The sequence below is a fragment of the Microcebus murinus genome, chromosome 15, assembly GCF_040939455.1.
Source record: "Microcebus murinus isolate Inina chromosome 15, M.murinus_Inina_mat1.0, whole genome shotgun sequence".
Classification (NCBI taxonomy): Eukaryota; Metazoa; Chordata; class Mammalia; order Primates; family Cheirogaleidae; genus Microcebus; species Microcebus murinus.
The window spans coordinates 72,338,963-73,492,395 of NC_134118.1; the positions used below are offsets into that span (position 1 = coordinate 72,338,963).

The window sequence follows — 1,153,433 nt, forward strand, 5'->3', positions numbered from 1 at the left end:
TCAGAGTCGTCTGAAAGCAGCGAGTGAGCCACGGAGGCCTGCTCGGGGCTGGCGGAGGAATTGTCTCCCAGCGAGGGGACGTTGGATGGTTGAGAGTTGGAGTGTGGCTTTCTGAAAAGTGGGCGCCTGGGCAGACTGGATTTTCTTCTTCGTTTGTGTGTGTGTTGGCTCGTGCCCGGTCATCCCGCGGTCAGGACCGGAGCTGTCCTCGGTTCTCGGGACGCGTGGTCACCCCTTCTCGTGCTACCAAGAAAGCATCTCAGAGTACAAAGGGGTGGAAATGATATTGTTTTAGGAAAAAAATTTAAGCTCCTTCAAGTGAATTAAAAGTGCAGACACTTGGGAGCTTTACTCGCTGTGAATAAATTAGCTGTGACACACACGCCCAGGCACTGACCCGGCTCCGCCGGGAGACCCAGCGCGGGGCTGAGCCGTCTCTCCTGTCGGGGCTCCCGGGGTGAATCAGCTCTTCCTCCGGCCTGCAGGGCCGGAAGGGAACACTTAGGAAAAGGAAGGAGAGAAGGTGTCTTCTACGTCCAAGGAACTTGTATTCCTAGTGTCCTTCCTGTAGTGAAGACGACCGGATGTTTTTATTTTATAAAAGTGGAAGAGTCCAAAAGTACTCAGTATTTTCTTTCCTTATCTTACTCTGTCAGCAATCTTCAGTCACCCTATTAAAAACCTCGGGAAAGAAGAGTAAGGCTGCTGTGAAGAAGGGCTTTCCCTTAGACATGACATCCGGGAAGCAGATTTTTCGGTCCACTGGCAAGATATTCACGGAGCGTGTAAATATCAACACACTCGGCTAGTCACCTGTGAGTGGGATTATGTAAACAGCTTCACGGGAGGATGCTTTGCCGTGGAGCTTTATTATAGCTTTTTGTGATCTTGTACTGATTAGTGTCTAGCATGCGGCCACTCAATAAATGTAGGATGACGAATGAATCAATCAATAGCTTATAGAATTAATAGATTGCCAGCCATCTCATTTTTTATGGTGTGTAGATAGCATTACTTTTTTTAAAATTTACTTTTAATTATATAGGCACACAACAGCTGTATACATTTATAGGGTTTTGATACAGACATACAATACAGATATACAATATACATATTTGATACAGATATCAAATATGTATTGATAAAATCAAGGTAATTGGGATATACATCACCTCAAGCATTTATCCTTTCTTTGTGTTAGGAACATTCCAATGCCACTCCTTTATTTAATAGTTATTTTAAAGTATACCATAACTTACTGTTGACTATAGTCACTTTGTTGTTCTATCAAATCTTGTTCCTTCTATCTAACTATATTTTTGCACCCATTAACCATCCCTACTTTATCTTTCGCTGCTACTCTTCCCTGCCTCTATCATTCTACTCTGTTTCTGTTAGTCAAATTGTTTTAATATTTAGCTCCCACATATAAGTGAGAACATGTGAAATATGTCTGTGCTTAGCTTATTTCATTTAAGATAATGTTCTCCAGTGCCATCTAGGTTGTTGCAAATGACAGGATCTCATTCTTTTTTTTTTTTTTTAATTTTTTTTTTTTTTTTTAGAGACAGAGTCTCACTTTGTTGCCCAGGCTAGAGCGAGTGCCGTGGCGTCAGCCTAGCTCACAGCAACCTCCAACTCCTGGGCTCAAGCGATTCTCCTGCCTCAGCCTCCCGAGTGGCTGGGACTATAGGCATGCGACACCATGCCTGGCTAATTTTTTTTTTTTTGTATGTATATTTGTAGTTGGTCAATTAATTTCTTTCTATTTTTAGTAGAGACGGGGTCTCACTCTTGTTCAAGCTGGTTTCAAACTCCTGACCTCGAGCAATCCACCTGCCTCAGCCTCCCAGAGTGCTAGGATTACAGGTGTGAGCCACCGCGCCCGGCAGGATGTCATTCTTTTTATGGCTGAATACTATTCCACTGTGTGTATGTCCCGCAATTTCTTTATCCGTGGATCCCTTGATGGACTTAAGTTGATTCCAAATCTTGGCTATTGTGAATAGTGCTGCAATAAACACAGGAGTGCAGATGTCTTTTTGATACACTGATTTCCTTTCTTTTGGCTATATACCTAGCAGTGGAATTGCTGAGTCATACGGCAGTTCTAGTTGTCAGTTTTGTAGGAGCCTCATACTGTTCTCCATGGCGTTTGCGCCAATTTTACTTTCTCACCAACAGTGTACAACGGCCCCCTTTTCTCCACATCCTCGCCAGCATTCGGTATTCCTGTCTTTGTGACAAAAGCCACTCTAACTGGGGTGAGATGGCATCTCTTTGTAGCTTTGACTTGCATTTCTCTGATGAATAATGATGTTAAACGTTTTTTCATCTATCTGTGGACCACCTGTATGTCTTCTTTTGAGAAATGTCTATTCCGATCCCTTGCCCATTTTTAATTGGATTATTTGTTGTTTTTCCCTATTGAGTTGTTGGAGCTCCTTATATATTCTAGTTATTAATCCCTTGTCAGATAGGTCGTTTGCAAATATATTCTGCCATTCTGTGTGGGTTGTCTTTTCACTTTGTTGACTGTTTCCCTTTGCTGTGCAGAAGCTTTTTATCTTGATGTGGTCCCATTTGTCCGATTTTGCTTCGGGTGCCTGTGCTTTGGGATATTACTCAAGAAGTCCTTGCTCAGACCAATGTCCTCAAGGGTTTCTGCAATGTTTTCTTTTAGTCGTTTCATAGTTTCAGGTCTTAGATTTAAGTCTTTAATCCATTTTGATTTGAATTTTGTATATGGTGAGAGATCAAGACATAGTTTCATTCTGCTGCATGTGGATATCCAGTTTTCCCAGCACCATTTATCAAAGAGACTGTCCTTTCCCTATTGTATGTTCTGGCACCTTTGTCAAAGATAAGTTCACTATAGTTGTGTGGATTTATTTCTGGGTTCCCTATTCTGTTCCATTGGTCTATGTGTCTGTTTTTATGTCAGTGCCATGCTGTTTTGGTTACTGCAGCTCTGTGGTATAATTTGAAGTTAGGTCATGTGATTCCTCCAGTTGCGTTCTCCCTGCTCAGGATGGCTTTGGCTATTCTGGGTCTTTTGTGGGTCCATGGGAATTTTAGGATTATTTTTTCTATTTCTGTGAAGAATAGCATTAGTATTTTCACCAGTGACAGTGATGGGTAGGTAGGGGTACTGTGTTCCGACTGAGATTGCCAGTGAGTACTCTTATCCCGGCTCTCAAAATGAGAGAAAATATGTTCCATGTTCTCCAGTTTAAATTCTTATGGCTTAACATGTACACCATTTTTGACTTTATTATTGTCATAAAATCACAGAATTTTCCATTTGTAAGGGATATTAGAGTACAGTACAATTTAGGAACGGATATTCTAAATTACAGAAATTAGGTCATTTACCGATGGTTATATAGCTAATTAGAAGAAAAGCTTAACTCTATAAAATTAGAGTTGGTGACCTGAGAAATTAGAAACAAAAACAAAGGGCAGCTTTGCTAGATGTATGGCAAGGCTCGCTCCTCTTGTGGTGATTTAGGATAAACACTGTGGGTCAAAGGCAATGTGCCATGAAGAAGTTTAAGAATATTAATTCACATCAGGTCAAAACAGCCACCATTTGGAAACTAATTACAGCCACCGTTGCTTTTGGTTATTTTCCATTGATGTGATTCAGCAGTATGAGCAAAATGAAGTGCGGTTTACAGGTCAAGAACAGTCCGGAAGCCTTCTTCAGTCACTTCTGAAGCCTTGAGGGTTGTGTTACAGCCCCGTGTCTGCCTTGGACTCGCCTCCTTTTGCAGTTCCAGGCATTTCTTATTGTTTAATTAGTTTTAGAAATCGATGCCACTACCCTGGAGGGCTTTCAAATCGCAGCTCTCTGCTTCCACGTGGGTAAGTGTGAGTGCACTGGGCACACTCCGACTCGGTCTCCGCGGTTTCTCTCTCCCCGCAAGCTCTGGCACCCACGGCTCATTCCACTGGCGGCGAAGTGTCCTGCAACTGTGACACGGTGGGGCCCTCTGCCTTGGCTTGGCTGCGGCCTCAGCCATTAGGATGAGGGTGTGCCTGTGCGCCACGTGTCTGGACTTGCCATTTCTGTCCATGGGTGGAAACTCCATATATAATTTGTGTTCTTCTCAGGTTGTTTGGGTCGTTTTTCACTTTCTCAGATTCTTTTTTCTAACTCTTAATAATCCCTAGTGAATATCACTACTGTATACATTTAAAATGGGGTAAAAACATGCGCATGAGTTGGGAAAGAAGAGGGTAGGGTTTTTTTTTTTTTTTGAGTCAGAATCTCGCTCTGTTGCCTGGGCTAGAGTGCCGTGGCGTCAGCCTAGCTCACAGCAACCTCCAACTCCTGGGCTCAAGCGATCCTCCTGCCTCAGCCTCCCGAGTAGCTGGGACTACAGGCATGTGCCACCATGCCCGGCTATTTTTTCTATATATTTTTAGTTGGCCAATTAATTTCTTTCTATTTATAGTAGAGACGGGGTTTCGCTCTTGCTCAGGCTGGTTTATAAACTCCTGACCTTGAACAATCCTCCCACCTTGGCCTCCCAGAGTGCTAGGATTACGGGCGTGAGCCACCACGCCCGGCTGAGAAGAGGGTAGTTTTTACATGTGTTTCTGTTGATAGGAAAACTATATGAGAGTTCTAGTAGCTCTGAGCCAAGAGAGGGTCAGTACAGAAAAGATTCATGCTCCCTTAAGGAGATTTTCTTTCCTGTCTGCTGCCTGGTGGGGTATGTGCATCGTTTGCTCGTGCCTCCATATTTTTCTAGGGCCAGCAATTATGAAACAAGGCACCTCATCAATCAAAACAGGCAGTGAAGGCATAAGCTCTTCTTATGCTTTAAAGTGTGGGTTTTCCTGCATTGTGTGTTACTTCCTCTCTTTCCTTCCATTGCTCTCCTATTGTCTCCATCTCTTTCTCTCTCTCTCTGCTTTCCATTTTCAAGGCTGAGTTATAGGAAATATTGAAAGTAGTTTAGGGAAATGGGCATTAGTCCTGCCATCCATCCATTCAACCAAAACATTTTAAGCATTTAATAGACACATATTTTAGATTAACTGATTTCTATCTTTACAGGTGTATTGCTGCGATAGCATTTAGGAGCCTTATATTTGATTTTTTTGCTTTGTTTGCTTGTTTTTGTTTCAGTTTGGTTGTTTTGTTTGGATATATGCCAGATGATTCATCATCTCCTTACTTGGCTGGGGATGCAATATAGCTTGTCAGGAACAAACTCTGTAGAAAATGGCTTCATTTCATAGCAGCCTTTTTCCAATTTCATTTGTCTCAGGATGCAGTAAAATTGCACAAGCACAGCTCATCCCACATCCTGGAGATGGAACACATTTATCAGGTAAGTCTATCAAGCGTTATTACCGTGCTTTGATGGAGGAATTACCCCTGGTACATCACAAAGCCAAGGAAGTAAATTAGCAATAAAAAGCTAATATCTTCTTTAATGTTTTGTCTTATTGCTAAATTTCCTGACAGCTGCCTCCTTCCAAAATCCTCATTCATCAAGTGAAACACGATTTTATTGGCAGTATACATAAAACGAATTATGAAATAACAGTTTTGATACTGTGGAAGGTATTTAATAATTCAATTGTTTCATAAGTTCGGCATTTTTCTTTACTTTTTAATTAAGTGTATATTGTTGCATATCAAAAATAGTAGAAAACGTCTTTATAAGCTTTTTATTTGTATACCCTCAATTAAGCTGGTTAACATGATATTATTTTGATACCCTAATTTGATGAATGAAGGTTTTAGGGTATTTTAAAGCAGTGAATGGCCTAGATATTATAATCTGGCCATAATAGCACATGAACAATTTTATTTTAGATAAAGCTTCATGCTCAAACTTAAAAATAGCCAAAGAGAACCACATAGTCTACATGGTTTCAAAGGACTTCCCAGTAAGAGAATCCAAGTACCCAAACTCAAATCCACTTCGTGTACCCCTATATGTTGCCTGTGTGGATTCTATTTTAATATCTCATCTATGAATCTTTTGTTTAATGTCTCTAAGAAGAGGATAAAACCAGTCCTGATTTTAATCTGTGTTTCTTCCATAATTATTAATAGCACCTCATTTCACTCTCAAAACTTATGTAGCTTGCAAAGTAGATTTATGGTCACCCTCAGAATCACTTTGCTAGATTGTAAGCCACTAAAGGACAGGGTTTCATCAAACACTGGCCTCCTTCGTTTACATTTTGTGTTGCAAGTTACAAAGCAATTTCATGTTCGTTATGATATTTCTTCATTACCACAATTCTGAGAGGACGGCTTGGAGCAGTTAAATGTTTGCCCCATTTCGAACGGGAGAGAAGGGCTGTCGCAGTTGTTTATTGGCGACTACCCAGACATTTTTCCCTAGCTGCTAATGTTATACTTTTCGGTGTAACGCAAAGCCTCACTCTTGTTGGTACTCAACAAACATTCACTGAATTACATTTAGAGACAGTGCTGCGTCTTCAGAGCAGGAGCCCTAGCTGCTGGCACTGTCTGCAACAGTGTATCCTAGTTTGGGGGAAGAGACACACCAAGTGTGACAGGAGGGAAGACGGGATTTTATCGTTCTGACATTTCTCTTCCCCCAGCAAGGAAGATGCTCTGACTTTCTCAGGTTGCCGAAGGAATTTCACTCACCTGATGTTTTAACTTTCTTGGAGGAAGTTTACTGAGGGTTGGTAGAAATAGGGAAGAATTTCTTTACATGAAAAGAAAACAGTAGTTTCTCAAAGAGCTTTGCCTCTCGGCCCTCTGGTAGCACACGGTGCAAAGGGTGCTGCCGTGCTATGTGGCCCAGATATTCGTCACCGTCTTTACAAGCTGCCACCGGAGCTGCAGCTCATTCCTCCCCGTGGCCTTCCCCCCTGGCCATTCTAAACCATCGCGGCCTCCACCTCGCAGGTGGCGTTCTGGCAGCCGCGTAGAAACAAGGTCACCAGTTCTCCTCCAGCGAAGTCCCTCCTGTCGTTCACAATAAAGGAACCTCCACTCCGTGTCCTTTCTCAAGCAGGGGCATTTATTATCCAGATGAATTGCCCCAGAGATTGTTTTATTTCAGACACTTCGGTGGCTGGCTCTGCACAGTGATTTCATACTTGTTTGAGCTCCTGTTCATTATAAACGCCGTCTTCCCACTGGCGGCGGTGTGGGAGAGGGGCTGCCTGACCCTGCCGGCTCGCTGGTGGGGAGACGGGAATGAGACTGGCTCCTTGCTCCGGGGGCAGCGTTTCTTTTGTGAGATGATTTCTTTGACATCTCGGTTATTCGGACTCTTCCCTGCTGCTTCCTCTGGCACAGGCGTCCTCAAACTACCGCCCGAGGGCCACATGCGGCCCGCCGAGGACATTCATCCAGCACGCCAGGTGTTTTTGCCCCGCTGCCTGTCCTGCTCAGCGGCCGACTGGTCCCGCGCCCACAGTGCGCATGTGTGGAATGTGCGCCGCGCTCTCCAACGGCCCTCCACGGTCTGAGGGACAGTGAGCTGGCCCCTGTTTAAAAAGTTGGAGGACCCCTGCTCTGGCACATTCAAAAAAATTGTCTTGAGCAACAAAGGATGGCTGTTGCCTTCTTTCTTTCCCTCCCCCTACCACACCCCCAGATGCTTCCCTGCCTCCTTTAAATCCCCCCTTTGTGAGGATGAGGAGGGTTGGACAGGACCTCCATGTTTTTGGTTCTTCTGTCTTCAACAAGAATTCAAAGTCCTGATCATAGAAGTGTGTACCCTTTTGATTCCAGATGCACTGTCTCTAGATTTTGACCCTAAAAGGATTTTCTTTTCATCTGCTGCATTTTTTTTCCCACTGTTAAAATCTGAACACCTGGCTTGGATTATTGGCACATAACCACACTATAAATGCCATGACAAATAATTTGCTGGGTGATAGAAATTTGAATAGCAAACTTCAGTAAAGTGAGGCACCCTTTCACATACATTCCCTTTCATGCACCCTTAGTATACACAAAAATAACAGAAAAAATTTGGGGAAAAAAATGACATAGAGGATTTACTCTGAATGCTGTCTGAGGCTAAGTTTAAGTAAACTAAAAAGAAGAAAGAAAAAGGTTTCAATTAACTTTTATTTTTAAAGACAGAGGATGAAGTAGAAATAACCTTTATAAAAGATGGGAGTATTTATGACAAGAAGGGTACAAGTCTGAGAGAACCACAGGCCCAACACAGCAGAAGTTCTCAAGCTTTTCTCTACTTTCTGCAACTATTTCTGATGAGGTTACGGAACTGAGTTGAACATAGTGAGATATCGTTACACTTAAAAGACTTTTCAGGCCGGGCGTGGTGGCTCACGCCTGTAATCCTAGCACTCTGGGAGGCCGAGGCGGGCGGATTGCTTAAGGTCAGGAGTTCCAAACCAGCCTGAGCAAGAGCGAGACCCCGTCTCTACTATAAATAGAAAGAAATTAATTGGCCAACAATATATGTAGAAAAAATTAGCCGGGCATGGTGGTGCATGCCTGTGGTCCCAGCTACTCGGGAGACTGAGGCAGTAGGATAGCTTGAGCCCAGGAGTTTGAGGTTGCTGTGAGCTAGGCTGACGCCATGGCACTCACTCTAGCCTGGGCAACAAAGTGAGACTCTGTCTCAAAAAAAAAAAAAAAAAAAAGAAAAGACGTTCATTTAACTGGCAGCAGTTTTCAAAGATGGGAGCAGCCTTAGCTCAGTCCTATTAATAGCTACGCAGTGTATTTGAAATGAGCTTGGCCAGGTATTAGCCACCAGAAATTAATGTTTCTTTTCCCAAGACAGAACTTGAAAAAACATATGATTTACTGAAAAGAAATTGTTAAGTATAATAAATTATTTAGCCATGCTATACTTTTTTGTTTTTTTGATTTTCAATACTATGCCATAGTAGTATGTTATTAACAGTTCTGAGGAAGGGACAATAATAATTAAATTATTAATGTGATGCTCACTGCCAGGCACTTAAGGTAAGGGTCTTGACCTGTTATACTTAAATTGTGAAATTTAAGTGATTAAAAAGATATCAACTATGATATCCTAATATTGCCTATCCTTGCTCTTCCACTTCTGTGATCATGCTTTAAAAAGTTTTATGGGAGGAACTTTCCTCTGACTATAACTATTTACTGGGTAGAGCTATGCCTGTCTGGATTTTGAGTGGGTTGGGGTTTGGTCATTTCCAATATCGATGCCTTGTCAATATAATAAATGGCGTCTAAACGCATTCAGAATCAATGAAATTATCTTTAGGTAATTAGATATCTTTAGATAAATAGATATTTTTTAAATGGTGAGACTACTGGTCTAAGCTGATGGCTTTCAAAGAGTGGACCCCAGACCATCGGATCAGCATCGCCTGGGAACTTGTTGGAAATGTAATTCGTGGGCCCCATTTCAATCACTCAGGGTGGGTGGCCCAGCAATCTGTGTTTTAACAATTCCCCCAGGTGCTTAAATGCTAAGGTTTAATAACCACTGACTTGATAAAAAGCTAGAGGATTTTTAAAATAAAATGTCCTTGGACACGTTTCTCTCAATGTAGATCTGGCTTTGGATCACACCTGACTGTTCTTCCAGACACCTGCAGTCCCCGTGTGCCACCAAGGCAGCCATGTCGGAAAGTTAGCTTAGATTTGCTAGTGGTAGGAAATTAAGAACTGGGGAACAACGCAACTCATCGCCTCTTTGATCACAGAATTATGTGTATCTGGTGGCCTTATATAGAAATTCTGATTTAGTAGATTTGGGGTAAGACCTAGTATTGTAGTCTGTGTTCCCTCTCCCCTAAATTCATATGCTGAAATCCTAACGCCCAAGATAAGGTATTAGGGGGCCATGGGCCCTGCTCCTGTGGCCAGTTGAGGACACATTGAGAAGTTGCTGTGTATAAACCAGAAATCGGGCCCTGGCCAGACACCAACTCTCTGCTCCTTGATCTGGGACTTCCCAGCCTCCTGAATTGTGAGAAACACATTTCTACTGTCCGGCAGCTACCCAGGTTATGGCATTTCGTTATAGTGTCCTGAATAGACTGAGGCCTCTTGTCATCTGTATGTCTCCCAGAAGAAAAAAACTGCTACAGAGAGAGCTCACATCAGTGCATGTGATTCTCAAGTGGCTAAGAGAAATATGTACCTGACAGAACTTTTCAGAAATACGAAGACTGAAAGAAGGTCCATAGCAAGTCTTACTGCAAACTGTGTGAAAGTTGTCTGCTTAGTGGTGATTTTTCCCCCCTGAGGACGGAACCCATTAATAATCTCAAACTACACAGTATTTGCTTTAGAATTTATCATCCAGCACTATGCAAACAGCTTTAGATGATCACTCCTTTTCTCGAAAGTACCCTGGAAATCTCATTAACAGGGACTAATCCTGGATTCAGTTTGGTGCTCCTACTTTAACAAGCTTGTGGGGAAATCATGCCATTTGGAAGTCACTCAACACACCTCCTATTCGGTTTTGCTGGGGATGAAGGACCCTATACAGTGAAGTATGGATTGCCACGGAGAATGGAGGAGCAGAGGCTTAAGTCCCAGAAGGCCTGAATTCTATCTAGTCCTGGTTCTGCTGTTTACTTGCCAAGTGACCTTGACCTTGACCTTGCAAGCCCCTTGCCTGTGAATGCTTCTAATTTTTCATAAGGACAATAGTATTATCTACTACAGAGGTAGTTATAAGAATGAAATGAGATAATAAATATATAATTGCTTTGAAAAACAAAAGCAATAATGCAAATAAAATGTATATATCTCTCTATATACATCTTACCACAATATTAAGAATTAATAACGTGAGCCTGGGTGCGGTGGCTCATGCCTGTAATCCTAGCACTCTGGGAGGCTGAGGTGGGCGGATCATTTGAGCTCAGGAGTTCAAGACCAGCCTGAGCAAGAGCGAGACCCTGTCTCTACTAAAAATAGAAATTAATTGGCCAACTAATATATATAGAAAAAATTAGCCGGGCATGATGGTACATGCTTGTAATCCCAGCTACTCGGGAGGCTGAGGCAGGAGGATGGCTTGAGCCCAGGAGCTTGAGGTTGCTGTGAGCTAGGCTGACGCCACAGCACTCTAGCCCGGGCAACAGATTGAGACTTTGTCTCAAAAAAAAAAAAAAAAAAAATTAATAAAGTGGCTCATTGTCCATGTTGGGGATGTACTGTTTTTAGATTGGAAAAGTACAAAATCACTCAGTTGACTCGAAATGAATCTTTTAAATTATGGGAAAAAACCTCCATATAAATTAGAATTGTCTTAATTCAGCAAATAGATTTAGGTGGACATAGGAACTCTCAATTTAAAAGCTTCTATTAAGCCACTCGTGACGAACCATGTGAATGCAATAGGCAGTCGTCAGCAAGCTGGTTTTATCTGGTCCTGTTTGATGAGAAGGGGTAAGTCTAAACGATTTCTTGTAGACTATAGGCGTTAATAAGCAAAAGACATGTTAACTTTCGCAGAGGCATTCTAAACAGCCAGGTGGATTATAAGCAGGGCAACAGTATAATTTACCATCCAAACCAGGACACTTTTAAGAGTCATGACCACACAGGACAACGTAGAGCGTGCAGAGGCACAGGTGACCTAGCGCCTGTGCTGCTCAGCCCTGATACCCCCTCTCAAGGTGAGTAACGTCAGAATAAAATCGTCAACAAGATGCTGAAATGCAACCGGCCTTCTGCACGAGGGGGGCGGGGTGCTCTGCTGGAGCGAGCAGAGACCGAGGAGACCGAGGACTGCAGCAGCCCCAGGAAGCCACTGTGCCGAGAGCCGAGGGGGCACCTGCTGCCGGGTCTGTCTGAGGCGGAGGATCAAACACGTGCCCCAGCTGCCGTCTGCTGCAGGCTGCGGGGCCAGACTCACCAGTCTGCTGCGCCCAGCGTGGAGAGGAGTGACTGCGGACAAAAGCTTCAGGCCAGTGCCGAGTGGCCCAGATAGAGTCGCAGACAGCTCCCAGCGCTGCAAGCAGAGGCTGCAGACATAAATCAAAGAGCAATCTTCCAACGTCAGCCAGCGGTGTGTGGAAGGACTGGCCACTTGTCACGCCTGGGTGCCCTCAGCCGGTCTCGCACATGGAGAGTAATTACAGCTCGGGGTGTCAGCTGAGAGGGATGGTGGCGAGGGCGCAACTTGTTGGTGAGGTGATCAGAGAGGAGAATGTGCCCCGTATCTATCTAGAGAGACGATTTACCCCTCGCCGCTGTTTATACGCACGCCCAGAATCGCCGGAAATCACTTAAAACTATTTTCCCTTTGAGGCATTCCTTCTCGTGATTTATGCAAAACGCCCCGGCTCCAGCATGGCTCCGGCACCTGCGTATGGAAGTGTGTGCAGCCTTGTTATGATGTATTCCTGCCAGGGGAAGACGCCTAAAGAGATTTTACTAAATGGGCCTTTAGGGATAAATCCATGCTTACAATGTTATTACATATTATTAGTTCTGAATTCTGAAAAAATATGACCCAGGCCTCCCCCGCCCCCAGGGGAGGGTCGGGGAGCTGCCTACCCCTGGGAAAGATTTTGCAACAAGGCAGGAAGTCAAAGGCAGAGCTGGGGCAGCCCTGTCATCAACGCTCTCCCGAGTCCTCAGGTGTGTGCAGTCCTGGCCAGGAGTGTCACACGGGAGGGCAGGTGCGGCCCTCCCGGACCCCTAAACAGCTGGCTTTGTTGTCAAAGTGTCATTGGCTCTTTTGATGGGTCTGCCATAAACTTTGCAGTGACAATCTTTCCAAGAAAATGTTCCTCTTTGCTGTTTCCTTATAGAGGTAGTTATAAAGAGATTGACATGGAAGTTTTTCATGGGAGAGCAAAATAGATATTTACTTTTTATTTGGCTGTTACCTTCTTTTAAAACCTCTAATTGCCCCTAAAGGAAACCGTGTCAAGTGTTGGCATTGGTTTTGAGTTTTGCAGGAAACCGATGAAAAGAACGGGCCCAACACCCACTTTCGCTGACTGTAAATTCATTTTCCTTCTGGGTTATTCACTTAGAGTACAAAGTTCTATCTGTGTTATCAATTCATAAAATAATCCTGGAACTTGCATTATTTACTGAGGCTTCTGATATAGTGAATACATTTTAAAACAGTCATGTGATGATATTAATATTTTTAAATGGGCCGGGCTTGGTGGCTCACACCTGTAATCCTAGCACTCTGGGAGGCCAAGGTGGGCGGATAGTTTGAGTTCAGGAGTTCGAGACCAGCCTGAGCAAGTGCGAGAACCCCATCTCTACTAAAAAATAGAAAGAAATTAGCTGGACACCTAAAAATATATGCATAAAAAAATTAGTCGGTCATGGTGGCACATGCCTGTAGTCCCAGCTACTCAGGAGGCTGAGGCAGGAGGATTGCTTGAGCCCAGGAGTTTGAGGTTGCTGTGAGCTAGGCTGACACCACATTACTCTAGCCTGGGCAACAGAGTAAGATTGTGTCTCAAAAACAACAACAACAACAACAACAAAAAGAAAAAAACAAACAAAAAATATTTTTAAATGGCAGTAGACATAGAAGCCAGTTATTGCCATGGTATTAATCCAGCCTTGGAGTAAGGATAAATCTAGCATTTATTGTTTAGTTCATAATTGTTTTATGACAATTTTTTCTCTGTGCTATATTCTTTTTCTACATAAAAACAGTTTTAAAAATCAGCTTTATTCTGACTTCTGACAAGACCATTTTTTATTATGGAGAAGTAGCAATCTCCGAGGCTAGATTAACTTTATGGTTTTTCCTCCCATTCTGATAAAAGGGTAGGTCAGTTCTCTACCGTCCAATTCTCAAATCCTGCTATTTCCAGGAAAGAGGATCTTTCTGAGCGCTGTTCGGTCTCCTTTGGCAAATAAAAACACAAACGCACGAATACGCAGCTTTATCCCGCGGAGAACGGCGGCAGCGGGGTTCCAGGAAGCAGAGGCTCGGCCTTCAGAGGTGCAGGAGACGCCGCCTTCAAGGCGCTGGTGGGCAGCGCCCGCCCTCTGGCGTAGCGGGAGAGTCTCCAGGCTTCATTCCATCCTATTAATTCCTGTTTGCACACATTTCATGATTGCTCGACAGTCTGAAGTTTTAATTTTGGCTTTAATGTCTCAATCTTCCCTTAAATTTTTTTAAATGCTAATTTCCTTTATTACACTCTTTTACTGGGAGATCAGGAGGCCAGTCTCTGCTGATCCCAGCGTGCCACACTGAAAGGATGCAATGTGCTCAGGCTTTCTCCGAGGACAGTGCCAGCCTGCTATGGCCAGCGTCCCGAGATTACAGCATCCTAAGAGATCGCTGCAAATCTGGGCCGCCTCTTAGGTAGCATTGTAGATGGCAGTCAACTGTCTAGTGACATAATGTGGATTTTTATAGGCTCATCTAGTTCTACAACCAGATTGCTCTCTGAACACTTGAGATAAATCTTCACCCACCCCCTGGAGTTGTTTAACACACAGTTTAATTTCTCACTATTGATTTTCTCCACTGCGCATCTCGAATGCTTCACCATCTCTTGACCTACGTGAAATAACTCTGTGACAGTCATTTTTTAAAAAAAAAAAATGCCCTTCAAAAGAATGCTTGAAAAATCAGTAAAGATAATGAAATAACTCTTCCCCGGCTATTAGCAGTGTAGTTTAACTGGACGTTTTGATTAGGTTTCGAGGAGAGAACAAAATCATGAACATTTACAAGAAGAGGTTTCATATACTGTATTAAAGTTTCTGAACATGAATTCTACTCTTGTGGACAGTCCCAGGGAGGCAGAGTATTTTCATGTAGTGACTGCAAATTTCAAGTTAAATCAGAGTCAGATCCAGAACCCGCTTGAGTACAGAGTGAGGCAACACGTCATAGGAGAGAAAACGCAGGACCAGTTGTCAGAAGAACAGAAGAACATCAGTCCTGCCAGGAATTGGCCTCTCTGGGCTTTTGTTATTTATCTGAAAAAACAAAGAGACTGGATCCTAGGAGTCCTCCCAGGGCTAAGAGTCAATGCTCTTAGATGCTCCAAGATGTTATATAAATTTTTATTAACAGGAAAACCAAGTTAAAAGAAAACAACAAAAGCAAAGTAAAAACATTTTTGTACCTGAAAAAACTCGAGAAATATATATAATGAACATGATCCTTCCTTCTAGAGACCTACATTGATACCTGCATATTCTTCCTCCAACCCATCATTCTTGAAAAGTAAAAAAATTGTACTAAGGATTAAATGTTCCATTTAGTTTCTGAATCGTTCCTTTCTTCCCCCGAAATATTGTCCCAGTAACATAAAATGGTGTCAAAAGCTCTTTATTAATGGTAATTCCTTTTATGAGCCTCCAAATAAAATAACATCATTAATAGCAACAATACAAAAGAAGAAAAACAAAAACAAAACCCAAACAAATAAATAAAGCCACTTCTAAGTTCCCAGCACTGACTAAATAGTTGAAGTGAACCAGCCCATTTTCACACGTCACTTGGAGTGTCAGTTTATTTGGGTTTAAGAATCTCCTAAACAAATGACATCAACCTCACTCCATTTCCTTCTTTAATAGAAATTATGATTGGACAAACATCAGACTTTTAAAATTCTAAAAATAATAGAAAAGTAAAATTTTTGATATCCTAGGAAATCTCTCTCCTAAATCTTATAGGGTTTTGCTGCTTCTGTGAAATCTTTCTTTGGAGTAACGTGGCAGCATAGTTTTTTGTTTCTGTTTCTAACTGGATTCATAGAAGGGCACTGCATTAGAAATTCAGTTGATTTATGGAGCATATGGGTTCATGAACAATAAGTAACCTTTGCTCCGAAAGGAAAATGGCAAATGTAAACAAAAGAATGGGAACACCGGAAGTCCATTTCATTATGTAATTTAAGTCTTAACGTTAGATATTGCACCTTCATTTAAAAATAAAACAAAAGGAAACGAAAAGGTATGAGCACTCTAAAATCATCTGCAGCACTTTTAAGGGTTCAACCTGCTTAACCCATCCTTAGAGAATGGCACCAAAGAGTACAGCTCACCCCTCACGCGTGGCTAGTTCTAAACCCGTGGAGTCCTCAGGTGGTCAGAGCAGTCATGCACTCTGTCTCCACCCCCCTCCCACCCGATTAGTAGGATCCATTCATAGCTACTCACTACTGCAGGATTTGACCTGAGAAATGCTAGGATTTATTAACTCAGCAGTTGTTTTGAGAAGTCCCTAAATAATCTTTGCCCTTGGCCAGCAAGGGAACTGCTAGTCTCGAGTTCTCAGAAGCAGCTGGTGAGGTTCTCAGCCAAGTTCTTCAGATGCAGGAAGTTCTTCAAGACAACCTACTTTGACACGGCATTTACAATTCTTTAAACCAGCCTTCCTGGATCTAGGAAATGTTATTCCTGACTCCTTCGACCCAGATACTGGCTAAAATTTAGTTTAGAATCTGTAGGTAATCACTCTTTCTTTCTTCCTTCTCTCTTTCTAGGAGCTGGCATGGTGATTAAACTTTTCTAAAACAGTCATATTAATGTGTTCAAAAACCCACTGCTGAGTCTCAGATAGAGGGTCACATCTGGCCATGAAAATCTTCTTCTCTGCGGGGTTGCAATCCATGCAGCTGTTGCTCACGGGATGAAATAATGTTCTGTCCTGGGGGGATCAGAAAGAAAAGGAAAGACTGATGTAATCCGAGGTGAATAATTAGAACCCAAAATATACAGGGGTGAAATGTTTCTGTCCACATCTCAGTGTATACCCATTGTATAAATAGACCCGTTCTCAAATCAAAGGGTAGCAGGTGGAGTTGCCAACGTGAAACACGATTTTCTAGGATCCATGACGTGGGGCCCCCCGGCGGGTTCAGCCAGAAACAAAAATTCATTCATTCATTCAATCACAAAAAACAAAAACTATGCTCATTCATTTTTTTTTGTTTGTTTGTTTAGAAAAGCAATACATTCATTTCTTGCTCTGTGGTGAGCCTTTTGCACCATGCGTGGATTTTGAAGACAATAAGTATGAGGGGTTGCTTGTCACGGGGCTAATAATCTAGCCATTCGGGGAGAAACATGTACACAAAAAACGATGAGTCCATAGTAAACAAGACCCACACATACACACGTGACTAGAAAGGTCATAATCTCCTCACGTTGAGCCTCGAATGGGAAGGGGAAATACAGAAGAAACAGGAAGCAAACATGCTGGGGGCCCAGCTGTCCTCTTCAGAAGAAGACTGTGGGGACGGGGGCAAGTGACACATAGGCAACAGCTGAAGGTGCAAACTCAAATTTGCTAGTTGTGCAGCGTCAGTCTCTTTTCAGCCCCTTTACTGATAGCACAGCTGTTCCAGCTGTGCAGTTCTCATTGCTTTCCGCAAAACGGAGGCCGCAACGTTCATTTTAAAAGGCAGCCCCTAGCTACGTGATCAGATAACAGCTCAGTGAAAGAAAGGTGTGAAGGGCCACAGCAGTGAGCAAGTTCCTTATCTGGACAGGCACCATCAGCACACACCCCTTTTTATTGTGCAAGTGGGGAAAAGGCAGGTCATGGTCGAGAAAGAGATCTTCCCTTAACTGGCAATACCGTTTCTCTCTTATGTTATGCACGCTTTAAAAAGGTGCCAGTAATATGAGAAAACACCCCAAACCACTGCTTAGATTTTAGGACCAAGTAATGTTTTATAATTTAGCTTGGGAAATGTTTAGAGGTTCTGGCTCTCCTTCTAGCTCAGAAATACCATACTTGCAATGCTTTTAGAATTAAGAGTTTTCTCAGGCATGCTTTGTACACATTTCCGGGTTGCTCCCGGATTATAAGATTCCATCAACCAATATTTAATGTCCTTTTAGGATCCGGATGTTTGCACGGGTAAGCACTGCACCACGGAAGAAAGAATAAGGAAGGAGGAAGGCAGCCTGCAGGCAGTTTAGTTTGCCTGTTTCTATTTTCAGTGTAAACAGTGAGCTGTGCTGAGACAAAGGCTCCCTATTCTCTTCCGCCCTCTTTAAAGGCGAAGTGTCCTGAGCTCGCTGTGGGCTTTACTTTCCTCCCACACAGCGAGGTCTGCTTTTCCGCACTCTTCTCCCCCCGGCTGCTTCATTAGCTCCAACCTGTCGGACCCCAGGGGAGGCTCCCAGAAACTCTGTCCCTCGCCGGGCGGAGGAAGCAGGTTCCCGGAGGAAGGAGACTATGCTTGCAGCTCACTCTATGTGACTGTGCCCTTCTTCCTCGGGGTCCGGTGTGCTCACCGCCACAGGCCCCTTCTCGCAGCCGTGGGGCTCCCAAGGCAGCAGGCCGCTCGATGTCCCCCCATTTCCTTCCCAGCGTCTCCCGCACTCAGCCCCGCCCCCAGCCACCAGCTATGCTACACGGACCTAATATATTTAGATCGGGTTTTCAAAGAGCGTTTGTCTTCTTTATTTCTTAATTTTTATAAATGTAAGGGGGTACAGTGCAGTTTTGTCACATGGACACGTTGTGTAGTAGAAAAAAGTCTGGGTTTTTGGATAACTCGATGGTTACCCAAATAGTTGTGCCCATTAAGTAATTTCTCCTCCTTCACCCCCATCCCAGTCCCACCCTCCCACTCTTCTGAGTCTCCAGACCCTATGCTTCCACACTCTAGGTCCCTGTGTGCGTGACGTTTAGCTCCTACTTGTAAGTGAGAACACGTGGGATTTGACTTTCTGTGTCTGAGCTGTCCCACTTAGGACAGTGGCCTCCAGGTTCATCCAAGTTGCTGCAAAAGACACGGTTTTATTCTTTTTTGTGGCCGAGTAGTATTCCACTACATACATCTCTCTATATCTACATCACATTCTCTTGAACCGCTATTGCTGATGGACACTTAGGTTGATTCTATGTGTTTGCTATTGTGAGTAGTAAACATATGCAATAAACATGTAAGTGTGGGCATCTTTTTTATATAACAGTTTCTTTTCCCTTGAGTAGATAAGCAGTAGTGGGATTGCTGGATCCAATTGCAGTTCAAAGAGCATTCTTCTATTCTTGAGAGCTGTTGTGTTCGTGGAGATTTTTGGTGACCTGCTTAACTCCAAACTCTCATCCAAGTACTAACTGGGCTTGGCCCTGCTTAGCTTCCAAGATCGGACGAGATCAGGCATGTTCAGGCTGGTGTGGCCCTAGACATGACCTGCTAAATGCTGAGTCACTGTGTTTCACGTACCTGCTCCCCTTCTCCCTCATCGCACTCACTTTTATCAAGAGCTCAAGTGGGACCTCCAGATGCTCATAGTTTCTCCCTCAAAACATATATTTCCATAAAAGCTAAAAAGTGAGAAAAGGAGAACAAGTTCCTACTCTCTTTCTTCCCCAGCTTATGGACCTCAGCTTGCATGCAAAAGCCAAATGAGATTTTATGAACACTTTTAATTTTCTGGACATTATTTTCTGAGCCGTAAGGTGATCATATTTTTCCAAATCCCACCTTGGAACACATGCTCTGGCAGACACAGGTGTGCTCACGGGGCAACCAGGCGAGGCATGGAGATTCAGCGCCATCCCGGACAGTCCAGAGTACGTTTTCTGCACTGGGACTTCACATCCTCATAAAAGCTGAGAAACTGAATTCCCTGCAATCTGTCTATGCCTGAGAAGCTGCATCGGGAAAATGAGGGGGTGGATTGGATGCGTCTCTAAAGCCTCTCCCAGCCATAAAATTGGATGAACATTTCATTCCAAGGGTCACTGGTGACAGAGCAAATGACAGGGTGTCAAACTGGAGAGAGCATCCACGGCGTTCAGCGATCGACAGATTGACTGTTCCCCGGTTGCAGGCCGAGCGCTGCTCACCCTTGTCTTGGGGGTGTCCAGCAGGTCCCGGAGGTGAAGCTTCTGGGAGCTTCCGCCACCTCCACCAGGGCACACGTGTTTCACTGCTGACCTTGGGCCCACATAACTGCCGTCTTTGTGTTTCCGCTCAGCCAAGCTTTTGCGTTACGAAGTGTCTCTCCTGATGCTTTTCCTGGCTGGGTTTAAGGGAGTGGATCCAGTGATTGTCCCTTGCATGTGGCCTCCTGTCCTACGCCAGCCCTTCGCTCCCCTGCCCTTTGTCCCAGCAGTCACCACAGCCACGGCTCCCACACAGCCGAACCCAGTTTAGTCTGTGGAAGAGACTTGCTGGTGCTTTGGCAAGTTTGCTGTTCCACCACCATCCTCCTTAAAGGACGGAGGGAGCTGCTCTGTCTTTGCTTTTAACTAGATTGTTCTTCGCGCAGCCCTGAGAGAAGGCAGAGCCATGGCCGGGCCGTTTACACCGGGTGGCGTTGCATTTTGCTTCGGCCCTCCCACCTTCCCTGGATGTCTGCGCCTTCGTTTTTGTTTCGTTTTGCCCAAGACAATTACAAATCCTTGAGCAGGAAATGTAAAGGTTCCGATCCAGGATGACTGAGCTACCCTCCTTAATCCATGCCTGGTCCCGGACACTCCATCCACGCTGAACGTCACGGGTGGCCGTCTTCAGGGAGCTCATTTAAGGGACTCGTGGAGTCCTGTGGACTGGGTTGGCACTTCCGGGCATTCGCAAGTCTGCACTAAATTTATTAGGTTTCATGCTTACCTAGGGCCAGCACTTTAAAAGAAGGAGTGAGTTACAGAGAACACCGCACACTGTGCTAGGGGCTGCGGGACAACCAAACACCAGAGATGCAAAGACAGTGAAACAGGTGGGTGAGCTCAGGACGGAGAGAAAGTGGATTCGTTGTTTTTTTTTTTTCTTTTTCTTTTTCTTTTTTTTTCTACTCTAGCTAGAAGAGCAAAGAAAGTGGATTCTGAGAACACAACTCCCACACGGTGGGAAGTGAGGCAGCGTGGGGCTGGGAAACCGCTTGGGATTTGTGGCTATTGGGATTGTCAGATTCTAGCCCTGCGACCCACTTGCTATGGGACCTTGGACAAGTTATTTAATTCTCTGCACCTCAGTTTACTTATCTATGAAACAGAGATGATGACATCCCTCACAAGTTTGTTGTGAGGATAAAGCGAGTGAATATATGTGAGATCGACGCACACTGTCCTCGTATACGTCAGCACCGAGTGGCGCCTTCCCTTCCCCTGCTTTTCTGTTAGTCGAGGCGAATCCCCAGTTCTAAAATCCTAATGTGTCAGCCGTCTGGTCTGAGACCAGCTATTCAACACCAAGTTGCATTTTCTAAAACCCTAGCAAACTAGAACTTGCAAAAATTAGCCTCTGACTCTCCTGGTTATCCAGATCGATGCAACAGTGCCTCCGAGTTTAAGCAAAAGGACGTATGGAACCGAGGTGACCTATGGCTCAGAAACGAGCTCTTCTGTGTAATTCTGGTCAGTTTGCCTCCGGTTTATGTGCTTAGGACCTCTGCCTAGAATACGTTATTCAGGTCAGTTGAGTTCAACAGATGTTTACTATAAGTATACTGTAAGTTTTCTGGTATGTCTTAGGCAAGAGGCATAGAAAGGTAAGCTGCGATGCATCCTTTGACCCAAGAAGCAGGGGAGACCGACAGGTAACCAAGAAATGTTTGAAGTAAGAAAGTGTCCATGGGATTGCAAATGAGGGTGAATAGGACGAATTAGGTTATTTCAGACACGGGAGAATACTTGAGAAAAATGTGCAATAACACGTAGGTTTTATGCGTGCTATTTAGTCAACAAAAAACGTACTGGGCACCTACCGATTGCCAGGCGCTGTGTTACGTGCTGGGAGCATACCCATGAACTTAACGAGACAGCTCCCTGCTCTGCTTCCGAGCTGGAGGCAGGGGTGCGGTGGGCGTGGGGCGCAGACGACACACAAGGGACCCAGGGACCGGGCCCTGCACCCTGGTGGTCGGAGGCCCAGGGAGGAGGCCGGGGAGGGAGGGGGGGTGCAGGAGGAGATGAGCCAGTAGTGACGAAGCCGCGTCGTGCGCAGGAGACCAGCGTGTCATCTGGCACGCCCGGAGCCCGAGGAGCGTCCGGGACAGGGCAGCCGAGAGGCGGGCAGGGCCGTGTCGTGAAGGCGCTGGGGTGCAGGGCAGAGGCTGGACTTCTCGTGCAGTGCGTGCGGGGGGTGGGGCAGCCGGGGGTCCCCGGCTCCAGGGCTAGCGTGGCGGGAGGGGCGGGAGTGGAGGGAGCAGGCGCTGGGCTGCAGCGAGAGGACAGTCGCAGCCGACAGTGCAGCTCCGTGGGCAAAAACGGAGCCAGAGGGGGTGGCTGGGGCTGCGCCAGGGCGGGACCTCTCCGAGGGACGTTTGGGAAGCTGAGGGCGTGTGTTCTGACGAGTGGGCCCTGGGGGTGAGGCGGGGAAGGGGTGGGTTGGCGACTGGAGGGACAGCGGTATTGAGGCGAGAAATGCAGAAAGAGGGACGGGACAGGGGCGGGACGAGGTGATCTCTGTTCCGGGCCTGAAGAGCTAGAGAGGCTCACGGGACAGGGAGCCTGCGATGCCCAGGGAGCAGCTGGATACAGACTGGACCTCGGGATACCGTGTCTTCCCGAAAATGAGACAGGGTCTTATATTTAATTTTCCTCAAGGAGACACCCTAGGGCTTATTTTCAGGGGCTGTGTTATTTTCCCCTCAAAGCCTCAGCTCGCAGCACGCACAGGGTGGCCGGGACCCAACAGGGGGAGCCGACCTTGTTGGTGGGGCTGCCCGCACCTTTCCGGTCACCTCCGGGATAGCAGCTGTCACGGTGGGGCAGATGAGAAGGGCTGCTCGTCTTCAAAACACTGTATGGTGGGGCATAGTAGGTGCTTAGTTAGTATCTGTCAAGTGGATGAATAACTGAATCTAGCTTCCTGCTTCTCCACATGCACCATGTCTTCTGGTTGCTTAGGTGGTTTAGGTAGGGAAAAAAATGAGAAAATCTGGGTAGAATCCTTAGCACTGCCTGACACACAGATACACACCGGATAAACAGCAGCTCTGTGTTCACATGGCTCCCCACAGGTTTACTGAGGGGAGAGAAAGAGATACAGACAGATGGAAACAAGACGTGAAACATATGGGTTTTCTCTGCTTAGCTCTCAGGCTAGGGGAAGCAGACAAATAACTACTTAAATAAATGGGGTGTCTAGGATACCAGGAGAACATAAAGCAGTGAGCACTGGCCAGGTTGGAAGGGCAGGGAGGGCTTCTCTGGTAAACTGACTTTTAAATGGAGACCTCAAAGGTGAGTCGGAAGTAGACAGGTGAAGAAAGTGATAGAGAAAAAGACCCCAGGCACACAGCTCAACTTGTGCAAAGGCCCTGAGGCAGGCAAGGTCTTGATTCTCCCAGAAGAACAGAGAGACGCTGGTTGACGTGCACGAGTGTGAAGGAAAATGGTGGACTGTCGGGCAAGGCCAGGCGTCCGGCGGGGCAGGTCCGCACACGACCTCGGGACCAGGCTAAGAATTCCGCTCAGGGAGCGGGAAGTCTTTGAACGGCTGGACGAGCAGGGATCTTACCCATCAGAACAGATCTTTTAACGATCCCGGCTGGTCATGCGTGTCACTTGCCTGTGGCCCAAAAGAGCCGGGGAGAGGAGCAGAAGGGTCTGCAGTTGGCCGCAGCCGGCACCGCCGGGGCTCGCACCCGGGACGCCGCCAGGGCGTGAGGAGCGCCCTTCCTCATCGGCCCAGTTAGCCACTGATGCCAGGAGACCGAGTCTCTCCTCCTGCGAGGGAGTCTAGCTGTCAGAGAAGGCTGCTTTGTCCCCTCTCTGCCTGTCAAGGTGTTACTTGCACTCTCCCGGATGCCAGCAGTAAAAATAGGCAGCAAAGGCCCACCTAGTTTGTCCTCCCTCCAGACAGCTCGAAGATAGTCATATGTCAGCCTCCTCCTTCTCCACGCGCTAAGAGGAGGGAGAGCAGATCTTTTAGTACTCGTCTCTTCCCACTCTCCTCCTCCCCATCCGCTCGCCGTGCGGGCGGCACACCTGAGTCACTGGCAGACGGAGTGACCCTCCACAGTCGTCGTCGGGAATGAAGCCGGGAGCGAAACTGGCCTCACGATTCCAAGCCTTCGTTCCCTCGTATCCATATTAGGCACAAATAGCATTGAACATGAAGGAGGGTCTTTCATTTGTTTGTTTGTTTTTGAGACAGGGTCTTGCTCTGTGGCCCAGGCTAGAGTAATGTGGCGTCAGCCTAGCTCACAGCAACCTCAAAGTCCCAGGCTCAAGCGATCCTCCTGCCTCAGCCTCCCCAGTAGCTGGGACTACAGGCACGCGCCACCACGCCCGGCTACTTTGTGTATTTTCAGTAGAGACGGGGTCCCGCTCTTGCTCTGGCTGGTCTCAAACTTCTGACCTCAAGGAATCCTCCCACCTCTGCCTCCCAGAGTGCCAGGACTACAGGCGTGAGCCACGGCGCCCGGCTGGTAAGAAGGGGTTCTCCCTTACAAAAGCATCCTCTTTCAATCTGTATTCTTTTATAATTAATTTTTCTACTTACATTGAAATAAATGGGAGAGAGTAACTGGCTTCTCCCCACTTTACATAGAGGAGCTACTGTGTTTCCCTAAAAATAAGACCTACCCATAAAACAAGCCCTAGCAGGATTTCTAAGCATGTGCGCAATAGAAGCCCTACCCCGAAAATAAGCCCTAGTGACGGGCGTGGCCATGCAGCGCATCTGCACGACCCGTGCGTGTCGTCGCGGCATACTGAATCAAAGATAGCAGAGAAAATCCCTGCTACCATGAAATTTTCATTATAATATTCAGTTATAGCTAAATAAAATAGTAAAGAAATGAATAATATAGAAATTGCCAGTTAGCCCATCTTTTCCTGTATGTAAATATACATGAAGAGTTAAATCAGAAAATATCTTTTTGAACACATGGCAGAGTAATAGTTAACATTAATTGAACTATTTTTATGTGACAACCTCTAGGTGCATTTAAATTTTATTTAGTATTATTCATATATATATATATATATATATATAAAATGTCTTTTTTTCCTTTCAGTAAATACCCAGTAGTGGGATTTCTGGATCAAATGGTAGGTCCAACACTTGCACTTGAATGTTTACAGCAGCACAATGCACAACCACAAAGCTGTGGAAACAACCCAAGTGCACATAGATACATGAGTGGATTTGTAAAATGTGGCATGTGTATACCATGGAGTTCTACTCAGCCATAAAAAATGGTGAACTAATACCTTTTGTAACAACCTGCATGGAACTGGAGACCACCCTCCTAAGTGAGATATTGCAAGAATGGAAAAACAAAAACCACACGTACTCACTTTTAAATTGGAACTAAATGATCAACACTCATGTGCACATATGGTAGTAAAATTCAAAGGAAATCAAGCAGTTGGGAGGGGTAGGAGGGGATGGATAAGTTCGCACCTAATGGGTACAATACACACTACCTGGGTGATGGACACACTTATAACTTTGACTCGAACTGTACCAAAGCAATTCATATAACCAAAACGTTTGTACCCCTGTAATATTCTGAAATAAAAATAAACAAATAAAGAAGTAAATTTTATTTAGTCATCAGAATAACTTGCTAAACTAGATGCTGTTATTATACTATCCCTGTTTTATAAATGAGGAAACAGAAATGCGTAGTAAGGAAGTTTCTCAAGGTGTCAGAGCCAGGCCCCAGCGTGGAGCCCGTGATCACGGCGGGACCCAGAGCCTGCGCGTTCGTCCTCTGAGTTTACTGCACCCTCCTCCTCAGTGGAGCCAGCTAGCGCTCCTGCTCCGGCCCCACGCCAGGGGGAAATTGCCCTCATCAGCAAACACTCATTTAAATTTTTCATAGTTCCTATCATCGAGAGTTTTTTTTTTTTTTTTTTTCCGGTGTGACAGTCTGGATCTTGGCAGGCATTCAATTTGTGAAGACTTTGTCCTTATGCAGGAAAAGGCCTGAGTTAGTCCTGACAGAGCCTTTCTACTTCAGAGTGACAGAGAAGGGCAGTTAGGTATGCTAGATACGATGGTAGCCAGTAGGAATACTGAGGAGTCAAAGTTAGCAAAAGGTTAGAAGGCTGTGACGCTAAGTGACTGCAGCTGGGCTGGACGCACAGACGAACACAGAATGGGCAGACGGCACGATTTATTGAAAAGGCAGCTCTTCAATAAAGGGGTGCACGTACAGCCCCCCTGGGAGTTAATGCACTCTTCCTTGACGAGGTAGCTCAGTTGTCAGTTTGAACCGAAATGTGCTGCAGAAGGAGCACAGTGTCTTAGGTGAAGTGACTTAGGTCTTCTGCCACAGAGAGTGGGACACTGAAGACATTGTGCCTATGCCTTTTAGCAAGATGTTTAAAACGTCCGTTCTTGTTTTCTTGCGGGCAAGCTGGAGAAGGGCGGCCGGGAAGACAGCACCGTCGGGTGACCTTGTGTCTGCTTGCACAACTGCCTCCAAATGATGCTCACTAATGCCCCGCGGTCACCTCTGTTATATGACAAAGGGCTCAGTTCTTGACTTTGTGCACCGAGATCAACCACCGGGATGAGGGCATGAACGGATGCTGCGATGGAACAACACTAGTTCGATCGCTAGGAAGTTGGATCGAGGAGTCAGCATCCAGGTTGGGGTAAACATGGTAGAATTTACTAGAAACAGATGCATAGCTACATGGATATAAAAGATGAACTGTATCGGTGTAAAACTGTGTCTGTGTAGCAGAACAAGAGACAAAGACTGCTTTTGTTTTTTTTTTTTTCTTTAAATACTGGATGCTCATTAAGAAGCCAAGCATGTGGAGTTAAGGCAGAAGAAAATCAATGAATTCATGCTAAATTAAGAGACACGTGGTTCATAACAAAGGACACCAGACACTCCTCTGAGGTTCCTTGGCTACAGCACAGCGAGGACAGCGAGAGCCACCCGAGGGGCAGGCCACTCTGGGACGAGCTGGAGTGCGGTAGGACGGCGCGTCCGAGAAACCGAGGCAGATCTCGATGGAGGCATATGAAGAGCAGTGGCAGCAAGTCGGGCCGCTCCATGGTAAGTAAAGATCACAGTGCAGGCAAGCATCGTTCAATATTTGAGATCCGTCTTGAGTAGAACAGATCAGACTTCATCTGCGTGGTGCCAAAGGCCGGGGAAGAACTTTCTAACCCCTGGGACTGTCCAGAAGAGAAGGAGCTGAGCTGGGAGAGCACAGCTGCCCACGTCTGACTACCAGCCGGGGGTTCCCAGGGGTTCCCTACACCAGGACCCAAGTTTAATTCCCTGCCTTTTTAGTTAAACGTGCATATACTCTCCTCACTTTTGCAGGTCCGAAATCAATGCCCAACAGAATGATTTAGAGTCACAGCCCTGTGGCTTTCCGTGTGGAATCTCTGCGGAGCGGAGCGACACACCCCCACTCTGCGAGCCGAGGGTGACAGCCCTGGCACACGTCACAGTTTGCAGCAAACAGTCGCATGCAGGCACGTGACAGCCACTCCACCCACTCGCGTTTTAAACTGAGGGGCCCGGCGCATTGCTGTCAGTTTAGCCCGGCAGGTGCTTGCTCACCCGTGCTTCCTGTTTGATGCTGCTTTCAAGTCCTCTCTTGTGGAAGTTAAACTATAAAAGCACCCCAGAGAGCAACGCAGAAAAGTGTATTTTAAAGTCTTTTACTTTGTCTCTTTGGGGAGGTTGCGTACGTGGTTTCGAGAGAAAGCGGTGTGTTAAGTTTCATCCCGCACAGGCTGGGGTTCCTGAAGGAGGAGTTGGCACCAGTCTTTGCCCCCCGCACCGAGCTAGCCAGGGAGTGCTTGTGTAGGAACCTCATATGGTGGCTGTCAGGCAGGCCACAGAGAAATGTTTTAAAAAGTTCCCGCCCCCAGGGAGTTACCGGGAAACAAGAAACTCTGCACAATAACAACGTTACAAGTACAAAGGAGGAAACAGAATGGTATAGAAGTACAGGTGGGGGCAAATTCCAACTGGAGCAGAAGGGAGGGGTGGGTTAAGGAAAGTAGGTAAACATCTGAGCTAGAAAAGTGGTTCTCCATCTGACTGCCTCTTAGACCCTCATGGGGGCTTTCAAAAAAATATCGATACCGGCCCTCCCCTTCTAGAGAGCCCCAGTTTGTCTAGCCTTATACCAATAGCACACTGGTATAATTATGTACGTTAAAAATGTACCTTTAGATGTTTGGATACCTGGTGCTTGTCTAATGTTTAATATTTGGTATTTTTTCTTTCTTTAAGATTTCCTGGGCTATTCTTGGCCCTTTCACTTTCATATAAATTTTAGGATCCATTTCCACCAATAAACCTGCTAGGATTTGATTGGATTGGCATTGAGTGTGTAGGGCAATTTGAAAACTGACGTCTTCACACTGAGTCTTATAATCCTCGAACATGGACCCTTTATATTTTTAAAAATTCCTTAGTGATGTTTTGTGGTTCTCTGCATAAAGGTCTTATACACATCTTTTGTGAAATAGATAACTCCACTAGTTATATTGATATTTTTCATGGTGACCAAATGAAACAATTTTTAAATTTCATGTTCTACTTTTTGTTGTTAGTATACAAACAATCGATTTTCGTCTTGGGGCTATGCTAAGTGCACTTATTAATTTTTTAACAGTTTAGCTGCATAGTCTTTTGGATTTTCCAAATACTCAAAGACGTCATCTGTGAATATACTGCTTTATTTCTTCCTTTGTAATTCTTAAACCTTTACCTTTCTTATCTTGCCTGATTACACTGACTAGGACATCCTGTACAAGGCTGAACAGAAATGACTGTAGCTCACACTCTACTTTATTCCCGGTCTCTGTAGGGAAGCTGTAGCATTTCACCACCAAGAGTGAGGACGGCTGTGGGTCTTTGTTTATATCCCTTATTAGGTTTAAGTTAGTTTATTTCTATTAGCTTACTTTCGGCATGGCTAAGACTATTTAGTCACATGGTAAAAACTTGAGAATTCAACAACAGCCCAGGGCATATAAGTTCTCGTGCCTTGCAACAAAAGTGCAACTTCAGCACAGTGGGGAAAATTGTTCTTTTCAATGACGGCGATTGATCGATTGCATCTTCGATTTCTATCTCTCTCTATATAGACACACATCAACCCTTATCTTACATTACATGCATAGAAATCTTTCAGGGGATTATATACCAAAATGTAAAATATTAAAAAACAAAGTCTCCAAAAATGACTTAGAAGACTATCTTCACGACTTTGGTGTAAACCAGGATTTCCTAAACAGAACACAAAAAAACCCACTAATCATAAAGAACAGCTTTTCCCTCCACTAGAGAGAAAAAAGGCAGGACGCTGACCAGAATGAGACGTCGCAATACATACACAACAAAGCACTCGCCGCTAGATATACTTAAATAATCCCCCTAAATCTGCAAGAAATAGCCAGACAACCCAGGTTTAAAAATCGTCAAAAGACTCAAGCAGGCCCTTCACAGAGACATCCAAGACGGTGAACAAACGTATAACATGCCTTTACAATCACAGGATAAAAAGGGAAGCGGAAACCAACGATGCCCAGTGTTGGTGGGGCTGTGGGGCCACTGACTGCCGCTCGCGTCTGTGTCCTGCCCACAGCCCTCAGGCCCTCCCGGGCCAGCGTGCTGGCCACTCTCCAGCTACTTGGCCGTGGCGGCTCTCTGCTAAGGCCTTCCTCTGGCCTCAAGGGTAGTTCTGTCTGTAGGAGCTGCAGGTTAGAGGTCTCAGAGAATAAACTCCCTTCAGGAGCTAATCCTAACCAGAGATTTAGACCCACAGCTGGTGTATAAATACCCCAACACTTGCTCTCTGATGTGTGTTCTACCAGCGGCCCCAAATCTTTTTGGCACCAGGGAGCCGTTTCAGGGGTTTTCTGAACGGGCTATGGATGGTACTGGGCCATGGCCTAGGGGTTGGGGACTGCAGTTCCACAGCATTTCCAGGGCTCTTCAGTAGGATTGCAATGGTACTTGCTTGATAACGCACCCTTTGTTGGCTCCCACCCCTTCCCCATATCGCTTCCTCGGTCCCTACCAAGATTTTTTTTGGGGGGGTCATCTCCCAGATAAACCACTTGCACTGAAATTCTTACTTTAGGTGATATATCTGGGGGAAACTCAAATCGAGACATGTGTCATACATAAATAAAATGTTTACTTAAAAAAATGGCATGGGAGATAGCTCTTAAATTTGGGGAGATAACGACAGTGAACCCTGCGCAAGAGGGACGGCCTTAGCGATCTGGCACATCAGGATATGCCTCCGCCACGGCTGCCAGTGTAACAAGTGCACTGTCTCCCGCACAGATGGAAATTCGAGCATAGGGTCAGAAACTGTGCTAGAGTTTCACATAGTTTATCTCACTTATTAATTATCGTCCCTCTTGCACTGGTGAAGAAGTGGAAAGTAGCCATAGATGTAAAATAACTTAAGACTAATCGTTATAATTTCGCGATGCATTAGGGTGTGCTAAGCCTGACCAACTCTAAGGCCTGACAGGCAACCCTCACTCGGACCAGACTGTGAAAGGTCAGCGTGAGAACTGAGAAGGGAAGGTGCTTTATCTTCTATTTAGTGAGAAACCTGGTGAAACTATAAAACAGAGGAATGCAACGACCGATTTTGTGGACACGGGGTGGAGTATGGGTTGGAAGGGGAAGGACAGGAGGCAGGGCAACCCTTCCGGAAGCCTTTGCAATAACCTGGGGGTAAGATGCCAAGGGCCCCACCGTTAGAAGCGGCAAAGAGGGGATTCATTTAGGAGATGGCTGGGGGAGGAGGCGACAAGTCTTAGTGACCAGTTAGATGTGGGGGTTGAAGAAGAGGAGAGACAGTTTCTTGTTTTGGATGTTAGGTGCTAACTTAAATATTTGTACTGAGGTTGCTTCAACAATTCACTGTCCTTGTAACAGGGCTCCCCCTGGTGGTCAAAGAAAAGCAAGACCAGGATTCCTCACCCTGGGTACCTGCTGTTGTTGGGTCCGGCTGCGCAACTGGGCACAGTTGCAAAATCACGGACTGAGTGTGCTTGTCTCCTTTCCTGGTGGCAGAGGCCACATCTGAAAATAGCTGACAGCTGCCAAGACCAGAGAGCAGGGCCTGACCACACCTTCACCCACTGGAGCTCGGTGGCCCTGGCCACCTCCTCCCTCCAAGACATCTCCCTGGAGCTGGGGGAGAGCGGTTGGCTGGTCCCAGTGGCGCTGAATCCAACAAGAATCGGGGAACTCTGCTAGGGAAGATTGATCTTATTTCTTAAGAGCACGGCAGAGGAAAGGGTATAGAGACTTTAAAGTCAGATGCACCTGCGTTTGAATGTTGGCATTGCCACAAATCTGCTGGTGTCAGTTTCCTCCTGTGTAAATTGTACACAGTGGTGCCTGGGTGGCTGTGAGCTTTGAGGTAATGTGTGCAAAGCACTCGCTCAGTGGCTCCTTTCCAGTCGGAGGTGATGATGATGATGATGACTGTAGCAGCTTAGGCCACGGCCCACACAGCCCTGTAGGCAATTGGTAGAGCCTTAGGGATCCGATTGACTCATGAATAACGAATAAAAAGGGTGCTCCAAAGCAGACTCAGAAGATTGCTAAACTGCTGGAAGCCCCCAGGGACAGGTAGTGCATCTGCATAGACAAGGTGGCTCCCCAGAGACAGTCTTCTCTTTGTGCTTTAGCTTTTTACGCCTTGGGCATAGCCACTGGAAAAAACAAGAGGAATTTTCTAAAGCAGGTACATTTGAATAGGCTGAGTCATCAACCGAGATGAGATATTTCAGAAACTTTCCATTTTGAGCCTGTGGCATGTTCCTGATTAAGTATAAATACCTTGCTTGTATATAAATACACACTGAGTGTAACCTTTTGCTAAGTAATGCAGGGCCACCAGCTGCAAAAAGATCTGAGAAGAGAGCCCCAGCACCACTGCTCTAGTGTTTCCTTTCACAAATCCCTTAGGGTCCGGGAAAGATTTAAAATGTGAAAGCTCCTAAGAGTTGCCTCTTGAAATCACTGCAGCCTGTTGTTTTTTCCTCCCCAGGAGCTCTGTGTATTAGTTGGTCTTATCCGTCTGTAAGCTTTTGTAAGCTCCCTAATGAAAACAACTGTATTTTCTTGGCTTAATTGCATATTATTGAGTGGTCTGTCTGTCATGCTATAAATATACAGCAACGAGAAGTGTTCTGTTCATTAGGGACCACCAACATGCTAGGCAAATGGCAAATCAGGTATTTTATTGACGTGCACAGAAAGTAACTCCTTTAAGGTCGGGATAGACCCATTAAAAAACCCACTATTGCACCACACACAGACTGTGTCATGCTGAACAGCAAAAGAGCTTGATAAGATCAGCCATTTGCGATACATTTCTAAAGAAAACAATGAGGTTCTCCTATTGCAGCGAGCCCCACCCTCCATGTTTGATCCGACACCGTCTTCCTATTAGCTCTTTTGATTTAACTTGTTTCGCGGAAGGGCACTGCAGCCGCTGCTGAGTACTTTGTTTGGATGCCCAGCCACAGTCTGCCCGTGTTGGGTGGGGACAGCACGCGGCAGAGACCAACAATGGTGCCTTCGGGTGAGCACAGCTCTCGGCACCGACCTCTAAAGCCAGTGGTTCTCGAGTGAGGGGACGAGTGTCACAGCCAGTGGCTGCGCGCTGGCTCTCCGCTGCTTCCTCCCTCCGGCTTTCTGTGACTCGGGGGCACACTGACCTCACCTCGGCCACAGGGTAGCCCAGCTCGCGACTAACGCGGAGGGCGTTTCATTTTCCTCGCGGCCCGTGTCCGGCTGGCCTGTGCCACAGAGAGAAAAGGCAAACGGGGGCACCTTCCCCCCGGCTGGAAAGGCCCCAGCCCTTTGGGGACAGGATGGAGTTTAGGGGGTACTTGCTAAGTGACAGTCAAGTCCTGCCTCAAAAAGCAGAGAAGTTGGAAAATAATTCCATATAGTATTCTAAAAAGTCGTCAAGGGGAAGTGTAATGAAAATATTTTAAAACAATAATTTAGCTGCTCTTCATTTTGTTAACTCAAAATGTGATTCCATATGTGTTTTTGAATGATTTTTTTTCCTATTATTTAAGTGTTAAGTTTATAAGCTTTTGCATTTCCCAAATACATTCTTCTTTGCTACATTTGGGCAGAATCTTGGCCACCTTGTAGATGGGTGACTCTCTGCATGGGAGCCACAGCAATTACATCTACACAGATGTATACATATCTGTTTAAATGTCATTGTCTGAACTCAGGCACCTCCCAAGCAAGCGTGGCTGTGTCAGCGTGTGTGTCGTGGGTTAGGCCTGTGTACGTTACTGGGTGTGAGACTCCTTCCCTGGGGCGTGGGCCGGGTCACCGGGGACCGTCCTGTCCGTGGGGCCGGGCTTCTGGCTCAAAGCCATTTTCGGCCGTAACTGACTGTGAGGGACGGTCACACAGCAAGCAAAGCCAGAACCTGCCCTTCCTACTCGCCGTGTCCTGCCCTCCATCTTTGCCCGTGGTCCCCAAACACGTGAGCCAGACAACGTGTGGCCGCCTGTCCGGGTCACGCTTGTCAATCGAAACGGTGTGCTTTCAGAGAAAATGCTGAGTTAGCCAGGGCAGTTGGAGAAGGACCCCGTGAGCCGCCCCTTACCTTCCGGTACCCCCAGAGCTGGTTGCCCTTCATGCCGTGGCAGTCGTAGAGCGTGACGGCGCTGCTGTGCGAGACCGCGTCCAGGCAGAACTTGCGCGTGTGCAGGGGCTCGCCGGGCCGGACGTCCTCCCTCCACCCGAAGGTAAAGAGCTGGCGAGGCGACAAGAGCAGAAAGGCTGCGGTGAGTGTGCTCTGGGGACCAGGTCCCAGAGGGGGGGGAGATGCATGTCTGCTAGGGGCCCGCAGGCGCTAAAAATGCGAGTGAGGCGTTTCCACTTAGGTTCCAGGAAAAATGGGGAGGATGGGGGGGGTTGCAGGAGAAGGAGGAGGAAAAGCAGGGAGGGAGGGAGGGAGGGGGGAGGTAGAGGAAGAAAGTCTTTAATAAAACCCCCTACGTTTTATGTTTAGACAAAATGTCACTGGATCAAATGCTGCACAGTTAGCCTGAATAAGCAGATTAACTGGGGAAAAAAAAGGCAGAGTAAAGCTGAATTGACGCTAACGCCTCGAAAAGTCGAATTTAAAGGAAAGCGAGGCTTGGTGAGGTGAAGAACAGGAATTCGCCTCCCGGTGTGGCGAGAGCCATTCTGAGGGCAGCGCAGAGAGTTTCCGGCCGGGACTCACAGAAACACGCCCCCCCCCCCACGGACCTGCCCCCACTCCAACGCGGACGGAAGGTTCACGAACTGCGTTTAGCAGACTCTGACGGTCCATCCGACATCCTCCTTCCGGGTCTAGCCTGTCCGACCCTGTCCGTCCCCTTGCATGACATTATCCTGACAGTGCCGCACGTGATGCTCTAAAACTGATTTTGCAGTGTGCTAAGTCAACAAACGAGCCAACAAGCCCACGCCTGCAGGGAGGACACTGTCCCGAGTTATCGGAGCCGCAGCGTTGGAGGGGCTGCGGAGAAACCCTCAAGGACATGGGACACGGGGCAAGTTTCGCGATTCCTACCGCGGGACTGCAGACGGCGGTGGGAAGCCGCCTGCGAGGGGCAGGGCACAGCGGAGCCGCGGACCCTCCCTGCCCCCTGCCCGCCTGAGCCCGCGGGCGCCGCGCCGGGCGTGGATGGCGCGCTCGCGGGCTCGGGCCCTGGGCGTATATACCCGGGGTTAGGGCCTCCCACGAAAGAAAATACAGAGACTCCGGCAGCATTCCAGGGATGGCCAGCAAAAACGGGAGCCGGCCGCCTGAAGGAAAATGGAAAGAACGGGGCTAAGTGGTTTGAAGAACGTAAGAAAGGAATCGTCTAAACCTAACATACGAAAGTAACGGTGACTGACTACCTTCTGTTTCTCTGGAATAGGAGACAAAAGAGAATCTTTTAAATAGAAGACAAGGGGTTTCAGGTTAGGCGTTGGGAATAGATTCATGAAGAATGGTACGGTCTCTTTTCCTAGAGTTTTTTTTTCTTTTTTTTTTTTTTAAATACGATTGTGGACTGAGACTCTGCTTTGCAATAAGGTCTTGCTCTGTCACTCAGGCTGGAGTGCAGTGGCACAATCATAGCTCACGGCAGCCTCACACTCCGGGCTCAAGCGATCCTCCTGCCTCAGCCTCCCAAGTAGTTGGGACCACAGGCGCCACCATGCCTGGCTAATATTTCTGTTTTTTTTTTAGAGACAGCATCTCGCTCTTGCTCAGGCTGGCCTCGAACTCCTGACCTCGAGCCATCCTCCCACCTCTGCCTCTCAGAGTGCTGGGATTACAGGCGAGAGCCACCGTGCCCAGCCGGCCGAGACATTTTTAGATCTATTTTAAATCCTGCTCAGGATGACGACTTGAGAAAGCGTCTATTCAGCTATTTCTAATTTTAATCGCTCTTGTCTAACAGAAGTCACGACTCTCCTGGCGTTTGCAGACCGCGCTCCCGTTACGCCGTACCTCTACCTCGCCCACTCTCTCCTACGTGCATCTCTGCTTCGACACACTGTCGTCCCTGGGACGCGGCATTGCGCCCTCCCTGTGGCCGCAGACACTCTCAGTTCCGCCCTCACCGACGTGCTGACACCCGTCATCCGTGCTCTGTCCCGCTGCTGGCGGGACGTCCCAACTGCGTGCCCCGCCCACGTCTCTAATGCAACACGTTCTGGACTCGGCTGTTTTCTTCCCGTCTGCCCTGGTCCTGCTCGGCTCTGTGGGAAATGCCTGCTTGATGGCCGTGTTCCCTCTCAAACTAAAATCCCACTGCACTGTCACATGGCCCTTAGGGAATAGAGTCCCGACTCTCGGGGGAACTTTCCTCCGTCTGGCCTTCGCCGTTCTCTCCAGCTGCACCCCTTTCCTCTTAGTTCACGTCCCAGCGCCACCGAGACGTTCGTAGTCCCCCGCACGAGGCAGGGTGCGTTTTCCCTGCTGTGACTCTGTCCATGAGAGTCCCTCGGCTGGTGCACAGCACCCACCAGCCACCTCCGTGCTCCAGGACTCGTCCCAGGCGCCCGCGCACCCTCTCTGAGCTGCCTGCGCCTTCCCGCCCCGCCTTCCCTCACCCCGCCTGTCTCCTTATCCTCTCTGTCCCTCACTACACAGTCGGGCCCGACGGCAGGGGGTGGATCTTGTTTACCTTTCTGCGTCCAGCACCTCGAACAATTCACGGCACACAGGGGATGCTCAATACAATTTTTATTGAATAAATAAAACTTGCACTCATTATAGGAACAGAAAGTGCGTTTACGTAACTGCCAGGAGCAATGCATTAGTCTTTTTTTTATTTTTGGTCTCTCAAATGAATCTGTGCTGTGTGTGTCCAATTACAACAATATCAACGATCACTCTTATTTGAACTTCCAGCTCTGGTGATTCTAGATCCAGTTGCTGTTATGGGAACAGAAATTTCCCGGCCTATAAACCTGCCGTTGGCGTCGACGAAACCTTCATTTTATTTAAACCTCACGCTCCCCTGGTAGTGCAGGCAGTCCGACTGGTACAGGGACAACGGGCCTTGACTGGTTTATCCATTTTCCTCTCTGTCTCCACCTCTCTCTTTTTGGTTTTCATACACTCTGAAGGCCAGAGCTTTTCGAAAGGGACTGTAATCACTGCTTAGCGCAGTTCCTGTCGGACACTTGGGAAAAATCTGGCCTGCGGAGGTTGGACGGCTTGTCGCCGCCATACCTCAACGGTCCAGGCTTCTTTGATAGACGGTCTTTTCACGCTTTTTATTAAATGGATCAGCTAAGTCCTAAAAAACAGAGCAAACACAGGAACATCTGTCCCTTTGGACAAATTTATTCGTCTATTGTCACAATTATATGTCAGGGCACCCTTAGGTAACTGTTGCATCTGGTTGCTGGTATTATAGCGTGACGATCATTCTTACACTTGTAGACTGGTTGTTGGCCCATTATTGCCACGCGTTTTCTGTGTTACTGTTATTGCTCCTACCTGGTGATGGCTTTCCTGCATCCCAAGTGATGCACCTTTAGATTCTGTCAATCGCTTTGTTCTTCTGCATCTACCATTGGCTGACGGGTTTTCTCTCTTATGTCATTGAAGTGCTTCTTATTGCCATTCATCTCATCCTGATGGCCACGTCTTTTATTCATTAGGCACACTTTCCCATGCCCAGTCTTGTAGAAGCAGAAACAAGCAGACATCGTGACACTGTGTTCATTGTTTTCTTTGGGTAATGTTACCGTGACATTCACAGTTTGTCTTCTCCCTTGGGTTATTCTTACTGACACAAGTATTTAGATTTTGTTCAGGTTTCCTGTACAATAGCCCCTGATTTTTTGTTTTTTTTCAACCTCGGATTTCTCAATTTGGATGTTAATTTCTCATCTTTCTTCTTTTAACTGATACTTTTCAATACAGACTTACAAGGATAACTCTTATTTCGTTGTAGTGTTTTGCCTGGGTCTGTGTTCTGTTAAATGAATAAGCTCACTAGATTTGGTACTACACACACACTTATTATCTTAATCTCTCTACCTGAACTTGAGATAATTAAAAATATTTTTTTGGTCGGGTGCGGTGGCTCACGCCTGTAATCCTAGCACTCTGGGAGGCAGAGGCGGGTAGATGGCTCAAGGTCAGGAGTTCAAAACCAGCCTCAGCAAGTGTGAGACCCCGTCTCTACTAAAAATAGAAAGAAACTAATTGGCCAACCAAAAATATATAGAAAAAATTAGCCGGGCATGGTGGCGCATGGCATGCCTGTAGTCCCAGCTACTCGGGAAGCTGAGGCAGGAGGATCGCTTGAGCCCAGGAGTTTGAGGTTGCCGTGAGCTAGGCTGACGCCATGGCACTCTAGCCTGGGGCAACAGAGTGAGACTCTGTCTCAAAAAAAAAATATTTTTTCTCTCTGTGGGCAGTTATGTTTTATGTCGTTGCTGAGTGTCTTGCAGAACTCTGAGACATGCATGTTTCTCCCTGCAGCTTGCACCCATCGTGATGCTCTGCCCCCACAGCCAGGCTGCTTTTCCCAAAGGAAAGGAATCCGTCCTTCGGCCACTGCATGCACTGACTGGGTTCCATCCCTGCCCCGCAAGTCTCGCAAAGGGAGCGTTTGCTGCTTCCTCCGGGGATGCGAGGCCTCCTTCCCTGCAGGACAGAGGCGCGGCCGCGCCCGCAGAGCGGGAACAGCCAAACCAGGCCAGCCAGGGCTCCCCTCTCCTCTCGCCTGGACCCGCAACAGGAGCTGAGAGCCTTCTTTCCAGACCTCACGGGCTCATTAGGATCTATTTTTATTTTTTTGTCTTGGTCCCCAGAGGAAACTGAGCGCCAGCGCATGATGCTACAGGGATATCAAACAGCCAAACAGATTGCCCCGGGAAAATGAAGCATGCGCTTGCTTCCTTCACAGAAGCGGATTAGCCATCTCTGGTGTTCTGCAACAAAAGGGATTTTCTTACATAGGGGCTTCCAGGGACTCTTCTGTATTTCCCATGCAGAGATCTCATTCATTCGTGTTTTATTTTTGCCACTTGATTTTTTTTCTTTATTTTTGGAAAGAAAAGGGATCATTTCAACTCTAATAAGCACCCCACTTTGGTGTTCTTTGAATGCTTTTGAATTAAAAAGAATGCTCGTCTATTACCGGACCACCCTGAATGTGCCTGATCTCGTCTGAATTAAAAAGAATGCTCACGGCGCTCATGTTCTGATGTACTTCTTTTCTCATCTAGGAATTTTAATCTAAATGTGGAAAAAGTCACTGACTAATGTATTGAATAAAGCTGACAGTTAATTACTGCAGAAGGAAGCAGCTTGTAATGTTTTAACCTCCAAGTCGATATGTGGTGGTACATATTTCAAATATGATGCATTTTTTTTTTTACCTCCTGTCAACCTTGTTTAATCTTCCTGTATAGCTCCATTTTTAGGATCTCTGGAGATCAGAAATCTCCTTTTCGGAGAGCTCCGTGCTCTGGTCCTTCCGGTCGGCCTCCGTGGCGTTTTCTGCTTGTCTAGTCCTGCCCTCTGGTGACCAATTCTTGCATTACAGGCCACAGACTTTCGCAGTTTAGCTTGAGGGGAAAAAAATGAACCAATAATTTTTAAAGTGTATGCGATATAGTCGGTTTTGTTTATATTCACTTTCAGCTGCCAAGTAGAATCTTCAGGCCAGAGCAGATTTCATTCTAGAGCATTGCTGGAGAGAAATGTTAAGCCCGATTCAGGCGCCCCGACCCCTGTCCTGCCCCCCAACTGGCCAGGTGTGTTTCCTGGTTGGGCTGAACAGAGGTGGCAGAGGGGCATCGAGCCCGAGACAGCAGCTTGTCCTTACGGCTTGCTCCTTTTTCTTTTTAAAAAATATGCTTTTCCACTCTAGTTGCCCGTCTTACTGACGGCCTCTTTAGCCTTCTCTATCGCGCCCCGGGCTGAAGTCGGAATTCCTTGCTGGAGGTCACAGTCCAACCTGTCACTCGGGTCCCTGATAACACCCCGTGGAGCTGAGAGACACAGACGGAGCAGGGAGGGGCTGAGTCCGTTTCCACTGATGTTTTACCCGGTCGGCAGATCCTGGAGCCACCAGCCTTCTTTAAAACCCACCTGGCGAGTTCCACAGTCTGCGGCCGGGTGGGCTTGAGTGGATGATGACTAGCGCTTGGCGACTATGCCGGGAATAATCGGTGAAGCCAAAGTCACAGCTAGCTTGCCTTGGGCTTCAGAGAGATTTAGAGTCTGGTATTTGGCGTAAAGGGATTCGGTGGGTGCGTGTGAGAAGGCGGAAAGGAAAGTGCGTCACTCCACGCCCGCTGCGCGCAAGACGCTGTGACGCCGCAGGTGCCGTCTGTTCTCGGGACAGCCCTGTCCACGAGGTGGGCCTTCTGTCTCTCTTTAGAGCTGGAGGAACTACAGCCTGGGAAGGTTTAACAATGTCTCGAGGCCACGTGGTCTAACCTGAAATTTTGGGCTGGCCTGGCTGCGAGGCCCACAGTCCTTCTAGGACACCATGGGGCTGTGGGGCGGGGGACGAGGACAGACCAGCGGGCGGAGGAGAGGCGGTGCTCACTGACCCAGGGAGGCCCGGCCTCGTGCTGTCCCCTCACACCTCGTGCTGTCCCCTCACGCCTTGTGCTATCCCCTCACGCCTCGTGCTGTCCCCTCACACCTCACGGCGCTGCGGCGGGTGGCCGGGCGGAGCAGGTGGGGACAGTGAGGTGGGGGAGGGAGGCGCCCACATGCTGGACGCCAGCGCGGCCGACACTTAGGCCTCTTCTAGTCCCACACCCGCGCCGGGCGCTGGAGGGTCGGGCTCTGGGGGTGCCGGGGCGCCGTGCGGGAAGAGCCTGCGCACTTTTCCAGCTGAGACGTTGCGACAACTCCAGGAAACCGAGAGCACAGGCGGGGCAGACGGCCCTGAATGTGGGGGCCTGTCCTCCTGCAGAGGGTCGAGGAAGCTGGGCGGGGAGGGGGCTTTCACTGCACCTACATTCTCGTTCTTAAAACATGGCAGTGGATGTTGACACTTGTTAGTCCCGTGTGCTTGATGCACAAAAACGCCTGCTCTGATGTTTTCTACAGTTTCCCTTGAGATGGTCCCTGATTTACAATGAAACCACTGAAAAGGGACAGACATAATTCTACCCACTCTGCTTTCTCCTCCGCAGGTGACGAGATGCAAGGAAGGCCGCTCACACGGACTTTCGAGTGTCGGCGCGGGTTAGAAGCCACGCCTCGCTCGCACCGGGCCGCACTGAAATGTCTCCCATCAAGAGCGACGCGTGGTCTTGAAGCACCTCATGAAGTCCACGCCGGGGCGGTGTGGCTTCGGAATGACCCTCCGTGCCCACGATTAAAAACCACCACCACCACCACAAGGGGTCCATCTGCCGTGTTTGTCTCACTACGGGGAACAAGAGCGTCTGGCACTGAAACCTTGACGTTTGGTCGGGGGAGTTCAATGAGCACTCAGCTCCCTGTGTTGTGAAAATCGCCACTCTGGGAAAGGAAGGAGGACGAGGGTGGCCATCAACACTTCCGCCAGCATTTCCGTTATTGCAGGTACAATTGTGTACGCATTATATATATATGTGTATATATAATTTTTTGGGGGGGACAGAGTCTCACTCTGTTTCCCGGGCTACAGTGAGTGCCGTGGCGTCAGCCTAGCTCACAGCAACCTCAAACTCCTGGGCTCAAGTGATCCTCCTGCCTCAGCCTCCGAAGTAGCTGGGACTACAGGCACGTGCCACCATGCCTGGCTAATTTTTTCTATATATTTTTAGTTGGCCGGTTAATTTCTTTCTATTAGTAGAGACGGGGTCTCGCTCTTGCTCAGGCTGGTTTTGAACTCCTGACCTCGAGTGATCCTCCCGCCTCGGCCTCCCAGTTGCGTGCGCGTTATCTTAATCGGCTGTCACGACTGCCTTGAGAAGACACAGACACATGGAAGCTGAGCGACTCACTAGACTGCAGGGCTGGCTGGCGACCGCGACGCCTGTCTGGGTCCCCCGCACGCGGCATCTAGAGACGTGCCCCCGCCTGTGCACCTGCGGCCCGGCCCCTGGGGGCTGACGTACCTGTTCGTGAGACCACGTCCTCTCCGAGCCGTCCTTGACGCAGACGTCCAGCCTCAGCTCGGTCCCCGTGGCGCCGTGCTTGCTGTCCACGCAGAGGTTCGCCGCCACGTTCCGGATCTGCGGGAAGAAGACAGAGCGCTGAGCGCGGTGGGCTGGGGCCTGTCGCTGCGTCGCCCGCTCTCGAAAGCGAGCGCTGAGTGAGGCCTTGACTTTGCGTGCGGTTCCTGGAGAAAAAGCAGGGAGTTAGATAAAACACGGTGGCGCCAGGCGTGAAAGGGCGGGGACGGTTAGGCGGCCAGGCTGCGCGGGTCGCGGCAGAGCGGCGTGCTGACAGCGCATCGCGGGCGGCCGGGCTCGCCACGCCTGCAGGGCGGGAGACTTTTCTTTCCCAGGAGTGCTTAACTTGGAACTGGTCCTCTTCCCGCTTCCCGCACCTTCCGCCCTCACACCCCAGCTGCTGGGGGGACCCCGAGAGAGGCGGGGGCGCGGGCGCGGCGTGGGCCGGGGAGGAGGGGGTCGCTCGGCCCTGCGCGGCCCTGCGAGGAAGACGGCGGTGACCTTCACCTCCACTTGGCTGCGAATGGAACCAGCCATCCCCTTGGTCTACACCCGCTGTCACCGTCTGGCATTTCTCCTGGGTAATAAATAAAATGTCACCCTGGAGTAGTATTAGAAGATAGGAAGGACTACGGCTGTGGAACTATCCCGGACGACGGTTCTCTACGGCAAGCCTGGACTTGGACACGCTGCAGAGTGGGGAGGGGGACAAGCCTCCACAACTGTCACGTTAGTACTGGCGTAAGGAACTGGATAGTTGGGCGGGGAGAGCGCGGGCAGCGCTGCGTCCTCCGCCTGGTCCTCCTGCCCGGCCGTCGCCAGCAGAGCCGCGGCTGCAGGGCCGGGCGTGGCGGCGGTTTGCGGCGCGGTGCGTGCGCTCCGACAAGCCCACTCACCCCCGCTCTTTGCGTGCCTTCATGTAGTCCCGGATTACGGCAGTCCCCGCGGGCGTTTTTAGCCACTGCGGTAGGAGCGTCGCCTACAGCCGACAGCCACAGGTGAGCGCACGGCGACTGTAGCCAACAGCCGTGATGTGACTTTTCTAATGTTTCATGCATCAAAATAAAATTGTGAACGTTTAAAAATAACGTAATGGAAACATATATGTCTGGGTTACCTATTCTGATTTACATGACAAGCAAAGCTGCCTGTAACGTGAAACCAGCCTTCAGTGCTTTCGAGCTTCCTCGTCACACAAGGGCAGCACGGACGCGTCGTCAACGCGCAGCGCAGACCCCCGTGTGACTGTGCGTGCGGCTGCGGGCCAGGCGTCGCGGCCGTGAGCACCGGACCCAAGTGGCCAAGAACGGCAACAAGAACAGGATGGACCCAGTTTTAGTCCCGGTTCTTTTCCCTGGAGTGAGCAGCCTTGAGAGGGAGTCTCTCTGCAACACAAGGACACCTGAACCGCGCCTGTTCCTACTGGGGTGGGGGTGGGGAGAAGGCTGTTATGAAACGTGCCCGGCATCGGGAAAGGAATGAGGGAGTGAATGGGTGGAGATGGCGGCGGTGGAGAGAGCCGGTCCAAACGTCATTTATCCAGGACTAGAGGTTGGGATAACCTCATTCAGGAGGGAAGCGAGGTGGGTGCTAGTCTCCCTATTCAGGGAATCAGGCAACAGGTTCGGCTCATTCTTCCACTTATCGGACCTCTGCTTTCAGGGTCTCTGGTCCCGATGACAGGGACTGTGAAATAATGCGGGGATACAGGGAAACGCCGTTCTTAACCCGGGTGGCCTACAGACCCCTTGGAACCCAAAGAAAGTGACGGACATTTTTGCAAAAACTAACAAAGCCATAAGTGGGTACATAGGAGCACTTCTGTATCCATTTCCCTGGAACGCAAGGACTTCAGACTTGAATCCTGAATTAGGGAAAGGGTTTCCTCCCCCTTGCAGTGGCCGGGGAGACCAGACAGCGGGGCCTGGCTGGGCGTCAGAAGGCTCCCGTTCACTCTCGCTGCTTGTACTGTCTCCATCCTCCCTAAAACAAGGACCAGGGAGGAACTTCCTTCTGGAACTTGCGGAGCCGAGTTTAAAAATATGCCTTTTGTAAAATCAGTTTATCGATGGGTGGTGGCGTTTCTGCAGTGAAACAGAAACACCCAGGAGGCTGAAGTCAGACTTCGCCGTCCCTGCCTTGAGCCCGGCACGTTCGCTCTGGACAGCGCCCGTTCCATCTCCTTACCTGAGCCCGGCGCCTGGTTTTCTGACGCAGCCTCTAACCCGAGAGCCCCTGCCAGGACCCGGGCAGGCCCCTCTTTCCGTTCTCGGGCCATTTAACCCGCAGACACACTCTTCTCTGAGAGCCACAACCGATTTATGCTGAAGGCAGCTTCAGGACACTGTGGCTGTTCCCTCCACTTGCGTCCCGGACTCTGATCCACACTTGTGGGGGACGGAAGGCAGCTGCCTGGGGTTCAGGGCCACTGGGCGGAGTGCGAGATGCCCTTGCTCACGGGAGGCCCTGCTAGGAAAGGGAGGCCGTGGGGAGGGAAACAGCAGGCTCGAGCCAGGCCGCCGCCAAGCCGCGGGTCTGCCCACTGGGCCCGCGGATGCCCCTGCGCCGTCCGACAGCGCAGTTTTCACGTGTCCTGGGCTCCAGAGGGGCCTGGCACGGATGGAGGATGCCATTTTCTAAACGCTTGAATTTCCTAAATTCTCACTCGAGTGGCATCTGTGCAGACAATGGGATAAACTGCTTTGGAAGCCAAACCTGGCGTTTCAAAGGCATAATTGCCGCATCTGTGTAAATTCCACCAGGAGGTTGTGCCAGAGAGGAAACGCTGGGAGTCCAAGCTGGGGTGAGGCTGGCAGCTGAGCGCGGGATGCGAGATGCATGGTGGCCTCCTCCTCTTCCTTTTCATCCTCCCTGCCCGTGCTCAGGTCCTCTCGTGGGCTCACAGTCTCGGCTCCCTCAAGACAAACAGGTGCATCAAATTCTGATAGAACAGACTCTCCTACTTGCTGACTCACGCAAACAAAGTTTCTAAAAAAATGTAGCCAAGAACACTTAGAGATGCTTGACATTTTGTATGGGGGAGGCTCCGCACCCGAGCCCCCAGGGAAACAGTTCACACACACGACCCAGGTCTGGGACACAGGATATTGGACACATCTGTGACACAATCGATACTGTTTCGGGCTTTATTCCTTTGATGTTCGGCTTCAGGATTTGACATCGTTAAAACCGTGTCAAGGAACCCCCGAGAGATGCTGAACAGGATTAGAAAAGCGAGGGGCGCTCGGCTAGGAATAGGGGGAAAGAAAAAGAAAAATGAGGGGAAAGGGAATCATTATGTAGGACAGGATTATAGAGATAAGCTCCTTTGGGGCAAGGATTAGGAGAAGGTCTGACAGAGAGTAAAAGATTTTTTAGGTATGCAAGAGAAGTCAGGCTAAGCGTTAACACTGTTTTGTCTTTTTTCTCTCCGACACAGGAGGCTCTTACCAGAAAGGCACAAGAGAAGGTGAGTGTGGCACCCATAGATGGGGGACAGGTGATTGAATTGCCTGTGAGAGAGACTAGCCTTAGCTCAACAAATGAGAGAGCCTGGTTTGCTCATTCCGCTTGATAGCTTTGGGGTCTTTTAAGTAAGAAGTAGTGGGTTCATTACTCATTCAACAAATATTTATTAAGAACCTGCTGCGTCCCAGGCACTGTGCCCGAAATCAGGTATACAGTGAGAAATTAAAAAGAGCCAATTCCCTCCCTCATGCATCATGTGGTCTAGCAGGGACATGACAGGGCAAAACGAGTGGAAGAAAGCCCTGAGACTCCCAATATTTCTGGCCGTGAATTTTTAATGCGGCAAAAGGACCCCAGATGCTCCCCTTGCACGGACTGTGTTGATTCTGGAACTCAATTCCCACGCAGAGCTGGAAAGACAGACGCCCCTAGTGGGGAGTGGAGACCCAGCGGGTCTGAGTTCTGCTCCTGAGGTACAACCGAGGTTCCCTGTAACCCTGGCTGTGTACTTCCTTTCTAAAGCTCAGCTTATCCATTTATTAAAAACACCAGCATTCAAAGAGCGCTTCTGCAGGAAAGGCGCTCTTGAGAAGGGTGGGCGGAAATTCAGAGACGAAGGAGCCCACAGTCTTACGGGGAGACATCTCTCTGAAGGCTGCTGCTTAGGAGGCCAGCTGCTAAGTGGGGACGGGAGGACAGGATCCGTGCTGAGCGAGGCAGCTCGCAGCACTCGGAGGAACCGCTGGCCTTGGAAGGGGCTCTGGAGGACGCGTAGAAGTGCATCTGGGCGGGGAGGTGGCAAGGGCACTGTAGCCTTAGGGAACGGAAATGAACTCGAGTATCCGGGTTTGACAGTGCAGGGCATTTTTAGGACATAGCAAATGCCTTGGTGTGGCTGAGCGTAAGAGGAGGGCCGTCATGCCTCCCGGGGCTCTGAGAGGATTAGACTCATGCGTGCAGCGTGCTCAACACGGTGGCTGGTCCACTGCGCGTGACCAGTGAATGTCAGCTACTAGTTATTTGTCTGTCTATGCTTTCAGCCGAATCATCTATGATGGCGGATGGGGTGATGTCACCATACTGTGGGATCCCACAGACACCTCGAATGCAAAGGGACTGTGACTGAACAGGCCTGGCCTGGCTCTCCAGCCCTGCCCCCAGTCTGTGTCACCGTTCGTCTCGACAGTGTCATTCCGAGTCACCCAAGATCTCAACACCAGACACGCCCACCCCCAGTCAACGAACAGTTTCTGTGGATTCTAGTCCTAGACACCGAAGGTCCCCCTCCTTTCCTCTGCATTCCAGCCTCACAGGCCTTGACGTCTTCTCTCGAGCTTTTCAAACAAAATTATATTAAAAGACACATTACGCGAAGCTTACTATTTTAGCCAATTTTAAGTGTTCGATTCAGGGGCATTAAGTACATTCAAAATGCTGCGTAACCATCACCACTATCTATTTCCAGAACTTCTTCATCAGACAGCAAACACTAATCGTGAATCCACAGCCCCCGCTTCTCACTGTCCTGCAGTCCCCGCTGACCTGCGTTCTACGGACCCCACGCGTTTGCCTGGTGAGACGCCTCACGTCAGTGGGACTTCCCACGTTTGTCCTCTTGTGTCTGCCTTGTTTCACTTGGCACAGTGTTTTCAAGGTTGACCGAGGTAGCATGTATCAGAGCCTCATTTTTTAAAGGCTGAATAAATTCACATATGTGTGTATTTACACGCCACATTTGTTTATCCATTCATGCATTGATGGGCACATGGGTTGTATCCACCTTTTGCTACTGTGAGTGATGCTTCCGTGACCATCGGCATACAAATGTCTTTTCGAATTCTGGTTTTCAATTCTTTTGAGTATATATCTAGGAGTGGAATTGTTGGCGCATACAGTAATTCAATGCTTAACTTTTTGAGGAGCCATCCAACTGTTTTCCGCAGTGGCTGCACCATTTTCCATGCCCACCAGCAATGGTTATGCAATGGTTCCAATTTTTCTACATCCTAGTCGATACTTGTAGTTTTCTGTTTTGTTTTTTTTTTTAATAACAGCCATCATAGTGGGTGCAAAGTCCTATCTCACTGTGGTTTGGGTTTGCATTTCCCTAATGACTAACGAAGCTGAACACCTTTTCATGTGCTTATTGAGTATTCACATACGTTTTTGGAGAAATGTCTATTCAGGTTACTTGCCCATTTTTTAATTGAGTGGTGTGTGCTTTATTTTTGTAGAGTTTTAGGAGTTTTTTTTAAAAAAACATGTATTCTGGATATTAACCCTTACCCTTCGGAGGGTTGTGAGGGAGAATATGCTACATGCCTGTCTCTCGACTTCTGGTGGTTTGTGGCAATTTTAGCATTCCGTGGTGTGTAGACAGATCATCCTGATTTCTGCTTTTGTGTTCGAGTGACGTTCTGCTTGTATGTTAGCGTACAATTTCCCCTTTTTCTAAGAACATCAGTCACATTCGATTAGGGGCAATTTTAGGCTTTGCCAGTAGAGAGTGCTGGAGGGACATGGGATGGCAGAGCGGGAGGCGGGGTCTTGCCTTTTTTTGTGTGTGCGGGTCTCTGTGTGACAGCCGGCACATGGGCATGTGGGGTGGGGAAGAACGGTGGCCCTCAGAGACTAGCAGCAGCTGCCGTGTCCTGCAAGTTTCTTCATCACCCCCAGGCTGCACATCTGTGACAGCCACCCAGGGCAAATGCGTCCCGAGTCTCAGCCTTGCTGGGGGCAGGGTCGGAGAGTTCTAAGTTTCTGAGTTCCTGACTTGCTCACATCCCCTCAGTCCTAAATGTGGTTATTGCTTCCTTCTAGAGTCATTTTTTAGCCTTTTTACTATGTGTGTGTGTGTGTGTGTGTGTGTGTGTGTGTGTGTGTATTTGAGACAGGGTCTTGCTCTAATGCACAGGCTGGAGTGCAGTGGTATCATCATAGCTCACTGCAGCGCCCAACTCCTGGGCTCAAGCGATCCTGCTGCCTCAGCCTCCCGAATAACTGGCACAGGCATGCACCACCATGCCCTGGGAATTTTTCTTATTTTTTGTAGAGACGGGGTCTCACTATGTTGCCTGGGCTGATCTGAAACTCCTGGCTTTAAGTGACCCTCCTGCCTCAGGCTCCCAGAGTCCTGGAGTTCCAGGCGTGAGCCACTGCACCTGGCCTTAACAATTTTTTAAAAATATTAAAATGTCCCGTTCCAATGACGCGTGTGGTTTCTGTCTCCTGGCTGGGCTCTGACTGATGAAAGAACTGGAAATCGCAGCAGGGTATGGTGTCACTCCAGCGAGACTACAGAGATACGAGAAGTCTGAGGACAGGACTTGGGAATGCCTTCCTTTGGAAGAGGGCGAGGAGACTAGCCAGGAACAGGAAGGGGAAGTGGGAGGGACTGGGAAGGAAGGCAGGGAGAAGAGTTCCAGGCAGTGGGCGAGAGGTCAGCAGTGTGGGATTCCACAGCGAGCTTAAGTTCCAGGAGGACTGGGGGAGCTCGCCGGTGTGGCAGTTGGAAGTCACTGGTGACCTTTCAAAGGACAGTCCCTGTGGTGTGAAGGATGAAGGCGGGTGACAGATGGCCAGGCAGGCTGAGGGAAATGGGGAGGGGAAAGCTGGAGCCAACAAATGGGAGCTTCTCTTCCGGGAAGCTTGACAGGGATGGGACCGATGTTTACGGGGGAAAGGCAGAATTACAGAAACAACAGTTTGGGGACGGGGAGACTCCAGGAAAGAATTACACAGAAGCCCTGACATAATCTGTGTAAGACTCAGATAAAACAAATTGGGAAGCACTTGTAGAAACTAAAAACAGCATCATCTGAATACAAAGCACGGAAGATGCTTTCGGCGACGCTCACGGGACGTCTCGCTGTCTGGGCTCGGCCTCGCGGCCACACCATTGGGCCCATCCGGATCCATCCCTTCTCTGATCGCCCCGGGCCGGTCACATCCAGGACTGCTGGAGAGACCAGCTCGTGCCTCTCCTTGAAATCGTGCCCACAGATGCTCCTCCTGTCTCATGCACGTTTCCCTGCCCTGAAGGCCCATCGATGTCATTGCTCTGGCATCTCCCTCTGCCCCCCGAGGGGCTCGCTGGGACCCCACGTCATGCGAGAGGCAGAAGAGCCCACGGCGGAAATGTCACCAGAGGGCCTTCGGATTTCTATGTATTCTGCTCCGGACAGTCTGTTTCTAAAACCGTGTCCTGCCACATGAAGTCAAGCGTTGTGGGTATCATTTCTGAATCCTGTCCGGCGTCCAAAATAGGAACTTTTAAGTTATGGGTCATTTGCCAAAGACAGTTTGGTTTTTGCAAGCGGACGGAGAGGAAGATTCGTATGGATAAGCCACTGAACTGCCTTTTGGGGGTAAGATAAGCACCTCCCTCTACTAGAAGGACAGGAAATGAGGGCCCCTATTTCTACCGAACTGGCCGCTTCCAAAGCCGTCCTTTCGCTCCGTGCCCCTCGCAGCGGTGCCCACGGCCACCCGCACTGCACGCCCGGACCCTGCGTGGCTTGTCCAGGACTGCGAAGGCGGCAGGGGGCAGGCGGGGCCGTACCCGCGCCTCGGATTCCTAGACCTGAGCTCTTTGCACCACAGCACGGCAATGGTTGTAATAAACGCCCCCGGAAAGTGCCATTTTGTGTGAGAAATCTGTGGCCATGGTTTTACTGAGCTTAAAGGAACATATGGAGATTAAACAGGGTGGTGGTGAGTCCTTGGGTTTGGAAAAGAAGCGACCCACGTCAAAAACTGGACCGGAGTCTGAAGGAGCTGGGGAACTTTCACCCCAAAATATGGCTCCTTCGTATAAAGGGTATTTTGAATCAAAGGTCTTTAGAAATCAATAGGCATTGGAAGGGACTTTCCCTCTTTCTTTATAAAAAAACCCAGACGCATCAAAAAGAACTATCGACTTCCCTTCCCCTCCCTGTTATTTCTATATATTACAGGAAAGAAGATCAAGAAAGCAGCCAGAAACCTGGCCCAAATCATTCCCAGTAGAATACCTGTCTCTCAGGGTAATTTAAGTTCCAAGGAGAATCACCCACAAGTCGACCTGTTTCTCTCCCCTCCCCCACATCCTTTCATTCTCCCAGGTATCCATTCTTCCTCCCTAGTAACCATTTGCTGCCCCCAACCAGAATTACCTATATTTCCCGTCGCCCCCTCCCTTCTAAAATGAGGGCACTGTGCGCACAGTAAGTAGGTTTTTCTCCGACTAATCCGCCTTGCTGTGAGCTGATCGGTCAGCGAACCCCCTGGGGCCAAGGGGAGGTTTCCTCTCACGCCCGCAAGTCTGGTCTAGATAGAGAAGCTGCCGCAGATTTGGAACTAAAATCGCTTTAACACTCCGGGAGCTTCCAAGGGAGGGAGAAGTGACAGTGAAGTCACCGAGGCCTGAGACGGAAGGGGAGCCCCTGGCTGCCCTGCAGCAGCCTGAGTCTGCAGCTTGAGGCTGCGGTGGTAGAAGAGGAGGCTGATGTCAGTCTGCTTTGCTGGGCTTGAAATTCGATTTTAAGCGTGCGTAGGTGGGCAGTAGTTATAAACAAGAGCCAGTCTTCCTCTCCGTGTCTTTGTGACGCGTTGAGCTGTTGTGCTGGCGGCAGCTGCTTCAGACTCTGAGAAGTACAGCGACCCCAGCGCCGAAGGTCACGGGAGAGAGACATTTTTAGCAACCCGAAGGTCGTCGGTCGGTCTTAGATTTTGCAAGCAACCTGAAACGTAGCGCCGCCCTCTGCTTTGGTTTGGGACTTTGCATGAGACTTGAGATTTTGAATCTGGATTAAAAAAAATAAAATCCATTTTCTGAAAGGAAAAGTTAGAAAATGGCAGGATAACGTTGACTCTTTCCTGACCCGTGTGGCTCACTGGGAAGTATTAAAACCTCCCTCTGTGTTCAACCGTCAGGTGTGGCCCACGCTGCTTGGATCTGCGTGAGTGGAAGTTTATTCCACACTTTCCTATTGGCATTGAAGACTCAGAGCTTTGCCACTTTGGACTTCCCCTTTGTGAAGCAGAGACTATGGAACACTTTGTATTCTTTGAACACACGAGAATTGTAACCCTTGGAAACTATTAATTGTTTTTTGCTTTTTTCGTTTAAATATTTTTCTTAAGGCTTGGTGTTGTGATTTCATAAAGCCAGGGAAGGAAGTATTTTATTGCACGGACTCTCGAGCGAGCACTGTCGGGGCAGAGGCGTGGTTCCGGTGGGGGAGTAACCAAAGACGATTATTCATGTCGTGGCACGAGCTATACACACAGGTGTCATGAGACGGAAGAGTGTTGCGTGCTGGAAACATGAAAGCAGGCACTCAAAGAAAGTTGTCAGCAGCGCTTTAGGAGATGAACAGGTTTCCCCCAGCCCTTCTTTTCCTCCCTGCAATTTATAAAACTCAGATAAGTAAAGTAAAGGTGTGCAGGAGATAGAGAAAATGAGATCTGATGGGAAATTTTACAGCGAGCCTTCAAGCCTAGCTACTTTGATGAGAAAAACTCATCAAAAGGATATCTGAAAGTCGGGGAAGGCAGGTTAAGTCAGGAGCCAGGGAGCTTTTGGTGTTCTGCCGAGCAGAGGAGTCAATGGGCAGAGGAGTTCCCATGCTACTCGTTGTACCTGTGTTGGGTTTAGGAGCAAGGATGATGCTCTGAAGGGAAGTCACAGGAGAGTTGGCTTCTGTGCGGTGGGGGTAGTGTGGCCCCCCTGCAGCCCCAGGTGGTGGCCTGCAACTCGGACATGGCTGGTTTCCTGCACCCGTGCTCAGAGAGCCGCACGGAGCCGTGTTTTCAGACCAAGCCACCCTGTGCTGGGCACAACCTGATCTTTTAAGTCATGTCTCAACGTTTTAATATTCCTGTTCATTTTTTTCCTGGAGTGCTATTTTGTGAATACAAACTCTTTTCCCAATGGTTGGATTCATATACCAATCGCCAATACATCTAAGATTTGCTCCAGCTCTGTTACAACCATGAAAAGCCACTCCCAGCATCATCCTCAAAGCCAAGGGCAACAGCCGCAGGCTCCGAAGATAAAGCCGATTTTTAGCACTTGAGAAACTACTCACACAACCGGTGTCTAGATAAAATAACTCTTCCTTTGAAGTCAGGTCAAATGGTTGAAATGTGAGCAGGTTTAAAATCTGGTCTCGTATGCAGTTTGCTAAACTCCTGTGTGAGATTCGGGACTGTTAGTTAATGAAGATCTGTGATCAAACTCAAGGCCTGATTCTGAGGATGGGACCCTTTGACCCCGGGCAGGATGGCAGCAAGATCCCGGAGACACATAATAACCTTTGGGTTTTTAAAGTTCTCTAGAGAAATAGATTCTCTTGAACTCATTCATGAGTTGAACAGCCAGTCCTCTAAGGAAAGCCAGCACACTGTCTTCATTTTTAGGTAAAATAATTCCAGTCTGAGTTTTCTACTGTAAATTCCATCACTGTTAAACACAGTCAAGATATTCAAGGAAATGACTTGGGTCCTTAAGGGAATAAAAGGTGAAAATGTCAAATCGCGTGTGGTGTATGAAACTGTAAGGTCATGCTTATAAAATATTTCATGGTGTAACTACTTCCTTACAATATTTCTCTGTGGGCCTTAAATGAGGAAGCCATATCATTGGCCATTTTGTACAGCTCAAAATTGAGGAGTGGTAAAAAACCTTTTCACCTGATTTCTTACCCCCTGCTCTAAAATGAAATGGGGAACGGAAACGGTTGAGTTTTAAGGTCTAGCCTTAAAATTCTGAGTCATGCTGACCAGCATCCTATTCTTGTTTTGTGTGGGAAGGGAAATTCATGCAACACCGATAGGGAAAACTGACTGACATTTCCTGTAAAGAAGCAAACGCTCCTTCCAAACGGTTGACATCAGAAATCCCACCCCAGGGCACCATCTTATGCGGCAGTTAGCGCACTCATCTTAAAGTGTTTGCTCTGCTTAGTTTAGTTTTCTGAACGACAATCTCACATCTACTTCCTTCTGATCTATGCATTTTATTGAGTCTACCTCCCCTCGAATGTCTTAACTATGAGTGTGATTAGCCATGCCAGACTCAGTGGGTGGACAGTTCAGAGAATCAGCTGGTTGGGGTTTGGCTGGACTGTGGTGTGAATGGTGGGTGTCAAAGGCCGTGACTTTCTCTCGGAGAGAGCCAGTTATTTCTTCTTCACAACAAAGAAGAAGAGAAAAAAAAAAAAAAAACACAAAAAAAACACTACACAACAAGACCAAGGAGGTTCTGAGGAAAGTGAACAGTGGTCTGGTTCTAGTTTAATGAGCCGAGGTGCATGGACAGCCTAAAGCCAGTCCAGGCAGCTCCAGGGAAAGCCTAGCGTCCGGCGGCCTTGGCAGGCTGAGGCTGGGTTCTGTGTCAGAACAGTGTTCTGACAGTGTTGCCTCAAGCTGCTGAGACTTTCTTAAGGAGGAGTTATGCCATAATCGCCTCTGTCACCCTGGCACCCTGGCATGGTTTTTGCTATATGGTGTGTATGTAGCAGGTCTGCTGGAGCTGCTGTCACAAAGTACCGCAGAATGGGTGGCGTAAACCAGAGAGGTTTATTTCTCTAGTGCTGGATGCTGGAAATTCAAGAGCAAAGTGTGAGCCAGGTTGGTTTCCTCTGAGGACTCTCTCCTTGGTTTGCAGATGGCCAGCTTCTCACTATGTCCTTTTCCTGTTTGTCCCCCCTGGTGTCTCTTCTCTTCTTATGAGGACACCAGTCCTAGAGATCAGGGCTCCACCCTTCTGGTCTCTTTCAATCTCAACTCCCCCTCTAAAGACCTTATCGTCAAATACAGTCAACTGGGGATTAGGGTTTCAGTTTTGGAGCGGGGAGACACAATTCAGTCCATAGGAGAGAGTATTTACTCTATCATTGCCTTTTAAATAAGGAAAAACGTTAACTATTTTCTAGCTAGTTTCTCTGCTGGTAAATGAGAGAGGTCACAATGACAAGTATCTGTCGTTATTGTTGCAGGTAATCATAGGGTTTGCTAAAGAGGCCTCAGCAAACGTGGAATTTTTCAAATGATTTAAGAGGAATTATCACTAGGACTTTTTGGTGGTCACGTTTGATCTAGCAAACCTGGGATTCCAACCCTTGTGTTGGGGCCTCGGGAGCCTGTGACAACCCCGCCGTTGCTAATATAAAGGTACGCATTGAGGGTTTGCTCTTCCTTGGGGTGCTCAGGCTGGGACTGCTCATGACCGACACCTTCCAATGCCACGTTGCGGCTGTGGTCCCCTCAGAAATCACCGTGCACATCGAAGAGGGTTTCAAGAGCTCCAGGATCCAGGCAGTCTCCCGCGAGTGCCGAGGAGCCTGTTCCTCAAAGTGCTGGCCGCGGCCCGTCTGTCCTCCTTAGAGCCTGGGAGCAGCCGCGGGGCGCGAGGCTGGTGTCTGCAGGGCCCAGCGTCCGTCCTCCGAGATTGGCAGAGCGCCCGGCCTGTTAACATTTGCTGAAAACGACGAATAGAAAGGAGTGCTCGGTAGGCCAGACGGCAGTTATGCAAGGTCACCTGGAGGAGACAGGACGGCCAGCAAGACCCCGCAGGGCCCCGCTCAGTTCCCGGCTTAGACAAGAGAAAGAGAGTCGGTGAGAAGGGGCTGTTCAGCTCTGGGGGACAGGCACGGGGACAGGGAAGGAAAGGTCGGCTGTGCCATTCAGATGCAACCCGGACTCCAATACCCCGGCGCCAGTGGCAGGGCTGTCCTGAGGCTGGAGCTGAGGGTGACAGGCCCCAGCAGCAGGCGTCAGGCTTTGTTCTTTCCAGCAGACAAACCCACGGGCGTTCCCTGTACCCCGAGACAGTCCCTTCCTCTTCGTTCCAGTTCCGTGCCCAGCAAGCCACCTCTGACTCCCGTGCAGTCTGCGTGTGCCGACAGCATGGATTCCGTGCTTTCCTGTTCTTCCTGACAGCAGTCTCTCACGCAAACCAACAGAGAGCTTCCCAGCGAGCGCTGATGCCCGCGTGGCTTTCTGAGAGCAGAGGCCCGGCCCGCGTTCACGCGTGCCGTATGGCTTTCGCTGGCGGTGGGCAGTGGCACTCTGCGGTCGGGCCGCCTCCTGTGCATTTCAGGGGGGCGTTGGTCTCCTGGGACGCGGTCGCTGTGAGGGCTTCGGGACAGCGAGCTCCTGGACCCTCAAAGAGGAGAATCCGTTTCCTGCACCCGGCCTGCTCCTTAGGCTGCCGTCTCGCAAGCCTTTCCCTGGGGACCAGGCCGATGACACGGGGGTGGGGTGAGGGGAGTGGGGGGATGGGGGTGGGGGGAGGGGATGGACATGTATCTGGGGGTCAGCACTCTCACGCCGAAGCTCAGCGTTTTCCTGAATGTTCTTTTTATCTAAAAGAAATGCTACACGGTGTGCATTCTATTCTACAGCATGCCCATTTTGCATCAGTGTTATTTTCATGTGATGCTAGTTGCCTACTGAACTTTGAGTGAAAGTGGAATGGGTGTTCCGGGAAGACGTGCGGTGGCTTCCTGAGGCTGGCACCTGCAGAGAGGGCCCGAGTGAACGTGAGGCGCCCTGTCGGAGACGCTGCTTAACTTGCGCAGTGTCTTAGGTGACTTCTGTGCATCAGGGCTTTAAATAATTTTATGATTTTAAAATCTATTTTATGATCTTTGGCTACTTAACTTCTCTTAAATAGGATTATTTCTTTTTCTTTTTTTTTTTTTTACTTTAATTTTTTTTATTTTGGCATATTATGGGGGTACAGATTTTAAGGTTTAGGATTATTTCTTTACACCAGCAAATGAACTGATTGTTTTGACCTTTCAATGGTGAAGTCAGATTGCTATACAGTGATTTTGGTTGCAGTGGGTAGACTGTCCCTGAACATGGCTCAACAGTGATTCTTTTCCATCCTCTCTCTCTTTTCCTTTTTGTAAAATACCAGCATGGCCTCTAATGCTGTCTAGTGGAATGGTAAATAATTGGGCCATATGTTTTGTGCACATTTTGAGGGTTACACAGACTACAGTAAGCATTTTGAAAACATGAATTATACATGAATTATACATAAAACTATACATTTTACTAATTATAGTTTGATTTTAAAAGTTATTTTATTTACTGATGAGAAAGAATAAAGTCCTCTAGGTAACTAACAACCAGTGTGCAACTTTTAGAAATAAGAGAGGGATAGAGATATCTTGGAAGACAAAAAGGTGCCATCTGCTCGTAACTCATACAACATCTTGTCTCTTATTATTCCACACTGGTTCTAAGAGCTAATAAATACCCTAAATGCAAACCCTCAGTAAAATATTACATTATTGAGGCATTAAGCCATTCCCACATGACAGGATATGGTGATGTTTCAACACTAGGGTGTACGTAAAATAAAAACACTGACGTCTCGCTGCCTATGACATGACCAGAAAGCATGCTTGCGCTTTCTCTTTCCCTATAGTGATTTTGCTCTGAGATACTTTCAAGGAAGGCATTGCATTAAAAAAATATTTTATTTAGGAAAATTTCTATGAGCCAGTCATTGAACTTTGAAAACCACCAGTATTTTACTAAACGTCTTCCTCCGTTCATTTCCCAGTGTTCCCCTGTTTTGCTGCAGAATTTTAAAGTAAACACCACACATTATGTCGTGTTACCCCTAATGCTTCAGGAAGGCTCTCAAAATGACAGAGAGAGAGAGCGGGGGAGAGAGGGCACAAAAGTGATAGCTAAAAAAGAGAGAGAATATTTTTTGTGTATCTACAAATTAACAATAATTATAATAACTACTCAATATCATCTAGTGTCTGGCCCATGTTTACATTTCCTGACTGTCTAAAAATGCCTCTTTTCAGTTAGCTTATTCTATTCATGAGTCAAACAAAGTTAGATATGTGTATTGGATCTATGCGACCGATGACATGTTTTGGGTTCTGTAGATTCTTTTAAATTTTGGTCACTGATTCCGTCTTGGGGTGAGAGAGACGCGTTAAGGTCCTACTGTTGGTGTGTTTCTGCCTGTCTCTCCCTGTAGCTCCAGAATTTCAGCATATTGCTAGTTGCTTTGATGGATTGCAGACTTTTGTATTATAATGGCCTTTTTGGCCTCTTGTAACTTTTCTCCCCACTCTGTATTCACTTTATTTTCTCTCAAGATCTCAAACCCTGCTTTCTCATTACTTGAATTTGCCTGGCATATTTAGGCATATTCTTTAATTTTTAACCTTTCTGTATCATTTTGATTTAGGCATGTCTCGTAAAGCAGAGACTTAGATTTGCTTTATTCGTCAGTCTGAGCTTTTTTTCTTTTAGTGCGTTGCTTTATATGTTTGACCTCAGCTCTGACACACTGATTTATTATATATTAATTGTTATCTAGAAAGCGTCTCACCATGTGATTTGTTTCCCTCTCTCTCTTCAATCTTCAGTATTTAATATGGTTTGTTTTTTTGTTCTACTGGTTGCCTTTGTGCTAATATTCTTGATAGTGTCTGAAGTTTCCTCTTTTCAGATGATGCCTTACCATACTCTTCTCTGAGCAGCTCCACAGCTGCTATAAATTCCCCTTTCTACCCATCCCCACAGTGTCTACACATGTGATATTCTTTTACCCGTAGTTAATGCCTATGGGACAATTAGTGTCCCTATTCCTCCTTCCATTTACGTTTCCTGTTTGTTACTTTTATTATTCTACACCATCAGACCATATAAAATCTGTATATTCTTTCTTCCTTGTAACCAGTTTCGATTGGACCCTGCGTCGAAATTCTTCAAACAGCTCCCGGGTTTCCAGTGTTCATTGTCTGGCAGGTGTCTCAGAAAGGCTTTCGGTAAAATAATCCCTGAGTTCTTGAATAGTTACAACTGTTTTTCCACAGCCTTCTCTCTTAGCCCATTTTGTGTTGCTATTACAGGATACCATAGACTGGGTAATTTATAATGCACAGAAATCTTTTTGGCTTGTGGCTCTCTGGGCTGGGAAGTCCGAGACTGAGGGGGGCTGCATCCGGTGAGGACCTTCTTGCTGCATCATAATGTGGTGGAAGGCATCGCATGGGAGACAGAGGGAAGGGGCCAAACTCAGCCTTTTATCAGGAACCCACCCCCACAGTAACTAACCCACTCCCAAGCTAACAGCATCAGTCCATTCACGAGGAATCCACTCTTAAAGGGTCCTCCTCAACACAGTTGCATTGGCAATTAAGTTTCAACACACAAACTTTGGGGGTACACATTCAAACCCTAGCACCGTCACATCTGAAGGGTTAGTTTGGTTGGATATGAAGCCTTTGGCTCAGACTTTATTTTCTTGAGCATCTTGACAGGGCTGCCCCATTGTCCTCCGGTACAAAATGCTTGAGCTTCAAGGTCTGATTTATTTCTTTTGTTTAGGTCAGGGGTCCTCAAACTTTTTAAACAGTGGGCCACTTCACTGTCCCTCAGACTGCTAGAGAGTGCACACTGTGGGCCCGGGATGAGTCGGCTGCTAAGCAGGACGGGCATCGGTGGCAAAAACACCTGGAGGGCCGGATAAATGTGCTAGGTGGGCGGCACACGGCCCCAGAGCCGTAGTTTGAGGACGCGTGGTTTAGATACACACAATTTTTTTCTTCATGTAAAAAATGCAATCATTTTATTAGAAAGTGTCTCAGTGCTGATGGTTCTTAGTTGAGTTTCCCAGATATGGTCCTTTTAACACATAGATTCAAATCTTTTATTTGGAGAAGCTTTCCTTAAATTATAGTTTAATGTGTTTATTGCCTTTCATTTTTGTGGAACTTTCTTCTTTGGGAATTTTATGTTGAATCTCCTATGTCTGTTGTTCCAAATCTTTTGACAAGTTCTTTTTTTTTTTTCTTTTTTCTTTATTTCTGTTTTGTTATATTCACTCTTCTCCCTTCTAGCCTGCATTTCTCTTACTGTGCTTTCTGTGGTCTCTCTCTGCCCTTTCGTTTCTTTTAATTTAGCCTTTATTTCTGAAATGCTTTTTCTTTCTTTTCTAGCTCATTCCTGAGCTTTCTTGGTAATCTTTTCATGAAGTCATGTTTTGCATCATTCTAGCCATCTTGCTTCTGAATGGCTCTAATTCTGATTTGTATGTTTTTTCAAGCTTTATTTTTAGGATTCTTTTAGCTCATTTTGAAATCTTATGTTGCAGTTTTCATCTTCTTAATAGCCACATTTGTAGTATGTTTTCATTATCTGTTGGGACTGTATTTGGTTCATTTTTATCTTTGTCTTTGTGTCTCTGTGTGGGATTTTATTATAACCTGCCTTTATTTTCTGTATATCAACTATCTCATAAATAAATGAAATAGTTTTCTTGGACTATCAGAAGAGGATTCCTGTGTAGGGCTGTCTTCTCTGTTGCTACTGTGAAGTATTTTTTTAAAAAATGGCCTTTTCACATAGACACTTCTCTGTCTCTCAGGGCTTAGCCTGGTTCACAGAAACTTCTGCCTCTCACCCTGCGCTGTCTGGAGTTCTAAAGGTCTTTCCTGCCAAAGCGGCACTGTCACCTCTGAAGGTGTTTGTTCTGCACTTTCCAAGGTCCAGCTCCTCCCTCTCTGGTAGCGGACGCTTTCGTCTCCCCGGGAATCCTCAGTGTTTCATTTTGGATCCAATTCACAGCAGGTCTTGCTTTTCCCTTTTTGTAGAGGGGAGACGAGGGAGGATGAGTCTGTCTTTCCAGAAGGGAGCGTTTTGGTATGTTCCTGAGATCCTTGCAAGCTGAGGCTGCGTCGCCGTGGCCTCTCGCTGGCACCCTGTGGTCTCTTTGCACTTGTCCCCAGCTCAGAGTTTGTGGGAGGATGTCTTTGAATGTCCCTGCCAATTTTTAGATTAATTGCTTTTGCCCCTGTGCTGTGAAGGCTCTTGTCCTTTTGGGGGTGAATACTTGTCGGTTTCTGGGCCCTCTCCTTGGAGGGGTCAGTATTCCCCTCTGTCCTTTCTGCCCCTTCCTCAAACCTGCTGGTCCCACACAGGGTCTGCCGCTGCCTGGTGTTGAGGCGACACTGGCCCACGTTCTGGAGTACTTTGGGGACCCCGCGTCATCAGCCATCTGTAAGATCATATCCACGTTGCTTGGTTTTTTTCTTTTGCTATCATAAATATCCTGTCTGGTCTTTATGATTAAACAAAGTCATGCTTTAACAAAGCATATTTTTAGCATCAGAAATCCCAGTATATTTTAAATCGAGAAACATTGTAGAAAACATAGATTTTTATTTCTGGCGTCGTTCCTCATAGCTTTTCCATTATTATCAATAGTGTGGCCATACTTGAATGTTGAAATCTGAAACGAAACTACAGTAGTCCCCCTTCTTATCCTCAGGGGTATGTCCCAAGACCCCCAGTGGATGCATGAAACTGCAGATGGTACCAAGCCCTGTACACTATGATTTTTCTCATGCATACATACCTATCATAGAGTTTAATTTATAAATTAGGCACAGTAAGAGATTAAAATTGCATAATAAAGTAGAGCAATCATAACAATATACCATAATTAAAGTTACATGAATGTGTTTTCTCTCAATAGCCTGTAATATTATGGAACTGTGGTTGACCGAAACCATGGAAAGTGAAACTATGAATGAGGGACTATTGTATTTGCTACAAACTTGCATGCAATTTTGACAAAAAAAAAAAAAAAAAAAAAAAAAGTGGGCAAAGAGTTTGAATGTGTGTGGTTGGTTCTGAATGACTTGGATTGGAACAAGGCTGGGAAAAACGGATTTGTCCTTCCTGTGCTAGAGATTGGTCTGGGAAGTTAAGCTCCTCCTGAGATTATCTCGTTATTTCAGCTTCTCTTTAGGATGGGCCTGAAGAATAGATAGGTCATCCTTCCCAGAGAGTGACCAGCCGACAGGCATCCTTCAGGTTGGGCAGTAAAGGCTTAACAGATAGAGCTCTCTGCCTGCCCCTGTGAAAGGCAAAGACCTACAGCAGGAGCTGCCGGTTAGACAAAAGCAGGATTTTGGAAACATAAGCTGGTAAAAGTTAATTTCTTTGTCTCTTAAAGCCAACAGGAGGAAACCCAATCAAATGGATTAAAAAATAAAAAGAGATAATGGTGAGAAAATGAAATATTTAGCTGTAGAAGGTGGGAGGGGCACACAGGAGTGCTTATTTTCCTGCCTCCCAAACCAAAGCACGAGGGAGCTACATTTCAGGTTGTTTGCAAAATCTAAGACTGACTGATGACCTTGGGGTTGCTAAAAATGTATCTCCCGTGACCTTTCAGCGCTGCGGTCGTCGTATTTCTCAGAGTCTGAACCGGCGCCTGCCACGGCCTGCCGCCAGCACAACAGCTCAACGGGTCACAAGGACACGGAGAGGAAGGCTGGCTCTTGTTTTTAACTACTGTCCACCTACGGACTATTAAAATCGAATTTCAAGCCCAGCAATGCAGACTGACATCAGCCTGGGCAACTCAGAATTAACTCCTTGTTTTTAAATTTTATTTGAGGACCCCAGGAGCGTTTCCACTTTTTTTTTCTTTTGGCATTTATGGGGGTACAAATTTTAAGGTTTCAAAAAATGCCCTTTCCCCCCCACAAGTCTGAGTTTCCAGCGTGACCATCCCCAGATGGTGCACATCTCACTCATTATGTATGTATATACCCACTACGTTCCCCCCTCCCACCTGCCCAATACCAGTTTGCTGGTGAGTATATATGGTGTTTGTTTTTCCATTCTTGGGATACTTCACTTAGTAGTATGGGTTCCAGCTCTAACCAGGAAAATATAAGATGTGCTATATCACCATTGTTTCTTAGAGCTGAATAGTACTCCATGGTATACATATACCACATTTTATTAATCCATTCTTGGATTGATGGGCACTTGGGCTGTTTCCACAGCCTTGCAATTATGAATTGTGCTGCTATAAACATTCTGGTGTAGGTGTCTTATTTATAGTGTCATTGGATCTTTTGGGTAGATGCCCAGTAATGGGATTGCTGGATCAAATGGTAGATCCACTTGTATCGCTTTAAGGTATCTCCATATTGCTTTCCACAGAGGTTGAACTAGTTTGCAGTCCCACCAGCAGTGTAGGAGTGTTCCTCTCTCTCCGCATCCATGCCAGAATTTATTGTTTGGAGACTTTTTGATAAAGGCCATTCTCACTGGAGTTAAGTGATATCTCATTGTGGTTTTGATTTGCATTTCCTTGATGATTAGAGATGTTGAGCATTTTTTCATATGTTTGTTGGCCATTCTTCTGTCTTCTTTAGAAAAGTTTCTGTTCAAGTCCTTTGCCCACTTTTTTAATAGGGTTATTTGATTTTTTCTTCCTGATTTTCGTGAGTTCTAAGTATATTTTAGTTATCAGCCCCTTATCAGATGCATAGGATGCAAAAATTTTCTCCCATTCTGTAGGTTGTCTGTTTACTTTCATGACTATTTCTTTGGCTGTGCAGAAGCTTTTTAGTTTGATCATGTCCCATTTATTTATTTTTGTTGCTGCTGTGATTGCCTTTGGGGACTTCTTCATAAACTCTTTGCCTAGGCTGATGTCTAGGAGAGTGTTTCCAACATTTTCCTCTAGAATTCTAATAGTTTCATACGTTAGGTTTAAGTCTGTTATCCAGCGTGAGTTGGTTTTTGTGAGAGGTGAAAGGTGTGGGTCCTGTTTTAGCCTTCTACAGGTGGCTATCCAGTTTTCCCAGCACCATTTATTGAAAAGGGATTCTTTTCCCCAGCGTATGTTTTTGTCTGCTTTGTCAAAGATTAGATGGCTATATGAGGATGGTTTTATATCAGGATTCTCACATCTGTTCCACTGGTCAATATTCCTATTTTTGTGCCAATACCAGATTGATTTAATTACTACAGCTTTGTAGTATCGTTTGATATCTGGCATATTAATACCTCCTATTTTGTTTTTGTTGCCTAGAATTGCTTTTGATATTTAGGGTCTTCTTTGATTCCATACGAAGTGTAAAATTATTTTTTCTATATCTGTGAAGAATGCTGATGGGATTTTAATAGGTATTGCATTGAATCTGTAGATCAGTTTGGGTAGTATAGACATTTTAATGATGTTGAGTCTGCCGACCCACGAGCATGGTATGGATTTCCATCTGTTTACATCCTCTGCTATTTCCTTCCTCAATGTTTCATAGTTCTCCCTGTAGAGATCTTTTACCTCCTTGGGTAAGTATATTCCTAGGTACTTTAATTTCTTTGTTGCTATTGTGAAGGGAATTGAGTCTTTGATTTGGTTCTCAATTAGATTGTTGTTGGCATATATGAATGCCTCTGATTTCTGTGTATTGATTTTGTATCTTGAGACTTTACTAAGTTCATCTATCAGTTCCAGGAGTTTCTTGGTTGAATCTTTGGGGTTTTCTAAATATAATATCATATTTCCACTTTTTTTGCTATGGTTATTGTTGTTCTCCAACAACCTGGGGACAGTTGCTGGATATTTAAGGCAAGTGGAGGGCAGTTGCCACTACAGAGACCACTCTTAGCTACCAGAGAAGCCAGCTGTTCCCTTGGTTAAAAGAATGAGTGGGGTGAGGAACTCCTATGTCCATGACTGGAAAAATTTAATATAATTTTTATTATATGTAATATATAATGCATATAATATAAATGCCGAATCTTTGATATTGTGGAAATTCCGCTATGATAGAAATTCTGCTATGATAATTGAGTGATCCCCAAATTCTACTAGTTTAGTGTCATTCCTGGAGTTAGAAAGGTACTCATTTTCATTGAAAATTAAATACTAAGATGAATTTATGACTAGGCTAAAATACACTTACAAATTCATTGACTCCTGTCACATGAACCCCCCAAAATATATACTTATGTGTGTAAACATATATGAAATATACATACATATATTTTAGGCAAAAATAAACAGAAAAGAGAGAACATTTTGTTTGGCATATTTATATATGCCACATAGGAGAAGAAAAAAAAAAAAACGGCCAGCTCTGAAGCTCCCTTCATTCCATTATGACTTGGGTTGGATTGTCACAATTGGGGCACCAAGATGTTTGATTTGCTCATCTCAGAATACGGAACTAAAATCACGTTTATTATAAGACACTTTAAATTTGTCTTCATAGCCCTCTCTCCGCTGTCTCATGAAACACACAGACAAATCTGAAAGGGTGATGCAATTCTTTATGTGCTCCTATGTTTTTTCTCAACCTAGTTGTTGAGCTCTAGAGAGAGGAATTAGCACAGTGCACCAGCACTGCCTCCGATGAGAAAAAACTGACAGTGCGAGTCAAGCTCAAACACTCAGAACGACACATCCTCTCTGGAGGAGTGCTTCACTTAGAGATCTCGTCTGATGACACACGGCACTTAAATGGCAGAGCCGTTCCCCTACGTAGTTGCCAGGGGAACAGCAGGGCAGTCTCCCGTGGCAGCTGTCCCAGTGGCAAGACCAGGGAGCAGGTGGGTGCGGGGGGACCGGGGGGAGCCTGGCTCGCTGCGCACGGGCACAGGACTGCTCTAGAAGAGACAGCATCACATGCTCAGGTGGGCTTTCAGACAACGCACCTCCTAGCGTCGTCGAACCTCCTTTCACGTAAGCTGACTGGGGGAGATTTGAAAAGCCTCGTGCACTGCGAGAACATGAGAAGAGAAAGGAAGGAGGCAGGTTTAAAAAAGGAGCCAAGAGCGGCAGCCCGGAGCAGAGGAGGAGCACCGGAATTATTCAGGGTGCCTGTCTTCGTGCATGCTCCACAGTGCAGGGTGACATTAATCTTGGAGAAGGAATTTAAATAAGCAGCTGAAGTAGTTCAGTGTTGACATGAATTTTTAAAATAAAGACTTAAAAAAAGTTTTGCACAATCGCGAGATGACAAGCGGACGAGCCGAGATTGGCACATTGAGGCCAGCAGGCAGACACTTCTTAAAAGAGTTTATGGCACTGGTTGGAAAAGACACGCTCGTCTATTTTACATCTTTTATTCCTTCTTACACATGATATTTAGAATTCTGCAGAACTCTCCTTTTTAGACCATAAAGGAGTACTATAAATGACTTTAGCAAATTCATGAATTCTAAGGAGGAGAAGGGGAAAAATAATAGGAGATTCAGTTTCTTTCATTTAGCATCTTGACACAAAAGGAGACACTCCATATGTGAGTGGTTTAAGAATAGTTTTCCACTTTAGACCTGTTCTTACCCTGCCCGGTGTAGCATCGCCGAAAAGCACATTGCTTCTGTCTGAATGGGGCTGACGGATGTTCGACTTATCGCGGGGCCCCAAACCCTGTGCATCCTCTCTGGGCCCCGTGGCCTCCCTGCTCTCCCAGCACGTTGCGTGCCAGAGGGTGGCACGGCCTGAGGCCCTTCTCCATCAGACGTGACTTTAACCCTTTGCACTCCCTTGCTTTTTTCCCTCGATTCCTTTATTCTACTCGGGATTTAAGTTCTTAAATACCCCAGACTTTACAAAGCGCGGCAGTAGAATAAAAAACTGGAGTTTCTTTTCATACAAACTTATTTATGTGGATTTTTTTATATTTCAAATTTTTGATACATTCAAAGAGCAATTTTAATCTCAATAATTTTTGCTAGCCGTGTCGGGTCACATTCAACATCCGAGTGCAAAGGGGTCAATCTCTTCTGCCTTTTAAGGAGGAAGCTGATAGGGAGAGGTTGGAAATTGCTGGAACAGAGGCTTTTCACTCTTGGAGTTTCTCCCCCTTCTCCTTAGGATGTCAGAAGAGAATATTTCGTGGCTTGTTTGACTGTTGAATGGACCATAGACCTGACAGTACGTCAGAGTCAGTTACCTGCCATTCGTTACTCAGACCGCCTTCCTGGCCGAGCCTTCCAAAGAGGTGGACCTTGGGTGGCCAAGAAGGGAGTGAGAGCTCAGGGGAGGCTTCAGATACACAGGTGTGAGAGCAGAGCAGCGAAGGGTCACTGGGACAACAGGCAGCCAGGATCCCCCCATTCATTCATTCGACAAATATTTATTGAGCACCTACTGTATGCCAGACACTTTTTTGCTTCCACAGAGTAGTAGTACCACAACAAGCCAATAAGATCCCTGCGTCATGAAGCATGCTTTCTAGCAGGGGACAGAGATGAGAAACATGATCAATAACTGGATTACGTAGCTCGTCATATAGGGATGGATGCTAAGGAGAAAGATAAAGGAGGAAAGGGAGATGGGGCGTGCATGCGTGTGTGTGTGTGTGTGTGTGTGCATGCACGCACGCGTGTGTGTCTATGGGGATTGTTGCAATTTTAGATAGGATGACCAAGGAAGGCCTTACTGAGAAGATGATTTTTCTGAGTGAGGACCTGAAAGAATAGCAAAGTTGTAGGAATAGCAAGTGCAAAGGCCCTGAGGTCAGATTGCAACTGGCCTGTGTGAGGAACAGTGATGAGGCCAGGGTGACTAGAGAGGAGTAAGCCAAGACGGGGGTAGTAAGAGATGAGGTTGGAGGAGACACAACGGAGGTCAGATCATTTAGGGCCTTTAGGTAAGGACTTTGACCAGCGGTGGGGAACCTGGGGCCTTAAGGCCATGTGGCCTTCTAGGTCCTTAAGTGTGACCTCTTGACTGAATCCAAATTTTATAGAACAAATCTTATTTTTATTAATAAATTTTTGTTTTTATTTTATTTTTTAAAATGAATGTATTTAAAATACCAAAGAATAAAATAAGGTTCAACGAAATAATTCTCATAGATTGAGGGGCACAATTAGAACACTTGTAAGCCATAAGGGCTAAATTGATGGCTGCCATGATCATGATTTAGTTCTAATTTCCCCTGCCTGACTGGCGCCACTACTGCATGAGGCTGGTTGGTGAGAGTTTATGGGGTGGGGTATGCCAGTCTGTTATCAGCTTTTGACGCTGGTGCACTGTGTTTCTGTCTAAAGTGGAATTTGTGAATAGTTGCACAGTTCAACAGTAGTTTTTAATTCTGTCTGCTTAACAGCCCATCATGTCAAAGAAGACCATGAGAATGCTAAAGGAAGAAAACAGATTTGTTAATGAGGATTGAGAATTGCAGTATTATGTTGCTTCTGCTAAAGGTAAGATGATTTGCTTGCCTTGTGATACTGCAATATCAACATTTAAGAAATTCAGTGCTCGTCAGCATTGTAACACCATAAGGACCATAAATATCTTAAATTAGAGGGAGAGATGCAAAAGGTTGTATTGCAGAAATTAAAAGATGAAAAGCATAAGCAGAGACAGTTCTTTCAAGAAGCAATAAGACCTGGAGACAATGTCACTGGAGCAATTTATAAAGTAGCTTATATAGTTGGGAAAAAAGAGAAGCCATTCAGTGATGTGGAAATTGTGAAAGAATGCATTGTTGAAGTTGTAGGATAACGTTTCGAAGTACAAACAACTGCCTCTTTTAAGGAGAAACATGACTGATTGGCAGCATGAATTAGTCTTCAATTTAACAGAACAACTTCATGCAATACTTCAAAAGGAAAATGTATCTTATTCCATCATTTTGGATGAATCAACTGAGACTACTCACTCAGCTCAGGTTTTATACTCCATTTGGGTCATAACAGGAGATTTTATTTTTTTCTGCTACGAAAAGTTACTTGCTTTGGGCACTCTTATGAACACAACACAGGGAATAAATATCTTCAACAACTCTGAAGATAAATGTCGTGAAGTTAGACTGAATTTGGTAAATTTAGTGAGTGTATGTACAGATGGTGCACCTTCCATGACAGGAAAACATGAAGGGTTTATTGCACAGATTTAAAAAAATGTATGAACAGATCCAGATGCTCTCATTTCTTTTCATTGTACCCTGCATCAGCAAAAATCTCATTGCTAAAGCTACTACTTTAAATGAAACTTTGCAACAAGTTATAAGTATTGTTAACTATATTCCTGCAAATGCAATACAGCACGGTCAGATTCGTAACATGCTAAAGTTGAATGATGAGGTATTCCTGTGGGTTTGCCATATCATTCTAAAGTGTGTTGGCTATTGCTGGGACAGGTGCCAGCCAAAATTTTATCTCTGCAAGAACACAGTTAAATTTTATGAAGAACAGAATCAGCAATGTGAATTATTGAAAGAAGATTTCTATAGGAATGCAGCATTTCTGTTTGATATCATGTCAAATCCAGAAAACTCGAATATTTCTTTGCAAGTTAAAACTAAGTCTATATATGACACGTGGCAAAGAATCCAAGCATTTTGAAAAAAGCTGTATTTTTTTTTTCAAAACACTTATCCTTCAAAAGGAAGTTTTGGATGAACATTTTCCCCGGCTAGCAAAGGTTATTGTTGAGCAGAATGATATATGCAAATTATTTGAAGAATGTGTAGCTGTTATAGACTTATAACAGCTGGAGAATACGATGAAAGGTTCACTGACCTTGAGAACCATGACATCACACTCAAATTAGCATTTTGTCCTCACCTGTTGATATCACCAAGACACCTAAACAACTACAGATGGAATTGACTGAGCTCTCCTGGATGGCATGTTAAAGTCATTATTTGATGCTAAGAAAGTCCAGTTGACATAGGAAAAATACAGTGGAATACCCACGCCTTCAGCAACATGCCCGAAAAATGATTTCTTGCTTTTCAGCCACTTATTGTGGCAAATCTACATTCTCCTACCTAACCCGCATCAAGATGCCCTTAAGGTCACGAAATGACCGATACCCATCTAGAGGATCAGCTGAAACTGAGGATCTCCACACTGCAACCGAATATTCAAATGCTTTCCAACAAAAAGCAGACACAACAAAGTCATTAAAAGGTTAGTTAACTTTAAAATTAACAAATAGGTTTCATTTTTTTGAAATTATTAAGAACATAGTAGTTAGAGGTTTATAAAATAATGTATACTTTTAAGTATATCTACTTGAAGTTTCTTGAATGTGGCCTTACTTAAATACAGCTAAATTAATGTGGCCTTCCCACATGAAAAGGTGCCCCATCTCTGACTTTGACTTTTACCTGGAGAGGGATGGCAGCCATTGAAAGGCTTTGGACGGGGGAGTGGCGGCCTGACCTCCCATTTAAGAGGACTATGTTGAGCCTAAACCGAAGTTGGGAAGGGCAGAAGAAGAGAGATCAGCTGGGAGATAAGTGCAGAATCCAGCTGGGTTTGTCAGGGAAGTGAGTGGCAGTTTATGGCCTGTGACATATCTTTTACAAGTTGAGTTCCAACCACCAGAGCCAAAAACTGCCTAAGCACTTCATTGTTTACCCAGAATCAGGCTGGCATGGAAAGGCAGGTGGAAAACCATTGCAAGTACAAGTGCATAGAGTGGCAAGTTGCCCTGCTTCTTGGCCCAGATCTCCCATAAAGGATTCCCGTGTTTATGTTGCGGGACGTTTGTGGTTCCTTCCCATAATTGCTTTAAAAGAACCACAGAGTCTGCATTCCACGTTTCACTTTCTTACCAAAACAGCGATTGACTTATTACATTTGTTCGGGAGCTTTGCCCATTCTAACAATTAAGTTAAAGTTTATAGGAAATTAAAAAGCCCTTTCAGAGGCTGGATTGGACCTTGGAACAGAAAAGGGACATCGGCGAAAAAAAAAATGGGTGAAATCTCAATATAGTCTGTAGTTAATAACATGCACCAATGTTAATTACGCGGCTTGATAAATATGCCACAGTTAATGTGGCAAACATAAAATGTTAACGTTAGAAGAAGCTGGGTGAAGGGTATATGTGAACTTTCTATACTATCTTGCGATATTTCTATAAATTTAAAATTATCCCAAAATAAAAGGTTGATCAAAAAAGTTCTCTGAAATGAGAAAGAAATCACACAAATGTGAAAATTTTGAAAGATTTTTTTTTCAGAGATGAAGTTGGCCTGCAGATATATTCTGTACTTTTAGTAATTTTCTTTTTTACCTACTATTAAGAAATAGGTTGTTATTACCCAAGTAGTACAGTTAGAAAATATAGTCTCTTTCATCATGCCATTTAGATGAAGTTGCATTTCAAATCCCTTGTTTGTCCCCTGGGTCAAATGCACACACGTCACTTACGCTGTCAAGGGTTCTACTCTGCTTGGAAACAGATGCATTGCAAATCTGAAATTTACCAGTCCAGACTCTTGCCTCTTACTGATTGCCTTTCTTCTTGCTTTCCCCCAGCCTCCTAGCTCTTCGTTCTTGTTCTGTGTCACATCCGCACCGAACAAACGCAGCTGAAGGCAATGGCCTTGGAACTACCAGATAGCCCCATTTGCTTCTCTCCTGAACCTGCACTTGTCCACTGTTCTGAAGCTTTGGGGAAAGACATTTGCCACTGTGTTAAAAATAAAAAATAAAAAAATCTGATCTGTTCAATGTCTGGTTGTTTAAACAGCAGTGATGACCACAAATGTCTCCAGGGAGGAGGCAAGCGTTGTGAGGGTGTGGGGCAGTCGAACGTCATAGATGCGAACACGCTGGCGTAGCCCACCTGGTCTGAAGATGGTTCTGGTTTTGATTATTGCCGAGAGGTTGTGTCTCTCCTAGAGCCTCCATGGAAGCTTTGAGTCTGTCTCCAGACAAGGTGCTTTATAAATATATGTTGTGGGTTAGTGAGGTAATGTGGGAAAATGTGACCAATTGATATTTGAAGTATATAGTAACCAGGTGGGAACAAAAATTTATGATTCCACATAAAGCGGAGAAAAGATGGATGCGATTTCAAGCCAACAGTGACTCAGGCAATGGTACTGTGGGGTCTTCAAGTGTATTTCTTAGTAACTAGGGAGGACTGCACCTAAATCACCACAGAAAGACGGCAAACAGGGCCTTAACCAAAAACTTTCAGGAAGGACCTCACTGCTTTTTCAGGTAACAAATTCCCATGCCTTCCAGCACACGAGGTTAAGAAAGTTCTCACTGACGTCTGCCTACTTCAGATTTCCACTGCTATAAAAGAAGCCCATGGCGGATAGCTAAAATGAATATAAGCAGACTAATCTGACTCATATTCCAGGGAGGTTTTAACGAAATATTTGAGACGCAACGACAAAACCAAATTACTAACATGACTTGGCGTAGGCAGACAACATCAGGCCCACACACAAGAGCAAAAAACACGAGGAGGTGGGGGGGGGTGTAGTGATGGCCTTGACTCTCTCCTCCATGCCTGGGTGTCCCAGGTCCAGGCAGAGAACGGCATCCTCTTGGACCCTCTCAGCACAACAAGCAGCGCACCTGTGACTTGCCCATGGCGCTCTCTGCAGGGAGCCGGGGCGGTTGGCCCAGGAATGCTGCCGAGCCCCCTGGCCGCTCCTGCCACGCCCTGGGGCAACTTTTTTCAGAGCTCCTGCAGCAGCCAAGGACACTGACTAGACAACGGCACCTTTCCCCCCACATTACAAAACCGAGGACAGTGGCCACAAAGCTCCTCCGGAGTGCGTGACAGTCAACTCCCGGCTTCTGAAAGGCTGGAGAACTGGGGGGGGGCTGGCGTCCCCCCGCCCCCCAGAGCTCTGCTCACAGCAGGTTAAAGTGCCAGGATGAAGCCGCCCTATCCCATACCGTCCTCGCTTTGGCACACTCTTCTCTCCAGGGAAAAGGCGACGGCAACAGCATTAAGTTACAGTATACTCGAAAGCTGGGACCTGGGGCCGCTCGGCTCTCTCCGCTTTAGATCACGCAGCGAAGCCAAAGGGCAGCGTTCAGAGGTGGAGAGTTTGGTGCTCATTTAGGGACTGCCGCGCGTCTCGCAGCGTGCCCACCACGAAATGGGTTTCCGCGTGCGTCCGCACGGCACACGCCGGCCAGGGGAGCGGCCGGGCCCCCGCGTGCACGAGAAGAGGCTGGGCGTTCATTTACCGGGGGTGACTTAAACTCACCTTGCCTGGCTGCGGGGGGGGGGAAAGGGCGACGGCGTTAGCAGCCCCTCCCGCCCTGGGCCCGGGGAGGCGCGCGCGGGGGCAGCGCAGGGGCGCGGGGGCAGCGCAGGGGCGCGGGGGCAGCGCAGGGGCGCGGGGGCAGCGCAGGGGCGCGGGGGCAGCGCAGGGGCGCGGGGGCAGCGCAGGGGCGCGGGGGCAGCGCAGGGGCGCGGGGGCAGCGCAGGGGCGCGGGGGCAGCGCAGGGGCGCGGGGGCGCGGCCTTTCCTCACCTCCCCCCACGCGGCGGGCGGGGGCTCCACGGGCGGGTAGTACTTGGGCACGTCCCAGGCCACCGCGGCCATGAACCACTTGAAGTCCTTGCACTTGAGCTGCCTGCGCAGCTCCTTCTGGGCGGAGATGTCCCCGGTGGACAGGTGCCTGTACTCCGGCCGGCGCTGGTAGATGTACTCGGCGAATTCGTCCATCCAGGTCTCGGCCACCCGCTTCAGGTTCTGCGCAGCAGCAAAAAAAAAAAAAAAAAAAGTCACGTATTGGCTTATGCGCTCAAAAGCTGGCTTTAGTTGCATCAGAAATTGAACAAAGAAAAGGAAAAGACTTTGACCGGGCAACCTCGGGCAGCGCTGGCCGGCGGTGTGAGCCGCGAGAGCTTTCCCCACCTGGGGGAGCCGGGCATGGTAAGCCGGCTGCCCTGCACAGCTCTGCTTCTGGCAAGTTCGATGGCCAATTTGGTAATTTAATTTATCAGAGCCAGTAAAGACTCAGCTCAGGAGTATCTCAACTTTCTCATCACTCCTGTTATTCCATGATTGTAATTTATTTATTTTTTTTAATTTTCCACATGGAACTTAAGGTGTTGAGACCGGAGGGAATGAAGTTCCTTGGATGCATGGAATTGCTCAAAGCATTTCCAGGAACGGAGATCTTGGAAAGAATGAGGACAAACAAGCTGTTATTCTTTTCTCCCTACTGTATATATAGAGAGAACCTGGCATTGTGACAGTCAAAACCTCGTACTCTGACTCTGTCCTCGTGCAGCTCGGGTGCCAGTGAGAAGGTAGTCGTGGACTGTGAGCTGAAGTTGGGCTGGGGGAGGCACCGAGCCAGTCTTTCTACAGACGTTTTCCCTGGTGAAGGGAGGAGAAGGTTGAACGCGGGGCATAAGCAGGCCCCTTAGGGGTAGGAGGGGGTGTGGGTTCAGGATAGAAGCTCAACCTTTCCGCCAGTTTTGGGATTGAGCAAGTTACTTATCCACACTGGTCTCAGATTCCTCACCTGAAATGGCAACAGTAACATATACCTGCATCGCACAGTAACATGTACCTGCGTCGCACAGTAACATGCACCTGCGTCGCACAGTAACATGTACCTGCGTCGCACAGTAACATGTACCTGCGTCGCACAGTAACATGTACCTACATGGCACAGTAACATGTACCTGCATGGCACAGTAACGTACCTGCGTCGCACAGTAACATGTACCTGCGTCGCACAGTAACATGTACCTACATGGCACAGTAACATGTACCTGCATGGCACAGTAATGTACCTGCGTCGCACAGTAACATGTACCTGCATGGCACAGTAACATGTACCTGCATGGCACAGTAACGTACTTGCGTCGCTCAGTAACATGTACCTGCGTCGCACAGTAACATGTACCTGCGTCGCACAGTAACATGTACCTGCGTCGCACAGTAACATGTACCTGCGTCGCACAGTAACATGTACCTGCGTCGCAGAGTAACATGCACCTGCGTCGCACGGTAACATGCACCTGCGTCGCACGGTAACATGCACCTGCGTCGCACAGTAACATGCACCTGCGTCGCACAGTAACATGTATCTGCATGGCACAGTAACGTACCTGCGTCGCACAGTAACATGTACCTGCATGGCACAGTAACATGTACCTGCATGGCACAGTAACATGTACCTGCATGGCACAGTAACATGTACCTGCATGGCACAGTAACATGTACCTGCGTCGCACAGTAACATGTACCTACATGGCACAGTAACATATACCTGCATGGCACAGTAACATGTACCTGCATGGCACAGTAACATGTACCTGCATGGCACAGTAACATGTACCTGCGTCGCACAGTAACATGTACCTGCGTCGCACAGTAACATGTACCTGCATGGCACAGTAACATGTACCTGCATGGCACAGTAACATGTACCTGCGTCGCACAGTAACATGTACCTACATGGCACAGTAACATATACCTGCATGGCACAGTAACATGTACCTGCATGGCACAGTAACATGTACCTGCATGGCACAGTAACATGTACCTGTGTCGCACAGTAACATGTACCTGCATGGCACAGTAACATGTACCTGCGTCGCACAGTAACATGTACCTACATGGCACAGTAACATGTACCTGCATGGCACAGTAACATGTACCTGCATGGCACAGTAACATGTACCTGCATGGCATAGTAACATGTACCTGCATGGCACAGTAACATATACCTGCATGGCACAGTAACATGTACCTGCGTCGCACAGTAACATGCACCTGCGTCGCACAGTAACATGCACCTGCGTCGCACAGTAACATGTATCTGCATGGCACAGTAACATGCACCTGCGTCGCACAGTAACATGCACCTGCGTCGCACAGTAACATGCACCTGCGTCGCACAGTAACATGTATCTGCATGGCACAGTAACGTACCTGCGTCGCACAGTAACATGTACCTGCATGGCACAGTAACATGTACCTGCATGGCACAGTAACATGTACCTGCGTCGCACAGTAACATGTACCTACATGGCACAGTAACATATACCTGCATGGCACAGTAACATGTACCTGCATGGCACAGTAACATGTACCTGCATGGCACAGTAACATGTACCTGCGTCGCACAGTAACATGTACCTGCGTCGCACAGTAACATGTACCTGCATGGCACAGTAACATGTACCTGCGTCGCACAGTAACATGTACCTACATGGCACAGTAACATATACCTGCATGGCACAGTAACATGTACCTGCATGGCACAGTAACATGTACCTGCATGGCACAGTAACATGTACCTGCGTCGCACAGTAACATGTACCTACATGGCACAGTAACATATACCTGCATGGCACAGTAACATGTACCTGCATGGCACAGTAACATGTACCTGCATGGCATAGTAACATGTACCTGCATGGCACAGTAACATATACCTGCATGGCACAGTAACATGTACCTGCGTCGCACAGTAACATGTACCTACATGGCACAGTAACATGTACCTGCATGGCACAGTAACATGTACCTGCATGGCACAGTAACATGTACCTGCGTCGCACAGTAACATGTACCTGCATGGCACAGTAACATATACCTGCATGGCACAGTAACATGTACCTGCGTCGCACAGTAACATGTACCTGCATGGCACAGTAACATGTACCTGCATGGCACAGTAACATGTACCTGCGTCGCACAGTAACATGTACCTGCATGGCACAGTAACATGTACCTGCATGGCACAGTAACATGTACCTGCGTCGCACAGTAACATGTACCTGCATGGCACAGTAACATGTACCTGCATGGCACAGTAACATGTACCTGCATGGCACAGTAACATGTACCTGCATGGCACAGTAACATGTACCTGCGTCGCACAGTAACATGTACCTGCATGGCACAGTAACATATACCTGCATGGCACAGTAACATGTACCTGCGTCGCACAGTAACATGTACCTGCATGGCACAGTAACATGTACCTGCATGGCACAGTAACATGTACCTGCATGGCACAGTAACATGTACCTGCATGGCACAGTAACATGTACCTGCGTCGCACAGTAACATGTGCCTGCATGGCACAGTAACATGTACCTGCATGGCACAGTAACATATACCTGCATGGCACAGTAACATGTACCTGCGTCGCACAGTAACATGTACCTGCGTCGCACAGTAACATGTACCTGCATGGCACAGTAACATGTACCTGCATGGCACAGTAACATGTACCTGCATGGCACAGTAACATGTACCTGCGTCGCACAGTAACATGTACCTGCATGGCACAGTAACATGTACCTGCGTCGCACAGTAACATGTACCTACATGGCACAGTAACATATACCTGCATGGCACAGTAACATGTACCTGCATGGCACAGTAACATGTACCTGCATGGCACAGTAACATATACCTGCATGGTACAGTAACATGTACCTGCGTCGTGGGGGTGGGTGTAGGATTAGGCAAGGCAACACCTGTAAAGTGCTTAGAATAATACTCAGCACTCAATAGGGTCTTATGAAGAGTAGCGCTGTTATCGGCAGTCGAGAAAGTGCAGGATTAGACATTGGAGACCCGGGCGTTGGGCTCGGCCACACAGTAACAGGACTGTCGCCGTGGCCTCAGGAAAGGGCCAGGTGAGACGCGCCTTCAAGCTCTGCAGTGCTCAGTGGCGGAGAGAACAACTGCCTTTGTGTAGAAGGCGTCAGTTTTGATGCCTCCAGCTTGGGGCACGTTTTCGTAGGCTGGTGCCCCACAGGCTCTGCTGCTTGTTTTCTGTTTAAGTTCTTTATTTTGAACGCACGATTGGCGTGAGCATGGACCTACTCTGGTTTCTTATTTGCAGATAAAATGAGCGTAACAGCCAGACATAAGAGACTAGTGGATTTGGACTCGCAGTCACTGGTATCTTGTTCCTAACGGAGCTGTACATTTTTCTTGTCCTGCCCCCCACCCCCACCCCCACCTCCAGTGTCTCCTGTCTCTGCCCCTCACCCTCCGAGGACGCCTTGGTTACTTCTGGTCGATGGTGGGCACAGAGAAGGGCTCGGTTAATAGAGCAAGATGCAGGAAAGAGACGGAGCCACAGGGACTGCTCTGATTACCCATGTTCCTTCCTAAGGTGCAGCGCACAGATGGGAGGGCAGGGGACCGACACTGAGAGTGTGAGAATTGTTCCCCGAGGGACAATTATTTGCTGCTCTCATGCTGCCACCTCCCCATCAGCACTCCTCCCTGCCTCCACTCCTCGGACTCCCGCTTCCCTTGACAGAAGATCAAAGTCAACATCCTTTTGTACTATTCCAGCCCTTGCCATAGATTCCGAATTGCCTGGTTCATTTGGGGACAGGAAGGGAAACAGATGATGTCTTGAGGCTCCTGCTCTGGGCGGTACTGTAAACTACAGACACACGTAAAATCTCAGTGTGGGTCTGCAGCATCGTCTCGACATTTACATTGCATTTTGACAAACGTTCCCTGTGAAATGCATTTTATTTTCATTTGTCCTCAGAACATTTTTTTTTTGTAAGGATTGGCAGAAAGATTCAAAGATAGAATAGAAAAAAAATTAGTCAATGATATTAAAATGTTACTTATATTCAAACTTGATTTTAGGCTGTCGTTCCAACCTTTTTTTTTTCCCTAAACAGCAATTATTAAAGTGGAAATATTTAATTTTCACCAATTCATGCCTCTCTGATAAGTGAAAATGAATAAAGTTAGGAGAATAACAAAAATAGAGGCTAGCAGGCAAATTACCCAGGAATAATGAGAAAGTGACTTTCTTCAGAGGAAACATGCCTTAAAAATTCTGGTTGTTTGCCAGGAAGATTTTTCACTAAGGAATCTATTTTGACTTGGATAAAGAGGCACTTTTAGACTGTAAGTATCATGAAATTAGGGGTAGATCCATTTTTTTTTTCTTAAAAGGTCTACTGTCTTCCATGGTTCCAAAAATGTGTATGTGCTCATCTGGGCATGTTAATTATTGAATTAATAAAAGACCATATTATGAAATGAATGTGAACAAATTCATAGTGTGTGTAAGTAGCTATTGATAAAGGCACTGAAGTAGGAACTGTTTTAAAAAGTGCTGGTGTTAAGGGATAGATTTTTGTTGCTTTGGATTTTTGAAACAGAAATGGGAATTATTGCAAAAATTCAAAGAGAACTGACTAATTCAGATGTGTTCAACTGGCAGTGGCTCAAAGGGTCATGTTAACATTCAAAGATGAATGTTAACCAGAATAAGCAATATCAATAAGTAAAAGGGCAGGAGTCAGCACGTTGGTAAATTATCACCAACCTTAGGGCAGCTGTAGTGTAGCTGATGAGGGGACTGGCAGGTATCCCTGCATTATCATGTTCTTTTCGAGTTGAAAGACACTAAAAGCTGCAGGTTAGGTGGGCTGATTTCTCAAGCGCTCCAAAGGAAGTGGCTGGATCATGGACATATGTACTCCAGGGATAATGTCAAATCATCAATTCCTTTTTTGTAGTTTCCCAGGAGATAGTAAAAGAGAAACAGCCTAATAATTGCAAAGACTGCAATAGCCAGTTTCCCTCTAGCTATGAGTGTACCATAAACATTTAAATATAAATAAAACATTCTGATCATTCTCCAATGTCCCTGATGACTCATTAGACACCTTCGATTATAGGTGGTCTGTTCTCTGAATGGAATTTCCTATCAGGAGGAAACATCCTAAAGCACAAATTATTATAGTCAAGAAATAGCCCTAAGTCCTAAACCATCCACATGGCCGGCCAAATAAAATCACTCCGAGGTCATTATTCTGGAAATAACGAACACTGTGCTAATTTGTCACAGGCATCATGAATCAGTACGTAGTTTTTGGGAAAACACTGGACCCACAGCTGAGAAAGATTGCAAGCAGTTACAAGAAGAGTTGGGTTGGCCTTTTAGATATTGTAGAAATAAATTGATACACTCCAGGAAATAGTATAATCATATCCTCATTTGAGCTCATTGGGGGTATTTATCTAGGAACACGTACACACACATTCAAGTACCTGGAGGTAATGGGGCAGAACACAGTAATATTTCTCACTTAAGCATTCATAGCTGCATAAACATGTGCAGAATCATGAAAGAGAATCATCCCAATAACATTTTTTTCCAGAGAGAGTAAAAGAGAAAAATAAATCGATCTGAGTTGTGTCATCTCTCTCTGAGATTGAATGAATGTTGGTGTGGGTGCTGTAACATCCACAAAAAATAGTTATCAAGAAGAAAGGAAGAGTCAAGCATGAACGCCAGGAGATCTACACACGTAATCATTTCCTCCCCAACTATCAGGAGTGACATCTCTAGAGGCTGTCTTGTACAGACAGAGGCAGACATTAGCTGGGATTCCTGGTTTTTGAGATTTAAATAAAAGTGCTTTAACCTCAGCTTGCCTGTCCTTGTCCTCCTCGGGAGTCCTGTGGATCCCCGGGGGCGTGTGCTCACAGGTTCGGCCTTCACTTGGACTTCCTGTTGGGGGACCTTTCCCTCCTGCTGCCCTGGGCTTGCTCTCTGCCCTCTGTCCTGCAGAGGCTTGTGTGGGCCTCTCTCAAACACTTCCGGTGCAAACGCTTCCGGGAGGTCAGCTGGGCATAGATTTTTTGCTGACTGTCTTTGGGCAGTGGCAGAGACTTGCAGGACAAAACAGCACCGAAGGTTGTTCAAGATGTACTGTGTTTCCCCGAAAATAAGACAGGATCTTATATTTATTTTTCCTCAAGAAGACACCCTAGGGCTTATTTTCAGGGGATGTGTTATTTTTTTTAAGTACGGTACAACATTCTACATTTATTCAAATATAGTGAAGTCGTCTTCTTCTGGAACATCATCACAACTCCCCAAATCCCAAATTCCATCCTGAATTTCTTGCGACTCTATTTCCTTTAGAACCATTGGCCCCAATCTCTCATGTCGAGCCATAGAGCTCTCGTGGGGCGGATGAGAAGGGCTGCTCGTGTTCTTTCCCGCTCCGCGACTACACGCACGGGTTGTGCAGACGCGCTGTGCGGCCACGCCCGCCACTAGGGCTTATTTTGGGGGTAGGGCTTCTATTAAGCACATGCTTAGAAATCCTGCTAGGGCTTATTTTACGGGTAGGTCTTATTTTCGGGGAAACACGGTAGTATTTTAGCACTCTGGTTCTTTCCAATCCTTTGGCTGATAAAGGGAATTTCTCCCCGGCCAAAGAGAAATGTCTTTTGGCTTCCTGCCCTGGTGCTGCCACCTCAAATTTCCCATTGTGCCTCCTCGGTAGGGCTGCTCCGGAACACCACGGTTTCTCCCCATTTCGTGCCAAGCAGTGCAGCTTTCTCACTGCCTCTGCTCGTCTTGGCCGAACTCTGAGGACTGCCTTTCCTTCCATAACCCAAATGTCCCTTCCAGGCATTTTGCCAAACAGGGTAATTCCCCTAAAGGAGATTAAACAGTTGGCCCTTGTATTATACCCCACCCCAACTCTGTTCCCTAAGGATGTTTAGGGCACACTCCACAATAGGTCCCTGACGGTTCTGTGGAATTGTATTCTCTCAAAATCTTTTGCTTCTAGGAACTCCTCTGTTCATTGCCTCTGAAGAGAAGCAGCTTCTCCCTGCCTTTGTCTGTGCGGCTCCCCTGCCTCAGTGCCTTCTCCTGCTTTCTGATCCCACCCACTCTTTGAAACTCTTTTCTTAGTCCTGCTAACTAGAGTTGCCTACACTGTGTGGCACACAGTTAAGTGTGAATTTCAACAACAAATAATTTGCTAATATTAAAATTAATATTTCAATTACTTAAATAAAATTTTATTTAAGTTTAATATTTAATTAAAACGAAATATTTTAAATGCGTGTATTATTAACATTTATCATATGGGACGGACATATTTATATTAAAAAGTTTTTGTTGTTGACCTGAAATTCTAATTTAGCTGGGCATCCTGTCATCTTACTTGCTGAACCTGGCAACCCTACTCCTGATAAACATAATTTGCGCATAATCTGGGCTCCATGAATGTTTTTTTAATGCACCAAGTGACTGTATGTGCAGAATCTGGCATATCTTGATGCTATTGCCAACACATAGCGAATGTTTTGCCTCTGTGGAAATTATTCTAGAGAGGTTTCACGTGGTTCTCTGCAGAGAAGCCTGCCCTAACACACAGCTGATACAATGCAAACACACATGCAACCCTGGGGCTCTATCTGGGAAGCTAGCAGGGGCAGCCACAGACAGAGGGGAAACAGCAGAGCTCACTGGGGCTGCCGGTGAGAGCTTAGCATGGCTGCAGGGGACTGTTGGGGGCCGCATGCTAACCTCAGTCTGGAGGGAAGCAGGTGAGGGCTTTCTGTCTCTGCATAGCTGGGCTGGGTGCAGCCAGGCCCCAAGTTCAGTGTGGACAAAGGAGAGGGGAGAGAGACTCCAAATCCATTCAGGTTGGCTCCAAGAGGTTTTGGTCTGTTGGGATGTACCCCACATGGGAGCCGCCCGGCAACTGAGAACGACAGCTACTAGAGCTGAGGAATACGTTTATTTTGGGGTTTTGAAAGCAAACGATTTCCCTGTTTTTAAAAGCTGCAGGCTTTCCTACTCCTTGAATGATAAATGAAATAAAAACTGTTATTTTGAGCGCACCTGCTGTGTACAAGACACTGATGGCCTTCTCTATTTTTATGTCACCCTTCTGTGGTTCTTCGTGTGTCTCATGTTCCCCTTTTCAACCCAAACTGGTATTAATTTCTCTTTTCTCTTTGTTGCCCAAATACCTGTTAACACGCTTAGCACATTCAGCCTTATAATAGAGGCCTTTAGAATTCAAGTCTTATTTTCTTTGCACTCTCTGACACTAAATCTTCCTTAATTCTAATAGTCATCAGGTCTTTAAATTGATATTTCACCAGGAACATTAAATCACATTTCGAGCTCAGATCGTAAGAACAGATTTCCAGCTCTGACTGATCATCTTCATTGCACGGCACGAGGAAAATAGATAGTTCCATTTTTCCTGCTAGTTCATGAAACTGCATAAATCTGTCCACTAATTATTATTATTTTTTTTTTTGCGAAATACATTTTAGATCCTACTGCTCGATTATCCTAAAAATACAATCCCTGTTGAGTTTCTCAGTGTAGTTTTGGGAGTTGATTGTTTCTCTGGCCGTGAGGCTGCCCGTGCGTGCGTGCCTTTGTGTTATGGGGCCGTCTCACCTGGCTAGCGTGCGTCCAGCCCTTCCTGCAGGGTGGGAGTGTTACGTGTGCAACCACACGATCCCAATCCACAAGCTGTGCTTGTGTCTACATCAAGCTATTATATTATGGTGGGTTGAGTAATAGATTTCTCTTTCTTCAAGTATATATATATATACTTTTTTATTTTTTTTTGGTGTTTTTGCCCCAGAAACTGGTGATAACTAGCAAAGCCAATCTCACACAGAAACAGTTTCTTAGTTGTCACAGTCACTCCTACAGCAAGAAATTGTATCCCTCCTAGCCCATGATTTTAAAAATTCAGCTTTGATTTGAGTGCATTTCTCGTCTCCTCTTTGATGCTTAAGAGTGGCTCAGCAGTCCCGCCCCAGGCCTTTTTATCATTGATAATATGATAATGTCATCATGGGCACAGCTCAAAAGAGAAGCTCTTTAAAGGGAGCCCCAACCTCTCTGCAATTATTCGGCGGAGCTCCACTTTCCTCTGATCTGAAGTCCTCTTTGAAGTCAGTGGGAACCTTCAGTAGGAGGGGAGGCTAATCCAGCCCCGAGAACGGAGCTTCTCTGACAGGCAGTTTCCTCTCCCTTCTTCCCCAGGGCTGAGCGAGCTGTTTGCAGGTGGTTATCTGCTTCGGCTGTCTTGAACAAGGGCTAGCTTTTTCTTTGATTTCATATCTCTGTTGTATTTTTGTCCTAATATTTTTGGATATTTATGGTGGGGTTTATGGTAGCATTTAATGCCGCCTTTAGATAAAGGACAAACACACAAAAACAGCTCCCCAAAAGATTGAACTTATTTACAAAAAAAAATGCTTGTAGGCCTGATTTTAAAATCAGCTTTATTGAGGAATAATTTATAGACGAGAAAGGGCTCGTATTTAAAGCACGCAACTTGGTACGTCGTGACACATGCATATTGTAGTGAAACTGTCGCCACAATCAAGATAACAAACGTGTCCACGAGCTGCAAAGGTTTCTTCGCACCTCTTTGAAATCCCTCTCCCCCTCTCCATTCCCGGGCGCCGCTACCCTCCCCAGGCAGCTACTGACTGGCCTACTTTTTGTCACTCTAGTTTAACTGGTATTTTTTTTTTTTTGGAATTTTGTATCAGTGGAATCATACAGTGCATGTTCCTTTTTTCTGGTTCCTCCAGAGAGAGCACCAGGAGCCAGAGGGGGACGCTCCTGGGAGCGGTGGTGGCGGCGTGGCTGCTCCTGCAGCGTCAGGGGCAGGACACAGAGGCCAGGGGAGCAGAAGCAAAAGCAGCAGGTCGGGGGTGCAGAGGGCACACTCCTGCCAACAGGCACACGCGCCCATGCGATGCAGCCCTTGGGGTCTCTGGAGACACTTGGGGGACAGTCCGCAGGGCGTTCTTTCTGGCATTGGTATCTCATCTTATGTGCATAGCAACTTGGGCATAAAAGGAAGTAGGACCTTATTTTTAGGTGATTCTTATCCATCCATTTGCTGTTTTGTATAAATCACAATGAGTGTTATCTAGCCACCATCCACAGAGACTGTCAAGAGTTTTGGGCCCCCACAGGATCGTCCAGAGCAAGCTGTGTTCAGACCACATGGTGCCATGACATTTATTCCAGCAGATGCTGTTCCATGCTCCATATTTTCAAAACAGGCAGGAAAAAAAAAACAAAACAAAACAAAAAAAAAACTTCGCCATTTCCAATTGCTCATTGCAGGTCCTTAGATCGAAAGTTACGTCTGTTCGAATTTAAGTGATCTGTGAAATTTTATTTCTGTGAACTGTTTTCAGACTTAGAACACCAAAAGCATCCAGACACCACAAAGCTGTCGTTTGGTTTTTGATCATTTCTCAGTTTACAAAATACCAAGTGGAATGACTTTCTCCATTTCAACTGGCACTATAAAGCAGATACGCTGGGGCTGGGATTGCAGTTGGAAATGGAATTCTTGCCATGAACTAATAAACTATTGGAAACACGGGTGATTGGGATGGAAATGAAACAGCAGAGTCAAACGCAGTGCCGCTGTGCGTTTGCACATCTCATAGTAAGAAGCTAATTCCACGAAACCAGTCCCTCCTCTCCAGGTGCTCCTGTGACTTCAGCATCGGACCGGGGGCCTGGAAGCAGAGTTGTAAAATGGCCAGCCCTGCCGCCCCTCACAGGAGTTGCATTTTTGGTTATGGCATACTAAAATATTTTAATTTGCTTAAATTTCAGCAATGCCATTTTGTAGCAGCAGGGACCTATATTGCCTGAGCCACCGCTCTCCTTTCTGAGGCTCTGGTGGAGTTGCAAATATAGGGAAGTGTTCGGTTCTAATGGGGATAATGATAAAAATGCAAGTATAATTCCTCCTAACCCACAAATAGGGCTCATCATGCAGTTTGTTTCTCAAGTCCTTTGAAAAAAGAAAAGTATAGAAATGCTAAATAACAGCATAAAGTGCCAAGGTGCTCAAGGTAAGAGAAAGAGAAACCAAAAAGACTGGGAAATGTACCCGTAGGAAATAAAAGATAAATCCTGTTTTAATTTCATTAGGAATGACAGAGTAAAAGTCATGATCAATCATGACAGCCAATTATCATGGAAATACTTAGGACCACCATTTAAATATGATATTTACTCTATAAAAATATTCCAAAAGGTATAAACAAAAAGTAATGTAGAATGTTGGTCCTCATATGATAGCCCAAGAAATGCTGAATATTGTCCCCATAGCTTGGGGACTACCTGACTCCATTACCAGCTCTGTTTTGCACATTGGAAAGCATCGGTTAACTGATTCTCAAGTCAGAGCTGAGCTGAAACTTGGGAAGGCGCTGAGGAATATTTGAAACAACTGAACTGAGCAAAATGTCTTGATTAGAGGAAGCACATATCATCTGTGGGAGCTTGTGAGGAAAAATATATGTAAGGCAAACAAATAAGAAGAAACCAAACTAAAAGGTAGTTTTGTGGGAAATTGCCAAGTTTAAAAATTATGCCGTCTTCACCCACCATGTTCTTTTCATGAAACTTCCAAATGGCAGGAGGCTGCACCCGTCAGCGATTTGCCACACAGCTTTCTTTATCAGTGTCTATGTTTGGCACGAAAATTCTATGCTGTAACTCATATTGTTCAAAAATTTTAAAGACAATATGTGATTCTATTGTTTATTAAACAAAATATATGGGTGCCTAAAAAGTAGACTCCCCTGGGTTAGGAATTAAGGGAGGAGACAAGGGCCAAGCCGTGGAGAGTGGATTTGGGTCTCGTGTTTCCCCGTTTCCTCTCGGCAGGTCCTTGGCGGACACAAGAGATTCACTTGGCCTTGCCTTCCCCGTGTGCAGCACAAGCAGGAAATGCCCCGCGCTGTGATCGCGTGAGTGTGCGCGCTCTGCCAGCGCTGCCGCCAGCAACTCGTCTGGGTGTAGGGGCGTGTGCCGAAGTGAGGTGACACTCCATTTCTTTCTTCATGTAATTGGCAAGGCCACACGCTATGAGTTCAGAATACGTAGCATGCTGTATGAATTGCTGGCTGGCACACAGTAGGCGCCTATTAAATATTTAGTGGTAGAATTTCTCCAGCCCGAGCCTTCTTGGAGGCTAGAGAGGACATTTTTCTTCACAGCACGCAATAAATGCATCAGAGCTCAAAGATTTACTGAATCATTATTGTCACATAATAAATTTATGATTGATTTTTAGGGGGAATATCATGGAGAATAATGAAATATCATTAAAGGCAGATGCCTGAATTTCTTAAGGAAAGAGCCCCATCTAAACAAAAACTATCATATTTTAAACTGTGGCCAAAAGGAGAGAGAAGCAAATACGTGATTGTTGCGTGTGAATCATCTTTAGTTCCTGCCACAAGGATTAGACAGTCTTGTTGTCCTTTTATGTTATATATATATTATTTATTTTTGAGACAGATATATATATATTATTATATTATTTATTTTCTGTCACCCCTGGCTAAAGTGCAGTGACGTCATCGTAGCTCACTGCAGCCTTAAACTCCTGAGCTCCAGCGATCCTCCTGCCTCAGCCTCCCTAGTAGTCGGGACTACAGGCGAGCACCGGAGCCAGCTAATGTTTTCCATTTTTAGTAGGGATAGGTCTTGCTCTTGCTCTTGCACAGACTGGTCTCGAACTCCTGACCTCAAGCAACCCTCCCCGAGTGCTGGGTTCACAGGGGCAAGCCGCCGCGCCTGGCCTGCCCTTTGTTACATTGTGAGGAAGAATTAGAGGTAGTTATTGTTTTCAGAGGAATTACCTCTGCACAAAAGTCCTAGCCATTTATGCGGGCTGAGTCTTTGGGGAAGAATCCATCATTTTCTGCTTTGCGGGAGGAAGGCTTTGTTAGGCCACCGTGTCCCTGAGCTCATCGACGGTTTCAAATAAAGCACCTGCACCCTACAGTTTTAAGAGCAGCAGGAGGAAGTGCGGACCGCCGTGGGTGTCCGGGCTGTCATGCTACAGCTCCCGCTGCTGCTGGGCAGCTATAGGAGAGTGACTGTCTTACAGTCGTCGGGGAGAAAGGTCAATTTGTGGGACTGTAGATTTCCCATTCGTCACCATACTTTACAGCCTCTTGGTGATTTTATTTTCGGATCTCAAACTAGTCATTTTGGGCTTGTTAACGCTTTTCCTCGACTGACACATTTTTCTGACATGAGCGAGGGCGAGCTATGAGGCAGACGTTGTGTTCTCCCTCGCAGCTGTGTCGGAATGGGACGGCCCAGACCACCATCCGCAGTGAAGAAGCATTCACGCATCGACTTGGGGCAGCGTCTGGCTTCTGCATGGAAGATCCTCCTCCTCCTCCTTCTTCTCTCTACACACCTCTCCACCCCCACCAATTTGGAGAGTCTGAGGTGATCACTGGAGTCAGCCGAGCTGTATGCCACCAGGGAGATGGCCCCAGAAGAAAGGTGCTGAGGGAAGTGTATTAAGAAGTCGTTTCTCAGTTGACAGAGACAACACAACGAGACCTCAGACACCCAGCCCTTGTGCCCACGAAATACAGTAACCACAGGGCATCTTCAAAGGTCATGACATTCAGCCAAGAAGCCCTAAGTGAATACATGAAGCCAAGTACACATGCAACTTGTTCAAAGACTAGTGTAGCCTACTGGATCATTAGACATAATCTGTCAAAATCACTGCGTATGTAAAATAACGCTATATGTTCATAATCCCACCTCTGCCCACGCACCGTTTAACCTCTAAGCCGGTCGCTGTGAGTTAACATGTTCAGGAAACAGGAATTAGCCTGGGAAATTTGACTTTTATGGGATTTGACTTCTTTGGTTTCAGCTCTTATCTCGGAACTTGGAAGAACACCTAAATTCTCCCACGCTCTTGAATAGTTGGTATAAAATGCAAGATGAAATTTTAGAATAAAAAAAAAATTATGGATGCTACGTCAGAGGTGAAAGGCAGAAGTACCCAGTCCCCCGATTCGCATTCGCTAATGTCCCCTACAGACTCGGGGGAAGGGCTGGCTCTAGCCTTGTCTCCGACGGGCACTAGGGGGCGCTGTGTGCGCGCTTCCCGGAGGGCCGCTTGCAGGCCGGGGAGCCGCCCCCGCTGCGGCGTGGCGCCCTCCTGGGGAAGTGCGCGTGCGCCAAGGTGCTCCCGCGAGGACTACCGTGTGCACGTTCAGTCATGGCGACTGCTCTGCACCTCTGGCGGGTCCCTGCTCTTAGAGCCACCTGTCTCAGGTCCAGTGGCTCTGGTGGCCCCCACGCGCACGGGCACCCTTAGAGGAGTCTGAATTTCCGCCCAGGTGCCAGGCACTACTGCTCCGTTGGCCGAGTGCTTGGCTCCGCGTGAAGGACCTTCTCTGAGACCTTCCACTCATTTGCCACTCGGCCACTGCCCACTCCTCCGTGATGGAGGACAATCAGTGCCGTCCCGACGAGGGGACAATTGTCACCACGGCCCTGGTGTCTTTCTGGTCTCCCGACAGTCCTAGAGACTAGCATCCCCGACCCTCAGGGCCTTGCTGTGCCCAGGGTACTGACATTGGGCCCCGGGTCAACTCTGAAAACATCTAGGTTTATCAATGACACGTGAATACTCCGGTCCCTAGATGAAGCCACTGTGTCCCAGAGTTTTGCATTTTGTGGGAAATGATACAGTGATGCCAGTTGTTGCTTTTGCCCAATAAAGGCGTTAGCAAAAATTTACTGTCGTGTCTCTTGTCATAGGAAAAGAAAAAAAAAAAGAAAAAAAAAGCCTATAATTGCTATGTAGAAGGATGTTATTAAATTGAACAGAGTTAGCCTTGTGATTATTATTTTTCTCAGTTTACTGAGGCTGGGTGAAGACTTGGCCAGAAATTGGCTCTAGTCACTGGTCCTGGGTTTGGGAATCACTGTTCTATGAAACTTGTAATTTAATTTAGGTGTCCTTGTGGGTCCTCTTTCAAGTCCTTTAACTTGACAGGACCGAAGAAGGTCACAGCTGTGGAACCACCTCCCCCTCCTCTTCTTTTTGATGCATTTGAACAATTACTCTTTTTTTTTTTTTTTTTTTTTTTTTTTTGAGACAGAGTCTCACTCTGTTGCCCAGGCTAGAATGAGTGCCGTGGTGTCAGCCTAGCTCACAGCAACCTCAAACTCCTGGGCTCAAGGGATCCTGCTGCCTCAGCCTCCAGAGTAGCTGGGACTACAGGCATGCGTCACCATGCCCGGCTGATTTTTGCTATATATTTTTAGTTGGCCAATTAATTTCTTTGTATTTATAGTAGAGACGAGGGTCTCGCTCTTGCTCAGGCTGGTTTCTAACTCCTGACCTCGAGCAATCTGCCCGCCTCGGCCTCCCAGAGTGCTAGGATTACAGGCATGAGCCACCGCGCCCGGCCTAATTACTCATTGTGCTGTATTGTCCTCTAGTGGTTTCAGATGTGGCTATCTTGTCTCTTCCAACCAGATTGTAATGCTAGGTAAAAATATAATGTAGAAGGTACTGAATAACTAATTATTTGAATTTATTTCTGTAAGATACACTGGTATGCTGTTTAGTGCACTATAGGCTGTTCACACACACGTGTGTGTTTGTGTGTATATTTTGGAGGATTGTTGGAATCATCAATTTACATAGGTGTGTAAATTGGTGCACACTTTTGAAGAAGTAGACAAGTTTTGCAGAGTAAGAAAACAACCCTTTGGGGTCAAGTTTCCACCTTCATCTCCATTTTCTAATAAGGCTGAAAGATTAAAATACCAAGTGAGTAGATGTGGCCCTGCATTTGAAGCATTTTTAAATCCTCTCATCATTTCTGATGATTTAGTAATAATGTAGGGTGTAGCAAAGTAGTTGAGGTGCTCCCACAAAATATCAGAATTGTTTTTCATTTTAATATACATTTTTTACTTAAAAAAATCCTAAAACATTCCTGAGTGACAGTTGAGCTTCAATATTTATGACTTTCTGATTGCTCTAGCAGTTGAGGAAAAAAAATAAATAAAAATGAGCCCTCAAGTAAAATCTGCGTGGAAAAGATTAAAATTCAGAATTATGGAGTTTTTTTTTCATTTGAATGAATGCTCACTTTTTTTTCCTGGAAGTTTTATGTGCCAGCCCTCATTTCCCTATATTTGACAGTCCTTGAAAAAGTACTTAATTTCTTTCTTGAAAATACATGAACAGTTTTATTTCTTGAAAACAACCCCTTTTAGATCAGCACAACTTTCCCCACCAGCTTTTACACTCCACTCTGACTATAAACCAAGTACGCGCATGTCTTGCAAGTCAAGGGTTCATTTCAGGGCACAAACAGGGAAGCGTGTGAGTGAGTGAAAGTGGGGAAATGACAGAGCATCATTATCTTTAGGGAATTTCAAACTGCTAAACTGCTATGATTTACGGTATCTACCTGGCTGATTTGTGATATGTGTCAAAATTGTTCAGTCATTTACCTTCATAGATTATTAATGCCTAATTAATTTTGTGGGGAGGGAGAAATAAATATGACTACAGGTTGAGCATCTTTAATCTGAAAATCCAAAATATGAAATACTCCAAAAGCCAAAACATTTTGAGCACTTGACAGGATGCTTCAAGTGGAAAATTCCACACGGAAGTACTTAAGACAAACTTTGTTTCATGCACAGAATTATTAAACATTACATCCAGGATATGTGTATAAAGTGTATATGATGTTTAGACTTGGGTCCTGTCCTCAAGATAGCTCATTATATATATATATGCATAGATTCCAAAATCTGAAATCTGAAACACTTCCGGTCCCAAGCATTTTGGATAAGGGATATTCAGCCTGTATTTCCCTTCAGGGTGTTTGTGATCTAACAACATTACTGTAAACTCCAACTGCTGTTTGAGATTATGAATGCGACTTGAGAAAAATGGGCACTGTTGACCACTAATCTCAGAAAGGGCACAAGGAAGAATGACCCCTCCCAAAGAAGATTCAGTATAAATGGAAATTTTACTATACGTCATTAAGGTGTTTTACGTTTTAGTAACAACTTAAACTCACAGTACTTTCTGTTCTTATTTTTCCTGATTAATTAATATTTCAACAAATGTCTGAGTGCCACCAAGCCCCGTTTTAGGTGTTGGGAAGAGAGCACAAAATAACACTGACAAAAAGCTGTGCCCTGTGTTACTGTTACTCTACTGGATCCTGACGGATTAGTTTGTTCATTGTTTTACAAAAGCTTGTTGTGTGCGCTTATTGAGCTTTATATGAAAGACTCAAATAATTACATATTGTAGCCCTCCTAGTAAAACGACCAAAATGAAGAGTTTAGGATTAGGTTCCCAGGAGAGCACTGTGCACAGAGATATGGTACAAATACCCTTTTTCTTGATTTGCATCTGAGCAGCTGCAGGTGCATACTGGGGTGAAGGAAACCAACCAGGCCATAAAGCACGAAACAGGACATGGAAAACAGAGAAGTTGTCAGGACTGTTTGGAGACGGTATTGTGACTATGTCCTCCTGGACATGTACGAAAACATTGTAAAAGGCAGAAGAGAAAAGCATCCTTGCACTTGGTCTATGAGAAAGGTTTTATTCAAAAGAAAATGTGGGAAAATATTAGACTCGGCCACTTTTAGAATTTTGAGGATTGAGTAAAATTTTAGGCAGAGCTGGCCCTGGTTACAAATGAGCAGACAGAGTTGGGGCACCCATCTCCTCCCATCTTGCCCTCACCCCTTTCTGCATCTGACTTACCACGTATCCCGTTGCATTCCGTGTGGGGAGAAGAGCACTGGTCCCTGTTTTGTAGACTTTCTCTGCTACTTATCATTCCCGTGAGCATAACAAGTTAGTTACCTCGCTAAACCTCCTCCATTTTCTCGCTTAGGAGATAAAGAGTTCCAACCTCAGAAGGTAATGGTGAAGATTAAATATAAGCGTGTGAAAATGCTTTGCAACAATTCATGACAAGAACTGCCATGACAGCTAATACTTCCTTAAGCAATGGGACCGAAACCCTGAGCAACACATTAAAGGGTGTCTGTGAGACTGTGCCTCACGCCACACGGTGTGCGAGGCTGACTGTTCTGCCTGCACACAGCCGCGCCACGCCCAACCTGGTCTGACCCCGAGTTACTCACTCTCGCCAGGCTGGTGCCGGATGGAACTTTGTACGGGACGTACTTTCTGTAGATGTGACCAACTCTGGAACACGGAACATCAAACATTTCTCCTCCACACATCCAAACCTAGAGGGGGAAAGTATAACAAAAGAGAACAGTGAATTTCACACAAGGAAGTATATAGCCACTCAAAAGGCAGGAGGATTGCTTGAGCCCAGGAGTTCGAGTCCAGCCTGGGCCAATGTAGTGAGAATTTGTCTCTAAAACAATAAAATTAAATTTTAAAAAGAGGAATTATTAGCAGAATTTATAAAACATCTCAAAATCTCTTGAAGTCTCTAAATCAACAATTTCTATTTATTATAAATGGTTAACCAAGAAAGAAAATCACATTTTTACAAACCTAGATTCATAAATGTATAGAATAAAAACACCAGTTCATTAAAATCTTATTTTCATAGATAATATGTTGGCTTTTAAAAAATTCTAGTAGAATTTCATAACAAATATTCTACTGAGCTGGTATTTAATGCTTAGACATCTTATTTATATAGATATTTGTTTTGATACTTTTGTGGAATCATTTGAAGAAATAATGTTGGAATTTAAAATGTCAATTTAAATATTTAAAATGTAAAAAGTGGAATTTCTAAAATAGGTGGATGAATTAAGGAACACAGACATATCCACACTTTAAGTTTATCTAGATTCTGAAACTTACAGCAGTGCTAGTCTTAAAAGTCATATTTTCCTCTCACTTCTCCCCAGCAGTGATCTTTTCTTAGGTACAGATAATAATTGGTTGGTGATGTGGATTCAGGAAATATTAAACTCAAAGTATGTGTTAAGAGGTTGTACTTATATATCGTAAAAAAATAATCATACATAGTAACAAAAGTCATGGCTATAATTTTATCATGAGGACCTACTCAGACAGACACATAACTTAATCATGATTTTCTATAACAGGCAATCTACTATAAAAGGACTAATCAGCAAAAGATGAAGGGCTAGAGATACTGTGATGGTTAATTTTATGAGTGAACTTGGCTGGGCCATGGTACCCAGATATTTGGTCAAACATTATTCTGGATGTTTCCGTGAAGGTGTTTTTGGGTTAGATTAACATTAAAAAGTCAGTGGGCTTTGAGTAAAACAGCTTCCCCTCCAAAACGTGAGGGGGCCTCATCCCTTCAGTTTATGGTGTTAACAGAACAAAGACTGACCTCCTCTGCGGAGCATGAGGGAATTCTGCCAGCAAGCTCTCTGGCCCCAGCCCCCCAGTCCACCCTAAAGACTGTGGACTTACCAAGCCTCCACAACCCCCAGAACCAATTCCTTAATCTAAATCCCCCTCTCTTTTGTCGGTTTTGTTTCTCTGGAGACCCTGGAGTAATCCAGTACATATTTTGTTTTAAGGGGTAATATTGAAAGAGAGAAAGAGAAATGTTCATGTTTTCACTTATATTTGCTTCCAAGTTCTTTCCTTAAGAGGCATGACACCTCACATGTGACTGGTTGAACAAATAGTGATTAAGGTCAAAAGAAGTCCCAGGGGAAGGCAATATTATTAAAACAGTACCCAGCCACTATAATTGAGTTCAGGATTATTCATAGTATTATTTCAATTTGATGGGACATTTATTAGTGATTTGGATCAAGACACCAGAAATGTGTATGGGTGATGTAAAGCTGCTAAGGGCAGTGAATATTCTAATACAGGATCACTACCTGGAAAGATCTCAAGAGCCTGAAGCCATATAAGGTTAAACATAAAAGGGTTACTATAAGGACCCATCCCAGGATCTAAAGAAATGAACTCTTCCAGAGCAGGAGGGGGTGGAAAAAGACTGAGTAGCACGACATGCACCTCACCAGCATGGTACGGAGAATTTAGGGGCCAAGGATCTGGATCTGTCTGTAGACCTGAAGTCTTTTGCTAATTTCTGGGTAAATGCTTAATAGTTGTCCGTTGGTATCTGCAAGGGATTGGTTCTAGGGCCCCCACGTATACCCAAATCCTCACATACTCAAGTCCAGTGGTTGACCCTACTGAACTTGCTTGTACTAAAGGCTTAAAGTCAGCCGTCTGCATTCGAGCGTTTTGCATTCTGAGATTGTCTTGTTTTCAATCTGCGTTTGGTTAAAAAAAAAAATCTGTGTATAAATGGTCCCTCACAGTTAAAGCCCTGTGTGATTCAAGAGTCATTGCATATTCCCTTCTAAAGGGAATTGCCAGAGTGGGGAAAAAATGCAAACTGTGTCTTAGAAGAGGCAATTGAAAGAACAAAAGATGTATAGTCTTCATAAGATGAAATTCAGAGAAACCCTTTTCAAATATTTGAAGAACTTAATATTTGAAAGAGATGTTTTGTAGAACCTCAAGGAGATAGAACCAGGATTAATAGCATACAACTATAAGCAGACAGAATTTCAACCAACTGGAAGGAAGATACTTCTACTAGACAGAATGATTAAAGCTGAAATGGGCTTCCTGTATCACTAATGTATTGAAATCTGCAGTAGATCACACCGGAGACAGACATATGACTTGGATGGACAACTGATCTAGGAAATGCTAATAACGAGAGTAAGCATTTATGAATGCTCATTATACCCTGTTCATAGATTATTTAATGCTCACAACTCAGTGACAGACTACTATTTCCCCAATTATATAGGTGGAAAAATAGCAGTCTAGGGCATCTGAGTAGCTTGTTCAAAGATACATAAATGGCTTCCTTCAGAATTGAGATATAAAACCTAGTAGTCTAACTTCAGTGCCCACGTGTTTAATCAATATTCTATCTACAGAGTCAGCACACTTTGTAAGGACCAGATATAAATACTTTCTCCTTTGTGGGTCACATGGTCTCTTTTGCAGCTACCCAACTCTGCTGAAAAATAGGCGTGGCTGTATTTCAATAACATTTTGTTTACAAAAACAGGCAATGGGTCATAGTTTGCTGGCCTTTGTTCTATAAGGTACAAAGTCCTTTCAAGCACTGAAATTTAGTGATTATAAGATAACATATGTGGCAAGTTATATTTTCCAAAATTAGACACCACAATATCTCCCACTGCACATACTCCTCTACAATGTGACCTTGGTAATCACTCATAGAGATGCAGGTCCATGTCCCCTCTCCTTGAATTTGGGTGGGCTTGTGAATTCTTAGACCAGTACAGCACAGAAGTGACTGAGGCTAGATCATAAAAGGCAATGTAGCTTCTGCCTGTCCACTGGGGCACTTGATTTTGCAACTCTGGGCTTCCACAGAAGAAATTTGACTCCCTGAGGCTACTCTATTGTGAAAAAGTCCAGGCCATGTGAAGGGTCATGTGTTGGTTGGGTCAATAGCCTCAGCTGAGGTTCTAACTGACTGCCAGCATCAACTGCCAGGTGTGTGTATGGAGACCCCTCTACACAATTCCGGCCCCTAGCTGTGCAGTCATGTCAGTTGACTCCATGTATCACGGAGCAGAAACAAACTACCCTCTTTTGCCTATTTTGAATTTGGGGCCTGGAGAATCCGAAAGCTTAATAAAACAGTTGCTTATGGTGCTACGTTTTGTTATGCAGCAGTAGTAACTGGAACTACATATTTCCAAATCCATGATAAAGGTGAATTGTTAACACAGATAACCAAAACCTGTAACTCAAAACCTGTAACTCACCCATGGATTTCACCTTATTCTACTGTGGGAGAGACAGTGCTGGGACTCACCAATTTCTATGCTCACGCCTTCCCCGGCATACTGCCAAGCTGTAGTTCCCAGCTTCTTGGTATTTAGATAGGGCCTGGGATCATTTCTTGCCAGTTGAATGTAATGGAAGTGATGTGCACACTTCTGGGCCAAAGACAGTATAAGTGGACTTCCTTTATCATCTTCTTCATAATTTCCCCTTTTCTCTCAGTTCCTGACCAATGGTAGAAGACCCAGAGGAGGATTCTGAGACCCTAGCAGTGGTGGATCATTAAATGGATGGGGCTTGTGTCCCTGAAAAACTGGATAGAGCAGAGCACACACCTCCTCCTCCAAAACAGGACTAAATTGTGAGACGAGCAATAGAAATATCTTACTCATGTTAAGTTACCAAGAGTTTGGGTTTCTTACAGCAGTTGGTCCACCCTAATTAATTACCTTTTTTTCCCAGTTTCTTCTGACATTTTTAATCAAATGCAGTGACTATAATTATTTGAGAGATTACTTCATGCCATATTCCTGCATTTTAAAGAGGTAGAATTTAAAAGCAATCAGACAACAGATGATGGGGAGGGAGGTGGGAGGGCACAGAATGCTAGATAGCCCCATGTATAATCAAATGCCAGCTCTTATTGGCCACAAGATAAGCAAATGTCAAGGCAGAGCTGTCTTTTTATCATCTATACTTGGGAGATCATAATTTGTTGGTACAGCCTTTCATTTTTCATAAAAAAGTGCCATATTGCTCCCATTAGTTTGCGGAGGTGGCCAGTCTCTCCTGCAGGATTCAGGGAGGTGACAAGTGGGGGCAAGATGTGGGGCCAAGGCCTGCAGCAGTGCCTTACATTTTCTGGCTTTAATCTATTCTTTGGTTCACCTGGTCCTGTTGAATACTGAGAAAGTGGGCAGAAGTAGACTAAATGCTACTTACAAGAGAGTTTACTACAGTGAGAACAGCTACGCAGAAAGTTAAATGAATCGTCACTGCCTGCTGTTATGGACCGAGTGTTAGTCTCTCTCTGTCCCCTTCCACACTTATATGATGAAATCCTAACCCCCAATGTGATGGTGTCAGGAGGTAGGGACTTTTGGGAGGTGATTAAGTCATGAGGGTGGAACTCTCAGGAATGCAATTGTGCCTTTGTAAAATAGACCTGAGAGATCTCTCTCATTCTCTTTCCACCCAGTGAGAGTACAGTGAGCAGTCTGCAGTCTGCAACCTGGTAAGAGCCTCCCCAGAACTCAACCATGCTGCACCCTGACACCAGACTTCTAGCCTCCAGCACTGCGAGAAATAAATGTCTCTTGCTTATAAGCCACTTGGTCTATGGTACTTTGTTATGGCAGCCCAAATGGACTAAGACACCTTCCTTCCTAAGATAAGCTGAAAACAACCCAATGGACTTGCAGAAATGAAATTACGACTAACCATTTCCAACTAACATACGTTTTAAAAGATCCACCTATCAGTTTTCTATTTGTATAACAGATTACCACATATTTAGTGGCTTAAGACAGGTGCGTTTATTATGTCACGGTTCTGTGGGTCACAAGTCCCTGTGGGCTCAGCTGGGTTCTTGGCCTGGGTCCCCACGAGGCTGAAATCTCTATGTCTGCTGGTGTCCCTCCTCTGGGGTCTCAGGAGGCATCTGCTTCCAAGCTCGTGTCGATTCCGTTGCTTGCAGCTGTAGGACTGACACCCCCAATTTCTTGCAGGCCGCCGACTGGGCTCAGCTCCTAGAGGCCATTTGCAGTTCCTTGTCCTGTGGATCTTCCGTCTCAGCCTTGGTTCACCTCATGCGATTAGGTTAGACCTACATGATCATCTCCCTTTCTTAAAGTGAACTGGTCAATAACCTTAACTACATTTGCCAAAGCCCTTTTGCCAGGTAACATAATTATGCGAGTAAACCAGGGAAGAAGGTCATTTTAGAATTCTCCCACTGAAGGACAAAAACAACAACCGCCATTTTTTTTTTTTTGGCTTCTCCCTGGAAGCAAAAAGCCCTCCTCCTCGGGAAGCCCTGGTTGGTTAAATCTGAATCCCTCATTTACATAAAGGTCCCAGGGCTCTGACTGGCTGCTTCTGAATCCCTAATCTGCATGAGGGCCCTGATTGGTCCCTTTTTGACACCTTGCTTTGCATAAGCAAGACCGCCCTTTTCCGCCTCCACCCTTTAAAAGCCCCACCAAGGGTTGAGGCCGCGCGGTTCTTCCAGCTTCCAGAAGAGGCCTTTCTTAGACTTCCTAGGTAAGGTTTGTCCTTGTGCAGGCTGTTTCTCGCTCTCCTTTTTCTCTCTGGTCCTCTCTAAACGCTTTTTCTGACATCCACCGCTGTTTCCAATGAGTCAAAATTCACGTTTTCTGTCAGTAACCTCCTCCTCGTTCTTAAAATTGCTCCCACCAGAAATTTTTCTTGGTACCTCAATCAAGGAAAGTTCCCCATTCAGGAAAATTGTGGTTAGATTTCTTTGTACTAAATTCAGTGTTGAGAAAACGATAGGGTCCTAGGATTTATCCCGACACTGGGATCATTTAAAAACAGAAACCTCCTGAGCACATCCATTAAAATTCTCGAGTGGTTTTCTATTGCTCTTAGGGTGCAGTCCCAACTCTTCCTTAAAGGTTCCGAGGCCTTGCCTTACCTGGCCTTCACTCGCTCACCTGTCCCTCAACCACTACCTTCCCACTCCCCACTCCCCACGGCTAGGCTGTTGTGAAGTCCTTGGAAAGGACCAGGTGTCCCTCTTTAGGGCTTCCTGCCATAAAGTTGTTCTCTCTTAAAGAAATAAATTCTCCCGCCCTCCCCTTTCCCCTTTTCCTATTCTTTGTGTATATCCTATTTATTGTCCACATTTCAGCTTAACCGTCAAAACTGAGCCCCCAGATTTGGTTAGAACTCCGTATTCTATGCTCTCATTCCATTCTTTGTTTCTCTTTCATATAATTAACTGAGCCAACAACTGTGTTGCGAGCACTTACTGTATACGCCAAGCATCCTTCACCAGGCAGGAGCTGTATGTAATATGTGACCGATTCAAAGTTTTGAGTATATGGAACTTTTTTCAAGTGGAAGCAGTACTTAGAACAACAGTAATTAAGTGTTTTATTTGTGTGCTCCTGTACGATTTGCGAAGCGTCTGCCTCTCCTCACTGGACTGTAAGTTCCATGATTTTTTTGTTCACTGTTACCTCTTCAGCTACCACTGAAGGGTTTAGCACATAACAGATTCTCAGTAAGTAATTTGTGGAGGTGTTGAGTGTGATCGCTTCTTTCAATTATACTTATGCTCTTAGGCTCTCAAGGCCTTTCCAATTTAGTGTTGCTTTGCACAATCTCAGGGCCACCTTGCTTTTTACCTTAAGCACACATCATAATTATCCTTAATCTTTGAGTTGTTATAGTTTCTATCCCATGAATATCACCAAACACTTCCTTATTTTTTTCAGCCTTCCAATAACTATTTCTATTTCAGTAGAAGCAACTACATCCTGACACAGTAGAGAGATGTGTTTAGGTAACAGTGTAGGAACATGGTTCATTAGGAAAGCACATTGTTGTGGCATTTATCAAATGATATATTCGTTCTGAAAGATATGGTTTATGTTTTTAAAAGACATTTTCTGGTAGTATGAGGTGTGATGATTGTCTAAAAAAAAAATCTGTGGCATGCCACACTTAAGTATCTAATTCTTGGAGAAATGTTTTACATATACAAATAATGTACCTTCTTTTGACAACATGGACATTTTAAAGAAATGTTATTTTACTCATGAATGAACAGAAGGCACTTTTTATTTTATCATAATGTAGTTCAAATTGACTGAATAATTAAATGTCTTATTTTTTAAATCACCTTCCCATATCAGCCACAAACTGGAATTTAGACATAGAGAATGTTAAATTAAATGGAATCATACAATTATAACTGGTCACATAAAATATGAAATTAATTTCAGTAAGAAATTGTCAGAAGGACACTAAGATAACACTGTTATTGGGCTTAAAATGAAGCATGATATGCTGCATGGAAATGGTGATCTAAATGCTCAAAAAAGTCTTTATCAAAGCATTTGGTTTCCACACTGGCCACCTCTCTAACATTACCTCATGCTCTTCTCTCCCTCCTCCTGTGCAAGTTCTGGCTGCTTTTCTGTTCCTCCCATGTGCCCCAGATGTCCTCCTGCTTGGGGAGTTTGTATTGGCCGTTTCCTCTGCCTGAAATTCTCTTCTTCCAGAACTACTCATAGCTAATTCTTTTGTCTCCTTCAAGTGTTAGCTCCAAATCCTTGCCCCAAATACCCTCTCATCCTGCACTTTGAGGACTCATCACCCTTCTCTGCTTCTATTCTCATAGCACTTACCACCTTCTAACTCAGTAGATACCTCACTTATTTATTATGTTCAGTGTTTGCCCACCTAACCCCACAGTAAAAGCAAGGATCTTCATGTGTTTCGTTGAGTGATGTACCCTATGCCCCTAGAATAGTGCCTGACACATAGTTGGCCCTTTGTTAAGTATTGGTTGAATGAATGAATAAATGAATTATTGGTTCATTAACATAAAGTAAGGTTAATTCCAGACAGTTGAGTTACTTAATAATAACAACCCATTCTGTAACTGTCATTAAAAATAATAGCTGTAATCTCTAGTATATTCAAATGCAAATTTCAAGGTAATAAGCTATCTTGAGCTTATTTTCATTTATAAGTGGTTTATTATAAAGTAAAGAAATGGCTGATGTTAAAAATACAGCACACTATCTATAAATAAGTAATTACATTTATGGGACAGGAAAATAACTTTCTAATTGCATGATATGACTTGAGTAGGTTAAAGTTGAAAAACTTCTTAAGACTAGTCAACCACTTTAGCATCTATCTAGAAATTATAATATTGTTAACCTGAAAAGGTTTGATGTGTAGATACTAAAAAGGCCCAAGTATATCATTAAACTACTTTCCTGGGTTAGATGTAATAAAAACTATACCTTTTGGCCTGACTTGATCTAGAAAGGGCATCTGTGAGAAGCTACACCCCCACACACCACTGCTTTTCTTTATTCTTAGAAACCTGGGTTTTGAGGTTATTCTTTGAGATAGGAGAATAAAAGAACAGCTTGTTTTGACCTGTCCTGGTTGGGTAGATAGCGAGGGATTCTGGGTCTCCTAGGGATGAAAGTGGGTGCTGTTGCCTTGGTGCAATTGCCCCACCTGGGAAGAAGGAAGGAGGGTGAGCCCCAGACCCCCATCTTGGTCCTGCCCCACTTTGATCCTGCCCTGAGTGACTACCATACCTGGGGGAGGAGCAAACGCTTTATGAATTGGCCAATCATAACAGCACATTAGCTGCAAAAGAATGCAGAGGACCCTCTATCTAGCTCATGGACCAAGCTACATAGGTACCCTAGAGTATGGAAGAGACCTAGAACAACTCGCCTACGTAGTAAGACTCAGGTCATGCAACTCCCAACTGTCCAATTAAGTAGTTCCATGCTGACCTCTGAGCCACGAGGGAGGTTTCAATCTGGGCACTATAGGACAAGATGCAGACCATAACCAGGCCGTTTGCTCTCCCTTTGCTGCAACAATGGGTCTGGTTGTCATCCATGGTGTATGTGTCATGCTCTGTAAACCTAGATCTTGCTCTTGCCCTATAATCTCATCTTTCTCTCCTCAATAAACCTCATTTTCATGCTTGCCTTACTTTGGTGCTGTCTGGTCATTCTTTGGCCATGAGTGCACTAAGAACTGACATTTCAGACTGAAACCTGACTTGTTGACTCTCCTATTCATTGATCAGAGTAAACTAAAATAGAAATTAAAAAATGTATCCATAGCTTTTAATAAGATAGGGTGGTTTTTAGTCTCAGGAGAAAAATCTCTAGTTTCTTGAGCTATCTGCTTAGGATTTTTCAAAATAAGAAATGCTCTGTTATGTCTATAAAGTAAAAAGTCACGCCCACATTATCTTGCATTTTAAGGAGTTTTTAGAGGTCTGGGTGGGGACAGCAGGGCTTCAGGGTATCCAGTGTTCACAGGATGACTGGTTTTAGGATGTAGTGTTAATACGGGTATTTACAGTTAACATTAAGCAGTCTTAAAAACAGTGATTGAGATGGGGAATGAAACTTGAAAACATGTATTACTTGTTGGTTTATTAAAGACATTAAATCTTGGGGAGGAAAAAATGGATCTGAACATCTTAAGAGCACTTCTTTGGGTAAAATATTATGGTTTAGGATATAACCTGTCATTTCCCTTAACTCATTCTACAGCTTACTGAGGAGGTGCATTAGAGGCCAAGTGTCTGCTTTTTACCATATTTCCATATGTCTCCAGATTTTGAGTCTATTGCGTACATTTTCCAGATTCGCCATCTGCTAAAATTAAAGTTCTATAAACATTTTTTTTTTTAAAGTTGGCTTTCTGTTATAGAATAACAACTCCCTCCTTTTATGAAAATATCCAAACCTAGGATTCTCCTTTTTCCCTGGTTGGGCTGTCAATTACCCACCTTCCCGACGGCAGGGGTGGGGCACCACTCAGGCCAAGTGAACTGAAGTCCTTCCCTGGATTTGCTACACTGGAACTCCATTCTCCGTGGTGGGGAAGCAGAAAATGAAAGCCTGAGAGCGCTCAGTGGCCGTGCCTGAGGGGTAGGAGAAGAGTCCTGGGAGGACAGGAAGCTGACCCAGAGGGAGGCAATGGGGGGAGATTCAGAGAAAGGTTCTAGCAGCATTTGAGACCCCAAAGGCTCTAAAAGACTCACTCATTTTCCTGACATTTTCCCGACATTTTCCCAGTTTGTTTATATAAGCTTTCGCCCCAATTCTTTCTTCTAACTTAGAAATGGGTTGGGTTTCTGTCTTCTATAAGCCAAAGAATCCAGATAAAGAAACTCTTCTTGTACATGAGGTTGGGGTGTCTAGGAGGGCCAGGGCTGTGCTTTGAAACAAGCCCCACAGTGAAACACTACTCAGGTGACCACCCTGGCAACAGATGCTTCAGAGAAGCAAATGGAAATTTATTTTTAGATTTCATCGATATTTTAACTTTTTAAGCAACATTCAATATGAAGACATTTCACCAAAATATAATTATGTGAACATAAGGGTTCATAATGATATTTGCAAATTATTTTTATCGAGAGGTTGCTGTACTTTCATGATGTGGTACTGTGACCAGGTTACCACCCTTTTCTGGGTCTCGTTTTCATCTTCTGTAAGGTTGGGGTGATGGATCTACTTCCTAAGGTGGTTGTGAGGAATAAGTAATGCACACACCATCCTTAGGTGGCATGTAATAAATAGGTGCTGAAGAATGGTGGTTACACGATATAGTCTGCGATAGTGGACAGTCTTGATTGTTCTGGAATGTGAGGGCTGTGGGGGTGGCTGCTGTGTCTCCACATGTCGGCCTCTATGAGATGGGTCAGGGGATGTGCTAACGTGCACGTCTGTGAATGTGCGAGGGGTGGTAGGCATTGCGTTCTCAACTACTCAGTTTGGAGAGGAAGGGGGAGTGTGAGTCAATTTATGTCAGCCTTATGTATTACAGATTGCTGACCTTGAGGTAGAGCATAAAAGTCAAATTCTTACGCCTCTGAAGTCACTGTGTGCATGCACTCTGGAGGCTCCAGTAATGCCGTCATTGGGATTTGGGTGAAGGGCGTGAGAATGGTATGGAAAGTTTTCTGTAACTTTTGAACTGAAGGACAAGATTGCTTGCTTTTTATAGAAATTATACATTAGATGCATTAGAGTGTTTAGATTATATTTCATTTTTCTTATTAGGGAAAAATGACAACCAGAAAATATAAAAGTTTGAAAAAAACTTCAATATTAAAAAAAGATTTCAATAGGAAGTACAACTGACCTTGACACAAATACTGAATGCTATGTAAATTGTTATTTTTTTGCTCACTTTACAGCTATCTGTAAAAGCTAAAATAAAATTAAACAAGGAATTAGGAAAATGCTGTCAGACATAAAGAAAGTAACAACTGGAAGGAATTCAGGCTTGCCCCTAGGCTTGTATCTAATAGACATAAAATTTAACTTGAAAATGCTCTGTTACACCTGAGGTACCTTTTGTAGGGTAATTGAAATGAATCTCAGACGGGCTTGTGAGACATTTAGCAGCTGTTTCTGTTTATCTTTGAGTTTCTGAATGAGTTTAGAGTCATTTTAATATTTTCTTTGGAATATCAATTCTGGGCATGTTGAATTAAAATGGATATTTTTATGTCACCTAGGCTAAATATTGTAGGGAAAAAACCCCATAGGAACAACTCTAGATATTTTCTTGTGAATCTGGTGGTATAGTGTGTGCCATAAAAAGGCTTCTGTCACATTTTAGACACAAAATGCAACTATACTTTGAGGTACTTTGCAGGCTCATAAGAAAGGAGCAGTCTCTAATATAGCTGTATCATAAAAGCAATGAGAAGGTATGTAAAATATTTTAGAATCATCCTTGGCATAAAAAGGATTTCTAATGAGCACATTTTATAAGGCTGAATTTATTTCTGACAAAACCATTTGCACAAAGCATCGCCATGATAGTTGGTACGGAGATGGCTTACAGGAAAAAGAGGACAGGCCTAAAAATGAGATTGAGTTGTGCCCTTCCAGGGAGGCAAATGAACTATTTTAAGAGCGTAAATTAAACACCCTAGGAGGTTTTTGTATTTTCAGACAACTGTGGAGAAAGTGGAAAATGCTTATTAATTAAAGCTGTGGGTTATTTGCCAGTGTCCTGGAAGCCTGTCTTGGGAACTAGGAGTGTGAGAAGCTAGCGAGTGCAGGGTCTGAGGGGCAGAGGGACTGGCTTGGGGACGACCTCCTTTCTTTGGGATGCTTGTCTGTCGTCATTTTCTAGTTTCTTTCCATGTCTTTGCAATTGTGACTTGTGCTGCTATAAACATTCTGGTGCAGATGTCTTTTCCATAGAATGTCTTTTTTTTTCCTTTGGATGGATGCCCAGTAATGGGATTGCTGATCAAATGGTAGGTCTGCTTGTAGCTCTTTGAGGTATCTCCATATTGCTTTCCACAGAGGTTGTACTAGTTTGTAGTCCCACCAACAGTGTATGAGCGTTCCCATCTCTCCTCACCCATGCCAAAATTTATTGTTTTGGGACTTTTTGATAAAAGCCATTCTCACTGGAGATAAGTGATATCTCATGGTTTTGATTTGCATTTTCCTGATGATTAGAGATGTTGAGCATTTTTTCATATGTTTGTTGTAAACTCTAGAATATGTGGTTACGGAGCAATAATTCCAGTGATGGCTGTAAACTTGTTTCTATAAAGAAATGAATGTTCCCTACCCAGTGATTAGTCACTATTACGTATGTTCAATCCTTACTGAATAACCAACATATTTTGAAAATAGTAAAAAATTAAATATTACATTAAATCATAACAAGAGTTGTTAGGGGTCCTATTTAATAAAAGTCAGATAGGAAGAACCTGTATTTCCTTTCAAGAGTAGTTTCAGAGTGGCAGTAGCCACTTTTCACGAAGATCATATAACCTTCTACTTTTCCAGCTGAGAGAAATTAGGTTAATGGTTTTGAGAGCAAACCCAAATTCTAATCTTTGCTTTGATATTAACTAGGTAATGGCCTGTCTTTGCAATTATGAAATAGAACTTTTTTTTTTTTTTACCTTGCATTAGTGTTGAATGGGATAAGAAATTAAATTCAATGACCCTTAAGTGGTAACTCATTCCTTTTTCTTGTTAAGGGCTCAAATAATGGTTATTATCACTATAGGGAGAACAGAGTGGCCAGAACTTTGGGGACATGATGGAAAGATTTTATAAGTCATAAAGAGGCAGAGCACAGATGGGATGCTATCTACTAGAATCTCAGATATACTTCAGGCCTTGTAGGCGGTGCACGTGCGTTGGTGTATGAAAGGGCTAGGCCTCGCAGTATCTCCACCTGGTTATGCTCAGTGTGTTTCCATCTTCTTTTCACTCAAGGACCATTTTCTTTCCCACACACCGAGGTATGAAACCAATATTAAAAGAAACCCCAGAGGCTTACTTTAGGACTAATTTTCTTCCCGTTTAAGAGACACTTGGTAAGACTAGGCTGGCGGAAGGGAAAAGAAGTGGCAACTGAAAAACAGGAGAGGGAGGTGGTGGGGAACAGGAGTGCAGGGAAGAGGCCGGGTGAGGGCGGGAGCACCCCTGCGAGACTGGCCCTCCCAGGCTCCTCATGGAAGGACTCTGGCCATTCAGCCATCCTGGGCACCTGTGAGCCCCCTGGACAGAGGTCAGGGCTAGGAGGCCCCTGGGCCAGGAAAATGACCAGAGGGGAGAGCGGACGAGAGAAATGAACCTCCGGGCAAAGGCAGCAGTGCCCCCTCCTCCTCGCTATACAGGCTTTTCCTGTCTCTGTTACTGCACTGAAGACTTTTGAGAGCAAGGACTGAATCTCTGTTTAACTAATTAGCGTATGAACCACCACTCCTATTCCTTCCGTAAACGTACTGAGTGACGCTTACTGCACGGCGAGCCTGTGTGAACATGGGCCCCATACAACACGCCTGCTCTCCTTCGCGTCCAGTGCGCCCGACAGTCCCGTCACGTTGAGTGCCTCAAAGGCGGTGCGCTTCTTCCTAAATGTGGTTATGCTAAATTTTTCATAGTAATTATGTAATTTAATTCAATATTATTTAAACTGATGACATACAGTTATGAAAAGAGAAAGGATTGTTCATGTCAGAAGTAATTTGAAGAGTTTGGAAGGATTAAGTTGTTAAAAAAATTGCTGTCAAATTAGATGTGGGCAAGGGAACAATAAAGGATTGGGTAAAATCGCTAAAACGCCAGAAGGATTCTATTAATGCTACATTAAGGTAGCTTCCACATGTCTTTAGGTTCTCTTTCCAACTTAAAGGAAGCCAGGCTAGAAATCGTAGAGAATGCAGTGTGGGTGTGATTTATGCACCTGTAGTTTTTACTCCAATTAGTGGATCCAAATGCAGAAGGAAAGCTTTGGCCTTCCTTGCATTAGAAGACAGGCAAATAAAATAAATGTACATGTATATGTTTTATCTTAGAGGAAACCAGGCTTTTCTGCTTAATTGATGTTTATGTTAAATGGTGAAGTACTCATCTCAGTTGTGCTTGGTCCAAGGGCTTCTACGGGGCTTCCTTTGCCTTTTTCTGCAGTTTGGCTTGCATGGAGTGTGGACTCACGTAAAGGTTGCTGATTAGTACTGATAGAATAAGCAAATTTCTCAGGAACAGAACCAAATCTTACTTGTTAGTTAAAATCCTGGCGATAACTAGGAAAGAAATGGAAGGCTGAGTTTCCATGTTTTCCAGGAAGGAGAGGAAAACACCACTGAAGCTGGTGTGCAGAGCAGATTGAGGCAGTCGGGTGGGCAGATAATTGACGGAAAGTTTCATGGTTTATGACTCAATTTGGTCCATTTGGTTTGTGTGGTGATTGGGAGCCACTGTGAACTCTAGGAGGAGAAGATGAAGCAACTCAGGGAAAAAAATAATGAAACGTTGGCTAGATTAAAAGAGGAGAAAGATTCGAGGAGGAGAGGCTATGGAAGAGGCTATTGTTTATGTCTTGAATTATTACTGTGAATGTGGGAATCAAATATATTTCAAATAATACTGGGGATGAGGAATTGCGGTCAATTAATTCTCTAGGCTGCTATCGGTTGGAGAGTCAGCTCCTCGAGAGACAGAAACTTCTCACATTTATCTTTGAATCTCAAGAGCTTTGCCCAGGGCTGGCACGTTGTAATCAATAAGTAAATGTCTGTTGAATGAATTGATGACCTGTAAGGGCTGAGCGATTGTGAGAGGTAAGTTAACGTCTCCTTAACCGCCTGGACCTTAAGCCGGCCTCGTGGGAAGGATGAGGGCACACACAGGGGTGCTACAGCGTGTGCTGTAACCCACTGGGAGTGGTTTTGAAGCGGGCTGTGGGGCTCCTAGGTTTGCTAGAGTGATCCCCGGACGGATGGTGTCACACTCCTCTGCCCTCTCTCCAGACTTTATGACTTTTGCCAGAGGATTCTGTGGCACAGAGTCCTGGGGGCTTCCTTCCACATCTTAGTGTTCATTGTCACTGGTCACTTTTAGTTTGAGAAAAGTTTTCTTCAATTGAAGGACTGGTCTTTTGAAAATGCCACCATTGGGACTTTTATCTTTGGGAATGTAAAGATGCACTTTGGAAAATCAGAGACTCGTGGTAGTTTTAACATTATTTCAGTAACGTGAACAGTAGACAGCATTTGAGAAGGGGGCTGTCTCTGCTCCCCATGCCCAGCAGTCTGCCTCGAGGTCCCCTCTGCGTCCAGGTGCCCCTCCAGCTTGAATACCTGGAGCCACGCCTTCTGCGCGTTAGAAGCTCAGTGAAAGCCGGTTGAATTACTGACTAAGCGCTCCCCCCACTGCGCAGCTGCTAACAGCAACACTGGAAAGTCGGCTGGAAGGTTCTGGGCCTCATGAGAGCCAGGTTCACATTAAAAGGGACTGAAGCCTGGGCACAGTGTGTAGACACCATTTCTCTGGAGAGGTTTTTTGTTTTTTTTTCAACTGATTCTTGAAAAGTATACTGGATTGGCTATTATGTTATGGTATGGAATTTACTCATCTAGTCAGATTTCTAGAGAAATAAGAGAAAGATATTTATGGAAAGAGAGAATTGAGGAGAACTCTTAGCCAAATACTGCAGGACTAAAACTCAGTCCTTTATATAAAGCAGAATTTTCTGGAAATATGTTCATTCATTGATGGAATCTTGTCATATACTTTAATCAAATGATTCTTTGTTTGGAGAGTAAACAGCAAGAGAAGATGCCTGCTAATGACCATTCATAAAAGTCTAGAATTACAACATTTACGTTCAGTACTTAAAACAGTTTCTGTATTATGGTATAAAATAGACTAGCAGACTGTCAACTATCCAGGCATGTTTCCCAAACCTTAAGTGCTGACCAGTGCATATCTTTCAGTGCCTTACACTGTAAAATTAAACACAATTTATGGGACATGTCCCAAAATGAAGGCGTTTGATTTTTCTCTTTCATTTTTATTACCAATTAACAGAGCTATTCATAAACAATGCTTTTGATTCCTTTCACAAAGGGAAAATTCTTACTTCACTGCAAATTCTACCACAGCCTGTTTAAGTTTGTCCTCTTCATGTTACAAATACTAATAGGGAGGGACAGGAACCCCAAGGTCAGCAGACAATAGCGAGAAGAATGAAGGGATATGTCTGAAATGGGACCCTGTTAAGACATAGCTGTCGCCAAAGAATCTGTCATTCCAACCAAACAACCTGGGGCAATTTAGTCCTGAACTTCCAGTGCTGTTGCCATGGTTTCTAGACAAAGACTGCAGGGCTGCATTCCAATTATATCCCTTCGGAATGACAGATAACTGAAAAAATAGGAAATGGGGTAATAAAATCTCAGGTCACCCAGAAGAGAAGTGATGGATGCAAGTGACAGAGGAGTGAGAGACGAAAGTATATGTTTTCCAAAAACACCTTTGTGATTTAGAATGCAAATGTATACTCTGCAAACTCTCCACATTTTCAACAGCAATTTTATCCATCATCCAGTTCATTATTTAAAGCCAGGTAGCTCTTGCTTAATAGAACTTTTCTTAATAACATTTTAAACTTAAGGAATTCATGAATTAATAGAATTTAAGAAACAAAAAAACCTTGAACTGTGCAAACTAAAAAGTATCTCTTGAATTCTGATGATATTGCAAATATAACAATGCCATTTTTTTCTTTAAAGCTGGGATGAAATGTAATATTCTTCTAGTTGAAGGTACTGTTGTAAACTTAGCACCTGGCTAATTTGGGGCAGTATCTGATAATCAATAGGACTCTGTCAGGATCAGTAGAAAGTTTGCTGCTGTGCTTCTAGACTATAATGAAGAGACTAATCTCTGTTCAATGAGATAAACCATTAGGTGGGGATCAAATAGTTAACAGTGAACTTGAGAATGGTGTTGGTGGATATGATTTGAAGGTCAGAAAATTTCATGTGTCTGTAGTCTCTGTAATTAAACAGAAGTGGAGCATTTTAATCCCTAACTGACACTAAGTAATTTCTTTAATCTTTAAAACTTAAAAAGACATTGGTCTAAAAAAAATATTTAAAACTTGAAGTTTCAGTTTCTTCATCTGTAAAGTGGAATGATAAAATCTACTAGGGTTATGATTTTAAATTAGATAATGCACAAAAGCACTAAACTCAGCATCTGGCATATATTCCTAAGTAAATGTACAGGATGCTATTTCTATAATCACTACTGTTATTATTATTACTTGCTGTCATATACACTGTAACAAAGTGTACAACTATTGCTATAACAGAGGAACCCATAAGACATTGGCACAAAGATTTAAAACAATGCATCTACCAAAATATTAAAATAAAAGGCTTAGATGTGAAATTAGATGTGTTTGAATAATGCACACAAAAAGCACTAATTTAACAAATGGTATTTCAAGGATTGCTGCCACCATAGTGGGAGGGAAAATTCTAGATGTTCTGAAGCCTGCAATTATGCCTCCTGAATTTCTCTTTGGGGATACTTATTTTATGACACTTTGAGGACAACATAACATTGCTGTTAACAAGTTGAATATAGCTGTTACAGTTTCATAAAAATCAGTGTTATAATTTGATTTTTATGAATAAATTGGAAAAGTTAATTGGATTCTTATGTTTGACTTATGCTATGTTCAGGATGCATTTTTTTCATCAGCAAGAACTGGCTTGATTTTATAATGGAAGTAATTAGCAAATATTGATTTACTTAGAGATTTCTGTATGATAAATGTTGCAAGAATCAACCTATATATCTATATAAATAATGACTGTGATAAAGGAAAAAGGTTTTTTTTTCTTTATGAGACTGCTTTTTCAAAAATAAAAAGTCCATCTTGGCAGCTGGATTATAACCATGGGCACTTTATTTTGCTTTGCTTAACTTCTTCATATGCTACAGTAATTTTTTTTTAGTTTATAAACTCTGAAATTTGATACTTCTTCATAAATATGCATATAAATCTGGGTATATATAGGTGCAATAAAGTATATGATTTTACTGAGCATTTATAGTGAAATCAAGTAGAGTTCAAAAAAGTTAAAATCATATCAAGTATCTTTTTTGGCCACAACAAAATAAAATTAAAAATGAATAATGAGAGGAACTTTGGAAACTGTACAAATATATGGAAATTAAACATATTTCTGAATTACCTCAATGAAGAAATTAAGAAAAAAATTTAAAAATTTCTTGAAACAAATGAAAATGAAAATACAATATACCAGAACCTATGGGATGTAGCAAAAGCAGTGTGATGGACGTTTATACCACTAAATGCCTACATCAGAAAGATAGAAAGATCACAAATTAACAACTTAATGTCACAACTCAAGAAACTAGAAAAGAGCAAAGCTAGCAGGAGAAAAGAGATAACAAAGATCTGAGGAGAGTTAAATGAAATTGACACCAAAAAATCAACACAACCAATGAAATGAAAAGTTGGTTCTTTGAAAAGATGAACAAAATTGATAGACCTCTAGCTAGACTGACTAAGAATAAAAGAGAGAGGACCCAAATAAAATCAGAGATGAAGAAAAAAACTACATTACAACTGATACCACAGAAATAGAAAGGATCATTGGAGACTATTATGAACAACTATATGCCAACAAATCAGAAAACCTAGAAGAAATTGATAAATTCCTGGACACATACAACCTACCAGGACTGAACCATGAAGAAATAGAAAACCTGAACATAACAATAACAAGTAATGAAATCAAAGCAGTAATAATAAAAAGTCTCCCATCTAAGAAAAGCCTAGGAGTACTGATAAATTCTATCAAACTTTTAAAGAAGAGTTAATTCGAATTCTATTCAAATTATTTCAAAAAATTGGTGAGGAGGGGATATTGCCAAACTCATTCTACAAGGCCAGCATTACCTCGATACCAAAACTAGACAAAAATACAACAACAACAAAACTGTAGGCTAGTATCTGTTATGAACATAGATGTAAAAATTCTCAATGAAATAATAGCAAATTGAATTCAACAGGGTATTATAAAGGTCATTCACCATGTTCAAATGGGTCTCATCCCAGGAATGCAAAAATGGTCCAACATAAATGCAAATCAATAAATGTGCTGCATTACATCAACAGAATCAAGGGCAAAAAGCATATACAATCATTTTAATAGATGCTAAAAAAGCATTTGATAAAATTCAACATCCAATCATGAGAAAAACTCTCAACAAATTGGGTGTAGAAGAAAAATACCTCAACAAAATACAGCCAATATAAAACAAACACACAGTAATATCATACTGAAAGGGGGAAAATTGAAATATTGTTCATGATCTGGGAAAAAGACAAGGGTGCCCACTTTCACCACTTTTATTTAACATAGTACTGGAAGTCTTAGCCTAAGGAATTAGGCAAATGAAAAAGTGAAAAAATAAAGAGCATCAGAATTGGAAGAAGTCAATTCATCCTTGTTTGCAGAAGATGTAATCTTATATTTAGACAAACCTTAAGAATCCACTAAAATCTTTTAGAAATGATAAATGAATTCAGTAAAGTTGCAGGATACAAAATCAACATACAAAAACCTGAGGTTTCTATATACTAACAGTGATCAATCTGAAAAAGAAATCACGAAAGCAATCCTATTTTCAATAGCTCAAAAAATACCTAAGAATAAATTTAACCAAAGAAGTGAATGATCAAGGAAAACTATAAAACACTGCTAAGAGAAATTGAACAGGGCACACACAAAAAGGAAAGACATCACATGCTCATGGATTAGAAGAATTAATATTATTAAAATGTCTACACCACTCAAAATGATCAACAGATTTAATGCAATCCCTATCAAATACCAAAGACATTTTTCACAGATATAGATGAAACAATGCTAAAATTCTTACGGAAAAAGAAATATAAAAGCTATTCATAAGAAAACTATAAAGTTTCATATAAAAACTATTCATAAGAATAGTTAAAAGTAATTCTGAACAAAATGAACAAATCTGGAGGCATCACACTATTTGATTTCAAATTATACTACAAAGCTATAGTAACCAAAATAGCATGATACCAGTATAAAAACAGACACATAGACTGATAAATCAGAATAGAGAACCCAGAAATCAATCTACACACAGCCAACTCATTTTTGACAAAGGTGTCAAGAACATACAATGGGGGGAAAGATCAGTCTCTTCAATAAATGGTGCTAAGAAAACTGGATATCCATATGCAGAAGAATGAAACTAGCTCCCCATCTTTCACCATAAACAAAATTCAACTCAAAATAGATTAAAGACTTAAATGTAGGTCTGGGAACTATGAATCTACTAGAAGAAAATATTGGGGAAACAGTACAGGATATTGGTCTTGGCAAAGATTTTTTTGGTAAGACATAAGCACAGGTAACAAAAGCAAAAATAGACAAACAGGATTACGTCAAGTTCAAAAATTTTTTGCACAAGCAAGGAAACGATCAACAAAATGAAGAGACAACCCCTATAGAATGGGAGAAAATATTTGCAAAATACCCATCTGGGGGGATTAATAACTAGAATATATAAGGAATTCAACTCAACAGCAAAAAAACAAATCATGTGATTAAAAAATGGGTGCAAAAGACCTCAGTAGACATTTCATGTACCCCCAGAATATGTACAGTGATCATATATCAGTAAAAAAAATACTCCAAATTACAAAAGCTTGCTTGGGAAGGTGACATGGCTATTGTCATTATTAAGTCATCTCACAACATAGGTCACAAAGCAACATGATGGTATGTTATCAGAAGTGTCAAAATTGCACAGACATATTGTGAACAGGGTCTTGGGGGCTTACCTTAAAAGAGATTTCATACTGTTCTCCTCCCCAGATTTCTAAACCTGGATCATAGCCACCCAATTCCCAAAACCATTTTCGATCCACAGCAAAGAGACCTCCAGCCATAACAGGAGACCTGTGAAATGAACAAAATAAACTTTAAAGGACTATGAACATTAGAGACAATGGAATTATGTTTGGAAATAAAAACAAACTTCAAGATATGTTTTAGTGATGTACTGTATGGAGCTGTGCAGCACTGGTTTTCTGTAAGTGGTTATGGGATTCTCACTGGGCCTCCTACTGACGTGGGCCTGGGGTGGGGAGGAGGGAAGCATCCTTGTGAGCATTACGCATCGCAGTTCAGGTTCCAATGCAACAAATGCCCTGCAGAGCCATATTGCTTCATCTGTTCATCATTAGAGAGAAATACATGAGTAGTAGTAACTGATGTTTGGAGAAATATCACTCAATTTTATGGCTTCTCCTCAAATTGAAAGGCATCTTCTACTATTAGCTAAAAGTATTCATACACTGTTGTAGACAATGCCTGTGATTTAATCTCTCAGTACGCGTTCACCAAACATCTATTACTATGTACAGGTCATGTCCAATTGATAGGTTGGTTAGAATAAAATAACCAACTAGAATGGGTTATTTAATTAACATGACATAGTTGGAATTTAAATTAGGTTTTATTTTTTCATTTTATATTATTATTTTTTGAGCTTCTCCTTTCTAAGCTCATTTTGGTTAAATCATCGTTATCAAGTGTTTCATTCCCGCTAGGATGTATTGTAGTTATGTCGCTATGTAACAAGACAATCATTGGGTGGACCTTGTCCTAAACATTTTTGTAGTTCAACGGTAGCTCTTAATTCTTTGAGCACTCACTATGTGCTAGGCCGTGGGATAAGGTCTTTCCCTAAATACCTTGATTCATAGTCACAGATGCCCTATGAACGCCATTCCTACGTGTGGTTTAAAGAAGCAGACAGAAGTTAGGGATATTCGACAAAGCAGAGGCTAGTGTGTGGTGGGCCTGGGCTAGACCCAGAGCTGCTGATTTCAAGCTTTTGTAGTCTACCACCACACTGTTTCTGTTTCAGTGTTTAGGGGGTGAAGAGAGATAATTACATACACATGGACATAAACCAGAGAACGCCTTTTTGCAAACCAAGAGAATCTGTAAAAACAACGTTGTCAACATAGTTTTTTGACAGTTTTGAAAATCTTTTGAAACATAAGATATTTATAAATAACAGTACAAGGTATTAAATGTTGATATATATTTAAAATGTGTATAAATAGACACCAATTGATAGACCAGTTGAGGGTCTATTCTCAGTAATATTTTATGAGGCACTTGGACAACATAAACCTGAATTTAAGTTGTATCATGTATTTCAAAGACTTAGCATGTTAAGATTGTACTTGGTCTAATTACTTCAGTTTAGTAATCTGTTTTTTCCAAGTGTAGACTCTATGTAGATGGAAATACTGAAAGGCTGGAAGAGGAATTTATTTTTTCCCCCCTAGGAAAGTGGGCAGGATTCAGAAAATAATATAAAGAATCTCATGTAATTTTTTAATTTTATTTGAAATAAAAATCTCAGAATCAGATGTACCTTACTTCATCCCTCTCTCTAGAAACCTGATCTTTTTCAATTTTTCACTCACAGAATTTGAGTGGAATTACAGCCATAGCTGAACAAAGTATGACTGTAACATTTATTGGATGCAGCTACCTGGTGAACACTTTACCACAGTGTAATCATTTTTTCTGCAGGGCTTGGTTCTAAGTAATCAGAAATTCTCAGTCCTATTCAATCTGAACCACAAATGGAAAGATCCTGCCGTACAAATAAATTCATTCTCATTTGATTGTGTTAAAATGAGAACAAAGTGCATCAAAATTTACACTGTTCACAATCAATCTCAAAACTAGAACTATAAATAAAATATTAAAGATATTGGGAAAAAGAAAGTCCTAAATTGATTTATTGTAAATAATTTGTTGGAAACAATAATCTTGTTTTATTAATGAATTTATTAAAAATGTAGTATATTTTAGGTTAATTTTATGTGCATAGTTACATAATTTCAGATGGATCCTCCTTATTTTCATTGGTATTTCTACCAAACCCAAATAAATCAGTGTTTCCTATATTGATTAGTGTGACTGATTGGTAAGAATTGAACTTTTTATTTCTGTATTTATGTATTTACTCATATTTGTCCATGAATTTTTAAAGCAGCTTAGTTGAGGTATAATTGACATACCATGAGTTGTACATATTTTAAGTGTACAATTTGATAAGTTTTGACTTGTGTGTGACCCTGTACAGCCATCACTGAAAATGAACCTACTCATAGTCCCCAAAAGTTTCCTCATGCTTCTTTGTAATCTCTCCCTCATTCCCTTCTAACAGGCAACCACTGATGTGATTTCTGTTGCATTTTCTAGAATTTTATATACATGGAATAATACAGTATGTACTTTTAGGAAGGTCGGGCTTCTTTCATTCAGTATAATTATTTTGAGATTCATCTATGTTGTAGCATGTGGGAATAGTTCATTCTTTTCTTAATTGCTGGTATATTCATAGATTTCTATTTGCATGAATATACCACAGATGATTATCCATTCACCCATTGATGGACATTTGGTTTGTTTCCACTTCGGGGCTGCAACAAATGAAGTTGCCATGGACTTTGAGTATAAATGTGTGCAAATATGTGGTTTCACTTCTCTTGGGGAAATTCCTAGGAATGGAACAACTAGATCATATAGTAGGTATAGGTTTAATCTTTGAAGAAACTGCCAAACTGTTTTCCCAAGTGGCCGTACCACTTCATGTTCCTAGCGGCAGCGTTTGAGGTCCAGTTGCTCCATGTCCTCACCATACGTGGTCAGTGTTTGGAGGTTTAGTCATTATAATAGGTGTATAGTGGTATCTTCTTGTGGTTTTATATTGCATTTCCATAATGGTTGATGATGTTAATGTGTTTGTATCATTTCCCTTTTTATCCTACTAAGTCTGGCTAGGGCTTTATCAATTTTATTGATCTGCTAAAAGAAGTAACTTTTGCTTTCATAGATTTTTCTCTATTTTTTTTCTGTTTCATATTTCATTGATTTCTATTTAGTTTTTATTATTTTAACTCTTCTGCTACCTTGTATTTAGCTTGCTCTTCTTTTTCTAGTTACTTAACATAGAAGCTGAGATCATTGGATTGAAATTATTTTTTTCTCATGTAGGTGTTTAGTAATGCAAATCTCCCCTTAACTCCTGCTGTAGCAGAATCTTACAAATAATATGTCATATTCCTATTTTCATTATGTTCAAAATATTTTTAAATTTCTTTTTTCTTTGACCTGTAGGTTATGTAGAAATGTGTAGTTCCTAAATATTTGGGGATTTTTTGGAAAATTTTTCTGCTATTGATTTCCAATTTAATTCCATTATGGTAAGAGAATTTATATGACTTAAATGCTTGTAAATTTATTGTGACTTTTTAATAGCTTAGAATATGGCCTATCTTGGGTAAATGTTCCATATATATTTGAAAAGGATGTGCACTTTGTTGCTGTTGGGTGGAGTGTTTTATAAATATTTATTAGGCCAAGTTGGCTGATAGTGTTGTTCTAATCTTCTATGTTCCTATTGATTTTCTGTCTCCTTGATCTATCAATTAGTGAGGGAGGGGTATTGAAATCTATGACAATGATTCTGGATTTGTTTATTTCTTTTTGCTGTTCTATCAGGTTTTTGCTTCATGTTTTTGTAGCTCTGTTAATAAGGGCATATATGTTGAGGATTTTTTTTTGTGCTTGATAAATTAAAATGACTTTATCATCCCTGGTAATATTCTTTGCTCTGTCATCTATTTTGTCTTGATATTAATATAGTCACTCCAGCTTTCTTTGGATTTGTATTACCTAAACATTAATTAGATAACTTTTCTGTCCTTTTACTTTTAAACTATTTGTGTCTTTATACTTAAAGTGGTTTTCTTATAGGCAACATATACTTGCATCTTGATTTTCCGTTGGGTTATGTAGACCCCTCTTCTAATATGATTATTCATGTGGCCACGTTTAATTAATTCTATCATTTTTCTCTTTGTTTTCTCTTTGTGTCACCTGTTGTTCCCTTTTTCCCCTTTTTTTGTCTTTTTTTTGAGTAAATGAATATTTTCATGATTTCATTTGGTATCCTTTTTGACTTAACAAAAATTCTTTGTTTTCTTAATGTTTTTTTTCTTGGTATTTTAATGGTTTGTAGCATACATCTTTATTTTATCACAGTTTATGTTCCAGTGATATTGTGCCACTGCACATATAAGACGCTTTTGATAGTACACTTCCAGTTCTCTTCCCCTAACCTTTCTACTTTGTTATACATTTTACTTTTAGTAAAAATATGTTATAAATCCTACATTGTATTGTTATTATTTTTGTTTCAGTGGTCAATTATCTTTTTAAAAGATTTAAATAATAGAATTTTATTATGAACACAATTTTATATATATGAAATTATATTATGAGTACCATTTCTGTATTCTCTCAGATTCAAGTGGCTCTAAAGAAAATTTAATATTGTGACATATTACACACAAGTGATTTTACGGATTGAAATTCATACCCCACCACACAAAGAGGAGTGAACTATTGTGTAATGCTGTACTGAAGTTAATAAAAATGACTGTATTCCTCATGTATTAAGGACGAAAGATTTTAATGTGTCACATTGTTTTTTCATCGGAGGAAATGAAGAAGGGCAGTTTATTGTTTTCAGCATGTTCTTCTGCTCTCTGTTTTCCATTTAAAATACAATAATAATTGCTTGAAATTTTCCCCACGGGTTCCATTGCCTACAATATTCCTTGATTTCTTCCAAAATATTCTTGCTGTTTTTGTTTCCCTGGGAATGTTAACAGATTGTAGATGTGTTTTAATGCTGCTCTGCATCCATGTAACTTTTAACATAGCAATGTAATTTATGAATGTTGCTGACAATATTACTAGTCAGGCTTTGAGTTTTGCTATTGAAAAACACTTGTTATCTTTGGGATACTTTTAAAAATTAATGTGACCATGAAATAACAGTTCTTCTTGAAGATTCTTTATTCTTCAGAGCATAGGAGTATATGAATTTTCCGAATACTAAATGGAAATCACTTTTCCATTTTATATTAAGTCTATTGAACTAGTTAACAAATATGCATTCCTTCTTACTTAAGGTAGACTAGTTACTTTTGGATACAGATTTTTATATTCCAGACTTAGCTAAATTTTAAATTAATGAGGCTATAATGTAAAAGTGTACTAAAAACATTCTTTATTTGGTACCAGGGAAAAATTCTTTATGTTCTCATTTGCAAATGGATTTTTCAAAGTATGTCTTTGGTTGTCTTCGGTAAACCAAGATATAGGACCTAATGCTTGAAGCCTTGTCCCGTGACCTCCACAGCATTCTGAGGAATTGCTGATCTCCCTAATATCCTCTATTAGAGATAAAGATAAACATACATAAAAGAAATCAATATTAAAAATTTACCATTAAAATGTAGACCTAGTAATCTGAAGGAAACCATCCATTTGGCCACTTAGAAAATAAATTGGTTCTTAGTTTCCACTGATTTCAGTAGCCACGATGAGAGCTCTGGACATGTGGGCTGGAATGTGAGTTTGATCAGACACGAAATGGCACAGCCGTCCCCCAGGACTCAGTCAAGCCAAGGCAATCAACGTAAAGATGGACCACATCATTTTCAATTATGTGACCAGAACTTTTTAGTTGGCCCATAAGTCAGAGCACTTGTAGCTAAAATGTAATTATTTTCGACTAGAATTCAATTGAGTAACATATTTCAGATAAAAATGCAAGTTTTAAACATTTTTATTCTTTTAAGTGTTAAAGCATTGCTTAAATTAGAATTTTGAAAAGAGTTACGAAATTACTATTGAAAAATATATTTGTATAATTTATCTTTAAAAATTATCTTTTTTTTGGTATAATTTCCTTACTTTTTGTGGTGTCATGAGGGAGTGCATGTAAGGATGGGCGAGAAACGCTGTGGTGTTACGCAAGGAGGTGGTCACTCTAGGGGCAGGGAGTGGGGTGGGTGCCAGGTCGGGAGGAAGGGTCCTCTTTGGAAGGCCAGGATGCTGAAGTGGAGTGAAAATTGGTTCCAATCATAGAAAGCTGTGCTTCCTCCCGACTCATCCACCTTGGGACTGCGGATGTATAATGGGAGAAATGGCTCCGATAATGTGGAAACTGAAAGAATTGTCCAAGTGAAGAGGTTGAACACTGAGAGCCCAGGGCTGTGCCTGGACCCAGTACCCTGGGAGAGTGAGTACCCTGCTGTCACTCTCAAGGATGCTGAGGAGTCCTTAGACAAACAAGCAAACTAATCTACGCCTTAGCGTCTCCGCACTTCCTACTTCTTCCACCAGACTGCGCCAGGCCGCTGGGCTTCATTTATTTATTTAAACAAGAACAAGTAGCAGCAGCAGCAAAAATAGCTACAAAGATTTTCTGCTTTTCTTTCTGAGAAGCGATAGTTAACTTGGACTGTATCCTAGGAATGAAGGGTTCTTTGACTTACCAAGTAGAGAGAGGATAAACTCCAAATGTAACAGCATTAATTAGATGAGAACATCAGATTTGTTAAGTTTGAATATTAAATGAGACGGTAACAGTAATGGTCCAAGTGAATCATGGCTTCCTGTGTCCATGGCCTGTGCGCTCCACTCACCCCCACGCTGACTTGCTTGGCCAGGTGACTTGGTTTAGCCAACGTCAACAGATGTGGTGTAAGCAGAGGTCTGTGCACTGGGGCGCACGCTCTCTCTTGCTGCTTCAGGAAGCCTGTTTCCCTGTGGAGAAGCTTGGGCTCGCCTGCTGGAGACATAGCTGATGTTGTCACCTGACAACATCAGCTACCAGGCCCAGAAGTGAGACCATCTTAGATCATCCAGCCCAGGTTGAGCCATCAGATGGCTGCTGCCGTGTGAGTGACCCCAGGCATAGGTGACCAGCTGTCCTGGCTTGCTGGAGATTGATAAGTCTCCCACGATGCTGAACTTTCAGTGCTAAAACTGGGAAAGTCCTGGGAAAACCAAGTTGAGTTGTTTACCCTACTTAAGAGACCAGCAGAACCACCATTTAGTCAAGCTTTGTCTGAATGACTCTCAGAACTGTGAACCAGCAAAACAGCTGCTGTTTTAAGCCACTGAGTTCTGGGATGGTTTGTTATGTACCCATAGATAGCAGGTAACAGACTTCAGTCTGAGATTCAAGCTCTTAAGGGAGGATGTATTGGAAATTCCATTATGCTCCTGATAAATGATAATAATCCTTGATAGAGACACATAGGATTTTGGTTAGTTTCTTTATATCTAAAGTCTTGTCTGACGTAGACTTATTTTTTTATCCTTCTTTTTAAAAGTTATCTCCACTTATGCCTTAGGGTATACTGCAATGCATAACTGGATTTCAGAGCTCCTGAAAATGAAAGTCTCTCCTTAAAAATAGAAAAGCAGCTCTCTGTTTCTCTAGATTACAAATGCAAATGTTAGTGTTTAGAAAAGAGTTAGTAGAAAAGGAATAGGGCCAACTAGTTATCAGAAAGCAGGTGGCAGAATTATGACTTCAGCTTTTTGGATAAAATGAGGAGGAAAACAAAATTATAAATCACAGTACAAATTTTGTGCTATTTTGTACTGTGATTTATAATTTTGTTTTTATCACACACATAAACACATATAGTACTATGTTGTGGTTTGAAAGGTTTTTATAAAATTGAATATGCTTTTTGCTGCTCACTTCATATTTAGAGTAGTAGATTCCTCTCTGAGAGGATATAAAGAGTTGATGGAAGGAGAAATCTTGTGTATGTCAGTACAAATTATATAGGACATTAAACCAAACTATAGCCATAAATACAGTGTGATGGCCTTGGTTGATGTTTCAATTAAGTTAGTGGTTCTGAAGTTGCTCAGAATACTGCTGCCTCCTTATCTTCAGTGGTTGGCACCGATCTTAATGTGACATGAAATAGAAAAACTCTGGATGTCAAAAGGCTACATAACAGTGTCCTGTGGGTACAGGAGATGAATGGGTAAAGATGTGGGGCGCGGTGTCAACGCCATTACAAGTTGGCGCCTGTTTCCGGCTTTGCCTAGAGCAGCTAACAAGTTCAGCGCAGGCACAATTGTCGGTTGCCCTGTGGCGCGAGAATGCAAACAAAGGGTCCTGATATGGGCTAATGCTTTGGTGGCTCGACAGTTGAGCGGCCTATCGCAGCTTAGGGGTTGTACTTCTGGGGTATATAGCAGCTTGCACGCTGCCGGGCTGGGTCTTCCGCATCATGCAAGTTTAAAGGGAACCCCATTAAAGCACGGTCAGAAGAACTCTGGTTGCCGCGTCTTCCTTGCTGGCGAGGCGGGCGCGACAAGTGGTGCCGAAACCCGGGACTTGAAACAACTTTGAAGCACCAGCGGAGACGACCTCGACAGAGGTGAGTTCAGAACTGACGTGTGGGACGGCCAAAACTCCCCTGCTTCCAAAAAATGGGTAATATTCTGCTGCGGCGCTTTTTGTGGCCTATTATCATGAAATGCCTGTATGATGAGACTTCAGGCCCGCGCGTAGCAGCTAGCCAAAGTGCACTGAGTGACTTGCAAGAAGCAAGCTCAGAGAGAAGCAGTAAGGGAGGTACCGCGGTAAAAGGTGGAAAAAAGGAATATAGAGCTCAAAAAAGGAAAACGCAGGGAGGGAAAGCGCAGCCCGACCTGCAAAGGGAGAGAAAGAAGAAAAGGGAGAGAAAGAAGAAAAGGGAGAGAAAGAAAGGAGAAAAAGGGAGAGAAAGAAGGAGAAAAAGGGAGAGAAAGAAGGAGAAAAAGGGAGAGAAAGAAGGAGAAAAAGGGAGAGAAAGAAGGAGAAAAAGGGAGAGAAAGAAGAAAGGAGAAAAGGGAGAGAAAGAAGAAAGGAGAAAAGGGAGAGAAAGAAGAAAGGAGAAAAGGGAGAGGTAGAAGAAAAGGGAGAGAAAGAAGAAAAGGGAGAGAAAGAAATGTAAAGGTACCAGGAATAAAAATAACAAAGGAAAGGACAGGACAAAAGACAGAGGAGATAGCCTTTTTCTGTCAGAATTTAAGAAATTAAATATTTCTGAGGATGATTCCTCTTCTTCCTCTTCTCTTACTTCCTCAAGTTCAGGGGAGGAGGCAGGGGAGGAACTAGAAAAGAAAGAGGAACCGGTTTTTCAGGAAGCGGCAGGTTGTGAGCGGTACCGCCCACCTCCGCATGCCCCGCCTTGGGAAGGGCTGGGTTTTTCTTGGGGGCTGCTCGCCGCTGGGGATCCTCTGCCCATACCCTGGAATACAGAGGAGCCAGTGTGGGTGCCCCAGTGGCCCTTACCCTCTGAAAAGTTACTCGCGGCCCATAAGCTAGTGCAAGAGCAGCTTACTCTTGGGCATCTTGAACCCTCTCAATCTCCTTGGAATACTCCTATATTTGTGATTAAGAAAAGGTCTGGTAAATGGAGACTGTTGCATGACCTTAGAGCGATTAATGCCCAGATGCAGCTTATGGGGCCTGTTCAAAGAGGACTGCCCCTTCTCTCAGCTTTGCCTAAACATTGGAGTCTAATTATCTTGGACATTAAAGACTGTTTTTTCTCTATTCCCTTGCACCCTCAAGATAAAAGCAGATTTGCATTCACGCTTCCTTCCATAAACCATGAGCAGCCTGATGCAAGATATCAATGGCAGGTTTTGCCTCAGGGCATGGCTAACAGTCCCACTATGTGCCAACTTTATGTGGCCTCAGCTATCCAGCCAGTTAGGCAGAAGTTTTCAAAGGTAAGAATTATACATTATATGGATGATATTCTCTTGTGTCATTGTGATAATGGCGTACTTCGCCAAGCTTATGCGTCCCTTCAGGCTCACTTAAAGGAAAAAGGCTTGCTGGTCGCTCCAGAAAAGGTGCAAGAGGGAGAAGTAGGCGCGTTTCTTGGTAGTAGCATTCTCCCTGACAAAATTGTGCCTCAAAGACTGTCCATCCGAAGAGATGCCTTAAAAACATTAAATGATTTTCAAAAACTGCTAGGGGATATTAATTGGCTTCGACCTTTTTTATGTCTTACCACAGCAGAACTGAAGCCATTATTTCAGATTCTAGAGGGAGACTCACACATCACGTCTCCTAGAACTTTGACTCCTGAGGCCCTAAAGGCTCTTCATAAGGTAGAAGAAGCCATTCAAAAGGCGCAACTAGTGCGCATTCAACACCATGATCCTTTCTCCCTCTGTGTTCTCCCTTCTCCTACGCTCCCTACGGCAGTGCTTTGGCAGGATGGTCCACTTTTATGGGTGCATCCTCAAGCCTCTCCAGGAAAGGTGATTGGCCATTATCCTACCTGTGTGGCCGAGATAGCTTTAAAGGGTATTAGTTTGGCTGTGTCCCATTTTGGGCGTCACCCTGATAGCCTGATTTGTCCATATACTGCCAATCAGGTAAACACCTTATGTGCCAATCTTGATGCATGGGCCATATTGAGATGCACCTTCCCAGGGAGCATTGATAACCATTATCCCAGACATGCCTTGTTGCAGTTTGCAATGCGGAACGAGCTTATTTTCCCAAGAGTAACTTCATTGTTACCTTTGGTTGATGCCTTGGACGTGTATACCGATGGCTCTAAGACAGGTATTGGGAGCTATGTCATTCAGGACAAGGTGTATACCAAACAGTTTAACTATTCTTCTCCTCAGCTAGTAGAGTGTACCGTAGTCGGTCTGGTTCTCAGTACCATCACTGAACCTATCAACATCATCTCAGACTCCTTTTATGTGGTCAACGCAGTTAAACAGTTAGAAAACTCCTTTCACATTCTTGCCAAGAGTACAGTCTTTTCTGTATTTACAGAAATTAGGAATACTATTCAAAATAGGAAAAACCCATTTTCCATTCAGCATATCAGAGCTCATTCCTTGTTACCTGGACCTATGGCTGCGGGAAATGCTATGGCAGATCGCGCCACTCGCGCCCTCTGGGTGTCTGATGGCCATGCCGCCGCCATAGACTTTCATAAACTTTATCATGTGCCAGCTGAAACCTTACGACTTAAGTTCAACATCACACGTGCAGATGCTCGTGAGATTGTACTGCAATGTCCAAGTTGTGCTCCTTATCGCACTGTTGTTCATACGGGCGTGAATCCTAGGGGTTTGCGTCCTCTACAACTGTGGCAAATGGATGTAACTCATGTCCCATCTTTTGGAAAGCTTCAGTATGTTCACGTGTCTGTTGACACGTGCTCAGGCGTCCTTCATGCCACGCCTCTGGCTGGAGAAAAGGCAAGTTACGTTATCATTCACTGCCTAGAAGCTTGGGCAGCCTGGGGTAAGCCCCGGGTTATTAAGACAGATAATGGCCCAGCTTATACCTCAAAATCTTTTCAGCAGTTTTGCACTCGCTTGGGTGTGGAGCACCGTACCGGTCTTCCCTACAACCCTCAAGCACAAGGCATCGTGGAACGTGCTCACGGCACGCTCAAAATGTACTTACAAAAACAAAAAGGGGGAGATGCCCTACAGCTAGGGCTATCACCCAAAGGACGCATCTCCTTTGCTCTCTTTACTTTAAATTTTTTAAATTTAGATGTCAAGGGACGTTCGGCAGCAGACAGGCATGTCACGCCTGCTCCGCCACAGAAAAAATTAGTGAAGTGGAAAGATGTGTTGTCTAATCTATGGAAAGGCCCGGATCCAGTGTTAATGAGATCCAGGGGAGCTATTTGTATTTTTCCACAGGACCAGGACAATCCCATCTGGGTGCCCACGCGGCTGACCAGAACGGTGCAGCAGCCTCCAGAGCAGCATGAAGACGTGCTGGCTACTCCTCCTGACGACAGTATGGATGATCGCGAGGATGGCAGCGGAGCCACGCTGGAGGATCCTGTCAGTGCTTCCCCTGCTGATGCCTGTGACACATAACTCACCAATTTTCCCTCGCTTCTCTTCTACTAATGTTTCCCTGAGCACTGCGTACCTGCCGTTGGACACGCAGAGTAGTAAACTGGAGGGAAATAGATCCTTCTCCTTAAAGAGGACTTTGTGTTTTGTGTGGGGTTAACGGAAGCTGCACGGACTTGGCCCCCTTGTCCATTGGTGGCTGGGGGTATGGCAAGGAATGCTAGTTTCGCATGGAATCTTAGCGACTCTTTTAAGGGTTCTGTGAGGGTGATTGCGGGAGGGCGAAACGCGACCTTTGCCCCTATACCTGTCTGGGTTTGGCCCCCGTTTATCTGGGTGGTATCCACGGAAAAACCCTCTGGTACACATGTGAACTGTTCCTCTAATACGTGCAATTATACATTGTGTTGGAATGCCATGTCTCACCCCTCTGCCATTGTTACCTACTTGCCTAGATACATTCCTGTTCCTGTTAAAGCTCCTAGCTCTATGACTCTGTTTCAGTCTTGCAGCCACGGACCATGTGGTATTGGCACAGACATTTGCTGCGCTTGAACTGAGACAGTCTGCACAGGTGTGGTTGACCATGCTAAAAGGTTAGCCTAGTTTTGGGTTGCACCTGCTCCTACCCCCAGGTATTTTAGCAGACATGGCCTTTCACCAAATAAGGCATGTCTCCTATCCCACAGCCAGCCTTTGCACACCTCCGAGTTGTGCTCATTGCACGAGGATAGGTGGTTGCTGGTGAAAGTGAGGCTCTGCAACCTTGATCGCACGGTCGAAGGATGGTGCTGAACGGTTGCTCAGCTCTCATTAAATTAATAAAACAGGGGGAGATGTGGGGCGCGGTGTCAACGCCATTACAAGTTGGCGCCTGTTTCCGGCTTTGCCTAGAGCAGCTAACAAGTTCAGCGCAGGCACAATTGTCGGTTGCCCTGTGGCGCGAGCATGCAAACAAAGGGTCCTGATATGGGCTAATGCTTTGGTGGCTCGACAGCTGAGCGGCCTATCGCAGCTTAGGGGTTGTACTTCTGGGGTATATAGCAGTTTGCACGCTGCCGGGCTGGGTCTTCCGCATCATGCAAGTTTAAAGGGAACCCCATTAAAGCACGGTCAGAAGAACTCTGGTTGCCGCGTCTTCCTTGCTGGCGAGGCGGGCGCGACATAAAATATGTTAAATATTTACGTGACCAAGCCGCTGTTTCCCTCAGCTACTCTTGTGTGACCAAAAAATGGTGTGTGTGTGTGTGTTTATCTATGTACAAGTGTAAGACCTACCAAGAATGGAGACCAATTTTGGTTCCAAAATCTCCTTTTCCTCCTACCCAACCTGAGTGGCTAGATGGATTTACCTGTCTGGGTGGAGGTGATATTTCCTGCTAATCTTGCGGTTTAAATGAGTGCATGCTAAGCAATACACCCACTTTACTCCTAAAACTGGCAGAACATACCAGCTCCCCTTTAATGAAATCACCCTAAAGGTGTCTGGGGACATCTAAGGTGTAAATGGGATGGCTTGTTTTCTTAAGTCACTTCCTGTCCATTTTTCTTGGAGCAATGCAAAGGATTAGAGCCTTGGCTCAAAGTATAGTTTTGGATTTCTTTTAATATTCCAAAATTATGCTCTCAGTCTAATTATCCTTTAATTCTTACTGGATTCGTTAATTTCTGAGTGGCCACAGATTTTACTCATGGTCTCATATTACATGTCAGGATAATGACCATGGTGACCATTTGATATGCAATGTAAACAGTGCAAACTCTCCCTTGCCTGAGGGGACAGATGAGGTCACATTACGGCTAATAACCAGATGACAGTGGTCTTTGATGACAGGCTTCTGTCTCCCATCACCTGGATTTCCCTGGTTCTCTGGGCGTGCCCAGGGGTTTGGCTGTGTGCTCGCTTTTCTACTCCAGCCCATAAAGTCAGCTTGCTCATGTGCCTGTTGCCAGCCTCTGCCCTGAGGAGGCTGCTCTGCCAGCTGTGGTCACGCTCTGCGGTGGCCCCGTGAGCGCACAGTGCGCATGCTCACTGGTCCCCAGCCCTTTTCCTCAAAGCGACTTTCTGCTTCCGAAGCCAACCCTCCTCTCCACGGGGCAAACCGGGGCCGATACAGATCCATCACCTTCTTGCCTTTTGCTCCTCTCATTTCCCAAACTCTTCTTTACTTCTTTGGCTTAAAAAAAAATCTGCCAACCCCACTCCTATGGACACAGGCAAATAGATGCTCAGAGTGTGTCGCCAGCTGGTTCTGTTACATAAAACACAGATCAGGTTTCATAATATTATCAAGGTGAGGACCCCAAAGCTCTCCTCACTTGGTGGGATGCACCCACCTCATTTGTCTTCCAACATGACCTTCATCCATTTCTAAAAATCCACATTTCAGCATTGCAGGATACACAGTGTAGACGAGTGCCCCCTGCTTTAGCTTTAGCTCCTGCATCCTGTCTCTGCTCCAGTCTGGCAGGTTCACCTTCCCTGACACTCCCATCCACCCCAGAAGGCTCCTTCCTATCCCTGCCCCCTCCCCATCCAGGCTCTTGTCACTCCTGTAAACAGCTACTTCAAAAGGAATACGGTTACCTCTTGGGCCTATGAAGGAAAAACAAAACAAAAACAAACAAAAAACCACAGTAATAATGAGAAATGGCAGAGAGCAAATCACTGACTTCATCAGCAGCAGAGACTGTTCAGAAGCTAAAAGCCCCAGCGCAGAGTGAGGGCCCTTTCTTCTTGGATACAAATATAACTTTTCATTCATGGGATAAATGCTAGTTATTAAAATCCAAGCGTGGATGAAACTGCAGGAAAGCTTGTTTTATGCTTCATTTATCTAATAAACATTTGACAGTTTCTTCTTACGAAAACATTACCCCTTCATCTCTTAGTAAGGAATGCAAAATATGCTTTTTCTCTTCAGCACTGATTGCAACTCAAAGGCAATTTTGGTCTCATTTCCTGGCATTTTATCTCAGGCTAGAATTTACTGTACATGGCATGGATTTTTAATACCTTATCAACCCATTATCTTTTAATAAATTCACATTGTACATTCACCCCCGGCTTACAGACCTTAATTTCTTAAAGCCAAACAGAACAAAAGAGAACAGGGCTTGAAGAAAAGAGCTGTTAAGCAAAAAGCCTATAACTGTAACTCATCAAAAATCTGGAAAAAGGCGACATTTTATTTGCCCCTCTAGGTCAAGCCTATGCACAAAGAAGTTTCATCTAACTCTCTACAGCAGGAAGAAAAAGAGCACCCTTGTCATGCTCTATCTGTTTTTATCTCTGTGGCAGCTTTGAAACATGTTCACAGTTTCTTAAACCCTCTTCCCATTGAATCTGGGTGGGATCGTGGCTGCTCCGACCTATCAGTGTCGCAGAATTGACGCCCCGTGACTTCCGAGGTGCTTTATGAAAGACCCCACAGCTCCTGTGTCTGTCTGTTGGAACATTTGATCTTGGAGCTCTGGGCTGTCATCAGAGAAGTCAGCCCACACTGAGGCCACCAGGCTAGGAGGAAGCGCAGAGTGTTGAAAGTCTTTGTAAATATTTAGGAGCATGACTTTGGGAACTTTCAGTTCTTATTCTTTTCTAGAGCATGGAGACAGAGGGGAAGCGGTAGAGTCCTTCCCTGAAAAATTCTGCACAGAGATCCAAGGGAATGACAAGTGTTTCTGGAAGGGCAAGCCAAGAAGGTTAATGAATCTCGGGTGAATAACCTTAGGTGGTATGCGACTGCACCACTGAAGAATTTCAATCAGAGGCATGATACATTCAGATTCCTGTTTCTCATAGAGTGCTCTGATGGCAGTGTAGAGGGCAGGCTCGAGGGTGACACCACGAGAGCAGAGGGCCCCGCTGGGAGGAGACGGCAGTGAGAGACATGCACTTGTGCTGGGGCTGTGGGAACAGAGGGATGGGATGGGTGTTTAAGAAGTGAAATTGGCAGGACTTAGCAGTTGATGTGGACAGGAGGGGTGGGACGGGCCTGCAGCTAGTTTAGTTAAAAGAAGAAGAGAAAGTGTAGCAGAAACAGAAATGATCAAGCTACTGTTACAGTCTTTGCATCAGAAAGTAAGATCTGGCTACAGTGAAGTGAGACATCTTTTCTGGTTTGACTCTCAAGCACGCTCTAAAAGCAACCTGGGAAAATGAATTCTGAAATTGTATCTTGTAGTTACTATCTGGAATAATCTCCTGAGACTAAACAGTATGCTATTTTTTTCCCTAATCTGTTTTTTATTTTAGGATTTCTGTGGGATACAGTATGTCTGCAAGGACTTTAGATTTTGCTTTTTATTTCAAAATATTAAGGGGGTACAATGTTTTAGGTTACATGGATCCATTTTGTAATGCTTGAGTTCTGGCTGTAGGTGTGCCCATCTCCCAAATAGCACTCACTGTACTCATTTAGGCGCCCTTATCCCTGCGCCTCCCTTCTGGGTGATTTCCGGTGAGTCTTACTTCCCTCTGTTCACAGTTGCAAAAGTGTGGAAACAACCCAAGTGCCCTCCAAGGTATGAGTGAATTCATAAAATGTGGGGTCTATATATATCATGGAGTTCTATTTAGCCATAAAAAAGATGAATTAATATTTTGTGCTACTCTTTTTTGAAGGGTGACTTATTTTTTTATTTTTTTTTTAATTTCAAAATATTAAAGGGTGCCAGTGTTTTTGTTACATGGACATGCTAGGTAATGCTGAAGTCCTATCAGAGTGCCCTCCACTGGGACAGTGTTCATCGTACCCGACAGGTAAGTTTTTAACCTTCCCCACTTCTTTCCCTCCTTCCGAGTTTCCAGTGTACTTTGTATCTCTTTGGGCCATGTGTACCTACACATGACTTATTCGGATGGACATTTTTGCATTTTTCTTTATTTAAGATCTCACTATAATGTAGTCAATCTTGCATTTTTGGGGGAAGATACTTACATTAAGATTCAAGCATGCTAACTTAGAAAGATCATGCTTAAAATGGATAATGCTCAAAATAATTGAGATGAACAGAAGGTAATTAGAATAAACCTTCACTAATTTATACTAATTGAGGGGAAAGACAGTCAAAAGTCATCAAAATAAAAAGTATAGGTTGCAATTTTCGTTCATATTCTAAAAATAATCTGAGGGAAAAAATTTAATTTATTTTCCCCACAATCACATAATTGCTTCCTGTTTCTACTCTGCAGATCAGCATGGAGGAGACATGTGATAAAAACTCTCCTTAACTTCCTATGACCACTACGGACAAAAGTCAGCGTTGCAATGGCAGAGATGAATCCCAGAATGCCTCTGCAACCTTTTGTTTAGAAAACATTGAACTTTTCCAGTCACTCCTAACTGACCATTGAGAAACAATTGTATCATTTGCTTTGAGGGTCAATTTTGAATGCCATTTCCCAAGTTCTACATGTATACTATAACACAGGTACACACACACACACAAAAGCACAGACGTGTACACAAATTGAGACGTTGAAGTCAGAGACAATAGATCCTACAGTTTCCTCTGTTGGGCTAGAAAGTGTGACTGTGGGGGCTGGAGCGTACATGCCTAAAGCCTGTGACATTTCCCTCACCAATAAATTATGGAAAGAGAATGCAGGAAAAGTGAGTCCGTGTAACCATGTCAGGCACATCCATCACTCACGGTGGAGTTTCTGAAACCAGGTAAGTCCACGTTCAACTTGTGGGAACATGTACTTTGAATGTCCAGGAACCTTGGGGAAGTCAGGCAAAGGCCATTATCTCCGGAGGAAAGGACAAAAGCTGGCCGTCAGAAGGAGCTGTTTGAGAAGGCCTGGCTGCGTGCATGGCTTGTATCAGAACCGAGGTACGTGGTGGAAACTCCACGAAAAGAGGCAAAGTCTCCCCCGACGACAACACCCCTCTCCTTTTCAGTTTTTTCAGTGTTTGCAGTTGAAGCCTCCCAACTCTAGGAGCCAGCAAATGAAATGTGCTGGGCCTGAATAAAACGTGTTTGGAAATTATCTGTAAGAATATCCAAATCTGATGCCAGTATGGTAACGTATTGCCAATTGTGCTTGTGTCTGTTGCAAATCGTTTTTAACGGTCCCAGAGAATAACAAACGTGTTTACAAGGAATTTATCTCATGATATTTTCTGAGTGTTTTCTTGTTTTAATCTTGGTCACATTTCTCTAATAACCCTGAGATGAGTTTATCACATACCTGTAACCAGGTTAAAGAGGTATCCTCAGTAAACCAGAGATCTCTGTCACAGGCTTGCCTGAGATGTTTAATTATCTCTGAAACCAGAGCAGGTTTTACTCTTCGGCTCCCATTTTCCTGTAAGCTGTTCTGTTGCAGCTAAATTTTTGAAGAACAAAGTTTTCATTTTGTATCTAACCTATAAAACAATTCCTCATAAAAGGGACCAAAGAGAGAATGCACACAGGCCCAGGGCCAAAGTGAAAGGATATTACCTGACATAGTCTGGTGCTGTAAAATACAGAAGAGATGGATTCTTTGCCTTGACATAATAAAAAAAAAAAACACTATAAAATTTAAAATCTGCCTGTAACAAACATGTACAATGACAGCAATATAAAGAAACAATATAGAAATTTGTTCAAATTGTAGGGACTCTCTTTGATTGCCAGAGCTGGTATGCTGCTTAAATTTTCCCGTTTCATGGGGAAGAAGGGTCGGGACACATTGGGATTCTGTCTTTTTTTAGATAGCTGATGATGATGATGATGATGATGGAACTATCACCTGGACCTGTGGACTTCCAAGCAAATACCCGGTATACGGACTGAGGAAAAAGAAGGGACTTAGGAAGAGAAAGAAGATAGGAACAATCCTCCGTACTTTTGGTTGTTCTCCCTGTTGGTCTGCTCAGGTGAGTCCTCCCAGAGCCTAAGGGGGGTGACTGACATGCTGTGATTGGTTTATGCCTGGGTCAGTGGCTCCATTTAGGGAGCACAGGGGAGAGTCAGCTTTATGGGAACCGTCCAATGAGAATGGAAGGGGGAGATGTTGCCAGAGAGAAATCAGGCTGCCCGTATTGGAAGAGGATAAGTGGATGTTGGCTGGCACATAAACAGACATATATTACAGAGTCATTACTCACGAATAATTGCAACTTAGATGATACTGGAAATAAGTTTATGCTGTGTTGAGAGTGAATGGTGAGGTTTGAGCATAGAGTAGGTTAACGGCACAGACTGGGAACCAGACTGATGGGGGAGGGACAAGCCTGCCACTTAATCTTGTGAAGGGTCGGCTGCTGTGCCTGTGGCTTGTGCTCAGACGTCTGGATCAGGCACACCCTTCTTGGCTCCTTCCCCTCTACCATACTCCTCTCCTGCTTCCTTCTACCTCTTTCCTGATGCACATGCACTCAAGAAAGCAAATGTACCCTAATCTGTGTGTCAAACTCTGCTTCCAGAAAACTCAACCTACGGTCAGTTTATTTTAGGGATTTACATTGTATTCATCATTGGAAACTTGACTTCTTAAAGACTTTTGTATTTTAAACTTACTAGTGGCCAGAAATTATTTGTGCTAGAATTCTCCTCTCTCTTTGACTGAAAACAATTTTCTTATCCATATCTTCTGCTTTTTAAAGATAGATCTCTGCCTTCCAGAATAGAATACCATCAGATAAAGGAAAGAAAGCAGTGATTGCTATTTGGAATTAGGTCTAGTATTTAATGTCTATACAGTTGGTGGAATGCACAAGACAAATGTCCAGATTATTAATAACAGGTTGTCATGTAGCATGTGGACTTGATGGATTACGGTGTGCTGAGCACCAGTCAGTACACATTTTAGAAGGAAGAATTATGTTCCTCAGTTCACTTGTTCAGTGCTGTCTGATGCCAGGATTAAAAAAAGTAAAGAAAAGAGAAAAAAGTACTTAGCATTTTAGATTTGTGTAGTATCCCATGAATGGCCAAGCCTTCTGTATATGATTTCATCTGTTATGTAGACCAGTGATGAAATACAAAGTGTTGTTCCCATGTAGAAACTGGATTGGGTCCATGAGTGCCCAGCATGAGTGCTTCCGCTAGAAATTTCAGAGATTGGTCCTAGGCAGGCTGGGGTTCCCAGCTTGGTGCTTCTTTTATATTCTAGCAATGCAGTGGTGAGACAAATTTGCATTTCTATTTGCCCTAGTAATTCTTGGAATTTAAAGAGCTCCCAAAGACCCACCGATGTATTGTTCTGAAGTAGAATGCATCTTAAAAGCAGGTTTTCTCTGTTATAAAAAGGCAGAACATTAACATTTTGACTACCTAGTTTCTTTCTACTTATGAGGTTTTTATCATATATTCATATCCTTTTTCATCTCCTTAAATATTGTAATCTTTTCTTCTTCCCAGAGAACAGAGATGTGGAGAAGATGAAGTGTGAAAAGGATCTTCCAAGCGCTTTGACCTGCTTGGAGGCAGGTTCTCCATTTAAGCTGGGTGGAATTAGCTCTAAGAGCCTGTGATTATTGTGCAGGGTTGCTACGGACTTTTCTGGATTTGAATCATTTATCTATTTATACATCCCTTCAGGCATTGTAAATTGCAGTCACCAGGTCACCGCTGGCTTCTAAATATTCCGTTTGGGCTATAAATAGAACAGAAATCAGCCTGTAGCTCAGTCTATACACTGCTCTATTCTGATAACACAAAACAGAGCCCAGAGGACCCTTTTCTGGCCTGTGCAATATGACATTTGCACTCTTTTGGGGGACAAAATATACAGAGAATGGGTGGAAGAGAGGACTCTCCTCCTGATTTTGTACCCGCGCACCAATTCTGTTAAGTGCTGGTTAGACTTGACCGTGTGTTTCAGATCTTCTTACTCTGCTGCTGCTCCGATTGTGTGGCTCAGATAAGCATATTCTGAGAATGTGCTTTCCCCCCATGTGGTCATAATGCTCTCTGCTCCCTGCAGCTGAAAAGAGAGACAGCCGAGCATTATGGGGAGTGTCACAGGTCACAGGTGTATCTGCCTGTGCTGCAAAGGCAGGGACGTCTGGCCACGCGATGAAGCTGAGACTGTCTGGAGAGTTACAGCTTTGCTCTTGCCCGGGGTCAGGCAGGAAATGAGGCGCTCGGAAGGCACTGAATGCCCGCCTCTCCTTTGCCCTCACCACGTCGTGCAGGTGATGTGGGCCCAGAATTATACAGAGGAATCAACACGACCACAAGAGGACGATTTCCCTCTGTTGCCGCGAGGAAGCTCCTTGCTCTCTCCTCTGCTCCCGCCACAGTGCTCCCTGCACCCTGGCGCAGTGATGTGGGCGCTGCTTGTTCTGGACACCTGCCGCCCTCTGCGGTTTCCTGACTGTCTTTGGGGGTATGCCAACCGTGACCTCCAGGCATTCCACAAACACCTGCTGAGCATCTGCCCAGCTGGGTCAGGAACTGCGCCCCACGCCAGAGGTGGCTCCTCTAACCTGTAGCACCGGCTGCAGACACGCTCACCGCGATGCAGCTGCAGGCAGGGGTGTCAGTCCCTGTCTGTCCTCAACAGTCCTGATTTATGCCTATTGCCTGGGGTAGTGACTAATAGGACCTTCTTTTATTATTACGAGTGTGTCCTTTTGGACAATGAATTAATGAACATCCAATTTGGTCTACTCAGAAGTTTCTAAAAATCCTATTTCTTCCAGATAATTTATCTCAGACCCTTAAAGGCAGAATGAGGGGACCCTTCTAAATATTCCCATGAAGGCTGGACACACATCTGTCACAACATTTGCTACCCCACTATAATCTGTATGCACTTTGAGGACAAGATCTGTGTTGCCAGACATGCATTTGTTCTCATTTGGCATCAGACTGACACGTAGAATGTGCTCAATTTTTAATTAAAGTGATTATTAACCACTTCAGTATGAGCGTCGACTATGGTTGACAGCCACAGATGAAGGTGCACAGCTGAGCGTCGACTTTAGCCGACAGCCGTGGTATGACTTTTCTAATTTTTCATTTATCAAAATAAAATTGCAAAAATTTAAAAATAACATAATGAAAAGATATATGCATATGTTACCTATTCTGATTTACATTCCAAGTAAAGCTGCCTGGAAAGTGAAACAAGCTTTCAGTGCTTTCGAGCTTTCCTCATCACACAAGAGCAAGACAGATGCGTTGTCAATCCGCAGCACAGACCCCCGTGCGGACCACGCGTGCGGCTGCGGGCCAGGTGTCTCGGCCATGAGCGCCGGACCCAAGTGGTTAAATCCATAGCACAGGTTCATAATCCAGATGCCAGTGTGTGTCAGGGAAAGTGGTCCAGAGAAAGAAATGCCTGTTAGAGCACTGAAGAGTGGGTAGCAGATGGCCAGGAAAAGAAGACACGGGCAGGGTGTTTGAGATGGGTGTCGCATCTTCACAGCAGGAGGTGGAAGAGCCCGCAGGGAGTGGGGGAGCCCCGGCTGTGAGGGCCCCGCCAGAGATGAAGCTGCCAGGCAGTAATTGCGGGCTGGTTGAGGGAAGGGTCTGCTCGTAACACTGAGGACTTTGGACCTTGTCAAATAACAGAACAACAATAACTGACATTGATCAAACCCCTAGTTATATAGGCAGTGGACTGAGAGCTTTGCATACTTTATCTCAAGTTTTCCTCATAACTTCCATGTCAGACACAGTTACCACGTTTTCACCATTTGACAGATGAGAAAAACTCAGGTGAGAGAGAGTTTCAACGATCTGACTGATGTTACATGGTTGTGTGGATTAGAACCAAGAAAGTGTTCCATCAAAGCCTGGAACATTCTTTCTCCTTCTCCCTCCCTTTCTCCCCACTCTTTCCCCTCTCTCAGACATGCAAACTCACACACACCATCCTGGAGTCGGAGAAGAGTCACTCAAGGGATTAAAGCTGGAAAACGACATCACATTTCTATTTTAGAGAGGCGATGTTGGCAGGAATGTGGGAACAGAAGTTTGGTGCAGGACACGAGGAGCAGGTGACATAGGTGGGAGGGCCGGGGTCTGTCCCGGGCATCCCAGTGGAAACCATGGGAACCTCATTCAAGGCAGAGGCAGTGGGGATGGGAAGGGGGAATGAATCTAAGAGATTCTGAGCACACAGCAGCAACCGAATTTGAAAGGGAGGCTGGGACGTGGGGTTTCCCTTCCAAGCTTTGTGTCTGTGGAGATCAGGTGGGTGGCGGGGTGATTCCCGGCCACTGAAAATCGGACGTGGAAGCGGATGAGATGGTGAGTTTGGTTTGCTGTGAGCTGTCTGTTCAATATGCAAGTGGAGTTACTAGACAGGTAGTAGAATTTGCAGGACTGGAGACTCAGGAGAAAGACCTGGGATAACAGGATAGATGGTAGGAATAAATCATCACATGAAATCAGTGAGATGGCCCAGCGTAGGGAGGGAGGAGGAGAGAAGAGAGCCCCGCACATGAGGACACTAGAGGCTCGTGCAGGGGTCTAAGGAGGATGGACAGAGGCAGGAGGAAAATCAGGGTAAAATCATGTCACAGACACCAAGGGAGGAGAGGGGAGGAGGTGATGACGAATGGAGACAAAAGACACAAAGAAATCAACACAATCTATCCTCTACAAATGGGAAAAAATCTGGTACTGATAAAAATGGGCTCATGTATGTTTTACAAAACAAACAGTGCTTTACATGAGTCTATTTGGAAAAATTACAAAGTTAAATTGGTACCTAAAGGTGTCAGAATTATCATTGTTGTTCAGCTCATTGATGGAGAGTCTAATGGCATCTGACTATCAACGTGTACCTTGGTTTAAACCCAGTAATTCCCCTTGATTGAAAGTTTTTGCCTTTGGGAGACAGAAAGACTTCGGCCAAAAATTCTGCAAATGTCATCCAAACCAGATGTCACCTTTGACTGTACTGAACAAGATTCGGAAGATTACTGGAACACAGCCTTACACTGCTGGGCACGGGGCTTTCTGAACAAATAGCGTTTGTCCTGGTGCCATAACCCCAGTGCTTCTGGATCAGATAGTGAGTGCTGGCATTTTTATGGAATGGGTCAGTAGACCCAGATGAAGAAAAATTGATGTTATTGTGCCCTAGTGTACTGGCCCTTTCTCTATGACAACAGTTTTGTCCTTGTCCTTGATATAGATATTTGAAACACTCAAGTCTAATGAATTTTCTGCTCTGTCTGGGAATGTTCCCTTGGTGGCACATGGCATACACGAAAAAATATTGTAAAAGTTATCAAAGGTTAATAGTTTCTCAACTTTCTTTTTTTCTAGGAAGATAACAAAACCCAAATCCATTCAGGCAAAGATACCCAATCATGCGACTGTAATTTTAACAGTGACACTATATGGGTATTTTTTCCACTGATAATTTGCCTTAAAGTTTTATTTATGGCAATGCGCACCTCCTTCCAAAATAATTTTAGATATGTTTAATAGGGGCATATATATAAATACAGTTAAAATTGAAGTAGAACATCAAAGACCTTGTAAAAGAAAAAATATATTTAGTAAACCAATGTAATATATGCAATATGCCTTAACATTACATGTAGCTTTGAGATTTCTAATAGATTAGAATAGTATTTCATTTAAGGATCTGAAATTATTAGTGCACATTTTTCTATTATATTTTGAGCATCCCTGTGAAATAAATAGATGACTTTCTATCCTAGATGAAGAAAAGAGAGAAACTACGGCTTTTCTAAGGGAAAACAGTGTACTGTGTAGAAACAGAACGGACACATGCAGAAATTACTTATGCCGCCTAAACAGGCATGCAGCATCCCTCTTTAATCTCACAAATTATTCTAGTGCTTCTCAAATGGCTCTGTTCCTTACTCCTGCCTCTGTAAGCCATTCCTCCCCTTGCCTGGTCAGCTCCCTGCTATTTATTTGTGGTTCTGGCTAACACGGGGCAGAGAGCACCCACGGCGTGCTATCTTGGTTATCGTGTGCTCGTAGGAAGGGGCTGAGGAGCAAAGTGAGAAAGGGTTTGAGAAGGAAGCACGGAGGAGGCTTTCTAAGCCAGGACGCCAGGGCTTGTTGGTAGGACCGAACAGAAGTTCGAGATCCACAGCAGGCATGCCACCAGCCTCGGTCTTCTGTGGCGTCTCCACTCCATGTTCTTCCTACATAACTTGAGCAAGACATTGCTCTCATCATGGTAACCGCAGTTGTCTTATCCAAGTGCTTATGATCTGTACCTGAATTCATTTGGGAAGTGAAAGTCTCTGCTGGGTAGGCACTTTGAAATGGCCCCAGTGACAGAAGACACAGACACAGACACAGACACACACACACACACACACACACACACACACGCCAGGCAGTGTCCTCACACAGTGAAGCTTGTCAGAGGTCCAGAGATTGGCAAGCTTAGGCACATCCTACAGGTGAAACAGGAACTATGTTTCTCACCAGCTTTTCACATCTCTCCTAACCCAGTGCATTTCAGTGGATTCTAGAATATTGTCTTTGCTAAATGAAGCTTACAAATATTATTTCATATGCTTTATCGATCATTCTGAAGAACATAGTGTCCATTTTTCTTGGTAAAATAGCATCCAAGTTTCTTTTCTGTAATCTAAACATGACACCTTCTGCTGTAGATTGTTTTTCCTGAGGTTTCCATGTTGCCGACAGAGTGACGTGTATGTGAAGAGGCCATATGGGGTCTCGTATCCAATTAAGAACAGCATTTATTAAGCAAGGACAGTCAAAATTATTAAGGAAAGATTATTTCCAAGTTGGTAAGTGACCAGTGGTAAGTAACAGTGTAAAAATCACCTATAAACTGTCCTAATGACTGAGCACAGGGCCAGTGATCAAAGCCTCATTAATGAACGTGATTTAGTTTTAACTGCTTCATTTTAATAACTATTTTAGGCATAATTTATGTATCTCCTTTCCTGGTAAATACTATTTAGGAAAATCTTCTCTTACTTTGTTTATAAATACTTTAGTAACAGAGAATTTATTTTCCATGCAATATCTATTAGTTTTCGTAGTTTCCACTGCACCTCTCTATAGAATATCTGGTTGTTCAGTACATACATTATGATATATCTCCACATGACATTTTCTTTTGAAACAAAGAACAGGTGTTCTGAGTCACAGAGGCTATTTTTTTCAGTAATAGGCTGGAAAAATTTAACTTCAATAAATGGGAGTTTTCACTGCGAACTCAAGATCAACAAAGTTCACTTGTGGTCTGTCATCAAGGAGATTCATCATCCTGTATTTGGAAGCAATTAGATACTAGTTTTTGTCATTATTTTTTTTTACTAGATTTTCTTAAAAACAAATAGTGTCTAATTTTTCAGTTCTTGAATAAAACTAAAATACTAATCCTATATTATTTAGTAGAATATGCTGAAGTCCATAAGCATTTGAATAAGAAGCAGTTTTTTTTTCTTCAAATTGGTTACATCAGTGAGCAATATATGTACAGCACAGAAATACACACAGCACCTGTAAGGTGTGAAGCACCATGCCCGTACCCCAGAGGACGGAGTGAGCTGTGTATGGAAACCTGGTCTGTATCCTAGTATTAATAGTGCGCCTTTCAAAATGATCACAAATTGTCATTGTCTTCATTACAGGTTACTGTCCACAGGGCAGCCAGAGGACCTCCTGGAATAGCAGCCAGGTCCTGTCACTTTTCTGCTTGGGTCCTCTGGTGGCTTCTCGTCTCACTCGGAGTCCACAGCCCTCACCACGGTCCACAGGTGCTTCGCGTCCTGGCTCCCGGATTTCTCTATCATCCCGGCTGGTACCGCCTCCCCTTTCTCCTTACTCGTTCTGCCCGGCCGCGCTGGCCTCCGAGGTGTTTCTGGAACAGGCAAAGATGTTCCAGGTAACGGTCTCCTTGGGACCTGCCCTACCCTCTGTTAGTTGCACGGTTTGCTCCGTCACCTCAGGTTTCTGCTCAAATTACATCATGCGAGAGAAGAATTTCTGACTGCCGTATGGAAAATAACCCCCGACCTGCCACCTCTCCTCTCTGCCCCCTCACCTGGCTTCGTGGTTACAGCACGCACGCTGCTGGCAGGGTGGGGACCTTTGTTTTCTTGGATGGCTGCCCACTGGAACACAAGCCCCACGAGGACAGACGTCGCCTATTTTGTTTATTCCTGTGTCCCTGGCGCCGAGCACGAGGCCAAAGTCAGCCTGCGGTGGAAGTAGCACTTCAACATTGAGCATGGCTGCTCCTTTTATCAGAGGAGTCGCCTGGCTAAAGGAAATACCACCCCTTTCCATCTTGCTTCCTGCAGTGCCGCCGACAGATGCATTTTGGGAAGTGATATCTAAATCGAGTCCTGTGAAATAATTCCTGTAAAGTGCAGCTCAAAAGATACTTCTCAAGGACACAGGCTCTTGTCCCAGCTTAGAACTCTTCAGGAGGGAAGCAGAAATTAAGTGGACTCCGTTTTTACAGCAAGGCTTTCAAAGGCTCGCCCGTGGAGTCGTCAGGAACAACAGGTCACCGAGGATTAGTCTCCAGTTACACTCGGCCCACCCCAGCAAGGGGAGCGAAGCGCGGTGAAGAGCCATTTCCTTCCTCAAAGTCAAGACTTGCTTTATGAGGGATTATTTTTATACCTCTTAGGGCTCATGAGTAGAATTTAAATCAGACAATCGCTTTTATCCCATTCATTAAAGAACCGTTGGATGCTAAAGCCCTTTCTAAAAGCCGAGAAAACTGTAGCCTCACGTTCATGCAACGTCTCAATAGTTAGATCACTCTTAGGAATCTCGATTGGATAAGATTCCTAAGAGAAGAGTACAGCTGTCTCAAAAAGACAGTGAACTTTTGTATTTCGGGGGGATGGTCTGAAAATGCTTGCCCTCTCTGTAAGCTCTGTTCTCCCGTCCCTTCCCTTCAGACAAGTCCTTGCAGATTCCGACGCCTGGCACACGCGTGTCCACGCGACAGGCCTTTCCTCCACGATCTCAGGTGATCCTGAGCTCACAGACAGGCCTTACACTTCGCTAAGTCGGTGAGACACCGGGCTTCGACGACGGGGCCACGTGCAGTCACAAAGCTGGGGAGGAGACGACTGTTTCCCTTTGGTCGGACCATTGGTGAGACGCTAAGAGGCAGCCCCTCGTCTCCCTGCGGGTGCAAACGGCCCCAACCCTGGCTTCAGGGGCAAGGCAATAAAAGGTAATGATAGTATTTCATTTACTTCCCGCCTTCGGGGGTCAGCGCTGAAGTCCGGTGCAGTTACCCGGTGACAGCGGTGAAGGCGGAAGCCGCCAGAGCTGCCTGTCTCCGCTACACCAGGCGGGTCATCCCGCCACCGCCGGACGGCAGTTTCCACAAAATCCCGTAATTAGGTGGTGAGACGGTGGCAAATCAGATGAACTGAGGAGGCAGATGTGTGGCCCAGAGTAATTTGGTTTCTGCTAAAATGTGCTGCAACCCACATCCGTCCTGGTTATTAAAGCCCGACAACATGCCATGTCACGCTGTTACGGAGGGTAATGGGGAGTCAGGCACTTAATGGTAATGAAATTAGATTCCCCCACGCCTGCGCCAGAGGCACGGTGACATTTCCTCGTGAAAGCTGTGAAAGTGGTTTCTTAAAAATAGGCTTGACAAGAAAACAAACAAACAAAACCCCCAAAACACTGAAATCCACTTCACCATAAAGAATAAAAGAGCTAAAAGCGGATGAGGTTGGACACTTTATCGTCTCCTTGTCCTGCTTGCTTTTCATTTGAAGCCGTTGTAAAGCCAGACAGGAGTGGAAATTATGGCCCATGAACCTTCATGTTTTATCAGTGGACAAAGAGGAGATTGTTTTCCTGTTTCTAGGAAGTGAACAGCGACAAACAGTAATGGACCTGCCTTGGAATGCCGGTCCTGACTCCTGATGTTTTCGTGAACCTGCAGTGCCTTTTCTTACCTCCTTGTAAAGCATGAACAGGGAAGGCAAAAAAGAAAAAGTGAAAAGTTGGAAAATTAGCACCCAGATAATGTGATATGATAAAATAATTCAAGAGTTTGTGAGGAAGTGTGCTGTTTGTGGAAGGTTGTACTAAAAAATGTTTCCCTGTTTCTCATTATTGTTATTACCCATCTTTTCACATTCTGATTTGACTTCTGCTTTGGGGCTGAACCTGATTTCAGAGGTGACTCGGTCCAGTCGCTCGCTGCACACAGATGATGTCAGCACCATCCAGCTGTCAGAAGAAGGATAACACGCCATCGTTCCTGTCAGAATCAGCAGGAAGGACCAAACACGTGGATTACAAATAGACAGTAGGCGAGGACGGCAATGCAACTGATGAAGCCGTTTTCAATAAATGGAGCAAAGAGTAGTGTTGTGTTAGAAACCACAGCGCTTGGAGAGAGATGTCAACTGTCCTTGGCAAGTAAGCAGCCCGAGCTCCCTGCTGGGCCACCGGGAAGGAAATGCTTGTGCGTTCCCGGCCCAGCAGAGAGGAGACTGGAAACAAGCTGACGCATCATAGTTGCACCACAGACAGTGGGAAGTTTGCTGCAAATCAACAGCCGGGCCTCTCTGAGGAGGAAGAGAGGCACTTTAGCAAGAACAAGGAGCTTAATCACTCAGGCTCCAGAGCGCGGCAGGAGCCCTGGGCCTTGGGATAGCAGAGCCGAGTGCAGACAGAACGTTGAGTGTTGAGGAGATTCAGGGATGTTGGTAGAAGTTGTATTCAGGTGACCCATGACATAGTCTATTCTTTTCAAAAGCAAATACCCAGGCGCTGACAATCCTTGAGAGAAATCCATGATTTACATTCAGAGACACTTAGAGGGTGGCCTGAGACGAGGCGTTAGAACCGAGACATCAGGAGTCCCAGCGAGAGCCCGCGGCCTTGGCTGACTGCAGTTAGCACGAAAGATCCGCCACTGTTTCTCAAGATGCAGTCATTTGTGCAGTTTTCTCATGACTGTTCTTACATTCCTTTTATTTGAACTATTTATTATTTACTTAAGTTTTTCCTCAAACTTAATTGAATTGATCTTTATCCTGAGCAAAACAACCCCTGAAATTAGTATATATATTTTTTCTATTACAAATTAAAATAAACGCAAAATATTAAAAATAAAAACTGTGTATCTCTACCGCTTAGACAAACTGAAGCACCACAGTGGTACGTGAATCCTATTTTAGGAAAACCATTTGTAAAACTGTTCCCTGTGTGCCTGCCTTTTTCCCTCCCGAAAGTTCTCAGAATCCTAGCTGGCTTTACTCTTGCATAATTATGCCCTCTTCAGATTGGCTCTGTGGCTTTTTGTTTGTTTTTGTTTTAAATGAAATACAGTTTTGCTTGCATTTAGAGCGTGGCTTCGTTGAATTCAGTCTGTAGAAGACAGCTTGGGAAGGCGTCAGTCCCCTTGGGGCATCTTTCCCAAGTTAATTGAACCAATATTATTTTACTGCCTGCGATTGCAGTGCCTGTCCTGGTCTTCTGAAAGATATAAAAGAACAACACGATAGAGGCAGCTCCTATTCTTAAGGAATTTACAATCTAATTATGGTGACTCTGAAAGACACCTAAGTAGCTAGGATACAACACTGTGAGAGACAGACGAGAAAGCAAACGACAATGAGGAGAGAGAAGTTCATTCCAACTAGGAAGGTCGGGAAGATTTTCACGGGGAACAGGAAACTCAGTTTGGCCTTAAAAACTGGGGAGGGTTTTTAGAAGTGGATGCAGAATGGAGAAAGATAGTCTAGTGAAAGGAGTGACTTGGGGATGGGGTTATAGCCACTTGATGAAGACTTCTCTTTTAACTTCATGCTATTTATAATTATCTTCTGTATAAATACAGAAGATATCCTCTGTGTTTAAAGAGCTTAAAATTAAATACTCACAGGAAACTTAGACAATCTATGGGCCAACTGAGTGCAGATGAGTAGTTACAGGAATTTCGAGTGTGGCAGAGGCCAACGTGGACTCCTCTTGGCTCAAGAGAGCTAGGACCAGGAATCGCATTGGGGAAGAAGAGAGCATTCTGGGAATGAATGCCTGCAGTGTATTTGAGTAAGGGAGTTTGACTTAATTGCGGCTTATGCGCAGTGAATATATCCAGGATCGACAATGGATCTTGAATGCCTGCATTGGCAAGTGCGTTGCAAGCAGCCATTGGATGTTCCTAAGAAAGAATAAACAAAAGCAGGAAAGCACAGCGCTGGAGAGGGTATGAGAGGTCATTGAATCTTCTCCCCTCGTTTTATGAAGAATCTAAATTATTTTGCCAGTGCTACGTGGGACGTTTGGCAGAGTCTGCTTTGGAAAGTAGGTTTCCATAAAGCAAATACATAAAAATTATATTAGCAGTATAAATCCGGCAGATACTCTCTCTTGTAACGCCTTTTCAACAATACAGATGTTACCTGGGTGGCAGAATGCACAATTTAGCTTATCTGATTAGTCACCTTGCACGATGCTAATATTGGGCGATTCAGAGGATGGCTGGGTGGAGGAGGGGTAAACCTAGGAGGCGCCCACCTGGCGGCTCAGGTGCTCCTGGCTGTCTTTGCAGGAACAGGCATGAAAGCCCTGGGTGCTCAGGAGAGGAGGTGGAGGTGGAAACAAGATGCACTGAGACAGCAGAGGGCGCTGAAAGCCCTGCGGCTGCCCCAGCCCAGCTTTCTGCTTCCTCCCGTTAGTTCTCCTAAGTGGTGTGGCACCTGCAGTACTTCTTGGCGGTGGCTTCCCCGAGCTGTGGCTTCTGGAGCAGACTTTTGGTGACTCTTCAGATGGTGATGATTCTCCCTGGCAGGTGTTCTCGGGACACCTGGCGAAAGGGAAAGTCAGCGTGGCTCCTGTCTGTGATGCCACCTGCTCTCATCTCCCAGTAGATTCTGGTGGAGTGGCGAACCACGTCGAGGGGTTTCTAACATCTGTTTCTATTGGCAACTAGAAAGGAACCTTTACTCCCCGTTGCCTCTGGTAACTCTTGCCTCTTGGAAAGGACTAGCCCAAGAGAGTTCTCAGAACGGGCTACACTGTACCTTCTGGAGGGCAAGGCTGAGGAATCTTAAAAATAACCCTTACAACGTGCGTTATTAGATAGGGTCACGCTCTTCGACTAGCCCGTTAAACTCTCTCGGCCAGACTCCCCGTTGACTCTTCTCCTTGCTAAGGGGGCCCAAGAAACCAGCAACTGGTCCCTTTTTCTTAGCAGTGTCTGAATCCAGGTAACTAACTTTCCAGCTTCTATTTATTCATTCATTTAACATTTTCCTAGAGTGTCTAGTCTAAGAACTGTCAAGGCTATAATAATAGTAGCTCTGTTATGGTTAGAGCTTTCTAAAAATGTATTATGTATTATTCATGTATTATGTTACTTACATTAATGTTTACACTAATACATAATCATAACTTATAGTAAAGACAATGAAGGGGAAATAAGGTGCTATGAAAGAAGGGGATGACAGGAAGGGTGTCAGGTAAGGCTGCCCGGGGGGGAAGCGGAATTTAAGCTCAGATCTGAAAAGCTCGACTCAAGAGGTGACTTTATTTTGGAATGGGAGCAGCGCAAGAGGACCAGGTGGTCAGGGTCGTGTGCACCAGATGAAGCTCATGAGTTCCGAGATGACCTAAAGGTAGCCCCAGAGGAGAAGCCAAGTGGGCTGTAGGATATGCCAATCTAATCCAAAGAAATCTAGTTCATAAAATAAATGTGGACTAAGATTTACCTGTGGGTTTCACCTTAAACACATGATCAAGTCACTAGACACACATGATAAAATTGTCTAGGGGGAGGGTGGGGTGATGGAAGACACAGGGTCTCCCACACTTAATGACTAGTCGAGAAAGAAAGCTGGAAGGTGTGAAAACTCAATCTTAAGACCCCCATCGTGTGTTCTCCCTGGAGTGTTAGGGATCCTCCATGTTTTATAAGTTTGGAAATTGGTTTGTATAGGTGCTATATCCTTAAAGAAAGTGAGGAGATACAAAAAGATACTTCAAAAACAGGGAGGGAATATGAGAAGATTAAATTTAATGTCAGTCTTCTTCATTAGGGTGAAAACTCAACCAGGGTAGAGAATGCCTCATTTGCTCACTTAATTTCTAACACTCAGGATAGCGCCTGGCCTGTACAGGAACTCGGTGAATATTTGCTGAAATAAATTCATCCATCATAACCTCTGGGAATAAAACAGCAACTTAAACAGTTGCAGTAGGATTAAATGTCTTAGCAAGGGAATTACTTAGAATAAAATAATAAATATATAGATACATAAACACACACATGCATAGAAAATTCATCTTCTGTTTACAAACAATTGATCCCTACAAATGTTCTCATTTGTGCACATCTCTTAGCTGTGTCTACCTGGGCTGGAATATAAATTTTTTAAAGAGAGCTTCATAGTGGAATAAGATGTATTGCTAGATTCAAAGGGGAGTAAGAAAGGGAAAACACATTTGAGGGCAAGATAGTTGGTAAGAACACAAATAAGCTTGATAGATTTATCTCAAATAAATTACTCAAGGGAGATGCAGCACCATGTTCACCCTTGAAATTACAAACCTCTGAAATAAGGTTGGGCTCATGGTCAAGTGGCTGCTTTAAAGCTTTAGGCAAAAGAAAATGTAAACCGTTTGTTGCTGCCCTTCCATGCCAATCAATAAAAAGGTGATTGTGACTTATATAGTGACTCTATCTATCTATCTATCTATCTATCTATCTATCTATCTATCTATCTGAGAGAAAAGGACAAGCAAAAAATTTAATATAAGACAGAAAAAAATTCCTATCAGGTAATGGTTATATAAGCAACATAAACCCCTAAAATTAGTGTAGTCAGAATTATATTTGGGATTGGATTTATCAGAAATGCTAAGATTCAGAATTTCCTTTTCATCAATAGCACCTACAGTGTGCGTGGCACCATTATAGGCAAATACATTAAATCATTTTGAGCTGTAAATTAGCAATAATAATAGTAATAATTTTAACTCCTTCCTCATACATGAGAGGTTCGGTGCTGAGGTCCACTCATGCTACTAGACTAGCAATTCCAGGTGGTAATTAGAACAAGAAAATGAAATCCACTACATAGGATGGTCTTGTTTTTCTTTTCCACATTGCAGAAAGACCCACTGCTGATATTGTTGAATAACACTATTTGGGAGTTAAATTGACAGTTGTCCACATTATTTTGTGGATTCAGATTTTGAGCACGTATCCTAGAAATTATTCAAAGGGCATATGGCTATGTTCTGTGTGTGTACACAGAGGGCAGATAGTAAGCTCATTGTGCTCCTAATGTCAGCTTATAAGTCGGTTGTTTACAATTCAAGATGTACTTTTTCACATCATGATTGTAATAATTTTGGATTTGCTGCTGTCGAAACAGCACTGTTATTGGCTGGGCGCGGTGGCTCACGCCTATAATCCTAGCACTCTGGGAGGTCGAGGCGGGCGGATTGCTTGAGGTCAGGAGTTCGAAATCAGCCTGAGCAAGAGTGAGACCCCGTCTCTACTATAAAAATAGAAAGAAATTAATTGGCTAACTAATATATATATAGAAAAAAATTAGCTGGGCATGGTGGCACATGCCTGTAGTCCCAGCTATTCGGGAGGCTGAGGCAGGAGAATCGCTTGAGCCCAGGAGTTTGAGGTTGCTGTGAGCTAGGCTGACGCTATGGCACTCACTCTAGCCTGGGCAACAGAGTGAGACTCTGTCTCAAAAAAAAAAAAAAAACAAAAAAAAACCAAAAAAAAAATAGCACTGTTATTAAATTTTCTAAGGTTCATGTTGGTCCTAAAGTTTTAAGGTTTTAAGATTTGTGTTAAATAGGCATCTAGTAGTTGTCCTGGGAACACATTGACCTTATAATTAAGAAAAATCACTTTTTTTTTCTTTAGGAAAATGCATTGCAAATTCCAACTGGAGATAACAGGAGCATATTCTCTTCCTGGGTAGCTGCTCCTCGCACTGGACAACCAGGGGTCAGGGCCCGGCTGGGAGGATACTAGATAAATTTGAGCATTTATAACTTGACTAGGTTAATAGAAACGTATCACAATTTACTCATCTGCTTTGCACTGTAGACATTTAGATGTTGCAAAAATGTCACCATCATAAACATATTTGTGGATCAATCTTTGTGCACATTTTTCATTAGGATAGAACTTGTATTTCTGAGCCAAAGACTATGACGATTTTAAAACCTTTAGCGCATATTTCCAGATTACTTTCTAGAATGATGTAAACATTACACACATTTACATTCTTACAGGTAATATATGAACTTGCCTGCCTCATGTGTACGGAGAATTAACATTAAAAAAAATTCTCTGCTGATTTTGTTGGTAAAAAAAAATCCCATTGTTTCCACAAGTATAATTTTTAAATAGTTTAGAGTTTCACTTCAGCCCGCTACAGATCTCTATTAATAAGGTTTTATTGTAGCTACCAATAGTAAGATGCAATGAAGAGACATCAAACTAAAAGCTAGTCAAATTATTATCCACTAAATTATTATCAGTCTCAATGATTTTTGAAGGCAGAACTTAATTATATAGTACTGCTAACAATGCTCCCATTCAAAGCCAGCATCAGGGAGTATAACGTTGTCTTCTCTTACAAATTGCAAATTGCAGCTCTTATCTGGAAACCCACTTCTGCTCCAAGCGGTCCCACCCTCGATGCAACGTACTTCTGAGTGGGGCTGGGGAACAGCGCACAAAATGGTTTGTTCCTGGAATTTACTTGAGATCCGTTTGACTAATGTCTCCAAGACCCAGGAAATCTGATTTAGTTTTAAACGATCGATTCTTACGTGCGTGCGGATAAGGAGAATCTTACTTTGATTCTGTCTTTGCTTCAAATCTTACTTTCTCCGAGTGAGAACATTATTTTTTCATTTTGCTTTTATGTAAAACTTACTACTTTTCTCAGAGGTTAAAAAGTCTCTGGTGAATCTAATTAGAAACAGGCAGCAACGAGCTGCCTGGTTGACCCGTGGCAGCGGCGGGGAGAACGCCGGCACACCGGGCGGCTTTTTAGCTTGAATGGCGTCTGGGGGCTCGACTTCTCCTTGGAAAGAAGGTCGGCTCTAGCGTGCCGACATCCACGTGGCCGGCTTTTGCCCGCCGAAGGAAAGAGACCTCCTCATGTCAGACGTTTTAAGGACGCAGATTTGGGATGGCGAAGGCAAGATTAACCTGAGCTTGAAACCCTCACAGAATCTGACGCTCCACTAAGGAGGGAACATCACATCTGAGTTGGAAGAAAGAGGTTGCCGTCTGAGACGCGGCCCTGTCACTCTCTGAGGGGGACGGGGGATGGGGCTGAGCCGTCACCGAGCATCTCCGAGTCGCGTCAGTGTTTCTACCCTGTGAAGCGGAGATGCAGCAGTGGCCACACGGCCTCACAAGCTGGTTGTGAGAATCCAGGGAGTCTCGTCAACACGACGTTGAGATTTTGGAGGTCGGCTCTGGCAACGCCCAGGTGAGCCACTGCCTTTCTTGGTCCTGTCATGGAAACCGTGACTCCCTGGCAGGAAGCGTGTCACATACGGGCTCAGTATGCCCGGTGTGAACCAAGATCTTACTCTGGAGCAGGGGTCCTCAAACTTTTTAAACAGGGGGCCAGTTCACTGTCCCTCAGACCGTGGAGGGCCGTTGGAGAGGGCGGCGCACATTCCACACGTGCGCGCTGTGGGCGCGGGACCAGTCGGCCGCTGAGCAGGACAGGCAGCGGCAAAAACACCCGGCGGGCCGGATGAATGTCCTGGGGGCGCAGTTTGAGGACGCCTGCTCTGGAGCATTATATTAAGCCGTCTCTTTTCCGTGGTATCTCTCTTCCAAATTTAGGCTGCCCACCATGATTTTTCAATAGCCGTAGAATCGGGTCATAAGGGATCACTTCAAGGAGATTTGTCGTTTCTTTTGTGATGCTTTTTATTGATTTGGAGTTTTTGAAAAGCAAGGGTCCTGTCATTGTGGATTCCGTGTTTTTTTCCTCTCCCGAGAAACCGAAATGGCTACAATGTTCTCAGCGGCAGCTCACGGAAGAGAGCGTTGGACGCGCACACCTGACTTCCACAAGGAAGGAAAAGTCGAGTGACTGTCTGTGGCTCTGGCAGGTCGTGGCCTTTCTTCCCCCAGCGCGGGAGGCCGTCCGCCGCCGCGTTGGGAGTGGAGCAAGTGGACGGGGCAGCATCGCTCCCGGGGTTGCACGTGTGCGCTGGGGCCTGTCCCCGCGCGGTGCCACAGCGGCTGTCACTCAAGCCACTTTCAGACCCCAAGCCGTGGGCTGGGCCTCTGCAGGTGCAGACAAGGAGGACATGGAGAGTGGCAGAAAGGAGGGGAGGGGCGGGCTGTCATCAAGAACCTCCACTGACATGGCATTTCCCCCTGGCCCTTAATCTGCCCTTGGAGGGGAAAAGCAATAAAGTGAAAATGAAGTGCCCTGGGGCGCGGGGGTGGAGGGGCCGGTGTCAGCCACCCTGGACCTCTGAGAGGCTCTCAGTCACTTACATGAGAGCTCATTCCCGGGGGCGGGCCTGCCTTTCTCCCTGGGAGCAGTTGTCAGGCAGCCACAGCAGAGACAAAGAGCCAGCCAGGTTCCACCAGGAGCAGCCAGAGGAGCCGCCTGGCGGAGCGTGTCTCCCGTCCACGTGCTCCTGCTGCCAGAATCCGGCGTCAGGCACCGCGTGTTACAGCCGCTCTTCCCTTGCGCCCACTTTGGTTACAGGAAAACCATTCAGGGGTCCTTTTGGGTCAGGAGGAATTTATAACCCTGTATTTCCCAAGGTGACAAATTCATGTAATTTTACCACCATAAAAAAACCCAATGACGTAAGAGAAATACTCTGACTGCTCCCCCGCCCCCAGCTCCCCAGTCCGTTACTTCAGCCCCAGGAATGACTTCTGCTTGCTGACTTCAATGAATTATTCGGGGGCCAAAGGCCTCAGTGGGCTTTTTGAAATTAAATTTATCTTCAAAGAGCTGATTACGACATCAAGTTATTACATACTGTGAACTGGGATTTCCTAGAATTTGCATCAATGCCCTGAAAGTATAATCAAACATATAATGTGGCGCATTCCTAGCATCTGGGCTTACACTGAAGAACACGATTCCTCCTCATTTGAGCAGAGTCTCTAGTACACCCTCCGGGAGGCCCCACACCAATACATGGAGAATGATCCTGTTCAAGTGGTCTCGGCTCGTAAGAGAAAGTGCCAGATCCTAGCTGTGGTTTGTGTTAATGGACAGAGGGGTCAGGTGGTGTTTTCCCCATTGCTGGAATGTTGGGAGGGTGTCTAAGGTGGCACAGCTAAAAATGATAGAGCCTAAAGATGATGACTTCTTTAATAACCCATTTTAGGTTAAGTAGAGTTCACAGTTCACAGGTTAAGCACAGCTTAGATAAATCTAAATAGCTTAACTTTGAGATGTTAATACTTTGAGAAAAAGAAATACTAGATTTGAGAATATATTGCTACTTGCAAACTCTGACTTTGGGTATGTGACATGATCCTTATGAGTCTATTTTCTTACTAGTAAAACAATAACAAGCCTGGCCTAAGTCACGGGGAGGATGGGACAGTGAGTTGAAGCTATCGGGGACTCAACGTGGCTAGCCTGTGGGAGGGGCTCCGTGAGTGGCAGCTGGCATTATCCAAAACAGCTTCTGAAAGGTGTAATTACTGTGACGACTGATGGTGTGAAATTTGTTAAAACACTGGAGAATTGAGAAATGGTTATGGCAGTGGTTAAGAGACCACACGGTGGGAGCTGTTTGGGAGCCATTTAGTAGCTGCTGGGACCTTGAATGAGGTGTTTGTCTTGCCATTCCCCTTATCAGCTGAAAGGGACTAATAACAGTATCTGTTGGTAGAATTGCTGCAAGGATTAGATGAGCTGTTATGCACGAAACTCTTGAAACAGCACTGAGCACAAGGTACAGCCTCTATTGATCTTTGCTGTTACTATTACTATTCTTATCATTACCATTGCTATTATTCTATTTAAAGCAGCCACCTCCAGTAGCATATTCCTGAGGGTCTCGTTCTAATGCAAGAAAGCTAAGGGCATAGTGCATTTAAAGAATTTATTCAAGAAAGTTTGTCAGGTGGGTTTCCCAGGAAGCAGGTCTGGCAGCATGTTTTTTAGGAAGCATCTGAGGAACCGACACCTGTGGACGTGGTGTGTCGGAGGAAGCAGGCTCGAGCAGGGAGAGAGAATTCAGGTGCGTGCACACCTGAAGGACAGCTGACACGACGGGTGGCATTGTGTTGGGCATAAATGGTAGCGCCTTTAATTAACCTTTGGATGTGGGTTGCACCAGAAGGCAGGGACTGTGTTTTAATTCATCTTTGCCTCCCAAGTACCTAAAACAGTGCCTCACACATGTTAGCTGTTCCATCGTTTAGCCCTATGTGAATAAGCAAATGAGCGGATGAATGGTGAGCAGGGTGGGGGACGTAAAGCAATATTCGGAGAAGGGACTTGCAGCCACAGAAGAGAATGATGCGGATTGGCTCACCCTCACGTGAGAACTGCCTGGTGCAGAGCCGTCGGGGGAGGGAGGAGATAAATGCTCAAGGCTCGAGCCCAAAGTAAGGGCTTAAAACTGAACCGATTCAAGTGATGGATTTAGAACTGAGCTTGAAGTAGAATTTGAACCCGGTGTCTAGAGACTTTCCATATGATGACCATCTGATCAGGAATTAAGAAAGGCCTTAAGATTAACAATTCAAGTCACTAAAAATTTTGGGGTAAGATATATTATTAAATCGTCCTTTCATACCTTGAATAGGGCACTGCAGAAAAACAAACAGGAATGTTTGTTCTGATGCTTTTAGATTTATTTTACAGTTTTTTTTTTTTTGTGCAGCTCACTTATTGAGGACGTGCTTATTTTTAGTGCTAAAATATCAAAAAATTTAAAAATATTTTGAAGCATTTTCTTCCGATTTTGGAACTTGAGTTAGGTTCCTATCTCTAAAGGGCAGGACAACTAGTCTTTTAGAAATTTGACTGTCAATATTTTATATGTTTTCGTTTAAAGTCTTCCTGAAAAATTGCAAGTGCTCACATAAAAGGAATCTTTGTCTTTAAGGTTTCATTCAAAAGGATCTTGTGCTACCCCTCAAGAAATCATCCTTTCTGTTTTCAAAAAAGGAAATGATGATTTTTTTTTCTCTGGTTAGAAGTTTTAACTTTTCTGATGTTTAGACCCAACTCTCCTTGCCTCAAAGGTAATAAGATGTTTTGAAACAGGTGTTGTATGGTCAGGACTAGCTAAGCATGCTAAAACTTTTAGTTAACTCATCTCCTATAAGGATCAAAGATATATCAATTCTGTACTTTAGAAAGACCACACACACACTCACTCACTCTTCACTATCTCTATAGCTTTATGTTGCCATGACTCAGCAGTGGCTCATGGTTTAATCAAGACTCTCAAGAACATAAGAGGATTTTTATTTAAATTATAATCGTCAGGTTCCTACGAGAAGGTCATAGTGATATTCAGACACTACAGGCATAATATCTGAGGATTTGCTACTGACACTGGCTTTACATAAATTTCATATTGTCTGGGAATGAGACAGCAACTTCCGGTCCTCTCCAATGGTTTAATACTGATGTCCTCTATGAAATATCAGGCGAAATCTCTCCAGCAGCCTTTGTGACCGTGCTGCACCCGTACTGGGTTGTGGCTCAGACCTGTGACCTTGGATCCTCCCCCAAAAGGGTGTGTGTTGCAGACTTGCACCCCTCACTTTCTCACCTTTTTATTGAAGGAAAACATAAACTTCTATCTGTAATAGTCCCTTTAACATGAACTTGCTGGCTGTTATGACAACTTGCAATAATGACCTCTAAATTAAAAGGCCAGTTGATCTTTTTATAGCACGTACTTAATATAATAGAACAGACTCTAAATTAGTTCAGTTTTCCTGCATTTATTGACGGATTCTCTAGTTGGACAATCTAATTTGGCATTCTCTCCACCTCCCTGCATTGATTTATTCTCTCTGGCCATGGGTTAACCTGATTACGTGTAAATTTCTCTAAATGCCACATTTAATGACTACTTTTTATTATAGTTAGGCACAAAGTATTTTTTCAAAGGGTAAGCAGGCTGTCTAGTGGAGTCTTTGGTGACTATCAGAGTCATTTATTTCCATCAGAGGAAATTATCCTAGGTAGGGGGGAGTGAGATGTGGGAAAAAGCGAGTCATTTCCCAACTAGCGACTCTAATTTTTGTATTTGCACCTGCCTCATTTCCCAGAAAATTATGCTTTTAAAAACGGTATTTTATTCTCCTTACAAGCCAGGGACTTTGGTTGCAAAACAAAAGAAACTCACTCTGTCTAAATCAAACAGAGAAAACGTTTGTTAGAAGGACTGCAGGTGGCTCACAGAATTGCCCACGTGTAGCAAACAGGTGTGAAAAAAGGGATTGCAGCTGTGGCCACGACTCTGTCCCCGCCGGAGGAACAGCACACACAGGAGAGGTGACCCTGTCACCGTCTCCCCGGACTAGGCACACTCTACTCTTGCCGGGCTCTGGACTCCACCCCACGGCCGCTGCCACGGCGAATGTTCTTTGTCCGCGACGGTGCCGTGACCTGTTCTTTCAAGATCCAAACTCCCCGATCGCCTTCATGATCGCTGGGTCACAAGTGCAGCGTGGCGGGTGGGAGGTGGGAGGGAAGGAGGCAGAACCCAGGGCTCGTGACCCCACCCCTCACCTGGAGATTTCTAAACACAGAAATCACGTTTCCACGCTGCCCGAGCAAACGCCGACACGTGCCCACAAGGCTGATTCCTATCTTGGAGGTATTCCTTTCCCTGGTAGATGCACAAACAATCATAAGAACACAGATGCACTGAGGTACATTACCCTAGTGCTCAATTCTGGTGTCAATATTGGCCCTTAAGATTCATTTGAAACTCCCCATCAGGGAGAGTGTTGATAATGATGATAATTGCAGGACATGGTTATACTCCTGTTATTATGGGTTAGTAAACCACATGAAGGTAGTATTTTTTTTTTTTTTTTTAGCTATTCAGGATTGATTATTCAATCAGTAAATTGTCCTTTCCTCATTTATGTTTCTGCGGCTGTCACTAATCCAGTGATTTTCTGCTTTGCCTTGATCATAGGGAGGTGGAACGGAACGGGAAGAAAAGTTAAATGTCACGTGGAGTAAATATTGCTCCTTTTTATTGGCAGCAGGGTTAAAAACTTTGGTCCCGAATTGAAAATGCAGGCTTCCTCCCCTTATTCTCTTCTAATTTTTTGTTGATTTACCACCCAACAGATACTTATGGAATACCTTCCCTGTGTACCTCAGGAAATATACTTTGAGGACATCTTATTTTTATCTTTTCCATTGTAGATTCTTATTTTTGTATTTTCATTGACTTTTCCTCTCTTTCACAGTCCTTTTTTCATTTTGGTATTTTTACGTAAAATAGTATAAATGCAACAATAACTAGAGATTAGCAAAGTCACAGATGTCCTATGGAAAAAAGTATCAATCGGTGATCTGCTGTATATTCAAGGCATCATTTGGCATCATGGGGTGGAAAGGTAATAAAATACAATCCAGGACAACAAACATTCTGATGTTTAATGAAAACTGAAACAGTTGTTTACAATGACCTACTTCCTGGCAGAGCCAGAATCACAGCCTCATAAGCTGCAGCCCTTGTAATCCTCTTGCATATTGCCTCTGGCATGTAGATAGCTAGAGCTATGGCAAAATTTTATATTCTTTTCATGAAAATCAAAGTATGGGTTAGGGTTTTCTTTTCTCCCTGTGTTTTGATGATGGGTAAAAGTCTTTTTCACAAGGGCAGCTTTCCCTGAGTAAAGTAATCAAGGCCCATGATTTGATAATTGATGCACAGGGAAGAGCTTTAATGAATTATTGAAGCACTTGGCTCAGGTGAGTGTCTCCCAGGGACGGAATACAGAATTACCGCCTCGCAATTAGACCGCCAATGTTCCTTACCCAGTTGACCATAATTAAAATAATTTTATTCTTGGTTTGATATTGGGAATTAAAACTCACACCTCCATTACCTGGCAAAAGGTTTGGAGGCTGATGGCATGAGACGCGAGTGCTTTCAAATGCCAACCTGTGTTCTTCTTCTAAAGATAGAATTCCTCCATCGTTCACGTCTGATTAAAGTTGTATTTGGCTAATTGATAATGACTTTTCAATTAGGTCGAAGCATATTTTATTTAGAAATCACATTTATTTACATTGATCTTTCTCCTCTGCAGGATGTCTGGGCTTCTGTATCCCGTTTGACCTCCCTGCCACCACTCACGGGAAGCCTCCGCAAGGGTGAGTGACAGCCCTTCCCCAGACGCAGGCTGACACAGCCATGCTTTGGAGACAGGCACTGCATAAAGTATTCGTCTGGAAGAATACGCAGGAAACTTCCCCAGTGCACATACAAACATCCATGAGGGAGCTTAACCGGGGTGAACAGGAGAAATGGAGGCGACAGTTGGTGAGGTCGTGTTTTCTCTGGCTGTGGGGTCGTAGGAGTTGCTACAGGAGGGAGAACGTGTCGCAGGAACCCACGTGTCGGCGATGGCTCTTTTCTGCCCACTACTGCGGAGGCAGGGCCGGGCCGCGCTGAGTGACGTGGGCAGGGCGGTGCTCTCTGGCAGCCTCTGCTGTCTCCCCGGTGAGGACTGAGAGAGAGATGCAGACATCGTCCCTGTTCTCCTGGGGGCTTGGGGACAGAGGCAGAGCCTGTTCTGCCACCGGCCCCGCCAGGCAGCAGAGGTGACCCAGTGCCCCTGAAGAGGCAGCGGCCCCATTCGCCAAGGCCCCATCGTCCGGTAGAAGTTGACGTTCGCCAGCCCAGCTGAGCTCTGGGGCGTCTGCAGGGCTAGAGCTGCCCTTAGGGGGTCTCTCGGTTTCCCCGGGAAATGGGGTGATTCTGCGGACGTCCCCTGGAACCGCAGTCCTGTCTTCAGGGAGACGAGTCCCTGCAGGAGAGCCTCGCACGTCCTGCCCACCTCGCCTCCACCTCGCCTCTGCGCTCGGCCCCCCGTTTCCCGTTTCTGGAGCCGTCACGATTTTGTCTCTGGGTGTTCGCGGCACGCTCGCTCCCTGAGCAACCCAAGTGCGTTCGGTTTCCTTCTGCTCCGGCTATTCTGGGCAGTATACCCTGTCACCAGAGTTATTTTCCTAAAACACAACAGGCGTGTACAGTCTGCCACTTAAAAACATCCTGTGGTTTTATTTAGAGAATAAAATCCAAATTTTTAACGTTTGATTCGAGCGCGCCATATGTGGACTCCGCACAGCATTTCTGGTTTTAACTCTGAGAGCAACTCCCCGTGGAGCGGAGACGCCGCTCAAACTAGGTCACCGCCGGGACCTGCCAGCGTGGCTGTCTCACGGCATCGTACATAACCGGAATGGCTTTTCCCTTCTCCTCCACCTGTGCAAAATCTCCTCACCTTTCCAGGTCTAAACCAGTGTGAGCAAAATTCCCAGCTGGAGTCTCTAGCGGCAAGTCACAGGGTTATTTTGTGAGCACGTGTTATTTTGTGAGCAATCTGTACTGTTCTCCATCAACGCTTCCCGTCCCCTTCACACGGGAAGAGCCTTTCTCACTACACCAGGCGTCCTCAAACTACGGCCCGAGGGCCACGTGCGGCCCGCCGAGGACATTTATCCAGCCCGACAGGCGTTTTTGCCACGCGTCCCGGGCCCACAGTGCGCATGTGTGGAATGTGCCCCTCGCTCTCCAACCGCCCCCCGACGGTCTGAGGGACAGTGAACTGGCCCCCTGTTTAAAACGTTTGAGGACCCCTGCTAGACATGGGGCGGATGGAAGCGCAGCCTGGCGGGCCGTGGACCGGCGCGGCCTCAGCAGGGCGCCAGCGGAAACCGCTTTCTGTCTGGCTGTCCCTAGCTGCGCGCTGCTGACACGTCGAGCAGGTTCGGACCCTCAGGTAGAGAGGAATTCTGCCGGAAGGAGAGTTTCTTCTTCGGGTGTTACAAAGATCTCGCTGGATCAAAATAAGAACTTAATTAATTTTCACCTCTCCCTCTGTCACCCGCAGCGCAGGTCTCACCGCGGTTCTGGAATGAGCTGGAAGGAGGTGACCACAGCGCCGCCTTCTCTTGTTCCCCCCGCCTCACCCTCTCGCCGACTCTGCCTCTGGCTGCTCCGGGGCTGGAGGGGACTGGAGGACGGGGCCGGCGGGCATCCCACGGGCTGCGCCCGCTCTAGGTCTGTCTTGGCCTTCGGGTTCCCTCGCCTCGGCGGGTGCCTTTGTTGGGGACGACCCTGACCACCGGCTCGTCCTCTGGCTGGCTGGTCTCGAGTTTCTTCTCTCCCCACTCCCGCCCGGGAGGGGCGGCACACCTCTTCCTTCCCTTGGAAGGCAGTTCTCTCGGACAGAGTCCCCGGAGGAGCCGCACGCTTGGTTCTCTGCCTGCTTGGCTATGGGAGAAAGCCCCTCTCCTTGTCTTGTCAAAGGGCACGAGTGGCCAAACCACGGGCTTGTCCCTCGGTGCCCCGCTCACCTCCCCGTCCTGGCGGATCCTCCCCTGCCGCGGCGGCCGTGGGGCTGCTCCACAAGACAGCAGTTCCTCTCCATCCATGCCTTCCGCACCCGGCCGCGGGGCCGGCTCCATGGCTCCCGCACGCGCCGGGCCAGACGAGACCCAGGCAGGCCTGTGCCCTCCCGTGACCCGGCGGGCTCCAGTCGGACGGAGGGACGCCTGTCCTCCTGTCAGCCGCCAGGTCCCTTCACAGCGAGCCGGGGGTCTTTCCTCATACACCAGGAGTTGGGGAGTAGACTCCTGTCCCCTGTCCCTTGTCGTGCACAGTTAGTCTCTCTCTGCAAAAAGAGGCAGTCTTTGCTATCCCCTGACTTCAGTTTTGAGGCTTTAACTGTAATACCAATACTGTCGGGAAAAGTCCTTTGACGGTCCACGACCGCAGAACGGGATTAGCAGCGGGGTCAGGGGCTTCTGCTTCCTTCGGGAGAAAGCCTGATGCCCTAGGGTCACACCAACCACAGGGGACTGGTACGTGGGCAAACCAGCCCTTATTTCTAAGCCCGACAGGCCTTGCGGGCGAGGGAAGCAGGAGCCCGCAAAGGCAGAGGAAGAGGAGGGAAGCCCTGGGGAAGGGGAAGAGGAGAAGAGGAAGAGTGCTGCCCCAAGTGACGCTGGTGTCATGGAGGCGGGTTCCATCTTCCTCAGTTGCTTCCTCCCACGCCGGCCAGAACACTGTTGGGGTGACGGCCCCAGTTTCCCTTCGACCTCCGGGCTCTCTGGCGTCCACTGACTGCAATATTTTCAGAATGACCCATGGCTACAATTGCTCTCTCAAATTACAGTTTTCCTACAAAATGTCAACATAAGGTTTCCAGAATTATTGAGAAGAGAAAACACTGGGCTCTTTAATTTAAAATTTTGATTTAGTAAAGAGCTTGTATGCTACGTATCCGGCGTAGGGGCTGGTCTCGTGGCCAGGTGCAGAGGACATTTATTGTTTGTGTCAGCCCAGGAAAACACTCCTGTCCTTGCAGGTAACACTTTATCTACACACACACACACACACACACACACACACGATCGCTACATGGTTCCGTGGGGCTACCAGTCACAGATCCTCCCCCCATGACCAGAGCCACTGAGGCGGGAACAGCCGCGGTGAAGGTCGGGAGAAGGATGCCTTTCCTTCACGTGTTTCTAGCTGGAGCTGGTGGCGACCACCGTCTCTCCTCTCTTACCAAGAGCTGCAAGATGATGAGATAAGCACCACCTGTGGCCGAGATTCTTCCCCCTTGTCCAGAGAAGACTCGCCCAGTGGCCTGGGAGGACGAAGCCACCCAGACGAGAGAAACAGAGCGGAGAGGCAGAAGTGAGTCCGGATTCTGTTCTAGACCTGGAGGCAGCTGCCCTTGCTGCAGCTGGGCTGAGGGACGCCTGAGTCCCCTTTCCCGTAGGCTGCCTAGTGCTGGCCGTGAGTCACACACCTGCCGAGGTCACAGCCTCCCCGGGACTAGCCCGGGGTGAGCTCTGCTCTGCAAACGGAAGCTCTTTGGAGAGGCTTTTTGGAGCCTGCAGCCACACATCTTTGCAGCTTAGAAAGAGAACGGTGGTGATTTAAGCTTTATCACAGACACAGACCATTAAATCGGGGTCTGTTCCTGGCAGAGATAATAAAAAGTGTTAAACTAGAAACACCTTTAGAGTTTCCAAAAACATTAGGACGGTCCAATTTAAGGTATTTTAGCATTCCAGTAATACAAAGAACGTGAGTTGGTGGAACGACAAACCTTCCGTCTCCATTTAAAATCCTCGCTCAGCTTTGCTGAAGATCTAGGAGTGAGTAATCAGCTCCCCGCGATCCCCACGCAATGTCCTCTGACACAGGCAGATCTTAGCGTCACCGATTTCGCATTATAGAGAAATAATCATACATCCGAGAGCCACCACGCTGTGGTGCAGAGTGGAGTCCGACAGATTAAAGCGAGTCTGGGCTCTGCAAATTAATTGCTTTACTGAGGGCGCAAGGTCCAGTGCGGTGCAGTGATCTCCCCAAGGCTGCGCGTCTCCCCAGCGGCCGCCTGGGCTCCGGCCGCGCTGAAGCCCGTGCGGGCGCCCCGGCCTCCGGAAGCAGAAAGCTGCGGGCTCCGGGCGCGTCCGAGCCGGTTCATGCTATTTCAACAAGGCCCCGTGGGCTGGGTGCTTACAGACCGCGGCAACGTGTGGCTCTGTCTGGAGGCTGGACGTCCGGGATCAGGGCCCCGCACGGTCGGCCCTGGGAGACCCCTCTTCCAGGCCGCAGACAGCGGACTTCCTGTGGCCTCACGTGGCGCAGAGAAGGGGTCAGCCCGGGTCTCGGGGTGTCCGCAGGCGGGGAGCGAAGCCCATGCAGGAGAGCTCCACCCTCACGACTTCATTGCCTCCCAAAAGCTCCCGAGTCCAAATACCTTCCCGTCGGGGATTTAGGCTTTCACCCACGATTTGGGATTTCACAGGGTGGTGGGGGAAGATGTGAACACCTCGGCCATAGCAAGGCCCTGCAGACCCGGCCAGAGCCCGGGGGCTGCCTGCTCCCTGCCAGCTGCCAACGCCGCGCCTGTCCCCACGGTGCTTTTGCCCACAGCATCCCATCCCCGGAAGTCATCTGTTCTCTCTTGCCCGTCTCCACCACCTTTCTTTATCTGTGCTGATCTTTAACCACTTCGGTCCGGCGCTCCCCGGCCGCGACACCTGGCCCGCAGCCGCACTCAGTCGCACGGGGGTCTGCGCTGCGCGTTGACGACGCGTCCGTCCTGCTCCTCTGTGATGAGGAAAGCTCGAAAGCACTGAAAGCTTGTTTCACTTTCCGGGCAGCTTTAGGAAAATAACTACAACAACTCCTACTAAGGACTTGTTAAAAGGTCACAGATTCGTAGTAACTTATCAGCTGAACGTACACACTGCAGCTGCAGAGATAAAAGTAAAAGCTTTTGGCTGTCGACTAAAGTCGACGCTGGGCTGTGGTGTTCACCCGTGGCTGTCGGCTACAGTGGGCGCTGGATGGAAGTGGGTAAGGTGTGGCCCACGTTTCGCCTGGCCGAGGCTTCCCTGATGGCTCCTGTGTCCCCCGCGAGCCCCAGTGTGCGGCGGTGGTTTGCGTGCGTGTCCGTCTGCATCGCCGGACAGGGTAGAGATGAGGCTGTGCCAGCGCCCGGGTTCGAGGCCACTGTGCTGCGGCCTCCAACACACAGCAGGTAAATGGGGGAACCCAGGGCTCTCGGTTCCGAGTCTCGTTTTCTGTCCACATCTGCTGCACGCGCCGGCCATTTGTTCCCGCAGACCTCCCTCGACTTCCCTGGGGATCTCCCTCTTTCTAGTTCCCAACATCTTACCCGAGGGACAGCAGCGCTGCACTCCCTTCCAGGGAGCTCTGCTGGAGGCGACACCCAAACGGTGTTGTCAACACCCCCACTCATGCATGCACAGTGCTGCGGCGGGGCTGCTTGATGATTTCACCGCCCGGGTTTATTTCACCCTTCTTCACCTCAGGGCGCTTTGGGCACTGGATGTTACTCGTCTCGATTCACTGTGTGCATCACCTTTAATTTAAGAATCAAAACCTCGTTTGCAAAATCAAGGATTTTGACCTTTTGTTGACGTTTTCTTTTAAAACGATTTACGTGTTTCCCAGCAGGTGGCAGTGTAACACAAACAGAAGTTGGAGCGAGCCGCCGTTGCGAGTCTTTTAGCCTCACTTCAGCATCCGAGTCAAGGAAGAGGGAGTCCCACGCCGGGGAGGATTTCTACAACAATTCTAAATCTACAAATAGGTTCTTTCTAAGGACTTGAGCTATTGGTCACCTTTTCGCGACCAGTCATTCTCATATGCTTTTCAAGTAGGCAGGTTGGCCCTGATTAAATTTAAGAATTCCTTTATCTCTGGCACGTCTAAGGCATAAAATAAAAGAGGGCTCTCAGGAAAAATTTTCTTTAGCTATTTTGCCATGCCCACTACTTTTAATGGATTGTTAGTTTCCATTTTTTAAGTCCTATATTATGGTAGTTAAGATAAAATTAGTTGGGCTATATGATATGGCCTCATATAAGAAAACGCCCTTTCTGTGGGATGCGTTTGAACGTGTGTCCTAGACGTGTGCATACGTATGGGAGCATTGTCTTCCAGAGAGTGTTTCAGCCTTCCAGAATTACAGTTTAGTTTTTAAAAGATTCAGCATTTCTTTGCAGAATTAGATTTCTTTGATTTAGTTTCTCAAATTTTGTTTAATTATCCATAATTTCTAGGGAATTTCTCAAATAAAACTGGAAGAAAGTATTCATCAGACCGAGATAAATTATATGTCTGGGGAGACAATAAGTAGTTTGCGGGATGTGCTTAGTTACAATTTTAGACACCACGAGGCAAAGATTAGAAACACATTAGCACATCAACAAGTCAGAAATCCATTACTTAAAGGACATATCAGTTACATTTTATTTTCTGAGAAGACAATGGGGAGCAAATTGCTCAATTACGATTAATAAATAGTTCCAGTATGTGTCACTCCAATTCCCTTGTGTCCAGATACTCATTCGAAATTCTCTGGTGTATTTTCTCATTCTAGAGGCAAAAGGAACCTTCCTACTATGGATCCCTCCCAGCCCCTGCATCTCCATTTAACGTCTAATAAACATTTTACCTTCTTTTTCTGTTGTGCTGGTCAAAAGCGGGTAACAGATTCCAGAACTTGAGAAGCAATGAGGTGCCAAGGGCTGGCTAGAGAGAAAGTTCTAGCATAGGGTATCCTGCGAATGCTCCAAACTCATGTCTTCATCCAACAAGTATTTGGTACCTATGAGCAGTGGCAAAGGTCCAGCCGGGGACAGGCAGGCATGCTCCTCCTGCTGATACTCTTGGTGGCCCGAGCCCCGGTTTTTGTCCTCTGCTGTTTTCTGGTTCTAAGAGCGCATTTGGGTGGATGGTGAATGTCTTGCATTTATTTTTCTCATCTTGTAGCTTTTCTCTGTTAGCTTTCATCCCTTGCACATACAGAGGGAAGGCAGCGTGAGTGCACGTGGGAGAACGCAGTGAGGAACCCTAGAGGGACGTATCTGCAAGCCAGGGGACACACGTGGCTACGAGAGGCTTGAGGTAGATCCTTCAAGAAGCTGAGAGTCCCCAGTGCTTCAGAGGGACCACGGCCCTGCCACAAGCTTGATGCCGGACGTCTTGGCCCCCAGGACTGTGGGACGGTACGTTTCTCTTGCTTTAAGCCGGGTAGTTTGGGGACCTTTGTCATGGCAGCCCTGGGAAACTAATACAGGTTTTGGTTCCATCCTTTTGCTTTGCAGTGTGAGCAGTTCCCTCGACTTTCTCCTCCAGCTTGACACATGGAGCCCTGTTCCGTCAGTCACTCGGCCCATCTATTGAAGTTCTTCTTTCAGGAATCACATTTTAAATGACCACCAGAATTGTGTTTGTTCCCTTCCCATAGAAATTGCTGTAGATTTTCAATGAGGAAAGTTAGATTAAAAAATATATATATCTTTGCTTTTTCTGGGGTCAGTTGTTCTGTTGGTTTACAGGTTCTTTTCTTTTTTACATTGATTTAATGCAAATGGTGATCAGAGCATACATTCGAAGGAAGACTGCAAGGTTTATAAGATCCTGTATCTGGGTAGCAGGTTGGGATGTCTATGGGAGGGTGGAGGGTGGGTGTGGGTGGCAGGTTGGGTGTCTGTGGGAGGGTGGAGGGTGCGTGTGGGTGGCAGGTTGGGGTGTCTATGGGAGGGTGGAGGGTGGGTGTGGGTGGCAGGTTGGGGTGTCTGTGGGAGGGTGGAGGGTGGGTGTGGGTGGCAGGTTGGGTGTCTGTGGGAGGGTAGAGGGTGGGTTTGGGTGGCAGGTTGGGGTGTCTGTGGGAGGATGGAGGGTGGGTGTGGGTGGCAGGTTGGGATGTCTGTGGGAGGGTGGAGGGTGGGTGAGGTTGGCAGGTTGGGGTGTCTGTGGGAGGGTGGAGGGTGGGTGTGGGTGGCAGGTTGGGGTGTCTGTGGGAGGGTGGAGGGTGGGTGAGGTTGGCAGGTTGGGATGTCTGTGGGAGGGTGGAGGGTGGGTATGGGTGGCAGGTTGGGGTGTCTGTGGGAGGGTGGAGGGTGGGTGTGGGTGGCAGGTTGGGGTGTCTGTGGGAGGGTGGAGGGTGGGTGTGGGTGGCAGGTTGGGGTGTCTGTGGGAGGGTGGAGGGTGGGTGTGGGTGGCAGGTTGGGGTGTCTGTGGGAGGATGGAGGGTAGGTGTGGGTGGCAGGTTGGGTGTCTGTGGGAGGGTGGAGGGTGGGTGTGGGTGGCAGGTTGGGGTGTCTGTGGGAGGGTGGAGGGTGGGTGTGGGTGGCAGGTTGGGGTGTCTGTGGGAGGGTGGAGGGTGGGTGTGGGTGGCAGGTTGGGGTGTCTGTGGGAGGATGGAGGGTGGGTGTGGGTGGCAGGTTGGGGTGTCTGTGGGAGGGTGGAGGGTGGGTGTGGGTGGCAGGTTGGGGTGTCTGTGGGAGGGTGGAGGGTGGGTGTGGGTGGCAGGTTGGGGTGTCTGTGGGAGGATGGAGGGTGGGTTTGGGTGGCAGGTTGGGATGTCTGTGGGAGGATGGAGGGTGAGTTTGGGTGGCAGGTTGGGATGTCTGTGGGAGGGTGGAGGGTGGGTGTGGGTGGCAGGTTGGGGTGTCTGTGGGAGGATGGAGGGTGGGTATGGGTGGCAGGTTGGGGTGTCTGTGGGAGGGTGGAGGGTGGGTGTGGGTGGCAGGTTGGGGTGTCTGTGGGAGGGTGGAGGGTGGGTTTGGGTGGCAGGTTGGGATGTCTGTGGGAGGGTGGAGGGTGAGTTAGGGTGGCAGGTTGGGATGTCTGTGGGAGGGTGGAAGGTGGGTGTGGGTGGCAGGTTGGGGTGTCTGTGGGAGGATGGAGGGTGGGTGTGGGTGGCAGGTTGGGGTGTCTGTGGGAGGGTGGAGGGTGGGTGTGGGTGGCAGGTTGGGGTGTCTGTGGGAGGGTGGAGGGTGGGTGTGGGTGGCAGGTTGGGGTGTCTGTGGGAGGGTGGAGGGTGGGTGTGGGTGGCAGGTTGGGATGTCTGTGGGAGGATGGAGGGTGAGTTAGGGTGGCAGGTTGGGATGTCTGTGGGAGGGTGGAGGGTGGGTGTGGGTGGCAGGTTGGGGTGTCTGCGGGAGGATGGAGGGTGGGTGTGGGTGGCAGGTTGGGGTGTCTGTGGGAGGATGGAGGGTGGGTGTGGGTGGCAGGTTGGGGTGTCTGTGGGAGGGTGGAGGGTGGGTGTGGGTGGCAGGTTGGGGTGTCTGTGGGAGGGTGGAGGGTGGGTGTGGGTGGCAGGTTGGGATGTCTGTGGGAGGTTGGAGGGTGGGTGTGGGTGGCAGGTTGGGTGTCTGTGGGAGGATGGAGGGTGGGTGTGGGTGGCAGGTTGGGGTGTCTGTGGGAGGGTGGAGGGTGGGTGTGGGTGGCAGGTTGGGTGTCTGTGTGAGGGTGGAGGGTGGGTGTGGGTGGCAGGTTGGGTGTCTGTGGGAGGGTGGAGGGTGGGTGTGGGTGGCAGGTTGGGATGTCTGTGGGAGGGTGGAGGGTGGGTGTGGGTGGCAGGTTGGGGTGTCTGTGGGAGGGTGGAGGGTGGGTGTGGGTGGCAGGTTGGGGTGTCTGTGGGAGGGTGGAGGGTGGGTGTGGGTGGCAGGTTGGGGTGTCTGTGGGAGGGTGGAGGGTGGGTGTGGGTGGCAGGTTGGGGTGTCTGTGGGAGGGTGGAGGGTGGGTGTGGGTGGCAGGTTGGGGTGTCTGTGGGAGGATGGAGGGTGGGTGTGGGTGGCAGGTTGGGTGTCTGTGGGAGGGTGGAGGGTGGGTGTGGGTGGCAGGTTGGTTGTCTGTGGGAGGATGGAGGGTGGGTGTGGGTGGCAGGTTGGGGTGTCTGTGGGAGGATGGAGGGTGGGTGTGGGTGGCAGGTTGGGGTGTCTGTGGGAGGGTGGAGGGTGGGTGTGGGTGGCAGGTTGGGGTGTCTGTGGGAGGGTGGAGGGTGGGTGTGGGTGGCAGGTTGGGTGTCTGTGGGAGGATGGAGGGTGGGTGTGGGTGGCAGGTTGGGTGTCTGTGGGAGGATGGAGGGTGGGTGTGGGTGGCAGGTTGGGGTGTCTGTGGGAGGGTGGAGGGTGGGTGTGGGTGGCAGGTTGGGGTGTCTGTGGGAGGGTGGAGGGTGGGTGTGGGTGGCAGGTTGGGGTGTCTGTGGGAGGATGGAGGGTGGGTGTGGGTGGCAGGTTGGGGTGTCTGTGGGAGGGTGGAGGGTGGGTATGGGTGGCAGGTTGGGTGTCTGTGGGAGGATGGAGGGTGGGTGTGGGTGGCAGGTTGGGGTGTCTGTGGGAGGGTGGAGGGTGGGTATGGGTGGCAGGTTGGGGTGTCTGTGGGAGGATGGAGGGTGGGTGTGGGTGGCAGGTTGGGATGTCTGTGGGAGGATGGAGGGTGGGTGTGGGTGGCAGGTTGGGTGTCTGTGGGAGGATGGAGGGTGGGTGTGGGTGGCAGGTTGGGGTGTCTGTGGGAGGGTGGAGGGTGGGTATGGGTGGCAGGTTGGGTGTCTGTGGGAGGATGGAGGGTGGGTGTGGGTGGCAGGTTGGGGTGTCTGTGGGAGGGTGGAGGGTGGGTGTGGGTGGCAGGTTGGGGTGTCTGTGGGAGGGTGTAGGGCTGGTGTGGGTGGCAGGTTGGGGTGTCTGTGGGAGGGTGGAGGGTGGGTGTGGGTAGCAAACAGCTTTGTGCCGCCACTCGGCTCCACAAGGGAAGAAGGTGACAGCGGGAAGACGGCCTCGAGGTCGGGTTTGGACCAGAAGGAGCAACCCGGAGAAGCGGCGTCCCCACCGCCCAGCCAGCTCGGGGCCCTCCCTGCGGACCGGTGCCCTGGCCTGGCCTTTCCACCGGGTCTTGCTGCGCAGTCTCCTCCTGCGAGTTCATTCTGTGCCATTTTTGTTGGCACACAAGAAACAAAAACAGAAATCTTTCTCCTAAAACGTATTTCCAGATGGACCTACTTTAAGAACTATTAGACAAAAAAGAAAAAAAAAAATGATTGTCCCTGCCATTTGGCCTCTCAGCCGGAGCTTGATTACTTCCTTGAAGGAGAAAGTGATGTTCTGGTCAAAAGCAGTGCCTCTGTGGACGTGGCCTCCTTGTAGACAGTGATCCTGGATCCAAATAAGTAACGTGAACCCCTGGAACAGTCTCTGACAATAGACACTGCCTAGTCACAGGTATGCTGATGGCAGCTTAGTACTTTTCTGATCCCTCTCCTCCGTATTTCCATCAAGGGAAGCGTGCGCCTTACTATTTTATTATTTTATTTTACTTTTTGCTCTAATTTTGTTAGAGGATCGAGACAGGCATTGCCTCATTTCTGGTCTCTTTGCAGTCACGGACGTGACGCTATCTCTGAGCACAGTGTCCCCTCCTTCCCTGCGTGACCTGGAACGAGGCCCACCCACCTCGGGAGGCCGAGCACAGCGTCAGAGCCAGGCTGCGTCTCTTCCTCTCTCCAGCTACTAGCGTGTATCTGTGCTCTTTAACAGAATCACTCGAAGTGACTTACGAGCAAACTTTACAGACACAGGCGCTCACATACCTGTAAATAAACCTGGTGTCAGATCACATGCTCACGCACACACATACACATATACACACACACACACACAGACACACGCACGCACACACACTGCCGTAGGAGTTGGGTTCTGACAGCCCTGGGGAAACTCCTCTGTTCTGTTCTCTGGGACACAGTAGCAGAGTGATTAAGGCCCAGAGCCTTTCACTTGCCCACTGTCCTGCCTTGGGGTCAAGTTACGACTCTCCGTTGAGGTCCAGCCTCAGCTCCGCGCCGCCTGACCGCGGCTGGCCGGCGCCCAGACACAGATTCCGGTCGCTGCCATTTCCCCAGATGCACACACCCCCGGCTTCCGCGGAACTCTCCACGTGGGGCCTGGCTTCCTTAACTAGACTTTAAGATCTGCACACAGTGTCCAGGCCTGTTATGCTTATATGCCGTCCGGCTCTGAGACCCTGACCCCGCCGAGCTCTCCGGCCCCTCCCAGCCCCTCCCTCAAGCGCGGATGTCGCACGAGGTCCCTGGAGTCTCGCGGCGCCTCCAGCGTGGAGCTCCGAATCGTGGGTGTTTATCAACTGGGCAGACCGAGATTCTCACAGCACCTTGCTGCTTGTTAGAAATGCACAGGACCAAAGATCAGTATCATTGCCTTAGTGAAAGCTGCCTCCTTGTTAATGAAGTCGTTACCTCCTAGATTGTGGTTTTAAAGTCGATTTTGATTGTCATCCATAATGTAAATACCTCCGGGAATGCCTTCTATTTTCCCCAAAACATTCCCTCATCATCTTTCTTCCTTCTACACATGGGGCAAGGGCCTTCTGTAGCCTCCTCTTTATTGTTTCCTGTTAATACTTACTTTCTACCACTGCCCTGCAGGAATCTGTGCGCTGTTGAGCCGGCCCGTGGATGACGCCCCACAAATAGTTGTGCTCAGTCCTGCCACAGCGTTTTCCGTAGCTAGCATCCTTTGCCGAAAAACTGTCACCTCTTCTTCAAATACAACCAGCTTTGTCTGGCCACTTCCTCTCCTGACCTTCATATTTATTTCCTCCATTCGACAGATACTTATCGAGTGCCTACATGCCTGGCTCTAGGTGCTAGTGATGCAGCATTCAATGAGCCGAGTAAAACAGTGCCTCCTGCCCTCTTGGAGTTCACATTCTAGTGTCAGTGTCGGCAGTGACTAGGAAAAGAAAAGAAGAGTTGTTGAGCTGAAGAGGACAGGAGAACTGGAGAATACATTTTAGCAGTGAAACCTTAAGTGAGAAAGTAAAGCTAAACATACTCAGGCCTTGCGTCTACATCCCTGTCTGCTGGGAGGGAAGGTGGAATCTGGGCGAACGGCAGAAGGTTCCATCACATTGCCCCATGCTCTGGAATGATGTCATCTGTCGGCAGAGTGAATGCTCCCGCACCTCGGGTACCGGGACGGAAGCGCTGACGATATTTTCACAGGTGCGTGGAGGTCTTCTCCTTAGCCAAATGCTAGCGAGACTTTCATTAAAGAAGACTGGGCAGCCAGAGGGAGGAGCTGAGGACCCAGTGTGGTTCCATCCTGGAGCACGGGACCCAGGAGAGAGTCCAGGTGAGGAGGGAATGGACAAGGAGTCAAGTCACATCGCGAGGCTGGGGCTGGGACCGGGCAGGCAGCCGTCACGGGAGACAGACAGAGGGACGCCAGTTTGGGAAGCAGGACAGAATGGGTAATGGTCAATTGACAGCAAAAGCAGTCATCAGCCCAAGTTTGTAAACGCCGTAGTTCTTCAGTACCTAGGGAGCCGAGCCTTAAGTGGGAGGCCTGCAGGGGACGGCTGATTCTGCCCAGGGGATGGGGATCATGGGCTCCAGCCTGGCTGTGGGGCGCTGCCTAGCCTGGCCGCAGTAAGCAAGGCCAGGAATGAGAGTCTGAAGTCCAAGGTTCAGCAGATGTTAGCAAAGAAACAAAGACGGAGGATAGTTAGGACAGGAGTCACGGCAAGGTGTGAGCAGAGGAGAGCAGGTGTTCCGAGTTCCCCTGAGCCCGCGGTCTCGAGTGACTGGTATACAGGGGTGGACGTCTCTCTCGGGATGGAGGAGCAGGTCTCCCCTCCTTCCAAAATAGCGCGTGTAGCACACCAGGCCTCCTAGGACCGAATGGCTCTTAAAGTGATGACAGAGAAAAGAAATTCTAAAGTCCAAACAGGGTCAGACACCAGAGGGGTGGGGCAAGGCTACCCCAGGACTCCAGAGATCGCAAGAGACCAGGACAAACTAAAGAAGAGCAGGGAGGCGCCAGTAGAATAATTGCAGTGATTGCAATTAATGATTTAGGAATTAAATGTGTGAATATCATTCTGGGTGCCAAGGGAGGGAGGAGGCACGAGGGAGCGTCCTGTTGAGGAAGAGCTCACACCCGCTGCGAGAGGGAGGAAAGAAACGGTTATTTCTGACCCTGACAAGGGGGAGAGCCGGTTGCAACCCCGTGTTGAGCGTCTCCGCAGCAGAGCGATTCCGATTCCGGGACGGAAGGCCCAGGAGAGCGAAGGGTCCCCTGGGGCCACGCGCTGGGGTGGGGGGTGTTCAGAAGGGAGTTGGGAATCCCAACACCTGTGTCTGGAGTCTCTGCCCGTGTCCCCGCGTTTTGCTTTGTGTCGCGAAGCTCTTCCGCGGCCTCCGTGCCGGGCGTCAAGGGGTGTTGGTGTTAGTCCACGGTTTGATTCGTTTTTCAGCCTCGGGAGCCCTTTCCGCTCCCCTGTTCTCGCGCTCTGCGGACAGGACACCAGTTAGAAGTTTGACAGCATTTCCCCCTAAACATTCTGTCCTTTTGCGGCTGTCAACAAATACTGCATTTAGATCTTGTGAGAAACAGACCCGAAGCTGGCGTTGTTGACATTTCCCTTCGTTAGTCAGTAACCGAGAGCCGGCATTTCCAAGCGGCCGGCCGCTGCGGCCGGCCTGCGGGCAGGGACGGCGGGCACGGGCCATCTGTGTTCCTTCCCGCGCTCGCTACCAGCTCGCTATGAGACGCTAATTGGCGGAACGGCCTCACCTAATGGGTGCCTACGATTCTCTTCAACAGAGTTAAAGCCTGAATGAATGAAAGATGGCATTGATTTGAGTCCGATGAGGTTATTGATTAAACCTGGGATTTGAAATCTAAATGAATGAATGAAGACATTGATTTGAGTCCTGACTTTGCCTCTCGTTACTATGGTAGTCACTTAATTTTCTTTGGTTCTTACTCTCTCGTTTGTGAAGTTAGAAAAATAACAAGAGTGACTTTACCTACCCCCAAGAATCATCACAGGGGATCGTTAGATAATGTAGTAACTGCTTTACGCGGTACTAAGTGCTGAACAAATGCTGTTTTTTATACTGGATACATACAACACGGGCTTACTGAAGAAGTTATTAGTTGAGGATTAATTGAGGCTCAGGTTAATGGAGGGGCCTGTGGAATAACATGTAGTTCAGGCCAGATCTGTGGCTGAGGTTGGGGAGAGCTGAAGTCCTATTTCACTCTCCCGGGACTCATTTCTCGACTAACTTATGTTCTGACCTAATCCCCTCGAAAGTTTGGGACCAGTTTGGGAACGTCAGTCACAGAGAATGAGGCGGTCGGAGGCTGAGGCTGAGGAGCACATATGTCAGTAGTTTGTATGAACCAATTTGAGTTTTGAGGAAAATGGGGCAAGATTTGGAAACAACTGCATGAGGACCATGCAAAATTTGTGAGAATATCGAAGTGGTTTGAGAAGTGGCATGTGAATGAAATTCTCCCACTCTACCAGACTGATAGCCCAGGCTTTTGGACAGAAAAAGAGAGAAGGTGAACAGTATCTGATTCGATTTAGAGGTGAAAGCAAAAGAGACCCCCAAAGTTATCCTTCTTACTTTATTTATTATTTTTTTTTTCTTTTTTTTTTGAGACAGAGTCTCACTTTATTGCCCAGGCTAGAGTGAGTGCCGTAGCGTCAGTCTAGCTCACAGCAACCTCAAACTCCTGGGCTCAAGCAATCCTCCTGCCTCAGCCTCCCAAGTAGCTGGGACTACAGGCATGCGCCACCATGCCCGGCTAATTTTTTTTTTTTTGTATATATATATATTAGTTGGCCAATTAATTTCTTTCTATTTATAGTAGAGACGGGGTCTCACTCTTGCTCAGGCTGGTTTCGAACTCCTGACCTCGAGCAATCCGCCCGCCTCGGCCTCCCAGAGAGCTAGGATTACAGGCGTGAGCCACCGCGCCCGGCCTATCCTTCTTACTTTATATTCCACATTAAATTCATAGTTTGATCAGCTTCTTTTTCCATGGGAAGTCAATTTCATGCCTTATGATTTTGATTACATTTAGAATTACTACTGTTGGGTCAAAAATGACATGGAAAGAGTTTTGTGTCAAAGATTATCTTTCCTTTCAAATTCCAAGTAAGCTGAGGTACCCCCAGTTCTCACTGGGATTTACCCATGTGGGATGCTACATACTATTCAGCTCTAAGAAACAACGATGACATAGCACATCTTAGATTTTCCTGGTTAGAGCTGGCCCCCATACTACTAAGTGAAGTATCCCAAGAATGGAAAAACAAGCACCACATGGACTCACCAGCAAACTGGTACTAACTGAGTAGCACCTAAGTGGACACATAGGTACTACAGTAATAGGGTATTGGGGAGGGGGGAGGGGGCGGGTATATACATACATAATGAGTGAGATGTGCACCATCTGGGGATGGACATGCTGGAAACTCAGATTTGTGGGGGGAGAGGGGGAAAGGGCATTTATTTAAACCTTAACATCTGTACCCCTATAATATGCCGAAATTAAAAAAAATTTAAAGGTCAATTAATGCAACCAGTAAGGTGTCGTTGAAGGGTAGTGGTTCATTCTAGGGCATTGAGTAAGTTGATCCTCAGTCTGTTGTCATCCTCTTTGCATTAACAAAGTGAAGCTTCTCCACTCAACAAGAAAGAGCACCTTTCCTCCAGGCTCCTCAACCCAAGCCTGGGTCCATGGCTCTACTGAGCGAGGGCTGGCTGGGTCACAGCTCCTCACACCCTCCACTGGGCACCCTGCACAGGCACAATCTGCCTGTACTCGGCAGACCTGGAGTGGTTTTGTTTGACTCAATGTCCTGAACTTGTTTTGAGACAAGAATTGCTGCAATGATTGGTCAAGGTCAGTGACGCTTTTGGCTTTGTGGTATCACTTCCCAGCTGCACTGCTGCGTTTGGGGAAGAAGTTATGGTATTCTCTGAAAGTTTATTTTTGTATTTGAACATGATTTTTCCTTAAGCACCAGAGCAGGGGTCCTCAAACTTTTTAAACAGGGGCCAGTTCACAGTCCCTCAGACCGTTGGAGAGTGCGCACTGTGGGCCCAGGACGAGTCAGCTGCTAAGCAGGACAGGCAGCTGCGGCAAAAACACCCGGAGAGCCGGATAAATGTGTTAGGCGGCCTGCATGTGGCCCGCGGGCCGTAGTTTGAGGACACCTGTGCTAGAGGATACATCTTCTTTGAGTAGAAAGGGAGGTGGAAGTTTCCACGGATTAGTGAGAATCCTTGGCTACGGTATTCTAATTTGCCGTGTAAACTTCGGAAAACTGCTTAACCTCTGTGAGCCTAAATCACCTCATTTGTAAAAATATGGGCAGTATTACTTATTTTATAGGCTTGAAATAAGGATCAAATGGGTTAGAGATTTATATAAATTTCTTAGCCCAGTGCCTGACTCATAGCAGTAGACATTTAACAACTGTTAATTTTTTCCCTACCACCATGCTGTGAAAGAAAGAATGTCGTGGAATGGTGAGTCAACAACCCCGGAATCTAGTAGTAGCTGTTAAATTTATTAGTTGTGCTCGTTAGCCTTGGTTTCCTCTTCTATAAAAATGAGATGTTGAATTGTCTTTTAGGTTTCTTCTAACTTGATGAATTTATCATTATTCATATATATTTTTTTGGATCCTATTCTAACCCTAAATTTAGAAAAAGTTGTATTTGTTACCCAAGAAGCACTGATTTCCACACAGGTTGGGGTCAATACTCTCATGCTAGTATATCTAAGAAAGAGAGTCAGCAAGTTCTGCACCCTGTTCCTTGGAAGAGCAAAGGCAGGTGCCGTGCGTGAATCTGTAGAAGGCATTCCACTTCCACACAACGGGGCTATGACTCCCTGAAATGCATCTTGTCGTGGGCTAGGCTTGACACTTCTGGACTTCAGAACCGGCTCACACACATTCCACATTCGCCCGTCAGCCCGCAGGGGGCCTTCTGTATTTGAAGTGCCTGCCTGGAGGTGCTTGGCAACAGGTGAGGGCCACTGCCATCCAAGCCCAGGGACATTCATAGGCCAGGTTCTGGCCCTAGATGAAGAGTCAATGAATTCAAACTGTCAGATGCAGGGGTTCCTGAGAGAATAAATGGGTGTTTGCAGCCTGTGATTTTTTCCCCCTTTTTGTAGAAACCCATATTTTTAAAATTTTGGAAATTGGTGGTATAAATAGGTGGAAAATAGAGAATGTCATTTCTCACTAATGGTTGTGCACAAGAATTCCATCCTTGATGATTAAAACTCTTAAGTTAGAAGTTTTTGAGGATTCGTGGAGATCTAGCTGAGGAAGACTGGCCATGTCAAAATAATTTCTCCACAGTTCCAAAGACAGGATAAAGGTGGATTCTGAAAAACACAATGGACTTGCAAAGATGGATGGACTGCTGAACACATTCTTTGTACTTAGCAAAAGGAAGCATGATCTCTAGGAACTGGTGTAAATGCCCTAGAAATTAAAGTTTATTTTTATGGCTAAGAGTCATATGTTAGGGCTTTGAGTACCTGATATATTGGTTGGTATATTTCATGTTATCTTTGTGGATAAGTTGAAGAAGTGTGGGTGAGACTGCAGTAGTCAAATGAATTTATGTGTGTTGAATAGTGACACCAATAAGCACGAACTTTTACAAGATTGCTGGAGGGCCTGGAAGACATGGTGATAGAACTGGAAATATTTAGTCTGGAAAAGAAAACAGTTTCGTATCGTTCCCCCTTGGAAGGGGTAGGCCTAGCAGCTACCCCTTCCGAGCTATGCCTCAAATATTTTTAACAGCTCTATCACTGAAGAGGAATTAGACATTCCTTATATCTCAGGTAGAACATTTTCGGACCAGGGAGGCAGAATTTTCTTAGCAGAAGGAAAAATGTTTCTGTCAATGAGTTTAACAGAAGGGACTGTCTTTTGAGGGAGCAAATACACTTCCCGGCCAAGTTCCAGCAGAGGCTGGCCACCTGTCTCTGACATTGCCTAGCGATGGCTTCCACTGACAAGGAAGTTGGGCAAGATGATTTCTTCTGGTCCTTTATAAACGTTTAGATGCTGAGATAAGGTTAAAGGGAGTCAGTCAATGGTCAGAAAAAGCAAAGGGACATCTTCCGCTCTGTCGTCATGACTCAAGGAGCATGTTCTGTTTTGTCACAGAAAAGGTTTACATGCCCAGGTGCCCTGCCTTCCAGATGAACCAGGAATGAGCAAGTCTTCTCAAAGCCACGAATAACAAGTATTTCCCGAAAGCATTACAGCAAGATAAAAGCCACTAGAAAAGAGCAGCAATTCTCCAGGTCTGTTATGAGCCAAAAAAAAAAAAAAAAAAAAAAAAAGAAAAGAGCAGCATTTTTTTTTCTTTATGCAAAAGTAAAAAATGTTTCTCAAATATATGCTGTCCAATCCATCAGAATTTTGACCGCCATGTAATAATTTGAACCACAAATACTGAATTTTCTCTCATGTTCTAGTAGCAGTTTGTCTCAAAACTAGATACCTTTGCATATATAAGTAAATATTTTCTTCATGTCCAATGTTATCCACGAGTTTTCCTTTTTCTTTCATAGTCAGATGGTTCAAGGTCATGATTCTTAGTTTAGGAAGTTGGTAGGTTTGGAACTCTTTTGACTGTATAGACTGCATTAAGAAATACAGTTTATGCCACTCCCCGGGATCATATATGCATTATAACCGAAATTGAATATTCGAGAAATGACACTTATACCTACCCACTAGTATAATACTCTGACATTTTCAATTCAATTCATTAGTAGTTAAATAGTGTTCATGCCCCACTAATTTCACAGAATTTCCAGGTTGAAAAGCACCGCTCTAATCAATAGTCTCTGAAAACTCAAATAATGGCAGGATAAATGAGAGAACTTAGATCTTGTCACATAGGACATTTGGTAAACTTGCTACAGAAAGAGAATTTTTTGCATACATATCATATGGCAAGTCCCTGGATTTGCCATATATCCCACTGTCCTCTTTCATTCCTTTTCCTATCTTTACTGCCCCTCACCCTTCTTCCCACAGAAAACCACACACTTTGTCAGCAGCCTCTTGCAACGCGGAAGACTGAGAGAGAGATGCAGAGATAGGCCGCGCTCCTTCTGTGCGCCTTGCAGCTTGGCATCCAGGAAAGCAAATTCTAGCCCCAAGCACGTCTGTTGACAAGCGCTTTCACAGGGCTGCCGCGGTAATGGGATTGCGGATGCGCTGCTCTGAGCTGTCTGGGTAACCGTTCTTTTATTAGCAGGCAGGCAAATGCAGTTTTTAAGATCAAAGTGGACACCTCTAGGAAGCTACATTTATTACTAAAAGCTAAAATGTCCACATTCCCAGGAATCAAAGGGACTTAAAGCAGAAAGACGGTAATATGCAATAGACGAACGCAGTCTTTGACAGGACAGCACCGCCTAAGTAGGTGACAGGAACAGGAGGTTAAGTAGTTCCGGAAGTCACCAATTCTGCCAGGTCTGGGGTTAAGCGCGAAGCTTGATGTTGTGACAGCCACGGCCCAGGTCTGCCTGACAGACATTCCCACGGACCGCGCAGGCACTGAGACCACTCTTACAGTTTTTTATACTTTTATGATTTTCACCGTTGGAGATTCCTTTGGCAGCATTCTGATCCCACTGTTTCAGAAAGGCCCCCTCTGCTGTCGCTGCATAAGTAACGTAAACGGTCATTATAATTGCAGTATTTGGAAAGCCATCATGGATGAAGTCTAGCCCCTAAAACACGGTCACCTCAGCTAGCAGCAGCCAAACCGTGGCTCTTCTGCGGGTGTGGGCAGCCGCCTAACAGCAGCTACCCTTGGCATTCAGGGCTCTTTTGTACGCCCCCCCCACATGTTTTTTATTTTTAGCATTTGAAACAGTTTTTTTTGTTTGTTTTATTTTCTTCCTCTTATCTATTTTTTAAATTGACAAATAGAAATTGATTGCATATATTTACGGTGCACAACATGACGCTTTGCAATATGTGTGCGTCATAGAACGGCTACATCAAGCCAGTCGCCACATGTGCCATCTCACAGGCTCATTATCTGTCCCAGCTTAAGCCCTTTTGTCACGATGTGCAGATGGTTACCTTCGGGGAAGTCTGAAGAGCACCTCTCATCCGGGCCCACTTCATATGCTTCCTAGAAGCTCCTTTGCTGAGATCCCTAAAAAATTTTTCTGGAAGTTTTGAATAGCTATGGGATTTCGTCCAAAGCATTTGGGGAAGTCACAAAGGTCTTTCGTTTTATTTTATTTTCAAAAACTCTCCCATAGGTTGAGGATCTGAGTCAGAGGCCTACCTCCAGAAGAGTTCTGGGTGTGTAATGAAGATGTTTCATTTTACAATGAAGGAAACATTTTATCGGGCTAATGCCTATCAGAAGCCTCCTTGCTTCCCCAGGAGTTCAGCTTTCCAGAGACTAGAACTTAAAGAAACATAATAGTCATGAAATGTTGACTGTAATTTAAAGTGTTGGTGTCACAGAAGTGGTCCTGGTACACAGTAACTTCTTTGCAGCAAACTTTTATGGCCCGTATTATTGATGAAAAGGCAGTGTTATTTTAATGCATTTTAAATGGACTCTTACAGAGTGTGCAAAGCCTTGATCACAGACATTTTTCTTGTACTAAGAAAAAAATATAAATATATACCATAGTCTTAAAATTGTAAAGGTTTTAATGAGATCAAAGGGTGCAACATGAGGAATAGATAATAGTATGCCCTGGGCAATCTTTGGGCTGTTGGAAAAAGTTTACCGTTCACCAATAGTGGTCCTGATAGTTTGTCAACCTGAACCATTTTTTTTTTTTTCTGTTTCTTGAAATGCACAATTCATGAAAGAAATGAAAGAATTTAGTTTGGTGGAAATTAATAGATTATTGTTATAGATTCCTCTCGATGTAGTATGTACTTAAGTTAGGGGCAGAGTTAGCAAACACTGTTTGCTCTGGATGCATCATTTTGATTGAGTTCCCCGGGTTGAAGCTACAGAGCACCTGCTCAGGAGCACGGCCCTCCACCATAAATAGTCAGCTCCCAACAGGGTGCAGAAGGTAGGCTGAGCACTGGTTCATATTCTGTATCAATCGCCAATAAAAGAAAAATAAAAGTGTGAATTTCAATAACCCTTAAAGGAAAATAGACGGAACAGAAAGAACTGAGAAGAAGGACAAAGCATCTGACAGGGCACACGCCTGCCTTCTCCGTGCCCTTCCTGTTACGGATGCGCTTTCCCGACTCTCTCATCTGCACTTCCTCTCCCGCCTGGCAGAGCCGGAGCAGGGCTGATCCCAGTATTCGGCGCAGCGCGCAAGTGTCTACAGCTCGTCGGTCTGACCTTTCTCTGGCGTTTGGCATGTTGCTGCCACCCGCGTTATCCCATTTTATTAGAGATAACTTTCCTCATGGGACCCAGGGTTGACGCACCCCGAAGGAGTGACCTGCCCTCTCCCTCTCCCTCGGCGCCTCCCTCGGCCGCTACTCACTCGAAAGGGTCGCTGGGATCCGCCCTCTGCAGCTCGGGAGGGATGGGGATTCTTTTGTAGTACATTTCCCAGTCGAAGGCTCCTCGCATGGCGTCCCCCGCCTGGGCCTCGTACCCAAAGTGATTGTGGTCAATGACATCGATCATGGGACACACGATGGTTTTGTGGTTTAGTGCAATTTGGTCTGAAAAATGAAAGCACAAAATAGGAAATGACATGCCCGCCTAGGTCGTCCATCATTCTGCAGCAGAGAGAAGCCTGCAGCTCCCCGGCTAACGCACGGCGCTCACGGCCTCGCTCCCTGCCGTCCTCCCAGCACTTTGCGGGAACCTCTGATCGAGCGCTGGACTTAACGTGATGGGACAGTGACCAGGTACAATTAGAGCTGCTGCATTTTCCTTTAAGAAAGTTACGTCCCAGAGAGACTTGCAGAAGCCCATTTAGCTCTCCCTCTGTCACATTTTTGCTTTGACCTGTCCCCAATCTGTCAATTTCCCGTGCATCCAGCATGCGCAGAGCACAAACAGTATTTGTGTTCCTTCGAGCATATAGCCACAGCCTGCTGAGAAAATGCTGGCCTGCTTTCTGAGGGTTCCAAGATGTAAATATTTAACTTCATGGTTTTTGTGGCATCTAATCTCGTAACAGTCATGATGCCCGTTCCCCCCAAATGCTGACAGTTCATGCGTAGAATTCTTTGCTTTGGGGTTTGTCAGAGATTTTGCCAAGTCTTATTTTGCCACTGAACTTTGAGGCAGACTCTATTTGTGAAAGTTATACATTTTTATCCTCCTTCATCCTATCCAAAAAGTGTTAGGTGGTATGATACTACTGCTATTACTCCTTCTACTATTAAGTTCTTGAGCAGCTACTAAGTAATTCACACTCATGCTATTTCTAATGCTCCACGAGCAGCCCCCCCCCATAGGATGCCTATTATTGACATCTGCAATTTGTGTGTGAAGAAGCTGAGCTCAGGGAAGCTAAATAACTTGTCAAGGGTTACTCAGCTTTTGAGAGCAATAACCAAGATGCAACGCTGCTCAACAGTCCAGTCCCCAAACCAAACCTTTCTGTGGTGCTTCTCATGGTAGCAGAGGGGTGACTTTTTTGTTGTTGTTCAGTTTCAGCACCTTCCTTTCCCAAGCAGGTAGTGCTATTGTGATAGCATTAGCAGCCGGTGCAGGGAATTGGCATTTGCGTACTTTGGTTCACCTAGAATAGCTATCTGGGAAGTATCTTTCTTTCCAAGAATGTACATTTATGCAATATTTATTAATAAAAAGCCAATACTGCCTAACAGGCAGAACTTTGACGTCCAAACACCTGCTCTCATCATCTGGAAGACCTTTGGATGCGGCACGCAACACTAAACTGAGAAATGATAGAGATCAATTAGAACTATTCTGAGGTTTGGTGGTTTCCATATCACATTTTCTCCAGGGGGCCTGGAGTAAACGTCATCCGTGTTGGGGATGAAGCTCTTACAATAAGGAAACTGTCCATTTGCTCCAGAAGTTTCTCCTAATCACAGGGCAGGAAGCACAAGGTTTTATTGGCTGGAATAACAAGTAGCTTAATTTTGATAAAACAGGGTGTGGAAACCAAAGGATCCTGTGGAATATTTCACCTCTAGCTCTATGTGGCTTTTCATTCACGCATCTGTCCTTTTCCTGTTTCAACAATTATATTTTTTGTTGATTAGAAACTCTGTGCCAGCCCCTTTTTCTAGGTTCTGGGGACACAGCAGCGAGTAACACCACAAAAAAGCCCTGTCTTCAGGAATGAAGCAAAGACAGTTACTAAACATCATAAATAACGAAATTATTTAGTGTTTTAGAAGGCTGATAAATGAAATGGAAAAAAATAACACAGGGTAAGGGGGATGCAGGATACTGGGATGTGGAAAGGGCTGCAACTCTAGATGGCACAGCCCAGTGAGCCTGAGAGCACCCCAGGTGGCCTTTCCCGTCTCCCAGCTAATGAGTAGACAGAGAGACCCCTCCCAGCCCCCCATTTCTGGTTAATCTCCATCAAGGACTCTCTGAGCATCCCTTTTCACCTGGGCAAGTCTTCTAATGGGTTTTAATCTTTATCCAAATGGTGTTTCCCCAGAGTTGTCTTTGACATATGAGACCATTCCTGCTGTGTCCCAAATATTTCTGCTGTCACCTCTGTAGGCCTTTTAGTATTAAGGTTTCAGTGACTTTCTTCCATCAAATTTGGAATCAGGTTTGATTTACAAGTTCCTTGACCAACAAAGAGTCCCAAGGTGACCCAAAGAGAATGTGTCTGTTAAATGAACTGTCAACTTTCCCTTCGGATTTCCTTTCAGCTCTCATCCCGCCACACTAGCTTAGGCTGAGAGCAGCATGACTAATTTTTCATCCAAGGCTTGTGCCTACATTTCAATTTCCAGGGATCAAACAAACAGACTCTTAATGGGAAATTGAAATTCAGGTATAATCCCAAGGTGAAAAATGAACCAAGGGACTGTGTGGCTCCACCTGTTTTTTTTCATTTTGGATGATGTATCGAGGCACTGATAGAGAAAAATAAGAAAAGATAGTGATCCCACGCTTGGATCATTTCTTAGCCATCAGCCCTGCAGGAAATGAAATGCTTTAATGAGAAAAAGTGGGTGGTGGGTTTCTCTTATTCTCTTTTTCTTTTTTCCTGTTTTTCTCCTCGCGTTTGGTTGACACACTGTGAACAATCAGAGACTCGATAATTGGCATTTGGGGATTGCTTTGGTTCATAAATAAATTAGCCCTTTTGCTGACTTCTTGAGTATTCAGCACCATATAGGTCAAATTCAGTTTGAGGGAATCTCACCGTTGCTGATGAAGCTCTAAATTGCTATGTCCTTGGACAAGGTACTTTTAATTAAAAGCTTGGAGGAGTCTGGCTGCAAGAGCACTGAAACAGCCGTTGATTAGGGTGGCCGGGCAGTCCTCCCTCCGTGCAGGGGCCTGTGGATTGGTGATGTGGTGGGTGGGGCGTCTTGGACACTGTTGTTTCCTTTTTAAAACCCTATACAGTTTCCATTGATTCCTCCCCCTCCGTCTCTTACTAAGGGAGCTCTGCTGAAAGCCTACACCGCAGTCAATAGCAAATCATTCTTTCCGAGGCAGCTACTGTGAAGGCAGCTGTTAGTGGCTTTACTTCCAGGGCCAGGGATATGTTTACGATAAAAGTTGATTTATCGAAATCTGGAAGAATAGGAAGGAGTACAATACGTGTACACCAAGAACTTCTTAGAAAGAGATTTTTTTCAGGCTCACAATGTATTTATCATCCACAACTGGACTTTATATCTGACTTCATTGTAAAATAAAAAGCAAGCATAGTGAAGCTTGAACTGAGTCACACATATGCTTTCTAGCTTAAATTACTTTCGGTTTTGTGTTTCCAACCGTTCAAGTGCAGTCTGACATAGCCTTCTTCTTTCTGTCTTCATCTTACCGTGAACATTTAAGATATATCAACAGGGTAGCAGCTCTGAGTGTTTGAGAGGGTCTATGTATAAATAAATATGGGGGCGTGGTTATATATTTAGGGATAATCTGCTGCCAGAAGTAGAAAGAGTAACAAAAAAAGGAATCGCGTTATAAATCCGAGAAAATGTCAAGGTGTTTACATCTTAACCGTATTCTGGGGCTGAATAATTTTTCTGCCTCATGTCTTAACAACTATGCAATACTTGTTAAATGTGTGTGTGTTTTAGACAGTATTTAGTCACGCATTTAACAAGTATTGATAGCTTCGTGGTTACAAAATGACAATACAAAAGAATTTGGGGGTCCTTTTTTCTTTTAGTGTTTACCCAGTGAATAAGACGACAATAAAGGAAGACTTCTAAGATAAATGAGACCTTTTTGCACCTTAAGTTTGATTGTGGTTGACATTATACAAAATGTCAGTTTTAATGCAGTTTTCTAGTTAATGCTGTCCTCACCAGTGGTTAAGATACTCTAGTTCTAATAACTCTAATACTAATTCAAGGCTTCCACTGGAAAAGCTGTAGCAGGGACCGTTGTCTTTGCGGATTGCAAGCTCCATGGAAGCCGGCGAGCCCCCCGGGGACCGCGGCCTCCCCGGGCCCTCGTGGACGGGGACTCACCGAGCAGCGGCGGCAGCCAGTTCACGTTGACCTCGCAGTGGGAGTCCAGGAAGGTCAGCACCTGGCCTCTGGCCATCGACGCCCCCAGGAGCCGCGTCCGGATGAGCCCTTCCCTTTTCTTGGTGCGAACGATCCTCACCTTGGAAAATCGGGCCATGTATTCTTCTAACTTATCCTTGAGGTGATCTACGAAAGAAATCGGGGATGCACAGAAAGAACGCAAAGACGTTAGTTGCTGCGGAATATTCGTGGTCGTCAGTGCACGGTGACGGTGCGAATGCCGAATCCCAACGGAAAGCGTCGGAAGTTTGCGTCTCTCATTTCTTCACGTAGAAGGGAGATACTAATAAGATTGTATGCCTGGAGGTGTTTAGACTTCATACCTTCCAAAATGCATCACAGGCGGCAAATATTGCCACTAGTTTGAACACGGGAGAAGTCCCCGACGCCCAGGGCTCCAGCCCAGCCCCGTAGCCCGCACGTGCGCTCCTTCCAAAGAGAGGGCGAGGCTGGTTGGCGGCAAGGCTTTGCCTCGGGTTCTGTGTGCTGGGACAATGCACGCCAAGCAACAGGCAAGAAAAATATCTGTCACATCAGCAAGAACCAAACGGGTTTCCACCCCGCAGAAGGCATAATAGCACACCTGTAAGGCAGTTCAGCGCCTGCCTTCTGACTTGAAGCAGAAAGGCCGGACTCGGTGTTAAAATAGACACGGAAAGGGGAAGGCAGCCGAAATACTACACGGTCATTTTGAACTCAGGTATTTAAGATTTGGAAATATTTCTTTGCTATTTAAATTTGGAAAAATGTTTCCCTCCCTAATTAAAAACAAACAGTGGGGAGAAAAAAATCAGATACCTTATTCAAAGAATGAAAGATGTACCACAGGCTGTGATAAAATGCATCAATCTCTCAGTTCTTTTTATGCCAAATAAGAGCATTTGGCGGCTTTCTGTGGGACATGTACTTATATATTTTACCTCTTCTACTTTCACTCTCCCATATCTAAGGCATTACCAGGGCTTTCTTGGAATTTCTGATGAGTGTAGCCCAATAGTCGTTGAAATGGAATCTTAATATGCAATACACTCCGTATTTTTCACTTTCCAAACTTTCTCTGCATGTTCGTAATCAGAGGCAATATTGTTATTAAGTCTGTGCTCAGGGTCCTTAGCAACAGGGATTCATGTAGGATTTATGATTCCTTCCTGCTATCCAATTTAACAGCTGTCAGATTACTTTGTATTGGAGTTTCTCTGTACATAAGGGTTTATTCTCATTCTTGGTTCTTATTATCAGTGTAGTTTTAAACAAATCTTAATTTCATTTTTTCTTGACATCTCTATATGTTTTACAAATGTGTTACTTAAAACAGTATTTAGCTTTCTAATTTTCACTGTAAAAGAATAGAGATGGGATTTTCACAAGAGTGTTTTAGCTCAAAATATGTTTCCCTCTATTTTGTTTTTCCTCTCCTGGAGATATAGACATCAAAATATGGAAAGCAAGGACTCCAGGATTTGGAATCAGTATAGACCTGGGAGGGAGAGCTGTAACAGTGATATATATATACATATATGTATATATGTATATGTATGTAGGTAGGTTGTGCAAGCTCCCTAAGCCTGAGTTTCCTCACCTATAAATATAAGGGACTTGGGGGATTGGTTTGTCCTCTTACAGTGTGGTGGACTACCAAGCTTCGATTTGGGCTTTGGTTAGAGATGTGCCAGTGTTCATTCAACAGACATTTACGTAGTTAGTCAATAACTGGAGACTCTAGTAAAGCCACTTGTACTTATGAAGAGAAACCGCCTACTTTGTATCTGAAGAAATACCTTTGAATGTTAAGCCTGAAAGACAAAAAATATAGAATTTTCTATTTCTTGGCGAGATGTTGATAATTAATCTGGTATCTATTGCAGATATAAAGAAAAAGTTTCGGCAAGCAATAAACTAACACATACGAGCATATAAGGAGTATTCAGTATCTCAACCGATGGGCTGGTTCCACTGCGTCTCCCTTTGTCCTGACCCAGGTCTGCCGCACAGAGCCTGCTTCCTGTCCACCCCACTTTGCTCCCTGCTCCCGGTCACGGTGCTCTCGAGATTCTAAAGGACTGTACAAGACAGTGTCACCTGTGAATAAAACTAAAGCTTTGCTATCTTGTCGGGGAAAAATGGCTAGAGTGGCTAGAGTCGCACAATCAAAGGCGATGGCTGAGTGCTATGAGATCAGCCTGAGAATGCTGTCACATGTCAGAGTCTTTAAAGGCCCGGTTCTGTAATGATTCTCACAGTAATAAACAGTTAAGAAAACTTTATGATCTCATTACTGTCATTCATTCACGCTCCAAATCTTTCTGCATCTCCAACTTGCAAACAAGTGGCATTCCATAAGTTTATCTGTAAATTGGATGTTTGGACCACAGAAGGTATTGTCTCATGGAAGTAGTGTTTCAACAGTCATTGGGACTAAAAGTAGGTCACAGGATGTTTGATAAGTTCACCAAAATCATGTTTTCTCCCCTTTCTTTAAACTTTGCTGTTCATTTGTCAAATGCACTGCTATGGGTACCATCTCGGCAGTCCCAGGCGCATTTGTTTCTTCCTTCCCTGACCCCTGAGGACTAACAGGGCCTCTCCTGGGAGAGAGGAGAAGTAATTTTCTATAGCTGCCTTAGAGGAAGTAATTCTAGAATATTCTCACTTGCCGGGTGTTCCAGAGTGAGAATCAAAGAGTCATTAGTCACCTGGGAGTGGCTGTCCCAACTTTAGGTTTGGACTTTCACATTCTTTGGTTTATAGGAAACTCTCTGGAACTCAGCACGGGCTGTCTCTACATGTTTTCTTTTTTCTTCTGTGCACACTTTCTGATACTGCGTGTTTTTCTCATATCAAAGCCCATTTTAAGGTACTAAAATGAGTGTATGGTGTGAATTTACTAAGAACAGGGAGTTTGACCCCCAGTAGAGTCCACTAGATGTTCAGATCAAATCCTCTAGCTTGAACTTTATGGTGATAATTGGCTTGCTTTGCCTCAGATAATGATCTGGTTGACTGCGCTTTGTGGGGTCTATTCTCTCTTAGTAGTTCAGCTGTAACATCTAATTACCCATAACTCACCACGAAGGCAGGTATCATCAGTCTAATTAGCAAATTAAACTCTCAGACAAGGGAGTTGCTGGAGATGGCTTTAAATTAAAAATATTTTGCCTTTCTTTTGTGTGAACAATTTTTAGATTCATCTATAAGCATTATTAACATGATTTTAAACGTGACTTTACATTAATGTTTAATTCAAGTGTAGAATCTTTGAAGTCCACTTTTGAACTCATTTAATTCTAAATAACACCAAGAGAATTTCTGGTATTTTTAAAAGGCAGGCAGATTTCCCTAGTGACTATGGGATATTTGTAGAACTGTGTTTTTGGTCAGTGGTCCTAGACGACTAGTGTGTATGTATATTACTGCTTAAATCCCCTGAATAGCGTTTCCACGTTTCAATAGTGTTTCCAGAAGAGTTCACCCAGAAGAGTGAACACAATTTCAAAAATACCAGTTTGTGCCAGGGTTTATTGTAGCACTATGGGGTGGTAATGAGGTGAAAAGTTGTACACAAACTAAATGTTGGTATGCTGTAAGTGATAAATTTAGCAGTTTTCTGGTATGTATTTTTCTCTTTTTTCAGAAATTTCACTTATGCTTCATGAATTTATATGGGGAATATATACCATTCATTAGTGAATTTAGTGTTTAGGGTAGCAACTAAATGCTAAAAAAAAAAAAAAAATCACCTTCAGTGATTTGCATAGTCAAGAGTCAAAGACTCGGGTTCTAATTCTGCTCCTGCCTGGCCCTGTGGCTTTGGGTCAGTCACTTCACATCATTTAACCTCATTTTCCCCAGCTCTAAGGTGAAGGGAATGCGACAGGATGATCTGAAATATTCCTTCTAGTTTTATGATTCTGCGACTTCCCTTGTGAAGTTTTACTTACCAAGTAGATATAGTCTCATCACAAACTTAGTTTTTCCTAAAGGCATCTTTCATGGTTGTTATTCTGATGTTTTCCTTTGGCCGTGTCTCACTTTTGAAAGTAAGAGTCAAATCAAAAGAAAGCTAACACATACCAGGGGTTTAGTCAAAACACAAACTCCAGGACGTTTTCTTTGGTCAATACGGCACCTGTCTGATCTCCTGCGGTTCACCGTCTATACGGCTGTCACTGATGTCAAAATAATGACTTTGGAGCACTGCAAGTTCATCAAAGATTTAAGTCTGTTCAATAAGTTATGCTTAATATGTCAGAAGTACACAGCAGCAGAGTTGAGAAAGCTTTCGAGTCTACCTATGAGAAATTGTTCCCAAGGGGGCAGGCAAGCTAGTGACCGTCGCTGTTACAGCGCCTGGCTGGGACCTTCCCAGGGGGGGACCCACCAAAGCCCAGGCAATCAGCTGTCCCCGGCTCAGCAGCTGGCGGGAGGCCCAGCAACTTGTCACCAAGTTTTGCCCATCTCCTTTGAGTTCCCTAATTAGTATCTCAAGGGGAGAACAGGAGGGGCCGGGAGACAGGATTGATCTGGAGATATGGATTTCTATATGTAAGTACACACCTATGAAGATGAAATCCCTTTGATGTTTATACTTTGGTGTTTGCAGGTTGCCTTCTTTGAGATCATATAGGCTATGTGTCGATTCTTAAGAATGATGCTTAGTTATGAGTTATGAAATACAGTTGGATTATAAATAATATCTTAAACTTTTCTGGGCAATCCTCATACAACAAGAATTTACTATTAAGTGTGACTCTAAACGTTCTAAGTAATTTGGGGTTTGACCACAGTGATAAGACTACTTCACAATTAGAGAACATAAGATATTCTTCCATTTATTCATCTACTTGGCATATGTCATGTGTATATTTTGACCCAAAGTAGAAATGTTAAGGGTAACTGTCTACTTAACAGGATCTGTGGAGATTTTTTTCTTTATTCTTTACACAGGAGAAATATACAGATTTTAAGACTCTAGTTGAATTCCAGAAAATTGTCAATTTCTTTGTGTCCTGGTTGACCACACTGAATCTGTCCTTTTTGATGGCATTCAAATACAGACACTTCACATTTATCTCTAGAGAACAAAAAAACCCATCCAAGAAAGTAATAGAATTGATGAAACCGTGTTCAATTGCTTCTGTTATGATTTCAGCTTGTTCTATCTCTGGATGCCCTATTTTCTATTATTTTAATATGTAAGGCATCTTAGATTAGTTGAGAAAGAGGTAGGGACACCAAACTTAAATATAAGAGATAAAATATATTTTTGCTAATATAGAAAGAAGAAAAGGTAGAGTTAGAATATCAACCATTTTGCAACCCATAATGAATTTATGGATCAAACCGTTACAGGCTGCTAATATCACAAAAAGAGCGATAATCACATATTTTGAGCCTCCTGATGGAACAAAACATCACTGCCTATGAAATATTATTGTCAAAAGCTTTGAATCTCAATGTGATCCTTCCTTTAGATCTTACTACTAATTTACAGAAAGTAAAGCCATTGAAGACTATATTAAATGACACAGCAGAAATATAGTCACCAAAATCCAAACAATGGCAAATCCCTCAGGACAAATGGCTTTATTTCTCAATAACTAAATTATAAGAGGGGGGAAAAAGAGATGGAAGGAGGATCCTAAAGAGTAACAGACACTGGAGGAACATGGCAAACACTCTAATTCGATGGGAAGACCTCATATGAATCCTGATTCAAATAAACAGCTGAGAAAGAAAACAGCAGTCCTGAATGTGTTCGAAAAGGTCTGATATTCACAGCCAGGTCATGTTGTTCTCCTGTTGTACGTAACAGTCTCACAGAATGTATACTGGACAAGGACACTATGAAACCATGGTAAAGTAAGAGAAAAACAAGATCAAACCCACAATATGCCAAATATGTCCCTCTCGCAGATACAATGAGTGACTGCCACATTTTACTGATTATGTCTTTATCCAGTCACAGACAGGACTCTCTCTCTCTATTTTTTTTCCTCATGAGACTCTTTAACTTCTTGCAATCACGGGAGGAGAGAATGGATACCATTCTTCATGGGTCTTTTGCATTTCTGTATATCTTACGAGTGAGGCAATGACCACTCTTTATTTCAGACTATTTTTTTTAAGGACATTTCTATAGCAAACACAGGTGGAAGACAGAGATAGTGTCTCTCTCAGAAACAAAGGGCAGATTTGTTTATAGCCTTAGAAAGCGAAGGTAGTGTCTCCCCTCTGGAGCAAGGGGGAGGCATAGTTTCTGCCCTTTCGAAAAGACTTGAGCTCTTTAAGTTCAGTATTCTCTCACTGTGACACAACCTGCTGCTGGTGTGGGGATCCATTCGTGCCTCGCCACATCACCCCGTGTGACTTGGGGGCCAGGGAACTGAGACCAACCTTGTGATTTCCGTGCTGCTTGCTGCGAGTAATAAGTCCATTGTCTCAGACCTAGGAAACTCATGTCTCCTGTTCGCATTCATGGAACACCAGCAAGTTAACTTCTCAACTTGCAAGTAGAGTAAAATCCCAGATTCTTTACAGTTCTTTAAAGAGAGGCGGGAAGGCCACTGGTGAAGGACCTCTAAACACTCCTCGGCAGTTTAGGAGTTGTTTGAACTAGAGAGAAATCTAGAGGAAGTGTATGTTGTGTAGTTCCTCATACCAGACTATTCGATTCCTACACCTGGGACGCCCCAGCTCTGGCTCAAGTGAGCTATACTTCATCACTCATTTCTTTCTTGTTATTTTTGCCTCCAGCTAAATCTCTTTAGACTCTAAGAATATCGTTGTCCTCAGGTACAAATTTTATAGTGAATAAGCTATGTTTACTTGAAGAAATTTGATACGTTTTATGATTAGCTCCTAGAACCCTAGATTTTCATGTAGAAAATAGGGATGGGGTACATTTCAGGGTGAGGTCTTCTCCCTGGCATTTCTCTAGCCACCCCCCTCTCTCTCATTCTCTTTCTCTCTGATTATTTGCTTACAGAACAATTTAATTACAGTTGACCCTTGAATAACACAGGTTTGGGACCCCAGCCCCATGCACAGTTGAAACTTCTTATGTAACTTTTGACTCCTCCGAAACTTAACCACTGCTAACCTTAGTGATAACATACATGGCTGTTGACAGGAAGACTTACCAATAGCATTGATTGGTATTGGTTGATTAACACATATTTTGTATGTTAAATGTATTACATACTGTATTCTTAAAATAAGCCAGAGAATATAAAATGTTATTAAGAAAATCATAAGGAAGAGAAAAATCTATTTACTATTCATTAAGTCGAAGTGGATTATCATAAAAGTCTTCCCTGTCATCTTCACATTGAATAGGCTGAAGAGGTGGAGGAGTTGGTCTTACTGTCTTAGGAGTGGCAGAGCCAGAAAGAAATCCACATGTAAGCAGACCCATGCAATTCAAACCCCTGTTGTTCAAATGTCAACTGTATATATGTTCAGAACAGCTTTCAATGTGTAGTATTTTCAGAGTACCACAGAGAAGCAAAACCTTAAGTCCTAACCTAGAATAGAGCACCTGTTCATTCACCCCAGGCGTGACACCTTATGGAGTAGGAAACAGCCACAGGCCTGGTGCCCTGCACTGTCATGGAAAGTTCTTTTCTATGTTTAGGATTGAACACAGGTATCAAGTCTTCTCTTTGTGAAATGCTCATATGTCAAAGATTATTTGTATGAATAATGCCTTATGAATAAAGGCCCAAAAAAGTGAAAAAAATATTATTGGTGACACCATGCATAAAGGAATTAAGAATTTTTCCAGAAAAAAGAAATGTGTAAGAGATGGGGAGAGAAAGAGAGCTCTGTAGGTAAAATATTTATTTTCTTTGTCATTTTTATGTTTATAGAGTATATATGCTTAGAATGGATTTTGCAGGAAGCAATAATAGTTATTTTATGCAAAATCTTTTAGTATTTTGGTAATAGCCTAAAACCTGCCTATACAAAAAATGTAGTATATCTGCAATGCAGTTTTATTTCAGCTCACTTATTACAAATTTGATTTGCACATTCATTACTTATTTCAATTTTGAGAAGGCAATGTGTACTCAGTTATAAAGAAATATTTGAATTCTATTTTTTTCTTTCTGACAGTATTTTCTTAAAAGCAATTTAAAACCTGTCTTTGTCTGATGTTTCAATTATATGATATTTTTCCTAAGCATTTTATATTTTTCAAAAGTAGTTGTAATTAAAGGTCCTCTGTGAGTGAATAAAAAGAAAGTAATCTGAGCATAATTTATAACTTGTAATTGTTCTGTTTACATGAACCTAGAATGAGAACTTGGTATTTTCTCCAAGTCAGGCAATATAGAAGTAACTGTAATTCCAAATTATTTTATTTATATAATTTCTTCTGATGCTGTAACTTTTGCCTCAAGAAAGTAGAAAGATGTTAATAGAAAATGGGTGAAACTCAGAGGTCTTTTCCATGAAATACTGTTGCTGAGTATTTTGAACTCACCATAATTGATCCATTTTCATACAATGAAAATATCTCTCCTTTTTGATAATTTGGTATTTATTAGATTTTGAACATTTTGTGTATTGCAAAAGAATAGGCCAGATAGCTTATAAATTTTGTTTGTGCCAGGTACGTGATCATCCAGTTCAGATGCCCACTGGTCAGTTACAATGTATTAGAGAGTACATGTGGTGTTTGTTTTTCCATTCTTGAGATACTTCCCTTAGGACAATGGTCTCCAGGTCCTGCCAAATAGCTGCAAAAGTTATTAATTCATCTGTTTTTATGACTGAGTAGTATTCCATAGTATACATATACCACATCGTGTTAATCTGCTCCTGAATTGATGAGCATTTGGGTTGATTCCACATCTTTGCAATTGTGAACTGTTCCGCAATAAACCTTTGAGTGTGGATATCTTTTTGATAAAATGACTTCTTTACCTTTGGAAAGATACCCAGTAGTGGGATTGCTGGATTGATTGGTAGGTCTACTTTTAGTTCTTTGAGAAATCGCCATACTGTCTTCCATAGGGGTTGTGCTAATTTGCAGTCCCACCAACAGTGTATAAATGTTCCTTTCTCTCTGCATCCATGACGGCATCTATTGTTTTTGGACTTTTTAATAAAAGCCAATCCAACAGGAGTAAGGTGATATCTCATTGTGGTTTTAATTTGCATTTGCCTGATGATTAGTGCTGTTGAACATTTTTTCATATGTTTTTTGGCCATTTGTCTATCTTCTTTGGAAAAACTTCTGTTCATGACTTTTGCTCACTTTTTAATGGGGTTGATAGTTTTTCTCTTGCTGATTTCTTTGAGTTCTTTGTAAATTCTGGATATTAGCTGTTTGTTGGATATATAGATTGCAAATATTTTCTCTCATTCTGTAGCTTGTCTATTTCTCTGTTGATTATTTCCTCAGCTGTGTAGAAGTATTTTAATTTAATCAAGTACCATTTATTTATTTTTGTTGCTGCTGTAATTGCCATTAGCATCTTAGTCATAAATTCTTTGCCTAAGCTGATATGTCCAGAAGGATTTTTACTACATTTTCTTCTAGAATTCTTATGGTTCCAGGCTTTGCATTTAAGTCTTTTATCCATTTTGAATTAATTTTTGTGATTGGCAAGAAATAGAAGTCCTGATTCATTTTTCTACATGTGGCTATCCAATTTTCCCAGCACCATCTATTGAATATGGCTTCTTTTTCCCAGCGTGTGTTGTTATCTGCTTTGTCAAAGATCAGCTGGCTGTAGGCTGATGGTTTTATATCTGGGTTCTCTATTCTGTTTCATTGGTCTATGTCTCTATTTTTGTGCCAATACCATGCTATTTTGATTACTATAGCCTTGTGGTATAGTTTTAAGTCTGGTAATGTGATGCCTCCAGATTTGTTCTTCTTGGTTAGGATTACTTTGGCTATTTGGGCTCTTTACTGGTTCCAAACAAAGTGTAGAGTTAATTTTTCTAGATCTGGGAAATATGACATAGTTATTTTAATGGGGATTTTGTTGACTTTATAAATTACTTTGGGTAGTATGGACATTTTAACACTATAGATTCTACTGATCCACGAGCATGATATGTTTCTCCATTTGTTTGTGTCATCCGAAATTTCTTTCCTCAGTGTTTTGTAGTTCTCTTGTAGAGATCTTTCATGTCCTTCATTAGGTATATTCCTAGGTATTTTATTTTCTTGTAGCTATTATGAATGATATTGAGTCTTTGATTTGACTCTCAGCTTGACTGTTATTGGTATATATAAATGCTACTGATTTATGTACATTGATTTTATATCCTGAGACTTTGCTTAATTTTTAAATCAGTTTCAGGAATCTCTTGGTGGTGTCTTTGGGGTTTTCTGGATACAAGATCATATTGTCAACAAAAAGCAATACTTTGACCTTCTTTTTAGCAATTTGAATACCATTTATTTCTTTCTCTTGTCTGATTGCTCTGGCTAGGACTTCTAGTACTATGTTGAATAGAAGTGGTGACAATGGGCACCCTTGGCCTTTTCTAATTTTTAGTGGAAATGCTTTCAATTTTTCCCCATTCACTATGATGTTGGCTGTGGGTTTGTCATACATGGCTTTTATAACTTTGAGATATATTCCTTCTATGCCTAGTTTGTTGATGGTTTTTATCAAGAAAATGTGCTGGATTTTTTTGTATGTGTTTTCTGCATCTATTGAGATGAGCATATGGTCTTTGTTTTTGCTTCTAACATTTACTGATTTACATATGTTGAACCCTCATTGTATCCCTGGGATGAAACTCACGTGGTCAAGGTGAATTCTTTTTTTGATGTGTTGTTGAATTTGGTTTTAGTATTTTATTGAATGTTTTTGCATGTATATTCATAAGGGATATTGGTTTGTAGTTTTCTTTGTTTTTTGTGTCCTTTCCTGGCTTTGGTATCAAGGTGATACTGGTTTCATAGAATGAGTTTGGGAGGATTCCCTTCTTCTCAATGTTATGGAGTAATTTCTGTAATGTGGGTACCAGATCTTTGTAGGTCTGGTAGAATTTGGCTGTAAATCTATCTGGTCTGGGACTTTTTTGTTGTTGTTGTTAGAAGACTTGTTATTACCGCTTCAATCTCATTGCTCGTTATTGGTCTGTTTAGTTTTATTTCTTCCTGATTTAATCTTGGGAAGTTGTATGTTTTCAGGAATTTGTCCATTTCCTCTTCATTTTCTAGTTTATGTGCATAGAGATTTTTGTGTTAGTCATGTATGATAAGTGTATTTCTGTGCTATCAGTTGTAATACCTCATTTTTCATTTCAGACTGAGCTTATTTGGGTCCTTTCTCTTCTATTCCTGGTTAATCTATCAAGAGGTCTATCAATTTTGTTTATTTTTTCAAAGAACCTACTTTTTGTTTCACTGACCTTTTGTATTATTTTTTTGTTTTCCATTTCATTTACTTCTGCTCTGACTTTTGGTCTTTGTTTTCTTCTGCTGGCTTTGGGCTTGGTTTGCTTTTCCTTTTGTAGTTCCTTGAGATCTGATATTGAGTTGTTAATTTGTGATCTTTCTGACTTTCAGATGTGGGCATTTAGTGATATGAATTCTCCCCTTAGGTATGCTTTTGCTTAGTCCCATAGGTTTTGATAGCTTGTGTCCACTTTGTCATTCAGTTCAAGGGATCTTTTGATTTCCATATTACTTTAATTTTTGACCCAATAATTGTTCACTAGCAGGTTGTTCAATTTCCACAACTTTGTGCATAATTGAGAGTTGCTCTGGTAATTGATTTCTAGTTTTATTCCACTGTGGTCTGAGATGATACATGGTATGATTTCAATTTTTTTTATATTTGTTGAGACATGTTTTGTGGCCTAAAATATGATCAGTCTTGGAGAACATCCCATGTGCTGCTGAGAAGAATGTATATTCATTAGTATTTTGGTAGAATGTTCTGTAAATATCTGTTAGGTCCATTTGTTCTGGAGTCCCATTTAGGGGTTCCATCTGGGGGTGATGTGAATGCAGCCACTGTAAAGCTGAGTCCCAAGCCGACCTGGCACCATGGGCGCAAGAGCTCAGGATGGCTTTAGCTGCTGTCCAATTCCTACTGTGCCTATTGCCTGGTGCAATGTCTCCACACAGACTCCAGGCAGGACTCCTGTCCAGGTAGAGGTCTGTGGTGGTGGAGGGAGCCCCTCTCAACTCAGCCACTCTGCCGGCAGGATGAGTGTGGCACTCCAGCACTCTATCCGCCTATTTTTCCCAGTGAGTACTTTGATTTTGCCAAATATATCTCCCCTTCACCTATTTTTCCCCCCTACTGTATGTCCCACATTGCTTCTCTGTGATTTCACAAAGTTCCTTCTGAGAAGGGCAATCCACATGTAGGCAGCTGCTGGCGATTTTCACTTTCTTCCTTGAGAGTGGTGCGTGCGCAGGCTGCTTCCAGTCTGCCATTTTCCCTCAATCTTTTAATTTTCTTTATTGGTCAGGGTACTTATTTTAGCAAATCAAATTTTTAAAAATACTTCATCTTTTGGGTGCCTTGAGAGGCTAACTACACACTAAAAACTTTGAAGCAATGTATTTGCTTTGATAAGCTGATTTATAAATTATTTCAACCTGATCTGAGATGTGCCCGGCACTGCCCGGGGGGCAGACCAGTTCCCTTCATCTGCAAGCCTCTCAGAAGTGGACATTTTATAAGATTATTTGTCTTCAGATATAAGGCAACTATTTTAAAAAATAAGTTTAAAAAAGAAGAGAAAAACATCAAAAGAACCAGCATATTTATGCTTTTATTATCTAACGTCCTTAGTGGTTAAATCCTGTTCAGAAATTTCACAATTCTCCAGCTACTTCAAAGGCTTTTTATTGTATTATTATTTTGCCAAACACCAGGTTATGTGGTTTTAAAACTGACCATTTTTGTTTTGTAGTATTAATGCTACTTACTGTTAATTGTTGATTTATTGGTACCTCTACACACACATTTATGGCTTGGATAAGCAGCCTTTCTGGGCTGATTTGACTTAATGACAATCACTAAAAATTGGGACTAAGAGTAATTTTTTTTCCATAAAAATAATTAACAATTTTCTGTTTCTTGTTTTCCTATGACAAAATCAAGATGAAGAATGAAAACTATAGACCTAAACAATTACAAGGTAGTATGAACCACATCAGTGAGGCATAATGAGATGAAGTCACAGCTTACCAGTAAAACCAACCACTGCATGTATAAATCAGCAAGCTACATAGGATCTACCTCTGAACATAAGGGAAACTTACAAATTCATTTAGAGCTATTTTTTAAAAATTCAAAGTGATAAAAAACTAACCCAAAGCCAAAATGCCTTAGAAGGGGAAAATTATTCTTTAGCTAGTAAAAAAATATAAAATTCAGGTAGGACAAAAAACAAAAACAAAATTCTAAAATGCCATATAACAGCACACATAGCATATGGGAGCAATAAAATCTCTCCCCTTTCTGAAAGAACTTTCAATATTGCATTGCTTTCCAGTTGAAAAATATCTGATTCATGCATACTAATGGCCATTTTGTTTTTCTTCAGTTTCTCCAGAAGAATCTATTCAAATAATAGGTGGTAATGCTTCACGGGTAGAGTCATAGGGACTATAATCTCAAATTAACGTGTGTGAGTGATTGAATAATGTCACCAGTGACTGCCAAAACAGCCCCAGAGACCTCTGGGGTTTGGCTTGACTTCACAATAAATAAAGATAAATTGGAAAGAATTCCTCTAAACAGTTAGTGTGAGAAAAATGCTGTGTCAAAATTTCAATTTAGATGAGACCAGAACTAAATTAAATATCTGGGAATTGGTCCTGCTCCCAAAGCTGCTGAAGCTCCCAGTGCTTAACAAGACCCTTGCAGTGCGATAGGGAAGGGGGCTTGCAGGAAATGGGTTGTCTGCTCCTGTTGAGGAAAACTGACCTGTTAAAAATATGTCCTCTCAAGGAATGACTCCACTTCTCGATAATGCCATTAAAGAATGAAAAGGAAAAGGGACCGTGTAAGATATTGTCTTGGTTTAAAATTGACAAAGGAGGATATTAAGAGGACCAAAAATGCGTTTCGGATTCTTGAATGAAAAGAACCAAACTCATAATATGACTAAGTAATCTATGGACATAATGAATTTGTCCATGTTTATTAAATGCTTATGATACTGCCAGATGCTATTCCTGGCTATATTCATCTATTAGCTTATTTGATACTCATTTTATAGATGAACAAAATTATCCTTATTTATAAATGAAGAAAATGAGGATCAGAAAGTTTAAGAAATTTGCCTAACAAAACAGCAAAACAGTGCCCGAAATACTGTAAGTATTCAATAAATGCCAGTGATTATGTGTCAGGAGACAAAAACTCCAACAAACTGGAACCCAAATGTAAGCATCAGGAACCTTTTAAATAGAAGGGGATTAATACATGGAATAATGTGCTTATAGCAATAATTATAATTATTGTAGAAGATCTGGGAGATAAAGTAGAGCAAAAAAAGGAGGGGAAATCACTGAGTTTTATTATCAAGTCAATCACTGTTCGTATTTTCCTTTTTTGTGTGTATGTTAATGTTCAGAATCTACTTGTTCTTTTGAACCTACCATTGAAAACTTCCATGTTATTATATCTTAAATACATTATTTTGAACGTCCCATCATTTTTCCTTATTGTTGGAGATTTAAATTGTTTACATGAGCACTGCATTATTAAGTAAGATGCAGTGAATATTTTTGTGAATAATATTTTCTGAATCCTTAGGAGATATTTTAAGAGCTGAAACTAGAGTTTCAGCTGAAACAGAGTATGAACCTATATAGATTAATCCAATTAGAAGAGACTGAAAACTCTGTCTTCATTTGCCATGGAAGTCAAAGAACTTGGAGTGGCCAAGGGGACTGTAATGGCCATAGTATCCCATTCCATTTTGTACCGAAGGAGAACTGAGGCCACCAGTCACACCATCGAATTGCCAAGCCATCGGCACCTCTCCTCCCTTGCTTTCCTCCTGTTAGAATGAACGAACTACCCGTGCGCCCATATAAGGCACCCTGTCCGTTTGTGCACCAGACCCTATCCTTGCTCATCTGCTAAGAGCGTGGCTCCTTTCAGGTGTCCCGTCTCTCTGCATCCTCAGTTTTGGTCTTTCTACTGAGTCATTCCATCTTCAAACAAAAATGTTGCAACGCCCCTCTCTTAGAAACAAACCTCCTTTGACCCACACTGTCCTCTGGCTTCGGTCCCATTCCTCTACTCCATCGTGCAGCAGGATTTTGTGACGCTGTCTAGATTGGTAGTCTCCACTTCATCTTCTCCCATTCTCTCTCGCACTTACCCGTTATTCATTTATTCAAGACGTTCTTGCGGATCTGTGTGAATAGCATTGCCCCGGATACCGTGAACATTTGCCTTTCGAAACAGGCAGGGATTTTATTTCAGAGGGATTCTTCTGCCAAGAAATAGCTCTCGTTTAGATCCAGCATAAAAGGGATGTGATGAGAACACAGAATACAGAGGTAGAGTAGGAAAGGACAAAGGGAGCTATTACCAAGAAAATGATTTTGAAGTTCATTGAAAGGGAAGAGGAAATGAGTTCTGAGGCATACAACTCTAATTGTGAGCACAGAGTACTTTTGGGATCACCTTCGGGGTTAATTGTGACCAAGATTCATACTTTGCCAATATGTCCAGGAAGGCTGGGGTCATGAAGAATGATAAAGGTCCTAGAAAAAGTCTCCAGTGGTGAAAGCCCCTTGCTTGAGTAATTGAAAGCTAAACTGGACAAAGCACTATGAAATATAATTTGGCCCTTTTCTCCAGGGGATGCAGAAAATGATCTAATAGGTCGTTTCCATCTCTGCTTTTTTGGTGACCTCTGGCTGTTAACATCACTCTCGCTCATTACGTCAAAATGAATTGCCTATTTACTACTGAACTCTAGCGAGCGATTTTCCTCCCTGGGTAAGACAACAACCTAGCATTGGCTACATGCACTTCATTTCAACTTAATCAATGTCCAAGGAGTCATTTTTAAATGGGTAATACTATTTCCAGGAAAGTTTGCTTATTGACTGGGTAATGGCTTCCTTTTACTGTCAAGCCAGAGCTCCCCCAAATTTTAGAAGAAATCACCCAAAGAGTGTAAAATGTGTTTGCAAAATGGGAAGCAAAATGAAGTGATACAGCCTTTAAATTGCCAATAACCTCCATAGTAGGGCCATTTATTAGCACTGGAATCTGCTCAGGCTGTTATTTTCCATGACAATAAACACTGAGAAACACGGATGCAGGGTGAGTGCATTTATATTCTATAGTATTGCATACATTTTCTTTTCTTGGGCAGGTAGAAGGAATGTAAGTCATTATTTAAATTTCTTACAAAGCAATAAATAAATGGTGTTCTTTGGAGAGCATATACACACACGCATACACACATATACACACATGCATACATATGTGCATATATCACTTCCGTCACTAAGAATAAGTGAAAGATGCCTAATTTGTAATTTACAGAAAAAAATAGATCATTGTTTCATGCACAGTCTTGATTAAATGAGGCAATAAATCTTATGTCTAAAACATGCCGAGCTTCTGCCAAGGCAAAAGTTGGTCCAGAAAGTGACGAGTACAGAATTGTGGAGCAGTAGGAGTTTTATAGTCTGTCACTGGCATGACAAGTATGATAAAGGGCAGCATTATGTCTCCTCTACTGATAGTCCGGCAACAAATTTTCCATTGTAATTCTTTTGTTTGGCCCTCTTTATCTTAATTTAAATGGGCTGCATCTCCTTGAGCTGCAGCAAAGATATATATTTTCCCTGCTAATGACGTTTCTCCCACAGTCCCAGGATTATTTTCACACTTGATAAGTTCACCTACGGAGGGGCCGGCAATCAGTCAGCACGCTGCAAATCGAGACAGGCACAACGTGGATTTTTCCCTCTCTCTGCGGCCAGAGAAGCCCTGCGTCGCTCGTGGGTTTTTTTCTTTTTTCTTTTTTTTTTAAACTGAGGCTTCTCTCCTAGGAGAGATCTGTTTTTCCCAATGACTTTATAAAGATCAGCGTATGAATTCTGCCCAACTCTAAAATGCATGTTAGACCAAATCCCTGTTTTTGAGTCCCTTTCTACTTACTTAACATGAGAATAAACAGATACAAATTAAAAGCTATTAAAAACTAGTTAATAAAACTAAATATTAACCAGCATTAAGGTCAATGCTAGAAATGCAACGCCGCTCTTCAAACAAGCCATGAGCAAAGAAAACTCAATACAAATGTGGTACAGAGTAGGAACAGGGTGAACGCCGGGAGACGCAGGGCGTCGCTCTCCTCGGAGTTTTGTAGCTTGCTGTCCAAGCAGGATATAGTAAATTTCACACGGGGCGGTAGTACCTCCACATAAGGTTTATTTACTCCAGATGATTGGGACAGATGACAAGCAAATTCTACAAAGGAGGATCCTGGAACTTGAATTAGAGGAATAATTATTTATATAGCTAGGGAGGAAGGGAAGTTGCAGTCTTGGGAATGAGGAATTGAGTAGGCAAGGAATAAGCAGTCCTGAGGTGGTCCTTTGTTATAAAAACAAAATGAAAAACTAAACAACTGACCAAACAACAACAATCCTGGGTTAGGTAGCCTCTTACAAAAAAAAAATGCTAAACTATGCAGTTATGCGAATTCAAAGGACACTAAAAAGGCTAAAGCAAGCTGTGGATCTCTCATATCCTCTTTTTTTTCTCTTAGTGACTATAATTTTTTTAATGTTTTCATTTTCATATTGATATTTTGGGAGCTAAGTAAAACATGAGCAGGCAAAATATTTAATACAAAAGTACACATTGCAAAATAAACCCCACCTCATACTTGGAGTCCTCCATTTTTCCTGCCAGGAGCAGAGCACCCTCTTTTTCTCATTTCTTATCTATATTTCTAAAATAGTTTTGGAATATAGAAGTATTTATATGTACATGTACATAAATACATGTATGTGCATTTTTATATATACAATTTTTACCATATTATTTAAACTCTTAAGAGGATTTTAAAAAAATCTAGCAATACATTATACTATTGATCATAGAAACACCATTTATTTATGCTCATTTGTACTAAGAAATGGTTTCTGTTTTCATTTTATGGTTTTAGTAAATACTTATGAAATATAACTAAAAATCATCACTAGAAGAGTCACGGAACGTCTCAAATGGTTCTGATATTTGTCAGGTTGCCCGGAGAGAGTCACCATCGCGGAGAAGCCACACTGGTCCTAGCGTCTGGACCTTAGGGCATCAGGGGTAATGTCACCTGGACGGGAGCTTGTTGTGGCTCCCAGCAAAAATGAACTCTTAGTAAAACGGCAAGAACAGGAACCAACATAGCAGAAAACAAAGTGCCTTTTTGCTTCTTTAAGTCCTGATCTAAATCTGAATGGGGACAAAAAAAGGCGAATTGCGGAGTGTTGGATTCTGACTCTTATGGACTTGTCACATAGGAAGTGACGCATTCAGACAGGTGCCTAGAAGTTCTGTTGCGCAGTTGTCTCTGCCAATGGGTTGCAAATAATTTTTAGATGCAGAACGTGGGAGGATCGGGGTGGCTTCCTTAGAGAAAGCGTCGGGGTGGCTGTGCGTTGTGTCTTCTGGAAGGGAGGGGAGAATGGGATTGACAAGGGCCAGTTGTTTATATTCAATGACAACCCCCCCCCCCCCCCCCCCCCGTTTCCTGACATGCAAAACGAAGCTAACCTGTAGGGCAACCCAGCTACGCTGCCTGCCTTGGGCATGAAATACCCCCTTTTGCTTGATCCGGCTTCAGTCTCTGTTCCTTGTTTTAAAAAAAAAAAAGTGAATGTACAACTGAGGAACTAAAAATTGCCTCTTACATATTCAAATTCTATCTCAGCTCCTTCTCTTTAGCTATAAACATTTTCAAATCTTTCTAGTACCAGATAAACTAATAAAAATGTTTCCTTCAAAATATGAACTTTTCTGTGGCTAACACTAAAATACTATACTTTCCATCACCTCTAAAATTATGGAAAAGGTGATCTCTATTCCTTAAGGCACTGTGATCTGGTTTCCACTTTTGCCTCCGTTTTGAAATTGGTTTCGTGGCGACTTCCATTATTAGCACGCACACTCGCTCCGGAGTCTGTCTCACGGAGCTGCACCACTTCTTCTGAAACTCCACCCTTGGCCTCTGTGATTCTGTGTTGGGCTCATCTTGTGTCCTCGTCTGTAAATGCTGGTGTCCCCAGAGACCTTCCTCGGGGTCTTCCTCCTTTTACTCATTGCCCCGTGACCTCAGTTTACCCTGCGGATGACTCCCCAAGACTGTACCTAGTACCTTGGGGCTGTATATTGCAGTACAGTGAGTGCCTCTGTGAAGTAGAGGCGCACATAGTGGGAGCTTTGCTTTAAGGCACAAGACCGCATAGCCGCTGGTTTGGGATGGACTGTTGCAGCCGGGGCTTCTCAGTACTTTTGGTGTTTTGGGCCTGGCAAGTGTTTTTTGCAGGGCTGCTGTGAGTGTTCAGCAACCTCGCTGGGCTTTATTCACTACATGTCAGACTCTCCAGACATTGCCAAATGTCCGCTGCCAGGCAAAATTTCCCCTGGTTAAGAACCCTTGATCTATCTGAAAGTAGCATTATAATAGCAACCAGAAAGAGAGGAACAATTAGTTAATTGTGATATTGTTAGGTTCCAGAAACGAGCCCAAATTTCTAAATAATGTGGTCTCGTTTTGAATGAGATCATTATGTCTTGAAATCTGCACTCCCCCCCCCCACTCCCACCACCCTCCCTGACTTTGCTACTTAGCAGGGCAATTTGGCAACATTTCCCAGAATTCATTTATTTATTTTTCTTCTCTTTGTTCTGTTGTTTACTTTCTCTGAAAAATAGGTTGAACAGCAGTAGCTGCCTTGGGCGACCCTAACAGCAGCCTGGAATAGAAGGTCCTTGCGGGGGAGGAGGTGGGGATTGCTAACAGCTAACTGATCCTGAAAGAAGGGGAGCAGAACTTTTCGGGGGAACAATTCAAACTGTATTCGCTTTTTGATATGTTACTGAAACTTGAAGTGGCTTCATCCTTTATGCACATACATTTATTAATAGTTAATGTGAATGCAGAAATGATTTCAGTAAATTTTTGGACCTTCATGACTTTTCAGTTATACTTTTTAGATTAAACATGAACGCTTAAGTCTTCGCCCTACTAACAGACTACGCATGTTTCATAAGAACGTGCCCCTACGGAACGGGCTTGGCAAAGCGACCTCTCTCCACCTGCTTTGAAGTTTGTGTCTTGGTGAACCAGTCATTGTGAGTAGGCGCTGGGCTGTGACAGTTTTGGAATGAGTTGGCATCTTTAGAGTGAAAACTTGAGTGTGTAGACAGAAGAGGTTGCTGGTTTAGTCCGAGTAGACCAAAGCAAACAGAAAAACAAAATGCAAAACAAGAACAAGATAATCTCAGCCAAATACCTGTTGCATTAAAGCATCTTATAAGTTAGATGCAAGAAAATTCTTTCTCTTCTAAAACATGATACCTAAGTAGATTAACCAAGTCCCTAAAACACAAAGGAAGAAAATTATTGCATCCACTGGACCAGACAATGGACCATGACAATTATATCCCACTGGAAATTTGACCAACACTTAACATTTTGCAAACCCCTTCATAGAATGATGTAGGTACAGCCAAAGGGGAAATGTTCACTTTTGAGCAATACTTTGAGCTTCCCATTTGTAAAAGATTTATGTTTTCTGAAGTTTCTTAAAGCAGCTCAGTTGCTATGGCTGGCAGACAGCCAGCTGATTAGAGAGGATGGGAGTTCAGGTATCTTTTTTTTTTATTAGTGTCTCTAGTTGCCCTATTTTGAAGTCATTGGGTTTTTCTTCTTAGAAAATTCAAGGCACGCGATTTCCCCTTTCCATTCATCTATGAAACCGTTGACCGGGCAATCGTGGAACTGAGCTTTCCCTTAAATGATTCTGACATTCTTCAGAGCAAGACCATTGATCACCTTTAATCTTAATGGATTGGAACTAATTTCTGAAGACCTACAGTTTCCTCAACTGGAAAGGAAATAAATTATGAGGTACACCGACAAAACCCACATACAGAAAACATAAGCTCCAGAGAGTAAAAGTCATGTCTTAACCAAACAGATGATCAGTGCTGATTAATGTCTTCTGCATAAGACTTTGCAATAGATTTTCCTCTGGAAAACCACTCAGAAATTCTTTTTATGTAACATCGCATGAATTCAACCCTAAAAATGCACCCCCTTCCCCCATCACTCTGTTCCCTAACCCTACTTTGACCCCAGAACTGTAAGATAATGAATTTGTGCTGTTTTAAGCCACTAAGTTTATGGCAGTTTGTTATAGAAACAATAGAAAACTATCATAGTGGTGTTCACTGGCATGTGTGGTTTGGGGAAAATTCCTGATACTATTTCTGCTCTTCTGAGAATCACTGCTTTGATATTTTCCTAAGAGCAATTCAAAATAATGTTGTGCTTTCCAATATGAAATAAGAAAAAATGTCAGACTGAGAATTTTGTTTAGAATGAAGTTTTAACTATTAACAAAATCTAGAATATGCACCCATGATGTAATATACTGAAACTTTACTTCTGTCTTCTGTACAACTATAAAAATGATGAAATTACATTTACAGATTAAAATTCGTCTGTTATTTTAATTTTATTATGTTTTATTTCAAAGTATTATGAGGTACAAATAATTTTGGCAACATGGATCGCTTTTATAATGCCTGAGTCATGGTTATAGGTGTGACCACCACCCATGTCGTGTTCACTGTACCTGGTAGGTAGGTTTTCACCCATTAGTCTATGTTGTTGATAGACTCATAAATAAAAATATTTTGTATAATTTTGTATTTCTTAAAAGAAAGTATTAAAACATTCCTAAGGGTAGATTTATGGCAGAAATTCAAAAAACTCAGTTGTTAAGGAAATACTAGACCACCTACAAGGTGATCTGATTTACCACAATTTTGGCAACTTCCAACTTTTCAGAAGTACATCCGTAACCAAGAGCAAGGTTGTCTCAACATGTCAGAAGATTTGAAAGGCTTGATAGGACAATACTTAGGGGCATTAAAATATAATTCTTCATAATAGCCCATTTCTCAGTGCTCACAAAGCAAATATTCTCTGACGTGCTAAACAGGGCTTACAATAAACAGGGCTAAATAAACAGATCATTGTTAAATAAGAATTTTCAGATGATTCCAACATTTTTGGTGGGCACTTGCTGTTGGGATATGCTGAATGCAGCAAACTAGGACTCAGCCAAGAGAGGACCTGGTCTGTGTGGACCAGCCACAAGGGGACTATATCCATATATCCCTGTATAATAAAAGGGAGCAGAAACTGCATCAGGGAGGGAAAATCTTTTGTTTTTCTTTATTTAGATGACAAAATACATACAAGTTCAGCAAGCATAGTTGTACAACTGTAATCATTCTCAAACTTTGCATGTTTCTTTGAGACACTCCGCCAAACATTTTAATGATGACGAGACAACTGGTATCCAGGACTGACCTTGATGTTGTTTTAATTTGGCTTGGTGGAATCATGGCTTTTTGGATAATTAAGAGGGTGATAATTTGAGTTCATATAGCTAAGAAGTTATACTAATGTGTTTTCAAGAACATAACTGCACCATGTTGAAGGCCAGGTTCCTCTGTTACTATTAATACCTTGCTAAGTGCAAACATGGTTCTCATTCCACTGTGCAGTATTGCACACGACAGGTGTCGCCCATAGCCTCGCATGATGCCTGTATCTGCACTACTTAGTCTACCTGGGAACCACAGGCTCCTTTTTCTCTAAAATCTAAATTATTTTGGTCTTAAAACCAGCACTTCACGATGGACATACCTGAAGTGATAGTCTGTTATCAGCTTTTAACAAGTGGGATTTGTGAACAGTTGCATAGCTTGACAGTATTTTTTAATTCTGTCTGCTTAATAGCCCATCATGTCAAAGAAGACCAAGAGAACACTAAAGGAAGAAAACAGATTTGTTAATGAGGATTGGAAACTGCAGTGTTATCTTGTTTCTGCTAAAGATAAATAAGATGATCTGTTTGCTTTGTGATATTCCAATGTCAACATTAAAGAGATTCAATGCTCATCAGCATTATAACACTCATAAGGGCCACAGATATTTTAAATCAGAGGGAGAGGTATGAAAGGTTGCATTGCAGCAATTAAAAGATGAAAAACAAAAGCAAAGACAATTCTTTCAAGTATCAAATAAAATCTGGAAATAATGCCACCGAAGCATTTTATAAAGGAGCTCAAATAGTTGGGAAAAAAGGGAAGCCATTCAGTGATGCAGAAATTGTGAAAGAATGCATTGTTGAAGCTGCAGGACGCTTAGATCCACCCATACCGTTTCAAAGTACAAAGAGCTGCCTCCTTCAAGGAGAACCATAACTGACTGGCAGCATGAATTAGCCTTTAACTTACCAGAACAATTTCATGCAATACTTTAAAAGAAAAATATATACTATTCAATCGCTTTGGATGAATCAACTGTTATTACTGACTCAGAAGATTTTCTTTGCTACAAAGAGTCACCTGCTTTGGGCACCGTTTTGAACAGAACACAAGGAATAGTATCTTCAACAACTTTCAAGATAAATGTGAAGTTGGACTGAACTTGCTATATTTAGCGAGCGTATGTACAGATGGTGCACCTTCCATGGCAGGAAAACATGAAGAATTTATCGCACAGATAAAAAAACTAAGAATAGATCTAGATGTTCTCATTTCTTTTCAGATTATCTTGCATCAGCAAAATCTCTGTGCTAAAGCTATATTAAGTGACACTTTGCAATAAGTTATAAGTATTGTTAACTATGTTCATGCAAAGGGAACATGCATGGTCAGTTTCATAACATGCTAAAGTTGAACTATGAGATATTCAGCGTAGATTCAGCCACATCATTCTGAAGTGCACTGGCTATTCCAGGGACAGGTGTTAGCCAAAATTTTGTCTCTGTGAGAACAGATAGTTAAATTTTATGAAGAATATAATCAGCAATGTAGCAATCTAAATTATTGAAATAAGATTTCTAAAGGAATGCAGCATTTCTGTGTGATATGTCAAATCAAAATGACTTGAGTATTTCTTCACAAGGTAAAGTGTCTAAGTCTATATATGTTATGTGGCAAAAAAAATCCAAGCATTTCGAAAAAGGCTATCTTTTTTGAAAACACCCCTTCTTCAAAAGATAATTTAAAATGAACATTTTCCAGAGTTATCAAAGGTCATTGATGAGCAGGATGACATATGCAAATCATTTCAATACTCAGCTATTATAGACTTTGTAGTTGGGGAATACAATGAAAGTTGCACTGACTTTGAGAACCATGACATCACATTCAAATTGGCATTTCAGCCTCCCCTAGTTGATATCACCAAGGCACCTAGAGAACTACAGATGGAGTTGATTGAGCTCTCAGTAGATGATATTTTAAAGTCATTGTTTGATGCTAATAAATATTGAATTGAAATATCAGTAGAATACCCCCGCATTAGGCAACATGCCCGAAAAATGCATTCTTGCTCTTACTGCTGCGAATCTACATTCTCCTCTCTAACCCAAATCAAGATGCCCTTAAGGCCACAAATGACCCATCCCCATCTAGAGGACTGACTGAAACTGTGGACCTCCAGGCTGCAACCAAACATTCAAATGCTTTCCAACAAAAAGCAGACACATCAAAGTCATTAAAAGGTTAGTTCACTTTAAAATTATCAAATAGTTTTTATTTTTTGAAGTTATTAAGTACATTGTAATTAGAGTTTTATAAAATAATGTACATTTTTAAGTATATCTAGTTTCTTGAATATGGCCTTATTTGATTACAGCTACATTAATGCGGCTTCCAACAAGAAAAGGCTCCCGACCCCTGCCCTAGGATGATCCCTGATAATTCTCAGTGCCTGGTGTTCATGCCTGTTAGTGTTTCGGCCTCCCTTTGAATGTAGGCACAGCCTGCAATTTGCTTCGAACCAACAGACCGTGGCAAAGGTGATGGATTGTCACCTCCTTGATTACTCTAGCTAATGTGAGACCCCGACTCCATAGGCTTGAGAGAATTCTCCTTAAGTGCTTGATGAATTAAATGGCCATGTTGAGGAAGCCCTCCTGGCCAGGGACTTCTGCCTCCCGCTGACAGCCAGCAGAAAGCAGGGCCCTAAGTCCCACCGCTGGAAGAAAATGGACTCTGCCAACGGCCTGAGTGAGGTAAGGGCGGAGTCATCCCCAGTCAACCCTCCCGCTGGCTGCTTGATCACAGCCACCTGAGACCCCAGCCGTAGGACCCAGCTGACCTGTGCTGGCCCAGGGAAACCGTGAGATAATGAACGTGTGCTGTTGCAAACTGCTAAATTCGTGGTGATTTCTTAGGAAGCAATAAAAAAAAACTGATTCAAAGACTTTTAAAATATCAAATCAAAGGATGAATGTTTTTTAATGTTAGAGTTTGGAGAATATCCTGACTTGTATACTCCTCTGCTCCTGCTATGTAGAGAGGAGAGAGAGACTCTGCACTGTGAAATAACCCCAGGGATTGGCTAATGTGTAACAAAAATAGGGACATCAGAGGCTGCTGCCAGAGGCCTGGCATTTTTTTCTAATACTGGTTGGTTAAGAGACAAGTGTCCCACGTTGTGCTGCATTGACTAGCTAAATAGGGTGAAACAGAACTTTCTGGGTAGGGCTCAGTTAGCATTCATTATTCAGACATTTTTTTTTTTAGACCATCTGCTTTCAGCAGTCTGACTCTATATTGTTATAGGAATTTGACAGATTAATTTGAGAAAAACATTGTGTTTGATCAAGAGATATTTTTAAGGTGTCAGGGAGTTGAGTGGACAGAAAAAATAACATACAACAGAGGAGTATAGAAAAAATGTAAGGCAAGAAGAATTTTATAGATTACTTATTGCTAAGGTGCCTGCAAATTCATCTGTGTTCTGTTGTGCTGATTTCTGATTATTTTCTTTGTTGCTGTTAACTTTTGCTAGCTGAGTGCTCTGAAATGTAGACCACTACTGGCAGTTGACAAGATTTAGGTTTATTTCCTTGCTATCTCATCGATCTTCCTTTGAGTCTCTGTTTCTCCAATTATACCTTGTGTATTTATACTGTGCATTTCTGTTGTAGTGGATTGGGGTACAAATGGAAGAGAAAATGAAGACATCCCAATTAAGAGGAGTAAGATAAAAATGTCCCCCTTAGATAATTAACCTATTCATTGCCTCAGATAGTTGACATTTTTTGGTGATGAGAACATTTGAGATTTACTCTTTTGGTTAATTAGCTTGATTTAATCATTCCACATTGTATTAAAAAAATCATAAGCTCACTCTACTCCATAAATACATACAACTGTAATTTGTCAATATACAATTAAAAATGTCCTCCCCAAATATCTGGGAATATAGTGTATAGTCTTTATAGGCATCAGAAATGTAAATGATATGGGATTCATTATATTCATTTGTCTATATTAATCACTCAAAGATTAGAAAAAGAAAGACTGATTTGGGGAGTTTATAACAGCAGCTAAAATAAAATTATTTACACTTTATTACAAACATGACCATTTTATTCTTTCACCCCCATTACCTGTCTGACCTTAGATATATCATTTGATTTGTCCAGTCTCAATGTCCTACTGTGTGAACTGAGGATTTGGAAACTTACTGAGTAAAGTTGTACTCTGCTTCCACTGTGATCATGTGTACCTCAGAGAGTTGTTGGAAGGCTGAGATAAGACAACGTGCTTTATGTCCTGTCGATTCATGGTAGGTGCTCCATAAATGCACATGATACTTCCTTCCTGCTTTGTTTCCCTTGATTTCTAGTTTAACTTTTGATCTATGATTTGATGGAGAGGCAGCAAAAACTTGATATTGTTTGAAAATAAGTAGAGACTTCCTAATAAGGAAGTGAAAAATTTTTTTTCTCACAATGGAGTAGTTACATTCAACATATCTATTTACAGATGGGTCTGTCTCCCTGGGCATTATAACCCATAATTACAACATTCAGGCAATGTGACCCTCACAGGTAATTCCTGGGACTGTGTACTGTATCTCAGTGAGTTCAGCTGGGGCTCTGAATACACACACATGCCCTGGTGAATTCTCTTTATTTCCTAGGTTGTGGCAATGACGGGATGGTTTATTGCTTTCCATTGTCCTGTTATTTATTGTCACAACAATACTAAGCACAAAGCCACTTTGTAATTATGTAGCGGAAGAGCTCAGAAAAAAGCATTGCGTAAATACAAATTAGAAGTCTCATATAAATTGTTTCCAACAGTAAGTGGCATTGGGTATTGATATATTCATTTTATTGCATTCTGAGTGCAGGATTGATTGTTAGTATCCAGACATCACTTATTTAATAGAGACATCCTTTCTGCGTTGTGAGTCATTTACACAGTTTTAACAAATTGCTAAGCACATTTAAATCTGTACCAAAGGATGGTTGGCCCAGTGACATATACCACACAACACAGAATTGTTCATTCCACCTGCCATAAGTGTTATGGGAAGGCAGAATACTAAACTGTAATTCTTGTGAATAGGGACATCTGATTTAAGTTTGGAGTCAGAATAAACCACATGTAGGCACAGTGTGTTCATGTTACATAAAGGCGGGGACCATACATTCTGTTTGCGTTTAGAAGAGGTAAAGGAACGATTAAATAGAGCCGGAGTAACAGTGTCTCACCGAGAAGCAGACCCCTCAAAGAATCTTATTTTGTAGGCAGAATGAAGTGCCAATGTGAGAAATATTTCTGAATGTGACTTTTGACACTGCCATGGCATGTTTCAATTGGTGGCAATTTGTAGCAGTATCTAGCAGGAATCTAGCAGCAATATAAAAATCTAGGGAGAAGGCAACTGTCACTACTAAATTGGACTTCAGTGTATTGCAGGAGAGCAGAACAGAGCTGTTCCCAAGTCTGCCGAACTGCAGGGACTGCAGGAGCCAGCCACGCCCCTCCTCCAACGTCCTGCAGGTAGTTCAAATGTTCAGAGACTGTCTTTCAGAGACTAACCTTGTAAAATCCAACATGCCTTTCCTGCCCCACCATCTGACCTAGCCCCTTGCCCTAAAACTTCTTGTTCATCTTGCACTGCTTTGTTTTTCTCCAAAACCCTCATACCATCACCATTTCCTCCCAACCCCAGCTACCCACTTCTAATCGTCTGTTCTCCCTACTGCAACAGGGGCTCCATAACGACACACACTTTTATTTTGTTCACTGCTGTATATACTCAGAGTCTAGAAGAGCACTCGGGACATAGTAAGTGCTCCAGAGCATTTGTTTAATAGATGGACACAGTATGACATTAGGAATCACTATATCAAATTGCCCTATATTTCAAAGGCTGGTTAGTTGAGGCAGAGATGTCATGTGCAAGAGTGTGGCGGTTTGTGTATATTGGCTACACCTTGGTTCATGCGCTGCAGATAGCTGCAGCCCCTCACCTTCTAACAGCTGGGGAGCCCGAACTTCCTTCTCTGCGTGGCAGGCCTGCAGGGCCCTGTCTGGCACGCCCAGCCTGCTTATCAACAGGGGCGGGGCCTGCTGGCCTGGCGCCGAGATGCAATCACTTCTCACGACCGGCTGCCGGTCACGTCAGGGGAGAATTTGGCAGGGTAGATGTGGCTGAAGTGAGATCTCTGGACTCACTATTATTACATTCAAATACCTGTTTCTCATTAATATGGAGCTAGACAACGAATCAAGGAAAAACCCACAGCTCTCCGTTGTCAGCACTGTGAAAAAGCAAGTGTCTTTTTTTTGGAATGCTTACCGCAGTCAGACTTGTAGTTGGTAACGGGTTAAAGCTGCTGAAAGCCCATCTGTAAAAAGCTGCAATTACTAACATTTACTGACAGCCATTGTGACAGTGGAGAACGATTTTCTTAACGCTAATTCAAACAATCTTTGGAGTGATCATTTGTAGCAGTAAATAGTTTGCTGCCGCGTTAGAGGATTTAGAGAGACTTTTCTTTTCTCCTGTCTAAGCTAACCCAAGCACATATTGAATCTCACTTGGGAAAGGAGGAGAGGAAATGTGGGAAACGTACATCCTATTGAAAAGCAGTCGCTCCTCTGTTCTCAAACTAATGTGCCATGCCATTACTTCACTACATAATGAGTGAAACACTGGTGCATAATTAGGCATCACCTTATGACAGCATGAGCCATTAATCAAACAATAATTTTAAGGGTTGTCATGGAAGGAAGGTTCAGGTTTATTCTTGGCTTTTTTAAAAAGTAGTACAAGCTGCTAGGTAGTGAAGCTCTAAAAAAAAAAAAAGAGAAACATCAAATCATAAACATTGAATCTTTTCTTTTTAACTAAAATAATATACCTCTATTCATTCTTAGAGGTTGTCATTTCTATTCAGAATTGCCTTCAGGATTTTCTTTTGGGTTTCTTATCACTGAAGTTATTTTAGTCTACTGAAAAGAAGAGATAAATTAAGTTAGGAACTTTTGGTTAAATCTGGGTAAAAATTTGGGCAAGTAAATTTTGCCACTTTATGTTTTTTCTCTTCCCTGTAACAACTTACATGAAGATTAAATACACTGAAGTCATTTTTATAGAGTACTAAAATAATGATTTGAAGGTTTAAAATATTTAAACTACCACCAGTTAATTCAGCTCAAAATCGAAATGAATGGAATTTGGCTGATTTATTAATAATTGCCTTGCAACTTAGTTTTAATGTTAAACTGGTTTGAAATTACTAAAAACACTGTTGCCTTGACAGTTTTCCTTGGCCATCTAGACTCTGAAAATTGTATTCATTATGTCAACATGGACGATTGCAGTAACTGTTTCACTCACGAAGACAAAATAAATGCCCCTTCCATGGAAGTGTCAGAGCCCACTGTTTTAGTTCTCTGTCTCGTTGCCTTTAAGAAGGGGACACTGTGGTTCAGCTGAGCTTTGGAATCCTTCTGTGTTCGCAGGGGGCCCAGCTGGTCTGCGTGATGTGGCCGGGAGACAAGGGCTGAGCCCTCAGAGCCGCGGCTCTGCACAGTCCAGATGATGATGATTTCTGTCTGCAGTGGCAACTGTACCCCCCGGGACAGCTCATGATCATAGTGACATCTTCAAAGAATTTAACATTTGTCAGTAGGAAGTCGGGTAAGAGGAGACTTGGGAACACCAAATGGAGAAAAAGTAAGTTTTATTTCCGTCTGTGATGGGACAGGTGGGCAGTTCAGCAAACGGACCAAGAAAGGCAGAACCCGAAGTCGGCGAGGCCGGCAGCAGCCCGCACAGCTCACGGCAGCGGGCGACACGGGCCTCAGAGCCCCGGCAAGGCGACCTGGGCGTGGGCTGCATGCAGTCTGCCAGCGGGTCACGAAACGGGACGACCAGGACGACCGTCAAGATGTTTTTAAATGAGAGCAAATCTACCAAGGAGGGCTTTTGAAGGAGTAAGTGTGAGTTTCCAGCCAGGTGTGGAGCTCAGCCAGTTAATCAGACTATTAAAAATTTAAGCTAAGTTAAGCTAAATGAAAAAGTAAAACAATATCCTATCCGAATTGTAGCTGAGAATAAAGCGAAACAAGTGGGACGTCCGGGTCGGAGCAATTTTCCCCCAACGTTCCCTAGCGAATTACTTGACCTGCCATAGGTGGTCACTGTCAGGGTCACCGGGCACAGCCTTCGCCCGGACCACGGAGCCTTATCCACCAGTGTAGTGAACGGACAATGCCCTGACACGGGGACCTCACACATTCCACGCGGCTGCGAGTAGAATTGGAAATATTTAGAATTCTTGAGTCATTTGTCTTTCTAAAGGCTTTCTAATCTTTGAAAGACAGAGGATCCTAACAACAGTGGTTGCCTTCAGGGAGGGAAACTGAGGGGCTGGGAGACATGAGAGGAAAAGAAACTTATTTTCACTGTGTAAACTTTAGTGACCTTTTGAAATTTGGTTCATGGGCATATATTAGTTATTCCTATGTATGTTTTAAAATATATATTGTGCTTTCAAATTCGTATATTCAAATATTTAAATTATATATTTAAGATATATAATTTATATTTTTTATAATTATATAATTTATATTTATATAAATTTTATACTTATATAATTATATAATTTATAATTATAATTTATAATTATATATTTAAGATATATAATTTACCACTTTTTCAATAGTTAATACTATTAATGTTTCCCATCTCAGACCTGGGTCTTTGAGATGTGCTTGCTTCTCTGGTTCCTAATAAATCCTAGTGCCTCACAGAAAGGAGAGATAATAACCCCCATGGGCTCACTCAGTTGACCATAACCCTCCCTTCATTTGACCCTCCTTTTTTGACCCACCTTCCCTTAGTAAATGGAAAATTTTTAAAATGTTTCTTTTTCTTCTGTAATCTCTCATGAGAAATATTGACAGGGGCCAATGCTCTTACACACACACACACACACACATACACACACACACACACACACACATATATGTGCCCAAACACTGACAGATATTCACAAGCGTGTATGAAATATTGATCTTTCCTTTGAGAAAAGGAAGACTTAGCCTCCTGAAGAAAGTCAGATAAGGACTGAAAGTGGAACTGTGAATAATTCAGGCGAGAGTTTGATGGGGAACTGATTCTACTGGTCTGTTGCTACCTCTCACCTCTAGAACTCTGCTGGCTAACCTTTTATGATTTCTGAGCTGTGCACTGAAGAGGCTATCAGGGAATTAAGAAGTCAAAAGCCCCTAGTGTCTTTTTCATAGGACGGATGTTATCAGTTCAATAGGTGTGTATAAAAGAGGAGAGAAAGTCTTTATGCTATAAAGCATAGACAAGATTGGGGCTGTGTTATCTGTAGGATCTATCTCCCCCATCCTGCCAGTTTCTTTTATCCTCCTAGCATCCTAAAAGAAAAAGGGATAAATAAAAATTGCTCTCAGAGGGCTTCTTTAAAACCTGGGAGTAGGTACACTTACTTCAATTTTCCTGGGTTAAAATCAGGCTTCACACTGGTTCATTCATTAAGTTGTCACCAGAAAGAGTATAATACAGAAGGAAGAAAAAAGCAATCTCCCAACTGTGGAAATTGAGGGAAAGTGTGCGCTTAATGAGGAAGGAGAGAGCCGCACTTACCACTATTGTGACTTTAGAGAAAAAAGTACAGTGATGAGGCACAATGACTTTTTGAAGAGCTTGTTATGCACGAACTGGAAAAAAGAGGTCACAAGCGTTTCCCAGGACAAAGCCCTAAATGCAAGGTAATTGGCAGTTACAACTTAGTAGTGATCAGCTCAAGTATGCCTTATTTCTGAGAAACCATCTCATTTCAAATCACTTGGATGACTCTTGAAACATAATCGCCAAGGCTTTCATGAATTGGACCTGCCACAGCAGCCTTGGAGGAGCTCTTGTATTCTCATCTTAAGAGCTAATGATATGCTGTTCATCTTCCGTCTCAATAGACCTGAGTCAGAAACTGACATAAAAGATTTCACACGGGAGGGTTTAAAGAAATGATCAAATAAATATAGAATTTTCAAGGAACTAAAATTACTTGTAAATTTCTAGTTACACAGGGGAGGAGAGTCTTTGTAGTCTTTTAATCTTTATTTTATGTCTTCATCGAGTTTCATTAAAAGATGATTGGGAGTTCTGTATACCAACTCAATATAAAAAAGCAGTTGTAGTCATATATATTAACAAAATAAAACAATTGGAAAAATATGATAATGAAATTCTACTTACAATAGCATCAAAATATCAAATTCTTAGGAATAAATTTAGTGAACGTGTGCGTGATCTATACATTGAAAACTATGAAACATTGCTCAGAAAAACTAAAAGGTATACTATGTTCATGGATTGGAAGAATTACTCTTGTCAAGAGTCAGTTATCCCCCAATTGATCTATAGATTCAACACAGTCTCAATCAAAACCCCAATAAGGCTTTAAAAAAGTGGAATGGATATTAATTTTCTATTGTTGCTGTAACAAATTACCATAAACTTAGGGGTTTAAGCCACTAAGCTTATGGTAAGAAACACAAATTTCTTGTCTTACAGTTTGGAGGCCAGCAGTTGGAAATGAGTCTGATGGGCTAAAATCAAGGTGCTAGTAGGGCTGGTCCCTTCTGGAGATATGAGGGGAGATTCTGTTTCTTGCTTTAATTTCTGGTGGCTCCCAGCGTCCCTTGGCTTGTGGCCACATCACTCCAATCTCTGCTCCCATCGTCACATCGCCTATCCCTCTTCTGTAGTCAAATCTCCCACTGTCCCCCTCTTATAAGGACACTTGGGATTATATTTAGAGCTCACTTGGATAATCTATGGTAAACTTCCCATTAAAGATACTTAACATCTGCAATCCCACATCTGCAAAGTTCCATTTGTCATATAAATAACATTCCTGGGCTCCAGGAATAGGGACCTAAATATCACTGGGGGCCATTATTTGGTCTACTGTAGAAAATATGAACTCATTCTAGAAATATATACAAATGCAAAAGAAATCTAAAACAGATAAGACAATCTGGAAGGAGAAGAACCAAGTTGGAGGATTTATGTTACCTGGTTTCAAGACCATGCTATAAAGCTACAGTAATCACGTAGGGGTTTTGGTAAAAGAATTGATAAATAGACCACTGAAACTGTGGGAAAAAAACACTCTCTTGAATTTCTCAGTGTTCCTATAGAAAATTCCAGCCTCTGGAGCCATGAAGACATATGTCTCCCATAATATTAGAGAATGTTTGCTTTCCTTTCTCCTAGAAGCACTCTCACATACTATGAGAATTAGATCTGAGCTGTTTTTTTTTTTTAAACTTATCACTCTCAAGGCCACAGAGTCACATCCTTGGATAGGCACCTAGGTTAGCGTTAGCTCTGAAAGTGCTGGGGAGACTGGGATGGTATCTTCCTAGGTTTCTACACGGGAAGTAATCCAAGTTTCTACACAAGCAGTGTTGAATTTTCTGATCCCACTTAAATAAAAAAAGTGATTCTTTCTACCAAGAGAGGTTGAACTCCCTCTTCCCATCTCACAGCCAATAGAACATTGATGATCAAACTTGAATGTGTTTAAGATTCACTCAAGGATTTCTGTACTCATTCTGTAGAAATTTATATACAGTACATGTGGGAAGGGCCCAGAAATCTGCTTTTTAACACATATCCCAAGAGTTTCTGAAGCAGGTAGTCTAAGCAGGACTCTTAGATGAATGTGGCCATAGAAAAACATTGATTCTCCAGAGAAAGGGATGATTTAAAGTATTTGGTTAAAGAGGCAAGTAGCAATTTACAAACTATCATAGAGGAAAACAAAGTCTTCCATAGAAGTCGATTAATAGTGTGAGAGAAATAAAATAGGGCACAGAGAAGGATCCAGAATGGATTATGGCATTGTAATATCAGTCCCCCTACTGACTAAGGCCCCCGCGAGGAGGACCCAGGGGTGATAGCACCACTGACAGCTCATCAGCTTAGGAAAGTAATAATAAACTCAGATATTAGTAGGGGATACTGAAATTCTTGGAGGCTTAGAGAACTCTAGTCCCAGTGGCCTCTGTAAGAGCTTTTTCACTTCAGTTTCAAATTACTGAACTTCTCAATTAGGAAAACTACTGCTACTTCTTGTTTTCACTAGATTATTTCAGGCAAGTTTTTCACTTGGGGAAACAGAGTTCATGCCAGGTAATTATGTCATAGTTTTGAGGAAATTTAATATGTTTGGAAATAAATTGTGCACAGTTGCTCAATTCAACTAACCTTTCAGGCCATTTTGGTTTCTTTTGAAAATGTGTATATTGGAGGTTTCAAAACTTCCTCCTTCTATGAATATATGAGGTTTCCTCCTTGGTCTTATATGACAATTAAACTTTGCAGAATTATATTAAAAATACAACAAAGTCAGCAAAATCGTGTCCCATCTCTTCTGTCAATGCCAATATTCTGTACACACTTAGAGTCATTTTAGCCTCAGAACAATGAGGTTAAATATTAGATAATTGTTTGTGGCAGGGTAAAAATCCTAGCCTTGTTAGTACGATGATAAAATTTATTGTCAAAAAAGTCTTGTATGTCAGTAATTGAACAAGATCAGTAGTTTTATTTAGCTTACTTTGAAAATGGCAGGAATTTTATTCATGGAAGCTGTTCACTATACCTTTACAATGCCAGAACAAATGCATATTCAGTATAATAGGCAATTAAGTACACAATAAATATATATACTTTTTATCTGTTGATTACAAAGTAAACTTTAAAAAAGATTATTAAAATTTATTTGCAATTATATAAGTAAAATATTTTGCTGATTTGCCCACTTTTTCTACTTTTCTACCAATTGATTTGTCCATGTGTGTCCTTAACTTTTCTTGGTAGGATTAAATAATATCTTAATGAACTACAAATATAAGTAGTTCTTTACCTGATATAGCAGTCCGAACATTTAAGTATGTTTAGATTTTTTTTCTTCACGATTGTCGATGTTTAAAACAACTAGAGTGAAAAACCTCAACATTAAAAGAATAAGAGCAAAAGTTATCATTTATTGAGCACTTAATAGGTGGCAGGTACTATGCTAAATCTTTTATCTATAAAAGCTCATTTTTTCCTCATTATAATCTTATGAGTGTATATTGTTGTAGGTAAGAAAACCAACAAAGAGGTTAAATACTTGGGTAAGAAGCCACATAGTCTGTAAGAGAAAAGTTGAGATTTGAATCTGAGTTGATCTCATCCCAAAGATCGGCGGTTCCTCTTCGCAGGACAGTTGCATGGAAAATAGCAGTGATGCTATTTTACTATATGAAATACAAACAGAGACTGTGATGCAAACCTTCTTTCTTTGTGAGATGAGTGATCATCATGTCCAGGATAAGGGGGACATAACAAAATGACAGAGAGAAGTGGAGCTTTAGCTCTCTCTTCTTTAGGCAGGTAACTCCTAAAGGCTACTTTTAACACAGTAAAAATCTTGATGCCGTGGGCACGAGTTTTCATTTCTGCAGGCTTGCATTTTATACTCCTTCAGTTGTGCACCTTGGTACACCAAAGGCGGTGTTCTGTGAAAACACCTGTCTCCATGACACATTTCACTTATTTTTCTATCAAGTCATATTGAGTATTTTGGTAAGTGTTAGGCCCACTGCATTCTCACTCCAACAGATAAATTGTCTCATTTTGGTTGTTTCTGATCTGACACATGTAGTAAGTTGAAAGACAGCCCAGTTTAGTCTCTTGTGGGCAGATTTGACCGGCTTCCATCCTTATTCAAGATTCTTCAGCTCTGATTTATTAACTGTTTCAAGAGCATAGGAGTTGAGTGCACAGTGCTGGAAATGCAATGCCTAGGAACACAGTTCTGGATTCTCCTAGCCTCCTAGTCAGTATGTAAATCATCAAGTGGGATGCAAACGCCCCGCCAGCAAAATAGCCAGAATGACATTCCCACCGCTGCATATGGATGAAGCCATGGCCGATAAATTCCTTCTGCAAATATGCTCTCTTGTTGCATTATTTATGGACTTAGAAAACGCAGGTTGACTCCTGCAGTAATTTGTTGGCACTACTCTCTTCCTACTGGAGTCTGTGAGCTGTAACCTGATCCTTGGATGGAAAGCATTTATTCTTTCCTTGACAGCAAAATCATCACCCTAGACTAGCAACAATTGCATTTATATATATATATATATATGCCTTTACAACCTTAGAATTTGGAAGGACAGGCAAAGGTTTTTCCACCTTGGCTGCTTTTTATGTATCTAGAAAAGTGTTTAACATGCTTCTCCATGGGCCTTTTTAATTAAAATTGGAGCTCAGGATCTTTAAGGCATGTTGTATCATCTGGACGTTTAAATAACTATTCTCTGTGCTATTTAGTTCAGGTTCTTCTTCCTGCAAGTTTCCTGTTATTTTTTTCACTCTTTTAGATCTATCGGAGACATCCACAGAGACAGCAAAGCTTGTTAAGCAGATTTAAAGCACATAGTTTTTCAGAGATCACAAAAAGGAAAAGGTGCTTTTTGCAATATAGACATGGAATGCATCAAATTCTTCAAGTAAATGAAATATGGTTTTTAGGGCAGGAAGGATGGTCTATAAATATCCAAAAAAATTCACCTGGGAACGAGTGCTTTCTTTTTGCCTAAAACCTAAAAGTTCTCTTACAATACTGTACATATTAAAATAAGCTTAGGGACTGAAAGAATATGCTCAAGTTGAAAAAACAAATGTCTAATAAGCTGTGTGAGGAACAGAAGTGTGGAGAGGGGAGCAACAGAGGAAAATTTCTACCAACCATTTCTTCTGCCCCAACTCTTTAGTGAGCTTCTCTCCATCTTCGTTCCGTGCGTGCCTGTAAGACAGTAACACGTCTAACATGTGCTTGAAATGTGATGCCTCTTCTCTTTTTCACACAGTTATTTTCTATTCTTTTCTTTTTTGTTTTTTAGTGAACATGTATTCGTTGGGGCAGTCTGAGTATATTCTGAAGACCAGCCTCCTCCTTCTCTTTGCCTGACGCACGGCGGGCTGAGTAGTGTGGGCAAAGCTGGGTGGAAAAGACGGGCACAGCTCTTTGGTCAGCAGAGAAATATTAAGGCCAAGCCGTCAACGTTGAAATCGCCCCAAGGTTGCATTAGAAATACCTAAAGTTTTGTTATCACCCACCTGTTTTTCTGGTGTTACTGGTGTTTCATATTGTGGTCAGATTTCATAATCCTGAGCTAGTTCTTTGACAAGTGATGAAAAGATGACTAGACTCCTTCAGACTGTGGGCAATGACTTAGCAAATGAGATTAGGGCAGAACACCCAGCACTGTGAGCTCCGCAGTGTTTACTTACTCAGATGGACATGCAGGCATTCTGCTAGAGCTATTTACTGAACAAGGACTCAAATGCGTTATAGGGTGTTTTGGATGCGTATCACAATTTTCCTCCAAGAAATTCCATCCATTCAGATGCAAAAGGACAATATAAACATGGAGCTGAACTTTTTTCTTTTTTAATATGTCACTTTTTAAAAAAGGTCAAGTTTTGGAAATATTTGTACTTCTCACTGTATATTTTGGAAACATTACTTTTCTATCAGTCACTGTCGTTGATCTTTCTGCATTCTCTGTGTGATAGAAATGTATTTCCCTCTGTGTGTGTTGCTGGTTTTGTCTCCTTAATTGCCCCGTTAGTACACACTCCTGGCTTGGCGTTGGCCACTCTGTGACACACAGATGGAAACCCAGACCTTGTTCCCACACATGAGTACTCAAAGGAACCGTGGGGGTAATTCAATCCTGAATGTTATTATGCTACTGTTCCAGAGAACTGCAGCTTGTTCCCTAAGGATCATCTTTTTCTTGAATATATGTTCTTTGTTGAATGGAAAACTGACAATAGTCTTCACAAAGTCCTTCCTAAAAAGTACCCATAACTCTTCTTCAGAAAGCAAATGTCTTTCAAGGTAATTATGCAGGTCTTGTTGGATGAAGCTTCAGTAGTCCATATAAGGCAAACTATATCTAAGTTTACTTTCTATATGATTTTATTATTATAAAGGGGATATATATGATAGTTTATTAAATAGACAAGTAGCAGAAGAAAATCACATATGATTCTCTTTTCCAGAAAGAACAAATATTTACATTTTGATATTTTTTTCTTTCAGGTACATACACACAGACAGTATACCTATTATGCTTTTTGATTCAAGAATTGAGCATTTATCTATTTTAATAGTGATTCTTCAAAAGGATCATTTTAAAAGTTTTTTTTACTATGTATTATAAGGTTATATCATACTTACTTCATCATTCTTATATTTAATTTTTAAAGCACGTTTTTGTTATTAAAAATAACTGCACAGTGAATTTTTGTATTAAATAACTGGTTTTAGCTTCTCATTCTCTTAAGATAGATTCCTAGTATGAAAATTATTAGTCAAAGGCAAAAGCGTACAAACAAATCTCCAAATTTGATATATATTTTCCAATGGTTTTTTAAAAAAGTTTTAGTAATGAACTTTTTCACCTTGTCCAATACATTATTTTCTCTCAATTTCTTAGGAAAAAAATAGCATCGTGCTGGGAATTGCTCTTCTTTGATTATCCATAATATTGAATGTTCTTGATTTACTAGTAATTCCTATTTCTTTGAATTTTCTGTTAGTGAAGCTTATATTTTTAAAATGCTGAAATACTGGTCATAATTCTCAGGTTTTCATTTTTATTCTAAGGGTACACAAAAGAGTTCACAAACATGTGCTTTGTATAAAAACTAAGCTGCTTGTTTAAACACCACTATATCTCTGATCCTAGGAGTCTGGTGAGATCACCATTCTCATTAAAGGTGTTTGTCAAAATATCAGTGCTCACTGTTAAATAAGCTATATAGATGCAATGCCTTCACCCTAGGCATTTGAGATGATAAATAAGAAAGTTCTTGAAAGACGTTTACAAGATGATTATTTGTCTACTTGCTCCAATATAATTGTCTGTTTTGAGAATCCTTAACAGAAAAACTGAAATTTGTAAAATAATTCACAGTGCAATGATTTTCAAATTAATTTACTTCCTTCCAGTCTTATTGTATGACTCAAGGCACCTAAATGTTTAAAAGAGGTAGAACATTAAACAGTTGCAAGTATTCTTTTGATCACAGTGAAAAAATAAACCTAAACCAGGGACGTTTGAATAAAAGCAGATCCTAGCTCTCTATTTCCCTTACTTCACATTCCCTGATTGCTTATGAATGTAGATTTCACCAGGGCATTTGCTTTGGTTCTCTAGTTGTTTAATTCATGGCATGCGTACATCTTTATGTCTTTAGAGTGGAAGACACTCAGCTATAATAACCTTTGTCTTCTTCTCTTGTATCCTGCCTGTGTCTCCCTGGATATATAGACCCTGGTGCTCTGTGTTAGTAAATGGCGACTGATGAACGAGCTACCCAAGGGAAGCCTGGGACTAATTCATTTTTTTACTAGCAATTATGTCACTGGCGGCTCGTCAAATGGCAGACTTGAGAATTTTTTATTTAAGCAAAAAAGAAACATTAAACTGTGAAACTCTTCTAATGTCTTTTACTAAATATTAATATATATTTTTTTTTACTGGGAAATCTTGTTTTTCTGATCTTTGATTCCTCCAAATATTTGGAGGAAAGCATGAATCGATACTACTTTCATTGCTTTTTTTTTTTTGAGTGACTCTGCTTGGTGAAGGGGTAATTTGAAGGACAATATTTGTCCAACATGTCTTTTCTTCTCTTTCAAAAGCTAATTGTGGTATTATCAGAGGTGTGTGCTCTGATGCAGCAGTGGTTCTATGTGACTGCTTGACTGTGGTTAACGTCACAAGATAAGAAATCAGAATATCATGCTGAGGAAAATTCCATAATTTGAGTCAGCCTGAAAGCGAGCTGATCATGGGATTTGCAGGAAGAAACAAGGAAAAGGCAGACACCCAGGCTGGGATACTCCAGGGGCAACCCCATGTAGTTTCCATGTCACCATTTTGATTTTTTTAAGTTCAACACACCCATTTTTCTTTGACATGATTTTTTTTTTTATTTTTCGGTCTTTCGCCAGTAATTAGTTAACAGCTTTTTAAATAAAGTCTAAATGAAATGGCTTCAAGCCAGTTTCATTAATGGAAGAACATTGATACAACTCAGCCCCCCATGAAGTGAGTGTTTGAATCTGTTGACCCCTGTATTTGACTTTTCCCTTTTGTATCTGGGCAGCTGAATGAGCAAAACAACACTGATGTTCAGATAACCTTTCTCAAGCTATCATGATGTAGGCCTACAAAATAAGAATGCACCAATTTTGCCTTCAGCATGGTTAAGTAGACTTAAAAAAAATTTTAGATGGTACTTGAGTGCAGGGAGAAATTTTTGAGTAGGAACAGAAGATAAAAAGACCAGTGAATATTTACCCCCATATTGATCTGGCATAGTTTACAGTCCCTGGTGTCATGGTCTGGCACTTAGAGATAAGTCCCTTTGCGCTTGATACTAGCTGGCCTGGTCGGGTTGAAGATCCCAACATTTTTCTGAGAAATGGGAACAGTGGAAGAGCATAGATATATCAAATAATCCTTGAAAAAAGCAGTGTCTTCTCTCATTAGTTCATCCTAAATAATATGCAGAATATTACAATATTCTGGATTTTGAAATAATACTGATTATATCCAACTGAAGGTTGGTCCCCCAAAAGTGTTTTATAATAAATATTTTCTCTCACGTGTGAAATTGAAGCATACACAGTACTGCATCCCACCAGGAAGCTTCCTTTAATTCATAATCAAGGCTGATAGAATAATTTCTCAGATTTAATAAGAGTTCTAGGCATAAATTCTCCCACTTGTGCCACCTAATTTTTCCTTTCTGAAAGGCAGGGATTTCTGGGGACAGGCTGTAGGGAGGCAAATGTTATTCTACCCTCCGGCCTGGTCTTAACTTCCCGAGTCAGGCCTGGTATATTCTTCCTCTAGATTTTTACTTGTTTGGAATTTGTTTGATCTTGAAGTGCCCAACCAGGGATATTCTCTCCTTGTTTCTATTTCTCTTTTTCTTTTTGTTTTTTGAGACAGAGTCTCGCTTTGTTGCTCAGGCAAGAGTGAGTGCTGTGGTGTCAGCCTAGCTCACAGCAACCTCAAACTCCTGGGCTCAAGCAATCCTCCTGCCTCAGTCTCCCAAGTAGCTGGGACTACAGGCATGCACCACCATGCCTGGCTCATTTTTTCTATATATATTAGTTGGCCAATTCTTTCTATTTATAGTAGAGATGGGGTTTCGCTCTTGCTCAGGCTGGTTTCGAACTCCTGATCTCAAGCAATCTGTGCGCCTCAGCCTCCCAGAGTGCTAAGATTACAGGTGTGAGCCACTGTGCCCCACCTCTATTTCCTCTTGGTTTACACCTTCCTTAAACCTCTTTACCTTATTCTCATCTTTTCTGTCTTTGAAATCCATTGACTCCTTATGTTGGTCATTGCATTTTAGGAACTCTTGGGGTTATTTTGCTGTTTTCTTACTTCCGAGGGCCCCTTGAACACTGCTGATCGTCAGGGGCTACCAGTGAACATTGGTGATTTTTAACCCAGTTTCCCTGTTACCTGCACAGATGAAATTTCTGAATGAGTCTAGGCTGGTGGCTTCGTAAGTGGAGAAGCTCTGGACACTCTGCTTTCACACTCTGCCCCTTTCCTCTTCTCGTGTTTGCGGGGCAAGGTGGGCGGTGGGGCGGGGCAGGTGAAGGCTGATAACTGCATCACAGTCACTTAATTTTACTGCAATGAGTTGAATGTCCCTGATTCACTGATTCTACATATAGCCAGAGAAAAATCAGGAAAAGCCTAAATATCTATCAGCGAGGGAATAGATTAATAAAATGTGTTGCAGTTCCCAGCACAGCAGTCCCCCTTATGCATAGGGGATACGTTTCAAGACCCCCGTGGGTACCTAAAGCCGTGGTAAGTACCAGACTACATACACACTAAGTGGTTTTTTTGATCTGATAGCTGATTCAGCTACTAAGTGACTAATGGGCGGGTGGCCACCACAGTGTGGATGGTACCCTGGACAAGGAGATGGTTCACATAGTGGGCGGGATAAAGTGAAATTCCATCATGCTGCTCAGAACGGCACACAATTTAAAACTTATGAATTATATCTGGATATATTTCCCATTTAAAGTCTTTGAAGCACAGAAAGTGAAACAGAAGGTAGGGAGGGACTGCTGACGTTATACAGCAACAGATTTTGTCATAAAGAAACAGGGATAGATCTCAATTTTGATGTTGAATGAAAAAAGCCCCAAATTGTGTTAAGTTCAGTGTAACATCATTTATATAAAATTAGAACATATATACAACACTCAGCTTTTACACTTTTCATGACTAATAGATATTTATGGGTGCATATGTGCATGTGGAGATGAGTGAGAATGGACCAGAAGTGAATACCATCTTTATGGAATTAGTTCATTCTTGAGAAAGAGGAAAAGAAATAGCTGCCAGGGTGCGGGTAAGATGGAACCAAACCATGCTTCAACTTTGTGTGTAATGTTTATTTATTTGTTAATCCCCAAAACCTCTACATAAGTGTGGCAGAATGTTTGCAATTATAAATTTAGTAAGATGGGGACATGTGATTTTGTTCTAATTATTCTCTATAGCTTTTTCTATTCTTATGATTTATCAGAAATAGTCATAAGATTATAAACAATGCCATAATTATAAAAAATAATCACACTGACAAGTTAAACAAAAAAGAAATATATGGGAAGTAATATCTCAACACTTAAGTTTCAATTTGACAAGGCAAGTCACATATATGTTCAGTTGTTTGTGTAGGAAATATCACCAGGATTAATATTCATGGCATGTTTTGCATATGCTATGTGTCAGCCTACCTGATATTTCCTAATTAGTTCACGACATTCTGATTTGCATGGAGTTTGCATAATTTTGGAAGATGATGTTGCATACGATTGATGTTTCTACTTCGTGGGTGAATAAAGCTTAGAGGTTGAGTTAGAAGAGTTTAAGTTATGATTTTAATGTTTGTTTGTTGCATGACTTTATGTAAGTCTTAAAAATCTCTTTGAGCCTCAGTTTCCTCACCAGTAAAATTGGGAAAACAAGATCATTCATTCTAGAAAAAACATATTTTGTATTTAATAGTTTATATAGGAGATACTTTTGGTAAACTATATGGTATATTCATTTTGGTACCAAGATCAATATTAATATTGAAAGAAAAGGAAGATTTATAGTTATTGATGATGACTGTCAGTTAAAACATCTAGAATTTAAAAGGAGTTCGACTTATAAGAAGGCCTAGAAAATACTCCAAAATATTTTCTCAAACCATTGACTGATTTCTCAAGTTTTGATGTCAGAGTTCTATACCTTAAACTTAAATCCTTACCTAACATATGTAATTATTTTCCTTTTTTTAGTATAAAATTCTAATACATTTACATAATAAAAAACCTAAGTTCAGTCCTAATCTCTTCTTCTTCCCTCTCCACTTTCTCTGTCTCTTCTCATTAGCACTGAAGAACTGCTCACGGGAATCTTCATAGTTAAGGGCCTTTATGAAATCCTCTACAAATCCTTTTTTCTGATCCAAACAAACATAGTTCTTCTTAAAAAGATTATGATTCAAACTAAATCTTGCAATATTTCTGCTTACCTTCTCTTTAGTGTCTTCTCTAGACACTAAACTGCCTAGCAAACTGACCCACAGACTGTATTTTGATTAAAAATTATATGATTGTGATTTATCCTATGATAGATCCAATGTATTTCCAAAGAATGTTGATCATCAAGTCTTTAGGAAGTCCAAATAGTAGCACACTTTTTTGTGTGTTTCAAATTAAGTATTGCAACCTCAAAAGCAGACAGTTTTTAACAATAAACTGATAAACACAGCAACAGTCTTAGAAAGTTAGCACTCCAGTTTAAGGACCCTAAGATCTTTTCCTTTAGTGATATTGTCAAAGATTTATGTGAGACTATGCTCATCACATTTTTCTTAATACTTTGAAAATACTTCACTATAATCTGTTTTGGTAACTATAGCCTTGTAGTATAAGCTTGAAGTCTGGTAAATTGATGCCTCCTGATTTCTTCTTTTTGTATAAGATTGCTTTGGCTAAGGTTGCTATGGAGTCATTTCTGATTCTGTACGAAGCGTAGAATTATTTTTTATAGATCTGCAAAAAACGGCGTTAGTATTTTAATGGGGATTGCATTGACTCTGTAGATCACTTTGGGTAGTACAGACATTTTAACAATGTTGACAATATAATCTGGATATCCAATGAAAAAGGAGTGATTAAATATACTGTATTTGTATGTAGAATCAGTAATTAAGTTTTATTTTCTAAAACCTTTTTGGTTATATTGGAAATATTCATCATAATTAAATGTATACAATGTAGATGACTGAATTGAGTATATTTTACATCCTAATTCTTGGAAAAAACATTTACACAGGAAAAAATGGAATAAATGTATCAAAATATTAAAATTGTTTCATTTGTGGACTACATTTGTGGGATGTTGCAAGTGTTTTTTTATTGTAATAGAGTTCATGGATTTTCAAAATTTTGAAAAGGAAGAATGCACAGTGTTATAATCAGAAAAACAATTAAAAATAAATTTTGCAAAACATTCGAATTATTTTTAAAAATCTTCGTAATATTGAACATAGTAATTATACTTGTGGGACTATTTCTGAAGCAAGTTGTTCAACATATGGAAGAAATTATAGTCATGAAGTACTGCATTAAACATCTAAAAAATATTATTATAAAAATGTAAACAATTTAAACTCAACATTAAAAAAGAGTTAAGTAAATTATGTTATATTCACCAAATGGACATCAAAGCCATTAAAAATAATGGTTATAGGATCATGTATATATGTAGGAAATATATGCCTTTTAATGTTAAGTAAATTTGCAGTGCAAAATTGAATGTATAATGCTTCAAGGAGAAAATGAAGGAAGTATGCCAAAATGCTAACTGCATTGCTTTAGCATGATGAATATTTTTTTTTTTTTTGAGACAGAGTCTCGCTTTGTTGCCCAGGCTAGAGTGAGTGCCGTGGCGTCAGCCTAGCTCACAGCAACCTCAAACTCCTGGGCTCGAGTGATCCTTCTACCTCAGCCTCCCGGGTAGCTGGGACTACAGGCATATGCCACCATGCCCGGCTAATTTTATATATATATATATCAGTTGGCCAATTAATTTCTTTCTATTTATAGTAGAGACGGGGTCTCGCTCTTGCTCAGGCTGGTTTCGAACTCCTGACCTCGAGCAATCCGCCCGCCTCGGCCTCCCAAGAGCTAGGATTACAGGCGTGAGCCACAGCGCCTGGCCCTTGATGAATATTTTTACCACTTATTTTTATTTACTTTTGTTATATTACTTTTATAATAACATTCAGTTTTATTAAAAAAAGCCCACAAATATCCAGGCTTCTTTTATGTCCTGATAATTAGTTGTTCTCTCAACAAGGCAGAAAATGATTAATATATATTAGTTTTTTTTTTTTTTTTTAATAAACAGCTCTTAAACAAGCTTACCAAAAATTGATGTATTATTTGCATCATTCACAGTAGAGTTTTTGGCAAGGTCTCACTTGTGGGGTTTTGGACACGTCCCCACGTGTGGTCTTCTTTTATTTTAGAAAAGGTTAAATTGATATGGCTTACTTCACATAATTACTCATTCCTCTTAGGGCCAGTGCACAGTCCATTAATCTAATAATGCTGGTTTTCCACCTTGATTTTTTAATGAAAGAGTTCTTGCGGGGTCATGAGAAGTACAAGCACGTATGCCTTTGTACCTTCTCCGTGAAACTCAGACAGAATAATTTAACGAGCCGAAGAGACAGTTGTTAGTCAAGTCGGGAGACATAGCTGCCCGGGCTGGAGGTGCTGCTGCTACTTGTGCTCTAGCCGCTTTTTGCAGTCATTGAAAAGGACCCGAAATCATAGACGGGGCATGAAACAGAGCGCTGGCTTTTGTGTATTATGGATGTGCCCGATGGCTGTCAACCGGGGGTGTGACGTGCAAGTCTGAAAATGAGGGTCTATTCTACCCGGTCTTTATGACTTCAAAAGGCCTAGGAGCATCACCCCAGCTTGTGGCACCCTTTCCTAGAATTGTCACTGCCTTTCTTTGTGGTTCAGGCAGGATGCGGGGATTCTCAGGGACACCTAGCTCTCGACTCGCTTTGTCCTTTTCAGGGTCTCACACAATGACGGAGAAAAATTAGTGAAATAGAGACATTTCTAAGGCAATGTTTTGTTCTGTTAAGATGAGATTTTTTTTCCCCCTAGCACTACTCAGGGCCACAGTGACACACCACCTTAATATAATCGCTTAACTTTGGGCCTCAACTCCATTTGGTCTTTGACCTAAACTCCTACACTGAAAAATCACAATTCATTTTGTTTATAATTTCAACAGTCCTTCAAAGACTGAAGTCCCAACAGCCTTTGAAATGTAACTTAGTGATGTTTTCTCACCCTCCTATTTCATTCTCAGGGAAGGGTTGTGCTAGTTATATATCACTTATATATGCTTACGAGGTAAAATCCCAGTATAAAATCAGGCACTAAAACCCAGTAAGTGATGTGTCTTATAAGCTGTAGTCCATGGGCCACATGATTCCTCAACCTTAGCCCTTTATGACGTAGGCTGCCTCTAAAGAACTGAAAGCTTGAGTCCCAGTGCCACAAGCCACCGCTTCAGATAGCACCACTTAAAGTTCTGTTCATCACCACCCGCACGAAAGATTTGTTGTTGAAATAGGACTCCTTTTTTGAAGTACATCCCTAGAATCTGGAACACTTAGATAAAAATCGAAGCTTTAGAGCCGACTAAGAGAATTTGTCGCAGCAGACTTACCCTAAGAGAATGGCTCAAGGAAGTTCTCTAAACTGAAAGAGAAAGAAAAAAGAAAGAATCCTGGAACATGATGAAAGGGAAGAAGCAGCAAAGGAAAGAGCAAAGACATGGTGAATATAGTAGACTTTCCTTCCTGCCTTGAGTTCTCTAAGACATGTTTGATCTGGAAGCAAAATTATAACAATGTCTATGGTGGTTCCCAATGTATTTAAAGAAAATACTTAAGACGATTATGTTAGAACCTGAAGGGAGGAGTCACAGATTTGCAAGAGTGAAGCAAGCGGCAGAGGAAACCGCCCGGAAGTGGGAGCATTTCCTGCGAGTTCAGTCCCCTTGAAGGTGTCAGTGCAGGAACTGGCCCCTAGGAGGGACACAAGGTCTCCTGATGGGTCACACCAGCCACTCTGGACAATATCGCTGGCATTATTTGTGGCGACAGGCAGGATGCCTGCCTCGGATTCATGTGGGTTGTAGCTGAGCAAAGGGAAGGTTGGATGATTTGAAGAGAAATAAGGGGTTCTTGATTAGCCTGAAGACTTCCTTAATAAATAATATCTTAGCTGTAAATCCATATTTTTTCCTTAAAAAGTATGTATCTTTTATAGCAAAATCTTGCCAGAGGAAAGTGTGTAAGTATTATTTAATGGCAGACTGTACTAGAAATCTAAAGACCTATGGTAGGTTTCAAATTCCAATTCTTATTATAACTTTTTAAAAGATTGTGGAATCATCAAAATGCCCATGAATATGGGAATGCTACCTGAATCATTTAGTAATGATTTCAGTAGCTTGATCTATAAGAACATTAGAAGCAATTATTTTTAAGGGTAATCATAATTATTTAAAGGATATAGCTGAAAATAATAAAGATCTTATTTAAAAAATAGCAAATATATACCAAGGAATGACCTTAACTAAAAGATTGGGTCTATAAGAAGTAAACCCCAGAAATACCGTGAGAATCATAGAATACATGAAAAATATAACTTTCCTGGATGGAATGACTGAATACCATTAAGGTGCTAATTCTTCTCAAATTAAAAGCCACAAAGCCACCCGATATGAAATTGGGAATTAGATATTATCCTGGTACTCAGTAAGATAATTGAAAATTTAATTTCAAGATAAATATATCCAAGATTACCTAAAGAAAGTTTTTAAAAGAAGGATTTTGTGGGGCTTAGGGATGTGGGGTTTAACCTCCAGACAGTTAAAATGTAGTAAGTTAAAAATAATGTGGCATTTGCACAATTGTCAAATCCAAGTTGAATGCTCAGAAACACATCCCAGTATAAAATCTTAGTGACTGGTAAGAGACGCTTCACAAATAAATGGGGAAAGGAATGGATATCTTAAAAAACATATGGTGGCTGATACAATGCCTCACGCCTGTAATCCCTGTACTTTGTAAGGATCACTTGAGGCCAGGAGTTTAAGACCAGCCTGGGCAACACAGCAAGACCTCATCACTACAAAAAATAAAAAAAATTAGCTGAGCAGGGTGGTCCATGCCTGTAGTTTCAGCTACTCAGGAGGCTGAGGTGGGGGGATTGCTTGAGCCCAGGAGTTTGATGTCACAGTGAGCTATGATTCTGCCACTGCACTCCAGCCTTGGCAACAGAGCAAGATACGTTATCTCTAATAAAAAAATTAAAATGATATTGAGAAAATTGGTTAGCTAAAAAAAATTAAGCAAAAAATTCTCATCTCACATGACATAACAAACTAAATTTCATGTGGTTTAAATATCGTGGCTAATAATTAAATTATAAGTACTATTAATGTAAAAATTAGGACCACATGAGAATATTGAATGTTGGTATAGGGAATGCTCTAAGCATAAACATAACAGAAGATCATAAAGGAAAACAGTGGTAGATATGATTAAATATTGTGGTTATCTTTTTTATTTTTAATTGACAATAACTGTACATATTTATGGGGTGCAATGTGATGTTCTGATACACGTATACATTGTAGAATGATCAAATTGGGCTTATTAGCACATCCATCACCTGAATATTTATCATCTGTGTTGAGAACATTTAAAATCCTTTCTTTTAGCTATTTTCCAATATACGACATGCTTGGCCCGTTAGTTCCCCAAGGCGAGTTTGTTCGAAACCAGTTTGTTGAGTAGTCCCTGGAAGTGTGTGTCATGAGCCCTTTCCGGAGAGAAATGGGAGCCGCACGTTCCTGTCCCTTTTCTATCCTGTTTGCCTGCCTGGTGATCCAATATTTAAAGAACCCACCCTGTGTCCATAAAAAACTATCATAAACAAAATTAAAAGACACAAAAGTAGATAAGAACTGCAAAATATTAACTGTTATAGGCAAGCATTAATAGAGAGAAAATTTTTACAAACTAATAAAAAACTAACACCCTTAGAAACATTAAGAAAAAGACTATTACTTCTTACATACTATAAATAGTGGCTATATCCAATTAAAATACAAAAATGTTCAGTGAATTTAACAAATGACATTTTAATGTTTATTTTCACTTTTATACTTTAGTAACTAATGAGTTTGAACACATTACAATAATAATCATGAAGACAAATAATGAAAACAAATTGCTAACATTAGTATAAAGACTACTATGGACCAGGCATTGGATTATGCAATATCTCATTTAATGCTGTGAGATTTTATTGTCCTCATTTTATAAAAAAACTGAGGCTTATAGAAATTAATCAACCTGCCTAGCTACACATAGCAAGCAATGATAATAATGAGGAATAATATTAGTATCTTTCAATTACAGTGCAGGTTTACTAGGCACTTACTCCCCACGCAACACTATAAAGCAGATATTATTACCATTACAGTTTTATTATCTGGATTTTACTATGAGAAACTGAAGCTGGCAGAAATATTTGGCCCACAGTTTTTGTGACACGATTGGCAAGTGGTAGGAGGAAATTCGCAACCCAGAATGTCTTAGTCCAAAGCCCATGAACTTTTGACTCTGCCCATGACTCTACCATACTCCCCATATCTCACATTGACTGCTGGTGATCTTGCCATTGAAATCCCCCTGACGTCGGAAGCTCACATGCCTAAAATTGTATTTTTCATCTTATACCTGAATGAGCTGATGAAAGGCATGGTTATTGAAGCAGGTATTCAAGTCAAAAACTTCCCCATCCTCTCTCTCTTTTCCCCTCCAATTCCTTGCCACTACTCCAACCTGTCATCTTTGATTTTGATTCTACCTCCCAAATATTCATTCCCTTCTTCCCACTGTGACCACATCTGACTTGGCTTAGGTCAAAATAACATCTCACCCCATAATTTTTTATTCAAGCTAGTACCATTGCCCTTAACTAGCTTCTGTAACTCTTCATTTGCCGTGGAGCCTTCCTTTGTCCTTACAATTTTATGGCTTATTTTTCTGATTGTAAAATATATATGTGTACATTTATGTTTTGGAAAAATAATAATCACCTTTCACCTCTACAATTTCAATTCGTTATAATAACCACTAACACAACATCATATAAAACGTAATATAGCAATAGCTCTATTTTTATGAATCTTTGGTTTGTTCATTTTCTTGTTACCCACAGCAGTGAGGACAAAACTTGAAACTGCTTTTTAGTGTCTGTGTAAATACTCTGTCCATATCCTCTGTCTCTTCTTTTTTTCCAATCATAGAGAACGTTTAAAGTCTACTATCGTCACATTCTGATTTTTCTTTCTGTTCCTTCATCCCAGCTTCTCCTACCGTTTCAGAGAAGAAAGTGTTCTCTGTACCATTCCATGCTAATTCTGAGTTCACTTTCTTCCCATATGCTTTCCAACATAGTTACTTCAGTGATCACCTTCAAGTGCTTTTTTAACCTTTGGTATATAAACACGATTTATTATTATACTAAGATTAAATAACGTGCTGTACCAATATTGAATAGCATGGGAAAATGTAATTAGTGTTGTGCGAAACAGAAAAATATAAGATCGTGTGTATGTTATGATAGGAAATACACACACACATATATACACACTTAAAAGAAATCTATCCTTTGTGTTTTGTTTAACAGGGCGCTACTGAGATCTGCTTCTTGATGTCAGCGGGGAGGACGGGAGCCCAGTGTGGCGGAGGCAGCTGGCAGTCCTTCCCCGCCAGAGACGCGAGGTGGAGGCAGTCACCACAATGGTCACAGGGGACAAGGTGGAAATCAGAGTGTCTTCACACCCAGAAATGTGAGGAAGTGACTAATTGTCCTTAGGAATGGAGTTAGTAAGGCAGCTGACTAACTCGTTACTTTATTGATGTAGCAGAAAGTTCTCTAGTTCTGGTGGCAAAAATATGACGTGAGTCACCACAATGCATAGTTTCAGTCTCTGACCTATTTTCTGGACCTAAATCAGCACACAGATCTGTCTTTCCTTGATTTAAAGGGGGTTTCAATTCCCCTGGAGAAAGAAGCGTGCAACACTGCTGCAAGTATATGTACGTTGTAGTACGTCTTCCACGTCTTTCGCCAGATGGATTTGTGGCATGTGTTATGATGGCTGTGCACTGAAGAAAGGGAATTTACCAGACCTTTTAGGGATATCCAGTCACTGGCTCTGAAGTCACCCTAATTTCTGGAGACCCCAAATTCTACTCTAGCCATCAATCAAAGTGGGTCCTTGTAGAGGTCAGAGGATAAATGGAATTTTAATCTATGTCTAACGGACAGTCCACAGGGGCTGCAGACCCAAGCTTCTGAATGTGTAACTGGAATTATGCAACAGGTGGAATCACTTCATCGACTCTCGGACCTGTGAGGTCAAGGTCGTGATCACAGGAAGGGCTAAGTAGAAGTTCCCAGGGTTTCCCTCCATGAGAGGATAGTAATCCAAAAGCAATACTATATGCATCTGGGACTGCAAAGAGGAACGCCACTTACAAGATCTGAAAGATGAAGGGTGATAAATACTAGCACATTCTCATTTAACTTACATTTTGCCTGTGCCAAAGACAGATGGATGACAGAGAATGAGTATAAATTATCATAAATTTAATCATATCGATATAATCTTTGATACCTGATATATAGTTATTTATCTGACAAATACTTTTTCCTTCACATAAATTTGCAAAGACATCCAGAAGCATTTTTTTTGTCGTAATAAGGATGATAGCACATCTTGACAATCTTGCCATCTGTTATATTTTATTTTAGAGAAATCTCGATCATCTTGCTATCACATTAACCATCACATTGGTCCACTACATTGATGCCATCCTGATATATATATATATATATATATTTTTTTTTTCCTGATGAGCCAGAACCTGGAAATTACTTTGTATATCTTAGCAAAGCACATTCAGGCAAGAGAGTGGGAAATAAAGTCCGCAGAATTTCAAGGGGCATCCTCTTGGTAAAGTTTCTAGGGGAAATTCAGTGAAGGGCGGTATGTCAGAATATCTTCTCCAAGGTGGAATACAAGTAAAAGCATCTTAAGCATCAACCACCAAAAACAAGGCATAATGAATGCTTGGTGAATTTCCTTGGATTTTTAAGGCGACATATGCTATATTAGAATATGATATTCTGACCCATTTTCTTCTGAGCAGCTGATACAGTTGCCAGTTTTGAGTGGAACCAGAAGGGTGGGGGCGGGGGATTAAAGGCTCTGCAATAAGTGTGGGCTGCAGGGTGAGCTGCTTTTTCACTTGGATGTTATGCCCAGGCAGATCCAGCGATACGCAAAGTGCCGAAGGCAAACAAGGACGCTCTATTAAAGCTCTGGCAAGCCTCCCAGGAGAATCACAGCACACCCCAGGTAGGAAAGCCACCCCCTCCTCTGCACAGCACTGTTCTCCTTTAGAGACAGGCATCCTGGCTTGCTACTGGGTCTTGCTAAAATTGAATGCAGAACAATCGGACATCCAATGACCATGTGGCCCGAGCTGACCATTATTAACTAGGAGTTATTTGAGGCATTGAACTGTAAGTTTAGCATGTGTAACAGCTCTCAGTCATCACATAAAAGCAGTAAGTTCTGTAAGGAGGCGATCTAGAGCTCTTACTAATCTTACCAAGACTCAGGTCTGCACATGGTTCTACATAATCTACTAGCACCAACGAGGAGTGGATTGCTATAGCATAAAAACCTCAAAAATAAAGAGTGTCCCAGAAAAATGATGGTGAAGGGAAATCCTATCCGTTGGGAGACCTTGAGCAGTATACTTTGCTCTTCACTTTCTCTGGACTGAAAGATGGCCAAAGGTGTGGGTGTACACTCATTCATGGGCAGGGACTCATGGTTTGGCTGGATCATCAAGGACTTGCGAGAATAGGAATGGAAGATTGTTAACAAGTTCCATGGTAAAGAGATATGGATGGACCGATTAGAATGGGCATAGAATTCGAAACTATTATTCAATTTTTAAGTTCACCAAAGGAAGCCCTCAGTAATTCAGTAGATAGGGTGCTACGATAGCATTGGGCTTTCCTGTTAACGGGGCAGATGGTGATTTTTTTCCTCACTGAAATCTACATGTATCTGGATTTTTCTTTCCTTTCTACAATGCTTCTGCCAGCCCCCCATCTTCCTTGTACTTTTAGAATGCTTTAATCATTGTCATGGAATCCTACAAATAATGTTTTGAAACAAAGAATTTCTTCTATAGCAAAGTAAGTGCAGCAATGGTAAGGTGGCCAACCATCTGGTTGCCCGAGACTAAGTGGTGATGTGAGACTCATTAGTGTTAGCACCAGGACAGGTCTTGGCAAACCAGGAAGGCTGGTCATCCCAGATGGGCACATGCCAGTGGAATTAACTGGTCTTAATTGTATTCCAGGGCCCAGAGGTGAAGGAACAGCAAATGTCCTGATGGAACAGGAAGGAGTTATGGTGCTGGGGGGATGAGGGGCACCCAAAAAGGTTGGGGTTCTATATTGCAGAACACAGTATATGTAGCGAATCACCGAAATATATGGTGCTATGCTCTCATAGCCAGAATACATGGGTCCTAAAATTAAGGTATTTTAGTGGGAGTTGCTAGTCTCATTATTACTCGCTTGCCAGTATTTTACTTAGCTGTCGCTATGACTGTGTGCTGTGGCAGTTTAAGATCTTGCTATCTTTACTAGAAGACGCAATGATGATTCTACTCAGTAAGAAACTGAGATCACACAGGGCCACTGTGGTCTCTCTTGCCACTGGATCTAGCGGGCAGAGAGGGGGTTGCTCTACTGGCTGGGTGGTTGATCCTCATTCCCAAGGAAGATCATTCTGCTGCCACACATTGGGGTAGGCAGTACTATGTCTGGAATATAGGGGATTCTCCGTGGGGCCTCATAGTACTTCATGTGTAATAGGAAAGAAAAACTAGAACCATGAACAAAACAAAACAGGCTCAACAAGTATCCCTCCTTTTAGGCATCAAGCTTTGAACCATCCCATTAGCAGAAGGACCCTAACCAGCCGAACATTATGGCAAAGGGAACACAGGTTGGGTGGCAGAAGAAAAAAAAATTATATATGTCAATGGTTTGGGGACAAACTAGAGAACTGCGAAATGTTTTAGTCACATTTTCTCTCTCGCTTGTATGTATCTACAGTATAGTGTGTGTTAACTCATTTATTTTTTATTCCTTTGTATGTTCCCTTATTGTTTTACATAGCATTACGGTCAGCTAAATTTCAGTTTGTTCTCTAGCTTAGAGAATATTCAGATGGGATTTGTGAGATCTGGAGGAATAATAGTCATTGCTCAGAGTGACTTCTCAAAGATGACTTAGTCTCCTCTTTCTGGGATAGAGTGGGAGTGTCTGCACTCGTTGTTATACGTGAGTTCAAATGTATGCAGCAGGAAGGGTGTCTGTGGATGCTGAGCAGCCAAAGGTATGGACTGGGATATGGTTAAGCTCTTATCTCTCAGACCCACATTTGCTCTTCTATGTAGTTCTGAACTTCAACTCTGCAAACTGCACTACACACATGCATATCTCCAGCTGGCTTTCAGGTGGGTTTTGCCAGTAGAGCGTATGGCAGCAAGACTGGGAGGCATAAGAGCAGAGGGAATCCTTTCCTCCTCTTTGCCGCTGTCTGCCAGCACCGCCCCAGCAACGCCAGGGGCCGGCAGCAGTTTGCTCTAGTTGCCAGATTCTTTCTGTACTTCTAGAAGCAGCCTTGTAACGTCCCTCCAGAGAGACCAGAAGCACCCGGGAGGCGTCTGCTCCACTTAGGTCTGCACACCAGCTCCCCAGGCCCCTCCAGGCTCCTCGGTTCAGAGAACCCTAAATTGTTCCCATTTTTCCTTAGCCCACGGGGGAGGAAGCAACCCTACTGGCTTCTTGTCACTATCTGGGTTATCTCAATCTTCTCTTTTTGCTGCTGCTGCTTCTTTTCTTCTTCTTCTTTTTTTTTTTTTTTTGAGACAGAGTCTCACTTTGTTGCCCAGGCTAGAGTGAGTGCCGTGGCGTCAGCCTAGCTCACAGCAACCTCAATCTCCTGTGCTCAAGCGATCCTCCTGCCGCAGCCTGTAGTCCCAAGTAGCTGGGACTACAGGCATGCACCACCATGCCTGGCTAATTTTTTCTATATATATTAGTTGGCCAATTTATTTCTTTCTATTTATAGTAGGGACGAGGTCTCACTCTTGCTCAGGCTGGTTTCGAACTCCTAACCTCGAGCAATCTGCCCACCTCGGCCTCCCAGAGTGCTAGGATTACAGGCGTGAGCCACCGTGCCCGGCCGTCTTTTTGCTTCTTAAGTCTTCCAAGATTTGTGTAACTAATTCCTTCTATTAAATTCCTTCTGCTGAAATTCCTTGTGTGGTTTCTGCCTTCTGAGTGGCTCCTGGCCAATGTAGAGGTGAAGAAATAAATCAAGTGGGAAAAAGAGGCTGTTGGTAAAACAGGACAAGTGCAAATGCCCTAAGAGGACTACACAGGCGTGTCTGAGGGCAGAGAACGTGGTATAGGATGAGGTCAGAGAACACCCGGGAGCTGGATCCAGTAGGGTTGTGAAGGCCCTGTGAAGGCTTTGGACTTGACCACGAGGAGGATGAGATGCCCCTGCACATTAAAACGTGTAGCCAGCCTTGCAAGTCATCTTGTTTTTTTTAAATATCATTTCTTGAACTGATTTGCTCTTTTTTGTAGGTTTTTACATCTTATTTCTAACTGTTTTTTTCTTGTCTCCAACTTTTCCTCCCCTGAGAGGGTTATTATAACAAGCATTTTTTTTTTCAGCTACAGCTACAATCTGCAACTTATGACTGCTCTGTCGTTTCTCAGCCGGATCTAAAGAAACTTCTGAGTATACAATAAAACCCTGAGAATTGAGAGATTTTCATCCTGAAGAGAGCCTTGCTGAGACAGCAGATCTAAAACGAGTTGTTCTTGGATTCTGAGTGCCATCAACAACATTTTTGAGAGTTAGGTTTTACTCCAAACTTGGTGTAAATACATTAGTTTTGGAAAAATTTACCTAGAATTGTTCTGGTTTAATGATTGGGATAAATTCTTACCAAATTTTCTAATTTTCAGGACTTTCCTTTGATAGACTAAGAAATAAAAGAAACCCACCAGTTCAACAACCAAACAAACAAAATGGGTGGTGACGATTATTTCTCTGTGTCAGATTTTCTCCCTAGCTTCCCGCACACTGCTGGGATCTTGAAGGCAAAAGAGCCTGGAGTTCCTGTCCCGACAACTAGATGTGTTTAATAGGTCCTGAGAGTTCACAGGGGGTTCTAACATGTAAGAGGCTCCCCTTATGCCTTGCAAATCTGACTCCAAAATGCAGTGTCTCATGTAGAATAGTTAATTCTAACCTCCTCTTATTGATATTGTTTTCATTAATAAATATTTTCCTTACAAAATTACATAAGAATTTCCCAAAATGTGGAAAATGACAAAGAAAAATTGTCATTCATAATCTCACTGATTTATTTAACGTGGACTGTGTTTCCTTTCAGTACATGTATTAAAACATGTTTCATAAATAATCACGTATTCTGCACTTAAAAAAAGTTTATCATGGTATCCCTACCTCAAATACTTTTTGAGTGGAGTGTAGGTGAAGTGGAGTATAAAAAATACAAATATTTTTAATGGTTGAATGATATGCCATAATTTATGAACAATTCTGTTATTTTTTGACATTTAAATTATTTCTATGATTATTAATACACACAATGGTGTTACAAACATCTTCACGCACATGCTTTTGTTTGAAGTTAGGACAGAGTTCAACAAATTTGATTTACTGGTTCAAAAAATATGAAAAAGTTAATAATACGTGGTTTGTCAGAGTTATTCCTTGAAGGCCAATTAACGCTGACATCAACAATATGAAATTACCAATTTAACTGCTTTCTTGACAGGATAGGGAATTATCTTCATAAAAACAAGATTTGTTTGTGCTAATTTACTAGGTATTTAAAAAAATACCTCATTATTTTAATTTGAATTTATTTGGTTATTAGTGATTCTGAACATTTTTTCATGATTATTTACTGGATTCATTTTCTAGTTTGCTCATAATTCTCCTTCCTTTAGATTTGGCAGCTCTGGGAATGATGGGGCTAGACAGACAGTGGCTGGCTGGTGTCAACTATCTGACTTTGTGGCCACGTGGTTGACACAGGTGAGACTGTGAATGGCCACAGGTTTCTTGTAACCGGGGGCTGCCAGGGTGTTCCACGGGAGCATGAGGAGCTTGGGTCGAGAGTCATAAATTGTGTTGACACAGAATGACACCTTAGAGATAGAACTTTTACTGTTAGGGTAGATAAATATCCTTTGTGATTTAAGTACTTTTAACCTCATTTTACATATGATGTGTCATTTTCTAGTTTATCAAGTTTTTAATCTATATGCCAGTGGCATTTCTTTCTCCTTTGACAGAGTCTCTAATACTTGATCACTTACTGAAGGTTGTTGATCTCTCTTGGCAAATGATTGCAACAAATGGTTGTTAACGGTGATGCTAAAACATGCTCACTGATGAAGATGATCTGACATTGCATCATTACTTGATGTGGTGGTTAGGCTCACAGACGCAGGGGCTATTGCAGATAGAACAGGGGGCCCTTGTACACCCTCCATGTTCTTTATTTTTGATGCCTTCTGGATCCCAAGCTTCTCAAGCTTCTGGAACAACACCTTGCATGCAATAGGCTCTCATTAAATGTGTTGAATCAGATGGATCAAGGTAAGCTTCCATTGTGTTTTATTCCTGAGCATCAAGAACTTTCCTATTCTTCAATTCATCACTTATTCAATCAAATGACGAGCGATCAAGTGTTCTTACGAGGGTATAATATTCTGATCTGATAATAACAATTATCATTAGCATCATCATTGACCTTCTGCAATAGTCCAGACAGTGGCTTAAGGGCGTTTCATGCACTTTATAATGTAATTCTCACAACAACCTTATGAGGTAGGTACAGTTATCATCCCTACAAACCTCTAAGCTCTGTCAGAGTAAGCATTTTTATCTCCCTTGTTCACTAGAGTATCTATAGGCTTAGAATATAGCCTGGCATATAGTAGAAGAACAGTACATAATAGTAGAGTGAATTGATATTTTTTTTCACTGATACTTTTTTCACTCCTCCTCCTCCTCCTAAATCAGTGTCCTGTTCTTACTTTAAAAGTGACAGCCTCCTCGGTTCCTAGGCGTCTGCACTGTCATTTGCTCAGAGTTTTGGTTATTATTTTGTTTTATATTGTTTTGTCTATTTATTTTTATTGTTAATTAACCAAATACAGACCTCTTTCAAGAAGAAAAGATATTTAAACATTTGCCAAGAGACTCTAAGTCTTAGCACACATGCGTTGGGCAAAGAAGAGCCGGGGCCTGTGTTACGTAGGTCGTGTTTCTGACGGAAATCAAGCTAATGGCAGTTGGGAGGGGTGGAACAGAGTGTGCAGATCACTGGTGTCAGCTTGATGCATTAGGAATCTGTGGCAGTAGAGGAGGGGTGGCAGGTGCGCCTAGCTCCTGGTGACAGGAGCCTGATTTTGTCAAGCGCAGCAACATGCCCAGGTATTAATACCCTACTTCCCAGTTAAAAAAATATTCCAGGACCACATACTTTGTAATGTTGGGAGGCAGTATTTAAATCCAAGTCTGAGATTGGAAGTCTCCTGTGTTTTTTTATTATTACACCATACCGTGGGTGGTGGAATATTGGCTCCCAGATTGTCGTGGACACAGTTTTGACCTACAAGTGAAAATCGCTAGATGAGGATCCTAACATTGCATGAAAAGGACACTGTGGACTGGCACGTTTCTTTGGGCTCTTGCCCCTCCGCCTGTGCCCTTCTTCCTGCCTGAAGTGTGATCGAATACCTGTAGCTGTGGCCACCATCCTGTGACTATAAGGAGGAAAACCGTCCAATAAGGAGGGAGGAGCAGGAAAGTTGGGTAACTCCGGATCTTTAATAATCCCTGGCTGCTCACTAGTCCTGAAGTTTCTCACCTCCTGATTTTATGTTACATCGGGAAAATAAGGCTATCTGTTCCAGCCGGTATTGGTAGGATTGTTTGCTGCTTGGGTTTGAAGCAATTCCAAACGAGACCTTGGGTAATACAGACTGATGGCTTGAAATAAAGGAGCAATCAATCGTGTGGGTGGGAGAAGTTGGGAGCAAGGATTCGAATCAAGAGTCATTTCTAAAGAGCGTTGACAGTGACCGATGGCACAGGGCAAGGCGGGTCTGAGCGGTGGTGTGGTGGACAGGAGCTCGGGGAGGGGTCCATTCACCCCCTTGGAGAGAGAGCAGGCCAGCCCTGCGTGGTGGCTCAGAGCCTTAACCCGGTCCGATCTGCCTCTTCAGTGTTTCAAAGAGCTGCTTGTCCTGACATTTTGCCAGCCCCAGGGCTTTGTTGAGAAAATATCTGGCCCTGTTCACAAGTACTTTTGTGGTTGAAGAAATATGGTTCTTTTCCTGGAACGAAATTTGTCAGGCTACTTTATTTTTTCACAAAAAGAAAATTAAACCTGCTACTTCACTCTTTGATACCTAAAGTGAATGGATTTCTCTGCTATCAATAATACATAATGCCCACGCACTGGATATGTACCAGGCAGCTGAAACTTAATGGATTGTTATTCAGCATCTGCCAAAAACTGTGGTGGAGGCAAGGAGTCAATGCAACACATCAGCCGTCCCTTCTTCAAGGCTCTCTAAGCTTCTCTCCTGCTGCCTAATTAAGCAATCAGAAAAGAAGTGCGCTAGGGCTGCATAAGCTTAAGTCCTAGAAGGAAATTCAATTTTATCCTATTGACTGTTATAGAAAATTGATAAGGATCAACAAAAACAGCAACACCTATGATTTATTGAGCTCTGTGCTAAGTATGACATATACATTTCATGCAACAACATCTTAGCTTCCATGTTATGATTTCCTATTATTAGATGAAGAAATGGAGCCTCAGAAAGTTAAGTAAATATCCCAGGACCACATACTTTGTAATTTTGGGAGGCAGTATTTAAATCCAAGTCTGAGATTTCAGGTCTTCTGTGTTTTTTTATTATTATACCATACTGTGGGTGGTGGCATATTGGCTCCCCGAAGACGTCCATATTCTCATCCCCAGTGCCAGGGAGTATGTTACTTTGTATAATTAAAATTAACGAGGTTGAGATGGAAAGATCATCCTGGAGTTTCTGTGTTGGCCCAGCATAACCACACTGATCCTGGAAAAAGGATAGCCTTCCCTGGCTGTGGAGCGAGGGGAATGTACCCCTGGAAGGTGGTTAGAGACAGGCAACTTTGTTGGATTGGAAACGGAGGGTGAGAGATATGTGTCAAAGAGCATGGGTGGCCTCTGGAAGTTAGAATAGGCAGGAAACAGATTCTCATCTTGAGCATCCAAAAGGAGCAGAATCCTGCTGATACCTTGATTTTAGCCCACTGAGACCCACGTCAGATTTCTAACCCATAGATCTGAAAGATAATAAATTTGTGTTGTGTTAAGCCTCTAAGTGTGTGATAATTTCTTACAGCAGCCATAGAAAACTAACACACATGCTGACTCTCCAACATGTTTGCTAAATTTCTTCTACCTTTTGGTTCTGGGAGGAGTTTATATTCACTTACACATTCAAAAGAATTTATTTATTCAAATTATGTATTCACAGAACAATGATGTTTCCTTTTTGCCATGGCTGACCAAAAGACCAGACCCAATTCTAGAGTTCGATTGTAGTTATGGTACCTATAGGTAAATTTATTTTTTTCTGTTTTTCTGTAGGGTTTCTGGTCTTTGTCTCAGATATCTTTCTCTGATATCTTGGTTTGGATTTTCCTCTGTATATTCACACATATGTTTTTTAATCAGAATGTTGCTGAGAGAGAGAGAGAGGGAGAGAGGGAGAGAGGAGATCCACCCAAGCTGTCTCATTAAAGTGGAGAGGTATCTCTCTCACTGATGTCAAAGGACATATTTGAGTGATTGTATTTAAAGCTCAAAAAAAAATCATTCTGAAGTTTGGTCCAACTTTATCGATGTTTTGCAAATGTTTATTCTGAGAAGAGGTGCTACTGTGTCATTGCCATTTATTTTTCATCTGTACCTATCAGACCTAATTATTGCTGATCCTATGCAAGTTTCATTTTAGAAATGCAACACCTGTTTAGAGGAGGTTTCTATACAATTAAACCTGGACTATGGTACTGTGATGGTACTGCTTTCAACTTTAGTGTGGAAGCTGCTAAAAACATAAGAGGGGAATCTATGGAAGACAAAGATTTCTAACGCAGACGTGGTTGGGATTGTACATTGCTGGGGATACAAAAGACAGGCTGATTACACTGTCAGAGAGACGCCACATCATTAATCAGAGCTCTGTTCTTGTAGGACTGAAAGTAAATTAGGGAGTCACGATTTTAGATAAAGAAAAATAGCCTCCTGCCACCTCCATTGCAATATTTGTGTTACTAAGCAACAAAATTCTCCTATTTAGTGAAGCCCTAATGACGCTGGCAGCACAGTCTTGGAAAAACTGCTTAACACAAGTTCATTATCCGTAGCACCGTCGCTGCATTGCATATGCAGAGCCTGATTAGAGGCAGGGAGAAGCGGAGGGAGCGCTGTTTGGTGCACCTGCATCCAGAAGACCAAATACAGTATTGATTTGGATAACTCTAACGACGGCCATTTAATGTGTTTATCTACTCACAGCATTCATTTGAACTGACAAAGAATGCGGGACAATCCACTGCTGAACATGTCCTAGAATTGTAAAGCCTTGATGGTTCTGTCATGCCTCGTCACGTAGACACAAAAATGATGACATCGCTGTAACCAGTTCTGTTGATACCTGGTACGGTCTTTCTGTGAGCAAGACTCTGAGGAAAGCTAAAGATTGAAATCACCTGATGGTTTCCCTATGTCTTTTGAAACTTGAAAAACTTCCTGTATTACGGTTTGGGTTATTTCTGCAGAAACTCTAATTTTAATACATTAGAAAGTTTGTTTCTTCTTTCCTGATTTTCATGTCAGGAGGAAATTGCTTTAAAGGATTACGAATACCTTTGCGGATATTCTCTTCCTCTTTCATTTTCTCGCCCTTCTTTTTACTTTTGCCTTTTCCTCCAAATATGTGGTTTCCAAGGGTTATCATTGTAGAACAGATGTCAAAGAAAGATGTGTTGAAAATAAAATCCAGGACTATCTTGGGTCAGAATCTTTTCAAACGTTATTATTGACTACTAAGAGACATTTATGCCATGGCATTTTAAATGTGCAAATTGATTTAGAGGCATCCTTCCGTTTTTCAAACCATTGTTATCATCCTTTTTATGCACCTCTATTTGAATGCATTTCTGTAGTGCCTCAACATAGACAAGAGAAAGAAGGAGAAATATTTAATATTTTCTTCTGCCATTTCTATGGTGACATGCAACATTTAGAGCATAAGGTACTAGACAACTCTAATTCCATTAGCAGGAAGAAACACTTTGGTATAGCACCAAGCTGACTTCATAAAAAGTTAATTCCTGACCCCCAATTAAAAGGGTAAACAAACCAACACATAACCTCTCCAGGCAGGAGAAGTGGAATAAGTGGATGCAATGTTTTAATGGAGAGTGGCTAGCAGTGAGAGTAAAATACTTTTCTGATTCTTTACTATTAACAGTGAAGAGGGATGCATTGAATAGCGCCATTGAGACTCTACGTGGCTGTCTACACCTTTAATCACCTTGATAAAAAATTGTGTCAGCCTTTCTTATTTTTGTTTACATTGATTTGGAAGAAGTTTTTCACTTGCAATGTTATTCCAGTGTTTCAGAGAAAAAAAGTCTTGTTGGCAGTTCTGCTTATTTGTAATAATCGTAGATTACACAAAACCTATCTTGTCTCTACGGATTTGGCAAACTGCTCTCATTAAGCCACACCACCCCTCCTGAGTCAAGTATGCCATTCTAATTTTCCACCTGCATTTAGAAGCTGCGAAATCGTCTTCATAACAATGTGTTCTAGTAGGAATAAGGAGAGGAAAAAAGAAGGCAGATGCTTTTTTGAAAAAGTGTGTCTGTGGGGCTATGTGCATCATGTGCCTTGCTTCTGCTAGTCTCCACCACAGAGGCAGGAAGGTGTCCTTTTCTCCGTTTTACAAATGAGAACATCGAGGCTCCCAGGAATACAGTAATTGGTTCTAAGTCACCCAGCTAAATAAATGATAGGGCAAGGAGTAAAACTCAGGTTTTGCTGACTCTAAAATCTTATTTTACTATGCCTGCATTTTGAAAATTCATGCTTGGTTCTGAGATTCAGGCACGCATTTCAGGCCTGATTCATTTTGAATATATCTCCTTTTTATGAAAGCAGAAAGGGCCAATTTGGTTACTAGTGTCTCTTTTAAACTGTGCTCAACTATAACTTAAATGGATACATTATTAAGCAATTTCCAAAATGAACCCACAAGGTAACTCCTTTTGATGCCCTTCGAAAGAGAGAATTCTCGCCATTTGCCAATTATGGTGTTATAATTGAAGCTTAATACAAATTGGAGAGTGTTTCAACTGAGTTACTAATTTTGAAACATTTTGCATATGTGATTGCCTTAATTGTGTGGAAATGCATCTTTTAAAGATTCTCTTATTCCTAAACTGAACTTGTAGCAGTAAGAGGGACTTGATGGCCCTTAAAATAATCATCTGACTCCTAAATCATGAAGATTTGAATTCTGACACACCAGCGTGGTGTGTCTCAGGATATGCCTGAAATGTTGACATCAAAAACATATTTGGGAGTCCTTTGATGTCACTGTTTTTCCATATTGATAGGTGAGTATTTTAAAGATTAAGGATTATTTGTTCTTGTGTATATTTGTTTCATTTTTAAATTATGGTATAACAATATAAACTAGTAAATGTATGTTTAGCAAAAACAAAAAATACAACTTAACCTCACTTTTTTAGTCACGAATCTTTATAATGAGGTGAATAGATTCTCTTTTAAGTAGCTGCATGATAGAGTACAGTTATTTGGTTGCTAATAGGTTAAATTCTTTCCAACCAAAACTTGAATATATATATATGAAGTCATTCTACCACCTAGTTAGTTTTCAGTGTATGTAACTTTTCTTCTTATTAACCTGTAACCACGTTGCTTACATTTGTAACCTTGAAACCATTGTATAAATTTAAAAGCTTTTACAACTGGTGACTAACGACATTCACTTCTTATTATGAGTTGGCAAATCAATCATTGAAACAAAAAATCTAAAACATATATATACACACACACAGACACACACTCCTAGCCTCTGACAGGAGACTTTGCTATGATTTATTTGTACTTTAAAGTCTCCTAGGGTTTTTCTATCTTTAGGTATATTCTTGGGGTCCATTAAGACTTTTGGAAAATGCATTAATTTTTCAAGTCACTAGAATACCATTTAGTAAATGAATAGCTTTAAGGCATTAGTTCTATTCATGGCTTAGAAACCCTTTACTTTCCAAGGCCTCTTGTCTTCCCTTCCCATATCTGTACGTTAGTGTCCAGGTATGTTATGTTGCAGTAGCAATCTGGTATATTGTATTTCATTCAATTTGGATTTCCATATGTATATAAACTCTAAAATAGGCATTCCTTCCCTCCCCCCCTCTTAAAAGCCCACCAATTGGTGCTCATCTGTCATCTTTATTGATTCTGGACAACTTTTCAGTGTTCATTTTTACCAATATATGCTACAGTTCATGTGGATTGGCTATAGCACATTGAATGCTTGGTGTCCATTCACTAAATGGCCTTTGGTCCAATTTAATGAGGATCAGATTTGAGTTAGATGTAGCAAAAAGAGCTTTTCTCATAGTGTCATGATAACTAGAATATTTAAGTGGCAAGCTCTTGCTAGCATAGTGCCCTTTCCTTGGTATAAATCCCATGTTAGAGTTACCAAATTATTTCAGAAATCAGGTTTAAAATTATGAAGTGTTTTGGATAAGGCTTTATTTTTGGCTACTGAAAATTAGGTGACATTGAATTTTTCATAACAGTGACATATTTTCACATAATGGGTCACTGATGTTTAATACTGCTAGGATACCATTTGTGCTGAGGCCCAGAGATTTAATTTTTAGAAGTTTTAATATTTGGAGACATCCACAAAATTTTGCATTGAGTGTCTACTTGAAACCATGATTCTGTAATCAGTTATATTAGCAGATATTTTTTAGGTACCTTTTAATATATGAAAACACATAGCATATGAAAAATGTGGTAAACTCAAACTATTAATTCTATTCAAGTATTTTGTAGAATAATTATAGGTGGCTAAAAGAGAAAATTAAACTGAATTTTCTTAAACTGCCTTTTTCATATTGACACTGATGAAAATGTATGCACTTGTAAAATGCAGAAGCCATGGCAGGCGTTTAAAAAATTGTGCAAATCAAAAATTATTTGAAAGAGAAGTAACCACAGCAAAATGGAACTTGTGGTTCAGTAAGTCTAAGTCTATTTGAAAATAAAGTCTATCTTTATTTTCCTAGATGTGGTATAGAAAAGAAGGTTAAGAATTGGGAAAACGCTCCTCTGTGACAATGGGAAGTGGTTTGCTATGGGTCCAGGGAATTATTTATCCCCTGAAAAATTATGGGCTACATTATAGGGGAGCAGAGGCCACCCAGAGGAGCTGTTGGGAACTTCCGGCCCAAAGCAATGCTACTCCCAGTGCCTGTCACCCAGGAGATGACAAGCTTGCACCAAGATGTAAAAGCGACACATTGTTTCCTTCTTTGAGAGTCTTACCATACAAATTGTCAGCTAATCTACCCTGTGACATGGCCGATTTACATTCTAGTGCAAGCTTCTTATCTCGTTGTGAACCTGGTTTTGGGAGCCCAGTGGCTGGTCCATAAGCCACAGTTTGGAGAAGCGTTGGCCCACAGCAGAGTTTTCCAACCTAGTCACTCTTGACAATTTGACTGGCTGGCTCTTTGCTGTAAGGGTTGCCCTGTCTAGGTTATGTGCAGAAGGGTCACCTGCCTTCTCCAGTCTCTCCCCACTAGATGCCACTAGCACCTCCCCAGTTAGTGGTGACAATAAATGTATCTCCAGAGATTGCCAAATGTCCCACCCAAAGGGAGGGGCCAGACTGCCCCAGTTGTGGACTGCTGGGCTGGGGCATTTCTTAATTCCCATGCGCTCTCTCTGTTGTTACCGTTCACGGCACCTGAATGCCCATCTATAGGTAAACTACTAACTACCACCAATTGTTGGGAATTATTACCTCAGTTTGTCATTAAACCATTACTTTATGAAGCAATATAGTGAAGCAATATAGTTTAGTTAGTCTGTTTGGACTCATTCGCAAAGTCATGTGCAGTTCTTTGCACTGAGTCTACTGCGTTTAGTCAGTCTGTTTGGACTCATTCACAAAGTCACATGCAATTCTTTGCACTGAGTCCACAGCCATAGGCAAAGCCCCCTAACACCAGGAGCAGATCCAGGTGTGTCACTGAAAGTGGATGTAATAGCTACAGACAGCACCGTGTGGTTCTCTTTTCTGTTATAAAGAGTGGCAAATGAATCAAGCCTCAAGCTTGAAATAGAACTATTAATTAAAAATGGCTTTTTATAATGTCACTAATTATGTACCAAAATGTAGGAAAAATACATGCCTGACCTACTGGTCTCTGAATACAAAAGGCATATGCTTGCTTTCTTGCGATCATTTGTAAATAACAGTACAACACAACTAGTTCGTTACATTTGGAGAGTACTCTGTGCTTCTCAAAATGCTTCCACAGACCTAATTTTCTTTCATGTTTGAGTTGAGTGTCTGTGTCTGCTGTTTGCAGAACCTGTACTTTTTGGGCTGACATTTTTCATTCTAATAGAAACATAGAGACATAGATCACAGAAACATAAAACCGTGAGTTCTTCTAAGCGTGTGTGCACACAAATCAATGTTGCTTTTCTCACTACTTTCATAAAGGACAATGTCCAGAGGAGATTTTAATAAACTCTGCTTGATAAAACACTCAGTCTAAATCGTAGCAGAGCCCAAAAAATGATAATTCCTGGCTTTAAGTAGTAGATCTATCAGTTTTTTGTTGTTAAAATAATTATATATTCTGTATAAGTCTGAAATGGGAAGGTCTTAATGGATCTTGTTGACCTTTTATACCGGATTTGTTTGGTTTTACTCCTTTCTTGGAGCAAATGTCAGACTTGGGGTTGTCAGGTCTAGCAGTGGTGATTTTATAGAGAATCAGAAATCTCCATAGTGCACCCAAATGTCTAGATCCTTCACTGGAATTTTCAGGTTCTTCAAATGCACAAAATTTTATATTTGAATCACAATGTTTATCATGTTAAATGCATGATATGGGAAGTGTCCATCATAATGTGGCCTAAGGTGGCCCTATACTAGCTCATGGCTCCCAGCAGCCTTCCTCACCCCTCCCTCCATTTATCCTGCCTATTTCTTGAATGCTGAGTTTCAAACCAGCAATTTTTAAAGGCCAATGTATTGATTGAAAAGGTCTGTCTGTAATCTACTGAACTGTAGCCAAATTCATTTCATCTGAGCAGTTCCATGGGCTGGGCAGTTTTCAGAAAAAGTTGATTCTGTCCTGACCTGCGTCTCCCAATTCTTTATCCACTTTGCTCATCCTATTTTCCACGTGAACACCTCTTCTTTTATTTCTTCATTGGTAAGTTAGAACAGTTGTTAGGTTAAAAACAATGTTTGAAAAGAATTTCAGAGTATAGCCATTCAAAAAAAAAAAAAAAAACCAGCAGAAAATAGTGATTAATAATACCTTTTTTGTACTTTCAGAACCTTACAGAGCTACATATGGTTTGACATTTGTTGGGGTCATATTCTTTAACAAAGACTAATTTTGTTCCAAAACCTTTCATCCTGAGACCGCTGGTTGTCGGGTGTCTGGCACCTGCTGGTGACAGCCCTTCCCTCCCTGGGCATTCCTCCCGCTGGTCATGCCACTCCCTGGAGACCCAGAAAGAAGGCTACACGTGAATGAGCTCTGGAGGGGCTGCAGATTCAGAAAACAGGGCTCATCCAGGCAGTTGGGCCGCTGCACAGCTGCAAACATGCTCCCCGCTTTCAACCCTCCTCCGTCGTACGTCTGTTTAAAAACAAACGTCAGCGCACAGCGTGGCTAAACGTGACGCAAAACAGTGCTGGTGTTCAGCGGGCTGGGGCTCAGCTGCTTGTGTAATTAACTTTCTGGTTTTTCTTTAATGAGTGTAATTTAACAGTGAGTGTGAAAAATTCCAAACCTTTTTCGGAAAGACTAATACACTGTATATCTATCTGCTTTTTGTATGCAATTTGGGACTTCTAAGCTCATATTATTTTTGTATGTTGATTAAAACCCTTCATGTTGTTCCTATCCAAGTGACAGTATTTGTTCAAGGAAGGAGAGAGGAAAGGAACCGTGTGTGTGTGTGTGTGTGTGTGTGTGTGTGTGTAATCAGAGACTATTTTGCACAAGGCATGGCCCAAATGCTTTCTATTTAATCTTTTGTTGGAGCAGGGCCGGCAGTTTGCAGTGGGTGGGTGCAGTCCTATCATCACCCATCATGTGGATGGCCCTCTCTCAGATTGCGTGGTACTCACCCTGCGTGGACAAATGTGGCTGCCCTCCCTCCCCTGTCAGGTAGGTATTGTGACCATTATGACTCTTATTTTGTGGAGGAGGCTAAGATCATTGAAGTTACTTGCCCAAGAAAGAACAAATAGTTAGTAGAACCTAAATCAGCAAACAGGTGTGTGTGTGTGTGTGTGTGTGTGTGTGTGTGTGTACATGTGCGAACACGCATGTGTGTGCGTCTGGTATCAAAGCTCTGGTCTGTCCCCCACCATTCTGTCTCCCTTCATCCCTCCAGTTAGATGAAAGGTCACTCGCGTCATTTACACGCCTGACCCTGAGCTCAGAACTGAGGGAAACGCGTGGGAGCCCTAGACCTTCGGGAACTTGGTCTCAGCAAAAAGATCCCATTTATGCACAGCGTAGTTAAGGGGCAAAAGGCAGCTTTAATTTTTAACCAGTTGGTCTCAGACTCTTTGTTTAAAAAAATAAAAAATCATGGAACCTTTAGAAATATCATGCATCTGGGGCTGGACTGAAAAGCCAAGCAGTGTTTTTTCTTCTCTGTGGGGCCGAGAGAAGCCGTGGAAGCTTGGTCTACATAACGCTGCTGAGAGAAAGAAGGGAAGCTGGAAGGAGGGAAATGAAGAGAGATGGGAAGAGGGCGAGGGTGGCTCTGTAACATGTTCTCTGCCCCTCAGTTTTCCTGTGGAACAGTTCTCTACGATCAGACTTGAGTCTACAGGGAAAGGACCTACAGTTTAAGAAGCCAGCACTACTGCGCTAGTCAAGGGGAGAGAGGACGGCCGGCTTCACTAAGACAGAGATGGTGGGGTCGGAGGGGAGGGACGGATTTGAGATCCACGTAGGAGGATCGCATTGTGGCCCTGGTGACTAACAAGAGGGAAGAAAGGACCTAGGCACATTCCCTGGCTTCTGGCTTGAGGCAAATGTATGACCGGGTGAGCATATCTCCACGTTGTTTTCTGATTAAAAAAGACGCAGACGGGATGGTTAATTTAACCTGTCAACACGGCGGGGCCACGGTGGCCGGATACGGGGTCAAACATTCTTCTGGATGTTTCTGTGAGAGGGCTTTTTGGGTGAGACGAACATTCAGATCCGTGGGCTTTGAACGAAGCAGATTGTCCTCCCTCGTGTGGGTGGCCTCATCTGGCAGGTGAGGCCTAAGATGAACAAAAGACCGGTCTCCCCCAGCAAGGGGCGGTTCTGGCCTTTGGCCGTGACCTGCAGCACCGCTGTCTCCCCACGTCTGGCCCGCGGCCTCTGTAGCCGCCTGAGCCAGTTTCTTAAAATAAAGCTCTCTACACACACAGCTTACTGCTTCTGTTCTTCTGGAGAAGCCTGACTAAGAAAAGTATTAAATTTCCTATAGAGTCACCTGGGGGAAAAAGCTGTAACTGAAATGTGCTTATGTCATAACATTTAAGCAGTTTTCAAATATAAATTATCCAAATAAAGGCAGGAAACATTATGCACTTCCCAAGACGCAGATGCGCCGCCTACTGTAAAGATTCCAACGTCCCGGCCAAATAGGGATTTTATGGTCATTTTATAGACAGAGAAATCGAGCCGGAGGCTTTATAACCCGCTCAAGGTCTTGGTGGCAGCTGTGACAGAGCTCGGGTGCGTCCATCCAGCTTCGAAACCTGTGTCTTTAACTTTAAACCTCAGTGGCTTCTCTTTTGAAGTTTTGCTGTTTAGAACTTTTTAACAGATAATCACAATAGGCCACACTTACACGATGGCTACAGTGTTCCAGGCACTGTTTTGAATGTATATATCCTTACTCATTTTACACCCCACAACGATCCTGTTTTACGGATGGGTCAGACACAGGAGTTCGGTGACACAAATCTCACTTGATAACTTGTTCTATCATTTATAGCTAAATGGGACAATTTTATGAAAGAAGGATGGAGAAAAGGAACTCATATTTCTTTGAAGATCACTAGCAACTTTACTCTTTTCCATTATACTACTTTTTTTTCATAAGAAAAGTAGCATTCAAGATGTGTAGTAGGAAAGGATGGTAAATCAATAATCTGACATTAATTATCAAATCTGCTTAGCTTTTGAAAACAACTCATAATACATTTGTCCATAAACTCTCTAATTATTTTGTTATGTGTGATTAAAACATGTTTTCTTACTGTACAAATAATGCATGTTTAACTACAGTTAATATTTTGTTTTATATCCTTCTAATTACACATCCACTCACACAGCCACGCACCTGCCCCTACACACCTGCAGGGATAATTCTACGTGAAAAAACCCTGGTTGTTACACCGGACGGTCAGTCCTAGCTCTCACGTTAGCCCGCAGAGTTGATCGCTCTCTCCTGAAACGCTCCTCCCCTCCTGCCTTCCAGGACATCACCAGCTCCGGTTTCTCTTCTCAGCTGTTCCTGCGCGTGCTCTGTGGCTTCCTCCTCAGGTCCCTGACCTCTGGAGGTTGGGCTGTAGAGGACAGACAGCCCAAGGGCTCGGCCTGTCTTCCCCACCCACCCTTCCGTGCATGCATCCAGGCTCAGGGCCTTGCAGCCCACGCCAGGATGTTGATGCTGCACAAAGCTCCAGCTCAGACCCCTCCCTGGGAGGCCCGGCCGTGCTTGCGTGTGTAGCGACCTACTCAGCCTACCTGCTTGGAAACTAATAGTCACGCCCAAAGCGGACGCTGACACGTTCACAAACAAACTCCCTTCCGAACCTGCTCCTCCTCAGGGAGGGAGATCTCCCTCGCTCCTGTTGTTGGGGTGAAGCCGTTGGCGTCATGCTGGAATCCTGTCTTTTCTCCCAGCCCACGTCCAATTTTGCCGACAGAAGCTCCAGAGATCCCTTTAAAATGCAAACCCATTGTGTAGGCGCCACAGCTCAGCTCAGAGCCTTCTAAGGGATCCATTCTGCCCAGTATAAAAGGAAGATTCCTTCCAAAAGACTCCCGGACTCTAACGGATCTGAACACTCTCCTCTTCCCTCATCCAGCGGCTCCAGCCACAGCGACCTCCGTGCCATAAAACTCTCGCGTACGGCGTTCGTTCCTGCTGCTCCGGCTGCCTGAGATGCTTTTCTCCAGACGGCAGGACTGGCTCCTTCACAGCCGCTCAGCCGTTAGGGTTTTGATCAAATATCGTGTGGTTTCTGATCACTCTTTTTAACAATCACACCCCCTACAACACTCACCCTGTTTTTCTTCCTAGACTTATTTTGCCCTATAGCATCACCAAAATTTGACATTCTCTTATTTCACACTTTTGTTTATTAATGAGGGTCTCTCTCTAGGCTGCAAACCCGTTGAGGGCAGATGCTCAGTCTGTTCCGTCCCTCACTGTGTGGCCGGTACCCGGGAGAGTGCCTGGCTCGGTATTTCTTGGATGTTCGATGATTGTTGAAGATGTAGCATAACTGAGATTGTATTGTTAAATACAGGCTTTTGACTTGCTCTTTCTTGTAGAGCTAGTGTGGGGAAATTCGATATTTCGAATAAATTCTGGGGAAAATGTGATTTTACTTTACAAAAATTATCAATTTAATAATTTTATCAGAAACTATATATCAGACGGGCCCAATAATTACCCTATGTTTCAAATTGAAAGCATTCTTTCCCTGGAAGCAAATTACAAAAGCAAAACGAAACAATTCGCCTTGCCTCCCAAAACATTTGAATCCAATTTTATAAGTTTAGAATCAAAGTAGCAGGAGATAGTTGGATAATTTTAACTGGTCAAGTTAGCATAACTTGAAAATTTCTTACCGACTCTACAGATATTTTTTTTTTTGAGTGTCAAAATAACATGTCATTGTTGACACCGGGTGGTAAAACTTGATTTATAATATCTCTAAGATATTCCATCATATCTATGACATAAGCATTTTAATTTCCTCTTCTTCAACACTGGCGGTTTGGAACTTTTTACTATTACAAATGAAACTCCCATTGAAAATCTTGATGCTCACGTGTTTTTTTTTTTAACACGTCTCTGCTTTCCTCATGATAAATGAATAGATGAGACTCAAAATAGAACATTTTTAAGACTGTTGTTTCCTTTTGTCAAATTACTTCCCAAAAAACGTTCCTTTAATTTTCACCCCCCAGCAGAGGATTAGTGTTTCCTTCCCGAGCATCCTGCCAACAATAGAAATTATCTTAGAAAATTATCACCAAATTTATGGGTTATAATGTATCTATTATAGTAATTTACACTCTTTAATTGTGGGTGAAGTTCAATGCTTTTCATATGTTTATTAGTCATTTAAAATTTTCCTTTGTGAATTGCCAGCTTTTCCTTTACCTCTCAGTGTTCCTCATTTTTTATTCAAATGTGAAAGCTCCTTCAACAACACGCATGTTAGTGCTTTGCTGATCATGTGTGGTGTCACCATTTTTTTTTCTGGTCAATTTCCTTTAAACATTTTTTTTTCTTAAATTATATCTATCAAATCTATCTATCTGCTCTTTTATGATTTGTTGGTTGCCTTTTCCAGTTTTTTCTAGTTCTCCTATTGTCTCAATTTTTAAATATTTAACTCCGCAGTTCATCTGGTTTTATTTTGCCATTGTACAGACTCATCCCCGTGCCTTTCAGTTGTGTTAAGTATCCACCCAGGGCCCTGCTCTGCGGAGAGCCCTTCCCCAGCAGCGGGAGGCTGCCTGGGCGCAGGGCCCTGCCCCGGAAGCTGATGCACTTCAGAGTAAACATCAGAAACAAAGCTCACCTGCCGAGAGCCTCAGAAACTTTTGTTTTATCCCAGACCAAGCTTGGCATGGGCTGTTTCTTCCACAGCCCCCTTTGTTGTGTGCTTATTAAAGGAAGATCACAGGGAGCCAGGCTGGCAAGGAGGAAGACCTTTTTCTGAAAGCAGTTTTCTCAATAAAAGGATGCACCATAAAAACTTTTTCGACTGGCTAAAAAGCATTGTGCAGGTGTGACTTCTTTGGCCTTGCTTCCATCATTCTTTGTCACCTTTTCCTTTTCAGTACTGCATGTAGTCTTGCTTGGCCACAGGGAGGCAGAGAATCATTGAGCCCTGGCCAGCCTGAGACTCTGACCATGCTTGTGAGGGGTGGGAGGGACCGGGAGGGACCGGGAGGGACCAGGAGGGCTGGGAGGAGAGAAGGCTGCAGGTGGTCATCACCTCTTTTGAGAAGGACGGACAGCCATGCATGTAGGCATAAAGACACCCAGCGTAAAGCATGCAACAAAAGGGTAATGCACATGAATAATAAAAGCCAATAGAGCAAGATAGGAAAAATGACTTTTTAAGAAAATGTCTTTCTGAAGAGCTCAGCATTTTCTTTCTTTTTTTTTTTTTTCGCTCCAGAAGCAATACCTTGAAAACCCACTTAGGCTGAAAGGCAAGATGCTTAAGGCATCTCAAGTAACAAATAATGGTCATTAAATTTCTTTGCACTATAAACAAATAAAGTAATTGAAAGAAAAGTGGCTCTGACAAAAGAAAAGTTGGATGAGGATTTTTCCACAGGAATGTTATATGTTTTGAGTGGTTCAGCAGAAATTATAAAATTATGATATGCTCAGAGTTAGATATTTTCATTGAAACCACTGAAGAAATTGTGTATCCAAATCAAACAGAAGCTTAAAAGATAATAATAGATAAAATCACATAGGGCTCAGTGTAGCAAACACTGTTCAGATCCCTGATGTATGTTCACCCACTGACTCCCAAAGTCCCCCTATGAAGTGGCTGTTATTACTCTTCCCGTTTTGCACACAAGGAACCTGAGAGTCAGGTTAAATCATTTTCCAAGGTCATTCATCTAGTAAATGGCAGAACCAAGCTATGAAACCAGGCTGTTTGGTTTCAGGGTTGCTGCTGTTGGCCACAGCCCGTATAGACTCATTGTCGAGAAATGCCAGCTGTCACCTAGACTGCAAACATTATAAACCCTCCTACTGAAAAGCTATCTCTTTTTATGGTGGGGAGAATTATTTATCAAATGGAAGCCCAGTGGCAAAGACTCTCCCCTTGACCCAACAATAGTCAGGCGTCTCTGATCTTGGCTGTACCCCACTGCCCTGCCTTGCTAGAGCTACACAGCCCAGCAGAGTTCTTCTAGGCATCAATAATTCTGCTAAGTCGGTTTAGCAAGAATCTCCCCACCCTTGATACCTGATCACCCTGGCCTGCCTTCAGAAAGAATCTTATTGAATAGGTTTGGCAAGAATCCCCCTCTGTGATCGAAGCCTCCTCTTAGCAATTTTCTATCCAAGGTCCTCCTCACTCAGCTCACTGACTGGAAATACCCAGCTGTCATCGCTGCGTTCAGAGCTGAACCTAATCGCTCTCGCTGTTGCAATAAATAGTCTTGACGACTGTCACGACAGTCCTGAATGAAATTTTCCTCATGATTTTAGTAAATGTCAGAATAATTTTGCCTTTAACTCCAGTTAACTAAAATGTTTTTTTGGGGGGGAAATGGACATGATTGGCTAATTGAGAATGGATTTCTTAAGCAACTCATTCCTTTTGGTTTTAAGCCACGTGAGTTATTTCTGCTATGCCTTGATGGGTGTGCTGGATAAGACTTAATATTTTGTCTTCTCTAGGTCGTGGGGAAAGGCTGCATGTCAGGGGCAGATCTACTGTAGATCTGCTCACTCGTGTAGACAAGTGAGTTCAGGAGATACACTGGCAGAGCAGAGCTACGTGACTACTGGATTGTAGTAGTTTGCTGCTGCCACAAAAAAAACTCCATGAGTGCTTGGCAGGATCTTCAAATTTTTTAAGTTGAAGAATTTTTTGAAGAATTTCTTACCATCTAAAGAAACCATAAAGAATATTTCAAAACTCAAAGCAGAGACTGTAACAATTCCAGAGAACACAAGGAAGTGAAAAGCTGTGAGCAGAAGGTGAGATAAAAGAACCTCTCTAGCCCTGACTTTCCTCCCTATAGCTGCCAGCATCACCCAGAAAAGCCCCCCTGGAGTCATGGTTTTCATACTGGCAGAAGCGAGGCGGATGTGCACAGCCAGAGACCAGGCGTCTGGTGAGGGCCCTGATCCTATTATCGAGCATGGAACCTTCTTAACTTAAGCACTGCTCAAATGCCCTGCCTCTAAAGACTATCACATTGAATGTTAGGTTACAACATATGGATTTGGTGGGGCGTGGAGCGGGACATCAACATTCACAACACGGCAAAAAGAAATCTAACAGGCAGTCTGTCTGAAGGGTCTCTACCAAAAGTATAAACATTATGGAAGCATATCAAAAATGACTTAATAAATGGAGAGCTAGGACAAGGTAGGATGAGATGGAATGGGAAGAGATGTGAGGGCCAGGTTCATGAGTAAGATAATTAAATCATTGCATAAATGTTGGGTATCCTGAAAATGATCTATAGGTTCAAAAAAATTCTAATGAAAGTTCCAATAGGTGTGTGTGTGTGTGTGTGTTTGCTAAATTTAACTAGCTTATTCTAATATCCATATTACAGAACTAAAAACCAAGAGTAGCTAAGGCAAACTTGCCATTTGTGACTTAAGGAAGTAGTTGGGGCAGATATGGACCAGGAGAATTTTCTGTCTGCTTGATCACCCACCTCATTATTTATCATATTGTTATCCAGATATAGTAAAATATACATTATCCACAGTGTTAAAATATTAACATATCTACCCAGTTTTGATTTTTCTATCTGATGTTAAGAACATTTTAAATTTTTAAATTTCATTAATTTACTTTTGTAACAGGTTTATAATATTTTGTTAATCATAATTATTAATTCACAATTCACTGTTATCATTGGTCTATGCATGGTCCCCTTTTATCTTATTGATTTCTTAATTTACACAATAAAAATGAACGTTTATGAACCCATCGGTCAATCCAATAGCTAGAACTTTACTTACCATTAATGTACAATGTTGAAACTATAAATGTAGTGAACCTATTTCAAAGTATACTTTTTATCGTATACATTCTCTCTCTTCTGGGAAAGATACCTGGCCATAGTTTTCCTTTGTGGAACCTCTATTCCTTGTGGTCCTATTCAGAGTGCCAACTACCAATTGCCACCAACCCCACCATAGATAGTTAAGGTGTGAAGTTGTGACTGGAGCCCAGCCAATCAGAGTTTCTCTCCCAGAAATTTGAAGCTGGGAAGAGTTACCTATGGACAGAAGGCTGTCTTGGTGGTAGGACTCCAAAGAGACGACTCACTATTTCCCGTTAATGAGAGAACCTGGTTCCAGTCTTCTGAAGGCCTGCCTGCTATATTCTATCTTAGATTCTGTGAGAAACTCAGTAGCCTTCTAAAAACCAAGTGTTTTCCCTTAAGTTAGCCTCCATCAATTTCAATTGTTTGCTTGTTTGCTCTGAAGAATTATAGCAATGACTCTCTATATTGAATTTAATTGTCTACATGATTAACGACTCAGCCTCATAGATATGTAAATATCTGAAGTCTCAAACTAGGCTCACCAGATGCAGCTGCCGTTCTAATGACACAATATCCCGCCAAGGAAAGCTCCGCAGTACTGAAAAGTCAGGAATCAATGGACGTATCTTCAATGCTCTTTAAAAATTTATCAATAAATAAGATATGAGACACGTGAGGAAAAGGCACTCATAGTAGCTCTCTAAAATAAATAAATAAGATCTACTTATTTAAGCCATATGGCTAAATTTCTGTTTCTTGGGCAGCAGTTTTAAGACCTGTTCCGTGAGCCTCAGGATCCTTGAGCCCCATAGGTCACCGTCTTTTCCTTCCTGCGGGATTGACAGACTGCGGCATCGTCTGCTGAAGTGAGGCATGACTCCCTCTTTCCATAGAGAGACTGTCGGCATCAAGGGAGAAGACCGTATAATGTCTCGAGTTTAGGCCCGGCACGGTGGCTCACGCCTGTAATCCTAGCACTTTGGGAGGCCGAGGCAGGCGAATTGCTCAAGGTCAGGAGTTCGAAACCAGCCTGAGCAAGAGCGAGACCCCATCTCTACTATAAATAGAAAGAAATTAATTGGCCAACTAACATATATATAGAAAAAATTAGCCAGGCATGGTGTCACATGCCTGTAGTCCCAGCTACTCAGGAGGTTGAGGCAGCAGGATCGCTTGAGCCCAGGAGTTTGAGGTTGCTGTGAGCTAGGCTGACGCCGCGGCACTCACTCTAGCCTGGGCAACAAACGAGACTCTGTCTCAAAAAAAAAAAAAAAAAAAAAAAAGTTTACATTCAAAAAAATGCTCTTTGTTGAGAAATCATCCTTATTCGCTTTGTTTGCTTTTGCGAAGCAACAGGGAGAAACTGCCCCGAAAAGGGTGAGCGAATGAGTAGATGTCTGGGTGCTGACGATGTTTGAAGAGAGGGTCTTGTTTCGTGCCTTCCTCAGGGAAGGGGCCCCTATTGCTCTGGCTGGGAAGCAGGCAGACTGTGTCTCTCTCCTCACGGCCAGGTAAGGCACACTGGCTGTGCAGTCCCAGCCTGACGAGGCCATGGAGGGGCCCAGCCCTCAGCAACGAGCAGACAGCAGGGAGGGCACTGGGTACCTGTGAATCAGTGAACCAGGATGATCCCTCTCGAGCTGCGCCCATCCAAGCCAGCACCTTGCTCATCAGCCGCTCAACCAGTTACAAGTCTCCTTTCTTTCATCGTTACCCTTCAAAATTCCTTCATGTCATCTTTAAGAATATTATTAAATATTTACCTTGCTGAAATCTAGAAGCAAGCGCCTGTTGTGTTGTTTGACCCGCCATAATAGTAGGCATATTTAAAGGAGAAATCAAACTACCTTGACCTAAAGTAAAGTCAGGGAGGCCCTTTTGGTTACCAGTTGCCTTTCAATGTGATGACAAATCATCATTTTAACGACCTGTATTAAAATCAATAAAGACCAACTTTGGTAGTCTTTTTTTTTTTTTTTAAGAACTGCATTTATTTATTTTAGACGTCCAGAATTTCTCACATTCTTGATAAATCCTTATGGATTGTTCGTTGTCTGAAGTGTCTTAATATCATTTGTAAATTTTCTCAGTAATCTAGTACGCAATTTGTTTCAAGGGATTTGGACTCGTTTAGAGTGTCTAGATTCTTGCCATCTTTTAAAGGCCTCAGCTGCTGCTTTATCAGCCATTTAGTTTACCCTTTTAAGTAAAAAAGTTCTTTACTGAGAAAAAGAAAACAAATGAAAAGTTCTTCTCCTTTTCTTTTTGTAATACATCAATATTTCACCACTGGCCCAAAGCACTAAGCTTATTTATTGGAACATAATTTAAAATGCCCTTTACATGTTCAGAGCAAATCTACTGCAAATCTTAACTCTTTGCAGCTGAGCTCTATCTCATGATTATAGTATCTGGTCAGACAAGTCCCTGGAATTAGAAAGGATTGAGGATATGGCATTTCAGTCCTTCACATAAGAGCCTTACATGAGCTCCTTCTCCTTTTAGCCTGTTTTTATTGAGGATTTATTTCTAAGGGAAACTTATTGCTTTTTTCTTCCTTTTCAGCAATGCTGAGAGAAGGTTATTTATAAAATAAGCTCATTTCCTATTCCTAAACCACACAACTGTGAAAGTCACTATGAAGGATTGAATCTTAAGGGTATATGTGTATGTGTGTGATATATTAAGTGAATCTTTTTAAATTCCGTGTTTAGTTACCACATACATACACACACACATATATACAGTGATGTGAAATGCAGTTTTAGCTGAGGAATCTAACATGACCATGCAGAATGCTATGGTCTGAATGTTTGTGCACCCCCCCCCCCATTTGTATGTTGAAATTCTAACCCCCAAAGTGATGGTATTAGGAGGTGGGGCTTTTGGGGAGGTGATGAAGTCATGAGGGCAGAGCTCTCATTAATAGGATTAGTGCCCTTATAAAAGAAGCCCCAGAAAGCTTTCTTGCACCTTGCACCATGGAGAGCACAGCTAGCAGACGCCACGTACCAGATAGCGGGCACTTTCCAGACACCTCGTGTGCCAGGACCTTGATCCTGATTTCCCAGCCCAAGCTCAGGTGGAGGGAGATAAGACCTGCCTGTCAAGGTCACCGTGAGGACAATGCTGCACGCGAAACATCCAGCACAGTGTGCAACACAATTAAACCCTTCCGTACGGCGCTCCCCGGCCGTGACACCTGGCCCGCAGCCGCACACGCAGTCCGCACGGGGTCTGTGCTGCATGTTGACAACGCGTCCGTCTTGCTCTTGTGTGATGAGGAAAGCTTGAAAGCACTGAAAGCTTGTTTCACATTACAGGCAGCTTTACTTGGAATGTAAATCAGAATAGGTAACCTAGACATATATGTTTTCATTACATTATTTTTAAATGTTCACAATTTTATTTTGATAACTGAAAAATTAGAAAAGTCGTATCACGGCTGTAGGCTAAAGTCACTGTGCATGTTCATCTGTGGCTGTCGACTGTAGTCGACGCTCGTACCGAAGTGGTTAAGAGCTCGAAACTTCATTCATACTAAGTCTAAGAATTTCAATAAGAAATTCCAAGAGACATTTCTTTCCCAAATGGTGGCAGATGTCACAAATCGATTCTTTTTTAATACTTGTAATACAATTTATTTAATACAATTTATTCCCGTAGTTTCTGGGTTATGTAAAGGAATCTATCACCAAATTTATAAGAGCAGAAACATTCCAAACTTGGGCAAAATAACAGAATCACATAGACTATGTAGTTGTTAATAATTTACCATAAATTTAACTTATTAGTTATTCTTTAGAGAGTTTTTGCCATATGCATTATTTATGGGGTCTTTCCACTTTGGTGGACTACAGCTGTCATATTAATTTTTAATCAAATTGTCAAACTTTATAAGTTATTCTTAAAGCCAGGTGAATAAAAAGAAAGATATCCAGGAAACAGTATTCAAATGTATTCTATTCCTAGGAACACATTTGCCATTCACTCTAAATATCAAAAATCAAAATGAGTTTAAGGAAAATAGTTAAGACAAGTCATACATTCGGTTTCTCGAAGTAAACCTAGAGCATGTTTATGGCTATAAAATTCCATATATTTTGCTTTTAAAGAAGAAGCCAGGAACTGAATATTTATGGGCCCGAGCCTGTCCCATACTTTATTGTTTTCCTCAAGGGCTTTTACCCAGCCCAAAGGAGAAATGGAAACTGACACTCTCTGCAATCTGCCAAGTGCTAAACTCTTTTCCCTCAAATGCAGCACAAAAATCATCTTAGTATTAAAATGCATAAATTGAAGGATTCATGGAAGGAAAATTCAGTAGCTTCAAGAAATTATTAACAGGGCTAATTCCCCAGTCACTTGACATGAAAGCACCAACTCACAAGTCCACATCAAGCACATGGTTATCAAATATATTGCAGATGGAAATTTCAGGTGCAAATTTTTAAGAGTTGAGTATTATCATTGTAGACTAAAAGCAAAAATCTATAAGATTCTATCTGACTTGATAGGAAGAAATTACATTTACACATTGAGTTAGAATCAACTAAACTGGCTATAAGTATAAGGATTTTCCATTTTTTACTGGCTTCGTGACCTTGGATTGGTCATCAGACTTCTCAGAGGCTCGTCCCCTTACTTGGAAAACAAGGATTCAATGATTTAAAAAGTGGATCGAAGATGCATATATGATTGAACCCTTTGAAGAAAAAACTCATTCAAGCCATGCATTTTATTTCTATATTTAGGAATAAGTATGATTCATTCACTCAATGCTTTGATATTTTAATAAAGTTAAAGCCTTTTTCTATAATGTTTATCTCTAATTTTATTCAGATTTCCTGCCTGGAAATTTGCTTGTACATACTGTTTTACTAAAATAATCACATGAATGACTTGCATTCTTGCCTTTTTAACATCTTACAATTAAGTTACCAGGATCTCATCTTTGTGCATGGATTCCCTTGGAGAAAAGACAGTATGGCAGAACACATCTCAGTAGACCAGAGCACGGCTTCTCATGTACTGTGCATTTGAATTGCTTGGGGACCCAGTGAAGTGAAGAGTCTGACTGAGGAGGTCCGGACTGGGGCGTGTCGGAGGTTCTGCTCAGGGGCTACGGATGTTGCAGGACCCTATTGGGGTAGGGAGGGACCACAGAGGGCGGGGTCCCTGAAGGTCCCTCCGTTCTCACAGGAGAGAAGGCGGCTGGCGTGGCTGTGAAGCCGGGAGGCTGGTGGGTCTGGCAGTGGGCACGGGAAGGCACAAGGCACGGTGAATCCCTGCAAGTTCCCGGCACGAGGAGGATTGACTCGCTCTCCAGACTTCCTCTCCTCTGCCTCATTTATTGAAGATAGTGGTCTAATTATTTTGAATATTTCATTGAGTGCTTAACATGGACTTTGAATTAGATTTCTGTGAAGTCATCTCCTTGGTGAAACCTAAGCAAGGATATTGTTACGTTTAATGTCTGACTCTGACAGATGGCGCCGAGCAGCTGGAGTCTCAGAGGGGACGGGCTACTTGTTGACTGCCTGAACCTCTACCTGGCTTAGAGACAGGGGAGAGAGAAAACACGATGCCAGAAATAGACTCCTCTGCCCCCTTCACTCCAACCTGCTGTGAAAGCATTTGGGTCAGTTTTTTTTTTTTTTTAAGTTGCCTATGTAAGTTATAGAAAGGATTAATTTTTTATATAGTTGGAGACTCAAAAAGAGAATTTACTCTGGTCTTGTATTTTAAAATATGCAGCAGCAGGTGGAGGATGGGTGGATGAGAAAGTTCTAGAAGGATTAGTTTGAGCACATAGACAAAAGCAGGTGAGAAGGAAGATACCAGTTACCTCTTCAGGACAGTGAACCACTTTGCAAAACACAGCTGAGGCTCTTTTTGTGCTGATCACACTGGGAATCAATTCCTTGCCTCTGGATGTCGCAGAAATAGATATCGCCGTAAGCATGAGTGAACAGATAATAGATAAAGAGGCTGAAATAAGACTAAATTTTCTCTAGATAAGTCCTGAGAGGCGTATTGGCTCAGTTTGTAATTTTAGCAATTAAGACATCTATAATTGAGTAGAAATGCCCATGAAAAATGAGTAAAGAAATGCCAAGGATTAGTCAAATTTTAAACTAATGAGCAAGATTTACTACTTGGCTTGCTGTGGTATTTCATTACTCAGATTTTCAAAAAAAATGATACCTATATTATTCTGGTTGAATTTTTGTTTCCACTTCTGCCCTTCCACATGTCTCCCTTCTTCTGCCTATGTGTGGTCAGTATTTCCCCCTACACATCTGAACGTTCTGAGAACTCACGTAATGCCATGCTTCTTATGAGCCAGGAAATATTTTAAATGCTGCAGGAACTCTCAGTGTAGTCAGGGAGATATAATGCGTACACAGGGAACACTCACATTAATGAATAAGTGCCGCGAGTCTGACGATTTGCTCTTTGAATAAAAATGTGTTGATTTTTTTAAAAATCAAGCTTTTAAAGAATGAAAGTTAGCCATCTATCTGTCCTTTTTAGACTCATCTAAAGCTGGACTGAATTTTCAAAGTGAGGGGCCGGGTGGCATGACTTCTATTTCTGGCAGAGGAGCGAAGATGTGATTTCTGAGAACGAGTGGGTCCTTTCTAGGTGGCGGGAACGGCCCTTGTGTGTAATGCCTGCAGTTTCACCTGCTAACAAAAGAAAGCCAACCCCTGCTTCCACCGACTTGTTTTTAAAATAAAGAATAATTTTCTCAGTTCAGGTATTATTTCGTGAAAGATAACCCAGTCTGCTAAGTTGTGAGCAGCGTCTCACTGACTCTTCCTTCTGTTCAAGTTGCGTGTCCCTGTCCGGACAGTCAGCTGGGTTCCCAGGGAGCAGAACTCAACAGTGACTGCTTTTCCTTTCCGTTTCTACCTGTGTAGTCGTGATCAACAGCTCTTATTATCATAAGAGCTGTATCTTCTCTCGTAAAGCCGTGAGATTACTTTTTTTTTTAATGGATTTCCAATGAAAATAAATATAAATTCTTTTTCAAGGATCAGGGTAAAAGTGTTTTTAATTAAAAGAGTTAAAAGAATTATTGTATGCACTGTGGCACATTGATTTAAAAAGAGAGACAGTCGTTTCGGATGCATATATTTCTAGCGACCAGGGCGTTTTCATATTGACTTAAAATGACACGATGAACTGTTTTTCACCGTCGAGTAAAGCACACCCATACAAGTGAACAGGTATCTCGGCCAGCTTCGGAGAGCTGAGGCTCTATCTGGTACCATGTTCTGTGGCCACTGATCATCATGATGTAAGAAATTTCAGTAGCTTCCTGATGGCAGGGCAGTTAGCACGGCCTGCCGCTTGCAGTTATGGTTCCTTTGTCTCTGAGGGTGTTTGGCTGTGAATTAGGTCTCTGTCTTTGGGAGGGCAAATTCTTAGATTTCTTATGAAAAACGAGCCAATAAGCGGGATGAACCCAGGAAGGAGGTTCATGTCTTTGTTTTGTACTTTGAGAAATACATTTTCTCTTTGAATCTCATTTTCCTTAAGTGTAGAATGGGTTAGAAATACCTATCCTAAAGGTGTGTTACAAGGATTAAACATTATACAATAAATGTAAACCTCCTTGCATAGTGTTCGGTGCATAGAGTGGTTCAGATTTTTTCTTTCCTAATTTCCTTCTGCTAGCTCATAGGAAACACACATTTCAGGCTAAAACCTCTTTGCAAAACTTCAAGGAACTGACAAGGTTAAAATTGTTTTAAATGTTACAACCATAAAACCATCAATAATAGATTAGCCTTTCCGAGTGGGGAGAAAGTGCCACCCAGCTCACTCCTGCATAGATTGGCAAAGCTGGCTTCTGTTAGCGTCTCCGGGTGATCCCGGGTCATTAGAATTGCTGGATTTAGCAAATAAATGTGCAGGACACTATTCTGGAGACATAGCTATACTAAAGATTATTTATTTATCTGAAATTCGCATATAACTGGCTAACCTATATTTTGTCTAAAAACTCTAGCCCGAATTCCGTTACAAAATCTTTACTACAGATACATCGCTATTTTGGAACTCATCCTTGATTTCACTCTCCCCTGTAGCATCATCTTGGTGTTATGCAGATTGAAGTCCATTGGCCCGTTGTCCATGGCGCCAACTCTCTATGAAGGGTGGGCCATGCTAAAATATGTAGTGAGATGCAGCTCAGTCTTCTCAAGGCATGCTAATGTTACCATTCCTGTAAAACTGCATTTAAATGATCTAGACGAAGAACTCAATTTGCTTTTTAAAAAATTATCTTAAATGATAAAACAGGATACACTTGCCAGTCAGTATTCTACACACTGTTCATATTTTTATCTATCCGGGCCAGTGTCTAGCAGGGTATAGACTCTATATTTCCGTCCACCAAATTCGCTCTGTTACCCTGTATCCTCTCTATGTCTTCAACCTCCCCTTTGTCACTCAAACTTTATTTTGTTTGTTTTTATTTTGTGAAATCGAATGGTCTGTCCCATCTTTTCCTTCCAGGACACAAATGGGAAGAATGTGCTAATTAGGAAATACATTCAAGCGCGAAGGGAGACCTACTATGCGGCCCTGAGTCTCCTGGTCCAGAGCTCCTCTCGGGTCAATGGAGGGGCTTTAATCTGATAAGCGCGGGGAGACCAGGAGGTCCGGGTGCTCAGCCTTCCTCTGAGGCAGCTGTGGCATATGGTAACGAAAAATTGTCCTTCAGATCTTTGCACTCAGGTACTGGTCCTGAAACCTGATCGCTATATGCTCTTACAACAGTGACTCAATGCTCTGACTTTCATTCTTCTCAGCTCTCCCATTGGAGTTATAATTATATAGTGACATTATATAATTTTGTAAAAGAATTATAGAATTAAATTATAATTTAACTATAACACAAACAATTGTGCTAAGGGGTACGATGCTATTCATGCAAATTATTTATAAACTATAAATTATTATACTAATATAGGATATTCATTTCACTAGGTTAAATTACAATTCATTATTTACAGGACATTGTTCAGAACTTATCTCAAAGATACATCTACCTTGGTATAGACACGTCCATGTGTGTATATTATGTATACTAAACATCATTTGCCTTAACATATTGGTTTTGTATGTTGTCCAGTGTTTGTTTTTATTTTATGTTGAATAAAGTGATATGAAACATATGTTGTAGGAGTTCTTTTCCCCATCCCCTTAAACCAACAAAATCTATTTTTTAAAAGAAAGTTAAAAAAAAAAAAAAAGGCAAAATACTGCAAAGAATCCCAGAGACTTCAAGAACACTGTTGACTCTTTATGCAGAAAAAGAGCAAAGCTGGTGAGGTTTTATTATTTATCACGCATTAACAATTGATCCATTCTGCTTGATTGCCGGCCATTACCCTTCGCGGGCCTCATTGGCAGAAGGCGAATCTCCATCCAGAACCCGAGAAAGGGCACCGGAGGGTCTCTTCAATCAGAAGAGAGATGCTGCTGAGACAGGAGAGCGGCCGGAGTCCCTGTCAATAACACGGAACGGTTTTCTCTGCCCACACGCTCAGACCCTCTTGCCTTCGTTCCCCATTCTGTTGTCAAAGAGGCCGGCCTCGGCTGATTGTGGTTCTGTGGCGCGATGCACTTGCTCATCTCTAGGAATCCTTGTCTCAACTGATTACTGTTTTGTAACCCTCCCGTTCTGCAGGGAGTTGTGCATTTCAATCCATGCCAGACATAAAATATCTGTTTTGACAGTCTTTGATTTTACTTAAAGAGTACAGATTTTAAATAATCAAAGAGGGCTTATATAATAAAGTTTGAGGTCTCAGAAGTGCTTTTCTGTCAGTTAAGGGGGAGAAGAAAAGAAGATGGCTCTTTAAAAATAGGATCATAGAATTATAGAACCGGCACGCATCACGGAGATCATCGAGCTTCAAGGATCGGTTTACAGATGGCAAGTGGAAAACGCAGAGAGGATGAAAGGAGCTAAGTGATTTGCCTGAATTCACACAGCTGCTCAGAAACAGTCAAATCTATAATTTAGATCTCATAGTTTCCAGTGACTCTTCCCCTTCACTACAACTTTCAAATTCCTTCCTTCCCTTCCTCCCCTCCTTGCTCCCTGCATCCCTCTCTCCTTCCTTCCTGCCACTATCACTATTTCTGAATAGCTTAATAGTAAAAGTATAGGCTTTGGGGTCAGAGTGCCTGAATTCGAATTCTGGCTCCCACCTATCAGCTGTGCAATCTTGGGAGGATTGTGTAGTTTCTCTATGACTCAGTTTTTTTTTTTTTAAATCTATAAAATGTAAATAACACAATTCATTTCACAGAGATCTTGAAGATTAAAACATATATAGAAAATCAGTCCCGAGCCTGCCTCAAAAGTATTGGTAATTGTTATTCTTATTAATCCATTTTTACTAGTGTAGATTTTAAGAATTAAATTAATGAAATTAAAGCACTCTACTTGATTTACCTCACATGTAAGGATAATTATGATGATGATGAGAAAGTCAATACATAGTTACAATGGGAATGTAGAATTAGATGGAATTACCAGAATTCAGCTCCAAAGATGGTTGACAGCAGTGAAAATGAAAAAATGAAAAAAAAAGTAATCATTGATAGCTATATATGAGGGAAAACCTGAGAAAAGAATAAAATTATTCGGATATATGGAAGCTATGTATATTTTTTCAAGAGAACTGGTGCAATGCTCAAGTAAGTTTGAATTCTAACTCTGCCACTTAAAACTTGTGTAATCTTGGGCAAATTCTTTAGCTGCCTGTGTTGTTGTTCTTAGTCATACCACATAGATTAAATACTCAAGATTAAACAAGCAATGAATAGAACTGTGCATACTAGATAATAAAAGTGATGACAGTAACAGGTCGAGTAATAGGGGTCGAGTAATGAGTAGTAGCAACCAGGTCAGCATCTAAGGCAGAGAATAATGACATAGAGAGAGTACATAGAAAAATATATAATGCTTTAGAAGCACGTTTAGAAGCAATAGGTCCACCTTGTCAACGTTTTAGAACAGGGAATGGCAAACTAGCCTGGGGGCCAAACCCTGTCACTGTGACTCTCAAAGTTAGAATGGCTTTTACATTTTTTAAAAAAATTATTTTAAATTATTATGTACATAATAGTTTACAACAAAGTGACTATAATCAACCATAAGTTAGGATATATGAGAAAGCACCCAGCCATATAATATGAACATGTTATAATAACAATGGCTGGATACTTTCCGGACAGACTTTGTACTTTAAAATGGCTTTTACATTTTTAAAATGGTTGGCAAATAAGAAGATGAATAATAGCTCATGACATGCGAAATTATATGAAATTCAAATTTCGGCGTTCATAGCTAGAATTTAATTGGAATACCACCACGCTCATTCATTCGTATCCTTCATGGCTGTGTTCATGTTGCAGTGGAAGAATTGAGTACTTGTAACAGAGCATTTGGTACACAAAGCCTACAGTCTTTACTACCTGGCCTTTTCCTGAAAATGTTTGCCAACACCTGTTTTGAACTATGAAATCATCTGTGAAAGAATGTACATCCAGAGCCGGAGTCCCCTCTTAGAAATTAACTCAGTTGACTTGTAGGTCAAGAAGTAATATCATGGATTAAGAGATGAGGAGAGAGGAGAGCCTTTTCCACGTCCACATATAGACTGCAGCAGATGAAGAAAAAGTCTAGGACAATTGTTTATGCCAATGTTCGCCCCCAGTGTATGGGAAAGCAGATGGTAGAATAAAAACAGTAATTATGAAAGAATGGAGATTTTGTAGTAGAAAAGGCTAAAGAAGGGGCAAGAGAAGTTTCACCTCCTCTTTCCCAATTTGGGTGCCCTTTATTTCTTTCTCTTGCCTGATTGCTCTGGCTAGGACTTCCAGTACTATGTTGAATAGAAGTGGTGACAATGGGCACCATTATCTGGTTCCAGTTATTGGGGGGAATGTTTTCAACTTTTCCCCATTCAGTATGATATTGGCTGTGGGTTTGTCATATACAGTTTTTATTATTTTGAGGTATGTTCCTTGTAGGTCTATTTTATTGAGAGTTTTTATCATGGAGGAGTGCTGGATTTTATTGTATGCCTTTTCTGCATCTATTGAAATGATCATAGGGGTTTTGTTTTTAATTCTATTTATGTGGTAAATCTAAATGCACTTTGAATTTTTCCTTTACAACACATTTGCTCCAGCTGTTAATTCAGTCAGAATTTTCATCCTCTGCTTTAGAATCTTTTCCAGCCTTCAAAGCCCTATTTCTTCATTTGTGAGAAAATTCTCCCTGTACTACTAGTTAGAATTGTATCCTCCCTCTTCTGTTTTTCTACATTTCTTTAGGTCCACCTCTATTTCACTCTTTTCTCTTCTTCATAAACCAATTGCTTATGTGCATGACTATAACCATTCCTGGACCATAAACCCCTTAAGGGCAAGACCATGATCTGCTATTTGTTGCTCCACACCACTGAGTTTAGTATTTGGAACATGGTGAAAACACACTTAATAGCTCAGGGATCCTCAAACTTTTTTAACAGGGGGCCAGTTCACTCTCCCTCAGACCACTGGAAGTCTGGATTGTCGTTTTTTAAAAAAAAACTATGAACAAATTCCTATGCACACTGCACATATCTTATTTTAAATTAAAAAAACAAACGGGCAAAAGCACCCACATATGGCCCTTGGGCCATAGTTTGAGGATGCCTAGAATAGCTGTTAAGTTGAGCTGCTAAAAGCATTTATTTTCCTGTCCCCTTTTATCTTACTCCAAGGTGGCAATGCCTTCAAAAGAAACTAATGCATGTTACTAAAAATCAAGTAGTGCTGAATCGAGTCAGAGGTCAACACAATCACAGATTTCCACATATTAAAATATGACCCCTCCAAATGCTTAGTATGTAAAACTTAATTAACACAATGAACTAGTCGTTAAATATGAATAAAGAAAATATTTTTGATAGTAGATCAGTTTCTTAGAGCAGTGAAGTGGAGAACTATTTTTTTTTTTTTTTTAGTTATTTGTGAGAAAAATTGGGTGGCTATAGCATTTTCAATGGTAGAACATTTAATTAGCTAGCGCAGGTGATTAAGACCAAGACAACAAGAAGTTGATCTTCTGAGCCTAACCAAAGCTTGCCCAGATTATATTTAACATTTCAGGTCTTTAACTGAACTCTGAAGGAGAAAAACAAGAATAGAGCTGGCTATAAGAGCAAGAACGTTGTATTTGGCATAGTCAATAGTACCTCAAACTCAGACACTTTAGCGAGCCCCCAGATTGCCTTGTACATTTAAAGGAAGGTCACATTTGAGAAGCTACATCTGAAGCCAGCAGATCTTTAAGGATGACTTGAAGCAGTTGCTCAGATAGAAATCACTCAGGAGAAATCAGAAAGTGACTGAAGTTAGAAAAAACAGAAGTGTGAAAGGACGTAAGTGGCCACCTCATCCTGTCTGTTTTAGTCCGAGGGGTGCCCATCAGTTTTGGGTCACATGGAGAACAGTGCCTGTTAGGATGACATATGTATAACCCACGTTTCTAAGGGCATACTTTGTGTTTTGAATAAGAAAGCAGAACCAAGAAGGAAATTGCTCACTCGACTTGCCCAAGCCCCCAATACAGTAGGGCTCAATTTATTCGGGAGACGGCAATGCAAGCCCGTGAGACTAGTAGCATCCAGCTCTGCAAATGGGAGTGAACTAGTATATATTATACATCTATTTTCACGTCCTTAGAGTAACAAATATTTATTGCCACGGCCATTTTGTGTTGCTTCATGAATTTTTTTTTCCTGGAGGCACTGGAGAGAGAAGTCAATTTTTCCTCTCTCAAAGGGAAAAAAGTGTATCATTTAAAATAAGATTTGATAAAAACGTCTTCCAACTGGAACAATTAAAGTTGTCTATGTCCCTTTTAGTCTTTCTCCACATTTTATCAATGTCCTTGTAGTCTTTTGTTAATTACTTGATTATAAAGTCTTTTCAAAAATCAAATACTTTGCATGGCTAAGTAGTAAAAGTTTAATTTGAAAGCATTAGACCATGACATACTTTTAGCTTAAAATGAACCTCCTGGGCTAAGTAAATTATATATTTTTTTTCTGGGTCACAGTCTATCCTACATACTTTCTTATTTAAAAACATCACTTCAGGCAACATCTAAAAATTCTTTCATATTCTCTCCCTTTCTCATAGCCGAATAGCTAACTTTAGATCTTCGAACTTTAGCTGCTATGAAGGAATCCAACTTGAGGACGCTCTTTCGCCTTTCTGGACATACGTGCCTCGTGGATTCAGAGAGGATGCAAAACACCAGACACGGAGGCACTAGAAAGTTGGAGAGAGGTCCCTTTAGGGCACAGTGATTCCCTTCATTTCATAGTTGTCTCTGTTCAGTACCTGGCACAGTCCCTTGTATTAACACATAGTGAAAACTCGGTGAATATTTGTTGAATTAAAAAAAAAAAAAGCAATTGGGGCATATGCTGTTTATTAGCTGGGCAACCTTGGGACATGTATTTAATCTCTTTGGACTTTACTTTTGATTTTTTTTAATTATGAGGTTTAAATTACATGGCCTATTAAATTTCTCTGTGTTCTAACATTTTATGATTCTATAACAACTTAGCTTGGCCACAGCGAAAGGCAATGCCTGCTGAAGTGGCAAAAACGAGCAAAAGCTTCAAGGGAGGGTTCAGAATTGTTGGAATTCTTCTCAGAGGCTAAAAGAAGAAGCCAAAACTATATATATATATATATGTATATATATATATATAAAATTGAAACCCTGATCCTTAATTATTTCACTATAGAGCGAAAGGAAAGCTAAGCTCAGTGCCCTTAGCCACACGTATAAGACACCAGAGGTCACAGGAAATAGAGCAAAGAAACCAACGTTCACCGACTTTTAACCTTGGTCGCACAAGACGCAGTTCTCACATACGGTTTACCCATGGCTGGCTACTGATGGTGGTAAGGGAGTGCCAGATCATGCCCCAAATGAGATTTCGAAGTCAACCTCTCAAATCGTTCTAATGTGCCAATATCTAGACTACAGAAGTGAAGTCTGACGATAAAGCCGGTTTTGCTCTTCAGATGCTCTAGAGCTTAGTGCTGTCACTTTGTGGGCTCAAGTGCTTTCGAGTTTCAGTCCCGTGCTGGCTGACGTCCACCCTCCCCGCCACCGGGGCGTCACCCACTGCTCAGAGCTGCCCCCGCGTCTCCGTCTCACTTCTCCTTGGGCCCCGCGGGAGCCCCGCGTGGTGCAGCCGTCCACGAGGAAGAGGCAGCCTTGGAGCAGGAGCTTTCCCGCTACTTTGCAGGGGGAGTCATGCTAATGTCAAAGGAGAGGAAAGACGCTTTTGTGGCTGAGGGAGGCCAGTAGATGGCGAAGCTAATCGGAGGCACTGCTGCTGGTGAGGGACGAAGAAAACCGAGCAGGAGGGAAGTGCTCTCTCTCCCGTGTGCGCCTCGGCTTGGCAGGCCACTGAGTGTGCCAGAGCCTCCTTGTGATAATTGGGAAAGGACTGTGCTTTTGTTCTCAGCTTTTGAATTAAGCCTCTCCGTGGCCTGAATCCACATCGGCTGCTTGGTCTTCCTCTTTCCAGGACTTTCAGTTATGACACGCTCAAATCACGAGGATTTCTCTTCGGCGTTCTCGAAAACGCTTTGAGACCTCAGTGTTGTGAGCGTTCCTTACTGGAGGTTCGCTGAATACGTGAGATTTGCGGCACCTCTGCCACTTTAAATTTAGCTCTTGGACCCTTGTCAGCTGTCATTTTGCATTCTTTTTTTTTTTTTTACATACATAGAATTCATTCAATTCTGTTTCATTCAAATTCCTGGTGCAGCATGGGAAACTCATCAATGCCAGCGACATGCAACAGCAATGCGGTTTTTTTTTCTCATATTTTATTTAATGGTTTCCAGATAGCGAATACCTTCTCAAACGCTCCAAATCCCGTTCTATCGATCAAAGACACATCAGAGGGAAACAACCTCTGAGTCTTGGTCAAGAAGGAAGGCTGCCATTCGTAGACGCCAAACCCCAAGCATTTCTGTTCACATGAAGCAGTTGCAGGAAATACTGAGGGTGGTTCCCACCACATAGCTCGTTACAGGCAAGGAGGGTTTCCTAAGACGTAAGAGAACGTGCTTCCCACGTAACAGCCTCCAAGCGAAAAGCAGAGGGAGTGGGAGGAAGGGTGGACAGCGGGCAACTGGAAAATTAGGTCGAGGTAAGGATGTGCAGGTTCCTGCTAATGGCTCGCAAGGTGCAGCCGTGTGAGCAGAATTCTGAAGCTGCCTCCCGAGGGTGCCTGCCCCCTGGCGATTCCGTCCCGTCCAGTGCCGCGAAGGGACTTTGCCGGCTTTGAGGCTCTCTACCACCTTGCGAAAGCGGAGCAGAGCACAAGCTGCACTTCCATCCCACAGGACGGGCATTGCTCTAACTGCCCCGTTGTGACAGTGACAGTGGCAGCAGAAGTCCAGCACAGCAGCTGGCACGGGGTTATCATAGTGTGTCTCTCAGCTCTGCCTACTCGCTCTGTCCCGTGGGAGATTTGCTGCGGGGAGCTCCTAACATGGGCCATGGAGCCTGCGGGAGGGTGCAGTGGCTCCTGTGGGCAGCCATGCCTCTGCTCAAACACAGACGCCGCTGGGACTGTCTCTACCACCCCACGTGGAGTGACAGAGGAGGGGGAGGTGGGCACGATGGGGAGAGACCGGGAAGGAGCCGTTGGAGGATCTGGGGACTCAGCTTGAACTTCAGAGCCACGGCAAGAGGACTTAGCATCCTCCCACGCTCTGCTTGGCGGAAATAGCTTTGGAAATGAAGTGGGGTGTTTGTGCCACAACGTCTACCAATTGCCCACTCTTCTCTGCTGTATCGGAGATGACTCCCACATGCCTGGACCACAACAGCGTTTCACTGGAAGACAGTCATTAAAGGGTCCCTGTGGAGTCCACAAGAGCTGCAGATACTAATCCGCCTAGACCAGCACTGCCCAAACTGTGGAGGGCCAGTGCCCTGTGCCTCCTGTTGCCCTAAAGTTTAATCTCCAGCAGTCTGGTTCCAGAGTGATGGACAAGCACGGCCTCCAGCATCACCTGATGGATGCAAGTGTTGGTACCAAGGACGGGGGGCGTTGCTATGAAACAAAATATGCAGCTTTGGCTTAGTGATGGGTAAGGGGGTAGGTGGCAGGAAAAGTGTTTGGAAGTTAGACCGATGGTAGCCCGTGCTCTGCAGGGATGAAACACTTGGCACGATGGTAGCCTAAGGTAACCTGGGCGGCAGACACTTGTACTCCGAGGGCAGGGCTTGGCAAACATTTCCTGTGAAGAGCCAGAGAGTACATGTTTTAGGCTTTTCAAACCTCATGAGTCTCAGTTGGATGTTCTTTGTTTGTTTTCACAACCCTTTAGCTTCCCGTTTTATAAAATCAGACTGCTGCCTGGATCTGGTCTGCAGAAGTGCCGGAGTTTGCCAACCCTGTTCTAGGGAAGTGTGTAGTTTGTAAACTGCAACGTTGGCAGCTGGCTTTGGTTATTGTTGGCTGCGTTTGTCAGGGTGCTAGTAAGACAGAAACGAGCTCAGAAAAGAATCGGCCAGTTTGTGTGTAGAAAAGGAGAATCAAGAGAGTCTAAACTCTGGGGACTAGTAAGATGGAATCCCACCCTTTCAAAGATGAAGCTGAGAAGGTCTTTGAGGTGGTGACTCTTGCTGCAAGTATGAATTCAAGGGTATGATGGTCGCACCCACTGTTGTTAATAAAACCTTTGGTTTCTGTATCAGGTGTGGATGTGACTTCTTTTCATCCAGAAATCTATGAGCTAAAAAGACGATTTATTTACACACCAGAATCCCCATAGCACCATACACGTGTGGTGCCTGAATCTTCTCAACTGGATAAAATGGCTCTCCTGTCTACACACCCACTCCTCCAGCACACCCCAGTCACGTCCAGAGATACAGAGACGGGGGCTCGGGTGCAAAAAGGCAAAAGCAGCACACATTGATATGTCTGGAAAAGAAATGTGGGCTTTGAAGATGACTAAGGTTTAGAGAAAATTGTATTGCCCGGTGGATCACCACCTGGGATCGAAAGAGACAGTAACGGTTTGAGAATCTAAGTCAGGAATTATGGGTGGGCAGACAGCGCAGTGCACATATCCTCCAATGAGAATAACACCAAAGGAAGAACATCCTAGAGGATGTGGCCAAGGATTTGGAAAAACAGGGACAAGAGAGCCCTTTCGAGACATAAGGATCACAGGCAAACAAGGGACATTCTCTGTCCCCAGACAGTGAGCCCTCACAGTCACCGCCCCAGGGGATTCCAGAATTGTTAGCAAGCGTCTGCCTTGTGTCGGACATTCCTCCCCTTTCTGAGTGTGAATCTCATTTGAATTACCTGCCCTTATTCTGCAATTGCACCTTGGGTGTGGGTGTGTGTTGGGTGGAATTTTGGCACATAAGTAAGTTATCTTTTTAGCTGGAAGATTTCTAGATGAAGAGAAGTCACATCCACACCTGATAGAGAAACCATCACATTGTTCTCTGATACAGAGACTAAGATGCATCACCAGGAGACCTTGAACTCCTTTGGCTGGTAGGACTTTTGGGTCATCTCTTCTAGGAATGGGGTGAATACATGGGATTTGGGGAAAGGAGAGAGAACCTAGTACTTAGTGAGCAGAAGGGTGATCGTGTTGGTCATTAATGCAGTTCTCTTACTATTTCCAAGTGTCCATCCTTGGAGGCCAGTGGTGGGATTGCTTTTCTCTGCCTTTCGAAGATGCCTCCATTACACTGCCTTCTTTCGGGTCTCTAATGGGTCCTCTGTCTCCTCATTACAAGGTAGTTCCTGCTTATGCTGGATACAGAACCCAGAGTGATCCCATTAGAATGTAGTTCAGATCACGCACTCCCACTGCACTTGTAACAAAACACAGACCTCTGGGCAGACTCGAGTGCTCTGGGACCTGGTTTCTGGCTGCCTCTCGGGCCTTCTCCTCAATCATTCTCCGCCTCTTTCATGTTCACTGCGGGGCTTCCCGGGGCTGTATTTCTGTTGCTTTCTCATGCCAAACTTGCTCCCACCTTGAGGCCACTGTACTTCCTCTCTCCTGTGCAGGCTCTTCCTCCAGATGTTCGAATGGTTGCGTCTTCCCTTTCTCCAGGTACCAGGTTGCACATCAACTCCTTGGAGGGGAGTCTGTCCCTGACCTGACCCCCCCTCAGAAAAAGTCCTGTCTTCCCCTATGCTCCCCTCTGCATTGTTTTCTCTTCTTAGCATTTATTGATATCAGAAATTATTTTGTTGTAGTTTCTTATTTGCCCATCTTTCACTAGACAAAGAGGATGTCCAGCAGGGCGCTGTTGTACTGATTTCATCACGGAACCCCCAGGGCCTGGGTTAGTGCTAGACACCTTGTGGGCACGCAATCAGCATTAGTCGGAGGAATCAATCGATGATGACACGGGACATCAGTTGGGCAGGAGCAGATCACCACCGTATCTCAGGAGCTTGGAGCGACAATGTCTGTTGCTTTGGCCAGCTCCGTGTTCATTGGTGGAAAGTTAAAGTTCCTGCTCCAGGTTTCCCTAGTGCTTGAGAAGCTACTAACCCTGCAGGCTGGTTACCGCAGCAGAAAGGAAAGACAATGGCAGACTATACGAGGGCTCTTAGAAATCGCAGACGGCACGGGTCCACCCTGATCACACTTCCCTGGCCAGAACAAGTCACTAGGCCAAGTCCAACTTCATGGGGACAGGGAGGGACAATCCCACAAAGTGCCCAGGAAGAGATCCAGAGATATCTGGTAACTGGCAGTAGTGACTACCTCGTATAGACAGTCTCTGTTTTCTCTGCCTCGTGTGTCCTCTCTCTTCCTTTCCCATCTCAACTGATAGGTTCTAGCTACAGGAAGCAGTTTTCTTCATCCCTTCAACCAGTTGTTCCCACACTGAATGTGGGTACCAGTGACCTGGGGTCCTAGTAAAGGGGCGGGGCCTGAGGTCCTGCACTGTGGCCCCGCCCCACGTGACGCTAACGCTGCTGTCTGCAGACACGTGCTGTGCGGGCAGGTTCTGACTGCTCCGGGCGCCTCAGTCATGTTCCCTCAAGTAACTGGCCGTTCTTCTTAGTAGCGCTTATCTCAGTTTATGAAATTTGCACGATCATGAGAACATCTGTCTCTCCCCAGATCCTGGCATTAGAGCCCGTTCTGTTGGTCACCATCGTGGCCTCCCTTTGATGAGGGCGTTCAGTAAATATCAGCTAGGTTAATGAGTTGCGGATTTCCTAGACGTCTGGGCATTGTGCATATTCCTAGATATGTCCCAGAAGTCCTGGAACTTTGCTGGCACTTAGCAGCTAGTGGTTTGTGAACTTGGTTTGTGCTCTTTGGAAGGGACACTTCCGGCTACAAGCAGTCCACTGATCCCCGTGTGTTGACTGTTTGTTAGCATGTAGTCCAAGGATTGCTCCTTTTGGGACCTAGACTCTCACATGTCCCAAGGTTAGCTAAGAATATTAAAATTAAAGTGGTAATTGGCCTATATCAATCTAGCTGGATTCTCACCTTCTACATTCCTGAAGTTCATCTGGTTATTTGCAGTGTAGTGAGTTCATTCACTGTAGTGGTCAGAGTTCTCCAGAGAAAGTGAACCAACAGGATGTGTGAGTGTGTATACAGAAGGATTTATTCCATGGAACTGGCTCATGTAATTATGGAGGCCTGGTGAGTCCGAAATCTGCCAGGTTATGCCAATAGGCTGGGGACCCAGGGAAGAGCTGCGGTTTGAGTCCACAGGACGTCTGTGGGCAGAACTCCTTCTTGTTGGGGGGCAGGAGCGGTGGGGGTTGGTCTTTGTTCTAGTAAGGCCTTCAATGATGGCACAAGGCCCTCCACATTAACCAGGGTAATCCACTTTGCTCAAAGTCCACTTATTTAAATGTTAATTTCATTTAAAAAACACCTTTGCGGAAACATCCAGGATAACGTCTGACCAAATATCTGGGCCCTGTGGCCCAGCTAGGTCGACACATAAAATTAACCATCACCCTCACCTTTCACATTCTTAAGAATGATTCAAATCTCCCTAGTAACGATTACGACCTTAATAAACCAGTTATAAAGTCTCAGCAGCAGGTCAGTTTAATATTCATTTGTGCTTTGAGTTCATTTAGCACTGTTATTAGGACTTACTTGAAACAACCAGAGTTGGCTCAGAGGGAAGAGGATAACTTAATTACCTTCTCAGTTTAGTAATATTCATATTTCTTCCTTCCTCTCTAGCTCCTTTTAATTTTCTGCTATGATTTATGGCATTATAATGAGGAGTTCTGATGATACACTTGAGCAAAGTGTGTGCTTGTGGATAAGTGGGGCCATTAATAGAGCAGGAACTTTGGGTCCTGTCTGTTTCCTTCACATGACTTTGAAAGACGCAGAAGCTCAGCTTTTAGTGCACGAGTGACAAGCAGCTGCTCGAACTCTGTCACCTCTAGCCGGTGCTAAAAAGGCCGGCCAGCTGGAGCAAAGCATTGGAGAGTAAAGACGAGGGCAATCGGAACTTCCTCAGTGAGGACGGCATTTCCCCCCTGGCTGGGCGTTTTGCTTCCTTGAGGCGCACTCTGCAGGTGACAGCTGCGGAGAGAAAAGCTAGCGGTTGCGCATGGGCAGTAAAGTTGATGCCTCTCGCCTCTGGAGGGAAGTCAGAGGCCCGTGCCGTCTTCTGCTTCAGTTCTGTGGCCTCGCTGCAGCGAATGTCTGGTATTACACCCGGTGCGTGCTCCAGCGGGGTCTCCCTGTGCCACGGTGCCAAGGTGACAGAGTCGTGTCTGTGCTCAGAACGTGGGATGCAGGAGGGGAGACCTGTGGCTTCGATGGGCCTGAAAAATGACCGCTCTCCTTGGTTCGGATTTATACTAACTTTGTGATGGTGGCCGAGCCAGCGGAACGTGGTTTTGTTTCCCTTTCTGAAAAGCAGCACTTGTCTTTGCCGGTGGTGGAGGCCCAAGTGGCTGGAGGCAGAGCAGCTGGTGGAGAGGCCCGGGGGGCCTCCCTCTGTCCCGGGCAGGGCTCAACCTGAGGGGCAGAGCCAGGAGGGGAGACACCGTAAGAGATTGTGGTAAGGAAGTGACTTGTGGGCTTGCAGCGGTGGGTTAGGAGGAAGGACAGTCTGGAACTTTCGGCAGTGAGCTGAAGCCACTGGCCTGGGGCAGAATTTCAGAATTTCTTCTTTGAGCACTGCTACTGAGGTCTTTCGGCTAATAGAAGCAGACCCACTGGATTATCTAGGATAATTTCCCTGCTTGAAGTCAATGCTTATGGAATTGAATCCCACCTAGGGATACCTTCACTGCAACATCTTGCATTACTGTTTGATTGATTAACTGTGCACCGTGGCCCCGCCAAGCTGACACATACGACAGATATCAGAGTGTCCAAAATGCACGACTCTTCACTCTCTATGAAACTTAAGTGCTAATACTCCTCCATTAATTTGTAAAATAAATATACTGTCTGCCTCATGGGATGTTTGTGGAGGTGAGATAGGATTAAACAATCTAAAACATGTATGCTGCTTACAATAGAATCTGGTACAAAGTAACACGCAGTAAGTCGTTTATACTTTTCTAAGCTTTCTTGCATTAAATATTGAATTTCATTGTCACATTAGGTTTTAAAGCATGTTTTTTTTTTTAAAGATGAAAAACTGAAGGAGAGAGAATCGCGATGATTCATCACCAACCTGTCTACTGTAAGTAATGCACCTGAGGCTAGAAACCATGTTTGCCCTTTTTTTGATGCTTTTTATAGGTAAGACGACTATGCCACCATGTCTGTCATTGCCAACAAGATTTGCAGAGCTTTAAATCATTTATACATAAAGCAAAATAAATGTTAGTTGCCTACATTACAAAGCTCAAGGTTTAGCTGAAGTCACCCCATCTTTTTAGATTTGAATGCAATTTTCTCCAAACCCCCACAGCCTCTGGCGAAGAACTTGATGTCCTTCCCCAAGTCACTGGCGATTCTTGGGAGGCCGTTTCCTGTTGTCATTCCTGGCTTTGACTTCCCTGTTACTATGTCCCCTCTCTGTGTCCAAATTTGGAGTGCAGTCCCGTCCTCGTGCTCTCCAAGGCATTTCTGAATGGGTCTGACTTTTTTGGGTGCTAAGAAAGTCAGTTTATACACAGCCGTGTTTTCCCTTCACCCCACTTCTCATAGAAATTATTATAATTGGACACTTTTCCCTCAAATTCTCCCCTTTCACATGCGCCTTTGACTTTCTCTGTCCTCCTCTGTTCACCTTTCTTGCTCCTAGTCTGTGCCCCCAAATTCCAGTTGTAGGATCGTGACCATGTGTTTGAGTGAGCGGAGAGTAGGGTGCCAGGGGTGAGCTCACCCGGCCCCTCCTCGCACACGCCAAATGGCCCACTGTACTTTCTAAGCAAAAGCAATTCTCCTCCTAAAAAAACTTTTAAAAAATGTTCTATTCTAATTATAAAGAAACAAGAGATTAGTTTTCGGACAATGCCTGCATTAAGGTATGAGCATCTTCACTATGCCTTTCAAGAGGAAAAAGAAAAATGCCAAAAAACAAACAAACAAAAAAAAACCTCACGAAGATTGATTGGTTAAAAAATAGCTAACAGCTATGGGCTCATTTTACTTCCTGCTTCAACCCTTCACTGACCTTTAGAAGATGAATTTCTCCTATGCAGTGTAACTGCTGTTCTGTGGAATCATCATTAACTACCAGGAGCCGCAAACAAAACCGCCATGATGGGTCGCCTCACAGCACCGTGGCCGACTCAGGTCACGCCGGCTCTGGTGCAGAGGTGCTGGATGGCAGGGCAGTGAGTGCGTGCGTGTATTTCCAGAAATTAGCATAAAGCTTGAAGAGAATGGAGAAATACTGTGAGTACTGGCAGAGATCCGTGGCCTGTCAGCAGGTAGTTTTGACTAACATTTAACAACTCCACAGTAAAATTACAGCAGTTATGATCTTTCCTCCTCTTCCTCGTCCTCGTTTTCCTCTTCTCTAAAGAAAGGTTATTGCAATTGTGCTACACAATAAATCTTTAAATTCTCTACTTTGTGCTCATAACGGAAGAAGAAGAAAAAAATAGTGTCCTTCTCATTTAACTCAATATTATTGTATTATGGATGTATCTGCTTTTACAAGCAAATCATGTTGAACAAGCACAATTTTTCCTCCCTTACTATCCCATGCAGAGCACATGTGCTCAAGTTTTGAAAAGGCAAAATCCCTGTGTATATGTTATTTGCTGGGAAGGAGAGTGAAAGTTTAAGGAGTGCTTAGGTCCTTGGGGATGACCTTCATCGATCTCTGGTTGGAGAACATTAATAGTTAATCCGTCACTTTGGTGGCCCATCTGTACTAAGCAGTTTAACAAAGCAGTACAATATTTGTCTTCCTTTTAGAGGCAAAATACTCTTTGATTGAACACACAGGTAAAGAACGACACTTAGGAAATTAGTAGGCTGGGTCTAAGAAAGGGCAGCTTGGAGTCCTGTCTGTTCTCTAAATAGCTCGTGTGCCTCACCAGGGTCACTGGTGTGGATGTTGTTTACTCGGTTTCCATGCAGTAAATGACAATGAAATGGCATTAATTGCATGAGTATTTTTAATAACGTGCAGCCTGTCACTTGTGTTTTTGACTAATGGTTAACACAGCCACAGTAAAATCCACACTGGCTGCACGCTGCCCTTTTCTTCTTTCTGCTTTTTCTCTTCTTTAACAAAAGGTACCTGCAATTATTCTACCTAATAAAATTGGAAACCAAATTCTCTACCCCACATGAGAAAAATGTAGATGATGGAACATTTAACATATCTGCTAAGGTTTTGTTCTTCCTGGTAACAATAGAAAATGTTCAGAAAGTATATTTTAAAAAATGGAATTGCTAGAATATGTTTTGGGAATCAAGATTGTTTCCAAGGAAATATAACTCCAAAATTATAATGCAGAAGATTCAGCACTCGTATTTGGCATACTACTCTTCCTTTTTTTTTTTTTTTTTTTTGAGACAGGGGCTCACTCTGTCACCCTGGGTAGAGTGCAGTGTCGTCAGCCTAGCTCACAGCAACCTCAGACTTCTGGGTTCAAATGATCCTCCTGCCTCAGCCTCCCAAGTAGCTGGGACTACAGGTGTGTGCCACCACGCCTGGCTAATCTTATCCATTTTTAGTAGAGACAGGGGCCTCACTTTTGCTGAAGCTGGTCTCAAACTTCCTGAGACCTCAAGTGATCCTCCTACCTCGGCCTCCTAGAGTGCTAGGAATACAGGCGTGAGCCACTGCGCCCAGCCTTGGGATATTACTCTTGAAGCCACCTCTTTTTACAGCGAGTAAATCAAAGATGTGCTTTAGGGACAGAAGACACTGGGTTTTGTAGTGCCAGCTCTGCCCTTTATGAGCTGTGTAAATTTGAAGAAGTTATTCATCTCCTCTAAGCTTCGTCTGTAAAATGAGGATAATAAAAATACTTAATCAAAAGATGGACACCAATATTAAAAATCAGGTAAAGGGCTTATTGCATGCCTGGTGGACAGTAGGCTCTAAACAAACAGTCTTAATAGTCTGATAGAATAGCTTAAAGTAGAAAGGGCCTTTGGATTTGACAGCTGCGAGGATGGATCATAAATTAATAAGCATAAGTTAGACATACGGCTATTGAAGAGTCATTGTCTTAAAGAAACACACCAACAGCAATAACAGCAACAACTGTCTTAAAAGCTGTCAGGACAGTCGGAGCCAGCTGAGGGTTGTTGAAGCTAATGGAAAGGAATTTATTTCTGTGATAGCATTACATAAAAACCAGTGGAGATATTTTCTTCAAATTTATAATGTTAAATAAAATCAAATATTATAAAAATCCGTGATTAAAAATACACCCATTATAGAACTCCGTTGGCCATCATGGCATTAGGAACATGTGCTCTTAAACTTTAGGCTGCCTGAGTTCAAGCTCTGCCCCTTCCTAGCTGTTTCACTTGGGCCAATTGCTTAACTTCTCAATGTCTCATTTTCTTCACCTTTAAAACTGGGTAAAATTGTGCTATCTACTAGAGTGTAATGAGAATTAGATGATTAATCAAGTGTTTACATACTACGATAGTAGTTGTTCTTATTACTATAATTCTAAGTTATGTTTGCTTCCCCATCCTAGACCAGAGAAGGAAAAGAAATGTTTTGGTTTTGGCTTTTCTGCCTTCCTTCAAAACCCACATGACGGAAGGGCCTGCTTGTCTTCCGTGAGTAAACGACAGCACCGCCTGCCATGGCTGGCGGGCGGCAAGGGAGCCGGCAGGGACCGCGAGTTCCTGGGAAGCGCAGCGTGCCGCTCGGAATATTCTGTTGCCGGACTGCCTGAGGAGTTTCTGAAGTTCAAAATGGATTATTACACCAGAGACTCTGCAAGGGAAATTTGTCATATAATTCAATATTAGTGGAACATTTTTTATTGCGATGATATTTGACCTAAATAAGAAAAAAAATACTCTAGTAAGATAGTATTTAAAGGGAAAATTCAATAGAGCAGTTGGGGTCCCTGGAAAGGATTAGTGAACTAAAGTGAGGGTTGATTTCAGCACAAGGATTAGAACTCTAGGAAGTTTTTTCTTTTCTTTTTTCTTTTTTTGGTTTGTTTTCTGCAAGGAAATAATGGTTCCATTGAAAACAAGTGCTTATGCCCGAAAATTAATCACAATGGTACCCACAGTACACCTCATGGAGCTAGTAGGTGTACCAGAATAAAGGAGAGATTAAGCAATTAGAGCTTCCCCTTTTAAAAAAAATGTGTTATTTTTGAGTCATGTTGTTTTGAACTTTTATCATTTACACTCAATAAAGTCCACCGATCCAAAGAAGGTTAATATTCCTTTAATTTTCCTTGGTTAATTCTGGAAATACTTTCAGTGAAAACGGTTTAACGATGATCAGAACCACTGAGGATATAAACACCTGATGTGTGTGTGTGTGTGTGTGTGTGTGTGTGTGTGTGTGTGTGAGAGAGAGAGAGAGAGAGAGAGAGAGAGAGAGAGAGAGAGAGAGAGAGAGAGAGAGAGAGGGACAGAGAGGGACAGAGAGGAAGAGAGGAGCGTGTGTATGTTTCCTTCACACGCATCTAAACTTCCGCCATGGAACAGCACACATCTGACAGTCACCACACCAGCAGGGCAGTTACGCACTTCACAGTACATGCTAAGAGCCTGCTCTGTGGTTGAAGACAGGTGCCAAGTGCCGCGATGCAATTGTGAATGATGCAGTGTTGATCCTCAAAAAAGCACGTAGTCTAGTGAGGAAACAAGCAGCGAGCGAATGTAATGTTTACAGCCTCTCTTGCCAATGACAGACGCAGATTATATTCCAGATCATGAAATTACCTACATATTTTAGCCAGGACCCCAGAAGTGGGGTAGAAAATGATGGAAGCGCATAAGAGAAGAGCAACCTCTCTTAGTAACGTGGTGGTGGTGGTGGTGGGGGGTGTGGCAAATAGCCAAGCAATTATTTTTCTCTTTCTCTCTTAGAGGAAGTAGAGGGGCAGAGTGTTGAAGTCAGTCCATGAAAAGGGAGAAAAAAGGAGTAAGACCATTGAAAATAGGAGGAAGAAAAGATATAGAAAGAGTAGCGTGCAGTGTCTTAGCAAATGAAGGATGAAAGTGGTTGAAGACAGTAGTAGCAGCTGGTCACACTCTAAACTAGCAGGAGATGAGAAATCAGGGAAAGGCATGCGATTCGGTGGGAAAGAAGTAAATTTTGACCTTTGATGAGCAGGTGGTTTCAGAGGAGTTTGAAGTCGTATGAAAGCTGGCAGGGAGGGAAGCGAGACTGAATAAAGGATAGGACTTGGAAGAATGAGCACAGACCAAATATTTGAAAATCTTAGCAGCTAAAAGAAGGAATTCATGGGCATTAAAAGGCATGGGAGCTGAATCAAGAAAAAGGCTTATGATTAGGAAACGGTAAACCACCTTTTCATGTTTGAAAGAGGAAAGGGGTAATTAATACCCGTTGAATGGAATTGACGGAGGAGCGTTGACTAATTGTGGAGTAAAGTTCTGGAGTTAAAGGAAAAGAAAAGTGAGTTCACATGTAGTTAAATATCCATTTTAGAGAGTAGAAGACAGCGTTTACCCAGAGATTATAAGGAAAGATGTGAGGGCTTATTGAAAATAATGGAAATCAGATAAAACCTCTCCTCTCATTAAAATTCATGCCCCGGGGATGGAGTCCAGTGTTTTTAAAGAAACATAAAGAACTCTTGCATCAGCTGGGGGACACCTGTGTACAGGTCTGAGTCCCGGACTCTTCTTGCAGAGCTATTCTCCTGCTTTTCATTCCGCAGGCACGCACGATGGCTGTCTTGCAACCACCCTGGAAGGCCCTGCCTTTCCCCCTTCAGGGCACTAGCCTTTCCCGGGAATATTTCTGTTCCTTTGGCCTTGACTAATGCAACATAGCCTCCAAGTCTCGGTAAAATACCGAAGTCTAAGAGACTTCTTCCTTAAGCCAGCAAGCCAGCATAGGTTCCTCTATTTTAATTTTAAGGTATTTCTAGCCTTTTTTTTTTTTTTTTTGTGAAAAAGAATTGGAATTTTGATTGACCTCCATACTCCTGAAAAAGTTTGGGAATTGAAATCGACTATTGTAAAATGCATATCACTGGGTGCAAATGGACTTTGGTGACCAAGGAAAAAATAATCCCTCTTCCTACCTCAAAGTCGTTCCTTAATACATAACCTAGATGATTTTTCCGATCGTCTTGTGAGATATATAGAAATGTTCTAAATACTGCAGTTCATGCGTTCTAAGACTCTCATTAGTAGCTCTGCTTTATAGCCACTCTGGGTCCGGACTGAAGCTAGTTTCTTCCACGGAAGCTTTGCTGTTTATTTCTTCTAATCCCAGCCTGAGACCTCTTTAGGACGATGCTGGTGGAGTGGATTCAGAGTTGCAAATCTATGTGAGGACATTTTCAAGTTCTCAGGGGAAACTTTTTTCCCCTGCCTCTTTCCGGGGACAAGATTGAGACATGCAAATTTAATTCCATAACTTTTTATATGGGCTTTATTTCTCATTAATTTTGCACTTTGATTTTCAGCTTTGTCGGTGGGTGATGGCTGGGGAGGAAATTCCCTATCAGATTCTTCGACTTCGATTTTTTTTTTTTTTTGGTATATAAAATAGTAATGTGACACGATACATGACAACTTATAATGTATGGTTTGTCATGAAGTCAGGCAGTCTTTTTTTTTTGTACTCCTTGTTTATAGAGGCTACTAGTAGGAATTTGGCTAACCAGTTAGTTGGCCAAAAAAGTTCCCCTTTATGTATTGAACGAGTGGGGGAAGATGATTTTTTGAATACCTACTATATGCCAGGCACTGTTCTAGACCCTGGGGATTGAGAAGTGAAAAAAATCAGACAAAAATCCCTGCCCTCGTGGAGTTTAATTTTAGTTCCTATGTAATTTTGTGAAACTTGAAGTTGTTTGACTGCAATAAAATTGCATTTACATCCCTAATGACCAGTGTGTCTTGATTAATTCTTATTGCAATATATGAATTTCTCCTTTATAGAACTCATTACAAGTATACTTAAGTTAAAATGCAGTATTTTGCTTGATGTCTAACCTCACTATAAACTCCACGGGTATAGGTACTGCAGTCCTTGTTAGGGGCTGTCTGTATTCCCTGTACCCCAATCAGGCCTGCCCTGGGCTGGCAGGCAATAAACACGATTACCAAGGGCGTGAAGTTGACTGCTCACTACAACAGTTGCCTAAAATTTTACTAAGTTCTATTCATCAAGTAAATGTCTTTTGTCAATTTTTATACTTAAAGGTGTCATACAGTAAATTTGAAATCCTTTCTTTCCTCTTCTTCATAAAAAAGTACTTAATTACTCATACCACAGTTCACATCAACAATTACGATGCCATGCTTTCTTACACGCTGTAGTCTTAAGGAAAACTTTTCAGTCTAATATATTGAATTCTTTAGATACTATCGGAACTTATCTGCTCAATGCAGCCCATTGTATTTTATTTTATATTCTGATGAGTAGTTTTCATTCTTCTGCTTTATTTTCTTCTTTGGCAATACTATTACTCAAAGTCCATTCTTTACATTCTAGTCTCAATGTCTATTGTCGTCTCTGACATTAACACACTTTTTTCCCCCATTCCCTTCACATTATAGATGTGTATTCAGTATTATTTTCCGTAGCACCCTGGCAGTGTTGGGCCAGCTTTTTAAGGCTTACCATTTTATTTTTTTAATTAGTTTTTTTTTAAGTTTTAAATCTTAGAATTCTCTATCCTGACCTATTCTTGATTAATAGATGTCCTCCTTGATTTAATTAACAATAAGCAATAATTTTTTTCTGTCTGATTAAGACAATAGAATTTTCTTCTTCTAGGCTCTTAGATATGTCTTGTCTTCTTTTGAGCTTTCATCTTTCAGTGTTTGCATTAAGTAGTGACATTGCTACTTATGCATTAATTTGGCTGGTATCTCTCTTGTAGAGAACTCAAGACACTGCTAAGTGGCTTACATGGTCTTTTTGAAAGCACAGCCCCTTCCTGGGCCCTGGCGTGGGGGGCAGGCTGGAGGTGGAGCCACTCCTAACACTGCCGTGCATGGTCTGACCACAGTCGGACATTCCAAGCAGATCCAGAGATGGGGACCAGGAAGATCAGACCCCTTTCTACAGCATGAAAATTGTTTCTTGGCAGGCAAGTTTGAGATATAATCATGAAAATTTTGAGGAGATTTCTGTCATAAACCTTCTTTCTGCTGAATTTCTCTGCACATGAGACACTTACTAACAAAACAGGAATGTTCTAGAAATGCAATGACCTCCTTGGCTATGTATTAGGACAAACAACATAAGATTTGCCTGAGTGCTTTGTGCTAAATGAAATCTGTGCCCAGGAAAGCAATTTAAATAAGCTCTTTTAATTTATAAGAAAAATAATATATATAAGATACACAAATATAAAGTCAACTTGATGATAAGACAATCTCTTGTTTTGTAAAATGAATGTTTCATTTTGTTAACTTGAAAATACAGATTTTTAGCAATAAATGTGAAATAATTACACACACCTATTCTTAGAATTTAATTCACTTCTATATGCGCACAAAACATTTATTATATAAAATAACTTTAGGGTAATTGCTATGCTTCTGATTATTCAGGAAACAATTTTACAAAAATTCTTCATACATACATTCAACTTTAGTTTCTTTGTCATCTCTAAAAGCCACTTTGGGAGTATTTTAACACAGAAATAAAGCATGTGCTCTACTGCATAATTAAGCTATTTTTAAAAATTAAGATTTATTTTTAAAATTAATTTATTTTTAAAATTCATTTTGTGTCTTTTTGTTATTCTTCAACATGATCAGTCAGCGTAACACTTTGAAAGTTGTCTTTAAAGATCTTATTTATAATAACATTCAACACTTGGAGCTGAGAGGCTTAACAACTGGAGATAATGCTAGACAATCTATATGAAATTTCTTTGCCCCCCCTTTTCCCCATTTTTAATTGAAAAATTATGATTGTAAATATTTATGGGATATATAGTGAAGCTTCTATACATATAACGTATATAGTGATCAGATCAGGGTAATTAGCATATCCATCATCTCCCAGATTTATTATTTCATCATGTTAGAAACATTCAGTATCTTCATTCTAGCTGCTTGAAACTGTATAATATATTATTGTTAGCTGGAGTCAGCCTACAGTGCTATAGAACATTAGGACTTATGCCTCCCTTTTTTCAAACAAACTTCTCTGGGTGACATCTGAGCATCTCAAACTGACAGTGATTGAGGTAGTTTCAGGCTAATGTGTTTCCCTTGTTTGATCAAAGTGAACTAAATAGAGAGCACAACTTATAACATAAAAACCATTGCATGGATTTGAATACAAGGCAGCTCCCTCTGCTTAGTTTTTATTGGGAAAAATTTCATATTATATTACAGAGTAAAAATAAACTTAGCATGCCTCAAAAATAGGCATTAAGTTACTCTAAGAAAATTTTTGGTCATTAAATTAGAACATTTCCTTCAGCCATGTGAAGTGAGCACAGTTATCACAGCCAAATTTGATTTTTCAGGGGTGAGGTACGGCGTGAGGGTGAGCCCTGATCATAGGCAAAAGCCCATGATTTTGGTGAAGTATTGGGCAGAGGACTTAAGTAAGAATGACTTAATCCAGGGACAGTTGTTTACCAGGTGACATCTTGAAGTTGACAAGAGTCCTGCATGCAAATATCAGCAGAAGGTGGCCATCCTGTTCTTTGGAGGCAGACAGGGGCTTTTGCACACTGCATGGACATTGGCATTCTAGGGTCAGGAGAGGTGATGACTTCGCATGTTGCACTGTTCAGCTGTGCATTGACTGAATATGGACTCAGGCTTTGCATAAGGCCTGATGTTTGGAGTTAAAATTGCTCCGAATCCGAGTTCTACCACCAATGAGTCATGTGACTTCGGGCAAGATAAGCTTTAGTTTTCTCGTGAACAAAATGGAAATTCTAATGATTCCTATTCTGAAAGGATTTTGTGAAAAGTAAATTATATAACATCCATAAACTAACTGCTAACATTTTTACCGTAATTATAAACGATTCCTGTGTTCCTGGGAAAAGACTGTTTTTTGGCCATACTAACAGTTAATCGCCAGAACCAGTTTCAAACCGGTTCTCAGTGATAAATGACGATTGGCTGTAGGAGCATTAGGAACTGCATTTCTGAAACCCAGGCCGATGAGTGAAGCCTTAGGCTTCTAAACATCAGTCATTTAGCAGCGGCCGCCTCCAGTAACCCAGCTCCTCAAAGTACTAAAGTCAGCCAGTCTGCCCCCAGAAAGTCTGCTTTCCTGCTACCCACTTCGAAAACCCCCCAATCAAAGAGCCCCTCACAGTCCCACAAACCCAATGGGTTGGGTTCTCGGTTGTTCCCAGAGAGACCGTTTTAAAGACACGCTGGTGTGGCAAGCTATAAACTCAGCCTTTTTTATTTGTTTCAGATACTGAGTAGTGGGAGTTTCTTTAAGTGACCGTCATACAGAAACATTCAATAAATTTAATAATGCCGTTGTTGTTGCGCTTGCCACTGCTGTTACTCTTCATCATGGCATTAATGTTGGGGGTGCGCTGAAATTGCCCTGCCTCTTTCAGCAATTAGGAAAATATTATTTAAAATTTTGCAGGCAAGTGATTCAGGTTTTTTCATTACTTAATCTGGGAATTTTTTTTATTGCCTCATATTATGAGGGTACAAATATTGTTATGGTTACATATCTTGCCCCTGCCCCCCCACCCCGCTATGCCAGAGCTTGAAGCGTGCCCAGACTCCAGGTGGTGCGCACCACACCCACCATGTAAGTGCATACCCTTCCCCTCCTCCCCTGTCCCCCTGCCCACCTCCCAATAACAGATTTTTTTCCAGACATTTTGGTTACAGTGTGTATCTTTGCCTCTCCCTAAAAAGGGATAGAGGTAATCCCTCCCCTCCCCCCAACAATGCAACATGCAGAAGAGCGAATCAGGATTTTTTTTTTTTTTATGTAACCCAGCACTGTAGGGGGAGGAGGGATGCTCAACATTCTTAGAAACACGCAAAGCTAGGTAGCTGGGAGAACTACGAAGCTCTAGACAGATTAGATAAGGGTTCTTGAAACATTCATGGGTAAAATATGGAGAATGCTTAACTCTCAGTATGGTATTAGAAGAGAGAGGCTCTGCCTGGGGCTTGGGATAGAAGACCACCCCCGACTTTTACTCTGGGGTGAAGAAAGTTTTGCGTACCTCGATCCTACCCTACCCTACCCTACCAGAACCCCTCAGAAACAAAATGAAGAAGAATCTTAGAAATTCAGCAACCTTTGCTTTGCACGTTTATTCTAGGTGACATAATACATGAAGACTTATGAGTCCCTTTGTAATCAGAACTGGGATTTATCCTCTGAGCTATTTCCTCTGTATTGCCTTTTAGGGAGCATATTGAAAAGCCAGACAAGATTTCTAGATTGCTTTACATCATGGAGCCCTTCACTGGATCCATTCTCCCAAAGCCTGCCTGATATTTTTTATCTGGGTGGAAGCAGGTGAGAATGGGCATAATTGACAATAATTAATTGACCCTGAAGACCCAGAGTCTTTCCTGAGTGACACCTTGTGTTGTGATTAACAAAGGTTAAGTCCTCCTGACTCTGCCCTGGGTGGGAAACCTCTGCAGGGTAGGTTTACAGCTCCTACTTCAACTTGACATACAGCTGTATTATTAAGAGATCACTCTAAATCTTGATTTTTATTGTCATCCTTACTTCTAAGGGGACAAATTAACTTGAATTAATTTGAGTAAATGCTGATGAAAAACAATTTCTTCCCTGTAATTTTCTGGTATCAAAATTTGTATTGGCTAAAAAACTCTTTTTCAGGAGTCTAAAATGGTAATTTGAATTTCTAAATATTAACGACATGTTGTGAGACAATATGATTGATTGAAGCTATCAACATAGTATTCTACAGCTTTATTTGAAGAGAAATTTTAAGCATTTCTTTTTATTCCAAAAAATAGTTTTTATGATACTTGGAAGTCTGTATAAAGAAAATTTATAAAACAAAATGACTTTATTACAAGGGGTTAGTGTAAGTGTAGTAAAATGAATTACAGCGTCAAATACTGTATTTATACAAACTAAATATAAAACAATATGTTTTCTAAAAAGAATATAAAAACTAGAGCTGGATACAAGTGCTATGTATAAAAGTCAATTGTATTTCCATATATTAGCAATGAACGAATACAAAATAAAAACACCACCATTCACCATAAAAACACCACCATTCATAACTATAAAACATTGCTGAGAAGAAGTAAAGAAGGCATAAATAGAGAGAAGCATACCATGTTCATAGATTGGAAAACTCAATATTGTTAAAATGCTAGTTATCCCCAAAGCTATCTACAGATGTAATGCAATGGCCCAGTCTTTTTTTTTGGTGGAAATTGAATACCTGATTTTAAAACTTATATGGTAATATAAAATACCTAAAATGGCTCTGAAAATCTTTAGGATGAGAACAAAGTTGGAGAGCTTATACTACAAAATAGAAAAACTTTCTATAAAGCTATAGTCATTCAGATGGCCTGGTATTGGAGTGATGGGGTTCAAGACACACTACCCCAAAATATAGGACCTTGGCATTTGAGAAAACGGCAAAAGCAGGAAGGCCACTCTCACCTTCCCCTTCCTTTTCTCCCTGGAAACAGGTCAAGGGACCTTCCTGCGAGAGGTGCCCTCCTTACACCCTGGGGAAGGGGCATCCTTATCTCTGAAGACGCAGGGGCACAGAGAAGATCTGAACAAACAGGTGTTGCTGAGGCCTGCTCACTGCCCCCTCCCCAGGTGATTACCATTAGATCGTACCCTCTCAGTCTGATCATACTTCTCCATAATTATCCATCTCTTCATCAAACCTGAGCATAAAAATACACATTCACCTGTGTTTTGGGGTCTTCATTTTTTTTTTTTTTTATTAAGGATCCCATGTCGTGTGAAACATGTTAAATTTATGTGCCTTTCTTTTGTTAATTTGTCTTTTGTTATAGGGGCCTCGATCACAAACCTAGTGATGGGAAGGAAAGATTCCTTTTTCCCTCTAGGAGCAAAGAAATATCATTCTCATAGATACCGATGGAACAGGTTCAGGTCCAAAAGTACTTCCACACCCATATAAGTCATTTTGTGAAACAGGTACCACTGCAACTCAGTAGGTAATGGAGAACTTTCTCAATACATGTGCCTAGATCAATTAGATATCTTTAGGAAAAGAAATGAACCTTGATTTCTACTTTATATCCTACACAAAAATCATTTATGGATCATAGTCCTAAGTGCTAAAGGCAAAACAATAAAGCCTCTAGATGAAAATATAAGATAATTTCTCCATGATAGTTGGATAAATTTTTTTCTTAAAAAGAGACATTAAAGTGAATTAACCGTAAAAGAAAAGATTAATAAGTTGGCCTTTATTAAATTTATTAACTTCTATTGATCAAAAGACACTATTAAGAAAATGAAAAGGAAAACCACAGACTGGGAGAAAATATTTGTAATGCACACATCCAACAAAGAACTAAACTTCTATCTAGAGTTTCATAAAGCACTACTACAAACCAATAAGATAAAAACAGATAATCCAATTAAAATGTTTAAAAGAGCAGAACAGACACGTTACAGCAGGATATTTAAATATCTAATATGCATATGAAAAGTTATTCAACATCATTAGTCATCATAAAATGCAAATAAGAACGTGATATTCCCATATGCCCACCACAGTGGCAATTGTGATGCTTATGAAGTAACTGGAATCTCATGCATCCCTGATGAGAATGTAAATTGACATCCTGGCAGGATCTTGTAAAGCTACCCATGTGCCTACCATATGACCTTGCAACCTCCCTTCCCTCTTTCTCTTTTTCTCTCCCCTCCATACACACATACGTATCTAGAAGAAATTACTACAACACATGACATGTACAAAAATATTCATTGCAGCTTTACTCAACCCAAATATTCATCAACAGAATGGGCAAGTACATGGTGATATATTTATATATTTTAATATTACAAAGCAATAAAAAGAACTAACTATGTATTGCTGCCTGCAATACATAGATGACCCTCACAGACACAAAAGAGCATGATTCTATTTATCTGAAGGTCAAGAACAAAGAAAACTAATCTGCAGTGAGAAAAGTCAGAATAGTTGTAACCTCTTGGAGGCTGCATGGAAAAGGGCAAGGGGGAGGTTTCTGGGTAAAAGTCATCAAGATCAATGAAGATGGGTACACTTCGCTGTATATATGCAATTTCAAAATCACAAAAACACATAGGAATCAAACAAGCACATAGAAATCAAACCAATATGATACCACTACATGTATGCCAGAATAAGTAAAATGAAGAAGACACAAAACACTAGGTGTTGAAGAAGGCAAGAAACAACTGAAACTGTCATCTATTGAAGGCAGGAGTATAATGGGAGCAACTAGCTTGAAAAACCGTTCAGTGATATTTACTAAGACTGAAGATAAGCATATCTTATGACCAATAACACTGCTTCAAGACATACACTCCAGAGAGATGTTCATCAAATAACTTATACAAAAATGTTTACAGCATTTTTGATTGTGGTTATAAACTGGAAACAACCCAAATGCCCACCAACAGTATAAAAATAAACTGTGATGTAGTCATACAATGGAATATTATAGATCAAGGGGAATGAATGAACTACAGCTATGCATAGTGTCTGGAATAAGTAGTAGAGAGAATGTTCAACAAAAAGTGTCAAATGCTAAGAGTACACACTGTATGATTGTGTTTACAGAAAATTCAAACACAGACAGAACCCACCTACAAGGTTAGAAGTCTGGATAATGGTGATTGTTGAGAGTGAGTAACTACTGTCCTTAGCTAGTCACTGATTTTAGGGGGACATCTGGTACTATTCTGGTTCTTGATCTGAATGATAGCTGCATGACTATACTCACTTTGTGAAAATTCAGCAAGTAATAAATACATGATTTGTGTACTTTCGTGGAAAAGGTGTGTATTCTTTAATAAAAAGTTTACTTTAAAAAAAGTAAGATCTCTTGAGGTACCACTTTCTATTTACATTCTGTTACTGATTTTAGCTTGATTAATGCAACAGATGTGCCCCTATAATTAATTAAATCATAGTTGTAATCAAAGTCACTTGCTTATTGATTTATGAGATCATTTTGAAAGTAGTTTATCTTCATTTGCCATTGACCTTCAACTGACAGAGACCTCAAACATTTCAGTTTGGGTGACTATTCCTCCCTGTTTCTGTCAAAGACTTCTAATGAATGTGTAACAGATTGGCAGTAATTTCTTTTAAAAGAATCTTTAAAAAATATTTAAAATAACCAAATTTACCTGTTGAGTAAAGTTGGATTACTATATATATTGATTTTTTTCCTAAGCAAAATCTATAGAATCATAAACTAAACTTTTGGTGGTTAGATTAGACAACTGAAATTGTATAATTTAACCTTTGTGTTATAGAAACAAATGATTTGAGAGGCTCAAAAAGATAAGTGACATGCATAAGGCTTGTTATTCATTCATTCACACATGCAAATATTTATTTACTTTATAAATAAAAATTGAATATATTTATGGTGTAGAAGATGTTATGAAATATGTATGCATAGTGGAATTAGTAAATTGAGTTAACACATGCATTATCTCATACACTTATTTTTTTGTGGTGAGAACACTTAAAATCTACTCTCTTAGGCATTTTCAAGTATATGATACATTATTATTAACTGTAGTCACCATGTTGTACAATAGAGCTCTTGAATTTATTTCTTTTAACTGAAATTTTGTACCTTTTGACCAACATCTCCCTAGTCTTCCTTTCCCCCTCCTGCCCCTGGTATCCACCATTCTACTTTCTACTTCCATAAACTTGACTTTTTAAGATTCCACATGAATGAGATTATGTGGTATTTGTTTCTCCGCCCCTGGCTTATTTCACATAACAATGATCTCTAGGTTCATCCATGTTGCTGCAGATGATAGGGTTTTCTTCCTTTTCTAAGGCCGAGTAGTATTCTCTTATGTATGTCATATGCCACGTTTTGTTTATCCATCCATCCGTTGATGGATGCTTAGTTTGCTTCCACATCTTGATTATCGTAAGTAGTACTGTAATAAACACCACAGTGCCGCTATCTCTTTGACACACTAATTTCATTTCCTTTGGACGTATACCTAGTGGTGGAATTGCTGGATCATATGATGGTTCTGTTTTTAACTTTTTGAGGAACCTCCACACTGTTTCCCATGATGATCGTACTACTTTACATCCCCACTAACAGTATGCAAGGTTCCCTTTTCTTAACATCCTCGCCAACTTTTGTTATCATTCATCTTTTTGGTAATAGCCACTCTAACAGGAGTGACATGACATCTCATGGTGGTTTCAGTTTGCATTTCCCTGATGATTAATGATGTTGAAAATTTTTTCATATATCTGTTGGCCATTTGTATGTCTTCTTTTGAAAAATGTCTATTCAGCTCCTTTGCCCATTTTTGAATTAGGTTATTTGCTTTCTTGCTATTTGTAGAGCACTTATAAAGTCCCAGAGACTTCCTTGGGCACGTTGGCTATTTCAGAGATTAGCATGAATATAGATCCCTGCACTAAAGAAGTTATATTCCTGATTTGGAAGACAAGCAATAAAAATACATATGATGAAGAAATAAATTAGATGATAGGCTATGTGAAGGGTAATTAATGACATGAACAAAAAAAAAAGATTATCAGCGAAGGTGTCATTTGTGAGGTGAGATTTAAGCTAAGTCTTGAGGGTGAAGGAGCTGGCCGTGCTGATATCTGAGAGAAGAGCCTTCTAGATGAAAGGAGTAACTAGAAAGCAGGAGCACGACTTGTGTGTTTTAGGATGGGATGGGGCCAGTTTGGCTGAGGCACAGGGAGCAAATGTGAGAGGAAGAGCAGGTCAGAGACTTACAGGATGGGGAGTGGGGCCCAGGCCAGGCAGCGCCTTATACTCCATTGTAAGGACTGATGGTCTTACTCCCAGCAAAATGTCGAGCCGTTGAAGGATTTTGAACAGAGGAGCGATGTAGTCTGACTTATGTGTGAAAAGGATCGCCTATGGCTTCTGTTCTGAGAACACACTACAAAGGAGCAAGAGGAAGACCTCCCGGGAAGCTGTTGTCATAATCCAGGCAGACGATGATGGCGACTGAGCTCATGGTGAGGGCAGTGAAGACAAGGACAAAAGGTCAGATTCTGAATATATTTTGAAGGTGGAGCCACATAATATCCTAGTGCATTGGATACAGCTGTTAGATAAAGTGAAGTTCAAAGGATAATTCCATGATTTTTGATCAGAGCAATGGAAGGATGGAGAAATGGAACAACTGAGACCAGAGACAGGGATGGCTGTGGGGAGAAGAGCTTTGCAGGAGAAAGTTCAGGAGTCCAGTTCTGGATGTGTTTATTTCGAGACGTTGATATGGCATTTAAGATATTGAAGCTATTATATATACATATATATGTGGATTTTAGGAGAGAGGTCTGAGTTGGGATATTGAATTTGGAATTGGCATGCATCATCACCTGAATTGTGTCTCCCCAAAATGCATATGATGAACTGGAGGGACTCCTAGCTCCTCAGAATATGACTTTGGAGATGGGGCCTTTAAAAAGGTGATTACACAGGTGATTAGATTAAAATGAGGCCTTTAGGGTGGGTGCCAATCCAATCTGACTGGTAACCTTATGAGAAAAGGAAATTCAGACACACAGAGAGACACCAGGGATGCCCATCCACAGGGAAAAGACCACGTGAGGACACAGTAAGAAGGGGGATATCTGCAAGCCAGGGAGAGAGGCCACCAGGGAAACCAACTTGCCAACACCTTGGACTTGGGCTTCCAGCTTCCAGAACTGTAAGAAATAAATTTCTGTTTTTTAAGTCACCCTGTCTGTAGTATTTTGTTATGGCAGCTCTAGCAAACTAATACACCCTACAAATGGCATTTAAAGGCATGGCATTGAATGAGATCATCAAGGGAGTGGGTGAAACCTGGAACATTCCAACATCCAGTGGTTTGAACAAGCACGCAGTGTGGAGGTGGAACAACCATTGGAATAGGAGGAAAACACAGGAGCCTGTTTCCTCTGGAGCTAAATGGGCACCCTGTGACATGTGGGAGAGAATGCTCGACTGTGACAAAGGTCCCTGTTGGTTCAGGTATGAAGATTGCTGAGAACTACCAGTGCATTTGCAGTGCAATAGTCCTTGATTTTATAAGAGCAGTTTCGGTGAAGAGTAGGGACAAAAACCTGACTGGTTCGGATCTGAGAGAATAGAAGGAGAGGAATTGGGGACAGTAACTACAGAACACAATTTCTGAGTTTTGCTATAAAGAGGAGCAAAGTCATGGCATGGTAACAGGTGCAAAAGTGGGGTCGAATTTTTTTTAAGCTAAGAGTAATAGCAAAATGTAAACTGATGACAGTGATTTAATAGAGAAAAAACTCTGATGAAAAGTGAGAAAACTACTAGGGCACTGTGCTTGAGTAGGTGAAAGAGAATAAGCTATTATGCACAGTATTAGAGCATTAAAAATTTATCTGTGGCAACAGTGGAAACAGCGTACTGAGTGTAGATGCAGGCGAGTAGATGTTGTAGTGCGAGTGGGTTGAAGGTGTGGTTGGATTGCTTCATATTCTTCCCCGAAAATTTGAAGCCAGGTCACCATCTGAGAGGTGGAATGAAGGAGGTTTGGGGAGCTGGAGGAGAGGGAAGGTGTAGAGAGTGGTGGTGAAGTATAATGAACTAGGAAGATACAGTGTAACTACGTAATACCATTAGGGATTCTCTCGGGGTGATGGATGTTGTTTAAAAGAGACGGGTCCAGTCGGTTTGCTTGTGTGCTTGTCATCAGCATCTCCCAGGACCAGAGGTCAGGGCAAGGAGTAGGGAAGAGCTGTGGTTTGAACAGAAAGTACAACAAGGCAAGGGAAAGGGTAAAGAAGTTGAGGGCAGAGGCAAGAGGGTAATTACAACGATTGAGCATTGAGCTTGGGCTAGATTTGGAGGGAAGCGAGGACACCAAAGTGCCCAGGAGAGGGTGACCATAGAACGATCAGTGGAATGGAGCTCCCAGTAGGGCCAAGAGGTTTGGGTCACCATTTGGCAAATGTTACAGTAATAATTGCTGCAGGCAAGAATCATCAACCAATGATAAAATTAGTGGACAAAATATAATGAGAAACAACATAGTCTCTCTACCTGCAGGACACTTAATTACAAAGAGAAAATATTAACTTTGCAGCAGAAAAACCTATAGCTAACACCCTGGCCAAATGATCAAAGTCAACATCAGGAGTAATGGGACAAACCTACATCACGGAGCACCCGAGGTGATGGGTGGCGGAGGGTCACCACTTCTGCGGCATTATTTTTAAAAAATGCATAACCTGATTTTAATCATTAGGAAATATTGACAAGCCCAAACTGAAGGACATTTGACAAAATAAATGTTCAATACTCTTTATGTCAAGTTCATAAAAGTCAAAGCAAGAATGAAGAACTGACCCAAATTAGAGGGGACATGACAACTAACTGTATTATGGGATCCCAGATTAAATTCCAGACCAGGAAAAAGCAAACAAACATTATTGAGACAACTCATGAAATTTGAATAAACTCTACTGCATTAATCCCAATTTCCTGGCTTTGATAAGTATACTTTGGCTAAGATATTAACATTTAAGGAAGCTGAGTGAAGGATAGGTGGGACCTGGTTTTTTTTTGTTTTTTTTTTTACTATTTTTGCAACTTTCTATAAATCTGGAATTATTGCAAAATACAAAGCTAAAAACCAAAGAAGGATCATTGGTTTAGGTGCCAAAGCGAGCATGGTGGAAACTTGGGAGGCGGTGGTCAGAGAGTGGGATGCATGAAGGAGTAGGGTCCTCGTGAAGCTAATGAAGCATGAATTCCAGGGCCCCTCCCTTCCAGGAGTTTATTTTCTGGGAGGGGCTCTAGCAATATGCTCATAGCGCCATGTACTTTTGCAGTATTTGCCAAAGTAAACTGTTTTGACCACGATCAGTTAAGACCACTTCACTGTATGCACATCTAACTTCCTCCCTGACGTGCTTGCCCTCTTGTTGATGGCAGTGGAGTAGCCATGGGCATTTCTGAGATCTCACCAAGTGAAGCTGAGCTGAGGATACAGTGTGTTTGCTCTTAGTGATTTTACATGTGTGTGCACATATACATGTGGTTTCCAGACACTTCTGTATATTAAGTTATTACTAAAATGTCTGTGGAAGATAGAAGAGCCACTGCAAGAAAAATGAAGAAAAGCTGTTGTTAAAGCAAGAAAGTGAAGGGAATATTCAGAGACTAATTTTAAAATATAGGGTGTTTTGCTGATGGTGGATTCTGGAGGACACATCGGAAGGATTTCAGGAGTTGGGATGGGTGATAGAAGGGGACAAAAATAAAGTATGTATGAGGTCCAATGGGACATTAGAGTGTGGGAAATTAAGGTGACATGGGAATTCTTGTGGTGATTGACACAAACAGACATAAGGCCACAATTAGATTATTTACAGTGGATTTAAGGAGTGTTGTTAGTGACAGAGCCAGTGGCAGAATTTAAGACTTCTGACTGCCCAACAAATCATTTGCTTCTTGATTTATCATTGAGATTAGAGTTTATGCAGTCCATGGGAATATTCAATTATGTTAAATGATTTTATTATTTCACCACACTTTGCAGAATTTATTGTTTTGTTTGTAATTTGACAGGCAGTCACATTGAATATTTGGGGAAATGAATACGTACACTTTTAATAATAAACAGAAATTGCTTAAGGATAATCAATATGATTATTATTTTTGACTAGTAGTATAGTTATATTTCTGTTAATGAAAGGTAAATACACCTGTTCTGTCTGATTGCACAAAATCAATTTCATTTCATAAATCTTAAAACATTCCAGGATAAGACTCTATGGCTTATTGCTATTTCTGTCTGAAGCACTCTATGATCATTTAGAAATGTATTTGCTCTATAGATAACATCTTAAATAAGTTTTAGTCATAGCATTTTACACTGTTATCAAACATTTCAATTGTGTGATTCTGATTGGATGTTAGTTTATTATTCCATATACAATTTTAAATCTTTTATTATTACCCAAATTCACCTTTAAGTCCCAAAGTTATCATTTAGGAAGAGTTAATAATAACATAATACATATTTCTGAATTAGTGATTAATTAATGAATTAGCAATTAATGGGAAGAATGGGCCTTTTTAATACCATTTCAGACTGTTCAGTTGTTTAGAGTTTTTGGTGTCAGAAACTAATGACTGTTTGGAAATATATTTCACCAGCTCAAGCAGCCTTAACAAATCTGTTAGAAAAATCATACCCTTCATACCAATTTTTTTCTGTTTAACACATATAAAGTGTAGTAGGATTGGAAAAAGTCAAAATATTGAAATCACTATTAAAAAGAAGAAAAATATCTTTATGTACTTCAAGGAATATTCAAGGGAATAAATAAAAGTTGTAAATGTATTTTATTCCACCCCCAGGAAACTCTATTACATGAACACATTGTTTATCAGGAGGATTTGGTTAAGAGGTGTTTAGTTCCCTATTGCTGCTGTAACAAATTTTCACATTTAGTGGCTTAAAGCAACATACATTTATTTCCTTATAATGCTGGAGGTCAGAAATCAAAAATGGGTCAGCGGGACTGCACTACTGAAGGCTATAGGTGATAATTCATTTTTTATTTCCTTGTTTTTCTCCAGATTCTTGAGGCTGCCTGTATTTCTCAGCTCATTGGGGTCCCATAGCACTCCCACCTCTGATAAGGACTCTTGTGAGTACATTGGGCCCTTCAAGTAATGTAGCGTAATCTTTTCATCTCAAGAGCCTTAACTAAATCGCACCTGCAAAATCCCCTTTTGTCATGTAAAGTAACACCCATAGGTCCAGGGATTAGGACTGGGACGTCTGTGGGGGCTGAATAACGATTCAGTCTACCGCACGTTTTAACATACTCCTATTTTCAGTTATTTACAGGAGAAGCTAGTATGCACTTGTCCACAAGATAACCATTGACATGTCATGATTTGTATTTTCCTCTCTGACATCAGATTTAATATTATTATCTCAGTCACTCTCAGCAATAGGGTAATTTCCACAATAGTGAATTTGGTATCTTGTTAACATGGTATCATAAAGCTCTGTGTCAGAGCAAATGATTGGGGGATGCGACTATGATTCCAGGACTCCCTGGTTCTTAAGGACTGCATACCATGAAGAGTGTCCCGTACTGAACGAACATCGTACTCAATGCTTGAAAAGTTGGCTGAAAATTCTTTTAAGAAGTGTGGAATCCATAGCTTTTTCGTGAATGCTGCTGTCAGAACAGCAGTCCCCAACCTTTTTGACAACAGGGACTGGTTTCATGGAAGACAATTTTTCCATGGACCAGGGGTGGGGGCAGGGGATGGTTTCAGGATGATTCGAGTGCATTGCATTTGTTTTGCGGTCAAACCTCTCTGCTAGTGATAATCTGTATTTGCAGCCACTCCCCAGTACGAGCATCACCACCTTTGCTCCGTCTCAGATCAACAGGCATTAGCTTCTCATAAGGAGCCATAACTTAGATATCTCACATGCGCAGTTTATGGTAGGGTTTGCACTCCTATGGAAATCTAATGCCTCTGCTGATCTGACAGGAGGTGGAGCTTATGAGGTGATGCCAGTGTGCCAGTGATGGGGAGCTATACATACAGATGAACCTTCACTAACTTGCCCAGTGCTCACCTCCTGCTGTGTGGCCCAGTTCTTAACAGGCCATGGATTGGTACTGCCCAGGGGTTGGGGACCACAGTGTTAGAACTATGCATGTATCATATATACAAAATTACTGTCTAATCATATGGTTTAGTAGGTCAAGGCAAATGCCTCACTGAGAAGAGACAGATGGAAAAGTTAAGTTCAATGCATGTGTAAAGAATGATGGGCTGCCAAAAATAGTTATTGGATGCTGAGCTTGCTCAAACAGAATATCCTTTAGCTCAAGAAAAATAATTCTGCCAAACTTGGACCTGATCATTCAATAGAATATTGCATTCTGTCCTGAGTGCTATATTTTTACAAGGAATGTTTACAAAATGGAAGAACATTTGAGTTGGAAGGTAGCAGAAAAATGAAGTAACCAAGTCAGGTGAATGATCTAAAGACATTTCATATAGAGAAAATTATTGAACTAATGGGGTTGTGAGGAAGATATGATAGCTCTTTAGAAATATTTGAAGTCTGAAAGGGTATGATTAAGGGGAAAAGACAGATTAATGGGGAGTAAACTCAGGGGAGATAGATAGTGCCTATATAAAAATCCTCAAAACTGAAGCTCAGAATTGTCTTTACATTGATATGAGTTTGAATTGTTGAACTTAATTCCTAAAGTTTCCTTCAAGTCCCAGAAATGTAACCAGAGACAGTTCAGAATAATTCTTATTTGAAGTAAATCTGAGATAAACGGGTTGTACTGTATTTGAGAAATATTCCAAAACATCGATGACTGTAACAATGGATTTATTTAACATCTAACAAGTAGACAAACATCCAGAATATTTCTTAGAGATAGGCAGATAAATATGGGTTAGAAATAAAAAAGTTCTAGTTATATTCCTAAGCAGGAGACTGATTTCCTAGTGCCTCATGATATTCGAGGCAGACATTTCACAATTCATGCAAAATTACAATTATGACTGACTTTGAGGAATTTTCAGCCTCGGATGATGACATAGATGTTTATAATGCTATTGTAAAAACTAAATTGAGGTAAGCCATCAAATCTGTCAGCCATTTGTTAGTAGCGTCTACAAAGAAGTTAGCTCTTTGAATGCAATACGGCTAATACCTGGAGATTTTTTCTTAGTACTTTTTACATATACCTCTGTTATTGCATTGTACTGTAAAAACTTGTTTAAATTCCTGTTATATCGACTGCAATACAAATTCTGCGAAGGCAGAAATGTACCTTTCTCTTCTTTTGTCTACATTCCCTCACCTAATGCTTGGCAGAAAACTGGATTCAGGAAATGTTGATTAAGTTAGAGTATACAAAGATAATTCTACATCGACAAACTTGTGGTTGATTTTATTTGAATTAAACAGTGCTATGACAGAGGCTGTTGAGACTTTTCCTCCTGAGTGGATGTTCCCCTCTTTGCTATTAGAACTTCAGTCCTTCGTGTCAGAGATCAAAGGATGAAACGCCCGTAGCAACTTGGTCTAAGAACCAAGGAGAGGCGAAAACTGGGCTAGACCTGGGAGAGCATCTCCTGCCCCAGCAAGAGGGTTCCCAGGAGGCTCAGCTCCAGCCAACTGTTGCCACAGGGCACGGTGTAACCAGATATTACAGGTTTTCAAGTGAAAGTGGAAATCTGGGTTTTCTTATAAAACTTTCCATTATGTAAATATTGGCCACTGTGTGGCCATAGAAATGTGACCTTGAGCCATGTTTCATACGTAGGCAGCCTATTTGTCAGCTTTGCTTTTAGGCCTTGAAGGCTTTCCCTATTTGCTGGAGAGGAAACGCTGCAGATGAGAGGCGTAGCGTGAATGACGCTGAGCAAAGATGTGCTAAGTACAGAGAATAGGGAGGGAGCGTGCTGGAAATGGCTAGAGGTGAATCCGGAGTGTAGTCAGTGGTCATTTTGGGGACAGGTACTTTAGACCAGTTATTAAGTTTAGGACTAGCTTGCCTGAAAAGAGAACTGAGATTGAGCGGTTTCACACCCATAGAAGAGCTGTGGGGATGCTTGTCTTGACCAGGGTAAAGATGAGGACCACAGGAACAGGGAAGAGGAAAGCCAGCTGTTCCAGGAGAACACAGTGCCGGGCAGGAGATAGTGTTGTGTAGCCTGGTCCTGAGAGCCAGGAGGACCAGTCAAGGGTGTGGCTGGTCTCCCAGCTGGTAAGGGGACCATAGCACTTGGCCCTTAAACTCTAGGAGCGAGTCCAGGTAGGGTCTGGGCCTGGGAAGATTACGAAACCCATGGCAGTCACGGAGGTGGATTTAAAAGTAGCTCCCTGTGAAACTGCTACTCTCCAGGTGAGCATTCAGTGTGTGGAAACGAAATAGAGAGTCACTGCTAGAACTAGTGTAAAAAAACTAAGAAAATGAATGAAAGAAAAAAATGGGTTGCAAGAAAAATATCGAAATCCCTTTTACCAAGGTAGCCACAAAAGGGTAGTCCTGCAGGTCTGGGTAGGTGGCCCCAGAAGGTTCTACTGGGTGGCTGCTTTGGCTGGAAAGCAAATGGGGTACTAAACACCCCCATTTCCTATGGATTACCAAAGTGTGAATTCCTTTTCTATACAGTGATGATGACAATTGTTAGAATCAGGGCACCAAGAGTAGCTCCCCTTGTCTGAAAAGATTTTTATGATGTTTTGAAATAATGTAAGTCATTTAACCATAAAATAATGTCATAGTATCATTTAAGAGAATTATGTATTAAGAAAGAGTATACTTGTGTTTTGGAACTCTAGTGCAATTCAGTGTGACTTCTAGAGACACAGATGTGACATTTTGTGGGCCAATGGATGATTTTCAGGGAACCAAAGGTTATAGAACTATCTTCTGTTCATATAAAGTCAAGCCTGTACTCTTATTATATTTAAACAGTAAGAGTATATTTTATCAACCATTTGACTGTAAGGTGCTTTATTAACACTCTTCATTTGTTGGCAACTGTATATCTGAGTCACCTTCACCACCCACAGAACACATGTGTATGGGGAAAAAAAGAATGATTAGCAAGTTAATGAAGCAATAGGGCACACGGGTTAGAGGTCACAGCAATGGTAGGACATTGTTGCTGAGTGTTTGTGTGCACACAGCTGCCAGGGAGGTCTCTGCTCATGATAACGCCACTTTAAGAATACAAGTGTCACTCCAGTGAGGCAATTCTCCTTTGAGAAATTACAGTGCTAGGCAGCCACATTCAAGACTATTTCTTGAATTAATTAGGAAAGAGTTAAGAGAATTCATATTTTCACAGCTCTTTTTTTTGAAAAAAATTATTTTTAATTATTACAGGTAAATAATTATATATCTTTATAGGGTACATGTGATGTTTTAACACAGGCATACAATGTGGATTAATCAAATCAGGGCAATTGGGGTGTCCATGCCCTCAGGCATTTATCATTTCTTTGTGTTAGGAACATTCAAATTTCACTCTTTTAGTAATTTTAAAATATAACCTAGCTTATTATTGATGATAGTCACATTATTGTGCTATCAAATAGGGTTCATTCTGTCCAACTATCTAACTATATTTTTATGTCCATTAACCATGTCCACTTTATCCCTCCTCTTCCTGCTGCTACCCTTCCAGCCCCTGGTAATTGCCATCTTACCCTCCGTCTCCAACACATCAATCCTCGTCAACATTTAACTCCCACATATGAGTGAGAAAATGTGAGAGTTGTCTTTCTCACAGCTCTTGTTTTGGGCCAACATTCTATAAATCAGTTTTTCCTGGAAATGACATACATACAGTGTAGTATTTATTTTTTATTATTGAGAAAAGATACCCTTATCTTTCACTGTGAAAGTACCTCTTGAGCATTTTTCTTCCTCAAGGTGGTTGTGATTATACTATACAAAAAAAAATAACTTCACCTTGAGGTTCTGGACAGTTTTTGAAAGTCATTACCTATGAGATATACCTTTTGTGTCTTGATCTTAAACTATGGGGCGTACTTCCTCCCAGTCATGTTTTGTTTTGTCCATCTGCTCAAGGGAATGTTTGTGAGTGCGCCTCACAATAATAAAGTGGGAAACCCATAACCTGTATGTTCACATACCATTTTATTGTGCAATAACATAAGCATTTTCGTGTCATTAAATATTTTCAAAACATGAATGTTAATGGCTATACAGCTCCATCATATGCATGCCATATATTTCCAGATACTCAAAACAGTTAGACTTATGGTTGGAAGTCAGTTATGAATTATGGCTTCTGGTATGTTTGGTTTCATCTCTGTGATACTTTCAGAAACCTTTTGGTATTTTTTAAAAGATGTATTTCCTTCTCAAACTACCTATCCTTTCCATATGGAGACACGTACATTGTTTGAATGGTGCAATAACAAGAACAGATCCCACAGGAGTCCAGGTAGGGACTCTTGAAAGCAAATCACACTCCTTTTGCTTCACAAAAACATCATTATCCACATGTGAGTTTTAAAAGAACATGAGTTTTCCTGGAATTTTACTTTGAGGATTGAAAGAGTTGAATAGATACACTTGATTCTTAGCAGGCTAGTTAGGACTATAACATTCAGAAAAGAAAAGAAAGTAGTTAAACAATAATATCAATACTTAGAAAAATGTTGGAACTGATACTAGTATAATGGAAAATTTGGTATTTTCCCTTATCTTGAAAACATCAAAAAATTACTGCATATTCAAAAAAGTAAAAAATACTGTGTTTTATTGCAATCAGTACTTGTTAGATGTCTAAAGAATTTTATGTTTTCCTTTGGTTGATGTTTCATTTACATAATGACTCTATGCAATTGTCAATTATATATTTCATTCAGTTTATGTATATATATTGCCTCTCTATATATTATTGCAATCAGTACTTGTTAGTTTTCTAAAATATTTTGTTTTCTGTCGGCCAATGATATTTTACATAATTACTTTATTCAAATACCAGTTATATTTTCTATGCAGTGTGTGTGTGTGTATATATATATATATATATATATATATAATGCATTTCCATGGAACTGTCTTGTTTTTATATAATTAGATGAAACCTGTCTTGCTGAATTGGGGGAAGAAAGGAAAAGTGATTAAAGAGAATACCACTTTTTGAAAATGGAGCTATATGGAAGCATAAAAATAAACTGAATAAAAGAAAAGATAAAAGATGGGATGGCTGTCTTAAATACAGATTGCCATGGAGATAATGGCTGTTTCCCAGGCTCAGAGACAGAACTGTTGAGAAGCAGATTTCCCCTCCAGCTTCTGCGGCAGCATGATTGGCGGAGACGCAGGTGCAGTATCAGCTTGCTGATACTGCCCCGGAGCGACCGATGGAGATGATTATGATTTCTAGCAGGAAGAGTGGTCCAGAGATGATCTGTTATGTAAAGATAAAGCGTATAGTTATGTCCTTACACGACATGACCTTGGCTTTCCATTTTAGATGTCTTCGGTAGCTGCAGTGGGAAATAGTCTTTCACTTGGGTTTGATTCTTTGACCTCAGGTACCAGGCTCTCATTTCTTCTCTTGGTTTGTTGAGTCTTTTTAGTTATTTAATGATTAGATTGTTCTCTTTTTAGATGTGCCAAAAACCTGAAGAAGGCCGGACAGTAAGTAAACTGGATTGAGAAAATGTTACACTATTTGCAGATTTTTTTTTTTAATGCAACTTCCTGTTTGGGGGGAGGGGGGAGAGGAAACTTCAGTGATGGCAGAAATCACCACTCAGGAGCATGTCCCCACATCCGTAATGTTCCCGAACACCAGATACTCTCGTTGAGTACAGAAAGTCATGTGTTATGTGAAGATAAGGTGGTCAGGGAAGGAGAAGGTCTTACAACATACTGCTAATAACCATCCCAGAGGGAGTAATGTTAAATGATTCCCTAATGTGACAAGTATATTTTTAATGATTTTCTCATTTTCGAATCCATAAAACACAAGTCCTGGGGTGTCATAATAAATACAGCTGGAGCTAAGATTTGATTTCCCAGGTGCACAGGTTTTATTTAATCCGACATGTTTTACATGAGCGCCACAATCCCCAGTGCTCTGGCTTCACTGATATCTGCACCTATGGGGAACATAAACAACCTCTTAATTCACACGATAATCTGTCACAGCCTGGCGGATGTAGAAGCAGCAGAGGCTTAAGGTTAAAATGCCCCAAGTTTAATGCTGGTAACTGCTGAATTTCAAATTTTGTACTTTCTAATCACGGACAAAAAATGTAATTAGAAATTTTAATTAAATAGAAAAGTAATAAAAGTTGATTATCACATAGAGGGTAAAGTCTCAAAATACATTTTACTTTAACAGTCTTTGAAATTCAAAAGAGTATTATCTAGTCTTTTAAATTCAAAAGAGTATTATCTTTTGAATTTAAGAGTATTAATAATTAATAATTTCATAATCTCATACCTAAATGCAATTCATATGCTCACATTAGAAAGTCTGTATTTTTAAGTGTTATAAGACTAATAAAATCTGTTCATTTTCTTTTCAGTGATATAAAATACTTGCCCATAAATACTAAATTTATTCTTTTAGGAATCTTCAAAAATCCATCACATTCACCTCTTGTAGAAAAGTAAACGTTATTTTTCCCCCATACTGAACAATTTGTTTCTCTTGGGTCACCACTAAAAGGTAAAACAGAATGAAACAAAACACACAGACACACACACACACAACACAGCTGTACTAACAGCAAGGTTGTACATGAAGCAGTGATTTTTTAGGGGGTGGGTGAGTTTGTGTGTTTGGACAGACGTTGGGTAGATCAAAAAGACCACAACTCCTTGAGTGTATGTAAGAATCCTTGTGGTATCTATGAGGTTAGGGGGAAAATTATCTTGTGCATTCAAGGTCAATGCTACTAGAAAAATGGCTTACAAAGTAGTTTTTTTTTTTTTTTTTTAAAGGATCTTAAAAATCCTTTAATATCCATTGAAAATTTCCAAGAAAGCTTTATATTTTCTGCTCAGGAAAATATAAAAAAAATTGCCTGGCTATGGAATCTTTGTTTTTAAGAGGGTCTTATAGCACTACTATTCCAAAAACTTCACTTTAGAAGCTGCTATCTACAACAAGGAACAATAGTAACTGTGAGCCCTTGAAGGCAGGCATTCACAGAGAGAGGAGCTGACAGCACACATATTCAGGACGTACACCGTTTTCATCTTGCCAGCAGCCATGGAGACTAAATTCTCCTACAGAGAAGCATCAGTCTGACTCAAGAAAGGGGCAGGGCGAAAAGTCAAGTTTTTGAAATGACTTCTCAAAGAGAGGAGAAACAATCCCTCGACTTACCAGAATAAATCAGAGTACGACGAATAAGCCATTTTATGGCAGCGTTAATAGTTGTCTAAGTATTTCTTCTGTATTATAAAATTTTAATTGTTCCTTTCCCTTGTTCACCTGCAGCACAATTTTAATATTTAATAGATAATTTAGCCCAGGGTTGAATATTTTGAGGAAGAAGACATCAGTGGGACTTGAAAACAATTTTAGTAAGATTGTGATTGGTTTGCAGTCGTGTGTCTGCTTCCTTATCCCAAAAGGTTTGAAACAATTAGCACAAATATACACCAAAAGGCAAAATGTTAGCAATAAAAGTGAATGGCAAATATACATATAAAAGAATCCTGATGTTGATTTGATTATACTAATAAACTAAAGTGCAAGAAGGCGATTAAAATGTCAGGGTAGTAAAAGAAAAGAATCAAAAGATATAAGAAAAATACAGCATTACAAGGTAGATAAAAGAGTTCGTTTAGTTGTCCCGGTAATGTAGCGTGTGTAGTGAGTACATTTTTCTTTATTTCAGAGAGCAATGCACAATAAGAAATGCTCACAAGGAAAACAAGATGATGGTTACAGACCAATGATGTCAATAATGAACCAGAGTGTAGTGAAAGTACTAATGTGTGATCTAATGGCATTTATTTGTGGTGCAGTAGATATTTGTTGGTGTCCACAAGTGTTTGTCTTCCCTTCCTGAGAAATGCCTTTTCATACCCAAAGAATAGACTTCTGGAGCCACTGTTTGAACTCCATGGATTTTGGATCCAATCAGAGTCAGATGCTCTCTTCTAGGAATTTGAAATTGTGGTTCCCAGAAGTAATTAATCTCTGTCCGTACATATGTACGCAGGCTGCTCAAAGGCTATAGGAGAGTGTTTTTTGCTGGGTGGACAGAAAAGCAGAGAAAGACAGATCTATCCAAGGAAGAGAATAAAGCAGTTATACACTGAGAGACAGAAATGAGAAATTATGAGATCCTACAGAAAAAGAAGGCATCTTTTCTTACAGTTTTCATGTAAGGCTTTTCTACATTTGATTGTACATCTCACATTTTGGGTCTAAGAAAAACTCTACACTTATTGACTTATTTATTTTTGCTTAAGCTAAAGATTTTGTATGTTCTTGTAGACAAAGGGGTGCTGATCAACATGGTGAAGTCTTAAATAGAAAGTCTACATGCAAAGTCTTAAATAGAAATCACATTTTAGGTTACACTGGGCTGGCTCTTGTAGTAGAACAACACAGGCCTGTACCTGAGACATTTTGGAGACATTATCCTAAACTCCATAGATTCCATGATTAAATGGAAGTGATTTTGCACTAGACAGATTAAAGTAAAATACATGCAAAAATATAATTGACAGGTAAGACATCTCATGAATAAAATTTGAGAAATAATGGTACTGTAAGAATTGATGAAATGAAAAACTGGCCTAAGCTGGACCCAGGCCCAGTCTGAAATAATGAAAAAAAATACCTTCTGGACTCTACCCCACTTCATACACAATGTGAGAACAAAGCAAGGCATTATTTGAATGGACAAGCCTGGAAGACATACCATCTTTCATTTTGGCCATGGTAAAATGCCAGCCAAGAATTAGATTTCTTGCAAGAGAGCCTGAAAATTAGTTGTCTTTTCCATAGGAAAAAGAATAAAAGAGCTGAATGAAAACATACTGATTGAGTAGATTACAAAATATGCTCTTAACTTTGTTCTTGTTAGTAATTACATTATGTTATTTTGTATCTTGGTTGATGCCTTTAGCATTAACATTTACATCATTTTACAAACCATAGTCTTCTGGCTTTTAGATGGTTCCTATTTCATCTCATCTCTAGCACCTTTTCCTTCTCCTCTCCCTCTCTTCTACCTTTCTTTCCTTCCTTCTTCCATTTTTCTTTTTATTAAAATTATATATATATATACATATATATATATATACATATATATATATATGTAGTTAAATTATATGCACATGTAATTTAAAGAACAAATAGTTCTATAAGATCTGTTAAGGAAAACATCAGTTCAGAGCACTTCCATTCTTTTTCCCCTGATGCAATTCTTTTTAATTTTTTTAGTTGATTGTTTGAATATTTATCTCCGTAGCTCCACATAACCTGCGTGCATTGAAACTTCTTCATTTTCCCTTTTTGTGCGTTGATTGCCGATGGTGAAGGATGAGGATTCAGCTTTCATCCTTCTTGTTTCCCCTCCACCGCCCCCCCACACCCCCCACACTTCTCAGTCTATTAAATCTTTTTAATTATGTTGTAGCATAGCTTTAGTCAGAGCCCTGAGTGTTTACATCATTATCATTAAGCTGTAAATTCAGTTGTGTAGTGAACTGGGATTACTTTTTCTCTCTTATGAAACTTTTATCTCTCTCACTTTTTTTTAAACTCTAATTTCATGGGAGATTTTATCTTTTTTTTTTTAAACCTTTTACTGGTTTTTCATTTTAGCCATCCTGTTTTTAATTTCCAGGTTATCCTGTTTGCTCTCTGGACATTTCTTTTTATGGTGTCTTGTCCTCATTTCTTTTGTGCAATATGTTTTATTGCCTTTCACTTGAAGATGCTAGAGATACGTTTTAGTTTTAGTTTTTGAAGTTTTATTTTCTTGATTAGTCCTCCAATTTTTAAAAGTAAATATCGTTTTACCGGTAGTCTTCTTTTTTTGTTGTGTCTTTTCCTGGCTTTGGTATCAAGGTGATACTGGCTTTATAGAATGAGTCGGGGAGGATTTCCTCCTTCTCAAAGTTATGTAATAATTTCTGCAGTGTGAGTGCCAGTTCTTCTTTGTAGCAAGATAAAAGAATGAAATAACAGAAACATTTAGAAATTTTTCTAAGAGTGGTATACAGGGTGATTTATTTAAAATACTCTTCACCCCTTTAAAATGTACTATAAGTACCTCCAAGTTTGACCTGTTTAAATACATTTCTTCTTTGTATATTGAATAGAAACAAGTAAACTTCGTGTCAGTGAAGCATTCCACCTGGTAGAAAATAACAAACCCAACCCTTTTTTATGCTGGCAGTTTCTCCCCTTTCCCTTCTTTAATCCTTTCTGTGTGTTGTGCATACATTATTATATTGTATAATTAATTTTAGCAAAGTTTACATAAACCATGAACAGTCCTGGTAACTTTTCTTTAGTAAATGTACAATAAAAACATGAAAACTGTTACAGTGCCTTTGAGGAAAAAAAAATAGACCCAAAGTAATGTATGTCGTTATGAAAGGAAAAGGTAACTTTGAAGATGCCTGTGAAATGTTTGCAGCTACAGTTCAGATATGTCTCTTGGAAAGTAGTAATAATTGCCTGTACACAGAAGAAAGGCTTTTTTGCTGTTTCAATGGCACAGACCTTTGAAGAAAAGATTTCCTTTGACATATGCATTTCATAGCACTTACTAATAAAAAGAAAGGTGATGCTCACACGGCTAGTCTCATCCAAAGTATGTCTACACACACTCCAGGATGTTGTTATGTCACCTGACAGCCATTAAATCTTCAAACTTCACTTCAGGGATCAAATAACCAAACGCTTACAAAAAACAAAGCTGACAGCAAATACCCAAAGCAACCTGAGGAAGGTTATGCCTCAATAACTAGGCTAAGTTTTTTGAGATATTATACTGTTGCATTAGACTTAGCCTTGGATCTCACATATTTTAAAGGCATGTGACAATGTTCCAAATCAGTGATTCTTGCCGAAACTATGAAGGTGTATTGCAAAAATGTAAAATTAGTTATCGGTCTGAAAAACGTGGCTAAGAGAGAGGAAATCAATATGAACATAACAGTCATACTGACGAGGAAAAATCTCCTTACTTTCGTTATTTTAGGAAGAATGAAGGAACTGACAGAATGAAAAGACATTTATTTGTGCAACTAAACGACCAGGATGGAGAGTAAAGGTTTTCTGGTGTAGCCCTGTGTGTGTGACCTCACGCATATTTTCATCCACGACTCACAAGTGAAGGGAAGTGACTGCCCGTCCACCTGGAGTCCCGGGTAGGGGACATGGGGCACACGGCAGTCTTTTCCTACTGACTGGATTACTGAAGAGGAAAACTGTTATTATGATTATGTCAACAACATTCTGGAGAAGTCAGTCAGGACCCAGGAAGTAGAAAAATAAATGAGTGTTATAAAAATAAAAATGACTCGTTATAACAAAGAGGATTGAGTGTTGGGTTAAATCAAGAACATTTTCTCCACTGCCTAAGGAACATAATAAATCTCATTAAAAAATATCTTAAATGTTTTAAAATGAGATCAATTGTGTTCTGTTTCATGAGGCTCATTTCCAAATGTCCAGATCTTTATAAAAGGTCAGAAGTAGACGTTATCAGTCATGGGCAGAGGATAGTAGTAGAGAGCTCTTCTTACATTTAAAGTTTGACCCATTTTCAGCCACAAATTTAGGTATTTCCTGTTTTTAAGCTGTTTAACTGTTTTCCATAATTACATCCTTTAAGGATTTATTTGTTTAAAGAAATTTAGGCGATAATCTTACTTGTTACCTGGTGGTACCTGTATGGTTTTGTTAAAGCATCAGAAATCATCTAAATTGAGTAATCATCTTGCTTTTCAGAAACGCTTATTATTTGAGATCCTTATATCTAATTAAAAGGCTTGCAAAAATGAATTTGAATGTAAGCGGTTAAATGGCTTTGCCACAGAGATTATAAATCAGACCGAGTTGTTATATGCTGTATTTTTAATTTTCCTCAAGGGATTCATAGCCATTGCTAGGCATGTAAGAGTTATGGACTCGATTTATAGTATACACATTCTTGCCATACATCATAAAACTAATTGTACAGAGCAGTGTCATAAATAGAATGAAGCTCATTGCTTTCACTTCTAGGAGAACTTAATAGAAAGAGCATCTTTAGTTTATAAAATTAGCTTAATCTTCACGGGGTGGTAGACCTGGGAGTAAGAAGGCCAATGGTTAAAAATAACAACAAAAAACTGTGGTCTCATTTTGGCAAGCAAAGGAAAGTGTTTTTTTTGTTTTGTTTTGTTTTGTTTTGGTGTGTTTCCTCAGGCTTGTCTCATGGGAACATTGATAGGAGAGCTCTTGTAATAGGTAAAAATGCATTACTGGACACAGCAAAAGAGGTTGATTTGTAATAAAAGAGCAAAACAATAAAAGATATATAAACTCAAAAGGGCAGGAGCACATTTCACCTTCTCTAATGATGGAGAAGAATTTTTCTCACTGTGAGATATTATTAGCCTAGCATTTAAAAAAAATTATCTGCTTTATTAACAGCATGCATTTGGGGGTCTTGGCAATACCTCGATTGACACAATTTCAGCAGGTGCGCTAATACCCCAGCCTCAGAGGCCACGCGCCCTGTAGCTGAAAGGCACATGGACAGGGAGGCTAAAAGTCTCTTCTGGGTCATCTTGGGCAGGACGCTCTGTTGCACTGATCGGAACATGCCTAAGGAATGAGCCTCTCATCTGCAACTTGGAAAGCAGACATTCCTTCTGGAATACATTTTTTTTTTTTTAACTTTCTGCTCACGGTTGACCTCACCTTTTTTGTGTAACCAAACCCATTAATCAAACATATCCCAGAGGTGGCTAATGATCTTTTAGAATTCTAACAGAAGCAGAGAGTCAAGGACAGTACAAATTGATTCACATCACCCAGCTTATTAGGCTTACGACGCTGCCAGTGCTTCTTATCTTTCAAGAATGGCAGCCGATCTGGCTAGCGCGGGGCTGCTGTCAGAGCTGCGGGAAGGATTTTCCGTACCTGTCTACGGTTTCAACAATCCGAACGGTTCTGTGTTTCCTAGAAAGGAGTTTGACACAAATCTTTTCGGAGTAAGTTATCATTAAATTTTCCTTTCTAGTATTTGAAGACACTTGCTTATAGGCATCAAACGACATAATACACGATATTTGCGTCATTGTGAAAAATCCCTTTTTTTTCTGTAAGACCTTATTTTTAACAATTCATGTTATTTTTTCGGTACTAAAATTTTTATGTGGCAATTATTTGTCAAGTACAGGAAAAAGAACAAAAGTACAAGTTCAGGGAAATGACTGGTGAATATCTGAACTGCTCTGATGGACTACTGGTCTAGCTCAGCTCTACAGTTGCCTATTTGGAGCCTCAGAACCTAGCTCCTCAATAGATGCCAAAAAATGAATATATTGCAAGACAGAAAAAAGGTTTTTTTCTATAGACCTCTTTACTGACAGCCTCTGTAGTCTATGTATCACTCTACTACTTAGTTAAACTGAATACCACAGAGACTGGGGGTGCGGGAGAGAAGAGAAGAGAGAGAGAGAGAGAGAGAGAGAGAGAGAGAGAGAGAGAGAGAGAGAGAGAGAGAGAGAGAGAGAGAGAGAGAAACCGCTGTGGGAGAGGACCAGGGTTCAATGGTCTTATAAGAGACAGGCAATCTCGGTTTCTGCCCAGTGTGGGACATCCATCTCCAGTTCAAACCTAATCAAAGAGGAGTGCCAGAGGGAAATACATTCATTGCACCTGGAACAAAATTCCTTTAGAGAGACTACAGCTTAGTTGAGAATAAACTCTGATAAACTTGCTGTAGGGAGAAATGGGTCTCAGGCTTGATCCTGGTTTTCCAGTAAAGGAGAGAAGCTACGATGAAAAGTAAAACAGCAGAGTGTGGTGAGGGGTGGGGAATGTGGCCAAGATGAAATGTATCTCTAGCTTGGGCTATATTATGTCATTTTTGGCATAATGTTTAAGTATTCTAAAAATATGATGCTCCCAACCCCAAGGATAAGTATAATGATTATAAATTCTAAAAAGACATTTTGTGAAAATATTCATCATAGGGTTTTTCTCTTTCTACATTTCTGTGATCTTATTTAAATGTAAATTAGATCGTGTCTTATGGTTCCCTTCAAAATTGCCTTCTGAGGCTCTCTGTGACACCTAGAATAAAATCTGAGTCTCTGCCTGTTTTTTACTTTTTTTATATTTTAATTAATTTATTTATTTTATTTAAGCATATTACAGGGGTACAAATGTTTAGGTCACACATATTGTCTTTGCCCCACCCTAGTCAGAGCTTCAAGCATGTCCATCCCCCAGACAGTGCACACTGCACCCCTTAGGTGTGAATATACCCATCCTCTCCTCCCCCCTCCCATCTGCCCGACACCTGATTAATATTATTACTATATGTGCACTTAAGTGTTGATCAGTTAATGCCAATTTGATGGTGAGTACATGTGGTGCTTGTCTTTCTATTCTTGTGATACTTCACTTAGTGGCATGGGCTCCAGCTCCATCCAGGATAATACAAGGGGTGCTAGATCACCATTGTTTTTTGTGGCTGAGTAGTACTCCATGGTACACATATACCACATTTTATTAATCCACTCATGCATTGATGGGCACTTGGGTTGTTTCCACGTCTTTGCTATTGTGAATTGTGCTGCTATAAACATTCTGGTGCAGGTGTCTTTTTTATAGAATGTCTTTTGTTCCTTTGGGTAGATGCCCAGTAATGGGATTGCTGGATCAAATAGTAGTTCTAACTTGTATCTCTTTGAGGTATCTCCATACTGCTTTCCACAGAGGTTGCACTAGCTTGCAGTCCCAGCAGCAGGGTATGAGTGCTCCATATCTGCCTATGGTTTTTGAAGCCTTGGAGGACTTTGCCATTGCCTGTTTCGCAGACACACTGCATCACCGTGCATAACTGTGATTCTTCTGGTGAGCTACCTGATACCCATTGCCAGTCATCTGTCCCAGGGATGAAAAGTGAGATCATCTTTGTCCCAGGTGCCCTTGCTCTGGCAGGGGTGATCATGGGCCCCAGCTCTGCCCAATGTGACTCATGAGTAGGTTTGCGGGTGACTTCTGGAGAACTTGTGCTCTTCTCATACGGCTGGTGCCAGCACTTCCAGCTGCCTTTCATGTTGTACTGATGCCCAGTGCCCTGGCTTCATTGTGCTCCAGTCCCTCCCCTGTTCCTCCTACTTCTGTTCTCCTTGCACGTGAGATAGATACATTTTTTTCTTGTCACTCTTAATTATCTGCACCCTGATACAGATTCACATTTGACATCATCTCTATACTGACAACACTGTGCATTTAATGTCATTTTCCCCTCAATTTACTGGTGAAGAAACTGAAGCCCAAAGGAATTGAGCATTTTGGTCACCCCACCCCCAACTTTATTTGTTCTTCCTGCGGCCTTCCCATAACACAGCCATCATTGGCGAGAGGCGATTATTGGCCAGGCATTTTACATACATTCCGGGTGAGTCATGCTTTCTCCTCCTCCCTCTTAAAAAAAAAAAAGATGATGAAACCATGACTTAGAGAGATGATGCAGTTTCACCAAGTCCCTCCACTGGTGAAGATGAAACCAAGGTTTGGATGCCGGTGGGGCTGACACCTAAACACGTCCACTTCACACCTACTTTCATGTGCCCGAGAGATCGGGACTGAAATCACACAGGCAGCTCTGACCTAGGTTTGCTCATATTCGTTGCGGGGAACCAGAACCATCTCTCCCACGTGGGCCCTTGCAAACTTCGCAGGGAATAAGGATGGCAAAAGACCTTCAGGAGGTGAGCACCGAGGGATTAAAGAACAGATCCATGAGTGGGCTGTTCATGGCCCAGCCAATCCTTTACTTTTCCTTCATATTTATCTTGGAGTGATCAGGAATAACTTCTAAGGCTTCCAATACCATTTACAGCTCAGCGTTTCTGGAGTCAAATCTCCAGCCTTGCTCTATCTTTACTTGCAGTCCCACATGTACCGTGCACCCACTGCAGACCTTCCCTGGGTGGACGCTGCTTCCTCCAGCCCAGCACACACAGGGGAGCACTCGGCTGAACTCAGCCCCTCCACTGACGCTTCCCAAAGGAAGACACGGCGGCACGGCCATGCTGATGCCACAGGTGAGATCCCTCTTCCTGCTCTTAAGGATGATGAATGATACCCAAGATATCTTCTGAAACCGGATGCTCCTCTCCCGCCAAACCGGCCAGTTAGTTCAGGCCTTTGCCACAGTCACCATCCCTGACCTCTGCGTCTGCATCTGTGTCCTGCCCGCTCTGTTTACCCCCATGCTCTTTCTAAAAATCGCTAAAATTATCATTTCTTCTTATCTTAAAAATGTGGGCTGATTTCTCATCCTTTGTGAGTTTATTGTATGTCCGAACCTTTATGACGGCTCCGAAGGCCCTTCCCAGCCTGTCCTCCCATTTCATTGCCTGGCGTCTCGTCCCCTCACACCTTATGTTCCGGCCATAACACGTGCCATGCTTGTCTCTTAATCCCCCCTCTCTGTTCTGCCCTGGGGCTTTGTACATGCTGCTCCCTCCGCCTGGAGACTCCTGCACTCTTGTTTCCATCTAGAGACTTCCTAGAAGTCCTTGATATGAAGTTCAAATTATTCCCTGCACACTGTTTAGATTTCTCAAATCATTTTGTTATTACCTGCTGTCATGGCACCTGTTTCATTCTATTGAGAATAGGCATCTACCTGTTCATCTCCCCATCTAGTCTGCCTCTCCGCAAGGTGGTCTCTTTTTCTTTGTCATCTCCCCCAAATGACTGTCGCCATGCACAATACAGAACAGACATTCAATAAAGGTTTGCTGGGTATTGATGTGGATTTAGGGAGATGGGAGAATACAAGTCCTTCTTAGGGTGATAAAGTACTGATTTTAGCAGCACAATGTGCAGACCAGAAGTTCACCAGGTCTGGCAACCAGAAAGACAACCGATAACACCTAACCCAGAGATGCTGGGGTTACTGTCAGTAGCTTGGATATATTAATAGTCCACTTAATCTATAAAATATTTTTAGTCAGTTTTCTCAAATTCACCCTTGGTACCTTATTCTTCTTTGTTTCCCCCCCCCCCCCCATGCCAATACCTGTGTTTTTACAGTTACAGAGTGCCTGAGGTGCTTGTTCAATGTCATTGAGTTTCCTGAAGAGAATTATTTGGAGACAAAGAGATAAAAGTGCTACTGCTGTGTGGTCACAATGGGAATCCCTTAGAAAGAGCAAAACCTGTTTGCTTCTCAGAAACTGCTAGTGAAGATTAATGTATGACGTCTGCAGTGGAAATGCTGTTGCAACATTAAAAGAGCTCAACAACTACAGCTATTCGTTCACATGCATGCTGAAGCTTTTAAGGACTCACAAATCCTGAAGATTTGGAAAAGATTCTTAAATTGTCGAACTGGAGTGCAGAGAAGATAAGGCAAATATTACCCAGAAAATGGTTAAGGACTGTTTGTTTGGAAAATTGTTCTTATTTTCAAAGGTTAAAGCATATGCAGCTGGTATTTAATCATATTTTAACTTTGTTACCTTAAAATTTAATATCTAGATGTTACCATGAAATAAAAGTTTCAAAGACCTCCGAGATCAGCACTTTACACAGAACATAAGTTTCCCTTATACATCTTTGGCCAACGTCCCTCATACTTGTGCTTGAATTCTTCTGAAGTTACGGTGTTTGTTCCAAATCTATTTCCTTTTTGGTCTGCTCTCTCTGGAATCTAATTTTTTAATACTAAGCCTAGATATTCCTCTTTGACACTTTCACATTTTATTTTTTTCTAATTCATTCTGTCATATAAATATGTATAATATACATATATAAATACATATATTCAAGCAACTTAAAGCTAGTCTTCTCTTTTTCCCATAGCCCGTAGAAATTTGAGAGAAATGTATCCATTTGCCAGCAATCTTCTCTCCTCCTGTTTATATCCTTTCATCCCATAGAAGCATGAGGCATGATAAAAATCATTATGGAAATCTTTCTTGACCTAGCATGACGTCACTAATTCAGCACTCAGCCGGGCAAGGGTTTTGCTTTTATTTATAGTACTAATAAAGCATTTCTCCTGACCATGTGCAACATCTGCTATGGAGAGTGGCAAGATTCTAAGGGATTGTGGGATGCCTTCTGTGGCTACGGAACAGAGGAAAACTCCTCGGTGCAAAATATCTGAAGACTGCATCTCACCCTCATTCATGTTCCTGGTCTGTTCTAACAGGCAGTCCCAGCCCTCACCGTGTGTGCTAATTAGGAGGAGATGAATAATGAATAATGCCGCTAAGACTGACCCGCCTGCTGTGGAATCAAGCACTGATACATAGAAATCAGATAAATGTTGAAAATTATGCCTTCACAGTAAAATGATAAAGAAGGAAAGGTTCGATGTGGCCAGTGTACAGGAAGAGAAAATCCTATACGTACCATGAGCTTTTATTTATTTATTTTTAGTCTATGGTTTAATTAAGAATTTTTTTTTGTTGTAGTTCCTGAAGTAAAATTTTCCTCCTAGTATTTTTTTAATTTTTTTTTTTTTTTTTTTTTACTGTTTATTTACCTGTGATATTGCAGAGCTCTTTTTAAAAACTTAAAAAAAAAAAGATTGGTTTTAACAGTGACTGGTTTTTATGGTCTGGGCAAAGGTACTCTGTCCACAGCCTCCTTGAGGCGGCCACGTCTGAGAAGGGAGGGCCTTGCATGTGATGTGCTGCTCTGTCAGCTGGCTTAACGTGCAGTATTTGGACTTGGAAAAGTTAATCAATTTTGTTCACACATTGTTAGCAAGTGAGAGTTTAGTATACATGTATTTTGTCAACTCTACTGAAGTATAATTGACACACAATAAAATTACATTTTTAAATGTAAACCTGTACAAACGCTGTTAAAATGAAGATCATAAAACATTTCCATCACTGTAGAAAGATCGCTTATGCCTTTTATAATCAACACCTCCAGCCACTGGCTCAAAATTCCTGGACAATAGCAACCTCTGATCTGCTTTCTGACACCATATGTTAGTTTTGTCTATGTAGTCTCTCATATAAATGTAACAAAACTATGAATGGCTACTTTTGCTCAGCATAACGACATAGCATTTTTTGATATTCATCTATATTGTTCCATGTACCAACAGTTTGCTCCTTTTTATTACTGAGTTGTAGTCCATTGTATGAACCTACCATAATTTGTTTATTTTTTTACCTATTGATAGGCATTGGATTGTTTCTTCATGAGTTCTTTGTTCTTAATTATTGTAAGAATTCTTTACATATTTTGGATTCAAGTCCTTAGATATGTTTTATAAATATTTTCTCCCTATATGGGGCTTCTTTCCCTTTTTTTGGAATAGCTTCTTTTGAAGAGCATGTCTCTTAAACTTTTTAAAAATTGATGTATAATTTACATACCATAAAATACACATATCTCAAGTGTTTTGTTGGATGAATCTTGACAATTGCATACACTGCTGTAATTGCCACTCTAAACAAGTTGTAGAATACTCATATCACCCCAGAAAATTCCCTCCTGTCTTTTCTAGGAAATATTCCCTACCTGCACTGCAGAGACAACTTCTGATCTGTTTCTGTCAGTATAAATTAGTTTTGTCTTTTGCAGAATTTCACACGCATGGAATTATTTAAGGTGCACAAACTATTTTGGATCTGACATACTTGGCTCAACAATGTTTTGTGAGACCCATCCATGCTGTCCCTTGTCCCTGTGGTTCATTCCTTTTTATTGATGAGTAGTAGTCCAGCATATAGATGCATACAGTTTATCCAAATGACAGCTCATGAGCATTTAATTTGTTTCAAATCTTTGACTTTTGTAAATAAAGCTTCTGTGCGCATTCACTTACAAGTCTTTTTGTAGACCTACATTTTCAGTTATCTTGGGTGTAATTCTCAGTCATAAGGTAAGTTTACACTAAAATAAAGTTTATTTTAGGTTTAGATCCTCATAGAAGCTGCTAAAATAGTAAAGAAAGTTTCAGTGTAGGCTTCACCCAAATTTCACCAGTGACAACATCTTACATAACCACAGTACAGTGATCAACATCAGGAAATTGACATTGGTATAAAACTAGTAACTAAAATATAGAACTGATTTGGATTTTGACAGTCTTTACATGAACTCTTTTTCTGTGTCCTAGGTCTGTCTTATTGCATATCTGTTTGCCTGAAAATTTCTTTATTTTGCATTTGTATTTAAAATGTAGTTTCCCTGGATATAAAATTCTAAGTTGCAAAATTTCCCCCCATTTCTTTATAGTAGATGTTTCATTGTTTTCTTTAGTATTGCCTTGTTTCTGATAAGTGTTCTATCCTTCTTATCTTTGTTCCATTTATAAGAAGTGTTCTCTAACCCTGGGCTGGTGAAAAACATTTTTTTTTCATCAATTGATTATTAACTTACTTGATCTGATTTTCTTAGTGTTTATCATATTTGTGGTGCTTTTTGCATCTTGGATTTATCCTATAATAGCTTTTATTAAATTTGGTAAAGTTTAGCCACTATTTCTTCAAATATTTCCCCTACAAATCTCACCTCTTTTTTCTGGGACTCTAATTATTAAGTGTATTAGACAGGTTAATTTCATCTCATGGGTCACTGATATACATTAGCACGTTTTTTTTTTTTTTTTTGCTATAATGAGTACCTGAGACTGGGTAGCTCATAAAGAAAAATTTATTTAGTTCACAATTCTATGGACTGGGAAGTTCAAGAGCATAGCATCTCGTCTGCCTGGCTTCTGGTGAGGGTCAAAGCATGGTAGAGAAGAGAAAGCCAGCTGGCAAGTGCAAAGAGATGCCTGGCGAGAGAAGAAGCAGGAGAGACTCTAGGAAGCCGAACTCCTCTTTATAGCAACCTAAGTGCTTTCATGGTAACTACCCAGTCATGTGAGAGGGAGGACTTACTCCCGAAGGAAGGCATTCATCTGTGTGTGAGGATCTGCCCTGTGACCTAAACATTTCCCAGCACCACCACATTAGGGTTTAAATTTGAATGTGAGTTTCGGAGGGGACAAACTCAAACCATAGTGACTGAACTTACATTCGTTTTCTCAGTCTTTTCTCTGAGCTTCAGATTAATTTCTGTTGCTATGTCATCAAGTTCACTGACCTTTCCATCTGTCTAATCTGGTATTAAATCCATCTTGTGAGCTTTCATTTCAAATATTTAATATTTTAATACTAGGCTTTCCATTTAATTTTTTAAAAATGTATTTCATTTCTCTTTGGATTATATTCATGTTTTCTTCAAGTCCTCCAGCATATTTTTAAAAACCTGTCTTAAAGTTCTTCTTTGCCAATTTCATCTTTCCATCACTCTGGTTTTGTTTCTATTGATTTTTTGTTGTTGTTGTTGTTATTATGGTTCACAATATTTTCCTGCCTCTTCCTACTTCTAAACATTTTTTTTTTTATTGGATGCTAGATCTTATGTGCTTTATGTTGACAAGGTCTGGGTTTTTGTTGTTTTCCATTACAGAGTAGCGGTTTTTGTTTTGGTAGGCATTTGGGTTGAGAATCATCTGGACCTTTTCAGGACTGGTGTTTAAGTTTTGTTAGAGTAGCTCTAGAACAGCCTTTATCCTCCAGTCTGACACTTCTAGGGTCCCTACCGATTACCCACATTTTAATGAGGTCTATCCACTCCAACTAGATGTCACTTGTCCCTCTGTGCTCTTGGAAATTCTTCAGCCTACTGTTCCCCAGTAGTTGCTCTTTGCCTAGACCTATGTAGCTTTACGCCATTTATATCAGCTTTAGTATTTGGCAAAATACCTAACGGCGTCCCTATGCAGATTTTGAAGAATTTTCTCTGTGTCATTTCCTCCTTTCAAATACTCCACTATTTAATACCAGTCACTTTAACCTTCTGAACTCTGATTTATCTCTCTTCAATTCCCTAAGTCTCCTGTGCCATGTTTGGTGTCCCCCCTTTCTGCCTTGTGGTTCTAAATGTGCCTCCAGACAGAGAGAAAGATGATAGTAGGACTTACTTCATTTTCCCCTTTTCCCAGGGATCACAGCTCCATGCTGTTTTCTAATTGTTGAAAAGATTTGTCACATATATTTTTTTTTTTTTTGAGTTTTCAAGTTTTTGCTTTTTCTTGGCAAGAAGGCAAATCTAGTGTTAGTTATTCTTTAATGGCTATGTCAGGCAGACAGCGAGGGACCTCCAGCCCTCCTGGGGACAAAGGTATGCACATTGAGAATTGCCCCACTGGGGACAAAGGTATGCACATTGAGAATTGCCCCACGTAGGGGAGGAGGGAACATCTTATCAATCTGTCAATCAGAACTTAGCAGGACAACCGCAAAAGAATGCAGGGGATTCAGTAGCCCCTGGCCAAGCAGCACAGGCACAACAGGATCTGGAAGGTGACTTAGAACAACCTAAGGCTAACTATCATGTCATTAGCTTAAATTTACATTGTTGTTCACTCCCTCCTCACCAAATGGGCTTTCAGAGAGGCCCATAAGGGATTTCCATGTGCAGTAAGACTCAGGTTATATAACTTCCAACAGTCCACCAAAGTGGTTCGATGGTGATGTTTGAACCACGAGGAGGGCCCAGTCTAGACAATATAAAACAGGACCACAGACCATAATCGGGGCCCTCCTGTTATGACAGGGTGTCCATTCATCGTCTGCGGTGAATGATTTTACTATGCTCAATAAACTTTATCTTTTGCTTCCCTTACTTTTGTGTGCCCAGTCATTCTTTGGCCATGAGCACACCAAGAACTGAGAACAGACAACTACAACCCGACCTGACAGCTACAAAAACAATGTATTTCAACATAAAAATTGTAATTGTTTAACATTCTTTGTCATAAACCATTTTGTTACTGAAAAAAAAATCAACCCCCAAACCCTATATTGGTCAAATTTTGAAAAAACTTAATTTTAGCATTAGAACATAGTCAGAATTTAGAAATTCACCTGTTAACTTTTTTTGCTGTTGTTTTATTTTCAATATTTGCCATGTAATATCACAATATTTTAGTAGAAAATTTCTTCTTTCAGTAAAATACAAATAGATGATCTCCCTTTAGAGCCATATTGTATAACTTTAAGCAGCCGAAGCTGGACACGAGTGAAGATATACACTGTAAGCAACGTGACTAGTTTGGGCAGTAGCATTTTCTGTCCTAGAGATGTTATGGCTCAGATGTTGCAAACCAGCACTTCTGAGTTAATGATCCTCCTTGTGGGTTTAATACACACCTGCCAAGTGGTAGCGTTATAGCAAATTTTACATAATAGAAATAATGAAAATGGTAAGGATGTTTTTCCTTTTTCAAAAAGCCATAACCATGTCTTTAAATATTAAATGGCCATCATTTAATTGGATTAATATTTCATTTATTAAAATAGGCTGTTGCTTGTTAATAACAATATGAGAAAACTAGAGTCTTCAAGTTTTATTCTTAACTCAGCTATACTATACATTCAAATTTCTTTACCAAGCAAATCATTTTTTCTAACTTTTTTTTTTGCATATGAAATCCCCTTTTTAATGGCCCCCATGTGATCAAAGTTTTACATTTTGTCACAGTTATAAATAATGGCAACATGAGGTTCCCAATTTTGTATTAATGACATAAGAATCTACAAATATTGATAAAAGGAACAGAGCGTATTTACTTGGTCTGGTAACATAGAATCACAGGTTCATTGCAGTGAACAGATAAGCTTTCTAGAACTGGGGTGTGCATACACTTGGTGGATACAGGGTTAAGCAGTCATTTGAATAGTTTTAAGGGAATAATTTTCAGATCTTCAAATTCTATATGTACTTGTTTTCTAAAATCGATCTGCCTAGGAATGTTCTGTGGTTGGCAGATTCCCCTTTTCAATCTCCCCTTTCAGTGCCCTTCTCCTACTTTACAAAAGAAAGACATGCTTCTAAGCCCTTCCCAATCTTACTATGATACATTGTCCTGGAATAGAAAAGATTTCTGGTACATCCCAGCCTCCTCCAAACAAAAAAGAAAAAAAAAAACAAAACAGTTTAAAATATATTAATAATGTTAGAGTTGACAAAGCGAGTGGTGTTAATTACTGGGTAACGTTTTTCTTGCAGATAATAAGATAAACATCAAGGCTTCGAGGAGAAGAAGAAATATAATATTTCTGACCGGTTAAAGCAGAATGTGTATGTGTGTTTGTTTTTAAATGGTAGGTATCAAATTATATTTTTAAAATTATTTAAACCTACCATGAAATTGTAGATGTAAACTTAGAAATGTCTGTAGAGCGAAGGAATGGAACACTGGGAGGGTTGGGAGGGAGAGAGTTTACTTCTTAATCGCTCGCTTCTGTTGGACTTAGGATCTCAAATGCGGAGTGGAGCTGGGCCCTGCCCCTGGTGCTCTGGGTATTTATGGGCATAATCGAGAGTCTGCGCGCCGATGCGATTCATGACATGTTTCTAATGGCGCTTATCTCAAAGGTCCTCATTATATTTTGTTGTTGTCTACGAGCCACTTGGCATTTGGAAGCAAGAAATAATTATGAGAGGTGTACAGAGGTCACACGCCTTAAACGTCTCAAGAAAAAAGACATGTTCTCTTAGTTGAATTTTTCAAGGAAAATATCACAGTCAATATGTCTGGACCATATATTTTAGGACTTTGCTGTGTTTTCAGATACCGCCGCATAGCAAAGGCAGATGGCCCCATGTATAAAAAAGACAGTTTGCTGGTTTTGTTGTTGTTTAAATTATATGTTGTGCAGGCAGAGATTTTTTTTTTTTTTATGCAGTTAGGGCAGGGGATTTGCCTGAGGTCCCTAAATACCAAAGGTGGCGATGTCATGACAGATCCAATTATTTGACAATAGAAGAAAATGCTATGGAGAGAGGACTTCTGAAGCAGCAAAATTCTCTTCCACACTCACGATTGAAATCTGACCCAAATAGCTTACCTTAAAAAAAAAAAAAAAAAAAAAAAAAAAAAAAAAAGGCAGCAGTGTTCAAAACTAGGACTCTTCCTGCTTTCTGCCTGGGGCTTTTTTTAGGTTTTGTGGGGGCAGGGCTCATGAAACAATCCTATGAGTAATTAGCTACTTTTTGTGTGATTTAATGTCCCTTCACTGAAACAATCTTGATATTGCCAGTGCTTTCTGGAAGCCTTCTAAGTCCTCTCTAAATGCTGTAATGTATTGACAACAAATTAAACTTGGCTGAATGGAGACATTTTCTCCTTACGAGCTTTCTAAGGATATGGAATGTCAGTCACTGGCCTATTTAGACTATCAAATCCTACCTGACTAGAATGTCACGTCTCAGAAAACTCAAACCCCAGCATTTACTATAATTGCAACATAGCTTTCCCCAAAGCAAAATAATGTAGGCTCTTTTGTACATCTGGCAAAGCACAAATAACTATTATTTAATGGCACGAAAGATGCTGAGCTTGAATGTTTCCTAATGCACTTCCTCAGCAGTCATAAGAAACGAGTAGAACGACTATCTCTATTAACCCCAGTGTAGAGACAACAAGGATTTTAATTAGTGAGAGTATCATGTCACAGGCTGCACTATAGGAATTTGATACAATGCAATTTGTAGTATCAAATGAAAAGTAATCACATTATAACGCTGACAATAGAAAAGGGTGTGTAGAGAACGGAGGGAGTGTTACACTCAATTGATGTCTCTGGGTGGCCAATCCGTTCGTTTTTCAAGTCCAACTCTTGAGAATGCACACTAACAGGGCAATGCTTGAGGATATTAATTACACCTGGCAATATTTGGATAGCTAATATTCTCACTTATATTGCTAAATAGTAGGGCTTACTTAACCAATTAATTTTTGGAGTTTTCACATAAGGTGAAAAGAATCTAATTTTGCAAATTATATATTTCCCTCGAATTGCTATATTTTACTTTTATGGTAGAGCCATTTCAGTGTTAATATGCCTGATTTTAAAATCCCCGATTCGCTGATAAATATGTAAATGTCTCCTTATATAGAATTACTCAAGTGAATAACAAGTTCTACATAAGTAAGTTTGAATAATGATATGTTATATATGATCATTTGCATTTCCCCAAACCTACATGTACATACACACATATATAATGTGTATGTCTAAAAATATATGTGTGTGTATGTGTGTGTGTGTATATCTATCTATCTATCTATCTATCTATCTATCTATCTATCTATCTATCTATCTATCTATCTATGTTAGGTTTGCTTAGGGTGGGAACCCGAAAAGTATGCATAGGGCGAAATGCAGTTAATGGGAAACTTAATGGGACAGTGATCATAACCTGTGAAGCAATAGCCGCAGGAGTCTGGAGAGTCGGAGGTTGTAAATCTAACTCTGACCACTGATGGCTGCTGTGACACCGGCATTCCTATCCCTATCCTCTCTTGCAAGGGCGAAGCTACCCACCCCCGTCTCTGCAGGATGAGACTGATGTAGGGGTCTCAGAAATTCACTGTTTCAAAAGAATTCATTATGATGGCTGTTCTGGCCCTGATGCTCACTGTCCCCAGAAAAACCCTCTATAAAACTCCAGGCTGTCCCGTCCCTCGTGGTGGATGCTCTTCAGGCTTCCACACATCTGCACCCAGATGCTCAAATAAACAGCATTTGCTACACCTGAGGCTTCGTGTGTCTCCCTCTCGGCTCCAGACCTAACATATATAGTATTATATAAACAAGAAAGTGAAATAATGCCACCTTAAAACAAATTATTTCAATTTTCAAACTGAAGTGTTTTTAAAAAATAAAATTTAGTATAATTAAAAAGAAACATGATATAGTGTTGTTTTTCTCTTCCTACGTAGGATCATAGAACCTCAGATTTGGAAAAGTCTTCAAGGCTTATCCATCCCAGCCTCCGAAAAAATATTTGAATCCACGTATCTGCCCACTTTCCATGAATTTCAGATGTAAAGAACTCCTAGGTTGGAGAAATAAGGCAGTCTGTGGAATGAAGCCCCTTCTTGGTCTTGGTCACAGTCTTCTTAATACACTCTAGGATATTTACATTTCCTAAAATAGCATTAGCCAGAATTATAGGAAATATTAAGGAATAAACTAGTGCAAAGAAAAGCTATGTTTTCTAAATATAACAATGTATTACTTTAAAAACTGCATTAAAATTATATGAGCTTATTTTTCAGTGTAGGTCCTACTCGTTTGATCTGCAATTGTACTCATAATATTGAATACTTAAAATATATTTGTCCCTCTTTAATGTTTTCCCATTAGATTTGGACAATTGTTCCAACTTGTCAAGGCTGTTTTGGATCCCTAGTATGTGATTCAGTGTTACCTATTTAACCCAGGTTTAAATTATTTGTAACTTTGAGAAATATGTTGTCTATGAACTCTGTTATATCCACGATAAAAATACTGATGAGAACAAGGTGGTATTCTACTGTAACGAAATTTGAAAAAATAATTTGTTATTGAAATTACTTAGCACTAAAGCTCTGAATTTTTCTGAATTTCTGAATTTTTCTTTGTCCTCTTCCCCTCATTTATTCTTTTAATTAACTTAAAAATATACCCAAAAAATAACAATATATAAGTTTTCTCTCATTAGCAATGTTAGAATGTTTTCCTTCTGTTGTTCAGGACTAGAGGAATGTGTAGGTGGAAGGTGTGTAGGTGAAAGATTTTAATGTGGTCTCTCTCAAAACTAGGTTGGTGCTGTGACATTTATTCACATGTCTAGATATAAATCATTATTGTGACGTGAGGGTATGCAAAGATTGCAGTTAGAAGAGTTTGGTAATCCTAGTTTATAATGGCTCAAGTCTCATAAAATCCTTACTTAAAACATGAAAAAACATGAAAATAGGTATTTCTAACACTATTCTATGATATTTTAAAAACACTCTCCTTGGAATATTTTTTTTTTTTAACCAAAAAACCCCGTAAATACTCCAGTGCAATGGACCAAATATTTGTGTTCCTCCTAAGTTCATATGCTGAAATCTTGACCCTTCAATGTGATGATTTTAAGAGGTGGGGCCTTTGGGAGTTCATTAGCCCATGAAAATGGGGTTCTCGTGAATGGAATTAGTGCCTTTATAAAAGAGAGCTTATAGAGCTCTCTAGACCTCTTTTTGCCATGTGAGGATACGAGAAGATAGTAGTCTACAACCTGGAAGAGGGCCCTCGCCAGAACCCGACCACGAGGCCACTCTGATTTGTGATTCCAAGTCTCCAGAACTGTGAGAAACACAGTTATGTTGTTTATAAGCCACTCACTCTATGGTTCTTTGTTATAGCAGCAGAGACAGACTAAGACATCCAATAAGGATATTTGCCAAGAGGCATGAATTGTATAGGCATGCTTTGATTTGTACTATAAGTAAATTAGATTTACATCTAATTTTTAAAAATTGAACAATATTTATAAGAGGTTGTTTTTTAAAGTGATCATGTTTTGAGATCCTTCTTTAAATGAAAATTATTCTTTAATATGTAAGATGTACTAAACAGAGTAGGCCTGTGGAAAAGACACAATGGAAATGTACAACATTCTGAAACATATGTAGAGAGTAAATATTTTTCTAAAAATTGCCAAGATATCACTATGATTTAACACTTCATACTTGAAAAGCTGTAGTTTTGAGCCAAAGGAAAGGGATTACAATGTTGAGTTTCCCATACCTTATGGAAGTATTACTATAAAAGTAACACAGATTTAATGTATACATATATCATATAAGAGTTTGAATAAACCTGGAGATAGATATAGAAATGGTTATTGATAGAAGTTAAACTGTCTCATTTCTAACATTAATCACTTAAAGTTTTTTCATGGAGGAAAATCAAATATTCTATAAAATACCATTTGGTGCTGTAATAGGGAGGATATTTGCTTAACTTGGAATAGTGTTTATGGTGTTTTTTCAGCTTCTCTAAAGATATCTATCCCAAGCTTGGTGAAACAAAGCAAGGAGTGCTAGTGAGTCATTAGTGTGTCTGCCTTTTGATTGAAAAGATAAGTTAATGTGCACTCACAGTCTCACCCTATATTATCATTAGGTACGTTATGTAATACTGATAATTTTGGCACCAATAGAGTGGTCAGTGAAGGAATGATTTTCTCTCTCGATAATTGTCATAGGTGGAATTTAGGCTGTCCCACTTATGGTTTAAATATTTCCATTGCATATTCTACACATTTGGTCAGCTGGTCGAGGCAGAGAGCATGCTCAGGTAAAGAAACTATCGACCTAATAGCTAACAGATGTCTATGTTCCCTGATAAGAAGAAATTATCATTTATAATAGAGAACATTCTGTGTCTGCGATGGAATTGACAAATTTGGAAAATAATACAAGAAGATCACATGGTTAGGAAGAAATAAAAGAAAAATAGCATTGTATTGCACATTATGTTTGAGATGTCTATGACTGAACTAAGGGAGATATTCAGCAGGCTTCTACAAAGATCAAGTAGGAAAGAAGAAAGAAAAACATTTTCTATTGCTGTGCTTTTTAGAATACAAACACCCTGTGGGTGGGGGCACTGTCTTTTTACCAATTTAATACCACTTATCACATAACCCAGGGGCGAGCACTTAATGAGTATTATTTTAATTAGAATTGAATTAGACTCAAGATGCTCATATTTCAAGTCCCAAGAATTAAAAAGCTGGCCATAAAAATGAAATGTGCTTCTGGAGTACTTTGTCATTCACTTATTTTATGGGAGGAAATGCATAGGAAATTAGTCATACATACTTACTTTGTTTTAATCATAAAGAAATATCAAAATGTCAAGCTCAATAGCAAATAAAACTTCTTGGGATGTTTCAAAAGCTTAGCAAGAGGTCAAAGTTGGTGTGATGAGATCCCAGGAGTCTCTTTCTGTTTCTCTGTCCTGGTGCATTGGGAGAAACATGCTAGTTTATTTTCACTGATAGAGCGTTTCTGCTACTAGTGTGCTCCTGACAGATGTTAATATTCTCATTTGATAGAGGATTAAACAGAGAAATAAATAGCAGGCGGGGAGGGTGTGAGGGACTCCCGCAGAGACCTGGGTCTCCTTGGGACTGTGGGCCATGCCTCACAGTCCCCAGGGAAGTTTTCCAGGAGACCGAATCTTGGGCAAGAACTGAAGCCAAAGTCACAGAGACTGAAGAGGTTCAAGAGAGTGAGTATAACAGGTTATCCCATGTACAGATAATAAACAAGTAATCAACAAGAACTGAGAGCTGTTGTGCCAAGAAGACACCTGGGACACCATTATGAGCCTGGATAAACCCCTCAAACCAAACGGCTGCAGTGGCATTTTATGAAGAGCCCAAGACCTCCCTTAAACCACAAGGGGAAGAGTTTATTTTGGAGAGTGAAAGCCAAGTGACAGGGACAAGCGGATAAGTCAGCAGCAAAGCTGGAGATCTGAGAAGGAAGGAACCAGAACCCAGACTGGCTTTTTCTGCTTCTGTCTCTGCCCTGCTCACAAACATCCACAGTTCTCCAGGGCCTTCAGAATGAAAGCCTGTTCCTTGGCATGGAAGGTGATCATCTTGTCCAAACATACCTTTCAGGATATGCATCCTACTACCGCCTTGCTGGACTCCTCACCCAGCAACAGACAAGAGCAAATCAACCTGGGTTGCTTAAAAAAGCTCTAAGCTTTTATATATTTCTTCCCTCTGCCTCAACTCCTCCTCCTCCTATCTCTACCTGTCAAATAAACCTTCTCCATGAACAACCTCAAATGCTTCTTTGTCCTTGAAACAACCTTTTCCAGCCTGAAATACATTTTTCCCCTTTCTTTACAAGCCATAATATTTGTTTGTAACTTTGGTAAAGCACTCATAGAAGAGGCCTTAGTGTTTAATGATCTATAGCTGCCTTTATACTCATCTCTGCCCAGATTGCAATTCTCATGACAACTGGAGATGAGTTCTCTTTGTTTTTAAGTCCTAGACCCATGCCTAAAACAGCAGCTTACGCATACATAGTTATTGAATACAGACTTCTGCTACATTATCTCAGGCTACTTTTCAATCTGCCAGATGGCAATTAGAATATTTTAATGTGTTATTTCTTCTAAAATGGCTCTCAAACGTTAGTGCTAAAATTAGCAGAGGAGTTTGCCAAAATTCAGAATCTTTGGTGCTTCCCCCTAACATTCAGATTTAGCAGATCAGGCGTGGGGCCCAGGAACAGGAAAGTAGGTGCTATGGTTTGGACGCAGTTTGTTTGTCTCCACCAAATCCCATGTTGACATTTGATCCCCAGTGGGGAGATGTTTGGGTCTTGGGAGCAGATCCCTCAGGAATGGCTTGGCACTGTCCGAGTGGTGGTGAGTGAACTGTCTACCCAAACCGGATTGGTTCTTGGGGGAATGGATTAGTTCCCATGAGAACGTGTCATTATAAAGCCAAGAAGCCCCTTGAGTTTGGACCCTGTCTGCCTGTGCCTTTTCCCCTCTGACTGTCTCCACCACGTTTTGGTGCAGCGCACACGTCCCTACCAGGAGCTGAGCAGATGTCGCACCATACTTCCTGCACGGCCTGCAGAAGCAGGCGCTGAATAAGACTCTTTTCATTATAAATTACCGCCACAGGTGTTCCTTTATAGCAACACAAAGTGGACTAAGACAGTAGGTAAGCATTGCAGCTGATACCCACGCAGATGGGGACCACTCTTGGAGATGCAGGGCTCTCAGTCCTGTGTGCGTCAGGGAAGGCTAATTGGCCTCCAAAGATTTTTGCTCCTCCTCATGCAGTGCACAGTTTTTTCTAGGAATTCGTAATCCAGCTAGAAACTGTATTTCCCACCCCTCCCGTACCAACACTTACACAGAGGCCATGTGATTACCTCTCAGTAGTACAAAGTAAGAATGAGTGCCCATTTCAGGGCTAAGGAGCTTAAGAAATGATGGGGGATGAAGGTGATGGAGTCACAGGGTAGAAGTCTTGGTTCTAATAAGCTAAACACTTGCCACTGGAGAGGGAGCTTCTACCAATCAGGAAAGCCTGTTTGGGATTTTACCATAAATGAGAAATAAACTTTTATCAGCTTAGCCATTATCTTTCTCAGAATTCTAAAAATAATAGTAAATAGAATTACTATAAATAGCATCTTCACTTTTCAAGAACTAAAAGGGAATCCTTTAGACAAAGAGGGTTAAATTTTGATGGTCTTGCTCTAGTAAACAGTTAGGAAAAATACTCAATATCAAAATCTGTGAAATAGTAGTAGTAAAGGGTTTCTGAGAAACCCCACCATGGGAACATACACAGTTGAGTTTTAATGCCAACACATTTTAATGGAGGCATAGCAGATCGTATGAAAAATCCACCTTAACAGTTTAGTTACAGGCCTAGCCATTTTTAATTTCTGTATATTGCTAAAAATTTACGAAGTGTTTGGTTATTGTAAGTGATCCTTTATAAAATCAGGAATGGAGAATAGCTGCCTAAAAGTAAAGTAAACTTTACTTTCTCAAAGTTAAAAAAAAAACAACAAAACAAAAACAAATGAAGAATGAGGCTAACTTGTAGTAAAATGCTATTATAGCAGAGGCCCACCTCCACCTAGGTACTCCCAGAGTATCGATGGATCTCTGTTTTCTGAAGTGGTGTTTAGTCTCCTAAGGCTGTCCACTGTCCTGTAAGCCAAGGCATCCTGCAGTCGGGGTGGCCGACTGTCTGCACAGTCCTGTGCTAATTTGAGTCTCCTCCCTTCCCTCAAATTTATGAAGCGTTTCACGATGCAGTCATAACAAACAAGAGACCATAGATTTCCCTCTGCACACATCACGCACTATCGGATCAAACATCATTTATAGTATTATTGGATTCTACCAGAGCTATTATTACTCCCTTTTGTCAGAAAAGTGTTGAGTTTTCCCAAGCAGAAATAAGTCTTGTAGTTCTTCATTTGTATTTCAGAAGCCTCATTTCCAGGCATTTACTCTCTCTACGTAAACAGATGGATTTTAAATATTAAAAACCCATTTGGTATGACTGAAAACTTAACCTCCTACATTCCCCCATTACAGAATCTTTGGGTGTGAAATTGAAAAGTAAATTATACTATGTTCATTCTGAACTGAGTTCACCTAGAGCTTTGTCTTTGTTAAATTGAAGGAGAGGTTTATTTATGGACAAAGATTGCAAAGGGAATGGCTGGCAGGCTGGATACTGAACTGAAACTACTAAGAGGCAACTGCAGTTGATTTCAAAAGCTGTGATTTGAGTATAGCTGAGACAGTGCCTTTTAAAAAATGCCTAATGAATATACCGGAGACAAGTAAATGATAACAGCATGGGGAAAGTGGAAAACCAGGGTCCCCCAGGTTTGCATGTCCATCTACACCCCGTCTTTTAATGTTGCACCCTGCTGCCATTTCACCAAAAGTTTGTTCAAAAGCTTTTGATGGGAAGTCAGCCAATACCGCTACTTTATTGTCCTATTAGAAACAGCTCATGGACAACTGGGTCATAATATTTCCCCCATAAACCAACTGTTATGTCAAAAACCAGAGTTGAGTGATTCGAGGTGGAGAAGAAAGAGCATCAGGGTTGTGGCAGATTTTGAACAAAATATCTGTTTTGTGCAAAGATGCATTAACAAATAATAGCAAAGACAGGTGTCGCAAGCCCCTGAGTCCTCCTCCTCCATGGCTATTTGAATTAGCAGGGCAGATCTGATTGCTCTATTAGTCTGTAGACATTCCATCTAGAGTTACACAAGCTAAAAAAATACATCCATTATGCTCATTCTCAGAAGTAGTAAGTTTTCCAAAAAAGACAGTGCAGTTAGGGGGAGAGAGAGAGAGACGGCATGCACACACTAACACACAGAAAGCCATTTGGAGTTAATAAAACAGGACAGGAAACATGATGCTGCACTATGACATTCATTTAAAGTGATTGAAAATTATTTAGAAAAAATAGCAGGGAGACATAGGAAAACATTCGGGGTTGCAAACAACCAGAATCAAGAATGCCATGTATTCAACTTCTGAGCCTATGGAGTTTAGACTCGAGAATAAATAGCTGCTTTTCCAGCAATATCCAGCATGGCTCCTTCCGGGAGCGTTTTACGTCCCAGGAGCACAGAACATAACATTAGATCCATCGGTGGCTGCTCAGCTACTTAACCTCTCTGAGCCTCCAATCCTGGTCTTAATGCCTCCCTTCTTCTTAGGGTCTTGTGAAGTATCCCAGAGATGTCAGGAATTCCATTGATGCCCAATATATCTTTCCCTAAGAAATGACTTTATACTAATAAAACATTCTCAAGTTCAGGAAGAAATTTTAAACTAGAAACAAGTTCTTCAGTTTTTAAGTGTTGACAAAATGCACATACACAGGCAAATGAAAGTATCTATTTCTAAGGTATACCCACTTTCTGGGATTAAGAAATCAATGTTGGCTTGTCTAGCCTTGACAATTAGAAGAAAGTGAGTCATGTACTTCCCAGTTAGAACTTTATTATTATACATTCTATGCCTAAATGCAAGGCAAACAAGGTGATTCGCCTATTTTTCCAAACTGAAATTCCGTAAAGCTTTTTCTTCAAATTAGCCAAATAAAATGTATAATTTTATAAATTAGACAAATAGCAAAATGTCTAGATATAATATTTAATTAATGTAGCTGTGAATAATACATATTTTAAGTCTTGTGCATAGAATATTTTATTTGCTTAGAAATAGTGCTTTTTCCCCAAATTTCAATAGACATTTTAAAACCATTTTTTTCTGTCTATATCTCCTGCATCATTGCCTTCATTATAATTACAGCTATTTCTAGATTTACCCAGTAGTTTTTAGTTTTAGTTGTTTAAGATATAGCGTGTTTAGGATCCTGATGGTAAGATTGGAAATTATACTCCCATATATTTGGATGGTGGTCTTTCTAATTTATTCTGTAGCATTTATTTGTGATTTCCACAATAGAACCACATGCTGTATGGCTTTCTAAAGTGATCTCTGAGAAGACTGTTTGCAAAGACATCCCAAACCAAGACATTTGAATAGTTTTTGTGGACTCTCAGGTAACCACTCTCAGGCGTCCAAACCTGCCATGATTGTGAGATCTTTTGAATGTGTCTTTTGCCACATGATATTTTGTTTGTAAAAATAAAATAATTGAAATGGTGTGTTTCAATATGAGACCCTTGGTAAGAACCACAACACACATCAATTCCTTATTTAGGGGGCAGAGAGCAAATGTTTTACATTAGGACTTATAGGGAACTTTAAAAACTTTGTTCTTTCTCCCATAGAATTTTCATTGAGCTAGGTGGCTTCATTTACTAGTCTATTACTAGCAGTTCATTAGCCAGTCTGTTATTCAGTGAAGTATTTGGGAAATATTTTTGAGGGCTTACTATTTGTGAAAATGAAAAACAAAACAAAACAAAACAAAAACCCTTGAGTATCTCATACTCTGTTGGGCAATAGAGAATCGAGTAATTATAATTTTGAAAGATAAATGCTACAGGCAGCCATGGGCTTGGGGTGTGTGGGAGTGAAACACAGCTCGTGTGTGCGTGTGTGTGTGTGTAGGCACATCCCACAGACACTCTTGCACACGCACTCGCATCCCCCCCATACACTAGACTGGTGGTGATGCTTCACAAAAAAGCTTCTTGGAGGAGGCGTTGCTAGACCTGAACCTGGAAGGCTAAGTAAGAAATTACGAGCTGGGAAAGGCAGGTGTGGCAGGCGCTGAAGAAATCACAGGCTACTTAGGAAATGCAAGCGATGCTTTATGATCTAGTGTTCGGTGCATATTGGGTGCTGATTGGAGATTAAATTGAAAAAGTTGGTGGGAGACACACTGTAGAAAGCTTTGCTTATGGATCTAAGGAGTTTTGATTACATTCTGAAGGGAAGGCGAGCCGTCACGGTATGGGATATGACAGCGAGTGACATGATCAGATTTATGTGGAGCGAAGAGCCCTCCAGCAATATCACAAAGGAAGGATCCGAAAGGAATGAAACTGGAGACAGGCAGATCATCTAATGGATGGGGAATGTAATGGGGCTTCCAGTAATAGTGACCTAGTCCATTTTTCTGTTCTTTGCAGACATGTCAAAGGTGAGTGGGGTCTTTCAACAACCTTCATTTCCTATCTAGTGTCTTTGTATCTCAGAACAAGGTCCAGAAGGCTGAGGGGCCTTTTATATCTTCATATCTCATCTTTCTTATGAGAACAGTGGACTGTGCGGTTTTGCTACACAATTTTCTTAGAAGCCAAATATTTCCACATGTGTACACACATACACATTTCTTCACATTCTTCCCTCTAACCTCTAAACCTCCAGACATTCCAACAATTTTTATACTTGTAAGCAATAACCTTGTATTTTGTCAAAATCAATACATTTCTCTGCTATACCCTACTTTGTAAAATGACTTCATTAATTTCCATACAAAATGTTGAGAAGTCTGTTTTCCAGATTAGAAGGTCAAGTTTGGAGTAAGGAATCAGAAGACATTTTTAGGTCAACACTTGCTCTACTCCCCACAGTGGAAGTCTATTTATGTAACAGGAGGACAAATTAGCTTTCATGTTCAAGTACTGTCTGTTACTAGAATCGTAAATCATAAAACATTCTGCAGAATAGCAACTACTATAAATGTTCTTTCAAAGCAATCGTTAAAAACTTAATAATACATTATTTTTTCTAAGCCAAGAATTTAGAATGAATGAAGTAAAACGTAAGAAGACTCTCATGTGGTAATCTTGCTGGTTTATTCACCATTTCCTGAACCCAGATGTGGTCTTCCACCTCCTAAATCCTGCTCATGTCTCACTCCCCACCACTCTGAATGTTGTCCTTGAAACCCTGAGACGTGTGCCCTAATGGCATCATTCCGGAATGCCCTATTTTTTTCTGAACCCCCACGGCAACGATTGTTAATAAATATTTATTTGGCAATAAATCATAAACTTTCCAGGACACCTTTTTGTACTTTAGTCTTGAATTGTTGGGATGTAGAATTAATAGCAACAGTTATTACTTCTGCAGGCTTTATAATATGTAACTGTTGCATGTAATCATGATCCTAAAAATATCCAGTGAGATAAAAAAAAGGAGATGGTATTCTCTCTCCTTTATACATAAAGAAATTAACTTTCATTTATTAATTAGTTCATTCAATAAGTGACATTTGGGATATAAAGAATAAGAAGACATATATCATTTTCTCAAGGAGTTTAAAGTCCAGTTGGAGAGAGAGAGACGATGAAGAGTTTAAGTTCCTCAAAGAAAACAAAACAGATAATAAATAAGAAAACCAAGCCTTAAAAAGAACCCTCTGCACCAAACTTCATCAGAATCATTTTTTTTTTTTTTTTGTCTACTTCATGAATTAGTTTCAACAGAAGCTTAAAGTACTAACCTTGAAGAGTTCTTGGCAACCTGGACACAGTGTATTTATAAGTCATCACATTCTTTGGCATAAGTGCCTCAATTTTAATTCAGTACTGCTCAGGCTACTCTGTAGCATTTTCCTTCTTACCTAGCCCTTAAATGTTGGGGTTCCTCAGCATGTAATCAGTGCCCCCTTCTGATGTCACTCCATGTACTTCACCTGAACAGTCTCATTCGCATTCATGACCTGATTCACATCTCAGCGGGAGTAACTCCCAAACCTCTACTCATGGCCAAAACACGCCTTTTGACTCCAGAAACATGTATGTAACTACAGACTGCACTTAGCTATTTCTCTGCTCCTTAATCTTAGTTAGTTAAAAACTGAATTCGTCATTCCTCCTCCCAAATCAGCTCGACCCCAATATTCTTTGTTTTAACAAACAGCCCCACATCAACCTACCATTTAAAACTGGATTCTTGGAAGTCATTCATGAGACAACCCCATCCATTTAACCGAAAGTTTAATTTTTTTTGATATTTCTTAAATCAATCCCCTTCTCTTCAAATGTAGCCTCAAACTGTATGTCCTTACTCATCCCAATCACTGTAACATGAGGTGACACGACTTTCTCAGCTCTCTGAGATCTACCCCCTGCCAACTCTGCAGCTATATCTTCATTCTTTTGTTTTGCTTTATTTTGTTTTTAAACTCTATGCTCTCGCCTAATACATTTCTTTCTTAAACATTCTTTCTCTCATATGCAACTTTGCTCAGACACTTACCACCTCCTTGAAGATGTGCTTTTTGACCTGGTTACCTGGCTGGCTGCCAAACCTCCTCTGTTTCCTTTGGACATCTTTTCTAATGCCCGAAACAAGCTGAACTTTCCTGTTGTGTTTCCATAGAACCTTTGCATTTTACTGTAATTACTTGACTCTGTTCTGCACTGTCTCTGTCCGTATTTTGTATCAGTAGTGTCCTGTTTTCTCCTATATCATAGGGCCTAACATAAACTAGATTTTCAACAAACTTTTCACTTGTTATAGAGTGAGCGAATGAATTTTGAATCAGAAGATTTCATAGCCTGTACTCTTTAAATTGCACCATACTGCTTAGCATGATATTTTTAGAATTTATACTTTTTTTTTTTTCAGGAGTTAGCATTACACAGGGGTTAAAACATAGGCTTTAGAAAGAGTTATGGTTTTAAATTTCCACTTCCAAATTTGCTAGCTCTGTAACTTTAGATAAGTTACTTAAATTTGAAATGTGAATAGTAATATCTACTTCATAGAGTTGTGAAAATTAAATAAGATAACAAATGCCTTTTAAATTTTTGACTCATCAATGTCTGGCACAAAGCCTGGTACAAGAAAAGTGCTCAATCGATGTTTATTAAAAAATAAATACCTCTGTTAACAAAGGGAAGCGTGTGAGAGTGTGTGAGTGAGAGTGTGTGTTGGGGCAGGGGAGGCTTTGCTAGGAAGTCCTATGGGAGAATTTATTTTATAGCACACAGGCCCATGGGTAGGTTTTACCCAGTGTGGAAAGATGCTAAAAATAAATAACTCCTCCATGGCACTGACATGGCCACCACACCACCATGTAGCCAGTGAGGGCCTAATTATTTGGATGAGAAGATTCTTAGAGAATAGGATTAACATTCAACTACGAAACCTAAAGAATTGAAGGAGGTAGATTTTGCTTTGTTAACACTGCACTCAAAGTAAGAGTGAAGCAGAGTATTCAATCATAATCACAATCTTAATTATGTAGTCGGGAAGTAGAAATGAAGGAAACTGAGTGGAAAACTTTAGGTTTTTTTTTTTTTTTTTTTATGTTTCTGATTTCCCCATGAGTACTAGGATTCTCTGAGAAGAGTCTTACAAACCTCAGTGATTCCTTTTCATTTCATCATATTTAACAACAGCAAATTGATAGTAAACATTTACATAGTGCTTACCATGTACCAAGAAATGTTTTTAGTGCTTTACGCATATTAAGTCTTCCAATTCCTATTTAAAAACCACGGAATAATTACAGCCACACTCATGTCCGTGGGTTCTATATCCGCAGTTGGCTGAATCCCCCCACGCAGAGCCCATGGCCACAGTACGGAGGGTGGGCCGCAAGGGACTTGGGCGTCCCTGGGTTTGGGCATCCCTGAGGGTCCTGGAACCAACCTCTGTGGATACCAAGGGATGACCGCCATTATTATGGATCCCAGTTTACAGACGGAGAAAGTAAGGCACAGAAACTTATGTAACCTGCCCAAAGCTGCGTAGCTAGTACATGAGCATAGCGGGGAGTTGAGCACTCGGGCTCCAAGCCCCCTGTCCTTAACAGGGTGCATGTTCCTCCACAGCCAAGCCCCGGGGCTCACTGTGTTTCATCTTCCTGCCACATGAAGGCCCTTGTGTTCATTTCAGGCTCAAATTTTCGCTGTAAATCAAGAACTAGCTGCTTGCCGACAGCCAGCTCTAAGGAAAATGTTACCAAACTATGCTACAGCCCCAAATTCAGGAGCTCTAAGACCTGCGGATTGCTCTCAGCTGCGCTTTTTGAGTGGAGATAATCAAGAAGAAAGCCCTGATATTATCATGGGATGGCAGTCACGAAGAAGTCAAGGATTAAAAAGGCACATCTTCCCAACCCCAGATCCACCCAGACCCCGGTCTGAGGATCAGCCACTGTACCCAGTTAAAGGAGCCTGCATTTCCCCAGGCTGCAGGCGTGTGTGTGTGTGTGTGTGTGTGTGTGTGTGTGTGTGTGTTGGATTCCACAGCTCACGTCCACTGTTGGAAAAGAGTTTCCCAGGCTGTCTCCCAGGTGGACCAGAGAGCAGGCAGGAAGGATGAGGCTCAGAGGATGGAGAGGTGGCACATGGGGAAGGGTGTGGCACCTGCCATGGGTAGAAAACCACTGAAGGGTGTACAAAAAAGAATAGGAGGGACTTGGGTGAGATGCTGTTGGGTCCAGGAAGGAGATAAAAGTCTGAAAAGGGAAGCATACTGGGGCAGAGGGAAAGGGCAGAGCGGGGGGACTGAGGAAAGGCAGAGGAGGAAGACAGCTGACGGACGGGGAGGGGCTTCTGCCTACATCGGGGGAAGAGCCGCAGGCCAAAGACCAGGCTTCCGAGAACTCACGGGTCAGAGAGCCTTTGGGGGAGATTGTCAAGAGAAGGGTTTGTGAGTGAAGGCACCAAGGATTCAGATGCCCAGGTGGGCACCACGATGACGCTGTCGAGGCAGAACGGACAGAGTATACGGGCACGCTCTGGGCGTGAAGGCAAACGTGAGCATGGAAAAGATGGTCTTGCATGGTTGTGTTGCACTTGCTTCGTGACACATAGTTTTCTCTTTATTTCATGTCCTTGGCTTTTTCTGTATGTTTTCTCAACCCATGTCAGCTTCTGTTATCTTGTCATGTTTTACGTGTCTACGTTAATCTTGTCAAGCCCTTCTTCTGAAATAACGCTGTACGCAAACCAAAAACACCCTACAGTTAAAAAATTTAGTGTTTTCTCCTTCTCCCTAATGGTAAGGCATAAAACTCTTGAAATAAAAGGGCTGGTCTGTCCTAAATTATCTTTGGGAGCTACGAGGAAGGGGAAATATGAGATTATGTAACTCCTCCATGAGAATTCCTGGGAACAGAGAAGAAGGTGATGTGCTTAACAATTAAAAAACAGATGAACACTTGACACCCACAACAGACAAGGAAAGAATATATGTTTTTCCTTTGAGTTTGAGTCTCAGGCCTGCATTCTGGGCAGTTTCCTCAGCTCTGCTGAGTCATGTCCAGTCTGATATTTACTCATTCATTGGGTTTTAAATTTCAATCCTTTGATTTTATAAAAGAAGGGTTTTTTTTTGTTTGTTTGTTTCTTTTAAAAATATCTTTGGTCAATTTTGATAGTTTCCTATTGCTTTTTTAGGCTCCCAAGTCCCAATTATATTTCTTTAAACATATCATATGATTGTTTTCTGTGCTGCATCTGTTAAGTCTAATATGTGTAGTCTTTGTGAGCGTGATTTGTACTTTGCTGTTTCCATTGATTTAGCTCATGTTGGCATGTTTTCTGAGCATGTTGAATAATATGATATTGTGAGACCAAACTCTTTAGAAATGTATCTGTCAGATTTCTGTGAGGCATTTGCTTAGATAGCATTCATTTAAGATATAATTATCTTAAATAATTCTGCCAAGTGTTTGGGTGTCCTGTCACTGTAGTACTATTTTAATCTTAATTTTTTGACTTGGGATTGTTCAAGCCATATATGCCCATGAATCTGGGTTAGTCACTTCTCAAAAGTGACTGTTTTCTTTACTCCTCTCGCAGCCAACATAGAGATATTAAAATCTACTTTTATGGGAGTAACGGTCTGTCTCCTTCCTTCCTTCCTTCCTTCCTTCCTTCCTTCCTTCCTTCCTTCCTTCCTTCCTTCCTTCCTTCCTTCCTTCCTTCCTTCCTTCCTTCCTTCCTTCCTCCCTCCCTCCCTCCCTCCCTCCTTCCTTCATTCTTTCTTTCCTACTTTAATCTCTGATGTTAATTCCAGTAGAAAGTCTTGGAATTGTACTGAAATCTCTCCAACTTTGTAAACTGCTAGGGTCCTCGTTTTAAACAATTGCTCCTGGTCATTCTATGAGTACTTAAAACCTAGGTCCTAGCTTGGTATTTCCCAACTAAGGGTGCTGTTTCCATGTTTGGGAGTATTTGAAATCATGTGATGTCACTTGTGGTTGTTTAATGACCAGGAAGTGCTGTCAGTCCCGAAGAAACGACTCTCTTTGAGGAACATGGCTCTCTAGTCACCTAGGGTCCAGACATGACCACCAAAACCAGCAAACGTCCTAGAGGCAAACTCTTGTCTCCAGAACAAGTCTTCCTACGTGGAAGTCTTGCTTTTCTATCAGCCATGCTATAAAAAAGAGACATACCCATATTTTCCCAGTGTTGTAGGTATTCTATACCAGCAGAGGATTTTCTGAAAGTTTAGTCTTCCACATCACAGAAATGGAGGAAAAAATACTCATTAAATTGGAAAAATTTTGAATACACACTGAGGCTACATTATGTAAAATGACCTAGTGCAAAGTAAGCACTTGAAATGTGTTCGTTTCCTCTAAACGGGAAATGCCGGCAAAAGTTCTTGACACCAGTGGACAAACACAGAATTCTGTCTTCACTGCTTAGTACATAATTTGATGATGTTAAAATATTCTGAACTGAGGAAAAGTTCTATTTTCTAATCAATGTTTTTGGTAAGCTGCCAGTTGTTAGCTTTTACAAAATCAGGTTGTCACCACTCAAGTCAGCTGATTATCTGCAGTTGGATGTAAATCAAGTCATCAGCAGCCTCCCTGGAGAATGTTAATGTGGGTCTGTGTAGATTCCCTATTATTCAGGGAGATAGCTTTAGTCACGTTACTGCAAAACCTCATTCATCATTAGCCTTAACTAAGACAACAGGCTCATGTAGATTTGAATTTCTTTGTCATTAATATAATAGCCGTATCCATAGGGAGAAACAGTGCCTCACACAATATATTATGTATACTGGCTAAGTGAGGACATAGAAACAGACTGGCTGATATTAAATTACAATATCATTTAACACATCTAGCTAAAAAATTTGATTCTTGAGGGATTGTGTGAAGCCACGGAGTGTCAGAGGAAAATTGACCATCAAATTGGTCAATAAATCAGCTCTTGTTCAGAATAAATGAATAAATCACAGAGCAAGCAATATTTGTTATATAAACAACACCCAAATGACCACTGCTGCTGCAAAAATGCTGAGGGGATGGATTTGAGGCAATAACTGGAGACGTTTTCCTTCCTTGAAAATGTGTTCATTCAGTAATTAACAAAGAGCAAAGTAAATAGCATATCAGCATTTAAACTTACACTGGCTATTCCAATACCATGTCTTAAGCTGATTTTGAAGACAAGAAACCTGGACTGAAGAACATGTGCTCTGTGAGCTTTTCCTCTCGTTATTTAATAGGAAGATTGTGTGTGCCTGAATCAGCCTGGCAAATGTGAAATAAAAATGTGGTGAAAAGACCCGAATTATTTAAGGAGCTGATGATTTAGCAACAGCATGTAAAGAAATACTTTCATAAATGAACCAGGCACTAGCAATAAAATCATCTTTGGCTTTTGTGAGAAATTGTTCTTGTTTCTCTTCTAAAGGACAAAATAAGCCATTCTGTGACACCATAGAACAATGATGGCTACGTATGATATTGACAAAGGGCAGCAACTTTCCTACACTTAGTATTATTACCTGCCTCAGTTTTAGCATCGGTCTCTTCTGGAGAGAGGTGTTCAAAGGGGGTGTTATGCGTGCGAGTACTTTTTCAAAAGCTTTGCAGCTCCATAACGTTGCAAGGCAGTGTCATTGGCATCTCATCATCTCTAGTCTATTTTCTCTTTTCTTTCTCCACAAAGAAAGCACCGCACCGTCTGTGATGGGCTTTGCTCACGTTATCTGTGGTTGTGATTACTATTTTTGGGGGTGGGGGCATTGGGAGAGCAGTTTGTGCATATCGATCTTGACTGTGACTTTTCCTGACCCTCAGGTATTGCTGGCGACCTGGGTGAGGTCATGAGAGAGCGACGTTGTTGCAGGCCTGTGCCGCTGGCTCGCAGGGGCTTGTGAATGGAGACCAGCAGGGAGGGCAGCGTGGCTTGGCTTCAGTCACGCAGGAAGCAACAGGTACCGTTTGACGAAGTGTCTTTGGGGGCCTGCGTAAATAGCCTCCAGGAGAAACTGCCTTAAGAGAATAAAGTTAACAGTCCAAAAAGCAATGATCTGAGATGGGGCGAGGCAGAAAACAACGACAAAGCATTTGCTTTTACAAGACTGAGCTGCAAAAAGCACTAGACCTCTGCGGCTCTCTTAGATTAGAGAAAGCGCTCATGTATTATACAGGAAAATTACGTAGGCCGTTTTCCAAAAATATAAATAAATTAGCATGAAATGGGTTGATAGTTTAAGACATAGGGGAAGAAAAATTAGTAGAAGACAAGCTAATAAATAAGTAACTTCACACATTTTGGACTTTGAGTCCTTGTTATTAAGTTTTCTGACTTCTTAATTTAGTCTCAGAAACCTATTTTTAACACTTTCTCATGGTGAAAGTCACCCCACATCATTTTTAAAGTGGCAGTAGTACTATATTTGTTAGGGCAGAGATATTAAAATAGTCATTAAACAAGTCTTTAAGGTGAGCCGGGAGAATGAGTTTATCCAGATTGTCCAGCTGTATGACAGGTGCCGTGGGAACCAGGCAAGGGAGGCTTCCTTAGGGCAGTGGCCTCCTCTGCTTCTGTCCTTCCCAGCCAGCGACCAGACTTGGAGACTGACTGGCAGGGTCGACTCCAGTGACTGACAGACCATGGCACAGAGTGTTCTCTGGTTTGCTCAAGGTCTGCTCTCGAATCCCACCCCTCTCCTGGGGATCCCCACAACAGGGAACTTCTGATCTGTACAACCATTGCCAGTCTCCACATTAAAAAAATTTATTCTTGTAATATTGGTGGTCATCCTCACCTTGTCCTCAAAATCTACTGGGACAATAGTATTCTCATTAAGCTTCGTCTTAGTGATCATACCTATAATAGAAACCATTCGCTAAGCTTAGAATATGTCAGGTACTCTGCTCAGTGCCTTATGTATGTTATCTCATCTCATTCCCTCAACAGTTCTGGGAAACAAGTGCTGTCATTCACCTTTCACGGGTAAGGCTACAACTCAGAGAAGTCAGGTAATCTATTTGCAATTGTGGCACTTAATAAATGGCAAAAATTAGGATTCCCCATGGGCTTTCCTGTCTGCAAGGTTCTTTTCACTGTGCTATTAGTGAGCATCCATGTTCAAACAACTCTTAGATGGAAGTTCACTCCATCATTTATGAATTGTATCACTGGGTACATCACTTAACCCTTTTGAGTCATTCTTTTCTCATTTATATTAAGTGATTTTTATGAGAAAGGGTATCATACCATATACAAAATGCCCAGAGGAGTACACAGCGACTAGAAGGCTCTTATAAATGGAAATGTCCCCGTGTGCATGAGGGCTTCCACGGTCCCTCCAGGTTCCCTTCCTGTCTTGCTCTGGGGATGCTGAATGCTGTGGTAGGCGTGGCCAAGGCCATTAGAAGGAGCAGTGCCCACGTAATCCAACTGAGATCTCCTTTAGCATGGTTAAAGATTTAGCGAGCTACTATTTTCCAGAAAGAATTTGAGGCAGCCTCAAATACAAAGTAAAAGGAATACCTATAAAAGTAGAAATAGAAAACAGAGGGTTTCAGAAAAGGAAGTGATGTGCTAATCATGAGGGATGATATGGTTATGGCGAGAACATGAAACTGACCCTGAGCTTCCTTCCATATAGAGGATGTGGGTAATCTCACCCACTGAGTGGATGGAATCATTGTTCTAACCATTTCGACACATTTAAAAGCAACCAGGATAGGGCACACCCGTTCTAACGAAAGGCTTTTGCTTTGAAGAGATTGTCTGTGGTGGGTATGGATTATTTAGATCCACTGTACACACTGATCGGACTCAATGAATCATAGCTCTACCTTCCTCTTTGCTTCAGTGACTGATCCATCAAAAATGTGTTGTGTCCAGGAACCCTTTGCCTAAAAGCATTACACTAAGACTCGACAGCTTTAAGATAATAGAGAATGCCATGGAGGTCAACACAAATGGCACAGGGTAAAACTTCGTAAAGGGTGAGCCAGAACCTAAGGTATAAATCCTCCACAAAAGAACACTTGGCAGGTATCTTGAGAGTCTGCTGCAAACATCACTCTTCAGCCTTACAACACAAAGGAAAGGGTTTATTCAGCTTGTCAGGGGGTGGTAAAAGAGATAGCCACAAACCGATGCTAAAGAAAATGTTCTGTTGGAAAGTTTCTACAAAAAATTAGAAGGATAAATGAAGTAGCTAGAACACCCATACTCTACTCCGTGCTGCTTAGGAGCAAACAATTAAACCAGGTTTTAAATTACAAAAGTGAGCATAAGTATATGGGACAACAGCAGAGAAAGTTCTATCATAATGTCCTATTTCAGTTTTCATGTTCATTTAGCTGGTTTCTTTCTTTTTGGTTTTTGAACTATTAATGGAAAATCGACTTTAAGAGTTGCTAACTCAGCAAGCTGAGAGTTATGCTTGAAAAAAAATACAGCCACAGATGACCTAAACCATGTACCATTGGAATCAGATGACTGCATACTAAAATTTTAAAACCTAACAATTATATATCTGAAAGGTATCAATTCTAGGTATCAAATATTTATTTTAATCTAGATATAAGATCATAAGATCATAGAGCCGCCATTATGAAAGGGAGAACAATGAACAAAACAACTGACCACTACTTGTTTCCGATCTCCTAAAACGAGAGCACTCACTTAAATACCTAATTAAAAATGTCAGCCTTGAATAGAACTACTGTAAGGGAAACAGTACTTCCTAAGTCTCCTGTGTGTGTGTAGTGTGTGTGTGTGTGTGTGTGTGTGTGTAACAATTTAAACCAAGGAGCCTGGTTGACCTGTGATACTATAGCTTAATTGAATAACACTAAGCAAAATAGACAAACATTATTTAACAGAGTTTACAGACCTGGAAGGCTTCATGTTTTTTTATATTTATTTAGGTGGTTAAGTGACTGATAATGACATATACTTGCTAACGGACCACATGAGTTGTTATGAACCGTATTAAAAAACAGGCCAATCTACAAAAGCATACATAATCTTTGCCCAAGGAGTGTCCTCGGTTAATATGAGGTAACATACTCCTGGGACCAAAAAGTTCATTTCTAATGGTTACACTTTATGCCAGAATTTTATGAATCTAGATACATATTAGAAGAGAGAACTGCTTCTCTGAAATGGTGAAACAAAATAGAATGCAGGGCTGAAAGCCGAGACCACAGATCCAGTAACTTTTGTGAAAACTGCAGCCACTCTCACCGCACTGCCTTAAAGCACCTTTCTATAACTAAAAATAGTGAAATAATTAATCGACATCAAAAATATAACAAATCACAAGAATATAAACCTACAAAAATCTGAAAGTGCTGAGCAGTCAATTTCTGAAGCCTTTTCTAAACCAAATCCTCTCTCTGAGGTAGGCTGGCAGGACACACTAGCACTTAAAAAGCTGTAACACAGAAACACACAGCGGGAAATCCACTTTAGAAAACGATCAAATTAAAATAACAAATCAACACTTGACAAGAGTGGCAAGGCTGCAGCCAAAGTATTAGAAAGTAGAACAATAAGCTGAGGCTTTTAAAAAATGACTTTAAAACAGACCCAGATTTCCTGGCAGGATGGGACTCTCTCATAGCCCCAGGAGGCAGCAAGGATTTGTGGAAAGCTCAGGGGTTTGGTTGGAGTCAGATAGATCTGTTTTTAAATCATATCTCTATTTCTTGCTATTCAAATGACGGAGGGCAGTTTTCTTAACTTCTCTGACTGATTTCCCTGTCTGTACAAACAGAGCTGTATTGTACAAGCAGAGAGAATTGCTGTTAATGAATGTGAGTTATCTACATGGATTGTATGCACTGGTCAAATTCCCTAAATAATAGTTGGACTTTTCATTATGATTAGGAAATACCTGACATATAATAAAACAATAAAGGCTAGGTATTACTACTAGAACAATGTTTGCAATAAGGAAAATTCATTATGTTGGAAAACGTAAATGCAAAATTATAGAAGCAGAAATATAAGAAGCTCTATATACTTTAGATAAAATACAAAGGATGTATACCAAAGCACTATTATCCCTGGTGTGCAGCTATAATTTATATCTATTGGATCTAACCCCGAGAATGAAACTTGAGCTTGCATACTTTAACCTAATTTTTTCCTTTTGTTAAAGCACTTAAAGTTTCATTGCTGTTTGTTAGGATTTTTTCTCCTTTATAGTCATAGTTCTGCTCAATCTTATTCTATTCTTTTTTTAAATTTTTTAATTTATAATCCAGGCTGGTCTCCAACTCCTGGCCTCAAGCAATCCTCCTGACTCAGCCTCTGGAGTAGTTGAGACTAACAGGCGGGAGCCACCACGCCCAGCCCCCATCTTATTTTTGCATATTCTGTTTGCTTATTACAAGATCTTCCATTTCTCTTCTAAAAATTTCCTAACAAATAGAAAGTGATGGCTATCTAATCTACGACTCAAGCTTTATTTTTAAAGGGAGAGGAGAGGGAGAAAGAGAGAGATTGATTTACAGTCAGATAATCACTCTACAGCATAACCTCTTTATGACATTTTCCAATCATAGATTCCCTGCTAACCAATTTTTCAGGCTTAGAAGCTAGGGCTGCATTTACAAAATGTATTTAAAATTAATTTAAGCACTACAAGATTGATGCATTAGTTGCTTTTGTGTTTTTCTTTGGCAATTGCTTCACAGATTCTCTCCTACAAACCTGCTTCTCAGTTAACCTATTTCAGTTACAATCTGAGATCAACAGAACACCAAGTCTAAATCAAATTAAAACAAGGATCAAATATAATATTTAAGAAAGAAAATTTTTGTCACTGTTAATTATCGTTAGGGATGTAAAATTCTGCACAATGATGTTAGAGGTGGTGTTAATGATGGGAAAGTATGAGAAATCCACACATTTCAAGAGGCTGAGTACTGCTGCTCTGATCACTTACACAATTTCAGAAATGTTAATTAGAATGTTAATAACATCTAACCCAATCATGTTGGTTCACCCACATAAGGTGTTACTGGCCAGGTCCTGAAATGGAGGTGGTTCAATAGCACCAAACCATAGAAATCATCTCAATAGAAGATTTCTATCTGTGGAAATGTCATGCACATAGACATAGCCCCGGGTCCTTCTGTTAGCTGTTCAAGGGTGCCTGCCCTGAACTCTCTGCATGGGTTCCACACAACCCTTTTATCTGAGGAACCCACATCAGGGTTCCCACTCTCTCTGGAGTGCTCTGGAGAAGAGTAGATCAAGATGAAGGGAAATGGGAAAATGAGCTAATGTTTCTTGTAGGTCACCATACCTCTTAATTTTTTTTATTGTAATAGATAACTGGAATGATCCTTTTAAATCACACACAACTGCTTCATATCCTTTGGGAGTAAGAAGAGTTCTACCTGTAGTTGATAGAAATATGAATATGTTTCTTCAAAAACCTAATTGAATGTTTATGAGAATTAGTTTCTTTACAGTTTTTGGTAAGTAGGGAATGCAAACTTTCATTAAGCTTTAATGATCTTTATGAAATTTCTTGGGGAAAAATAAATCTTGACCTTGGCAGCTAGCAAGACAATTAAAACATGGTTATTTCTCGGTTATTTCAGTAGTCCATTGTCAACAATAGGGCCTAGTGGTTTGATGGTGTGCATTCATGCAGAATAGGGAAAAGGCCACATTTGCATTGAAATTCAATTTGTAATTGTTTTTATTTTTTATTGATGCTTAGTGAATTGGATCTAAAAGAGCCATTTTTTAAAGGGGAATCAAACTTGACAAATATTGTAGCTGGGTAAACACTTCCAGTAATTGTAAAAGTAATTACACTCTGTTCTACATAGTGGTGTTATGGGGTAAAAAGAAAACATCATGGACCAACTTCAGTAATCACAGGATATTTACTAAAGGGGCTCTTTCACCAGGGTTAGCATGAAACACACTTAGAAAGATCAAATTAAAAAACCCAGTTCTTAATAATCAAAGAAAATGTGACAGGTACAACATACCTTGGCTTTAAGCAAGGTTTTAATATACTTAAATTAAATATAATATACTTAAATTAAATTTAATATACTTAAATTCATTCCTACTAGTAAAATATGGTAGCATCTTAAATAGTGCATAGGAGTTTTTCAAATGGAGTGTTAGGAAATAACCGATGTAACAACATGTACAAGCATGCAGAAGCCAGGAAATGAATGGGTCATTTGGAACATAACACTTGGTTTGAGACGGTTGGAACTTAGATTACACAGAGGCAAGAGAGTTTAAGAGGACACTGGGAAGGGCTTTATCAGACCTGCTCACCAAGAAAACCAATGGTGATTTTCAGGAGTAAGTGGGAGAGGATATAGTAGAGGTTCAGTCTGTGGGCTTTGGGGGCAGATCTGAGTATCTGACACAGTAATCTGCTTACTGTGCATCCCTGGGTAAGTTATGTAACCACTCTGAATCTTCGCCCCTTATCTGTAAAATGGGATTAATAATCATTCTTTCCTCAGTGGCCTTCGGGGTTGATTACATACTGATCCATGTGAAGTTCTTAGCACAGATCTGCCCAGGTAGTAGACTAGCTGCTGTTGTTATCATTATCCTTATTATTATTGCTACCTTTCGGAAATGTCATTTGGAAGGGACAGTGGAAAAGAGATTCCAGGGGGGCCATGCTGTAGACGGAACTGCACCTGCGGAGCTCAGGTCAGGGATTGCACAGAGAAGACTGACGCAGCCGGGAGATGAATGTGTAGAGAACAGGTGTCAGGGATGTGACAGCACTAGGTGATTTAATGACTCCTTGGCAGGTCACAGTCAATAATTGTAATGATCATCATTTCAATCTAGGGGGTATGGGGGCCTGCCAATTGAAAGCTATGGCCAATATTTTGTAGAACAGGATTAGAATCCATAGAAAATTTGACAAGAGAAAAGCGAGTTCAAGGAGAATCAGGAGGGAAGCCTGCAGGGTGGGTTATGCCCGTCAGCGGCACAGGGAGAAAACGAGGGATTGCAAACATATGGGTGAGAAAACAGCGTCCGAGAGTGGGGAAAACATGCCTGGTGCCCAGCTTTGAAGAAACAGACAATGACAGTGTTGTATTAGAAACCATAGAGAACTGCCACATAATTTTTCCATATTAAATTATTTAAAGCAGGGCTGCATAATTTGTCAAGGATAAAGAAAGGATGTGCTTTTTTTGTTTTGTTTTGTTTTCAATCCAACAATAATGATGGTTTCACCTTTCTCCCCAGTTATGTTGAATTTCTTGAACTCAATGTAAGCCTTTTAAGGCAAAGAAATTGAAATACTGAGAAAATGGTGCCCTTCCTGGCTTATTTCTCTGACCCGCTCAATAGTGTCCCTGCCTTCCGTTAAGGGGCATTCTTTTAGGCAGTCCTGGGGGCACAACATGTTTCCCTTTGGAAACCTTTTATTTGCACTCGCAGATCATCCACAGAGACAGCTCTTCTATCTTTCGCATGCTTGGGTGCACAGTGCTGTCTTCCTAAGGGCCCTACCTGCTCTCAGGTCTCTGCAGGGTCCGTTTGTGGGTTCCCCTAGCAAGTCTGGTCACACAAAAAGATAAAAACACTAATACACTAATTATATTATGATGAAATAGTCCAGCTTTCTTGTTTCTTCGTACTTCCAAATAATACAGTTTTTGCTCTATTCTTGTTCTGCGTCCGTTTGCTCGGGCTGCCATAACAAAGTACCACAGACCAGGTGGCTCAAACAACAGAAATGTATTCTGTTACATTCCTGGAGGCTGGAAGTCTGAGGGCAGGGTGCCGTCAGCAGGGCTGGTCTCTCTGAGGCCCCTCTCTCCTTGCTCACAGGTGGCTGTCCTTTTACGGTGTTTTCACACGGCCTTCCCTCCATGCATCTCTGTGTCCTTGTCTCCACTTCTTATAAGAACAGCAGGCATAGTGGATAGGGACCACCCTAATATACTCATTTTAACTTAATTGCTTCTTTAAAGACCCTACCTCCAAACGCCTCCACAGTCTGAGGTATGGGGCATTAGGACTTCAATGTATGGATTTGAGGGACACAGTTCAATGTGTTACAGTGACTAACACTTGTGTTAGTTGATCAAATCACTTTTCATGTGCTCTGGAACAAGCCCTGTTGATTATCCCATTCCTGCGTATTTCCGATCTCCTTCCCTGCAGCAGAAAAACATGCTCAGAACTCGGCACCTGGACTAGCACCTTCACACCTGGCTGCCTGAGCTCCCCTGACTGCTGCCCTTTCTCTCTCCGTACTTTCTCACCCAGTCTCCTGAACATGAAGCTCGTCCAAGAGTCAGTTTCCTTGGCTCCCGTTTATTCCTCAACCTCCCACAATCGGGCATCTTTCCCAAACATGTGGCTGAAATACATCCGACAAAGATCACCAGTGAACTCCAAATTATCAAATCTAGCGAAGACTTCTCTGAGAAATAAAACACTGCTGGTCCCTCCTTCCTCCTAGAAACACCTTATTCACACCTTGGTGTTGATCGCATTACATCCTCCTGCAGCTGCCCACTTCTTTTCAAACCTGTGGGTGGATTCTTCTTCCTCATCCAAGCTCGTCATCCCTCATGTCTCCTCCTCAGGTCCCCCAGCCTTCAGTCTGCGTGCCGAGGGTCATTGCATTTACATCTCGAACACTAATCCTTCCTTGGAGCTTTGCTGCTGAACCTGCACTCCCAGAAGCAGCCCAAATCTAACCTGTCAACACTGAACTGTTTTTGTTCCCCCTTTGTGAACTTTACCTTTTCCTTCGGTGCTAACTTCTGTAAGAGGTTGTGGTTGGGCTGAGAATAAAAAGTAGCTGAGGGTGAGGAAAGGGTTTTGCTGACACCAATATAAGCCAATTCCAAGGAGTAGGAGAGGAAGACACAGCAGTGTGGGTGCCAAAAGTTTGACAAAGCATCGACATTTGTCCAATCCTTCTCCCTGTCACAATCATGCATTGAGAGTCATCACTTCCTAAAGTTAGGTTCTGAGGGGGCCTGCTATAGATAAATTGTAGCATCTCAAAATTCATGTGTTAAAATCCTAAGCCCCAGTGTAATGGTATTAGGAGGTGGGACTTTTCAGCTGTGATTAGACCATGAAGGGGGAAGCCTCACGAATGGGATTAGTGCCTGTATGAAAGACACCTTGCAGAGCTCCCTTGTCTCTTCTACCAGGTGAGGATGCAGCAAGAGGATGGCTGTCTATGAACCAGGAGCCAGGCCCTCACCAACCACCAAATCTGCCACACCTTGACCTTGGACTTCCCAGCCTCCAGAACGGTAAGAAATGGATTCTGTTCTTTCTACGCCACCCAGTCTAGACTGTTCAGTTATGGACAGTGGACTAACACACCTCCCAGTGAATAGCATCTCCTTTTCCCTCCTGGGTTCTGTAGGTATACAGAAGCAAGATGAGATAGATGCTCATCTTTGTTACTTTAAAAATTAGTTTGAAAGAGTGCTTAGAGTAAAGGATGATGGATTTTCTTACTGACTCCAAGAATTAGGTCTCCCGCTCTATTCCGGCTTAGCAGTACGTCTCACCCTACTAGGTCAGGCATCTGTGTTGCTAAGGTAACACCCTGGGATGGAAGAGTAGGGAACCTGGGCTTGGTGCAGATAAATCAGCTTCCAAGCCTATTCCCAAAGGAATACTACATGAGTTTATTTGCCCACAATTTAGATAAATCATTAGGAAATAAACGTTAGCCCACCCACCCCAGTCTTCCTCTCTAAATTGCCATTGTCGAAACTCATTTCAAAATTTTTGGTTTGTAGAAAATTAACTAGAAAAGACACATTAAATTTTAAGCAAAAATGTAAAACGGAATTGGGATTTTTATATTTGACATTAACTATTCTTTAATTATTCATCAAGGACTTGAATATGAGTCTTCTGGGTATGAATTGAGGATTTCTGAGTTCATATTTTCAGTTATCAATATCAACTAAGGAACTGTTCAGGTGATTTTATAATGAGATATCTGGTCCATGTGACTCACTCCACACATCATGGTTCCAAGTAGGCAATAACAGATGTCTGTGTTTCCTAGGGTAGATAAACCACCTGGGGTTTGGACACATCGGAGGGAGGCTGGGAGACAGGGGCAATATTTGTAACCCTAACAATATTTGTACCTCCATAATATGATGAAATAAAAGGGGGAAAAAAAAAGAAACCACCCAAAGGCACGATGAGGAATATCTGTGGAAATCGAAAAATCCTTTGGGGTGCCTGCTAAAGTTGAGCAACCTAATTTAGGTAGGATCACAGAGAGCTCAGATTCTTTAAAGGTTTGGTTCACCCTCCAAAGATAAGAACCCCAATCAGCTGAAGGCACGCTACGGGAATTGTTCTTTTTGCAACGGACTGCGAAAGAACAAAGTAGTAAATATTAACTGTAGCATCATGGTCGGTTAGAGAAACAAGGATAGGATCAGCCATATGTACTTTTTTCCCAATTTTCCTTTTTCATTCCCTTCCTTTCTTTCCATTTCTATTCTATATAGACCCTGATGGTGGTAGCAAACATGGTGATTTACTCCAAATTTCGATGTGTATCAAAATGTGTTTGTGGCTGAAGTTGGAGAGGAGTGAAGACCACACTGAGATGGAGGTGGTGAATGATCAGTGATTATAAATCACGGCACATTGTTTGCAGAGCAGCAGGGGTGACTCGCAGGCAAGACTGATACCTTATGTCAGAAGACAGACTGGGATGAGGGGTTGGAGCGAGCTTAGCGCAGCCCCTCATAGGGCCTTCGGGGCCCTTAACAAATGACAAATGTGTTCTGATGTTTTGGGGACAATCCCACAACTCTGCACTGAGCAATCCATCCTAATGATATGGGCCAAGCCGGCCTTTGAGCGTGAGGCTAATGGAGAGTTGGAAAGGGAGCCTGGCAAAGGAACCCACCGGCCAGCATGGGGCCTGCGAGCTCTGAGCCTAATAACATCTAACAGCAGTCGTAAGTCACTCTGTCATTTGGGGACCTTCGATAGAAGGTTGTTGTCATTTGGGACCTTGAATAGCATAGCCTTTCTCTGTGGTGCTGTTACGAATTAAGAAGGAAAGCTTGTCTCACATCTGAGCTGGAGGTCAAGTTAGAGGTGATAGCACAGATTGCCAGCAGAAGAAAACCATTCTCTAAATCAGTGATGACACTACTCATTGGCTTCAGGGGCTGCCACTGAGAGTCCAGGGGAGGGCGGCAGAAAGGGAAGTGTGCGAGGAAACTCTTACTGAGCATGCCTGCACAGGCATCCTGAAAACTCAGAGAGAAGAGAGAAGGGAGATTTTGGTGGGTGCTAAAGTAATGGGCATCTGAGTAATTAATGGCAATAAGAGCTTATTCTGTAGCTGCAGGCCAGAAAAAGGGAAGAACATTTTGGATTCACATTACTCTTCCTCTTTATTTATTACGAAGATTCAGAGAGGTTGATAATTATTGTATCCACTCTACAGGTAAGCAAATTGAGGTTCATAAAAAGGTAATTTTCCCAAAGTTGCAGAATCCTGCAGTGGCAGAGTCCACATCTAAATCCCAGTTTTCTTGACTTTAATGTTAGAGAATCTTACCCACCCAGATAATTTAACACCTATATATGTATTTATTATTCATGTTGGCAATTGGGCACTTGAAACTATTTTAGACAGTTTGCTAATTTAAAAAATTAAAATTAAATTAAAATACATTAATTCTCTGGTTCTCAAAGTTTGCTGAACATTGACTCTCTCAGATAGCTATAAAAAAGTACCAATACCTGGGTCTTGGCCCAAGAGATTTTGGTTTAATTGGTATGATATGCAGCCTGGACACAGGAATCTTGAGAGGTTTCCTAGGTGATTCTAAAATGCAGCAAGTTTTGAGAACCAGTGAGTTGATATATTGGTGGAGGGAACAGTAATAGCATTTCTTGTATAGAAACTTTTTAGGACCTAGCATCACAGCCATGCTACCAGGAGAGGGGGTCCAAACTGGCTGGAAGACTGAGGGTGGTATTATTGGCATGTTTTTAAATAGTATAATTATTAAGTGACCAAAACAAATGGTGCTTAAAACATGATAGATATTGCATAAGAAATGTCGGTTGAGCAAATTAACCATTGGTGTAGAGTCTTTAACATGTGTGCTTTAATAACGAAGTAAAAATGAATCCAGGGTAAGGATTAGGAGCTCTGATTTAGAAACCAGATTGCCTAGGTTCAGATCTGGCTTCTTCCACATATTAGAGGTGTGAAGTTGGGTAATATTTTTCACCTTGCATGCTTAAATTTTCTTATCTGTAAAATGGAGAAAACAATTGTACATATCTCATAAGATTTTTGTGAGACTGTAAGAGGTAAGGGCTTAGGAGAGAAGGAGGAGCATATGAAGTCCCGTACAGGTGCTTAGTTCATTTCAATATTTACATTTCTTTTAGGAGCTTTGTTTCCATAGTGAGTTAACAATTCCCTATTTTATTTTTATTAGTTGTTTCATTAGCATTTGATTCTATCATGTGTAGAATCACATACATAAAAAATCTTGCTGAGTACACACATCCATAAAGTTCTTGCCTATATTACCCACTTTGAAATGTTGGCATTTGAAATTTGAGTGACAAATTTTATTACCATGAAACATGAACTGATAAACTTCTGAACAAGATTCTTTTCCCACCTTCTGGTCTGAATTATAATCTCTTTTGCTTCGGAGTATATTAAGTAGTGGAATATTCTTCTTATTGATGAAGTCTCAAGAAATGTTGCATTTATTCAATCAAAAAGTGTGAAACATTGCAAAACTACATATATAAGCAAACATAAAATATTCTTTAAAGAAAAGGATAGAAAAACTGAAATTATCAATATTTTCTTTCCTTCCAATAATTTTTTTTTTTTTTTTTTTTTTTTTTTTGAGACAGAGTCTCACTTTGTTGCCCAGGCTAGAGTGAGTGCCGTGGCGTCAGCCTGGCTCACAGCAACCTCAATCTCTGGGGCTCAGCGATCCTACTGCCTCAGCCTCCCGAGTAGCTGGGACTACAGGCATGCGCCACCATGCCCGGCTAATTTTTTTTTTTTTGTATATATATTTTTAGTTGGTCAATTAATTTATTTCTATTTTTGGTAGAGACGAGGTCTCGCTCAGGCTGGTTTCGAACTCTTGACCTTGAGCAATCCGCCCGCCTCGGCCTCCCAAAGTGCTAGGATTACAGGCGTGAGCCACCGCGCCCGGCCATCCTTCCAATAATTTTAATGGAGAAAAAAACGAAACAAAAAACCTAACTTAGACTCCAGTTATCAAGGAATGCCAATCATAGGAAGATGCCATGAATGAATTCTCTACACACAGGGCGGCTAACTGGGATTTTAATTTCCTGTTGCTCTGGCTATCCCGTGCAAACCACAGCCTCCTGCAAATGTTGCCAATCAATACTTCTGCTTCTTTTAAACCAAGAGTTTCAGGGTGTGAGAGAATTATCTCTAAGAATGTAACAGACTTACTGAGCTGAACCTGAACTTTTGATAGCTAAAATCCCAGGTCTTTTATCCTAATAAACACAAAACTTTGCTAATATCAGGATGCAAGTTGAACATTAACTGCCAGATTTCAACCAGATTCTTTTACATTATCTAGTAGTACTGCCAGATTCTAGCACCAGATTCATTTATATTGTCTAGTAGTAGTGCATTATATGAACATACCATGATTTCTTTCAACAGATTTGTTGATTCTGGATGAGCCTGGAATTTATTATTTTATATTTTGTCATGTTTGAATAGCAAAATTTATTTTTACGTGAAGCAAAACGTATTTCTAGAAAATGACCTGTTAACGACCACAGATCCTGGGGCCATTTGAGGAGTGGGTAAAGAAACAAAGAAAGAAATGGCTGTCACTGCCATTATGAACCGTTTATTAAAATTCAACACGATTAAATTTGGGTAGAATTTTAAAAATTAAATCACTTGTAGTAATTATTTTTAGCTACTTTTCAAAAATTCTAATGTTAAGATATATTGGTGCATTTTTAATGAATAGGAATCCCTGGATTCAATAAGAATTAAGACCTCAAACTTCCTAGAAAACTCAGAGTTGTTTATTATTATATTTTAATAGTAGGCTGCAAAGTAAAGATTCAAAGCAACAGTATGCATGATCACCAGGAGACTATGTGGCATGATGGTAATAATGCAGAAATGACAGTCTGGACCATGCTGTACTCAGAGGAGAGTGACAGCATTTCATCATGGTGACCCCTGAGCAGTGTCAGGTCTTGGCATAGCAACAGACATTATCTGCCTACTTATCCATTTGGAAATTTGTCACTGCTGACCACCTCAAAGTAAGAAGCATCCATAGAATTCTATGACATAATCACGAAGCGTTCTCAAACTTTCAAGTCATCATCATCATCATCATCGGTACTACTATTTTTATAATCTCAGAGAATTTTATGTGCATTGTTTAGCTCTAGAATCTCAGGCAATTTGTTTGTGATTACTCCATCATGAAAGCATTGAACAGACAAATGGCACAAGAGGGTGGGATTGGGAAGTATCCCCAATCCACCCTTCCCCCAAATCTACACCTTATTTTAGGGAAACCAAATATGTGCAATAGTTTTGATCAGGTTATATATTTTGGCATATATATTTAAAACATGACATTAGGATCACTATTTTCTATTTCCTTTTATATCAAAATATAATTTACATACAATGAGATACACCAACCTTATGCATAGAGCTTGGTAAATTTTGACAAAGACATATCCCTACATTAGCTTGCTAGGGTGGCCATACAAAATACCCCATACTGAGTGGCTTAAGCAACAGAAATTTATTTCCTCACAGTTCTAGAGGCTAAAAGTCCAAGCTCAATTGCCTACAGTGCTGGTTTCTCTTTTGCTGGACAAATAAGGAAACAGAGGCACATAGTGGTTAAACGACTTGCCTAAAGTCTCAGAGTACTTGGTCAGGACTTGAACTCATGCAATTTTTACTCATCCCTTGGCTTAGAGATGGCCACCTTTCTCTCTGTCTTCACACCCTCTTTTTCCCTGTGTGTGCACGTTCCTGCTGTCTCCTCCTCTTATAGGGACCTCAGTCCTACTGGATCAGGCTCTACTTCTGTGACCTCGTTTAACCTTAATTACCCTTTTAAAGGCATTATCTCTAAATGTAGTTACATTGGGGGAGTTAGAGATTCACTATATGAATTTTCCAGGGACACCATTCAGGTGGTAAAACCCTCATCATTTAACTCACACCTATTTCAGAATATAGAATATTTTATTCACTCTGGAGAGTTTGTGGATCCTGTTTTCTTGTCCTTCCTTACAAGATAGCAACGATTGTTCTGTTTTCCTTCATTGTAGTTTACTTCTTGCCTGTAGTGGAACTTCATGTAAATGGATTTTTGCTGTGTCTGCATGAGTCATCCACGGCTGAAAGTATCAGTAGTCTATTCTTTCATATTATCTAGTAGTAGTGCGTTATATGAAAGCACCATGATTTCTCTGCCTATTCATCTGTTGATGAACATTTGGGTTGTTTCCAGTTTGGAGTTTTTATTATTAAAGTTGCTATAAACATGCCTGTACAAATTTTTTATGGGAATATGTTTTTATTTCTCTTGATATGTACCTAGAAGTCGATTTTATGTATAATAGGTAGATATATGCTTAACATCTTTTAAAAAGCTGCCAGATTCCTTTTTGTCATGTGGTTATACCTTTTTATACTCCAACCAGCAATGTGTGAAATTGCCAGATCCTTCATACCATTGTCAACAATTAATGTTGGTAAGTCTTTTAAAATTTTGGCCATTCTAGAATTTATGTAGTAGTATCTCATTATGGTTCTAATTTGCCACTTGATGATGATTAATTGTGTTGAGCAGTGTTTCATGTATGTATTGACCATTTGTGTATCTTCCTTGTAAATTTTCTGTTCAAGTCTTTTTTGTACTTTTTTTATTTTGTTGAAGTCCTTTCTCTTTTTATTATTGAGTTGAAAGCATTCTTTATATATTCGCGATAAAAGTATTCAGTCAAATATAAGAAGTATTGCAAATGTTTGCTCCCAGCTTGTGCCTTGCATATTTGTTTTCTTAATGATACCTCCTGATGAACAGACATTTTGAATTTTGATGAAGCCCATCTGATCAATTTTATCTCTCCTGCTTATTTTTCCTTTGTCATTTCTAAGGTATATTTGCCAAGCCCAAGGTCTCCTATGCTTTCTTTTAAAAAATTTAATGTTTTGGTTTATGAGAAAACTAGTATAATCGCTTTTGCTGGACAAATAAGGAAACAGAGGCACATAGTGGTTAAACGACTTGCCTAAAGTCTCAGAGTACTTGGTCAGGACTTGAACTCATGCAATTTTTACTCATCCCTGCTGAGCTAAGCTCCCATTGATTATGCTACAGCAGGGAAAATGTAATCAGAAGATTACATAATTTTTTGACTTTCAAATACTTTTTTCAAGGAGCATCTATTAATACCTGATTGAACATTCATGTTCTATGGAGGACAGTTTGGGAAATGCATGCCCAATAAATATTCATTGACTGAATTAAATCTCTATAATAGGAAAAGACATTCGACATTCTACTTCCTAATAGTCTTGTCCGATGGCCTGGTATTTTGGAAGCATGCCAAGGTGCTCCATAGAGTTTATATGGTTCTGTGCGTTCCCAGGTCCAAGGGTTTATTGTCTCTTTATTGCTCAGATTCTCCCCTTAAATCATCTTTATGTCTAGTTATCAGGAAGGTGTTTTTTTCTTTCTTTCTTTCTTTTGTGTCTGGATCTGGCAGGCATAGATGATCCTAAAGGGTGGTATTTATTGCTGTGTCTATAATACAGAAAATATTTTAGGAGCGTTGTAGCAGTAGTTGACTTCGTTTGCTCTTCTCATTATCTCTTTTGGAGTGTAAAGTTACCAGGTAAAATACCAAGTGGCCAGTTACGTTTGAATTTTAGAAAAACAAGTAATTTTTTATAGAAGCATATTTCAGGCAATATTTGGAAGGTACTCATACTTAAAAATGTCATTTATGCGAAATTCACATTTAACCAGGTATCATGTATATTTATTTACTAAATCAGGCAACCGTAGTTAGAAGTGCAGGTGTATGCTTGTTATATGGAGAGACACTTCTCTTATTAATTTAAGACCTTCCAATCTTTAGTATGGATATTTTCTGGCATTGAGATTCTCCCTCTGCCTGGGGGTGATTGTAATGGGTGTACATTCTATAGCACATAAAAACAAAGATCTACCTAGGGGGAAAAAGTACACTCACAAAAATGTTTAAAGATGTTCTAAGGATATTTTTCACTTAAATCTACTAGGAGGAGTAAAGTGCCCTATTCCACTATATTATTATTATAACTACTAGGAACAAGGAATGTAATGGAAGATGAAAATAACAAAATCTTCCACATTAAGGCACATTTAACTTTAAAATCATGGGATGGAAACTAATTAAATGCCAGAAGGTATCCTAACATAATGTTGAGTTTGCAAATTTAAATACACAAAAGCAAAGCAATCTAGACACTAAAAGTTCCCTAGCAACATTAACTTACCCACATTGTACATTGTGCATAATAAAGTTAGCATTTAGCAACCAGAAATGTTGTTCATAAGGCAAAATATATGCAACTCAACATCATTAACATTTTCCACATTTTTTTTACTCATTTTAAAGGTTCAATATTCTCATTACACTAATGTTGAAAGACTTACTCTTCAAGCCAAAAATTCTTTTAAAATGTATTTGTTTATCACACAGTCTTTCATTAAAGTCATAATCAACTTGGGTTGTATTTTGCTTCAGCAACACAGAAAAAAACTTATTTTTCCATTTAGGGAATGTTAAATGTAGTATAAATCTTCAATATTATTCATACTTGCTCTGTTTGTAATTATTATTCTCAAAAATACAGCAATATTTATTAATCTGCTATACTTTCCAATATTTTAGATATAATCTGGTGAGGCCTCATGACATGAGAAAGCTGGATGTGTCATTTGTTTAATGTGTGAGCACAGGCAAGTATGTCATCCTTCTGCACCTCAGTTTTGTCATTGGTAGGATTGAGATAGCAATGGTACTTGACTCACAGGGGGGCCATGAAAATTAAATCAGTTAACATCTGTAAAGTTCTTAGAGTAATCCATGGCACACAATAAAGAGTTAGCTAAAAATTCTGCTTGCAAATGGCAATACTGTGGATGTATAGGTACAAGGAGATTTTATATTGTCCTTTCTCATACTTCTACAGATAGAATATTAGAACACCCAAGACAATTTTAATGAGTGGAGGACATTTCATTATGTAAGGGAATTAAGTTTTTAATTAAGTTAAGATTTTAAGATTAAGTTTTAAGATTTTTAAAAATTATCTTACGAGTTTCTGCTTTGGCCAATATAAAGTGAAAAAAGTCGTTCAAATCTATTAGTAATCAATGAAATAAAATTGATGTAAAAGCTATGTACTATTGTACACCTGCAAAGAGAACTAAATTGCATAAGGCTGGTATTACCAAGTGCTGGCAAGAGTCTGGAGCACATGGAACCATTAAACATCATGAATGTGAATGCAAATTGTTATAACCATTTTGAACACATTTTTGGTAGCTATTATCTGTTAGATTGATAGATCTATTAATCTGTTAGATTGATACACATATGTTCTAAAATGTAGCAATTACAGAAATGCATGTTCTCACGCACCAAAACAAATTACATGGTGATCATAGAAGAATTATTTATAAACATATAAATTATTTATAAAGAATTATTTATAAATTATTTATCAAGAACTGTAAACTCCCCAAATTTCCATTAGTAGTGGATACAACAAATTGTGGAAAGTCAATGAAATAGTATAAGGGCAGAAACTCCCCAAATTTCCATTAGTAGTGGATACAACAAATTGTGGAAAGTCAATGAAATAGTATAAGGGCGGTGAGAACAGAGGTGCACGGCTGCACTCCACCACACTCATGACTCTTACAAACATAATGTTGAGCAAGAGATGTAGTAATACACAGTGTCATTCCAGTTACATACAGCTTAACGTCAGAAATCTGATCTATGGCGTTATAAGCGAAGGTACATTATTCTGGGGAGAAGGAAGTAGGGCTTCTTGGGAGCTGCTAATGTTCTCTTTCCTGGTTGCTGGTGACCACATAACAACGCATTGAGGTGAATCCTTATGATTGGCCACTCTTCTGTATATGTTATTCTTTAATTAAGATAATAAAAAAAAAACTTATAAAAGGGATGCTACTATGAGAAGCCACAAAAAGTTTTACGATTTATATCTGCCAATCTTTCTAGCTGCCTGTAGGATTCTTTAGAAACTAGTGTTCACTTAGAAAGGAAAAAGGCAAACCCAAGCTACACCCTTCCCATACCAATTCACTAAAATAATTTATTAGAATTGGAGGAGATATGCAGGGCTTTGATGAGTAATATAACAATGAGGTGAATGTCATCTTAAATAATTTCCAGTATTGAACTAATCTGTGGGTGAGTTGGAACAGAGAGTTGAGAGCTAGGCTTGGAGAGTGGTGAACTTGGAATGTGCTTGCTGGGAGGGCAGGGGAGGTTGGCAAGTGGAATAAGGCCAAGGTAGGGGGCAGACGCTGAGCTTGGGCGGGTATTTTGGACAATAAGGACAGGAGATATGTTGCAAAGTCTTCCATACTAAATATATTGCATTTGTAGGAAAATATTGTTAATATAAGCATCTATTTTGTGTTAATGATGAATCATAATTATTGTATTTTTGTGGCTTAGGAAACATAGGAAATGTATAAACATGACAGGAATAATGGGAGTTCAGATTTTAAGTCAAAATTTAACCCCTCATTTTGAGAGAGAAGATTTTCTCCTTAGGAAAATATAGAGTTAACCTAATAAGTGAAGAATTTACATATTTTAAGATCCCAAGAGACTTTTGTGAATGACGGGTAGGTGAATTAAACTAAAATGAGTCAGAATCAATCAAGAGTTTGCATCTCGGTCACTTGAAACAGTTCACCGTATCTGAGGGATGCCAAGGACTGTTTTTTTCTGAAAAGATCCAGAAAGCAAGGTCTTTATTTCAGGTGAGGTTGCCCAAACCAATCTGAAGAAGCTAAAAAACATATTCCTATGGCCCAGGATCAAATGTCTTGAAGCAAATTATTAATTCACACCCTGAATAAAAATGTATTAAATTGAACCACATGAAATTTCTATTCTTACAGGTCAAATATCCACACATTGGCAATGTCATTTGATTTATATATGCAAATATATAACAATTGTTAACAAATATAAAAGGTCCAGAGGACACATACTGACTATAGTTAATGGCAGTCCACTCTTCTCGGACTGCTCTGAAAACCAACAACATGTGAGTATGTAAAATGTACTTTAGCCATATACATTGGGAATGTTGTGTCTTTAATCTAAGAAAACTGTAGAGAGGAAAGGTACTTAGTAATTTAAGAGCATCCAAAAATGATATTGATGTTTTCCCTACTACACTTGTGATAGGTAACCTTGTGGGAAAATATAATATAGATATTTTTTTAACTTTTAAAATTGACTTTTAAGATTAACTCTAACACATACGTTTTTAAGAAAGCATGTTACTTGATACATTTAGAAAAGCAACCCATGCATGACCTAATACATAGAGCAGGTGAACATGTTTTAATCCTGTAGATTTATTTTGTCTTCCGATTTTAGTTATTAAGCAAACAAGCAAAACAATCGTGAAATTTTGACTTTATGGTTTCCAGTATTAGAAACATCAGTGTCTTATGGAATAAAGATTATATAACTGAATATCTTCAGCACTGACTTTTATTTTTCCTGACTGTTTAAAGAATGATATTTCTAAAAAAAAAAAAAAAAGGAATGATATTTCTAGCTTAGCAGAAAAAAATATATATTTGCTTTGTTAATTCCAAAAGCATTGTTCTTTTAATAACAAGAACTTTCTTATTTAGCTACCAAACCTTGGAAGAATATAATTTTAGATGCAAAAAGGGATTCTTTGAATCTCTAGCTTAAGAAATCACATTTTATTAAAAATGCATGAAAGATGTAACTGGGCATTGGTGACCAATTTCATTAAATGAGCTGTGACTTCACTAAGGAAAAAATATGTGTCTATTGAGTTCCCAAGGGCTGGATTATTCAATAGAAATTTATTTCTACCAAAATGTCATAATGGGAAATAGCTAGGCTAAATTAGTAAAATTCATTCTGGGGTACAACTCATTTATTCAATAATCATTTATCTCTTTAGAAAAATTATTTACATAGTGAAATAATTTAATGCTGGTTATAAGACTTCTTCTTTCAGTTTTCATTTCTTTTTATGCTCCTGACTTATCAGCTTAAGTTATTTAAACTCTTGCACACTTGCATTTCTCCTTACATTCCTGCAAGAATGACTACCTTAAATTCTTCATGCACAAAACAGCCCCACTGTTTTACTTTGTAGATATCCACATCATCAACATCATTAGTATAATTGTGTCAAAATCCTCAGTTCTGTAGCTTTTTTTTACATATGATAGTATATATAAGGAATTAAAAGAAAGAGCTTATACCCTGAGCTCAATAGGAGCTGGTTTCTGTTGGTACTCTATTTGCCCAAACAATATCATTCCTACTGCCAAATTACTGTTACAGAGTGGGACTGTTGCTGTATCCTAAGGAGTTATCAAAAACATTGATCAATCTGGGAATGCAGACATAATGATGACATCCTCCATGCTGGTTTTCCTTGAATTTGGTATTTAAATTTAAGTTGTATTTATGTTGTGAGAATAAACATATTTCAAATTTAAAGATCAAATGGACAGAAAGAAGAATTTCCTGATTTTAAAATTTTAGTTTATTTCAGAATATAATTTTTTTCTCTAAAACAAAATATATTTTAAACTCTATTTATATTATTTAACAATCAAAGATTCTGCTTTTATCAGCACATGAATTTTCTGAAGAGTTGTGCTGGGGAGATAAAAAAAATAACCTACATAACTGCGTAAACTCTAAGAGCCTCCTTTGAAAATGAGGCTCATTGATTCACATACTTTTAAGTTTTAAATATCATTTGGTAATGGATTTCATATGAGATAGATAATAAGAATGAACAAAGAAAGTTTAAATGACATGCCTAAGGTAACACAAGTGAAATTAGGTCACAAGAAATATGCCAGGCGGTAGGCAGTCTCCCGTAGAGACTAGGAAGTTCAAATTGCATTACAGCAGGATGTGGTGAGAGTGTTGGAAAAATCTAGGATACAAACATCATGTATGTCATCTCCTGTATGCTACATGCAAGCCCTGAAATCTAGTGACCACAACACCCACTTTAATAATAGCACAAAAATAAACATAGCATCAGTTATTGCCAGAGACCAGGGGCTGAGAAAGAGAATTAATTACAAAGAGACACAAAAAAACTTTTTGGCATGAGGAAAATATCCCACATCTTAATATTGATAATGGTTACATGACTGTGTGCGTTTGTTAAAATTCATAGAACTATACACCTGCAAGGGAGAATTAGACTTTCATAAACTGGACTTCAAAAATAAAATACAACACCGATAACAAACAAAAGAAAGTATTTACCTAGTAGTTCAATATCTACTTAGAGAGTGAGTTGAAATAATCTACAAGGATACAATGTTATAATTTTATATTATAAAACAATATCTTAAAAGCAGCCCGTAAAAATCCTTATCATCTTTAAAATATATTGGAAAAATATTTATGTACAAGAAGATGAAGAGATCTTCAGATTTTTTTGTTCTTAACAACTGCACTATTCTCTGATACTACTTCCTGGAAACGCTTAGAAAACTAAGTCTAAACATAAAGAGGAATATGAATAATACATAATTAGTTGTTTTTTAAATTTGTTCCTCTGTGTTGTCTTAGCTGGGCAGGATGAACTTAGGAAAGGATGCCATAAATATTAAGGCAGTCATTGGAGTTTGATTTTTGTTCATAGTTATAGAAGCTAAAATTGCCTTTTCCTGGATAATGGAGTCTCAAGTACAACTAAAATGTAATTTAAACTTTAGATTACTCTAATGTTTACATAACTAAAATTGAACTATATACCATGTACCAGGGGCTTTAGCTTAAAACCATTTGTTAGCATTGACAATGTGCATTCCAATGAATATCTTGTTAATATAATTGTCTTGGCTTTCATTCTCTTAAATAAACAAGTGACTCTTCCCCTAATAGCCTCATTTCATTATGTAAATGTGCAGTGACTTCCGCTGATAGCCACATGTCACTTCCACTGGTGAAGGTCTTGGGGAATGTTATGTTTATCCATTACAAAATTTATTGCTAAAATCAAATAGTTTTATAAAAATAAAAAGGAAATACTTCCCCAGGGAAGCTGTAAGGTAGAGACACAATTCTTTTGCCCCTTCATTGACATTGACGCATTAAAAACCAAAACCAGGAATGAAAATCAAGCCCTTAGCTTATAGAGCTTCCTTCTTACTCTGTAGGATTAATATTATCTAGGACCCTCACCTCCTCAACAGATTAATACACCAGCCATTTTTCTCTCTGGTCTCCAGGGCACACCTACAAAGTCATTGTTTCCAAGGCAATAGGACAAGTCCCACCCTGAGTGGCTGTTAAACCTGTGTAGCCCGCACTACACGGGAGCTCTTTATTGCTAGAGCATCAAACCAATTTCAGAAGCAAGGCCACTTGAGAATGACAGATTAGCTTCTGGGAAGGTTGACTTAGCACAGTAGGGAGCTGGCTTAAACACTGAGAGGCAGAGCAGAAATATAGATTCCCTGAATGAAAAGTTATATTTCTATTGGTGTTGTGAAGGAGAGAAAAATCTATAGGGTCATAGCCATTAACACTTAAAGTTTTTATAGCTAAATTTAATAAAAAATGTCATATAGAGATCAGGTCACGTCATTAGTTCTAGATAAAAGACAGAGAAAGTAAGTGAGATTGTCTTCAGGAGGAAATAAGAAATGATATAAAGATTGCTGAGTTACTCCCAAACTTTTCACATGGTGTGGCGTGCATACAGAAACAATCGAGGAATCAATGCACACATATGCTTCGGATCGACTGTGAAAGAGAAACGTGCTTGCCTTCCCCAGCTATTTTTCCTCTGGGGATGTACCTATGGCCTCCAAAGCATGGCAGCAGAGCCAGACTTTTGAAGAACAAACTGTGTTTGTTCAGGAAAAATCTGCCCAAAACACATGAAGACCCAAAACGGAGACATCTTTGTAGCAGCATAATGAATAGAGTACACTTAAGTCAGTGTCGGACGGGTCCAAATTTGGATCTCAGTTCTATTGATGCTGGTATTGTGGCAGAGTTCGGGTTTTGGTGCTATGATGGCGGCATGATAGACAGGCTTGCATTCTAACCGCGGCTCACACCTCCTGCCCATTGGAGGCAACTCAATCCAAATGAGAAACATTTTAAAAATTTTACAAGAGTGAGGAATAAACCACCAATGTTCATGACTGGGTGGCTTTCCTATGACGGTGGAGGTGGTATCTAGAGCTGTCAAATTCACAGAGACAGACTGTAGAATGGTGGTTGCCAGGAGCCGGGGGACAGAGAATTGAGGAGTTAGTGTCTAATGGACACAGTTTCTGTTTGACAACATGAAAAGACCTCTGGAGACAGAGGGGGTGACGGCTGCACAGCAATGTGAAGGGACTCAATGCCACTGAACTGTCCACTTACAGATGGTTAAGACAGTAAATTTTAGGTTGTATTTTACCACAATTACAAAAACTACTAAAAAAAAAGATGAGTTGAAACATCTATAAGGCATTATGTACTAAATGAAGCCCCCTAGTTCTAACACACTTGAATCTAAGGGACTCAGTGTTGCACAAACACATCTCATTTAGTTCAATAAAGTTGTATGTGGGTGAAGGAAATGGAAAAGAGAGAGAGATCTGGATGGAATCTGTTCCTAGCAGGCCATCCTTGTCCAGGTCCCCTTACAACTTGGAGGTGGAAGGAAACAAGAAGAAACAGTCATGGACACTCTCAGTCCCAGTAATATTCAGCAGGTAAAAGTCTTATTTTGACCCTTATGTTGTCTAATGTTGACCCTTATTGTGTCAACATTACATCTCTCCAACAAGCATCGTTGCTGGGACATTGTAGGACCTCAATAGGAAGTTGTTAAATAAACGAATAAATAAATAAATTTGTCCTATAGTAAAACCAGCTCTGATAATAGCCTGTGACCTTATTAATTTTACCACATCCAAAATTTCTTCTGTCCTAGATGGAGATGGGGTAGTGAGTGAGTTAACTTCTGGGAGACTCAGTTTCATCACCCATAAAAGACCCTCCCTCTCAGTCTCTATGGACCCATGTGCACGTGTGTGTTTGTGTGCACATGCATATTTATATATACACATGTATTTGAAACATATTTCAAATAGTGCCTTAGCACATTGAATGCACTTAATAAATAGAAAGCACTATTATTTTTTCATTATTGCTATTGTGAGATTATTTTATTTATTTTTTAATTTTTAAATTTTTTATTCATTTTATTTTTTAGGTGTTTTAAATTTGAAAATATTAATTAATGGGGTACAGTGTTTTTGTTACATGGATAATACCTTGTATAAGGCTTGAGTCAGGGCCTTTGGTGTGCCCATCACGAGAGTGGTGCTTGCTGTAATCTAATAGGTAAGTTTTTATCCCACACTCCCCTTCTAGCCCCTCTTCTTGGCTTCTCGTGTCCTTTATATCGCTTTGTGCCCGTGTGTACCCATCTGTTAGCTCCCTCTCATCAGTGAGAACATACGATGTTTGGTTTATAGGCTTATTTCTATACGAGTCAGTTGTGTATCTTGTCTCATCCTTTTGCTTCGCTTGTTATGAAAAGGGTTGGCCCTCCCGTCACTCAATAACTTGACCACAGATATCTTCTTAAAGTATAAACAATTTAGGGACAAAGCTCTAATTATAACCTTTCAGAGTTCATCAAAGTCAATGTGTACACTGATTCATTGGTTTCTCCATTCATCCACCCACCATGCTTTTAGCAAAGGCCTGTGATGTACCGGCCCCGTGCTAGGATCTGAGCAGGCCCTGCTTTCCGGGCATTTAAATTGAGGAGATGAATACAAAGGCAAGAGGTTACAGTGAGAGGGCAAAGTGTTGGAAGGCTTGCCATTCCATATTTGTCAGGACTTCATTGCACAGGCTGTAGAAATCCATGTAAGGCTTTCTGGGAGGCAACAGGACCATAGTGGTTAATCAGGAAGATAATTTTGGTAACAGAGGGGAAGATAGATTAGCAGGAAGAGATGTTGGGGGATTTTAATTTCTGGCTCTGCAAGTAGTAACACTGAGGTTCACATACGTTCTTTTACCCACATATTTTTACCTCCTTCCTTTACAGCTTTTGTGAATAGTGAGATAAATTACAAAATGGGGAAATACGGCAATTCGCTAGCTTTGGGCACTCTAAACTATTGCAGCTATATCCTATTACCTATTTGTGTCTTAGTTACTCCCCCATTGTACATTCAGTAATGGCTGTGTTGTCCATTAAAGACTTATTTGTTAGAACTAAAACCTTTATAAATCATGTTACCAGTATGCAAGAATTTTGAAAATTATGCACTGGAGAAGTAAAGTATTGAAGATTAAGATATCACGTCTATCTTAATAGTTGAACACACATGCATGCATAAATCTCCAGTCTCCCTCTGCGACTATACATTTACTGATATAAGTGTTGGGGAAAATCTGGGGTACTTTTGCACAAGTATAATTCATGATTCAGTAGGCATAAATCAAAATCTTAGAAATGCAAAAAATCTAGAATCTCTTGAGTAGAATGAAACAGATGGCGAGTTGGATTTCACAGGTCTCTGTGTGTATGTGATTGAGATTTCATTTCTTCACACATATAGTTCCACAGTAATGTCTTACCTCCATACTGTATATATGGTAAAAGCTGAAATGTTTGAAGAGTCATTAGGATCTATTTGTGTTAGGAAAGCAAAAATATACCCATTTGGTTTAAAATACCAGACCTTTTTTGAAATAACAAAAGGATTCTATGGAAGAGAATAAATGTTTGTGTTTCCCAAAAGCCAGCCTCTCCTTAGAAGAAGAAGACAAATAATATACATGAATGAGAAGAGAAGGAAAGAAAGTAAGTTGCTCCTTTAACAGTGACCCTTATCAGCTATTCACTTGTTTTTTCCCCAGGCTTAGCTGCCATTGTGCAGGTTAACAGGTGAGTATGAGGACTGAGGCCCATGGCAGATGGTATAGGTGGGATATTTATAATGGATGGGAAGTTTGGATGGGGAGAGTCAAAGAAGATGAGGAGAACTCTTGAAAACCACAACCCATACCAGAGATATGGACCCCAGAGGCTGATGGTGTGTAGAATCACACCATGCAGCTAGTATATTGTGTTAGAGTTGAGTTCTAACGGGGAAAACCAGGTCTCAGAAAGGGCAGGGGCAAGGAGACGTGGAAATTGATGCAGATCTGGCTTCAGCAAACTGCCCAGATTCTTCCTGTAGAGGAAGAGACCTGCACCAGGATCTGCTCCTTGTGAGCCAAGTGACAGAGCAGCCCCCCACGGCTGCCAGAGAAGACAGCGACTGTGGAACTAGGAAAACTATCTCCTTGAGTTGAACTCTTGGCTCACCTCTTGGGGGTGACTTTACATTTTCTGAGTCTGTTTTTGCATAACAATGGGGGGAAATAACATCAAAGGAAGGCAGGTTTACCTATTTCTCAGTGTTCTTGTGAGGATCCAGTACATTTATATGCACAGCACTCTGGAATCTGGATAACGCTCTGTAAATGCACAGCAGTGGTACTGTCCAGGCAACACATTATCCTCATCTGCCACATCTTTGTCATTAAGATCTTTCAGACCAAAGGATAGAGCAGGTAGTATGTACCATATAACTTCTGCATTTCCAGTATTCATAGGACAGACTGTGTAAGGGCAAATACAAATGCAAAATAGGCTACTTAATTGTCCCTGTTAAAAATAAGGGAGGGGACTCCCCCCCCCCAAACTACCTTACCCTGCCTGACTCCCTTTTCTTTGAACATTTATTTTAGAAAACTTGTTATTCTAAGTGTAAGGCTGGTGGCAGGGCCTCTCCCTTCCCTAGATCAAAAAAGAAATGGCTCATGAGACCAGACCCACCAAGGACCTGCCAAGGACGACTGCCCCACTGAAAACTACCACACCTGGATAAGAAAGTTTTGGCCCCTGGATTCCACAAATACCACCAGCCCCTCCTATTTCTCAATGACCACAAAAGATCGCCCCAGCTCTTCCCGCCAAAAGTCCCTAGCCTGGCCCAAATGGTATAAAAGGCCTCACCCCCTTCAAACAGGGGGCGACTTCTGGAGCCCCCATTTCTCTTGGGGTCCTAGAACCTCATCCGGGAACGCAAAATAAAGCCACGTGCTTTGGCCCCACTCTTTTTCTCTCTGTCTGTCTTTTCTTTTCGCCGCCACTAAAAAACCTTACACTAAGTTCTTTCTCTGTTTCTTTGAAATGTATCTAAATCTTGATAAAAGCTAAATAAGCCTCATGTCACCTCTAAGACCCAATAAACTTTAAAACCCGTGGATGTCTTTATTACGGACCTGGGAGTCAGCTCTTTGAAACAGAATCACCAAGGTGAGTCAGCTCTTTGAAACAGAATTACCAAGGTAGACTGCACCCCCATCTTCCAGTTTCCATGGGAGCACAAGAGCCAAAATTTTGGGCATTTCACTCCCAAACCACCTTCTATGATAAAAACATGAAAAGTTCACTTAGCCTTTGGATAAAGCCAATTAACGAACACCACAATGACCAAGTAAACTTAGGGTAAACTACGTGTGACAGATAGTGTGGTTAAGTCTTCTTAAGGACTAGTTAGTTTTTATCCTGAGAACATGTGTGTAATCGATTGTGTGTGGGTTATAGGAAAACGTGGGGTTTCTCTCCGCCTTTGCAATCTCTTTGAGAATTGCCTGTGATGCACATCACATTCTGGTTTAGTGATTATTCAGTAACAAAACTTATTTCTTTCAATTCTACCTTCATGGAGAAGTTTTCTGGGTGGGAGAAATTTTTTTTTTTTTTTTAATCGTCTTTCCCCAGTGATAGCACAGCGTTCATATCATGGGCTAGTGCTTAGCGCCTCGGTTTATATGAAAGCTCTGCCACTGCTGGATGTGTGACCTTTGACAAGTCACCTAACCTCTCTATGGCCACGTTTGTTCACTTCTGAAATGAGGCACTGATAACCTGACTCATAGGGATAGCGTGAGAATTAAATGAGAAAACAAAAATAAAGCACATTAAACAGCGTCTGGAGCGTTGCTTACGTGATGTGGCTTAGTTGTCAATATCATTCCAGTCATTCCTCACAATTTATGTGGTTCTGCCTGTGGTGAGCCCGTTTAATTAGCTTCAAACAATTTAGGAATTAGAAAGAACTGTAGGAATGGTCAGGTCTAATTTTCTAACTTTCTGAGAAGTGAAATGATTTGATAAAGGTTATGCAGTTTGGCAGAACTGTACCTAACACGGTCTTTTGACTCTCAGTCCAGTCCTCCACAGCTACGCACTACATACGCCCTGCAGTTTAATTATTATACATTGATATATGGTCACAAAGGCTGGAGTAGAAAAAAAAATTATCTCCCCTCTCCCTTTGAGGGAAGCATATTTCCAAGATTGGCAGGAAGAACTGTACGGAGTGATGAGGAAAAAGAACGTTGAAATGTTAAGAAAGTCTCCGTTCAGCTCTGCCTTGCCGTATTGCCTAGCAACTGTAGTTTATGCAAATTTAGGGAGAGAACCACAGAAACAAATGTCCTGATAATGATGATGATGACCGCAGTGGCTTCTGAGTGATCGTGATGATGATGATCATACGGATTGATGGATGATGGTGGTAGAGTTGCTGTGATAGAAAGAACCCTAGAAGGAGACACGGAAAATCATTTGTGTACATTTGCCTTAGTCTGTCAATCTCCGACTAGGAAAAGCAAATCTCGTATTTGTTCTTTTGACAGATTACTTTACTGATTCTGATGGCAAAGTCCCAATAAATAAGGAGCTCTGCATCCAACTGTTTAGCTAATGTTTTCCCTCTCTTTTGAGCCCTTTCTCTTTAAGCTGTCAATTGCTCCTTGGATTACGCTTTTAATTCTACTCCATCTCATGCTGCTTCGGAGAAGGCTTTCATCGGTCCCTGCTCATGGAACAATACCACTGGCTGTTTTCGACTTCTATGGCTCTTTATGTCATTCATGCAAATATCCTACATTGTATAGTCTCCCCAAAACCTCGGAGTTCAGCTAGCTTGTGGCATGGCTTTATTTTGACTCCTATTCTTAGAAGTAAAATGTAATACTTTTATTTATGCTTAGAGTCCTGGACCTTCCTGTCATGTACTTGAAGTTTTATCATCTATATCTTATAGGAACTTTGACCAGAAACCAAGGGCATTTGGTATTAAGTACCTATTCCTTAAATTTTTCCACTGATGTTTCTAAATTATCTTAAAGAGTTGATTTGTCCCACTCCTCACCCCTTGCTTTATGTTGGTCTGCCTCTGGCAGGCGGCATCTTCTACTCACTGTGGCTTGAAATCTCTAGGTTCACTTTACCTCTTCTCTGATGTCTAAACGTAGCCTATGATGAAATGTTAATCATTTCTCCTTCAAGGTCTAAGTCTTTCATGTCTGTTCTTCTCTCTCCATCTCTCCTGCTGCTAACCTGAGCATGGGACTTACCACTTTGTATCGCTGCAATGGGCTTATTTATTGCCTTGACTTTAGCCTCCTAGTTCATATAGAATTTCCTCACCAATTATTTTGCAGAGACAGTCTACAGAATATTCTCTAAAATGCTCAATGGCACTTCATTGGTTACCTGTGGCCACTTCGGCAACTTGTCAAGGACTTCTACTGTCTTGGTTCCACTCGCTTTGTATGATCTGATTTCTGTTATTCTCTAAGACACAACAGCCTCAGTGTATTCAGACTGTTTTCATTCTTTTCTTCTTTCTTAGAACTCTCCTTTGCATATTGTTTATTACTAGTCTCAAATCTTTTATAGCAGCCACAATAACAGCAACACCCTAGACAAACACATGATCTGTCCCTAGTGTACTTAATTGTAACTTCACTGATTAGCCAAAATCTAACAATTTTGTAGGGTTCAACCTGAGTGCTGCCTGGCCATAAAGCTTTCCATGAATATTCCATGGATGTTGCAGCCTTCCAAGAACATTCTATAAATTTCTTCCTAAACGAATCCTTTCCTAAACCTACCCTGAGTTTGGCCTATGGTGATCTATTACTATACAACAACACATTTTTTAAATGTATGTACTGAAGCATATGCCTCATAATGTGTATTATCTTCTCGAAAATAGTTACTTCAGGAAACTGTATACTTAATCTAATGATGTGGCTATTGTTCAAAGGCTTATTCTTTTTAATACTGTCAGTGATGAAAAATCATCTTTTAAAATGGATTCGATTTTGGGCCACAAATAAAAGTAATTCATAGTTAAGCCAGTGGAAAATAGATGATCAACCTGGGTAATGCAATTTCTCAGTGAAAAACAAGGCGTGACTCTGAAGCAATGAGTTTAATCTGTTTTTTTCTCTCTCTCTTTTTTGTTTTTGCAAAAATTGTAGTCAAGTTCCAAAGATGAGTTCTGAGTGGCAGAATCACTGGAATAAACTGTTTTCATATTACTAATTTGAAGATGATTCTTCATCATAATGCATCCATTATTATATTTATTAAGACATAAATCTATAAATATAAGACCATGTATTCCTCCATCAAATGGTTTTGTATTTATTACCATTGTTTCAGGTCTGCTAATCTTAGTGTGAAAAAGTTATTAATATAGGAACTAAGATTGAAATAGTTAATTTATTGAAATGTGAGCCTAAATTTGGAGAAGAGTTTCTTCTCAGATATAAATTGGCCTTAAAAGTCCTGTTTAGCTCTAGTCCTCTACAACTTGGGCTTTAAACCCATGAATCTCACCAACTACACAGATGATCTTGTACAAGCCACTTTACCATTGTCAACCTGTATTTCCTATATCTATGAAGTAAAAGTAATAGACTGGATTTCTCCAACTCTTTTCAGGTTTGTAAATCTTCAACTCTGTCATTTGGGTAATTTGATAATTCTACATTTCATTTCAAGTGCTAAAATAAAGATATAGATTCATTATAGGAAAAAACACATACTGCTTACTCTAAACAGAGTCAATGCCTTTGAGTAGTATGTTTCTAGAAGCTTCTAGATTTGCTTCTTTCAGACAGAAAATGAAATTTCAGTAGGAGGCAGATTCTGTCAGTGCCTACACAAATCCCTGGGTTCTAAAATCAAATCACAGTTGCTTCTGTGGACTTTCAACTGTGAGTAGCTTCATGACTGTGGAATTTTCTGGAAATGTAAAAAACCACTTTTCCCACAAACAGGACAGGTCTGAAATGCCAAGAAATGAACACCCTCTCCCCCCGCAGCCTCTGGTAATCCGTGCCGGAGTGAGTGTTTAATAATCCCAGCTTTCTCACTCCTGGGGTTAGAGAATTCTGAGCTCTGGTTTTACAGTTCCCCACAGGGAAAGTTCCAGTTATTTCCCTGCAGTCGCTGGCTTAAAAACATGCCATTTTTTTTGTAGCCTTCCTTCTTGGAATCACTTTTCCCACAGCCCTACTCGTATTTTCTGTAGAATCTCACCACGCTTAAATGTTCATCTCAGGATCTATTTCCAAGGGAACTTGAATTAAGCCCCAGATCTGCACAATTGTAGCAGTTCGAATCCACAAAACATAGGATGAACCTCAGATGATTCTCACTGTGGTAGAATATGGCACTTTGCATCATTACATTTGAATTCATACTAGAGGTCATGTTAAATATAATGTTTTGGTATCCTGGAATTTTTCCAGTAACATCATTTCTGTGACGGACTAGAAAGGGCTTCGACCAGGCAGCTGAAGACCTAACCTGTAGTCCAGTCTGTGACTTAGACCTAATGCTTGAACTCTCTGAGCCTTAATTTTCTTCATGTTTAAGATTAAGCTCATCTCTTTGATTCTGGTACAAGAATGATGTGCAGATTAACTGGAATGACATTTAAAGCTACTTACTACATTAAAAATCTCTGCCTCTAAGGGTAATCTTTCTTTTCTGGTAACATTTAATTCATTTTCATTTTTTCCTTTTGTTCTTGCTTTCAAGGTTTTTTTTTTTTTTTTTTTCTTTTTGGCTTGAATAACTTAATATCATGCAAACTTTTGGCCTTTTCTTTTTGAGTAGTCTATGATTTGAGTGTGCCTGTTAAAAAAGAGTGTCAAGTTTATTTAGTATAATTAACCACTCTGCTACTTATAGTGTAAATAAAATGCCAAACACCCCTGCCCAGCAACCACAGCTGTTGTCCACCCTTGATGGAGGTCCTAGGCATGGAAAAGGGTGAATGAAGTAGGGTATGTACACCCCATGGCATCTCAGGGTGGGCAGCGGCCACCTTCCTCCCCTGGGACTGTAGTACCCCCGTACATTTTGTTGTTTTGTTGGTGACTCTGTAGATCAGGTATTGAGAGCATCTTGGAGCAGAGGTCGTGATCCTTGGGGGTTTTCCATCCACAGCAATTTCTGATGGTGAGCCGTGGGGAGGGGAGAAGACACCACTGGCTGGGTCATAGTGAGAGGACCCAGCAGTGACAACTGGCAGGGAAGGGGGGTGGGGGGACATGTCAGCTGTTTGAACAAGGAGTCTGCATGTCCACTTTGGCCTGGCCAGGCAGCATAAATGATGTAGCTGGTCTTGCCTCTAGTCATGGCCCTCCATGGTTAAAAAGCTTGGAGAAAATTCTAATTTTTAATTCCATATGGCATGCTTTCGGTTCTTTGGAGATAGACCGTGCAGATTGTTTTAAGCCTTTTCATTTACTCTTGCATGGGTCACATTTTGCTGTGTACTCTAAATCCACACAGAACTGAAGAATGCATTAGCCACGGACAATTAAAATAAGTAGTTTTCCTGAGACACAGAGTCATCACTGAAATATAATGAACTTTCTAAAAAACCTAACAAGGTCTTATACCATTTCTGGGTTCCGACGGCATTTTAACTCTGTTGGTAGCGACTGATATTGTCTGAGTACAAACCAGTTTAAGTGGTCCAGGCAAACAAATCAAGGGCTCCCTGAATCCAAAACTGTGATGAAGTTTTCCTCATTGTAAAATTTACATTCAGGTGGTTCTTGTTTATGCAACACAGCAAGTGTGATCATAGATGTCTAGATAGTCTCTGATCATGGTTTACATTCAGAATAATTCTTCTGTAATCTGTCTAACCTCTAATTCTTCTTTGAAAAGTAAAAATTATTGTGACGATAAGAGGTATTTTTTCATAAAATTGTCAATATCATTTCTATATATAGTAAAGCTATCCAATTTCTTCTATTTCTTATACTCCCATTGTATCATTTATCCTTAAAGAAGAAAAAAATCTATAATAAATAATTCACATGTCTAAGATTATCATCAACAAGAAGCCACTGGTGTTTATAATCAAAATAATTCAAGTGTGCCTTATTGAATCTTCTGACCCTCTATGAGGAAACTCTTAATATGCTTATTGATAAAAAAAAAAAAGTGTGTGTGTGTGTGTGTCAAGATGTGATAGAACATTTTTTGAAATTATTAAGTACATAGTAGTTAGATTTTTACAAAATAATGTACATTTTTAAGTATATCTCGTTAAAGTTTCTTGAATGTGGCCTTATTTGATTACAGCTAAATTAATTCGGCCTTCCAACATAAAAAGATTCCTCACCCCTGTTCTATCACATCTCGACACACACACACACACACACACACACACACACACATAAACTAGTAAGCATCGCATAAAATAGAAAGGAAAATTATGATGTCATCAATAAGTTTTACATTACCGATTGTTATTTAGAAGTTTCATGATCTAAAGTAACATAGAGAATAACTTAATATTTATCAATCAATTAACACAAAAAAAGATATTAATAAATACCTAAACTAAACCAGTAATGATACTATGGCATTAATGTATTACTAAGTATGCTTAACGTTTTATTTTTCTACTTTTTCACTTAGTCTTTGACACACAGTCAACACTTCGAAATGCTTGTATAGTTGATTACCAGTTATCTACATCAGTATCCAAATGTAATATAGAGGAAAGCCCACTGGACTTAAAATTTAAAATATGGGTTAAAATCCTACTTCTGCTGCTGTTTGCTGTATATGTGCTTATAGGCAAACACTTCAATCTCTGAGACACAGCTTTTTCTTCTGCAAATAGGAATAAAAATACCTGCAGGAAGGATCCTTGGGATGACTAAATAATACAACGTATGCGAAAGTGCCTGGCATAATACATTAAGCCCAATAGGATTCCTATAAATCCTTATGAAGAACACGATAATCTTGTGAAACAAAAATATTGTTTGATTAAGAGGAAAAAAAGTCTTAAATTTCGAAAGTGTTTTCAGTTCTGGAAATATTTCAGCTTCTAAAAGATGACTGCTGATTACTTAAAGAATTCTTAATACAAAAATACAAAGTGGTTACCTTTTATTTCTAGCAGACCCAATATATTTTATATTGTGTCATCTTTTATACTTCCCCACACATCAAATCAGCGACTAAGAGCTGAATCCTGGAAATTATAGCAAGCTCAAATTCAATTTTCTCAAAGTGTTGGTCTAGGAATCAAAGATCAGAAAGTGTTTTTACCCTTTTTGAACTGTGAAATTAAAGATTTCTAGAAAAGATGGCTCAGACCCCTGAATACTGCAGCTGACTGGATACTCTGCACTTTCAGAATCAGGTACTGTCTGTAAATTGTTTGAATAATAGGCACACTTTTGATTTTAAACTCACATTAATAAATTAAATCATATTTAATTAGAGTAAAGTTATAAATAACTGGCATTTTGAATTTATTAACTTGAAATCTGTGAATACTGAGTTCCAACCTAAATTATTGATGATGGAAGTATCATTCCGTATGATGGATTCACACACGTAATTTATGGAACGTAACAAAACTATAACGTTTCAACCGCATTAGAAAAACCTGAGACTCATTCAAATACACTGAAAAGGTTTAAGTGAAATAGGAGAGAAGCAGTAAATTCGGCTTTGGGTTTGCCTCAGAATCGTAACATATTAAATCGCACTTAAAAGTGCATTGATCTTATGCGCCCAAGACCAAAACACTGCAGCAGGCTCTTAAGGGCAAGAGAGCTCTTAAAAAGCAACATGAAACCTTGCTATGTGCAAAGCGGTGTAATGTGTTGGCAAGAAAACACGGCATAGGCAACTTATCCTATGGGAAGGAACAGGGCTACTTTCCAGAGGACACTCGGAATGCCACGGAGCTATCACCATTCACTTGGCACATCCACATATTGTGGGCTTTATGGTCTTTAACTTTGCACTCAGATGTCGAGTGTGAATAATGTCGAGTGGATAATGAGAAAAAAGCAAGCGAGTGCAAAGGGTTAACGCTTTACCAGGTCAATTATGTGGTTGTGGTTTACAATAATTTTAAGCAGACTGGTCAATGTGCTGGTGGCAATCAACAATTCTGCCTTTTTCCCTGTAGCCTGGGGTCCGTGTCCACAATCAGCCATTCCATCAGATGGCGGAAAAGGCTCTCCGTGGGATCACAATTCAAAATGAAATGTATCACCAGCAAAATGTGCCTCAGATGCAAAACGTGTCTCTGTTAACATCTTACACTGTGACTCTTCCGTTTATCTTGCATAGAAAGAAATTACTTTAAAATGACCTAATTTACTTTGCATGCCATTCTTATAATGCTGTAATCCAGATTTGTGGTGATTTTGTATGGAATTACACAATAGCATAAAGAAGGGTGAGGTGTCCACTGAAACTCCTGTGGGATAGCTAAAATAAATAATGAACCCTCCCTCCAGTGACCGAGTCTGTCCGGCAGGCGTCATCATCAACACAATGCAGCCCTGGCCCTGCTTGCGGGTGACATTTCACTCTAACGTGGAGCCAGGCCAGCTTGGGAAAGTCATAGCTGGTGCACATGGATAGGGTCAGGGTTGGGGTAATTTCTGGTGGGTGGAAGAATAGGCATCAGAAGGAAGAACTCGAGAGGTGGCAAGGAAATGAGTTTCCACCAATACGATAAATGCAAAGGTCTAATAAGTAGGATTCTGAATAAGACCATTATAGTAAATTCTGCTCCACTTTCACACTGGGGAAAGCTCTCATCTCACCGTATGATGGCATGCAGCTTGGACAAGAATTTCTCTTGAAAGCCAAAAGGAAATATAGATTTCAAAACAGCTAAAGCAATACCTGGTAGCAGGTTTACATAGTAATTTTATGTGAATAATATAGATGTAATGTTTAAATATGAAGTGGGAGAATCAAAGAGATCAGAATGGTTAAGAAGGAGGACCCTGGAGCTGATTGCCCGGCCTTGACTCCAGCTCTACCACTTCTATTCGTGAGCTTGAGGATATTCTTCAGTTTACCTAAGTCTCAATTTCCTCAATTGAGCTCAGTTGTATGATGGGTCTATTAAAAGTCCTTACCTCATAGACTTACAGTGAGGATGGAGAAGAAGCCCCAATCATGGGTGATATTGAAATTGTCAATGATTTTGGTGAGTTCGTATGGATTTTATTTAGGAACAAAAGTAAATATAGTATTTCTTACACCTCAAAAATTGTAGAACAACTAGTACAACCTCTGTGGAAAGCAATATGGAGATACCACTAAGAGATACAAGTAGAACTACCATTTGATCCAGCAATCCCATTACTGGGCATCTACCCAAAGGAACAAAAGACATTCTATAAAAAAGACATCTGCACTCGAATGTTTATAGCAGCACAATTCACAATTGCAAAGAAGTGGAAACAACCTAAATGCCTATCAATACATGAGTGGATTAATAAAATGTGGTCTATGTATACCATGGAGTACTACTCAGCCACAAAAAACAATTGTGATCTAGCACCTCTTGTATTATCCTGGTTAGAGCTGGAACCCATTCTACTAAGTGAAGTATCCCAAGAATGGAAAAACAAGCACCACATGTACTCACCATCAAATTGGTTTTAACTGATCAACACTTAAATGCACATATAGTAATAATGTTCATCGGGTATGGGGTAGATGGGAGGGGGAGAAGGGGATGGGTATGTTCACACCTAATGGGTGTGGTACACACCATATAGGGGGATGGACACGCTTGAAGCTCTGACTCAGTGGGGCAAAGGTAATATATGCAACCTAAAAATTTGTACTCCCATATGTTGAAATAAAAAAAAAATTTAAAAGGTAAAAACAATTGTAGAACAATTCATACCTCTTATAGAAATAAATAGAAAGCTATAAATGGACATTTGCTATTTATTTAAGATCAAACTACAACTACAGCTTATTATTTAAAAAAATGAATTGCTAAACATATAGTTTCTGTCAAGCAGAGAATTATCAATAATTCACATATGAGAGACCATTAAGGTAATATTCTATTCACCATTGTACTGGAGACCATGGGTGTGCGAATAAGTATAAGAAAAATATGTGAAATGTATAAGAACTAGAAAGGAGCTATAACACTATGTTCATTATTCATAGGTGGCATGTTTATATAACTGGAAAATCTCAAACAACCCATAACTTATTAGAATCATTAGAAGTAATATGCCAGATAAAGCTCATATAAAAACCAATTGCTTGTTTGTATTCTACAAATAATTAATAAATAAAAAAATATTAAAACCCACACCATTTACATACCATCAAATCTAGCAAAAGAAGTGCAAGAACTCTATGCACAAAATTTAAAAAGATATTGTTGATAAAAAGAAGATATGATCATAGAGAAATAGCATGTTTACTGAGTGGAAGATTCAGTATTATAATGGTGTCAATTCTCCCCAAACAGGTTTTGTGAAACTTGACAAGCTGATCCTAAAACATTTGTGTAGAAATGCAAATTATCCATTTATAGCTAAGATACTCTCAAAGGAGAAGATAAAATGATAGGACTTGATCAACCAAACAATACTTACTATAAAGCTATGATAATTGAAAATGTGCTACCAGTACAAAGAAAGACAAATGTAACAATGAAGGAGAATAAACAATTTAGAAATAGACAGTTGGTTCATGCAACTAGAAAGCAGTAGGAAAAAACAGCCTTCCAAGTAAGGGTTCCAGAAAAATTATATATCCATACTAAAAAACAAACAAAAACAAAAACAACACTTGGTCAGGTGCAGTGGCTCACGCCTGTAATCCTGGCACTCTGGGAGGCCAAGATGGTAGGATTGCTTGAGCTTAGGAATTTCAGACCAGAGCAAGAGTGAGACTTCATTTCTACTAAAAATAGAAAAATTAGGCAGGCATGGTGGTGTATGGCTGTAGTTCCAGCTACTCGGGAGGCTGAGGCAGGAGGATCACTTGAGCCCAGGAGTTTGAGGTTGCTGTGAGCTATGATGATGCCACTGTACTCTTGTCCAGGTGACAGAGCAAAACTCTGTCTCTAAAAAAAAAAAAAAGAAAAGAAAAAACAAACAACCAAAAAACACTGTCTCCAACCTCTCCAACCTCAAGCTATATTCAAAAGTTAATCACAAATGGATTGTGGATATAAATGTGAAAGGCAAAACAAGAAAGCTTTTAAAGCATAATGTAGAAAATAGTTTTCTTGAGATTGAGGTAGACAAAGAATGCTAAAAAGGACAAATAAAACTATGCTAACTATAGAGAAAAAGATAGTAACATGACTACATTGACCACATTGTAATTTAGACTTTTTTTTTAACCAAAATATGCCATTCAGAGAATGTCAAGAGGAGACAAAGCCAGGAGAAGACATCTGCACCATATGCAATTAACAAAGACTCACATTGAGAATACATAATGAATTTTTACAAAGAAAAGTGTGAGGCAGTGTGTATACCAAGAGACCTGTGCAAGTATGTTCATGGCAGCATTATTCATAGCGTTCCCAAATTGAGAAATATTCAAATGTCTAACAACAGAAGCAAGGACAAATAAATTGTAGTGTATTCGTGCAGTGGAAAGCTATGCAGGAATGAGAATGAATGAAATACAGCTATTCACAAGAAACAAAGATAAATCTTACACATGCTGAGCAAAAGTCTCCCCAGAATAGAATATTTACTGTGTAATTTCACTTATATGAAGTTTTAAAAGAGGAAAAACGAAATGGTATATTATAGGCATGTGTGCTTAAATGCTAAAACCATATATATAATTAAGAATATGGTTACCATAGAACTCAGATTAGTGGCTGCTTTTTAGTGGTGCAAGAGTTGATGGTTTGGAGCAGTCATGGGAGGGCTTCCAAAATGCTGGCAGTGTCTCATTTTTTGACCTGGGTAATGTTTAGAAGAGGGTTCTTTTTATGATAAATCACTGAACAATGTATCTGTGTGTGTGTGTACATTGTTGTGTATGTATGTATGTATACCGCAATAACAAAAATTAAAAAAAAAAAAACCAAAAAGATGGAAAGGCAAGTTAAGGACCCCATTAACAAAGTGCAAAGAGAAGAAGTGGAATATGAAGATGACTGTGACACTTGGAACTTATAGAAGGCTTGAATCCAGAATATGCAAAGAGTTTCTACAAATCAATAAGAAAAATAATGTACTAAAACAATAGGAACTAGAGTATAAAAGCACTTCGAAAGAGAATATACTGATGGTCCAATGAACATGTAAAGTAGTAATCAATTTCATTGTTAATCATAGTCATGCAAATTAAAACTACAAGGGCACAGCTCAGTATTAACCTATCATAATGGCTAGAATCAGAAAAGTATTGGCAAGGGTGGAGAAAATAGGTCCATCAAGAAACTATTCCTGGATACGTACATTGGTTCAAATACATTTTAAATTGATTTGACATTATATTTCTATTTTATTTTTTGTCTTATGACCAAACAATTCCAGACTCTCATATATATTTCACAAACACACATACGTGTGAACCAAGAAACATGTAAAAGATGTTTTGAAAGACAATATTTATTCATAATAGTCTCAACCAAAATGCCCACTACCACTAATAGTCTCATAACATTTAAGTGGCTTGGGGCAAGAATATAAAGGGAGGCAACATAGACAACATGTCTAAAACATTGAAAGCTAAACATTTTTAAAGCTAAAATCAAAATAACAAACTGTATTATTTTTCCTATTTTTGTAGGAAAACTTACCACAAAATTAGTGGCTTAAAATAGCACCATTCACAGTTATGTAGGTCAGACGTCTGGCAGGATATGGCTGCAGTAGAGGCTGAATTAAAGACGTTGGCTGGAAGAGTGTTTCTTTTTCGGGGTCAGTGTCTTGCAAGCTCACTGGCTGTGGGCAGAATTCATGTCTGTGTAGTTGCATGACTGAACCATGTTTCCTTTTTGGATGTCAGCTGGGCTGTTCTCAGCTCCTGCAGCTACTCACATTCCTTATCACATGGCCCTCTCCATTTCCGAGCCAGCAACGCGGTGTTTCAAATTCTTTCTGTGCTTTGAATCTTTGACTTCTCCTTCTGTGACCAGCCAGAGAAAAACTCTCTCTTTTAAGAGCTCCTGTGATTAGACCAAGCCCACCTGGATAATCTCTATTTTTTAAGGTCGACTGTGCCTTATAACATCAAACAATCACAGGAGTAAATTCCACATTCCAGTCCCAGGGTTATTTAAGACGTATACACCAGGGGCAAGGCAAATATTATGGGCATCTTAAAATTCTGCCTACCACAGTCTACCCTCTGGCTCCCAAAGATTAGTGTATCTTCTGAATAACAAAATAATTGGCTATCTCTCAGAATTCCCGTTTTCATCTGACTTCAGTCTCAACCCAAGCCTAAAATCTAATTTAAATCCCACAGCCCGAAAGTCTGAAATCTCATCATCTAAATTATCTGCACTAGGTGGGGATGAGGCGCCTGGTTATAATCTGTTAACTGTAACTCCTAGGACACAAGTGCTCTCTGTCTTGGAAGCTGTAACTCTAGAGGGGCAAGTTGTATTATATTTCCCAGCACTCTCCCAACATGCAATGGTGGGATGGATATAGTTCAAAAGGCTGGGAATGAAAGTTAAAAGGTAAAAAGAACTCACTGGTTCAAAGCAGTTTTTAAATCCAGCATGGCACACTCCAGCCAGAGTCGCTCGGTTGGATTTCGAAACCTGGAAATAATTCTCTGTGGCTCAGCACTGACATCTGAACTCTTGGTTCCATTCTCTGAGTCTTCCATTTTCATGAAAGGCAGCACACTTTCGTAGCTGAATAATTTTATTAGTCTGCTTCCTGCCAGCATTCTTTTAAACATTTTTTTAGTGCAAGTTTGTCAGTGTTTCTTCTTGTGTACTTTTCCCAAACACTTGGCCAGCCTTGCATGAATTTCACTGGTTTTATTCCGTGAAGCAAAAGCCACATCCAGAGAGATTTTACAGGTAACTCCTCCTCTAGCTTTGGCTTCTGCTGAGATGGCCGAGCGGCACTGCCCTTAAGCTTCCTGGAGCCTCTCCAGCTTGGTGGAGAAGACTTGTGAGCAACACGCTTAATGTCTTCAAAGAGTGGTCTGTATGATTTCATGTTCTGCTCTTTCGATGTTTCTGAGGTTTATAGTGAAAGATCATACAGCCATACTGTCAGCTTTTACTCTATGCCCTGCTTTTAGAATCAGTCTCAGAGTTTTTGCGATGTTGATGTTTCCTATCTGAATAGGCTACACATTTTCAACATCACCAAGTCTTCCTCTCTGTGGTCAAGTGTGCTATACCATAGAACCTAAGCATGGGAATAGAATCCATCCTTTCCACAGTCCTGAGGATTATGCTGGACATGTGCACCAGGGTGAGGAAGAAAATATTGGAGGCCATTTGAGAATTCTTATTGCCAAATACAGCGTTAAAAATATATATTCTGTCTTTTTTACTTTGGTCCTCCAGAATTCGTGTAGCTTGGGGAGAGCCAGAGTGGTGTCATTAAAAACACACAGCCAGGTCTAAGTTATGCTGCTGGATGGCAGAATGCATCAATGCATGGTGACCTATTCATACTCATACAATGGAACATTATACAACAAAAATTAATGAAATAAAGTATATCATGCATTTCTCAACATGATGTTGAACCAAAGTAATATATAATTTTACTTATATAAATCCAACAAAGAGACAAAATGTTGAGAGATGTGTGCTTAACTGTTGAAATTATAAATAAAAGCAAAATCTTTTTATCATAAACAGCAGAATAATGGTTACCTTATGACTGGAGAGGGATTGGTTACTAGGAGCAGTCAAGAGAGCTATTCAGGGTGACCCTATGTTCATTTTCATGACTGTTCATTTTCATAAATGAACATCGTGTTTGTAATAAATTATTTAGTTATACACAGAATGAAATGTCTATGCTTTCATGTACATGTATTATATATCAAAATAATAAATAATATAATGAATTAAGAAAATAGCTTTTAAATGACAAATGATTTGGTCATAAATCAACTTTAAATTAAAACCCTCATCCTCCTACACTGATTATAGTAAAACACACATTTTAATCTATGGTAGACAGGGAATGAAATGAAAGAGATAAATGTCAGAAAATGATCATAAACTAAGAGAATGCAAGTATGAAAATATCCTGATAAAATTACATTTGTGGCTTTTAATAATTACTTTTATTATGAAAAGTGATCTAATTAATTCACTCAGTGTTCCTTTAAACACTTTTCTTTTAACAAACATGTTAGATATGGTTTCTATCTTTGTTAATACATTTAATCAAAATTTCAGTTGTGACACAAAGACTTGAATTTTTTTTTCCCCTGAAAAGTCTGTTTAATTTTAAAGGGAAACATTCTCTATGTCGAGTCCAGCTGCATATATAAATTATCTGAATTAGAGTAACATTTACAAATGAGTCTCTGGGACACTTCATTTGCGTCCTTTTGGGGGAGGTGTTAATGAAATGAAGTGCCGGCTTTCAAATCAAGTTACATAGCACACAATATAATCGTCGTCCTATAAAACGCTAATGAATAAGATCAGATAAAAAGAATTGCAGGGGAACCTTTTATCTTCGATTACATTTGACTGTTCCAAATAATTTAATTTCACTTTATTTCAGTCCAACATAAAATGAAGAATTCCATTGTCTGCTTAGCTGTCATTTCTCTGGATATTTGAAATATATTTAATTATGCAAGGTCACAGCTGAAGAGATAAAACTCTCTGGGGAGAATATAAATGAACTTTCCCCTATCTGATCACTTATGAATTCTTTATTACCCTAAAATTACATGATATTATCCTGAAATGACATGAAACGTCTTACTTCTTGTCTTGCCCATTCCTGGAATGAAAATGGAATATTAAAGAAAACTAATGCTTCTGAGAATTGGCTGCTCCAAAAGGTACATTCTTTCATTACTCATGCTTTGTAATTGGCAGTTCACAGCAGGAAAGGCCGTAAGAATATGCTACTTACATTTAGAGATTGGAGTTTGGCTTTGCCTGTATGATGAGGTTCTAAAAATTATGGCAAATTGTAATAGCTGTTTGCAATGTGTTAGAGATGCCAAAGTTCTGTTTGTGGAAAATGTTTTGTAACAACTGTTAGAGGAATTTTTCTATCAGTCAAGTGGTGAAAGTCTATTTGCAAATTGTGTCTAAGGAGGCCAAAAATGTCTCTGTAGGACAAAACAAAAGATTTCTCAGAGCTTAGTATTCCCATTTTAAATATTGAATGATTAATGAAATGTGCAACCTATTTATGTTCTAGTCTGTGCCATTTTTAGACAATCATTTTGGATATTATATGTTTCTATGTTCTTAGCAAATATCTGCCTTGAAGTTATATGGATTCTGAGAAAATGTACATTTTTGCAGATGAAGAAATATCTTTTTGGCTTTTCTTCTAGACTCCAGCAAATTTTAATTTTCTATACCTGTTTGGGGAAACAAATCTATTTTCAGCTAAAAAGTTCTTGAGGCAACTTTCACTCAATTTGTAACATTTTGAAAATTGCAACTTTGCTACATTGCTGTGTATGTGTTCCTGCTTTTGTGAATTCAGGTAAATAGAGCATCTACAAAATATTTGCATTCAACGGTAAGTTTGGCTACTTAACAATAAAGGAAATATTAACTGGATCTGTACCATGGCCAAATCTGAGAATATCTTAGCTGAGTTTCCTGATAAGAATCCCAAAATACTTCTTCATAAGGTAAAAGTTGACTTTTGAAATTGATGTTAGTATGAAGCTCTGATTATACATCTAAATTCTTCAAAGAGGAAAAAAATGCTTTCTATGGCAATAACTTTCTAAGATATTCAAGTATTTTTAATCCAGAAAAAAAATAATTTGCCACAAAATACTATGGCCAAGGGAGTCATAAACAAGGGAATAAACAAACAAAAAACAACCTGTTCACAAAATATAATCTGAGTATTTGATATGAAATGGATTTGTACAATGATTCAAAGTTTCTTGGTACACAGTGTAATTTCCATGAACAATAGTCTGGAAAGTACTGTGTATAAAAAGAAGAAAATATTATCCTTTGTTCATTATGGTTATTTCAGAAATGTGAGACATAGTGCCACTAAGAATGCAGCATGGACCCATAACGAGCATTAGTGTGTTTATCAAGAGATATGATCGACACCAACATTAACTTCCTATAGTATTGGGTTCCTAAAAATAGGAATAATAAAACTCACCACATTGGGTTTTTGTACAGTTTTAAATGAGATGATGTTTTTGAAGTTGCTTTAGATTTATAACATCTCCTACATGTATAAAATATTACTATTAGTAATAGGTCACTTTAAAAATGAAATATTCATAAAAATGAAAAGTGTTATAAGTCTTTTATGAGTTCACTCTGTGATCATCAGCTAATCCTTTCATTGAAAAGTTTTCCCAAGGAGAAGTATTGCCCTTGACTTTTTTTTCTTTTTTATGATAGCATCATAATTTAGGAGGATTATTAGAGTTAAGTTTCTATTTTCTAGGTGTGACATTTTCTAAAGCTATTAGATTTATTAGTTTGTTTGACAGGTCATCAAGAACTGAACCATATAAAATTCACTGGACCAGGCAGGAAAAAAAGCAGAGGCAAGGCATAGAAGAGATATCTGAATATTCAAGATTGGCAAGGAACCCAAATCAATTCAGTTTAATCTATTTTTCTCAGTGTTTATGTAAAATTGCATTAAATATAGCTATCCTTTTTCAATTAAATGAAAGGTAGAGCAAGACACAGATCCAAAGTATCTTTATTAGTGAGAAAACCATGCAATTTGTAGGCTACTGTGCATCACTCCTCTTCCTACCCACAGAAAAATTTAAAAAGAAGGAAGAAAAGAGAGAAAGAAAGCATTTATTAAAGAGTGGTCCATGTTTATGTGAGATGGCACAGGCAATCCTTTGGCAATAAATTGCCCACACTGATGGCCAGGAGAGTTGGTCAATTACTAAGTAAGGCAAGTTAGTTATGTGGAACTTTGTTTTGAGCTCTGTGGCTTTTTTGCTTTAATAGAACTTATATTAATCATGCTTATTTATCACTGCTACAGGGAAAGTGGCCATTACTTTTTGAAAATGTATTTTTTGCAGGAGTTGGTAAAGTGTGTGTGTGTGTGTGTGTGTATGTTGAGAACTAAAAATAAAGTCCTAAGGCTCCCAACCAACTGAACAGACAACTTCTTGCCCAAGGGGACTCCAGAGAAACCTTAAAAACTGAGTTCCTGGCCATGACAAGGTGAGAGGTTAGACACGCCTCGTAACACCCCCTCCCTTTTATGGTTTACACAGAACAACTGACCAGCATCAATGTTAAAATAGAGATCATAAACTGACAGAACCAACTTTTTGTGGCAATAAGATACCAAATTACAAATGGGACCTAAGGCCATGCCAGGCAGATGTTAAGTCACACAGCCCTGCAACTAAAGAATAAACTATGTCCTAACAGCCACAGGTCTTTCTTTTTCTCTAGCACTGACCTCATGATAAGCTATATGGAAGCAACTTCAGTTCATTTACCAACAGATGAAGAGAAACTGGCCACTGTTGCATAAACCACAACTACAGCCTAGATGGGACAAGAGATTGATTTCAGTAATTTTCTTCTGATAAGAGACCCCTGACCGTGGACGGGCTCTGACTGATTTTGCAGAGCTGTGCACTGAGTGCCTTTGTGTCTTTGCTTCACCTTTTGACACACAGGGCCTAACTGTAACACATTCAAGTGTTACGTCTCCACCTCAAAGTGAACATGGAGCATGCAACGTGCATGATTACTTAACACACATGTGTGTGACCCCCTTTCATGAGTATTCATAGATCCTCCTCTAATTTGTTGAGTATGTACACTTCACCAACCCTTCCAGCCTAAATCCCTGTTTCAGGCCTCCCCTCCCTGGAAGTGCCTACCTTGAGGACTCTGCTGGAGGCTGTGCCTCCAAACTCGTCAGGATTGGGAAGGCTGTAACCATTTATAAGAAATAAACTTCTCCTTTCTAAATTTACAAGTTTGTGATTTCTAAGTTGACTATATATATCCTAAAATAAATAGATTCTTGAAAACAAAAATTGAAGTTGGGAATTGCCCTGAGACTTGCTTTTATACACTATAGTCTGCACTAGGTTTTCATTACAATTATAGCCTCTTCTCTGAGCATTATAAATGTTTTCCAATAACCTTTCCTGTACAGCATCATCAGTTTGAAGACAAAAAGTTTGGAGAGTGGAGACTAAGTGCTTTTGCTTTATTTTCCTACTTTCAAACTCAATTCTAAGGTGACGCAATAACATTTTTGAAACACCATAATCATATCAGGATAAATATACCTTAATTACTTTATTTCCTATTATATTCTCTTATAGAACAAGAATTGCATTTATTTATTTATATATGCATATTTAGGCAACTTTCTAAAGATTTCAAAAGTTTAGGTAATTACTTTGTAATTTTATCTTTTGAGAAGTTATAATGAGTTATAGATTAAAAAATTTATTTTCATGGCTAAATCTCTGACCTGAAATTCCTGAGACCAAAGAATCAAAAAGGTGTTCTGAAGATAATTTAAATCATTGCAGTTTAAAATATGAGAATGTTTTAGACTCTGCATAAATGGCATAGAAATTCTATCATCGTCATCTTTACCACTGTCTAGATTCTATAAAAGATAAGGAAAAGTTTGCCTTATGTATGGGAATGGTTCTAGTACAGATTAGAAAGGAATACACTTTCAATCTACTATATATGCTGCTGTTGCTTTCCTTAAAAACAGGAGGATGTTTAAGAATTAACTAAATCAAGACCACACATCTCATTTCAGGCTAAATTATTTATCCAGGAATGTTTTGTTTAACTTTTTCATTTTGGCTTGCTAATTTTTAGACATTTCTCAAATATTTTCTCCCAAATTACAAAACAAATAGATTAAAACTTATATTATCAAGTTTTCCTACTTATCATCATTTCTCCGAGATTTTATGTTTCTGTGGGCCAGAAGCTATTTAATAAATATTCAGTATCCCTTTGGTGACCCTGGCTTTATAATTTAAAAAATACAAGATTTGTAGTCACCTTTATGAGCATAGTGAGGCAGAATATTTGATATTGAAGCTGTTCTGGTAAATTCAATAACTGTGGATGCCTTTGCAAATCACCCCAAATCATAGAACCTATGCCTGTGCATATCTAGAACTTGATATATTTTTAAGTCAATAGAAAGATTGAAATGGCTGTCAAAAGTATGGTTTTGGATAAGTTGTGGATTTAATTTTTTCATGCTTTCTATACTGCAGTTTAGCCTGGAAAATCAATAGTATTGTTAATAAAAATTTCTATAAGGAAACTTTGCTAATCTATTTGCTCCCTTAGAAATTTTAAATCCCGGCAGCAAGTGTTAAAAACCTACCAGTTTTAATATTGTAGTCATTTCAGCTAGAACAGTTGAGATGACTCATTTATCTCCTCATCCACAAAATTGACAATGTTCTGACTATAGAAAGGATATATTCTATAAACTAAAAAGTGGAAGATTTTTCTTTTTAAATTCCAGGTTGAGCTGGTGGTAAAAACCACCTATTGACAATACAATCTATTGATAGAGAATAAATGTGGAACCCCATGAGGTCATTTTACAACTCCTTTCCCAGCTACTCCACTTTTTAATAGGTTCGATGAACAGTGTAAAATCTCCTTCTTCTTCCACACACAGGCTCTGTGTGAGTCTATTTACAGATGACCAAGTGATTCCTAAGAGGTCAAAAAATCTTAGCCAAAATCTTAGTATTGAAGAAATATTGAACCCTGTCTTCTTTTTGTGATGTCGCTAGTTTGAACTCATGGCTTAAACTCCTTCTGTTTCCTATAAGCAACTGTATGGCCATCAGAAATGGGTTTGAGCCCCAGAAACTAAAACACAGGTTGTATACTGTTTATGTAATTAAAAACGATTAATTCTGGTAAATACACATACAATAAAATATGCCATCTTAGCCATTTTCAAGTATACAGTTTCGTAATGCTAGTATATTCACATTGTTGTGCAAACAATTTACAGAGCTTTTTCATCTTGCAAAACTTGAAACTCTGTACCCATTAAATTTCACCTTCCCTGTTTGCCCTTCCTCCCAGATCCTGACACCCACCATTCTGCTTTCTCTTGATATGAATTTGACTGCTCTGGATACTTCATGTAAGTGGAATCATGTAGTATTTATTTTTTTTGTCTGGTTTGTTTCACTTCACATAATGTCCACAAGGTTTATCTCTGTTGTGGCATATGTAAAGGTTTCCTTCCTTTTTAAGCACTTTGTGTGTATATACACACATACAAAAACGTATACCACATTCTTTTAGTTATCTGTCGATGGATATGGATACATGGGTTGCTTCCACATCTTGGTTACTATGACTAATGATGCTACTAATATAGGTGTACAAATCTCTTTGAGACCCTGCTGTCAATTATTTTGGATATGTAGTTAGAAGTGAAATTGTTAGATCACACAGTAATTTTTCCAGCTTTATTGATGTATAATTAAAAAATAAAATTATATATGTTTAAGAAACTGCCCTACTGTTTTATTTATGTGATTTTTTTTTACCTTGTTTTTTTATCTTTTGCATAGGAACACAGAAGAGAAAATCACATAAGGGAACTAAGAAAATGATTACTTTGCTTGGAGGAGGACAGCACCATATAAAATGTGATAATAATTTTCAATATGTGATTCATGAAAGTTGAAACCCAAGGGAAATTTCTTGGGTGAACACAGCACTGTAGCTTAAATGGGTAGCTTGTTATAAATACATCTGTATGTCCAGGGCTACCCCTGCAAATTCTGATTCAGCAGGCCTAGCTTGAGATTCAGGAATGTATGTTTTTCACAAACGTACTATGTAATTTGGATGCTGTCTAACCACAGACCGGCATTTATGGCTTCCACTTTAATTGATTAAATATTTAGTAAAATGTATAAAGGTGCTTGGTACTTGGAAGTGATTAAAATAGATGTTATGTTTGTCCTCATGCATGTGCAGATTGAGTGGACAAAACTTACTGTAACACATACATGTACGTGTGCATGTGTAATTATGAATTCCTCAGAGTTAAGAGCTCCTTTGCCCCTGAGTGGGGGTGAGGCTAGTGAGGAGGGAAGCACAGTTCTGATATCCTGAGTATGACTGGAGTGGACACTGTGCTGTGCTGTCCTGAATCCCTGCAGAACGGAGGCCCTTATTTTCCTAGCTTTTGGGTACTCTGGTGTTTAAGGTCCCTTTCTGCCAAGTGTTTCTCTGGAATTGCCCAGAGACCAGTTCTACATCAGTGACCAGCCAATAGGAGATGCTAGTCATAAAGACCTGTCTCCTCTGCCCCAAAGGGGGTCCACTCTGAGGGCAGCTGCAGAGCTCCCCTGAGACCTTGGTTGATATCACTTCCCTCTGTTCAACCCTATTTCCTGTACTAGTTCCACAAGGGTGTTGGCCCTTAGGGCATTCCCTGATGAGCTGAATGCAAATAGATCTGAGTCTGTTTCCAGGCAACCTGGACCAAGACACCAAATGTACCCACAAAAAAGACTAGATTTGGAGAGAATCCAAACTGTGTGCATCTCAAGACCCTGGGCCATCCACTGACATGCCACGGAAGACCAGGAGAGGGGGCCCAGCGGGGCCCGGAGGGCCCTTCACCCAGTGTCAGCAAGACATGACTGTCCGTCATCCCTGGGAAGTGCGAAACCTTTAATTAATTAAATCCTAAATTGATCATTTTTAAAGCCAGAAGTAACTGAGTTACTTTGAATTGACAAGATGAACTTTTCTCCATCAGTAGAAACAAAGGCTTACCAACGGAAGGGCGTTCAACTCTAAGGAAATGAAGACAATTTCAACTTGTACGTCTACCTCTCCTGACTGTTTAAAAGTCATCTCTGCTGCTCCTGCAATACACAAAGGACTTTTCTACACGTGCTGCTTCCATTTCGTTTTTCCTAGACATTTCTCCACCAACAGAAAACATGCTTGTGGCCAGGGGTGATTTTTAAAATACACAGGTAAGGACCCCAGCCTAGGTCATGGGTATTAATTACAGATCAGTCGTAATTATCCTTCAGTCTGCTGGAAATATAGTCTCTGACACCAACAATGATCACCTAATTATTTACTGAGCACAAACATTTCTTTATCATTTTCCCTGGATTCTACAGTATGATGCAGCCTCTATACTGTTCTAACACTCTAAATAAGGCAGTCTGCAAGCCCACAAAAAACATTTTCCATGTACAGTTGCTCCTACAAAAAAAAAACCCACTCACATCTGTCCACTCTTTCCATTTCTGCTCTAATTCTAGGTCAAACTTTCATTACAGCTTCCAGGACTATGTCAGTAATCGTATAATTGTATCCTTAGAGTTTTTGTTCGTTTTTTTTTAACTCTTCACAAAAGGTTATTATTTGGTCACTCATTCAACAAATATTTATTAAGCACCTACTATGTGCTGAGCACTTTTCTGGTGCTGGGGAAACAACGGTGAACTAGACAGACCATGACCTTGTGAAGCTTACTTTTAGTGAGAAGACTTATAATTTAACGAAGAAACTAAAAATGTCATTACAACTAGAAGATGGGAAGTGATTTAGTGTCTCCTTTAGGTGAGTGAGTAGAATGGGCCCCTTTGGGGACATGATGGGCAATCTGAGATCTGCATGAAGGGACCCGGCCATACCTTGCAGGAAGAGCATTTCTGCCAGAGGGTACAGCTCATGCAAAGCGCCTAGGGCAGGAACGAGTGTGACATGTGCAAGGAACGAGACTCACGAGGGGTGGTGAGCAGGAAGGAGGGGAAGGTGAGGTTAGCACAGAATGAGGCGCTGATGACACAGGTGGGTTCAGAGGCCAGGATATGAGCTTGGGTTTTAAATGCAGAGGGAAGTGGGGGGAAATACACAGTCAGATTTATTTACTCGAGGATGATTCTGGCTGCCGTGTGGAGAATGGATTGTAGGATGGCAAGGAGAGCAGAGATTGGCCAGAAACCCGTCAATCATTCAGGATAGAGACATGGCTTGGCCCGGTGACAGTGGTAGGGACAAGCCATGGTGCCATCTGATGGCAGTGGGGAAATGGAGACAGTGTTAAGGGTTCTCTGGATGTAGACTCAACAACAGCTGCTGATAAAGTCATTTTTGAGCGTAGCTCTGAATGTGTCTCTCCCTGTTAAAATTTCCTTGTGTTTCCAAAGGCTGGCCGGTCCAGACTTTTGTTTGAAACTTAACTCGAGTGCTCACCTGCTCTGCCTCGCCAGGGAGGTCAGAGTGCACCTGCCTCGTCCTCTCCTGGCTTGTTGTTCCTAGAATCCAAGCTCTTAGAGTCCAGACCACAGCTTCGTCCTTGTAGTTGAAATTATAGTGAAATGTCTTCAGTGTGGTTATAGGCTCTAATTCTGGATTAGAGGAAGACTGTAAAGGAAAAGTAAAGCTGACTTAGTGGCAGAGTGCTTTAAATATTCCATGGCCTGCTCCAGGAATAGTTTAATTATCTATCAGAGGAAAATAAGTCTAGGAGGATGTTAAATGTGGAATAATTATAAAGTTAAGGAAGGCTGTTGTTTTGATAGGCCAAAAGGAATGTGCTCAACACTAATGCATTAAAACTGAAATCTCTGGAAATATTTCTGAGTATATAAAGAGTATTTATATACTCTTTTTTCCAAACTCCCACTCTGTGGGAGTGGCACTGGTTTAAATATCCCTGGTTTTGGTAGAGATGAATGTTTTCTTCCTTCCTTCCTTTCTTTTACATGGTCTCACTTTGTCTCCTGGGCTAGAGTGCTGTGGTGTCATTACAGCTCACAGGAACCTCAAACTCCTGGGCTCAAGTGAACCTCCTGCCTCAGCCTCCTGAGTACCTGGGACTACAGGCGCTCACCACCATGCTTGGTTAATTTTTCTATATTTTGAGATACTGGAAATAACTAATTAAATTAACTTGAAATGCATAGTTTGAAAATGACTTTACAATCACTTAGGAAAAAAATTTCATCTTTCTTATCATTTACAGGACCATCATTCTTAGCACACTCCTCAAACGATAATTTATGCTAGTTCTCATGTAGCGAAATCCCTCAGTTAAGAAAAGAAAAAAAAAAGAAAGTGAAAATAAAGAAACATAAACGCAATCACTAAACTTACACAGATGCATTTCCAAAGTCTCTGAATTCTCTCTGTGAATATACGTGATTATGAGGCACAGATAATGCGCTCGAATCTTACTTTATTGGGTGCTATTTGAATGGTATTGGTGATGCTTTGAGCCTCGTGCCGTGTGGTGAGGACTGCAAGGGCAAAGACAAGGGAAGAGCAGGAGGCCCCTGTGGAAATAAGGGAAGAGACTTCATCCCCGCAGCACTTCCTTTTCTTAGAGCATTTACTTCAGAAAACTTTTAAGTCCTTTCTCTGTCTCTTTGAAGTGTGGGTCAACCTTTCACAAAGGTACATAGGCCTCTTCTCAGCTTTATGACTCAGGAATGTCTTCCTCAGGGACCTGGGAACCATTTCTGTGAAATATATCCTCAGGGAAGACAGCGCCCCCATCCTGGGGTCCCTGGGATGGCAGGAGCCTCACTGGTGGGCACTTTGCTCTAACACTACCTTCTGTAGACTAAGTCACCCAGACCGACGGCTTTGCAGGGGGGAGGTGTGTGCTGCTATCCCAAGGGAATGTGCTGTTAAGATTAAACTGTGTAGAATTTGGAATTAGTTGAACAATGAATTAATGAATAGGATATGTTAGAACAGGAGAAATTAATCAACTTGAAACTTAGTGTACATGTTACCCATCTCCTGGAGTTAGGGCCAGTCCCACCATGTAATGAGCAAGTTTTATAATTATGATGCTTTTCCTTTCCTGAGTTTATTTCACCTTAATAATAACTTTGTATGTTTCTTTTATTCAATGTCAACTTTGCTGTGCTGCTTTCTACTTTTATTTTTTCTTTGAGTTTTGTTCATCCTAAGTTTAAGACTCAGATTGGTAGCATCGTATATTTCAAACAGAATAAAAATAGGTGAGGCTTTGAAAGATGTGTATATCTGACCTTGTACTCCATCCTTAAGCCCATTTCTGCTTTAACAGTAGAATTTCCTTGGGTATCACTCGGGCATAACATTCCTTGGGCTTAACATTCTGATGTTATCTTCCTTACTTCTAGCACTTAATTTAAACTGCCTCTTGCAGCTGGTGTTTTCTGTTCACAATACTATTTTTTTGTAGTTAAAGATATGCATAAAGTACGCCTGTGTATATACTGTTGAATTCACTTCTATGACATTTTTATAAATTCAGAGTAGGGCACAACATCTTTTAAGTATTTGTATTAATTTCATAAATTAAAAATTAGGTGAAGTGCCAACCAGAACAAGTATTTTCATACAAAACTAATCATATATACTGTGTTTCCCCAAAAATAAGACAGGGTCTTATATTTATTTTTCCTCAAGAAGACACCCTAGGTCTTATTTTCAGGGGATGTGTTGTTTTCCCCTCAGAACATCAGCTTGCAGCGTGCACAGGATGGCCGGGACCTGACAGGGGGAGCCGACCTTGTTGGTGGGGCTGCTCGCACCTTTCCGGTCACCTCTGGGATAGTAGCTGTCACGGCGGGGCAGATGAGAAGGGCTGCTCGAATTCTTTCCCACTCCGCAACGACATGCATGGGTTGTGCAGATGCGCTGCGTAGCCACGCCCGTCACTAGGTCTTATTTTCAGGGTAGGGCTTCTATTGCACACATGCTTAGAAATCCTGCTAGGGCTTATTTTATGGGTAGGTCTTATTTTCGGGGAAACATGGCATGTGTATGCGTGTGTGTGTGTGTGTGTGTGTGTGTGTGTGTCTTTCACATGTAGGTAGAGTGGTCTGTAAATCTTGGGTTTATGAAACCTAATCAGAAATCTTGAGTCCTTCTGCCATAGACAGAAAGTTTATTCACCTGTGAGTTAATGATGCCAAACAATATTCCATGGCGTTGTATAAGCATACCATGCTCCTGAGGTATATATTGTTTTTTCTGTGAACATTTGATTTCTTATAAAATTCTAAGACCTGTATATAAACTATCAATGTACAAAAGTTGTAGTTCCCAAGTCAAATTGGGACAGTCTGAAATAAACTCCTTAGGCTTCATGACCCCCTGCCCTACCTCCATCACCACGGTTTCAGCTGCTTATTTGACTCAAACATGGGGAGGCTTGTTGCAGAGGATAGCTACCCATATTCTGATCTTTTCCTTTTCTGTGCAGATTGGCACATTTTGTAGCATACTAGAATGGTGTTTTCTTTATTGTTTATCAGTTCTTATGCACTCATATTCCTGTACCTTTAATAGTACCAGGAAATTGTTTTCAGTAGAAATATTTATGGTAAAATAATTGCTCTGGAAATATGAAACAGGAACCACAGTCAGGATGAACTAAATTCAGGTAAATAACTTCAGGTATTATGACGAGCTAAGTGGATTAGCTTGCTATAATTAGATAATCTAAATGAAGCAATATGTGTACCACGTCCCTGTTAAATATTTAATAGGCTATTTTGCTTCCGTGGATTTTACTTCAAGGCTAATGGTCAATTAATTTTTCCTGTGGTTAATCTAGTAAGTAAATAAGAACTTTAATAAGTAGCCATTCCTGGGACGATTTTATCAGCTTCTGACTAATTCTTCCCATACATGTTACTTTAATGCTGAATCATGACAATGTATTCAGGAATTTTTGGCTCCTTCAACTTTTAATTGCACAAAGTCCCATCTTTTGGGTTCTATCTAGGGTCTCGGTTCCATTTGCATGCGTGACTTTTTCGGGAATTTAAAGGTTAGGTAGAATTTCTGTAATATTTAGTTTGCTATTATTGATACTTCATGAATATTTATAAGCTTTCCCCATTATATCCATTCCTCTAAGAGGATGGACCTTGGGTCCGGACCGAAAGGGTAAGGAGACGGTGCCGCTTCTGCCCGTAACAGAACTCCTGCTGCGACCTGGGGCAAGCGGCTTAACCTCCGCCTCAGTTTCAGTTGTAACACACGATGCTAACGCTTAACTGACCCCAAGTCACGTTGAGTTCTTCTGGGATATCGCACAAGTGCTGAATAGTTCTTTGTGTCTTCGCTGAAGCTAGTTTTTCCTCATTAAACTAACGTGATTTCTGGAAAGTCACAGAGCTTAAAATATAAGGCCTTTCCGTTCTGTAACACACATAGCTTAGCCCATACTAACGGTGCTTCAGCGGACCGAGTTTGTTTTGCTCCGAAGCTCAGCTTATTAAAGGCAGACTCTCAATCTGCTTCATCATCCCTGGGATGAAGAGTCAACTGCATGAGCTGGAGTGTTCCCATCTATGGTTTGAATGCAGGGACGGGAGAAGCGACTGCTTTTTAATCAACGTTCATGTGGTTATAACTTTCAGCTGGAGTAGACCACAATTCAAACAGTAGAGACATAGTTCGTGAAAACTAGTCAGGACTCTGGAATAAATTACCTGTAGCTCCTGAATCTATAAGACAACATAAAATGGTATTGAGTTTTTGAAAAGCACATCTAAATGAAATAAGTTTAGTAACAATTCCATCACAAAGATCCCTGGAATAGCAATCTGCCGGTATTGACATTCACCACTTTGAGTGGAGAACAGAAAACTTATTTCCATTTACATTCCTTTAACCTCTCCACTTAAAAAAAATATAATTGTCTTAAATATTTCCTTTACATACATTAAATACTATCATAGATGACATTATAATCTTTTCCTCAAACCATCAAATATGATTTAATAAGTAACTAATGATTTAAGGCTATTCTATTTACTCCCACTTTTGCCCCATTTGGATGTGTTTCTTTCTTTTGTGAAGTTCCAAGCCTTCTTCAGTTATCATTCCCTTTCTGTTCAAAGAGTTTCCTTTTGCCATTCTTTAACAGTAGATTTTCTAAAGAAAAAAAAAATTCTGAGAATGTCTTTTTTGAACTTCGCTTTGTTTTTGAAGGTTATTTATGCTGGACATAGAATTTACAGTTGACAGTTGTTTTCTTTTTTTTTCAGTACTTAAAAAATATCGTGCCACCTCCTTCTGGCCTTCGTGGGTTTTTTTGGGGGGGAGAAACTTGAATTTTTGTTTGCCTGTAAGGGATGTATAATTTCTTATTTGCTTTCAAGATGTTTCTTTGCCTTCAGTTTTCAGAAGTTTAATGGTGATGTGTCTTGGCATAGATTCCTTTGGATCTATTATATTTGGGATTTATGCATCTTCTTGAATCAGTAGGTTTATGTCTTTTGATAAATTTGAAAATGTTTCAGTTATTATTTCTTCAAGTAATTTTTTGGTTTTATTCTTTTCTCTCCTTCTGTCACTCAGATGATAAGAATATTAGCTCTTTTGCTGTATTCCCATAGCTTCTGTTCATTTTATTTTTCAGTATATGCTCTTTGTTTTTTAGACTGGGTGATTTGTCTTCAAGTTTGTGAGACCCTGTTTCTCCATGAAAAAAAAAAAAAAAAAAAAAACTAGCCAGGTGTGGTGGTACATGTCTGCAGTCTCGGCTAAGCCATGTGGGAGGCTGGGGCAGGAGGATCGCTTCGGCCTGGAAGTTTGAGGTTGCAGTGAGCTGTGATGACCCCTCTGCACTCTAGCTTGTGTGATGGAGCAAGACTGTCTCAAAACAAAAACAAAAACAAAACAAAACAACAACAACAAAAAACCAAGCAAAACTTTGTCAGGTAATTCCAAGTTCTGATTCATCTTGTTATTAGCATGTGTCAATCAGCCTACTTATTCTTAGGCTTCAATGGCATGATAAGTGATATTTGAAATTCTATCCTAGATATTCGGATATTATGAGACTCTGGATCCTGCTTCTCTTGGGCAGTCCAGGACACCATAACGAAATACCAGAGACTGTACAGATTAAATAATAAACATTTATTTCTTAATGGTTCTGGAGGCTGGGAAACCTAAGATGAAGGTGCTGGCAGATTTGGTAGCTGGTGAGAGCCTTTTCGTGGCATGCAGTTGTCTGTCTTGCTGTGTCTTCACTGGCTGGAGGGAGATCATCTCTCACGTTTTTCCCAATAGGGGCATCGTTCCTAATAAACCCATCGTGAGGGCTTCGTCTTTATGACCTAATTATTTCCCAAAGGACCCGCCTCTAAATATCATCACATTGGGGATTGGCAATTCAACATACGAATTTTGGGAGGGACACAAACTTTCAGTCCATAGCACTATTTAATCTTTTTTGTCTGTTTTGTTTTGTTTTGCTAGCAGCTTCCTGGTTGAGACACAGTGGGGCCAGGTAGGTGGGTGTTCAGGTCCCTTGTGGACCCTGCTGACCGGGTGCTACAGGAAGAACTGGAGCACTGATGAGCCCTGCCTTGCGTGGCCCCATCAAGCCTTACTTACACCAGGCTAAGGAAGGGTTTTACATTTTGAAATTGAGTCTTGCAAATGGGCACTATATTTTAAGTGTTATTTCAGTCTCATTTTAGAAGCCAGGCATAAATACTATAAAAATTTGCAACAAAATAGTCATCACCATTGTTAACACAGTGATTTATTATAAATTAATTTTTTTTTATATAAAGAGTTTTCCATTCTGCACTGGAAATTTTGAAGCACAGAGCCTTGAAAACCTATTCATCATGAATTGACTTAATTATGGAACTGAACTCCAAAAATGCAGGTCAGTCAATGTGGTTCCATTAAACTACAATACCTTATATAATGTAATTATGCAACTCTTACTTTATTTTATTCTGTAGCTTTTCAGTTAACCTGAATTTATAAGTAGGTGCCTGGGAGATGTAAAACTAAGTTGCACGCTGAGACTGAAAATAAAATTAGACGTGTCACCCAGTATTTTCAGCCACAAATGGATGTATCTCTCTTTATAACTCACAAAATTTACAAAATATGTATAAAATTATAAAGTACTGACAATAAACAAGGCATGTTTGGATAATATTAAAGAGTATAACTTTCATAAGTGTTTAAAATGACCACCTTTGTAAATACATTTGAAAGCCAACGTAACTTTAAGACAATCAGTCTACTTGACCCAGTCTGGACACTATTAAAATCAGAATGAAACATGACTTACTCTTTCATGTCTGTAGCTCCTGATGAAAGCAAATCTTTATAGAAGTGAATACATTTAAGCTGTTGGAGCTGAAGGAAATGTCTCATAAATTCCCCTAGTGTTTTATTTCCAGAATTAATACTGGGACCTACGTCTTCCTATGCTACAAGTTTGTCTTCGTAAAGCAGGCAAGTGACAATGAGAACATGGTAATTGCCCCTTCTTTTGCTACTCTTCTGCATTTTAAAACCAGAGAATATCTAAAAATAACGGCAAGAGTGATTCTTCAGCTTCAGAGAAAAGTGAGAATTGATAATAGGAAAGTCCCTTCTTTTATGCCAGAGATTTTCTGAATAATCTTGAAATCTTGACGTAACTATTTAACAGGCACCGAGGCCAACAGAATATCTGTTCTGTTTCACGGGAAGATGCTAAACAGGGACCTAACAACAGACCTGACACTCCGAGCCACACAGAGTGGATGAATCATGAAAGACGGTGCTGGGTATGACAGGTCCCATGATGTGTTGGAGAGTTTTTCAAACTTTGTTGTGCATCTGAATCACCAACAGAGCTCCGAACCTACACAAGGCCCACAGGGGTGGGGTCTGACAGCTGTGTTTTAATAAAATTATCAGGTAAATTTGAAGCACAAATAATTGGCCTTATTTTATAAGAGCACAGTAAGCATACATTTAACATTATTAGTCAGGGAGTGGAGTGGAAGCAGTTTATTATTAGTGACCATTCTCCTCAAACAGTTTTCTTCTCTTGACTTCTGTGACTTCTGATGCTTTCACTTTTTTTCTTATCCCTACTGCCGTTCCTTTTCTTTGCCTGCTTCTTGTGCCTTATAACCTCCCTGAGGGTTGGTTTGTCTCAAAAGTTCCTCTGTGTAGGTCATCTCTCTGGTCCACACATGCTCTCAGTACGATCTCATACTCTCAAGGCTTTGATAAGCAACTGTGTGTGAACTCTACTCCCATTGCCATGTCCAATTCATTCCTCTGTCATGATCTCTTATAGGAGACTATCCACTGAACTACTTAAAATTAATGTTTTTCACTCATTGATATTAATAATACATTGATTTAAGCTATATATATATATACACACACACATACACACACAATGGAGAAAAATTCTCTCCAAACTATTTTCACTAACAATCCATAATCTCAGAAATGGCATAATTACTTGCTCAATATCTTAACTGAAAACTCAAGAGTCTCTGATTCCTCTCTATTCCTCATTTATCCCAATCAATCACCAAATCCTGTCCATTCCACCTCCAAAATATTACTAGAACCTCTTCATTTCCTCCAGCCCCACTGCTCCTGTCTAGTCTATGATATTCTCACTTCTTTCCTTAATTACTGCAGTAGCCTGCTAATTGGTCACTCTGCTTCCACTTTTTGCCCTTTGAAAGCAAATCATCATGCTACCACCAAACCATTCTACTGTTTGTAAAATCCAATGTCCCATGAGATAAAAATTTTGAATCTTTTACTACAGGTTATGAAGCTTGTCATTCTTTACCATAATGGTACTGAAAACTATGTTGTATTCCTGTTCTTCTGGGAAATCTCTTGACTCAAACAGGACCTTCACACAAACGTTCCCTGTGCCTAGAATGTCTCTCATATCCCATGTGCCTGGACTGGATTCCTCCTTCCAGTGTGGAATGTAGCAGTGCCTTTGTCACCACCTGTCACCACACCTAGTTGTCAAACAATAAGCTTTGGTGAATTGAACCGAATCAATTCCAGCCACTGGGATCAAGTGGCTTCTCCTCATTATGACTTCAATTCATAAAACAGAATTAAAGCTCAATACATTGAACACTTAGTATGACCCAAGTTGTGTGTGCTTTATATATTATTTAATTCTCTCAATAACTCTGGTATTATTACCTTTATTTCAGAATTAAGGAAACTAAATTACAGAGACCAATTAAGTAGTTTTCCCAAGACTGCACAGTTAGTAAGACGAAGATTAGAAATGAAAACAGTTTTCCAAAAGTTAAACTCTGAACTACTATACTGGGAACATAGATGAGATTTCTTCATATTTGAAACAAGAATTTCTTACTGCCACCCTTTCAAGCATGTTGATAAATTAATTGAAAAGTGTCTTCAAATTGTCAGCATTTTTTAAATAAAAAAATGACATTTAAGACTAAATTTAAAAAGTGACATTTAAGATTCCTGTACCTAGCGGGATTCAGACCGTACTCTGAGTGACTGCAGCCAAAATAAAATACAGAGATAAAGTGGATTCTGGAGCTGACAGAAGTCCAAGTTATCATCTATAATCTCTGCTTTCAAAATTTTTTCCTTCCAAAAGATTTCATTGGTATTATTGATTGCCTTTATAAGTTGATATGAGACATGTGCACTGAGATATAATACTTATAAAAGGAAACATCACATTAATGGATTTTATATATTGAGGCTCCACCTAAAATTCATTTGATAGAGGCACTTTGCTAATTAAGAAAAAAATAAGCGGTTTGTTACTAACCTACCCCAAGCTGTGCAAGGTGCGAGCTAGAATGTTAACTTCATGAGCGAATAGACCATCTCTGTATTTCCTCACTGTTATAACCCTAGAGCTTAGCGCAACACCTGCCATGTTAGAACCACTCAATGGAGACATGTGGAATAAACAAATGAATGACATTTCAGCCTCCCATCATAAAATAAATCCTGCTTCTTCAAGTTTGAGCAAGGACGCTCGAACATTGAGAGGCTTACTTTACAGATACTCACCTTTCATTCTGCATATCCTTTCCGAGGAACCCCAGTGCCAGCACTGTTGCGGCAGTGTGTACAGCTAGTGTTACAGCTCTTATTCATTTGACCTGGGGAAGAACTGAGTGGCACACGAAGAGTTGGAGAACAGCCTTTATTCTTCTACAGCAGACTCAGCACACCTAGTGTTACAGCTCTCTTCATGTCTTCTGATGTTCTCCCCCTTCCTGCCCTTCTGCCCCTGCTTTTATACTCTTGGTAGGGCTCAAGAAGTGTCCAGTCAACTACAAGCTTTAACATCCAATCAGCAACAAGCTTTAACATCCAATCAGCAACAGGCTTTAACATCCAATCAACAACAAGCCTTAACATCCAATCAAAAACTGTGGGATTCAAAAATTACCCAATCAGGATCACGCAAGCAGCATGGCCGGAAACAGGCCGGGGGCACGTGGGCCTGGGCCATTCCTGCACGCGGGGTCCCAGCGGCTGTGTGCCAAGGGGCGGTCCCAGCAGCTAACTGGCCACATGCAGCACTGGCCCCGGGAGATGCAGAACTATGGGGAGGTGGCAATCAGCTGCGTCCTGGCGCCCAACATTTTCCGCATCAGCACCATCTTGGCTTCTGTGACCACTTTTGATACTTGTACAGATGTTGACATAAAACTTTTTCCTTGAAGCTTTTAAGGCAGTTGAAATAAAAACGGAATTTTTAAAAAGGTCTTCAAAGTAGGGGATATCAAAAGAAAAATAAATTTAATGCTTACAAGACAAGCCTCATTTTCACAGCCTATGTTATCTCTTAGTATATAAAAACTGTATCTGTCCCCACTGCTTACGTGGTAATGTTTAGAGATCCACTATCCTGATAATGCTCGAAAGAGTAGGCAGAGGTGCTTCCCTTGTAGTCCAGAGTTGCTACTGCTAGTCTCAGAAAACTTTGTTATTCGAAATTTGTTACTCAAGATGTTAACAACACCATCCAGACATAACTTGGAAGGGCAATGCTACATAGTCCATATTATTCCAAATGATTTATCTTTTAGAAAATACAACTGGTCATCAAAATTATTTTCATTTTGATGAAATAATTTACTTTCATTATTTTCATTTTTCTACATCAGTATTTACCTCCCCGCTTTTTGTTTTTAGCCCATTAAATAAATCATAAAAAAAAATAAGTGAGGAAAAATGGAAGGGCAGACTATGGACAATTCATGAAATTTATTTGTATAGCCTAAATGGAAGACAACCAGGCTTTTAGTTATTTAATTATCATTAAATGATGATAATTTTTATTAAATAATAACAATTTGATTATTAAAGGAAGAATACCAGACTGCTCTAGGAATTAGGAGATATGGGTTAGATTTTGTCCATGCTAATGTTAACACTTCATTCCTTTTGTTTCTTCACATGGAAAATGCAATAACAGTAGTGGAGTTAATTTCACAAGGCACATTTTTTTTCTTTTTTCACAACATAAGGTTCTAGCTACATGTGGCCAAGGACCACCCGTGTGTTGTTCACTGATGTATCCCTACCCCTCATCTCATGCATCTCAGTGCTGGGCATGTGGGAGAAACATGTGCTCCATCAATATTTATGAAAGAATAAATGAATGGATGAGCTATCAAAGTTCTTCAAAGACACTCTTCAAGCGTCTTACTAACTTCATTGTACAATCTGCCTCTTTCAGAAAACATGCATGGATAAATTTTGTAAGTTTCACCAAAGACTTTGAACTGTCAGGCCTGGTACAGATTCTGAGGTTTGCTTCTCTGAACTTTAGTTTTCTTACTATTAAAATGGCTAACAATGGTATAACAAAGAGTGTTCTTATTATAATTAAGTAGATGATGTATCTGAATATCTCATGGTAACCTGGAAGATGGTGTTATTTTTGTAGTTATTATATAACAGGTCATCTCAGAAGTGAGATAGAGTAGAATGAATGAATAGAATAAACACCTGAATCTGGTGCCATGTTGGTTAATAATTGTTATGGGCAATTCATTAAGCTCTTTAGGTCTCCAAAAACTAATATGTAATATGAAGAGTTTGAGATAGACAATCTATAGGATATTCTAAGATACTTTCAGACTTTAAAATGCAGCAAATATCTTCCATTAATTTAATATCACATTAGATAAAGAATATCACATATTCTTTCATATACCATTATTCACGTATGAGTTCTTTCTCATTATTTTGCTTTTTCCAGACTTAGGCAAAGGCAAGAGCTTATAATGTTGTTGTTTTTTTTTTTTTTTTCCTATTCATTATGCCCCTGGACTGCAACCTTACAACCAACTACATATGTAAACACAAAAGACTTTAGTTCAAATTTCAAATTATTTCATTTTTAGTTCAACTCAAATAGGCTCTTTCTGATGCTGCTTCAGTCTCTCTCAGTGGGAAACCACAGAGTTTATATATTATTCATCCACTTAAAAACCCTGAGGCAAGACCCCTGCGGAGAGTGTTCAGTAATTGGTCTCTAGATGCTGCCAATACGAAGTACTCTAAAAGTCCTTAAACATCCCAAGAATACAATTCCATCTGTTTTAACTAGTTGCATATGTTGGAGACAATAGCAGACTGCTTACCCACATTTTTACTCCTTTCCTCCGGTATCTAATTATTTTGTATCTAATATGCAACATGGTAAAATATATGTAAATGAATAGAATAGCATCTTGCAAAGGTGGTAATTACTATATTATTTAATGAAAGTATAGCATAGCCAAATGTTCCAACCACAAAATCAGCGGGTGGTAGCAATAAAATGGCCAGTGATTTTAATTCTCTGCAAAACATATTCCTGGTTGACTAGCAAGTGCTTAGGGTATGTACGTGCAACTCTGCATTGAAATAGATATTTATGAAGTTTAGTCCTGTATTATACATTTAGGGAAATAATTCCAGGAATTCTACTACAATGAATAAGCAAACAAGCACAAATTAATAGATAATGAAAATAGCATTAATTTCTCTTTAATTTTGCATAGTCGTATATATTGCTCTGTATATATATATATATATATATACACACACACATAATACACATTCATAACTATGCAGGTATACGTATCTCTATCATCTATGCGTGTCCAGTATCTATGTGTGTCCATTATGTATATAATATACATAACATGCATATTTATTTATATGCATGCATAAGTCAATTTCAAATAAATTTAAATTTCCTTCTCTGAAATTCTTAAGTCTATTTTTTCTTCAAAAATTTATATTTACTCTTTGTTTATGTGTATGCTGATGTTTTTTTGTTTTTATGCGTGTGTGTGTGTGTGTGTGTGTGTGTGTGTTTATGACTCTGGTAATTTCGGTTATTTTGGGAGCTGTACTATCAAGGTGGGACAACTGGATGATGTTTTGCTCTGAATGAATTTCCAGGTCTCTAAGACACTGCCATAAAGATTAGTAATTAGAGCAGGATAGAAAGTATCCTAGAAAGTTGACAGATGAAGAAAGTATTGAATGTAATAAGTTATGCTTGAGCATAAATATAAAATTGAAAAGTTACATATATCACTTCACATCTTATTTTCAAGCTATTCACAAACTTTTGCTTTTCTGTTGTCTTGAGTAGAGGGATGGAATGGATAGAGCATTACTGATACTCAGAGGTGCCAGTCTTGCTAGATTGTGTCTTAAACTTACAGTCTTGTGAACAGAATGCTGCCTCTTCCTTTCCATCCACAAAGCTATACCCAGCTCCCCCAGGCCTGCCTTCACAGTTTCCTGCAGTGGTGGTTCTAAAAGCTGTCTGTAAATTCTTTGGCATTTCTCCTATCAAATGGTGGTGGTGGTGGTGGTGGTGGTGGTGTCTATGTCCTTTCTTCTTGAATTGAATTCTGGTCAGCTTGTGACTGCTCCAAGCAATAGAGTACAATAAAGCAATGCTACTTAACTTCAGTGGCTAATAAAATGAAAGCCATGCAGTTCCTTCCTAGTTTCCTTGGGTCACTTGCCTTTGGATTTCTGAGCCTCCAGGTGAGATATCTAATTGCCCCAAACTTGCCATGCCATGAATCGAGGTCACAGGGATAAGCCACACTTATACACTCCAGCTAACAGCCAGCAACTCTCCCCAGATGTAGGAGGAAAGGTGCCTGAAGATGAATTCATAATCACCCAGTTATCTACTCACCCCTACGCACCAGCTTCCCAGACAAGGCCCCGAACATCCTGTAGCAGAGAAAAGCGCAGGCTACATTCCTGATCCACAAAATCCATGAGCATAATAAAATAAGTTTTTAGGAGGCTTGTTCTGCAGCAGTTAGTAGTCAGGACACACACTAGTCTTTGTTCTAATGGAAGTTATCTTTTCTAAACCTGTGACAGGGTACAATGAGTTTATTTGATAAGACAATTCCTGAAATGTGCTATGAGATAGGTACGTTGAGGAGACTCCTAGGCCCTCCGTGATTTCACTCTATGGCTCCCCTTTTAGTGTTAGGTTTCAAATGTGCATTTTCATGACAAATTGAGGATATAATGATAGTTTGTATCATTATTGAAAATAATAACTAAGGATTAGAATTTGAGAATAAACACAGGGAAAATGCCTATAAATGGCAGCCTGATTGTATTCGTTCTCTGTTGTATTTTTTTTTAATAATTCAATGGTAGTTGCATTTAATTCTTCTAAACCTTAGGATGAGGAAATTATAATTATGTAGAACTGAGATATGAACACCTTCCAGGTACCTGCAGCCTTACAGATATTTATTTGCACATGAAGTTCTCTGTTTCAATTTCATAATATATGTCTAACACTAAGTTGATCCCTTATGCATTGGGAAATGAATTGTCAAAAAGTGCATCATCAAATTTAAAAATCACTAGTGAAGATCTTTGCTTTTATCTTATAATACATTCTTTTGTATTTATTCTATTTTTTCTGTTATACTTTAATCATTCTATCTACTCCTGAACTCTTATTTGAAATTTTATTACTTGCTGAAGATTTAGCTTCTTAGGTTTGTAATTGGACTTTGATCCTCAATATGAGGTGCCAGCCTTGCATTATGTTAGAATTATTTAGATAGCATTATAAAAATTTTATAATTAATTATTTACAGAAATGGATTTGTACAGTTTGTCGATCTAAAACCAATTTGTATTTGAATATTGATTTTGACAGCTTGAAACAAATCTTTCCCACTGTGTTGGGATATTCTACTTATTCATGAGCATCTTGAATTGACTTAAAGAAACTTAGGTCTACTTAGCTAAATGTACAAATGGTTTTGAGAGGAAAATTTGGGGCATATGTGTTTTATGCATAAAAGCATTTCAGCAGGTCCTATAGAGGAAAGCAGAAGGCTACTATTAAAAGACAGATTGTGCATGACAGAGGGAATATGGGTAGAATACTTAAGCTGTTTTAAATACAAAATCGGTTTAGCAGACAGCAAAAGATATGCAGGTTTGTCTATAAGGTCATCATTATAGTGATTGCCTTCATAATAATAGATTGCCCTCACCCAGGCTGAAACTGAAGGCAATCTAATGTGTCTGTAGAGTGACAGGGTCTAAGGAGACTGGCATTTACGAACATTTCTAATGCTCCGTCCTATCCTTCCACTCAAGACAACAAAATTGGAAATGGTTTTTAAAGAACTTGAAAATATTATATTAGGTCATTAAATATGAAATGTCTGATTTCAAATCAAAAGTGTAGTTTACTATATCTCAACAAGAAGCCATACAATTAATCAAAGTATGTGCCTAAACTATTGACGCAGTTCTGCCATCTTTATTGTAGCTGGTTTATGCCAGCAGCAAAGAAGCCTGGAGAACGAGTGGCAATGAAATCACAAAAGGTGTTTTCCACAGCCTGTTGAGAATTGAATATTTTTCCTTGCAAGAAGTGGTCCAAAGCATGGAAGAAATGGTAGTCAGTTGGTGCAAGGTCTGGTGAATATGGTGGATGACAGGGAGTTTCCAAGTCCAGCATGTGTAGTTTGAGCAGCATTTGTGCAACATGTGGTCAAGAATCATCTTGCAAGAGGATTGGCCTGTCTCTATTGACCAATCTCAGGTGTTTAATTGCAAGCATCCTCATCATTTCATCCAGTTGGTTGCAGTAGACATCCACTGTAATTGACTGACCAGATTTCATGAAGCTGTAGTGAATAATAAGTGCTGGAGCACCAAACAGACACAATTAGCTTCTTTGATGAATATTTGGTTTGGGGCTATGTTTTGCTGTTTCATTTTTTATTCAACCATTGTGCCGAATGCTTGCTATTGTCAAAAAGAATCCATTTTTCATCACATGTAACAATATGGTGTAGAAATGATTTGCCTTTATGTCATAACATCAAAGAAAGGCAAACTTTGAGATGATTTCTCTTCTGACGTTCGTTTAGTTCATGCAGAACCCATCTATCCAGCTTCTTTACCTTGCCCATTTGTTTCAAATGGTCCAATATTGTTGGAATAGTAATGTCAAACCTTGTTGCTAATTCACCCCCAGACTAAGATGGATTCACTTCCACAACACCTTTCAGCTCATCATTATTCATTTTGGTCTCAGGTTGCCCATGTGGCTCATTTTCAAGATTATAATCACCAAAATGAAACTTCTTAAATCAATGACACATTGTGCATTCATTAGCCACATCCTTCCCAAACACTTCATTGATATTTCGGGCTGTCCACACTGCATTTCTTCTACTTTAGAACTCATGTTCAAAAATCACATGAAGTTTTGACTTATCCACGGTTTCACAAAAATTGCTCTAAAATTTTTTTGAAAGATAATCACAGGGCAAACTGTGCAGTTTAAAGAATGAGGATGTACCTTCACAATAAAAATAAAATAAGAAGTGTCAAAGTGAAATGTCAACTATATCAATGTCAAACTTAGTAATTAAGGAAATCGGACATTTCATACTTAATAATCTAATACCATGTGGAGTGATATATGTAATTTTTCCACTTAATATTTATACCCAAGCACATTTTATCTAATATTTTTCACATATCTCATCTCTCTAGGAAGCTTAATGAATCTTTATTCACTATAAACCAAAGTGAAACACACAGATTCAAAAAATTAAAATATTTCAGTTCCATTACTAGACAGAGATCTCCAGAGCACATATCATCTCTTCATGATTGTACCCTGGGTAGCTAAGATGCTTCCCAGCACTTAGTAATTGCTGCAAAACATCTGCTTAAAAACTGAAATAAACCTTAATCAATGGTGAATATAAGATAGAGACATTGCTGAACCATCCATAGGTGGGTTTCCATGCTGTTCAGACAGGAATTATCCTGTTGTCGCAAAGCTGACCTGCTGAAACAGCTTCAGTGAACACTCCTTTGCTGTTTAGATACATTCCTTTAACAACACAAAAACACACAGAAACAATTGTGACATGAATGTAAATTATAATACATGTGGTTTCAAGATGTAAAAGAAACTAAACACTAATGTTGAATAGTGGCCCGGGACATGTTCATTTTGCCAGTTCTCCTTTTTATTTACCTTATCCTGAATGTCAATTCATTTATAGTAGGACGTAACTTGTATTTTTTTGTGGCTAATTTTCACAGACATAGCAGTCACTTAGTAAATATTTGATTGATTAAAACTAATTTGTGATTGAATAATAGTTTACAGGCTAAATTTCTGAATAGATCAGCAGCTACCTAACTTTTCTTGATCAAAAATGCATGTTACACTGTGACCCAGCACACACACATACACACACACAGACATATATGTGTATATATATACACATATACACGTATATATTTGTAAAACACACAGAAAATGGGTGTTTTATAAAACAATACTTAGTAACACTATGTGAGATAGTCTCTGATATTTATTTCATTCTATCCCATTCTATCTTTTTATGTCATTTTCAAAATGCTGCTCACAGATCACAAAGTTGAACTTTCTTTGTCTCTTTCAAGACTTACACTTTGAAAAATACTGTTCTGGATGGTATAAAAATAGCAATTGTTGAATACAGTGAACATGAAGTATAGGTTACCTTAAAAAAGGGGGGGTGGTAGGTGGTAGGGACAGTGTAACAACCTGAAGCCACCTTCATTGTTTTAAACAGAACAAATTAAGATGCCGTTTCCTATCTGCATATGCTCCATGATGTTTTTGCTACTACGAGGACAATCACTTGGCACACTCTATTGGTCTTTTTAAATAAAAATGTGAAATAAAATCAATTCCATATTTCTTTCCCAATTATGCCACTTTCATATTAAAAATGCAGATCATTTTCAAAATACCGCTAATTTTAAAGATGAATTTATTAATAAAATACAGCCTTTAAAACTGTATATGTATCTCTCTCCTGCAATTTTTTATATGACACAAATTGTAAAAGCAATACTTTTCCTCCAAAACCAGATTATATTAAGTTCTATTTGTAATTCTGTTGCTAACTAAAAATGTCTAAAGAGGAAAACTTTGTGCCTCTCTTTTCTTTCTAAACTGAGAATAATAATTCATACTATTTTTATAAGGAAATAATATATGTAATCACTAATAACTATTTAGAGAAAGCTTTACTAGAAGTATCTACTTTTTTATATGGTATACGTAATAAGGTGCTATGGCTATTGATGTTTCAACTACCCATTCCAAGCGAGGTAAAATCAATTCTGAGTCACCTTGTCATCAGTGTCAATTATTCAGCAAGCTGGGGAAAAATCATTAAATAATAATCAACAGCACCACCAATGTCTCCAGCCAGCGCTTTTAGTCAATAGCACATCATTAACTATTCCCTAAATATGCTTTCCTGTTACACTGATACTTTTACTATAATTTCAAACAGGTGCTATCTCAGGAAAAGAGATCACAACCAAAAAAAAAAAAAAAAAAGAAAATTAAGGCATTTTTCCTACAATCGAGTCACATTATTTTTGTCATAATCAATGACCAATATTTGTAGTTCTACGATACAAGGTATTACAAGTATTTCTAATCTCGTGCAAGGTTATCTAAGATCTTTCACACAGTGCGTCTATCGCAAATCAGCCACAGCTGTTTGTTAGGCTAAGCAGTATGGAAAAGAAATTTGTTATGAAACACGGAGCACGTTCTCCCTATTCTCTACATGAGCGTATCCTCTCAGAGCTACCCTTGAAATAGTTTTCACGTGTCTTGTTTTTCCTCGGAGACGACCTCTGTACTCGGGGGTTTCTCTTTTCCTTCTGTGAAGACACATACGAAATGTATTACACTAAGTTCTAAACTCCGATGCCCTGTTGTCCCTTAAAGATGTCCAGCCGGAGATTCTGCTGCCCCTGACATTAGTTATACGTTCATGTTCCAATCTATTTCCATCCATTTTCCTAGTCTCAAACAATTCTTTTCTTCTAACTCTCGATTTCACTCAACGTCTTCCAGTCGGACAGCGCAGGTTGTACTCATCTCACTTCTTTGTGACTTATCCCCTTATTTCTTCATGTGACAACCATTTCTCACATCTTTCCTTTCCTTTTCAGTCACTGCACCCATCCCACTCAAGACCTCAACAAACTTCAATAATACACTCTTCTCTCAGCCCTTCTCTCAACCTTCTATTATTTTTCAGTTGTAATCAGTCTAGTTGCTGCAGCTAAAAGGATCTTTCTATCAAGGAAGTGCAAACCATCGTTGCTGACAAGACTGTGAATGGTTATTCATAGTCTACTGAATTGCAAAGGCTGTGCAAAGACCCATTTGTTGGGGGCTCGTTATATACCTGCCCCGGTTTCCTTCCCATTATTCCTCTAATATATTCCTGTCAGACAACTCACCGGTCTCCTATTGCCAACCTTTCACCCCTCCTGACTCTCTTGATAATGTTCTCTTTTCTTGATAAGCCACTCCATTCCCCAAATGCTACTCCTTCAAATATTCATCTCAGATGCCATCTTTCTGTGAAGCCTCTCCTCAGCCCTTTCCCTGATTTATGCCTCTTTCTAACCATTTACATTGGTTTGGGGGGTATATACTTGAGGAAGTTCTCTGAGAAGTTTACAAACCCCCAAATTCCAAAGCAATATTTAGCAAGTAATCTCACACATAAAATTTAAAATTAAACATTATAAAAGTGATTTTTGGGCATTTCACATATATATGTGATATCTACAATTTTCCAATTACCCTCTGTTTTATTCTCCTGGAGGTAGATTGAGTACATTCATGCCCTTGAACACCTCCCTTTATCATTGCCCTTTGCAGTGTGATATTGCAACTCCTCCTATCAATCGGTGTGACCAACTTTCCCGTTCTTAGATCTGCGTGAACTTTTGACTTGCTTTGAGCAATAGAACATGGTAAAAATGCCCATGTGCCAGTTTTGAGGTCCAAGCCCAAGAAGCACTGCTTGCTTTAATCCTTTTTCATGCACCCTTCCTAGGCTCGCCTTCTGGAGAACAAGAGATCACGTGGAGGAAAGCCTGGCTATTGAGCGAAAGCCAACATAGACTGCAGTGAGCCACTCTCCCAAAACAGGTGACAGAGGCAGCCAACTCAGCAAACTGCCCGCCTGACTCACTGCTGACCACACACACACACACACACATTCATACACGAGTGAGCCCAGGAGAGACCAGAAATACCGTCCAGCTGACCAAAAGACTCCTAAACAGCAATTCACTAATAATACATGCTTATTGTCTCAAACCACTGGGTCCTGGCAAGATTTATTACACAGCAGCTGCTAACTGATGCTTCCTGCAAAGTCACTGATGACTTTGGGAGAGTTTCTATTTCAGTCATCCCAATTTATCTGTGTAATCCCCAGCACATTGCCTTTTACATCATCGTTACTTAATAAATAATAGCTCCATTGATTTCATCTATTAGAGGATTTGTGCATGGGTCTAATAAGATAAGAACAGTTTTTTAAAGCGCGATAGCTTGAAGTCTAATGAAATTGGAATTTACATTAGTGAAAGAGGCCTCTGAGGAGGCCATGAGTGATGATTAAAGGAGAACTTGAGCAGTCCTCACCTAGAGTGGTCAGCAGGCTGTGGGAACGAGTGTGCTGCTGAGAGTGCCTGTCACTATGACACACTTCTCTGCTAGGAGGGGGAAGTAACCAGCATTTGCCGGTTAAACGGTTTCATCTAACTCTGTGAAGTTTACTATCTATAATAAAACCATTTGCTGTTATGAAAAGCATACAAATACTTTATGACTCTCTAAGAAGATTCCAATTTTTTAGCTGTGTTTTGTTCAAGCGGGTCATTCCAATAAACAGGCGTGGAAGAGAGAAAAGCTGAGTCTAAGAACGTCTGCCTCTAGCCTGCTGGACTCTGCAGGTGAGCACACTCCGGCGAATGATCTGTGCTGCTGCTCATAGGTGGCCGCTCACCTCCAGGTCATTGTCTCCTGGGCTAATCCTGAAGCCACAATAATTCAAAGGAAACAGAGGACAGAGTTTATTTGCACCAAGACCATGAGTTTCTTCCTTTTCTTTACTGCATGTTCTATTTCTACAATATACTATTGTGACAGAAAAAAATCACTCCCTGATTTGGTTACACTGGCGAATTGTCAAATGTGTCCCTCCCTCTATACACATTTGACTTTTTGGAGAGAATCAGTTTACAACAAGTGTTCAAATTTAAATTAATAAAGGAACGGTCCATTTTCCTGCTTTGCTATTAAATGAATAGCAAATCCAAGTGTGGGATGTGGCCTTCCCTAAGATCTAAACTTTGATTTTCACTAATGGCTGACCATGTTCTAAATTTATAGAGGATCTGAAATTCTAAATCTAGGGTAATATGAAATTCAACAAATTCCCATGCATGAACAAGTTTCTAAGAAGACTGTATAAATATATTTCTGTATCTGACTTAAAAATGCAGAAAAAGCAAATTTTACATACCATAGTTTATAACCACCTGAAAAAATACCTGTCTGACTGCCACTTTGGATGTCTAAGACTGCACCTGTCAGCTGAAATATGAATACCATTTATGCTGCCAAGCTTGTCCCTGGCTGAATTGCTCTACCTGAGAAATTAAAACTTGTGAGAACAAAAACTGGGGGAATCATGAGATACTTCCAAGTATCTGATCATACCTTAAATAATTTACCATGAGTCACAATATACAAAGTCATGACACTTTTCTCACTGCAAGATTCAAAAGAGAAAAAATATTATTGAAAAGTGGCCTTGTGGTCATTCTGGTTTCCCAAACGGAAACACTGTCTGAAAATATGTTAAGGACAAATAAGCCATTCTGTAGATGTGCAGGGACATGTGACACATGCTTCCTATTAATAAATCACGGCATTTCAACATTTTGATTTAACTGTTCCTCTTATTGCCCGTCACCAACTCTAGAATGAAGGAAATCAATAAATAAAATTACGCTCGGCACCTCATACAATCTTTTACCAGTTGGGGGCACAGCTATCCAATTATGATCTGAGATGTGCCGAACATTTATTACCATTTTTCCAATTTATTCAGAGGAATCTTTCGGAGGCTCATTTGGTAGAGGCAATAAGTAGTGCATTAATGTAAATCAGTATTGATTGTGCTACGAGCTGCCGTCAGGAATCGAGTGTGCGAAACAGAATAGTAGCCTTTTCATTTCTTGCTTAGTAACAGACAAGCGACCTCAGAGAAAAACTTTCATTCATTTCACGAGAATCAAGCGAACAATATAAACTGAGAACTATTTATGAAAAATTCCACAATTGTTACATTTCTTTTCCAATAGTTATTTTCATGTAAGTGCTATTTTAAAAAGTAGGCAGGCATAAACTTATGGAAATGCCAATATTGCTTAGAGGGTTCTTTTCTCTTATATATGAATTTAAAAAAAGGCATCTTAATGTCAGTACTAATGTCTGGTGATGAAGATAGCCCTGATTGTATGTGGTTCCTTTATTCAACAAATATTTTCCATGCAGTTAGTAGATGCAAAATCAAACTACACAATCCATGTAGAACATTGAGAGACGTATGTGACATTAGTCCTGTGCCTAGCACATAGCAGTGACTCCATAAATATAAAAATTATTATGATGAAACTTTAGACTTCTCCCTACCGTTCAGAAACATCTATGGATTTGCAATAGCATATGTAACATAGAGATGTTGCCTGACAGTAGACTTCAAATAAGCAGGTAGTTTGGTGGACCTGCCTTGAATTTCATCATCTCTACCTGGCCATTTCCTAAGATGTATGAGTGTTACGCTGTTGGGTATTAGGGAGAAGGAAAAAGGAGACTGAGGTAGGTTGACTGGGTAAATAAGTGATGTGGAAATTAAGTAAAACATCTGAAATTTAGTCAACTCTCATCATTTTTGGAAATTACATGGATTCACTTAAAAACCTGTCATAATAAATATTGACAGTGAGGTCTGACAAATGCTTTCTAAGCACTGTACACAAAACTTTGTCATTATATATCAAGTTAATTCTTGATTCACTATCAGTTACATTTTCAGAGTTTCAATAAATATTTGAAATGATATACAGAAAAGGGAATAAGGTTTAGGCATGTAAGTCTTTCAACTGTGACTATAGGGTATAGTTTGCAGATCGTCACATGGTTGTTATGTAAATATCCGTCATAAAAGAAAGAAGAAAGGGAAACAGCTAAAAAGAAATGGATAAATACAAAAGGGGGAGGGAAAACATTGAAAGAGAAAAATAATGTGAAACAGAAGAGCAATGGATTTACAGCAGCATCAATAATGCCTCAAAATGTGCAGAGAAAGTGTCACCACATAAACAAAGTAAAAAGGAATTAGGCGGCCATGGGAAAGGGAAAGATTGCCTTTAAATAACCACAGACTAGTATTTCGCAGTACAGATGAAGAATGTGATTTCCATGCAACGAAATACTAACATTTAAGAAAGGTAGGTGGGTTGGACAAGACAGAACTCTGGATTTGGGACTGAAGCCCTGGAATCAAGTCAGGCCTTACTCAGGACCGATGTTAAAAATCTTGATCAACTCCTGTGCAGGGCATTTAGGAGGCACCCTGCTGCCCTGTTGGGTTCACTTTGTAGTTGCTGGATCCGGGGATGTAACCCCAGGCATCTCGGGGCGAGCACAAGTGCAAATCGGTTGCAAAGATGGAATTGATCTCCCTCAGGAGATCAGTGGCAGTGGCTATGGTCATTTAGCAGCTGCTCTAATTATTTTAGCATTTTATCAACTAGTATGTCCAAACTGATCTACACCATCTAAATATCGGCCTCTAGCTAGGAACTAGCTGGGTGAAATATGCAAACTTGCTGAAGACGAACTAGAGCAACCTAGGGGGACTTTTATTTCCAATACTACGAGTCTATGTGTGTGTGTGTGTGTGTGTGTGTGTGTGTGTGCGCGCGTGAGCATGTATGTGCAGGCACATGCAGGTGAACTTGTGTATGATGGTGGGATCCCATGTGTAGACATGTTTTGATTTTCAGATTGCCTGATTTGTGAAAACAATAATGCTCATTAAGGGAGGCATCCCCTTTAGAGTGGTAATTTTAAGAAGCACAATAAAATATTTTATTTTTTTTTAACAAGTAGTAAGGCTTTTCCAAAGTTATTAAAGCATGATTCTCAAAATCTAAATGGTTCGCGGTACCTTGTGTTGTGCTACTTCTCAAAAAAGTAAGGTAAAGAATTGGTACTTCTGGTAGCCTGTGCTCCCCGAGTTCCAGTTCTTTAATTGATTTTGAAAATTCTTTTTACTATAAGCATTGTTTTTGGTTGTTTTTGAGTAAAATTGTGCTGACTGCATCCTTCAATATCCATGACACATAATATAAAATAGGCATCATATAGGTGGAGAGCAGGATTTCTCCTTCTGGACAGATTTATTCCGTTGATTATTCAATATGTATTAATTAAATTTTTTCTAAGTAAGGCATGCCAATTAAGGGTGAGATCTGGAGTCCAACTGGTTTTGAATACAGGCATTACTAAACCTCAAAGCCTTTTTTCCTCTTCCAGGATGTGGGGACAATGAGACTGTGTCTCTCATAGGGTTATCAGGATTAAATTAAATAGGCCACAGAATACTTAGCGAATTGCCTAGTGCCTAATAAATGTGTAATATGCTAGCCATTATTTTTATGTGCTAGTCATTGTGGTACACTGGGGTCTGTCTGTGGCCCTGCGCAGGTTCACATTTCTTGAAATGGAGTAGTCTCATTTGTTCATATTATTGCCTGCCATTTCTGAAAAATAGACATCACTCTCCAGGATTTTGCAGCCGTGCTACATTTCGTGAAGGTGAACCTTGAAAAGTCGGAAAGTCCTAGTCATCCCAGCTATCCTCAGCCTCTCATAGCCGCCTAGGTCACTTCTGATCATCAATCTACCACTTACATCAAACACTCCAGTAAAATTTAAAATCAGGGATTAAATTAATTTTTTTTTTGAAAAAATTATGTTTTACATAAATAAAAGTAGAATAATATGAAGAGGAATTTAAATTTAAGCAAGTACTATAGAACCACCAATTATATTCAGTTTGCCCTTTAAAATACACATGGTGACAAGTTTGTGATATTATTAAACACAAGCACGTAGAAACTGAAGTTTCCAACATTTCTTTACTATGACATTGAGACAGTGCTCTCAAAGCAGCAATTTTGCCTGACTTTCTAAGATCATCTACTTTGATACCCATGCGTATTTTCCATTATTCCTCAATTATGCCTTGTGTTTAAATGAGTTCAATTTTGTAATCATTTCCTGTCCCCTTCTCAGGGCCACTCCTGGGCTTAGTTCCCCAGCCTCCCCTCCCATGTACTGTGCTCATGTAGTCTCCAAGCGGGGCCCGTGCGTTGTCAGGAATGGGTCGGGGCTGAACAGTGTCATTTTCACAGCAAATTAATTCCTGACCTTCCTAGGCTCAGGTCTCATAGAAAGAAATGAATTTCCTAAGCCTTTTAGTCTTCCTCTAGTGCCCCCTATTGGCAGAGAACAACAGGGAGCCAACCGAAAGGAAAAACAGGTTAGTAGAATAGTAACTCTGACATCTGACAGCAGAGTGTAGAAGGGTGGGCTTGGCTGGAACAGAAAAGCTTTCACTGAATAATTGTCACAACTACCCAGGCACCCTGCCAGGCTCATCCACGTTCCACCTCCTCAAGAAATCTTCCCTGAAAATACTTGCTCCAATGTTTTTTCTCCTGACTTGAATTCCTTTTGTGTTTCTTGTTTGCCTTATATTCTGCCACTTTATTGGGCATTACAGTGTTTTCAAATTGTATCATGAACCATAGGACTATTATAGGAGGACGTATTTAAGTAAAAAATATAAATAGATCAAATACATTTATTTCTTAGTTGACTAATGATTTCATATATACATAACCTTGTACCTTCAAAGTGAATATAATTCTTCTATGGACAGGACAATTTACTCTCATTTCATTTGTACCCAACAGATTATAAATCAATGCTAGTCTTATAGATGTTTGGAAAATATTAATTGAAATTATTCTTTAGATAATGTATTTCTAATAGTCTTAAGCAAAATGTAGCCCCATCTAATGGCTCTTTATTTGTTTTTTTATTTACCTATTTTGCTTTATTTTATTTTCATTTTAGTGATCTTATTCTGTCACGCAGGCTAGAGTGCAGTGGCAGAATCACAGCTCACTGCAGCTTGGAACTCCTGGACTCAAGTGATCCTCTGGCCTCAGCCTCCTGAGTTTCTGGGACTACAGGCATGTGCCACTACACCCAGCTCCTGCCACCTTAGGTTAAATTATCCAGAAATCCTAGCATTATAGAAACAAATAGAAGTTTGGATGGGTACTTTATTGATAGCTTTTAAAAGTGATTCAGTAAAATTGTCCAAGTGAGGTGAAATTCAACAGTTTAACTTAAGCCACAGTATTAGAAAATCTAAAAGATTTTATCTGTTGAAAAGCATTCAGAAGGTATAATATTAATATCATTGCAAAAGATCGATTGCAATGACAGCTTCAAGTCTTCATTCCAAATTCACATTTCAAAGGCAATGGATACAGAGAGGGTAAATTTTACTTCCCTGCTGCTTCAATGTGTGCTAGTTTTATGACTTGCTTTGGCCAATAGAATGTGTTGGAACTGACACCATGCCAGTACCAGCAGGTGCTGTGAGACACCATGCTCTCTCGGGCTCTCCCTGGCTCTCTCTCTCTTTCTCTTTCTCTCTCTTTTCTGTCCTCCCTCTGAACTTTATCTCCACTATGTGACAAACCCGGCCTGTCTTGCTAGAGAATGAGAGACCCCAGGGGTAGGGACAAGGGACCCCAACCCACAGCAGGTCAGGCTGCAGAAACAGTCTTGTAGGAGACCCACAGTTGCATGGGGCAGCCCAGACGAGACCAGAAGAACTACTCTCTGAACCCTATTGCATTTACTGACTAGCTGAAAAATGTGCTAAACAAACGGTGGTATTTAAAACAACTAAATGTTGAGGCTATGCAACAGCTAATGGAGACAGTCATGCTAGTGATTTTAGAGCAATTTCTATACAGCTGCATAGAAGTAAATTCAGTCCAACTGTAGCCTGAAATCTGCTGGTTTTAATTATCTTTGCCCTTTATCTTTTGTACTGCTAAACTTTTCTTCTCCTTAGCTTAGAAATCATCTTGACCATTCCAGTGTGTTGCTTTCAAGTTTTCATTCTCAAAGAATTCGATGTATATTGATTGATAAGACATGTTTAGTGACTCAGAGTAGTCCAGTTAAGTTCTGGGCATCCTCCCAGACAATTAACAACACAGAGTGAAAGTTTCTAAGCTAAAATCAACGACAGCACTACTAAAGAACACTTGTGCACTTTGCAGCAAAGCAAAGTGTAAATTTCAAGTCTCATACAATTCAAGACCTTTACGAGGAGGTCTGTAAGCATATGGAGATGGGAAAAGAAAAGAAAAAAGCTAATGGATGTTCAGTATAAGACAGTGGTTATCTAAAGGCTCACAGGCAAATTTTAAAGGAAAATTACTTGCGATAATCCTATTTATATTTCCTCCTGGCTTTGTTAACATTTGAAAATGGTTCATGATCCAATCTAAGCTGCTGTTACGTGAAAGAGGTTTTATCTTTCTTCAAATGTGCCAAATGATGGATCAGTGACATTTTTGAGTACAGATTTACCCTAATAACAGTGTGGTGGTTTTTTTTTTTTTGTTTGTTTGTTTGTTTGTTTTACCTCTAAGGGAAGTGTAAAATGGAATGCAAAGGCCAGTGCTGTTCACAAAGCATCTACTTTTATTTCTAATCTTTGTGTTCAATATAACTCTAATTAACAGAATGCTGTACTTGTCAATTCTAGCCTAGCTGTAAATCTTGAGATACAAGACTAAAAAAAGGAAAAGTAAATAAAAGATATTATGCCTTTCATTAGATATTACTTTTTCAGAAATTAAAACTTAACTTCTGATATAGTAGCTGTTTTAAAATTACAAGTAGAAGTTTATAGAACCCTGTTATGAAATTCAACTACCACATTACTTTTATACCTTTTCAAAAATAAATTCCAAGTTAATTCATATTTTTTATCTGAAAATAAGTGCTTTTTAGGATGTCATGTCTTGGCTTTATGCAGCTATGAATTAACCTTTGGCATCTTTTGTGAGATTTTCCCAGATAGTCACAAAAACTAATAAAGAAAAAGTAGCAATGTCATTGTTCCTTCCAAATGTTACTAAAAGTTATTGAAGATGTTCGTTATGACATAATCTCACTGTGTTGAAAATATGTTCAATGATTTTAATGCCGGTTACAAAACCATTATAAGAAATGAAGAAACTCTAAGAATCAGGGCCATTTTGGAAAAAGACTTATTTGTGAGATGGCAAACCAATCTGTACAAAACTGGAAAATATATATTCTGAAGAAAAGCAATGAAGTACATTGCAAAGTCATAGTAAAAATTATTACATATTTCTAAATGCAATTACTGGACATTTTAAATGAAAAGTATTGATATGATTCAGAAAAGCTTACCTTTTTGCCTAAGGTTGTTTGATAAACTGAGTTCTTCTTATGGTCTTCTCAAACTAATGGCAATAATGTTACAGAACAAGTTCCAGGTTTGTGAGATTATCTGTATATGAAATCCTAAATTTCTTTTTTTTTATTGATACTTAAAAATTCTATCATTTTATCTTCATCTAGTTGTTGGATTACCTTTTTTATTTCAAAATATTACTGGGGTAAAGATATATAGATTTAAAAAAAACTCACAATTAATTAAATATCAAATGCTAGTTGCTTAAGGATAGCAAACCATTATTGAATGGGGAGATTGCACAAGGCAGCCACCACTAAAATATATTGTCAGCATGTTGAGCTCTGGATAACAATGTAGAAGATACAAAGGTTGCACTAATAAGGTGTTCAAACTAAAGACCCTCAGTAGAGAAAATGAAAACAAGTATTGCTTTTTTATTGATTATGAGTCCTCATTTAGCAACATTTCTTCCAAGTCTATGCCGCCTTGCATTTATTTCCTTGCTTTGAAACACAGACGTTAAGTTTTACAAATTAAAATTTTATGATAGGATTAAGAAAAATAATGTTAAATTATTATATTAAAACCTATATATCGGAGATATTTTGTTAGGAAAAAACAGTTAGAACTAATATCTCTAGCTTAAAGTGTACAAGAATTACACTTTGGTATGCTTTAACATAATTAAAAAAATTCAATCAGCTGAATAATGACTATCTTAAAATTTGTAGGTCCTCATTAATAGACACAACTTACTGTACACAAAGTACTTAGAACAGTACCTGGTACGTAATATATATTCAGTGTTAGACATTATTATTATTACTATTAGTATCACTATCTCTGTTCTGTGATCCATTGTTTTTCCAGCGTTGCTTGTACTGCCTGTCCCTGGCAATACAAGGAAACACAAAGAGCAGCTCTCAACCTGAACAGCAGAGAATGCAGAGGCATTCGAATTCTTTATCTGTCTTCCTAACCTTAGAGAGTAACTATTACTCATAGGCGTTTGCTCTATAGACGATGGTTGAGAACTAATGATTCATACTACTTAAATGTAAAAAATGAAATGGTATGGTAGGATTTATCAGAACATCATACAATAACTATGAAATAATTATCCATAGATTGTTTGCCTATCAAATGTTACTTTTTTAGAGAAGCCTTCCCTAATTTCGGTGAGAGTTTTCCAGGTAAATATTCTTGTAGTCCCCTGTAATTTTCTTTTTCTTTTTTGAGACAGAGTCTCACTTTGTTGCCCAGGCTAGAGTGAGTGCCGTAGCATCAGCCTACCTCACAGCAACCTCAATCTCCTGGGCTCAAGCGATCCTTCTGCCTCAGCCTCCTGAGTAGCTGGGACTACAGGCATGCGCCACCATACCCAGCTGATTTATTCTATATATTTTTAGTTGGCCAATTAATTTCTTTCTATTTTATAGTAGAGATGGTGGTCTCGCTCTTGCTCAGGCTGGTTTTGAACTCCTGACCTCGAGTAATCCGCCTGCCTCGGCCTCCCAGAGTGCTAGGATTACAGGTGTGAGCCACCATGCCCGGCAGCCTGTAATTTTCTTTCATAGCCGTTGTCACATTGTAAGTGCACAGCTAATTGCATAATTATTTATTTAGTGAGTGCCTCTCTGATTCAGCGGAGGGCTCCAGGAGCTCAGGGACCACACCTTCCTGTCCTATCCCTATAATCTAATGCTGTGCATAACACAGAATAGATGGGTGAAGAGATGCATGAAATAAAAACACACATATACAAAGCACAGTGCATTTCTTGCTTTTACTTTAAGTGCATTTCACTTTTTCTGTCTACATACTAATTTAGGCATTATAATCCTCAGCAATCCTGCTGTATCCTTTAAAATTTCTGACTACTCATTTTGCTTCAAGCTTTACTCAGAGTTCTTTTCTTCTCTCTCTCTCTTTTTTTTTTTTTTTTTTTTTTTTTTGGTGTGTGTATGTTGTCTTATGCCACCTTAGGAAGAGATTTGTTTTTCCTCCATTTTATATTATTTTTCCTTCCTGCTCTGGAAACAGTAGGAAAATATATTTTATACTTCTTTTTCCACTTGAATCAATAACTGCAGTTATAATCCTTTTAAGTGACTGTGTGTTTTTTTGAAACAGCTCTCATTATTTATCTCCTTGTGTAGAAGGCACAAAACAAACCATAAGGAAAATAAAGTGGCTCCAGCCACATCAGGTTTTAGATGTTTTGAGATGCTCCAAAAGGGCACCATATCCCGATTGCTGTGCACGGCTGGGTCCTCACACTCTGTAGCTTTGATGCAGAATGACTAGATTAGTCAGTTTACCGAAAAAGTTCTATTACGCTCCCCAAACTTCCCTGGATTGTCCTTATGTAAAGGGCTTGTCTGAAGTACCCTCCCCCTAAATTTCTGTGTCCTGAAATCCTACCCACTGTTTAAGGCTGCAAGGAGCTACACAGCTTTCCCTTCTCATCCCCCTTTACATGGTACCTACAGTTTCAATTCACTCAATCAGGCAGCAAAGACTTCTCAAACATCTGTTTGCTAGGTCCTGTGCAAAGTTTTAGTGATACAGCAGTGAAAAAGATACAGCCCCGTACTCATGGAACTTGCAATCTAGAGACTGCATGGTATGTTAGACCCTGTTATTTTAAATAAGCAGCCACACTGATGGCCCTGCACAGGTAAAGTTTGTCCAGCACACCAGCTAAGGAGCAGAAGGTCTACTGAAGGGGAGACGCTGTAATTTTGCTAATCACTGCGGTTCCTAAGATTGGAAAGAAAATTTGGAGGAAAATCTGTATAGATGGGAGAAGGAGCTCTCTATTTCTGACTTGGTTTTGCTTGGCTACCCAGGCCAGACCTCATGGGTAGTGTGCTGTCTCTGTAGGTAGGCAGTGGTCTAGAGAGAAGAGACTCACGCACGACAGCTGTAAACAGTATCTGTCCTTTGGTGCTTGTATTAGTCAGGGTTCCCCAGAGCAACAGAACCAATAGAATATAGGTAGATAGATGATTGACAGATAGATAGATAGATAGATAGATAGATAGATAGATAGATAGATAGATATGAAGAGATTTATTATGGCAATTGGCTCATGTGGTTATGGGACTCATAAGGTCCCAAGATCTTCTCTCTGCAGGCTGGAGATGCAGGAAAACCAGGAGTATCATTTAACTCAAGTCTGAAGATCCAAGAGTGGGGCTGGGGAGGTGATGGTACAGACCCTGCTCTGAGCCCAAAAGCATCGGTATCCAAGGACAGGAGAAGATGGATGTCCCAGGTCAAGCAGAGAGCACAAATTCATGTTTCTCTTCCTTTTGTTCTGTTCAGTCCCTCCCGAAACTGAGTGATGCCCACTCACACTGAGGGAAACAATGTACGTTTTGCATTTTATTTTAGCAATAAATATTGTCTATCCTTATGAGAAGAAAATAAATTTTTTAAAATGTTGCCTCCAGGGATGAAAAGGACTCCTTGTTCCACTTGGCTTGCTGGGAGGTCATCCAGTGGTAGCTATGGGGCTGGGGGTCGACTGGGGGAGGGGAGGGTCTGAGACTGTATGGATCAGCCTGAGGAAACAACGGAGGATCCAAGCTAATGCACACCACAGTGTCTGCACTCTGCTGTGACTGACAGCTGCTGGTCTCAGAAGTTGGAATGGGGGTGTGGAAGGGCACAGCAGTGGCAAGTCCATTCTCTGTGGGACACTGGGCTGCCAGTTGGTTCTGATGGACCTTTCCATAGCCAGTAGAATCCTGCCCAGTGGGCTGCAGGTACAGGGGTGAGATCCAGTTTGAGAGAAAGGATTTGGCAAGAGCCCTGAAGGATGTAAAACACCTAATGCATTTTGGAACAGGAATCCAGGCAGACACCTTGCATTTTAACTGGGCCACTTTGAGGAACCGAAAGATAAGGGCCCTAGAAGACATTTCATCTAGATTTGGTTGGATTTTATATTTATAAAGAAGACCTCCTTTAGCAGATGGACTGAAGCTGATGATGCATTTTCCAGCTCAGTTATGTTTTGGCAGTAAACGGGGCAGAACCAAGGACGGGCGTGGGAGATGACCGGCAAATGCAGAGGGAAACACCTGTGGGCAGTTGTTCCCGTGTTCTCAGGTTTTATCTTTTCCTCCATTGTGACATTGTACACGTGCACTGGGCAGACTCTGGAATTTGTGTAGTATGTCACACAAGGCTTGCAAAAGGGACGTTCTCAGTAAATGTTTCTTAAAGTAGATTAAGTTCTTCATAGCATTTTGAGTATATTTCTTTCCAACAGAACCTGAAGTTGTACTTCCTATTTATTGCTTACAAATGGGGCGTGTTTTCAGGCATGGAACTAGCAGTATATGCCGTGTGCCTGACTGTCCGTGTATACTGTGGACTTAATTGCCTCTGTCTGAAGGGTGCCATTGTGGCCTATTGAGTTGGAAAATTAAAAAGAAAAAAAAGAATATGCATTCTGATCTTTGCCAGAAAAGGAAATGAAGGGTAAAACAATTTTATTAAGTCCTAATATTTTCATGACGACCTTTTGGACAGTTTATGACAAATTTCAGGTGGTGAAGATAGTCAGGCAAGGAAGTAAAGGATTAAGTAGACTGTGCATATTCTTTGCTGGTCAGATTTGGACATGCATCTACTTATGTTTTCTCTCAAGAAAACCATGGAGTTATCATTTAAAACTCATTTAAAAAGGAGCAACTGTCAGTAAATCAACTTTAAACCCAATGGCTTCAGGGAGAGTCAGTTGCATGATATATAGTTAAAATAATCAGCATTTTAAGTACAGCACTTCTTTAACGAAAAGTCAAATCTTTTCTAAATGTTTCTTTTAAAATTCTTCATTTTCTTTCTAGTGTAATTTTATGTTTCCCAAGTAAAAACATGCCTTCATGAGGTATATTAGCATTCATAGGATGTAGTGATTTGATAGTGCCAATGGCCTCATATCTCACATCTAACATCACAAAATCATTTAATTTCTGAAAAATATTTACCTGTCAATGCCTTTCTTAATGCTCTTTTTCTTCCAGAAAGTTTTGGTTTCTTAGCGAAGACAATAGATTACAAATTTACATATATAAAGTCTTAGAGAAGATATTTGTACTAACCTGTCAGGAATTATTACACATCAGTGGTTACATTGAATGTAATATGAATCATTTTCTTCATAGAACTTGTTTAAGTAAAGCCTGTTATTATATTTAAAACACAATTTCATTTATTTAAAGAAAGGCACTCACCCATCTATTTTCCCAAGACATATAAGCAGCTTCATCTGAGAATCCTAAGTATAGGGAATGATTTTACTTTACTGGAAGAAGATAGCCATTCACATAGTCTCCTTGGTAACAGACCATCACTGTCTTTGATAAGATCTTATAAAAGATATAGTATAGACTTTATATCTTAGAGTGCAGAGATCTGAGGTCCAGAGAGGTTGGTAATTTATTCCGGGAGACACAGTGTGTTAGGGGCAGAGCTGAGCATAGGACTCAGATATTTCATGAGACCAGTCTTATTTTCTTTTTCCTTTTGCTGTTTTTTGTTCTTCGTTTTCTACCTTCACAATCTATATCTATCTACATAAATTTTAAATTTAACTATGTGTAAAAATTTATCTTTCTTAAAAGATAAACATTTCAACCCTCTCCTCTACCTGCCCCCCATCCCCCCCACACAAAAGAAAAGCATGGTCTGTTTAGCATAGTTGCTATAGCACTGAATTCTAGTTATATTGGTAGACACATTGACAGTCATGTCAGCAAATCATGCATTCATGAATCATATTTGCAGATTTCATTCTGGAGCACTCTCAGTACACTGGTATTGTTATAAGGGAATGCTTGAGGCTGGGAAATTTGTAAAGAAAAGATTTATTTGGCTCATGGATCTGCAGGCTGTACAAGAAGCACTGGGCCAGCATTTGTTTCTGATGAGGGCTGCAGGCGGCTTCCACTCATGGCAGAAATCGAGGGGTGGTCAGTGTGTGCAGAGCTGACATAGAGAGAGAGGAAGCGAGAGAGAGGGGGACAGGTGCCACGCGCTTTTCAGTGACTAGCTTCCACGGGAACTAACAGACCCAGAACTCACTTATTGCTGCCAGGACGAGGAGAGCACCAAGCCGTCCATGAGGGAGGGATACACTCCTATTGACCCAGACACGCCCCCCTCGGCCACCTCCCCACACTACCACACTGGGGATTAAGATTCAGTTTCAGTGTGAGATTTGGAGGGGTCAAACAAACCACATCCAAACTATAGCAAGTGCTCTGAATCCAAATGCTTATGCTTGCATGTTTTTAAATTGCTGATGACTTGTCTCGTGAGGCATATGATGATTACATTAATTTTGTATATCTGACATATATGTGGTATTATGATATTACAGCATCCCTATGACCTCTTTCCCAAACACAGTGCTGCAGGCATCCCCGACCCATCTTGTATCCTTGCAAACCGAAGAAGTCAGATCCCAAACCTCTTTTCTTCCTCACCGCCTTACTCTTTTCTACTTTCTCTCAATCCCGAGAATCTCTGCCTAGAACCCACAGTTTGTAACATTTTCTGCCCATTCAGAGATCTGAGAGTCTTGGCTATAAAGATAAAATAGGTCTTTGTGGTCTTCTCTAAGAGCCAGGAACTATTGTGACAAACTATTATAAATAATTTAATGTGTGAACATTTGTTCTGAATTAGTGACTGCTCTGGGAAACTCACAGCCAAATTCTTCTCTACCTCTCCCAGTACCATTCAAAATGAAGGAAACAACAGATGGGATTAGCAAATTGTGCCTACTATACATGAAGTAAGAGCTTTTCGTACATTTTCCAGAGGACGTATTCAAATGACACGCAAAATGGAACTTGCAATGCTGGCTAATCACCAGGACAGTGTTCCTTCCCAGAGCTCATGCGTGCCTGCTGATTCAATACTGTCGATGGAGAATGGAGACCTGTCTCTAGAGTGTGCTACAACCCTTCACAGGGTGCATACCAAATGCCACGAAGGGTCTGGCCATGGGAATGCTGAGGGAAACAGATTCCCTGACACTCAGAAAACACATTAGCACAGGGGAAAACAGACAATAGGCGCATACACAAATAAATTCAAGAAGTAGTTTCAGGTACTAAGAAGTGCTGTGTAAAAGATAGGACAGGTTAACTGGAGTCTATCTTAGCTAGAAAAAGTCTCTTTAAGAAGATAACATTTAAGTTGAGACTTGAACCAAAATGCAGAGGTTAGGAAGATATCCCAGGAAATGGTGTTGTAGGCAAATGAACCACGAGGCAAGAATGAGCTTTGCTTAAAAGACAAAAAATAAGCCGGCCGGCATGGCAGGCACCTTCCCCAGTAATGGCAAGAGGAGGAAAGAGATTGGCAAGGAAGACAAGGAACTCACAGGCCATGGCGAGTCATTGTATCACAACAGGAAGCCACCGGAGTTTTAAGAGAAGGTGCTATGATCTGGTGTACGCTTTACCATGCCACTTTTATCCTGTATGCAGAACCAAATGCAGGGGGCAAACATAGAGGAAAAGTGTTAAACTGTGAAGCTGTTTCAGTGAAAGATGGAAATAGCTTGTGCCAGGATCATGTTAGTGGAGATGATAAGAAATGAAGGGGCTTCTTGGTGGACCATATAGGATGGAAGGAAAAGAATGGGTTCAAGATTACTCTCAAGTGTTTGATCTAAGCCACTGGATGGGTGGTGGTTCCATTTAAGGTAATGAAGACGACTTAGGGCAGAAGTAGACTTAGTGGGAGGCAGTTCAAATAAAACAATCTGATTTTGGCCATGTTAGGTTTGAGTTGCCTGTTGGACATCCAAGGGGAGGTGTTGACAAACTTGGAATGCGGGAGAATGTTCTGGGTGGAAGACCTCAGTTCAAGAGTCAACAGTGTGTGTACAGTATTTAAAGTCATGAGTAGAGATGAGATTACCCAAGAAGGAAGCTTAAATAGAGCATAAAGGATAATATAGAGAAAGACCCTTGAGCAAGGCAGTCATGTGTAACATGGCAGCCAGTGTGTAACTACAAAATTAAGAGACTGGAATTTTATGGAACACAGAGAAGAAAATATTTCTGGCATTTAAGAAAAATCAACCAGTCAACTAGTGTCGAAGTTTAAGTATCTTGAGAGAAAATTGACCACTGACTTTGGCAAGAGATGAGTCTTAGGTAGCCTGGGAGGAGGAAGTTCAGAGGGGTGCTGAGAATGGGAAATGTCTTACAGAGTGTGGGTGAGTGGTGGAGAGGTGTAACTAGCCTGTATTATTAATTTTATTAGGAAATTTTGCCATAAAAGTGAGCTTTACACCTTCAACGGGGTGATATTTGTGGAGATACTTACATAGTTTTTAATTAGATAACATTCAGATATGTTTAGTATGTGGACGGAATGACTTGGCAGAAAGGAAGAGATACGGTAGCAGAAGAGAAATGTGTAGGGGACACCTTCCAAAAGACAAGAAGTAGCCTCCTGAACACAAGTTGGGGGAGAAAAACAGGGCTATTTTTATTCCTGCGAGAAAGAAGGGCAAATGCTTGGATACCAATCCAGCCCAGGCTCCGGAATCGGTGGTAGGAAGACAGTGTGGTTTTCCCTTGCTTGTGTCTATTTTCTCTAGGAAAAGAAAAGGTTATCAGTCAAGGGATGAAGGGTTAAGTACTCGAGATTTAAGGAAGGAAGAAAAAATATGGGATTATTTTATCATTAAGACAGAAAGTGAACTTATTAATGGCAAGTCAGATCAGATTTCCTACCATTGATACGTTAATAGGATTATGACTGGATATTGTCATTCCTAACCATTTCTTCCCCAGGTGAGGCAATACAAGGCAATAGAAAAAGCTCCCACTTTTAAGTAGGTGCTCTGTGTGCCTTCGTAACTTCATGGTAGGTTGTAGACAACCCCCTTCATGTCTGTTCACCTTAGACCAAACAAACTGTGCCGGCTCAGAGGGCTCCTAGACTGCTCAGAGTTTTAAAACAATTCTATGTTCAGGAAAGGCTAAAAAGGAATCTCAATAATACCTGAATTTTTCCTAGCATTTCCTGGGTGAAAAATAGAGGAGACAGTGGAATCAGTGAATCTTGTTTTACTGGGATTTTTGCTCTTATTTTGAAAATTGAGATAAGTCTAGTTTACATACATAAGTCATCTATGATGTGGCCATGTCTTAAAACAATGAGCATTGTGTACATTGATTAAAGATGACAGAACAAAGCCGTTGAAGGCCAGACTGCCATCTAAAGAAGTGTCACCTGGATCGACTTCCGAAGAAACTCTTAGAAATGTTCCTAAAGGTGAACACAAAACTCCAAGGAAAATAAGCATTAGACCAGCTGCTCAGAAGCAATACTCCCATGTGCTTATAAATAAGCCACAGGACTGTGTTTACAGTCTAGACTGTTGGATGTAACAAGTGAATTTTCTGGACTTTGCCCGTCACAGCATGTCACAGAATGGCCAGAATCTTCTTTTATTAACGCTGGACTGGGGGTCTTTTTTCTGAATTGCAGAATCAGTAACACTGTGGTGCTCCAGATTGTCCCTGGGCAAAAATCACTATGCACGTGAGCAGACCCTATGGGCCAGAAGGCCGGGAATGGAGTGAATTGTTCTATCATCCACATCCATGGTGCCCCCCACCCCACCCCGAGCCCGAACCTGTATGGTCCGTGGCCTGTTAGGAACCTGCCGCCCAGCAGGAGGTGAGCATCAGGGGCCAATGAAGCTTCATCTGTGTTTCCAGCCACTCCCATTGCTCCCCCCACCCCAAATCTCTCTCCATCCCCCGGGTCCATGGAAAGGTCCGTAGAAAAAGTGTCTCCCATGAAACCAGTCCCTGGTGCCAAAAAGTTTGGGGATCACTGACCCATATTTTTGAAAAAATTTTAAAAATCAATTGCATTTTTAAAACCTAACTTTGACATTGGGTACTATTATTTTCTATCCTTTATAATAACATCACTTTAAGTTAATATGTTCTAATTTCAAGATAACTAACTTGTAATTTGAACTTTTGGAAGAAAACATATTCCTAAGCCTAGGCTTGTCTTTAATATAAATAAATTACATTTCTTTCTAAAAATCTTGAAATATTTATTTAACCCAAGCCCTGGTAATGAAATAGTGTGTACACTTTACATGAAGTGTAGGCTCTGACCCACATTAAGCAGCATATATGCCCACTGGTCTTTATAGAGAAAAATCTATGCAATTATTTATAATAAGACTTTCTGAAGTCAAGACAGTAAGATGCATAGGGCCATTTTCCCTGAACTCATGACACTGGCCATAAATGCATTAGTACTTCCATTTACTTCATAAAACTATCATTTACATTTATATTATGCTTTTAGAAGATATTTGTTGTAATAAATGGGCTTCTTCCCTACCAGTTTTAAGTCAGGTACACCAACACTGAGTTTATATACATAGTGCTCTTTCACCCCTTCTATAGCTATGGGGAAATATAAAATGTGGACCCACGAAAGATGCCAAATGCAATGGCTACTTAAGAAGTTGAATTAGACTTATCAATACATATATCTCCTTTTAATAGAAAAGCCACCAGCCAAAAAGAGCTCAGTCTTTTGAGCTCAAGTTCAGCCTTTGAGGGCAGGGTGTAAACGGGAGATTGATACTTAAAGCAGTAGCTCTGGGGAGGCCAAACTGAGGACACTGTAGGCAGGTGGGGTCAAAAGAACATTTCTGTAAAACAGTGTCTCAAATGTGGCCTCTTCTGCAAAACACTTTCCTGTTATCTGAGCTACTTATTTGACTTTTGTCACACAGCTCCGTTTTCATACCACTATTTACAGCCATGCAGCATTCTGCTGTCGTGATCTACTGACCTATGTTTTTCTTGCACAAAATGATAAGATCCCACACATTTTTGTGTTTTCAGGGCCTAGAGTAGGAATCCGTGTGGAACGAGTAAATTTTAAAAATGCTACTTCAGACAAAATGATATTCTCGAGGAAAATAATATCAGGGGGATTGGAGATACCCACCATCCAGGGCCAGTGACAAAAATCCTGGTCTGCACAGCGCATCACCCACAGTTGCAAAACAAGGGGCATCTTCCAAAAGTTCTGGCCTTCTCCGAAGACTTAGTGTTTATTCCTCTTGCAAGGGCACACGAGGAGGGTGGGGGAAGTTGGTGCTCTGCGTTGCAAAGAGCAAGACCACGTAGCCTTGAATACCTTCTACTTTTTTGATGTCGCAGCTCTGTGGTTTTCGTCGGAAGTTTGTTAGGTCCACAAGGCCTGTGACTCCATTTCTGACTCCTTGTCTCAGGAATCACTCTGTCATACAAGGCCTTCAGTTAGGCCAGAAAACCCACTGGAATCCTACAGTTGTCACTAGTTTTCCCGACCAAGCTTTCATATCTGCTGCAAAATCTGCCTGGAATACAACCCCCAAGTGGCCATTGTATTTTATGTAGTTAACTCCTATCGGCCTTTCATGAACGGGTCAGTTCAGGTCCCCTCTTCTGCAATGCCTTCCTGACCTCCCAGTCCGTTGGAAATGCCCCTTCTCTGGCCACCAGGGCCATTCTGAAACTATTTTTTAAGATTACTCAAAAGAAGCATAGATGGCTCATTTCAAACCTTGGTTTTAGAGAGACTCAGATTTGGACTCAAATCCTAACTCTGCCATCTTTAAGCTGCGTGACCTTCACAAAGTCACTTCTTGTATCTGTTAACTTCCCATCAAATTAAGAAGGTAAGACCTACTTCTCTGGGATAGTATTAGAGTAAAATGATATTATACATGCCAAACATACTTAGGTATGGATAGCGCCCTGGTACGTAAGATTTCCAAATTTTATTGCATTATTACTTCTGTTGTTTTTTATTATGGTGGAATGCATTACACTGTTTTACACTTTTGACTTATTTAATGTCCTCTACATTGAACTTGAGGGTAGAGGTGATGTCTGATTTCATTTTATATCCCAGTGTCCAGCATGTCCCACACAGCAGGTGCTCAGTAAGTGATGATTTAATAATTATTGTTACAAGAACTGTACTGATATACATTCAGCCTTCTTCATCTCTTTTCCCAATTTTTAAAACAATTTTTGTGACAAAAAATTATTCACTTAAAATCTGTACCCCCATAATATGCCGAAATAAAAAAAAAATTATTCACTATCTTCTCTATGTGTAACAAAGGAAAGAAGGAAAATACAGTCACCCTCCGTGTAAGTTACAATTCACTAGGGGAAGAATAGGAAAGTAGGTATATTTAGCTCTTAGCAAAAATTATCATTTTATACATGGAGAGGGAAAGAAATCAGCAACACCTGAGAAATCCCTCTACCACCAGTGTTTTAGGAAAGAAAGGTGTTTATTTTGCAACTTGTTCTTTTCAGATGGACAAAAGGCCCATAGAAGAATAAAATATGCTGGCTTTTCAGTTTTATCTAGTCAATTGATTTTTTTCCTGCAAAGACAGCTTTATGCTAATGACTTTGTGCGTGCATGTGTGTGTGTGTGTGCATGTGTGTATGTTCATTTTTGTCTGTCTGCCTGTCAGCCAATGGTTTCTTAAAAAAATATTTTATTTACCTTTTCTGGTAAGTGTGAAACATAAGATAGTTAAATGTGTTTAAGCTTAGAATGTATTATTTTGAATAATAAAGTGATGAAATATTCTCATCTGCAGTTTTTCCTTCTATTATTTTAATTTTAGAGTTGATAAACTTAAAGTCACTGGGTAAAATAAATCATTTAAGCTATTTATAAATAGGAACCTTCTCTGAATGGGATAGCCTACGGCATAAGTGCACCCAATTAAAATAAGCTACAGCTCTGGGTTTTGATACTTCAGTGGAGGGGAAACCAGTGAGCAGAAAGTCTTGACTTCTAATGTGTCCAGCGGGACAGAAAAACCCATGAGGGAACACTGCCCTGGTTATAGGCTGGGGGTTTTGGGCTCGAACACTGCTCATTGGGATGATGTTTTATGGCTGAATTGACTTGTTGGCTTTTTCCTAAATTGGTAGCCCAATGGTGGAGTGACAGCCATGGCTCAATTTTTACCACATCTGTCTTGAGGTCAGACTCTGGGACATCAAGTGTGTCCTGGCTTAGGGTGAAGGATGAAGGTTAGGAAGGTAGATGGTTGGTGCCTTTAATTTTTTTTTGTTGTTGTTGTTCTAAAACTCTCCTAATAAGTATGTTCAGGATGTAAGAACACAGAGGCTATTAAGGATTCAATTTTCTGATGTGAGAGGATTGGGTAGGGTGTTGCTACCTAATTTCTCTAGCTAACTGAAAAACTATATGGAGTAGCTTATTGCTTTAGTATCTTCTTTCTCATACCTTTTTAACAAGATTTTATTCCATAATGGTTTGCTTTTTTAGAACCTACCACACACACCAGGGCACAGCAACTTTTGAAAGAATATTACAGCCATGGGTACTGTTCTCAATCTTCTCCTCCAGAGATTACAAGATCTAAGGCATGGAAATGTCTGCATTTTATAGCATGTGGTTTGCAAAGATTCAAACCACATGCAGTAAAGGATGACTTCCCAGCTTCAAAACAGACTTTCTCCAGCTACTAAGCAACCAATTTACAGAAAGTCATTTGTATGTCAGGTTTGTAGGCAGTGTGTCAGGGCCACAGGCAGGGTCCTACCTTAGGTAATTATTGATAGCAATAGAGTTGGAAATGAGGGAATCATGCAGTAGTCCAACAAGTAGAACACTTTTCAGACTGGCATCAACATTTTGGCTGACAAATCGTGTTTTCTTAAGTTTACCTTCTTAGTAGAATGTAGACTGCCAGATCACATTTTCTACATTGAATGTGAGATACTACCTTACGATCAGAAAAAGGAAGACTGACATATTTTTTAAAAGTAAAATAAATAAATTAGAATCCTAAAGTCATCAATAGGTAAAGACTTAATCACAAACCGGAGTTGACCCTTTCCATGATTGAAAAACAAAAAAACCACCCTCAGTCATATTGTGCTGTTACTGAACTCAGTAGTTGGCAAGACTCCTTTGTGACAGCTTCTCTATTTACTTTAATGTTATTGTTTTTGTCCTCTCATTAAAAATAAGTACTTTGAAATTCCCTGCCATCAATTACAATAACAAATTTGCTGGTTCTTAACGGCGGACAACACATCCTATTGACATTTGTATTATAATACCCAGTATAGTGATTAACTTACAAAAATGTCTTGAAATATACCTGGGATGGATTAGATGGACTGATTTTCTGACTGTGGTCTCACTTTGCAGTAGGCATGGTATGACCAGAGTCTGATATAAAATGATGAGAAAGAGCATTTCAACTTTTATGTCGTCCTAACATGCTGAGTCACTAAAGGTTACAAGAGTCAGGAATCTGTTTCTGACAAGAGTAAGAAGTTATAAGGGTAAGAAAAGATAACCAGCACACAGATTTTCTCCTTAAGTCTAAATACTTACTGGGCAAAGTTTGTATATTTTAAGTACAGACGACGCTTGTTGTTCCTATCAGCTGTGTTCTCACTTCTGGTTCCAAAGTGGAGGTGTGGAAGCAAGCTGGCTCTACTCCCCCCAACAGAAAACCAAAACCAAACATCCAGTATTGCCAGAGATAATCACTGGCAATATCCCAGCACTCAAATCCCAAGATGAGACAGTTCCCTGGGGCACAGAGAGATGAAAAACTCTGAGCAGACCGTATTAGTTTGTGTGAATACTGAGTAAGTAAATGCTTGAACCATCATTCCCAGGAGAAAGAAAAAGTTAGGTTCCTGCAACCTTTCGGTCAGAGCATATTCATCATCTGATCAGTACATAACCTTATTAAATGTGTGTTTCTGTTTAAAGGTGTATTGTTTAATATATATTTCTTTAATAACTAATACTATATATTTCTTTAAGGAGCTAATTATACAATATTATACAGTATTTCATTATAATAAAAACTAGCAGAGAAGGGTTTATCATTTTCCTGATTTGGGGTAACGTGATTATAAATTTCTTTGGCTTTCAGCTTTGCAGCTATACCATCCACTACACTTAAAAAAAAAATCAGTTCTCCTCTTATGAAGCTACAAATTTAGTAGAGTTTCCACTTCTTGCCTAGCTTCTTCATGCATGATAGATGCTACTTTAGCACTTTCTGGGGCAGCTTCACCTACAGATCAGCAAATTTCCTTTGCCTGGATGTATGTATTATTGATTCACTAACATTGAACTCAGAGTCAACAGCATTATAATACATGCCTGAAGAAAACCTACCTAATATGTGGAAGTTTTTCTTTAAGCACAGCACAGATGTCTTATGCGTACGAACACTGGATGGCATTTCAACACTATGCTTGGCGGCCACATTAAACAGCAAGATCACCAGCAAAAAGCAAAAAAAAAAAAAATGCAAAAATGTGGCATTAAATAGGCAGTGTAAAGAATAATTGTTTGCAGAATGAGAGCTGAACAAGGCAGAGTGGCACCTTGTTGTACCTCAGTCTGGTCACTGCTGTGCACATGCGCAATTCTGTGACTGATCCTGAATGCTCTGAATATTGATCTTGGGATTGCAGGTAAATTTTAGCCAATAGGTAAATTTGGAAACATGGACTCCGCGAATAATAAAAGATAAACTGTATAATATTCTCTTGATTTATGTGAACACCAAAATAAATAATAGCTGGAAGAATTTTTTAATTGAGTCCTTGTGCAAAGTATTACTACTAATGGTATCTGATGCTTACTATGTGCTGTTCATATCTAATTCGTTCCTCTCAGTTATGAAATTATTATAACTTTGCTCTCATTTTGTAGGTGATGAAAGTGAGGCTTAAAGAGGTGAAAGAGTTTACTCAAGGCAACCAGCTTGGAAATGGGGGAGTCAGTATTAGAAAAGATTTAACTGACTGAGAGCAAGCACTTTCTATATTTTTATGTTTTAAGAGGTATTATTTACAATACTAGCTATGAAGAAAATTGTCCATAGGGAGGAAAAGAAAGCAATTCTTCACCTACCATTTTAACTGAAACAATATTAAGTCCTTATGTCTTTGGAATGTTAAAATAAGACAGACTGATCCTAAGCTCATTCAGAAAAAAAAATATTATCAAAAATACCCTTGACAATTTTAGACACAAATGATGAGTTAGTGCTAGCTCTCCTAAATATTAAAATATATTTTAAAACTATAGTAATTAAAACAATTATCACTGATGCATGGATGATGTTATAGTTTGATTAACAACAAGTATATGTTAGGATATGGTAAAACTAGCATTTCTAGTAAGTGGAGAATAGGTAGATAGTGGCATAACTGACATTGGCGTAACTGAGTGACCAACTGAAGCAAAAATAAATTTGGATCCCGCCATCATACCTGATATAAAAACAAATTAGGTTGGAACAGATATTTAATTGTTAATAAAGAAACCATAAAACATGAGAAGAAAAACTTGGAAGATTTTTTTAAACCTTAGAATGGGAAGTTATTTCCAAACATGATTCAAAAACCCCAAAACTATTAAGTGTATTGATAAATTCAACAAAAGTTAAAAATGCATGCATTAAAATAAGTTACCATTGAAAGACAAATTGATAAAAATATTAGATACTCATATCAGCAAAGGCCTTAGTTTAATATAAAAGCTCATATAAGTCAGCAAGAAAGAGATCAATAGTATAATTTTTAAGACATTATTGTCTTTAAAACAGCTTTAGGTTCACAGCAACATTAAGAGGAGGGTAAAGAGATTTCCCACACACTTCCCACCCGTGCACAGGCGTGGCCTCCCGATTACCAGCATCCGCCACCAGACCGCACACTTGTTGTGGTTGATGAGCCTCTGTTGATAGGATCACCCCGAGTCCACGGTTCCCATTAGCGCTGGCTCTGGGGGGTGAAAGTTTCACGCCAGAGCACTGACAGCACTAAGCGCCGGTGAGGACGTGGAGCAGCGGGGACTTGCGTTCACGCTGGAGGAACGCACGTGGTACAGCCACTTTGGAAAACAATTTGATGGTTTTTTAACAAAACTATGCAAACCCTTAGCATGTGATCCAACAATCGTGCTCCTTGTGAAAGGTGAGGGAGACGAGGAAGAGCCTGCAAAGAAGAGTGAGACGTGACAGCCAGCGAGTCATGAAGAGTCCACGCGGAGTCTGTGTGTCTGAAGTCAACTGGGAAGTATGTTCCCAGGATGATGGATTGATCTGCCGATAGGTCAAATGACACACACATGAGCACTGGCTACCAAATTTAATAATGTAAAGGTCATTGTTGGCCTTGACACGAGCAGTCTTTGTGGAGTATTAGAGCAAAACCCCGATTAGGGTGGGTTGAGAAAAATGAAGAGAAAAAATATGAGACCTTTTGTGTGTGTGTGTGAAAGGGAGAGAGGAACGGATGCCTGGAGGAGGAAGTGTTATCAAGAGGGGGTTTTTGAAAACAGGAATTATAAAAGCATGTTAGTGTAGGGACTGGAGCAACCCAGAAGGGAGGGAAATATTTATAAAAAGGAGAGAGAGAGGAGGTTTGCAGAAGCAATGTCCTGGAGAGGTCAAAGGGAAGAGCTCAGCCTAGTTAGGGACGTGGATGTTCATTCATAGCCGCAGGAAAAAAGGCAGGTAGCTAAGCGCAGATGTGGGCAGGCGGGTGGGTTGAGAGCATGCAGGAATTGTTTTCTGATTCTCTCTGTTTTCTCAGTGGAGTATGAGGCAGGTTACAAGCTACAAGTAAGTATAGGGAAAGCACAAAAGTACGGGGAGAGAAGAGAAGGTGTAACGCAGTGGTGAAAGAGATCGTGAGAGCGTAGGGCCATAGCCTAATGCCAGGCATCACTAACGTCTCATTTGAGGTTAGTGATCATAAATTTAAAATGAGCATGGTTGGGAGTTTTTCTCTAGTCACTTTCAACTGCCCTGACAGAGGTGCAGAGCAGGCAGAAAGTTAGATTTAACAAGTGTTGGGGATTTGTCAAGGGAATATACTCTCCACTGAGGCCAGGTCACAGTGGTTGAGAATGTATGAAAATAATGTATAATGATGGATTGAACAACTGAAACAGGGAAATAATGAGAGCGGGGACATGACTGGAGATATGGGGGTGTGAAAAATTGTTAGGGTCAATGGACTTTTAAGTGGGGCTGAGTATTACTGGGGTCAGGGTACTATGTGAAATGGGCTGGAAGGAGGAGCTGGATGTGGAGAGCGAGGTTATATGGCACTTGCAGTCACAGAGAAGGACAAGATCTGTCCCAAGAGCATGACCATGCAAGCGGCTGAAGTAGACTGGAGGTCATAGTCACTTGGAGGACAGAGGTCAGGGAACTGAGAGTCCAGCGACTTAAGGGTATTATAAATATCATCCTTGCAGATATTGAAATTACCAGAAATTCTGGCAGACGTATTATCAAAGGCAGTGTCAGCAGATCACAGCAAGAATCTTCCAGGATCCAAAGAAATGACTACTGCAATCAGCAGGAATACTCCAAGAATCCACTGGCGACCTGACATGCAAAGCTGAGGGTGTTCGATGAGCTTGGAAGCCGTTTCTCTCGCAGAAAGTGGCTTAAATGGTCCTTTGAACAAGGGAAGAGGGAGGAGGAAACAAGGTATGCTCTGCCACTTTTTGTCATTTGCACACCTATCACACCTCATGGCACTTGATGCCATCAGATGGAAAGCAATGGCGTTTACTCAAAATCCTAGGACTCCATGGAAAGTCACTAAGCAGTGGAAGAAGGAGGAACCACAAGATCTCACAGAATCCTGAAAATGGGAAATTGTGGATGAATTCAGAGAAGGGTCTGTGATTTAGTGTGATTATACATGCTACCCAGAGATTGAGCTCTTTTAAGACCTCACATTTCAGTAGTAGAAAAAGTATGATGTAGTTATTAAAAATAAGAGAACACCTGTCTTCCTTTGTAAAAGCATATTCTCTGGAACAGAGGGAGCTAGGTGAGGTCTTTGGCTAATAGTACATGTTCGTTTGGGAAGCAAAGCACTGTTTATCATGTTTCTTTTTCTTAACTTTATGAATGGCCTTTAAAGGTCTTTTGGAATGACAAAAAAATCTCTCTCTAGTTTGGTCCCTATCACTGCAAGTGATCTTATGTGATAGTTACAATCCCCACGGATGCATAGCTTCAGGTATTCATGGCATGTGACTGCAAGGATTCGAGCGATGACTTCTGCCCTAGCAAAGGAAGTGCTGACCCACTGTTGTACATGTTTCAGAATTCACCTTGCATTTTCTGTTCACTTTTAAGCACCATGCTTTAATGACCTTGAGCGACCTTAAAAATATTATGTGCAGCTAAAGAGACCAGACATAAATGAAGACAAATACATGATGTTTTGATAAGAAATGTAAGGCACAGAAGTCATAATAGCCATCACCCATGGAGGGTTACTTTGACTGGAAAGGCTTAAATGGAATAGCTGGGTTAATTGGATTGCTCTACATCTTAATTTGGGTGGTGAAAAATAAGGTAAAAATTATAGTAAAAACCTGGGAGGTAGCACTGTAGGACAACTAGATTGCAAAAAAAGACCAAATAAAAGACACCCCCTTTCTATTCCCTATCTCCTTCCATAAGATAAATAAACACACATTGAAAGAAAAAAGGGGGGAAATAAACTGAGACCTGATTTTAGGAGGGACAGGATAACAACTCTTGAAGTTATTCAAAATGGAAAAATAGAAAACTGTCAGGAGGAGAGAGTAAGGTGTTGTTCCTTATGACCTCTCAAATAAAAGGAAAACCAGTGGTAGAAGCCAGAAGAAAAAGATTCCACCTCCTTCTAAGGAAAGATACCATACAAATCTTAACTGAATATGGACTGAGTGGTTTTCAACAGTTTTCTGCAATCAGTCTTCACGTTCACTTGTTCAAGCGAAAGCTCACAGAGAAGTTCAGTTTGTGAAAATGGGGAGTGGCTGTGGCTGAAGTGGGGTGTCCAGGCTGCCCTGCTTTTCCATCCACCGCTGGCTCCTGGGTGCACTGCAGGGCAGAGGGGCAACTGTTGGCCGTAATGATCGGGGAGAAGTCAAACATCCTGACTAGAGCTTGAGCTAGATGGTTTTAAAATCTACTTTATCTCAGATCTTATGTGCTTAAGTTTTGAAGGTTAAAGGGTTTTGACTGGGCCAAAAGCATCCGATGATTAAAACACTCCTTTGTTCTGTGAGTTTGCATTTCAGACACTAGTGAAAGGTGCGGCAGCCTACTAAGTTGTAATGCTCACCTTGAAGAGGATGGATCAGTTTAAATCATGCATATGACTTTAGACTTACTAGTAACTGTAGGGTATAACATACCCCCTGGATAAGGAAACACATGGTGAACTTGTAAAACTTCAATATGGGAGGGAGACTGGCAGGCTCACACGCAGTCCTGTCGTTCTATACACAGTCTGTGCTAACGTGTAGAACCCCAGGCTTTCTCACACAGCCTGAAAGGAAACCTTCAATTTCTCACGCGAAAGGATAGGAGGGTAGTCCTCAAGCCAAGGGTCAAGAGTAGGTAAAAACTTTGGTGCAACTATAATTCACTTTTACAGACAATTCTTCAATTTTCCAAAACATGTTAAAAAGGCTCATGTTATTCTTATTTCTAACTTCTTTTAAAGAATAGAACAGGATATTTGCTAGCCATATCTTTAGGTGTTTTCTGTCTAGGTTAAAAGAAAGCCACTAGTTATATCACATATAAAATAATTAATATAATTCATTAAGACTAAAAAATATGAAAGATATATGTTCTTGGGTCTATGTTAGGCTCTGGAGAAAATATTTTTCCTCAAGCAGATTATATTTTAGCAGTGAGACAGATTCATTGGCGTTGTGATACAGTGTGATGATTTCATGCAGTCTCATAGCTGTAATTACCTACTATTTTTTATTTTCCCCATTTTCTCTCTAACTCTCATTCATGAAAATCTCACAGACCCCATTCCAGGACCGCAAAGGAAGAAAAATTCTATTAAGCTTTTCTACAGCATATCTTAACTAAGCTAGCTCTTCCTTTCCCTATCTGCTCTTCAGGAAATTTGTGTATTTGTATCTTGTTTTATTTCATGTTGACGAATGACATCAGCACACATGCAGACACCCAGCCAGGTGCTCCGTGAACAACAGAGAACTGCCAAAGGGTTTTGAGCAGGAGAGTAAATTTAAAATTTGTGCTCAGATTTAACAGTAGAATCAAAGGGTTTATGAATTGGAGGTATAGCAGAGGCAGAGACCAATTAGAAACCTATTATAGCAATTAGTCCAATTTCAGAGCTGTAGGGGGAAAAGAGGAGTTGCCTAACCCAGGGATCCTAGTAATTAACTAAATGCTACTCTCTTTACTATGGAGCAAATGTATAAAGTTTTAATAATTGTAAAAGTAAATATGTATTACATTTATAAAGGATATTTCTAAAGATAGATGGCATATAGAGCTTCATTATAATGAATATTTAACGCTTAATAGATGAATAGAACAGCAAAGAATTTGGAAGAAAAAATTATAAAAGTGAAAAATAAAGTCCAGAGGATATGATGACACAGAAGTGAGACCAGCAATTATACAGAGGAAAAGAGTAAAATTCGATATACTAAACTACTGATACTACTTATCACTTACGAGTTTGGTTTTCTTATTTCAGAAAGTTCTTTTTATCAACAGCCTGTTTTTTTTTTCTTTGTGATTGCAACTATCATTACTTAGTATTAAGAATGTGTGTGTGTGTGTGTTTCCTTTGTGTTACTTTAGGTATTTGCTGAAACAGGAAGGTAAATTATTCTCAATTTTTTTTTTAATTAAGCAGTGGTAAATAAACAATAAAATTTATTACTCACCAAAAAGGCATGACTATATTCAGGAAATTCCTTAGATTTTCTGCATCTATCACTTAATCTTTCAGAAGTACTTATACATTTCATTTATTGAACAATTCAAATATAAATTTTAGGCAATATAGCCTGAAATAGTCAGTGATTCAACTACAGCACAGATATACAGGACTAAATTTGAAGAGAGAAGAAGGGTAATGTATCATTGTACAGACATCTAATCCATGATGGATAGATAAAGAGGCCATATCATTTTTTGACCAGATGGGGACACTTTTGAGAGCAAAAAAGAATGCTTAATTATACAGGAAAAGTTATACCATTACTCTCTTAGGCAAAGTAGGACCAGTAACCCTAGAATCAATAGATTATTATAATATCGTAATCACAAAATGATAAAGGATACAAAAGAATATAATAACATTTTTTGAAATATATAGTTAATATACTTTGAACAACTTATTACAAATAGTAATGTAGTAACAGTTTAGAGATAATAGACTAATACTAGAAAATCCTGTTTAAAGTGTCCTGGAGTGAAAAACTAAACTCCAGATTACAGAGTTTATCTGTTTAAGTAGGAAATGTGTGTGATTATATAAATTGGGTGAAGCTGAGAGGAGTGGTAGAAAAAAATCAATAAAGGTATTACCAACCTGTGTACTGGGGCAATTTTTCTAAAAATGTATTTGAATCAAAGTCATCTTTGCTTTGCATAACACAGATCAAGCATATTCCTGGTAAGATACAGTCACAGAGACGGAGTGGTTGGACTTTCAGTTTTCTGCTCAGGTTTTGGGAGTAGACCATCCAATGGAAGAGAGTGCCAGGTTATGGGAAACAAAAGCATCACTGGGCAGAGGACAGGTGGGACTTGGGTTAGAGGACTGGAGAGGAGATGGAAGGGAGCACTGTAAGACGTCTTGCCTTGCTTCCAGACTGGGTGAGGTGTTGCACTCCACAGTTTTGCATCTCACTGGCTAAAGCCTTGAGACTCAATTTTACAGCTTCTGCTCTCCAAAGAATGGGAAAGATAGATATGCACCTGTGCAAATCCCTGATTCTTTGAGATCACTGTAAGGCACATCCATCCTACAGGAAATCCTGCCTGGGTATAAGAAAATATGCGGCCCAGAAACCAAGAGTGAGGGCATGGTCTGTGTATGTGGTAGAGGTATGGGGAAGGAAAGGTGGAAAATGACTGGCCAGTGGAAGACATTCCAATCTTTTTGCCAGTTACCCTATAAATAAGCTTTTTATCCTTTAAAAAAGTTTGTGCTTAACAATTGTATGAATGATAAAGCAGCAGTAGGAAAACCTAAAATAGGATTAAAGCACTGAAAATAGTCTAGACGAGCCATTCTTGTAGATAGTCCTAGAAGTTATATTGCTACAGTGTGACACTCAAATAATTTGTGACTTTTTTCCCTTAAATCACATACATCATGACTTAAACACTCAGAGAAGTCATCTTGGAATTCTACACACAAATGAAATGTTATTATCACTGTAAATACTCCTTTGTAATTATTTTTCCTTTATCACATAGACACAAGGAACAGCAAATGCTATTGTCATCACATGTTCTTTGTTGACCCAAAATGAGATTACCTGGCTTGGTCAAGTAAAGAAACTTATTCACAGAAGACAAAGGTGAGATTAATAGTTTTGCAAAGACAGCTAGCAAAAGTTGTCTTCTCTTTGGGAGGTGATCTGTTCTTAAGAATTTCTTTAATTTGTTAATTATTTTTCAGTCAGAATGCACTTTTTTTTTAGTAAAATTTATTTGTTAAGGTGTTTTAGTGATCTGGTTTTTAAAACAGATTTATTGAGATAGAATTTACACACCTATAAATTCAGCTATTTATTCATTTTAAATGTGCAGCTTGATGTTTTTTAGAATATTTATGCAGTATGTCACCATTAGTATAATCTAGTTTTAGAATATTTCACCACTCCTAAAATCTTGTCATGCTTATTTGGGGTGACTACTTGAGGCTTAATTTGATTGTGTTTGTATCTTAAACTATTTAAGTTGTTCAGAAAAGTTCTGGGACGAAGTTTTCTTGCTCAGTGGAATCCAAGGTGTAGCATGATATAATTTCAGACCCAGAAAAATCTTTAGTCTAATTATCTTTGCTCTGCTTACTTTCACAGATGGGAAAATTGAGTTCCAGAAAAGTTATGAAAATTTCCTAAATTTTATGCACAACTGGCAGATCAATAACTGCAAACTGGATCTCCTAGTTTGGAAACTGCAGAGAAATGAGCCACTCTGAGCCTGTTTCCTCAATTATAAAGTAAAAGCTGTTGAAAGGGATGATCTTCCATAGTCTTTTCAGCTTCAACACTGTGGGATCCAAACTCATTTTTGCTTAATTTCCACTGGCTCAAGAATTACAAGTGCGGCAAAGGTAGATGTAAGTGTCTGTAAAAAATGTCACACTTTTATTAGTGTGATGGCGGTAGCCCTTCCTCTTGTGCATTATCTTAATACGCCCACCGAAGGAACGCTGCTGCTGTGACTCAGGTAACATGCCACCAGCAACTCAGGGGACATGCCACCAAGGAGTTGTGATTAGGGTAGCATAACACTTACCAGGAAGGAAACAAATGCATGGCAGTTTCTGTAACCTCAACTGTACGTAGATGTAAATATATAAATATCACAATGATATTTTTGAAGTATATAGACATAACACTGCCATTTTTTAAAAGTGACAATGTCAATTTTTAAGTGACTTTTTAAAAATGACTGACTTTTTCACTTTTTAAAAAAACTTATAAGGTATACATGAGCATTTGTTTGTGTTGATACCACAATTGTGAGTCATAAAATCTTGCAGAAATTAATGATAAAATCTCTTTAGTTGAAGAGCCACATTTAGTAACATGATATTTAAATTCTAAATATGAGTCAATGAATATTATGAACCAATCTAGTCTGAATATTTAGAGTAACCATAATTCTATTAACATCCATACATGGTATTCATACACATATTACACACAAATATACAAATACATGTATGTGTATATATATATATATATATATATATATACATTCCTATGCTTATATAATTTTCCTAATTAGGGAATTTAAATAGTCAACTTATGAGACCATAAAGATAATTTTTGAATGCAATGTTAACAATGGCAGAAAACAATTGCATAAATAAGTCAGCATCTTCAAATCAAAATTCCAGAAAAACTTTCCTTACATTACATTTAACATTAGTGACATTTCTGATTGGAATGGATCATAAATAATAGTGACTGCATTAGTCATTGGCATCATTAGAGTATGTAAATCTATTCAAAGCAGATTGATTTAGTAGCATTATTTGGGGAATATAGGAACTTATAGAGTATGACTAAAAAGCAACCAAAACTTACAAATTTAATGGCAGAATTTGAAATTTATATATCAATTCATAAGCAAAAAGGAAAAAAAGATAAGTAAAATATAATAAATTCTTTTGTAAATAGTTCAAAAAAACATTTTGATGGTATCAGAATGGTTTTTTTATGCATTTCCCTAAATGCATTAATATTTAATTAAGCCTGTTTTGTAAGATTATGCTAGAGTAGTTTTATCTTAATGAGGTGAATTAAGATCACAAAAGCTTATTTTAATACTCCTTCCTATTTCATCTCAAAAAATAATTTCTCTTGTTTTATTTTAAGGTACTAGTTTCCCACATTACTAAAACTTTAAGATACTGGTATATGCTGACATTCATATATTATAACACAACATATAAAAAGTGTGAACCAATTAATTTCTTTGCTTGAATCTTTATTTCTTGTCCTTTTGGTAATTCAGATTACCACTGAAACTATTTTTTTTCTTTTAGAAAAGAAACTTATAAATAACATTTTTATACTTTGATGATGGGATTTTAATTTTTTCATCAGACCTTTATTTGCTAGGTCGATTTCTACATCTGTCATTTCACCTTAATAAAGGAATTATCTCTTCCCCTCACCTCTCCATGTGTCTCTGTCTCTCTGTCTGTCTCCCTCCTACCCTGCACTCCCTATCATGTCATATCCATATCAACACCTGGAATAGCCTCTGTCAGACCCATTAGACATGTTTGTTCACCCATTCCTTTCTCAGTGCCAAGTTCTAAGAACTAGTTTTCCTAAAGGGATAGCTTTTATGATCAGCTTGCTTTAATATTTTCTTTTCCTCTCATATCACAAACATTTGTTTTCCTTGAGCAAGTCACATACATATGAAGTTGTGAGAAAAATCTATAAAATTAAATCTCATATCTGTCAGTTTCTTCACTGTTTCACTTATTCAAAAAACTATTTCAGGTCAAGTAATTGGTATGGATTTGTGTAATAAGCAAATGCATGATACATTTCTAACCCATTTGCTGTATTTATGGGCAATGTATTATTATTTTAATCATGCATTTTAAAAATATAGTGTATGTCAAATATACTTCATATTTCTCCTATATTACTGAGATTATACTATTTCCAAACTTTTGCAAATATATTAGAGGATTTCTTTCCTCCTATTCCTCCTCCTCTCTTTCCTCGCCTAAATAACACTAATGTAAAACCCTACACCCAGGCATAAGTTACCATATAAAATTCTATGCCAAGTATACCTGACCAAGGAAACTTGTACAACCGATTCTGCTATAAAGTATTAATAATAATGCCAGTAATTCTGGTATCACTTCTGGCATACAGTAACGATAACCCCTAGAAGATGTCTGCTATGGTTTGACTATTTGTGTCCCCCCTGCAAATTCATGTGTTAAAATCCTGGCCTCCCCAAGCTGATGGTATTAAGAGGTGGGGATTTGGACAGGTGATTAGGTCATGAAAATGGAGGCCCCATGAATGGAGTTAGTGCCCTTATAAAAGGGCTGGTTTGCTCCTTCCACCACATGAAGACACAATCCAGGAACTAGAAAGTGGGACCTCCCCAGACACCAAATCTGCTGACACTTTGATCTTGGACTTCCCAGCCTCCAAGACTGTCAGAAATAAGTTTATGTTGTTTATGAGCCATCGAGTTTATGGTATTTGGTTATAGCAGGAATGGACTAGGGCAATGTCCAAAGATACAAACCTCAGGAGCTGACAGGTGATAATCTATCTCTACTGATTCTGTAACAAACATACTCTAGTTTTCATTTGCTGATGGCAGTATACTTTGGAGAAAAACTGTACTGACTTTTGAGTCGTGGTTTTATCTTTATGTCTCCATTTCAGTTTTTCAAATTTAAATGAGGGCAGAGTCTGACTTACAGAGACCGTGATGTGAGAGTAAAAGGAGATAAAATCACCTAAATGTATTTTAAGTAAGACAAAATGGCATATACCTTTTCCAGGATCAATGAAATACATAAAATCCTCTCAGAGGCTTGGCTGCTGTTAGCTCTGTTCGCCTGCTATGGGGCATAGCTGTGGAACAATTGTAGCGCAAGCATGTGTAGGTGCTACTTTGTTAGAGAGTCTGTAATCATCACAAAAAAAATGCTACATGTTATTTTATTTGTATATATTTTAATCTCTCTTAATTTAAAAGACAATATTAAGACTATTTAAGTGAATATCTTTCATTCTTCTAATGCTATTTTACTTTTTCTATTTTTCCATACACATTCATATATACTAATTTTAACATTTTGCTACTAATTTTCACAAGAAGGTCTATTCACCTAATGTTCATATTTCTAAATTTGCTCTTCTTGTCACCTAAAAGCTATTTAGGGAAATTGTTATTACCAAACTTTGAAAACAAAGAAAACATTTTATTAATGTATTTTGATATTTCAAAAGTAATTAAAGATTTGATTTAATGATCTATGATAACTGAAATCATCCCATCATAAATGATGTATAAGTAAATTACCATAAAATATTTGTCTGAAGAACTTTCTCACTTCTTCAATAAGGCTTTGCCAAATCATAACAAGAAAATGAATAGCTATTGCTGAGCAGATGGGTTCTACTTTCTACTTTCTTGATGAAGACATTTGTTTTGCTCTTTTTAAAAGGACCCAGATTTATTGGTAGACAGTAAAATGTATTTTCCTTACAAAGCACGTGTAATAAACACAGCATATTACCTTTTCTAAAGAAGATTTATTTGCTAAGATGACATCTTTCCCTTTAACATCACCAAAATGAGCAATGGTGTCACGGTAAATCTGGACACGGTTCAACAACGATTGTGGAACTATGTTGTTCCAATTCATTCTGAAATTTTAACTGAAGTAAATTTCTTTTTTAAAATAGGCTGTGGCCCTTGTTCATTATCAAGGCATGTGAAAGCTTAAAAATAATTCTTTAGATTTCATGCTATTTTTCCTAACACTGTTGAGCATAATTTAATGTGTCAGACACATAAGTGTCTGGGTTTTTTTCTCCCTTTTCCCTTTTCTTCCTTCCTTTCTCCCTCCTCTCTCTCTCTCTTTTATGAAACTTTGTATTTTATGAAGTTAAAACAAGACAGTTTAGAATGACTTATTTCAAACTATGAAATAAGAATGAGATATAATTTATAATTCCATTAATTTATGTATAATTACATACATGCTATATGTAAAATATGATATTTTGATGCACACATTATTTAACTAACAGGATATGAAGTAATGTCTTTAGGCATAAATTTCCAAGTCATTCTTACTCACGAGCTGGCTAAGGAATGTTTCTGTGTCAGTCCAGTCTGACTCTTTCCTCCTTTTCTCTCTGGGTTCTGCTGACCCTCCTATGTTTGCCCTACACTGTTTTCTCTTCAACCTGGTTGCAGGGCTTTTCTTGGTACAAGAAAATTCAGTCTTCATGTCAATGAAGGATCCATGCTCAGTACAGGGTTGGAGTCTACACTAGCTTTGTTGTTGAGGAAGCCATGCTTTCCCCCTGTGCCTTGTAAACTGCAGACAGCTTGCTATGAATTGTTAACTTATTTATTTCTGTTTTCATGGATCTGAAGTTCTGCTCAGTGTCTCTCTTGCTCAGATGCATCTGTGTGCCCTGCCTCTATATTTTTCATGTTTTACTTCCCCTCTGTGACAACGGGAATGAATGTTTAAATCCAGCTGTTTTCATACCAGGGATGCTATTTAGAGACTGGATCCAAGCTAAAGCGGGTCTCCCAGGCGGCCGCCATTATTGTCTTGTGTGACGTCGTTAAACATTCTTGGCCAGAGTAGAACAGGGTTTTACTACTTTAGTATTTTAAATACTCTCTGCTATGGACTACAGCTTCACCAGTGTTATCTCACATAAATGTTTTAATGATTAGGTGTGGCATTATTATCTTCATTTAATAGGTGAAGAAAGTATCTTAGAGAAGCCTTGTCACATTGCTAATAAAGTTACAAAGCCACGTGTACAAGATACTGTTATAGGGACTAATGACACATGCTCCCTTTCCTCAAGGAACAATCTTTAAATGGAGTCTCCTGATTTTTCTGTTATATTAGGGTAATACTAATAGAAGAGGAAAATAATCATTTGTCCTCCAGTGTTTCTTTAAAAAAAAGTATCACATCCCACCATGTGATAAATATAAAGACTCGTCTTCTCATTAATGTCATTTAAAATTCAAAATAAATGAACATTCCATAACTCAAAGTCAATCAAAGCAAGAAGAATATCATGCTACTTTGGTTTCCAATTATGCATTTTCTGAAACTTCACAGATTCTTTTTGGATCCATACTTTTTCTGTTCCAGAGCATTTTTAGGCTTTCATCTGACATGCAAAGAATGTTTTCATGACTAAGATTACTTCTTACAGAATTATGTTATTAATATTTTCATCTTTTACTACTAATAAATATAGCATAATTTTATTATACTAGGAGTTACTTAATTGATTTTTGACTACTTAATGAGGTTTCTGATGGAAGCTGAACACGAATCCCTAAATTTGTTTGCCATTTTAGTTTTCCTCTTTCTATAATATTCTGTGAACATCTGAGACTTCTAGAATATTATTTGGTCTCATTCTGTGACAGTGTATTCTATGAAAAACATAGCCTTAGTTGTGTTTGTTCAAATTATATATAAAATCTGGAATATCTCAAAGGGTTTGTGCCAATTTTTTCTATATTTCCCATTTTCCCAGTGTGTGTGCTTGGGAAGATATCAACTCATTCAACATAATTTCACTCAATTAAGTTCCAAAAGCATTGGTTACTTATCCACCACTAGTGCTGTACCCAGGCACATAGCACACATATGTGCATGCCTTCTCTGACAACATGTGGGAAGAAATTTATGATTTTTAAGTTACTCATTATGCTTTAAACTTGAATTTTCTCAGCTTGTTGATTTCCACTGATCTAGAGAAAGAAAAGCAAAAGGCCTTATTCATTGTAAACCTTTGCATGATTTGTGCTATTGGTTTTCTCTGGTAGTGTAGATAATTAAGATGTTTTCTTCATATATATTATTAGGAAAGAATCTAGATCTGTCCAAAATATGTACTATGCTATGGTACTCATTATTTTAGGATATGGATATCTTAAAACCAGTATAGTACATATTTTTAAAAAGAATACTTTTCATCTGTGTGATTAATATTTACATAAATTCAAATTCCAAATAAGTCAGTACTGCAAAAAAAATAACCTTAATGAAATAAAGCCCATAATGATGTCAATAGTTTTATTTTCCTTATCACATTCAATGCTTAAAAAATATTTGAATTTCCTACATCTGGCTTTGAGATGACAAGCTTGTATATTTTTATGTGACTGACATTGCTAGTCATTGAAAACAGTTTTATTTTCTCATCTCTTCTTTTTGAGCACATACTTTGAGTACATTTCCTATCCTTTCTTTTATTTGGACATGGACACGAGATTGAATTCTAGCCAATGGAATATGAGCTAAAATGATATGTGCCACTTCCAATCCTGGACCACAAATCCTCCAACCAAATGTGCCTTTATTCTTTCTTTCCTTTTCAGCCAGTTGGATATTGATGTCAGGGCAACTGTGGAGTCCTGAAAATGTTAAAGCCTCCACCATCTGGTTCATGAATAATCATATGGAACAGTCTCCTGCCTCCATACCCTCCACCCACTAGACTGGAACCATCTCGGTTGTCATGTGCGTGAGGAAGACACTTCTATTATAGTTGGGTCTTTTTTATAATTTCAAGTTTTCTGCTATAATAGTTAGCTTACCCTCACTAAACACTTCCTCTAATCAGTACAGTTTAAAGAGAAAAACAAATTTATACATATTAACACACCACAATTTGGCCATTTGCAGAATATCTCATAAATAAAGAGTTGAAATGCAGAAAATGTAGAACCATTAAATTATAAAACTTTGGCATTCAATCCATATGTCAAAAACTGATACTATGAAAGAACATCTCATGATACATGAAATATTAAAAAATATTGCACAATTCAAATTCAATAAATATAATAAAATGTTCTTCATAGTAAATATGTGGCACACAGCATTAATGCTGAAGTTAAAATCGAAAGTATTCAATTTGATGAGTTCTGACATATGCTTACACCCATGATACATACCATCACCACAATTAGGATAAACAACATATCCATCACCTCCAAAAGTTTCTTTGTATATATTAAATACAGGTAGTTTTTTGTATATCAATATATCTCAATAAAGCTGAAAAAAACTTAAAGTATTCATTTATACTAAGAAGTCACGTCAAGTAACTTGCTTCCAATACTTACTTTTAGTTTTACTTTTCTTTATATAATTATAAGAAACAGTGGCTTCCCTTAAATCAAGCTGTGTCTTACCACACCTAACTCACTCATTTAATAAATATTTCTTGATTGGTTACTATGTAGTATGCACTGTTACAAGCATTTAGTAGACATGAGTGAATAAAACAGAGATGTCTACCCTTATAGAGCTTACATTCTAGCAGGGAGGTAGGGGAAAAAAGCATAGTGACTAAGTAAATATATGATATATCACGCAGTGATAAATGCTATTGAAACCTAAGTAGGGGGTGATGGTGTAGTTCAGGGTGTAAGCTTAAATAGAGTGGTCAAGGTAGGCTTTTGAGGAGGTGAGGCTATTAGTTCTCAAAATATCTGGGAGAAGAGTCTTCTGGATAGATGGAGCATCCAGGCCTGTGAATCAGGAATACAATGGCAGGTTCTAGGGTCAGGAAGGGACCAGTGTACTGCTGAGGCAGGAGCAAGGAGCAGAGTCGTAGGAAATGAGTGAGTGGATGGGAGAAGGAGGCAAACAAGCCATGGAAAGCCATGGAGATCACCTTGGCTTTTGCTCTGTGAGAAACGGAGAGTCATTGTTGGGTTGGTAGCAGAGAAATGATATCATATGACTTATATTTTAAAGAACCTCTTCGGCGACTGAAAGGACTGGAAAGAAGAAAGAGTGGAATCTCAGAGACCGGATAAAATGCTATTGCAAAATCCAGGTCAGAAGCTGTTGTTAGCTCAGACTATAGTGGAGACAGTGGAGGTGGGGAGAAGTGATGGGATTTTTTATTATAAAGGTAGAAACCAAATTGATTTCCTGACCAAGTAGATGTGGATTGTATAATAGAGGGAAGAGGTAGATTAGTTCAAGATTTTTTTATTTATTTTTTAACATGAAAAACTCGAAAATGGAGTTGTTTTGATCAAGATGGGAAAGGCTGTGGTAGAATACATTTGGGGACACGGATCAGGAATTCAGTTTTGCATAGGTCGAGTTTGGAATGTCCATTAGACATATAAATGGAGATGATAGTAGGTTATTGTGTATATAAGTCTGGATTTGGGGAGAAGATCTGAGCTAGGTAGACATAACAGTTTTGGATTCTCTGTCATCTAGATGACATTTAAGGTTAGCAGACCAGGTGAGATCACCAAGGGAGTCAGTGTAATAGAGAAGATAAGGATACCAAGAACAAAGTCTTGGGACACTTCAACAATGAGGAGTTGAAGGGAGTAGGAGGAGCCAGAAAAGGAGAGTAGAAAGAGGAAAGTCAGGATGGTTTGTAATCAAATTAATGAAACCTCAGTCCAATGCTGGAGATAGGTCAACTAAATAATAGTGAGAATTATCATAGGATTTAGCAATATGAAGGCACGGATGCCCTTGGCAAGAGCAGAGGAAAGTGCAATGAAGGTAAAGGCCTTATGTGAGTATAAGACATTGATTATACTTGAAGAGTAAAATTGGAGACAGAGCGTATACATAGCTTTTTGATAAGTTTTGCTGCAAAAGAGAGCAAAGAAATGAAGCCTTAGCTAGTGGGGAAATAAATCATCACACTATGAGTTTATTATTGTTGCAGAGGAAGGGCTATTTTAGAAATACTAAAGAATTGCAAGGTATTTCAAAAAATGCACACATTAAGAATACAATAAAAAGTGAATAACTTTCTTTGGTCCTCATTAGAAATTGGAGAGTGGACAGAGATGGAAGGGATGCATTTGAGGTCAGCTAATTTTTTGAATTAGATTAAAAACATGCTTTCCAAAGCAGGTAAAGAATCAGAAATAGCTCTTCACTCTATTAACTATTCCTTTGAAATAACAGCAAAGAATGGATTTATAAACATGGCAATGATTTTATGCATGTCTAGGGGCAAATATTCAGGAACCATGGGAGATGATATAGCTCTAGACTATTTTTCAGAGACCAAATGTCAAGAATAAAAATTTGTTCCTCATTATTATTTCAACAGAATTTTATTACTAATCCCTCATGGAGTACTATCTAAAACATCCTCAAGAATTTTTAAAAGAACATTCTTTATGTAGAGCTATCTAAAATTTTATTGTTTATATAGCATATACATTTTTTTACAAGAACTTGTGTTAAATTTTTCTCTAAAATATTTATTAAGCTTATTTGTTATATAGTTACATTCATAAATTATATGTTAATAAATTAATTTATAAATATTTTTATTATTCTTTTTATTCTTTTATTTTTCTCTTAGCTATTAAAAGTTTTCATTAATATTATTGCAAACAATATAATTTTATTTATGTGAACAAGTATTCATCATATTCTAGCAAACAGAACAACTTTCAGACCAATGTGCATAGCTATCAATTATTGAGCACCTATGTATCAGGAATTAATCTACTTTATATTAATTATCTGCTTAATCTTCACTAAAACTTCTGTTGCCAAGAATTATGATTATTTTAACTTTATGAATTAGGAAACAAATTCAGAGTGGATAAGTAACCTAATGTTACACAGTGTCAAGGCCATCTTTTGAACTGATAGGTATGGAGATACACTGCCATTTTTTTCACAGAGAATGCTGATATTTCATTTATTTTATGCTCTTATTCTAACAATTTTTCTGGTCAAGGAATTCTTCATTATCTTAAGTTAATTTCACCTGCTATAGTAGAAGTCTATCTTTTCTTTTTTAAAAAAAGTAAAGGCTATAACAAGATTTTTTTTTAACAAGCACAATAATCCAAGTTTTTTGATCTTTTCTAAAATGGCATTTAACAGAACTTTATTATAGCATTACCTGAACTCATATATACTAAGATGTGATTATGTCCTAATTACAAATAATGACATATGAAATATTTATGCTAGTATATGTAATTGGCTTACATATTGGCTGTATTACATACTAATACCAATGAATTCTTCCCATGTAAAAATGAACTTTGGCTTGCAAAGTTTACTGTTTTCCTCTTCTGATTTGAGCCATTTTGGATGTAGTTAGTATACATGAGACATTCAGGGTCACTATCAAGTGGAGGCTCATTGAGAACATTCCCAGGAAGGAAGCACAGCTAGTTCAATCACTTTCAAATTTGCTGTGCAACCTATGACTCCCTGTTGTATGTAGTTACATTCATACTAAATCACTTATAAAACATATTATCTTTTAACTTCCTGCTGCACGTACTACCATTTGGTGCCTGTGTAGAATTTACTATACTGTGAAGTGATTACAGATAAAGCCTGGGAGTTATTGCTTCTAATACATTTTTCATGAAGTTGTCTAGCATGTGCATGACACTGTACCATGGACCACCCTCTATTAGGTCTGATGCTAAGTGGAAGGCAAATCTTCTTGTCCATGTAGGCTAAAATGACCCTCATTATCACAACCGTCATGCCACTTTTTTTTCCCCAGAAAATACCTCAGTCATGACAACAAGCCTAGACAGTGAAAACTCAACACAAGAGAGAAAATTACATGAGTTATATCCTATTATCTAGTAAAACAGACAGCTTACTTATGAATAAGTAGAGACTTACATAAATAAGCATACAATGGTACAATATCAAAAGTTTATGCACAAGGACATATTAAAATTCACATTGTTTAGTGTTTTACACAAGATAAGCTTCTTGAGAATGGAGCCACTGTTTTATTCTTACAAATGTCTAGAGAATCAAGTAGAACCACACCATAATTGTTTTTTGAAAGAGATTCTGGGATTTTTCTCCAATGAATGATGATACAAACAAATAAACAAATGCCAGAGGCAACAAAAGCATTCCATAAAAAATAAACAAATGAACCTTGAGCCAAGAAACAGCTGTCTCGGTCTGAGGTACACCGTTTGTCCAGCCTGCCTGGGACACGTGGGTAAGCCACACTGTTAAGACCTTCTGTATGAGGAGGAGCTGGACAGACACAAAACCTACTCCATACCCTTTGCAGTGTACAGCATAATGACATCTGTTAAAATGCATGTGGTCGTCATTCCTGAATGCAATTTTAGTTATAGTGTGCACTCTTCGGTGTTGGCTTCACAGAGCACCAATTTAAAAGTCATTTCAGAAAATTCTATAGGTAGCAGCTTGAATGTGTGCACCCTCCATATTATCATAAAACAATAAACATCCCAAGTGCCTCAAATGATGCTATACATATTAAAAGTTGCAAAGATATTACAAGATAAGTGAGGTCTTTAAAAGCAAAAAAAATCCCTCAAATATTCAATAAATCGTAACTAAAATAACCATATTTAATTGAGCAGTTGCTGTGTGCCAGACACTGAGCTTATTGCTTCATATACATGATCATACTTCATTCTCCCAATAAATCAGTGAGTTTAGTATTATTATCACCACATTTGGTATCCAGAAAGTGCCATGGCCAGGACTGGGGTCCAGGGCTTTTTGATTTTAAAGTTATTTCTTAATCAACAGGATATTAGATGACATGTTACAGTTAATTTCTTGAAAGAATTCTCAATATTAATTGTATTTCAAAAACATGCCTAATGGCAAAGTTACCATGTGACACACACATACACACACAGATATATATGCACATATATACATATACTATTTCACCATCCATACAACATCAACAACAAATTCTCAAGGCATAAAAGGACAATTGATTAATTGATTTTCCTGTAAAACCCCTAAGATGGAAACAAATCAATAGCAGCTACAGAATTTCCTAGTGTTTAATGATGAATCTTATAGAAAACTATTATTTGTTTTGTTATTCTAATAATCCCTTCAGCCATTAAATTGTATACTATTATGAAAAAAACATGTTACTGAATTCAAACTGTTTATGATCCTAGACAAGGCTGTTGGGAATTGGGAATCATGGTCTTGTGAACATCCTAATGTGGATGCGATCCTCCTCTTTTGTCACATAGATTTATTTCTTCAACTCTTGTGTCAGAGTATAATGAAAATATGCAAGAATTATAATATTAGATATTGCATCGGTTGGCTGGTGCCACAATAGCACAGCATGACAGACCACTCGAAAATGCAGTAACTTATAACAGCAAGCACTTATTCTCTTGGTGATAGGTCTGCAGGTTGACTGCAGTTTGGACAATCTGGGCTGGATTTGGCCATTCCCTCTGCCTCAGGCTGTGGGTTGGCTGGGCTTGGTTCCTAACTATAGGATGGATTCATATCTGCTCCATATGGGAAGGTTTAGGAGCTCAGACCAAAGGGGCAGGGACTAGGTGGGGACATTTAGTTCTCATTGCAAATAAACAAGTTACAGGAGCCAAGGTAAACAATACTGGTACATTTAAAGTTTCTGTTTTTGTTATGTCTGCTAACAACATTCCATCAGCCAAAGTAGGTTACATGGCTAAGCCCTGCATCAATGTGGAGCAAAGTACATTCTTTCCTCAATGAGAGGGGAAGAGAAGACACTATTTCTGAAAATTCATATAAACGGTCATAGAATAAGCTTAATGTAATGCAGACATCCTTGAAAATATCCCTCAGCCTGAAATAAAGGACAATTTTACTATTGTTAAAAATATTACAAAAAGAAACAGTAAATGAAATACATAATCTACCCCAGTTTGGCATGGTGCAAACTTTGTTATGAGGTTTTTAACTACTGTTGTCTGTTTGCCTGTAGATTAGATAAAGAGATTAAGAAAATTGTAAACTATACAAAATGTTGGGCAGGGAGAGATTAATGATGCTCAGTGAAGTGAAACTGCTGACTACATCTGAAAGTCATAGAGATAGTGTAAACTGGCACAAAAATGAAACAGGTCAAAAAAAAAAAAAAAAAAAACCTTGAGTAATTTCTCACTGCAAGACTCAGACTTAACTGTAGCAGTGATGAGAAACGTTCTTTCCATAGATCAAATGCACAAATGAGGCTTTATATAATCATTTCTATAGCATTATTTTTAAAAAGTTACTGCTAAAAATGAACACAACAAAATAGTAGGTTTACACTTGATGGTTTCTTTCACAAGGTGGGAAACAACATATAGAAAGTAAGGAATAATTGTCAAGGGCCAAAGTCAATAAGTAATTTTGTGGAAATTAAAAGAGTAGGGTTGAACAGCATGGCTAGAACTCAAATGTCTCTGTGTCAAAATATATAATGCCTAGTATAATTATCTGGATTATTCTTATTCCCAATAATATATACTTCCTATACTCTCTCCTGTGTAAACATTACATGATCATTTTTCAAAGAAGTCATATTGGCAGAGGATAAGTGGATGGACATATATAGCCAATAATCACTCATATAAAATGGTTAAAATGACATTTATATTCCATTTATGTAGCATGATACATTCAATATTTTGTCCAGGGTAAACATTCAAAATGGCCTTTTCTGACTTATCCCCAACTTTATTTTCTACCCCTATCTTTTCCATAAAATTTAAAATTGCTCCTTTCTAGACCCTCCTCTCAGTTTAAAAGACCCTGATGGGAGTGATTAGAAGATATCACATTTAAAAATAATAAATTAGGCTCTGAAAACATTTTCTGGCTATTGTTAAGACTAAAATATCTATAAATTATTTTTTCAACACATTTTTGGGAAGAAGCAACTTTTAGCAAACCATATCCTCTAATGTGGACCTGAAACTTAAAAACATTATTAAAATGCACATATGCTTCATGAACAAATCTCTGAGTCTTAAAAAAAAAAGTCTGTGTGTGTGTGTGTTTGTGTGTGTGTGTGTGTGTGTGTGTGTGTGTGTAGTTTTTTGTTTGTTTGCTTTGTGCCTGGGCAAGGGATTTCATTATTTGTAATTTTATGTATCATGATATTTTAGGTATTATTGTCAGTTACATTTCTGCTCATTTCAAATCTGTTCTTTAGCTTCCTTTGCATAAAAAAGTGGTACTATAATTACTGACTTACTTTCATTTTATTACTTATAGTTTAATTTATTCTGCCTTTCTATATGAATCCTGGTAAATTGTTATGGAAAAACTTTACAGATAATTTAGCTCAATATTTCAATTTTCAGGTAAGGAAACTGAAACCAAAACCATTAAGTGATTTACCATTAATAGGAGCAGATACGTGTTAGGAAAATCCAGCACACACCCCCAGATCTTCGGATTTAAATTTCACCATGCTGTCTTTTTTCTTTTTTTTTTTTAACCTTAGAAAAATATATTGTCATCAGCCACTTGTTTCACAGAAATTTTGTAAAACGTAATTTTTATCACATAATAGAACTACGCTGAGTCTCATTATTCTACAAATATCCCTGAAACACAAGTTAAATGTACATACTAAAATTAAATAACATTATTTATATATATCTACTGAGGAAGAATTAAAGCACCTTGGCTAAGAAGATTCCAAGAAATTTCTTGAATTTGACATCTGATTTTACCCCTTTGAGGTAAGAAAGATACAAGGATATAACTTTCTGTATCACTGGAGTAATATTCTCTAATAGAAGCAAATTGAGTGTCTGGAACTGAGAAATCAATGCAAAATTAACAGGATAAAACCCAGGTAAATCTAGAGTCACAGTCTAAGTCGACAAAGTACTTCCAGGTCTTGGAAATGAGCGTGGAAGGTTCAAGTTGAGGGAGGAGGTAAGGTAGGGAAAACATTGTAATTAGTCATATCGCGAGAGTTTCGATAATTCTTGAAGCTCTACACAAGCGGTATGTCTATAACTCAAGAGGATTGTCTGAGTGACAGAGACCAGAAATCTAGGCAAAGATTATAAACCCCAGAGGAAGAAGTTTTGTCTATCCCACGTGTAAATAGACTGGAATCAAGGAAATTGTTCTGTGTTTGAAGAAAAGGCATTTAACCAAGGATCTAGCAACAAACTGAAGTCTTATGCCTGAAATGTGTGCATATTTTCTCTTGGGGAATGACACAGATAGCTTTCCTTGGATAGTCCAGTGAGTCTTCATAATTTCTTCTTGATGAAAGGTGATTAGTTCACAAAAAAAGTAACAGAAGGAGAACTAGAAATAACCAAGTTTTTAGGCAATATTTTCTAGGTTTCTCGCTCTGTGATGTAGTTCACCTATAAAGCCAATTATGATAAAATTCAGATTTATACAATGTTTTCCTACTGATTGATTAACAGGGGCTATTTTTATTCATGAAATTACAATTGGTGGCTGCAAACAATTATAAGTTTATAGACCATGGGCTGAAACCTTTATGGGGGAATATAAAACAGAAGCTGATGAGTTTTTAGGAAACAATCATCCTGTTTTCCACAGAAGCCTTTAATTTAAGTGAAATAAGAGAATGACAAAAAGAAATTAAATGTGAAAGGAGACTCACTTATAAATTAAATGTTTCATGTCTCAAGTGGCATCAGCTGCTCTTTAAACCACATTTACATTATTATAATGATCTTCACTTTTAAAGGTTTATTACCTTAATCAAAATATTCATTAGAGGAAAAATGTTCATTCAAAGTTAAATGTTGTATGTACTTTTTAAATATTTAAATCCAATGTGAATTAAAATTCTCATTTATACCAATAAAAATTATCAGTAAAAAGAAAATTGAACTGTGCTCAGCAAATATAAATGCCCTTGAGTTATTATTATGAAGAATTTAAGGGACTTTTCACCTAATTTACAAATACGTATACTTAGATTCATGAAGAGTGAAAAATTGAGTATAATGGTCATTGTGTTAGTCCATTTTTCCTAAGCTACACTGTTAATTAAAAGAATATCTTATTGCATTATTTTATGTAATATTACATATGACAAAAAGACACACAGATGTCTAGATATAAACTAGAATTCTTTGAAAAGTTAAAATGCATTTTAATCAGTTTTGAAGAGTGCTACTCCTTGACAATTCAGAAATCCAGTTGCATTTTCCTGACTTCAAATCCATTTAAGCTAGAGGTGTTAGGAGGACCTACACTAATTAATATCCTTCCCTCACTTATCCATAGCCTTATCTGAGCCTATGCTCCAGATGTCTGATTCTTTTCAAATTTTTTAAAACAAAAATTCTATGAGCTTTTATAGAATCGTATCCCCACGTATTTCTGCACCCCCATACAAACTGATTTAGGTGAGTGTGTGGCAAAGACCAAAGTCATACGAGTGTCTCTGATCTTTGACAGGGTACATTTTGATTAAGTTTGGGCAATATAACCAGTTCTGGGAAATGAGCCCTGAGTATCAATTCAGAGTCACATGGCATCACAAGGTGGTGAAGCCTATGTCAGACTGGATCTCTGAGTGATTGCGTGGAGTAGACTCTCTCGCAGAGCTGCACTGGACATATAACACAGAGAGGAACTACATTTCTAGTGTAATATGCTACTGGCTACTGAGATTTGGGGGCTAATGGTGTAACTAGTACTGAAACTGATTCAGAAATGAAGTAATAGTCTAAAAAAAAATTCTGGACAACATTGTGATGCCTTAGCAGTTGAGCCATAGGTTGTGAACAAACTACTTTTGGGTTTTGGAAAGTAGCTAAGCTGTGTGAACCAACAGCAGAATATTTGGTCCAAGTGCTGTCTGCAATTGTGTTGAAGACAGAACAGAAACGTCACAGTAAGTAAAGGTTTCTATTGATAACGTTTGGCAAGGTACTATAAGAAAGAATTTGACAGTCAACAAGCCTAAACGAAAAGGACTATACATGCCAGAAGCTTGTGACTTTGCAAAGTTATAAAAGGGATGCGGTTATAAAAGGCTTTCATGGACAAAGGCCCAATAATATCTTTACAATGACTGAAATATCTCAAGTTAAAAGTCAATTTGCAGCTATGGGGCACAATTTGGAAGTAGCAACAATAACCTAACCTCAAAGTGTCTCAGGGTAAAATTGCTTATGGGAAATGTCTTCTACCCAAATCTGAGAGCTTCCGGAGACAGCCTCAGTAAGTGAAAGAATGGAGTCTGAGATGACACAGAAACAAAGGTTCGAAACTTCTAGGAAAGAACTTTGGATGTGATCACTGGAAATTGGAAAACGTGATTGCTTTTTAAAGACTAGGAAACTACAGAAAATTGAATCCCATGGTGTGCTGCTAATAGTAGTGTGCTGCCTGCATTTGAAAATAAACCTGCTGATCAATTTAGTGTATGAAATAAAAAAGAAAACCCAAGCCAAATTAGCTTTCATTCTACATTAAAAGGAAATCTACAGTGAATATCTAGCATCCCCAGATCAAGTCTAGTATTATATTGAACATATTGGGTTTAGAGGTATAAATCATTTCATAATTACATTAAATATGCAGACATATATAAATTAGAAATATAGAAAATTTAGAAAATATGATGACACATTTTAGATTATGGCAATTCTGTATGGAAAGCAGGGAAGATAGCATCACTTTATTTTGATAAATGAGAAGGCTTAGAGACTGAAATGAGGGTTAAAGATTTGAAATGATTGTTCTAAAAAAAATAATTCTATCCTTTGTTTGGAACCAGAAAAGATAGTCAAAGTAACCCTGAGCAAAAAGAACCAAGCTGGAAACATCACATTCCCAGACTTCAAGCTGTATTATAAGTCTATAGTAACCAAAACAGCATGACACTTGTAAAAAAAAAAAAAAAAAGAGAGAGAGAGAGAGACAGAGACCAATCAAACAGAATAGAGATCCCAGATATAAAACCATCTACCTACAGTCAGCTGATCTTTGACAAAGCAGAGAAGAAAGTACACTGGGGAAAAGAAGCCCTATTCAATAAACTGCTGGGAAAATTGGATATTCACATGCAGAAGAATGAAACAGGACCTCTATCTCTCACCACTCACAAAAATTAATTCAAAATGAATAAAAAACTTAAATGTAAGGCCTGAAACCAGAATAATTCTAGAAGAAAATGTAAGAAAACCCTTCTAGACATTGGTCTAGGCAAAGAATTTTTTTTTCTAATTTCTTTTTTTTCTTTTTTTTTTAATTTCAGAATATTATGGGGTACAAACATTTTGGTTACATATAATGCCTTTACATCATCCAAGCCATTCATACAAGCATGCCCATCCCCCATACAGTGGTGCTCAGCACCCATTAGTTATAAGTTTACCCATCCCCTTCACCCCTCCCACCTGCCTAGCACCTGATAAGTATTACTTCCATGTGAACACCTAAGTGTTGATCAGTTAGTACCAATTTGATGGTGAGTACATGTGGTGCTTGTTTTTCCATTCTTGTGATACTTCACCTTGAAGGATGAGCTCTAGCTCCATCCAGGATAATACAAGAGGTTCTAGATCACCATTGTTTTTTATGGTTGAGTAGAACTCCATGGTATACATATACCACATTTTATTAATCCACTCATGTATTGATGATGGGTACTTCACTTAGGCAAAGAATTTATGACTGAGATGCCAATGGCAATTACAGCAGCAACAAAAATAAATAAATGGGACTTGATTAAATGAAAAAGCTTCTGTACAGCTAAGAAAATAACCAACAGAACAAATAGACAACCTACAGAATGGGAGAAACTATTCATGATCTACATATCAAAGTAAGGTATCCAGAATCTACAAAGAACTAAAAGAAATCAGCAAGAAAAAAAACTAACAACCCCACTCAAAAGTGGACAATCGCCATGAACAGAAGCTTTTCAAAAGAAGATAGACAAATGGCCAAAAAATATGAACAAAAATGTTCAATATCACTAATCAACAAGGGAATGTTTATTAAAACCACAATGGGACATCACCTTACTCCTATTAGAATGGCTTTTATTAAAAAGTCCAAAAACAATAGGTGCTGGCATGTATGCAGAGAGAAAGGAATGCTTATACACTATTGGCAGGACTGCAAATTAGTACAACTTATGTGGAAAACAATATGGAGATTTCTCAAAGAACTAAAAGTAGACTTACCATTTGATCCAGCAATCCCACTACTGGGTATCTACCCAAAGGAAAAGAAGTCACTTTATCAAAAAGACACCTGCACTAGAATGTTTACTGCAGCACAATTCACAATTGCAAAGAAGTGGAATCAATCCATCAATTCATGTGGTATATATATATCAAAATGTGGTATATGAATATCATGACATACTGCTTAGTCATAAAAAATGGTGAATTAATGCCTTTTGCAGCAATTTGGAAGGAATCAGAGACCATTATTCTAAGCAAAGTATCTCAAGAATGGAAAAACACACACCATGTGTACTCTCTAATAGATTGGAACTAACTGATGTGTACACAAGAGCACAGAGGGAAGTAAATTCATTGGGAATCAAGTAGGGGGAGCAGGGTGGAGGGGAGGGGTAAACCCCACCTAACAGGCACGATGAACACTATTCGGGTTATGGGCACATTTATAGCTCTGACTTAACCTATGTATCAAAAACATCTGTACCCTCTTAATATTTTGAAATTTAAAAAAGGTAAAAATATTAAGGTTAACAGAGCTAACAAATGACAAGCCATTATTAACTCTGTATATTATGGCTACTAGTTTGGACATTTCTATTATATCCATATATCATCATTTAAAAAGCACAGAAATTTAGATGAATGTGAGGATAAGAAATGGGAATAAGAATGGGAATAAGAAATAACAAAAGCCTTAAAATACCCTATAAGTTAATATGTTAAATATTATTTCTGGAAAATACAGAACTTTCCTGTGATTCAGTGTCTAAATAAACAGGTTCATAAAGTTCCTTCACAGCTCAGAAAATTTATGTATCCATGTGGGCAATGAAATAAAGACTAACTTTTCCTATTCTTTAGACATCTGGGGAAAGATCAGGAAACAAAGATAAATGGAAAGGGAATGTTAAAAACTACCGAATGCATTTTTCTGATGTGTCAAACAAACCAGTAGCAATTTAATGCATATAATTTATTGAGCACTTTGAAAACAGAGAGAGCACTTTTTCTTTTCAAGTAATCTATATAATCTCTATAAGGATAGGAATGTTATTCCAGTTTCACAGATAGTAAGAAAAACTAATACAAAGAAGATAAATTACACCCTTTAATGTCAAGCAGAGTTACTAGCACATGCATTTTTTGGTCGTCATAAAAGCTCTAATTCCTACCCCTAATCTCAGCTCCTGCTACCATGTGGAAATCCACTTGGCTGTAAAACAGATCCATCTGCATCTCTTTTCATTTATTTTGAAAACCTACAGGGGAATATTTGTTATCATGGCATATGCTTATGAACAATTGCTTTCAAGTATTACACATTGCTAGACCCAATTTTTATGTTAAGTTAGAACTGCCTCCAGGGAAATGTTATAATATTAGTTGCCAGAGTGTAAAAGCAATTTCAAAATCAAGATGCTGTAATCAGAAAGGGGGCTACATATGCTATCTACGTGGTAGATATTCTTCGTAGCCTCTATGCTATTTTTTTCTTGTCTTCTTTAGAGTAACAGCAACTTACTCTTATTTGGAGTGGCATAAACCCAGTCCCGGGTGATGAGCACTGTTCAGTTCAATCAGAGCGTCCCCGGGCTTTGCTTTGCTGCTTGCTTCAGCTAGGAACGGTTGTGACTCAGCTCTGGCCAATGAGAACTCAGGGGCCATCTGCTGAGACCAGGGATGGAAGAACTTCTGAGGAACGTTTCTTTCCTGATAAAAGATTGGAAATGACACCGCTGCTTTCTTCTTCATCTTCCTGCTGAGAATGCAGCTCTATTTCTAGACCCATGATAGTCACTTTGTGACTCTAGGTGAGTCAGCATTACGAAAAGGCAGGAGAATTTAGAGATGTCAGCTTAACACGATTGGTCTAAAAATTTACTTTCTGATTTTGTTATATGAACAAAAAATATGTTTGAGACTCTGAGATTGGATTTTCTGTTACTTGCAGTCAAAAACAATCTTAGCTGATACATTTTCTAAACCATGTCTCTAAGAATCACAAGGATATGAAATAATTGATCTAGGGGTTTCACAATGAAGACTTTTTCTGCATAATACTGAAGATTTAAACTGTCAGTGTAACGCAGCCATGTATTGTGTTATTATTTTGATATTGTACCATATGCATGATTTCATTTGGGAAAGGAAAGTTTTTAAAATATTTTAAAACTATGCTCTAGAAAACCACTGTAAAGCTTATTAACCAAGAGTCTGTGAAGATCTGAAATTCTCATAAGCATACTTTTTATACTCTATTATCATTTCATAATGTCATTTAAAATATATCATATTCTGAATCTTCGGCTGACTTCTTTATAATAATACATTGCATTTCAGAGCCTACATTTACATTTTTTTTGTAATTAGGTGGTATCCAGTGATGTTTTACAATGACATCGTTTAACTTTTGATGTGTTAGTAAATATGTCTGATTGTCTTCAGACTAGCATGTTTTAATGTCAAAATCACATATTTAGGCTGCTTTGCTCATATTTAATTTACTTTCGCTTCTTACAAAGAAAAACTTCTCACTTGAAAATATTTCTCAATTACAAGACAATTTCATAAAATGAATGACACAGCCCGTGTCATATGGCCCTGCAGAACTGCCAAAAATCTGTGTGTGACACCTTTCAGATCACTCAGACGCTATCTTGGCAGCTACTAACTTTGTCACGATTCGTTACTAGTAACTACAACAGAGATAACTGCATATATTCGCCAAGCCTGTTGTCAATCTGCAGTTCGTTCAGTTCTTGTAATTGAGTTTAGTGAATGGTGGCAGAAGGGATGTGAGCCATTTCCAAACCCGGCCCACCAGAAGACACTTTCCCATTCTCTTTCTCCATTCTCTTTCTTCTGCTGCTCTTCCATTGATGACATCAGGCAATTTTACAGCCAAAGATGATGGGCCACAAGATATGAGTGACCTGAATCCCGACATCATCATACACAGTTATCCAAGGAAGGTGCCCGACTGGGATGTATGATGGACATTGTGTGAGTGAGGAGTAAACTTTTTATATGTGAATCTACTGAGAATTTAGGTTGTTTTTTCCAGTAACTAATTATATTAGTTATATATTGCTGCATAAGAAATTGCCCCAAAACCTAGTGGCTCAAAACAGCAAATATTCATCATCTCCCAAACTAGTAATCCGGGAGAAGCTTAGCTGGGTGCTTGTGGCTCAGAGTCTCTCGCAAGGTTGGAATCGCTGTCATCTGGGAAAACTGTCATCAGAGACCTGCCCTGGAGGTGGAAGTGTCCACTTCCAAGCTCATGCATGTGGATGTTGGCTGGTGGGTGGTCTTAGTTCCTCACCAAGAGGACTTCTCTATAATATTGTTTATCACATGGAAGCTCCCCCAGGGTCAGTGATCTGAGAGAGAGTGACAGAGAAAGAGAGAGGAGAGAGGGCGAGAGAGGGAGAGAGAGAAACATGCACCCAAGATGGAAACCACAGTATTTATAATTTTATCACTGAAGTGATACATCGTAACTTCTGCTGTATTCTACTAGACACACAAATGGTACAATGTGTTGGGATACTACACAAGAGCATGAATTCCGGGAGACAGGAACGATTGGGGTCATACTGGAGGCTGGCTATGTCACTGATACTACATACTCAGACTGGTAGAATAAGTATAGTAGCAAATACAAAAAATAAATAAATATATATATATATATATATATATATATGCCTGGGATTGTTCTGGGACAAAGAACAAAGTTTAGCAGCTTTTCTATTATCATTATACTGTTTCAAATTGTGCAACGTTTTGTCACATTTTTCTCACTTCGTTGTTAGTGAGATGACTATCTCAACATTTGATTTTAAAGCTCAAAGTGTAATATGAGTTTTAAGGCAATTTATGAAGCTTAATTAGAACTGCAAAATATTGCAGATTCAGCTGACGTTTATTAAGTGTATGATACACATGTAACGTGAGTATTTCTATACACAATTTGGCATGTAAGTAAGACTTTCAGATCTCAATAGGTCTCAGGTTAGAATGCTTGCATTATTACATCCTTTTGCTCAGACTAGCAGGGAGGTATACTTTAAGTCTTCTTACGTTCCCTGTCTCTGGGTTTGTCCTATTACAGCTGTGCCTTCCTAGCATATTCTCACTTCTGCCTCCTGGCGTGGAAGCCACACATCAAATGCTGAGATAAGAGCCTCTCCCCCACTGCCGCTCAGAGAACTGTAGATTTGTAAATGGCCACTGTGGGCGCCACCTAGAAGGAACTTTGTATGGGCTTTGCTCAACACCATTGCCCAGACAACAGCGTCTTTCCAGGAAAACCAACACACTCCCCACCTCTAGAGTTAATGATGATGGATTATATTCTTAAAAAGTATAAAGAGAGTGGATGTCATGAGCTCTTACCGCAAAAATGATAACTATGTGAGGTAATGGATTTATCTAGCTAGATTTAATCATGTCACAATGACAATGTACTTCAAAACATCATGTTGTGCCAGATAAAAACAGACAATGTTATCTGTCAATTTAAAAATAAATAAATGAGAAAAAAAAAACCCACTCCATTTCTGTGTGTTGATAGTTGAGCCCCACAGTGACACTAGCCTAGTGAGACTGACTCATACTGTCACAACTGTGCAGAGACACATAGCAAGAAATACTATTGATGTTCACCATGACATGCTTGGTTTGTGATTTCTTCGGTTTCGGTTTCTTCTCGTTTTGGTACACACCCTTGCAGTGTTTCAAGATGAAAGACTCGCACAGTCTTGTCACGATTAACCAAGACAATACCATGCAAAAGTAGGCCTTGTTTCCAGATAGCAGTTCAGGGTACAAGATTTAATCCTTGAAGGCTAATCAGATTTCATATTTGTCAGGCTCAGAGACACAACTACACTCTGCTTTTTTATTCTCTGCAGACTCTGCAGAAGTCAGTCCCTGTCTCATTGTCCATTCTGTGGTCAAAATAATTATTTGGAGGATTTAGTGTCCCTACCATGTCCCTAGTTCTTGGTTGGAATTTCCTTGTCTGTATTAACAGATTGAATCTTCGGGATGAGATGGATGGATTTCAGGCCCCCAACTCCCATAGGCACATGACTTCTCTATTCAATTTTGCTTATCCTCTCCTGGAAATGCATTAGAAGGTTATTTTCTAAGTCACAGGTGAAAAACGACTCTCTTTTATTACACTCTTCCTTTGTTCCATCACACATCATTACGTCTGTGAATTTTCACTGGAAAAGTAATTAATGTATTCTCAGATTCCCTCAAACAATACTATGCACATAGAATCTGCACATACTATACTCTTGTGAAACCAGCCCGACAGATAGTTGGTTCCTTTGCTCCTTTTGAGTTTTAGAAAACAGCTTATTTCTCTCCGAGACCCTCTCTGACCTCATTATCTAATATATATTTCAAGTTCCCTGTTGCTTGTTTTACTTTTGCTTCTTCTCAAGAGTCTGACCATGTAACCTGCTATATTTTCCTTACTTAACTTGTTAGCTTTCTGTCTCCCCACAGACTATAAGCTCTGTGAAGACAGGGAATTTCATCTGATTTTTTTCATTACTGTGTCCCCAAGGCCTAGAATGCAATTGACACATAGTGTGCATGCAATAAGTATATGTTGGATTAATAAATGAATGTTTTATACATCTCAGAGTTTCTCAATTCTTGTCCCATAGCACACTAGTGTGTCCCTGGCAGGTTGCAGGTGAACCAGGATTTTGTTCTTTCATCCCTGGGGGGGTGACAGGACCCTACACCTGACTGCAAAGAGCCTCTTCTGTCTGTTCCAGTGTGCGGCTCATTTTCCTTTTTCTTTTTTTTTTCAATATATGCTACAACGGGAAATACATTAGAAAGCACTGGAAAAGTTTTTTGCTTATACCGTCATCATCTGCTTTCAAACCTCCTCTCTGCCATGCAATATGTGAAAGATAATTTCACTGGAAACCTTTTTTCAGGTGGGAGATTAGTCACAATTATCACTGTCAAGGGCAAATAAATGACTTATCGGGGTTTATTTTGCAGGCCCAAACCAGATTGCAGCTGCACACCAATGTAGTAATTGCATTACCAGCTTCCTCTGATATTTATAAACTACTCAAACTCTGCATTAGTGGTTTATGACATCACCAATACCAGTAAATTTAATCTTGCTTTTTTTTTTCATTTAGTAAAACAGTCATGTATCATTCCCTATTATAAGAACATACTCTATGTGCTTATATAAATCTTCACCAGTTTCTTACTACATTAAAAGCCCTTTGGTCCTAATGTAACAACTGCATCAGCAAATACACATTCCTGTTTGCTGACTAAACATATTCACTTTACCTATTAAAGTTGAACTAAAATTCAGAAAAAACATCAGAACAGACATTCCTGTAATTTTAGGATGGTACAGTTCATTTAATCAGAAATTATTTTGTGAATTTATACAATTTGTGACCTTTCAAACCTCAGGCCCTCTTCAAATGTGGCTCACTTTGTCCAAAGTAAAAAGCCACTCTTTCAGTTATTTAGTTCCATAATAAATGTGATGTCTGCTGTGTAGTTATGCAACAATAAAGATATCTTATTTCCTATAGCTTTTTTGGTCTGAGGGGTAGGAGGGAAAAATCAATATGTCACAACATCGTAAAGCAACCCAGAAAATAAAGTGGGAAATAAAAGAGCCAATAAAAAAATATATACAATTAACTGATCATGTCTGAGTTTCCAAAGTGAACTTAAAATCAGATGCATCTGTATGTTTTAGTTTTTTGGTTGTTTTGAGGGATCTTTTTGGGAGGCCTGAAGAAATAAAGTTATATTTCTAATAACTTCTGATTAGGAAATTAATTCATTGAATAACTTGGCAGACAATAAGAGATGATATGAGTCATCCAAACTTTACGGCAGTTAGCTAATTAGTAAGTTACATTTCCTAAATAATACCAGTGTCACAAATTCAATCTCTCTGCCATTCAGAGTGTTACCACACCACTAGCCTCATAGAGACCAGTAATATTTTAATAGATATTTTTAAGAGCAATAACCAAGATTATATGCCTGTTTTATTTCCTAAATTTATCTTTACTGAGATGTTGAATTAAAAAATTACCTAATAGAGTTCTAGAGATTGGTTGCACAACAATGTGAAAGTATTTAACACTACCGAACTGTATATACAAAAATAGTTAAGATGGTAAATTTTACGTTATATATACATTTAACACAATTTAAAAATAAAATTAAGTTTTATAAGAAAAAAATACATAAAATGTTTCACGTTATATATGTTCCATAACATTAAATAAAACATTTTTTCATAGTAAATAACAAAAAATTAAATTTACATTAAGAAAATTTGTATTTAAAATTTGAAAGTAATTGTGGTATTTTGTTTTTATTTTTAATATGTAAAGATTTATTCTTATGAATATTCTAGAATAATTAGCCCAATATGTTAAAGTATATAAAAATCTGGAAATTTTTATTTTCTCACATTTATGAGCTTTGCAGTCTTGAGCAAGATACCAAGTCTCTCTAAGTCTTGGTTTCTACCTATTTTATAGAGTAGGTATGTGAATTAATCAAGATAGTCTACGAAAAAGCATCTAGTACAGTGCTGAGCACATAACATTTGTTCAACAAATATTAAATTAAGATATAAAGTCGTACATGGTCATCGAATTAATAGACAGGGTGACAGTGACTGCAGGTTTAGCTATTTAATATAAATATATAAATACATTGATTTATATACTTATATCTAAAAAAGTTATTAATCATTGTTTTAGCTTTTAAATATCAATCTCAGAAAATTTTTATAGAAATATGGAGCACATGCTAATATAAATTTTTTCTACTTTGCATTTTACAGTAAATTTTCCTCACTAAAATTTTGTCAGTATTATATAATCTGAAAAGTTCTAGATTTTGATATTCAATGAGATTAGAGCTATATAAATTCAAAATTACATGTTTTGCAATTGTAAGTTCATTAGACTAACATCAAATACTAATTCATGGCAATACTATACAAGATAAAACAGAGGATATCAATCTACAAAACCCAACTATTGTTTGATGTAAGTAGCATGCATGCATCTGTGGAACAATAAATTAGACATTTGATTACTCAGTGTATTAATTACTTGTAATTATTTTAAGTTCTATGAGGTATATATTGATAATGGGGACCTTATAAAATCTATTACTAAATTTCATGTAACTGTTGACTATTGCAATTAGTAGTAACATCCATTAATAACTGCTTGTTAATTGGTATGTCGTAATTGGGATATCAATTGCCAGTTGGCTACTTCAAACACTGATTTAGTCATCAATTGAAAGACTATTTTTTGAAAAGATTATTTTTTAAAAAGAACGTACTGGGACTTTTAGGTAATGATTACTTATTTTAAGGCTACTTATAGCAGTTGTTATATGCAAATATTGTTTTCTTTTTAAGTAGAGATAACAAGATTTCAAAGATTCCTGCTCTTAAAAAGAATTTAGACCTGAAAATTCCCAACATATTTTTAAATTAAAAAGGATTAATAATACTAAAGAACAGGGTGTAGCTCATAGTAAATGATGCAATTTTCTATTAAACTTCAAAATAATGAACATAGTATGTTGATGCAGTTAAATATTTAGTTTGTGAAGATTTCCACTGGTAAAGACAAACTTCTAGATGGGAGGAATTTTCAGTGTGGATCTTAAGTAAAATCATACCCCAGTAGAGATGAAACAACCAAGTAGAGTCGGTGGACAAGTAGACAGAAACAACAGACACCTGGGCAATGGTTTCTATCATGTCCTCCTACCCACGCAAAAAAAAGAGAGCAGAGGTATTACTAGTTACTTCAAATAGCTTATAGTTGCAGGTAGAGCAATGTGGGTATAATCTGAAAACAATGAGAAGAAAAACAGAGGAAAGACACAAATATGTAGAGGTGCTTTTATTTTGAATAACAATTTATTTTTATATATCCTATATTTATAAGTTACACATATATAAACATATAAAAATGTGTCTACTTGTATACACATGTATACATATATTCTAAATTTATTTTTGTTTATATATGCTAATTTTGGTTGGGATGCATTCAAATACCAAATACAGGCCTTTTTTATTCTCTGCAAGTCTATGCTATGTCCTGAGTTATATCTGTGTAGGAGTAGGTATAGGTAAAGTTATAGATAGATATAGACAGATTAAGTGTACTATCATTCCTATTTTAGGTAGAAAATTCATAGAGAAGACAAATGATAGGACTCAAATGGATTCTGAATACACAGTTTTTGCTTTAATGGAATATATTTCCACTATTCACACATAATAATATTTTATGATAGACTTTCAAGTTCATGGTTCAATAAAAATAAGGGATGCCAAGAAACATTCTGAAGGAGGTATTTTACGTGAATACCCAAATGCTGTGACAAAAAAAGGAAAAAAAAAAAAAAACTGGCTACAATTTATATATTAGCAGCAAGAGGTACAGATTCCTAACTTGGCTTCCTCTATATTTTCCACAGTTTCAATAAGCCTTTTAAAAATAATATATTGGCAAATTGTTGCTCTTAGAATAAAGACTTGGTTAGTATTCTACACAGTTGTTGGGAAAGAAATCACATTCTTAGGCTACCTGATGCTTATAAATCATAGGGTAGTAGAGCCAGTGTATGGAATTAGCTAAACATTCAATTCCATTTTCTCTTTATTGAGGCTAATTCTGCATGGAACAAAATGCAGTATATGTTTTAATGATATATATGATTACTTTAGACTCTTAATAAAGTCAAGTATCATTATTCAGCCCACAAAGTCAATGGACCTTGTGCCTGAATCATCAAATAAGGCAAATATTCATTTTATGTTTTGTTGTATAGACATAATCCAAAAATGAATTCATTATACAATGATTGATCCTTTTCCCAAATATAAAGTTCAATATCTTACAAAGAGTTATTCAAATAGATTCTAAACAAATCAAAACAGTGAAGCATCGATATATGAAATGAAAGCAATGCCCACAAAAGAAATGCTACATTTGCACATAGTAGACATTAATATAAGTCTGTGGCATTGATGCCATAGAATCTGCCACATGCCTGAATAATTTTGCATCCTCATGAATTTTTTATCACTCAGTTCAGCTGACTTCATTGCTGTGAGTTTTGAATGTGTTGTTTTTCGCGTGGACGGAAGCATTAATCATGGGTGTGCTGTCATTCACTTGGTTTTCCTGCTCATACCCCAGATCAGATTATTGGTCTCATAAAGCTGATATTGAATAATATGATAGGAAATCATGAACATGAAAATGAAAAGACTGATTAGAAACACGAGTCTAGAGCAAATGATAAAGTGTGATTATGAATAGAATAGGGCCTATAACTGGAGCATTAACTTATGAGCATTTCAGATGACCCTGAAAAATCTTGAAAACTGTACAAATTTTGCTGGCATGAACATAAAATAATAAAATCTTCCACACGCAAATCAGAAAACTGACCCATTTTAAATGATTTTTGAAAAGAGATCATTATTAATATCAGATGATTTCTGTAATTATCTATTGGGAAGAGACAGGGGACAAGGTAAACTGAAAGTTAATCCACATGTACAGACACGAAAGCTTTTTAATATTTGGTTGTCGTCTTATAAACTCTTGGAAATATAAATAAACCTTTTAAATTTAAAGAGTACAAGAAAACCCTTTTGTTGATATAAAATTCGAAAAATATTGATATTTACTGAAGCAATAATTTAATATACAAAATTGGATAGGGATGATAATTTAAAATAAACTGAGCTTAGTAAGATAAGTAGACAGAACATACATCTCCTTTTCTGTTCTGCCATTAGTTAGTTATAAGGACTTGGACAACTAACTTTTCCTACTTGTGCCTAAGTTTCTTTACCCATAAAACTTTCTGTTTCTGCTACAAATATTTTCTAAAAACAAAGTTTAATGGTTAGGACTTTAGAAATAGCTAATAGCTATGTGATATTTTATTCAATTTTCTTAATTTTTCCCTTAAAGACAGTATGTTTTGTGAATTGAAGGCTTTAGTTCCTAGGATGAAAAGGGCAACAAGTATGACTTTAGTCTGGACATATGAGCATCAATTTTATGTATGTTTTATTAAAATTTTCTAGGTAGCATGCATATACAATTTTCTTTTTACAATTTATCTACTAAAATATTAATATATTTCTGACTTGTTTTTCAGGTCTTTAAAATATGATTCTTATTTATAAATACATAATATTCATACTAATTAGCCAACATTTAAATTTTGCATGCCCACTTATTTATCATTTTCTTTGTCAGGAAAGAAGATCAAAGTATTTGAAGGCCAATAAGACTAGGCTTAACTTTGTTGAGGGTATAGCAACTTAAAATCCAACAACATCAATTTAAAAAATATATATGAAAGTGCTTTGAAAATTAACAAATATGACATGTTAGTTGTAGATGCGATACTCAGTATCTTTGGGAGGGGATTCTTCTTTGAATGTCACGCTAAAATTCATCACATTATGTACTGAACTATCAATAATTTTAGGAAGGTCTGCATCTTAAAGCTCCATGTTAGAACAAGCACAAAGGAAACTTTGTGATAATCAAATAAATCAATAAAAGGAAGAGATTCATGAGCCACGGTACTCTGAAGGTGAAGACATTCAGGCATATGCAAAGGGCATAAAGACCATCTTAAGACCAGCAGAACTGAAGAGGCTAATTTATAAAATCCAGCTGCATGGGGTGTGAAGCTGTTTCAAAACACAAAGCCTAGGTATTTCCGTCTTAGGAAACTGTCGAGACACAAGAATGTGAAATAACATGGAGCTATCTGTGGCTATCTCTGCTTTTTTTGTTTACCTAGCAGGAACTTTATTTACTTGCATCACTTTAATGCAAGGGGTAAAAAAAATATATATATATATATATACATATATATGTATGTATGTATGTGTGTGTGCATATATATATATTTCTGAAGTCATAGATTCCACTTGGATGATGAAATGTGCAAATTCGGTTGTCAAATAAGGCCTAGTGTCTAAAAGAGCCTCTTGTCAAATTTGGTTTACAGGGCACACCTGGTGTAATGAAGCGCCCATTAAGCCTGACAAGAAGGCTTTCCAAATCATTTTGTTTTGCTCTAAAAATGTCTTTTCGTTCTTTTTAAAAATTTGCCAAAACCTAAATCAAACACCATTTTCTTAGTAATTACATGTTGAAGGATGTAATCATTGCAGCTTCTGAAACTGAGAGGCCGGTAGCCCTGCATTGGGCATTTTCCCACAGTTGCTTTTGTTAATGTACTAATGAGCCATTGTCACAATGGAGCCAACCTGGCATTAGCATTTAGAATAAATTTACTGCAAGAACACTGCTGTTTGTAATTAGCTCTTCATTACACAATCAGGCTGATTTAGAGAAACTCTCATATGATTTGCTCAGCAAATGAAGCAATATAATTACACTTCACTTGAAATCAACAAATTAGACTGCTGTTTGCAATTGGCTATATTATGTACTATTAGTGCCTGGGCAATCGCAGACCTGTTGCTTCCTTTAACACTCAAGCAAAGTAAGTCTAATTAAAATACTGAATATTTCTGTATATGCAAGAAAAGCTACATAATGGTCACAATTTTTATAATTAAAGAGGAAAGCCAAGATTTATGTTCAGAATATTTTATATTAAGCTCAAACCTTGGCGATGTAAAAGCTTCTAAATGACAGAAATCAGAAGCTAAAAACTTAATAGGAGGAAATGAAAAATTTCGTTTTGAACCAAATTATTTTCTAGCCAGGGAACATGAGAACTGAGTAAGATTCAAATTAGGTTAAAGCAGAGTAATGAGCTATCCATTTAGTTAGTGTGTTTTCAGCACCGGATACTTAGTGTCTGTCAGCTATTCTAAGGGCTGATGTTCATTCCTTCTCATGGGTTTCAACTCTAGAGGGCGCACTCTGCCCACTAGTTGTAATAATCATTGGCAGAGTATTTGGTAGAAGTTTTAGAGAAGGGTTGCCAGACTTGGCAAATAAAAATACAAGACACCCTGTTAACTTTGGGCATCTTGTATTTTTATCTGGAAACGTTATTTTAGGGTATTTAGTTTAGCATGTGCTTCTTTGTGTTAAACTGAGGTCTCTCTTCTCCAGCCCTAGAGACCATACTGAAATGGCACATTTTATGAAAAAAAAAATTTCATGTAAAATAGAAATATCACTAAAAAGTATTTATTAAACAAGGCAAGAAGTATAGTGAACAGAAATTTTAGTAAGTGGAAATTCTTTCGGGGGTATTATATGTCTGTCAACAAGAATCAATCAATTTCTCTCTCTCTCTCTTGCTCTCTCCCACCTCCAGTAATCTTTCATATATATAGGGCAATAAATTTCTAAGAGAATTAATTCCCTAAAAGATAATGGAATTAAAGGAAATTGTCAATAAATCAGTGGTTTTGTGGGATTGTACCACTCCACTAACAGCATACACTTTTTTTAATTCAGTGACTATCCCACTTGACTTCTACATACCAAGTAGCTGGCATTTAAGAAGGGTATCAACAACAATTCTTGACTAGATTAATAAAAGAGGATTCAGTGATTATACTTATAATAGATTGATAGAGTCTTCTATGGTAGAGTTAATACTTCTATTCACAGATCCATTGTTTTAGATGCAATGTAATTTCCTTTTTCTATGAATGCATGTAACTTTTTAAAAAAATGATGTATGAGTATGTGTGCTTGTATATATGCATGTGTCTTTCAATTAATATATTTTTTAACATACTCAGCACTGGTATATATTATGATACCACTCATGATACTCATTGATATCATGATACTCATTGATGAATACCACTCATGATATTCATTTCTACTGTGGTTTCATGAAATGTAAGTTACTTAAGATAGTTTCTGGCTAAAGATTAGGGAAAGACTTCTAATCCTTCCAACCTTTGAATTAATTGTTTTATTTTAAAATTTTATTTGATGAGGTAGTTCATGAAAGATTTAGAATGTCTTAAATATGTTCAATGAGTTCCCTTGATGGAGTATATGGGCAAATGTACCTGTATTCTACCTCATCTGTTACCTGAATTGTCCCTCATCCCAAAGCGAACAACTTTCATGGTTTATACAGCCCCGGCTAAAGGTTCAGAGTCAGTGTGTAAGCTGAGCTAGGACAAGCAGATGCAGAATGGTCACAGTGGATACTTGTTTTCTCATGTGCTCTGCTCCTGGGTGACGAGGAAGTTTGAGAGTCCATCAGATCACGAGCCGACTGCTGGGCTGTGTGGGCTCTGAGGTGTGTTCCCTGGTCAGACAGTGGGAAATGAACAATGCTGTGTTTGTGAACTTAATTTCTATTTTGAAGAGTTATTTCATTGTCTCATTTCTTTCTACAAACTATTTGAAGACGATGACTAATTCAAATCTTTAGAGTGTTAGACCTTACAAAGTTAGTTCTAAAAATCATGTGTCCAAGTTTAAATGTTGGAGAATGAGGCTGCAGTATGAGGTAGTGTCTAAGATTTGCTGACCTGGATTTTTCATTTTTCTGTGTAACAAAAGTTATATACTTTAAATTTGCCCCTCTTTCCCTTGAACTTCTGCCTTTATATTCCTCTTATTTTGAACATTTCCATAGGAAGTCAAGTGACCTAGCAATTCAGTGTTAGTGAATGTGTGTGTTCCTTCTGCTTTGAGAAAGATGTGTTCATTTGTATTCCTATAGTGTTATGAAGAAGTGATTTTTTTGTCATAAGATTAGTCAAGAAATCTTTCTATAACAATTAATATGCAATTGTCTTCTTGCAATCCTTTCTAACTCTGGCGGCATCTGTTCTCTGATAGCAGTGTTTTTATTGAAGAAGCTAGGGAACACTTAGAAAAACGAAATATTTCCTGTTTAAAAATTATATTCTCTACCTTTCCAATGATGCCAGTTAACTGCCTTGGATTTTAAATTATGCTCAGAGTGTATTTCAATAGTGGAAATTATGTTCCTGAGAGGTAGCAGTGCCGTTGACCTCACTGAGAGATTTTTTTTTCATGTTATCTTTTACAATGACAGGTTTATAAATCATTCTGTAGAGAGTGCTGAGCCTACCAGTTGAACATAGATTCAATTTCAAGAATATAAGAGAAAAATCATTTTAGTAATCACAGAGACAAAATCACAGTGTTAAGTACACTGCACTAAGTCAGGCAGACAGCATAGAACAAAGCCTAATGCTTCCAAATAGACGAAATTAAAAAAAATAAAAAATAAAACATTACCCTTTTTGGAGACCCACTGACTGCAATGAAATGACACATTTTATGGAAAAAAATATTTCATGTGAAATATAAGTATCACTAGAAAGCATTTTTATTAAACTAGGGAAAAAGTATAATGAACAGAAATTTGGGTGTCTGGAGATTCTTTTGGGTGGGGGATGGTTTCTGTGTTTGCTAATAAGAATTAATCAATTCATCTTTTCTCTGTCACTTTTTCTGTTCTCCAAAAGCCAGAGGAGGTATAACACTAGTGCTAAATAGTTTAAATGATTCTTCATTACATTGTACCTTCATAAATAAATAAAAATTTCAGGTGCATGCCATCATTTCCATTTCTATGTGTCTATTTCTGTAGTATATGTTTCTTATCTATGGTATTTTATTCAGTCATAAATGTAATGAAACAACTTACTAAAATCACAGTTTCTCTGTTAAAAATGTGACAAATTAGTATGTGTAAACTTAAATAAGATCCTAAATTTATAGGAAGACAAGGTTAAAATTGACTTCAGTTATTTTTTTTTAAAACAGAGAAAGTATAAAAGAAAAATGAACTATTTTCTTTTTTCTAATTTAAAAGCATTGTGATAACTGGGAAATTTTACATACTGAGAAATATTCTTAGGCAGGCTAAAACAAAGTGTGGTTTAGCTCCCATAGAAATGGACATAGCAAAGCCAACACCTTGAAGACGAGAAAGTCATTTGGAGTATTGAACTTAGCATTGTATTTTCCTTTTCTGGAATGAAAATTAGTTTTAGAAATAATTTTAACAGACAATACAATTCACCAACTGTGGATTTTAAGCAACAGAACTATGTAGGAGTCAACGGTATATTTAATAAAAAGAAGGATAAACTCTTTGTGATTTTCTTACATTTCCCAATTATATGTGTGCATGTGTTTGTGTTTCACATACGACTCATCGCTCATGTAACAGAAATATTACAAATGAGAGAAAGTGGAAATTACTGTGGAAGAAGGAAACTTTGCAAGAAGACAAGAGAATTAGACTGAGCGCAGTCACCTTTCTGTATGTCACCAACAAAATGATAGATCGGACTTATTTTCCTTCTGTCGTCTCTATTTGTGCTCGGTGAGTCTGTCCCCATTGCCTCGCTTATCGTTGGTGGTGAAATGTTTTGTATTTAAGTTTCACTTCACAAAAAGAGGTTTTCTGTGCGATGTCTGTCTGTCACTCTTACTAACCAGAGATAGGCAATCCAGAATGTTGGTGGTATAGGTATGCTTAGTAGTCAGGCTCCTTAAGGGCTGGCTTCACAAGGAGGCTCTTCCAGAAATAAACATTTTCAGATTCCTCATGCTGGGATTTCATGTGGTCAAATATCTTCTTTCTTTTTCAATTTTTTTTTTTTACATTTCAGCATATTAGGGGGGTGCATTTTGGTTACATATATTGCCTTTGTGTAGCCCAGGCCAGAGCTACAAGCGTGCCCATCCCCCATACAGTGCACTCTGCACCCATTAGTTATGAATTTACCCATCCCCTTCCCCCTCCCACCTGCCCAACATCCGATAGATGAGTATTACTTCCATGTGAGCACTTGGTCACAAGTGTTGGTCAGTGAGTACCAATTTGATGGTGAGTACATGTGGTGCTTGTTTTTCCATTCTTGTGATACTTCTTTTAGTAGAATGGGCTCCAGCTGTATCCAGGATAATATAAGCGGTGCTACATCACCACTGTTTTTTGTAGTTGAGTAGCACTCCATGGTATACACATACCACATTTTATTAATCCACTCATGTATTGATGGGCACTTGGGTTGTTTCCACATCTTTGCAATTGTGAATTGTGCTGCCATATACATTCAAGTGTGGATGTCTGTCTTTATTATAGAATGTATTTTTTTCCTTTGGGTAGATGCCCAGTAGTGGCCTTGCTGGGTTAGCACAACCTCTGTGGAAAGTGATTTGGAGATATCTCAAATATCTTCCTTCACCTTCTTTCCCATCACCCTGACACTCACCTACTCCTGCCCTTCTCACAGGCCTTGCCTTCTTCCCGTCTCTGCCCTCCTCCACTGGGTCGGCCACACATAGGCCACCTTCTACATGCCATGTCTCTTTCAATAAGGGCTCCCAAATTCTAGGTCCCTTGTAGGGTCTTTGACCTCCTGGACTCTGTGTCTGGAGTTTCCTGTTGCGTTTATGGTCTGACAGTATGTATTTTTATAATAGGTCACGGTTGTTGGTTTTGTTCATCTGTGAGACCACAGGTGTCTCAGGAATCTATTGTCCCCTACCTGTCATCATTTGGTGCTGCAGATCTGTTATTTTGTCAGTCCATGTTTTGAAGATTTTCTGTTAGATCTTTGTCCACATTGATACAATTGTGGTAGCAAATCAATTTTGTAAAATTAAAATCGATTTGAATTCAATTTCTTTAGAGGTTAATAATAATATTATATTGTGAGTACTAGGTAAGCGCAAGAAAAACTTCTACTGAATTTTGAGCTTTACATAGCACTTATTAATCCTACCAGCACTGTCAAAAGCACCCAAACAGGTATATTTGTTAGACTTAAAGGACACAAAGAAAGCAGGTGGGTGATAATTGAGGACTGGGAGTTCCAATTAGCACAACAGACGTTTTTTTCCTAAAGTTTTAAAAGGGCCCAAATTTAGGACTTTTTAAAACCTGTTGTGATACTATTTAGACAGTTACAATTTTCAGAAAAAGTAAATGGCTAGACCAGTTGTAACTGGTTTATTTTTGTAAGTCTGAGAACAAGTGGCATAGGAGTAGATCAGAGAAGCAAGATCTCTGAATGCTTATATGCAGATAAAAAGAAAACTTTCGGCCGGGCGCGGTGGCTCACGCCTGTAATCCTAGCTCTCTGGGAGGCCGAGGCGGGCGGATTGCTCAAGGTCAGGAGTTCAAAACCAGCCTGAGCAAGAGCGAGACCCCGTCTCTACTATAAATAGAAAGAAACTAATTGGCCAACTGATATATATATAAAAAAAAAATTAGCCGGGCATGGTGGCGCATGCCTGTAGTCCCAGCTACTCGGGAGGCTGAGACAGAAGGATCGCTCGAGCCCAGGAGTTTGAGGTTGCTGTGAGCTAGGCTGACGCCACGGCACTCACTCTAGCCTGGGTAACAAAGCGAGACTCTGTCTCAAAAAAAAAAAAAAGAAAAAAAAAGAAAACTTTCTTGGTCAAAGTTGAATAAAACATTGTAAATAGTCTATTTAGGGCAAGACAATTTTAAAAAGAGGGATAAGTCTTCATGTAAGTATCATGCTTTAATTTTTTGTTATATTCTAGTTTTTTTCTTGCTAAATGAGAGAAACTGATTTATCCCAAAAAGTTTTACTTTTTTGCAAAATAAGTAAAGTAGGATAACAAAATCATCTGGCTATAGAAGAGACACATACCTAGAGTTCTTGTCATGTGAAGTAGAAATAGCTAAGAAATCATATAAATTTAACAAAGCCTTAAGAAAAATACATTTATTTAAAATTGTTAGGATGTAGTGTAGAAGCCCTAAAATGATTTCTTGTATCTTTGAGTTGTCTGTATGAATGCATATTACTCAGTGGCTTCTAAAAATTTCTTAAATTTAGAGAAGAAAATGAAATTGTTGATAATTTAGCAACATTAATAAAGATAGTACTAAAAGCACAAATCATGCAAATTAGGTGTTTTCTGTTTACTCTGTGGACACTTAAAGTTATTTTTTCAGTAAAAATATACAGATCAATAAAGAACTTTTTAGAAAATATAGGGAAGCCAAAAATAAAAATCTATGCAATGCTTTGACTGGAGTTAAACACTGTTAACTTTGTACAGTGTATACTTGTAGTTATATATGTACATATAAATCTATACATGCATAGCTATTTTATTGCTAAAATTGATGGCTTTATTTAATGCATGATTATATAAATAACTATTTCATATTAGCTCCACTTGTAAAACAATATCTGCTTCACATGCTCTATGATATAGTAGGAAGCTTATATGTTCTGACCATTAAAAATAATAGTAAAAAATATGTATATTTTTAACAATTTATATTAGTTATTCCAATAAAGCATGGAAGCTATCATCAAGAAATAATTTAAAATGTTGATTTTTTTCTTCGATACTGATGTTAAGTTCAGTATTGTTTGATTTGAATTGCTTTGAAGGTAGCAAACCACAACCTTTTCAGTATTTAGGGTCTCTGAATATCTTAAGTCAGCTTGTCCATAAGAAACAAAGGAAACTTTGGCAAAGGCAAGGCAGTGGTGGAAGAACCTCAAAAAATAGTTATCCGACCAAGTCCATAAATACAAATCAGCATAACTCTATTTCCATGTCATTTAATATACTTCTGTACAATTATTTTTAGGGATTGCTGAGTTGATATACCATAGTTTGTTGATATATCATAGTGTATTGAACTGGTTCATTATTGTTGGTTGTTCAGGCTGTTTTGAATCATCAGGAAGAGACCATTTCATGGTATACCTTATTGCAGTAAAGAATACAGACTCTTTGACTTACTACTGCCAGTTTCTTTCTCCTGTCCGAACATAAAGCTCATGCAATAAACAGATTGCAAAAGCTAGTCTCATTTGGAAAAGGGCGGTGACAGTGCCTAATGAACCCAATCAGTAGCAATCCTGCTCCCCTCAGAGTGGTGAGGACTGCCTGCATGAGATATGAAAAAGGATAGCACTCGCCTCATCATCAGGCATTTCCTTCATAAACGGCATTTAGATATTTACTCATTTTATTAATGAAAGACCAGTACCCCTGGTATCTTGTTATTTTGACAGCTCATTTTAGCACCAGTCAGCATTACCTCTTACGTTAGCACTATTTTTAATAAGCATTAACTCCTTTTGCTCCTGTTTTATTATCATAATTTAAAAATATGGAATTATTTTCCTAATTTTCTCTCCATAAAATATATAATGTTGACAGAAAGTTTTTCATGTGAAATTATTTTGTCATCGTACTAAGAGTATGTGATGATCTTGCAAAATATATACTGCTTTAGACGTAAAACAGGAAAGGCAATCTGCTAATGGTTGACATGTGGTTAAGAAATGCGGTAGAAATAGTTCAGACTAATGAAGAACTCATAGAAGAGTAGAACAATCCAAAAGTAAAATGAAAGAAAGACACTTAGGCTGTACTATATTCACAATTATATTTAGAAAAGATAGAATAAGAGATATTTTAGTCCAGTTAAATCCATTTTTACTCCAACTACAAATGTAGAGCTCATGTGAAGTGAATAATTTAAACTGTTATATGGATATGATCACTCCAAAGGTTCTTGAACTTGTAAGAAATTAGCATGAGGCTCCCAGTGCTTCAAAGATTATGCACCCTACCATTACAACTCCAAGGCAAAATACTGCTCTCGAAATCATGCCCTCAAATTCCAGTAATGCTTTTATCATCTCAACCCTTTCATGAGTGTCAAGAAGATCAACTGATTTCTATTAGCATCGCATGTGAACTCTAATAGGAAAGAATTAACATTAATGCTCAAAATGAGTTTGTATGTAAACATGAGGACTCCTAAAAAGAGTCTATAACTATCACAAACCCATTAAATACTTTATTTTATAAGATTCACACACAAGCACGTAGAATTTATCTCTCACACGAACAGACACACAAATATACCTAGGTATACTCTCATCATATGTTAATTTCAAAATACTTTTAAATTCAAAATACTTTTGAATAAATGGAAAAATATGAAAACTGAAAGTCTGCTGTTAACTTAATTATAAGGCTATAATTCCAACTAATTATATAGTTTTTAGAAAGTTGTAGCAAAGTGAAACTCACCAACATTTGGAAGTTTTTATAGACTTGTAAAAATCAGATTACCTGTGTACTGATTTTTTAAAATCGGATTAGCCATGAGCAACTACCTACATCCTTTAATCTAACACAACTTTTCAATGAACTTTTATATATATTTTCTTCAGTTATAGCAAACAATGAATATAACATATACTCCACTTGTCAAATTTCCTCATACCTACAATGTGGGCAATGAAGTTAAAATTAGGGCAAAAATTGAACATAAATCTAATATAAAATCCACGTCATTTTTTGAATTCTCCACAGGGACCTCAAAATATTAGCATTAAGAGATAGCTTGAAAAATTAGAACCACTCAGGAGTAAAACTCAATCACTATATGAAAGTAGTCAAATAAAGCCCAGTAGTCAGATACTAATTATCATATTTAATTGAGGATAACAGGATCGCTGGTGGAGCTGTCACAGGGAAACCTTATAGACAAAACATATATCACTTGCACCCCAAGATATTTTTGAATGCCTTATGAATATTTTTACATATTACAAATATTCAATTAAGTGAAAGATGAAGTTTTTAAATTAGACCTGAAGCTTCATCATTTAATGTGTCATTAATGAACACCTGAAAATAAAACTAAAGAGTCTGATCTGCTGCTCCGAGTTGTTGGAATCTATTATCCCTCTATTTGGTTTAACGGCAAAGCATGAGAAGCATGAGAGGTAGATTGGAAAGAAGCAAAGGTGGCAATTCATGAGAATCCTGGGACAGCCATGTGGAGGGGTGATGTATCCCAGTTCCTAGAAATGATGATCTTGTTTTCCATTTTTTCAAGTGTTCTGTCTTAGGGGCTAGGCACTTTCCATGATCTATTACGAAGTCATCATAGTCACCTCTGCTGTTATCACACAAAATCATCTTCGTCTGATACATAGAAAGACAGAGGTGGAGAGAACTTGCTCCCACTCCTCTCCCCGTGGGTGAAAAGACATATAAGCTGAGAGGTAGAGATTCAAACTCACAAATCTGGCACCAGAGCCAAGACTGTTTTTAGCATATTATTTTGTCTCTGTAAGAGCTAGAAACATAGACATTTTACACAAACCCCTTTATTTTCCAGATATTTTTCTCTCAAAGGAAAACTTCCAACCAGAACAATACTTTTTTCTTTAAATTTTGAAGTATTGATGAGGGAAGTTTTTACCTCTAAGATAAACTGAGGTTCTAAAATTTCACATTTTCAAATCTTGATTTGTCCTTAGAGTTTAACTTCAATGTCCCTTGAAATTCTGGCATGTGTAAAGAAGAAATTTTAATTAGAAGACTTATTTAAGGATTTTTAAGATAAAATATTTATTGACAAGCTTTATCTTGCTTTATTTTTCCAATTAATGTGTCCTTTCCATCAATATGGGAAGTCTATTAAGATCAAGGGAACTCATTTTAGTTCCTATGAGACTTTGTATAGTAAAATTCTTTGAATCACTACATATTTCATCTACCTAGTAATAAGCAGTACGCAATATCTGATGAGTCAGTATAAAATCCACAGCCAGGCACTGTGACACATGTCTGTAATCACATCTACTCGGGAGGTTGTGGTGGAAGGATTCCTTGAGGCAGGAGTTTGAGAACAGCGCGGGGACCGTAGCCAGATGCTATCTCTAAAAACAACAGAAACGACAATAGTAACAAGAATCCTCTTACTTTTCCATGGAGTTGGGAAAACAGAGTTCACAAATGAAGGGTAGTTAGCAGTTGTGTAGAAATTATGTTAGTCGCAATATATTCCCATTGTCACCAGTAGCCTCTTAATTACTGCTATGGTTTAAATGTGTCCCCTCCCAAATCTAGATGTTGGAACTTAATGGCCAACGTTCTGATATTAAAAGGTGGGGCCTTTAAGCATTGATTAGGTCATAAGAGACCATCAGCTCATGAATGGGATTCAGGCCCTTATAATAGAGGCTTCTTAGAGCATTTAGCCCTCTTGCCCATCTGCCCTCTTCCATGTGAGGACACGGCATCTCTCCCCTCCCACAGACACGGTGTTCAAGGTGCCACCTTGGAAGCAGGGACCAGACCCTCACCAGACAGCAGCACGAATGGATTAAGACAGTGACCCACAGTGTCACTGACATCAAGTTTATTAAACTTTGAAGAATATGATGTTTTTTATTCACCTAGTCTATAAATTAGTTTGCTTGACATTGTACTAATTTAATGTATTTAAAATGTAAATAATATTGACTTGTTTCTAGTACAACTAACTACTCTTCCTCTCTATTTTTCCCACTGGAGTCCTTTAACTCACTGTATGGATTTTATCTTTTAATTGTGACTTGTTTGGGAATGCCAAGAATCCTGGTTTATGTGCCCATTTGTCATAGCTTGCTGGGTCCTCAGTGAAAAGTCTTTTTGCATTTCATTTTACTCGATGTTTAAATTTAACGCTTTTAATTAATCTTTTTCTTTATGCCTCTCATTTGAAGATTTTAAGTCATAATTAGTTGTATTTATTCTTCTCCTTAGATACAATAGTCCCTGCTTATCCTTAAGGGATGTGTTCCAAGATTCCCAGCAAATATCTGAAACCACGGATTGTTTGTTTCTGGGATTTTCCATTTAATATTTTCAGACTGTGGATGACCATGGGTAAGTGAAACTGCAGAAAACAAAACTGTGGATAAGGGAGGGACTACTGGAATCATGTTTTTGTTCTGTTAATTAAATTAAATAGTCCATAGTTGCTCTAGTTCATAGATAATCCATGAAAGCCTGAGAGATATTAAAAGTATCAGTTGGAAATAGAGATATTAGACTATAGAGTTTGAAAAACAAATTAAAATTTCAAAATATTAGACCATAGTTCCTCAAATAATTTATCTTATTTTCTTTGAGTTAAAAAATAATGGCCTTTATTTGGCTAAAGAAAATTTAAATAGTAAGAAAAAATAAAATATAGCAGCAGAAAGTGCTTTCATCAGCAGTTTCTGGCATTCAACCACAATACAAATGCTAGAAAGAACATCATTAGTAACTTCCAAGCAATCTATCATACAGTGTGGATCTGTCACTAAATTAAATTCCAAATGGTCAAATGGGAACATAGAAAGCTATAATTTTTAAAGAACTGGCAAGTGTTATTTTTTTAAATTATAAACCAAGGGAATTTTCTTTTTTTTAGAAATGCTTCAGTTTATATTATCCTCCGATGGACCTTAACTCAACTAATTTGATATATTAGGATGATGAATTATAGATAGCTATGTATCCAACATCCAGCTCTGTCAAATACTGTTACTTAAGCCACATTTGTTTCACAAAGTTTCTTTAAAAATATAAAACTAAAGACTGAAGCTCTCTCTGATCTCAGTTACTTCCTACCTTCCTCAAAAGAAGCCAATATACTGAGTTTGGATTTCAGCATTAATTTATATGTTGTATATGTCTATTAATTTTATTTTGATTGTTACATAAACAGAACTTGTAAGTTTTCAACTTTGTTTTTATTTCTAGTCTCTATTTAATTTCTAGCATTTCAATAAATATGCATGCCCTTCATTTCTGCAATAAATCTTGGGAGAATTTGCCTACTAATTAGTCTTTGGAAAGAAAAAAGTTACTGATTTGGTAAAATACACCATTTCCTACTTTTTTTCCACAGCAATGATTTCTACTCTTATTTTAATTGTCTTTCATTTTACTTATTTTTCTGTTGTTACTTTGTAAACATTTTGAATTAGACACAACCAATTAGTTTTATCCAGTTGAGGAAGTTTAAACATTTGAAACTTTTTGTTATTAACAGTGCCAGAACATTTACATATACATTAAAATATGAATAAGGTTGGTAGAGACATCTCATCCTATATTACACTAAAAGACTTCATGTGAGCACAAACTAAAATATAGGTCATGGGTCCTGAAATTGTGTCTAATATAATCATACATTTTTGAACTTTGAATTTGGAGGCTGATTTAAGAAAAAAAAAAACTGTTAAGATATTAGGGATTGGGATAACCAAAAAAACAAAAAGTTTCCAAAGGAAAAAATATATAGATATGTTGCACAATGTTTCTGCTTGCTTATTTTTGAATAGCTAATATTCCACTTTTTTGTGTGGGTGTGCCATTTAAATATGATATAGTTATTTTCCCCCTAAAGCAGGTTGGTAACACTAAAGCTAGTGTGTGTAAATTTACTTAGATATTCTACATGAGAAGAAAGTGATTTCCTCGTAGATTTTTTAGTTGACATAATGGTTTTATTACTAGGACAGGGGCAACTGTTCCAACAGGATGAATATGAATTCCAGAAAGTACTCAAATGGGGAGTGTAGAAACTAACACGGCAAATTAGAATTCAGCTGAAGCAGATAAAATGCTAATGCTAAATCTCAGTGAAATAAACTAGCTTCCATTTGAAAGGACTGCTTTTTGAATATGTAATGTTTCTTGCATGTTGAAGTAAATACTTCACAGAAAGGTTATTTTCATTTAATTTTCCATACAACTTTCCCAACAAATGTCTTTATTCTTTCACAAATGACTTTCTTTGACATATATTAATATATATATACATATATATATAACTTATACCTCTATCTTATACTATAAAAAGCACCAAAATGAAGATCTGCTAACTTTGAAATGGAAACCAGAATTGATTAAAATATCCAAAGCACTAAAACATTGTGTTCTATTATTTCAAATTGACTAATGTGTCATCTTTCTAAAACAAATGAACAGCAACAATTCCAGACAAGTGCTCCGTCTACGTTAAATTTTCCATAGTATTCCAGGATCTTAGAACCAAGTGAATAAAATCATGAGTTCTGGAACTAGTGAAACTTGGCTTTAATACTACATTGTGGTGTTAAAATAGACAGGATTTCTTCATCTGCTAAACTGTGATAACAGAACAACACTCAGAGTTGTTGGGAGAGGTAAAAAAGAAAGCACATTAAAATTGCAGCAATTGTGGTTTTATTTGATGTGCAAGAAATAACTGTACCGCATAATAAAATGTGTGACTGCTTTAAAAAAGGTGCACTAGTATTAGAGTGGGGAGTGAAAATGAGTTTGGGAGGACAGGAGGAATGCTTATGCTAAAGATAAAGTTTTAAGAACAAATAGAACTATAGTTTTTGGGAAAATGTCAGTGAATGCGAAAACAGCATGAGCAAAGGAATAGAGGCAAGACAGTGAAAGCAAGTTTCAATATAGGAGAGCATTTTCATTTATAAAATGAAATGCAGACTTTGGTAGAGGAGGGTAGAGAGTGTTCGACAGGATCATGGAATGCCTTGAGAGTATTTGAAGGAATAATGGCCAACATGTCCCCAAATCTCTCAGTGAATTATAAGTAGCAAAAACACAGATAAACATACTTAGGCATATCATAGACAAACTGTCAAAGGTAAAGACAAAAAGAGAATTCTGAAAGCAGCAGAAGAAAAATGACTCATTGGGTACAAGTTATCTTCAATGATACTGCCTTTGCCTCACCCAAACAAGGGCTAGAGACGTGGCCTTCCTTATGCAGTGTGCTCCATCTTTATTAGTTGTGAGTGTACCCACACCAACCCCCACCTGACCAGCACCCAGTGAATGTCACTACCATGTGAGCACCTTAGTGTTGATGGTGAGTACAGGTGGTGCTTGTTATTTCATCCTAGTGATACCTCACTTTGAAGGATGGGCTCAAGCTCTATCCAGGATAATATAAGAGGTACTAGATCACCATTGTTTTTTGTAGTTGAGTAGTATTCCATGGTATACATATACCACATTTTATTTATCCACTCATGTTTTGATGGGCACTTGGGTTGTTTCCACATCTCTGCAATTGTGAACTGTGCTGCCCATAAACATTCGAATGCAGATGTCTTTATTATAGAATGTTATTTTTTCCTTTGGGTAGATGCCTCATAGTGGGATTGCTGTATCAAATGGTATTTCTATTTTTAGCTCTTTGAGGTATCTCCAAATTATTTTCCACAGGGTTGTACTAATTTGCAATCCCACCAGCAGTGTAAGAGTGTTCTAATCTTTCTAGATCCATGCCAGTATTTATTGTTTTGGCACTTTTTGATAAAAGCCATTCTCACTGGAGTTAAGTGATATCTCATTGTGGTTTTGATTTGCATTTCCCTGATGATTAGACATGTTGAGCATTTTTTTTATGTGTTTGCTGGCCATTATTCTGTTTTCTTTTGAAAAGTTTTAGTTCATGTCCTTTGCCCATTTATTGATGGGGTTGTTTAATTTTTTTCTTGATTTTCTTAAGTTCCACATAGATTCTTGTTATTAGCCCTTTATCAGATGTGTAGAAAGCAAATATTTTCTCCCATTCTGTAGATTGTCTGTTTGCTCTAATGATAGTTTCCTTGGCTGTACAGAAGCTTTTTAATTTGATCAGGTCCCATTTATTTATTTATTTTGCTGTTGTGATTGCTTTGGGGGTCTTCTTCATAAATTCTTTGACTAGGCCAATGTCTATAAGAGTTTTCCTAACATTTTGTTCTAGAATTCTTAAGGTTTCATGCCTTAAGTTTAAGTCTGTTATCCATTTTGAATTTATTTTTGTGAGAGATGAAAGGTGGGGATCCAGTTTCAATCTTCTGCATGTAGCTATCCAGTTTTCCCAGCACCATTTATTGAATAGAGATTCTTTTCCCCAAAGTATATTTTTCTCTGCTTTGTTGAATATTAGATGACAATATGTGGATGGTTTCATATCTGAGTTCTCAGTCCTGTTCCAAAGGTCGATATCTCTGTTTTTGTGCCAGTACCATGCTTTTGTACCCTTGTAGCAAAGCTTGAAGTCTAGTAGACTGATACCTCCCAGTTTGTTCTTTTCACTTAAGATTGCTTTGGCTATCTGAGATCTTCTCTGGTTCCACACGAAGCATAGAAGTATTTTTTTCTAGATCTGTAAAGAATGATGATGGTATTTTGATGGGATTGCATTAATTCTGTAGATCACTTCAGGTAGTATGGACTTTTTAACAATATTGATGCTGCCAATCCATAAGCATGGTAGATTTTTACATCTGTTTACATCTTCTACATCCTTCTACTATTTACATCTTCAGTGTTTTGTAGTTATCCCTGTATATGTCTCTCACCTCCTTCATTAAATATATTTCTAGATATTTACTTTTCTTTGAAACTATTGTAAAGGTGCTCCATTTTTTATTTGATTTTCAGCTTGACCGTTATTGGCGTATATGAATGCCACTAATTTGTGTGCATTAATTTTGTATCCTAAGACTTTACTAAATTCATTCATCAATTCCAGGAGTCTCTTAGTTGAATCCTTGGGGTTTTCTAGATATAATATTATATCATCAGCAAAGAGTGAGAGTTTGTTCTCTTCTGGCCCCATTTGAACACCCTTAATTTCCCTCTCTTGTCTGATTGCTCTGGCAAGGACTTCCAGTACTATGTTGAATGGAAGTGAAAATAGTGGGCATCTTTGTCTTGTTCCCAATCATAGAGGAAGAGCAGACTGAAAATTACAAAAATTTGCTGAAAAAATTAAAGCTTAAAATAAATGGAATGTACTGGAAGACTTAATCCTGTTAGGATGGCGATACTTCCCATAGATTCAGTGCAATCCCAACCAACAACTAGATTGCCTTTTTTTTTGAGACTGACAATTTGATTTTAAAATATATATGAGAGTGCAATGGTGCCAGCATAGCCAAAACAATTTTTAAAAATAAGATCAAATTTGGAAGATTCATACTTTCTTATTTCAAAAGTTACTATTAATATAAACTACAGTAATCGATATAGTGTTTACTATGTAAGTATGGACAAATAGATAAATAGAATGGAACTGAATGCATAGAAACACAGCTTCACATTTATGCTCATTTTATTTTAGACATCAATTCCAAAATAATTGAATGAGGAAAGAGTTGCCTTTTCAAAAATTATGTGAAAATAGTCTTTTCACAATTGTCTTTTCAACATTCTTCATGCAAAGAATGAATTTGATCCTCTACCTCACACAATAGGCAACAATGAACACCACATGAAACAAATATAACTGTGAAAGCCAAAATTATAAAACTCTTAGAAGAGAGAATATACAAATAATATTCTATAACCTTTTGTTAGGCAATGGTTCTTATGATGCCAAAAGGATCAGAAATAAAAAAGAAAGAAAACAAATCAGACTTCATCAAAATTAAAAAACCTTGTGTTTCAAAGGACACATCAAGAAAGTGAAAAAATAGTCCCCACAATAGGAGAACATACTTGCAAATCACATACTTTATATGGCACTTGTACCCAGAATATATTAAAATTCATTACAACTCAACAATAAAGAGATCAATTTTTTTTAAAAACTGGGCAAAGAATTTTAGCATATATTTCCCTCACAAGAAAAGGTAAAAGACCAACAAGTACATAAAAAGATGTTCAACATTATCATTCATTAGGTAAATGTAAATCAAAATCTCAATGAGATACTGCCTCACCCCTAGGAGAAATAATGAAACTTAAAAAAAAAAGACATTAACAAGTGTAGCTATGGATATGAAGAAATGGGAATTGTCATAAATTACTAGCAAGTTTTAAAATAGAGCAGCCATTTTGCAAAGCAGTTTGGCAGTTCCTCCAACTTTTACACATAGAGTTGCCATATGCTCCAGCAATTTGACTCCTATGTATATACCCAAGGGGAATAAAAGCATATGTCCTTATGTGAATAATTACCTGCACACAAATGTTAATAGTTGCATTATTTATAATAGTTAAAAAGTGCAAACAATCCAAATGTCCATCAACTGATGATTCCATAAGCATAAATGTGGTATATCCATATGATAAAATATTATTATCTCATAAGGAGAAAGAGAGTATTGATATACACTGCAACAATGACTAACCCAAAAGTATTGGGATAAGGGAAAGAAGTGCATCACAAAAGCCCACATAGTATATCGTTCTATTTATATAAAATATCCAGAATAGGCAAACCCAAAGAGATAGAAGTAGATTATTGGTTACCAAAAACTAAGGAAGCAGGAGGAATGGAAGTGACTGCTAATGAGTAGGGGGTTTCTTTTCGGGGTGATAAAAATATTCTAAAATTAGATAGTGATGATGGTTGTACAACTCATTGTAAAAATATTGTAAAAATCACTGAATTGTGCACCATAATAGGGTCAATTTTATGGTATGTGAATTATATATCAATACAGATTTCATTACAAAAAGAAAATAGGTTTAAAGTAAATAATCAATTATGTTTCATCCAAAGCATGGGTTTCAATTTCTTTACCCGAAATTCTTGGGGAAAATCACAAATGGTAAAGAAACGAGTATAATCTTCATGGGAATTTTTGAAAGTTTATTCTGCTTCACTTGACATTACTATTTATGCCTTCAGTAATTTACATGCCTTCAGTAAATTACAGGAATTCATAAAGCTCATCTAACAGAGGGCAGTTGAATAAAATCCACAATTTAAAGCAAGAGAGGAGTGCGAACTGTTAATTTAATGTTCAAGTTTGTCAGATTATCTCTTTATTCTAAAAATAAATTTATCTTCATGCAAAACAAAATTAATTCTCATTAACTGTCCATTGCAAAAAGGAAAAGGAATAGACAATTTGTCAGGTTGAAAATCAACAAAGAAACCAAAATTACTTTAGGATGAGAAGTTCTAGATGTCTTTATTGTAACAAACAAAACAAAAAATCAAATGTGACCATATTAGATTGTCACTTACTTCTCTTTCATGGTAAATTATATGGAATATGTTTTCATATTCCAATTACATTTTTAAAGCTTTAAGGAAAGAAATTTTCTTTGTTCTGAAATCCCATTACAATAGATTACTTTTCCTAATTGATGCACATTAGAGAGTGACAATTTTCTTTTTTTTCCTACCAAAGTGTAGGAAAAGTGTATTAAATGTATATCTTTGCACATTAAAAAAAAAAGAATATATAAACTAAAAGTCAAATTCCACCAGAATAACATCTTAGACTGAAACATTCTGGTTTTGAATATTGAAAAGGTTTACATAAAATCATCAGGAAGAGAAACAAAGCACTTAATAAAATGAATCTCTATAATCCTCTATATTTTTTGATATAAATAAAAAATAAACATCAACTTCATCTACGTCATAATGCACAGTCTCTCAAGCAGATACATTTAAAAAAATTTTGGCTGATAATATATACACTTTATAAATCAATGTGTATGTAGTATAATTTTTTCACATTGTGTGTTCTAATACTCATGATTTATGCTATTACCAAGCATTAAGATTCTAGAATAAAAGAAAAACTTCTAGAGTAGTAACTATAAATTATGATAGTCTTTATTTATTTGAATATAAAATAATAAAAACAGCTAAAGCAAACAAGTATCTTGTTTGCTGTAAATTTGTTCAGAAAAAAATACAAAAAACCCAAAACTATCATTATAACTTATCTTAAAATGTGGTTAACTTGAATTCCATCAAATCATTGGTATTTGTTTGCCTGTTTATTTTCTTAGAATATTTTCAAGATAAATACACAATTGGCGTTTTTACATTAATTCACATTAATTTTGTGCTTAACTGTTTACAAACTCAAGAAGTGATGCCCCTCCATCCTCCCAGCAACTTTTGGACGTGGGTAGCATTACTATGTTCATTTTCGTGAACAAGGGAGTAGAGGTTGAGTCAAGGTCTCCTTCCTTTGACTCTACTGCTTTCAAGCATTAGTGTCCATTCCTAAGAATTATACTTGAGCTCTGGAACTGCCAAGCATTTTTTTCACATGCAACAAGGAATTATTTAAGAGCCCTAATTTCAATATTATAACTTTGTATTAAAATATATTAATAGTATAGTGTATAACTCAGGTGGCTCTTTTGGTTTAAGGTGACTGAAAAAGTAGTTCCAGAGTCGTGGCACTTGACAATCTCTCTGCTGTTCTATAAAAGCTTTGTAATTTATGATTTTAAACCTATCTCTAGACCTGCTTATATGGGATGGAAGTAGTGCTTAAAGGTGACATAAGGTATTTAAAACTTATTGGTGTACCACAAAACCAATGAAAGGCTCCAGATAATATTATGCTATTACAATATGTATTTATAGACATTATTTTGTTGGTGTTTTCTTTTTTAAGTTTTAAAATAAAAGGATTTCTCAGAAACATTTTGACTATCATTTTATATCTTTAGCTAATATTGAAAAAAACTTTAAAAAATAGAATCTTTATCATTTTGTAATATATTAATGGTGTTAACAATAAAGGTTTAAAAGTCTGGAGCACAGTCAATTTACATTAACCTTCTGAGATATATTAATGAGACATATATATATTTATGTCTCAGGAGGTTAATTTAAGTTTCTTTGGAAGAAGATACGTGTACATTAAGATTTAGATAGTATAATTTAACTATTAACTTATGGAGACTTTGTTTTACTCATTTGTAGAAATATGAAAAGAAAAATATATCTATGTTATTAATATGTCCTTTAAAAAAAAGATTTAGCACAACCCCTACCCTAATTTCAGCATGTAAGTTCTGGGATATTTTCAACAACTGGAAGTGAGTGAGATTAATTAAGCTACATTTAATGACACATAGGGGCAGCATTTTCTATATAGTTTCCAATAGTTTTTCCAACATAGATCCTATGTAGACATACAAATAGTATAAGCTGTATTGGCCACATGGAGTTATCAACAGCACCTCGAGAGAACTTGCCTGTGTAGTGGCCATATGGGAGCATTCGCTATCTTGGTAAATTTGCCCAGGTATGCTTGAGCTGTGCAACTGCTGAGACTAGATTCTGTCTGCAGATCCCAATAAATGGCTTGAGTTAATCCCTAATGAAGCTGAGTCCATAGAAATGAAACTGCTCACATCCTTATAAGCATCTCTTTTCATCCTTCTATTAAGAGCAATGTTGGAAGCAAATAACCACCCTATTTGTGAGTTTACAGAAACAAAAAACAAAGGGAGCAAAACACTAAATGTATATATGAGCAATTTCCATCCCTCCACCTTTATTCTCTCTCTTATAATTAAGTTGGTGTGAAGAAAAGGAACACCTGCGTGGCTGCACACAAGTCTCACTTCTCACAGGTTCCAGGGCCATCCTGACTCCTTCAAAGGCCTTTGCATGTCCCTGATGAGATTCCTGCAGTATTAATTTTAAAGCTTAAATCTCAGAAACTGATTCTAATTCCTTAGTGGAAACCTCAAAATAAATATACAATTGGTGTTATCTAATTAATTAACATTAATTTTGTGCTTAGCCATTTGCAAATTTAAAACGTAACATTCTTTTATCCTCCCAGCAACCGTTGGATGCTGGTAGCATTATCATAATTCATTTTTGTGGGCAAGGAAGTAGAAGCTGAATCAAGGTCTCCTTCCAGTGACTCTGCTCGGTGATCCCCGAGTGTAATAAGACAGGCATGTCTTTTCTGTAGATAAATTTAATTGCAAGAGAAAATAAAGATAGAAGGGGAGGGGAAAAGATTACTCATACAGACATCTAGTGTTTTGATTCCTCTGGTATATGTTTCTATCTGCTAATTGACAAACAGGCTGTTTATTTTCTTCCCATGGTGGTCTTAGTACAAGGATGTCAGCCCTCACATACTTGAGAAGAACTTTCAAAAGTCTCAATTCATCTACTTTGGTCATCAATCAGCTAACATCTGAAGGTGGCAAGGCACTAATTTTTTTAATCCTAAAAATTGCAGTAAAAGCATATGTCTTATAAAAGGGATAATGTGATAAGACATCAATATTGCAATTACAAATATAATTACTTAGTTACATCCCTAAGCTTAATGTATTAAAATGTTTATAATTTTTTTGTAGTTTGTATCTATACACAGATGTGCCAGCTTTGGCAAGTAAAACTATAGGAAACCAGTTAGATTTGTTTTTAATCTGTCAACCAGAACTATACAAAAAAAAAAACCAAACATTTATTAGAAAACCATATGTATGTAGTTTTCTATATGACCTATAGTAATACGAACATAAAATACAGGAATATGACGGTTAGTAATAAAAATGAGGAAAAAGGACATTAGAATGTCTCCCATAAACAATAACCACCACCAAAACACATGCTGTCAAATTATCTATTTCATATCTTTCACTAGCTGGTTTCAAGTTGAAATGAATGCAGACGAATTGCTACTTTTTCACAGTGATATAAAGCTTATCTCAGTTTTTTGACAGGGCTGGTACATAACAAAGCTCTTAATGGAAGCTGAAATTGTCTTCAATTATACCCGGTGTCTAAAGGTGGGTCAGCCTAGCTTTTTAAGCTCTTAAAATGTCTCTGATTTTTGTGAAGGTTACAAAATTAATAGGACTCTATGAACTTTTGTCCTTACTTAAAAGTTAAAACTTGGAAGCTCACATCACATACTTTTTCTTTTTTCTTTTTTTTTTTTTTTTTAGACTTCCTAGATTAGGTTTTATGTATAAGAAGAGCTCTGAAGATCAGTAAGACAAGGACTGGCGCTGAGGGCCACTGCAGTGGGAGCGCTATTGGAGTTACGGTCTCTGAATTCAGAAAGGGAGGGAAACTTTATTTTCATTTATGATCTATTAGTTTGTTTAGCAAATATTAAGCATCTACTCTTTAATCTTCTAGGCATATGGGATACAGCACTGAAAAAACAAGTACCTGTGTCTGTCCTTATAGAATTTACGGCCTAATGTGGAGGAGAGTCAGGACATACCTTTGCTATTTTAAGTAAAAATTCTTTTGAAAGAAAAAAAAATTCCTGTTTCTTTTTCTGCTATCTATCTGTCTATGTAGCTATCAAGTTTGTGTTACTCTGTCCATGAATCGAGCATTTTTATTATATATATTTTTACCCACTTTGATTAGGGATAATTGGGTAGAAGACATATTCCTCTACACACTCTTTACTTGAAGTTCAGAATATTTTATATATAAGAGTGGATTAAATATTTTCAATAAATATTTCTCTTTCCATCCCATGCCACCTGCTATTGACATTCAGTGTTATCTTTTTAAAATATGAATAGATTCATGCTCTTGGCACTCAAAATTCCTAGAGGTCAAACAGTTTTTCAATCAAAAAAAATAGATGGTTTATTGCATTTAACATAATACTTTTCTCATATTGATCATGGGCAAGTCTACTGTACTCTGCTTTCTTGAAATTCCTTTTTCTTGGAAAAATAACATGTTTAAAATAATTAATACTACGCACAAAATTACTTATAAATTCTTTCAAATGGAAAGAACTTAACGGTTCATGAGTTTGCAACATTTGGAAATAACTGTTGCAAAGAAGCACAGTTTTTTTCCTATAAGCTCCGTTATTTCTGACATACATCATTATTGTACAGTGGCAAGATTTTCTATTTGTGGAATCTCTCAACCACTTTAATTAATTAAAGAAACTGAAAAAATAAACTCTCCTAATGATGGAAACTTATTTTTATACATTTAATTTTGAAGAAGTGAATGATTTTTACTTCTGGGGATGAGCCAATGAGTAAACATGCATATTGGCTCAACTATAATAATTTTTGGGGCGGTCTGACTATGACCTACATACTTCCTTTCTTCAGAGTGCATTGGCTGGTGGTGAAGTTCAACATAAACTCACAGTAAAATAATGTGGAAATTGCAGTGATATTGATTAAGGGTATCATGGTGGTAAAGAAGAAGTCCAAAGGGAGTAGCCAACAATTTTTATAGGATTCTGTGTGCCAGCTATTGTCTAAGCATTTTGCATGTATTTACTTTAATAGTTTACAACCACTCTGAGAGATTGGTATTGTTATGAACCTCATTTTACTGTTGAGGAAACTGAGTCACAGGGTGTTTTTGTTTTTGTCTATTTTTAAGTAATCTGTCAAGGCAAGGTAGAGCAAGCAGCATAGCTTGATGGGATAGGGTTTCAGGGAAGGCGGGCTGAAGCTGTTATCCTGTTTGAGTTTTCAAGAGTCAGTTGGAAGAAGGGACACAGAAAGGAGGGAGTAGAGATGCATTTCAGGTAGAGGACACAGGATTTAATAAAACAGGGGTCATAAATACATGCCACGTGAAGGGGAGCTCAGCTTCGCTGTGACAGTAACTGCCACGTTGACTACAGAGAAAGATGAGCTGGAGAGCTAACCAAGGGCCTCTCCAGGGAGGCTGGAATTGCATACATTGTCAAAGGGAATTTGTTTAGGCCACTATATGCAAAAGGAAAGTTTTACGCAAAGAGATAAGAAGGCCACTTTTGTGTGTTATAGATGTTATTTTGATAATGGATTGTAGTGGACAAAAATGGAGCAGAACAATAGGTCAGAAGGACATTTCAGCGAATCGAGTAAGTGAATCAAAGCCATGGTAGAATGGAATGAGAAGGAAGCTTGACTTAAAAAGCACTTTGGAGGTAAATTTGGCAAGATTTGTTCATTGACAGGATGTGGGATGTGAGGAGGAAACAGGAGTCACGGGGAGTCATTCTCAAAATATCTAGTTTGGAAGGAGAATGATGTCATCAAAGGAGGGAGTGAATTTAAGAAAAAAGAGATAGCTTAAAGTTACATAATTTGAACCCATTGAGTTTGAAATGTCAGTGAGTCACCTGGGCCCAGATGTTCAGCAGTTGGTGGAATGTTCAGGTGAGAGGCATGAGAAGAGTTTGATGGTACAGAATGGGGAAACCGATCCCCCAGAGATAGTGCACACATTTATATGAGTCGCAGGTTAGAAGTGGAACTCTCAGGATCATTAATGTGCAAGAAAAACGTAGAGGAAGAGAAGGAAGCCCAAGGAAAAGCCCAGGGAGGAATGGCAGGAAAAGTGTGTCCCAGCTGAGAAGAAAGGATGCAAGCAATGCAAGTGAAGCAGAGAGGGCTGGTATCGAATTATTAAATTAATTAATTATTGAATTATTTAATTAAAGTGAATAACTGAAATTATAAATTATTTACTTAAATTGTTAAATTCTCATATAAGGAGCTCATCAGGTTCTATAATTAAGCCATTCTCTCAAAGGCCAGCTGTACAACATCAAAACCAACTTGATGAAACCGCAGGGACACCAAAGATCTCTGACGACAGTGCCTTTGCTCTTTGTAAAGGTATAAAAGCAGCTTCGGACCACTGTGTTACAACTATTCAAAGGCAATAGGCTTAAAGGAAATAAATAAATATTTCTTAAAAAGTTGTCTTATTATCTATAAAATATAAGTCTAAATTCCGAACTTAAAATCACTGGAGATAGTACTAGATATTATCTAGGTCCATTTTAGCCTTTTATAAAGTGAAAGCAATGATAAGAAAATTTATTGAGTGCTTCCTTTTTACCATACCCAGATCTAATTGCTTTACATGTAGAAACTCAATTTCCCATGAACACATGACAGAGTCAGACAGCTGGGAAAGTTAAAGACAAGATTCAGACCTAAGACGATGCCTGAAGGACCTATTTAACCATCCCCGCTCATTGCAGACGAGGAGGGGAGCCACGTGGCATGCCCTAGCTGGTTATTAGAGTTGAACCATCACCCAGGGTCCCTTCCTCAACCAGTCTGCTTCATTTAATGCCCCTTCTGACATGCTAATGAAAAATAGGAGAATTAAGCCCATTTGCAGACATTGAAAATGAACAGAATATACTGATCATGCACTATCTTGGAAAGAAGTTTATGTCCTAGTTCAATTTTTAGGCCAGGTATAGAACCAGAATCCATAAGTATTTTATATACCTCTGCAGGTAGGAGGCCCAGCATTAATGTAAATGCATTTTTTTTTCTATGCACATGGAGCTTAAGCTCCCTCGTAGATCTTTCCTGATCCTAAAATGCAAAAGGGGATTAAAGAATTTGAAAAGATCATTTGCTATGTCTGCTACCAGTGATGCCTTGTAATTTCTCTCCCCAGAAAAGGGCCTTCCTCATACTAAATAATCATTAGGAACACTCCTGACCTGCAGTGGGAAGGGTGGTGAGTTTACCATACAGTATTAACTATGATATAGTGTAAACTATGAGAGTTTTCCTAAAAATCAGCAAAATAGATAAACTTTTGAATTCTGAAATCAATAAAAATAAGTTTTAGATGTATTAAGTGACCAACATTTCTAGATGTTGAAACATATGTTTGCCATTACACATTTGTTTGCCGCACTCTTTTGCACACTATTCTTGATCATCAGGTGTTAACATGTTAAACTAGGGGATATGTTGTTTCCATCACTCTTTTCAGTTACAGGGAGAGATGGCGGGAGCAAATTAGTGAACCCGCTGAAGACACTCCGAGTGCAAGCTTCTCTGCAGGACTTGAAAGTGGTTGCTCCTGGCCTGCAAGCATTTCAGCCTTTGATACTTGGACTTGAGCTGCGATATTTCACACATTAAACTTGCTTTCTTCTGGATGACAGTCCGATGTAATGGAGTTTGCATCTTAATTGCAAATATCCATTGCTAGTCTCTTCCAAATTCTACCTATTAATAATATTTTATACGTTTTAACAAGAGCAGTATAATCAGGAACAGTTCTGAAGTAGGGCATTCGGGGACCTGCAGTGGTCCTTCTCTCCCAGGTATTCCCTCCTTTCCCCCTCCTGCACGGGGTCCGCTCCATGCTCCCGTGTGCTTGGTGATTCAGGTTTAGGAATCAGCTGTCAGTTGCCTGCTCACTAGTAAACATGGCCTTATTACAATTCAGCAATGGTACTGATCATTTAGGAAAAGCAAATCCTCTCCACTCAAGAAATTTAAAAAGTGGACAGGGACTCCATTAATGTTTATAATTTAAATAAAGAATTCTGGGATACTTTTAAAATCTGTCATGTTATTGTAGATGAAAATACAATTTCCTAGGTACCGTATGGCTAAAATCAAGGTAGGAGTCATTAAGTGGGCCTTATTTATTGGTGCCACAGGCTAGCTGTGAAAACACATTCCCATAAGAAGAAAGTATATAGGTAAGGATGCATGCATCATTTATTTGCTTATAGATTTCAGTATCTCGATTTGGGGGCACTGCCTTCAATTTAGAAGCTACAGATACTTAAATGTAGACCTGGATCTTGGGGATTATACTTCCCTGACTCTTGGCTGCTCAGGGTGACTTCTTTTGACTCAAAAGTCTTTTTTGAAATAAGCGACCCATGCTGCTTTGGTAGATAACCATGTCACCTGTGGTCTCAGATAAGTCAGCAGGATTGTCATGCCATTTGGCTCTCTTCAGGGTTTTGTAGTGACAGGTAAGGGGTCTGGAGTAAGGGAAAGCACACCAGGGCAAGGTTAACAAAAATATTATGTCCAAGGATTCCCGGTAGCTTGCCACAGTCCTGAAAGTCATCTTGCTAGGGTCTCTTTTGGACTCAGCCAGGGCTCTGTTACAGTGAGGGTACCTGTGCCTGTCTCACCTTTCACAGAGAAGTGAGGGAGTGGTTTAGTTCGTGGGTGTACGCAGAGGCTGCTTGGTGCCTGTATGCAATTTTAGGGGATGCCAGATGTTTACAGGAGTGGCCTGGGAAAGCCACATACCCTGTACCTGGGATCCACGGGGCAGTTCGATGGGACACTAAATTAAGATCACTTCTGTGGAATGAGGAAGCCTCAGTTCTAAGGGAATCTGAGCATGGAAGTCACACCTCCAGCTGGGATAATGCTTGACTAAAATTTAACAAACTCGTGCTGACCCATCATACTTGTCTCTGATTATTTAAAAAAAAACACTGGTGTCAGTATTTTAGATTTTTTCCCAAAGATCAAAAAGAAGCGCACTGAATTTTAGAACCTGAAATTTCTCTTTTTGTGTAATATAAACATTTATTTAACTCTAGTCTTGGGTAGATATTTCCTTCATCATCATTTCATTAGTATTATTCATGGTTAACAGGCAAATTTTGCATTTTCTCTGAGCTCATTGCAATGGTTTAGACCTTCAAGCATGAACTTATTTGAAGTAGTCACAGATGAAGATACTTTGCTATCTTTTCTCTACATTGGGGGACTTATTTTGTCCACCCTTTCCAGTTTGAAAATATTTTTTTCTTGGAGTTAAAAAAATAGTGAAAACATACCTTATTTCTGTAATCTAACTTTACATTCAATCCTTTCCAAGGCTTTATGGCCTGTAAGGGGCAGAACTGGAAGATTACAGACTCATGAGACAGATATGAGTCTGTATAAGATTACAGACTCATGAGTCTGTCTCATGAGTCTGTAATCTTATAATACTCAGTGTTATAAAACAAATAAATAGAAAGATAAACAGATAAGTAAAATACAAACCTTTCTTCACAGAGACTCTCATTTATTTTGTAAGAAGCAGTGTTTCAATTTGGCAAAACCAGAGGAAAACGTGCATCCGATCCGAAGAATAATAATTGCTTAAATTTCATTTCAAACTCAAAATGTGTCTGCACTAAGTGGGAAGTGGCCTTAATAATTGGGCAGAATTATAATATGTAAAGGTCAAAATTAGAAGTTACAGAGCTGGAGTTTAATCAAGATAGAAAATTAAGCTTTCTCTCCTCATGGCTCCACTGCCTTCTCAGTTGTGAGCTATTAGTTCTTCATGGAGCTACAATGTTGGGGTCAGGGTTTCCTGTGCTGTGAGCTTATGAATATATGAATATATATTCCATAAACTGTTCTTCACCTGAGTTTTAGGGGGGCATGCAGAAAAAGATGGAAAATAAAGGATATGCATCTAATTAGTATCTAATCCAATGCTAAACATTTACCCAGTAACCCCTCTTCACCCCTACCCTCAACCCGCCTCTCTTTGTCCTCCTCATCTTTGCAGACATCTGCACCAGTGTGGCCCTGGGAGTCTCGAGTGTCTTAGTCTGGGTGAAGCCTTGTTAGGCTGCCTAACTCTCTATCCAGAATAAAGACAATTGAATGACCTACAAGAGGCCAGCCCCAAATCCACCCACGTAGCTCAACTCATTGTACTTCCCACACCGGTGTGTGAAGCTCTATGAAACACATTTAACTCTAATGGTCTGTTGTGACTTTGGGAAGCTTTCAGAATGTTAGAAACACTGCTTCCTCCAGGAGGAAGCCTCTGATTGGCCCCCTGCAGTCCCGCAAAGCCATTAGGGACTCTGGAATTAGTGCGGCTCAGTCATTATGAGTCTCACGGACATCTCTATGCCAATACTCATGTATACACACAGCGAAATAATGGTTTCTATTATTGTCCTGATCCTAAGGCAAAAATGGGCAATAAATTAGATTCAATTATCTAGAGTGTCTATATAATTGTAACACAGTTTTATTAAATTAATGATAGTTATCAGAATCGTTCCAGTTTCTCAGAATAAGACACCTGAGAAAACTATAGAGCAGAGGAACCTTGCATACCTAAGCATAAAACTGAACATTTTAATTTAATCTCACAGTTACCTAAGCATATGAATTTGACCCAGTATGTGACTTAGGACCTCATCTTTCAGAGTCTCTATTTTACTCATCTATAAAACCTTACCAATGTGCCGTGTAACCTACAAATTTCTCATTTGAAAGATCCTGTCATTCTAATACAGAATCGTTCCTCAGTTGGCATAAAACATAGAATTCTTATTAGGATAATTTTGTTAAAATGTATTTATAAGCAAGAATGAATTTGATGTTCGAAACTTGTCAGAAAACTTATCACAAATCTTGAATGCTGTGAGATTGATAATGTTCCACGTAAGTGTTATAATTCAGGATAAGGGAAAATATGTTACTGAAGTTTATTTATTTTTTCACATTGTGTTGATGCAATGCCTTTTTGTTTTTAAATTAAGAGCAGGTATATTTAGACATCAGGATATTTAGACATCAAAAAGAGCTGCTTGAAATACTGAACACTGTATTAGTAAAGCTCACAAGCTAAGGTTTGCCGACAAGAGGAATAATCATAAATATAACCTTTTCTTTCATCAAAGAAAGTTACTTCTGCCCAAGATCTGAAGCCCAACACGCATAAAATGGTTTCACACAAGTGACATTCTATTCAAAACAGCTGTCTGTGAGAAAAATAAATGGGATTTAATCTGCCATAAAATGAATTGCACAATTTATTTTTCTTGAGGAAGTCATGCCTTTGTGACATTGGTGAGCTGTAACAGTTTTGCTTTCAAAAGCAGCCTCTCCTTCTATGCCAAACCCACATTAATTCAACCATGTGGAATTTTCCTCCAGAAAAAGCAACTGGAAAGCCAAGTCGGCTAATCCACCACCTGATGCCTTTCTCTACCTTTAAAAGTACTGGTTTAAAACACAAGCCCAAGATAAATTTTCAATCCAGACAGAGAGAGAATTTAACATGCTGGATCATGAAGATTGAAATATGTGAAATTGTCAAAGCCAGCCACTAATACCCTATGAAAAATGAAATCTCATGTTCTTCAAACTAATATTTAAGAAGAGAACAAAGCTACAAAATGGCAAAATACCAGCCAGAAAAATGACAATTAGATGAGTTTTATCATCTCTTTACGATGAATTGTTTTTTTGTTTTTTTTTTGAGACAGAGTCTCGCTTTCTTGCCTAGGCTAGAGTGAGTGCCATGGCGTCAGCCTAGCTCATAGCAACCTCAAACTCCTGGGCTCAAGCAATCCTCCTGCCTCAGCCTCCCGAGTAGCTGTGACTACAGGCACGAGCCACCATGCCCGGCTGATTTTTATATTATATATATTAGTTGGCCAATTAATTTCTTTCTATTTTTATGGTAGAGACGGGGTCTCGCTCAGGCTGGTTTTGAACTCCTGACCTTGAGCAATCCGCCCGCCTCGGCCTCCCAGAGTGCTAGGATTACAGGCGTGAGCCACCGTGCCCGGCCTGAACTGTTTTTTAAAAAAAGGTAAAAGTTACTCATAGGGCTAATATAAATGTTTATAACCCCCAAACTGACTAAGCCAGAAAACATTTCCATATGAGTATTTTAAAGATAATAGAGTAATGGTTTATTTTGTTTATTTCATTCATTTAATACACAAAATACTTTTTAAAATGACAAAAGAAAAGAAAACAATTTCTACTGTGGAAATTGTTCTAATACTGTATGTGATGCCTAAGCTACACAGGCTAGACAATGGAACTTAGGTTGTGTCTCTCTATTCTATTACATATTTTCCAAAACTTATATTTATGTTCAAAATCAGCCTAAATATATTTCATTGTGAAGACAACATTCCCTAAAACAACCTATGTTAGAACATTTGAACAGTTTTTGTTCAAAAAATCTATTTGCCTTGTTCAACAAATGTATCTTTGTAAATTAAATATGAATCCTAAAGTAATTAAAACTGAAAATAATTATATCTAATTGAGATCGATTATTACTTTCTTTAGAAGACAGATGAATATTAGCCCCTTCCATACCTGTTACAGTGTTCTAACTACCAATATCAGTAATGTAAAGGCTGACCCATAACACAATTTAGAAAAACAAGGAGACAATCAAATGCAACTCTAAATATTAAGGCAAAGGTTTGGCTTAACAAATATATATAGCTTTCATTTTTCTCAGATAAATGCTGTTCTTTTTTCTATAGATATCAACATCATGTGATATTGGATTTTTAATTTAAAAGAGGGAGAGAAGCCTCAAAATTTGTTCGTCTTCTGAAATAGATTCACTCAAAGCACTGCCACTGATGGGTAATACTCAGATGTTATGAATGCAAAAAGACTTTTTATGAGTTGATTTTATAGTTTGTAACTTTCCAAACTTTTACTCTTGCATATATGTTGTAGGCTCATTTTCTGCTGATCCTGAGAGAACATTATTGATTTACATTTCCTCACAGCAACAAATGTTAAACTAATTGGTAAACAGAACTGTTTTATTAAAACTATCTATACATTTCATTCTTATGCAACATGATATAAAGACATCATGAGAAATCAGGATAGCTTTCTTTCATTTCTTTGGCAGATGATGCTGAATTTCTGAAGAGTATTTAGTTCTTTTTTTATAACATTTGCTTAATTCCTGCTACTTGACAGTATTTAGTTTGATTTCATATTTTGATTTAAAATTCAATTATCCTCACAATTTTAAATTTAAATCTTAATCTAAAAATTCCAAGATTTATTTAGAGTGACGAGCTCTCAATAAATCTGAGACATAAAAATTGCTTGTCTCATAGTCTACTGGAGTATCTGATGGAATACCAGCATTAAAACATTTTCGTCGACTGTCATCTTAAAATCTTCAAACGCACTTTAGTGTTAGTATTTTATAATATAATATAGAAATGCACTACCATTCTTCGTCTATTTTACAATCGTTTCACACTGATGATATTTTTCAACTTTGAATAGCTGTAAAATTTGTTTGCTTATAGAAACTTTCCTTAATGTCTGCTTGAAGACCATTTGCGTAAAATAGAAATTGAAATTCGAGATGTGTCATTATCATTTGTGAAATCATTTAAATATATTCACAGTATTTTAAAGATTTATAAACACTTTCAGCATGAGAAGAGTCTAGGATTTTTTTATGGTAATATGGATCTTTATAGAAATTGCTTTGCTGTATGTATGCGCTGTATGTATGCGTGTGCATACACACACACACACACACACACACACACATATTTGTTCTTTTTTTCTCTCTCTCTCTCTTTGTAAACTTGGCTAGCCTGGGAAGATAGTTTCAAGTCTCTGGTTTTCCTTCTAACTAGAACATGGAGAATAACAGATCTGTGTGAAACTCAAATGCTCAACTGCCTACCTTTTCTGACTGGGAAGTTTGTAGATGCAGGGGCAAGAATGCATGAGTGTGAGTGTGTGTGTGTGTGTGTGTGTGTGTGTGTGTGTGTGTGTGTGTGTGTGTGTGCCTGTGTTTGTGTGTGTGTACCCGGCCAGGTGCACGGTGGTACCTCCACACTGGCGTGGAGGGAAGTGTGTCAGCAACTCTCCTGTGACTCTCCTCAAACTGGACTTGCATTCATCTCAGCACAGAAAGTTCAGAGAACTGTCAGGTTCCAATACACCCTATCTCTGAGGTTAAGCCCCAGCTTATTTCGTACATTTCAACATTTTCCATGTGGATGCCGTTAAGGTTGCCTGGAATTTGGAGATAAGCCCAGGATTAGTCCTGCTCTTAAAGTCATCATGAAGCCTTGTTCCAGGTCTCAAGTTAAGTTGTTAAATGCATTTCTGAGAGCTAACTGGAGAGAAAATAGTCACTCACAAACTTTGGTAAGCTTCAGATAGCAAAAACACAGCAGTGGTTGTTGAAAACTTACCTGCTGTCCTTCATCTTCCTGTTTTTGCAGATGGTAGACTTGTGTTCCATGGCTAAAATAACACTATGCCACCATGCTTGCTTTGGGAACAATATCTAAACTGAGAACTGCTGAATGAAATATTCAGTTTTTTAAAAAACACATTTTGAGAACTGGATCATTCCTATTCAAGTGGATTTTTAAAAAATCACTTGGTAGTGATTTATAATTATTCTATAATTAAAAATATTTTAGTCTTTTACTTTCTCTATTGCCATGAAATCCACCATTACAGAATTTGCCATTTACGACATACTTAAATTTGTTGAAAATACGAATTCCAAGTGATATTATATTCATGCTAATAACATTACTAAAATATTGGCTTTTCTATATTTTTGTCATGTGTAGCTAGTTTATTTTCCTGGAGGATGTAAAATATAAGGCAGTAATATTTAATTAAGTCTTGTCAAAATTTTATTGCCTTTGGCCAAAGGACATTTCAGAGTATCTGAAACAGGTATAATGCAAAGTATTAAGTTGCATACTGAACAGAATTGGGATTAGAATGTATTTCTGAAAATAAATTTAAAGTGTAACACTTCAGAAATAACTTCCTAAAGGATGCTGACATTCTTCCCATATCTTTTTGTACTTTAAAATTTGTCTAGCCTACTTAAACTGATCTTTAAAGAGTTGGTGAAAAATACTGTACACACTATGGGGTTATGATTTTGGAGATTGTCTCCCCCCCCTCCAAAATAAGTTAATTATATTTTTAACAGCACAATTATAGATATACCAAAATAAAAAAGAGTAGAAAAAGTATCTCTGTCTTAGAATCCCAGTAAACAAGAATTGCCATGGGATATCGTCCTTCTCTTGTAATAGTGAAAGGAACCTTGAAAAGGATCCTACTAAACATTCATGCAAGTCCACTCATGCAATTTAGGTAGATAACATAATCTCTTTTAAAATTAAATTTCTTAGGATTTATTTTACTTCAATATTTGTAGTAGCATATTGGAGATGTTTTTGATGTTAAATCGGTACTAATTTTACCAATATATTATAAAATATCATAACTAGGCTTCACATGTTCTCTAAATGGATTCTCTTGTTTCTGGAGATAGATAGATTCTTGTGGATTATATTTGATTAAGTTGAGAGGATCTCCACAAAAAAGTATGGATACCATTTATATTATTAATATGATAGTAGGGGAGTATCTGGTGCTAAAATCAATGGGTGGTTTCATGTCTTAGAGTTAAGTCTGTTTTCCATCTTGAATTAATTTTTGTGAGTGCTAAAACATATGGACCCTGATTCAATTTCTGCATGTGGCTATCTAATTTTCCAAGATCCACTTATGAAATAGGGATTCTTTTCCCCAATTTAAAATATATTGCTATTTACTTTGTCAAAGATCACATTGCTAGATGTGGATGGTTTTATATATGGGTTCTCTGTTCTGTTCCATGGATCTATGTCTCTATTTTTCTATTTTTGTGCCAGTACCCTGATGTTTGGGTTACTATAGCCACATAGTATAGCTTAAATTCTGGTAAAGTAATGCCTCCAGAGACATGAAACCACAATAATTCGAGAAGAAAATGTAGGAAAAACTTTTCTAGATATTGGCTGAGGCAAAGAATTCATGAAGAAGACCACAAGGACAATCATAGCAACAATAACAACAAAAAAAATGAATGGGCCTTCATTATTCTAAAAAGCTCTGCACAGGCAAGGAAACAATCAACAGAGCAAATAGGCAACCTACTAAATAGTAGAACATATTTTCATGCTATACATCCAGTAAAGGGCTAATAATCAGAATCTATTAATACAAAGAACTCAAGCAAATCAGCAAAATCAAAACAACCCCACTAAAAAGTGGGCAATAAATACAAACACAAACTTTTCAAAAGAAGGTAGACTAATGGACAATAAACATATGAAAAAATGTTCAATGTCATTAATAATCAGAGGAATGTAAATCAAAACCACAATGAGATATCAACTAACCCCAATGGGAATGGGGTTTTCTTATGATAAAGTCCCAAAACAATAGATACTAGCATGGCTGCAGAGAGAAAAGAACACTTGTACACTGTTGATGGGACTGCAAACTGGTGCAACCTATATAGAAAATAACATGGAGATTCCTCAATGAACTAATAGTACACCTACTATTAGACCTAGCAATCTCACTACTGGCTATTTACCCAAAGGGAAAAAAAAGTCTTTTTATCAAAAAGACACTTGTACTAGAATGTTTATTGCAGCATAATTCACAATTGCAAAGAAATGGAATCAACCCAAGTGCCCATCAATTCATGAGTGGATTAATAAAATGTGGTATATGTATACCATGGAGTAATACTTAGCCATTAAAAAATGAATTAACACCTTTAGCAACACTCTGGATGGAAATGGAGACCATCTCCTAAGTATCACAAGACTGGAAACACAAACACCACATATACTCACTATTAAACTGGAACTGATGGATCAGCACTTATGTACATAGATAGAGATAAAATTTAACAGAAATCAGACAGGTGCGAGGGAGGAGGAGGGGATGCGTGAAATCATACCTTACAGGTACAGTGTACTTTATCTGGATCATGGGCACACTTACAACTTTGACTCAAACAGTACAAAAGCAATCCATGTAACCAAAACATTTGCACCCCCATAATATTCTGAAATTAAAAAAAAATGAAACCAATGGCTGAGAGCAATTATTTTCCTGTGTAGTACACAATTCCATCAACCATCCATGGATGCTCTCCCTCTTAACCTTTCTATGAAGAGTTGCTATCATTCTCCTCATTTTGATAAAACAAATCTGAGACTCAGAAAATTTAATTACCCAATGTCATACAGTTAAAAAGTGATGTTGAGATTCTGAACTGTGCTCATGATGTTAATTAATTTTAATTTCCCAAAATGCAGAAAGCAGGAGTGATGGTTCCAGGTTCACTTAAGCCCTAATATACCCCAACTCATACTATCAGATGGAATTTTATAATCTAAAACAAAAATTTGAAAAACGGGTCTTTCTTATTTCATAGATCTTTAAAATGATCATGTATTACAAAAGATTATAGAATTATTTTTATCATTTATTACAACATTTACTTTTGCCTTTGATAAAATGATACTTTCAACTTGATGGTTTATAGAAATAGAATATATAAATTAAAGCTTTACCTGGACATTAAAGTAATTATTGTTCTTAAAAACATCCAATTGGAAAGTAGGTATAGAAGAAACATACCTCCAAATATTAAAGGCCATACAAGACAAACCCACAGCCAACATCATACTGAATGGGGAAACGTTTAAAACATTTCTCTAACAAGACAAGGATGCCAACTTTCACCACTCTTATTCAACATAGTACTGGAAGTCCTAACCAGAGTAATCAGGAAAGAAAAAGAAATAAAGAAATAAAAGGCATCCAAGTTGGAAAAAAATGAACTCGAAGTATCACTGCTTGCTGATGAGATGATCTTATATCTGGAAAAACCTAAAGACTCCACCAAAAAACTTTTACATTTAATAAATAAATTTAGTAAATTTGTAAGATATAAAATCATGTACAAAAATCAATAGTGTTTCTATACACCAATAATGATCCAGCTGAGAGTGAAACCATGAGCACAATCCCATTCCCAATAGCTACAAAAACCAATAAAATACCTAGGAATATACCTACTAGGATGTAAAAGAGCTCTATAACAACACTGATGAAAGAAATTGTAGGTGACGAAATCAAATGGAAAAACATCCCGTGTTCATGAATCAGAAGAATTAGTGTCATTTAAATGGCCATTCTGCCCAAAGAGATCTACAGATTCAATGCAATATTTACCAAAATATCAATATCATTTTTCACAGAATTAGAAAAAGCAATTCTAAAATTCATATGGAACCAAAAAAGAGTCCAAATAGCCAAAGCAACCCTAGGCAAAAAGAACAAACCCAGAGTATCACATTATCTGACTTCAAATTATAGTAGAAGGCTACAGTAATCAAAACAACATGGTGCTGGTATATAAATGGACACATAGGTCGATAAAATAAAGCTACATATTTACAGACAACTGATCCTTGACAAAGCTGACAAGAACATGCCTTGGAAAAGGATACCTTTTCAATAAATAGTGCTGGGAAAATTGGATTACCATATGAGGAAAAATAAAACTGGACCCATTTCTTTTACCATAATACAAAAATGAACTCAATATGAATTAAATACTTAAATAAAAGACCAAAAACGATAAAAACACTGGAAGAAAACTTATGGAAAATTATTCTGGCGTTCTGGTCTAGGCAAAGAATTTATGACTAAGACCTCAAAAGCACAGGCAAATAAAATAATGAAATTTAATTAAATTGAAAGCATCTGCACAGCAAAATAAATATCAACAGAGTGAACAGACGATCTGCAGAATGGGAAACAATATTTGCAAACTATTCATCCAATAGGGTACTAATATTCAGTATATATAAGGAACTCAAACAATTCAATAATAAAACCCCCACAAATAACCCCATTAAAAAGTGGACAAATGACACGGATAAACATTTTTCAAAAGAAGACATACAAATGCCTAATAGGTTAGGTATATGAAAAAATGCTCAACATCCCTAATCATCAGAGAAATGCAAATTAAAATTACAATGAAATATCATCTTAACCCCACCCAGAGTGGTTACTGTTAAAAAGACAGAAAGCAATTGATGTTGGCAAGGATGGGGAGAATAAGGAGCACTTATACACTGTACTGGGAATGTAAATTAGTACAACCTCTCTGGAAAAGAGTATGGAGATTTCTCAAAGAACTAAAAGTAGAACTGCCATCCTATCTTCAATCCCACCATTGAATATCTAACCAAAGGGAAATATATCAACTTATCAAAAAGACTCCTGCACTTGCATGTTTGTCACAGCACTATTCATAATGGCAAAGACATGGAATCAACCTAAGTGTCCATCAACAGATGAAAGATAAAGAAAATTACATTCACAATGGAATACTATGCAGCCATAAAAAAGAATGAAATCATGTCTTTTGTAGCAACATGGATAGAACTGGTGATTATTATATTATGTGAAGCAAGCCAGAAACAGAAAGTCAAATTTTGCACCTTCTCACTCATAAGTGGGTGCTTTAAAAAGTGTACACATGGACATAAAGAGAGGAGTGATAAGCAGGTGAGACTTAGAAGGGTAGGGGGGGATGCAAATGAGTGGATGATGAGAAATTACTTAATGGGTACAATGTACATTATTTGAGTGGTAGATACCATAAAAGCCTTCATTTGACCACTATGCAATCTTTGCGTGTATTAATAACAAAATTGTATCTATATCCCATAAATGTATACAAATTAAAAAAAAAATTACCATCCCAAACAATTCACTGTCTGTTAATCCACCTCATTAATAATGATTACATTGACAGGCTACTTACTTCCCAGGTAACATTATATGCAGAAACACAGAACACAGTCCATCAAAGTTGCTACTGTACCAAAGATGACAGTGATTTGAAGCTAGAAAAATGTTGATGTCATTATTTTTAACCTTTGTAAAGACTTTCACTTGAAATATACCTCTGAGAAATATTCAGCAAAAAATGCTTACAAACTACAGTTTTCTGCTACCAAGTGTTTCTTACTTTATTACCCCCAGGTCAAAATTCCGGTATAATAAATAGTTGACCAAGGAAAAGTTGATTTTGTAGGAAACAATGCAAAGATACACCACTTTACTTCTCCTGGTACCAGTAAGCCACAAAGACCATTCACTTGGTGATCTGCAGACTCAGATCTTTGTTTCCTTTTACATTTTTAAAAAATAAGGCTTTAGCTTTATTAACACAAATGCCTATTTTTAGCCTGAGGTAATAATGACTGCTTTGATATAAGTAGACTCAATTAGAATCAAAAGAAATAAACATATTATTTAAATATTGTTTTTTAGTCTCTGAAATTTCAGTTTTACATACTGTCTCTTACTCTTAGGTAGTATCGAATGTGTACCCACCTAGCAACACAAAGCAAAAACCTCTTTGCAACCAAACTTAAATGACTAAGGTGGTAGTTTGCATTTTAACAGAATAGTATTAACCTCATTTCTGTCATATCAACTTTTTAACACATATTGATGTTAGTCAACTCCTGAACCAGTATATTTATAATCAGTACATAAAAATAAGTATTTAAAATACTATAGTTCTACTAAAGAGAGTTCAAAATTAACACACTAAGCACTAAGCAGTGTGGCTTTTATAGAATTTTTGAATACTATGAAAAAATGACATTTTTGCTGCAAATAAAATTTCTAAAACCTCAATTAACCCACATGATCTCAAGATGTATTCTCTTTTGAGACATAACAATAATATTAAATCAAATTATTTTACTGTCATTCTTCTTTACAAATACACAGTAGAATGAAGCCAAGCTCCTTCATGCAATGAAATATAAGGTAGAAAATTATGCTTCCAAATAGATGATGATTATTATGAGAAAGGTTTTCTCTCCTCCAATCACACAAACCAAGAAAGAGGGAACTTTACTTTCCGTGAAGCATTAACAGCTCTCATAATTAGATCAGATATGACTTATGATATCCTACTCTCAGGAAACTTTCTGTAATTTTATTGCCCTGTCTTATAAGCCAAATTGTGTCTTATAAGATTTATAAAAATATTAAAATTCATGTCAAATTTTCTAATACACTGTTACACTAGTCTGTTTTTGTTATTGTTCAAATAGATAAAATAGCTAGAATTGCCAAGTAAAAATATGTATTTGTGTTCCTTATAATTTCTAATATTTACGAGGCAACACAAGCACAACCTGCAGAATGTATCATACCATTAACAAAAGAGTAGACACTTTTCAGAAACAGGAACAGATTTTATAGTTCCATTCAAGTATTTCACCATTTGGATGTACTCACATTAATATATTTTGCAGTGTTTTCTCTGAAGTTGAAAGCAGAATTTGAGGCATTTTGCCAACACTTGTCTAGTTTACAACAGAAATGTAATGCAAATTTCTTATAGTTCCCCCAAAAGACACCAATATCTTCTCATTAAGTTTCTTTTGCATTTGGCCAACATTTTATGAAATCACAACATAGATAAAACTTCATAGTCATGTTTCAGAAGGAATCAGAAAGAAACTCTCGTTATTTTGTTTTTTAGAAAAGCCCTTAATGAGTATGTGAGTGATAACAGAATCGGATAAAATGTCGTCAACTGTATCTTACCTCTGTCACTGAAGTCATCTACCAGGATGATTTCTGCTATCAGACTCTCCGGGGTTCGGTTAATTATACTGTGTATGGTTCGCAGGAGTGAGGTCCAACCTTCATTATGAAATGGGATAATGATGCTGGTGTTTGGCAGCCTTTCCAGGTACATCTTGTGCTTACAGCTAGAGATGATGGAGGGGAAAAAAAGGTACGTCAAAGGCAAAACTATAGTATCTCTCATACTGCTATTTATTCATCATGTTATCAGACAGCTGTGAAAACAGCACTTAGTTTAATGCTTTCCCAATCAGAGTTTGACATCATAATAGTTACCCCACTCTTTCATGGGCTTGACCAAAGAGTCTCTTTCACACTCATTCTTAATGAAACAATTAATTTATCTTCTTTTGAATTAGGGGCTCAAGTATGTCAGTTTGTTGAAATGTTGTGGTCTTGTTGATGCACATTTTTCCTATTGCTATACAATAGAAATAAGGATAAAAGATAGGAATTCAAATTGTTGCCACTGAGCACATGACTAAGGTTTAGATACGTTTCCTAAAGAATTCTGAAAATTTAACTTCTGTAAATATCTTCTGCCATTATGTTTAATTAGTCGATTTTGGTTGTGGAGTGTTTTAATAGCTGGACAGTATTTAAGGCTCTAAGGGGAAAAACAACCACAGCTATTCAACGCAATAAATGGAGATTTAATCCAAAATAACTGTGTACTGAATACAATTCATAATAAGATTACATTAAGGTCCAAACAAAGACATCATCACATTCCTAATGGGAATTATAAAAATAAATCTCAAGTTGATTTTTTCATCGTTGAAACAATCAGAGAAGGCAAGAAGTAACTTTTTATCCCTTTTATTCATTATTGAATCTAAGAATTTATTATTTTTAATAATATGTATCAGATAGATTTTGATGTTTTCAGACAATGAAAAGAGTTGGAAAAACCATCAAAATGATACCATGAGATAGCATTAAAATGCTGTAGAAAACATGAAACTTATTTTAGGGTAATTCAAATGGCAAAAAGCACACATGAAATAAACCTGTCAGGAATTTCATGAAAGTGTAGTGAGATAGATGCTTTCACACATAATACACAGATCTGGAAAAAAGTGCTAGTGTAATTTAGCACACCTGGTCATAATTATGTAGGACAATCCATTCTTCTGAACAAAGCCAAAGGCCAAAAATTATTGTGCTTTCATATATCGGTGTTCAGGATAATTGCACCTATTGTGCAAACCATCATACCTCACAGTGTTTTGGAAATGCAAGTGATATTCTCATGAAAGCAAGTCATTTTTTAAACATTAAGACAAGACACTGTTCATATCATTTGCTTATTAATTTAAAAATGCATTTAAAGCAATATCCTATAAACAATCAATAGATGCATGACTTTTTTTTTTTAATTCAGGATGTTATGAGGATACAAACATTTTGGTTACATGAAATACATTTGCCTCTCTCAAGCCAGAGCTACAAAAGTGTCCTTCCCCCATACAGTGTGCCCCGTTTCCATTAACTGTGGGTTTACACCCCCACCCCTCTACCTCCCAGTTCTCTCCCCCACCCCCAACACCCACTATGTGACCGGCACCTAGTGAGTCTTACTACCATATGAGCACCTTAGTGTTGATCAGTTAGTATCAATATGATGGTGAGTACATGTGGTGTGTTTTTCCATCCTTGTGAGACTTCACTTCAAAGGATGGGCTCAATCTCTATCCAGGATATTATAAGAGGTGCTAGATCACCATTGTTTTTTGTAGTTGAGTAGTATTGCATGGTATACATATACCACATTTTATTTATCCACTCATGTATTGATGGGCACTTGGGTTGTTTACACATCTTTGTGCTGCTATTAACATTCAAGTGCAGATGTCTTTATTATAGAATATCTTTTTTCCTTTGGATAGATGCCTAGTAGTGGGATTGCTGGATCAAATGGTATTTCTATTTCTAGCTCTTTGAGATATCTCCAAATTACTTTCCACAGGGGTTGTACTAATTTGCAGTCCCACCAGCAGTGTAAGAGTGTTCCAATCTCTCCACATCCATGCCAGCATTTGTTATTTTGGGACTTTTTGATAGAGACCATTCTCACTGGAGTTAGGTGATATCTCACTGTGGTTTTGATTTGCATTTCTCTGATGATTAGAGACGTTGAGCACTTTTTTGTATGTTTGCTGGCCATTATTTTGTCATCTTTTGAAAAGTTTCTGTTCATGTCCTTTGTCCATTTATTGAAGGAGTTGTTTGATTTTTTCTTGATTTTCTTAAGTTCCACATAGATTCTTGTTATCAGCTCTTTATCAGATGTGTACAAAGCAAATATCTTCTGCCATTCTGTAGGTTGTCTATTCACATTAATGACAGTTTCCTTGGCTGTGCAGAAGCTTTTTAATTTGATCAGGTCCCATTTGTTTATTTTTGTTGCTGCTGTGATTGCTTTGGGGATCTTGTTCATAAATTCTTTACTTAGGCCAATGTCTAAAAGAGTCTTCCCCACATTTTCTTCCAGAATTCTTAAGGTTTCATGCCTTAGGTTTAAGTTTGTTATCCACTGTGAGTTGATTTCTGTGAGAGGTGAGAGGTGAGGATCCACTTTCAATCTTCTGCATGTTGATATCCAGTTTTTCCAGTACCACTTATTGAATAGAGATTCTTTTCCCCACTGTATACTTTTGTCTGCTTCTTGTATCTGGATATCTGTGTTCCTGGCTAGGCCAGGCATATTTTCCTCCAGTATTCCAAGAAATAGATTTTCCAGCCCTTGTGTATTTTCTTCGCCCTTGTGTATTTTCTTCTTCCCTCTCCAAGATGCCTATAACTCTTATATTTGGTTTATTTACATAATCCCACATTTCTTGTATATTTTGGTCTTTTGTTTCTGTGTTCCACCTGTGTGTATAACTCACCTGCCCTCTAATAGCTTAAGATGGAGGGCACTTGGTTAAGCTATGGGGTTACCCTCTCTGTCACTGGTTGTAGATTGCGTGGAGGAGCCAGTTATCAAGGCAATCCGATGCCTCTGGGTTGTTTTCTGGTCTGTGAGTGAGGAATACTAATGCCCCGATCTTTAGGAAGAATCTTGCCACTCCCAAGGGTTACTTGGACCCTATTGCCCCTTAAAGTGGTGGTAGGAGCAAGGCAGATCACAGCTGCTGCCTACCAGCCTGGATGTGTGTGCTTCCATGGTTGCTTGATCTGCTGCTAGGGGGAGCCGCTAATATGTTATTCAGGGCTCTTTCTCCACACTTGGCAGGCTGCTCCTGATGGGAGGGGTCACTTAATGCACCTGCTGTGGCCTCTGGCCAAGATATTCCTTCCCTGACCACAAACCCCACTGTTGGCAGCCACCGGGAGGCAGAGAACAGGCCCCAGAGTTGTGATCCTATCAGATGACCTAAGCCAGTCGGACAGGCCAAATCATGGGCTGGCAACTGTTGATCTGTGCCAACGCCCCCACATTCACGCCAGTCACACAGGGAAAGTGGCTTTCCTTGCCTCTCCTTACCTCCAGGGGTGGAGCCCACCACTTCTGGCACGAAAGTCGCTGCGCTGCAGGAAGGGGTGATGTCCGGGCCCTCGCAGCGCCCCGGTGCTTGGGGATCCCACAGGCGGTAGCCTCCTACAACCGGGGAACTAGCATTGTGGGGAAACACTCAAAATTCGCCCAACAAAACAGGCCTGGCAGGCGGAGGATAGGTCGCGGAAGAACAGAGCCTGCTGCACGTGCCGGCTGGGAGAGACCCCAGGCTGGAGGAGGGGCGCTGCCGGAAGCTCAGCGCGCCACAGCGCCCGGGCTGCGGACCCAACATGGCGGCCGCCGTCCCACAGAGCCGGCGCCCGGGAGGATGCCGGGCGGGGAGCTCAGTCAACAGGACGCCCGTTTTCTCCTGTGTGTCACCTTCCTGCAATCTCACGCCTGTCAGACACAGGAGGCCTTGTTCCTTCTGAGCCACCTGAGCCGGCCTCACCGTCAGCAGCAGTTTCCAGTCAGAGCGCCCTTTTCAGCGTTCACCACAGTTGCTCTGGTCCCGCTGACGACCAGAGGCGAGGTGCCTGTCTCCCAGTCCCTTGAGCAGGCTGCTCAGACCAGTCCCTGCCCCGCCCAGGCCGTCCTGGCACAGAGCTCTGGGGAGCTCAAGACGTTTCCCGCTATCGTCTCCTCTCCACAGAGCCCAGCGCCTCCTGCCCGGAAGTTGCACCAACTTCAGGCGCGTCCCTGACTGAGCGGGCGTGGAGGTCAGTGGGGGCAGGACGTTCTCCCGTGGGTCCGGTCGCTGGCTGGGCTGGCGGCTGTCCCACACTCTGTTCTTTATTGTTTACCTCGCACTCTCCAGACTTTGCAATCCTATCTCCAGTTCACCTGTTGGTTGGTTGTTTGTTTGTTTGTTTGTTTGTTTGTTTTCCTGTGTCGTGTGTCCCATGCTGTTTCTCTGCAGTTTCACCATGTTGTTCTTGTGGGGGAGCAATCCACTGGGACGTAGCGGTCTGAGTTCTTCACCTCTTTCCCTGGGAGCAGACAGCCAGGAGGGCACCTCTACTCCGCCGTTTTTTAAATGGCTCGTGGTTTTTCAGAGATGTTTAACAGCCACATACCATCCAGTCAGGAAAAAAAAAAAAAAAAAGGCAGATACAAAAGAATGCAAGACGTATCCTATGCAACAAAGGCTTTCTCTTCTAAAAATGTTTAGATAATATCTATCTGCCTGAGCTCAAATGATTACTGCACATGAAATGTAAAAGGTTCTTTTCCACTCATTCATTCATTCCAGTCACAATGATTTAATGATGACTTAATATAAGCCAGGATCCAAAGTGGAGGTAGAACAACGAGCAAAATGTGGTTCTTACCTTCAAGGCATTTGCAGTATATTGGGAGATACAGGATGACAGATAGACAGTTACAATTTTGAAATAAAACGAGTAGCGTAGACGTTTAAGAGAGTGCTATAGTAACCAATTTAGAAACTGTTGTAGAAATTTAAGTGCGAGCTGAAGGTGGCCCGTAGAAGACAGGTTGAAGGTATACTTAGGAATAGGATGGATATGGCTTGGTAACTCAAAGTAGTTAAACAGGGCTCCCATGATACGGACGTGGGCATCTGATCTGACGAAATACAGATTGACAGAGGGGCGCACTGTGTGAGGGGCACATCTGAAGCTTTCAAGGATTGAGGATGAAGATAATGAGTTCCATTTTGACCATGTACTGTTGAGGTGTCTGAAAACATCCAGCTGGAACATACAGCATTCCTATATACACTGCACACATCTGTCTGTCTGTCTGTCTGTCTGTCTGTGTGTGTAGCTCCAGGCAAAGATCTGTTTTGTTGGAGGAAGAGGCTCGTGAGTGAAGGCTCTAGGAGCTGATGCAGGTGCACCGCCAATATCTCCTTGGCACGCAGCATTCCAGGATAAGCCAAGAGGGTCCTGTTACAAGTACGTGCAGATGGCCAACTGAGTGCTTTCTCTCATTTCTCCACAAGGGGAAGATCAGAAGTTCTGGGAGACATTAACGTTCCTGGAGCAAGTGTGAACCAATGAAGAAGGGGAGTTGGGCAGTAAGTAGTCCCCGGAGAGAAAATTCTGAAGTGTGTTCCATATTGTCTCCCAGAGTTCCCTAGAAGGATTGCACCTCAGTCGCCCACAGTGATAAGCAGTTTAGGCAATGAGCATTTTTTTTTATTTTTAATTAAAAATTGGCCAACTAATTTCTTTCTATTTTTAGTAGAGACAGGGTCTTCCTCTTGCTTGGGCTGGTTTTGAACTTCTGACCTTGAGTGATCCTCCTGCCTCCGCCTCCCAGAGTGCTAGGATTACAGGTGTGAGCCACCGTGACAGGCCCAACAATGAGCTTTTTATAGGTTGCTTTTCCTTTCCTGCCTTCCTTTTCCACATTCCCCCTCCCCTTATGCCCCTGTACCTCCTGTGATTACCTCTCCTAAACTATAGCAGTCACATTTTTGTTTCAGGGTCTGCTTCTAGGGTAACCCTTAGAATAGGCATATGTATTACACTGCACTTGGCAGCAACTGTCTCTTGAATCAAAGTTCTGGTCCAAATTCTTTAAGCAACACTCTTACTTTTGTTGAGTTATAAAGCTTGCAGTTTGTTAAACCTGGAGATATTTGAAAACAAGTCTTTCTAAAAAGATGTCACATATGCATTTCATTACTTCTTTCAACTTTTCAATTATCGCTAGTGTTCTGTTCCTAGTCATCTTTGTGCCTTTGAAATAAAACTATCCGGACTTTATGCAGTGTATGTATAAAAATGCATCCTAATTAGTGGACTATTAGTAGTAAAGTTACCCTCTTCATATTAATAATTTATTTTTTAAATTAGACTACATTACAAACTCCTTGCTATCTCATGACTGATGGTTATTTTTCAAACATCAAATAATCACATTTTATTAATCAGATTATCTAAGTTCAAATGACAGCTTTGCCACTTACCTGGGAGACAATGGACAAGTGATTTAACTTGAATAAAATTAGTTTTTTCATGTGGGGTAAAGTGGGAGCATATTAAAAAAAACCTTCATAATGTGTTAATCAAAATTAAATTAGGCAATATATGCAAAGCACCTTATATAGCATTATATCTGATAATATCTGATAATAGCAAGGGTTTGATAAATCCTAACATTATTGTTGTCATTGTTGTTTAAATTGTTATTATTTTATCGGTCAAATCCTTTATGGAAGGAGGTAGGCAGCTAGGAGAGACAGGAACTGCATAAGGGAAAGTGAGAGACATAGGATACAAGATGAATAAATAAATTGTGGTCTGTTTCCTTAAGGAGTCACGGACCAGTGGACAGATATATAAAACGATTAGACTCAAAGAGACAAGTGACATAATAGATGTTGCACAGGCATTGATAGCCTCAAGTGTGACTAACTTTGTCTGAAAGAGTAAGAGACGTCTTTATAGATGAGTCTGTAGGTTGAGAACAGATAATGCAGGATTTTGAAAGCGATCCTAAGGGATTTGGACGTTACCCTGAAGTCAACATGAAGTATTTCAAATGCTGTTAATCACGAGGAAGCCTGAACCACGTTTACATATTCCTCTGGAAGCAGGGCGGGCAATGCGCCGGAGATGGCAGAGACTAGAGGCAGAAAGATTAGAGGTTGTAATAGCTCTGGCAAAAATAATAACAAGGGCACAGATCTGATTTTTACTTAAGGAAAACCAGCCTCGTGGTAACAGTATTTAATCTAATTGAATTATATGCAATTATTCTAACACTTGAGCTGCTCCAAAGAAAATCATCTTCACTACCAAAGTCAGACGTTGGATTTGAGAAGTTGTGATCCAGGTGACTTCCCCTGGGCATTACTGGAAAGAGTGAAGCATATCCAGGCAATCATTAAGATCTGTACTTGTATATTTTAGGTTCAACATCAAGTCAGGTTGAAAATGAAAGTTTGTTAAATATGAAGAAAATTTATCAATGTAGAATTGAGTTGAAGAAATTAGTAAAATAAAGTCAAACACAGTTTATGTTTATGGTTGCAATTATGTAACAAATTTACAAATGCAAGAAAAAAATAAGGACAAATTAAAACATTTTTTGCAATAAATGTATAGGGATGGGGTAAAAAATGTCTGCAATGATTGCATTTCATATTTCTGCATTATTTTCAGATTAGTATTTGCATAAAAGCAACTTTAGGAATGGCTCAGAGATGAGGACATCCCTTTGTTGAGTAGCAATTTACCAAATTGGTGGAAAATTCATCCTTCACATTTTAAATGCTCCAGGAAGACAGAAGAAATAGTTTAAATTATTTAGAAATATAGTTGAGAGAAATGACAAATTGTGAAGGTATTTAAAATAGCTGACAAAAAATCAAATTGGTCTGTAAACATTCTGCTAATCTTTTCAGAGTAATAAAAATAAATTTCAATAGCAAATTTCTCATACTCTTCTATGGTTTTCCAAAACACAATAAACAAAAATTTTCTGATACTCTATATTGCCATTTGCTAAACCAAGAAATTTAAAGAATATACTTAGTTTAACATCATTAAATGTTAAGTAAAATATACTTAACATTTGTTCTTTTCATGTTTATATTAATTTATTTTTATTATTTCCTTAATTTCACAAAATAAGTGGTTATGTCAACACTAGGGAGAGAACAAAAAATAAATTTTAATTACAAATATACAAAATAAGTACCAGAGTTATTAATGAGTTATTTTTTTGTATAGAAGATATTTTAGTATGTATGAAGCAATATCAACATTTATATTTCAGGAATTTGGGTGACCATCATTTGAGGTTCTTAAGACCTTCATGAGCTCCTTACTATCATTTAAACATTTCTTCTCACTGCCTATTGCTGTGTATTTATTTATAGAAACAATGTCAAAACCCACGTTTTTAAAATTCAAACTCTGGGATTGTAGCACTGAGCAAAATGTTTGAATAAGAGTATTTGCACATTTCAATCCTTAAATCATACAGTTAGCTTATTCAAAGTATGAATTAATTTTTTGTTTAGTTTTTTGTTTTATTTTGTTTTCTATCTACTTTTATAACAGTATCTGTCAGGATGTTATGTTGTGGTAATAATCACCCTCAGATTTCAATGGCTTTAAAATAATGAGTATTCTCTTTCTTGCTTCCTTTACCTGGCCAGCCCTAATTGGGAGGGGGGTCTCTGCTCATCACAGTCAGTGGGAATAGCTAACTTCTTGACCACTGTCAATCACTGTGCCAGATGGAAAGGAGAACACTAATGGGTCTTAAGCTGGTTAAATTGTCCTTAAATGGACATATTGCTGTCTGCTTATAGTTCATTGGTCTAAACTATTCACACAGCCCAAGGTCCTGGGATGTGTGTGCAACATTATAGTCTAGAGGAATATAATCAGGAATATTTGGCAAATGGCCCTAATGAACATGGCCATTTTGGTCTTCTGCCTTCTTTAAAATTAAAAAAAGAAGAAGAATTTAACTGCCTGTTAGACTACATTTAATAAAAAAAAAATGGAAGAAATTCACTTTTTCAAAGACAAAAAACTTAACTAATATTTACAGTCCAACACTTAGGGAAGCACAGCAACAAAGGGCTTCAGAGCTGCAACCTTAAAGAATCATCTAGCTCCTTGCTTAATTTGAATTGAGGCTTCTAGAGTTTAGAGGATTAGACGTAAGCATTTTACAATCTAATTGGCAAAGCATTGCACTGGGGGCAGGAGCAACACGTGATGGGGCACTGCTCCTGACTTATGGGCGTTACAGCATATTGAAAGGTATGAGAACCTCAAACAGCAAGATAATGCGAGCAAAGAATGAGAATCCAGTATCCTTCACTTTTGATTACATATCTTTGGGAATTGTCATTTCATCATTGGCCTTTGAAGACATCTTTATATGAATCAAATTAATTAAAGTTATATAAATATTATAATATTTTAAGGAGGGGTAGGCAATAACTTAATTAGTGTAAACATTTTTGTGAAGTGTATACTCTGTCCTCCATAAATGTTTTTACAAATAAATTATTCAATGTATATGAAGAAATACTTCTCACAAAAAAATTATGATGAACTATCATTTGAATAGAGGCTGTGGGAACCACTAACATTACACTATCGGGGGATAAAGTAAGAACACAATAGTGCCTACTGTATATAATATTCCTTCATTAGTTTTGCATTATTTTAATAAAAATAGAGATTTTTCCTATGTATATCTAGTATTTTTTATTATCTTTCTAGCTAAAATTATCATGGAGATTTTCTCTTTTAACCAAATGGAGTAATAGGGATCATATTTACCTTTCCATGTTACTCAACTGAACCAATATATTTTTAAATATGAAACAATGGTTTTCAAGACAATAGATTTTTAAATATGAAACAATGGTTTTCAAGACATTGAATATCAAACAATAGATAGTAGTCCTTCAGAAACAGAAAACAATTTCACCTGCTTACACTTTAGCCTGAGATTCCAGGCCATGGTGAAGTTAAGAGAAACATAGTCAGACCCAAAGATATACCTAAGTTAAGAAAATAGAGCCAAGAGTTTAGGGAGACCGAGGTGGCTAGAGTTTGCAGGATGGAGTACTCTAAAGGAGAGAGCTGCATGAAGAGAACTTAGGAGATATGCAGAGTCTCCCTCAAGTCTTCAGCTGAGTACTGATCAGTGAAATTGTGCAAAGAAACAATTCTTACCTAGGAATGAAGCACCAGAAAGGATTAGAAGAAACGACACCTATGACTTAGGCATGAAATCATTTTCATTTTCATGGAGTATTGGGTAGCATATAGAAAGGGTTAAAGGGATTTGTCTCAATAGAGTGGCAAATTAGCCCTGGACTAAATACAGCTTTGATTCAACTTAGCCTAAAAGCAAGACCAGATAGTATCAAACTATTTTCACATAGCTTAAATGCATCACAGAACAAAGCTCAATAATATTTATAACAATACAATAATATTTTACACCATAAAGTTAAAATCACAATGTTTGATAAGAAAATTACCAGCCATACACTTCAAAACTCATTTTGTGAGGCCAGCGTTATCCTAACACCAAAGAATGACAAAGACGCTCAAGGAAAGAAAACTACAGGTGAATATTCCTGATAAATATAGATGCAAGAATTCTCAACAAAATACTAGAAAATCAACTCCAACATCAAGTTAAAAGGATCACACACCATGGCCTATTCAGATTTACCTCTGGGCTGCAAAGATGGTTCGATGTACAAAAATCAATTAATGTGATCCACCATATTCATAGGATAAAGGATAAAAATAACATGATCATCTCAATAGATGCAAAAAAGTATTTGACAAAATTAAACACCCTTCCATGATTAAAAAAAAAAAAAACCTCACAACAAACTAGAAATAGAAGTAAACTATTAATATCTCAACTCTTATACAAAGGCAACCTAACAAAATTGAACCAGGAAGAGGTACAAAACCAGAATAAACCAATAACAAGTAACGTGATAGAGGCACTAATAAAAAGCCTCCCAAGAACAACAACAAAAAGCACAGGGCCACATGGTTTTATTGCTGTATTGTACCAAACATTCAAAGGAGAATTAAAGCCATTCCTACTTACACTACTCAAAAAATTGAAGAGGTGCAAATACTTACAAACTCATTCTATGAGATCTGCATCACTATGATACCAAAACCAGACAGAGAGGCAACAATAAAAGAAATTTATAGGCCAATATATTTGATGACCATGGATGCAAAAATCCTCAAGAATATACTACCAAACTGAGTTCAACAACATACTAATAGATCATTCACCCTGATCAAGTGGTATTTCTCCCAGGAATGCAAGGATGCTTCAACATATGCAAATCAATCAATGTGATACATCATATCAACAGAATGAAGGACAAAAACCATATAATCATTTCAACTGATGCTGAAAAATCATTTGATAAAATTCAACATCCCTTCATGATAAAAACTGTCAAAAACTGGGTACAGAAGGAACTTACCTCAACACAATAAAAACCGTATATAATAGTTTCATACTGAATGGGAAAAAACAGAAAGCCTTTCCTCTAAGATCTAGAACAAGACAAGGATGTCCACTTTCACCACTGTTATTCAACATAGTACTGGAAGTTCTAGCTAGAGGAATCAGACCAGAGAAGGAAATAAAGGGCATCCAAATTGGAAAGGAAGAAATCAAATTATCATTGTTTGCAGATGATTTTATATTTAGAGATACCCAAAAGAAAAAAAAAAGCTACAAAAAAAAAGCTACTAGAATTGATAAACAAATTCAGTAAATTTTTAGGATACAAAATCCATATGCAAAAATCAGTAGCATTTCTATATGCCAAAAGTAAACAATCTGAATAAGAAATCAAGAAAGAATCCCATTTACAATAGCTACAAACAATAAAATACCTAGGAATAAACTTAGCCAAAGAAGCGAAAGATCACTATAATGAAAACTATACGTATTGCTGAAAGAAATTGAAGAGGACATACACAAAAAAGGAAAGATATTCCGTGTTCATAGATTGGAAGAATCAATACTGTTAAAATGTCCATACTACTGAAAGCAATCTACAGATTCAATGCAATTCCCATTAAAATACCAACATTCTTCATAGAAGCAGAAAAAAATGATCCTAAAATTTATATGGAACCTTAAAGGACCCAGAATAGCCAAAGCCATCCTGAGCAAAAAGAATAAAACTGGAGGAGTCACATGACCAGACTTCAAATCATATTACAGAGTGGTAGTATTCAAAACAGCATGTCACTGGCATAAAAACAGAGACATGGACAAATGGAACAGAATAGAGAACCCAGAAATAAAATCCACACATCTGTAGTGAATTTATCTTTAACAAAAGTGACAAGAACATACAGCGGGGAAAATATAGTCTCTTCAATGAATAGTGCTGGGAAATTGGATATCCATATGCAGAAGAAGGAATCTAGCCCTTATCTCTCACTATATACAAAATGGAGTAAAGACTTAAATCTAAGACCTAAAACTATGAAACTACTAAAATAAAACATTGGGCAAATGCTCCAGAATATTGATCTAGGCAAGGACTTCTTGAGTAATATTCCCATATTTTGTATTTTTAACAGAATTGGAGAATTTAGTTATTAATCACATACTTTTAACATATTTTGTTTATTATTCTGACTTAAATTTAACCACCTTTGATAATAACATCAGTACCCCCACATCTGTAAAATCCCCCTTTGAACCTTAAATTCCCTCAGTCTACATAGTTATTAAGCTCCTCAACTTCCGTCTTCTCTTCAACAGTATTAATTTGACTCAAGACATTACAATACCATCAACATTTTACTTGCCAAAGCCACTAATGATTTTCATGTTGCCAAAGTCCGTTATATTTGGCAGTCTCTATCTTGTGAAATTTTCCAGAAACATTTGGCATTTTTTGCCCTTCTCTCATTTTAAGCACTCATGCCTCTGTTTCAAGGAATAAAAACTCTTGCTTTCTCTCCCTATGTCTCCTCAGTCTCTTTTGCAAAACAGTACGTCCTTTCTTACCAAATTTTCAGAGAAAATTTTTGAATAGATGGTTCTTCCTTTTCTCTGCCCTCAGGACTCTCAGAGATTTTTTTCATATAATAATTTTCACCAGTATCACTGGGAAGCAGGTCAGTAGAGAGCCTTATGCTGTCATGCCAGAAGTCAATCTCTGGGTGACTTATCTTTATAAACTCATTTAAGTGTCTGTCATTCATATGATTAATAAATAATTGTCAAATTATTAAAGAAATTCAGATAAGAGCCCATGTATTGTTGAAAATACTTAGCATTTCTAATTATGGTAAAGTATGTTTTAAGATAATTATTTAAAATAAAATTAATTGAGAAATTTTTTATTTGTAAAATCAAGTACAATTACCTATGAAGTGAATATTTGAGAACAAAATTAATAGTTTTTAAATGTATATTTTAAAATGTCAAAGTCAAGAATCTATATAAATGAGATAAATTTATGTAAATTTTAAATGATTTCCTTTGTAATATGCAACATGTACATTGGTAAGTCAATCAGTTCTGTTTAATGATGTGAACTAAAATAAAATTTTAAGGCTAACCCCCCCACCAGCTGACCAAATGGACCCCCTCGTGGCCAAAGGAATATCCTAAAACTAAATTGCCTGCCAAGAGGAGGGAGGTCAGAGGTGCCTCATCATGCCCCCCTCCCTTCTTGGAGACATCCTTTGTAACCCATTAACAGACCTAAGGGTATGCAGGACAATCCTGCAGGTCCTCAATTTACACAACAAATCTATGTCTGGTGGCTTGTCTCTGATAACAGCTCCTTATGTTAAAACATTCCAAGCCTTTAGACAAAGCTTCATGTCTTTAACCAATTACAAGCCAAAGAATCTTTAACCCCACCTATAACTTTTAAGCTCCCCCTTTGAGATGTCCCACCTTTTTGGGCCAAACCAATGTATGCCTCCCACGTATTGATTTATGACTTTACCTATAACCCCTGTATCCATGAAATGTATAAAACCAAACTGTAACCCAGCCACAGGGAGTCCACTAGCTCAAGGCCTCTTGGCAGTGGCTCCGGGTCATGGTCCTCAAATTTGGCTCAGAATAAATCTCTTTAAAATTATTTTACAGAGTTTGGCTTTTTTCCGTTGACAATGATTAAGTTCAAGACAATCCATGATATATCTACTTTACTCTTTTAAGTTGGATGAGTAAAGTTGAATTACATTTACAGATTGTCCTTTGGCCACAGCCAATTAATAAATGCCACTGTTTGCCTTTGCAATCTAGCCTCTAATGATTACTCTAACAGTGGTTTAAGATTGCATGGCTCACTGGTTTGGAAAAAAAGCTCCAGCCTTCTCTTGAAAATGGCAGAAGTTTCTCTCAGTTTCTCTTTTATGGCCTTTATTGTGCATAGCCTAAAATCTTAATCACTACCTCTCATTTCAGCTAAGTGTCTGTGAGTGGGAGGAAAAGGAAGAACAAGCAAATTTAGAATCACCGTTGCTAGATCAACCTTACAGAGCAATCCACGTCATTACACCAAATTTCCATTTTCTTCTCTTTAAAGAATTGAAGTCGTGAATCTGTTTCTGAAATATATGCTAGCTTTGTTTCGTTTGATTCCTATCATATAAGCTTACAAAGGATATACTTTGAAATTCAATAGGCATGATATTGAAGGAGCTATCGTTTATTTTTAGAGGTTTTATTTTTGTTTCATGGTTTGTGGTTTTCTTGCAGATGAACAATTTTTACGCTGCCACTATTTTAGACCCCCTTGTAATTGTCCTCATCTGCCTTTCAAAGAATTGGCTTTATCACTGGTCATGAGCACTCCAAAAGCTAAATGTCTGACAACTCTTAGACTGTTATCTCTCTTAGGAAGGTTTTCATTTCAACTGGAACACATCTTTAGTTATAGTGATAAAAATCTCTTTCATGTTTCCAGGCTTTAGTCAAAGAATAAGGTATATATGAAAATTTTTTGTTTTTATTATTTCATTATGGCTTTTTGTAATGACTTTTTGAAACACATTTATGCCCTAATGTCTATGTTATTTTACATAAAATCAGTTCTTAAAAAATATTGAAGAATACTCCCTTAAATAACAGTTTTGAAGATTGCTTCTGTTTCTGACCATTCCTTGCTCCACATTGCTGCTTATGATTTCATTGTTTTGCTTTTTTTTTTTTTAGTAATATTTAGCCATACCTCAGGCTGAAGCAGCATTTGATTCAAAGAATACACTTCCCATCTCTGTCTCTGTGGCAGTATTCACACCAGATTAAAGCACATGAATATTTGAGTTTATTTTGCTCCTGAATTCACTTATAAATTTATTGAATAAAGGTATTTAATCAACTTCACAAGATTATCACAACAAAAATAGAAAAGGGATTCAACCAGTGCCATTCAAATTTTTATGTACCTTTTGAAATTGAGAAATAAAAAAATTATCCTTGTACATTTTTTGATGGTTAAACCCAATATGATTTTGCGAATGAGTCCTAGACCTAAATAGACCAGAGTCAAAACAGTTAGATCACATTTTTTCTGTTTCACATAAAATTACAACAAATATCATTCTAAGTATATTTACTAAATCTTAATTAAAAGAAATTGAACACATGATTATTGTTTCTAATAAACTCAGAATTTCCTCCTAACACCTAATTATGTGTTTACAATGGAAATGTGAGAATTAGAGTACACGGGATCTCCTTCGATTTTGCATTTCCATGAAATAACTGGAAAAGAAGGAAGGGGCTCAGGAGAGCCATTATCTGAAGAAAAAGACAATAACTGAATAGATCGTGCTGTAGCTGATTTGGAAAACCTGGCTTCAAGTTTAATAATCCTAATACATGGTGGGCGACATGAAGAAAGCGTGCCCCTCCACTTAGTGACGCCGGTTCACGGAAATTCAAAATTCTGGTATATGTATACCATGGAGTACTATTCAGCTCTAAGAAACAATGGTGACATAGCACATCTTATATTTTCCTGGTTAGAGCTGGAACCCATACTATTAAGTGAAGTTTCCCAAGAATGGAAAAACAAGCACCACATATACTCACCAGCAAATTGGTATTAACTGAACAGCACCTAAGTGGACACATAGGTACTGCAGTAATAGGGTATTGGGCAGGTGGGAGGGGGAGGGGGGCGGGTATATACATACATAATGAGTGAGATGTGCACCCTCTGGGGGATGGTCATGCTGGAGACTCAGACTTGTGGGGGGAGGGGGGGAAATGGGCATTTATTGAAACCTTAAAGTCTGTACCCCCATAATATGCCGAAATAAAAAAAAAAAAAATTCCACGTTGACTTGATCAGCATCACAGTGCACACATCATGGAAGTCGATATTCTTAGAATTATTATTCAACATACTCCCTGGAAGGCAGGGGTATTTAGAATAATACAAGGCACTGAAAAAAATAAAAAATTTACTCAAAAGTCTGTATGTATTGAGAAATGGCCTTTTCCGTTTGTATACAAAGTGAACACTGTACGCTGTTTATCAGGGGAGGAGACGCCTTTCCTGGATGGACGCTCCCGTGCGGCAGGACTGTCATCAGAAGAGTGCTCCTGGCCTCCCCCCATCTTCTCAGACACTCTTTCCAGGAGAAAATAGACAGGATTAATGAGTTGCGGTTTCGGAGCTTCCCATAACTTGGCTCAGCTCCTTCTCCAGTTTTCTGTTTGGGGATCTGCTTGCCTGCCAAGACCAGTCCCTGACTCTGCCCCGAATATCCTCAGTTTTACCATTGCCCGCTGTGCAGCACGGGCAGCGTCTGCGACTCATTCTGGAGTCCAGCACTAGGTTTCGCACTTGGCCTGCCTCTAAACCACGCTAACCAGCAGGGTCTCACCAACAGTAAAGGGAAAATTCAGTAGCAAATCATTCCTGGGATTATCTCTCAGATGGCTTTGACGCCATAGGGAAGAGGATTGTGACATATCAGTCTGATATGACTGCAACACTCCTGCAAGCGATCATATGATCCAAGATGTTGTAAACATTCTACTATTTTGTCAAGAGATATCTGAGCTTTTTTCCTCAACACTCAAAACTCTTGTTTATTGTCAAAGTCACCAAGCTAAAACTATTGTTATCTCAGCAATATCAGAGATATAAAAAAGAAATAATAAAAGAAAAGGAAAAGCCACAATACAAAGTAAGACTATTTTAATTTTTAAATATGTAGCTACTCTGCCATCTTAGAAGTGCATCTCAAGGAATATGTATGTGCATGAATATTTATCTGTATAAAAATGTATGCTTTTATAGTAGATCAGCAAAAAAGTGGAGCTAATGTCAAAGATGCATTTAACTGAATCCTCTGTGAAGCCTACCTCAACTTTCCTATTATAAGAGCTCTATGTCTCCTAATCGCAGATATTTCCTTTTCTCATAGATGTGAATTTTTCTTCCATACATTAACCATACCATGCTTTGGGGAGTATTTCTTATGACTTGTGATGAATATTTTTCATATCTAGGAAGCAATATTTGCTAGAATAATCTTCAATATTATCTGAGTAACAATATATTCATGCATAAGTTTATCAGAGCTTCTTTACTATGCAGGCCATTCTTACATAGTTTTCTATTTCCATTTTTCATATGTATTTTGTATTTCAAATAGATGTCTTATATCTCCCATCAGGAACTGGAGGTCAAGTAAGACCTTCTATAGCATACAAAGAATATATGTTGCACCCCAGGTTGGTGACTGAATAAAAAAACAATGGGCAATCAATATGCAGATAGAGATAAAAATTAAGTGTGGCAAAATGAAGCCAGGCCAGGAAGCTATGCATTGACTAGACATTCCCCATGCAGAAGCATTTATTATTAACATTGCATTGAATAAAATATAAAGACAAGATGTTCAAAGGACAGATTTCAGGCCAAGCGTAGGCACTATAGACACAGACATGACTTGGCGTTCACAGAAGGAAGGTATAAGTATTTAAAATACATAGAGTATATCCTCAAAAAATAAATGCAAAAGTCAACAAAAAGTGTAGGACTAGGAGTATGGAATAAGAGGTGAAAAATTCAACAATACCAAAGCATAGATGGTGTGAAAAATCTAAACACTTTTTAAGACAGAGAAATGCTTTTAGCATTTGGAAAAAATGTAATAAATTTGAAAACATAAGTGAAAAGTTGAAATTTATTATTAGGGTAAAAGTAAGGTTGATCAAATTATTGCACACATACCAAATAACCGTGCTTTATCTATGGCTCCTGCTTATGGAAACTTTATTACTGACTCTGAAACAACAGAGCCAAAAGAAAGCAGTTCATTTTTATACTAGTGAAGAAGAAAGGAGTAGAAAAAATTTTTTTAAGTGCCTGTGGATTGAAGTCTCTGAAATAACTTGTCCTGACTATTCTTCACAGTGGATTAGAATGTGCTTTAAGCATGTCAAAACACCTATAACCATGAACTTTTTACTAAATGTGAGAGTGTGAAAGGGTCCCTGCATGGTGACCTATAGTGTCACACAAGGCCACAAGTGCTACTAATATGTCTTAGAATGAAGATCAAGTTAAGCAAATTCACAAGATTTTATTCCCCAGGATTTTCCATTGCAAAATCCTAGAGTGAATCCCTCCTGGCACTCTGAGCCTGCAGTTTCAATTGGCTGACTAAAAATGCAAAGCTTCTTAGAGCTGTTATATTTTGTTTTCAAGGTCACACAAGGCTGAGCATGGTGTCTCATGCCTGTAATCCTAGCACTCTGGGAGGCTGAGGTGGGAGGGTCACTTGAGGTCAGGAGTTTGAGACTAGCCTGAGCAAGAACAAGACCCCGGCCCTACAAAAAATAGAAAAAGTAGCAGGGCATGGTGGCGTCCGCCTATAGTCCCAGCTACTCAGGAGGCTGAGGCAGGAGGATTGCTTGAGCCCAGGAGGCTGCAGTGAGCTGTGATGAGGCCACTGCCCTCCAGCCTGAGCGACAGAGTGAGACTCCATCTCAAAATAAAAAAATAAAATAACACAAATTATCCATTCGCTTCTATAGATTATGTCAATATCAACACGCTATGGTCAGTTATGCCTGCAGCCCAGTTAAACTGATAATCATAAAATATTTGGCAAATTGATGTTATAATTTCAAGGGTCCCTTACACAATGCTGCAGACTCTTGCAGTTAAGTACACTCGCGTTTTGAGAAGCACAGATGAAGTCAAAAGCACCAAACTTCAAACGGTGGAATCCTTGTAAGACATTTTGGCTCTTGGTTTCCTAAAGTTGGGTCTTTGACAAGATCAGAGGTAACTTCATCAAACTTTTCTTCCAACATTTCTGGGAGTCTAAACACTGAACTAACAAAGATAAACCATTATTCTTGGAAGGCTCATACTTAATACTTTCTTGTTATCCATCTCAGACCCTCTGTTAGCGTTTTTGGTTTGTTGTTTGTTGTTGTTGTTGTTATTGTTGCTTTTTTTGGTGTCATTTTACTTCAAGACCATTTGTCCTTCAGATATCCAGCCTCAGTAACTAAGAATATGATCATGATTCTATTTTGGCCACATTCTTCTTCCTCAACACTTAGAATAATGTTTTCTTCATACTGTTAATTCAGTAACTCTAATAAAAGTGTCAAACTAATTTTCTTTCCATCTTTCAATTTCGTTTCCATTATAAGCTAGGAATATCTTGTTTCTGAAGGTGGTGGTCACAGTAAAAATGCCCTCTCTGAGAAGAATGGGGATATCCACCTTGTTTTGACGTCAGTGATTTTCCACACAGTTTCCATCTGCAACGCTTTCCACCTGATACGCATGATTGGCAGTGTGGGGTGGGGAGGAAGTAGATGCATGGAAATTATTCTCTGGCCATATTTATTATGCCAACAATGCAATTTAACACATCTTTGATGGTGTGCAATTAGGTATTAAAATTTCTCTCAAGTAGGAATGTTCTTGGTCAGTGGGAATCACTGTAGATAAGTTCAGGGAACCCGGGAGCAATTCTGCTGGCTGAAAGACCTGGGCTACTATTTATAGCATTCAGTTTATGAAAAAATTAATTTGTTCTTCACATTAACCCTCTGCTTACCCATAGTGGGAAATGTAAATTCACATGAAACCTAAGGAGAAAATCAGCAACTGTTTCATATTTTAAAATAAATGGATAGAGACACAATATGGCAACTAGAAAATAGTCTTCCAAACCATATTCACTAATTTTTTCCAAAGGGTAAATTATCTTTGCACGAAGTTAATAGTTTTATTTATATATGACTGATTTAATTTAGAATCCCCATACTTATTTTCGTTAGTTGCCCTGATTTTTTTTTCTCTGATTTTCTTTTTCTCACTCATTTCCAAAGGGAAATTGAGGTGGGTAGAGGGCAGCTGTGTTAATACAGCTGTATAGACGTATCAAATACACATGTCAGTGCCATGTCCCAAATTCTGGTCACATTCTATGCTCCAGGCATCATTTTCGTGTTGTTTAGGCTATCAGGAAAACCATCACAGATTAGAGCACAAAGTCCAATAAGCCATGGAAGAGGCAGACGGGATGGGTGGAGAGGAGATGGATTTCAGGTAACTGTATAGAGTACTATTTTTGCTTCCATTTATACTGTAATATTTAGTTATGATTCAATACAAACTGAACTCACCGTCCATTGCCACAAGCCACAAGCAGTTCATAGGTGACAGGAAATTGAACCAACAACCACTACCTTAGTATTATGGATGCATTCGTTTATGGCATTCTTTATGGGAGAAGTGAGAATGAGATCCCTGGAAGACAATTCCGACAGCACCAGTAACCAGAGGAAAACGTTCACTTCACAATCTACACGATCAAAGGTAAATACAAACATTATCTTCAAATATTTCATTTTGGCAGACATAATCCAGTTTTAAAATGTGTATGGAATTAAGTTTCAGAGAGTCAGTACTTATGCTTCTGGAATTTTAAAGGTTATTCCAATTGAGATCAAACGTATTTAAGATGATGAACTAAAAAAAAAGTTTTTATTAAAATTATGAAGGCAAAATTTGGGTTACCTATCAAATAGCGATATACATGAAAGAATAATAGAACAAAGAATCAGAAGCCCCCACCCTGCACACCCCATGTGCTGGTACTCACTTTGCATGGCGAATGTCCGGCAAGGAGCGCTCTAGAGCAATGTTGTTGCTCACGAAAATATTGAAACCGTTTTCCCTGTAAGCTGAGTCATCGTGGTCCTCCTCAGTCAGAGGGTAGGGTTTCCCATGCTCACCTTTCCCTAGCAGGAGAAAACAAAATGCGATTATTAGCCTCACAGAAAAGCACTGCGTTTTCTAGAATAGACAGAAAGACTTGAATGTGTGCACTTCTTTACTCACCTATTTCTCTGCTCCATGGAGGAGCTGGTACTAAGATTTTATTGTTTTATTTTAATTACCTTATTTAGGAAAAAGAAATATGCTTATTATAAAAAGTAAACAACAGAGAAGTAGAAAGTACAATCTCACCTTCCAGAAAGAACCGCTGCCTAGTTTTAAGTGTGTGATGTTCACTTTATAAATCGATTTTTTCCCAAAATAATTGGATATCCTTTCATTTACTTCCAATAGTTGATATAAAATAATATTGTATTCCAATTTAAATCATTCCACTGAAGACATACTTTTAAATTATTTCTAACTTTCCCATCATAAACAATGTTGAAATGAACACGATTTGCTTCTATTTTCGCAGTTTCGTGTTTTTGGAAGGGAAGCATACATTCCTAGAAGTGGAATTTCTGGGATATCTTCAAAGTGAGCATGATAGTGTTCGCACATCCTTAGGATAGTATTATTAGTATTGGAAATACTTCCAAATTCATTGGTAAAATATATATTCTTCATATTTTAATTAGCCTTTTCTTAATTACTAATGAAATCAATAATTTCTTATATTTTTATCATTTGTATTTCTTACATTGTGAAATGATTGTTCAAGGATTTAAAAAACAATTTTAGAGCCTTTTATTTTATAATAAAAGCTTTATATAGTAAAACATTTTTATTAAAAGATTTATTAAACCTTTTAAATTATATATATTGCAAATATTTTCTAAGTTCACTGCATTAAATTTAATGAAAATTTTTTCCATCCAGATGATTTTATTTTTCTTTCATAGTTTCTTATTTATGTGTTACATTTAGAAAAAAAAAAATCCTTCCCTACTCCAATGTCATATTTACTATCCATTCGTGAATTCAGAGTTTGACTAACATTTTATTTTTGTTTCATCTGTCTAAATTTTCAACCATCTGGAATTTATTTTGGCGTGAGAAGTGTGGTATTAATAAATGTCATTTTTGTATTTTTAGAAATGGTCAGGCAGTTGTAGGAACAACATTTATTGAGTAATTTTTCCTTCCCTGTTTTAAAATATCACAGATAAAATTTTTCTACTTTTGCATGTGCATATTTAAACATTTCTATGACATTCCACTCTTATGTCAATCCTTGTGCAGTGGAGCAGTCATAGCTCACTGCAGCCTTAAACTCCTGGGCTCAAGCGATCCTCCCACCTCAGCCGCTTGAGTAGCTGTGACTACAGGCGTACTCAACCACCACCATGTCCACTAATATTTTCATATCTTGTAGATAAGGCTCACTATGTTGCCAAGGCTGGTCTTGAACTCCTGGCCTAAAATGACCCTTCTGCTTTGGCCTCCCAAAGTGCTGAAATTATAGGTGTGTACCACAGTCCTGGGCCTCCCACAGTCTCTTTCTTAATCCTATCCCTGACTTTGATTGGCAATTTTAATTTTTATTGTCTGGGTTGGTAATACATTCTATTCTCTCACCATGATTCACCTTTCATGCTTTTTGTATAGGTTTATTCTAAAAGACAAAAAGACAAAAAGTAATACATGGTGTTTACTTTGTTATTTATTGCAATGCATGTTAGTGTCATTTATTTATTTATTTATTTTTTTGGTAAAGAATTTTTTTTTTTACAACAGTCTAATTTTTCCCTTGTTATTTTTTCTTGCAATATTTGTTTTAAAACTTTCATGTCATGAATGAAAATTTTTGACTCTCTTACTTCTCATTTTTGTTTTCTTCTGACAGTGGATATTTTGCTTTCTTTTGCACAGGACACTTTTCTGTGTCTGGTGATCTTTGCTGCCTTTGTGGTCTATTGTCAGTCAACACCAGGCTGTCTGGGAGCTCAGAGCTGTTGGGTGGAGCTGGTCTACTGTCAGGCTAGGCTGTAAGGTGATTGAGAGATGAATGGAGAGATGGCCCGTACATAGCAGCAGTGGGATTGGAATGTTGACTATTTAACATATAGATTTTCTGTTAATCTGCCAATTTTAAGCTCCATATTTTGATCTCACCTTTTTCTATAACTAGCATTGACATGTACAGACATCTTTGGATTTCTACTGGACAATCTTATTTCCTCCCACCTCTACATGAGAATTTGGCTGTGTTGCCTGTCCCCTGATTTAACACTGACCATGCATCTATTTCCTCTCCATTTTTCACACAGACGTTGTTATCTATTACATGCTCATTGCTTCCTCCTTTTCTCCTTTTTGTTGCTCTGGGTCTATAGTCTTTTAATACCTTATTAACATGTTATTGTGATTTCTAGAAGGAAAACAGAAAATGTACATGTTCAATTAACTATTTTAACGCAAAGCCTAACTATTTCTGTTCCAGAAATTTTTGAGTTAACCTCCCTTGAGATGATAAAATATTGAAATGCCATGTATAAAAGAATCCAGGTTTTATATAAACATTATTAAATAATCATCCTCTTTTAGGTATATATTCATAGAGAAAAATTTGTAAATAAGTTTACCTAATGTTCAAATGATTAATTCTAAATTATAAGATTTGGGTGTCTTTCCTCATTTATGGTTTGTTTGCTTATTATGATCTTTTATTTTTATTTCTACAAAAGCCTCAAATAAGTTGAGACATCCCCATTCAGTTGAAAGGTTTTAGTTATAATAAAGTAAAATTTAGATTTTTTTCTACATTTTGGCCAAGTTGATTCTGGAAAGGGCTAGAATCAAACAGAAGGGCATTAGAAAATGATAATGGTTTGCTGATATTAATAAGTTTTATTTTAAATTTGTCATTACAGTTTGCAAAGTACTTTGATACACACTTGTTTATTTATTCATTATGATACCTTTGTAAGTTAGGTACGTTGGCTCCTGTTCGCAGACCAGGAACTGAGGCTCAAAGACATTACAGTTTGTAGGGCAAGTCTGACATCAGCTTCTCACTGAAGATTGTGCGGCTGGGTCAGAACTCAGATGCAAAGATTGCTGTGACTGATTATTGCCCTGCCTTAGCTGCATGACACTCATGTGTAGGGATTTGAAGTTGAAGGACAAATACCTAGAACACAGTTTTATACAAACTTCCCTGCTAAGGAGCTGTGTTTTCAGGTGAGATCTTTCACGACCCTACCCCCAGTTTCCTCATTTACAAAGACAAGGGATGAGGCTACATAGTTCTATTCTAACATTCGTAACATTAGTAATGCCCTATAGTAACTCCTGAATATTTAATTTTTTTTTCTAAATTGCCACACTCCATCAAACATCTAATTCACATTTAAAAGCTGAACTTGAAAAACCATTATCTGAAGCTCCAGTACTTTAAAGTAGTAACTTTTTCAAAGCAATTACCAGTGATCTCAAAGGAAAGACTATATATACCTTAGTCACAGAGCCAATTTATTAGGAGACATGGGGATTCGCTGTGGAGCTGAGCTCTCAGGTTGTTGCGGGCAGACCTGCATGCAAGGTGAGATTTCATGCACGCTTGTTGCCTGACTATTTAAAATAGAAAATACAGCTAAAGATAAAAAAGCAAGGATACACTAGATTAAAGAGCAGTACGTTCTTCACACAACTAGCCACCAAAAAAAGTTTATACTGTTGTTTTTTGTTATCAAAATATACACAGATAAGGCAAATATACTTCTGTCTCCTACTGAGTTAAAACATTATTAGTAGGAACCAAATACAAACTAAAAGTTTCCTCATAAAAGCTACAGTTCATGGTGTTTCAATTAAAAATGTCTACATCTCCTAGTCTCAGGGGGACTCATTAAAATTACTCTTTCCAGTTAAAGCCAACTGCTCCCAAAGCAGAGATGAAAGGGGAAGTCTCTAGACCTACGTGCAGTTGCAATTGTTTTCATTTCTGAAAAAAAGCAGATAAAATAATTAAGAATAATCCATCACGAAGGGCCAAATGGGGAAAAAAATAATAATTCTGGCAAAATAAGCTGAATCCTAGGAAAACCCAGATGTTTTCCAGAATGATTTAGATGAGAAAGGCAAGCTCCTACAAGTCATATGTTATCAGAAGATTCTCTGCTAACTAATACGTGAGTAAAAACCGAGAACTCTGGAGAAGAGATTAAGTCTCTCTACAGATATACCACATGCACCTATGAGGAAGAGATTCTTTCCCCGGCTAGGAGAGTCGCTGAGCCACATGCCATTCACTGTGTTTTTAGTTGTGCAGGGATTGGGGGAATCTGAGTGCATCTCAGCTCTATCTCACTTAATAGCTCATGGTCAGCAACAAATAGGCTGGCTGTGTCTCAGTGGGTCGTTTGAGAGTGGGTGTTGGCCAGGATTGTGCTGGCCCATAGGAGCTCTGGGTTCTCAGATCATTCTAAATGACAGTGTGTTTTGAGCATGTCAATAGAATAGGTTTTGGAGATGTCAGTCATTTCCTTAATTCCCACATATACGTTCTTTCCAAAACTATTGTTGTCATTAAGGAAAAACAAAAGTAACGTGAGAAAGACACCTTTTTTATAATGCCGCTTAGAAAGGTAAATTGTGTGATAATTACCAGACAATGTTAAATAGGAAAATAGTAATTAAAACACTATGATATTTTCAAATGTGAGGAGGAAATGATTCTCAAAAGAGAATCTCATTATAGAAGGTCACTTGGAGTGTAGACAGGAGAAAATTAGAGAATGGTAATGAGGAGTTGATCATAACACCACTGCATAATGAGAAAATAAGTATATCAAAAGGACACCGCAGAACTTAGAGGAAAAATGTCTTAACTTTTCTTCAGGGACAAGTCTTATCCTTCCATCAGTTAATTCTGATTTTCCAGTTTTAACTGGTGTTTGGAGGAAAAAGCATCCAAAACAACGAAACTAAGCACATATAGAAGTATTTAGTGTTTTCAGGGGATGTTGTTACACACGGCAGTATTTTTCCACAAATATGATGATTTAAACATCTGTGAAGGGCATCTATGGGGACACTATAGGATAGCTATAGCCTCTGCTTTCTAGAAGCTTTTAAACAAGCTATATGCAAAGCTATGCCCCTAGTAGGCGGTGAACAGAAGAAAGAAAAGAAAATGCAAACAGTAGTTGAAATTGGTATTTTAATTATTACTGATATAATCCTTTGACTTTTATAAATTGGTCAATTGATGATTGAATGACCAATAAATTTTATGTGAGCTCTATATCCAATTCAGCTGATCCATGAGTTGTAATTTGCCATGAAAAATCATGGTCTCAAACAATGTTCTGACTAAAAGTTTTAATAAATCAGTTAAAAATGTATTCACTCAACAAATATTCATTACATACCTATTATGTGCCCAACAAATATTCATTACATACCTATTATGTGCCCAACAAATATTCATTACATACCTATTATGTGCCCAACAAATATTCATTACATACCTATTATGTGCCCAACAAATATTCATTACATACCTATTATGTGCCAGGAACTGTAATAGGATTTGGAAAACACACATGAAAACCTACATGGTTACAGCCCCATGGAAACTGCATTAAAACTGGGGAAATGAATGAAGGAGAGGTGTTCAAGTATTAAGAAGGACCTAATTAAGTAATTCTTCCATCTTTTAATATGATTTGGATCTTTTATCTTTTATTTGGGTAATCTACCATTTCTATCTTAGGAATCACATGAATTAGTTTACTATTTCTTTGTTTCTTAAATTAAATGCAGGTCTATCAAGCTTCATTATCACAGGTACATTACAAAACAGCAGAATAATTTATACAATTCAGTTCTTCTTTCTAATTCAGTTGTGAGTTCTTTTCTGTGACCTGAAAGCAAAATCCATAGTCTACACAATTGTATTCTATACAATTTTAAGATTGTACCAGGGAGCTCTTCCCTGCCTCCCGGGTTCAAGAATGTCAATCATTTCATCTATTTATAGTTCTTTATTCCCCAACCTTCCAGAAGCTTCCATAAACTTCTCAATCTCAGCACTCATTTCCCTATAAGGAGGGTCCACATGAGGAGCATGCCTTCTCGCCATCCCTAGGCACTCACCTAGAGATCCATTTAGGTTTATTTAAGAGCAGTTACCGTCTACCTCTTCCAGGAGAAAAACTTAACAATCCAAGCACAAAGGGTAGAATAACTAGGTATTTAAAGTTTTGTAAGTACTCCCCGCCCCCATGACTGTGATAGCTATTTCTTAGGTTAATATGGCATCCTTATAATGGCTACATAATACTTTTGTTGTAAATTATAATGTGTGATTCTGTAGATATGGGCACTGATAAATAAAGCACCATGTATTCTGTAGATCTCCTGAGACAGTGAGTCAGATATTTGCTCAGTAAAAGTGGTTTTAATTAAGGATGGGATGAGGAGTTCTGAGCCCGTGTGCCATGGGCGTGCCCTCAGCATGAGGCCAGTTAGCGCGGGTTGGCAACCCTGGTACCCAGGCGACAGACCGGGGGGAGCCCGGGCAAGTTCTGGATTCTGTCAGCTTTTTACCCAGAGAGACAGATGGCAGTCAAGCCAGCTCCACCCTGCACTTGGACAATGTAAGCTGTTAATTAGAATAACTAAAAGAAAAAACTGAAGTGTTCTCCAAGCATCATCATTTTTTTTAAGAATGTTCTAGTGCAGGGTGAGTGACAGCAAATGGCAGCAGATTTTCGCCTTGCCAGGCTTTGCCTATGTTTTTGGGGGGGGGAGGGAGGAGGAGAGACACCATTACCTATCATTTTGGGGTTTGGCTTCTGAGCATGGCTCTGGCACATGGGGCGCTGTGGCCGCAGGGGAGGGTGGTGGTTGGAAGATGGAGGGTCAGAGCTGTCTGCCTTGTGCCCTGGGAAGGCATCTGAGGAGGGCGTGTTGCGTGAGTCACTCGAATATGTTGCCACAAAACCTAACGCCAAATCTGACTGAACATACCACCTAAATATTTTAAAATTTTCCTGCTTTTGCCCTTTGCTCCGCCATTTTACCAGTCCCAGTCACAAGTATTTTCCTACCTGAACCACTGTCACAGCTTCCTAAGTGGCCTGTGGAAACCAAATATCGTACACTCTGCTCTCCTGACCACTACCGTCCCTGCCTTTCTCCACCCGGCATGCTCCATTCGGTTATCTTTTTAAAATATGGTTCTGGGTTCATCAAACCCTTTACATAATTCCTTAGCCCTTTAAAGACATTTCTCCAAAGTCATTAAGACATAATCTGAATTCCTTAACTTGCTGTATAAGGCTTTTGAAGATTTGCTGTTAGGACTTCTTGTAATTCCTGGTTTGGTCCTTGCACGGATGCTTCTCTCTGCCCGGGACACTGAGCCTCCATCCACTAGCCCCGTCCTATTTACCTGACTGACTCTTGCATTTCTTCAGGTCCCAGCATAGACTCTTGTCTTCATGCAGCCACCGTACGTGCCCTCTCTAGCAACATCACACATGGTGAGGGACCCTGTTCACTGTACAAACGGTGTAGCATGTGGCTGAGGGTAAGTGCTGCATAGAATTTTTGAATAAATGGATGAATTCGTTTATAAAGGTGACAGAAGTCAAAAGATATATTATCAGTTTATTTTTATGAGTAAGTCTACATCTGCTTAGTTTTTTAAAAACTTTTTCTTTAGATAAGAAGATATGCTCAACTATTCTTGTTGACCATCTCAGGTAAACAGCTAGATGTCAGAGATTTATAGCATGTTTTCCTTGAGTTATGAATGAGCAAGAAAAATGAAACTAATTAGAATACTGTACATGATAATCTCAGAAAAAGTACTGATTGGATTAAGAAATAAAATGACACGATAGAAGGAAATATTAGATTTGGATTTAGAAAGCCAAGGTTCCAATGCTTCTGACTCACAGTGTGACATTCAATCCATGCGTCAGGTTTAGTCTCGTTGTGTGTTCTCAGTTCTTGGTGCATTCATGGCCAAAGAATGACCAGACACACCAAAGTAAGGCAAGCATGGGGTGAAATTTATTGATGGGGAGAAAGATAGGATAATAGGGCAAGAGCAAGATACAGGTTTACAGAGCAAGATACATACTCCACAGATGACAACCAGACCCCTTGTTGTGGCAGGAAAGAGAGTTTGGTCGTGGTCTGTGACTTGTTTTACAGTGCCTGGATTGGGACCTCCCTGTGGCTCCGATGTCACCAGGGAACCACTTTGATTGGACAGTTGGGAGTTGCATTATTACCCATGCAGGTTGTTCTAGGTCAATTTCTGGACTCCTTCATACCTAATGCTGCTTGGTGTATGGGCTAGACAGTCCTCTGCATTCTTTTCAGCTCCCCGGGTGTGGTTTGGCAGTCACTTGGGGGAGGAGGAGGGTGGGGCAGGACCCAGATGGGGGCCTGGAGCCCACCCTTGTCCTTCTTCCCAGGTGGGGCAATTGCACCAAGGCAACAACTAAGAGACTGAGAATCCCTCACTATCTACCTAACACATGAAGTTTTTATTCTTAGCAAAATAATTTTTGAGATTGAGGACTGAACTCTGATCTTTTTCTTTTGCTAAAAACTCTTTCCTAAGGAGGCCAGCTGGGTCAGGCTGACGAACAGTAAATTCCCACTAAGCGGCTTAGTGGGAATTAACCAAATGAGTGGGAGTTAACCAAATGAAGTGGTGGTTTACTTCCCAACCTGATTCTGGTATGGCATTAACATCACCTAAAAGATAAGAAGCCCCTGTCTTAACTCAAGCATCCTAGGAGATGCCTATCATACATTTAAAATATCTTAACTCAAGCATCCTAGCAGATGCCTATCCTTAAATTTAAAGCATCTTAAATCATCCTAGCAGGCGCCTATTGTAAATTTAAAATATCCTCCTGTTGGACCTCCCAGAGTGCTCATACCCTTATCTTAAAGTAAGTATATCCTTTCTGGTCTTCTAGATAAAGTCTAACTCTCTCAGCCAATTGCCAGCCAAAGAATCTTTAAACCTACCTATATCTGTAAGATGGCCCACTTCAAGATGTCCCACCTTTTTGGGCCAAACCAATGTATATCTCTCATGTATTGATTTGTGACTTTGCCTGTAACTCTTGTCTCTCTGAAAATGTATAAAACCAAACTGTAACCCAGCCACAGCCAGCCCACTTGCTCAAGGCTTCTTGAGAGTGGCTCCGGGTCATGGTCCTCAAATTTGGCTCAGAATAAATCTCTTTAAAATTATTTTGCAGACTTTGGCTTTTTTCCCATTGACAAGATGTTATTTATTTTATTTTATTTTTAGCAACAGGGTCTCACTCTGTCTCCCAGGCTGGAGTGCAGTGGCACAATCGAAGCTCACTGCATCCTTGAACTCCCAGACCCAAGATCCAGAGTAGCTGGGACTACAGGCTTGTCACCACACCCCATTTAATCTTTCTATTTTTTTTTTTTTGTAGAGACAGGGTCTCCCTATGTTGCCTAGGCTGGTCCAGGGCTCAAGGGAACCTCCCACCTGGGCCTCCTGAAGGGCTGGGATTACAGGTAGGAGCCACCTTGCCCAGTCTTAGGATGCTAATTCTTTAATCTGTCCTTTGTATTGTCCGTGCAAGCACACGGTCCCATCCAATGCCTTGCCTCAGGGACTTCGACAACCGTAAGGGCAGTATCTGCTTGATGCCTTTGTAACATTAAAGCTTCAGGACAGGGAAGAAAGTAAGCTTCATTTAGCACTGGGAGAGAGAAATGGGAGTGTCTGTGATCACAGGGGAAGGAGAAGGAACAGGTTTCCACAGAGACCAGGTAGAGCTTGGCATGTCCAGTGTGTGACGGGAAACAAGAGGCCCAGAGGGTGCAGAGGTATAACTGGCTCTACGAACAAATGTCCATGAGCCCTATGTATTTGTTTCTAAGCCTCTCCCTTGTCTAACTACTTGACCTTTTGAGTTGTTTCCAAGAAATGGTGGATTTCCTGCAAGGCAAAGGAGCGGAGATGCTGAAGGCCCCTGGGCAGACTCCTGACACTGGCTGTCCCCCCAACCTGCCCCAAGGCACATGGCCCCTCCTTGAAAAGCCCAAGGCCTCTGATAATTGGAGAGATGGATTTGAGGCAGCTTCTTATATATTAAAAATTCCTTCCTTCCTTGACAATCCTCGTTGTCTCAATAATCGGATCTTTCTGCAATGAACAACTAGACCTAAGCCAAAACCCCATGTAGTTTTGACAAGAGAGGCAGGTGACTTAGGGGGACTCCCCCAGGGAGCAGGGACTCCTCTTCTTACCAAACTGCCCTGTCATTTAGGCAGCACGGCAGCTTCCCAGTCTGTGGACCTCAGAGTCGTTGAAGATCCTATCAGTTTGAACCTCAGGCACAATTACCAGGAGTACAGACAAAAGAGCAGAGGGGCTTTCTAGAATTTATTCCTCTGCATGAGACATCAGACCTTTGCTAGATTCTCCGTTACGCTGTCAGGGGAGGAACTATTAACTGTGACTGCTTTTCCTACAAACCTGGTGAGATGGGGATTAGGTGTCTATTTAATCTCTTTTAGACCAAACTATATATTTCATGCATATCAGAATCTGATGTAATAGTCAAGTCATGTATATATTTTTTAATTTCATTAGTCATAAATTCAAAATATGAAAAAAATTCTCTAAATTTCCTCGCAGACATGTGGGGATTACTAGTATGTAGAAAGGAATTTTGCAGGGAGAAATCCCTTCAACAAATGTAGGGTAACATCCTTAAGATCTCTGTTTTCTGCCTCCTGGACGATTGCAGAAATAGGGTGGGGCAGTTGTAAAAGATTAATTTCACTGATATGAATTCTTAGCCGATTTTCTCAATTTCTAACTAGATGATAGTTAGAAATAAAGCCACTTGCCTAGAATTCTTCTTTTAAAGGAAGATTCTTCTTTTAAAAGAAGAATCCCAGAGGATAAGTGAATAACATTTTTATAGCCAATTTAGCATTTCAAATTCCATCTTCAATCATATTTTTTCAAGCGTTGATTTAGGCTGTGACAGAACCAAGGGAAGGGGCTGGTGAGAACTAAAATTACATTTTAGTTTAGAAATTAATTTATTGCAATTATCCACTGATCTAAAAATCAATATTTTCTCACATTTTAATCACTATAAATTATAAAAATGAAGTGCTGACATTCTCTTGAAGGTGATGAATGATCTGAAATACTGTAATAAAATGTGAAAAACTAACATTCTTCCTGTGATAATTAACTTGGAAGTTGCAATCCAATTATTTACATGCAATGCTTTGCCACTATTTGTAATGCATTTCCATTAAAAATATGGCATTATATTCGGTCTGTTCAGTTTTTTAATTTTAATTACTATTTAGTATTAAATTGATCTGTCGTATTATCCTGACCAAATGCATTTGCACATAGCAAATAGAATGTGAGAGATATTACATAGCATGAATATATTGCTTTGTGCTAGTCTTTATTTTTGTTAAAATCGTTATTGTAGTATTCCTATGGGAAAATGAGATAATAATTAACAGTGTACATTTTCCAGCTACACTGTGTAGACAGCTATGGTCTTAAAAGACAGAGTAATATAAAAGTCAGTGTAATAACTGCTATTTTCTGATGCTACATAATACTTATATTTTTTTTAAAAAGCACATTTTGCATAAAACGTATTAGTGCCTAGAATTTTTTCTCCAACTATTCAGTTAAAGTACAAATTAATTAAAATTTCAAAGTAAAATATTTATTACTGCAGTTTTGATTTGTTCTAACATCCTTTTACCATTTTTCTACAATGCACTTCCTCCTAAGATGATCACAAATTCAGACAAATCCTATGTCTTTCCCATGCATTTACAGAGAAGTGTGGAGAAATGGAATTACCATCCTATTCGAAACTCCTGGCGGCATCCATTGCAGAGAGAATCTGGAATATCTACTTACTGTCCGTGCTGCTTTCTCTATAACAGGGGCCTCATCAAACCAGACCCCAACTAGCCACGTTGGAGTAGGAAATATAGAATAAAGTGAAACAAAACTCAATCTGTCAAAGTAAAGGGACAGACATCACTTCCTAAATGATGCATTTGATTTCTTCCCTATCTTAGTAAATGGGCAAACCACATCAAGTTTGCCCATTACCCACTAGCGCAGCCACAGAAATTAGGATACACTTTTACTTCTCCTCGTTTTTTTTTTTTACAACCCCTGGCCCCCAAATAACCTATCATTCAATTGACTATGGCCCCAATCTATGCTCCTGTACAGTTTCATTGCCATCACCCTGATCCTTTTAGTTACTCCTTACTAGCATGCTCCTCCTAACTGTTCTTTTTGCTTTTATTTTGGCCCCATTTTGACTCCTTCTCCCCACACAGCAATTAAATGGGAAACTAAAATATATGATTTGTATAATTTCTTATCTCTGCTTTAAGCCTCACTATGTCTTTCCATTGAACTTAAAAGAAAATCTTTGTGTTTTACCACGTCCTACAATGCTCTGCTTAGACTAATATCTTTGTGTTCCCCAAATTCAGCTCACACTAGCCTCTCCTTACCTCAGGATGCTACATAGCGATACCTATACCAGCCTTTATGGTATTTCTCAAATAGACAGTGCTCCCTGCCCCCACCTCCCCAATTTATAACATATGGACGGACAGTTTCCCAAAGTGGTTGTAGCAATTCACTTGCCTCTAGCAGTGTGTCACAGTCTGGGTAGCGCATAAATTGTTCCAGCTGTCAATCATGTTTAGTCATTTGGGTAGGGAGATAGTGGTACCATGTTCTAATCTTACTTTGCATCACCCTCATGACTGATGAAGCACAGCCATATTTATATGTATATTGGATATTTGAACACCTCCGTAGTGAAGGGCTTGCTTAAATCTCTACAGCACTTTCTCTTGGATAATCTGTCATTTTCATATCGATTTGTAGGAGTTCTTTATAAATACTGTGAATAAGCCCTTTGTCAGTTATTATGCTGCATTTTCAGTCACTTAGTGAACAGAAGTTCATTTGATTTTGACGAACAGAAGTTTTTAATTTTATTGCAATCCAGTTTGTCAATATTTCTCTTTGCTTTCTGTGTCATGTTTTAAAACCCAGTTTTATGACAATTTTAAAGTTAAAAAGATATTGCATCAGTCAACTAAAGCCACAATAATGCTACATAAAAATACCAATATGAGATTCAGTTGTTTAACAACAATCTAATCTTGCTCATGTGTCCATAGGTTGGCTGTGGGTTAACTGATTTAGTCTGGGCTCAGGTGAATTTGGTTATAAGTTAAGGCTAGGTCCAGGTATGCTTCAAGTAGATTTTGAACTAGCAGGCTAGCTACAGCTTTTTTTGTTTGTTTGTTTTTCTTCCCATGGTGAGGACAGAGGTTCTAGAAGGTAAGTGCATTTTAAGCACATGCTTGTTTCATACCCACTTACATCCACTGACTGAATCAAGCCACACGGCTGAGGTTGAAATCAAGAGTAGGGTTGTACTTTCTAACACTGGTAGAAGGAACTTCAAAGTCACATGATGAAGATAATGGATAACATTAATAATTGGGGTGATGAATTTGGAACATTAGTGCAGTCTAGTGCACGTGTTCTCCTCTACTATCTGCTACAAGCATTCTTGCTTTTCTTCAATGTTTAGATCTTATGGCAGAATAATGCCCCCCAAAGATGTCCATGTCCCGATATGCCAGGAATCCATGAATATGTTACTTCACTTGGCAAGAAGAGATTTGCAGATGTGATTAAATTAAGGACTTTGAGATAGGGAGATTTTACTGCATTATTCAGGTGGGACCAATATAATCACAGGGTCTTTTGCATGGGAAAGAGGAAGTCAAGAAAGCCAGAGAAGGAGAACGATAAAAGCCAGGGTTGGAATAATGTGGAGCCATGAGACAAGGAATGCAGATGGACTCAGGGAGCTGGGGAAGCCAGGAATACATTGTCTCCTAGAGCCTTCAAAAGGTACGCAGCCTTGCTGACCCATTTTGGACTTCTGACTTTTAGAACTATAAGGTAATAAATGTGCATGTTTTAAACCGCTAAATTTGTGGCACTTTGTTACAGCAGTAATAGGAAACTAATATAGAAATATAATGTGTGTGGAATTAACTTGAACAGTATTACATGGTTCTGTTTTGTTTTTATTTTTTGGCGTGTGTATGTGTAATTGTATGCATGTAGAAATCTTGCGATACAGTTCTTTTTTTTTATTTAGGCATATTATGGGGTACAAATTTTAAGGTTTCAATAAATGCCCTTTTCCTCCCTCCCCCCACAAGTCTGAGTTTCCAGCATGACCATCCCCCAGATGCTGCACATCTCACTCTTTATGTATGTATATACCCCCCACCCCCTCCCACCTGCCCAATACCCTATTACTGTAGTACCTATGTGTCCACTTAGGTGCTGCTCAGTTAATACCAGTTTGCAGGTGAGTATATGTGGTGCTTGTTTTTCCATTCTTGGGATACTTCACTTAGTAGTATGGGTTCCAGCTCTAACCAGGAAAATATAAGATGTGCTATATCATCGTTTCTTAGAGCTGAATAGTACTCCATGGTATACATATACCACATTTTATTAATCCATTCTTGGATTGATGGGCACTTGGGCTGTTTCCACAGCCTTGCAATTATGAATTGTGCTGCTGTAAACATTTGAGTGCAGGTGTCTTTTTTGTAGAGTATCATTGAATCTTTTGGGTAGATGCCCAGCAATGGGATTGCTGGATCAAATGGTAGATTCACTTGTATCGCTTTAAGGTATCTCCATATTGCTTTCCACAGAGGTTGAACTAGTTTGCAGTCCCACCAGCAGTGTAGGAGTGTTCCTCTCTCTCCGCATCCACGCCAGCATTTGTTATTTGGAGACTTTTTGATAAAGGCCATTCTCACTGGAGTTAAGTGATATCTCATTGTGGTTTTGATTTGCATTTCCCTGATGATTAGAGATGTTGAGCATTTTTTCATATGTTTGTTGGCCATTCTTCTGTCTTCTTTAGAAAAGTTTCTGTTCAAGTCCTTTGCCCACTTTTTAATGGGGTTATTTGATTTTTTTCTTGCTCATTTTCTTGAGTTCTAAGTATATTCTAGTTATCAGTCCCTTATCAGATGTGTAGGATGCAAAAATTTTCTCCCATTCTGTAGGTTGTCTGTTTACTTTCATGACTGTTTCTTTGGCTGTGCAGAAGCTTCTTAGTTTGATCATGTCCCATTTATTTATTTTTGTTGCTGCTGTGATTGCCTTTGGGGACTTCTTCATAAACTCTTTGCCTAGGCCAATGTCTTGCAGTCTTACTGCCTAGCACAGGCGAATCTTAGCTGGTCTAGCTAGATGATATGCTCATTTACAGAGATGGTTGGAGCCTAACGGTGACCCTTGACAAATCTATAGCATGCTCTAACTAAAGATAATTAATGTTTTGTAAGTGTGGGTCTGGGAGTTTCTGGGGGTCAGGACATAGAGGCCTGTTATTATTGTTAGTGATAATTGTGCCTATGGTATGCATCTGGTTTCGACGGACCTAGGAGGAGTTTCTATGGTTAAGACTGACCACACAGTCTGTAATGTTCTTCCTGACCACCTGCTGGAAGAGACCTCACTGTGAAATACTTTGGACTTCCTAGAGCTGACGTGCTTTACATACATGCCAGTGGTCGTTGAGATCTGGGGAAAAGTATGTTCTGTGTGACTCAGTGGAGCAAAGACAGAGAAGCCTCTACCTGAGATCGCTGGGCTTGTGTTGTGATTACAAACCTGTGAATCCTGAGAGTCCTTTTAAGCATTCAAACACTTAAGGTGATTATTGGTAATTAACATAATTGCTAAATTCACTTATTCTAACAATGTACATGCTGATTCTTTGTATGCAGTTATATTACCAGCATAAGATGATAGATATACCAGTTATATTACCAGCATAAGATGATAGCTTTATTTTTTTTTCCTTTTCAAACATTATATATTTTATTTCTTTTTCTTGCCTTATTGCACTAGCTGTGGTCTCCAGTTCAATGTTGGAGTTAATGGTGGCAGCAGGCATCCTCACTTCCTGTATAATTTCAGAGGATATATGTCCACTATTTATAATTTGAATATGATTGCTGTAAGTTTTGTGAAGATCCTTTATCAGATTGAGGAATTTCCCTACTGTTCTTATATTGTTATTTTTAAAATAATACATGGATACATAATTGCATCAAAATTTTTTTATATTAATATAGATGATCATTTTTTTTCTATCTTATTCTGTTAATATGGTGAGTTAAATTGTTAAAACAACTTAGCATTCCTGAAATAAATCTGACTTGGTTGGGATTATAATTGTTTTTATGTATTTGTGGATTTGGCTTGCCAACATTCTGTTAGAATACTGCATCTACATTTATAATGAGGTTGGCTAGTAAACTGGCCTAAAATTTTGAAGAATAAGTAGATGCCTGTAAGAAAAAAGTATGGTCCCAAATTCTGGGTTAGTGCTCTGAATTTTCTTCTCAAAGATATTGCCTTGTAATTCTTCATTGCCTTTTATAGCTCTCTTAAGCCTTCAATATGCTGCCTTTGATATGTTTTCCAGGTTTTATATTTGCTCTTTGTTGAAGATTAAGCCTGAAATACATAGGCCACCATTACTGGAAGCAAAATTCCTTTTCTTCATATAACGGTGTTATTAGTATCTCACCATTTTACTGCCTAACTATACAGTAAAATTATCTATATTTGTACATTTTTCTGACTACTGGTGTGGGCTTTGTTGCTAATTATAACAGTATTTTGGTTAATTAAAATTCAAACATAATCTTTGTTCCTTGTCTCAAATATATGTCGTATTATTACATGCCTTATTTAATTGGGGAGAAAATTCAGAACATGGTTAAATGAGAAAACTAAATACCAATAACCATGTTTAGATACTGATTTTAATGGAAGTATGTCCAAAGCTTTACTTTTAATTGAGTCATTGGCTCTTGCATTGAGATTGACATTTTACAGTGATATAAATGTATCTTATAAGCCTCAGCTAATAATTTTTTTAAAAAAATTAAAATAGGTGAGCAATATGTTTTGTTTTGTTTTATTTTCTATTGCTTATCTTCTTAGCACTGATGAAGATTATCATGCAGCTTTTTCTATTTGACAGATTGTGTGATTGTATTTATTCCATTTTTCATGACTAAATAAAGTCATGTATTAAGAAAGCCAAATAAGCATGAAGAAGAATTCATCTGTTTGTTTTATTTAAGCATTTGAAGTCTATTCCACTGACTAAATACTTTGAAATTCAAGGACTGCTTTAAAAATACTTTGAATATTTGCTTTTAATTTAAAATCAAAACATAAGGTTCTTTTTAACTTGCATTCAATACATTTTATGTAATACAAAGAAAAATCTTTGATATTATATTACTAAAATACCTATCAAGTCAAAGTCTGTGTTTAAAGAGTAATCCTAAAGAGAAAGAGATTTATTTTAAAAGTTAATTGATTTAATTGAAATTAATATCTTTCAGAGGAATGAAAGTGCATGCCATGAATTTATAAAATAACACATTTTAGGAATAAATCTCAAATTCTTATCTATTCAGGGACACAAAGTTACCCAACATAAAGAATGCATTTATTCTTTGATATTTTGTCTAAAATCTGAAGAAAAAAACAATTCTTACATTAACTGTTTCTTTAATGGACTAATATTAATCATAAAATATTTCAATCTAGTGATGCTAACAATTACATTTTAAATCTAGGCCAACTGTGTTGAATAGTAACTTTTAAAAATTTATATACTCTATTAAATACGATAGGCATTCAAAGTCTAGCTCTCTGGAGGACCAGAGAACTAACTAGAAAAAAACTGTTTCACTCCTCTACTCCATACCAACTCTATAATAGAAAGAGGCAAGATTCAATTCACATGCACAAATGAAAAAGCAAGGAAGGGAGATCGTAGAGAGTTCTGTGTGCACAGTAGTTTGTAAATAGCATTGGGGCCACATTGGGAATTGGGTGGGGAAGGTCCCTCGGTCAGCCTGTGTCCCGAGAGGAGCTGTCCATGGTCCTCCCCAGTGTCGTAGTCTCCTCCATCCACTGCTCTTCTTGGTCCTAAATGGAGTGACTTTGGAGGTTTTGCTCTCCTTTGGAGCTGCCCACTTCTCTACTTCACTTCCAGTTTAGGAATTATGTTAAGATTTACTAAACACTCACAGCCTTTATTACCAGTCTCATGAGTTCTTTGGAAAAGCAAGGCCCTCAAAAATAAGATGCCTTCTGATCTATTTGCGTCTCTTCGTTTCCATGCGTGAATATTTACATCCAATCTTATTCTTGACGCCTGGTTCCCAGCTCAATATGAATTTGTTTCTTTAGGTTCAAGCCTCTTTCTTTCAACACAGGAATGACTAATTTGAGTTATGAGGGAAGAAGAGGGAAGGGTGTGGGGGAGAAGGCCATAGCTTAAATCTTATCTTTTCTGCAGGGATAAGTCGCTTTCATTAATTAAGACGTTTTCCTGGGCTTTTGTCCCTCAAAGGTTTTTCTATCTTACTCTCTTACTTTTTAAAGTCCACAGTCAGCTCTCCACACTCTTGGTTGACATACATTTTTTGACTTTTTTTTTCTTTTGCATTTCTATTGGGAAACCAACAAATGCTCCACTCAGCTTAGTTTTCACCAAATACAGCTAATTAGGGACAACACAGGAATACTCAGATTCTTACAAGATGCATTTCTTCTGAGTTAACCCAATGTTCCTGAATGTTTTACCACTGCATAACGAATATCTCCCTTTGTCTTGATTCCTATATCAGATTCCTTATCAACCCCCCCTCACTATTAATGCCTTCCCACCCCCTAAAGGTTTTTTTTGGATATGGTAATTATATGTTGGTATTTTCTCAGAATTTTGTAGAAAAACAGATCACTTTAAGAGTTTCAGGAAAGAAAGGATTTAATATAGGGAATTATTTATAATTTTTTAAATTTTTTTAATTATAAAAAAATTATTTATAATTTTTTTTAGAAGTAATGGGAGAAATGCTTCAAGAAAACTTAAAGAACTCATAAAAGCACCATTGATGATCTCTGCTTCTTGCAGCACCAAATTCACCAAGTGGCAGAAGAATGCCTAGGGGGTGTTAGAGAAACCCACAGCTGCCCTCTGCTGAAGCTCTTATGCCTGCGTTGGGGGAATAATAGTGCCTCTGCTTCTCTTCTGCCTTCTGAATCCGGCACAAGTCATTTCACTTGGTGGACTCTAAGCCAGAGCTCTGTGGACAGGATGTTTTGGAAATGCAAATTTCAGGCTTTCAGTCCCAGTACAGCTAAGAAAGGCAGGGATGGGGCTAAGTACCAACAGAAGATACACGGCACATGTGCAAACAGTCGGGGATCAGAATAACCTTGGACTATGTAAGAAAATACAACAACTAACAATAATAGCTAATACCGTTACAGGCATATATAGACCCTATGTATTTCAGGTACAGTATCTGTGTATTAATGTATTTAACTCATTTAACTGAGCATTGTCTTCAGATTTTATTTTTTTAAAAAATTTAATTGTGTTAAAATAAGCATAACAACATTTGCTATCTTAACCATTTCTAGTATATAGTCCAGTAGTGTTCAATATATTGATATTGTGCAACAAAGCTCCAGAATTTTTTCATCTTGCAAAAGTGAAACTTTCTGCTCACTAAACAACTCCCCATTTCCCTCTTCCCTAGTTCCTGGCAACTACCATTCTGCTTTTTGTTTCTATGGATTTAACTGTTCAAGTTGGCTCACGTAAATGGGTTCATGAGGTATTTGTCTTTTTCTGACTTGTTTATTTCATTTAGCATAATATCCTCAAATTATATGCATGTTGTTGCATGTGAAAGGATTCAGATTCTTTTCAGGATTAAATAATATTCCATTGTTTGGATATGGTACAATTTCCTTTATACATTTATCAATCTATGGATATTTGTGTTGTTTATACCTCTTGACTATTGTGAATAATGCTGCTATGAATGTGAGTGTACAAATATCTCTTCAAGAACCTGATTTCAAGTCTTCCGTGTATATATCTAGAAGTGGAATTGCTAGATCCTATGGGAATACTATCTTTAATTGTTTTGAGATACTGCTATACAGTTTTCCATAGTGGCCACACCTTTTTATGTTTCCACCAACAGTGTAGCACACAAAAGTTCAATTTATCTTCATCTTAACCAACATTTATTTTCCATTTTTTTATAGTAGCCATCCAAATGGGTATGAGATGATATCTCATTACAGTTTTGATTTGTATTTCCCCGACGATTAGTGATATTGAGGATCTTTTCATATGCTTATTGGCCTTTTGTATGTAGGCTTTAGAAATAACGTCTATTGAAGTTTTTTGTCCATGTTTTAATCAGATTATTTTATTGTTGTTGTTGAGTTTCAGTTGCTCTCTTTATATATTCCTTGTGTAACACCTTATCAGATGTTTGATTTGCAAATATTTTCTCTTGTTTCAGTAGGTTGCGTCTTCACTCTGATTGCATCCTTTGTTGCCGTGTTTTGTTGTCATATACAAGAAATTATTGCCAAATCCTGTGTCATGAAACTTTTCCCCTATGTTTTTTAAGAGTTTTTTTAGTTTTTAGATTTTTATGTTTACATCTCTGATACATTTTGAGTTAATTTTTGTATGTGGTGTCAAGTAAGGGTCCAGCTGCCTTCTTTCGAAGTGGATATCCAGTTTTCTCCAAACCACTTGTTCAACAGGCTGTCCTTTCCCCACTGAATAATCTTGGCACCCTTGTTCAAAATCATTTGCTCATATATATGAGAGTTTTTTCTCTGCTCTTTATTGCATTGGCCTCTATGTCTGTCTTTATGTCAACACTACACTGTTTGATGACTGTAGTTTCATCAAAAGTTTCGAAATGGGGAAGTGTGAGACCTCCAATTTTGTTCTTTTTCAAGATTGTTTTAGTTCTTCAAGATCATATTTTTTTAAAACTTAGAATTCCATATCTAGCATAAGCATCAATCAATGTGAGCATAGAAAAAATATTTTTAGGCAAAATTTAAAACATTTGCCTCTTATATGTTCCTTCTTAGGAAGTTACTAGAGGATTTCCCTAACTAAAATATGGAGATAAACCCAAAGGATAAGACAAGATCCAGGAAACAACTCATCTAACAGAGGATGGAGGGAAAGGCTATCCCCAGGATAACAGTGACAGGGGACCCAGGATGATACAGCAGTTTTAGAGAATAATCAGACAAAATTGGAATAGGAGGCCCCAGCAAGGAAAACAATTGGAGCAAATAAATTATCAGACAGGATATATATGTTGAAGTTGAATTTATGGGCAATGTATACTTAAAAGCATGGGTATGAGAAGATGCAAAGAAAACTACACAAATGAAGAAAACAAAAGGGGTACTTAATTAAGTCTAGGTCAAATACAAAACTTAACAAAAGAGAAATATTATTAAACCATTTGGCTCACCTTAAAAAATTTAAGTGTAATAATTGGAAAAAATGTGATAAAAATAAAGTAGAAAAAGGCAGAGATGGGAAGAGAGGACAGAAGAGAGATACATTCTCATCTACAATAAGAGGAAATTAGTATTAATAGATGGTAGTTTAAATCAATGAATAGAGATAGAAGTGTTCGCTGATTGTTTTAAAAATACAAAGGCAAATTGCAGCAGCAATAGTTAAAGAGTTATGCCTGATAAACTAGGAAAGAGAATGAAGTATTGAGTTTTATGTTTTAATGTTATAAAACTATTACTCGTCTTTATATTTTAATTATGTGCATGTGTCTCATTTACAATTAGAAAAGTTCCCATATTCTGGATTTGCATTTCTATAATGAAATATGTTAAAAATTTATGAAGGCTGATAACAGCAGCATGTGTAAGTAAGGTTTAACAAAACCACCACATTCAAGGGTAAAAATTCTATTTTTCCACTTTCAGAAAATAAGGCAATTTACCAAAGAAGCAAACCAAATATCATACTGACTTTGCTCTAGGCAGGTGCAGCCGTACAGAGCAAACACTAACATATGTCAGGGGGGGAAATTATGCAAACGAGAGTTGGCTGAATTTGTTGTTGGTAATGTCATTATGGGACAAGAAAACAATTCTCAATTTTTGACTTTCCCGGCCAGGCTGAATTATGTGGAATAAGTAGTACTTACTTATTGACTCCAGATTATTTCAATATTTATTTGTTTCCCATTTGTTGTTTGTTATTTTTTTCCCTCTAATATTCAGGACAAAAAAATAAGTAAAACCATTCTTGAGCCTGCCAAGTGTTACTAAGATTGAACTTGCTTCCATAGCAACGGGCCCATTATCAGGACAGCTCCCGGCACAGGTAACTGCAGCTTCAACCCATTAAATGGGATCCTGCAGGCAGGATTTCACATAAACTTCACTGTTGCAGAATAGTTTTTTCTCTTGCCACATTTTATTTTCAGTTCTCAGGATCCATGATTCCACATCCTTCCATTCTACACTGAGAATAAAGTATTATTATTATTTTTCTTATTTTTTTTCAGTCCATGTAAGTGCCCTGAAGAATAATAGTGAGCAATATCCACCAAGTAAAGGACATGTAGTTTAAAGAAAAGAGTGCTAAGTAGTATCAACATTTAAGAGATAGGCAAAGTGATGTCAAAAAAAAAAAAAAAAAGACACAGAGTGGATAGATATAAGAGAAAATCAAGGGATGTTGGACAATGTAAGGAAGATATAAGAGAAAATCAAGGGATGTTGGACAATATAAGGAAATAAAACATTTTAAGGCAATATAGTGGTCAAAAGTATTAAATCCAGCTGAGCTGAAGTAATTAATTCATTGGATTCCATAACACATATTCAGTGTCTTAGTGTTCTGTCTTTTTGTCTTTATGCAAGTCACATCAGGGTCACAGAATGACTGCCACAGCTCCAGGAAACATGTTCATATCCATATAAGGAATATGTACAAACTTATTTTTTCCTCCTTCTGAGATAAAAATATGTTCTGTGAAGCCCCCAACATGCTGGCCTTTTCAATTCACTGGCCAGGACTGGCCCCATGTCCGTGACCAGCTGTAAGACGGTCTTAGAAAATAATTATCTTACTTTTTGAGGCTCCATAGCAGGACATTAAAAGGGATAAAAAGTTTGGGGTAATTATTTCATTAAGGAACTGACCATCTCTACCAAAGTGGAAAACAATTTTTTTATTTCAGCATATTATGGGGGTACACGTGTTTAGGTTACGTATATTGTCTTTGCCCCACCTGAGTCAGAGCTTCAAGCATGACCATCTCCCAGACAGTGTGCACCGCACCCATTAGGTGTGAATAGACCCATCCCTCCTCCCCATCCCACCTGCCTGACACCCAATGAATGTTATTACTATATGTGCACATAAGTGTTGATCAGTTAGTACCAATTTGCTGATGAGTGCATGTGGTGCTTGTTTTTCCATTCTTGTGACACTTCACTTAGAAGAATGGGCTCCAGCTCCATCCAGGATAATACAAGAGGTGCTGGATCACCATTGTTTTTTGTGGCTGAGTAGAACTCCATGGTATACATACACCATATTTTATTAATCCACTCATGCATTGACGGGCACTTGGGTTGTTTCCACATCTTTGGAATTGTGAATTGTGCTGCTATAAACGTTCTAGTGCAGATGTCTTTTTTATACAATGTTTTTTTTTTCTATGATGTAACTTTACCTAATAAGAATAAATTATCTACACACATGACACCACAGAGCTAAGGTTCATTGAACAAAGAAAAAGAAGTGATTTACAGATCAGCTACTTGATTTTCATTTAATGTACTTTCTAATTGTCAAGCCACTTAGATTTCTTTTGTCCCTAGGTTTATAGGCCAGGACTTCTTTTTATAACTGTGTAAAGGCACGGAAAAGAGAAATGCAAGAAATACAGCTTGTTAGTCTAAGAAAACTCCTTAGTTCAGTCTGGGACAGTGTCATGACCAGATCTTTTTCACACCTTCCAGGAAGAAATAATTCAATCAGTATTTTAATTAATTTAAGGAAAAATACCACAGCACTCCCAAGCGATCTCGACTTTGCTATGGCTTTTACACAAGTATAAAAGATTCAACTTTATCATTTCTAGCTTCTTTTACTGAAAAACAGTATGAGGATTGAAAAGCTTTTAGATCTCATTTCTAGACTTCTTGCTCTAACATGAAAATGTAGACTATTAAGAAAATTTTTCCCTAGGAAAAGTAATTCATTTTTATTCTTGAGTAAAGAATCATGACTAAGAATTCTGAAACTTCCTAAGAAACAGTCTCTTGCAAATGGCAATAAACAAAAGTCTATGAACCTGTAGCTACTCCTGTATTTTTTCCTTCAGTCTTCTGAGCAAGGCTATCTCAAGGCTATATGCACTTTCAAGGCTTTCTCAGTCATTTTGTTCTCTTCTAGGGCTGGGGGGAGGTAGATCAAACACGCTGGTGCTCTGCGATGGGTAGGGAGAAAGATATGAACAGCCACCCATGAATTATTTTTGCCCTAATTTACCCTCAGATGAAGAGCAGGGGCTTTGAAGTAAAACAGATGCTCTGAGTTGTCTGATTCCATATGCTTGCTGTGGGCAATTTACTTAAATTCTTCAAATTTTCACTTTTTTTTTCAGGTATGAGATGCAGGTAAAAATAACTACCTTAGAAACTTGTTATAAAGTATAAAATAAAAAAATGTGAATTATTTAGCACAGTGCTTGGCATATAGTAAATTCTTAAAACAGAGCCTGTTCTAGGTTTACAAAGTCTTATCCAATATCTCAAACCCTTGAAGCTTCACAGTTCAGTTAAGTTTTGTCTATTTCTTTCTTTTTGCAGATCTTAGAAATAAATCTGTGTAATCTACTGTGAACTAAGTACTACTTTCAGGGAGATATGGGTCATAATCTAATCCATAACAGGATGCATTAGTATGCTTACAATGACATACACTTTTCCAGATCACGAGTAAAATGAAAAGTATTAGTGGGTTTAAACACATTCCGGTCAGTTACAAAAAACTTTTAGTTTTCAGGCCATTTCAGGTCTTGTAATTATGGATAAAAGAAAGTATAGCTGTGTATCATAATCATGTCTACTGCCTCCTGACTGCTTCTGTTGTCTAAGTTGGCTTAAAATGCAAATCGGACCTCCTCAGCCAAGTGCTGAAAAGCCACCAAGGTCTTCCTTCTCTTTGCCAACAGAAGCTGTCCAGCTGCTGATGCCTTACGCATCTCCAACATTTTGTTTTCCCCCTAAGGCTCAAATCTATCCTCAGTCCCAGCACGCCACCTTGCAAGTCCCTGCTCAGGCCGTTGTTTCAGTGACTCCGCTTTGCTATTCTTTCTCCAAAATTTATTTGCTTTTTCCTTCCTGCTGCAATCCCTTCTCTCAGCTGACTCTGCCTGTCTGTTGAAATAGCTCTCATTCAGGTCCTCTGGGGGGGGGGGTGGCTGTCTGATGTTCCTACCCTGTTTCTTTTTTGTGTTTCCGTTGTGTCATGAGCACTAGTGCTTCTTAGCACGTGTTATTATTACTATTATCATGCCCCCCAAGAGCCTTTTACATTTTCCTTTTCCAGCTGTACCCCAAATCCATGAAATGTTAGTACTACAGAAATACTGTATATCTCTTCATGCACTCCATGCATAGTTATATACAAATGAGTAAGATCTTTTGACCTACCCTACCAAGAATCAATTTTTGCATACTTGGGAATGGCATGGCCCCCACTAAGGATGCATGAGACACATACATGTGCACGAAACATGTAATATGCTCTTCACATACTATGCAGCAACTTAGTACAGCTTCAAGCATATATTAAAATTATTAATAAATATTTGTTGAAGTGCATGGATTTTTTTCCTTTTTCTTCTACTAAGGTACAAATGAAGATTATCATGTAGTTTCTTTTCTGATCCATAGGCTATTGCTTTAGATAACTGTATACTTTTGTGGGATTATTTGTTTTAACAGTTTCTTAAAGGTGATCTATGTTTTTAATTTTTTTAAAAGAAAGAATAAAAACTGTTATTAAATATTCTGTGTTCCTGAAAACCTTTTTAATTCTTAATAAGCATATGCAACACATACTTCTCCTCCAACTTATTTTTATGGACAACTCTCTCTCTCTCACTCTCTTCTTTCCTTTATTCCTCCTCCTTTCTTTCTTACCTTCCTCCCTCTTTCTTCCTCCCATTATAGAAGAGTAAATGCAAACTGACCCCAGGGAAAACTTATACTTTTACTTTAACATGCCCTTCAGATATTTCTTACATGTTTGTTTTGCTTTACTTTTTCCTTTGAGGTATTTCTTGCTGAGAAAATTTTTTCCTTTAGAACATAAAAGCATATAGGTATATATTTTTTTTCATATTTCTTTAAAAATGTGAAAATATCAAGAAAGCATATCAAAAGAAATAGGGGCTGCATAATGTTTTGGTCAATGATGAACTGCGTAACATCAGTGGTCCCATAAGATTGTAATACCATATTTAACTGTACCTTCTCTATGTGTAGACATGGTTGGATGCACAAATGCTTTGCATTGTGTTACAATTCCCTGCAGTATTCACTTCAGTAACACGCTGCACAGGTGTGTAGCCTGCCATCAGTAGGCTACACCATACAGCTAGGTGTGCGGAAGGCCGCGCAGTCTAGGTTTGTGTCAGTGCACTCTGTGATACTCACACAACAACGGAACCCTAAGGACACCCTTCTCAGAACATATCCCTGTCATTAAGCTACACGTGACTTTCCCAATAAATTCTCTCTTCATGAAAATATGATGCCCCATCTTCTCTAATGTAAAATGTGTGTTTGCTTTCTGAAATATTTTATAAGCATGAAATTATAAAATGGTTCCTAAATAATTAATAAAGTTTTGAACATTCCATCTTTTTCTTAGAGGATACCTAGGTTCCTTCATTATTTGTATGAGTATGTTATCACTGTATGTGTGTGACAATATACGTGCATATGCCTGTGTGTGTATATGTATATATATACATATTTATATATACTTGTATACTTTAAATATATATTTTATACATATTATGTGCACATAAATTAATATATGTACATGTATGTATATGAATACACATATACATGCAGAAATATATATAGGTATCTATGTATAAACCTATACATGAATGGATATGCACATATGTGCACAGAAGTCTTCACATGTATATGTGTCATGCATGTTTTACATATACATGTGTGCATAGACAAGTATGCATGCAGGCAAACATTTAACTATATGCATATACATGTATATGTATGCATGTTTGTATATGTGTATGTATATGTGTACATATCCACATATATGTATACAAAATGCATCCCTATAAGCATGTGTCTCTATATAGACATACATACATTTATATAGGATGTACATTTCTTGGATTTACATATATTCCTCTAATTATAATTGTTAATAAAGGTAATCAAAATTAAACCTTATATTTCTATTTGCTTATGCACCACAATAATTTCCAATAGGGCAATTGCATTTTTAAAACATGCATATTTCAACAACTGACAATCCATTATGACAATTTCTTACATTTGATATCTGCCTTCATGGGCTCATTGGATCAGTGTTGGAAATCACTTCACGTGCATTCTAGTGAAATCTTCCTTGAAACACGAGAAGCTCTTTATAAAATTCTTTAAAAAATGCTCGAGACAGTGTGTGCCTTTATCTGTGTGATGCTTATATTAATATTAGTAGTGTAGAGAAAGATTTAAAAGGTATTTTGTTTCAATAAAATCTCAATAACCAGTAAACAGTTTTTTAAATAGATTACTCAAATGACGTGGTGTTTGGCTATTTTGGAGGAAACAAAGCAAATAATCTGATTTTCCTGCTTTAACTTTTAATGTTTTGAATTATCACTTTAAAAGCAGCAATAACTTTATATATCTATAGATATATCCGTCCCCATAAACAGCCCCGTGTCTCTGTAGCTACGTGCCAGCCCTGGGGAGGAGGGGAGAGGACGGACAGGTCCACGGCCGGCTTCAGCATCCTCAGCGGACGCCGAGCCAGGTGAGCATCATCCCTCCTCGTCCTGTCCCCGCGGCGGAGTCTGGGAAGGCGCCTGGCCCTGCTCTGCCCGGACGGAGGAGGCAGGTGGTGGATGAGGGCGCGTGCCGGCGCGCACGCGCTGTGTGGACGCTCCGGGCCGCCGTGTGCAGGGAACTGGCGAGATTGATGAGGCGCGCCCGGCTCAGACCGCAGGTCCCCGCGCGCGTCCACACCAGCCTACGTTGAGAAACCCCCCTGCCTTATTAACACGAGACGGGGCTAAACGAGGACCATCGCGCTTCTGCAGTCCAGGTTTCTAGGCCGGTCAATTCAATATTCTCAACAAAGAATTGGACGTAAATATTTTGAATGTATTACTGAATGAAGGAAAATGTAAGATTGGTAGAAGTAAAATGGGAGGGAGTGTTTTAATAGCATACACGCAATAGAACCAGTAAGCATGAACACATACACACATGCATGTGCACGCATATGCACACACGCATGTGCACACACATGCACACGCGCACACACACACAGTGGACAGGGAAGTACAGAAGGGGTGGAAATCAGCGGAAACTAATGTTGGTAGGGAAATCATAGAGAATGTGGCAATTTATTCTTTTCATTTTGCTCTGAAAGGTGCTTAAGATCTAATGCAAGAGGTTGGGCACAGTGGCTCATGCCTGTAATCCTAGCACTCTGGGAGGCCGAGGCGGGAGGATCGTTTGAGCCCAGGATTTTGAGACCAGCCTGAGCAAGAGTGAGGCACCATCTCTACTAAAAAAATAGAAATTAGCTGGAAAACTAAAAGAATATATATATATATATATATATATATACACACACACACACATATATACACACACACACATATACATATATATATGTATATATATATAAAATTAGCCAGGCATGGTGGCACATGCCTGTAGTCCCAGCTACTGAGGAGGCTGTGGCAGGAGGATTGCTTGAGCCCAGGAGTTTGAGGTTGCTGTGAGCTAGGCTGATGCCACGGCACTCTAGCCAGAGCAACAGAGTTAGACTCTGTCTCAAAAAAAAAAAAAAATCTTTCTCTAAGATTGACCATATCCTAGGACACAAAGAAAATCTCAAGAAATTTAAAAAAATAGAAATCATACCATGTACCTTCTCAGATCACAGTGGAATAAAACTAGAAATCAACCCTAACAGAAACTCACATTTCTACACAAAAACATGGAAATTAAACAACCTCCTACTAAATGACTACTTCGTAAATGAAGAAATCAAGACGGAAATAAAAAAGTTCTATGAAGAAAACGACAATGGAGAGACACGTTATCAACTCCTCTGGGACACAGCTAAAGCAGTTCTGAGAGGAAAGTTTATCTCCATAAATGCCTATAACCAAAAGACAAGAAGATCACAAATAGACAATCTAATGAAACGACTCAAAGAGCTGGAAAAAGAAGAACAGACCAACCCCAAACCCAGCAGAAGAAGTGAAATCAACAAGATCAAATCAGAACTAAATGAAATTGAAAACAGGAAAGCTATTCAGGAGATTAATAAAACAAAAAGTTGGTTCTTTGAAAAAATAAACAAAATTGACACACCATTGGCTAAGCTAACGAAAAGCAGAAAAGAGAAATCTCTAATAAGCTCCATCAGGAATAAAAAAGGAGATATCACAACTGATCCCAAAGAGATACAAGATACAATTTATGAATACTACAAAAATCTTTATGCACACAAACTGGAAAATGTGGAGGAAATGGACAAATTTCTAGAAACACACAGCCTCCCTAGGCTCAACCAGGAAGAAATAGATTCCCTCAACAGACCAATCTCAACAGCTGAAATAGAAACAGCAATTAAAAATCTCCCTAAAAAGAAAAGTCCCAGTCCAGATGGCTTCACACCTGAATTTTACCATACTTACAAAGAAGAACTAGTACCTATCTTGCAGAAACTATTCCACAACATCGAGAAGAACGGAAACCTCCCCGACACCTTTTATGAAGCGAATATTACTCTGATACCAAAACCAGGAAAGGATGCAACAAAAAAAGAAAACTACAGACCAATATCCCTAATGAATATAGATGCAAAAATTTTCAACAAAATCTTAGCTAACCAAATCCAGACACTTATCAAAAAAATAATCCACCACGACCAAGTGGGCTTCATCCCAGGGATGCAGGGATGGTTCAACATACGTAAATCTATCAATGCAATTCACCACATAAACAGAAGCAAAAACAAAGACCACATGATTCTTTCAATAGATGCAGAAAAAGCTTTTGACAAAATTCAACACCCTTTCATGATACGAACACTTAAGAAAATAGGCATAGAAGGGACATACCTAAAAATGATACAAGCCATATACGACAGACCCATAGCCAACATCATACTGAATGGGGAAAGATTGAAATCATTCCCACTTAGAACTGGAACCAGACAAGGCTGCCCACTATCTCCACTTCTGTTCAACATAGTGCTGGAAGTCTGGGCTACAGCAATCAGACAGGAAAATGGAATCAAAGGTATCCAAATAGGGGCAGAAGAGATCAAACTTTCACTGTTTGCTGATGATATGATATTGTATCTAGAAAACCCCAAGGATTCAACCAAGAAACTCCTGGAACTGATCAATGAATTTAGTAAAGTCTCAGGATACAAAATCAATACACAGAAATCAGAGGCATTCATATACGCCAACAACAATCTAATTGAGAACCAAATCAAAGACTCAATTCCCTTCACAATAGCAACAAAGAAATTAAAGTACCTAGGAATATATTTAACCAAAGAGGTAAAAGACCTCTACAGGGAGAACTATGAAACACTGAGGAAGGAAATAGCAGAGGATGTAAACAGATGGAAATCCATACCATGCTCGTGGATCGGCAGACTCAATATCATCAAAATGTCTATACTACCCAAACTGATCTACAGATTCAATGCAATACCTATTAAAATCCCATCAGCATTCTTCACAGATATAGAAAAAATAATTTTACGCTTCGTATGGAACCAAAGAAGACCCCGAATATCAAGAGCAATTCTAGGCAACAAAAACAAAATGGGAGGCATTAATATGCCAGATATCAAACTATACTACAAAGCTGTAGTAATTAAAACAATATGGTATTGGCACAAAAACAGGAATATTGACCAGTGGAACAGATGTGAGAATCCTGATATAAAACCATCCTCATATAGCCATCTCATCTTTGACAAAGCAGACAAAAACATACGCTGGGGAAAAGAATCTCTCTTCAATAAATGGTGCTGGGAAAACTGGATAGCCACCTGTAGAAGGCTAAAACAGGACCCACACCTTTCACCTCTCACAAAAACCAACTCACGCTGGATAACAGACTTAAACCTAAGATATGAAACTATTAGAACTCTAGAGGAAAAAGTTAGAAACACTCTCCTAGACATCGGCCTGGGCAAAGAGTTTATGAAGAAGTCCCCAAAGGCAATCACAGCAGCAACAAAAATAAATAAATGGGACATGATCAAACTATAAAGCTTCTGCACAGCCAAAGAAATAGTCATGAAAGTAAACAGACAACCTACAGAATGGGAGAAAATTTTTGCATCCTATGCATCCGATAAGGGACTTATAACTAGAATATACTTAGAACTCACGAAAATTAGGAAGAAAAAATCAAATAACCCCATTAAAAAGTGGGCAAAGGACTTGAACAGAAACTTTTCTAAAGAAGACAGAAGAATGGCCAACAAACATATGAAGAAATGCTCAACATCTCTAATCATCAGGGAAATGCAAATCAAAACCACAATGAGATATCACTTAACCCCAGTGAGAATGGCCTTTATCAAAAAATCTCCAAACAATAAATGCTGGCGTGGTTGCAGAGAGAGAGGAACATTCCTACACTGCTGGTGGGACTGCAAACTAGTTCAACCTCTGTGGAAAGCAATATGGAGATACCTTAAAGTGATACAAGTGAATCTACCATTTGATCCAGCAATCCCATTACTGGGCATCTACCTAAATGATCCAGTGACACTCTACAAAAAAGACACCTGCACTCGAATGTTTATAGCAGCACAATTCATAATTGCAAGGCTGTGGAAACAGCCCAAGTGCCCATCAATCCAAGAATGGATTAATAAAATGTGGTATATGTATACCATGGAGTACTATTCAGCTCTAAGAAACAATGGTGATATAGCACATCTTATATTTTCCTGGTTAGAGCTGGAACCCATACTACTAAGTGAAGTATCCCAAGAATGGAAAAACAAGCACCAGATATATTCTCCAGCAAACTGGTATTAACTGAGTAGCACCTAAGTGGACACATAGGTGCTACAGTAATAGGGTATTGGGGAGGTGGGAGGGGGGAGGGGAGTGGGTATATACATACATAATGAGTGAGATGTGCACCATCTGGGGGATGGTCATGATGGAGACTCAGACTTTTGGGGGGAGGGGGGAAAATGGGCATTTATTGAAACCTTAAAATCTGTACCCCCATAATATGCCAAAATTAAAAAAAATTAAAAAAAATCTAATGTTAGAAAGATACATAATGAATAAAAACAGACTCAGATTTGTAAAAATGCAACATTTGTTATTGCTGTTTAAATGTATTTATGTATTGCCAGAACTGATTTCCACCATGATGGAAAACAGTCTCGCCAAATCAAGGTAACTTCCACTTTAAACCTGTGTCTTCTGGATAAACTCAGTCGGCTTCCAGGCTTCTCTCCCGTTCCTCTTCTCTAGAACTCGTTTTGTTCATCCACTAATGTCTAGAGGTAGTTTTGCTTGTAAACACTAAGAGTTCTGGGACAAGACTATAGACAGGAGAAAGAAAATGAATCCTCCTCTGTCTTTGTCTTGCTGCACAAAGAGGAGAAATGTAAGTGCTAAGTCGTTGATCTAAATGTCTCAAGTGGTGGAGTCTTGCAAGGAAAACGTGAGAGCAACCCAGCCTGTGGTGATAGTAGTATTTTTTTCCCTTTCATGTGTTAACTTAGTTCACATGTCTCCTTTGGAGATAGGTAAGAAATGGATTCTAGCTCCCATGGTTCTGTAGACACCATTACACCAAAGAGATGTTTCCACGACTCTCTGAGAAAAATTAGATTTAAATGCCTTCTAAGCTATTCCTGAGTCCTAAAAGAAACACTAAAAATTACTGAACATGGGGCCCCAACACTGCGACAGTGTTGTCCGACCAGACTTATATACTATTGTCTATGCAAACCCTGGACACTCTTGTCCGGAGCCTTTTCTTATACTGTTTCATTTACCGAGAATAGCCTCCATAAATCAACTTTCACTCCTGAGGACTGAACACAAATGCACAAATGCCACTTCCTAGAAGAATCCTTCCCTGAGCTTGTTCAATTCCCTTGGCTCTCTTATGGCGTTTGTAATCATCAATAATATTAAACTAACAAGTCTATTTGAAGGCAAGGTCTATTTTTCACCCATACTTGTATTTTTAACCACATTGTACAAAACACATCAAAAAGTGTTTATTACATGAGGGAATTAATATCACATTCTACTTTTATTTCAAAGTGTTATACAAAGTGTTATACTGAATTGGAATCAACCAGAGTACTGTTAAAATAAAAATTCCTGAGCCCCATCGCATACACGCTCTATGAAGAGTTCTACCACCCAGCTTCAGGAATGTGCATTTTAACAAGTATCTCAGGCAGTGTTGTTTATAATTTGGGGATTTCTAATTCAATGAGAAGAGAGAGACAGAGACAGAGGAAGAGAGAGGGAAAAGAGAGAGAGATTGAGATCATAGGGAGTCTTTATTTGGATTTAGATTAAGGAAATAATGACAGAAATAGAGTATAAAAAATTTCAAAATGGCATAAAAATGGAAATAGCTAATTAACCTTTAAAAATATCTTTTTTTAAAAGTATTGAAAAAATCATTTTGTATTTATTGTGACAATCATTTTACATGTGTTAGAAAACAGATGATAAGAGATAATAGGAAAACCAGCCTAAAACCTAAAACCTGCCTGCCAGTATAGTTTCATAAATGGTTTACAGCTATGGTATTTTATAATAAGGCAAAAACGTAGTAAGAATTATTTAACCAACTTATAAATATTCTCTACTTTTTAGTCAATTTTTAAATTGCTGAAATACAAGTAGGAGCAACTTACTATAGAAAGGTACCTTTAGCTGCTTCTAAGAAGCAAACCTGAGGGGATTTAGGGCCAAGGTAACTGTAACTTGAAACATTAATTACCACAGGGCAGATCTCCCAAATGCTTTGTAAAGAGCAAACAAGCCGTGTGTGTGCTCCGAGCAGTCTTCCTCCAGCCCCGGCTACCTGTATCCCTGGGCAGTCTCCTCCCAGGCTGCGATAATAGGGCTCGCCCCTTCCTTCCACTGCGCCCTCTCAGGCTTTGCAGCCTGTGCTCCCTGCTCACGGCCACGGAACAGTTGTGTAGTTCTTAATCCAGTTACATAGTACAATTATCTGGGGAACATCTGAAATCATACCACTGCTTGGGCTCCACTCTCAGAAATTCTGATTTAACTACTCTGGAATGGAAGCTGAACACCATTTTTCACTGCTACTTTTCAAGTTATCCCGAATTGTACTAAAGTGTAGCCACAGTTGAGAATCATTAGCACAAAAGAAACTTTAAGGTGGAGAATAATATGCAAGAACATAAAAGCTTTGGCTTGCTTGATAAGTCAAACTATTTTTTTTTCTAATTCCAAGCTATAAATCACAACACAGTCTCTAATGTACCTTAATACTTTCTTGCCTGGAGAAGAAAAGAGAAATATATCCATGTTTGATTGACTTACGCAATAATTATGATTTATAAGCAAAGATGGGAAAAAATTCCTATTTTGTTCTGAAATCTTCATCTGCTTTTGTGTGCTATTACTGTGACGATGAACGCCATGTATTTGCATCTCTTGCTCACGGTTTGGGAAAGAACGAGGTCTCTTTCTTTAGAAGACTTTCTAGAGATTTTGAATTCCAGACAACGCATCATAAAATTTCTGATTTGTGACAATAAGAGTTTTCTATTTGAGGTCTTAGATCAATCGAGTAAAATGACAGAATCGGAAGATGAATTCTTAAGTGATCTGAAAGCAGTGTTCAATATCCGCACATCTGTGCTGAGTCTTTAACATTCGTACGGCTGTAGTAGGCTGACTAACCTATTGCCACGTTTCTTCTCATCTTGCCTTTTTCACCCCTGCCTCCCAGGCAGATGTGACAGCTGGCAGCTCACCTGGAGTGCCTATTGCAAGGCTCCCCTCCTTTTTGGAATCCTTATTGGTCCAATCAGAAACAAAAAAAATGCAGCATTAATTGCTTGTATAATTCCTTATGTATTGTGTTGTCTCCCTTGGTAACACCTGTCTGACTGGTTTCCATTTCTAACTCTTGGTAACTAGTTCCAGACTTGCTGTTGCTCCTTGAAATACAGCTTATGTCACCGTCCCCTTCTCAAATAATGAAACTGTAGCAAACTGAAGTGTCTCTCAAGACCAGCAATGTGCTAAGGGAACTGCTTATTTATTGATTTACATTTTTACTTTTTTAGAGGTTGGGCTCCACCGACTGCTAGGTGGTTTTCCTGTAATGCAGGGATAAGACAGAGAAGGAGGGCCGAGAGAGGCTGAGTGTAGCCACTTTGATCTATACCAGATCCTAACCCCCCTGAACACGGAAGTTGTCAGCAAGTTGCCAGCCCCTGACCCACTGAAGATGGATGAATTACTAAACCGGATGCCTTACAAACTGTTGATGCTTACCTTTCTGTGACAGCAATTTATGATTAAATCTTATTGGAGTGACTACAAGACAATGTTGGTCACGTATGGCTGTAGCATTCAGAGTTAAAAGAATTTTAGGATTTCAACTTTAACGCTCTTTAAAGGTAAAAACTGTGTTTTTCATGATTAAATCCTGGGAATGTTATATAAGGTTGGGATCTGGTTAGGTGATCAGTAAATATTTGTTGCACAGATGAATATACAAATGAAGTATAAACTATGTGAAGATAAATTAGGCATGATCATAGTAGGAAATTGAAAGCACTTATGAAAATAAATGATCTCAGGTAGGTTCCGATACACACCTCATTATGTGTGAAATTCGTACATAGCAATAGTCTAAAAGAGAATCGCTTCTGCTAGGTTATATATTTGAGCCTGAATGAGACATATAAAAGAGCTAATTTCTTGTTTATTATTTTTCTTTTTCATGCCCCTGTACTGAATCTCAAACATCGTCAGTCTCTTAAAAATGAACACTGTTAAGTTAGTTTTTCTGCTGAAATGCCAAAAGTACCTTACTAAACACATTTGCTTTTTACAAACCTACTGAATAAATACAAAAAAAGTGGGACTATGAAAGACGGCTCAAAACTTATGGAATTTTGTAACCAGAGCACTAACAAAAGAACAAAATTCTTAATAATGACACTGCCACAATTAAATCTCTGCCACCACTTGCACATAGCAGTCATCAATTCTTAGCTGTTCCCTTCTTTAAACTGTGACTGCTTTAGAGATATTCACTGTAATAAAGACAAATTTCATGAAAATTAAAATTAATCTTATATGAGAGTAATAGTGTAGACTTTTCAATCATTTTTTTAATTTGGAGGGGGGGCAGTAATTCATTTACAGCTGCTTCCTCCGCCATCTCTCAGATAGTAAACAGAGCGCAAAGTGTAGCAATCCTCAATGCGGCTAAACGAGCTGCTTTGTGAAATAAAGACAGATATGGCTTTAGGGTTTGAATTTTTAAATGAGCACTTCATATATTGCTAGGATTTCTCTTTAGTTTTGAGAAAGCTTGGAATCAATTGAAATATTAATCTTCTAGTATTTCAATCAATTGAAATACTAATCACTTGAAATATTAATCCTCTACGGAAAAATGCCAATGCACAGAAGACATGGCTTCTGCATTATGCTGACATAATTTTTCTATTTACCAATTTCCAGTGAGCTAATCAGTGCCAGCATAAACAAAACTCTGCAGCTTTGCAGCACAGCAGAACAGAGTGTGCTTTAGAATGTTTTCTGGACCTCACCCTGAGAACAGCTGTTTTTCCTCTGGGAGGATAGGAGTGAGTGGAGTAAATAGGTCACTGCCTTCCAGAGAGAGAGAGCGCATTCTAGTTGGGGGAAAGAAACAATCCATGCAACTGATCTATCAATTAATGCCTATTAGAAGAGTATCAGGTGGCAACATGTGCTCTGAAGAGAAACAATGTGGTAGTGACATTTTGGCTATAAGCTGAATGACAAGCTGCAAACAGATGGGAAGACCGGGGTGGAAGATCCTGGCAAGAGAAATAAGCTAAGTGAAAATTGGGAAAGAACCTGGAGAGTTTGGGAAAACTACCGAAGTCTATGTGGCTAGAATTTAGTGTCTTGGGGTTGCGGGGAGGAATAGTAAGACAGTGGGGTCAGGGAAGTGGCAAGGTCAGATTATGTTAGATTTTTTTTTAAAGCCAGGTTAAAGTGTTTGGATTTAATACACATCTATGCCAATTGCTAGTATGTTAATTTGCCAGTATTTTAATTTGAATGATTTAAGTAGGGAACTAAAATAGTATGATCTATGGTTTTAAAATATATTTCTGGTCACTGTGAGGATATTGGATTGTAGAAGCAGGAGTTAAGTGAAACTAGTTAGGAAGTTATTCTAGAAGTTCAGATGAACGGTGACAGAGCTTTGGGCTAGGGTGATCATAGTAGGGACAGGGAGAAATCAATACATTCATAAAGAAGTTACAGGTGGAGAGCATAGTCACTGCTGCTAGAATGGATTTTCAGAAAAAAAATAGAAGGAATAGTGACATCGGGATAACTCTTAGGCTTGAAAAGTCAGGGAGATCATGGTGATTTTCATGGAGATTGGGGACTTTGGCAGTTGTGAACTATTTAGTGCAATGGGCATAGTATGTTGTTAAATAAAAGCAGTTTGTAAATTTATATGTACCTTAAGATCTCAACTCCATTGTAAAAATATTCCACATATATGCACATCCTAGAACCGGAAGATATGAAAACTGCAATGCCTGCAAATAGCGAATGCTAAAATATTAGTTACAAAATGGATATTGTTTGTTCTTGTCTCTTCAATCTTGTTTAATTGCCTACCCTGATTTCCCACTTGCTTAATTTTCTTTTTAATTTAAAATACGTATACAGCATATTTATCATTTCAATCATAAAAGTAAAATGTGATCATTAGAGAACACCTAGAAAAATATCAAAGCACAAAGAATAAAATAAAAATTATCCGTAGTCTCACAATTTCCCAGATGTACTCACTATTAAAGTTTGGTGTATATGTTTTCAAAGCAGTTACTGTATGTGTGCATATATGTAGTATGTGTGTGTGTGAGTGTGCATACATATATATGTACCAAAAGAGAAAAGTAAAAAGAAAACAGGCAATAGTTGTTAGAAATACTTAGAGGTAACTAATTTCTTTAGTGGAATAAAGGCTTACTTTATGTGGTCTATTGGAAATTGATAGCAATCATTTCCCATAGTCAAAAATAACATTTTAAAATATTTACTTTCTATCCTTGATATTTTGGTAAAATGCTATTGTCTTTAGCTCCTTCAGCTAACTCAACAGGTTCTTCCAATGATTTTTCTGTTTGCTTGGCAGTACAGTGATTTAAAGAAAAAAAATAGTGTCAATGAAACTATTTTCATGTATCTACAAATGGAATTGTGGTGACTCCAATGATCTGAAGTGCTGGAAGGCTACCAAGTCAGTGAGGAATAAACTAAACAGTGTCCTAAGCGCTTTTGTCAAAGGTAGCATAATTGTATGTTTGCAGAAATGTTGTGATTCGAAATCCAACTCTCTGGGGAAAATGAATCTTATAGTCACTTTTGACATTAAACGATTGTTTAACATATAAAATTATCTCTTAAGGACAAAAGACCCCACAACACAGCTGCTTGGGGATGTGTTATATAAAATTAATTTCTATTGTGTTTGAATTTCTGTCATTCATTTTAGTTATAATTTAATTTAATAAATTAAATGACTTCATAACTTCCAAAGTGATCAAGAACTAGGGCACAGAAATGAAAGCACAGCTACTATCAAATCCCATCTGAAATGGGAGAACACGCCAAACTGGAGGTTCCTTGTTAGAAAACAGTTGATGATGATCGTTAAGCCATTTGAATAATTTAAGGCACACCTGAGTTATACGGAATTGATAATGTTTGTCTTTTCTCTTCTTGGAATTAAAAACCAGTGCACTCTGAGACACATGACTGCTTAAAAAGGAACTTGCAGAATGGATTGGATTTAAACCCTTTATGCTATTGTTACTCCTCTTGTAACTTCTTTATTATGCTTCTGTTCTATAAGAGGGTCTAAAATATTGTTCGCTTGAAACTCAATTGTATACTTTATGGGTGTGGGGCAGGAAGAAAAACATTCCCTGCAGCAAGACAAAGAGCAAACAGAAGACAAAGCAAGAGGGCTTCTGTCTCATCAGAATTTGAAAGGCAGAGTTGAGTTAACAACAGCCTCACTCCTCATTAATTTATCATACACACTACTTTTGTGCTTCAGTATATTGAGGACTATGTATTCTTTTTCTCTTTTTCCTTTAGTGTAAATTGTCCTAAATTTGGCACTTCTCATTCTTGGCGTTTTTCAGCACAAATGAGAGTTGCCTCGTCAAGAGCCGGCATTCCTTTCCGTGCAATTACAGCTAAGATCCTAAGTAGATTGATAGAAGCTATTTTTAGCAGAATGTTGATTTGTTATCAAAAAGAAATCTATAGTCGCATCAATAGTAGTAAGATTCTTTGGCTAATCTCTGTCTTGCGAATGTAATTGTTGGCTGTTTCTGGCTGATAGGTTATTTAAAAGCTGCAGTTGAGCAATGCACAGATGTGGCCACACTTCAGTGTGTATCCGTGTTTTGATTCTAGATTCATCAACATAAACTCATCCAAAATAATCAAAGTTTTCTTCACCAGCAATATGTACTTTCATTTTAATGCCTGTAGGAATTGTCTCTACCAGCTTCCAAAGCAAACAGACAATTCAAAGGAAGCCAGAGAATAACATGTTTAGTGACATGTATTTCATTGATAACTGTGCCTCATGAAGGTGACATATTTGAAACAGATGTGCTGATTATAATATATTCTTGGATTCTCAGAGAAAGAGAATGGATGTGCACATCTATTAGTATCACAGTCTGACCTCCTAGTCAAATACAAGCTTGCGGAATGACATCTCGAGATGTCTCACTTCAGAAGTGCCACCCACTGTACCAACTAATATTCAGTATTATCTTAGCTATGTATAAAATGATGGCAGAGCTTATGCATTACTGTCATTTCTCTTTTTCAGACTGTCACCGTGAAATGGACTATCCCAATTTAAATCCAATTTCCATATGTTAGTCACATATCTTACTAGTCTACGACATTTACCTGTCTTGACATTGGTCATGACATTCTTATGACAGTCCATTTCATCATCTAAAATAGGTTTCTGAGGTCTCTTTCCCACCTCCAATCCAGGAACGGCGTTCTTCCTCTAGTCACCTTTCAAGACCTGATTTAATTCCTCCCTCCCTCCAGGGTGCTTTCTCTGATCATGCTATTCTACACTTTCCTTCTCATTTTTCAACTTCTATGACACATCCTATGGGCCTCCATCGTTTAGCAATATTTTTAATTTAAATTGTAAAATATAGTATCTTTATTCTGATTATGTAAATAAAATAATGCTTATCGTCATAGTAACGACCTGTCCTTATCACCCCAAACTTTTTGTAGACCTTCATGTTCATGCACAACCACAGATAGTAAGTTAACTTTAGGCCCCACAATCACGTGAGCCAGTTCCTCAAAGTAAATTTCTCTCTAAAAATGTATGCACATCCAGTTGGTTTGGTTTCCCTGGACAGCCCTGACTAATACAAGCCTTGGTCACATCATTCTGGCCGACATAATCTTCATTTCAAAAGAGGCACTTGGTATTTAGAAGAATCAGAAGACCAGATTTTAATTGACTATTCTGTGCAGCATACTCGAAGTGTCTGTCTGCTAGGCTTACGGAGCCCTTCTGAGAAATGACCAAAGTGATTCATAAAACAAGAGTTGCTGTGTTTTTTGTACCAGGTTCCCATTTTATCCCGGCCAAAATTTTTCAGGCATGGCTTACCGTCAGAACCAAATGGGGCTAGCTAATGCCAATCTGTCCTGCTGCTTCCCGGGAAGCTTGGCATGGGACTCTACCTCCCCACGATAACCCAGACTGACTGGGGACTGTTCTAGCCAGTCCCATTCTCACTTCTGGAGCCTTTTTGCCTGGAGACACGAGACAGTTAGTGGATCATCGGGAGAAGGGAGAAGAGAAGCAGTAGGAGCTTGCTAAGATACAAACGAGCTGGCTCCATGCTAGACAGAGCTCTTGGGCTCTTGCTGTGCATCTAAAAGCTGCTGTGAGGTGACTGACGCAGCCTGTGCAACTTCCAAATCCTCCTACGGTCCAGGCATGTTACTAATAAAAGTAGTCTCTGCTTTTCTGCACTTTCATGATCATTGTTGAAAGTCATTAGCTGACTGAAGTTATCTCACTGTGTATTTGTTCCTTGCAATAGGTAGGAACTAATATATTATGTTTAAAAATATTTGAAGGCATCTTTGAACAGTCAGAAAACCCTATGAGGACTGTTCATTTTTAAAGTATCGCATTGTTCTTTGTCAAATACATTTTGTCCTTTGTAAAAATAAAGACTATGAAGCTCTTTCATAAAAAGAGGTAGCATTTCTTTTTTTTTTTTTTTTTTAGTAGTTAAAGGTGACATTTTTCATGCAGTTGTATATGAACTTGAAAAATCATTCCATCAGCATTCATTAATTTACTAATTTACAGTATCATGACTCGGATGAAAAATAAGTTAAACATAATTTATAGTGGTTTAAATTGTTGACTAGGAGTTTGTATGTGATGACTTATTTTGACATGCAAGTTTACTGAAAATGGAAGAGAGCAAGAATCACCTGCATCTATCTACATACACACACACATGCACACATACACACACATACATGCACACATGTACACACATATATAGATACACGCACGTAAGTAAAGTGATGCCTATCTCCTGGAGAAGGTTGGGGAGTCCTAGCTTAAGTATGCAAATCCCTGCCAGTGGGATTTAACTCTTCTGTTGAACCAGCCTAGAAGTATCTGCTGGTTTAAACTTATTGTTCTGAGGGTGTTCACAGATTTGCACTGTTCCCAGGCAACTAGTGGACTGGGGGAAGCAGATGTAGGGAACTTGGCATTAGGTTTTGGGATCTGTGCATCAAATACAGAAGAATTCTACGTAGAGCAGCCCGTTGGTGTCTGTCTGATACTGGTTTCCAGTCTGACTTGAGAATCTCACAGCTGAGTCCTTTTAATAGAGAAACTGTTTGAAGGGGCTACTTTGTATGAGGATCTCAGAGAGAGAGAGAGAGAGAGAGAGAGAAATGCAAGCTTTGCTACTGGTTGTCTTAGTGCTAGAATGACAAAGTACAACACAAGGTAGAGGACAGAGGGATCCTCCCACTTCTCGAGCCATAAAGTGGGGGGCTCTGAAAATGCAGGATGAGGCTTTAGGGACGTGATGGTGCATGGCTTTTGGAGCATGGGGGACTGGGCTGTGGCAGTGAGATCCTGAACTTGGGCGACAGTCAAATATTAGCTGTCAGTGTAGCGGCCAGAGTAAAGAATACTGACATTCTTGTTGGTGAACTTGCGTGTGACCTCCAAGGGGCTCAGAAACCTGGTGAGGTTTTGTAGAGAAGAGGCAAAGGGGCCTATATATATATATATATATAGTGGAGAGCAGAAGTCAGAGAAATGAATTGTCACTCTTAACCTTTGCAGGTGGCAGGATGGATGAGCAAATGTAGGTTGCATGTTACAAATGGCAACTAGTAGAAGTAGGGAGAGTCAATAGAGAGAAATGAGCAGTGGATAAAAACGAGGTTACCCTGGAACCCATTAGAGTTATGGTGTTGGCATTGACTGTGTGTATGTGTGTGTGTATAGTATATATTATATAAAACCACTTGACTTCATATGTATCATATACATAAATCATTTGACATTTCCAAATTTCATTCTTCATGTTAAACTAAGATTAATATTTGACCATCCCTACTTCATAGGGATGTGAGAAACATGGAAAAATGTGTAAGAAATCACTGTTTTAAGGCACTATGCATATATAGGAAGAATGAAATGAGAGAAGCTGTAAACAAGGTAAAGAGTAAAGGATTTGTAGCAAAAAAAAAAAAAATGCGAGGTCTTTGTCAAATGTGTGATGCTGGCGTTCCAAGTTTGGATAATACTTTCAATGCCTTTGTTTTGATTATAAAAATATTCATAGTGTATATGTCAGAAGGTTTATAAAGTATTTTCAGTTGTATAAAAGTATTTCTATTATTACAAAACACAAAATATTAAATATCCAATGTAATAATTAAATATAAATCCAATAATTTGTTTTGAATAGCTTATGCTTAAAAATTTTTTGTTTATAAAAAATTTGCCACAGTTGTAAGTTACTCCTTAATGATTGTTATTTTTTAAAACAAACAAAAAATAATTCTATGTGCTTCAGTGGATTCTACTCATAATGTGTATATCTAAATTAATATCTACTGCCAAATTCCATTAGATCGCTATCTAGGTCAATGTCTATTAAGTTAATCAGCCATTCTAGCCCAATAATGAATTTGGATCCCTAAGGCTCAGCTGGTCACCATGGAAATTCAAGTCATTATTAAATGCCTGATAACACTAATTTCATTGTACTCTCTTTTTTCATACCACATCGGTCCCCAAACACCGTATTGAATTAAATTCTTTATCTATTACATGCTATATTCTCATTTTGTTATAACATCTATGTCTTACAAACAATGCACGTTTATCATACACAATTTTGGGCAGAGTAGTTTTGCTTTAAAATAATATGATCCCAGTTCCGACTTTCTAGCATCTTTGAGGACCACTTATGTCATGTTTCTGTGTCTACGAAGTGTCAGAAGGAACAGTGGCTTTTTGTGTGGCATGTAGGCTACTCAAACACTTGGACTGACTAGCAGTCAGAGCATCAAAGTCAACGGTTTATGGTTCTTAAGTCAGTCTCTGGAGAGCGTTGCCCTAAGTCCCCCCAGCTGGCATTTCTCCTTCTCTAGTGGGTAAACACACACGTTTCCTTAGCGGCACTCTTTGGGTAACAGAGCCAGGAAGGCCCATAACTTATCACTGGCAAATCTGTGCCAGGTACTGGATATGGATTTTGGAGGATGTTCAAGTAGTCACTCGAATCGCTGTCGAGTTACGTCTCAAACAGAATGCTTCGCTTTAATGATCGCCTGGGCTGAAATCCATTACAGTCCCTCAAATCGTGGGAGACTGGTCTAAGTTTAGCATCAGCACGTCGCAAAGACTTTGTTAATGTCATAATGGTGACATCATAGCCCCCCGATCATCAAAAATTTTCTCTCTAATTTTAGTTCTCTTACTCTTCTTCCTAGAACATATACATGCTACATAAGTCCTATGTAGACTATGACTCTAAATGGAAGGGTGACTTTAACATCTCCTGAAGTGTAAAGCCACAGCTACTGTAGCAAATCTAACTTCGTGGAGTTTCCAGAGCAGGGTTCCTATTGGCTGGAAGATTAGCATCAGAGTTGAAGGAAAAAAATATTAGATGCAGTGGGTGTTGGAGTTTTCTTTGTGGCAAGTTGCTGGAAAATACAGATTTACATTTCACCCTGCCTTAACAGCTCTACGGGAAAAGGTTAAAATTGAGGAAGATAAAATTGCGTAAAAGACTTCAGGAAGATGAATGGCAGAGGCAAAGTCAATGTAACCTTGGTCTACTGGATCCATTTGGATTCAGACCCTTTGCTTGACTGCATGTTTCTCATCTGCTCCTTCTTGGCTCTTATCAGACACTGTCTTCCTTCAGCGGAACATTTTCCTGTTTCTTCATGACCAAGGGTTGTCATCTACTCTCATGGCTCCTCTCAAATGTGGGGCATTTATAGCAAGAAACAATTAGATAATGATCACAACCACCACTGTATGAAAGGGATTTTTGACAAAGCATAAATATAATACTAAGAAGGGAACAGATTTGGGGCAGAAATTCAGAAAATGTTTGTCTTATAAATCCTAAAGTGATAGCTCTACTTGAAGTACAAGTTAATATGAAACCCCAAGTGAAATTTTTTGGGAGAGTTTGTGTCAGTTGACTAGATTTGAAGGCATGAAAAGAATTATGATGGCTGATTCAAGGTATAGTCACATAACCACAGGAATCAGGGGTATGTGACTATATATTAATAAATATCATTGAGCATAAACTAAAGCCCAGATAGTTTAATTGTATAGTTTAATTAACACTTAAAATAACTCTGTGATAGGTGCTATCATTAAACCACATTGTACTAGTAAGAAAAAAAATAAGGTTAATTAATCTCATGCATACTTGCCCATGAGAATTTGATATTTCTAAACAAAGAGATATTTTGAGCTTTGCAACAAATAGTTAAGCTGAATTATTTTTAAAAGCCAGTGTTGTAACTATTTTTTAATACAAACTAATTGCAGTTAATAAATCTCCTGAGATATTTCTACACTGCTATTTTCATATTGTAAGATTAAAGTGATTTTTCTCTAGATAACTGTCACCCAATTTAGTTTCAGCTAAGTTTTGTTTTATTTTTAGACACATAAATCTCAACAAAATGCTCACAATCTCTACACTTCCATTTTACATTTTCACTATAATGCGATGACTGTCAAAGGAAATATTTCATTAAAAGTTAATTTTAATCTAATGAATGGTAATGAATGTTATTTTGATAATACTTCCCAAAGTTGACCACCTCCTAACAAATCTCATTATGACATTTACTGAGAGTACATCATAGATATATAGAGTGAGCCCTTTAACAATAAACAATGTTTCATTATTGACAGTAATAAAAAAAGATGTTAGAAGATGTTTTTAAGAGACATGAGGCATCAATAAAAGATGAGCAGGAGCCATTGTACTTATAGCAAAATTATCATTTTTTTCTTTCTAAAATCAGCATAGTTACTGGATCCCAAATGGAGCACATTGTGTTTCCGATTCTGTTTATTTGGCAATCTTGTTCAATTATAGAGGCTAAAGACATTTAACAGCAAAATAGGTCCCCGATCAGCACTGAAGTGTGATACTGTTTAAAGGAACTTAGGAAAAACTACTGTTAATCATTTAAGAGTGGTAAATTCCTACGTCTAAAACTGGGTTCTAGTGCTTACCCTTTGGATGAATTGAATGGGAATTTGCAACATTAGTAAGAAACCTCAGTAACTTCAATCATGAGGTTAAAGAGGGTCTGAGATGCAATCTCCAGAAAAGAAAAACAGCAACTGTGTGTGTTTATCCCTAAAGATAATAAATAAGTAGCAAAAAATTATAATGGTATACAATGTAATGGGCTATTTGATACTGAAACTGTCAATTATCCCCTAATTTATCAATGGACTCAATACAACTATAGAATTTCAATTTTCTTGTGTGTATCTGTGTATGTATCTGTGAGATTCAAAGCTGAGTATAAAATTTTAAGGAAGAGTATAATGTAAAAAGCAATTCACTCCCAAAGAAAAGCAAGAAAATAGCTTTCTTAATGAACTATATTAGCTATCAATTAATTGTTATAAACACATATACATAAGTTATTATGGTATTAGTCCAGAGATTTTTACTCCCAGAACAGAATTGAGAACCCAGAGAGAGAACACACAAATATTGAAACTTAATTATAATAGAGTCAACATTTCAGATCAATAGAGGGAAAGACAAACTTTTCAATAAATGTTGCTGAGGACAGGTTATATAAATGTATAAAAACTAAATATATTTTGGACCCCTACCTCACATCATATAAAATGATGACCAGGTGGATTTAACACCTAAATGTAAAAGGTAAAATTGTCAAGCTTTCAAAGATAATATAGGACATCAATATGAACTGTCCTTAAAAAATAATCTCTATATTTGACTACATCAAAATTAAGAAACATTCATTGAACCATACATAATGAAATTGTTAAAAAATAGCCTACAAAATGTGTACTAAGATATTTTCACATATGCAACCACCAAAGGACATCATATAAAGTAAGTAAAGAGCACTGTGTGTTCAATAGAGAAGAGGAAAAAAAATTTGAAATATAAATGAATAGGAATTTTGCTAAACAGGAAGAACAAATGGCTGATAAACATAAGAAAAATAGATCAACCACATTAAAAATTAGTAAAGTGAATTTTAAGTGACAAGGAGAGATTATTTCATCCCACCAAATTGGGAGGAAAAGACAATATCAATTACGAACAAGGATGTAGAGCAACGAGAATTTTATTTGTTATTCATCAGAGTGAAATTGATATATCAACTTTGGAAACAGTTTGTCATGACCTAGTAAAGTTGAAATGTGCATTTCCTAGACACACAAATTATTCAATATGTACTCTAGGAAAATACTGTCGCTATCCCAGAACCGTGCCCAAGGATACTTATAGCATCACTGTACAGGACAAGGAAAACCTGGGAACTACCCAATGTCCGCAAGAGGAGAATGTCATAGGAAAGTAAACAGCAGTGAAAATGAACAGACTAGCATCACACACACTGACATGGATGAATCTTAAAAAGTGGGCAAAGGACTTGAACAGAAACTTTTCTAAAGAAGATAGAAGAATAGCCAACAAACATATGAAAAAATGCTCATCATCTCTAATCATCAGGGAAATGCAAATCAAAACCACAATGAGATATCACTTAACTCCAGTGAGAATGTCCTTTATCAAAAAGTCTCCAAATAACAAATGCTGGCATGGATGCGGAGAGAGAGGAACACTCCTACACTGCTGGTGGGACTGCAAACTAGTTCAACCTCTGTGGAAAGCAATATGGAGATACCTTAAAGCAATGCAAGTGAATCTACCATTTGATCCAGCAATCCCATTGCTGGGCATCTACCCAAAAGATCCAGTGACACTCTACAAAAAAGACACCTGCACTCGAATGTTTATAGCAGCACAATTCATAATTGCAAGGCTGTGGAAACAGCCCAAGTGCCCATCAATCCAAGAATGGATTAATAAAATGTGGTATATGTATACCATGGGGTACTATTCAGCTCTAAGAAACAATGGTGATATAGCACATCTTATATTTTCCTGGTTAGAGCTGGAACCCATACTACTAAGTGAAGTATCCCAAGAATGGAAAAACAAGCACCACATATACTCACCAGCAAACTGGTATTAACTGAGCAGCACCTAAGTGGACACATAGGTACTACAGTAATAGGGTATTGGGCAGGGGGGAGGGGGGCGGGTATATACATACATAATGAGTGAGATGTGCACCATGTGGGGGATGGTCATGCTGGAAACTCAGACTTGTGGGGGGGGGGGAAATGGGCATTTATTGAAACCTTAAAATCTGTACCCCCATGATATGCCAAAATAAAAAAAAATAGTTTTGAGTGAAAGAAGATGAGATTAAATTCTAGGTAATGTTCAAACACAGGCAAAACGTAACGGCATTTGTTTAAGGATAAATACACAAGTGGTAAAAACTAGAGAGAAAAGTAAGAGAGTAAACACAAAATTCAAGTCTTTGAATTGGCCCAACAGCACAGATGATCCTTTCTTTTGGCCCAGACATGGAGAACACAGGTGTTTGTTTTATTTTGACTCTACCTGCATGTGTGTGTGTGTACACACACATTTACGTTTCCATACACTTTTATCTATGATATTTATTTCACAATATAAAAATAATACATTCTAGTCTATTGTGTGTATCATATATTTTCCAGTGAATCATATAACATTCTATCATTTAAAAGCTTTTGGATTACATAAAGAATTTGAACTTAAATTTAGCATATTACCAATTTCTTTCATAGATCATCAATTTTCTCTTGGTCCAAGTGAGGATGAAAATATAAAATGCCTGTTATCCAGGAGGTGGAAATAATGGTATGAATCACAAGTATGTGTGAGGTACTGGATTTTGTACTCGTAACTCACTGGTACAAGCAAAGTGTAGGCCCAGCAGTGCGTGTGAAAGTAATTAGATGGATTGACAATTACAGTTGTCATGAGATGAATTTTTGATATGTCCAAATCATTCGCCAGTTACTTTACATATGTTATCTTTAATTCCTATAGAAATTCCACATAGAATATTAGAAACCTAAGTTGATTTGCCACACACAGAGCTCATATAGGGAAAAGCCAGGATTTGAACCTAGGTGTGTCTCCCTCCTGTTGTGTCTTTGCCATTACTCGATATTGTCCAAACACTACTATCCAGTGTCACACAGAGGAATATAATGGGGTATGATAAGACCTGGCTCTGAATCTAGCACTGCAAACTATTAGCTATTTGACCCTGAGTAAAAGTTAATAAATTCTTAGGGCCTCATTTTATAAAAATTAATGATGATAATACCTATCTGTTAGAGTTGTTCTGAGGTTTAAATAAAATACATATGCAAAGCGCCTTGTACAAAACATCCATCCAATAAACATTTGATTCATTAAAATTAAGTTGTGGCAGCTTTAGTTGGAAAGATTAGGTGAACATCTCCAACAAACCGCAGCATCATGGAGCTGATCAAGCCACTAGAGGGAAAAGATAACAGGACCAGAAAAGTGAGAACGCTGCTAAGAAACTCACTTCTGGGACCATCCATGGGGTCATGGCCAAGGTGGAAACATGACAGATCCTGGGAGAAGTTGAAACTCTCAAAACGGGAACATCTTTGGGGACAAGCTGCTTTAATGAAGTTGGGGGAGGGGAGCTTTATTTGGAGAAAAGGTATGAGAGGAAGAAAATGAAAGAAGTCTATAACAAGGTCAGCCACACCTGACACAAGCTAAGAACACTTCTCAGCCGGGGACAGTTTCATGACTATTTGAATGTTCTCACCCTAGTCATCCTACGGGGATGAGCTAAGAGGAAGGCTGACTAGGGGACCTCGCAGTGTGGCCGGGCACAGTTCTGCTGCTGATTTGACCTGGAACGCAGTGTCTCCGTGCCACTCAGCTGTCTGTACCCATCAGTAGCTGGTCTATTTCTGTGGTGTCCTCATCATGAAAAAACAGAGCTCCTTTGGCCAAATGAGAGAACACGGCTTCCTGTCATTTTTGATTTGCTTTCACTGCATCTCCAGTTAGATAACCTTCAGAATCCTTGTTTCCAAAAACCTAATTTTTCAGTCCTTCTAGAAGGGCTTATTCTTTCCTATTACTTTGCCCTGTGGCTCTGGGCCGGGACTAGAATTCTGTGAGTGTGTACAGACCCCATTGATTTCATCGAAGTGCCTGTTTGTTTATCCGAGAGTTCCAACCTCAGGTCCCCAGCTGCTGTGACCCACTGACTTGCTGTGGCCCCTGCCCTCCCCCCCCCCAACCAATGTCTAGAAATTATGGCGGAAATCAGATACTTTTCCTTGTTGGTCAGATACACGTCAGCCCTAATGAGTGAATCTTGCTCAAGATATATATCCACCAGGTCAGGCCTCATCGATAAATCCCAAGGTAACCCCAGAAATTATTAAAAAGCAGTTTGGAAATCTAAAATAGCATAGGTTCCTAGAATTTTAATGACCTCTACTGCAGCTGATATTGGTAGGGCTATTCGTTATTTTTTAATTTTTTAATTTTTTTTTTTTTTGCTGTCTGAAATTTAAAATCGTTTTTGTTCTGTCCCGTTTGAGCCCCAACATCCCCACGAGACACACTTTACTGTGTGCGGAAGAAACACTCATTAGAGATCCTTTAAGTGACAAATGAGACGCTGCAGTGAGTTAAAGCAGTACTTTGGCTTACACTGAACTCCATACCTGAGCGCATAGCCTCTTTCTGAATGCTCTCATAGTCATGCCAGTCCTTTCTTCTCAAACCATCTGTCCATGAATAGAATTGCCCATCTCCCAGGCCCAGTGGAAATGTCTGTGGAAAAGGAAAGTATTCAAGCATAAAAAGGAGGTAGTTCCTTCCGCATGGTAGGTAAACAGCCAGGCACATAATGGGCAGTCAAAGAATATTTGTTGAATAAGTGATTCCTCAGATAGTGAAAAGAAAGCCACTGCTTGTGACCAGATTATGGCATATTTTAAATCCTTTTCTTAACCTTTAAAATGAAAGCATGCCTCTCACGTAGCCCCTACCATTCTCCGTTTTATCCAGAGACATTCATAATTCAGTATTTTACCTCTGAGCATAAACACCTAGCTATTTTTAATCACCCAAAGTATAAATGTTGGTAACGCTACCAATTCTGGTGTTAAGTTGAATTAATTTTTTTATGATTAGTGCAGTTTCATTCTAATCAAGCATATTTGAATGGCTTTGGAATGATAGCACTCATTCATTGAATGCTCAGTATGTGCCAGCCCCTATGTCAAATATTCTCTGTATAGAAGTTTGTTTAATCTTTATAACCATCATGGGTTATAAATCCCCATTTTTCTGTCAAGTAAACTGAGGCCCAGAGAACTACAATTGCTTGAATTAAACCACAGTTGACAAAGCCAGGATTTGGATCAGTTCTGTTAAGACCAAAATTGTGGACTGAACAGCTATTAAACACTGTCTCCCATCTAGAATTCTGCTGAAGTGCAGAGCGTGTTGATACTTGTAGTTGGAATAACCACCCACTCATCAACTGCAGTCACAACATGTGCTTCATGCTTTTCCAAAACCCAATATGTTGCAACGTCAACTTGAGAATTATTTCAGCAGAAGCTACTCCCTTTTCTTAAGGCATTTATTTCTGGTAATAAGAAAGAAAAAAATGTTTTCAGTAAAATTTATCCTCACAATGTTAATAGTTAAGATAATGTACAATAAATGTTTTCACATTCACAGACTACTTTTCTTTTATGAAGTAATACATCTATGGAATAAAGAAAGAATTCTAAAAGGTGGAAAAATTCAATTTAAGCAAAAGATGGATAATTTCAGTGAGGTAATTTTATCCTGAGAGCCATTCCAAGGCACATAAAATGTCTTTTTTCTTAGTTTTAGACAATGCAGCCATGATGCTTATGAAAAGTGATCTCCCTTGAGCCCATCTTTATAGCTTATAAAAGGTCCACTTGTTTTGGAATGATAAGAATGGGGAATAATATTTTTAAAAACCAAGGTTGTTAGAATCAGATGAAAGATTGTCCAAATCAAGTGAATATAATCTATATATGTCAAGGAATTTGTTGCTCAGAGTAGTGATGAGCTCAGGAGAAAAGAACAGAGGAACAAATATATAAATATAAAATGTTAGGAGTAATGAGGGCAAATTTTAAAGGGAAGATAAAGGAAAATTATGAACAAAACAAAACAAAGTAAAATAGAAAAAAATAATATAGAACAAACATTAAAAAATGCAAATTTTTTTCTAATTGATGTTTATCTTATCCATAGAAATTTTAGTACTCGGTTATGCATAGAAAGTTTCAAATAATCAAATAAATTTAAAATATACAACTTATGTTTCATCTCAGCCATACATATACAGATAAGTACTGAGCACCAATAAAAATCTCCTCCACTGATATAATTATGATTTACAAACATGACTTCCAGATTAAAACATAATTTCAACACAAATTTCAACATGAAACATATAGTCTTGTGTAAACTCTATTATGCAAGCTCTCTCTGGTTGCCAGGTGCACTCCATTTCTCTTATTTTGATATATCTAAGGCAGAAAATTCTTAGTAACTTGTAATAAAAGCAAATTATATGCAAAAGTTAATCTTTACTCTTTCCAGAAACCAAATGAAAACGACAATAAAGCATCACATGCATCGAGAAAGCAGTTAGTTGAATTGACAAAAAGTTTTTGTGAATGACTGAGAACTACTGGAAAGGAAGCATGTTTTTCTATGCCACTGAATTTTTAAAAGACTTAAGAATTGGAGGCATCAGGCATTTCTGATGGTGAGGTGAAAAGAAAAAGATTTGTTGACATGTTTTATAAGTGGCAGTCAGACTCCTCTGGAGTCTCTCTCCGAGTCTATAAATGAGACCATTTCTGACAGCCTTCCACTGCCTTCCCACCCATAGTAGACTGGAGTCTGAATGAGAGAAGTATCCCTGTGGGCCATGAGAAACCGTTGAATACAAGGATTCCGAGGTGCAGTGAAAATCAGGGTCCACGTTAGTCCGCACACCGGACGTCGTTAACGAAGCTATAGTTGCACTAGACTTTCAGAAAGCTGCCAGTCCAAGGCTACACCCTCAGACAAGAAACATAGGAATTCCTCTCTGGAGAATTGGAATCAATAAGCAGAGATGCAAGGAGTGGCTCCAAGGTCCACACCAGTAACCACACAAAACATCTCCGTGTAAGCAAGCGCCTTTCTGTACAGAGAACTTTCCGTCAGTGTTTTCACTACTTCACTCTTTAAGTACGAACAGGCAGCCAAGGATCGCCAGGTATTTCACAGGACTCTTAATATAAAATTCAGAGGCCAAAATAAGCAAAAGGCGTAACGAACTTGAAGGGAACAGAGGCGGATGTAAAGCACAGATGAAAACCTTAAAAAAATGTAAATTTAATTTCTTTAAAGAGCTTTAAGGAAAGCTCCTTCACAGAAACAGAAATTTACAAAGAAAGGGACAGTTAGAGAATAAAAAAAGAGCTCTTGAAAAGTAAAAATGTGATTGCAGGAAAATAATAACTAAGAGACAGCTGGGAAAATGAATGTCAAAGGAACCCTAAGAAATAGAAAAACAGAAAACGAGAGAGAGATGAAAAGATGCAACATTGAAGGGAGGTGGGGACATGGGGGCAAGTCGGGAGACCCCGCTGCTGACTGTGCAAGGCCGTGGGAACAGCTCCAGGAAACATGTCTCTGTGGAAAAAAAAATGTTTAAAAAAACATGGAAGAAACTTTTCAAAAGAAGACAAATGGCCGACAAACATGAAAAATTGTTCAACATCGCTAATCATCGGGGAAATGCAAATCAAAATAACAATGAGACACAACTCCAGTGAGAATAGCTTTTATCAAAAAGTCCCCAAACAACAAATGCTGGTGTGGATGCAGAGAGATAGGAACACTCAGACGCTGCTGGTGAGACTGCAAATTCAATTGAAAGTGATATAGAGATACCTCAAAGAACTAAAAGCAGAACTACCATTTGATCCAGCAATCCCACTACTGGGTATCTACCCAAAGGAAAAAAGGACATTCTATAGTAAAGACGTCTGCACCTGAATGTTTATAGCAGCACAATTCACAATTGCAAAGATGTGAAAACAACCCAAGTGCCCATCAATACCTGAGTGGATGAATAAAATGTGGTATATGTATACCATGGAGTACACTCAGCCACAAAAAACTGTGATGATCTAGCACCTCTTATATTATCCTGGATGGAGCTGGAGCCCATTCTTCTAAGTGAAGTATCACAAAAATAGAAAAACAAGCACCACATGTACCCACCATTAAATTGGTACTAATTGATCAACACTAATGTGCACATACAGGAAGTCACTTTCATAGGGTGTTGGGAAAGTGGGAGGGGGAGGACGGAATGGGTAAATTTGCACCTAAAGGATGTGTGTACTGTCTGGGGGATGGGCCCACTTGTAGTTCTGACTCAGGCAGTGCAAAGGCAATATGTATAACCAAAGTGTTTGTATCCCTGTAATACTCTGAAATAAAAGAGAGAAAGAGGGGGAGAAATACTGAAATTCCCAATCCTCATTAAAAAATGTGTTTTCTCCCAAAAAAAAAAAAAAAGCAAATAGACAACTTCTTTCCTATTATTTAAAAAAAACCTATTGAATGAGACTTACAGTTCTTCCAAAGAGATTAGGATGAATTAATGATACATATATAAAAAACTAAGCAAATAAAAAGAGAGTCAATCGATAAAGCTGCAAGGAGAAAAAAACAGTAGAAAAGAAAGGAATAATTATAGCACACTGTTTAATTCAGGTGTGAATAATCCAACCTGAATACCGGCTTAACTAAATGCTCTGCTATAACTATGCTAGAGGTTTAGGGAAAGAGTGGAATTAGACAGTTAAATAGACACATGAGAGGAAAGCAGTAGATAAATGCAAAATCAGAAAAAAAAATCAGGGAACAATAATATCTATGTTATCTACGAGTATGGAGTCATAGAACAGAACAAAAATAAGAGACTGACACAGTCACCTCTGGACATCAGAAATTGCAAGTAGGGGAAGGAGGCCAGGGGGTTGCTGGATACCATTATAGGCTTCATAGTATGATTGCATTTTAAACATTATTTGCAAGTATTTACATAAACATCTCGAAACTTCTTAGGCATTTTTAGCAGGTATGTTCCGGCAAGGTGTGTTAGCATCGCAAGAACCCTCTATGATGGTAGAGGAGTCAGGTTAAAGCAGAACGCCTGAAACGACGCCCTAACCCAGGCCACTGGAGGATTTGCTGTACAGTGCCCGGATCCCAACTCGGGTCTGTTAAATCAGAAACTTACGAGAGAGACAGAAATCTGTGTACTAACGAGTTCTTCAGGTGACTCTGAGGTTTATTAAAGGGTGAGAACCTCTAATCTGTATGAATAGTAAAGTGACAAAATTATCACACTAAAAAAAAAAAAAGTCAACCTCATTAGCATACCATGTGCCACAATCTAATGAAGAATCTTTTTTCACATTGAGGGCTGATGACCAATATACAGGTCAGGTGCGCTTGCACCCGTTCCACCTGCCGGGAAGGTGGGTGCGAAGCCCCAGATCAGTCCCTGCGCGTCGGTGCAGGTAGGACCAGGTTGCATCCGAAAGCTTAACCATCTGCTAAGTGACCCAGCGGGATTCTGACTTTTCCTTTCACATGAGCGGCCTCCAGTGCCCAGACACGCTTGCTTCTCTCCGGGTTATATCACAGGTCCCCTGTTGGATCACAGCAGCACGGACCCATTACCTATGACCTTGTAAAATTAATATAAAGAATATTGCGCCTTCACCAGGCATATGTCTCAGGCCCACCATTCGGTTGCCCATTTATTTGGGAGTGCCCGTTCTGTTTTTCACCTTGAGGACTTTTTATTCGTTGTGACGTCGCTACAAATGATTAACTTGAAAAAAATACCAGGGATGGAAGAGAGGACCCATTAGGTGGAAACCGCACGTAATGATAGTGAGAGCCCCAGAGCCTATGGAAAACTAACATCCTTTTGAATGGGTCATGAGAAAAGTTTCCAAGGACGTAGCATGACTCGCAGGCGATGCATTTAACAGAGGTAACAGAGTCAGGCACCTTCTGGGCTCAGGGGTGTGACACAGTGGGTGAATTCCAGGTGTGTGAGCTGTAAGGAATGGTGGGCTCCGAGGATGCCTGACGGGTTGTCACTAGCTGCCGGTGACCCTAAAACATGTCCCAAGGGCTCTCGGTTTGCAAATCCCCGATGGATAAAGAGAACTTGCTCCTTAATTCTAAATTAGAGCAATCTTGTTTATCATAACTATAAATGGGGCTAACCATAAAAAGACACATTTGTGACTCACTATGAAGGAAAGATCATCTGTATTCTAAAACCTGTCTTAGGTTTTATAAATCAATCGTGGACTTTTATTATCATAATCAACCATATATCTATCACTCTCCTCATTCCTTGGAAGACCATGTGACAATCTGGAAAAACTCTGGATCCAGGGCCAGAAGACAGAAATTAGGGTTTCCAGCCATAGACAGGAAATCTACATTTCCTCCAGGTCCTTCAATTAGCTCGAGTATGAAATTAGGGTAGTAAAAGTAAAATCTACCATACCCACTTCACGAGGCTTTTCGAGTGGTAAACCAGATAAAATATATGAAAGCCCTTGGCTTATCAAAAAGTAATATATAAGGGATAATTTTTTTCACCACCCCTGCTATTTTTATAGACATTTGGGTTATTTCCATTGCACTTACAAACATTTTAACATAATTGCAGAGATAAAACTTAAATCATTAAACAAATCTTAAATTATGTGGGCCAAACTCTTTTACAGTAGATGTTAATAGAATATCTTGATAGGTGTGAATTCTCACACTGAGTGTAATTAAGTTTCTTATATATTGAAGACACCTGGGAAATGTTTTGAGCAACTAAAACACTATTGGAAACGTACCACCAGGGATGGTGTGGTGGGGCAAAAGGAAATGACTAACATTTGTTCTAAGGTCATTTTATCCTCATAAGAACTAAGAAAGAGAAAATAGAGTTCAGAAAGGTTTAGGTCGTATTATTAAGCTCTTCTGATCACAGAACATTTAACAATATGTGGCAAACTAGAGTTTGAACCAAGGTCATCTGCCTTTAAATCGTATAAATTAATAAAACCAAACAAACAACCATGAAGACTTTTCATGATTCTCTCATTATTGATTTATTAAAACTGATTTATTCCAACTGTATTATATAAAGTCATTTAGAAAATGTTAGGAAATAAAACTGGAGGGATGAGATGAAGCCACCAAAAAAAAAAAAAAATTCATATACAGAACTTTGAACTCTACACACTGAGCAACAGGGAGTCAATACTGGCCCTTGAGAAGCATATACTCTGGAAGTGTGATATTAAAAAATATAAACGAGTAAACTGCACAATATTACCTTCAATGAGGTCTTTTATAGTTTTCTTAATTTAAGAAGAGTAATAGGATAAAATGCTATGCAGAAAGTAGTTTTGCTGTCACTGTTCTAATACCCCTTTCTGAGGATGGACCCCACCCGAAGAGCATGCAATGGGTCTAGAATAATCTACAGAGAAAAGTCAGCATTTTTGTATTCCCATAAAACATACTAAATTAGTGCCACCACACAATGTCATTTTTTGGTGGGTAAAACTACCTTGTTCTTCATATTCTGTGTCAATTCTCAGAGGTGTCATCATTAACGTAATTCCAAGATACTGGCACAGTAAAATAAGCCTTGAGCTGGTGTGGATTGCTGAAACTTCTCATCAGTCCATCCTCCTGACTTTGTAAATCTATTGTCAAGCAGGCAGGAGGATGTACTGAGGCGTACAGCTCCTGCTTTTAGATCTTAAAATTTTTCTACGTCATCTGGAAATCTGGGTTGTTATGTAAAATCTTTGTCTTAAAATTTTAAGCATATTCAAATATGTATGAAACATGTGCTGGATCACGTCTTTGGGACACACCAAAGCTGCGGTTGCTGGTTCCAAACCTCTGGCCAGGCTCACTCCACAATCTGTCATGAGCCTCACTCAGTCTGTCTCAGAAGTCAACGGCATAGTCTTGTACCTTGTGTAAACTTGAATGAGCTTACCAAGACCCCGAGCTTGTAAATTTTCCCTTGGTATTGATACTTGGATCTCAACTCCTGAGAACACAGAATGATTTTTTCATGCACTGTTTTAGTGATATTCACATAGCAGCTCTCCAAGCGGCTGTGCAGGTCACGGCAGCTGGGGAAAGTCCAGCCCTTACACACAACAATTTGCAACAGTGAAAAAGTCAGAGGCGGAGTCAGGTCTGGCAAATGGCAACTGCATCCTGTTCTGGTTTTATTTTGACGACTTAAAAAACAAAAAAGAAAGATGAGACAACGTTATGCTTTGATGGCTCAGCGTCCCAGGTGAGATCATTTCTTCCTGATAAAACACTGTGACAACGACCGCACAAATTGCAAGGTGAAATTTTTTCATGTAGAAATGTTGACTTTTATTATACATATTCTTTATGGGATTTGTTTGCAAGAAAAGGCTGCTATCACACTCGTGTTATACCGACACTTTATTTTTAATGTATTAATGTGATACAAGGAATGCACAATTTAAGTGTCCCGTGCCTCCCGAAACTAGTTTTTAATGAGATTTTTATTCTTTGGTCAGTGAGAAGATTAAACTTCACTTGTTTGCATGGGCAAAGTTCAGATCACTCTCATCTTACGATCGATTTCTTGGGGTTTTTGTGAAGAATTTCTGGTTTTTGTGAAGAATGCCTCCCCATTTAGCTAGGATTCGTGTCTGGGTAGCTGGGGGGAAAAAAAGAAAAAAAAACATGATATGTTAACTTCCTTTGTTCCTATATTGTCCTTTAAGTTTTATTAACATTGTAGGTAGAATTGACTGTTAGTAAACAGAAGCGTCTGTTAGTAAGTAATCAGAGAGAGCAGTAGCAAACTATTCTCACATAAATAAAGGACATTAATAAGAGTGGTTTGGTTAAAGGAAATAAACTGAATGTGGCTGGTAATTCCTCCCTGATAGTAAGTAGGTTTAAGAGCTCAGAAGTAGGCATGATCTTGCAGATATACAAAATTTCCATCTAAGCATATGATGTAGGATAGTTGTGTTACTGACCCTCAAAATTACTGTAAGTTTTACTGTTTTCCATCACAACAGAAACCTGTGGAACCCAGCAGGGGAGCCCTGCAGCCCCTGAGTTCTAAGTAGCAGCATACCTTGGAGAAAGAGTGAAGGGATCAGCATCCTACAAAAATGACAAATTTTCTGAGAATCGTTTCCATCTCCAAGCATTCTCTTTGTGATTCCTAAAGGGAAAGATAAAAGTAACAAAAAAAGAAAAAAAAAAAAACCAGAGAAATTAGTGTAGAAGTGGATAGCATTTCGGTGAAAATGTAAAAGCAAAGAAAGATCATGTCAAAAAAGTGTATCATATTAACCTTTAAGAATCACCTGTCCCCCTGTTGATGCTGAAGCCACGCACTTGCGGTTTTCTGGGGGTATTAAGCCTGGGCTTCATGACCCCCTGAATTTTTCTTCAGAAGGACATCGTATGGAGCCTCTAGAGTTCCACCCTATCAATTCATCGAGGAAAAGACAGCATCCTCAGTTGTTCTCCACAATCGATATTATCTTAAACTGTGACTCTATTTTTTTTTTTTTATTAATCTGAGCTCACTGCGCTAGGTCTAAAGGAAAACATGTAATGCAGAAAGATGAAATGAGGGTTAGAGAGAAAAAGCAATGATCTTTTGTCATGATAAGTGTGATAGTGACAAAGAAACAAAAGAAAAAAAGAGCAGTTAGTTCTTTCTCCAAATCGTATGTCACTCAAGGGCCTTCATACTACATCTGGTAACAAGGTAAACAGCATTATAGCCCCAGACCCCTAACTACAACTGAGGATATAAAATTAGTTCACAATTAAGAAATGATTCGATGATAGCATGGCTAAGTTATTTATTTCACATTCCTAAAATATCATTATATAAAAATATGTTTCATTAGGCTATAGTTATTAATTATAATTTTATAATAACTAAAATCATTACATCACCAGTATGTAGATGCAGATGAGACCTCAAGATTGTTTTCCATGAGGTCTTTTCTACTTTCAGTTTTGTTGGAATTTTAAATGGCTTTTAAAGCGATGATTTAAAATTTTTATCTGATGGAAAACGTCCTAAACAGTGAAGAAAATTGAAACATGCAAGCTTCACACTGAAAGACCCAAACAAATATGTGTTTAGCCTCTCTGTCTTAATAGCTGGGTTGGCGTTTTAAGCTCATTCAATCTTTACGAAGATCTAGCAAAAAGGTAACAAAGTCATTGTAAGCCATCAAAAATTGGACAAACATTTTTTCATATTCACGAATATCGCAACTTAACCTGTAAAATGAATCATTAGTAAGTCAAATATACTGCTAAGAGACACAGAGCAGAGGGTTTTATACCATGTGCCCTTCTACTACCAATATTTTAATACTGGTGTAATTTTATGCAATCCACCATTCAGCTGGTTGGTCAACAGGTGTTTATTCCATGCCTGCCCTGGCACTAGAGATACAGCTGCGAGACAAACGAAATTGCAGTCCTTAGAGACATTATATTCTAGTAGAAGGAGGCACTCATTCATTCAGCCAATATTAATTGACTACCTACCATGTGCTTGGCACTGTCGTAGATACTTGGGATTTATCAGTGACTGAAGCAGAGTGTCATGCCCTTGAGAAGCATATACTCTGGAAGTGTGATATTAAAAAAATATAAAAGAGTAAACTGCGCAAAATTACCTTCAGTGAGGTCTTTTATAGTTTACTTAATTTAAGTATTGTGAGGGGAGATAAGGGGAAAGATATAGGCTGAATTCACACAAAAAACTTAAGATAGTGACACAAAAAACTAGATCTTAGGACCTAGAAGGAGAGGTTCCTAATTAAGAATTGGATTTACTGGTATAATGAGCACTAACACTTTCCCACTGGAAAATTTCACTATAAAAAGGTGTCACACAAATTATTTTACTTAACTATAGACGTCTGTTCTTATGTGGGAGGTCAAGCTTCTTTTCTGGCAGGAGCGTCAATGCTTTCAAATACCTAAACCAGGTTGCTTTTCATTGTATTGGCTGTCTAGCATAAATACAATTTGTTCACACTGTTTGCAAGAGGGGGAATAATCTCCACTTCCTTAAATACCAGGCGATAAAATGTCAAGACTTGACAAGTAGAAGAAAAAGCACTTAAAATCTAAATCTTAAGAGGGTCTTGGACCATGACTTTCACAGCTAATTATTTCAAATACCAGCAAAGATGTTTTCCAAGCTTTAATTTAAAGTATCTTGTTCAACAGATTGTAGACATGAAAAACAATAGATCATTGTGCTTTCCTGGTATTCTCCCTGTAGTCTGAAAATAATTTACTTATTGGAAGGCAATTTCGATTATTATAATCATATCTTGCAGTCAAAAAGTTTTCTAAAATTAGAAATAAATTTAAAACACTCCACTTTATGGGACATAGATATGGGATTGAATAGCATCTGATTAAATGTTTTAAAAAATTATCTGCATTTGATCATGAAACAAAACAAAGATCTGCGTAATATTTGTCATTTCTGCATTAAGGGTGTCAACTACACGATAATGCTATTTCTTCTGTCATTGCCTTTGATGTCTTGAAAAGCATAAATAAATGAGATAATTCATATTAATAGTAAAAACCATAAATGCCAAGAAGTAAAAAATAAAATAAAATATTTTACTTATGTAAGGATTACTTTTTTATCTATATACTTTAAGAACAGATGGCCAAGACAGACTTGCTTAATCTGAAATATTATATTTTCTGATTGCAAAGTGATCTAACTAATCTATAAATTTGACTTCGGATAAGCTTTTTAACATCCCAAATATCTGAAATGGACAGAACATTTCAGATTTTTTTCAGGAGGTAAAATGATTAGTGGTTAGGAGCACAAATTCTGATGTCTCACTTTCTTAATCTGTAACATAGGCATAATAAAATTTATCTCATGTACTTGTAAAATGAGAATTTGATTTACTTGTAAGACATATATTATTACTACTTATTTATTTATTTACTTAAACTATAAATGTACATAAGCACACATATATATTTGATTGATTGAGAGTTTCATTATATTTTTAATTTTAATATAATTTAATGACTTTTTAAGCTAATACTTTGCTAAACACATTAGACTAATACTATAGAATAATTAGCTGCATAAAAATAGTAACCATATGTACCTAGGCAAATAGATCACTTCATTCAAAATCCTAAATGTTGCTTTTCCAATTGCTAGGAACATTCAGACTTTTAAAAATTTTAAATTAACTACTCTAGAAATGACAGGTAAAAACATGACTATAAGGTATTTCTGGTTTTAGCTCCAGCCTATAAAGAGTTTGAAAGTTGTCACTCTTGTCCTTCCAATACGAATGAAGCTGAACACATTGACAATCTACAAGCTTTCCTGGATCCATCAGAGAACTGAGGATGTGGGCAAACCATCCCTCGGAAATCTAGAGAGACCTGAAAATCCATAGAATCACAACCAGCATCTCTACTTAGAACTGAAGCTGCAGGACCCATGAACAGGTAAGAACAACTTAATGATAATTCTGATGGATTGGTGGAGCCTGAGTGTGGACTAGCAGAAGAGTCAAAAACTCCTGGGGTTGCAGTCTTCGGGAGCCCCCAGTATTTCCTGGGTTTTACTTGCAGGAATCACACTGGGTCACCGTGGTGGATCCCCTCCTGGATCCAGCAGGAGACAGGACAAATAACCTTTGTGGAATATGCCTGGAGAGTTCTCCCCAACAAAGGCCCACTCTCAAAAGGAAAAGATTTACCCAGAGCCTTACCCAGCTTGGGGAAAGAGCATCTCCCTGCGGGTTACAGTCTACTCTAGCCTTTCCCGTCTCACCTGCTGGAGCAGGGGTGGGGAGAGAAGTGACGCTAAGAAATATTTAATACTTGTGACGCTCATATTCCAGGGAAAAGGCCCCTGAAAGACCGGGATTTAATCTTCAGACACTTCTCCTCCTCCACACCTTACCATCACACCAGTAAGGCTCAAGTACAGTGACGGCGGGTTACAGCTGAAGGGCTGGAAGACACAGACTCTCTATAAGAAGAAGTCCTCTGGGAAGCCCAATACAAAGAGAAGATGAAAACAGGGAGACTAGAGGAACTTGAAGTTTTTGGCACCTACAGCTGCAGGAAACACTAAACATAGACCAATTCCCCCAAATTAACATAAAAGCTTATACAAGAGGTCTGTTTATTTCAGTTCCTGCTGCCTGATACATCATCCTTGGCTTTCAACAAAATATTACAAGGCAAGCCGAAAGGCAGGAGAAAACACTGCCTGAAGAGACAAATCAAGCATGAGAATCTTATTTACTTAGGACAAGACTTGGGAATGATCAGACAGTGAATTTAAAGTAACTAAATAATCAACATATTAATGGCATTAATAGAAAAAGTAGACTAGACAATATGCCAGAAAAGATAGCGGATGTAAATAGAGGAAGAAAAACTTAAGAATCCAAAGGAAATAGTAGAAATAAAAAAGACTATAGTAGAAATGATGAGCAGCGCCCTTAATGGCTTCATCAATAGAATGGACATGGCCAAGAAAAGAATAACTGAAGATGTGTCAGCAGGAACTTCCCAGATTGACATTCAAATACAGAAAATCAAGGGGGAAAAATATTCATGAATTCAGAGAGAAAAAAAATTTGAGTTTATGATCACTGAGAATTTTCTAAAATTAATTGCCAACACTAAACTAAAAATCTAAGAAGCACAAGAATGCCAAGCAGGACAAATACCAAAAAAAAAAAAAAAAAAAAAAAAAAAAAAAAAAAAAAAAAAAAAAAAATCAACGCTTAGACATATCCTATTAAAACTTCAGAAAACAGAAGATGAAGAGAAAACCTTGAAAGACGCCAGAGTGGGTGTGAGGAAGTTTGGCAGCTCCTCACCAACAGAGGCACAGGGATAAAGTCTTTAGAGGACTTCGTGTCATAAACTGTGGGAGCAAGAAGAATACGAAATGAAATACTGAACATGTTGAAAGAACAAAACCAAATAAAAGCACTGACATAGATTTCTGTATCCAGTGAAGTTATCCTTCTGAAGGGAAGAGGAAGTGAAGACTTTCACAGACAATCAAAAACAGAAACTAAAGACAAACAGAAACTAAGGTAGCTCATCCCCTGCAGGCCTTCCCAGCAAGAAATGTTAAAAGAAGATTTTTAAGAAGAAGAAAAACGATATAGTTCAAAAACTCAGATTTACACAAAGAAAGAAAGAGAACACCAGAGCAGGAATAAATAAAGGTAAAACAAAATCGTTTTTCTCATCGTTATTTAATCTAAAGGATAATTGTTTATTTCAAGCGATACTAGTATCAACATAGTGGACAGATACAGCACATGGCTGAGAGAAATGAGCGGCCCCCATGTTACCGGGGAAAAGAGGGGAGAACTGGGAATAGTTTACCATGAGCACGCTGCAGTACATACAAGGGAATGTATTGTTATTTGAGGGTGGGCTCAGATTAGTTAAAAATGCATAATGTAAACTCTCTAGGGTAGCTAATAAAAATGTAAAAGGAAGTTTAATTGATACCTAAGAAAAGAGATAAACTAAATCAGGTAAAATAATATTGATAAGTCATAGTGATATATTGTACCCTTGATGTGATGTAGTGAAAATATCCATCTACCATAGTGGTCTTTTCCCCCCAAATCCATAACCCCAGTCTAATCATAAGAAAAGGAGCAAACATAGTTTAAAGTCAGGTAATGTGATGCCTCCAGTTTCGTTCTTTTTGCTTAGAATTGCTTTGGCTTTTAAGGCTCTTTTTTTGGTTCCACATACATTTTAGAATTATATTTCCTGATCCTGTGCAAAATGACATTGGTGTTTTAATAGGGATTGTATGGAATCTGTAGATTGCTTTGGGCAGTATGGTCATTTTAATGATATTAATTCTTCCAGTACATGAACATGGAATGTTTATTCATTTGTTTGTGTCATCTACAATTTCTTTCATCAGTGTTTTATAGTTTTCTTTGTAGAGATCTTTCACCTCCTTGGTTTAAAATATTCATAGGAATTTTTTTCTGAAGTTACTGTAAATGGGATCACTTCCTTGAATTGATTCTCAGCCTGATTGTCATGGGTGTATGAAAATGCTACTAATTTTTATATGTTGATTTTGTATCCTAAACCTTTACTGAATTCGCTTATGAAATCTAAAAGTCTTTTGGTGAAGTCTTTAGGTTTTTCTAGATGTAAGATCATATCATCAGTGAACAGGGACAATTTGACCTCCTCTTTTCCAATGTGGATGCCTTTTGTTTCTTTCTCTTACCTATTTGCTCTGACTAGGACTTGCAACACTATTTTGAACAGGAGTGGTGACAGTGGGCATCTTTGTCTTGTTCCTATTCTTATAGGGAATGCTTTTAACCTTTTCCTATTCAGAATGATGTGGGCTGTGAATTCGTCATATATAGCCTTATTATTTTAAGGTACATTCCTTCTATGCCTAGTTTGTTGAGGCTTTTTTGTCATGAAGGGAAGCTGATTTTATCAAGTGCTTTTTCTGCATCTATTAAGATGGTCATATGATTTTTCTCTTTAATTTTGTTTATGTGATGTATCACATTTATTGATTTGTGTATGTTGGACCATGCTTGCATCCCTGGTATAAAAACCAATTGATCATGGTGTATTATCTTTTTCATGTGCTGTTGGATTTGGTTTTCTATTATTTTGTTGAGAATTTTTGCATCTCTGTTCATGAAGGATATTGGTTTATAGTTTTCTTTCTTTTTTTTTTTTTTTTGTATCCTTTTCTGGTTTTGGCACCGTGGTGATACTGGCCTCATATAATGAGTTAGGGAGAATTTCCTCCCCCTTTGTTTTTTTATTTTTCTGAACAATTTCAGGAGGATTTATATTCTACAAGGGTATAGTAACCAAATAGCATGGTGCTGGTACAAAAATAGACATATAGATCAATGCAACAGAATAGAGAATCCAGAAATAGACCATATATTTAGAGCCAATTGATCTTTGACAAAGTCAAGAAGAACACATACTAGGGAAAGGACTCCCTTTTCAATAAATGGTGCTAGAGAAATCCGACCATATGTGCAGAAGAATGAAATGGGACTGCTATGTCTCACCATATACAAAACAACTCAAGATGTATTAAACACTTAAATGTAAGACATGAAACTACAAAAACACTAGAAGAAAACCTAGGGAAAGCTCGCCTGGATATTGATATAGACAAAGAATCCATGAGTAAGACCTCAAAAGCACAGACAACAACAACAAAAAATAGAGAAATGATACTTAAACTAAATGCTTCTGAACAACAAAAGAAATAATAAGCAGAATGAGGAGACAACCTGCAGAATGGGAGAAAATATTTGCAAACTATATGCAACAGGGGACTCAAACAACTAAAAAAATAATAATTCAATTAAAAAGTGGGCAAAGGGCATTGATAGATATTTTCCAAAAGAAGATCTACAAATGGCCAACAGGTATATTAAAAAAATGCTCAACATCACTAATCATCAGAGAAATACAATTCAAACCACAATGAAATATCTTCCTACACTAGTCAGAATGGCTACTATGAAAAAGACAAAAATAACAGAGGTTGGTGAGAAGGTAGAGCAAAGGGAACACCCATATATTGTTGGTGGGAATGCAAATTAGGACAACCTCTATGAAAAATAATATGGAGATTTCTCAAAAAACTAAAAGTACAACTACCATTCAATCCAGCTACCCATTACTGGATATCTACTCAAGGGAAAATAAATCATGATATCAAAAAGAAACCTGCTTTTATGTGTTTATTGACATACTATTAACAATAGCAAAGATGGGGAATCAAACTATGTGTCCATCAACGGGTGACTGAATGAAGAATATGTAGTATATATACACAATGGAATACTGTTCACCCACAAAAAAGGATGAAATCATGTCTTTTGCAGCATCACGGATGGAACTGGAAGCTATTATCTTAGGTGAAACAAGTCAGACACAGAAAGACAAATACTGCATGTTCTCACTTATAAGTGGAAGCTAAATAATGTGTACATGTGGACGTAGCGTGTGGAATGATAAACACTGTAGACTCAGAAGAGGAAGGCAGTGGGAGTGGGTAGGATGATGAGAAATTATTTAATAGGTAAACATACATTATTCCAGTGATGGATATCCTAAAACTCTGACTTCACCACTATATAATGTATGCATGTAACAAAAGTGCACTTGTACCCCATCAATTTATATAAACAACAATATTAAAAAACAGCAAATAAATCCCAATATGAGGGACATTTTACAAAATACCTAACCAGTACTCTTAAAAACTGTCAAGGTCATCGATAGCAAGGAACGTCTGAGAAACAGTGACAGCCAAGAGGAGCATGAGGAGACACGGTGATTAAATGCAACGTGACACTCGAGAAGGCATGCTAGAGTAGAAAAAGGGCATTAAGTAAAAACTAAGCAAATATGAATACTATGGACTTTAGCTAAGAACACTGTATCAATATTGCCTCATTATTTGCAATAAATGCATCCTGCTAATGTAAGATAACAACAGGAGGTACTGCGTTTGGAGTTTATGAGGGTTATGTACTTGCTCTCTGCAATATTTCTGTAAATCTAAAACTGCTATAAAACGTGTTTTTAAAATGACCATAAGTCTCGTTAGCAATAATCTTGGAATTTTAACCATATTTACACTTTTTTATATGGTGAAATCTATTCATATGCTGAAGTGTACTTGTCTTTTCAATTCATAGCTGTTGTCAACATTTCTCATTCTTTACTATGATATGTATTAGCATAATTAATAACTGTTACAAATAATGGGGAAAGATGGCACAGGCTTTTTGTGTGTTGTACTATTTTGCATTTAGATGATGATAAACTACTCGGTTTAATTATTTTTATTTACTTACTTGTGTTGATACTGTTTAAAATTCTAATGTGCCAAGGAGTCTGTATGCCAGCCTGCCCAGGAAATAGAAATCCATTCAGCAAAATAAATTTGTGGAAGGGCAAATATAAATTTGAATCAAATGAAAATTAAAATAGCAAGCTCTACCCTCTGCTTATTAAACCTGTAAGTCAATAAATTTGGCAGTATTACTAACATAATTTTTTGTTTTGATCCAATGCTGTTATTGCTTATAAAAAAAAGAGAAAGTTGAAATATTTTTTAATTGAGTTAGTACTGTGGACATCTGTGAAAAGATGGGAGACTAACATCAGTTTGAACTTATTTTTCCTTCTTTGTACATGCTTGTTATGATTCAATAAAATGTAATATAAAAGTGAATAAAATATTTATTTTTTAAATGTTTGATCTTCTAGAACAACTCTTTTTTTTTTTTTTTTACCACAGAACCTGGATCCTCCAACATTAGAAAGATAGAATGCATAATTCTATAAATGAAGTCTTTTAAATTATACAGCATTGATGCTTTGGGGGATATTATATAATATCAATCTCTCAGTGGACACATGTACCACCTATGTACTCTGAGCTTGTAGTGGATAATTTCTAGAATGCTAAAATCTCTCTTAGTTAACCTTTGTGAGAAATTGCTTGGATCGGAATTTATCTGTGAAATTTTGTGACATTTATGATTATGAGATTATTTACGAGCTTTGACATGGCATAAATGTATAAGAGAATGAAATTTAAAATCTTGAGCAAATGTTCTGCTTTGTAACTAGATATCCTTGTACATTAGCTTTTTCTCCAAGTATAGATTGCAGAATCAAGAAAGATAAGAAAAACCGGAGAATTAAAAATGTTTTAAAAAGAATCTGAGAATTTCTGCAGTTTAACCTTTCTCGTGTATTTCGAGCAACTATTTGTGCTTATAAAACTCTTTCTGTTTTTGTCTTCCTATAATTTTCACCCCAAGATAAAGATAGTAAATACTTTCTTCTACACAATGGCCTTTTACTTATTTTGAAGAGGATAGTTCCTCAGTCCTCACGCAGACGTGATTAAAAGAGACTTCATCACTCTCCTCAGGCTCATCAGCTTAACAATCATCCTCACGTGTGATGTCCAAGTAGAATTTGACCAAACCAGAAAAAGGCAATTTTAATTCTCTTGTTCTGGACCCAATATTTCTATTAAAGCATTCACCAAAATCACTGTAGGTACTCACCAATACAATCTCGTTTGTTTGTAAGTATGTAATTCTGTTTTGTGGTCTTAAAAGTGAAATAATCCACAAAGCCTCTTAGCTTTGTGGATTATTAACAATATACCATCAAAATTCTCATTAATGTTCTTTAAAAAAATACCAAATGGTGCGAATGCGAGAAGGCCCTTCAGCAGGTTTGGATCTATTGAAATTCAGATATGCCCTGTTTAGTGATACTTTTCTAATGTCTCCAGGTTAATAATTAAATGATATTCTTTCAGGTAATTATACATTTTAAGAACTCAATATTAAAATAATACATTGGCTATGTATCTATTATTTGCATTTCAATAATTGTAGTTCCATTATATAATTCTATGATTTCATGTTTAGAGTGATTATTGATTTACTCAAATTTAAAATGAAAAGAAAAAAAAGAATGCAAAAGCATACTCTTAATATTAAGCATACTCTTAAACTTTCTGGTGAATAAAAGACAGTATCTCTTTGAGATCAGAGCCTCAGATGACAGCTCAACTTCCAACATGTACAGGAATGGGTCCTGCTTTGTAGTGCTCTCGGGCTCCCTGCATGACCTCCAAGTGACATCAGTAAGGATTCCACAAAGAAGTAAAATATCACAATTCAACTGTCTAATTATAGCCTCCCACTAATCCTCCGTTCCACACTCCGTCTTCTTTTATTTGCTTAAACAATGATTGTTCCCTTTAAGAACAGGAGAAAACTTGTGACAAGCATGAGGTATAGGTGAAATTCTATTCATACAAGTTATATAGAATGAAAATATATTCCAAAAGACAGTGGATTTTAATAGAAAACACTGCAGTTTAGGAATAATCATAGGAAATGTAATGTGTTTCATTCACTCACTATGGTCATGTTATAAAGGCTTTTCATTGGTTCATTCATTTACCAGGCGTCCTCAAACTATGGCCTGCGGGCTGCATATGGGCCACCTGGCACATTTATCTGGCCCTCCAGGTGTTTTTGCTGCCCGCTGCCTGTCCTGCTTAGCAGCCAACTCATCCTGGGTCCACAGTGCGCACTCTCCAATGGTCTGAGGGACAATGAACTGGCCCCCTGTTTTAAAAGTTTGAGGACCCCAGATTTAATCCTTGAAACTCCATTGGTGAACACGTGTAATTACTATCCTCTTTAGTAGAGCACAGAAAATCCAGGTAAGTGTTGAAGGTCACATAACTTGTAACAGGCAGGGCCAGGGATGATGTACCGGCAGTGTGACTCCAGATCTAGTTTTCACAAGTACACGAAGCAGTTTATTTGAAAGAAGCATTATATTGGCTCTGACCAAGGGTTTCTTTAGAATATAGTGGGCAACTGTTTTACCTCTTCAAAACTGGATGCCCAAATTGTGATTGGAACTTAACAATTCCAAACAGAACTCTTGCTTTTTCCTCCACTTGCTGGAATCGGTTTGCTCCTACTCTCTCGGAGAAGGGCATTCCCATCCCTCCTATTGTCTCTCTCCCGACAATCAATTGCAAGAGCTTCCCTACCTTGCTCCCTAGTGCTTCTCTTGTCCTAGTGAAATCCACTCTCCACAAAGATCCAAAGTTCACCTATCAAATCATAACTCAGATCATGCACTTTTTAGTTAAAGCTATTTAGTAAATTGATGCATTAAAATTAGAAAGAAATAAAAAATGCTTACCAAGGCTTAGGCGACCTTATGTAATCTGGCTTTGCCCACCGCTATGACCTAACCTGTAAGACTACCCCATTTATGAAAACGTGGTTTTTCTGCTCCGACATGCTTTCTGTTCCAGTCTCAGGAACTTTGTAACTGCTCTTCCTTCTGCCTGGAATGTTCTTTCCTCAGCTGCTCATAAGCCTGGCTCTTTCTCATCATTCAGGGCTCACTTCAAATGTCACCTATTCAAAAACGCCTGCCCACAACCATCTCCAAAGCGGGCTCCCTGGGTCACTATCTATCTATCCCACCACTCTGCTTTGGTCTGGATCACCTGTCATAAGAAACCAGTCATCTTACTGGTATTAACAGTGTCAATACAAATTACTAATGCAGTTATAAAAAAAAGATATACGTCTACTCATCAAGAACTGCCAAGAACTTTCATTATAACAAACTATGTCAACAACTTGACCATCTGGCGAGTATCTGCTCTTAACTTTTCTTCACCTTGTCCTCCCCACTCTACATTCCATGATCTCCTGCTATCTTCCTGTATCCACAGCATTTGGATGTTTTTTTTCTCAGATCATCAGTATTGATAGACTGAACAAACACAGCTACCTTTCTGGGGCTGAGAGTATTTAAAAGGGTTTGTCCAGGCAAAATTAGAACATCCTCTTGCCGAGTCCCAGCGAGAAGAGTAGAAGATGTTTAAATGTTCTCTTGTTAGAAATTAGTTCAGTTGAACAGAGAATGAATTTTTTTTACCTAGCTTATAATTTTAATCCATTGATAATAGAATTTATGGAGATGCAGAAGTAATAAGACATAGAGCTTATTGCCGAGAGCTCAGAATGGAGAAAAAAAAATGTGGCGAGATCTCCAGAACAAAGACTTCCGAGTAAAGAACAAAGATCACAGGGGCAGAGGAACTTCTATGGTAATGTGGCCTGTGCACTTCAGAGCGTACTTCTGCGTTGAGTGGGACTAGACATAGGAAGAGATTGTGGAACAAAAGAACAGGTGTCTTTCCTTTGTCAGAATGGTCCGCTGACCTAGCTTTTAATATCCCTGTTCTCACAACACTGTGGACTATCAAGATGTCAGTTCAAAGGCTCTCTGAGCTGCGTTGGCCTCTGCCATCTTTTAAGTTGCCCAGGACACCAAAAGGCCATAACTGTCCCAAAAAAGTGGACTCTAGCATAAGTTCCAGTCTACGTAAAGTTCATCTTTGTGTCCATATCATTGTATCTTACACCACCAGCTAAGGCTTTCATCAGGAAACTTCTATATACTGTGTCTGCTATTATGGAACTTTTCTTGATTAATTTTGCAAGTCCTTGATTTTTTCATTGACTTTATTTTATATGCATTTATTTATCCATTTATCAAACATTTAAGATGTGTTTTGCAAAGATCAATATAATCTATGTGCTTAAGGAGCTCAAATTCTGGTGTTGGAGAAGACATGTACACCAACCATGGAGTATATTTAGGGTTTCTTAACTAGTTGAATGTACAATTTTGGATTTCGATCCTAATTTTTAGATAACTGAGTATCAACATCTCCTTCAGAATGAATGAGGGTCATAAACTGCAGTAGAATTGTAGGACCTAGGACTTCTTTGTCAATAGAAATTGCAAATGTTTTTATCTCACATTACAGTTAATGCAACTATATTGAAATATTTAGATCATTCCTTCTTTAAATTATGACAATTATTAAGCCCATCACTGGATATTGTTATTTTATGAAATGGTAAAGATGTGCAGTAATTGCCACAACACAAATTTGACTTTAAAAAATATTTTGATCTTTCTATTTAATATGTTTTTTATCTACTATGTTTTTATGTTTGTAATTATATGTATTTTACTTTATGGGTTTGAAAACATTATTCTAAAAAGGGTTCATACATTTTACCAGATTGTCATGTCTCTCTCCAAGAACGCTTGGTCTAAGGTGACAATACAATTTATCATGCAAACTGAGACACTTGAAAATGAAAGAAAACACTTCTCATAATCATAGAATAGGTGAGATTATTGAAAAATATTTTCAGAGGTTACCTTCTTTAGCTCCACAATAAAATTATAATGGAAATAGAAGACATTGTTATCAATTAATAAACATAAACAAGCAGAAACAGCGATAATGTGAGAACTAAGGGAACCTCTGTGTTCTCCCTGTACCCAGCCTGCCACCTGCCCCTCCTCGGGCTGTCAGACAGGTGGCACAGATGCGGTCACGCTGACTATTAAACTGTGGACCCGAGGTTCACGCCTTCTCTGTGCTCTGCAGCCTTTAGCCAAACCCCATCGTTCAGTTATTGCATTGGTGCAATTTGAAAAAAAAAAAAAGTTTTATCACATATAAACATAATTTCCCTGTATTCTTTTATTTTAACACTCTTTAGTTATATTTCAGGACAAACATATACTACCATGTACAGAAAACAAGCTAGTAAACCTCACAACTTCCAAATTTTAGTAATATACGAAGTCTCATATAATTTTAACAGATGGATGTATTGCAGAATCTTCACATGAACAGTTTTTAAAAAAATTCTGTCAAGACGCCAAAGAATTTTAAAAGTTTCATGGAAAAGGAAAAGGTCATGGACGTTTAGAGTAGATGCCCCAGGGGGTCAAGTGCCAAGGACGCTGCATATTAGCAATAAGGACTTGGGGAATGATGTGACATAGTGGAATCTGATTCCCGTCCCTCCTCCCAGCTTAAAACGGAGGGATTGTTGAGAGGGTTGAATGATATACTGTGGAAAATTCCTTAGAAATGTGTCCAACTTTTATGAGATTGATACCCTACAACAATAATCTGTAATACTTATTTTTAATTTCCCTGATACTTTTTGAAGCACCATCATTATTTCTTAATTCTTCATGCTCCAAACCTTAGAGATTCTTTCATTTTCTTTATTTCCTCTACCAAACTTATCAACAAGTACTTTTACCTCTTTCTTGACAAACTTAGAGTCTTCCCTTTCTTTTACTTTCCTCAACGATCACTCGAATACAAACGCTCACATCTGATAATTTATGGCAAGCAATTGCAAATTTATCTTCTCCCATAAAAATATAACCAATATAACTATATTCAAATTTTCATATTCTCAGTCTATTGTGTAAAAAAATGTATTACCCTTATTCCTAATCACTAATTAATACGGTTTAGTCTGACCTTCAAGTCTCAGCACCAATTTTGCCTATTTCTCATCCAGCCGAACTTAAAAACTTAATATTGACAAACTGCATTGCCAAATTATGCAACAGAACTTTCCGTTAGTTCCTAAACCCTATTATTTCTAATTTAATTCGACTTAAACATATGGTTTTCCTCTCAGCCCAATTTTGATTTTGCTATCACACCTCAAAATCTTTTCCAATTGTCCTTATTTAAATCAAGTTTATGCAGAAACAATCAGTTTTTATGAAAAAATCTTTGCAAATATATATGTGTATGGGTTGCTGATGTTATGTAATAATTCATTACATCAAGAAAATGGGTTGATTGGCCAACTAAGCCCCCTTAGATTCCCTATTGGCATTGAGTATTTGCAATTTGAGGACACTACCACTAGATGGTGACCATAGACCACATTGATTTCACAAGTAAACTCTCTAGACACCTATTTTGGGGATAATGGCCCACATGAAGCTTTTTTTAAATCTTTGTATACAAAATACTCATCGATCTCATCTATATGTATCTAAATCATACCATATCTAAGTGTGTCAATATTGTATCTACAGATGAAAATACACATTTAGACATAAAATATATACTATTTCAATAGTATTTTGACACAGATGTTATTAAATTATTCAAAAAGTTAAGGGATGATAAATATTTTGAAATATTCTTATTTCCCATTTCTTTATTATTTTCAATTCTTTCATTATTATTTATTTTGTTACCAAATAAAAAATTTAACTCAAAAGACATTCAATACTCATAGCTCTAGTTTCAGCTTTTTCTATTAGAAAGCATTTTTTGCCTTAATCTCCAAGTGCAATCTCAGATTTTAATGCGCTCATGCTATCTGGAGATTCAGCAAAGTACATGAAGCTACAAAAACTCTGGCAAGTTTTAAACCACCAGTCTTGCTGAAATTATGCTTTGAGGACTCGAAAGTACCAGAGGCCCCAAATCTTTAATTAAGAAAGATATTTACATTAACATAAGAGATGATATTTTGCACAAATGCCTCTCTCTTTGTCTCATAGTGTAGACTAAATTAAGGTGTTCTTCCACATGACGGTTGCTATGCTTTTTGAGTTCTGGGGAGGGAAGCAAGGCACGGGGAACAAGTCTAGTCCTATCACTTCTGCAACTTTTTTCCCTACCCATTTCTTGAGGCTGTCTCTAGCCTGGGTTGAACTGGCACCAGGTGAGAAACTGCCACACTCCTCTGCTTCTACAGCAGAGTGCTGCTGACAGTCAGAAAGTGAGTGTGAATTAGTGGCATATTAGCACAGCCTTTTGATAGCACAAGTCATAGTTCTCTTTCACTGTAATTGCCATTTTGTGTGCAGTATTTTCATGTGTTTTTGGCCATTTGTCTACCTTCTTTTGAAAAGCTTCATTTGCCCACTTTTTAATGGGGTTGTTGGATTTTTTTTTCTTGCTGATTTTTGCTTGAGTTCTTTGCAGATTCTGGTTAGTAGCCTTTTATCAGATGTACAGCTTGTGAATGTTTTCTGCCACCCTGTAGGTTGTTTATTTGCTTTGTTGATTATTTCCTTGGCTGTGCCGAAGCTTCCTAAGTTAATCAAGACCCATTTATTTATTTTTGTTGTTGCTGTGACTGCCATCGGGGTCGTCTTCAAAAATTCTTTGCATAGGCCCATATCTTGAAGAGTTTTTCCTACCTTTTATTCCAGAGTTCTTATGGCTTCATGCCTTACATTTTAGTCTTTTATCCATCTTGAATTAATTTCTGTGAGAGGCAAGAGACATGGATTCTGTTTCATTTTCTGCATGTGGCTATCCAATTTTCCCAGCACCATTTATTGAATAGGTCTTCTTTTGCCCACAGCGTATATTGTTGTCTATTTTGTCAAAGATCAGCTGGCTGTATGTGGATGGTTTTATGTGTGGGTTTTCTGTTCTATTTCATTGCTCTACGTTTCTGTTTGGGGGCCAATATCAAAATGTTTTGGTTACCATAACCTTATAGTATAGTTTGAAATCTAGTAATGTGATGCCTCCATATTTATTCCTTTTGCTTAAGATTGCTTTGGGCATTTGGGCTCTTTTCTGGTTCCACATGAGCATAGAGTTATATTTTCTAGATTTGTGAAATATGGCATTGGTATTTTGATGGGGATTGTATTGAATCTGCAAATATCTTTGGGAAATATGGACTTTTTAACAAGATTGATTCTACTGATCCATGAATATGATATGTTTTTCCATTTGTTTTTATCATCAGTGATTTCTTTCCCCAGTTTTTCATAGTTCTCTTTGTGAGATCTTTCACCTCCTTGGTTAAGTATATCCCTAGGTATTTACTTACTTTGTACCTGCTGTGCATGGTATTGAGACTTTGATTTGACCCTCAGCTTGACTGTTGTTGGTGTATAGACATGCTCCTGATTTGTGAACATTAATAATTTTGTAACCTGAGACTTTGCTGAATTATTTGTCAATTCTAGGAGGCTCTTGAATAGAGTCTTTGGAGTTTTCTAGATACAAGATCATATCATCAGCAGAGAGTGATATTTTTACCTCTTCTTTCCCAATTTGGATACCCTTAATTTCTTTCTTTTGACGGATTGCTTTGCCTAGGACTTTTAGCACTATGTTGAATAGAAGTGGTGACAGTAGGCATCCTTGTCTTGTTCAAGTTGTAAGTGGAAGTGTTTTCAACTTTTCCCCATTAAGTATGATGCTGCCTGTGGTTTTGTCATATATGGCTTTTATATTAATAATTTTGAGATATGTTCCTTCCATGACAAGTTTGTTGAGGGTTTTCACATTGAGATGGTGCTGAGTTTTGTCAAATGCTTTTTCTGCATCTACTAGGATGATCATATGAACTTCGTTTTTGCTTCTGTTTATGTGGTGAATCACAATTATTGATTTACATATGTTGAACAATCCTTGCATCCCTAGAATTAAGTGGACTTGGTCATGGTGGGTTATTTATTTATTTATTTATTGATATGCTGTTAACTTTTGTTTGCCAGTATTTTATTGAGGACTTTTGCATCTATATTCATAAAGGATATTGGTCCATAGTTTTCTTTGTGTGTGTGCATATCATTTCCTGGCTTTGGTATCAAGTGATACCAAAGACTCCACAAAGAGCCTACTGGAATTGATAAATAAATTCACATTGACTTTGGCCAGTATGATAACTATGTGTCTTGGAGATTGCCTCTTTGCAGTAAATCTTGCAGGTGTTTGTTGAGTTTCTTGTACCTGGATGTTTAAATCTCTAGCAAGACCAGGAAGTTGTCCTTGATTTTTCCCTCAAATAGATTTTCCAGCCCTTGTGCATTTTCTTCTTCACCTATGAGTCTTATGGTTGGCTGTTTTACATAATCCCATATTTCTTGTAGACTTTGTTCGTTCTTCTTATTTCTCTTTTATTTTTGATTGATTTCATTTGAAAGGTTTGTCTTCAGGCTCTGATATTCTTTATTTTGTGTGGTCTCATTTATTCTTAAAACTTTCCAGTGTAGTTTGTATTTCCTGAAATGAATTTTTCATTTTCAGAAGTTCTATTTGGTTTTTTTTCTTTTTAATATGCCAATCTCTTTAGTGATTTTTTTTCATTATTTCCTGAATTGTTTTTCTGGTTTCTTCAAGTTGTTTTTCTATTTTCTGTCTGATTTCATTCAGCTTCCTTACAATACATATTTGGAATTCTTTATCTGTCATTTCAATATTTTCCTTTTGGCTGGTATCCATTCCTAGAGAGCTGGTGATTCCTTTGGCTAATGTCCTTTCACTTTGATTTGTCATACTTCTGGAGTTCTTTCACTGATTCCTTCTCACTCGAAGCAGCAGTTGCTTCTTATTTTTGTATTTTCTTTTGTTTAGATGGAGATTTTTCCTCTCTCCTGACTCAGATAGGTGTGTTTGTAGTATATTTTGGGTAAGAACCTTTGGCTTTGCTTGCGGGTGTTTTCATGGCGATCTAGTTTCTGGATAGATGTCTTGGTTATAGATATCCTTAGTATGGTGGTTTTCTCAGTTGCTAGCTGTTTGCAGGCTGTAGCTATGGTGAGCTATATGAGTAGGAATCAACCACACCCTGTATGATTGAATAGGGGCTGTGCAGATGAACCTCCCTGTCAGTAGGTGGCACTTGTTGTAAGGAACAATCTTCAATGTTGTTTATGGGACCTGTGACCAGCTGTAGTTACTAAGGAGAAGCATTTGAATGCCGCAGGTGGAAGGTGGGTCCCTGAAACTTCCAGCTGAATCTTTATTCTCTGCCAAAGCTGAGGTGGGAGGTGGGAGGGAGGCTGGGACAGGCAGGTATTTGTGAGCACACCCTCAGGCTACACAACAGCTGGCAATGCAGCTGTTTTGGCATGGGTCGAAGGTCTGTTCCAAGCTTCTGGGGAAATCTGCCAGGGAGGGGTTGAAGTGGCTCTACCTGACCAGAAAGTCTGTGTGTGGAGACAGGGTCATCTGAGATTCACACTCTCACTGTCAGGAATGGGTTTCACTCTTCTCCCCACACCCTTGTTCTGTGGTTTCCCTTCAATGTCTGCCAGCCCAGCAGGCAGGAGCTTGAACTGGCTAAGCTTCCTCATGATTGTGCTGTGGGCTGGGAACTTTCCTGCCCAGGATCCCGGCCTGGGCTGAGAGCACGGCCTGCCTGTGGGGGGAGGGGTGCTCCACAAGGACACCGCAGCTGGGACCCACACTGCCCTCTCCTGTCAGTTCTGCCTATGTATGCTCTCTCGTCTCTCAGAGATTAGTTCACAAATCTCCCCTCAGTGCCCTGAGCAACACAATCAGGTCCTGGGGGTGCAGGATCTGGCCTGAGGGCCTACCCCCAGGTCTCCAGAAATCAGTCCCTGATCATGCCAGGGAGAAGCGTGCGGGTCCTGAGTTGACTATGGGGTGCTCAAGCAGGTTTGATGTCCCTCCACTTTGAGGTGTGCCCTGCTCTGATGGAGCCACTGGGCACATAGCACCAGGGAGAGCTGGTGAGCAGGTTGTTCACAGGCTGGGCACCCCTTAGTCTGCTGCGGGACTTTAAGAGGAAACAGTTTGAGCCTCACTCTCTGTAGAAGCCTCGGTGTGGTGCTCGATCATCTCTCTCAGTAGTTGTGGGGGAGAGGGGAGGCAGAGGAAAAGAGTCTGGATGGAGGAAAGTAGCACTCTGCAGAGATGTCCCCCCTCTTGCAGAGATGTCCCCCCATCTCTGCAAGGCGGCCCACCTGGAATGTCCAGGCTCTGGGGGCACTCAGATCCCCGGAGACCCACTGAGCCCTGTGGCTCCCACAGTCTGGGCCAGCATTGAGAAATATTTGCATGGGGGCAAGCAAGTCAAAAACTGAGAAGCTGAAGCCCGCTGGGGAGGATGAAGGTGCACAGTGGGTGGAGAAGAAATATGGCAGCTGCCATCTTGGTTTAGGTCTGTGGTGACTGGAGATGCCCCAGGGGGCTGGGAGCAGGGCACATTATCCCCAAGAAGTTCCCACTTCTCTGGCAGTAGCAGATTTTGGGCTTGTGAGGGTAAAAAAATCTCTCCAGCAGCTCAGAAGCACGCTGACTATTAGAGGTGTGAGGAAGGAGAGACAAACCTCTCCACCTACCCTTTTCACTGGACTCCAAGCCTCTAGGGGGTTGATCTCCACTGATATCTTGGTCCTTCTGTTCTGCTCTGCAACTTCTTCCCATGGAGCCCCCCCCAGGTTCTGGCACCCTTCCCTCAGAATTACACCCGATCCAGCTATGTTTATTTGTTTGTTTGTTTCTCGTTCATCTAAAACCTTTCTTTCCTACTGAGGTGCTCTGGCAGCTGGTGTTTCTGGTCAGCCATCTTCCTCCTCCCACAAACATACATTAAACTGTCTGAGTACGTAACAGAGCGCATCTGGGCTTTGTTTAATAACAGGTATTCATGGCCCCAGCCCATTGTCTCAAGAAAATTTTAAAAGTAAAGTAAAACATTACGGGATAATTTGTCCACTTAATCTCACAAAACCTCTTGCGCTTCCAACAGTTTGAGTAATTGACAGAAAAGTTTTTTTTTTTTTCTTTATGTATCTTTTTCTGAGGGAAATCATACAGGGAGACTTACAACAAGTACTTTTCAGCTTCTCTTTCATAAAATATGCTATTAACTAACAACAATAAAGCTTGCATTCCATTGGTAAATAAAAAATAATAATTACCATTTCATAAGTACACAGTAAGTATCCTACATTGTATTAAGCCCTTTATGTGTGATACCTAGTTTAATACAACACCACATTGGAATCTGTATTATAATCACCAGATCAGTTGGCTAAGAATGTATTTTTTAAAGTCTACTTCACCCAGTAATGATCCCCATGTTACTGTTGATACCGTTCTTCTCTAACCAACAGACAAAAATTAAGGAAACTCACTGGCTATGGTAGACTGGCTGAACCAAACAGTAAATGAGTTAAATGTCATACGTTTACTTTTGTGTTTATCTATTCAGATATAGTACTCTGAAATAAAATGAAGCAAAATAAAAGTATATTATGTGGTATGTAAAACCTGAACTCTATGTTACCATCTGCATCATTGCACAACTTCAAATGGCATTAAGTTATAAAGAAAACAATGAATCATGCAAGTAATTGTAAAATATTTTCTGGTACCACTTGTTTGTTCCATTCCACAACTTACTTTTCATATTGCTGACATTTGCATTCATGGAAATAATTAGTCCCAAACATCAAAAAAAAGCACCATTTGTGATTTACAAATATATATAAATGAGTCAAGGTAATCGAATTTGCTTAATGCAAGTAAAATCAATGTGCAGCCATGAGCAACAGTCCTAAAACTCCAACTTTAAATTAAAGATAATTAAACTGGAGGCTTTTAACAACAAGGGAAAAAATTTCAACTGTGGGGGAGATTTTGTTATGTTCACTGCAACACATATTAGTGAAATATCAATATAATTGAATATAATTCAAGCAGACATTCAATTAAACCCTTACCACATCTAGAATATATTGAATTGACAGTTCTATCTAAATTACTGATGTTTTTGAAGACATTAAGTATTGGGATAAATAGGTAGTGATTACCTTTCCTTAATTCCTTTAATGCCAACTTGAATCCCAAAGTTGCTTAACTTCTCTAGATTTTTAATTCATTACGTAAAATAAGAGGCTTTAGACTGGTGGTTTTTAAGGTGTTTTAGTTTCCACCGAATACATTGTCATCTAGATTATTGGCAGAAGAAAGAATTTGGAGGCATGTGGCAAGTAGCATTAGAAATTGAAGAAATAGTAGTATTTCCAGAGTTGATCAATACAGTCTAAAATATTAATAGCATTTTATTTTGGAATGTTTTAGGACTCTCCCACTATTTAAAGCAAACAAACAAAGCCCTCTCTTTTAAAGTACTATGATCTATTTACCAGGAGTTTTTAAAAATATCATTGTTAACTCTCTCTTGCAATGAAGAACCCCAAAACTGAATTTCCTCAGTCTTTAATTTCATGTAAGTATAAGTACCCATTTTGCACCAGTCACTGGATAGCCACATGGATAAGATGCAACTCTGTTATTTTAAGGGAGTCATAAGTTACTGGAAGAGACAGAGTTTTTCACAACCAATTGCAAGTCAAATGGTGAGAAAATGATCTGAAACACAAGCTAAAAATGTGAGAGAAAATAGATCTGACCGAAAATGATCGGGAAAAGGAAATTCACAAAGAGATCATATTATTTATTTGATCAAAGCATGCGGAATAATATTGCTAAAATCGATTGAGACTGTCCTTGTGTCAGGTAATCACTAAGCATTTTTTTGTAATTGCACTATATCTGTTAAAATACCATTAAGTAGGTAGGATTCTGATTTTGCTAATTTGATAATAAAGAAATGTGTATTTCTTCTTGTCACAGCTATTTGTGAGACTAGACATGATAAGAAAAAATAGATTTGTTCATTTACTCAACAAATAATAATCCACTGCTTATTCTAGGACATCTCCTTTATCCTCAGGAGCTGAGGATAAAATCCAGAATAGGAGAAGTACCAGATTCTGCTCTCAAGAAGTCAAAGGTAGGGCATAGTGTGCACATAAATAAACTGTCCTTTATAATAAAGCATGGTCACTGTACTGAAGGGTAGAATGCTATCAGTAAAAGAAGTGAGGGTTTCCTGGAGGAAGTGATATCTAAGGGCCTGAGAGATGATTAGGAGTTGGTTTTAGGTAGAGAAAATGAAGTACTAAAAACCTCCAAGTAAAATAAAATGTACAATACATTTTGGGAATTAAAGTGGTATAATAGTACCACTGGCTAGCATGTGCATTAAATCAATGCAGTATGGTTTGGGTTTGATGCTGGGAAAGGCAAGTAGGCATTGGATTTTAAAGCATCTTATAAAAAGAATATATTGCCTTGGTTTTCCCAAGGACAATCCTAACATAATTATTAATAGCACCAACATAATTACTTAAAGGCACACTTTTAACTCTCGAATTTTTCCTGCTGGATGAAAAATGCTATGTATAGGGGCTTTGACCTTTTTGTGAGGGCAATGGGAGCCTCGGAAGACATTAAACAGAGAATTGGCATTGTCTGATTCATGCTTTAGAACCGCATGTATAGCTGCAAAATGAAGAGTGATTTGGAGACAGCATATTGTGGCAGAAGCCAGCGCCCAGACCTCATGCTATTGGAGCACCTCTCTGTAGTCTACAGTTCGTGTTAGAACACAGCTGCCCAGTTAAAGACTACATTTCCCCAATTCCTGTGCAAATCCTCCACCTTCTTTCCCCCTTCACCTGCTGACAGTGTCCAGGGCAACCTTCAAAAATGCTCTGATGATGGAAGAGCCGGTGTTGGCCTATGTCACTGAATGGGTCTAGGAATCTGAGGACATACCACCCCCTCCTCCCACTTGTCATGCCAACTGGACTTTTCATGAGCAAGAATAAAACGTCTCTTGTGTAAAGGTCTAAAGATTTCAAGGTTCGTATGTCTTAGCAAGTAGCATTACCGTAACATAGGAAGACTAATGGCAGATAGAGAGGTCATAAAGCTGTTGAAACCATCCAGGTAAGAGATAATGCCGACCTCATAACTAAAGAGAAGGAGAGAGTGAGAAGTTCCACTAAGAATAAGTATCAGGTTTGTCCCTAAGGTTTTTTGGTTCGAGGAACCTGAAGAAATTTTAACAAAAAATTACTAAAGTAGGGAAAGGAATAGGGAAATGATTTGAGAAAAGGAAAAGTACTGAGCTCATTTTAAAATGAGTTTGAGTTTCCTTGGATATGCCAGTGAAATATCCATTAGGCATTAATGGAGACTTGACTAGATCCATGGGAAAACTTAAGGATGGATTCTGGACAAGATGATTCTTGAACTAAATTATGAAAAGAGGAAGAGATTTAAACTAATGCACTGAGAAGAAGTAAAAATAAGGAGAAGGTGAGGAGCCTGGCAAGGTGACTCACACCTGTAATCTCAGAACTTCAGGAGGCTGGGGAGGGAGGATCCCTTGAGCCCAGGATCTGGAGGCCACAGTGAACTGTGATGATGTTGCTGCCCTCCAGCCTGGGAGACAGAGCGAGAGACCCTGTCTCCAATAAAACAAAAACAAAAAAAGAAAGAAAGAAAAAAAAAGAAGGTAAGAGTGGAGTCAAGGGAGGCTTCAAGATATATTCAACAGATAAAGATGAGAATATGATCATCTCCATTTGGTCATAGAAATATTTATTTACCAATAAAATTAGTAAAAAAAAAAAAGGGAACTAGAGTAAAAATCTTTTCAATGATGCAATTCATAGCTCATTCTAGTCAAAGAAGGTTTGCATAATATCTTCATATTTCAAAAATTTCCAAATAATCTTACTTTAAGAAGATTAGGCTAACTGTATACTATGTAAATATGAATTTCTTTTTCAGACTTTTACAAGTTGAAGTTGGTAACTAATTTCACTCTTTAAAAAATTTTTGGCATTGCCTATCGAATGTTTGCATATAGAAACCATTAGATATACTTTTCTGAGTTTAATTCTTGAGGCTCTGTTTTGTTTCACCACTTTGTTAAGAAGTAATGATAATTAAGAGGAATTGTAACTTCATAAAATAAGTTAAGATTCACAGATGAAATAATAAATAACATTTACCATAATTTCTTTAGCAATGCCAATTAATAGTATGTCACTGCTTTTAAATTTGTGGACAAATATTTTCAATTTAATGGGTCCTTATGATTTGCTCAGCCCTATACCTAGAAATTGTGATAAACATTAAAAAAGTAAAAAAATTAGTTTTCTTTAAATCAGAAATTGATAACAATGGTAATTATTTACCAATAGATTAAATATTGATTGCGTACCTATATGCGCTAGGCGTTTGTGAAAAGCAGAATTGATGTAATACTGAATAATGCAGACATAGCTCCCACAGCTTTGTGGCTTATGACTTCTCGGAGATAAACGTAAGTGAAAACGCACATTCCACACCGAGGAAAATCGAGATTTCAAGCGTTAGGAAAACTTCACTTGTAGGGGCAGAAGTGGCGATGATGTCCATATCTGAGTCCTGAAAATTGAGTTTAGGGGTCTCAGAGGGAAGTTTTAGAGGACTGTAATAAACACTGAGAAGAGTCTATGCCAAGATTTGAGAGTCGATGTGAGGATTTGAAAGAACACCGTATATTTGGGGACATAAAGTCATTCGTTTCAATCTGACTAAAACAGACCCAAAGTGAAGATCTCAGGTGGCAAGAAATGTACGGAAGAGGTTAGAGAGGGCCCTTCAGGGGGGCTGAGGAGTCTGAGCGTTGTGGCTGTGGAAGGTGTCTCGTGCCTTAAGTGGGAAGCGCTCATGCCTGTCTTGTTCTGCAAAGATCCCAAGAGCTGCTGCTATTTGCAGAACACTTTCCAGGGGGCCGTTGTGGAGACCAGGATGCCATGTGACTACGTTACCTGCAAAGGTGGCGGCAAACCAGCACAGTTACGTGCAACAGAAGCTGAGGGAAGTAAAAGACTTGGAGAGAGCTGGGGGCGGAATGGCCGGCACATGTGGGATGAGAGTGGTTTCCAGACTCATTCTAGTTTACTCCAACTAGGAAGCCATTCACAGACAGGCAACTCGGAAGAAGCACCGATATTGATGGGGAACGATTTCGAACATGCGGTATTCGAAGTGCCGGGAGAGGTTATTTCCTCTGGGATGCATGCTTTTCAAAGTCATCAGCACATCGGGGGAAGAGGAAGACAAGGGCAAGTGAGATCTTGCAGAGAACGGACAGAGTGACTGTGGTGGAAGAGGGCCTGGGAAGACATCGCAGGGAAGACAAGTGTGTGTTTCAGGAGGATGGAGAGTGACATGTCTCCTTTGGATTCTGTAGGGAGAAGTCAGCCAATTCCCTAGGATTCTCTGAGCCAGGACGGCGCCGTCCCACCCCCACGCTCTGAGCCCGCTTTCTTCATGGTGTGGAAAAACTGCTTCCAAATACACATCTGGCCATACCCCTCACTTCCTTAAAAAATAAACAAGGATTACAAGGATTATGGTTGCTTTGGGGAATAAGACAAAACTCCTTAACCTGGCCTGGTTCTAGCATCTTGCTCCAGACCTTTCTCCCCTGACACCTCCCAGTGTCAGCTCCCCGACTTGTGTCCTCTCTGTGTTTACTTCTGCCCTTGGTCCCTTCTCTCCACTGGGTTAGTGACTTATGTTCTTTATTGACTCGGGGTACTTGTTCATTGATGACATCTTAAATTCCTGGTTGGTCAGATCTCACTGATGAAAATGGTACTCTCTCTCCTCTTAATGTGCATGTGATGTCTACTGTCCCCGGTAGATGGGGTTCCGTGGGGACAGGTGCCATATATGACTTGACCCACTCTTGAATCTTCAGCACGCAGTGAATTATAGGGACTCAGTTAGTGTTTCTTACATGAGTTAACGGTTGGATTGCAATAGGCACCAAAGAATAAGTGAGAAATTGGATACACCTCTTCAACCTGTTTTTTCTTTTTAAAGAATTGTGGCTATAACAGGGAAGACAGAGGAAGGGGGGGTGTAGCAGAGAGGAATTTGAGATTGAGATTTTTTTAAAGATAGGTGTGATTTAACAAGTTTAAATGATGAAGAAGAACCCAGAGAGCATACTGTATGCAACATACACATACACGTGCACACACACAAGTCTTGTTTGGGAAATGTTGCCAAACATAATCTGCGAGCCTCTCTTTTCTTTCTTGTGTCCTTTAAAAATAGTGGATTTATTTTAACATTGTTAAATTGACTATAAATGGTCCCAAACTCTATATGCATAACATCTTTTTACTATGCTGTCTTTCCCAACTCTTCAATATAATGGTTTGTTGCTCTTGAGATAATAGTTTGAAAAATCATCCAATCTGTTGGAATATTTGCATAGTGATTATATGCTGAATAGCAGCTTGGATTTTCTATTTCCATCTGTTTCAACTCAGTAAGTGTAAGAGGTATTATTATTATCATCATCATTATTATTATCATTGCAATTATCTGAGTTCCAAATTAGGAAACAGGCAAGATGCACATAATCTTTAGATGTATAAAAATAACTTTGCAGAAAGCAAGTTTTTGTTTTATATAAGAAAGTCTTTTGAATTTCATTCCCTTCTCGATTTTAAAAGGGCAAGTTTATTCAAGTGTAAATAATATGCTCATGTCTGTGACTAATGAAACCATTTAAAAATAATAAATTAGTCTGCAAAGCTTGCAGCATGTATTCTTTTTAACATTTTGCCCTTCATTCTCCTTGAACAATGAAGGTAACCCCATCACTGCTTGTAATCACCATTTATGTCTAAGAATAGAAGTACCTCACTGTTCTGAAACTCCTCCTTTTGTTACAGGTCTAGAAACCAGGATGGAAATAACGGGGTTTCTAAGAATCCAAAACAGATTTCATAAAATACAAGCAATTGGCCTCATCGATTCACAGTGCTTTCTAGTTTCCTACACACTATTAAATTATATATTATTTAGTATAATTAGTGCTTATCATTCATTTGGTTTTAATAGAAACATACAGATATTTTAGGTAAGATTGATCTCTGAATTTAATTGAGTAGTTCATGGATATTTCCTTTGTGCAGTGCCGTCTCCCCTATCTCTCAGGCATTCACAAATCAGGAAACTCTCCTGCACCACCCTGAAACATGGTTAACAAGGAGGATGTTGATGTGCTATTTTGGACTATGAATAATGCTGCTACCCAGATCATTGCATTTATGTCAAACTTCTGCTGAGCTTTAAAAAGGATACACTCATAATGATTAAAACATGCTCTTCAAAAGCCCGGCATCTTCTCCCTGCCTAAGCTCCTTGCACCGCCCGTGCCCTGTCCTGTGCTGCTCACTGTCCTCTAGTGAAGTTGCACCTGACACCGTCTGGGGGGGGAGCTCAGGTCCAAGCCCCCCTGCCCCCAGCAGAGCGCTGCACCGACGGCTGGCTCTCACGCCAGCCCGCCGCCCTCTGCCCAAGACAGCCTCCTTGCCCTTCAGGTGTCTGCTTTGCTATTTACTATTTATCAGAGAGGACTTCCCAAATTGTGTGATCTGAATTAGATCTCCTAAAAATACTATCTCATCGCACCCTGCGATTTGCCTTCAGAGCACTCCAAGCATTTTATATTCACACGTCAATCGGCGTGGTTCAGTGACAGTGGTGTCCCTCTGCACTCTCCTCCTTAAGTTACAAGAGGGCAGAAGCCTTGTCTCTTGTTCACCACCGTGTCCCCATTGCTACGTACTGTGCTTGTGACCTGGCAGTTGCTGGCATTTATTCACTGAACAGATCGATGATCGGAAATGAGGATAGATGTTTTTCATAGTGGGAGTTTTTTGTGCAGGCTGCACAGATATTCATGAGCCAGCCTTTTGCAAATAACTTCCTGTTTTCTTTTTTTTTTCCCCCCATTTTGGAAAATTGGAACTTGGGGACTTTCTTCTCCTATGGGGAGTCATGAAACAATTTGTAAATATTAAACCTCATGTGGAGTGGATTTTTTAATGCTTCATTTCTTCATATCAGCAATTCCCGGCACGTGCAACTTCTTCCCCAGTGAGTGTCGATGAATTACAACGTGTAACTGTCAAAGTGGGCATCTCACAGGTCATGCAAAAAAAAAAGAAAATGGGAACTTTATTTTCTAAATGGTGAACTGGCCTAGGCCACCAGCCCATCTCTATAATGAATTTGTATATGAGGAAGAAAATATAGAATCAAATAATGTGTTCTAACAAATAGTACTTGACATCTTGTTTTGGTGGTGCTAAAAATGAGTTCGATATTGAAAAGATTACATGAATGTAAGTAAGCAAAACAGGACACACAGCATCTTTAACACTCAGAAGAGTATTTTAGAAGTGAGATTTGTCATCTATGCTAAAAAATAGTATAAAAGTTTTAAATAATTCATCCATATTAATACCATATAATTATCAAAGGCCATCAGTGATATCCATTATCCTTAGTGAATGTGTCAAAAATGAACTTTTGGCCCCGAAAAATATGCCTGAACAAGACAGATAAAGGTTATTTTCTTCATTTGAAATTGTCACTGCAAAGGTTAAGGGGCAGATACTGCAAACCTTTGATAGCAACTCTCGTGTCAAGAAGCAGAATTTCTTATGAGACAGTTGCTCTGAATGTCTTTAAATCAGGAACTCAAATCTTTTGAAATATAGTTGTTTTGTATTCAAAAAACCTGTCATCAACACAAATGAATTTGAGCTATTTTAATTACTCATCTTGAAAGAGTAGTTGGATAATTAAATTTTTAATTGTTGCAAAAACCTGGTGTTAATCAATAGTTCTTCAATTGAGTGAGGTGGTCCTGCAAGATGAGATTTCAATATATTTCGAAATATGTGCCCAATCATCAAATATGGACCCACAAAGCATCCTTTCTTTCTAACATAAGCATTTACCCTGAAAGATACTGAAATCTTATGTTTCACATTGGATTTTTTCCTTCAGTAACATGATAGAAATACAGGAATATATAAATGTCACAAAATTGTTACCATTTTCTTAATCTGAAAGATTATAAATTAAAAATTAAATATTAAATTTCTGGAATCAATAAGCATTTCACATGATAAAAATTATGACACTCAACTGTATGTGATTTGTGAAAAATATTATAGGTTAAAACAGATTTTAAGTCTCATGTGTATGCTAGTGAATATTCTTAGTGGATAATGTACTGATTTTTTTTAACAATTATCAAAATGTATTTATTTTTCAATTGAGGTAAAATTCACATCACATAATCATTTTAAAGTATTCAGTGGTTTTTAGTGCATTTGCAATGTTGTACGACCATGATCTCTACGTACAAAATATTTTCACCACCCCAAAGGAAACCTGTACACATTAAGCAGTCACTTCCCATTCTTCTAACTATAATTCATCATATTTACTTAAAACAGGTGTTGCTGATCTTGGCTTAGAACACACAGGGAACATTCTGTTTGTGGTTTGGTCCCACTAGCCATTTAACTGTTGTAGTAAAAAACCTTATCCTTTATGTTTTCCTTATATAAAAAGTTTTCATTTTTCTAGATGCCATCATTCTTTGTGTGTAGAACTCTTGCCTGATATTTTATTTGAGTCTCCAAATTTTATCCCACTCTTCTGCATATTGAATAATAGCGCTATAGTCTAAGAATTGGCCTCAGCTCAAGGCATACAGCTGCCTCTTACAATTGTAGTCCATTCTTGTTGCTAACAATTGGTTTGGGAACATGTAAACCCAGCTGCTGTAGTTTAAATGTGTCCCCCAAAACACGTGTGTTGGAAACTTAATTCCTAATGCAGTAGTGTTGGAAGGTGGAGCTAAATGAGAGGTGATTAGGCCATGAGGTTGGAGTGAATGAATTAATGCCGCCATGGCAGGAGTGGGTTGGTTATGAAATAAGGAGTTCAGATCTCTTTTATTCCCACTCTGCCCCCTTCCCCCTTTTCTCTTTCTCTCTCTCTCTTGTCCTTCTGCCTTTAGCGATGGGATGACTTAGTAAGAAGGTCCTCACACAAAACCAGTCCTTTGTTCTTGGACTTATCAGCCTCCAGAACTGGAAGTCAATGAATTTCTGTTCTTTATAAACTACTCAGCCTACAGTATTCTCTTATAGCAGCACAAAATGGGCCGAGGCACCCAACTTTGCCTGATTTCATGCAAGAAGAGGTTTATTAGCAATACTTTTAGAAACGGAAATGCACTGTGAAAAGTCTGAGATTTTACTCTGCTTTCAAGATAAAAGTTAGTCTATCAAGGTTTTTTTTTTTTAGATGCTGCCGGTGGACATGGAGACCCCTGGCTCAGAGACAAAAGAATTTGTTACTCGAATACAGCAGAGACCATGAGCTTCACATGAGTTCCCACTGTGCCCCTGAGCCCATGGGGCTGATGTGGAGGTGCGCTCGGGCGAATGCCACACACACGGTGAGTGTGTCACAGCTGAGAAACGCAGAACTCAGGGGAGCCCCAGTCTTCTACGTGGGAACCACTACCAGTGTCTCCAATGGGAGATGTCATCTTTGTTATCCTGGTCAAGAAGCAAATCAGCCCTTTGCTCAGAGAGGGGACACGATCTCTATCCTTCGGGGCTGTCTGGTATAGAAACCACATTGAAAAAAATAGCCTGCAACAATGACAGCAAAACTGTTAATGCCTGCACTGAGAAGATGTGCAGAAACAAAGAGAGACTCATGGAGAATTGTCTTCTCAACAAATATTGGGTCCCCAGTAAATGGGAGGAGTAGGCAGTCTCCCACCACCATGGAATTTAATCAAAGGCTCCTGTAGACCCTGAAGGGTCTTGGAAGTTACCTCGTAACAAACAAAGAGGCCAGAATGAAGTTGATGCTGTTGATCACATAACCCAGAGATGGAAATGATCTGCGTTCTCGCTTAGATTGCTAAACCAATGAATCCACCAATCCCAGAGCCCGCCTTTCATTTGGATTCCTGCTATATAAATAATAAATTATACATTATTCAAGCCAGTTTGAATTTGTCATGTCAAAAGGCATCCTCCAAGATCAATTCTGAAAGCTAAATTTATTCTCTCTTTCCTTTAAGCTTCTTTCCCTAAGGATACCCCTACACCCACAAATAATACCTTAGGGATATCTTTGAAAAAGACAGAAATAGGATAGGACAGTAATGTTACTCATTACTTTTTATGCATTCTGCTGCCTTGTAAAGTTCAAAAAAAAAAAGTGGAGAAAACAGAAAGATATGTTGAGGATTTTCTAAAGCTAACCTAGTTATGTTTGATAAATATCTGTTGATTGAATAACATAATGTTTTAGAATATCCTGATATAAACATTTTGGTTGTCACAAAGTAAACTAAACAAATGTATATTAAATGAACCTTGGGTCTCAAAGGATTAGGTTTTATAGCAGATCAGATTGTTATCTATCAATGAAAAATGATAAAAATAGACCAATTTTCTAATGTGAATCCTTGGAAAGCTAGATCATAACTTCCCAAAGGCCTTGAGAGAACATTTTCTTTGAATTACATAGAGTCCTGTCTAATCTACTTACAAAGCACAGTATTAAAAGAATGAAGAGAGGCCTCGTGATATGATTGGTTCTATAAAGTAATGATTAATACAGTTTGTGAAAATCTGATGTGGTTTGTCACAATACAATTTTGATATGTGTTTATACAAATCAACAGGTATCACAGCTTTGCGGGACTTCTTTCTAGTTAATTTCTACTCAACAAGAAATGGTTGCTTTAATCTACTGGACGGATGCCCCCCCCCATGGAGTGGAGCACCGTGTATCTGAAGCCAGACCTGTTTATCACTCCAAGTGTTCTGCCATTGGGAACTATTTAAATGATGTATTTTGTTAATATAAATCAGTCCTTTGTGGATGCATTGAAACCGGCTCTTTGGACTCTTACACCTGAGGAGAATTGCACTGTCTGAACTGCACTGAGTTACTGGATTCCCATGTGGCTTAACTTAAAGCAGCTTACATCCCTCTCTGCCAAATTGTTCTGTAGCACATAGCTTCTAAAGCCCTCCCAGCTCAAGAAATTCTGAGTCTATGTGACACAGTGGTTCCCTAGACACATTGAAAGAAAATAAAGCGCGAATAGCAGGCATTTTTTAATGCCTATAATAGGTTTGTCAGGCACTGTCCAAGGAGCTATTATCTTTAATCCTTTTAACAATTTTATAAGTTAAAGCCTGCTTTTTTCATTAACAGATGAGAAAACCAAGGCTTGCAGCCAAATACCACAAAGCTAATAAGTCACAGTGCCAGGTGAAGTCTTTTTGCTCCAAAACCCATTCACTTTTTATTACACCACCTAACGCCTCAATAGAAATCAATTTTTTAAAAATCAGCATCAAGGTTTTTTAGTACTAATGTAATAATTGAAATCATTAAATGCCATATTCTCAATGATGTCAAAGGGCCGCTCTGAAGAAGATACAAATGAATTTTGAAAGTTACATGATAGAAGTAACATTTTTTTTCTTCATGAGTGCTATGCAACCTCTTCAGTATATATATGAATACGTATTTACTGCCAGTCTTGGGTGTTTATGTGAATATAAAAAAATATTTATGTCTAGTGGAGAATATAAAATTATGTCTCTTTGTCCTCTTTCTGTCCTCAATGGAGCTAGTAGACAAGATAAGTGAACAGTAAGCAAATGTGTCATTCAACTAAGAAAGACAAGTAAATGTTCTAATTCTGCTCAAATAATGCGCTGCCAGTGTAGAAGCAGAGACATAGAAACAGCTGTGGGTTTTAGAGAAATAATTATGTAACATATCTAGACAAATTCTTATAATTTATAAGAGTAATTTAACACTTTATCACTTCTTTTATCTGGAAGTAGTATCTATCCATTATCCAAGGAAAGTTCTAAAGATGTTCCAATATGATTTTCTTTCACTTATCATTACTCAACTGTTCTGCATATGTCACTACACATCTCGACAACTGAATTTTTATTAAATTTTCATTTCAAAGTAGTATATTTGCTTAAGAATGATCAAAGCAGCATAAATAAAGCTGTTCTCTATTAGGTGAAAAGAAAGCTTCTCAGACCCTGTGTGTGGTTTGATTCTCAGTCTTTGTTGACTCTTCTTCTGTTTGCCTGAGGGATAACTCCCAAACAATAGAGGTGTAAAAACAGAAATTGAATTCCAACCTGAGGAGTCAGGACCATATATGGATTCTAGAAGTTGCTAAATGATTGCACATAATATTTTACCCAGGACTTTCAGATTGAGGTCAGAAATGGAAATAGCACATCATCAACTCACCAGGAAAGTGTTAAAAAATACGTAAGAAAATGTATAATCAATACGCTGTATGCAGATTATTAAAACAGGAGCAGAATGTAAAAGAAAGAAGAGATTCAACTGGGCTTCATAATAACATGAAAATAGCTACAATTTTATACCTGCTCTTCTTTTATAGTATCTTAATCCTTCACTTATTTTTAAATAATGCATTTACTAAGTTTACTGGCTATAAATGTAATTTTCATTTCTAGTTATTCAATAAATATGCTGAACACACTCTTATTTATCTTTTCTAGTATGCTCTATTAATTGACTTGAGTTTCATAGCTGCTATTTTAAAAAGAAAAGTCAATCCATCATTTATTCATATTGATTTTTATATCATCTGCAATTATTCAACTATATTGATTTTTATATCACCTGTAATTTTTTATCTTAATGTGTATGTGTGTGAAAAACAAACATGGAGAGAGAGAAAGGAAGTGAGATGAGAAAGAGCACACAAGGTAACAAAGACAGTATCATACAAGTTTATGGTTAGAGCAATAGGAAATTGCAAGGACTACAAACTAGTTCAACCTCTGTGGAAAGCAATATGGAGGTACCTTAAAGCGATAGAAGTAGATCTACCATTTGATCCAGCAATTCCACTACTGGACATCTACCCAAAAGATCAAATGTCACTTTATGTAAAAGACACCCGCACTCGAATATTTATAGCAGCACAATTCACAATTGCAAAGTTGTGGAAACAACCCAAGTGCCCATCAATTCATGAGTGGATTAATAAAATGTGGTATATGTATACCGTGGAGTACTGTTCAGTTTTAAGAAACAATGGTGATATAGCACCTCTTGTATTTTCCTGGATGGAGCTGGAACCCATTCTTCTAAGTGAAGTATCTCAAGAATGGAAAAACAAGCACCACATGTACTCACCAGCAAATTGGTATTAATAGATCAACACCTCAGTGAACATATAGGAATAGCATTTATTGGGTGTCGGGCAGGTGGGAGGGGGGAGGACGGGATGGGTATATACAAACACAATGAGTGAAGTGTGCAACGTTTGGGGGATGGTCACTCTTGAGACTCTGACTTGAAGGGGGATGGGGGCATGGGCAATATAACACTTGTACCCCCATAATATGCTAAAATAAAAATAAATAAATAAAAAAAGAGAAAATATATGCAAGAGGTAGAAGCAAGGGAAATAACCATTTCAAATCTACAACTGCTGAAAAATACTTTGAGAAATGTTTTGACATACTTAACAATCTTTAATAAAGCTTTATTACAAGTAGTATCAGGGCAAAACTCTTAGCCTTAGGTTAATGTCCTTCATGCCTAGACACAAATTCTTCCCTAAAATACCCTTGATTCAGCCAAAGTGGAATACTTGTAACCTGAATATATATTCACTTTTAAAAATTTTGGCTCATCACTCATTCTATTCCCTTTCCCTCTTTTCCCCCACATCTCTGCCTCATAATTACACAAATCTCTCAAGTGGTTGGTCCACTGCTAGAACTCCTCCATTAAGGGTGGGGGCCATGGGCAACATACACAACCTTAACATTTGTACCCCCATAATATGCTGAAATAAAAAAAATTTATTTTGTCTCAATTCTGACTCCTTCTCTATTCCTTTGCACACTGATGCCAGTTTGCACAGTCTGAGAGTATGTGATCTTTCTGCATTGCATGCTGCACATTTGCATTCATGCGCCTACCTTTCTCCAGGTACGTTCCCAGCGTGCAGGAACTCTCTCTCCACTTGGTCTGAGCCCTCCTCCATGGAACAGGCAGAGATCCATCAATGTTTAGGAAACTTAGTTGCTTTATGGTTATGAAATGTATCTATGTAAACTCCTTAAAATGAAATATGAAGTGGTTATGCCTTGAGTAACAGTATACCTCTCTCTTTTTATTTTTTCAGTATTTATTAAATCAGCAGGACTATCCCACCAATAAAGTCATTTCCCTATTTTGTGTAGTTGATATATAGGATATCTGTCATTCTGCATTTCATACCAACTAAGTTTGAAAAGGGGAAGGAAGACAGAGAACAGAGTGCCCAGGGAAGCCAGAATCATGCCGCACCTATCAAGGATTTTTACAATTTTGAAAACAACAACCCTGGGAAAAAAAAAACAAAAAAATCTGTACTTTACTAAGGTGGGCCTGTTTCAGTAAACATTGGTCTCCGTTGTTCAAAGAGGGAGATTGGGAGTAAACACTCCTCTTTTCCTCACAATTTCTTCATAGCATGGTAATTCCTGATTATTCTAATTCCCAGTATGTCTCCGATCCATCCACCCTTCCCCATCTCTGCTGCCGTGGAATACAAGGTACCATCCTCTCTCAATGGGTAGCTCAGTAGTCTCTTCACTAATCTTTCAATTGTTATCTCTAAAACTGTTCGCTGCATTTTCTATGTACCACCTACAATGATGTTTTCAAAGAAAGAGAAATAAACCATGTTATTTTCCTGCTTCAAAACCTTCAATGGCTTGCACTTGAAATAAAACCCGTAAGTCAGTCCCCACCCGCCTCTCCCCTTCCTCCTGCCTTCCACCTGCCCGAGGCGCCCTGCCCAGTGGCATCTGGACACATGGGCTGTTTTCGGTTGCTGGGGGGTGGGGGGTGGGTGATCAAGCTTTGCTTTTCCTGTCTCTCCCTCTGACTCAAATACCCTTTGATGTCCTTTCTCTATCATCTCTGAAAAAGATAGCCTATACAATGGCCACAGCCTAATAGTTACTTCTCTAAGGTAAAGAATTAAAGTATTGAGACACTTCTTCAAATAATTGCTCAGTTGGCTGGTAATGAATATCTCCACTTCTAATTAGCCACCCAATACAGCCAATGTCTCTCCTGTTCTTTGTGATTCTAATATGTTATACTTTCTATTAATTCACGTCAGAGAGATTCACAGCTGCTTTTTTTTTTTTTTTTTTTTTTTTTTTTTTTTTTTTTAACCCAGATGTCTCTTATATGTTTGGGCAGATTAGCCCATTCAGAAGGTTGCCCGGCTGAGTGGTCAAGGGGTGTAGAGACGTGCAATGCGCCCAGCTTGACACCCTGCACCGTCTGGGACGCACAGGTGCGTTCTCCCGGGTAAAGGGGCGCCTCATACGAGTTCACAGGTTAGGGTGGTTGGGCTAATCGAAGAGCCCGCCTGCCCCGCTGGCCCGCCAGGACAGACCTTACTCCCTTGGCTGGATCGATGCCATCGTTCAGGACTCACTCTGAAAGTCAGCCCTTCAGTGAGTCCTCACGGTATCACAGGTTATTAATATTCAAGGATGATGACCATTACCTGTGCTGGCACCGACAGTGCGCCTGAGCTGTCGCAGGTTTTGAGCTCGTTTCAGTTTGGGAAACCTCTTTGAGTTTACTAAAATTTTAATGCCTTCTAGCTTAAGGGTAGTGTCTTACAGGAACACACGACAGCTGGTGGGACAAAACCTTCCTCATCTCCACTCTCACCTCGCCCGTCATGAGCTCTGCGGGGATCACAGAAGCTGCCGCTGCACAGCCAGGGATACACGCAAGCCTTCCCTCCGCTGGCTGAGAATGTGGCCAGCGCTCGCCTCCTCCTGTCTCGTGGAAGCCAGACACGAACCGAGCTGTTCAATATGGCCACGTGCGGCATTGTTCATTAAAAATATATATTTTAAAAGGCCTCAGACTGATAAAGTGCCTCTGGACTCAGGAGGAACTAGAAATGGGCCGGGCGCGGTGGCTCACGCCTGTAACCCTAGCACTCTGGGAGGCCGAGGCGGGCGGATTGCTCGAGGTCAGGAGTTCAAAACCAGACTGAGCAAGAGCGAGACCCCGTCTCTACTAAAAATAGAAACAAATTAATTGGCAAACTAAAAATGCATAGAAAAAATTAGCCGGGCATGGTGGCGCATGCCTGTAGTCCCAGCTACTCGGGAGGCTGAGGCAGGAGGATCGCTTGAGCCCAGGAGTTTGAGGTTGCTGTGAGCGAGGCTGACGCCACGGCACTGTAGCCTGGACAACAGAGTGAGACTCTGCCTCAAAATAAATAAATACAAATATTAAAAAAAAAAAAAACAGAAATGGGCCGAGGGTGCAGCTTGCTGAGAGGCGACTCCAGTAACTCCGCTGGTCCCTGTGGGGATGCTGAACGCACGAGGTCTCCGTGTGCTTGGGCTGCCGTAACTAAGCCCCACTGTTTATTTTCCCACGGCTCTGGAGGCTGGATGTTTGAGATCAAGATGCTGGCAAGGTTGTTTTTTTCTGAAGTCTCCCTCCTGGGCTTGTGGATAGCTGCCTCCTCCTCCCTGTATCTCCATGCGGTCTTCTGTGTGTACATGCGTGTTCACGTATGTGTGTCTTAATCTCTTCTTGTAAAGACACCAGTCATGTTGGATAGGGCCCATCCATTCGCCCTCAGCTTACCTTAGTTTCCTCTTTGAAGTCCCTGTCTCCAAATACAGTCTCGTTCTTAGATTCCCAGGGTTTGCACTTCAACATGTGAGCTTTGAAGGATGCAACTCAGCTGCTAGCACTCGACCTACGGGCTTGTTGGCTCCTTCAAGCCTGAGAAGACTCTGGTACTTCCCAGAGTGGACGCCACATCTGAGCTGTGCTGGGAGGGGGCTGAAAGGACTTCCGCTCAGCAGAACCTTCAACACTACCCTGCCCGGGAGCTTTGTTTCCTGCCCTATCTATACCCTTAGAATTTTTTTCTAAGAGAAGTGAAAGTTATTGCAATATATTAAAGAGAGTGTGAAACCATATCACTATGATATTTATTTTTATATAGATGAAGCATTTTTACCCAAACTATCAGGCTTCAATCATTAATCACGAAATTACAGAAATGAAAGAGACCTTATGTCTAAAATAACCGTTCAGCTATTGCAGGAATCTCTTTAAACATCCCGAATAGGTGAAGCCTCTGGTTGAATGGCTCTGCTAAAAGTCCTCTTATTCTTCCAGGCAACTTTAGATGGGGCTCTTGAAAGGGCAGAATGCTGTCTCATGGCGAATCCCAGCCACTGGTGTGCTTTGAAGCTGTGTGCATGTTCTACTTCTTCACTTCTACAGCGAGAGTCAACTATCCTTCCCATCGCCTGCTCTTCAAGTACTAGGCTCAAGCTGGGGCTAGGAAACACATACCAAGATAACGCTGACAAAATTCCCAAGCACAAACTGACTTTTTGTTTTGTTAAGAGACAGAGGTCTCACTGTGTTTCCCAGGCTGGACTCAAACCCCTGGGCTCAAGCCATCCTTCCACCTTAGCCTCCTGCCTGGCTGGGACGAGAGGTACTTGCCACCATGTCTGGCTTAAACTGATTTTCAGGAGATGGAAATTTCCACTAATTTCTAAAGTTTATACTTGAAATTCTGCATGCTTCACTGTTGTCCTCAACGAATATTTCAAAAGAAATTTTATTTCGTGGTGTTTTTGGTTATGAACTATTACCATATTCTCAGGTACAAAGCTGCAGTTTTATTAATGCACATATTTTCAAACATCACAAAAGACACACAAGAAAATAATGGAAAAGCATAACTCAGTTTACTGTTGTTGTAGCTGATGTATCTCTTTTTTGTGTTTCCTTGTAACTGACAAGGTGGAGGATGACCCCCTTGAGCGTCCTAGCCTCACTCCCATCTTCCTTGTCAATGTCACCTGCACGTGGAGATTTAGCCCCAAGTGTTTCTATGCCAATCTACGTACAAAGGAAACAGCTAAATAATTTAAAGGAACTTTAGCAAGCCCATCTTGGCATTTTAAACTTTTAAGCTTTTTACATGTCTTCAAATGGTACCTGAAATCTTTTCATGGATCGCACCAAATTAAAAATAAGGAACAGAGGCTTAACACTAATTAGGGTTGGCTTGAATATTGCAGATACTTTTCCAGACGGTTGCTCACAGAGCTCTCATCAAATAAATGAAAAAATAAATTTCAGGAAGTAGAATGAGGTATTTACTGGAAAAGTATAAATGAAACACAGAATCGTTGGATTTGGCCTCAAAAATGTTTCTTGTTGATTTCGTATAATTGGTCATGGCAGCAATTTGAAAAATGCACTAAAAATAAATGTAATCTTTGCTGCATTTGCAGGCCACATATGCTCATAAAATCGACTGTTATGCCCACGTTTGGTAATATTTTTTATCACAAATCGAATCCTTCATGTTTACATTTTACCATGTGTTTTCCCATGATTCACCAAAATGACTCCTTTGCTCTAAGCAGGTAGACGACAGCTTTGACTGAATTTTGTTTTAACAAGAGGTCATTGGGCTGGCTCGTGCTAATCATGACATGACGTTCTTGCCCATATGTATGCCATATTCTAAACTGTTATTTATGCCTTTGGGCACTCAGAAGTCTCATGAGCTTGGTTTAGCCTCATTAGAACCACCAAAAGTTAATGGGCCTTTGTCTCTAAAAATGATGGTTCTTAATCAGGACTGCACATAGAAGCACCTAAGAAGATTTTCTTTTTAATATCATTGCACTATTTCCCCACATTCTAATTTAACATATCTGGAGTGGAACCTATGAACCAGGAGCTTTAAAAGCTTAGTCAGTAATTGTATAGCCAGGATTAAGAATAACCAGTGTAATCTTTTGAATGCTAATTTTAGAGACAAGAAAATGAGGCACTATGAGATAGAGTATCTGTCCCTGGGACGCAAATTATTGGTAGAGCCATGTCTAGAACCCAGGAGTTCTGAGTCCTAGTTCAATGCTTTCTGTTCACAATGGCTTGTCAATTTCTCAAACACTGTGAAATACACAGGGAAATCCAGTGTAATACAGTCAAACAGCTAACAAACCATGCTAAAGACATAAATATCATAAATTGAGGTAATTCAATTTATTTGTATTAGAATACAAACTATATAAAATTTGATTCAGAAAAATGTACAAATCCAGTACATGTGAACATGATTGATATAACTCACCATCCTGGAGACAGAGAAAGGTATAAACAAGCAATTGATTTGTAAAAGCCTCACCTATTAAGGAAGATCATTGTCAACCATTGCTTTGTAAGACAATGGAGACATTGCTAAGGAGAGTATCGGGTTACATCTAATACAGGTATATTGGTATCACCAATGTTATTATGCTCCTTATTTCAGGTTAGATTATTTGATTTATCATTCTTATTCATCCTCATGCTTTTAGTTGCCAATTTTCAATTGCTATATTTATTGATAGGAGAATATTATTTTTTATTTCAAAATATTATGGGGTACAAATAGTTTTGGATACATGGATCACTCTTGTAGTGCTTGACTCAGGGCTATTTGTGCCCAGCACCCAAATAGTGTTCATTGTACCCATTGGGTAGGTTTTTGTCCATCCCCTTCCTGCCTCTGCCTCCTGCTTCTGCTTGATTTCCACTGAGTTTTATCACCTTTTTGCACATGCGTGCTCATCGGTTAGTTCCAATTTACCAGCAAGTCCGTGTGGTGTTTCTTTTTCCATTCTTTAGATACTTCCCTTAGCATAACCGTGTCCAGTTCCATCCAAATTGTTGCAAAATGCACTAATTCATCTGCTATTTCCTTCCTCGGTGTTTTGTAGTTCTCCCTGTAGAGGTCTTTCACCTCTTTGGCTAAGTATATTCACAGGTATTTTGTTTTCTTTGTAGCTATTGTGAATGACATTGAGTCTTTGATTTACCTCATTTGAGTCGTTCTCTCATTCCCAAAGTTACATAGTGAGTGATTCATTGAATATCTTTCTCTCTCAAAGACACTGGAAAGTTTTTTGAGAATAGCCGCTATATGTTGGGAAAATAATAGGACTTGGAATAAAAAAAAAAAAGAAAACTGGTTCCTGCTTCTATTCTACTTTTTATTCACTGTGTGGCAATAGACAATTAACTTTCTACCTCCCTGAGCTTCAGTCCCTGCTTTCATGAAGATGCAAGAGCTGTTCCTTGGCATGCATCTGCCATCACCTAACATCGTGATTGGTTGCTAGGGGAAGGCATATAAAATATACTGAGAGAGAAGGTATATAAAATATACAGTGACCAGTAAAATCCAATACTAATTAGGCATAAACATTGCATGACTGATGAAGAGATAAGTGAAGATTACATAAAATTTAGAAACCCAAATTATTGTGTCTTAAAATGATAAGAGTTATTTGGAACTGTATTTTGAAAAGCTCTCTACACAAATATTCCATATTTTCTTCAATCTATTTGAAATGCTCTTTGGCAGCAAGAACTCCAGGCTCTGAGCTGATGAATAAGTCCTTGAGTTCTAATGGGCTCTCTACCGGGAGCACAATGCAGGCCACCTCCCTGGCTGACTGATATATATATATATATATGCTCTAATATATATATATATTTCATTTATATATATAAATATATATATTTATATTTCATTTATTTCATATATGAAAAATATATATATTTCATTTATTCTTGGAAGAGGCCTTTTGGTAGAGCATAACTAATAATAGTAGCTAACATTTGCATAACACTTTTCAGTTTACAGAGCTCTTATACAGTAATTATGAGAAGAAAGAAAATCATTTAGAAACCTATAAATATTCCTAGTAATTTCTCCCAGTACTTGAGTAGAATTTAATTATTGAGACATGTAACTCAAAGTAGAAATACTTAATTCATCTATTTTATAGGGTACTGAGGATCAAATGAATTATTATTACTATAGTAATAAGGGTAAGGTAATGCTCTATATTTGTGTTCAGTTCTAGCTTTTGATAGTAAAGTAATGAAATATATATACAACTTTATTTGAAAATTATAGTTCTTAATTTCAGAAGTTTTACTTTCTGGGTTATTAACACTTTTTGAAAGATCCATCGCATACATTCCACTGATGAATATTTGAGTTTATTTCTATTTATTTATCTTAATTATTATTAAGTATGTCTAACTGAAATTTAGTGCTAGAAATATTTTGATTGACTTTTATAAAGAGATAATTTTAGAAATGGGAAAAGCTAAGTGCATGGATTACCACCTTAACTTAATTTTCACCCTTCATGGCATCTCTTAGCTCCAGGTCTGTTGTTTGTTTGTTTGTTTGAGACAGAAATTCAAAGGCAAAGAACTTGAGTGAAAATATTTTTGTACGTCTAAAGAGTAGTCACTGAGCCCCATTTGAAAAGTTATTCCTTGGTCATATGTTCATCATTTTGTTTTATGCTGCGGATGACAAATTCCCTGTTGAGTCTTTGTCATCACTTGGTTCTCTCATAAACTCCCATTTCCTGAAGTTCCTCACACTGCAATGACTGACCTTAAATCCTCTAGGTAATTTAATGAGTGAAATTTTCTCCAATAAGTAATATGATTAGATCAGTCATAAACCTGTAATTTTTATCACTGAAAAGAATTACTTCTATATTTTCTAATTCATATACTGGTTTTTTAGAACAGATATGTGTACCTATGTGTTTGTGTTGCTTGCCATTAATCAAAGATGTTTGGAATTTTTGAAAATGAGCAATTTCCATTGAGGCTTACATTTCTGAATTTATAGCTACAGATGGCTCTCAACAGATGCTTGTTAACCTGGAAGATTCTGCTTGATTGGTTTTCAAAGTTTAATGTACATGAAACTTTTCCCGTCTATGTGTACATACTAACTAGATGTCTATATTTCTAAGAAATATCTGAGCAAATAATAAGTTAGGCAAAATGTTGAAGACTTGTGGCAAACCAAGAAAGTTTAGCTTACTTCAAAGAAAACCATTGCCAAGAAAAGGAACTATAAACTTTGCTGAATATCATTTACTTGTTTTATTAGGACCTCAGTTAATGCAGATTACTTTTATTTAGATACTATATACACAGTATAATGGAGGCAAACTTTGATTTATAGAATTATCTATGTTTAAATAGTATATCATAAGGATAACTGATTGAATCCCAAGATAAAATAATAAATCGTAGTTGCTATGTATCTCTGAAATGAAGTCTTTAGAATATGTAAAGATCTAGTAAATTTGTATTGACTTCGTTGCATTTAAGACAGAAAGAGTAATTTCTAAAAAAAAAGATGTATGAAATATTTCTTTAGATTCTATGTAATGAATTCATTTGCATAGATCTAACTAAATAGTCCTGAATTTTATATGAAAGCTTCGATGTAAATAAAGTCAGACCTTATGCAGATAGTTCACTAGGGCAGGGTGGAAAAGGTAGATGACATTTTCATTAGGACTGGCTCTGTGTGGCCAGACGTGTCTTCTAAATGGCACCGTTATTTTACTCTCCATGGTCATCTATTGCAGTATTGCACAGAACACTGCGTTCGCCATTGATTATCTTTAATCTGTTCCAGATATAGAATTTTATCTAGAGCCAGCAGAACTTACCAGTGGCCATGTTTAATTACTCAGCATAGCCTCATAATTTATTTTTGACATCCCAATATTTGCTATTTCCGAAGGATTATGTCAGAAGTATGAAAAGCCGATGTACTTGATTACTTGTTAGCCGCCGCTTTTAAACATCTTAAAGGAAAAGAGCCAGAAAATATTTCGCAATTAGACGCTCTCTGCAAAACTATCTTCACAGTCACGACATCTTTTCAAACTGATCCTCCTGCCTCCTGGACTTGTTTGAAATTTGACCTCTTTCCCTCTTTCTCTCACTGCAGATGTTTTCCTCTTTGTCTCTCCTGCCCAGTGAATGACCATGTTAGAGGTTGCTCAGTGATGCCCTTAGACCAGGCGTCCTCAAACCACAGCCCGCGGGCCACACCCGGGTGTTTTTGCCCGTTTTTTTTTGTTTTTTTTTTTGTTTTTTTACTTCAAAATAAGATATGTGCAGTGTGCATAGGAATTTGTTCATAGTTTTTGTTAAACTATAGTCTGGCCCTCCAGCGGTCTGAGGGACAGTGAACTGGCGCCCTGTATAAAAGTTTGAGGATCCCTGCCTTAGACGATTGACATCCCTTTATAAATAAGTGAAATAAATAAATAAATGCCCCCTCTTTTTTCCTTGTTTAACTGTTTCTTTGGGAAACACATCATGAAGCAATGTTACTCTCATCTCCTCCTTTTATTAACATTCTAGCGTTGCTTTTTCTGCTCTTGGTCCCTGTGATATCACTCTTTGCTGGGTTTTCGATCCTCTCAGATCACTACTTTTTGGTTTCTTTCTCAATGTTCTTCTGATTTACTACCCTTCCTAAGGGTAGGTTCATCCATGCCCATAGCTTGAAATGTAATCTAGGAATTAGCAACATTCACTCTTGTACCCCTAATGAGATCCCCTCCTGAAGTCCAGAACCATGTATATAACTTCCTGCTTGGTATAGCTTTGAGCACATCTCACAAACATCTCCATGAGGAGAACATTCGGTATCCAAATCTGCCCCTCCTCTAGTAATTCCTTTCCTTGAATGTGGTACCTTCACTCATCCAGCTGCTAGTAATTCACACTGGGGCATCCACCTTGACATGTCTCATCTACCACAAAGGCCAATGGATTTAAAGTCTAAAATTTATCCATCACCCCTGCCAACTTTTTCCACCAGTCACCATCACTTCTCACATATACTACTGCAAATTTCCTTCCTTCCATCCACGCATATATTCTTTCCTTCCTCCAATCCACTTCCCACACAAAAGCCAGAGCAATTTTTTTATTTCAACACGCATGATCCTATTACTTCCTTGCTTAGCATTCTTTGGTGTCTGGCCATTGACTTTAAGATAAAATCTAAAGTTCTTAGCAAATACTACAAGATCCGGCATGATGTGGAGCCTGCTTAGCAAAACCCCAGGCTTGTTTGTTATGCTCCAGCCACTGAAATTTCTGTTGAGTTCCTGAAATATGAGAATGCTCTTTTCCCACCTAATGGTCATAACAGAGTGTTCCCTCTTCCTAGAACATTCTTCTCCCCACACTTTACTGCTTAACTTCTAATCATGCTTCAAATGTCATCTTAAACATTACATCCTCAGAGATGACTACTTTGATCTCTCATTATAAATGAAACCTCTGTAGTAATATTATCCAAGTCTATTTTTTTCAAAGCATCTAACTCATCTTCGTAATTGCATATTTATCTATGTGGTTATTTCTTTAATGTCTGCCTTTTTGACACATCTGCATGTCTTTCTAGGTCTTAGACAATATCTGCTTTGTTTACCATGAACCTTCCAGTGCCCAGGTAGAGTAGGTACCAGGACCATCTCACACGGTTGTGCAGGTCGTTCAGTGCACGAGGGTATCTCATCAAGGAGTGAATGATGGTTTAATTCTAACATGTGCACTGCTATCCAAACACCACTCGCCGGTGCAGGACTGTGACCTCCTGGAGTTGCACATTAATTTAACTTCCACAAAGGTACCATGTGGATGGACTGAAGCTGACCCTGATAGGTACTATAAAATGGTGGCTGAAATAAAGAATAAACTTTTATGGCAACTTCCAAAAAGAACTGCATTCTAACACAAAACAGTTTATGAGAACTCTTTTTTGTGACAACTACTCTAATAATTGACTGAAGATGAGCAAATAATTTCAGTTGATTTCACATGTACATTCCTGAAAGTTTTCCTTCTTAATTGCAGGAGTGTTAATAACAGGACACCAAGTGAAAACCCTTTGACTTAGAGACAATTCTGTTTCACAGTCTTTGCATGAAAACAACTTCCACTGAAAAAAAGAAAGTTCATAAATTAGTTATTTGCCCATTTGACATATTAGCCCATCTACTTGGCACAAATTGGGATTCATAAATTTTCCTAAATAAGTAGGCCCTGTTTAACTTTGCCACTTGGTCTGGACAGCTGTCTCATAAAATTCTGTTCATGATCATGAGGATAAGAGAAAGTCTCTGTTGGATCAGTGAGTGCAAGATAAAAATACAACTCATAACATATTCCTCACTGCCAGATTGGCAGCTCTATCATATTTGAATAAAAACACAGTAATACTTCATCACTTAATATAGCATAAAACTACTGTTTGGGATGGAAGAGTCAGGAAAATGTTTGTTAGCTGCTTTTTTTTTTTTTTTAATGTGAATAAAGTCTCAGTAATGGGGGGGCGGGGAATATGTACTGCAGGAAAGCAATTCAGCACAAAGAGAAGGGGATGAAATTAGCTTAATATATATTTTAAATTTATGATTTTATTACGGTTTAGAATTTTCTTGAAAGGAAAAAACAATGTTTCGTAACCCAAAAGCATGCCTAATCAGGTGGTCGGGGGGTGGTAAGGGGCCTGGATCTTTATTTTTATGATCATAAATTTATGGGAAGCACAGCCACATAGAGATATCAAAATATTTGATAGTTATATGTCTTAGCGACAGATTTTTAATTGCCTGGGAAGGTGAACCCGGAGAGGTCCATCTGCTGGTGCTGATTACTGTCTCAGTAGAACCACGCACCTGAGGTGAATCAAATCTGGCCAGCAGCAGATTGAGGTCAATTTTAAATGAACTTCAGTTTTTCCTGGATGAACCTGAGGTTGCCACAAATGGCCAGGATCATCCCTCCATCTGTCTCTGGTGAAAGTTTGCTGTTCGCTGTGGTGGGGACGCAACATGAGTCATTTACTAGCAAAACATCACGCTGCAAAGGCCACAATATGCTCGATTAATTTAATGTGCTCGCGGAGAGGAGCCAGCCGACATCGCTTTCTGTTAGGCAGCATGTTGGTGCAACGGTCTCATCACAGCAAACATTTAAAATCTTAGGAGATTCCTTTTGCAGGGAAAAAATTTATGTAGGGCTGAGCTAGATTTAGAAAACTGTTAGAAGACAATTTTTTTAAAAGATGAAATGTAGGCTTTGTGTACAAAAATGAACATATTTTATAAATAATGTTCATAACAATAAAAATATTTTGAACACAAAGCATTTTTGTGATAATGGCACTGAGTGGCTTTGAGGATGGACACACTATCTCCAGTTTGTTACAAGAAAACGAATATCTTTAGGCGCATTGACTTTTCTAATCCTGTATTTATGAATGGATTAATAGACTTTAAAATGCTACTTTTAGGCACACCATGACATTTACTAACAAATATGTAATCATTCTTGTAGGCTGCCTCCCAAACTGAGATTCAGGAAAGTAAGTAGATTCAGGAAAACAAAAGGAAATTAAATAGCACAGATATATTACATATGTGGGATCATAGTTCAAACGTACTCCATTCCACAATGTCACCAATGGAAACATATTTCCAGGCACTGCTAAATCTTAGGCAGCCTGCAGTCCATCTTCTTCTGAGGGTCAGTGTAGATTTCTATCTTGCTGTGGGTATATTACCTACAGATCAGCAGGGAGGGTACCTCTTTCTGCTCTTGCAAATTGAAATTCAGCTGTGATAATTTTCAGTTGATGAGATTTGCAAGGCTGAGAAGAAATAGAAGACACCTAGGCTGGGCAGTAGAATTATAGGAAGCTTTAGAGCTTGCCAATCCCAGATCAAGACCTTTAACAGTGCAAAGCACCTATGCCCTTTTCTCTAACCAGGGCCCTTCCCAGTTCAGATCAAGTGGTGTTTCCTCCTGTAAGACTTCAATGACCCGGATAAGGCAATGGGACCCTTTGTCTCTTTCTTTCTTTAAAGTGTCTTTTCTTTTTCCTTGTGTTTCAGTCATGACATGAAAGGGCCAACTTGATTGTATTTTCCCAGAAGATACAGGTGATTGCATGCTTCTCATTCCCACATTGTTGCACAGTTAATAACCAACTGAATGGAGTTACATAGAGACAGCAGGAAGTATAATTTCTAATATATACAATTAAAGTCTACTTAAATCTCTCTATGCCTATAAAAATGATATTTAAATTCTCTGCAGGTTTCTGTAGAAAACTTTTTAGTGCAGAATCGAATCAGAATCAAACAGAAAATGTTTAAATCCATAAAATTTTAAAATGACAGTTCCCTGCCCAGATATTTCAAAGGTAAAACTATTTTTTGAAGTCTATAAATATTAACTTTCTGAAAATATGTGCTCACTTCTCTATTTTGGGCTTGCTACCTCATTTTGAAAGCTTATTAGGTAAGAACAGAAGGAGAATGAAAAGGAAAAGAGGTTAAAAAATTGAGATGTGTGGTCAGGATTCTACTTACATTTTATAGTAGAAAATTCAGGAAATAAGTTAATAATAAAATACCTCAATAATCTAAATTCTCTGATTTAATGAATCCTATTAATTTACTGGTTTGACAGAATTTCATAATAAATAAAATGATTAGTGAATACTGTTTGAAGATTAAAAATATGCTTAAATCTTCATTCTATAAGTAGTAACTGCATATTGGCCAATGTTTAATAATGCTAATATTTTGCATTTTTAAGTTAGTGACATTAAAATCCGATAGAAAATATGTTGTAGATATAAGTGATTATGTATTATCTTAGTCTGTTCGTGCTGCTATAACAAAATGTCACCTCCTGGATGGCTTTAAAACCACAGAAATTTATTGCTTCTAGTTCTGGAGGCTGGGAAACCCAAGGTCAAGGCCCTGGCAGGCTCCATGTCTGATAAGGGCCTGTTTCCTGGTTCCCAGATGGAAACGTCTCACTTGGTGAAGAGTGAACGAGCTCCCCTGGGCCTGTTGTATACAGGCACAAGTCTCTGCATGACCTGATCACTCCCCACATCCTGATATCACCCCTAGGATTATGGTTTCAATGCAGGAATGTCAGGAGCACACGAACTCAGGGCCTTATCAAACATTGCCTGACTTACACATACCAATAGTTTTAAAAGCTTTCTTTTCCCTCAAAATGTTCCAGCTTTGGACTAGACCCTTCAGGATATATGACACATCACGTCATCGGCGCCCAGCTCCCCAGCTCCCCCTACCCAGTGTCTGAGAGAAAGCACCTTCATGTCATGCGCCATGACTTCAAGACAAAGCGTAAGAAAAATTTCTTTTGGAGAATCAGAACATCCCACAAATGAGCCAGTTATTATTCAAAAGCTAGTATTAAATTGCAGTCGGTGTTGACTTTACTTACAGGGCTTCGTTTAAGCTGTGGAAAATAAATGAATCTCTTAATCTCAGTGATGTCTCATGTCCAATGAGCATGATTTTTATTTAACGCAGAAGCAGCAGTGAGTAGTAATTTCCTTATGGTAATAAAGTACTCTGTGTTTTTTGGAGGTTTTTTTTTTTTATCTTTCATATTCAAAGTAATTGCTTAGTGCCAGATAATAAGGAAATAATCTCATAACATGAGGTTCAATCTTCCTGAGAATCTTCACTTAAATGCTAGTTGGCAGCCTCTGTCGTCTTTTTCTGGCAAAGCCTCCGGGAAAGATCAAGAAGCCTGGTGGTAGGTACTGAGCTTTGCTGGGTCTGCAAGCAATGCCTGATGCCACGTTGAGTTCCCAGGTCATGCCGGATTCTCGGGAGTTTTTTGTCAGCACTTGCTACGTCTGAATTCAGTTGCCACGAATGTGTGGCCATATGCTTTTTATTTTACAAGAATGTTCAACCCACAAATGTATCCATCTCCATTGCCTATGAGAACAACGTCTAGCAGACAATCAACAGGACCACGAAAACCCCAGCATAGTCATTTATGTGACATTCATAGTAAATACATCACTATGAATTAAATTTTAGTAATGGTTTTTTATCCAAAATGATTTTAAATGTATGTAGCAGTTTAGTTCTGGTGGGAGAACACTAACTCCATTGCTTTGGTTACCAAATCAAAACAAACAAACAAACAAAAAAAAAAACAGAAGTTGCAAATATTTCCTAAAGGATATTTTGAAAGCGTAAAGATACCAATATGCCAATTCAAATTAATGTTAGGCCCTTGGTTTAGTAATACGATTGGCATTAATTGTTAGTTTTTGACTACAATTTTGATTCATTTCCAATCATTTTCTTTGAGCAAAGAGATGCAATATTATTGTCGATGTAAAGGTTTGAGAAAGGCTTTCTTAAAAGTGGTGAAGTGAAATAGTAGAGTCTTTACTAGGTTTCTTGCCTTTTTTGAAAAATCTCTGCAAATAAAGTTCTACATTCTTTAAAGTTGTGGAACAGGGGTGAGGAACTTTTTCATGTTGGAGGTCCATGTTAATTTAGATGTAATCAAATAAGGCCTCATTCAAGACATTTCAATCAGGTACACACCCCTCCCCATGAAGCGTGCTCTGGACCTTGCCACCCAAATGGAGGAGGACGACCTTGCTACCCATATGGAGGAGGAAGACCTTGCTACCCATATGGAGGAGGACGACCTTGCTACCCAAATGGAGGAGGAATCGGCACCAGCAGCCTCAGCATCAGCCCAGACCTGTTGAATCAGAATCCGCCTTTTAACAAGATCTCCAGGTGACTCCCCGGCACTTTGAAGTTTGACAAACATTGCCCCAGAAGTACCAAGACATACTCCCAGAATTTTTAAAAATTCTCTTTCAAAGACTCTAATTGCTTTGAGTCTTGATCTTCTTCACTTTTCCTTTCTTCTGAAACTGTTTGCAAATGCTTAAAACCCTGCTCATGACATTGATAGCTAATCCTGAAGGACCTACCACGATGAAAGTCTGTATGTATAAATCTATGCATGAATTTTTTTTTTATCTTAGATCGTTAGGAAATATATTTTTATGGTTCTTGCCATGTATTGTACATCTGCTGTCTAAAAATGGTTTAACAAATTACAGTTCATCGGGATATGAGCATTCCCCTTATCCTGCCATCGTGGACAATTATCTTTTTTAATACTTAAAAAGGAAATTATCTCATGGTTTTAATTTACTGCGCTGGTGAGTTTGAACTATTTTTTAAAGTCTTAATGTTTGAGATTATGTGTATCAAATAGCTGACTATTTTAAGTTTACACTCATGGGGACACGCTTACTGGGTTTACATGGGTGGTGAGCCTAACAAAGGTGTGGGGGTGAGGGCTACAGGACTGTGACAATTCAGTAGGGATGAAAGACTCTGGTGTAATAAATTTGCTAGTCACAGAGCCAGGGTCTGAGAGCCCAACATGATAAATAGTTCTGGCATAATCCGTGGAGATTACTTGTTTTGTCTCCTGCCCCAGTCACTCTCTCAGGATGGGTGTGTTAAGAAAGAGAAGACTTGTGTGTGTTCTAAGTCCCAGTGATGTGACATCTAGTGGCCCAAGGGAAAAGTAGGGACAGTGGTGTTCTGTCATATTAATGAGGTGAGCACTGGATTCTTGGAGCAGCAGCAGTGTTTGCTGGTGAGCTGTGGCAAGCAGCACCCTGCAGGATGCTGTGATTCCTTGAGCAGTTTGAAGAGGGAGACCTCAGATTCTAGGATGAAACCCTGGCGGAAGGACCAGGGGGGTTAGCAGGGGTGTTGGAAGCCTTCCTGAGGGACTCGGGTGAAAGCCAGGGCTTGGCAGTGGCAGTAGCTTTGAGAAGACACAACACAGAAGCCCAGGGTAAGTGATGAGCATGCAGAGCAGCATGGATGAGCAAGCATACTGCGGTGGTCTGTGAGTGCAGTGGCATACCTCAGAAGGAGCCCTCAAGAAACACAGGAGAGAAGGAATCTCAAGAGAGAGAAAAGACACATCCCGTAAATAATGGCTAGAAAATTTTGGACTACTGGAAGCAATGCATACCCGGCGTAACACTCCCATTATTCTGATTTTCAACTACTCACAGTCTGGAAACTCCAGTGAATTGGTTGGTTAGTGGACATACATTGGAAAATAATATTTGAGGAGAAAATAAGTGATCTATGCAGGTGATGTTGGAAAGAATGGATATGATATGAATGTGTTTGTATGTATGAGTGAAGAGTACACTAGACACATGGACTTAGAGACAATGAGTATTGATGAACAAGGCTTGTCTATAGAGGTACCGCCGTGTAAATCAGCAATCACATTATGGCCACATAAACAGGAAATCTGTTCTAACAACTTCTAGCAGAGATGTTTTTATGTCCTTCTAGATAATGATTCTAAAGTCATTCTGAGAAACTACAAAGAAGAATCAGTGATATATCTTAATAGGATGGCAGACTTAAATCAGAGTAGTCATCATGCTCATATTTCTATGAGATGAACGTTGGGTGAAATGCAAAAGGACTTTTTGCTGGCAGTTAAGGCATTCAAATGATGACAACCTATAGTTTTAGACATTCAGGATTAGTGAGAAGGACAAGGCCATGGCGTTTAAGGCAGATGAGATATAATATGTACGGGACATACCAAGTAACAATGCTCGTAAAATTCTTAAGAACCAAGATTTTGCTATGAGGATCATATGCCCTGTGTTCTCATTTATTCAGCACCATTTTCAGATTGCCAAATAATGTTTCTTAGTAAACTGAAGCTGCTGAGTTGTGGTTAACATTTTTAAGTTTTTGTTTTCTATTAACTTTCTAATCTGATTTCTAAGTCATTAGTATACGATCCTCTGTGTAATATCATCTGTCAAATTGAGTACTGCCCTAAAATGGATGCAGCAAAAAGACAAAGACACAATAGATATCCAAGTGTAATAACAGAACTGCCTATAAAAACAAACTGGTCGTGATTACTTTCCTATGTGCTAGTAAATTTTCAAATTTTCTCAATAGACCGATGAAATATGTTTTGAGAAATATTCAGAATTGTATTTAATTATGATAATAAAATTAGTAACTTTCAAAAACAATATGAAGTATCAGCTTGATTTATACTATGATGTAATAATACTGTTTTTGATAATGCAGTTTGTGATGCTTTGAGTCATATTACATTATAATTTAAAAAGTAAGTTATATTTTTAGTTAATAATGTGTTCAACATGAAAAAGTATTCATACACATATGTACAAATACATTTTTGATTTTTATAACTAGCGAAGATCAAAATTTGACCTTTAGCCAGTAGATGGAGAAGTTGATTCACAGTGCTATTAAAAATCTCTTTGTAAGTTTTGGAATCGTGGAGTAAAATCGCTGCTGATTCAGGTATTTGCGGATTGTTTTCATGGTGATTTTCTGGCTGTTCTGCAAAAACAGCTCTTATAGCTACTCTCAGCATCACCCAAGGGATCAGTATTGTTTCTTAGAGATCTGCCCTGTGCAAACCTTATGTGCTTTGTTGATAGGCACAATTTTTTACTGTCTATTCTATTTGCGAACAAGCTGGGAATGTTTCTTTTCTTCATAAATTATGTTTAAAGTTTGTGTAGTGCAACTTTTTTAGGAACCACAAAATGCTTATGACTAAAGGCACTGAGTGATAGAACTGACATCTCTCAGGGCAAGATGAAATTAAATGTTTCTAGTGGGTTAAACTGGCTTTCTAAAAAAAAATAATAAAAAGCAACACACGTTATGTACTTCATACATGCTTTCAGAATTTACATGCACCTAAACCCACCAGGGATGAACGCATAAATGCAGAAGTCAATTGAACAAATTGCCTTGAGCAAATTCCATGGCCAAACCCATGATCATTTGTTTAGCACGTTGACAGTTATTCTATATCTTAAGAGACGCTAAGAATCCTGAATATTTTGCATAACTGGTATTGTTCCTTCATCCTGGCATTTTGCTTGTGAACATGACTATGTTCAGAAACCTAAATTCAGAGCAATTTATTTATTATAATTTATTTCATTACGAAATAAATGAAAATGTAGGAACAACATGGGGTTGTACCTAAGCTTTACACTCACAAAGGCAGGCTAATATTGTAATGAAGTTGCCAATAACAAGTAAATGTTCAGATAATGATCAAAACCAGAAATACAGGACTTGGAAGTTATAATGGAATTTCTTTTCTAGAAAACAAGCTACAATATGAGAATACATCTCATTTAATAGGGATGTCAAAATAGCTATTATCTGTTACTTTGGACAGTTCATTTCAACAATGCCAATTGTCTAAATGTACATGTTTAATTTTGCTGTATTTAAATGTTTTCACAAAAGTCTATATAAGCAAAACTGGAGATTATTTTTGTGGAAATGGGTTGTAGCTAATATATGCCTATTTATTAAAAATATAGTTTCCCCTTTAGTGCAGCTTGGTTGAATCTCAAGTTATCAAAATATGTTATTTATATTATTCAATTAAACAATTATTTATTGAGCACTTATGATTTTCTGGTAGTGAATAAAAACACCACTAGATCCTACCCTCATGGAACTTACATTCTAGCAAAACAGATAGATGATAGACACAAAATAAATAGATCACTACAGATTTTAATAGGTAATTTAAAAAAGTGATAATGTAGAAGTGGAAAACAATTTCAAGGTACCATTAAAATTTAAAGAGCAGCTTCTGAACAATATATTAATCATGCTTCCATTTGAGAAATAATTATGCACAAAACTATTAGATGTACACAGCTCATATGCCAATTCATGGCTCGTACAAATACAAAACGGATATAAATGCAACAAAAGTGAATGTGCTAATCTCTGACATAAAGTTTACTTAGTGCTTTTTTTTTGTTCTTGCTCTTTTCTGTTTCTTCTTTTTTTCTTTTCTTTTGCTTTCCTATAGTTCAAACTTGTGAAACGGACACATCTTTAAGGTTTTATGTGGAACGAGTTATAATTTTATTTTCATAAAGAAAGCAAAAGCATTGACCGGCTTGGAGTAGATAAAAGGATATTATTGAAGGGTGCTAAAATATGCCACTTTGGAATAAGGATTAGTTTGAGCTAAAAATACTTGAAATATAGCAGATGCAAGGAGGACACTCTATTCTTCCCTTTTCTTCCTGAAAACAGGAGATAAAAACTCCCATGTTGGAAGATGCCCTCACTGTACCAGGAGAAAAGAAACATTCTTCGACCTGGAGTCATAGCCAAGAGAATTCTATACAAACAGACGTTGTTACAAATAATTCTCATCTGCCTGTAGCCTCCCCACACAATTTAGTTACTTTTCCACAATTGCCTCTCTTTGTTCAACCTCATATAAAAACATTTAGATTTTGCTTCTTCTTTGGGTTTTTATGTCATCACGAGGGCTCCAGTGTTACATAAAACATATTAATTGTGTATGCTTTTCTGCGGTTAACCTACCTTATGTCAATTTAATTTTCAGGCCCACTTGAGACCCTAGAAAGGGGAGAGATAGATATATTTATATGTGAACGTCTGAACTGGATATGTGCTCACTCAATTCACGAAAAGCAGTCGTCTCTGAAAATGTAGGCGAATAGGGCAACAAGAGGAAAAGAAAAATCTCTGTAATATCCAGTGCCTTTTATATTAATACCTATCAAAATCCACTATGCCAGATGAACCATTTCTTATCTTCAAATAATTATTATCCAGAGCAGTAAAAAAAAAAATATGAACTCGTTGTAACCTCCTTTGTTGTATTCTCTAATGCATTAGAATTCTAGAAATGCAGGCAGAGTAGGGGTTTTCAAAAGTATGACTCATTTGTATGAGTAATGCAAGACATGTTTGGAAAATCATGTCCCTGAAAATAGTTCACCAGACATGTTATCTTCAAGGGAGTTTTAATTCTGGTATAGTTTAGCATCAACTGTGTAATTCAGACTCCAATTGAACATAAAAGGAGTTGAAATTTATGTTCAATGGGCCAGTGACCACAGATGCAGCACAGAGCCATGCTAGAAAAGCTGATGAAACATTTGACGTTTTATAATTAGACTGTGGTTGTAACATGCTGATTGCAATCAAGTGCAATATGGTGGAGGAAACAGTGACTTTTATGTTTATTTAATCCCTTATCGTATACTATGACAGACATGCAGACCTTTGCAAGTTCAGAAAGTCTGAATGTTTAAGGATTGCACAAAACTTCAAACGATAACAGCAAGAAATGTGCTCAATGACGTTATGTGCTTTAGTTTTTCCTAGTCATGTAACAGATTCTGCATTTCGTATCTACATGTTTTATTAAAATTGTCATGCTCTTTTATAAGGCATATAGTAGAATTATTTCTTATTACAATACTCCTTTATGATTTAGCATATGAACGGAACAAATAATGGTATACCAGGGATGTAGGGAAATACCTGTCTTGCTAGTTGTTCCGAAGAATAAATTTAGGGACTGCATCACTAGAAATCATAAGATAAGATGATTTTTTTCCCCATTTACAGTGATACAGAAAATCAATTATTCTTTATTTTTCACAGCTTTGCTTTGCTTTCTCTGTCCTCATTTCAGGGGTGTATGTGTGTTTGTGTCATTAGTCCTATCGGTTATAGTTTATTCTCAACTATCAGACAGACGTGTTAAATGACAAATTATTACTTCCTCATGAAGAACTTCCTGTCCCAAAGTCTCTATTCACACATTCTGGCATCAGTTGGCTTTGTTTATGTCATCTTTTTCATTTTTTACTTTTTTCCTTCAATTTCAACAGACATCTGATTAGCTCTAGGGCTTCAGTTCTGCCATCCTCTTTTGTTGGCCTTTTTTAATGACAATTTTTTAATAGCTAAGCTTTTTTAAAAAAAATTGACAATGAATTTAAAATATTGAAATTAAGATTATTCTTATTCGGTTCAACAGATAGTTTCTACTTCTATTTACTTGACTTTAATCATACATACCATGTTTCCTCGAAAATAAGACAGGGCCTTATATTTATTTTTCCTCAAGAAGACACTCTTGGGCTTATTTTCAGGGAATGCGTTATTTTTTTTAAGTATGGTACATCAATCTACATGTATTCAAATAGAGTTAAGTCGTCTTCTTCTGGAACATCATCATAACTCTCCAAACCCCAAATTCCATTCTGAATGTCTTGCGACTCTATTTCCTTTAGAACCATTGGCCCCAGTCTCTCATGTGGAGCACTAGAGCTCTCATGGGGCAGATGAGAAGGGCTGCTCCTCTTCTTTCCCGCTCTGCGACGACTTGCATGGGTTGTGCAGACGCGCTGCGCAGCCACGCCCAACACTGGGGCTTATTTTTGGGATAGGGCTTCTATTGCACACATGCTTAGACATCCTGTTAGGGCTTATTTTATGGGTAGGTCTTATTTTCGGGGAAACACGGTAAGATGCTTAAAATAATTAAGTTTAATTAAAACATGAATCAAGCTAAGCTTTTCTCTGGCTTTGTACTGGTACCATCTGAGAAGTGAGGGACAGGGCACTTAGAATGAACATCTCATTGTATCGTAAATGTTATTTGTGAATTTTGATTGCCTTCCTCAACAGATTGAGAGATTCTTGAAAGAAACAGGTTGTGTATAATTTATTTCTGTTTCCCAGCAACTAATAGAGTGTTTGCTTCAAATTGATGGAAAAATCCAAGAGCCAGGATGTGTGTCTTTGCTGACACTCACACACCTCCCACCCAGACATGGGGAAGCTTTTCTGCCCTCCCCGTGTTGCCGCCCATACCCCGGCTCAACCGTGAGGCATCAAAGCAACATTCTCGAACATCATTTTTCTTTGGTTCCCTAAAGCTAATTTAATTTACATAAGGGGCAAAGATTAATCAAATTAAAGTTATGAATAGGTCTGTAATAAATGATACATAATTAATATAGAAGCCAGAAGCACTCGCTGCACCTTTATCCTTTCATAACATTAAAAGGATGTGACTAGATTTCCTTTATACTTTTGACGGTGACATAGAATATTTATAAGTTACTTTTCACTGTTAGCCTTTTTTCTTCTTCTTTTCATCCTGAGTGTCAATGATCCTCGATAGAAAACAAACAAACTAAATTTCTCTTGCCAAATAAACTTCTGTCAGTTCAGGTTTTAACCTCTTACTGTCTGTGCTCTTGATTCAATCTCTTGCTTTTATCCATTAAATATTCGACCCAGGGAATACAGGTAACACTTGAGGGCAGACTCTTCTTGACACAGAACTAAAGAGTGAGTGAGACTAGCACAGCAGCTGGGAGCATAACTCTGGAGGCAGCTTTCTTTAATTTGAATTTTATACCTGCTACTTAACTATTTGTAACCTTGAGAAAATGGTTTGACCTCTCTTAGGTGCACTGTTCCTACATGGAAATGGAGAACATAGTGATACGGACGTCATAGGGTTCTATGTGCATTGGATGAGTTGATGTTTATAAAGTCTTTAGAGCAGTGACGGTCACAAAGTAAATGCTACATAAATGTTTCTTAAGTAAAAATAATGAGACTTTTGTAGACTGGTAGATTTTCTCATATTATACATGAAAATAATTTTATAATATACTAAATTTCTAGGTATCTCAAAAAATACCATACATCTGTTTTCCAGAGTACTATATTTTATAAACTCATTTTTTTTCTGAATGTAGACTACAGGTAAAACTCGACCTTGTTCATGACATCTTTTCCTGCAACATGTGGCTGCTGAAAAACTAAGCAATTTTAAATATAGAAATATTCAGGGATAAAAAATATAATGGGTTTTCTGAGATTGCTATTATTGTGATTTAAATTGGTGTAAGACTCACTCAGATTATGAGTTCAGAAATCTATGCTAAACAGAGAAATCTATGCTAACTACATACAATAGAACAATCACCCTATTCTGAGAGTTTGAATAAAAAGTATAAGTAATAAAAAAAGACTGCTTAAGCAATGTTAATAAGCACTTGTTGAACACCTAATATGTGCATAGTACAATATACACATTTTAAGAAAACTCAATAGAAAGAAGAATATTAACAAAGTAAAGAAATGCAATGTTTCTGTGTAATCGGAATGACAACAAAAATAACTTTTAAAAAGTTAAGTCTTGGAAATGATTTTTATGGCTGGGCGCGGTGGCTCACGCCTGTAATCCTGGCACTCTGGGAGGCCGAGGTGGGTGGATTGCTTGAGGTCAGGAGTTCGAAACCAGCCTGAGCAAGAGCGAGACCCCGTCTCTACTATAAATAGAAAGAAATTAATTGGCCAACTAATATATATATAGAAAAAATTAGCTGGACATGGTGGCACATGCCTGTAGTCCCAGCTACTCGGGAGGCTGAGGCAGTAGGATTGCTTGAGCCCAGGAGTTTGAGGTTGCTGTGAGTTAGGCTGACGCCATGGCACGCACTCTAGCCTGGGCAACAGAGTGAGACTCTGTCTCAAAAAAAAAAAAAAAAAGAAAGAAAGAAATGATTTTTATTCCTTCTGTTCCTTTGAATTCACTGTTGATGCTATTGGCTATACATCTACCTCTTCCTTCATATACAGGATAAAGTTATTTTTTCAAATATGTGATAGGGGAAATATTATGGTTCTGAGAAGTTCATACAATTACTTTAGTAGAGGATGAAATAATTTATAAAATAGTCTTATTATAAAAAATTAGAGATAACTTAGAAATTAGGTATATTACAACACAAGGTAACTAAGAACAAAGATAGTTTAAAATACAAGGAAATCGATCTAAGTTAATTAATGCAATTCAACAAAATTTGACTTTGAAATAGCTGGCAAAAAGGAAATGGAAAATGAAGAAAAGCATTAGACTATAATGAACCTTGATATAATGAAATGCAAACTGACAGGAATGCAAAAAGAAATGATATAATAACATGTAATACCTAAAATATCAAATATCAAAAGCATTCAGAGACTGATTTGAATATTCCTGTGGGTCTATGTGATTCACAATAATCTGTATAGTCTCTTCTTTGGTTTCATTTCACAAATGAAGTATAAGGAGAACTGAACTGAAAAAATTTACCATTTTTTCAACCACTCATAATTCAGTTCATTTGGGAGACTTCAGAATGGTTTGTGCTGCTCAACCAGATATTCTCAAATGATTTTAGAACCTATTTCATCAACATAAAATTGCGAAATATGTAATCATCTTTATCAGGACTTTGCAGCAGCTCATATGCTCATGGCAACACCCCCAAATCACAGCAGGTTGGATTTTTCCCAGTTGCCAAGGCTTTCAGTAATCACTACTCCGTACAAAATGCAGCTGGCTTTCTATTTGGTAGCCTAAAGAAAAACAATTCAAGCCTTTGTAAAGTCATTGGGTTTCCTATTCCATGGCACAGTGATTTCAAAGACCAAATTCTTTCATAACTTGCACCTGCCTCTGTGCACTTACAATGGCATAAAGTTATAATCCATCCAAATGAGTAGATTCTCATTAAACCAGAGAGAATTGCAGAGGAGGAGCTCCAATAGCTGATGGTACATTTAATCTTTTGTGGTTTGTTACCTATCCTTCATCGGTCTGCCTATAGTTTTTTTTTTTTGTTTTTTTTTCAAATTTTTTTGGTAAATTTTTATAACACAGCCACCATCTGCCTTTCATTCTGTGGATCCTCTTCCCTCAGTTCCACTGAATTTTGTTCTTCTGATTTCTACCCTAAAAACCTGCAAAGGAACTTTCAGTCAATTTCTCCAACAATTCAGAAGAGGAAGAAACTACTATCCCATTGGAATCTCAGATACCATTGTGAGATTAAATTGATATGCTCTGTTGTTGATATTCCTAAATAACATTTTCCCTGCATTTATTTAGAGTATAAAGTGTGCTACATAGGTTCAAAATAGAATTAAAAATATGACAACTACTTTTCTTCTCTCAAAGTCAGTAACTTCCATTTAAAAAGTAATAAAAACTACCAACATCATTTTTCACAGACATAGAGAAAATAATTCTATGATTTGTGTGGAACCAAAGAAAACACTGTATAACAAAAGCAGCCTTAAGCAAAAAGAATAAATTAGGTGGCATCAATTTACCAGACTTCAAGCTATAGTACAAAGCTATAGTAACCAAAACAGCATAGGACTGGCACAAGAACAAAGGCATTGTCCAATGGAACAGAACTGAGAACCCAGATGTAAAACCATCATCATATAGCCATCCAATCTTTGACAAAGTGGACAAAAGCATACACTAGGAAAAAGAATCCTTATTCAATATATTAAGTTCAGAAAATTGTATAGCCACATATAGAAGACTGAAACACAATGCACACCTCTCACAAAAATCAACTCATGATGGATAACAGACTTAAACCTAAGGCATGAAACAATAAGAATTATAGAAGAAAATGTCGGGAAAACTCGTATAGACATTGGCCTAGGCAAAAGGTTATAAAGAAGACCCCCAAAGCAGTCACAACATCAACAAATAAATAAATGGGACCTGACCCAATTAAAAAGTTTCTGCACAGCCAAAGAAACTATCACAAAAGTAAATAGACAATGCATAGAATAGGAGAAAACATTTGCATGCTACACATCTGATGAAGGCTGATAACTAGAATCTATACAGATCAGGAAAATCAGCAAGAAAGAAAATCAAACAACTCCATTAAAAAGTGGGCAAAGGACACGAACAGAGACTTCAAAAGAAGAGAGACTAATGGCCAACAAACATATGAAAAATGCTCAACATCTCTAATCATCAAATCAAAACCACAATGAGATATCAACTAACTCCAGGGAGAACAGCTTTTATCAAAAAGTCCCCAAACAACAAATGTTGGCAGGAATGTGGAGAGATAGGAACACTCATATACTGCTGGTGAAACAGCACACTAGTACACATATGGGAATTAACCTCATAGGGGTTCAAGCAGGTGTGGGCATGGGGATGGGTAAATACCTAACAGACGAGGTGTGCGCTGTCTGGGGGATGGGCATGCCTGCAGAGCAGAGCAAAGGCAATTTATGTAACCAAAGCGTTTGTACCCCCGTAATACTCTGAAATAAAAAAATTAAATTAAAAAAAAGTAATAAAGAAGAAAATATAAAAGCAGTCACAGATCTCTTAAAGTGATTAAAAAAAAATTCCCAATATGTATCAATAATAAAAAATAATAGGATTTAATACTAACGTATATGAATATTACTCCTCAGTTCAATTATCCTGGCTTCTAGACTTAGAATGAGAGATCTAAATGGGTCAAATGTAGAACTCTGCTAACACATTTTTAGTAAAATCTCATGACCATTAAAAAGGGGTAAGTGTGAGTTAGTCCATCAAGAAAGAAAATAAAATTTCATGGCTGATAGGAAAAGAGGGATTAAGCAGACTTCATTATTCAGGGACTGATTATTTACTTTTAATTGTTTTGGAATCTTTGTTGTTTCACATATTAAAAACTGTAGTTTGACTCTTTCTTATGATTGGTATTTTTAACAAATATTTTATTGAGTGGAAATGACCAAAACCATTATAAAAATGATTGTAATCATTCTATAATTATTTACCTTGCACAATCTATGTATATGGAACAGAGTGCATAATTGTATGCAAGTATTCCATGTAATCATAATGTTTCTCCACAATCATAAATAAAGTGATATATAAAATAAACTACGTTAACATTTTCTATATTTAAACAGGCTTATTACCACAAAATCTGATGTCTTGATGCTGTGGCTTTAGGGGCTAAGCATATTTCAATCATTTTCTGATCTTTACATCACTCTCAAGGTTATGGAAAAAACAAATATTAACATGAATTTGTGGGGTTAGAGACGATTGTTGAGATTGTATAGGACAGACTATTTTTTTTTTAATATGTGAAGAGACTAATGCCAAGGAATTTTTAAAACATTGAGCAGAGTTGTGTAGCTAATAAGTGATTTATATGTTAAAGTAAAGAAAGAAAAAAGACGAATCACTTAATGTTTACTCTTTCGTCTTTTACTGGAAGGCATTTTTCAATGTGACCTACACTTGGACCAATTTTATAAAGTCCTTTATCCAGTCTACAATGTCAAATATTTTCAGATTAACAAGTCAAAGGTAATATAGAGTCTATCAACTTCAATGATGTGAGATTTGTTTGAATTAATAAAAGTGTGAAACTAAACCATGAAATCTACCTCTCACTCACAGTGTTTAATAATGAACTGTTATTTTATTGAAACTTCTCTGTGACTGTAGGTATAGAAGAATCACAGTTATGCATTGAAAATTTAAATTCTCTCCTAATTAAAAATGGAAAGTAGAGTTTGTGAGGTCCTCAACCCACCTGAGATTGCTTCATTAACTTTAAAATAGAACTTGATATGTCTGTCTTTTAAAATTTTTTGAAGAAAAACAGAATTAATGACAAATTTATATAATTAAAACTAGCATTTCAACTTTTAAAATGCATGTGCTCTCGGTGTGGGAGGGGTGTGATGGTTGTAATCTGGATGTGTTTATAGCTGAGAGAGTATGGATGCTGGTGAGGGGGGAGAGAGAAGAGGAGAGGAGAGGAGAGGAGAGGAGAGGAGAGGAGAGGAGAGGAGAGGAGAGGAGAGGAGGGGAGGGGAGGGGAGGGGAGGGGAGGGGAGGGGAGGGGAGGGGAGAGGAGAGGAGGGGAGGGGAGGGGAGGGGAGGGGAGGGGAGGGGAGGGGAGGGGAGGGGAGGGGAGGGGAGGGGAGGGGAGGGGAGGGGAGGAGAAAATACAAGAGGAAGTATTTCTTTTAATGCGTAGAATCTATGTAAGAAAAGTTTTAATGATTTTTAAATATAAAAGCATCACGTTAAAAAGGGTATTTATTCATCAGTTCCATAGAATCTTCACTCAAGAATAAAAATATTAAATTGTCTCAGTCCTTTTCATTTGTCAATTTTCTAAACATGTAATCATTCAATTAACTCTTCATTTGCACTGACTTTGAAGTGTTCCAATTACTGCAAATGCCATGAAACTCCTAATTGTCATACACTTGGCTTCTTTACCTACAATTATAATTATTATCTACTTTTCCCTCTTTATACACAATTTCAATACTTTTAATGCCACGCAAAAAGCCTTGAGGAGATACACGGAACTCTGTAGCTAGATGTTCATGGCTGTTCGAATCTGGCCCCAGCTTCTCATTCCAGCCTTAATGATAACAAGTACTTACTGTGAAATCAATATGTGCACACGTACTATCTCCTATAATCTTCTCAACAGTCCAACAAGGGAGGGAGACACTGATAATAACTCTATTTCAGATACATGAAAACTAACACTTTAAAAAGAAAGGTTAGATTAATTTTACAAGGTCACAAAATAAAATGCCAGGATTAGAAATCAGGTTGTTCGGTTGTAGAAACTGTTCTGTTTTATTATTAATACTAAATTAGCTACTTGGGCAGGCCACTGGTTTATCTTGAAAAAAGAATGTTTTTTATCCTAATTTTCATATGTTTTCTTACACTGCTTCTAAGTTGCCATTTCTTTTCTTCATTGATCATATAAATCCTTCATAAAGACTTTTGCCTTTTAACTTTGACTCAAACGGTAAGAAAACAATTTATGTAACCAAAACACGTGTACCCCTTAATATTCTGAAATTAAGAAAATTTAAAGAAAAAGACTTTTGCCAGTTGAAGTTTGTTCTCCCTTTTCCAAACCCCTTTGGTCATGTGGCCTTCAAGCTGGGCTGTGCACATCTAAGGGATGAAAGTGACCCTCCAACAAGCTCTTTGTGTTATTTTTCCCCATTTTCTTGGTCACATGCAGAAAACTCTGAAGACTAGAGGAGGAATACGCCACATGATAGAAGAAATTTTGTCTCATTTAACGCGTTGAAAAGAGATGAACAGGAACAGCTCTGTTCTACTATTGTCTGAACAGAAAACAAATTTTTCTACATTACATCACTCAAATATGGGGGCTATTTGTTGTGACAGTCTGTCCTGGCTAATACAGTTGTTGAACCTAATAATTTCTGCCTCCACACTCCAAGTTACAACTTTTCTTAAATATATATTTCCACTTCAGAGTGTCCAAAATTTTATTTACGATTCCCTTCAAATCCCCTTTTCAATAACATGTTTCCTATTTTGTAAGATACCCTCTTCCACCCAGTTGTTTACAGAAAGGCTGACATCATTCCACAATCCTATTTTCCCTGTCTTCTTTATGCAATAGTTCCTCAAGATCTATAAACCATAAATGTTTTCTTAATCTGGTTTGTCCTCTTGTGCTCACTGTCACTCTCTTAACCAGTGCCCTCATAATTGTTCAAATAAGATTATTACAGAGAGTCTCCTAATTTGATTTCATTCTTTAGTAAACCAGTTTTCCAAAGTCTTCTCAGAAAATTCTTTCTTACAGCAACATTCAATAGGTCACTACCTTCTCTAAAATTGCTCGCTACCTCCACATTTTCTTCCAGGAACGTCTGAATCTGTTAGTGGAGAATAATTTGTGACGGGATCTTTGAGACTTTTTCCAAAGGCAGTGTGGTCCCTACTCCCCAGAGGTCACTGGTGTATAGTTATTTTGTCATTTTTGTTACACGCCATGCCTTTCTCTGCTCCGGTAACGCTAACGATAAACTGCCTCTTTATCCCCGATGTAGCCTTGGATGCAGAAGTGCTGGTCATCTAAACTCACCTCAGGAATCACCTGTGCTGTGAAGAGGCTTCCACATCCTTACACTAACCCTATTCAAATCGGGCCGGAGTAGGTGAGATCCTTTTTATATTTACTGATTATCCACTGTAGCTTCAACAGACTCTTAAGAAAGAATATCACAGCATTTGTTTACCTGGCTCTTTATTTTTCACTGGACAGTAGAACACTTGACAGCAGGGTATGTTTTAAACCAATTTTCCTCGCTCAGTGTAGACACTCAATAAATGCGTTGAAATGGATTGACAATGAATAATCTGTTTATTACTCCTAAACCCCACTAATCTAATTTTCTGCATAAATGGAATCATTTGAAATATGCAACTGCATCGGCTGCCTTATGCTAACATACGTAGAATGAACTCAGTGCAGTCTCTATTCATAGGTCATGGATCCTGACCTCATTATCTTACCTCAAATACCAAGCTGGCCACATGCTTAAGGAAGACTAGCTGGAGTTCAGGATGATTTACATATCCTGTATGTTGCTAGGCTAGACTAACAATCTATTGGAAAGCCCAGAATTGCTGAAGACTTAAAAGAATATGCACACTAATATTCTTTCTGGTATTTGTTTGCTTAGTTCATTAGTCACTTGAAAGTACATCACTCAATTAAGTCATTCATCTGTTAGCATTCAGTGAGAAATCGTGTAAGTAGTTTTTATCTTTATGCATACACAAAATTCAATGAATTAAAGCATTCACCAAGTAGATTCTGATATATATGTGTTTACAAATGAAGCCAGGAAAGGTTCTAGTTTTTATATGTTAGAGCTGCCAAAATGATTTTTGAAATTTGATTAACAATAAAGAAGATACTTAAAGGATCAAATGGCAACATTATGAATGGCAGATTTAAAAGAGTAGGCTTTTTCAAAAAAATATTAAATAGGAACAGCTTTTTAGAGGTTCAGCCATTTTAAACAGTGCATTCATAACAACACCAAAAGATTCAAATATGATTCACCTAAGGAATATAGCTTATATCTAGTAAAAGCACAAATATAGATTTATGGCCTTGTTTATGAGACAAATTGAATATGAAATGATAATAATGTATATTTTAGCAGTTCATATGAGAGAAAGGAAAGAACATACTTTCAGGCCCAGGCATGCACATGTGCAAACACATGTGAACACACATGAGCACACACACACACACACACACACCCTCCACAAATGCAAGGTCTCCGAAATTAACAAAGAAATAAGTCTCTTTTGGAGAATGACAAGGAGCCTAAACTGACAGTGATGAGCCTCAGAGTATTTCTGATCTCAGAGTTAAACTGCTGTTGGCAGTTATGGTTTTTGGTGTTAGACACAAAAGATCTTAATCAATTTGGGAATCAAAAAGTCATTTGTTCAAAAAAATGAAGATATATGACAAAATAAATATATCGAATTGAGTGTTTTTAAAAACCGTATCACTGATGTAAAGAAAATTAAATCACAGCCAAGGAAACGAGATGTCAACATTGGCATTGCTCAAACTGTCAGGGATAAAGGAAATCCTGGATGTCTCAACATTTCAAACTTAATGAAGATGCTCCTTGTGTTTTTCTATAACCAGATGGGCTGAATTCATCTTGTAAGCATTAGGACAAAAATAAAATGTCTGACCATGATTTTTGACTTATTCCCTCAAAGGCAACTTTTGTTTTCCCTTTTTTTTTTTACCTACCTCAAAAGAAAAATTTTTAGTGCTCAATTAGTCCTCTCAAGGATAATATATGCTATTTTATAAGTGGAGTGCTCTGCAGAACAGGAAAGCTGTCCCATTGATTCTGTACCTTGAGATAATCAGTACTTATCTGTCAATCATAATATCTGATCTGGATTTCACATGGCTTATATGTGTTAAAGTAGAAACAATGGTGATCCAGCACCTCTTGTATTTTCCTGGATAGAGCTGGAACCCATTCTACTAAGTGAAGTATCCCAAGAATGGAAAAACAAGCACCACATGTACTCACCAGCAAACTGGTTTCACTGCTCAACACCTAAGTGGACATACAGGAATAACATTTATCAGGCATTGGGCAGATGGGAGGGGGAAGGGGAGGGGTATACACATACATAATAAGTGCGATACGCATTATCTGGGGGATGGACACGCTTGAAGCTCTGACACTGGGGGGGAAGGCGGGAAAGGCAACACACGTAACCTAAACATTTGTACCCCCATCATATACTGAAAGAAAAACAAAACCAAAAACATAAATCCCAGCATCTAGTGTGTGCAGTGAACAGTGCTCTGGAAAGGTATCAGAAGAGCAAACAGTCTCTACTCCCAAGGAATCTATCATCTCCTCTGGAGAACAACATAATGAAATGAAATAAAAGAATCTGCAACTAAATATAAGCTAAATGCTACCTAGATGAAATCTGAGGATCTGTGATAAAAACAAACAAACAAACAAAGCAACCCAGAGACTCGTGAACTCTGAGAGTCAAGAACAGGGCAGAGAACAGGAGAAGAGAGGGTGTTCCCGTAGGAATTAAGAGGGGGAGTTGAAGCCACAAAGAGGCAAAGAGACATGCCTGGATAGTGAGGACAACAGCTCACACAGTGGACACGCCGAGGTGGCTCTAATGCCCAGCCGAGCTGCTCACGGTGGCATTCAGAGGAGCTGTGCCAGATGAAGGGGGTAACCGAAGGCTTGGGGCTTTGATGAAAGGCCACGTGACTCAAGCAGTACAGGAGAACAGCTGGTAAGGCTTACTGCTAACTGAAGGATTCCCGGAGTGAGGGAATATCTGCATTTACTGAGTGCCTACTGTGTGCCAGGCAACAGGTCACGCCTTCACCCTGGGAAGCGTTACGAGGACAGAGCTAGCAGAACTGGAAGCTGTGGAGAAGAAACGAATATCTGGAAGAGGGACTGGACACACTGTAGTTGATATCAAGAGACCCAGCAGATGCCTTGGGATGTGGTTCTGGGGTCTGGTGAGCAGTGAAGTCACACGTTGAGAAAACATCAACATAATGATTGAAACCATGAACACAGGTGTACTGTCCCAAACAGACAGCAAAGGTAATGTCATGGGAAATCTAATATTAGGGTCCTTGTAAAAATTTCTTTTAGACCAGTTTATCTGAAATCCGAAAAAAAAAAAAATACTCGCCACCTCTTACTTTGCAAACCAGAATAATAAACTAAAATACACGCTGCAGTGTTCTGAAAAAGACAAGAAAACAAAAAACTGCTGCAATAAAAAATACATTAGGAAAGGCATGCTGAAATGAGGAGGTGGAAACTGTTTTAAACAAAATGAGTCATAAGTAAATATCAGTTCTGTTATTTTAAATATGGCCTCATCTTTGCTGTCAATCAATTGAATGAATCTTTTACTGTACCAGTCACAATTATTCACAAAAAGGAAGAGATGTCTTGTTTGTTTTAAAATGATGCTCCAGTATGTAGGCATGTTTTCTTAAAAATTAAATCCTTGATAGAGTGTCAAACATAACAAACATATGTTTGTTTCTATAGTGAAATAGAACATTTTTGGGATTTGATAGAACTAACAAATAAAAATCTATTCATCTTTGATATTTCAAGATAAAATAAGCAATGTAGTTTCAACATAAAATATTAAATAAAACACACCCATGGAGAAGAGTAGATAAATTGTACATAGATATATAAAGAATAGTAGTAGAATATTCAGATATGCTACATTCATGTCAAATATGTCATAAAACATTTTGTTATGGAGTTCAATTCCTTGAATAGTTTAATAATTTAATTATTTTATCTTTCTCTTTGGGAATGATTTGTTTTAGATGAAGTGAACTAAATACATTTATTATATATTTTCAAATTCTGTTCTATAAAACTGCTGTGCTTTTGATGTTAATAATTGTATGTGATTAAGTTTATTTTAAAACTTAACACTCTCTAAGAAGATATGGTACAATTTACATTTATATTGCCAATTTGTGTCTGAAATAACAGATTGTTAATTTTGTATGTTAACTTGTAAAATAGTTTCTGTTATGCTAGTTTTCATTATTTTAAATCTTCACTGTGGAGAGGAAATGTTTTACAATTAGAAACCGATATATCACAGATCTTGCTTCTACATATAATTTTTTATATATTTAGTAGTTATATTTACTTTCAACTATCAATTTTACAGATCAAACCATTATAAAAATATAAACATTTTAAAGTGTCTTCTGAAAGGATAATTAGAAAACTAAGAAATAATTCTTGGCCTAAATCCTGAAATAAAATATTCACATTAAATTTAATTGCTAGATAAAAAATTTCATATTCATAAAGCATATTTCCAATGTTATATTAATATTGCAAACAACTGCAAAATAACAATCATACATGAAGGTTACCACACCCTTACACAAAAACATACTTCTTCGAGGACATCTGCCCAGCAACTGCCTACTCAAACTTGGACTAGCACCATTCTTGTTATTGATCCTTATAGCCAAGAATAACTATTATATAATCCTAGCTCATTTTTTTTCTTTAAAACCCTTTGTCTTCCTTTACGTCCCTGAATATGCACATGGTTTACTGTGGCACATGCATTCCCATTGCACTGCCCATTCTCAAATAAATGTCATTGTCTTCTAGAGAGTCTCCCTCTCTGTTACTTAGGCTGAAATACTGGTGCCAGAAGTGGGATAAAAGTGAGCTTGCCCCACTCAAATTGGCAGCACCTGGGATTGAGTGAAGTACCAGCTGAGGCTTTTGATCTCTCTACATCTCTAAGTCAGCTTTTCTGCCCTGGTGAATCTCTTCTCAGAGTCTCAGACTCCCTTTCTTTGGTGAGTTCTTTTTCACTTTTATTTGAGATCTGATTTGATTAAAGGCAACCTTAAGTAAATGAACTATACAATTTTTGGGGGGGTAGGAAGCAAACTTCTTCTGGTGTAAAGACAAGTACTCTTCTGGTTCCAGGACTCTGGTTTCTGCAGAATCTACATGCTGTCTTTGAGGCAAGCCCTTTCTGGTGAATTCACATTTGATTCTGCATGCCTAGTTCAATATTTTATTTGATCTGCATGCCTGAGTTAAAAGTTTTACGAGCCCTCTGACTGCAGTTTTATTTTAGTTTGGTTACACACATCTGTAAATGTTTAAGTCTTTATTTTCCATGTTTCTGAATGTTTTGCAAGAGTAAAAATAAACATCCTAAATGGTGCGTATGAGATGGGCAATTAAAAGCCAGAAGTGTGACCATCACCATCTAAAATACATCATCTAAACTTCTGACATTCTTTGACGGGATATTATAGGATTTTCTTCCATCTCAAGAGATTAATTAGAACTAGAACAGTATTCTCAAATTTTAAGGCAAGTCAAGCTTTTTGGAACTCCAGATGAAAATAAAATGTGTTTTTATTGATAAAAATTATAAGGAATGCATAAAAATGTGTTCATTATTGAGAAAAAAAGCATAATTTTGTCTAAATTCAGAGGCCATTAAAGGTTGTTTTAAAACATGGATTTAGGAAAAACTAGAAACAATATAGAAAGGAACCAGTAAGTAGAAGAGAGATGTGAAGAAAGTTGTATGTATGAGGATTAATTTTTGTAAAGAAGGGTAAAAAGAGAAGAAAATAACGTATGAGGGAAAACCTTGCGTGGTAAATTTTTGTTCTACAGAAAAACTACTGGTTATTTGAGAAAGTGGAAATATGCAATAAAGCAGGAGGTCTAAGCATGTTGTTGAAGGTCTGAGTAAGTCATGAAAGTTTTGTGTAGGATGAATTTATAAATGAAATTTTGCGTGTGATCCACTTGGCCATAATTAGAATTAAATTATTTAGAAGTCTTTCTAAAGACTGAGATTTGATGTTAAAAATATACTAATAAAAAACTAAAAATTTGGTCTCTTATGTTAGAATAACAAGGTTTTCTTGAAGTACTGATAAGCTCTTGATAAAATTTGCAAGATGTTTTGATTTAATTCTACATCAGATTTTTTTTTTTAAATTCAATTATCTTCTAAACGGCACTTTCTTCCCGTTTTACAATTTCTGTTTCTGCCACATCTCTTCCTGGGATCCATTTAATTATCCTGGATTCAGGTTAGAAATGTCTTCTTCATATAGAGTGGTAATTTTGTTTCTTTAGGTAGAATTTTCCTCTTGTAGCTTCTCAGATTTCTATCTCAGAAGTTCAACTGTTGTTGTATCTCGCTCCATGTAATTTGTAGGTCATACATCCTCATCTTCTCCTCTTTCTCTTTCTCCCTTGAGAAGGAACATCTTTTTGCTTGGCTGGGTCACAATATTCTCCTTCAACTTTTTTGTCAGCTCCTATAACTTTTTTTCCTGCAGGTCTAACTCTGCTGTTTTGGACTAATGATGAAACATTCTGTCTTGAAGACCTTGTGAAGCAGTATTTTCCTCCAATATAAATTGATTTTGTATTCTTGGGTTTTCTTGATGTATTTAAATCATCCCAGTGTAACCAGGAAACTTCTCATGCTGTAATGAAGAGCTCTGAATTCTCCTGCTCAAGCTCCTAGTTTTCTTGTTTACATTCCTCTGTCATATGGTGTACACTCATAATTTGGCCAAACTCTTCCTATGTCTGATTAAATTCAAGCACCTTTTTATCAGGTTCAATTTCTAGGTTATCTAAATGAGATTCCCATAAGGAGAAACACTCATACTGCAGAAGGTGTGTTTTTGTTTTGTTTTGTTTTGTCTTATTGGTAATTTGCCTAAGAATCAAAGATTTTTATGCTATATCAAGATAATTTTCTGTGTTGTCTTTATTAAGTTTTTGGTTACTCAAAAAAACTGAGTTCTCAAAGGACTTTTTTTTTCCCATGTAACTTTCTGTATTGCTTTTGAAAACTGTAATTATCACTCTGGTTAAATAAATGACTTATTTCACAGTGACCCATGATCTTATTTTGATCAGGCATTTTAAGCCCTTTGGTATATTTGATTGTCTTCCTCAGTATCAAAATTCTAAATGAAATCTTTTTAACATAGAATTAACTTTGGGATTTTTCAGTTGTGCCACGGAGACCCTCAAAAGCCTCTTATCTTATAGCAATATTAAATGATTAGGCTTATCTGATAAATTGTATGGGAAACATTAGCAAATGATAAGTGATGCTGTATCTTCTTTCAATCACATTTATGGGGATGTCATTGATATGAATGACCCTAAATTGTGTAAAACTCTTAGAAATCTGTCATCAGTCATAATTCTGGTGTTTATGTTGTGTGCCACAAAAATTATCAAATTTCCTTGTCAATTGCTGATTATAATAAATTTCCATTAGACTTTTAACCATGGCTATTCTAATTCTCCATCATCCACACTCTTAACTCTTCAATAAAAGAATTTTAAATCAGATTCACAGGCAAAACTCTGATAAGTACTCTGAAATATAAGTTTCTAATAAGTTTAAGATGAATGAACTAAATAATTTTTTTTATAACTCTAATGAAGAAACTGATGAATTTGTGAAACTCTAATCAAGATCCAGAAGAACAAAAATTAATTACATGAAATTAAGTAGCTGATAAAGACAATGTTTTCATGACTTTTATCTGAAACATTCTTGGTTCTTTATTTAAAATTTTGTTTTCCAAATTTAAGAAAACTTTTTCTTTTAAGCTATCTGTAATTTAAAACAATTTGGTAAAGTCTACTTTTGTGAACAAAGGTAGAAACATTTATTTTCTCTCTTTCCTTGATCCCTCCAAATTTCAGAAAATATTTTTGTGTATCCTTATGGCAATGTGGTTATTTGTTTAAATTCAGTAAAAATCTGCTCTCTTTTTATAACAGAAAACAATTGGAATCGTTGTTTATATTTCCAAGGAGTTTACTGGAATATTGTATTTGAGCATGTGCATAGACATCCTCACTTCCAAGGTTCCCAGCCTTACAGTGAGTGAGTAAAAATGGTCCCTTCCTGATAGGCCCAGGAACCTCAAGACTGTAGGTGGAATCTGAAGTCCTCCTTGCTTTGGCCTCTTAGCCTCCAGAGGCTTTGAAATCTGATATTCCTACATGATCAGTATAGAGAGAAAAAGTTATGTTTCTAAAGAAAAGCCATAATACACATTTTATTAGATTGTAGCCCCATGCATTGATTTCAAGTTCTTGTTATCTACCTGTAGACGAGACAAGATCCTAAATTCTTCTAGATTCCTTCAATCCAACATTTCTCTGTTTGAATTACTAAAAATGGAAACGGCTCTCTTCCGGAAGCCCTATAAGCTGACACTAGATGAGATTTAAGGGACAAGTCTCATGCTCGACGGGTCACACAGGAAGTTCCCCCAGCTGCCTGATGCTATGACCAGAAACATTCAAACTACAAAACAAGATGGAATCTGATGGAGACAGGATATCTGCAACTTTTCTAAAGACGCCAGAACAAGACTCCATGTCCTAATGCGACTTTTACCCCTCTGAATGCCTTTTGTTTGTTTGTTTACTTGGCAGGATGATGGTGTCATTAAAATTTCAGAGTAGCTTCTACTAGTAACGTGACAGAACCCGACCTAAGAGATCCTTTAGTCCACCAGATGTGACTTTGGTGACATCCCTGATACAAGTGTTAGCTCACTTTCTGCTTTCATTTAACCTAGCGATGGGATACTAGATGATTAACTTGCTCTTTATTATCTACTCCTTAATTAAGGAGATGTCTGTGCTATTGCGCACGGTACATTCTATACCTGGATAAATTCCTCTGGGAAAGGTGAGATCCATATACAAAAAAAATAAGAAAACGGTGCACATGGTTAAAGCAGGTCTCACCTAATCCCCCCATGGTCATTTGATTTATTCAACTGATTGCCTCTAAGCCCAGGTTTAGGGCCCCAAACTATTAATCCAACGAAGATTGTCAAGTTACCATTAATTTTACTTTGTATTTTACTTTTAAAATTTTGTGCCTGTTCCTTGTAAATTTCTGCAGAAGTACAACTCCTAACAGAAGAATGCCGGCCCTGCCCTGCAAGACGATAGCCAGTGCCTATGGAGCAGGCACAACTGAACTGAACAGCGGACTCCAGGTGGAGTTAGCCTGGGAGTCACTCCCTCTCCAAACCTCCCTTAGTGTTCAAATGTGGCTAAAAGTGGCCAGTCACCTCGCTGTGATGTGGGACCAGACCATACCAGGACAGGTCCCTCCTGGAACTGAGGGTCGGTCAGAACCCAACTACAGGACTACTGATCGGCAGTGCTTTTGGGGAAAGACCTTGGTCAAAGGAGTAAATGTGAAAGTTGTCAGAATCACAGTAAAGTCACTTATATTAAAAATCCTGACCAAATGAACCAGGGAAGGCTATGAATGCCCCATAACAGAGACTATCACAAACAACTACAAAAACCACAATCTTGCATGAAAGCTACAACAGCTTCACACAAAAATACCTTTGTGAGGACATCTGCCCAGAGACTTCCCATCCATCCTTGGACTGGTTCCACCCTTGCTATTGGTCCTTGTAGCCGAGGAAAATTGCCTCAAAAGAATTATGTGATCCTCCTCATTTTTCCTTTAAAAATCTTTGTCTTCCTTTACCTCCCTGAACACTCACATTGTTTACTACTGCTTGCATGTTCCCATTGCAATGCTCAATCCCAAATAAATGTAATTTTCTTTTAGACAGTTTCCTTCTCTGTGATTTAGGTTGACATGATCACAACTGGGTACTAAGCTATAGAGAGCTGAAGTGCAATGTTGGCTTAGAATAAAGGGTACTGACAGGTCCATTAGCCTGTATTTAATGTTGTGGGCAACTTGAGCCTGCCTATAGCTGAGGCAAAGAAGTCTCCAACTTAGGCCTATATCACTGGGGTACAATGTGGTTAGGTTTGGGCAAAGCCTCCTGTGAGGATAGAAGGCTTTATCCCCTCTACCCTAAAAGGTGGTAGCTCTGACAAGGAAGTTTCAAAGTTCTGTGCTCTACCTATCTGTCAATCTCTCTCCATTGGAAATTCTATTCACATTTTGTGACCTTGTTAATACTCTTATGTGTTAAGTGGAATACTGGCTCCCAAAGATATCCATATCTATGGCCCCAGAACCTGTCAACCTGTGACCTTACATGGTAGAAAGGACTTGGCAAATGTAATCAAGGTAAGGATTTTGAGACGAGGAGATTATTCTGAATTATCCAGATGGACCCACTGTAATTGCAAGCCTTGTTATAAGAGGAAGGTAGACGGAAAGAGTGAGATAAAAGGTGACAGACGTGATGTGGGGCCCTGAGTCAGGGCATGAGGACAGCCTGCAGGTGCTGGAAAAGGCCAGGGACAGATTCCACCCTAGAGCCTCTGGAAGGAGCCTGTCTTGCTGACACCTCAGCCTTAATTCTGTAAGATCCATTTCAGACCTGTGACCTCTACAACTGTGAAAAAACCAGTCTACATTTTTTGAAGCTACTAAGTTTGTGATGATTTGTCACTGTAGCAAATAGGAAACTGACATACCTTAAAATGCTCTTTGAAACTATGGAATAATGATATTTGAAGTAGACTCCATTATGGTTTATGCAATTAAGATTCTGGTATCCAGAGTTGGGAAAAATAAATAATCAAGTGAGAAGAAACCTTTTCCAAATTGTCTTCATGCTGCTGATTTCTGACTTCGTATACTGCATATTAAATTTCACCTATGTTAGTCTTCTCGATCTTTACAAAATGTGATGAGCAGCTAAGGAAGATACTCTTGAGTTCCTTTTATAGCCATGGAAACTGAGGGATAGAACATTTAAGTCACATAGCTAAAATCGGATACAGCACAAACCAGTTCAAAACTCAAATTTTCAGGCTCTGCCCAAGATCTACTGAATGTGAATCTCTGTAGGAGATCCTTACCCACACTGAAGTTGGAGAAGCTCAGGCTTGAGCAGAGGTTGGCAAACCACAGCCTGTGGGTTGATTCTGTAAATAAAGGGCGAATGGGACACAAGCCACCTCCTTTCATTTAATTGTCTATGAGTGCTTTTGTTACGATGACTTGAGTTGAGTGGCAAAAACTTTATGGTCTGTAAAGCCTAAAACATTTACTCTCTGATCCTGTACAGCAAAAGTTTACTGACCTCTGGCTAGAATGTAGTACAGACTAAAATTGGGTGTAAAATGGATGATTCTGTGAATTTTCTCAGGATGTTATGACAAGTGGCTGAGAAAATAGCTGTAAAATAACCAACATAGTACCCAAACTACTTCTTTCTAAATATGTCCCTCTCTCCTGTGTTTCTGAATGTGCTAGAGCAGTGGTCCCCAAACTTTTTGGCACCAGGGACCGGTTTCATGGAAAACAATTTTTCCACGGATCAGGGAGGGTGGTGGGGGGCAGGGACCGGTGGAGCTCTGTGGTCCAGTCCCTAACATAGGGTTGGGGACCAAGGTACTAGAGCACATTGCATGAAAATCCATCAGAATTCAGAGTTAGAAGTTGATAATAACCAAATGATGAGTCCATTTAGCTTTCTGAAATGTGTTAGCATAAAATGGCATTTCTGTTACTATGATTAGTGCACTGAAATAAATCTGAAATGCAATATTAGAATGAGATAAGGTTTTCTTTTAATGGAGAAAAATACAGCTTTTATAGCTTTAAACTGATATGAGCCACAAATGCTCAATAAAAATGACCCCACACATTATTTTAGCCCTTATATGAATACATTGCAAATTACATTTTCTCAGGCATTATGAAGAAATATAATAGTTTAATGTTGAAATCAATATTCACACACTATTTACACAATCCATTCCGTGTTTTCATAACACAGTTCTTATTAAGGCCATGTACCCATAATGGAAATAACTTTATTGTGAATAGAAGATTTGATGAAATCATTGCAAAAAAGTTTTATCTTTGTATCTCACACACACAGGAAATTGCTGTTCAAGAAAAAGTCCAAAAGTTTGGAATAAAACTAGGAACAGAGTCTACTTCTCATTTCAGAAAAGAGGGAAAAAAATACCACTTCTGATTGGAAATTTGCAATCAAGGAAAGCAATTCTCTTCCATCCTCCTTTCTTAAAATATCTTCTAGAGCTAGTTTTATCTTAGGTTAAGTTTTCTTGGATTTTCTATAATAATCTAGTGTATCATATTGTTTGTATGAAGCTTTATATCCATTTTATCCAAGTGTTGATGACAATGGCTTAAAGGCTCTGGGAAAAGCATTATATAAGGCATTATTTTTAAATTTTAGATTATGAAAAATTTCAAATATAAAAAAAAAGAATAGTAAAATGAAGCCCCATGTATTCATCACCAACTTCAGCTCTTACCGCCATTCTCCATTCCTGTATCATCTATACTTCCATTCATTCTCACATCCCAATGCTACTACAATTATTGTACAGTTTTTTTTAATTTAGATAAAATAACATACATTATAATTCATAAAATTTAGTCTCACAATTTTGGAAAATGGATAGACCCTGGTAACTCATAACCCAATGGTGACATACAAGAGTTCCTTCTTCCCAATGTTCTCATATTTTCATTTCAGTGAACTTCAACCATTCCCCCGTCAAACCTCCAGAAATAAACATTGTTCTGATTTTTTTTTTTCATTTTAGTTAAGTTTCACCTGTTTTTGTAATTTCTTGAATAATGGAAGCATATGGTTTTTATGTCTGGCCCTTTTTGTTCTGCATAATGTTGGGGAGATGCATCCGTGTTTGTGCTTTTAATTTGTGGATTTTTATTGCCCAGGGCTATTCTAGTTCTTCAATATGCCTCAATTTGTTTTTACGTTCTCCTTTTGATGGACATTTGAGTTATTTCAGAATATAAGTTTTGAAACCAAAAAATTTACATTGATTACATTTAGTAATTATTCTGGGAAGATGGCAAAACAGGCAATACTAATAAAATAAAATAAATGTATGGCATTCTGAAATAAAGTATATTCTAAAACTAAATTAGATATCCGGAGGTTCCTTGCTTTAACAAAATCTCTTCTAATAGAGGAAGAGTAACAGTATGTACTTCATAGACTAGTTATGAGGATTAAATGAGTTAATACAAGTATAGCCTTTATAACAGTACCTGTCACATGCTAAGTGCTCAGAGGGTGTTAGCTGTCATTGTTTCTAGTACTAGTAATAGAAAAATATAATGGAAATGATCTAAAATGACTCAATTAATGTAAAATTTTAGGCACTATAATTTTACCTTGGCATAACAGCGTTGATTTAATTTTCTATTAGTCTTCAGCTGAAAGAGAAAACATGACTGAGAAACAGTGATTTCAGGTCAGATATCTGTGTGAATATAAGGATGGGGGTTAGGAAAATGTGGAACTACATTGTTGTGATGTTTTATTACATTGCTTTTTGCTTTAAAGTTAAAAGTTGACTTGAATTTTTATTATTCCGTCTTTAATAGTGGTTTGGTGGCAGCACATTAATAGAAATAATTTCTCTGGGACAAATAAATGATATGTTATACACAGACATACATCTATGGCACTTTAAGTTAAGATACTATAAATAGAGCCGGAAAAATAATCAGTTTAATCTAATTCTCTCTACAGTAATTTAACATTTGAGTCGATGTTAAAAAATAAGGTAGTACTTTAAAATTACATTAGAACATATTTCTCCTTTTAAAAATTATTTTAGCAAAATAAAAGAAAAAAAACCCCTATATTTGTTTCATTAGTAAAAACAAAAACTCAAAGAAAGAAAATCATATTAAATTTTCTAACTATTTTCACTTTGACTTCAGCTAGAATTTAAAACTCATAATGCACGTTGCAGTTAAAAAGAGTGTGCTTTGAAATAGCATTGTAACTAGGACACATTTTCAAAATAAATATTTTGACTATATGTTGATCTTGCTTTTAACTTCTTTCCCAATCCTTCCTGTTCTCTAGCTCTCAGAGGAATAATACAAGGAATATCAATGTGGTTAAAAATCTTTCTTAACTCTAGATGCCAATAATATTCAAAAAAGGGTAAGATAAAATTTCAGGAGAGAACAAGTTGGAGGCATGAACGAACCTCTATCCCCCAAATTCCCACTTATGATTGAAAAGTTGCTTAGGCAATAGATAAAATGAAACTCCAACAGGAACCCAGATGTAGGCACAGTCCTGAGGGGGTGATGGCTTTGGAAACGTCCTAATTCAAGAACGTCCCGATTTGACAGGATCTCTGTCTTGGCCTCAAAGGATCCTTCATGAATTCATTTGTATCCCAGTGAGAAAACTGACAGAGCTGGTTCATACCAAAATATCTGTGACAGTGAGAGAAGGAGCTTTATGTCTATGATATGTCGTGGAAAAGGAACCACTGCCGGGCAGTAACTGCATGATTTTCTCATCCTCCATTCTCCCATGATCTGGTAATTTAAATTTCAGCATTGAGATGAATGACATTGCATAGAATTCCCCTGAAACCATATCAACCCCTGTTATTGGACAAATATAGATTCCCCTCCCCAACGTCAAGTAAGAAGGTGGAACAATTATGAGAAACACTGAAAGAGGCAGTATTGAAAATAAGGTACTTGTAAGCAGAAAGAGAAAAAAAAAATCTTCTTACACTCCACTTTTTCCGCCATAGAACAATCTACTTATTGCAAAGAACCCAACCCTAAATGTAGGGTTTAGGGCTCAAAAAATATCCACTATGTATCCTCAGGGGAATCAACTAGACATTTCATTTCTGAAAAATGACTTAATCCGACATTAGAAAAAAATACGTTTTTCAATCAGTGCTGTCCAATGGAAACATGATGTGAGCCACGTATGTAATTTAAAACTTTCTAATTGTCTTATGAGAAAGACAAAAAGTAGCAAGTGACATTAATTTTCATTGCATCTGTAACCCAGTATGTACTCAATATTATCATTTTAAAATGTAATTAATGTAAAAAAACTAATTACTGTCTTTTTTGTACTATCTTCAAAACCCATGTGTATTTTACACTTACTGGGCATCTCCATTTGCTCTAGCTATACTTCAAGCTTTCAGTAGCTGTGTGTGATCAGTAGCTACTGTAGTTGACTGTGTGTGGTTTTAGGATAAAAATATGTTAGTTTAATATTAAAAAGTAAGAAAGAATTAGCTGTCATTTCATGTTTTACTGTCATGCTTAGAAATTCCTTGTCTAGCTTAAGAACATTCAATTTTGATTTTCTTAGTGATGTTACTGTTTCCTATTACTTAAATGTTCATTGTACCTGTAGTATGTTTGGAGGAAAAAATTAGGCAAAGACATAATTATCATGTTTCCAGTTCCTTGTCCTTTTATTGATTACATTAGTTTTTCCATTAATTGGAAATTACTTTATTGCATACTAAAATATTTTATATACATTGGTCTGTTTACTAGCCATTTTATTTTATTACAGTGGAATATCTTTACATTTGTATGCCAGAATTAAAGTATTTTAGTTTTTGCATCTTTATAAATTAATGTCTCCTTTAAAGTGCTCTCCTCTGCACTGGACACATACTCCATGCGTGTTGACTGCAGGAGAGAATAATGGTGCCAGTGCCATTCATGTTCGAGATATGTCTTGTCCACCCTCAAAATCCGTGAATTTCACATCTGCAGATTCAAGTAATTGCATGTTAAAAATATTTGGAAGGAAAAAGTCTATGGTTGAGTCTGTACCAAATATGCAGGTATTGTAAGTAATCCAGAGATGATTTAAAGTGCACAGAAGGATTGTGTAGATTACATGCAAATATTACACCATTTTAAACAAAAACATTGAGCATCCAACATCTGTGTACTTGGGTATCTGTGGAAGGTCCTGAAACCAATCCCTGGTGGATATAGAGGGAAAATTGTATTTCAACACTAATGTTTATCTTTGTGTTGACTTAGGATAATAACAGTCATCTAAAAACTTAAGATTTTCACACATGGACTATTGTTTTATGAGGTTTCCTTAAATTGTAGCAATTTTTAAGAAGTTATTATAGTATATGTTCTTTGATACACAATTATATTTTTTAAATTTTTTATTAGTTATATTATTGTATTATTACTATTATAGTTATTATAAAATAACATTCTCCTTAATTACATATTGATTTCATATTCTTTTCAATTTGCTGATTGTCTTCAAGTACATATACTGCTTTCATTTCCTTTCTTGTATGACTTTTAGTTTTCTCTAGAGTTAATACCAGTAAAAGTTGTTTCTGTTTTTTTAAACTGGTCTGTTTAATTTTCTATTACCTCTCTATATGATACTCTACACATTTGTCTTTTGGGGGACATCTTTCCCTGAGCCCACTTTCTCCTGCTGCTTCCAGCACTGGTTAATCCCTGTGCTGGAAGCAAGTCTGGGATTCGGGACCTCTTATCAGCAACTTCTGTTCCTTTCTTTGGTTAGGTTCCTCACCACGTAGGTTCCATGTCTTCCCCTTTCTTGACTTGCACCCTCATTCTCATGCAGTGTGATCCCCAGGATCGTCCTGCTGAATTTCCCACTAATGTTATTTCCGATGAATGTTATTTCTGTATGTTCCCGTAGGTGTTGATCGATAGTTCCAATTTAATGGTGAGTATGTGTGGTGTTTGTTTTTCCATTCTTGTGATATTTCACTTAGAAGAATGGTCTCCAGCTCCATTAATTTTGGATGATAATTTAATTGCTTGAAAGCCTAGTTTTGATGTGGGTGTCCAATGTATTTGCTATCTCAGTGTTGTCTCACCTAAAAACTGAGTGAGTATACTTTTATATGATAGATCATGAGATAATCATGGAATAAAATATGTAAAATCCATAGAAAAGTCAGTTATACAGCACTGTACTTTAGCATTTATATTTCCCTCTACATAGATATCAGTTCATTAAAAATAGGCCTTTTTAATCCTTTTTCAATAAGTTAATACTGTCATATAATTCATATTTTTATTTGATTTTATCTCTAAAAGTTAAATATTTAGAAGTTTAGTTGAAATTTTATACTTTCTTTAGCATTGCATTAAAGTAATATTCAAGAAAATATTTTATATATAAGAAGAAAACAAAATTAATTGGGTATTAATGTTCTTCACAAGACATTCTTACTCCTTAGTATCATTTCTTTATTTTTTTTAAGAATACAAACTTTTTTTTTTAATTTAACAACATATCTTAAAATTTTCTAAAATATCTACTTCAGGCTTACTGTTCTATAGTAAGTTCATTCGTCTTTTGAAAATGCGACATAAATCCCCATGATTTACTCAAAGATTAACATTAGGGGTTCTTTGCTAACCTTCAAAAGTCTATAATGGAGTCATGAAATGAAAATAAATAACAAGAGGTAGAAACGTGTTTCTATTTAAAGACATTATTAATTTCTTATTATCTCATCAAAACAATACTTTGGGATTCTTAAACCAGCTTTTTGCTGTTTTCACTAAGCTCTTCTATATGTACTTTGAACAAAAGACAATTCCTCAAAATCCTTTTGGTAACTGTTTTATCAGAAATATCACTTCTATATGATTCTGATGCAATTGTAAAAAGTTCTGCCAGCATGTTTAGTCATTCTTTATAATGCTATCATATTAACAGCAGTCGTCAGAACTTCACTTAGAAAGAGAAATATAATTTTGGGAAGAAAATCTGTGACATGCCCCTGGGTATTGAATATGAGACATGGAGAATCCTGAATTTGGGCAGCGATGTTTCTGTGTAACGTAAGGTGATAACTATGTTAATCCTCAAAAGGAAGAGAAATAAAAAAATAATAGAAATGAAGGATATGGAGCCCTTAACAAACAGTTCACAATGTCATCTCACTATGCAAAAACACATAAATCTACCAATAGTAAAGTTATTAAGTTTACAAACAGGTTGGTGGAGTTGTTTTTGGCTTTTTGGGGGGGAGAGGGATTGGGGGTGAAATTACACCACTTTGGCAAAAAAAGAAGCATGTCCTGAGTAAACTAGAAACCATGAAAGTTTTGAGACAGTCCCTCAACTCTCAGAAGCATGAAATTGAGGAGTTCAAGCAAAGTTTAGCCCATTCTCCAGTAGGCAGCTCTCAGAAAGCATCTCAGTTATATCCTGGTTATATAATAAAAATAGTCATAAATCTAAACAGTGAGGCAGACATGCTCATTATTTTTTAAACTTACATCCAGTGTTAATTTTTCTTTTTCAAGCAAGTGCCATTAATCCTCATTAAATTATCAATCTCTGGGTCCTCACAGTGCTCAAGTATCACTTGTTCTGACATTTTTCTTCTGATACCCAAGAAAGTTCTGGGTTCTTTGTTGCTCCCATAATTGAAGCAGAGTGCAGCAGGGCTTGCTGAGTATCTGATTAGCACTTTTGTCAAAGCTGTAAACTGTCAACTTGTTAAATTCCCTTATCGTTTCTGTGGATGTGCACCTGCTGGCTGGTTCAGCCAAATTAAAGAAAATGCGACATGATGCTAAAGAGCAAATGACTCCCACCTCACTGATAACAGTGTCTTCTTATTAGGAAAGACAAATTGCATTTCCAAAATGACTCCCAATTTGTCTCCCACCTCCAGAGTCCTGGCCATGACTATTTACAGTTTAGTGACCTTTCTTAAAACAGATTCTCTCTCTCTCTTTTTTTTTTTTTACCCAAAATGCCTGTTTTAAATTTTGATTTTATTCAGAAATAAGCTTATTAGTCAAAGGAATGTTGCTCTTTCACCACCTTTACACCTTCTCAAATATTTCCTACATTCAAATCATAAAGAGAAGCTTTAATTGTACAAAGTAGTTGCTGTCATTGCCATTACGTTGATTTAGACAGGGATTTATTTGGCCTATTTCTAATTTCTTTCTCTTCAGCTGAATCTTCAATTATGCTATTTTCTTTTTGTTTTTCTTGTCTCGGTAATGAGGAGATTGAGTAGTTGTAATTTTGTAGGGGACAAAAGTAAATAAATAAAAAGTTAGACATTTGATAAAAGAAAAATAAAATCAAACAAACCAGGCGGATCTAGACACAGGCGAACTTCTGATCATAAAAAGCATCTTGCTAGAACATTTCAAAACAAAAGAATCCTAAAAGGTACTGTCTGCTTTCCTCATCTACTTGTCTGAAGTCAGCTTTAAATCTCAATCGATTTCATGAAGAGCTTGGGCATAAATATGTAGACCATTAGGTCTTTGCAAGAGGTTTCTATAAGGCAAATTCTTAAAAGCTCAAACTATGGAAACATATCTTTGGTTTCTATTGAAATATTTAATTCAAAGCAGCATTTGCAGTGTTGGGGAAAATGGCAACATGTTTATGAAGAAAAATAACAGACATTTCTGAACTCAGATTCACATGCACATCTGAACATTTTATATAGTCATTGTACTGTCTATATAAAAAGAGTTGGAAGTAAAATGTCTGATTTTAGGAACTATTTTTCTCTAATACTACAGTTTCTTCTTAATATTACATGTGTATATACTGCACAAATTCCTCCTAGGGTTATTTCATATGTAATTTTCACCAGGTGTTTATGCTTTGTGCTGCTAAGTAACACTAGGTAAACAGTGTTAAGAAAATAAAAAAAATGCCACTCGACAGATTTACCAAACACAAAAAATAATCTTTGGATGTTTGGGAACCATGAGTTTCAAGACAGGAAATCATCTAAGAATAAATGTCACATCAAGAAGCAGAAGTAAGTTCCAGAAAGAGTCTAGGTAGTATACTCAACAAGATTAAATAAAATCTTACACATATAATGCTGTAGCATAAATTCATCAAGTGAGAAAAAAATGAGATAAGAATGTGGGGCCAGTGGAAAAAACTTTCTGCAAAATCTAAATACATGCTAATGCAATTGCATAGCAGATCCATTATTACTTAAACGAAAGACATTCTCAAAAATGCTAGGACCTTTAAAAACTAATCATCTACACACGTATCCCAGGTGAGAGATGTATCAAAAAATAACTCAGACATTCATTGTCCTGTCCTGTTTGATCTGCTATAATAGAATACCATAGGCACGGTGGCTTGTAAACAATAGAAATTTATTTCTTACAATTCTAGAGGCTGAGAATGTCAAGATCAAGGCTTCTTGGTTCATAGACTGTGTCTTTTTGCTATAACCTCATCTGGTGGAAGGGGCAAGGTATCTCTCTGGGGCTTTTTTTTTTTTTTTATGTAGACATTCATTCCATTAATGAGGACTCCACCCTCATGACTTAATCACTACTTATGACTCCACTTCCTAATACCATCACCATGAGGGTTAGGATTTGAACGTATGGATTTGGAGGGAGGATATAAATATTCAGTCTATAGCATGAATATAAGTAAATAAGCATATAAAGATGCTCCACATCATAATGTCATTGGGGAAATGCAAATTAAAACAACAATGAGGTACACCGATTAGAAAGGCCAAAATCCAGAATACTGACGACAGTAAATGTTGGTGAGGTTGTGGAGCAACAGGAACTCTCATTCACTGCTGGTAACAACGCAAAATGGTACAGCCACTTTGGAAGAAAGGTTGGCCGTTTCTTAGAAAACTAACCATACTCTTACTACAGGATCCAGCTATTGGCATTTACTCATAGGAGCTGAAAAGTTATTTCCACTCAAAAACCTGCCCATGCACATCTATAGAAGCTTTATTTATAATTGCCAAAACTTGAAAGATGTCCTTTAGGAGGTGAATGGATAAATCACACTGGTACTTCCAGACAATGGGATATTATTCAGCACTATAAAGAAATGAACTATCAAGCCATGAAAAGATATGGAGGGACTTTAAATGCATATTCCTAAGTAAAAGAAGTCAATATGAAAAGCCTGTATACTAGGTGTGATATGATGTTCTGGAAAAGCTAAAACTATGGAGACAGTAAAAACAGCCCGGGGTTGCAAGGGGAAAATGAATGAATGGCAGAGAAGTTTCTTAGGGCAGTGAAAATACCCTTTATGATACCATAATAGTGTATATGTATCACTATATATTTGCCCAAATCCATAGATGTACAACATCAAGCATGACCCCTAATGTAAGCTGCAACCTTTGGGTGACTATGATGTGACCATGTAGGTTTCTACTGAATGTAACAAATGAACATTTGTGGTAGGAGATGTTGATAATGGGAGAGGTTATGCATGGGTGGGGGCAGCAGGTATGAAAAAAGTTCCCTACTTTCTGCTCAATATTGCTGTGAAACTGAAACTCCTCTTAAAAAGAAAGAGAATGTATATAAGTAATAGTACCAAAAATTAACAGTGAGTAGAAACCCTAAAATATAAAATCACTCCCAAGGTGTCTCATTGTAGTTGTAAAAGTGCAATTTCAAAAAATAATTGCTAAAATAAAAATTCAAAATTTATAGTGAATATTTTAGTAGTGTGAATCCAAAGTCTCAAATTATAGTAAAACTAGAAGAAAAGGAGGGGGGACGTGCTAAATTTCTCATATTAAACAAAAAAAGTCAATAAAAAGTTTTCATTAGGTTAACTTAAGCTTATGTTCTCCTTAATGATTCTTTCATGTTTCATATAATTCTAAAATGGACTAAAACTAAAAATAATCTATGAGAAATATTAAAGTAAATAACATTTTTATTTCTAAAGATGTACATCTCAACTGATCACATGGAACTGACATGAACATAAAGGCTGCTTGCACCATTTCTCTCTATCTTGGGTAATATAATATTTTTTTGCTAAAATAACAGTAATTTATTGTCTTACAGTTTTTTTTAACCCTACAGCCATGTATTCAACTTTACTAAGCAGTTAGCACAACAAAGACCTGTCAGATACACAGCACAGAGTCCCATGCTACAGAGAAACAGAGGAAACCACTGGCTGGAAATCTGATCAAGAATAAAGTTCTATGACAAGATAATTATTTTAGTTGTGCCTCACAGGTGAAAACCTAGAAATTTCTGTCTTGTATTGATCTTGCTCTTGCATATTTTATCTAGCACATTCACTTGATAGTGCAAATTTTTAAGACCAAGCTGGTTGGTCTGCTGTGTTTTATTGCCAAAAAGTACAAAAACAATTTCTTGCAAATATGTTTTTTAGAAAGGTAAAAAAAATGTGACACGACCACAATTAATTTCATTTCACGAGTCTTAAAGTAATTTTCCTTGGAATTTTTTTTTTTCCTGCTGAATTGGAATTCCTCTGAGTGATGCTGCTTTGCTATGAGAAGGGGTCTGACTTCTTGAAACTTTTAAATGGGATTTCCAGCACCAGGAGGGAAACATGCTCCAGGAATTCATCCTGCACACAACTAACGAGGATTGCTAGTCCCAAAATTTGTTTTTAATTATTTCTTTGAAAATGTCACGCAAGAAAACAATTGAATCGTTAGCCTCATTTTCTTTTCTCCTAGGTGGGCTTTGCCCAAAATATATCAGTTGTCTCCTACTCAGAAGGGCTCCTACAGTTCTCCTTCAGGAGTTATGGTGGTAGTGTATTCAGAGATTAAAATGCACCACGCAAATTTGCAACATTGAACAGAAGTATATCCTTCTGAAGTATACAGCAATCAGAAAAATGTCGATCTAATACCTTTGATCAAATATGGAATTTAGTGTAGAAGCATTTGGCGATCTGGATTCAATTCTGTACAATCAAATGTGCCTTTTAAATTACTGTTTTATAAATAACTGGCAGCTCTAGTAGGGTTGGAATGTCCCGACAACTCCCTAGGAATATTTCTGGCAGAAAATACTTGTTGGCTAATAAGGCACATCCTGAAAAAGATGCACTTTTTTTCTTTTAAATGCTAGAGGCTAATTAAATATTGTGAAAGTACTTTATTTGAATAATTTTTCCACAGTTCACCCTGACTTCTTTTAAAGGTTTTTTGATACAACATCAAATATAATGATAACAGCTCAATTGAGGGCCTCCAATAATTTTTTTCAGACTACTTTTTATTCCCTTATCTCATATGATCAACTGTTGAGCACAATTTACTTCTTTAGTAGACTATTCAAAACAGACATAAGATAATCTAACATTTATGTTCTTACTCTAGCTGTTGGGTCCAACATTGAACACATCTCATAATAGAGCTCAGAAAAGACTTATGTTCTTATAAGCCCTGCATTCAAAATGACCAAAAATGGGGAAAAAAAATAAATAAAAAAGAAGAACCTCCTAAAAACCCTACTGTCCAAGACCAGTCACAAAATAGAACATTCTGTTTTACCTTTCAGAGACAAGAACATCTCACCATTTGATGGTCAAATTTCAACTGTAAACATCATTTGTTCTCTTTATTTGACAAGTTCATTCTTTCAGAAGTCTTTCATAAAGGTAGGTAATAACTTGTCTTAATCAATTTATGTCTTTTTTTAGGTGTTCAATTTTTTTTTGACTATTTTTATTTTTGGAGATACCACCAAGATTTGTTTACTTGGTCCTAACCAGTGAAGCCAATGGACTGACTTGAACTATGCCCCTCGAGAGGCCCTTCCCACTCAGACCTCCAGCCCTCAGTGGTCTTGGGACTGTCCACCCAAGCAATGCATGAGACCTCTGCTCTTCCTGTTACTCAGCCGTGTGGTGAATTTGAATCTTGCAGCCATCTGAACAGCCTCTATGCACAGCCACTTACCCTTCATTACTGAAAGGCAATCACTGAGAGGGTGACATTTGTCTTTATTAAGTGGTTAGTCTGTAGGATTTTGGAAATTTTGAGTGACAGACTTACCCACAACTTTACAACCGTGTCACCCAGACTATCGTGAATGAGATTTTAGCCACGTTTCAGCGGAAGGATTTACAAGTGGTCCTGCTTCAAGGCCAGTGGTGTGACATTACCTCGAATCATCTGTTGACGGCATCCTCATATTTTTTCCTGTCTGTCATTTTTCAAGCAACACTGAGGATGACCTATTCTGAGACCATTCCTGGTCTCTGTCCCAAATCTTATCATGGCACATGTTCTCATTTTGATCACAGTTCTTGCTACATTTGGCTGAAGGCAACGCTTTCCTTCAGAAAATAAATTTATAATGGTTCAGGTTGGTAACTTGGACTTTAACAAAATTCTTCATTTAGGGACAACCTTAGAAACAAAAGGGAGAAAACCTCTAACACTTTCATTGATGGATTCAGTAAATCTTTAAAATGTCAATGAGACTTTCATATGATATTTAAATGATATTTCCTGAAAAAACATGAAATGATAGAATATGAGAAAAACCTAGAGTTCCCAAATTAAAATTTCTATTGCATCTCTGCATTCTCTCTCTCTCTCTCTCTTTTTTTCTTTTCATACTGGAAATGCTTAATTTTATGTGTCCATTTGACTGGGCCACAAGACACCCAGACATTTGACCAAACAATACTGAGATCTGCCTGTGAGGGGTTTCTGGATGAGAGTAACATTTCAGTAGGCGGCCCGAGTAAAGAAGACTCCCTCCCCAATGCCAGGGGATTCACTCCATCAGCCGAAGGCCTGAACAGAACAAAAGTCTGACTAAAGACGTCAGTTTTCTCCTGCCTTCAGGCTGGAATACGCTGCTGGCTTCCCTAGGTCTGCAGCTTGCCGACTTCGGATCCTGGGAATTTTCAGCTTTCAGAATCATGTGAGCCAAGTCTTTATAATAAATCTCTCTCTCTCTCTCTCTCTCTTTTGATTGATTCTCTTTCTGTGGAGAACCCTAACTAGTACAATACTCTTCCAATACTCTTCCTCTCTTCTTATCCTGCACAACTTCTGAAAAATCAGCACTGATGAGCATCTCACTTAGAACCTCAGTAATGAGAATCTTCCGGGTTACACGGTGGCACCCACATGTTTTATCTTCCTGGCCATGCAAACTGAACTATGGAAGGGGAACTTTGTAAATTTTATTCAGTATAGGTGCTAATATTTCAAGTATAAATCCTGACATTTTATATTCATTGTTTCCCCAGAGTAATAAAAAGCATAAATAAGTAGGAATTTTTTATAGGCACCTGAATTTGCTGGACTTTGCTTCTGTAACTACTAGATCCTTGACTAAAACACCTACTTTTCTTCTACATGCCAGTATCCACGCTGATCTTCTGTAAAAAGATTTAGCATGCGAATGGTGTTAAACAGTCAGTGTAATTTTACTTAGGAATGCCTTATGAACCAAACAGATATACCTCTTTACACCAACTTACTATTAACAACTCTTTGCTGTAAATAATGCCCAATTAGTTTTACAAATACAAGTAGAAGAGATGTAGCAAAATCAATCACAATCTAGATAGTCCTCTTTTAATATCATTATCAATTTTTCCAATGTCTGTTAGGACCAGGATGTCTCACAGAAATTGAAGTAATAATAAATTATGTTTTTGACCTGAACATACTCATACCATATAGAAGTCCTCGTGATATTCCTACCTTACAGGTAAAGAAACCAAAACAGAATGGATATTGATTTGTGGAAGATCTGAGAAGCTATAATCCACATAGTTATTTAAAATTACTAGCGATACCCCTCAAAATAATATTTTTTATCTATTCATTCTACAATAGATTCCTTACTAGAGATAATCTCTTTCTCCCTCCACTGTTGGCTTGTGGTCTGCTTTGCTTAGAGCTATCTCTGCTTTTACTTAGAGAGATTGACAGTATACTTTAACTGTAATGCTCCAAGACTTTATGGAATCCTATTTTATTTCTTTTAGTTTAATATTGAATTAAAGACTTTAAATTTTCTAGGAGGTTCAGCACTCACCCATGTATGTACATAATCTATTGTTATAGTCACTAGATTTAATTAGTTCTCAAAAGGATTCTATATATCTTTTGATATGTTAGTAACAATAGGGGAAAAAAAAAAACAGAAAAAAAGTAGAATTCTACCAGAAAAGAATTCTTTACCTGGGATATCAATTACCATGTGATGGACAGAAATGTTTATTACATTGATTAAAAATTTATAAAAATATCTTATGCCTATTACAAAGAGGTATTTTAGTGAATTCTTCAGATAACAGGATTTTGTAGGCAACCTCTACATGAAACCACTAAATTCTCAATCCCCGAGCTCCTCCCCTGGAACTTTGACCCTAAGTATTGCTTTGCAGAAAGTTCCTACTCTAGGCATACAAAACTATGCCAAAATTTTTTTGTTTTAATTGGTGAACAGAAAAATAAGAAAGTGAGTTTGGGTCCTTCCTCAGAAAATGGGAATTCCTCACTAACTATTGCTTACCTGAGCAATTCTCTGGGGTGATTTTTGTTAAGTTATTTTCTCTTGTCTGGAAAATGTTGAGATTTCTTATTAACATCTGTGTTTAACACCCAAAGAGATCAAGAGATAGCATGGTAAATTGAAAGATATGTAAGTCTCCAACTATTCTGTTGCCAATTGCTTTTCAAAGAACCAGTATCAACTTTAATTTATCTGTCTTCTAGTTAATAAATTACATCATCCACTCTATTCAGTCCAGTACTGAACCCTTTTTATGTTCTTTGTCCTTTTTTATTTTAAAGACCATACTCTTATTTCTAGAATTCCTATTTGATTCTTTTCATAATCTGGTCATTATGTTTAATAATGATCTGATCTTGCTATTAGATTTCTTTTGCTCCTTCTTTTCCTTTGAACAATTAAATCTCATTTATTTGTCAGTCCATTTGCATTTTCGTATTGTATAATCCACATGGTAATGAATGACCTGTTTATTGCACTCGTTGATTCTTTCTCAGTGCAATTTGTTTTCATATGAGTTTTATAATTTTAGAATATCTACAACAGAAGTTGCTTTTTATGGAAGTCACCAGTTGTGGAGATATTCCCAGGAACAATTTTGTACCTGTATCTGCCAGGAGCTTTTGAGTTTCACTCTTATGGACCTACTTATATTCCATTGTAAGCAAGTATTTTCTACATTTCTAGGTAGTGAGAATGTTTATGCCACGAGTATGCAACACATGGGCTAAACATTCTGATTTCTCATGGAATAATTTTTCTACTAATTAGCTAGGACTGTCAACTACTTCTGTGATTGATACTCATCAATATTTATAGTTTATAGCCAGATTTTCCAACCAGATAGGGTTGAAATTCAGAGATAAAATATACAGATGACACTAGAAGAACCAACTCAGATACAGATAAAGATTATTCAAATTCCACGTATCTAGAGTTGTTCGAACAGCACATATAACACGAAACAAGGTCATAGACACCTGAGTTGATTTTTTTGTAAGACATGCATGAGGGGTATGTCTTTCTCGACAATCATGATGTTTGCTATTTCTTACTGCCTGTGACTAAATCCCTATTTAATGTACTCGTTTGTTTCTTAGTCTCCAATTGACTACACCTGTTTCCTTCTGGATTTTCAGATAGTCCACTCCTCATTTAATCTTTCAGTAGCAAATTTTGTCTTTCAACTTAGGCCAATGTTTCTTGAACTGACTACCAAGTATTTTTACCACTCTGGCTTGGTAAACCTTTGCATTAAAATCTGGAATAATAAACATTCTCAGGAAATTTCTCCACCAGTGGCTCTGGCTGAATTAAAAAAAACAAAACAAAACCCTGCCCTAGTTCCTTGGTCTGGCCCCAAATTATCTGCTTTTGGATAACTGAAGGATGCAGGCCTGAGAGAGGATGGGGCCAAGACCCACTGGCTGGGGATGTCAGTGAAGGCTCCGTTTTGGAAATGATTCCCTGTCAGATCAGGATTACTCTGCTCACTGCTGCTCTCTGGAAAGAAGACTCCTTGTCCTAGATTTTTAGAAGGTGCTGCTAATTCCCTGCAGTCAGAGGAACTCTAAGCCTACAGGAAACCGTCTAAGCCTGCCATTCTCAAGGTGGGGGCAGAATCATACCGTTCCTTAGTAGGCCACGGAAAAAGTAGAGTTGTCTGCAGGTATATCGTGTGTGTACCTCAAATAATTGGAATAAGCGTTATTTAGGGCAAGGGATGATGTAACTGGAAAATAGGCAATGCGTGAATGTAGATGCCTTGTAACTATAAAATGCTATAAAATATACATGATATCATCATGATAACATGAATCATAACAAGTCTATGATTTATGAACGCCTTTAGCCTTCGATAGTGTCTGCTAGTATCCCATCTTCTTTAACACAGCATAAATGATTCAAATCAGCTTTTAGATGAGCAGAATATAAAATCTTCTGCTTAGCAAGTAAGAGCAATAGCCACTTCCTAAGGAGGCCATCTTCTAGTTAAAAACCTACACGTGATTTTTCAGGCCTGATCACAGGCAAGTTTAGAGGCTTTGCCTGGCAGGCTGCCCTCCCCACATCAGCCTGGGTGCTCAGCCAGTGCACTGCAGCCAAAGGCCCAGGCCCGCCGGGCCAGCCAAGCTTTTATGTATGCTTATATTCCAGCCCAGGCACATTCATTCCTGAGTCTCATTACCTGAGGCCCCGACCAGAGGTCGTCTTCAGCTTCCTTGGCTGAGGTCTCCTTACTGAGGGGAGCGGTGGGGGCACTGTGAAGGCACTTTCCCCCACTCAGACTCAATAGTCAGTACTTTTGCACTCCTGCACCTGTACCTGCTCTCTCTTCTAAGTCTCCAGGTGCATGAAACCTCAGGAACCTCTTGCTGGTTGCTCCCTTAACAGTAAGACGCCCCCTAACGGCTATGCCTGGCACTGCAGGGCAGCACCAGTCCAAGGCGGGAAAATGGAGCACAGGCAATAGGCATCTGGCTGGGTTCTAGCCCCTTGAATATATTATCTCTGTCACATTAACTGATTAAGGGTCTGCTCTACTTGACACTGGGCAGCTCACCTCTGTCTCTGGCTAAGGCTCCCGATGCTTTTGTGGTGTTAAATGTTTGGTCTTGTAATTAGGTGTAGGAATCTGTCTCAATTGTTCCTATTAGCTGACTACTCTCAGTAAAACACCTGACATTACCCATACTGAACCCAAACTCTTATGGCCAGACATTCTTCAGAATCGAGGTAGACAATCAGAGTAACTTTTTCAAGAGGCCATCCACTCTTGCCCTAAGAGAGCAGCTACACAGCTACACAGCCCTCCTGTTATTTGAGCTGTTCTCATGCATAAAGTCATATCAACTGAATTCTTCATGTTGAACTATATTAATTTATGATTAAAATTGCTGCTAACTCTTATGAAATAAGAGTTAATGAGCCTCTGCAGCTTTGAGAAACTGCTATTGAAGACATAATCTAGTTTTCTATTTTTGAATAAATTATACTAGGATGAATTCGATAAATCTCCACTGGGCTACATATTCCCCAACACCACCTAGAAACTCTTCCTTAATTATTTTAAAAACCACTGTCTATAGCCAAAGTTCTAACAAATAAGAGATTTCATTAATATTTTCCAAAGTCAGGAATTGTTTTCAGTTTCTAAATAATAGAAATGTTTCCTTTAATTACTCAACTAAGACCGTATAGTTTATAATGTTTCTATGATTTCTCAGAAACTCAAGGTTAGGATTTCTTCAATGGTGTCTATTTTTTAAATTAGATTTTTAATTTTAACTATGGTTTTGATTTTTGCACCTTATTTCAAATCACTTTAAAATATTTTTGAAATCATTTCCAAAAGGTATAAACCATGACTATGTACAAGAAAATTGTGGCTCAGAATGGGTAGCAAATTAATATATAGTGTTATTTTTAAAAATTTGTGAAAATAAAAAACATTGACTGTTATCACAAACTTTTCAGAATAATGATGGTTAATTAGTAGAGTTATATATCTCTTTCTAGAAAACTGATATTATTAACAACTTTGTTCTGTAGTGAACATTATCCACATACTTTAAATAAGGTAAATTTTATTTTTTCCCAATTTTGGGGATCAACCTACAGTAGAAAACTTCATAACAAAGTATTTGATTAAACATCAAATTATTATTACAGAATTGAATATAAATGCTTAAACTATTTAATATTATAATTTATATTACTTTTCCTCAGATGTCAATATATCCTCATGGTTCAAAACAATTATATATAAAAAGATTTATAATAAAAAATCTCACTGCCATCTTCTTATCCATTAGTTATTTTTTTCTGCCATAGCTATTCACTTTTTATGACTTTGATGGGTATTTTTACAGGAAATCTTTATGGAAAAAATAAATACATATGTAATATTTCTGTTTTTTCTCACAATGATCATATACTATAAATACTTTTATGTACCTTGCTTTCTTTCACTTAGCAATGTATCATGGAGCATGGAACATTACCATTATATACATTTCTACCTCATTTAAAAAATATGCATAGTGCTCTATTTTGTATATGGATCGCGGTTTAGGTCATCTATGAGAGAGACACCTGAATTGCTTCTGGGCTTTTGCCATTACCACTGATGCTTCAACGAGTAACCTTGAATAGTCATTTCACACAAGAGACGGTAAAAGATGCGGAGTGCTAGGAGACAAGAGGGACTCTGATATGCCCATCTTATGTAATAGACTGGATGTCAAGCAATAATGGTAACTTCAATACAATGAGTGCCCATTTTATTGATATTTAAGAAGTAAAGTTTTAGTGAATTATTCTAAGTCAAACAAGCACTCAAAACCTGTCTAATTACAAACGCATTATAAGAGGATAGGCAAGGGAAATAGCAGTAGCACGAATGGTGCTGGAGTAGTATGAGTGAATTAGTTCTTGATTTTTTTATAGTGAGAAGTCAATAGGGATGCCTCCTTGATAAATCTCTAGACAGAAATAAACATATGCTATTTAGAATGATGGAGGTCACTATCAGAAGAGCAGAAAATGTAAAAAGGATTGGTCAAACTCAGTTACCTCTGTGGGGTATCACTGGGTGTAAACAGTGACTCACCACTTTTTATGACCTTAATCTCAACTCTATGTGCATGTGTGTGTATGTGTGTCATTTTAGAGTATTAAGAAATAAATCTTATCATACTAAATAATTGAAAGTGCTTTAAAGTCAAGTTTTTAAAGCCAAAATAATTATGCCTATGAAATAAATATGGCTTGCAGAGGAGTAATATTGAAAATATAAGTGATTCTTAAAAACAGTTATGTTTTTGAACATAAAGGAAGTGAGTCTCAGTGAAACAACTAGAAAACTAATGCTTCAGACAAGATGTTTCCCTTAACATGCTAAATATGAACATATTGCAAATAGATCATCAAGTATAATTACCTTACTCATTAAAAAATCATACTGTTAATTTTCTCCAGTTTAATTATAGCTAATGTGTACACCTAATCACAAAGGTTAATAAATTATTATCTCTACTATTTGACCTTACTGAATCCCCCAGGACAACTCATTCAGGAAATAATGCCAGCTGAGGGAATGTTGATGCTTTTCTCCATCAGAACTGATAGAATTCTGCTTGGACAAACGAGCTATGGCCGTGTGAGTAATAACAAGCAGAGGGTAACTGAGTTTGGGTTCAAAGGCTACAGTGTTTGCAGAGTGTGCATTGAGTTAGTCTAAAATATTTGCTAAGGGTTGCAGAGGGCAAAGCACTAACCTAGATACTCGAGTGTGAGGTCAGGCTAGAGAAGTCGTGGAATGAAAACTGTGACAAAGCACAAAATTAAGGAATTATGAAACTGCAAGTGGCTCTGGAAGGTGCTTTAGATTATTTTTTGGAAGGAACTTAACTTTATCCCAAAAGACAATGTTTACTACTGTTATTTAAAACATTCAATGTTTAAAAAAAAACCCTACTTTGCCCTCCTTCAAATTTCCTCTTGTTTTCTGTGCTGTTAATCTCTGCGGGTATCCTTTCTTCGTTGTGGCTACCCATTTACCTCTTTTCCTGTATCTCATTATTCAGCCACTGCCCGAATGACAGAGTTCCATGGTTCTGCCACATACCTTTGTACTCTCACTCTACACCCTCTGGTGAGTGCTTCCAGTCCCATCATTTCATTTCTCCACCAATATTTAATGAGCACCTACAATACCTGCGGCACTGTACTAGTCATCAGAAATAGAGCAGTGATAAAGTCAGTCAATGATTTCTGTCCTAATGTAGCTTATGCTCTAATGGAGAGAGACAGCATGTTTAAAGAGAAGAAGAAATAAAATCTATAATACATCACATGGTATGTGCCACGGACCGAAAAAGAGAGAGAGAAGAGGGATAAGGAATGCCCTGGTGTTGAGCAGGACGGGGTGAGGTCTGCTATTTTGAATAATATTATCTGGAAGGGTCTCACTGATGACAAGACGTTTGAATGGAAACCTGAAAGAGGTAGGGAGTGAGCCGTGCAAATGTATAAGGGAAAACTGTTTCTGACAGAAAATACAATAAATGCAAAGACCCTGGGCCAAGGCTGTTCTTGGACTGTGGTTTTGTGTTGTAGGAACAGCAATGGGAACAAGGACCCTGCAGCTGAATCACTAATCCTGTAGGATCCAACGTTATGGCGAAGACTCGGGCTTTTACCCTGAGCGTGCTAGGACGCCATCAGAGGGTTTTGTGCACATAAATAACCATAAATGACAGGATCTAACATTTGCATAAAAATCTGGCTGTGTCATTGAGAACTGACTTGAGGTGAGGCAAGGACTGAGCAGCGATATAACTTAGGGCGATCTTACAGTTATTCAGATAAAGCATTAAAAACTCTTAGACTGGAGGAATTTCTGTGGAGGTGATGGGAACATTCGTATTCTAAAGACACTTTGCAGACAGAGCCCACGGATTTGCTTCCAAAGTGTTTGTGGGGCATGAGAGTAAAGAGGTGAGTTAAAGACAACACTAAGTTTTCCAGCCAGTGCATTTGGAAAGATGAAATTCCTGTGAGCTGAGATGGAGAAGATTCCAGAAGGATCAAGCTTTGGGGAAATATCTTAGTTTTAAACATTAACTTTTAGCACCAAAAAAGGGAGTACAAATAGAGAACAGATTGAGGGTCTAGAGAAGAATTCAGCAAATAAAATCAACCCTTCTCCCCCTGTTATTGTAACATTGTTTAAAATCGCTGTCAAACTTCATAGACCTCTCTCACCTCTCTCTCTCATCTGCAACCCAAGCCTGCCCCGGGTCATCCAACTGCATGGGATTCTTGCAGAATTCACATGTGACCTCCATTAATGTAGGATATTTTTTGCATTTATCCTATTTAACTTCTTATCAAAGCTCAAGAGTGATGATGGCCAAGCCCTGGTTCTTACACCGTTCTTGCACCTGGCTCCTATGGCACAATCTCTCTGAGTTTTCCTCCCTCTTTAAATGCTCACGGTCTTTCTCCGCATTTAAGCAGGTACCTCCTGCTCTACACTTTAATTAAAGCTCAATCCTTTGAGCCGACCTCATCTACAACCACGGGTACAATCGCCACCTCGCACATTGCATTTTGTGCTCGTTCGCTCCCCTGTGCTTCAACTTCCTGCTTGATTTTCCTCTTGGCACTTCAAATAAAATCTGTTTTGAACCAAAGGCTCTTGCCCTCCCCAGAACCTGTTCTACTGTTTAGTTGTACAGCAGAGGTTTTTCCTTCCTTCCTTCCTTCCTTCCTTCCTTCCTTCCTTCCTTCCTTCCTTCCTTCCTTCCTTCCTTCCTTCCTTCCTTCCTTCCTTCCTCTCTCTTTCTCTCTCTTTCTCTCTCTCTTTCTTTCTTTCTTTCTTTCTCTCTCTCTCTTTCTTCCTTTCCTTTCCTTTCCTTTCCTTTCCTTTCCTTTCCTTTCCTTTCCTTTCCTTTCCTTTCCTTTCCTTTCCTTTCCTTTCCTTTCCTTTCCTTTCCTTTCCTTTCCTTTCCTTTCCTTTCCTTTCCTTTCCTTTCCTTTCCTTTCCTTTCTTACCTTTCCTTTCATCCAAGTTACTTTCCTTTTATTCTCTCTCCACATCTAACCTGCATTGATATGATGACTTGACCTTGGAAACATCACCTGAGTCTGTCCACTTTGCTTCATGTGCCTCCACCTGGGCGGAGCTGCTTTCCCCTCCTGGCCGCGGGACCTGCAGCGGCCCTGCTGTCTCCCGCGCTCCCCCCGCACCCAGGTCCCTGCTCCTCACGTTGCGGCAACGCCCTCATCACAGGAGTCATGGGTGCTCAGGTGCAGCCTTGGTAGCTCTGTAGGTCTTCACTAACTTCACGGGGTTTTTTTCCCAATTATTTTTTTCCCCAATTTTTATTCCCAATTATTAGTGCAGACAAATACCAGATACAACTTCGTGTTTCTCAGCCTCTCGTGAATACAGACTGAAGACAAGTCGTGAGGCTCACTCCCCATTACAGACCTTTTTGAGGCCTTGGTGCCAGTCTTTCCCTCTGACCCCAACACATCTCTTCTTTCTCCAGTAATTTCCGACTCTCTGTATTCAAGCACTTGGGTACTGTATGTTATCTGAACATGGTGCATTCAAATGTAGTCCACCAAATCGTTTTAAACCGATTAGCAGCATGTGGATTTCAAGGATCGGCTGCCACATGACAGAGTTTACTAGTAGTCATGGTGGTTCCAGTAAATGCTTAAGAGGGGCAACACTGGGTGTGTTATTGGCATGTAGAAGTATCAGTGCCAGAGGAAGAGTGTGCAACAAAACTACTTGGAAATATTAGTCTTATGCAGCGGTTTATCTGCAATTTATGTACTGCATTGGCTTGGAATGCTTCATGCACTAAGCAAAAGGCCTCTTAATGAGATGCTTGTATTAGTGATCTCTGAATTTCAAATAAATCAGTGAGATGCAATAGAAATTTCAGAATTAGACTCAAATTGTATGATTTATGCACTCATATATATTATATACTATACAATTGTGTATTGATATTTTAATATTTTACACATAGTTCTATTTGTAAATTTTTATTATACTTTATTTATTGGCATGAAATCATTTATAAAATAGTCATATAATTTATATATATGTGTTTGTGCCAACACACACACATATATAGAGATAGATAGATAGATAGATAGATGATAGATAGATAGATAGATAGATAGATAGATAGATCACACATATATGGTAGATCAAAAATGTGGCATTTAAAAGCTGTAGAAGAGAAGTTTTACTTGAAAAATTATGCTGGCATTGTTGGTGAGCTATTGGGGGAGAAAACCACATCCAAAATGAAATAAAATATTATAGATATTTTATGCTAAAAAATATAAAAATTAAATGCTACATAAAATACAGGTGAATAATCTCTATCAGGCAGCAAAGACATTTCTAAGCATGAAGCTAAGATTGGAAATAATAAAGAGAAAAACATGTAAGATTTAACTATATAAACATTAAGAGATTACATAAGGAAACTATTCTCAACCAAAGTAAAAAAAATAGATAAATAAAACATAAAGTAGAAAAGAACAAAATCTTGCAAAAAGGTATGTGTCATGTTCCTGATAGACAGTGGGTAAATGTCTCTATTATATCAAAAGTTATCACAATTAAAAAAGAATAAGTATTTCAGTAGAAAAATAAGAAATTCATTTATAAGCATTTCTAAATACGCAAAAGGAAATAAACAGAAAAGCCATTATTGAAATCAAAAGAGGCAACAGTAAGAACAGAAAAATGAAAACAATAAAGAGCTATGAAGAGTTTACTTTAGTCTAGTGGAAAATAATGATAATATTTATAGTGAAGATGTGGATATGTAAATCAGTACAACGTTTCTGGAGATAATTGAATAATATGTGGAAACATTTTAAATGTGCATACTTTATGAATGATCAATAAATTGAGATTACAGGAAAAGAACTAAGAAAATAATAAGTCAATTAATCAAAGATGTACATAGGGCCTTCTTTATAATAGTAAAGTGTCTTAAATAATCTATGTAATCAATTATCCAGGCTTGGTTAAGTAAATACGAAATGCCACACTATGCAATACTGTGCAGAGAGTAAAAGGATCTAAATCTATCTGTAATATATTTTATTCACAGATACACATACATGTTGTGTCTTATTACTAAAATAAACTTATGACATATTATTGTTCAGTAAAATATCTGCATAAATTTTACCTATAGCAGAAGCTCATATTTGGTAGGTATGAAATTAAATAGCGGTAATGATGTGGATAGTGATATAGATTTCGATTTGGATGTAGATAAAGACATAGATGTAGAGTTAGATATATATGTATAGTAACACATTTGCATGTACACATGCCTGTAGAAACATACATTTGAAGACAGAACTCTCAAATCAGTAGCCATGCTGTTGAAACAGCAATATGAGCATGCTTGCTTTACTGTGATAATGAGTCTGTGGAAGTTATATTTTCTGTACATGTTTGATTAAATAAAACCTCAATTTATTTTATAAAGTTTTTAAAATTTATACCCTTGTGACAAAATATTCTAAAGGCTCAATCTACAGTGCACTCAAAATTGGAAATGTTTAATTTAGTTTCCTATAAAAATATATGCAAATGCACACTATTCCCTCAAAGACAACAAATTGACCATGCATCAACATGGACTTCACTAGTTTACTTTACCAAGATAATACCATCTCAATATAGCGGTCTATCTATATCAGCTCCTCAAATTTATTCTAAGTAATTTGAAGCAGCCTCTTCATTTTTACTTCCCTTTCAATACTTAAGCTATTTCACTGCATGTCATTAATACCTAATAAAGGCTGGTTGAATTTCATGTACTCATTTCCAATGTGCATAGCATAGCAGTAAATTAAATGCTGGCCTTATGTTTAAATTTTTTTGTAATCCCTCAATATTATCATATGTAAAACTTGTCATTTTCATTGATAACTGAAATATTACGTGAAAGCATTTTAAGAATATACCTTAAAAATATCTATGTGAGCTTTAGTTAAATGGGACGTAAATGAATAATGGGTAAATATATGGATATAAAATGCACAGCGACACTTTGGGTAGTCCGTGGACTGGTTTCTAAGAAGCATGCTATTTGTCTCATTTGTGTTGCAATTGTTCTTGGTGACAGTACTGATGAGATTTCCTGCAGTACTAAATTTTTCCAAAATTTTATTTGACATCTAACTTAAATGTGATGTTTTGCTTGTCTCACTAAATTCATATCTTCCCTTTGTTTCATTTGTACTTTCGGCAAGACGATTCAGTACACCTATTACCATTACACAATTGAAAGAATGTTATTATCACATCAGTGTTATGAAGGTTGGCATATGAAATTAAAGCAAGAGTACAACATCTTTACCCTCCTGATGTGCTAGATGCAGAAGTCATACTATTTTCTAATTATGTAGATTGTGTGCTGTGAAAAGAGATGCTGAACAGGACCAGCCGCAATAAAGTTGCATTAGCTCCCAATGTTTAATATGCAGCAGAGGCTAATTTAGCAAACGAGAGCCACCAGAGAAACATAAATTCTCAATAATGAAGACTTTCCTGGGCATCTAGGTCAATTCCCCAAATGGCGGTTGCTATTCGGGGGAAAAACATACAACCTGGTGCATGTCGCTTACAAAGGTTCCGTTTTCACGCAAAGCAATTTTTTTCCTCTGCCAAACATGGTCTCTCTGCAAAAGAGTCTAGACAATTAATTAAGCACAATCAATGATCTGTATGATTAAGCTAAATAGCTTTATGCAATATACTATAATTTCAACTATCTTAGAAATTTAAGAACACACAATGTGTTCTTAAAGTATACATTACTCACCAGGGTAAAGAATGTTTCAGGGATAATTCACTTGCTCAGTCCTGTGACTTTTATATTGTTCTATATGCTTGCCCACTTATCTAACACAGGGAGTGCCTCTCTCTCTCTCTCTCTTCCCCACCCCCCTCTCTCCTCTCTCTCCTCTCTCATTCCTGGCAGTGTACTGGAGCAGAAGGGAGATGTAAGGACTATTTTGACTGTTGTAGAAAATATGGGCAAACTTTACCAGAACATTTTCTTTCTTAAGATGCAAGTTAGGCTTAAAAACTTCTTTGTAAAGAAAAAGAAGTATAAATGGTTCCAATTGAGAAAACACCAAGTAACATTTAAGCAAAGAAGAAAAATCAGAATTCAAACGGCTAGGTAGCTCATAAATTATTTGAAATGCTGCTTGTAAGGCAAAGAAAAAAATAAATGAAAGAATGAGTATAGTATTTTCTAAACATAAACATGATAGTCATAAAATGTAGTGTTTTAAAAAATAACAAAATCGTGATGTAACAGTCCTAAAATGCAAAAACTAATTAAAATTCTTATATATTGATAGTAAAAGAAAACATGGAAAACATGTAGGATTGTCTGTAATATGAACATCATTGTTCCATTATATAAACAAAGCTTTTCAAAATTACTGTATTATTAGATAATCATTAAACATGGGAAAGAAAGTTTTCAAAAGTTCCATAGTATATTTTAAAAGTTGGTATTTTTAGCATGTTTTAAAAGTGAACGTGCAAAGTGAAACTCCTCTCGCAATTGAGACGTTGTCTCCGTAGTATACCTATTATAAGAAATAGCTTCTCCTTTGGTGCATTTGGTACATATAAATTGCGGTCTTTGCAATTTAAACATGTCATTTGCTTAATTTCACCCTGTTTTCCATGCTGTGTTGTACACTTTACAAGAAGAGAAAGGGCAGTGCCTGTTTTTTTTCAGGACACTATCTGAAAGCATTGCACAGTGCCTGGATGCGTGACTTGATATTTCTGGACCTAGATTTCATGATAGTTATATGGTCATCCGTAACTAATCTTTAAGAAAATACAAAGCAAAACGAAACCTAAGCTTGCAAAGTATGCGTCTGTCAGTGTCGGCAGTTTGAAGCAGACTCCTCAGACAAAGGCACATGCGGATGGCAGTCATACACTTTTCCCCCCTTTATTTCATCATATTATGGGGATACAAATATTGTTAGGGTTACATATATTGCCCCTGCCACCCCTCCCTCCCACCAACGAGTCATGCACTTTTGACATTGTGACATGAGCTGTCACTGAGCTGACTCAAACTAGTCCTCTAAATGTTTGGGGGTTTTGTTTGCATGTTTGTTTTGTTCCATTAATCCTCCTTCCCCAGAAGATTTTATGCATTTATAAGTTAATGGAACCACTTTTTGATGGAGGTCTTACATATTTGATTGCAATAGTCAATGGTACTTGGTTTTTCAGATGGTCAAGTGGGATGGAGAATATGGGATTAGGAATAAACACTCTTAAGTGTGTTTATTCTTTAACACTCTTAGATAAACACTCTTAAACACACTTTTTTCTTATAATTAATGTAATGTAATCGACAATCAATTGCCAACAAACAACTTATTTGAAGGAAGAGTTTAACATGCTCAAGGTTGATTCCTAAAATTTGCATAGCATTTTATGGTTTTGAAATGCTGCTGCATTATTATGCTTAGTAACAATAACTATGAGCCGGCTGTTACTATCCCTGTTCTACAGTCGGAAGGGTAGAGGTGAGCGGAAGTTACCGGAACAGCTCACTAAGCAGGTGGTAACTGGGCACTCGGAGCCTCAGCTCTTGATGTCAAGTTCAGTGTTCCTACAATTACACCAAAGCTGCCTTCCGTAACACAGGCCTGATTCCGTTGGCTATTGCTCCAACTTTCGCAGTCTCCACCTGTCCTCGGTAGTTACCATCTATTCAAAGAGCTCATCTCTCAGCTAAATTTCAGGACCCTGTAAATGCTTTTCGTAGTTGAGAGCGGTGATATTTCTCAGCAATCTCCAGTCCAGCTGCTGCTCTCTAGCTCCAGGCCATGGATTACCTGTGCTTAAGTTTTAGTTCCCTAATTAATTACTGCTGCTTCTGAACAGCTAGTCAATGGCAGAATCAATCAAAATTCCTTGACCTTTGTTTATTTCCCCAGGTGAGACTCCAGAGGGAACCAGGTGTTTGTAGTAATCTCTTTTTCCCGGTGACCCATGAATGTTTTATGGGCAATCCAAATCACAGCAGCCAGCTGTTAGCTCCAGAAGGCACTCAACCCTCCTCGTCCACAGAAACCTGAATACTGCTTCTCTTTCACCATTTACATGTTTTAGTGCTACTGCAGCCATAGATTTTATTGCTCAATCAACAAATATTTATTCAGTATCTGCTGGAAGCCTGCTACTATTCTTAGTCCTGTAGCTATACCAGTGAATCAAAAAAATGGGTTCATGGCCTGGAGGAGCTTATATCTACAGGATAAATTGTTCAGAGGGCTGGCAAGTGCTCTTACCGAGCTGTAACAAGGTAACGGGGTGGAGAATGTCTGCGAATCTCTCATAGATGGAAAAGTCTTCCATGAAAAGATGATAGAGGAGGATAGACCTAACATGATGAGTAAATAGCTTTGTGAAAATCTGGAAAAAGATAACTTCCAGGAAAAGGTACGGCAAGTATCACGTTGCTGAGACACGAATCACTAGTCTAACGCTAGAGAGTTGGATTTAGTGAAGGAAAAAGAGAGAGGGTCGGTGATGTCCAAGGAGTGGGCAGGAATGCTCATGGTTAGCCACTTGGCCATGTGAAGGATCACGTTTTATCATGTAAAATGGGAATTAGGGAAGTTATGATATTTTACACTTTGAGGAAGGAAATGAGATCGTCCATGCAGTATAAAAGAGACCACACACGGGAAAGAAGGAAGAATGGCAGATGAGTTAAGAGGACATTGGTAGCTCAGAAACTGTGGTGGCTTGGACTAAGGTTTTAGTGACAGGAATAGTCAGATTTCTCAGCTACGGAATATATTTTGGAGTTAAATATGACAGGACTTAACTGGTGCACCAGATATAGGATGTAAAGGAAGAGAAATCAAGCATCCTAACCATTGGCCTAAGCAACTAAGGAAACAGAAGCGTCATTTTCTGGGATGGGTAAGGTTTGGGGTAGATAGGGCATTGTGAAATGGATCCAGATAGCCCACCACATGGTGGCCTAGAAGTTCGAGATGCCGTCTGGATATTCAAATGTTATCTTTTACATATATGTAGTTCACGGCGAGGTGATATCTGTTGCCATATGTGTGAGAGTCATCAGGATCCAGGATGCATGTGAAGTTGTGAAACTGGATGAAATCCCTAGGGAGATAATTTAGAGAAAGAAGAATTAAAAAGAGAAGAGAAGAGAAAAAAAAATCCAGGGACCAAACCCTTCATCCCTACAAATTTAGAGATTTAGTAGATGGATTAGAAACAATAAGTGCAAAAAAATAACCATTTGGATAGGAAGGAAACCAGCCAAGTGTGGAGTAATAGACCTCTAGGAGAAAGATAGCCTCTTAAATATGAGGGAGTGATGTGAAATAAGGTCATGTGGGCCCACAGGCCTATGGAGGCTCATATTTTATCATATGAAATGGGACGTAGGGGAGTTCCCACATGTGGGTCTCATGCCCAGCCTGCAGCAGCCCGCCCGGGAGGCATTCTGTCCACGGCCTGCTGCGGTGTGAATCTGACCCGTGGGGAGTCAGACTGCTGTCTCCAGTAACAATTCAGGAAGCCAAAATATAACTGTTCCAAAATGACCAGGACTTAGTTAATAGATCATATCTTACCTAACTTTCTTTCCCGCTTTCAATTTAGGGTCAGTCAGGGAAAGCCAAATATGCACATGCAACCAGTCGCGTAGCCCGCCCTACTGGTGAGTCAACCCGCCGCCGGTGTTCACACGCCACAGCCTTGACTCTGAGTATCCTGAAGCCTTCCCTTTTCCTGGATAAAGCTCTCCCACTACTCTGCCTGCCTTTGAATCCCAGCCAAAACGTGAGTGACTGTGGCCGACTCCCTTGCTATAGCCAGCTCTGAATAAATAGCGTTTGCTTGTTCTCATCTGGATTTATATCCACACAACAAGCACTATCTTAAATGCATTGATGGACTGGCCAGAAGTAAGGAAAAACTTAACAAGCAAACAAAGCACACTCAGCTATGGAACCCAGTATGAGAAGCAGAACACCAAATGGGCTTCCCCACTGGAGGAAATTTGCCATCCTCGATCTTGAGCTTTTTTTTTTGGTGTGACATTTCGGGGTACAAGGAACAGGAGACAAGCTAAGGCCAAGCACAGGGATTGTAATTGGATAATGTTTTAATGAAGGTGGTACACCTCAATCATTAGTGCAGAGGTGAACTATAATTAAACTCATCTTTCAGGACACAGCCAAGTAAAATGCCTGTGTTGAATGTTGATGAGCCTTGGCTGAAAGGTATCTAGGACTGGCACAGTCCTGGAGAGCCACGTGTTGATAATGAGGGAGTTGGCCAACGCCCACACCTGCCCATGCTAGCCCAGGTGTCTGGGTAACATTACGGTACCCAGTTTACCTGCATCTCATTATCTTTATGCCATCGCAGTTGGGCATCTTTTCTACCATAGCACAGACTTCACCCTCATCTGTCAGTCTTCACCTCAACACATATGATCTAGCTCTGCTCACTTTTGAGGGAATTCTTTTCAAAATGTATTGCATGAACAAACCCCTCTGTGATTAAATAACTTTCTATGATTTGGGGATCAACACAACTAAGTGTATATGGATAGTCTCATATGCTTGAATATAGTATAAAATGATATTCTTCTAAGGTCACCAAGACAAAGCAGATCTCAAACTTATTTTCTCATCAATGGTTTCGCAAAGACATTATCATGGGACTAGTGCTTTTAGTAATACCCTTTTAGAAGTACATGTTATGCTTTCTAGAATCTGTGAATCCATAGAGATCTTACTTACTATCTGTTTTAGTTCATTTTTTGCTGCTATAACAGAATACCACAGACTGGGAGATTTTTAAAGAAAAGAAGATTTTTTTAGATCATGTTTCTGGAGGCAGGGAGGTCCAAGGGCATGGTGCTGCCATCTGGCGGGGCTCTTTGTGCTGTGTCATCACACGGCTGAAGGAATCACCTGGCGAAGGGGCAAGAGCAAGAGAGCCAGAGAGAGCTCACTTTTATAACAAAGTCCTCCCCATGATAAGGAGCCTGCTCCTGTGATAATTACATTAATCCATTAATTTATTCATGAAGGAAGAGCTGACATTAATCCATTCATGAGGGCAGAGCTGACATTAATTCATTTATGAGGGTAGAGGGATTAAGTTGCCAACACGTGAACTTTTGGGGGATGCATTATTGAACCATCTTCCACTGTTTTATTCTGCTCTTTTTTGAACCTTGTTTCTTTCTATTGATGCTTGTCCTCATCCTTGATTTCCCATCTCTCTCAAATCAAATGAACTACAAAGTCCCAAGTCTAACGTGCCAGTGAGTAATTACAAACTATAGTATGATCTGAAAATAAAATTATCCCATCTCTTTTCTCCAGTCACAATGCATCCTTTTTGTTTTTAGAACACACCCCTTCTGGAATAGTGAGGTGCTAACATCTCTTCTTCTCCTGCCACCAATGCTTTTCACCGATGACTCCACGTCCCATATCTTCAAGCCTCTGTTCCTATATCACCTTAGCTGAGAGGCCAGAGAAGCACCTACTGAGAACATAATTCTCTACTCCCCCTTTTCTCTCCTTACCCAGCTGATTTTTATTCATCAGAGTTAGCATCACATAATGAATACAAATGCACTTGTTTATTTCCCTAATGTCCTTTTCCCCGCATGCTAGAACACATGCTCAGGAACGCAGGTGTGTTTTTGGTCTGTTCATGTTATCTCCCAGCACCCAGAATCATGCCTGGCACAGAATAGGTTTTCAAACAACATTCTTAGGATGACTGAATTATTCAAGGCAAATACCAAATCCGCCATGTGGGGTTTTGTGGGTGAGGTATCCTAGATATAGCACTATTTATGGCTTACTTGTTCCTGCTGAAGGTACACATTTGTTGGCAGATACACTATATGGGTGAATCTGTGAACGATATATATGTACACACTACATATGTGTATGATTAATCTGTTAATTTTGAAAAATCTCTTTTATGCTGAATAATGGCTGAATGAATTTTAGTGCTACTATTAATTGTGATTTTAAGATTTGTTCTTGAATGCTGAGGGAATATAGCTGACACTTATCATCTTTACTGACCTAGATCATAAACTACATAGAAAAAAAACATTTTTCATATTTGGGAAATAAGTCCAGCTATCTAGCAATAATATCTTGGAGGGTTTCTTCATGTTTAAGCCAGTCGTCAGTCTCCAGCTGGAAAGGAGAATCTCTGCCTAATCCCTTCAGGAGGCCCATTAGCCGGGCAGCGTGTGCGCTGGCATAAACAACCATCTGCGGGTCGCAGCCACACCGAGCCTGACGTCTGTGCAGCAGGAGGCCAGGGAACCCTTGTCCCTGGTTTGTGCTGCCAAGAGGATTAAATGACCACAGTCAGGACAAGAATGCAGGCGCCAAACTGCTTACACAGCCTGCTAGAAAATGCTCCTTGGAAAATGTCTATGATGGAGAATAAAATTAGAAAACTTCAATGAGGTCTGTGTGTTCCAGGGTCAAGCAACTTCATTCATTCTTTCACAAAAGTATCTCTACGAGCTGTCATGAATATCGGGGTGGGCGAGACTAACAATGCCACTGCTTGCATGGAGTTTGTATTCTAAAGGAGAGGGCCAGGCTATTAAACAAAATCACAGTGTGTCTAATAATATGTGAGCAAGAATGAAACAGAGTGCAGGGGTGACAAGTGACTGGAGAAAGGGACTATGGAGACGAAGAGTGGGGAGAGTCCTCTCACAGGGGGAGACGGACGTTAGAGGGCACAAAGGGACATTCTGATCCAGAGACAGGAAAGGGCTGGTGCAGAGGCCAAATGCAGGGGCCAGTTCAGTATGTTCAGTGGAACGGGGATGAGAACATAGCACCCAAGAGTGACGGCATAAGATATATCTCACAAGACAACATTGGAAGGCAGACAGAAGGCAGACCATGCAACAAGTATGGTGTTGAGATTTCATCCTGAGACTGGCAGGAGATGTCTGGAGTACGTGCAGCAGGGAAGCCACCACAGCTCATCAAGAGGCTGTTAGACAAGGTCAAGTGACATACGTGGCTTGAGCCAGGGTGGTGATAGTGGCGAGAGCAGAAAGTGGGCACTTTCAGGAAATGTTTTAGAGGTGGTGTTGGTGAGACCTAAAGGTACATATTTAGGTAAGCGATATATGAAATATGGAAATTAAAAATGATTCTCATATTTTGGGGCTGAAGAAATTTGAGAGGGATAAGGACAGGGTAGGGTGGACATCGAGACATCTGCTTTGGCCACTCTAAGTTTGAAATCCCAATTAAATATCCAAATGCAAATACCAAGTAGACCATTGCGTGCACATATCTGGAGATCTGCTGGGAAATCTGAGCTACAAATGCAAATTTGAGAGTCATTCTGTAAAGATGGGATCTAGAGATAAAAAACTGCCCAGTGATTTGAGAGGTTGAAGTGGGAGGATTGCTTGAGGCCAGGAGTTTGAGACCAGCCTGGGCAACAAAGCAAGACTCCCACCTCTACAAAAAAGTAAAAGATTTAGCTATGTGTAATGGCGTGTCCCTGTAGTCCTAGCTGTTCAGGAGGCTGAGGCAGGAGGATCGCTTGAGCCCAGGAGTTGAGGTTACAGGGAGCTGTGACGTGCATTCCAGCCTAAGCGACAGAGCAAGACTGAGAGACTCTGTCTCTCTAAAGAAAAAAAAAAAAAGACTTAGAGAAAATCACTCAGGTAGAGCTTACAGAGGATAGAGGAGAGACATGGCTGAGAACAGAGTGTTGGGTCACTCCACCACTTAGAAGTCTGAAAGGGAAGGATGAACCAGAAAAGGAGACGGAAGGCCTGTAATTGCGTGCACTAGTGTTGGTTCTTGCCTTTAGCCTGCCTTTTCAAGTAGGGACACTAGAGACAAGAATGGTCTAGGATGTAGGCTCCAGCTGACACAGGGGGAGAGGAAGGGAATGATGATACAAGAGCATGATCCTAAGCAGACAAGGTGGGTGACAGCCACGTGGAAGCGGAGGGATGGCCCACAGATAACGTCCGACCCGTCATCCTTTGCAGCATGACAGAGGGCCGGTGGAATAGGTACATCTGCACGTACATGGATGGGTTTGGTAGGGAGAAGCCTGAAGGGTTTTCATCCAATTGCTTCTCTTTGCTCTGCGAAGAATGAGGCAGGCCATCAGCTGAAAATGTAAGCAAAAATTCAGGGCAAGGAAATGGCTTGCATTTGTGAGAGCATGCAAGTGGATTAGAAGAGAGCAAAAACATTTGGACAAAAACAAATTAGCAATGTGTAGCAGGGTCATAGGCGATGGTAAGGGCCCAAATGTCATAATCTGTGAAAATGATCAGCGTGCTATTCAGGTGCCCGTAGGGTGACAGCAACAAGAGGTGATTCCAGAGGACCGAGGCTCTGCCATTCTACAGAGAAATCTTAAGGCATGATCTTTACTGGACCATTGGAACTCAAAATAGCTCCACACCAATCCAGGGGTCAAATAACAGCTCCTCACTCCACACCAGAAAATTCAAAAAAATAAATTCATGGTCAGACATAATTACAGTATTCACTAACAATGCAAGCTACAGCCCCAAAAGCAAAGGAGTAGAAATTTAGCTGCGATAAACTAAAACAAGACGAGTTATGAAAAGAAGGCCATGCACTATATGATTCCAAAGATACGGCATTCTGGGAAAAAGCAAAACTATGGAGACAGTAAAAAGATCAGTGGTTGCCAGTGGTTGGGATTGGGTGTTGGTATGAATGGGCAGGAGACAGAGGAATTTTAGGGCAGTGCAAACAATCCATTTGATACTATAATGGTGGGAGCCCACTGCATGTAGGACACCAAGAGTGAGCCCTAACTTTGCACTTTGGGTGACAATGATATGTCAATGTAAAATCCTCAATTGTAAGAAATGTACCACTCTAGTAGGGGGTGTTGGCAACGAGGGAGGCTGTGCATGTGTGGGGAAGGAGGGTATGCGGGAAATCTTTGCACCTTTATTGCAATTTTGCAGTGAACCTAAAACTGCTCTAAAAAAAATTAAGTCTGAAAATTAGAAAAAAATTTCATATCAGAGGTCAAAGGCTACCAGGAAAAAATATTTTCTACATAGATATGTTTGCATTGGGAATTTCAAGTATCTTTCAGGTCAGAGTAGTGAGGCTAAAAACACCACCTACTTCACAAGACTATACATTGAACAGTCAAACCTGTTGACTAGCGACAGTCAAATGACATTTTAGATGAACTAAGAGTGCTTATGGCTACTTCTCATATATTGGCATGAAGGATTTGCTAGAAAAAATTTATGAAACTTAATAAAATAATTTTTCCATATAATTTTCATATGAGATGTTTATCTTCAAAAATAGTTTGTTTGTTTGTTTGTTTTTTTCATATGACCAACATCAGTGGGTCTGACAGGGATGCCCATGGACCACCTTGTGATGAGGGAAATGGCACAGATGCTCTGATTTTGTCCTGAATTAGTGCACAGATAATAAAAGAGCTATCCCACTGCCTACGAACGAAAATGCACTTTTGAAAGCAAATTGGTCTCAAATGTCTAAAGCATTTGACTTTAAGCTTACGCTAATCACCTATAATGGTCCACGTCAAAATTGGTTCAAACGTGTAAGCAGCAGGCAGGCACCGAAGGCCAGATGATCCCAACGTGGACTGGGTTGTCGTGGCCTTTAAATAAACAAGGGGACAAAACAGAAACAAAATGAAACCTGACTGAGGGAAACGCAGCCAGCATAAGATGTTCTCAAATGATTTGACTACCATGTTTACAATATTTAATGCAGCCATTACTTGGATCAGAGGCTTATAGACAGCATGTGATATTACCAAAAATCCTGGAATAGGCTTGAGTCGAGAATATGTGTTTCAAAAAGGAGTAAGTTTATGTAGAGAGAAAGAACCCTCATGTAAATAAGTCAATGGAGAAAATGAAATAGTGCAACAGGAAACGGATTGGGATAGCAGACCACTCCTTTAAATACGCAATGGGATGCTCCAGACCACAGGCACGTTGGAGCTTGGATTTGGACGTACAGCAGAGGTATTGCATACAGGACAAGTGAGATTATTTTTCCAGAAGAGCATCATCGTGTGCAATTCTCAAGCACATATTTAAAACAAATGTTTTTTGAATGGAAAGAGTCCAAATAAGAACAATGAAAATGATATAAAGTTTAGAAAACCCAGCATATAGTAAAGCTCACACAACGGCACTTGTGTCTCCCCGGAGAGACACTAATGGGCTTTATGGATTGTCTGCACCTCTTGAAAGAATGGACTAAATTGGGGGCAAGGGACCTGCTTTAAGTAGTCATCGTGTGTCAATAAACAATTGTCTGTAATGACAAAGCAGGAGAAGTATCTTGTTTAATCGGAACAGAGGGTTTTGCAAATTGCTTTCTTCGGAGGCATATATATTTAGGAAACAAAACAAAAGAGAAAATGTGTAGATATAAGGAAAAACTGGAAATAATTCAGTTTTAGGGATAAATCTGTGATATTCTGTAAACATTTAAAATATGGGCATCTTTAAATTAGAAAACAATAGAAGCCACCACTTGGCTAATTCTGGTATCTTTTGATTTCATGAGGCTCTTTCGCTCTCATATTTGCAAAGCTAAATAAAAACAGTGACCCGAAGAGCTTCTGTCTGTCCCAGCATTCACAGTTACACAGCTACATTGTCCTTCCCACACAGAGCTCCCCGAGTGGAAGGGGCTAAGATGCATAAAAGGACTTCACAGCAGTGGGAAAGGAGGAATTTGGGCCGCAGAAGAGCTTAAACTTATTCTGGCGCCCACCACTGGCGGGCGCGAACTTGGTGTCACATAGCTCCTAGTCATCAAAAGCACTTTGCCAGGCACCCTGCCAGAATCCCTACAGACGGGGGAAAATAACTTTTATTCAACATATTAAATTTCGCGTTGCTTCTCCCCAGTAGCAAGGGAGGCAGAAAGGAGATAGAGTGATGAATTATGGTCCCAGGCAGGGAAGGGTTATTCATGGTCTCTCTGAGGGCAGGACTTGGCAGGAAACTCAGGAGCCCGGAACAGCCACATGTTTTCCCCTCTTTGTACACATCGCTGGCTCCTGAAGACAGGGCAAAAGGCCAAGTCATTTCAGTCACATGAAAAACGTGGCTATCTCTTAGAATTGCATTTAAAAAAAAATGCATGGCGTGTTTTGTTGAAATGTATTTTGGAATGGTGATTTTTGGATGTAGCCACAATAGATTACTACTCATTGCTTGGAAAATTTATCTATAGCCTTTAATTGATAGTCAACCTTCTTTCGTGAAATTTCTTTACTTTTAAGAGATGTGACTTTTTATGAAGGGAAAAAAAATACATGTGCATGTTTTGGCGGCATGGGTTTGATGGGAGGGAGGGTGGTAAGAAACAATAGTCTCAAAAACTATAAATATGACCATAATTGAGCCTATTTTACAGCAAAAGAATCGTGGTTGTTGAATCAGTGTTTTGTAATGATTTAGAAGAGAGACAGACATGCATTCGATTCACATTTGGTCACTTGGAGGGTGTGTGACCTTGAGCAAATGGTTAAATGTCTCTCTCAGTGTTCTTACCTATAAAATGGGGATAAAAATACCAACCTCGAAATTAGAAAATGAGTATTCAATACCAGGATACAAAGCGTTTCGAGTGCAATGTTGGCATATAGTAAGTTCTTAGGCCGTTCAGGATAGATGTCTTTGGAAGCAGAAAGTTCATAAGTTCAGGTGTTGAGTGTTTTAAAACAGGTCAAGCTGTCTTCTAAAACAACATAACTTAAAATCAAAGGATACGTTTATTAGATGTGTATGTATATATAAAATATTCGTACACATATATGTACATATGTATATGTATGTATATATAGACACGGAAATATCTAAGTGTCTTTTGCACTTACAGACTTGTTTCTGTCTTAAATTTTTAACTGTGTTTTCTCTCTTCGAGGCTTGTCCTTGTTTGGGTAATTCAGGTTTAAAGAAGGTGTTCCTTTGGCACAAAGTGATGCATTTTATCTCTCCTTAACTAGCTAGATATCCTTAGAAGGGAAAAAAAAAAGAACATTGTATTCGGAAAGGGCTTTTCCAAATGTAGGCAAAGAACTTTCCTCCCTGCTGAGGCAAATTTTGCTTAAGCCAAGTTGGATTCCAGCTCCTGTATTGTTTTCTGGGGAACGGTCTCCACCTCTGGCGTCCAGGAACCCCTGTACCTGCTGTCTCTCCCCGGCCTCCCGCATCAAACCCTGCTCTCACTTTGATTTTGAGTCCTGGGGAGATACCATAACAGAGAAGAACATGCACTCATGGCAATGACAGATAGGTTTTGTAGTCTCTTCTACTACTTACGTGATTTGACTTTCTACGAGGGCTTCAAATAATGAGTAAAAATCACTCTCCATATGCAACCTAAATATAGCCTGACTCCTGACATTTTTCACCAATTCATATGCAATTTTTTTTTAAATTGGGGAATCATGACATTTTTTCAGTTCCAAAGAAATCTTTTTTGTGGGTTTAAATCTCCTTAAAACTTCCTACTTATATTTCCTGTTAACATTTTCTTCTATCCTTGCCCTCATTCATGAGTCACATTCGACGGATATTCAAGGTATCAGCTCAGTTCCTCCCTTTCAACCCACGGCTCCTTCCAGATAGACAATTTTTTTTTCTCCTTTTGGTCAGCGAGTGTAAGACCCCTTTCTCCACTTTCATTACCTTGTAAGGTTAAGTAAATATGAATAGATAGATCATAGCCCTGCCAGATAGGAAAATAGTATTTTGTTTTTTTAAAGACGAGGACTTTCTATGTTGCCCATGCTGGACTTCAATTTCTGAGCTCGAGCGATCCTCCTGCCTCAGCCTCCCAAATAGCTGGAACTACAGGCACTCATCCAGCTTAGAAAATAATATTTTCCTTAGTGACTCTTTGACAATGGAATTGGAAATCTGGGACCTCTTTATTTTCAAGTGTCCCAGGAGGGGTCTCTGGTCCCAGAAGCCAGCCAGAAGAGGTGGCCTCCAAGCAGTATCACAACTGCCCCCTCATGTCCTGCCTGCATCGGAGCAAACGGCCAGCTTCTGGCAGAGCAGCAACGATCACTAAGTGAGCAGGAGCAAAGCCCCTACTTTCCAGAGGGTTCCTTCCCCAGAGTATTTGCCTTTTCTCTAGGCAGCTCAGAAACGTGTTAACTTGCATAAGCTTGGTAGATGGAGACACCTCTTTTCAAGATTTTAGTTTCTCGATTCTCTCTCAGGTGCAACAGAAGAAGCCCTGATACTTCACTTTCCCTCTGAAGATTCAGATGTGGTAGGATGTCTGCATATGTCTCAATAGAAGATTTTAGTTTAATTTTAGTTACTCTGGTGGCTAGGGTACAAAAATAGTGCATTAGGAGGGAGAAATGGTCAGAAACAAATGCTCAAGGCACTACCTTCTAAATGTTCCCTTTTGCAGGCTTAAAAGATGTGGAATAAGTAGCCTCGAGACATCTGAGAGGATGGAGGGATACATGCTTGCCATTGACCATTATACTACAAACATGTATCTACTGGATCAGAGAAAAGAATAAGTGACTTTAAGGAAACAGAATGGCAATAAGCTAGTGGCAAACTATGTGAAAAGATGTAAAGATATTATATGAAAATTATATGAAAACATCAGGAATGAACTAGAAAAAAATACTAGAATAAATAAGGTTGATGTAATACACCTACACATGCAGGTTCACACACAGAGAGAGAAAAAACAAATCCATTGTGTTGGAAAAAATCAATTTGGAAATAAAATACAGCCCAGATAACCATAAAACTTTACTGATGGCCGGGCGCTGTGGCTCACGCCTGTAATCCTAGCTCTTGGGAGGCCGAGGCGGGCGGATTGCTCAAGGTCAGGAGTTCAAAACCAGCCTGAGCAAGAGCGAGACCCCGTCTCTACTATAAATAGAAAGAAATTAATTGGCCAACTGATATATATATAAAAAATTAGCCGGGCATGGTGGTGCATGCCTGTAGTCCCAGCTACTCGGGAGGCTGAGGCAGAAGGATCACTCAAGCCCAGGAGTTTGAGGTTGCTGTGAGCTAGACGCCACGGCACTCACTCTAGCCTGGACAACAAAGCGAGACTCTGTCTCAAAAAAAAAAAAAAAAAAAAAAAAAAAAAAAAAAAAAACTTTACTGATGTGAGTGAAAGAACACTTGAACCAAAGATAAGCATTTGGTTTCTAGATGGCAAAGTAGATGGTTACTGGGATTTTATTTTTCCTAAAAAATTATCTACATATTTAATTAATTTCAATCAATTTATCAAAATGATCTTAAATACTTGTGGAATGTTTAGAAGGCAAGAGTAGAAGAAATAGCCTCTAAAGAGAAGTGTAGTTACAGGAGGTGTATATGGCAAGACAGTATAACATAGAGTACAACCACACTAATGAAGTTGGGTTGGTACTGATGCTCGAATATGTGGGTGGGGGGCAGTTATGTCAGAAAGCACCTATATCCTTATGTTTGTGTCCACACAATGAACGATTTAAAATCACACAGACCTCACATCAATAGAAGGACTGTGACACAAAGAATACAGTTCACATTTTCATCTAATTCCTGGTGAATAAAAAGTTGATTGATAAAATACAATAATTTTTAAACTTAAAGTAATGTAGGTTAGGCAAAAATGTATCTCTTCTTTCAAAATAAACATTTCTAAAACTTGAAACAAGGGCCAAAACCAAAATTGTAAAGAAGAAAAAATTCTACTTCACAAAAATTAAAATATTTTCACATTAAAACCATCACAAAAAATATAAATAAAATACTATCAAGCTAACAGAATATTTGCAACAATGAGATAAAAATTAATGTAGTCTTATAATGATTTTTATGCCTACCAATAAAATGAAAAACTAGATAAATCAGGTAAAGTATTTCAATAAGCAATTTTCTAAAGATAAATACAAATAGCAAATAAACATATTAAAATGCATATTTTGTTTATAATCAAATTATAAGATAACTCCTATAATGTTTTTTGGATGTTTTTGCTTTTTTTTTTTTTTTTTGCTTGATGAATTAGCATAGCTTAAAAAAACCTGATGATATGTAATTTTAGCAGTCTCACAAGGGCTGGGGAAAATGAATATTGATACAAACTTTTTGAAAACAATTCTGTATATTGAGTCTTAAAAATGTTCATAAGCTCTGATCCAAATAATTTTATTTCCCATATGTACCCTAAGAAATTATCTGAAATTGAAAAATATGATGACAAATATTTTAAGTAGAGAATTTTTTATGTCAGTAAAGAAATTGTTAATAGCTTAAATGATCAACAAAGTAAATATTTTCATTGGTTAAGGTACTTGCATATGTTAAAGAATAATATATGGCTATTTAAATCAAATCCTCAAGGCTTTTCTTGAAAAGAAAATTATGCTTTTGGCATAATGTTCAATGCATACTTCAATATTATGCATAGCATGTAAGTTGAAGTATGTAAACAACATACAGAGAAATACATTATGTGAAGAATGGCTAAATTTAGCAGTTTCTTCCTTGGATGGCAGATTTTAAGTTAATCTATTATTTTTAATAGTAATTTTTAAAAATTTCATTTTACTATTAGTAATCTCCACTCCATAATTTTTCTACTAGAAGATGGTATATTTGGTTTCCCAAATACTATACTAGGGCACAGATGCTTTGATCAGCAAACAAGAGTATTGAATTTGCTTGGTTACTATTAATATATTTTTCATGATACAATGACATCCTTCTTTTATACAGCCATTGATGAATCAATTACATTTTGTCCATTTTCTCCCAAGTTCAGTACCTTCAGGGTGGGCTGGAATCCAATCTCACATTATCTCATGTAAAATCTAAAACCATGGACCCATCTGGAGAGGAAATGCCCTGACCACAGGCCTGCATTCACTGAGAAGTTGTCAAAACTGCATTCTATTAGCCAGTGCTATTATCTCAATTTGATTTCTAGGAAAAAAAAAATCACATTCTCTAATCTAGTTTTTATCAAAGAACCCAGTTGTGAGATTTTTCATATCTGTGGCAACTACAGTCAAATTGCCCTTGTTTCCAATTTCTTATTAATTTTTAGAAAAGAGCTGCATTTACTTCAAGACAATAATTGGGAAGAGGGGTGAGCAATGGAGAAGCATTAGGATAGTTTTCAGGTCCAAAAATTATACAATTTTAATAAGATGACATGACCACTGTCCTTTAGAATAGCCCGATTCCTTCCTTCTACTACACTTTCTGTCTACATCTGTGAAGGAATAGGCCCCTCTGAGACCTGGATGTCTCAGAAGAGGTGGAGGGAAATCAGGGGATTCTTTCTGTATATACTGATTTGTTTGTTTGTTTTCTCTTGTCAGGGAGCCCCAAATAATGAATTATAAGCCACTGATCCAGCAAATAATAAATTGATATTCTGTTGTCCATTTGGATATGTAACCACACATCTTGGTCTAATGGTCTGGACTCATAAGGAGAAAAGTTGGCTTACTAAGATTTGGACATCTCTTGGCTCCTGTTTTAATGTCAAATTAATACCATTAAAGTTTGCCATATATCCTCTTCAACTATAAGTCAAAATAATTCATTCTCCTGTAAGTGTTGAGGTCACACCCTACATTATCAGAAAGAACTAACAATTCTCTTTGATCATTAAACAAAAACAATTATTTCTTATTTGTGTCAAAGTTCAACAGTTGGACAATATGAGTAATCATATTGTTGATCAAGAATCATTATTTAGGATTTTTTGTACCATTTTATCTGGTTATCTTTATGCTACAGACTGAATGTTTTATGTCCCTCAAAATTCATGTTTTAAAACTTAATCCCCAATATGATGGTATTTGGAGATGGGGCTTTGGGGTGTGATAAGATCATGAAGGTGGAGCTCTTGTGAACAAGACTAGTGCCCTTTAAAAGAGGCCCTAGAGATAGCCCTTGCCCCTTCCAGCATGTGAGGACACAACCAGATCTCCAGTCTTTGAACCAAGAATTGGGCCCTCACTAGACATGAAATCTGTTGGCATCCTTGCTCTTGGACTGCTTACCCTCCAGAACAATGAGAAACTCCTGCTGTTTATAATCCACTCAGCTCATGGTATTTTATTATAGCAGCCCAAATAGACTAAAACACTTTAATTCATCAAATGAAATAGGTAAAATATAAAATGCATTCTTAAATTATTTCTATTTGAATTGAGATTCTCTGCCCCTTCATTGAAAACCCTGTTATAAAAACTTGTATGTGATTAGAATCATCCTGATCTTTAAAGTTATTGCAACACACTGGAGTTACCATATCAAACATTAATTAGGATATATATAGAAAAAATTGAATATGCATTTTAGATGTCTCATGAAGTATCCATAAATATGTTATATGTCAGATTATATAATAACTTTAGGAAGTTTTCTGGGCTCTAGAAGCCAAGTTTTACTTTATTCCTCAACATGTGCAAATAATATTTTGCTCAACTTTTAAAAATTCTTTGAATATTCTCATTGATATGGGTTTTTATTTTACGTACATGTGTGTGTTTTATTTTTGAAACTCAAACTTTGTGATTATGTTAGTTTTTATTTGGCCCATGGATACATGTTATTTATTTGTTAAACAGATTTTGAGAGCCTCCAGAGATAAAAACTAAAGGTCTTGCTTCTTTTGCTAGGGTACCTATCCCCATGGAAAATGGCCCATGTGCCTGCCGAAGTGCGTGGACACACAAATGCATGCATGTGCACACACACCACACACACATACACATACACAGCTTACCAGTTTCATTCTGATTGAGGTATATATGGAACATTTCATTAGCAGGTATAAAAGTCTACTTCAATTGTAGAGGAACATTCTGATATTAATATAATGCATTCAGTCGGCTTACAGTGGGATAAACACTGAGGTACTTTAAGCCCCTTTGTTTCTCTGCCAAAAACATATGTTCCTGTCTTTTTTAGCAGTTCCCTTAAAAAAGAATTAATTCCAGACAGCTTTGAGCTATTCATGCCAACACCACAGGCACTAAAGGAAACAGCTTTCAAGAGAATGGCTACCTCCACCCTCACCTTAATGACTTTTCCTTTGGATCAATGTCCACAGGTTTCGGATGCGTGCGTGCGGAGTATTTATTTAGTAGGCTGCGGCAACTGGGGATAGCACCTGCTTGGTCTGTTGGTCACCCGTATTAATGTGTTGAAATGCACTGTATCTGGATTCAGAAAGGTCTTCAAAAACCTCTTACCATAAAATATGATTTGGAACTTGCCAAAATCACATCACTAAAATCTGGTGTTGAGATCCCCAACCCAGGTACAAATATATTTCGGTGTCTCGTGAAAATGAGGATTAGACTTGAGTTCATTTATCTTAACCGTCAGCCTTAGTTTTGTTTATTTTTTTGTTCTATCCACATCTCACTGCATGAGCATTCAATATTATTTTATATAATGGGGTTTCTTTCATTGTGCTTCCTGGTACCCATTCTCCTTCCCAAAACATAACTTGATATAAGCATAGCTTTAAAAGAGAAGAGCAAGTATAGCCTAGATTTAAAAGAAAAAGGCAAATGCAATTGTGTGTGTGTGTGTGTATTTGTACTAGCAGAGATAGTTATACGGGAAAACTTTATAGGAGAAATGATTTTCTGAATACCAAAAGTTTGCCTTCAAATATCAAAGGTTAAAGCTCTGCAGAAAGTCTTCAGGTTGAATAGATTCTAAAGGCAAAGTGATAGAAAAGCTAACCTTGTCTCCCCTGTGTAAAAGTGACCACAACACAGATGCTGGTGGGAGTGTGTGGCCCTGAATCCTGACTCCTCAGCGTGCATGAGACAAACCACCCTGTCCTGCAGCTCTCACTGCTGCCTTGTGCTTTTTATGGGCTACCTGGTAAACCAGCCCCTGTACTCTGTGTCCTCCCGCTGTGATGCTTGGACCTTTCCGGTGCCAGCTTGCTCTCTGAACTTCTGTTCTCCTCTGGCTGTTGAGTGAGTTGGGGTTTGAGGTATGCATTGGTCTTCGAGGTTGTGCTCAAAGCCATCTCTAAATAAACTCGCAGCATCGCCACTCAGCTCTTCCCAGGGAAGCGGGCACATGTGCTACATCCTCTCTGCTCTGGGCTCTTCTGAAACAGCGCAACACTGTGGATGCTTCCTTTCCATGGTTGGGACCTGAGACCGGGGCTAGGAGCCCTCTAAAACAGTATTTCTCAAATGACACGCGAGGACCCCCTTTTTGGGTTTTTGTTTGTTTGTTTTGTAACGTCCAACAGTCAAAGATGCATGCATTTGTAAAATAAAAGGGTTATTAGTAATATGAAATTACAAAGGCAATTTTTCATCTCAGGGATGCCTGCAGAAGATTCAGGATCCCGCATTAACCCGCATCCTGGAGCTGATGAGGGGGATGCAGGTGTGAAGCCACCACCCGCAGGGCCGGTCGTTGTGCTGGGGAGGTTGACCCCCTCAGAGCCCTCTTACATGAAGCCCTTCTCTGCCCTGGAAATTCCGGAGGTGTCAGAGAACTAACCGTCCCTTTGCCTTTGCCCAGCAGTCTGAATCAAAGGAGGGTGATAGTTGGTGCATCATGAAAACCCCCGCCCTTATGTTTCGGAAGGAAACTTTCGTGGTGCATTGTCACAAATTCCCAGAGTCCCCAAGCCGGAGTAAATCACTCCACACATTAGGGACCTGCTTGATGACCACACTCTGCTGGCTGCCTTTCCTTCCCTGTGTCACTTCCTCATCGCTCTCCCCGTATTTCCTGCCTTCATTTTCCAGAAGAAGTATCTGCATTGGCACCATCCGCTCAGGGACTGATTCAGAAGGCACAAAACCCACTAACGGAAAGCCTGCCAGCCAGAAACAGGAAAGAGACAGAGTGGGGGCAATGGCTACGTGTAGCTTAGAATTTACTCAGTAGAGCATGCGTTTTTTAATTGGAAATACTTAAACTCGACAAGATGATATTTTCCACTATTGAGAACAAACGTCATCTTGAGAAGCCAAGTGAAATAGAATTGAGTCTCTCCACCCATGATACTAGAGCTGGTACATAGCTCTGTGTACCATGCTAGGGTCGTATGGCTTCTTACTGATGAGCTAAGCTTTATATTTAATGATTTAAATAAGAATATCCAAGAAAGACAGATATAAAAGGAAATGTAACGGAGTTGATGACTACTAGTTTGTAAAAGGTGACAGGGATAATCCAGTGGCAGGTGGGCAGAAGTGTAAGGAAGGTGGACCTCTCCTCACTGCTCTCTCTCCAGGCAAATGATTTCGGGAGGAGCCACCAACAAAGAGGACGTGTTAAGGGAAGCTAACTTGTGAATGCTTTGCTTAAAACAAGATAAAAACCCACAAATCCAAACCTTGTTTCATAAGTCCCAGTATTTTAAAAATCAAACAAGGGCCACAAAGACATCTATAATGTATGATTATTCACAAATGATGAAATAAGCTAAAAATACTCTAGCATTTGCAGAAAGGTAGAAATGACGGATTCTCCAAAATACCCATTGTAAAGCCCACTGTTCTTTTTCTGTCCTCAAGAAACACTCCATCTCTTTAAGATACAAATTATGCTCCTGCTAGAGCTGATACAATATCAGTGGAAACAACTCTATCAGGCTTCCTATTATAAACTATAATTCTAGGCTTTATAGCTTGCCTCTTTCAAAGTAAAGTATATTGGGCAGAGACTAAGCATACAAATTGCCAGCCAAAATACATTAAATCTGGTCGAGCTGTCTTTTTTTGGAGAATGCAAATTGGGGCATTCTGCTCTGCATGCAGTTAGTGCTTGGCACGGCCTGCGAGATGCCTCTGCTATTGTGATAAAAAAAAAAGTCTTAAGTGGAAAATTTTGAAACAGATTGGCTATTATTTCACAATGTACAAATTTTAAGTAGTTACAGTTAAGAATTTTAGTTCATGGAAATAATATTTTATTTAACACTACATAAAGTAATCTACATAATGCATTTCGTCTGAAGCTGATGGGAACACGTCCATTTGATGGTGTTATTGATAACTAAAGGGTTTGAAAGAATCACTGACTCATGGTCCTGCCTGTGATCCCAGCCTTCTGTGGGGACTGAGGGAAAATGGCTTAGATTAGCAGACGGCTCATTCAAAAAGCTGAGGGTGCGGCCCGCACCATCTGGGGGATGGGCAGCTTGAGGCTCTGACTGGGGCGGGGCAAAGGCAACATATGTAACCTAAACACCTGTACCCCCGTAATATGCTGAAATAAAAAAAAAACAAACATGTTTATGAAATTTCTTCAAAGATGCAGGAATAAAAGAGTCAACCTGAAGGAGTCCTGGACATAGCAAGTTTGTTTTGTCCTCTGTTTATCCTAAACCTATGAATCCCTTTTTAAAAGTGCTTGGAGATTGGTCTCTCTTCTTTTGTGTTTCTTTTGCATGGTAACATCAGCATAGTAGGGATGTTATCGTAACAGAATATTATTCTGAGGCCACAGTTAGTGGGCTCACGTATTTGACTTAAAACTTGCTAGTCCTTCCTTCATTTGAGAATATGCATTGAGGTTCTTTTTTATGCCAGTCACGGTGGAAATACAGAAAGATGAACAAGGTTCCTGTCTTTGTAGAGCTCATAAGGAGTTTGCAATGTTATTAGCAATACTGTTCGTAGGTTGTCTGGCAGCTTCAGGGCCCCAGAGAACAATCTTAGAAAATATAAATTGGTGTGCTCAGGCAGAAAAATGTTTTACTCATCATTGTCTCATTTTAAAACTTATTTTAATACAATATATGTGTAATACTAATTTTTAAAAACGAAATCTAACCCTCTTATTCACAATCTATATCTTTGCATAATTGTAGAAAACTTTTCTTAAGAGTTGACTATCAATTCTTTGTTTTTTCATATTAGTTGATGAGTGTAATGTTTCCTCAAATATAAAACTACCTTAACTTTGTCCTTCCTCTAACTCTATATTTTGGGAATTCATGATAAATATGTTTCTCCACCAGCTAATAATGATATTGACTACTAAAATCAATAAACATGAAAAGTAATGACCTCTAGCAATTTACTTTTATTAGATCTGCAGAGTTTTGATGTCATTAGCTCTGCACCTCAGTTTCTGATTTTATTTTATTTTACTCTTTCTAACCACTACCTTGTTTTGTTCTCAGGTAAAAAAGGAAGAGGAAAGCAAGGCAAAATTCAACTCATGCATCATTTTGACACATCTGTTGTTTGGTCAGTGGTGTGCAGTCTCCTATTTCTGATATAATAAATGTTTACGGTATTTCTAGTTTAATGAACGCCCCAGGCTCCAGGACTTGTTTGTATACTTCCGTGGCATATATCTTTAGTGAGAGGAGATGGTGTTGTCTGATTCAACTAAAAGAAAGTAAAGCTGAATGGAAGAATTAGATTTGAGGGCAGCTGCCTCAGTGCGGCTTTCCAAGGGAATCAATGCAGAGCTGTGGGGAGCGATGTGAGGCCAAAGGGGCAGCTGTTGTGTCAGCCAACTGAAGCAAAGGAAGTGAGCAGAAGGATCTAAATAAAAGAAGATTTTCATTTTCAGTGAGTTGGGGTCGTCGTTTCAATAACGAATAGTTTTCTCTTTTATTTTGTAAGAATTAATAGGAGTTTTCTCAAAGAAGTTCTTAGAATATAGAACCTCATTTTCTTCCAACCACAGGGGACATGTCTCTGGAAAAAATGGCAAGGTTAGAAAAGTCATGTTTGGTAAAGTAAATACATAGCACAGAATAGAGGGCTGGGGTGACAACAAAAGCAAAAATAGACAAATGGAATTGTATCAAACTGAAAGCTTCTGCCATGCAAAGGAAACAATTAACAATGTGCAGAGACAATCTATGGATTGTGAGAACATTTTGCAACTCATACATTTGAGAAGTGGTTAAGATCCAAAATATATAAGAAACCCAAACAACTCAATAGCAAAAAGCAAAAGTCACAATTCAAAACTGGAAAAGGCAGTATACAGAACCCAGAAATAAAACCCTATAGCCAACCACCTGATAACCATCAAATCTTTGACAAAGCAGACAACAAAGCACACTGGGCAAAGAAAGCCCTATTCGATAAATTGTGCTGGGAAAATTGGATAGCCACATGCAGAAGAATGAAACAGGACCCTTGTCTCTTCCCATATTTCCCAAAAATTGATTCAAGATAGATAAAAGACGTAAATGTAAGACAAAAAAACCATAAAAGCTCTGGAAGAAAATGTAGGAAAAACTCTTCTATACATAAGCTTAGGCAAAGAATTTATGACTAAGACCACAAAGGCAAATACAGCAATTACAAAAATGAGTAAGTGGCCTTCAATTAAATTAAAAAGCTTCTGCACAGCAAAGGAAATAATTAACAGAGTAAATTGAGAACCTATAGAATGGTAGAAAATATTCACACCTGACAAAAGACTAATATCCAGGATCTACGAAGATTTCAAACAAATCAGCAAATAAATAAATAAATAAGAAGTGGGCAAAAGACATGAACAGCAGTTTTACAAAAAAAGATAGACAAATGGCCAAGAAATGTATGAAAAAATTCTCAACATCACTAATTGTCAGGGAAATGCAAATTAAAACTACAGTAAGATACCACCTTATCTCTATCAGAATGGACGTCATTAAAAAGTCAAAAACAGTAAATGCCGGCACTGATGCAGAGAGAAACCTATACTTACACACTGTTGGTGGGACTTCAAATTAGTACAACCTCTGTAGAAAACAGTATGGAGATTCCTCAAAGAAATAAACCTAGACCTACCATTTGATCCAGGAATCCCATTGCAGGGTATCTACCCAAAGGAAAAGAAATAATTTTATCAAAAAGACATCTGTACTCAAATATTTATTGCAGCACAATTCACAATTTCAAAGATGTGGAATAAAACTAAGTGCCCCTCAATTCATGAGTGGATAAAGAAAATGTGGTATATATATGTGCCACGGAGTACCATTCAGCCATAAAAAGGGATGGATTCATGCCTTCTGCAACAATTTGGATGGAACTGGGGACCCTTATCCTAAGTGAAGTTTCTCAGGAATGGAAAACCAAACATCGTGTATTTTTGCTAATAAGTGGGAGCTAATTGATGGGCACACACAGGCACAAAGAGATGTAAAGGACATTGGCAACCAAGAATTGGAGGGGATAAAACTTACCTACTGGGTACAATGAACATTATTTTGGTGTTAGACACACCAGAAGCCCTGACTTAAGCATTATACAAGGTATGCCTGCAACAAAAACATTTGTACTCCCTTAATATTTTGAAATAAAAATGAACTTTTATATCGGACACACACACAAAACGACAAGGGACCTGAATAGACATATATATATAAAATTCTCAACATTGGTCATCATTAGAAAATGCAAGTTAAACCTACAATGTGCTCTCATCTCACACCTGTCAGAATGGCTACCATCAAAGACAATAAAGATATTACAGTAAGCGTTGGTGAGAATGTGGGGAAAAGGGAACGTTTGTACACAGCTGTTGGGAACGTAAATGAGCGTAGCCATTAAGGAAAATCTTATTGAGGTTTTTCAAAAAACTAAAAATAGAATTGCCATATGACCCAGCGATCTGACTTCTGGGTACTTATCCACAACATTTGGAAATCATATCAAAGAGATATATGCACTCCAGTGTTCACTGAGGCACCACTCACAATTGCCAAGTTTGTAATCAACCTAAGTGTCCATCAGCGAATGAATAAAGAAATGTAATATATATATATATACACACTATATATATATACACAATATATATATATACACACACACAATATATATACACACAGCCTTTAAAAAGAAGGAAATTCTGTCATTTGTGAAAATATGGATGATATTGGAGAACATTATGCTAAGTGAAATAAGTTAGGCACAATAAGACAGCACCACATGTTCTCATTTATATGTGGAATCTACAACAATTGAACTCATAGAAGCAGAGGGTAGAGTGGTGTTTGCGGTAGTGGGGGCTGGGACAGGGGGAATGGGAGGAGATGGCCACAGGATGCCAAATCTCCATTAGACAGGAGGAATATGGGTTCCTTTTTAGTTCTATTGTGCAGTATGGTGAATATAGTTGAAAATAGAATATTGTACATTTCAAAATTGCTAAGAGAATAAATTTCTGATGTTCTCAACCACAAAAAATGTGAAGAATTTGAGGTGGTAGATATGTTAACTAGCTTGATTTAATTATTCCACATTATATTCATAAATCATAACTTTACTTTGTATCCCATAAATTTATACAATTATAAAATTGTCAATTTAAAATAAAAAAGAATTAAAAAATGAACTGAAAATTTAGAAAGCATTACTAAGCGTACAATATAGATTCATTTTTGTAAATAACTATAGGCAAATTTTCCCTGGAGGACTTCTGCATGTGTTCCATAAGCACTGTGAGAGGTTGTGAATTATGGAGGCTGGTTTTATACCTGATCCTGTGCTCCAGAAACCATTCCTCATTTAAGTATTTTTAAATGTCTGTTAGTAACCCTAAAAGTAATAGTTTTACATTTACTTCACAACACTCCAAGTAAACATGAAATTGAAATCTGAGTGCAGATTTCTGTGATTACAGAGGCAGCGTGTCTTCCAAACCACTAGTTCCTAATGCCTTCTTGGCTGAAGGCTGAAAATTCTAGAAGATCATCTCATCAAATTCAGTACTTATTCTTAATAACAATTCTTAATGACCTATGCAAGTAAGTGTATGTCTAGAAGGATATTTTCTCAAGTTTTTGAGGTGGAGAAGCAGCGGTCTTAAGGCCACTTGTGGCCTTCTGGATCTTTGAGTGTGGCTTTTTGACCAAATCCAAAGTTTTTAGAACAAATCCTTTTAATAAAGGAATTCATTCTGTGAAGTTTGGGTTTGGTCGAGGGGACAAACTTGGGGATCCGATCCGGAGGGCCACATGTGGCCTTGAGGCCACAGATTCCCCACCCCAAAACATTTTCTTCTCAGGACCCCAGGATTCCTACGAGCTGGTAGTTTAACATTGCTGCTCTCTTTCCCAACCACCATTGTTATTGCCATTACTTCCCCTGTGATGGCTTACTCACAGGTCTCTTCTCTTCCCTGCATAAACACTCTTCCTGGAAGATCTTATTCACAGCCAGGGTTTTCAGTACCACAGGTAGCTAACAACTCTACAACTGATAGCTGTAGTCTTCCCTTTTCCGTGAATGCTGGGCTTTTTTCAAATTTAAATTATTATCTTTAACCGTATCTCTAATGGGATATCAAAATTGATATCAATTAGCATATAAGGATTCCCTTGATCCCATCATTTCATCGAACAACAATGAACAAAGACAGAAAACAAACAAAAACAGACACACAGACACAACCCCCAACTAAACCAACTGACCCTAATTTCTTCATTTTCTTAATGAAGGCATGGACATCATTTTCTGCCCAGTACGGAGGAATATTTTGACTCCAGTATAGCTAGTTATTACTTTCCTGCCTCCAACATCTCATCCATCAATCATTCTGCCTCCAAAATCTGTCCTAAATGTATCTACTTTCAAACTCCACTGATATCAACCAAAGTGAAACTACCTTCATCTCTCATTTGGGTTTTGCAATAGTCAATTAAGTAGTCTCCCTGTTAACGTTCTTCCCATCTATAATCTGTTTTTCTCACAATAGACAGAATTGTTACCACATGCATGTTATATAATGTAAATAGGTCACATCAGGCTTTCTTTGATTTTTCTGTGAATTACTCAATGCATTAGGATAAAATCTAAACCCATCCCTTTACAACATCACCTATGATCAGGCTCCCGCCTACCGGAGCAGCTCCAAGTTTATTCAGCTCAAATTATACCGGACTCCATCCTTCCTCCCCACCCCCAAATACTCCAAAAATACTCCAGGCTATTTATGCCTTCTTTATAAGTTTAGACACTTCTTATCTTTACATTTTAGCTTAAATATTTTTAAAAAGAAGAATGTGTAAGTAAATTAAGGTATAAACAAGTAATTAAATATAACGTGGCTGTATAAACATTATTTGAATATGTTTAATGTTAAGGAAATTTTTAATAAAATAAAAAGGATCTTATTCATTACTATATTGATATCATGAATATATTAGATTTTATTGCTAAATATGAACAATATATCCAAAAGGAAATATATCTAAAATTTTCAGTGGTTGTTATTTTTGGGAGAGATGATAAGCAATATTAATTTTATGTTTTATAATATTTCAAGTTTCTTTCTATTATTATGAATATTCAAAATGATACTAAAGTTTATTTCTTTTCTATTACATCATATTTAAAGGTTAATGTGAATTTCAAAATGACCTGCATTTGATTTATCAGCTGCCCGTGAATATAGAGAAATTTTCCTACAGAGGAAAATGTCAAATATCAATACGCATGCCTCAAAAGAAACAGTATGTTTGTATCTCACATAATATCTGTTTCTCTATGAATATTAAAGTATTGGATGTTTGGAAAGTGCTTAATACTACGTTAAACAAAGTTATTTTTAGTCATGTTTTTGACACTCTGAAATAACCTCAAACATACAAAAATCCAACTCATAATTTTGGTGATATTGTATCCAAATTAAATTATCAAAAACCCAAAAGACTGTAACCTAGAAAAATTTCATATTGATTTAAAATATACAAATTCTGAAACACTGCAATTAACAGGTTATATTTTTCCATATGGATGTGGTCAAATTTTGTGGAGTACCTATTGCATTAGAATATAATCCAAATTCATTTTCTCTGCTCTGCAAAGCAGAGCTTTTCTTGGATAAGCCTACCTCTTAGCAATGGATCCATTAGGGAGCAAAGTACTCTACTATATATATATAATATATGTTATATATAATATATTATAGTGCTATATATTATATATGATAATATATATTATGGTGAATATAGAGAAAACTACAGCAGATTAAAAATGATTTCAAATACTTCCTAATCAAATACTTCCAAATCAAACACTGCAAGTATTTGTATAACATTAAAATCAATATCTCAAATGAAGGTAAAACATATGCTAATGCATATATACCATAAACAATGAAAAACCAAAATTATATAGGAATAAAATTGTCACATTTAAGTTACAGTTGCTGATATGCAACAAATTTTAAAGGGTAGCTATACCTACAGAGGGTTTAAAAATTTTTTCATTTAATAAATGTCAATCTGCACCCACTGTGTTATTTTTTGTGAAAGAAGTAATTGAAATAATAATTTTATAGATATTGGTACTTTATGTGAAAGAAGAAGACATCTAATTCTGTAGCTCTAACATTTTCTAAGTCATGCAAACAAAGTTTTCTGGTATGCCTTATTTGAAGTTAGCCAATTTCAAAGGCAAGTATATGAGTTTAAAATTGTTCAAAAGCTATTACAAAGGATTAATAACTCTAGAGAGTCAAACAAATCAATTGCCATGAAAAAAGCAAAATTAAATTCATCTATTTCCCAGTGTTATTATACAATTGTGATACTTCTCAGCATTTACAAGCATATAATTAGAAGAAAATTTGTGGAATATTAGTACAATATAGTAATTATAAAACTTTGGGTTTCAAAGAGTAATTAATTGAATGGTAGCTGGGTAAAAGATATGAGTTTTTCAAAAGCAATTTCAAAATAAATGGCTTGATGTTACTTTCATTTTTACTTGTTTCCTCAAGTCTGTTGAGTTTTCTTTACGTGAAAGACGTACATCTGAGGATAAAATTTACATTCTCAGGGTAAGTTGTAATTTTGTTGTTTTAATGACACTCACTACACGTTTGAAATATAACACCAAAAATAAAAATCAATGATAGTCCAAACTTTTCAGTTTGACTTTAAAGTATGATATGTTAACGACCAATGGATATCAATATTTAATAGTTAACCCTTTTATCACATAGCGCCTTTACATTAATAGGAAGTGGCCAGAAGAAATTTTCAAAAATCAAATCATTAAAATATGGTAAAACGTTAAAATTGGAAGAAATTTAGAATTGACCATTTCTCCCCTCTTAACTTTATTCATGAAGAAATGCAGCATTTTGGTCAAGATCCTAGAGCTAAATAGGAAGCTCAATTTCCATCTTCATCCTTGACCTTCCTCACCCTGTTTCCTGAAGCAGAGACTCTGATTCTGCTTTAAAGTAGAAGAACAAATCTCTTCAAAACTCACTTTCTGTGTCTAATAAAGAGTAGTTACATTTTCCTGACTTATATGCATGATGTTAATCTGTAAAAACGAATAAGGGTCTGCTTGTAATCATGGGCAGAAAGCCACATCTTTCAAATTTGAAGACATCTTTGCATTTAAAACTTTTCTTAGCTAGTGATTTGTAAACACCTTCAACAAAGAGCAAGTAGAGAACATTTTGCCTAATGCGATCACTCAGATCACTCATGTAGCCCCTGCTCCCAGAAAGTCGGGGCAATATGTACACTAAACCAATGTTCCTTGGAGCTAGTTACTGTTTTATTTATTTAACATTCATAACCCAGCTTCTAATGCCATCAATCAAACCTTTTTCAGATAAGAAAAAAATACGTCTAGTTACATATAGCGATATATTTATATATTCCCATGCGGCCTATATCCACAAATGTGAACAAATGAATGCATGCTACCTACAGCTCACACTGCTGAGAAATAGAATCCCGTAATGAAGTCTGGCATTTACCAATACTGCCAGTTGTGTCTCATGTTACCAGTTGTCCCCACCTTTCATTACCGGCTCCTGCTTATAACTTTCTCTAAGCCGTGGCCTCAAATAACATGAATTGTGACAATAATAACAAGGTAAAGAAATCCATTAGAGTTATGTGAGATCCATGAAGCAGACAATGTATAAGGAGATCTCATTTAAGGGATTTCACTTTGACCTGAGTTTGTCAGAGAGCATTCTCCCGAGGAAGACAGGACTCTAGAGAAGCCTAAATGGCGGCTCCTTACTCAGGGGGGCGGGGTGGGTGCCGAAGGAAGGAAGCAGGCTATACGGAGTCCCTGTGAGGTGCCAAGGCTTGGCGTGTTTTACAAACAAGCCAAAGAGGAGTGAGCAACAGAGATGGCAACTCACTCTTTGCCTGGGAAGGTGGCAGAGGCAAGACGTGGGAGTGTTAACATTTTTCCTGTTGAATTCACCGAATCGTTTTAGACATCACAGTGATAACCAAATTTTTATTTTCAAAAGATGACTCTGATAGAGCAGGGTGAAAAGTTATAGAGCCAGACAAAAGTTGACGCAATCGGTGAGCAGAGGTACGCAGTTGGCTGTTAGGACAGTCAGGAGAGAGTGATGGAGACTTAAGAAAGGCAGCGGCAGTGGGAGAAGAAGAGACTTTTGTGACAATAAGTAGACGGGTACCATGTGCCAAAATATGGAACCCAGGAAAGGGAGCAGGTTTGTGAGGGAATGTGAAAAGTTTGAACACATGACTTTGAGGGGTGATAAAACACTTAAGGGGAGATGCTTAGTAAGCAATTGGATATACCAATGTATTTACATCTGAGTCTAATAAGAGAAGCCAAAGCTGGAAATGTAAATATGAAGACTTATTATTTTTATGTGCCATATATGGTTTTAGAAACATCAGAGTCATTGTCTCATGAATTATGATAATATAATTGACACTATCATTCTCTTTATTTGCAAATGAAGCTTTAAATGGTTTAAATAAAATTCTCAACATCACATATTAAGTTAGCAGAGTTTCTCAAAGCTCATAGATTTTATCCATTGCTGCAAAAACAAACTACTCAAAGTATTCAGGGGCTTATAGCAAGATTTCTTATTATATTTCATTGTTTTGGGATCAAGAATTTAAACAGGCCACATGGAGAAAATGTATCTTTGCCTGAAATTTACAGGGTATCAGTGCCATTATTTGAATGTCTGGGGATTGGAGCTGTTGGGAGTTGGCTGACTGTCTCTCGCTCTCTCCACATGGCATTTCCAAGAGGTTAGTCTTGGTTTCTTTATAGTATGGATGCTTCTTGTGAGTAAACTTCTTACTCTCCAGAGCTCGGGGCTCCAAGAGAAAGAATGCAGCTACTAGTCCTCTTCAAAGCAAGGCTTGGAGATGGCATAACCTCATTTCTACAACATTTTATTGGTCAAAATAGGCATAAGCCAAACAAACTTCAAGAGGAGCCTTGTTAAAGAGCCCACACATCTCAGTGGGAAAAGCGACAATGTATTTGGGGCCATCTTTCATCCGCCACACTTACAACACTAGCTACTGTCAATTTCTATCAAGTATACCTATAGCAAAGTGCCAGGTACACAGCAGGTGATCAAGAAGTGATTCTTCAACGAAACAGTTCTAATGTAGGGATTATGGTTTTGTTAATTATAAAAAAACAGCCTTTAAATCATTTTGGATGCTCCATTGTTTTGCATTAAGGGATGATGGATGTCATCACAGCACAGTGCTTTTGAATTCCTTTAATAGTGGATTGCAAATGTCTGTGGATTATTCGAAGTTATTGAAGCTGAGGTTCACAATAAAAGTTCTTTCAGATTCTGCTTAAAGCTTCTAATTTTGGACACCTCCCTCTGAAAATACTTCCATTGACTGACTGTTTTAGAATAGTGTGTAGAGCTTTTCTTTAATGTGATTGATAGCTTGTTGCCCACCGAATGTTAAGAAACTCAACAGTAAGATGACTTAAAAGAAAAGGTCAAATGTTGCCTTTGGCAGAGAGAAAACTTCATGCAAAGAATAACAGCACTCTAGTGTCACCACTTTCTCTGCTATTGTGATTGTCAAAGTTCTGACTCATAGGATGAGTAAACCAAACATAAAATGTCCCCAACTCATGCAAGCATCAAAACTATGTGAAATGATGAAACGGCTGTGATTAGCAATCTGAAATATCAAACACTTAGATATTGGGCTTTAATTTTTCCTTTTATCCCTCAAAACTTTTAAAAATGGCACTCTGCACTGTTAAAGTTCCTTATAAAGTATTTTACAAAGAATGAATATTAATGTTGAATTAGATATATAGTATATAATGCTACTCAGCGAATTAAGACAAATTATATTGTAGGCATTACATTATAACTGATTTTTACGGAATTGTATCATATAGTTGTAACTCGTCAATTAACATATAATGACATTATTATAATAGTTTAATTATTCAAAGGCGTTAACAAATAATTAAATAAGTAAAGTGAGAAAGTAGTGTATATAAAATAAAAAGTGCATGAACGTTGTGGTTGGAATCCTGGCTCTACCACTTTCTTATCATGTAACCTTGACAAGTCATTCAACCTCTCTGAGCCTCTGAGTTTTATCAGCTTTATATTGAAGATATTGTCCTCATGTTGCAGAGTCGCTGTAAGCTGTGGTCCCCAACCCCTGGGCCATGGACTGGTACCAGAGATGAGCGGTGGGCAAGTGAGCAAAGCTTCATCTGTGTTTGCAGCTGCTCCCCATCTCTGGCATCACCACATGAGCTCTGCCTCCGGTCAGATCATCAGGGGCATTAGATCCTCATAGGAGCACGAACCCTACTGTAAACTGCACACGTGAGGGATCTCGATTGTGGCTCCTTGTGAGAATCTAATGCCTGATGACCTGAGGTGATCCTCAGCTGAGGCGGTGATGCTAGTGCTGGGGAGCGGCTGCAAATACAGATTACCATTAGCAGAGAGGTTTGACTGCACAGTAAATGTAATGCCCGTGAATTATCCTGAAACTCCCCTTCTGCCCCGGCCCGAGGAAAAATTGTCTTCCATGAAACCCATCCCTGGTGCCAAAAAGGTTGGGGACCGCTGACTGTGAGAACTGACCAATATTATGTATTCAAATAGCATGTCACACTATCAATAGTTAGCTACTATTTTTATGATTATTAATCATCATTAATCTCACAGTAGACGCTGAACCAGGAAGCAAATAGTTTTCTCATAAATATTTATTTTGAAGCATGTGAAAGAGAGAGTTAAGGGCGTTATATGATTTTTAAGGACTCAGAAAAAGAGAATAGGCACTATGGAAAGTAAAGTCTAAGGAAAAGTGAAGTGGAAAGTAAAAAAATATAAAAGTGGCATGAGGAGCAAAGTTCTGTGCCAGGTATAAATGCATAAAACTGAGAAGAAATGAAAATAAATAAATAAGTAAATGAGAATATCTGAGAAAAATTTTCTAGAAAAATGCCTTTGATATCAGTGTGAAAATATTTCTTAGGTATTGAAATTGTTCATTACTAACACCATATAAATACATCATTCATAGGCAAGATCCAGTAATTGCCATCATTATTAATGCACTACTTTCTCACTCTTCATTTCTTTCTCACTTCCCTGTGCCATTGTTATAGAAAACCAGGCATTGCAGAGATATTGAGGGTTCTTGAATATGTATTTCTTTCACAGTGTGTTGCTCATTATAATCCACTAAATTACTATTTCACAAACATATGTTATTCTAAAGATGGATATTTTTGTTGTTTCATTTAATCAAACCTATATAATTTGCAACATTTTTATCATTTCAAATCCAAAGTAAGATTTTGAAGCTCTGAAATTGTCTTTCTCACAGTAAGAATAAGCATGTACATTGACTTCCTTGTAATGAAATTACTTTGCAATGAAATATATTAAAACTAGAGAAAACCAAATCGTTCTTAAGAATGAGTTGTCCTGGGCTTCAAACGCTTATGAGTACTGACAATGGTATATTTACCTTAGTTAAAAAAAAACAAATGCCCTCACCTGCTCAAACGGATTCTCCAGTCCCACCTTGTCTTCTGCTTTTTTTGTCTGGGAGTTTCCAGGGGCCATTCTCACTTCTCAGGTCTTGTGCTTCTCTTGGAATATCCTCTCAGATGCACAGTTATGAACTGTCTTTGTAGACTCTGGCTTCTACCCTGCAACTCCCTCCTGACTCCCCCCTCTCAAAGAAGCCACTTGGTGGTAGGAATCCCTCCATCGTGGCAACTGCCAATGTACCCAAAGCTTCTGGGAAGATACACAGATATGTAACCTCGTTTTCCACCTCCCCATTTGTCTCCTGAGCAGAAAAGTATGCTATTTTTCTTCGTAAGCTTCTAAGGCTCCCTCATGGAAGAGCTTCTCTACTTTCGTTATTTTCCTTCACTTCCTAGACCGCAGGATAAAGATCAGGAAGTCTCGAAGTATAAAACAGATCAATTCTGTCCATCTCATTGAGAATATTTTTTGTGTTATGTGCAAAAACGTGCATTTTAAGCCAAACCAAATTGATTGCCAGCTAAAACAAATCAAACACCCAACATTCTTTGGAAGAATATAACAGAATGAACAAGATAACATTCACGATACCCAGGATATAAAGCAAGTTAGTTGGTATGAAGAGCAAAAGAAATATGACCCATAGTCAGCAGAAAGGACAATCACTGGAGTCTGATCATGAGATGACCTTGATGTTAAAATGAACAAAAAAATATTACAAAGCAGGTGTTATAACCAAGCTCAGCAGCATCGGGTAAATATGCTTATGGTGAGTGATAAAAGAGAAAGTCTCAGCAGAGAAATATCTAGATTCCCTTGGACGGTGGCAGTGACAATATTCCTACGGCCAGAGACTTTTTCTATAACTCCCTTTTATGCTCCATTTGAATTTCACTTCCATCATTATCACTTTCCATTTCTTTGCTGCTCCTTCATCTTTTTTGACAAATATTCTTTTTACTATCTATTTTTGTTAACTATCACATGGATTTATCAGTGAGATGCAAGATGGCAACGAAACTGCAGGTCTTGCTGACTGTGTGGGCTGGGTAAGCTCTGCACAGTGACCAACCACCAGTAGACTTCGAGGGGCGTGCTGTGACTGGTCAGTGATCACGGTGCATCTCTCTCCTTTATGTAGTGATCTTGGACTAAAGAGTTAGCAACAGAGTCTGTACTTTACATAATTGCTCACAGTTAATAGGTGGTGGTAACGGAAATTTGAATTGTGTTGTTGGCATTTTGGTATTATTTAACTAAACTATAGCTACTGGCATCAGAACTGAGCAAAACAAGGACTGCCTGTATATAGTACACTGGAAGATAAAAGATATAAACTCTCTTAAGCTACTTAGCCTTGGGCTGAAAAACAATGAGATGTTTCAATAAGCAGGAAAAAAAGTGCTTAGAACAAAACTCTGACAATAACAGTGCTAAGTATTATATACAAAGATAAGTCTGGGAATAAAAGGCCAGGATGATATGAGTATGTGATATCAGGAAAAAAAAAGAGAGAGAGAGAGAAAGAATGTTTCAAAGAGAATACTTGAATTTGCAAATGAAGCTGAGAAGCTGAGTGAGAAAAGGCTGAAGGATGACTATCGGTATAATTTTGTTTTTAAAGTGAAGTCACTGGTGACATTGATGATTACTTTCAGAAACCGGAACTAATTTTGAGAATTGGGTGGGAAGTAATAATGTGGATCTAGCGATATTGCTCATGATCCCAAGGTGATTTGAGGTTTGTTTGTTCTGTCAGCATGGTCTACCTGCCCTGAATAAGGGTTTGAAAATCTAGAAGATTAAAACACAGGATAACTACAAGCATTATGATTTTGAGGAAATGGGATGACAATGCAGAACAGAGTTGTGAAGCTTTTATAGCATAATAGTAGGGCCAAGGAGAGGAGAGAAATGTCAAAGGCACATTTTATGTTTCCATGTAAGGAGGAACACGTAGCTGCGTGTTTCCAGCTGCTCTGTGGAGTAGGCATGGCCATCCATAGTCGCCCTGGTAAGAAAGAGATTCAGGTATTTTTAGGAAAGAATGTCCAGACAGATGCGACAGAGAATTAGAGGAAGAGTGGACCGCGGAAATGTAAGAGGATTGCTGTACGGCCGAGAGATTCAGTAGGATTGCTGTTAGTTACCGTGTCAGAGTTTGGATTATTGATCTTTTTAGCCACCCCAAACAGCTCGTATATAAACCCAGAGAGGATAAGCTGGTGTATCGACCCATGTTCAGTCACAGCACATACACTCAGAGGAAAGTGAGGTGGTCTGGGTCCATTTTCTCAGCAAACTAGAAAAAAAATTAACATTTTAGCCTTTTGTCTTTTTATACATACAAGTTCAAAATCCAAGTAGCAGGTGACAGGAGATCTGCACTTCTCTAATGCATTATTGGAGGGCATGCCACCATCCCAGGTGTGACCTCTATTTCTTCTATTATGGCTTTGAACGCTTATCACATGGGAACCAGGAAAAAAAATGAATAAAGGAAGAAAGAGAAGATACCACATCTAATTTCAAAAGTTCTTATTATCCATAAGGTAACTTTCAGTACTGATGGAATAAAATCACAAAAAGAGATATTATTTCAAGGTTAAATTCAATGAAGTAAAGATAACAGTCAGTAAGAGTAACTTTTGTGTTGAAGAAGGAGTGGAGACAACGCAGGGTAAGAATATTCTCATTGCAGTTTAAATTCTGACAGTTTATGTTTTTTGGTTTTTTTTTTTTTTTTTTTTTTTTTTTTTGTAGGAGCTCAGGCTGAAGGGTGGAAATTGGCTCCAATTCAAGCTAGTGGTAAAATATGGGACAAGTAACTTCATTTGTTTCACCTACAAAAGTGGCAAATAATAATACCAAAATTCATTGACCTAACACATATAAAATGCTTAGAAGAGTGACTGGCATGTACTAAGCACTAAATAAAGATATGATTATTAATCCAATGGTGATTATACTATTGATTCTCTCAGCTCATAGATTTTCAGAAAATAGAATGAGAAAATAACATACATAATAGAGTCTTGTAAAGTATGTGTGTTTATATATAATTTATTCAATGTATTATTAATACCTGACATTGTGTGAAAATTTATAAACCTTTTAAGAATAACAATGAGGAACTCTGTTTCATGGGTAATTTTAAATTTTATTTTTGTTTCAGATGCAAAATATCATTGAGAAATTCAAGACCCTAGATACTGATCTTTGGGGTAAAGATAAATGCTGTAATTTTTTTTTCTATAAACTGAATTACTTAATATACATTTGAATTATGAAAGAGAAAATAAATTGTTCACACATATGTGTGATTTATGATATGATGACTTGTGCTTTTTGAGAACTTTCAGGGTACTTACTGGGCTATGTCCTTCCAAAACACATTTGTAAAAAATAGCTCAATTATTAAATGTCTGGGGTTAACCAAATTTTCTGAAATACCAAGTATATAACCAAATAAGATTTAAAAATGTCTTACTGTTACATAAAGGATTTTATGGCTACATAACTTTCATAAAAGGTACCTATGCAAAGAATACCTTTCAAATAGAATGCATATGCCAATGACTACATGATTTTATATGTGTGCCGGAAACCATAAGTCAGATTCTTCCCTGATGAAGCCATTTCTCTAGTTGACAACTGTCAAAGCCATCTCAGGAACCCATGAATATTAAAGCACTGTTCACTGGCACATTTGGCATTTTGAAGTCAGGCAAATAGAACTCATGAAATATGAAAGGAGCGCTCCATGTCGCTTTGTAGAAAATGTTGCCATTAAGATGATGTATGAGGAAATTCACACCTTCATCTGCTGGGAGCGCCCAACTGTATTTTCAATCAACTGCATTACTTTGCCTTGATACTGTTAACACTGCACTCTATCCTCCTGTTCCCTGGCTTTAGGAGGTCTCAAAGCTAATATTAGATGAAAGATTTTAAATTATTTTCAATGTGTAATAAGCGTTTTAAACGCAAGAGCACTGTTTTGCTTAGTTATAACAATTAACAGATTCTAAATCCTTTTTATTCTAGCTGTTAATAATAGGCCAGCATTATTCCCCGGCAGAACACCCATTGCCAATTTTTAGTCTTATATTACTTGTCTGAGGAATCCAACTTCTTTTTTTTTTGGAAATCGTGATGTGCTTCTTTCATATTCTAGCCTTAGGAAACTTTGTCCAGACTACGTTTTTCTTCATGCTTAGTAATATGATAGACTTGTCTATTATACTTGAAAATTTTGCCTTTCCTTGAACGTAAGAATTTTTATTTTTGAATAATTTGAAATAAGGCAGTCCTTTTTATTGTACTTAGTTTATACTATTTGAAATATCAGGTAAAAATCATTCTTACTCATTCTAAAGAAAGGACAGTACACATCTGTGGTGTGCCACAGATGCATTGAAAGTCTTAAACATTATTTTTTGTGTGAAAATGGAAAATTGTCTTGAGTAGTAATGACATATTTGTATATATACATATATATATACACACACACATGCACATACAATGCATTCACACACACACACACACCATAAAATCCAGGGTCTCTAATTAGTGCAGCTTAGGAATTGTACGTATTGCTATGATACACGCAGACATTTCACATCAATTTCTCTGTACTGATTTATTCTGAAGCTTTTAAAATTTAACATCATGAAGACTCACAATTACTTTTCCTTTAGTTTAGAGACCATGTTTTTGATTGTCGGTGCACCAAAAGATACCTAAGGCAGTCTACACATAATCATGGAATCTACAACTTCCATAACTCTTCTTTTCCGTCATACTCTTTAGGATGGTCCATATGCCGAATATTCTCATTTATGTGTTGAGATGACAGGTTTCTATTCATTCCCAAGTGAACTAAATAACTAAACACACACACACACACACATACACACACACAGAATTTCCCTTAAGGAAGAACGAATACCCAGATGTGTCCTTGAGTTATGGTTTATTTTCCTGCCCCTGTGACATACACAAAATCATACAAAAGGAAAATCAAGGCTATGACCACTTCCTCAGGGTGTGCGAGTTGGCACACAGCCCGGAGGGAGAGCCCAGTGGGCTGCAGCGCACCTTGAGAGCCGTATGACCTCAGGCACAGGGGAGGCCAGTTGAGGAGCAAGGCAGGGATGTGGCACTATGCAATGTGTTGCATTAACTTACTGCATCACACATGTGAGGAACGTTAGATGGTTTGGAGCAAATATGCTAAAGAGAGCTATGCCTTTTCAGGATGGTAAAACATCTTGGTTAAGCCCTGACAACTCACTGGAGACATCTATTTTAGTGGCAGTATGAGGTCATGCTGAAAAAAAATAAATAAATAAAAAAATAAAAAAACCATTTTGGATTGTTTGGCTGATAAGCTAGTATGTTTATGGTTATTAACAGAGCTGGCAGGCTGAAGCCAGTAGTGATAAAATAAGGATGATCTTATTGTACACAGAAAGCAATCCAGGAGTCTCCAAATGCCTCCAAATGGCTTGTTAGGCTCATAGTATTTTACTCTCTGGAAGACTTCCCTTTGGTCTATCCACAGGGTCAGAAGAAGTTTTGTGTAAAGGACTCACAATCACAAGGATATAGAGTCAGTCTAAGTGTCCAGCAAGCAAGGACTGGATAAAGAAAATGTGGTATGCATGTGTATACTCAAGTAGTCACTTTATAGGAGTTCCAAGAGCTGACATTTATTTAGTAGGAGGTAAGCATTTTGGGTTATTCGCAATTATGACATACCATAATAGTGCAGCATGTTTCCAATTTGTTATCTTTCCGGATTTAAAAGAAAATTAAATCATAACCCAGTAGGTGAAGAAAATGGTAGTGATTAAATGGTGATTAAAGCCCACACCGAAAATTTTAAATATTTCTACAAGAAGTAAACATTATTTGTATTTTTCACCATTGATACCATGCAGGTCAAAACAATCTATTTCTATTTTTTTTTGTAAAAAGTTCCAATGCAGAATTCCTGGAAGTTGCAATTTGAGGATGAAGTGGTATCACTATTTCAATACTGTGATGTGCTATAATCATTTAAAGGTGGTTTCCTGTCTATGTCCACAGAGCACCTGAGGCAAATTTTAACTGTATGAATGAGTTCAGAAAATGTTGTTTAGGGGCATGTTTATGTAGACAGATTTTGTTTGCAATGACATGGGTAAAAAATTAAATGTCCATCTAATACTCTTTCTTCAACCTGTAGTATAGTCAATAATAACATTCTCAACAGAGTTTACATGTTAAATTTAAGATTGATTCTTTAACATTATTTAAGGGACTATAATTATTGTCTCTACCTTTATTTCCCCTCCACTAAGGACTCTGATGCAACTTTAAATGATTCTTAATTTAATAGGAGCAATATTCAGAGTGTCATAGATCTTCTGACACATTGATAATCATGAGGCCTATTTGTCTTTTTAAAATTATAAATGACAAGTATATGTTTTATTTTCAAGTTTCAGTGATCAAACTGATTTTCTTCAAGTTGTTTCTGCTTAACGTATAAAATCGCATGCACCAGAATGCCCGCTGGCTTTATCCTATGTCCGTTAGCATTAGTTAATTACTAAAAATAAGGAATTTCATACTTGCCCTATAGTTGCCTCGTATTTTACTCTTTTATTGGTTTTGTCACAGTAGAAACTTCTTGTGGGCGATTTCGCTTGAGGAAGAAGCAGTGCTGACTTGAATTTTCCATGAGTAAAGGATGCTGTTTCTCCAGCACTGAAAGATGAGGGTATAACCTCAAATGATTTAGCTCTGTGTTTTGGCATTAAGAAGCTCTAATTCCATTTTCAGATAAAGTAAGTCTTCAAGTTATTATATCCAATATAAACATCCATCTGTGGTACTTTATATATAAATTATTACTCTGAAAAGAACTGGAATTAAGATTTCAACTTGCTTGAACAGAATCTCATTTCCTTGAAATAAAGTGGGAGCAGTATTTCAAGGAAATGAGATTCATCTTCACACTGAGGCAGAGGGGACTTGGAAGCCAGCGAACTCGGCTGCCCCCCGAAAGGCAGAGATAGCTAGATAGGCACAAAGTATTAAAGGGAGGCAGACACTCTTACAGATATAATGTTTTTTTAATACTTCCCTGCCACTCAATAACGATAACCTTCACTAACTCAGTGTGCTAGCTTTCATCTTTCTAGCCACAAAGCAGTGGCAGAGGCCTTCATTAATTTTATTCAGCACATTCTTAACATTTTTTATAGATATATATTCTAGACATTTGCCCAGCACTATTGCCAATACATTTTTATTTTTTTATTTTTATTTATTTTTTTGTTATAGAGATGGGGTCTCGCTATTGCTCAGGCTGGTCTCAAACTTCTGGGCTCAAGCGATTCTCCGCCTTGGCCTCCCAAAGTGCAGGGCATGGGCCACCACACCCAACTGACAGTAAATTTTTTAAAGCACACATGTTGCATGTTTACTCTAGAACCGTTCCATATTGCATGCCATTTGGAGTTAGTTTTTATTTATTTTTTTTTTTTTGAGACAGAGTCTCGCTTTGTTGCCCAGGCTAGAGTGAGTGCCGTGGCGTCAGCCTAGCTCACAGCAACCTCAAACTCCTGGGCTCAAGCGATCCTCCTGCCTCAGCCTCCCGAGTAGCTGGGACTACAGGCATGCGCCACCATGCCCGGCTAATTTTTTTATATATATATCAGTTGGCCAATTAATTTCTTTCTATTTATAGTAGAGACGGGGTCTCGCTCTTGCTCAGGCTGGTTTTGAACTCCTGACCTTGAGCAATCCGCCCGCCTCGGCCTCCCAAGAGCTAGGATTACAGGCGTGAGCCACAGCGCCCAGCCTGGAGTTAGTTTTTAATTCTTCCCCATAACCAATTTTAAAAGCTGTGGAAGTTTGTGCAGAGACCATATTGGTCTTTGGTGGAGTAGAGATAAACAGACATAATTCATTTCATTTTTGTTTGGCATTTATCACACGTTCTAAGGTCCAGAGAGCTATGCATGGATTCCCCTATCGGGTGAAACTCCCAGAGCTGTGACATTGATACGTGGCTGGGACCATGAGAAGGATCAGTCACAGAGGTCAGGAGGGCATTTCCATGGCAACTTTCCAGCCTGGAGTGGAATGAGGAACATCCATCTCAGGCAGCTCAACTGTGTCTCAGGAATGTTCCTTTATCAAAGCGATCCTCTTATTGTCATCAGCAGGAAATTTTAAGATAGTTTATTTTACACAATTTTAAAGTAAATTTTATTTCAAGGTGTTATAAAAGCAAAGCACACACACATACATACTTTTTCTTCCCCATCTTTTTAACTCCTTTACTGTATTCCTTTAATCCCAGCCAGGAAAGGTACTAGGTGCCTTCATGCTGGCCCTGGTTGCCCCCGGTTGCTAGACATGCCACATGAGTCTATGGCAGGCACAACACTAACTTTGAGAAAGTAAGTTGTCTATTTATTTTGTACACCAGAGGTATTGTGCTTTTTCTCAGTAGGGTTGGAGTAGGACAGTGGAATACTTTCATTATCTAAAATTCACCTAAATATGTACTATGACTCCAATGGCTTGGTTTTTATGGCAAGGTGGTAGGATGGCAAGGTAAGACAGGAGACTTGAAATCAAAGGTCTTTATGGGCAATGTACATTGTTTCTCATATTTGCTTAGTGACCTTGGAAAGTTTGTCGTGTACCTACGTTAGTTTCCTTGTGAGTGAAGTGTGGATATGGATACCTGTATTACAGGATTGTTGTCTCAAAAGGGGACACAGTAAAACTGAGCCCGCTACACACACACAGTGACACACACGTGCACACACAGTATACACATATATACATAATAAGAATTAATAGTGTTCACTTTTTCCATATTTAAAGTCACCAATGTAAACTAGCTAACCGTCATTGCACTATTATCTATAGGACGTGGTCTTGTAGAGCGGCACACAGTTACCAATTCTGTAAAAACTCGTAACACACCCACTGCGTTCCAGGCACCATGCTGGAAGCCAGAGAACTCATTGTATATGACTTGTAATTGTTGAATGTTTGTCTTTTCCCCCTGGACTTGTTGTTAAATCCCAAATTCCTATATGTTTTTTTTTTCTTTCTTTCTTTTTGAGTCACAATCACTAGGGATAAGTGCAGGAGCATGCTATTGCTATAATGGAAGTAAAAACCAAGTACTTTTCAAACGGAGATGAAATACTTAAATCTATTTAGAGAAATCAGGAAATACTTTCCAGAAGAAGAAAGAATTGATCTAAGTCCATCTCTTACTGTGAAGCCCTCAGGGTTAGCACAAGCATACATTGTAAGATGTGATTCTATTTAAAAAAATTTGGAAAATGAATTTGTGAGGCTTAGTAGCTTGTAAAAGACCATAGAGATCAGTTCTCAAGACTGCCAGCCACATTTGTGACCAAACTTTTATATGGTCACTTGAAGTCAAAAAGTAAAATTAATTTTAATGATACATTTTATTTAATGTATCAACAATTAACATCTTAATATATAATCATAGAAAATTATTAATCAGATTAGTTTACATTACTTTTTAATACTAAATCATAGAAATCTTGTGTGTGTTTTTTTCACTCATTTACATTCATTTTCTTTGGAAATGCTTGGTCTGTATTGACATTTTGTAAAGTTTACAATTGAAAAAGTGGATTCTCCTACCCAGGTCATCCCAAATATACTTAAAACATTTTCAGTAATTGGAAAAATAATTTCTTTCAATCTTTGCATATATATTGATAAAATTAATTCATATTTTCTTCATTAACTCTTATGTCAATTAATATTTAATTTAAAATGTTATTGTATAAATTAAAAAGCAATTCTAAATACATAATAGTAGAAAAAAATGTTCATGGTTTCATTTAGACGTTGCATCCAATATATATAACTTCATAGATTAGAATTTAAATCATCTACATCTTTATTCAAGTTAGAAAAGTGTATAAAATCATTATTTACTTTCATTAGGAAAATTTTTAGCTTCAAAATAAATACTTTCACCTGTCTAACTTAATTACAAATAAGCTTTTCTTTTCTTTAGAACTTTAAATTTAGCTCATTTTATGCATTGTGTTACCAGTGAAAAATGCAAATCACATTTCTATGATGATTAAATATTTGGCAAACATTCCTTTTTCTTTCAAGAAAATCTTAAATTGAAGTTGAATATAATAAACCTTTATAAAACTCTTGCAAAAGTCATCCTACAATCATTAGTAAAGCACACAGATCATTAAATTCATTGTCCTCTATTTCTTTCAGCAGTTTTATAACAAAGTTTCAACATCAGGAATAATACTTTGTATTACTATCTCTCAATTTAAAACTGGATTTCTGGCCGGGCGTGGTGGCTCACGCCTGTAATCCTAGCTCTCTGGGAGGCCGAGGCGGGCGGATTGCTCGAGGTCAGGAGTTCGAAACCAGCCTGAGCAAGAGCGAGACTCAGTCTCTACTATAAATAGAAAGAAATTAATTGGCCAACTAAAATATATATATATATATATAAAAATTAGCTGGGCATGGTGGCGCATGCCTGTAGTCCCAGCTACTCGGGAGGCTGAGGCAGGAGGATTGCTTGAGCCAGGAGATTGAGGTTGCTATGAGCTAGGCTGACGCCATGGCACTCACTCTAGCCTAGGCAACAAAGCGAGACTCTGTCTCAAAAAAAAAAAAACAAACTGGATTTCTTTTGTGTAAGAATAGGTGGCCAAATGTACAAGCTCAGATCTAGTTAAAAATTATTTTAAAAATTTTAGATCTTTAATCTGGATCCTAGATAATCAATTTCATCAGTTCTTCTGTGACTACAGAGAGGAAACTTCTTATCAAATTCACTATGTATTGTCTAAAGATGGCTCTTAATATCTTAAACTTTATTATCTTTTTTTTGGAAAATTACACAGCAGTTTTCCATTTTGCATTGTCACAGTAAATTGCCATTCATTATGAATTTTGTAATGTAACTACTATCAATCTATTTTTATTTATTTTTATTATTTTGGTAGTTTCTATATCATCATTAAATTCTGCATAAGTAGCAAATCTTCTGTATAAGTTTAAAAAACTTTTCTATACTTATTTTTTTAAACTAGAAAAATAACTTATGTATCCTATCATTTAAATAACAATATTTATATATATGGGCATACCTTAAAGATATTGCAGGCTTCATTCTAGAGCACCACAAATAAAGTGAATATTGCAATAAAATGAGGTGCATGAATGTTTTGGTTTTCCACTGCACTTAAAGGTTATGTTTACACTATACGGTAGGCATTATATCTTTAAAAGAGGTGCACTGTGCATAACTCAATTTAAAAATATTTTATTATTAAAATATGATAGTCATCTGTGTCTTTAGTTATAATATTTTTGCTGATGGAGGGTCTTTCCTCAACGTCGAAGCCTGCTGACTGATCAGGGTAGGATGTGGTTGCTGAATGCTGGAGCGGCTGTGGCAATTTCTTAAAATAAGACAGTAGTGAAGCTTGTCACATTAGTTGACCGTTCCTCTCATGAAAGATTTCTGTGTAGCATGTGAAGCTATTTGATAGCATTTTGCCCACAGTAGAATTTCTTTCAAAACTGGAGTCAATCCTCTCAAACCCTGCCACTACTTTATCAACGAAGTTTATATCAATCCTTTGTTACTGTTTCAACAATGTTCACAGCTTCCTCACCAGTAAATTCCATCTAAAGAAATAATTTAGTTTGCTCATCCATAAGAAGAAACTCCTCATGGGTTTAAGTTTTATCATGAGTTTGCAGAAATTCAGCCACAACTTTATCATGAATGTTCTTAATGGCATCTAGAATGGTGAATTCTTTCCAGAAGTTTTAGATTTACTTTGCCCAGATCCATTAGAAGAATCACTATCTATGGTAGCAATGGTCTTACAAAAAAATATTTCTTAAATACTAAGATTTCAAAGTCAACATTATACCTTGATTTACGGGCTGCTTGAATGGATGTTGTGTTAACAGACATAAAACCACTTTAATATCCTCATACATCTCCACCAAGACAATTGGGTAACCAGGTGCATTGTCAACAAGCAGTAAATTTTCAAAGGAATCTTTTTTTCTGAGCAGTGGGTCTGAATAGTGGGCTTAAAATATTCAGTAAATTATGCTGTAAACAGGCATTCTGTCATTCAGGCTTTGTTGTTCCATTTCTAGAGCATAGAAAGATTAGATCTGGCATAATTCATAAAGGCTTTAGGATTTTCTGAATGGTAGATGAGTTTTGGCTTCAATTTAAAGTCATCAGCTGCATTATCCCCTAACAAGGTCTGCCTGTCTTTTGAAGATTTGAAGTGAGGCGTTGACTTCTCCTCTCTACCTATGAACATCTTAGATGGTATTTTCTTCTAATATAAGACTGTCTCATCTACACTGAAAATCTGTTGTTCAGTGTAGCCATCTTCATCAATTATCTTAGCTAGATCTTCTAGATAACTTGCCGTAGCTCGTACACCAGCACTTATTGCTTCATCTTGCACCTTTATTTATATTGGTTGCTTCTTACCTTCAACCTCATGAACCAATCTCTCTAGCTTCAGACATTTTTTCTGCAGCTTCCTCACCTCCCCCAGCCTTCGCAGACTCAAAAGAGAGTTAGACCCTTGCTCTGGATTAGTTTTTGGATTAAGGGAATGTTATGGCTGGTTTGATCTTCTAGCCAGATCATTAAAACCTTCTCTCTACCAGCAATAAGGCTGTTTTGCTTTCTTATCATTCGTGGGTTCATTGCAATAGTGCATTGAGTTTCCTTCAAGAACTTTTCCTTTGCATTCACAACTTAGCTAGCTGTTTGGTGCAAAAGGACCAGCTTTCTGCTCATCCCAGCTTTCCATGTGCCCTCCACACTAGGCTGAATCATGTCTAGTTTTTGAAATAAAGGGAGAGATGTGCTACTCTCATATATATATATTTTTTACTTGAACACTTAAAGGTCATTGTAGTATTAGTAATTGGCCTAATTGCAGTATTGTTGTGTCTCAGGGAATAGGGAGGCCCGAGGAGAGGAAGAGAGATGGGGAGCAGCTAGTTTGGGGGAGCAGTCACAACACGCACATTGATTAAGTTCTCTGTCTTGCATGGGTGCAGTCCATGGTGCCCCAAATAATTCCAATAGTAATGTCAAAAATCACTGATCTCAGATCACTGTAAGAGGTATAATAGTAATGAAAACTTTGAAATATTGTGAGAACTACCAAAATACGACACAGAGACACAAGGCGATCACGTGCTGTTGGAAAAATGATGCCAATAGACTTGCTTGACACGAGATTGCTACAAGACTTCAATTAGTAAAAACACATTATCCACAAAGCTCAATAAAGTGGAGCATAATAAAACAAGGAATACTTGCAGTTACCAATTTTGATTTATTTAGGTACTATTAACCTGTGATATTTACATAAAAATTTCAAATGAACACCTTGAAATATTATTTGGTAAATGCAAAAGTCATTAAAATCGAGTCTATCTATTGACACCACATAGCTCAGTGATGAGTATATATGTAAAACTAGAAATGAAACGTGTCCAACATGTGTATTACAATGCAACACTAATATTTTAGGTGCAGTAATAGCTACAATGAAATTTGGTCCCATCGAAATAATGAAATACTATATATGTGTATACATCTCTTCAGTTTTAAAATTTAAATTTAATTTAAATTATAAAATCGATTCCTCGGGTAAACTAAACACATTTCAACTGTCCAAGAGGCTGCATGTTGCTATGGGCTACATATTGAAAAGTGCAGACATAGGTAATTTGGACCTATGTTGTTCTAACTACAAAATCCGTAACCTTTCCATGATGCTGTGTTTAACAGTTGTCAATAGAAAATCTAGACTATTGATGGCACCTAAGTAAGAGTTAGGAAAAAGAAGAGTTAACAATTTCAATGGAAATTATTAATCTATTAGAGTATTATATAACTCTATTAGAGTATTTGTTCTTTTGAAGGTATAAGGATAGATGCCCTTAAAAATTACAAAATACCTGAATTTAGAATCCCAATATTAGGAGCCTAATTGCACCAAGTACAATATTGTAATTTGGATATTAGATTACGTAAGTGAGTAAGCAAATGACATGATTCATGTATACTTTATTTTGGAAAAACTCTAGACAAAGCATGACATAATTTCTCATCATTTTGAATATTTTCCTTTACAAAGGGGCAAACTATTGAATTGTCTACTCTTTACTTTGATCTCATCTAAATTTAAATCTAATGATGTTCCCACTCATTCTGCATGACTCTGAAAATCCTGACCTGGGCTTAGATGATAGCTCCAAGTCAGTATTCTGCTCTGGAACAAAAGGACTTTATTAAGAAGTGGCTAAATATTGGTTTCTTATTTTACTGGTTTCTGCCTGAGAATTTTGAATGCCTTTCTAAAACTTATGTAAATAGTTATTAAAAAACAAAAACCAAACACAAGAAAGGTCTGCTCACTAATTTAGGATAGTATTGCTGTGATTATGCAGAAATCAAGGTTCAGCACCCCAACGAAAAGGTAATATACTGAACCAATATTTAGCAGTTGGATTATTAAATTCTTATTGCTTGACTAGTATATTGATTTCAAGGTGACAGGAACTGAAAACAAAAAATTTCAACCTTCATGTTAAAAATAATTAGAAAAAAAAAAACCCTTATGTGCTTGTTAAGTCTCAACCATTTCTATGTTTTTTTTTTTAATGATAACATAACCTATAACAAATATTTTCCCATTTCTCTATCTTTTAATACTTCTCTTTGAAAAGGCAACCACAGCTCTCGGCGGTCATCCACCGTGATTAATGACAGAGGCGCTGGCCTTTGTGTTACGATGTCGCACCGCTACTGGAAGTTTTCAAGGTCTCTATTTCCTTCTGGAAAGTTCAAAGGAAGTTAAATATTCATAAAACATGACCTGATTTTATGCGAGGTGCCATACTTGTTGTTTTATGACAGCCCGTTTTAATGAAAAGAAATGTGAAGAAATTTTCACTCTAAATAACTTGACATCCGATTCAACTGGGAACGTTACCGGAAAGCCTGTTGTGATGGAGGAAAATAAGACAGATATTCTTCAGGAGCCCCTACTTGGAAACACTATTTCCTCTGCTGACATTATCTGTAAAAGTCAGCTGTCCCTTGACCTACCTAAATGATAGTCTATTAGTGTCTGATGTGCTAATAAAAATTAAACCGTGAAGCACCGAGGGTCACCTTACCGAGTGCCTTTGTCCCCATCCCAGGTGTATGAATCACGTTTATCGGAAAGGTTTGTCTTGCAGGAGGAATATTTTGTTCTCAGATTTTACTCAGTAGCAATCTAAAGGATATCAAGAGCGAGGAAAAAAATACCCTCAAAAAGGCAAACTCTGTTAATCAAGAAGGAAGTAAAGAAATGAAGAAAGGAGGAACAGAAGGAAGGGAGGGAGAGGAAAAAAAGGAAGAAGCGAAGGCGTGTTTTTTTCATTTTTATTATATATATCCAGCCTATGCTGATAAAGGAGGTTTGAGAAATCAAAAGTAAACTATTAATACTATTTATGGAGTGCTTATTCTGTGCTGTTCACAGTTCAATACACTTGAAATATATTGTGTCATTGAAATTATAAAATGCCTGAGACAAATCCATGAGATTGGCATTGAGTTCATTCATTCATTCAACAAGTGATTATTGAGCACAAACTTCGTGGTAGCAATCGTTTTAATTGCTTTTGGTAGAGCAGTGGGTAGGCTATTGTGTGGTCTTTATTTTGCAGGGCTTACATCCAAGTAGAAAAATGAGATATCATATACATCATTATAGTGTTATGATGAGTCTGAATTACATCTCAAGGAATCTATGGGAGCAGAGTCTTAATTTAGACCAGGGTCCAAGAGCCGTGAAGGACGACTGTAACATTCGGCTAAGCCGTGAAGGATGAGTAGGAATAAACGTGGCAAAGAGGTGTTAAGACTGAAAGAAGGGAAAGAGGGTTTGAGTAGAAAGGCAAAGAAATTGGGCAATAGCATATCTGTAGCCCTGAAGCAGGGAACAAAATAAGCCCAGCGTGCCTGGGGCATAAGGCTCCCGGTAAAAAGTGGCTAGGATTAAATGCAACCCACAGCACTTTGATAAACACGTTGTTAAAAGCTCTGAAAGCAACGGTTATCTCTTTAGGGGAGCCACAGTTTCCAACTATCTTCAACAGCTGAAAATCCCTGTTAAAAAGGGCTGGGCATGTAATGCTCGCCAGTTGAACAGAAAGCTGTTCCTTACATAAAAGGGACACTAGTCAACCCAGTAAGACACAGATTTCTGAGGGAAGAAAAAAAAGAGTTGGGTGGGGAAAAATCATGGGGGTGCCATTAATGGTGTGTCAAAGATTTTGGGGATTGACAAAGATTTTAGACAGCGTTTTTAAAAGTTGTCTGTAGTTGCAGCTTGGAAATGGGTTAGACAGAGATAAGAATAGATGATGAGAGACCGGTTCGGAGTCTGTGGATAATCTATGAAAAACGATGAGATTGTTATACAGTGTTAGGAGTGGATTTAAGAGAATTAGGTGGATGTGGCTTTATAGCAAATTTAATTATTTTTATTGATTACATTAGGAAGTGAAGAAAAATAAAAAGGAGGAGTAAGCATGGTATTCAAGTTCTTGTCTTGCAAACTAGTTGCATATTGACAATATATACTGAGATGGGACAGACTGTAGAAGAGGTAGATTTGGGGCTTTGGTACGTGATGGGAATGTGAAGAGTGACACGAGTTTGTTTTATATTTGTTACTTATGACAATAGACATACTGCTCGAGAGAGAGAGAAGTATAAAGAGAGAAGAAAGATAAATCTGCAGTTGTCATAATATACAAGGTGGTTGCAGCCAAGGAGTTAGATAATGTCTGCTAAAGTGTGCAGGCAGAGCAGGACAGAAACCCTAAAACCCAGCCTTTGTTTGAGAGGAAATGGAACTTCTACATTTGAGAGATGGTGGAAGAGGAAGAAAGATGGACAGAAAATGGCAGCATCAAAACAAGGGGACATGATTCCACAGAAACCAAAAGAAGAAAATGTTCTAGGAGGGAGTGGTTACTAGTGTCAAATGCTGTCAGAGGACTAAGCAAATTAAAAAGTGGAACACCTATTATATCAACAAACATTAAGCATAGTGGGAAGGGCAGTTTCAATAGAACTTTGGGAGGTTAAAAAAAAAATATGTGAAAAGTTTAAAGAGCCAATGAGAAGTAAGGAAGTGTGGTGACAATTTGGTGGCCTATGGGCAAAAAGATATACCAGGTATTGCAAAGGTTTTTTTCCTTTGGTCAGGTTTTTTTATTGTTCATTGTTTTGTTTTTTACTGATTGATTGGTGGTTAGTTAATTGGTTATTTGTTTGGTTTTTTTTTTTTTTTTTTTTTTTTTTTTTTTTTTTTTTTGAGACAGACACTCATTCTGTTGCCCAGGATAGAGTGAGTGCCATGGCATCAGCCTACCTCACAGCAACCTCAAACTCCTGGGCTCAAGTGATCCTTCTGTCTCAGCCTCCCGAGTAGCTGGGACTACAGGCATGTACCACCATGTACAGCTAATTTTTTTTTATATATTTTTAGTTGGCCAATTAACTTCTATTTTTTAGTAGAGACAGGGTCTCACTCTTGCTCAGGCTGGTCTTGAACTCCTGACCTCAAGCAGTCCTCCGGCCTCTGCCTCCCAGAGTGCATGAGCTCTCTGCAACTGGCCTATTTGTCTTGTTTTTAAGAAAGAAGAAAATTGACCAAAACAGGGTGGGGAAACTGCAACCTTCTGATTTCAAGATTGTTCTTTTTTAAGCACCAAAGGAGGCAAGAAAATTTCATCTTTTTCTGCTGCACCCCCTTTTAATAAAAGGATTTGCTCTGTAAAATTTGGATTCAGTGAAAAGGCTGCACTTAAGGACCCAGAGGGCCACATGTGGCCTTAAGGCTGCAGGTTCCCCACCCCTGGAAGACAGTAAGAAGAAAGGAAGATTAAAAAGCAGGTAGATTTTTACTTTTGGTAGTAGGGGGTTGTATGACTTTGTATGTAAAGGTGATTCTCTGTAAGGTAACGCTACCTAAAGTCAGCGAGTAAAACACAGAGGGAGTTTAGTCATTTGAAGTGTGTAGAGAAGATTTAAATAGAAAGAATTGTGGCGAGTGGAGGGTGAGGTGGCTCCGGGGCTTGTTGGTCATTGCTGATAAACTAATTGAGGTTTCTGGTTATGAACTTATCGTGGTGTCAGGTTTTCTGCTTTTTTTTTTTCTTCCAGAAGCAGACTGTGACTAGGCATGAGAGGCGGCGGATTCCTGGGCTCATCAAGGAACGGGTGTTTTCCCCAAGCAGGGCTTCAGAAAGACAGCCAGACAAGATGTTGTAGGCTATTGGCGAGACATCGGATGATGATGCCCCATGAAGTCCAAGGTGCATGGGGATGAAAAATGTGACAGCAGACATCCATGATGAGAAAACGCAGTGGCGTAGGCCAGTGACTGGGAGTCAAGGAAAGACAAAGAACAGGTGGGGTGGTGACACTGAAGCAGGTGTGTGGCTACTGGGAGTCAGAAAGTGGTCTGGCCACGTTTGTGCTTTTCGGTGGCATAGTGTTTTGAAAAGAGGCGATATGGTCATACAAGCGCTTGAGTGATGAGTGGATAGCAATATTTACTGGAACGGAAGAGGCCAAGAATCTTGATGCAATGCATGATGCGCAAAAATCCGGCGTAGAGAAAGGCTCTTGGCCACGAGCTAAAATCGCCAATCTCTCGGAGGACCTGACCTGAAATGCTGTCAGAGATGGCAGTAGAGAAGTGGGGTAAACAGGATTACGTTCAAATGGCAAGAATCTTCTTAACAAACAACCACGGTAATAGTGACACTAATAACAGATTCCGGGAGACGAGCGGAGCCGTGATCCAATCCTACCGAGCAGTGAGGAGTTAAAAGGACAAAGACCTGGACCAGCCCGGATTGGCATCGGAGGGCGAGCGACTTCCAGAGAAACTATACAAACCTCAGGAGAGAGCTTTTCCAGTTTCTTCCCAAATATATTAGAAAATTAGATGACATTAGGAGTTTAGAAGTATTTGTTTATTACAGAATAGGGATTCCTGAGAGTACAAATGGACGACATTAGGAGTCACAGAGAATTAATGGTGTGAGATTGAAAAACAAAAACAAAAGACGGGTGGAAAACTAGGGATGGAGGTTGCATCCTAGGAAAATAGCGGTATGGGACAGGGTGGCCTGGCCGGTAAACCCCCAAAAATGGAATGTGCTTGGCCTGCTCGGAATCAAACCCTGGTGCAAAGGGAGTTCCCAGTCTGTGGCAGGTGGTGTGAGGTTATTTCTCTCCTACGGTGGAGGAGTTTACGTGGGAGCCGGTGTGCTCTTGTTATATCTCATGCCTGTGGGAGGAGACAAATGGGCATATTCCCTGCAGTGCACCTGGAAGGCACGAGACAGCAGCCACCTTTAGGCCCTCAGTGGGTAGCAGTTTACAGTCAGGGATCTGGGAATCACAGAGTTTTTGTAACTTGATGAAGGTAGCATAGTTGCCAAGGATGCTCTTAAGTTTTATTACCTACCCGAAATGTCAAGTTGATAAACAGCTTTCCACATTTTTTAACATTACTTAGCAATCAATGCCTTAGTTCACCACTAAATGAGTATATATCGGAGCATATATCACCTTTCTCACTCTGTTGCACTATGGAAAATTCATTTATTCTTTAAAGTGCAACATAAATATCTCTCTCTCTCCTGATGCTTTCTTCTATTCTCTAACTAAAATTTACTTTTTCTTACTTTTAGAATGATTTTCTTATACTTCTAGACTGTGTTTTCTTCTTTAAAATGAACTTATTTTCTAAATTCCAACAAAGAAGATATGGATTATAAGATACACTATTGATTTTTGAAACTAGTGGTTTTAGAAAACAAATATTACAGGGAAATGATTTTTATCATATTTAATGTGTTCCAGATTTCGGGAATTGTATGATTTGAAAAGTAAAGGTTTCCTATAATCCATCCATCACAAGAAGGTAGGCCTGAGTCTACTCTGATTTAGCCTGTGTTTAGCATAATGCCTGTTTTCAAGAATTACTGAAATAAGAAGCAAGATCATCTTTCCCATTGCTCTTGCATTTCAAGGAAATAGAGCACATTTAAATGAAAAAGTCAGTGACTTCCAGGACACAGGCACACTCCCCTACAAACCCACCAGCTGCCTGTTATAGATTACTAAAACTTGGCCTTTTCAGGCTAACATATAAGACCTTCAAAACCATCCCAAACAACTTTCTCGCTCCACAGATTCCACTCTCTGGACCAACCCTGGAGTGGGTTTTCCTTTTGAGGGGGGACATAGCTCTGTGCTATAGTCGGGAGCCAGAATGTTCTGGTTCAGAGTCTCAACTACTCATTTCTTGCACGGGAGACCTTGCCAAGGCCGAAGAGACTCTGCAAGGCTTACACGTCTTGTCTGTAGACTGGAGATATTAATAAGTACACATCTCCCATATTTTTGTATGAATTATAATTCCTTGTTGTGGTACTTAGGTAACAAATATTTGAGTTCTTACCAGATGTCCAGCTGTGGGCTGCAAATTCCTCTATGAATCAAAGTTGCCATGATTTTTTTGTTTTTCACAACATGTAAAATTAAACTCCCCATTTTACAAGTCCCATGTCAAGTCTTAGTTCCTCTCCAAAAAGTGGCCCTTAACAGCCCTCGTCAAATTATCTCAGAACTCATAGGGACAGGTGTTATCCGTGTCGATTGTTTTCATTAAGCGTTCGTTTGGACTTTGCTAAGTATCATTTCACAAACCTGAACCTCATCTCTTCAATCATAATATTAACTAGTGGAAGACACTGGCCATGTTTTCCTTTCCTTGTTTGCCTTGCTCTTAACTACTGACTTGTGGAGCATAGTTGCTAGTAACGGTTTGTTGATAGAGAAGTTGATTGATTTGGGAGATTTTCTTGAGTGAAACAAAAGTTTTAAATATATATATATATGTATATATATATTATATATGTATATATGTTGTATACATAAAATATATATGTTTAAAATTTTAGAAATTTTATTGCAAGGTGGCCTGTTTTCATGGACAAGAAGGCCATGTCTTTTAGCAAATTCATTCTACCAGGCTATTTTTTAAAAGTACATATTGGTTGGAAATATGACAGAATTTGGACAAGAGGAGTAAGAATGTACGTGCTTTTGAAGGGAGGAAAGGCTCCTATCTCCATCCATTTTTGCTGCATGTAGCTCTGTTCTGCGCACTAGCAATGGAGCTATTCAAAGGTAGTATCTAATGTGATTTTTTTTCTAACCAGTTTAAGGTATCTTGTCTAGAGCTATTAATATTTATAGTCCCAGTGGTGTTGGGGTTAGGGAAAAATCTATGTTTTAATGAACACTTTTCTTAGGAAATACCACTAATGTTGTACTCATACTACTCATTGCCTCGCTTCAGCCGTCTCACATGGCAGCTGGTGCTTTTACTGCTGTATAAAATATCTGACGCTTTTGTAATAAAGAAGCTAAAGATCCCACTGCTCTCTTCCTAGGCAAAGGGAGCCATAAAAGTGCCATTTAGTAAACTCCATCCTTCCTAGCTAATAAAATACACCATGTAGGAAGTGAGACGATCAGAGTTGATTTGGTCCTCAGAGTCTACTAAAAACAAGAAAAAGGGTATTGTCTCCCTAATTGTTTGATTGTTCGGTGTGGCTTTCAGAATGGAGCATATGATAACTCAGCCGTAGTTCTCGTCCTTGGCACCGCAAGACACACGCGGCCCTTTTGCCGGGGGCTCGGGGGATGGCCACACAGGTGAGTGTGGTCGCCCAGGCTGCCCGAGGTTCTTAACTGTGAAACACCTGAGTCAATGGTAGGTTTATTAACTCCTTATTTGAACTCTGAATAATATGCACCAAAACAAAAACCTCACCAAGACCAAGAAAATGAACCACACATCTACCTGCCCAGGGCCTAAAAGAAATCATGGTAAAGCAAAAGAAACCAATAGTGATATTAATGCAAGTAGGAACCTGAAACCATTTAATATACCACAAAGCCACATCTGTTCAGGAATCATCTATGTGGAATTCAGGATAATGTATGTAGGGCTTGGAGAGAGAAGTTTCTTTGTAGTCCCTTTGAGAAAAGGTTTTGCCACGTAAATGAGACCCATCATCAAGGAATCAGATTTGTTTGCAGACAAAATGAAGCAACCCTATATATCAAAGTGTCAATTTTCCCAAAACAAATGTTAATTGTCAGAGGCAGGCATGGGCTGGGCGAGGGAGCCTTTAAAAATCTTTGTTATGTAAGTTGTATTCCAGGACTGGGAAATACTTGCCCAGCGTGATGGCAGGCTCACAGAAACATTACACAAGCCATTTGGTTTACAGCAAAGTGGTCCTAAGAGCATGATCTCTGGAGTCAGACCTCCTGGGTGCTTCTTCACAATTGCACCCTCACCAGCCATGCAAGCTCTGACAATTTCCTTAATTATTCCGTCTATAAAATGGACATAATAATAGAGCCTATCTCATATTTTCACGGAGATTAAAGAAAACTGGGTATTTAGGACATATATGTATAGATTTTTTTTTCTTATTAGGACCTTTAAAGAAATGGATTCATAAATTATTAGCAACTCAGTATAATTTCTATATATTTCAGCAATTCTGTCTTTCCTTTAGTAAAAATATCGTCACCGATTTTAGTGTATTTGTCTGTCTTTTACTTCCTCCCATAGGGGGTGCCCACTAGTATTTGCATTTGAAGAGAAACTACCAAGTGGTCAGGTAGGTGAAGCCTTATGATCCCTAATGCACATGAGCTGATGAAAAGCACAGCAAATGACAGGACTTAAGTATATATAGAAAATGTAATGAAAATTTGTGGGATCATAAGTACTTTTTTATTAAATTAACTTATATATCCTTTAATAAGCAAGAGACCATTAACCCGAGACTGTCTCTGCACTTTGGGTTAAAACATACTCGAGATGAGTTAGAATTCACTCATCTCGAATATATTTTAAACTAGACAATAAAAATAAACCTTGATTCTTTTTAGTAGGAATAGCTGATAATTGGTCACAAAATGTAATATTCTGTTTTAGGAAGTCAAATTTCATGATCACATGGACAAAAAGGATTAAAAAATGTCTAGACACAGCAGAAGAAAGAAATCTTGGTTCAGGTATAAGGAAATGGCAGCAATCCAAAGCAATAGTATTTCAAAAAAAAATCTAATAAAAAGATCACAGAGTTACAAGTTGACCTTATTTTATTAAAAAGCTGCTATCTCTGCTCCACCTGTAAAAGTGAAGGGTAATTTAATTTCAAGACAGAAAAGGGGAGATATCCTAAAATGATCAAAGGAACACCAGATGGCTGTGTGTTCATTAAGAATATTTAATAGTCTACATTGAAATGCCTAGAATAGAGGTTTTATAAGGTTGATGTTTCACTGAAATTTTAATTGAATAATTAGTCTAAATTCTAAACTGGGATCTAAAATGATAATCTTACTTAAACAGAATAACTGAGGGCATTCAGTGATTTTTAATTAGATTGTTAATTAATTTTCTTTTTAATTTTTTGAATGATTGCTTATAGTACATTCAATTGCAATGATTGTTCATTGCTGCTACTACTTGATTCCATGTATTGAAGTTCATGTTGTTTCTATTCTATTTTCATTTTTATTGTCATTGCTGCTGATAACTTTTATAATATGCATTGCTCAGTTGTGTTAGTCCTAATTAACAGTGCTACACCTAAACTAAATATATTTCTTCATGTATCAGTTATACTTTGTGATCTTCTTGAATCCTACATAGCTTTTAATAGCTAATCTAACAAATTTCACATACATGAAAATTTTTTATTATTCTTGCTAGCAAAAGAAAATATAGTCTATATGTATATTTTGAAAATAGTGAAATGCAAACCATAATAGCTGATATTAATGAGTTAATTACATGTTCTGAGCTTATCTCTATGGGGTTCTTATCTTCAGTCTAACAGACACAAAATATGATTGTGTTTAAGGAAGTGAAAATAACCACAGTGGCAATTTATTTTCCATTACTGGAAAATGAAAGATTTTCCTTAATAAAGTTTTTTTTTTCCGCATAGATGGCATTCCAGAAAACTGAAGTTTGTCCCTTTAAATATTAACTTTGAAGTTTATAATTATTTTTATGAACATTTAAATGGCATGTTTCATCCACTTTCTTGCCTTTGAAACCAGAAACTAATGAGCATAATTTAAACTTTATTTGATGCCTGAGAGTCAAAAAAAACGAATCAAAGTTATTTCAACCTTCTGCAAAGAACCTCAGCAGCTAGGATGTCTTACTGTTGTTTATGTTGTTTGTGATGATTACGAGCAATGGCTACACCATAGTTTAACAACTAGAGACTCAGATTCTTCCCCCAAGGACTTTGACTTTTAACCCAATTGTTGCATCCAGTTTTGATTGTGGAAGTCACTAAAGCACAGGGCACGTTAGAGGGATGGGCATTTGCATACAGGGGAAACATTCCTCATCTATCCTAAGGTAGTGGAGGCTCCCACACTCCAGGCCAGAGCAATAATTGTAAGAGGTGCTCAGAGCAGATCTGCGTTCTGGTAGAATGTCCTCTGTAGAAGTTCTCACACTGCGTGGATCAGAGAACCTGGGAGAGATAGAGCGTGACTAGTAGACAGGCTACTGTTGAATTCAAATTGTTGCAAAAGGCTTCTGGGTCTTTAAGCAGTTGGAGTAACTGGATTCTCTCTGCAATTACAAATATAAGATCTGATATTGGAAACGCAACAGGACTTGTGGAAGCAAATTGGTATATTTCAGATATGGGAGTTCTATGGCAGACAGAGCCACAGCAAGGAAGGAAGGTATCAGTGCACCAGGACACTGCGTGCACTTCAGCAGTCCTGCGAGCTAACGCTTTCATCGGTCCCCTAAGGAAGAGGCATGGGGGTGAAGAACAAGGTATGTTATTTATGTATCTCTGATTATTATTATTCATCCACCTCCACGGTAATCCCACACCCTGTGATTCCTACAAAAGTCCAAATATTATTGATTTTTACTATGTAGTAGGATCCTAGGTAAAAGCCCCGTTCCCTGTTTTAGTTTTAAAAATACTATTAGAGAGGGGCATGTGTGTGTGTAGATTTCTATATATAAATAACATTTATAGGAAGCTATATGTCATAGAATATGTGCAGGGTGAAGGGGCAGATTATGTGTGGGAGGTACTTATACCATCTGTTAGGAAATGACATCTAGTTCATTCCGTAGTGTAGCATTTATTCTCACCTTATTCTTTTCCTCTTTTTCATATCTCTAGTTAAAAGTATCCCTTGTAGACTTTTTAAGAAAAGCTATTTGTTAAAGAAAGAATCCCGTCTTAAACATTAGAAGTACAATTGTGGTTGGCATAATTATTTCATAACACACTGATTTGTTTTCAGATAAAGGTATGTTTCCTGTTACACGTGAAGACATTTCTTTTGTTCTTCACTCACTGTCATCATTTGTCAATTTTCTCATACCTGGTCATCTGCACCAGCCTTCAGGGATCTCCTTCATCAAACCTCACTTTCTTTCCAAATCCCATCTTAAAGATGATGACTTTGCCTCTTCCTGGCAATCTGCATTTCTGTCTTCTTTAGTTACTTCCTTGCTTAATGCCTGGCACGATTGATTTCCACTTTGAAATACTCCCCTTTCTGCAAGCTATACCAAAAGCAGGTGCATCACGTAACATGTCATTCAGCACAGTGGTTTGTGGGGGAAAAAATGATAAGAACTTAAGCAAGAAATCTATCTGGGTACAAATACAAATTAGAATGGAGTTAAATCCAGAGTTACAAACTTCTTTTCGTTCTTTTTATTGACCCTTTATTCCCAAGAAAATGCTAAATAAATGACTTAGTATTTTCTTATTGGACATAAGAATTTCTTTCCATAACTTCACAAGTGATCGGTAATATTTTATTACCTCTAAAGATTTAACTGTGTTTTTTACTCTAATCTCTCATTTGGATGTAAATTGCAGCATATTTTATAAATTAATCTGAATGCTTCTATTCCCCTGCTTTATTTAGTTTCCCCACTTACATTCTTATGTGTACTAATTTTCATAAAAAATACAACATTTTTTTGCTTCAATAATATAGATTTGTTTCTTTTGCTTCAATAATATAGATTGTAAAATTGAGCAGATGAGATAATTTTAAATGGAAGGTCTTTCATCTCATGGATTCAAAATAGCTGATGTAGGTGGCAGAATTTGGGAAGATCCAGGAAGGTAGAAACAGCCTTTTAAAATTCCTCAAGAAAAAGCAGCACCACTATAGATTTATATAATTCTTAACCTGTACCATTTTCATGCTGTTTACTCAAAGTAAATCCAAAGCGTTGCTGTTGATTTTACCTCTGCAACTGATCCAACTTCCCTCTTTCTAAAAGTTTTCCTGTAAATTTCTTCCTCTGCTATTACCCATCAGAAAAGGAATACAAACAGGTAAATTTATAAAAATCATCTATGAAGACAAATTATTAATGTTAACAGCTCTCCATAGCTAGGCACAAGAGGTTAAAATTCACACCAAGTAATAAATAATTATAGATCAGATGATGACAACATTTAAAACTAAAACTTGAAAGTTGTCCACTTGTGACTGTCACTAGTAACTAGGCATACAATTAATTTTATTCTATTAGTTCTTGCAAGAGTTCCACAAGAGGAAGCAATTTATTGAAATTTAATTCATATTCTCAGATGACAGAGAATATTAATAACTATACTCAACGGTCAGAAATTGACCGAAAATAGTTCTATAGATGCAGCGCTGGCATCATAACCTTAAGGAGTATTTATTTAGATTATTTTGGTGTGTGTTTTTTTCCAGTTGAGGTGCTTATAACTCTTAAATGAGTAGTCTGCTAAGACCTTTTCTTGGTTAGAATACATAACCCTAGCGACATGAAGGGATTTTCACAAGTCCCCGAGGTCCTGAAATAGAGAGCGAGGTGAAGATACCATGACAGAGAACATTATCTGAAACAAATGTAACCATTTTAGAACTGAATTCATCTCTCAAAGGGGGGAGGAAATTAAAGCAACCAACTGTAAAATTTCAAAGAATTATCTGACATAGAAAATTGGATTAAAGATTGAATATTATTTTGGTGACACTGATAGCTTTAGAATGTATGAAGGCTTAAGGAAGAAAACTACCCTTGACGAAGTCTCAGCGAGTATTAAAAATGTATGAATGCTACTATTCGAGAATATAATTAAGAGGAAGATGTGGAGGATGGACCATGACTTTAGAGTGACAATTTAAATGGACGAAAATGATAAAATAAAACGTATGAAAGAATCAAAATTATAATTTTGTTACAACTTTGCTTTGAAGTTTATTTAAAATAGCTACGTTTGATACTCCTTTTTCTGGAAGTCCTAGAATGTAAGACATAGATATTCCTGAACAAATGAAGTCTTTATTGATGTCTGTAATGACTCCATAATGCTAATAATTTCAAATATCAGTATTAGTAAAGACAGCTTCCAAAAGATAAAGAGAAGTGCAATACTGTATATATTTTTATTTAAAGAAATGATACATAAATCCTAACAACAAGGCGAAAGCTACTAGAAGTCATCAGGAAGCCAAAAACAGTAGAACAAGCAACAAGGGAACCTTTGACAATATAGTAGGACAAAAACAAAACAAAACAAAAAACTGTTATCACCTTCTTTTAGCTTCCTCTCTTCCCTTCTCTTGTCCAAGGAAATAATCGAGGGACTAGCTAAAATGATATAGATGTCAGGACACCCTTAATTGTGCTACCTTTAGACAAACAAGGCCCACACTTGCTTCTCTCACTCCCTAGTCCACAGTATAAGTTCATGAGACGGAATCTCTCACTTTTGCCACCAAACTTCCCACTGGAGGACTCCCCAGTTTCCATCTCCCATATCGTGTGCTCTGCAGGAGCTCCACCTCCCAGCTCCAACATAAAAACCAGCATACCGTATTCCTTCAAGGATTATACTAGAAACGGGCACATAACTCAATCAGGGTCAACAAGACATTTTCTGAAAAGTTGGGAAAAGAATTATCACTTTTTTTTTTAAACTAGATTCAGACCTCAAAGCATGTAGGCTCTCTTAAAAATGGCAGTTTTGACTGAGACCCTAAGACAAAAAAGGGATTAATGGCATATTAATACTTAGTAGAACCTGAATATAATTAGTATTCCAAATTATTAATTAACTCTTATCTTAGCATGTCAGGACTGCTACAACAAAATACCGTAGACTTGGCAGCTAATGAACAACATGAATTTATTTATCACAGTTGTGGAGGCTGACAAGTCCGTGATCAAGACATGGGGAGATTTTGTCTCTGGTGAGGGCCCATTTCCTGGCTTATAGACGACTGTCTCTTCCCCTTCCTAAAGTCACAAGGAATGAGGAAGCTCCCAGGAGTCTCTTTTGTGAGGGCGCTAATCCCATTCATGAGAGCTCCACCCTCTTGCCCTAATCACACCCCAAAAAGCCTTACCTGTAACATATGGATTTTCAGGGTTCACTGATATTCAATCCATACCACTCTTAAACCTCCTACCCTTTTGAAAATGGGAGAGAATGTATTTGCTGAAGTTGGCAGGATGACTTATGATGAGGTTTCCTGTGGACAGTTCTGTGAGCAATGCATCTTCCTAGAGAGAGCAGAGCAGGGATGGTTTCAGCTGGACAACTTGGGAGGTTTCGAACGTATCTGCTGCTGTTGAGGAGGCACAGTGGACCGGTGTTTAAATCACACCTAACAAATCCCAAAGATAGGGTGTGGCTAACTGGGACGCTGACAACAGAAGTGAAGGAGAATGCCCCTCCTGTTTGGGAACAGATTGCATAGCTATGCTGTGGTTTTGGCTAAGGAAAAAAAAAATGCATTACGTTCTCTGTGACCCAGAGATGATTCAAGAGGAAACAGAACCTACCTAAAGTCTTATGACTAAGAATAACTCCTAGAGAGGAGCTTGGATGCTCACGTAGTGACTGCTTCAAGCAGACTCAGCAAAATCTGGCAGTTGAGGGAGGTTCAGGCAGCCAAAGCAAAGTGCCTGTCTCTGCTTCGATGCACCCATGAAAAGTGGCGACAAGAGAAAGAGTCAAAGCAGGCAGCTCAGAAAGCAAGGAGTATCTTAGAGCAATCCTAGCCAAAAAGTAAGACCTGGACTGCATGCCTTCTTATGTCTTCTGTATCTCTATTCTGAGCCCATCTCCCTCTAATTTATTAGGAAAAAATAAAACCCTGTTTGATATCTGAGATAATCACCAATAGGACAGAACCAAACATTAAGTTGTAGTGACAGTATTTGTACCTTGCATCAAGCTATCTTGACATGTAATCTATTCTGGATTTTCGGGACTAGTAGTACTAGTGCTTAAATTATTTGAGGATGGGGTTTTCTCTATTTTACACTGAAAGTATCCTGATTAGCTATAGTTTGTATGACAACTCACATCTTTCTTCTTAAAGTCAAACACTTATGTCGTATAAAAATGATATCTTTGGAAAGATTTCATATTTCTCAGATTCCTTTTGTTGCGCATTCCCCATAACATCAAAAATTACAATTACGACTATGTATTATTGCAACCAGGATTACAACAACTACTACTACCACTGCTATCTCTATTAGTGACCAGAGCAACAGAATAGAACAGAGACAGTAATGTTTTCTAGGTATATCATTTTCTTCTCAATGATTTCCTGCCTTCTGGAAGTAAGGTAAAGATGGGTAACTGGTTCTGGATAGTCCGTTGTTGTGGTGGGGTATGCTACATTCATGGTGAGGCAGTAAAACATTCCTCTTTAATTTTTTAGCTTCTCTCCCCCATGCTATGCAATGAGAAGACCATGAGTTCTAGGTCACGCCGCTACGAGGCAATGGCTCGTCCAATAGTCTGTCTCTCTCATTGACCGCAAAGCAGAGTCCTCCTCCAGCCAATTATATATACATATATATGTCTCTCTCTATATATATATATTTAGAAATAATCCACTAGATATTTGTGGATTTTTTTTTTACCAAACCATGGCCTAGCTTACAGTCACAGAAGCCGTCAGTGCTGTGTCCGCATCCTCTCATCTCACCCCGGAGTCCACCTGCAGACCGTTCCCTCATGCCCAGGCAGCTTCCCACCTTTCCCGGCTTCTGCAACTTCTGAGGCTGCAGGGAGGGGGAGGAGGTGGCGCTCTCATGGCATAAGTCCAAGGGAATTTAATGCACCACAGGCAACTCTTAACCTTCCAGGAATGGACATTGAAGTATGCACACCCCACATCCTCACTGTTCGGCAACACGACTCTGAGACGTGTTCTACAGGCCTCAGAGGGTCTCCTACAGGGTGAATCCAAGGTTATGTACATGTCAAGGTCATTCCTTGGGCAAGCTCTATATATCTGCGAACAGGAAGATTCTGACCAAGGAGGGTTCGTTTTCTGTATTGCCAGACTTCATTATCCATAATTGTTAAAATTAGATCTCATTTATTTATATAGCCATTAAGACTTCAACAAAATTATTTGCCTATCCTGTGATCTTCAGGGAATATCCTGAAGACTTGAGAGTGCAGGTTAAATCACTAAACACTGTTTTCATGTTTTCTTCCTGAGATCAGAAACACTCATGCACTCTACACACTGGGGCTACCTTAGGTGCAGGACTATCGTGGTTTATAAATTATTTATAATTCCCAAAAAGAGAGCTTTTTCTTTCTCATCTTATTCCATAAGCAAATTGTCAAGTTGTTTGTATCATGATGAAAATACAATCTACTACATATTGTGAGTATCAATGTTATTACTAATTAGAGATCTATGAAGATATATATTCAAATGTAAAATTGAGAGCTGTAATTTTTTTACTTCAATATATTTTGCAATAAAAATATTTGCAAAATAATAAACAACAGTTTACAGCACAATAAAAGAGGACTTAAACATTACTACTTCTAAACAATTTTCAGTGTTCTGAGAACCTGTCATGTTTTTATCAAACATGTAAGAACCTGCAAAGTGAAAATAAAGCTAATATAAATGTTGCCAGAAATGGGAGTCAATGTTTCTTGACTTATAATGGCAGCAGAGAGATGAACGTTTTAGATGGTTTCAAGACACCAGAAATGAAATTAAACTCCATTGCTCTCGGTTAAAATGCAACACTACACGCAATAACAAACACTCTATGTCCAGAAAGCCAATATTAAACCAACTTATTTTCTTGCGGTTTTAAGACATTATAGTCACTGGACCATAATCTAATACAGAAAGCAAAAACAATTATTAGCCTTTCAGTGCCAGTTTCTTCAATCTCTACCGAAATAGCACACATTTGCAGAAAACCATTTGCTGTTTTTTTTTTTATGCAACATATTCTTCATTTAATCTTGTTTGTGCTCCAGTTTAAACTGCAAGTTACATTTCTTTTTCATAATCAATTATAGAGGTCATTATGGAGTTATCCTCCAAATCTATTCCACCTCTCCACCATTATTTCCACAACTTTGGGGAATTAATTAGGGTTTGACCTTAAAGTGAATCACAACACCCCATTTCTCTTCCTAGTAAATAATGTAGGAATGTAGCTAAGATTATTGATGGACATGGGGATTGCTTTAGGAACAAGGAGATGACCTCTGTCAGACAAATAAAGGACCAAGAGATCTTTCCTGCAGGCTTCCGGGACAAATTTCTTCATGCTTAAGACAGAGCCCTAGAAAGTACAGTTTCTTTTCCTTCTGGTCATTATCGCTTGAGGGCATGAGCGGTTCCTGAACTGTCTTAGGAAGCAGCCCTACGACAAAGGCTCACCGTGGTAGAGGGTTGATCTGACAGAATCACTGATATGCTGAGCCAAGGTTGTTGGATCAAGTCAGCCTTGGAACCTCTCTAACCACTATTCTTTCCGTTTTCTTATCTGGTGTTTTTTTTGGCTTGTACAGGTTCTTTAACATCTGTGTTTGTTTGCGTGTTGATGTGTTTGTTTTTCTAACTTGTGGTTAAAAGCATCTTAGCAAATATAGAAGCTTTGATTGCATGCTTTAGCATTCATTGCCTCCAAATAATTTATTATTGAAACAGTATTTCAATGATAAATAACAAGATAGCGAAACATAATGTTACTTCTCGGTAGTCATGGGCTAACCTGTGTCCCCCAGCCAAGATTCGTATGTTGCAGCCCTAACCCCGGGTACCTAAAAATGTGACTATGATTTGAGACAAGGCCTTTAAAGAGGGAAGTTAAAATGAGGCCTTTAGGGTGGGTCGTAATATAATCTGTGTCCTTATAAGGAGACAAGTTCACCTTCCACAGAGAGACACCAGGGGTGCACGTGCACAGAGGAGAGGAAAGGCCACGTGAAGAGGCAGGAGCAGGTCAAACATCTGCAAGCCAAGGAGAGAGGCCTCAGAGGAAACCAACCTTGTCAGCTCTTTGATCTTTGACTTACTAGGCCTCCACAATCATGTGAGCCAGTAATAAAAATAAATCTTTCTCTCTCTCCATACATAAACACATCCTGTTGGCTCTGTTTCTCTGGAGAACCCTGACTAATTCATGGTCTGAAGAACACTTATTTATAGATGTATCTGAGCAGCAACTGAAGTTATGAACAATAATCACTGAAGCCTAACATTGCTCATGGTTTGTTTTCCATTCAGTCACTCACATTCAACATGGGAACAGACTTCCCTGTAATCTCTAATGAGGTAGAAGAGGCATGGCGTGAGAACCCATGTTACACTAAGATGTGGGCAGCCTCTTTATTGACTCTTGAAGAAAACACTAGGTGATATATTAACATAATTAAAACATCACATAAAAATAAGGATCACTGATCTTTCTTCATACTTCTGTGGGGAATAATGTTTGCATGGAAACATTTCCCTAGCTTTTTCTCACTGAAGGTGTTGTCCTGTTATAATGCTTAAGAGTCTGGAGAAATGGCCCTCTTCTTTCTTCCTTCCTTTCTTCCTTCCTTCCTTCCTTCCTTCCTTCCTTCCTTCCTTCCTTCCTTCCTTCCTTCCTTCCTTCCTTCCTTTCTTTCTTTCTTTCTTTCTTTCTCTCTCTCTCTCTCTCTCTCTCTCTCTTTCTCTCTGTCTTTCTTCCTTTCTTCCTTTCTCTCTCTCTCTCTCTCTCTCTCCCCCTCTCCTCCCACTCTTCAGTTTTCTCACCCCACAGTCTTCTAGGCTATTTTCTTAAGATGTTGATTAGGGCTAATGCTTTTATTCCTCATGAAAGAAAATCTACTACAGAGAGTCCCCTACTTAATGATGGCTCGACTTAATAATTTTCTGACATTATGAGGATACTTTGAATACCCACACAACTACTCTGTTTTTCACTTTCAGCACAGTATTCGATAAACTACATGAGATATTCAGCACTTCCTTACAAAATACACTTTGTGTTAGGTGATTTTGCCCAATTGTAGGCTAATGTAAGTGCTCTGAGCATATTTAAGGTAGGCTAAGCTAAGCTATAACGCTCAGTACGTGGGCATATTAAATGCGTTTTTGACTTACAATATTTTCAAGTTATGATGGGTTTATTGAGATGTAACCACATCATAAGTTGAGGAGCACCTGTATTTCTCTTTGTAAAGTAAAAATTTGATGGGTTGGTATTTGCTGTGTTCAACCAATTGTGGAAATGAAATTCCATAGAAAGGTAAAAGCTGGGTCTTAGGGAGCTAGGGAAACTGCCTCCTCTTCAGGGAGTCTTAAACCAGGTCAACAAAGCATGGTCTACTCATGATCAAAAAACCTAAAACAGATACACCAAAAAAATGAAAAGCAGGAAGTTAAAGCACACTTGCAGAGAAAATCACTTTTACACAAAGGAAAACAGGAGAGAAGGAAAAAAGGAAGAGAAGACCACACATACACACACACACACACACACACACACACACACCACACAGAAATAAAAAAAAACAAACAAACATGGTAGTAGTAAGTCCTTATCTATCAACAATAACATTGAAAGTGAATGGCCTCAACTCTCCAATCAAAAGACATGAAGTGGTTGAATGGACCAGACCCTGCTACACCCCCTCCCCCCAAGCCCAAGCCCAACTATATGTTGTCCTCAAGAAACACACTTTACCTATGGACACACAGGACTGAAAACAAAGGGAAGAAAAAAGATATTTCATGCAAATAGAAATGATAAAGGAGTAGATGGAGCTATACATCTAACAGATAAAATAGATCCCAAGACAAAAACTGTAAAAAGAGACAGAGAAGGTTATTATATAATGATAAAGGAGTCAATTTAGCAAGAGCATACAACAATTCTAAATATTCCGTCAGTCTCACCCAACACTAAAGAACAAGATATCTGAAGTAAACATTATCAGAGCTAAAGAGATAGAACTCAATACAATAATATTGGAGACTTCAACATCCACTTTCAACATTGGACAGATCATCCAGAAAGAAGACCAACAAAGAAACATTGGACTTATTTTGCACTGTAGACCAAATGCACCTAATAGGTATTTATCAAACATTTCATCCTACAACTGTAGAATACACATTCTTCTCCATGGCTCATAGAGCATTCCCAAATATAGACCATATGTTAGGGCACAAAACAAGTCATAACAAATTCCAAAGAATTGAAATCATATCAAGTATTTTCTCTGACCACAATGGGATAAAACTAGAAATCAATAACACTTTAGAAAATATACAAATGCATGGAAATTAAACAATATGCTCCTGAATGACCAGTAGGTCAATAAAGAGATTAAGGAAGAAATTAAAAAATTTCTCAAAACAAATAAAAATGAAAACACAACATATCAAAACCTATGGGATACATAAATAAAAAGAAGTACTAAGAAAAAAGTTTATAGCAATAAGTGCTTATACCAAAAAAGTAGAAAAGCTTCAAATAAACAACCTAATGAATCACTTTAAAAAACTAGAAAAACGAGAGCAAACCAAATGCAAAATTAGTAGAAGAAATAAAATAATAAAGATCAGAGCAGAAATAAATGAAATTCAAACCCAAGAAATAATAAAAAGACCAATGAAATAAAAAGTTGGTTTTTTGAAATGATAAACAAAATGTACATATCTTTAACAGACTAAGGAAAAAGGGAAATGACCCAAATAAATGAAATCAGAGATGAAAAAGGAGACATTACAACTGATACTACAGAATTCCAAAGGATTACTAGAGATTACTATGAGGCACTGTATGTCAATAAATTAGAAAACCTAGAAGAAATGGATAAATTCCTAGACACATACAAACTGCAAAGATTGAACCAGGAGGAAATTCAAAACCTGAATATATCAATAACAAGTAATGAAACTGAAGCAGTAATAAAAGTCTCCCATTAAATAAAAGCTGGGACCCAGTGGCTTTACCACTAAAATCTACCAAACATTCAAAGAAAAGCTAATACCAGTCCCGCTTAAACTATTCTAAATATTGAGGAAGATAGACTACTCACAAACTAGTTCTACGACACTGGCATCACCCTGCTACCAAAACCAGACAAAGACACAGCAAAAAAGTAAACTCTAAGCCAAAATATCTGATGAATAGAGATGCAAAAATCCTCAACAAAATAACAGCAAACTTAATTCAATAACACATTAAAAAGATTATTCATCATGATCATGTGGGATTCATCCCAGGGATGCAAAGATGGTTCAACATGTGCAAATCAATCAATGTGATACATCATATCAACAGAACAAAGGACAAAAACATATGATCATTCAACTATTGCTGAAAAATCATTCAATAAAATTTAACATACATTGATAATACAAATTCTCAAAAAAACTGGTAGAAGGAACATATCTCAACATGATAAAAGCCATATATGACAAAACTACTGCTAGTATCATACTGAATGGGGAAAAACTAAAAACCTTTCCTCTAAGATCCAGAACAAGACCAAGATGCCCATTTTCACCATTGTTATTCAACATAATACTAGAAGTTCTAGCTAAAGCAATCAGAAAAGAGAAAGATTTAAAGGGAATCCAGCTTGGAAAGAAAAAGTCAAATCATTCTTTTTTGCGGATAATATGATCTTATATCTGCAGAAATCTAAAGACTTCATGAAAAAAATCTAGAACTTATAAACAAATTCAGTAAAGTTTCAGGTTACAAAATCAACATACAAAAATCAGTAGCACTTCTTGCCAACAGCAAACAATCAGAAAAGAATGAAGAAAGTAATCCCATTTACAATAGCTAAAAATAAAACAAAATACCTAGCAATAAACTTAATGAAAGAAGTGAAAGATCATTGTAATGAAAACTATAAAACATTGACCAAAGACATTTAAAAGGATACAAAAAATTAGACAGATATTCCATGCTCATGGATTGGAAGAATCAACATTTTTAAAATGTCTGTACTACTCAAAGCAATCTAAGATTCAATGTAATTCCCTTCAAAATACCAATGAAATTCTTCACAGAAATAGAAAAAAATTCTAAAATATATATGGAACCATAAAAGACTCAGAATAGTCAAAGTTAATTTGACCATAAGAAAAAAAAAAACTGAAGGAATCACATTACCTGACTTGGTATAAACATAAAAATAGACAATTAGACCAATGGAGCTCAATAGAGAACCCAGAAATAAATCCACGTATCTATCCTGAACTTATCTTCAACAAAGATACCAAGAATGTACATTGGGGAAAGGATAGTCTCTTTAATAAATGGTGCTGGGAAAACTGGATATCCATATGCAAAAGAATGAAACTATATGCTTATCTCTCATCATATACAAAAATCAAGTCAAAATGGATCGAAGATTTAAATACAAGACCTGAAACTGTGAAACCACTAAAAGAAAACATTGAGTAAATGTTTCAGATCATTGATCTGGGCAATGATTTCTTGAGTAATACCCCAAAAATATAAGCAGCCAATGTGAAATTGCATAAATGGGATCATATTAAGCTAAAATGCTTCTTTATAGAAAAGTAAATAATCAACAAATCCCATCCCACAGAATGGGAAAACTATCTGCAAACTACCCATATGACAAGGGACTAATAACAAGAGTATATAAGAGCTCTGACAACTCAATAGGAAAAAATTAAACAACCAGATTTTAAAATGTGCAGAAGATCTGAATAGGCTTTTCTCAAAAGAAGACATACAAATGGCCAAAAGATGTATGAAAAAGTGCTCAACATCATTAGTCATCAGAGAAGCACAAATCAGAACTACAATGAGATATTATCTCACCCCAGAGAAGAGTTTTTATCAACAATTCAGGTAATAATGAATGTCGGTAATGATGTGGAGAAAAAGGAACCCTGATATACTGTTGGTGAGAATGTAAATTAATGCAACCACTATGGAAAACAGTATGAAGTTTCCTCAATAAAACTAGATATAGTACTACCATATGATCCAGCAATCCTACTGCTAGGTATATATCCAAAGGAAAGGAAATCAGTACATCAAAAAGATATTAGCACTTTCATGTTTATTGCAGCACTATTCACAATAGCCAAGATTTGGAATCAACCTAAGTGTCCATCAGCAGGTAGATATATAAAGAAAATGTGGTGCATATACACAATGGGATGCTATTTGCCACAGAAAAGAATGAAATCCTATCATTTGCAGCAACATGAATGGAACTGGAGAACATTATGTTAAGTAAAATAAGCCTAGCACAAGAACATGCAAGATTTGTCTTTCAAAAGGCAAATCTTGCATGTTCTCACTCTTATGTTGGAGCTAAACATTAAAACAATTGATCTAATGGAGACAGAGAGTGGAATGATGGTTACCAGAGGCTGGGAAGGGTAGTGGGGAGGGGAGGATAAAGTAGAGATGGTTAATGGGTGAGAAAATATACTTGGAAAGAATGAACAATATTTGATAACACAGCAAAGCGAATACAGTCAACAAAAGTCACAGTATAATTTAAAATAAATAAAAGAGTGGAACTGGAATGTTCTTATCACAGAGTAATGATAAATGCTTGAGGTGATGCATACCCCAATTACCCCAATTTGATTAATATACATTGTATGCTTATATCAAAACATCACATGTGTCCTATAAATACATACAACTATAATGATTAAAATTTAAAAATTAAAAACAATAACAATAATATTATACAATAATATATTGCAATGTTCTTTTCTTGCACAAACACATAGTCTTGCTTTAATTATAATTTTAGTCCCTCAACTAGGAAGCTATTAGGAACATATTGAAAATATTAAAATAAACAACAACTGAGGATTGCAGTATTTGATTGAAGACACTGACATAACTTACATCCTAACTATGTTAGGAATGTGGTTTATAAAACAATGGTCCATGAAATAACACATCAATACAAAGCAATGTAGATCAAGGGCAAACAGAATTGTTCTTGCTCAAGTTTAAAACTCTGAAAATGGCTCTACTATTTTTGAAATGCACATTAGAAAATAATTTATGTATTCTGAAATTGCTTCCACTTTACAGAATTTTCAATATACCAAATAAAGCATAACATTAAATGATAAATACCACCGCACTTCGTAATAAAGATGTGTACCACTATTTAAGAGAAGCACCCGCTTAATGTTGAGTACTGATTCAGGAACATGGGCTGTTAATTTTCTGTTTATGTAAGCAAGCTGGGCAAGCTGACAGCGGGAATGGGCTTGTAAAAGCCCATTTAAAAGACCTGCATAAAATGAATCTTAATAGAAAATGAAAACTTCATGCTCCGATTACAGGTAATATGCCTTTATCAATAGCATTACCATCTTATTCTGTACAATGGCCATAAGTTCTATATTATCAATTCTTGTCAGACATTATTTAAGATACTTAAAAAATATAATGTATAGCACGTGGTACATGGACTTTTCTAAATTACTGTCATACTACCAACATAGTCTTTGGGGATATACTTTAAATTGGTTCATAAACTTCTATTTTTACATTTTTGTTCTAATCATAAAAGTAATAGAAAATAATTCAATATTAAAATGCATAAAATAAAGTGAAATTCCTTTATAATGGCACCTGCCAAAGGAAACTGCTCTAATATTTGTATATTCCTATATTTCTTTATTAATATATTATTTCTAAGAACAGGAGAGACTACACATGCTCTTTTTCCAATAAATTTTGCCACATAATATATGAGATACCTGTCCACATCAGTATATTTAACCACTTCGGGACCAGCATCTACTTACTGTAGTCGACAGCCACAGATGAACGTGCACAGTGACTGTAGCCAACAGCCGTGATATGAAGGCCACAGCTGAGCGTCCACTTTAGTCGACAGCCAAAAAGCTTTTACTTTTACAGCTTTTATCTCTGCAGTTGCAGTATGTACGTTCGGTTAATAAGTTACTACGAATCTGTGACCTTTTAACGAGTCCTTAGTAGGAGTTATTATAGTTATTTTCCTAAAGCTGCCTGTAAAGTAGAACAAGCTTTCAGTGCTTTCGAGCTTTCCTCATCACACAAGAGCCAGACGGACGCGTGGTCAACGCGCAGCGCAGACCCCCGTGTGACTGTGAGTGTGGCTTCGGGTGAGGCGTCGCGGCCGTGAGCGCCGGACCGAAGTGATTAAAAATGTATAGCATTGTAATTACATAGTACACATATATTCATGATTTATATAGCTAATTCTCTACAGAATAACATATTTTAAGTTTTATTCAGTTTTTTGGTAAAGTCAACAATGCTGCATTGAACCTCATCAGGCATCATCTTTTTTACTGCTGGTAGGTGTGTTTTTAATTCCTAGTAGTGGAAATGCTGGATCAAAAGAAATGAATATTTAAACTGTTAGAGTACAAAATTTCCATCTAGAAGTTGTAAATGTTATAATCTGATCTCAAATCTAAGCGGTCTCTCTTTATGATTGATATTCTACTAAATTTCCTCTCATTGTTTGCATTTTAATTTCTATAAACAAAAATGGCTCACTCACAAGTTTTCCTGATTAAAATTCTATCGGCATGTATTAAAAATGAATATTTTGCTATGCCATTAACAAAAATGGTGATTATAAATTTCCAAAATTTTACCAATTTGATAAACACAGTTTCTTAGTCTTTTTATATTTTTAATCTCTTAGAATTCTGGAGAGTGAGTTTATTTTTATGTCCTTTTTGATCATGTATCATTTTAATTAAATGATTGTTCAAGTTGTCACATTTTTTAAGTATTTGGTAGGTATTTTGCAACATTTTTTCTAAGTTCATCTTTAGTTGCATTGCTGGTGTGATGTTATCCATTGCAATTTTGCTCACTCTAATTCTGTCTAATTCCATTTTTTTTTTTTTTTACTTCCAACTACTTATGTTGATTCTCCCTCCATTCACTGAGTCCTTTGGTGACAAATGAACCATTTTCATTACTGACAAATATTTCTGTCTCTATTCTCTACCTTTTGGTGTTGCAATAGCAATAAGACAACAAATCCAATGACAATTTTTTTTTTGTTTTTTGTTTTTTCTTTCTTCTTCTTCTTCTTCTTTTTTTTTATTACTATGCATGTGGAGTACCCATGTGCATTAGGATCCAGCCAGTAAATGGGTAAGACCCCCACTGCTTAGGAATAAACAACCATTTAAATACCTATCTGGCCAATGAGTTTTGAGTAGACTTGACTTATGTCATTTCCAGGCTGGCTCACCTAATGACCAACTAAGACCACTGTGAACCCTCTGCTCTAGGATTTAGGAATGTTTGAGTGGCCTCCTCATCAGTTTGGGTGTGTTCCGAAACCACTGACGTGCTGCAGTTGTGTGTTACCATAGGGTAGCCTACCCTGCCTTGATTGATACTGGTAGTTTCTTTCAATCATCACACTTTTACAAAAATCTGTTGAGAAAAACATACAGTCCATACAGTTTTAATCTACTCAGTCCATAGCAGTGTTCAATAACGTAGCAGCGTAAAGGGATGAAGACGTTGCTCTTTTTACCTTTTGATCTTTTCACTTCACCAGCAGCCCCCCCAACTCCAGCACTTACTTTATTAAATTTTCTCTATTGTGAAAATATTTTAGTTTATTCAATCTCATGTGTATTAGTTTTTTCTCTTATTGCTTTTTTTTACCACATACCCACACATGTGTAATGTATTTGTCCAAGTTTTCCCTCTTCATATCACTTCTCTTGTTGCCTTTTTCTTCCCGTGAGAGCCCATTCAGATTCCTCTTTCATAATATTAACTGTCACCTCTATGAGTACAATACCCAAATACACATCTCTAGCTCAAATACTCTTCCTTAGTTTTTTCAATCACCTACTTTAAATGCATCGTTTTATTAATATCAACACTAAATGGATGCTTGATTAACCATTTGGCTAGATATTCATTTGGCATGAAAATAATTGATCTATTATTATAAAGTCATCTCTCTGTTTCTTAGGTGTCCATTGACAACAGGATGAAAGCCATACTTCTCCGGGATTCATTAGCACAGCACAATTCCCTCCGACCTGCTTCACTCCTCCCGCTGCCTCACAGTTCTGCCTAGAAGTTCTTCATGTGGTTGCACCTACATTCGCCTTCCCAGTATTGTCAGCATTTTATAGTTCTGTGTCTTGACCCACAGAAAGAATATCACTTGAGCACATGATAAACCTTTAGATAGTGGGAGGTCTTTGCTTTCCACACTCTGAGTGACAATACATGCAGCTATTTTCCTCTTATATGTACTTATGTTCACTTTCATCTTCCTCTATGTGTTTACTTATGCCATGGCTTGAGTTCTGTAGTATAGGGATAATTGTACCTCCTAAAGTGACAATTAAACGTTCTGTGTTACAGGCGGTGGGGAGAAGTTGGCAGAGACACAAACACATTATTATTTTTTTAAGGGGGATATATAACATACAGAAACTGTAACGGGTCAGAGCTGCACAAAACACCAAAAAAGTGACTGTGAGTAATTTAGCGCAGTCTTGGAAAGACAGTGGTATGTCATAAAGTAGATTAAAATTAAAAGAAATGAGTGTCTGAAGGCATAGGATGAGACTGCTAGACACTCATTATTTTCTTAAGACACTTGTACATATAGATATTCACCAGCATAGTCTGTTAGGAAATCATTTATATTTAGATAAATTAATTTTAACTGGTGTTCTACAAAACTTTAGGCTGCTAAATGATATACTTTCTAATTTCTAAAACAATGAATTCTTTTCTCTAAAATAAGATATATATTCCCTTAGGAAATTTATTTTCTGAAAGATTTTATTTGAAACAAAATAGTTGTCCTTTGAAAGATCATTTTTGTAGCTTTTAAGAAATACAAACCTGCGTTACAACCGAATCAGAATTCTACTTCTCACTTTAACAACTATCATTGTACCAGCTCCAAGATAGAATAAGAGGTTCTTCTAAGTGGGGCAATGTAATTACAAGCATATGGATTCAATTGTACTTACTATATTGCCCCTTCTGCACTGGTCCCATAAGAAATTTATTGAGTTGGGACTATAGACAAAAGTGACTTTCATTTATATAGGTGTACATTATATGGATAATATGAAGATAATTAATTGAATAGCCACTGTAATTGGGACTAAATCAATCTTCATCCATGCCTAGTCAAAAAATCTATTCAGGATTAGGGAACACAATTTAGGATGAATAAAAAGAAAAAAAAAGCCAACATTATGGATGAGGTTCTTTTGTCAGCCAGTTGAATTGAAGTCTTTTAAAATTATTTCAGGAACATGTATGCAGATTGAAATAGCATCCATTTAATTGACAGCCAATTCACTGCTTTCTACTCGACAGATACCCAAGTCATGAATTGCGATGAGAATTACATTTGCTTTCAGAGTCAGGTATGTCTGATCTAAAAAGCTGTAATGGAAAAAGTACAATTCTTTCCTACAAAAGATAAATACTTTGTCATAATTGTTGATTAGTTACACTTGCTCAACTACTCAAGAACTAGTCTTTTACCACTTGAAAATACTATTTATTGTATGGATAGTTTTTTTTCTTTGACAATTACACAGTTATTTATTGACCTAATATTGTATTGCTATTTTCTTGGTATTTAATTCCTTACTTCCTCACATATTCACTAAAAATATAACCCACTGTAAGAATTTTGCTCATATGTGAAATATGAATTTAAGAAGAGATGAAACCTAACTTTTGGTGCAGATGTGGATTACAGTAACTAAGCACTGAGAAAAGGTCTCCCCACATACTAATTACTCATCTATTCTTCAGTCTACATTTGTACTTTGTAATGACGCCAACTGATACAAGGGCTTCTTTTTACACTAATACTGTACTCTATTAATTGGGGTGGCTATATAGAGTCTTGACATTTGTTAAGTTGATTCACATCTTTTTCTGTTTTTTAGATTTCTCTTGACCATTTTAGTATACTTACTCTTTGTTGATGACACTTTAAATCAAATTTTAAAATTTCATAAAAGAAAAAAAATTTTGAAGTGATTTTAATTGCCACTCTATTGAACAGTGAGATTTTGGAAATGTTTTGGAAAATAATTTGGGGCATAAATTTCAGAAAATTGGCGTTCTTGGTTTATCATCATCCTTTAGTAATTAATATAGTTCCTAACCATCTTTTCTTAAATGTCTATGTTTTTTGTTGCTTTGTTATGAAAGAAATCTTTCTTTCAACTATGTATATCAATCCCTTTTGTTGCTATTTAGGAAACTTTATTCATTTTTGCAATTGTCTCTTATAAGCAGCAACATTGTTGGAGTCTCTTAGTTCTGTGAGTGCAGATGGGAATTTATTTGGTTTTCTACACAGATGACCATAAAGTTGGCAAATAAAAAAATTGCTGCTTCCTTTCCAGCCCTCATATATCTTGTTTCTTTTCCTTCTTGTATTGTGCAGGCCAAAACACCCAGAGCTGCTTGAATGGAAGCTGTTTAATGAATGAGCTTATTTCAATATTTACTATAACATTGGCTTTAAATTTTTCAATAGACGTCCTTGGTCAAGCTTGGCAAGTTCTATTCTTAAATTCCTGAGTCGTGTAACATTGAGTACGTTAGAAAATATGTACTGTCTTATTTTTCTTTTTAAGTTTCACCTTTATGAACATTTATTGATTTTTTTTAAAATTGTGTGGCAGTTGCATTCCACATTTTTACCAAAATAGAATTTGTGTACTCAGGTTTATAATTGAAGTATCTTTTAAATTTTCTTTTCCTTTTACTACACTTGTGTGATATGGGCTTCAAGGTTGAATTAAACATGTAAGATCATTAGAGCCAGTTTCTGTTCTCCCCTTCTCTGAGACACAGTGTTTACGAAGCGTGGTGTGATAGTCACTAACAGTGCAGCTCTGAAACCCACCGCTTTGAGTTCAAATTCTTGTTCTGCCTCCTACTGGTATGTGACTGTTTAGATTACTTCTCTTAAGTTTCTTCATCTGTAAGTGAAGACAATAAGAATATTAGATCAACATGTACCTAAAGCATTAAATAAACTAACACATGTGAAGTGCTTAGAAGAGTGCCCGACACATAGCATGCACTTGATAGATTGCAGCTAATTTTTATACAAATGCTGGTCAATAAACGCATGAAGATTATAAGCAAATGGAAATAGATTTACAGTCTGGGTAAGAGGTTAAATTCTATGTACATATGCCACAAAAAATTTTAAAAGTTTTATTACAGCAAAATAAAAAGAGAGTGATGGAAAGTACCCCCTGAAGATAACAGTGAGATACCAGTGTTCATAGTGGCCTTGTGAAGAGGCAGATGCCAGAAACAACTCATTCCCAGAATTTGGCTACCTGAAGGGCAAATGCATAAACTGATCCACATCAGTCAGACAAGGGTGTTAGACAAGGGTGTGTGTGTGCCTGTGTTCTAACGGGAGATAATCGTAAATGATGTGGTAGGAAACTTTCAGACTGGCAGATGGAAAACACCAGGCAGAGCATGGGTAGGACAATCGTCTCAAGTGTGATCTAAAGAAAAAGTAGAGAGATTTATAAATAGCAGGACAGGAGGAAATGATTGAGGGAGATTTAGAAAAATTTGAAGATTTGGTGGTAGAAGTTTTACTTATGTGCTAGTAATGGTTCCTTTTTTAAAATTTGTAAAGTGCCAGCTAAGATCTATTATTAGAATGAAGGGAAAGGCAGGGACCTAAGAGTATGATACAAATGAAGACACATGCTAATGTATTATTTTTTTTTTTCTTTCTGTCACAACTCATCGGATTGTACATGGCCTCACTGGAAGCTTGGGACTTGCAACCACTGCTTATTAAGCATGTCTTGAAAACAGAAGTTCATGTTCACTTGCGACACCAGACATGTGGTAGAGACAAATAAGATGCCACATTTAAGTGACAAATCAGGTGTGATTATTTTAAAGAATGCATCCTTGCATGCTCATTAAAGCTGAGCAAATCGCTTCAAAGTCCTCATTTCTTCTAACATCACTACCTTTTTTAAAAAAAAAAAAATTAATCTAGAGCTACAACAGATAACATAGCTGGTTAATTTGATTCATCAGTCAAAGTTTAGAGGGACAAACAGAACCCAGGAACGGTACTGTAAACAGGGACTTCGGTAGGCAGTTTTTATACTAGCAAATATGGGGTGATAAGGACAACCTAGGGACAGACAGGAGGTCACTGCTACTGGCACAGGTGTGGACCACAAAGGCAGCAGACTCAGCAGAGCCCAGCAGGGGACTGACAAGTACAAACAAGGCAGGCAGAAGGGAGGGGGACCAGCGTTGGAGAAGACACAATGCGATGGAGGTGCTGCCAGGCACACTGGGAGCGAAGTCCCCCAGCCTTCAGCTTCTTCCTCCTCACTTCCAACCTCTCATCAGTGCCTCCCACTGGCCACAGCCACCTGCAGGGCAATTGTCTGGACATCCTGAAAGGAGCAATTCCTTGGGACATGGAGCCCAGCAGGGGAACGGGAAGACTGAATCTGAGAGTAAGTAGGCAGATGGCTGCAAAACAGGAAGGTTCATGTATGTTACACAAGAAAAGTAGAACTGACTTTTACTGTTAGGTAGCTGTTTACATACCTTCCTAAGTGGAACAATGTTCTTATGTCATGAAACTGAGGGTGGGATTTTTCTTTAATTTCTTGCCAATTATTTGTCAACTCATAAAGTGTCGTCAAGGGTAGTTGTCCTTGAGTAACTTTATCATTGACCTCTGAAAATTACTTCTTGTCACCCATCTTGCTGCACAGCAATTTAGTTGATATGTGTAAAAATTCAATTGTCAAAAGAGTAATATAAAACAATGAGCCAAACACACATAGATCTTTTTCATTTAAAACATAATTAGGTGAAAATCTATAATGGGTTTGATGTATTTAAGCAGATAACATATATGTAAATAATTGTTTTAAACCACACATGCATCTTTATAAAAAACAAAAACTACAACAAAAAAACTACCCTAGAGTATTCATGAAATTTAAATATTTAAAAAGGAGAATAAACTATTTATTATTTATATTTTTATAATATTAACATATTAAAAGTAAACTAATGAAATTATCTATTAAATGTTATTTTGTAGTTTAAGATATTAGTCAATATAGAAATGTAATCTTCTTATTTTATATTTAAATTAAAAACAGAGATTAAGTGTCATTATACTCTTAACTTATTCCAATAGTAGTTTTAAAGCAAGGTAAATTTTGGAAACTATTTCCAAAATTATTTCCACATTCCATTAGTTCTACCCTATTTCCTGTAAACTTCCCATGACACTTCAGTGTCTTGGATACATTGAATGAACAATTTTGGACTAATTTACAACTGATACATTTTCAGTGTAGAAAATTAATCTTTCTGTTGTTACCCGGTCTGAATATAGATTAATCTATGATTAATAATCTAGTTGAATCACAGAATTGTTTGTGTTTTATTGTAACAATCAGCAAAAAATGAAGCCCTGTTATTCTTGATGTTAAACAATTACTGCTATTGCATTTGCTATAATAATTTCATGGCCAGAGATAAATATTTTATATATTTTTAATTTGTTTCACATTATATATCATGACCTCTGGTTTATAGCTGATCCAAAAATTTCCAATATTATAGATCAAACTAAACATGGCAGAATTTTTTTTAAAAAATCCTTTTCTTGATACTTTTGCTCAAAATATATAACTCACTTCTGAATGTTATATGGCAAGTTAGTCAATCTGTAACAAAAGAAAATATTGGTATATTTGTTAATGTTATCAATATTGTAATTATCAATATTTCTGTTTTCAGGAGTTGAATGTCAAAAAGAATCTGGTTTATGAAACTTAAAACCATGTATGTGTATGGATATATTTCTATAGTACATTAGATATTTTATAGTTCAAAGATTCAGATATACCCTATCATATGTGGCAAAGACACCAATTCTCCAATTTGCCAGAAGTGTTGGATATTTACCACTTCCTCAATATATATATTAATTCAGAGAGTTTCCAAATTTCCCTGATTTTCCCTAGTTTTCAATAAACTATTCTTTTCTCTCAAACACATACCAAAATGTCCTGGAATTCAAATATGTAATGGGTTTTGTGAAGCCAAACACCTTGTAAACACTGTGTATAATATAACAGTCCACGGAACTGCTGTAGTGAGGTACAGGTGATCGGGCAGGATGTGAAGCAGTTATGATACCCCTTTGGGGACATCATTGTAAAACAAACTTTAAGCTCAATACAGGTGTTTTTGTTAAGCCAGTCACCACGATAAGCTTAATCAGGTGGGGGAACTCTGAGAAAGGGTGTAAAACTCATGCCTCAGAATCATCTCACCTAAGAGCAAAGAAGTTGCATTATTTGAAAGTGATTTTCTCAGTCATTTCCTGCACCCACTGCAGTTAGGGCTGGCAGTATAATCTGTGGGACCTGGAGGCATATTGAAAAAGCAGCTACCTGGCCAGTGACAGGGAAGTCAGCCTCTCCTTTCCATGGGCCTCCTAACCCAAGCCGCTGCAATCCCCAGGGGACTGCATCCCCGCGAGACACCCTCCGCACCCTGACGGGGTGTGGGGGGGAAACACCTGATGCACCTGCCGTCACGTGAACAGGTGGAGCTGGGCCTGACCAGTGTTATATGCTGCTGGGTGCATGTCCGCCCTCCCAGCACTTGTGAGAGGCCCTCCGCCAGGTGGGGCTGGAAGGACGCGGAATGCATATGTGTGCCTCCTTGCCTCCCTCCACTATTCTACTCCACAACCTGGCCCTCCCTTTCCTTGCTGGGGAGGGGAGGAAGGATCACAGCAGCAGTTGCGAGGGAGGTGGGGTTGAAAGAGCAGCTGAGAACCTGCCAGTGGAGAAAGGTGAGTCACGGGCAAGGAGAGACCAGGTGTGAGCTGATTCTAAGCGCCCCCACCTCTCCCGTCTAGAGCATGATCCATGGTGGCGATGGCTTCACTTACAAAACACAAAGTGGAAGAGAGCATGAGTAAGCCACTGAGCTTTAAATCCTAAAGTTCCTGAGTGTAGGGCCCTGTGCAAATGCCCCCCCCCACCCCGCCCCCTTGGGCCCATGCAGCTGCCTTTGACTGCAGAGCAGCCGTCCACGTTTCTAGAAAAGTTCTCAGGCAGGTTATGTAGAGAACTGGGGGTTTTCCGGAGCTCACGGGTATGATAACATCTGTTACAGGAGTACAACACATCAGCTCTGCAAGCCCCATGTGAATATTTTTACTTTCGAGAATTTAGGAGGAAAAGTAATTAGCAAGGTTTGCCCTTCAAAATAAGAACATTATAAAATAAAATTGCAGATCATATATTCATTATGATTCCGAATTTGTACATTGATTGCTCAGAAAGATGCATGTATATTTTATGACTTACTCAAAACTGTGGAAGGCAAATGTATAAACCTATCAATTACCCTTGATTTCCTAGCGTTGATGAGGAAACTATGAGGGGAGAACTTCCAACGAGCTCTTTGGGAAGAGGCAAAGGATCTTTCAAACGTGCTTTCACTTATTTGGTGAATAATAGTCATTTTTATGACCCTTCTGAACTAGAATTTTAAGTATGTATTAGCCAAAATATTAGTGGGAGAAAGAAAATCTGCAGATTAGAAATGGGTGGATAGACTTAAATACTCTTAATACCAGGATAATGGTAGTCTAAAAATGAGGACATGTATAGTTTCACAAAATTCAATATGGAAATTAAAAATAGCATATAAAGCATTGAAAGATTAGGAGTAGATTTCACTTCTCAAAAGATTGACTATAAGATTACATAAAATTATCATCTATTTCAGTATATTTAAAATCCAATTTGACTTCTTTAAAATAGTTAACTCCCTCTTTCAGGAACATATCTGCAGAATAAAATAAAGTTCATTTTTTATTTAAAGAGTATTGAATAAGAGAAGAAAAACCTTATTGAGAATAATTTGACCCAAACATATCTCATAACTCAATATGAATTCATTGCTAAATTTAAAAAGAAAAACATAGAAAAAATTATACTGAAGATTAGTTAAGCGTTCTTTAGATTTTATAAAGCCGTCTCACTCAGGTGTTGTATAAAGCAAAATGTTTCGGTAGTGATAATATTCAGTTAATTTAGGAATTCAATCTAAAATATAATCATCTTAAGACATTTAAAATGTTTCATTTATAATGCTCGGTTCCAGTCATTTTTCCATAAAGTTACATCATTGGCCATTCTCTGTATTCTTTGCAAAATATTATTTTGCCAGAGCATATCACTTATTTATCCATATTAGCTGGCAATAGCTTCAGTTAGAAATATCCCATTTCAGTGAAATCCTTTAGTAGTTGAGTCAGAGTGGGTCTATTGGTTATAAAATCTCTAATATTTATTTGCTCAAAAGTGTTTTTTATCACTTCTACTCTTGAATCACAATGTAGGCAGGCTTCGACTCGGGGTTGGAAGTAATTTTCTCTTGGCAGTTTGAAGAAACAAGGACGCTGCTTTGCCCCATGTGTTAGTAGTGATGAGAAGCTTGATGTCGGCCTCTTCATTGTTACTTTGTAATTTATAAGTCTTTTCTCTCTCAGATTTTATATGTATGTGCACACATACACATATGTATATATGTATACATGCATGTGTATATATATACACACGTGTATACACATTCACCCACATAACCACTGCAATTTCATAGTGATGCACATATGAATTCAGTTGAATGAAGCCTTTTGTGCACTTTAACCTGAAAACTGCAGCTTTGCTTCAGTTAAAACAATTTAAATCCAATATCAGTTTTGGATTGCTTCATTTCTCCCTTTCCTCTTTTATTCCGGATATCATTTTCAATATGTTAAAGTTTCCCAATCTCCCTTCCGGGATATTAACTTCTCTTTCATGTTATATTTCTATAGGCCTCGTTCTGAACAAATTCCTTAATTTATCTTAATCATAGGTATCACTCAAATTGTGCTCTCTCTAGTATTTATTCTACCAGCGAAGGGATTTTTTTTTCCTGTTTACTAATTGAATGGTTTTTAACTTTTTCTATTCTAATAATTCTTTGGTTTTTTTTTTTTCCTACCCCAGTAAATGCTTCTATTTCATAATGCCTGTTTCTTTCTCAAGGTTATTATTAACAGTATTATTTGATCCCTTTGAGGAAAATAAACATTAATTTTTATAAAAATTATTAATTTATTTTTGCCTGAAATCATTAAAGTGACAAAATTATTTACTTCGAGCATTTTGGAATTTCATTCTGCAGAACCTTCTTGAGGAGGCATTTTTCTCCCTTGCCTCACCCCTCTATATTTTTTCTTTTCTTTGTCCCTCTCTCTTTCACCCTATGTAGATGTTCTGTAGTTTCTTCCAGCTAAAATTTTTTTCTTCAAATACAACATTAGCATTTATGCTGGCAGATTGAGGATGCCATCCAGTATTGGCATTGGGACTATAGTTGATATGGCCACTCGCCAGAGGGAAGCTTGGCTGGGCACCTGCCCACAAGGCTCTGCTTCTTCCCGTCACAATCTGCAGCCTCCACTCTCCCTGGAACATGCTGTAGCCCCCACTTCTCCTGGAATGAGCTATGGTCTCCCACGCCAGGGACATCATTGACCTTGGCACCCTCCTCTCTGGTTGGGAAACTCTGCCTCAGGCTTTATTTTCCAACCGTGAACCTAGAAGGCATCTCTACATTTAGGAATTACTTCCAGTTCCTGTTACCCTTGGATACCAATTTGTGGGTGTCTGAAATTTCCCTTCCCCAGAGCACAGTAGGAACCACCTTCAACTCTAATCGTTGTTTTTGACCAATTTCTGGCCCATGGAGATGTCTATCTTATTTTAGGCTGGGCTGTGTCAATATTTTAAAAAATATTTTATGTAGTGTTGCTATGTGATTTGAAAGGGTCAAGAGTTGAAGTAACTATACTCAAAAAGTATGAATTTATAATACTTTCTGTACCAAAAGCCTTGAAGATTACAAAATGGGAGAACACTAAAGGCAGATTATTTGATATAATGTTAAAAATGTTGATGATAAAAATTAAAGGAAAAAACAACAAAACCACTGCCCCACATGTGATTGGCTGCACTCCAGTTCCAGTGCCCACTTCAGTGGGTATCATTAAGTCATTATGCCATGTGAATCATATAGGAAACTTGGGATGTTCTTGTATTTGTCTTCATTTTATAATTGAAAAAACCCTAAGCAAAGTAGGCTTAAGTGACATGTGTAATGTCAAAAAACCAGGGAGTGACAGAGCAGAGATTTGGAGATTTATTTGGTCCTAAAAAAGACACACTTTATATTATAGCATACCATCTCCCTACATGTTGATTAAAACTTTAAAGATGTATATTTTAAATATATTTCAATAAACAGACTTTTTGATGTCAACATATATATGTATTCCAGAAGTTGTTTCTTAAGCCAAGAAACCATCATTTTGCAATATTCCATAGCTTTTGGGTTTGTCTTTTTTTTTTAATGTCTAACAGAAGTTATGATTATTACTATAAGGTCAAGTTACAGTTCAAGTTATCCTTCATTATCAGAAGGACTCTGGGGACTTATTTTTTTCCCCTAGATTGGAATAATTTAGAAAACTTTATAATTAAGCATTTTTATTTTAGAATTTAGCTAAAACTCACCTCTAAACCCATCTTTGGCAGAGACCAACTAAATTCTGATTAAACTCATTTCTTTCCCTAGAATGCACACCTGAACTACTATAACCAGCCCCTCAGGTGACAGGTGACCCTGCCTTGTGTTTGGAACATGAGCTGAGCAGATGGGTTATTACTGAGGCAATTTAGAGTGGATGGATATACCTTCTCCAATACCCTCTTTTCCTGCTTCTTGTCTACGTGATAATATCTGGGTGACAGAATGAATGGATCCGAATCTTTGAGTCAATTCTTGGAGGAGAGCCTCAAAAGAAACTCAGCCACCCAGAACACCACAGAATTTACTTAGCTGGGAAGTAAACATTTCAACCACTGAGTTTTTTTTTAAGGATGCTTTAGCAGAGAGTATTAATAATTAGCATATATGACTAATCAAATATTCCTGGAATCTTTTATAATGGTTAATGTGTCATGGTGTTTCAATGTTTTAATTATCTAAGTTTTCCATTTCTTCTTGATATTTTTAAATGCATATCTTGCTATGAAAATCATCCATTTCCTATAGATGTTCTGATCTGCCAACATAATATAAATTACAAACCCTAAGTAATATATTCAAAATAAAACAAAACAAAAAAACTATAAACCAATTTGTCTTGTGTATATAGATTTAACATTTGTATTAGAATCCAGGAATATGTCATAAGGGCAATTATTCAATAAGTTATGCTGGATTTATTCCAGGAAATCCAAAGTCGTTTTTATATCAGAAAATGTATCAATATGTAACACATGCATTGAATATGACTTGGAAAGAAGTTGCAATTGTCTGCCTTTCGTGGAACGAGTTGTGTCTACCCTGTAAAATTTATATTTTGAAGTCCTAGCCCCTAGTACTTCAGATGCGGCCATATTTACACAGAGGCTCTTTGAGAAGGAAATTAAAATGGTTTCCTTAGGGTAGACCCTAGTTCAGTATGACTGGCATCCCTTAGAAGAAGAGGAAGTCAGGACACAGACACACACGGAGGGAAGACTACCACATGAAGACACGGATGGGTGATGCCTTAGAAGAAAGCAATCCTGCTGACACCTTGATCTCAGACTTCTAATCTACAGCACTGTGGGAAATGAATTTCTGTTGTTTATGCCACTTAGTCTGTGGCCTTTTGTTACGGCAGCCCCAGCAGACTAATGCACTACCATTCCTTCTTCAATGTTGATACATTTAGGGTAACAATTCCATTGAAAATTGGGCATACCATTCATTGACTTGTCTGTTTATTTTTGGGTAATAAATAGTTCTTCATTCACTTTAGGTCAAAGCACAAAGTCTGGACTGAATGATAAATCCAATATATTAATCAATTTGGTTCAGCTGCCATTTAAAGTTAAGGCTTACCCTCCTTATTCTAAACACCCAGAGCCATAGCTGGCAGATAGCTTAATTAGTTAAAGGAAATGCAACTGGCTTCTGGTCTCTCTCCATCTCACTTGTTCCCTTGGTTTCTAGCTGCAGTTTTGAACGCTATGTGAAGAAAGGAAAGAATATTAGTAAGGTAATAGGGGACTTCTGATTTGACTGGGTACATTTAATGCTCTTTGGGTCTGGGGGATGGTTAAAACTAATTTTTTTTTATCATGGGAATTTTTCTTGTATTCTTTAGATATTTTTGTTCCTGGGTATATTTCACTTGCAACTTTCACGTTATGGATGAAATATTCCATTTCCTGAACTCACATTGTACATCACACGGGGCTCTTTCTACTGAAGTCTTTCCTAAATGACCCACACCTGTTTTATAGACTCTATCCACACATCTCTTTCTCCGCCAACAAACCCTGGGAGTGCAGTCTTATCTAATGCAGTCATTGTACTTGCTACCAAAATGGTGTGTAGAATAGTAAATTTGAGAAATGCTGCATGCTATAGTCTTGTAAACTTTATCAAGGTTCATTAGCACATTATATATGTTATGTAGAACACAACACAGAAATCCATTTAGTTCTTAAATGTTGTCTCTCAAATGTATTTATGCATAAAAATCATTATGTGCTTAGCCTTTATTAATGTCCTGTAGAAATAGCATTCTCTAGGATAGCAAAGGTCTCTGAATATCCATCTACTTATCAGTCTTTTTGTCGGTAAGTAGGACCATGCGACTAGCTTTGGGGAAATGACTCTAAGAAGATACAATGTGAGTCACCTCTGAGATAAATCATTTAACAGTAAAACTTTCCTCTCTTCCTCTTGGCAACAGTGGAGTAACATATAGAAATGGTGGAACCACAAATAAGAAATACTCTGGATGCCTGAATTACTGCTTGAAAGTGATGTAGTGTGAATAAAAAATTAGCTTTTAACAAAGTAACTGAGGTTTTGAGGTTTTTTTATTCCAGCAAAATCTAGCCCTACCAGATCAATACATATACATTTAAGAAAATACATTAGTTTATAAAATTTCATTTCATTGCATATACTGTCTTCTATTTTTACATCTCCCATGAAAGACCCATAAATGCAAATTATATAATGATACTAAGTTTCTATTAAGCCCATTTTAAGGTGTTGGTTAAAAGTTTGCCATTTGTATATACGCCACATAAATGTGTGCATTAAGTCAATTAGCTTATTAACTTCCTCAGTCTCCAAAGAATACAAAATTTTGATAATTTGAACTATGTTGCAATAAATACCTTAGGCATAAATGATTATAATTATTAATGCTTATTTTCTACTGTTGAAATTTCATATTTCAAAATTGAAGGGTCACCTTCAAAGAGGACTTACTAAAATAGAGTAAGTCCTCTTTAAAAGGGTGTCTTTCCTTCATTGATTTTCAAATGCTTGTCCTTGTTCTTTTGGGGTCTGGCCCTTCTTGCCCTTTTGTCCACCTAGAATGACTTTCTTTTGCTTTTTTTCCCCTCTATTATGTCTTTTAAGTTCCAATTCAATGAAAATCTCATCCCAACTCAACCTACTTTCTTGAATACATTGTCAGGACAAAAATCGAGCATATTATATGCTGCTTGTATAATTTTGATAGTTTCACCTATTTATGTCTTCTCTACCATAAAGGAAAAGATACCAACTTTTACTTCTTTTTTTAGGACACTCATTATAGCGGTCAAAGATAAGTATATAAGCAGCAACATAATGCTTATTTTCAGGTAGAACCATTATGATAAGTACAGTATAGAATAATATATTTAAGAGGACATATTCTGGAATCAGATGCCATCAACATCTACTAGGGGTATGACTTCTAGAAAATTATCAAGTTTCCTTGTCCTCAAGGAGGTAATAACAATACCTATAATACAAGCTTACTGAGAAGAATAAATGGGGTGATTTAAGCACAAAACTCAGCACAGTGCTTACTATCGACGGTTGCTATTATCACTATACGTTGCGTGTAAGTCTGAGATTGCTGTTGGCATTTCCCACTCAGTGTCACATTTCCATAGAATATAAACAAGTTAACTGGCCTCTAGGAAATTGTCAGTGGTGGTAATGAACTCATGCGATATTATAAAGCCTACGAAAAATGAGACTATTCGTGTAATTTTTGAAGCATCATTAAGAAAGTGTCATTGAGGAAGTCAATATTAGAGCCATAATATATGGCAGAATCATGCAGCTATTAAAAGTGATGAAGAAATACTTGTTGCAAATATTATGTAATTTTTCATTCTTTCCTTAGGATTTCACAAAATTCAAAATGTAATATAATCCCAAATAAACTTATAAAGAAAATATTTTATTAATTACATTGCTTGAATGTATATTTAGACTATTTTGTATAATTTGTTATTAAGACATACTTTTAGTTTTATGAATAAATGTAATCTTGCTTATAATTTAGGATTCAAAAAAAATTTTTTGTCAAAAGGTAAGTGTCAAATTCAGGAATAAATAGTAGGTGTATAATACGTGGCAAATTATTTTTAAAATTATATCATTTATAAACAATCTTATTACCTGGGAATGTATTTTTCCCTTTTGTGTTTATGCTACAACAAATTAGGGGAAATGTGAGTGGAGATCAGTTGTGGTAATGTGGTAATTAAGACTTGCACGGATGTTAGCATTAATAAGAAACTCAGATGAAGTGTATATAATAAATGGTCACGTTCAGCTGCTATGGTGGGCCTGATTTTGTTGTTAACTATATCTGGAACTGGTTGAATTCCCAACAACGAACAAACAAAAATGTTTAAATGAACCCACTGAGAAATTTGTAAGCTACCAACGTGTTTTTCAAGTCAAAACTTCATAGACATGGAAGACTTTTAGGATACATGTGTTATTTAAAACAAACCAAAAAACAAAATTGCAAAAAAAAAAAAAAAGAAAAAATTGCTTAATTAAAAAAATGCCTTTTTAAAGTCTAAATCAGAATTTGCTTATCTGTATGTTAGCAGTTCACTCTTGGCTTCTCATTTCTGTTCAAGGAGTTCATATTTATAAAGCATTTAAAGGCTTTGTCCATCATAAGGGCTATATACATTTCTCTATAGCAGGCATCCTCAAACTACCGCCTGCAGGCCACATGCAGCCCGCCGAGGATATTTATCTGGCCCGCCACCGCTGCCTGTCCTGCCTAGCATGTGTGGAATGTGCGCCGCGCTCTCCAACGGCCCTCCAGCGGTCTGAAGGACAGTGAACTCGCCCCCTGTTTAAAAAGTTTGAGGACCCCTGCTCTATAATAATAGTAACTATTATGATTATTACTATTTACTGGTCAGTCCACTGACTGAGAAAGGAGTTTGGCAACACAGGAGGCTGAGAAAACAAAGCAGCGGCGGATCACGCGAGGCCTTCTCAACCATGATGAAAACTGTGGACTTCAACTTGAAAGCAACGAGTGCTATAAGGGGTGGAGTAGTATCTCCCCCAAATTCATGTCTTCCCGGAACTTCAGAATGCGAAGGGAATAGGGTCTTTGGGGATGTAATTAAGGTAAAGAAGCTGATGAGATAATACTGCATTAGTGTGGTCCCTAAATCTAACGAAAGTGTTTTTAGTAGAGGCAGAAAGGACAGAAAAAAAACACAGAGAAGGAGGCAAGCCAAGGTAGAGGCACAGATTGGAGCGGCGTTTCCAAGACAAGGGATGCCAGGGACTGTTGGAGACCGCCAGGAGCTAGGAGAGAGCCGTGGGGAGGTTTCATACTTGGAGCCTCCAACATGAAGCAGCCCTGCCGAAACCTCAACTGGGGATTGTCCTGGCCTCCAGAATACACTCTGTGGTTTGAAGCCATCGTGTGTGTGGTAATGTATTATGGCAGCTCTAGCAAAGTACTACAGGTACCGCTGGAGTAATTTGGGAAGGGGAGATCTGGCATTTGAAAAGATTAGTTTGGTTACCATGGTGAGAATGGAAAGTGCAGGCAACACTGCCAGCGTGACCCTTGCCATAACTAGTCATACAGAGGAGAAATCAGAAGCCGAGTAAGAAGAGGGAGCAATGCTGCTCCCCTGGGAGGGAATCAGAAATGTGTGCAGACGCCGGTGTTGGCGTAATGACTAGGGGACGCCTCTGGCAGGTACTGCCTAGGGCTCAGGATGCGAGAAGCCTCCAATTTTGCTGGGAGATTCTGTATAATTAAAGTTCATCCACCTGTATTCCTTCCTATCTGCAAGGAGAAGCAGTGAATAAAATAAGCAAATCATCAAGTATCATACATTTGTTCAGAGGGCTTAAGGGTCTCATTTAGCTGTTGGCATCGTAGCTTTATGGTATAATTTTGCTATTTTTAATGGGGGAGGAAATAAAAGCAAATCCAAATAGGTAGCGTAGATGACACAAAAAAGAAGTGTCAAGTTAGAAGAGAAAAAATTGTGTTCATAGTCATTTGTTACTTTTTGTTTTCCTTTTATGAAGTAAATGCAATGTAAGTGTGAATAGAGTCATATGAGTGTTGCCAAATGATAATAAATGTCTAACAAATTATAAATTAGGCATAAAATGCACAGACTGATAATTAAACAGCAGCCATTTCAAAGAACTATGATGTTTTTTTCCAGCATATTTTCTCTAGGGAAAACATTTCAAATAGAAGAACTATATCTTGAAAAAAAAAAAAAAAAAGACCACTTGGGGGAAAAAACTATAATCAGCCTCACAAAGCTCTTTTCCTGGATGGTTAAAGGCCAATGATTTAAAGACTCAGCTGGGGAAATAAATGATATATAAGTTGAAAGATTAAGGATTCTTTTTAATTGAAGGCCATGATCCATCACTTACTGCAAAGCACAAATAAGAAGCAAGCATACCTGTTGACATTCAACACAGTATTCAGTATTCCCAGGAGCAGAAAATTGTTTATAATCTAGTAGCTGTTTTATCAAACAGAAGGCATATTTACAATATGGTATAGGTCATACAAAGCCTTCCAGTGCTTGAAAAAGTAATGAGAAAATATAAGTGGTAAGAGGTAGTTATTGTTGAAATATAGTTGGAGCTTTTGATACTATGGGATTGTTTCTCATATTCTTAGCTTTTTGGTAACTTCTATGTACAAATTATTGCTATAATATTGATTTTTCTTAGAGCTAGTTGGGGTATCTTATACCAGACTATTGTTTCTTAAAATTTTCAAAAATAATTTTTCAAGATTGCTTTTTGAGAAGAATCTTATAATAACTCTAATCAACATGAAAAAAATAAAAGCTGGTACAATTCTTATTTGGCTTTATACATATCAATTCTACCATTCTGTTTTGCTTTTTAGTCTGTAAGTCTCACACATAAAAGTAAAAGTAATGGTGAATGAATACTTTCCCTCCTTTTCTCTGAATTTATTTCTGCAACATCTTTTCTCTTATTTTAGAAAAATACAATATCATTTTCATTTTGATAGGAAAGGTAAGATTTGATAAGTCAGATAGCTTTTTCTAGATGCAATTTACATAGTACTATATCCGTGACCCTCCTTTTAAGTTGGCAGGTCTTTCTGGATTCTAAAATATACTTATTACTTCATATTCACTATTGGGTTTGGAGATGCTGCCTATACCATATTCTATATTTATTTTGGATACTAATGATAAAAATGCAAGGTTAGTTTTCTCACCCCATTGAATTAGATTTTATTCAACAAATTTTTATCGAATGACTATTATTAGAGGTGCCTGATACAGGTACAACCAAAGAAAGAGGCTGGCCCTTTCTTAACAAGATTGCATTCTGGTATCCTATTGCAGTTTGGGCTCCTCAGGAAGCAGGCACCTACACAGAGATTTGCAGGAAGTTCATTAAAACGGAAGAGAGAGAGAAAAAAAAAAGCAGGCCTGTGATGCAGTCACAACAGAGACATTAACCAGTGGGAACATCTGAAGGTGGATGGTCTTGGGAGTCATCCCAATGTGGGGAGAGAAGCCGACACTTAGTGTTTTTTTTTTATTGACCTGTCAATTGATATGGGCTGCCTCTGGGAAGGAGATGTGATCCTGGGCAAGGAAGCTCTGTGTGCCCAAGGTCACCTGCCAGGACAGGCTCAGAGTTGAGGGCTGTCTGCTGAAGACACCCACAGCAGCTCTGGGAATAAGTCACTCAGTCCTAAAGGGGGGACAGGGTGCTGCTCCAGGGCCACCCCTAGAGCACCTCTTCAACTTGACCCAAGTTAGAGGGCTCTTAGAGGATAGCAGAAATGAGAGAAAAGGTAATACAGTCATACGATAGGAAATAACAGGTGAAAGATGACGGGAATGGGAAAATGGGGTACGTTCAGGGAACAAGAAATAACATTTTTAAAAAGCAGGCCAGAGCCACATAATGAAAAGATTTTCATTTCTTCATGAGAGTCCATACCTAATTGGACAAAATGAGGGGCTGAAGCCCTATAATGAAAAGCTTTTGGTTCCCGGTGTGTCTACACTTAATTGGAACACAGGGGCGATTTTTGATAGAAATGCGATAACATGATATATGCTTTAGAAATAGGAGTCTGATAGAAGTATATGGATTGAACGTCAGGGAAATGAAGAGGTGACTATTTCGAGAACTACTAACAGCCTGAGATTTCAGGTTCTACCCTACTTACAAAAACAGGTTAGTCTGCCACCGTTGCGAAAACACTGGCGGGAGACATGAGACTCCTGGGTCAGAAGGGGAAAAGCAAACAGACGTTCCTGCTCACAGCAATAGCAGTAGCCAGTAGTGTTAATTTTCCCAGATCTCTGAGCCCACGTTTCTACTGGGCATCGAGAAAGGGACCAGGCGATGCTGGAACATGCCGTGGACCGCATCAGGAGAGGTGGCACCCACACCTAGGAAATCTTACTCTTTTATAAGATAATGGTCATCAACTCGCCTTCCTTTGCCTTGGAGGAAGATACTATCTCTACCTTCCAAGGCTATTCTCTACACCACGAAATAAAATGAAAGCCCAGGAAAAGGGCATTCAGTGCTTCTGCTCTCGAGATGAGAAAATATAAGACACCCATGAAGAATGTCCACCTAAAAGGTAGGCCTTTTCCTCTCTCTCTCTCTCTCTTTTCAGTCGCAGCCTATATAGCATGGCCATTGCCTGTGTGTCAATAGGGATCATTGAGTGTCCTTGGTGCTAAAGTAGGCTTATCAAGGTGAAACTAGCTCTTGTTCAGGTAAGAGATTTATGGTTAGGTTGTCACTTGTCCATTAGGATTAATTGAAGTCATATCTTTATACTTTATGGAGACAACTAGATAATTAGTTTATAAAATGACTTTATATTATAAAGCTAATTCAGTATATACATAAACAATTTACACCATTCCCATACCATTTTTTACTTTCTGGGATTAAGCAAATGGCCACTATTTAAATCACTACATAAGCTTTTCTTCATACAAATGAGAAATGGGCAAGTACAGACGAGAAAAGTTCAGAGTTTTTTTCTATAATCTTACTATAAATATATAGACTCTGTAAATTAAAACTGCATTGAAAAAAAATACAGAACAAAAAGTTCTGTGACGACCTTGCTACATCACTTCCTATGTTGTCGGACATGTTGGACATTTATAGTACAAATAGAATGAGTATTTTCTCTTTGATTTCCAGCATCTTTCCTAAATTTAATATACTATGGTTCTATGAATTAGGTCACAGTAGTAAAATTCATGCACATCTTAACTAGTATTTCCCACTATGTTTCTCTTAATAATTTCTACTGACAATGGAAGAGACAACAGCCACTAGACTCACAGTTTAATGTATCTAGACCTTTGGTGTACCCATTACTCATAATATTTCAGCACCAGATGCCACATTTTCCTGAGGTTATTTGCTTTCTATGTGAAGTTCTAAAAATCCTACTGGTATGCAATATTGACTTCTTCCATTTCAGAACATGAAAAAGCAGTCATGTCTCTGAGTTTTCAATTTTTGATGTATACATTTTATTTGTTTTCGTACAGAAGCAGTTTGCTTACAGTTGCTCATTGAAAAGCTATTCTATTTTTCCTCACTATATTCCCCCATTAAATTTTTTTTTTTTTTGCAAAATTTGATTCTAGTTTTCCCTCCTTTATGTTATAGAGGCAGTGTTGTAAAGAGTAACTAAAATTCAAAAATAGAAGACACAGATTAGAAAGCTGTATGACAACTGAAGAAAGACACCTACATAAAATCTGGTGCCATGGATCTCCTTTGCATACGCAATAACACACTCTTCCTGCCTTTTAGAACCTAGTATGTGCAGGGTAAGAAGAGATAAGACAAGGGAAATGACAACCCAACTCTTCAGAAATCCTCTCCACTGGAAAGAAATAAGTTCAGTCTGTGGTTGCTTTCTATTCTTTTTAATACCATCTAAGAAAAAGATGAAATATGAAAGTCTTTGCAAATGGCCTTTGCGTTTTGTCTTACTTTGTTTTTATTTTACTCCTGGCAAACGCAGCTCACTCCACTTACACACTGGCATCGTCCGGGGAACAACTGCTTTTTTCAGCCAGATATTTTGACCTCACATCTTCGATTGGTCTGTGGGATCTATTCAGTCCCATAGACAGATTTTTTTTTAATCCTAAAAGAATTAAAATATTAATTTTGAAAAAAAGGTATATCCTATACAATGAGTATAAATGTAATGGAACAGTAAATAACTTAACAAATATTGCAAGTACTTTACAGATCACTATTTTAAAGTTGCTGTATTTTATATAGCACGACTCACTGATAACTCTCTAAGACAATGAGATGTTTTAAATTCCATAGATTAGACTTAGTATCTTACCTAATGATTACCTAATGATTAATTCACTAAAATGTCTATATTTACATGAGGTGACAATTTCCTAAAGGCATTATAATTTTTCCCCCAAAAGCGATAACATTTCAAACTCTAGTTTTCTTAGAATTACATATTTTGTGATCACACAATGTAAAGACCTTTCTAATCAATTATACTTACGCTATCAAGTATAAAGTTTGATGTTAAAGTTCTTTTTTTGCTGCAAATATAACTTAATATTTTTACTTAGTAAATTAACACAGATTTTTATGTACAGCCTGATTATTGCATATTTTCTAGGCTACGGAATATTTTACAATATTCATTTCTTGCAAATTTATTTCAGAAGCTGTGGATGAAAGCGGAAGATCACAAATTTTCCTAATGAAAGAACAAAAAGATTTTGGTACAAAATATTTTGGGTATTTCATTTAATAAGCATATCATACAGTTATTAAAATGGTGAAGATAATGAATTTGCTTTCAAAAACGGAATATAAATTTGTGACATATAATCAAAGAAATACAAATCATGGGTTATGGAATCATTGTAGAAAACTGATGTTTATCAACATATCATAATTTTCACCTCTATTTTCAGAATTTATTTTTCTACCACAAAGAGGTAGGTTAATTACAACTATGTGATCAATCATAGTTGAAATGGGAGTGATGCAGGGTTTCTAAATATCTAGACTATCCGGTCGAAAAAGTGTGTTTAAACTTTGACAGAGAACTATGGCCATTGAAACTATACAAAAATGATCTATCCAGTAATAGTATAGAACTGATATTATTTTCAAAGTTTCCTGTTTTCTATACATAGAAATAAACCTATTCTCTTATTATTTTTTAATACACCTGGAACCTTTTATTTATGTGTTTTCATTTCAGAATATTATGGGGGCACAAACATTTTGGTTACATATAATGCCTTTGCCTTGCCCAAGCCAGGGCTACAAGCGTGCCCTTCCCCCAGACAGTGCGCTGTGCGTCCATCAGTTGTGAGTTTACCCTCCCCCACCACCCCCTCCCCCTGGACCAGCACCCAGTGAGTATTACCACCATGTGAGCACCTTAGTGCTGCTCAGTTAGTATCAATCTGATGGCGAGTACATGTGGTACTTGTTTTCCCATTCCTGTGGTACCTCACTTTGTACTCGCCATCAGATTGAGGAAAAAAAATATATTTCCAATGTAAAAAAAAAAAAAAGTCCTCTCAGTGCATATTTTGCCCACTCTGAAAACATTAGCTTAGTTTTCAGGTGCTTATCTTCCATCGATAAGAACCCCTGTATTCATTTAACTGCTTATACGTTTCACTGTGGTTTTATCAACATTATCTTATTCTCACAATCAACTTTTGATATCTGTGGATATCACACATAGGATTATACTGTCCAATCAGACGTGGATTAATCAAAGATTTTATCCAGGTTCAAGTTTTACTAATAATTCCAAGGAAGCCAGTTATCACCAGGAACAGGTGAAGCAGGGGAAGGTTCTGGAGTCTCCAACGTATCTGAACAGTTTCCCTCTTGCAGCATTAGGACGCGCCCTGGCCCACCTGGACACACAGGGTCTCTGGGAGATACCTGGGCCATAGCACTTACACAGAAAGCGCTTCCTCAGTTTCCACGTTGATGTGATCTTTGGTTCATACCATGTTTCCCTGAAAATAAGACCTACCCATAAAACAAGCCCTAGCAGGATTTCTAAGCATTTGCACAATAGAAGCCCTATCCCGAAAATAAGCCCTAGTGATGGGCGTGGCTACGCAGTGCATCTGCACAACCCATGAATTTCATCGCCAGTGGTAAAGAAGATGAGCAGCCCTTCTCATCTGCCCCTTGAGAGCTCTATGGCTCCACATGAAAGATTGGGGCCAATGGTTCTAACGGAACTAGAGTCGCAAGAAATTCAGGATGGAAGAGAATGGTTTGAAGATGGTTTGAAGAGTTATGATGTTCCAGAAGAAGACAACTTAACTATATTTGAATAAATGTAGATGGTTGTACCGTACTTAAAAAAAATAACACGTCCCCTGAAAATAAGCCCTAGGGTGTCTTCTTGAGGAAAAATAAATATAAGGCCCTGTCTTATTTTCGGGGAAACACGGTAGATTCCCTGCTTGGTCAACATAAGCAATCCTGCACGATAAAGTGCAGCCACCCAGAAGCATGCCATAGGTTAGGATTCCCACTAGAAAATACTGCTGGGCTCTGACAGTTGTGCTACCATGCTGACAAGGACGTCTGGACAGATCAGTCATTTGCATTCTTCCCAAACGTATCCCCCACCCCAGTGGGAAAGAATGGATCGTGCATCTGCTGTTTAACTATTGACTTCTTATGGGTCAGAGGGGCCACTTCAGCCTCAGCTGATGAAAGATAAGACCAAGGAAGACAATGCCTAAGACAAATTAAAGGGTTAGAATTCCTCATTAATTTTTTTTTTTTTTAAAATGCCGTGCTATGTTGATAATCCGACAAATTTTCTGGTTAGAGGTGTGGAAACTAAAAAAGTAAACACTTGTTCCTTCATGTGTTTAATCAAGGTGACACTGTCCCCTCCTATTTCTGCTTCTTCCTTTTTCATAGATGTCACCAGCAAGGTTGGCTGTCAATAAATTTTAGTTACTAAAACAGAGAGCACAAACTTTGCCAGGGACCAAGGTGAGTGATGTTTCCTTGGGTTTTAAAGCTCCTCAGACTTTTTTTTTTCTTGTCATTATTCTCTAAACAATATAGTATAACTATTTATATAGAATTTACCTTGTTTACGTATTATAAGTAATCTAGAGATGATGTAAAGTGTAGGGGAGAATGTGCATAGGTTATATGCAAATACTATGTCACTGTATATCAGGGACTTGAGTATCCAAAGATTCTGGTATCCACGGGGGTTCTGGAACCAATCCTCCATGAACATCGAGAGATGACTGTATATATATGTATACACACATGTGAACATATATACATATATATATACACACTTTATATATGAATTAAAATGGGTTTAAAATGTCTTTGCTAAGAATTTTGATATTATATTTCTTTGGTGGTGGAACTACAGGTGAGGAAAAGTATATTCTGTATGCTTTCTTTATTTTTGGTTTTATTCCATGCATTGCAAATAAAAGTAAATCACATCCTCAGATTGTGAACTATTAATTTTACACAGTCGTTCTCAGCCCTGCATTGAACATCAATGTACTTTATATGCACTTGGTTGCACCATTAGGTGACCAGATATTTTAAGATATCTAAAATAATATCTGATTGATTGACCCATTTCCCAATCCTCATTTCAGATGATTTTAATGCAAATTTGGAAACACTTTTTCACATATACCTTAGTACTTATTCACAATTTCATATCCATCTCTCTCATGTATTGCTTAATTTTGCATATTTCAAGACTGCATAAATGAGAAACTCCTGCATTCTTATGTAATTGGTAGTATTTGCTCAACATGGCTTTTGTGAAGGAAAGTTCATTTACTTTTATGGGCTACCTAATAGCCCATTGTATGACTATATGTAATAATCCATTCCTTGTTTTCTTGCAAGTAGGCATCATGATCATTCCTTTTCATGTGTTATAAAAATGTTTCTATGAAATTTCTTGCGGACTTTCCTATTATAAGTGCAAGATTTGCTCTAGGGCAGTATATTTCAAATGGCAGCTCACAATTCTTTGGTGGCACAAAATTAATTCCATGAGTTATGAATAGAATTTATAAAACATAATTGAGTAGAATAGAAAATGACAGAATGCCATTTACAAAGTAAGGCTACCTATTTTTCTTCATTAACTTTTCATTATTTTTTAAATGTGTATGCTTCAATCAAATGAAGTTTAATTGCTCACATTATATGTGTGAGTAGATTTTTCTAGTTCAAAAGATTTGGACAACATCAACTTTACCAAACAATGACTATTTACTGGATATCATTATATCAATGTATATATACACCAGAAACCCCTAATATCATAAAACTTGTTTAAATTTTTCTAATCTAATGCCTTCTAAAATGCATTTATGTTTTTCCTCAGCACTTGTTAATTAGGTTGAGTATCTTCTCCTGTGTATTGTCCATTTCAGTTTTACATTTCATTTCCTTATAAATAAATCCACATACCTTTCTCTTTTTATTCTATTTCTTTCTTTCTTTGCTCCTTATTCTTTTATTTCTTTCTTTTATTAAATTATATATATATTTGGAGACAGGATCTTGCTCTGTTTCCCAGGCTGCTGAAGTGCAATGTTGTCAGCCTAGCTCACAGCAACCTCAAACTCCTGGGCTCAAGTGATCCTCCTGCCTCAGCCTCACCAGTAGCGCCTGCCATGCCTGGCTAATTGTTCTAATTTTTTTGTAGAAACAGGGTCTTGGTATGTTGTTCAGACTGGTCTTGAACTCCTGGCCTCAAGTGATCCTCCCATCTTGGCCTCCCAAAGTGCTAGAGTTACAGGCATGAACCACCGCTCCCAGCCTCCATCCCTTTCATTCTGTTGTTTCCTGGGCTTTCTATTTCTCAATGATCCATGAAATTAAAAAATGTATATGCTCTTGACATTCATTATTTGTCAGTTATTTGTGTTTCTAGTACCTCCTCAGAGGTGATGGCTTGTGTTTTCCCTTCATATGTGGTACTTCTTGATGCAATATTGAACTTTAATATAAGTTTTATTTTTCCAACCTGTGATTTATTCTGAATCAGTGGATTTGTCTTTCATCACTTATTTCTTTTAATATTACCCATCCCCCTACCTCCTTTTTATTTATTTCTTTTTACACCTAGATTGCTTTCCTATCTCTTAGCTTCTCTTTTATATATTCTACCCCTTTGCTTCTCCACACTTTTAAGAATCATTTCTTTAGATTTCTGTTTAATTTATTTAGTCTCTTTTCATCTGTTTTATATCAGCTATGTAATCATTGTGCTATTCTTTATTACATATTTCTGATGTCATTTTTATAATGTATTCTTACATGCTCTTACTTTTGATACCTTCTTTTATTCCATGATATATATTGATCTACTTATTCTATAATTTGTATCTGAGAATGTCAATATCTAGGATTTTTCCCAGTCTCAATATCTTCTGCGTCTTACTGTCACCCTCTTCCCTACATTGAACTTTCTTTCATGAAGGTTTGTGATTTTTTTTTATTGTTAAGCATAATCAAAGAAGTTTATCTGTGGAAAATCTTTGAGGCCCAAATTGAAGTTGCTGTGTTTCAGAGAGAATTTTTTTTTTAATTTCTTCCCCTGACCTAGACACTCTAGAAACCAGGAACACTTATGTACATTTTTAAATTGTGTGTTTTGGGGACACTTCAAGATCAAAGGTGAAAACAAGCACTTTTTCTTGTTACCTCTATGTATTATAAGATTGTTGTTTTCTTAATGCGTATTAAAGATAAACGATGATGCAGTCCTTTGGGAGTGGGCTCTCTCACCATGCTGGGCAGAGCCTGTGCACCAGCTCCTACTTTCCACAAGCCATCACATAAAAGGTCAAGTTCATCGGGATTAAGAGGACTCCAGGCTGCCCTCACTCATTGTATCACTCATTTTTCTGGATTCTTGTTCTTACCACATTTTATGATGCATTCTGAAGATACTTTTTTCACTGTCTTGCCAGGTTGGTGAGTGCGTGGGTATATATGTATGTATTTTTATTTATTTCAAAATGAATGGTTTGCTACATTGCCATTACTGTTGGAAAAACTGTCCAAACTGTTCTGAAATTCATTTTCTTCTCATATATGGCACATGCTAAATGCAAAACTGGAGATCATTTGCTAGAGAAAATTGTATTGAGATATCACAAAATTTTCAGAAAATATATTAAAATTTTATCTCATTATTACAAAAAGGCTATTACAAAAATAGCCAAAAGGAAACAATCACTCATGGAAGAGAAAGTGCTTAGAGTCTTGAAGGAGAGAGAGAGAAACACACTACTATTGGCTTGATAGTACATTAGCTTCAATAGCATAAATTGACAGCATAATGGCAAATTACGTACCATTTAATTTATTTTATAGTCTACTGATATGCAGGTGGTAATACACAAGCACATATTTAAACATTATTTATTAAAGGAGAGATAATTTATTTACAAAGCATTAAGATGTACATACACACATACATACATACACACACGTTTCAAAAGCTGAAATAATTTCACAAAATCACATAAAAATTTCACTGCCAGCAAATTTACCTCAGCTTTATTTACTCAGACAGTGCAAATTTACGCCCAGGGCCTCAGCCACTGGCATATCTAAAGTGCTTTATACACTACTTATTACGGTTTAGAATTGAATTTCGCCATATTGTCAGAGCTAATAAAACCTCAAAATCAAGTCCGTTCACTCCTATGACAAGTACCACAGGCTCATACCCCAGAGTGGTTTTCTTCCCTCACTCTGATGGCTTCCAGAGAAGTAAAGAGCCTCCGTGCCATTCACTGTCATCTGTTTTCAGAAATTTCATTTCCTTTTAAAGATGATTCCCTTTCTATGTCCTTCACAAATGATACAGGGAATGGACACATCACGTCTTTGTTGCCGCGGAGGGTACCAGATATCACTTCATCCCACCAGTTCCCGTTATGATCCCAATGAAACCTGGAGCTTCAGTGAAACGGGCACAAAAAGATGCCGTGGGAAAACATGTCACATTTGTATGAAAAATTTCAAGGACTCAGTTATCAGAACCCTCCAATGTGGTCACTAACTTAGAGTTCAATGTATAAAATTAGAATTAATCCGTTAAATGCAATTAATGATCAGTGACATTTGTGGGACGTTTTACGGTTTCCTGCTTTCCAGTTGAGGTGGCATCTGTGTTCTGAAAGGATCTGGGACGTAACCAGGACCTTGGCATGTACAGGCTGCTAAAAGAAGGGAGCTGGTTGAATAGTACAGCATCTGCGTACTCCGTCTCTGCTTCCAAGACTGAACTGAACCTGGTCACGTGGACCAGAGCTGGTTTTTCCTGAATCTTCTAGGAAGCAGACCGTGCCGTGTTAGCTTTTGGGTCTTTGCAGACAGGGCTGAGGCACTAGACAAGAGATTAAGTGACTATTTATCTTCCTATATTCGGTTCACTCTTTGCGTGTAGTTTCGATCGTCTACACCTCTCAGCACTCTCTGTAAATACAGGCGATGAAGACACTGAAGTCCTTCACACACTGTATGTGAGGGGAAGAAGGGAGGTTCTTGCTGGGAGGAAGCAGTCTCGCCCTCTGCTCTGGCCTGTACACGTGCTATCGAGAAAGGAAGGCACAGTGAACCCTGATCACGCTCGGTGCACACCTTTCTTTCCTGGCAACCTGTAACTCAGATGAACTGGACCAAGGTTCCCAACTCTGTCAGGTGCGAGCAGATGTTATTTGGGGGTCAATATGTGATTTGTCATCTCCAAAGTGATTATTAACACCACCAAGTTAAAAAACAAAGCGCGAGAGGGCAGGAGCAGTGAGTGACATGTGAAAACAAAGGGGCACAACTTAGATGCACATGGACAGAAAGATGACGGATAAGAATTTAAAGGGGGGAAGAAGGAAGTTACGTGGCACATATATGTGCCAAAATATTCAATAATGAGAATAATTCTGAAGAACGAAGACTGGGTTAACAGCAAGCTATTCTTTATTTTTGCTGCTTTTTCCATCTCCCGACATCTGATCCATTTTCTACAGACAAGCCAGAGAAGTCTTATAATATAAGCAAGACTTTTCCACTTCCCTGCTTAGGAGCTTTCATTTGCTCCCCCTGTACTTAGTGAAAATCTCTGGAGTCCTCGCCGGGACGTCCCTGTCTCTGTCCACCACTCCAGGGGCACTCTAGGTTATGTCTTCTGGCTGTTCTTCTGCCTCGCAGACATGCCAAGTCCCCTTGCTCCAGGGCTTTCTACCAAATTGCCTGCCTGCCACAAAGGTTTTCTCTTGGTTCTTTGCACAGCTGCCCTATTCTACTCCTGACATTGAAGAAACCATCTCTGACCCTCCTTGCTTGGTGTATGCCCTTCACAACGTGCATCGCAATCTGCACGTGTTCTCCTATCATTTGCCTGCATGTTTTCTGCCCATTCCAGGAGAGAGAATGTAAGTTCTATGAGGTTTACTGAATGCCTCCTGTGTAACACATTATGCTTAGAGCTAGGGATAGAAAGACACGGATAACATATCCCCAGGTGTTTGTCTTGTGATGTGCACCTCCTGGGTAAAAGAGAGAAGGGCTTAGGAGAAAAACAAAAATGCCGAGATTGTAAAGCCGGCAACTAGCCAATATTGTCAAAAGGGCATCTAACCGTTTTTTGTTTGTTTGCATTTCTTCCTGTTTTAGTTATTGTTCTAGCTACTTAACTTTTGTTTTATTTTTAAACTTTCCTTAATAAGAAAATAGCCTTTATCTCCTGTAACTCTTTGATATTTTGGTTTTATAAATATACATTGTTGGGGGATAAAAATGTTTCTGATCTCTAATAATTAAAATAAACAGTAGATATTAGGACAGCTTTGAAATAGTCTGAAATTCTATTTGAGCTGCATACTTTGCATTGGCATTGCCCACCTTGCTGCTACAATTTTTTTAAGCTGCCTAGATATATAATAACATCTTTCTGTTATTAGGTTAATGCAATAAAACCATCTGCAAATTTGCTTGCTTTTCCCCCAATAGGCTCTTTATAAGTATAATGCTACTCTTATTAATATGCCTTCATTGTCAACACAATGTCCAGTCACCTGTGATTGCCTCAAGATTTATACTTAATATTTTTAGATTTTGACTACAATGCAAATAAAAAGTTTTATAAACATATCCTTCCAAAAGTAAAATAATGTCTTTAAATCTGGAAGTAAACTTTGACCCAGAAATCACAAACCAGACTCAGAAGCCATTAAATTTGGGTTATTCTTTGTTAGCAGTGCCCCTTTCATTCTGTTTATGCTTATATTTTATGAGCTTTTCCCCAAAATCTAAGAACAAATAACTCTGTATGTTGTCATGCTATTATTTTAAGTTCTTTAAGAATAGAAAGTCTCAATAGAAAAGGGAATTTTATGTCTGTTATATATGCAAATGCAATACTAACCTCAGTATCTCCATACTTTCTAGAACTTGCATGAACATGAATAGGTAGATCAATAGATGTTGATTTTCAACTTTGATTTTATTTCTAACTTGAGAGTGTTTCACAATACTCTTCATTGCATTGATGCTTCCCTTTTTGGTTTCATCTCACAGCTATTAATCTTCTCTTACACCTCAAAAACTTTGAGGAAAACATAAGAATTCTAAACAGGTCACAATATCCCCACAAGTAGCTGTTATTGGAAACATGAATGCTTGAGTGCACACCCAAGAGTCATCTTTAATGCAAATTCTTAGCCAATTATATTACCAACATCTGTTTCAATGATGCTTTTTGATATAAATTTTGAATCTAAATATCAACATGCTAAGTGTCTGGAGAGGAGGTTGTAAAGAGGACATTTTATGTTCTTTAAACATTCTATTCAAATAAACACTTAGGAGTTCAGCTGCTTATTGAAGTTTCACAGTCTGAATAATAGAGCTCACCCCAGCCACCTTCTCAGGAGGGATTTATCTGGGTATTACTTTTGATTCAGCAAACATTGTCCTGCCACTAATATTTTCTATATTCTTCTTGTACTTCTCATTGAAAAAGAACTTGGAATAGCCTTTAGGTAGAAGAAACAATATTATTAGGGAATGGATAGCTAAGGACTTAACCGATGTTATTATTTATCAGTTAGTTTCAGAGTAAGACAAATTATTAGGTAGATGGGAGGTTATATTTTCTGAATATCCTTGTGCAATGCAAAACTTACTTTTGGGTGTTAGAGAATTTATAACTGAGATCTTAGTGAAGAGATGGATAAAGGATAGTTAGAAACCTATATGATGACTCATATTCCTTCTCACACCCAGGGAAAACTTAAATATAAATCTTCTACTGTGTAAGAAAGATTAGCAATGTATTTTATGAATTATAGATATATTTAAAAGAATCAATCAATAGATATATTTAAAAGAAGCTCAAGGTCACAAGCTTTTGACCAAGTCATAAGATTATAGAATAATAGAAATTTCTCTGAAAATACCATTAGAAATCATCCTATCCAACACTCTCATTTTATTGTGATGGATTCAGAGACTCATACCAAGTATTTTGCAGATCAACTAAATAAACCTAAAATTATTGTTATTCAAGTCTTTTAGATTTTGAGGCTCTGAAATATATCACTACTAACTCCCCATATTGTTTAGCAAAATGTCTTAAGGGAAGCAGGCACCTACTATTTTCATTAAATAAATTTATTATAATTTCCACACCCTGTTGGCATCTGAATATTTCCCTTAAAAGGTAGAAATGTACAATTAAGGAAGAAAGCAAGAGGGCTGACTAAAGAGATCATTTCCTGGACCCTCCCGGAGGGAAACAGGGATTTGGGATGGAGGGGTAAGGGGAGTAAAGACACAGCTAAGGGATAGGTCAGAGGAATAAGTACCAGAGCCTGCCAGGAACCTCGAGGAGGAAAATTGTGAAGCAGAGGAGGAAGAGGGAAAGGGAAAAAAATGATGTCAGTGAGGATCAAAGCCAGGGAGGCCAGGAGCCAAGTGAAGGGGTAAAGCTGGACCTCCTTTTCCTTCCCACACTCCTTTGGTGATCAGCTACCAAGTTACATGGAAGTTTTTCCACCCCCATGAGCCCAAGCACTGCAGCGACCACAGAACTGTGGGGAGAACTTGCCTGATCCTAAGAGTCTGGCCATTCCACGCGGGGTTCCCCTCCAAGGAGAGTGACCCAGAGGCCGGACAGCCAGCTGTCCTCCGCGCAGACGCCTGTCCGTCCTTGCCCCTCCCCACTCACTGCACCCGAGACAGCAGTGTGAGCCGAGAATTTGCTGAGCAGCTGCCTCTCCCCACCTGCTGCGTCCTCCAGTCTGAGGTTTCCGCGGAGAGTGGTACCCACGCCATCCGCCCGAGGACCAGACTGCACCCAGGGTGCCGACCTGGGAGCTCCCTGCTTGCAGACAATTCCCAGAGATGCGCGTCAGTGGGCGGGACAGACAGGCAGGCCAGATCCCACGCCCCCAGGGCTCAGTGGGTTGCTAGGGGACACAGGGTAGAGATTTGGGAGCTGGACTTGGGAGGCGAGGGAGCCCACGTGGGCAGAACTGATGGGAGGATGCCGTGGGCATCGAGATGCAGCAGTCTGGGGAGCAGGAAAGCCCTGCTGTTGGACTAGTGCGGGTATAATAAGTGAAGTTATTGCAAGCTCAAAAGAACATCTCTGCACTTGCCTACATCCTGTGAGCATCAACACCTGGCAGGTCTGTAGCTCATCACAGCACCTACCAACACAATGGCACAGGGCGTGGCTGATTCTCACAAGCATCAGCCACCGTCTCGGAGATTAACTTGGGATCCCAGTTACGAGTCACACCACTGGGAAGAGGTGAAGACAGCAGGATAAAAGCAAACTGAGGGGACATTGCATTGTAGGGGAGAAAACAAAAGTTACAGGAAGCTGGATCTGTGAGAGGTCTCTGTCTTCCACTGCAGCCCCCGGAGCTGATCCGGGAGCTTCTCAGCAGCAGAAGCCTGTGCAGAAACACTCCACGAGACAGAAGGTGCAGCAGAGATCGGTGCCTGCCAATCCCAGGTTTCTGCAGCCGCCAACATCCTGAGAGCCCTGCTGCACGGGGCCAGGCGGCTCGGCTCAGGATCCCGCCTTACAGTAGCTGTTGCTCACCCCTGCCCCCTGGGGAGGGGACACACACTTGCACATGTTGTGCCAGGTGACCGGTGACCGGGCTAAGCACGTTCCCCCCCCCCCCCTTGTGGAAGCAGACCAGAGCAGGAGCCCCAGAAACTACAGGCACCACTTGTAAAAATAAAAAGCTTTTTTTTTTTTATTATTTCAAAGTATGAGGTGAGAGGATTCTGAGATATCTCACATTTAACATTGCCTTGGGCTGGAGATTGAGGCATGACTAAGCAGGCAGTGGGAAAGACCCGTAACTTGACCTTTACTAGTTATTGAAAAGGATTGTGCAAGTTTCAGAAACCTAAAAAAAAAAAAAAAAAAAATAGAGAAAAAATCCAACTTTTATGCAACATTTTGATGCATTTTGAAGCTTACATATAAGAAGCAGCCTTTGTTCTGGAAATAATCACTAGGTTTGTAGACACAGGGCACATGGCAGAACAGTCAGAAAAATATACGTTTCTGAATGGAAAACTGTCAGAGTTATTCACAAAAATGAATCTATTTTACAGATTCAGATTGTTGTTTACTATCTACTGAGCCTTTTTATTATAAAAAATTATTCAATCTTATTCCTGTTTATTCATCAGGAAATAACTAAAAAAAACCCACTAAAGTTGGTACCTTTCTTACTAGTCATTGGACACAAGCAGAAATCCATTTATTTTCCTACTTTTCCCATGCCTATATATCCATGCTTTATTTAACCAATTTTTCTGGAAAACTTTTTGATCAAAAGTTATCACACTGTTTCTCCTGGATGCTGATTCTGTAATTTCTAATTTATTTGTTTGGTGATAGCTGAATAAAGTAATGGAAGACACTAAGAGAACCAGGATTCTTTGATTTTCCAGAAATCTCCAACTTCCATAATAAGGGCTTAGTTACATATGGGAAAGGGTGGTTATTGGGTACACATACACACACACACACACACACACAAAAAAAAAAAAAAAAAAAACTCCTGTAATTACGTGCTCTTTTGTGGTCAAAGCTGTATGATTTTCCAGAAATCAATACTTTATGGAGTCAATAGTCCTTCTTGATACCTTTTTATCTATTAATGAGGAGTCATTAATGAATACACAGCTGTGTCATATAGACTTACTAAATTGGAACCATAGGTAAGGAAGAAAAATTTCTGAGACTTAATTCTAAAATGTTGTGAAAATAGCCTTAGTTATTCTTATAAAAAATTCAATGTCATTTTATTGCACTCATTTTAAACAGTGAATTGCTTTCCCTAAAGCCAAATTCTTACACCAGAAATGAAGTTAAATTTTAATAATTTGGCAAGTGCTCTCTGAGGTGATATTCCCTAGTGTCCCTTCAGGTGTGACTTTAAAGTGTTATATAATGGAGAAAAGGGAATTCACCCACCCAGCAGTATCCGAAGTAGTAGAAACTGTCACTCCACAGCTAAGAACATGAGTCCAGAAGATATTCTTATTAGGTACTTGTATGAAGAAGATATTCCTATTAGGTACTTATATGCAGTCTTCCAGGCTCAACAGGAAGGTTTCTTCTGGCATTGCTAGAGATTTGACTTAAAGATGTGGTGTTTACCCTCAACTAATATCTACTCCATGATGCTATTATAGAGACATCTATTATTCTCCTCAGCAGTCTTAGCAAATTAGAAGCTCACTATATATTTCGTCTTCATCAATGGAATACACTTTCTTCTCAAGTGCAAACGTGAAGAAACACAAGATCCCTGAAAATTGTTTCTAAAAATCAAACATATGTCCTGCTTTGACAGATTTCTGTTTTTCATTATTATGAAAGGTTTTAAATATTTTCTGTCATTCTAATATAATTGTTTTTGCTTTCCAACAAGTTCAGATCATGAAATTCCTTTTATGGTAAAGATGAGATTGTTAACTTACAGGCATAAATGAATGCTTCACATAGTGATTTATTACTATACCTGAGAATAATTTCTTGAGACTAATTATATTAAAACACTATGGATTTCTTTATTTGGCATAAAAGGAAAAGATCCATATCTTACAAAAGTGTTCTTGGCCTCATTTGTGTCAAGTTTATACAAATTTTGCATTTTGTTTAATTGCAACAACCTGAGAGGAAAGACAGATCAATAGTTGAGGCAGAAAAAAAGCAAAAATGTAGCTTCTAGGACACCTCTAATTAAGTCAGTGAACCAGTGCTTTCTATTTTGAACAGATGTTGCATACCTTTTCCAAGTACTGAACAGGTTTTTGTACCCACTTGGTCTATTTATATTGTACTTGGCTTGTCTTCAAACTTCTATTAAATGACACTTTTGAATGAAAAGGAACACTTGATTATGACAACACTGTAAGCTACATTACTACGTACATTACTTTGTTCATCAAAAAGCAAGCTCCTTTCCAATGTAGGGAACTGGAATTTGAACCTAGAGATCATAAATAATTTTTGTCTAACTATTCTATGCAATCATGTTACTAGAACAATTTCGGAAGATTAGTTGTGGCGAGGCCTGCTGTTATAGTATTACTAAGGTTTAATTGACTTTGTGACATGGAACCTACTTTCGGCATGAAGGTTATCATTTTTTTACTCCTGACTAAGTGTTGGTAAAAAAAAAGAAAATTTCATTCTCTACCTACCAAAACGATAAAACAGCAAAATTGTTAGTCACAAAATTTATCTACACACCTGCCCAGGAATTCTAAAGCTAGTGGTATCATAAAGCTTTTTAGAGGCACACTTATTCAGTATTCTACTTATCTTTGTTCTCCTGAAAGTTGATGCATAAAAGTATATTCAAAAATTAACTGAGTAGCACCTAAGTGGACACACAGGTGCTACAGTAATAGGGTATTGGGGAGGTGGGAGGGGGGAGGGGGGCGGGTATATACATACATAATGAGTGAGATGTGCACCATCTGGGGGATGGTCATGATGGAGACTCAGACTTTTGGGGGGAGGGGGGGAAATGGGCATTTATTGAAACCTTAAAATCTGTACCCCCATAATATGCCAAAATAAAAAAAAAATAATCAGCATGTTTCATCAGTCAACATTGTGAATGCAGCTTTATTAGTTTATTTCTAGTAATGTTGGAGAGTTCGTTTATCAGGCTACAGTCTGTTGTGCACTAGTCCTCTGGTTGAGCCTCTCATCACTTTCCTCTAGCATTGCCAACATATGACTTGCCTGCGTTATCAGACAGGGCCAACTCTAGATGCCCACTTAAGGGTATAAGTTGAGGAAATAACACTTAAAAGATTGTGAATTTAAAAATATCTACTTTTTTTTTTATTGGCCTCTCTAAGGTTTTGACAATAAAAGTTGTGGTTATAAATCAGACTGGAACCTCTCCTCCAGCACTCTGCACATCACTGCCTGAACAATCTATTGTATTTACTACTGGCATCTTACAACCTGAAGAAAGGAGAAATGGAGCTTCTATCCCATGCAGGGGAGAACATGGCAGCATGTTTCCTCCTGGGCATTGAAATATTAGATAACAATGTTAGTCTCAGTTTTCTCCAGGATTTGGGGACAGAGGAATATGACATTCTTGGGGAAAAAATTGTAGGTGGAGAAGGCAAGGGACAAGTAAGTCAAACTTCAACTCCACAGCTCCACAGTTTTGTACATTTGTTACCAAGGAGACTGAAAGTGTAACTGGTTATTATGATTAGGCAATAGGAAGAAAAACATGAACAGAAACTGTGATATAATAGCATTTTCTCTCTAATAGTTGCTAAATGAACCATTTTATTAGTAAACTATTAATAAAAGAAGGGTCTTTTTACTTTCTAATTTCAAGGAAGAGGGAGGACCAGTAATGTCAAGCCTTCTGTGAATGTACATCCACTTTTCTAGGTTATTTTTAAGATTGCTTTCTAAGTGTCTTCTAAATGTTTACATTTATTTATAGTCATTCTGATGATATGTCACAGATAAGAGCATGCTATGATCTTATCTTCATGGATCTTCTCTTGCCAATAGATTTTCAAAAAACTGGAGTCACATTAATATAATCACTTAATATGAGATATACTAGCCTGATTATCCCTCAGGGAGTTCACCTAAAGAGTATATAGAAATAAACTGAAGAGATTATTAAAGTAGATTCTTATAAGCCAATGAAGATTTAGAAAATTTTAATCTGTAGTAGAGCAATGTGAATTTTAAAATGCTCCCTTGTTTTTAACACTTAACAAACCCTACTTAAAGAGATAAGACTATAAATAGACTGTAAATAATCTGTGAGATATTTCATTGACTAACTAAAATAATCTTGAATCTTCAAATGCTATCTAATCTTGAGTAATTGTTAGTGAAAACTGCCTCTACAATTATAGGTCATAGAGAGATGAAATAGTAAATCTGATGGTTATGAGTCATGTGACTGCTATTGTTTGACTCTGAACCAATATATATGAAAAGGAATAAAAATACAAAATAATTAAGATAATGTTTGTATTTTATCACCAATGATAATATCTTGTTAATTATCTTAGTTGGGTCCCTGAGACAGATATGAGACTATGTGAAGCAAAGTAATATTCGAATTATAGGTATCCATGTGGGAGAAGAAGAACGAACTAAAAACATGGAAAACCTATTGGAGAAAATTATTGAGGAAAATATCTCTGATATCACCAGAAATTCAGACATACAGACATGAGATGGACATCTAACACTAGGAAGATTCATAGCAAATAGGTCAGCTCCAAGACACATGGTAATCAGCCTGGCCAAAGATAAAGTGAAGATGAAAATTCTGCAAGCAGCAAGATAAAAGCATCAAATAACCTACAAACGAAAGCCCATCAGGCTAACTGCACATTTCTCAGAGGAAACCTTACATACCATAAGGGATTGGGGCACCATCATCAATCAACTTAAACAAAACAACTGCCAGCCTAGAATTTTGTATATTACAAAACTCAGTTTCACAGTTGATTAAGAAATTAAATCTTCTCCAGGAAATCAAACATCGAGGGGAATTTCCATTACCAGAACTGCCCTGCAAGAAATACTCAGAACAGCACTATATATGAATCAGCACAACAGACACCTACCAGTGTAAAATTACCTAAAGAATCATCCAAACTCATAATTCTTATAAAACAGTAGACCAAGATATAAAACAAAGCAATAAGGGATACTCCAACAGGATGAACAGACCAATATTTCACATACCAATGCTATCAATTAATGTTAACAAATTGCATACTCCTCTCAAAAGACATAGGCTGGCTGAATAATGAAAAACACAACCCATGTATCTGCTGTTTCCAGGAAACATATCCAAAGCTCTAGGACACACAGAGACTGAGCATGAAAGGATAGAAAAAAATATTCCATACATATGAAAATCAAAAGAAAGTGGTGTAGTCATTTTTATATCAGATAAAATTGACTTTAAGCAAACAAAGGTAAAGACAAAAAAGGGGCATTATATAATAGTAAAGGGAGAAATTCAACAAGAAGACATAGCAATCCTAAATACATATGCATCCAACATAGGAGCTCCCAGATCTATAAAGGGAATTATACTAGAGCTAAGCAGGAAATAAATAGCACCATCATAATTGAGGGGGACCTCAATAACTCGCTGTCAGAGCTTGAGAAATTATCATAAGAGAAAATAAATAAAGAAAAATATCAACTTAAATGAAACTTTAAATCAAATGGACAAAACAGACATTTATAGAATATTCTATCCCCAAACTACAGAATACACATTCTTCTCAGCAGCATATGGAATATTTTCCAAGACTGGTCATATCATAGGCCACAAAACAGGTCTCAAAAATTTTTTAAAAAATGATATCATACCATGTACCTTCTCAGACCACAGCAGAATAAAACTAGAATTCAATAGCAAGGGAAACACTCAAACCAACACAAAGTCATGGAAATTAAACAACCTGCTGCTGAACAATTATTAATTTCAAGAATGAAAGTAACGTGGAAATCAAAAAAATTCTTTGAACTGAATGATTCAAAAGGTATTGAATATGGACACCAGAAATTTTCTTACAAATTCCATATGTCTGTTCATCTAATTGCATGATTAGATACAGTTTATTTGCCCACTTTGGACATCTGTGCTATTATGAATAAAATTATGGCACTGGGATAAGTCACCAAAGTTTCTAGAAATTGTAAACTTAGATGTGTGTATCATTCTGTTTCATTCTCTGAGCATCCTATTGTTTACTCATTTTTAAAGTAACATACACTGAGGTAACATGCCTATGAGTTTGTGCCAAGAACTCCGGAAGGACTTTGTAAAGTCCTCTGCCCATTCCTCGAAGAGCCATGCAGTGCCCCTGCTGTCCAGACAAGACACCTCGGCCTCCAGCTGCTTCCAACCTGGCTTCAAATGACTTCAGTCTCAGAGACGGACTCAGCAGCCCACCGGCTTCCAGCTTCCCTGTGCAGCTGTTCACAGTTGATAATGAAGACAGTCAATAATCTTTTACTTTTTTTTACAACACCCAGTTTCTACCAAGTGCGATTCACATTTTGGCTGTTGACTGTCGGGAAAAGGGCATGTGCCGTGTTCTGTACTGTAACTTCATCTGCCAAGGTTCAAAATTATTGGAGTAACCTTGATGAAACAGTAGGGACTTGATAAAATTGGGCATAAATGCCATCAAAGGTACTCCATTAGTATTTAGATATACTATGTATGTTATCAGAAAGCAGTAGTAGTTTTCACACCTACAACCATCTTTTTCCAAAATATTATTTTAAAGTCACAAACACAAAATCATCTTTAACTCTATTGAAGTGTCTCCCATGAAATATGCCCATGTTGTGTTCTTTTCCAACACACTTACTTAGTGAAAAACAGGACACCATAATACATTATTATGAGCATTTCTATGAGCTATCACTTTTTATTAAACAATGATAAAGCTGATAATTTTTAGAATAACAATGTAATTAGACTTTTCTTTTTTTTTTTTTTTTTTTTTTTTTTGAGACAGAGTCTTGCTTTGTTTTCCAGGCTAGAGTGAGTGCCGTGGCATCAGCCTAGCTCACAGCAACCTCAAACTCCTGGGCTCAAGCGATCCTCCTGCCTCAGCCTCCCGAGTAGCTGGGACTACAGGCATGCGCCACCATGCCCGGCTAATTTTTTTATATATATATCAGTTGGCCAATTAATTTCTTTCTATTTATAGTAGAGACGGGGTCTCGCTCTTGCTCAGGCTGGTTTTGAACTCCTGACCTTGAGCAATCCACCCACCTCGGCCTCCCAAGAGCTAGGATTACAGGCGTGAGCCACAGCGCCCGGCCTAGACTTTTCTAAAGCTGAGCTTTTTGGGAACAGTTTTTATTAACTATCAATGTACAAATGTGAATTGAGTATTCTGGTTTTATTCACTATGTGGTTTTTCAGCTTCATTCGTAATACTTATTCTAACGATGCATTGAACAGACTGCAGTGAGAGTATGTTGAACACAGTTGGAAAGTAGCCAGGAATTGATAAAGCACAATTTTCATCCTCCTGTCTATCATTGTATAACGTCAAGTTGAGATTCAAATTTGAGTAACCTCAAAAAAAGAATCAGAATTTCTCTGACAATTTTCTTTCCAATTAGGCAGTGATGGATATAAGCCTTAATCCTAATACTGATCTGTACAATTAGGATCTCAGTCATTAACAGTTGGAAATTGAAAATTATTTTTAAAATCAGCATTACAATCTCAGTATATAGGAAGGTAATTAGCACATGTTGAATCTGTAACTTCACCTATAAATTCAAATTTTCAGTGAATCCAGAGTAGGGCTGTTGACAAGGATGTCCCAGAATACCTGCCTACACACATGCAATCAAGAAATCTCAATAAAATTCTCCTGAACAGACTTACATTAACAGCGAAAGCTGGCAGGATATCCAGCCCCTGTTAATGGCAAGGTGTAGCTGAATTATCACCTGCAGGCAGAACTGAAGAAATGCGTTGTGAACACAATCTACTAGGAATTCAGACAAAATGGCATTGCTAAACCACTCTAGGAAGGAATAGAAACTAGCAGACTACTCTGCTATGCACTTCTCAAGATACTCTCACTAAAGACACGAGAAAAACATCACCATCCAGGTTGGATGCCTTTTATCTCCTTCTCTTACCTAATGGCTATAACCAGGACTTCTGATGCTATGCTGACTAGGAGTGGTGAGAGTGTGCATGCCTGCCTTGTTCATGATCTTAAAGAAAAAGATTTCAGGTTTTTCCCATCTAGCACGACAGGAGCAGATGGATTTTCTTGTGTTGAGATAAATACCTTCTATACCTAGTTTGTTGAGAGATTTTATCATGAAAGGATGTTGAATTTTATCAAATGCTTCTTCTGCTCTATCTAGGAAAATACAAGATGTGCTATATCACCATTGTTTCTTAGAGGATCAGCACCTAAGAGGACACATAGGAATTTCATTTATTGGGTATTGGGCAGGTGGGAGTGGGGAGGAGGGGATGGACATATACATACATAATGAGTGAGATGTGCACCGTCTGGGGGATGGTCACGCTTGAAGCTCAGACTTGTGGGGGGAGGGGGGACAAGGCCATTATACACAACCTTAAAATTTGTACCCCCATAATATGCTGAAATAAAAAAAATGATTTGTGTCTATTGAAATGATCATATGGAATTTATCTATTTCTTCCATATTATCAAATTATGCTTATCCAAATGAGAGGTCAGATACATCTTAATTATATTACAATGTGATAAGTGGCCTACAATTTCTACACTGTCTGATCCCCCTTTATCTAAAAAATCTAAATACTCACTCACCACGCTGGGGCCTCACTGTTTTTTTTCTGATGAGCCAAGCACACTCTCACCTCAGAGTTTTTGCATTTCCCTCACCTCCTAAAGTGTGTGCAAAATGTCACCTTTCTAGCAAATCTCTCAGGGTCCATCCTGTAGTAAACTTTACTTGGTTCTTCTGGCCCTTTGGAAATCTGCCCTGATTTATTATTTTCTTCTTCATAGCACTCACCATCACCAGAGGTATGATTTTTTTTTTTAATTAATTACTGGGTTTATTTACTGTATCTTGAAAGGAAAGGGCAGGGATCATTGTGCCAGTTTTGTACGCTGCTTCATCCCAAGCATCTATAATCGTTTTCTGGCATAAATATACTCAATAAGTAAGAGTTATTTTCAACCAATACTTTTGTTGTATTTACTTCTATAAAATCCTAGCTAAATGAACTTCACATAGTGAATAGATCCACATGACCTTACAGTTTCTGGGATTGAGTGAACTCAGTAAATAAAAACAATCCTGTTTCTGGGATTGAGTAAACTCAATAAAGCATCGCTTAAAATGAATTTGAATAAGCTAATTCTAAAATTATTGTTATTTATAAAACCTCGATTAAAAACAAAAATAAGAACTTAAAGAAAACAGATCTAATAATGTTCCAGCAGGGAAAAGAAGGAGAGTTGCAAATTGCCGGTGAGTTGTAACTTCTACTCAGCCTTAAAAAATGTCAGGATCAACAGAAGCACAGCTCAGTGGTTATGGTGTTAAAGTGGAGCTCGGCCCTTTCTTCTAGTCAGCAGCACAGCAATGAGAGTATTTTACTGACATTGTGCCACAGCACATTCTTCAGAACTGCAAGTCAACCCTTTCTCTAACCAGTAGCCAGGAAAATTAATTATTTTAAAGCACTGCCCAGGAATTGACACAATACAAAACAAAACTGCTTCAAAGACTGTTTCTGCCTCTGTATTTTGAATTTGGTGTCTCTCCATATTTTTATATTAATTGACTTATATTCTCTCTGCTTTCCTTCCTATCTTCTCTCTGTACAAATTTTGTTAATATCCATGTAATTTCTTTATGCTACTAGGTCTTAGCTATTTTTAAACAGTTCGTAAAATTTGAATGATGAAGTAAGTAACTTGAGGTTTTGAAATAAAGATTAAGTGCCTTGAGAAGATAGACAATAATGAAAAAAAAAGTTGAATATGGTTTTTATAGTTCTTATCTAATATCATCCAACTTGTTAAATGTAATACAAGGTATAATATTTAATAGCATTTAGAAAGAGGTCTACGTTAACTAGTTAGGTACAATGTAATCAGCAGCTAATAAAAATAAATTTCAAATGAGGAAAAAGAACAGTTATACAAATAATGTTCAATAGACTTAATTCTGAATTCCTCTGGCCTCCTCAAAGTATTCTGGAGTGGTCCAAGGAAAGAGAATTCAGAGGCAGAGATCAGAATTAATAATTGAACATATAACTCAACTAGTGTATCAGTCTAAAAAGAACAATAAAGAAGAAACACAATTAAGAAATAATGTGTCACTGTTTCATGAATCCCTTAGCCAACACATTTAGTGATAAGCATTCTTATTAGCCTGTAAAGCATGCACTATTAAAAAGTAAAATACATTGCTATCAAGTTCTAGTAGCAAAGATTCACTTCCTGGAGTTTATTACACATGATCAATTATTTTTTGTATATGTATAAACATATACAAAATTAGAAGATATTACTAGCAATTAGAATGAGTCAATGGTGAAATATTAGTTTATCAAAAAGTTAGCAATAATTAAATTTAAAGTGGCTATTATCATTATTATTATTACACATGGTAGGAGTAAAAGAAGAGCAGCAAATTAACCTAACTACCTTTTATTTGGGAATAGGAATTTCTTAAACCAGCCATTAAGAGAGTTACTGGCTCAGCCTCATGAGTAGGTACAAGAGAAAACCAGTGTGGATAAATATACTACACATAATTACTCTTCACAGAAAACACAAATACATACACACACACACATACACACACTGTGAAACTATAATTTCAATCATTGCCAAATAAATGGCAGCAATAGTAAACATTACAGCATTAAAACTAAGAAACCTTTAGAAAACAAAAGATTACACAGAATTTTAATTCAGCTTTTCTTGTGAAGGAAAATAATTAAAACATAGCCTTTTTTTCATTTTAGTTTTCTCTTGTGTTTTCCAAGCAAATATAAAGTTTGGAAACTCTGTGGAGGTTTATATTTTAAGACCTGGCAGTTTTATTTATTTTTTTTCTTCTTCTTCTTCTTAATGAAGGATTACACTAGGTGAATTAGTAAAAGCAGTTAAGATAGCCTAAAAAAACAAATTGACAAGTGGCATTTTAAAACTCCTGTGAAAATGAGAGCACCTATACATTTAAGAAAATTAGAAATTTAACGAATAATTAGCAATAAAAATAATTTTCAGAATAATTGACAATCAGCTGATGAATTTCATTGATTAAAATTGTTTGGGGTGAAAATTGCTGCAGCTTTTTCCTAGAATGTAATTGAAAATGCAATAATCTTTTGATACATATATATATATATATCATTAACTAGGGTAATGATTATGTCACCTCTGTCATAAACTTTAGCACTGTATATACACTGTATGTGTGTGTGTGATTGTGTGCTAATGTACACTTGTATAGATAGGTACAAGGATGGATAGAGGGTTAGGAAAGACAGATACGTGCATTTGCATAAATTGATTAATAATCTTGGTATATTTTATCCTAAAAGAAAAAGAAAATCTGGTGAATGACTAAGTATTTATTTTGATAATCTTGTATTGATGAAATCATAGTAATATTTTTCTGCTCCAAATGAGATACAAACGTTTAGGTTACTTATATTGCCTTTGCCCCACCCCAGTGGGAACATCACGCGTGTCCATCCCCCAGACAGTGCGCACCACACCCATTATGTGCGAATTCACCCATCCCTCCTGCCCCCTCCCTCTTGCTCAACACCCGATGAATGTACTACTGTATGTGCACTTAAGTGAAGTGTACAATACAACGTCATACGTCAGATCCCTAGAGCTTATTTGTCGTGCATGACTGAAGCTTTATGGCTGTTGATATGCACGAGAACTCCCTGTTTCTCTCTCCCCTCAGCTCCTGGTAACCACCACTCAGCTCTTCACTTCTATGAATTTGACTATATTAGATACTTAATATAACTGACATCATGCAGCTTTTGTTTTTTTTTGTGCCTGGCTTATCTTACTTCATGTATTTCCTCAAGTTTTATCCATATTTTTGCATATTGCAAAATTTCCTTCATTTTTAAGCCTGAATGATATTCCGTTGTGTGTATATATCATATTTTCTTTATTCCTCTGTGGATGGACATTGAGGTTGTTTCCACATACATAGTGGCTATTGTGAATAGCACTTTAATAAACATAGGAATGCTAATACCTCATCAAGGCTCTGACTTCAATTCTTTTGGTTAAATACTCTGAAGTGGGATTGCTGGATCATGTGGTTGTTCTATTTTTAATTTTTTAAAGAATCTCCGTACTGTTTTTCATAGTGCCTGTACCATTTTGCATTCCCACCAACTATGTGCAGAGGTTCTAATTTCTCCTGGAGACAGATCGTGATAACAATGTTTAAGCATCTGATATCACTTAGTGTCTAAAGAATCATCACAGTTCTTTTGCATTATGAACTGATTTTTTTTTTCTTGAGCCAACTTCAATTGATTTGTCAGATACAACAAAACACATCATGGTACTGTATCTCTTGATTACAAATTTGATTCATTTTTATTCTATCCCTTGCATATTTTGTTTTATCCCAAGGTCCAAACTTAGAGCCCACGATGTTGGCATTTAAAGAAACTAGATTGTTGTCTGAGAATCGCTATATGATATAAGCATAACAAAATAAAGACATGCAGAGTCTTGTTAAAAGGACAGGCAGATCTCAGGTAACGAGTACTTTACTGTAACTTGATAGAGATTTGAACACATGTTAAGAAATAATACATCATCAGAAATTGTTTGGATGCCTATGGTGACAGAGAAAAGACATTACAAAGGCAAACATTGGCAGGACTTGGGCAAACATTCTCTGGGAAAAGGAACACTGGTGCAAAGTGTCACCTGTGCTGTCAGGTGGCAGGTGTGTCTTTGTTATGACCATAGGATTGTAGACTGCTGGATAATGTCATCATATATTGGAACCATGTAAGAAATTCCACTTGTTTTGATTGTTTCTATATCTAAGCATATAAGAAAACTTCTCATTATAATTTGCTCATAAATTCAATGACTAAATAAAACAAACTAGTTAATCTAGAAATATGAAAGCCTCAAGAAGAAATCCCAGGATTCCAAGGCCTTTCGTTAATCTTAAAATGAAGAAAACATGAGTCTGCTCCAGATGGGAAGTTAATTGGTGGCTGTGGTGAGAAGAATGAATGGTAAAATCACAGAATAGAAATGCAGTAGCTGTCTTGTAATCTCCAAACCTAATTTTGCTTGTGTGTATTCTTATTAGATCCACATGAAATATTAACACCCCTCTAGCCGATAAATGGTGCTCAGCAAATATAGAACTCACCTAATTTACATAGTTTCATTGGTATGAGTGTTTCTATTAAAAGGCCTCTTATGGAGTCTTAACTATATCTAAAAGTTATGTTAAAATCCTTGGCAAATTAACAGAATGTTTGAGTCAGGAGGGAGCTACCCTCAAAGTTCACGTGACTTTCTTGACTTTTTTTGGTAGCTTCTGGAACCTCCACTCGGGTGGGCAGGAAGGGGGCTAACATATCTGGATTAAGGGCAAACATGTATGCCCATTATTCTAGTATCTATAGAATTTGCAATGAAGTTATTCACATAACCTCTCTTAGGAAATTGCTTCCGAGGATGGAAATGTGATAGACTGATCCTGGAAGATTTGGGCGAGAAATTCAAGTTATAAAAATGTAAATAACCTTAGGGTCTTGATGAAGTACATGAGGTAGAAATTCCATTGTTCTCTTTTTTCTCACCTCCTACATCAATCATCTATTTTCCTCACCAGTACTGGTACTGACATCTCTAAACCTTCGCTGGGTGAGTGGGGTAGAAAGGTGATTTTCTTCCATCCTTTCATCCAAGCTCAGGCCAAGGGTCTTTTGGAGCTTCTGAAAGGGCTAAGACATAGTGGGGACATGTAGTGGCCCCTGGGTCAGTATCAAAGTGCCATTACATGAAGAAAATGAGAAACGGACTTATAAATACAGAACATTATAGTTTCCTGCACTTGAAGAGAAAAATGAAACTAAGTTTTCCCCTAAAGTAATGTTCAAGTAAGAAATTTGGAAATAAAAATGCAGTCAAAGTGCATAGGCAAAAGTGTTGAATAGATTAACTTACATAAAACTTTAACTTGGGGTATAAGTCATGGGTCTAAAACATTAAAGGGAGCCAGCAGCACAGCACATAGCAGACATTTAATAACATTAAAGTCAGAGTACATGTCAAAGTTTGTCTTCAAGCACCTACGTTCTTGATACTTTCATCATTCAGGGAATATGATTGATTCCAATAATTTCCAACAGCTTAGATGAAAGAACATATACAAGAGTTTGAAGTTACTGTTTTGCACAAATAGCATTTTCAAAATAAAGCTGTGCAGTTCTCTTCTCTGTGTCATGAGCAATATTGTGATTATAACAGAAAAATGTGGCAGCTTCCATCTAAGTGTAAAAAATCAGAAAATTATTTGTTTTATTTTAGTATCTCCATTGCTAAATCTTTTCCAAGGTATTTTATATCCTCAAACTAAGTTGTTAGCTAATCTATAATCAATAATTCTTATTAAAAGAGAATAAAATAATCTCAAATGTAAAATATGAATAAGAAATTCTTATGAGATTGCTTGTTAATGCCTGTCTGTGTGTTTCTTTGTCTGGCTTATTTATTTTTAAAACATTCTTACAATTTAAAAAGATGGAATTTTCATATCCTTTACATATTTATTTCTTCCTATAGTTCAATATTTTGTTTATCAATTGCAATGTATGCATCTGGTTTCAGGAATTAAGGCATTTACAAATGTAAAAGTCGAGTGAAAACTCCAAAGTACACGTGTCTTGGGAAAAAGCAGAAACTGAGGTTCATAGCGCTTATCTTCAGTAATCTATCCTCGTAAGTTCAGTGACGAAAAAAATAATTAATTTGTTATTTTTGTGATAGCAAACTAGCAAAAGGTGAAATACTATATGTAAATGCTCTCTTGTTTTTAAAATGTTTAAATCATTTTAACAAATTCTTGTAGCACATGAGCAGAAATACTAAAATAATATATCTAGGGAAAGAGTATAATGAAAAATGTTCTTAACTATAAACTGTTGAGAGCACTTGGGTATTAGATAAATGACCCAGTTTTCATTGTAATGTTTATTTACAAATTATGATGATAAGTAAAAGATTAAAAAAAGAGAATTTTATGTAGAATCACTATCCTTCCTTTAATGTTTTCAGTACCATAGAGTCAGAAAAAGAGCCAGAGCATTTCTGAGGTTCCATTCTACCTCTATGTACAGCTCGCTTCCGGTCAATCATTCCAAGAAGGCATTTATTGGATGAGGGTGATCTAAGGGGTTTAACTATAGACAACTACATATGCATGCGTGCATCTGTTTGCGTAAGCGTAATTAGAAATTCTAGTTATTGCCAGGCCGGAGTAAAGCTAGAGTCTCATGTCTTCCAATGCTCAAAAATCACTTAAAATGATGCTGTACCATTCTGCAAATTATAGTAATGGGTAAGAAATTATATGAATATAATATTAGTGGAAAGTTCATTTTAATATAAATATTAATAGAATATTCCACTAATACAAATATTAGTGGAAAGTTCATTTTAATATTACATATTTTTAATTTTTTGGATCTTTTAAAATCTGTGTTGATATCCTTTTTCCCTTTGCAACAAATATAACTTTTATATATATACATGCCCAGATAAACAGAGAGATAAATGTAGTTATAGAATAGGTTTCTATTGCACCAAAGTATTAAATATAGCCAAAAATGATTCTTTTGAGCATGCCCACACTTCAGATTCCAGGGTAAAATAGCAGATCTTATTAGACCATATAAAAATATTCTAAAATCTGGAGTAAAAAATATTGCCTGAATCTCTAGTATCATTATTTGTAGTTCTTATTATCAATTTTGCTTTTCTAGCAGTTAGCATATTAACTGTTATATAATTCATAAATACATGTTTTCTTTTTCATGTTAAATATTTTTTCAGTATCTTACATTTTAACCTAAAATACAACAAATTTTGTTTTTCCTTTCTTATTATTACAGGTTATTTCCCAACACTGATTATTGCATCCAACAGGTGGCATATAGGTCTTTTTTGTTTCCTAAGGAGTTGATATTAATATTTCACATGAAGCTAGCATAATGTCACGTGGAAATTTTCTTGGGCAGTCATGCTAACTGGCCACAGAAAATGGCGTTTTACTGTCTTTCTCTATATTCTTAAATTATGTGTGTGGGACCTTTTCAGGCTTCTGATATAAGGTGTTTTGATTGTCTCACTAGTGTTTTATTCCCTTTGGTTTTTTTAATTATTTACTTTTAAGGTACACTTTAAGGTATATTTAGGTACATTTACTTTTAAGGTACATTTTCTGTACCTTAAAATACTTTGTAACAATAGCAAGAGAAACCACAATTGAATACTTTTAACCACTTTGATCATTCCGAGGGCTTTAATTGATATGTAATTTTACATTTCAATTTTGAATTGTTTCAAGCGAAAAAAGCTGTGCCATTTACTCAGCAATATGATTCCTGAATATTATATTGCAAAGACACTGCTGATGAAGGCCACATGTCACATCATGAGCTTTTTAATAATGCCAAATCCATACTTTTTTCAAATGTAATATGTAGTATTTAATTAGTCAAATCTTATAAACTAGACATGTACAATTTTCATTACCACTTAATGTCTCTGAAAAGATAACTCATCAATGATAGCAACAGCTAATATGTGTGTGGAAAGTAAAGTTCAACTATTTCCTTTCATATAGTTTGAAATTTTCTGCCAACCTTCTTCTGTAGGGGGAAGTCATTACCCTTTCTTTTAATTTCCATAAACCAATATCAAATTATACTACAAATGATTTTCTTTGTACATTTCTAAAGAATTACTCATTAGAATCAAAACTGCCCAGTGTGATATTTATCATTAATTATATAACCATTAATTAACCATAAGTGTCAAAATACATTTGTAAAACAAAGGGAACCTAATTATGGGTGGCAATAGTATTAATATAATTTTGAAGTACGGCTCATTGTCACATCTATAAGATCCCGTCCCTTATGGAAATATGAAAATAATTTCAACAGTAAATAGCATATTTACAAGATTATTCTAACATCCCTGCTGTTCAGATGAGGCCCCGCATTAATGCTTCTTTCTAGTATACTGGCTGGGATGCTCTGTACATAGTTAAGACTTTTCTTTCTCTTCTCGATCCATCTGAGCACAGTTTCAGTTCCATTTAAGAAAATGTATCTGGTTCTCTAACAGCTACTTTATTTAGTCTGCTTCCCAGTACTTACTTTGTGCCTATTCATGGCTTCTGATCATAAGAATAAGAAAGTATAAAGAGAAACAGAACTACCCTACCATATTATCCAGCAAGCTTACTGCTGGGTATTTATCCAAGAAAACTAGAGAAAATCAGTATATTAAGGAGATATCTGCCCTCCCATGTTTATTGCAACACTAGCCACAATAACCAAAATATGGACTCAACCTATTGATGGGCGAATAGACAAAAAAGTGTATATATGCAATGACATTTTATTCAACCATAAAAAAGAATGAAATATCATCACTTGCAGCAACACGGATGGAGCTAGAGGTCATTATATTAAGTGAAATAAGCCAGGGACAGAAAGACTAATATCACATGTTCTCACTTATACGTGAAAGCTGAAACAGTGGATCTCATGGAGGTAGAGGGTAGCATGTCTGTTACCAGAACCAGTAAAGGCATGGGAGATGAAGAGAAATTGATTAATGAGTGCATAATTATAGTTAGATAGAAGGAATAAGTTCCAGTACTGGACAATACAGCAGGGAGACTATAGTTACTATAGTTAACTATAATTTATCATATATTTCAAAATAGCTAAAATTGGAGTGCTCCCAATACAAAGAAATGTTTGAGGTGATGAATATTTCAATTGCCCTTATTTGATCATTGTACATTGTATACATGTATCAAAATACCACATCTACCCCCCCAAATTATATACAACTATTATACAATAAAAAGAATAGAAAAATGTGGAAGAGACATGAATACATCAAATATCACCTTTTTCATTACTGCAGAACAGATTTTTAAGACCTTTCAAATTAAAAGAAATGGCAAAATGTCACATTTCTAATGCAAAAAAAGAGAGAAAATCTGACAAACACCATTTTACTTTTAATTCAAAAAGAGACTTATTATAATTCAGAACACCTGTAGAACCTCAGTTTATAAATATAAAGCATCTGTTTTAATATCTTAGCAGAAAAAATTCAATATTTCCTTTAATTTCCTTTAGTGATTTTCCTATTATTAAACATTTTATGAGGAGCTCAGTTTTTCATAGTTTAATGAGAAATATGTTCCAGTCTAGTATTTTTTAAGATTAAGCAGAAGAATTCAAAACAGAATTGATAATCTCACCAACAAATGGATTTATGAAGAATCTATTCTTAGGTGACTAATAAACATTGATTAAATTAAAAGGATGCCTGCTTTCTCTCCAATTACCAATAAATAAAAATATCAAAGAGTAAAAATTTTGAAATATGTGGCTTTTCTTTGTCAATTATCTAAATTTTTTTAATAAAATGCCCAAACTGAAATGTTCCAAAAACCAAATTTTGGATTACAAGAACACTCTTAACATTCTCTATGAAAAATAGAATAAAATAATATTTAAATAGGATGTCCCAATTTATTCATTATTCTATACCACAGCAAAATGGCAGATATACAGACCTTGATGATACTGATAACAAAGTATTCTGTTTCAAATGCCTCTCATCTCTTCTTTCCTTATCTTCTTTTCCCCCATGCTATCTCTGGATGCCAAAACAATTTTCTACACTGAAATCAGCGAACATATATCAAACTCTATAGTATTAATTTTTTTCTCTGTCTTTAATGAAAATTTTCCTTGAGAGGTTTCATTTCTTGAGGAATAAGACTGAAGGGAATTTTGGTTCATGATACCCCAATAAGGCTAGAGGAGACTTGATATATTGTTTACTACTTGTTGGGAGCAACAGCATTTTACCTGAATGGCATTGCTCACTAAATGACAGAGTAACTATGGTAGAAATGTTAGGCACCTAAACTATGCCTTTACTGTATACATTACCTGAATATATCATGAATGATTTGTTAAGGAACATCAGTGACTAAAGAACTCAAAGAATGGCCAAGTGCAAAATTTAAATAACTACAACTTTATAACACTGACATAAAAGATAATCATTGGATAGTTTTAGTACAAACTCTGCCGTTTAAAACATTAACATGGCACATAAATATCAAGAATGGGTGCCGACCTGCTGATTGAGAGAAAACATTGAGAAAAAACATCATTGAGAAAAAACAACATTGAGAAAAAAAACATCATTCTTGTAAAACATGATTATATTATCTACATGGTACTTTAAAATGGTTGTCATTAAATAAGAGATAAATTAGAGGTTTGGGTTACTAACCATAAGAAGTATCAATATAAATGTGACTTCCATTTGTTAACTGTCTCACTGTTTGTAAGGTCTAGCTTGTAGTTCATTCAAAATACACAAAATGGTGAATGGGATAAGATAATTACCTACATAGACAGACATCTCTTTTCATTATTACATGAAATTTGTTTTTCGTTAGAATGTAGACTCTTGTAGTTTATAACTTGGGTGTTCAGCGTTTAATTTTGTGAGATGCTTAATGCTAATCATATGTTCATGTGATTATCGAATGAGTGCTTTGATAGTTAAAAAGAGGACATTTCCAAATTTTAGAATATAATTCCAAGTTTTAAAGCCCACAAACTCACACTAAAAGAATAAAGATGAATTACTTACATTCTATATAGTTAGAGCTTTTTGTGGTGTCATTATTTTTTTTTATCACTACAGTTTTTCTTTCAACCTATTTGTCTGCATTCTACTCTGCCATAATGTGACAGGTTTCCCCCTTGTGGTACAAAAGCCCCTTGCAAAACAGTGAAAAATCTGTGCAAATTGGTCAAAGCGAGCACAATTCAGAATACCGAAAATAAGATAAAGAAGGTAAAAGGGAGGAGGAGAAGAAATGGGTTTAACAACAAATACAAAGAGAGTTTTGTTCTGTTTTGTATTTGGTTGAGGTGGAGCTGTAAATGACTAAAAAGTTTTAGACTAGCCAACTCTTTCTAGGAAGGAGATATACTATTTTAAAAGGGAAATGACTATTGATTTATTATAAAGTTTGCAGAATACATTTATTCACGTATTCTTTAATATATTTCTTGGTGTTCTATTGATATGTTAAAAATTCATAATTATTGCCAATATTCTAAAAAGCAAAGCCATTGCCAATATTACAAAATCACACACAGACAAAATAGTCAAATTCTTTGTCTTTGATACTTTATTATTTTAATTCACAGAAAACAATGGTCACTTCTGAATACTTATGAGTATGGCTTACAATTCAATCAAACACTCATTAAGGTTTTTAACAAATAGAAAACCTATTTTAACATAATGCATAATGTTATAAATGCATACATATTAAGATCCTTCAAAGGATATTTGTTTCTAATTACTAGCTGTTCTGTTCTTCTCTGTTCTAAAATGTCTAATCCAAACCTTACAGTCAAATATTTATAAAATAACATTGGCAAGTGTTCTCATCATGGATTTTTCTTCTGTCCTCTGTCTTCTGTTTAGATTAGATCTTTGGGCTGTGAAAATGCTTCACAACAATTTACTTTCTATGTCCTATAACATCATCTGCAAGAGTTTAGCAACTAAGCTCATTATGTTTACTTTTAAGATTGGATGAAGCCATGAAAATAGAAGATGATCTTTTACAGATCACATTTCAAGGTGAAAGTCAGCATCAAATTACAGAGTATCTTATCACAAGACCCTATTTTTAATTTTCTATCTTTTATAACACCTGGTCATCTGTGTTTTAAACTGTGGTTTCAATATTTTATTTCTACCCCTTACAAACTTATTAAATACTGTGACAGCACAAAATAATTCTTGACTTTTGGCAAAGTTTTGATCCTTAGTTTTCACCTCTCATTCTCGAGGAGATGTGAATCTTTTTATGTTTTTAAACTATTTCCACTTCAGTTAGAATATGAGATTCCATTTGATCTTCTTAGACTCATTGTTCACCTTTGATTGCAAGAACAGCTGTAAGGATTGTAATGCAGAAGAACACAACATTGTTCATCTTCTTGAATACTCTCTCATCTCCCCTCTGGGGTATATAATTCAGAACAAAACTGGTAATTATATTTACCTTAATGATAAGTTCCCAGAAGCAATTATTAATATTTCAAAACAATCTTATTTACAGTAAGCATCCTTTCCACTTTCTGTTCTTCTAAGATAATCTAATTAATGCCCATCTGCGGATTAGCCATACCATCTATCCATACCTTTCCTTTTGCAGCATTAGCGAATAAAACTCATATAATTGAGTAAATGCTGAACAATAAAAGTTCATACCCTGTAGCTACCACTTGGCTCTTCCCAGTGACCAGTCTACCTACCCTCTCATCAATAACTTCTTAACTTACTTGCTCTGCTAGCTATTGCCAGTTTGTCTCTCATTTTTCTCTTTCCACACATATCATCTGTCTTGACTCTTGTGTCCCTTCAAAGCATCAATAGCGGATTCTCCTTGCTTTCAGAGTCAACCTCCTTGATGAAGTTACGGCATGTCTGCACCTGTCCTCAAACCATCAATGGTGTCTCTAGTTTTGTTCATATAATGAATTTGCTCTTGAAGATGATAAAATATAGCATTCATCACTCTTCTTGACATTTACTTTACTTCCAAATTTTTAGACACCTGAATTTCTAATATTCTCTACTTCTTGCTCTCTATGAGAACATACTGTCACACCTCTCTTTAGTTTTTTTTTTTTTCTCTTTCTCCTCCTGAATAAGAAAGGGCTAACACTTTGTTTATCATGCTCACCGTGTCTTACCTAACCCTGCTTATCCCTCCTAAGGCTTCAATTAACTTCTTAAGTCATGGTCACTAGAATCTCAGTTAAGACCTTTCTGGACTGAGTTGTGTATTTCTTGTTGCTTATACGACATTGCCTCTTAAAGTTCACAGACTTAAATGAAATTAGACTAACCACAATTCAACTTATCTCTCTAAACATTCTATACCAAAACAATCTTAAGGACTATCAGAATTATGAGCTTTTACAAGCATGTGTTACTTTTGCTCTCTCTTATTTCCTATACTAGTCATTCATTTGGATTTGGAATAGTCTGTTGAAGACTATAAACTTGGTGTGAGATAATATTAATTTTTTTCTTCCTAAATATAACTCTCATATTGTTGTCAAATCTCCCTTCTCTACTAGTTAGCAGTTTTCTTGAATAGTCTCTTAGATGGCTTCCATAAATTCCTAAGGAATTTTAAGGTCCAGTTTAGAATTACAAAGCAAATTCTAATTCAAACAGCCTCTTGCCACAACTATTGGTCATGTTTGGGGCCAGGGATCTGAAGTGGTCTGCTTATCCTGTTCTCCTTCCAGCCCAGCAAGTAGAAGAACACATAAAAATGTATATGGCTTGATCCTGAGATACTTCCCACCCACCTCCATTTCCAGAGAACAATTGCCCTGATTATATGAGGAAGAGTAGTGGGGGAGGAGGAAAGGAAATAAATATTTCTTTAATTAACTTCCCTCAGCTGTAGTCCATTCTCTGCTGGTTTTCATGCTTCTCTGGCCAGCTTCTCAGGGTGCAGATGCTCCCATGTGGCAGGTAGCCAGTTGTTAGGTATAGAAAAGTACATGTGAACTCTTCAAAGGGCCTTGGTGGGGGTTTGGACCGCCCAGCTCCCTGGTATGAACCATAGTTCAATCATTTTCCTTATCTTTTGCCCCCTCTGTTCTTGTATTCCATAGTCTCTTGTCCCTAAGATTTTATTCTATAGCTCTCCCTCCCAATCCTCCTAAATAGAGTGTGAGGGTGCCACCTGCCACCTTAGTGTGATCAATGGTGCTCCAAATCTTTGTTGTTCCCTTGGTCCCAATTTTAAACCGTAATTGCCAATCTTAGGGCAGTTTATCAACCTGTAATAATGTCTCAGGTAACCTCTTTCTCCCTCCCTCTTCGTCAGCCTTCTTGGCCTATTTCAGACATTTCGTGCTCTGAAATCCTGCTCCATGGTTTTGATCTCATCATTATTGAAATAATTTTTTTCCATAGCCTCCTTGATCAAGTCCATATTTCTTGAAGTATATCCCAGTCTCATAGTCATTAGCCCTTTTTTGATCATATGATTTATGAAATTCTTATAGGACAATCTAATCCTGAGATGTTCTTCCTATATTTTGAAACTGCTATCCATTTTGTAATTTCTAAACCAAAGACAGTAAGAGATATTATTGTAATAATATAATCAAACACAATAAAAGATATTATTGAAGCAATTACATAAAAATGAAATATGGCCAAAAAATTATATGAATGGAGATGGTACAATAAAATATTTTCAGCATGAATTCTCCCTATTTTTATAATGGGTTTCTTTTGGGTTTCTGAACATAAAGAGGTCCAAGTATTAGCAGATACTAATTTAAATAATGTAGTTTTCTAATTGAAATTTCTAGCAATTAGCTTTACTTATTTTTTTCTAAGTATGTATGATATATAACATGTGATTTAACTACATGAATACAGACTGATGTGCTAATTTCTAAATGGTGAACTTCAGGAAAATGTTCCTCAGCTATATTTTCTTAAAATAGTATCTGTAATATAAATTTTGCCATCCATTCTCATATCTGCAATACAGACTGTTATACATCAAATAAAGGATCTTCCTGCTGCTAGGAAAATAGCAAGAGCCCTGACATCTCCACTTTTATTAGTTTTCTAATTTTATTTCCAGACCCATAACTGATTTGATAGAAAGTTAGTTTTATGCTTTGGGGATATAGGAAAAACTCTGTAAATATACAAAGTCATAATGTAACCAAAAGATTAACATACTTTGGGAATAAAAAAATTATTTTTAAATGGTTCTAGTCATTAAGAATAACTAACGTGGGAAGTCTTACCTAATGTCAGGTAACAGAAAGAGTAACTTTTCACTGCTAATTATATTTTAATTCAGCGTCTAAACATTTGAAATCTGCTGAAAAACATCTCAGTTCTTAAATGACTTAAAAATTGGGAAATATATGTAATCGTTAAACATACTTAAATGCTAGTAACAGAAAAAGTACAATTTCTATTGGTAAAATAACCATATATTAGAATAATAAAAAGTGTATTCACTAAATTTATACACATTTATATAGACAGTATAAATTTAGTGAATACACTTTTTATTATTCTAACATATGTTTGTACCCTCATAATACCCTGAAATTAAAAAAATAAATTACATACTGGTTTGACCACAAAACAAAAACAAAAACTTAAACCGTACTATGACTCCATTGTGGAGTCCCATGGTGCCGTGCGGCGGGGTAGTCGTCGCGCCTGCGCAGTGCAGGCGGCGGGCCGTGATGAGCGGGAGGCCCCAGCGTTGGGCTGAGGAGAGGCGGGCGACCCGGGCCTTCCGTGGGCTATGCTGCTTCAGTGAGGGGCTGCACCGCGGCCACCCGGCTTGTTGCTTTCCTGGGCCCAACTCCCCGGCTGGCCCGAGGCAACGCGCCAGTAGCGTGACGGCAATTCCTCTCAGGTTTTGGGGCGCTGCTCTGAGCAGCAGCGTCACCCGTCAGCCCAGAAAGCTGGAGGCCAAGAAAGCCAAAGTGCCCGCAGGTGGTCGTGTCCTTCTCTGAGGACAGGCCGGCTGGCGTTCCTGCCCCTCGGAGGAAGACGACAAAAAAGGTACTAAAGATGAACTCATCCTGAGTACCGTGTTTCCCCGAAAATAAGACAGGGTCTTATATTTATTTTTCCTCAAAAAGACACCCTAGGGCATCTTTTCAGGGGGATGTGTTATCTTTTTTAGGTACGGTACAACCATCTACATTTACTCAAGTATAGTGAAGCTGTCGTCTTATGGAACATCATCACAACTCTCCGAATTCCATCCTGAATTTCTTGGGACTCTATTTCCTTTAGAACCACTGGCCCCAGTCTCTCACGTGGAGCACTAGAGCTCTCACGGGGCAGATGAGGAGGGCTGCTCGTGTTCTTTCCCGCTCCGCAAGGACATGCACGGGTTGTGCAGATGCACTGGGTAACCACGCCCATCACTAGGGCTTATTTTCGGGGTAGGACTTCTATTGTGCAAATGCTTAGAAATCCTGCCAAGGCTTATTTTATGGGTAGGCTTATTCTCGGGGAAACACGGTACCAGCCCCTGTCAATGTCTTGCTGTGGGTTTCAAGTGGGGAGGAAGGGGTTTTACTTGTCCTGACACCATAGAGGTGGCTTGAGAAGATGACCTTTGAAGAGACAATACGTAAGAGTTTCTGTGCCCTGCAGCAGCCCAAAGGGCATTAAAAGTCGTGCAAGCTGTCTAGTTTACACACCCATTCCAGTGGAGGGGAAGGGGATAAGTGTTTCAAGGCAACCCATTCGGCACTTTGCTGAGAAAAACTATGGGCTTTCTATGAAGGGCAAAACTTGCAGAATTGGGTGTGGAAGAGCAAAAAGATACTGTGTATCTTCAAAGAGCATCTCCACAACTCAGTCTTCTTCCCAATAGTGTTAACACTGCGTTTTTACAGTGTAGCATGTGTGTGGTTTTGGGTTATTACTGGTGTATTATTTAGGGGTAGTAGGGATGAGGTGGGAAAGAAAGGAGATGAGTAGGATCATTTTGGTTAAAATTTGGGGCTTTGTTAGGGAAATGGTGAAATAATGGAAAGAGCCGACAACTAATGATTTGCTTCTATGTCCATAATATTTTATCTTTTCAAAAACTGTCATTAGCACAATAAATGGGGACTGTGAGGGACTGTTAAAAAAAAGACTCAATTGCTTGCTTTCTTTGTACCAAGACTTTGTGCAAATAAACCAGTTATTCAGGAATAATTTGTGAATAGCATTGATGTGAGCTATATACAATATATATAGATATATAGTTATAAAGCATGAAATGTCTGATTTCCTTAAGTACTAAGTTTGCCAGTTGATATCTCTGATATTTCACTTTGACACTTCTTGTTTTATTTTTATTGTGGAGGTACATCCTCAGTCTTTAAATGCACATTTTGGCTTGTGATTATCTTCCAAAGTTTTTTAGAACAATTTTTGTGAAACTAGGGATAAGTCAAAAATTCCTGTTGTATTCAAATATGAGTTCTGTCAAGGAACCAATGCAAGGCAGACAACTTGAAATATCAGGAAAGTTTTTGGGAAGGAAGTGGCTAATGAATGCTCAGCATGTCGATGGTTTGCGAAATTTAGTTCTGGTGATTTTAATCTTGAAAAGGAACCATGTGGGTAACTTGAGACCAAGGTGGATAATGAGCTGAAAGCTGTAGTGGAAATTAATCCATCTCAACCTACATGTGAATTAGCAGTAAGGTTTGACATTACTATTCCAACAATATTGGACCATTTGGTGGATTCCCCATGAATTAAATGAGTGTCAGCAGAGAAATCATCTCGAAGCTTGCCTTTCCTTGCTGTCACAACATAAAGATGAACCATTTCTACACTGTATTTTTAGGTGTGATGAAAAATAGATTCTTTTTGATAATCACAAGTGTTTGGTATGATGGTTGGATAAAGATGAAGTGCCAAAACACAGTCCAAAATCAAATATTCATCAAAAAATGCTAATAGTATCTGTATAGTGATCCAGTGCTGGTATTATCAACTATAGCTTCATGGAACATGGTCAGTCCATGATAGCAATGTATACTGCAACCAATTGGATGAAATGATGAGGATGCTTGTGATTATGCAGCCAAGATTGGTCAATAGAGACAGGACAATCCTCTGGCAAGAGAACACTCAACCACATATCACGCAAACAACACTGCTCAGGCTATAGCAGCATTGTAGTCTTGGATACTCTCTGTCATCCACCATGTTCACCAGACCTTACACCAACTGACTATCATTTCTTCCAGGCTTTGGATCACTTCTTGCAAGGAAAAATATTCAATTCTCAACTAGCTGTGGAAAATGCCTTTTGCAATTTCATTGCCACTCGCTCTCTAGGCTTCTTTGCTGCTGGCGTAAACAAGCTACTGTTCTGATAGCAAAATTGTGTCAATGGTTTAGGTGCATGCTTTGATTAGTTATACTGCTTCTTGTTTGATATATAATAAACCATATTTTTATTCAAAGTAGGACATTTCATATTTAATGACCTAATATATATTAGCACAGCTGATATAAAATCCATCCAAGTGCTATTTTGACTGTATAACATAACTGATACTAAAGGAATATATTTATTTTATATTTAAGTGCATGCTACCAATTGGTTAACTGAAATATTTTTAGCTCAACAGATTGTATTCTTATTTGAAAATCTAGTATTATTGGGTAATATATACAAATATATCCTCAAAATGAGATCATATTAAAAACAAACAAAAAACTTTGTGCCTGAACGCTAAATGTCTGGGAATAACATGAAATAGCATGAGGCATTCTTTGTTTTTTATACCTTTACCACCTGTCATTATTCTAGTTGTTCCAAAAAATCAATTTTGTTACTGAGAAAAAAAAGAAAAATTCTGCATCCAATCTAAGAGCTTTTATTTTCTTTCTTTCCCTTTTTATGATAATTTCTCTTTTTTTCTTTTCTTCCTCATAGGTTTATTGTGATATAATATAAATACAAAAATATTTACCCTTTTATGTGAACATTTTGGTGAGTTTTGCAATTATAAATTATATAAATATGAACACAAATAAGATGTCAAACATTTCTAGAACCCCACAGAAAATCACCCTTGTAAATTTTGCACTCAATCTCAGCTTCCAGCTCCAGGCAACTATTGATCTGATTTCTGTACCTATAATTATTCCTTTTCTAGAAAGTCATAAAACTGGAGAAATAGATTTTTTAGTATTTCATTTGGCTTTTTTCCATTGGCTGATTCTTTTGAGATCCATGCAAGTTGTTTATCTACCAATACTTGGTTCCTTTTTATGTTTTTATTGCTGAATAGTATTCAATAATACAAATGTAGCAACTTACTTTAAAAAATAGCAACTTTAAAATTTTTTTGTACTACTAATAATTCTAACATCTAAGTCTTCTACCTCAGGGATGGCCTCACTTGCTTTTCTTTTCCTTCGTTGTTTTTTTCTTTAATTTTTTTTTTTTACAATGATCTCCTTATGCAAGGTTCTCTTATGTCGAATAAGACTGCATTTTATCGCGGACATGATAAATAATAAGATGTGGAGACTGGAAACTGCTTTACCTAAGTGATTGTTTTGTTTTTGTCTTGGACAATAATTCTAATCTCAACTATTGCTTTAGCTAATTTGCTTTGAGTCTGACCCACTCGTGCATGATTCTGAGGTCTATTGGAGATGCAGATAGATTAAAATAGGGAATATTCTGTCTAGATAGTTCCCTTCTTAAATATCCGCCATGTCCTTTTCCAGAAAATATAGTTTCTCTGACTCAGTATTTTGATTTCCCAGGACAGAAAATTAGGGCTTTCTCACACAAGGGATTCTGCCACTGTATGCATACCAACAGTGCTTACTCCCCAGCTAGAAAGAGTGAAAACAAATACATCTCCCCTTTCCTGAATATGCACTCCTCAAAATAATTTGCATTATTCTGTTCACTCTCCAGTATCTGCCTTGAGCTATTATGTCCATATTTTACAGTTGTTGTTTATAAAGATTTCCAGTTGGAGCTCACCCAGCCATTACCAAATTTATCCTTTTGTAAAAAACATTATTAAAATTAAGTCAGATATATTTGCTTCTAATCATTCTGCTGAACTTTAAATGTTCCAAGTCACTTCCTCTGCAGCAACACTTTCTTTTTGTTTTCCATTTCTACTGTGTTGCTCTTTATCTAGTCTAGATCTCTCTGGACTATCCATCTTCTTCCCATATCATGTGTCTTTGGCTCTTAATTTATATATCCTATTTCATTCTTGAAATTTCCATAAAGAAAATCAGCCTTTGCCAGATTCACCCAAAATAAGCACACGAATCCCTACAGAGACTTTTAGCTCATAGTGTGATGATGGACACTTGCATTTGCTTGAATATATTTTTTTTAATTATTTAATTCAAGGCATACACTTAAAGTTATTTTTCTGTGATCAGTGCCAATTGTCACTTGAATTATTGAACTTTGATTTCTTCATATTTAAGAGAGAGATTTGGTTTTGAGGATCTCTGTAGTCATTTCTTTAAGTATACCTTAAATAAGAATTAAATGTTTTATCTGTCTATGAGAGGTGTCTTGTATGATTACTAAAAGGGCTGCTCTTCCACTGCTGTACATATTCTAAAAATTATTAATCACAACAGTAGCAACATGCACCCACCATCCATCTCTCACCTCATTCACAGCTGGGGAATGAGCACCTTCTTGACTAAGACCTCTGCCTTGCTCTACATGGGCTGCTTATTAATATCTCTAGAGTGACACTAAATCAAGTGGCAGCACATGGTAATGTAAATCACAGTCTAATTTAGTTGTCACTGTGTTGTGACATTTGGTTAAAAATGCTTTTTAATTGTGAGTATAAATTATACATGAACAATCCTTAGTGACAGTCTTAATACTACCTGAGATTATTTTACCCAAGGAATAGCAAACATCAACAACATGAAGCAATTGTACATCTGAAACTTCTTAAATAGCTATTTATGGAAAGATAATGATGATGATGTATTCTGGTTTAGTTTCAACCCAAAACTTTTTGGGTAGAGAGGAATGGTGGGAGAGGAGGAAAGGAAGGTCTTTGGATATTTCGGGATAATAATTTGTGCACTGTAGGTTACAAACACAGCATTCCTTCTTTGCTCTCCTACTCTGTGACTCTGAAAACATGATCTGAGAGTTCTGGTTTTCAGTTTAGCATTTTATAGAAATGGGCTAGTTAATCTTTGCCTTGTATCTCAGTATCAGAGAGAAAGTAAATAGAATTAGAGGAAAAATGATTATTCTAAGTAGCTGTTTAAACTTACAAGTTCTTAAATATTTTAAACATCTCTCTCTCTTCACTTTTAAAACACTTGGCTTCAATTAAGTGGATCCAAACTGGCTGTTGCATGTCTAATATTCTATAGCATCATATAAATAAAAATCAATGTTGATAGGAACACAATTATAAGACATTTTCCATTTCTACATCTAAATAAAATATGAAAGATGTAATAAAAATTTACCTAACTTTATTCTGGTCTTCCTTTTCCAGAAATACAACAGTATGTGTTCTTAAATATGAATATTTCAATAGTATCATAATACATTTTGCTGAAAAAGACAGACTCATGCTTGAATACAGGCTTCAGAGTCACTATGCCTCAGTTTCTTTTTCTCTAAATTAAGATAGTAATGTCTATCTCATGTAATTTTTTGAGGCTCTAATGTAACATTTTTTGAAGAAAATGACATATGAAATAGCAAGTTATAAAAGTCAATCAATGTTGATATCCCTTCAGCTTCATTTGCTAACCTCTGTGGATATGGACCAATTCTTGAAGCATGTGACTGTTCTTCATACTTCAGGTGGTTCTCAGATATCTTAAACATCATCCACAGACCCCATAGGGTGAATAACCATGGTATAAGAGGAAACTACACAGCCCCACTCCTAGGGAAGGCTCTGAAATTCAGGAATAATTAGGTATAGACAGGTGGAAAAGATGAAAGAAGAGTATTCCTTTATCTTTCGTAGCACTGTTAAAGCAAGGAAAGGTATAATGACTGGTCAGTTCACAAAGAGAATGTATAGTATCATCTGTAAAGTCTGAGATAATGAGAAAACTCAGGATATCCTGGATGAGTAAGGAAAACATAAAAGCTAGGCTAGACCTTCTAACAAGGAACAGTACAACTGATATGCCATGGGGGACAGTGTGAGCAACACACACTAGCATACTCACGTTGACCGGTTGGCCAGGCATTTATCAGCACACACTTATTGAACATCTATTATGTCAGACATGTTTTGGACTTCTCAGAAACAAAGATCAGTGATGCTCAGTCTTTGTTCTAGATAACGCATGTGGAGGCACTCCTCTGAGAAAGGGCTATGCATTGTGCTCAGTGAGTGTGTGTCATGACAAAAACCCATTGGTAGGTCTGCAATATGATTATCTACCATCCAACATCAGAAGCTATATTGGCAAATACTAATTACAGGTCCCTTTTTGATTTAAGATTCTATAATTTCCCCAAGACTGGCTACTTTTTTCCTTGTAGTAAAATACCCCACTGGTCATATGAAAGGAGAATATTTTAAGGGTGGTGCATTTGTACCAACCTAGTGGGGTTTCCTATCATAGATTTGCCTATGGTTTTAGAGTTCTGGGTTCAGTGAAAACAAATGTAAAATTATGACATTTTATGTCATCAAATTCTCTAACAATAGAATTATAATATAATTTTTGTTTTTGTTTTGATGTACATAATCTATCCCCCTGGATATATCATGACTTTGTATATTGGGATGCTCTTCAATGAATGGAATTTAGTTGTTGAATCCAGAGTCTCCATAGATTTACTAGTAGGGACAGTTGTATAAACTCCTGTCCTATTATGTTCAGAATCTACTTAAGCAACCTGATGTATGCTATAATATAGAAAAGAAATGGCCAAATTATCAGGACCTGTTTGTCTGGAAGGGCTGAAGCCCTCAACTATGCAGGACATCTCTAAAAATATACTCAATTAGAGTGTTCAGAAAAATTCAAATGCAGATGTTTGCCATCTCCTCTTCTTACTTTTCCTTTCCATTTCTCTTTTAATGATAATTATTATGCTTTTACCAAAGGAAAAATGGCATATAAATATGTCATTGTTTAGAGTAATCTGAAAATAACATCTTGAGAAGCCACCATCAAGATTTTAATATGCTTGGCCCATCTTTCTCCTTCTTCCATATCTGAAGGATGCTACCATATACACAGGTTGTGTGGTCCTTATCTGAAATGCTTGAGACCAGAAGTGTTTTGGATTTCAGAATTGTTTGCATTTTGGAATGTTTGCATATCTTGGGAATGGGACTCAAGCCTAAATGCAAAGTTCATTTATGTTTCATATACACCTTATAGCCCCAAGGTAATTTTATACATTTTTAACAATTCTGGTATAAAACAAAGTTTTGACTGCATTTTGACTGCAATCTGTCATATGACAAAGTCATTTGTGGAATTTTCCACTGTGATGTCATGTTGACACTCATAAAGTTTGAAATTTGGAGCATTTTGGATTCCAGATTTTTGAATTGGGGATCTCAGCCTGGTAGTAGGGTTACCATATACAGCAAATGAAAATGTAGGATGTCCAGTAATATTTGAATTTCAATAAAAAACAACTACTTTTTACCACATCCCAAATTTTGTATTGGAAATACACTAAAAAGTATTCATTGTTTCTATGAAATTCAAATTTAGCTGGGTGTTTTGTATTTTACCTGGCAATCTTAATCTACAGATACCAAAAAGGTACTCTCAGGGAAATTCTCTGACAAATACGAGATATGTTTAAGATTTTCCCAATGTCAAAAACACTAACTACAGCACAAAGTGAACAGAGAGATGACCTATTTATTTTTTGAATTGATAGTTGAAAGACCTTGAAATTTGCTGGACATGACACTACATAAATCACTGACTTTTTTTGAACAGCACTGACACAGAGACAATAATTCCTTCAAACTCTATTCCTCTCCTTCTACTGGTTCCCCTAAACATGTGTGCAGAAATTAATATAAATAACCACATGCAAATCATAAAATATACTTGATCAAGTCTGTCCTTTCCTCAAGGATCTTCAAGGCTGAATAGCAAGTATAAGAATTAAACATGGCAAAGATATTGAAGAACCCTGATTATAAGAACATCAATTCCACACCCCCCCCTGAGGTTTGCTGCCTCAGCTACTCAAGATATGTGCTTCCAGTGGTCTGAATAAAATGTTTTTAGTTTGGACCTTAGAGGAAAACATCTGTGCTAGCTCCACAATGACATCACTCTCTAAAGTAGAAAAAATAAATTAGGTCAGAAGCGTCATGAACCCATGACTACAATGCTCCTATAATGTAAGGGTAGGGAGTAGGTGCCTTTAAATCAGTGACTTACTTTTTGCTGACAATTGGCAATAGAAAGTGAAATAAATATGCTTGAGCTAGCGGAAGGGCTCAGGAACAGGACTAACTAGCTGGAGGATCTGGAGAATGGAATCAGAATGTGAATTTTATTGTAATTATGATAACAGGAAGTTACTTGTAGCAAACAAAACAAAACAAAAAACACAATAGGAAGGGGTAGGGCTAATTAGCAAAATCAAAATCTTATTTAATCACTTTTAGTATGATATTAGTTTTGATTTTGGTATAATTTGTGACCTCAACCCCTAACTTTTCTCTGGAATCTGGCATTACTAAAGTTAACAGAGAGTTTGACAATATGGTATTAGTTATTTCAGTGTTTAAGTTCTTATTATAAGAACTGCTACATTCATAAAGTAGATAATAAAAAGTCATCTTAAACACACTAGCTAGAAGTAACTACTACAGCCAGAGAACAATTGTAATGCTTATTACCATAAAATAATTTGAATATCTTCATTAAAATTTATTTTAATGTTAACATCAGGTTATTACATGGATTATTTTCATTCATCTATCATTATATCTAATACCTTTTTAGAAGAGAGTTACATGTAACTTTATTTCTAAGATGTTCAAAAATCATGGTGTTCATATTGAAAATGTCAAGTTGACTATGACAAATATTCTTTGGGATTTTAAAAAATAAATGAAAGAATTTTCTGATTTTTCTCCTAGAGCTAGTATATTTGAAGAAAAGAGAATTAGAAGAATTTAATATATAATCTTGTAAAAACTACATGACTTTGCATGCCCTTAAAATTATGATACATAGATATTCATAAAGGCTGGAAAATAGTCCTAGGCTGATAAGACTACTAAAAGTGATTGCCTCTTGGTAGGGATGTGGAATTGGAGTAGGACAAGGGAAGTGGGGAAAACAGAGACTTTAACTTTTCTTTTAGAATATTTCTGCCTGCTTGTAATTTTAATATAACAGTCATATATTACTTTTAAAATTAATTTTAATGAACCAAAATTTCTCCTGGACTTTCCACTGGCATTAACAGTTGGGTACTATATGCTAGCTGTCAAAATATTGGAAAGCATTGGTACATTTATTCTTCTACATTGCCAAGTGTGGTAGAATATTTGCAAAACATACTGTATGTGACCAAAAGAGAATGACTTGACTTTTTCATCACACCTGTTCACCGCAACTGCTCTGCTAAAACATTTCATAATGATAACTTATTTGAAATCATCTTTGGCAAAACAAGGGGGATTTTTTTTTTCACCTTGTTAGTATTTCAGTATTGCTCCCATACTAGAAGCAAGTTTGTCATGTTTTTCTCTATTGTGACTCATTTTTTTTTGTCACTTTAGACACCCAAATATAGTACCAGCCAAGCCTAAGTCATTATAATGAGGAAATATCAGAACAATGTGATTCTTCAGTATGATGGGCATCTAGACATAGTAATTTAGTAATGTAATCTTCAAAAAATAAATGTTATTCATTGGTGTGATTTTCTTGTAGACTTAGTCTGGATTGATTTAATATATGTCATCAGCAGCATGAAAGTCCATAATCATTCAGATTCTTTGCCATTATTTTGAATTTGTATAGCAACCATAAATATACAATTAAATATGAAAAATATACAGAAAATAATGACATGAATACAAAGATGGAAAATCAATTACTCTACATCTAGTTCAATAAGATACTAAAGCAATGCTTTTACAACTTGGTTATGAGACAAGATATCTTCTATTTATTTTTAAGTAACTTGATAAGTTCAGATATTTTTCTGATCTCAAATTATTTTACTGCATAGATAAATTGCCATTCTGTTTTTTAGCTATAAAAAATTCATCTCTCCTATGATATAAAGCAAAGTCTATATCTTTTTTTTTCACAATATTCTTTGAGTTGTTTAACTGACTAGCCTACTGACATCTATTAAAATTTAACAGCTGCTAAATTCTAAAGATTCCATCAAGTTGGGATCTCTTTCTCTTTTTTCTTTTTTAAAGGATCACACGAAATACTAAGGCTTTGAAGTGTGGATGAAGAAAAAAAAATTCTCTAGTTTGAATTTCAAACTACACATCTCTATTTTGGCAAAGGTCTACATAATAAATCATAGAATTTGTTTGGTCTATGGAATAAACCACTGGCATATTGTAATTCAAATAGACTCCTGATCAAAGAAGTGAAAACAATCTATGGTCATCGTATATAAAATGTATGCACTTCTTTGCTAGGTATTCAGGTTGTTTTCAGAAGTATTGTTTGCTGTTTTTGTGGCTATCTGGCATGCATGTTTTTTCCTCTTTCAAAGGAAGGGTTAGATTTCTGCTTTAGGACACTGCATGAATCCCCTTTTCTCTGCCAAGTTTGAAGAGTGGAGCTAACTGATTTGAGTGGGGTTTGTTTGGGTGATGCCAGTTGGGATGCACCATCCACCTGCCCCACTCACAGACTAAAGAGGGGGAAAATCAACCCAAACAGTTTCCATTTGCCAAGAGAGGTTTGCCAAGCCTTACCAAGGGGCCCATTTCTTCTTCGGGATTTGAGTGTGTCAGGAAATGAATTATATTATATATTATATGAATATATAATTTGAATAAAAGATATATATATCGTCAATTCCAATACTTTGTACCCCTCACGCACTGCATAGCTTTGAGCATGCCATTAAACTTCTCTGTGCCTCAGTTTCCTCTTTTCTAAAATTGTAATAACAATATATAATGTCATCTATTAGGTTGTTTTGAAGATTAAACAAGCTAATGCATGTGAAGAACTTACAATAAGGCCTGGAACATAGCTGACAACAAACACTACTTTTTCTCTATTCCTCCTGTTAAAGAACATCACGTCTGAGAGTACGATCTTTCAAAGCTTCAGGAAGAATGTTTTGGCCATAGAGTATAAGAAGGCCAAGTGACATGAAAGACAAAGGACAAAGATTTGGGACCCGAGGAGATCACATGCGGCTTCAGAGAGGTTTTAGTTGTGAGGCATGGAGGAATCCATCTGTTGAAGAAACAACTGGAAATAAAACTGACTGCAACTTCTCAAGAGAAAAATAGTTTGTGAAATATGTTACCATAACAAAAATATTGACTGTAAATATAAATGGATTCCATAATGTTTACACAGTTTTGGTCTATGGAATAAATTGATGGCTTCTAGGAAAAGAAGAAGCCATTGATGGCTTCTAGGAAAAGCACATATATAATAACAAGTGTCATTTAAACCCTCAAACAAACTTGTTTTTATCCTTGTGTTTTGGAACAAAAGAACTTAGGTCAGAGTGGTATGTGTAAGCGTGTAACACCAAAATGTTGAAAAAGAGGATTTGCTTCTAGATACTCGTTATCTTACAGAGCAGGAAAAGCACAGAAATAGATGAAGCAGGCTGGTGATTCACAGAATCTGTGAACCAGGTTCTGTGGGACCACAGAAAGTAGTGGGTACTTTAATGAACTGAAAGGCATATCCCCCCAGTCCAAAGGCATTGAAATGTGTTTTAAAAGTTTATTAAAGTACATCTCAAACAAAACATACCTGGAATTAAATTCAACCTCTAGGGCTGAATTGCCAATGACAGTTGGCATTTGAGAACTGATTCCAAAGCTAATGCTTTTCTTAAGTTTTAATTGCATTACCAATTTACTCTTTAGATTAATGTCATAGCCCATTCCTTGAAGCTCCTTCTGTTAATAAAACAGAGTAACTACCTGAAACATAGTTTATGTACTATAGCTTCTCCTATCCACATATCAGTCCTAGTTTGATTCTCACTCCTAGTTTGATTAAAAATGAGCATGGGGTGTTACAAAGAGTATTAATTCACAATTTTTTATGGATAAGCAGTACTCCATAATACACATATACCACATTTTATTAATCCACTTGTGTACTGATGAGCATTTGGGTTTCCACATGTTTGCGATTGTGAATTGTGCTGCTATAAACATTTGAGTACAAGTGTCTTTTTTAATAAAATGTCTGTTTTTCTTTGAGTAAATACCCCATAATGGAATTTCTAATGAAATGATAGTTCTACTTTTAGTAGAACTAAAAGTTCTACTAAAGTTCTACTATAGTTCTACTTTTTAGTCCTTTGAGGAATCTCCATACCACTTACCGTAGAGGTTGTACTAGTTTGCAGTCCCACCAACAGTGTATAAGTGTCCCTTTCTCTAATAACCTTTATAACAACCTGGATGGAACTAGAGACTATTCTTCTAAGCAAAGTATTGTAGGAATAGAAAAACAAACACCACATGTACTAACTGTTAGACTGAAACTGATTGATCAACACCCATATGCATATATGGTAGTAAAACTCAGTGGAAACCACGCAGGTGGGAGGGGGGAGAAGGGAAGAGGTAAATCTACACCTTAATGGGTACAATGCATGCTATCTTGGTGATGGGCACACTTATAACTTTGACTCAAATGACACAAGCAATTCATATAAGCAAAACATTTGTGCCCCCATAATACCCTGATAAAAAAAAAGCTCTAGCAGATAAGGGAAAAAAAAGTGAGTATGGGGTGAGTCTAAGTATAGTGCAAATAATAATTGAAATGGAGAACATGAGGAAATGGCAGAGACCGATAACTGTAGTCACACTTTCCTATTCAGAGAATTTCAATATATGAACATAAACTTCAATTTATTTATTGAGGCTCAGTTAAAACACTCAAGGAAACAGATGCTCAACCTATTTCCAGTGAAAGAGACAAAGAAAAGTCAAAAGAAAAAAGAAAAAGAACAGATGGTATCAAGAGAGCTAGAGAGTGAAACAACAAAGATTAGGGGAAGAAATTCTCAAAGGTCAGATTTATATTGTTAGGGATTTGTTATCCAGACAAAGAAAGCAATTACTGAAACCATTTGCATTTATTACTTTTTGCTCACATATGGACCTCATGGAATGTGATTATATATAATACTAAACAAATGCATTTTATTATTTTGCCTTAATTTAGATTCCTTTGTAGCTTCTCACTTCTAGGGTGAGATCATGAAGGTTTTGTTTTTGTGGTGGTTTTTTGTTTGTTTGTTTGTTTTACCTCAGAACAGGAGATACTGGAACAGAAGAGACCACTGCTAATTTGGTTAATATGAAACTTTCTTGGCCCCTTTAGCAAAAAAGAAACCAGGAAAAAGAGTCACTGTCTATAGAGAAAAAGTATTTCCCAAATGTTTTAAGTATCCATTATATATATTAAGACAGGCGTCCTCAAACTACGGCCTGCAGGCTACATGCTGCCCGCCTAGGACATTTATCTGGCCCACCAGGTGTTTTTGCTGCAGTTGCCTGTCCTGCTTAGCAGCCGACTCCTCTGGGGCCACAGTGCACACTCTCCAGTGGTCTAAGGGACAGTGAACTTGCCCCCTGTTTAAAAAGTTTGAGGACCCCTGTTAATTAAGATATACATAGAGCATATTTCATGGGCTTTGGACATTCCTGCAACATGGATAGCTCTCATTTGATGTTAAAAGGGGAGAAAATGGATGTTGAGGAAATGGAAACACAGATTCCTGCTCTCCACTGAGGAATTTAGGGGTGATGAAGGAGTCAGTGATGGGTAGGATCAGGAGTCCTGATCTCCCTCTGACCCACTTTTCAATTTGTAGAGCATGTATATATGTGTGTAAACTAGTTATATATATATACATTTTTGGAGACAGGGTCTCTCTCTGTCACCTAGGCTAGAGTGCTGTGGCATAATCACAGCTCACTGCCACCTCACACTCCTGGGGTCAAGTGATCCTCCTGCCTCAGCCTCCTTACTAGCTGGTACTACAGATGTGTGCCATGACGCCTGGCTAATTTTTCTACTTTTTGTAGAGCCTGGGTCTCACTCTTGCTTAGGCTGGTCTGGAACTCCTGACTTCGAGTGATTCTCTCTCCTGCCTAGACCTTCCAAAGTGCTAGAATTACAGGCGTGAGCCACTATACCCAGCCTAATCATACTTTTAATCTACATTTAAGAGTAATTCCTATATTTAATGCTCATTAATTCTAGCACCTGACTTTGAAAACTCAGCATTATCTGGTAATACTATGTCCTTAGACTGCTGTTTTCACTCTCCCATAACAAAGACATGTTCTTTGATTTTATTCATCTTTCTAAAGTGCTCTTTCTTCTTAATGCCATCTATCCTGACTCAACATAGCCTTTAATTTGCAACTTTTAGTATAGCACTTTTTGCCAATCTTACTGTGATCAATACAATCCCCATCAATCTCCTTTCCTTCTGAATTTACAGGGGTTAATTGTGCAAGCTACAAAAGTATCTAATAGTCTATTTCCTTGTTTTTTAAATAATTGTTATCTGTTAAATAATTCCCTAAATAAATTGTAAATATTTCAAATCAAGAGATTATATCTTATATCTCTGTATTTGTTAACCTGACAGGCCTAAGAAAAGCATTCAATATGTGACAGTCTATGAATATACCTTATTAAAATTTTACTTATATACCTTTTATACCTTATAAGGTATAAAAATATACCTTATTAAATTATTTTACTTCATTATTAGCAAGGAATTTTATCAATACATAAATAAGAAATTGATACCCCTTATCATTATCCACAGTAACACTGTATTTTCCTTTTTTAGAAAAAACATTTTAAGATTACTAAAAACACAAGATTTTTCATTCTAAATTATCTGTGTAAAAACTATAATAAACTATCTTACTTCTGTTTATAATTATTGTCTAGATCAGCTGTTTGGAGATGGTGTTAATGAGATTAATGTATTGGATTTTGCCTCTTTATGGGCTGGTTCCTTTCCAGAGAAAAACTCTACTAAGTCACAGACTGCAGGCTTTTTGTCCTGTAAGGTTGGGAACATCAGTAAAGGGGAAAATTGTCAAGGAAAATAGATTGTTTACAACTCTTAAAAATTATAAAGACATCTGATCTGAAAGCTCTTACATGCTTGGTTTGAGCCATTGTTTGAACATGTAGAACTATTTTGACTTACTAATATTGTTCAATATAGAAAAATATTAAGCCCAAGAGCTTTAATTTTGAACATAGTATGGGGTACAATGGACAGTCTGGTCCATATGGACTTAAAAATATATTGTATTATAATAATGCTATTCATTCTGACAAAGTCACTTTCAACTATTGACAGTTTTTCTTTTTTTAGGTAACGAACATGATTGTTATTTTTTCCTTAGGGAGAAAAGGAAGCTCTCTCTACTTTTTATTAGTTGTTTCTTACTCTAAGCCTACATACTCTTTATTGAGTTCGGTTTATAATCTGTTCTGTAGGGATTGACCTTTCATTTCTGCATTGCCCTTTACAATTCTACTTTCACCTGACTCTTTTCCCAGCGTATATTTTGTCATCTTGTGAGTCTTGTTAAGTTGTACCTGCTTCAGCATAATTCTGAATGTGAACACACAGTAGTTCTCACTGTTTCAGTTAATTCGCTTCCCTATCCTCTGGGTAACCTTATTCTCCAGGATCTTGTGTTAATTAAAACCCCTTCCTCCTAACCCTTTCTTTAGATTTAACAATACAGTAGGGGGCAGAATAAGGAACAGCGTCTGATTCACAAGGTGGGAAGAAAGCCCCATAATAAACTTTCTCAGACTTCACTCACTTAATGCATGACTGTTACAAGGAACAACAACAACAAAAACTATTGTTTAGGTGATGTTACTGCAGTCCTGAGGGATCTACTTCGAGGAAGCATCTGGTGGTTTGTACAAAGTGACCTTGTTTTAGTACTATAGTGAACATGTTCTAGCAGCAAGTCTAGAAAGCAGGTTGAACAAAAAGGTTCACATTCAGAAACACAAAGTCCAAAGACCTCAAGTAATCAAGGAAATGGTTAATGAGAACTCCTCAGATATGAACTAAATGAAGCATGGAAGGCTTTCTTTTTGGGGGATTTTTTTACCTTAGATATGTGGCATCCCTAATTTGAAGATGATTTTGGAAGATGTTACTGATTCCTTTCTACAACAGCAAGTTCTTAACAAATGGCCCAGCATTGGGATAGACCTCAATAATGTTTGCTAATTATTAGTATAAGATAAATAAAAAAATAAGGGTATATTAATATTTCTTTAAGGTAAAGTGAATCCTAAACAAAAAAATTTACCAAGATATTATTTGAAACTAATATGCTTGTCCATGCTAAGTGGAGGTTTCAGATAAAATTTGTTATTATCTTCTAGACTGTCAAAAATGTGTGTGCTTACATTCCATTATGCCTTATTATGGGCAAAAATAGGTAAACTTATTTTTAAAAGTTCTGGGAAACCCTGAGATTGAAACCAACCTTTAAGAAAAATAACTTTCCCATATTGTCTCATCAGTTTGTGGGTTCTATGAAGCACAATTTATTAAAGTTTGTTTTCTAGTGGATATGAGGTGCTTAATTATTTATTAATAGATTGATTGTCTAATTATGTTCTGGTGTACTATGATAATAACTGGTATTTATATTATATCTACAATTTATATTGTAATGGACATATTATATTATTATGTTCAAGGTTACTATAATAGTAATTTGAGTTTTTAATGCTCCTATTTTATGTTTCAAGATTAGCAATATAAAACATGATCACATACATACAAAATGTACAAGTTCTATAAAAATGTAGGAAAAAACACAGCTGTGAGACTGAGAATCTGATTTTATATGCCAATTCCACTTCTTAAAAGATCTGTGGTTTTGGGAAAACACTATTTTTTTGTCAGTTTTCCTATATGAAAATTAAGGTGGCACATATCTATCTCAAAGCATCACATTTGAGAATTAAATGAGATAATATCCATATAAGCTCTTGGCTTAGTGCAGAGACAAAGACTAGAAAGCATTTTGTTTTTATATTGATAGACATGTCTTGAATTACAAAAAGTAGGTAATATATATGAATGTAAGTTTTTTATATATATATTATTAACACCAAATAGAAAAATAAAGGCTACTTAAGTTGGAATGAAGCATTTATGCTCAGAGAACTCCCTATTCTGAAATATAATGATGATAGATGATAGAAAAGCAATGAAACATGTACAGATACAGGGTTGAAACTGTAGACTAACTTTGAAGTTCTGTATTTATTGGCATCTTTGCATAAATCAAACAAAATATAACAAAACTGTTAAAAGTAGCTAAATACAATGAAGTCTCATTATACAACGCTATAAAGTATTTGTCTCAGGTTCCTCAGGGCGTATGCCTATTGCCCCAGTGCTATCATAAATAGTATCCTCTTTCACTCTCAGAAGTATCCTGGTTTGGATGACAAAATTATATGGTTACCTACCCAGACATGATAGAGCTTGAAATCATAACATAGAAGCAAAAACAGATGTGACTAATATGATATATCTGGCCTATATTATATTTGTTAGTTTTACTCCAAAAAGCAGTCGAGAACTATAAACAGTCACTGTAAGTTGTTGTTTTACATGTGAAGTAGTTCCTAAACGGAATAATGTTTGATGTGATCAGTATGATATGAAAGCGAAAAGATAAAGGGAATGGGTTTGAGCATTTCATTTTGGGATTCAGACAGATGATTCTCATTTTGCTTGTTTATCTTGTCTTACAGTGCCTAATTTGCAGTCATTTTATTAGTGCATTTTCAACATCAAAAGTTGTCCACAAAATTAACTTGGTTTTTAATCATTATTTTGTTCTCATGTAAAATTAGTTCTGCCTGATTCATTATCCTTTGTTATTTATGAAAGAAGAAAGAGGTCAAGCAGTTCTGTTGGTAGAAAAGCAACACTGGTATTAACATAGTTCTTAAAAGTCAGCTGAGCTTATTTAGACTTAGTGGGTTATCCTGACTTTTTTCACTTAAATGATACAGTAGGTAATTTTGAGAAACTTCTCCTACTCTATAAAAGAAGATAAAAAAGAAAAAAAATACATAAAACATTTTTAATCAGTGCCACAATTATGAGACTCAGGAGAGTCGGAATGACAGGGCTACCTGCTACCCTTGGACATTTCCTGGGAAGGCCTGTCACCATCTCTGATTAATGCTCGGCACACTCTGAACTTCATTTAACATCATGTGGAAGTTGATTTACAGCTTAAAATGAACTATGTCCTGATGTCCAGAGTCAGTATTCTGCAGGAGTTCCTGTCTACCAATGACACTGAAGACAGTGCTTCTTCCTTGCTTAGAAGAAAGATTGAAAAGATCAGTTTTATTTTTACTTTGAATCTCATAGAAAGAGGGTGGGTGTATAGCCACACTTAACACAGTTCCTGGAGAATCCTGAGTCCACAAGGAGTTCACGGAACCCTGGGTGAAACAGTGAAGGAAATTTGGAATGAATGCAAAGTAACCTCCATGGACACTAGCCCTGGATTTTTGAAAGTGGAGAGATAGAGGCAGCCCCATTTTGAGGCGGCAGCCACATTCTAAGTCAATAGGGATCTCAGCCCAAGGAGAGCAGTGGTGGCAGCACACACAGAAGAAAAAAATCCAACAAAGCACAAGACTGGAACATTCAGATGCCTGATGTGAAATGGAAGAGACTGGGGGCTATTTTGGAAGATCAATCCAAATTTGGTTGAGATTTGTAATCCAATCAGATTATAATTATCACACACAAGGCCTCAGTTGCCTCCAGAGGCCAAAAGGCTGAGAAAACATGATTCAGGAAAGTAATCTTCTGCTTGCTGAACAAGAATGTGTTTATCGATGCCAGATGTTAACCAGGACAGTTCTTATTTACAGCTGAGCTGTTTTTCATTAAATTGACAGTATTCCCTAAATTATTAATACTGTCTGAGTTGACTCTATAAGGCTGAGCAAAGGGCTCTACCCACTGTTTCAAATTAGGCTTCCCCTGGCCATGTGACTTGCCTGGGGTTTAAGTGTTTGTTTCTGTATTTTACTAACCTTATTTGTTGACACATTACTTTACCTTTTAAAAATATTTAGATATTTTACTAACATAAAGAACACTGTGTTAATGCACAAATGAGTCATATCAAAGTAATTTTCAAGTTAGTTGAGACCAATGTAGATAAGATTTACCTTAGTTTCAATGTATAGTATTTATTTAGATTATTTAATTTTATATTTTATTTTGCCTCCAAGTAGCTTCAATATAGCTCCAGAAATAAACCATATTATCTTATCATTCACTAAGACTAGGAACAAAATTAGTTTGGGTATTTTTTTCAGTATCATCATTATGAATGACATTATTAAAATATCAAAATCTTTTCCATAGCACATGATTCATCAATGAACCTGAATGCCATGTCTGCTTTTTAAAATGAGTAACAGAGAAGTCACAGGTCTTGCTCAGAATTCCTTTATTTTTCAGAAAACCAAAATAAAATTCTGGAACTTACTTTTCCCACCAGTATATCTATATTTATATTTATATTTATCTATCCTTATAAAATTAGGGTAGTGTTATTTTCCTATTAAAATAAAGGTAACTTTAAACTATCTTCCTACTCTCCACTTGCCTGAATATTCAGCCCTTTTTGGATAATTAATTTTTGCTCAAACATACACCATAGTTTCTGACCACTAGGTTTTAGTCCAGAGTTTTGGTCTTTATCGGAAAATAATACCTATCTCTAAAGGCTGACATTAAAGATTATCTTCTCAATCAAACTTTTCCTGTTTATCTTATAACAGTTGTGATTTCTTCTTCCTTTGAATCTACCTACTTTTCTATAAAGTAAAGCACTTTCTTGATAGTTTCTTTCCCTGTGAGATACCTAAAAAAGCTATCTTTTAAGGAACATAGAGGAAAAGTCCTTGGTGCCTGATAGGTGTTTGATAACTATACTTGCTTTTCTCCCTTCTTCCAATCTCACAAGAGTTTTTATGTTGTTTGAGTTTAGAGAGTGTAATATTTAATGTTTTTTTTCTTGAGGACCTAATATGAGGCCTTTTATACAATGAGAATTCTTTTTAAATTTAGCTTTTGGTTTGTTTCTGTAGGACTCACCTATTATTTTTGTTCTCATTTCTTTTTGTTCTGGAGGTGAACAAGATGACTTCTGTTGCAAAATGCTGTTCTTCCAACTCCATGTGGTTATACCAGGAGTCTTCATGATCTTACAGGACCCCACCTCCCAGCCAGACCTGATTATCAGGAATAAATACCTAGCCCATTCCCCGGCCAATGAAAAATTTTCCCTAGAATGATTTATCTCTAGGAAAATTTAAAAACAGTGTAAAAATGAGAGTCAGTTCTTGATTTATTTTTTATAAGAATTGTGAAAAATTAGGGTTAAATCTGTTACTAAGCACATTTCTGCGTGTGAAGGACACAAGTCTTCAGTGGAAAAGAATGAAGCTAAGAGATAGAAACAAAAAGGATTGAAAATATAAAACAAGACATGAATATAAAGACAGAGTATTTATGGCATTCAACACCTGCTTCCAGGTCTTCCTAACCCTGGCTAAACACTTGCTTTCCTATGATGTGTTAATTCAAGTTTAGTTTCTTTACCTCAAACTCAAAGATTTTTGACATCTCAATAACCCTAATAATAATGTTATATCCCTACTTCAACCTCACTCCCAGGAGTTACCAAAGACTATACATATATCCTTACCTGATATTGGTAAAGGTATAGTTAAGTACAGTCTTGCATCTTGACATGCTCATTGATCTGTAGAATTAATAAAGCATGGCATACAATATAAATTATATATAGGTAGAACCCCTCTTTTTTCCATAGGTAATTGAGATGATTGATTATAAAGAGAGTGTAACGATTGATTAATCACTATTATAAAGTTTTATAGGCACTAAAAATCAATAGAAGAAAAAATATGGCTTTTTGCGACTGTCTTAATGGAAGTTACACAAGAAGGGTTTCATCAAATCGCATCCTTGCCTCCAACACTGGGCAGGATTCTGAGAGTGACGAATACACAAAAATATATTTTCCGCTTCTTTTACTTCTAAATTTTCTTTTAATTTAAAGCAAATTATAAAACATTAAAATCTGGAAAAACAATTTTATCCCTTGATTCACAGAGTCTATAAATTCTACCTGTAGTGTAGATAAAACCAAAAGAGCTTATAGTAGATTCCAGTTTGTGCAGACATCATACACTGAACAAGTATAACATAGTAGACACCACAACTGCATTGGATTTACCCTATGAATTGGTTCTGCCCGGGTCCAATATGGCATCCTTCTGATGATCAAAAAGAAAACATGATCATTTGTTTAAAATCCACAACCATGAAAAATAAGCAAAACTGGTTGCTACATTTGAATTTTTCCCACATGACCTAAGAATTTTCCTGTTTGTTACACTCAATATTTAATTCTGACCCTGAGTACACAAACATATATGCACACAGTTTCTTCCTCTGATATGAAATCTCTTCAGATCTCATGAGAGCAGTATGAGTTTAATTCAGTTACTTTCTTCCTCTGATATGAAATCTCTTCAGATCTCATGAGAGCAGTATGAGTTTAATTCAGTTATCTTCCTACTGATAATTCATTTTTATACCTATTAACTGATATTTATTAATGTAAGCTATGTGTCAGTCACCATTCCAGGTGTAGGGAGTACTATGTGTTGAATTGTGTCCCTCAAAAATGACATTTTGGAGTCCTAACACCCAGTACCTCAGATATGACCTTACTTTGGATATGGGATCCTCACAGAGGAAATCAAGTTAAAATGAGGTCATTAGGGTGGGCCGTAATTCCATATGACTAGTGTCCTTACAAAAAGGGACAAATCTGGACATAGACTGACATACTGAAAAGGAGAACAATATGTGAATACCAATGACTACCTGAGTCCAGGAGAGAGGCCTGGAACAGATCTTTTCCTTGCACCTTTGGAGGGGGTGTGGCCTTGCCAATAACTTGATTCCAGATTTGAGCCTTCAGAACAGCAAGACAATAAATTTCTATTGTTTAAGTCACTTAGCTTGTGGTACTTTGTTATGGCAGCCATAGGAATTCAATATAGGGAGTAAAAAGATAAGTGAAGTCCCTTTCTTTATTGAATTATAGTTTTATTGAGTTTAGGACCATAAGCATTGTACCTCAAATATTATTTCTTTAGGAATGATTTTCATAGAAATTTCATAAAAACTGTTATTATTTAGGATAATGTATGTATAGGGTCTATAAAAATAACATTATAATTTTATCATTAATGTAAGACAATACCATTAAATGATAAATATAGCTACCCAGCTTAGACCATAGTTCAGTTATGGCTTCAAGCATGATCCAAGGAAAAGTCAAGTGTACTATAAATTATCTCATTTGGCAAGCAATGCAAATGTTTCTGCAATACACGGTAAAGCAACATATTGGATTTTCTCTGTGCATAAAAACAAAGATGCATTTATATATACTTAGCAAAGTATATGTTTTTGTAAGTTGCAGCAAAAATGCATCTGAACATACTTAAGAAGACACCTGGTTTGGAACTAAATCTGTTTTGCTAACATAAGAATTTCAAGGTAATCTAAAATTTACATTCAGAGTTTAAGGACATCATTGTGGAGGATATAACATTGGCTTATTTACAACACACTTAACTTTCATTACTGCACTTATTTTTCTCCAGTACATGTTTAGATTAATGAAAAAAATAAGTATCCTGTAGATCTCTTTTGATGACTCATCTTGATTTTGTTGTTAAATTTTACTGACAATGTAATTATTACAAAATATGGCAAATCTAATAATCATTAGAACATGATATTAGAGTAATCTGAGCTAGAGTTACAGAATCCCTGTAGTACTGCTTTTTCCTGGATCTAAATATAACTTAATTTAGGTGTCATTATTCTAATGGTAGACTGCACAGGACCACTGTTTTGTTACATTTCCTATGAATTTTTGCTTAATGTAGTATGTTAAGCAAGGCAATGGATGCCAGCAATATAACTAATGTTATGCTTAGGGTTAATGAGAGGTGAAGGAAGTAGAGGGTATTTTCTCGGGGAGAAAATGGCCAAAAGCAGCATTGAGTATTGATTATAAACTTAATTTACCCCCAACTTTGTTCATATTGCAGCAGCCTCTCGTTTATCCCCATGATTTCGCTTTATGCAGTTTCAGTTCCCCCTGTCAACTGTGATCTGAAAATATTACACACAATAAGGTATTTTGAGAGAGAAAGACCATATCTATATAACTTTTATTACAGTACATTGTTATAGTTATTCTAATTTATTGTTATTAACTCCTTACTGTGTCAAATTTTAAAATTAAACTTTATCATAAGTTTGTATGTGTAAGAAAAAACAGTGCATCATACAGGACTTTGTACTATCTGTTTTTTCAGGCATCCACTGGGGGTCTTGGAACTGGCACATACTTCTCATGGATAAGGACAGGGCCTACTCTATTTACCTCTACTTATTATTAATGCAGTTCAATATTTTATTGTTATGCACTTATATAATAAATTGGTATTTTTATTTGTGTGATAACCCTTCCTCATGTTAAATTACTAGGGAAGAAATGCCTGTATTGTTTACTAGTGCTACTATAACAAAGGATCAGAAATTAAGGGGCTTAAACAACAGAAATTTATTGTCTCACAATAAAGACTAAAGTCTGAGATCAAAGTGTCAGCAGGCCATGCCTTCTCTGAAGGTATAGAAAAGGACTGTTCCAAATCTCTCTCCTAGGCTATTGTTAGTTCCTTGGCTTGTAGCAGTACAACTCCAGTTTTCACATGGCATTCTCTGTGTGTGTCTGTGCCCACATTTCCCCATTTCATAAGGACACCAGTCTTACCGGGTTAGGGAACCACTCTACTCCAGTAGGATCTCATCTTAACTCCATCTATAATGACCCTATTTCCAAATAAGCTCATATTGTGAGGTTCTAGAGTTAGAAGTTCAACATATGAATTCTTGAGGGACACAATTCAACTCATAACAATGGCCAAAGAAAATATACTTACAGAAATTATTTTAGTATATGTATCAATGGTTAAGATTGAATTTTAGTTGTGAGTGCTAAAGCACCCTAAGCAATAGTCGCTTAAACTAGATAGAAGCTTATTTTCCTCCTATGTAAATAAATTCTGTCTATCATGAAGGACACTGGTATATTTGATCTACCAGGCCAACATTTAGAAGAGATCTCTTTGTGTTCTGGCTACTGTGTCTACATGCCACCCAACAGGAAGAATGAGGGCAAAAGCATATATTATCTCCCTTAAGGACACTTCCTGGGGATCATTCCTGAAACTTCCAAGCATATACCATTAACCTGAAGTTAGTCATATAACCACACTCATTGTAAAAGGGACTGAAAACTATAATTGTTATTCCAGGTGGTCATATAGCTGATTACCGAATGCTTATCTGCCAGTGAAGAAGGAGAGAATACATATTGTATGACAACCTGTCATATCAGGTTAGAATAAATAAAAATTATTTCTGAATTAAAAAAATACTAAATATGTTCCCTCACAAGATAATGTAGAAATATAAAGGAAACTTATGTCAGTGGACTCAAAGACTATTATGTTAAAATTGCAATGCAAAATAAAACTTGTTAGAATATAGGAGATATATGATATGTGACTAAAATGTACAGACCTCTGGGAGAAAAATCAATGAAGTTGGTAATGGTTAAACTAGCACTAGAGGATGCGCAGAGACAGGCCAAGCAAGAGGAAGAAGCAAACAGAAAAGCCAGAACAGAGGCACAATTCACTTTGCAGACATTTTTAAGAAATGATTTTTACATTTAAAGATTTTTGGTTATGCTTTTATTTTAACTTCTTCATTCTTACTCTAAGAAACTTTTTTATTCTCTAATTGTATTAAATCCTTCAGTCCTTCTTTCTTTCCTTCCTTCCTTCCTTCTTTCTATACATATTTATCACCTAATAGAGCCAGACACTGTGGCAGGAACTGGGCATTCCTTTAAGAATTATAAAACATTGGCCTAGCCTCATGCTTAAAGTATATTGGTGAATATAAATTCTGTGGAGAAATATTTCAGATAAACCATCTGAGGGAATTGGATTTCCCCCAAGATTTCCGGCCAACCTGTGGTGCTTTCCCATTCACATGAAGTTGCTACCCTGGAAGAGGTGGAATGCTTTCTCTGTGGGGAAATTGAGAAGATAATTTTGAGTTAGTGAAGAGTAGGCTTGATGTAAGAATCGTATGATCTAAGATGATGCAAGGCATGTGGAATAAATATTTGATAAATAGAAGACCAATGTGCTATCCACTGCACCACAGAGTCAGGTAGAATATTTGATAAATAATAGCAAAGCTTCTCCAATTTCTAGATGATATATAATTTCCTGATGAAGGGAAGAAGAGAGAGGAGAGTTGGATATTGGATATTTAAGACAAGTCTTCTATAATGTTTCTCTTTCACCCCAGAGCTGCTTGATTTAGAGGGAATGATTAGATACCAGGACGAGAAAGGCCTTTTCCTTCATCCACAGGTTGTTTAGGGTCCCAGGAGTTTGAAATGACAGAATAAAGGAATATTCCTTATATACAGAAGTGGAGCCAAAGACCTAGCTCAATGAACAGATAAACATGGGGAAAGTTGATATGACAGCAAATGCAGAGAATTCAGCAAACACCTCAGTGAAACAAAGGTTAAAAAAGGTTAACAAAGGTTAACTGCAAAGAAGGGAGTAATACACCACATCCTGGCAGAACCCAGCTTAAACTGATGACAACTCACTTGCTTGTGCAAAACTCCCACCTTATAGACATCAAACCCAGGACTCTTGGATTTGCAGAGATTAAATTTATTTCACTTACAGAGTGAATGTTAAAAACAAAAATTATTTCATGATGCAAATAGATTATTATTTTTTCTATCCCTGACATAGCCAGTTGGTATTTTCATCTGTTGGGCAGACAAAAGTAACAAGTAAATTATGATGCATCAAGTGCAGTGATCTGGGAGGTACAGAGAACTCTCAGAGAGATACTGACACCAAACTTGAGTCAATAGGAAGCACCTCAAAATTAGAGATTTCTAGCATTAAGCCTTTGTGTTAAAAAGAATAAAAATAAATATATAGGAAGAGCAAAAGTAAAGACCCTGAAAATGAAAGACCTTTGAGGAAGTGAAATAATTTCATTATGAATAAAGTATAATTCTGAGTAGGGCAGTAGAGCGATGTCAGAGAGGCAAGCAGAGCCAAGAGCACACAGGACTGTATTAATTCCACTGGTATATATTAAGTGCCAATTCTGTCTTAAGTCATAGTCAAGATTATGGACCATATCCAAGAATTCCTGCTGGATCCACATAGAATTTTAAGCAGAGAAGTGCTGGGAAGTGATTTTGTTTTCTCAAAACATCATTCTGGCTACTGTGTAGAATAAAATACCGGTGTAAGGGCTCTCATGGACAGCTGTGCACAGATGCGCATGAAAGACAACAGTGGCCCAATTTAGAGTTGGGGCAGTGGGGATGAAAGCAAGTAGAAAACTTGAGTTGTTTTGTCAGCAGGATGGAAAATGTGGCTAGATAAAGGTTGGCAGTGAGGGAGCAAAGACTGTTGACTCCCAGTTTTCTGATTGACATTTGCGGTAATATTGGTTCTGTTTTCTGAGATAAGAGTGTGTACTCTAATTTTTCTTTTGCAGAATTTTCTGGCCTGTTTTAATATATTTATAATACAAGATGAACTTTAGGATCCTTTTGCCAATAGAATTAGGAAACAATGAATTTATAGATTTATCAATTTAGATTGATAGAGAACCAACATTTGACATTATAAATCTTCCCATCCAGGAAAAGGTTGCCTTTCTAAATGGTATGCCTTTCATTTCTTCTACAGTTTCTTTCATTCTTTCATTTCCTTCTAGAGTTTTCCAGTTTCATCATCTGGGGTCTATACATTTTTTCCTAAGCTTATCATATCTTACATTATAAAAGCATTTTACTAAGATGAATAGAATATTTTATTAAATGTAGTAGCTGGTAATTATTAGTTTATAAAAAGCTAATGATATTTGTATGTTTATTTTGTAAATAGCTGCAGTTATACAGAGAGCTGAATGTGTTTGTCTCCCAAAAATTCATATGTTGAAATCCTAATACCCAATGTGACCCAATGTGATGGTATTTGGAGATGGGGCTTGCAGGAGGTGACCATGAGAATGGAACCCTCATGAACGGGGTTAGTGCTATTATAAAAGGAACCCCAAAGAGCTTTCTCATCTTTTCACCATGTGAGGATACAACAGAAAGTCTGTAGTCTACAACCTGGAAGAAGGCCTTTGATAAAACTCAACCATGCTGGCACTCTAATCTCAGATTTCCAGCCCTGAAGACTGTCAGAAATGCATTTTTGATGTTTATCAGTCATCTAATCTATGGTACTTTGTTATAGCAGCCCAAACTGACTAAGACAATTATAATCTTACTATTTAAAATCATTTTTAGTTGAATTTTTCTGGTTTTCTAGGCATACAATCATGAAAATCTGACAAAGAAGAAAAAAAATTTTCTTCTGAGATACTTTTACCTTTTCATTTTGTCTTTCAAATTGTATTATCTCTTCCAAACCAATGTTAGATAGTAATGATTATAACTAGATTTCAAATATCTTTTTTCTCACTTCAGTGCTCATATTTCAGTATAATACTGAGTCTTCAGTTGCAGATTTCTTACAAAAGTAGACTTTTATTCCAGATTAAGAAAACAAATCATTTAATTGCTTAATTGATGTTGAATTTTATCAATTATAGGATCTATGAAAGAGATCATATAATAAAGTATATTATCCAAGCTCATGATTTTAAACCACCCCAGCATTATCTGCTATTGTTTTTAAGTTAGCACTGCATTCTATTAGCTAATATTTGGTTTAGAATGCTGTATTTTCTACTTACAAAAGTAACTAAACTTTTTTTTGGTAAGGAGTTAGTTTGAGAAGACATGCTTTAGAATTATGCTGGCTCTTTATAAATAATTTGGGAAGATTTCATCTATTTATAGGTATTAAAATTGTTGAATTATTTAGAGTATTATTTCTTACATGAAGGTTCAACAAAACACAATCATGAAAACATCTGGTTTCAGCAAGGATGTTGGTTCTTAGACTAACGTTTCAATTTAATTCTGCATATTGCATTTTTGCCTGCTCGAATAAGTTATCACAAGCCTGGGCTTATTGCTCTTACTTTCTTTTGGCATCTAATGTTTAAGAGACAAAGTTGGACACAATTCAAATTTATGTTTTGAAAATTGGGTCCTTCCATTTGTACTTTAATTCAATTAGAAAATATTTTTCCCTAAAGTACAAAGACATTCTCTCTAATGTCTAGATGTCTAGCTATCTGATAAAATCATTAGATGTAAGATTTCCTAAAGCTCTGAAAAAGTTTAGCAACCTATTTTAACACTATTTTTACAACCATAATTTTGACTTTCTCGAAGTAATTATTGATATATAAATGAAATTTATAATTTTCTCTCTGATAAACTCAATTTTTCTATTATGTCTTTTATTATCTAGGACCTTCCCATAAGCCTGTCTATGTGGCCTTTATCACTTTTCTGTGTCCCTTTCCCATCTGGTCCCATCTCTGAATTTCTGATAGCCTTTCAGCCAGCTTTGTTACAGATGTCTATCACTTGTCATATTTCACAATTCATTTCCCTGTTCATAGAAACTAGGTTTCTTGAAATGTATCAAGAGAATTGTCTAGCCTAACATTTATGTAGGTTTCCAAAATTAAATCATTTTCATGACAGTGTTTAGATCTTCCTCTTCAGCATTGTTTCCCATCTGTTATATTATGGCCCTTTTTCACTGCATCCCATTTTCTTCATTTTTATAAACTTTTTTCTGTGTTTAATTACCTTTAATTACTTAGAATTTTGGTTGGATAAGATTTGTCTTTCTCACTAAGGCACAATTAGTGAATTTTTGACTCTTGATTTTCTGTGGTTGGATTTTGCTTAAGCAGCAAGAAGTGGCACAAATGCCTTCAGTGCCCTGCAGATAAGATAAATGATGCCATGGTTTTGGGGGAAATGTTACTCCTCTCCGAAAAATAAAGCCAAAACCTAGTTTTATTAGGACCAATATAAATAAACCTATTACATTATAATCTATGTATCCTAAGTAAACTAGGTTTAATATAATTTTGGGGTTTTGTTTGGTGTGACTATAAGGAAAGAGTTGGTGGGCAATTTATAGCTTTTGTTGTTTTATTACATTATAAATACATCTTCTTGTTTAATATGGATATACTCTGAAATGAAATTTCTGACTATACTAGCATATCTTGATATCTATTTTTTTTTTAATTTCTGAAGAATTTAATCACTATGCCACAAATTTGAACATATTATATACTGGATTCTCTTATTTTTAAAATTTCTTTTCCTCAAAAATAATCATGAGTTTCTATATTAAAGGGACTATTTGTCACAATTTGATCACATTCAGAACCTAAACATAGGAGTTATTCAGTAGACATTTATTTATTTCCTTTAAAAACATGTTAAATATGATTGTAAGAGTGAGAATGATGAAGAAAACTTACAAAATTTTATATTTTCACAAATAATCAACAAATCTTAATCTTAGAAGATCTTCTGGTGCTCTACCTTAGAAATACAGTATTCTTTTTCTCCTCGGTTGTATCATTATTTAATACAGGCACTTTGTCCTACTAGGAATTTTCACTTTGGAGGACTGTCAGATGTGTAAATTTAAGAACTTTTTGACTAATGATGAATATCCTGTTCAGTGTTAAATTTAATAACCTATTAAAGCCTTTACATAAACTTTATAGCAACTATCGTAACATTACTTTGCTACCAAATTACAGAAAGATGAAAGAGATTACTAAGAATGTAATGAAAGCAGATCAAAAAGTCTGAGAGCAAAAGTTAGAGCCAGAATATTTTAGTTATTTTAAAGAAAATAGGGAGGTAGTGACCAAGAATACATGAATTAAAGTTATCTTCTTTCAGAAATTATACATCCTTTCTTTTATTTACAAAAATACCACTCTTTAAGTCTTCATAGATGAAATGATAGAAGATCATATAGCTATCTTAAAGTTAAACACAGAGGAATACAATACACTCCAAAAAGGCAATTGACATTGATCATAAAAAGATATGCTTATTGTTTAGTTGTTCCGCAGTCAAGCTAAATAAGAAATAATCCTCCAAATTTATCACCACTTTAATTTGAGGGCCTTATAATCTTTTCAGGGATGGTATTTCATTCAATTCCCAAATGATTAGTATTTAATTTAACTTCACATCTTCCTTAAATTCTATTCTATAATCCAATGCTAGTTAGTGTTAAGTGAACTAGATGCCTAGCTTTCCTATAAACAAAATTATTTGAAAATAAAGTTCTTAAAGTAAAATTTCTATTCTTTCAAGTGACACATCACTCCATATTTCTATTGTAAAATATATTTTGGTCTTCACAATATACATTTTTGACAATATTACTAACTTTGAAGTGTTCACTTCTAATCAATAGAATTTAATTAAAAGCCTAATCATATAGGTCCTCAGATAATTTTTGGGCTAATAGAACTAAATGACACTCATATACATAAGACTTCTTAGGTTACCATATTTAAATAATTATCTGAATCTGTACCACTAATAAAATATAATTTAATCAAATATTTTTTTAAAATGAGACTAAAGTCAAAATATTTAAAATTTCATTATTACATAGAATGTGACATTCTATATAAAATGTGATTGGCCTTTTAATAAGGCATGATTTCAATATATTAAGTTATTTACATTCAGAAATCCTTGATCTAGGCTATTAGTCTCATTTATTCTTAAGTAAAATGTTAATTTGTGCTTATTTATATTATTAAATATGGTAATTAAAATATATTTCCAAAATGGTCAAAAATTATGTTTTTGCATTCTGAATTTTAGTAAATTAAAATGTATTGAGGATATTTCAGACTTTAAAAACATGTTATTAATAAGTTTAATAACTTTAATAACATGTTATTAATAAGTGATTAATCAGATATTCATGTACATTGAAATCTTGTTTTTCTAAGAATCTGGAAAATCTTATCCCAAATCAATGGCCTGATAATACTTTTCCCTAAAGAGTGAAAAGCTAAGCCCAAAGACAAATTGCCTTCATTCATATTCTCTTCTTCAATAATTCCTATATGGATGTGCTAATAATGGAATATGACACTTCAAAAATTATCTCTCAAATAAAATTCCAATTTGTTTCTGAAGACTTCTGCCTGTTACATAAATCATCATAGTATAGCATTTGTGAATTGCAATGGACAAACCTAGGTTGAATTCCTGGTTTTGCTAAAACTTGCTAAATTATTGTTAAGTTTCTTTACCTAGAATTTACCTAGTACTTCTTAACTCTAGCATGAAGGAAGTTCTCCTTACCACATAAGGTCATTGGAAAGAATAAGTAAAATAATTAAAACAAAGAATATAACAAAATTGATCATAATAAGCACTCCAGTAGCCAGTAGCCACTACTCACATTGCTACTGTTCATATAGTAGCATCAGATATATAGCACATTCTGTTTGGTAACATATACTGTCAAAAAATAGCATCAGAATATTTTAAATCCATAAAGACCTCAAAATTGTTTTGGAAGGTATATTTACACAGAAATATCCGTTCGTAAAATGTTTGAAGTTTTGTGGTGGTTATAAATAATGATATGGATAAGTGGCAGAGGATTCAGATTTATTGAGAGTGGCAGGGAGCAGCTACACAGAGGAAGTATCACTTTCCCCAGGTCTTGACAACTGAGGAAGATTCCACTGATGGAAGAGAGGAATAAAACATTCCAAGAAAACAGCATGATATGCTTAAATGCACTGTCAAAAGTTTTTGATAAATGAAAAATACACTCGGTTGATGTGCATGGAGTAGATATAAGGAAGAAAAAAAACTGTTGTTGAATTGTAAAGGTGACAAATGTCAATTAAATTAATTCAGTTGGCTTTCTCACTGGTAGTGACTGCATCACTGGCAGAATAAGTATGACTGGACTGGCCCTCCCACAGTAAATGGCTGTAAAACTGGATTGATTATATGGGTACAATTTTTAAGCACTGAACAAAATGTGGTGCCACACTGTGATCCCCCAGGGCAGGAAACTCAGGAGATGAACGCTCCCTTCATCCTCACTCCCTATCTGGGGCACTTTTCAGAGAATGGGACATTGAGCTAAAAGTGAACATTAAAAACAAACAAGTCCTCCAGTATCTCTAATTAATTAATTGAACAAGAAAATGGAAATGTTGTAAATATGATTGTGTTATCCACTTTTCTCTACTCATGTTATTGATCTAAGTATTAGTATCTTTCACTGATTATCACTGAGCATGTTAAGGCATTAGCCTGAGCTCCGAACCAGATGACATGTAGATGTAGTTCACTAATTTCTGATATGATTCAGTATAAAGGAATTTCCCATGTCCCTATCTCTTCCAAAGATATATGCATTAGGATATTACCCCTGCTTCTACTCAAAATTAAATACAGCAACTTCAAAGCAGCTAATTTGCAATTTACTGTAACCTTAGATTATCAAAGGAGCAAAATTGCCTTATCATCAACTTTCAACATAACAAGCTCACCACATCTTGCCATTCAACTTCTAACAAAAATGGCCATTTTAGCTTTATCTCTATAAACACATCATTAATCATTTAATTTTCTCTCATGCGATGATATCAACTATGTTCCAGACTCTCCAGTGGATTAACCATGCCCAACACTAGCTTTTAACAGTTAAACCTTAACATTGCTGAAATGGTTTTCTGCCTATTGTTGAATCTTATCAGCCCACTCCTTCTGGCTTTCCTGGGACTTAGGGTCAAGATGCTCTGTGTTAAACCCATCACCACAACAGCCCAAACATTTTCTTTTACCCTACATTCTTGTGGGCAACCTTCCTACTATTTTGCTTTATACAAATCTCATTCTATGGTGAGTATTTTTCTAGGTAACATCCCACACTGGAATGTGGCTCAGTATTCTTGATTAAGACATGCAGAAAACAAAGGAAATAAGAACTGAGAAAATATAACTATTAGAATCCATTTAAAAAATCAAAATATATAGTTCATTCTACTTTCTTGTATACATGCTTATAAATGCACATGTTATGATATACTAACACACAACTAGGACGTTTATAATATGTGATGTACCTCTACTTATTTATATGCCTGCATTTATTAATTGAACACGAAGGGCCTATGTGTGTGTGTGTATGTAGTACACCAAATAAGTGATAAACTCCATGAGTATAGAACTTTTATCTGTTATAATCACTGCTGTTTCCTCTAGAAGAGTATATACAAGCACTCAATATATAGTTATTGTAAAAAGAATATAAAAATACTGAAGGAGAAGAACAAGTTGTAGGGCTGATATTATCCTACTTCAAAAGTTACTATAAAGCTGCGGTAATCAATGCACTGTGTAGTAACAAAAAAATAGATAAATTGATAAATGGAACAGAATAGAAATACCAGAAATACAGCCACATGAATATAGTCAGCTGTTCTTTAAGAAAGGAGCAAAGAAAATTCAATGGATAAAGAATAGTATTTTCAGTAAATAGTGGTGGACCAACTGGACATTCACATGCAAAAGCAAGCAACCAAATAAACAAAAAAACACAGACCTTATACCTTTCACAAACATCAACTCAAAATGGATCACAGACCTAAATTAAAATGCAAAACCATAAAACTTGACATAGAAGAGAATCTAGATGAGTCAGGCTTTGATAGTAGCTTTATAGATACAACACAAAATGCATGATCCATGAAAGAAAAAGATGATAAATTGGACATTATTAAAATTAAGAACATCTGTGTGGAATATACTTTTCAAGGAATGAATGTAAAAGTAAGCCACAGTATGTGAGAAAATATTTGCCAAATACATATCTAATAAAGGATTAATGTTCAAAATGTATAAAGAACTCTTAGAACTCAACAATAAGAAGCAACTCAATTTGAAAATGTGTAAAAAATATGAACTGAAACCTCACCAAAAAACATTTGCAGATGGAAAGTGTATGTGAAAAAATGCCCAACATCATATATTATTAGAGAATTGTACATTATAGGAAGAATGAGATATCACTACATACCTATGAGATTGGCCAAAATCTAAAACACTGGCAACACTTCACTGCTGGTGCAGTTGGAGAGAACAGGAACTCTTGTCCATTGCTAGTGTGAATGCAAAAAGCCCAGCCAATTTGGAAGATCGTTTGGCAAAACTAAACATACTGTTGCCACACGATCATAATAGTGTTCTTTGGTGTTTGTCCAAATGAGTCGAAAACTTACATATATACAAAAACCTATACAGAAATGTTTATAAAAGCTTTATTGATAATTTCAAACACTTGAAATCATGACCAAGATGTCCTTCAGTAGAGAATGGATTAAAAAAAAAACAAAACTGTAGTACATCCATACAATGGAATATATTATTCACCAACAAAAAGAAATGAGCTATCCAGCCATAAAAAGACGTGGAGGAAACTTAAATACATATTGCTAGGTGAAAGAAGCCAATCTGAAAAGGCTACATACTGTATGATTTCAATTATATGATATTCTGGAAAAGACAAAATTTTGGAGACAGTAAAAAGATCAGTGGTGCCCCAGGGGTTTGCGGGCAGGAAGGAAAAGCTCATTGGTGGAGCACGGGGGAATTTTAGGGCAGTGGAGCTAATCTGTATAGTACTGTGGGTGGTGGAAGCCTGCCGTCATACATTAGTCAGCACCCACAGAATCTGTGCCACAAAGAGTAAACCCTAATGCAAATTAGGGGCTTTAGTTAGTAAGAACATATCAATATTGGTTCATTAATTGTAACAAATGTCCAACACTAATGCAAAACACTAATAATAAGGGAAACTCACATGGGAGGTAAGAAATGGATTATATTGGAATTTGTTGCACTTTCCACATAATTTGTCTATAATTTAAATCTCAATAAAGTCTATTAAATTTTAAGAGGAATAAAAATGTGTTGTATTCTCCTTTGAATGATTGACTCAAATTTTTAATATGGAGAGAGAAGGGGAAAGGGTGCTAGGCAGGAAAATCAAACTCAGTTCAAAGATTTCTACGAAGATTTCTCTAACGCATCTTCATTTCTGCTGTAAGTTCCATTCATTCAACACATATTAGGTGATGGATCTGAGGGTGGGTACTCCAGAAGCAGGGGTACTCCTCTTCAGAGGGGTACTCCAGAAGCAGTACCTGACCCTGAAACAGAGATGAGGGGTGCAAGTAACTCATTCAGGAGGTGCTCTCCAGGAAAGGAATGAGGAGACTAGGAGATGATGGGGGAAGGATCAAAGCAAGGATGTGATCTCAGCTGCAGTAGAGTTATGCCTGTGCCCTAGCAAGTTAGATATTTCATAGGGCATGGCCCCAATGTGTGTGGTCCCCCAAATTTCATATGTTGAAACTTAATCACCAATGTGATGGTATTTGGAAGTGGGACCTTTAGGAGGTAATTAGGTCATGAATGGAATTAGTGCTCTTATAAAAAGAGATCTCAGAGAACTCCCTTGTCCCTTTTACCACTTGATGACACAGTTAGAAGACAGCCTTCTATGAACCAGGAAGCCAGCCCTTCCCAGGCACCGAATCTGCAGGCACCCTGCATGTCCATTCATAGCCCCTAGAGCAGTTAGAAATGAATTTCTGTTATTTATATGCCATGGAGTCTATGATATATTTGAATAGAGCAGCCTAAATGGACAAAGATATTATCCAAGTGTCTCTCACTTCCTTTCTACAGCAGCAGTCTACATGACACCTGTGGACAAGGGGGGCTACAGTAGGAGGACTCCACAAGCAAGCAGCAGATCCCTGTGATGAAGTCGATTTTGTGAAGTTGATGCACAGAAGTTGACAATTGAAGTTGATGCAGGTATTTCTCATGTTCGAATTATATCTTCATACCTATACTTAGATTCTGGTATCCTCTTTGGCTCATTTGGAAGGCTCATTATTTAGAGAGCAGAGCTACCAGTATTTGGCCAAGGACAGTTTTCCTGAATATGAGGCAATATTTCACACAAGGAGAAGGGATGGGTGTAGTCGGGTAGTTTTGCTATTCCAGCTATTTTTGAGGAACTAATATGATATTTTTTGAGAGAAAAGGTATCACAGTGAGGCAGAGAAGAGTACATTTTAACCACCCACAGTCCTGCATTTCCTATAGAAGTTACCTGAAAGTGACTTGCCTTTCTTTTTACTATGACTCTGAAATTGAAAAGCTAGTAGGTAAATCATAGTATATTCCAGAAAAGCATTTATAATTTTCTCTATCCACATTAACATCCATAGCCAATTTAAGATATCATGGATAACTGACAATAGTTCCAAACATCACAATGCATGGTTTTATTAATATTTAATTTGGGAAGCTATAAGACAAAGAATCGAGTTTGTTACTTTCTTTATAGTGCCGCTTTTCTAAAAATTTGTACATTTTGTAAATGAAGAAAGCTGACATTTGGATAGTGATACGTGTTTTGAATAGCAAATGATGTTTTATACCTTTTATGCATCCCATCATTTTCCTGTTTCCAACATTTGTGTATTTAGTTTTCAAGTTTCCTTAAGTAATGTGCACCTGAGCACAACCCGCCCCCACACACTGCCTTCATTTGGCAACAGCTTCAGAATAGCTGCCACTTAGATGCAAAAGAGGGGCAACAGCTGCTTTGAATAAGAACCAAGTGTCCATAAATAGAAAGCAGATCATAGTGATAAAATAAGGTAAATGAAAATTGTACACAGAAGTGGACAACTGAAAAAGAAGCAGGTATTTTTCACTTTTGAAATCTAACTTGTTAATTGAACTTTGATACTGTATGAATTCCAATAGTTTTAGGACCCTTTAGATATTTTCTGATATACTGTTCCTTAAAACTTTGAAATGTTCTTTACTTTTTCTTGCCTCGTCACTGGAATATAATCAATATTATACTCTGATTTTGCGTTTCAGCACAAATTTACTTTGAAAAACAAAGCAAATAGTGTTGATTGAAACCCTGCGCTTACTTTTGGTTCCCTAATACATTTTCACATGTATTTAAAGGCAGAACAGTTAGGAGTTGATGCTGTAAGCATTTAACTTTGAAGGGGCTGGTTGAATCTTTAAACTCTTTAGAAATAACTATTTTTTGACATTTTAGATGTGATAATTAAATTAAAGACAAAATATCTATTTTTTGAGGAAGTAGAATAGTTGTTTTGATCAATATAATTAGAAAAATAAAATTCCAATGGTCTTTCAGTTCCTTAAGATGGATAAAACTCATTCAGCCTTCTTTATTATGACTTCAGTTCATATGTAATAATTAAAAGATCAAGGTCATCAGTAGACCCAAAGCAGATAACAATTTTTTCTCTGTTAATTCTGAAAAAATCTGTAGGAAGTGAAGAACAGGCTAGCAGCCTCTAATAGAAAGAAATAATTCAGCTCACACTAAACTAAGAGCTATCTGAGAGAGTCTTATTGCTTTTGTCATACTGTAGTATAAGTTAAAAGAGATTGGTTGGCTCTAAAAGTAAACATAATATATAACAGTCTCATAGGATTGTCAAAAGCAATATGGAGAGACTGATGAGGACTCTTCTACAGAGTTTTAGTGAACCTTCTCTCTTAATTCAGTCCCAATATCATTTATTTTTAAAGCAATTGGTCACATCTTTTTACTTGGATGATGGTCTTGTTGACTGATTCTGCCAAAATATAAAACAATAAAGAATGTCAACAATTCCAAGCTAGAAGCCAGTGACGAGCTCAGTTTGACTAAAAATATGATATCGAAAAGTAAAACAGAGTATGAACTTAGTTCTGTAATTTAAAGTTCTTATTACTTTCAGGCTCAGAGAAAGATGGTGAACAAATAAACATGCTCTTCTACATTCAAGTTTGTTCCCATCTTTTGCTTTTAATTTTTGCCTTGTGAAGTATACACTGCTGGAAATGTCTTGAGCCTTTATTAAAATACCAATACTGCTTGAACACATAGAAAAGTGAAATTAAATCTCTGTATAAATATTAACCAGAATCACTTTAAAAATAATATCCCCTAATTATCGGGGGTAGAGGTGGCTAAAAACTTAGAATTAGCCCAGGAATAGTAGCACACAGTTGGTACTAATAAATGTTATTGTTGTTTTTACTTTCTCAATGTAAATTTACCTATTTTAAATTATGTTTATATATGTAAAATTACATTTTTTGTGACATTTCTTCATATTTATAATTTTCTCAATAATTGCTTACAAGATTTTCTTCCATTCTATTTTTAAATGTATATGGCTTAAAGTATCATAATTTATAGAGGAGGTTGGAATATCATGCATACAGAAAATATTTGCCTTCTCTGTGGAAGAACTAGGACCCCATTCTCTCCTCTCAGGCTCTACGTAAATTACACACAGCATTCACTGTTATTATTAATGGAGTGATCTCAAGGAAAGGAGTGAAGAGAGCAAACTTAATTGACAAGTTTTTTGTGTGATCTGACTGTTCCACCAACTAGCATTTCCCTGTGTCTCTCTCTCTCCTCCACTTCCCTGTTCCCTAAGATACAGCAATATTGAAATTAGGACAATTAATGACCCTAAAAACATCTCTAAGTACTCAAGTGAAAGAGTCTCACATCTCTTACTTTAAATCAAAAGCTAGAAATGATCAAGCTTAGTGAAGAAGGCATGTCAAAGCCAAGATAGGCCAAAAGCTAGGCCTCTTGAACCAAACAGAGGTGTGAATGCCAAGGAGAGGTTCTTAAAGGAAATCGAAGGTGCTACTCCAATGAACACATGAATGATAAGAAAGTGAAACAGCCTTATTGCTGATATGGAGAAAGTTTTGGTCAGATAGAAGAACAGACCGACCACAACATTCCCTTAAGCTAAAACCTAAAATCCAGAGCAAGGTCCTAACTCTCTTCAATTCTGTTAAGGCTGAGAAAGGTGAGAAAGCTACAGAAAAAATGGTGAATGCTGTCAGAGGTTGGCTCATGAGGTTTAAGGAAGGAAGCCATCTCCATAAAATAAAAATTCAAGGTGAAGCAACAAGTACTGATGTACATACACTGCAGCAAATTATACAGATGGTCTAGGTAAGATTATTAATGAAGGTAGCTACAGTAAACAACAGCTTTTTAATGTAGATAAAATGGCCTTTGATTGGAAGAAGATACCATGTAGGACTTTCATAGCTAGAAAGAAGTCAATGCCTGGCTTCAAATCTTCAAAGGACAGACTGACTTCACTGTTAGAGCCTGACACAGCTGGTGACTTTACATTGAAGCCAGTGCTCATGTGACATTCTGAAATTTCTAAGACTGTTAAGAATTGTACTGAATCTACTTTGACTGTGCTCTACAAATGGAACAACAAAGCCTGGATGACAGAATATCTGTTTACAGCATGACTTAACTGAATATTGTAAGCTCACTGTTGAGACCTACTCCTCAGATAAAAAAAGATTCCTTTCAAAATATTATTGCTCATTGACAATGCACCTGGTTATCCAAAAGCTCTGATGGAGATGTATAGGAAGATTATTTTTTGTTATGTCTAACACAGCATCCATTCTGTAGCCCATGGAATTTGACTTTCAAGTGTTATTATTTAAAAAAATACATTATATAACTCTGTAGCTGTCAAAGATAGTGATTCCTCTAATGGATATGAACAAAAGTAAACTAAAACCTTCTAGAAGGATTCACCATTCTAAATGCATTTGTGATTCACGAGAGGAAGTCAAAATATCAGCATAAACAGGCATTAGGAAGAAGTTGATTTCAATCCTTGTGAATAACTTTGACAGTTTGGAAGTTTCAGTGGAGGAAGTAACTGAATATGGTGGATATGGTGGAAACATCAGATATGGTGGAAACATCAAGAGAACTAGAATTAAAAACATAGACTAAGATGTGAGTGAATTGCTGGAATCTCATGGTAAAATTTTAATGGATAGAGTTGCTAGGTATGCATGAGCAAAGAAAGTGTTTTCTTGAGATGGAAACTACTCGTGAAGATGTTGTGAACATTGTTAAAATGACAACAAAGGATTTAGAATGTTACAGAAACTTAATTGATAAATCAACAGCAGGGTTTGAGACAATTGACTCCATTTTTGAAAGAAGTTCTACTGTGGTTAAAATAATAGCAAATAGTATCACATGGTACAGAGTAATCTTTCTTAAAAGGAATAGTCCATTTATGTGGCAAACTTTATTGTTATTTTAAGAAATTGGGAGGGGAGAAGAAGGGACAAGAGAATGTAAGTGTATTTATTACCACTGAACTGTACACTTAAAATGATAAAGAAGGTAAATTATGTATGTTTCACCTCGATAAAAAATAATTAAAATTTTTTGACTGCCAAAGCCACCCCAATTGTCAGCGACTACCAGCCTGATTAGTCAGTAGCTGTCAAGTGAAGCAAGACCTGTCCCAGAAAAAATTACAACTTGCTAAAGACTCAGATGATCATTAGCATTCTTTAACAGTGAAATGTTTTTTTTTAAATTAAGGTGTATAAATTTTTTTAGACATAATGCTATTGAACACTTAATAGACTACAGTGTAAACATAAATTTAATATGTACTGGGAGACAATAATATTGTGTGACTTGCTTTATTGCAATATTTGAGGGGGTGGAGGGATGGTTAGATTGATGTATAGCTATGGGTAGATGGTAGATATAGACAGATAATAGAGTACAATCTTAAATCCTTAAAACAATTCATATTGATAGATTTTATTTTCTTTATGTCACAAGAGTAAAGAAATTTTGAAGTGATAAGTGATGGCCTGAGGCCACCCCACTAACAAGTTCTAGAGTTGAGATGCAAAACTTAGCCAGCTGGCTCCAGAACAGGAGTTTCTTGCCCTGCACTGCCATGACCCCTACTATCTCCCTCCTCTGGTCATCTCTGCATGACAGCACTAAGTCCCCTTGTTCCACATCAGATGGGGAACATGTAAATCAGGTCACCCAAATTTTCTTCCATTTTATACTGTTTTCAAATGACCATGCAAGCCCTCCAGGTATTGATTTTAGGGTTATAAATAAATTACAGTGAGTAGGTGAATTTGCTAATAGAGAATTTGCAAATAAAAAGGATTGACTGTAATACCAATAGTCCAATTATGTTGACATAATGAAAAATATCAAAAAATTATCCAAAAGATGAATAATAAATAACTTTTAAAAAATTTCAGAACATCATATTTATCTGTGATTTGCAAAGTAAACTGAGGAAAACTAAAAGTATACTGAAACCTTATTTACAGTTAATGACAGTGTTTGTTCCTGTAGAAATATTAAATATTACAGAAGAGAATTTTACTACCATTGGATAGCTATAAGTATGCCCACAATTTATTATGTATGAATTACAAAATGAAATACTCTGCTGGTACTAATCAGGTTATTAGGAACTGTTGTCACAAAGAAACCAAGTGCTAGTGATTTAATAGATACAAGTGTTATTTTTCTTATTAACATAACAGTTCAAAGCAAGTGCACCTGTTTGTTGGGTGGAGTTCCTTCTCCCTGAAATTCAGATACATGGTCTCTTTCCATCTTGTGGCATTACCATTCCATGGGGCCTTCTGGTTCTCTTTATCCCACTGGCTGAAGGGAAGAAAGAGGATCTAGAGAACACATCTACTTCCTAAAATGTTGGCTGGGAATGATATATATGTCTTATGCTCACATTCCATTAGCAAGAACAAGCCTCATGACCACATTTAAATCGAAAGAGTTGGAATATGAAATTCTAGTCAGGGTAGCCACGTCTCGTACCAGCACACCAACATGGAAAAGGAAACATGTATTTTGAGTTTAACATTGATATTATTGACTGTTATCTAATATAAGTCAACAGTTAAATATCCTTCACATTATTTTAGCTTTTTTATTTTTTGGTCCAGAATTCACTCCAGAATTATGTAGTATCATCATATAATCATATTCTCATAGTCTCCTTTAATCTAGAACTTAACACTTTATCTCTGCAAGATTTTTCTCTTTGAATAGAGTCTAGCAAACATTTTTGTCTTCTAGATGCAAATTAACCAATCAAATAGGAAAATTTTGAATGGAAAAATAAAAACAGGTAAGAAGTATCGGCTTCATACATAATTGGAAGATTATCAAAGTACTACCATGTCATTTCATAGCTATAGCTAGGCAAATTAATCCATTCATACATGAACCAGTTAGTGATTGGAATAAGGATGTCAACAAGTAATTACAACATTTGGATACTGCAGGTCATTAAGTATTATTCACAGGATAGGGAACAGAAGATGAATGTCTACAGGTTGGAGACAAACAAACCTGCAAATACGCTGGTTACACTATTTCATGCTGATTGTTCAAACGGAGCAAGAAAGCAATTGAATGCAGAGATCCTAATCAGCTGGAAACAAGCAACTCCAAAGAAAATCCCTGCCACAGTAACCACTTCTGACTAAATTGCTTGTTATCTTTACAAACAACCCTCCCGGTGCCATTTAATTATATGCTTCGTATTGCCCTGGATGCAATTCTCAATGTTATATCAGTTCTTAAGGAATCATTTTTCCTAAGCAGAAATCAGTGCTTCCTCCAATCTTATGTTGTCACAGCCTCACATCCAGCACCCACAAGTGCAAAGGGCTCTGGAAAATATCTGCTGCTCCACTTCAGTAATCTGTCATATCAAAGAACTGCCTTGAGACATTAGCCCAAATAATCCAAAGATGTTCCAAAATTCATATCTGAAAACAAAACATACAACAAAAACTAACAGTTGAAAAGGGAAGATGAAATTGAAAATGGGCTAAGAGTTCCATCATCTATGCAGAAACTTGGCAGGCATCAAAACAGCCAGGATTTCCTGAAAAAATAATAATGGTCCCTGTATCAGTGAACATGAAAGTGAACAGTGGGTATCTTTGTTATCTAGGAAAAAATGAACCTCAAGTATAAATGACAAAGTGGTAGCAAAGTTAACCAAAAGATGATTAGGGTAAAACAAACTTTTTTTAAACAATCGTAACCCTAATAGTAACTTCATACTACAAGTTGAGGATTTGCCCCAAACACCGCAGCCAGTAAACAAACTAGGCAGAGAAATAGTGATGTTCTGCCTCCAGAATTTAAGAGGTAACATTAACAAATATTAACGAATAAGTTACTCCATCCTCTGACACCTAAAATCACATCGTCTCATTGTTTCACTGCACAATAATAACATGCATGCTAGTAGAAGGACATTTGTACAAATGCAAAGTTTATTTCTAATTATACATATTTTGAAGTCATTTTCAATATTAAATTCTAGCAGGAATTTAAAAAAAAGAAATTTTCGTTTCCACTTTTTATAGATGTACATGTTCTACATCAATATTTACTACTGTTTCTCTAATTGCTAGTAGAAAATCAGTACTAATTCTACTGTTGGTTATCAAAAAATGCAAAAAAAATCTGGTAGCTGCTAGGCATATTTACTTACAGCATGTTCTGTAAATTTCTAAAAATATTCTTTTTTGTTTGTTTGTTTTGGCAGTAACTTTTCAATCTTTTCTTCCTCTGCCAGCACCAAATACATGACACACACAGGTGTACACTCAGGGATGCACACACATATGCATAATATGGGCAGGACCTAGCCTCACTAGCCAGCTCAATATCACAGTGAAGGCTAAGTTTGCGCAGGTGAACTTACAAATGCACAATTCTATGAACTTGGTAAACTATGAAAACACTATAAAAGTAGATGGGGAGATCCAAGTAAACAAAAATAAAGTGTTGCCTTTTCCAAACTGCCAAGAGGTCATAAAGACTCATCCAGATAGGCATTTTTCATCAGTCATTATATTGTCCTATTGTTAAGGATACCAGCAAGAATGTCAGTAACTTTTATGGATGAACAAGCTTGGCTTTGCCACCACATCAACAATAGAGCATGGCAAGCAAGTGTCTTCCTTCCTGCTCCTCAAATCTTGTAGTTTGTGTATTATTGTATGTAAATCTTCTTCATAGCAATGTTTAATATCTATTTTCTTGTTCTAAACCACTTATATTTTATTAGTCTATCAGTTTTGTAGTGCATTTTACATTAAGGGACATAGATGATCTTTCAAACAGATTGTTCCCTTTTATTATACATAAACTATGTCTTGCTATGATGCCTATATATAAGCTATGGGAAAACTTAGATATAAAGAACATTCAAACAAAACTACTAGAAGATTTTTTATTAGACCATCATTCTAGTAGTCACCATCTTTCCTCTGTTTTAATAAAAGTAATTTTATAAAAGATGGAAAAATGAACTAAGGAGAGGATGACCCAAGTAGGGGCTTATTACCAATCAATAATGACAGTGTTGTAAAATTGGAAATATAATTGCAGATATATTGAATGAATGATATTGAACAGGCTATAACTAAAACATTTTAAGATGCTTGTGCTCTGAATTTGGAAAACAAATTGAAAATGAAAGTAATTTGTATCACCAAGCATGATGATACATGAGGATCATCCCAAAACTTCTTTCCTTGTGTCTACTTTAAGGAACAGAGAGTGTGAAATATAAAATTGTATAATTGCATCTTTGGGGATTGCATTTCAGAAAATAAAGAAGTAAATGAAATTAGAGTTGTGGTAATGACTAAAATTTTTAAGTACAGATAAACACTTAATATTTGTGGGACTTGGGTCAAAATTTTAAACGGATGTCAACACACCATAATTTTAAACATTTAGATGTGACACATCAAACTAACAAATTTAAGATATGTTCTATTCTTTTCTCTTGATACATGTAACTTTATAATGACAAAGTCAAAAAGTATGTGCAAAGATTATTTGTCTAACAGTCAATAAAATATCAGAGATAATAAAATTCAATTACTATTAAACATATCTAGGTATTCTTTTGATAGGCCAGTGTACTGTTTAGATGAATAAAAAAACAGATGCATAATTCAAGAATAAATACATATTTTATAAAATTATTTTCATGCCCTATTTTAGCTAAATCACTCATCTTGTTATAACCCAGATTTTAAAATAATTTATACTTACAGCAATTCCAAATACTCAATTTTGGGGAGACATTGTTTTTCTTACTTTGATTTTTCCAATTAAAAAAAAACACTCTGTTGAGACATAGCAACTGGCATTACTAATTAAATTTTCATAAAATATTTAAAATACAAGGGGTTAGAGAAAGTTGGAAGACTAGAAGCAGCCCACAAGCACACTGCTCTCAAGGAAAGAAGGATACATTGCGTGCAGATGCCTACCTATGGATAGCTCTTTGTGGAAGGAACATTATGAAATCACTGGGAAGCTACGGGGGACACTCAGTGTGAAAAAGGTGACAGAGTGATACAGTCAACAAAGATCAAAGTGATCTGTGGGGAGGTATAGAAGGACAGAGTTCTGGGGTGCTGGGGTCACCCTGCAGCACTGTGGCTGAGTTGTGAGAGGGCTTCCTCCACTGCCCTGGGCCTCTGACTGGACCTGCCTGGAATCTGTGTGGAGTTATTGCACTGGACAACAGGATGGTGAGGAGCAGATGACAGCTGATCCTGGGTTTCTGAAGCTGACACCATCCTGAGCTCCCAAGTGCATGGTGCCAGGTCAGCACAGAACTCAGCTTTGCAGAGGTGGCCTTCACATCAGGCTGGAGAGGGAGTGGACTAAGTGGAGGCTCCCCTGAGCCATACTCTGTGATTAGAAGCCAAGAGCCCTTCCCCTCCAGTGCAGCAGGATCTGAGCAGGGGATTTGACAGAGGTACTGCAGACTCTGGCCTGGGAGGCTTTGGATGACTGACTGCTTCAGTGGGTCCTGGTAAGATGGGAAGAGCACCACAGTCCCTAGGCTGCTGAAACCAAACCCCATCAATGTGACTTGGCATCCATGTCTCTGAGCCTATGGAACAGCTCCGAGGCCCTGCTCAGAAGCCCTGCTTCTGGCTCCTCCCTTGTCCCAGCTCTGAGGCTCCAATACCAGAGTCAAAGGCTCCACCTGTGGCTCAAGAGGTCCTGCCATGCCCTAGACATTGCCCCTGAGAATCCAGTGCTGTACCTGTACCCAAGACACCACTGCTTAGGGCAAGTGGAACTGCTCCAAGATCGAACGCCCCACCAGGGATTCCTTGGCCTTGAGCCACCATCATACGGGAATCTGGTTTGAGCAAATACCCACAGTCTGAGAGTCTACAACCATTGCCTAGATAGCTTCATGCAGCTGCCACTGTCACCTCTGCCAGGAGACCCTGAGCAGAGCAATTCCCACACTATGAGCCTCCATGGAGAGGGTCTAACCCAACCTCTAACTGAACTTCCTAGAATTATCTGGTGAAAAACCCAACACCCAGCACAAAGATCATCCAGCACAGGCTTGAACTGTGGAAACCACAGGTGAACAGGACAAATCAGAACAGCTGCATTACAGGCTTCTAGTGCACAAGCCCCTCCCCTGGTGGGTCAACATTCCAGAATAGGAAATAAAGCACCATCTAGGGATTCCCCCTTCTTCTAATTAAGCAGAAGAGTTCCCCCAAAAGAATAGGTAACCTGCAAAGCTGTTAGCCCTAAGTGAATAAAGAAAGTTTCAGATGAAAAGAAAACAGCAAAACAACCCTGGTGACATGAAAAGACAAAAGAGTTTAATACCCTGAAGGGATCACAGTGGAGCTATAGTAATGAACTCCAACCCCAAGGAAATTGTCAAAATGACAGAAATGTAAATCAGAATATGAATGGAATTAAAGAGAAAGTGGAAAACCAACACAAAGAAGCCAAAAAATATTTCAAAAAATTAATGAAAAAGTTACTAAAAATTAGACAACATGAGAAAGGATATAATAGAACTTAAAGAAATGAAAGAGTCATTTAGGGAATTTCAAAACACAGCAGAAAGCTGCAACAAAAGAATAAACCAAGGAGAAGAAAGAATCTCAGAGCTTGAAGGCAAGGCTCTTAAGCTAATCCAGTCATTTAATGAGGCAGAGAACAGAAAAAAAAAGGTGAATCAATCACTTAGAGACATATAGGACTATGTGAAGGGAATTAACATACAAATTATAGGCATCCCTGAGGGATAAGAATAAAGAGCTAAAAGCATGGAAAATCTATTCAAGAAAATCATTGAGGAAAACTTCTCTGATATCGCCTGAAATCCAGACACATAGTCACCAATCTGGCCAACGTCAAAATGAAGAAGAAAATTCTACAAGCAGCAAGACTAAGCAACAACTGACCTACAAGGGAAAACCCATCAGGCTAACCACAAAATTCTCAGCAGAAACCTTATAAGCCAGAAGGGAGTGGGAACCCATCATCAATCTTCTTAAACAGAACAACTTGCACCCTAGAATTTTGTATCCTGCAAAACTAAGTTTCACAATTGATAAATAAACTAAGTATTTTCCAGACAAGCAAACACTGAGGGAATTTGTCATGACCAAACCTGCCCTGCAGGAAATATTCAGAACTGCATTATACACAAATCGGCACAATAGATACCCACCGATGTAAAGTCACCCCCAAAAGGCTAATGTTCACAACTCTTACAAAACAATATCAGAAGAGGGAAAACAAAGCAATCAGGTACTACCCAACATGATGAACAGAACAGCATACTGTATATCAATTCTGTCTCTCAAAAATGAATGGTTTAAATGCATCACTCAAAAGACATAGGCTAGCTGAATGAAGGAAAAAACACAACCAAAGTATCTGCTGTCTCCAAGAGACACATCTAAACCACAAGAACTCACATAAGCTAAATGTAAAAGGATGGAAAAAATATTCCATGCAAAGGGAAACCAAAAGAGAGCAGGTGTAGCTATTCTCATATCAAAAAAAAAGATTGCCTTTAAATTGACATTGGTAAAGATAAAAATGGTCATTATGTAATGGCAAAGAGAGCAATTCAACAAAAAGGCATAGCAATTCTAAATATATATACACCTAACACAGCAGATCCCAAATACATAAAACAAATTCTACTGCAGCTAAGCAAGGAAATAAATTTTAGCATTGTAACTGCCAGGGACTTCAATATCCTACCGTTAGAGCTGGAAAAATCATCAAAGCTGAAAATAAATAAGGAAGCAATGGACCTAAATGGTACCCTAAAATAAATGGACCTAAGAGACATTTACAGAAAATTCTACCCCAAAACTACTGACTATATATTCTTATCAGCACATGTGACATTCTCCAAGATTGATCATATCTTAGGCCACAAAATATGTCTCAACAAATTTAAAAATATTGAACACATACTATGCATCTTCTCAGACCATAGTGGAATAAAACTAGAAATCAATTCCAAGAGAAAGACTCAATTCTATACAAAGTCATGGAAATTAAACAACATGCTGCTGAATGATTATTGGTCAATAATGAAATTAAGATGGTCAAAAGATTCCTTGAATGACAAAGGTGACAAAAGCCATCAAAATCTATGGAATTTAGCAAAACCATTCCTAAGGAGAAAATTCATAGCCATAAATGCCCACATCAAAAAGTCAGAAAGATCACAAATTAACAACCTAATATTATATCTCAAGGAACTAGAAAAGGAAGAGCAAACCAATCCCAAAACCAGCAGAATAAAATAAATAACAAAGGTTATAGCAGAAGTAAACAAAATGGAAAACAAAAATATAATACCAAAGATTAGTGACACAAAAAGTTGGTTCTTTGAAAAGATAAAGTTGATAGACTTCCTGCTAGATTAACCAAGAATAGACAAGAAAGACCCAAATAAGCTCAATCAGAAATGACAAAGGAATATTATAACTAATAGCACAGAAATACAAAACATCACCTGTGAAAACTATGAAAATCTCTGCACACATAAACTAGAAAACAAGAGTAAATGGACAAATTTCTGAAAACATACAACCTCTCCAGCCTCAATCAGGAAGAAATAGAACTCCTGAATAGACCCATAATGAATAGCAAAATTGAAGCAATAATAAAAAGTCTTCTGGAAACAACAACAACAACAACAAAAAACCACCCAAGACCAGATGGATTCACATCCAAATTCTACTAGACTTAACAAAGAAGAACCAGTACCCAAACTGCAGAAATTATTCCATAACATTGAGAAGGAGGGAATCTTCCCCAACTCATTCTAAGATAGTATCAGCTTGATACCAAAGCCTGGAAAAGATAGAACAAATTAAGAAAACTATTGACCCTTATTAATAAAATCCCTTATTAATATAGATACAACAACCCTCAATAAAATATTAGCAAACCAAATTCAACAGCACATCAAAAAAATAATCCACCATGACCAAGTAGGCTTTGTCCCAGGGATACAAGGATGGTTCAACATACAGAAATAAATAAATGTGACTCACCACATAAATAAAAATAAAGACCAAATGATCATCGCAATAAGATGCAGAAAAACAGACAAAATTCTACATCTTTTCATGACAAATAAAACTTCACCAAACTAGGTATAAAAGGTACATATCTCAAAATTATAAAAGCCATACCTGACAAACCCACAACCAGCATTATGCTAAATGGGGAAAAGTTGAAGAAAGCATTCCCCCCAAGAACTGAAACAAGACATATTCCTTCTATTTAACATAGTGCTGGCAGTCCTAGGCAGAGGAATAAGACGAAAGAAATAAAGAGTATCCAAATCAAGAAAGAGGAGGCCAAGCTATCGCTTTTCGTTGACAATATAATGTTGTATTTAGAAAACTCCAAAGATTCCACCAAGAGACTCCTGGAATTGATAAATAAATTCAGGAAAGTTTCAGGTTATAAAATCAATGTACATAAATCAGTAGTATTTCTATATATGAATGAGCTGAGAGAAAAATCAAAGACTCAATATCATTCATAGTAGCTACAAAGAAAACAAAATACCTAGGAGTATACTTAAGAGATGAAAGATTGCAAAACACTGAGGAAAGAAATCACAGATGACACAACCAAATGGAAAAATATATCATGCCCATGGATCAGTAGAATCAACATTGATAAAATGTCCATACTACCCCAAATGATTTACAGATTCAATGCAATCCCTATCAAAAGACCAACAGCATATTTCACATATCTATAAAAAAATATGCTACACTTCATTTGGAACTAAAAACGAGCCCAAACTGACAAAGCAATCTTAAGAAAAAAGAATAAATCTGGAGGCATCATATTACCAGCCCTAAAACCATACTATAAGGCCATAATAACCAAAAAAGAATGGTATTGGTACAAAAATAGGGACATAAACTAATGGAACAGAACAACAGAGAACCCATATATAAAACCATCTACCTACAACCATCTGATCTTCAAAAAGCTGACAAGATCGTACATAGGGGAAAAAAGCCGTATTTAATAAATGGGAAAATTGGATAGCCACATTGAGAGGAATGAAATATGCCCCTTTCTCTAGTCACTCACAAAAATTAATTCATCATGGATAAAATACTTAAATTGAAGGCAGGATACCAGAAGAATTCTAAAAGAAAATGTAGGAAAAACTCTTCTAGATATCAGTCTAAGGCAAAGCAAAGAATTTGTGACTAAGACCCTTGTGGCAATTACAACAACAAAAATAAATAAATGGGACTTGATTAAATTAAAAGGCTTCTACACAGCTATGGAAATAATCAACAGAGCAAATAGACAACCTACAGAATGAGAGAAAATATAGACAAACTATATATCCTATAAGTGGCTAATATCTAGAATCTACAAACAAATCAGCAAGAAAAAAACCAAACTACCCCATTAGATGTAGGCAAAATACATGAACAGAAGTTTCTCAAAAGAAGATAGACAAATAGCCAACAAAATATGAAGAAATGCTCAACATCATTAATAATCAGGGAATTACAAATTAAAACCACAATGAGATTTCACCTTACTCCTGTTAGAATGACTTTTATTAAAAAGTCCAGAAACAATAGATACGGGACAGATCCAAAGAGAAAGGAATGCCTATGCACTGTTGGTGGGATTGCAAATTAACACAACCCTATAGAAAATAGTACGGACATTTCTCAAAGAACTAAAAATTGACCTACCATTCAATTCAGTAATCCCACTACTGAGCATCTACCCAAAGGAAAAGTCATTTTATCAACAAGACACCTATACCTGAATGTTTATTGCAGCACAATTCACAATTGCAGAGATCTGGAATCAACCCACATGCCCATCAATTCATGAGTGGATTAACAAAATGTGGTATATGTATACATGGCATACTTCTCAGCCATAAAAAATGAATTAATTCCTTTTACAGCAGTTTGAAAGGAATTAGAGACCTTTATCCTAAGTGAAGTATCTCAAGAATGAAAAAAACAAACATCACATGTACTCTCTAATAAATTGGAACTAACCAATGGGCACACAAGTGCACAGAGGGAAGTAAAAGTGATTGGAATCAAGCAGGGGGAAAAGGAGAAGAGGGGCAGAGCAAAAATCTACCTAATGGGTACAGTGAACACTATTTAAGTTATGGGCACATTTACAGTCCTGACTCAAGCCATGTAACAAAAACCCCTTAATATTTTGAAATTTAAAAAATGCATAAAAACATTTTTTCTGTAATGAGTCATAATTTTTATATTATTTTAATGATTTTGAGATAGATAAATTATCATTTTTAGTGTTATTATTTTCATTTATTGATAAAAATCAATATTACATAATGATTATTATGTCTTAAAACAGTATCTAGTTTCACACAGTATTTCTTAAGTTCTTTTTCTATCAAATTCTTCAATGCTGGGATTTTATGAAAAAAACACAAATCAGCAGTATGTTGTTCAATTAATTTAAATATCTCTTCAATCACTATATCTTGATCTATAATGGCCAGAAATTAGTATTAACAATTATTTTGTGTAGTATGTATTTGTGAATCTTCTTCTTTCTAGTTCTTTTATCATTTGTATTTTTTTCCAATCCACTTTTTTTTTTGTACATTTCACTTTTGTAGTTTATTTTGCACTATTTCTTTCTATTTAGAAGCGCCCTTTACAGAGTTTTTTAATCCTTTTAAAAATGAACTAGATGCTCTTAGTTCAGTTTGAGATTGTATGTAAACATCTGCTGGCATTAATAGTAATCCAAAAACATATTATATAACTTATGCTAGCACAAATTGAAAATTAGTTTTCTGACAAAAAACAAGTCATCATTCATTCTGTATAGCTTATATTTACTATTCCCAACATGTGTCTGAGGGTAGTTGTAAAGTTAAGTTTAATATGTATTTCCTCAAGATGTTCCGTTTTAGGATAGAATCAATCAATGCTGTGTGGAAAATTTTCATTTCTTCAAGTAATGCCATTGCTATAGATACAGTTGAGGCCACATCTCATAAAAATATATTTAAGCTTTCCATTACAATTGGCACAAGGAACATATCTGGAGTTAGGTTAAAAATATTGCTTATACACATGTTTTGTTTTTTTTTTATTTTGAGACAGAGTCTCGCTTTGTTGCCCAGGCTAGAGTGAGTGCCGTGGCGTCAGCCTAGCTCACAGCAACCTCAAACTCCTGGGCTCGAGTGATCCTTCTGCCTCAGCCTCCCGGGTAGCTGGGACTACAGGCATGCGCCACCATGCCCGGCTAATTTTTTTTATATATATATCAGTTGGCCAAATTAATTTCTTTCTATTTATAGTAGAGACGGGGTCTCGCTATTGCTCAGGCTGGTTTTGAACTCCTGACCTTGAGCAATCCGCCCGCCTCGGCCTCCCAAGAGCTAGGATTACAGGTGTGAGCCACAGCGCCCGGCCTATACACATGTTTTTCTTTACCAACATATCAGTGCCATCTTCACAAAGATGTTTCTAACCAATTTTTTAAAGCAATGCATGAAAATGGAAAGGTTTTGTTTTTGTTTTTGTTTTTAGTAATTCACTTAAACCAAAATTATATATTTTTTTGTAAAACAAACAAAATGTTCATTTATTTCAACTTACTGTTTTCTGTGGCTGGTATTTTAGCAATACACAGATTAAACATTAATAGTTCAGCTTCATTTTTGTCATTGATATAATCAAATTGGTGTAATATTTACTTTAATAATTTCATTTGTTTTCTTATTTTATGAACGATTAATTAATAATCTCATTTCAATTCTGAATCCTGAAAATAATTTTTCATTGTTTTTAAACTTTTTCACATATTCAGTCTATTGAAATAAATATTTGGAGGTGTGATGATTTCTCTTTATGACTGATACTATGGTAGGGAAAATAGCAGAAAAGAAACTGCTTTTAAAGATTCATCAGGACAGCAATCTTATAGGAGTTTCACAGTCAAAATTACTCTGAGTACAAGTAGCACTTGGCAGGCAAGTTTTGGCAGGCAAGTTTTCACTAAAACATAATGTGGTTTGCTACGACCATAACCAAAATGGTTCCCTGCATCCTCTTGAGAGAGGCACCTATAGTTTTACTCAGTAATTTAGCCGTCAGAATTTTCTACATAAACCTGTATAATTTTACAGCAGGGGTAAATGGGGCCAGAAGAAAATGTTGAGAGAAAAGAAGATTAAGATGATTCTGAGAAATAATAGTGTTTTAGGACATAAATTGCAACACCATAAGAAGCAAGATAATAGATCTTCACTTGGCGCCCTTGGAGCATTATACTTTGTTACCCAAAAATCTACTGCATCATGCAATATGAGAGAAAATAATTTGACAAGTTAATTAATTTGTATTTTCTGTCACCTAAGTGCTCTTCTACTCCCAAAGCGACCCACACTCCTATGCAGCGCCTATTGTAAACGTCCGCAGCATACATCACAGAATGTCCTCACTTTCAGATCACGGACTTCTCTGGCAATGTCATTGGGCAGGAGTGATGGGGGAGCTTTTCCCCAAGGCTTGAGAGGTGAGAGTCACAAAGCTGATGTCTAATGCTATGGATTGCAGTATTCCAGCGCCAAATGAGGGGTTCTAAGTGACAGGAGTGCCTACAGTTTCTGTAATACATTTCTTTTTGCATGTACGATTGTGAGACGCAGAGATCTCAACTATGGGGCCTAGGCCTGAGGACAGTTCTATTCTAAGGACACACTTCTTTTCAAATCTGCCCTGTTAATAGTCAAGATAAAGTCATTCAATGTTTGTGAAAAATAGAATTATATATGCTGATAGACAGGCCAAGAGTATAAATAGTTATTTCCCTCTTACTAAAACTTGTTTATAATGCTTACAGAATTATTTTAAGTTACTTTGTGTGCCATGTGGTTAAACAAGAAAGTAAAAGCTTACTGCCATGAAAATAAATATCCCTGGCTGGCACTACTTCAGTAATTTACCTAGCCTAAGGTCATTCTAAAGCAGTTTAAATGCATCATTAATCCACAATCCTCTAAAACACTAAAATACTTAAATAAATTACAATGGAGTAGGATGAGCCTGAAGAGAGGAAAAAACTGTCAAGATATGATACATTTACATGATGCAGAAAAAAGTCTCTAAGACTCATGAATAAATTATTTCTGAAATGAAAGGCATGATAAAGAGCCTAGAGGACATGATACATCCAGTTTCATTTGGTCCAGAAAGATTAAGTAAATGAATCTTGGATTTCACCTTTCTGCTTGTGAATTTTCATTCTCTTACTTTTAACCTTGGTAACTCAAAATTTTCATGTTCATTTTTATTACATCCCTTTTCTTCTTCCAATTCTTTTATATCCTTGATTGCTGCCCCTTTTATATCTAGTAAAGTGTATACCTCAGGCATACTTAGGCAGACGTGAATGTGTGAGTGTGCAGGTGTGTGTGTGTTTGGGTGGGGCCCATAAATGGAGTTACCAAGACCAAAGCTGACACACATGTAGAAATTAAGCAAAAGACAGTCAAGTGGAGAAAAAAATTTATGAAATATAACTTTATAACTTAAGTCACCAAGGACTTTGTTTTTCCTTAAATAGATACATCAGACAGTATCTTATAAAATTTTACCTTCCAGATAAATTTCTGACCAATCAGTACAGCAGACAAAACAAAAATCAGAGATTATAGAATCCTATGTAAATTTATGAACAAATTGAAAAATTCATCAAGTTATGAAGTCTGAGAAAGCGGATTTTAGCAGGACTAGAGCAGCCTGCAGTACTAATGGCAGCTCTCCTGTTACTATAATGCCATGACAGTCAGCCTTTTGCCTGTGTTATATGTGTCTCCCGACATCCCGAATCTGCACGCTGTTCTGTTGCCTATGTTGTCTGAACTGGTACATGAAAAAAAATTCTGGATTTTTATTTATGCTCAAGGTTCATAATTTGTATGGTAGATCATGGCTTGGAATGCTCTAGGCACGAATTCAGTATAAGGCAGAGAAGCCAATGCCTGAGACAAAAGGATAGTTTCAGATGGCAGAGAGTGGCCTTGGAATGTGGATGTAGCTTTACCCCAGCACGGAAGCTTAAAAGGCAACTGTGCCTGTGCTACCTCTACTCTTCCGACCTAGCCTTTTCCTTACTTTGGCCACCAAACTCTTCAGTCCTGGTCGAGAACCAGGAATCAAAGATCAGTGTTGATTCTCTGTGCACTGCATGTTTGTCCTTTGTTTTGACAATCTTCAAACCTGCATCAGCACTTTCTCATCTAGCCTAAGTTCTTTATACCTTAAGTCCCAAAATATGCACAAAAAAACACCTATAACTAGTGTTACAAACTCATGTTTTGAAAAGAAATCTATAAATGCATATATTTGTGCAATTTTGCAGCAAAGAAAAACAGTAGGGTCTATTTAGCTCAGTGTTGAATACCCATGAGGTCCATGGCCCTGGAGGAAAGAGGAAAGAGACAGAAAAAAAGAAAACAGTAATATATTTATTAAATGTCTCGGTACCTTCCTAAAAAAGAAGTGTTTGAAATTTAGACAGGAATGATAAATTTCAAACTCTTAAACAATAAACTCTTAAACTCTTAAACATAACAATAAAAGCAAACAAAGAAATAGACAAAAGAGTGAAGGGAGAAATTGTATGGAACAGTCTTAATGAAGAAATTTATATACCACGTGAGCACTGTATTTATCTTGGGCCCTAACAGCCAGGAATCTATGATTCTTGTCGTTTAAGCCAATAACATACCAACTTATCAAAGACAAAAGAGTGTTCTTCTAGGCTTTGAGAATAATTTCTCAGGGATGATTTGGTAGGAGAGTTGAGTAAACGTTTCTAAACAGGGAATGTCATACATAATTAGTGATATCCTTATAGGCATTTTTCCCTTTATGTTATTTTGAAACAATCTCAAACTTTAGAAAAGTTGCAAATGTGATATAAATAATTTTTTTCCTGAACAATTTAATATCAAGTTGTTAATATGACATCTAATCACCCTGGATATTGATATTCTCCTACAAAATCACAATACAACAATCCAGATCAGGGTATTAACATTGATTCATTACCGTGACCTAAACCTCAGATCCCCACAAGTTTACTCAGTTGCTCCCAAGAATATTCTTTACAGAAAAATGGTCTAGTTCATGACCATACATTGCATTTAGTAGTAATGTTTCTTTAGCTTCTTTCAGATTTTTTTTCTTGATTTTTGTGATGTCGACCTTTTTGAAGCTTATAGGCCAGTTATTTTATGTGTCAATTTGTGTGTTGCCTGTTGTTTAATAATTTGATTCAGGTTGTGTATCTTTGGATGGAATACCAGAGTCTGTGTTTTCATTGCATTCTATTGGCTAGCCCACAATTTCAATTTGCTCCATTATTAAGTGATCATTTTAGTCACTTATTGTAGCCAGTATCTCTCACTGTAAAATGCTCTTTTCTCCCTCTGTAATTATTAAGTATTTATATGCATGTATTTATGTATATATTCATTTTATATCTACAATTGTATCACAATAAATGAATTCACATTGATGTCTCCATTCAAACCTAATACCTTACGGTTCATTCTAGTTTTCTCTTTTGCCACATTAACTTCCTTCTCTGATGAAAAGAAATGTAGCTTCCCTTTTTCCTCATACACTCAGTTATTTGATCTACTCCCTTGTATTTCAACAATCTTCTATCATAGCCACCACCCAATTCTTAGGTGAATATGTGTCCTTCACCTCACCAAGGCAGGTAGTGACAACTACAAAAGAACATGGAAAAAGTTTACTGGGTTAAAGTGAAACAATAAAAAATCTTCTATATAATAGAAAACAAAGTAGTCAAATAAAAAAAATATTTAAGTGAATGAAAAAGACAATCACTTCATATTTAGGATAATGATAGAGACCTAGAGTAAGAGGGACACTCGAATAGAGTGTGGTACATGGCAAGGCTGGGATGCCTTCAGTTATATTTGCTCTATTTAATCTCTAAAGATGAGAATAGGTGCATTGTCTTTGTATTTTTTCCTTCATCTTTTTAATGTCTAAGATATGTCCTGATGAATAATTATTAAAATAAAAAGATATTGACTTGCCCTAGAGCAATTGTTTAACTGTCGTTGTCAGTCCAAAGTTCACAGCTCATCTCTACACTGGTAAATAGGCAACAAAACTGACAGCAGTGCAGAATTAGAAAGAATAGTGACAAATAGTTTCCAAAAAGTTAGTATGCAAAATCAGATGTAAAAACATCAGCTATTTTTGCATAATTCAAAAATATGTATTTCCATCTAGTATTTTTTTTTATGTCAGAGCACAACTCTAGTTTCTTGTGGCTCTGATATCAAATTAACTGTCTCAGTGCCCACACCATTGAAAGATCCTAGGAGGAGAGAAATCCTTGAGGAAGGAAATCTTATTACTGTTATTATTAGCAGTAGTATTTTGTGATACTACTTGGGGGTATCACATATCATTATCATATAAAATTATATGATAATGCCACCTTTCCAATCTCTTCAGCTCCAAATATTACATAGAATCTAATGAATATATAGATGTTGCAGTCAACATTCTTCCTCCTCCTCCTTCTCCTATTAATTGCACACTATATTATGAGAACATTCCTGAATTTTTTTCATCTTTGTTTCCAGAAAACCCATAAGGTTATTATTGCTATTAACTAATATTTTAAGATGAGAAGACTAATAATAAAAGAAATCTGACAGGTTGTCTTTAACATAACAAGATTATGTCATAAAATTTACTTACCCATTAGTAAGTAAGTAACATTTGAGCACATGTAGACATATACGAGTAACAATACAAAACACTAATTTAAACTATTATTTATTAATTAATTGAACATAACTATTTTGTTTTAGGATGTCACAGTGAATGGAGACTGTCATTTGCTTTAAAAATTAATGCTATATCCATAAATACTAAAAATACAAAATAATGATCTATGCCACTATTGATATCAAATCTCACATTCCATATAATACATAGCTAATCTGCCTAATTGATCAATTTTATATCTCAAGTAACAACTAAATCATATTATTAAACTATAGACATAAATAAGCTATTACTAAACTATAGCCCTAAACAATAATGCAAAATAATTCAGCACCTAATATATGTTTAACACTAAACAGTAAAACAAAACTATCACATGTACATACACATATACATGTAGACACAGATACACACACATACATAATGAGGCCAAAAAAAATAACTGAATGTAGAGAGGCATTTTCCATTTTTCTATAGTACTTTGTACATTTTTCAAGGTAGAATACAAAATTATTTTCTTTCAGTAATATAAAAAGGTAACCATGGAAAATTAAACAGAAAATATGCTGATGATCTTATAAATACTTTCAAATTTACTACTAATTTCTAAGTAATGTGTTTGTCAATCTTTCTTCTAAAAACTAAACACAGTGCAGATGGTAAGAGGAATGTGGAGAACGTTTTCTGCCTATCAATAAATGGTGAAATCAGGTGTTCTTAGTCTGACGACTTTCAATCTTTTTGTTAGCTCTACAAAATATTACAGCTTGTGGCTAAATGTTTCCTCTACAAGGTTCTTCAATTAAAGTAAATCCATCTCCACATTCTGGGGGAAAATCCAAACAAGCAAAAAATAACAACAAAACACTTTGCTCCCTTATTCATCAGTTTTCTCTATAGCCACTGGCTCTGCTTCTTCTATCTAAACCTGCCTGACTTATGCCTCTTGTCCTTCCCCTCTCTTGTCTGTGCCAATGACAAAGGAGAACACTTTCCATGACTTTCTAGGGACACATCTTTGAAGGGTACAACTTTACTTTCCCAGCACTAGCATTGTCCCCCTCTTCCTAAAATCTGTTAACCATCACATATTGTAAATGTGAGTTATATGTAAAATTTAACCACTATGTATTGTATAATCTCAGTTAATGTAAGGGAAAACACTACATCCCTTCATTATTTGTTTTTCTATAAAGGAAGGCTTTTGGGGAGTTTACTGGGGTCAGGATCCTAAATTTACCAGGCCAATCAAGCTCAGATTCCAGTGTGACATTTCCAAAGATTGTTGTACTAGAGACAAAATTGCAAACCAATGTCGTTTAAAGGAAAAATTGATGAGCCTTAGGAAAATTAAGACTTGAATTAAATCCAGGCATGAATGTTAATTCACTGTGTGATTTTGGCAAATTACTTTGCTCAGTTTTCTCATGACTTATGAGAAAGTTAGATAAGATTATTTTGTCTGTCTTGAAGTGGCAATCAATTTGGTAGGTGAGAAAATATATACTTATTTGGTTTAAAATATTTAGAATCATGGAATTCCCTGAAATATGATCATTGTTTTTTTATACTATGGTATCTGCTTACAAACTAGTTTCCAAATGTTATCCCAAAGCCAGGAAATATAAAAACTTGGCTAAAAATAAAGTTTATGTTATAACTAATTAAATAAAGCTTATTTAATATTTAGTCCTTTTAGGTTACTTTTTGAGTCTCAAATAAGTTTCTCAATTCATGACAAGAGCATAAAATATGTCTGCACAGTTTTATAGGAAGGACATAGCACTGCATTTTTTAGCATTTTCAAATACTAGTTAAAATAATTTTTCTAAAGCAGTGCATTTCTAGAAGATAAAGATCAATATGGATTAGAGAAACATAGTTATTTGCCAGAAAAAATAAAAAATATATACATATAAGCATATTCTAAAATAGTTCACATAATTGAATGTATTTCATTTAAGAGACTGGAACAAATGTTTACTCAGTATGTCAACGTCTGTGCTAATATAAACCCATATACCAAGGCTAATTTAACAATGCAGAAATCTGATAATATATTATAACCTGGACAGTACTGTCAGCAACCAATAGAACTGAAGAGTGGAAATAAAATTCCTCCTTATCATCCTATATATAAACACATTCTATGTAACATTCAAAATGTGACTACATGTCTACACAATAAGCAAAAATTATGCAGATACCACCATTAGGAAGTGACCAAAATTTCAAAATAGTTCAGATTTTATTTAGGCATTTTTTTTTTTTTTTGAGACAGTATCTCATTCAGTTGCCTGGGCTAGAGTGCAATGGTGTCATCATAGCTCACTGCAACCTCAAACTCCTGGGCGCAAGCAATTCTACTGCCTCAGCCTCCAGAGAAGCTAGGACTATAGGTGTGAGCTACCGCACCTGGCCTTCTATTTTATTCTTAATATTAAAATTTTCAACAAATTCAGACTAAACACAATACATAATTAACAAATTAAAATTGGTCTAAGTTATTTAAAATCCAAGAATCCATTCACAGATATTAATTGTTACTAGCAATAAATATTGTTAATAAATAGAACAAAAATAAGTTCATGAAAAATTTTATATACCTGTTAGCAGCAATTTATTGAGCATCCATTGTATACTGTCATAAGAAATTCATACTTTGTATTCCTAAAAAAAGCTGTTTTTAATATTATACCTTAGATTTTATACAGTATTTTCTTGCACTTATATAATCCTAATATTGTTCACAGCACATCACTAATCAAGTTGTACATGGAATAGGCCTTAGGGGAGAATCATCAAATCAGATTTGGACCATTCCATGCTATTTTATATTGATTAAAGTGAGCATTTAGTGTGAGTTAAAACTCAAAAAGTAATTCCAAAATATGTAACTTTGGGGATGTCTGTTGAATTGAGGATAATTGATTTCATGTTGTTTTCATGATAGAAAGACTAGAAGCTTATTACATGTTTATGTTTGCCTAGAAATATGCATATATCAGCCTGGAATATTCACCATTAGCTAGTGGAGAGATCTACTTACCTTTTATTTACTTTATGGATCTTTTGCCTGGGCTCATGGCAAAAAAGAATAAAAAGCATTCTTATCGATTCCTAAGTGATGATTTTGATAGTCACAGCTCAAATTTTTATACTTACTCAAATAAACCTAATAATCCAGTGAATAAAATTATATTTCATTAAATGAGAAGCAAAATACTATTCTATACATTTTTTGTAATGCACTCATATCTCTATCAAACCTGACAATTGGAAAAATTTATAACTATCTATATTTTTTTCAGTGTCATAAGGAAAATACTATTTAAAACTAGCCATGGGCAAGAAAATAAAAAATAGACATGAAAACAATAAAACATGAAATAAATTGATTTATGAGATAAATAAATATAAATAGACATATCCCAATAAAAGTTTGAGTTGCAAAAAAGAAAAAAAGCATAAGGTGGAAAAATATATAGACTAATATTTTACATTAAAAATGGCAAATTGATATTAACTGATCAACACTTAAATGCACATATAGTAGTAACACTCACAGGGTGTTGGGCAGGTGGGAGGGAGGAGGAGGGGATGGGTATAGTCACACTTAATGGGTGCAGTGCGCACTGTCCTGGGGATGGACACGCTTGAAACTCTGACTCAGGTGGAGCAAAGGCAATATATGTAACCTAAACATATGTACCCCCATATATGCTGAAATAAAAAAATTAAAAATGGAAAATATCTATAGACAATACAGGCATGCCTCATTTTATTACAGTTCACTTTATTGTGCCTTTTACAAATTGAAGGTTTGTGGCAAGCCTGCGTTGATCAATTCTATCGGCGCCAGTTTTCCAACATGTGCTCACTTTTTCTCTCTGTGTCACATTTTATTAATTCTCACAACATTTCAAACTTTTTCATTATTATTATATACCTGATGGTGATCTGTGATCATTTATTTTTGATGTTGCTATTGTAATTATTTCTGGGTGTCATGAACTGCACCATACCCATATAAGAGAGAAAACTTCACTGGTAAGTATTGTGTTCTCACTGCTTCACTGACCAGCTAGCTGCTCCCTGTATCTCTCCCTCTCCTTGTTCCTCTATTCCTTGAGACACAATAAAATTGCAATTAGGCCAATTAATAATCCTACAATGACTTATAAGTGTTCAAGTGAAAGGAGGAGTCACATATCTCCTATTTTAAATCAGAAGCTAGAAATAATTAAGCTTAGTTAGGAAGGCATGTTGAAAGCTGAGATATGCCAAAAGCTAGGCCTCTTGTGCCAAGCAGTTAGCCAAGTTTGGAATACAAAGAAGTTCTTAAAGGAAATTAAAAGTGCTACTCCAGTTAATACACAAATGTTAAGAACGTCAAACAGCCTTATTTCTGATGTGGCAAAACCCTTAATGGTCTGGCTAGAAGGCCAAACTAGCTACAACATACACTTAAACCCAAGCCTAATCCAGAGTAACTCTCCTCACTTCTATGAAGGCTGAGAAAGATGAGGAAGCTACAGAAGAAAATCTGGAAGCTAGCAGAGGCTGATCCATGAGATTTCAAGAAAGAAGCCATCTCCATAACATAAAGGTACAAGATAAAGCAGCAAGTGCTGATGTAGAAGCTGCAGCAAGCTACCCAGATCTAGCTGAGGAAAGTTATGGAGATGGCTACACTAAACAATCAATTTTGAATGTACACAAGATAGCCTTCTATTGGAGGAGATGCCAACCTCGGACTTTCATAGCTAGAGAGAATTCAGTGTTGGCTTCAAAGCTTCAAACACAGGTTGACTCTTTTGCCAGGGGTTAATGCAGCTGATGACTTCAAGTTGAAGCCAATGTTCATTTGATATTTCAAAATTCTAGGGCCCTTAAGAATTACTAAATCTGTTCTGACTGTGCTCTACAAATGGAACAACAAAGCCCAGATGACAGTGCATCCCTTTACAGCATGATTTACTGAATATTTTAAGCCCACTGTTGAGACCTACTCCTCAGAAAAAAAGATTCCTTTCAAAATATTACTGATAATTGATAATAAACCTGGTCATCCAAGAGCCTGGATAAAGATGTATAAGGAGATTAATGTTGTTTTCATACCTGCTAACAAAACATCCATTTTGCAGGCAGTGAATCAAGAAGTAATTTTTACTTTCGAGTCTTATTTAAGAAATATGTTAGTATTTTGTAAGGCTATAGCTGCCATAGATTGTGATTTCTCTGATAGATCTGGACAAAGCCAATTGAAAACCTTCTGGAAAGAATTCACCATTCTAGATGCCATTAAAAACATTTGTGATTCATAGGAGGTCAAAATATCAACATAAACAAAAGTGTGGAAGAAGTTGATTACAACCTTCATGGATGACTTTGAGTAGTTCAAGACTTCAATGGAGGAAATCACTGAAGATGTGCTGGAAATAGTGAGAGAACTAGATTAGCAGTGGCACTTGAAGATGTGACTGTATTGTAATCTCATGATAAAACTTGGATGGATCAGCAGTTGCTTCTTATGGATGAGTGAAGAAAGTGGTTTCTTGAGATGGAATCTATTCCTAGAGAAGATGCTGTGAACATTGTTGAAAGGGCAACAAAGGATTTAGAATATTGCATAAACTTAGTTAATACATCAGTGGCAAGCTTGGAGAGGAATAACTTCAATTTTGAAAGAAGTTCTACTGTGGGTAAAATGCTATCAAACAATATCTCATGCTTCAGAGAAATCTTTGGGAAAGAAAGAGTCAATTGATGTGGCAAACTTCATTGTTGTCTTTTTCAAGACATTGCCACAGCCACCTGAACCTTCAGCACCCGCCACCCTGATCTGTCTGCAGCCAACAGCACCAAGGCAAGACCCTCTATAAGCAAAAAGATAATGACTCAATGAAGGCTCAGATAATTGTTAGCATTTTTTAGCAATGTTTAATTAAAGTATGTAAACTGTTTGGAAATAATATTATTGAACATTTAATAGACAATAGTATAGTATAAACATAACTTTTATATGCACTGGGAAACCAAAACCTTTGTGTGACTTGCTTTATTGTGATACTCACCTTACTGTGCTGGTCTGGAACCAAACTGGCATTTCTTCGAGGTTTGCCTGTATTTGATTGTTGTACTTGAATGAAGCTGTTTCAAAAGTATACTCCTTAAAAACTTTTCATTATAACTTTTACATTTCATCAGAAAATTAAAATGAAAACATTTTACATGAGGAAATATTACAGGAAATTACCATTTGTTTATATCTATATGAATGATATGTAAGTTGATTAGTCATCCAGAGTAAATATATTACCACAAAATCACTGACAAGGACAGATGTGTGTCAAATAAGTAGAAATATGTAATTGGAGATACTCAGAGAAGCAACTCAAAAATCATAAAAAATAGAATAAATAAGAAAAATACTTCTTTAGTGTTCAAATCAGGCAGATTGCTTAAAAATGCATGTGCATATTTTCTTCTAATGATTAATGCAACACCTATAGATGTCTTTTTTTAGATAACAGCATTAAGAAAGTTACATTTTAGCATAGAAATATTGACACAAGACAATGTGTAATGGCATGTATAATTTTTGCCTAATTATAAGAATATTTGTAAAGATACTTTCACTAATGAATTCCCTTGAGCTGATAACATTAGGGGGAAAGACCCAATTTAAACCATTCTCTGTAATATTTCTGCACATCTTTTTAAAGCTGAACACAGCCAATAAACTTTCTTTTGTTGAAAATTATTTTATATACTTTTGAGATGAAGACAAAAGCAGCTGAAATAAAAGATGGTCAAAGCTAGGTAATTAGTAGATAGAAATGTCATAATGAAAAGTTCAAAAATTCAAAGCTGACCATAATACTAGTACAAACAAGAGGAGATATAATTAATGTGCTTAAAGTAATTTAGCAATTATGAAGAAAGTTGTGGAATCATCTCATCAAACACAATGCTATTTAATTATCAGAACAGTAAGACATTTTCCCCTAAGACACTGGATTTAATATGCCTCTACCAAATAAAGCCTGTCACACCTTTTCTAGTTCCTGTAATTTTTCCTAATCTCTTTTATATGTTTTACCCTTGAATTTTCTTTCTTTCCTTGTGTCCACATTCCTGCTACATGACTGCTAATTAACACAAACCTGGGTAAATCAAGGTAGACTTTTCAGAAAAAAGGAGGCTGTTCAAAGGGGAATTGCACTGGAGAATCAGACAAATAGAGAACTTAAGGCCTGAAGCATTCACCCCTTGAAATACATCAGTCTATACTTCCAAAATTATTACTTTTAATGAAGGGTGCTGTTTAGTGGTCCTGTGTAAGATGTATTAATGAACTCAACTACAAGTTTTTATGGATTAATAAAGTTTAAAAAATAAACCTCTCCTCAGTTGCCATGGTAGCTATTCAAATGTGGACACATATAGTGCCTACATGTTATAGTAAAAGTTACACTACAGGGGTGCCATACTTAGAGAAAGAGCAGATTCAACGATTATATTTTATTCTTTGACATATCATTGACTCTTATGAATGTGACTATCTTTTTTTCAAAAAAGTTACTGGAGTCATACATGTCTTCTTCTATAGCATGTGCAGGTGTCTGTGTTTGATGAAATCTCATTGTTATTTTCAGTGTCAGGATTAGTCAAGTCTGGACAAAATAGCATATTTAGTCAGGATGAGGTTGACATAACAGAAACATGTAAATAGGACATTAATTCATGAGTATGACAAGAGTTTACCATCTTATATTCATATTTGTTTAATAATACCTGGGTATGTACCTTGCTAACATTTGGATTGTACATACTTGTTTGTATACATATAGCTCAACTCAAATAAGGCCACTGTACAGGAGACAACTCATATTGATGATAGTTCATTCTTGCAAGAAATATCTATCAAGTGCTTAAATTGTGGTCAGATAATGCTAGGCAATGGGACTAACAAGTGGAAAAACACAAACAATTCCTAACAGTATTTATACTCTGTTCTTACCCTATATTCATACCCTGCTGCTACACAAGCTTACCATAAACTGGGTAGCTTAACATAACAGAAATTTATTCTTACACAGTTCTGGAGGCCAGAAATATGAAATCAAAGTGTTGGCAGGGTTTCACTGCCTCTGGAGACTCTAGAAGAGAATCCTTTCTTGCCTCTTCCAGCCCGGGTGGCTGCTGGCATTACTTGAGTTCCTTGGCTGGTGGCCACACCTCTCTGATCCCTGCCTCTGCTGTCACATTGCCTTCTTCTGTGTCTGTGCCTGACGTATGGCTGCATCACTCCTATCTCTGCTTCCCCTTACATCCCATCTTCCTCTTCTGTCTCCTTTTCTATCCATCAAAACTCCCCTGTGTATCTTTTATAAGAACACGTGTGACTGGATTTAGGCCCATAATTTAGGGCTGGTCATCTAGAATGATCTCTACATTTGAAGATCTTTAATTACATTTACAATAACCCTTCGTCCTAATTTGGCAACATCCACAGGTTTGAGGCATTAATACTTGGATATTCTTTCTTAGAGGCCACCATTCTACCAACAACCAAGTTTAAGAAACTTACTGGTTAGTGTAGAATAAACTACCTAAACAGACAGCTGATGTACACACTGATAGGTGCCATTTTAAGAGCATAAGACCTAGTATAACACTTAGGAATGGTATCTAACCCGAGCATGCAAGGTCAGGGAAAGGTTCCCAGAAAAAGCTTGAAGGAAAAGTAGAAATTATCCAGTCAAGATTGAAGATAAAATACATGCAAATTCCTGAAGGAATAAATATGATACTCTCAGGAAACTCAAAGAAGCTCAAAGCATTTGGAGCTTAGAAGTCTTGGCCATGAAGTAGTGAGCAGTTAGGCATAGGCACACAGCAAGAAGAGTTTGGGTAAGCTGTATTAAAGAATTCCAACTCGTATCTGAAGGTGTAAGAGTCTAAGGACTAGGTTTAAGAATGGCTGTAGCCTGCTCCAGTGAGCACACGGTATAAGCAACTTGGCTGCTCATTGTGTGGACTTGTGGGAAGGCTAGAGGCAGGTGTATCATGTTGAGAGTCTCTCCTAGAAATCCAGTGCGGTGTTTAAGCTGATCCCAACCAGGGTAATGGTGAGGAAGAAAAAGATATGTGGATTCAAAAGAAACATTGTAGGAAAATTGCTAGTACAGTTGAACAATACAGGCCCTAGGGGTGCTGACCCTTGGCATAGTTGAAAATCCTCATATAAATTTTTTTCTGTGAGGCAGAGTCTTGCCCTGTCCCCCTGGCTAGAGTTCAGTGGCATCATCACAACTGTCTGCAACCTCCAACTCCTGGGCTCGGGTGATCTTCCTGCTTCCGCCTCCCTGGAAGCTGGGACTACAGGCACATGCCACCACTCTTGTATGACTTTTCACTCCCCCAAAACTTAACTAGTAATAGCCTACTGCTGAGCGGAAGCCTTAATGATAACATAAACGGTTAATGAACACATATTTGATAGGTTATATGTATTGCATACTGTATTTTTAAAGTAAGCTAGAGAAAACAAAATGTTGTTAGGAAAATCATAAAGAAGAGAAAATACATTTGCAGTACATTTGTTGATGCCATAAGTTTACGGTATCTGTTTACAAGATGAATTCTCTGTCTGAAATGGCGGCACCTGCAGCTGCCGACCTCAATCTACGGTTCATAACAAGAAATTCAACTTTTTCTTGTAATGTCATGACTTTTCTCTGCTTCTTGGGAGCACTTCCAGCATGACTAGTGGCACTTCACTGGATCCCATTGTGTTATTCAAGGTTTATGGTACTGCACTAAACACGATGAAAAGCCCAGCAGCACCCCAAGAGATCACTTTTTACTGTGATACGCAATTTACTGGAGAGATGAACTTCTCACACGGAGATGATTAGCTCAACACAGCATTTTGAGCAGATACTCCCGACACTTGAGCTCACTGCAACAGCACAGGAAGTGGCTACAAAATTATTACTGTAGTATAGTGTGCACTATAGTTAATTTTATGCAGTTATAATTCAATACTGCATCTTTACACTTGTTTACATTTCTTTTGACTGAGAATGATGCCATGTATCCTCTGTGTTTGTGTGCATAAGTGTTGATAAATTTTAACTTTTTATTATATATTTGTGTATATTTTATGGAAATAAATGATACAATAGACTAGCATCTACGTATGTTTTATGCATTTATGACCTAACTTTTTCTTGATTTTTTTCAATATTTCTAGGCTAGATGGTTTGCCTACCAGTTTTTTCAAATTTTCAGGCAAATCTTCAAAAATTTTTCCAGTGTACTTACTGAAAAACATTCACACATAAGTGGACCCCTGCAGTTCAAACCCATTTTTTTCAAGGGTCAACTGTACTTAGCAATCAGTTGAACCTGAGAGTAAAGATAATGAAGGCGCCAACAATGATCAACTGCCAGCCTTGCATGCTGGGATAGATGCCAGTGTACTTCATTTAGATGAGAGACATGGAAGGAGAACAGGTATAGGGAGAGAATGGGAAAGATGTATTAATTTCAGACATCTAAAGTTTAAAAGTGTCTGTCTCTAGATATCAAGTTCGTATGTGGTTCATATTGTTAGGAGAGACATCTGGATTAGAGATAACAACTTGGGGCCGTCAACTTAAATTTGATAACTCAAATCCTGGGAAGCTGTGCACAGTGCCCCAACTGTGAGAGTGCAGGATGAAAAGTAGTCATTGTACAGACCCCCAAAGAATATAATACTTTTAGGGAAAGTACCAAAGTAGGAGTCTGTATAGGACATTGGTAAATGCATTTGTGAATGGGTGGTGATTGGGAAGGGTGGTGGGGACAGGAAGATTAAAACAGGAGGGTGCACAGTGTAGCCTAAATTAACAGCATCACAGAATCACACTACATTTTCCTATCCTGCTCTCTTTTCTGTTTTCCAAAGCTGCTTTTTCCAATATCTTCTCTCCTCAAGTCTTCTACCCAAACACCTTTTCTTCTCGAATGATGAAGATTGTTATAAGTAGGAAAGGGTGTTTATATGATTTCTGTCAAGTAATGTGCCTAACAGGGAGTGCTTCTGAAATAACTACCAAGAGATTGCTGAAGATACTGGTGAAAAAGGTTAATGTAGATTAACAGGAGTTGGATTCAGCCAGAGATTCACAGGAGTTGGATTCAGCGTGAGGTGGGAAGAAGTGAAAAGTCAGGAAAAAGACACATCTTTTGGTTATTAAGAGGAGGACAGCAGCTCCAATGTTATACAGCACCAAGAGACATTTCCTTTGCTTTGCTTTTGATCTCCTCACCCTTCCAATAGTGGATAAACCTGAACAAGTTTAAATGTGAATGTGCAGGATGATTCAAGAGAAAAAGGCTGAAAATAAATGAATGAGAAGAAAAAAATATATGAAAGTTCCTAAAGAAAGTTGTGATTCATAGTCTATAGAGAGGTTCCATATTTATCCTAAAGCAAGGGACATTTTTCCATAGTAACAGGAGGCAAGTGAGAACTGGGAAAATACCCATGCAAATGCGGGTGCTTTTTCTGATTTTATGACATGAAGTCTTGGCTCTCCCAACAAGAAAATTCTATACTTACAGCGAAGAATAAGGAAAGTCTATCTGCTGAGCATGATGAAAGAAGTGGTCGAATGGGAAATTTGAGAAGAGAAAGAAGGTTGGAAAAAAGCAGCTTTGGAAAACAAGAAAGAGAGCTAAGTAGAAAAATGTACTACTCTTTTTTGGTAGTTCAGGTTTTACGGTGCCAGGTTGTAGTTTTAACTTACAAAAGATTGTTTCTGTGGAGGTGACACAATTAAGCAATATTTACTTTCCGACTACATAGTTTGGAATAAAGTGTCAGCTCCTAGCATTGCAAACAAAACAACAACAAAGAGCAACAGCAGCTGTGTGAGTTAAGAAATATTTCTTGCTTCAAACATTTCAATAGCTGGAAATGCAATTAGGTTCAACAGAACCTATTTTATGATGTAAAAGATTCAAATTTTTAAAGTGTCTCCAGTCTTTCATCCATTCATTGGGCTAATAATTGACCAAATCAATCCCCATGTGAAATTTGTCTTTTAGGAAATTTTCAAAGGGAAAAGGAGAAAAGAAGTCTGAGCAGGGAAGAAAAGGGAAGGAGGTACATAGTGACAGATTGCTTGTATTTCTACACTTTCTTGAAAATTATCTCCCTGATGCTTATTTTTCTCTCTGTATTTCAGATATTAGAACTGAAGTTCTTTGTCTTAGAATGCTGAGAATCTTCCAAAAAAATGTAATTTTCTTCAGCTTGTGAAAGAAAGGTTAATAGTTTGCACAGAAGTTAGAGGGGGACAGTCCCATTACATAGTTGTTAATCTGACACTGTTCTGTTAGCGATCTAAAAAATAATAAAATTCACTCAGCTAGGGAATAGAAGCCTTTTTGTCTCCCCTCCCCACCTACTTTTACACAGCCTTCCACTCCTCTGTCTTTCCAGCCAGCTCCTGTCTTGGAAGCACCAGAAGAGGGAGTGAGATAGCACTTCCTTTGTCAAGTTACTCAACTATGGTCCCTGGCAGCACCATTCTGGACTTTTCCAATTCTACCCTAGTGTTGGAAGCAACGAGAACAATAATGTTAAAACTCAAGTTATATAAAATAATAAAATATGCAACCCTAAAGACATTTTAGATAATCCTCTTTGGAAGTTTAGACAGATTTAATGACACAATTTAGAAAAGATTGGGTTTTTTCCCCTGAGGGCAGAATATACATTCAGAAATTAACACCATGTGGAGAGAACAGAACTAAAAATATGAGGGGAAACGTCATCAAAATAGCATTGGTTGCTGATTGCATGTTCTGGGAAGAGCTAAATTTTCTGTTGAAATCTTACTTGCTTCTGACATGTAGGGCCATAACAGCCCTCAGTTCAAGTTATAAAGACTTTTAACTAACTACCATATTATATTCTGTGTAGGCTAATGAAGAATAAAAAAGTGAAAGGAAAAAGAAGTTAAAGGTGCTTGAAACACTTTTTATAAATCCTTTGAAAAATGCAAAAAAATTTTTTAAAAAGGGAATCATATTCATGAAGGGTCATGAGAGAAAGATTGTAGGAACATGCTTTTCCTGGTTTTCAATCTCAATTTTCTAGAATTCTAACAGGTAATAATAGCTAACATTTTAAATTGCTTACTATGTTCAATCCAATGTTTTAAGCATTTTATGCATATTAACTCATGTAACCTTTATAATAACTCAATCAAAGAGACACTATTTTTATACCCATTTTAGAAACAGAAAATCTAAGGCACAGAGAAGATAAGTGACTTGCCCAAGATCACAAAGCTAGTTAAGTAATAGAACTGGAACTATTAATAAAACTGGGCAGTCTGTCTATAGTGTCCATACCTTTAACCATCATGCATATGGCCTTTCATGGTTGAGTTGTTATATAATTTCTTGTGTTGCAATGATCTAAGATATTTCCAAGGTAGTTATATGGTGAACTTGATATAATATCAACACTTGATATTAGTAAAATAAATCACTTGTGTTCTTTTTAAAAAAAGTCTCTTTGCATTTATAATGCAGGATAGTGATATTACATACACCATGGATTAGTTGTGAGGACTTAAAAGTAGCTTCATATGTTGCATGGCACGTGTTAGGAGCTCAATAAATGTTACCTTAAACTTTATTATTAATACTTTGACTTTTATTTTTATTATAATCATTTTATTACTTTTATTATTCATATATTGTCTTGAATTTGGGGCAACCAAATATTATCATCCTTATAATAAATAACACCCTCCATCTATCCCCACTTACTATACTATTCTTAATTACACTCTTATTTTTTCCTCCACTCTGCATGTCTGGTCATTGCATTTATTTTGACAGGTACATTGCTGACTTATTGACAAGGTAGTTGCATGACTTCATGACATCTCCATTCAGTATTATTAAATATAATCTTCAATCTTTATTACGGGATTATATATGATATAATAAACATCTAATTATGTGTCTATCACCTATAGAGCTAACACATTTACGATATATTTATAATGGTGCATACTTTACAGAATATTTCACAAATGTTTAACTACCTCTGTAAATTAGTAAGATAATTAATTGCAAGGGAACAATTCCAGACTTCCCTGGCAGGAAGAACACTCAAACCATTAAAAGCACAGGCTCTAAATTTACCTTTTAGAACATAACAAACTTTGTGGCTTTTCTTCCTGTGCCTTATTTCTTTCTCTAGACTATCTCCATCCTCCTTGGGGACCTCCTTCTCCATCTCTCAGTGTACCAACCTTCTTCTGGCTTCCTTTTTGCCTTCTACCAACAGGACCCCACATCCAGCCATTGATGTCAAAGCTGATCATACCAGTATCTCTTAACTGTTTTAAAAATATAAGGTTTCTTAGTTGTATTTTCATCTTATTATTTAATCTTTTACCATTTTGTTGAAATCTCTACAACTGTGTGTAACTAAAATCAAGAGGGTACCAGGAACAAATTGCCAAACCTAATGACATTTTGAAAGCTTTTACTTGCCTTAAACTACACTGCTGTGATCACTGCTAATCATTGTCTCTTTCCATGAATCCAGAGTGCATGAACCCAGGTTTTGACTTCTTGCCTTCCTTAGTTGTATACAGTTATATAGAAGAGTCTATCTCAAAGAATTGTTGGGAAGATTAAATAGTAAATACACAAAAAGAGTTTGAATGGGATTACATAAAAATATCACACAATAACTAACATTCTTTTCTTCCTCTTTTAAACTTTAAATAATTTGAGCATGTATTTCTTACAAAACAATTTCATGCACACATTATAGGCTTGTATGTGTCCTTCTTAACTAGTAGATTGTGAGCTAATGAAGACAAATTCATGGCTTCATTACTTAATTTCCCCCAGGGTCCAGCACAGAATCATACATATATTGCATAAGTGATACATATTTTATCAACAATAAACAAACAAATTGATAGTGGTATAGTTTAAATGTTTTATTGTATTGTATTAGGTTTACACAATATTTAAACTTATTTATTACCTTCAGAGGATGTTCTAAAAACTCAGAAAAAGTTATAGACTGCTACTTGTTAAGCTTTCCTTATTATTTACTCTATGATAAGCAATGTACCTATATAAATACAATTTGTTCTCTGAGCTATACTTTTAGGAGGCAATCTCTCTGTTTCCATATGAGGCACTGAGATTCAAAGATGGTTAGTGCCACGTCCAAGATCATATGTTTCTGTGAGAGGCGAGGGTAGCATATGAATTTGAAGTGTCTGAACTTCCCTTACCCTACTCTCCTATCCCTGTCTACTTTTTAGAACAAGATGCAGGTCACTATCTCCCCCATAACATTGAAGCCTATGTAATGGGTACAGGGACTATATCTTCCTCTCCCTTTTTAAATATCCTTCATACACACGGGATATTCTATTGTGCAGTATTTCTTTGTTTCATGAATATCAGTTTTATCTTTCCAATTCATTATTTAGAAAATTAAGAATGGCCACGTGCAATATGCTTTATCTGCCCCCTAAGTCTACTGAAAAGAATAGTAATTTGATAAAGTAGCCAAATTTTGATAGCTTCTATTCCACTTTTTACCTTTTTTTTCTCCAAAATAATCCAATCCATTTTATGACCAAAATCTAAACAACAACAACAAAAGTAAATCTCAGATTCTTGTTTTTAATTAGCACAGAGAAGAAATGCTGATATGTGAGGCATGGGCTTTATTTTCATAGGAAATGAGGGTAGGCACTACAAAGAACTATTGCTCCTTTTTTCTCTCTTCTATTAAAAGCTTCAGTTTTGAAGAATTTTCAATATGATATCTAAAACAATTTCATTTTTTGCAATAAATAATAATATAAAAATAAATGAAATTAACAACCTGTCCTTAAGAATTAGACCAAAAATATCATGGAAAAAGTCCTTTTATAGATCCTATTTGTTTATTGAACAGTCCTACCTTCTACATTCAACATTTCAATGACATTGCTCTCTAGTGCTGTCTTGACAATGCCTATGAAAAAGAAACCATCTGTAAATATTTATTAAACAAACATTAATTACCTTGTTAAAGGCAATGATTGCTTATAAATACTTAGGTGTAACAATGATTTATACCTGCTAAGCCTGGTTATATGCTGTTTAAGATGCTAAGCATTTAATCCTCACTGTAACACCACAAGAGAGGTGTCATCCCCATTTTACTTGTAAGAAAACTCATCTGGGGAAGATCCATGAATTGTTAAATGTCACAATGTGACAAGTACTAAAGCCAGAATTTGAAGGCAGATTATCTGATTCCTAAGCCAACCCTGACAATTTGGTCTTTTTCATATAATAAAAACATTCAAAATTATATCGTCTCTGGCTTTCTAGATTTCAATTACTGAAATAATAGCCCGTGAGTATTTGAGTTAAAATAATTCAAAATTAGCCTTCTCAGACCTCATTGAGACATCACCACTCCTTACAACAGAGGGTTGGTAGCTGCCACCATATCCTACGGCAACCATGATAGTGTTTGTTACATTACATATAACAATGAGTTACTCTGTTTATAATCTGCAACTCTAACAAGCTAAATCTTTATTGTGATTCTCAAACTTATTCGACAGATATAATCACTTTTGGAGACAGATGCATTTTCTTTTATCCTTTTCCATACTTTCTTAGAATTGAAGTAATAATATTGAAATGGTGCTTCAAATTTGACTAATAGCCTATTGTAGATTCAAAGCAATGGAAAGGGCAAGAAGTCCCAGAAATTATAAATAATGTGGAAAATTAAACAGTTGGGTAGATCTAATTTTTCGTTAAGAGATCTAGTGTGTGAGTATACGTGCATATGCATATGAGTTGTTAAATGAATATGTGAAATAAATACGCGGAATTTGATAGTACTGCAAATCCAGCTCACATTTTTTTTTCTACCACATTGGAAGTAGAAAAGTTGGAAAAAAGGTTAATGTGTTTTATCTTGAATTCATCATGAATCCTAAATGTACTTTTAGTTTTTCACCCTCTTTCTGATGGTAATTTGTTGATTCAGTTGTAATAGAAATTAGCATATTAGTGAAGAATGCTGGTGGTCATCATGGGTTGAACTTTCGTGGATGCTTTGTCCTTCTTTTCAACCTTTACTGAAATATTTTTATAGATGTCTATCTAAATACATATTCCCATAGCACACACAGTTTTTACTATGTTGTTTTTCTTGTCCATTCATGAATTACAATAATTGAGATAATTTAGGAATTTTTAGCTGTATCATGAAACAGGTGGAGGTTATAAATAGAGTAATATTTAGGATGGTCTGTCTTTACCTTTACTGTCACGTTCAGAACCTCCTAATTGCACATTTGCACCTTTGGTTCCACAACAGTAATTTTGTAAACACTACACAAACATGTTTAGCAAAGAATAAAAATATGAAAGGGAAGAATATACCCTTCTCAAACGGTTTTAAGTATCTAAAGTATATACAAGCCAAGCAAGGGAGAAATGGGAACGTATCATGCACAAAACATATCCAAATATGATTATATATGTCACTTAAATCACATAGTATCTTTTCCTAATTTTAATTTTTATTCCCTCTAGTAAGGTTATTTTTGATGTTCCTAGCTTCCATTCATCTGTATAAAAATTTTACAGGGAGAGACATGGTTGCAAACTGCCTAAAAGTTGTCTCCTTTAGGAAGACATGGCTTCTTCTGACAAACTTAATATAAAACAAACAACAATTACTTGTTCCTCTTCTCTATACTACTTAAATTATTCAATCTTTCTAACCCTTTCCCATGTATTCCAACTTGATTTGGTTTCTTTTATAGGAGAAACTTATAGAAGGTTAGTTGAGTCAGCACAATTTGTCCAAATCAGAAATGAAGGGAGGGGGAGGGAAAAAACTCTATCTAATTTTTTACCAGTTTGTGAATAGGAGACTGTGTTTCACACTCCGTCTCTCCCATGGGGTAATGTGATGAACTAATCATGTAGCAATCCGCTAGGTCACAGCAAATAATTAAGACACTTGTTACAGTGGTCTGTGTGGTGCCGTCCTGTAGTGACTCTGAATGGATTTTCCATAAATTCAAGAAAAGGTCTTTTAAAACCCTAATGTAAACCTTACATCTTAGCTAATTAAGAACACCGTGGCTCAAACTAATGCGTCATTTCACATCCAATTTGTTGATAATGTAGCATCCTGAGTGCAAGAAGAGAAAAATCTTGTGTTTTTTTTTTTTTTCCTCCTGTCCTTAGCTCTTCCAGTATCTGAGGTGTTTGCTGGAAAAGGATCACAGACATACTTCACAGCTTTAGTGATCAGCATGACCCAAAAAAGAAAAAAAAAAAAAAAAAGCATAAGACAGGTTGCATACACTGGGTACCAATTATCTGGTATTTTCATGTTATAAAACAAGTTTAAAATGCCACAGGAAAAAAAATGTTCTTGGCCAAAAAGAAGACTCCCTCTGAAGTGTGGAGCTGATTAATATTAGAAGAATTAGACAAAGATTCCAAGGAATCTCTTTCAGGAGAGATATTTTTTTTTAATGGAGGTGAAGTCACACATTTGTCAAACACAGTCCGCACGTAAACCTGATGCAAACAAAGCAGTACCTCACGACATTTTCCATATCTAAGGTGTGCTCTCTTAGGACTTTATGCATCTTGTTGTGTGACAAGCACGAATAGCCCTATTTTATAAATAGAAATCTGGAAATTCAAAGAAACAAGAAGGTTCCGCAATTTCAAAGTGACATAGAAGGCCTAGTTTTTTATGTCATAGAAAATCCAGGCCAAATATAAGCTTCTAAAATCATTCTGAACAATTCTGATTCTCTGACTTAAAATTCTAGAATTTCAACCCTCATTTTTATTTCAAAAATTGCGAAGTCCTCTTCATACTCTGAATATTCTTGAATTATTTCCATAACTCATATTATTTTCAAGTAAACTGCTAAACTACTATTACAGTTCCTTTTAAAAAATAGTTTGGTTAATCTCTTTAATATATTTAAGAAAAGAAAGTGTTTTGAGTAGCATTTTTTATGTGCACTTGAATAAATAATTAAGAAGAGAGATATACGGGATGTAGTAGTTTTGTTCTAACATACTGTGTTTTTCCATATATCCTCCTAATGCACAGCTTAATTAAGACCTAAATATGTAACTGGGCTTTAATTCAAATATAACTGACACCAGAAAAGAGTGGCATTTCAAATTTTTAAAAAGAAAAATGAAATTAAGGATTACTTTACAATAATCATATAGCAATTATTCTAAGCTAAATACCATATTCTATGAATAGATATTTTAATATATGCATATATTTCTAATAACATAAAGGAGGTGCTTATATCATACCAATAACAAAAAAGAGACAAAATAAGTCAATTGAAAATAACACATCACAATTATGATAATTTAATAACATCTAAATAAAAAATATAAAATTTTAAAAAATTTTTTATAAAACCTCAAAAATCTTACAATTCAATATGTATTCCAATAATTTGATTTCAATTTTTGAGAACCCAAACAATAAAAAATCTTTTCCAATTGTATTGTGTTTTTAAAACTATTTTATCAATCCTCTTTTATGCAGGAAAAGGAAAAAGAAAAACTTTTAGAGGAATAATTTGGGATATTTTACTTCATTTATTTCAATTTCTGCATCATAGATGGGCAAATGTTTAAATATGCATAATTATAAATATTACTTTTAAATATAAACTATAAAAAATACAATTAATCTGGAATAGTATAGACTTGAGAACAATATATTTTAAATACTAAACTATGAAAATTAATACACACAGTTTTTATCAGTATTTTCTGTTTCACCTCCCTTAATCTCAGGTTGCATAATAAATGCAATTTATTATGAATAGTCAGTGGGAAAGCTGTTAGTCATGTGATCTGGTAAAATACAAATTAAAAAATACTAGCCATTCCATAATTTTAAATTTCCATAAATTAAACTATTTCCCTGTAACCTGCTGTTATACTGAAATTATTTAAAATAGTGCAGGCCTTTCAACTCCTGGGACCACTTCCATGCCACACTTAAAACTAGAATTGCTGGCTGTTATGCACATAACTGCCATGAAAATAGTTTGCTCATCTGGGCACGTGACTGGTTTTGAGCAGCTTCAGTACTTATTGCTGTCAATGCCTCAATCAGCACATTGTCCTTACCCTCCACATTTTAGGACTTGGAGAGAAATATAGTAATAAATGATTTCTGGAGAACATTTAGCAATTAATCATGAAAATGTCCTTGTAAAATAAATTGCTAAATTTAAATAACACATTACCCAAAAATCAAGTTGTATGTTTCAGTTGAAAACCTATGTATTTAGCCAACTTCCTAACATTGAAATATAGATACATCAAAATATTTCTTCACTTCTATTAACCATGGTTAATTCAGGTCACTTTTTGTTTGGTCAAATATCAATATTAACAACTTAACTCTTATCCAAAACTTACATAATCATGACAACATATCTTAATTTTCCTTCTAATGATAATTAATAATAAAATAAAGCCAATGAAAACTTAACTTTTCCTATTTTACAATGAATTCTATCTTTAAGTAAGTGATCAATTAATTTCTACCTTTTTAACTTTATTTTTTATCTGTTAAGAAAGTATTAGTCTTAAAATCATTATTTAGGCTAAAAATGCTGAAGTAGAAGATTGGAATTCATTTTAGGGCTTATCACTATCTTTTTTTCACTTATTTAGTTCAAAATTTTTACACAGGATAATTAAACTGGAATGTCACAGGATAGCCATCAGTCTGAGTCATTTACTCTGCAGCATATGAAACTTTGAGAAACACCTGCTTCTTTTGCCATTCCATGCCTTTAATAGCATTACTTTATTACGCAAAATTATCACATGCACTACAGAGAAACCAGAAACAAGAAAACAGTTTTGGAGATTATAATGACAAGTCAGAGAATTGAATTGCCACATTTTATTTTTGTATGCCGTTGGACAAACAATTTTCTCATTAATGGTCAAAATCAATAGAGCCAATGTGAAAGTTGTAAAGATATCATTAATAATATTAATAAGTTTTATGTTAACTATATCATAAAATACTTTAGTTGGTTACTGTTAACTGAATTAGCCAATTTCAAGGAAAAATATTTTTGCTTTTTTTATTTTACCAACATTGGAATTGAAATTTTACATGATAATGTATTGACTATTAGTGTTAATAAAATCCTGTTTTATATCAAGGATTGAAGAAATAGGTGAGACAAATAGGAAAAAGAAAAGTTTCACATCCAAGGTGCACATCTTTTTTCACTGGGATGGCAAAACAGAATATACTTCCAACCAAAATAAATTTGTATTAGAAACAATGATAGAAATCAACAACTAAATGAAACTATATCAATATCTTTCCTCAAAATTCCAATCTATTCAAAATCTATAGGTAACTAGTTATCTTTAAAGTTTAGAGACTAGTAATGACTTCTTGAAATAATAAAAAAGCAGATTACCATTATACGTTTCACAACTCACCACTCACTATGTAAAAAAAAATAAACTTCATGAAATGTAAGAACAAATATTTGTCACATACATTGCTGTTATCCAGAAATGAACTACTTAAACATTTTGTGTGTGGGGGAGGAACACAGTGGACATGGGTGATGACCCTTGAAATTAAGAATATTAATATCCCAAGGTGATGCACAGGACTAACTGAAAAAGTGTTATATCAATATCATAAAGAAGGCTGCATTCTAGTGTTAAAAGTTAAATTACAGAAGCTGTTTTATTAATAAACAAGGAATGCAACAATATTGACTTTCATGGACATTTTGTGAAAAATATTTTGCCTTATTATTTACCAAGAATGACAGTTATTTTGATGCATCTTAAGTCATGAGCCATATACATACTAATGGATTATATACTAAGTAGAAAGAAAACATATCATACTGCATGATATTTCCAATATAAAAGAAAGCTGTTAGCATCAAACTCTTACCACCAGACTGTGAAACTGAATGGCCATTCTTAATAACTCTTCTTGTATACCCTACCACGGCACCTTAGTTAGCAACAGGAGAAATGAAAGAGACTAAGTTTCCACAGGGTAAAAAGGTGTTGCCACGCAAAAATTGCAACCAAATTCAGAGAACTAAAACTTGGTTTTCAAGAACCACTTCACAATTTTAACGATTTAGTTGGCCCAATTCACTTTAAAATATACAGAAAAACCAGATGGAAGGCAAAAACCAATCCCTGTAACTGAACTTGAGCCAAACCCACTCCCATCTCCACAAATAAGCACAGTTAGCTTTCCTCCACCTCAAGCCAAAATCAACCTAAGACATACTGTGAAAGTTTATCTTCTCTTCTTGACCTCTCTTACTCTTCTTTCCTAGTTTATTTTACATTTCACCATATTATTGACTGCCATCTTAAAACAACAACTTGGTTAAACCTCAAAGTCTCTAGAGTCCTGTAACATCAGCTCTGTAAAAACTTAGAAAACCCAAGGCGATCCTAGTCCTGCTTGCTCCTGCCCCAGCGCCAGGGCTGCCTGCCTCACCAACCCTCCTGTGATCTTTCTCCGGGTGGTACTTACCTGCTGCTCCCCGGGCTCTGTAGACTTCACCAGGTGCTTATCCTTGTACAGAGACCAGAGACCAATATTAGGCAGGAAAATTAAAGCCACCATGAATAACAAAGTCATCTGTAGAAATCTCTTCTGTTTCCTCTTCATTGCAAATGGTAACAGAGAGAAAAAGTTAAAGGAGATGGTTCCCTGACTGCTTCTTGTGTTTAATGCCAAAGTCCTTTCCTCTCCCCTGCGAAGCACCAGAAACTGAGAAGCTACAAACTTTTGTTGCGTGCTCAGCACCAATCTGCACGATTCAGAGGGAGTTGGCCATCTGCGGAACAAACGCACAGTTACTTTCCCCCCAGAAAACTATGACGAAGGCATTATCTATTGGCTTAGGCATAAATGACTTGGCTGAGGAAATCATTAAGCCTATTGACCTCCATTAATATAAAGCAGTGGAGTAAATATGCGCGGTTCCTAGACTAATAATATGTTATGAAAAAGTCAATCACATACGAGCTACTTAAGGGAACAAGAGGGTTTTTTTTGTTGGTTTGTTTGTCCCTCTCCCTGGAGGGCTGGGCTGGGAGGACGGGTTGGTTAGGAGAGGGAACTGAGTGGGAAGAAGTGGCTCAGCCCCATCAAGTGTCAAGAAGGAAAGTGTCCGCTTATGACATTGGAGCATCACCTTCCTCGCCTTCCCTGAACATCTGCCCTGTGAGGCCCTCGGGATAACCCACCTGAACTCAAGTTCAGCACGGCCCGGCGCCGGCGTGCCGGCGTGCTCCGCGGGGACCCAGGGACACGGACCCGGGGCAGAGCTGTTCGGAGGGAGGTCCCCAGCCCCGGTGCTCCGCGCCGTCTCCGCGCTCCCTGCAGGCGGCGGCTCGGCGGCCCTGGAGGCGGCAGGAGAGGCGGCTGGCTACAGATGTCAGCGGAGTCCGGCCAGGACGCGGAGGCGCCGCGACGTCCCTTCCCCGCGCGTCCTCGGGAACGCGACCCTCCGCGGGGCGAGCGCGCTGCCCATCAATCGCTCGCCTTCCCGGGTGACGCTCCTGCCCCGCCGTTCATGTTACCATTCTTCTCCGCGACTGGCGGACCCCGCGGAGCGTCGCGAGCGCCGGAGGGCACCGCTTGAAACCTCCTCTTCCCGGGAAGGGGACGGAGGGCGGCGAAGCCCCAGTCAGGGCTGGGCTTGCCGGAGATGCGCCGCGCCTGCACCCGCGCCTGCCGCCGTCGCTGTCGCCTGCCTGCCGCGGAGACGCCGCCGGTGCCCGCCACGTGCGGGAGCCCGGGCCGGGAGGGGAGGGCGGGCCGCCCGGAGGGGAGGGCGAGTCCCCGCAGCTTCCAGATGCTATATAAACAAACCCAGGCGCGGGGATGGAGAGGAGGGGAAGACGCTGCCGGAGGAGGACGTGGAGCTCCCAGCCTACGCGGATCCTCTTTTCCCAGCCAGGGCTTTTCTGGGCAACCTGGGACCGACAGGGACGCCAGCCCCCAACCCAGTCGTCTCACCCAGAGGGCGCCAGGCCAGAGATTCTTGGGGAGACGTCGCCGGCTGCGCGCGGGCTGACCAGGGGCTCCTCCATGGTGCGGGCTGGAGCGCGGCGAGCCGGGCGCGGCGGCGGCGGCGGCGGGAGGCGGAGGCGACCCGGGGCTGGGTCGGTCCCGCAGCGAGGGGTTCCCCAGCCGCGTGTCCCGCTGTTCTGGCCAGGTACGTGGTGGGAAGGAGGAGCAAGAGGATCCCGAAGCAAGGCAGGGCCGAGGCTCAGGGTTCTCGGGCAGCACGTTCTAGAGGACAGCGTGGAGACCCGAGGCAGCTGTGTGGGTCTGCAAACGCCCCGGCCGGGTCACGATCTGGCAGTGGCGCCCGCTCCTCCTGCGCCTTGCACGCCTGCACTCCGAGCTGCTTGCCGCTGCCAGGGCTACCTGTCCTCGCACACTCCTTGTGGGGGCCGGGAAATGCGGGTATCCAGATAAGTCTCCAGCAGATGGTACCCTCCCTCCCCCTAATGTATCCGTGCACCAGCGCCCGGCCGGCCCGCACACGCACGAACCTGTGGCAGCCTCTCCGCGGGGCCAGCGCGCCTAGGACCGTGCACCGGGCTCTCTCAGGACGGAGAGCTCACAACTCCGGGAGGATGGGGACTTAGATGAGGCGACAGACAGGCATGCAGTGCAGGCTGTAGCACCCTGTCTCAGCCAGAAGCACACATGAGGGCCACCTCTTTGTTGCATCCTAGATATGATGCTCACATATTTGAAATCGACATGCTTGGGTTAGGCGAGGCAGGGGACTTTTGATGGTATTTTCTGGGTACCTTATTTTTTCCTTCTCTTCCCCATCCCTGTCCCTCCCCACTCTTCTTCTCCCCCACCCCTTTCTACTTTCTCTCACTCTAGTGTCTCAATTGAGAAAGACACAGACTTGAGTGTGAAGAGTTATGCCTTATACTCCTCACATTATAAATTTAAAATGTACTTGAACGATATAGAACACCTGTATGACTGCATAAATAAAGCTTTATGCTGCACTATTTGTTTTTGTGAATCACTTGCATTTCAAAACAGAATATAAAACACATTTAAAAAATGTTTTTTAATGTGTCTTTATATACAGGCCAATTATCTTTATATTTTACACAAGTGTAACTTAAGAATCTACAGAGGGAGGTACTCAATGTCAGGCTGCCACCACCCACACACATACACCATGCCTTTTGTACTCTGCATTATTTTCTAACCCTTTTCTCTCCAAGCAAATGCAGTTCTGAAACATAGAAATATAAATTCTGGGAAGCCACACAGCAGGGAGAGGTTTCCTGGGATGATAGGTCCTCGAGAAAAGGAACTCGGAGAATTACTTTAAAATACTGGTTATTTTTTGACTTATCAGTAGAGCTATTATTTTAAAATGTAAAGAACTCAAAAGTGCTTGGATTTAAAAAATTAAAATCCCTCACATTCTTAAGAAAGAAAGTCCTGGATGAGAAATAGACACGTTAGTTATCATTCTATTTGTTAAACCAAGATGCTGAGTTGAGTTGTGTTTCATTATTACTATACCAGTAAATGGTCTTGTATACGGTACCCATTTGCAGAACATTATTCATTACAGTGAATGGATATAATAACTATTACTTTCCTAATTAAGTGCATGCAAAATACATAGCAGAAACTGAAAGGAAAAAATTGTTATGTTCACCTCTGCTTTTACAGTGTAGCTCCAACCCATCACTTTAGCTTTTTTTCCTGTCAAAGTTATTTATTTATTTTTGATTTACAGCATAATTTCCCTTTTCTCTTTGATCTGGTCTTCTTTTACAGTTCCACATGTTAATTACCAACATGAGACAATGCCTCTCACTAAATTGGTATTTAGGTTGAGTATACAAACAAACTCTGGATGACCATTAATTACTTTGCTCAGATAATCCAGATTAAATGCCAATATAAAGGAGAATGTGTGTGTGTGTGTCTGTATACAGATTTATGTAAACGTAGACATGGTCTTTTAAAATCTAATTTCTTAAGACCCTTTTTCTATGCCCTGTTTTCACCTCCATTCTGTTATGATTCAATTGGCAATCTCAGGTTGTTAGTCTCATGTGCCTAGTAATGTGTTGATAGCTATAGGGACATATGGAAAGAAAATAGAGCAATATCTGTGACCCTCAATAACGTATACTTTAGTTGAAAATGCAATATAAAGACAATTGGAATAAAGTAAAAATCTATTTAGCACTAATCTTAAATTGACCCAAGCTTAAGCCCTATTTTAAAAGAGGAAGAAGAATGTTGCTTTGGTTACATCTCTACTTCAAAATGTGGGGACTTAAAGCAGCAGTTATTTTGCTAAATCTCTGATGAATCTCTGCATCCAATGGGCTCAACTGGGTGGTTCTACTTCCTGTGACATAAGTACCTGCAGGTTTGAGTGCTCTGGGCCAAGATGGCTTCCTTACAGTGCTGACTGTCAGCAGGAAGACCATCCCAGCAGGCAGTTGGAGCGCCTCGTTTCTCCTCCTCGAGGCCCCTGCACATGGCCTGAGCCTCTTATAACACGGTGGCTAAGATCCAAGCAGGGGCAAAGCGAGGACTTGTATTCCAAGAGGGACAAAACAAAAACTGTCAAGTCCTTTTAAAGGCTAAGCCCAGAATTGGCACAGACTCACTTAGGGAAGGAATAGTCACAGGGCCAGCCCTAATTAGATGGTGGGGTGGAGGAGGGAGACACAATCGACATCTCAATCAGAGTTTTGACAAAGGATGTGAATCCACTCAAGACATTCCAAGGCACAGAGGTAGGGACTGGTAAGGAAGGCCTACCCAGATCAGAAACAGGCTGACACGCAGTACTGGGGAAAGGCTTTCATAGATTGGGTTGAGTAAAATTATCCAATTGTTAGAAAGATAGTTACTTGACTTTATTTTACTGTAAAAACACTTTTTTACCATAATTTTTTAAAAAAAACATGACATGAATGAAACTTAATTTGAAAGAAAAACACATATTTTGCTATGTTAACAAGTATTTTCAAATGAACTAGTTTCACACTTCACATCTGAAAAATAATGCTTAGTGAAAGTCTTTTGTTTCACAACCCAAAAGAAGGTCAGTGGTAGCAATCTTTGGGGTATGTGTTTTCACCCCAACATTTTATAGGGTCACAAACTGGTAAGCATTTGTCATTGAATATCATAAGAATATTGTAAGAGAAGAATAGAGTTAAGTTATTCTTAAATTTGAAATAGTACACTGTTTAAATTTTCAAGGGATTATATTGTAATTTATTAGTGGAACTTAATACCTTATTTTATTTATCTTTGATCTTAAACTAGGGAGGATTGTTTTCATTTAGATATGAGCATTTTCCAAATTCTTATCAAAAGGCATAGACAGTAGTACGTAAAGATAATGTCTCTAGGAATGGAGATGCATTCCATACTTCTTTTATCTGATAAGGATCTCTGAAATATGAAATATCTTGAAACTTTTCACACTGGATAAACTACTAGGATACTTTCTCACTAGTCTGTATTTGGTAAGGATATCTCGGTTTTTGAAAAACAATTCTGCAATCAAAAAGGGCAAGTGAATGTATTCAATAACAATTTTAATAAAAATAAAATTTTAAATTATACAATTTATTTTTTGCAATTAAATTAACACATATATTACCAAAATCTTCTTCTTCTTTTTTTCTGAAATTTCAATGTCTGCCACTACACAATAGAAAGAAACAAGATAAATATTAAAATGTGACATTACCCAGTCTCTATCACTGCTGAAATTCTTTGCCAAAAAAGCCCTGAGTCAATTTTTATATATATGCAGGTGCTGTTGGACCGAGGATACAAAGATGAACATTCTTACAGGATTTTCAGCACAGTAAGAGAGTTAAAAAGTGCTTGCAATTAAATGTGGTACAAATTTAAAAGTGACAAATGCTAAAAGGGAAAGAAGAAAGGTTATTTCTACTTGACCTAAATATTTTCTAACTAGACAAGACTTTTACCTTGTGAGGTTTAAATTCTTAGTAATCAAATTTACCTCTAAATATGTTTCCCTCTACCAATAGAATATACTCTGATTCTAATATACTTTCTTTCCCTATTTGTTTAGTTATCAAACACTTAGTTAGCACTTACTATGTATCAGGCATGTATCTAAGCATTTCCTAAACTTTGTCTTTTAATCTTAAAAATAATACTATTGTGTATGTTCTGTTAAGATTTCCATGTAGTAGCTTAGAAATCTAAACCAAATAAGTGCTAGGGCAAGAACTTAAACCCAGGCATTTTGCTCCAGATTTTATGATGTTAACCACTATACCATATGTTTCTAAAATCTTACAATTTTTTTCTTGATAGAGGTGTTGATTCTCTCTCTCTCTTTCTTTCATATTTTATGTTTACCTTGGTGAGAAGATTAAAGGAGCTAAACAAAAAAGCTGAGTTTTGGGAAGATGATAGTCTAATTTTATGATCTTGAAGCTTCACTGTCCCTTATTTTTAATGGAGTGTAAAAAAGAACATTGTGCTGGAGGTGAAAAATGTAACTGACCATACCTTTATATTTTATACATTATATAATGTATAACTGTGTTTTTAGTTCATGATTACAATTTTATATAGATCACATATCATATTTGTAGCATAGTTTTGACCTTTCTCTCTCCTCATATAAAATACTTGCACCTTTTTTAAAAGATAGTTTAGCATGTCTTGTTGCCTTTAATAGATTTGTATTGAGAAAGTAGACTCCATTCATTTATTTCAGTGAAAAGTTCAAATTATTCTTGAAATGATGGCATCAAGTGGTAATAAAGCTAATGTTAAATTTGAAGGGAATATATTTTTAAAATAGCTCACTACAAAATACCATACATGAAAATTTTAAAAGGATATAATTGATGTAAGTAAAGCCAGTGACACATGCTTAAGAAGCCATTAACTGGCACATGGTATGTTTTGCTTTTTATTTTTTGAGAAAGAGAAAATAAAGAAAATTAAGTTATGTCATGTACACATGTATTGAATATCCAAAAATTTTCTGATGCAATATTTGTGGGTGTGAAATAAATAAACTAAAAAAAATCAAACTTATTATTACATGTTGAGACATACTGATTCCAATTAGCAAGACATGTATTGAATACCTTATATGACCCAAGCACTAAAGATACAATAGTGAACACCACAGGCAGAAAACACCTGCCTTCAGACAGTCCTCAACAAAAACATACCAAGTACGGAACCCGATGTTTAAATAGACAAACACATGAGGGACGTGGAGAAAAATAAGGTAGGATGGAGGAATAGGAAATGTTGAAAAGTAGAGTGGTGTTCAGTTGACTCCTGAACAAAACAAGTTTGAAATACACAGTTCCACTTATATGCAGATTTTCTTCTGCCTCTGCCACCCTGAGACAGCAAGATCAGCACCACCTCCTCCCCTGCCTCCTCAGCCCACTGGACATGACGACAAAGAGGATGAAGATCTTTACAATGATCTGCTTCCACTTAATGAGTAGTAAACATGTTTTCTCCTTCTTATGATTTTAGTAGTATCATATTTTTTCTATAGCTTACTTTATCACAAGAATATAGTATATAATACATATAACATAAAAAAAAATGTGTTAATCAACTGTTCATGTTCTCAGTAGGCTATTAGTAGTTAAGTTTTCAACTGTGCCGGGGGTCAGTGCCCCTAATCCCTGCATTATTGAAGGATCAACTATGATTTATACTGGAAAGTCCTTACGGAGTAGGGCTACGTTTGAACAAATACCTGAAGGAAGGGAGAAAGTGGCCATTGAATGTCATGAAAAATGGAATTCCAAGTTGGAAGAATAGCAACTGAATGGCCCCGAAGGAGGAGTTTGTTTGGAATTTTAGAGAAGAACAGGGAGGATAGTTGCTCTGGAAAAGAATGCATTGAATGGAAAGAATAATGGACCTATGGTTAAGGGGTCGTGGGTCGGGAGCCATAAGCACCACTGAACATGAAGACAAAGAGATTTGGGATTTTAGTCTAAGTGAGGTGGGAAGCCACTGAAAGTACTTGAGTAGAAATCTTATTTACTTTTGATCTTATTTACTTTTTAACAAGATCATCCTGGCAGCCATGTAAGAAATAGATTGTCGAGTGGATAGGAAGGAAGGAGAGACTGGTTTTAATCATCTAGAGACCGTGGTATCTTACGTAAGGGTATGAGAGGATGAAAAGTGGCTGGACAGTTCTCAGAATATTCTGACTATAACTCTTTGATTAGTTGTTGGAAGGAATTGGGATGTGAGAGAGAGGGCCCCAGGTACTTCAAGGTTTTGGTCGAAGCACTGGCAAGATTGGATTTGTCTTTTATTAAAATAGGAAGACTTTGGGAAAAATAAGTATAAAGGGGAAGAGAAAGTGTTTCATTCTGAAATTACTGAATTTGCATGCCTAATAGTGGGAATGTCGAATAAGCATTTAGATATAAGACTTTGGATTTGGCAGGTGTAGAGGCTGTGTGGAATCAACATCAGAGTTATAAATGTTGAAGACCGTGGAGTACTTAAAACCATAAAAGAGAACGAGAATAGCAAGGAAGTGAGTGCAGAGAGGTAAAAGAACTGCAAAGGTACTCAACAAAAAGAGCTTGAGGAGACAAGGAGAAAGCAACAAAAGACCATGAGAAGTAGTGGTTCTGGCCTGTGTGGTCAGATGAAATCAAGTGATGAAACTGTCTCAAAGAGGAGAAGATAAACCAAAAAGGATGAAGGTAGAAAATCCTCACTGGATTAGCAGTTGTAAAATTTCCTTATCCCATTAGGAAGTAGAAAAGTTAATGGCATCAACAACAGTCAAAAGCAGGAGTTTTGACACAAGAAAAGATGATCTCTACAGAAAATCTGATAGTGAAGTTTTAATTAACATAATTATGTTAATCACTTAATGACCAAAGCAAAGAGTGCAGTTAATTTTGTGCTAAGCAGGCATATTTGTCTCTGAAACCAATTATCAAAAGAAAATGAAAAGATTCTAAACATTGCTAGTTTATGGGAATTTAAATTATTTTCTTCCGTTTGTGAAACTAAGACACAATTGATTTTAAACTTAGGCATATAAGCCCCTCAAACTTCTAACAGGAACATTTTTAAAAGGCTAAAATGTCATTGGGTTAGCCATCCTTGCCTTCTGATTCTGTTTGAACAACTTGAGGGTTGATAGCTTACCACTCATTAACATGCTCAACAAATTTTATTAAGAAACTATTCTTCCTAAAACCTATTTTCTGATTATGCAAACAAATTCAAGTTTACAGGACTTCAGATCTCATGTAGTTCTGCTCTCTTTTTCTCTGGGAAGGCTTTGAGGATCCAATTTAACCCTTCCTTTATAATATATTTATTATACATATATACACACAATATATATATATATATGGAGAAAGAGAGAAAGTATATGTAATGTATATGTGTACACACACATATTTCTATCAGCATAAATATGCAGCAAAAATTTTAATGTCTCTTAATACTCATAAAATAATATTTTATTAAATGAAAGCTATTATTATACATGGATGGAGGTATTTAAGTATTGGTGGGTAGAGCGAGAGAGAGAGTGAGAGAGAAACTAGAGCCAATGGCAAAAGCAAATCCACATGCAGTACATCTTAACCCTTTTATATCTTTTTATAAAATCATCACCATATATCACTATCAAATTCTCTCACTCCTTCCCTATTCAGTATGTGATTCTGTCTGAACACTTCAGTTGTGATTCTATCCACAATAAATAAATAAATTTCTCAAAATAAAAGAGAACTCATGTTAATTATGTCTGATATGCCTACAAATTACATTAACACTTCTGCTACCCAAAATGATTTGTAGCCATGGCAGTTGGGATTTTCAATTTCACCTCCAGACAAGTAAATATATCTTTCAGGATCCTACTTTGAGAAGTTCTAGAAGGTTATGTGTTCACTATCTGCAGTAGTAGTGAAAATAACAGTTAGGACAAGGAAAGTCCATGTTGAAATCCCATTTGCATTACTCATCATCCCTGATAGACCTTGAAAAGGCATGAAACTATACTACTTACTGTCTTTACAGAAATGTAGAATGGGAAAATCATTCCTATTTTTAGGTTATTGTGATGATCAAAACGGGTAACATATATTGATAGATAAAGATGTTTTCTGCAATGTTAAGAATTTTCCTACTATAATGTTTCATTTACATAGGTAAAATATAATCAAAACAAATATGCCAGTTATGGGATCTCATGCATTAGTTAATCCCACATCATGGAATTTCTTTTGTAAATCAGAATAAGAATTGCATTTAATTCAAATGTCAGTCTATCTCCTAAAATAGAGAAGAAAAGTCCTCCTGAATCAAATCTGTTGGTGACATTTGCTTTAAGCTAAATTAAAAGTGTCTTGATCAAGATAAGGGACCTTATATTATACTACTAAGTAATAATGATTAAAGTTTTAGTAATAATAACATACTATTATTACTAATGATAATTTATCATTAGCTATACTATCCATAATTATGTTTGGTAAGTGCTTATTAGATATCAAGCACATTGTTACATATATTTTACCTTTCTTATCTAATTTAATACTTACCAAACCCTTGTATCAACAGCTTTTTTTAGTAAGAATTACCCCCATTTTGAAGTTAAAATAACCAAAGCTTAGGGGATAAAGGAACTTGTAAAAAGTCACTCAGTTGAACTGGAAAATGAATATGTATCTCTCTCTGGCTCTAAAATCTGAGTTCACTATATTAAAACATAAGTATAAGTATTTTGCTATAGATAATTAATTTATTTTTTAACCTTTTATAAAATGATATAATACTGATTAGTTTTAAAATTCTAACTTATATTCTCTTTTAAATAATATTTGCTTTCTATGATAGGATGAGGTAGTATTTCAAATACATATTTTCTCATCCTTTCAATAAAACTTCAAAAGTAGTTAAGTAGTTTCAGGAGAGAAACTTTGACATCAACTTTAAACAAAACTTATAAATAAATATGCCTTATATTTTCTTGCTAACGAAGGCTTTAAGAACCAGTTTTTTTCTGGGACCTCATTGGGAATTGCTTACAAGAATTTGAAGACTGGGTTTGTCTATTGCAGTTCATGAAGGATGGCACAGCAGCGGTGTTCTGCCATAAACCTGGTGCTATGGTTTGCATATGACCGCTTCAAAACTCAGGTGTTGTAGCTGAATGGCCATTAAGAGGTGTGGTTTTTAAGAGGTGCTAGCTCATGAGGGTCCCTCTCCTCATAAACCAGATGAATGTCCTTGTCACGGAGTCTGCAGGCCGGCGCTCGGCTAGCTTGCCCTCCATGGAAGGACAGCACTCTCCTCTGGAGGACACAGCAACAAGGCGCTGTCTTGGACGCGGAGAGCAGCACCCCTGGGTAGCTGAAAATGCCAGCACCTTGATCTTGCCCTTCTCAGCCTCCAGATCTGTGAGAAAAATAAATTTCTATTCTTTATAAATTACTCAGTCTGTGGTATCCTGTTATCGTAGCGCAAATGGACTAAGTTGGTAAAGAGGAAGGTTGCAAATAGATGCTAAACGTTGTACTCACCATGTACCAAAAAGTACCCCATTATATCTTGCCATTAGCAGAACCTACCAAATTAAATTAAGAATACTTTTCATTAACCTGTTTCTAACTAGTACTAAAGCTTGAAAGCATTTTATTCAGGACTACCCTTTTATCTCATGTAAGGGAATTTAAATATGTATGTAAAATATTAAATTTATATATATATGTATCAGTGCAAAGATATATACATATTAACATTGAAGGTTCTAAGTCTCTTTGGCGTTTGAAAATGTGATACATTTCCCAAGTAGTGGATTCTTTTCTATCATAATTATCCAAGAAAATAAAGCCAAGAGAATATCTCAACCCTTGCATACTGTAAATGCTCAATAAATATATTTTTTTTAATGAATGGACATGTAAATGAATATCTGAACATTATCACTGCCTATAGAGAATATAGTAGGCTTCTGAAATTTCAGTGTTGCAAGCATTCTCAAAAATCATTTACACAAAACATTCTGCAGCTTGCACAACTACATGCTCTAAGAGGTTGTCAAACTCCTGTTAAAAGACTTATAGTATCAGAAAACGATCTACCTCCCAAGTCACCCATTTTATCCTCTTACAACACAGCTACAAAATTGTTTCTTCTGTTGAAATAAAATCTATCTCCCTGTACACTGGTCCTAGTTCCATGCCTAGTGCCCACCAAGTATCCGTTCAACTCCTTTTGCATGTGACAGCATTTTCAATATCTGATAATGTTCTGTTTAGTAAAGATCATTCAAAGAGCCTATGTGTTTTATTTTATAACATTTTCAGTGTCTTTTAGGTTTTTTTTGAGATAAAAAATAGTTTCCTTATTTTTTATAAACATATCAAAAGGTTTTTACTACATCAGGTAAACATGTCCTCAAGTATATAATACGTGCCCATTCATTAAAATGGGGAACACTTTCTTTCAACCCCATCAGGAACAAAAGGAGCAGAAGTTCACATTGTGTATAGTATACATTTATGTTCTTCTTTCAGTCAGGGCTATGTTAAGTCTCCCATGCTCTGTGATAATATTGTCGAAGGCAAACTCTTCCATCCAGATTTCTTCAGTACATTATACTGGTCCACTTGGCTCTAGCAATAACATCATGCTGATTGATATGGATGAACAAGTGCCTGGCTTGTTAAAGTCATTATGAGACATATAAACCACAGAACACAGGAGAAAAACAAATCCTATGAAGGTTTAAGAGCCCACCATATCATTGAGATTTTTAGGGATCCCATGTTCTGAAAATGCCAGGGTAAAGAGAAAAATTTTATATCTCACACCCCCAAGTAACTCACCACTAAATATCTCACCACTTAAAAGGAAACATAGTGCCTGGTAGGCTTCCCTGGATCCTGGAGAGAGCACACCCCACTTGGGAATACCAGTCTAACCACTGCAGATTGACAACGAAGGGTGCCAGCCTTGTTGGGGGCATGGGGCAGGGTCGGGCTCTGCAGCAGGTCTGGCTGTGGTTCAGTCTGACCTACCACCCAGGCTACACAGTCTGGTGGATGTGACGGTATAAGAAGCAGAGCTGATGGTAAAGGATGCTCTCTGGCATTCATGGCAAACCCCAACAGGAGCATAACAACATAGCTCCTGAGCTACTGGAGCAAGACCATATGATATTTCTCTTGAAATTAAAATTCCTGATAGCTAGAAGGCCCTACTAGCGACAGCACTTGACCATAGGGCAGCAAGTGGCCGTGCTACCAGAGCTTCACAGTATGAGCTGGATTTGATCAGATGTACCAAGTCATAGATCAGGTGACTTTACCAAAATCCTCCCTAGCATACTAATGTTATGTCTGGGATTGGGTGCAAACAGGCAAGGGCCAAAGACACAAGTCAACTGTACAAATGTGACCAAGGCACCTATGCCACCCATGAGTGTTGCAGCAGTGCCTTTACATCATAGCATACCGAGAGCCACACCTATCTGATGGAGGAGGACAAGTTCCTGCCTGGGTTTTGGATGGGCCAGTTTGGTATCTGAGTGACAGTCAAAATTGGACCTACAACTCAGGGGCAATTCTCTAATTCAGCAGTGCACAGAAGTCCTCCCTACCACTGAGAGGAACTTTAGGCAGTGCATGAGGCCACCCACTTTGTGTGGGAAGAAGAGGAGCCTGAGTGGGCAAAATCACGGAGACGTATCATCCATAGGAATAGTTTGGCTGGTAGGGGCCAGAGGAGAAATATCATAAGATAAGAAAGAGAGCTCCAGAGAAGAGACGTGTATATGGACCAAGGCGAGCACAAACAAATTGTGAATATATTTGTATAATGTATCAGTGATCATCAAAGAGTATCCACAGTGGGAGTGGCACTGTACAAGAAGCAACTCAAAAGACCTGTCCACTTGACATCAGATGGAGGCTGCCTTTGTTATCCCAGCACTGGCACAAGGGGCTAAGCAATGGAGTAGCTGTGACAGCAGATATGGAGGCTAGGCATGAACTTAGCTGCATTCCTCTTAGTAATGCTGGACTAGATACTGTCACTGCCAAATGTCCAACCTACCAGCAATAAGGACTTAGAAGTAAGTTAATTAGTTTGGACTCCTTCCATTATAGAAGGAGCATCAGTTCATTTGTTGCCTTTCTTGCCCTTAGCACCTCAACCAAGACCACGGTCTGAAGACTTAATCTTAAGCCTCAGTAAATATTTTGTAAACCAAAATATTATTCCTCACAACATCTCATTGATCCAAGAGATCCATTTTAAAGAAAAGGAAGCTGGAAATGGCCACATGACCATGGACTTTATCTAGCCTGTCAGCTACCATACCATCTAGAAACTCCTTGCCTAGCAGAGCAATGGGCAAACCTATTGGAGACAAATCTCCAAGGCACCACCTTGGAGATAATATACTGTGAGGGTTGGGTACAAACAATTAAACCATTTAGAATACATGCATCTGGGAAACCAGAAGTGGATGTGAGAAGTGGCCTACTTGAGTAATTTGTGTTTTTGTCACTGCACCTCTAGTCTCTGAAGGTCTAGAAGTCCTAGTTAACAGACAGAAGGGCACACTTATACCAGAGCATACACGAAACTATTGAACTTCCAGCTATTGCTGAAACCCAGTCATTTTGTGCATCTTGTGCCAAAAACTAGCTGTCAAAGAAAGGATGAACTATCCTTCCAGTACTTGATCCTGGTCATCAGAGGCAGAAATAGAACATCTGGCACCCTGATAAATCACAAGGGAATCTCTCAATGCCCTTCTGTCCAATTGTGACAATGAATGGGTAAGTGCAGCCATCACAGCCTGAGAAGTACGTGGTGACCAGGGCTCAGATTAAGGATGAGGTCTGGGTAACCCCTTCCAATGAGCCACTTAGACTTGCAGGGGTACTAATGGGGGTGAGAGAAATCTGGAATAGAGAAAAGTATGACAAGTCCTGAGTTATGGCTTCAAGACCAGCAGCTACATTCAGTCTAGTTTGTCCCACTCACTTTCCTCTTGTAAATTAGCCCTGGCAAAGGGACCACATTGAACCATAAGGAAGCTGTTTGAAGATGGGGTGAACTGACTGTTTGCAGCAATGGGTGGATTGTAGTGGCTGCTGTGATGTGCCACCCAGATCCTTCTTTGGACTGAGACTCTTATTTCTCCAACTGTCATGTTGGCTGCTGCTGGCACATAGCTAAGGTTCTCTCTCTGTGAATGGACCTTTGCTGAAGGAGTCTATCTCTTGTACAGTTATGCACCCCCATCCCACCACAACCCCACTGGAAGGTAGCCTGCGACCCATGGGTAAATGTTGAAAGACTACAAAGTTCTGTCTCCCTTGTCTCACTGGGGGCGACTCTGAGAAACAATCACAGTTCCAGAGCTGCTCACAGGATTTGTTTTAATCTCTGTTGCAACTGAAACACAGTTCACTTTGCCAACTGCCCAATCCTCCTTCCCTTACCCTTGCTGATGTAGTTCCCTGTAACAGTCTGTATTAAACCTCTTGCTTTTAACTATGCTATTAATATATTTCCAACTCAGAATGTGTAGAATCATTTGATCTGTACTCATTTGTTATATTCTATAGCAATGGTGGTATTCTCTTCATATTGTACACATATATTGAGTAGTGTTAGGAAACCACTTTGAAGACAGTTTCTAAAAATGACTTAAGGACTTTTTATGGTCCCTGTTTAATTAACATTGATAATATACTTTATAGAAAGGATTGCTTGGGGAGGAATAAAAACAATATATTCAGCAGCTATAATCACTGTTTTTAATGTCAAAACATTGAAATAAAATCCTCTTAATATCAAGCCCATAGTGTTAAAACCTCATATGTTACCCTGAAATAAGCAGTTGAAATGATTGACCTTTTTCCCCAAATTTATTTGAATAATCTGGCAAAATGTGAGCCAGAAAAGGACAGTTTAATGACTAAAATAAAAATATGCATTTTGGATTCACAGTAGCTATGAAGTAACATTAAACACAAAATATTCTTACTCTCTTATTTTAGGTTTCCTTTCACCTTGACTTTTTGCTAGCCAAGATCTACCTTGTCAAGATAATGGCCAACTGCCTGTCACTCACCTATCCTGTTACAAGGTGGACTTAAGAAAACTGACAGTTTCCATGAATAACAATCACACATCCAAGGAACTCTCCAGAAAAGTGTATTTTATTGATATAAAAGGGACAAGAGCTTTTTACCTTTTCCCCTGTCCTTGTACTCATGCAAGGTAGAGTATTGCTGAGGTCACGTTCACCTTTAGCTATCGTCCTCACTATAGCAAATGCTATCATATCAGACCGGAAATCTGTCCATGAATTTTGTGTGAATATTTTTGGGGATAGATTTTATATTTTACTATTTTCTAAAAAACATTCCAAACATCTGCTCTGTGACAAAAAGATGTACTTGTGTATATCAATATTTATTATTATTATTATTATTTGATTAAATTTTCAGCCTCAAGTTTTCTAAAAGAGGTACCCATTAATTACAAAATATTCTGTATGAAGATGAAGTCCGGTGTGTAAAATCCTACTTTATTCCTGAAGTCTCCAAAGATAAATGAAGACCCCTACATATAGTGCGGGTGACTAAAATATGATATATTTATTTAAAGAACTAAAGGTGTCCATTTATGTCAGCCCAAATAACTATTTTTTCACTCATTTTTCACACAATTCTTAAGATCTTACTAAGTGTAAGCCAGTCTTTTAGGTATTGCAGATACAGCAGTAAATAAAGTTCTCTGTCCTCATGGATCTTACATTTTGATGTAGGGACCCAGAAAATAAATGAAAAGAATGTGTACTAGACCACACTGTTTAACAGAAAATTACTCACTAGTATAGAGAGGTTTAAAAGAGTAGAGAAGGAGGGTATGGAGTGCCAAGGGTGTTGTATTCAGGAATAGTTGGACAAGGAAGGCCTCATGGAGCGGATGGCAATTTGAAGGAGCAGAGACAACCAGGACTATATTTAGGGAGGAGCATTTCAAACAAATCAAGTAGTAAGTTCAACTGCCTTGAGGGAGGAAAGCACCTGATGTGTTATATAAGCATAATTTTGTAATTACTTTTCCATTAGAAGGTCATTTCTTCCTTCTCTGAAAAACAAATACTTTATTTTGTTATTCAATAGTTTTTAGCTAAATTGTAACTAGAAAAGTTAGAAAAGAAGCAGAAAGTGGAGAGATCAACAATCGTTTCTCTGGTGTCAAAAATAATTTCTCCCAATGTATAAATATAAATGTGTACATTTATATATGTACATTGACACACTTATATATAATTTTAAATATTTGTTTTATATATACATACACACATATATGTATACATATATATGTAAACACCTGTTCATATAAATATATACACACACATACACACACACACTCAATAATAGCTGGAAATATGGTAGGAAACACATTTAAAAAACATTTTTTTTACAAGTAGTGGATAGTAGAGACCTCTGTAGATGTTGTAAAATATGATAATGATAATAGTGGGCTATGTTTTTAAAGAGCTTGCTGTGTGTCAGGCATGCACTTCTCTATATGATTTACATATGTTTACACACTTAACTTTTCCATATGTTTACACATATAATTTGATACTCCCTTATCCTCATTTTGAAGATGAAGAAACTGAGTCATAGGGAGGTTAAGTAGCTTTTACCACATGACCTAGTAAGTCACGCATGCCTAGGAATTCGCACAGCTGGGAAAATAGTGAGTGCTATATATTGTCCATTTTCCTGAATAATACATATAATTATCTTAAATTACAAGTCATTTTGCCTATGTAGACACACATATTCTATTTGAGAATATTGAGAGAGTAAGTTCTCCCTGCATTTCTACTCCTACTGCAGACATCATTAATCAATCACTGCACTCATTCCAGGTAGTTCTGAAAGCCACTCTCACCATCATTACCGCAGGGCACTCTCCGTAACCCCAACTGTAGGCTGGAGCTGGCAATCACTTGGAACCTCTGTGCCATGCCACCAGTAGGCAATAATGAGCCATCTAAAAACATCTAAGAAGGAATTGACATATACAATAGTGTATTTCATGTAATTCTTCTGTCGCCATTGTGAAGTATGACTTACTTTGTGAAAAGACTGAAAATAAGGATATGAATAAAGCAGCTATTGAATAATTCAGTCATAGGATAATGAGGTCCTGGACTGGGACAGTAGCATCAGGAATGAGAAAGAGAGGCCGGAGCAGGGGCACATTAGGAAGGAGCATTTGAGGAGAACAAGAGGAGTGGAGTCAACTATCCCTGCCTTATCCTTTCAGCTTTTCCTTACTTGGGACATACAGTATACTAGGTGCACATTGCAGTTCAGTTTATTTGATTAATTTTATTTTTAGAGAGAAGGAGCTGTTAGCAATATAAGCAGAGAACAGATTAAACAAACAAACAAAATCATTCCTGTACTAAAGCCACTACTTAGAATCAGAAAATTTAATTTATGTTGTCTATGTTGGGAGCTCTTTTGCATTTTATTTTTAGATCATGGTATGATGGACAAGTAGTTTACACAGGGAGAGATGCAGTGCTAGTACCAGAATTTTCTAAAGCATGCATATCAAGAAAAGTAAACAAGTATGTGATCCTATAAGAATCACCTTTGACTCTGGCTAAATAAAAATACATCCAAAGATTTAAAAAAATATTTCAATAATATTAAATCAATGCTCCTAACAAATAATTTCATATAATGAAATTATATGTACATTTTACATTCAACTATTAATATACATTAGCCACCGTTTGTTTAGAAAAGCTAAATAAGCTGCTAGGCCTATATAAAGAAAAAGAGAAAAACATCTAAGTCATATTTATGCATCTTTTATAGTTCTAGGAACAATTATTAAAGTTCAGTGAAATCAGTTGAGTTTAGCTGAATTGAATGTGCTGAGTAGTAAAGTCAATGACACCTTCTTCTCTTATGCCCGGATTGGAATTTTTTGCTGCTTCAGGGTGGAAAAGGCAGTCTGAAAATTGTGGTTTGGAAATGATACACGACATTTTTGTTTCCTTTTTTAAGGTGAATGCTTTCAGACATGCAAAATACAAATAAAATAACCTCATGAACACTGTCTTGCCACCACCAATGTTGGCAACTGAGTTATCAATACTGCCAAAGCCCTGTATCCCATGTGCTCTTTCTGAAGTTGCTGGGCAGAACGGGAGGTCTTACATTCTGAAATCTGCACTGCCCATTAAACATTAAGATACATGTTTGTTGTAATAATAATTATAAAAATAGTTACAATTCTGCCCTTATGACATAACACATTGCTATTATGCAAATTTACAGTGCTGATTACTTATTAACCAGAGCTATGTGGAAACAATATTCATATTGATTACCAGTACTGTAGATGTAAACAATATATCTTGTCATTTATTCAGCTGTTTTGTTCATGTTGAATGTTTGAAGGTGTTGATGATAATAATGTTGGAGATCATTGCTTGCTTTGATGAATAATTAAGCCTCCTTCTCTCATTTAAATTCAACAATATTTACCAAGTGCCTTTTCTAAGCCATATACTGATAGATGCAGAAATATACAAATAATATTAAGAATAGCATCAATTACATTCATTTCAACTTTGGCACCTTAGGCACTATTCTAAGAATGAATGTAAATTCATTCACTCATTCATTCATTTAACTTTAGTTAAAACCCTGTATTCAGATGAGGCGGGCATCACAGATCTCACTGAAAGTCACAGAGCCGGTGAACACAAGAGCCGGGACTGAAGCACCAGCTGGAAACCATCTTCCTTTTCTTTATATGCAATCTTGTAGAACATATACACTAAATAATAACCTAGGCAAATAGGACCAGTATGCACGAAGTACGGAGCAGGTATCTTCTAGGATGAGAAAGTCAGTTTTCAGGAGGCAGCTGGCATGATGTCACACACACATTTGCTCATGCTGCAGCACTAACAAAAGGTAAAGATTTTCTTCTAGATGTTGATAAGGGAAGACAGAGAACTGTTTTACATGTAAGGGTTATATGATCTGATTGATATTCTATAAAGAGCACACAGGGCCAACCCTGTGCACCTACAAGTGGGTAGTGAAGAAGATGTAGACCATGGAAGAGAGCAGCTGGGGATAAAAGGGAGGGCAGGTGGGAAGGGGGGCAGGTGGGAAAGAGGGGCTAGATGAGAAGGAAGGGCAGGTAGGAAGGAGAGGGCAAAAAGGAGCCATATTTGGAACTTGGAATGCAAGGGAGTGGGTGACCAGTTGGAAATGTGGTAGTTTAAGATGAACAGGCAATAATTGTATATGTGAATACATTTCATATTATTTTTTTTTCCTTATTTTTGAAACAGGGTCTCACTCTGTCTCCCAGGCTGTAGCACAGTGGCGTCATCATAGCTCACTGCTGCCTCCAGCTCCTGGGCTCAAGCGATCCCCCTGCTTCAGCCTCCAGAGTGGTTGGCACTACTGGTGGTGTAACCATGCCCAGTTAATTTAAGAAAATTTTTTGTAGACAGGCTGGTCTTGAACTCAAGTGAGCCTCCCTCCTCAGCCTACCAAAGTGCTGGGATTTCAGGTTTGCACTACCACGCCTGGCCCATTCTGTATTCTTAACTAAGGAAGGGCCTATAGCAGAAGCAGATTTGTGGAGGTAAAGCCACTCCGATTTTTGAATCTTCACTCAGATTAGTGAAGAGTCTCCATAGTTGACAGGTTGACATGTCATAGTTGACAGACTCTTATCGTATTGGTCAATGTTTAACTTGTTCTGAACTAGAGTCTATAATTGCTAATATTAAAAAACCTATGAGATTTCATTATATTTTAATGGCCATTTTTCTTTTTGAGCCTTCTAAGATGTCGACAACTATTTCATTCTCTGAATTGTCTAGAGGCAGTAAACCAAAGGACTGTGTTGATGTGCTGGCACAATTCAGAATAAAGAGTATATAAAACATCAAGTAAACACATATTTTTCTGATTTGTTGGAAAAATACATTTGAATAATGTAAAATAACTTGATGATTTAATTTTCCAATTTTTTGAAATTGAATAGTAGCTAAATATGTACAAAATTAACCACTAAGTATATCTGATGCTAATAAAAATAGTACATTTTCAACCAACATAAGTGACTGTGAATTAATAAGTTGAATTAAGAACACTGTTATTTACTTATATAAAGTAGGTTGATGTGTTCTGAAGCTATTTTTATATAGGCAATGTAGAAAATTTGACCATCTGTGATAATATAGGTTAAAAAATCATTTATATTGAGAGAATAGATTAGTGAAGGGATTATTTATGTTTATTTAATGGATGAAATTTGTAAAATCAGGTATTCATGTCTTTTTATCTTTCATCCTCAACATTTAAGTGCTCGTAAGAGTATAATAAATGATGGACAAGTGTAAGAATACTCAACCTATCGAAGAAGTTAGTAGTAAATTTTTATTTCATTGAGTCATCAGAGAATTATTCATTTTGTTAATTTTGCGGATATAGTCAGAAATGTATTTTTCTTCCAAGTCGCATTAAAGATAATCATGCTTTATGCAGTTTAACATTGAATAATATTTAGTTTCAGTGGTTTTAAGCTTCTCTGTTGCTTGGAAAGCATATATAAAAATGTTTCTTGTTAGAGCAGAAACTAAGTGAAGAATAATTCTTTGAAAGTTAGATGATTTTTTTAAAACAGAAGTGAGTTTAGAGAAATGTGATGTCTGAAAAGCTATTACAAGACTCAGCTTTAAAATGTAGAAGTGACCCTGCATTATTCTACTAATCCATCCCTCCTCTTCTATACTTGTTTTTAAAATAAAAATCTAAAGACAAATTGACTTTCATATAACATGACTTTTGGAGAGATGCATGCTTTATTTGTCTGTCTAGTATATTATTATTTTCTTTCATCAGATCAGGTAAACTAGTGTAATGTATTATTATAAATATTTCATTACATATATAGTGGGGAGAAAAATTATAAAAAGACATTATTTCGATTGGACTCATATTACATGAGATATCAATTGTAAAGCTTGCAGTTACTTGTCTCAGCTCCATGGTGGAGCCAAAAGCATGGTCTTTACATTTTCTCTTGACTTGAAAGCAGCATCTGTATAAATCTTGAGAACTTACACTGAATTGTCACAGTTAATATTTCATAAAATGTTTACAAATAATGCATTTATTCTGAAAATCTATCTGTAATGGAGTCACAATTCGATTCACCAGTTGGTGATTTTATTAATGCAATCAATTATATTACAAAGATGCTGCAAAGAGCACAGATTTTGGGAAAGAGAGGAAACAAGATAGAAACATAGTTATGGAAAATATTTTCCTGAATTTATAAATTTCATTCTTTGTAAAAATGAAATAGGATGATTTGTTGCAAACATTTTAAAGGTAGTCTTTAAAATGTATATAAAAGGGATTTTTAAAGAAGCAAAATAGGACATGTAATCTAGTAGTTGGTTTAAAGAGTTGCTAGGAGTTTATAGAGTAAAAGAAAACTGCTGACTCTGGCATTCACTGATTAATAACACTTTGCATTTAAATGGGACCTTTCACATTGAATGCACTTTTCAAGTATAAACTAATTAATTCTTAAAATGCATCAGGGAGGCCAATCAATTCTCTTTTCAGGAATAGAGAAACTGAGGCTGGAAGGTTGAATAGCATCTTTTTTTTCTGTACCAGTGAAGGAATTTTACACCAAAATAAAAAAGATAATTGAGAATTACCTGATCTGTTTTAAAATTAAGCCCTTTGTATATTATTTCAAAAACAGAAAAAAATATAAAAAATAATCTTACTATAATTTTTCCTATTTTGGGACCAATTTTTTCTGTATCCTATTTGACAATTAAAAAATGCATAGAATATATTTCAAAACTTCTCATCATTTAATGTTTCCATTTTCCATTAGCAAGAATTTAGTCAATTTAAAGGGGGATTTAGGTCCTACCTTAGAGAGCAAACCACATAAGAAGGAAATAGAGGAAACCATTCAGTGAGCTTCATTAGCCACTATGTAATTTGCATAATATTTAAGTACATAGGGTTTTGTTTTCCAAGGTAAGGTAAGGTGTAAGATAGTGTTTTGCAAAGTAAGACATCGTGAGGCTAATTTGGAGGACTGTTCCATGCATGACTATAAGTTATTCTCACACAAGGTAGGAAATCAGGCTCCTTCCTTGAGAAGTGTGATGAATCCCTAGTTTCTAAAAGCAATTTTGTTATGTTTATTTCAGTTACTAAAATACATCATGTAAAATTAATTTATATATATATATATATACTGTTTGTGCTTGTGTATGTACATATACATACACAGATACATGAGTGCGTATGTGTCTAGTTTCTAAAAGTCATTGTGTAAAATTCATTTTAGTTACCAAAATCCATTATGACAACTCAGCGTATTTAATATAAATACATACACGCATGAGCTCATGTGAGCGTGTGTGTTAACAACTTGGTTATTTTGATGCTGAGGACTTTCTATATATTAAGCACAATTCTGGGTTTAAGGACTGGAAAACAAGACTGAATAAAATCCAGTCCCGGGATAGGCTGCAAAGAATCTACTGGGAAAGAAGCACAGTGGTAATTATTTGATGGATGTCAGATCTGGCATATCACATAATGGAATTTACAGTTATAGTTCATGTCTCATAGAAAGTAAAAGCAGAGACATATGTGAATGAATATCAGCTAAGAAAGGAAGAGGAGAACAATCAGAATTCACATGGGATTTGGAAAATTGGAAGAACACCAAAGATTTCTACTCTTCTCAGTATTGTTTTTTCCTCATCTATGCTTGAAGGTTTTTAAGCATATCTTTAAATTCTAAACAATTATTCATCAACTATTATATTTTTTATCCTCTCGTCTTTTTTTATTTTTTTTTTATTTGCCATGTTCCCATTTATCTAGCTTATCCAGTGACTCAACTATTTGAAATTTGAACATTACAAAACAAGTGATGGGATGTATAGCAGCTCTTTTCTCTGTTTGGGGTAATTTCTCTCTTGTTTCTCTCTCTCTCTCTCTCTCTGCTCTCTCTCTCTTTTTTTCTCTCTCTCAGAATGAGGCCTCTATATTCCAGGCTGGATTGTAGTGGTACAATCATAGCTCACTGCAGCCTCAAACTCCTGGATTCAAATGATCCTCCTGCCTCAGCCTCCCCACTAGCTGGGACCACAGGCATGCACCACCATGCCCAGCTAATTTTGGAGTAATTTCTAAGTAATTCTGTGCTCATATAACCTAACTGTTCAGAAATCGCAAGAAGAAAGGAGCCCAGTAGCTCACATTATTTTCACAATATTTAAATAGTTATTATGGTGACTGTGTGAAACACAAAAGAAAATGAAAGGATAAAATGTACATGAAAAAGATAATTTTATCTAAAGTAGAATATGTTTTAATTTTCCTTAGAAGTAACAGTATTTAAGGAGACCAAGATTTTTTAAAATTCAACTTTATATTGTCTTAACGATCAAAGCTGTTTTTCAAAACTGAGTTCTATCAAAGTGACTTATGAATTGCAAAGTAAGTGAATCAATAATAGATCAGAATTTAAATAAAATGCTTGCAAATTAGGCAAAAATTTATTGCATGTAATCCCTCCTAGATTGACAGTTTGGCTATATTCATTCAATGTGAAATGGTGTTCATTTATATATCCAATTGTTCATTTATTTATTCATATATTCACCAAAACTGTATTGAGTACTTCCTATGTACCAAGCCCTGACAAGTACTGGAGAGAGAAACTGTTCTTTTTCAATGAGTATATCTAGAGAAAATATTTGTGCAACACATGCAAAAAATGGAATACAAGTTATCAACACCCTGATAGTACATATGCAAAAAGTTCTATAAAAATAAGCATGAAAAACCAGCTGTTTTAGAAATGATTCATGGGAGAAATAATATGAGCTTTACAAGAAAGAGTGAAAAACATTTTAAAAAGCTCTGGTTGCTGGGCAGAGCATTAAAATAGTACAGAGTCTGAGGGGACCATATGCCAGATACAAAACCATAAGGAGATGAGGGTGAATGGTGGATAAAATCTTCTGGTTATTATTTTTCATGTATATACAATTCCATAGTAATGCTAAGTGTAATTATTAATCATCTTATTTTTCTTCAGATCGAACACTAAGAAGATGATTGATAAATAAGGAATGAAATTCCATCTGTAGTCCCTTTTACCTTAAGGGATGAGAACTCTTAATACAATTCCAATAAACTGTCTCTTGGGTACCAGTTCTCTGTAATAAATAGTGAGTTAGCACAAACAGTTGTGGCTCTTGTCTGATACATGTATAAAAATATTTGTACATAAATTTTTTATAAACATGCATAAGATGCATACACAAGTGCACATATACAGAATTGACTCGAGGATTCATGGGACACTCTAATGCTCATATTTGCACTTCATTCAGAATTCTCTGACTCAGATCACATTTAGGGAATCATTGAGGGCAACACTAGAAAAGGAGAAAGGGAGGAAATTAACATATATGCCAAGAAATGGGCTGGGGTACTTTGTATGGATTCTTTCATTAAATGTCTTCCTTTGAATATTTCAATGAGAAAACTGAGTCGTGGTTAGGTAACCTGTCTGAGGCCACATGATCAGAAAAAGGCAGCCATTATCTGAATCCCACTCTACTTTAAAGTCTGTATATATTCTTCCCACTGCTAGTATTAATAGTATGATTATTTCCATAGGGCTTCAGTAGTATTTTATTTTATTTATTTTTATTTTTTGGAGACAGAGTCTCACTCTGTTGCCCCGGCTAGAGTGCCGTAGCATCAGCCTAGCTCATAGCAACCTTCAACTCCTGGGCTCAAGGGATCCTCCTGCCTCAGCCTCCTGAGTAGCTGGTACTATAGGCACGCACCACCATGCCCAGATAATTTTTTCTATATATTTTTAGTTAGCCAACTAATTTCTTTCTATTTTTAGTAGAGATGGGGGGGTCTCGCTCTTGCTCAGGCTGGTTTTGAACTCCTGACCTTGAGCAATCCGCCTGCCTCGGCATCCCAGAATGCTAGGATTACAGGCATGAACCACTGTGCCCGGCCTTCAGTAGTATTTTAAATACTTTCTATTTAACAGATGGAAAATTCAGTTACAGGAATTTTAAATCCTTGGTAGAGACTCATGAACTACATCCTGACAACTTTGTCTATGTGGTGTGCAAACAACCAGTTGAATTTAGTTTTAATTATTAAGATGGTTATTCATATTTATTAAAATAATTTTTTTTGAGACAGAGTCTGGCTCTGTCACCTGGGCTAGAGTGCCATGGCATCAGCCTTGCTCATAGCAACCTGAAGCGCCTGGGCTCAAGCAATCTTCCCACCTCGGCCTCCCAGAGGGCTAGGATTACATGCATGAGCAGTCTTAAAATAAAAATTTTAATTTATGCTATGATCAGAAGCCTTTTTCTTACCCTAAACACTCTTAATTCTATCGAAAATTAAACAAATATAAAAGAGTAGAACAAAAAAGCAACAGGCAAAATATTTAGACATCATTTCTATAAAATGTTGTTCTGTTGTCCAATCTACATTGTCAATAAATAGCTCTCCAGGTCTTTTCAAAATAATCACTCACATATTTTCTATAAAAAGGCCTAAATGCAAAGATTCACTATAAAGTTATCCAAGTAAGTTTGCATATGTTTAACATCATTTGAAAAACATGCCACTGATATGTTTACAAGTTCCTCTTGACTAGTTTTAGGATTTATTCTTTAACCAGAAATTTCATCAAATTTAAATAGGGGAATTTTTTTTGTTCTCTTGTAGGTAGAATCTTCTATTTTCATTATAGAAATATTTTTTCTAGTGCTGGAATACAATCTGAAGCAGGAACATGAAAATTAGTGCTATGTTTTATCTTCCTTTTTTAACCTTTTATAACTTTATAGTGTTTTCTCTTTAATCAATTAATTATGATTCTATTTTTCATTTTGGGGCTTATTTTTCCAGATTTATGCATACATAGTAAAGTGCTCTTCTTATTAAATATTGCTGACATATTTAGCCATAAGTTTACATTCTCTCCACTTCAATTCCCCCATCTAGCAAATTTACTTTATGCAGAGATAGAAATTTATGATATTGACAAAATTCATTGACTGTATACATGCACTTATACATATATGTATATATTTGAAAAAATACAAAATAGGTAATACAGAAGAGCTATGCTGGATAGAATCTATATATCTATTTTCCATGGTAAACAGATTTGTGTCTACGAAAGAAGAAAACTACAAAATCTGTTAGCAAAGTAAGAGTTTACTCATGTAAAGAAGAATTTAGAAATGAAACTCAAAGCAGCAGAAGAGACTTAGCTAGAAATCTGAAATTTATGAATCTAGAATACCTGGAAAGAACTAGACCATGATAGGAAGGAACCTTTCTCAATGCAGAAACTGAGATAGCAAAGTTTAAGAAGGATTTGCAGCAAGGTCAGCTTAAAGAACTATACAAATTGTCCTAGAGATTTTACATTTATTTTTCTGAATGGAGAGGTGGGATTGGTTCAAGAAATTTGATTTAGTTGACATGAGTTTAAAGGAGGGCAAATTAAGGCAAGCCTAAATGCAAGAGGAGGAGGAGGCAAGGAACTTGGCTGGTCATTACAATAGAGATGGTCGTGGAAACTAGCTGAAGGTATGTTCTTTATTGGGCTCTGAATCATCAAATAATGTGATCATAAAGCTATAGAGTGATAATGTATATATAAAGTCTTATTAATTTACTCTTACATTGCAATCATTTAGTGACTTCATTATTTGTGGTTACAGACAAGATAATATAATTGAGTAGACTCTGGTCAAATTCAGTAGCTATTATTATATCTGCTACCATGTTCAAAAGGGATATTTAGTAAATACACTAAGAATATACATAATTATTCTAAAACTGGCTTAGTTACTTTTTAAAAAGGTAATGTTTAAGAAAAGAACATTTCTATTATTACATTTGTTGGTAAAGTTTTCAATTATTATCTTGAACATTCAAATTAATAGTTATGCTTAATTGACTCTTTTTATCCCTCATTTTAAACTGTCAAACCATTAATGTGTTCCTTTGAGCATCTATAATATGAAGCTGGTAAGGGCAAGTTGGTTTTCTGAAAAAATTCATAACATTATATTGATTGAGGTCACTTCCATTAATATTTTATCTTAATAACTATTCACTATTCTCCATGTAAACCATCATTAAGAAGGATAATTCTGAGTGTATTACAATGTTTGTTACCATGATTTTTCCAAAAGCTAATCCTATATATTTGTACCTGAGATCTAGGGATAAGAAATGATGCAACTGAACATTTGCAAGACAATTTTCTGACTAAAGTATTCATGAGATAGTATATAAGAAATTAGAACTTTATTAACAAATAAACATTGTTTCACAAAACTAGAAGAAAGCACGATATCAACACAATACAACTTCAGATGGAAAAATGTGTAGAGGAAGAAAAGCACAGTGGTGTGCATTTTGCAGCATTCTAATATAATTGATCCCTTGGCTATACAGTAATGGTAGATGTTTAGATGTGAATTTTTCCCTGAAAGAAGCAGCGTTTGGGAATATATTATATCAGTCATCCTAAATTTTCAGAGAGAAAGTGATATGAGAGTTTGGATAGGAAAGAAAGATCCTGCTTCTTTCCGGACATCCGTTTCTTAAATATAGACTCTAGAGACAAGAGCTAACCAAGCTCCTGGTCCTCTAACAGCAGTGCCCAGACCCTGGAGAGTGGGCAGGCAGTAGGATGGATGGGAGACACTGATCTCTGGAGAGAAAATCAAAGTATGAATCAGATTATGCAGCTTTATGTTACTCTCTTCATTTTCTTCAATTTATCCTTTGTCATTCCTTTTCTTTAGTTATTGTTTAAATGGTCTGGTATTATCCATCTGTACAATGGGGAATTAATGGTAGAATTATGTCTTCACCTTTAGGCATTAAGAAAAGAGCATCCCTCACCTTGGCCATTCTAGTGGTTACAACAGGAATCTCTGAGGATCCAAAGGAGCTCTAGCCTCCCCTTTCCCTGTGGATATTGTCCATCACTATTACCCATTATTATTCCTAGATAACCACACTGAATTTTATCATGGAAAATAGTGGGTTTTTCTGACAGAACAATAGGGAGAGGCTGGATGGCCTGAGGAGCTTGTGTTAAGAGAGCGACGATGGGACCAGACGATGGTGTGCTGTGTGCTGTAGCTGTTACTAGCTGCGTAGGGTGTTGCGGGGACATTTGCTGTAAATGTGTCTTAGTGTCCATATGAGCAGAACACTTCATGTATTTTCAGTGGCTCGATCTGAAAGAATGCTAGCCTTGGTATGCAGGATACAAGTTAAGTGATAAGATCTTTGTCTCGTGGATGGAAAGAGCAGTCAATTCTTGAATAAAGTAGCTAGATCTAGACTGACCAGATCTCTAAGAATTTGTAGACAATAGGGTTACTAAGTTCCCAAAGTCTAAATCCATCTGGGGAGAGCTGAGGCCCCATTAGAGGAGGGGCTCGGATACTTCAGGTGTATTAATAATTCAAAATAGACGCTCAGGAATGTCAGGTAAACTACCCAGAATGATTTCAAGAATCATCTTTTCATTCTTATACTTCTGCCAGGTTTTATTCCCATGAGGCCATTCCTAACCTAAAACTGACAACTTCCCCCCATTCATTCCTCTCTTATCTCAATTTGGTCCACATTTTCAACATCTCTTCTGGGAGCATGGATAGTTCATACAAACTGCAATTGTGAGTGGCATAGATCCAGCTTAGTTGCTGGGGCTGCATACGCTCTAGGTGTGTGGCTGTGGGAGACGCCTGGCTTGTCACCTGGTCTTTATGACAGAGAGTGAGTGGCCATTGCCATCATTGGCAACCACATTCTTAACTATCATGCTGTTCCTGAGGGAGCCACAGAAGTGCATTATATTACAAAAACCATAAACATAAGAAAATATTATGTTTGAGTAATTTATAAGGAAAGATTTAAGAATGCATTCAATTAGTTCTGAGAAAAACATAAACTTCTCCCACTCATTTAAGATAGAAGTTGTGATGTGTGGATTAAGGGTAGATAGCTAACAATAAAAATTATGTTATCAGGCAATAATATATCTGGAGATAACAATATACGATATATTACTCATGAATATTAACTTGGGAAGCATGTGCAGCTGAAAGATTTTCTGATTTTAATAGCATTTACTTCAACAAGATTGCTTATGGCACAATCTAATTTTCAAATCTAAGACTAAATAATTATCCATAGCTATAAAAGTTCATATTTAGTGATTCTGAATAAATAAATTGACTTAATGATTATTCAAAAATTTTCTGTACATATAACTCACACGTCTCTTCACCTTGGGAGCCATGTGAACTGTTTTTCAAGTTGCATATAACTCATGCACAGAAAACAATAAACATAAATTTTTCACAAGTTAGAAAGGATCATTTTGTTTTCAAAGTTTTTATTCTATTTTTGTAATAAAGCACTGTGTCCCAAAAGAAAAAAATAAAATTCTAATGTGGCAGTCAATGTGTTAAGGTTTATTCTCTGAAGGCACAGTACCCTGCATATAGTAAATTTAATAAATCCAAAGTCAATGAATGAAGTATCTGACAATATTGTTATCTGTGTGCTTAGCCTAGCTCTTTTTCTTCACACACACAAAAAACCTTAAGTATCTAACTTGCCATTGAATGGATGTTGACCGATTTCAAGTTAATAAATCCAGGTGTTTTGGTCTTATGAAATACATGTCTTTTTAGTGATGTCAATATAAATAGAATCTTTTTACTGTAAGATAAAACAGAAATACTCTACAGTCATTTATAGACTTGGAGTCTGAATGTTTGCATCCTTCCAATATTCAAATGTTGACATCCCAACCACCAATGTGATGGTATCAGGAGGTGGGGCCTAGGAGAGGCGATTAGTTCCTGAGGGTGGAGAGCTCACCAGTGGAATTTATGCCCTTATCAAAGAAACCTCAGAGAACTTCTTTGGCTCTTTCTGCCCTATAGTTGCAGTCTGCAACCCAGAAGAGGGCCCTCACTAAAATCAAAAAGCAATACCACCCTGATCTCAGACTTCCAGCTTCCAAAACTGTGAGGAATAAATTTCTGTTATTTACACATAAGTCATCCAGTCTAAGGCACTTTGTTATGGCAACCTGAACTGACACAGCTCATCTGTGTTACGCATTGTTGGGTTTGGGAAGACACTCCAGATGCACTTTAACAATATACGGTTATTAGCTCTGTATTTATATTAGAAGGAAAACAACAGCAACACAAATATTTCTCTTATAAGGATGAGTAATATGCAATTTATCTACCTTTCTGATTTAACAAAGCTACTTTCTAATGCTTAAGCATTTGAGGATTATATATAAATAAATATTTTATTTTGTTGAAAAGAGTATAATTTTAGAAAAAGTAACAATAGATTATTAATAGGATCATTATAAAGCATCTATTAGGCTGCCATTATCAACTAGGGTAGCCTTAGTTGGCGTATCTCATAAGGAATAGCCATGACATGTTTGACATATTTACAGAAAATAGGAGAACGTGTGAACTTTCTTTTTATTTATGAACTTACTGATACCGCTGCTTTGACCACTTATTTTACTTTGGTCTTCTTGCCATACCAACTCATGATGCACAAGTGGATCAGATATGAGTAATAAACCTGGTTTTTTGTTCAATTACCGTCAAAATTTCCAAAAAGATAAAGTTGAGTATAGGTAGGTAAAGAATACATGCCTAGCATTTTGGGATGGATGTATGGCAACAACTCAGTTATTTAATTTTGTATATATTTGATTAAATACATAACTAATACAAAATTTGTTGGTCTTTGTCAAATACAGTACTTTTAAGGCAGCCCAACCTACTAATTTAGAGCACATTTGCCAGCCATTAAAGACAAATCAGATTCCATAAAACTTTTTATAGCAATTGCTAAGATTATGTTTTCTACATTCTTATCCAATTGTCATTTAATTCTTAATTTTTAGCTACCCTCTTTGGCTTGTTAACTGGCCTTGGTCCCCCATCTTAGTCCCTGTCAACAGTCTGCTTCTGGCAGCTCTCTTTAAGGTGAGCAAAGCTACTCTCTTGTTTAGGACCCAGACCACACATTGGCCTAAGGAAGATATTGTACAATATTGATGTATGGGATAGAAGAGTGACCTATTAGTGATCTGATCAGTCACCAGATGTATTAATATGAAGTATAAGATGAGAGAAAGGACAAATGAATTGGTGTTAAGGATATATTGAGGGTGATTATTAGAGCTCATAAGTAAAAGAAAATATTGAACATCAAATACTTAGGTGGCCACCAAAGAATAATTTTTGATCTTTTTTCAAACAGTGCTATGTTTTTGATAAAAGTATATTAAACCTGAATCATGATATTAAAGTCCTCTAGAAAGCAAAACAAACAAAAATCAGCAAAATTAGAAAAATGGAAACAAATACAAAAAAGTAGAAATGGTCATGCTAAATCTTTTTAGATTTTTTATAATCTTAAATGATGACATTAAAAATTCTTGAAACAAATATTTTGTTTTAAGAATTGTCCATTAGTGTCATAGTGACCAGAGTAAAACAAAGGAGACTAAAGTGGAATGAGCACTGCAGATAGTAGATGTTTGACAGTCTATTTGACAGTGCTAGGTGGTTTCCTACAGAGATACTAGAAATCTTAGTTAGTGTTTGAATAGCATTTAGCAGTCTTTAGTTTAAATGCTCAAACAACTGCAGCTACATACCACTGTACCTCTCAACACTTTTAAACTGAGGATGTAGGTGGCCCTTGGTTTTGCTGGCTCTTGTGTCATTTTCTGAGCATCCCTTTCTGCTTCTATGTCCACACTGTCTACAATCTTTGAGATACTGGAGCTGATGTCAGTGTGTTCTGATTCTTAATAGTATGCTTCATATTAACATAAAATTAGAGGTTATTTCTTAAAATTTTACCTATATCCCAAATAATTTATTGATTTATTTTTAAAATTAAATACCCAAATATTATATGAATACTAGTAGAACATATGGGAAATGTCAAGTTTTTTAGAAAAATAAGTCATACAAAATAAGGATAAATAATAATATAAATAAATACATAGTAAAATCAAAACAAAATATGGATATATTATTAGAATAACAAAATCGAGTAGGTAAGGATTGTGAAGACCTCAATATTTTTGCTCCCTTGCTACATCAATACTTACTAACATAGAGAGCTAGTCAGTTAACCGACAGCATTTCCAAAATACTTGTAACAGTCATCCTCAAACTGGAATACTGATTTCCCTGACATCACAGAAAGACATTTAGGGAAAGGATTAGAATCATTTTAGGAGCATCAGTTTACAGATTCTCACCTTCTATCTGTACTATATTCTGAAATAAACTTTTAAAAATTTCTATATAATTGAATTTCCTTGTTTAAAAAAGATAAGCCACACCCTTACGGAGCCCAGACATTTCTGTGATGCGTTGCCCTGGTGTGACGATCCCCAGAGCAAAAAAGAAAGTGGAGCTTCCTTTAGGGATCTGTCAACACACGTAAACCCACAGGTTTCCAAATTTCCCTCTATTATGCATGTTTCTATGAAGGGTAATGTGTCCTCTTAGGGTGTATTATTTTGGCTCACATTGGGATAACCTGAATCCATCTATATGGCAAATAATATAGCTGAATACTGGCATATTTATAAGCAGTTCTCACTAAAGCAATAACATATAATGTACAGAGAGAATTATAGCTCATTTACATTACTATTTTAATTTGCTTTAGGCTCAAATGACACCTGATTACTTCAGAAAGTTATTAAGAATTTTTTCCCAGTTTGTAGATTTATAGAAAAGATCTTTATAACATTGTTATTTCCAGGCAGTAGGGTTTTACCACCATATAAAAAGATAAAAATAAAGATTAAAAGTTAGTTGACTGCTCAGTGAAGTTAAAATCTCAATAATGTAGTGCCTAAAGCTAATACAGATGCCTGCTTATAATGAATGAGTGTATTTATGGATCATGTAGGCATCTCTTTCACCTGTGGCATAGAAAAGTGGAATAGTACCAATGTTTTACTCTTTAATGATAATAATCAAATTAGCCTTCAAATGCTATTATTTCTGTTTGCAAATATCTGCTATTTTTTAAAGAATATATTCATGTATATTTATATACATGTGTATGTATATTAAATTTAGCTGTAACATTTTCAATTTCGCTATGGATATAAGAAGAGAGTCAAGCACTTTTTCAAAAAGGAAAAACAGCACCAATGCCATCTGTATTACATATTTATATAAGATCAAATGGATACCATGGCAATTAGAAATATATTATAAAATGGCATTAAGTCAGGGCTTATGAATAAGGGATGGGTACAATTTCTGAGATCCACACATTGAAACAGGCCAAGCTTAACCTTCATCCTTGTTATATAGAATAACAAAAAAGATTTGAATGTACATTGTGGTTGAGGACGGTAATAGAAATGTAGTCCCTGACTTTTTACATGTAGAACAAAGCTCTAAGTATATGGGCAAACATTCTCAAGCCACAGTTTTGGGTGTCAACTCATTACAAATTCACCACTTAGTAACTATTTGGTCTTGGACAAGTTACATGACTTCTTCATGTCCTTGTTTGCTCATCTATACTATGTAGTTAATATTCTGTACTTCATAGAGATGAAGTAATGAATGAATAAGTTAATACATGTGTTATTTGTCAAAGATAAACAAACCCAGGCACTAGTGAATGTGGTAAGGGTAGATTGTATTCCATAATAACTGGTGCAATAGAGAAGAGAGCTTAGGATAAACTAAACTTAGTTTTGATTTGTGCAGAAGTGACTGAACATTTTAAAAGGAGAATGAGAGAATAGGGAGCGGGATGAGGGGCCTGGAGCATAGTCAAAGTAGAAATTCACGGTAAGTGGAAGCTGGAATAGAGGGTTGGCTAGGCCAGCTGGGCTTGCTCACTGGCTGTTATTGAAGTTAGGCTCCTATCTGCCCAGAGAGAAATGGCAGACAGTGGCCCTATCTTCTAGTGTCGGCTGGAACAAAGAATAAACTCTGTTGGCAGCCTTGAGCTTAAGTTCCCAGGCAGGAACTTGAGAGGGCCGGAGTCATTATCCTAAGGATGGATGCAGCATTGAGCTGGTGAAACTATGCTTGTGTTTGTTCCAGTCTCTTAGTGTGGGAGAGTGAACAAAATAATTTCTACTGAGAGTTTGTAATTGTTATAGGCCAAGATTGGGGCCTATTCAAGAGGAGAGCTCAGAGGAGCCTTATTAGCTTGGTCAAGGACATAGTCTCTGTCGCACTGTTGGTGGCACAGAGTAACTACCAACATGGTTAGCTGCCATTACAAATATTTTATCACAGGCAAAATCGGGAGACATGATAGCACAAGTTCTATTTATTTGTAGGAAATCAAAACCTGGGCTCTAGACCTTTATGGGCAATTGATACCTGCTTACTTATTGGCTTTGAATAATAATTATTCTTGAGTTTTATTTTATAGAATAGAGAGAATAATGCCTTATTTTATAGACAAATATAAGATACATTTAAAGTTGAAAAACATGATTTTGCTTTTTTAGCTGTGAATGTTATATTTAGAGTACACCCCAAGGCCTTTGTAAACAAAGAAAGAACTTCTAACACTTTAGCTTCCAACTGGAATGAGAAAACATATCTTCTGGTTTGTAACCATTCTATATAACATACAAATAATCATAAATATAATCAGGGTATTAGAACTATAGAAGGATAAAAGAAATGATAGCAATCAATATTTAGCTATTTTTCTCAAATTGAAAAAATACTATTAGAGATTATAAAGAAAAACTGCTTAAAACAATGGTTACCCTCATTGTCTTTTTTCCTGTATAAAAATTTAATAAAGGCCGGGCGCTGTGGCTCACGCCTGTAATCCTAGCTCTTGGGAGGCCGAGGCGGGCGGATTGCTCAAGGTCAGGAGTTCAAAACCAGCCTGAGCAAGAGCGAGACCCCGTCTCTACTATAAATAGAAAGAAATTAATTGGCCAACTGATATATATATAAAAATTAGCCGGGCATGGTGGCGCATGCCTGTAGTCCCAGCTACTCGGGAGGCTGAGGCAGGAGGATCGCTTGAGCCCAGGAGTTTGAGGTTGCTGTGAGCTAGGCTGACGCCACGGCACTCACTCTAGCCTGGAAAACAAAGCGAGACTCTGTCTCAAAAAAAAAAAAAAAAAAAAAAAAATTTAATAAACATCTCTGCCAATAACAGAAGACTGTCAAGATTCCTAGGAATGGTTAGCAGCATCAATAGTAGAGTTTTGTTTCTTTTCTTAATTAATGAAAACAGCTTTAACATCTCATTATATGTGAAAATGGAGATATAGTAAAAACATAGAAATACAAGAATCACATAATAAAGAAACTTTAAAAAATGTTAAAATCACTTTCAACCTCATCATACATTTAACACTATTAATATTTTGACTTATATTCTTTCTGATTTAGATGTGCATGCATGTATGAATATAGAGATACACATACACTTTTAAAATAGTTAAATTATAATATCCTTTATGTTTGAAAATTTACTTATTACTCAATAATATTTTATACTGATAAAGTGGATTCCATCCAGGTTGGACAATCTCATTGTTATTATTACTTAAAGTCAGTTACTCAAAAATTATGGATACCAGTGCCGTTTAAGATCTAACATATAATGTTCACATTAATAATCAGTGAAAGTATATATTTGAAAATAGAGGGTGTGTTCCTCAGAATGTCTTACAAATCACTACTAGAGAAGCCCCAAGGTATTTTCTGAGACTTGATAAAGATTTCTGATGCACATTTGTTATCAGAATCTGTCAACAGAAAAAAGAGCACCATTTTCATTTCAAGAGTGTGTGTGTGTGTGTATATATACACACACACATATGTATATATATGTGCGTGTGTGTATATATATATAGGTGTGTGTGTATATATATATATATATATTTCTGGATAAAAGTACAAAGAAATGACATACTAGATTTGATGCAGTTGATTTTCTTTTGTCCAAAACTATCTACAACTGGATAAAACAACACAAACCCCCAAATTATTTGTCTTAACATTTGACACCTTTATATCTCGTGTGAATCAGTCATCCCACCAGAACTTTTTGAGATACTGCACTTAGAATTAAATATACATCCATGGCCCATGTTTCCACAAATAACACATCTCTTTTCACTGAATCAAAAGGTATGGTTGTTATACAAAAGGGTTGTTTTGTGCAACATTTATAGTCAAGATCCTCTTGCTTGCCTCTGAGAGCCTCAAATAGCTTCAAAATCAGCTGTAAACAAATACAGATATATTAAAAAATACCTAAAATTAACTTAAAATTTTAACTTTGTTTTTGGGCACAATGAAAGAGAGTCTTCAAAGAAAGATTTATTTAGTTTCCATTTCTTCAGCCTTAGCTAGACCCTTCCTACCCTCTCACCTCTCTAGTGCTTTCTCATAACACCTCAGTCTTTTGTTTGTATTTCAAGAGATTGACATTGTTCAATTGCCATGGAAAACAGAGAGGAGAAAAATAGAACAAACAAGACTCTTCTTCAACTCATGGAAGAATAAAAGATAGAAGGAACTCATATTACTACTCTTACCATGTTGAATAGCAGAGAGTATATATTAAGCTTGTAGAAATAAAGACAAAAGCAGTCTATGATTTTGTGTGGTTTTATAGTTACATTTCTGAGATGAGGATATACTTTTCATATTTCAATTATGAATACTCAGTTAATAATATTGTCTGTTTTCAGCAAACATGATGAACACTTTTCTCCCCAAGTGAGAACTGCCCTTGAGTTCTTATTTCTAAAATATTTTACATAGCTAAAATGCAGCAGAGCTCTAGCAATCATCACAGTATGAGAGTTCACTTGAATTTGAAACTGGAAAGCCACTAGAAAAAAAGATTTGTATAATAGATAAACTAACACGACTCAGTTTTAAATGAAAAGAAAGTAAATGTCTGCCTATTCTGTTTTTCTGATGCCTAGGGAATATTTTGAAATGAAAACTAAAATCATCTCTCTATATTAAGGCCTTATTTAACAAACTTAAATTGAGCTCCTTCTGCGTATTAGCACTCTTAAAAATGTGTGCTATTTAAAGAGAAGAATTGGATATTTTCTTTAACCACAAGGAATGCACAATTCAGCACATGTATAGTCTGCTGAAATGAGCTAAAAAGAAACAACAAAGAAAATAATTATATATATATATATATATATATATATAGGCTTCCTTTTTGCTTTGTATCATCTGGGATCATTCTCTAGAAAATAATTTCTAATCATATATTTTGTTAATCAAAATTCCAATAGAAATGCACGTCATGGGGATTTATGTGATGATGCCCTGTGTTATTAGATGTCACTGAGTCTTCCGGTTCACAAGAAACTTCACAAAGAGAAATGGCCTGCAGGCTTATATTTAATGAAAGTGTGAATTTCAGACCTGTGAACTGTATTTTTCTCTACACGATCTTTTATTACTTTGTGTATGAATAATTTATTTTGATCATTTTATGATTATTTTTAAATCATATATTTGCCAGTGCTCTTTCTTATATAATGCCTTCTGTTGACACATCTTGAGGACAATAGTTGGGCTTCTGGTCCATTCATTCCAAAGAGTGGCCACATTTAGTTATATCTTTACACTCTATCCTCTTTCCAAGCCTCTTTTCCCTGTTTTCTTGCCTACTCTGTGAGGACTCATTGTTTTTCAATATATTTATTTTTCTTAATTAGATTCAGTTTCTCTTCCTGGAAAACAAAAAAACCCTAATTAATGCAAGGCCATTAGGAGACCAAATATTTTGAAAGGAAAAGAAATCCTGAAAAACAGAAAATAGATTTGTTTGGATTGACAGAGGAAACCAAAGCATACTGATTGAAGACTGCCTCAAAAAGTGGATGATTTCTGGGAAAAGCCAAATCTGAGGCAACTGATTAAAAAAAGAACTGTAGGCAGATCTAATGACAACTATGTGGGCATTATTTGGGGACCCACATGTGTAAAATGTAATGCAACTGAACAATTAGAGAGAATCAGTTAATTATTGAAGATGTATATAAAGTGGAAAAATGTTTTACATGGTTTTGTTCACACAGGCACTCGAAGACACACAAATACATTGAATAAGGTCAGAAAAGAAGCTAGATTAGCAGCTGTCAATCCGGGTAGGTGGAAAATGAAGTCACTGAGTCACACGAGGCCTTTAGATTTACATTATGTATTTTCTATGATATTTTACAGTGTATGTCTCTGAAAGTTTCCTCCTGCTTCTCTTTCTACACACCACCCAAATATAGAGAAACTACTTTTGACATGTTGAGAAGCAATCTCCCTCATGTCTCTTACTCTCTGAGGCTCTCACCTTCTCCATCTGCTTCAATCTTTCTCCCTCCCTCTCTCCACACACACACACACACACACACACACACACACACACACACACACACATGCACATTCAGACACAGACTCACACATATTCTCTCCCTTGATTTCCCTCTATCTCCCCATACTCATTTTTTTCAATTAGATAAGATTTGGACAGTTTCTTGACAAATGCACAGATTATGACTTATCAGTAATATCTATGTGTAAATGACATACAGTCCTCCCTCAGAATCTGTGGGGGTCAGGTTCCAGGATCCCCATGGAATGCTCCAGTCCCTTATATAAAATGGCATAATGATTTCATATAACTTATACACACCCTCCCAGTATACTTTAAATCGTCTCTAGGTTATTTATAATACCTAATGCAAATGAAATGCTATGTAAATAGTTACTGTGTTGTATTGTTTAGGAAATAATGACAAGAAAAAGTGTGCATATTCAGTACTGTTGCAATTTTAAAAAAAATATTTTCCAGGATCGCTTGGTTGAATCCATGGATGCGGATCCCACAGACAGAGGATCCGCACTGGGTGTGAATGATCACAGTGATCTGTCTCCTATTGTTTACTGTTTGGGGCAAGTTTAAAAAATAGAAACAAAACATATAACACACCTAAAAATACTTCTGTAACAACAGGGTAAAATAAAATTTGTTCTTTTCCATTTTTGTTATTACAACTTAAGTTTAAATCACATAGTTTTCAGAGTCCATAGGTAAAAAGAAAGCTTACCTAGATAGTGAAGAAACACTTCAGAAAATTAACAACAAAACACCTAGAATTCAATCCTCAGTTTTGACATATTTCTTCTAAGTCATAAAATACTGTATAATTATAAACTGTATAATTATTAATGCTTTAGTGATAGGTAGCTAGCTACATTAAAACTACATACAGCATACATAACTACATAGCTACCTAAAACCAATCTAAGCTTCTGTTTTATTTGTCAGATAAAAAAATTCAAGTAAATGTTCAAAGGACATTTTCATTTGTTTGCATATAAAAGAGCAACTTAAACACTTAATAAACAAAGGTATACAGTTTCATATATTGAAATAATTGTTGGAATTACCTTTTCATTTGTATTCTTAAAATAATTTCAAGTTCAATGTAGCCTGAATGAGAGAGTCAGTCAGTTCATTCATTTAAATTTTTTTTAAGAAACATTATATTGCTTTACTTATCTGTATTTTCATTAGCATTCAGTCAACTGAAAAAATGTATTAATTAATTATTATTACATTTTGTGTAAGTGGTATAACTGTAGAAATTAAAACTCCATTTGTAAAGATACTCATTATGATATTCATGGTAATTGATGCCATAACAACGACAGAGTCTTTAAGGAAATTTACTTATGTAAATTGGTCTCTGTTTGAGAAAGAAGGAAAGATATATTACATTTTAAAAATACCACCAAAAAGGGTTAATATTGAGAAAGTTGTGGTTCCTAAACAAACAAGACTGAGTTTTGTGGAAAGTTAATTTCTTTTCAGTAGCTCAATCAATGATGTTGCCTGATTAATGAAGCATTTTTTGTCATTCTTAACAAGCAAAGACTATTTATATTGATGGAGAGTTTCTGACTCTAATTCTTCTTTTTAGTAGTCCTGTGTATTCTTAGCAAGAATGTAGATAGAGTTCCCTTTATGGATGGAAAATAAGAGACAGAGACAGAGGAAGAGAGAGAGAGAGAGAGAGAGAGAGAGAGAGAGAGAGAGAGAGAGAGAGAGAGAGAGAGAGAAAGAGAGGACAATTTTCCATTTATAAAGTCCATACATATAAAACTGTATAAAAGTATATGTCTATGTTCACTTTCTATTTCTTTCTCTAGTAGCTTTATAATCATGTGTGAAATTTCTAGTTTATTTCTTCTAAAGAGTCTTTTCTTAGCCACTTTGAAAAAAATTACTGTAGAGCTTACATAAGTATATTTAAATAAATATTTGACACTGAATATTAAGAGATTTTTGTTACTCATTTTCTCATATTTACTTTTCCACCTTTTAAATTCTGTTATTACAATGATGTTTGACAAAGCAATTTTGGAACATATTTACCTCAAAATATTGTCACTTAGGTTTTCTTTTTATAAGTGAGATTATATAATGAAACTAATCTTACATTTGATGAATAATCTGTTAACACATTTCTATATATTTAAAAACTAAATTATTATATTAATGATAATAGGAACCACAACTTCTTTAAAGGATGAATGTAACTATTGTGACACTTTAATGGCAACGCTTATAAATAGCATTATATAGTCTTTGCCTTTCTATCAATTTTGTGGAAGTAATATCTAGAGGTGTGCAAGATACAGGGTTTTGTTCTTTAACAAAAACTGAAAATTTCAATAACTGAAAAATAATTTTAATTATTCAGAGAAAAGATGTTTCATTTCCAAAGTTACCACTTGAAAATGAGACAGAGAGATGAATAAAAGAGGAGTAACACATGGTAAAATTTTTTGAATTAACTCTATTTCAAGAGCAATCACTTTGGATTTAACCTTTTTGAAGTTTCTGGTTTGATGCTACTGGCTCGGTTCATGGAGGCTGCTATGAACAGGGATCAAGATCAGGTGATTTAGCGAAGGATTTGTACATCGATAAGATTAAGATCAGGTTTTCAAGTGTGACTTGAACTTTTTTTTTCCGGGTTTTATGCTTAGATTGAAACCTTTATTCTTTTTCTGAGCACAAGACTCAATATTAAAAATATTAAATACTGGTATTTCTGAATAGTGTGGATGAAATGATGAGCATATAAACTTGAAAAAAAGTAATTTTTCTCTAAAAAGTCAAAACTTTCAAGTGTAGAAATTCCCATTCCAGAACTTTAGAAAACAAACAAGGATAAAAGATCTAGATGGCAAATATTAACAGTTCCAGAAATTCTGAGACGATCCTAAGGGCAGAGATCAAGTTGGATGTGAGTTAAAGGAATTGTAGTGATTTATAAATTAAGAAGCAAGTACAAGTTGATGTATTTGGAATTGGTATGGGACTAAAGGGATTCCTTTGCAGGGGCTAGGTGAAGGAGGGGGAGCTAAACTCCTACCTTCCTTTGTTGGCCTGTTCACACAACTGAGCTTTGCAAATGCTTACCAATTGCTGTTTTACTGTGTATTAACATGTAACTTTAACATTTAGAAAGTTCTTTCACTGACATTACTTTTGTTCAGATTTATAAGAACTCTGTGATTATGTAAGGTTATTATCATTTTAATATTACAGTAAACTGAGAATCTGTGGTGGGACCACGCTAGTTCTCTCCTGACTGAAGGCTTGCACTTACTTATCTCTTTTCTCTATTTGCAGTGCCATTTTCCCCCCACCACAATACTTTGTTTCTCACAAGTGTTTTTAATTTCACAGAGAGATTTTCATTTCTTGCATTAGAATATTTCTGATTTCTAGGTTCTCTCACCTAGTCTATCTTAGTCTGTTAAAAATTCAGGGTATTTAAAAGGGAGGAAGACAATTGTCCTTCTGTAATATTTAGAGGCAGAGTGGATCCAGAGAAAAATATCAAAGCTTTCAAATTTGTCAAAGATATTTTTTCGTGAGTCTAAACTGTCAAGGGACTTGTGATAGCTCATCTGTTCCTTTCAGCCATCATGAAGATCAATACTTATTTCAGGTGCTGCTGATCGTGTGGTTATTACATCAATCACTAAGATAGTCACAAGGAACAAATCAAGCACAGGGAGCTATTTCATTTTCCTTGTGATTTAGAATGAAATACGATGCATATCAATCTTCGTGCCCCTGCCAAAAGCTGCCATTATAAGCACAAGTCATATTTTAATAATATGAGATGTAGTTTTAAACTTTCACCATGAAATCCTGAAATGTGCAGATTAACCTTGGTTAATAACCCAGAGGCAACTGTGGCAGTAACTAAAATAAAATATTTTGTCTAACATCAGAAAGAAGGCAGGGGTAGAAAAGTACAGAGAAGTAAAAAATACTGATGTACATTCTCAAATAATATTTAGAGATATATCGAAACATTGACTAAAAATATCTAAAGATCTTACATGCTAAATATCAAAATAAAGTTGTCTATCAGGAACACACCCATGCAGAAGAGAGACAGAGACAAAGGCAGACAGCCAGCCAGCCTGTGGTGAATCCATAGCCACTTACATATTACCTGGATAACTTTTATCTTGGGTGCCAGCCTCTTCCTTTAATAAAGTCACTTTAAACATTTTTTCCTCCAGATACAGGCGCATAAGGTGAATGACATTCATGCATTCACATGGGACACACATTCATGGGTATCTCTGGAGTATGTAAAATTCTGAAGCTTTTGTATGTTTTCAAAACAGCATAATCGGAATGAAAGTGGGAGAGAGGCTATATTTTTTTTTTCAAAATAAGTCTGGTATTTAATTCACTATAACAAAAAGCATTATAATTTTGCTGTAGTTAAAATGTGGTAAATATACACAATGGAATATTATACAGATATTAAAAAAGAACAAAATCTTGTAATTTGCAGCAACATGAATAAGCTTGGAGGATGTTATGTTAACTGAAATAAGCCAGACATAGAATGACAAATACTGCCTGTTCTCACTGATATGTGGAAGCTAACAGTTTGATATCATAGAAGTAGAAGGTAGAATAGTGGTTAGCAGAGGCTAGGAATGGTGGGACAGGAGGGACATCCAGAGGTTGGTTAGCAATGCAAAAGTACAGCTGGGGGGGAGGAATAAGTTCCAGTGTTCTAGGGCACTGTAGGGTGACTATAATTGACAACAATTTATTGTATGTTTTCAAATAGCTAAAAGAGGGCTTTGGGAATCCTCCCAATAGAAAGAAATGATAAATAATATACTAATAAGCCTGGTTTGATCATTATACATTGTATACATGTATTGAAATATCACATTGTACCCCACAAATCTGTACAATTCTTATGTGTCAAATATATTAATTAAAAAATAAATACAAGAAAAGATGAGGTACCATAATTTAGGGTACGTGATTCTGCAGTTACAAATGATGTGAATGTAATACTCATGTCAGAATTTCTAATTTCTATTCCCCCATTCTCCATGTTTTTTCTTTAGATGTATGTGAAGTCAGAAAAATGCAGATCGGCAATAAATTAGCATGGTTAGGTGGTCAATCATGATAGATACTAGAGTGGAAAGACTCTAGAATGTTGAAAATTATTCCTCCAAGATATTTGAAACAGAAAGAGCAAACAACAGCAAGATATTCTACAATTCTGTGAGAAGTATAGTCCCGGGGATTCAACTTAGTATCAGTACAAGATAGTGAGGAGAAGATTCTGTAAGTATTGCATTGGGGGAAGATGAGGTAGCTGGTTTGGATATAAAAGAACAAATGCCTATGAGCACACACTGATTAATTTGAAGTAATATCAGACTATTGAATATCTTTTCAACCTCTGCATGTTTATAACTTATTACCTATTTAGCTTTTTACAATGTGAAAATGCCCATCACAATAGTGTTAAGAATTACTGCTTTTTGATTTTTGTTATCTGTTCTAATTTTTAGCACTTTTTCTCTTGCTTGAGCCATTTGTGTGCAATTTGGAAAGACTCACACACACACACACACACACAGAAGCTATCCATATTTTCCTCTTCTCTAGATGATACAGATGTCTGACTCATATCTGCAAATGTAATGACCAAAAATAAGGGGTGTTAAAAGAACGCAGGTGTAAGCTTTTCTGTTTCTCACAAGTTGCTGAGATCTGGCATGTGTTTTCCCACATTGCATAATGTAAATGATTTTTTTTTCATTAAGTTAAAAACAAAACGGATGTCACCACATGCTTTTACAACTTGTTGAAAATAAACTCCACTTATTGCCAAAATAATGTTCTCTGAAGCCTTGGAGGCAACAATAATATCAAATTGTAACAAAGTGATTTTATTTAGGGAGACCTGGATCAAAGAAGCAAAAGCCATAGTGTTTGGCCTTGAATGTGATATAAACATAAAGGATAAATGAACTTCTTATTATCTTATCTCAACTTAATAGTATCTATTTCTTAATGGATTAATCAGAGCTGGACAATTTATATCTTGCATGCCCACGGAACCCTGCGTCCCATAGGCTCCCTGGTGGTAGCGAATAGCTGCCCACCAACGCAGAATCTCACTGGGGCCACATAGTCACAATTCGCTCTTCAGAGTGAGGCTTGAGGTTGGAGGAGAGAAAATGTTATACCTGTCTCTTCCTCTCTGCAACCGTATGCACAGAATACACAAATACACACAAACACACCAGTCCAACTAAAAAAAATTTTTGAATGAATGAACAAAGAAAAAAGATTGCAGATTGTCCTTGACCAACAATGGGCTTATGTCCCAATAAACCCACCATAAGGAGAACATACGTTAAGTACAAAATGCATTTTATACACCTAGCCTACTGAACATCATGGCTTAGCCTCACTTACCTTAAATGTGCTCAGAACACTTACCTTAGCCTACGGTAGGGAAAAATCATCTGGCAACACTGTACACACTAGGATACCGGCTATTTACCCTTGGGACTGAAGGGCTGATAGGAGCTGTGGCTCCCTGCTGCCACAGGGATCTCGAGAGGGGAGGGCATCATACTACATATCGCTAGCCCAGGAAAAGATCAAAATTCGAAATTTCAAGTATGGTTTCTACTGCCTGTGTATCACTTTTGCACAACAGTAAAGCCCAAAAATCAGTTGGGGTTGTCAGTACTTTGTCTTTTCCATTATCTGTTTAGTATACATTTGGCAATAATTCAGCATTTTTGGACAAATAGGAAGAAAGACTAAATGGAAGGTGAATAGAGGAGAACGAAAAGGTGAGGGAAGAACAGTGAAAGTTCAAAAGAAAGAAACGCTTTGAAAACCCATGTTCCTGCTTCAGAGCAAACTTTACAGGGTTGATAGTATTTGGCAATAAAACTCCCGTGGCATGCCCCTTTTGCTTAGATCATTTAAAGATTTTGAAATTCCTTTTATGATCATTGGGATATTCAGTTATAGTGTTGAGGTAATTTTGATTCTTTATTGTTTATTAAAAATTATTTCATCCATATTTCTAAAAATGTTGGCAGTTATATGCCATGTTATTATTTTGTTCATTTGTTTTATTGCCATTGGTTAATTTTTTTCTCACTCCAATATTTTGCATCTCTTTTGCTTGATTAAAATTTGCCAAAAAACAGTCTAGTTTATTGATATTAAAAAAGAAACAACTTGGATTTTAATGATCAAATGTGAACTTTGTTCTGCTGTTTTCTATTTTCTGCATATTATTTATTCTTACTTTTATTAGCCCCTTTTTCACTTTTTTGAGTCTATCTAGTTCCTTATTTTCAATACCTAGTTATTTTATTTTGATATTTTGATTTTATTTTGATAGGTATTTACATTTTCATTTGATTATACTTATATATTTCATATTTAACAATGAAAATCAGCTTTCCCCTCTGCATTTTTCCCACTCCAATTCTATTGTCTAAAAATCACTTTTAACTATTTTAGCTGTCTTTTCTCATATTTTTCTATTGACTTATCCTTATTTATCACATTGTACTAGCTTATATCTCGTAAACAAGCTGTAGTTTCTTCCAGATGCTGAAACTTAATCTAATAATCTGTAATTTTCTGCTTTTCATTTGTTCGTTAATGTTTGTTTCCTGGAGCTATCTTTCCTGTACTCCTCTGATACCCTCATCCCATGTCAATACCTTGTAAACAGGTGAACAGCCAACATCTTGGGGATTTGCATCATTTCTTCCTTATTTGGGAGCTCCTGCATTCTGTGCTCCATTTCTTCCTCTTGCTAAGTTATACCCTTGTTTTTCAGGAGCCCAGCTACCAGTAATTTCCTAAGAACAGGGTAAAGGAGGTAGAATGTTTAATTTCTGTTATTTCCAAAAATATCTGTATTCCACCTGCACTTGGATTAATAATCTGAATGTAGAATTATATCTAACACTTTTCTTCAAAAGTTTAAAAACTTTGCTTTATTTTTGCTATTTGAAAATGCAGTAACATTTAATTCCCATTCCTTGGTATGTGACCTGTTTTATTATCCTTTTATCTCTCCTAGAAACTTTTAGGATCTTTTTATGTTTTTAAAATCTATACGGTTCTAAAACTTAACAATGTTTAACTCTATTAGTATTAGTCTTTCCTCATTTATGGTGTTGGAAAATGTAAAAATTGAATCAGCCAATTCAAATGAGAATTTACCACTTGTATAATTATCTCCCTCCGTTTTCTCTAACATTGTCTATTTTCTCTTCTGTCTTCCATTTTTAATGTTTTAAAATTTTATCTTAAAGATTTCCTTGACCTTATCTTTCAATCTTGCTATTTATTATTTTAATTTTATCTATATCATTTTTAATTTCCAAGAGATCTTTGTAATTATCTATCTTTTTTAGTAGTATCATATTCTCATTTTATGGAAGTAAAACTTTCCTTTCTTTCTTATTTAAGGATATTAATAATGACTTTGTTAGCTTTCTTCAGTTTCTAAATTACCTCTAACTCCTCCCCCTTATTTCTTTGTTTGCCTGATGTTTATATATTTTATCTTGGAAGATTTTCTCAATGAACAGGTGATATTTATCTGCTAATCATTCACATTTAAGAATGAGGCGTTACAAGCTGATGGCTTCTCTGTGATTGTGGGGTGGAGGCAGATTGCAGCCTGATGAGCTTGTTTTGGGGTGATCTCAGATGCACAGCTGTTCAGTCAGTGGTGTCCTCCCAAATGCCAGTGTCTAGACTTTTTTTCCTGTAAGTCCCTCCAGTTTCTTTAAAGACATCTCCACCACTGGCCCATCCTATTTGCATTATGGGAAACTGAGGTTGGGAGGGTGTAGAGGGCAGCTTCATCAGCCTGTGTTACGGCACTGTCAGGGAAAGGCCCTAGGCTTTCCGAAAGTCCAGTCTGCAAGTCTTTACTTCAGCACCATTTCAATCCAGATGCCTTGTCCTGTCTTCTACTGCAGCACCTGTACCTCCAAGCCTACAGGTGCTGCATCAGATTTCTTCAGAGAATCAGCCATGAGCCTTTTGACAGGAATTGCGAGAGGGTATAGTCTCCTGCATGCTGGGAATGAAATGTAGAACTCGGTGCCCAAGCCATTTTATACAGGCTTTGAGCCACTCTCTTCTCATTTTCTGAGGTTTGTGTGCCCACAATTTTAAGATGTAATTAATAAGGATGAAAATATTGCAGTAAGTGGGGCAATAGCAATACATAACCCTAACAAAATGAAGTATTTCTTTGGACAGCCTTTAGAAAAACAACTGGTGATTTAATTCAAGATTATTTAAAACATTCATACACTTTTGATCAATAAAAAAGTCTCTTCTAGGACGTTTTCCTGAAGTATAATAAGAAATGAAAACATGTAAAGATTGCTAAGATATAATTGAGGTATCCCTTATATTTGGAGCCATCTAAACATGTAGTGATAGAGGAAGATGAAATGAACTGTGACAAATCTATACAGTGAAATATTATACAGCAATCGATTATGTTCATGAAGGAGAGAGAGTAACATATGCAGAACACATCTGTACAAATAACTTCGAGCAAATCGATTAACATAAACAGACGGTTTCCATTTTTTTCTTTAAGCCTATCCATATGTTATGTATGTCTTCAATGAATCTTAAAGTCTTTGCCAATAAAAACAACTTGTAAAAAGGGAGAAAGATTGGTAAGATAAATACAAAACTATTCCCTTTAAGGGGTTAGAATGGGTCATTAAAGAATGCCATTTCATTTTTTATGTACTGTATCTTTACTGATTTATTTATAAGAGAATACATTTATGTATCACTTACATAATTAATTTTTAAATAAGAAAGAAATGCTACAGATTTTCTAAGTAATATAACATTTAGTCTTTACTTGTGTGATCCAAGTATATTTTTATATGAGTGTTTATAATGTTTGTTACATATCTGGTACATCTTAATATTTGAGTCTGGGTTCCATATAATCAACCTGTCCATGAAGGATCATTTATTTCTACTTTCAAGGCAGCCTTCCTATGAATACTGAATATTCCATTAATTAAATGAATTAAATCCTCTGTGGTCTGGAGAAAAGCCAGAGATAGAAAGAGATGATTATATTAATCTTATGTTTGGAAAGATTCAGAAGACAAACTATGAATATAAAATATGTAATCTCTATGCCTCTCAAACTACCCTTAATAGAGAGAAGCAAGGGCATGGATAGATAATTCAAAAGGATTAGATGATTTCTGAAAAAAAAATCACGTACTTAAGAGAATTTGGATGAATGTACTGGCATATCTGATGAATAGATTGTTCGTTGAACTTCTAAAGTCAGTCTCATGTGCATGAAGGAGTTGAGCTATCCAATTCCTTGCTCACTCATCTCCTCTAACACAATCCCATGCCTGCTGAAACATCAGCCACGTTTCAAACAGAAGTTGCTCCATTTTATAATCTCTAAGCCATTTATGTTATGTTCAATCCCAAGCTTTTATCCTTTCTTGAAACACTATTGCTGATTTTAGAATGTCCCACTGCCTTCTCTATTTATCTGTATCCCTCCATTTGGAATCAATAGGCCAAAACCTCCATTTATGTGTTGCCAGAGCCTTGGGACCCTAACTTAAAAGAGCTCTGGATGAAGCTGACTCTCGATCCTCTCAGTGCCTGCGTCTTGGTTGCTGAGCCAAGGTGGAGAAAATGACTCATCCCATCGCTGTGTTCTCTGCTGGCTTAACCAATTGCAGGTGAGTATTTGTGGCTTCCCAGGGACTTTTTCAGTGCTCTCTCATCTCTTTTCTCACCTAGTTCCCATCCAAGGCTCTCTCATGCACTAGACGGATAGATAAATAGATGGATGAAAGATCAATACAATATTATTATATATACACATATAATACCATACGTATGTATGTCTCCCAAATTCGTGTGTCCTCTCTTCTTTCAAACCAGGTATCTAATTTATTCAATGGTTCCCCTTAGAAGCCACATATTCAGAAGCTGAATTCACTATTTATTTACTCAGATTCTTCTAATGTTCTTAACCTCAGTGAACGGGATCACCAGCTAGTAGCACCCTTCCACCCAGATAACCAGGGCTCTTCTCCATGCCAGACTCCTGAAGGAGCCCCGCATTTCCAATCACCTTCCTCAAAGTTTTCAAAGTCCCTCTGTCTCCAGTGCCAGGGATTACCTCTGTTTCGCAGTGCCATTTAAACAGAATGCCCCAAGTCTGAACCTCATCACACAGTGGGCACACAGTGGAGTTCCCGTCTCGACATTTTCAGAGTGCTCACCAGGTGCCGCTATCTGGTTCTCATTTTTACTCTTTGGCACTCTTCACCCCTGTCCCCTGCCACACTTCATCAGATGTTCCAGGAGGGCAGCCAGGTAAGCAGATCACTGTTGTAGCCTATTTCTTTTATGAGATTGTCTGAGAGTGGATTGTCAGAATGGTGCTGACATCCCGATTTCGTGCGACTCTTCGTGTTAGACACCAGGCTGGGTTCAGGGCTCTGGATGTCCACAATTCATTACCTACTCTTGAATTTAAGGTGTATGCATGTAGGCTTGTTGGTTGTGGTCCACTGTGGTACCATCTCTGGTTTTCAGCACCCCAGTGTGCCTGGAGAGGTGGCAGGTGTCCTTTACCCTCCCCCAGGATGGTCCCTTCACTCCAGCCACAGGCTCCACACCCTAGGACAGGCAGTCCTCGGGCATCCTTTCTCTTCTAAGAGATTTGAACCATTCTGCCATAATGCCACCTGCCCTTTCTATGTATGTGCTAAAGATGCACCTCCTGCATCAGTCTTAAACAGTGCTGAATGAAGGGTGGGCGTTCTTTACACAAATGGCACTGCTTTTTGTGCTGTGCCAAAATCTCCTCACCTATAAACCTCACTGGTGGGATGTGTGCAAGGCAAGGTTGCAGGAATCAATGAAAGAGTTCACATTCTAGGAATGCAGTAATGACAGCCCAAAGAGTTCAAGAGAAGAGACCATTAGAAGGTGTACTGTTTCCAGTTTATTCTACGAAATTTTAAATGGTAAATTTCATAGGATTAGAAAACTAATTATTGTTTACATTATCTTACTTAGCTCTGGGTAAGACTTGCATTTGTGGCCCTGGGGACGGACACACAGTCACACCCTTGGAGAAAGTCACAGGGAACAGTAATTCACAGAAGGCAGGATGGATGCTGCAGTGTCCTGAGTAAGAATGTGATCAGCATTAAATACATGGCAGGAAGGAACTGCAGAGCCGTGGGAGGATTAAGTTGGCTGTGAGGGCTGTCTGAATCCTCAATGTAACCTCTAGGTTTAGTGGCAATTGGCTCAGGCATGGTGAGGTCCAGAGCTGGCAATGTGTACACACCAAGCTGTGGGGTTTGTCTACAGATACAGACATGTGCGTGGTGGAGAGGCCAGATGTGGGCTTGTGCCTAGTCACAAAGTATGAGGCCAGAGTCTGAGAGGGGCTTCAGGCAACTGCACATGCACATGTGGTGGGGAGGATTGGCAGTTGCATGCACAATTGCAGGGGCCAGTTGAATGCCAGAGACAAATGTCAGGCTGGCTGTGGGCACCTGATCAGCTGTGGGCCCAAGCTAGAACTGTGCACAACTGCAGGGGCCAGTTGTGGCTGAAAGCTGGGGGAAGGTGGGTTCTAGACGGCAGGGACAGCTGTTTTTACATACACAGCTGCGGGGGCCAGGGTTGGCGGCATGCACAAGCCCAGAAGCAGGGGTCACCCGCAGACACATATGCAATTATAGAGACCAGTGCCCATGGTGGGGGCCCTGGACCATTCGCAGGCATGTGTGCCGTGACCCTGTGGATCTCTCAGTGACAAAATCTGCATAAGGTCCTTTGTGACTGTGCTGGTTGTTGGTTTCCTCGATAGCAGACGTTGCTCAGGGGCCAGGTGGAACAAGCCACTAGAGTGCACAGTAGGGAACACTGTGGAGTCCTTGGTGGTGGGAACTGTGGAAGTGCAGAGTAGCTGTGAGGGCTGCTGAGGTCCTTAATGGAGAGTCCAGCTTCGGTCTTGTGCAGAACAGGCCGCTGGGGGCTGCAGTGATTCGCACTCATGTTGCCTACTGGTAGCCCCTGCTCTCCTCTGTCCCAGGCATCTCCAGTTGTTTCAGCTACGCTGCTCTGCCCATAATCCAGGTGGGGTGAAACTGAAGCTATTGATTTGATCAGTGTCCAAAAAGTCTTGGGAAGCTCGTTGTTCATCCTGCTTTCTCTTTCCCTGGGGCAGTTGTGAGCCAGGGATTTCAGTCTCTGCTCTGAGCAGTGCCCGCCTAAAGAAGGAGGAGATGTATGCAGAATAAAACTGTTAACTCTACCCGTTTTGTGCAGTTATTCTCGGGTCTTTCTTCTACTGTATTGTTGTGGTTTCTTAAGTGCACTCCAGCGCTCTTCCAGAGTTATTTTTGTTTGTGCACAGCTGCCAGATTGTTCTTTGTGGGGAGAAGGAAGGCTGGCATCGCCTACTCCACCATCTCGCTGACATCACTCTTCTAAACACGAGGCAAATGGGCAGGGTTTCACAGCTTGCCGTGTGTGTAACACAGGATAGGTTTTCCAGTTTTGACCTCTACTTCATTTGTGAAATGGTGATAATATACTTTCAAAAAATATCTTAATTGCTGTCCATAATTAACCAAACACTTTACATGCTTCACAATTGCTAGTTTTTTGCCTAACAATTTACACTAAATCACTTCTTGGTGGCAACTTCTACTCTTGGTTGCAGCAGCTTTCAATGATTTCCCCAATAATTACTTTTCGACTTTCTCTAATTATTCCCATATTTCTTGGTACTGCAAGAGTTCTTAGGTCATTAATTCAGTAATTGTCCCTCTTTCATCATAAGATGGAAGCTCTAAAGATTAACCCACGTGAGCTCTCAAAGGACAGCTATCATCTTGTAATCCTCTTTCAAGGACTATGCCAGCAAAGGAAATTGCTATAACATCACAAAATATTGTATTATAACTGTCCTATCACCTTAGCACTCACGCTCCAATGTTTTGGAGTGAACTCCCGAATTCATTTAGCATATCACCCTTTTACCCCTGGCAGTATTAAAATTTGGCAAAAACTACCCATTTTTTGTGAATGCTTTCATTTGCCATAAGTACAGTGGCATTCATGCAAATTAAATCTCAAGCAAGACCCTAGATATTTCATATTTAGGCTACTTAAGTTTGCAGACAAACAGCGGGTTACCGTGAGTTACATATGCTACTTTACTGATATTTAAATTTTAATGTGGAATTTAAGACATAAAAGATACAAATAATAATTTTAAATAATCAAACAGATTTTAAAATAAAATATTGCTAATTTGAACCCTTATTTGGTAGCTTTCTGGGATTGCTAAACCCAGGTTTAACATCTTTCAAAGTTAACCATCAATTTGAATTTGATTCTATTTATGTAAAGCTCTATAGTAAGCAAATGATCTATAAAACAAGTGGAAAACAAAAACAATATGAAAGTCACACTATATCAATAATTACACTAATTATAAATGAACTAAACCTTCCAGTCAAAAGCAAAAAAAAGTAATATAAAAGAGCAAGAATCACTATGTATTTTTTACTATAGTACACACTCTAAATATAAATACAGAAATGTTGAAAGTAAGAGCAAATGATACTATACAACATTAATAAATAAAACTGGAGTTTAATTGAAATATAAAATCACAATAAAAAATGAGATCTAGTTAAATCAGTGGTTACAGGAAACATTATACGGTTGACCTTTGAAAAACATGTGTTTGAACTGTGTTGGTCCACTTCTACATGGATTCCTTTCAGTAAACATCCTGGAAAAATTACTGGAGATATGTGACAATTTGAAAAAAAAAAAAAAAAAACTTGCAGAAAATCCATGTAGCCTACAAATATCAAAAATTTTAAAAAAGTTAGGTATGTCATAAATGAATAACATGTATGTATATACTATCTATTTTATTATTTACTAATTATAAAATGCCCCTGAGACAGCAAGAGCAACCCTCCTCATTCTCCTCCTCCTGAGTCTATTCAAAATGAAGACAAGGATGAAGACCTTTATGATGATCCACTTAAACTTAGTGAATAGTAATTTTTTTAAGTGAATAGTGAATAGTATATTCACTAATATACTATTACTATATACTGTTATTACTATATACTACTATACTATACTATTATTATATATACTATTCACTATATGCTTAGTGAATTGTATATTTTTTCTTCTTTATTATTTCCTTAATAATGTTTTCTTTTCCCTGCTTGCTTTATTTCAAGAATACAGTACACAGTTGACTCCTGAATAACACAGAGGCTGAGGCACTGATCCCAATGCAGCTGGAAATCCCTGTATAACTTTTGAGTCCCCCAGAACTTAACTGCTAATAATCTACTGCTGACCAGAAGCCTTACCAGTAACAGAGACAGTCGATTAACACATAGTTTATATGTTATATGCATTATAGGCTGCATTCTCATAATGAAGTAAGCTAGGCAAAAGAAAATGTCATTACAAAAATTATAAGAAAAAGAAAATATAATTCATATTCATTAAGTGGAAATGGATCATCACAGAGATCTTCATCTTCGTCTTTGTGTTGAATAGAGTGAGGAGGAGGAGGAGAAAGAGGACGGGTTGTTCTTGCTGTCTCGGGTGCCAGAGGAGGAAGAAAATCTGTGTATAAGTGGACCCGCACAGTTCCAACCCATGTTGTTCATGGGTCAACTGTATACTATATGGAGTCTATAAAATATGTGTAAATCAACTGGTTATGTTTTCAGTAAGGCTTTTGGCCAACAGTAGAATATTAATCATTGACTTTGGGAGGAGCCAAAAGTTATACACAGATTTTTCAACTGCATGAAGGGGGGGTCAACACCACAAACCCCAACATTACTGAAATGTCAACCGTAGTTTAAATGCTTGTATAAGAAATAACAAAAGGTCTAAAATTAATTTTCCAAACTTCTACCTTAATAACCTGAATAAAGAAGGGCAAATTAAGCCAAAGTAAGCAGAAGAGAAAAAACAACACAAATAAAAGTACTTATCAATAAAGTAGACATTATTAAACAATAGAGACAAATCAACAAACCTAAAAGTTTGTTTTCTGAAGGATAAATAACATTCATGAATCTTTAGTGAGACTAATCATAAAAAATAAAAAAATAACTCACAATTTATAAATATTAAGAACAAAATAGAATGCATTACTAATGTTACTGCAGACATTGAAAAGATCATAGGAGAATATTATGAACATTTTTCTAATAAATTTAGATATAATAGACAATTACTTGAGTAAAACACATTACAGAAATAGAGTTAAGAAGAAATATTAGAAAACTGAAGAATATTAGAAAAATTAGAAGAAATAATAGAAAAACAGAATATACCTATATCAATTAAAGAAAACTTACCACAAAGTAATCTCTAGGTGTAGGTGTCTTATGTGGTGAATTCTAATTCTATCAAAACTTTACACATTAAATGATGTTAATCCTAGAAAAACTTTTTCAAAAAATAGAAGAAGGCACAAAACTTTCAAAGTCATTTTGTTCTTTGCATCCACTGTTAACTTACTATAAAACTCAATGAATATATTAAAAATAAATGAGATAACATTATTTCTTATAAATTGAGATGCATATTTCCTTAAATATACTAACAAATTGAATCAAATAATTTACAAATATTTAGAAAAAAATGACTCATGGTTTGTCATAAAAACCCAAGTTTGTTTTAATCTTAAAACATTAATTTACCATATTAATACAAAAAATAAAAGTATATGTAAGCCTGAATAAATGCAAAATATAATTTTATTGATTTAAAACTCATAAATAATGATAAATTCAGCAAAGAAGAGATTCATCCTGAAAAAGGATATTCATAACAGTTTTAGCATTATCAAGATACTTCAAGGTGAATAATTGAGTGCTTTCATCATAAGACTGAGAACAAAGAGAGGATATACATTTTCTCTATTTCTTTTCAGCAGTGTCCTGGAAGTACAATGCAAGAGATCATGGGAAGGAATAAAATATGTAAAAATTGGGAAAGAATAGGTAACATGTCTTAATTTAATACATAAAATTTCTAATAAATTTACACAAAAGCATCTAGAACTCTGAAGCAAATTCAACAAGGCACAAGATACAACTCAATACACAAAATTTTTATTTATATATACTAGCAATAAAAAACTGGAAGATGAAATTTTAAAAATGCTTTTACAATGGCTTCAAAACATGTTATTAAAGATGAATTTAACAAAATATTCACCACACCTATGCATTTAAAACTACAGAACTTTGCTAAGAGAAATTATAAGACCTAGAAATTTGAGAGATAGGCAGTCTTCATGGATTGGAAGACTCAATATTTTTAAGGTGTCAATTTTTCTAAAATTGACCTACAGATTCAATACTATCTCAATTAAATACCACCAGAAAGTTTTTATAGAAACAAAAAAGCTGTTCTAAAAATATATGTGATTACACAATGGAACTAGAAGAGTACAGATGATTTTGAAAAAAACAAAGTTGGAGGACTTACAACATCTCATGAGTTTTAAGACATGGGATAAAGTTACAGTAATAAATATAGTCTGGAATTGACATAAGGATAGACATATAGATCATTATAACAGAATAGAGAGTCTAGAAAGAAATCAACACATGACATGGTTGATTTTCAACAAAGACATGAAGAAAATTTAATGCCCAAAAGATAATAGTTCAACAAATGGTACTTGAACATCTGTATACCATATTTTAACAGTGATCTTCTACCCTTCTCTCAAACCATATATAAGATTGTCATGAAATGGATCATAAACATAAATGTAAGAGAGAATATTTTTACATTTCTAAAAGAAATTCTAGGAGAAAGTCTTTGTAACTATGTGATAGCAAAGATATTTTAGATATGGTTAGACAAATATATCACACAATTAACCATAAAATAAAAATATCACAATTATAAACTTTTCTTTAAAAGATACTATTACAAAAATTAAAGGATGAGTCACAGATTAGAAGAAATATTCACAATTTATGTATCTGACAAAGGGACTGTATCAAGAATATATAAAGATCTTTAAAATTTGGTACTAAGAAGAAAAATAATTCAATTAAAAAGGAAAAGTACTTAAATATATACATAACCCCCAAAACATATGCAAATGGCCAATAAGCAAATGCAAAGATACTCTAGAGATCATTAGGAAACTGCAAACAAAAGTATGGAACACGTGTGTATAAACTACAATGGCTAAAATTAAATGCACTAGCAATACCAAGTATTGGTAAAAATATAGAGCAACTGAAACTTCCACATTTTATTACCAGGAACGTATCATTGTATAACAACTTGACAGTTTCTTATAAAGTCAAACATAAATTCAGCATATAACCCAACAATTCGACTCCTAGGTATTTACCCAAGGAAAAAGACAGCATATGTGCACACAAAGACTTGTAAATTATGGTTCTTTGAAATGTTATTAATAGAGCTGGTAAAAATAGAAATAAGTCAAATGCCCAAAAACAATAAAATGGATAAAAAATTGATATAATCATAATGTGGAAATTACTCAGCAATAGAAAGAAGTGCAGTACTGATTGATACACAAAATTTCATGAACAAATATCAAAAGCAATATGGTTAATGAAAGATGTTAGACAAAAAGAGTATACAAGTTAGGTTTCCCTTTATAGGAAATTCTAGAAAAGACAGACTCAATGTATCTTTATAGAAAGTAAATAAGTAGCTATCTAAGGCTGAAGGTGGAGGAGAATTTTCTGCAAAGAGGCAATAGGGAACACCTTTCAGTAGTGATGAAATTGTTCTATATTTCATTGTAGTGAAGATAGCATTTCTAGAAACCCATTGGTCTGCACAACTAAACTGGCTGTGTTTTCTTGTATATAAATTACACTTCAATAAAGTTCATTGAAAACAAAGGCAAAAATAGTAACAGAGCTAATAATATATGTCTTTGGAAGAAGTTTTTGTTTATTTTAACAGACAACATGATCTTCTGGTGATGGATTTCAAGGTTCAGTTGTTATGACTCTGTTACCAAATATCCAATTAGCCTGGGATGTGACCTATACATAATCATGCAACTGCATCTTTTTTTTCCAATTTCTTCATTTCAATAAGAGAAAATCTCTAGTCTTAAAAATAGACTGATAATTTTGTAGTAATTGTAGTCACAATATGCATTGTGATGTCAGCTTATCCTCCATTGCACCTAAACATCTTTGGGAAACAAAGTTGATAAGATGCTTTTCCCCATATGGATTTATGGAGGCACACATATAATTAAAGTGTACATTAGCTTGAGGAACTTCAAGGAGAGGTTTTGTATTCCCGACATTTTTCTTTTGGTCCCTTAAACTATATTTCCAACAATGATATATTCTTGATAGTGTGTTTTGTCCTCAGAAAAATTCTCACTGGTATTCTTATGACATCAAGCACCCTTAAAACGCATTTCTCTGTGTACTAAAATTGCATGCATTTGATGTGCAAAATTGTGTTGTCATGGAAGTTTCAATAAGCCATCCATCCTCCTGCCTCAGCCTCCAAAGTAGCTGGGATTAGAGGCATGAGCCACCACACCCAGCAGGAGAACACAATTTGAGGGAGGTTTATAAAAGTATCTAGTAATGTTCCAGTTACCACTACTTTTTCATCCCATTCCTCAGAATACAACTTCCAAGCAACTCTAGAACCATCGTCACCAATCAATCCTTACATTTCTTCCCTAAGATGTCTAAAATAAGACAAAAGTATACATTTCCTTTTGTGAATATTATTATACTAACAGTTTATGTAACCAATAGCAGTCACTTGAAATTTAAACTCATGGTTTTCTATTGTGCCACACATTTTATTTGAATACTATTTATATCTTATTTGACTTCAGTTTTTTATCCTTAATGAATTACAAATTCTTTTAAATTAATAACCACATTTTAAAATGTTTGTTTCCTCAGAATTTAGTTCAGTGCTATGCATGCAAAGAAACTTGATACATATTTTAATGCATGATTTATAAATAGCTAATTAAGAAGTAATTTTTGGCAATTCTATATATCAATTTTGTTTGATAAAAATTTATCAAATATACAGCTCACTTAGATTAACATAATGATATCTTTACTTAATCATATAGATCTTCTCTAAAGCACTTTTTAAAAACTTAGGTTTGCAAAAAAATTGAGCAGAAAGGTACACAGAACTTCCATTTATGCTCTCTCCCCCCGCACATTGTTTCCCTATAATTAATATCTTGCATTAATGTGGTTCATTTGTTCAATGAATGAACATTGATATATTACTATTAACTTATGTCCATAGTTTGCTTTAGGGTTGACTCTTTTGTTATGAATTTTTATCAGTTTTGACAGATGTATAATGCATATATCCACCACTTAAGTATACTTCAGAAGTTTCCTTGCTCCTCAAATTTACAGTTTTCACCTAGTCATTACTCTCCCCTTCTCCCCGAATCCCTAGCAACCAATGATCTTTTTACTGTCTCTATAATATGGGCCTTTTCCAGAATGTCATATTGTTTGAACTGTATAGTATTCAGCCTTTTCAGGTTGGCTTCTTGCACTTAGAAACTTGCATTTAAGATTTCTTCTTGTCTTTTTGGGGCTTGATAATTCATTTATTTTTATTGATGAAAATATTCTATTTTATATTATTATATTATTGTATAATATATTTTGTTTGTTATCCATTCACATTGTAAGGACACCTTGATTGCTTCCCAATTTAGGCAATTATGAATGAAGCTTATTTCAATATCCCTATGCAGATTTTGTGTGGACACACATTTTCAAGTATTTAGGTAAATACCAAGGAATGTGATTATTAGATTGTACAGTAAATCTATGTTTACCTTTGTAAGAAGCTGCCAAACTGTCTTCCAAAGTGGCTGTACCACTTTGCATTCCCAAAAGCAATGAAGGAGAATTCCTGTTGCTACCCATCTTGGCCAGCATTTGCTGTTGCTAGTGTTTTGGATTTTCACCATTCTAATAGGTGTGTTGTGATGTCTCATTGTGTTTTAATCTGCAATTCTCTGATTACATATGATGTTGAGCTACATTATATGCTTATTACCATCTGTATATCTTGGTTGGTGAAGTATCTATTTAGAACTTTTTCTCTTTCATGAATTGGGTTGTTTGTTTTCTTATTTTTTATTTTATTTTATTTTTTTACAATATATGTGTTTTGCAATATATTCTTTCTTTTGATTCTGTTAGCAATAATTTCACAGAGCAGAAGTTTTTAATTTTAAAGAAGTTAAATTATCAATTTTTTCTTTTGTGAATCATGTTGGTTTTGGTTGTGTCTAAAGACTCATCACCAAATGGAAGATCACCTAAATTTTCCCCTCTCTTATCTTTTGGGAATGTTTTAGTTCTACATTTTACATTTAGGCCTGTGATCTATGTAATGAACAATTTTATATTAACTTGGCCACAAGGTGTCCAAGATATTTGCTCAAACATGATTGTGGGTGTTTTTATGAGGGTGTTTTTGCATGAGACTAACATTTACATTGATAGGCTAAATAAAGCAGATTGTCCCCCCTAATGTGGGTGGGCTTTATAGAACAGAAAACATGACTCTCTCTTAAGTAAGAGAGAATTATTCCCACCTGTCAGCCTTTGAACTGGGGAAATGGCTTTTTTTCTGCCTACAGATCTAAACTGAAAGATTGGCTCCTCTGCATCTCAAGCCTGGTGGCTTTCAAACTGGAACTATACAATTAGCTCTGCTGGGTCTCCAACTTGCCAGCTCACCCTGGAGATTTAGGGATTTGATAGCTTCCATAATTGTATGAGCCAGTTCCTTACCATAAATATCATAATACCTCACTGTCTCTTTCTCTGTTTCTGTCTCTCTCATATACATATATATATACACACATACACACACATACATATACATATTTTCTATTGGTTCTATTTCCCTGACTAATACAATCCATTTTAGTTAAATTTTGGAAAAGATATAGATTTAGTGTCGAATTTTTTTTTTTTTTTTTTTTTGCATCATGGATGCCCAGTTATTCCAGCACTATTGGTTGAACAGGCTATCCTTTTTCGGTTGAATTTCCTTTGCTCCTTAATCAAAGACCAGTTGATTATATTTGAATGGGTCTGTTTCTGAGTTGTCTATTATATTTCATTGATCTCTCTATCAATTCTTTTGACAGCACCATGCTGTCTCGTTTACTGTAGCTTTGTGTCTTGTGGTTGAGTAATGTCAGTCCTTCCACGTTTTTCTTCTCCTTAAGTATTGTTTTGGCTATTCCTGATCTTTTTCTCTCCATATAAACTTTAGAATCAGCTTATTGATGTCTACTAAGCAATTTTCTGGGATGTTAATTAGGATTTTATTGAATCTATAGATCAAATTAGGAAGAACTGACAAATTCAAATTAAGAATTTTGACTATTACTATCCATAAATGTGAAATATCTCTCCATTTATTTAAAATTTCTTTAATTTTCTATCACATTTGTAGTTTTTCTTATTCCTGAGTATTTCGTTTCTTTTATGCTACTATAAACAGCATTTTGCTTTTCATTTCAAATTTTAATAGTCAGTATAATTGCTGCTATATAGGAAAGCAATTGACTTTTATATGTTAACCGTGTACTATGGTTTGAAAGCTCGTCTCCTCTTAGACTCATGTAGAAACTTAATCCCTAAAATAACAGTTTTAAGAGGTAGAGCTTAGAGGAGGTGATTATATCATGAAGACTGCCCTTGTGAAAAAATAATTCATTCATGGATTCATGGAATAATGGCTTAATGGGTTAATGGGTTATCAAAATAGTAGATTAGTTATCAGCAGAGTGAGTCTGTTATAAACAGCTGGTCTGGCCATTTCTCTTTCCCCTGCCTTGTGATGGCCTGTGCCACCTTCAGACCCTGCAGAAAGTCTCCACGAGCAACAAGGTCCTCAGGCCCCCATCTGATGCAGCCTCTGGACTTTGCACTTCCCATCCTGTAGAGCTGTAGCAAATAAATTTATCTTTATTAGCAATTACCAGTCTCAGGTATCCAGTTATAGCAACAGAAAACAGACTAAGACACCTGTGCATCCTGAAATCTTGATATAAGCACAGGCATGTATCATACATTGTTTTATTGCACTTTTGTGTGTGTGTGCTTCACAGATATTGTGTGGGTTTTTTGTTTTGTTTTGTTTTGTTTTGTTTTTCCTTCAAATTGAAGGTTTATGACAACCCTGCATAGAGCAAGTCTATTGGTGCCATTTTTCCAACTCCATGTGCTCACTTTGTGTGCCTGGGTCACATTTTGGTAATTCTCACAATATTTCAAAGTTTTTATTGTTATGTCTGTTATGATCAGTGATTTTTGATGTTATTATTATAGTAGATCTGTTGTGAGTTGTTACCATGAATGGTTGTTGAATTTTGCTGAATACACTTTCTCCATCTATCAATACAGTTGTAAGACTTTTTTCTTTATTCTATTGATATTTTGCATAACATTAATTGATTTTTGAATATTGAACCACTCTTGCTTACCTTGAATAAATCCCACTTGGTTGTGGTGTATAATTCTTTTTATATATAGTCAGTATCCTAATATTTTGCTAAGAATTTTTGCAACTATGCTCATGAGGCATATTAGTCTGTAATTTACCTTTCTTGGAGGGGTTCTTTCTGCTTTTGACATTAAGGTAATGTTGATCTTATAAAATGAGTTAGCAGTATATCCTCTGTTTCTATTGTCTGGAAGAAATTGTAGAGAATTATAATTTCTTCTTTATTTACTAGGTAAAATTTACCAGTGAACTTATCTGGGTCCAATGTGTTATACTTTGAAAGATTATTAATAATTAATTAAAATACCTTATTAGATATAGGCCTGTTGAAATTATTTATTTCTCCTTGTGTGAGATTTTCTATATTGTGTTTCAGGGAATTGGTTCATCCAGACTATGAAATTAGTGGGCATATAGTTTTTCATAAATTTATTTAACATCCTTTTATTATACTTGGAAGATATAATGCTGGTTTCTCCTTTGTTTTTAATAGCAGTTTGTACCCTTTCCCTCTGAATATCCCTCTTTCTCTCTCTCATTTTTCTGATTAGTCTATCTAAAATTTTATCAACTCTATTAATCTTTTTAGAGAATCAGCTTTAAATTTTATTAATTTTCTCTATTGATTTCCTATTTTCAATTTCATTGATTTCTGCTCTGATTTATATTACTTCTTTTATTCTCACTTTTGATTTAATTTACTCTTCTTTTTCTAGTTTCCTAGGGGATTCTGAACAGAAGTCCAGGGTAACTCTCATGCATGTTGTTCTATAGTAAGATATTTTTTTCTTTGACTTCTTTCCATATTTTCCTTTGCCTTTGATTTTCTGCAGTTTGAATAAGATATGCTTAGCTGTATTTTTTGGTAATAATCATATTTGATGTTTTCTGAGCTTCCTGTATCTGTTGTGTTGTGTTTGTCAAATATTTTGGAAAATTCCCAGTTATTATTATCACACATATTTTCTGTTGCTTTCTCCTCTTTCCTCTTCTCGGGTGTTCCCATTATGAATGTTACAACGTTTGTAATTGTCCAAGAATGTCCCACAGTTGTTGGATATTCTATTCCATTTTTTAAAGCTCTTTCTCTCTTTTCTTTTCAGTTTGTGAAGTTTCTATTAACATGTCTTCAAGCTCACTGATTTGTTCCTTAGCTGTGTCCATTCTCCTATAAGCCTACCAAAGTCATCCTTCATTAATGTTACAGTGGGGGTTTTTTATTATTATTTCTTTATTTTCCTTAAATTTTTCTTAGGATTTCCTTTCTGTTTACATGACCCATATGTTCTTGCCATGGTATGCACTTTTTCCATTAGACTCCTTAGCATATTAAAGACAATTATTTTAAATTTCTGGTCTGATACTTACAAAAATCTCTGCCATACATATCTGAGTATGATTCTGATGCTTGCATTGTCTCTTCAATCTGTGCTGTCTGCTTTTTAGCATGCCTTGAAATTTTTTGTTGATAGTTGAACATGATGTATCAGGAGAAAGGCACTGAGTTAAAGAGGCCTTTAATGTGAGGCTTTATGTTTATCTAGCTTGTGGTTATGCTGTGTTTACTGTCTGCTGTACTCGTAGATATCAGAAGTTAAAAATTTCCTCTAGTATTCTGTTTTTGTCTCTTCTGTTGGCTTTAGCTTCCCCTGGGGACCTCTTCTTAATAGCATCTGAGACTTGCAGTTGTTTCTGTGTTAATCCCTTGTTATTATACAGGAGCTCTATTGATGTGGAGTTAAGATGGGGTGGGGATGGGAAGGGTTCTGTAGTCCTGTCCTTAGGTTTCAGTCTGTTAGTGAGACTTTGCCCCTAGACTGTGACCTTCACCAGTGCTTCTCAGCACTGCCCGCCCCCAGTTAGGTGGGACCGAAGCTAGAAGTGCCCCCTTTGTGTATTTCCCTTCCCCAAGTCAGTTGAACTCTAGTAAATCCCACCTGGGTTGAAGTCTGGCAAAATCGTTTTCCTTAAATTCAGGCTGTGTTAAAGAGAACAGAAGGCTTTGTAGTTTTTTGTGTTTTTTTTTCCAAAATGATCACTTTTATCCCTCCTCCTGCCAAATACACTGGGGGGATTTTTCTTTGAAAACCTGAAGGGCCTTGTGGAAGTTAAACTCACAGACGTGTGGGATCCCCATTAAGATAACACCCCCACCCTAGGAGTTTTTAACTCTCAAGCTCTTCCACACTAAGCCTCAGCAATTTGTCAATCACAGTTTATGTGTTAGTAGTGGCCTCAGTGGGAAGCTGTGATTTTCTATATTTACCTGTTTCTACAGTTTTCAGTGTGGCAGCTTGTCCTGTGACCTCAGCCCTAATGAATCTAAGGAGGAGAGTGTTGTTTTTCTGTTTCTTGAGCTTTTTTCTTGTGCAGATGAGGCTGATGACTTCCAAGCTCTTTATTTGTTGTAATAGAAACTAAACCACATTTTTAATAGAGAAACTATTGTTCTTGGGAAAAATATTTTCTGGTAATAATAATAATAATTGTTCAATACAAAAATTTAGAAATGCAGAAAAATATAAAGTGAATGTGAAAAATCTTCCATGTTCATATTACACTAATAAAAATCTATATTTTTGTGTATAGTTTCTGTTTGCCTTTTTTGTTTTCATACCTGTGTGATCACAAGGTTATTGTCTTTTGTAACTTGTTTCTTTTCATTTAAGAATATACCTTGTATTTCTAACACAGGATTTTGAATGACTACATATTACTCTCTCACATGGCTATTATGTAATTTGTTTAACAAAACATCTATTGTTGATCATTTTACATTGTTCCATATTTTCATTATTACAACTTCATTGGCAATCAATAGACTTATAAATGTTTTAACAGTCCCTGATGATTTCTTAATAGTAAATTCTCATTAAAATAAAATGTGTGAGTTAAAGAGAATAAGTACATTTAAACCTTTTGATTTTCTTTTGCTACATTATTTTTTAGTAACATTTTGGTATTTATACTCTATCAACTTGAAGAGAAGGATTACTTGTGATTGTAAATATCAATTTGGTTGCAAAGAGACCTGAACCTAGTCAATGAGGCCAAATTTACTGAATTACTGGATCAGAGATACGATTAGAGACAATAGATTAGACATCTCCTCCTTCACTCTGCCCTATCTGTTTTCCACTAATATACATGAAATGCTGTATGTATGTGTGTGTCTGCTCCTTAAAATACAGAACCGTTCCTTATTCATATGGTTCCTTTAAATGAATGAATGAACACGTAAATGAACAAATACAGAAAAGAGTGACTGTAATTAATGACCTCTCCTCTCTTTCCCCACTGCTTTGTGTGTGCAATCCCAACGCAAGGCGTATCCTGGGAATTTTATGGCTTGCTCCCACTGCCACATCTGTTGTCATATACAGTCAACCTACACTAACATGAGCAGTAAGGACATGAACTGTCACAGGGAGCAAGAAGGCCAGCAGTGAGGCAGCGGTAGAATTTACTTATTTGAGTGGTTAAGTAATGCCTTCAAGAACCTAGAATGTTTGTGTCTTTCTCATGCTGCCATACTCAGTGTTTCAGCTTTTCCCCTAGGCTTGTTCATCTAAGGATGTGTGCACAGCAGTTCTAGACTAAGTATCTATACAAAAAAAAAAAAAAAATAGCTCAATACAGCGAAACCCTAAAGGTAAAAATAACAGGCCTTAGGCCGGCCGCAGTGGCTCACGCCTGTAATCCCAGCACTCTGGGAGACAGACGGAGGCGGAAGAATCGCTCGAGGTCAGGAGTCCAAGACCAGGCTGAGCAAGAGCAAGACCCCGTCTCTCCTAAAAATACAAAGACATTAATTGGCCAACTAAAAATATATAGAAAAAAAATTAGCCGGGCATGGTGGCGCATGCCTGTAGTCCCAGCTACTCGGGAGACTGAGGCAGGATGATAGCTTGAGCCCAGGAGTCTGAGGTTGCTGTGAGCTAGGCCGACACCCTGGCACTCTAGCCAGGCAACAGAGTGAGACTCTGTCTCAAAATAATAATAATAATAATAAAAAGTAATAGGCCTTTATATGAATCACTTCAAGAGTGAGAAACTCTTTTCTAGAGATCTTCCAGCAGACATCTACTTATATTTTATTAGCCATATGTATGATAAGCCCTTGCCCAAACCAATTTTCAGGAGGGGTGTAAGATGCACATGGTTTGTTTAGATCATCTCAATACTTTCTTCCAAGGTTATATGTGGCATCAGCTTCCTGTGACGCTTATGACCACACAAAGGAAGGTGAGTGACTGCACAGGATTGGCGTTTGATGAAATGAGCAAGAAAGGAAAGGGTATGGGTTGGGTAGCAACAAGTTGTAAAAGAGAATAATCTTGTGATCACACAGGTATGCTAATAAAAATACAAACAGAAACTATGCACAGAAAGCAACTGTATTTTTATCAATGTAATATGATAATGAAAGAATTTTTACTTTCACTTTATATTTTTCTAAAAATATATTTTCACTCTATATTTTATACTGTATGTCACCTTTGCAAATTAGTTCTTTGTAAGGCAAAAGTAGAACAGTATCTTTTTGTTCCATATAATAGTATCCTTTAATGGCAAAATTGACCACTTCGAATGAGGCGAGCTTTTATTCTCTTAAATAGGAATTTCAGTCATGACTTGGAAGAGTTGTGAAATATATATGTGATTTATAAATGTATTTTAACACATAAGTAATAGTGAATTCAAAATAATTTAAGTAATAGCATCACTTCTTTTTCAAATTGTGGAAGCATGGTTAGTAGATCACCAGGTTGTGTACATAGTCCACAACCAATCTTACCTATAAGAGATGCTTATGGAATCAATCGTTGTCACAAATACATATCAATTGTTTGTGAAAAAAATTTACTAAAGATGCCCTTGAAGTCTGAGAGAGTCAATCCTGTGTTACAAGGTAGAAGGGCAACTGAGACCCACACTTAGCAACTACTGCTCTTGTGAGGGCTGGGGTTCAACACAGCCTCTCCCTGAAACTTCTGTGTTCTCATCGCTCTGTTTTCTTAATTTTGACTCACATTTTACTGAGTCAAGAGAATTTTAAAAACTTCTAGAAAAACACTATGTCAATTTGAATTTGAATTGCTATAAAACTTTAATGGATCTGACCCTTTTATTTCACCTCTCAAAAAATAAAGCAAAACAAAAATATAGTGCAACAAAGTGACACTTTAGTTAGCATACATTTTTATCTCATTTAATTTTATGGCAATTTTTTAAACTCTCTAAAGTTTATAGAGCAATTAAACTATGTTCTCAGTCAGGAAAAAAAAATACCCACATAAAAAAGCAATAAGCTAAGTAGTAATTTCCAGATCCCAGGCTCATTTTTACTACTACTTATTCAAGTTGAATGAATATTTGTTCTGTAAAATAAAAAGTAGCTCCTGCTACAAATGAAAATTGATTTTTGTTTGTCAAAGAATTCTTAATAAATTTGTAATAACAGAGAATGCAAAAGCAGACTCATCAGATCAATGAATTAAATTGATTGCAAATTTATATGATCCTTTTCTGTTGTTATTCATTTGAACTGCTGCAGATTTTTCAACATAACCCAGTGAATTAAATTGAATAAATACTCCTGTATTAAAATCATCTTTAAATCATGATGTAGTACTACCTAAAATACGGCTCAGACCTGTCATCCTAGCACTCTGGGAGGCTGAGGCAGGAGGATCACTCAAGGTCAGGAGTTCGAAACCAGCTTGAGCAAGAGCAAGACCCATCTCTACTAAAAATACAAAGAAATAAATTGGCCAACTAAAAATATATAGAAAAAAAATTAGCCAAGCATGGTGGCGCATGCCTGTAGTCTCAGATACTAGGGAGGTTGAGGCAACAGGATCGCTTGAGCCCAGGAGTTTGAGGTTGCTGTGAGCTAGGCTGATGCCATGGCCACTCTAGCCCAGGCAACAGAGTGAGACTCTGTCTCAAAAAAAAAAAAAAAAAAAAAAATCATGATGTAGTACTACCTAAAATACGTAATCAAATATTGAATATGTTGAAAATGATTTTGTCTTGGGATATACCCAACAAGATCTTTAGAGATTACTAAGTGGATGAAAGTATTTGAAAATTGTTCCAATCTATCAGTTAAACATAAAAGAATAAATTTTATAGATATAAGTACAGACATTTATTTGAAACCAGCACAAACCAGCAGTCATTTTCAGTGACTTTCAACAAATAATCCCAACAATATTACAAAAATTATAAATAAAATATATATGGATTTATTTATAAAAATAAATAAATCAAAATTACAGTTCTTTATGACCTACATAAAAATTTAAATATTTTTGAAAATTAGTGAGAATTGTGATTTTTATAACGTTATTAATATCATTTGGAAACACATTTTTAAACTATGCGTGTTTGTGGTTGAGGAAGTGAAGGCCACTAAAGTTTTCAATATATCTAAACTATGTAAAGACTTATTTTTATGGGCCTTCTCTCCAAATATTCTGATTTTTTTTTCATGGAGTATCATGAATCAATGGTCAATATTGTGACTACAATAATCATATTGATACAACTACAGGTAATGTCTGATTAAGGCTAAGTGTATACCCTATCAAACAAGTTGCATTGGAAAAATACCTAATATAAATTTTCTTGAAATATATTTATTTAATTTTTCCAGAAGTTAGAAGGAAGGATTTGTAGCATAATACTCTAATGAAACATCTAATTTGATTTTAAAAGACATGTCTAATATTATAATAATATAGTAAAACACAAATGAGCATTTGAGTAGTATCAAAGTTTCAAATTTAATATATTTTTCTTGGAAAACCTTACTCACAGCTACTCACCTCACTTTCAGAGGTATCTACCCCTGTACCTTTTCATTTATACTCTTAAAGATGATTGAGTCTAGCCGGGCGCGGTGGCTCATGCCTGTAATCTTAGCACAGGCCGAGGCGGGCGGATTGCTGGAGGTCAGGAGTTTGAAACCAGCCTGAGCAAGAGCGAGACCCCGTCTCTACTATAAATAGAAAAAAATTAACTGGCCAACTAATATATATATTAAAAAAAAAATTAGCCGGGCATGGTGGCGAACGCCTGTACTCCCAGCTACTCGTGAGGCTGAGGCAATAGGATTGCTTGAGCCCAGGAGTTTGCGGTTGCTGTGAGCTAGGCTGAAGCCACGGCACTCACTCCAGCATGGGCAACAAAGCGAGACTCTGTCTCAAAAAAAAAAAAAAAAAAAAAAAAAAAAGATGGTTGAATTTATAATTATTATTATTGTAAGCATTTTTAAATTTATAAACATAAAGAAAAATTTATTTGCTTCCTATTGTAAAAGAAAAAAAATATTAGCTCAATAGCTTCACCCTACTTCATCCCCTTTCAAATTTTTTTGTATTTAAAGTCTATCAGTTTCCTTTTAAACATTGATTTTTAGAGGTAACCACTTTTCTGTTCCATACATTTAGGCAGTAACCTTTTTTTTCCCTCATTTTTTTGAGATGAAGAACTTCAAAATTGCTTTCTTTTCCCCATCTGACGTCTAATAGCTTCCAGCAACTCCAGAATTTTTACATTGTCAAGGTCTATAGTATTTTCAATGTTGTCACTATAGCTACTCCTACTCTGTCTAGTTAGTGATAAGGAATATAAAGTTTTGACTATTCTATATAATTTGTGTTACTATGAAAATAGTAACACAAATAGGCCCAGATTGGCAATTGCTATTTTAAAAGCCTATGGCAATTATGATTGAAATTGCATTAAACCTACAGATATATTTGGTAAAAGTTTAAGTCATCTTATGAGTTTTCTAATCCAGAAGTATAATATTTTTCCATTTATGTAGGTCTTTTTAATTTTCCTAACAAATGGGTAGTTGGAAAAGTGAGAAGTATTTTAACAGCCTTATCAGATCCTTGTGGCTGAGTTTCTTTGTTATACACCCAAACTGGGCAAGTGGTAGTTAAAGTTTAGTTGCAAAGATATAATATGAAAACAAATAAACAACCTTTATTTTTATTTCAGAATATCACGGGGGGCTACAAATGTTTAGGTTACATATCTTGATTTTGCCCCGCCCAAGTCAGAGCTACAAGTGTGTCTATCCCCCAGATGGTGCGCATCACACCCATTAGGTGTGTATATACCCAGCCCCCCCACCTGTCCAACACCCGATTAATATTATTACTATATGTGCACTTAAGTGTTGATCAGTTGATACCGATTAGATGATGAGTACATGTGGTGCTGGTTTTACCAGTCTTATGATACATCAGTAGCACGGGTTCCAGTTCTATCCAGGATAATACAAGAGGTGCTGGATCACCATTGCTTTTTGTGGCTGAGTACAACTCCATGGTATACATATACCACATTTTATTAATCCACTCATGTATTGAGGGGCACCTGGGTTGTTTCCACATCTTTGTGATTGTGAATTGTGCTGCTTTAAACATTGGAGTGCAGATGTTTTTTTAAAATAAAGTCTTTTGTTCCTTTGGGTAGATGCCCAGTAATGGGATTGCTAAATCAAATGGTAGATATACTTGTAGCTCTTTGAGATATCTCCATATTACTTTCCAGAGAGGTTGTACTAGTTTACATAGCCACATGTAGAAGACTGAAACAGGATCTGTACCTCTCACTTCTCACAAAAATCAACTCACGATGGACAACACACTTGCACAACCTAAGGCATGAAACTATAACAATTCTAGAAGAAAATGTTGTAAAAACTCTTATAGACATTGGCCTAGGGAAAGAATTTATGAAGAAGACCCCAAGGGCAATCACAGCAACAACAAAAATAAATAAATGGAACCTGATCGAATTAAGAAGCAACCTTTTAAACTCTGTTCTATTGAAGTATATTGATCTATTTTTAGACTTTGAGCAGATTTTTTTACTTATGCACAACTGAGCAACATCATGCATTGATCACTTAGAAAAAGTTGGTTGACAGAGTAATGCAAAATTTACAAATATTGGCACATTTTATTACATGATGTTATTGGGAGGTGCTCTGCCATGGACCTCTTGCATGCCTATGTATCTTTCTGAGTGTGCAAAACTTTCAAGGCTCTGACCTTAACTTCTTGCATCCAAGCCACTCCTCAGGTTCTTTTATTCAGGTGTACACCTAAGAGATGAGGTGAAGCGCCACAAGAATGTATGGCTCAGTATCACAGTGGAATGTATCACAGTGGATTCCCTATCTCAGGGTTCCTTTCCTGTGGTAGGTCCAGCACACGAGCAGGATCCCCCTGACACTGCACCATCCTGTGGGATTTGGGGCACAAAACAAGTGTGACCAAGCTGACATTCTTGCTACTGTTTTTCCCTAAGTGATAGAGACTACTGTGTCTGAGCCCGTAGTCTTGTGTCTCCTTCCGACATCCAGGAAATATGTAAGGCTGACTCACTAGCTTGTATAATTATTTAGTTAGGAGATATTCTATCTCTAGCTCTTTTTCGCATTGCCAAACTTGCTCAAATAGGGTAAAATCCAAATAGTTATGGCGACGATGGTGGAATGCTAGTATAAACATAGCTTTCTGCTAGGAGCAGAGAAGGGGCTGATCCGTAGTTTGTGAAGGAAGCCACTAGGAATTAGTAGCAGATATGTTGGCCAAACTGTATGGTTAATTGGGCAATAAAGAGTTCTCTATTTTTTGGCTATCATTGAGAAAGAATTGAGTACATGCCTGTAAACAATTATCAGGCAGCAGGCTCAAAGACAATTGCCCAGAATTACACTGCTGGAACAGAGAAAATGTTCTAAATTATTTCCTATAAATGCACTCTATTATAGGACACCCTAACCTGGGATCAGGAACTCAGAGGAAATTTATGGATGGGCTTCACGGGCTATGAAACCCTGAAATTACATATAAAATTGTTTGATGATCTTTTTTTTTTGATTGAATACAATTCGTAAATTTTATGAGATTAGCAAAAAGATCCATGGTCCCAAGAAGATTCAATAGACTACAAAAGATTGATTCTTTATATGAAACTCAAAATAATTTGCAGTGCTTTTATTGATATACTTCAAATTTGTTTAACCTCACTGAAGAGCATTGCCTTCACATATAAAAACAAAGATACACACAGACACACACACAAAAAAGAAAAAAACAAAACAAAAACCTCTTCTATCTATTTCAATTGCATTCTTGTAAGTTCATAAATTTCTGATTTTACCACATGTGCATAGATGTCACTAAAAGGTTTACTTTCACTTTTTTTAAGTGGCTTTTCTCCCAAATTATCATTCACTTAGAGATGTTCGAGGGTGGAGTGAGGATCCCTTTGCCTATAGCATCTTCTGTGTGAGCTCCAGGGTCCCCCTCTAGGGGATTTATATGGCTGCTTCCTAAATCACTTGAAAACCTCTGCATGATAGCAGTACAAATGCAAGGATGAACTAATTTTGAACTTTCAAGTAGGGAAAAAAATATCCTTGCATAATGAAAAAACTTGGGGTCCTCTGTCCTTACGGTATCCATTTATTCATATCTCTCTATATTTACTCTTATAAATCTCTCATTTTAAATCTCTCTCGTCAAATTTATTACCTAATATTCTCTGTTTTTGTCCTGATGTCACCCAGTTTAGGCACATTGCCAATAATCTAACATGAAACTTTATTTCAATGAATAATGTGTAGTTGCACAATTGGCTGTATTTTCTGGTCAGCAAAAGGGACCTAAAGAGTGAGTATAAAAAGGGCTGCGCTGAAGTGCACTTGAAGGAGTAGTAAGAAAAAAATATATGTTCAACTTGAAATGTGTTTATACGTAAGCTTGAATTGAAAATAATTTGACATGTCTAAGTTAATTTTTAAGATGCAGATAATGCCTATATTTCCATATGTTTCAAATGAAATCTCTCTCAGTCTGTGGATATTTAAATATTGTGAGGTAAATATTCTAAGGACATTTTTGTCAAGATTGTAGAGTGTCAATTTTGGTCACTTTCCCCACAGTTTGTGACTGAGCCCTGCCGACATTATTGGGATCGAATCAAATTGTGTTTGTGGATCCAGCTGGCCGACAGACCATTTGCTCTCTGATTCCTAGTGCTAATGCAATTGAACAAAGAATTAGCCCCTGTGCAAGGCAGAAGCCTGGTCACTGGCTTTTAAGTGAGAGATGAGAAAGTCCTGTGAAAGCTTTGCAGAGAGAGAACAATGTGCTGTCATGGCAACCTCTCACCCAAAGAGTACTTGCTATTTTGAGAACCAGGAATTTCCCAAGGGGTATCTGAACATCCCAGAAGGCATGCGAAAGAGTGCCTTTAATTTTAATCTATGTGTGTCATAATTTCTACACTAAAGTATTTTTGTTAGTTTATGTTTTCAATTATTTTTAAGTGCAATTAAAAAAATTTAGCATAATTCAAAAAATACTAGTTCTCACGTTCCACTATCAGAACTGCTCTGTCATTATTTTGATACTATTGTGATAAATATGGGTTTTGACCACATTTAAAAAAAAAACTTCTACTAAGATATCAGTAAGATATCTGACATTGTTATTATTTTAGGTTAAAACTGCTTTTACATGCTTAATGCATCTATTCATCGAAATAAGCTGGCATGAGTATTAATCTAGCAGAATATGTTCTTTTGGCTCAAATAAGGCATTTTAATGTTAAATTAGAATTGTGCATATTGAAATGACATCTTCTTGGCAGTTTCTCCAGACTCCCCACTAACATACCTATAAAGATATCAAATGATCAAAATTCACAAGAAAACTGGGATTTAGAAATAAAAAAAAAACAAAAAAACCCTGGCACCAGAATTGTGAGGCATTTTCATTAATTTCAATAGGATTAATTAGAAAGAACAGTCTGGGGAGCCCCAGGTTCTACCCATCCCTGGAAAACCATAAGCCCCAGTTCCTGAAAGTGGGCAGGGAGGCCACACTCCACCACCCCACCCAGCCCTTGCTCTTTCAGTGCTTTAAACATCTAAGAATGTTTCCCTAGCCATTGTCAGAGTTAAACTTGTTTATTATTAAAGGAAATTATTACCCTCTAAGCACCAGGCTCTGCTGGGAATAAGTTAAGTTCCGAAGAAGCAGCCTGCTTGCAACCCGCTCTGTCGACCGAGCGAGTGGAGTGGTGGGAGCAATACTGAGACATGCAAGTCGGCACTGCAGCGCAGTCCGGAGATTAGAGATTTCAGGTGTGTCTGTGTTCTGAGTAAAGGACGTGACAGTCGTTAGGGTGACCTTATTGCAGTATTGTGAAATAAACTGGATGAAAGGTTGTGTTTCACTGAGCATGACTAGGAGCTGGAGATTTTCCACTGGCTTTGAGATGAAGATCTGAGTAGGCAATTTCACTAGCCCTAGGCTGCCAGGGTAAGGGGAGAGGGGAGAGGAACTGTGTTGGTAGGAACTGACTGGTTACATCTGCCCTCAATTGAGAATGAATATAGGATAGAAAGTATATAAAATATAAATTGAGCAAAATACTAAGGTTTCAGAGGAAAAGTTAATTTAAAAAGTGCATATGTGCTTGCAAATTTAACTATAATAAAACTCACCATATTGATGATTAGCTTAATGTAATTGTCTTTTCTTTTGTTGATTTGGGTTTTTTTAAATTTTATTTTTATTTTTTATTTCAGAATATTACAGGGGTACAAATGTTTAGGTTACATATGTTGCCTTTGCTCCACCCAAGTCAGAGCTACAAGTGTGTCCATCCCCTAGACAGTGCACACCGCACTCATTAGGTGTGAATATACCCATCCCCTCCTCCCTCTCCCCCTCCTCCCCCTCTCACCTGCCCGACACCCTGTGAATGTTACTGCTATATGTGCACTTAAGTGTTGATCAGTTAATACCAATTTGATGGTGAGTACACGTGGTGCTTGTTTTTCTATTCTTGTGATACTTCACTTAGTAGAATGGGTTCCAGCTCCATCCAGGATAATGCAAGAGGTGCTAGGTCACCATTGGTTTTTGTGGCTGAATACAACTCCATGGTATATACATATATCACATTTCATTAATCCACTCGTGTATTGATGGGCCTTTGGGTTGTTTCCACATCTTTGCAATTATGAATTGTGCTGCTATAAACATTCAAGTGGAGATGCCTTTTTTGTAGAATGTCTTTTGTTCCTTTGGGTAGATGCCCAGTAATGGGATTGCTGCATCAAATGGTAGTTCTGCTTGTAGCTCTTTGAGGTATCTCCATATTACTTTCCACAGAGGTTGAACTACTTTGCAGTCCCACCAGCAGTGTATGAGTGGGACTATCTCTCTGCATCCACATCAACATTTTTTGTTTTGGGACTTTCTGATAAAGGCCATTCTCTCCATAGTTAAGTGATATCTCACTGTGGTTTTGATTTGCATTTCCCTGATGTAATTTTCTTTGATTTTGAAATCCTTCTCACAGTCATCTGCATTTTTGGCTTTAAAAAAATGTTAGTCTTGACTGAATTCTGGCTCCCTTAGTTCTTAGCTGTGTCATCTTGGAAACATTTACTTATTGCATTTAGTAGAGCTAACTATATACGAGGTTTTAAAAATAATAACTACTTTTATCTTCATAACAAGCATTTAAAGTGTTTTTCTTTTTCACCTATGATAAAGGTAAAGCACAAACGTGGTAGCTAACTTACCCAAGGTCACACAGCTAGTGAAAGGTGGAGCCTGACTCCAGGTTTCAGGATCTCACCCATGATGCTCTGCTGCTTGTGACCTCAGTTATATTGAGCTGATATGGAGACCAAGTGGGCATTGAAAGAGAAAAAGGACACAATTCCTTAGGCATGTATCCTGTACATTATAAATTAGCAATAAGTGCTAACTTTAAAAATGAATATATTTTAGAACGAAAACTAATATAATTAAAAGGCTAGCATAATATTACACAAGTCATAGAATCAAATTTGTAAAACAAATGCAGCAAAAACAAACAAATGAGATGTACTACCATATGTGTGAGAAGACCATAGGTTACAGATGTGGATATGGACGTGTTTATGTGTATGTATATGTAGTAATTCATTTCCTTCTAGTTTTGTAAAGAGTTGAAGAAAGCTGAATTTTTAGAGTAGCCAGGGAACAATGCACTTAAACTTTATGTAGATATTTTTTTGTATAATTAATTGAAGTACTAGCCTAAGAATTATTGTTTAGGATATGTGAAATAACAAAGGAGTTGAAACTCTTGCTCTGTTCTCTGTTTTGTCTATCCATCTATCTAATAATAGATCTGAGAGATTTTGTCAAACAGCGCAAAAAATAGAAAAATAGATTGATGGGTGGATAAGTGGATGAATGGAAGGATGGAAGGGTAGACTGACTGGAACTATAAATTGTTAAGTTCTTGTGCCATGTCCTAAGGGACATCTAAGTAAGATGGAACACTTTCAAAAAACAATTAGATTTTTGAAAATATAGAATTATTTTACAAGAGTAATTCTTAGAGGAATTTTTAACCTGGGAAGAGAACTCTCAGAAAGGGTGTGAGAGCGAGCAACAAATGTATGAAGCCACGTTTGGTCCTTTCTGTTTATCAGCGTGATTTCACAAAGCCCCTGACTCTGTGGTGACGGGCAGGTCTCCAAAAATATGCTTCAAAGACAACACAACATAGAACACAGTGCCCTCCCCACATCTCTTGCCTGAGTCACTCTATTGATTAAAAGATAAATGACCCCTGTCTCTGCCTTTTCCTACATCTAAGTTAACATCGGACGGGCTCAGTGATTGTGCCTCTGCAGTCTGTAACCAGATACACTCTGGCACCCAATCTGTGACGTGATCTCGCACATGCTGCACCTCCACAGCCTGTACACGGTGGGCTAACGTGCCAGGTGGGCTGATAGAGCCTCTTTAAAGGGCTGTTCCTGAGCTACAGTCCTCAGTCTGTGTTCCTCAGGAAGACTTCTGCATAAAGATAACTAGTCTTTTAAACGCTCGACATTTTTTTCCTTTGGTCAACAAGGGCCTGAACTATGTTTATGCTTTTATTATTTTTTGTGAAATTCCATTTGGTAAGTTTTTGTTTCCTTTTATTGTAAATTGACTGTTGATAATTGTATAAACTTATGGCATACAAAATGATGTCATAATTCATGGATAGAATAAATAATTCAATCTATCGTATCTATAACCTCAGATACTTAAAATTTTTGTGGCAAGAACATTTGAAATTCACTCTGTTAGCAGTTTTGAAGTATACAAAACTCTTATTATTAACCATATTCACAATGCTATGCAAAAAAATTCTCCTGTTTAAGATTTTGTACCCTTCGATCATCATCTCATTTCTCCAGCCCCCAGCCCCTGTGAGCACCGTTCTACTCTGTTTCTATGTTAGACTATTTTAGATTCCACGTATCCTCAAAAGAAGACATACAAACGGCCAAAAGATATATGAAAAAATGTTCGACATTGCTAACCATTAGGTAACCACGATTTAAAACCACAGTGAAATATGATCTTATACCTGCTAGAATGACTTTTATCAAAAAAGCAAAAAATAACTATTGTTGACTAGGATGTGGAGAAAAGGGAACCCTTTTACAGTATTGGGGGGGATGTAAATTAGTACAGACATTGTGGGAAATAGTATGAAGGCTCCTCAAAAACTAGAAATAGAATTACCTAGTAACTATTTTTAAATATTTGGGAACATTCATGTGATTATTCATGCAGAAGATTCTTAAGATATTCCCCTAAAAGTCAATTGGATAGAAAGTGAGAACAGTGAGATTCTTACTTATTTTGAGAAAGATATTAATATTTGAATTTTTTATCACTACATATTTAGGCCTTCATTTAACAAATGACCGCTTGTCCAGCATATGGTAAAAGGTCTTTAAAACCTTTAAACCACTGACAGACACTTATGCTGGCTGAACTTTACGTTTTTGTTCAAATGTTTTCTTTCTATAGTTCTGTAAGAAAGTGGCGAGAGTGAGAAAGCATGCTCTGGTGGCTGCTGGATATGTCAGTGGTGTCCTGTGGCTTCATCATCCCCCGATACTGTACTTTGGCAGGAACTCCCAATCCACTTAGCTGTGGACATTTCCAAACCTTAGATCTGGAATACATTTTTGAGATGATTCAATAGAGCAACTTTAGTTGACAGTAAAGGAAAAAAAAATGATGCTTACAGGGGTTCTGTTGCTTGCCCAAGGTTAATCAGTTGGTGGCTGATATAGTTGGGATATTTCTCCCCTACAAATATCATGTGCAAATTCAATCCCTAGGGTTGGAGGTGGGCCCTAATGGAAAGCATTTCCTCATGAAAGGCTTAGTGCCATCCTCCCTGTAGTGCATGAGTGCTCACTCAATCAATTCCTAGGAGAACTAACTGATCACTAAAAAGAGCCTGTCACCTCCCGCTCTTTTTTCTTGCTTCCTTCCTCTTGCCGTGTGATGCCAGCTCCCTTTGCCTTCCATCGTGAGCGTAAGTTCCTGAAACCCTCCCCAGAAGCAGATGCCAGTGCCATGCTTCTCGTACGGTCTGCAGCACCTTATAAATTACCCAGCCGTGGGCATTCCTTTATAGCAACACCCAAGCAGACTAAGACAGTGGCCAATTCATTAATAGAATCTATATCTTGTATTATTTGGCTATTATTTTCATTCTACTCTGCTTCTGGGCTAAAATGTGCCCTGTTTCTGACTCTGTTCATGACTTCTTCCTGCCGTCCCTAGAAGTGCAGAAGTTATCTTAGGACCTTAAAGTTACGAACAAAAGCCAGAAGTAGTAGGAATCAAAAGAGGGGAATAATTAGCAAAACATGTGAGATGTGAAATCACTCCTACATGGTTCACTATGTATGTCAGGACACAAAGGAAGGCTCAAGGCTGATTCAAATTTCTGAGTTGGGTGGTGATACTTAGGATTGGAAAAAGAATAGCAGGCGGAGTTAGAGTGAGCAAAATATTTTAGGGGTATGTGAGGATTGTCATTCTGCATGTGTTTAAAGTATTCATGAAAAAATCCAAGTGAAGTCCTCGTGTTTTCAGTTAAATAGATGTATCTGAAACTTATGACAGAAACCATTTATGGAAGTAATCATTTGATCGCTATAAGCATATCAATAATAGTAAAACTATGATCTGGATATTATTACCCAAGAAAAATAGTATGGAGGAAAGAAAAGAGTGGATTGAAAACCGGGGGAATGCTACTGGTGGGGCCGGGCCGGAGGAAGAATTCTTCCCCTCCGCTGGTGTTTTCTTCCCCATGGAAGGAGTTCATCTAGCCAAGCACGTCATCCTCTTTCTGCCCTCTCAATACTTCCTCCATCAGACTGGTGACTTTGGAAGGAGAATTGAACATGCCTTTCTTGGGTGTCATAGTCACTTTTTCTCCTTCTCTTAGGTTCTAGGCTACCTGTAGAGAAAATATATTTTGCCCTGTTCTATGTGTGGGCTGGCTGGGTCCTGACTCTACTGATAAAATCTACAGCTTTCAGTACAAAATTTATCAGTACTAAATGCTTAAAGTTTTTCTTCTTATGCTTTTCTGAAACTTTATATTTTCACAGCAGTGTTATAATTTAGAGAAGTTAGAAAAGTTTTTTTTTTTTTATTGGGCTCCTGCAAACCCCGGACAAACGCAAACATACCAGGTGCAGGCAGAAGATGCAGGGCCCTTGAAGCAGACTGGAAAATTATTGTTACAGAGGCAAGAGCTGTAGGATCTTATTCTGTTGTAGTAGTAGAAGCTCTGGGATTGGGGAGCAAGAGGACACGCAAACTCCCACTACTAATGGCTAACACTGCGGTCCCACCCCCGCCCCCCTGTGGCCTGGTACTGGTCCGTGGCCTGTTAGGAAAGTGATGAGCTCTGCACCATGCGCTCCCCACCCACATTACCCCCACCCCACCCCACCCCAGTCCGTGGAAAAATTGTTTTCCATGAAACTGGTCTGTGGTGCCAAAAAAGTCCGGGACCGCAGCAGGATCCTCTCTTGGGAGGTTGTGTCCCCAGTAAAGAGGTCACCTTTCAGAATTTACATGTTACAGCAATTGGTAGGTCTAAAGCCAAACAGCTGTTACTTTCCTGTGTAGCATATGCAGAATCCTGTTTAGTTCTGCAAACCACTCAAGCAGGAACCTATTAATTGTCTGTGCATGTGCTTTTACCAGTATGTCTTAATTGATTTAATGAAAGTCAGTGCATTCTATGGAGCAAGTAGTGTTCTAGCTATTAGATGCACCATTGTAGATGCTCCTTCATTCCAGTTTTATAAGCAGAATGGCAATTAGCTATTTGGTGTCCTTACATCTATTGACTTTCTATTAGATCAATAAAGACTCTGGTACAAGCTATACTCCCAGGTGAAAAGAGAATGAGCTAGCAATTGACATCTTATATTGGATAGTCACTTACATGCTCAAGACAGCTATTATTTTTCCTTTCTTAATGCATTATACTACTAATATAGAAAAAGGTCAGGGTCTCATAAAACATCTGAAATTAGAGTATGTTTTAATCATAATATCATAATTTAAATGCCACTATGCTTAATCAAAGGCCAGTTTTCTTTAATAATACTTTTCCCTTTGGGGTAAAAACATGGACCTTTAACTTTTTCCCTCTAAAGGTAAGGGCAATAAGTTCTAACAAAGTAAATCCTCTTTCAGAGCTCATTTATTCCAATACTCTGTAGTCCATGCATAATCAGAGACACAAGACATACACACAAATGCAAGACCCTAGAAATCCTAAAATGCCTAAAATATCTCTTTGCAAGATGAGTTGATGCAGCATAATACTGGGGAATACCATATGCAAAATCTATCTCAAGATAGATATTGATAATTTTCTCTACAATAATGATAATCTATACTCAAGAAAAATGTTTAACTCATGATTTTGCCTTTTGATACATAAAGTAATTTTTAAAAAATGGAGATATTTTCATCATTTCAATTGTTTAAGGCTAAGCGCATATCTATCTTTAGGTAACTAAATGTTGATATTTATATTTTTAGATAAAGTGCAAGATCAGATCATTATAAACATGAAACTATTTCTTTTCATCTTCTATATATCATTTGGCTTTCATGTTTGAAGAAGATATCAATATTTATTATAAACATCTTTTGGTATATAAGTATAAACAACTATTAGTGTTTCCAAATGATTCTAAAATAAATTTAATTTATTAAAATTTACTGAACTTCCCTTTCCTGATTATACTTTTATAAATGTGTTTTTCTGTAATATTTAAATTATTCTGTTTTATAATAAATTAACATTCATCAAGCAGATCACTTAAAGAAATAATCAATATTGTGTATATTGTCAGTATAGCCTGAGTGGTCACAGGTACATTTAGGTAATGCTCACTGATATTGTATGTCCAGTATTCTTATCATATTCTTGTGATATCATGGCTGTCGTCTTGCCCAGATCATAGGGATGCATACAACACTAAAACTGTGATGGTCATAATATTTTTACCTCCTTGCCTAAGGTGATTAATCCTATGGGTAGAACTTTCATCCAAAGTGGCTTGATAAATATTGTTCCTTGGAAATTTTCAACCTCAATCTAGGATTAAAACTCCAATATTGCTCTAATTGTGAAATTTAAATTTAAAGGATGTGAGGGGAAAAGTTGCTAGGAACCATGGCCCCGACCACCCTGAAAAAAATGAAGCCATCATGTTGGTTTTAAAAATAGAGAGGAGAAATAAAAAGATAATTCCAAAGTCATCAGGATCTGGTAGATGGCAGTTATTAAAACTAACTTTAACTTTCTCTTTCACAAAGTTTATAAACTTCACAAAGTTCATATCTGTGAATCAATGAACATGCTTTTTCCATGAACCTTGTGGGTTTGGTTACCTTTAGTTGAATAAATCTTGAGCAGAGCACAGCTGAAGGCAGGGAAAAGCAGAGGAGAGGGATCATGGCCATGGAAGGAAAGAGAAGTTCTGCTCCAGAAAGCTGACCTACAACCTTCAAATTCCAGAGACGTAGAGCAGCCAAGCTTGACTTCACAGAAAGAAATTCTGGTGTTTTCAGTTCACGCAAAACTCTGTATTAACTTTGGTGACGCCTTAACTTTTCTCCCTCTTACTGTAGGAGAATGAGCAGCATCTGAAGCACCTGTCTCACAGCTTGTTTCTATCCCACCTTTCATCCTCAGATTCTAAACATTCTTTGGACAGGTAGGACAGAGTCGTTTCCTTCTTCCCATCCCTGGTCCACCACATGGGTAAGGATTTTGCTACAGTATCCTGGGAAGTCTTCTCAGAGTCTGCAGGCAGAATGGCCTCCCAAAGATGTCCACGTCTAATTCCTGGAATTAGTGAATATGTTACATTATGTAGCAGAGGGAATTTTGCAAATATAATTAAGTGTATAGGTGCTACAATAGGGAGGTTAGCCTGGATTATACTGGTGGGCCAAACCTAATCATATGAGAAAAAAACAGATTACTTTTTTCAGTTAGACAAGAAGATATGCATCATAAAGGGCGGGCAGAGACATTTGAGTGTATAAAGAACTTGAAGCTCCGTTGCAGGTTTGAAGATGGAGGGGCCGTGTGATGGGGAATGCAGATGGCCTCAAGAAGGTAAAGAGTCTTCTGGCTAACAGTCACCAAGGAAACAAAGACCTCAGCCGTAGAGCTGTAAGGATATGAATTCTGCCAACAACCTGAATAAGATTAGAAGTGTATTTTCCCCAAAAACCTTCAGATAAGAGCCAATGCCAGATGACACCTTGATTTTGGTCTCATGAAACCCAGAGCAGAGGAAGCAGCGGAGCCAACATGGAATTTTGACCTTTAAAGCTGTGAAATACAGTTAGAAAGTGGTGTAAAGCAGCAGCCCCCAAACTCTTTGGCACCTGGGACCAATTTCATGGAGGACAATTTTTCCACGGACCGGGGAGGGGGAGAGGGGAAATGGCAAACAATGGGAGTGGCTGTAATACAGATGAAGCTTCTCTCACTGGCCTGCAGCTCACGTCCTGCTGTGTGGCCCAGCTCCTAACAGGCTGCCACTGGCACCAGTCCTCAGCCCAGGGGCTGGGGAACGCAGGTGTAAAGGACATTGGAAACTAAGAAGTGGGGGGGGGAGGTTGGGAGGAGGAAGAGGGATAATAAAACTCAACCTACAGGATACAATGTATGCTCTTCTGGTGATGGGCACACTGAAATCTCTGACTTCAGCATTATACAATTCACTCATATAACAAAACCACTTGCACCGCCTTAATATTTTGAAATAAGAAATAAATAAATAAATGACATGGCAATTACCTATGAAAGGACCGTTAAACAATAAATTTATATCTTTTAAAGCCCATTTATTTGCTATGTATCCAGTTTTAAATTGGATATAGGAAAAAGGTTTAAATTAGCCAGAGCCATTTAAAGTCACCAGACAGTTATAGAATCTGTTGGACATTTTACAAAGGGATAGAAAATGAAAGATTTGGTCCATGACAATTGAGAACAGCATTTAGAGGAATTGAAAAGAACTTCCATGATTGTAATTCAATATGTAGAGACTCTAATAATTGATAATTTGTGATAAAAGTTGGAAATATATAAATGCCCCCTGTGAAAATGGATAAATATAATGGATAATATATACAAAATGTCAACTTTATATTAGTTAAAAACAAATGAAGTATCTCTCAATGAATCAACACTAATGATTCTTGAAAACAGAAGTTTGCATAAAAGAAGCAGATTTCAGAGGGATAAGTGAAATACACTGTAATTTAGCCTTTCTCACCAAAGCAAGAACATTACATTTTAGAAAAGAAATGGAAAGCTACTGAAAAATTGTAAGCACAGGATGGCATGATCTAGGTTGTATTTTAAAAGTGTCACATCAGTATTGAAATTGAGGACAATTTATGGAAGGAACATAAGAAAGAGGAATTAGTAAACTATACAATGCCCCAGGCATATGATAATAGTGGATTGTTCCAGGGTGGTAGCAGCAGAGGTGATGAGATGTGCCTATATTCTGAAGAGTCTGTGAAGGTAAAACTGACAAACTTTGTTCCTGAATGGAATGTAAGATGTGAGAAAATAAGATGAATCAATAAATACTTTAAGTATTAATATTTTGGTCTGAGCAATGGAAAGAATAGAATTGTCATTAATTGTGATTGGGAAGATTACAGGAGCAGCAGGTAGGAGAATTCATTATCTCATAACTCACTTGGGTCTGTATTTTTGATTCAGTCTGTTTGAATTCTGACCTATATAGGAAGCAGCAGCATGTGGGTGATATTTAAAGCAATAAGAATGGATGAGATCAGCTAGGATGTAAGTTTAGGTGGAGAAAAGTACTGAGCCCAGGGAGGACATTCTAATTCTTGTTAATGAGATCAGGAGAAATTGGAAAAAGAAAATCACCACCACAACAGAAATAGAAAACGGAGAGGTAGCAGCTAGTGTGACAGGGATAAATCCAGGACGCAGAAGTACGCTGGAAGCCATGTCAAGAAAATGATTGCAGAGGAATGGAATGATCAAGACCATGAAATACCACTGATAGGTCAAATACTGAATTTAGAAAAATGATTGTTAGTGATGAGCTTGTTTTGTGCATTGGTAGAAACAAAAGCTTGTTTTTAATAGATTAGTGAGAAAAGGGAACAGAAATAATTTGGGACAGTGAGTATAAAAAATTCTCATATGTAATTTTGCTGTTAACAGGCAAGAACAAAGGAGGCACTAGCTTAAAGAGAATTTTGAGGACAATGATTTTTTTAAATAAATGAGATATTCCATTGCTGTCATGCTATAAGAGCCAATCACAAAGAGAGGAAGAAACTGATCACACAGAAGAGAACGCAGAACTGCAGAAACAACATGAGCGAGGACATGGAAATGGATGGGACCTAGTTATGTAATTTTGCTGTTAACAGGCAAGAACAAAGGAGGCACTAGCTGAAGGAGAATATTGAGGACAATGATTTTTTTAAATAAATGAGATATTCCATTGCTGTCATGTTATAAGAGCCAATCACAAAAAGAGGAAGAGACTGATCACACAGAAGAGAATGCAGAACTGCTGAAGCAACATGAGTGAGGACATGGAAATGGATGGGACCTAGTTCACGAAGGAAGAGGTAGGCTGCATATGAAGGTCTGCAGACAGGTCATCCATAACAACACAGAGGAAGACAGAGTGCATGGGTACAGAGGGAAATAAGCAGAGCTATGTGCTCCTGAGGGTATTGAGAATTCTTTTCTATTTCTCCTCTCAATAAAATAAGAAACTAGGTCATCAGCTGAAAATGATGAAGAAAGATGGGGTGTTAGGTGTTCCTGTAAACACAAGGTGTGAAAAAGTCATGTAGGAAAGTGGGAAAATAAAAAAACTAAGGACAGGAAGTAGGGTTGCTAGGCAACACTGAGAGCCCAATTAAAGCAAGTAATCATGAATTTAAAATGAGACTACATGGTTCCATTCTGTGTTTTTTCTTCAGCTACAATAAGCAGTTCAAGTAAATTCTAGAGTAGGCAGAAACTTGAGTTTAGCCAGGGTGGGGTGTTTCTAGTTTAATATTCAAAAGGGTAAGAGAAGCGAAAGGGTTGATATTATATGCAAAAAAGTGATGAAAATGGACTGTGAAAACTGAAATGAAGGGAAGAAAAGAAAATGAAATCTACATGGGAGGAGACAAAGAAACGTCGGTAGGAATGATTTTATTGTGACTCCTAAGAGATTCGAGCAATTGGGAGTAGTCCTCAATTGATATAAAGTGGTAGACTGAGAGCAGGACACTTGGAATTGAGTCAAAGGAGGCTTTTGGTAATGACACGACTCTAGGCTATGAAGGTGAAAATGGGTGATGAATTTAGTTAATTGATGAGTTGGGAAAAGGAAAAGGCATTAAAGTAAAGGAAGCCAAGAATATCAAAGCCAAGGATAGTGGAAGGTTTTCAAAATTTCATCAAGAAGGTCAGGCACAGTGGCTCATGCTTGTAATTCTAGCACGTTGGGAGGCAGAAACAGGAGAAACACTTGATCCCCAGAGTTCAAGACCAGCCTAGGGGTCTTCTTCATAAATGCTTTGCCTAGGCTGATGTCTATGAGAATTTTTTAAACATTTTTTTCTAGAACTCATATGATTTCATGCCTTAGGTTTAAGTCTGTTATCCATTGTGACTTGATTTTTGTGAGAGGTGCAGATCCTGTTTCCATCTTCTACATGTGGCTATCCACTTTCCCCCCATTATTTATTGAATAGGGATTGTTTTCCCCAGTGTACATTTTTGTCTGCTTTGTCAAAGATCAGATGGCAATATGAGTATTGTTTTGTATGTGGGTTCTATATGGATCAACGTTTCTGTTATTGTGCCAAGCCCATGCTGTTTTGCTTACTATTAATATAGCCTTGTAGTTAGTATAGCTTGAAGTTTGGTAAATTGATGCCTCCCAATTTGTTCATTTTCCTTAAGATTTCTTTGGCTATAAAGGCTTGTCTCTGGTTACATACAAAGCATAGAATTATTTTTTCTAGATCTGTGAAAAATGATGATGTTATTTTAATATGGATTTCGTTGAATCTCTATATCACTTTGGGTAGTGTAGACATTATAACAATATTGATTCTGCCCATCCAAGATCATGGTGTAGGTTTCCATCTGTTTATATCCTTTATTATTTCCTTCCTCACTGTTTTTTAGTTCTCCCTATAAAGGTCTTTCACCTCCTTAGTTAATATATTCTGAAGTATTTTATTTTCTTTGTTGCTATTGTGAAAGGTATTGAGTCTTTGATTTGTTCTCAGCTTGACTATTGTTGATATATATGAATGCTACTAATTTGTGTACATTGATTTTGTAACCTGAGGCTTTGCTGAATTTAGTTATCAGTTCTAGTAGTCTCTTGGCAGAATGCTTGGGGTTTTCTAGACATAAGATCATGTCATCAGCAAAGAGCAATAGTTTGACCTCTTTTGCCCCCATTCGGATATCCTTGATTTCCTTCTCTTTTCTGAATGCTCTGGCTAGGACTTCCAACACGATATTGAATAGAAGTGGTGCTAGAGGTCAACTTATTTGGTTCCAATTGTAAGCAGGAATGTTTTTATTTTTTCCCCATTCAGTATGATGTTGGCTGTTGGTCTATCATGTTAATATGTGCCTTTTATCATTTTAAGGTAAGTCCTGTCTATGCCTATTTTGTTAAGCATTCTTATCATAAAAAGGGCATTAATTTTTGTCAAATGCTTTTTCTGCATTTAATTGAGAGAAATAAATAAATGGGACCTGATCAAATTAAAAAGCTTTGGTACAACCAAGGAAAATATCATGAAAACAAATAGACAACCTACTGAATGGGAGAAAATATTTGCATGCTGTACATCTGATAGAAGGCCAATAACTAGACTCTATATAGAACTCAGGAAAATCATCAATAAAAAAACAAACTACCCCATTAAAAATTGGGAAAGGACATGAATAGAAACTTTTCAAAAGAAGATAGACTAATAGCCAACAAACATATGAAAAAATGCTCAACATCTCTAATCATCAGGGAAATGCAAATCAAAAGCACAATAATATATCACTTAACTCCAGTAAGAAGATCTTTTATCAAAAAGCCCCAGAAAAACAAATGTTGGCATGGATGTGGAGAAATGGGAATACTCATACGCTGCTGGTGGGACTTCAAAATGTACTCTCTATGGAAAGTAATATGGAGGTTCCTGGAAGAACTAAGAGTAGAACTATCATTGGATCCAGCAATCCCACTACTGAGTATCTACCCAATTGAAAAAAAAAGACATTATATAAAAATGACATCTGCACTTGAATGTTTATAGCAACACAATTCATACTTGCAAAGATATAGGAATGACCCAAGTGCCCATCCATTCATGAATGGATTAGTAAAATGTGATATATGTATGCCATGGAGTACTACTCAGCCATAAAAAATGGTGAACTACCTCTTGTATTATCCTGGATAATACAAGCTCCTGGAGCTGGAGCCCATTCTTCTATGTGAAGTATTGTAAGGATGGAAAAACAAACACCACATGTACTCATTGTTAGTTAAATTGATTCTAATCAATCAACACATATGAGCACACATGGAAGTAACATTCATCAGTTGTTGGACAGGTGGGAGAGAGAGGAAGGGATGAGTAATTTCACACCTAAGGGTTGCAGGGCATGCTATCTGAGGGATGGGCATGCTTGTAGTTGTGACTTGGGCAGTGCAAAGGCAATTTATGTAACAAAGCATTTCTACTGACTTAATATTCTGAAATTAAAATAAAAAAAAACAACCTAGGTAACATAGTGAGACCACATCACCGGTCTGTACAAAAAATTTAAATAATTGGCTGGGTGTGGTGGTGCATGCCTGTAGCCACAGCTACTCAGGAGTTGGGGAGATTGTTTGAGCCCAGGAATTGGAGGTTGCAGTGAGCTTTGATTATGTCACTGCACTCCAGCCTAGGCAACAGAGCAAGCCCCATCTCAAAAAAAAAAAAAAAATCATCAAAAATTATAATTATAGCAATGTCAAAGGGAGTGAGATTAAAATGGTATTAACATATTCAGGGAATGAAGGAGAGAAATGCAATGACTGCTGTAGAGGTGGGTAGCAGGTGATATGGTTTGAGGGCAGGAACTTCAGAGCAGACAGTTTTAGGAAGGGTGAGGAGTGGCCTAAAAAATGCAGTGAGGGAGGAGGAAGGACAATAGCTCAGGACAGCCCCTAACGAGTTCCTCTACTGAGAAGTTCTGCAGAGCCATGTCTTGGAAGGAGAGCCACAGTATTGTTAGAGCAAGAAGGCAGCTGAAGAAATTGTTCAGAGAAAGAGTGGAGAGTATATTGATTTCTGTGAAGAGGAATCATGAGCTCCACATGACACAATGGAAGGTTTGAGGGATTAAGATAAAGTGGCATTACAGAGTAAGTGGAGACAATGAAGGTCATGCAGGCAACATTAGGAGAGTGGTAGCATCCAGGACAAAAGAGAGAGGGAACCATGGGAGTGAGTTAGGAAGGAGGCTTCAAATATAGCTATAGCATTTTTATTTTTTAGTGTCGAGAATGCCTGGAAAAAAATGTAGCTTTTGTAAAATTTGAGTATAGGGAATATGGGTACTTTAATTGTAGCTCTGACAAAATGGTTAGGGGTCTCCAGTACTTCGGTTGTAAATGGTACAGATTTCTACATCAAAGACTCATTATTTCAGCCCACAGGGAAAATTATTTCAAAGTATATTATCTTAGATGTCAGGATGAGCTCAAAAAGTAACTTTGAAAAAGAACTTTCTTCCAAAAATTAGAAAGATATGACTTCTTTTTTTAATAAAATATTCTGAATAAGCAATCTAACATTATGCAAGTATAGCAAGCATTTTGCAGAATCTTATTATCCTTTCATTCACAATTTACTCCCGGAATCTTACCACCTTTACTTTTATTGCCTTTATTATGTAAAGGTCTGAAATATTTTTCTGCATTTTAAGTAATTTTCTCTGTCATCAAAGATAGCTAAGCTAGATAAAGACTGTACTAAAAATAAAACTAAAGACCAATTTCACTCATGAATAATACCTATGCAACAATCATAAATAAAATATTATGAAAGAGAATCCAATAGTACATTTAAAAGTGATACATCATACCAAGTAGAATGTACTTCAGAAATGCAAAAATGCTTCAATATTAGAAATATTTTAATGTAATTTATTTTATTAATTGTCCCAATATAATGGAATTTATGATTAATGCTACAGATGCTAAAATAATTTGACATTATTTGGAATTCTCTTTTTATTTGCTTTTTTTGTTTGTTCATTTTTATTTCAAAATATTAATTAAGGTGGTACAAGTGTTTTTGTTGCATGGATACTTTGTATAATGCTATGTCAGGGATTTTGGTATGTCCATCACCAGGATAGTGTTCATTGTACCCAACAGGTAAGTTTTTATCCTTCACTACCCTCTCTCCCCCCTCCTTGGTTTCTCACATCCTTTATATTGCTTTATGTCCATGAGTACCCATTGTTTAGCTCCCACTTATTAGTGAGAATATGTGGTGTTTGTTTTTCCATTTTTGAGATACCTCAATTAGGATAATTGTCTCCAGTTCCATCCAAGATGCTACAAATGACATCATTTCATTCCTTTTTATAGCTAAATCATATTCCATGGTACATATAGACCACATTTTCTTTATCTACTTGTGAATTGCTGGGCCCTTAGGTTGATTCCACAATTTTGAAACTGTGAATAGTGCTGTGATAAACACTCAGGTAAAGGTGATTTTTTTTTGATAAAATGACTTTATTCCTTTGAGAAGATACCAGCCCTGGGATCCCTAGATCAAATGGTAGGTATACATTGATTTCTTTGAGGAATCTCCCTGCTGTTTTCCATAGTTGTTGTACTAATTTACAGTCCCACCAATGGTGTATAAGCATTCCTTTCTCTCTGCACCAAAATCAGCATCTATTATTTTTTGACTGGTCATTCTAATAGGGGTAAAGTGGTATCTCATTAGAGTTTTAATTTGTATTTCCCTGATGATTAGCAATGTTGAGCATTTTTCATGTGTTTCTTGGCCATTTGCCTATCTTCTCTCAAAAAAACTTCTATTCATGTCTTTTTGCTCACTTTTTCATGGGTTTGTTTGTTTCTTGCTGATTTGTTTGAGTTCTTTGTAGATTCTGGATATTAGCCCTTTGTCAGATGTATATATTACAAATATTTTCACCAATTCTGAAGGTTATATATTCACTCTGTTGATTATTTCCTTTGCTGTGCAGAAGCTCTTTAATGTGATTAAGTCCCTTTTATTTATTTTTGTTGTTGCTGTATTTGCAATTGAGTTCTTAGTCATAAATTCTTTCCCTCTCCTGTTTCATTCTTCTGCATGTAGTTATATATCTAATTTTCCCAGCATTTATTATGAATAGGGCTTCCTTTCCCCAGTGTATGTTGTTGTCTGCTTTATCAAAACCCATTTGGTTGTAAATAGGTAGTTTTATTTCTGGGTTCTGAATTCTGTTCCATTGGTCTATGTCCCTAATTCTATACCAGTACTATTTTGTTTGGGTGACTATAGCCTTATAGTATAATTTTAAGTCAGATAATGTGATGCCTCCAGATTTGTTCTTTTTGATTAGGATTTCTTTGGCTATTTTGCCTCTTTTTTGGTTCCAAATGAAATTTAGTATTGTTTTTTTCTAGATCTGTGAAATATGAGGCTGGCATTTTTATGTGGATTGCATTATATCTATAAATCACTTTGGGCAGCATGTATACTTTAACCATATTGATTCTATCAATCCATGAGAAAGGGATGTTGTTTTCATTTCTTTCATCACTGTTTTGTAGTTCTCCTTGTAGAGATCTTTTACCTCCTTGATTAAGTATATCCTATGTATTTTATTTTCTTCATAGCTATTTTGAATGGTATTAAATCCTTAATTAGACTCTCAGCTTGACTGTTATTAGTATACAGCAATGCTACTGATTTGTGTACATTGATTTTATAACCCAAGACTTTGCTTAATTTATTTATCAATTCCAAGAGTATTTTAGTGGAGTCTTTAGGATTTTCTAGATACATGATCATATTGTCAGTGAACAGGGAGAGTTAGATCTTCTCTTTCCCAATTTGGATGCCCTTTATTTCTTTCTCTTCCCTGATTGCTGTAGCTAGGACTTTCAATACTATGTAAAATAGAAGTGGTGACAGTGGGCACCCTTTTCTTATTCCAGCCCTTAGGGGAAATGCTTTCAACTTTTCGCCATTCAGTATGAAGTAGACTGTGGTTTTGTTATATACAGCTTTAATAATTTTAAGGTATTTTAACTCTGTGCCTACTTGGTGGAGGGTTTTTTATCATGAAATGGTGCTGGATTTCATCAAATGCTTTTTCTGCATCTATTTAAATGATCATATAGTCATTGCTCTTGTTTCTTTATGAATCACATTTATTAATTTGCATATGTTGAACCATCATTACATCCCTAGGATGAAACCCTATTGATCATGGTGGATTATTTAACTCACTTTGCCAGTATTTCGTTGAGGATATTTACATCTATATTCATAAGAGATACTGGTCTGTAGTTTTTTTGTTTTGTTTTGTTTTGTTTTGGTGTGACCTTTCCTGGCTTTGATATTGGAGTGATTCTGGATTCATAGAATGAGTTAGGGAAGATACCCTCCTTCTTCATGTTATAGAATAGTTTCTGTAGTATAGGTACCAATTCTTCTTTGTACATCTGATTGAATTCAGTTGTGAATTCATCTGGTCCAGGGCATTTTTGTTGTTGGGAGATATTTTTAATACTGCTTCAATCTTGCTGCTTGTTATTGGTCTAGTCAGGATTTCTATTTCTTCCTCACTCAGGCTTGTGAGGTTGTGTGTTTCTGAATATGTCCATTTCCTCTAGATTTGGTTTATTCGTATAGATGTTTTTGTAATCTTCATGGATGATATTTTGTATTTCTGTGGTATTAATTATAATTTCTCATTTTTCCTTTGTTATTGAGGTTGTGTGAGTCCTTTCTCTTCTATTTCTCATTAAATTGGCTGGTGGTCTACCTATTTTGTTTATCTTTTCAAAGAACCAACTTTTGTTTTGTTGATCCTTTGTTTTGTTTTTTTGGTTTCCATTTCATTTAGTTGTGCTCTCACATTTGTTATTTCTTTTCTTCTGTTGGCTTTGAGTGTGGTTTGTTCTTTCTCTAGTTCCTTGAGATGTGACATTAGATTGTTAATTTTTGATCTGTCTTTTGATGTAGACATTTAAGGCCATCAACTTTTCCTTTAGTACTGCTCTTGCTGTATCCCATAGATTTTGAAAGCTTTTTGTCCCCTTTGTCATTCAGTTCCAGGAATTTTTTGATTTCCAGCTAAATTTTATTATTGACCCAATAATCATTCAGCAGCGGTTGTTTAATTTCCATGACTTTGTGTAGAGTTGAGCGTCCTCTTGGAACCTATTTCTAGTTTTATTCCACTGTGGTCGGAGAAGATACATGGTGTGATTTTGATTCTTTTGAATATACTGAGACTTTTTTTGTATCTGAAGATGTTATCAAACTTGAAAAATGTCCCATATGCTGATGACAAAAATGTATCAGTATTTTTGGATAGAATCTTCTGTAAATGTCTATTAGGTCCATTTGTTCTAGAGCCCTGTTTAAGTCCAGTGTATTTTTATTCTTTTTCTGCTTTGATGACCTTTCCCTTTCTGTCAGTTGGGTGTTGCAGTACCTGGAATTGTGATGATACTGTTTATTTATTTGCTTAGATCTAAAAGAATTTGCTTTACGCAACTGTGAGATTCTCGGTTAGGTACATATATGTTTAGGATTGTTATGTCTTCTTGTTGACTTGCTTCCTTTCCCATTATATAATGGCTATTTTAGTCTTTTTATACTATTATGATTTAAAGTCTATTTTGTTTTATATGAGAATGGCTGTACCTGATTGCTTTTGGTTTCCAAATGTGTGAAACATTTTTTTTCTCTCTCTTCACCTTGAGTCTGTGTGAGTCCTTGTGGTTTAAATGTGTTTCTTAGAGACAGCAAGTAACTGGGCTGTGTTTTTTCATTGATTCAGCCATTATCTGTCCTTTAATTGGGGAAATCAGACCATTCACATTGAGTATTAGTATTGATATGTGGGATGCCGTTATGTTCATTGTGTTGGATGATACCTTATTGTTTTGTTTTTCCGCTTGTGCCTATTGTTTTATTAGAGCTATGGGCTATAACTTTTGGATGTTTTTACACTGGTGGGTATCTATTGTGCAGTTGCATATATAGTATACTTTTAGCATTTCCTTTAGGGCAGATCTAATAGTGAAAAACTCCGTCAGTGTTTGCTTGTCTCGAAAAATATTTATTTCTCCCTCATTTATGAAATTTACTTTTTCAGGTCATGAAATTCTTATCTGGCACTTGTCTGTTTAAAAAAATTAAAAATGTGGTCCCAATCTCTTCTGACCTGTAGGATCTGCACTAAGAAGTCTGCTTTTAGCCTGATGGGTTTGCCTTTGTAGTCTAGTTGTTGTTTTCATCTTACAACCTGTAGAATTGTCTCTCTCATTTTGACATTGGCCAAGTTGATTACTATGTGTCTTAGAGCTATCCTCTTTGCTGTGAATTTTCCTGGTGTTTGAAGATCATCTTGTATCTAGATTTCTCAATCTCTGACAATACCGGGGACATTCTCAATACTTCCCTCAAATAGGTTTTCCATGCTTTTTGCTTCTTCTTCTCCCTTCTTGATACAATTCATGTATTGGCTCATTTCACAAAGTCCAATATTTCTCAGTATTATTGTTCATTTTTTTAAATTCTGTTTTCTGTGTCCTTGACTGATTCTGTTAGTTTAAAAGCCTGTCTTCATACTCTGAGATTCTTTCTTCTCCTAGGTCTAGCTCGTTATAGAAGCTTTCTGCTTTATTTTGTAATTCCCTAAATGACTCTGTCATTTATTTAAGTTCTGTTATATTCTTTCTTATGTTGTCTATCTCTTTAGCAAATGTTTCATTTTTTTCCATGCATGTCTTGTAACTTTTTGGGGGCTTCTTTTTTTAATTTTGGTTTTCAATTTTTTTTTTAATTTCATTCATCTTGTGTGCTATCCATATTCTGAATTCTATTTTTGACATTTTGATAATTTCCTTTTGATTGCAGTTCATTGCTATGGATCTATTGTGATCCTTTGGGAGTATCAAACTAGCTTGTTTTTCCATGTTGCTAGAATTTTCTTGCTGGTTTCTTCTCATCTGAAACCTTTTCTCTAAGTTCAGTGCTGATAGGGTTGCAGCATACCTATTCTCCTTTGCTGGGGACTCTCCTAATTAGTGACAAGGGGGAGAGATCCCTAGATAATGCTTTTGTGTCCTACTCTGGAGGACTGACCTGGTGGGAGAGGGGTGGATGCACTGAGAGATCATAGCACATTTGCTCTCTACATTGTCTGGTTCCCCTGTGTTTGTCACAGTCCAAGTCAGTGGTGGGGGATAATCATTTGAATTAGTTGACTTGGTCCCCAGGCCACTTTACAAGTTTGAGTAGGGTGCTGCTCAAGTTCGTCTTCATGGAGCAGGATCATGGGACCTTAGCATGTGCCTGGAGGTGTCATGAGACTGCAGCTGGCAGCAGGGTGGGTTATAGGATCTTGTCCAGTGCCTTGGCATGTCATGGGACTGTAGTTGACAGTAGGGCAGGTTGCAGGACCTTGGCAGGTTGCTGGGCAGGTCTCAGAACCTGGGCTGTGGGATCTTCGTGTGAAATGGTGGGTTGGTCCCTAGGTCACTGTTGGAAGCTCAGACAGGGGTCTGGGTGAGTCCCTCTTCACTGAGGCAGGCATTGCAGGAGATTGCTCTGCCCAGGTCTCCTCCCAGTAGTGGCACTGGCTGTTTGGCAGGAGTATCTAGGAAGTGGTCATAGGTGTCAGGGCTGCGGACATCACTTCATTCATGTCTAGGTATAACGGCAGTATGTGGCAGGGTAACTTGTGGATAGCAGGTCTTTGTGGACTCCTGGATCTCAGGTGTGGCACCCTCTGGTGCTGTGGGGCATGCACAGCCAGGGTGCTTGTTCCACTGGTCAACACTTGGGGCCGCAGGAGTGTGGCCTGCCATCTGCGTCTCATTGCACAGCATAGAGGTCTGCAGGAGCATGGCCCACTGTGTGGTGAGCAGGGCAGGGGTCATGGCCTGCTGACTGGTGCACAAGTCGAGGAGGCATGGCCCACCGCAGGGCATGTGGGAGGACAGGGGTGTGAGCCGTTACACATAGCTTGGATTCTCAGGGGCGTAGACCTCCACATAGTGCATAGAGTTAGGGGGTGCTTGTTCCTCCAGTGGCATGCAGTACTGTGGGGGTGTGGCCTGCTGGTAGGTATGCAAGTTTGTGTGGGCATGGACCTCCCCTTGGTTCCCTGCTCTGCCTGGGCATGGGTCTTGTTGCAGTGGTGCATGGAGCCAGGGGCCTTGTTCTACTGGTCAGCGCATGGGCCTGTGGGAGCTGGGTTGCTGGATGGCTGGGGCTGTCTCCTCACACAGGTCTCAGTGAGGCTGCTACGGTGGGACCTCCATTTAAGTTCCCTTGTAGGGAGGGGGCTGTTGGCTCCTAGTCATGGGTGTGCAAGAGTATCTGCTCTCCCTGTTCCTCCCCAGCCTAGCAAGGGGCAGTGTTGGGGCAGCTATAGCAAAGCCAATCCCTATATAGACCAGGAGCTCCAGTCCTGAGAGCTCAGAGTGGCATCAGCTGCAGCAACCTGGGTGCCTGCTGAGCCTGCTCTCTCATGCACCTTCACTACACAGTCTCCAGGCAGTTCTCCAATCAGCACAGAGGCCCGTGGTGGGGTGGGGGCCTCACCAGAGATGTCTCCCAGATACCTTCCAGTCTTGGTGGGTAGATCTCCCTGTCCGCATCTCCTGCACTCTGCCTTTGTTGGTTCTCTGAAGATCTACAGTGCTCTCTCCAAGAGCGCCCATTTGTAGACGAGCAGTTTTGAATCCCCTCCTAGAGAGCAGCATGTGCAGGTTGCTTCTAATGCATCTTGGCACACAGGATTCCGCATTTGACATAATTAAACACATATTTGGAATAACAAGATGTTCAAGAAAATAGATAGTGGATAATTGTATAATATGTTTAATTATATGTATATGTTTGTGTGTATCAACATAAGCACTAAAATCATATTTAGTCGTTGCCACTAAAATCAGTAAAATAAAATGTTCTCTAGTACCGCCATTATTTAAAACTGTACTGGAGATATTAGCTATTGGGGTCTGAGATTTGATTATATGCCTCTGTAAAGCTAATGCATTAGTCTGCTGCCGTTTTATGAACGTGGGGGTAGGGTTAGACTTCTGCATTAGAGACAAAGAAGTTTATCACTACAGCACAGCAAGCTGCACCATATGATGAATACATTCTTTCCCTTCGTCCTCTGACTCCCGCAGTGAAGGAGTGGGAGAGGGTGATGTGGGGTGGCCCAGACACATGCTCTGCACATGGTGGGTGCTGAGAAGCACTGAGCTTTGGGAGCAAACCTACTGTCCATCCTGGAAATAGAAATTCATAACTCATCTTTTAAAGTTGTTTTCTACAACACAGTCATGAGAAAAAGCCCAGGTAATGGGCAGTCAGGACTCTGCATTTGTAGCATGACCGGTAGGATAGGTAGGAGTCCGAGCCACCTATGGAAGACTATCTGCCAACATCAGCTAACGTAATTAGGTAAGAGAAAGCCATCATTTGCATAGTATTTTGAAATGTGGAAATAAAACTATATTTATTTACAAAATTATATAATTTGTATGAAAACTCCAAAGTAAACAAAAAAATTCCTGCTGAATGAAACATATTTAATAGCAACTTATAAAATGAATGCATGAATGTTAAGAGTCTGCATATACTGAAAGCTTGTCAGGAAGTTCTAGCAGGGGAGTGTAGCTACCAGTATACCCTTGACCAAAGAACAGTCTTCCTATGTCAGGGAGGGTCATCCTTTTTGACAGACCGAGTAGCTTCTGGAAGGGAGGGACGCACATGGAGTGGTGAGGCAGGAAAGGGACACCTGTGCAGCCAGCCAGATCAGCTGAATGAACCCTGGCAATCAATGGGGGGACAGATGTTGCAGCCAGATCACCCTCACATCCAACTCTGCATACTTTGAGATGATAACCAGTCAGAAGATATATTGGAGGAGGTTCCCTTATGTATAAGATAAATTAAAACATTAAATACCCAGACCTGAACAAGATATTTTCAAAATCTACACAAAGAAAACTTCTAACCCTCAAAAGAAACGAAAGTGAACTTTGGCGTACCATGCAGAGCATACAGTGATCTACAAATATTCATTACAAAATTTTACAAATATTGTGTAAAACTTTGTAATGAATATCTTATAAATAAATGTATAGTCAGCTATGATTTCCGCTTTCCCCAATGTGTGGCGACTTTTGGGACAACCTGGTACTATATTCTAAAGTTCATATTGAAAAATAAACAAATAAAAATTATATATATAAAAAAAAAAGAATAAAGGGGAAAAAAAGAAAAAGAAGAGAAATGTCAGGAAGTTCCAGTCCTATAATATTAAAACACTAATGAGCCTAAAACACAGTGAGGTGTTGGCTCAGGAAAATATAACTGGACTGTGGCAACAGAATAGAAAATTTAAAAGGAGATCTAAATGTCTGTTAAACTATTGCATATAATAAAAATGACATCTAAAATCAATGCAAAAGATGAACTCGCAATAAATAGTACTAGGGGAAGCTGGGCATCTATTTTTGAAAAAAAATTGTGTTCATCTCTCATACTATACTACACAATAGCATGAAGATATATTGAAAATATAAATTATAAAAACAAAATCACATCCATACTAAAAGAAAGCATAAGCAATTTTTTTCATAACCAGGAGATTGAGAAATACTTTCCGAAATTATTTAAAATGCAAGGGCAAGAAATCAAAATATTGATCAATACTACTAAATACAAGTTTTATAAATGTCTAAAAATAAGCAAATTCAGAAAACAAATTAGAAAATGATTATAGTAACTACAGTACAGAAAACACACCAGCATGTCTAATACGATGAGATGAGTAGAAAACAGGCCAAAAACCTGGTAGGAAAATGGTATAAAATTTGAAAAACAAAAGTATACAGAAAAAGAGACATAACTCTAAACATAAGAAAGAAAACCCAAACGGGGTCTCACTATGTTATCCAGGCTGGCCTTAAACTCCTGGGCTCAAGACCTCCTCCCACCTCAGCCTCACAAGTAGCTGGAATTACAGGAATGTGCCACCACACCTGGCTCAAACTGACTTTCAATAAGAGAAATGCACATTAAATTTGCATGATTTTACCATGTGTCACTTACTAGATTTAAATAACATATATTTTAATTTGAAATAATTTTAAATCTACAGAAAAAGTGCAAGTAAATTTTTTTTCTGAATTATTGAAGATTAAGTTGTTGATTTGTTGCTCCCTTATCCCCTGACACTTTAATGTGCATGCCCTACAAAGACATTCTCCTATGTAACTGCAACACAGCCATCAAAATCAGGAGACTAACATTGATAGATTACTATCATCCAATTCTCAGACCCTTTGAAATTTCATCAGATGTCTCAATAATGTCGTATATGTAGGAATAAAAAAAGTCCAGTTCACAATCACATGTTGTGATTAGTTGTCATGTTCCTGCAGGCACTTCATTCTGGACCAGGTCCTTATTCTTTGATTTCCATCATCCTGACCTTTTAAAATGTACCAGTTAGTTATTTTCTAGAACATCTCTCATTTGGCTTTATGGTATTTTTTCATAAATAGATCTAGGCTATTTATTATTATGTGGAATATCACAGAAGTGCTGCTGTTTACTTTTCATTCCATCTTACTAGGTGGTACATGATTCTACTTGTCCTGTTGGCGATACTAACTTTGATCACTTGATTAAGATGGTGGCTGCAAGAAGTTTTATTGATAATTACTCCTTGAAAAAGTATCAATATCTATTCTCATAAAACTTTCAGTTTATTTATTTATCAAGTATAAATGTGCATTCATACATTTCTATTTTATTCAAAGAGTTAAAAAATGTTTTCATTCTTTATTTTGATATACAACTTGTCCCAGATTTCTCTAGTTCTTTAAAATGTATTCCTATTTCCTTTTGATGTGCCCCTTGTGCTTTGAGCACATTTTTACTTAATGGCTTAACAAAGTGTTCCAGGTTTATCTTGTCTTTTCCCTTCTCCACTCTGGATCAACCATTTTTTCCAGGATCAGAGGTATTTACTAAACAAGATATATGTGCTTTAGGTGTGCTGATTTGTACTGGGATGTCATTAATTCTATGTCCTCTGAGTAGACAGAGATAAAGAATGTATTTATGTGTAACCCACAGAGATACACACATTTCAAACATTCTTTATTTGTATAGCTATTATTTTTTACTGAAACACTATTTCAGAATTCTAGTAAAGCAATGGCTTCAGAAATAGGTTATATTTCTTTTATCATGCAATGATCCTAATATAGAGATTCTTCTTGGAATATTATTACCTGAGTATTATACTAATCGTGGTAGAGAAAGGTTATTACACTTTCCTTCATTCTCAGCTGTTTTACCTTCTCTTTAAAGCTGATCTTCTTTAAACTTTTTTATTTCCTCCACCAAAAGTTGTATTTAGTTTTAATTTAGTTTTAACAGTTACCTAACATATAAACCTAGTGCTAACCGTCTTTATTGAAGTATCAATCTATTGATTCAACAATTGCAAGGCTACTCTTTTCTAAACTACCCTAGAAAAATCCAAAAACTCCAAGTGCATCTATTCTATTGAGTGTGATGTGAGACTCTGCTGATTTTTATAGGTATAGCTATTTGAGAGAAATCAATCTTGGAAAAAACAAATAAATAACCTTGCTTTCTTAGGAGTTTTAAATAGATATTGTAGAACTCTTCAAAACTCGTTATTTTTGTGCTTAGAAAGTAGATTTGATTGTTTGCAAACATGGGTTTTTGTATTCTTCAACAACATAAGACTCCTGGATAATATGGTTACATCATATGTAGTAAAAATAAAAATACTTGCCTACAGTTTATTCAGAGAATAAATCTGTCACATTGCATGTAGATAAGCACTGTTAGCAGAAAAATTTCCCTGGACTTTGAAGAATTATATGGGAGCTGTTGTGGAAAAACATTAATAAATGGAATGTTTGAAAAATAACATCTAAGGCATACAAATAAATTGGCCCAGATTTTGATGATTGTTCCTTCACACACGACACATATTTCTGATGTCTGGCTTTGCCTGCTTTTTCACTTATTATGAGAAAATTTCTTAGCCTTTCAAAAAATAAAAATATTTAATAAGTATAGATATAAATATTCCTGTCCCATCAAAACTTGTTCAAGATCAGGATTAAATTAAGTGAAATTTAAACTATTTCACCTCTATGAGCTTCTCTTACCTACCTCACAGAGTTGTTATACAGATTAATTAATTAAATCTCTCTCTCTCTCTTTCTCTCTCTCTACATATATATGTGTGTGCATATATATATAATACACTTATAACAGTGTGGGGGCAGAATGAGCATCATCTATTATTATCTCCAATGTCAAAGCAGTTAATTCCTGCCTTCCATTTTATTTAATTCCCTCTTCCCAGTGCAAATATTCCAGCTATCTGTCCCAAGAGCCTGCAACATAGTTATCCTTCCCTCTGGGTTTCAATACCTGTCCTATTCAAAACATTTAAAGAATAAACAATGTTGAAAGACTAAAAAGATGCAGACATTCAAAAGATTTTGGTAGTAAAGGAAGGCATTCTGTTTTCTTGTGAAAAGACTGTGAATTAGGCAATGAATTCTTCTATCCTTCCACATTTTTCTTTTTCTTTTCCCTTTTTCTCTTTCTTCTTCTCTTACTTGTTCATATCGTTTTATTCCATCTTGAAGAAAAAAAAATTTCATCATTTTTAATTTTATCTCAAAAAATATTTTCCTCTGGATGAAGATGAGGCACAGACTGCTTAGTGATTGTGCCTGGCCTTCAAGAACACCTTGAAAAGAGGCCGCGGCTATCTACACACCCACTTCCCCAAGAAGGGAGGCAGGAGCAAGCACTGGAAAAAAGAAGGGAGAGCTTTCTGAATAATAGAGCTTTCGGGGAACATGTGAAATTTAGAAAAACACATAGAAGCCAAAAACTAAGGCAGACTTTCAAATATAACCTAAGTTAGCTCTTACGCGTAAGTTTTGTTTGCATCTCTTCATCTAGGAAAGGTAGAAGTTGGCCTGTATAATTGGTCCTCTGCCCGCTTTGGAATCCTATAATTACATGATCATAGACATGCTAGATTTTTTTTATTACTTCTTAGGAATGAAGACAGTAAGTCTAGTTTAGAAGCAGAAAATTAATGTCATTATTACAAGTAGGATGGCCATAATTAAAGAAAAGTTGTGTTTCTTTCCCTTCGTACTAAATTATAGATTGGGTGGTGAAAGAATAAAATATTAGCTTTTGAGAAGTCTTAATACTGATCTACCCTGCTAATTTCAAATTAGAAGCTTTGGAATAATTTTGAATAAGGATATTTGAAAATAGACATTTTAAAAGAAAATGCTTTTGTGTTAATTAATAATGAATTTAAACATTATTCCATTTTACATCACACTGAGATGATTAAAATCTTTAGAGCAATAGCATATAATGTAGATTTGATTTGATTATTTTGTATTCAAAATTTTCTAATTGATAACCCTGAGGGAAAATTTTCATTTTAGTTCTCTCTTGCTTCTACTTTTGTTTGTCTTGCTTATTCAACTGGAGAGTTCTTGATATTTTAGCTAAGCAATTGTAAAGTGAGAAATAAACACTCAAAGTCAAGACGGAGAAATCACAGCAAAATCTATTGGTATTTATTTTTTAAAGTACTTGTTAATATAAATTACTGATTTTTTGCCTTTTATTTTAGAAAAAATTAAAATTAATATCAAAATCCATTGGGAATATATAGAAGTTTTTGACATTGAACTTAATATATTCTATATAAATTCTTCAAAATATGATTATTTATGTTGTCATTGTCTTAGAAATATATATGCAGAATGACACTTGCTTATTTTTCTTGTTCACTCTTTTAATCATTAATTTTAACTTGCCTCATTTTTTATAATAGATAATCCCCATGTAGAAGTTAGATAAGTCCATCATGTTAGTTGCCTCCAATTTTCTATTTATTTTATATGTATATTTTATACTCAGATTAAAGCTCCAGTGATGTTCTGTGAAGTGAAGAATATTTCTTCTATATTTACAAGAAAAGCAAAGATACATATGTGAAGTATTGAGGAGGATAATGACTATGCCTTTCAAAAATATTAATAATAATAAAATTTTATTGCAATTAACAGTTACAAAAACTACCACATCCTCTTTTTTCCTGCCTATCCCCTCACACCTGAAAAAAGTAGAAAAATATTATAAATTAGAATGTACAATATCCCTTCTAATATTAGACTTAGCATATAAAGCACTATGAAGAAATCATAGGCCTTTACTTGAGCAGCTGGGATGTGCTGAGATGACTGATAATTTTTAAGACTCTATCGCTGTGGGGTCATGAGACTATGTGGCTGAAAATTCAGCCTCATGCAGTGGTAAACATGTAGACTGTTACCTTTGTTTTTTCTTAATGTATCATGCCATTAAGGATATATATTTTTAACTGTTTCTCATCTGGAGCAACTCAAAATAGCATTGTGCATCCATCACATTTACCTCTCTGTTATAAACAATTATGCTTGAAACTGTATTCTTAAAAGAGCCTTGGTTTGAAATAAATACAGTTCCCTGTTGTCTGGCAGGAAGTGACCCTCAATGAAATCAATGCACTGATTGCCATATAAATTCTTATTGGAGAGGCTCATAAGTTTATCTAAAAAATTTTGCTTCCATTGATGAATCTAATGTTTTGCAAATTTGAAATGCTTTTGTGAACATCTCTCAGATCTCTTCTTCTTTTTTTTTTTTTTCACCTTATAGTGTAAGTTTTATTTATGTGCTTTATGGATCTGTTAAGAATTCAAAGATAAGTTTATCAACTTTAGAAAAGTAAAACAAGTTACAGTCTTTCCAAGTATTAAAGTTAAACTTTTTAATGTTTTTTTCCTCCCCTTCCCTGATTAGATATTTTATTATGTTGGGTTTCTCTCTTTTATTTTATTTTTTAAATTTTTTTGTTTCAGCATATTACGGGGGTACAAATGTTTAGGTCACATATATTGCCTTTGCTCCATCTGAGTCAGAGCTTCAAGTGTGTCCATCGCCCAGACAGTGCACACCGTATTCATTAAGTGTGGGTATACCCATCTCCTCCTCCCCCTCCCACCTGCCTGACACCTGATGAATCTTACTGCTACATGTGCACTTCAGTGTTGATCAGTTAATACCAATTTGATGGTGAGTAGATGTGGTGTTTGTTTTTCCATTCTTGTGAAACTAATGGGCTCCAGCTCTATCCAGGATAATACAAGAGATGCTAAATCACCATTGTTTTTGTGGCTGAGTAGAACTCCATATTATACATAAACCACATTTCATTAATCCACTCATGTATTGATGGGCACTTGGGTTGTTTCCACATCTTTGCAATTGTGAATTGTGCTGCCAGATCTCTTCTTTACATTTTTTTTAAAAAGAGTTTTAGTTTCAAGAAAAGTAATACAATGGATAGATTGGAATGAAATGCCTGTAGTTTACATTTGTAAACCGTTTAGAAACATTATTTGGGTAATCTTTTGAAAAATTCCAAAATATGGGTCCTCATGAAGATATTGCATATTGATTTTTCATGATATAAAAATATTTTTCTCTCAGGAAGTTTTTAATTGAATTTTGTTTTTACAAGCAGAAATTTCTGTACTAAGAAAATACAAAAGTTAGCAAATAAATTTTGTTCTTCTTATCATTATGGAAATTAATTATCGATATATTAAACTTGACAAATAACTCTTTAAAAAGACTTTTAGGAGACTTCTAATGACTCCCATCTTCTTCTCAAAGCATGAAATATTACTTCAGATACTATGGTTCCCAGAGATCTAATTCTGGAGACTCTGGGCATAGTTCTTCAATTCTATATGCAGAATGAAGTTATCTTATCGACTGCTGTGTGTCCGTGTCTGTGTATGTATGCAGGAGAGACAGACAACCGTAAGTTGACAACTTACCTTGCACAATCTAATCTCCATGTCTTTGGATGTTCAAATATAGGATCACAAGCAAACTTTATTAGATATGAAATGGCATGAAGATTTTATTAATATGAGCTGATCTTTTTTGTTCTCTACTGACCTCATTAATGTTGGTTGTTTTCCTAATGTGGAAAAATCATTATTGGACATACTTCTTTGGTTTCTGAGTCAAACAATGATGTGGTCTTGTGTCCTAGGGAATTTTCCCAAACTTGTTAAAAAGTTAAATGTGTTTCACTTAAAAGGAACCATCTGATGTCTTCCGAATCAACTGCATACAAGTGAGGATGCATCATTCTGTTATTATATGTACTAAAGTTAAAATAAGTCATAATCACCCATTACATTTCCATATATTTCCCTAGTGGTACATGGAGTGGTTTTATGTAACACATAGATATAGATATAGGTGAACCCCTTTAACTTAAATAGTCATATTTTTAATAGTGATATATTAATTGTATGTGAACTTGTGTAAAATACTAATAAATCGATGCTAATGTTTAGAACAAATCCAAGAAAAAGTGGTTTGAATTAAAGGAAAACCTTAAGTAAACTAGTCATACCCATTCAAATTACAAATGGAAAAATTTTTGAAGGTAATATGCAAATGACTAAAACTTGAAAACCACTGAACTAACTAGAAACAAAGGATTCTGAAGGCAAATCTAACACTCTAATACATGTAATATTGGACTCATCAGATTATTGATAAGTTGTCAAATATTGTTGTGTTATATTAAGCAGACTCAAAGGTAATATTTACCAATTGTAATCTATAATTTAGAAGACATAACCCATTTGGACATGGTTTTATATGTAAATACATACATATACATGTACACATATATGTATAAATTCTCTCAGTGTACATTTGTTATGCATTAGTGTCAGCATGAAGATTTTTATTGAAGATTATAATTTTTCTGCCTTTACCATTTTAATAGGATCTCACTCTCTTTACCAAATTGATATCATTTCAGAATCCCTGTTTTTAGCAACAACTTCATAATGGATATGAAAAACACATTTTTTTCCTCTGTCTTACTAATATAGTCACCAAAAGCCACAAAGAGAATGAGCTTACCAAGACTGAATATGAGCATTTCCTAGCATACATATTTTTAAAATCTGTCTTTTTCTATTTTTATAATACAGTTGATGAGAAAAGAATTATAGTGCACTAAAACAGGAGACTTCAATATTTGCAGTAAAGATTTTGTAAAGATACATAAGCAGACCATGTCTTCATTGGTAGAGGCATGATGTAGTTAAGTCATCTCTCCAAGTGAAAGGTATGGAGGTGACAGTTGCAGATAATCCACACTCTTGCAGGTACACAAGTAAATTCCCCAAAGGACACAGGATAAGTCTAAGCAAGTGAGGAGTATGTCTCATTCAAGAAAGGACTGCATAACATCACATCTGGTTGTCACAGCTAGAAGGACACTTCCTCATGCAATTAAGTGAGGAAGTAAATATTTGGAATAGAGAGACAAACAGTTGTGGACTCTACTTTGAGATGCAAATTGCAATAGAACTTGGGAGGTTTTTGAGAAGTTGACAATGAATGGACTCATATATCTAAGGATGTGAGTAGTACATAAAAAGGATGTCCTGTATTTTTGTGTTTGTGATTAGCTTGAACACTGATTAACTTGGACACTGGTTAACTTTGAACACTTTCATTTTCTTCCATTCTTGTGAACTAGCATAAGTAAACAAAGGGTTCATACATTTTCTACCTTATCTGTTCTGTTTATGATAATTCATGGGAGGAACATTGGATAAAGAAAAGAATCAAAAGTTTCTGAATTTCTAGTTAGCTTTATGATTGGTTCAGTCATTTATGATTCACTCCAAAATATAGGACCATAAGTGCTCTTCTTGTCCTTTGAAACTGTCAAATAAAGGCTGGCTTACTTCCCAGAGGCAGCAGAAGTTGTATGGGAGCATGTTGTGTGTGTGTGTTTGTGTATGTAGTTCAACATTTAGTAGATACTTCTAAAAAACATATTACCTTGGTAGTAAGTATACACTTCCTCTCTGAATCCTTTGTTCTCTTTGTTTTTTTATGTTATAAAAGACAATTTGTTGGTGAAACACTGTAACTCATTGACCATATTCTAAAATCGTTTGAATGATTTCATACTAAGAAACTGTAATAATTAGTGTAATTATATAATTTTTGTATAAACTTAGGACATTTTTGAAGGCAAGAGAGGACACTAATAATTGTGCTTGTATGATAGGCAGGAATTGGAACTATCCCAGGCAAAGTGAAACATCCAGTCATGATATCTATGATCAATGTAGTTCTTTTATGAGACAGATGTTCTGAATCTGAAGGCATTTCCTGTTATGTTTGATCATATCATATCTTTACAGAAACCTTTACTGCACATGATGAAATCTCCCATTTTAGTATGACATAGTTCCCTTTTAATCAATTGTACTATCAAAAACAAAGAACTCGATTTTAATAATGCATATATTAGGAAATGTTATTTGCACTTCCTGTTGCTTCAACCTGGAATGATTTTTTTTCTGAAATGATATATATACAGTTTTATTTCAAATTATTGCCAAGTATGTATGTATCTGTAAACACACATGTATTTATAACTTTAGAACAAATATGCATGTTCAAAATCAGTAGAACTAACTTTTTAACTTCTTTTCTTTTTATTCTCCCTTTTCCCAATTACACTGTATGCTTTATGAGAACAGACATTTTAAATGATTTTTTCTTTTTCTTTCTTTTTTTTTTTTGCTGGTGTGGCACGTAATAGGCACTCAGCATGTACTTGTTGAATGAATAAATTTGCTTGAAATTCCCTTAATGACCTGAATCCTTCTTACTTCTTGAAACTCAATTCTCATCATCTTTTTTTAGACTATATGTGAGAATTAAATGAATTAATTTAATTTTTTGCAATGATGATGTATGTTTACAGGAAATCTGGGAGTCATCATTGATTCCATCATTCTCTCCCCTCCAGGTGTTCAAATATGACATGCCCTTGCCTGTAACATTTATCATCACCCTATAACATCTTTAAGTCCTAGATATTCTATAATTAGTGCCTAAAAAATAAAGTTCTTCTGAGAAAATATCAACCGAAGTCATGCACCTTCTCATTCTCCTCTGTGTTTTTCACTCAGCTTGATACGTAGTTAATTGCTAATTTAATGATGTCTGCTTTGTTAGACCATGCAAAGACAAGCATACCCTTTCTTTCTCACAACTGCATCCTCAGCATTTCAGGCTGTGCCTCCTACCAGGTAGATTCTCAATAAATATTTGCAGAGTGGTTGGAGCTGAGTTTTTCTGCTATAAGCCAAAATACAGACAGTGAAGTCAAAGATAAGGGATCAAAATTCAGTTTGTGAGGAGGGAGAAATGTCCTGAGCAGTGCTGCCCATTCCAAGAGCTTTGTGTTATCAAGAGCATGGCATCAACTTTTCAAATATCCCAAGGAGTGCAATTTTACTTTCTTCTTGGCTATAGGTATTCTTGTCCTGTTGCTGGTGAATTTCTCTTTCTTTCAAAAATATACAATCCTCAATTTCCCTTGCTGCTTACTAAATGCATGTCTTTAGAACTTTTAAAAGAGCAATTTGTTCATCCTCAAAATAGGAAAAATTTACAAACATTGTGAAAATCAAATGGGTAGACAATGTAGAGTGCAGAACACAAATTTTGGTACATGGTAAATATACAACAAATGTTAGATGTTATCAGAAATAACAGTGATATTTATTTTAGAAGATAAGCTTAGAAATAGGAATAGAATATACAGAACTCTTCACACCTGTTAGTATGGTTCCTCAAGACTGCCTCTAAGAAACCATACAATTGGCATTCAAAGTGAAATCCCTTTTGTCAGTTCTGGATTTGAAATCCTAACTTTCACAGGACATGCACTTAAACCTCCCACACAGGAAACTAGATAAATGAGCTGGAATATTTCATCTCTAATTCTGACCTTCCTGAAGATGGGATTCTGATTCTTCCGTGCAACATTGATAAGTAGTTCACCTCCGTTCTAATCAACTGTGCTTGGAGATGGAGTAATACTTTCCAGTCCTGGCGTTGAGAAGCTAGCTATTTAACATACGAGACCATACTGAGGCAGAAGTAGCAAAGCTAATGTCTGCATTTCCACGTTTAAGGATTTCAAGGCAGCAGTTTCCCAGTATTGGTACATGCATACATGTGATTTATAAAACCACAAAATGTCTTACTGATATAGGCAAACTAAGGATTACAAGGACTTGGGCCACATGCTATCATATGTGATCTGAGATAAGAACTGTAAATGGCCAGTGTTCCTGAGTTATACCTGATTCCCATTAATGATTTTTTCTCTAGTGTTGCTATTTTAATTTCATACACTTCATACTATTTGCTCTTTTCATTTCTTAATTTGCATTTCAAGTATAATCCCTAGGCAAAGAACATTTAATATATGAAACACTTAAAATTACAAACTAACCAGAAGACAGGGACCATCAAACATCCGCTATGCCCAATAAGTTCTTTAGTAATAGAAAAAGTTCATTGAAATGACACTGGGCAATGATTTGCAAAAGTTATTGAATGGATTTTATCAAAATCTGAGTCTTTCTACTGCCACTGAAACCCAGATTTGGCTATTGCTTTCCAGAAGCGTGTGTCCCCAAGTAGACTCTGGTGTCCTGTTGAAATGTGTCACCACCATAGCTGAGGGGTCATGCTTTAGATATGTTGGGATTCAAAAAAAAAAAAAAAAATTAAGAACATTTCAACTGGGAACGCTAGAGAACACCACAGTTTATTCTTGCTGCTGTGATACACCTTTTAAACTTACCTGAAAACAGAATTAGTGAGAATAATACATAGGTACATACACAAAATTATGCTAGTTCTTGATTGAAAATAAAATAGGAAATCAATAATTTTAAGGAAAGAGGCAACTGATAGGGAAGATTTTATTAGAGCAAAATTTTACTTGGTCCTATAATGTTTCAACAGGGGGTTGAGTTACGGGTTACCATTATCTGTGAAAAGAAACATCGAGCACAAAGAATAAGGTCCATTCATATGAGTGCTAGAGAATATCCATGAATTATATACCTAATTATCATAGGGATAGATTTATTTCATGATACAATAAAAATGTTTAAATCTCTAATACACACTTGCTAAAAAGCGTTACTGGTCTGTATTCCCCACTGGAAGAGATCCACCATTTGAATGTACAGATTAAGTTTGGCGAGTAAGTGTAGTGATCCAAGTGATATTGAATGGCAGAAAAGAGTGAGAAGTGGTCAGGTTATAAAACGGGGCAAAGTTTCATTTCTGGAGTAAAGCAAAATCCAGGTATGCAGATACCCAAAGTGATATGCTTCAATTGAGAAATAAATTCAGGGAATTATATTCATTTATTTCTCAGCTTCTCTCCTTAATGCTTCATCTCAATGTTGGATAAAAACATCTGGATGACAGGATTTAGGCTTTAGTACTGTTCTAATATGAGATATAATAATTTCCTGGAATAACTAGTTTTCCTAACACTTGTGTTTCTCTGTGCTACAGTCATAGTCTTGGTTTTGGGGGGAAAGTTTCGCACATAAAGCTCCATTCAAAACAAATGAAAAGTAAAACACTTGGTCCCTTCCCTCAGTAAAGAAGGAAATTTCACATTGAGTGGATCACCTCCAGACCAGAGGGTTATTTAAGTTCTGTTATTCTTCCTTTGAGTGTTTTTAAGTGATGTATTAAAAAGAAATATTTACCTTGATTTTGCCATCTATATAATAGGTCTGTTGTTAGAAAATATTTAGCTACTTACCTTTCTTTCCAGAATGAAGTGTTTTCTGCATTTACGTTTATAACATTTTTCTGTTTTTCAATATCCTATTCTGAAATGTTTATGGAAAATTTTTCAAAATTCAAATAGGATCTATGGTAAAGGAGTTCATAATATTAAATGATATTATATTATGAATCACTCGACCTTGTTATTGTACTGAGAGGATTTTTTTAGTATCAATAAAAGAAAAAATAGCCATTAACTTTGCTTTATTCCTGAACAACATTTAATATCAGGATCCTTCAAAATAAATTAATAGTGAAGTTTTGAAAGATTTATAAAATGATCTTTATGAAGAAGCAAAGGAAACAATGGATAGCAGGTACTTGTATGATATGGTTCAATCCATAGGCCTACATATCTAACACACATATGTGCACACATGCACACACACACAGAGAAATGAGTATCTCAAGTATAATATTGAAGGATGAACAAAGATTTTGTAAGAAATCTGTACAAAGCAATTAATCATTACTTTGTAAAAAAATCACAAAAATAATAAAATCTGACTTGAATTTAGAGTTTGACAAATTGTTTCAAATGAATTCAGTTTGACCTGGATTCATGCACAGTTTATAAATTAAGATTATTGGTAAAGGGATATAAGCAATTTAAATTTGTGAATGGAAGCTCATAAGATATGATGAGGACCTGGTAGAGAATCACAAGTAACCTCTCTTAGCTCTCTCTCGCTTTAAAAAAAATGTGTATTTCAATAGAATATATCAAAGATTTTAGTTTTGTATGAGTTTTAAGCAAGTAAATATTTCGAGGAGCAGCAGATTAAAGTTTTCTTCATCCCTGATGTGCTGATAGAAATCATGACTTCTCAGAAGAGAAACTACATTTCCTGCCTCAGCTCAGTTCAGTTTGGGAGTTGAGAATAAACGTGTCTATAATTGCTTATTACCGCTGCCCTTGCCTTCACAGATTGCTGGCTATGGAAAGTGGGAGAGAAAGTCCACAGTGGCACAAATTAAGTCAATTTGTGAAGCGGTAGGCTTTGTTCTCGTTTTCCATTTTGTAACTTCTAATTCTAGAACACAAAGGAACATTGTAGATAAGTTTTGCAGAGGGAAATCCTTGGTTTACTTTAAGATTATTCAGTGAGTAAAAATAAATGCTTCGCTTTGCAGAAGCAAAAATAGAGAAACGGTTTTAGAATTTGTAAGGTTTGAGAGTTTATTCTGATTGCATGTACTGCCGACTGTTGATAAAATTGATGTGGGTTTCATGGATAGAATTTACATTAACATTTACATCAGTGCTGTGGAAATATGAAGATTAAAGTAGTTCTATGGTTTTGCTGAAGTTCATTACCATTAGTTATTAATGAAAGGAGCGCATTTAGTTCTTCCTAATGTTAATAACTTTGCATCATTTTAATAACTCTAAGGCGTTCAAAAAAGAGATAATATACTTTTCAAATGAGACACTAAGAATCATTAAATAGTGGGTGTTGGTGGTTTACATAATAGAAGCTGCTCTCAATATTTGGAATGGCTCTCTAACCTCGTGTGTCTCTCTGTGAAAAAATCCACGCCAGGCAACTTTCCTGACTTCCTGACCTACCCCACATGGCCCACATCTTCTTCACTTTTCCCTACAGAGAAAAGAACGAGCCATCTGATTGATAGGTGACATGCATTTGCCTCCACGTTTAATGAATAGAGAAAAATCTGTAAATCTTTAGTCACTAGGGCTCCAATCTCTTCTCTCATCATTATAAGGAAGATACTCTAATACATGTGTCTGTTGGGAGGAATCCAACCTTCTCCCATGTGGGATACGCTAACCTCAACCCAGACGGGGCGAATATTGTAGGTTAGCACGTTTAGCTACAAATTTAAAGCTACATTCTCCATTTGGCTTCCATGTAAACATCTAATATTTTTCTTTCAGAGCTTGATTTTTCTTTCATTTGTGTCTTATCAATTGGCCCTAATTTTTCAAATGAAATAAATGAGTGTTATTTATTCTCCCCTAACATCCAAATGAATAAAAAGGACTCCTTAAAATTTACGTTGTTGTTTTTGTTTGGAAAGAAAAAGAAAATGTGGCTGTTCTAGCTGTGTTCACATATTAGGCAATTTTTTTTCTTTCTTTATTTTTATTATTTTTTATTTTATTTTTATTTTATTTCAAATAATCAGGAAGCGAAAGTGCTTTTTGTTATGTGGATAGATTGTGTCATGCTGAAGTCAGGGCTTTCAGTGTACCCACCAGCAGAATAGTGTACATTGTGCTCAACAGGTAGATTTTTATCACTCATCTCCCTCCCATCCTCCCCCTTTATTAGTTTCCAGTGTCCATTGCTGCTCTTTATGACCATGTGTTTCCTTAGTTTAGCTCCCACTTATAAGTGAGGCCATGTGGTATTTGTTTGTCCCTTCCTGAGATACTTCACTTAGGATAATGGTCTCCAGCTCCATCTATGTTGCTGCAAAAGACATTATTTCATTACTTTATGTGGCTGAGTAGTATTACATGTGTGTATACCTATATATTACATATGGGTATATATATATACATACACACACACACCACATTTTCTTTATCCACTCATCAGTTGGTAGGTATTCAGTTTGATTCCATATATTTGCTATTGTGATTTGTGCTGTGATAAACATTCAGGTGTAGGTGTCTTTATTATAAGATGACTTTTTTTCTTTTGGGTAGATAGCCAGTTGTGGGATTTCTGGATTGAATGGTAGGTCTACTTTTAGTTCTATGAGGATTCTCCATACATTTTTCCATAGAGGTTGTACTAATTTACATTCCCACCAACAGCGTATAACGCTTTTTTTTTTTTACCACATCCATGCCAACACTTAGTGTTTTTTGACTTTTTAATAATGAAGACCTTGACACAGGTAAGGTGGTGTCTCACTGTAGTTTTAATTTGCATTTCCCTGATGATTAGTGATGTTGAGCATTTTTACGTATGATTGTCAGCCGTTGTATATCTTCTTTTGAGAAAAGTCTGTTCATGTCTTTTGCCCACTTTTTCATGGCTTTACCTTTTTTCTTTATCGATTTGCTTGAGTTCTTTGTAGATTATGGATATTAGCCCTTTGTCAGATATATAGTTTGTGAATATTTTTTCCCAGTCTGTAGATTGTTTTTACTCTGTTGATTATTTCTTTTGCTGTGCAAAACTTTTTCGTTTAATTAAGTCCGATTTACTTATTTTTGTTGTTGCTGTATTTGCTTTTGGGGTCTTACTCATAAATGCTTTGTTCAGGCTAATGTCTAGAAGAGTTTTTCCTGTGTTTCCTTCTAGAATTTTTATGACTTCAGGTCTCACATTTAAGTCTTTAATCCATCTTGAGTTAATTTTTACATATATTAAGAGAGATGGATCCAGTTTCATTCTTCTGCATGTGGCTATGCAGTTTGTCCAGTACTATTTATTGAATAGGGCTTCCTTTCTCAAGTGTATGTTTTGTCTGCTTTGTCAAAAATCAGTTGGTTGTAGCTATATGGGTTTTTTGGGGGGGTTTCTATTCTTTCCATTACTTTCTCTCTATATATACCTTTATATGAGTACCATGCTTTGGCGATTTTATTAGTCAGAAAATTCCTGATGGGCTCTTTGCAATGCTAAACTACATATTATGCAAAAAACATGAACAGAAACTTTTCAAAAGAAGATAGACTAATGGCCAATAAGCACATGAAAAAGTGTTCAACATCTCTAATCATCAGGAAAATGCAAATTAAAACCACCATGAGGTGTCACCTGACTCCAGTGATTTTTTTAATCAAAAAATCCCCAAATGACAAATGCTGGCATGGATACAGGAAGATAGGAACACTTATGCACTGTTGTTGGTAGTGCAAACTAGTGCAGTCTCTGTGGAAAGTAGTATGGAGATACTTCAAAGAACTGAAAGTAGACCTGCCATTTGATCCAGCAATCCCACTAGTGGGTATTTACCCAAAGGAAAAAAGGACATTTTATAAAAAAGACACCTGCACCCAAATGTTTATAGCAGCACAATTCACAATTGCAAAGATGTGGAAACAACCCAAGTGCCCATCAATACATGAGTGGATTAATAAGATGTGGTTTATGTACACCAGGGAGTACTACTCAGCCATAAAAAAATGGTGAACTAGCACCTCTTGTATTATCCTGATTCAAACTGGAGCCCATTCTTCTATGTGAAGTATCAAAAGAATAGAAAAACAAGCACCAGCTGTGTTCATGATTAATTTGGAACTAATCGAGCAACACTTATGTGCACACATGGAAATAATATTCAACGGGAATCAAGCTGGTAGCAGCAGAAGAGGGGTTGGATAAATTCACACCTAACAGATATAATGCACACTATCTGGTTGATAGGCACACCTACAACTTTGACTCAAACTGTACAAAAGCAATTTATGTCACCAAAACTTTTGTACCCCATAAAACTCTGAAATAAAGAAAAGAAAAAGAAAACAATCAGGAATTCAGCAGGTATTGGTCTGTTTTGCTTTCAGTATGGCTGTGAATGTGAGAGATGGACAAGGGCCTGATGCAGACAATACGCAGGAAGAGGTGAAAGACAATATTTTGTTGAATATGGGATCTCTGCCGCGTTCAATTTTACCTGACTGAGGGTCAACTAGAAGGGCTGAAAAAAGATGCTCCTGGACTCAGGATGAAATGTTATCTAATGTCTGTGAGAGTATAGCCTTAGTATGGAACGTTTCTTGTCATAGGCCTTTTCAAGAACCTCCTGTTTACGAATTGTCTGCTACTCAGAGGCCAGTAACTGCCTGCTTGCTGGTGAAAATGACTGTGTCTTCATCCCTGCAGCCTATTGTATTAGACTGCTCTAAAGCCTTGGCAATTAAACTCAAGCCCTTGGGAATTTGCAGAGCAAAGAAATCATTGGATAAAATAGGATAACTCACAGGCTTACAGATACATCTAAACAAGATATTTGGTTGTGGTTGTTCATCCGAAGGATTGACTGGAAGCACATAAACTGGAAACCCACTCACGTTTTAAGGAAATTTTACTGCCAGAGAAATAGCTCACTGACTTGGCAGCAGCCTGTAACCTTTCCACAAAGGCTCATCTCCAGACTTGCAAACTCGCAGGAACAAAAACTGGGTTGTGAAAGCTGTGTATTCACTAGGAAATATACCTTCCCCAACGTTCACCCCAGACTTTCCCATAGATGCCCCACACAGGGCAGAAATAGTCACTGCGGGAAACGATAGAGCAGGCAATGCCTCCAAATATCAGCACCAGAAATGTCCTCTTTTGATATGTCAGGGGGTCCTCACTGTTGCACCCAGAGTGTTCAACAGGGCTTAGACCAGCGACAGTTGTGTATTTCCTGTTCTCTCGTTGATGGATTTAGAGCTCGTATTATTGATTGCTATCATTCTATTCTTTAGCCTTCTTTTAATCTTCTTACGTTCAGGGAAAAAACGTATTTTAGATTATTTGTCCTTATTATGTACAGCAGCCACATCCAGTCCAGTGTAGAGAAAAACGTATTGCCCAGATATCGAAAGTTATGAATTAGCTCTATGGTCTTTATGTTGTCTACTTCTAGAGGGCAATGATTATTCTCCACATTGGAATAAGTATTATGGAAGCCAGAGCCCTGGAATGTCATGGATTAGTGGAAATGAGACACTTAGAAAGGTACATACATGTGCCCAACCCTCTTTACGTGGCTTAAAGAAAGGATATAGTTTGTGATGTACCTTGAACAAAGAAGAGTAAATGTAATTTCAAAGCAATTCTCTAATACTTCTGTAGTTCCTCATGAAGTGCCCTGTGCGAGTGAATTTATGTCTCAATGATAGGTGGGCCCCTGCCAAATCAGAAAAACTCTTTAACATTTCTGAAATTAGCTTTTTATACCTTTACGATTTGATGTTTCATACCATCGATATCTTTTCCTTAATTACAGCATTGCACATGATCAACACCGCACTGCATTAACCACATCGTTTACCATCTTGCACTAAGGGTACATGTTTCAGGTATGACATTTCCTAGCCAGTGTAGATGAACAGTTAATTATAATCTGCATTTCAAGGCCTAGGGTCTTTCCAGACCCCAGCAGCACACAGATTTTGAGATGAACTAGCTTAAGTATTTTAAAAGAATTCAGCACAGGTGCTTCTTCATAGGGTTTTAAAATTGCAGTCTTCCCATGGCATACAATGTGGGTCAGGTGTGTGTAGCACAGTTAACACATTAACTACGATGTGAGTTGTATTTAACTCATGCTAGTTTTGAGCCCGGGACCCCTTGAAGCATGTGTAACTCACACGTCTCTTTACCTTGGGCGGTGTGAACTATTTTTCAAGTTGCATATAACTCATTCACAGACAGAAAACAATAAAAAATAACAATTTTTTCATTAAATTAGAGAGGATCATTTTGTTTTCAAAGTTTTTATTGTATTTTCATAATAAAATACTGTGGCCCCAGGGAAATTTTTTTTCCTAGTGTGATAGTCGATGTGTTGGTATTTCTAGTTGCTTACCCAATATCTATGTTCCTTCTTTCCTTCTGATATCTCCATTTTTTACAGGGCACCATTTCTCTCTCTCTATCTTTTTTTGTATCTAAGAGAGTTATACTACAGAGTTTTGTATATTTAAAGTTAAGGCGGCTAGCACCTTCTGAAAGAATTTGGTATTAAGAGATAAATTGAGCCCCACCCACTCTCCTTCAAACTAACTATATGTTAAAGTCCTAACACCCCAGTTCCTCCGAAAGTGACTATTTTTGGAGGTAGGCTCTTTAAAGAGGTGATTAAGGTGAAATGAGGTCATATGGATGGGACTTAATCTAGTATAGCCTGTGTGTGTTAATGAGAGGATGAGGACACAGACATGTACTAAGAGAAGAACACACAAAAACAAACATAGAACAATTATTCACAAGCCAAAGAGAGAGATTTTCAGAGGAAACCAACCCTGCCTACACCTTGGTCTTGGATTTCTATCCTTCAGAACTGTGAGAAAATATTATATATATTAATATTTTGTTAAGCCACCCAGTCTCTGGCACTTTCTTGTGACAGCTCTAGAAAATGAATACATTTGGCTTTATTGAGAGTACCGCCCCTTTTTGCACGTCACTGCATTGTCTTTCACTCAGCACGGAACATGGGCAGGTGGCAGAGAGGGAACAACCACCTTCTTCTCCTGGGATGGCAGAATGGAAATATGCATGGAAACTGGGCCTTTGGTGACACTGTAGGGCAAAAACCTAGGACTATATGGGTGTTGATGGACACTGCGGCTTGACTGCTTGAGTATGAATCCTTGATCTGTCACTCGTGTCCCATGTTAGTTTACTTAGCTTCTTCTTGTATCTTTGTTTCCCCACATATGAAATATGAATAACAACTAAAACCCAGGGTTTGAAATGAGAATAAAATGAAGTAATATGTGGAGAGTGTTCAGGCAATGTCTTGTACCTAATAAGTACTGTAAAAATATTAGCTGTTCTCAATATTGTTATCATTACCACTCTCTCTGTAATTAACTACTTATTCATGTTGTCTTATGCAATCCTTGAATACTACACACATTAAAAACAATAAAAATATAATCACATATGACCACCAGAGACAGAAATATTAAAATCATTAGGAATGCTTATTGAAATATGGGTATATTCATTATTTATACACTTAGCACATATTTTATACTGGTTTATTTTATAACTAATTATGGTAGCACTATGATTGTGTATTACATGCCATATATCATGGAATTAAAATATTTTTAAATGAATATAAATATATTATGTTTAAAGTATTTTGTTATTTTTATGTTTGGTTTGCAGCATACATTACTGATTATTAAGATAGAAGTCAACTAGTCTACAAAATGTGCTATTATGATAATGGTAGTCTTTTAGGAACATAAAATTTGAGTACTTTTTGCTATTTACTCAGTAACTTGTCCGATCTTTTTTCTTCCCTGACTAAAGATTTGAAAAACTCTATGAAATTTTTGCAGCGTTCTCCATTTAACCTCAGTATAATCAAGATATTTTAAATCTAAATACTCTAGACTATTTCAAGTTAAAAGCATCACTTTGAGCAATTATAATAATACTATACATTAACAAAAATTTAAATTCACATTGTAATTTGCCCAATATATAAAGTATATTTAAACCTTGGACAAAATCTTTACTTGAAAGGTGAGACATACTCATAATTTGTTCTTATTTCTTATTTTTAAATTGGCATGTAGGCATGCCTTTCTCCTTGTAGACAATTTGTAACTTACGCACTTCTAGAGCAGAAAACATGTTTTCTATATGATATATAGAGAAACCATAACCTGGTGAACTTTTTCAAAGGAAATATATTAGCAACATTCAAGAACGGGTCAAGAAAACTAACTGCCTACTTGTATTTATGAGAAGAAAAGTTATTGCCAAAAGAAAAGAAAATGTGAATGAGGTTATACTTCCAGTTAATTATCACAACTAAAATTTATCCTTCAGACCATAAGTTGCTTTGTTAGAGCTTTTCTTTTCTTTTCTTTTTTACCATTTTGTTTTGAATGGCAGTGAGTGGTTTCAGTGCCTGTGCAAAGCATATGCCATTTCATATGGAATTCAACATTATTGGAGAGCGAAAGGAAGTTGCTATGGCAACGAAAGCTCAAAAATAATACCTCCATTTAGAAGACTTTTTAACACTCACTTTTTTAATGGAAAAAGACCCAAACTCTGAAACATAATTTAAAGAGGTTTATTCTGAGCCAAATTTGTGTGACGGCCTGGAGCAGGTGGCCTCAAGAGGTCCCGAGAAAATGTACCTGCAGTGGCTGGTGTGGTTTTACAGTTTGGTTTTACACATTCCTGGAGACAGGAATTACACGTAAGACCCACAGTCAATACGTGGAGGTGGACACTGGCTTGGGGTGGGGGCAGGGTTACAGATCATAGGTGGGTTTAAAGATTCTTTGATTTGTAATTGGTTGAAGAAAAGAAGCTTTGTCTAAAGGCTGGGGATAATTTAACTTAAGGATGTCTGTTGAGCAGAGCCAGACCACACCAGACATTTACCAAAACTCAAGTGATCTGTTGAGAAACTGATGGCTGCAGGTGTGGTTAAGCTTTGTCTCGTGTAGCCTTAGGCCTGTGAATGATTTGGCATCTCATTGTCACAAAGGAAATCTCCAAAAAGTGAGCGGGCACAGTGAGGCGTGTCCCATCTCCCCTCCGCGGCCAGCAACTCAGCTTTAGGGCTCATTTTCTGGGATCCCATTGGCCAAGAGGGGGGTCCTTTCAGTCAGCTGTGTGGGGACCTCAGTATTTTATTTTAGTTCACAACTGCAACGTGGCCCTCAGCGGGAGCATGCAACATAGAAATTTTTGAGCAGGACTCCAAAATGTGACACATATTTGCCTTCAAACTCCATGGAGATAAGCTTCGTGTCTCTACCTCTTAGGAGAATGGCAAAAAGTGTATCCATTTTCTGTCATTCAAGAGAACATTTTCCAGTAGGCTCCATCCCTCTGGACCTGGGAAACTTCCTGGATGTGGCATTACGGGGATTATGACAGGAACCATATTTTCTTGCTCTGCATTCTGTGCCTGAGGAAACAGCGGCCAGAGCTGTCCGCAGCGTGACTAGCACCACTGTGAGATGGGCCAGGCAGAGATTCTGCACTTTGTCTGACCCTGTGAGTCCCCATTCTGATCTCACTGGCGGTGCATGTTCTCAGGGACTTGAGGGGTTCCTCGATGGGATCAAATAACCCTTGGGAGATTTGGGTGCCGCCTCTCTGCAGTCCTCCGAGCGAGCTGTGAGGACTATCCATGATGTATTCTTATTATTCCTGGCTAAGAGTCCACGTTATTTAATAGTTGAACTTAGGCTGAATTTTTGCCAAACAGACCTAAACATTTTGAGATTCATTGGCCAAACAACCCCTTGGCAGGCTGTCCAGTTTTTTAATTCATAGGTGCCCTATTGTCAGTTATCCGTGGACCACCACACAGCAGGAGCATCCGGTTACCACAGCCTTGCTGGGGCTTATCATCCTAGTTGTGTTAGATTTATTCCTGTTGGGATCTCATTAAGCCCACTAAAGTCATAAAATCCAGTTCCATGGAGACTTATCCCACTGTCATCATAGGCCTTGGAGAACAGTCACCAAATTGTGTTTTCAAGGATGTGTGTGCTCCCCAACTAATGCATGTAACATTTTCATAAACCTAGAGCATACAAATAAATGCACAAATCAAAAGAACACAGCTTGCTGAATTTATCAATAGATAAATATACCAGTGTAGTAACTATTTGGATCAAGAAATAAATACGTCTTATGCTCACTCCTGTCCCTGCTTCTTAAGGTCTTAGCAAGTGGAGGCTCTTCTGAGTTTCTCCAGTTAAAAAAACAAATCATGTATGAGCAGGTGCAAGAAACAGAGTTATGCACCAGGCTCATCTCCCAGAGCCTTTGTACACTTTCTCTAACAATGCTAGGAAAGTAAGAGTATTTCTGATTCATCAATTGTAGACCACAACTGAGTTTACTCTTTAATTAGAATTATAACGCCATTCCCAGGTGCCCAGGCCAAATTATTAAACCTCACATTCTGAGAGAAAGCACACATGTCAATAAATTCAGCTTGATGAAATCTCCATGGTTTAACATCTGCACAGATCTAACAGTGTTAAAAATCTATCCATTTTTCATAATTTTGTGCTATAAATCATTCCTCATATTGTGTGCCATCAATTGGAAAAATATGGCAACTTCTCTGGTATAAAAACTATCTTCTCCCAGAACAAACCTTGCATTTCTCAATATGAGTCTGTCTTTCATCACGGGCTCAGAGAGAATGCAAGAGGGTGTTGGTGTGTACCCTTATTCCATGGGCTGGCACTAGTCACAAGTGAGAGTATTGGTAGTTCTCATGCAAGGTGAATAGTGTTTATGGGAGGAATAGTTACTCTATTAAAGAAGTTTTTGGGAGGATTGAAGTTTTAAATTCTTTAATCTCTTTCTATTCACATGTACTCTGCTCATTCTAAAGAGTACATATCTTAGTATAAGAGACTTGTTGAGATGGTTCATTAAACTGATGCTTTACTTTTGAAACTTTTAAAAATAGTCATTAGAATAGATCTCAAAAGAAATGATATTTTTTCAAAACTACAACTGAGGATTTTGTTTTTCAGCATCTTATGGGGGTACAACGCCTTTGGGTACATAAGTTGTCTTTGCACCATCTGAGTCAGAGATAGAAGCTTGGCCATTCCCCAGACAGTATGCATTGCACCCATTAGGTATAAATTTACCCATCCCTTGCTCCCCCTTCCACCTGCCTGACATCCAATGAATGTTACTTCCGTAAGTGTTGATCAATTAGTATCAATTTAATAGTGAGTACATGGGGTGTTTGTTTTTCCATTCTTGTGATACTTCACATAGAAGAATGGGTTCCAGTTCCATGCAGGATAATACAAGAGGTATTAGTTCACCATTTTCTATGTCTGAGTAGTATTCCATTGTATACATATATCACATTTTATTAATCCACTCACTGATAGGCACTTGGATTGTTTCCACATCTTTGCAATTGTGAATTGTGCTGCTATAAACATTTGGGTGCAGGTAACTTTTTACTAAAATGCCCTTTTTTCTTTAGGGCAAATAGCCAGTAGTGGGATTGCTGGATCAAATGGCAGTTCTACTTTGAGTTCTTTGAGGTATCTCCATACTGCTTTCCATAGAGATTGACTAGTTTGCAGTACTAACAACGGTGCATAAGTGTTCCTATATCTCTGCATCCATGCCAGAATTTGTTGTTTTGGGATTTTTTTATAAAAGCCATTCTCACTGGAGTTAGATGACACCTCATTGTGGTTTTAATTTACATTTCCCTGATGATTAGAGACGTTGAACATTTTTTCATGTGCTTATTGGCCATTAGTCTATCTTCTTTTGAAGAGTTTCTGTTCATGTTTTTGCCCACTTTTTAATGGGGTTGTTTGGTTTTTTTCTTGCTGATTTGCTTGAGTTCTTAGCACATTCTGGTTATCAGCCCTTTATCAGATGTGTAGCATGAAAATATCTTCTCCTATTCTGTAGGTTGTGTATTCATTCTATTGATAGTTTCCTTGGCTATGCAGAAGCTTTTTAATTTGATCAGGTTCCATTTATTTATTGTTATTGTTGCTGTGATTGCCTTTGGTGTCTTATAAATTCTTTCCCTAAGCCAATGTCTATAAGTTTTTCAAACATTTTCTTCTAGAATTCTTATAGTTTCATGCCATATGTTTAAGTCTGTTATCCACCATGTGTTGATTTTTGTGAGAGGTGAGAGGTGTAGATCCTGTTTCAGTCTCCTAAAGTGTGACTATCCATTTTTCCCAGCACAATTTGTTGAATAGGAACTCTTTTCCACAGTGTATGTTTTTGTCTGCTTTGTCAAAGATTGGATGGCAATATGAGGATGGTTTTTTATCTGAGTTCTCAGTCCTGTTTCATTGGTCTATGTCTCTGTTCTTGTGCCAATTGTATGCTATCTTAGTTACCATAGCCTTGTAGTATAGCTTGAAGTCTGATAAATTGATGCCTTGAATTTGTTCTTTATGTTTAAGGTTGCTTTGGCTATACTGGATCTTCTCTGGTTACATATGAAGCATAGAATTATTTTTTCTAGATCTGAAAAAAATGGGGTTGGTAGTTTTATGGGGATTGCAATGAATCTGTAGGTCACTTTGGGTAGTATAGACATTTTAACAATGTTGATTCTGCTGATCCATGACTATGGTATGATTTTCCACCTGTTTAGGTCCTCTGCTATTTCCTTCTTCAGTGTTTTGTAGTTCTTCCTGTACAGGTCATTCACCTCCTTAGTTCAATATATTCCTAGTTATTTTATTTTCTTTGTTGCTATTGTGAAAGGTATTGTGTCTTTGATCTGGTTCTCAGCTTGACTGTTGTTGGCATTTATGAATGCTATTGATTTCTGTACATTGATTTTGTAACCTGAGACTTCACTGAATTAATTTATCAATTTTTCCCACCTGTCTATGATTGACAATTCAAGTGTTTTGATTATTCTTTGTGCATTTTTGAAAGTTATATCTAGGGCACTGGAATCAGCCAGCACATGCCACATTACTGCAATTGCCCAGTTCTACAAGTCACTTGACAACCTCAACCAGCAGTTCGACCCATGTGACCACAGAGAACTGCAATGTTACTGAATGCCATAGGCTACCAGTGGCTCATTTTTCCCTGGGTAGGTGGCTATACAGGTGCTCTTGCAGTAGGTGTGACTAACCTGATGCCAGAATATCCGTTTGAGGGTATATTTCCTGGGGTCTCTCCTGGTATTTATTCCTGTTTCTTTCAGAATTCCAGCATAAATCAATTCCAGCATAAATCATCATGTATGAAGAAATTAATGAAAAATAAAAAATTTAACAAAGGGGTTATTTCCAGAGGTGTGGGCAGAGCTGAAGGAAACAACAAAGGACGGTGCCAAGTATCTGGCAAGGGCTACAGTTGAGGGTGTGAGGGTGCCTGGGGAGAGTTGTAGCCACAGTTAAAAAGTAAAACGTTCTCTGATCTACGGCCCTTACTCTCCATTGGCCCATCTTCAGGCACAGCTGGGTGCAAGGAAGCCTGAATGACAGCATAGAGATAGCTGCCTCTCGGGGCATAGGACAGAGCAGAAAAAAGCAGAGAGTAGATGCAGAGAGGAGAACGTCACAATGTCTCTGCTCCCTCCAAGGCCCCACAGCCCCTCCTGACGGGCAGCAGTGCACAGGACCTATGTGCACGATCCGTGATCACAGCTGTGCTGCTCCGGCCCTTCAGCCCGTCCTCCACCGTTACCGTGCAGGGCCCTGTGCAAGGGAAATGATCGGATGTGCTGAGTTTCCAGCTAGAAGTGAAATCTAGTGATCTCAAAGGCATTGTGCTCAAAAGAATAATGAAGTAGAAGAATAGAGCGATGACTCTGAAATTGGCCAAATTACAGAAAATTTTCCTTCTTCCTTTGCAGTATTAGGATAGTGTTTTATAGATAAAGAGATTAATGTACTGCACCGAAGGTTTGCATTCGGACAGCAGTGAGGGGCTGAGGGGTCAGAGTAATATTATCCCGAATCATCAATATTCTCTAGCGCGCATTTGCTTCCTTTGCCATCCTTTTAAAACTGCAGACAGTTATCCTGAAAATAATGTTACGTTCAGAATATAAAGTCACTGAGGTGTGTAAGCAGCAGTGTGTTTGAAACAAAGCAAAGTTGTACAGTGCCCACGAGTTCAAGTCTGTAGTCAAGAAAAGGACCTGCTGCAGATTCTGAAATAGTGTCACGATCGTTTGAGTTATTCCAAAGTGTGCATGTTTTGTCATTTTCTAAATTTCATATCTTGAAAATTGAGTTGTTTTACCCTATTGCACAGCAACAAAGCAAAGCATGTGCATTATCATAGTCTTTAGTGGGAGCCTATTTGTGTATTTTTGACAGGTGTTGTGATTCTAACAATGCAGTGAATCTCCACATCCTGGGGGTGTACCTGGTGGTGAGTGCCACCCCCACCCTCAACTCCTCCAGACCCTTCTGCCATGTCAGGACACTGCGAGTGACAGCAAGCTGTGTGAGTACCTATTTGTGCTCACAGGGATGCTGATTTTTACTGGTGTTTATAAACTGCAACTCAAACTGAGAAGCCAGATTAATTTTTCTTGTAAATATTTGCAATCTGTTACTTAATTACTACATCCAGATTTGGATATATTTTTAGGCTTCTAACAATTTACACATGCTCACTTACCATACTGCAATGAAAGAAGTTTAGTTAAAGTCAAAATTCAGTATAACAAACATGCATTAACTATCAAGGTAACTTATTTTAAAGGATAATGTCATGTGTTCCTAAAAATTTTTTTGTGTGTCTTTTCACTTACAGATAGGGGGTTTTGGGTTTTATTTCATGTACTGTATTTTTTATTTTCGGTTGGAAGAATTTGGATAAAATTTGTATTCTGTACTTCTTAAATACTTGCTAGAATTTACCAGTGAAGCTATTTGGACTTGGAGTTTTCTTTTCTGTTATATTTATAATTATAAATTCAATTTTTTAAATAAATAGGATATTTTTGTTACCTATTTCTTCTATCATCAGCTTTGTAGTTTGTGTTATTTAACTTTTTCCATTTCATCTAAGGAATTTAATTAATGGGCATATAATTGTTTGTAATATTATATTATTACTCTTTAAGAGTCTTTAAAATATATAGTTATTTTCACTTGCGTTCCTGATATTGGTAAATTAGGTCTTGCTTGTCTTTCTCCCCCCACCACCAATCTGACTTTCAGTTTTAAAACAGATTCATTGGATATAATGCACATACTATACAATTCACATATTTAAAGAAGAAAATTCAGCTGTTTTTAGTATATTCAGATATATGTGCAAACATCACCATAGTTCATTATATTTTCATTATCCATGAGATATGAGTATTACTCCTATATATCTCTACTTTGTTTCCCATTCTAGTGTTAATGTTGCATTACATATTGCATCTATAAATGTTACAGACCCCAAAATACATTGTTATAATTATTAATTCCTTGTCTGAAAAATGGGGTTAGCAGTGCTTTCCGGCTAGGGAGGTGATGAGGATTAAAGTTATATACTTCTGGGAAAAGTTATCTCTGTAGGGACTTCTCCACTCTGTCACCCCTGTTCCTTCCTCTAAAAAGCAAAAAAAAAGCACCTAAGTGGACACATAGGTACTACAGTAATAGGGTATTGGGCAGGTGGGAGGGGGGAGTGGGGCGGGTATATACATACATAATGAGTGAGATGTGCACCATCTGGGGGATGGTCATGCTGGAGACTCAGACTTGTGGGGGGAGGGGAGAAAGGGCATTTATTGAAACCTTAAAATCTGTACCCCCATAATATGCCAAAATAAAAAATAAAAACAGAAAAAGAATCAAAAAAAAAAAAGAAAAAGAGGAAGGAACAGGAGGTGACAGAGTGGAGAAGTCCCTACAGAAGTCCCTACATAATTTTATGACTCTAAAAGAAGCAGAGAGAAGAGAGCAAGTATATATTTACAGATTTTGTTATAAAAACTTCTTTATAATTTTTAGTTTTCTGCATTTGTTCCTGGGGATTCAAGTTACTATCTGGAGAAATTTCCATAACACAATACAGCCTTGTTTCCAACACCTCCTGTATGCTGTTATTGGCAAATATATTCCATTTCTGTGTATCATTGACCAAACAATATATTATATACATGTTGTTTTATATAATTGTTTCTTAAATCATTTAAGAGAGAAAGAAGAAAAAATAATGCATTCATATATACGTGGGTCTTTTTTCATCAATCTTACAATCTATCTTTTAGCTACTATGTTCAAACCATTCACATTTAAAGAAATTATTGATATGTTTGAATTTAAAACTATCAATTTGCTAGTCTTCCTTTTCTCATGGATTCTTTCTTGTTTAATCTTTTTCTTCCTTCTCTGTATTTAAATGAGCATTTTTTATGTCTTCATCTTATTTTTTCTATTGCCTACTTATTGGTAATTCCTCTATGTTTTTAAAAGAATGCATTTTGACATAATCTGAGATCCTTTGAATAATAGCATATGGCTTCATGTGTAAAACAGTATATTCCCAATTCCTTCCTCTCTTCTGTTGTGGCATCCTTTTCACTTTTACAAAATATATGCATATATGCTATAAACATACAATGCATGGTTGCTATTATTGTATTGCTATAAGCAATTATTTTTCAGAGAAATTAAAAATAATGAAAATTAATTTAATCACCTCTATTTATTCCATTTTGGATGATCTTCATTTCTTTGTGCATTTACAAGTTTCTGACCTATATGAGAATCTCTCTGTCAAAAATATTTCTGAATATTTCTTGTACAGTAGTTGGCTGATAGTGAATTTTCTCAGATTTTGTTTGAAAAGTTACACTTTTACCTTCTTTTTTAAAGGCTTGATTCATTTCTAATACAATTTCTTAATTGACAAATAAAAATTATATGTATTTTTGGTATACAATGTGATGCTTTGCTCCATGTATGCGTTGTAAGATGATGATATAATCAAGCTAATTAACACATCTATCACCATATAGTTATCTCTTTTTTATGTGTGTGGCAAGAGCATTTAAAATCTATTGTCTTAGCAATTTTCAGGTATATAATACTATCTAATAGATTATAGTTGCCAGAGGCTCCTAGTTTCTCTAGCGACAGCTTGTGTTTATGTTTGACTTTTTATCTTCTTTTTGTTGCTTTCTCCAGAGAGGATCTGTTCCTTGCAGTTTTCCCAGCTAGATGATGCTGATATTTTTTACTCAACCCGTGTGGTGATGGGGATGTGGGCAATGGGTATTTTTCAATGTTCTAATTAACCTCAGTCTAAGAAGGAACCATGAACCTAGGTCCCAGTGGTCTGCCTTCCTCCAGATGGAATGCTGGGCCATATGCAATCCTTCCCCACTCACAGGGCAGTTCCTAGTTTTTCCTACACCCCTCAGCCCATTTCCCTTGCACAGCTTAGGTAGGTTTCCACTGGTGCCCTCATGCCTTTTGTTTCAGAGTTTTTGCCAACTTACTGAAGATTAGATTTTCTTTTTACCATATGGGAAATAAGGAAGGTAATTATGGGTGGAGTTTTGAGAAGGGCCAGTATTCCTTTCCCCTTGCAGGCAGCTAAAGGGATTCTCCCCAGTCTTTCCTGTGGGGGCCTAGTAGGGTTCCTGGAGCAAAAGGCTGCAGGAGATTATGAAGACACCTATTTTTGCAACCTCTGGGGCCTCATACTCTCACACTAGCTCACACGCAGCCTTTACCAGTTCACAAAAAGTCTTTCACCAAATGTCCCTGTGTTTGGTGGTGCCTGTCCCAGGAAGCAAAGACCCAGGCTATTTTCCCTTGCAGGCATGTCTCTTTTTCTAGAACTGGGGATAGTTGTTTGCCCTATGGCCTTAGTCCTATAATGGTTTCCAGAAAATAATTAATTTCCAGTTTATCAAAATTTTCTCTAGCTTTAAGCATAGAAGCAATGCCCTGTTGAGCTCTCTGTATCTCCAAGCTAACACTGGCACTAGAATAAATGTTTAAGAGGAAAAACAAGTGTCAAAGAAACTAGCTAGTAGGCTCGTTTGTGTTTTAAACATTTTGAGAAAAAGAGAGAGATAATACATATAATGCATGTGATTATGTATTAGAATTATGCATACTATATGGCATACAGAAACCCTGGAAAGATATAAAAGAAAAAAACAAATCTATAGTGCACTTGAGAGATACACCAGAAAAAAACAAAAGAATTACTGTATGGACACAGGTTGAGAGTTGAGAAAGGCTTAAAAACTTTTTATAGTTGTTTTTTTTTTTTTTTAATTATGTGACTACCTTGCCTACCAAAAAAAGAAAAAAAATAACTTTAAAGATAATGTGATAAATATTTAAGAATAGTTCCATATTTTGCTAAAGATTATGGTTTTATGTAATTATTGGCTGATAAATCAAGGCTCACTATTTACATGAATTAACACGCAATCTTTAAAATAATAAATTTAAGACCATATTCTATATAGCAGAATAAAGAATTGTTCATATTGGGAGAAGAATTTTTGACTTTCCTACCACTTTCCCTCTTTTGCTTGCATTATTAGTATTGCTTGTAATTTATGCATTATTTGTAGAAAATCTTATGACACATTGAATTTGATGAGGCATAGTTTAAATAAAACTAGATAGTTTCATAAGTATTTTATTTTATTTTAGAACAACTCAGCAAAATAAAATTCTGGTATGTTGTTGAACAACATTGTTTCACACATACATCTACATCAAACTGGACAAAATATAAATGAATAAGAAAATAAATAAAGGGAGAAAACCCTTTCTCATTGGCCTTTATAACTATCTCCTACAAACCAACTACTTATAATACAACTACATACGTACACACACAAAAAAGTTACTGGAGTGCTCAAAATAAGATTTTTTGCTGTTGTTTTTGCTTTTCCTTTTTTACAAGTTTTTGTTTGTTTGCTTGCTTGTTTTTCTTCTGTGTCTTTTGAGATCATACTGATCGCGGTCGCACCACAAGTAAAGTGAGAAGAACAAAGAACGTTCTCAAGGCTGGTGTGGTCCTCTGAGATCATTAACAATTCCTGACCCCTAAAAATATTTGCAAAAATATAAAATGTAAATAAAAATTACAACCAAATTTCCTTTCTAAAGTACTTTCAAGGAAAAAAGCAGGGCCTTGGAAGTTCTGCAAGGAAGGCCCTGCTTCCTCCCGTTTCAAATTCTCCCGGTTTTGCTAAGTTAGGTGGTGCGGCCCGTGTCCCCTGCGGCGCTCCAGGGCCGCCTCCCTGCTCCGCGTTCCACGTCGGGACGTGAGACTGGGAGTGGGGGTGCATAGGTCACCGTGGCCTTTTTTTTTCTTTCTTTCTTTCCTTAAATTTAACTTTGCATTTTTTGCTGTCTCATCATCCTCAGCCGTCTTCTTGGTATCAACAACATCACACTCATCATCTTCAGCTGCCAGCTTCCTCAGCTTCACCTCTGTCCTTCTCCACCTTCTCCCTCTTCCTCATCCGCCTCGTCGTCAGCCCCCTTCGCCCCATTTTCCTCACTAGCATTCCCATTAGCAGGGGCGCCTCTTCCTTCTCTGGCTCCTGCACGATTTCCTCCTTCTCCCTGAGGCCCTCCATGGCCCTCTGTGGCCCTGCGTGGCGCTCCGTGGCCCCTCCATGGCACTCCCGGAGCTCCGTGGCCCTCCGTGGCCTTCCGTGGGCCTCCATGGGCCTTCATGACGCTCCGTGGCCCTCCATGGCCCTCCGTGGGCCTTCATGACGCTCTGTGGCCCTCCATGGCCCTCCGTGGGCCTTCATGACGCTCCATGGCCCTCCGTGGCCCTCCGTGGCGCTCCGTGGCCCTCCGTGGGCCTCCATGACGCTCCATGGCCCTCCGTGGCCCTCCGTGGCCCTCCATGGGCCTTCATGACGCTCCATGGCCCTCTATGGCCCTCCTTGGCGCTCCGTGGCCCTCCATGGCCCTCCATGGGCCTTCATGACGCTCCATGGGCCTTCATGACGCTCCGTGGCCCTCCGTGGCCCTCCGTGGGCCTCCATGATGCTCCGTGGCTCTCCGTGGGCCTCCATGACGCTCCATGGCCCTCCGTGGCCCTCCGTGGCCCTCCATGGGCCTTCATGACGCTCCATGGCCCTCTGTGGCGCTCCGTGGCCCTCCGTGGGCCTCCATGACGCTCCATGGGCCTTCATGACGCTCCGTGGCACTCCGTGGCCCTCCGTGGGCCTCCATGACGCTCCATGGCACTCCGTGGCTCTCCATGGGCCTTCATGACGCTCCGTGGGCTTTCATGACGCTCCGTGGCCCTCCATGGCCCTCCGTGGGCCTCCGTGACGCTCCGTGGGCCTCCGTGGGCCTTCATGACGCTCCGTGGCACTCCGTGGCCCCTCCATGGCGCTCCTGGAGCTCCGTGGCGCTCCATGGGCCTCCATGACACTCCGTGGCCCTCCATGGCCCTCCGTGGGCCTTCATGACGCTCTGTGGCCCTCCATGGCCCTCCGTGGGCCTTCATGATGCTCCGTGGCCCTCCATGGCCCTCCGTGGGCCTTTGTGACACTCCGTGGCCCTCTGTGGCACTCCGTGGGCCTCCGTGACGCTCCGTGGCGCTCCGTGGGCTTCTGTGACGCTCCGTGGGCCTCCGTGGTGCTCCGTGGGCCTCCGTGGCGCTCTGTGGCCCTCCGTGTGCCGTGGGCACGGTGATCCCACGCAGCGCGTTAAAAGGAGAGCAAGAGTTGGGGGTTTCTGGCCATAACCGGGGAGCAAAGCAAAGACGGCTTCCTCAGGGCAGCCAGTCCTACATGAAAATTACTCTCGGGTAAGATGCATTTTAAGTTGGATATGTGAAGGCACGACTCTAATTCTTTCACACTATTCTTAGAACAACCTACATACAACAAATATAGTAGCACATGATATCTGGTGATCGTTAGCAATCCGTATATTTCATTAAAGTGAAATTAAATTTCTTAAGACTCTGTAACAAAAGTTGAGAAATGTGTGAGTTTGATATTTTGGAACTGAATTTTTAATGATTTTCAAGAAAATATGAAAAAAGGCAGGGATCACATTATAATAACCTTATTATGTTTTCAGATTAGTTTGAAAGTCTAAGTCCCTTTTGAAATCAAGAATAGTTTGAAGATGACATTAAAAGCAGTTGTATCTGGGTGCAGGGGCATGTGCGTGTATTTACCATCATAACAGAATTACAGGTTTTCACGACTGTAACAGAGTACTGGGCTCATTGCTTGTATTGAAGGGCCAGCTGTAATTATTACATTAGGGGGTTGCATTTCAGAAAAAAATAAATAAATATGCCCAACTACTCCATATTGCAAAGAAATGTTAGTGATGCACATTACCATGTTAAATGAAAACCTTTAAACAAATTAAATTTAGCAGGGCTTTGAGTAAAGAGAAACTCATGAATGGTGCAGCACCCTGAACCAGTGAAGTTCAGAGAGCTCCACCTAACAACATGGGCTGGCAGTATTTATAAACAGGAAAAGCAGTGACATATAGCAATAGCTGGACTGGTGATAGCTGGGCATTTGCCTTACTTGGGCATGTGTGATCAATTGGCAGCTTGTGATTGGCTGAAGCTCAGCTGCTGCGATTGGCTGAGACTCAATTATTTGTTACAACAGTATACTCTTATGCTAGGTTGCAATTTGTTTTCATTCTATTAATAAATTAGGTTGCAGCTCATTACTTACAGAGGCAGCTTTAGGCCAAATTTAATTTAATTTAACAACCACTGCATAATACAAGGTAACTACTTTAATTCTATCAATTAGACTGGTCAGGCTACAAATAATGCTGATATGAGGAAATCTTGATTCAATTGGGAAAAAAGGAAGACATACCATCACAATATAGATTTAGTCATTTATTCAAATGATCCTGAATTTTAATCTTAGTTCAGAGTCTTCAATAAGCGTAACTTAAACATTTAAAAATTGGAAAGAAATAATAAAGGTGACTACTTTCCTTCACCAAAAATTTGTATTTTACTTCAACTTTTTACTATTTTATTCATTCTGTTATTGAGAATTTTTTTCTCTCACAGAAGTTTAGCACAAGTATCTGGTGTCAAAATAATGTTAAACAACTTTAAACCTCTTTATTCCATTTCAAATAATGTTGTAGGTGACTTGAGTTGTTTAGAGATTTTTCTAATCTCCTCTAAGGGAAATAGATTGGATTTTTAGCTGACTAAGCCTCCAGAGACAGTCATAATGCACAGGATGTTCTCTGAAGAATTTTTTTGAATTGTCTGACTTTTATTGCATCTTGAAAAATCATTCTTTCAGGAGGCTGTTTGGGAGCCCTGTGATTCTGATTCTCTCTGTCATAAATCCATTTTCACTAACGCTATTGGGAAACCTTTGTGCATATGGTGCTCCCCAATGTGTAGAATACATTTTCAAAAAAAGAAAATTAGTGGGGGAATAACCTGCACGCTGTCACAGTCGCACTGCTTAATAAGATGAGCCCCTGTCTCTGGAGAAGCAGCAGCTTTCTGACATTCCCTGGGTTTAGATTACCTGAGTTAAATCTATTGCTGGAAATGAAGCGTAGCAATTTTATCAGGAAAATTACTTCTCAGATAAAGAAATCTATTGCATTACATGTTGTTTTTTCTCTGTGCTACCTGATTTATATGTAATTCTAACACAATAAATACCACATTTGTGCTTAAGCAGTGTTAGTTGATCTTTATAAGAAATTAACCTACATGGAACTTAAAAGTTTCTGACAAGATGACTTTTGTATAAAACAAGTTTTTGCTGTCCATGTTACAAATTGAGCGATACACTTTTCTGTTAAATTAAGTTTTCCAATAGAGGATAATAACTGCACTCAACAACCTGTTTTATCTTAGTAACTGCAGCACTTTTCTTTGACAAAAGCCCATTCTTTTTTGTTGGAGATAAAAAAGTAAATTTAAAATAATCAGGAAACTTAGGTCTAGTCCATTATTATTATTTTTTTCTAGCTTGACTCAAATTATTACAATCATAGTCATTGTGTGGTTGAAACTAAATTTCTGAAAGTGTCCCTTGTCTTTTCAGCTTCCTTTTGGTTCCTCTTCCTCTGCACCCTAAATTTTATTTCACTGTCCTATTGGGCTTGTGTTCCATGGTTAAAACGGTGAGGATGGATTCATGTGGATGAGAACCTGATGGTGCAGACGGTCACTGATCACATGTTTTTGTATGATGCCAGCACCGTGTGGTTGCCAGTATTGGTGACGGGTAAACCGTGGCTATTCTTTCTTCGTGTAGTATTCAGGATTCTGGTGGTTAGCTGAGCTTCCCAGCAGCCACCTGGGGAGATGTCACTTCATACCCGTTAGCATGGTTATTATCGAAAAGACAAAAAATAAATGTTGGCGAGGATGTGGATGAACGGGAAGCCTTGTATACTGTTGGTGTGAATGTAAATTGGTGCAGCCATGATGGAAAACAGTAAAGAGTTTCTCCAAAAATTAAAGCTAGGACTACCATATGATCCAGCAATCCCACGTCTGCATATACACATACACATCTAAAGAAAATGAAGCCAGTATGTCAAAGAGATAGCTGCATTCCCGTGTTTGTCACTGCGATATTCACAATAGTCAAAATATGGAATCAACCTAAGTGTATTGATAGATGAGTGAATAAAGAAAATGTGCTGCATAAATACATATACATACACAGTCATGCAGTGAATAACAATGTTTCAGTCCAAGATGGATAGCATATTTGACGGTGGTCTCATAAGATTATAATGGAGCTGAAAATTTCCTATTGCCTAGGGATATCATAGCTGTCTTAAGGTCCTACCACAAGGCATTATTCATGTATGTGTACTATTATTATGCCCATTTTAAAGAAAACATCAAAGCGCAGAAAACGGGGAAACAATTTTCCAAGTTTACTCAGCAAATGAGTGGCAGAGCTGGAATTTAGAATTGGGCGACAGACCACAAAGACTGTGCTTTGGATCCCTAAATGTTGTGTCATCTCAGATACACCTTTTAAAATATAACTCAGTACCATATGTAAGGACTTTTTTATGGAAAGAAGAAAATATTCTTAGTGGAAGTACTGAAAGGAAGAAATGGCAATACTTTATAAAAAAAAAACACTAAGTGTAACTAAAACAGTCATTTAAATTTGCAATCATTAGGATATTTAAATATTTGGATATTTAAATATTTGTTTTCATTAGACAAAACCAAATATCTAATGTGATTTGCCATGATATTATTGAATTATAAAGAACATGGTCATTGTCGATATGAAAATATATTTCTGCTTTATAGCACCATGTTTGAGTGACTCTGGGTCTTTCTGAGTATTTGATTTTGTTTTAAATGGGATGGAGTGGGTATGTTTTGTTGCAGCATGGATTAACTGTTAAACTGTCTATTAGCCATAGAATACAAAAAAAAATGAAAAAATAATATTAAAAATAAGGGTTAAATACAAACATGTAAACTTGAAGAGAGTCATGTTTTGCAGTTCCAGAAAAATTTAAAACACTTTTATTTTTGTGTTGTTATGCCATTATCTAAAAACTCCAAGGAAAATTTAAACATCTAATTCATTATAACGTTCCAATCAACAATGGATTTGTTTCAGGATATTATAGGTAGCTTGTGCTCATTTTCTACATCCAAGTATATTTTTCAGAATCAGAAGTGTTAGCTATATTTATGTCATCTTAAGCAATTTAATTTAAAATATAAAGTATTGACATTTAAAAAATTTTAAATAATAAATAATATTTGTACATATTATGTACATAATATTTGTTGGATACATGTGACATTTTGTTACATATATAGAATGCAGAATGATCAAGTCAGGGTGTTAAGATATCCATCACCTTGTGCACTTACCGTTTCTATGTGTTAGAAACATTTCAAGTCTTCTTTTAGTTGTTTTGAAATATACAATATGTTGTTGTTAACTCTAGTCACCCTACTCTGCTATTGAACATTATAATTTATTCCCTGTATCTAACTGTATGTGTCTGCCCATTGACCAACCTCTCTTTATCCCTCCCCCAACCCACTCACCTGTCCCAGACATTGATATCTATCATTTTACTTTCTACCTTCATGAGATCAACTGTTTTAGGTTCCACATATGAATAAGAACATGCAATATTTGTCTTTCTATGCCTGGCTTATGGAATTTAACATAATGATCTCCAGTTCCAGCCATGTTGCTGCGAATGACATGATTTTATTTTCTTGTGGCCAAATACTATTCCACTGTGTATATATACCACATTTTCTTTATCCAGTGATCTGTTGATAGACACTTAGGTTGATTCTGTATCTACCTTGCCTGATAGCTCTGGGTAGGACTTTCAGTAGTATGTTGAATAGGAGTGGTGAAAATGGGCGTCCTTGTCTTGTTCCAGTTCTTAGAGGAAAGGCTTTCAGGCTTTCCTCATTCAATATGACGCTGGCTGTGGGTGTGCCATATATGGGCTTTATTATGTTGTGGTATGTTCCTTCTATGCTTAGTTTTTTGAGAATTTTTATCATGAAGAGATGGTGAATTTTATCAGTTTTTTTTCTGCATCTATTGAGATGATCATATAGTTTCTGTCCTTTATTCTGTTAATCTGATATATCATGTTTATTGACTTGCATATGTTGAACCATCCTTGCATGCCTGATTTGTGCAAGTGTTCTGTCTCACCAGACTCATGCAACTGGGAGAGAACTTTGCATGTAGTATGGCAGTAATACCAGTGTGTGAGGTGCAATATGATCTCGGAGGATCATGTTAGTGGGTTCAGGTGGGCAAACTCTTGAGCCTCCAGTTGGCTTGCTTTGGTACCAGTACTGGCAGTGGTGGACTGGGCAGGTTGGCAAATCCTTGAGCCCCTGAGCAGCGTGGGTGGTGTGGGCTATGGCAGTAGCAGGGGTGGGACAACCCTTGGGCTCCCAGGCAGCATGAAGGGATATTAGTGGCAGCTGCAGGTGGGTGCTGGTGGCGTTGTTGGTAGCGGATGTCTGGGAAGGCCCATCATCAGAGCCCTGGAAGGAGTGCACAGATGCCAGCAGTTGTGGAGGGGGCAGGGCTATCCCTTGATCTCTGGAGAGCATGCCTGGGCGCCACAGGCAATTTTTCTTATCTTGTCGTTAGGCTTAGTAGCACGCACATGTGGCCCACCCAGGTGACAAAGAGGGCAATCCCTAGGCCCCTAGGTCGCCCGCACAGGTACTGCTGGGAGCCAGGCTTGGCTGGCTTGTCCTAAGGTGCACGGCCTGATGGTGTGCACAGGCATGGCTGTGGTTGGCAGGCCGGGCAACCCCAGGCCTCAGGATGGCGAGCTTGGGCAGGTATTCTAGGGCTGTTGGTATTAGGCAGGCCTTAAGGTGGCCTGTGTCTGTAGCTGGGACAACCGGTGAGCCATGATGTGACACTCGCAGGGCCCCAGGTTGTGTCCTTGGGCACTTAAGGGGGGGATGCCAAGCTGGGCGGACCTGTCCAGAGGGTCTCAGGTGGCTTGCACAAGCACAGCCTGTGGTGGGCGCGGGAGGGCAATTCCTAGGCCCTGGGCAGAGTGCGCTGGTGGTGGCAGAGGTGGTGGCAGTGGGCCTGCAGCTGGCGGGTGGGCAGGATTACCGCCAGCAGCAACCAACCAGGCAGGCAGGTTTCAGACTCCGGAGAGTGTGCACCTGGGCTCCCTTTGTCGCAGTAGCAGCCTCCCAGTGCATTGCACAGCCCTTTCCCCAGCGCGTAAGGCGCTCTGTGGGCTTGAGTCCTGGGGACCCTGCGGCACTGCTGTGTTCCACCAACACTGTGCAACTCCATTCTCCGTTAGGCATGGGGGATATCCGTGGGTCCCCGGGGATGTGGAGGTGCAAGGGCTGTGGGGCCCAGGACGGGATGCAGGCTGGTGGGGGCTGGGCTCTCAGAAGGGCACTGAGCTGCAGTTGCCTGGGAGCTGGGGAGGTGTGGGAGCCTGCAGGAGCCCCTCTCTGTAGCAATGCTGTCACTTGGAACTTCAGGCAGCTCCCTGTGCCAGTCTCAGTCTTGCCAGGGGACTCTCCCGGGGCTAGGATTGCTGGAGTCCCAGGTGCGGTGTGGAAGGCTGGCCGGGGATCTCTCACTTACCCTTTTCTGCCCTGGGCATCTCTCTGGGGCCCCAGCCTATCCTGGCTGGGCAGTCTGTGGGGCCTCCCTGTCCTTTGGTTCCTTTCCGTCACTTCTCTGCTGAATTCCAGTGTTCCCTCATACATGCTCTGCTTGAAGTGTGACCATCTTCTTTCTTGTTTGGGTTCTTTGTGGAAGAGGCCTGCCAGGGGCTCTGGTCAGCCATCTTGAAGCACCGCTATAAACATTTATGTTGATCAATAGTAAATATAACATTTATCAAATGTCTTCATTCCAGAAGCCTACTTGAAGTTCTCATCTTTGGTACGCAATGCCTAACTCTTCCTGGTTACCTCTCAGAGGTGGCTTCTGGTACACATGGACCTCTGCACTGAAAATATGTTTTCTCTCCAGGGAGATTTTTCTCATTTTAGATTCAGTGTGAAGTCAGAGTTTACTTATGAACGTATGCTAGCTTTATCACTATTATTATTTATTTTGGTTTTCATTGACAACTGGGCAGTGAGGATGCAGAAAATGAGAGAAGGAACTATCTGTAGAGACTTAAATCAATAATAAAACAGACTAAAAGTTGGTCTGCTCTTACGATGACGGTGAGTTGGTGTTGACAGCAGTGTCAGAGATAATATCCCTGTGGCTACCAAGGCAGGCCACTCCCACTGTCCTCCCCCTGGGCTGCCCTGTGAGCTGACGAGAGCCATGATCCATACACTGCATTTGGCTTTGGTAATCTTGGCATTCTCTCAGTTGAATGTCGATCAAATTGCAGCATGTTAAAATGTGCAATGAGGCCGGGCGCGGTGGCTCACGCCTGTAATCCTAGCTCTTGGGAGGCCAAGGCGGGCGGATTGCTCGAGGTCAGGAGTTCGAAACCAGCCTGAGCAAGAGCAAGAGCCCGTCTCTACTATAAATAGAAAGAAATTAATTGGCCAACTGATATGTATATATATATATAAAAAATTAGCCGGGCATAGTGGCGCATGCCTGTAGTCCCAGCTACTCGGGAGGCTGAGGCAGAAGGATCACTCGAGCCCAGGAGTTTGAGGTTGCTGTGAGCTAGGCTGACGCCATGGCACTCACTCTAGCCTGGACAACAAAGTGAGACTCTGTCTCAAAAAAAAAAAAAAAAAAAAAAAAAATGTGCAATGAAATGCACGTAAGTTCGAAGTAAAATTATGATATTACCTAAATTGTGAGTAAATAAAAGCATACTTTCTTTTATAAAGAAAAGCAAAATAAAAGCAAAATTCTAGAGCTAAGAAGAAAATTATAGTTAAAGCTCTATTGATTTAAGCAGTCTACCAATGATGATGGCTTTTTGTATTAAGGTTGCTGTAAAATAGCTAAATATTCAGATAACCCAATATCTGTATTATTTATTTGCTAGTCTATTTTTATGTGCTTACAGTGAATGCTTTATTTCAAAAAAGCAAATATATGCACTGCTATTTTACCATTCTGCAAATGTCTGTTTATATTTTCTAGCTACTTGGAATATTTGCAAGAACCTATATTATCTTAGACACTTTCAGAATATTTTGAAGGCTAGAACAAACTGCTGAAAGCCTAGGGCGTTTAGGAACTGTCTGAAGAGGAACTCTAAGATGAAGAATTTGCATGGATATTTTAAATTAATTACCATATAAAATGTAATTAAAAGGCACCACTTATCATTTGAAGAGCAGTTGGCAAAAAATATGCATGGAGCCTTTATATAGCTATTCTCAACTGGAAAATGGAATCCCAGGGACTGATGTAAGAAACTGTGAGCACTTTTGAATTGGCTATTTCTAAATACCTGGAAGACTCTGGTGGTTGACTTCTTAACAGAAACAGAAATTATAACTCATTATCATTTGCCGTTGACTATGAATATTGTATGTTTTATTAACTCTGTGCACAAACATCATTTTTTATTAGGTTAAAAAATATAACTCCACATATACCCAGATTCCATGTGGGCATTTAGTGCTTTAAATTTGAATTAGAGAAAACCATTTTTCAGTCATTGTAGTGATTTCAGTGATATCAAGATATTTCAGTTGAGGAACAAACTTATACATTATTTATGATTTCACTTATCATATCACTGCTCTTGTTTCTAATTCTATTAATTAGAATTTTTCTTTTTCCCTTAAATTTTCCCTCCTTTTCAATCAACATTTTTATATTTATTCAGTTTGCATTCCCTTTTACTTTTTTGTGCTCTAATTTTTACATTCAGCTTTTTACCTCTTCCTGAGATGTTGGTGGATGAGAATATGAGACATAGAATGAATAGATCTTAAACAAGTTTAATCATTTCTTAAAAATTTTATATTAAAAACTGACAATTTACTGTTGTATATGTTTATGGTATACAAAATGATGTTATGATTTATGAATACAATGTGGAATAATTAAAGCAAGCTAATTAATATATGTACCACCTCAAATACTTATCATTTTTTTGTGGTGAGAACATTTGAAATTTACTCTCTTAGCAATTTTGAAATGTACAATAGACTGTTATTAACTATATTCACCATGCTGTGCAATGAATAAGTTTACTTCTTAATCAAAGAAAAATCATAAATATCCTCAAAATCACTTTTACAATATGAAATTACTAAAAATGCATTACAAATAAAGAAAACACTTCAAAAGCAAATAAGCTACATTACTTTATTGTAATGTACATCAGGTCCTTCTGATTCATTCTGGTACAGTAGGTTAACATCAGAGATAGCTTTTTGTTGCAAGTGCTGATTTCTTTTATTTATTTTTTTCCCAGTAAAATTTGTGGTCTCTTCTTAGAGACTTGTGCTTGTAATTATAACAGTTATTACTGGCTATATCCACTTTTTTGCCTCTTGCAATCATGTTCTGTACCTACTTAGGTTTCTGTGATTTTGAGAATGGCTTGATGATTATACTCATTTTTATATTATTTCCTCATTAAAGTAGTGTAACAGCCCAAAACTTGTTTTGATTCCTCATAAAGGACAGACAGTAAATAAAAGTACATTACAAATTTAATTATTCAACTTTGGAATTAAAATTTCCATTTTTGTTTCATTTTTTATAAAGACCTGAAAATAATATTACTTAGCAATTATTATTTCTACATACTTCCTACATGTATAAATGGGTTATTGCAGATTTATTATTTTAAAAAAAAACATTGAAACAAGTCATAAAGATAAAACATTTTTTTAATCCATGAGTCCCATTAAAGGCAATGCACAATAGATTTTCACACTTTAGTGGGTCGTGGAGCTTTCAAATGATACCCTACATGTATAATAATGCAGGAGGAAAATTCCCCAGATGAGACCCAGCTCTTCCCCCTCTTGCTAGTAATTCTCAGGCAGAATGTACTGAGAGTGCAACATTCTGAGACAGGAAGAAAATGTCCAGAACAGCCCAGGCTGTGACCTCATTCTCCTAGAACAGGATGTGGCACAATGCTTTGCTCAGTGGTGCCCAGGCTATATCAGCCCAGGAGGGAGTGCTTTTAGGGTCCCTCAGCTGCGGTACAGCATGGGAAACATGCAGTGAGACTTCATTCACCTGGGCAGCTTTCTGGAGTCCTGGGGACTAGCTCCCCATGATTCTAGGCTTCTGTTTATCCTTGATGCCTGTCCATGAGTATGAAGCCTGCTTTGCCTGGCTTGCGTGAGTGCTCTGTGTCACCAAACTCGTGAAATTGGTAGAGAACCTTTGCGTAGAGTATAGCAGGAAAACCAGCCTGTGAGGTGCAACAGGATCTCAAAGGCTCTTAACTCCATGACCTTTTAAATCATTCTCAGTTTATCGCGTGTTTGGCTAAAGTTAGAGACAGCTTATTATTTCAGAACTGCAGTAATGAGATAGCTGTTAAACCTAAGGCTTTTTTCAAAGCCTTGATAAATATAAATCTATTTCTCTAGTTGGGGTTGGAAGACGGCAAGATAATAGACATTCAAAGGAGGCTTATAGTTTACTAGATCCTAAGCTAGATGTTTTCTTGCATTATCTAATTTAACTTAAAAACACCTTTTGGCAGAGAATATTATCTCATATTTACAAAAGTGGAGAGGAAGTAAGGATTAAGAAATCGCATTCCTACCTTGCTATTTGGTGTAGTAATACATAAGAAAGTCAAATGCATTTTATCACACATTTCTACTGTCACGCTGATGATTATCTATATGTTTGTTGCCTGTGGAGTAATGTAAATACTTCTATAATTGGCCAAATTTTTTTTTATTTCGGCATATTATGGGGGTACAGATTTTAAGGTTTCAATAAATGCCCATTTCCCCTCCTCCCCCCACAAGTCTGAGTCTCCATCATGACCATCCCCCAGATGGTGCACATCTCACTCATTATGTATGTATATACCCGCCCCCCTCCCCCCTGCCCAATACCCTATTACTGTAGTACCTATATGACCACTTAGGTGCTATTCAGTTAGTACCAATTTGCTGGTGAGTATATGTGGTGCTTGTTTTTCCATTCTTGGGATACTTCACTTAGTAGTATGGGTTCCAGCTCTAACCAGGAAAATATAAGATGTGCTATATCACCATTGTTTCTTAGAGCTGAATAGTACTCCATGGTAATACATATACCACATGTTATTAATCCATTCTTGGATTGATGGGCACTTGGGCTGTTTCCACAGCCTTGCAATTATGAATTGTGCTGCTATAAACATTCGAGTGCAGGTGTCTTTCTTCTAGAGTGTCATTGGATCTTTTGGGTAGATGCCCAGCAATGGGATTGCTGGATCAAATGGTAGATTCACTTGTATCGCTTTAAGGTATCTCCATATTGCTTTCCACAGAGGTTGAACTAGTTTGCAGTCCCACCAGCAGTGTAGGAGTGTTCCTCTCTCTCCGCATCCACGCCAGCATTTATTGTTTCGAGATTTTTTGATAAAGGCCATTCTCACTGGGGTTAAGTGATATCTCATTGTGGTTTTGATTTGCATTTCCCTGATGATTAGAGATGTTGAGCATTTTTTCATATGTTTGTTGGCCATTCTTCTGTCTTCTTTAGAAAAGTTTCTGTTCAAGTCCTTTGCCCACTTTTTAATGGGGTTATTTGATTTTTTCTTCCTGATTTTCGTGAGTTCTAAGTATATTCTAGTTATCAGTCCCTTATCAGATGCATAGGATGCAAAAATTTTCTCCCATTCTGTAGGTTGTCTGTTTACTTTCATGACTATTTCTTTGGCTATGCAGAAGCTTTGTAGTTTGATCATGTCCCATTTATTTATTTTTGTTGCTGCTGTGATTGCCTTTGGGGACTTCTTCATAAACTCTTTGTAATTGGCCAAAGTTTTAAAGATTCATCATGGAACAACTATTGTTGTACATGGGAAATTTTCTGGTAAGCCTTTTAAAATTTGTAAAATCTTTTACATGTAGGAATGCCCTACACATAGTTTAGATTACTTAGGTAAATAGAATTAATCGATCACACCCAATTGTTTTCACTCTCTTATAAAATGCCTATAAAATAACATTCATTGAAAGTTATAAATTTATGATAAAAAAAACATTCAGAATAAAGACCACATGACCAATTTAAATTTCATTTTGGTCTGTGGTGACTAGATGTAAAAGTAGTAAATCATGCACGAGGCAGTAGGAGTAGCCTAGAATCTTCCTAACACTTGATGCAGCTCAGCAAGATGCTGATTTTGCCTTCAGAAATCCAGAGCCTAAACATTCAAGGATGCCAAGTATGACAGAAGAGGACAGCAATAAAATATGGAGCTAAATTCAAAGGAATTAACTGCAATTTCTCATAGGAGGAGCTTATTGCCCTGTCTCTAAGATTCACACACAATAGGGTATCCCAGCATTAAGCCCCAAGCAGGGTAGCTGAGAATGTGAAGGGTCCATGGGGAAGCGACTAGTGCTGGCGTTTGGCCTTCCCTCTGTTAACCCTTGCTCCAGTCCTATACCACTAGAGTAAAATGAACGAGAAATGAGCGTCCTGGCATACCCAGGGCTGCCAGCCAGCCTTTTATTTCCTCATTCTTAGATATGAATGGAGAGCAAAATATCTTTCAACATCTTATTTAAGCTGTCACCATGAAAAATTACCCCAAAACACAAATAATACAAGTGATGAAAAAAAATGTAGAACAAAAACGAAAGGCATAAAGACATTCAAATGTGTATGCTCAGAGAAATGTAAGAGATATTACATTCATAAAAACAACAAAGGACCTTTCATAAAATAACCCAAATATCCAGAAAATTATAAATAAATGTCTAAAATCAAATTAAAAATTGTTCAGGGAGTTTAGAAGACATAATCACGGAATGCTTTCCAAATGTTGAATAAAGTCAGAAAAACAAGAAATATGAAAGGTAAGAGACAAGCAGTATTGTTGTATAATGCCAAATATCTAAATAAAATGAGTTCTAGAGGGATAAAAGGTCTGAAAATTACCCACTCCTCCTACCACCAAAAGGAAGAGATTTTTTAAGACTTGTAGTACAGGAATTTCCTCCCTGAAAGGGACCATTGAGTGCCTGGTAAATGAATGAAAAATAAACCCACCAAGGTTTACCATGAAAAATTTGAAAACCCCAACCATAAAGGAAAGTAACAAAAACTTTCAGAAGAGAAAAATAAGGTAATTTAGGAAGTTTAACAGCAAAATAAAGGTATGCTGTGATTTTTGAAATGTATACCTCCCACAGCTGTCTCTTTGGATGTTATCAGAATATGTTTTCTTGCACAGGTATTTTCTTCCAGAACAAAAAGTAAAATTTGGGATCTGAAAAGATTTTGACCTGGTAAGTGACTTGCCTAAGACTGTGCAGCTAACAGAGAGGCACAGCCGGGCTTGTACGCCTGCCTGCTGGCCGCAGAGCCTGATCCCGAGGCTCTGAGCTGCAGTATCTCTTGCAGAAACGGTGAGCGTTTCTTGAGGGCTTGCCCTGTGCCAGGAACCGGGCCAAGGGCTTCTCATCTATCATCCACTCTTTTATCTTCACTGTAGCACTCAAGGTAGGCATGGGCATCACCCAGTTTATAGCTGAGGAGACTGAGACCCAGGGAACTTACGTGAGCTTTCAAAGGTCTCACAGCTAGTAAATAATTGAGTCAGGATTTGAACACAGGCCAGCTGGCTCCAGAGGCCAGGCCCTGTGCTATCTGTCTCTCATGTGTTTACAAATATGGCAGAATTTATATGTAGTTTGGATTAGTTTGGTAGGGAGAGTCCTTTTTTTTCCCCTCCCGGCAAACCTCAAAGTAGATGCCAAGGGCATTGTATTTGGTAGGGCACACAGGAGAGAGACAACACTATTTTCTGTTCATCTCAAGATGACTGATAACTGTTATTCAGGTGCAGTAGGAGACTGAGCTAACAATTTGTTCAGAAATAAGCAAAAAAGTGACAGAGAGAAAGAAAGGCAGTGGTGTAAAAGGTTATAGAGAGTGTATGTATAAGATGGGAAGATGAGACTATAAAAGGTATCTTGAGCGTACCCACTGTAGGCATATTTTAGAAACAGCGTGCCCAGGCTGCCTGAGCAGGAAAGAGGCACACTTCTATAACAAAACAGCTGGCCCCTTTTTCAGCCACATCCAATAAAGGCACACAGCAGGTGTGTTACCAGTTTCTTTAAAGTTTCAAGTACCATGAGTGTGAGTCATTTTATGTATTACAAGGTGAATTGTGCTACACAACCACCATGAGCAGTAAAACCTATTCACACGTAGGATTCAAAGTTGGTGGAATAGGTGATTTTGCAGTTCTGCTCTTGCTCTCTTGCTGTCCCTCTTGTTGATAAACCTGAAAAGCTAGACTGAATGTGTATATATATATATATATATATATATATATGTTTAAATCTACCAAGAAGTATAAAAGAGCTAGCAAGACAGTGATGAATTATGGAGCAAAATTCAGAATGCATGCTTTGTGGTCATAAACAATGTGGTAAAAAAAAAAAAAAGGAATGTATAGGTGAATAAATTAGATGTCGTTAGAAACTACAAGTTGATTTTCTATTTAAGGGCAACGATGTTCACTTTTGACCTTTTTGAGGCTTTCATTTTCCCCATTTCATTTAACAGGTCTCGAAGCTATTGATTTCCAGTCACTCTCTATAATTTTAAAAGCTGTTTCTTAAATGAGAGAAAAGAAGCTCAGTTGATCAGAAAATTATTTAGACATATTAAAGAGTTTTTAGTTTGTTTTCTTTAAGTATATTCTCAATAATTTTCCCTCTTTAGATTTACATATTAGACAATCTTGAATCACAGTACAGTTTATCCCTAGAACAAAGAAGGAATGAAAAGGGAAATATATTTTCCACTCTTCATTTTTTTCCTTCCTAGCATCTCTTGTCCTGCATCTCATTTTCAGAGAATCATCTCCACTGTTATTTTGGGAAATATGCTCACCCAGCTGCCCCCAACCTTCTGTATAGAACCTTTGGGCCACAGGAAATTTGTTTTCAAGTTGAGCCAAACAGAATCTTTCTTTCCTAATCTGATCAGGAAGCCTTCTTAGTTTGGATCCTACTAAGATTCCAACTCAGTTAGTTTGTTGTATATAAGTAATGAAGTGTAAACATGGACACTCTTGACTGCCATATTATAACTTGGGGATTGGAAAGAAATAAATCTGATTGGCTGTATGAAAGTAGAACGAGTTAAATCCTCAGAGAGAAAGATGGAAACCAGAGAAAGAATTCTTATAGTGATCCCTTCTTGATTCCAATTTTTCCAGAGTCCTAATCATCCCCTTGGACTTTGATTCAGCAAGTGTTTTGGTGTTTACTAATATCTTTGCTTTCTTCTTAAGCTAAGTTTATTTGGGCTATTTATATGCAGTAACAAAAAAGTTATGTTTAACAAAATTTAGACAAGACAGCATTATCCCACTCTACTCTGGAAAGTAATCATAAACAGAAATTAATACTATATATAGTATTAATATATATGTAATGAAAGTTATATATATTATTTATATTATATATAAATATACATGTAATGAAAGTTCTTCAGGAATGTGCAAAGTTTTCCCCTTCAGCCTCAGAAGTACAATATGGCATATTAAGTTTAATTCACTTATGGAAGAAATTAAAAGGCCTCTATAATTATTAATATTACTAATACATTTTTCTTTTTAGTATCTTCATGTAGAAAGTGTCTCTATTTTAATTTATGTTCTGTCTCTGTTATCATAGCTTGTTTTATTTTATTTAAGAAATGAGCAAAACATATATATATCCCATAAAATAATTAAAAATAAGTAGTCCTGAGATTTCAGTTCCCAAATATTGTCTTCAAATGTTGCAGATTACAAGATTGATTCACCAAATGTGAGATGAAATGTCAAAGGTACATGACCAATTATCTATGACATTTCATTTGTAGTTAAGGCTATAAATTGTTCATGATGAAGTCTTCGGAGATGCTTAAATGTCAAATACTAGAGTTCTGGGTTCTATATTAATTGCTACTTTTATGATTTATACTTTTTATATTTGTTATCTTTCTGCCATTTAACATTGCATTCATTTGACTCTTTACACTTTTAATTCAAATTTGGATATAGAACAGCGGAAAGAATAGTGTGTATAGTGGTAATTGACCAAAAAAGGGGGTAAGATGAATGTATTCTTTGATAACATTGACCATAATTTAATTCATTCAATCTCACTGTCAAAGAAAATAGGAAATAATCAATTAAATTTTAAAATATGTAACTGAAAAAACCTGTAGACTTCTATCCAGCCTCACATTTAAATTGGAATCTGACTTTTCACATGTGCCTCTACTTTTAAGCATTCATCATGTCAGTTTGACATTTCAATTGATAGATAAAATCGAGTAAAATTAATTGCTATTCAAAAGTGAAATATCCTCAACAATTAACATCTGATGTGTGTCTCACACAAATTGGCATGCCTAGCTAAATTTTGGACAATTGAAGTCATTCTTTTTTTTAGAGTTCTGTTAAGAATTCCTAAGTTAAATAATAGAGGAGCTTATAATGTTCTAGAATGGAAAAGCTTAATTTTATGTTCTTGTACATTGAAAAATTTATTGTAAATATTTAATTTAAAATCAATCAGCATTTTACTATGGAGAGTATTAAATGATTTAGAAGTTTATATGGGAGAATGAAGGTGAGAATATTTTAATAAAATTTTAAAATAGAATTCTAGGATCGAGAACTTGATGTTCAATATAATAAAATACATTAATCTGCTATAATCAAAATTATTTTGTCAGAAATAAAAAAATAAGAAGGTGATCTAAATCATCTCAAGACATATGTAAGAATATGGGGAATGTAATCTACATTAAAGGAATATTTCAATTCAGTCATTAAGATTGTTTTATAAATTAATAATGTTTGCATGATAGGTTTTCTACTTAGAAAATTTGAAGTTTGATTTATCACCCATACACAATGATTTTTAAGGAAATTAATGTTCTAAATATAAAATAAAAATATGAGAAGTATCTTTAAAAGTTAGGAGTCATTTTCAAGCAAGACAGGAAACCTATCATAAAGGAAAGGAATGACATAATAAACTGCATAAATATTAATATTAATTAACATTAATGTTTGTTATTAGCAAGTCAAAAGACAAATGATAAACTGCCAGGAAATGTTTGTTTCCTATGATGGAAGTGAGAGAGGTCCTATGTCACCACCATACAAAAAAATATTTCAAATTGATGAAACTTCAAAAAAAATTCTTTAAAGAAAAATCTGGAAAATCATTACCATTGTGGTACAGAATCAGTAATCTTCAGTTTCAAGAATGAACATCTAAAATATTGAGTACTTTCAAATGCAGACATAAAATGCATATAAGCACATATATTTCTTAAAATAATTAGTCATTTTATTAGAGGTCTCAGGTTCCACTATCTTTAGTGTCTCCTTTTCCCTTATCTTTCTTCTAGTCCAGCATTGGCAATTCCTTTGTTTAAACAGCAGAGCTGAATGTTATCAACTGACTTATGTCCACTCTTGTCTAATTTCTCATTCTTAGAAAGAACAAATGTTTCTTTTCTTGCATAAAATTATATAATCAACAGCAACTGAGATGATTTAGATACCTGAATGAGTCTCCATTATAATATTTCACATAACATTAAATTATGATTAATATTTTTAAGTAAGTATCCAATTGTTAGAACTAAAGTATCTGCTAGTATTTTGAATTTATGAAAGCTTCCACTATTGCCCTAGTTGGTACTCTGTTGCATGGGGCCCTATGAGGCATACCCTTCTGTCAATATGAAGTTGGGTCAATCAGATGATAGGGACCCCTGAACTTTCCCTATTCTTGTTTCCTTAATTTCTTCTCCATGATCTGGATAGCTTCCCTGAGTTAGGGATGGAATCTCAAAGGCTTATTTCACCTTGATCAATGAACACACACACACACACACACACTCTCTCTCTCTCACAAACACACACACACACATACACGAGCAAACATACATTATTGTCTTCAGAATAAAATCATGCTTTCTTGCAAATTTGTCCTGAAATTATATTTATGGGCATGCCATTTAATATATTTCCAAATCTTTAAACAAGTAGTATTGACATGTATGTTTTTTCTATATACTATCTTTGGAGAATTTTAGTATTAGATATAGAAATTTAGAAATAAAATGTAGAAAGTTTCTTTAAATTAAGAATTTATATAGCTTTTAGAATTTCTTAGAAATGGATGAAAATATATATAGATATGAAAGTACTGAAAAATATTTTTTCATGACACCCTAGACAATGTGTGGAAGATGTCTTGGTGATTCTTGTAACTTTCTCAATTTTGTTTACAAATAGTATAAACACTTCTACTTCACGGAGAACAATGTTTGTAATAATTCTTCAAAAGTATCATCATCATATTGATAACCTTAAATATAAACCTATAATTTGTTCCAATACTCTTTTATCATTTTAATTGCTTATTTATCTTAGGCCTGAAGCTATAGCATTTTTCTTATTTAATATTTTCACATTAAAATAATGTTCAGGTCACTCTGAGGCATCTATAAAAAGTTAGATGGGATTCCAATGCTATTGCTATTAGAAACGAATAGAAACCAAAAAGATAAATAAATAAATAAATAAATATATTTAGAGGTTGGATAAGACCAATGTTAAATTCTTTAATGTTAAGAGAACTTTAATGATATTTTCTGATCTGATGCAGGGGGCATCCCAAGGAAGAGAGGAAAGCCCCCGATCTCCCCAAGTGGGCTCTTGGCGTTATGCAGGAAAGAATTCAAGCAGGAGCCAACTAGTGACAGAAAGGTTTATTGCAATAGAGACAGACAGCAGACCCCACCCACCTCATGGACAGAGCGGAGGTCCTCTGCAAAGCAGGAGGAAGGCCCCTATGGGGCAATGGTAATGTTTTTAAACCTTCAGAAAACCCTACTGGGAAACAACCATAGGTAACCAGCACTGTCTTATGGTCAGGCCATAAAGGTGAGTCATGAACTGGTAAACACAGTTTGTAAGGCATCTGGTTTAGTAATTCATTGATTTCTGGGAGGTCACAGGCTGGTGACTTGCTGTTCATTTGGTCAGGATGGTTAGGATGTGGCATTAGTCAAAATGGCTACACTCAGTCAAAATGGCTACACAAAAGGAAGGCTCTTTCAACCTTCCTTTTCTGCCTTATCCCCACATCAGATCCAATTGGATGGGTGCATATTTTTTTTACCAAAAATATATTTGGTTTTAGTTTTACTGTCTCTTTTGTCCTGCAAACACACACACTCACCTATTTTCTTTTTGCTATAAGATTGTTTTTAATCATTCATGTCAATATCCATGTGTGACCTTGTTTTATTTCTACATTTCATGATATGCCCTTGGAAACCTGAATGACATGGTGTAACAGGAAATGGCCTAAGGAAAAGAAAGGCAAAAATGTTGTCTGTCTCTTTAAAATTTCCCCAACTCTTTTTGTGAACTGTGGCCTGGACTGCATCTCTGAGACAGGTTAAGGCCTTTGTTAAAAGAGGTAAGTCAGCCATCCCAGGTGGCACCAGCCCCCCACGTGGCTGGCTGGTAGAGGTCACAGGCTCTGTCTTTGGCAGAGATGGGATGATTAGAATAAACGCATTGACCAGAAATGAGGGACCCTCCCTTTAAAAGCTCTATAATTCTGCTTATGTTCAGGAAATTTGGATTTCAAGACCAGAGAAGGTCTACCATTTTTCCTCCTTTGCTGGCAAAGTAATGAAACTTCTCTTTCCTCCTCCCCAAACCACTCATTCTCATTCTTCTGATGTTGCCTCGAGAACAAGTGCCTAGCTTTCAATAACAATAGTTTTTGACATATTTGTTTCTGTCGTTTTTTTTATCCAGCAAATTAAAGTATTTATCATTTTGCTTTAGTGAGAAGGGAAAGGGAGGGAGAGACTCCAGATGGGTGTCATTGGAATTCTGACCTCAAATCAAAGTCAGACAGAGATGAATGTGAAACCAGAGAGAGAGGGCAGATATGTTTGAATAAGGCGCATGGGTTTGAAAGAACTGGGAGATACAAGGCAAGATTCAGGCTAAAGGGAGGCTAAAGAAAGTTTGAAATTATGGAAGTAAAGCAGTTTTATGGGATAAAGTATTTCTGGATGTGGCAGTACTATGTATCTTAGAAGGTAAATGGGAGAAGGTATTCCTAAAGAAACTCTGGAAACAGACAAAGGGACTAGAACATTTATAACTTTCACAGCTTCAGCTACAGGTTCATATAAAAAATGATTTAAGTGGAGAAAAAACGGTCAAATTTATTCATCATTCTAGCATCTGATATTTATTACCTGAGGGAGAATTATGTTTGACCATAATGTGGGCTGTTTATGAAAGAATGACTCATTAAGATCTAATCAGCTATTAACATTCTAGTGTGGTTATGTTGTTTTAGTATTCCATTCCTAAAGGGCTTCAGGGGAAAGCAAAGTATCAGACTGTATCATCTGTGTGAGTTGATCTGGAACAAGTTAATTTTAGACACCTTCCTAGGACTGAGCCTGATCTGGCATGGATCAATTTTTCTCTTTCCTTTACATAAGAGGTAAAATCGGGCAGCAGCACCTTTCTGGTCCAGATGGTGACAAATGTGACAGGGGAAGCCTTGCAAAAATAACAGGAAAATACCTATTCCCACAATTCCCCTAGCAATGGTTAAAGATCAATCCTATGAGTTCTCTCACCGTATCAGGTATCTTGCAGGAGTTCTGTTTTGCACAACTTCTAAAGAAAGCTTAATGGACAGAAAAGAGATGTAAATCTCTCTCTTTCAAAATTGTTATTTGAGAATCTACTTTCACAGAGTTTCTGAGTAAGCAGCAGGAGAACAAGCTATAGCCTCAACCATATCTGGAGGACAGAGTCACATCTCCTGTGATAATCTCTTCTGCGAGGAAAGGCAGGAAACCAACTCTTGGACTTTGACATCCTTGCAGTTTTTCTTATCTACCTGCTACCACTTTTGTTATCAACTGACAGGCACCACTGTTTATTTTTATTTTTTCTCTTTATCCCCCTTAAAATCAGCAAGCCACTTGGCCCCTCTGCCAGCACCCCTTTCCTTTCTTTGGGGTGCCACGCTGTCTCCCTGCTTTCCCTCACTTTCCCTCTCTCTTTCTCTCTTCTAAGAAGGATAAAGTGAACTTTTTTACTTTTATATCTTAATCTCTGTATGAAAAATCTTTCTCCACCCACGCTGTGAGCACCTACTAAGCTTTCCACGCTAATGAATTTCTATATTTGATTTTTGATTTTGATTTTAAATCAAAACCTTTTTATTTTAAACTGTTTCCCAGCACATCCTTTTTAATGTCGCAAGATCAAACTAACAAAGAATGAAACTTTAAATGCTTTCATGTACATCAACTGCCACGGTAGTCACTAGGGTCTTCTCTACCATTCATCTGAATGCATTAATCTGTTTTAATTCTTGCCTAGTGTTTTTGACATTCCACTCTGACTTCTTTGGACTCTCTAGTACACTTTATTAGTAGGGCAGTGTGCATACAAAGAGATGCAAGCATATTAATACTGTTCAATTCACAGTTAAAAATGACTTTTACTCATTTAAATGTTTGGAGGTTTTAATACAATACTTTCTAAAATATGTTTGATTATTTGCAAACACATCAAACAGACAAAACTAGAAGGGTTCATTTTATTTTCCTCTATCCAGATTTCTAGCTCAGAAAGGAATTTATTCTCTTTAAAGGAGGAAGTTTCATCTAAATAAAAGTAGATCAGAAGTAATTACTATGTACTCATATAAAGTTTATTTTTATACTCATATAAAGCATTTTTCCAAGGAAGACAGTTTAAAAAATTAATACAGAGTAGATTCAAATTAATTTTAACTTTTTAAAATTCATTGAATCTTTATTATAAGTGTTAAAATGTGTACAAATTTGACCTAACAAATTAATTGTGGTTGACTTTACAGTTTTATATTTGAATGATTTTGAGTTACTTAAATTTTATGTCTGACCAAGGTTTCAATATACTGTCAATCATATTTACTCATAATTTAATAAGCCACCAGTTATTGGGCAATAGAAAGTAAGAAAACACATAGTATAGTTGAGACAATAAATTTTTATTTTGAAAATATTTATTTTGAATTATTTTGAAAAATATTTTCAATTATTATTTTGAGCAATTTTAACATCAATGTGAAGCACAAAAATACCTTGGGAACTAGGAGCATTAGAAGACCTTTAAACAAATAATACCTTGTTCAAATCACAACTTGGTAAGAGAAATTAAAAATATATCTGTGTGTGCATGCATATGTGTGTAAAAATAAATACCTTGGGAAGGTATTATTTAATTTCTTCATATTCCTTTGCCAGTTTATTTCAGGACTCCATATCTGTGCTGTGTGATTTTCATCCCCCCCCACCCGCGCGCGCGCACACACACACACACACACACACACACACACACACACACTAATTACATTAGAAGGCTTTGAGAGATATAGCAAGTGGTGCCATGATCACTTTGGTGTGAAAAAGAAGCCATAAAAACAAACAAACCAAAACCACACTAGAATTCACCAAATCATCAATAAGAACCAATAACTGTAAGAGATTGTAGAATTTCACTATTAAATGATTGTCATGTTTCCATTCAAGTTTTCCTAAATAGGATAATATTTCTGAGATGGGAAGAGGAAATGAGTCCTCTAGTGCACTTGTTGCCTATGTATTAATATTTTATCTCTATATTTTAAAATAAAATGTAGATTCAGAAAAGCACATAAAGGAATGTATAGTTTAATTAATTACCAAAAGAAAACACTAAGCCTTTCAATGACCCCTCTCCTCCACTCTCTGACAGTCAAGAAACAGAGCTTTGACATCAACTGCAGAAGCTCTTCCATGTGGCTGTCCCAATCATGAATCTCCCCCACTTTAGCGTAATCACTTCATTCCATTTTTTTCTACTTTCACCAAACAATAGTTTTGTGTTTCCTTTCTATAAATTGTAATATATCTTTCAAGTTATTTATTAATGTTTTCTTCCTTTTCATTATAATTGACTAATTTAGCAACCTACCCTGTGCCAAGTAGTGCTGCTAAATTTTAAAGAAAAGCTACTCGAATATATGAAAAACATTAACTTTTTAGACATTTGATAATTTAAATAATTTCCATCATTAAGAGCAACAAAGGCATTTTCTAGAAATTATTCACTTCAGTAGGTTATAAGCCAGTGACCTCTTAACCAATGGGTGTTTTTGTCACTGAAAAGTCTTTTATGATTCTGCCGGCTCAGTGGAGGATTGTTTCTACATTTCACGTTAAATGTTAATTAACACCAGGCTGGTTATAAAAGTCAATTTCTGTTTTATTTTTTTAAAATTCACCAAATAGAAAATGTGTATTGTGAATGACTTAAGGCAAAATATTTACACACATTGTTTTATTTGTAACTTGTGCTGTTTTGCCGTTATTTTCCACTGTTTAAAATTTAAAATATTAACAATGCTTAAAAATATAGATTATTAAACTACTAATTACTGATCCTATCTCACCTAAAATTTATAAGTTATGATATTTTGTCATATCAGTTTTATGTTTAATAATGAAAATATTATTAATATATTTTAAATGGATATTGTGCTATCATTCCTCTATCATCTGGAGTCCTACGTATATATATATGACTGAGAATTTATATATATTTTTATATTCATAAATGACTCATCAATGGTTTACTCTAGCAAAATTAGTTTTATATATACTATGTTAATAAATAAACACATATCACCCAGGCCTGACATGGTGGCTCACGTCTGTAATCCCAGCACTTTGGGAGGCTGAGGCTGGAGGATCACTTGAGCCCAGGAGTTCTAGGTAACAGTGAGCTATGATAGAGCCACTGCACTCTAGCCTAAATGACAGAGCAAAACCATATGTGAGTTTTATATATGTGTGTGTGTGTATATAACCTAATTTTCAGTGAAAACTAGTTTATTTTGGGGATTAGGAAACACATTTCTAAAATCAGATTAGGGTCTTTTACAAATTCATCAGCCCTTTAGAAGCTATATAATGTTTGGAAAATGTTACTACTATTTTTTTTCCATGTGTATAAAATGGGGGATAGACATACTGGTTAGATAGGATTCAGTTAGGTTCCCACCCACATAAAATCCCACAAAACTGATGGCTTAAATGAGATATCTCATTTATCATAAAAGGAATCGGGGTAGACATCATAGGCTTCTTTGATCATACTGCTTTCCCTTACCAGGTGTGGTAAGGGAAATGTGGTTCCCTTACCACATTACGGTCTACGTGGCTTCTCAGTCTTTGGTGGTTACACCTGCTATCCAGGTAGCAGGAAATTACAAAGACAAAAGACATATCCTTTCCCTTTGGAAAGAATTTCCACACACTTTTCTTTACAGTTTATTGACTAGAACTTACTCATATTTCCATATTTAGCTACAAAACTATTGCCCAATATAATTTATATTCAGGGACACCATATATGCTGATAAAATTGAGAATTCTATTACAAAGGACTGGTAGAAGTCTTTAGTTCAGACTGTCCCTTTGGCTGCGTGCATGTCTTTTCTCTGATATACAGAACTCTTTCCTGAAGGAAGCCATAAAAACTTTACCAAGTAACTCCATCCAGCTGAAAATTGAGTATGTCCGGGGGACTTACAGTTCTGTCCCTCATGTCTTAGAGAAGTCTGCCACAAAATATCAAAATACAATTGTACATATACAGACAAGAACTCAGTGAAAGAAATGTTTTTCATTCAGAGAGGAAAGAATGGAAAACACACAGCATTCCCAGGCCCAGAGTTACCGTAAAGTAACTATTCCAAGACAAGAACAGTGCTGGTCACCATGATCCTGTGCTTGCTCATGTGCAAAGTCTTAATTCTGCTATCTGGGTAGAAATTGCCCATCTTTTTTGACTGCTAGATTAGCTTTTTTGGAATTTATTCATTGTCCAAAATTCACCATGACTATATAATAGGCGGCATTGGAAAATAAATTTGCCTTTTTGGGTTTCACACTTTTCACAGACCACTTCCTTCCTGTACATTTCTGGAGTCCTAGAAATTGCTTAAAGATACTGACAAGCCAGTCTAAGAGTTTTCTTTCAAAAGATAACTCCCTCAAAAGCTAGTAGGCTTCCAAACTATTTTCTTCTGGTGAGCTTCATGTCACATACAAAGACCTACTGTGAAAATTATTTTTAAGCCTGAGAACTCTTTTTTTTTTTCATTTACTGAACTTGGTTCTCAGTCAGTCCTCCTTTCTCGATGTAATGGTCATTCCTTTGTAGTCAACATAACGAATTTTAGGTGAAGGCATACTCTGCCTCAATTCAATCTCAAACATTAATGCTATTACATAAAGATTTCTGGAATTGAATTTGGAGGTGAGCAGTGGAAATGGGATAATATTTTGATCACCACATGTGTAAATTAGTAAATGAATGGGGATGACTCATTTTCCTAATTGGATTTAAGCAACAGAGAGACAGAGGGCTGTTTCATACATGGCCTTAGAGTTTGCCTCCTGAGGTTTTGATAACATTATATATGGGTTAATTCTAACGGAGATGCTACATTTATGCTTCTTATCATCTTTTGTGTACAATTTTTGGGTGACAGCTCAAGAAACAAATTGAGAAAAACTTGTGTTTCGCCAATTACAAATAACAGAGTGAAAAATTATTCTCTTCCTACTGTTCAAAAACGCAGAGGTCTCATCTAGTTTTTGAGGAGAGCTTAGATGCTAAGAAAGGATGTTAACTGGTTATCTAAAATGTAGTTTATCAGAAGAAATATTAAATATCAAATATAATACATACTTCTTATTACTTCCAAATAAAATTAGAACAAGTATATTTGAAGACATATTTTCTCCACCATTAGATTTAGAAGTTGTGGAAATACAGAACTTAGCTGATTATCTGATGCCTATTTCCTCCAGAACTATAGTTGTAGGAAAATGACCTCAAATTTTATAGGCTGTGTGTGGACTGTATGTGTTTTTTAATCTGGTACCTGATAATTATGTCACATAATTAAATGTCTTGTGTATAATAAAGCAATGAAGATATTTCACTACCCATAACTGTTTAAAGCCTTTTACAGGTACACAATACAGTGCAAAATAATGCCTTAGATCCATTCTCCTTAAAAGAATTCAAAAGCTTTTGAACTGTGTTATATTTCCCTTTCTCCTAAGTTTAGATATGCACTATTTATTCACACCCCTTCAAAACTTTACAAGAACTTTATTTGAAAAGAACTCCGGGTATTGATCTTGTGGCTAGCATTTGAACAACGGTAGAACCAACTTTGATTTAGTTTGGGTAAGGCCAAGCGGGGAAAAATGATACCTAATTTTAAATTAGAGGAGAAATCTCTCTCACATACACACACCGCAGATGAGTAAGGTCCTTCTAGTGGCCTAGGAGGATCACGATGACCAGAGGGCAAGAGAGAGTACAAATGCAAAAAGGAGACATATTTGTGTTCAATACAACAAAGCAATCAAACAGCATACAAAAACATTGTTTTTCCATTTAAAAATTAAAACTGGACACGAGTGGAGCAAGATGGCTGAACAGAAACTTCCGGCGATGGTCCCTCCTCATGAACACCAAATCCAACAACTCTCCACCCAAGACAGCACCCTCAGAAGAATAAAAAATCAGGTGAGAAATCACAGGACCTGGTTTTAACATTATATCAAGAATGAGCCCCCACCCCTCCCCCACAGCATGAGCCCCCTCCCCTCCCCCACAGCACGAGCCCCGCCCTTCCCCCACAGTATGAGTCCCCCCTCCCCCACAGCAGGAGTCCCCGCCCCTCCCCCACAGCACGAGCCCCCGCCCCTCCCCCACAGCATGAGCCCCGCTCCTCCCCCACAGCAGGCGTCCCCTCCCCTCCCCCACAGCAGGAGTCCCCCTCCCCCACAGCACGAGCCCCCGCCCCTCCCCCACAGCACGAGCCCCCGCCCCTCCCCCACGGCAGGAGTCCCTGCCCCTCCCCCACAGCAGGAGTCCCTGCCCCTCCCCCACAGCAGGAGTCCCCCTCCCCCACAGCACGAGCCCCCGCCCCTCCCCCACGGCAGGAGTCCCTGCCCCTCCCCCACAGCAGGAGTCCCTGCCCCTCCCCCACAGTATGAGTCCCCCTCCCCCACAGCACGAGCCCTCGCCCCTCCCCCACAGCAGGAGTCCCTGCCCCTCCCCCACAGCAGGAGTCCCTGCCCCTCCCCCACAGTATGAGTCCCCCTCCCCCACAGCACGAGCCCCCGCCCCTCCCCCACGGCAGGAGTCCCGCCCCTCCCGCACAGCTCGAGCGCCCCTCCCCCAGCAGGGCCACCAGCGCCAGGTGGAGCGAGGACCCGAGCCCCCAGGGAGGGGCAGCGCAGAGACTGCGGGACTCGGCTGTGGGACTCAGGGCCGCCCTGGCACAGGGCAGAATCCTGCTGGCGCCCACAGAAGGAGCGCTTAGAGCAGCCGCACCTGAGTGAGGCGCGCTCCTCGGCCCGGCGAAGGCGCCGAGCTCCCGCCAGCGCAGCACCGCCTGCCGGAAGGCAGCCCGCCGAGGATGAACCTGCGAGGCGGTGAGGCCGCCGAGCCTGCAGTCCCTGGGCAGTTCGCGGCTGCGCTGGCTGGGGCCGGCGGACTGGGGGTGCTGGGGACCACGAGACACGGGGGGTGGCCAGGCTGGGGGTGGTGGCCAGGCTGGGGCCTGTGTCACCCCCTCCCCAACTCCGGGCAGCGTGGCTCAGGGAGTCTTCTTCCTCGTGGGCACCGGCAAGGAAAAGCTCACAGGACTTCGTTCTGCCACCTGGGTACCAGCCCAGCCACAGTAAAATAAAGTCCCGGGCAGCCTCCTGAGGCCGCTCATCCAAGGCCTTACGTACTGGAAGGCATTTCACGTTTCCTGGGCCGGAAGGAAACTTCTGCCCTGAAGAGGAGGACCCAGTCCTGACAGGAGTCACCGCCTGCTGACTAAGGAGCCCCTGGGCTTTGAATAAACATCGGAGGTAGCCAGGGAGCAGTCACCGCGGGCTTTGCGTCAGGCTGCACTGGCCGCAGATGAGACCTGGTGCAGTATCAGCTAAGGTTGGTACCTCGCATGCACTCTATAAACATAAACAACCGTTAAGCACTCATAACAATTAATTTATTAATTAATTAATTTTTTGAGACAGAGTTTCACTCTGTTGCCCAGGCTAGAGTGAGTGACGTGGCGTCAGCCTAGCTCACAGCAACCTCAATCTCCTGGGCTCAAGGGATCCTCCTGCCTCAGCCTCCCGAGTAGCTGGGACTACAGGCGTGCACCACCAAGCTCAGCATATTTTTTCTATATATTTTTAGTTGTCCAGCTAATTTCTTTCTATTTTTTTAATAGAGACAGGGTCTCACTCTCGCTCAGGCTGGTCTCAAACTCCTGAGTTCAAAGGGTCCGAACTCCTGAGTTCAAAGATTCATGATTAGAATGGGAAAAGAAGATGGTTTCTTATCAGTATTTCAAAAATAAAATTTATGAAAGTAACATAGATTTACTATTGAATATAAGACAATATGAAACCACAGTCATAAAAACAAGTTATGTCAGCATCATCTTGTAGAATGTGCATTCAGAGCACAGATCCCTTACTAGCTTCTGATCTTGGTCATGCTCCTTAATGTGTAATGGCTAGTTTCTTTATCTGTAAAATGCAGATAAGAAGAGTAACTTCATCTAATACTTTTTGTGAGGTATTACAAATATTAATATGTGTAAAGCTTTGTGAACTTTTCCTAGCATATATGATATTTTTTAATAATAAAAATTAAAAATAAATAAATGAAGTCTTCACAGGAATTGAGTTCTGAATCCTAGCTTTAAGACTTCCTAGCAGTGGGATTTTGGGAAAAATCACTTAAATTGTCTATAGTTGACATTTATGATAATATCACCCATCTACACTTCATTCGATCTCAATTATTTATTAAGACAGTATTATATTCCAGACACTATTCTAGACACTTACAATGAAACAATGAAAAAAAAACCAGAGAAACATTCTGCTTTTGTGGGCATTTTAAAAAGTGTTAAATGCTATGGAAAAAATTATAAAGTGATGAGGGAGCAGGAAGTGTAAGGAATTGGGATTTTGTGCATAATTTTAAACATGGGGTTGGATAAAGCCCCAATGAGAAGGTATAGTTTGAGTCAAGGAAGGAAACGCCAGCTATACTGGAGGATTACAGGCAGAGGCAGGCATGGCTGCAGAGGCCTGGGCCTGCCTGGCTTGTCAGAAGTGCCACCAGGGCAGAATGTGGGGAAGGAGAGGATTAGGGAAGGAAGTCAGGTGGGAAAGGGAAGCCAGACTGGGTGCAGTAGTTTATGAAAAGACTTTGGCTTTAATTCTGGGTGGGGTGGGAGAGTGACATTGGAAAGTTCTGAGCAGAGGATCCATATGCTTCCACATATTTCTAACGGATCATTCCTGCTGCTGGAGATAGATGGTAAACAAATGAATGTGCCAGCAGAGAGAAAATTTGAGAGACACTAACTCAGCTGATTTCATCCAGGTTGGTAGCCTGTGTCCTAAGTCCAGCCTGTTGCAGAGGGAAGGCTCCATGTGCTTCACACTCAGCCTGCTCCCACCAATCCAGCCGCAGGTAATTGATGCAGGGGCTAACCAGCTGTTTCAGGTTGGAGCATTCTGAGACCTTTACTGATCTTCTTTAAAATTTGGTACCAGAAAAACTGTGTTAATATTTCTTTAGTAATGACAGCTGCAGGATGGTAGCATTTGACATTTATAAATTAGCTGTCATGAGCTTCCCCATAAAGTAGGTGATCATGAAGCCTGCATGGTCTTTTCTAATGTAAATGCTCCTTTCTAGCTTAATGCTAAGATTATTCTTTTTTGGCAAAGGACCTTGGGGCTTTTCTGTGCTTTTATACAGAATTCTAAAGTCTGAAAACCCAGGAAAAAAATGACATTGTATCAAACTTCTCTAGTCACCCAAAGTCCAGGACAACGCAGCTTTTCCTCCAGGAGACTTTGCATTTTGAAGAGACAGGGGCTGTTAAACTAGGCTTGTTGCTTATTCATAGCCTGAATCATAAATTTGGCTCAGGGTATCTGACCATGTGACTTAGTTCCATGTTTTGTGCAGTCTTTCAGAGTGTTTTATTACATAATCATACTCTAAAGTGCCAGTGTGGATTATTTCATATTCTTGCGTTTCATGGTTCAATGTGTAATGGGGTCTCTACTCACTCTAACATTGTACCAGATGCTCCCAAGAATGAGGTTTGTAGTATTCAAGAATAATGTTCTTCTACAAGGGTGGGTAAAACTCCTGTGACCACATGAATTTAGAAAAAATCTAGGTCACCATTTGGCAGGGACATCAAAATGGAGATTAATAAATGGCATGAGTGGTTGAAATATCATTTTTTTCAGAAAAGCCCCCAGGCTTTTCTCAAATTCATCTCCATGAGGCTTTCCTAGGGAGAGAAATTTTACCCTACGTAAAATTTCAACTCCCTGTCTGTTACAGTTTGAATGTGTCCCCTCCAAAATTCATGCTGAAACTTAATCTCCATTGTGGTAGTATGAAGAGTAATGCCTTTGGGAAGTGATTGAGTGATGAGGGCTACACTCTCATGAATGGGTGGGGTGGGGCATCTGTAGCTAGGCTGAAATTAATACGGTATTTTGTTCATAAGCTGCTTAGGAATGTTGTATACTCAATATGTGCAATGTATACATTCATTACTTAGGCAAATAATGAAGGAAACCTGGGGGTGCTTGATAGCCATTGAGATTCTAATGGGATCTTCTACAAACATATTTTAGCAGGTAAATAAGCTTTGCAATGCCCTGACTACAAATAGAATCTAGATGCTAAGCGTGGTGTTAATGGACATTTGCCTCTCTAAAAAGAATCTTCTTTTCTACTGAATGGACTTTGGAGGTTTCTCAATCAGTGACCAAACATACATCAAAAAAGTAGATATCTCCTAAGGATAGAGATACTTTAAAAATAGGCCTTAACAATTAGTGACATAGAAATTAGGCAGTAATTATAAATAAGTATTGATTTTAATGCTTAAAGAATAGAGTCTCTATTATTAAGTTAAAGTATGCCCCATTTTATTTTTACCACTGTGCATTAATTAATTTTCTCAGTCTCAATTTGATTGGCTCAGGGGACATTATTTTATTGTTTTTACCTTGCTAATACATTTTAAAAATGTTATCAAAGCTTCTACAACGAGTGTTTCATTTTTTAAATTCTCTTCTATCTTCTGCTTTTCTTTTTTATTATATATAGCTACCTCCAGCCCCAAACCTGGATGGCTTATCCAACATTCAAACTATTTTTTCTGATAATTACTTATAAATGACATTTATTTCCATAGCCATTTTCATAGTCATATCATAACCTTTACTTGTAAACATTTTAAATCTCGTGTTTCATCCTGCTGTCTTTCAGAATCCTCCATCTTATGCCCCCAGTAAGTCCGCTCATGACAATGGTAGTGATGATAATCATAATCATTTAAATCTCATCTGTACCTCAGCCCTGATCTTTATACCATGTCCTTATTTATCACCAGCGTCCTGACTTTGCTTCGGTAGAGGACGTGTTTTGTGCTTCTCCCTGGTCCCTAGTTCACAGGCCCATTTCAGCTTCGGTGGAGATTATAAAAGAAATTATGCTGAGACCACTGCAGCAGCCTTGCCTGAAGTGGTGTAAGTGTCTGCTAGGCTGCAGGATAGCCCTTTGCCAACAACTGACTGGTCAAACCGCAGCTCCCTGCCTCAAGGCAAGAAAAAAACCTGTGATGGAATTTATGCCCAGGAGTTTCCTAAGAACTAGGCAAAGAGCAAGATTTCACCTAAAGTCACATTCTTTTTTTTTTTTTTTTTTTAAGGCTGGTCAAGTGGAGCAGTGGGAGTGGAGTAAAGTCACATTCTTGTTGGCTTCTATCTTTCTCCCTCTACTTGCTTACCAATTTCTCCTGAGTGTAGTTATTTAATAAATTATTTGCACAGGATCCTTATCTCAGGGTCTGCTTTTAGGGAAGTCTTGGACAAAAATGATGGATTATCTACTACTTTTAGACGACTAATTTTTCCCTGAAAGCAGTTATCACTACCTGATACACACACACACACACACACGTTAATTTCTTTTCTAGCTGCATGGACAGTATGTCCCTTAAATTCAGCAGCTGGGTCCTATGTGCCCTCCTCTGATTCCCCCTTTGTGGATGTCCTTCTCCAAGGGATGAGAAATCCATGAGGCTAAGGAGACTTGCCCATCCACAGCTTGCCTCATTTATACATCACATTCCCGATGCATGGGACCTTGACATTTCCTAATCAGATGGATCATTGCCCAGCTCCAGTTCCAGAGCACACATGGGCTTCTTTCCTGGACCTCTTTTTCCAAGGGCAGACTACTTTACATAGTTTTTTACCATTATGTATAGACTTTTAAGGTATAATAAATAACAGATGGTATAGTATGGTACTGCTCATAAAAATGTTGATCAGAAACTCTGCTCCTGGAATAACATTTGAAGGGAGTACAAGTACATCATTATAAACATCTCTATAGCTTGTGAAAAGGATTCTATTCTATTAAATGTTTTGGGATTAGCAATCTAGGATTTTCTCTAACAGATCAATTTATTAGTAGGTAATATTTTGTCTCATGCTTCTGGCAGTTTTCTAGTGAAAATTGCTTAATATATAAAGCACCACCACTTCTGTAGAAATATGCTCTTGAATAAGAAAAGAAAAAGTACACTGCCTTCAGTATATGAAACCAGCTCTTTCCAGAAACAGGATTCGAGATGTTTCAGAATAATATGAAATATGTTCTCTTCTTAAAAACATAAAATTTTTTATTTTTATAGCTTTTATGCAATTAATTCTCAAACATTTTAATAGCTAATAAATTTATAAAGAAGCTATAGCAATATTTTGAAATATTCTATATCAGTACATAAAGAACTTGAAATAGTGTTAAGGCTTAATATTATTCAAATAATAAAAAGTAAATCATCCATAATTATTAAGAGGTTTTTTTATCACAGTAATTAAAATTTGCAAAATATTACTGCTGTGCAATTATGATAATGGTAATAAAAGACAATTTTCTTCAACAAGGTCACTCTTTGAAATTTAGCTACAATAATATAATCATTATTTTAGGGAATTAGTCTCCAAAATTTCTATCAACCAGGCAGTGTTTTTACTTAGCTCTTTCTTAGTAGTTTTCTGAAGGATTACACATTCATCTAAAAGAAGTAAAGACATGTTATTTCATTTTAAAATTGATAATATTTCTTTTCAGAGTATGTGTGCATGTACATGTGCATTTTAACTTTAAATATATTAATAGATTTATCTGATTTTTCCCATGTAAGAACATTAACCAAGGCCTAACTTGGAAAGCTATACTTCCCTTACAATATCTGGTTTTATCAAAATTGTACAAATACTATAACATTGTAGTATTTGTATATTATAATGTATACTATAACATTGTTTTTAAAAGGAAAAATGATATCAATTAAAAATAACTCAGTAACTGAAGGGCAGATTGATGATTCTAGTTCTCAGTAGTACATAATCATGACATTATACCTGGAAATATTGCATTGTTTTAAATAAAGTGCAATATCATGGGCATGTTAATTATATTTACACATTGTTAAAACAAAGCATAGGTAAGAAATGCTATATTAGATCAAACCTCTGGTAAAGTCAGCTAAAGATTACAGTGATAACATGAGTCATTTCCCAGAAAAGCTTTGTGTGAAATTGCTTTAAATTGGTTAAATTCCCTTTCAAACTACTTAATTGGTACAGTCCCTAACTTAATGATAATTCACTTACAATTTTTTCACCTTTACAATGGTACAAAACCATTCTGTTTTTCAATTTCAGTACACTATTTAATATATTTCATGAGATATTCAACACTTTATTATAAAATAGGCATTATGTTAAACTATTTTGCCCAACTGTAGGTTAATGTATGTGTTCTAAGCATGATTAAGGTAGGCTGTGCAAAGCTTTAATGTTTGTTAGGTGTAATAAATGCATATTCCATGTATGATATTTTCAATTTAGGATGGATTTATCAATACATAAACCCATTGTAAGTTGAAGAGTGTCTCTATTTTCAACTTTAATTATTCAAAATTATATTCCAATATGGTTATATTTTCAATGTGAATTAATTTTGCATATATACAATCCACGAATGTAATACAGATAATAAAACATGGTTTAGATATTTTTTCATATGTCCTAAGGGGAGGAAATATCTCCTTCAGGTTTCAATTTTAACTTTATGTTATAGATAGTGGTAATATAAAAAGTAATGAAGTCTTCAACAACAAGATTTTATAACTGTTCACATGTTTTTAATGACCCTAAAAATACTATAAGACTTCATATAGCTTCATAGTATCACACTCTAATTTGGTCCATGTGTAGAACAAGGAGAGTAATTTTATATTTTCCCCAGTTTTGCCATTATCAATTTATTTTTTTTTTGAGGTGGTGAACCTACCTTTCATAATATGATCCTCCATCTTTTGATCATTTTAGTTTTTCTATTCTATGTTTTCCTATATGTCAGTATATTCATGGAGAGCTTTTCTCCTCTGCTATATAGTCTTTTACGAGTATCCATGGCATGTGGTGGATATTTTGTTGATTTGTAATATTTTGAAAATTTAGAATTTTTATATGTGATTTCATACTTTATTAACTAAACTGTGCATTTATAATGAATTAGTTTTGATGTTGATTTTTTGGCTAAAATCAACTATTTTTTGCTTGACAATCTTAGAACTCCTTAAACCCCCCTCATAACATGTAGAGTAGTATACATCTAACCACAGAGAGGCAGTGTAGTGAAGTATTTGACAGATTGAGTTTTGAGGACATACTAATTAGCTGATTTAGTTTGTGCAGATCCTAATTCTTTTATGTCTCAGCTACCAACGGATATAGGAAATATACCATACTTAAGAAGCTTATGGTGAATATTAAATATTTTTTTAGAACAATGCCTGATACAATTATCTTTCTTTTTATTTTTTTCTTAACAAGTTCTTGAAGGGAAAAATATTGTAATAATCACCTAAGTACTTCAAAAGCCCATTTTATACAACCTTTCCACTTCCTATAAGGTTATATTTTAGTTCCATAAACCTGTTGTTTTATTTTTTATATCCATACAGATTAGTTGAATTGGCCATTTACCAGCCATCTGGCGATGTTGTCCTTGCACATTTGGACAAAAACATTACCTATTTTAGTTATCATTTGATTTTTCACTCTTATAAATGGCTCAAAGGAGAGAAGTGAGATTTCTCCTTTTGGGGAAGTGTAGCAGAATTTTTGTTTGTTTGTTTAAATTTTTGCTGTTTGTTTTCATATCATATGATATGCTTGACCTATCCCCATCTACTAATATTCTGATACAGATAAGCTCCACTATTATCAGAAATGACACTCAGAGAGTATGATAAAAATATGGTTGTACTTTTATTTTTAAAATTTTTCATGTGGAAATTTCTTTTAAAAGCCTGAATCTTGAATAGCTCATATCTTACCTTTGTTTAACCTAATATCAACTGTCAACCAATTTGAGATTACTGTACCAATTTTCTTGCAATTTTGAAATATTAAAGATTATGTTTAAAGCATAAATTTCAGTTTCAGACAAAATGGAGTACATTCCATTTTATCCCTCCTACTAATCTCAACAAAAATTTTTATGATAAAACACAGAAATTACCCATCGGAGAGCTCTGAAAAATGAAGAAAATAAGTCAAACTGGTCAGAAACCTTGAGGCCCCAAGGGGCAACCTGGCAGTCAGTTTTCCTGATTTTTTTCTCCCTCATATGTAACATGGCTGAGTGTTAGAAAAGCCCACAATTTATTAATGCTAATAGATTTAGATGCTACCAGATAAAAAAAAAATAGTCCTCCTAAATGCCCTCTCTCTAGCCAAAGGGCTAGGAAATTAGCAGTTCAGCAGGGTAGAAAACTTTTAACTACACCTGCTCTGACAACACCATGAAAAGAGCCATGCACCTTCTCCACCCTAGCGTATGCTACAGTAGCACAGACCTTTAGGAGAACCCAACTTCCATCCCAATCCTGCAGCAAAGAGGTGACAGTTGTCCCTGGGTTGCTTCTGAGCAAAGTCCTGTCTTCCTTCTGTGCCTGCAATAATGAGGTCTTTCCAGGATAGGCCAGTGTGAGGAGCAAAAGGGTTAAGTATTTACATCCCAGTTAAAATGATAAAATGTTGATACTAGTAAACTGACATAAATGATGTATGTATATTGTAATTTCTAAAATAAGCATTAAGATATAAATGTGATGCTCAATAATATAGATAGATAAAAATAGAATAATGAAACATATTCAAGTAACCTACAGAAAGAAAAGAAGAAAGGAGGAAAAAACAGAAGAAATAAACAGGAAGCAAATAATAAAATGGTAGACTTAAGTTAAAAGATATCAATAATTACATTGATTGTAAAAAATCTAAACACACTAATAAAAAAACAAAGATTGGCAGAGTGAATTAAAATGACAACTATATGATATCTAAAAAAATCTAATTTCAGGTTGGCTAAATGTAAAAGATTAGAAAGAATTATATATTATATAAATACTAATTAAAAACTAGGAGTGGCAAAGTACTCTTCAGCAAAAGAAATTACTAGAGACCAAAAGGACATTTCTTATTGATGAGCCACCTCACTAGGAAGATACAAGAGTCTTAAATATTATGCGCAAAACCATAGCATTGACAGACCTGAAAATAGAAGTAGAAAAATCCGCAGTTTTCGTTAGGAACATCCACACCTTTTATTCAGTAATTGATAAAACCACTACACAAAAATTCACCAAAAATGTAGAAAAATTTAAAAATACCATCAACCAAAGGATTATAAATAATAATTATAAAACACTCCACTGAATATCAGGATAATATACATTCTTTTCAAAATTGCAGGGGATATTTACCAATATATACCATATAAGGAATCACAAAATAAATTTCAATTAATTTAAAATAATTGAAATTATACCATATGTTCTCTGATCATAAGGGACTCAAACTAAAGGAAAATAACAAAGATAATGGAAAATTCTTCAATATTCTGGATATTAACACATTTTAAATATTCATCAATAAAAGAGGAAATCTCAAGGGTAATAAAATCTGTTTTTATTAAGCTGAATGATAATGAAAATATAACATGCCAATATCTGTGGCACTTAGTAAAAGCAAAAATTAGAGGGAAATTTATAGCACTAGATGCTTATATTAAAAAAGAAGCAAGATCTCAACTCAATAATCTAAGCTTCTACCTCAATAAACTAGAAAAAGTACAAAATAAACCAAAAACATAAGAAAGAAGATAATAAAAATAAGAGCAGACATCAATGAAATTGAAACAGAAAAGTCAATGGAGAAAATCAATCCAACTAAAATTTATTTCTTTGAAAAATCAGTAAAGTTGATATTGACAAAGAAAAGAGAGTATACAAGTTACCAACATCAACAATGGAGAGGGGATATCACTAAAGAGCATGCAGATTGAAAGTATAATAAGAGAATACTGCAAACAACAGGCAAAAGTCCGACAGTGAAGCTGAAATCATACAATTCTTTGAAAACCATTAACTACTATAATTCATCTAAGATAAAATAGATGTGTTGAAGCTTTAAATATATTCAAAAAATTGAATTAATAATTATAAACTGATACAAATCTCCAGTATTACATAGTTTCACCAGGGAATTCTACCAAATATTTACAGAAAAATTAGCACCAATTCCATAATTTTTTTTATAACATAGAAAAAGGGAGTACACTTTTCAACTGATTTTATGAATCCAGTATTACCCTGATGCCAAAAACAAAGAATTCAAAAGGGAAAAAAGAAAAGAAAGCTACTAACCTATATGCTCCTTCAAAAAATCTTTAACAAAATATTAGAAAATCAACTCCAGAATTATATAAAAAAGAAAAATACATCAAGACTAAATAGAGTTTATTCCCAGAATACAAAACTGATTCAATATCAAAAAATAATTCAATATAATCCACTATTATAACAGTCTAAAGAAGAAAAATAATGATCATAACAATATAAAGTATTTTGTAAAATTCTATACTTGTTCATAATAATAACTCTCAGCAAACTAGTAATAGGAAAGAACATCCTCACTTTATCCTCAACATCTACAAAACGTGTACAATTAACACCATACTCTACGGTGAAAGATTGAATGCTTTATCCCTAAGATAAAGGAAACAAGGAAAGGAAGCCAGCTCTGATCACTTCTATTCAAAGTAGTCATATACCCAGCCAGTTCAGTAAGGCAAGAAGAGGAAAAAAAAAACAACACTGTCCTTATTTGTAGATAATATGATTGTCTATGTAGAAAATCCAGTGGAATTTACCTAAGAAAAAATACCTCTTAAAGAAAATAAATGAAATAAAATTACACATACAAAATCAACACACAAAAATCAACCAAAATTTTCTATGATATCAACGAACAACTGAAAGTTAAAATTAAGTATGCAATACCATTTGTATTTGGTCCAAAAATTTGAAATACTTAAGTATAAGTTTGTAAAGAATGTACAAGATCAGTATACTAAAACCTAAAGATGATAATCATGTAAACTGTAAAGAGACCTAAAGAAACAAGAGACGTATCATGTTGATGGATTGGAAGATAAACATAGTAAAGATATTAATATTCTACAAATTCATCTACAGGTTTAACAAAATTTCTATTAAAAGGCCTAGCAAGATTAGATATGTAAAATTTACATATTTTAAATATTCGATTCTAAAGTTTATATGGAAATGCAAAGAAATAAAATTGCCAAAACAATTTTGGAAGAGAAGAGTAAAATTAAAAGAATCACACCTGATTTTATAAATTACTGGAAAGCTATAATATTCAAAACTGTGATTGATATTGGTGGAGGATAGACACATAGATCAATGGAACAGAATAGAAAGTGTTACCTCACTGTTCATATTCTGAAACTGACCCACACTAGTATGGCCAATGGAATGTTATCAGAATTTCAAAACTACAAAATTAATTCATTGAAAGATGTACAGCCTTTTCAACAAATAATGCTGGGGAATTGGACATTCAGAGAGAAATCAAAAAAGCAAAACCCAGAATTAAACAAACAAACAAAAAAAACCCTGGGACCTAACCTCAAACCTCATATAAAAGGCAAAGTTAATTTAAATCTATAGTTTAAAATATTATAGATAGAAATACAAAATGTAAAAGTATCAGATTTTAAAAATATATAAGATAAAATCTTTGTGATTTATCAGTATTTTTAGAATGGGCATTAGTACATATACAATGAAAACAAATCTTTCTCCTTTTATAATTTTTTCAAGAAACTTACTTCCTTTCTGAAGTTTTCTCAACAGTGAAATATAACACAACAAATTCAGGATTGTCAAAATTACTGGTTCTTATACACAAAATACATTTACTTGTTTTTTTTTCCCCCATGGAGAGTCCATATTTGTTATGGCAACACCCATTTTAATCAGTTTGCTCTCTCTATTCATGGGTGGGACTGGTGTTCCATGTGTGTATTCGTGTGTGCATGTGCAAATATGTATGTTGTGTGGTGATGTTAGATAGAAGAAATAGAAACCAGAGACTGAGGGTGAGTAACCAAGAGAAGAAATTTGTGTTTTTCCTTCACTTTTACAAATATTCATTTCTGGGAAAGGAATATATATATTATATATATAATAAATATATATATATAATTCATTTCTGGGAAAGGAATATACTCTCTTTTGTTATCATTTTTAAAATTGTATTTCAAGTCATAACCTTTCTGAAGGGAAAAAAGCAATCTCCTCCAAAGTTGGAAATTTCTGTAGTGTAATACCTTCCACAGACCAGGCACTTGCCATCCTTGGGCATTAGCCCTTTTGACTCGAGTAACTCACCATCCTGAGAAGCTCAATAATTGTGAAACTAAACTTATGAAATAAAAAGTGTCCCTTACAGTTTCAGTCACAGGAATTCAAATTTAAATTCAAGCTACAAGTTATGTTTGACTGTATCACCAAATAACTGCAAGGATATATTTTTTGAAGAGAGAACTTTACTTTCTATTATCTTGAAAACACTGATATTTGCCCCTGAGAGGAATGATAGTACATTACCTAGTCCTCTGGCTAGGTATTTTCTTGCTGTTTCTGAATTCTTTAACAGGGAAGGAAAACACACACAAATACACAATGGGGGCTGGGGCCGAGTAGAATGAGAGAGAGAGAGAGAGGGACTTTTATAGGTGCCGCTAAGCTTTTTATCTGAATGTAGCTGTATAAGCACAATGGCAGAGCAGGAACGACTCTGAATGATTCTTAGTTATCATACAAAATGACCCCCGTGTCAGGTCAGAGCAAATAAGGGAAAGCTTGGCTAGTCTTAACCTAGAAAGCTATAAAATATGTCAAATGGATGCCTCTCAAGTGTGCCATAAAAATGCATCTTCACTGCCGCTAGTAATATTGTCCCTGACCTCAGAGCATTATTGAAGAGAGACCCATTGAATGTTTTAATTTCCACATAAACTGCTGATCATGATGATTCAGACATGCCAGATGGCAGCGGGAGTGATAAATGATGTTGATACCTCAGGAGAAATGAGCTACTAAAATTATGCTGCAATTTTAAAACATGCAGTATAATTAAAAGCATTATTCCATAGCCAAATGCTACACCTCTTTGTAACAGAGTGTTAGGTGGTGAGACCAATGTTCGCACTTGTTTTGCAGAAGGTATTCTTTTATATTCCTCAGATACCACTCTAATGGAAGCGTTCACCAGGTAGGGAGCATCTTACCTGTACAATCTTAAGCATACCTGTCACAGAGCCTGGAATGAGGAACAGAGGAGGAAATATCAACCAAATATGGGCATACATAGAAAGGCAAATTATAATATAACAATTTAATATACCAGGAAACATTCTGTGAGAAATACTGAGATCATTTTTCCCTGAACTAGTATTGTGAGCTCATGATATTTTCACATTATTTAGGGATCTGCTTACTTTGATGAAAGTTTTTAACAAGCAGATTCTCATTATTAAATGAATGAAATAATGTACCTTGTATATTTACTTTTGTTTAGTTGGAGGCATATATTTGAAAGAATGCCAGTGGCTGCAGTTGCCATTTTATTTAGTTCCTCATTCAACAAATGAATATAGAATTGACTACTTTACTTCTTTCTCTAATTCCTCTCTCATACTGGTACCTCCCAAATGGGGAGGTTTGTTTGCTTGGCAGGTATCAAATCAATAGACACAGGCAATATGGTTGTAGCAGTGGGGTTTTGTTACGTGGCACAACTAAGGTGCACACCAGGTATCGTTCCCCAAGTAGTGTGTTCCTGAGCAACAAGTGGGCTGGTTTCATAGTCAGAGAGTAAGGGAGTGTGATCTGTTAGGATATTGCCATGGGGTGAGCCAGGGCTCAATCTGACTGGATCCTGGATTCTGTCCTGTGGTGTCTGCTTTTTAATTCAATCCCTACTCCTTGTCCCAAGTACTTTTAAAGAATTTCAGAAAAATACCTAGTTGACTGAGAGTCCCTGTGAATATATAGGTTGATATACTTGGACTGTAGTTACAATGATAAAGAATGTATTCAAGGTGGGCTAAAGGTTTGGATCATGGAAGGGAAGGTTTTATAGATGAATTTGTGACTTTCCTCTAGCTTCAGGGATCCTGGGGAGACTTGCTCCTTGGTCAGTTCTCCAGGAGATATTAATTCAACAAATTCTTAGGAGTTTTCCTCCACCAGATCTAATATAAATGCTAAGCTTGCCAAGGACTATGAACTGATACTGAAACAAACACATGTGCCTCCTTGTTGGGGTTGTTTGTGGACAAATGAATGAGCAATGCCGATGAGTCGCTACCATTCCTGAGACTGGTAGTGAGCCCGGAATACGGAGTGGACTGTGTGACTAGCTAGTGATGTCCAGCTGAGGGTTGTGGGTCTTGCTTGTTTTGAAACCCAAGAGGACTTCAGAGCTGAAGGCTTCACTGAATTAGCCCACACTCACTCAGACTCTTCTTTATTGGCCATGCATATCGTGACTGCAGAATGTCTGCAAAATCAAAAGGCATGCCTGGGAGTCAAGAGATTTCTGCCGTACTGTGGCTGTGCATGCTTTGTTGTTTCCAGTAAATAATTAATTAAACTTGGTGATGGGTGAAGTCTTTTCCGTCCTGTCTGCCTCATTTTCAGTCTGAACCTAAGATCATTACTGCAATTTAAATAGAAAGATACAAAGTTATTGTTGAATTTATGGCGTAACCCAGGTAATTTAAGTTCATACTGGTTCAAGAGACCCAAGGGCAGATACATTGGTAAGAGAAAAGGCAGAAACAGAACGTTAAAGATAAAATGAGTATATAATGTCCCATGATATATTTTTTTTCTATTTAATTTGTCAATGTAGTGAGTTTTATTGAGTTTTTAATGTTAAACCAACCTCTAATCCTTGGGAAAACCCCCTTGGCCAATAACGGTAAATATGTATTGTTAATATTTTGTTTAGTTTTTTTGTATCTAGTTCGTGAAGGTTATTGATCTATAATTTTTTTGCTTGTAATGTTCTTGTCAGGTTTTACAATAATAATTAAAATATTTGGAGAACTATTTACTCCTATTAATGATATGAAATAGTGTAGGCTTGGGATTATTTCTTCCTTAAGTATTTAGTGGTATTACTAGTAAAGTCCCAAAGAGTCTGGGGTTTTCTTTCTGGAAAAGTTTTTATTTATAAATTCAATTCTTTCATCAGACAGAGTACTAGTCATTTTTTTCCATTTCGTTTTTTATCAGTTTTAAAAGTTTTTTTCCTAGCAGTTATAAACACTATGTAGTTATTATTTTTAAATCTCTTTACTGAGACTTGAAGACTATAAATACTTTCTCAAATCACACACTTTGTTAATGATGGAACCAATATTTTCACCCAGGTTTGAAAGTTTCCATAACATACTTATCTTCAGATTACATCATGTCCCCTTATAGATTTTTACCTTCCACAATAACATCAATATAATATAGATTGGCAAGAGATTGGTAAAATATCACTGCTTTAGGGACTATGTTTCCACCCCATGTCCTTGTAGTAATAAGATATTATTTTTGAGAAAAGTTAGAGGTTATGCAGTTGCTATAATTTAAGTTTATCATAGCTATTGACAAAGAAATTATGATTGGTAAAGATTACAGGACAATTTTATTTGAAGCTTATACTTAAGCCTTCATGAAATGAAATCCATATAGAATAAAGGGTAGACTGTTATATGACAACCATTTGAGCCACTAAAAATGTATAAGAAAAAGTTATTACCAATATTTTAAACAACTTCTATCTTTAAGTGAAAAAAATCATTGTAAATGTTATACATAAAGCCTTAGAGAGGATATAGCCTTTTAGAATGTATGTCACTTGAACTTGGGATGTAGAAAAGATTGTTTTCCCTATTAATGAAAAATACCTTAGGGTAATAAGAGGTCACATTTCATACAAATGCATCAAGTGTTAGTTTCACCTAGGATATATTTTACATATATAAAATTTTATTAGAAACAAACTAATATTTAATAAATAGTTTATTGTTCCTTTAGGTGATAGTTTTGCCTCAATCTTTTATATTAGAGCTCATTCTTTGAGAAAAATCTATGTGTTCAAAAGCTGAAAGACTGAGAAGCAGGCTGTCCATGTTCTACTTTATATAAATAAAACTCAAGAGCAGTTGTTCAAAATGAATGTATGTCGGAGTTTAAAATATTAAAATAATTTTGTAGATATTTTAAATCTTAAATGACTAAGAAAATTAGAACTTCTTTTTCTTGCTTAATTTTGAATTTTATGTTTTAAAAGTTATTCCCTGTATTGTAATGTTAGTAGTTTTCAAAGTCACAGTAATCATATTTCTTGAAAAATTTACATCCTCTTGCTTTATTAAACTTGAATGCTTCAATATCCCTTCTTAATTCATTTCTAGGATTTGATAGAGAAATAAATCCACATAAAATCACTGATAATTTCAAATAAAAGGTGTGACCACCCTGCAAAATTTTTAAAACTATTAGGTTCTACATCTGAGATTCTATTACATATTTATATTCATGACATAATATAGTAGTCTCAGTTATTTTATAAATAAAATCATGATTAAGATTATCCTTAAAGAAAAATCAAGAATCTGATCTGTCTGTACATTGAAAGGGAGTTGATAGAGTTTGAGAAAACCAAACCCATCTTCTGTTTTATAGGTGGTTATATTATAAAAATTTTAATAGAAACATATTTCACTATTGATATTAGGATACTTTATGTCAAAACATTCTATCTAGTATTTTATTGAAATTACCTGTATTTTAAATGAGTCATTCTGTTGTACTTGATTTTGTATTTATTTTCACTCTCCTTAATTTGAACATAAAATGCAAATATTGGTTAAATTTCATTATTTTTCTTATCATACCTATAGACATGCAGGTTAGTATGGGTAGAGAAAATTAGAGAACCAGAGTAGCATAATTATAATTTTAATATTAGTGATAACTGCAGAATGCTAAGCATTGCCCATCAATTTCCTGTTTTTATTTATTTCCTGGTTTATTATTTAGTAAGTTTGCTCACCCATAATTTTTGAATACTGTTTCATATCTTCTCACTTCTCAAAAACCTCAAATACAATCTCACTTTATATTTTGCTGAAAAAAAATAAATCTTTAAGATGGAAACTCTATCATCTTTCTATCATCAAATTTATATACTCACTGAATCAATTTTATTTATTTATATGTCCAATGAATCAATCTATCTTATCACAACACAATCCTTTCAATTTTACTGATGAATAAACTCAGACCTAGAGAAGTCATGTAAATCAGTACTTATAACCTACCAATTTAGAGAAATGAGGATTGAACACTCATCTCTTGGAAACTGGGGCCCAGAATCAAACCTTGTCATTCTATTGCCTCTTTTAGACTAACTGTCAAACCTAATCGTATGTATATTTTTAATTTGGTAAGTGGAGTGTTAGCCCTGAAAATAATAGATGCACCTTCTTATTTTCTCTAATATTTCCAAAATATTTATTAATTTCTTTAGCTTGCTAAAAATAGGGTCAGGGAAAACTAAGAACCTCTCCCTTCTCTGGGAAATTATGTACTTTGACCTTTTTGGTTGCATATAAAATAGAAATTGCAGATAAAAATAGCAGGGAGAGACCTGAAAAATGAATGTATATATCCTGTCAGTTTTTCTCACATGGAATGCCAAAAAAAATCTTCTTATTTCCTGAATGAGTCTTACTTTCTGTTGGAAGGTGGGGCCATTTTGTTGTCTAAATGGTCCAGGACGACAGGGCAGGCTCAGTTAAGTCAGAATTTGAGGGTGCACAGCTGGGTGATTACTTGCTACCTTCAGCTGAGCTGTAGTGAGCATGACCAAACAGCTATTCAGTGTTAAAGATACCTAGCCTATCTTGCTTAAGATAGATAGATAATAACCATAGCCTTTTAGTTCTTTAGATCTGTCATGATAAATCAAAATCATGCAGTGTGATGTATCTCAACAAATGAAGTATAGAAAGAATGTTCCTCAACACAATAAAGGCTATGCTATGTAAGACAGACCGACAGTTAACATCATATTCAATTCATCATATTCAAAGCTATTCAACTTTTCAACTCACAGATCAGGAAGAAGACAAAGATGCCTATTCTCACCCTTTCTCTTCAAGATAGTATTGAGGTCCTACCCAGAGCAATTAGGAAAAAGACATAAAAGGCATCCAAACAGAAATGGAAGAAGTAAAGTTGTCTCTGTTTGGCATTATCTTACATATAGAAAATCGTAAAGATTCTTCCAAAAACCTATAATAACTGATATAAATTCATTAAAGTTTCAGGATACACAATCTTCATACAGAAATCAGTAGTGTTTCTATGCATTAACAAAAAATATCTGAAAAATAAGAAAACAATCCCATTTGCAATAGCTCCCTGCCAAAAAATATTACTTAAGAGTAAATTTAACAAAGTAAGTGAAAGATTTGTATTATGTATATGTCTTCTGTTGAGGATAAAAAAGTAAATGAAAAAAAAATGTTCAACACCACTAGTCTTCAGAGAAATAAAATTTAAAAATGCAATAAAATATCACCTCACACCTATTAGAGTAGCTATTACCAAAAAGACAAAACATAACCAGTGTTGGTGAGGATGTGGAGGAAAGAGAACCCTTGTACACTGTTGGTGGCAGTGTAAATTAGCACAGCCATTATGGAAAACAGTATAGAGGTTTCTCAGAAATTATAAATAGGACTACCACATGATCCAGCAATCACATTTCTGTGTATATTTCCGAAGGAATTGAATTCAGTATGTTGAAGAGATATCTGCATTCTTATGTTCGTTGTAGCATTATTCAAAATACCTAAGAGTGGACACAACCTAAATGTCCATGAATGGATGAATAGATGAAGAGAAAATGTAATCTACTGAAACACGATGGAGTATTATTCCGTTGAATACTATTTAGTTTTTAGAAAGAAGAAAATTCTGTCATTTGCCACAATATGGATGAACCTGGAGAACATTATGCCAAGTGAAATAAGCTAGGCATAGAAAGACAAAGAAGAAAAGGTGAAGAAAACACAGGCAAATGATAGCACACACACAGATAAATATAAATATTTCACTGAGATCAGGCACTGAATTTGATCCATTCCACAAACCAAGCAAAAAAACACAACCATGATACCAGGTAGTTTGCCCAAACATTTCTATTTTAAAACAATGGAATTAGCTCCTTATGATAAACTATTTTTAAATCACATACCTAGAAAGCTCCATGAAGTCAAAATCATTGATTTTCCTTCCCATACATTTAACAAAAACAACAAAACAATAGCAAAACAATTATTGATTTATATTCTTTATTCTAGTATCAACATACAATGTTAGACTTGTTTAGGACCCAATGTAATATACCATAATTATATTTTGCAATTTTCCTTCATGGCACTTACAACAAAGTTAGTGAGATAACATTTTTATGATTATTTAATGCCTTTTCCTCCACTAAGCCATACATTCTCTGTAGATAGGGAGCTCATTCATCTTTTCATGGTTGTACCATCCATCTGACGCCAGTGTGGTGCCCAACATACCACAGATGTGCAATAATTGTTTATCTAATGAATGAAGAGTTGAAGTCCTGAATTCTATGCCTATCTAGCAATTTGTAGTTCCAAATGACTTGGCTATATCCTGCTAACTAGGTAAGCCTCCGTTGATTTTTCATACCTCATTGGCTGCCTGTCTTAGTTATAGGAATTTTCTTGCCAACTTCAATCACTGAGGCAATAACATTCCTTTGTTGTGAAACAATTTAATCAATATTCTTACTGTGTTTGATTTTTTACAATGCTAAGTATCCCTTAAGTTTTCATAAAAACAAACTAAAGATTTCATTTCTTTCCACTGAGTTGTGCTTTACCTATTCAAGTTAGCTAGGTAGGGATTTCCCAGAAAATGGAGATGATTCTTCTACATGAATCCACAGAAAGTGGACAGATCTATATTGACTCTACTATTAGTGTAAAGTATAGACATTAATAGACTACTGGATAATATAAATAAAGCAGCCATGCAAAACAGAGTAAGCTAAAAAATAAATCTACTGCCATTTGTGGTCATTTCTCATTATAGTTATCTTGTTTCTCATAAAGATGCCTGTTTTCAAAATTAAAGTTCAGTTGCTATGGCGATACACACTTTATAAATCATGTACAAAGCTTGTCTTCATTTCCACTGTGCCCTGAAATAATAAAGAAGATTATTAAAGTGGAGTCACAAGAGTCTGAAAAGGAGTCTGGTGAGAGTGAAACAACGAAGGCGTTAAACATTAAAAGCAAAATTTCAAAAGATTCCATGAAGATCTAATTAAGTATTTGTGGTAGCCTTGGGGTCATTCAATGATGTTTTGGACAGCTTTCAGAGTCTTCCTGAGAGATAAAATGTTGATGATTGATGATGAGTCGTTCATTGATATTTGACAGCACTGACAGTTTACCTGTGTGATTTGGGATTATTTTCTTTCACGAGAGATGAGTGGGTTAGAATCTCTGTGTTAGAATTTCAAACACAGGATTTCCCTTGAGGGATTCAGTACTTTTCACATTTTCTTTCAGTCTTTGCCATTTTGGAGCCATACATGGTCCACTTTTATTTCTTTAAAAATAAAAAGAAATGATTCCTACTTCGCTTTACAGTCGAAATTGTTCTGACTGACACAGTTGGAGATGGGCCACTCACAGGAATTATAGATGTCACCACTTCAGAAGTAATTTCCCCTTATATGCACATTTGCTTTGTGACCATGGTTTTGCTTTCTGCTGTGTTCCTTGGGAGAGCGAGGTTTCAGATTGCAGCTGTTAGATCCATTCTGCTAGGAGAGCCTGAAGAGCATTGCAGAGGAGACCATGGAAAATTAATAGCAGGGTTGTTCTCTATCAAGAGCTTTCATCAGAGGGAGCCCCTGTGCAATTAACATTGCTTTAGCTGGGGCAGAGGCTTTCTTTCAATAGGCATTTTTAATTGGATGGTTCTGCTTTCGCTCTATTTCTATCATCCGTCCACTCTATGGAATAAGGGCTGCTAATACATTTGCAGACTTCAGCAGGGTTGACCAAAATGTAAATTAGGGTAGCACAAGAAGTTCTGGGATAAAGGTATTATTTAAAAACCTAATTATGAGTGTTGTTCAAATTGAGGGCTGTCCAGCAAGTGACACTTATTACCACCTCCAAGGGAGGAGTCTCACTGTGGGGCAGATAACAAAGAGTATGACAATACCTACTGCCGGGAGCAGCAGCCCAGGTTGTCAACCCATGCCATGGTTTGCAGGGAATAGGTCACCAAGAAAGACAACTTACACAGGCACTCGATGGAACAAGTCTTTACTCACACACACAAAAAGAGACAGAAGAAGATAAGCTTCAATACCGTCAGCCCCCCATGGCCAGTGGGCCTGTCCTCGTAGCTGATGCAGGGAAATGGTCTGCACTTATTTCCCCCTTGTGTGGCAGGTAAAATATCTCATGCCCTCTGTTAAATTAAAATGGAGATCAGGCCTGAAGAATCCCTGAGTAGACAAAACCAGCTAGGCCTCATAGGTGACCTCAACTGTGCTTGATTTCCAACCCTAAGTGAAACCTAACTTCAGCTACTTCTGGTGTTATCGAAAAGACTGTGAGATCTACAGAGGAGGCAAAGAAAAACTTTTTCTTCTAACAAGAGAGGATTCCTGGATTGGGGTAGCATGACCTTGGGGAAACTGAAAGTGTGAGCTCTGATGACAAACACGGGAAGCCTGCATTTATGCCTTGCAGGATTGGCTTAGCATACATCATTCAGTGAGGGGTGGGAGTCTTATGAATATTTACAAGGATGAGCAAATGTGTGTGTAGTGAGCAAACGTATACGTAGCATAGAACCCGGGTTCATTTTCGGATGAAGCCCAGAACAAACCTTAACAGTTTTACCATTAAAATTAGGTGGAATTCAGCTCTGTACCTCAGGAGGTCTTTTACGGGACATGAGGAAGTCTGTGCGCAGACTCCAGCAACTGGTCAAAACCGTCTGTGGTGTTTGATCAGGAAGAAGCTGAATTCAGTCTCTTGCTCATACAAAGCTCTAGTTAACGGCTGGTGGAAAGTGGGAGGGATCACTTAATCAGGATCTGTGGTCAGCCAGCTGCAATTGTTTCAGTGTTGCTTATCTTGAGGGCAGTGCTTGTTTAGCTGCTATAGGGAAAGAAAAAACCTTGTGGCACTTAGAACACAGTTTATTAAGTGTAGAAGTATGTGACTTAACCGTTGCCTGGCATGAGGTATTGCTTATAATTTGGTATCTTATTGCCACAAAGAGTATATTCCGTGACTCTTAGGATCTCTATTTTAACACTTGCAAATGCCTATATTAAGAAAAAACAAATTTAAGCTTTACCAATCAGAGGTAGCCAACAAACTTATAATAAACGTATAACTAGGGACTTTCCAATGGGATAAACCAAATAAGGCAACTGTATAGCAAGGGGCACTTCTTACAATCTCCAGAAGGGGCGTCCCACCACACAAAGGAGAGCAAGTAGCACAACAGTGCCTACCAGCAGCAGCAGCAGGCCTGGTTTGCAGGTGTCTGGATCGACAGGAAAGTCACAACTCACACCAGCACTGGCTGGAAGAAGACTTTGCTCACCTAGAGCAGAGACAGAGCACAGTCAGTGTCCACAGCAGGCACAGGTCCCCTCTGGCCAGGGAGTGCATCTCATAATCTCAGGGAGATGGTCTGCATGCATCCTCATTGTATCGCTGGTGAACGATCCCAAAACTACCCTGCTGTGGACAGATCTCACAGTGGGGCTGGCCAGATGCACGATGACGCATGCCCTCAGGCAGAACCAGGGGGCACACGCTGAGTACAGACCACAGAAAGATAGTCCAACACAAGGTGATAAGCCCACCACAGGTCGAGAGGGCTCTTTATCTCTGGGTAAGGAATTGTTCCAGGCCCAAGGTCCACTCTTTTGCAGCCTATCCAGAGTAGAAAAGTATACACTTTACTGTCTTTGCCAACAACAGCATTTCTATTCAGTGATGATGTATTCTGTAAATGGTAAATCTTGTTAGGGAACAATGGCAGGTTCATATTTAAGATGTATATTCAAAAATTAATATTCTCTAGCAGATTTTGATTCATTTATAGATTGTACTTAAGTTAAAACTTTTATATTCTTATACATACAGGCTATGTGTAAAACATAGATGAGTAAATTAGCATTGTTATTTAAATCTTCCCTATTATTGAAGAAAAACTGAGCTATACATAGAAAACTAGTTGTATTTAAGAGAGTTCATCTCTGTATGAACTGTTTGAGTGTATAAGTGGGTTTGTTTTTAATGATGATACAAATGTCATATATGATTATGTGTTGAGATAAAAGTGTATGGCAATGAATGACAAATCTGCTCTGTAAATATATCCACACAAATCACATGTGGATATGCATCTGAGGCTCTTTTTGATAGTTAAAATTTACTCAGAAGTTTTCTGCAGAAATTCCCAAATGAGTACAAACCATAGGGGACTATTTATCATACAACCATGTGATGTTGTCCAATATGCCTTTAAGTCCATTTTTCTTCTATTCTCTTCTTCATCTTCAATAAAAAATGCTTTAAATGAAAACTGTAAGCTATTCATTATACCCATAGAATAGATTCCAGGCAAATTATTTTATTTCATTACAAGAACTAGTTTCTAGTTATTGAATCCTAACCCTTTCATTGATCAGAAATATAAAGTCCTGGCCCTCTGAGTTTATCAAATAATAAACTTGAAATTGGTTTAAATCTCAAAATCATCACAGATAGAAGGTAATACACTATTATTGAAGAGGAGGAGTACATTCTCCAGATTGACAATGCTATGGTAACGCTAATTGCATTGTTGCTCTTTATATTTCTTATAGGACCTATTATATTAACAGATGAAATATAATTTATAAACTCAGTCTTTTTTCAGTATTGTTCAGGTGTAAGTGAAATTTAGATGATCATAAACTTATTCTGATGCTATCATCTACTTTCCTGACCATATCTAGATCTATTTTATTATATTTTTTCTATTCTACTGACTGGTGGGATATAACACACCATAGGTTTAGGGACGTTGTTATCTCTCATCTAAACTAAACACTTTATTAGGTACCAGAGAAAACATTTGTTAGGGATCCAACTATTTTGCACATGATAATTATTTTTTATACCCATTCAATATCATGTGTAGTGTCAGGATTATCTCCCATCCATAATGCTGAAATATTAATATTAATTTTCTTTGGACTAAATAACTGATGACCTTATTCTAAACTTTATAATATTCAGAAATAGTTTTCTTATTATTTTTAGTTTTCACTTTTTCTAGGTTAATGATTATTAAACTTAATTTATTTGCATGTGATCCTAACATGAATTTGCATTTGACTATTAAGAAAAATCCTTCCATTTCGTGCTCTGCATGGAGAGATGTGAGTCTTGGTTCCTATCCTCAGCTCCGACTTGGTGAATGTTTTTGAGAGGCTTGAGTTACTTTTGTGAACTTCATTTTTTCTTTCATTAAAATCATACTGACAGCATATTTTAATCTGAGAGCTCTCAAAAATTAATTATTTTAAGCCCAGAGCTCTCAAAAATTAATTATTTGTGAAGTGCTTTGAGATATTGAGAAGAAAGATTTATTATTTGTAAGCACTGTTGAATACAATATGTACTGTAATATTCAGATTCAGTATGTACTGAGCTGTCTTGTTTCTTATGTATTATATAAAACATATCAAAGTGTGCATTGATTTGGGCAGATTGGAGTGGTTTTAGAAAGTGCTAGATTAGCCTACAAAGGAAATACGGTAATGGTGATTCAGTAACGTTTGCTCCACTTTGAAATATTATGACCATTCTTTTTTTTCTCTCTCTTTAAGGAATTTATATACCAAGGAGACACATTTCAAGGATAATAACCAATAGCTAATTGAAATTTTGTATCTTCTAAGAAGTATGATAAAAATAGGATTAAATTTACTCCTTATTTCATCAACTAAAAGTTATACACATAATTTTCTAATAGTTATGAACTTTTCATAGTGATATTAAGTTTTATATCTATGGGATAATATTTCTGGACTTAAAATTATAAACTACATTTTCCATTTAATTTTGGGACAACATAACTTCCGTTGATATGTCTAGTGAGCTTCAGTATTGTTGTCAAAAATTCTGATGATAATCTATTTTTCTTTCCCTTAAAGCTCAGACTTTTTTTTCTAGGTATCCCTAAAGCATATTCATTCTTTCTTTTTTTTAAGGTGCAGCAATTTTATTAGAATATGCTCTGTTATGGTAATTCAGAATCAACATTCCCAAGCATACAATGTACTTTTTCAATATATAGTTTTTTGGGGGGTTGAGTGTTTTTCTTTTAAATTTTTTTTTAATTATAAATTTTTCTATGCATATTCTATTTTCATGCTTTGGTTTTTTTCCTTCAGAGACTCTTATTATATATATGTTTAAATTCCTTAGTCTATTTTCAATATATTGTCTATTTTCTCCTAAATCTTTTTATCACTTTTTTAGTTTTTATGTTATCTTAAATTTTCCTATTTTTTACTTTCAATTTGTCTGAATGCATCGTTTTGCTGTTGCATTGTTCTTTCAACATTAGTATTAATATTATATTTAAGTATTTAAAATAGACACAAAATATTAAATATTTTTCTATTATTTCTTATTATTTCTTGAGTTCTGAGACCTTAGTGTTGAGTTTTCTATTTTGATTTATCTTGCTCTTTCATGTCTTATTTTATTAATGTCTTTTAGTTCATTTTGATACAGGAGGTTATAATTTTGATCTGTTTTATGGGCATATTTTCTGGCATGTACTCCTTTTCTGTAGGGATATTATTTTATTCTTTGTTCTCTTTAGTGTTGTAATAACTTTGCATGGGATTTGATATTTATGTTATTCTCTTTTCATTTTGGGGTGAAATTAGTTGTCCTGTACTTAATAATGGAGCAGAGTTCAGGAAAACTTTTCTATCTTCCCTGTGCTCCAGTTGCTGAGGTTTCTGTCCAGTGTGCAACAATATGGTAACTTGCTTTTGGTGAAATCCTTGTTCTCTTTCCTTCCCCATCTTTCATCTGGACCTTATCTTTTGTGCATTTTTGTTCTCCTTGTCTTCTTCAGCTTTGATTTCACTTGCAGTGGTTTCTCCCCAGTGTGATTTATGCCATAAGAAACCCTTCTCAGCTCAGTTCTGAGAGTTGCCGGGCACCTGTGCTCCATCTCCTCGGCCTTCTCACTGCCAGTCCCTGCCACTGACTCCTTATTTAAACTTTCCATTTTCAGCCACTTTTCTCACAGGGGCTGTCTGTGGTTATCAGCAAATTCAGATTGGCTATTTTGGGGTCTGCTGATCTTTTGTCAGACGCTGCCCTAAAGGCTTCCTCCTCCTTTCTTACAGATGGGTTGACAGCAGGTGCTTGAGGCCTGAGTTGATGGGGGTGCCTTCTCGCCTCACTGGGCTATAAATGCTGTTTGTGTTCTGCTATTTGCTCTGGCAGTTTTTCTGGAGAGATGGGAAAAACATACTGCTGTTGTCTTTGTCATCTTCCCAAAACCACAGTTATTTTAAAAGTTTATAAGTTATAATATCTACAGAGAAAAATGAACATATTGTATATTTTATACATAGATTTACAAAATAAATGTACTTTACCTGTGTTACCATCACCCAAAGAAAGAAATATCATATTACTACTACAAATTATCTCAAGAGAAAGAAATAAAGGGCATCCAAATAAAAAGGGAAGAAAATAAATTATCTTTGTTTGTAGACAATATGATTTTATATCTAGAGAAACCTAAAGACTCCACCCAAAAACTATTAGAACTGATAAACAAATTCAGTAAATTTGCAGGATACAAAATCAACATACAAAAATCAGTAGCATTTCTATATTCCAAAAGTAAACAATCTGAAAATGAAACCAAGAAAGTGATCCCATTTATAATAACTACAAATAAAATAAAATATCTAGGAATAAACTTAACCAGAGAAGTGAAAGAGCTGTATAATGAAAATCCCCAAAACATAGATGACAGAAGTTGAAGATGCAAAAAATGGAAAGATATTCCATGCTCATGGCTTGGAAGAATCAATATTGTTAAAAGATCCATACTACCAAAAGCAATCTACAGATTTCATGTAGTCCCCATAAAAATACCAGTAACATTCTTCACAGAAATAGAAAAGATAATTCTAAAATGTATATGAAACCCCAAAAGACCCAAATAGCCATTGCCATCCTAAGCAAAAAGAATAAAATTGGAGGAATCACATTATCTGGCTTTAAATTATACCTTAGAGGTATAGTAACCAAAACAGCATAGTACTGGCATAAAAACAGACCATAGACCAATGTAACAGAATAGAGAACCCAGAATAAATCCATACATCCACCACATCTACAGTGAACTTATCTTCAACAAAGGTGCCAGGAACATACAGTGGGGAATTACAGTCTCTTCAATAAATGGTGCTGGGAAAACTGAATATCTATATGCAGAAGAATGAAACTAGACCCTTATCTCTTGACATATACAAAAATCAAATCAAAATGTGTTAAAGACTAAATCTAAGACTTGAGACTATGGAGCTACTAAAAGAAAACATTGGAGAAGTCCTTCGGGGCATTGGTCTGAGCAAGAACTTCTTGAGTAATACCCCCACTGCATAGGCACCCAAGGCAAAATTGGACAAATGGGACCACATGAAGCTAAAAAGCTTCTACACAGCAAATGAAATAATCAACAAAGTGAAGAGACAACCCACAGAATGGGAGACAATATTTGCAAACTACTCATCTGACAAGGGATTGATAACTAGAATATATATAGGAGTGAAAACAACTTGATAGGAAAGAATCAAATAATCTGATATAAAAATGGGCAAAGGGTCTTAATAGAAATTTTTAAAAGGAGACATACAAATGGCCAACAGGTATATGAAGTAGAAGCTACTATAGGAGCCTTGATATATTGTGGTTAGAAGTTCCATTTGTCTCCAAAAGGGAATCTGCTTTGTTGAAAACTGATATACAACAGATGTTGCTGTTAAATCATTTTCTTCTCCTGCCATTCTTTCTTTATTCATGGGACAGCTTTAAATATTATATAAGAAGTCATACATTATTTTAAAGCAAAGAAACATAGCAAAAACTGTCACGAACATAGCGTGATATGAAAACCAAGCTATATGCTTTACACATTGCAATACTGCATATATTTAAAACCTTTTTCAATGCCCTATTCACAAAAAAATTTAAATTAGTCATTTAAAATTTTCAACAAATAATATTTGTGTATGTTCTGAGGTCTGAATTTACTAAAATAATATATATATTCTACTTGGGAAACATTTTATATACACAAAATAAAATAAGGTTAACATGACTGCCGGAGCCAGCCGGCGATGTGTGGCACCTGGAGTTAGGGGGCGAGGCTGAGAAATGAAGAGACAACAAAAAGATGGGGACGGGAGGACGGAGTCCTTGCTGACTGCCGCACCTCGTTTATTTCAGTTGCTGTATTTATACAGATAAGAACAAAGGAGAAGCAAAATGCATTGGAACAGGTGGTGCATGTATTCATTAAACCAGAAAATAAAACAGTTCTTGTTTCTTTTAACCTTACGTCACTTTGATAGTCCTTTCCCTCGCTTAAGCAGTTTTCTAATCTACAACTTAACTTTTTTCTGATATCAAAAAAGCTACAAATACTCAACTATGATCACTCAGACAGTTCAAGGAAAGAGCACCCAAGCGTAATTAACAATTCTGAGAAAGGAGTGTGCAGGGCCTGGGGGGGCTATAAGCTACAAGGGCTGTGTGCACAGGATTACTTCAGTGACCTTCCATAACTGCTACTGTTATCTCCAGCACCCTCCGTGAGCTAGAAGAAAGGCCAAGAATGTCAGAGCTATGAGTTAAGGCGCCAGGTGCTGTCTCTCAAGGACCCCAGTGTTCCGGGCAGCAACCGCACTTTAACTCTCCCGTGTTCGGGACAGCTCCCAACACATGACTATCATCCCTCCAATTTACACATTTTGATTAAGTTGTGTGTTTCGTGTGATAATTCAATTTAGTATTTTCAGCTTCTTTCTTAAAAACAAATCAAATCCAGCAGATAAACCATCCCACACAACACGTGCGCGTGCGTGTGTGCGCACACACACACACACAGAGCCTTCGGGTAGGGAAGGCCTGTGTTTAAATTTTGACAATGCTGCTTTTGTGCATGTGACATTTGACAAGTTATGGAACCATTACATTCTGTTCCGTTATTTCTTCATCAGTGAAGTGAACATTGTAATAGCACATACCTCACACAAATGTTTTGAGAATAAGATTAGATAAAACATGTGAAATACATGAAGCAGTACTCAACACACAGGCAATGCTCAACAAATTGGAACTCAACAAATAACAAATATTGTTATTTTTTTATCATTTAATTTAATAAATCACCATAATGTCTACCCAATATTAATTTTGCCTGTAACTTCCTCACAAACCAAAACAAACACCTTGTCACTAGACTATTAAAAAAGTGACTGCAGAAGAATAAGTAATGAAAACCCACGGCCTTCCCAGTATACTAATAGGTCGCTTTAGTGTATTTTATAAACACAGGAGAGATACTGTAGATCAAAGGGCAGCAAATCCTAAATCGGAAGAAACAAACCGTTTCAACAGCTCTGGTGCTCTGTGAAGGCAGGAGTGGAAAGAACACAAGCACTTGTCTGAAGTTTTGTTTATATTGCAATTGAAAAGCCGATAGGAACACTCAGAAAAAGTTGATGGAAGTTAGTTTAGTATCTTAATCTTCATTTTTCTCATCTGATAAAATGAAAACATTGGATTTGGTCATTTCTCAAGTTCTTGTCATTTTTTTAAAAAAGCCTTGATAATCAAAAGCTACAAGTTAAGATCTTTGTGGTGGTTTCCTATTGCTGTTGTAAGAAATTACCACAAACTTGGTGGCTTAAACATGACAAATTTATTGTCTTACAGTTCTGGAGTGAGGAGTCCTAAAGTCAGGTCATCAGCAGGGGGGCATGTTTCTTCCAGAGGCTTTATGGAGAATTCACCCCCTTGTCTTTTTCAGTTTCTAGAGCCTGCCTGAATCCTTGGCTGGTGGCCTGCTTTGATCTGCAGTTAGGGGTAGCATTTTTCTCACATCGAATTACACTGAGACTTCCTTTGTTTCCCTCTTCTACTTTTATGGATTCCTGGATAATCCAGGATAATCTCTTATTTTAGGGTTAGCTGATTAGCAATCAGTAACACACCTAATCCATGTGTTACCATTATTTCTTTTTGCTATAGAATGTGACATATTCACAGGTTTTGGAAATTGGGATACAGTGTTCTTTTGGGTCCATTGTTCTGCCTATCACAAGCTTTGACAGGAAAAAAGAGGTGTTTTTTTTTTTTTAACAACAAACCTTTTCATTTGTTTTCTTAAAAATTGTGCAAATTAACTACTCTGATACTTAGTTTCTTAATTTGTTGTAAAACAATAACAACTTTATAATAGTTTTGGTATTGTGAAAAATAAATGGAAGTATATTTATATATTAGCAAATTGTCAGGTGCTTAATACTCAATATTTAATTTAGCACCCAAAGAGTTGCAGATTCTATAATAATAATTAATAGTAGTAATATCATTATTTGTATAATTATTCAGTATCTTTTGTTATCAGAGCACAAACAATAGACAATCTCAGATCTTGACAAGTGCCTAAAAAATAGGACTCTTCCCATGATGATCTTAAAATATAAATGCATTATATATAGTTTATAGATATTATATGCAATATAGATATCCTTCATACTCATTGAATTATCTACTCTTGTAATAATCTTTTGTTTCTTAGTAAGTATGGGATATACATTTGAAATTCAGTTTATAAATACATTTTAAAGATGTTTGTGTCAATGGAAAATTACATTTATATTTGAATATAATCCTACTATAAAAACTAAAGGGGATAAGAATTTGAGGGGGGATGTCACTTCCAGTATTCTAGACTTAACAGAAAAGGTGGGTGTAAGAAAATGATTTGAAAGAGTGCACTTAGTAGACGCTGATTAAGATGCCATTTTCAGCACAGGATGAAGCCTGGGAGTGTGCAGAGTGGGAGAGGAAGAAAAGGTACCTGTCAGCATGGACCCCTCATGGCATTCAAGACTGTGTGGGGGACGGACTTGGGCTAGGAATGCAGACAGTTCAAAGCCAGCAGATTAATGCAAGTTTAGAACCTTGGGTTGTAATTTTGTGAGATATTTTCAGACTAGAAGGGAGATTTTAAAATGAGTTGACATGATTAAGGGCCTGGAACAGTAAAAAGATTTAAGTAGTAGAGACTTTAAAGTGCTGAAAGAAGGACCAGAGACATTTTGCTGAGCCAAACAATGACATTCTGAAAGGGAATAAAATGAAATCGTAATTCATTTTGGGAATCTCACTGCAAAAAGTGTTAGCAAAAAACTTGAGAAGGCTGTACAGGAAAAAAAGAAGCCTAAATCATTTTTATGACTGGAAAAACTTTTTTAATATAGAATAAAAGAAGAGAAACTATAATAAAACTGTAGACAGTAAATGGAAAGTTTTCAGAAGACTTATAGAACAGACAATATTTTTAGGAGAAAAATCTCTGGATATTTGTTACAATAGGCAAAAATAATCCCTAATTATATTTAATAATAAAAGCCCGTGTTCACTGAATGCTTTGTGTGTATGTACCGGGCACTCTGCCATGTGCTTTACATATAACTCCTTTTTATAACCTCACAGGTAATGCTATTGTCATTTTAAAAGTGAAGAAACTGAGGCAAAAAGGTGCACAATAATTTCCCCACAAATGCACAACTAAAATTAGCAAAGCTGAAGTTTGACAGCTGGCATCCTGGCCTGAACCCATATTTTCACTATTTGAAATCATTGTCTCTGTTTTAAAAAATATCTCAACAGAGGACTATTTATCATTAATAAATATAATTTAAGAAAGGCTTATGATGTGTCAGCCTCACTAAATACTTAAATATATCATCTTATTTAATTTTATAACTACTCAGTTGAATCAGGTATTCTCTTCGTTTCTAAAATCATAAACTGAGATTTATGTATGTACTAGATTTTGGAAAACAAAAAAACATGGTTACTGACCGTCTAAGGCCTAGAACGACTATTTATGTAGCAAGGGGGGTGCCATTGCATAAATAAATTCAAAATGCATGCATAAATGCAAAGTGGGCTAACCACTATGAAGGAAAGTCAAAATGTCAAGGTATGGAATAATAGAAAAGACTTAAGTAAGATTACAGATTAGGAAAATTTTATGTGGAGAATGACATTTTTGCTGATAATTGAAAGATGAGTGAGTGCTACCGATGAAGCAAAGAGAGAAAAAAGAGCTTGTGGATTTGGGGGAAGTGAAAGAAACAAGAGAGAAGAGCAGGCACTTAGAGTGTCATCAATGTGTAGAGGAAGATGACGAGTTGGATGAGAGAATTACATAAGTAAGACTTGGCTAGACAAACTAAGGGAGTTGGATTTTATATAAATGTAAGTAAAAAGACTATTGCAGATCTGGTTTGAAATTTGTGAAATTTAATCTTCCTACTAGAGGAGAAGACTTTGACAGTAATCCTTGAAGGTGAAAGAATAGTTTGCTAGGCTAGGGGAGGTTGGGTCAGAGTGAAGGGAGCTGATTTGTAGGTAGAATGGGCAAATGGTTGATTGTGTAGAAGCTGTAATGCAGAATTAAATATCAAAAATGAGCCTCATGGTTCTGTTCATACAGCTATATTGAATTTCATACCTTGAGCATATAAGCATAAAATTCATAGGACAGATAATAGTCGAATAGAATTTGTGAATTAATGGCGTAATATTTAAAGCCCTAGGAAAGAATGAATTCATTTACAGAGAAAAGGTGGAAAGAGAATTGAAGAAAGATTTCTCGATTGAGCCTTGATACACTAGAAGTTAGACATCTTTTGACAGGGAAGAAGGTGTAAAATGAGAAAGAAAAAGAAAAATCAAAGTGTTGGAAGAATATAAGGAGAATGTATTATCACAGAAGTAAAAAAATATATAAATTTTTGGTGGAGGCAAGAGTGAACATCTCAAAGGACTCAGAAAATTTTGGGGGTGGGTCAGGAAAGAGAGTTATCAATGGGATTTATTGCATTTATGGAGCTGGATCTCAATGGTGGCTGTAGCAAAGACAAATTGAAGGCATGGATGGGAACAAATGTCATATTGTAGGGAACTGAAGAGTGAATTTGAAGTGTAATTTTGTGACAGCACTTGCAGACAATTGTTCCTAAAAGCTTAACCATAAAAGCAGCAAAAATATAAGTTTATGATAGATGTGAAAACAAAAGGTGGTTTCAAATTGGTTTGTTTGCTTTTATTATATAGGAGACGAAAGGATCACTAACTGACTTATGACTATTCCCCACCCCCTGCCACTACTAAACGGGGAAAGACGGGCAGACAGGGAGGAAGAGACAAGGGGAAATCTGGGCTTGAGAGATATAGGCTTCTTCATGAAGACATGCTCACCTGTGCCTGCGTCTCCTCTGTATTCTTTGAATCTCAGTGCCTTGGGTAATCCCTGTGATTTCTGTGAGTTTGCCTTGACCATTCAATCCTGTGTGTTGACAAATAGAGGTAAATTAGGGCTCAGAGACATTAATAATGATGTTTTAGGTAGAACATATCATAGTATGATTGAATTGGGATTTAAATCCAAGTTTTTCTAACTGAAAAGTCTTTGATACTAACAAATACTGTGCGGTCTTTTCCAATAGTCCAAAATAAATAATAAGTAAATCTTAATAACAGCATATTCTTTATTTACTTTGAATATAGAGACAGCTTATATATAATGGAATTTGTGAGAAATTACATTTTAAATATATACAAAACATGAAAGCATATAACCAAAATTAAAAATGAGCTCAGAATAAAATAAAACATAGTATTAGCATTTGTCAATTGAAATATATTTGTGTTCAGAGGCTGTGATGGCATAGTATTTTAGTCTTGGTTAAAAACAACAACTGAGTGCCATATATCACAAATATGTTATTTAATACATATTACCAAAATAATTTTAACTTCAAAATTTTTTTTAAATCATAAATTTGAGTTGAATTCATATTCTGAACAAGAGAAAGAGGTCTAGTCAATATTCAGTCATGATTAGTTGCATTTCTCATAATGTTCCGTAGGGCCCTTTACATTGTACAGACCTGGTGCTTGCTAGTTAAATGGAAGAGTCCAAGTGCAAAACAAAAGGGAATAGAAGGCTAATTGGACTTGTATGATAATCTTATAAACTTTCGAAATTAACTTAGGAAATTAAAACAATTATTGAACAAATATAATTCCTGTCTGTTCTTAGACTGTGTCTTAAATCTGTATGATAGACTAGATTAATGAGAAAGAATATGGCAATATAATGCAGGGAAAATTATTAAATCATAGGGAAATAATGTTGAGTTTGATGTAAAAACACAGGTAATTATTACGTTATAATTAATTTAGTGACAATTACTATCAAAAGTAGGTAGAACAAATGTAAGTTAACTGTAACAAGTAACTGTAAAGTATGCTGTAATTATTTAGCCTATGAATCAGATAACAGCTCTAATTCAAATATAGAACCCTTCTTGGATTAAATTTAAAAAAGTAAAATACAATCTTTATCACCATACATTTCTGGTAGATCCAAGATAATAAAGATTTTGGTGGTGATGAATTTTAAAGATAATGCTAATTAGCTAATTTTAAAAGCATAAAACAGTATTATGCTATCTTATTGAACGTATGTGGATAAAAATAACAAGATGAAACACATTTATATAAATATATAGAAAACATAAAATAATTATCTGCTTCATTAAAATGAGGAAGTATTCATTGGGTAAGGATGATGGAGGCCCTGGGGAAAGATTTAGGAATCAAGTAGGGAGAATAAATTCTGAGAGTGAATCCTTCAGAGTTAGAATCCCTTATGGAATTATCTTCTTCTTAAAATGCCCCAAGCACTGATTAACTGTAGTGTTCATATCCCTGTGGTTGGTAAGGAAGAGCTTTTTGCTCTGGCAAAAAAAAAGGGTACAGCAATTGATATGGTTTGGATGCTTGTCCCCTCCAAACCTCATATTGAGATTTGACCCCCAGTGTTGGTGGTGGGGCAGAGTAGGAGGTGGTTAAGTAAGGGGTGTGGGTCCCTCACGAATGGCTCGGTGCCTTCTTATGTAATGAGTGGGTTCTCTGCTTTATTAGTTCACTCCAGAGCTGTTGTTTAAAAGACACTGCCACCATCTCCTCCCTCTCCTGCTCCCTCTCTTGCCGTGTGACACTCCAGCTTCCCCGTTGCCCCCACCTGGATTGGAGGCTCTGTAGCCCTCACCAGAGGGGCAGTTGCTTCTTGTCTACCACCTGCAGCACTGTGAGCCAAATAAACCTCTTCTCTCTAAAGATTACCCAGTCCCAGGTATTCCTTTATAGCAGCACAAAATCTACTCACACAGCAATTGTCATCAGATGTCCCATGATGCCTTTCTTCATACCATGCATAATATTTAGGTGTCATTTTTGTTTCTGTTTGGCCTCCCCAATGAGTTTTATTTTTCAGCTTCTTTGTGAAACCTACATAAGCATAGGTTTAGAATTGTTATAAATTTAAAATACAGTTTTTTATTCAAATCTTAGTAGGACTCATCATGTTGTTATGATCATTTGTGGTACTTTATCAATTACTTTTGAATTTTTAGTTCTTTGTACTACATATTTGAAACGTTGATATCTATTATTTTCAATTTTAATTGTTTTATTCACAAACTGTCATACAGTTCTCATTTGCACACACTTAAACATATGATAGTTAACTTATACCTTTCACTGAAGAATGATTTGAGTACTGTCAATAAAATATATACAGGAGCAAGTCTAATTTGAATCACTTCGTATACATGACCATCTCATAAAAGATGACAATTAAAAAACCTTTTCAACCCATTATTTTATTTTGTGAGATGTAAATAGGAATAAACTATTAGTCTTTTCCTCCATATTTATTTCTATATTACATAAAGCTTATCAATAGAAATATTAACTTTCAACTCAATTTTTGTTTGAAGCATAATTCTCATTTTAAAGCAGTGCATTCAAACCCAAAGCTTCAAAAACGATCACTGCAAATTAGTTTGTGGCAAAGGCCACATGATGAGAGTCCACAGAACAGAACACCAGGGAATCAGGGTAAATGCTTTCCAAGAAGCTGAATGAGGATGAGCAGAACAGAAGGTGAGTTTGAGAACTCTTGGGAGCTCAGAAGCCCCCTTTGGGGAAAATGAAATGTAGTCACAGGCAGAAGAATTGACCAAGCAACACAGTGTGCAAACAATTAGAAACAGGTTCTGTCCAGAGAGAAGCAAGGTGTTATCCATACGGCAGTAGAGCTGCAGATAATAAAATCCACCCCAGGAATGGCTGAGACAAAATAGCACAGATTCATGTAACAGCGCTTTCAGATGTATACACATCCTGTGAGAAAATAACACTATTAGCCATGGCATCTTCACCTAACTGGATAAACACACACACACACACACATACAAGAAAAGTTTTTAAAGTAAGAACTAAAATCTTATCTACTTTCTAATGAGTTATATTTATCTAGTGGGGAGTTTAGGCTATACATCTGCTGATTATATCGCATTGTCTGTGGTCCATATAATGCAATTCAGAGTTCACATTTTTGGCTTATGTTTTTAATACACTAAAAATAAATCATATTCATAAACTTTAAAAATATCTGCACATAGTCTATTAAAATACTTATTTTTCAGGCCATAATTTCCCTTTAAAAATATGTACATTCTGTTTAGCTACAGAAATTACTGGAAGCCATGTAAATTCAAATGGCTCTATGAAACATTCTGTAATATAAACATAGAGAAAAAAGATTAATGTTGAAAAATAAATTGACTAATATATTACAATAAATTGTAATATCTTAACATTAACAGAGTGCATTGCAAACCCTGGGTTAATAAGGTCCAAATAAGTGATGCTAGAAACAAACTCTAGACTGAAGATCTGTCCTATAGAGACCTGTTCCACTTCCCAAACTCTGGAATAGCAAATAGGAAACTGTTATTTTTTTTTTTTTTTTTTTTTTTTTTTTTTTTTTTTGAAACAGAGTCTCACTTTGTTTCCCAGGCTAGAGTGAGTGCCCTGGCGTCAGCCTAGCTCACAGCAACCTCAATCTCCTGGGCTCAAGCAATCCTCCTGCCTCAGCCTCCTGAGTAGCTGAGACTACAGGCATGCGCTACCATGCCCGGATAATTTTTTCTATATATATTAGTTGGCCAATTAATTTCTTTCTATTTATAGTAGAGACGGGTCTTGCTCTTGCTCAGGCTGGTTTCAAACTCCTGACCTCGAGCAATCTGCCCGCCTCAGCCTCCCAGAGTGCTAGGATTACAGGCGTGAGCCACCGCGCCCGGCCGGAAACTGTTATTTTAGTAGAACCCTATTTATCAGTCAAATTAACGTCAATAATCTCTTATGGAGCTTGTCCTCATTTAAAAACTATGACAGTGATACTCAAATTCAATTTTCAGAATGCATTTTTTGTGTTGCTAATAAAAGTGGAATTATATCATCTGATTCCAAGTATTTCTAAATACTTCATCATGTATTTTACAAAACTCAAGTAGAAATTCTAATTATCCTACAATGTAAAATTCATTACTAAGAAATTTTTATGATGTGTATAAAATAAAACCAAATCAAATTTTGGAAACCTTAAAACAATTATTTTAATAAATTAGATTATATAAAGGACTGCAATCCCTACTTCCCATCACCATATATGCATGAGTAGAATTAAATCAGAACAACTGTAATGAATAATAATTCTACAGATTCTTATGCATCTAACAATACAGACTCCCAAAAGTAGCACTGAAAAATACAATTTTAATCTTCATTCTAGCCTACCTTGGAATGTATCCAAATTGATCACTACTTCATTCTTTTTATACTTCTTATTGTCTCAACTTGGCTCCCAGGACACATATACTTTTAGTGTTACTCCTTTAAATAGGAGTCACTCCTTCCCTGTTATTTTTATTTATTTATTTTTATTTGCTTGTTCTTTATCTTTGTTTTGGCTGTTTTACCATTGGATTATCCTAAGGCTAGTCCTTGGTCCTTAGTTTTTGTTTTGTTTTGTTTTTTCTTATATATACTCACCTTTTGCTTATGTCATTTATCTTCATGGCCTTAAATTTTGGCTTTAACTCAATCATTCTCAAACTTTTTTCTCCAGACCAGATTGTTCCCCTTAAACCTAAATGTTACAGCTTCACTTGTAGTCATCTCTACTTGGATGTCTCTAGTAGACATCCCAAACATAACATTCTGAAGCTGAGCTGTTAATCTTCTTCTTCCTGCTCAAATCTGCATCCCATGTGGCTATTTTCATCATAGTTACAGCATCTCTAACCCTCTTATTTCTCAGGCCAAATACTGGAAGTAATGTTTTAATTCTATTCTTTCTCTTACATTCTAAATCCATTTGGCTCTCCCATGACTGTATGTGCGGAATCCTGCAGCCTGTGGGCATTCTATTTCTAACCCCTGTGTCCCAGCCACCTTTGCTTTAGATTATTGCAATAGCCTCCTAGCTGATTTTTTATGACTCCCTTTGACTCTTTGATTTTTATCCACATAGTAGCCAACATGATCCATTTTTATGTAGTTAGGAATGTTACTTGAATGAGTGAGATAAAATATTTTACCTTTCCCTCTGATTCTGCACTATGAGGCTTATACGTCAATGAGGAATAGCGAACTGACTGTACGTGAGAGAAATGTTCTGACCACATGGCTTCCAAAAGGCAGCACATTTCTAAACTTTCTTTTAAGGAGTTAGATATACTGGTGTAAATGATAAAAGGCCTGAAGGTGGTTAAGTTTGTTTCTGTCTAATCTTTGGTGGCCTGTGGGAAGGGTCCGGGTAGACTAGCCTCAAGTTTCTATCCTGGGGGGTTATATTGACTGGTTGGCCCTGAAGAAGACCAGGTAGATTACTCCTGGTGTCCAATGGGAAAATAAGACTCCCTTTTGTCTTTTAGAGCCGGGATTGGCAAACTGCATCTGGAAGGCCAAATTCTTCCCATGAATTTTTGTGAAGTCTTATTAGAACACACTCATGCCCATTCATTTCCATATTGTCTACAACAGCCTAGGTGAGTGTAGAGCTGTGACAGAGCCCAGTCGGCCCACAAAGCCTAAAATGTTTACGACTTGGCCTCTTACAGAAAATGCTGGATGAGCCCTGCTCTAAAGGAAAAAAATAATACTCAGTGAAGTTCTTATACTTCAGCCTATGGTAGAAATTCAAGATGAGTTTAAGTTTAAATATTAATTTACAACACAGACATAAGTAAAAATCAATCTTTATTTTTTTAATATTTGATGCATTAAGGACTTTTCTGAGTAATATTTTTGCTGAATGTAATTGTAAAGCATGCAAAATGGTTGCAAAATAACACAAGGATGCTTGGCCAATAAAAACAAAACAAAACAAAAAAAAAACTTGCAGTACGGTACAGGAAATACAAGAGTGTAGGCAAAGAGCAAATGGTCTTTATGGGAGGCCACTGCTCCAGAGACATGTGAGTTCTCTCTGAAGAAAGTAGCTGCATCTCTGAAATATAGACTGGCTGAAAAAGCTTATAAACAAACCAGCCTCCTACTGAACTAAAATAATCCTAACGTACAATGTTAATACATGACTCCTATTAAGCAAACTGAGGAATCAATTTAGAAACACACACACACAATATTTAATGGATATATGGTATGCTGAATAATTCAGCATTTTGACATATATTTAACTTTCTTATTTATATTACAAGTAGAAAATAAAGGAGTTTTTTATTTCTAAAGTTATAGTGAAAGAGTATCTATTTCTTTGTATTCAGGAGGATCAGCTTCAATTATAATGGGGTAAAAATCCCCACAGAGTAGCAGCAGCTTAACAACAATAGAAGTTCATTTCTCCCACATGCAAATATCCTTCGCCACCAGAGAGGGCTGATGTATTAGAGTTCTCCAGGGAGACAGAAGCAACAGGAGATAATGGATAAGGGTAAATAGGCAGATAGATAGATCAGAGGGGATTGATAGGGAAACTGGGGAGTGAGAAGACCCACGAAAGGCTGTCTGCAAGCTGGAGACCCAGGGATGCTCCCTCTAAATATGAAAGCCTCAAAATCAGGGGAGCCAATGTGGAACTTTCAGTCAGAGGCCAAAGGATGAGAACCTGGGGGCTGCTGCCAGTGCAAGTCCTGGAGTCCAAGGGCTGGAGAGCATGATGTTCTGTGTCCAAGGACAGGAAGGGTACCCTAGCTCCAGGAGTGGAAGGTCAAATTGGTCTCTTCTCTGCCTTTTCATTCTGTCTGGGTCCCCAGGCAATTCATTGATGCCATTCACATTGGGTCCGATCCTTCCCACTGAGTCCACTGACTCAAAAAGCCAGTTTCCTCTGGAAACACCTTCATAGACACACCCAGAAATAATGCTATGTAGATAAAACTGGATAAAGCTAGCTAAAACTAACTGCCACAGCTGACAGGGTGACTCTGCTCTATGAGATCTTCAGCAAGTAAACTCCTTGTACCTTTACCCGCTCTCTGGGTATCCCTTAATCCAGTCAAGCTAACACCGACAATTAACCATCACATATGTATATATGTATAAGTGTGTGTGTATATATAAATTTATTGTAAGGAATTGGCTTATATGATTGACTCCAGAGCCAGGCAAGTCCCCAAATCTGCAGGGCAAGTCAGGAAGCTGGAGACCCAGGAGAGCTGATGATGTGACTCCTGTACAAACACTGGCGGACTTGAGACCCAGAAAGAGTTTCCCTTTGAGTCTGAGGGCAGGAAAAAAAGACATTCTAGGTCAAACTCAGTCTGGCGGAAATAACTGTCTCTTTATCGAGGAAGGGTCAACCTTTTTACTCTATGCAAGCCTCAACTGATTGGACAAGGCCCCCCCCCCCATTAGAGAGGGCAATCTACTCTACTCACTGATTTAAATGCTAAACTGTTTCAAGACACCCTCACAGAACCAGTCTGAATAATGTTTGACCGAATATTCTAGACACCTTGTGGCCCAATCAAGCTGACACGTAACACTGACTGTCACAACTGATAGGGCTGCTGCTCTGTGAGATCCTCAGCAAGTCAACTCCTCGCACCCTATTCTGTCACCGGTATGATAAGAGTCTTGTTCCGGAGGCCGAAGCTCTGGCTAGATACCCAGACATCACGTCACAGCCTGATTAGGATGACGCAAAAGGAAGAAAAGAGAAAGGGCACAGGATTGCTGCCAGCTATTTCTTAGGAAAGGATTTTGGAGACAAAAAGAGGCCTTTCTACACACATCTAGGGGAGACTAGGAAATGCTGGCTCCTGTCTCACCAGGTGTCACCCATTCCCAAATTGGGGCATTACCATTTCTGATCATTCAGCCACCTCATGTTTATGAAGTGAGTCCAGTGTACCAGCTACGGATTTAAGGTGTCAATAATTAGCAGCAGAGTGGAGAAGAAGGAAAAACAGACTGGCTTATGTTTTTAATACACTAAAAATAAATCATATTCATAAACTTTAAAAATATCTGCACACAGTCTATTAAAATACTTGTTTTTCAGGCCATAATTTCCCTTTAAAAATATGTGCATTCTGTTTAGCTACAGAAATTACTTGAAGCCATGTAAATTCAAATGGCTCTCTACATAATCCCCATGCTCCTGGAGTTTACATTTTAATGGGGGAAGGCAAACAATTTGTAACATATTTCAGTAAAACTTGTCCGTACGTACTTGTATTGATCGTCAGTGCTTTCTAAATGCACAGAGGGTTCAAATATACAACGATAGGGTTGGCAGGTTAGGTCTCATTTAGAAATGACATCTGAGCAAAATCTGAAGGAAATGAAAAAAAAAAGACTGTCTGGATTTTCTCAAGGGAAAGGAGAAGAAGTAAATGCAAATGCCGTGAGGCCAAAGAAGGACTTGTGTGTTCGGTAATATCAAATGGGCCAGCAAAGTCGGAGAAGGGGGGATCTAGGAGGCCAGACACCGGCTGGCCTTGTGGGGGACAAGGCTTTTACATGGAGATTGCAAGCTGCTGGAGGACTTTGACAGGAGGGGCGACATTGTGTGACTTAACAGGAACACTCTGGCTGTTGTGTTGAGAGTGGGCTAGAAGCAAGCAAAGGTAACAGAAAGGAAAACTCCACTCCTTTTACCCACTGAAAATCCAAATTCACTGCTTTTTTCTGTTGTTGTTTTTTCACATATAGAGCAGTCTCACCTGTCCCCAAGGGAGATGGCTGAGAGTTGCATCTAGTTGCTGCTTTCAAGGAATAGTCCGGGAAGCCCTGAATGATGTGCAGGGGCACACAGCGGTTCCCAGAACATAATACGCTCAACGCACACTGCTGGAATAGGAACAAGATGACCCATTCTGTTTTGGGGAAAGAGGAAAACAGAGAGCAGCCTCTAGTCCGTAGAATTATCACTTGTTTCCTCGCTTATTGGTAGCATATGGCAATTGCTTTACTTTGGGCAGTAAATTCTGCAGCGAGTAATTATAGCCCCCTCTGGTTCTGCTCTCTGGAAAGAACTCAGTTTTTGGACATCCTCTCTGGCCTGAGTCTATACCTTATCCTTCAGGTCCTCCTCTGATGGGATGTTTCTCGGGGATGGCGAGCTTTCTATGGCTGCTTTCTGTTTGTGCAGTTTACATGGCTCGGAGTTGCTTTAGGAGTAGAAGAAGTACAGTGTTTGCAGGGTAGATTTTAACTTGTAGAGTTTTTGGCATAAAATTCACTGAAAGCTTTTTAAACATCTGTTAGCATTTCTCCTTGTTTTCACCATTTCATCTAGATATAGGATTTAATTGTAAAGACCTTAGTCTTCCAATTCCTGGTCATGGCGCTCTTACCATTCCCCTACTTCCCACTCTTTATTATTAATATTTAAAGCAATGGTTACGAGCTCTGATGGCCTTTGTAGAGCATGACATAGTACTTCTGCTGTGTCAGCTGCCGGGAAGGTACTGCTGGTGAATATTTGCAAGTCTCCAGATTCCTGTAATTTCCATCTCTCTAGATCTCAGGCCCGTGGCAGACACCTCACTCGGGGAATTCAGACACAGGTAAATGTGGGGCTTTCTTGTGAGGATCAAAAGAGACATTCCAGGAAAATATCCATGCTAAACTGAGAAAGTGTGCTCCCTGCTCTCACTGGGCCCCAAGAATACTGGCAGCTAGACTTCAAACCTCCAAGTAGCTCAGATGATTCTGCTGAGACAAAGTTAAGATTAAAAATCTTAAGGCACTGGCAGTGCAAGTCCGCAGCAAAACAGTATGGCCTGTTCATGCTGCAGAGAAAGCCCCCCGCTAGCAGGCCTCACCTGCGTGCATAACGTGCTCAGTCCATGGGAGCATCTCTCTCCTAAATAGGAGAGGCTATGTCGTCATTGTGATTTCATCATAAAGGAAAAGGCAGGAATCATCAGCTCTTTGAAGAAATTTCACCAATAAAAGACAGAGAATAAATGAAGCAAACATAAAAAGTTAGAGAAATGGTAAATTTGCCAAATAAAATACATGATACCCAGTGATTTGAATTTTAGATAAACAACAAATACCTTTCAGTACAAGCATGCCTTTTCTAATATCTGGGACACACTCTTACTAAAACAAATATTTATCGTTTCATCTGGAATTAAAACTTGACTGGGTATAATGCATTTTTCTTTGCCAAATCTAACAATGCTAATCCATGGAGGGTAGGAAAACTTTGAGAAAACTATAAGCTATGTCTCGGAAAGATAGAAAAGGGCATGGCAATCAGAAGGGGAGTCAGGTGGGAGTGTGACTTCTAAGGAAATGCAAAATCTCACTACTGTATTTGGAGTTAAAGAAAGAAAAAAACATCATGGCTGCGGCGGGGAGAAGTTTCCACTCTTCTTATGTCCACGTCTGTTATTTTGACCTGTTGGTGTAACACTAATGTTTCTGAAACCCTAAATGAAATAATCTCCTTCAATTTAGGTGGATTTAAAATGAAAGTATCAAGATTTTATTGTGTAGCAGGGCTAACAGTGATTCATGAACTATAATATACAAAATAAAATAAATTTATTTTTAATTAAAATATGTATTCTTTTACTAAAATACAAATTGCTGTATCTTAACCTCATATATTCTGATTGAGTATATCTAGATCAGGCCTAAGAATTTGCATTTTAGCCAATAATGCAGGCAATACCTAAGTATTTCACATTTTGAAAAACTTTGGCTTAACACTTGCTAAATCCGTCATCATACACACATATATTTATAATTCATATGAGTAGGAGCTGATGTAGTCTTTTTTAAAGTTATATTTAGCCTTTATTAGTAATTATAAAAGACAGCATTCCTTGTTACATGTAGAAAAGAAAAGATACTACCTCAATCCATTCAGGTTGCTATAAAAGAATACCATAGATTGAGTGTCTTAAACAACAAACACATATTTCTCTCTGTTCTAAAATCTGGAAATCTAAGATCATGGTTCCAGCATGGCCCTCCTCCAGGTTGGAGACTGCTAACTCCTTGCTGTGTCCTGGCTTGGAGGAAAGAAAGGGTAAGGAAGCTTCACGTAGCTCTGGGGCCTCTTTCGTGAGAGCACTAATGCCATCTATGAGAGCTCCACCCTCATGGCCTCGTTACCTCCCAGAGCCCCCACTTCCTAATGCCATTGCCTTGGGGGATTGGGTTTCAACATAGGAATTGGGAAGACAAACATTTACTCTATAGTGTACTCCATAAAAAACGTGATGCAGCATTTCTCTATTAAATTAAATATTTATACAGAGCATAAAAGGTAGTCTTATGTAGGCCAGAATGGGAACTTGAAAAATAATAGCTCTTCTTAGTGATGCAGTGGCTATTTTTCTCCATTCTCTGACATTTACCTGTAATAGCTGGAACTTAAAAAACTCTGATTTTAGATTAAGCAATTCTGATTCTCAACTCCCTAGAGCATAAGTATTTTAGGAATGGATATTCTGAGGAGGAAGTGAAGGGAAAAAAAGCAATCCCAGCATTAGAAAGGAGGGGGAGTCATTAAACAACATAAAAAAAAATATGGTGACGGAATTTGGCAGTGTTTCTGATGCCTACATTGAATGCTATAATACCTTGGTTAATTGTGAAAAACAAAAATCATGGAGCTAATTTAATGGATGTTTATTCTGTTCTCAGTGTTTTACATGTACCACTCATTTGATTCCTATATCAACTCTAAACAGTAGGTATTGCCATAATCTTCGTTTATAGATGAGGAAACTGAGGCAGTAAAGGATTAAATAACTCATAAAATATTTACTAAAAGTACATTAGTCACATCAGTAATAAGTGGCTTATCCAAACTTTTAACTCAGACTCACTAACTTTAATGAGTAACACAGGGAAGTTTTAAGCACTATTTAAAGCATTACTAAGTAGCAATTATCCCTAAAAGAATATGCATCTTTAAGTAATTCATGTCTTGCTCACTGGTAATTTTATTTAGTTTAAAATGAAAATATGTCAAAATGTTTCAATTTAAAATGATTGTACTTTCTGTGTAATATAAAATTCCTGTTGGTTAAGTCACAAAAATACTATAGCACCTTCCTAATTACTGGGCTGCAGCACATCCTCCTCTGGACAACTTTAAAGGTGAAGCAAAGAACATTGACAATAAAATAGTCATAAGCTGTGTAAGCAGCATTTACCTGCCTATGCACTTCTCTTTGCATGTGTCTCTATGTAACACAAATATCTAATTCCATGCACTTCTTAGGAGCAGAAAGCAAACTTCTTCAGGTACATTCTTCAGACTCGAAACTTCTATCTTATACCGTCTTAGTAACCTCGGGCTGCCATAACAGAATACTGAAAACTGAGTGGCTTAAAACAACTGTTTATTTCTCACAACTCCAAGGCCAAGGTGCTGGTTAGATAGGTTTCATTGTGAGGCCACATCTCTTGACTTGTAGGCATCTGCCATCTCCCTGTATGCACACATGGCCTCAGGTTATTTTTGTGCATCTAGAGAGAGAGAAAGAGCAAGCTCTCTGGTCCCTTCATATAAGAATACTAGTCTCATCACAAGGACCCCATCTCCATGAGCTTACCGAAACCCAATTACCTTCCAGAGGGCCCATCTGCAAATATCATCACATTGAGAGTTAAGGCTTCAGTGTATGATTTGGGTTGGTATTGGATAAAATTCATTCCATGGCAGGTACCTCAGGGAAAATGCTTTTCAGTTACTGTAAATCCACTTCTGGGTGTGAGAACAATTGAGAAAAAAAATAAACAAGTAAGAAGATGTATATAGCATAAAATCAACGTACAAAGCAGCCAGCAGTGAGAGAAAGCAGGGGAAAGAGTTCAGAACCAAGCCAGGACAGTGATGCAGTGCCTGGACTGGAGGAATGGGGTAAGACCTAACAAGATGAAATTTAATAAGGATATAAGTATAAACTCCTGTGTGGACTGAAATCCAGAGCTCCCAGCATACAAATAAATGTGTGGGGAGAAAATTGACTGAGAAGCAGACCATTAAAAAAGGTTTCAAAGATTTAGTTTGTATAAGCTCAACATAAGAACAGTTTGATATGGCTGCCAAAGCTAATGTGACAGCAAGCTTTATCTAGTAACAAGCATATTCGAAAGTAAACCCTTCTCCTAAAACTTGTACTTCTTTCTGTGCTTCATGCATTTACTAATGAAAGCACTATTTATACTCTTTGACAACAGAGAAACCCAAAGTCCTTTCCCTCACATAAATCTTTATGATTCTAATAGTTATACCAATGCTTTCTAACCTTGGCTGTCATTCAAAATCACCTCTGCAGTTTTATAAAAATACAAATGTTTGAACTCCAGAACATTAAGGTTTTGTAGGGCTTGACATTTTAAAATTTGGGCTTAGGATTATGTTTGTATTCCTTACAAAATGCAAACTTGTAATTATAAGGCTACTATGAAAGCAAATATATATTTAGAATGAAAAAATCACAATTGCAAATATTAAAAATATAAAAATATCTAAAATAAAATGAGTAGTTTTATTTATTTATTACCTTGTATACATCTATAATAATTTCCCTAATTTATTTTTTTGCTACATACTATCTCATTATCTATAACAGTGATTTTGTACAATATTTTTACCAGAGGAGGTAGAACTATAATTCATTATTTTTCCCAGTTAGGTTAATTGAATTTTTTTGGTATTAAATTTAGTTTAGAAAAAAATAATATCCTGCTCACATGCATTTTTAGTGTGTTTAACAAATTTGGGATGAAAAGCCTATCAATTTCATTTTTTATATGAAGTTTAAAATGGAAGGATTTGCCAAATTTTCTTGTGCTTTGACTAAGATTAGAAATTCTTAAAGTTGATGATATTTATTAATCAATGTAATCTCTATATCCATGCAGAGTGACATATACTAGGTTTTATGTATTTCTCATCCTTCACAGTATTTCATGAGACATCAACAAGAAATATTAATCTTTTTCTAATTTGACATATTAAATTCTCAATTGTATTTTCAAACAATCTAAGAACCTGTCACTTCTCTTTAAAATTTATTTAATGAGGAATGATTTGAAATTGATATAATTTGAAATTTTATGTCATATTTACATCTCAATGTCAGAATAGTTTTGTTGATTCATTTAGAAATATATAAAATAAATAAATAACTTTTAAAAATATGCTGCCTTATCAAGTATATTTTTGACAGGTGGGTTTCCATTTTGATTATATGTAAATGAAAATATAATTCTCAGCTTACAATTTTAGAACTCTGCTCATTGGAATGATTTTTCCAGACTGGCTTCTAGTTCCATGGAGTTCAAACATTGCACCTTCTCCATTGCTCCCATTCTTCTAATTCCAGGTACCAAATTCACATGAGGAAACAACCTCTGTTTCATAATGCCAGAGAGTTGCTAAAATGAAAGGTAAAATTTTTCCTGAAAATTAACCCTACGCTAAGACAGCTAGAGAACACTGGCTATCCTTGGAAATAATTGGGATTACATAAACGTTTCCTATTAAACCCAAAGTCAACTCAGATATCCTTTATTCCAATCCATTTGGCAAAAGCAGCCAAATGAAAGACAGTAAAGGAGATGCTTATGACTGTTTTCAAAAAACAAAATGTTCACTAAAATTGCAAATATACTTTTTTCATATAATCCTTTCACTATCTGATATCTGGTGGTTTGCTCTTTTGATAAATGACATCAATTCACTTTTGCTTAGGACTAAATTAGATTAGCAATGTATTTACCCAGGATATATTTCTTATGTCAACCTACTATTAATAATCATAGTAAAGAGTAATAATAATAATAATCATTGGCAGAGTGCTTACCGGGCACTATTCTAAGCTCCTTTCATATATTAACTAATTTACACATCACAACAACCCTATCTACTGTCATTATGCTCGTGATAAAAGTGAGGCACACGGCCCTCCTTGAGGCCACACAGTCAGTGAAAGACAGACAGGGCTGTGCCACAGTCCTTCGTGCCACTGTACCTTAGAGTCCACCCCACAAGGCAGCTGGTGTGCTGCCTGTGTGGGAGGTGTTGGCTAAGTACCTTCTTGCTTATGGATATTATCTACTCTGGTAAGGGGCAAGCCAAGTTGATTGAGGTGCTTTTGTGTCATCACTGTCTAGATACTTTTAATTTCCAGCTCTCATCAGAGCCATGCTCTGGTTGTAGGAATACATTTTGCCCATTCATTAATTCATCTGGGATTTCAATCCCAAATGGAATTGGGTATGTCTAGTAACATTTATGCAGCTACATAGTAGTAACATTTTTAACCCTGCCTGTGAATGTTACTAGATATCAATAGTTGCAGAATTATCATTTGCAACTTTTACACATCTTTAAGGGTACTGTCAGCTTAATCACTTACTGAAGTACATATATGTATGTGTGTATACGTATGTGTGTATATGTATGTATATACATAGGTATACATGTGAATATGTGTGTTTCATATAAGCATATGTATGTATATGTGTATGCATATGTGTATATATATGTACATATTTTGTGTGCCAGTTTGATTTGGTTTCCCTGTTTGTAGAGTAGAATACATGTTTGTTTGATTCTCTTGAAGGGAGAGTTGAAAGTATTTAAATGACCTAAAAAGTATCATAAATGTGGTAGACACTCAAAAATGATAAATAATAATGACAATGAAGACTCTTAGGGCATGATATATGATTTGTAGTTATCTTATAATTGCCTCAAGTAACTGTGTCAAGCTGCAGTAATATTCAAGTTTCTTGTACGTTATTTCTAATTTTTTCCAACATCCTTCACTAATATGGATCTTGACAAAAGCATTCAGTTATATAATAACCTTGAATTATTGAGGAAGCGCTTACAAGTTGACATAAAGTAATTTCAGATAATTGTTCTCAATTTAGAGTTATGTAAGATAGATACTACTTGAAAAATTCTAATTCCTTTTTCATGGCAGTAAACCTTTAGGCAAACAATTGAAGGAGTTGTTTATAGATATTTGCAGAGAGCGCTTCACATATTTCACTATATATACTTTAATGAATACAACAAAATATATTTGTATGTAAGAAAAAAATGTTCTAAATAAAATCTATAAACAGTACATAGGTATCTGTCTATATCTACATAGATATAGATATAGAACACGATATACTATTGTGTTCTATGAAGTAGCCTTCTGAATGCTTCAAAAATATTATCTTAATTGGTTCTTATACTAATTTTTTTATTTGATACTATTATGATATTGACTTTTGACTAAGAAAACTGAGGTCCAGAGAGGTTAAATACTATGACTTGCCCAAATTTCCATAGGTAATAAGTAACAGAGTCTTTTCCATTGGCTACAAAGCTCACTACTATATATTTCGCCATCATAAAGAAAGTGCCAAATCTGGAAGCTGGTTTTTGTCTTTATTTTGTTCTTAATTAATTTTATGAACATACAGAACTGATAACATTTAGAAATATTTTATATTTCACTTGACTAATTGTAGTTTCAAAAAGTTGTATTAAAATGCATATGTGTATGTTAAATATTTCTTCCATTAGAAACATGCATACAAATATCTTACTTATACCATTATAACTGAAATCCATAGTAAAGCGAGAATATTGGACATACTATATATGATATATAGCACACACACACACACACGCAAAATTTCGTTTCATTATCATTATAACTCACATATGAACAATAATCATTTTGAATTTTGAAACTTCTTCTAACAAAAAAGGTATTAGGGAAATAGTAAGTAGTCAAATAACCATAGTAATTTATGCATTAGTTAGACATGTTTTTGTTATTTATTTATTTATTTATTTATTTATTTATTTATTTATTTATTTATTTATTTATTTCTCGAGACAGAGTCTTACTCTGTTTCCCAGGCTAGAGTGCCGTGGCGTCAGCCTAGCTCACAGCAACCTCAAACTCCTGGGCTCCATTTCTTTCTATTTTTTTAGTAGAGACAGGGTCTCACTCTTGCTCAGACTTGTCTCGAACTCCTGAGCTCAAACGATCCACCTACCTCAGCCTCCCAAAGTGCTAGGATTACGGTGTGAGCCACTATGCCCGGCACATGTTTTTGTTATTGATAATAGAAAATCAGTTGCCTGTTCAGGGATAAAACATGAGGGAAGAGTGAAAAGATCACAAAAACTTCCATTTTATTTCTGCCAAGCAAAATTGGCAATAAATGATTTGTTATGGAAATCAACATGTCTCTTTAAACTAAAATTATGGTTTATTATTTTTCAGTTTGGAATGTAAAAAAGTACTTATTTGAATATATCCGTATTATAAAATTTTTAAATTAAAACTATGCAATGATCCAGGAATAGACTTGTAACTGATAATGTGTCAACAACATTGCTACATGCCAATTCCAGTAATTGAAATGAATGTAAAATTCATTTAAGAATTAAAAGCAAGTTTATTTTTTTTTTGTTTTTTTTTTTTTTTTGAGACAGAGTCTCACTTTGTTGCCCAGGCTAGAGTGAGTGCCGTGGCGTCAGCCTGGCTCACAGCAACCTCAATCTCCGGGGCTCAGCGATCCTCCTGCCTCAGCCTCCCGAGTAGCTGGGACTACAGGCATGCGCCACCATGCCTGGCTAATTTTTTCTATATATATTAGTTGGCCAATTAATTTCTTTGTATTTATAGTAGAGACGGGGTCTCGCTCTTGCTCAGGCTGGTTTCGAACTCCTGACCTCGAGCAATCCACCCGCCTCGGCCTCCCAGAGAGCTAGGATTACAGGCGTGAGCCACCGCGCCCGGCCTATTTTTATTTTTTTAAAAGCAAGTTTATTTTTATTTCTTTTGTAAAATATTGACTTATTGTCATTGGTGAAAATTTCTCTTTTATTTCATTTTTGCTCTTGTTAAATTTTAAAATAAATGATAAAGGATTGCAATTAAGATATCCTTCAAAAATTGTAGTACAACCATAAAGCAGAATAATATTCAGAAAAAATAGAAATAAATAGATTCATGCAAGAATATTGATGCATCTTAAATGCATTTTGCTAATTGAAAGAAGTGAGACCCAAAAAGCTGTATATTTTATCATTCTATTCATGCAACATTTTGGAAAACAAAACTGTAGCGATAGAAACAGAGCAGCAGTTGCCCAAAGATTAAGGAGAGGGTGAAATTGGTGATTACACAGAGAAAATACAAGGAAATTTAGGGTGATAGAACTCTGCTGTATAGAACTGAGGTGGTAGATGCATGACTCTATGCATTTTTTAAAACCAATATAACCATACATTAACATGAGTGCTTTAATAGATGCAAACAAACACACACACACAAAAATCCACCAACATTTGAGGGATCCAAGGATGGAATTCAGACTGTAACAAATGAATCTGACTGTATTATAAATGTCTAGCGTAAGTGCACTGAAGAGATGCACTGAAGAGATAAAAAGGTGCTAGCCAAAGTAACTTTGGAAACTAGTGTTTTGACTAGAAATTGTAAGGGCAAAGACAAAAGGACTTGCACATAAACACTGTACTCTAGCTGGTAAATGGTTTCTCACAGGTTAGAGGGAGCCAGTTTTCTCACAGAGAGGAGAGTCACAGATAAGCAAAACGGGAAGAACAAACCCTATACTACTAGACTTGAGTTGGAGATGTAGGTTTAAAGTTGTGTTTACTTAATATATTATAGAAAGATGTATTATAAGTAGTGATGGAAACAATTATAGATATGTGATATATATAAATTAGAACATAATGCTACCTTGTTCTGTCTGTGGAAAGGACATAGTAGCAATGACACTCTGGCAACAGTGAGCATTCAGAGTGCCCAGATTTTGATTTCTAAATATGATTAGCCAATAAAAGGGATCTGAACTCCTTTGAGAATGCCTGTTTTAGGGCTTATACGAGATAAACCTGGAGCATCTTGTAGAACCAGAACATAAGGAATGTTCACAAAAGAAAGAAAAGGATGAGGGCATGTCATAGAGACAGAGAATGCAAAAAGAGGGACCTCTGCTGGCCAACAGCTGGAAAAATTTGAGCAACAATGACAAAGAACATAATATTGGACCATAACCCAAAACATAAAATAAATTCAATTGTGTCCATATTGGGAGGGATAATAGACAAATATATTTGTCTATTATAGGCAAACCTCCTGTGCAAAAATTTCTAAACAGTATGTGCAGTCATTCACTTTTCAGAAGATGGACTTTACTCCCCACCTCGTTTTGAGGATGGCTATATTTGATGGCTCATTTCCAAAGAATAGAGTATGGTGAGGGAAAAATTGGAACTTCATGGCGGAGAAACTTGGCACACACCACCTTAACCAGGTGAACACGGTTAACACTGCCAGTAGCTATCGTACGCCCCTCTGATAGGATGTTGTGAAAAGGGCACTTCCTCTAAGTGACATTCTTTCCAAAAATCCGTAATGCCAGTCTAATCATGAGAAAAAAACATAAGACATCCCAATTTGATGGAGATTCTATGAAATACCAGGCCAGTACGCCTCAAAACTCTCTAGTTCATGAAAAACACAGAAAGACTTAGAAACTCTCACAGACCAGATGAGACTAGGGACAGGAAAACTAAATGCAATGTGGTACCCTGGACTGTATGGGAGAACAGAAAAGAGACAGTGATGGAAAAATTGGTGAGATCCTATTATTTTGGTTCATAGTAGTGTACTAATGTTGGTTTCTTCCTCTTGACACATGTCCTGTGGTAATACCATACCCATAGGAAAAACTGAAACTTGGTAGGGGGATAGGAAAAACACTCTCCACTCACTTTGCAACATTTCGTAATTCTAAAACATGATTCCTAAATAAAATGTTTATTTAAAAAATAAATGATAACCACAACACTATAGTTAATTATTTAATTATAAATTATCCTTATGGATAATTTAACGGGCTTGGGAGCCCGTTCATAAGTACAGAACACTGTTATGTTGGGTCGTCCATAACTTGGGGACTGCCTGTAGTGCATATATTTTGGAGGTTGATGCTACAAGAATTGTTTTCAAATGTCTATATTAGAAAAAGGTTGTAAAATATAAATTTCTAAAGAAATCTTGCATTTAGTTCTAAAATGACTAAAAGAGTATGGCCATAGTCTTCCTGCTATGGAGGTCTTGGAGACCTAGTGGTCTCCATCTGTTTCCAGAAGATCAGGTACTAAATAATTGCATCTTCTGCTCTCAGTACCCTCACCATCAGCGAAAGGCTTATTGACATAAATGGTGCCATTTACTTTTTAAAATTTTGCCTTCCTATTTAACCCACACAATCCTAAAATAAAAGAATAATTAGGGAAATCTGTAAATAAGTTTGCAACTTCTTAACGGAGACATGTGGGACCACATTTGTGTCAGAATTCTGGATTTTTCAAATTTTATAAAGATAATTCATCACTTCTACTACATATTGCATAATATCTTGCCTGGGAAAAATGAAATTTTATACATTAATGTTTTTGCAGCAAAATTTATGAATGTGCGCACGAAGTAGAATGAATAAAGACTTTAAGGGTTTGGGCAACAGAAAAAGCTCTGGTCTCTCTCGGTTTTGCCATAATGCAGGCTCCAAACCTTATCAGTTTTCAGAACTTGTTTTTTGATTTCAGAATTTCTGAAAAAATTTAAACCTGTATAAGTGTTTCTTTTTCTTCTCATTCAAAAATTCACCTGTTTGAATTCCATGCTCAGCCACAAGTATGAAGTATCTCAGTATATCTAGTGGGTCATAAAAAGAATGGCCATGTATGTGGTTTTGCATAACAGAATACCAGTTTCTGCCTGTCATCTGAGAGTGCCATCCACTTTGCCATTTCACACTCTAAAGCTCGCAGTGTGAGTGATAAATGATATGATCACAACAGTAAAAGGCTTTCTTGGAGAGGAGTGTACTTCAGCAATGCTTAGGCAAGAGAGGGCTAAATCAACAAGGTAAGCCAGGAAACTTAACCTGTATGGGTTAATTGCATTCCTTATGGGCCATAATAGGTCACCATTATTTCATTAAAAATAAGTTTAAAAATAATCATTATAGTGCATGTTATTTAAACATCAAATGACTTGCTGAATACATATACAAATGACGGTACCTCCCTTACTATGTCTGTCCTCAGTTCTTGCTCCATAGTGGCAACCAACTGACACTTGAGGTGTTGTTTTTATTATTTTAAAGCAATTGATTCTCTTAGTTATATTAATAGATATTTCTTAAGTATCTATCATGCGACGTTCCTGGTGTGACCACATACTCTAATAGAGTAACAGATAATAACTGATATGAGTAGCTAATAGGCAAATTAGATAATACACAAGAGGGCAAAAAGTGCTATGGAAAAATAGAGCAGGTGCACTTATTGGAAGTGCTACGAGAGGGAGGATGGTGTGCAATTAAAAGTATGGTACTCAGGGTAGGCCTCCTTGTGAAACGTGATTGAGCAAAATTTTGGAGGTGAAGGAGTTAGCTAGCCATGGAGATGTCTGTGAGAGAGTGTTCTAATGAGCCAATTGCCTGTGAAAACACCTAAAACCTTAGAGGCTTAGAGAGCAGTGTGTTATTTTGTGGACTGTACTTTTGGTGGAGTATCTGAGATATCTTTACCTAAGCTAAGCTCACATGGATTTTTCTCTTAAGTTTGTCTTCTAGAACTTTCATAACCTTAGGTTTTACATTTAAGTCTATTATCTATTTCGAATTAATTTTTTGTACATAGTACTAAGTATTCTTTTTTGCATGTGGATGTACAATTGTTTCAGCAGCACAATTTGTTTGAAAGGCTATAATGTCTCCACGGCACTGCCTTTGTGCCTTTGTAAAAATAAGTTGTTCTTGTAGTGTGGGAAACATATTGCTTTAATCCCTATACCCTCACAGCATTTTACCTTTACATGTGTTATAAACCTTAGAAATACTTTGTTATTATTTTGTGAAAACAACCAATTACCTTTCAAAGAGATTTACATAATGAGAAAAAAACAATCTTTATATTTCCCCATATTGTAACATTTCCAGGGCTCTTCATTTCTTTGGATAAATCATATATTTATCTGGTAACATTTTCCTTCTATCTGAAAAACTTAACATTTCCTATAGTGTGAGACTGTTGGTGATGAATTCTTTCAACTTTTGTATCACTGAGAAAATGTCTTTACTGCACTTTCATTTTTAAAAGATATGTCTGCCAGTTATAAAATTCTAGGTTGATAGCTTTTGTAAAATTTCTTTAAAGGTGTTTCTCTACCAACTTCTTTCTTGCACATTTTTGACAGCAAAATCTGCTGTCATCTTCGTTTTTGTTCCTCCACATGTAGTATCTTTTTTCTATGGCTATTTTAACAATTTGCTTTTATAACTTATATTAAGAAAGTTGAGTTTGCTGTTTCTTGGTATAGTTTTCTTCATGTTTCCTGGGCTCGAGTTTTACCGAGTGTTATGATTTGAATGTGCCCCCAAAATTTCCTTTGTTGGAAACTTAATCCCCAATGTGGCTGTATTGAGAGGTGGGGCCTTTAAGAGGTGATTGGATCATGAGGGCAAAGCCATTCATGGATTAATGGGTTAATGGATTGATGACTTATCGTGGGGTGGAACCGGTGGCTTTGTAAGAAGAGGAAGAGACTCGAGCAGGCATGTTAGCACACTCAGCCTTCCTGTCGTATATGACACCTGCACCACTTCAGGACTCTGTGGAGTCCCCACCAGCAAGAAGGCCCTGACTAGATGCCAAGCCATGCCTCTGGACTGCTCAGCTTCCAAAATTGTAAGAGACGCATTCCTTTTCTTTATCAATTACCCAGTTTCAGGTGTTCTGTAATAAGCAACAGAAAGATGAACTAAGACACTGAGCATCTTGCATCTGTGGGTTATATAGTTTTCATCAAGTTTAGAAATTTTCAGCCATTATTTCTTCAAGCACTTTTTCTATTCATCTCCTTTCCTTTCTTTGGGGACCCAATTACCCACAAATTAGGCTGCCTGAAGCTATCTCACACCTTGTGGTCTTTTCATTGTGGTGGATTCTTTCTTTTCCCCCACAGTGTTTCATTTTCAGTATGCCTGAAATGATACAGCAGTAGAAGCCAAGATGTAGTACAGAGAACGGAATTACTCTCATGTGAAATGCCAAGCAATCCCAAACAAAACACATGAAACTTTAAATTTCAAAATACTAGACATTGGTCAATAAAGAACAGTGATTCCTGAAAGATGGGACCAGAAATATGATGAGCCCTGTAATTGCTCCAGCAATTGCTCCAACCGTCCCATTAGGGATTGTTTTCATGACTTATTAGGTGAGCTCAGAGCAGTGTTCAATGTAGGGCTGAATTACTCCTCACTACCAAGGAAGTGTTCTCCTAAGTACTCTATCAGATGTCCTGTAAATTGAGTTTTTCCAGTCTGGCTGGGACAGAACAAGTACTGGTCTTGGCCCCGTGTTAGTGTCAAGCACCATTTCCCCTAACCATTTTGGATGGTCTTTCTCATCCTAGAGTAGTTTGCTTATACGTGTATATGCTGATCAAATCTCTCTTAATACTCAAGGAGGACTCTGCAGATGGCTGGGATTCTCTGCGTGCAGTTCTTTCTTTTCTGGTACACTGTCTTAAGAGATGAATTTGTCATGATTTCCCTAACTCTCAGCTTCATTTTCCCAGCACAAAATTGGAGACTCCTAGTTTCCCCTTCAATTTCCCCTTCCTGCACCATGGCCTGGAATTTCTCTCAAAGCAGCATGCTGGAGCAGTTGCAGGGCCCATCATGTTTCTGGTCCCATCTTTCAGGAGTCACTGTTCTTTATTGGTGATGTCTAGTATTTTGGAATTTACAATCTCATGTGTTTTGTTTGGGATTGCTTGGCGTTTCGCACGAGGGTAATTCCATTCTCTGTACTACATATTGGCTTCTACTGCTGTATCATAAAAAAAGAATCACTGAATGAGCGTTGAGGAAACACTCCCAGAACTGGGCCCGAGCCAGTCCAATATCTACAGCTAAGACAGTCCAATCCCTATGGCTAACGGCAAGATCTTTGGTTGGCAGTGGGTTCTATAGCCATAGGCTACAATATAACTTAATTTAGAAAATTATTAGATCTCAAGGAATTAGCTCCAGATGCCAAAAATGGACTCTGAATCCTTGAAAGAAAATCTGAATATTTATAGAAAATCTGAATATTTATAGAAAATCTGTAATTGTATGTTATTCTTTAATTATCTGTTTCTATAGTTATTTTATGGTACTTGCCTGCTAATTTAGATGCCATGTTCATACTCTTATCTAGTATTATTATTTTTCTATCATAAAGGAAACTTTGATTTTTTTCTCATGTAATCATAAGAAAGTTTAGCTGTATTACTTTGTTAAAAATTCATTCTCTGCTGTCCATAGCCATCCTTTTATTCAGAGCTATTTCATGCAGTTTAAAATGCTTCTATGAATTTATTTTCTAGGCAGTTTTATGTAACTATCTTTATAACAGAGGTTAGAGAATCTATAGTAAATATTAAATTCTGAAGATGAAAGTTTTATTATAATTTCCCTCATTTATATAAACAAATGCTGAAGAGCTAAAATCGTTAAAAGTTATTATTTTCTATTACAAATAGCACCCTAAAATAAATTAGCTTTTACAAATTATATGTATTAAGTTTCATATAGTAAAAAAAAGATGTAATTATTATCATAAGGTAAATCTAAATTTTTGTAACTATTTTAACTACTTTGAAGATTAGGAGGTAGCTTAAGTCATTTTTCAATGAAACTGGAAAACATTTACACAGACAAGCAATAACCTAATGTAAGGTTTACCAGAAATGCAAAAATTATCTCAGGAAATCCCAAAAGAAAGTGTTCCCTACCCTGAATCACTGCAGACACACTCTTGGCTATTCTCCCTGTTGCAGGTAATTCTAGGCAAATGTGGATCCTTTGAAGGAAGAAAAATAAACGAACATAGAGAGGATACCATTTGTGGTGTTTGTACAATCACTGAAAATCACCTTTCTATAGCTAGAAATGTGTTATAGAGCCATATTAAATATACTGCTCCATCTCCAAGAGAAGCAGCAGACCCATTGCACTGGTCAGGGCTCTCCACAGAGACAGAACCCATAGGGTAGATACCTAGCTAGATAGATATAGGAGGGGGCCGTATTAGAGGACTTGGCTGACACAATTTAGAGTCTAAGAAGTCTCACGACAGGCCATCCACAAGCTGAGACCCCATGGTGTGTCTCAGTTGAAGTCTGGAAGCCTCAGAACCAGGGAAGCTGACGTCGTGACTCTTAGTCAGGGTGCGGAGGCCTGGAAGCCCAGGGGGCTACTGGTGTAAGTCTAGAATCTAAGGACCAAAGACTCCAGAATCCTGATGTCCAAGAGCAGGAGAAGAAGGAGAGTGTCCCGGCTCCAGGAGAGAGAAGGTGAATTTGCTTTTCCTCTGCCCTTTTGTTCATCTGAGTCCCCAGGAGACGGGTGGTGCCCACCCATACTGCAGGGGCAAGAGCTTCCCAACTCAGTCCCCCGACTCACAAACCAATTTCCTCTAGAGATGTCCTTATAGACAGACCCAGACGTAATGCCTCACCAGTTATCTGGGTATCCGTTAATCCACTCAAGTTGACAACAGAATTAACCATCAGACCCATGTTAACAACTGGGTACAAAGAAACTTGCATGGAGTTTATTGTTTTTCAAAGAACATTTATTCACCCCACGATTAATCTCTAAAAGAGCTAAACTACCATCACACTTGGAAAGTCAAGAAATACGGAAGCTAAATAGAGAAAGAAACATAAAATGTAATGCTTTTCTAATAGCAGAGCAAGGAAAGACTTAATTTGATTTTTAAAATATTTTTGTGAATTTTATGTTTCAAATACCACATAGTATATAAAATGAAAAAACACACTATTTACTTGGGGGAGAAAAATCAAAGAGAATAATGTACACAAAAATCCTCACCAATCTCTTCTCTGGGAAGATTTCTCATTCACAAAGTTTGTGAGAAAGATGTTTTTCTTGGCAACAGGAAAGCTTCATTTTTTATGTTTTTTTTTTTTTTTTTTTTTTGTCATCTTGAGGTTGGGCCAGATTTCTGAAGTTTGAATATTTGTATGTTACCTACCTCAGAAGGAAAACTAACAAGGATTAATGACTTGCCATGCTTGCTTGACTTATAGCTGATTATAACTGATTTGTTAAAAAGAAAATAAGCATTTTTAGAACAATATTAACATTTTGCTCTTAACTTTTTTATGGATTATAGGGAATAGAAGGTATAATTAGGAAAGAATATAGTCATGGCCTGCATAATGACATTTTGATCAACAATGGACCTCATATATGACTATGGTTCCATACAATTATAGTACAGTATTTTTACTGTGTATTTTCCATGTGCAGATATGCATATGCTTACCATTGTAGGCAGCTTACAGCTGCCTACAGTATTCAGTACAGTAATAAGCTGTACAGGTATGTAGCCTAGGAGCAGTAGGTTGTACCAAACAGCCTCGGTGTGTAGTAAGCTATACCATCTAGGTTTGTATAAGTACACTCTATAATGTTTGCACAATAAAACCCTTAACAACACATTTCTAAGAATAAATTCTTGTCATTAGGCAATGCATGGTTGTATATATATTCATTCTGTGAAAGAAATTTATTCAGCTCTAAATCAATACATGAATTGCCTGACGATTTTATTTCTGTGAACTCAAGATGAGTTTAATTAATGCATTTCCCTGATCCTATTCTGTTCTGTACAGGTAGGCACTTGGCATAAGACAAACCATTTAGATCCTGATTAGGGGAAAATAAATCATGATTATTACCAAAAAGATAATATGACAAAGTGATAGGTTTTTATTACTTGCATTTATAATTTGGATTAGAAACATGCACATTATTTTTTCTGTATTTGGTGTAAGAAAATATGAATCTAATCAGTATATATTTTATCAATAAAAAGGCCTGCAGAAAGAGTGAATCTAGTACCTTCTCTGTTATTAATATTAAAATAATATTTGAGCTTGGACGTCAGAGCGTATATAGTAAATGATTAAATGATTAGAGTCCACTGCTTAGATAGGAGCTAAATAATTTTTGGAAGAGGTGAAATGTTTTTCTGGTCTTTGAGGTTTAAGTGATTAAGCCGAAGCTGTGGAATTACTAGGACTGAGCAAGAAAATACCCGAGAATTTGGAAATGAAGATATTCTTAGAAAATTCAAAAGCTGAATGAAATTATTTATTCAGTTATTCACATAGACTTTTCAGAAATTCTGCATTTTATATAGAAATTATGAGTTTGTTATTTTCTTCAATTATAGCAAAATTAAATTTTTGGCTGACCACATTGCAGATTTCATTATGTAAATTTATTAATAAAAAGACTATATATTTATATGTTATAAAACATAATACAAATAAATATCCATAACCACATTACCATACTTAAATTGAACATTACCAATGATATTAGATATGTGTGTGTACATCTTCAAATTATATCTCCCTGCCCTGTTGTCTGACAAGCAGCTATTCTGAATTTTGCCTCTACGGCATGAATTTAATAATTTATCGCATATTTTTATTTGTAAGATATTACTGGTTTTGGACTTTATAGAAATTTAATCCTCTGAGAAATTTATTTTTCTTAGATTTGTTCATGCTATTGAGTGTGGCTGTAATTCATTCAATATCATAATTGTAAAAATATTTTTTGGTTCCTTATATATACTCGCTCCTGTCAATGCATGTTTTAATTATATTCAGTCTACTCCTTTATGAATGGCATTGCTATTAATAATCTATCTCATGTCCCCGACTATATTCTTATAAGATAATAAAAGAATATTGCAGAATTATAGAGTATTGAATGCTACGTTATTCCAAAGTGGCTTTTACCAATTTACATTCACAACAAATTATTAAACAATTTGATCTTATTATGATCTCATTTATCACTTCATTGATTACAAATGAAGCTAAGAACATATTTATGTGTTCTACATTTTTTTCTTTTACTTTCAATGACCTACTTTTGTCTGTTCCTTTCTTTTGTCTGTTCCTACTTTGCTGTTTTTCTTTTCCTTGATTCACAGGAATTCTTTATATATAATAGATACTAAGTATTTGTTGGTTCTAGGTATAATGAATATCTTATTTTGGTTTATAGCTTCTAGCAACTGACTGTTCTAAGACTTTCTCTTTTCCTGAAATTTATTTAGGTCCTATTCTGAGCAGTGGTCTCTAATCATTTAATCATTTTACTATATACGCTCTGAAGTCCAACCCTAACTTGCAAGCTTGTATGTTAGCTGCCACCATGTCCTAGATGCTGCAGGAGAGGAGTCTTCTGGATGAGATAAAAGAGGCTTCATTACTCACAGCACTGGAAACAGCAACAATATCAGCACATTTGCACCGGTTGCCTTTGCCTTCAGGTTCCGTGAGAGTGAAGAGATGGGTCAAGGTACACACTACTTGCAGAGTGGATATGAGTCTTAGCGGAGGCCCCAGCACATGGTGCCCAAACCGTGAACATTGTAGGGTGCACTAAACGTGCCCCATCCCCACCCCTCAGCCAGGGAGGTGTGCAGTTACACAATAGTCACAACAGCACACTGGTCTCCCACATCCAGAGTTGCCTATGTGATCAGTTATCTTAACTGCTAAGTGTCAGGATAGCTTTCGGTCTGGAACACTCAGCAAGAACATACAGCGATGCCCAAGACCTGTGGCAAACTGTTTCTCCAATTGGCTTACTTTTTGCAGCCTTAAAGTGTTTTTTGACAAATGGAATTACAAATTTTAATAATTAAATGTAAACAATGCTATATTTTGCAGCAGCTAATACATTTTGTAATGATCGTATTACTAAGTCATAAAAATCTCTTGTCATACTATACTGTTTATATCTTTTTTGATATGATGTTTTGACCTCTTAAGAGAAACCTTTTTTGGCTGGGAGAAACTGCCCCTGTTGGAGCTAGCCAGTTCTTAGAGATAGCTAGTGGCTCAGCTGGGAGCATGCCTTTGACATGCAAACTAATCAACCCAGACCCAGACCACCTCTATCTGGCCCCTCCCTACTAAGGAGGAAATATTCTGCCCCAACTAGGACAGATTCTACACACCAAGGACTACTGAAATTATTCAGACTACCCAGTCCTAAACTGTATGGCCTTGCCTTTCCCTCAGAAGCCCCACAAAATGTTCTGGCCTAGAATTTCCCCTCGCTCCAGTCTGTTGTCTTTTGACCAAAACCTTGTGCCCCTGAGTGGTATGCTGCACCTCCTATTTTTAGGACTATGAGTTTAATACAGTTGATTTTCTTGTGCCTCTTCTGTGTCTGCTCTTGTGGGTTCTTCTGACTGACCATCACAGAAAAGAACACAGAACACATTTTCCTCTAAATGACTAAAAGTGTCGGGCTTGTCAATTAAGAGATTAATGCATTCGGGAATTATTTTCTTATACATAGTGAAAACTAAAGATCTAATTTCAGTATTTCTTTACCAATAAGAAATTGTTCCAACATCATTTCCCTAATGCTATGCAAGATCAAGTCTACAACTTTGAAGTTTTCACTGCACTAAATTCACACTTCATTAAGTGTATTTCTGAAATTTTTTGTGTGTGTTCTGTTTCATTGGATTGTCCCTGGGGTATATCTCATGATCTCAGTTATTATAGCTTTACAATCAATTTTGATATCTAGTGGAATAATTTCCCTCTTTTATTGTCCTTACATAGAACTATAACAAAGAGCTTATCAAGTTTTACCAAAATCATTTTTAGGACTTTAGTTGCAAAGGTACCACATCTAAATATCAATTAGGAAAGGAATGATCCTTCCTGTGACATTGTACAGCTAGTATTTATTAAAGTCTTATTTAATGCAATAAAGATTGTATTTTTTTATATGCTTTTTGTTACTGTTTAAAATGTAGTTGATCCTGGTATCAGATTTTAATCTGAGATGTCAGTTCTTAGTGCATTCCTGGCCAAAGAATGACCAAACACACTAAAGTAAGGCAAGCACGAAAATAGCTTTATTGAGGAGAGAAAGATAGGACTATACGGTAAGAGCAAGATATAGGTTTACAGGGCATGGTACACACACCACAGATGATGACTGGACCCACTGTCGCAGCAAAGGGAGAACAGAGGAAGGGCACAAAAACGAGGGCTGGTTATGGTCTGCGTCTTGTTTTGAAGTGCCTGGATTGGGACCTCCCTAGTGGCTCAAAGATGTCACCATGGAACCACGTCAGACAGTTGGGAATTTATTATAGATACTTGTGTGGAAGTATATTTAATTAATCTTGAGTAAATATAAAGAAGAGGAATTACTGGATCATATGGTGATTCCATATTTAATTGTGTAATATGTTGCTAAACTTGTCTAAATTGGCTGTATATTTTTTTAATCCTAATGATATATGAGAGTATTCATTGCTTGCTATAGCCATGCTTTTTAATTTGAGCCACTCTAATGATTGTATAGTAACATTTAATTGTGGTTTTAATTTACATTTAATTTGTATTTTAATTTAACTTGTATTTAATGACTAATGATGATGAGCATGTACTCATAGGCTTATTAGCTATTCATTTGTCTATTTTAGTGAAGTATTTGTTCAGATCTTTCATTTAATATGGAATCATTTGTTTTCTTATTGAGTTGGAAGAGTATATAGTATATTCTGTATGTAAGTTCCTTATCTGATGTGTTTTGAAAATAATTTTTCCTAATCTGTGGCTTTCTCCTCATTTGCTTAACTATCTTTTCATAAATGATACTTACTGATTTTGATTTAGTTTATTTAGCATTGTTTTTCTCTTACAATTTGTGATTTTGTATCCTAAGAAATCTTTGTCTAACCAATCTCCCCCCCAAAAAATATTTTCTCTCAGGTTTTCTTCTACAAGTTTAATAGTTTTAGGGCTTGTAAACAGGTATATGATCAGCTCTAACATCCTGAACCATCAAGCTTAATCCTTGTTCTATCATTAAACCAGGTTCTGTGATTTTTTCAAATGCTGAGAATTACATACAAATTTGTTTAAAACACAAAAGTATAATACAAAGCAAAATCATATTTTCTCTTCTTCTTACCTCGTAACCAAGTTATTAGCATCTTTATCTCTTTTGTGTTCACTGCATCCCGCTAACAATGTACAGTCAAGCACAGGTTACACATGCTCAGTGTAACTTCTAAACCCTCTTGAGCCGGGTAAGTCTTTCCAAGCTGGACAAGAGTCAGACTAGAAAACCGAAGCGTATTTTTCAATTAACCTTATGTTGCAAATTAACATATTTTTCATTTAATTGAGATGGAATTTTTTTTCTCTTTCCATTCTGACCTCAACAGTTATTTTAACATTATTTTGACAAATGTTTTTGGAAAGACAAAAGGTTCATAGTCACTGGTATAGGTTTATAAATAAAATATGGTCCCTACAATTCAGGAAGGAAAAATTTAGTGAGATAATGAAAAAGATTAACATATCATGAAATACGATAAAAATCTGCATCAGAGATATGTACAAAATGCTTGAGAATGTTAAAGAGGGTTAAAAAACGCTTTCACAGATGAGGCAGTAGTTGATTAGAGTCTGACCAAGAATATCAATATCGTCAGTGGTGAGAGTAAGCAGTGAATGCATTGGAGATGAAAATCAATAAACCTGAAAAGTGAGCAAACATAGAGAATGAAGTACCTTTTCAAGGGGAGAATTATTCTCAGGTGCTTTATTAGGATAAATTAGATGTTCATGACATCAACATGAATAATCATGAAAAAGCAGAAGCAGATATGACTACATGTTAATTTTTGTGATAAAAATATTATAATAAGGCCGGGCGTGGTGGCTCACGCCTGTAATCCTAGCACTCTGGGAGGCTGAGGTGGGCGTATTGTTCAAGATCAGTAGTTCAAAACCAGCCTTAGCAAGAGCGAGACCCCATCTCTACTATAAATAGAAAGAAATTAATTGGCCAACTAAAAATATATAGAAAAACTTAGCCAGGCATGGTGGCGCATGCCTGTAGTCCCAGCTACTCAGGAGGCTGAGGCAGCAGGATTGCTTGAGCCCAGGAGTTTGAGGTTGCTGTGAGGTAAGCTGATGTCACGGCACTCTAGCCCGGACAACAAAAATGAGACTCTGCCTAAAAAAAAAAAAAAAAAAAAAAAAAAAAAAAAATTATAATAAAAGAAGTCAAAACATTTTGTAAAATGTTTCAGTGGTTAAGGTCAGATTCTTAGGGTTCCTTCTGACCCTTTGATTTTAAATTATTTTCACAGAATTTTTATTTAATAAAATCCAGTATGTTTACAGAATTTTTATATGTCTATTATATTTACTAAAAATATTCATGAGTAACTACACAGGAATGTTTGAGTAGGAATGTTATTATATTGAGGAGTATTATATTTTATTGTGAAGATTCATTTTCTTAGGCCACCTTGTTGTGGCAGGGACTCAAATAAAG

General features: G+C 38.1%; 1 protein-coding gene and 2 long non-coding RNA genes across 3 annotated transcripts; 2 read left to right on the forward strand and 1 right to left on the reverse strand.

Moving 5' to 3' along the window:
- Nucleotides 1-15,352: 15,352 nt before the first annotated feature.
- On the reverse strand, nucleotides 15,353-928,684 carry GALNTL6 (polypeptide N-acetylgalactosaminyltransferase like 6). The gene is made up of 13 exons (XM_076010718.1): nucleotides 927,813-928,684; nucleotides 927,094-927,400; nucleotides 600,022-600,130; nucleotides 548,854-548,992; nucleotides 527,677-527,843; nucleotides 182,811-182,996; nucleotides 178,688-178,871; nucleotides 112,892-113,009; nucleotides 91,276-91,383; nucleotides 71,997-72,218; nucleotides 41,432-41,548; nucleotides 33,462-33,611; nucleotides 15,353-16,592 (listed from the first exon to the last, which is right to left on the reverse strand). Exons 2-13 carry the CDS (start codon nucleotides 927,229-927,231, stop codon nucleotides 16,425-16,427), a joined length of 1,806 nt encoding a protein of 601 aa, XP_075866833.1. The 5' UTR covers nucleotides 927,232-927,400; nucleotides 927,813-928,684; the 3' UTR covers nucleotides 15,353-16,424.
- On the forward strand, nucleotides 44,089-70,950 carry LOC105874636 (uncharacterized). Its single transcript, XR_012923276.1, has 4 exons — nucleotides 44,089-46,529; nucleotides 66,856-66,952; nucleotides 68,495-68,668; nucleotides 70,028-70,950. It is a non-coding gene; the product is annotated as an uncharacterized LOC105874636 (long non-coding RNA).
- On the forward strand, nucleotides 531,740-560,903 carry LOC105874639 (uncharacterized). Its single transcript, XR_012923277.1, has 4 exons — nucleotides 531,740-531,939; nucleotides 533,187-533,261; nucleotides 558,419-558,503; nucleotides 560,818-560,903. It is a non-coding gene; the product is annotated as an uncharacterized LOC105874639 (long non-coding RNA).
- Nucleotides 928,685-1,153,433: the final 224,749 nt, after the last annotated feature.

What these genes read in the sequence shown, in the direction of transcription:
- GALNTL6 (XM_076010718.1), bottom strand. Translation starts at nt 927,231, where the DNA reads ATGAAGAGGAAACAGAAGAGATTTCTACAGATGACTTTGTTATTCATG. An exon ending in AGATGACTTCAGTGACAGAG is followed by an intron (nt 182,997 to 527,676) that starts GTAAGATACAGT and finishes TTTCTTTCGTAG; the next exon opens with ATCACCTCAAGGATAAGTTA. An exon ending in GATCCCAGCGACCCTTTCGA is followed by an intron (nt 113,010 to 178,687) that starts GTGAGTAGCGGC and finishes TTCATTTCACAG; the next exon opens with GTCTCCTGTTATGGCTGGAG.